Source organism: Heptranchias perlo, chromosome 19 (assembly GCF_035084215.1).
Source record: "Heptranchias perlo isolate sHepPer1 chromosome 19, sHepPer1.hap1, whole genome shotgun sequence".
NCBI lineage: Eukaryota > Metazoa > Chordata > Chondrichthyes > Hexanchiformes > Hexanchidae > Heptranchias > Heptranchias perlo.
The window spans coordinates 51,770,141-52,923,573 of record NC_090343.1 but is presented as its reverse complement, the minus strand read 5'-3'; the positions used below and the strand labels follow the sequence as shown (position 1 = coordinate 52,923,573).

Sequence of the window (1,153,433 nt, the reverse complement as noted above, 5' to 3'; positions counted from 1 at the left end):
TTTATTATCCTGCTCCGCCCTCGCACTTTATTCACCTGCTCCACTCCTCGCTCTTTATTTTCCTGCTCCGCTCCTCGCTCTTTATTCACCTGCTCCGCTCCTCGCTCTTTATATTCCTGCCCCGCTCCTCGCTCTTTATTTTCCTGCTCCGCTCCTCGCTCTTTATTTTCCTGCTCCGCTCCTCGCTCTTTATTTTCCTGCTCCGCTCCACGCTCTTTATTTTCCTGCTCCTCTCCTCGCTCTTTATTTACCTGCTCCGCTCCTCGCTCTTTGTTTACCTGCTCCGCTCCCTCCTCTTTATTTACCTGCTACCCTCCATGCTCTTTATTTACCTGCTCCGCTCCCTCCTCTTTATTGACCTGCTCCACTCCTCTCACTTTATTTATCTGCTCCGCTCCTCGCTCTTTATTTTCCTGCTCCACTCCTCGCTCTTTATTTACCTGCTCCGCTCCTCGCTCTTTATTTTCCTGCTCCACTCCTCGCTCTTTATTTATCTGCTCCGCTCCACGCACCTTATTTTCCTGCTCCACTCCTCGCACTTTATTTACCAGCTCCGCTCCTCGCTCTTTATTTTCCTGGTCCTCTCCTCGCTCTTTATTTACCTGCTCCGCTCTTCGCTCTTTATTTTCCTGCTCCACTCCTCGCTCTTTATTTACCTGCTCCGCTCTTCGCTCTTTATTTACCTGCTCCACTCCTCGATCTTTATTGACCTGCTCCGCTCCTCGCTCTTTGTTTCCCTGCTCCGCTCCTCGCTCTTTGATTTCCTGCTCCGCTCGCTGCTCTTTGTTTTCCTGCTCCGCTCTGCGCTCTGTATTTACCTGCTCCGCTTCTCCCTCTTTGTTTTCTTGCTCTGCTCTGCGCTCTTTATTTACCTGCTCCGCTCCTCGCTCTTTATTCACCTGCTCCTCTCCTCGCTCTTTATTTTCCTGCTCCGCCCTCGCTCTTTATTCACCTGCTCCACTCCTCGCTCTTTATTCACCTGCTCCGCTACTCGCTCTTTATTTTCCTGCTCCGCTCCTCGCTCTTTATTCACCTGCTCCGCTCCTCGCTCTTTATTGTCCTGCTCCGCTCCTCGCTCTTTATTTTCCTGCTCCTCTCCTCGCTCTTTATTTACCTGCTACGCTCCTTGCTCTTTATTTACCTGCTCCGCTCCCTCCTCTTTATTGACCTGCTCCACTCCTCGCTCTTTATTTTCCTGCTCCTCTCCTCGCTCTTTATTTAACTGCTCCGCTACTTGCTCTTTATTCACCTGCTCCGCTCCTCGTTCTTTATTTGCCTGCTCCACTCCTCTCACTTTATTTATCTGCTCCGCTCCTCGCTCTTTATTTTCCTGCTCCACTCCTCGCTCTATATTTACCTGCTCCGCTCCTCGCTCTTTATTTTCCTGCTCCACTCCTCGCACTTTATTTACCAGCTCCGCTCCTCGCTCTTCATTTTCCTGCTCCTCTCCTCGCTCTTTATTTTCATGCTCCACTCCTCGCTCTTTATTTACCTGCTCCGCTCTTCTCTCTTTATTTACCTGCTCCACTCTTCGATCTTTATTGACCTGCTCCGCTCCTCGCTCTTTGATTTCCTGCTCCGCTCCTCGCTCTTTATTTACCTGCTCCGCTCCTCGCTCTTTATTTATCTGCTCCGCTCCCTCCTCTTTATTTACCTGCTAGGCTCCATGCTCTTTATTTACCTGCTCCGCTCCTCGCTCTTTATTTTCCTGCTCCACTCCTCGCTCTTTATTTATCTGCTCCGCTCCTCGCACCTTATTTTCCTGCTCCACTCCTCGCACTTTATTTACCAGCTCCGCTGCTCGCTCTTTATTTTCCTGCTCCTCTCCTCGCTCTTTATTGACCTGCTCCGCTCTTCGCTCTTTATTTTCCTGCTCCACTCCTCGCTCTTTATTTACCTGCTCCGCTCTTCGCTCTTTATTTACCTGCTCCACTCCTCGATCTTTATTGAACTGCTCCGCTCCACGCTCTTTGTTTCCCTGCTCCGCTCCTCGCTCTTTGATTTCCTGCACCGCTCGCTGCTCTTTGTTTTCCTGCTCCGCTCTGCGCTCTTTATTTACCAGCTCCGCTTCTCCCTCTTTGTTTTCTTGCTCTGCTCTGCGCTCTTTATTCACCTGCTCCATTCCTCGCTCTTTATTTATCTGCTCCGCTCCTCGCTCTTTATTTACCTGCTCCACTCCTCGCTCTTTATTTATCTGCTCCGCTCCTCGCTCTTTATTCACCTGCTCCGCTAATCGCTCTTTATTTTGCTGCTCCGCTCCTCGCTCTTTATTCACCTGCTCCTCTCCTCGCTCTTTATTTTCCTGCTCCGCCCTCGCTCTTTATTCACCTGCTCCACTCCTCGCTCTTTATTCACCTGCTCCGCTAATCGCACTTTATTTACCTGCTCCGCTCCTCGCTCTTTATTTTCCTGCTCCGCTCCTCGCTCTTTATTTACCTGCTCAACTCTTCGATCTTTAATGACCTGCTCCGCTCCTCGCTCTTTGATTTTCTGCTCCGCACCTCGCTCTTTATTTACCTGCTCCGCTCCTCGCTCTTTATTTAACTGCTCCGCTCCCTCTTCTTTATTTACCTGCTCCGCTCCTCGCTCTTTATTTTCCTGCTCCACTCCTCGCTCTTTATTTACCTGCTCCGCTCCTCGCTCTTCATTCACCTGCTCCGCTAATCGCTCTTTATTTTGCTGCTCCGCTCCTCGCTCTTTATTCACCTGCTCCTCTCCTCGCTCTTTATTTTCCTGCTCCGCCCTCGCTCTTTATTCACCTGCTCCACTCCTCGCTCTTTATTCACCTGCTCCGCTAATCGCACTTTATTTACCTGCTCCGCTCCTCGCTCTTTATTTTCCTGCTCCGCTCCTCGCTCTTTATTTACCTGCTCAACTCTTCGATCTTTAATGACCTGCTCCGCTCCTCGCTCTTTGATTTTCTGCTCCGCACCTCGCTCTTTATTTACCTGCTCCGCTCCTCGCTCTTTATTTACCTGCTCCGCTCCCTCTTCTTTATTTACCTGCTCCGCTCCTCGCTCTTTATTTTCCTGCTCCACTCCTCGCTCTTTATTTACCTGCTCCGCTCCTCGCTCTTTATTTTCCTGCTCCACTCCTCGCTCTTTATTTATCTGCTCCGCTCCTCGCACCTTATTTTCCTGCTCCACTCCTCGCACTTTATTTATCAGCTCCGCTCCTCGCTCTTTATTTACCTGTTCCGCTCTTCGCTCTTTATTTTCCTGCTCCACTCCTCGCTCTTTATTTACCTGCTCCGCTCTTCGCTCTTTATTTACCTGCTCCACTCCTCGATCTTTATTTTCCTGCTCCGCTCCTCGCTCTTTGTTTCCCTGCTCCGCTCCTCGCTCTTTGATTTCCTGCTCCGCTCGCTGCTCTTTGTTTTCCTGCTCCGCTCTGCGCTCTTTATTTACCAGCTCCGCTTCTCCCTCTTTGTTTTCTTGCTCTGCTCTGCGCTCTTTATTTACCTGCTCCGCTGCTCGCTCTTTATTTACCTGCTCCGCTCCTCGCTCTTTGTTTTCCTGCTCCGCTCCTCGCTCTTTGTTTACCTGCTGCGCTCCTCGCTCTTTATTCACCTGCTCCGCTCCTCGCTCTTTATTCACCTGCTCCGCTCCTCGCTCTTTATTTTCCTGCTCCGCTCCTCGCTCTTTATTTTCCTGCTCCGCCCTCGCTCTTTATTCACCTGCTCCACTCCTCGTTCTTTATTCACCTGCTCCGCTACTCGCTCTTTATTTTCCTGCTCCGCTCCTCGCTCTTTATTCACCTGCTCCGCTCCTCGCTCTTTATTGTCCTGCTCCGCTCCTCGCTCTTTATTTTCCTGCTCCTCTCCTCGCTCTTTATTTACCTGCTCCACTCCTCGCTCTTTATTCACCTGCTCCGCTACTCGCTCTTTATTTTCCTGCTCCGCTCCTCGCTCTTTATTCACCTGTTCCGCTCCTCGCTCTTTATTGTCCTGCTCCGCTCCTCGCTCTTTATTTTCCTGCTCTTCTCCTCGCTCTTTATTTACCTGCTCCTCTCCTCGCTCTTTATTAACCTGCTCCGCTCCCTCCTCTTTATTGACCTGCTCCACTCCTCTCACTGTATTTATCTGCTCCGCTCCTCGCTCTTTATTTTCCTGCTCCTCTCCTCGCTCTTTATTTACCTGCTCCGCTCCTCGCTCTTTACTTTCCTGCTCCACTCCTCGCACTTTATTTACCAGCTCCGCTCCTCGCTCTTTATTTTCCTGCTCCTCTCCTCGCTCTTTATTTACCTGCTCCGCTCTTCGCTCTTTATTTTCATGCTCCACTCTTCGATCTTTATTTTCCTGCTCCTCTCCTCGCTCTTTATTTACCTGCTCCACTCTTCGATCTTTGTTTTCCTGCTCCGCTCTGCGCTCTTTATTTACCAGCTCCGCTTCTCCCTCTTTGTTTACCTGCTCCGCTCCTCGCTCTTTGTTTACCTGCTCCGCTCCCCGCTCTTTATTTACCTGCTCCGCTCCTAGCTCTTTATTTATCTGCTCCGCTCCTCGCTCTTTATTTACCTGCTCCGCTCCTCGCTCTTTATTTTCCTGCTCCGCTCCACGCTCTTTATTTACCTGCTCCGCTCCTCGCTCTTTATTTATCTGCTCCGCTCCTCGCTCTTTATTTACATGCTTCGCTTCTTGCTCTTTATTTATCTGCTTCGCACCTCGCTCTTTATTTACCTGTTCCGCTCCTCGCTCTTTATTTACCTGCTCCTCTCCTCGCTCTCTATTTTCCTGCTCCGCTCCTCGCTCTTTATTTCCCTGCTCCTCTCCTCGCTGTGTATTTTCCTGCTCCGCTGCTCACTCTTTATTTACCTGCTCCTCTACTCGCTCTTTATTTTCCTGCTTCGCTCCTCGCTCTTTATTTACCTGCTTCGCTCCTCGCTCTTTATTTACCTGCTCCGCTCCTCGCACTTTATTGACCTGCTCCGCTCCTCGCTCTTTATTTTCCTGCTCCGCTCCTCGCTCTTTATTGACCTGCTCCTCTCCTCGCTCTTTATTTACCTGCTCCGCTCCTCGCTCTTTACTTTCCTGCTCCGCTCCTCGCTCTTTATTTCACTGCTCCGCTCCTCGCCCTTTATTTACCTGCTCCGCTCCTCGCTCTTTATTTACCTGCACCGTTCTTCGCTCTTTATTTACCTGCTCCGCACTTCGCTCTTTATTTACCTGCTCCGCTCCTCGCTCTTTATTTACCTGCTCCACTCCTCGTGCTTTATTTACCTGCTCCGATCCTCATTTTTAATTTACCTGCTCCGCTCCTCGCTCTTTATTTATCTGCTCCGCTCCTCTCTCTTTATTTCCCTGCTCCGCGCCTCGATCTTTGTTTACCTGTCCCGCTCCTCGCTCTTTATTTGCCTGCTCCTCTCCTCGCTCTTTATTTTCCTGCTTCGCACCTCGCTCTTTATTTACCTGCTTCGCTCCTCGCTCTTTATTTTCCTGCTCCGCTCCTCGCTCTTTATTTACCTGCTCCTCTCCTCGCTCTTTATTTTCCTGCTCCGCTCCTCGCTCTTTATTTACCTGCTCCTCTCCTCGCTCTTTATTTTCCTGCTCCTCTCCTCGCTCTTTATTTACCTGCTCCTCTCCTCGCTCTTTATTTTCCTGCTCCGCTCCTCGCTCTTTATTTACCTGCTCCGCTCCTCGCTCTTTTTTTATCTGCTCCGCTCCTCGCTCTTTATTTACCTGCTCCGCTCCTCGCTCTTTATTTACCTGCTCCGCTCCTCACTCTTTATTTACCTGCTCCACTCCTCGCTCTTTATTTACCTGCTCCGCTCCTCACTCTTTATTTACCTGCTCCACTCCTCGCTCTTTATTTACCTGCTCCGCTCCTCGCTCTTTATTTACCTGCTCCTCTCCTCGCTCTTTATTTACCTGCTCCACTCCTCGCTCTTTATTTACCTGCTCCGCTCCTCGCTCTTTTTTTATCTGCTCCGCTCCTCACTCTTTATTTACCTGCTCCTCTCCTCGCTCTTTATTTTCCTGCTCCGCTCGTCGCTCTTTATTTTCCTGCTCCGCTCCCCGCTCTTTATTTACCTGCTCCTCTCCTCGCTCTTTATTTTCCTGCTCCGCTCGTCGCTCTTTATTTTCCTGCTCCTCTCCTCGTTCTTTATTTACCTGCTTCGCTCCTCGCTCTTTATTTACCTGCTCCGCTCCTCGCTCTTTATTGACCTGCTCCACTCCTCGTGCTTTATTTACCTGCTCCGATCCTCATTTGTAATTTACCTGCTCCGCTCCTCGCTCTTTATTTATCTGCTCCGCTCCTCTCTCTTTATTTCCCTGCTCCGCGCCTCGATCTTTGTTTACCTGTACCGCTCCTCGCTCTTTATTTACCTGCTCCGCTCCTCGCTCTTTATTTACCTGCTTCGCTCCTCGCTCTTTATTTTCCTGCTCCGCTCCTCGCTCTTTATTTACCTGCTCCTCTCCTCGCTCTTTATTTTCCTGCTCCGCTCCTCGCTCTTTATTTACCTGCTCCGCTCCTCGCTCTTTGTTTGCCTGCTCCTCTCCTCGCTCTTTATTATCCTGCTTCGCTCCTCGCTCTTTATTTGCCTGCTCCTCTCCTCGCTCTTTATTTACATGCTCCTCTCCTCGCTCTTTATTTTCCTGCTCCGCTCCTCGCTCTTTATTTACATGCTCCTCTCCTCGCTCTTTATTTTCCTGCTCCGCTCCTCGCTCTTTATTTACCTGCTCCTCTCCTCGCTCTTTATTTTCCTGCTCCACTCCTCGCTCTTTATTTACCTGCTCCTCTCCTCGCTCTTTATTTTCCTGCTTCGCTCCTCGCTCTTTATTTACCTGCTCCTCTCCTCGCTCTTTATTTTCCTGCTCCGCTCCTCGCTCTTTCTTTATCCGGTCCACTCCTCGCTCTTTATTTATCTGCTCCGCTCCTCACTCTTTATTTACCTGCTTTGCTCCTCGCTCTTTATTTTCCTGCTCCGCTCCTCGCTCTTTATTTACCTGCTCCACTCCTCACTCTTTATTTCCCTGCTCCGCTCCTCGCTCTTTTTTTATCTGCTCCGCTCCTCGCTCTTTATTTTCCTGCTCCGCTCGTCGCTCTTTATTTTCCTGCTCCTCTCCTCGCTCTTTATTTTCCTGCTCCTCTCCTCGGTCTTTATTTACCTGCTTCGCTCCTCGCTCTTTATTTACATGCTCCGCTCATCGCTCTTTATTTACCTGCTCCTCTCCTCGCTCTTTATTTTCCTGCTTCGCTCCTCGCTCTTTATTTTCCTGCTCCTCTCCTCGCACTTTATTTACCAGCTCCGCTCCTCGCTCTTTATTTTCCTGCTCCTCTCCTCGCTCTTTATTTACCTGCTCCGCTCTTCGCTCTTTATTTTCATGCTCCACTCCTCGCTCTTTATTTACCTGCTCCACTCTTCGCTCTTTATTTACCTGCTCCACTCTTCGATCTTTATTGACCTGCTCCGCTCCTCGCTCTTTATTTCCCTGCTCCTCTCCTCGCTCTGTATTTTCCTGCTCCGCTGCTCGCTCTTTATTTACCTGCTCCTCTACTCGCTCTTTATTTTCCTGCTTCGCTCCTCGCTCTTTATTTACCTGCTTCGCTCCTCGCTCTTTATTTACCTGCTCCGCTCCTCGCACTTTATTTACCTGCTCCGCTCCTCGCTCTTTATTTTCCTGCTCCGCTCCTCGCTCTTTATTGACCTGCTCCTCTCCTCGCTCTTTACTTTCCTGCTCCGCTCCTCGCTCTTTATTTCCCTGCTCCGCTCCTCGCTCTTTATTTACCTGTCCCGCTCCTCGCTCTTTATTTACCTGCACCACTCTTCGCTCTTTATTTACCTGCTCCACTCTTCGATCTTTATTGACCTGCTCCACTCCTCGCTCTTTGTTTCCCTGCTCCTCTCCTCGCTCTCTATTTTCCTGCTCCGCTCCTCGCTCTTTATTTACCTGCTCCGCTCTTCGCTCTTTATTTTCATGCTCCACTCCTCGCTCTTTATTTACCTGCTCCGCTCTTCGCTCTTTATTTACCTGCTCAACTCTTCGATCTTTATTGACCTGATCCGCTCCTCGCTCTTTGATTTTCTGCTCCGCTCCTCGCTCTTTATTTACCTGCTCCGCTCCTCGCTCTTTATTTACCTGCTCCGCTCCCTCCTCTTTATTTACCTGCTCCGCTCCTCGCTCTTTATTTTCCTGCTCCACTCCTCGCTCTTTATTTTCCTGCTCCACTCCTCGCTCTTTATTTATCTGCTCCGCTCCTCGCACCTTATTTTCCTGCTCCACTCCTCGCACTTTATTTATCAGCTCCGCTCCTCGCTCTTTATTTACCTGTTCCGCTCTTCGCTCTTTATTTTCCTGCTCCACTCCTCGCTCTTTATTTACCTGCTCCGCTCTTCGCTCTTTATTTACCTGCTCCACTCCTCGATCTTTATTTTCCTGCTCCGCTCCTCGCTCTTTGTTTCCCTGCTCCGCTCCTCGCTCTTTGATTTCCTGCTCCGCTCGCTGCTCTTTGTTTTCCTGCTCCGCTCTGCGCTCTTTATTTACCAGCTCCGCTTCTCCCTCTTTGTTTTCTTGCTCTGCTCTGCGCTCTTTATTTACCTGCTCCGCTGCTCGCTCTTTATTTACCTGCTCCGCTCCTCGCTCTTTGTTTTCCTGCTCCGCTCCTCGCTCTTTGTTTACCTGCTGCGCTCCTCGCTCTTTATTCACCTGCTCCGCTCCTCGCTCTTTATTCACCTGCTCCGCTCCTCGCTCTTTATTTTCCTGCTCCGCTCCTCGCTCTTTATTTTCCTGCTCCGCCCTCGCTCTTTATTCACCTGCTCCACTCCTCGCTCTTTATTCACCTGCTCCGCTACTCGCTCTTTATTTTCCTGCTCCGCTCCTCGCTCTTTATTCACCTGCTCCGCTCCTCGCTCTTTATTGTCCTGCTCCGCTCCTCGCTCTTTATTTTCCTGCTCCTCTCCTCGCTCTTTATTTACCTGCTCCACTCCTCGCTCTTTATTCACCTGCTCCGCTACTCGCTCTTTATTTTCCTGCTCCTCTCCTCGCTCTTTATTCACCTGTTCCGCTCCTCGCTCTTTATTGTCCTGCTCCGCTCCTCGCTCTTTATTTTCCTACTCTTCTCCTCGCTCTTTATTTACCTGCTCCTCTCCTCGCTCTTTATTTACCTGCTCCGCTCCCTCCTCTTTATTGACCTGCTCCACTCCTCTCACTTTATTTATCTGCTCCGCTCCTCGCTCTTTATTTTCCTGCTCCTCTCCTCGCTCTTTATTTAACTGCTCCGCTACTTGCTCTTTATTCACCTGCTCCGCTCATCGCTCTTTATTTTCCTGCTCCACTCCTCGCACTTTATTTACAAGCTCCGCTCCTCGCTCTTTATTTTCCTGCTCCTCTCCTCGCTCTTTATTTACCTGCTCCGCTCTTCGCTCTTTATTTTCATGCTCCACTCTTCGATCTTTATTTTCCTGCTCCTCTCCTCGCTCTTTATTTACCTGCTCCACTCTTCGATCTTTATTGACCTGTTCCGCTCCTCGCTCTTTGATTTCCTGCACCGCTCGCTGCTCTTTGTTTTCCTGCTCCGCTCTGCGCTCTTTATTTACCAGCTCCGCTTCTCCCTCTTTGTTTACCTGCTCCGCTCCTCGCTCTTTGTTTACCTGCTCCGCTCCCCGCTCTTTATTTACCTGCTCCGCTCCTAGCTCTTTATTTATCTGCTCCGCTCCTCGCTCTTTATTTACCTGCTCCGCTCCTCGCTCTTTATTTTCCTGCTCCGCTCCCCGCTCTTTATTTACCTGCTCCGCTCCTCGCTCTTTATTTATCTGCTCCGCTCCTCGCTCTTTATTTACATGCTTCGCTTCTTGCTCTTTATTTATCTGCTTCGCTCCTCGCTCTTTATTTACCTGCTCCGCTCCTCGCTCTTTATTTACCTGCTCCTCTCCTCGCTCTCTATTTTCCTGCTCCGCTCCTCGCTCTTTATTTCCCTGCTCCTCTCCTCGCTGTGTATTTTCCTGCTCCGCTGCTCACTCTTTATTTACCTGCTCCTCTACTCGCTCTTTATTTTCCTGCTTCGCTCCTCGCTCTTTATTTACCTGCTTCGCTCCTCGCTCTTTATTTACCTGCTCCGCTCCTCGCACTTTATTTACCTGCTCCGCTCCTCGCTCTTTATTTCACTGCTCCGCTCCTCGCCCTTTATTTACCTGCTCCGCTCCTCGCTCTTTATTTACCTGCACCGCTCTTCGCTCATTATTTACCTGCTCCGCACTTCGCTCTTTATTTACCTGCTCCGCTCCTCGCTCTTTATTTACCTGCTCCGCTCCTCGCTCTTTATTTACCTGCTCCGCTCCTCGCTCTTTATTGACCTGCTCCACTCCTCGTGCTTTATTTACCTGCTCCGATCCTCATTTTTAATTTACCTGCTCCGCTCCTCGCTCTTTATTTACCTGCTCCGCTCCTCGCACTTTATTTACCTGCTCCGCTCCTCGCTCTTTATTTCACTGCTCCGCTCCTCGCCCTTTATTTACCTGCTCCGCTCCTCGCTCTTTATTTACCTGCACCGCTCTTCGCTCATTATTTACCTGCTCCGCACTTCGCTCTTTATTTACCTGCTCCGCTCCTCGCTCTTTATTTACCTGCTCCGCTCCTCGCTCTTTATTTACCTGCTCCGCTCCTCGTGCTTTATTTACCTGCTCCGATCCTCATTTTTAATTTACCTGCTCCGCTCCTCGCTCTTTATTTATCTGCTCCGCTCCTCTCTCTTTATTTACCTGCTTCGCTCCTCGCTCTTTATTTTCCTGCTCCGCTCCTCGCTCTTTATTTACCTGCTCCTCTCCTCGCTCTTTATTTTCCTGCTTCGCACCTCGCTCTTTATTTACCTGCTTCGTTCCTCGCTCTTTATTTTCCTGCTCCGCTCCTCGCTCTTTGTTTACCTGCTCCTCTCCTCGCTCTTTATTTTCCTGCTCCGCTCCTCACTCTTTATTTACCTGCTCCTCTCCTCGCTCTTTATTTTCCTGCTCCGCTCCTCGATCTTTATTTACCTGCTCCTCTCCTCGCTCTTTATTTACCAGCTCCTCTCCTCGCTCTTTATTTACCTGCTCCGCTCCTCGCTCTTTTTTTATCTGCTCCGCTCCTCACTCTTTATTTTCCTGCTCCGCTCCTCGCTCTTTTTTTATCTGCTCCGCTCCTCGCTCTTTATTTTCCTGCTCCGCTCCTCGCTCTTTATTTACCTGCTCCACTCCTCGCTCTTTATTTACCTGCTCCGCTCCTCGCTCTTTTTTTATCTGCTCCGCTCCTCACTCTTTATTTACCTGCTCCTCTCCTCGCTCTTTATTTTCCTGCTCCGCTCCTCGCTCTTTATTAACCTGCTCCTCTCCTCGCTCTTTATTTTCCTGCTCCGCTCCTCGCTCTTTATTTACCTGCTCCGCTCCTCGCTCTTTATTGACCTGCTCCACTCCTCGTGCTTTATTTACCTGCTCCGATCCTCATTTGTAATTTACCTGCTCCGCTCCTCGCTCTTTATTTATCTGCTCCGCTCCTCTCTCTTTATTTCCCTGCTCCGCGCCTCGATCTTTATTTTCCTGCTCCGCTCCTCGCTCTTTATTTACCTGCTCCGCTCCTCGCTCTTTATTTACCTGCTTCGTTCCTCACTCTTTATTTTCCTGCTCCGCTCCTCGCTCTTTATTTACCTGCTCCTCTCCTCGCTCTTTATTTTCCTGCTCCGCTCCTCGCTCTTTATTTACCTGCTCCTCTCCTCGCTCTATATTTACCTGCTCCTCTCCTCGCTCTTTATTTTCCTGCTTCGCTCCTCGCTCTTTATTTACCTGCTCCTCTCCTCGCTCTTTATTTTCCTGCTCCGCTCCTCGCTCTTTATTTACCTGCTCCACTCCTCGCTCTTTATTTACCTGCTCCACTCCTCGCTCTTTTTTTATCTGCTCCGCTCCTCACTCTTTATTTACCTGCTCCTCTCCTCGCTCTTTATTTTCCTGCTCCGCTCGTCGCTCTTTATTTTCCTGCTCCTCTCCTCGCTCTTTATTTTCCTGCTCCTCTCCTCGCTCTTTATTTACCTGCTCCGCTCATCGCTCTTTATTTTCCTGCTCCTCTCCTCGCTCTTTATTTACCTGCTCCGCTCATCGCTCTTTATTTACCTGCTCCTCTCCTCGCTCTTTATTTTCCTGCTTCGCTCCTCGCTCTTTATTTTCCTGCTCCTCTCCTCGCACTTTATTTACCAGCTCCGCTCCTCGCTCTTTATTTTCCTGCTCCTCTCCTCGGTCTTTATTTACCTGCTCCGCTCATCGCTCTTTATTTACCTGCTCCTCTCCTCGCTCTTTATTTTCCTGCTCCTCTCCTCGGTCTTTATTTACCTGCTCCGCTCATCGCTCTTTATTTACCTGCTCCTCTCCTCGCTCTTTATTTTCCTGCTCCTCTCCTCGCTCTTTATTTACCTGCTTCGCTCCTCGCTCTTTATTTACCTGCTCCGCTCATCGCTCTTTATTTACCTGCTCCTCTCCTCGCTCTTTATTTTCCTGCTTCGCTCCTCGCTCTTTATTTTCCTGCTCCTCTCCTCGCACTTTATTTACCAGCTCCGCTCCTCGCTCTTTATTTTCCTGCTCCTCTCCTCGCTCTTTATTTACCTGCTCCGCTATTCGCTCTTTATTTTCATGCTCCACTCCTCGCTCTTTATTTACCTGCTCCACTCTTCGCTCTTTATTTACCTGCTCCACTCTTCGATCTTTATTGACCTGCTCCACTCCTCGCTCTTTGTTTCCCTGCTCCTCTCCTCGCTCTCTATTTTCCTGCTCCGCTCCTCGCTCTTTATTTCCCTGCTCCTCTCCTCGCTCTGTATTTTCCTGCTCCGCTGCTCGCTCTTTATTTACCTGCTCCTCTAATCGCTCTTTATTTTCCTGCTTCGCTCCTCGCTCTTTATTTACCTGCTTCGCTCCTCGCTCTTTATTTACCTGCTCCGCTCCTCGCACTTTATTTACCTGCTCCGCTCCTCGTTCTTTATTTTCCTGCTCCGCTCCTCGCTCTTTATTGACCTGCTCCTCTCCTCGCTCTTTACTTTCCTGCTCCGCTCCTCGCTCTTTATTTCCCTGCTCCGCTCCTCGCTCTTTATTTACCTGCTCCGCTCCTCGCTCTTTATTTACCTGCACCACTCTTCGCTCTTTATTTACCTGCTCCGCACTTCGCTCTTTATTTCCCTGCTCCGCGCCTCGATCTTTGTTTACCTGCTCCGCTCCTCGCTCTTTATTTTCCTGCTCCGCTCCTCGCTCTTTATTTTCCTGCTCCGCTCCTCGCTCTTTATTTACCTGCTCCGCTCCTCGCTCTTTATTTTGCTGCTCCGCTCCTCGCTCTTTATTTACCTGCTCCGCTCCTCGCTCTTTATTTACCTGCGCCTCTCCTCGCTCTTTATTTTCCTGCTTCGCACCTCGCTCTTTATTTACCTGCTTCGCTCCTTGCTCTTTATTTTCCTGCTCCGCTCCTCGCTCTTTATTTACCTGCTCCTCTCCTCGCTCTTTATTTTCCTGCTCCGCTCCTCGCTCTTTATTTACCTGCTCCTCTCCTCGCTCTTTATTTTCCTGCTCCGCTCCTCGCTCTTTATTTACCTGCTTCGCTCCTCGCTCTTTATTGACCTGCTTCGCTCCTTGCTCTTTATTTTCCTGCTCCGCTCCTCGCTCTTTATTTACCTGCTCCTCTCCTCGCTCTTTATTTTCCTGCTTCGCTCCTCGCTCTTTATTTACCTGCTCCTCTCCTCGCTCTTTATTTTCCTGCTCCGCTCCTCGCTCTTTATTTACCTGCTCCTCTCCTCGCTCTTTATTTACCTGCTCCTCTACTCGCTCTTTATTTTCCTGCTTCGCTCCTCGCTCTTTATTTACCTGCTCCTCTCCTCGCTCTTTATTTTCCTGCTCCGCTCCTCGCTCTTTATTTACCTGCTCCGCTCCTCGCTCTTTTTTTATCTGCTCCGCTCCTCACTCTTTATTTACCTGCTTTGCTCCTCGCTCTTTATTTTCCTGCTCCGCTCCTCGCTCTTTATTTACCTGCTCCACTCCTCGCTCTTTATTTACCTGCTCCGCTCCTCGCTCTTTTTTTATCTGCTCCGCTCCTCACTCTTTATTTACCTGCTCCTCTCCTCGCTCTTTATTTTCCTGCTCCGCTCGTCGCTCTTTATTTTCCTGCTCCTCTCCTCGCTCTTTATTTTCCTGCTCCTCTCCTCGGTCTTTATTTACCTGCTTCGCTCCTCGCTCTTTATTTACCTGCTCCGCTCCTCGCTCTTTATTTACCTGCTCCTCTCCTCGCTCTTTATTATCCTGCTTCGCTCCTCGCTCTTTATTTTCCTGCTCCTCTCCTCGCTCTTTATTTACCTGCTCCGCTCCTCTCTCTTTATTTTCCTGCTCCGCTCCTCTCTCTTTATTTTCCTGCTCCTCTCCTCGCTCTTTATTTACCTGCTCCGCTACTTGCTCTTTATTCACCTGCTCCGCTCCTCGCTCTTTATTTACCTGCTCCGCTCCTCGCTCTTTATTTTCCTGCTCCTCTCCTCGCTCTTTATTTACCTGCTCCGCTCCTCGCTCTTTATTTACCTGCTCCGCTCCTCACTCTTTATTTTCCTGCTCCGCTCCTCGCTCTTTATTTTTCTGCTCCGCTCCTCGCTCTTTATTTTCCTGCTCCGCTCCCTCCTCTTTAATGACCTGCTCCACTCCTCTCACTTTATATATCTGCTCCGCTCCACGCTCTTTATTTTCCTGCTCCTCTCCTCGGTCTTTATTTACCTGCTCCGCTACTTGCTCTTTTTTCACCTGCTCCGCTCCTCGCTCTTTATTTACATGCTCCGCTCCTCGCTCTTTATTTACCTGCTCCGCTCCCTCCTCTTTATTTACCTGCTACGCTCCTCGCTCTTTATTTACCTGCTCCGCTCCCTCCTCTTTATTGACCTGCTCCACTCCTCTCACTTTATTTATCTGCTCCGCTCCTCGCTCTTTATTTTCCTGCTCCACTCCTCGCTCTTTATTTACCTGCTCCGCTCCTCGCTCTTTATTTACCTGCTCCGCTCCTCGCTCTTTATTTACCAGCTCCGCTTCTCCCTCTTTGTTTTCTTGCTCTGCTCTGCGCTCTTTATTTACCTGCTCTGCCCTCGCTCTTTATTCATCTGCTCCACTCCTCGCTCTTTATTCACCTGCTCCGCTACTCGCTCTTTATTTTCCTGCTCCGCTCCTCGCTCATTATTCACCTGCTCCTCTCCTCGCTCTGTATTTTCCTGCTTCGCTCCTCGCTCTTTATTTACCTGCTTCGCTCCTCGCTCTTTATTTACCTGCTCCGCTCCTCGCTCTTTATTTACCTGCTCCGCTCCTCGCTCTTTATTTCCCTGCTCCGCTCCTCGCTCTTTATTTACCTGCTCCGCTCCTCGCTCTTTATTTTCCTGCTCCTCTCCTCGCTCTTTATTTACCTGCTCCGATCCTCATTTTTAATTTACCTGCTCCGCTCCTTGCTCTTTATTTACCTGCTCCGCTCCTCTCTCTTTATTTACCTGCTCCGCTCCTCGCTCTTTGTTTTCCTGCTCCGCTCCTCGCTCTTTGTTTTCCTGCTCCGCTCCTCGCTCTTTGTTTACCTGCTCCGCTCCTCGCTCTTTGTTTTCCTGCTCCGCTCCTCGCTCTTTATTTACCTGCTCCGCTCCTCGCTCTTTATTTACCTGCTCCGCTCCTCGCTCTTTATTTACCTGCTTCGCTCCTCGCTCTTTATTTTCCTGCTCCGCTCCTCGCTCTTTATTTACCTGCTCCTCTCCTCGCTCTTTATTTTCCTGCTCTGCTCCTCGCTCTTGATTTACCTGCTCCGCTCCTCGCTCTTTATTTACCTGCTCCGCTCCTCGCTCTTTATTTACCTGCTCCGCTCATCGCTCTTTATTTACCTGCTCCGCTCCTCCCTCTTTATTTACCTGCTCCGCTCCTCGCTCTTTATTTACCTGCTCCGCTCATCGCTCTTTATTTACCTGCTCCGCTCCTCGCTCTTTATTTACCTGCTCCGCTCCTCGCTCTTTATTTACCTGCTCCGCTCATCGCTCTTTATTCATCTGCTCCGCTCCTCCCTCTTTATTTACCTGCTCCGCTCCTCGCTCTTTATTTACCTGCTCCGCTCCTCCCTCTTTATTTACCTGCTCCTCTCCTCGCTCTTTATTTTCCTGCTTCGCTCCTCGCTCTTTATTTTCCTGCTCCTCTCCTCGCTCTTTATTCATCTGCTCCGCTCCTCCCTCTTTATTTACCTGCTCCGCTCCTCGCTTTTTATTTTCCTGCTCCGCACCTCGCTCTTTATTTTCCTGCTCCACTCCTCGCTCTTTATTCACCTGCTCCGCTTCTCGCTCTTTATTTTCCTGCTCCGCTCCTCGCTCTTTATTCACCTGCTCCGCTTCTCGCTCTTTATTTACCTGCTCCGCTCCTCGCTCTTTATTTACCTGCTCCACTCCTCGCTCTTTATTCAACTGCTCCACTCCTCGCTCTTTATTCACCTGCTCCGCCTCTCGCTCTTTATTTTCCTGCTCCGCTCCTCGCTCTTTATTCACCTGCTCCGCCTCTCGCTCTTTATTTTCCTGCTCCGCTCCTCGCTCTTTATTTACCTGCTCCGCTCCTCGCTCTTTATTTTCCTGCTCCGCTCCCTCCTCTTTCATGACCTGCTCCACTCCTCTCACTTTATTTATCTGCTCCGCTCCACGCTCATTATTTTCCTGCTCCTCACCTCGCTCTTTATTTACCTGCTCCGCTCCTCGCTCTTTATTTTCCTGCTCCGCTCCTCGCTCTTTATTTCCCTGCTCCGCTATTTGCTCTTTATTCACCTGCTCCGCTCCTCGCTCTTTATTTACCTGCTATGCTCCATGCTCTTTATTTACCTGCTCCACTCCTCTCACTTTCTTGATCTGCTCCGCTCCTCGCTCTTTATTTTCCTGCTCCACTCCTCGCTCTTTATTTACCTGCTCCGCTCCTCGCTCTTTATTTTCCTGCTCCGCTCCTCGCTCTTTATTTTCCTGCTCCACTCCTCGCTCTTTATTTACCTGCTCCGCTCCTCGCTCTTTATTTTCCTGCTCCGCTCTTCGCTCTTTATTTTCCTGCTCCACTCCTCGCTCTTTATTTTCCTGCTCCGCTCCTCGCTCTTTATTTTCCTGCTCTGCTCCTCGCTCTTGAATTACCTGCTCCGCTCCTCGCTCTTTATTTACCTGCTTTGCTCCTCGCTCTTTATTTACCTGCTCCGCTCATCGCTCTTTATTTACCTGCTCCTCTCCTCGCTCTTTATTTTCCTGCTTCGCTCCTCGCTCTTTATTTTCCTGCTCCTCTCCTCGCTCTTTATTCATCTGCTCCGCTCCTCGCTCTTTATTTACCTGCTCCGCTCCTCGCTTTTTATTTTCCTGCTCCGCTCCTCGCTCTTTATTTTCCTGCTCCACTCCTCGCTCTTTATTTACCTGCTCCACTCCTCGCTCTTTATTCACCTGCTCCGCTTCTCGCTCTTTATTTTCCTGCTCCGCTCCTCGCTCTTTATTCACCTGCTCCGCTTCTCGCTCTTTATTTACCTGCTCCGCTCCTCGCTCTTGATTTACCTGCTCCACTCCTCGCTCTTTATTCACCTGCTCCACTCCTCGCTCTTTATTCACCTGCTCCGCTTCTCGCTCTTTATTTTCCTGCTCCGCTCCTCGCTCGTTATTTTCCTGCTCCGCTCCTCGATCTTTATTTTCCTGCTCTGCTCCCTCCTCTTTCATGACCTGCTCCACTCCTCTCACTTTATTTATCTGCTCCGCTCCACGCTCTTTATTTTCCTGCTCCTCTCCTCGCTCTTTATTTACCTGCTCCGCTCCTCGCTCTTTATTTACCTGCTCCGCTCCTCGCTCTTTATTTTCCTGCTCCGCTCCTCGCTCTTTATTTACCTGCTCCGCTACTTGCTCTTTATTCACCTGCTCCTCTCCTCGCTCTTTATTCACCTGCTCCGCTCCTCGCTCTTTATTTTCCTGCTCCGCTCCTCGCACTTTATTTACATGCTCCGCTACTTGCTCTTTATTCACCTGCTCCGCTCCTCGCTCTTTATCTACCTGCTAAGCTCCCTTCTCTTCATTTACCTGCTACGCTCCTCGCTCTTTATTTTCCTGCTCCGCTCCTCGCTCTTTATTCACCTGCTCCGCTCCTCGCTCTTTATTTACCTGCTCCGCTCCCTCATCTTTATTGACCTGCTCCACTCCTCTCACTTTATTGATCTGCTCTGCTCCTCGCTCTTTATTTTCCTGCTCCACTCCTCGCTCTTTATTTACCTGCTCCGCTCCTCGCTCTTTATTTTCCTGCTCCGCTCCTCGCTCTTTATTTTCCTGCTCCACTCCTCGCTCTTTATTTAGCTGCTCCGCTCCTCGCTCTTTATTTTCCTGCTCCACTCCTCTCACTTTATTTATCTGCTCCGCTCCTCGCTCCTTATATTCCTGCTCCACTCCTCGCACTTTATTTACCAGCTCCGCTCCTCGCTCTTTTTTTATCTGCTCCGCTCCTCACTCTTTATTTACCTGCTTTGCTCCTCGCTCTTTATTTTCCTGCTCCGCTCCTCGCTCTTTATTTACCTGCTCCACTCCTCGCTCTTTATTTACCTGCTCCGCTCCTCGCTCTTTTTTTATCTGCTCCGCTCCTCACTCTTTATTTACCTGCTCCTCTCCTCGCTCTTTATTTTCCTGCTCCGCTCGTCGCTCTTTATTTTCCTGCTCCTCTCCTCGCTCTTTATTTTCCTGCTCCTCTCCTCGGTCTTTATTTACCTGCTTCGCTCCTCGCTCTTTATTTACCTGCTCCGCTCCTCGCTCTTTATTTACCTGCTCCTCTCCTCGCTCTTTATTATCCTGCTTCGCTCCTCGCTCTTTATTTTCCTGCTCCTCTCCTCGCTCTTTATTTACCTGCTCCGCTCCTCTCTCTTTATTTTCCTGCTCCGCTCCTCTCTCTTTATTTTCCTGCTCCTCTCCTCGCTCTTTATTTACCTGCTCCGCTACTTGCTCTTTATTCACCTGCTCCGCTCCTCGCTCTTTATTTACCTGCTCCGCTCCTCGCTCTTTATTTTCCTGCTCCTCTCCTCGCTCTTTATTTACCTGCTCCGCTCCTCGCTCTTTATTTACCTGCTCCGCTCCTCACTCTTTATTTTCCTGCTCCGCTCCTCGCTCTTTATTTTTCTGCTCCGCTCCTCGCTCTTTATTTTCCTGCTCCGCTCCCTCCTCTTTAATGACCTGCTCCACTCCTCTCACTTTATATATCTGCTCCGCTCCACGCTCTTTATTTTCCTGCTCCTCTCCTCGGTCTTTATTTACCTGCTCCGCTACTTGCTCTTTTTTCACCTGCTCCGCTCCTCGCTCTTTATTTACATGCTCCGCTCCTCGCTCTTTATTTACCTGCTCCGCTCCCTCCTCTTTATTTACCTGCTACGCTCCTCGCTCTTTATTTACCTGCTCCGCTCCCTCCTCTTTATTGACCTGCTCCACTCCTCTCACTTTATTTATCTGCTCCGCTCCTCGCTCTTTATTTTCCTGCTCCACTCCTCGCTCTTTATTTACCTGCTCCGCTCCTCGCTCTTTATTTACCTGCTCCGCTCCTCGCTCTTTATTTACCAGCTCCGCTTCTCCCTCTTTGTTTTCTTGCTCTGCTCTGCGCTCTTTATTTACCTGCTCTGCCCTCGCTCTTTATTCATCTGCTCCACTCCTCGCTCTTTATTCACCTGCTCCGCTACTCGCTCTTTATTTTCCTGCTCCGCTCCTCGCTCATTATTCACCTGCTCCTCTCCTCGCTCTGTATTTTCCTGCTTCGCTCCTCGCTCTTTATTTACCTGCTTCGCTCCTCGCTCTTTATTTACCTGCTCCGCTCCTCGCTCTTTATTTACCTGCTTCGCTCCTCGCTCTTTATTTCCCTGCTCCGCTCCTCGCTCTTTATTTACCTGCTCCGCTCCTCGCTCTTTATTTCCCTGCTCCGCTCCTCGCTCTTTATTTACCTGCTCCGCTCCTCGCTCTTTATTTTCCTGCTCCTCTCCTCGCTCTTTATTTACCTGCTCCGATCCTCATTTTTAATTTACCTGCTCCGCTCCTTGCTCTTTATTTACCTGCTCCGCTCCTCTCTCTTTATTTACCTGCTCCGCTCCTCGCTCTTTGTTTTCCTGCTCCGCTCCTCGCTCTTTGTTTTCCTGCTCCGCTCCTCGCTCTTTGTTTACCTGCTCCGCTCCTCGCTCTTTGTTTTCCTGCTCCGCTCCTCGCTCTTTATTTACCTGCTCCGCTCCTCGCTCTTTATTTACCTGCTCCGCTCCTCGCTCTTTATTTACCTGCTTCGCTCCTCGCTCTTTATTTTCCTGCTCCGCTCCTCGCTCTTTATTTACCTGCTCCTCTCCTCGCTCTTTATTTTCCTGCTCTGCTCCTCGCTCTTGATTTACCTGCTCCGCTCCTCGCTCTTTATTTACCTGCTCCGCTCCTCGCTCTTTATTTACCTGCTCCGCTCATCGCTCTTTATTTACCTGCTCCGCTCCTCCCTCTTTATTTACCTGCTCCGCTCCTCGCTCTTTATTTACCTGCTCCGCTCATCGCTCTTTATTTACCTGCTCCGCTCCTCGCTCTTTATTTACCTGCTCCGCTCCTCGCTCTTTATTTACCTGCTCCGCTCATCGCTCTTTATTCATCTGCTCCGCTCCTCCCTCTTTATTTACCTGCTCCGCTCCTCGCTCTTTATTTACCTGCTCCGCTCCTCCCTCTTTATTTACCTGCTCCTCTCCTCGCTCTTTATTTTCCTGCTTCGCTCCTCGCTCTTTATTTTCCTGCTCCTCTCCTCGCTCTTTATTCATCTGCTCCGCTCCTCCCTCTTTATTTACCTGCTCCGCTCCTCGCTTTTTATTTTCCTGCTCCGCACCTCGCTCTTTATTTTCCTGCTCCACTCCTCGCTCTTTATTCACCTGCTCCGCTTCTCGCTCTTTATTTTCCTGCTCCGCTCCTCGCTCTTTATTCACCTGCTCCGCTTCTCGCTCTTTATTTACCTGCTCCGCTCCTCGCTCTTTATTTACCTGCTCCACTCCTCGCTCTTTATTCAACTGCTCCACTCCTCGCTCTTTATTCACCTGCTCCGCCTCTCGCTCTTTATTTTCCTGCTCCGCTCCTCGCTCTTTATTCAACTGCTCCGCCTCTCGCTCTTTATTTTCCTGCTCCGCTCCTCGCTCTTTATTTACCTGCTCCGCTCCTCGCTCTTTATTTTCCTGCTCCGCTCCCTCCTCTTTCATGACCTGCTCCACTCCTCTCACTTTATTTATCTGCTCCGCTCCACGCTCATTATTTTCCTGCTCCTCACCTCGCTCTTTATTTACCTGCTCCGCTCCTCGGTCTTTATTTTCCTGCTCCGCTCCTCGCTCTTTATTTCCCTGCTCCGCTATTTGCTCTTTATTCACCTGCTCCGCTCCTCGCTCTTTATTTACCTGCTATGCTCCATGCTCTTTATTTACCTGCTCCACTCCTCTCACTTTCTTGATCTGCTCCGCTCCTCGCTCTTTATTTTCCTGCTCCACTCCTCGCTCTTTATTTACCTGCTCCGCTCCTCGCTCTTTATTTTCCTGCTCCGCTCCTCGCTCTTTATTTTCCTGCTCCACTCCTCGCTCTTTATTTACCTGCTCCGCTCCTCGCTCTTTATTTTCCTGCTCCGCTCTTCGCTCTTTATTTTCCTGCTCCACTCCTCGCTCTTTATTTTCCTGCTCCGCTCCTCGCTCTTTATTTTCCTGCTCTGCTCCTCGCTCTTGAATTACCTGCTCCGCTCCTCGCTCTTTATTTACCTGCTTTGCTCCTCGCTCTTTATTTACCTGCTCCGCTCCTCGCTCTTTATTTCCCTGCTCCGCTCCTCGCTCTTTATTTACCTGCTCCGCTCCTCGCTCTTTATTTTCCTGCTCCTCTCCTCGCTCTTTATTTACCTGCTCCGATCCTCATTTTTAATTTACCTGCTCCGCTCCTTGCTCTTTATTTACCTGCTCCGCTCCTCTCTCTTTATTTACCTGCTCCGCTCCTCGCTCTTTGTTTTCCTGCTCCGCTCCTCGCTCTTTGTTTTCCTGCTCCGCTCCTCGCTCTTTGTTTACCTGCTCCGCTCCTCGCTCTTTGTTTTCCTGCTCCGCTCCTCGCTCTTTATTTACCTGCTCCGCTCCTCGCTCTTTATTTACCTGCTCCGCTCCTCGCTCTTTATTTACCTGCTTCGCTCCTCGCTCTTTATTTTCCTGCTCCGCTCCTCGCTCTTTATTTACCTGCTCCTCTCCTCGCTCTTTATTTTCCTGCTCTGCTCCTCGCTCTTGATTTACCTGCTCCGCTCCTCGCTCTTTATTTACCTGCTCCGCTCCTCGCTCTTTATTTACCTGCTCCGCTCATCGCTCTTTATTTACCTGCTCCGCTCCTCCCTCTTTATTTACCTGCTCCGCTCCTCGCTCTTTATTTACCTGCTCCGCTCATCGCTCTTTATTTACCTGCTCCGCTCCTCGCTCTTTATTTACCTGCTCCGCTCCTCGCTCTTTATTTACCTGCTCCGCTCATCGCTCTTTATTCATCTGCTCCGCTCCTCCCTCTTTATTTACCTGCTCCGCTCCTCGCTCTTTATTTACCTGCTCCGCTCCTCCCTCTTTATTTACCTGCTCCTCTCCTCGCTCTTTATTTTCCTGCTTCGCTCCTCGCTCTTTATTTTCCTGCTCCTCTCCTCGCTCTTTATTCATCTGCTCCGCTCCTCCCTCTTTATTTACCTGCTCCGCTCCTCGCTTTTTATTTTCCTGCTCCGCACCTCGCTCTTTATTTTCCTGCTCCACTCCTCGCTCTTTATTCACCTGCTCCGCTTCTCGCTCTTTATTTTCCTGCTCCGCTCCTCGCTCTTTATTCACCTGCTCCGCTTCTCGCTCTTTATTTACCTGCTCCGCTCCTCGCTCTTTATTTACCTGCTCCACTCCTCGCTCTTTATTCAACTGCTCCACTCCTCGCTCTTTATTCACCTGCTCCGCCTCTCGCTCTTTATTTTCCTGCTCCGCTCCTCTCTCTTTATTTTCCTGCTCCGCTCCTCTCTCTTTATTTTCCTGCTCCTCTCCTCGCTCTTTATTTACCTGCTCCGCTACTTGCTCTTTATTCACCTGCTCCGCTCCTCGCTCTTTATTTACCTGCTCCGCTCCTCGCTCTTTATTTTCCTGCTCCTCTCCTCGCTCTTTATTTACCTGCTCCGCTCCTCGCTCTTTATTTACCTGCTCCGCTCCTCACTCTTTATTTTCCTGCTCCGCTCCTCGCTCTTTATTTTTCTGCTCCGCTCCTCGCTCTTTATTTTCCTGCTCCGCTCCCTCCTCTTTAATGACCTGCTCCACTCCTCTCACTTTATATATCTGCTCCGCTCCACGCTCTTTATTTTCCTGCTCCTCTCCTCGGTCTTTATTTACCTGCTCCGCTACTTGCTCTTTTTTCACCTGCTCCGCTCCTCGCTCTTTATTTACATGCTCCGCTCCTCGCTCTTTATTTACCTGCTCCGCTCCCTCCTCTTTATTTACCTGCTACGCTCCTCGCTCTTTATTTACCTGCTCCGCTCCCTCCTCTTTATTGACCTGCTCCACTCCTCTCACTTTATTTATCTGCTCCGCTCCTCGCTCTTTATTTTCCTGCTCCACTCCTCGCTCTTTATTTACCTGCTCCGCTCCTCGCTCTTTATTTACCTGCTCCGCTCCTCGCTCTTTATTTACCAGCTCCGCTTCTCCCTCTTTGTTTTCTTGCTCTGCTCTGCGCTCTTTATTTACCTGCTCTGCCCTCGCTCTTTATTCATCTGCTCCACTCCTCGCTCTTTATTCACCTGCTCCGCTACTCGCTCTTTATTTTCCTGCTCCGCTCCTCGCTCATTATTCACCTGCTCCTCTCCTCGCTCTGTATTTTCCTGCTTCGCTCCTCGCTCTTTATTTACCTGCTTCGCTCCTCGCTCTTTATTTACCTGCTCCGCTCCTCGCTCTTTATTTACCTGCTTCGCTCCTCGCTCTTTATTTCCCTGCTCCGCTCCTCGCTCTTTATTTACCTGCTCCGCTCCTCGCTCTTTATTTCCCTGCTCCGCTCCTCGCTCTTTATTTACCTGCTCCGCTCCTCGCTCTTTATTTTCCTGCTCCTCTCCTCGCTCTTTATTTACCTGCTCCGATCCTCATTTTTAATTTACCTGCTCCGCTCCTTGCTCTTTATTTACCTGCTCCGCTCCTCTCTCTTTATTTACCTGCTCCGCTCCTCGCTCTTTGTTTTCCTGCTCCGCTCCTCGCTCTTTGTTTTCCTGCTCCGCTCCTCGCTCTTTGTTTACCTGCTCCGCTCCTCGCTCTTTGTTTTCCTGCTCCGCTCCTCGCTCTTTATTTACCTGCTCCGCTCCTCGCTCTTTATTTACCTGCTCCGCTCCTCGCTCTTTATTTACCTGCTTCGCTCCTCGCTCTTTATTTTCCTGCTCCGCTCCTCGCTCTTTATTTACCTGCTCCTCTCCTCGCTCTTTATTTTCCTGCTCTGCTCCTCGCTCTTGATTTACCTGCTCCGCTCCTCGCTCTTTATTTACCTGCTCCGCTCCTCGCTCTTTATTTACCTGCTCCGCTCATCGCTCTTTATTTACCTGCTCCGCTCCTCCCTCTTTATTTACCTGCTCCGCTCCTCGCTCTTTATTTACCTGCTCCGCTCATCGCTCTTTATTTACCTGCTCCGCTCCTCGCTCTTTATTTACCTGCTCCGCTCCTCGCTCTTTATTTACCTGCTCCGCTCATCGCTCTTTATTCATCTGCTCCGCTCCTCCCTCTTTATTTACCTGCTCCGCTCCTCGCTCTTTATTTACCTGCTCCGCTCCTCCCTCTTTATTTACCTGCTCCTCTCCTCGCTCTTTATTTTCCTGCTTCGCTCCTCGCTCTTTATTTTCCTGCTCCTCTCCTCGCTCTTTATTCATCTGCTCCGCTCCTCCCTCTTTATTTACCTGCTCCGCTCCTCGCTTTTTATTTTCCTGCTCCGCACCTCGCTCTTTATTTTCCTGCTCCACTCCTCGCTCTTTATTCACCTGCTCCGCTTCTCGCTCTTTATTTTCCTGCTCCGCTCCTCGCTCTTTATTCACCTGCTCCGCTTCTCGCTCTTTATTTACCTGCTCCGCTCCTCGCTCTTTATTTACCTGCTCCACTCCTCGCTCTTTATTCAACTGCTCCACTCCTCGCTCTTTATTCACCTGCTCCGCCTCTCGCTCTTTATTTTCCTGCTCCGCTCTTCGCTCTTTATTTTCCTGCTCCACTCCTCGCTCTTTATTTTCCTGCTCCGCTCCTCGCTCTTTATTTTCCTGCTCTGCTCCTCGCTCTTGAATTACCTGCTCCGCTCCTCGCTCTTTATTTACCTGCTTTGCTCCTCGCTCTTTATTTACCTGCTCCGCTCATCGCTCTTTATTTACCTGCTCCTCTCCTCGCTCTTTATTTTCCTGCTTCGCTCCTCGCTCTTTATTTTCCTGCTCCTCTCCTCGCTCTTTATTCATCTGCTCCGCTCCTCGCTCTTTATTTACCTGCTCCGCTCCTCGCTTTTTATTTTCCTGCTCCGCTCCTCGCTCTTTATTTTCCTGCTCCACTCCTCGCTCTTTATTTACCTGCTCCACTCCTCGCTCTTTATTCACCTGCTCCGCTTCTCGCTCTTTATTTTCCTGCTCCGCTCCTCGCTCTTTATTCACCTGCTCCGCTTCTCGCTCTTTATTTACCTGCTCCGCTCCTCGCTCTTGATTTACCTGCTCCACTCCTCGCTCTTTATTCACCTGCTCCACTCCTCGCTCTTTATTCACCTGCTCCGCTTCTCGCTCTTTATTTTCCTGCTCCGCTCCTCGCTCGTTATTTTCCTGCTCCGCTCCTCGATCTTTATTTTCCTGCTCTGCTCCCTCCTCTTTCATGACCTGCTCCACTCCTCTCACTTTATTTATCTGCTCCGCTCCACGCTCTTTATTTTCCTGCTCCTCTCCTCGCTCTTTATTTACCTGCTCCGCTCCTCGCTCTTTATTTACCTGCTCCGCTCCTCGCTCTTTATTTTCCTGCTCCGCTCCTCGCTCTTTATTTACCTGCTCCGCTACTTGCTCTTTATTCACCTGCTCCTCTCCTCGCTCTTTATTCACCTGCTCCGCTCCTCGCTCTTTATTTTCCTGCTCCGCTCCTCGCACTTTATTTACATGCTCCGCTACTTGCTCTTTATTCACCTGCTCCGCTCCTCGCTCTTTATCTACCTGCTAAGCTCCCTTCTCTTCATTTACCTGCTACGCTCCTCGCTCTTTATTTTCCTGCTCCGCTCCTCGCTCTTTATTCACCTGCTCCGCTCCTCGCTCTTTATTTACCTGCTCCGCTCCCTCATCTTTATTGACCTGCTCCACTCCTCTCACTTTATTGATCTGCTCTGCTCCTCGCTCTTTATTTTCCTGCTCCACTCCTCGCTCTTTATTTACCTGCTCCGCTCCTCGCTCTTTATTTTCCTGCTCCACTCCTCGCTCTTTATTTACCTGCTCCGCTCCCTCATCTTTATTGACCTGCTCCACTCCTCTCACTTTATTGATCTGCTCTGCTCCTCGCTCTTTATTTTCCTGCTCCACTCCTCGCTCTTTATTTACCTGCTCTGCTCCACGCTCTTTATTTTCCTGCTCCGCTCCTCGCTCTTTATTTTCCTGCTCCACTCCTCGCTCTTTATTTAGCTGCTCCGCTCCTCGCTCTTTATTTTCCTGCTCCACTCCTCTCACTTTATTTATCTGCTCCGCTCCTCGCTCCTTATATTCCTGCTCCACTCCTCGCACTTTATTTACCAGCTCCGCTCCTCGCTCTTTTTTTATCTGCTCCGCTCCTCACTCTTTATTTACCTGCTTTGCTCCTCGCTCTTTATTTTCCTGCTCCGCTCCTCGCTCTTTATTTACCTGCTCCACTCCTCGCTCTTTATTTACCTGCTCCGCTCCTCGCTCTTTTTTTATCTGCTCCGCTCCTCACTCTTTATTTACCTGCTCCTCTCCTCGCTCTTTATTTTCCTGCTCCGCTCGTCGCTCTTTATTTTCCTGCTCCTCTCCTCGCTCTTTATTTTCCTGCTCCTCTCCTCGGTCTTTATTTACCTGCTTCGCTCCTCGCTCTTTATTTACCTGCTCCGCTCCTCGCTCTTTATTTACCTGCTCCTCTCCTCGCTCTTTATTTTCCTGCTCCGCTCGTCGCTCTTTATTTTCCTGCTCCTCTCCTCGCTCTTTATTTTCCTGCTCCTCTCCTCGGTCTTTATTTACCTGCTTCGCTCCTCGCTCTTTATTTTCCTGCTCCTCTCCTCGCTCTTTATTTACCTGCTCCGCTCCTCTCTCTTTATTTTCCTGCTCCGCTCCTCTCTCTTTATTTTCCTGCTCCTCTCCTCGCTCTTTATTTACCTGCTCCGCTACTTGCTCTTTATTCACCTGCTCCGCTCCTCGCTCTTTATTTACCTGCTCCGCTCCTCGCTCTTTATTTTCCTGCTCCTCTCCTCGCTCTTTATTTACCTGCTCCGCTCCTCGCTCTTTATTTACCTGCTCCGCTCCTCACTCTTTATTTTCCTGCTCCGCTCCTCGCTCTTTATTTTTCTGCTCCGCTCCTCGCTCTTTATTTTCCTGCTCCGCTCCCTCCTCTTTAATGACCTGCTCCACTCCTCTCACTTTATATATCTGCTCCGCTCCACGCTCTTTATTTTCCTGCTCCTCTCCTCGGTCTTTATTTACCTGCTCCGCTACTTGCTCTTTTTTCACCTGCTCCGCTCCTCGCTCTTTATTTACATGCTCCGCTCCTCGCTCTTTATTTACCTGCTCCGCTCCCTCCTCTTTATTTACCTGCTACGCTCCTCGCTCTTTATTTACCTGCTCCGCTCCCTCCTCTTTATTGACCTGCTCCACTCCTCTCACTTTATTTATCTGCTCCGCTCCTCGCTCTTTATTTTCCTGCTCCACTCCTCGCTCTTTATTTACCTGCTCCGCTCCTCGCTCTTTATTTACCTGCTCCGCTCCTCGCTCTTTATTTACCAGCTCCGCTTCTCCCTCTTTGTTTTCTTGCTCTGCTCTGCGCTCTTTATTTACCTGCTCTGCCCTCGCTCTTTATTCATCTGCTCCACTCCTCGCTCTTTATTCACCTGCTCCGCTACTCGCTCTTTATTTTCCTGCTCCGCTCCTCGCTCATTATTCACCTGCTCCTCTCCTCGCTCTGTATTTTCCTGCTTCGCTCCTCGCTCTTTATTTACCTGCTTCGCTCCTCGCTCTTTATTTACCTGCTCCGCTCCTCGCTCTTTATTTACCTGCTTCGCTCCTCGCTCTTTATTTCCCTGCTCCGCTCCTCGCTCTTTATTTACCTGCTCCGCTCCTCGCTCTTTATTTCCCTGCTCCGCTCCTCGCTCTTTATTTACCTGCTCCGCTCCTCGCTCTTTATTTTCCTGCTCCTCTCCTCGCTCTTTATTTACCTGCTCCGATCCTCATTTTTAATTTACCTGCTCCGCTCCTTGCTCTTTATTTACCTGCTCCGCTCCTCTCTCTTTATTTACCTGCTCCGCTCCTCGCTCTTTGTTTTCCTGCTCCGCTCCTCGCTCTTTGTTTTCCTGCTCCGCTCCTCGCTCTTTGTTTACCTGCTCCGCTCCTCGCTCTTTGTTTTCCTGCTCCGCTCCTCGCTCTTTATTTACCTGCTCCGCTCCTCGCTCTTTATTTACCTGCTCCGCTCCTCGCTCTTTATTTACCTGCTTCGCTCCTCGCTCTTTATTTTCCTGCTCCGCTCCTCGCTCTTTATTTACCTGCTCCTCTCCTCGCTCTTTATTTTCCTGCTCTGCTCCTCGCTCTTGATTTACCTGCTCCGCTCCTCGCTCTTTATTTACCTGCTCCGCTCCTCGCTCTTTATTTACCTGCTCCGCTCATCGCTCTTTATTTACCTGCTCCGCTCCTCCCTCTTTATTTACCTGCTCCGCTCCTCGCTCTTTATTTACCTGCTCCGCTCATCGCTCTTTATTTACCTGCTCCGCTCCTCGCTCTTTATTTACCTGCTCCGCTCCTCGCTCTTTATTTACCTGCTCCGCTCATCGCTCTTTATTCATCTGCTCCGCTCCTCCCTCTTTATTTACCTGCTCCGCTCCTCGCTCTTTATTTACCTGCTCCGCTCCTCCCTCTTTATTTACCTGCTCCTCTCCTCGCTCTTTATTTTCCTGCTTCGCTCCTCGCTCTTTATTTTCCTGCTCCTCTCCTCGCTCTTTATTCATCTGCTCCGCTCCTCCCTCTTTATTTACCTGCTCCGCTCCTCGCTTTTTATTTTCCTGCTCCGCACCTCGCTCTTTATTTTCCTGCTCCACTCCTCGCTCTTTATTCACCTGCTCCGCTTCTCGCTCTTTATTTTCCTGCTCCGCTCCTCGCTCTTTATTCACCTGCTCCGCTTCTCGCTCTTTATTTACCTGCTCCGCTCCTCGCTCTTTATTTACCTGCTCCACTCCTCGCTCTTTATTCAACTGCTCCACTCCTCGCTCTTTATTCACCTGCTCCGCCTCTCGCTCTTTATTTTCCTGCTCCGCTCCTCGCTCTTTATTCACCTGCTCCGCCTCTCGCTCTTTATTTTCCTGCTCCGCTCCTCGCTCTTTATTTACCTGCTCCGCTCCTCGCTCTTTATTTTCCTGCTCCGCTCCCTCCTCTTTCATGACCTGCTCCACTCCTCTCACTTTATTTATCTGCTCCGCTCCACGCTCATTATTTTCCTGCTCCTCACCTCGCTCTTTATTTACCTGCTCCGCTCCTCGCTCTTTATTTTCCTGCTCCGCTCCTCGCTCTTTATTTCCCTGCTCCGCTATTTGCTCTTTATTCACCTGCTCCGCTCCTCGCTCTTTATTTACCTGCTATGCTCCATGCTCTTTATTTACCTGCTCCACTCCTCTCACTTTCTTGATCTGCTCCGCTCCTCGCTCTTTATTTTCCTGCTCCACTCCTCGCTCTTTATTTACCTGCTCCGCTCCTCGCTCTTTATTTTCCTGCTCCGCTCCTCGCTCTTTATTTTCCTGCTCCACTCCTCGCTCTTTATTTACCTGCTCCGCTCCTCGCTCTTTATTTTCCTGCTCCGCTCTTCGCTCTTTATTTTCCTGCTCCACTCCTCGCTCTTTATTTTCCTGCTCCGCTCCTCGCTCTTTATTTTCCTGCTCTGCTCCTCGCTCTTGAATTACCTGCTCCGCTCCTCGCTCTTTATTTACCTGCTTTGCTCCTCGCTCTTTATTTACCTGCTCCGCTCATCGCTCTTTATTTACCTGCTCCTCTCCTCGCTCTTTATTTTCCTGCTTCGCTCCTCGCTCTTTATTTTCCTGCTCCTCTCCTCGCTCTTTATTCATCTGCTCCGCTCCTCGCTCTTTATTTACCTGCTCCGCTCCTCGCTTTTTATTTTCCTGCTCCGCTCCTCGCTCTTTATTTTCCTGCTCCACTCCTCGCTCTTTATTTACCTGCTCCACTCCTCGCTCTTTATTCACCTGCTCCGCTTCTCGCTCTTTATTTTCCTGCTCCGCTCCTCGCTCTTTATTCACCTGCTCCGCTTCTCGCTCTTTATTTACCTGCTCCGCTCCTCGCTCTTGATTTACCTGCTCCACTCCTCGCTCTTTATTCACCTGCTCCACTCCTCGCTCTTTATTCACCTGCTCCGCTTCTCGCTCTTTATTTTCCTGCTCCGCTCCTCGCTCGTTATTTTCCTGCTCCGCTCCTCGATCTTTATTTTCCTGCTCTGCTCCCTCCTCTTTCATGACCTGCTCCACTCCTCTCACTTTATTTATCTGCTCCGCTCCACGCTCTTTATTTTCCTGCTCCTCTCCTCGCTCTTTATTTACCTGCTCCGCTCCTCGCTCTTTATTTACCTGCTCCGCTCCTCGCTCTTTATTTTCCTGCTCCGCTCCTCGCTCTTTATTTACCTGCTCCGCTACTTGCTCTTTATTCACCTGCTCCTCTCCTCGCTCTTTATTCACCTGCTCCGCTCCTCGCTCTTTATTTTCCTGCTCCGCTCCTCGCACTTTATTTACATGCTCCGCTACTTGCTCTTTATTCACCTGCTCCGCTCCTCGCTCTTTATCTACCTGCTAAGCTCCCTTCTCTTCATTTACCTGCTACGCTCCTCGCTCTTTATTTTCCTGCTCCGCTCCTCGCTCTTTATTCACCTGCTCCGCTCCTCGCTCTTTATTTACCTGCTCCGCTCCCTCATCTTTATTGACCTGCTCCACTCCTCTCACTTTATTGATCTGCTCTGCTCCTCGCTCTTTATTTTCCTGCTCCACTCCTCGCTCTTTATTTACCTGCTCCGCTCCTCGCTCTTTATTTTCCTGCTCCGCTCCTCGCTCTTTATTTTCCTGCTCCACTCCTCGCTCTTTATTTAGCTGCTCCGCTCCTCGCTCTTTATTTTCCTGCTCCACTCCTCTCACTTTATTTATCTGCTCCGCTCCTCGCTCCTTATATTCCTGCTCCACTCCTCGCACTTTATTTACCAGCTCCGCTCCTCGCTCTTTATTTTCCTGCTCCTCTCCTCGCTCTTAATTTACCTGCTCCGCTCTTCGCTCTTTATTTTCCTGCTCCACTCCTCGCTCTTTATTTAACTGCTCCGCTACTTGCTCTTTATTCACCTGCTCCGCTCCTCGCTCTTTATTTGCCTGCTCCACTCCTCTCACTTTATTTACCTGCTCCGCTCCTCGCTCTTTATTTTCCTGCTCCACTCCTCGCTCTTTATTTATCTGCTCCGCTCCTCGAACCTTATTTTCCTGCTCCACTCCTCGCACTTTATTTACCAGCTCCGCTCCTCGCTCTTTATTTTCCTGTTCCTCTCCTCGCTCTTTATTTTCCTGCTCCGCTCCTCGCCCTTTATTTACCTGCTCCGCTCCCTCCTCTTTATTTACCTGCTATGCTCCTTGCTCTTTATTTACCTGCTCCGCTCCCTCCTCTTTATTGACCTGCTCCACTCCTCTCACTTTATTTATCTGCTCGGCTCCTCGTTCTTTATTTTCCTGCTCCACTCCTCGCTCTTTATTTACCTGCTCCGCACCTCGCTATTTATTTTCCTGCTCCACTCCTCGCTCTTTATTTACCTGCTCTGCTCCTCGCTCTTTATTTACCTGCTCCGCTCCTCTCACTTTATTTATCTGCTCCGCTCCTCGCTCTTTATTTTCCTGCTCCACTGCTCGCTCTTTATTTACCTGCTCCGCTCCTCGCTCTTTATTTTCCTGCTCCACTCCTCGCACCTTATTTTCCTGCTCCACTCCTCGAACTTTATTTACCAGCTCCGCTCCTCGCTCTTTATTTTCCGCTGCACTCCTCGCTCTTTATTTTCCTGCTCCACTCCTCGCTCTTTATTTACCTGCTCCGCTCTTCGCTCTTTATTTACCTGCACCGCTCTTCGCTCTTTATTTACCTGCTCCGCACTTCGCTCTTTATTTACCTGCTCCGCTCCTCGCTCTTTATTCACCTGCTCCGCTCCTCGCTCTTTATTTACCTGCACCGCTCTTTGCTCTTTATTTACCTGCTCCGCACTTCGCTCTTTATTTATCTGCTCCACTCCTCGCTCTTTATTTTCCTGCTCCGCTCCTTGCTCTTTATTTACCTGCTCCGCTCCTCGCTTTTTATTTACCTGCTCCGCTCCTCGCTCTTTATTTATCTGCTCCGCTCCTCGCTCTTTATTTACCTGCTCCACTCCTCGCTCTTTATTTATCTGCTCCGATCCTCATTTTTAATTTACCTGCTCCGCTCCTTGCTCTTTATTTACCTGCTCCGTTCCTCGCTCTTTATTTATCTGCTCCGCTCCTCGCTCTTTATTTACCTGCTCCACTCCTCGCTCTTTATTTACCTGCTCCGATCCTCATTTTTAATTTACCTGCTCCGCTCCTCGCTCTTTATTTATCTGCTCCGCTCCTCTCACTTTATTTATCTGGTCCGTTCCTCGCTCTTTATTTTCCTGCTCCACTGCTCGCTCTTTATTTACCTGCTCCGCTCCTCGCTCTTTATTTTCCTGCTCCACTCCTCGCACCTTATTTTCCTGCTCCACTCCTCGAACTTTATTTACCAGCTCCGCTCCTCGCTCTTTATTTTCCGGTGCACTCCTCACTCTTTATTTTCCTGCTCCACTCATCGCTCTTTATTTACCTATTCCGCTCTTCGCTCTTTATTTTCCTGCTCCACTTCTCGCTCTTTATTTTCCTGCTCCGCTCTTCGCTCTTTATTTACCTGCACCGCTCTTCGCTCTTTATTTACCTGCTCCGCACTTCGCTCTTTATTTTCCTGCTCCGCTCCTCGCTCTTTATTCATCTGCTCCGCTCCTCGCTCTTTATTTACCTGCACCGCTCTTCGCTCTTTATTTACCTGCTCCGCACTTCGCTCTTTATTTATCTGCTCCACTCCTCGCTCTATATTTTCCTGCTCCGCTCCTCGCTCTTTATTTACCTGCTCTGCTCCTCGCTCTTTATTTACCTGCTCCGCTCCTCGCTCTTTATTTATCTGCTCCGCTCCTCGCTCTTTATTTACCTGCTCCACTCCTCGCTCTTTATTTATCTGCTCCGATCCTCATCTTTAATTTACCTGCTCCGCTCCTTGCTCTTTATTTACCTGCTCCGCTCCTCGCTCTTTATTTATCTGCTCCGCTCCTCGCTCTTTATTTACCTGCTCCACTCCTCGCTCTTTATTTTCCTGCTCCGCTCCTCGCTCTATATTTACCTGCTCCGCTCCTCGCTCTTTATTTACCTGCTCCGTTCCTCATTTTGAATTTACCTGCTCCGCTCCTCGCTCTTTATTTATCTGCTCCGCTCCTCTCTCTTTATTTACCTGCTCAGCTCCTCGCTCTTTGTTTTCCTGCTCCGCTCCTCGCTCTTTGTTTTCCTGCTCCGCTCCTCGCTCTTTGTTTTCCTGCTCCGTTCCTCGCTCTTTGTTTACCTGCTCCGCGCCTCGATCTTTGTTTACCTGTACCGCTTCTCGCTCTTTATTTACCTGCTCCGCTCCTCGCTCTTTATTTACCTGCTCCGCTCCTCGCTCTTTATTTACCTGCTTCGCTCCTCGCTCTTTATTTACCTTCTTCGCTCCTTGCTCTTTATTGACCTGCTTCGCTCCTCGCTCTTTATTTTCCTGCTTCGCTCCGAGCTCTTTATTTTCCTGCTCCGCTCCTCGCTCTTTATTTACCTGCTCCTCTCCTCGCTCTTTAATTTCCTGCTCCGCTCCTCGCTCTTTATTTACCTGCTCCTCTCCTCGCTCTTTATTTTCCTGCTCCGCTCCTCGCTCTTTATTTACATGCTCCTCTCCTCGCTCTTTATTTTCCTGCTCCGCTCCTCGCTCTTTATTTACCTGCTCCGCTCCTCGCTCTTTATTTAGCTGCTTCGCTCCTCGCTCTTTATTTACCTGCTCCGCTCATCGCTCTTTATTTACCTGCTATTCTCCTCGCTCTTTATTTTCCTGCTTCGCTCCTCGCTCTTTATTTTCCTGCTCCTCTCCCTTTATTTATGTGCTCCGCTCCTCGCTCTTTATTTACCTGCTCCGCTCCACGCTTTTTATTTTCCTACTCCGCTCCTCGCTCTTTATTTTCCTGCTCCGCTCCTCGCTCTTTATTTACCTGCTCCGCTCCTCGCTCTTTATTTACCTGCTCCACTCCTCGCTCTTTATTCACCTGCTTCGCTCCTCGCTCTTTATTTACCTGCACCGCTCTTCGCTCTTTGTTTTCCTGCTCCGCTCCTCGCTCTTTGTTTTCCTGCTCCGTTCCTCGCTCTTTGTTTAACTGCTCCGCGCCTCGATCTTTGTTTACCTGTACCGCTCCTCGCTCTTTATTTACCTGCTCCGCTCCTCGCTCTTTATTTACCTGCTCCGCTCCTCGCTCTTTATTTACCTGCTTCGCTCCTCGCTCTTTATTTAACTGCTTCGCTCCTCGCTCTTTATTGACCTGCTTCACTCCTCGCTCTTTATTTAACTGCTTCGCTCCTAGCTCTTTATTTTCCTGCTCCGCTCCTCGCTCTTTATTTGCCTGCTCCTCTCCTCACTCTTTATTTTCCTGCTCCGCTCCTCGCTCTTTATTTACCTGCTCCTCTCCTCGCTCTTTATTTTCCTGCTCCGCTCCTCGCTCTTTATTTACCTGCTCCTCTCCTCGCTCTTTATTTTCCTGCTCCTCTCCCTTTATTTACCTGCTCCGCTCCTCGCTTTTTATTTTCCTGCTCCGCTCCTTGCTCTTTATTTTCCTGCTCCGCTCCTCGCTCTTTATTTACCTGCTCCGCTCCTCGCTCTTTATTTACCTGCTCCACTCCTCGCTCTTTATTCACCTGCTTCGCTCCTCGCTCTTTATTCACCTGCTCCTTTCCTCGCTCTTTATTTTCCTGCTCCGCCCTCGCACTTTATTCACCTGCTCCACTCCTCGCTCTTTATTTTCCTGCTCCGCTCCTCGCTCTTTATTCAGCTGCTGCGCTCCTCGCTCTTTATTTTCCTGCTCCGCTCCTCGCTCTTTATTTTCCTGCTCCGCTCCCTCCTCTTTATTGACCTGCTCCACTCCTCTCACTTTATTCATCTGCTCCGCTCCACGCTCTTTATTTTCCTGCTCCTCTCCTCGCTCTTTATTTACCTGCTCCGCTACTTGCTGTTTATTCACCTGCTCCACTCCTCGCTCTTTATTTACCTGCTCCGCTCCTCGCTCTTTGTTTACCTGCTCCGCTCCCTCCTCTTTATTTACCTGCTACGCTCCATGCTCTTTATTTACCTGCTCCGCTCCCTCCTCTGTATTGACCTGCTCCACTCCTCACACCTTATTTTCCTGCTCCACTCCTCGCACTTTATTTACCAGCTCCGCTCCTCGCTCTTCATTTTCCTGCTCCTCTACTCGCTCTTTATTTACCTGCTCCGCTCTTCGCTCTTTATTTTCCTTCTCCACTCCTCGCTCTTTGATTTCCTGCACCGCTCGCTGCTCTTTGTTTTCCTGCTCCGCTCTGCGCTCTTTATTTACCAGCTCCGCTTCTCCCTCTTTGTTTACCTGCTCCGCTCCTCGCTCTTTGTTTACCTGCTCCGCGCCTCGATCTTTGTTTACCTGCTCCGCTCCTCGCTCTTTATTTACATTACCTGCTCCTCGGTCTTTATTTGCGTGCTCCGCTCCTCATTATTTATTTAGCTGCTCTGTGCTCTTTAATTACCTCTTCTGCTCCGCTCCTCGCTATTTTTTAGCTGCTCCGCTCCCCCCTCATTATTTACCTGCTCCGCTCCTCGCTCTTTGTTTACCTGCTCCGCTCCCCGCTCTTTATTTACCTGCTCCGCTCCTCGCTCTTTATTTACCTGCTTCGCTTCTCGCTCTTTATTTATCTGCTTCGCTCCTCGCTCTTTATTTACCTGCTCCGCTCATCGCTCTTTATTTACCTGCTCCTCTCCTCGCTCTCTATTTTCCTGCTCCGCTCCTCGCTCTTTATTTACCTGCTCCTCTCCTCGCTCTGTATTTTCCTGCTCCGCTCCTCAATCTTTATTTACCTGCTCCTCTCCACGCTCTTTATTTTCCTGCTTCGCTCCTCGCTCTTTATTTACCTGCTTCGCTCCTCGCTCTTTATTTACCTGCTCTGCTCCTCGCTCTTTATTTTCCTGCTCCGCTCCTCGCTCTTTATTTTCCTGCTCCGCTCCTCGCTCTTTATTTACCTGCTCCGCCCTCGCTCTTTATTCACCTGCTCCGCTCCTTGCTCTTTATTTCCCTGCTCCGCTCCTCGCTCTTTATTTACCTGCTCCGCTCCTCGCTCTTTATTTACCTGCACCACTCTTCGCTCTTTATTTACCTGCTCCACTCCTCGCTCTTTATTTACCTGCTCCGCACTTCGCTCTTTATTTACCTGCTCTGCACTTCGCTCTTTATTTACCTGCTCCGCTCCTCGCTCTTTATTTACCTGCTCCGCTCCTCGCTCTTTATTTACCTGCTCCGCTCCTCGCTCTTTATTTATCTGCTCCGCTCCTCGCTCTTTATTGACCTGCTCCGCTCCTCGCTCTTTATTTACCTGCTCCGCTCCTCGCTCTTTATTTATCTGCTCCGCTCCTCGCTCTTTATTGACCTGCTCCGCTCCTCGCTCTTTATTTACCTGCTCCGCTCCTCGCTCTTTATTTACCTGCACCGCTCTTCGCTCTTTATTTACCTGCTCCGCTCCTCGCTCTTTATTTCCCTGCTCCGCACTTCGCTCTTTATTTACCTGCTTCGCACTTCGCTCTTTATTTACCTGCTCCGCTCCTCGCTCTTTATTTACCTGCTCTGCTCCTCGCTCTTTATTTTCCTGCTCCGCTCCTCGCTCTTTATTTTCCTGCTCCACTCCTCGCTCTTTATTCACCTGCTCCGCTCCTTGCTCTTTATTTACCTGCTCCGCTCCTCTCTCTTTATTTACCTGCTCCGCTCCTCGCTCTTTGTTTTCCTGCTCCGCTCCTCGCTCTTTGTTTTCCTGCTCCGCTCCTCGCTCTTTGTTTACCTGCTCCGCTCCTCGCTCTTTGTTTTCCTGCTCCGCTCCTCGCTCTTTATTTACCTGCTCCGCTCCTCGCTCTTTATTTACCTGCTCCGCTCCTCGCTCTTTATTTACCTGCTCCGCTCCTCGCTCTTTATTTACCTGCTCCGCTCCTCGCTCTTTATTTTCCTGCTCCTCTCCTCGCTCTTTATTTACCTGCTCCGCTCCTCGCTCTTTATTTACCTGCTCCGCTCCTCACTCTTTATTTTCCTGCTCCGCTCCTCGCTCTTTATTTTTCTGCTCCGCTCCTCGCTCTTTATTTTCCTGCTCCGCTCCCTCCTCTTTAATGACCTGCTCCACTCCTCTCACTTTATATATCTGCTCCGCTCCACGCTCTTTATTTTCCTGCTCCTCTCCTCGGTCTTTATTTACCTGCTCCGCTACTTGCTCTTTTTTCACCTGCTCCGCTCCTCGCTCTTTATTTACATGCTCCGCTCCTCGCTCTTTATTTACCTGCTCCGCTCCCTCCTCTTTATTTACCTGCTACGCTCCTCGCTCTTTATTTACCTGCTCCGCTCCCTCCTCTTTATTGACCTGCTCCACTCCTCTCACTTTATTTATCTGCTCCGCTCCTCGCTCTTTATTTTCCTGCTCCACTCCTCGCTCTTTATTTACCTGCTCCGCTCCTCGCTCTTTATTTACCTGCTCCGCTCCTCGCTCTTTATTTACCAGCTCCGCTTCTCCCTCTTTCTTTTCTTGCTCTGCTCTGCGCTCTTTATTTACCTGCTCTGCCCTCGCTCTTTATTCATCTGCTCCACTCCTCGCTCTTTATTCACCTGCTCCGCTACTCGCTCTTTATTTTCCTGCTCCGCTCCTCGCTCATTATTCACCTGCTCCTCTCCTCGCTCTGTATTTTCCTGCTTCGCTCCTCGCTCTTTATTTACCTGCTTCGCTCCTCGCTCTTTATTTACCTGCTCCGCTCCTCGCTCTTTATTTACCTGCTTCGCTCCTCGCTCTTTATTTCCCTGCTCCGCTCCTCGCTCTTTATTTACCTGCTCCGCTCCTCGCTCTTTATTTCCCTGCTCCGCTCCTCGCTCTTTATTTACCTGCTCCGCTCCTCGCTCTTTATTTTCCTGCTCCTCTCCTCGCTCTTTATTTACCTGCTCCGATCCTCATTTTTAATTTACCTGCTCCGCTCCTTGCTCTTTATTTACCTGCTCCGCTCCTCTCTCTTTATTTACCTGCTCCGCTCCTCGCTCTTTGTTTTCCTGCTCCGCTCCTCGCTCTTTGTTTTCCTGCTCCGCTCCTCGCTCTTTGTTTACCTGCTCCGCTCCTCGCTCTTTGTTTTCCTGCTCCGCTCCTCGCTCTTTATTTACCTGCTCCGCTCCTCGCTCTTTATTTACCTGCTCCGCTCCTCGCTCTTTATTTACCTGCTTCGCTCCTCGCTCTTTATTTTCCTGCTCCGCTCCTCGCTCTTTATTTACCTGCTCCTCTCCTCGCTCTTTATTTTCCTGCTCTGCTCCTCGCTCTTGATTTACCTGCTCCGCTCCTCGCTCTTTATTTACCTGCTCCGCTCCTCGCTCTTTATTTACCTGCTCCGCTCATCGCTCTTTATTTACCTGCTCCGCTCCTCCCTCTTTATTTACCTGCTCCGCTCCTCGCTCTTTATTTACCTGCTCCGCTCATCGCTCTTTATTTACCTGCTCCGCTCCTCGCTCTTTATTTACCTGCTCCGCTCCTCGCTCTTTATTTACCTGCTCCGCTCATCGCTCTTTATTCATCTGCTCCGCTCCTCCCTCTTTATTTACCTGCTCCGCTCCTCGCTCTTTATTTACCTGCTCCGCTCCTCCCTCTTTATTTACCTGCTCCTCTCCTCGCTCTTTATTTTCCTGCTTCGCTCCTCGCTCTTTATTTTCCTGCTCCTCTCCTCGCTCTTTATTCATCTGCTCCGCTCCTCCCTCTTTATTTACCTGCTCCGCTCCTCGCTTTTTATTTTCCTGCTCCGCACCTCGCTCTTTATTTTCCTGCTCCACTCCTCGCTCTTTATTCACCTGCTCCGCTTCTCGCTCTTTATTTTCCTGCTCCGCTCCTCGCTCTTTATTCACCTGCTCCGCTTCTCGCTCTTTATTTACCTGCTCCGCTCCTCGCTCTTTATTTACCTGCTCCACTCCTCGCTCTTTATTCAACTGCTCCACTCCTCGCTCTTTATTCACCTGCTCCGCCTCTCGCTCTTTATTTTCCTGCTCCGCTCCTCGCTCTTTATTCACCTGCTCCGCCTCTCGCTCTTTATTTTCCTGCTCCGCTCCTCGCTCTTTATTTACCTGCTCCGCTCCTCGCTCTTTATTTTCCTGCTCCGCTCCCTCCTCTTTCATGACCTGCTCCACTCCTCTCACTTTATTTATCTGCTCCGCTCCACGCTCATTATTTTCCTGCTCCTCACCTCGCTCTTTATTTACCTGCTCCGCTCCTCGCTCTTTATTTTCCTGCTCCGCTCCTCGCTCTTTATTTCCCTGCTCCGCTATTTGCTCTTTATTCACCTGCTCCGCTCCTCGCTCTTTATTTACCTGCTATGCTCCATGCTCTTTATTTACCTGCTCCACTCCTCTCACTTTCTTGATCTGCTCCGCTCCTCGCTCTTTATTTTCCTGCTCCACTCCTCGCTCTTTATTTACCTGCTCCGCTCCTCGCTCTTTATTTTCCTGCTCCACTCCTCGCTCTTTATTTTCCTGCTCCACTCCTCGCTCTTTATTTACCTGCTCCGCTCCTCGCTCTTTATTTTCCTGCTCCGCTCTTCGCTCTTTATTTTCCTGCTCCACTGCTCGCTCTTTATTTTCCTGCTCCGCTCCTCGCTCTTTATTTTCCTGCTCTGCTCCTCGCTCTTGAATTACCTGCTCCGCTCCTCGCTCTTTATTTACCTGCTTTGCTCCTCGCTCTTTATTTACCTGCTCCGCTCATCGCTCTTTATTTACCTGCTCCTCTCCTCGCTCTTTATTTTCCTGCTTCGCTCCTCGCTCTTTATTTTCCTGCTCCTCTCCTCGCTCTTTATTCATCTGCTCCGCTCCTCGCTCTTTATTTACCTGCTCCGCTCCTCGCTTTTTATTTTCCTGCTCCGCTCCTCGCTCTTTATTTTCCTGCTCCACTCCTCGCTCTTTATTTACCTGCTCCACTCCTCGCTCTTTATTCACCTGCTCCGCTTCTCGCTCTTTATTTTCCTGCTCCGCTCCTCGCTCTTTATTCACCTGCTCCGCTTCTCGCTCTTTATTTACCTGCTCCGCTCCTCGCTCTTGATTTACCTGCTCCACTCCTCGCTCTTTATTCACCTGCTCCACTCCTCGCTCTTTATTCACCTGCTCCGCTTCTCGCTCTTTATTTTCCTGCTCCGCTCCTCGCTCGTTATTTTCCTGCTCCGCTCCTCGATCTTTATTTTCCTGCTCTGCTCCCTCCTCTTTCATGACCTGCTCCACTCCTCTCACTTTATTTATCTGCTCCGCTCCACGCTCTTTATTTTCCTGCTCCTCTCCTCGCTCTTTATTTACCTGCTCCGCTCCTCGCTCTTTATTTACCTGCTCCGCTCCTCGCTCTTTATTTTCCTGCTCCGCTCCTCGCTCTTTATTTACCTGCTCCGCTACTTGCTCTTTATTCACCTGCTCCTCTCCTCGCTCTTTATTCACCTGCTCCGCTCCTCGCTCTTTATTTTCCTGCTCCGCTCCTCGCACTTTATTTACATGCTCCGCTACTTGCTCTTTATTCACCTGCTCCGCTCCTCGCTCTTTATCTACCTGCTAAGCTCCCTTCTCTTCATTTACCTGCTACGCTCCTCGCTCTTTATTTTCCTGCTCCGCTCCTCGCTCTTTATTCACCTGCTCCGCTCCTCGCTCTTTATTTACCTGCTCCGCTCCCTCATCTTTATTGACCTGCTCCACTCCTCTCACTTTATTGATCTGCTCTGCTCCTCGCTCTTTATTTTCCTGCTCCACTCCTCGCTCTTTATTTACCTGCTCCGCTCCTCGCTCTTTATTTTCCTGCTCCGCTCCTCGCTCTTTATTTTCCTGCTCCACTCCTCGCTCTTTATTTAGCTGCTCCGCTCCTCGCTCTTTATTTTCCTGCTCCACTCCTCTCACTTTATTTATCTGCTCCGCTCCTCGCTCCTTATATTCCTGCTCCACTCCTCGCACTTTATTTACCAGCTCCGCTCCTCGCTCTTTATTTTCCTGCTCCTCTCCTCGCTCTTAATTTACCTGCTCCGCTCTTCGCTCTTTATTTTCCTGCTCCACTCCTCGCTCTTTATTTAACTGCTCCGCTACTTGCTCTTTATTCACCTGCTCCGCTCCTCGCTCTTTATTTGCCTGCTCCACTCCTCTCACTTTATTTACCTGCTCCGCTCCTCGCTCTTTATTTTCCTGCTCCACTCCTCGCTCTTTATTTATCTGCTCCGCTCCTCGAACCTTATTTTCCTGCTCCACTCCTCGCACTTTATTTACCAGCTCCGCTCCTCGCTCTTTATTTTCCTGTTCCTCTCCTCGCTCTTTATTTTCCTGCTCCGCTCCTCGCCCTTTATTTACCTGCTCCGCTCCCTCCTCTTTATTTACCTGCTATGCTCCTTGCTCTTTATTTACCTGCTCCGCTCCCTCCTCTTTATTGACCTGCTCCACTCCTCTCACTTTATTTATCTGCTCGGCTCCTCGTTCTTTATTTTCCTGCTCCACTCCTCGCTCTTTATTTACCTGCTCCGCACCTCGCTATTTATTTTCCTGCTCCACTCCTCGCTCTTTATTTACCTGCTCTGCTCCTCGCTCTTTATTTACCTGCTCCGCTCCTCTCACTTTATTTATCTGCTCCGCTCCTCGCTCTTTATTTTCCTGCTCCACTGCTCGCTCTTTATTTACCTGCTCCGCTCCTCGCTCTTTATTTTCCTGCTCCACTCCTCGCACCTTATTTTCCTGCTCCACTCCTCGAACTTTATTTACCAGCTCCGCTCCTCGCTCTTTATTTTCCGCTGCACTCCTCGCTCTTTATTTTCCTGCTCCACTCCTCGCTCTTTATTTACCTGCTCCGCTCTTCGCTCTTTATTTACCTGCACCGCTCTTCGCTCTTTATTTACCTGCTCCGCACTTCGCTCTTTATTTACCTGCTCCGCTCCTCGCTCTTTATTCACCTGCTCCGCTCCTCGCTCTTTATTTACCTGCACCGCTCTTTGCTCTTTATTTACCTGCTCCGCACTTCGCTCTTTATTTATCTGCTCCACTCCTCGCTCTTTATTTTCCTGCTCCGCTCCTTGCTCTTTATTTACCTGCTCCGCTCCTCGCTTTTTATTTACCTGCTCCGCTCCTCGCTCTTTATTTATCTGCTCCGCTCCTCGCTCTTTATTTACCTGCTCCACTCCTCGCTCTTTATTTATCTGCTCCGATCCTCATTTTTAATTTACCTGCTCCGCTCCTTGCTCTTTATTTACCTGCTCCGTTCCTCGCTCTTTATTTATCTGCTCCGCTCCTCGCTCTTTATTTACCTGCTCCACTCCTCGCTCTTTATTTACCTGCTCCGATCCTCATTTTTAATTTACCTGCTCCGCTCCTCGCTCTTTATTTATCTGCTCCGCTCCTCTCACTTTATTTATCTGGTCCGTTCCTCGCTCTTTATTTTCCTGCTCCACTGCTCGCTCTTTATTTACCTGCTCCGCTCCTCGCTCTTTATTTTCCTGCTCCACTCCTCGCACCTTATTTTCCTGCTCCACTCCTCGAACTTTATTTACCAGCTCCGCTCCTCGCTCTTTATTTTCCGGTGCACTCCTCACTCTTTATTTTCCTGCTCCACTCATCGCTCTTTATTTACCTATTCCGCTCTTCGCTCTTTATTTTCCTGCTCCACTTCTCGCTCTTTATTTTCCTGCTCCGCTCTTCGCTCTTTATTTACCTGCACCGCTCTTCGCTCTTTATTTACCTGCTCCGCACTTCGCTCTTTATTTTCCTGCTCCGCTCCTCGCTCTTTATTCATCTGCTCCGCTCCTCGCTCTTTATTTACCTGCACCGCTCTTCGCTCTTTATTTACCTGCTCCGCACTTCGCTCTTTATTTATCTGCTCCACTCCTCGCTCTTTATTTTCCTGCTCCGCTCCTCGCTCTTTATTTACCTGCTCTGCTCCTCGCTCTTTATTTACCTGCTCCGCTCCTCGCTCTTTATTTATCTGCTCCGCTCCTCGCTCTTTATTTACCTGCTCCACTCCTCGCTCTTTATTTATCTGCTCCGATCCTCATCTTTAATTTACCTGCTCCGCTCCTTGCTCTTTATTTACCTGCTCCGCTCCTCGCTCTTTATTTATCTGCTCCGCTCCTCGCTCTTTATTTACCTGCTCCACTCCTCGCTCTTTATTTTCCTGCTCCGCTCCTCGCTCTATATTTACCTGCTCCGCTCCTCGCTCTTTATTTACCTGCTCCGTTCCTCATTTTGAATTTACCTGCTCCGCTCCTCGCTCTTTATTTATCTGCTCCGCTCCTCTCTCTTTATTTACCTGCTCAGCTCCTCGCTCTTTGTTTTCCTGCTCCGCTCCTCGCTCTTTGTTTTCCTGCTCCGCTCCTCGCTCTTTGTTTTCCTGCTCCGTTCCTCGCTCTTTGTTTACCTGCTCCGCGCCTCGATCTTTGTTTACCTGTACCGCTTCTCGCTCTTTATTTACCTGCTCCGCTCCTCGCTCTTTATTTACCTGCTCCGCTCCTCGCTCTTTATTTACCTGCTTCGCTCCTCGCTCTTTATTTACCTTCTTCGCTCCTTGCTCTTTATTGACCTGCTTCGCTCCTCGCTCTTTATTTTCCTGCTTCGCTCCGAGCTCTTTATTTTCCTGCTCCGCTCCTCGCTCTTTATTTACCTGCTCCTCTCCTCGCTCTTTATTTTCCTGCTCCGCTCCTCGCTCTTTATTTACCTGCTCCTCTCCTCGCTCTTTATTTTCCTGCTCCGCTCCTCGCTCTTTATTTACATGCTCCTCTCCTCGCTCTTTATTTTCCTGCTCCGCTCCTCGCTCTTTATTTACCTGCTCCGCTCCTCGCTCTTTATTTAGCTGCTTCGCTCCTCGCTCTTTATTTACCTGCTCCGCTCATCGCTCTTTATTTACCTGCTATTCTCCTCGCTCTTTATTTTCCTGCTTCGCTCCTCGCTCTTTATTTTCCTGCTCCTCTCCCTTTATTTATGTGCTCCGCTCCTCGCTCTTTATTTACCTGCTCCGCTCCACGCTTTTTATTTTCCTACTCCGCTCCTCGCTCTTTATTTTCCTGCTCCGCTCCTCGCTCTTTATTTACCTGCTCCGCTCCTCGCTCTTTATTTACCTGCTCCACTCCTCGCTCTTTATTCACCTGCTTCGCTCCTCGCTCTTTATTTACCTGCACCGCTCTTCGCTCTTTGTTTTCCTGCTCCGCTCCTCGCTCTTTGTTTTCCTGCTCCGTTCCTCGCTCTTTGTTTAACTGCTCCGCGCCTCGATCTTTGTTTACCTGTACCGCTCCTCGCTCTTTATTTACCTGCTCCGCTCCTCGCTCTTTATTTACCTGCTCCGCTCCTCGCTCTTTATTTACCTGCTTCGCTCCTCGCTCTTTATTTAACTGCTTCGCTCCTCGCTCTTTATTGACCTGCTTCACTCCTCGCTCTTTATTTAACTGCTTCGCTCCTAGCTCTTTATTTTCCTGCTCCGCTCCTCGCTCTTTATTTGCCTGCTCCTCTCCTCACTCTTTATTTTCCTGCTCCGCTCCTCGCTCTTTATTTACCTGCTCCTCTCCTCGCTCTTTATTTTCCTGCTCCGCTCCTCGCTCTTTATTTACCTGCTCCTCTCCTCGCTCTTTATTTTCCTGCTCCTCTCCCTTTATTTACCTGCTCCGCTCCTCGCTTTTTATTTTCCTGCTCCGCTCCTTGCTCTTTATTTTCCTGCTCCGCTCCTCGCTCTTTATTTACCTGCTCCGCTCCTCGCTCTTTATTTACCTGCTCCACTCCTCGCTCTTTATTCACCTGCTTCGCTCCTCGCTCTTTATTCACCTGCTCCTTTCCTCGCTCTTTATTTTCCTGCTCCGCCCTCGCACTTTATTCACCTGCTCCACTCCTCGCTCTTTATTTTCCTGCTCCGCTCCTCGCTCTTTATTCAGCTGCTGCGCTCCTCGCTCTTTATTTTCCTGCTCCGCTCCTCGCTCTTTATTTTCCTGCTCCGCTCCCTCCTCTTTATTGACCTGCTCCACTCCTCTCACTTTATTCATCTGCTCCGCTCCACGCTCTTTATTTTCCTGCTCCTCTCCTCGCTCTTTATTTACCTGCTCCGCTACTTGCTGTTTATTCACCTGCTCCACTCCTCGCTCTTTATTTACCTGCTCCGCTCCTCGCTCTTTGTTTACCTGCTCCGCTCCCTCCTCTTTATTTACCTGCTACGCTCCATGCTCTTTATTTACCTGCTCCGCTCCCTCCTCTGTATTGACCTGCTCCACTCCTCACACCTTATTTTCCTGCTCCACTCCTCGCACTTTATTTACCAGCTCCGCTCCTCGCTCTTCATTTTCCTGCTCCTCTACTCGCTCTTTATTTACCTGCTCCGCTCTTCGCTCTTTATTTTCCTTCTCCACTCCTCGCTCTTTGATTTCCTGCACCGCTCGCTGCTCTTTGTTTTCCTGCTCCGCTCTGCGCTCTTTATTTACCAGCTCCGCTTCTCCCTCTTTGTTTACCTGCTCCGCTCCTCGCTCTTTGTTTACCTGCTCCGCGCCTCGATCTTTGTTTACCTGCTCCGCTCCTCGCTCTTTATTTACATTACCTGCTCCTCGGTCTTTATTTGCGTGCTCCGCTCCTCATTATTTATTTAGCTGCTCTGTGCTCTTTAATTACCTCTTCTGCTCCGCTCCTCGCTATTTTTTAGCTGCTCCGCTCCCCCCTCATTATTTACCTGCTCCGCTCCTCGCTCTTTGTTTACCTGCTCCGCTCCCCGCTCTTTATTTACCTGCTCCGCTCCTCGCTCTTTATTTACCTGCTCCGCTCCTCGCTCTTTATTTACCTGCTTCGCTTCTCGCTCTTTATTTATCTGCTTCGCTCCTCGCTCTTTATTTACCTGCTCCGCTCATCGCTCTTTATTTACCTGCTCCTCTCCTCGCTCTCTATTTTCCTGCTCCGCTCCTCGCTCTTTATTTACCTGCTCCTCTCCTCGCTCTGTATTTTCCTGCTCCGCTCCTCAATCTTTATTTACCTGCTCCTCTCCACGCTCTTTATTTTCCTGCTTCGCTCCTCGCTCTTTATTTACCTGCTTCGCTCCTCGCTCTTTATTTACCTGCTCTGCTCCTCGCTCTTTATTTTCCTGCTCCGCTCCTCGCTCTTTATTTTCCTGCTCCGCTCCTCGCTCTTTATTTACCTGCTCCGCCCTCGCTCTTTATTCACCTGCTCCGCTCCTTGCTCTTTATTTCCCTGCTCCGCTCCTCGCTCTTTATTTACCTGCTCCGCTCCTCGCTCTTTATTTACCTGCACCACTCTTCGCTCTTTATTTACCTGCTCCACTCCTCGCTCTTTATTTACCTGCTCCGCACTTCGCTCTTTATTTACCTGCTCCGCACTTCGCTCTTTATTTACCTGCTCCGCTCCTCGCTCTTTATTTACCTGCTCCGCTCCTCGCTCTTTATTTACCTGCTCCGCTCCTCGCTCTTTATTTATCTGCTCCGCTCCTCGCTCTTTATTGACCTGCTCCGCTCCTCGCTCTTTATTTACCTGCTCCGCTCCTCGCTCTTTATTTATCTGCTCCGCTCCTCGCTCTTTATTGACCTGCTCCGCTCCTCGCTCTTTATTTACCTGCTCCGCTCCTCGCTCTTTATTTACCTGCACCGCTCTTCGCTCTTTATTTACCTGCTCCGCTCCTCGCTCTTTATTTCCCTGCTCCGCACTTCGCTCTTTATTTACCTGCTTCGCACTTCGCTCTTTATTTACCTGCTCCGCTCCTCGCTCTTTATTTACCTGCTCTGCTCCTCGCTCTTTATTTTCCTGCTCCGCTCCTCGCTCTTTATTTTCCTGCTCCGCTCCTCGCTCTTTATTTACCTGCTCCGCCCTCGCTCTTTATTTACCTGCTCTGCTCCTCGCTCTTTATTTTCCTGCTCCGCTCCTCGCTCTTTATTTTCCTGCTCCGCTCCTCGCTCTTTATTTACCTGCTCCGCTCCTCGCTCTTTATTTCCCTGCTCCGCTCCTCGCTCTTTATTTTCCTGCTCCGCTCCTCGCTCTTTATTTACATGCTCCTCTCCTCGCTCTTTATTTTCCTGCTCCGCTCCTCGCTCTTTATTTACCTGCTCCGCTCCTCGCTCTTTATTTAGCTGCTTCGCTCCTCGCTCTTTATTTACCTGCTCCGCTCATCGCTCTTTATTTACCTGCTATTCTCCTCGCTCTTTATTTTCCTGCTTCGCTCCTCGCTCTTTATTTTCCTGCTCCTCTCCCTTTATTTATGTGCTCCGCTCCTCGCTCTTTATTTACCTGCTCCGCTCCACGCTTTTTATTTTCCTACTCCGCTCCTCGCTCTTTATTTTCCTGCTCCGCTCCTCGCTCTTTATTTACCTGCTCCGCTCCTCGCTCTTTATTTACCTGCTCCACTCCTCGCTCTTTATTCACCTGCTTCGCTCCTCGCTCTTTATTTACCTGCACCGCTCTTCGCTCTTTGTTTTCCTGCTCCGCTCCTCGCTCTTTGTTTTCCTGCTCCGTTCCTCGCTCTTTGTTTAACTGCTCCGCGCCTCGATCTTTGTTTACCTGTACCGCTCCTCGCTCTTTATTTACCTGCTCCGCTCCTCGCTCTTTATTTACCTGCTCCGCTCCTCGCTCTTTATTTACCTGCTTCGCTCCTCGCTCTTTATTTAACTGCTTCGCTCCTCGCTCTTTATTGACCTGCTTCACTCCTCGCTCTTTATTTCACTGCTTCGCTCCTAGCTCTTTATTTTCCTGCTCCGCTCCTCGCTCTTTATTTGCCTGCTCCTCTCCTCACTCTTTATTTTCCTGCTCCGCTCCTCGCTCTTTATTTACCTGCTCCTCTCCTCGCTCTTTATTTTCCTGCTCCGCTCCTCGCTCTTTATTTACCTGCTCCTCTCCTCGCTCTTTATTTTCCTGCTCCTCTCCCTTTATTTATCTGCTCCGCTCCTCGCTCTTTATTTACCTGCTCCGCTCCTCGCTTTTTATTTTCCTGCTCCGCTCCTTGCTCTTTATTTTCCTGCTCCGCTCCTCGCTCTTTATTTACCTGCTCCGCTCCTCGCTCTTTATTTACCTGCTCCACTCCTCGCTCTTTATTCACCTGCTTCGCTCCTCGCTCTTTATTCACCTGCTCCTTTCCTCGCTCTTTATTTTCCTGCTCCGCCCTCGCACTTTATTCACCTGCTCCACTCCTCGCTCTTTATTTTCCTGCTCCGCTCCTCGCTCTTTATTCAGCTGCTGCGCTCCTCGCTCTTTATTTTCCTGCTCCGCTCCTCGCTCTTTATTTTCCTGCTCCGCTCCCTCCTCTTTATTGACCTGCTCCACTCCTCTCACTTTATTCATCTGCTCCGCTCCACGCTCTTTATTTTCCTGCTCCTCTCCTCGCTCTTTATTTACCTGCTCCGCTACTTGCTGTTTATTCACCTGCTCCACTCCTCGCTCTTTATTTACCTGCTCCGCTCCTCGCTCTTTGTTTACCTGCTCCGCTCCCTCCTCTTTATTTACCTGCTACGCTCCATGCTCTTTATTTACCTGCTCCGCTCCCTCCTCTGTATTGACCTGCTCCACTCCTCACACCTTATTTTCCTGCTCCACTCCTCGCACTTTATTTACCAGCTCCGCTCCTCGCTCTTCATTTTCCTGCTCCTCTACTCGCTCTTTATTTACCTGCTCCGCTCTTCGCTCTTTATTTTCCTTCTCCACTCCTCGCTCTTTGATTTCCTGCACCGCTCGCTGCTCTTTGTTTTCCTGCTCCGCTCTGCGCTCTTTATTTACCAGCTCCGCTTCTCCCTCTTTGTTTACCTGCTCCGCTCCTCGCTCTTTGTTTACCTGCTCCGCGCCTCGATCTTTGTTTACCTGCTCCGCTCCTCGCTCTTTATTTACATTACCTGCTCCTCGGTCTTTATTTGCGTGCTCCGCTCCTCATTATTTATTTAGCTGCTCTGTGCTCTTTAATTACCTCTTCTGCTCCGCTCCTCGCTATTTTTTAGCTGCTCCGCTCCCCCCTCATTCTTTACCTGCTCCGCTCCTCGCTCTTTGTTTACCTGCTCCGCTCCCCGCTCTTTATTTACCTGCTCCGCTCCTCGCTCTTTATTTACCTGCTCCGCTCCTCGCTCTTTATTTACCTGCTTCGCTTCTCGCTCTTTATTTATCTGCTTCGCTCCTCGCTCTTTATTTACCTGCTCCGCTCATCGCTCTTTATTTACCTGCTCCTCTCCTCGCTCTCTATTTTCCTGCTCCGCTCCTCGCTCTTTATTTACCTGCTCCTCTCCTCGCTCTGTATTTTCCTGCTCCGCTCCTCAATCTTTATTTACCTGCTCCTCTCCTCGCTCTTTATTTTCCTGCTTCGCTCCTCGCTCTTTATTTACCTGCTCCGCTCCTCGCTCTTTATTTTCCTGCTCCGCTCCTCGCTCTTTATTTTCCTGCTCCGCTCCTCGCTCTTTATTTACCTGCTCCGCCCTCGCTCTTTATTCACCTGCTCCGCTCCTTGCTCTTTATTTCCCTGCTCCGCTCCTCGCTCTTTATTTACCTGCTCCGCTCCTCGCTCTTTATTTACCTGCACCGCTCTTCGCTCTTTATTTACCTGCTCCACTCCTCGCTCTTTATTTACCTGCTCCGCACTTCGCTCTTTATTTACCTGCTCCGCACTTCGCTCTTTATTTACCTGCTCCGCTCCTCGCTCTTTATTTACCTGCTCCGCTCCTCGCTCTTTATTTACCTGCTCCGCTCCTCGCTCTTTATTTACCTGCTTCGCTCCTCGCTCTTTATTTAACTGCTTCGCTCCTCGCTCTTTATTGACCTGCTTCACTCCTCGCTCTTTATTTCACTGCTTCGCTCCTAGCTCTTTATTTTCCTGCTCCGCTCCTCGCTCTTTATTTGCCTGCTCCTCTCCTCGCTCTTTATTTACCTGCTCCGCCCTCGCTCTTTATTCACCTGCTCCGCTCCTTGCTCTTTATTTCCCTGCTCCGCTCCTCGCTCTTTATTTACCTGCTCCGCTCCTCGCTCTTTATTTACCTGCACCGCTCTTCGCTCTTTATTTACCTGCTCCACTCCTCGCTCTTTATTTACCTGCTCCGCACTTCGCTCTTTATTTACCTGCTCCGCACTTCGCTCTTTATTTACCTGCTCCGCTCCTCGCTCTTTATTTACCTGCTCCGCTCCTCGCTCTTTATTTACCTGCTCCGCTCCTCGCTCTTTATTTACCTGCTTCGCTCCTCGCTCTTTATTTAACTGCTTCGCTCCTCGCTCTTTATTGACCTGCTTCACTCCTCGCTCTTTATTTCACTGCTTCGCTCCTAGCTCTTTATTTTCCTGCTCCGCTCCTCGCTCTTTATTTGCCTGCTCCTCTCCTCACTCTTTATTTTCCTGCTCCGCTCCTCGCTCTTTATTTACCTGCTCCTCTCCTCGCTCTTTATTTTCCTGCTCCGCTCCTCGCTCTTTATTTACCTGCTCCTCTCCTCGCTCTTTATTTTCCTGCTCCTCTCCCTTTATTTATCTGCTCCGCTCCTCGCTCTTTATTTACCTGCTCCGCTCCTCGCTTTTTATTTTCCTGCTCCGCTCCTTGCTCTTTATTTTCCTGCTCCGCTCCTCGCTCTTTATTTACCTGCTCCGCTCCTCGCTCTTTATTTACCTGCTCCACTCCTCGCTCTTTATTCACCTGCTTCGCTCCTCGCTCTTTATTCACCTGCTCCTTTCCTCGCTCTTTATTTTCCTGCTCCGCCCTCGCACTTTATTCACCTGCTCCACTCCTCGCTCTTTATTTTCCTGCTCCGCTCCTCGCTCTTTATTCAGCTGCTGCGCTCCTCGCTCTTTATTTTCCTGCTCCGCTCCTCGCTCTTTATTTTCCTGCTCCGCTCCCTCCTCTTTATTGACCTGCTCCACTCCTCTCACTTTATTCATCTGCTCCGCTCCACGCTCTTTATTTTCCTGCTCCTCTCCTCGCTCTTTATTTACCTGCTCCGCTACTTGCTGTTTATTCACCTGCTCCACTCCTCGCTCTTTATTTACCTGCTCCGCTCCTCGCTCTTTGTTTACCTGCTCCGCTCCCTCCTCTTTATTTACCTGCTACGCTCCATGCTCTTTATTTACCTGCTCCGCTCCCTCCTCTGTATTGACCTGCTCCACTCCTCACACCTTATTTTCCTGCTCCACTCCTCGCACTTTATTTACCAGCTCCGCTCCTCGCTCTTCATTTTCCTGCTCCTCTACTCGCTCTTTATTTACCTGCTCCGCTCTTCGCTCTTTATTTTCCTTCTCCACTCCTCGCTCTTTGATTTCCTGCACCGCTCGCTGCTCTTTGTTTTCCTGCTCCGCTCTGCGCTCTTTATTTACCAGCTCCGCTTCTCCCTCTTTGTTTACCTGCTCCGCTCCTCGCTCTTTGTTTACCTGCTCCGCGCCTCGATCTTTGTTTACCTGCTCCGCTCCTCGCTCTTTATTTACATTACCTGCTCCTCGGTCTTTATTTGCGTGCTCCGCTCCTCATTATTTATTTAGCTGCTCTGTGCTCTTTAATTACCTCTTCTGCTCCGCTCCTCGCTATTTTTTAGCTGCTCCGCTCCCCCCTCATTATTTACCTGCTCCGCTCCTCGCTCTTTGTTTACCTGCTCCGCTCCTCGCTCTTTATTTACCTGCTCCGCTCCTCGCTCTTTATTTACCTGCTTCGCTTCTCGCTCTTTATTTTCCTGCTCCGCTCCTCGCTCTTTATTTACCTGCTCCTCTCCTCGCTCTGTATTTTCCTGCTCCGCTCCTCAATCTTTATTTACCTGCTCCTCTCCTCGCTCTTTATTTTCCTGCTTCGCTCCTCGCTCTTTATTTACCTGCTTCGCTCCTCGCTCTTTATTTACCTGCTCTGCTCCTCGCTCTTTATTTTCCTGCTCCGCTCCTCGCTCTTTATTTTCCTGCTCCGCTCCTCGCTCTTTATTTACCTGCTCCGCCCTCGCTCTTTATTCACCTGCTCCGCTCCTTGCTCTTTATTTCCCTGCTCCGCTCCTCGCTCTTTATTTACCTGCTCCGCTCCTCGCTCTTTATTTACCTGCACCGCTCTTCGCTCTTTATTTACCTGCTCCACTCCTCGCTCTTTATTTACCTGCTCCGCACTTCGCTCTTTATTTACCTGCTCCGCACTTCGCTCTTTATTTACCTGCTCCGCTCCTCGCTCTTTATTTACCTGCTCCGCTCCTCGCTCTTTATTTACCTGCTCCGCTCCTCGCTCTTTATTTATCTGCTCCGCTCCTCGCTCTTTATTGACCTGCTCCGCTCCTCGCTCTTTATTTACCTGCTCCGCTCCTCGCTCTTTATTTATCTGCTCCGCTCCTCGCTCTTTATTGACCTGCTCCGCTCCTCGCTCTTTATTTACCTGCTCCGCTCCTCGCTCTTTATTTACCTGCACCGCTCTTCGCTCTTTATTTAACTGCTTCGCTCCTAGCTCTTTATTTTCCTGCTCCGCTCCTCGCTCTTTATTTGCCTGCTCCTCTCCTCAATCTTTATTTTCCTGCTCCGCTCCTCGCTCTTTATTTACCTGCTCCTCTCCTCGCTCTTTATTTTCCTGCTCCGCTCCTCGCTCTTTATTTACCTGCTCCTCTCCTCGCTCTTTATTTTCCTGCTCCTCTCCCTTTATTTATCTGCTCCGCTCCTCGCTCTTTATTTACCTGCTCCGCTCCTCGCTTTTTATTTTCCTGCTCCGCTCCTTGCTCTTTATTTTCCTGCTCCGCTCCTCGCTCTTTATTTACCTGCTCCGCTCCTCGCTCTTTATTTACCTGCTCCACTCCTCGCTCTTTATTCACCTGCTTCGCTCCTCGCTCTTTATTCACCTGCTCCTTTCCTCGCTCTTTATTTTCCTGCTCCGCCCTCGCACTTTATTCACCTGCTCCACTCCTCGCTCTTTATTTTCCTGCTCCGCTCCTCGCTCTTTATTCAGCTGCTGCGCTCCTCGCTCTTTATTTTCCTGCTCCGCTCCTCGCTCTTTATTCAGCTGCTGCGCTCCTCGCTCTTTATTTTCCTGCTCCGCTCCTCGCTCTTTATTTTCCTGCTCCGCTCCTCGCTCTTTATTTACCTGCTCCTCTCCTCGCTCTTTATTTTCCTGCTCCTCTCCCTTTATTTATCTGCTCCGCTCCTCGCTCTTTATTTACCTGCTCCGCTCATCGCTCTTTATTTACCTGCTCCTCTCCTCGCTCTCTATTTTCCTGCTCCGCTCCTCGCTCTTTATTTACCTGCTCCTCTCCTCGCTCTGTATTTTCCTGCTCCGCTCCTCAATCTTTATTTACCTGCTCCTCTCCTCGCTCTTTATTTTCCTGCTTCGCTCCTCGCTCTTTATTTACCTGCTTCGCTCCTCGCTCTTTATTTACCTGCTCTGCTCCTCGCTCTTTATTTTCCTGCTCCGCTCCTCGCTCTTTATTTTCCTGCTCCGCTCCTCGCTCTTTATTTACCTGCTCCGCCCTCGCTCTTTATTCACCTGCTCCGCTCCTTGCTCTTTATTTCCCTGCTCCGCTCCTCGCTCTTTATTTACCTGCTCCGCTCCTCGCTCTTTATTTACCTGCACCGCTCTTCGCTCTTTATTTACCTGCTCCACTCCTCGCTCTTTATTTACCTGCTCCGCACTTCGCTCTTTATTTACCTGCTCCGCACTTCGCTCTTTATTTACCTGCTCCGCTCCTCGCTCTTTATTTACCTGCTCCGCTCCTCGCTCTTTATTTACCTGCTCCGCTCCTCGCTCTTTATTTATCTGCTCCGCTCCTCGCTCTTTATTGACCTGCTCCGCTCCTCGCTCTTTATTTACCTGCTCCGCTCCTCGCTCTTTATTTATCTGCTCCGCTCCTCGCTCTTTATTTACCTGCTCCTCTCCTCGCTCTTTATTTTCCTGCTCCGCTCCTCGCTCTTTATTTACCTGCTCCTCTCCTCGCTCTTTATTTTCCTGCTCCTCTCCCTTTATTTATCTGCTCCGCTCCTCGCTCTTTATTTACCTGCTCCGCTCCTCGCTTTTTATTTTCCTGCTCCGCTCCTTGCTCTTTATTTTCCTGCTCCGCTCCTCGCTCTTTATTTACCTGCTCCGCTCCTCGCTCTTTATTTACCTGCTCCACTCCTCGCTCTTTATTCACCTGCTTCGCTCCTCGCTCTTTATTCACCTGCTCCTTTCCTCGCTCTTTATTTTCCTGCTCCGCCCTCGCACTTTATTCACCTGCTCCACTCCTCGCTCTTTATTTTCCTGCTCCGCTCCTCGCTCTTTATTCAGCTGCTGCGCTCCTCGCTCTTTATTTTCCTGCTCCGCTCCTCGCTCTTTATTTTCCTGCTCCGCTCCCTCCTCTTTATTGACCTGCTCCACTCCTCTCACTTTATTCATCTGCTCCGCTCCACGCTCTTTATTTTCCTGCTCCTCTCCTCGCTCTTTATTTACCTGCTCCGCTACTTGCTGTTTATTCACCTGCTCCACTCCTCGCTCTTTATTTACCTGCTCCGCTCCTCGCTCTTTGTTTACCTGCTCCGCTCCCTCCTCTTTATTTACCTGCTACGCTCCATGCTCTTTATTTACCTGCTCCGCTCCCTCCTCTGTATTGACCTGCTCCACTCCTCACACCTTATTTTCCTGCTCCACTCCTCGCACTTTATTTACCAGCTCCGCTCCTCGCTCTTCATTTTCCTGCTCCTCTACTCGCTCTTTATTTACCTGCTCCGCTCTTCGCTCTTTATTTTCCTTCTCCACTCCTCGCTCTTTGATTTCCTGCACCGCTCGCTGCTCTTTGTTTTCCTGCTCCGCTCTGCGCTCTTTATTTACCAGCTCCGCTTCTCCCTCTTTGTTTACCTGCTCCGCTCCTCGCTCTTTGTTTACCTGCTCCGCGCCTCGATCTTTGTTTACCTGCTCCGCTCCTCGCTCTTTATTTACATTACCTGCTCCTCGGTCTTTATTTGCGTGCTCCGCTCCTCATTATTTATTTAGCTGCTCTGTGCTCTTTAATTACCTCTTCTGCTCCGCTCCTCGCTATTTTTTAGCTGCTCCGCTCCCCCCTCATTATTTACCTGCTCCGCTCCTCGCTCTTTGTTTACCTGCTCCGCTCCCCGCTCTTTATTTACCTGCTCCGCTCCTCGCTCTTTATTTACCTGCTCCGCTCCTCGCTCTTTATTTACCTGCTTCGCTTCTCGCTCTTTATTTATCTGCTTCGCTCCTCGCTCTTTATTTACCTGCTCCGCTCATCGCTCTTTATTTACCTGCTCCTCTCCTCGCTCTCTATTTTCCTGCTCCGCTCCTCGCTCTTTATTTACCTGCTCCTCTCCTCGCTCTGTATTTTCCTGCTCCGCTCCTCAATCTTTATTTACCTGCTCCTCTCCTCGCTCTTTATTTTCCTGCTTCGCTCCTCGCTCTTTATTTACCTGCTTCGCTCCTCGCTCTTTATTTACCTGCTCTGCTCCTCGCTCTTTATTTTCCTGCTCCGCTCCTCGCTCTTTATTTTCCTGCTCCGCTCCTCGCTCTTTATTTACCTGCTCCGCCCTCGCTCTTTATTCACCTGCTCCGCTCCTTGCTCTTTATTTCCCTGCTCCGCTCCTCGCTCTTTATTTACCTGCTCCGCTCCTCGCTCTTTATTTACCTGCACCGCTCTTCGCTCTTTATTTACCTGCTCCACTCCTCGCTCTTTATTTACCTGCTCCGCACTTCGCTCTTTATTTACCTGCTCCGCACTTCGCTCTTTATTTACCTGCTCCGCTCCTCGCTCTTTATTTACCTGCTCCGCTCCTCGCTCTTTATTTACCTGCTCCGCTCCTCGCTCTTTATTTATCTGCTCCGCTCCTCGCTCTTTATTGACCTGCTCCGCTCCTCGCTCTTTATTTACCTGCTCCGCTCCTCGCTCTTTATTTATCTGCTCCGCTCCTCGCTCTTTATTGACCTGCTCCGCTCCTCGCTCTTTATTTACCTGCTCCGCTCCTCGCTCTTTATTTACCTGCACCGCTCTTCGCTCTTTATTTACCTGCTCCGCTCCTCGCTCTTTATTTCCCTGCTCCGCACTTCGCTCTTTATTTACCTGCTTCGCACTTCGCTCTTTATTTACCTGCTCCGCTCCTCGCTCTTTATTTACCTGCTCCGCCCTCGCTCTTTATTTACCTGCTCTGCTCCTCGCTCTTTATTTTCCTGCTCCGCTCCTCGCTCTTTATTTTCCTGCTCCGCTCCTCGCTCTTTATTTACCTGCTCCGCTCCTCGCTCTTTATTTCCCTGCTCCGCTCCTCGCTCTTTATTTACCTGCTCCGCTCCTCGCTCTTTATTTACCTGCACCGCTCTTCGCTCTTTATTTACCTGCTACGCTCCTCGCTCTTTATTTACCTGCACCGCTCTTCGCTCTTTATTTACCTGCTCCGCACTTCGCTCTTTATTTACCTGCTCCGCTCCTCGCTCTTTATTTACCTGCTCCGCTCCTCGCTCTTTATTTACCTGCTCCGCTCCTCGCTCTTTATTTATCTGCTCCGCTCCTCGCTCTTTATTGACCTGCTCCGCTCCTCGCTCTTTATTTACCTGCTCCGATCCTCATTTTTAATTTACCTGCTCCGCTCCTCGCTCTTTATTTATCTGCTCCGCTCCTCTCTCTTTATTTACCTGCTCCGCGCCTCGATCTTTGTTTACCTGTACCGCTCCTCGCTCTTTATTTACCTGCATCGCTCCTCGCTCTTTATTTTCCTGCTCCGCTCCTCGCTCTTTATTCACCTGCTCCGCTCCTCGCTCTTTATTTCCCTGATTCGCTCCTCGCTCTTTATTTTCCTGCTCCGCTCCTCGCTCTTTATTTACCTACTCCTCTCCTCGCTCTTTATTTTCCTGCTCCGCTCCTCGCGCTTTATTTACCTGCTCCACTCCTCGCTCTTTATTTACCTGCTCCGCTCCTCACTCTTTATTTACCTGCTTTGCTCCTCGCTCTTTATTTACCTGTTCCGCTCATCGCTCTTTATTTACCTGCTCCTCTCCTCGCTCTTTATTCACCTGCTCCTCTCCTCGCTCTTTTTTTATCTGCTCCGCTCCTCACTCTTTATTTACCTGCTTTGCTCCTCGCTCTTTATTTACCTGTTCCGCTCATCGCTCTTTATTTACCTGCTCCTCTCCTCGCTCTTTATTTTCCTGCTCCGCTCGTCGCTCTTTATTTTCCTGCTCCTCTCCTCGCTCTTTATTTTCCTGCTCCTCTCCTCGGTCTTTATTTACCTGCTTCGCTCCTCGCTCTTTATTTACCTGCTCCGCTCATCGCTCTTTATTTACCTGCTCCTCTCCTCGCTCTTTATATTCCTGCTTCGCTCCTCGCTCTTTATTTTCCTGCTCCTCTCCTCGCTCTTTATTTATCTGCTCCGCTCCTCGCTCTTTATTTACCTGCTCCGCTCGTCGCTTTTTATTTTCCTGCTCCGCTCCTCGCTCTTTATTTTCCTGCTCCGCTCCTCGCTCTTTATTTAACTGCTCCACTCCTCGCTCTTTATTTACCTGCTCCGCTCCTCGCTCTTTATTCACCTGCTCCGCTCCTCGCTCTTTATTTACCTGCTCCGCTCCTCGCTCTTTATTTACCTACTCCGCTCCCTCCTCTTTATTTACCTGCTGCGCTGCATGCTCTTTATTTACCTGCTCCGCTCCCTCCTCTTTATTGACCTGCTCCACTCCTCTCACTTTATTTATCTGCTCCGCTCCTCGCTCTTTATTTTCCTGCTCCACTCCTCGCTCTTTATTTACCTGCGCCGCTCCTCGCTCTTTATTTTCCTGCTCCGCTCCTCGCTCTTTGTTTATCTGCTCTGCTCCTCGCACCTTATTTTCCTGCTCCACTCCTCGCACTTTATTTACCAGCTCCGCTCCTCGCTCTTTATTTTCCTGCTCCTCTCCTCGCTCTTTATTTACCTGCTCCGCTCTTCGCTCTTTATTTTCCTGCTCCACTCCTCGCTCTTTATTTACCTGCTCCGCTCTTCGCTCTTTATTTACCTGCTCCGCTCCTCGCTCTTTATTTTCCTGCTCCGCCCTCGCTCTTTATTCACCTGCTCCACTCCTCGCTCTTTATTCACCTGCTCCGCGACTCGCTCTTTATTTTCCTGCTCCGCTCCTCGCTCTTTATTCACCTGCTCCTCTCCTCGCTCTGTATTTTCCTGCTCCGCTCCTCACTCTTTATTTACCTGCTCCTCTCCTCGCTCTTTATTTTCCTGCTTTGCTCCTCGCTCTTTATTTACCTGCTTCGCTCCTCGCTCTTTATTTTCCTGCTCCGCTCCTCGCTCTTTGTTTACCTGCTCCTCTCCTCGCTCTTTATTTTCCTGCTCCGCTCCTCGCTCTTTATTTCCCTGCTCCGCTCCTCGCTCTTTATTTACCTGCTCCGCTCCTCGCTCTTTATTTACCTGCACCGCTCTTCGCTCTTTATTTACCTGCTCCGCTCCTCGCTCTTTATTTACCTGCTCCGCTCCTCGCTCTTTATTCACCTGCTCCGCTCCTCGCTCTTTATTTACCTGCTCCGCTCCTCGCTCTTTATTTACCTGCTCCGCTCCTCGCTCTTTATTCACCTGCTCCTCTCCTCGCTCTGTATTTTCCTGCTCCGCTCCTCACTCTTTATTTACCTGCTCCTCTCCTCGCTCTTTATTTTCCTGCTTTGCTCCTCGCTCTTTCTTTACCTGCTTCGCTCCTCGCTCTTTATTTTCCTGCTCCGCTCCTCGCTCTTTATTTACCTGCTCCTCTCCTCGCTCTTTATTTTCCTGCTCCGCTCCTCTCTCTTTATTTCCCTGCTCCGCTCCTCGCTCTTTATTTACCTGCTCCGCTCCTCGCTCTTTATTTACCTGCACCGCTCTTCGCTCTTTATTTACCTGCTCCGCTCCTCGCTCTTTATTCACCTGCTCCGCTCCTCGCTCTTTATTTACCTGCTCCGCTCCTCGCTCTTTATTTACCTGCTCCGCTCCTCGCTCTTTATTTACCTGCTCCGATCCTCATTTTTAATTTACCTGCTCCGCTCCTTGCTCTTTATTTACCTGCTCCGCTCCTCGCTCTTTGTTTTCCTGCTCCGCTCCTCGCTCTTTGTTTTCCTGCTCCGCTCCTCGCTCTTTGTTTTCCTGCTCCGTTCCTCGCTCTTTGTTTACCTGCTCCGCTCCTCGCTCTTTATTTACCTGCTCCGCTCCCTCCTCTTTATTTACCTGCTACGCTCCATGCTCTTTATTTACCTGCTCCGCTCCCTCCTCTTTATTGACCTGCTCCACTCCTCTCACTTTATTTATCTGCTCCGCTCCTCGCTCTTTATTTTCCTGCTCCATTCCTCGCTCTTTATTTTCCTGCTCCATTCCTCGCTCTTTATTTTCCTGCTCCGCTCCTCGCTCTTTGTTTATCTGCTCTGCTCCTCGCACCTTATTTTCCTGCTCCACTCCTCGCACTTTATTTACCAGCTCCGCTCCTCGCTCTTTATTTTCCTGCTCCTCTCCTCGCTCTTTATTTACCTGCTCCGCTCTTCGCTCTTTATTTTCCTGCTCCACTCCTCGCTCTTTGTTTTCCTGCTCCGCTCCTCGCTCTTTGTTTTCCTGCTCCGCTCCTCGCTCTTTGTTTTCCTGCTCCGTTCCTCGCTCTTTGTTTACCTGCTCCGCTCCTCGCTCTTTATTTACCTGCTCCGCTCCCTCCTCTTTATTTACCTGCTACGCTCCATGCTCTTTATTTACCTGCTCCGCTCCCTCCTCTTTATTGACCTGCTCCACTCCTCTCACTTTATTTATCTGCTCCGCTCCTCGCTCTTTATTTTCCTGCTCCATTCCTCGCTCTTTATTTTCCTGCTCCATTCCTCGCTCTTTATTTTCCTGCTCCGCTCCTCGCTCTTTGTTTATCTGCTCTGCTCCTCGCACCTTATTTTCCTGCTCCACTCCTCGCACTTTATTTACCAGCTCCGCTCCTCGCTCTTTATTTTCCTGCTCCTCTCCTCGCTCTTTATTTACCTGCTCCGCTCTTCGCTCTTTATTTTCCTGCTCCACTCCTCGCTCTTTATTTACCTGCTCCGCTCTTCGCTCTTTATTTACCTGCTCCGCTCCTCGCTCTTTATTTTCCTGCTCCGCCCTCGCTCTTTATTCACCTGCTCCACTCCTCGCTCTTTATTCACCTGCTCCGCGACTCGCTCTTTATTTACCAGCTCCGCTCCTCGCTCTTTATTTTCCTGCTCCTCTCCTCGCTCTTTATTTACCTGCTCCGCTCTTCGCTCTTTATTTTCCTGCTCCACTCCTCGCTCTTTATTTACCCGCTCCGCTCTTCGCTCTTTATTTACCTGCTCCGCTCCTCGCTCTTTATTTACCTGCTCCGCTCCTCGCTCTTTATTCACCTGCTCCGCTCCTCGCTCTTTATTTACCTGCTCCGCTCCTCGCTCTTTATTTACCTGCTCCGCTCCTCGCTCTTTATTTACCTGCTCCGATCCTCATTTTTAATTTACCTGCTCCGCTCCTTGCTCTTTATTTACCTGCTCCGCTCCTCGCTCTTTGTTTTCCTGTTCCGCTCCTCGCTCTTTGTTTTCCTGCTCCGCTCCTCGCTCTTTGTTTTCCTGCTCCGTTCCTCGCTCTTTGTTTATCTGCTCTGCTCCTCGCACCTTATTTTCCTGCTCCACTCCTCGCACTTTATTTACCAGCTCCGCTCCTCGCTCTTTATTTTCCTGCTCCTCTCCTCGTTCTTTATTTACCTGATCCGCTCTTCGCTCTTTAATTTCCTGCTCCACTCCTCGCTCTTTGTTTACCTGCTCCACTCCTCGCTCTTTATTTACCTGCTCCGCTCCTCGCTCTTTATTTTCCTGCTCCGCTCCTCGCTCTTTGTTTATCTGCTCTGCTCCTCGCACCTTATTTTCCTGCTCCACACCTCGCACTTTATTTACCAGCTCCGCTCCTCGCTCTTTATTTTCCTGCTCCTCTCCTCGCTCTTTATTTACCTGCTCCGCTCTTCGCTCTTTATTTTCCTGCTCCACTCCTCGCTCTTTATTTACCTGCTCCGCTCTTCGCTCTTTATTTACCTGCTCCGCTCCGCGCTCTTTATTTTCCTGCTCCGCCCTCGCTCTTTATTCACCTGCTCCACTCCTCGCTCTTTATTCACCTGCTCCGCGACTCGCTCTTTATTTTCCTGCTCCGCTCCTCGCTCTTTATTCACCTGCTCCTCTCCTCGCTCTGTATTTTCCTGCTCCGCTCCTCACTCTTTATTTACCTGCTCCGCTCCTCGCTCTTTATTTACCTGCTCCGCTCCTCGCTCTTTATTTACCTGCACCGCTCTTCGCTCTTTATTTACCTGCTCCGCTCCTCGCTCTTTATTTACCTGCTCCGCTCCTCGCTCTTTATTCACCTGCTCCGCTCCTCGCTCTTTATTTACCTGCTACGCTCCTCGCTCTTTATTTACCTGCTCCGATCCTCATTTTTAATTTACCTGCTCCGCTCCTTGCTCTTTATTTACCTGCTCCGCTCCTCGCTCTTTGTTTTCCTGCTCCGCTCCTCGCTCTTTGTTTTCCTGCTCCGTTCCTCGCTCTTTGTTTACCTGCTCCGCTCCTCGCTCTTTATTTACCTGCTACGCTCCATGCTCTTTATTTACCTGCTCCACTCCTCTCACTTTATTTATCTGCTCCGCTCCTCGCTCTTTATTTTCCTGCTCCAGTCCTCGCACTTTATTTACCAGCTCCGCTCCTCGCTCTTTATTTTCCTGCTCCTCTCCTCGCTCTTTATTTACCTGCTCCGCTCTTCGCTCTTTATTTTCCTGCTCCACTCCTCGCTCTTTATTTACCTGCTCCGCTCTTCGCTCTTTATTTTCCTGCTCCGCTCCTCGCTCTTTATTTTCCTGCTCCGCCCTCGCTCTTTATTCACCTGCTCCACACCTCGCTCTTTATTCACCTGCTCCGCGACTCGCTCTTTATTTTCCTGCTCCGCTCCTCGCTCTTTATTCACCTGCTCCTCTCCTCGCTCTGTATTTTCCTGCTCCGCTCCTCGCTCTTTGTTTTCCTGCTCCGTTCCTCGCTCTTTGTTTACCTGCTCCGCGCCTCGATCTTTATTTACCTGCTCCGCTCCTCGCTCTTTATTTACCTGCTCCGCTCCTCGCTCTTTATTTACCTGCTCCGCTCCTCTCACTTTATTTATCTGCTCCGCTCCTCGCTCTTTATTTTCCTGCTCCACTGCTCGCTCTTTATTTACCTGCTCCGCTCCTCGCTCTTTATTTTCCTGCTCCACTCCTCGCACCTTATTTTCCTGCTCCACTCCTCGAACTTTATTTACCAGCTCCGCTCCTCGCTCTTTATTTTCCGCTGCACTCCTCGCTCTTTATTTTCCTGCTCCACTCCTCGCTCTTTATTTACCTGCTCCGCTCTTCGCTCTTTATTTTCCTGCTCCACTCCTCGCTCTTTATTTTCCTGCTCCGCTCTTCGCTCTTTATTTACCTGCACCGCTCTTCGCTCTTTATTTACCTGCTCCGCACTTCGCTCTTTATTTACCTGCTCCGCTCCTCGCTCTTTATTCACCTGCTCCGCTCCTCGCTCTTTATTTACCTGCACCGCTCTTCGCTCTTTATTTACCTGCTCCGCACTTCGCTCTTTATTTATCTCCTCCTATCCTCCCTCTTTATTTTCCTGCTCCGCTCCTCGCTCTTTATTTAACTGCTCCGCTCCTCGCTCTTTATTTACCTGCTCCGCTCCTCGCTCTTTATTTATCTGCTCCGCTCCTCGCTCTTTATTTACCTGCTCCACTCCTCGCTCTTTATTTATCTGCTCCGATCCTCATTTTTAATTTACCTGCTCCGCTCCTTGCTCTTTATTTACCTGCTCCGCTCCTCGCTCTTTATTTATCTGCTCCGCTCCTCGCTCTTTATTTACCTGCTCCACTCCTCGCTCTTTATTTACCTGCTCCGATCCTCATTTTTAATTTACCTGCTCCGCTCCTCGCTCTTTATTTATCTGGTCCGTTCCTCGCTCTTTATTTTCCTGCTCCACTGCTCGCTCTTTATTTATCTGCTCCGCTCCTCGCTCTTTATTTACCTGCTCCACTCCTCGCTCTTTATTTACCTGCTCCGATCCTCATTTTTAATTTACCTGCTCCGCTCCTCGCTCTTTATTTATCTGGTCCGTTCCTCGCTCTTTATTTTCCTGCTCCACTCCTCGCTCTTTATTTACCTGCTCCGATCCTCATTTTTAATTTACCTGCTCCGCTCCTCTCACTTTATTTATCTGGTCCGTTCCTCGCTCTTTATTTTCCTGCTCCACTGCTCGCTCTTTATTTACCTGCTCCGCTCCTCGCTCTTTATTTTCCTGCTCCACTCCTCGCACCTTATTTTCCTGCTCCACTCCTCGAACTTTATTTACCAGCTCCGCTCCTCGCTCTTTATTTTCCGCTGCACTCCTCACTCTTTATTTTCCTGCTCCACTCATCGCTCTTTATTCAACTGCTCCGCTCTTCGCTCTTTATTTTCCTGCTCCACTCCTCGCTCTTTATTTTCCTGCTGCGCTCTTCGCTCTTTATTTATCTGCACCGCTCTTCGCTCTTTATTTACCTGCTCCGCACTTCGCTCTTTATTTACCTGCTCCGCTCCTCGCTCTTTATTCACCTGCTCCGCTCCTCGCTCTTTATTTACCTGCATCGCTCTTCGCTCTTTATTTACCTGCTCCGCACTTCGCTCTTTATTTATCTGCTCCACTCCTGGCTCTTTATTTTCCTGCTCCGCTCCTCGCTCTTTATTTACCTGCTCCGCTCCTCGCTCTTTATTTACCTGCTCCGCTCCTCGCTCTTTATTTATTTGCTCCGCTCCTCGCTCTTTATTCACCTGCTCCGCTCCTCGCTCTTTATTTACCTGCATCGCTCTTCGCTCTTTATTTACCTGCTCCGCACTTCGCTCTTTATTTATCTGCTCCACTCCTGGCTCTTTATTTTCCTGCTCCGCTCCTCGCTCTTTATTTACCTGCTCCGCTCCTCGCTCTTTATTTACCTGCTCCGCTCCTCGCTCTTTATTTATTTGCTCCGCTCCTTGCTCTTTATTTACCTGCTCCGCTCCTCGCTCTTTATTTATCTGCTCCGCTCCTCGCTCTTTATTTACCTGCTCCACTCCTCGCTCTTTATTTACCTGCTCCGATCCTCATTTTTAATTTACCTGCTCCGCTCCTCGCTCTATATTTACCTGCTCCGCTCCTCGCTCTTTATTTACCTGCTCCGATCCTTATTTTTAATTTACCTGCTCCGCTCCTCGCTCTTTATTTATCTGCTCCGCTCCTCTCTCTTTATTTACCTGCTCCGCTCCTCGCTCTTTGTTTTCCTGCTCCGCTCCTCGCTCTTTGTTTTCCTGCTCCGTTCCTCGCTCTTTGTTTACCTGCTCCGCGCCTCGATCTTTGTTTACCTGCTCCGCTCCTCGCTCTTTATTTATCTGCTCCGCTCCTCTCTCTTTATTTACCTGCTCCGCTCCTCGCTCTTTGTTTTCCTGCTCCGCTCCTCGCTCTTTGTTTTCCTGCTCCACTCCTCGCTCTTTATTTACCTGCTCCGCTCCTCGCTCTTTATTCACCTGCTCCGCTCCTCGCTCTTTATTTACCTGCTCCGCTCCTCGCTCTTTATTTACCTGCTTCGCTCCTCGCTCTTTATTTTCCTGCTCCGCTCCTCGCTCTTTATTTACCTGCTCCTCTCCTCGCTCTTTATTTTCCTGCTCCGCTCCTCGCTCTTTATTTACCTGCTCCTCTCCTCGCTCTTTATTTTCCTGCTCCGCTCCTCGCTCTTTATTTACATGCTCCTCTCCTCGCTCTTTATTTTCCTGCTCCGCTCCTCGCTCTTTATTTACCTGCTCCGCTCCTCGCTCTTTATTTAGCTGCTTCGCTCCTCGCTCTTTATTTACCTGCTCCGCTCATCGCTCTTTGTTTACCTGCTCCTCTCCTCGCTCTTTATTTTTTCTGCTTCGCTCCTCGCTCTTTATTTTCCTGCTCCTCTCCCTTTATTTATGTGCTCCGCTCCTCGCTCTTTATTTACCTGCTCCGCTCCACGCTTTTTATTTTCCTACTCCGCTCCTCGCTCTTTATTTTCCTGCTCCGCTCCTCGCTCTTTATTGACCTGCTCCGCTCCTCGCTCTTTATTTACCTGCTCCACTCCTCGCTCTTTATTCACCTGCTTCGCTCCTCGCTCTTTATTTACCTGCACCGCTCTTCGCTCTTTGTTTTCCTGCTCCGCTCCTCGCTCTTTGTTTTCCTGCTCCGTTCCTCGCTCTTTGTTTACCTGCCCGCGCCTCGATCTTTGTTTACCTGTACCGCTCCTCGCTCTTTATTTACCTGCTCCGCTCCTCGCTCTTTATTAACCTGCTCCGCTCCTCGCTCTTTATTTACCTGCTCCGCTCCTCGCTCTTTATTTAACTGCTTCGCTCCTCGCTCTTTATTTACCTGCTCCAATCCTCACTCTTTATTTACCTGCTCCGATCCTCATTTTTAATTTTCCTGCTCCAGTCCTCGCACTTTATTTACCAGCTCCGCTCCTCGCTCTTTATTTTCCTGCTCCTCTCCTCGCTCTTTATTTACCTGCTCCGCTCTTCGCTCTTTATTTTCCTGCTCCACTCCTCGCTCTTTATTTACCTGCTCCGCTCTTCGCTCTTTATTTACCTGCTCCGCTCCTCGCTCTTTATTTTCCTGCTCCGCCCTCGCTCTTTATTCACCTGCTCCACACCTCGCTCTTTATTCACCTGCTCCGCGACTCGCTCTTTATTTTCCTGCTCCGCTCCTCGCTCTTTATTCACCTGCTCCTCTCCTCGCTCTGTATTTTCCTGCTCCGCTCCTCACTCTTTATTTACCTGCTCCTCTCCTCGCTCTTTATTTTCCTGCTTTGCTCCTCGCTCTTTATTTACCTGCTTCGCTCCTCGCTCCTTATTTTCCTGCTCCGCTCCTCGCTCTTTATTTACCTGCTCCTCTCCTCGCTCTTTATTTTCCTGCTCCGCTCCTCGCTCTTTATTTACCTGCTCCGCTCCTCGCTCTTTATTTACCTGCACCGCTCTTCGCTCTTTATTTACCTGCTCCGCTCCTCGCTCTTTATTTACCTGCTCCGCTCCTCGCTCTTTATTTACCTGCTCCGCTCCTCGCTCTTTATTTAACTGCTCCGCTCCTTGCTCTTTATTTACCTGCTCCGATCCTCATTTTTAATTTCCCTGCTCCGCTCCTTGCTCTTTATTTACCTGCTCCGCTCCTCACTCTTTGTTTTCCTGCTCCGCTCCTCGCTCTTTGTTTTCCTGCTCCGCTCCTCGCTCTTTGTTTTCCTGCTCCGTTCCTCGCTCTTTGTTTACCTGCTCCGCGCCTCGATCTTTATTTACCTGCTCCGCTCCTCGCTCTTTATTTACCTGCTCCGCTCCTCGCTCTTTATTTACCTGCGCCGCTCCTCTCACTTCATTTATCTGCTCCGCTCCTCGCTCTTTATTTTCCTGCTCCACTGCTCGCTCTTTATTTACCTGCTCCGCTCCTCGCTCTTTATTTTCCTGCTCCACTCCTCGCACCTTATTTTCCTGCTCCACTCCTCGAACTTTATTTACCAGCTCCGCTCCTCGCTCTTTATTTTCCGCTGCACTCCTCGCTCTTTATTTACCTGCTCCGCTCTTCGCTCTTTATTTTCCTGCTCCACTCCTCGCTCTTTATTTTCCTGCTCCGCTCTTCGCTCTTTATTTACCTGCACCGCTCTTCGCTCTTTATTTACCTGCTCCGCACTTCGCTCTGTATTTACCTGCTCCGCTCCTCGCTCTTAATTCACCTGCTCCGCTCCTCGCTCTTTATTTACCTGCACCGCTCTTCGCTCTTTATTTACCTGCTCCGCACTTCGCTCTTTATTTATCTCCTCCTATCCTCCCTCTTTATTTTCCTGCTCCGCTCCTCGCTCTTTATTTACCTGCTCCGCTCCTCGGTCTTTATTTACCTGCTCCGCTCCTCGCTCTTTATTTATCTGCTCCGCTCCTCGCTCTTTATTTACCTGCTCCACTCCTCGCTCTTTATTTATCTGCTCCGATCCTCATTTTTAATTTACCTGCTCCGCTCCTTGCTCTTTATTTACCTGCTCCGCTCCTCGCTCTTTATTTATCTGCTCCGCTCCTCGCTCTTTATTTACCTGCTCCACTCCTCGCTCTTTATTTACCTGCTCCGATCCTCATTTTTAATTTACCTGCTCCGCTCCTCGCTCTTTATTTATCTGCTCCGCTCCTCTCACTTTATTTATCTGGTCCGTTCCTCGCTCTTTATTTTCCTGCTCCACTGCTCGCTCTTTATTTACCTGCTCCGCTCCTCGCTCTTTATTTTCCTGCTCCACTCCTCGCACCTTATTTTCCTGCTCCACTCCTCGAACTTTATTTACCAGCTCCGCTCCTCGCTCTTTATTTTCCGCTGCACTCCTCACTCTTTATTTTCCTGCTCCACTCATCGCTCTTTATTTACCTGCTCCGCTCTTCGCTCTTTATTTTCCTGCTCCACTCCTCGCTCTTTATTTTCCTGCTGCGCTCTTCGCTCTTTATTTATCTGCACCGCTCTTCGCTCTTTATTTACCTGCTCCGCACTTCGCTCTTTATTTACCTGCTCCGCTCCTCGCTCTTTATTCACCTGCTCCGCTCCTCGCTCTTTATTTACCTGCACCGCTCTTCGCTCTTTATTTACCTGCTCCGCACTTCGCTCTTTATTTATCTGCTCCACTCCTCGCTCTTTATTTTCCTGCTCCGCTCCTCGCTCTTTATTTACCTGCTCCGCTCCTCGCTCTTTATTTACCTGCTCCGCTCCTCGCTCTTTATTTATCTGCTCCGCTCCTCGCTCTTTATTTACCTGCTCCACTCCTCGCTCTTTATTTATCTGCTCCGATCCTCATTTTTAATTTACCTGCTCCGCTCCTTGCTCTTTATTTACCTGCTCCGCTCCTCGCTCTTTATTTATCTGCTCCGCTCCTCGCTCTTTATTTACCTGCTCCACTCCTCGCTCTTTATTTACCTGCTCCGATCCTTATTTTTAATTTACCTGTTCCGCTCCTCGCTCTTTATTTATCTGCTCCGCTCCTCTCTCTTTATTTACCTGCTCCGCTCCTCGCTCTTTGTTTTCCTGCTCCGCTCCTCGCTCTTTGTTTTCCTGCTCCGTTCCTCGCTCTTTGTTTACCTGCTCCGCGCCTCGATCTTTGTTTACCTGTACCGCTTCTCGCTCTTTATTTACCTGCTCCGCTCCTCGCTCTTTATTTACCTGCTCCGCTCCTCGCTCTTTATTTACCTGCTCCGCTCCTCGCTCTTTATTTACCTGCTTCGCTCCTCGCTCTTTATTTTCCTGCTCCGCTCCTCGCTCTTTATTTACCTGCTCCTCTCCTCGCTCTTTATTTTCCTGCTCCGCCCCTCGCTCTTTATTTACCTGCTCCTCTCCTCGCTCTTTATTTTCCTGCTCCGCTCCTTGCTCTTTATTTACATGTTCCTCTCCTCGCTCTTTATTTTCCTGCTCCGCTCCTCGCTCTTTATTTACCTGCTCCGCTCCTCGCTCTTTATTTAGCTGCTTCGCTCCTCGCTCTTTATTTACCTGCTCCGCTCATCGCTCTTTGTTTACCTGCTCCTCTCCTCGCTCTTTATTTTCCTGCTTCGCTCCTCGCTCTTTATTTTCCTGCTCCTCTCCCTTTATTTATGTGCTCCGCTCCTCGCTCTTTATTTACCTGCTCCGCTCCACGCTTTTTATTTTCCTACTCCGCTCCTCGCTCTTTATTTTCCTGCTCCGCTCCTCGCTCTTTATTTACCTGCTCCGCTCCTCGCTCTTTATTTACCTGCTCCACTCCTCGCTCTTTATTCACCTGCTTCGCTCCTCGCTCTTTATTTACCTGTACCGCTCTTCGCTCTTTGTTTTCCTGCTCCGCTCCTCGCTCTTTGTTTTCCTGCTCCGCTCCTCGCTCTTTATTTACCTGCTCCTCTCCTCGCTCTTTATTTTCCTGCTCCGCTCCTCGCTCTTTATTTACATGTTCCTCTCCTCGCTCTTTATTTTCCTGCTCCGCTCCTCGCTCTTTATTTACCTGCTCCGCTCCTCGCTCTTTATTTACCTGCTCCGCTCCTCGCTCTTTATTTACCTGCTTCGCTCCTCACTCTTTATTTAACTGCTTCGCTCCTCGCTCTTTATTTACCTGCTCCACTCCTCGCTCTTTATTTACCTGCTCTGATCCTCATTTTTAATTTACCTGCTCCGCTCCTCGCTCTTTATTTATCTGCTCCGCTCCTCTCACTTTATTTATCTGGTCCGTTCCTCGCTCTTTATTTTCCTGCTCCACTGCTCGCTCTTTATTTACCTGCTCCGCTCCTCGCTCTTTATTTTCCTACTCCACTCCTCGCACCTTATTTTCCTGCTCCACCACTCGAACTTTATTTACCAGCTCCGCTCCTCGCTCTTGATTTTCCGCTGCACTCCTCACTCTTTATTTTCCTGCTCCACTCATCGCTCTTTATTTACCTGCTCCGCTCTTCGCTCTTTATTTTCCTGCTCCACTCCTCGCTCTTTATTTTCCTGCTCCGCTCTTCGCTCTTTATTTACCTGCACCGCTCTTCGCTCTTTATTTACCTGCTCCGCACTTCGCTCTTTATTTACCTGCTCCGCTCCTCGGTCTTTATGCACCTGCTCCGCTCCTCGCTCTTTATTTACCTGCACCGCTCTTCGCTCTTTATTTACCTGCTCCGCACTTCGCTCTTTATTTATCTGCTCCACTCCTCGCTCTTTATTTTCCTGCTCCGCTCCTCGCTCTTTATTTACCTGCTCCTCTCCTCGCTCTTTATTTACCTGCTCCGCTCCTCGCTCTTTATTTATCTGCTCCGCTCCTCGCTCTTTATTTACCTGCTCCACTCCTCGCTCTTTATTTATCTGCTCCGATCCTCATTTTTAATTTACCTGCTCCGCTCCTTGCTCTTTATTTACCTGCTCCGTTCCTCGCTCCTTATTTATCTGCTCCGCTCCTCGCTCTTTTTTGACCTGCTCCACTCCTCGCTCTTTATTTACCTGCTCCGATCCTCATTTTTAATTTACCTGCTCCGCTCCTCGCTCTATATTTACCTGCTCCGCTCCACGCTCTTTATTTATCTGCTCCGCTCCTCTCTCTTTATTTACATGCTCCGCTCCTCGCTCTTTATTTACCTGCTCCGCTCCTCGCTCTTTGTTTTCCTGCTCCGCTCCTCGCTCTTTGTTTTCCTGCTCCGCTCCTCGCTCTTTGTTTTCCTGCTCCGTTCCTCGCTCTTTGTTTACCTGCTCCGCGCCTCGATCTTTGTTTACCTGTACCGCTTCTCGCTCTTTATTTACCTGCTCCGCTCCTCGCTCTTTATTTACCTGCTCCGCTCCTCGCTCTTTATTTACCTGCTCTGCTCCTCGCTCTTTATTTACCTGCTTCGCTCCTCGCTCTTTATTTACCTGCTTCGCTCCTTGCTCTTTATTGACCTGCTACGCTCCTCGCTCTTTATTTTCCTGCTTCGCTCCTAGCTCTTTATTTTCCTGCTCCGCTCCTCGCTCTTTATTTACCTGCTCCTCTCCTCGCTCTTTATTTTCCTGCTCCGCTCCTCGCTCTTTATTTACCTGCTCCTCTCCTCGCTCTTTATTTTCCTGCTCCGCTCCTCGCTCTTTATTTACATGCTCCTCTCCTCGCTCTTTATTTTCCTGCTCCGCTCCTCGCTCTTTATTTCCCTGCTCCGCTCCTCGCTCTTTATTTAGCTGCTTCGCTCCTCGCTCTTTATTTACCTGCTCCGCTCATTGCTCTTTATTTACCTGCTCCTCTCCTCGCTCTTTATTTTCCTGCTTCGCTCCTCGCTCTTTATTTTCCTGCTCCTCTCCCTTTATTTATGTGCTCCGCTCCTCGCTCTTTATTTACCTGCTCCGCTCCACGCTTTTTATTTTCCTACTCCGCTCCTCGCTCTTTATTTTCCTGCTCCGCTCCTCGCTATTTATTTACCTGCTCCGCTCCTCGCTCTTTATTTCCCTGCTCCACTCCTCGCTCTTTATTCACCTGCTTCGCTCCTCGCTCTTTATTGACCTGCACCGCTCTTCGCTCTTTGTTTTCCTGCTCCGCTCCTCGCTCTTTGTTTTCCTGCTCCGTTCCTCGCTCTTTGTTTACCTGCTCCGCGCCTCGATCTTTGTTTACCTGTACCGCTCCTCGCTCTTTATTTACCTGCTCCGCTCCTCGCTCTTTATTTACCTGCTCCGCTCCTCGCTCTTTATTTCCCTGCTCCGCTCCTCGCTCTTTATTTACCTGCTTCGCTCCTCGCTCTTTATTTAACTGCTTCGCTCCTCGCTCTTTATTGACCTGCTTCGCTCCTCGCTCTTTATTTTCCTGCTCCGCTCCTCGCTCTTTATTTACCTGCTCCTCTCCTCGCTCTTTATTTTCCTGCTCCGCTCCTCGCTCTTTATTTACCTGCTCCTCTCCTCGCTCTTTATTTTCCTGCTCCGCTCCTCGCTCTTTATTTACATGCTCCTCTCCTCGCTCTTTATTTTCCTGCTCCGCTCCTCGCTCTTTATTTACATGCTCCTCTCCTCGCTTTAATTTACCTGATCCGCTCCTCGCTCTTTATTTCCCTGCTCCACTCATCGCTCTTTATTTACCTGCTCCTCTCCTCGCTCTTGATTTTCCTGCTTCGCTCCTCGCTCTTTATTTTCCTGCTCCTCTCCCTTTATTTATCTGCTCCGCTCCTCGCTCTTTATTTACCTGCTCCGCTCCTCGCTTTTTATTTTCCTGCTCCGCTCCTTGCTCTTTATTTTCCTGCTCCGCTCCTCGCTCTTTATTTACCTGCTCCGCTCCTCGCTCTTTATTTACCTGCTCCACTCCTCGCTCTTTATTCACCTGCTTCGCTCCTCGCTCTTTATTCACCTGCTCCTTTCCTCGCTCTTTATTTTCCTGCTCCGCCCTCGCACTTTATTCACCTGCTCCACTCCTCGCTCTTTATTTTCCTGCTCCGCTCCTCGCTCTTTATTTTCCTGCTTCGCTCCTCGCTCTTTATTTTCCTGCTCCTCTCCCTTTATTTATGTGCTCCGCTCCTCGCTCTTTATTTACCTGCTCCGCTCCACGCTTTTTATTTTCCTACTCCGCTCCTCGCTCTTTATTTTCCTGCTCCGCTCCTCGCTCTTTATTTACCTGCTCCGCTCCTCGCTCTTTATTTACCTGCTCCACTCCTCGCTCTTTATTCACCTGCTTCGCTCCTCGCTCTTTATTTACCTGCACCGCTCTTCGCTCTTTGTTTTCCTGCTCCGCTCCTCGCTCTTTGTTTACCTGCTCCGCGCCTCGATCTTTGTTTACCTGTACCGCTCCTCGCTCTTTATTTACCTGCTCCGCTCCTCGCTCTTTATTTACCTGCTCCGCTCCTCGCTCTTTATTTACCTGCTCCGCTCCTCGCTCTTTATTTACCTGCTTCGCTCCTCGCTCTTTATTTAACTGCTTCGCTCCTCGCTCTTTATTTACCTGCTCCACTCCTCGCTCTTTATTTACCTGCTCCGATCCTCATTTTTAATTTTCATGCTCCGCTCCTCGTTCTTTATTTATCTGCTCCGCTCCTCTCACTTTATTTATCTGGTCCGTTCCTCGCTCTTTATTTTCCTGCTCCACTGTTCGCTCTTTATTTTCCTGCTCCGCTCCTCGCTCTTTATTTTCCTACTCCACTCCTCGCACCTTATTTTCCTGCTCCACTCCTCGAACTTTATTTACCAGCTCCGCTCCTCGCTCTTTATTTTCCGCTGCACTCCTCACTCTTTATTTTCCTGCTCCACTCATCGCTCTTTATTTACCTGCTCCGCTCTTCGCTCTTTATTTTCCTGCTCCACTCCTCGCTCTTTATTTTCCTGCTCCGCTCTTCGCTCTTTATTTACCTGCACCGCTCTTCGCTCTTTATTTACCTGCTCCGCACTTCGCTCTTTATTTACCTGCTCCGCTCCTCGCTCTTTATTCACCTGCTCCGCTCCTCGCTCTTTATTTACCTGCACCGCTCTTCGCTCTTTATTTACCTGCTCCGCACTTCGCTCTTTATTTATCTGCTCCACTCCTCGCTCTTTATTTTCCTGCTCCGCTCCTCGCTCTTTATTTACCTGCTCCGCTCCTCGCTCTTTATTTACCTGCTCCGATCCTCGCTCTTTATTTATCTGCTCCGCTCCTCGCTCTTTATTTACCTGCTCCACTCCTCGCTCTTTATTTATCTGCTCCGATCCTCATTTTTAATTTACCTGCTCCGCTCCTTGCTCTTTATTTACCTGCTCCGCTCCTCGCTCTTTATTTATCTGCTCCGCTCCTCGCTCTTTATTTACCTGCTCCACTCCTCGCTCTTTATTTACCTGCTCCGATCCTCATTTTTAATTTACCTGCTCCGCTCCTCGCTCTATATTTACCTGCTCCGCTCCTCGCTCTTTATTTACCTGCTCCGATCCTCATTTTGAATTTACCTGCTCCGCTCCTCGCTCTTTATTTATCTGCTCCGCTCCTCTCTCTTTATTTACCTGCTCCGCTCCTCGCTCTTTGTTTTCCTGCTCCGCTCCTCGCTCTTTGTTTTCCTGCTCCGCTCCTCGCTCTTTGTTTTCCTGCTCCGTTCCTCGCTCTTTGTTTACCTGCTCCGCGCCTCGATCTTTGTTTACCTGTACCGCTTCTCGCTCTTTATTTACCTGCTCCGCTCCTCGCTCTTTATTTACCTGCTCCGCTCCTCGCTCTTTATTTACCTGCTCCGCTCCTCGCTCTTTATTTACCTGCTTCGCTCCTCGCTCTTTATTTACCTGCTTCGCTCCTCGCTCTTTATTGACCTGCTTCGCTCCTCGCTCTTTATTTTCCTGCTTCGCTCCTAGCTCTTTATTTTCCTGCTCTGCTCCTCGCTCTTTATTGACCTGCTCCTCTCCTCGCTCTTTATTTTCCTGCTCCGCTCCTCGCTCTTTATTTACCTGCTCCTCTCCTCGCTCTTTATTTTCCTGCTCCGCTCCTCGCTCTTTATTTACATGCTCCTCTCCTCGCTCTTTATTTTCCTGCTCCGCTCCTCGCTCTTTATTTACCTGCTCCGCTCCTCGCTCTTTATTTAGCTGCTTCGCTCCTCGCTCTTTATTTACCTGCTCCGCTCATCGCTCTTTATTTACCTGCTCCTCTCCTCGCTCTTTATTTTCCTGCTTCGCTCCTCGCTCTTTATTTTCCTGCTCCTCTCCCTTTATTTATGTGCTCCGCTCCTCGCTCTTTATTTACCTGCTCCGCTCCACGCTTTTTATTTTCCTACTCCGCTCCTCGCTCTTTATTTTCCTGCTCCGCTCCTCGCTCTTTATTTACCTGCTCCGCTCCTCGCTCTTTATTTACCTGCTCCACTCCTCGCTCTTTATTCACCTGCTTCGCTCCTCGCTCTTTATTTACCTGCACCGCTCTTCGCTCTTTGTTTTCCTGCTCCGCTCCTCGCTCTTTGTTTTCCTGCTCCGTTCCTCGCCCTTTGTTTACCTGCTCCGCGCCTCGATCTTTGTTTACCTGTACCGCTCCTCGCTCTTTATTTACCTGCTCCGCTCCTCGCTCTTTATTTACCTGCTCCGCTCCTCGCTCTTTATTTACCTGCTCCGCTCCTCGCTCTTTATTTACCTGCTTCGCTCCTCGCTCTTTATTTAACTGCTTCGCTCCTCGCTCTTTATTTTCCTGCTCCGCTCCTCGCTCTTTATTTACCTGCTCCGCTCCTCGCTCTTTATTTACCTGCTCCTCTCCTCGCTCTTTATTTTCCTGCTCCGCTCCTCGCTCTTTATTTACCTGCTCCGCTCATCGCTCTTTATTTACCTGCTCCTCTCCTCGCTCTTTATTTTCCTGCTTCGCTCCTCGCTCTTTATTTTCCTGCTCCTCTCCCTTTATTTATCTGCTCCGCTCCTCGCTCTTTATTTACCTGCTCCGCTCCTCGCTTTTTATTTTCCTGCTCCGCTCCTTGCTCTTTATTTTCCTGCTCCGCTCCTCGCTCTTTATTTACCTGCTCCGCTCCTCGCTCTTTATTTACCTGCTCCACTCCTCGCTCTTTATTCACCTGCTTCGCTCCTCGCTCTTTATTCACCTGCTCCTTTCCTCGCTCTTCATTTTCCTGCTCCGCCCTCGCACTTTATTCACCTGCTCCACTCCTCGCTCTTTATTTTCCTGCTCCGCTCCTCGCTCTTTATTCACCTGCTGCGCTCCTCGCTCTTTATTTTCCTGCTCCGCTCCTCGCTCTTTATTTTCCTGCTCCGCTCCCTCCTCTTTATTGACCTGCTCCACTCCTCTCACTTTATTCATCTGCTCCGCTCCACGCTCTTTATTTTCCTGCTCCTCTCCTCGCTCTTTATTTACCTGCTCCGCTACTTGCTGTTTATTCACCTGCTCCACTCCTCGCTCTTTATTTACCTGCTCCGCTCCTCGCTCTTTGTTTCCCTGCTCCGCTCCCTCCTCTTTATTTACCTGCTACGCTCCATGCTCTTTGTTTACCTGCTCCGCTCCCTCCTCTTTATTTACCTGCTACGCTCCATGCTCTTTATTTACCTGCTCCGCTCCTCGCAGCTTATTTTCCTGCTCCACTCCTCGCACTTTATTTACCAGCTCCGCTCCTCGCTCTTCATTTTCCTGCTCCTCTACTCGCTCTTTATTTACCTGCTCCGCTCTTCGCTCTTTATTTTCCTTCTCCACTCCTCGCTCTTTGATTTCCTGCACCGCTCGCTGCTCTTTGTTTTCCTGCTCCGCTCTGCGCTCTTTATTTACCAGCTCCGCTTCTCCCTCTTTGTTTACCTGCTCCGCTCCTCGCTCTTTGTTTACCTGCTCCGCTCCTCGCTCTTTGTTTACCTGCTCCGCGCCTCGATCTTTGTTTACCTGCTCCGCTCCTCGCTCTTTATTTACCTTACCTGCTCCTCGGTCTTTATTTGCGTGCTCCGCTCCTCATTATTTATTTAGCTGCTCTGTGCTCTTTAATTACCTCTTCTGCTCCGCTCCTCGCTATTTTTTAGCTGCTCCGCTCCCCCCTCATTATTTACCTGCTCCGCTCCTCGCTCTTTGTTTACCTGCTCCGCTCCCCGCTCTTTATTAACCTGCTCCGCTCCTCGCTCTTTATTTACCTGCTCCGCTCCTCGCTCTTTATTTACCTGCTTCGCTTCTCGCTCTTTATTTATCTGCTTCGCTCCTCGCTCTTTATTTACCTGCTCCGCTCATCGCTCTTTATTTTCCTGCTCCGCTCCTCGCTCTTTATTTTCCTGCTCCGCTCCTCGCTCTTTATTTCCCTGCTCCGCTCCTCGCTCTTTATTTACCTGCTCCGCTCCTCGCTCTTTATTTACCTGCACCGCTCTTCGCTCTTTATTTACCTGCTCCACTCCTCGCTCTTTATTTACCTGCTCCGCACTTCGCTCTTTATTTACCTGCTCCGCACTTCGCTCTTATTTACCTGCTCCGCTCCTCGCTCTTTATTTACCTGCTCCGCTCCTCGCTCTTTATTTATCTGCTCCGCTCCTCGCTCTTTATTGACCTGCTCCGCTCCTCGCTCTTTATTTACCTGCTCCGCTCCTCGCTCTTTATTTATCTGCTCCGCTCCTCGCTCTTTATTGACCTGCTCCGCTCCTCGCTCTTTCTTTACCTGCTCCGCTCCTCGCTCTTTATTTTCCTGCACCGCTCTTCGCTCTTTATTTACCTGCTCCGCTCCTCGCTCTTTATTTACCTGCTCCGCACTTCGCTCTTTATTTACCTGCTCCGCTCCTCGCTCTTTATTTACCTGCTCTGCTCCTCGCTCTTTATTTTCCTGCTCCGCTCCTCGCTCTTTATTTTCCTGCTCCGCTCCTCGCTCTTTATTTACCTGCTCCGCCCTCGCTCTTTATTTACCTGCTCTGCTCCTCGCTCTTTATTTTCCTGCTCCGCTCCTCGCTCTTTATTTTCCTGCTCCGCTCCTCGCTCTTTATTTACCTGCTCCGCCCTCGCTCTTTATTCACCTGCTCCGCTCCTCGCTCTTTATTTCCCTTCTCCGCTCCTCGCTCTTTATTTACCTGCTCCGCTCCTCGCTCTTTATTTACCTGCACCGCTCTTCGCTCTTTATTTACCTGCTCCGCTCCTCGCTCTTTATTTACCTGCACCGCTCTTCGCTCTTTATTTACCTGGTCCGCACTTCGCTCTTTATTTACCTGCTCCGCTCCTCGCTCTTTATTTACCTGCTCCGCTCCTCGCTCTTTATTTACCTGCTCCGCTCCTCGCTCTTTATTTATCTGCTCCGCTCCTCGCTCATTATTGACCTGCTCCGCTCCTCGCTCTTTATTTACCTGCTCCGATCCTCATTTTTAATTTACCTGCTCCGCTCCTCGCTCTTTATTTATCTGCTCCGCTCCTCTCTCTTTATTTACCTGCTCCGCGCCTCGATCTTTGTTTACCTGTAACGCTCCTCGCTCTTTATTTACCTGCTCCTCTCCTCGCTCTTTATTTTCCTGCTTCGCTCCTCGCTCTTTATTTTCCTGCTCCTCTCCTCGCTCTTTATTTACCTGCTCCGCTCGTCGCTTTTTATTTTCCTGCTCCTCTCCTCGCTCTTTATTTACCTGCTCCGCTCGTCGCTTTTTATTTTCCTGCTCCTCTCCTCGCTCTTTATTTTCCTGCTCCGCTCATCGCTCTTTATTCACCTGCTCCTCACCTCGCTCTTTATTTACCTGCTCCGCTCGTCGCTCTTTATTTTCCTGCTCCGCTCCTCGCTCTTTATTTACCTGCTCCACTCCTCTCACTTTATATATCTGCTCCGCTCCACGCTCTTTATTTTCCTGCTCCTCTCCTCGCTCTTTATTTACCTGCTCCGCTCCTTGCTCTTTATTCACCTGCTCCGCTCCTCGCTCTTTATTTACCTGCTCCGCTCCTCGCTCTTTATTTTCCTGCTCCACTCCTCGCTCTTTATTTTCCTGCTCCGCTCCTCGCTCTTTGTTTATCTGCTCTGCTCCTCGCACCTTATTTTCCTCCTCCACTCCTCGCACTTTATTTACCAGCTCCGCTCCTCGCTCTTTATTTTCCTGCTCCTCTCCTCGCTCTTTATTTACCTGCTCCGCTCTTCGCTCTTTATTTTCCTGCTCCACTCCTCGCTCTTTATTTACCTGCTCCGCTCTTCGCTCTTTATTTAGCTACTCCGCTCCTCGCTCTTTATTTTCCTGCTCCGCCCTCGCTCTTTATTCACCTGCTCCACTCCTCGCTCTTTATTCACCTGCTCCGCGACTCGCTCTTTATTTTCCTGCTCCGCTCCTCGCTCTTTATTCACCTGCTCCTCTCCTCGCTCTGTATTTTCCTGCTCCGCTCCTCACTCTTTATTTACCTGCTCCTCTCCTCGCTCTTTATTTTCCTGCTTTGCTCCTCGCTCTTTATTTACCTGCTTCGCTCCTCGCTCTTTATTTTCCTGCTCCGCTCCTCGCTCTTTATTTACCTGCTCCTCTCCTCGCTCTTTATTTTCCTGCTCCGCTCCTCGCTCTTTATTTCCCTGCTCCGCTCCTCGCTCTTTATTTACCTGCTCCGCTCCTCGCTCTTTATTTACCTGCTCCGCTCCTCGCTCTTTATTCACCTGCTCCGCTCCTCGCTCTTTATTTTCCTGCTCCGCTCCTCGCTCTTTATTTACCTGCACCGCTCTTCGCTCTTCATTTACCTGCTCCGCTCCTCGCTCTTTATTCACCTGCTCCGCTCCTCGCTCTTTATTTACCTGCTCCGCTCCTCGCTCTTTATTTACCTGCTCCGCTCCTCGCTCTTTATTTACCTGCTCCGATCCTCATTTTTAATTTACCTGCTCCGCTCCTCGCTCTTTATTTACCTGCTCCGCTCCTCGCTCTTTGTTTTCCTGCTCCGCTCCTCGCTCTTTGTTTTCCTGCTCCGCTCCTCGCTCTTTATTTACCTGCTCCGCTCCTCGCTCTTTGTTTTCCTGCTCCGCTCCTCGCTCTTTGTTTTCCTGCTCCGCTCCTCGCTCTTTATTTACCTGCTCCGCTCCTCGCTCTTTGTTTTCCTGCTCCGCTCCTCGCTCTTTGTTTTCCTGCTCCGTTCCTCGCTCTTTGTTTACCTGCTCCGAGCCTCGATCTTTGTTTACCTGTACCGCTCCTCGCTCTTTGTTTACCTGCTCCGAGCCTCGATCTTTATTTACCTGCTCCGCTCCTCGCTCTTAATTTACCTGCTCCGCTCCTCGCTCTTTATTTACCTGCTTCGCTCCTCGCTCTTTATTTACCTGCTCCGCTCCTCGCTCTTTATTTACCTGCTCCACTCCTCGTTCTTTATTTACCTGCTCCACTCCTCGCTCTTTATTTACCTGCTCCGCTCCTCGCTCTTTATTTACCTGCTCCGCTCCTCGCTCTTTATTTACCTGCTTCGCTCCTCGCTCTTTATTTACCTGCTCCGCTCTTCGCTCTTTATTTACCTGCTCCGCTCCTCGCTCTTTATTTACCTGCTCCACTCCTCGTTCTTTATTTACCTGCTCCACTCCTCTCACTTTATATATCTGCTCCGCTCCACGCTCTTTATTTTCCTGCTCCGCTACTTGCTCTTTATTCACCTGCTCCGCTCCTCGCTCTTTCTTTACCTGCTCCGCTCCTCGCTCTTTATTTACCTGCTCCGCTCCCTCCTCTTTATTTACCTGCTACGCTCCTCGCTCTTTATTTACCTGCTACGCTCCTTGCTCTTTATTTACCTGCTCCGCTCCCTCCTCTTTATTGACCTGCTCCACTCCTCTCACTTTATTTATCTGCTCCGCTCCTCTCTCTTTATTTTCCTGCTCCACTCCTCGCTCTTTATTTACCTGCTCCGCTCCTCGCTCTTTATTTACCTGCTCCGCTCCTCGCTCTTTATTTACCTGCTCCGCTCCTCGCTCTTTGTTTTCCTGCTCCGTTCCTCGCTCTTTGTTTACCTGCTCCGCGCCTCGATCTTTGTTTACCTGTACCGCTTCTCGCTCTTTATTTACCTGCTCCGCTCCTCGCTCTTTATTTACCTGCTCCGCTCCTCGCTCTTTATTTACCTGCTTCGCTCCTCGCTCTTTATTTACCTGCTTCGCTCCTTGCTCTTTATTGACCTGCTTCGCTCCTCGCTCTTTATTTTCCTGCTTCGCTCCTAGCTCTTTATTTTCCTGCTCCGCTCCTCGCTCTTTATTGACCTGCTCCTCTCCTCGCTCTTTATTTTCCTGCTCCGCTCCTCGCTCTTTATTTCCCTGCTCCTCTCCTCGCTCTTTATTTTCCTGCTCCGCTCCTCGCTCTTTATTTACATGCTCCTCTCCTCGCTCTTTATTTTCCTGCTCCGCTCCTCGCTCTTTATTTACCTGCTCCGCTCCTCGCTCTTTATTTAGCTGCTTCGCTCCTCACTCTTTATTTACCTGCTCCTCTCCTCGCTCTTTATTTTCCTGCTCCGCTCCTTGCTCTTTATTTACATGCTCCTCTCCTCGCTCTTTATTTTCCTGCTCCGCTCCTCGCTCTTTATTTACCTGCTCCGCTCCTCGCTCTTTATTTACCTGCTCCGCTCATCGCTCTTTATTTACCTGCTCCTCTCCTCGCTCTTTATTTTCCTGCTTCGCTCCTCGCTCTTTATTTTCCTGCTCCTCTCCCTTTATTTATGTGCTCCGCTCCTCGCTCTTTATTTACCTGCTCCGCTCCACGCTTTTTATTTTCCTACTCCGCTCCTCGCTCTTTATTTTCCTGCTCCGCTCCTCGCTCTTTATTTACCTGCTCCGCTCCTCGCTCTTTATTTACCTGCTCCACTCCTCGCTCTTTATTCACCTGCTTCGCTCCTCGCTCTTTATTTACCTGCACCGCTCTTCGCTCTTTGTTTTCCTGCTCCGCTCCTCGCTCTTTCTTTTCCTGCTCCGCTCCTCGCTCTTTGTTTTCCTGCTCCGCTCCTCGCTCTTTATTTACCTGCTCCGCTCCTCGCTCTTTATTTACCTGCTCCGCTCCTCGCTCTTTATTTACCTGCTTCGCTCCTCGCTCTTTATTTAACTGCTTCGCTCCTCGCTCTTTATTGACCTGCTTCGCTCCTCGCTCTTTATTTACCTGCTTCGCTCCTAGCTCTTTATTTTCCTGCTCCGCTCCTCGCTCTTTATTTACCTGCTCCTCTCCTCGCTCTTTATTTTCCTGCTCCTCTCCTCGCTCTTTATTTTCCTGCTCCGCTCCTCGCTCTTTATTTACATGCTCCTCTCCTCGCTCTTTATTTTCCTGCTCCGCTCCTCGCTCTTTATTTACCTGCTCCGCTCATCGCTCTTTATTTACCTGCTCCTCTCCTCGCTCTTTATTTTCCTGCTTCGCTCCTCGCTCTTTATTTTCCTGCTCCTCTCCCTTTATTTATCTGCTCCGCACTTCGCTCTTTATTTACCTGCTCCGCTCCTCGCTCTTTATTTACCTGCTCCGCTCCTCGCTCTTTATTTACCTGCTCCGCTCCTCGCTCTTTATTTATCTGCTCCGCTCCTCGCTCTTTATTGACCTGCTCCGCTCCTCGCTCTTTATTGACCTGCTCCGCTCCTCGCTCTTTATTTCCCTGCTCCGCTCCTCGCTCTTTATTTATCTGCTCCGCTCCTCGCTCTTTATTGACCTGCTCCGCTCCTCGCTCTTTATTTACCTGCTCCGCTCCTCGCTCTTTATTTACCTGCACCGCTCTTCGCTCTTTATTTACCTGCTCCGCTCCTCGCTCTTTATTTACCTGCTCCGCACTTCGCTCTTTATTTACCTGCTCCGCACTTCGCTCTTTATTTACCTGCTCCGCTCCTCGCTCTTTATTTACCTGCTCTGCTCCTCGCTCTTTATTTTCCTGCTCCGCTCCTCGCTCTTTATTTTCCTGCTCCGCTCCTCGCTCTTTATTTACCTGCTCCGCCCTCGCTCTTTATTTACCTGCTCTGCTCCTCGCTCTTTATTTTCCTGCTCCGCTCCTCGCTCTTTATTTTCCTGCTCCGCTCCTCGCTCTTTATTTACCTGCTCCGCCCTCGCTCTTTATTCACCTGCTCCGCTCCTCGCTCTTTATTTCCCTTCTCCGCTCCTCGCTCTTTATTTACCTGCTCCGCTCCTCGCTCTTTATTTACCTGCACCGCTCTTCGCTCTTTATTTACCTGCTCCGCTCCTCGCTCTTTATTTACCTGCACCGCTCTTCGCTCTTTATTTACCTGCTCCGCACTTCGCTCTTTATTTACCTGCTCCGCTCCTCGCTCTTTATTTACCTGCTCCGCTCCTCGCTCTTTATTTACCTGCTCCGCTCCTCGCTCTTTATTTATCTGCTCCGCTCCTCGCTCTTTATTGACCTGCTCCGCTCCTCGCTGTTTATTTACCTGCTCCGATCCTCATTTTTAATTTACCTGCTCCGCTCCTCGCTCTTTATTTATCTGCTCCGCTCCTCTCTCTTTATTTACCTGCTCCGCGCCTCGATCTTTGTTTACCTGTAACGCTCCTCGCTCTTTATTTACCTGCATCGCTCCTCGCTCTTTATTTTCCTGCTCCGCTCCTCGCTCTTTATTCTCCTGCTCCGCTCCTCGCTCTTTATTTCCCTGCTTCGCTCCTCGCTCTTTATTTACCTGCTTCGCTCCTCGCTCTTTATTTTCCTGCTCCGCTCCTCGCTCTTTATTTACCTACTCCTCTCCTCGCTCTTTATTTTCCTGCTCCGCTCCTCGCTCTTTATTTACCTGCTCCACTCCTCGCTCTTTATTTACCTGCTCCGGTCCTCGCTCTTTTTTTATCTGCTCCGCTCCTCACTCTTTATTTTCCTGCTCCGCTCCTCGCTCTTTATTTACCTACTCCTCTCCTCGCTCTTTATTTTCCTGCTCCGCTCCTCGCTCTTTATTTACCTGCTCCACTCCTCGCTCTTTATTTACCTGCTCCGCTCCTCGCTCTTTTTTTATCTGCTCCGCTCCTCGCTCTTTATTTACCTGCTCCTCTCCTCGCTCTTTATTTACCTGCTCCGCTCCTCGCTCTTTATTTACCTGCTCCACTCCACGCTCTTCATTTACCTGCTCCGCTCCTCGCTCTTTATTTACCTGCTTCGCTCCTCGCTCTTTATTCACCTGCTCCGCTCCTCGCTCTTTATCTACCTGCTCCGCTCCTCGCTCTTTATTCATCTGCTCCGCTCCTCGCTCTTTATCAACCTGCTCCGCTCCTCGCTCTTTATTTACCTGCTTCGCTCCTCGCTCTTTATTTACCTGCTACGCTCCATGCTCTTTATTTACCTGCTCCGCTCCCTCCTCTTTATTGACCTGCTCCACTCCTCTCACTTTATTTATCTGCTCCGCTCCTCGCTCTTTATTTTCCTGCTCCACTCCTCGCTCTTTATTTACCTGCTTCGCTCCTCGCTCTTTATTTACCTGCTCCGCTCCTCGCTCTTTATTTTCCTGCTCCGCTCCTCGCTCTTTGTTTATCTGCTCTGCTCCTCGCACCTTATTTTCCTGCTCCACTCCTCGCACTTTATTTACCAGCTCCGCTCCTCGCTCTTTATTTTCCTGCTCCTCTCCTCGCTCTTTATTTACCTGCTCCGCTCTTCGCTCTTTATTTTCCTGCTCCACTCCTCGCTCTTTATTTACCTGCTCCGCTCTTCGCTCTTTATTTACCTGCTCCGCTCCTCGCTCTTTATTTTCCTGCTCCGCCCTCGCTCTTTATTCACCTGCTCCACTCCTCGCTCTTTATTCACCTGCTCCGCGACTCGCTCTTTATTTTCCTGCTCCGCTCCTCGCTCTTTATTCACCTGCTCCTCTCCTCGCTCTGTATTTTCCTGCTCCGCTCCTCACTCTTTATTTACCTGCTCCTCTCCTCGCTCTTTATTTTCCTGCTTTGCTCCTCGCTCTTTATTTACCTGCTTCGTTCCTCGCTCTTTATTTACCTGCTCCGCTCCTCGCTCTTTATTTTCCTGCTCCGCTCCTCGCTCTTTATTTACCTGCTCCTCTCCTCGCTCTTTATTTTCCTGCTCCGCTCCTCGCTCTTTATTTACCTGCTCCTCTCCTCGCTCTTTATTTTCCTGCTCCGCTCCTCGCTCTTTATTTACCTGCTCCACTCCTCGCTCTTTATTTACCTGCTCCGCTCCTCGCTCTTTTTTTATCTGCTCCGCTCCTCGCTCTTTATTTACCTGCTCCTCTCCTCGCTCTTTATTTACCTGCTCCGCTCCTCGCTCTTTATTTACCTGCTCCACTCCACGCTCTTCATTTACCTGCTCCGCTCCTCGCTCTTTATTTACCTGCTTCGCTCCTCGCTCTTTATTCACCTGCTCCGCTCCTCGCTCTTTATCTACCTGCTCCGCTCCTCGCTCTTTATTCATCTGCTCCGCTCCTCGCTCTTTATCAACCTGCTCCGCTCCTCGCTCTTTATTTACCTGCTTCGCTCCTCGCTCTTTATTTACCTGCTACGCTCCATGCTCTTTATTTACCTGCTCCGCTCCCTCCTCTTTATTGACCTGCTCCACTCCTCTCACTTTATTTATCTGCTCCGCTCCTCGCTCTTTATTTTCCTGCTCCACTCCTCGCTCTTTATTTACCTGCTTCGCTCCTCGCTCTTTATTTACCTGCTCCGCTCCTCGCTCTTTATTTTCCTGCTCCGCTCCTCGCTCTTTGTTTATCTGCTCTGCTCCTCGCACCTTATTTTCCTGCTCCACTCCTCGCACTTTATTTACCAGCTCCGCTCCTCGCTCTTTATTTTCCTGCTCCTCTCCTCGCTCTTTATTTACCTGCTCCGCTCTTCGCTCTTTATTTTCCTGCTCCACTCCTCGCTCTTTATTTACCTGCTCCGCTCTTCGCTCTTTATTTACCTGCTCCGCTCCTCGCTCTTTATTTTCCTGCTCCGCCCTCGCTCTTTATTCACCTGCTCCACTCCTCGCTCTTTATTCACCTGCTCCGCGACTCGCTCTTTATTTTCCTGCTCCGCTCCTCGCTCTTTATTCACCTGCTCCTCTCCTCGCTCTGTATTTTCCTGCTCCGCTCCTCACTCTTTATTTACCTGCTCCTCTCCTCGCTCTTTATTTTCCTGCTTTGCTCCTCGCTCTTTATTTACCTGCTTCGTTCCTCGCTCTTTATTTACCTGCTCCGCTCCTCGCTCTTTATTTTCCTGCTCCGCTCCTCGCTCTTTATTTACCTGCTCCTCTCCTCGCTCTTTATTTTCCTGCTCCGCTCCTCGCTCTTTATTTCCCTGCTCCGCTCCTCGCTCTTTATTTACCTGCTCCGCTCCTCGCTCTTTATTTACCTGCTCCGATCCTCATTTTTAATTTACCTGCTCCGCTCCTCGCTCTTTGTTTTCCTGCTCCGCTCCTCGCTCTTTGTTTTCCTGCTCCGTTCCTCGCTTTTTGTTTACCTGCTCCGCGCCTCGATCTTTGTTTACCTGTACCGCTCCTCGTTCTTTATTTACCTGCTCCGCTCCTCGCTCTTTATTTACCTGCTCCGCTCCTCGCTCTTTATTTACCTGCTTCGCTCCTCGCTCTTTATTTACCTGCTCCGCTCCTCGCTCTTTATTTTCCTGCTCCGCTCCTCGCTCTTTATTTACCTGCTCCGCTCCTCGCTCTTTATTTACCTGCTCCGCTCCTCGCTCTTTATTTACCTGCTCCGCTCCTCGCTGTTTATTTACCTGCTTTACTCCTCGCTCTTTATTTACCTGCTCCGCACATCGCTCTTTATTTACCTGCTCCTCTCCTCGCTCTTTATTTTCCTGCTGCGCTCGTCGCTCTTTATTTTCCTGCTCCTCTACTCGCTCTTTATTTTCCTGCTCCTCTCCTCGGTATATATTTACCTGCTTCGCTCCTCGCTCTTTATTTACCTGCTCCGCTCATCGCTCTTTATTTACCTGCTCCTCTCCTCGCTCTTTATTTTCCTGCTCCTCTCCTCGCTCTTTATTTATCTGCTCTGCTCCTCGCTCTTTATTTACCTGCTCCGCTCCTCGCTTTTTATTTTCCTGCTCCGCTCCTCGCTCTTTATTTTCCTGCTCCGCTCCTCGCTCTTTATTTACCTGCTCCGCTCCTCGCTCTTTATTTACCTGCTCCACTCCTCGCTCTTTATTCACCTGCTCCACTCCTCGCTCTTTATTCACCTGCTCCGCTTCTCGCTCTTTATTTTCCTGCTCCGCTCCTCGCTCTTTATTCACCTGCTCCGCTCCTCGCTCTTTATTTTCCTGCTCCGCTCCCTCCTCTTTAATGACCTGCTCCACTCCTCTCACTTTATTTATCTGCTCCGCTGCACGCTCTTTATTTTCCTGCTCCGCTCCTCGCTCTTTATTTACCTGCTCCTCTCCTCGCTCTTTATTGTCCTGCTCCGCTCCTCGCTCTTTATTTACCTGCTCCGCTCCTCGCTCTTTATTTACCTGCTCCGCTCCTCGCTCTTTATTTACCTGCTTTACTCCTCGCTCTTTATTTACCTGCTCCGCTCATCGCTCTTTATTTTCCTGCTCCTCTCCTCGGTATATATTTACCTGCTTCGCTCCTCGCTCTTTATTTACCTGCTCCGCTCATCGCTCTTTATTTACCTGATCCTCTCCTCGCTCTTTATTTTCCAGCTTCGCTCCTCGCTCTTTATTTTCCTGCTCCTCTCCTCGCTCTCTATTTACCTGCTCCGCTCCTCGCTTTTTATTTTCCTGCTCCGCTCCTCGCTCTTTATTTTCCTGCTCCGCTCCTCGCTCTTTATTTTCCTGCTCCGCTCTTCGCTCTTTATTCACCTGCTCCACTCCTCGCACTTTATTCACCTGCTCCGCTTCTCGCTCTTTATTTTCCTGCTCCGCTCCTCGCTCTTTATTCACCTGCTCCGCTCCTCGCTCTTTATTTTCCTGCTCAGCTCCTCGCGCTTTATTTTCCTGCTCCGCTCCCTCCTCTTTATTTACCTGCTACGCTCCATGCTCTTTATTTACCTGCTCCGCTCCCTCCTCTTTATTGACCTGCTCCACTCCTCTCACTTTATTTATCTGCTCCGCTCCTCGCTCTTTATTTTCCTGCTCCACTCCTCGCTCTTTATTTACCTGCTCCGCTCATCGCTCTTTATTTTCCTGCTCCACTCCTCGCTCTTTATTTATCTGCTCCGCTCCTCGCACCTTATTTTCCTGCTCCACTCCTCGCACTTTATTTACCAGCTCCGCTCCTCGCTCTTTATTTTCCTGCTCCTCTCCTCGCTCTTTATTTTCCTGCTCCACTCCTCGCTCTTTATTTACCTGCTCCGCTCTTCGCTCTTTATTTACCAGCTCCGCTGCTCGCTCTTTATTTTCCTGCTCCTCTCCTCGCTCTTTATTTACCTGCTCCGCTCCTCGCTCTTTATTTTCCTGCTCCGCTCCCTCCTCTTTATTGACCTGCTACGCTCCATGCTCTTTATTTACCTGCTCCGCTCCCTCCTCTTTATTGACCTGCTCCACTCCTCTCACTTTATTTATCTGCTCCGCTCCTCGCTCTTTATTTTCCTGCTCCACTCCTCGCTCTTTATTTACCTGCTCCGCTCCTCGCTCTTTATTTTCCTGCTCCACTCCTCGCTCTTTATTTATCTGCTCCGCTCCTCGCACCTTATTTTCCTGCTCCACTCCTCGCACTTTATTTACCAGCTCCGCTCCTCGCTCTTTATTTTCCTGCTCCTCTCCTCGCTCTTTATTTTCCTGCTCCGCTCTTCGCTCTTTATTTTCCTGCTCCACTCCTCGCTCTTTATTTACCTGCTCCGCTCTTCGCTCTTTATTTACCAGCTCCGCTGCTCGCTCTTTATTTTCCTGCTCCTCTCCTCGCTCTTTATTTACCTGCTCCACTCTTCGCTCTTTATTTTCCTGCTCCTCTCCTCGCTCTTTATTTTCCTGCTCCGCTCTTCGCTCTTTATTTTCCTGCTCCACTCCTCGCTCTTTATTTACCTGCTCCGCTCTTCGCTCTTTATTTACCAGCTCCGCTGCTCGCTCTTTATTTTCCTGCTCCTCTCCTCGCTCTTTATTTACCTACTCCACTCTTCGCTCTTTATTTACCTGCTCCGCTCCTCTCTCTTTATTTACCTGCTCCGCTCCCTCCTCTTTATTGACCTGCTCCACTCCTCTCACTTTATTTACCTGCTCCGCTCCTCGCTCTTTATTTTCCTGCTCCTCTCCTCGCTCTTTATTTACCTGCTCCTCTCCTCGCTCTTTATTTTCCTGCTCCTCTCCTCGCTCTTTATTTTCCTGCTCCTCTCCTCGCTCTTTATTCACCTGCTCCGCTCCTCGCTCTTTATTTACCTGCTCCGCTCCTCGCTCTTTATTTTCCTGCACCGCTCCACGCTCTTTATTTACCTGCATCGCTCCTCGCTCTTTATTTACCTGCTCCGCTCCACGCTCTTTATTTTCCTGCTCCACTCGTCGCTCTTTATTTTCCTGCTCCACTCCTCCCTCTTTATTCACCTGCTCCACTCCTCGCTCTTAATTTACCTGCTTTGCTCCTCGCTCTTTATTTACCTGCTTCGCTCCTCGCTCTTTATTTACCTGCTCGGCTCCTCGCTCTTTATTTACCTGCTCTGCTCCTCGCTCTTTATTTACCTGCTCCTCTCCTCGCTCTTTAATTTCCTGCTCCGCTCCTCGCTCTTTATTTACCTGCTCCTCTCCTCGCTCTTTAATTTCCTTATCCGCTCCTCGCTCTTTATTTACCTGCTCCACTCCTCGCTCTTTATTCACCTGCTCCTCTCCTCGCTCTTTATTTTCCTGCTCCGCCCTTGCTCCTTGTTCACCTCCTCCGCTACTCGCTCTTTATTTACCTGCTCCTCTCCTCGCTCTTTAATTTCCTGCTCCGCTCCTCGCTCTTTATTTACCTGCTCCACTCCTCGCTCTTTATTCACCTGCTCCGCTCCTCGCTCTTTATTCACCTGCTCCTCTCCTCGCTCTTTATTCACCTGCTCCTCTCCTCGCTCTTTATTCACCTGCTCCTCTCCTCGCTCTTTATTTACCTGCTCCACTCCTCGCTCTTTATTCACCTGCTCCGCTCCTCGCTCTTTATTCACCTGCTCCGCTCCTCGCTCTTTATTCACCTGCTCCTCTCCTCGCTCTTTATTCACCTGCTCCGCTCCTCGCTCTTTATTCACCTGCTCCTCTCCTCGCTCTTTATTTACCGGCTCCGCTCCCTCCTCTTTATTGACCTGCTACACTCCTCTCACTTTATTTATCTGCTCCGCTCCTCGCTCTTTATTTTCCTGCTCCTCTCCTCGCTCTTTATTTGCCTGCTCCGCTCCTCGCTCTTTATTTACCTGCTCCGCTCCTCGCTCTTTCTTTACCTGCTCCGCTCCTCGCTCTTTGTTTTCCTGCTCCGCTCCTCGCTCTTTGTTTTCCTGCTCCGCTCCTCGCTCTTTGTTGACCTGCTCCGCGCCTCGCTCTTTATTTACCTTACCTGCTCCTCGGTCTTTATTTGCGTGCTCCGCTCCTCATTATTTATTTAGCTGCTCCGCTCTGTGCTCTTTAATTACCTCTTCTGCTCCGCTCCCCCCTCTTTAATTACCTGCTCCGCTCCTCGCTCTTTGTTTACCTGCTCCGCTCCCCCCTCTTTATTTACCTGCTCCACTCCTCTCACTTTATTTACCTGCTCCGCTCCTCGCTCATTATTTTCCTGCTCCACTCCTCACTCTTTATTTTCCTGCTCCACTCCTCACTCTTTATTATCCTGCTCCGCCCTCACTCTTTTATTATCTGCTCCGCTCCTCAATCTTTATTTTCCTGCTCCACTCCTCGCTCTTTATTTTCCTGCTCCGCTCCTCGCTCTTTATTTACCTGCTCCACTCTTTGCTCTTTATTTACCTGCTCCGCTCCTCGCTCTTTATTTACCTGCTTCACTCCTCGCTCTTTATTTATCTGCTTCGCTCCTCGCTCTTTATTTACCTGCTTCGCTCCTCGCTCTTTCTTTACCTGCTTCGCTCCTCGCTCTTTATTTCCCGGCTCCGCTCCTCGCTCTTTATTTACCTGCTCCGCTCCTCGCGCTTTATTTACCTGCTCCGCTCCTCGCTCTTTATTCACCTGCTCCGCTCCTCGCTCTTTATTTACCTGCTCCGCTCCTCGCTCTTTATTTACCTGCTCCGCTCCTCGCTCTTTATTTACCTGCTCCGATCCTCATTTTTAATTTACCTGCTCCGCTCCTCGCTCTTTGTTTTCCTGCTCCGCTCCTCGCTCTTTGTTTTCCTGCTCCGCGCCTCGATCTTTGTTGACCTGTACCGCTCCTCGCTCTTTATTTACCTGCTCCGCTCCTCGCTCTTTATTTACCTGCTCCGCTCCTCGCTCTTTATTTACCTGCTTCGCTCCTCGCTCTTTATTTTCCTGCTCCGCTCCTCGCTCTTTATTTACCTGCTCCTCTCCTCGCTCTTTATTTTCCTGCTCCGCTCCTCGCTCTTTATTTACCTGCTCCGCTCCTCGCTCTTTATTTACCTGCTTTACTCGTCGCTCTTTATTTACCTGCTCCGCACATCGCTCTTTATTTACCTGCTCCTCTCCTCGCTCTTTATTTTCCTGCTGCGCTCGTCGCTCTTTATTTACCTGCTCCGCACATCGCTCTTTATTTTCCTGCTCCTCTACTCGCTCTTTATTTTCCAGCTCCTCTCCTCGCTCTTTATTTATCTGCTCTGCTCCTCGCTCTTTATTTACCTGCTCCGCTCCTCGCTTTTTATTTTCCTGCTCCGCTCCTCGCTCTTTGTTTTCCTGCTCCGCTCCTCGCTCTTTATTTACCTGCTCCGCTCCTCGCTCTTTATTCACCTGCTCCACTCCTCGCTCTTTATTCACCTGCTCCGCTTCTCGCTCTTTATTTTCCAGCTCCGCTCCTCGCTCTTTATTCACCTGCTCCGCTCCTCGCTCTTTATTTTCCTGCTCCGCTCCTCGCTCTTTATTTTCCTGCTCCGCTCCCTCCTCTTTAATGACCTGCTCCACTCCTCTCACTTTATTTATCTGCTCCGCTGCACGCTCTTTATTTTCCTGCTCCGCTCCTCGCTCTTTATTTACCTGCTCCTCTCCTCGCTCTTTATTTTCCTGCTCCGCTCCTCGCTCTTTATTTACCTGCTCCGCTCCTCGCTCTTTATTTACCTGCTCCGCTCCTCGCTCTTTATTTACCTGCTTTACTCCTCGCTCTTTATTTACCTGCTCCGCTCATCGCTCTTTATTTTCCTGCTCCTCTCCTCGGTATATATTTACCTGCTTCGCTCCTCGCTCTTTATTTACCTGCTCCGCTCATCGCTCTTTATTTACCTGCTCCTCTCCTCGCTCTTTATTTTCCTGCTTCGCTCCTCGCTCTTTATTTTCCTGCTCCTCTCCTCGCTCTTTATTTACCTGCTCCGCTCCTCGCTTTTTATTTTCCTGCTCCGCTCCTCGCTCTTTATTTTCCTGCTCCGCTCCTCGCTCTTTATTTTCCTGCTCCGCTCCTCGCTCTTTATTTTCCTGCTCCACTCCTCGCTCTTTATTCACCTGCTCCACTCCTCGCTCTTTATTCACCTGCTACGCTTCTCGCTCTTTATTTTCCTGCTCCGCTCCTCGCTCTTTATTCACCTGCTCCGCTCCTCGCTCTTTATTTTCCTGCTCCGCTCCTCGCTCTTTATTTTCCTGCTCCGCTCCCTCCTCTTTATTTACCTGCTAAGCTCCATGCTCTTTATTTACCTGCTCCGCTCCCTCCTCTTTGTTGACCTGCTCCACTCCTCTCACTTTATTTATCTGCTCCGCTCCTCGCACCTTATTTTCCTGCTCCACTCCTCGCACTTTATTTACCAGCTCCGCTCCTCGCTCTTTATTTTCCTGCTCCTCTCCTCGCTCTTTATTTTCCTGCTCCGCTCTTCGCTCTTTATTTTCCTGCTCCACTCCTCGCTCTTTATTTACCTGCTCCGCTCTTCGCTCTTTATTTACCAGCTCCGCTCCTCTCTCTTTATTCACCTGCTCCGCTCCTCGCTCTTTAATGTCCTGTTCCGCTCTTCGCTCTTTATTCACCTGCTCCGCTCCTCGCTCTTTGTTTCCCTGCTCCGCTCCTCTCTCTTTATTCACCTGCTCCGCTCCTCGCTCTTTAATGTCCTGTTCCGCTCCTCGCTCTTTATTTTCCTGCTCCTCTCCTCGCTCTTTATTTTCCTGCACCGCTCCTCGCTCTTTATTTACCTGCTCCGCTCATCGCTCTTTATTTACCTGCTCCTCTCCTCGCTCTTTATTTACCTGCTCCACTCCTCGCTCTTTAATTTCCTGCTCCGCTCCTCGCTCTTTATTTACCTGCTCCACTCCTCGCTCTTTATTCACCTGCTCCGCTCCTCGCTCTTTCTTCACCTGCTCCTCTCCTCGCTCTTTATTTACCGGCTCCGCTCCCTCCTCTTTATTGACCTGCTACACTCCTCTCACTTTATTTATCTGCTCCACTCCTCGCTCTTTATTCACCTGCTCCGCTCCTCGCTCTTTATTCACCTGCTCCTCTCCTCGCTCTTTATTTACCGGCTCCGCTCCCTCCTCTTTATTGACCTGCTACACTCCTCTCACTTTATTTATCTGCTCCTCTCCTCGCTCTTTATTTTCCTGCTCCGCTCCTCGCTCTTTATTTTCCTGCTCCTCTCCTCGCTCTTTATTTGCCTGCTCCGCTCCTCGCTCTTTATTTACCTGCTCCGCTCCTCGCTCTTTCTTTACCTGCTCCGCTCCTCGCTCTTTGTTTTCCTGCTCCGCTCCTCGCTCTTTGTTGACCTGCTCCGCGCCTCGATCTTTGTTTACCTGTACCGCTCCTCACTCTTTGTTTACCTGCTCCGCTCCAAGCTCTTTATTTACCTTACCTGCTCCTCGGTCTTTATTTGCGTGCTCCGCTCCTCATTATTTATTTAGCTGCTCCGCTCTGTGCTCTTTAATTACCTCTTCTGCTCCACTCCCCCGTCTTTATTTACCTGCTCCGCTCCTCGCTCTTTATTTACCTGCTCCACTCCTCTCACTTTATTTACCTGCTCCGCTCCTCGCTCATTATTTTCCTGCTCCACTCCTCACTCTTTATTTTCCTGCTCCACTCCTCACTCTTTATTATCCTGCTCCGCCCTCGCTCTTTTATTATCTGCTCCGCTCCTCACTCTTTATTTTCCTGCTCCACTCCTCGCTCTTTATTTTCCTGCTCCGCTCCTCGCTCTTTATTTACCTGCTCCACTCGTTGCTCTTTATTTACCTGCTCCGCTCCTCGCTCTTTATTTACCTGCTTCACTCCTCGCTCTTTATTTATCTGCTTCGCTCCTCGCTCTTTATTTACCTGCTTCGCTCCTCGCTCTTTATTGACCTGCTCCGCTCCTCACTCTTTATTTTCCTGCTCCACTCCTCGCTCTTTATTTTCCTGCTCCGCTCCTCGCTCTTTATATACCTGCTCCGCACCTCGCTCTTTATTTACCTGCTCCGCTCCCTCCTCTTTATTTACCAGCTCCGCTCCTCGCTCTTTATTTACCTGCTCCGCTCCTTGCTCTTTATTTACCTGCTCCGCTCCTCGCTCTTTATATACCTGCTCCGCTCCTCGCTCTTTATTTACCTGCTCCGCTCCTCGCTCTTTATTTACCTGCTCCGCTCCACGCTCTTTATTTTCCTGCTCCGCTCCCCGCTCTTTATTTACCTGCTCCGCTCCTCGCTCTTTATTTATCTGCTCCGCTCCTCGCTCTTTATTTACCTGCTTCGCTTCTCGCTCTTTATTTACCTGCTCCGCTCCTCGCTCTTTATTTACCTGCTCCGCTCCACGCTCTTTATTTTCCTGCTCCGCTCCTCGCTCTTTATTTACCTGCTCCGCTCCTCGCTCTTTATTTACCTGCTTCGCTCCTCGCTCTTTATTTACCTGCTCCGGTTATCGCTCTTTATTTCCCTGCTCCTCTCCTCGCTCTCTATTTTCCTGCTCCGCTCCTCGCTCTTTATTTATCTGCTCCTCTCCTCGCTCTTTATTTACCTGCTTCGCTCCTCGCTCTTTATTTTCCTGCTCCGCTCCTCGCTCTTTATTTACCTGCTCCTCTCCTCGCTCTGTATTTTCCTGCTCCGCTCCTCGCTCTTTATTTACCTGCTCCTCTCCTCGCTCTTTATTTTCCTGCTTCATTCCTCGCTCTTTATTTACTTCCTTCGCTCCTTGCTCTTTATTTCCCTGCTCCGCTCCTCGCACTTTATTTACCTTTTCCGCTCCTCACTCTTTATTTACCTGCTCCTCTCCTCGCTCTTTATTTACCTGCTCCGCTCCTCGCTCTTTATTTACCTGCTCCTCTCCTCGCTCTTTATTTTCCTGCTTCATTCCTCGCTCTTTGTTTACTTCCTTCGCTCCTTGCTCTTTATTTACCTGCTCCGCTCCTCGCACTTTATTTACCTGCTCCGCTCCTCGCTCTATATTTACCTGCTCCTCTCCTCGCTCTTTATTTTCCTGCTCCGCTCCTCGCTCTTTATTTCCCTGCTCCGCTCATCGCTCTTTATTTACCAGCTCCTCTCCTCGCACCTTATTTTCCTGCTCCACTCCTCGCACTTTATTTACCAGCTCCACTCCTCGCTCTTTATTTTCCTGCTCCTCTCCTCGCTCTTTATTTACCTGCTCCGCTCTTCGCTCTTTATTTTCCTGCTCCACTCCTCGCTCTTTATTTACCTGCTCCAATCCTCACTCTTTATTTACCTGCTCCGCTCTTCGCTCTTTATTTTCCTGCTCCACTCCTCGCTCTTTATTTACCTGCTCCACTCCTCACTCTTTATTTTCCTGCTCCTCTCCTCGCTCTTTATTTACCTGCTCCGCTCTTCGCTCTTTATTTTCCTGCTCCACTCCTCGCTCTATATTTTCCTGCTTCACTCCTCACTCTTTATTTACCTGCTCCGCTCTTCGCTCTTTATTTACCTGCTCCACTCCTCACTCTTTATTTACCTGCTCCGCTCTTCGCTCTTTATTTACCTGCTCCACTCCACGATCTTTATTGACCTGCTCCGCTCCTCGCTCTTTGATTTCCTGCACCGCTCGCTGCTCTTTGTTTTCCTGCTCCGCTCTGCGCTCTTTATTTACCAGCTCCGCTTCTCCCTCTTTGTTTTCTTGCTCTGCTCTGCGCTCTTTATTTACCTGCTCCGCTCCTTGCTCTTTATTTACCTGCTCCGCTACTCGCTCTTTATGTACCTGCTCCGCGCCTCGATCTTTGTTTACCTTACCTGCTCCTCGGTCTTTATTTGCGTGCTCCGCTCTTCATTATTTATTTCGCTGCTGTGCTCTGTGCTCTTTAATTACCTCTTCTGCTCCGCTCCTCGCTATTTTTTAGCTGCTCCGCTCCCCCCTCTTTATTTACCTGCTCCGCTCCTCGCTCTTTATTTTCCTGCTCCGCTCCCCGCTCTTTATTTACCTGCTCCGCTCCTCACTCTTTATTTACCTGCTTCGCTTCTTGCTCTTTATTTACCTGCTCCGCTCATCGCTCTTTATTTACCTGCTCCTCTCCTCGCTCTCTATTTTCCTGCTCCTCTCCTCGCTCTTTATTTACCTGCTCCGCTCCTCGCTCTTTATTTACCTGCTTCACTCCTCGCTCTTTATTTATCTGCTCCTCTCCTCGCTCTTTATTTTCCTGCTTCGCTCCTCGCTCTTTATTTACCTGCTCCGCTCCTCACTCTTTATTTTCCTGCTCCACTCCTCGCTCTTTATTTTCCTGCTCCGCTCCTCGCTCTTTCTTTACCGGCTCCGCTCCTCGCTCTTTATTTACCTGCTCCGCTCCTCGCTCTTTATTTACCTGCTCCGCTCCTCGCTCTTTATTTTCCTGCTCCGCTCCCTCCTCTTTATTTACCTGCTCCGCTCCTTGCTCTTTATTTACCTGCTCCGCTCCTCGCTCTTTATTTACCAGCTCCGCTCCCTCCTCTTTATTTTCCTGCTCCACTCCTCGCTCTTTATTTACCTGCTCCGCTCCTCGCTCTTTATTTACCAGCTCCGCTCCCTCCTCTTTATTTTCCTGCTCCGCTCCTCGCTCTTTATTTTCCTGCTCCGCTCCCTCCTCTTTATTTACCTGCTCCGCTCCTCGCTCTTTATTTACCAGCTCCGCTCCCTCCTCTTTATTTTCCTGCTCCGCTCTTCTCTCTTTATTTACCTGCTCCGCTCCACGCTCTTTATTTTCCTGCTCCACTCCCCGCTCTTTATTTACCTGCTTCGCTTCTCGCTCTTTATTTCCCTGCTTCGCTCCTCGCTCTTTATTTACCTGCTCCGCTCATCGCTCTTTATTTACCTGCTCCTCTCCTCGCTCTCTATTTTCCTGCTCCGCTCCTTGCTCTTTATTTACCTGCTCCTCTCCTCGCTCTTTATTTACTTCCTTCGCTCCTTGCTCTTTATTTACCTGCTCCGCTCCTCGCACTTTATTTACCTGCTCCGCTCCTCGCTCTTTTTTTACCTGCTCCTCTCCTCGCTCTTTATTTTCCTGCTTCATTCCTCGCTCTTTGTTTACTTCCTTCGCTCCTTGCTCTTTATTTTCCTGCTCCACTCCTCGCTCTTTATTTTCCTGCTCCACTCCTCACTCTTTATTTACCTGCTCCTCTCCTCGCTCTTTATTTTCCTGCTCCGCTCCTCGCTCTTTATTTCCCAGCTCCGCTCATCGCTCTTTATTTACCAGCTCCTCTCCTCGCACCTTATTTTCCTGCTCCACTCCTCGCACTTTATTTACCAGCTCCACTCTTCCCTCTTTATTTTCCTGCTCCACTCCTCGCTCTTTATTTACCTGCTCCACTCCTCTCTTTATTTACCTGCTCCGCTCTTCGCTCTTTATTTTCCTGCTCCACTCCTCACTCTTTATTTTCCTGCTCCTCTCCTCGCTCTTTATTTACCTGCTCCGCTCTTCGCTCTTTATTTTCCTGCTCCACTCCTCGCTCTTTATTTTCCTGCTCCACTCCTCACTCTTTATTTACCTGCTCTGCTCTTCGCTCTTTATTTACCTGCTCCACTCCTCACTCTTTATTTACCTGCTCCGCTCTTCGCTCTTTATTTACCTGTTCCACTCCACGATCTTTATTGACCTGCTCCGCTCCTCGGTCTTTGATTTCCTGCAACGCTCGCTGCTCTTTGTTTTCCTGCTCTGCTCTGCGCTCTTTATTTACCTGCTCCGCTCCTCGCTCTTTATTTACCTGCTCCGCTCCTCGCTCTTTATTTACCTGCTCCGCTCCTCGCTCTTTGTTGACATGCTCCGCGCCTCGATCTTTGTTTACCTTACCTGCTCCTCGGTCTTTATCTGCGTGCTCCGCTCCTCATTATTTATTTCGCTGCTATGCTCTGTGCTCTTTAATTACCTCTTCTGCTCCGCTCCTCGCTATTTTTTAGCTGCTCCGCTCCCCCCTGTTTATTTACCTGCTCCGCTCCTCGCTCTTTGTTTACCTGTACCGCTCCTCGCTCTTTATTTTCCTGCTCCGCTCCCCGCTCTTTATTTACCTGCTCCGCTCCTCGCTCTTTGTTTACCTGTACCGCTCCTCGCTCTTCATTTTCCTGCTCCGCTTCTCGCTCTTTATTTGCCTGCTTCGCTCCTCGCTCTTTATTTACCTGCTCCGCTCATCGCTCTTTATTTCCCTGCTCCACTCCTCGCTCTCTATTTTCCTGCTCCGCTCCTCGCTCTTTATTTACCTGCTCCTCTCCTCGCTCTGTATTTTCCTGCTCCGCTCCCCGCTCTTTATTCACCTGCTCCGCTCCTTGCTCTTTGTTTACCTGTACCGCTCCTCGCTCTTCATTTTCCTGCTCCGCTTCTCGCTCTTTATTTGCCTGCTTCGCTCCTCGCTCTTTATTTACCTGCTCCGCTCATCGCTCTTTATTTACCTGCTCCACTCCTCGCTCTCTATTTTCCTGCTCCGCTCCTCGCTCTTTATTTACCTGCTCCTCTCCTCGCTCTGTATTTCCTGATCCGCTCCTCGCTCTTTATTTACCTGCTCCTCTCCTCGCTCTGTATTTTCCTGCTCCGCTCCTCACTCTTTATTTTCCTGCTTCGCTCCTCGCTCTTTATTTACCTGCTTCGCTCCTCGCTCTTTATTTACCTGCTCCGCTCCTCGCACTTTATTTACCTGCTCCGCTCCTCGCTCTTTATTTTCCTGCTCCTCTCTTCGCTCTTTATTTTCCTGCTCCACTCCTCGCTCTTTATTTCCCTGCTCCGCTCCTCGCTCTTTATTTACCTGCTCCGCTCCTCGCTCTTTATTTACCTGCTCTGCTCCACGCTCTTTATTTTCCTGCTCCGCTCCTCGCTCTTTATTTTCCAGCTCCACTCCTCGCTCTTTATTTACCTGCTTCGCTCCTCGCTCTTTATTTTCCTGCTCCGCTCATCGCTCTTTATTTAGCTGCTCCTCTCCTCGCTCTTTATTTTCCTGCTCCGCTCCTCGCTCTTTATTTACCTGCTCCTCTCTTCGCTCTTTATTTTCCTGCTCCGCTCCTCGCTCTTTATTTCCCTGCTCCGCTCCTCGCTCTTTATTTACCTGCTCCGCTCCTCGCTCTTTATTTACCTGCTCTGCTCCACGCTCTTTATTTTCCTGCTCCGCTCCTCGCTCTTTATTTTCCAGCTCCACTCCTCGCTCTTTATTTACCTGCTTCGCTCCTCGCTCTTTATTTACCTGCTTCGCTCCTCGCTCTTTATTTTCCTGCTCCGCTCCTCGCTCTTTATTTAGCTGCTCCTCTCCTCGCTCTTTATTTTCCTGCTCCGCTCCTCGCTCTGTATTGAGCTGCTCCTCTCCTCGCTCTTTAATTTCCTGCTTCGCTCCTCGCTCTTTATTTACCTGCTTCGCTCCTCGCTCTTTATTTACCTGCTTCGCTCCTCGCTCTTTATTTACCTGCTCCGCTCTTCGCTCTTTATTTACCTTCTCCGCTCTTCGCTCTTTATTTACCTGCTTCGCTCCTCGCTCTTTATTTACCTGCTCCTCTCCTCGCTCTTTATTTTCGTGCTCCGCTCCTCGCTCTTTATTTTCCTCCTCCTCTCCTCGCTCTTTATTTTCCTGCTCCGCCCTCGCTCTTTATTCACCTGCTCCGCTCCTCGCTCTTTATTCACCTGCTCCTCTCCTCGCTCTTTATTTTCCTGCTCCGCCCTCGCTCTTTATTCACCTGCTCCACTCCTCGCTCTTTATTTACCTGATCCGCTCCTCGCTCTTTATTTTCCTGCTCCGCTCCTCGCACTTTATTCTTCTGCTCCGCTCCTCGCTCTTTATTTTCCTGCTCCGCTCCTCGCTTTTTATTTTCCTGCTCCTCTCCTCGCTCTTTATTTACCTGCTACGCTCCTTGCACTTTATTTACCTGCTCTTTATTTTCCTGCTCCTCTCCTCGCTCTTTATTTTCCTGCTCCGCTCCTCGCTCTTTATTTCCCAGCTCCGCTCATCGCTCTTTATTTACCAGCTCCTCTCCTCGCACCTTATTTTCCTGCTCCACTCCTCGCACTTTATTTACCAGCTCCACTCTTCCCTCTTTATTTTCCTGCTCCACTCCTCGCTCTTTATTTACCTGCTCCACTCCTCACTCTTTATTTACCTGCTCCGCTCTTCGCTCTTTATTTTCCTGCTCCACTCCTCACTCTTTATTTTCCTGCTCCTCTCCTCGCTCTTTATTTACCTGCTCCGCTCTTCGCTCTTTATTTTCCTGCTCCACTCCTCGCTCTTTATTTTCCTGCTCCACTCCTCACTCTTTATTTACCTGCTCTGCTCTTCGCTCTTTATTTACCTGCTCCACTCCTCACTCTTTATTTACCTGCTCCGCTCTTCGCTCTTTATTTACCTGTTCCACTCCACGATCTTTATTTACCTGCTCCGCTCATCGCTCTTTATTTCCCTGCTCCACTCCTCGCTCTCTATTTTCCTGCTCCGCTCCTCGCTCTTTATTTACCTGCTCCTCTCCTCGCTCTGTATTTTCCTGCTCCGCTCCCCGCTCTTTATTCACCTGCTCCGCTCCTTGCTCTTTGTTTACCTGTACCGCTCCTCGCTCTTCATTTTCCTGCTCCGCTTCTCGCTCTTTATTTGCCTGCTTCGCTCCTCGCTCTTTATTTACCTGCTCCGCTCATCGCTCTTTATTTACCTGCTCCACTCCTCGCTCTCTATTTTCCTGCTCCGCTCCTCGCTCTTTATTTACCTGCTCCTCTCCTCGCTCTGTATTTCCTGATCCGCTCCTCGCTCTTTATTTACCTGCTCCTCTCCTCGCTCTGTATTTTCCTGCTCCGCTCCTCACTCTTTATTTTCCTGCTTCGCTCCTCGCTCTTTATTTACCTGCTTCGCTCCTCGCTCTTTATTTACCTGCTCCGCTCCTCGCACTTTATTTACCTGCTCCACTCCTCGCTCTTTATTTTCCTGCTCCTCTCTTCGCTCTTTATTTTCCTGCTCCGCTCCTCGCTCTTTATTTCCCTGCTCCGCTCCTCGCTCTTTATTTACCTGCTCCGCTCCTCGCTCTTTATTTACCTGCTCTGCTCCACGCTCTTTATTTTCCTGCTCCGCTCCTCGCTCTTTATTTTCCAGCTCCACTCCTCGCTCTTTATTTACCTGCTTCGCTCCTCGCTCTTTATTTTCCTGCTCCGCTCATCGCTCTTTATTTAGCTGCTCCTCTCCTCGCTCTTTATTTTCCTGCTCCGCTCCTCGCTCTTTATTTACCTGCTCCTCTCTTCGCTCTTTATTTTCCTGCTCCGCTCCTCGCTCTTTATTTCCCTGCTCCGCTCCTCGCTCTTTATTTACCTGCTCCGCTCCTCGCTCTTTATTTACCTGCTCTGCTCCACGCTCTTTATTTTCCTGCTCCGCTCCTCGCTCTTTATTTTCCAGCTCCACTCCTCGATCTTTATTTACCTGCTTCGCTCCTCGCTCTTTATTTACCTGCTTCGCTCCTCGCTCTTTATTTTCCTGCTCCGCTCCTCGCTCTTTATTTAGCTGCTCCTCTCCTCGCTCTTTATTTTCCTGCTCCGCTCCTCGCTCTGTATTGAGCTGCTCCTCTCCTCGCTCTTTAATTTCCTGCTTCGCTCCTCGCTCTTTATTTACCTGCTTCGCTCCTCGCTCTTTATTTACCTGCTTCGCTCCTCGCTCTTTATTTACCTGCTCCGCTCTTCGCTCTTTATTTACCTTCTCCGCTCTTCGCTCTTTATTTACCTGCTTCGCTCCTCGCTCTTTATTTACCTGCTCCTCTCCTCGCTCTTTATTTTCGTGCTCCGCTCCTCGCTCTTTATTTTCCTCCTCCTCTCCTCGCTCTTTATTTTCCTGCTCCGCCCTCGCTCTTTATTCACCTGCTCCGCTCCTCGCTCTTTATTCACCTGCTCCTCTCCTCGCTCTTTATTTTCCTGCTCCGCCCTCGCTCTTTATTCACCTGCTCCACTCCTCGCTCTTTATTTACCTGATCCGCTCCTCGCTCTTTATTTTCCTGCTCCGCTCCTCGCACCTTATTTTCCTGCTCCACTCCTCGCACTTTATTTACCAGCTCCACTCTTCCCTCTTTATTTTCCTGCTCCACTCCTCGCTCTTTATTTACCTGCTCCACTCCTCACTCTTTATTTACCTGCTCCGCTCTTCGCTCTTTATTTTCCTGCTCCACTCCTCACTCTTTATTTTCCTGCTCCTCTCCTCGCTCTTTATTTACCTGCTCCGCTCTTCGCTCTTTATTTTCCTGCTCCACTCCTCGCTCTTTATTTTCCTGCTCCACTCCTCACTCTTTATTTACCTGCTCTGCTCTTCGCTCTTTATTTACCTGCTCCACTCCTCACTCTTTATTTACCTGCTCCGCTCTTCGCTCTTTATTTACCTGTTCCACTCCACGATCTTTATTGACCTGCTCCGCTCCTCACTCTTTGTTTCCCCGCTCCGCTCCTCGCTCTTTGATTTCCTGCAACGCTCGCTGCTCTTTGTTTTCCTGCTCTGCTCTGCGCTCTTTATTTACCTGCTCCGCTCGTCGCTCTTTATTTACCTGCTCCGCTCCACGCTCTTTATTTACCTGCTCCGCTCCTCGCTCTTTGTTGACATGCTCCGCGCCTCGATCTTTGTTTACCTGTACCGCTCCTCACTCTTTGTTTACCTTACCTGCTCCTCGGTCTTTATTTGCGTGCTCCGCTCCTCATTATTTATTTCGCTGCTATGCTCTGTGCTCTTTAATTACCTCTTCTGCTCCGCTCCTCGCTATTTTTTAGCTGCTCCGCTCCCCCCTCTTTATTTACCTGCTCCGCTCCTCGCTCTTTGTTTACCTGTACCGCTCCTCGCTCTTTATTTTCCTGCTCCGCTCCCCGCTCTTTATTTACCTGCTCCGCTCCTCGCTCTTTGTTTACCTGTACCGCTCCTCGCTCTTCATTTTCCTGCTCCGCTTCTCGCTCTTTATTTGCCTGCTTCGCTCCTCGCTCTTTATTTACCTGCTCCGCTCATCGCTCTTTATTTCCCTGCTCCACTCCTCGCTCTCTATTTTCCTGCTCCGCTCCTCGCTCTTTATTTACCTGCTCCTCTCCTCGCTCTGTATTTTCCTGCTCCGCTCCCCGCTCTTTATTCACCTGCTCCGCTCCTTGCTCTTTGTTTACCTGTACCGCTCCTCGCTCTTCATTTTCCTGCTCCGCTTCTCGCTCTTTATTTGCCTGCTTCGCTCCTCGCTCTTTATTTACCTGCTCCGCTCATCGCTCTTTATTTACCTGCTCCACTCCTCGCTCTCTATTTTCCTGCTCCGCTCCTCGCTCTTTATTTACCTGCTCCTCTCCTCGCTCTGTATTTTCCTGCTCCGCTCCTCACTCTTTATTTTCCTGCTTCGCTCCTCGCTCTTTATTTACCTGCTTCGCTCCTCGCTCTTTATTTACCTGCTCCGCTCCTCGCACTTTATTTACCTGCTCCGCTCCTCGCTCTTTATTTTCCTGCTCCTCTCTTCGCTCTTTATTTTCCTGCTCCGCTCCTCGCTCTTTATTTCCCTGCTCCGCTCCTCGCTCTTTATTTACCTGCTCCGCTCCTCGCTCTTTATTTACCTGCTCTGCTCCACGCTCTTTATTTTCCTGCTCCGCTCCTCGCTCTTTATTTTCCAGCTCCACTCCTCGCTCTTTATTTACCTGCTTCGCTCCTCGCTCTTTATTTTCCTGCTCCGCTCATCGCTCTTTATTTAGCTGCTCCTCTCCTCGCTCTTTATTTTCCTGCTCCGCTCCTCGCTCTTTATTTACCTGCTCCTCTCTTCGCTCTTTATTTTCCTGCTCCGCTCCTCGCTCTTTATTTCCCTGCTCCGCTCCTCGCTCTTTATTTACCTGCTCCGCTCCTCGCTCTTTATTTACCTGCTCTGCTCCACGCTCTTTATTTTCCTGCTCCGCTCCTCGCTCTTTATTTTCCAGCTCCACTCCTCGCTCTTTATTTACCTGCTTCGCTCCTCGCTCTTTATTTACCTGCTTCGCTCCTCGCTCTTTATTTTCCTGCTCCGCTCCTCGCTCTTTATTTAGCTGCTCCTCTCCTCGCTCTTTATTTTCCTGCTCCGCTCCTCGCTCTGTATTGAGCTGCTCCTCTCCTCGCTCTTTAATTTCCTGCTTCGCTCCTCGCTCTTTATTTACCTGCTTCGCTCCTCGCTCTTTATTTACCTGCTTCGCTCCTCGCTCTTTATTTACCTGCTCCGCTCTTCGCTCTTTATTTACCTTCTCCGCTCTTCGCTCTTTATTTACCTGCTTCGCTCCTCGCTCTTTATTTACCTGCTCCTCTCCTCGCTCTTTATTTTCGTGCTCCGCTCCTCGCTCTTTATTTTCCTCCTCCTCTCCTCGCTCTTTATTTTCCTGCTCCGCCCTCGCTCTTTATTCACCTGCTCCGCTCCTCGCTCTTTATTCACCTGCTCCTCTCCTCGCTCTTTATTTTCCTGCTCCGCCCTCGCTCTTTATTCACCTGCTCCACTCCTCGCTCTTTATTTACCTGATCCGCTCCTCGCTCTTTATTTTCCTGCTCCGCTCCTCGCACTTTATTCTTCTGCTCCGCTCCTCGCTCTTTATTTTCCTGCTCCGCTCCTCGCTTTTTATTTTCCTGCTCCTCTCCTCGCTCTTTATTTACCTGCTACGCTCCTTGCACTTTATTTACCTGCTCTTTATTTTCCTGCTCCACTCCTCGCTCTTTATTTATCTGCTCCGCTCCTCGCACCTTATTTTCCTGCTCCACTCCTCGCACTTTATTTTCCAGCTCCTCTCCTCGCTCTTTATTTTCCTGCTCCTCTCCTCGCTCTTTATTTACCAGCTCCGCTCTTCGCTCTTTATTTTCCTGCTCCACTCCTCGCTCTTTATTTACCTGCTCCGCTCTTCACTCTTAATATACCTGCTCCGCTCCTCGATCTTTATTGACCTGCTCCGCTCCTCGCTCTTTGATTTCCTGCACCGCTCGCTGCTCTTTGTTTCCCTGCTCCGCTCTGCGCTCTTTATTTACCAGCTCCGCTTCTCCCTCTTTGTTTTCTTGCTCTGCTCTGCGCTCTTTATTTACCTGCTCCACTCCTCGCTCTTTATTTACCTGCTCCGCTCCTCGGTCTTTATTTGCTTGCTCCGCTCCTCATTATTTATTTAGCTGCTCCGCTCTGTGCTCTTTAATTACCTCTTCTGCTCCGCTCCTCGCTATTTTTTAGCTGCTCCGCTCCCCCCTCTTTATTTACCTGCTCCGCTCCTCGCTCTTTATTTTCCTGCTCCTCTCCTCGCTCTTTATTTACCTGCCACACTCCTTGCTCTTTATTTACCTGCTCCGCTCCTTGCTCTTTATTTACCTGCTCCGCTCCCTCCTCTTTATTGACCTGCTCCACTCCTCGCTCTTTTATTATCTGCTCCGCTCCTCACTCTTTAATTTCCTGCTCCACTCTTTGCTCTTTATTTACCTGCTCCGCTCCTCGCTCTTTATTTACCTGCTTCACTCCTCGCTCTTTATTTACCTGCTTCGCTCCTCGCTCTTTATTTACCTGCTCCGCTCCTCACTCTTTATTTTCCTGCTCCACTCCTCGCTCTTTATTTTCCTGCTCCGCTCCTCGCTCTTTATTTTCCTGCTCCGCTCCCTCCTCTTTATTTACCTGCTCCGCTCCTCGCTCTTTATTTACCAGCTCCGCTCCCTCCTCTTTATTTTCCTGCTCCGCTCTTCTCTCTTTATTTACCTGCTCCGCTCCACGCTCTTTATTTTCCTGCTCCACTCCCCGCTCTTTATTTACCTGCTTCGCTTCTCGCTCTTTATTTCCCTGCTTCGCTCCTCGCTCTTTATTTACCTGCTGCGCTCATCGCTCTTTATTTACCTGCTCCTCTCCTGGCTCTCTATTTTCCTGCTCCGCTCCTCGCTCTTTATTTACCTGCTCCTCTCCTCGCTCTTTATTTACTTCCTTCGCTCCTTGCTCTTTATTTACCTGCTCCGCTCCTCGCACTTTATTTACCTGCTCCTCTCCTCGCTCTGTATTTTCCTGCTCCGCTCCTCGCTCTTTTTTTACCTGCTCCTCTCCTCGCTCTTTATTTTCCTGCTTCATTCCTCGCTCTTTGTTTACTTCCTTCGCTCCTTGCTCTTTATTTTCCTGCTCCACTCCTCGCTCTTTATTTTCCTGCTCCACTCCTCACTCTTTATTTACCTGCTCCTCTCCTCGCTCTTTATTTTCCTGCTCCGCTCCTCGCTCTTTATTTCCCAGCTCCGCTCATCGCTCTTTATTTACCAGCTCCTCTCCTCGCACCTTATTTTCCTGCTCCACTCCTCGCACTTTATTTACCAGCTCCACTCTTCCCTCTTTATTTTCCTGCTCCACTCCTCGCTCTTTATTTACCTGCTCCACTCCTCACTCTTTATTTACCTGCTCCGCTCTTCGCTCTTTATTTTCCTGCTCCACTCCTCACTCTTTATTTTCCTGCTCCTCTCCTCGCTCTTTATTTACCTGCTCCGCTCTTCGCTCTTTATTTTCCTGCTCCACTCCTCGCTCTTTATTTTCCTGCTCCACTCCTCACTCTTTATTTACCTGCTCTGCTCTTCGCTCTTTATTTACCTGCTCCACTCCTCACTCTTTATTTACCTGCTCCGCTCTTCGCTCTTTATTTACCTGTTCCACTCCACGATCTTTATTGACCTGCTCCGCTCCTCACTCTTTGTTTCCCCGCTCCGCTCCTCGCTCTTTGATTTCCTGCAACGCTCGCTGCTCTTTGTTTTCCTGCTCTGCTCTGCGCACTTTATTTACCTGCTCCGCTCCTCGCTCTTTATTTACCTGCTCCGCTCCTCGCTCTTTATTTACCTGCTCCGCTCCTCGCTCTTTGTTGACATGCTCCGCGCCTCGATCTTTGTTTCCCTGTACCGCTCCTCACTCTTTGTTTACCTTACCTGCTCCTCGGTCTTTATTTGCGTGCTCCGCTCCTCATTATTTATTTCGCTGCTATGCTCTGTGCTCTTTAATTACCTCTTCTGCTCCGCTCCTCGCTCTTTGTTTACCTGTACCGCTCCTCGCTCTTTATTTTCCTGCTCCGCTCCCCGCTCTTTATTTACCTGCTTCGCTCCTCGCTCTTTATTTACCTGCTCCGCTCATCGCTCTTTATTTCCCTGCTCCACTCCTCGCTCTCTATTTTCCTGCTCCGCTCCTCGCTCTTTATTTACCTGCTCCTCTCCTCGCTCTGTATTTTCCTGATCCGCTCCTCGCTCTTTATTTACCTGCTCCGCTCCTCGCTCTTTATTTACCTGCTCCGCTCCTCGCTCTTTGTTTACCTGTACCGCTCCTCGCTCTTCATTTTCCTGCTCCGCTTCTCGCTCTTTATTTGCCTGCTTCGCTCCTCGCTCTTTATTTACCTGCTCCGCTCATCGCTCTTTATTTACCTGCTCCACTCCTCGCTCTCTATTTTCCTGCTCCGCTCCTCGCTCTTTATTTACCTGCTCCTCTCCTCGCTCTGTATTTCCTGATCCGCTCCTCGCTCTTTATTTACCTGCTCCTCTCCTCGCTCTGTATTTTCCTGCTCCGCTCCTCACTCTTTATTTTCCTGCTTCGCTCCTCGCTCTTTATTTACCTGCTTCGCTCCTCGCTCTTTATTTACCTGCTCCGCTCCTCGCACTTTATTTACCTGCTCCGCTCCTCGCTCTTTATTTTCCTGCTCCGCTCCTCGCTCTTTATTTACCTGCTCCTCTCTTCGCTCTTTATTTTCCTGCTCCGCTCCTCGCTCTTTATTTCCCTGCTCCGCTCCTCGCTCTTTATTTACCTGCTCCGCTCCTCGCTCTTTATTTACCTGCTCTGCTCCACGCTCTTTATTTTCCTGCTCCGCTCCTCGCTCTTTATTTTCCAGCTCCACTCCTCGCTCTTTATTTACCTGCTTCGCTCCTCGCTCTTTATTTTCCTGCTCCGCTCATCGCTCTTTATTTAGCTGCTCCTCTCCTCGCTCTTTATTTTCCTGCTCCGCTCCTCGCTCTTTATTTACCTGCTCCTCTCTTCGCTCTTTATTTTCCTGCTCCGCTCCTCGCTCTTTATTTCCCTGCTCCGCTCCTCGCTCTTTATTTACCTGCTCCGCTCCTCGCTCTTTATTTACCTGCTCTGCTCCACGCTCTTTATTTTCCTGCTCCGCTCCTCGCTCTTTATTTTCCAGCTCCACTCCTCGATCTTTATTTACCTGCTTCGCTCCTCGCTCTTTATTTACCTGCTTCGCTCCTCGCTCTTTATTTTCCTGCTCCGCTCCTCGCTCTTTATTTAGCTGCTCCTCTCCTCGCTCTTTATTTTCCTGCTCCGCTCCTCGCTCTGTATTGAGCTGCTCCTCTCCTCGCTCTTTAATTTCCTGCTTCGCTCCTCGCTCTTTATTTACCTGCTTCGCTCCTCGCTCTTTATTTACCTGCTTCACTCCTCGCTCTTTATTTACCTGCTCCGCTCATCGCTCTTTATTTACCTGCTCCTCTCCTCGCTCTTTATTTTCGTGCTCCGCTCCTCGCTCTTTATTTTCCTCCTCCTCTCCTCGCTCTTTATTTTCCTGCTCCGCCCTCGCTCTTTATTCACCTGCTCCGCTCCTCGCTCTTTATTCACCTGCTCCTCTCCTCGCTCTTTATTTTCCTGCTCCGCCCTCGCTCTTTATTCACCTGCTCCACTCCTCGCTCTTTATTTACCTGATCCGCTCCTCGCTCTTTATTTTCCTGCTCCGCTCCTCGCACTTTATTCTTCTGCTCCGCTCCTCGCTCTTTATTTTCCTGCTCCGCTCCTCGCTTTTTATTTTCCTGCTCCTCTCCTCGCTCTTTATTTCTCTGCTCCGCTCCTCGCTCTTTATTTACCTGCTCCGCTCCTCGCTCTTTATTTTCCTGCTCTGCTCCCTCCTATTTATTTACCTGCATCGCTCCTCGCTCTTTTTTTACCTGCTCCTCTCCTCGCTCTATATTTACCTGCTGCGCTCCTCGCTCTTTATTTACCTGCTCCGCTCCCTCCTCTTTATTTTCCTGCTCCACTCCTCGCACTTTATTTCCCAGCTCCGCTCCTCGCTCTTTATTTTCCTGCTCCTCTCCTCGCTCTTTATATACCTGCTCCACTCCTCGCTCTTTATTTACCTGCTCCGATCCTCAATTTTAATTTACCTGCTCCGCTCCTCTCTCTTTATTTACCTGCTCCGCTCCGCGCACTTTATTTTCCTGCTCCGCTCCCTGCTCTTTATTTACCTGCTCCGCTTCTCGCTCTTTATTTACCTGCTCCGCTCCTCGCTCTTTATTTTCCTGCTCCACACCTCACTCTTTATTTACCTGCTCTGCTCTTCGCTCTTTATTTACCTGCTCCACTCCTCACTCTTTATTTACCTGCTCCGCTCTTCGCTCTTTATTTACCTGTTCCACTCCACGATCTTTATTGACCTGCTCCGCTCCTCGCTCTTTGATTTCCTGCACCGCTCGCTGCTCTTTGTTTTCCTGCTCTGCTCTGCGCTCTTTATTTACCTGCTCCGCTCCTCGCTCTTTATTTACCTGCTCCGCTCCTCGCTCTTTGTTGACATGCTCCGCGCCTCGATCTTTGTTAACCTGTACCGCTCCTCACTCTTTGTTTACCTTACCTGCTCCTCGGTCTTTATTTGCGTGCTCCGCTCCTCATTATTTGTTTCGCTGCTATGCTCTGTGCTCTTTAATTACCTCTTCTGCTCCGCTCCTCGCTATTTTTTAGCTGCTCCGCTCCCCCCTCTTTATTTACCTGCTCCGCTCCTCGCTCTTTGTTTACCTGTACCGCTCCTCGCTCTTTATTTATCTGCTCCGCTCCTCGCTCTTTATTTTCCTGCTCCGCTCCCCGCTCTTTATTTACCTGTACCGCTCCTCGCTCTTTATTTTCCTGCTCCGCTTCTCGCTCTTTATTTGCCTGCTTCGCTCCTCGCTCTTTATTTACCTGCTCCGCTCATCGCTCTTTATTTTCCTGCTCCGCTCCTCGCTCTTTATTTACCTGCTCCTCTCCTCGCTCTGTATTTTCCTGATCCGCTCCTCGCTCTTTATTTACCTGCTCCTCTCCTCGCTCTGTATTTTCCTGCTCCGCTCCTCACTCTTTATTTTCCTGCTTCGCTCCTCGCTCTTTATTTACCTGCTTCGCTCCTCGCTCTTTATTTACCTGCTCCGCTCCTCGCACTTTATTTACCTGCTCCGCTCCTCGCTCTTTATTTTCCTGCTCCGCTCCTCGCTCTTTATTTACCTGCTCCTCTCTTCGCTCTTTATTTTCCTGCTCCGCTCCTCGCTCTTTATTTCCCTGCTCCGCTCCTCGCTCTTTATTTACCTGCTCCGCTCCTCGCTCTTTATTTACCTGCTCTGCTCCACGCTCTTTATTTTCCTGCTCCGCTCCTCGCTCTTTATTTTCCAGCTCCACTCCTCGCTCTTTATTTACCTACTTCGCTCCTCGCTCTTTATTTAGCTGCTCCTCTCCTCGCTCTTTATTCTCCTGCTCCGCTCCTCGCTCTTTATTTAGCTGCTCCTCTCCTCGCTCTTTAATTTCCTGCTTTGCTCCTCGCTCTTTATTTACCTGCTCCGCTCCTCGCTCTTTATTTACCTGCTCCGCTCCTCGCTCTTTATTTACCTGCTTCGCTCCTCGCTCTTTATTTTCCTGCTCCGCTCCTCGCTATTGATTTTCCAGCTCCACTCCTCGCTCTTTATTTACCTGCTTCGCTCCTCGCTCTTTATTTACCTGCTCCGCTCCACGCTCTTTATTTTCCTGCTCCGCTCCTCGCTATTGATTTTCCAGCTCCACTCCTCGCTCTTTATTTATCTGCTTCGCTCCTCGCTCTTTATTTACCTGCTTCGCTCCTCGCTCTTTATTTTCCTGCTCCGCTCCTCGCTCTTTATTTAGCTGCTCCTCTCCTCGCTCTTTATTTTCCTGCTCCGCTCCTCGCTCTGTATTTAGCTGCTCCTCTCCTCGCTCTTTAATTTCCTGCTTTGCTCCTCGCTCTTTATTTACCTGCTCCGCTCCTCGCTCTTTATTTACCTGCTTCGCTCCTCGCTCTTTATTTACCTGCTTCGCTCCTCGCTCTTTATTTACCTGCTCCGCTCATCGCTCTTTATTTACCTGCTCCTCTCCTCGCTCTTTATTTTCGTGCTCCGCTCCTCGCTCTTTATTTTCCTCCTCCTCTCCTCGCTCTTTATTTTCCAGCTCCGCCCTCGCTCTTTATTCACCTGCTCCTCTCCTCGCTCTTTATTTTCCTGCTCCGCCCTCGCTCTTTATTCACCTGCTCCTCTCCTCGCTCTTTATTTTCCTGCTCCGCCCTCGCTCTTTATTCACCTGCTCCACTCCTCGCTCTTTATTTACCTGCTCCGCTCCTCGCTCTTTATTTTCCTGCTCCTCTCCTCGCTCTTTATTTACCTGCTACGCTCCTTGAACTTTATTTACCTGCTCTTTATTTTCCTGCTCCACTCCTCGCACTTTATTTTCCAGCTCCTCTCCTCGCTCTTTATTTTCCTGCTCCTCTCCTCGCTCTTTATTTACCAGCTCCGCTCTTCGCTCTTTATTTTCCTGCTCCACTCCTCGCTCTTTATTTACCTGCTCCGCTCTTCGCTCTTAATTTACCTGCTCCGCTCCTCGATCTTTATTGACCTGCTCCGCTCCTCGCTCTTTGATTTCCTGCACCGCTCGCTGCTCTTTGTTTCCCTGCTCCGCTCTGCGCTCTTTATTTACCAGCTCCGCTTCTCCCTCTTTGTTTTCTTGCTCTGCTCTGCGCTCTTTATTTACCTGCTCCGCTCCTCGCTCTTTATTTACCTGCTCCGCTCCTCGGTCTTTATTTGCGTGCTCCGCTCCTCATTATTTATTTAGCTGCTCCGCTCTGTGCTCTTTAATTACCTCTTCTGCTCCGCTCCTCGCTATTTTTTAGCTGCTCCGCTCCCCCCTCTTTATTTACCTGCTCCGCTCCTCGCTCTTTATTTTCCTGCTCCTCTCCTCGCTCTTTATTTACCTGCTACACTCCTTGCTCTTTATTTACCTGCTCCGCTCCTTGCTCTTTATTTACCTGCTCCGCTCCCTCCTCTTTATTGACCTGCTCCACTCCTCGCTCTTTTATTATCTGCTCCGCTCCTCACTCTTTATTTTCCTGCTCCACTCTATGCTCTTTATTTACCTGCTCCGCTCCTCGCTCTTTATTTACCTGCTTCACTCCTCGCTCTTTATTTACCTGCTTCGCTCCTCGCTCTTTATTTACCTGCTCCGCTCCTCACTCTTTATTTTCCTGCTCCGCTCCTCGCTCTTTATTTTCCTGCTCCGCTCCTCGCTCTTTCTTTACCTGCTCCGCTCCTCGCTCTTTATTTACCTGCTCTGCTCCACGCTCTTTATTTTCCTGCTCTGCTCCACACTCTTTATTTTCCTGCTCCGCTCCTCGCTCTTTATTTTCCTGCTCCACACCTCACTCTTTATTTACCTGCTCTGCTCTTCGCTCTTTATTTACCTGCTCCACTCCTCACTCTTTATTTTCCTGCTCCGCTCCCTGCTCTTTATTTACCTGCTCCGCTTCTCGCTCTTTATTTACCTGCTCCGCTCCTCACTCTTTGTTTCCCCGCTCCGCTCCTCGCTCTTTGATTTCCTGCACCGCTCGCTGCTCTTTGTTTTCCTGCTCTGCTCTGCGCTCTTTATTTACCTGCTCCGCTCCTCGCTCTTTATTTACCTGCTCCGCTCCTCGCTCTTTGTTGACATGCTCCGCGCCTCGATCTTTGTTAACCTGTACCGCTCCTCACTCTTTGTTTACCTTACCTGCTCCTCGGTCTTTATTTGCGTGCTCCGCTCCTCATTATTTATTTCGCTGCTATGCTCTGTGCTCTTTAATTACCTCTTCTGCTCCGCTCCTCGCTATTTTTTAGCTGCTCCGCTCCCCCCTCTTTATTTACCTGCTCCGCTCCTCGCTCTTTGTTTACCTGTACCGCTCCTCGCTCTTTATTTTCCTGCTCCGCTCCCCGCTCTTTATTTACCTGCTCCGCTCATCGCTCTTTGTTTACCTGTACCGCTCCTCGCTCTTTATTTTCCTGCTCCGCTTCTCGCTCTTTATTTGCCTGCTTCGCTCCTCGCTCTTTATTTACCTGCTCCGCTCATCGCTCTTTATTTTCCTGCTCCGCTCCTCGCTCTTTATTTACCTGCTCCTCTCCTCGCTCTGTATTTTCCTGATCTGCTCCTCGCTCTTTATTTACCTGCTCCTCTCCTCGCTCTGTATTTTCCTGCTCCGCTCCTCATTCTTTATTTTCCTGCTTCGCTCCTCGCTCTTTATTTACCTGCTTCGCTCCTCGCTCTTTATTTACCTGCTCCGCTCCTCGCACTTTATTTACCTGCTCCGCTTCTCGCTCTTTATTTTCCTGCTCCGCTCCTCGCTCTTTATTTACCTGCTCCTCTCTTCGCTCTTTATTTTCCTGCTCCGCTCCTCGCTCTTTATTTCCCTGCTCCGCTCCTCGCTCTTTATTTACCTGCTCCGCTCCTCGCTCTTTATTTACCTGCTCTGCGCCACGCTCTTTATTTTCCTGCTCCGCTCCTCACTCTTTATTTCCCTGCTCCGCTCCTCGCTCTTTATTTACCTGCTCCGCTCCTCGCTCTTTATTTACCTGCTCTGCTCCACGCTCTTTATTTTCCTGCTCTGCTCCACACTCTTTATTTTCCTGCTCCGCTCCTCGCTCTTTATTTTCCTGCTCCACTCCTCGCTCTTTATTTACCTGCTTCGCTCCTCGCTCTTTATTTAGCTGCTCCTCTCCTCGCTCTTTATTTTCCTGCTCCGCTCCTCGCTCTTTATTTAGCTGCTCCTCTCCTCGCTCTTTAATTTCCTGCTTTGCTCCTCGCTCTTTATTTACCTGCTCCGCTCCTCGCTCTTTATTTACCTGCTCCGCTCCTCGCTCTTTATTTACCTGCTTCGCTCCTCGCTCTTTATTTACCTGCTCCGCTCCTCGCTCTTTATTTACCTGCTCCGCTCCTCGCTCTTTATTTTCCTGCTCCGCTCCTCGCTATTGATTTTCCAGCTCCACTCCTCGCTCTTTATTTACCTGCTTCGCTCCTCGCTCTTTATTTTCCTGCTCCGCTCCTCGCTCTTTATTTAGCTGCTCCTCTCCTCGCTCTTTATTTTCCTGCTCCGCTCCTCGCTCTGTATTTAGCTGCTCCTCTCCTCGCTCTTTAATTTCCTGCTTTGCTCCTCGCTCTTTATTTACCTGCTCCGCTCCTCGCTCTTTATTTACCTGCTTCGCTCCTCGCTCTTTATTTACCTGCTCCGCTCATCGCTCTTTAATTACCTGCTCCGCTCCCTCCTCTTTATTTTCGTGCTCCGCTCCTCGCTCTTTATTTTCCTCCTCCTCTCCTCGCTCTTTATTTTCCTGCTCCGCCCTCGCTCTTTATTCACCTGCTCCTCTCCTCGCTCTTTATTTTCCTGCTCCGCCCTCGCTCTTTATTCACCTGCTCCTCTCCTCGCTCTTTATTTTCCTGCTCCGCCCTCGCTCTTTATTCACCTGCTCCACTCCTCGCTCTTTATTTACCTGCTCCGCTCCTCGCTCTTTATTTTCCTGCTCCGCTCCTCGCACTTTATTCTTCTGCTCCGCTCCTCGCTCTTTATTTTCCTGCTCCGCTCCTCGCTCTTTATTTTCCTGCTCCTCTCCTCGCTCTTTATTGACCTGCTACGCTCCTTGCACTTTATTTACCTGCTCTTTATTTTCCTGCTCCACTCCTCGCTCTTTATTTATCTGCTCCGCTCCTCGCACCTTATTTTCCTGCTCCACTCCTCGCACTTTATTTTCCAGCTCCTCTCCTCGCTCTTTATTTTCCTGCTCCTCTCCTCGCTCTTTATTTACCAGCTCCGCTCTTCGCTCTTTATTTTCCTGCTCCACTCCTCGCTCTTTATTTACCTGCTCCGCTCTTCGCTCTTAATTTACCTGCTCCGCTCCTCGATCTTTATTGACCTGCTCCGCTCCTCGCTCTTTGATTTCCTGCACCGCTCGCTGCTCTTTGTTTCCCTGCTCCGCTCTGCGCTCTTTATTTACCAGCTCCGCTTCTCCCTCTTTGTTTTCTTGCTCTGCTCTGCGCTCTTTATTTACCTGCTCCGCTCCTCGCTCTTTATTTACCTGCTCCGCTCCTCGGTCTTTATTTGCGTGCTCCGCTCCTCATTATTTATTTAGCTGCTCCGCTCTGTGCTCTTTAATTACCTCTTCTGCTCCGCTCCTCGCTATTTTTTAGCTGCTCCGCTCCCCCCTCTTTATTTACCTGCTCCGCTCCTCGCTCTTTATTTTCCTGCTCCTCTCCTCGCTCTTTATTTACCTGCTACACTCCTTGCTCTTTATTTACCTGCTCCGCTCCTTGCTCTTTATTTACCTGCTCCGCTCCCTCCTCTTTATTGACCTGCTCCACTCCTCGCTCTTTTATTATCTGCTCCGCTCCTCACTCTTTATTTTCCTGCTCCACTCTTTGCTCTTTATTTACCTGCTCCGCTCCTCGCTCTTTATTTACCTGCTTCACTCCTCGCTCTTTATTTACCTGCTTCGCTCCTCGCTCTTTATTTACCTGCTCCGCTCCTCACTCTTTATTTTCCTGCTCCACTCCTCGCTCTTTATTTTCCTGCTCCGCTCCTCGCTCTTTCTTTACCTGCTCCGCTCCTCGCTCTTTATTTACCTGCTCCGCTCCTCGCTCTTTATTTACCAGCTCCGCTCTTCGCTCTTTATTTTCCTGCTCCACTCCTCGCTCTTTATTTACCAGCTCCGCTCTTCGCTCTTTATTTTCCTGCTCCGCTCCTCGCTCTTTATTTACCTGCTCCGCTCCCTCCTCTTTATTTACCTGCTCCACTCCTCGATCTTTATTTACCTGCTCCTCTCCTCGCTCTTTATTTTCCTGCTCCGCTCCTCGCTCTTTATATACCTGCTCCACTCCTCGCTCTTTATTTACCTGCTCCGATCCTCAATTTTAATTTACCTGCTCCGCTCCTCTCTCTTTATTTCCCTGCTCCGCTCCTCGCACTTTATTTTCCTGCTCCGCTCCCTGCTCTTTATTTACCTGCTCCGCTCCTCGACCTTTATTTACCTGCTCCGCTCCTCGCTCTTTATTTACCTGCTCCACTCCTCGCTCTTTATTTACCAGCTCCGCTCTTCGCTCTTTATTTTCCTGCTCCACTCCTCGCTCTTTATTTACCTGCTCCGCTCTTCGCTCTTTATTTACCTGCTCCACTCCTCGATCTTTATTGACCTGCTCCGCTCCTCGCTCTTTGATTTCCTGCACCGCTCTGCGCTCTTTATTTACCAGCTCCACTTCTCCCTCTTTGTTTTCTTGCTCTGCTCTGCGCTCTTTGTTTACCTGCTCCGCTCCTCGCTCTTTATTTACCAGCTCCACTTCTCCCTCTTTGTTTTCTTGCTCTGCTCTGCGCTCTTTATTTACCTGCTCCGCTCCTCGCTCTTTATTTACCTGCTCCACTCCTCATTATTTATTTAGCTGCTCCGCTCTGTGCTCTTTAATTACCTCTTCTGCTCCGCTCCTCGCTATTTTTTAGCTGCTCCGCTCCCCCCTCTTAATTTACCTGCTCCGCTCCTCGATCTTTATTGACCTGCTCCGCTCCTCGTTCTTTGATTTCCTGCACCGCTCGCTGCTCTTTGTTTCCCTGCTCCGCTCCTCGCTCTTTCTTTACCTGCTCCGCTCCTCGCTCTTTGTTTCCCTGCTCCGCTCCTCGCTCTTTATTTACCTGCTCCGCTCCTCGATCTTTATTGACCTGCTCCGCTCCTCGCTCTTTGATTTCCTGCTCCGCTCCTCGCTCTTTCTTTACCTGCTCCGCTCCTCGCTCTTTATTTTCCTGCTCCGCTCCTCGCTCTTTATTTACCTGCTCCGCTCCTCGCTCTTTATTTTCCTGCTCCGCTCCTCGCTCTTTATTTACCTGCTCCGCTCCTCGCTCTTTATTTATCTGCTCCGCTCCTCGCTCTTTATTTTCCTGCTCCGCTCCCTCCTCTTTATTTACCTGCATCGCTCCTCGCTCTTTATTTATCTGCTCCGCTCCTCGCTCTTTATTTACCTGCTGCGCTCCTCGCTCTTCATTTACCTGCTCCGCTCCCTCCTCTTTATTTTCCTGCTCCACTCCTCGCACTTTATTTCCCTGCTCCACTCCTCGCTCTTTATTTACCTGCTCCGATCCTCAATTTTAATTTACCTGCTCCGCTCCTCTCTCTTTATTTACCTGCTCCGCTCCTCGCTCTTTATTTTCCTGCTCCGCTCCCTGCTCTTTATTTACCTGCTCCGCTCCTCGCTCTTTATTTACCTGCTCCGCTCCTCACTTTATTTTCCTGCTCCGCTCCTCTCTCTTTATTTTCCTGCTCCGCTCCTCGCTCTTTATTTTCCTGCTCCGCTCCTCGCTCTTTATTTTCCTGCTCCGCTCCTCTCTCTTTATTTACCTGCTCCGCTCCTCGCTCTTTATTTACCTGCTCCGCTCCTCGCTCTTTATTTACCTGCTCCGCTCCTCACTCTTTATTTTCCAGCTCCGCTCCTCGCTCTTTATTTTCCTGCTCCTCTCCTCGCTCTTTATTTACCAGCTCCGCTCTTCGCTCTTTATTTTCCTGCTCCACTCCTCGCTCTTTATTTACCCGCTCCGCTCTTCGCTCTTTATTTTCCTGCTCCACTCCTCGATCTTTATTGACCTGCTCCGCTCCTCGCTCTTTGATTTCCTGCTCCGCTCGCTGCTCTTTGTTTCCCTGCTCCGCTCTGCGCTCTTTATTTACCAGCTCCACTTCTCCCTCTTTGTTTTCTTGCTCTGCTCTGCGCTCTTTATTTACCTGCTCCGCTCCTCGCTCTTTATTTACCTGCTCCGCTCCTCGCTCTTTATTTTCCTGCTCCACTCCTCGCTCTTTATTTATCTGCTCCGCTCCTCGCACTTTATTTTCCAGCTCCGCTCCTCGCTCTTTATTTTCCTGCTCCTCTCCTCGCTCTTTATTTACCAGCTCCGCTCTTCGCTCTTTATTTTCCTGCTCCACTCCTCGCTCTTTATTTACCTGCTCCGCTCTTCGCTCTTTATTGACCTGCTCCGCTCCTCGCTCTTTGATTTCCTGCACAGCTCGCTGCTCTTTGTTTCCCTGCTCCGCTCTGCGCTCTTTATTTACCAGCTCCACTTCTCCCTCTTTTTTTTCTTGCTCTGCTCTGCGCACTTTATTTACCTGCTCCGCTCCTCGCTCTTTATTTACCTGCTCCACTCCTCGCTCTTTATTTATCTGCTCCGATCCTCAATTTTAATTTACCTGCTCCGCTCCTCTCTCTTTATTTACCTGCTCCTCTACTCGCTCTTTATTTACCTGCTCCGCTCCTCGCTCTTTAATTACCTGCTTCGCTCCTCGCTCTTTATTTACCTGCTCCGCTCCCCGCTCTTTATTTACCTGCTCCGCTCCTCGCTCTTTATTTACCTGCTCCGCTCCTCGCTCTTTATTTTCCTGCTCCGCTTCTCGCTCTTTATTTGCCTGCTTCGCTCCTCGCTCTTTATTTACCTGCTCCGCTCATCGCTCTTTATTTACCTGCTCCGCTCCTCGCTCTTTATTTACCTGCTCTGCTCCACGCTCTTTATTTTCCTGCTCCGCTCCTCGCTCTTTATTTTCCAGCTCCACTCCTCGCTCTTTATTTACCTGCTCCTCTCCTCGCTCTTTATTTTCCTGCTCCGCTCCTCGCTCTGTATTTAGCTGCTCCTCTCCTCGCTCTTTAATTTCCTGCTTTGCTCCTCGCTCTTTATTTACCTGCTCCGCTCCTCGCTCTTTATTTACCTGCTTCGCTCCTCGCTCTTTATTTACCTGCTCCGCTCATCGCTCTTTATTTACCTGCTCCTCTCCTCGCTCTTTATTTTCGTGCTCCGCTCCTCGCTCTTTATTTTCCTCCTCCTCTCCTCGCTCTTTATTTTCCTGCTCCGCCCTCGCTCTTTATTCACCTGCTCCTCTCCTCGCTCTTTATTTTCCTGCTCCGCCCTCGCTCTTTATTCACCTGCTCCTCTCCTCGCTCTTTATTTTCCTGCTCCGCCCTCGCTCTTTATTCACCTGCTCCACTCCTCGCTCTTTATTTACCTGCTCCGCTCCTCGCTCTATATTTTCCTGCTCCGCTCCTCGCACTTTATTCTTCTGCTCCGCTCCTCGCTCTTTATTTTCCTGCTCCGCTCCTCGCTCTTTATTTTCCTGCTCCTCTCCTCGCTCTTTATTTACCTGTTACGCTCCTTGCACTTTATTTACCTGCTCTTTATTTTCCTGCTCCACTCCTCGCTCTTTATTTATCTGCTCCGCTCCTCGCACCTTATTTTCCTGCTCCACTCCTCGCACTTTATTTTCCAGCTCCTCTCCTCGCTCTTTATTTTCCTGCTCCTCTCCTCGCTCTTTATTTACCAGCTCCGCTCTTCGCTCTTTATTTTCCTGCTCCACTCCTCGCTCTTTATTTACCTGCTCCGCTCTTCGCTCTTAATTTACCTGCTCCGCTCCTCGATCTTTATTGACCTGCTCCGCTCCTCGCTCTTTGATTTCCTGCACCGCTCGCTGCTCTTTGTTTCCCTGCTCCGCTCTGCGCTCTTTATTTACCAGCTCCGCTTCTCCCTCTTTGTTTTCTTGCTCCACTCCTCGCTCTTTATTTATCTGCTCCGCTCCTCGCACCTTATTTTCCTGCTCCACTCCTCGCACTTTATTTTCCAGCTCCTCTCCTCGCTCTTTATTTTCCTGCTCCTCTCCTCGCTCTTTATTTACCAGCTCCGCTCTTCGCTCTTTATTTTCCTGCTCCACTCCTCGCTCTTTATTTACCTGCTCCGCTCTTCGCTCTTAATTTACCTGCTCCGCTCCTCGATCTTTATTGACCTGCTCCGCTCCTCGCTCTTTGATTTCCTGCACCGCTCGCTGCTCTTTGTTTCCCTGCTCCGCTCTGCGCTCTTTATTTACCAGCTCCGCTTCTCCCTCTTTGTTTTCTTGCTCTGCTCTGCGCTCTTTATTCACCTGCTCCTCTCCACGCTCTTTATTTACCTGCTCCGCTCCTCGCTCTTTATTTACCTGCTCCGCTCCTCGCTCTTTATTTACCTGCTCTGCTCCACGCTCTTTATTTTCCTGCACCACTCCTCGCTCTTTATTCACCTGCTCCTCTCCACGCTCTTTATTTTCCTGCTCCACTCCTCGCTCTTTATTCACCTGCTCCACTCCTCGCTCTTTATTTTCCTGCTCCTCTCCTCGCTCTTTATTTACCTGCACCGCTCCTCGCTCTTTATTTTCCTGCTCCTCTCCTCGCTCTTTATTTACCTGCTCCGCTCCTCGCTCTTTATTCACCTGCTCCGCTCCCTCCTCTTTATTTACCTGCTACGCTCCTTGCTCTTTATTTACCTGCTCCGCTCCTCGCTCTTTATTCACCTGCTCCGCTCCCTCCTCTTTATTTACCTGCTACGCTCCTCGCTCTTTATTTTCCTGCTCCACTCCTCGCTCTTTATTTACCTGGTCCGCTCCTCGCTCTTTATTTTCCTGCTCCACTCCTCGCTCTTAATTTATCTGCTCCGCTCCTCACTCTTTATTTTCCTGCTCCACTCCTCACTCTTTATTTCCCTGCTCCGCTCCTCGCTCTTTATTTTCCTGCTCCACTGCTCGCACTTTATTTACCTGCTCCGCTCCTCGCTCTTTATTTTCCTGCTCCGCTCCTCGCTCTTTATTTACCTGCTCCGCTCCTCTCTCTTTATTTACCTGCTCCGCTCCTCGCTCTTTATTTACCTGCTCCGCTCCTCGCACTTTATTTACCTGCTCCGCTCCTCTCTCTTTATTTACCTGCTCCGCTCCTCGCTCTTTATTTTCCTGCTCCGCTCCTCGCTCTTTATTTACCTGCTACGCTCCTTGCTCTTTATTTACCTGCTCCGCTCCTCGCTCTTTATTTACCTGCTCCGCTCCTCGCACTTTATTTACCTGCTCCGCTCCTCTCTCTTTATTTACCTGCTCCGCTCCTCGCTCTTTATTTACCTGCTCCGCTCCTCGCTCTTTATTTTCCTGCTCCTCTCCTCGCTCTTTATTTACCTGCTCCGCTCCTCGCTCTTTATTTTCCTGCTCCTCTCCTCGCTCTTTATTTTCCTGCTCCGCTCCACTCTCTTTATTTACCTGCTCCGCTCCTCGCACCTTATTTTCCTGCTGCACTCCTCTCACTTTATTTATCTGCTCCGCTCCTCGCTCTTTATTTTCCTGCTCCTCTCCTCGCTCTTTATTTACCTGCTCCGCTCCTCGATCTTTATTTACCTGCTCCGCTCCCTCCTCTTTATTTACCTGCTCCGCTCCCTCCTCTTTATTTACCTGCTCCGCTCCTCGATCTTTATTTACCTGCTCCGCTCCCTCCTCTTTATTTACCTGCTCCGCTCCTCGCACTTTATTTACCTGCTCCGCTCCTCGCTCTTTATTTTCCTGCTCCTCTCCTCGCTCTTTATTTTCCTGCTGCACTCCACGCTCTTTATTTACCTGCTCCGCTCCTCGCTCTTTATTTTCCTGCTCCACTCCTCGCACCTTATTTTCCTGCTCCGCTCCTCGCTCTTTATTTTCCTGATCCACTCCTCGCTCTTTATTTTCCTGCTCCGCTCTTCGCTCTTTATTTTCCTGCTCCGCTCCTCGCTCTTTATTTTCCTGATCCACTCCTCGCTCTTTATTTTCCTGCTCCGCTCTTCGCTCTTTATTTACCTGCTCCGCTCCTCGCTCTTTATTTACCTGCTTCGCTCCTCGCTCTTTATTTACCTGCTTCGCTCCTCGCTCTTTATTTACCTGCATCGCTCCTCGCTCTTTATTTACCTGCTTCGTTCCTCGCTCTTTATTTTCCTGCTCCTCTCCTCGATCTTTATTTACCTGCTTCGCTCCTCGCTCTTTATTTACCTGCTTCGCTCCTCGCTCTTTATTTTCCTGCTCCTCTCCTCGCTCTTTATTTTCCTGCTCCTCTCCTCGGTCTTTAATTACCTGCTCCGCTCCTCGCTCTTTATTTACCTGCTCCACTCCTCGCTCTTTATTTTCCAGCTCCTCTCCTCGCTCTTTATTTTCCTGCTCCTCTCCTCGCTCTTTATTTACCAGCTCCGCTCTTCGCTCTTTATTTTCCTGCTCCACTCCTCGCTCTTTATTTACCTGCTCCGCTCTTCGCTCTTAATTTACCTGCTCCGCTCCTCGATCTTTATTGACCTGCTCCGCTCCTCGCTCTTTGATTTCCTGCACCGCTCGCTGCTCTTTGTTTCGCTGCTCCGCTCTGCGCTCTTTATTTACCAGCTCCGCTTCTCCCTCTTTGTTTTCTTGCTCCACTCCTCGCTCTTTATTTATCTGCTCCGCTCCTCGCACCTTATTTTCCTGCTCCACTCCTCGCACTTTATTTTCCAGCTCCTCTCCTCGCTCTTTATTTTCCTGCTCCTCTCCTCGCTCTTTATTTACCAGCTCCGCTCTTCGCTCTTTATTTTCCTGCTCCACTCCTCGCTCTTTATTTACCTGCTCCGCTCTTCGCTCTTAATTTACCTGCTCCGCTCCTCGATCTTTATTGACCTGCTCCGCTCCTCGCTCTTTGATTTCCTGCACCGCTCGCTGCTCTTTGTTTCCCTGCTCCGCTCTGCGCTCTTTATTTACCAGCTCCGCTTCTCCCTCTTTGTTTTCTTGCTCTGCTCTGCGCTCTTTATTCACCTGCTCCTCTCCACGCTCTTTATTTACCTGCTCCGCTCCTCGCTCTTTATTTACCTGCTCCGCTCCTCGCTCTTTATTTACCTGCTCTGCTCCACGCTCTTTATTTTCCTGCACCACTCCTCGCTCTTTATTCACCTGCTCCTCTCCACGCTCTTTATTTTCCTGCTCCACTCCTCGCTCTTTATTCACCTGCTCCACTCCTCGCTCTTTATTTTCCTGCTCCTCTCCTCGCTCTTTATTTACCTGCACCGCTCCTCGCTCTTTATTTTCCTGCTCCTCTCCTCGCTCTTTATTTACCTGCTCCGCTCCTCGCTCTTTATTCACCTGCTCCGCTCCCTCCTCTTTATTTACCTGCTACGCTCCTTGCTCTTTATTTACCTGCTCCGCTCCTCGCTCTTTATTCACCTGCTCCGCTCCCTCCTCTTTATTTACCTGCTACGCTCCTCGCTCTTTATTTTCCTGCTCCACTCCTCGCTCTTTATTTACCTGGTCCGCTCCTCGCTCTTTATTTTCCTGCTCCACTCCTCGCTCTTAATTTATCTGCTCCGCTCCTCACTCTTTATTTTCCTGCTCCACTCCTCACTCTTTATTTCCCTGCTCCGCTCCTCGCTCTTTATTTTCCTGCTCCACTGCTCGCACTTTATTTACCTGCTCCGCTCCTCGCTCTTTATTTTCCTGCTCCGCTCCTCGCTCTTTATTTACCTGCTCCGCTCCTCTCTCTTTATTTACCTGCTCCGCTCCTCGCTCTTTATTTACCTGCTCCGCTCCTCGCACTTTATTTACCTGCTCCGCTCCTCTCTCTTTATTTACCTGCTCCGCTCCTCGCTCTTTATTTTCCTGCTCCGCTCCTCGCTCTTTATTTACCTGCTACGCTCCTTGCTCTTTATTTACCTGCTCCGCTCCTCGCTCTTTATTTACCTGCTCCGCTCCTCGCACTTTATTTACCTGCTCCGCTCCTCTCTCTTTATTTACCTGCTCCGCTCCTCGCTCTTTATTTACCTGCTCCGCTCCTCGCTCTTTATTTTCCTGCTCCTCTCCTCGCTCTTTATTTACCTGCTCCGCTCCTCGCTCTTTATTTTCCTGCTCCTCTCCTCGCTCTTTATTTTCCTGCTCCGCTCCACTCTCTTTATTTACCTGCTCCGCTCCTCGCACCTTATTTTCCTGCTGCACTCCTCTCACTTTATTTATCTGCTCCGCTCCTCGCTCTTTATTTTCCTGCTCCTCTCCTCGCTCTTTATTTACCTGCTCCGCTCCTCGATCTTTATTTACCTGCTCCGCTCCCTCCTCTTTATTTACCTGCTCCGCTCCCTCCTCTTTATTTACCTGCTCCGCTCCTCGATCTTTATTTACCTGCTCCGCTCCCTCCTCTTTATTTACCTGCTCCGCTCCTCGCACTTTATTTACCTGCTCCGCTCCTCGCTCTTTATTTTCCTGCTCCTCTCCTCGCTCTTTATTTTCCTGCTGCACTCCACGCTCTTTATTTACCTGCTCCGCTCCTCGCTCTTTATTTTCCTGCTCCACTCCTCGCACCTTATTTTCCTGCTCCGCTCCTCGCTCTTTATTTTCCTGATCCACTCCTCGCTCTTTATTTTCCTGCTCCGCTCTTCGCTCTTTATTTTCCTGCTCCGCTCCTCGCTCTTTATTTTCCTGATCCACTCCTCGCTCTTTATTTTCCTGCTCCGCTCTTCGCTCTTTATTTACCTGCTCCGCTCCTCGCTCTTTATTTACCTGCTTCGCTCCTCGCTCTTTATTTACCTGCTTCGCTCCTCGCTCTTTATTTACCTGCATCGCTCCTCGCTCTTTATTTACCTGCTTCGTTCCTCGCTCTTTATTTTCCTGCTCCTCTCCTCGATCTTTATTTACCTGCTTCGCTCCTCGCTCTTTATTTACCTGCTTCGCTCCTCGCTCTTTATTTACCTGCTTCGCTCCTCGCTCTTTATTTACCTGCATCGCTCCTCGCTCTTTATTTACCTGCTTCGTTCCTCGCTCTTTATTTTCCTGCTCCTCTCCTCGATCTTTATTTACCTGCTTCGCTCCTCGCTCTTTATTTACCTGCTTCGCTCCTCGCTCTTTATTTTCCTGCTCCTCTCCTCGCTCTTTATTTTCCTGCTCCTCTCCTCGGTCTTTAATTACCTGCTCCGCTCCTCGCTCTTTATTTACCTGCTCCACTCCTCGCTCTTTATTTTCCAGCTCCTCTCCTCGCTCTTTATTTTCCTGCTCCTCTCCTCGCTCTTTATTTACCAGCTCCGCTCTTCGCTCTTTATTTTCCTGCTCCACTCCTCGCTCTTTATTTACCTGCTCCGCTCTTCGCTCTTAATTTACCTGCTCCGCTCCTCGATCTTTATTGACCTGCTCCGCTCCTCGCTCTTTGATTTCCTGCACCGCTCGCTGCTCTTTGTTTCCCTGCTCCGCTCTGCGCTCTTTATTTACCAGCTCCGCTTCTCCCTCTTTGTTTTCTTGCTCCACTCCTCGCTCTTTATTTATCTGCTCCGCTCCTCGCACCTTATTTTCCTGCTCCACTCCTCGCACTTTATTTTCCAGCTCCTCTCCTCGCTCTTTATTTTCCTGCTCCTCTCCTCGCTCTTTATTTACCAGCTCCGCTCTTCGCTCTTTATTTTCCTGCTCCACTCCTCGCTCTTTATTTACCTGCTCCGCTCTTCGCTCTTAATTTACCTGCTCCGCTCCTCGATCTTTATTGACCTGCTCCGCTCCTCGCTCTTTGATTTCCTGCACCGCTCGCTGCTCTTTGTTTCCCTGCTCCGCTCTGCGCTCTTTATTTACCAGCTCCGCTTCTCCCTCTTTGTTTTCTTGCTCTGCTCTGCGCTCTTTATTCACCTGCTCCTCTCCACGCTCTTTATTTACCTGCTCCGCTCCTCGCTCTTTATTTACCTGCTCCGCTCCTCGCTCTTTATTTACCTGCTCTGCTCCACGCTCTTTATTTTCCTGCACCACTCCTCGCTCTTTATTCACCTGCTCCTCTCCACGCTCTTTATTTTCCTGCTCCACTCCTCGCTCTTTATTCACCTGCTCCACTCCTCGCTCTTTATTTTCCTGCTCCTCTCCTCGCTCTTTATTTACCTGCACCGCTCCTCGCTCTTTATTTTCCTGCTCCTCTCCTCGCTCTTTATTTACCTGCTCCGCTCCTCGCTCTTTATTCACCTGCTCCGCTCCCTCCTCTTTATTTACCTGCTACGCTCCTTGCTCTTTATTTACCTGCTCCGCTCCTCGCTCTTTATTCACCTGCTCCGCTCCCTCCTCTTTATTTACCTGCTACGCTCCTCGCTCTTTATTTTCCTGCTCCACTCCTCGCTCTTTATTTACCTGGTCCGCTCCTCGCTCTTTATTTTCCTGCTCCACTCCTCGCTCTTAATTTATCTGCTCCGCTCCTCACTCTTTATTTTCCTGCTCCACTCCTCACTCTTTATTTCCCTGCTCCGCTCCTCGCTCTTTATTTTCCTGCTCCACTGCTCGCACTTTATTTACCTGCTCCGCTCCTCGCTCTTTATTTTCCTGCTCCGCTCCTCGCTCTTTATTTACCTGCTCCGCTCCTCTCTCTTTATTTACCTGCTCCGCTCCTCGCTCTTTATTTACCTGCTCCGCTCCTCGCACTTTATTTACCTGCTCCGCTCCTCGCTCTTTATTTTCCTGATCCACTCCTCGCTCTTTATTTTCCTGCTCCGCTCTTCGCTCTTTATTTTCCTGCTCCGCTCCTCGCTCTTTATTTTCCTGATCCACTCCTCGCTCTTTATTTTCCTGCTCCGCTCTTCGCTCTTTATTTACCTGCTCCGCTCCTCGCTCTTTATTTACCTGCTTCGCTCCTCGCTCTTTATTTACCTGCATCGCTCCTCGCTCTTTATTTACCTGCTTCGTTCCTCGCTCTTTATTTTCCTGCTCCTCTCCTCGATCTTTATTTACCTGCTTCGCTCCTCGCTCTTTATTTACCTGCTTCGCTCCTCGCTCTTTATTTTCCTGCTCCTCTCCTCGCTCTTTATTTTCCTGCTCCTCTCCTCGGTCTTTAATTACCTGCTCCGCTCCTCGCTCTTTATTTACCTGCTCCACTCCTCGCTCTTTATTTTCCTGCTCCGCTCCTCGCTCTTTATTTTCCTGCTCCGCTCCTCGCTCTTTATTTTCCTGCTCCGCTCCTCGCTCTTTATTTTCCTGCTGCACTCCACGCTCTTTATTTACCTGCTTCGCTCCTCGCTCTTTATTTACCTGCTCCGCTCCTCGCTCTTTATTTACCTGCTTCGCTCCTCGCTCTTTATTTACCTGCTTCGCTCCTCGCTCTTTATTTACCTGCTCCCCTCCTCGCTCTTTATTTACCTGCTCCGCTCCTCGCTCTTTATTTACCTGCTCCTCTCCTCGCTCTTTATTTACCTGCTCCACTCCTCGCTCTTTATTTATCTGCTCCGCTCCTCGCTCTTTATTTACCTGCTCCGCTCCTTGCTCTTTATTTACCTGCTCCGCTCACTCCTCTTTATTGACCTGCTCCACTCCTCTCACTTTATTTATCTGCTCCGCTCCTCGCTCTTTATTTATCTGCTCCGCTCCTCGCTCTTTATTTTCCTGCTCCACTCCTCGCTCTTTATTAACCTGCTTCGCTCCTCGCTCTTTATTTTCCTGCTCCACTCCTCGCTCTTTATTTATCTGCTCCGCTCCTCGCACCTTATTTTCCTGCTCCACTCCTCGCACTTTATTTACCAGCTCCACTCCTCGCTCTTTATTTACCTGCTCCGCTCTTCGCTCTTTATTTTCCTGCTCCGCTCCTCGCTCTTTGATTTCCTGCTCCGCTCGCTGCTCTTTGATTTCCTGCTCCGCTCGCTGCTCTTTGTTTTCCTGCTCCGCTCTGCGCTCTTTATTTACCAGCTCCGCTTCTCCCTCTTTGTTTTCTTGCTCTGCTCTGCGCTCTTTATTTACCTGCTCCGCTCCCTCCTCTTTATTTACCTGCTCCGCTCCTCGCTCTTTGTTTTCCTGCTCCACTCCTCGCTCTTTATTTATCTGCTCCGCTCCTCACTCTTTATTTTCCTGCTCCACTCCTCGCTCTTTATTTACCTGCTCCGCTCCTCGCTCTTTATTGACCTGCTCCGCTCCTCTCACTTTATTTATCTGCTCCGCTCCTCGCTCTTTATTTTCCTGCTGCTCTCCTCGCTCTTTATTTACCTGCTCCGCTCCTCGCTCTTTATTTTCCTGCTCCGCTCCTCGCACCTTATTTTCCTGCTCCACTCCTCGCACTTTATTTACCAGCTCCGCTCCTCGCTCTTTATTTTCCTGCTCCACTCCTCGCACTTTATTTTCCTGCTCCACTCCTCGGTCTTTATTTTCCTGCTCCGCTCTTCGCTCTTTATTTACCTGCTCCGCTCTTCGCTCTTTATTTACCTGCTCCGCTCCTCGCTCTTTATTCACCTGCTCCGCTCCCTCCTCTTTATTTACCTGCTACGCTCCTTGCTCTTTATTTACCTGCTCCGCTCCTCGCTCTTTATTCACCTGCTCCGCTCCCTCCTCTTTATTTACCTGCTACGCTCCTCGCTCTTTATTTTCCTGCTCCACTCCTCGCTCTTTATTTTCCTGCTCCACTCCTCGCTCTTAATTTATCTGCTCCGCTCCTCACTCTTTATTTTCCTGCTCCACTCCTCACTCTTTATGTCCCTGCTCCGCTCCTCGCTCTTTATTTTCCTGCTCCACTGCTCGCACTTTATTTACCTGCTCCGCTCCTCGCTCTTTATTTTCCTGCTCCGCTCCTCGCTCTTTATTTACCTGCTCCGCTCCTCGCTCTTTATTTACCTGCTCCGCTCCTCGCTCTTTATTTTCCTGCTCCTCTCCTCGCTCTTTATTTACCTGCTCCGCTCCTCGCTCTTTATTTTCCTGCTCCTCTCCTCGCTCTTTATTTTCCTGCTCCGCTCCACTCTCTTTATTTACCTGCTCCGCTCCTCGCACCTTATTTTCCTGCTGCACTCCTCTCACTTTATTTATCTGCTCCGCTCCTCGCTCTTTATTTTCCTGCTCCTCTCCTCGCTCTTTATTTACCTGCTCCGCTCCTCGATCTTTATTTACCTGCTCCGCTCCCTCCTCTTTATTTACCTGCTCCGCTCCCTCCTCTTTATTTACCTGCTCCGCTCCTCGATCTTTATTTACCTGCTCCGCTCCCTCCTCTTTATTTACCTGCTCCGCTCCTCGCACTTTATTTACCTGCTCCGCTCCTCGCTCTTTATTTTCCTGCTCCTCTCCTCGCTCTTTATTTTCCTGCTGCACTCCACGCTCTTTATTTACATGCTCCGCTCCTCGCTCTTTATTTTCCTGCTCCACTCCTCGCACCTTATTTTCCTGCTCCGCTCCTCGCTCTTTATTTTCCTGCTCCACTCCTCTCACTTTATTTACCTGCTCCGCTCCTCGCTCTTTATTTTCCTGCTCCACTCCTCGCACCTTATTTTCCTGCTCCGCTCCTCGCTCTTTATTTTCCTGATCCACTCCTCGCTCTTTATTTTCCTGCTCCACTCCTCGCACCTTATTTTCCTGCTCCACTCCTCGCTCTTTATTTACCTGCTCCGCTCCTCGCTCTTTATTTTCCTGCTCCGCTCCTCGCTCTTTATTTACCTGCTCCGCTCTTCGCTCTTTATTTACCTGCTCCGCTCTTCGATCTTTGTTTACCTGTACCGCTCCTCACTCTTTGTTTACCTGCTCCGCTCCTCGCTCTTTATTTACCTTACCTGCTCCTCGGTCTTTATTTGCGTGCTCCGCTCCTCATTATTTATTTTGCTGCTCCGCTCTGTGCTCTTTAATTACCTCTTCTGCTCCGCTCCTCGCTCTTTATTTACCTGCTTCGCTCCTCGCTCTTTATTTATCTGCTCCGCTCCTCGCTCTTTATTTACATGCTTCGCTCCTCGCTCTTTATTTATCTGCTCCACTCCTCTATTTATTTAGCTGCTCCGTTCTGTGCTCTTTAATTACCTCTTCTGCTCCTCGCTCTTTATTTACCTGCTCCGCTCCCTCCTCTTTATTTATCTGCTCCGCTCCTCGCTCTTTATTTTCCTGCTCCACTCCTCGCACCTTATTTTCCTGCTCCACTCCTCGCACTTTATTTACCAGCTCCACTCCTCGTTCTTTATTTTCCTGCTCCACTCCTCGCTCTTTATTTTCCTGATCCACTCCTCGCTCTTTATTTACCTGCTCCGCTCTTCGCTCTTTATTTTCCTGCTCCACTCCTGGGTCTTTATTTTCCTGCTCCGCTCTTCGCTCTTTATTTACCTGCTCCGCTCCTCGCTCTTTATTTACCTGCTCCGCTCCTCGCTCTTTATTTACCTGCTCCGCTCCTCGCTCTTTATTTTCCTGCTCCGCTCCTCGCTCTTTATTTTCCTGCTCCGCTCCTCGCTCTTTATTTACCTGCTCCTCTCCTCACTCTTTATTTACCTGCTCCGCTCCTCGCTCTTTATTTACCTGCTCCACTCCTCGCTCTTTATTTTCCTGCTCCTCTCCTCGCTCTTTATTTACCTGCTCCGCTCCTCGCTCTTTATTTTCCTGCTCCTCTCCTCGCTCTTTATTTACCTGCTCCACTCCTCGCTCTTTATTTTCCTGCTCCGCTCCTCGCTCTTTATTTTCCTGCTCCGCTCCTCGCTCTTTATTTACCTGCTCCTCTCCTCGCGCTTTATTTTCCTGCTCCTCTCCTCGGTCTTTATTTACCTGCTCCGCTCCTCGCTCTTTATTTACCTGCTCCGCTCCTCGCTCTTTATTTTCCTGCTCCTCTCCTCGGTCTTTATTTACCTGCTCCACTCCTCGCTCTTTATTTTCCTGCTCCGTTCCTCGCTCTTTATTTACCTGCTCCGCTCCTCGCTCTTTATTTACCTGCTCCGCTCCTCGCTCTTTATTTTCCTGCTCCACTCCTCTCACTTTATTTATCTGCTCCGCTCCTCGCACTTTATTTACCAGCTCCACTCCTCGCTCTTTATTTACCTGCTCCGCTCTTCGCTCTTTATTTTCCTGCTCCGCTCCCTCCTATTTATTGACCTGCTCCACTCCTCTCACTTTATTTACCTGCTCCGCTCCTCGCTCTTTATTTTCCTGCTCCACTCCTCTCACTTTATTTATCTGCTCCGCTCCTCGCTCTTTATTTACCTGCTCCGCTCTTCGCTCTTTATTTACCTGCTCCGCTCTTCGCTCTTTATTTACCTGCTCCACTCCTCGATCTTTATTGAACTGCTCCGCTCCTCGCTCTTTGATTTCCTGCTCCGCTCGCTGCTCTTTGATTTCCTGCTCCGCTCGCTGCTCTTTGTTTTCCTGTACCGCTCTGCGCTCTTTATTTACCAGCTCCGCTTCTCCCTCTTTGTTTTCTTGCTCTGCTCTGCGCTCTTTATTTTCCTGCTCCGCTCCCTGCTCTTTATTTACCTGCTCCATTCCTCGCTCTTTATTTATCTGCTCCGCTCCTCGCACCTTATTTTCCTGCTCCACTCCTCGCACTTTATTTTCCAGCTCCGCTCCTCGCTCTTTATTTTCCTGCTCCTCTCCTCGCTCTTTATTTACCAGCTCCGCTCTTCGCTCTTTATTTTCCTGCTCCACTCCTCGCTCTTTATTTACCTGCTCCGCTCCTCGCTCTTTATTTTCCTGCTCCTCTCCTCGGTCTTTATTTACCTGCTCCACTCCTCGCTCTTTATTTTCCTGCTCCGTTCCTCGCTCTTTATTTACCTGCTCCGCTCCTCGCTCTTTATTTACCTGCTCCGCTCCTCGCTCTTTATTTTCCTGCTCCACTCCTCTCACTTTATTTATCTGCTCCGCTCCTCGCACTTTATTTACCAGCTCCACTCCTCGCTCTTTATTTACCTGCTCCGCTTTTCGCTCTTTATTTTCCTGCTCCGCTCCCCCCTATTTATTGACCTGCTCCACTCCTCTCACTTTATTTACCTGCTCCGCTCCTCGCACTTTATTTACCAGCTCCACTCCTCGCTCTTTATTTACCTGCTCCGCTCTTCGCTCTTTATTTTCCTGCTCCGCTCCCTCCTATTTATTGACCTGCTCCACTCCTCTCACTTTATTTACCTGCTCCGCTCCTCGCTCTTTATTTTCCTGCTCCACTCCTCTCACTTTATTTATCTGCTCCGCTCCTCGCTCTTTATTTACCTGCTCCGCTCTTCGCTCTTTATTTACCTGCTCCGCTCTTCGCTCTTTATTTACCCGCTCCGCTCCTCGCTCTTTGATTTCCTGCTCCGCTCGCTGCTCTTTGATTTCCTGCTCCGCTCGCTGCTCTTTGTTTTCCTGCACCGCTCTGCGCTCTTTATTTACCAGCTCCGCTTCTCCCTCTTTGTTTTCTTGCTCTGCTCTGCGCTCTTTATTTTCCTGCTCCGCTCCCTGCTCTTTATTTACCTGCTCCATTCCTCGCTCTTTATTTATCTGCTCCGCTCCTCGCACCTTATTTTCCTGCTCCACTCCTCGCACTTTATTTTCCAGCTCCGCTCCTCGCTCTTTATTTTCCTGCTCCTCTCCTCGCTCTTTATTTACCAGCTCCGCTCCTCGCTCTTTATTTTCCTGCTCCTCTCCTCGCTCTTTATTCACCTGCTCCACTCCTCGCTCTTTATTTTCCTGCTCCTCTCCTCGCTCTTTATTTACCTGCACCGCTCCTCGCTCTTTATTTTCCTGCTCCTCTCCTCGCTCTTTATTTACCTGCTCCGCTCCTCGCTCTTTATTCACCTGCTCCGCTCCCTCCTCTTTATTTACCTGCTACGCTCCTTGCTCTTTATTTACCTGCTCCGCTCCTCGCTCTTTATTCACCTGCTCCGCTCCCTCCTCTTTATTTACCTGCTACGCTCCTCGCTCTTTATTTTCCTGCTCCACTCCTCGCTCTTTATTTACCTGGTCCGCTCCTCGCTCTTTATTTTCCTGCTCCACTCCTCGCTCTTAATTTATCTGCTCCGCTCCTCACTCTTTATTTTCCTGCTCCACTCCTCACTCTTTATTTACCTGCTCCACTCCTCGCTCTTTATTTTCCTGCTCCGCTCCTCGCTCTTTATTTACCTGCTCCGCTCCTCGCTCTTTATTTACCTGCTCCGCTCCTCGCTCTTTATTTTCCTGCTCCTCTCCTCGCTCTTTATTTACCTGCTCCGCTCCTCGCTCTTTATTTTCCTGCTCCTCTCCTCGCTCTTTATTTTCCTGCTCCGCTCCACTCTCTTTATTTGCCTGCTCCGCTCCTCGCACCTTATTTTCCTGCTGCACTCCTCTCACTTTATTTATCTGCTCCGCTCCTCGCTCTTTATTTTCCTGCTCCTCTCCTCGCTCTTTATTGACCTGCTCCGCTCCTCGATCTTTATTTACCTGCTCCGCTCCCTCCTCTTTATTTACCTGCTCCGCTCCTCGCACTTTATTTACCTGCTCCGCTCCTCGCTCTTTATTTACCTGCTCCGCTCCCTCCTCTTTATTTACCTGCTCCGCTCCCTCCTCTTTATTTACCTGCTCCGCTCCTCGATCTTTATTTACCTGCTCCGCTCCCTCCTCTTTATTTACCTGCTCCGCTCCTCGCACTTTATTTACCTGCTCCGCTCCTCGCTCTTTATTTTCCTGCTCCTCTCCTCGCTCTTTATTTTCCTGCTGCACTCCACGCTCTTTATTTACCTGCTCCGCTCCTCGCTCTTTATTTTCCTGCTCCACTCCTCGCACCTTATTTTCCTGCTCCGCTCCTCGCTCTTTATTTACCTGCTCCGCTCCTCGCTCTTTATTTTCCTGCTCCACTCCTCGCACCTTATTTTCCTGCTCCGCTCCTCGCTCTTTATTTTCCTGATCCACTCCTCGCTCTTTATTTTCCTGCTCCGCTCTTCGCTCTTTATTTTCCTGCTCCACTCCTCGGTCTTTATTTACCTGCTCCGCTCCTCACTCTTTATTTACCTGCTTCGCTCCTCGCTCTTTATTTACCTGCTTCGCTCCTCGCTCTTTATTTACCTGCATCGCTCCTCGCTCTTTATTTTCCTGCTCCTCTCCTCGATCTTTATTTACCTGCTTCGCTCCTCGCTCTTTATTTACCTGCTTCGCTCCTCGCTCTTTATTTTCCTGCTCCTCTCCTCGCTCTTTATTTTCCTGCTCCTCTCCTCCGTCTTTAATTACCTGCTCCGCTCCTCGCTCTTTATTTACCTGCTCCGCTCCTCGCTCTTTATTTACCTGCTTCGCTCCTCGCTCTTTATTTACCTGCTTCGCTCCTCGCTCTTTATTTACCTGCTTCGCTCCTCGCTCTTTATTTACCTGCATCGCTCCTCGCTCTTTATTTACCTGCTTCGTTCCTCGCTCTTTATTTTCCTGCTCCTCTCCTCGATCTTTATTTACCTGCTTCGCTCCTCGCTCTTTATTTACCTGCTTCGCTCCTCGCTCTTTATTTTCCTGCTCCTCTCCTCGCTCTTTATTTTCCTGCTCCTCTCCTCGGTCTTTAATTACCTGCTCCGCTCCTCGCTCTTTATTTACCTGCTCCACTCCTCGCTCTTTATTTTCCTGCTCCGCTCCTCGCTCTTTATTTTCCTGCTCCGCTCCTCGCTCTTTATTTTCCTGCTCCGCTCCTCGCTCTTTATTTACCTGCTCCGCTCCTCGCTCTTTATTTACCTGCTCCTCTCCTCGCTCTTTATTTACCTGCTCCACTCCTCGCTCTTTATTGACCTGCTCCACTCCTCTCACTTTATTTATCTGCTCCGCTCCTCGGTATTTATTTACCTGCTCCGCTCCTCGCTCTTTATTTACCTGCTCCGCTCCTTGCTCTTTATTTACCTGCTCCGCTCACTCCTCTTTATTGACCTGCTCCACTCCTCTCACTTTATTTATCTGCTCCGCTCCTCGCTCTTTATTTTCCTGCTCCACTCCTCGCTCTTTATTAACCTGCTTCGCTCCTCGCTCTTTATTTTCCTGCTCCACTCCTCGCTCTTTATTTATCTGCTCCGCTCCTCGCACCTTATTTTCCTGCTCCACTCCTCGCACTTTATTTACCAGCTCCACTCCTCGCTCTTTATTTACCTGCTCCGCTCTTCGCTCTTTATTTTCCTGCTCCGCTCCTCGCTCTTTGATTTCCTGCTCCGCTCGCTGCTCTTTGATTTCCTGCTCCGCTCGCTGCTCTTTGTTTTCCTGCTCCGCTCTGCGCTCTTTATTTACCAGCTCCGCTTCTCCCTCTTTGTTTTCTTGCTCTGCTCTGCGCTCTTTATTTACCTGCTCCGCTCCCTCCTCTTTATTTACCTGCTCCGCTCCTCGCTCTTTGTTTTCCTGCTGCGCTGGCTGCTCTTTGTTTTCCTGCTCCACTCCTCGCTCTTTATTTATCTGCTCCGCTCCTCACTCTTTATTTTCCTGCTCCACTCCTCGCTCTTTATTTACCTGCTCCGCTCCTCGCTCTTTATTGACCTGCTCCGCTCCTCTCACTTTATTTATCTGCTCCGCTCCTCGCTCTTTATTTTCCTGCTGCTCTCCTCGCTCTTTATTTACCTGCTCCGCTCCTCGCTCTTTATTTTCCTGCTCCACTCCTCGCACCTTATTTTCCTGCTCCACTCCTCGCACTTTATTTACCAGCTCCGCTCCTCGCTCTTTATTTTCCTGCTCCACTCCTCGCACTTTATTTTCCTGCTCCACTCCTCGGTCTTTATTTTCCTGCTCCGCTCTTCGCTCTTTATTTACCTGCTCCGCTCTTCGCTCTTTATTTATCTGCTCCTCTCCTCGCTCTTTATTGACCTGCTCCACTCCTCTCACTTTATTTATCTGCTCCGCTCCCAGCTCTTTATTTTCCTGCACCAATCCTTGCACTTTATTTACCAGCTCCGCTCCTCGCTCTTTATTTTCCTGCTCCACTCCTCGCTCTTTATTTACCTGCTCCGCTCCTCGCTCTTTAATTTCCTGCTCCGCTCCTCGCTCTTTATTTACCTGCTCCGCTCTTCGCTCTTTATTTACCTGCTCCGCTCTTCGATCTTTGTTTACCTGTACCGCTCCTCACTCTTTGTTTACCTGCTCCGCTCCTCGCTCTTTATTTACCTTACCTGCTCCTCGGTCTTTATTTGCGTGCTCCGCTCCTCATTATTTATTTTGCTGCTCCGCTCTGTGCTCTTTAATTACCTCTTCTGCTCCGCTCCTCGCTCTTTATTTACCTGCTTCGCTCCTCGCTCTTTATTTATCTGCTCCGCTCCTCACTCTTTATTTACATGCTTCGCTCCTCGCTCTTTATTTATCTGCTCCACTCCTCTATTTATTTAGCTGCTCCGTTCTGTGCTCTTTAATTACCTCTTCTGCTCCTCGCTCTTTATTTACCTGCTCCGCTCCCTCCTCTTTATTTATCTGCTCCGCTCCTCGCTCTTTATTTTCCTGCTCCACTCCTCGCACCTTATTTTCCTGCTCCACTCCTCGCACTTTATTTACCAGCTCCACTCCTCGTTCTTTATTTTCCTGCTCCACTCCTCGCTCTTTATTTTCCTGATCCACTCCTCGCTCTTTATTTACCTGCTCCGCTCTTCGCTCTTTATTTTCCTGCTCCACTCCTGGGTCTTTATTTTCCTGCTCCGCTCTTCGCTCTTTATTTACCTGCTCCGCTCCTCGCTCTTTATTTACCTGCTCCGCTCCTCGCTCTTTATTCACCTGCTCCGCTCCTCGCTCTTTATTTTCCTGCTCCGCTCCTCGCTCTTTATTTACCTGCTCCTCTCCTCACTCTTTATTTACCTGCTCCGCTCCTCGCTCTTTATTTACCTGCTCCACTCCTCGCTCTTTATTTTCCTGCTCCTCTCCTCGCTCTTTATTTACCTGCTCCGCTCCTCGCTCTTTATTTTCCTGCTCCTCTCCTCGCTCTTTATTTACCTGCTCCACTCCTCGCTCTTTATTTTCCTGCTCCGCTCCTCGCTCTTTATTTTCCTGCTCCGCTCCTCGCTCTTTATTTACCTGCTCCTCTCCTCGCGCTTTATTTTCCTGCTCCTCTCCTCGGTCTTTATTTACCTGCTCCGCTCCTCGCTCTTTATTTACCTGCTCCGCTCCTCGCTCTTTATTTTCCTGCTCCTCTCCTCGGTCTTTATTTACCTGCTCCACTCCTCGCTCTTTATTTTCCTGCTCCGTTCCTCGCTCTTTATTTACCTGCTCCGCTCCTCGCTCTTTATTTACCTGCTCCGCTCCTCGCTCTTTATTTTCCTGCTCCGCTCCTCGCACTTTGTTTACCAGCTCCACTCCTCGCTCTTTATTTACCTGCTCCGCTCTTCGCTCTTTATTTTCCTGCTCCGCTCCCTCCTATTTATTGACCTGCTCCACTCCTCTCACTTTATTTACCTGCTCCGCTCCTCGCTCTTTATTTTCCTGCTCCACTCCTCTCACTTTATTTATCTGCTCCGCTCCTCGCACTTTATTTACCAGCTCCACTCCTCGCTCTTTATTTACCTGCTCCGCTCTTCGCTCTTTATTTTCCTGCTCCGCTCCCTCCTATTTATTGACCTGCTCCACTCCTCTCACTTTATTTACCTGCTCCGCTCCTCGCTCTTTATTTTCCTGCTCCACTCCTCTCACTTTATTTATCTGCTCCGCTCCTCGCTCTTTATTTACCTGCTCCGCTCTTCGCTCTTTATTTACCTGCTCCGCTCTTCGCTCTTTATTTACCTGCTCCACTCCTCGATCTTTATTGAACTGCTCCGCTCCTCGCTCTTTGATTTCCTGCTCCGCTCGCTGCTCTTTGATTTCCTGCTCCGCTCGCTGCTCTTTGTTTTCCTGTACCGCTCTGCGCTGTTTATTTCCCAGCTCCGCTTCTCCCTCTTTGTTTTCTTGCTCTGCTCTGCGCTCTTTATTTTCCTGCTCCGCTCCCTGCTCTTTATTTACCTGCTCCATTCCTCGCTCTTTATTTATCTGCTCCGCTCCTCGCACCTTATTTTCCTGCTCCACTCCTCGCACTTTATTTTCCAGCTCCGCTCCTCGCTCTTTATTTTCCTGCTCCTCTCCTCGCTCTTTATTTACCAGCTCCGCTCTTCGCTCTTTATTTTCCTGCTCCACTCCTCGCTCTTTATTTACCTGCTCCGCTCTTCGCTCTTTATTGACCTGCTCCGCTCCTCGCTCTTTGATTTCCTGCACAGCTCGCTGCTCTTTGTTTCCCTGCTCCGCTCTGCGCTCTTTATTTACCAGCTCCACTTCTCCCTCTTTGTTTTCTTGCTCTGCTCTGCGCTCTTTATTTACCTGCTCCGCTCCTCGCTCTTTATTTACCTGCTCCACTCCTCGCTCTTTATTTACCTGCTCCGATCCTCAATTTTAATTTACCTGCTCCGCTCCGCTCTCTTTATTTACCTGGTCCGCTCCTCGCTCTTTATTTACCTGCTCCGCTCCTCGCTCTTTATTTACCTGCTCCGCTCCTCGCTCTTTATTTACCTGCTCCGCTCCTCGCTCTTTATTCACCTGCTCCGCTCCTCGCTCTTTATTTAGCTGCTCCGCTCCTCACTCTTTATTTTCCTGCTCCACTCCTCGCTCTTTATTTACCTGCTCCGCTCCTCGCTCTTTATTTACCTGCTTCGCTCCTCGCTCTTTATTTACCTGCTTCGCTCCTCGCTCTTTATTTTCCTGCTCCGCTCCTCGCTCTTTATTTTCCTGCTCCGCTCCCTCCTCTTTATTTACCTGCATCGCTCCTCGCTCTTTATTTTCCTGCTCCGCACCTCGCTCTTTATTTTCCTGCTCCACTCCTCGCTCTTTATTTACCTGCTCCGATCCTCAATTTTAATTTAACTGCTCCGCTCCTCTCTCTTTATTTACCTGCTCCGCTCCCTGCTCTTTATTTACCTGCTCCGCTCCTCTCTCTTTATTTACCTGCTCCGCTCCTCGCTCTTTATTTTCCTGCTCCGCTTCTCACTCTTTATTTTCCTGCTCCGCTCCTCGCACTTTATTTTCCTGCTCCGCTCCCTGCTCTTTATTTACCTGCTCCGCTCCTCTCTCTTTATTTACCTGCTCCGCTCCTCGCTCTTTATTTATCTGCTCCGCTTCTCACTCTTTATTTTCCTGCTCCGCTCCTCGCTCTTTATTTACCTGCTCCTCTCCTCGCTCTTTATTTTCCTGCTCCGCTCCTCTCTCTTTATTTACCTGCTCCGCTCCTCGCTCTTTATTTATCTGCTCCTCTCCTCGCTCTGTATTTTCCTGCTCCGCTCCTCGCTCTTTATTTACCTGCTCCTCTCCTCGCCCTTTATTTTCCTGCTTCATTCCTCGCTCTTTATTTACTACCTTCGCTCCTCGCACTTTATTTACCTGCTCCGCTCCTCGCTCTGTATTTTCCTGCTCCGCTCCTCGCTCTTTATTTACCTGCTCCTCTCCTCGCTCTTTATTTTCCTGCTTCATTCCTCGCTCTTTATTTACTACCTTCGCTCCTCGCACTTTATTTACCTGCTCCACTCCTCGCTCTTTATTTTCCTGCTCCGCTCCTCGCTCTTTATTTACCTGCTCCGCTCCTCGCTCTTTATTTTCCTGCTTCGCTCCTCGCTCTTTATTCACCTGCTCCTCTCCTCGCTCTTTATTTTCCTGCTCCGCTCCTCGCTCTTTATTTACCTGCTCTGCTCCACGCTCTTTATTTTCCTGCTCCACTCCTCGCTCTTTATTCACCTGCTCCACTCCTCGCTCTTTATTTTCCTGCTCCACTCCTCGCTCTTTATTCACCTGCTCCACTCCTCGCTCTTTATTCACCTGCTCCGCTCCTCGCTCTTTATTTACCTGCACCGCTCCCTCCTCTTTATTTACCTGCTCCGCTCCTCGCTCTTTATTCACCTGCTCCGCTCCCTCCTCTTTATTTACCTGCTACGCTCCTTGCTCTTTATTTACCTGCTCCGCTCCTCGCTCTTTATTCACCTGCTCCGCTCCCTCCTCTTTATTTACCTGCTCTGCTCCACGCTCTTTATTTTCCTGCTCCGCTCCTCGCTCTTTATTCACCTGCTCCGCTCCCTCCTCTTTATTTACCTGCTCCGCTCATCGCTCTTTATTTACCTGCTCCGCTCCTCGCTCTTTATTTACCTGCTCCTCTCCTCGCTCTTTATTTACCTGCTCCTCTCCTCGCTCTTTATTTTCCTGCTCCACTCCTCGCTCTTTATTCACCTGCTCCTCTCCACGCTCTTTATTTACCTGCTCCGCTCCTCGCTCTTTATTTACCTGCTCCGCTCCTCGCTCTTTATTTACCTGCTCTGCTCCACGCTCTTTATTTTCCTGCTCCACTCCTCGCTCTTTATTCACCTGCTCCTCTCCACGCTCTTTATTTTCCTGCTCCACTCCTCGCTCTTTATTCACCTGCTCCACTCCTCGCTCTTTATTTTCCTGCTCCTCTCCTCGCTCTTTATTTACCTGCACCGCTCCTCGCTCTTTATTTTCCTGCTCCTCTCCTCGCTCTTTATTTACCTGCTCCGCTCCTCGCTCTTTATTCACCTGCTCCGCTCCCTCCTCTTTATTTACCTGCTACGCTCCTTGCTCTTTATTTACCTGCTCCACTCCTCGCTCTTTATTCACCTGCTCCGCTCCTCGCTCTTTATTTTCCTGCTCCGCTCCTCGCTCTTTATTTACCTGCTCCGCTCCTCGCTCTTTATTTACCTGCTCCGCTCCTCGCTCTTTATTTTCCTGCTCCTCTCCTCGCTCTTTATTTACCTGCTCCGCTCCTCGCTCTTTATTTTCCTGCTCCTCTCCTCGCTCTTTATTTTCCTGCTCCGCTCCACTCTCTTTATTTACCTGCTCCGCTCCTCGCACCTTATTTTCCTGCTGCACTCCTCTCACTTTATTTATCTGCTCCGCTCCTCGCTCTTTATTTTCCTGCTCCTCTCCTCGCTCTTTATTTACCTGCTCCGCTCCTCGATCTTTATTTACCTGCTCCGCTCCCTCCTCTTTATTTACCTGCTCCGCTCCTCGCACTTTATTTACCTGCTCCGCTCCTCGCTCTTTATTTACCTGCTCCGCTCCCTCCTCTTTATTTACCTGCTCCGCTCCCTCCTCTTTATTTACCTGCTCCGCTCCTCGATCTTTATTTACCTGCTCCGCTCCCTCCTCTTTATTTACCTGCTCCGCTCCTCGCACTTTATTTTCCTGCTCCGCTCCTCGCTCTTTATTTTCCTGCTCCTCTCCTCGCTCTTTATTTTCCTGCTGCACTCCACGCTCTTTATTTACCTGCTCCGCTCCTCGCTCTTTATTTTCCTGCTCCACTCCTCGCACCTTATTTTCCTGCTCCGCTCCTCGCTCTTTATTTACCTGCTCCGCTCCTCGCTCTTTATTTTCCTGCTCCACTCCTCGCACCTTATTTTCCTGCTCCGCTCCTCACTCTTTATTTACCTGCTCCGCTCCTCGCTCTTTATTTTCCTGCTCCACTCCTCGCACCTTATTTTCCTGCTCCGCTCCTCGCTCTTTATTTTCCTGATCCACTCCTCGCTCTTTATTTTCCTGCTCCGCTCTTCGCTCTTTATTTTCCTGCTCCACTCCTCGGTCTTTATTTACCGGCTCCGCTCCTCGCTCTTTATTTACCTGCTTCGCTCCTCGCTCTTTATTTACCTGCATCGCTCCTCGCTCTTTATTTACCTGCTTCGTTCCTCGCTCTTTATTTTCCTGCTCCTCTCCTCGATCTTTATTTACCTGCTTCGCTCCTCGCTCTTTATTTACCTGCTTCGCTCCTCGCTCTTTATTTTCCTGCTCCTCTCCTCGCTCTTTATTTTCCTGCTCCTCTCCTCGGTCTTTAATTACCTGCTCCGCTCCTCGCTCTTTATTTACCTGCTCCACTCCTCGCTCTTTATTTTCCTGCTCCGCTCCTCGCTCTTTATTTTCCTGCTCCGCTCCTCGCTCTTTATTTTCCTGCTCCGCTCCTCGCTCTTTATTTACCTGCTCCGCTCCTCGCTCTTTATTTACCTGCTCCTCTCCTCGCTCTTTATTTACCTGCTCCACTCCTCGCTCTTTATTGACCTGCTCCACTCCTCTCACTTTATTCATCTGCTCCGCTCCTCGGTATTTATTTACCTGCTCCGCTCCTCGCTCTTTATTTACCTGCTCCGCTCCTTGCTCTTTATTTACCTGCTCCGCTCACTCCTCTTTATTGACCTGCTCCACTCCTCTCACTTTATTTATCTGCTCCGCTCCTCGCTCTTTATTTTCCTGCTCCACTCCTCGCTCTTTATTAACCTGCTTCGCTCCTCGCTCTTTATTTTCCTGCTCCACTCCTCGCTCTTTATTTATCTGCTCCGCTCCTCGCACCTTATTTTCCTGCTCCACTCCTCGCACTTTATTTACCAGCTCCACTCCTCGCTCTTTATTTACCTGCTCCGCTCTTCGCTCTTTATTTTCCTGCTACGCTCCTCGCTCTTTGATTTCCTGCTCCGCTCGCTGCTCTTTGATTTCCTGCTCCGCTCGCTGCTCTTTGTTTTCCTGCTCCGCTCTGCGCTCTTTATTTACCAGCTCCGCTTCTCCCTCTTTGTTTTCTTGCTCTGCTCTGCGCTCTTTATTTACCTGCTCCGCTCCCTCCTCTTTATTTACCTGCTCCGCTCCTCGCTCTTTGTTTTCCTGCTGCGCTGGCTGCTCTTTGTTTTCCTGCTCCACTCCTCGCTCTTTATTTATCTGCTCCGCTCCTCACTCTTTATTTTCCTGCTCCACTCCTCGCTCTTTATTTACCTGCTCCGCTCCTCGCTCTTTATTGACCTGCTCCGCTCCTCTCACTTTATTTATCTGCTCCGCTCCTCGCTCTTTATTTTCCTGCTGCTCTCCTCGCTCTTTATTTACCTGCTCCGCTCCTCGCTCTTTATTTTCCTGCTCCACTCCTCGCACCTTATTTTCCTGCTCCACTCCTCGCACTTTATTTCCCAGCTCCGCTCCTCGCTCTTTATTTTCCTGCTCCACTCCTCTCACTTTATTTTCCTGCTCCACTCCTCGGTCTTTATTTTCCTGCTCCGCTCTTCGCTCTTTATTTACCTGCTCCGCTCTTCGCTCTTTATTTATCTGCTCCTCTCCTCGCTCTTTATTGACCTGCTCCACTCCTCTCACTTTATTTATCTGCTCCGCTCCCAGCTCTTTATTTTCCTGCACCACTCCTTGCACTTTATTTACCAGCTCCGCTCCTCGCTCTTTATTTTCCTGCTCCACTCCTCGCTCTTTATTTACCTGCTCCGCTCCTCGCTCCTTATTTTCCTGCTCCGCTCCTCGCTCTTTATTTACCTGCTCCGCTCTTCGCTCTTTATTTACCTGCTCCGCTCTTCGATCTTTGTTTACCTGTACCGCTCCTCACTCTTTGTTTACCTGCTCCGCTCCTCGCTCTTTATTTACCTTACCTGCTCCTCGGTCTTTATTTGCGTGCTCCGCTCCTCATTATTTATTTTGCTGCTCCGCTCTGTGCTCTTTAATTACCTCTTCTGCTCCGCTCCTCGCTCTTTATTTACCTGCTTCGCTCCTCGCTCTTTATTTATCTGCTCCGCTCCTCGCTCTTTATTTACATGCTTCGCTCCTCGCTCTTTATTTATCTGCTCCACTCCTCTATTTATTTAGCTGCTCCGTTCTGTGCTCTTTAATTACCTCTTCTGCTCCTCGCTCTTTATTTACCTGCTCCGCTCCCTCCTCTTTATTTATCTGCTCCGCTCCTCGCTCTTTATTTTCCTGCTCCACTCCTCGCACCTTATTTTCCTGCTCCACTCCTCGCACTTTATTTACCAGCTCCACTCCTCGTTCTTTATTTTCCTGCTCCACTCCTCGCTCTTTATTTTCCTGATCCACTCCTCGCTCTTTATTTACCTGCTCCGCTCTTCGCTCTTTATTTTCCTGCTCCACTCCTGGGTCTTTATTTTCCTGCTCCGCTCTTCGCTCTTTATTTACCTGCTCCGCTCCTCGCTCTTTATTTACCTGCTTCGCTCCTCGCTCTTTATTTACCTGCTCCGCTCCTCGCTCTTTATTTACCTGCTCCACTCCTCGCTCTTTATTTTCCTGCTCCTCTCCTCGCTCTTTATTTACCTGCTCCGCTCCTCGCTCTTTATTTTCCTGCTCCTCTCCTCGCTCTTTATTTACCTGCTCCGCTCCTCGCTCTTTATTTACCTGCTCCGCTCCTCGCTCTTTATTTTCCTGCTCCTCTCCTCGGTCTTTATTTACCTGCTCCACTCCTCGCTCTTTATTTTCCTGCTCCGTTCCTCGCTCTTTATTTACCTGCTCCGCTCCTCGCTCTTTATTTACCTGCTCCGCTCCTCGCTCTTTATTTTCCTGCTCCACTCCTCTCACTTTATTTATCTGCTCCGCTCCTCGCACTTTATTTACCAGCTCCACTCCTCGCTCTTTATTTACCTGCTCCGCTCTTCGCTCTTTATTTTCCTGCTCCGCTCCCTCCTATTTATTGACCTGCTCCACTCCTCTCACTTTATTTGCCTGCTCCGCTCCTCGCTCTTTATTTTCCTGCTCCACTCCTCTCACTTTATTTATCTGCTCCGCTCCTCGCACTTTATTTACCAGCTCCACTCCTCGCTCTTTATTTACCTGCTCCGCTCTTCGCTCTTTATTTTCCTGCTCCGCTCCCTCCTATTTATTGACCTGCTCCACTCCTCTCACTTTATTTACCTGCTCCGCTCCTCGCTCTTTATTTTCCTGCTCCACTCCTCTCACTTTATTTATCTGCTCCGCTCCTCGCTCTTTATTTACCTGCTCCGCTCTTCGCTCTTTATTTACCTGCTCCGCTCTTCGCTCTTTATTTACGTGCTCCACTCCTCGATCTTTATTGAACTGCTCCGCTCCTCGCTCTTTGATTTCCTGCTCCGCTCGCTGCTCTTTGATTTCCTGCTCCGCTCGCTGCTCTTTGTTTTCCTGTACCGCTCTGCGCTCTTTATTTACCAGCTCCGCTTCTCCCTCTTTGTTTTCTTGCTCTGCTCTGCGCTCTTTATTTACCTGCTCCGCTCCTCGCTCTTTGTTTTCCTGCTGCGCTCGCTGCTCTTTGTTTTCCTGCTCCACTCCTCGCTCTTCATTTATCTGCTCCGCTCCTCACTCTTTATTTTCCTGCTCCACTCCTCGCTCTTTATTTACCTGCTCTGCTCCTCGCTCTTTATCGACCTGCTCCGCTCCTCTCACTTTATTTATCTGCTCCACTCCTCGCTCTTTATTTTCCTGCTGCACTCCTCGCTCTTTATTTACCTGCTCCGCTCCTCGCTCTTTATTTCCCAGCTCCGCTCCTCGCTCTTTATTTACCTGCTCCACTCCTCGCTCTTTATCGACCTGCTCCGCTCCTCTCACTTTATTTATCTGCTCCTCTCCTCGCTCTTTATTTACCTGCTCCACTCCTCGCACTTTATTTCCCAGCTCCGCTCCTCGCTCTTTATTTATCTGCTACGCTCCTCGCTCTTTATTTTCCTGCTCCACTCCTCGCTCTTTATTGACCTGCTCCGCTCATCGCTCTTTATTTACCTGCTCCTCTCCTCGCTCTTCATTTTCCTGCTCCTCTCCTGGCTCTTTTTTTACCTGCTCCGCTCCTCGCTCTTTATTTACCTTAACTGCTCCTCGGTCTTTATTGCGTGCTCCGCTCCTCATTATTTATTTAGCTGCTCCGCTCTGTGCTCTTTAATTACCTCTTCTGCTCCGCTCCTCGCTCTTTGTTTACCTGCTCCGCTCCTCGCTCTTTATTTTCCTGCTCCGCTCCTCGCTCTTTATTTACCTGCTCCGCTCCTCGCTCTTTATTTACCTGCTCCGCTCCTCGGTCTTTATTTACCTGCTTCGCTCCTCGCTCTTTATTTATCTGCTCCGCTCCTCGCTATTTATTTATCTGCTCCGCTCCTCGCTATTTATTTATCTGCTCCGCTCCTCGCTCTTTATTTGCCTGCTCCACTCCTCTATTTATTTAGCTGCTCCGCTCTGTGCTCTTTAATTACCTCTTCTGCTCCTCGCTCTTTATTTACCTGCTCCGCTCCTCGCTCCTTATTTACCTGCTCCGCTCCTCGCTCTTTATTTACCTGCTCCGCTCCTCGCTCTTTGTTTTCCTGCTCCGCTCCTCGCTCTTTGTTTTCCTGCTCCGCTCCTCGCTATTTGTTTTCCTGCTCCGCTCCTCGCTCTTTATTTACCTGCTCCACTCCTCGATCTTTATTGACCTGCTTCGCTCCTCGCTCTTTGTTTCCCCGGTCCGCTCCTTGCTCTTTGATTTCCTGCTCCGCTCGCTGCTCTTTGTTTTCCTGCTCCGCTCTGCGCTCTTTATTTACCAGCTCCGCTTCTCCCTCTTTAATTCTTGCTCTGCTCTGCGCTCTTTATTTACCTGCTCCGCTCCTCGCTCTTTATTTACCTGCTCCGCTCCTCGCTCTTTGTTTTCCTGCTCCGCTCCTCGCTCTTTGTTTTCCTGCTCCGCTCCTCGCTCTTTGTTTTCCTGCTCCGCTCCTCGCTCTTTGTTTTCCTGCTCCGCTCCTCGCTCTTTGTTTTCCTGCTCCGCTCCTCGCTCTTTGTTTTCCTGCTCCGCTCCTCGCTCTTTGTTTTCCTGCTCCGCTCCTCGCTCTTTGTTTACCTGCTCCGCTCCTCGCTCTTTGTTTACCTGCTCCGCTCCTCGCTCTTTATTTACCTGCTCCGCTCCTCGCTCTTTGTTTACCTGCTCCGCTCCTCACTATTTATTTATCTGCTCCGCTCCTCGCTCTTCATTTACCTGCTCCGCTCCTCGCTCTTTATTTACCTGCTTCGCTCCGCGCTCTTTATTTACCTGCTCCGCTCCTCACTATTTATTTATCTGCTCCGCTCCTCGCTCTTTATTTACCTGCTCCGCACCTCGGTCTTTATTTGCCTGCTCCACTCCTCTATTTATTTAGCTGCTCCGCTCTGTGCTCTTTAATTACCTCTTCTGCTCCTCGCTGTGTATTTACCTGCTCCGCTCCCCGCTATTTTTTACCTGCTCCGCTCCTCGCTCTTTATTTACCTGCTCCGCTCCTCGCTCTTTATTTAACTGCTCCGCTCCTCGCTCTTTATTTATCTGCTCCGCTCCTCGCTCTTTATTTACCTGCTCTGCGCCTCGCTATTTATTTACCTGCACCGCTCCTCGCTCTTTATTTACCTGCTCCTCTCCTCGCTCTTTGTTTTCCTGCTCCGCTCCTCGCTCTTTGTTTTCCTGCTCCGCTCCTCGCTCTTTGTTTACCTGCTCCGCGCCTCGATCTTTGTTTACCTGTACCGCTGCTCGCTCTTTGTTTACCTGCTCCGCTCCTCGCTCTTTATTTACCTTACCTGCTCCTCGGTCTTTATTTGCGTGCTCCGCTCCTCAATCTTTATTTCCCTGCTCCGCTCCTCGCTCTTTATTTTCCTGCCCTGCTCCTCACTCTTTATTCACCTGCTCCGCTCTGCGCTCTTTATTTTCCTGCTCCGCTCCTCGCTCTTTATTTACCTGCTCCTCTCTGTAAGATTCTCAAAATTCACAGATCCCCCAAAAACTCGGTGAAAAACCCGAAAGAAATTCACCTTTTCCCTATGTATGGAAAAACTTTGGCCATTGCCTAAAATCCTAAGATGGAAGGATAGGTGAGAAGTCACCAGACGAATCAACAACATACACACAGTGGAATGTGGAAGAATTACTGCTTCAGACATGTCTCTGTTTTAATGCAAAACCTACTGCAGGTGGTCAACACTCACTGCCATTGAAAGAGGCAACTGCTGCAGACATGGTGGGGCCATGTCTTTGTTTTAAAGCAAAACTGATCAACACCTAGGATGTTGGATACAAAAGGAAGCCTTGTGTGACAAGCTCTAAAAATCGGAATTAACAATGACCCATTGGGAGAAGCAATTGCAACATGATTAGGGACCATCAAAAAGCCATCAAAGATTCTTAAGGACTTTGTAAGAACTGTTTAAACAGACATGAAGTGTTTTTTTTAAAGTGATGAAGACCATTGTAAGAGAGGGATATAGAAGTGGAAACTTGAAACCCCTCTCTCGCTCGGTCTCTCTCTGGTTCTTGCTGGCGTTTGTGTTCTGCTTGTCTTGTTCTGCCTGTCTCTGGAAGGAAAGCAGCTTCCGGCGAAACCAACAAACCCTACGTGAGAGAACCGGTCAGCCAGACCTGCAAGGGCAAAGGATTGTTCAACAACTCGGGAGGCGACAGTTCAACAAGGCGAGGGGGCAACAGAGAGAAGGTCAGCAGCTCTAGAAGCAGGCTGACACACAAGAAGAAACCAGAGCAACAGTCCCAGTGACCATCAGACACCTTGCGGCAACAAGGGCCTTACGAAACAACCAACCGAATATTATCACCAACCAACCGGGTGATATTGAGCCACCGCGATCAAAGAAAACCAACTCGGGAGAAAACCGAAGATCCGCAAAGTTTCCACACTACAATCTATTTCTGACTTACCTCTGGGTGAATTACTGTCAAGGATTCATTTGGTGAGCATTATCTCTGGTCCTTTAGAGTCCAACTGAGCTAGTACAGTGGGATTGGGAGGGGTGAGGTATCTTTCTACTGTAATTTCCCCCGTGTGTACTGAAGTGTTCCCCATTTTATTAGAGTGTTAAGATTGTTGTGTTGTATTTTCTCTCTTGAATAAAGGTCAAAGTTTCTTGCACCAAAACCAGTTGTCTGCTGCACTTTGTCACAACCCCCAAATAAGTCCAAGGTCTAGAACCCAGGGAGTGGGAGCGATTCGAACCGCTCAGAAGTCAGAGGTGAAGCTGACACACACCACAACCCCCTACAGTAAAGGAAGATGTTGTTAAGATACTGGATGGGCTAAAAATTGATAAAGAGGAGGTACTAGAAAGGCTAGCTGTACTTAAAGTGTTCTTTATTTACCTGCTCCGCTCCTCGCTCTTTATTTACCTGCTCCGCTCCTCGCTCTTTATTTACCTGCTCCGCTCCTCGCTCTTTATTTACCTGCTCCGCTCCTCGCTCTTTATTTATCTGCTCCGCTCCTCGCTCTTTATTTACCTGCTCCGCTCCTCGCTCTTCATTTACCTGCTCCGCTCCTCGCTCTCTATTTACCTCAGGATTACTACCAGTGCCTCGTGCTAGTGAGTATAGGAACAGGAGAATAGACAGGATGAATGCGTGGCTGCAGGGATGATGTAGGAGGGAGGATTTAGATTCCTGGGACATTGGGATCTGTTCTGGGGAAGGTGGGACCTGTACAAGCGGGACGGGTTACACCCGAGCAGGACCGTGACCGATGTCCTCGTGGGGGTGTTTGCTCGTGCTGTTGGGGAAGGTTTAAACTAGAATGGCAGGGGGATGGGAACCTGAGCAGGGAGACAGAGGAGGGGGAAACAAGGATAGAAACAAAAGACAGAAAGGGAAGAAGCAATAGTGGAAGGCAGAGAAAACAAGGACGAAAAACAAATAGGGCCAGAGTGCAAAATAATTCTGAGATGACTCGCAATCTTAAAAAGGCAAGTCTAAAGGCATTGTGTCTTAATGCGCGGAGCATTCGCAATAAGGTAGATGAATGAACAGCTCAGATAGATATTAACGGGTATGATATAGTTGCGATTACGGAGACGTGGCTGCAGGGTGACCAAGGATGGGAACTGAACATCCAGGGGTATTCAATATTTAGGAAGGACAGGCAAAAAGGGAAATGAGAGGGGGTAGCATTGTTAGTAAAGGAGAAAATCAATGCAATAGTGAGGAAGGATATTGGCTCGGAAAATCACGATGTGGAATCTGTATGGGTGGAGCTAAGAAACACCAAGGGGCAGAAAACGTTGGTGGGGGTTGTCTATAGGCCCCCAAACAGTAGTGGAGATGTAAGGGAGGGCATTAAACAGGAAATTAGAGACGCATGCAAGAAGGGTACAACTATAATCATGAAAATATACTGGATTTGAAGATAGTAAGTTAAGCCATTGAAGAAAAAAGCTTTGTCTCACTAAAGTAAGCACATTGGTTGACAACAAGCAAAAATGACAAGAACCAGGAAAATTTATTACACTTGAAGAAAAAATCTTCATCCATTAAACAAAAAAGCTTCATCTCACTGAAATAAGTTAATTTGCTGAAAACAAGCATGATGCATGATGCCCCTATTTTAAGATTGCTAGTCATCTTCGAATTATTTTGCACTATGCCCCTATTTTGAAAATTTCATGTATTTGAAGATAAAATCTTAAGCCATGAAACAAAAAAGTTTTATCTCATTGAAATAAATTCATTCGATGAAAACAAGCAAAAAGTGACAAGAACCACAAAAATGTAGTCTATTTTAAGATAAAATCTTAAACCATTAAACAAAAAAGCTTTATCTTGCTCAAATAAGTTCATTTGGTGAAAACAAGCAAAAAGTGACAAGAACCATGAAAATTTATTACATTTGAAGATAAAATCTTAAACCATTGAACAAAAAAGCTTTACCTCACTGAAATAAGCACATTGGTTGACAACAAGCAAAAATGACAAGAAACACGAACATTTACTTGATTTGAAGATAAAATTTTAAACCATTAAAGAAAAAATCCTTAACTCACTGAAATAAGTTCATTCACTGAAAACAAGCAAAAAGTGACAAGAACCACAAAAATATATTACATTTGAAGATAAAATCTTAAACCATGAAACAAGAAAGCTTTATCTCACTCAAATAAGATCATTTTTGACAACAAGCAAAAAGTGACAAGAACTACGAAAATATACTGGATTTGAAGATAAAAAGTTAAGCCATGAAACAAAAAAGCTTTATCTCACTGAAATAAGTTCATTTGATGAAAACAAGCAAAAAGTGACAAGAACCAGGATAATTTCCTCTATTTTCAGATAAAATCTTAAACTATTAAAGAAAAAAGATTTATCTCACTGAAAGATAAATTCTAAAGCCATTGAACAAAAATGCTTTATCATACTCAAATAAGTTCATTTGGTGAAAACAAGCAAAAAATGACAAGAACCACGAAAATTAACTGGATTTGAAGATAAAAAGTAAATCCATTAAAGAAAAAAGCTTTATATCACTGAAATACTCTCATTTGATGAAAACAAGCAAAAAGAGACAAGAACCACAAAAAAATTATTACATTTGAAGATAAAACCTTAAACCATTAAAGAAAAATGCTTTATCTCAATGAAAGATATCTCATGATAGAATTCCTCATTAAGATGGAGAGTGAAGTAGCCAAATCCAAAACTAGGGTCCTGAATCTAAATAAAGGAAATTATGAAAGTACGAGGTGTGAGTTGGCCAGGATAGATTGGGGAACTTTACTAAAAGGGATGACGGTGGATAGGCAATGGCTAATATTTAAAGAACGTGTGCAGGAATTACAACAATTATTCATTCCTGTCTGGCGCAAAAATAAAACAGGAAAGGTGGCTCAACTGTGGCATACAAAAGAAATTAGGGATAGTATTAGATCCAAAGAGGAGACATATAAAATTGCCAGAAAAAGCGGCAAGCCTGAGGATTGGGAGCAGTTTAGAATTCAGCAAAGGAGGACAAAGAGGGGAAAAATAGAGTATGAGAGTAAACTAGCAGGGAACATAAAAACTGACTGTAAAAGATTCGATAAATATGTCAAGAGAAAAAGATTAGTGAAGACAAATGTAGGTCCCTTACAGTCAGAAATGGGGGAAATTATAATGGGGAACAAAGAAATGGCAGAACAATTAAACACATACTTTGGTTCTATCTTCACAAAGGAGGACACAAATAATCTCCCAGAAATGTTAGGGAACCAAGGGTCTAGTGAGAGGGAGGAACTGAAGGAAATTAGTATTAGTAAAAAAATAGTGCTGGGGAAATTAATGGGGCTAAAGGCTGACAAATCCCCAGGGCCTGATAATCTACATCCCAGAGTACTAAAGGAAGTGGCCCTGGAAATAGTGCATGCATTGGTGATCATCTTCCAAAATTCTATAGACTCTGGAACAGTTCCTACAGATTGGAGGGTGGCAAATGTAACCCCACTATTTAAAAAAGGAGGGAGAGAAAAAACAGGGAATTCCAGACCAGTTAGCCTAACATCAGTAGTGGGGAAAATGCTAGAATCTATTATAAAGGATGTGATAACAGGACACTCGGAGGGCATTAACGGGATTGGACAAAGTCAGCATGGGTTTATGAAAGGGAAATCATGCTTAACAAATCTACTGGAGTTTTTTGAGGAGGTAACTAGTAGAATAGATCGGGGAGAACCAGCGGACGTGGTGTACTTGGATTTTCAGAAGGCTTTTGATGTGGTCCCACACAAGAGGTTAGTGTGCAAAATTAAGGCACATGGGATTGGGGGGAATATACTGGCATGGATTGAGAATTGGTTGACAGACAGGAAACAGAGAGTAGGAATAAATGGGTCTTTTTCCGGGTGACAGGCAGTGACTAGTGGGGTACCGCAGGGGTCAGTGCTTGGGCCCCAGCTATTCACAATATATATCAATGATTTGGATGAGGGAACTAAGTGTAACATTTCCAAGTTTGCAGACAACACAAAGCTGGGGTGGAATGTGAGCTGTGAGGTGGATGCAAAGAGGCTCCAATGTGATTTAGACAAGTTGGGTGAGTGGGCAAGAACATGTCAGATGCAGTATAACGTGGATAAATGTGAGGTTATCCACTTTAGTTGTAAAAACAGAAAGGCAGATTATTATCTGAATGGTGATAGATTGGGAAAAGGGGAGGTGCAACGAGACCTGGGTGTCCTTGTACACCAGTCGCCGAAAGTGAGCATTCAGGTGCAGCAAGCAGTTAGGAAGGCGAATGGTACGTTGGCCTTCATTGCAAGAGGATTTGAGTACAGGAGCAGGGATGTCTTACTGCAGTTATACAGGGCCTTGGTGAGACCACATCTGGAGTATTGTGTGCAGTTTTGGTCTCCTTATCTGAGGAAGGATGTCCTTACCATGGAGGGAGTGCAACAAAGGTTTACCAGACTGATTCCTGGGATGGCAGGACTGACGTATGAGGGGAGATTGGGTCGACTAGGCCTATATTCACTCGAGTTTAGAAGAATGAGAGGTGATCTCATCGAAACATATAAAATTCGAACAGGACTAGACAGAATAGATGCAGGGAGGATGTTCCCGATGGCTGGGGAGTCCAGAACCAGGGGTCACAGTCTCAGGATACGGGGAATGCCATTTAGAACCGAGATGAGGAGAAATTTCTTCACTCAGAGGGTGGTGAACCTGTGGAATTCTCTACCATAGAAGGCAGTGGAGGCCAAGTCATTAGATGTATTCAAGAAGGAGATAGATATATTTCTTAATGCTAAAGGGATCAAGGGATATGGGGATAAAGCGGGAACAGGGTACTGAGTTAGACGATCAGCCGTGATCATTTTGAATGGCCAAATGGCCTACTCTTGCTCCTATTTATTATGTTTCTAGAGTCATAGAGTCATAGAGTTATACAGCACGGATAGAGGCCCTTCGGCCCATCGTGTCCGCGCCGGCCATCAGCCCTGTCTACTCTAATCCCATATTCCAGCATTTGGTCCGTAGCCTTGTATGCTATGGCATTTCAAGTGCTCATCCAAATGCTTCTTGAATGTTGTGAGGGTTCCTGCCTCCACAACCCTTTCAGGCAGTGAGTTCCAGACTCCAACCACCCTCTGGGTGAAAAAGTTCTTTCTCAAATCCCCTCTAAACCTCCCGCCTTTTACTTTGAATCTATGTCCCCTTGTTATAGAACCCTCAACGAAGGGAAAAAGCTCCTTAGTATCCATCCTATCTGTGCCCCTCATAATTTTGTACACCTCAATCATGTCCCCCCTCAGCCTCCTCTGCTCCAAGGAAAACAAACCCAATCTTCCTAGTCTCTCTTCATAGCTGAAGCGCTCCAGCCCTGGTAACATCCTGGTGAATCTCCTCTGCACCCTCTCCAAAGCGATCACATCCTTCCTGTAGTGTGGCGACCAGAACTGCACACAGTACTCCAGCTGTGGCCTAACCAGTGTTTTATACAGCTCCATCATAACCTCCTTGCTCTTATATTCTATGCCTCGGCTAATAAAGGCAAGTATCCCATATGCCTTCTTTACCACCTTATCTACCTGTTCCGCCGCCTTCAGGGATCTGTGAACTTGCACACCAAGATCCCTCTGACCCTCTGTCTTGCCTAGGGTCCTCCCATTCATTGTGCAGTCCCTTGCCTTGTTAGTCCCTCCAAAGTACATCACCTCGCACTTTTCCGGGTTAAATTCCATTTGCCACTGTTCCGCCCATCTGACCAACCCATCTATATCGTCCTGCAGACTGAGGCTATCCTCCTCGCTATTTACCACCCTACCAATTTTTGTATCATCAGCGAACTTACTGATCATACCTTTTACATTCATATCCAAGTCATTAATGTAGACCACAAACAGCAAGGGACCCAGCACCGATCCCTGTGGTACCCCACTGGCCACAGGCTTCCAGTCACAAAAACAACCTTCGACCATCACCCTCTGCCTTCTGCCACTAAGCCAGTTTTGTATCCAAAGTGCCAAGGCACCCTGGATTCCATGGGCTCGTACCTTCTTGAACAGTCTCCTGTGGGGGACTTTATCGAAGGCCTTACTGAAATCCATGTATACCACATCCACTGCGTTACCCTCATCCACACGCCTAGTCACCCCCTCAAAAAATTCAATCAAATAAGTTCCTTGGATGAAAACAAGGAAAAAATATTAAGAACCACGAAAATGTAGTTTATTTTAAGATAAAATCTTCAGCCATTGGACAAAAAAGCTTTAACTCAGTGAAATAAGTTTATTTGATGAAAACAAGCAAAAAGTGACAAGACCACGAAAAATTACTGGATTTGAAGATAAAAAGTAAAACCATTGAAGAAAAATCTTTATCTCACTGAAATAAGTTCATTAGGTGAAAACAAGCAAAAAGTTACAAGTCCCACGAATTTGTTTTGCATTTGAAGATAAAATCTTAAACCATTAAAGAAAAACGCTTTATCTCACTGAAATTGGATCATTTGATGAAAACAAGCAAAAAGTGACAAGAACCGCAAATATTTATTACATTTGAAGATAAAATCTGAAACCATTAAAGGAAAAAGCTTTGGGCTCGATATTAGGAGGGAGGTGGGTTGGCGGCGGGGGTTCGACTGGGCGTGTGGGTAATGCGCCCGGTGAATTTGGGGTGCTCCACACGCTATCGCAGGCTAATTGTGGACACTTACCTGGGCTTCCGGGTCTCGCGCTGGGAAGCTGCACAGCGGGCGGACTGTACACCCGCATCATAGGCTGTCAGCTGGAGGAGCCCTATTTAAAGGGGCAGTCCACTACTGATTGATGCTGCAGAACATAGGCATGGAGCAGCCCAGGGGGAAGGCTGCTCCCAGGTTTAATGATGCCTCACTCCAGGTATCAATACACGGGGTGAGGGGGAGGGGGAGGACAGAGATCTTCTCCCCGGCGGGCGGGAGGAAGCGGCCTGCCTCTGCCACCAGGAAGGCCTGGCTCGAGGTGGCAGAGGAGGTCACCAGCACCACCAACATATCACCCACCTGCATACAGTGCAGGAGGTGCTTCAATGACCTCAGTAGGTCAGCCAAAGTGAGTACACTTACTTATTCTCCTACACTCCATCTGCCACATCACCGACCCCACCCCACATCTCCTTCTGCACTCCTGAGGATTAGCATGAAGACCCACACCTGATGCCACCCATTGCGTCACTGCAGAGTGGGTGTTGGTGTATTTGCAGGGCTCTTTTGTGCAGACGACTGAGAGACGTCGGCGATGTCCCCGGTGGCACCCTGGAAGGATGCGGAGGAGTTGTTGAGGGCAGTGGTGACTTTGACAGCGACAGGTAAGAAGATGGTGCTCGGGCCAGCCAGGAGCAGCTCGGCATGAAGGAGGATGCAGATGTCCACGACTACATGTCGAGTGACTCTGAGCCTCCATGTGCACTGCTGCTCAGAGAGGTCCAGGAAGCTGAGCCTCGGACTGTAGACCCTGTGGCGAGGGTAGTGCCCTCTGCAACGCATCTCTCTCTGTGGTTGCCCTCCCTCCTGCTGTACAGGTGGATGTGTCACAGCACTGTGTTGTGGAGCTCCACATGTCAGAGGAGGTCATGACTGCAGCTATGGCGGCCCCCATCCGGAAGATGTACATCTGAGGGGGTCAGCAAGGTAAGTAAATGTGTCTGCACACCGGGGTTGAGGTTGCAAGTTGGTGAATTTTAGTGTTAGGAGGAAGGTGGTGGAGGCCAAACTTTGTCCAAAGTGACAGAGTGGCCTCCTGCAATGAGTGAGGGTCTCAACCCCCCACCTGTTAAATGGACCTTTGTAGCTGCCACAGGCTGGTGGATGCAACACGTCCATTTCAACTGGAAGTGTTTCCCCCAGTCCGGGAAACACTCTCAGTTTAGATGAAAATCCCACCCCTCCTAAAATATCCTACAAATCAGGTCTGCAAATGACCTGAAGTATCCAATTAATTGATTTAAGTGGTATCCCGTTGGCTTTAATTGCCGGCGGCAGGCCCTCATGCGGGGGCTGCGCGCGCATGTCAGCGTGTCACTGGGGAACTCGGAAGTGGGCGGGTTGGAGCCGGGCTCCGGACCTGCCCCAGGAATCCCCAATTTTCAGACCCCCCGGCCACGAACTCACCCACTCGGACGTCTGAAAATCGAGCCCTATACCTCACTGAAATAAGTTCATTTGATGAAGACAAGCAAAAAGTGACAAGAACCACGAAAATGTCATGTATTTTAAGAAATAATCTTTAGCCATTAAACAAAAAATCTTTATCTCGCTCAAATAAGTTCATTTGGTGAAAACAAGCAAAGGAAAGTTTCTCACCATTTAAAAAACATTTTGTTTTTCTATTCTTCCTACCCCTGCTGGTGAAAAGTACGAATTGCATTGATTCCACGTGAAAGGCCCGGAATGGAACCCTGATTGTAGGTTCGTATTCAGGCCGGCCGAAACTTGCATGCTGCCAACGCAGGGGTCGTTGGGCACAGGGTAATAACGCATCACACTACCTGTGCCCAAGCATGAAGAAATTCCTCCTCATCTCAGTCTTAAATAGCGGAACACTTATCCTGGGACTTTGCCCCCTAGTTCTAGACTCTTCAGCCAGGGTAACAACCTCTCAGCATCTATCCTCTCAAGCCACCTCAGAATGTTATGTTTCATAGGAACATAGGAACGGGAGTAGGCCATTCAGCCCCTCGTGCCTGCTCCGCCATTTGATAAGGTCATGGCTGGTCTGTGATCTAACTCCATATACTGTCCATGACAGTATTGGTAGGAGTGACCACCGCACAGTCCTCGTGGAGATGAAGTCCTGTCTTCGCACTGAGGATACCATTCAACGTGTTGTGTGGCACCATCACCGTGCTAAATGGGATAGATTCAGAACAGATCTAGCAGCACAAAACTGGGCATCCATGAGGCGCTGTGGGCCTTCAGCAGCAGCAGAATTGTATTCCAGCACAATGTGTAACCTCATGGCCCGGCATATTCCTCACTCTACCATTACCAACAAGCCAGGGGATCAACCCTGGTTCAATGAGGAGTGTAGAAGAGCATGCCAGGAGCAGCACCAGGCGTACCTAAAAATGAGGTGCCAACCTGGTGAAGCTACAACTCAGGACTACATGGATGCTAAACAGCGGAAGCAACATGCTATAGACAGAGCTAAGCGATTCCACAACCAACGGATCAGATCAAAGCTCTGCAGTCCTGCCACATCCAGTCGTGAATGGTGGTGGACAATTAAACAACTAACGGGAGGAGGAGGCTCTGCAAACATTCCCATCCTCAATGATGGCAGAGTCCAGCATGTGAGTGCAAAAGACAAGGCTGAAGCGTTTGCAACCATCTTCAGCCAGAAGTGCCGAGTGGATGATCCATCACGGAAGCCAGTTTTCGGCCAATCCGATTCACTCCACGTGATATCAAGAAACGGCTGAGTGCACTGGATACAGCAAAGGCTATGGGCCCCGACAACATCCCAGCTGTAGTGCTGAAGACGTGTGCTCCAGAACTAGCCGCGCCTCTAGCCAAGCTGTTCCAGTACAGCTACAACACTGGCATCTACCCGACAATGTGGAAAATTGCCCAGGTATGTAGGGGGTTGTGGTGTGTGTCAGCTTCACCTCTGACTTCTGAGCGGTTCGAATCGCTCCCACTCCCTGGGTTCTAGACCTTGGACTTATTTGGGGGTTGTGACAAAGTGCAGCAGACAACTGGTTTTGGTGCAAGAAACTTTGACCTTTATTCAAGAGAGAAAATACAACACAACAATCTTAACACTCTAATAAAATGGGGAACACTTCAGTACACACGGGGGAAATTACAGTAGAAAGATACCTCACCCATCCCACTGTACTAGCTCAGTTGGACTCTAAAGGACCAGAGATAATGCTCACCAAACGAGGTAAGTCAGAAATAGATTGTAGAGTGGAAACTTTGCGGATCTTCGGTTTTCTCCCGAGTTGGTTTTCTTTGGTCGCGGTGGCTCAATATCACCCGGTTGGTTGGTGGTAATATTCGGTTGGTTGTTTCGTAAGGCCCTTGTTGCCGCGAGGTGTCTGATGGTCACTGGGACTGTTGCTCTGCTTTCTTCTTGTGTGTCGGCCTGCTTCTAGAGCTGCTGTCCTTCCCTGTCCAACTGCTTTCCTTGTTGTGTGCTGGAAACTGCTCTTCTTTCCAGACACAGGCAGAACCAAGACAAGCAGCCCACCAGAGCCAGCAAGCCAGAGAGAGAGAGAGAGAGAGCTTTCGCCTTGTGCCTGTCTCTCTTACAATGGTCCATTTAAACAGTTCTTACAAAGCCCTTAAGAATCTTTGATGGCTTTTTGATGGTCCCTCATCAAATTGCAAATTGCTTCTCCCAATGTGTCATTGTTAATTCTGATTTTCTAGAGCTTGTCACACAAGACTTCCTTTTGTATCCAACGTCCTAGGTGTTGATGGTTTTGCTTTAAAACAAAGGCATGGCCCCACCAAGTCTGGAACAGTTGTCTCTTTCAATGGGAGTGATTGTCGACCCCCTGCTGTCCGTTTTGCATTAAAACAGAGACATGTCTGAAGCTCCACGGTGTGTGTGTTGTTGATATCGTCTGGTGACCTCTCACCTATCCTTCCATTTTAGGTTCATAGTCAATGGCCAAAGTTTTCCCATACTCAGGGTTTTTTAGGGTTTTTCTCCAAGTTTTGGGGGATCTGTGAATTTTGAGAATCTTACAGGTATGTCCTGTCCACAAAATGCAGGACAAATCCAATCCGGCCAATTACCGCCCCATCAGTCTACTCTCAATCATCAGCAAAGTGATGGAAGGTGTCGTCGACAGTGCTATCAAGCGGCACTTACTCACCAATAACCTGCTCAACGATGCTCAGTTTGGGTTCCGCCAGGACCACTCGGCTCCAGACCTCATTACAGCCTTGGTCCAAACATGGACAAAAGAGCTGAATTCCAGAGGTGAGGTGAGAGTGACTGCCCTTGACATCAAGGCAGCATTTGACCGAGTGTGGCACCAAGGAGCCCGAGTAAAATTGAAGTCAATGGGAATCAGGGGGAAAACTATCCAGTGGCTGGAGTCATACCTAGCACAAAGGAAGATGGTAGTGGTTGTTGGAGGCCAATCATCTCAGCCCCAGGACATTGCTGCAGGAGTTCCTCAGGGCAGTGTCCTCGGCCCAACCATCTTCAGCTGCTTCATCAATGACCTTCCCTCCACCATAAGGTCAGAAATGGGGATGTTCGCTGATGACTGAACAGTGTTCAGTTCCATTCGCAACCCCTCAAATAATGATGTGGAGATGCCGGTGATGGACTGTCCACAACATTCACCTGTGGAAGGAGGAAGCCTCCGAAAGCTTGTGAATTTCAAATAAAATTGTTGGACTATAACTTGGTGCTGTAAAATTGTTTACAATTCAAATAATGAAGCAGTCCGAGCCCGCATGCTGCAAGACCTGGACAACATCCAGGCTTGGGCTCATAAGTGGCAAGTAACATTCGCGCCAGATAAGTGCCAGGCAATGACCATTTCCAACAAGAGAGAGTCTAACCACCTCCCCTTGACATTCAACAGCATTACCATCGCCGAATCCCCCACCATCAACATCCTGGGGGTCACCATTGACCAGAAACTTAACTGGACCAGCCATATAAATACTGTGGCTACGAGAGCAGGTCAGAGGCTGGGTATTCTGCGGCGAGTGACTCACCTCCTGACTCCCCAAAGCCTTTCCACCATCTACAAGGCACAAGTCAGGAGTGTGATGGAATACTCTCCACTTGCTTGGATGAGTGCAGCTCCAACAACACTCAAGAAGCTCGACACCATCCAAGATAAAGCAGCCCGCTTGATTGGCACCCCATCCACCACCCTAAACATTCACTCCCTTCACCACTGGCGTACTGTGGCTGCAGTGTGTACCATCCACAGGATGCACTGCAGCAACTCGCCAAGGCTTCTTCGACAGCACCTCCCAAACCCACGACCTCTACCACCTAGAAGGACAAGAGCAGCAGGCACATGGGAACAACACCACCTGCACGTTCCCCTCCAAGTCACACACCATCCCGACTTGGAAATATATCGCCGTTCCTTCATTGTCGCTGGGTCAAAATCCTGGAACTCCCTTCCTAACAGCACTGTGGGAGAACCTTCACCACACGGACTGCAGCGGTTCAAGAAGACGGCTCACCACCACCTTCTCAAGTGTAATTAGGGATGGGCAATAAATGCTGGCCTCACCAGCGACGCCCACATCCCGTGAACGAATATTAAAAAAAATACCCGCCTTTGGCCCATATCCCTTAATACCTTTGGTTGTCAAAAAGCTATCTATCTCAGATTTAAATTTAGCAATTGAGCTAGTATCAATTGCCGTTTGCGGAAGAGAGTTCCAAACTTCTACAATCCTTTGTGTGTAGAAATGTTTTCTCATCTCACTCCTGAAAGGTCTGGCTCTAATTTTTAGACTGTGTCCCCTACTCCTAAAATCCCCAACCAGAGGAAATAATTTATCTCTATCCACCCTATCTGTTCCCCTTAATATCTTATAAACTTCGATCAGATCACCCCTTAACCTTCTAAGTCTGGAGAATACAACCCCAATTTGTATAATCTCTCCTCGTAACTTAACCCTTGAAGTCCGGGTATCATTCTAGTAAACCTACGCTGCACTTCGTCCAAGGCCAATATGTCCTTCCGAAGATGCGGTGCCCAGAACTGCTCACAGTACACCAGGTGCGGTCTAACCAGGGTTTTGTATAGCTGCAGCATAACTTCTGCCCCCTTGTACTCCAGTCCTCTCGATATAAAGGCCAGCATTCCATTAGCCTTATTGATTATTTTCTGCACCTGTTCATGACACTTCAATGATCTATGTACCTGAACCCTTAAGTCCCTTTGGACATCCACTGTTTTTAACTTTTTACCATTTAGAAAGTACCCAGTTCTATCCTTTTTGGATCCAAAGTGGATGACCTCACATTTGTCGACATTGAATGTTTCAATGAGATCACCTCTCATTCTTCTAAACAGAGAGTATCGGCCCATTCTACTCAACCTCTCCTCATAGGAGGACCCTCTCACCACAGCAATTAATTTAGTGAACCGCCTCTAAGGCAAGTATATCCTTCCTTTTATAAGGAGACCAAAACTGTACACAGTACTCCAGGTGTAGTCTCACCAAAGCCCTGTACAACTGTAGTAAGACTTCCTTACTCTTGTACTCCAACCGCCTTGCAATAAAGGCCAACATGCCATTTGCTTTCCAAATGGCCTGCTGTACCTGCATGCTAACTTTTTGTGCTTCTTGTACCAGGACACCCAAATCCTTCTGAATACCGACATTTAATAGTTTCTCACAATTTAAAAAACATTTTGTTTTTCTATTCTTCCTACCCCTGCTGGTGAAAAGTACGAATTGCATTGATTCCACGTGAAAGGCCCGGAATGGAACCCTGATTGCAGGTTCGTATTCAGGCCGGCCGAAACTTGCATGCTGCCAATGCAGGGGTCGTTGGGCACAGGGTAATAACGCATCACACTACCTGTGCCCAAAAATGGCCCTTATCCATTTTATCCCCCATGGTTGCAAGGTTACCAAGGGAACTAAATATTCCAGGGTACTTGACATTCCAAAAAGACAGGCAGAATGGAAAAGGAGGGGGTGTAGCCTTGATAATAAAGGATGACATAAGAACAGTAGTTAGAAAGGATCTTGGCTCAGAAGATCATGAAGTAGAATCAGAATGGGTGGAAATAAGAAACATCCAGAGGCAGAAAACAATGGTGGGAGTAGTTTATAGGCCCTCTAATAGTAGCTATACCATTGGACAGATTCAAGAAATAATAGGAGTTTGTAACAAAGGTAATGCAATAATCTACATGTTTAATCTACATATAAAATGGACAAATCAAATTGGGAATGCATTCGAGACAGTTTCCTAGAACAATACATCATGGAACAAACCAGGGAACAGGTTATTTTAGATGATGCTGTGTAATGAGACAGGGTTAATTAGTAATCTCACAGTAAGGAACCCCTCGGGAGGAGTGATCATAATATGATAAACTCAATGTGAAATTCTGAGAGTAATGCACATAAGTCAGAAACTAAGAATCTTAAACTTAAATAAAGCCAATACATAGGTATGAGGGATGAATTGGCAAAGGTAGATTGGGAAAGTAGACTAAAGGATATGACGGTAGATAAGGAACAGCAAACATTTAAATAAATACTTCAATATTCTCAATGAATATACATTCCATTGAGAAATAAAAATTCCACAGGAAAAGTGATTCATCTGTGGCTAACTAAAGAAGTTAAGGATAGTTTTAAATTAAAAGAAGAGATCTATAATATTGTGAAGAAGAGTAGTAAGCCTGAGGAATGGGAGAGTTTTAGAAACCAGCAAAGGATGGCCAAAAAATTGATAAAAAATGAAGAAAAATAGAATATGAAAGTAAACTACCAAGAAATATAAAAACAGATTGTAAGAGATGCTACAAGTATGTAAAAAGGAAGAGAGTAGCGAAAGTAAACGTGGGTCCCTTCGAGGCTGAGACAGGAGATCTTATAATGGGGAATAAGGAAATGGCAGAGACGTTAAACAAATATTTTGTATCTGTCTTCACAGTGGAAGAAACAAAAAGCATACCAGAAATAGTGGGGAACCAAGGGACTAATGAGAGTGAGGAATTTAAAGTAATTAATATCAGTGGAGAAAAAGTACTGGAGAATCTAATGGGACTAAAAGTTGATAAATCCCCTGGACCTGATGGCTTACATCCTACTGTTCTAAATGCTCAATTTGGGTTCCACCAGGACCACTCAACTCCAGACCTCATTGCTGCCTTGTTCCAAACATGGACGAAGGAGCTGAATTCCAGAGGTGAGGTGAGAGTGACTCAAGGCAGCATTTGACCGAGTGTGGCATCAAGGAGCCCTAGTAAAATTGAAGTCAATGGGAATCAGGGGGAAATCTCTCCAGTGGCTGGAGTCATACCTAGCACAAAGATAGGTGGTAGTGGTCGTTGGAGGCCAATCATCTCAGCCCCAGGACATTGCTGCAGGAGTTCCTCAGGGCAGTGTCCTAGGCCCAACCAGTCCACTTTCCCGCCTGATCCCCATACCCCTTGATTCCCCTAGAATACAAAAATCTGTCTATCTCAGCCTTGAATATACTCAATGAGTGAGCATCCACAGCCCTCTGGGGTAGAGAATTCCAAAGATTCAGAACTGTCTGAGTGAAGAAATTCCTCCTCATCTCAGTGTTAAATGGCCGACCCCTTATCCTGAGACTAGTTCTGGATTCTACAGCCAAGGGAAACAACCTCTCAGCATCTACCCTGTCAAGTCCCCTCAGAATCTTATATGTTTCAAAGAGATCATCTCTCAATCTTCCAAACTGCACAGTATTGGCCCATTCTACTCAATCTCTCCTCATAGAAAAACCCTCTCATCCCCGGAATCAATCTAGTGAACCTTAGATACACCGCTTCTAAGGCAAGTATATCCTTCCTTAGATAAGGGGACCAAAACAGTACACAGTACTCCAGGTGAGGGCTCACTAAAGCCCTGTACAATAGTAGTAAGACTTCCTTACTCTTGTACTCTAACCCCCTTGCTTTCTAATTGCCTGCTGTACCTGCATGCTAACTTTTTGTGTTTCTTGTATGAGGTCACACAAATCTCTCTGAACACCAACATTTAATATTTTCTCACCATTTAAAAAAATATTGTTTTTCTATTCTTCCTACCAAAGTGAATAACTTCACATTACACTCCATCTCCCACCTTCTTGCCCACTCACTTAACCCTCTATATCCCTTTGCAGACTCTATGTCCTCCTCATAGCTTACTTTCTCACCTAGCTTTGTATTGTCAACAAACTTGGATACATTACATTCGATCCCTTCATCTCAGTCATTAATATAGATTGTAAATAGCTGAGGCCCAAGCACCGATCCTTGCGGCAACCCACTTGCCTGCCAACCTGAGAATGACCCATTTATCCCCACTCTGTTTTCTGTCTATTAACCAATCCTCTATCCATGCTAATATATTACCCCCAATCCCATTAGCCCTTATCTTGCTTAACAGCCTTTTATGTGGCACCTTATCGAATGCCTTTTGAAAATCCAAATATGCTATATCCACTGGTTCCCCTTTATCTACCCTGCTAGTTACATCCTCAAAAAACTTTAATAAATTTGTCAAACACGATTTCTCTTTCATAAACCCATGTTATGCCTAAATCATATTATGATGTTCTCCGTGCCCTGTTACCACTTCCTTAATAATGGATTCCAGCATTTTCCCGATGACTGATGTCAGGCTAATTGGCCTGTACTTCCCTGTTTTCTCTCCCCCTCCTTTCTTGAATAGCAGTGTCACATTTGCTACCTTCCAATCCGCTGGGACCGCTCTAGAACCTAGGGAATTTTGGAAGATCATAACCAATGCATCCACTATCTCTGCAGCCACCTCTTTTAGAACCCTCGGATGTAGGCCATCAGGTCCAGGGGATTTATCAGCTTTTAGTCCCATTAGTTTCTCCAGTACTTTTTCTCTACTGCTATTAATTACTTGAAGTTCCTCCCTTCCATTAGCCCCTTGGTTCCCCATTATTTATGGAAAGGTTTTTGTGTCTTCTACTATTAAGATAGATACAAAATATTTGTTCAATTTCTCTGCCATTTCCTGATTTCCCCATTATAATTTCTCCTGTCTCAGCCTCTAAGGAACCAACATTTACTTTTGCTACTCTCTTCCTTTTTACATACTTGTAGAAGCTCTTATATTACGTTTTTATATTACTTGCTAGTTTACTTTCATATTCTATTTTCTCCATGTTTATCAATTTTTGGTCACCCTTTGCTGGTTTCTGAAACTCTCCCAATCCTCCCTACTCTTCTTGGCAAAGTTATAGACCTCTTTTAATCTAATACTACACTTAACTTCTTTAGTTAGCTACGGATGAATCACTTTTCCCCTGGGGTTTTTATTCCTCAATGGAATATATACTCGTTGAGAAGATTTAAATACTTGCCATTGCTTTTCTACCTGAGAGGAGCCGAGCCGAGCGGAGGGAGCGTCCGATAAAAGGCGGGATTTCAGAGCGCTGAGAACAGCTGAGAGGAGCCGAGCCGAGCGGAGGGAGCGTCCGATAAAAGGCGGGATTTCAGAGCGCTGAGAACAGCTGAGAGGAGCCGAGCCGAGCGGAGGGAGCTTCCGATAAAAGGCGGGATTTCAGAGCGCTGAGAACAGCTGAGAGGAGCCGAGCCGAGCGGAGGGAGCGTCCGATAAAAGGCGGGATTTCAGAGCGCTGAGAACAGCTGAGAGGAGCCGAGCCGAGCGGAGGGAGCGTCCGATAAAAGGCGGGATTTCAGAGCGCTGAGAACAGCTGAGAGGAGCCGAGCCGAGCGGAGGGAGCGTCCGATAAAAGGCGGGATTTCAGAGCGCTGAGAGGAGCCGAGCCGAGCTGCGACCGAGTTCGAAGTGACGTCAGGAATCAGATCGGGACGCGACACAGGGGAGGCACCTGATTGGTGAGTAGGTTCAGGTGAGTATTTCTACTTATCTACAGTAACTGAAGTAAAAGGAAAGGGAAGGTCTGCAGGTCTTATCGGAAGTAGCGTTTATTTTTTAGTGAATCAAGGTCCCTAGTGTAGTTAACATTCTCTAAATTGAGAACAATTTAAAGGAGTAAACTCCTTAAAGGGAGTGGTAAGTAGTTTTTCTTTCCTTTTTTTTTCTCTTGACATTGTAGTTGTTCTTAAGCTAATTTAAGGGTTAAGTCATGGCAGGAGATCCCAGCGCCGTGTCATGTTCCTCTTGTGGGATGTGGGAATTCAGGGCTCCTTCCTGTATCCCTGATTCCTTCACCTGCGGGAAGTGTGTCCAGCTGCAGCTATTGTTTGACCGCTTGACGGCTCTGGAGCTGCGGATGGATTCACTTTGGAGCATCCGCGATGCTGAGAAAGTCGTGGATAGCACGTTCAGTGAGTTGGTCACACCGCAGATAAAAATTACTGAGGGAGATAGTGAATGGGTGACCAACAGACAGAGGAAGAGTAGGAAGGCAGTGCAGGGGTCCCCTGCGGTCATCTCCCTCCAAAACAGGTATACCGTTTTGGATACTGTTGGGGGAGATGGCTCACCAGGGGAAGGTGGCAGTGGCCAGGTTCATGGCACCGTGGCTGGCTCTGCTGCACAGGAGGGCAGGAAAAAGAGTGGCAGAGCTATCGTGATAGGGGACTCGATTGTAAGGGGAATAGACAGGCGTTTCTGCGGACGCAACCGAGACTCCAGGATGGTATGTTGCCTCCCTGGTGCAAGGGTCAAGGATGTCTCGGAGCGGCTGCAGGACATTCTGGAGGGGGAGGGTGAACAGCCAGTTGTCGTGGTGCATATAGGCACCAACGATATAGGTAAAAAACAGGATGAGGTCCTACAAGCTGAATTTAGTGAGTTAGGAGTTAAACTAAAGAGTAGGACCTCAAAGGTAGTAATCTCAGGATTGCTACCAGTGCCACGGGTTAGTCAGAGTAGGAATGACAGGATAGCTAAGATGAATACGTGGCTTGAGAGATGGTGCAAGCTGGAGGGATTCAAATTCCTGGGCCATTGGAACCGGTTCTGGGGGAGGTGGGACCAGTACAAATTGGACGGTCTGCATCTGGGCAGGACTGGAACCAATGTCCTAGGGGGAGTGTTTGCCAGTGCTGTTGGGGAGGGTTTAAACTAATGTGGCAGGGGGATGGGAACCGATGCAGGAAGTCAGTGGGAAATAAAGTGGTGACAGAAACAAAAGGCAGTAAGGGAGAGTGTACAGAACATGACCGGACAGATGGTCTGAGAAAGCAGGGCAAAGACCAAGGGAAGTCTAGATTAAACTGCATTTATTTCAATGCAAGAAGTCTGATGGGCAAGGCAGATGAACTCAGGGCATGGATGGGTACATGGGACTGGGATGTTATAGCTATTACTGAAACATGGCTAAGGGAGGGGCAGGACTGGCAGCTCAATGTTCCAGGGTACAGATGCTATAGGAAAGATAGAGCAGGAGGTAAGAGAGGAGGGGGAGTTGCGTTCTTGATTAGGGAGAACATCACGGCAGTAGTGAGAGGGGATATATCCGAGGGTTCGCCCACTGAGTCCATATGGGTAGAACTGAAAAATAAGAAGGGAGAGATCACTTTGATAGGATTGTACTACAGACCCCCAAATAGTCAACGGGAAATTGAGGAGCAAATATGTAAGGAGATTACAGACAGCTGCAAGAAAAATAGGGTGGTAATAGTAGGGGACTTTAACTTTCCCAACATTGACTGGGACAGCCATAGCATTAGGGGCTTGGATGGAGAGAAATTTGTTGAGTGTATTCAGGAGGAATTTCTCATTCAGTATGTGGATGGCCCGACTAGAGAGGGGGCAAAACTTGACCTCCTCTTGGGAAATAAGGAAGGGCAGGTGACAGAAGTGTTAGTGAGGGATCACTTTGGGACCAGTGATCATAATTCCATTAGTTTTAAGATAGCTATGGAGAAGGATAGGTCTGGCCCAAAAGTTAAAATTCTAAATTGGGGAAAGGCCAATTTTGATGGTATTAGACAGGAACTTTCAGAAGTTGATTGGGAGAGTCTGTTGGCAGGCAAAGGGACGTCTGGTAAGTGGGAGGCTTTCAAAAGTGTGTTAACCAGGGTTCAGGGTAAGCACATTCCTTATAAAGTGAAGGGCAAGGCTGGTAGAAGTAGGGAACCTTGGATGACTCGGGAGATTGAGGCACTCGTCAAAAAGAAGAAGGAGGCATATGACATGCATAGGCAGCTGGGATCAAGTGGATCCCTTGAAGAGTATAGAGATTGCCGGAGTAGAGTTAAGAGAGAAATCAGGAGGGCAAAAAGGGGATATGAGATTGCTTTGGCAGATCAGGCAAAGGTGAATCCAAAGAGCTTCTACAAATACATAAAGGGCAAAAGGGTAACTAGGGAGAGAGTAGGGCCTCTTAAGGATCAACAAGGTCATCTATGTGCGGAACCACAAGAGATGGGTGAGATCCTGAATGAATATTTCACATCGGTATTTACGGTTGAGAAAGGCATGGATGTTAGGGAACTTGGGGAAATAAATAGTGATGTCTTGAGGAGTGTACATATTACAGAGAGGGAGGTGCTGGAAGTCTTAACGCGCATCAAGGTAGATAAATCTCCGGGACCTGATGAAATGTATCCCAGGACGTTAAGGGAGGTTAGGGAGGAAATTGCGGGTCCCCTAGCAGAGATATTTGAATCATCCACCGCTACAGGTGAGGTGCCTGAAGATTGGAGGGTAGCAAATGTTGTGCCTTTGTTTAAGAAGGGCGGCAGGGAAAAGCCTGGGAACTATAGACCAGTGAGCCTGACATCTGTAGTGGGTAAGTTGTTAGAGGGTATTCTGAGGGACAGAATCTACAGGCATTTGGAGAGGCAGGGGCTAATTAGGAACAGTCAGCATGGTTTTGTGAGAGGAAAATCATGTCTCACGAATTTGATTGAGTTTTTTGAAGGGGTAACCAAGAAGATAGATGAGGGCTGTGCAGTAGACGTGGTCTACATGGACTTCAGCAAAGCATTTGACAAGGTACCGCATGGTAGGTTGTTACATAAGGTTAAATCTCATGGGATCCAAGGTGAGGTAGCCAATTGGATACAAAATTGGCTTGACGACAGAAGACAGAGGGTGGTTGTCGAGGGTTGTTTTTCAAACTGGATGCCTGTGTCCAGCGGTGTGCCTCAGGGATCGGTGCTGGGTCCGCTGTTATTTGTTATTTATATTAATGATTTGGATGAGAATTTAGGAGGCATGGTTAGTAAGTTTGCAGATGACACCAAGATTGGTGGCATTGTGGACAGTGAAGAAGGTTATCTAGGATTGCAACGGGATCTTGATAAATTGGGCCAGTGGGCCGATGAATGGCAGATGGAGTTTAATTTAGATAAATGTGAGGTGATGCATTTTGGTAGATCGAATCGGGCCAGGACCTACTCCGTTAATGGTAGGGCGTTGGGGAGAGTTATAGAACAAAGAGATCTAGGAGTACAGATTCATAGCTCCTTGAAAGTGGAGTCACAGGTGGATAGGGTGGTGAAGAAGGCATTCAGCATGCTTGGTTTCATTGGTCAGAACATTGAATGCAGGAGTTGGGATGTCTTGTTGAAGTTGTACAGGGCATTGGTGAGGCCACACTTGGAGTACTGTGTACAGTTCTGGTCACCCTATTATAGAAAGGATATTATTAAACTAGAAAGAGTGCAGAAAAGATTTACTAGGATGCTACCGGGACTTGATGGTTTGACTTACAGGGAGAGGTTAGACAGACTGGGACTTTTTTCCCTGGAGAGTAGGAGGTTAAGGGGTGATCTTATAGAAGTCTATAAAATAATGAGGGGCATAGATAAGGTCGATAGTCAAAATCTTTTCCCAAAGGTAGGGGAGTCTATAACGAGGGGGCACAGATTTAAGGTGAGAGGGGAGAGATACAAAAGGATCCAGAGGGGCAATTTTTTCACTCAAAGGGTGGTGAGTGTCTGGAACGAGCTGCCAGAGGCAGTAGTAGAGGCGGGTACAATTTTGTCTTTTGAAAAGCATTTGGACAGTTACATGGGGAAGATGGGTATCGAGGGATATGGGCCAAGTGCAGGCAATTGGGACTAGCTTAGTGGTATAAACTGGGCGACATGGACATGTTGGGCCGAAGGGCCTGTTTCCATGTTGTAACTTCTATGATTCTATAATTTAATTTCCCAATCTACCTCAGCCAACTCGCCCCTCAAACCTATGTAATTGGTTTTATTTAAGACTCTAGTTTCTGACTTAAGTACATCACTCTCGAACTCAACGTGAAATTCTATCATATTATGATCACTCTTCCCCAGATGATCCTTTCCTGTGAGATTACTAATTAACCCTGTTTCAATACACAACGCAAGATATAAAATAGCCTGGTCCCTGGTTTATTCCATGACGTATTATTCTAGGAAACTGTCTCGAATGCATTCCATGAACTCGTCCTCCAGACTATCTTTGCAATTTGATTTGCCCAGTCTATATGAAGATTAAAGTCCCCCACAATTATTGCATTACTTTTGTTACAAACTCCTATTATTTCTTGATTAATAATCTGTCCAATGGTATAGCGACTATTAGGGGGCCTATAAATTACTCCCACCCAGTATTTTCTGCCCCTTGTTATTTTTTATTTCCACCCAGACTGATTTTGCTTCCTGATCTTCCGAGCCAAGATCCTTTCTCACCACTGTCCTTATGTCATCCTCTATTATCAGGGTTACACCCCCTCTTTTTCCATTCTGCCTGTCTTTTCAAAACATCAAGTACCCTGGAATATTTAGTTCTACCTATGTTGTTGGTTGCAACGTGGACCACGACAACTAAATCCTCCAAGTTCTTTTCCAGCCTTGAGGAGATATTCTTAACCTCGGCACCAGGCAGGCAGCACAGCCTTTGGCCCCCCCTGCTGCGGCTGCAGAGAACAGTGTCTATCCTCCGGACTATACTGTCCCCTACCACTACCACATTCCTTTTTACTCCTCCCACTTGAATGGCCTCCTGTACCAGGGTGCCATGGTCAGTTTGCCCATCCTCCCTGCAGTCTTTGTTCTCTTCCATACCTCGTACCTGTTGGACAAGGTCATTGGCTGAGGCTCCTCCATCACTAGATCCTGGATCCCCATAACTGCCTAACTCGCAGTCACATCCTCCTGTCCCTGATCACTGAACGAATCTAAACTACTACCTAATCTCAGGGGTGTGACTGCCTCCTGGATCAAAGTGTCCAGGTAACTCTCCCCCTCCCAGATGCATTGCAATGTCTGCAGCTCGAACTCCAGGTCAACAACTCTGAGCTAAATTTCCTCGAACTGCAGACACTTACTGCAGATGTGGTTGCCGGGGATCACACTGCTCTCCACCAACTCCCACCTGCTGCAGTTACAACACACCACCTACCCTGCTATCCCTAGCCAACCTTGTTTTATTTATTTACTTTATTAGATTGTTTAATCTCTCACAATTCTTAGTTTTATTAACTAATTAATTTATCTACTTTAAGTTATTGATTTCAGCTGTTAGTTTAACCCATTACCCTAACTTAGAGAGAAGGAACACAGTAATACTCACCAACCAATCACCTACCTGTTATCCTGTGAGCGGATTTGTGAATTGGATTGGATCACAACTGAACTGAGCTGGTCCAATGCATTGGTTCGATTGCAGTTGAACTGGGCTGGTGGAGTGGATTGGATTGGATTGAAACAAAACTGGGCTGGTGGAGTGGATTGGATTGGATTGAAACAAAACTGGGCTGGTGGAGTGGAGTGGATTGGATTGAAACAAAACTGGGCTGGTGGAGTGGATTGGATTGGATTGAAACAAAACTGGGCTGGTGGAGTGGAGTGGATTGGATTGAAACAAAACTGGGCTGGTGGAGTGGATTGGATTGGATTGAAACAAAACTGGGCTGGTGGAGTGGAGTGGATTGGATTGAAACAAAACTGGGCTGGTGGAGTGGAGTGGATTGGATTGAAACAAAACTGGGCTGGTGGAGTGGAGTGGATTGGATTGAAACAAAACTGGGCTGGTGGAGTGGAGTGGATTGGATTGAAACAAAACTGGGCTGGTGGAGTGGAGTGGATTGGATTGAAACAAAACTGGGCTGGTGGAGTGGATTGAATCAGAACTGAGCTGACGGAGTCAATTGGATTGGATTGGAATTGGTGGAGTGATTTGGTTTGGACTATTTCTGAACTGTGCTTAAGGAGTGGATTGGATTGGAATTGAGCTGGTCTGGTTAAGTGGATTGGATTGTTCTGGAACTGAACTGGGCTGGTGTAGTGGATTGAATTGAATTAGATTGGGACTGAACTGGGCTGGTAGAATGGATTGGAACTAGTTTTGTGGAGTGGATTAGATTGCATTGGATTGGAACTGATGGCTGGTTGATTTAATTGACTCTGAACTGGTCTTGTGGAGTGGATTGGAATTGAATGGGGCCGAGTGGTTGGATTGGCTTGGTCCGGAATTGAACTGCAACCAGAGTGGATTGGAATAAATTGGAACTGAACTGAGTTGGTGGAGTGGATTGGATTGGAGTTGAACTAAGCTGGTGGAGTGGATTGGATTGGATTGACCACATAATAGACTTGTTAGCAAAATTAAAGCCCATGGGATTAAAGGGACAGTGGCTGAGGGACAGAAAGCAGAGAGTCGTGGTGAATGGTTATTTTTCAGACTGGAGCAGAGGATGGTGCTCCCCGGGGTCAATATTAGGACCACTGCTCTTTTTGATACATATTAATGACCTATACTTGGGTTTAATTTCAAGCTTTGCAGATGACACGAAACCTGGAAACGTAGTGAATGATATGGAGAATAGTAACAAACTTCAGGAGGATATAGACAGACTGGTGAAATGGGTAGACACATGGCAGATGAAATTTAACGAAGAGAAGTGTGAAGTGGTACATTTTGGTAGGAAGAATGAGGAGAGGCAATATAAACTAAATGGTACAATTTTAAAGGGGATGCAGGAATAGAGAGACCTGGGGGTGCACATATACAAATCTTTGAAGGTGGCAGGATAAGTTGAGAAGGCTGTTAAAAAAGCAGATGGGATCCTGGGCTTTATTAATAGAGGCACAGAGTACAAAAGCAAGGAAGTTATGGTAAACCTTTGTAAAACACTGGTTAGGCCTCAGCTGGAGTATCGTGTTCAATTCTGAGCGCCATACTTTAGGAGAGAGTGCAGAAGAGATTTACTAGATTGGTACCAGGGATGAAGGACTTCAGTTATGTGGAGAGACTGGAGAAGCTGGGATTGTTCTCCTTAGAACAGAAAAGGTTAAGGGAAGATTCGATGGAAGTGTTCAAAATCATGAACGGTTTTGATAAATTACTCCTGATAAGAAGAAACTGTTTCCAGCGGCAGAAGGGTCGGTAACCAGGGGACACCAATTTAAGGTGATCGGCAAAAGAGCCAGAGGCGACATGAGGAAACATTTTTTTATGCAGCGAGTTATGATCTGGAACGCACTGCCTGAAAGGGTGGTGGAAACAGATTCAATAGTAACTTTCAAAAGGGAATTGGATAAATACTTGAAAGAAGAAAATGTACAGGGCTATGGGGAAAGAGCAAGGGATTTGGACTAATTGGATAGCTCTTTCAAAGAGCTAGCACAAGCACGATGGGCTGAATGGCCTCCTGTGCGGTACCTACCATGATAGTATGAAAAGGGTTTAGCTCAGTGAAATAAATTGTTTTGTTGAAAACATTCAAAAGTGACAAGAACTACTAAAAATATCTAGATTTGAAAAAAAAAATGTTCGGTTTGAAAAGGAGAAACTTAACACAGTTACTAAGATTCTCGATTTTGGTAAGGCTAACTTAAACAGGATGAGACAGAGACTGACAACAGCAAACTGGTCAAAACTGTTATCGGATAAAACTACAGTGAACGATGTTGAAAAAAGAATTTAGCTCAATACAGGACCAATATATACCCTTGAGGGGCAAGAACTCTACTTACCAAATAAAATAACCATGGTCGACAAAAGAGGTGAGAGATAAGATAAACTAAAGCAAAGAGCGTACAAAAGTGCCAAGAATAGTGTAGATCCAGGGGTCTGGAAGAGATATAAAGAACAGCAAAGGAAGACAAAAAAGAGCTGCAGACAGGGAATTCGGAAAGAAACTTGCAAGGGATATTAAGATTAACACAAAATGTTTCTATTATTATATTAGCAGAGAAAGGGTAGTTAGGGTAATTTGGGTAATATTGCAAATGAAAATAAGGAAATGGCAGACTCGTTGACTAATTATTTGTGTCAGTCTTCAGACTAGAGGAAGAGGATATACCGGACATTCTAGGGAAACTAATACTGAATCAAGATCTGGAACTCACTAAAGTTAATGTAAGCAAGAAAACAGTATTAGGAAAAATAATGGCACTAAAGACTGACCAATCCCCAGGACCTGATGGTTTCCACCCCAGGGTTTTAAAGAAGTAGGTGAGGAAATTGCAGATACTTTAGCCAAAATCTTCCAAAGCTCTCTCGATTCAGCAATTGTCCCTTTAGATTGGAAAATTGCAAATGTAACTCCATTATTTGAGAAAGGTGAGAGAGAAAAAAGAGGAAATTATAGAACTGTTAGACTAACATCCGTTGTGGGGAAGTTGTTGGAATCTATAATTAAGGACAGGGTGACTAAGCACTTAGAGAAATTTGAGCTCATTAGAGAGAGCCAACACGGATTCATAAAGGGTAGGTCATGTCTAATGAACCTAATTGAATTTTTGAGGAAGTAACTAAAGTAGTAGACAGGGGAATGTCAATGGATGTAGTTTATATGGACTTCCACAAGGCATTCGACAAGATTCCACATAAGAGACTGTTAGCTAAAATCAAAGCTGATGGAATTGAAGGCAAATTACTGACCTGGTTAGGAAATTGGTTAGACGGTGGAAGACAGAGAGTAGGGATAATGGGTGTGTACTCGAATTGGAAGGAAGTGACTAGTGGTGTCCCACAAGGATCTGTGCTGGGGCCTCAACTATTCACTATATTTCTTAATGACTTAGATAACACAATAGAGAGCCATACATCCAAGTTTGCCAAAGATTGGTGGCATAGATGGGAGCATAAAATTACAAAGAGATATTAATAAAGTGAGTGGGCAAAATTGTGGCAGATGGATTTCAACGCATGTAAGTGTAAGGCCATCTATTTTGGATCAAAAAAGACTCAATCCGAGCATTTTTAAATGATGAAAAGCTAGGAACAGTAGAGATCCAAAGAGATTTAGGGCTCCTTGTACACAGGTCACTAAAATGTAGTGGTCAGGTACAAAAACTAATCAAAAAGGCTAATGGATGTTAGCTGTTCTAACTAAAGGGCTAGAATATAAAGGGAAGTTTTGCTGCAGCTATACAAAGCCCTGGTTAGACCACATCTGGAGTAGTGTCCAGTTCTGGGCACCGCACCTGAGAAAGGATCTATTGGCCTTGGAAGGAGTGCAGCGCAGATTCACCAGAATGTTACCAGGGCTCCAAGGGTTAGATTATGAGGAGAGATTACATAAACTAGGCTTGTATTCCCTGGAAAATAGAAGGTTAAGGGGTGATGTGATTGAAGTTTTTAGGATTTTGAAAGGATAAATAGAGGGAAACTTTTTCTGCTGGTGGGGGAGTCTGGGACAAGGGGACATCACCTTAAAATCAGAGCCAGGCCATTCAGGCAAAGGGTGGTAGAAGTGTGAAACTCTCTCCCACAAAAAGCAGCAGATGCTAGTTGAATTAATAATTTTAAATCTGACATCAATAGATTTTTGCTAGTCAAGGGATATGAAGCCAAGGTGGGTGGATGGAGTTAGGATACAGATCAGCCATGATCTCAATGAATGGTGGAACAGACTCAAGGAGCTGAATGGCCTACTCCTGTTTCTATGTTCCCTTTCAATACATAAATAAGAACATCCATATTTCATTTTGTGCTAATATAGTGACAGGATTTCTGTGTGACAAACAAGAAATTTGTCAGAATCAGAACGAATTCAGGAACAGGATCAATGCAAAAAATAAAACGTTCTCAATCAATGAACTCTACTATCAAAAATTTAATTTTCAAAAGTGAATTGCAAGTAAAGATAAGAACAATTATCAAAAGCAAAATACTGCGGATGCTGGAAATCTGAAATAAAAACAGAAAATGCTGGAAATACTCAGCAAGTGAGGCAGCATCTGTGAAGAAAGAAACAGTTAATGTTTCAGGTCTAAGACCCTTTGTTAACTGTTTCTTTTTCCACAGATGCTGTCTGACTTGCTGAGTATTTCCAGCATTTTCTGTTTTTATTTCAGAACAATTATATTGGGAATTATTGACTACAGTATTCATATAATTGAGTTGCTTTTTGTAGATTAGTTTTTTATAAAGTGGGCAGTACATAAATAGAGGCTACATGGTGAAGACCGTTAGTTACATAGCTTACAAATATTTGACACACTAATCTCAGTGATGACAAAAGTGCTTTATTTTATGTCAACCAATGGTGGTTCCCAATGTCCTTTATTTGGTTCACACAAGGTACTTAATAATATTTGACTTTACTTTTTGTCCATTTTCCCTGCAAAAAGTGAAATTTGGAAAGGTGAGAGGCTAGAATGACATCATGAAACTGGAAAAAAGAATTAGACGACAAACAACTGAATATTTTTTTCAACAATAAACACATCTAAATAAAGAGACATATCCAGAATGAGTGGATTACACAACGATGTAACCAGTCCTGTCCCAAGTGGAAGCAATGGCTGATGAGGCAATAGAGCATGTCATAGATGTAGAATTGTACTTGATCCAATTTAATGGATTAGTCTACTCATTAATCAATACTTAACACAACAAACAAACTTGAACAAACAGGAACAGTGAACATAATAACTCTGCATTACATATGCTCCTGAACTTGTACATTTAAAATTGTGCCTGTGACATAGATTTATGTTCTTCAAAATGGTGTGGCTTCCGACAGAAAGAAGGACTCCAGTCCCCGGCGTACTGTCACTAACTCCTCTTCTTGCTGAGAGAGAAACAAATCATTATTTTCTTTCAGTAGCAATGGGGTGGAAAGTTAAGAAAGTTTCTTACACCTGACTCATTTGTAACCTGTCAGTTAAGAAAAAATATTTTTGAAGATAATATGAGGAATAAATTCTAAACATGTGTATTCTTCACAAACAAAAACCACTTCCTTGTGTGAAGATAGAAGCTTTCTGATAAAGATCATTTCCATCACATGGGGTAAAGTGGCTCTTCGCCAGTAGCACGAAACAGGCTCATTGCAAATTGGCAGCCTGTCTAACACCGCACCATTCATTTCAATTGGAAACAAACTCGCTGCCAAGTGATGGGTGGTGGATTTGCAATGAGCCTGTGTTAGACCCACTTCAATCCCTTTTTAAAATCATATTCTGGAGGGTTCTTTTGGAGGCCACAGTGGGTGCTTACTATCTATTAATGTACCTGGCACTCACTTCTGTTTCAAAGTCACATTAGACCAAATGGTCTAATAAAGGTTCTGAATCCTAAGCTGGGAAGGCTGCATCTGTTCTAGAATGGTATGATCTTCCTCATTGTTTGAAAGAATTTTAGCCTCAACATACACAGTGGATACTGCTGTCTTCCTGAGATCCTGTCCTTTTAACAAGTTCTCATCCTGATGGTCATGTACTCTTCCCCATTCTGCCTCATTGGGACTGAAGGCAGCATTAAGTTCCCAAGGAACAAGGGCACTGTAACATGCAATGAAATATAAAAGGGTGAGCAGCTCCAAGCCATGGCCGGTCAGAAAGAAAACCAAATAGGATGACAGAAGAATATAATTTTTTGTTGAGGTTGAAGTTCTTTCCAGGTGTTGAAATTATATTCTGGAGTAAAGGAATACACAAACAGGGTTGTCCTGGTAGACTGATCATTCAGCCTGATCGTGTCCCACTCAGCTAACTCCCTCTTATCTAGATTCCATCTTTTGCCCTCATCAAGTCTCTATCCATCGATATCCATAATTCCGCTGATGCTCTCTGCCACTTTAACAATTTTGGATTCTCTGGCTCCTATCATTACCTTTTCACCTTTCACATCCAATAGTATCATAGTTTGTCACAGCACAGAAGGAGATCATTCAGTCTGTTGAGCCTCTTTGAAAGAGCTATCCAATTAGTCCCATTCCCCTGCTCTTTCCCCATTGACCTGTACATTTTTTCCCTTCAAGTATTTATCCAATTCCCTTTTGAAAGTTATTATTGAATCTGCTTCCACTGCCCTTTCAGGCAGTGAATTCCAGATCATAACAACTCTCTGCATAAAAAAAATGTTTCCTCGTGTCACCTTTGGCTCTTTTGCCAATCACTTAAATCTGTGTCCTCTGGTTACTGACCCTCTGTCACTGGAAACAGTTTCTCCTTATTTACTCTATCAAAATTGTTCATGATTTTGAACACCTCTATCAAATCTCCTCTTAACCTTCTCTGTTCTAAGGAGAACAATCCCAGCTTCTCCAGTCTCTCCACATCCCTGGAATCAATCTAGTAAATCTCTTCTGCACCCTCTCGAAAGCCTTGACATCCTTCCTAAAGTGTGGTGCCCAGAATTGAACACAACACTCCAGCTGAGGCCTAACCAGTGTTTTATAAAGATCTCCATCTCTCACAGGACAGTTTTTGATGTCTGTCCTGTTTCCTTGAACAGCTGCCCACCCAGTCACTGTCCAATACTCCCTCCTCTGCCTGGCTGAACGTGTTCTCACCTTCAACAACTTTGCTTTCAACTTCACTTACTTTCGCCTCATAAAAATTGTCACGATAGGAACCAACATGGGTGTCTTTTGGTAGAATATATGGAACACTCCTTGTTCCAGTCCAATCATGGCCACCTCTTTGACCTCTTCCTCAGGTACATTGTGTTCTTGGTGCTGTTTCCTACTCTCGCTCCAATATGGAGAATTTCATTAAATATAGGTCTCATTTTAACTCTGCCCACTCGGGCAGTTAAAATCGCTCATGTGACTTCGAGGTCATGCTGTCTTCCTGCAGGTTCTGATAACCTGGTCTGAGCAGGCGAAGGAATAACCTCCAGAAGCCAGTGTAATCTTTCTTTTAATATGCAGATTAGGCTCCGATAGCCTGACTGCTATTTTACGTGTTGTGGCTTTCCCGCCAGGCCAACCTCACAGGAAGAGGAACCTGGGCCAAAAGAGGCCCAAAAAGGTGTGTTTTTCCTTTTTTCCCTCTTTCCTTGTGGGACCAAGTGGAGCAGGGGTGCTGCTCCTTACCCCACAAGGAAGGTTTAGGCCTCCCCTGCCCTAGGTATCCCCCCTCCCCCTCCCAACCACTTACCTTCGGTCCCTGCTGCACTCCGCCGGTTTCAGTCAGGTGACTGACTGGGCCTGTGCCGATGAGACCCGGCAATTAAAATCTCCCAAGGTTGGGATGGTTTGCCACCCACCTTGGCTTTCGCCCACATGACTACCACCCCCAGTTAAAATGTTTCCAATTCCCATTATCCTTCACTTTCACTTGGGTATCTCCCACTCTTCCCTTCCCTTCCTGGACTTCTCTCTGTCCACTTCTGATGATGGGTTTCCCACAAGCCCAATGACTGCTACAGTCCTTCTTCCCAGTCTGCTTCCTGAAAAGATTCTATCCTTTTCTCCCAGTTTCTTTGTCTCGATCGAATTTACTCTGATGACTCCACTTTCCATAGCAGAGCTGCTTGAATCTCCTCCTTTATTCCTCAGTGAGGTTTCCACTCCACAGTGGTTGGCAGCACCTTTTGTCATGCCTGCCCCATTTCCTGGGCCTCTGCTATTACAACAAGAGTCCCTCCTTGTCCTAATCTTCCACCTTTTCTGCTACAAACAGCACAATATCACCACCAAGTGCATTTCCCCCCCTCTATTTTCCAGAGGAATTATTCCCTCTGTGAATCCCTTGCTCACTCTTCCACCGCTCCAAGCTCTAGCTGTCTTACTCTGTCACCTTCCAGTGCAACCGCAGGAGATACACCTATCCATTCAACTTCTACCATACCACTGACCAAGGCCACAAACACTCCTTCCATGTCGGAGAACCATTGATGTGTACCTCCTCTAACCTCACACACTGTCTCCACTGCTCATGGTGCGGGCTCTTCCACATTGGGAGGACCAAATGCAGATTAGGTGACTATTTCACAGAACACCTCCATTCTGTTCTCACGTTTTTTTTTATTCGTTCACGGGATGTGGGCGTCGCTGGCGAGGCCGGCATTTATTGCCCATCCATAATTGCCCTTGAGAAGGTGGTGGTGAGCCGCCTTCTTGAACCGCTGCAGTCCGTGTGGTGACTGTTCTCCCACAGTGCTGTTTGGAAGGGAGTTCCAGGATTTTGACCCAGCGACAATGAAGGAACGGCGATATATTTCCAAGTCGGGATGGTGTGTGACTTGGAGGGGAACGTGCAGATGGTGTTGTTCCCATGTGCCTGCTGCCCTTGTCCTTCTAGGTGGTAGAAGTCGCGGGTTTGGGAGGTGCTGTCGAAGAAGCCTTGGCGAGTTGCTGCAGTGCATCCTGTGGATGGTGCACACTGCAGCCACAGTGCGCCGGTGGTGAAGGGAGTGAATGTTTAGGGTGGTGGATGGGGTGCCAATCAAGCGGGCTGCTTTATCTTGGATGGTGTCGAGCTTCTTGAGTGTTGTTGGAGCTGCACTCATCCAGGCAAGTGGAGAGTATTCCATCACACTCCTGACTTGTGCCTTGTAGATGGTGGAAAGGCTTTGGGGAGTCAGGAGGTGAGTCACTTGCTGCCGAATACCCAGCCTCTGACCTGCACCTGTGGCCACAGTATTTATATGGTTGGTCCAGTTAAGTTTCTGGTCAATGATGACCCCAGGATGTTGATGGTGGGAGATTCAGCGCTGGTAATGCCATTGCATGTCAAGGGGAGGTGGTTAGACTGTCTCTTGTTACTTGGCACGAATGTTACTTGCCACTTATCAGCCCAAGCCTGGATGTTGTCCAGATCTTGCTGCATGCGGGCATGGACTGCTTCATTATCTGAGGGGTTGCGAATGGAACTGAACACTGTGCAATCATCAGCGAACATCCCCATTTCTGACCTTATGATGGAGGGAAGGTCATTGATGAAGCAGCTGAAGATGGTTCGACCCAGGACAGTGCCCCCGAGGAACTCCTGCAGCAATGTCCTGGGGCTGAGATGATTGGCCTCCAACAACCACTACTATCTTCCTTTGTGCTAGCTATGACTCCTGCCACTGGAGAGTTTTCCCCCTGATTCCCATTGACTTCAATTTTACTGGGGCTCCTTGGTGCCACACTCGGTCAAATGCTGCCTTGATGTCAAGGGCAGTCACACGCACCTCACCTCTGGAATTCAGCTGCTTTGTCCATGTTTGGACCAAGGCTGTAATGAGGTCTGGAGCCAAGTGGTCCTGGCGGAACCCAAACTGAGCATCGGTGAGCAGGTTATTGGTGAGTAAGTGCCGCTTGATAGCACTGTCGACGACACCTTCCATCACTTTGCTGATGATTGAGAGTAGACTGATGGGGTGGTAATTGGTCGGATTGGATTTGTCCTGCTTTTTGTGGACAGGACATACCTGGGCAATTTTCCACATTGTCGGGTAGATGCCAGTGTTGTAGCTGTACTGGAACAGCTTGGCTAGAGACGCAGCTAGTTCTGGAGCACAAGACTTCAGCACTGCAGCCGGGATGTTGTCGGGGCCCATAGCCTTTGCTGTATCCAGTGAACTCAGCTGTCTCTTGATATCACATGGAATGAATCGAATTGGCTGAAGACTGGCTTCTGTGATGGTGGGGCTATCAGAAGGAGGCTGAGATGGATCATCCACTCGGCACTTCTGGCTGAAGATGGTTGCAAACACTTCAGCCTTGTCTTTTGCACTCACGTGCTGGACTCCGCCATCATTGATGATGGGGATGTTTACAGAGCCTCCTCCTCCCGTTAGTTGTTTAATTGTCCACCACCATTCACGACTGGATGTGGCAGGACTGCAGAGCTTTGATCTGATCCGTTGGTTGTGGAATCGCTTAGCTCTGTCTATAGCATGTTGCTTCCGCTGTTTAGCATCCATGTAGTCCTGAGTTGTAGCTTCACCAGGTTGGCACCTCATTTTTAGGTACGCCTGGTGCTGCTCCTGGCATGCTCTTCTACACTCCTCATTGAACCAGGATTGTTCCCCTGGCTTGTTGGTAATGGTAGAGTGAGGAATATGCCGGGCCATGAGGTTACAGATTGTGCTGGAATATAATTCTGCTGCTGCTTATGGCCCACAGTGCCTCATGGATGCCCAGTTTTGTGCTGCTAGATCTGTTCTGAATCTATCCCATTTAGCACGGTGGTAGTGCCACACAACACGTTAGATGGTGTCCTCAGTGCGAAGACGGGACTTCATCTCCACAAGGACTGTGCAGTGGTCAATCCTACCAATACTGTCATGGACAGATGCATTTGCGACAGGTAGGTTGGTGAGGATGAGGTCAAGTAAGTTTTTCCCCCGTGTTGGTTTGCTCACCACCTGATGCAGGCCCAGTCTGGCAGTTATGTCCTTCAGGACTCGGCCAGCTCGGTCAGTAGTGGTGCTACCGAGCCACTCTTGGTGATGGACATTGAAGTTCCCCACCCAGAGTACATTCTGTGCCCTTGCTACCCTCAGTGCTTCCTCCAAGTGGGGTTCAACATGAAGGAGGACCGATTCATCAGCTGAGGGAGGACGGTAGGTGGTAATCAGCAGGAGGTTTCCTTGCCCATGTTTGATCTGATGCCATGAGATTTCATGTGGTCCTGATCTCCTTGTGGCCTGTCACTATAAATCCCTGCTATTCCCCCTCTGACCTTTCCACCTTTGGTCTCGCACTGCTCTAATAAAGCACAAATCATTTTCAGAATTTGTCCTTGACACTCTGCAGCCCTCTAGTCTGAACTATGATTTTAGTAATAAACTTGATCTAAATTGCCCCAATCTCTTTACATGGGCAAAGGGTCTGTTAGCATCCCGGGGTAAGAATTACCAAGGCCCCAAAATGGCAGGTCAGAAGCTCTCCCACATTACCAGCACCCCGCCATCTCCCCCACTCTCGGCCCTCCCCCCGCCATCTCCCCCACACTCGGCCCTCCCCCCGCCATCTCCCCCACACTCGGCCCTCCCCCCCCATCTCCCCCACACTCGGCCCTCCCCCCGCCATCTCCCCCACACTCGGCCCTCCCCCCCCATCTCCCCCACTCTCGGCCCTCCCCCCGCCATCTCCCCCACACTCGGCCCTCCCCCCGCCATCTCCCCCACACTCGACCCTCCCCCCGCCATCTCCCCCACTCTCGGCCCTCCCCCCCGCCATCTCCCCCACTCTCGGCCCTCCCCCCGCCATCTCCCCCACACTCGGCCCTCCCCCCCCATCTCCCCCACACTCGGCCCTCCCCCCCGCCATCTCCCCCACACTCGGCCCTCCCCCCGCCATCTCCCCCACTCTCGGCCCTCCCCCCCCATCTCCCCCACTGTCGGCCCTCCCCCCCATCTCCCCCACTCTAGGCCCTCCCCCCCATCTCCCCCACTCTCGGCCCTCCCCCCCATCTCCCCCACTCTAGGCCCTCCCCCCATCTCCCCCACTCTAGGCCCTCCCCCCCATCTCCCCCACTCTAGGCCCTCCCCCCATCTCCCCCACTCTAGGCCCTCCCCCCCATCTCCCCCACTCTAGGCCCTCCCCCCCATCTCCCCCACTCTCGGCCCTCCCCCCCATCTCCCCCACTCTAGGCCCTCCCCCCCATCTCCCCCACTCTCGGCCCTCCCCCCCATCTCCCCCACTCTCGGCCCTCCCCCCACCATCTCCCCCACTCTCGGCCCTCCCCCCGCCATAAGGTGGTGAAGAAAGCGTATGGAATATTTATCTTTGTAAATAGGGAAATTGAATACAAAAACAAGGAAGTTATGCTAAACCTTTACAAATCACTGGTTGGGCCTCAGCCGGAGTATTGAGTCCAATTCTGGGCACCACACTATAGGAAGGATGTCAAAGCCTTAGAGAGAGTGCAGAGGAGGTTTACCAGGATGATACCAGGGTTGAGGGACTTCAGTTATGTGGAGAGATTGGAGAAGCTGGGATTGTTCTCAGAGCAGAGAAGGTTAAGGGAAGATCTAATAGAGGTGTTCTTAATAATAAGGGGTTTTGTTACAGCAAATAGGGAGAAACTGTTTCCTAAGGCAAGTGGGTCCAGAGGTCATAGATTTAAAATAATTGCCAAAAGAACTAGAGGGGTAATGAGAAGATTTTTTTTACACAGAGAGTTGTGATGATCTGGAACGCACTACCTGAAAGGGTGGTGGAAGCAGATTCCAAAGGAAATTTCAAAAGATATTTGGACATGTACTTGAAGAGGACAAATTTGCAGGGTTATGGGGAAAAAGCTGGGGTGTGGGACTAGAATCATAGAAAATTTCATAGAAAATTTATGGCACAGAAGGAGGCCATTTGGCCCATCGTGTCCGTGCTTGGACAACTAAATTGAACAGCTCTTTCAATGAGCCAGCACAGGCACGTTGGGCCAAATGGCCTTTTGTGCTGTAAGATTCTATGATTCTATGTTAAACCTGGATTAAATACTACTTTGAAATATAGTAGCATCAAACTGCAAGCCCTGATTAAGCATCAACGGTATCATACTGCTCCCTGTACGCAGGGTATTCACACACAACTGTTTACTTACCATTTCCTTTAGAAGCCTGTCTTGGACTGTTTTCATGTCTTTCCTCATCAAGTGCATCTATGGAAATACAATACCACAAGTTGCATTATTGTTCAACATTCATGGTAAACGCCTAATAGTTTTATCACTGGGTATGTGAATATTCCAATTTTAAATTCACAGGTGCCATTTTATCCCAATCACAGACAAATACCATGGGCACAGTCATTCCCCAATGTACTTTGCCCATATTCTAACTTCTGTTCGTTCACTGGTAACTGTTTTCACCCATAGATCCAGTCATTCAACTTGAAAAATTAAAAATCCTTGTAAAGATCACATCAGAACATAATTTTGCTCAAAAGGTCCTTGTTCCATCCAGCATCTAGTTCATGTGTTAGCACCTAATCTGGCCATTTTGTTTTGGTTCCTATACAAACCATATCAATCTCGTCCTGATGAAGTAGGAATGACTCTTCACTGAGTTAATATATAATGCATTGGGTGGCAGTGTGCACTTTGCACTCCAAAGTGTTATTTCTAACTTAAGTCTAACTCTTGTTTCATTAGTTTATTATCCCAACTTCTGGTTTTTCTTTCTATTAGTGACCTGGACTCGAGTATAGAGGGTATATTTTCAAAGTTTGCAGATGAAACGAAACTCAGAAATGTAGTAAACAATGTTGGGGATATGATGTGGAGATGCCGGTGATGGACTGGGGTTGACAAATGTAAAGAATCTTACAACACCAGGTTATAGTCCAACAATTTTATTTGAAAATCATAAGCTTTCGGAGGCTTCCTCCTTCGTCAGGTGAATGTCAGGAAATCCTTGAACGTTTCGCATTTATATTCAGAGAACAATACCTGGTGATTACAGATAATCTTTCCAACTGCCCGTTGTCAACAGCTCTCTGTCTGAACACTGTGATTGCCTTGAAGGGAAAAAAATTATAGGGCAATGGGGAAAGAGCAGGGGAGTAGGACTAACTGGATAGTTCTTTCAAAAGGCCGGCATGGGCATGATGGGCCGAATCGCCTACTTCTGTGCTGTAACATACCATGATACTACTATGAAAAGAGCTGAATTCCAGAGGTGAGGTGAGCGAGACTGTCCTTGACATCAAGGCAGCATTCGACAGAGTGTGGCCCCAAGGAGCCCTAGTAAAATTAAAGTCAATAGGAATCAGGGGGAAAACTCTCCAGTGGCAGGAGTCATACCTAGCACAAAGGAAGATGGTAGTGGTTGTTGAAGGCCAATCATCTCAGCCCCAGGTCATTGCTGCAGGAGCTCCACAGGGCAAAGTCCAAGGCCCAACTCTCTTCAGCTGTATCTCTCATCAACGATCTTCCTTCCATGAGGTCAGAAGTGGGGATGTTCGCTGATGATTGCACAGTGTTCAGTTCCATTCACAACCCCTCAGATAATGAAGCAGTCCGAGCCCACATGCAGCACGACGTGGACAACATCCAGGCTTGGGCTGATAAGTGGCAAGTAACATTCGTGCCAGACAATGACCATCTCCAACAAGAGAGAGTCCAACTGCCTCCCCTTGTCATTCAACGGCATTACCATCGCCAAATCCCCCACCATCAACATCCTGGGGGTCACCATTGACCAGAAACTTAACTGGACCAGCTCCATAAATGATGTGGCTACTAGAGTAGGTCAGAGGCTGGATATTCTGCGGCGAGTGACTCACCTCCTGACTCCCCAAAGCCTTTCCACCATCTACAAGGCACAGGTCAGGAACATGATAGAATAATCCCCATTTGCCTGGATGGGTGCAGCTCCAACAACACTCAAGAAGCTCAAATCAGTCTGCTTGATCGGCAGCTCATTGACACATCAAACATCCATCGGCGCACTGTGGCTGCAGTGTGTTCTGACACTGCATCAACTCACCAAGGCTTCTTCGACAGTAACTCCCAAATCCGCGACTTCCACCACCTAGAAGGTCAAGGCAGCAGGTGCATGGGAACACCATCACCTCCAAGTTCCCCTCCAAGTCACAACCATCCTGACTTGGACATATATCGGCCATTCCTTCATCGTCGCTGGGTCAAAATTCTGGAACTCTTTGCTGAACAGCACTGTGGGAGAACCTTCACCACACAGACTACAGCGATTCAAGAAGAAGGCCCACCACCACCTTCTTAAGGGGCAACTAGAGATGGGCAATAAATGCCAGCCTTGCCAGCAACACCCACATCCCAATAATGAAAAGAAAAAAAGTGCACCCACTGGAGTTTAAAAAGCTAAAATCACGTGGCTTCCTAATACAGAGTACTGGCAAACCTCTCACTGCTTGCCCAGGTATGGTCACTCCACCTATTAGAGTATTAGTTTGTCAGGCTATCTGGAATGAAAAGAATCTCAGCTCCATTAATGAGCCAGACTATTTGGGCAATCATTAACCTAGAGTATGACACACTAGACTGACTTTAGTATTTGTTTACTGAGTCTGCCACACGAAGGCTGACTTAATTCCAATTTCTATGGTACATTTTTGGCTTTTTTTTAATCCTTCTTACTTGAGATTATTTTGGCCTCTGTATTTTAGATCTCTTATAGGTGAATCCCAACCCTCACCAAGTGTCAGGAAGTCTCCTGGAATTGAGGGTTGTTCTCTCAGGTACGGGTGCAAGAAAGCCGGTGAAAAGCAGAACCTTGCACTCAGACAGACTCGAGAGGGAAGAAAACCCAGGAAATATCGTTATAAGAACAGTAAAATCTGGGCAATAATCAGGAAAATCCCGACACGGGGGGCAGGGGGGGAATGCATTTAAATAGAATCATAGGATCTTACAGCACAGAAGTGGCTGGAGTCATACTTAGCACTAAGGAAGATGGTCGTGGTTGTTGGAGGCCAATCATCTCAGCCCCAGGGCATTGCTGCTGGAGTTCCTCAGGGCAGTGTCCTAGGCCCAACCATCTTCAGCTGCTTCATCAATGACCTTCCCTCCATCAGAAGATCAGAAATGGGGATGGTCACTGACGATTGCACAGTGTTCAGTTCCATTCGCAACCGCTCAGATAATGAAGCAGTCCGAGCCCGCATGCATCAAGAACTGGACAACATCCAGGCTTGGGCTGATAAATGGCAAGTAACATTCATGCCAGACAAGTGCCAGGCAATAACCACCTCCCCTTGACGTTCAACGGCATTACCATCGCTGAATCCCCCACCATAAAGGGCAATTAGGGATGAGCAATAAATGCCGGCCTTGCCAGCGACGCCCACATCCCGTGAACGAATAAAAAATAAAAAAAAAACATCCTGGGGGTCACCATTGACCAGAAACTTAACTGGACCAGCCATATAAATATTGTGGCTACAAGAGCAGGTCAGAGGCTGGGTATTCTGCGGCGAGTGATTCACCTCCTGACTCCTCAAAGCCTTTCCACCATCTACAAGGCACAAGTCAGGAGTGTGATGGAATACTCTCTACTTGCCTGGATGATTGCAGCTCCAACAACACTCAAGAAGCTCGACACCATCCAGGACAAAGCAGCCTGCTTGATTGGCACCCCATCCACCACCCTAAATATTCACTCCTTTCACCACTGGCGCACTGTGGCTGCAGTGTGTACCATCCACAGGATGCACTGCAGCAACTCGCCAAGGCTTCTTTGACAGCACCTCCCAAACCCGCGACCTCTACCACCTAGGACAAGGGCAGCAGGCACATGGGAACAACACCACCTGCAGGTTCCCCTCCAAGTCACACATCATCCTGACTTGGAAATATATCGCCTTTCCTTCATTGTCGCTGGGTCAAAATCCTGGAACTCCCTTCCTAACAGCACTGTGGGAGAACCTTCACCACACGGACTGCAGCGGTTCAAGAAGGCGGCTCACCACCACCTTCTCAAGGGCAATTAGGGATGGGCAATAAATGCTGGCCTTCCCAGCAATGCCCACATCCCATGAATGAATAAATAAAAGCATTCTATGTAACTCTTTGTAATTGAGAGAATGCAACTATCCGGAAAGGTTGAACAGACTGGGACTCTTCGCTTTGCAAAAGATAAGACTAAGAGGAGATAAAAACAGAAAATGCAGGAAACACTCAGCAGGTCAGGCAGCATCTGAGGAGAAACAGAGTTAATGGCCCCGATATCGAAGGGGAGATAGGAACGTATTGGGTTGGGGGGTGGGCGATAGCTGGGGACGAACAAGCAACATTGTGGCGGGATGAATTGACTGACACCGGTAGATGGATGGTTGCAGGACTGATTGTGTGAGGGGGGTGGTGGGGGGGGGTGGATTTTACCATCACTTTGGTCCAGTGTGTGTGACTAATTGATCCTTCGAGCTATCAAGGCATCCCTGGCTCTCGAGCAGCAATGTGATCAGCTGGCCTCCCATCGTCCTCTTCCTCCTCGCCATTGAAATCATCATCAGATGAGGAGTGCTGAACAGCTTGTTCCTCCTGCACCTCTAGTCCCCGTTGCTGCGCTGTGTTGCACAGAACACAGCACACCACCATTATCCTGGAGACCCTCGCTGAAGCGCGCCTCTAGACCTGTCCAGGCACCTGAAGCATAACTTGAGCATGCCGATGGCTTGCTCGATGACACATCTTGTTGTCATATCTCCTGGTTCTGATCGGTGGGGTTCTGCAAAGGTGTCACGGGCAGTTTTGAAGGCGGTATCCTTTGTCGCCTATCAGCCACCCGTTAAGCTTCATTCCTGGTCGGAACATGTCGGGGGTGTTGGACTGCTGCAGTATGAAAGCATCATGGCAGCCCCCAGGGAACCTGACCCAGACTGGCATGAGCCTTTTCTTGTGGTTGCACACCAGCTGCACATTGATGGAATGAAATCCCTTGTGGTTGACGAATGCTCCTGATTGGTCAGGGGGTGCTTGGATTGCCACATGTGTGCAATTGATGGTACCCTGCACCTGTGGGAAGCCAGCCAGAGATACAAATCCCAGTGCCCACTCATTCTGGCTATTGTCATCATAGGGGAAGCTTTTGTACCTCTCAGCCCAGGCAAACAATCCGTCCATCACCTAACTTATGCATTTGTGCGCAGCCGACTGCAACATCCTCTCTATGTCTCTAGTAATGGCCTGGAAGGAGCCAGACGCAAAGAAATTAAGGGCTGTGGTGACTTTCACGCCACTGGTCGAGCAAGGAGCAGGTCTTCCTCTAGAAGGCTGCAGATGTCTGCGAACATCTGACATGACAATCTCAGCCTTCTGAAGCACTGCTCCTCTGACAAGGTCTGTCAGTAGACCCCGTTAGTTGGGTAGGGCCTTCTGCGAGCTCATCCTCTCCGTTGCTCCTTCTCTCTGGCCACCTACAGCTCCTCCACAGCATGCCCTCCTCTTCCTCAGTCTACCCACCGTGATCTTCTCCACGTGACCACCTCCAAACTCTTCAAATAAGTCTCTCACATCGAGTATTCTCACCAAATCTTATACCGCAGGGAACTGAGAAAGGACTTGTGAGTACTGAACTTTTATTGACTTTGTGTTTCCTACCTTTAACCACCCCGATAAAGTGCCGAGCATTCTCGCCTCCGATTCACTGGTGACTTTCATGACCCTGGGAAACCCGTCCTACACCAGCTGATTTTAAATTGGACTCTCAACTGCATTGTAGGAGCCTGATTTAAATATGTTAATAGGCGTCCCACCTCTCCACAGCAGGACACTCAGACGCCCCGATATCCTCCGCCATCAAAATGTCGGTGGGAACGTACCCAGTGTGTTGGGGTTGGGTTCCGCGAATTTCACATTTTAACGCGACCCTCTCCCGGCATCATGGGGGATGAATATCGAGGCCAAGTTTCATGTCAATGACCTTTCAACAGAAGACGAAGAGACCTGACTGACGTATTTAAAATGATGAAGGGGTTTGATAGGATGGAAATAGAGAAACTTCCACTTGTGGGTGAGTCCAGAACAAGGGGACATAAACATATGATAGTCACTAACAGATCAAATAAAGAAGTTAGGAGGATTGTCGATCTCAATGCTACATGGAGTGTTGAAGAACATAGCACTGACACATTTAAGGGGTTCAGGGTGGGAAGGGATCATTAGAATGGGAGGAGGCTCGTCTGGACTATAAACATTGGCACAGACCAGGTGGGCCAAACAAATCTGTGCTGTAGATTCCATGTCATCCTTTGTAAACTGGGTATCAGCAAATGATTGTGCACCACGCGGCTAGGTTGTTGAAAATGATTTAAGGTGTGAGGGCATTGAAAGACATGAGAAGCATAGAATTTGAGGCCTAGAAATTCGGCCACACTAAACTGCCTCCTAAGCTTCCAAAATGCGCCGCCCGCCATATTGATAAAGGCCAAAAAATCGGTGTGCATTGCCCATGCCTGAATCAAGCGTTAGTCCCTTTGCAAATGCAAATAAGGGGCCCAAAGCCTCAGGCCCCCACTGCAAGTTTGGCCTACCCTGAGGCAGCCGCCGCTCCCTCCCCGCAAACACACTCCCTCCCCCCAATCACCGTTTCCTCCCCATCAATCACCATTCCCTCCCCATCAATTACCACTCCCTCCTGACCCGGGCACCCTGCATCCTCACTTACCTGAGACCCGCTGCATTGCCTTAATCACACTGCACTGGCGAGCTGCCTGTTATTGTCCGCAGCTCGCCGGCTCAATGGAAATGAAGTCCGAGGCCCAAAATCGGGGGTGTCTCAGGCCTCATCATGCAGGCATAGTGATTGTTCCCCTAAAAATGGGCACACCCGAATTTCTAGGCCATAGAAACTTACAGCACAGAAGGTGCCATTCAGCCCCTCGAGCCTGTTTCGCCATTCAATTAGGTAATGGCTGATCTGTACCTCAATTCCATTTACCCGCCTTTGTTCCATATCTCTTGATACCCTTACCCAACAAAAATCTATCAATTTCAGTCTTGAAAATTTAAATTGACCCAGCACCCACTGCCTTTTGGAGGAGAGAGTTCAGAATACCACTGTCCCTTGCATCAAAATAATGCTTCCTGATTTCACTCCTAAATGGCCTGAGATGCTGTTCCCAAAACTTAAGCCAGTTCTCCAGATGCGGAATGACAAAGGCTCTGTGCAGCTCACTTTTGAATTCCAACCCCATTGAGATAAAGGCCAAAATTCAATTAGACTTCTTGATTATTTTTTTGTACCTTTGCACGAGCTTTTAGTGATTTCTGTACATGGACACCTAAATTGGGTATGGTAGCATTGTGGTTATGTTTCTGGACTGGTAATCCAGAGGCCTGGACGAATAATCCAGAGTCATGAATTCAAATCCCGCCACGGCAGCTGGGGAATTTAAATTCAATTAATTAAATAAAATCTGGAATAAAAAAAAACAAGTATCAGTAATGGTGGCCACGAAACTACTGGATTATCGTAAAAACCCATCTGGTTCACTAATATCCTTTTGGGAAGGAAACCTGCCGTCCTTACCCGGTCTGGCCCATATGTGACTCCAGACCAACAGCAATGTGGTTGATTCATAATCGTCCTCTGAAATGACCTAGCAAGCCACTCAGTTGTACAATCTCGCTATAGAAAGTCACAATAAGAACAAAACCGGACAGACCACCCGGCATTGGACCACTAGGCACCGGACACAACAAAGGCAAACCAAGCCCAGGCCACCCTGCAAAGTCCTCCTCACTAACATCTGGGGACTTGGGAGAGCTGTCCCACAGTCTAGTCAAGCAACAGCCTGACATAGCCATACTCACAGAATCATACCTTTCAGCCAACGTCCCAGACTCTTCCATCACCATCCCTGGGTATGTCCTGTCCCACCGGTAGGACAGACCGACCAGAGGTGGCGGTACAGTGATATACAGTCAGGAGGGAGTGGCCCTGGGAGTCCTCAACATTGACTCTGGAAGCCATGAAATCTCATGGCATCAGGTCAAACATGGGCAAGGAAACCTCCTGCTGATTACCACCTACCGCCCTCCCTCCTCCATGTTGAGCACCACTTGGAGGAAGCACTGAGGGTAGCAAGGGCACAGAATGTACTCTGGGTATAGGACTTCAATGTCCATCACCAAACGTGGCTTGGTAGCACCACTACTGACCGAGCTGGCCGAGTCCTGAAGGACTGTGAGCGAACCAACACGAGGGAAAAACCTACTTGTCCTCGTATTCACCAATCTACCTGTCGCTGATGCATCTGTCCTTGACAGTATTGGTAGGAGTGACCACCGCACAGTCATCGTGGAGATGAAGTCCCGCCTTCGCACTGAGGACAACCATCCAACGTGTTGTGTGGCACTACCACCGTGCTAAATGGGATAGGTTCAGAACAGATCTAGCAGCTCAAAACTGGACATCCATGAGGCGCTGTGGGCCATCAGCAGCAGCAGAATTGTATTCCAGCACAATCTGTAACCTCATGGCCCGGCATATTCCTCACTCTACCATTACCAACAAGCCAGGGTCAATGAGGAGTGTAGAAGAGCATGCCAGGAGCAGCACCAGGCGTACATAAAAATGAGGTGCCAACCTGGTGAAGCTACAACACAGGACTACATGCATGCTAAACAGCGGAAGCAACATGCTATAGACAGAGCTAAGCGATTCCACTACCAACGGATCAGATCAAAGCTCTGCAGTCCTGCCACATCCAGTCGTGAATGGTGGTGGACAATTAAACAACTAACAGGAGGAGGAGGCTCTGTAAACATCCCCATCCTCAATGATGGCGGAGTCCAGCACGTGAGTGCAAAACACAAGGCTGAATCGTTTGCAACCATCTTCAGCCAGAAGTGTCGAGTGGATGAACCATCTCGGCCTCCTCCCGATATCCCCACCATCACAGAAGCCAGTCTTCAGCCAAGGCTGTGGGCCCCGACAACATCCCGGTTGTAGTGCTGAAGACTTGTGCTCCAAAACTAGCCGCGCCTCTAGCCAAGCTGTTCAAGTACAGCTACAACACTGGCATTTACCCGACGGTGTAGAAAATTGCCCAGGTATGTCCTGTCCACAAAAAGCAGGACAAATCCAATCCGGCCAATTACCGTCCCATCAGTCTACTCTCAATCATCAGCAAAGTGATGGAAGGTGTCGTCGACAGTGCTTTCAAGCGGCACTTACACACCAATAACCTGCTCACCAATGCTCAGTTTGGGTTCTGCCAGGACCACTCGGCTCCAGACTTCATTACAGCCTTGGTCCAAACATGATCAAAAGAGCTGAATTCCAGAGGTGAGGTGAGTGTGACTGCCCTTGACATCAAAGCAGCATTTGACCGAGTGTGGCACCAAGGAGCCCTAATAAAATTGAATTCAATGGGAGTCAGGGGGAAAACGCTCCAGTGGCTGGAGTCATACCCAGCACAAAGGAAGATGGTAGTGGTTGTTGGAGGCCAATCATCTCAGCCCCAGGACATTGCTGCAGGAGTTCCTCGGGGGCACTGTCCTGGGTCGAACCATCTTCAGCTGCTTCATCAATGACCTTCCCTCCATCATAAGGTCAGAAATGGGGATGTTCGCGGATGATTGCACAGTGTTCAGTTCCACTCGCAATCCCTCAGATAACAAAGCAGTCTGTGCCCGCATGCAGCAAGAACTGGACAACATCCAGGCTTGGGCTGATAAGTGGCAAGTAACATTCACGCCAGACAAGTGCCAGGCAATGACCATCTCCAACAAGAGAAAGTCTAACCACCTCCCCTTGACATTCAACGGCATTACCATCGCCGAATCCCCCACCATCAACATCCTGGTCACCATTAATCAGAAACTTAACTGGACCAGCCACATAAATACCGTGGCGACAAGAACAGGTCAGAGGTATTCTGCGGGGAGTGACTCACCTCCTGACTCCCCAAAGCCTTTCCACCATCTACAAGGCACAAGTCAGGAGTGTGATGGAATACTCTCCACTTACCTGGATGAGTGCAGCTCCAACAACACTGAAGAAGCTCGACACTGAAGGAGCAATGGGAGTCTTTCAGAAGGGAGATTGAGACCATACAATGGCAACATGTTCCCGTAAAGGTCAAGGGTGGTTCCAAGAACTCCAGGGAACCTTGGATGTCAGGGGATATACGAGAATGGATTAGGAAAAAAAGGAGGGCTTTTGGCAGATACAAAAGGCTAAAGACGGAGGAAGCCCTAGAGGAGTACAAAAAGTGCAGGGGGATACTTAAAAAAGAAATTAGGAGATCAAGGAGGGGCCATGAAATAACACTGGCGAGCAAAATAAAGGAAAATCCTAAGATGTTTTATAAGTATATTAAGGGTAAGAGGATGACTAGGGAAAAAATAGGGCCCATTAGGGACAAAAATGGCAATCTGTGTGTGGAGCCGGCAGATGTAGGAGGGGTTCTAAATGAATTTTTTGCATCTGTTTTCACTATGGAGAAGGACGATGTAGACATAGAAATACGGCTGGGGGACTGTGATATACTCGAACATATTAACATCGAGCGGGAGGAGGTATTGGCGGTTTTAGCAGGCCTAAAAATGGATAAATCTCCAGGCCCGGACGAAATGTATCCCAGGCTACTGTGTGAGGCAAAGGAGGAGATTTCGGGGGCTCTAACACATATATTCAGAACCTCTCTGGCCACAGGGGATGTGCCAGAGGACTGGAGAAATGCTAATGTAGTACCATTATTCAAGAAGGGGAGTAGGGAAAAACCGGGGAACTACAGGCCAGTGAGCCTAACATCAGTGGTAGGAAAATTATTGGAAAAAATTCTGAAGGACAAAATTAGTCTCCACTTGGAGAAGCAAGGATTAATCAGGGATAGTCAACATCGCTTTGTCAAGGGAAGATCATGTCTGACTAATTTGATTGAATTTTTTGAGGGGGTGACTAGGCGTGTGGATGAGGGTAACGCAGTGGATGTGGTATACATGGATTTCAGTAAGGCCTTCGATAAAGTCCCCCACAGGAGACTGGTCAAGAAGGTACGAGCCCATGGAATCCAGGGTGCCTTGGCACTTTGGATACAAAACTGGCTTAGTGGCAGAAGGCAGAGGGTGATGGTCGAAGGTTGTTTTTGTGACTGGAAGCCTGTGGCCAGTGGGGTACCACAGGGATCGGTGCTGGGTCCCTTGCTGTTTGTGGTCTACATTAATGACTTGGATATGAATGTAAAAGGTATGATCAGTTAGTTCGCTGATGATACAAAAATTGGTAGGGTGGTAAATAGCGAGGAGGATAGCCTCAGTCTGCAGGACGATATAGATGGGTTGGTCAGATGGGCGGAACAGTGGCAAATGGAATTTAACCCGGAAAAGTGCGAGGTGATGCACTTTGGAGGGACTAACAAGGCAAGGGAATACACAATGAATGGGAGGACCCTAGGCAAGACAGAGGGTCAGAGGGATCTTGGTGTGCAAGTTCACAGATCCCTGAAGGCGGCGGAACAGGTAGATAAGGTGGTAAAGAAGGCATATGGGATACTTGCCTTTATTAGCCGAGGCATAGAATATAAGAGCAAGGAGGTTATGATGGAGCTGTATAAAACACTGGTTAGGCCACAGCTGGAGTACTGTGTGCAGTTCTGGTCGCCACACTACAGGAAGGATGTGATCGCTTTGGAGAGGGTGCAGAGGAGATTCACCAGGATGTTACCAGGGCTGGAGCGCTTCAGCTATGAAGAGAGACTGGGAAGAGTGGGTTTGTTTTCCTTGGAGCAGAAGAGGCTGAGGGGGGACATGATTGAGGTGTACAAAATTATGAGGGGCACAGATAGGATGGATACTAAGGAGCTTTTTCCCTTCATTGAGGGTTCTATAACAAGGGGACATAGATTCAAGGTAAAAGGCGGGAGGTTTAGAGGGGATTTGAGAAAGAACTTTTTCACCCAGAGGGTGGTTGGAGTCTGGAACTCACTGCCTGAAAGGGTTGTGGAGGCAGGAACCCTCACAACATTCAAGAAGCATTTGGATGAGCACTTGAAATGCCATAGCATACAAGGCTACGGACCAAATGCTGGAATATGGGATTAGAGTAGACAGGGCTTGATGGCCAGCGCGGACACGATGGGCCGAAGGGCCTCTATCCGTGCCGTATAACTCTATGACTCTATGACAAAGCAGCCCGCTTGATTGGCAACAAGGCATCGGGGACCTTAGTGAATGACGGGACCAACAGTCTACCTCGTTAAGCAACGAGGTTAAAGATTGAGAAAGAAACAGAGGAACAATGGAGAAGAGGGATGAAATAGAGTGAAATCAGGTATAGAAAGAGGAGAGGGAAAGAGCGTTTGGATTAAGCGGGAGAGAAAAAAGAGACAGAAAGAAAAAGTAAAAAAAAATGTAAAATTTAAAGCTTAAAATTTTTTAAATCTCCAAGAAGGATTCACTATATGCAGGAATGAGACTCAACAATTTAAACTGTTCCCTTTCGGGGCCAGAGAGGTTGATTGCCATTACATTAAAAATGATTACATTGTTAAAAACGTTGTTACTCATAACTTACTCTAGTACTGGGTGTTTCTTTGTCAGTTCTAAAATATATTGTTCTGGAGAACTGTCCTGAATAAATTAATTGCCATTACTACTTGAGCTATTCAGCTTTTCTCAGTCTATGTGAAAATTAAATTGTCCCATTATTTCTGCCCAGCCCTCTTCCACGCACAAGACAGACTTAAGGGCTGGCGCCTTGGAGACAAGGGATACCCCCTGCAGACGTGGCTCATGATACCTCTGAGAAACCCCACCAATGAGGCACAGCAGTGGTACAATGTCAGTCACATCATCACCAGATCTGTCATTGAACAAGCCATAGGAATGCTGAAGATGCGCTTCAGGTGCCTGGATCGATCTGGGGAGCCCTTCAGTACTCACCAGCGAGGGTGTGCAGAATAATAGTCGTGTGTTGAGCCCTGCACAACATCGCTCAGTAGAGAGGGTTACAGGTGTAGGAGCTCGAATGCCCTCATCTGCCAGCAACGTTGAAGAAGACGATGAAGATGAGGAGGAGGAGGAGGACCAGCAGGAGGAAAAGTAAGATGGGGAACCCATCGCCAGAGCAGCGGCGTACATCGCTGCCAGTGATACCAGGACTTCACTTGTATCTCGCAAGTTCTCACAATGAGATCTGCAAATTGAAGAATGTGAACTACTCAGACTGCCTGGAACAATCACCCCACCCCCCGCCCCACGCCTCTTTGCACAAAACAGTCCTTCAACCACGCATACACCCATTGCACAAGCGCCCAAAGGGTGGCATCAAGTCTTGGCATTCATGATTAAGCACATGAAAGGGCGATTTCAGAAAAGGGACTCAAGAATGGGCAAGAATGGCAGTGGTGGTGAAAATTCTAACATTTAATGTGGCATGAACAAAAAACAAATATAAATTGGTAACATGACCTCTGTCAAACATCCTTGTACATATCCTTGGTGAATTACAAAACCTTCGCCTTCCTCTTCCTATCGCTTCAACAGAGGTAGTGGCAGGTTGCTCAGATCCCTGCCCTGACTGCTGAGATGCATTCGGCCTATGCCTTCTGGGTTTTGGAGCCCTTGAGGGCCCTGCCAAAGACTGCTCTAACTGCACCTGTGCAGGGGCAGACTCGGCCATCGGGAAAGGAAGCAGCATTGCGGGTACTGGTTACGGGGGGGCGGGGGGGGGGGAGGACAACGGGTGAGAGGTGGGAGCGCTTTGAGTGGAGACCCCACTTCCAGTCCCCTTTCGCCATCATCCAGGCTGGCGCAACATCACTCCCACCACTCTGCAGGCCAGCAGGTTGGTGAGCAGATGTGCCACATTGTAAGGGCATGGCTAACGTATCTGTCTGCCTGTTTAAGGCGGCAAACGTGTTGGCCTCCAGAGTCCACATGGCCGTTGTCATGGCCTGAATGGACTCATTTGAGAGCCATGCTTGAAGCTCATTGGAGGCAGCCACTCTTTCCATCAAAGACATTCCTGCATTTACCTGCGCCACCAGTCCACTAGCGGTGGAGCTGGACTCCTCCATCCTCTGCGCTATTGTGGAGAGTGTACGTGGCACGTTTTCCAGGACCTCACAAAGGTGCAGATGCACCTTGATAATTCTCACTCTCAACGATGGCCCCCGGGGTTCAACATCTGTGTCCATCTGAGCAGAGCTTGGAGAGGAGTACGCCCCCATGATGCGGATCTCCACAGCTGCCCTTGCCACCAGTGTTTGCTCATGTTCACTTGTGAGCGTTGATTCACTAGGTGACAACCCAACTAACTGGCCAACAGGACCCCCGAAGTGCGAGTATCTGCACTGGTGCATGGCTGGATGTCCTGTGATGGTGCACTCTCAGAAGCATGGAGCTCCTCTGAGGAATCGCCTTCTTCCATTGCGGCTACCTCCTCATCAATCCGTGAAGGCCCTGGAAGAGAATATAAAGCAATATTAAATATTCATCGCAGGAGTTACAATCTTTCCAACGAACAACTGAGGTGTGGAACAGTTCAATCATTACATCAATTCATCATGTGTGTGAAGGATGTTAAAGTTCTGAAACCAGATATCTGAGGGCTACCAGTCTCTCCATCTCCGATGGCCAGGCATTCAACTGTCTGACTGACGTCCATCGCCTCCTCCTCCTGCTCTGTCAGGGGCACTATTTATGGTGGCCCGGCTCCAGTCCTCGTCTTCTCCCGTGCATTTTGCGCTCTCTTCTCCTGCAAGGGGAGAAAGAACAGACGTGTGAGTGAGTGAAGGTGCTGTAGTCACATGCTGGATGCATTGCTCTGGGTGAGGCTGACCATGAAAGTGATGCATCAGAGGGTGAGTATCAGACAGATTCATCACATTGTATCAGGATTGGGTAAGTGGCAGCGGTGGGTGAATAAATGGGGAGGTGAGGAATTGCACAGAAAGTGAAGGTAAGTTGATGATGAGACTTAAGTGGACGTGAGGAGTGATGTGATGGAGTAGGCTTGGCAGGACAGAATGAGAGAGGTGGGGGGGAGTTCTTTTCACAGGACATGGGTGAATCACCAAAAGTACTCACTTTTCCTGACCTGGTTAGGTCATTAAATCACTTCCTGCATTGGACCCATGACCTGGTCACCGTACTCCTTCTGCTGATCTCCTCTGCCACCTCCAGCCACGCCTTCTTAGTGGTAGAAGCAGAGCACTTCCTCCTGTCAGGTGGATAGAGGACATCCCTCCTGCTTCTCACACCAGCCAGAAGCAACTCAAGGGAAGTGTTGCTGAACTGGGGTGCAGTCTTGGCTCTGTGATGCTGCATGCTCGATGCTCTTCCTTTCTCCTTCAAAATCCATTTTTGCAATGTTCCTTTAAATGCTCCAGTTCACAGCATGTCACATGGGTGCGCAGTACGCCCGCTGCGCAGCTTATAGATGCGAAACCCGGAAGTAAAATTAAGGGCCTTCAATTCAGTCGCGATCGTTCAAACCGACGTTTTTCCGGGTTTCCCATGAAATTAATCACCCACCCGCTAAGTTCCTGCTGCCATGTTAAAATCATGCCCATCTGTCGCCCAGGTCTGGTATTATAGCACTGCAGAGCTCAAGGGGTGTTGCTGGTCGGGGAAAAACATTGTGAAGGTTTTGATTGTAAGATAAAAGAGGTATCTGTCCACACTGTTGATGCTGACCTTTACTCAGACACAGACCACACAGAGAAAGAGCAGAAAGCACAGTAGTGTTTCTCATTTTCATCAGTGTCAGAAAAGTGTCAATATAGGTTAAGCTCAAACTGCATAAGATATGTGTACAAATCGTTCCTTTTCATGGTTGAGAACTCCTAGGAATGTAAAGAAGCATAAGATAGGAAAAGACTCGACAATTCATCTGGCTGGTCTTATAAACTAATACCTCTCAACCAGCCTCTCCTTCAATACTGAAAAATATTGTTGTTCCGGTCTCCTAGGATATGGCCAAGAGAACAGACCAAAATGCAAAAAGAACCAGAGTGGACTGAAATTGTGAGCAGTCACCTGTTAATTAATGTCTGCCATATAAACTAAAAATATCAAGCTTGTACCGACCTCAGAACTGAATATCCTATCTTCAAACTCCACGCTGTGACATACATTATTTTCAAAGGATGATCTCAGATGTTGAATTCTGAAATGATAATAAATTGTTACTCGGTTGTTGATTGTAAAAGTAATTTAGCAGATATTCCCACTGTTATTTCAATCTTAAACATGCTGCCCGGTGTTTCTGGAGCAGTTTCAGATCCAAGGATATTCAATGCTGTCATATTCACTGATAGTTCCTCCTGCCATGTGTGGAAAACCATAAAGACCACATTAATGTAGAAATACGTGAACAGTTACTTGACCATAAAAAGAGAAAAGCATGATGGGTATTTGACCAATGTTAACTCCTTGACTCCCATACATAGGGTAGTTACAATTTCACACACACACACAGAAAGACACAATTGTCCTTGGTACGTTGATAATTAAGTTGGCTGTCCAGGTACTTGGTACTGTCTGGACCCCCCCTCCCCCCGTGCAGATAAGGGTATTGCTGGCTTATAATATAATGAGAATACAGTTTCTTGAGAGGCCATGTGGCCTTGATTCTGACTTCAGCCCAACTGATTAACCAGCTTTGGAATTTAGGGAGGTGGTGTTCTCGGGCCTGCAAGGCCTACGTGCCAAAACAAGAATGAGCTATGGATGTCCAGAGGAGGCAGGCTCCCTGCTTGATTGACTAACCACTTGAACTAATGGGGAATGTACATGTACGCCCATATTCTATGATAGACAGATATTGCTGATTGAACTGTATAAATGTGAACTGTGTCCTTTGTCCAGGGAAGTGGTAGTTCTGACCATTGTCAGAGCAGATCTTCCCTTGAGCTCAAGTTTCTTTTAATTAAAATTCTGACTTGTCTGAAAATAAGTGTTTGGAGTTAATGCATTGTATATAAGGGGTAATTAAGTTTTTGACACATGTGACAAATGGTGCCACTCTAAAATCTATACAACTTACAAAAATAAACTGAACGAAATGTATAAAGGCCAATATAAAAAAGTTAAAATGGAATTAAAAGCATCTGGTGGTAGGGTAGTGAATGTTGGTGCAATAACACACATTACCAGGGCTACGAGGGAGGGAAAAGGCATTTTTCTACAAAGAGAAACAAGTGCAGTCCCTCAGCTTTGTTACAGGACAGGATAATTGTCTGACTGAGAGCAAGTTGCTCACCCATCATCTTAACTTGAGAATGTGTTGTACGGGAGAACCTAAAGGAGAGAGAAAATAACTTTTAAATGGTTATGCTTCTATGAAGTTCCATGGGACGTTTTTCTATGTTAAAGGTGCTGTATAAATGCAAGTTGTTGTTGAAGTGAAATGAAAAGTTAAATGTTGTTATCCGTTAGTTGATATCTGAGCAATGATATTGCTCATGTGCATAAATAATATAATGTCTCTCTATTCCTGTTAGTGTCTTTGCTTGTCTCATAAGAACATAAGAAATAGGAGCAGGAGTAGGCCATACGGCCCCTTGAGCCTACTCCCCCATTCAATAAGATCATGGCTGATCTTCAACCTCAACTCCACTTTCCTGCCCAATCCCCATATTCCTTGATTCCAAAAATCTATCCATCTCAGCCTTGAGCATACTAAACATCCACAGCCCTCTGGGGTAGGGAATTCCAAAGATTCACAACCCTCTTAGTGAAGAAATTCCTCCTTATCTCAGTCTTAAATGGCTGAACCCTTATCCTGCGACTATGCCCTCTAGTTCTAGACTCTCCAGCCAGGGGAAACAATCTCTCAGCATCTACCATGTCAAGCCCCCTCAGAATCTTATATGTTTCAATGAGATCACCTCTCATTATTCTAAACTCCAGAGAGAATAGGCTCATTCTACTCAACCTCTTCTCATAGGACATCCTTCTCATTCCAGGAATTAATCTAGAGAACCTTCGTTGCACCGCCTCTAAGGTAAGAATATCCTTCCTTGATAAGGAGACCAAAACTGTACACAGTACTCCAGGTGTGGTCTCACCAAAGCCCTGTACATTGTTGTAAGACTTCCTTCCTCTTGTACTCCAACTCCCTTGCAATGAAGGCCAACGTGCCATTTGCTTTCCTAATTACTTGTTGTACCTGCATGCTAACTTTTTGTGTTTCTTGCACCAGGACACCCAAGTCTCTCTGAACACCATTTAATAGTTTCTCATCATTTTAAAAATATTCTGTTTTTCTACTCTTCCTACCAATTTCCCCACATTATACTCCATCTCCCACCTTCTTGCCCACTCAATTAGCCTGTCTATATACCTTTGCAGACTCTTTGTGTCCTCCTCATGCTCCCACTTTATAATTCTCTCCCACTCACTCCTCTCTTTCCCTCTTTATTCTTGTGTGCCAATTTCTCTTTGGGAGCTAGAAACATTCAAATGTCAATTCTTCATTGTTATAGAGAGGAAGCTCTAAAACAGTTTTCGGATTGATGAAGTTGTCATATACAATATGGGAAACAATAATGTTACTCAGAGTGAGAGGATGAGTGAAATGAGGCAGAGACATTAAAAGTTGCTGTTACTGTAACTATGAACAGTGAGAAATAAGTACTAATTAAAAAAAAGCAGATACCTTACCAATCAAACCAGTTAAAATAATTCTTCCAAAGATATTTGACCACTGTTTTTATTCATCACATAGGTAATTGAAAATAAAGTTGTAAAATATTAAAGCAAAAAATTACATATTAAAGTAACCTATAAAAATTGTCTTTTGTGTCTTTTAATACCAAAGTTTTTAATACCCTGATTGAGAAGGTTATGGGTTCACCCCCACTCCTGCACTTCCGAGGTGCTGTCTTTCAGATGAGACATTAAACTGAAGCCCAGTCTGCCTGTTTAAATGTATGTTAAAGAATTCATGGCATTATTCGATGCAGAGCAGAAATCTAACCAGTGTCCTGGCCAACATTCCTCCCTTAACTAATACCACCAAAACCAGATTTTACATCTCATCCCCATTAAGTGTGATCCTGCAGCGTGCAAGTTACCTGCCCTATTTAGTTAAATAACACCGACTAGACTTTAAAGTGGTGAACGGTTGTTTTTCGGACTGGAGGGAGGTGTACAGTTGTGTTCCCCAGTGGTCGGTGCTGGGACCACTGCTTTTCTTGATATATATTAATGACTTGGACTTTGGTGCACAGGGCACAATTTCAAAATTTGCAGATGAAACAAAACTTGGAAGTGTAGTGAACAGTGAGGATAGTGATAGACTTCAAGAGGATATAGACAAGCTGGTGGAATGGGCGAACACGTGGCAGATGAAATTTAACGCAGAGAAGTGCGAAGTGATACATTTTGGTAAGAAGAACGAGGAGAGGCAATATAAACTAAAGGGGTGCAGGAACAGAGAGATCTGGGGGGATATGTGCACAAATCTTTGAAGGTGGCAGGGCAGGTTGAGAAAGCGGTTAAAAAAGCATATGTGATCCCGGGCTTTATAAATAGAGGCACAGAGTACAAAAGCAAGGAAGTTATGATGAACCTTTATAAAATACTGGTTCAACCACAACTGGAGTATTGTGTCCAGTTCTGGGCACCGCACTTTAGGAAAGATGTGAAGGCCTCAGAGAGGGTGCAGTAGAGATTTATTAGAATGATTCCAGGGGTGAAGGACTTTCGTTACATGCATAGACTGGAGAAGCTGGGGTTGTTCTCCTTAGAGCAGAGAAGGTTGAGAGGAGATTTGATAGAGGTGTTCAAAATCAGGAAGGGTCTAGACAGAGTAGATAGAGAGAAACTGTTCCCATTGGTGGAAGGGTTAAGAATCACAGGGCACAGATTTAAGGTGATCGACAAAAGAATGGGCAAAACTGTGGCAAATGGAATTCAATGTCGACAAATGTGAGGTCATCCACTTTGGATCAAAAAAGGATAGAACAGGGTACTTTCTAAATGGTAAAAAGTTAAAAACAGTGGATGTCCAAAGGGACTTAGGGATTCAGGTACATAGATCATTGAAGTGTCATGAACAGGTGTAGAAAATAATCAATAAGGCTAATGCAATGCTGGCCTTTATATCGAGAGGACTGGAGTACAAGGGGGCAGAAGTTATGCTGCAGCTATACAAAACCCTGGTTAGACCACACCTGGAGTACTGTGAGCACTTCTGGGCACCGCATCTTCGGAAGGACATATTGACCTTGGAGGGAGTGCCGCTTAGGTTTACTAGAATGATACCCGGACTTCAAGGGTTAAGTTACGAGGCGAGATTATACAAATTGGGGTTGTATTCTCTCGAGTTTCGAAGGTTAAGGGGTGATCTGATCGAAGTTCATAAGATATTAAGGGGAACGGATAGGGTGGATAGAGAGAAACTATTTCCGCTGGTTGGGGATTCTAGGAGTAGGGGGCACAGTCTAAAAATTAGAGCCAGACCTTTTAGGAGTGAGATTAGAAAACATTTCTACACACAAAGGGTGGTAGAAGTTTGGAACTCTCTTCCGCAAACAGCAATTGATACTAGCTCAATTGCTAAATTTAAATCTGAGATAGATAGCTTTTTGGAAACCAAAGGTATTAAGGGATATGGGCCAAAGGCGGGTGTATGGAGTTAGATCACAGATCAGCCATGATCTTATCAAATGGCAGAGCAGGCACGAGGGGCTGAACGGCCTACTCCTGTTCCTAACCAGAGCCGAAATGAGGAAACATTTTTTTTTTACACAGCGAGTTGTAATGATCTGGAATGCACTGCCTGAAAGGGTGGTAGAAGCAGATTCAATAGTAACTTTCAAAAGGGAATTGAAGGGAAACGACTGACAGGGCTATGGGGAAAGAGCAAGGAAATGAACATAAGAAATAGGAGCAGGAGTAGGCCATCCAGCCCCTCGGGCCTGCTCTGCCATTCAACAAGATCATGGCTGATCTTCTACCTCAACGCCATTTTCCTGCACTATCCCCATATCCCTTGATGCCTTTAATATCTAGAAATCTATCGATCTCTATTTTGAATGATACTCAATGTCTGAGCCTCCACAGCCCTCTGGGGTAGAGAATTCCAAAGATTCACCACCCTCTGAGTGAAGAAATTTCTCCTCATCTCAGTCCTAAATGGCCTACTCCTTATTCTGAGACTGTGACCCCTGGTTCCAGACTCCCCAGCCAGGGGAAACCATCCTCCCTGCACCTACCCTGCCGAGCCCTGTAAGAATTTTGTATGTTTGAATGAAATCACCTCTCATTCTTCTAAACTCTGGAGAATACACTCCTAGTCTACTCAATCTCTCCTCATACGACAATCCCTCCATCCCAGGAATCAGCCTGGTGAACCTTCGTTGCACTCCCTCTATGGCAAGTATATCCTTTCTTAGGTAAGGAGACCAAAATTGTACACAATACTCCAGGTACGGTCTCACCAAGGCCCTATATAATTGCAGTAAGTCATCTTTACTCCTATACTCAAATCCTCTTGTAATAAAGGCCAACATACCATTTGCTTTCCTAATTGCTTGCTGAACCTGCATGTTTGCTTTCAGTGACTCATGTACACCCAGGTCTCTTTGAACATCAACATTTCCCAATCTCTCACCATTTAAAAAATAATCTGCATTTCTGTTTTTCCTACCAAAGTGGATAACTTCACATTTTTCCACGTTATAATCCATCTGCCATGTTCTTGCCCACTCACTTAGCCTGTCTATATCCACTTGAAGCCTCTTTGCATCCTCCTCACAACTCACATTCCCACCTAGTTTTGTGTCATCAGCAAACTTGGAAATATTACATTTGGTGCCCTCATTCAAATCAATGGGACTAATTGGATAGCTCTTTCAAAGAGCTGGCACAGGCAGGATGGCGCAAATGGCCTCCTCCTGTGCTGTACCGACTATGATATCACAAAAAGGATATAGAGGCATTGGAGAAGGTGCAAAAAATATTTACAAGGATGATACTACAACTGAGAGGTTATAACTATCAGGAAAGATTGAACAGGCTGGGGCTCTCTAGAGTGAATTTATAGAGGTCTTCAAAATTATGGAAGGGTTTGACAGGGTAGGTGTACAGAAGATGTTTCCACATGTGGGAGGAGACCAAAACTACTTGCCATAAATATACGATAGTCACTAATAAATCCAAAAGGGAATTCAGGATAAACTTCTTTACTCAGAGTCATTAGAATGTGGAACTCGCTACCACAAGGAGTGGTTGAGGCGAATAGCATAGATGCATTTAAGGGAAGCTAGATAAACACATGAGGGAGAAAGGAATAGAAGGAGATGCTGATAAGGTTCGATGAACTAGGGGGAGAGGATGCTTGTGTGGAGCATAAACGTGGACCAATTTGGCTGAATGGCCTGTTTTGTGCTGTACATTCTATGTAAGAGGCCAAAGTTGGAGAAACACAGAGTTCAGGGGGGATTGTAGGGCTGGAGGAGGTTACAGAGGTAGGTAGTGGGTGATGCTATGAAGGGATTTAAACACAAGGATGATAATTTTAAATTTGAGGCGATGTAGGTCAGCGAGCACAGGGGTAATAGCTGAATGGGATGTGGGGTGAGATAGGATTTGGGCAGCGTTTTGTGTGAGCTAAAATTTATAATGGTGGAAGATGGGATGCCAGCCAGGAGAGCATTGGAGGTGACAAAGCGACGGACGAGGGCTTCAACAGCAGATGGAATGAGATAGGGTAGGAGGCGGGTAATATTACGGAGGCGGAAATAGGAGTTCTGTGTGATCATAGATTCATACAGCACTGAAGGAGACCATTCTGCCCATTTTGCATGTGACGGCTCTTTGAAAGACCTGTCCAATTAGTCGTAATCCCGTGCTCTTTCCCCATAGGCCTGCAAATTTTTTCTTTTCAATTATTTATCCAATGCCCTTTGAAAGTTAATACTGAAAATGCTTTCACTACTTTTTCAGGCAATGCATTCCATGGAGAGGGTATGGGGTCACAAGCTCAGCTCAGGGTTGAATCGGACGATGAGGTTTTTAACACTCTGTTTCAACCTGAGACAGTGACCAGGGAGGTGGATGGAATCGGTGGTGAGAGCATGGAGTTTGTGGTGAGTGCCGACCACAATGGCTTCGGTCTTCCCAATATTTAACTAGAGGAAATTGCAGCTCATCCAAGACTGGATGTTGGATAAGCAGTCTAAAACAGAGGCAGTAGAGGGGTCAAAAGGGTTGGTGGATAGGTAGAACTGTTGTCAGCATGGAACCTGATCTCTTGTCTTCAGATAATGTCGTCAAAGAGCAGCATGTAGATGAGGAAGTGGAGAAGGCCAAGGACAGATCCTTGGAAGGCTCCAGGGGTAATGGTGCGGGAGGGTGATGAGAAGCCATTGCTCGAGATGGTTTAGCTATGATTGGATAGGGAAGAGGAGAACCAAGCGAGAGCAGTTCCACTGAGCTGGATACCAGAGGAGAGGCGTTGGAGAAGAATGATGTGGTCGGCCATGTCAAAGGCTGCACAGCGGTCAAGGAAGGATAGTGCACCACAGTCACAGCGACAGAGGATGTCATTTGTGACTTGGTTTATCATAGAAGTGCAGCACAGGAAGAGCCCATTCGGCCCATAGTGCCTCTTTGAAAGAACTATCCAATTAGTCCCACTCCTCTGCTCTTTCTCCACCGTCCTGTAAATTCTTTCCCTTCAAGTATTTATCCAATTCCCTTTTGAAAGTTCAGCCACCGATCTTCGGGTAAGCGTTCTCCAAGGCGGCCTTCGAGACACACGACAACGCAAAATCGTTGAGCAGAAGTTGATAGCCAAGTTCCGCACCCATGAGGACGGCCTCAACCGGGATCTTGGGTTCATGTCACGCTACACGTAACCCCACCAGCAAAAATGGGAAAAAAAGTTATGTTTTTAATATTCTCTCTCTCTCTGCCATTTGGGTTTCTTTCTGTCTGTCTGTATAATTGACACAATGTATATCCAGTGTACTGGGACGTGCTGTTCTCCGTGACTGGCCTGTTTGAATAACAATGACACCTTTTGATTGGTGTGATGCTGTCCCAGCCTAGTATAAGATATGCGATTTGAGAACCTTTTCACTCATTCACCTGACGAAGGGGATAATCTCCGAAAGCTTGTGATTTAAAATAAATTTGTTGGACTATAACCTGGTGTTCTAAGATTCCTTACTTTTGAAAGTTATTATTGAATCTGCTTCCACCACCCTTTCAGGCAGTGCATTCCAGATCATAAGAACTCTCTGCGTAAAAAAAATGTTTCCTCATGTTGCCTCTGGCTCTTTTGCCGATCAGCTTAAATCTGTGTCTTCTGGTTACCAACCCTTCTGCCACTGGAAACCGTTCATGATTTTGAACACCTCTATCAACTCTCCCCTTCACCTTCCCTGCTGCAAGGAGACCAACCCCAGCTTCTCCAGTCTCTCCACATAACTGGAGTCCCACATCCATGGTAGCATTCCAGTAAATCTTTTCTGCCCCCTCTGTAAGGCCTTAGAATCATAGAATGATAGAAAGTTACAGCACAGAAGGAGGCCATCCAGCCCATCATGTCCGTGCCGGTCATCCTTCCGAAAGTGTGGTGCCCAGAATTGAACACAATACTCCAGCTGAGGCCTAATCAGTGTTTTATAAAGGTTTAGTATAACTTCCTTGCCTCTATGAATAAAGCCCAGGATCCCATATGTATTCGTAAGTTTCAGTAATGGTGGCCATGAAACTATCGGATTGTCATAAAAACCCATCTGGTTCACTAATGTCCTTAAGGGAAGGAAACCTGCCGTCCTTACCCGGTCTGGCCTATTTGTGACTCCAGACCGACAGAAATGTGATTGATTCTTAATTGCCCTCTGAAATGGCCGAGCAAGCCATTCAGTTGTAAAATCTCGCTGCTAAAAGTCATAATAAGAATAAAACCGGACGGACCACCCGGCATCGGACCACAAGGCACCGGACACGACAAAGGCAAACCAAGCACAGTCAACCCTGCAAAGTCCTCCTCACTAACATCTGGGGACTCGTGCCAAAATTGGGAGAGCTGTCCCACAGACTAGTCAAGCAACAGCCTGACATAGCCATACTCACAGAATCATACCTTTCAGCCAACGTCCCAGACTCTTCCATCACCATCCCTGGGTATGTCCTTTGCCACCGGCAGGACAGACCCACCAGAGGTGGCGGTACAGTGATACACAGTCAGGAGGGAGTGGCCCTGGGAGTCCTCACATGACTCCAGACCCCATGAAATCTCATGGCATCAGGTCAAACATGGGCAAGGGAACCTCTTGCTAATTACCACCTACCGCCCTCCCTCAGCTGATGAATCTGTCCTTCTCCATATTGAACACCACTTGGAGGAAGCATTGAGGGTAGCAAGGGCACAGAATGTACTCTAGGTGGGGGACTTCAATGTCCATCATCAAGAGTGGCTCGGTAGTACCACTAATGACCGAGCTGGCCGAGCCCTGAAGGACATAGCTGCCAGACTGGGCCTGCGGCAGGTGGTGAGTGAACCAACACGAGGGAAAAACCTACTTGACCTCGTATTCACCAATCTACCTGTCGCAGATGCATCTGTCCATGACAGTATTGGTAGGAGTGACCACCACACAGTCCTTGTGGAGACAAAGTCCAATCTTCACACTGAGGACACCATCCAACGTGTTGAGTGGCAGGACCACCGTGCTAAATGGGATAGATTCAGAACAGATCTAGCAGCTCAAAACTGGGCATCCATGACGTGCTGTGGACCATCAGCAGCAGCAGAATTGTATTCCAGCACAATCTGTAACCTCATGGCCCGGCATATTTCTCACTCTACCATTACCAACAAGCCAGGTTCAATGAAGAGTGTAGAATAGCATGCCAGGAGCAGCACGAGGTGCCAACCTCGTGAAGCTACAACACAGGACTACATGCATGCTAAACAGCGGAAGCAATATGCTATAGACAGAGCTAAGCGATTCCACTACCAACGGATCAGATCAAAGCTCTGCAGTCCTGCCACATCCAGTCGTGAATGGTGGTGGACAATTAAACAACTAACAGGAGGAGGAGGCTCTGTGAACATCCCCATCCTCAATGATGGCAGAGTCCAGCACGTGAGTGCAAAAGACAAGGCTGAAGCGTTTGCAACCATCTTCAGCCAGAAGTGCCAAGTGGATGATCCATCTCGGCCTCCTCCCGATATCCCCACCATCACAGAAGCTAGTCTTCAGCCAATTCGATTCACTCCATGTGTTATCAAGAAACGGCTGAGTGCACTGGATACAACAAAGGCTATGGGCCCTGACAACATCCCGGCTGTAGTGCTGAAGACTTGAGCTCCAGAACTAGCCGCACCTCTAGCCAAACTGTTCCAGTACAGCTACAACACTGGCATCTCCCCGACAATGCCCAGGTATGTCCTATCCACAAAAAGCAGGACAAATCCAATCCAGTCAATTACCGCCCCATCAGTCTACTCTCAATTATCAGCAAAGTGATGGAAGGTGTCATTGACAGTGCGATCAAGCGGCACTTACTCACCAATAACCTGCTCACCGATGCTCAGTTTGGGGACCGCCAGGACCACTTGGCTCCAGACCTCATTACAGCCTTGGTCCAAACATGAACAAAAGAGCTGAATTCCAGAGGTGAGGTGAGACTGACTGCCCTTGACATCAAGGCAGCATTTGATCGAGTGTGGCACCAAGGAGCCCTAGTAAAATTGAAGTCAATGGGAATCAGGGGGAAAACTCTCCAGTGGTTGGAGTCGTACCGAGCACAAAGGAAGATGGTAGTGGTTATTGGAGGCCAATCATCTCAGCCCCAGGGCATTGCTGTAGGAGTTCCTCAAGGCAGTGTCCTAGGCCCAACCATCTTAAGCTGCTTCATCAATGACCTTCCCTCTATCATAAGGTCAGAAATGGGGATGTTCGCTGATGATTGCATGGTGTTCAGTTCCAATTGCAACCCCTCAGATAATGAAGCAGTCCGAGCCCACATGCATCAAGACTTGGACAACATCCAGGCTTGGGCTGATAAATGGCGAGTATCATTTGCGCCAGACAAGTGCCAGGCAATGACCATCTCCAACAAGAGAGTCTAACCACCTCCCCTTGACATTCAACGGTATTACCATTGCCGAATCACCCACCATCAATATCCTGGGGGGTCACCATTGACCAGAAACTTAACTGGACCAGCCATATAAATACTGTGGCTACAAGAGCAGGTCAGAGGCTGGGTATTCTGCGGCGAGTGACTCACCTCCTGATTTCCCAAAGCCTTTCCACCATCTCCAAGGCACAAGTCAGGAGTGTGATGGAATACTCTCCACTGACCTGGATGAGTGCAGCTCCAACAACACTCAAGCAGCTCGACACCATCCAGGACAAAGCAGCCCGCTTGATTCGTACCCCATCCACCACCCTAAACATTCACTCCCTTCACCACCGGCGCACTTTGGTGAAGGGAGTGCATTCACTGGATGCACTGTAGCAACTCGCCAAGGCTTCTTTGACACCTAGAAGGACAAACACAGCAGGCATGTGAGAACATTACAACCTGCACGTTCTCCTCCAAGTCACACACCATCCCGACGTGGAAATATATCGCCATTCCTTCATCGTCGCTCGGTCAAAATCCTGGCACTCTCTACCTAACAGCACCGTGTGAGAACCTTCACCACACGGACTGCAGCGGTTCAAGAAGGCGGCTCACCACCACCTTCTCAGGGGTAATTAGGGATGGGCAATAAACGCCGGCCTTGCCACTGAAGCCCACATCCTATGAACGAATAAAAAAAACTGCCTTCTCAACCTGTCCCTCCACCTTCAAAGATTTGTTTACATACACCCCGAGGTCTCTCTGTTCCTGCACTCCCTTTAAAATTGTACTATTTAGTTTATATTGCTTCTCCTCATTCTTCCTACCAAAATGTACCACTTCACATTTTTCCTGTGTTAAATTTCATCTGCCACGTGTCCGCCCATTTCACCAATCTGTTTATCTCCTCCTGAAGTCTGTTACTATCCTCCACATTGTTTACTACATTTCTGAGTTTCGTGTCATTTGCAAACTTTGAAATGATACCCTCTATACCCAAGTCCAGGTCATTAATATATATCAAAAGAGCAGCGGTCCTAATACTGACCCCTGGGGAACACCACTATATACTTCCCTCCAATCTGCAAAACAACCGTTCACCACTACTCTCTCTTTCTGTCTCTTAGCCAATTTTGTATCCGTGCTGCCACTGTCCCTTTAATCCCATGGGCCGTTTCAGTTCTGTGGCAGGGGTAGAAACCTGATTGGAAAGATTCAAACATGGAGATCCTGAAAAGAACCAAATAGGAGGTGACATGTTCAAGGGGTTTGAAAGTAAAGGGAGGTTGTATGCATGGACAGAGAGATTGAGCGTGGTTTTTTGAGGAGGGGGAAAGTACCCAAGGAGTGGAAACTGTTTACAATGTCTATTACCACGAGGGCAGGAAGGGAAGTTGGGTGCTCAGCAGTTCAGTGGAATAGGGTCAAGAGAGCAGGAGGTGGGTCATAGGAACATAGGAATATAGGAACAGGAGTAGGCCATTCAGCCCCTTGTGCCCGCTCCGCCATTTGATAAGATCATGGCTGATCTGTGATCGAGCTCCATATACCTGCCTTAGGCCCATATCCCTCAATACCTTTGGTTGGCAAAAAGCTATCCATCTCAGATTTAAATTTAGCAATTGAGCGAGTATCAATTGCTGTTTGCAGAAGAGAGTTCCAAACTTCTACCACCCTTTGTGTGTAGAAATGTTTTCTAATCTCGCTCCTGAAAGGTCTGGCTCTAATTTTTAGACTGTGCCCCCTACTCCTAGAATCCCCAACCAGCGGAAATAGTTTCTCTCTATCCACCCTATCTGTTCTCTTTAATATCTTATAAACTTCGATCAGATCACCCCTTAACCTTCGAAACTCTAGAGAATACAACCCCAATTTGTATAATCTCGCCTCGTAACTTCACCCTTGAAGTCTGGGTATCATTCTAGTAAACCTACGCTGCACTCCCTCCAAGGTCAATATGTCCTTCCGAAGGTGCGGTGCCCAGAACTGCTCACAGTACTCCAGGTGTGGTCTAACCAGGGTTTTGTATAGCTGCAGCATAACTTCTGCCCCCTTGTACTCCAGTCCTCTCGATATAAAGGCCAGCATTCCATTAGCCTTATTGATTATTTTCTGCACCTGTTCATGACACTTCAATAATCGATGTACCTGAACCCCTAAGTCCCTTTGGACAGCCACTATTTTTAACTTTTTACCATTTAAATAGTACCCTATTCTATCATTTTTTGATCCAAAGTGGATGACCTCACATTTGTCTACATTGAATTCCATTTGCCACAGTTTTGCCCATTCACCTAATCTATCAATATCGCTTTGTAATTTTATGTTTTCATCTGCACTGCTTACAATGCCACAAATCTTTGTCATCGGCAAACTTAGATATGAGACTTTCTATGCCTTCGTCTAAGTCGTTAATAAATATTGTGAATAATTGAGGCCCCAAGACAGATCCCTGCGGGACTCCACTAGTCACATCCTGCCAATGTGAGTACCTACCCATTATCCCTACTCTCTGTCGCCTTTCGCTCAGCCAACTTCCTAACCAAGTCCGTACTTTTCCCTCAATTCCATGGGCTTCTATCGTAGCTAACAGTCTCTTAAGTGGGACTTTATGGGTCTCATCGACAAGATGAGCTCGGAGAAGGCATGAGGGGATATAGAAGGGAATCTAGAAAAGACATTTGAGAAAGAACTTTTTCACCCAGAGGGTGGTTGGAGTCTGGAACTCACTGCCTGAAAGGGTTGTGGAGGCAGGAACCCTCACAACATTCAAGAAGCATTTGGATGAGCACTTGAAATGCCATAGCATACAAGGCTACGGACCAAATGCTGGAATATGGGATTAGAGTAGACAGGGCTTGATGGCCGGCGCGGACACGATGGGCCGAAGGGCCTCTATCCGTGCTGTATAACTCTATGACTCTATGACAGGAGATCAGGGCCAGGGCACTACATTAAAAAGTAATTCATTGTATGCAAGGTGTTTTGTGATGTCTTTAAGATGGTATTTAAATGCATGTTCTTTCTTTCTTTACATCTGTGGTTTCTATTTGCAGGATACTGCAAGCTGAGTATGTGTAGTCTGGAGAATCTCCCAGCCCATATCTGCATGTTTCTCCGAATAATCTCTGCAACGACTCTTTTCTCTGGCTATTAAAATATTTTTTTAATGATTTCAACTTTCGAACCTTTTTGAGGTAGGTTTTGCCACAAAAACTATTTTCAAATGTTTATTTTTAATTCAGACGAGCTGCAAGGTTCCCTGGCAGAGAAAAAGTTACAGCACTCACTTGTTTTCATTTATGGAGAGAATTCAAAAACAACAGGAGTAATTTTAAGCTAACCCGCTAGCTGCCATAAGGAAAACATTATTATTCATTTTCCTGGAACTAATCAAAAATAATTGCATCAGTGACTCTGGGCAGAACTTTTACAAACTTCTTTCCAAATCCTTTCACTGAAGATAAGTAACACTCGCACCCCCTCACTTGGAAAATTTTCGCCTGTCACCCACCAAGAGCAGCACCGCCAGGGAATATTAGTATGTTCCTTTATAATACAGTCCCCGCCATGTGTAGCGGGAGTGTTCCTACGAACGCCATGTACCCGCTATATGCAGTGGCCGGTGTAACCCAATGATGTTATTTAATACATTTTTAAAATAAAATTAAAAATCATTTCAATTTTTAAAAAGCACAGAGGGAATCTTTATCCTCCGTCTCCCCACTTCCCACTCTGTGTACATTAACAGTGCAATTACACAACGCCTAAATAACAGACACACCGCCGTAAAGATCTGAACGGGAAATTAATCATGGAAAGCTTTTAAGATAAATGATGAGGGCTTTGAAATCTCACTGTCAACTCTTCCTCAGCAACTTAGGCTGGAGATTCAAGACCTGGATCCAGCAGGAAGGTATCCAGCTCAGTAAGCCGGCAAGAATGGCTGTGGGTGGGGATTAGGATTTAATGACAGGTAATCGCACAACAACAACTTACATTTATGTAGTGCCTTTAACGTAGTAATACGACCCATGGTGCTTCACAGGAATAAAATTTGACACCGAGCCACATAAAGAAATATTAGGACAGGTGACAAAAAGCTTGGTCAAACAGGTAGGTTTTAAGGAGATTCTTAAAGAATGTAAGAACATGAGAAATAGGCCCCTCGAGCCTGCTCCGCCATTCAGTGGGATCATGGCTGATCTTTGACCTCAACTCCACTTTCCCACCCGATCCCCATATCCCTTGATTCTCCTAGAGTCCAAAAATCTATCCATCTCAGCCCTGAATATACTCAATGACTCAGCATCCACAGCCCTCTACGGTGGAGAATTCCAAAGATTCACATCCCTCTGAGTGATGAAATTCCTCCTCATCTCAGTCTGAAATGGTCGATGCCTTCTCCTGAGACAATGCCCCCTAGTTCTGGACTCTCCAGCCAGGGGAAACAACCTCTCAGCACCTACCCTGTCAAGCCCCCTCAGAATCTTATATGTTTCAATGAGATCAACTCTCATTCTTCTAAACTCCAGACAGTATCGGCCCATTCTACTCAATCTCTCCTCATTGGACAACCCTCTCATCCCAGGAATTAATCTCGTGAACCTTCGTTGCACCGTCTCTAAGGCAAGTATATCCTTCCTTAGATAAGGAGACCAAAACTGTACACAGTACTCCAGGTGAGGGCTCACCAAAGCCCTGTATAACTGTAGCAAGACTTCCTTACTCTTGTATTCCAACTCCCTTGCAATAAAGGCCAATATGCCATTTGCCTTCCTAATTGTTTGTTGTACCTGCATGCTAACTTTCTGTGAGGACGCCCAAATCCCTCTGAACACCAACATTTAATAGTTTCTCACCACTTAAAAAATATTCTGTTTTTCTATTCTTCCTCCCAAAGTGAATAACCTCACATTTCCCCACATTATGCTCCATCTGTCACCTTCTTACCACTTAATCTGTCTATATCCCTTTGCAGACTCTTTGTGTCCTCCTCACAGCTTACTTTCCCAACTAGCTTTGTATCATCAGCAAACTTGGATACATTACACTCGGTCCCTTCATCTAAGTCATCATTATTTTTTTATTTGTTCATGGGATGTGGGTGTCGCTGGCGAGGCCAGTATTTATTGCCCATCCCTAATTGCCCTTGAGAAGGTAGTGGTGAGCCGCCTTCTTGAACCGCTGCAGTCCGTGTGATAATTATAGATTACCCCACTAATTACAGCCTGCCAACCTGAGAATGACCTATTTATCCATACTCTCTGTTTTCTGACCTTTAACCAATCCTCTTTCCATGCTAATATATTACCTCCAATCCCATGTTATCTTGCATAACAACCTTTTATGTGGCACGTTATCGAATGCCTTTTGAAAATCCATTGGTTCGCCTTTATCTACCCTGCTAGTTACATCCTCAAAAAACTCTAATAAATTTGTCAAACACGATTTCCCTTTCATAAACCCATGTTGACTCTGCCTAATCATATTATGATGTTCTCAGTGCCATGTTATCACTTCCTTAATAATGGATTCCAGCATTTTCCCAACATCTGATGTCAGGCTAACTGGCCTGTAGTTCCCTGTTTTCTCTCTCCCTCTTTTCTTGAATAGCGGTATTACATTTGCAACCTTCCAATCCGATGGGACCGTTCTAGAATCTAGGGAATTTTGGAAAATCATAACCAATGCATCCACTATCTCTGCAGCCACCTCTTTTAGAACCCTAGGATGTCAGCCATCAGGTCCAGGGGATTTGTCGGCTTTTAGTCCCATTAGTTTCTCCAGTACTTTTTCTCTCCTGATATTAACTACTTTAAAGTCCTCCCTCTCATTAGCCCCTTGGTTCCCCACTATTTCTGGTATGCTTTTTGTGTCTTCTACTGTGAAGACAGATACAAAATATTTGTTTAACGCATCTGCCATTTTCTGATTCCCCGTTATAATTTCTCCTGTCTCAGCCTCTAAGGGACCAACGTTTATTTTTGCTACTCTCTTCCTTTTTACATACTTGTAGAAATTCTTACAATCCTTTTTTATATTTCTTGCTAGTTTACTTTCATATTCTATTTTCTCCCTTTTTATCAATTTTTTGGTCATTCTTTGCTGGTTTCTAAAACTCTCCCAATCCTCAGGCTTACTACTATTCTTCGCAAAGTCATAAGTCTCTTCTTTTAATCTAATACTATCCTTAACTTCTTTAGTTAGCCATGGGTGGATCACTTTTCCCATGGAGTTTTTAATCCTCAACAGAATGTATATTCGTTGAAAAGTTTGAAATAGTTCTTTAAATGCTTGTCTATCTACCGTCTTATCCACTGTCATTCCTTTTAATCTAAAGGAGGAGACAGAGGTAGAGAGGCAAAGAGGTTTAGGGAGAGAATTCCAGAGCTTAGGGCCGAGGCAGCTGAAGGCACAGCGCCAATGGTGGAGTGGTTAAAATCGAGGATGTGCAAGTGGCCAGAATTGGAGGAGTACAGTGATCTTGGAGGATTGTAGAGCTGGAGGAGATTATAGAGATAGAGAGGGCCAAAGCCATAGAGGGATTTGAAAACAAGGATGAGAATTTTAAAATCGAGGTGTTGCTGGACTGGGAACAAATATAGGTCAGTGAGCAGAGGGGTGATGGGAGTCGAACAGCTGCTTGTACTGCCCTAAATAGTCGGTGCACTTAATATGGTTTAAGCAGCGTCTTTGTAATTGACGCCTATGGTAATGGATAATGGCCATTTGCCCGATATAGGCGGCTGTCCATGAAAAGCGAGGATGGGGTAACTGCTGGGGACTATATATTTAAAGTTTTGCTTATGATGCACACGCCTTGTACACGTTTCAATTCATTTTCTGTGTCATGATTTTGAGGCACGTCTGTAGTTCTGTCACAACTATCGGTCAATAGTAATATTAATATTATACGTCTGGGTGTTCTTCCTGTCAACTTTCTCCATTATAAGTTCCTAGGTATACATTTATAATGGAAATAACCTATTTAATCTTGTCATACTGGTGGAGTGTGAGGGGCTTTTGACCTCCCGCCATCCACCCATTGGGGAAGCAGGTCAAAATGGGGTAAGTGAATGGAGGGTTAAGGTGGAGGTGAGTGATGGCGCAACTAGGATGATGGAAAGATACACAGGGTAAGCAGGCAGTTTAAAGAGAAAGAGGGTGGGGACGCGGTAGGAGTGAGGGGGTGGGGGAAGCACGAGTGATTGGAGGAAGGGATGAGATGGAAGCTGCTTAAGGCCACAGTTTCCTTGTATTCCCACCCCTTTGATGGCTCCTTTCCCCATAAGACCACACTATGTCACTAAACACCTCCCACCTGAGAGTAAAAAAGGAAAAGACAGAGAGAACAAAAACAGAGAGATGCAGAAAAGAGTTAAAGCAACAGTCAGATCTAAGAATGACAACATTTTCTGACTTATTACGGTGGAATTTAATTACCGGTAACAAACTGGGGGTGAGGGGGGAAGGGGGAGACTCTGTGGGAGGCCTCGGCCAATTTTAACAGCTGGGCCTCATTTACCTCCTACCAGCCAGCTGCCTGCCCAAAATGTGCTGAAAGAGGCAGCTGATCAGATTCAGGTTGATCAAGACTGTGGGGCCTTTAGGGGGGGAGGAGCTAAATACGATTAAAATCACTAAGGAATTGGTACTCAGTAAAATAATGGGACTCAAGGCGGATAAATCCCCTGGACCTGATGGCTTACATTCGAGGGTCTTGAGGGAAGTGGCAGTAGGGATTGTGGATGCTTTGGTAATTATTTTCCAAAATTCTCTGGACTCGGCAAAGGTCCCGGCAGATTGGAAAACTGCTAATGTAACACCCTTATTTACAAAGGGGAGTAGGCAGAAGGCTGGAAATTATAGACCAGTTAGCCTAACATCTGTGGTGGGTAAAATTTTGGAATCTATTATCAAGGAGACAGTAGCGGAACATTTGGATGAACATAATTTAATAGGACAAAGTCAGCATGGCTTTACGAAGGGGAAGTCATGTCTGACAAATTTGCTTGAGTTCTTTGAGGACATAACGTACAGGGTGGATAAAGGGAAACCAGTGGACGTAGTGTATCTAGACTTCCAGAAGGCATTCGACAAGGTGCCACATAAAAGATTATTGCTCAAGATAAAGAATCATTGGATTGGGGGTAATATTCTGGCATGGGTGGAGGATTGGTTATCTAACAGTAAGCAGAGAGTTGGGATAAACGGTTCATTCTCGGACTGGCAACCAGTGGCCAGTGGTGTTCCGCAGGGGTCGGTGCTGGGTCCCCAACTCTTTACAATCTATATTAACGATTTGGAGGAGGGGACCAAGTGTAACATATCAAAGTTTGCAGATGATACAAAGATGGGAGGGAAAGTGGAGAGTGAGGAGGACATAAAAAACCTACAGGGGGATATAGACAGGCTGGGTGAGTGGGCGGAGATTTGGCAGATGCAATACAATATTGGAAAATGTGAGGTTATGCACTTTGGCAGGAAAAATCAGAGAGTAAGTTATTATCTTAAAGGCGAGAAACTGGAAAGTACTGCAGTACAAAGGGATCTGGGGGTCCCAGTGCAAGAAGATCAAAAAGTTAGTATGCAGGTGCAGCAGGTGATCAAGAAGGCCAACGGAATGTTGGCTTTTATTGCTCGGGGGATAGAATATAAAAACAGGGAGGTATTGCTGCAGTTATATAAGGTATTGGTGAGACCGCACCTGGAATACTGCATACAGTTTTGGTCTCCATACTTAAGAAAAGACATACTTGCTCTCGAGGCAGTACAAAGAAGGTTCACTCGGTTAATCCCGGGGATGAGGGGGCGGACATATGAGGAGAGGTTGAGTAGATTGGGACTCTACTCATTGGAGTTCAGAAAAATGAGAGGCGATCTTATTGAAACATATAAGATTGTGAAGGGGCTTAATCGGGTGGATGCGGTAAGGATGTTCCCAAGGATGGGTGAAACTAGAACTAGGGGGCATAATCTTAGAATAAGGGGCTGCTCTTTGAAAACTGAGATGAGGAGAAACTTCTTCACTCAGAGGGTAGTAGGTCTGTGGAATTTGCTGCCACATTAAATAAATTTAAAACGGAAATAGACAGTTTCCTAGAAGTAAAGGGAATTAGGGGTTACGGGGAGCGGGCAGGAAATTGGACATGAATTTAGATTTGAGGTTAGGATCAGATCAGCCATGATCTTATTGAATGGCGGAGCAGGCTCGAGGGGCCGATTGGCCTACTCCTGCTCCTATTTCCTCTGTTCTTATGTTCTGCCTGAGAGCACATCAGTCAGGGCGAGGGGGGCGGGGGGGGATCCAGGCCCTTCCGTGGATGGGAAGAGGGGCAATCCAAGAAAGCATTGTTTCCTGATTTACCTTACAGGTCCTCCTTTTCATTCTCTCCAGCTTTTACTGAGCTGGTAATAGTTGGCTGTTAAAATGCTATTGGGATCCTAATGACATGATAGGACTCCAATATGCATCTATGGGCACCGTGGCCGCCTAAAAAAGCGCGGGGTTAAAATGGTGGCTGGTGGGAATTGAGTACTCCCAGGCCATTTTCATTGCGGCTTGCCACATTCTCGCCAGTCATGGTGGGTTAAAATTCCCCCTATTGTTTACAATGCCATTGGAGATTGACTGGTGTATATCTCGAGGTAAACTGATATATTAGTTGCATTTTAGTCATCCTGACATGAGGTGGTCCTGCTATGCCTCCAAAATCCATCTCCCAGTTCCAGGTAAATGTACATGTTAGATATGTTAGATTAAATTAATTTATAGTTTAAATCTCAAGGTAAAGTTTTATCTTAAGCTCTTCCACCTTAAGTCTGTTGGGAGTGAACTTATGGCCACTCATTAATTGCGCTTGGACCCTCTCCCACTTCCTGGGGTCAGGGACTCTGAGATATGTTGAGCGCATCATTTATAATGCAGCTGAGATCAGGGGAGAAAACGCACATGACTTACCACAACATGATTGGGCCTGCAATCCCCCAAACATTTCAAAAACGGGCCCCTTACTTACAGGCCAATTTCCATACCGCAGTTGATTGCTCTATGATCGATCAATCTTTTAAACTTGAAATTCTCCCTGAGGTCCTTAGCAATGCAAAGGTGTCCCTTGTGGCCAAAATGCTGGGGTACAATATTAGTTCTCGAATCGTGAGTGACACTGGCCAGATCACATTTATTGTCCCGTTCCCTGAGAAGGTGGTGCTTGACCTTCTCACTGGGACTACTGCAGTCATTGTGGTGAAGGTGTTCCCATGATGGTATTAGGTAGGGAATTATAGGATTTTGTCTTAACGACGATAAAGGAATGGCATTATGGGGTAAATTTTAACCCCCAAGAACAGGTGGGTTGGAGGCGGGTGGGCAGTAAAAATACTCCGTTTTCGGAGTGGGACCGCATCCCGGCTCCAATGCGCCCATTTCCGGGTTTGACCCAGACCCGTTTGGATGCACGCAACAGACACCCGGAAGTCCCGCCGACACTTAAAGCCGATATTTAAAGGGCCAATTTAGGTATTTAAAGTACTTAATGCTATTAACTCTTTGTGTATTGAGTTACACAAACCATTTTAACTTTCCCTGAACATGTCTCCCATTGCCTCTGAAACATGCCGTGGAAACAGAGGCAACTTGCAGCCAATTCTCATTTGGAATTTAAACCAGTGATTGACGCATACATTTGATAAAAGTGCCACATAATAGGCTTGTCAGCAAAATTGCAGCCCATGGAATAAAAGGAGGCAGTAGCAGCATGGATACAAAATTGGCTAAGTGACAGGAAATAGAGAGTAGTGGTGAACGGTTGTTTTTGGACTGGAGGAAGGTGTACAGTGGTGTTCACCAGGGGTCGGTACTAGGACCGCTTTTGATATATATTAATGACTTGCATGTGGGCGTACAGGACACAATTTCAAAATTTGCAGATGACACAAAACTTGGAAGTGTAGTAAACAGTGAGAAGGACAGTAATAGACTTCAAGAGGACATAGACAGGCTGGTGGAATGAGCGGACATGTGGCAGGTGAAATTTAACGCAGAGAAGTGCAAAGTGATACATTTTGGCAGGGAGAATGAGGAGAGGTAATAGAAACTAAATGGTACAATTCTAAAGGGAGTTCTGGAACAGAGAGATCTGAGGGTATACGTGCACAAATCTTTGAAGGTGGCAGGGCAGGTTGAGAAAGCGGTTAAAAAAGTTTTATAAATACAGGCATAGAGTACAAAAGCAAAGAAGTTATGTTGAACCTTTATAAAACACTGGTTCGGCCACAACTGGAGTATTGTATCCAATTCTGGGCACCGCACTTTAAGAAGGATGGTGAAGGCCTTCGAGAGGGTGCAGAAAAGATTTACTAGAATGGTTCCAGGTATGAGGTACTTCAGTTATGTGGATAGACTGGAGAAGCTGGGGTTGTTCTCCTTGGAGCAGAGAAGGTTGCAAGGAGATTTGATAGAAGTATTCAAAATCATGAAGGGTTTAGATAAAGTAAATAAAGAGAAACTGTTCCCATTGGCGGAAGGGTCGAGAACCAGAGGACACAGAATTAAGGTGTTTGGCAAAAGAACCAAAGGCTACATGAGGAAAAACATTTTTACGCAGTGAGTAGTTATGATCTGGAATGGGCTGCCTGAAACAGTGGTGGAGGCAGATTCAATCATGGCTTTCAGAAAGGAATTCGATAAATACTTGAAGGGAAAAAATTTGCAGGGCTACAGGGAAAGCGCGGGGGAATGGGACTTATTGGATTGCTCTTACAAAGAACCGACAAAGGCTCGATGGACCGAATGGCTTCCTTCTGTGCTGTAAACATTCTATGATTCTAATAAAAAGTGAGTTTTTGCAGCAGAGCATTCAGTTCTCTCAGACAAACCATCGGCTGGGAATTCTTTGTGTTTAGACTGAGATTTCTTTGTTCACACTCAGAATTCTTGTGTTCAGACAGATTTACCTACATTTTGGACCCCCTCAAACTGACACCATCAGAATGGGGGGGCGCAATGGATCTAATCTACAGTACATCTGAGGAGAACGTACATCACCATCTGCGGCAAGCACAGCATGCAGTTCTGGGATCTGCAGGTTACATGACAGAGGAGCGCCAAAAGGACCTGCAGAAGAGCAGAGAGGGGACCAATGGAGGGGTAGAGGCCGCAGGAGAAACTACCCACGTAAGAGGGTCTAGACAGAGGCTGAGCTTCCTGGACCTCTCTGAGGAGAGGTCCAGGAAGCTCAGCCTGTGTCTAGACCCTCTAGACAGTGTGTCTACGAAGGCTCAGATTGAGTTGGCAGGTGGTCGCAATCAGTGGTCTGCATGCAGGCTCCTTCATGCAGAGCTGCTCCTGGCTGGGCCAGGTGGCCACGCGTTGCCCATCGCACTCAAAGTAACTACTGCCCTCAATTTCTTTCCCTCCTGATCCTTCCAGGGCACCACCGGTGACATCACCAGGGTCTCTCAGTCAACTGCATGTTAGTACTTGTATACAACAGGTGACGGATGGCTTGTTTGCCAGGGCATCTGACTATGTCAACTGTCCCTGTGACGACATCAGCCAGACTGAGAGGGCAGTGGGTTCCAACTCTTTGGCTGGCTTCCCATGGGTACAGGGCGCAATTGACTGCACACACGTAGCAATCCGAGGACATGAACCGAGAAGTTCAACAACTGAAGCTCCATCAATGCGCAGCTGATGTGCGACCACTGGAAGGGATTTCTGTACGAGTGTGCCAGATTCCCTGGCAGCTGCCATGATTCCTTCATTTTGTGCAAATCCAACATCCTGGCCCTCGTTCATGCACAAAACAGACTTAAGGGCTGGCTCCTTGGAGACAAGGAATACCCCCTGCAGATGTGTCTCATGACACCCGTGAGAAACCCCACCGACGAGACACAGCAGTGGTACAATGACGATCACGTCACCACCAGGTCTGACATTGAACAAGCCATAGGAATGCTGAAGATGCGCTTCAGGTGCCTGGATCGATCTGGGGAGCCCTTCAGTACTCACCAGCGAGGGTGTGCAGAATAATAGTCGTGTGTTGCGTCCTACACACCGCTCAGTAGAGAGGGTTACAGGTGTAGGAGCTCAAACGCGCTCATAAAGTATCGTCATCTGCCGGCAACATTGAAGAAGGCAAGGAGGAGGAGGAGGAGGGGGATGAAGAGGGACAACTTATCGCCAGAGCAGTGGCGCACGTGGCTGCTCGTGATGCCAAGGAGTCACTCACATCTCATAGGTTCTCAGAAAGAGATCTGCAAACTGAAGATAGTTTGATGACCGCCTGAAACAACCACCACCACCACCAGCAACTCCCCCACTACCCCTCTGCTTGCACAAGATAGTCCTTCAACCATGCATACACCCATTATAAATGCGCCCAATGGGTGGCATCAAGTTTATGATGAAGCACATGCGCTTTCACAAAAGGGACTCAAGACATGGCAGTGGTGGTGACAATTATAAAATTTAATGTGCATGTAAGCAAAAACAATTATAAATGAAAAACAAGACATTGCGTCAGATACCTGCGTACCCTTGGTGATTACAAACCCTTCGCCTTCCTCTTCTGACCGCTTCTACGTGGTGCATCCCCTGTGGTTTCAGCTGAGGTAGTGGCAGGTTGCTCAGATCCCTGCCCTGACTGCTGAGATGCTTTTGGCCTACAATCTCTGGGTTTTGGAGCCGTTGAGGGCCCCACCAAAGACTGATCCACCTGCACCTGTGGAGGGGCAGATTCGGCCATCGGGAAAGGAGGCAGCATTGTGGGTACTGGTTGAGGCGGGGGGGGGGGCAACGGGTGAGATGTGGAGGCGCTTTGAGTGGGGTCCCCACTTCCATGTCCCCTCTCGCCATCATCCCTCCCCTGGGCCAGGGCCACATCCTCCTACCACCATGCTGGACAACAGCCTGGAGCAGACCTGTGACGCATTCAAAAGCCACGGCAAAAGTATCTGTCAGTCTGTTTACGGCGGCAAACAGGCCATTGTCATGGCCTGAATGGACTCATTTGAGAGCCATGCTTGAAGCTCATAGGAGGCAGCCACTCTCTCCATCAAAGATATTCTCACTGCGCCACCAGTCTACTAGCGGTGGAGCTGGACTCCTCCATCCTCTGCGCTATTGTGAAGAGTGTACGTGGCACGTTTTCCAGTACCTCACAAAGGTGCAGATGCACCTTGATAATTCTCACTTTCAATGATGGCCCCTGGGGTGCAGCATCTGGGTCCAGCTGAGCAAAGCTTGGAGAGGAGTAGGTCCCCCGATGTGGACTCTTCACAGCAGCCCTTGCCACCAGTGTCTGCTCGTGCTCACTTGTGAGTGGTGAATCACCAGGTGACAACCAAACTATCTGCCTAACAGGACCCACTGAGGTGCGAGTATCTGCACTGGTGCATGGCTGGATGTCCTGTGATGGTGCACTCTCAGAGACATGGAGCTCCTCTGAGGAATCGCCTTCTTCCATTGCGGCTACCTCCTCATCAATCCGTGAAAGCCCTGGTACAGAATATAAAGCAATATTGATAATCATCGCAGAAGTTAGTTTGCAGTGAACACACTGAGGTGTGCAACAGGTCAATCATTGATAACATCAATGTGTGTGAAGGATGTTAAAGTTCTGACACCAGATGTTTGTGGGGTGCCAATCTCACCATTTCCGATGGCCAGGCATTCCACCGTGCGGCTGAGCTCCAACGCCTCCTCCTCCGCCTCTGTCAGGGGCACTATTTGTATCGGCCTCCTCCAGTCCGACTCCTCTCCCGTGCATTTTGCGCTCTCTTCTCCTACAAGGGGACAAAGTACAGACGTGTCAGTGAGTGAGGGTGACAGGGTCGCCCAATGGATGCATTGCTCTGGGTGAGGCTGACCATGAAAGTGATGCATCAGAGGGTGAGTATCAGACAGATTCCTCACATTGTATCAGGATTGGGGTGAGTGGAAGTTGTCGGTTCACAAATGGGGAGGTGAGGAAGTGCACAGAAAGTGAAGGTAAGTTGATAATGAGACTTAAGTGGGTGTGAGGAGTTATGTGATGGAGTAGGCTTGGCAGGACAGAGTGGGGGGGGGGCGGTGATGTGCACCACAGGATGTGGGTGAATCAGTAGCTGTACTCACATTTCCTGACCTGGATAGGTCATTAAAGCACTTCCTGCATTGTACCCATGTCCTTGCCACGGTACTCCTGCTGCTCAGCTCCTCTGCCACTTCGAGCCAGACCTTCTTGGTAGCAGAGGCAGGGTGCTTCCTCCCATCACCTGGGTACAGGTCCCTCCTGCCCTTTAGGCCGGCTAGTAGCAACTCAAGAAACGAGTCGTTAAAGCGGGATGCATACTCCTTTAATGCTCCATCTCTGCACATTCCTCCTTTCTCCCTCAAAATGGTTGCAATTTAAATACTCCAGCTCCGAGCACATCATTTGGGTGCGCAGTAAACCCGCTGCACCGCTTGGAGACGCCAAACCCAAAATATATGTTAAGGACCTTCAATTGAGTCGCGAACGCTCAAGCCGACGCACAGAAAACGTTTCCGGGTTTCCCACGTGACTATTCACCCCACCGCTGAGTTCCCGCCACCATGTTAACATTATACCCTATGTGTCCAAGTATGATACAAAATTGGCTAAGGGACAGAAAGCAGAGAGTTGTGAGGAATGATTGTTTTTCAGACTTGAGGGAACTATACAGTGGTGTTCCCCAGGGGTCAGTATTGGGACCACTGCTCTTTTTGAGATATATTAAGTATAATTTTAAAAATAATGTCATTTGCAGACGACACGAAACTCGGAAATGTAGTAAACAATGTGGAGGATAGTAACAGACTTCAGGAGGAGATAAACAGACTGGTGAAATGGACAGACACATGGCAGATGAAATTTAACAAAGAGAAGTATGAAGTGATACATTTTGGTAGGAAGAATGAGGAGAGGCAATATAAACTATATGGTACAATTTTAAAGGAGGCACAGGAGGAGCGAGGCCTGGGGGTGTATGTACACAAATCATTGAAGGTGGCAGGATAAGTTGAGAAGGCTGTTTTTTTTCATTATTATTATTCATTCATGAGATGTCGACGTCGCTGGCAAGGCCAGCATTTATTGCCCATCCCCAGTTAAAAAAGCATGTGGGATCCTGAGTTTTATTACTAGAGGCATGGGGTACAAATGCAAGGAAGTTATGCTAAATCTTTGCCAAACACTGGCTAGGCCTCAGCTGGAGTATTGTGTTCAATTCTGGGCACCACACTTTAGGAAGGATGTCAAGGCCTTAGAAAGGCTGCAAAAGAGATTTACTAGAATGGTACCAGGGATGAGGGACTTCAGTTATGTGGAGAGACTGGAGAAGCTGGGATTGTTCTCCTTAGAACACAGAAGGTTAAGGGAAGATTTGATAGAGGTGTTCAAAATCATGAATGGTTTTGATAGAGTAAATAAGGAAAAATAATTTCCAGTGACAGAAGGGTTGGTAACCAGAGGACACAGATTTAAGGTGATCGGCAAAAGAGGCAGAGGCAACATAAGGAGACATTTTTATGCAGAGTTGTTATGATCTTGATTGCACTGCCTGAAAGGGTGGTGGAAGCAGATTCAATAATAACTTTCAAAAGGGAATTGGATAAATAGTTGAAGGGAAAGTACTGACAAGGCTATGGGGAAAAGGGACAAATTAGATAGCTCTTTCAAAGAGCCGGCACAGGCACGATGGGCCAAATGGCCTCCTCCTATTCTATACCTACAATGACACTATGACTTGGAGGGGAACTTGGAGGTGATGGTATGCTCAAAACATTGCTCCTCTTCTCCTTCTTGGCTGTGATGGTCGCAAGGCTGGGAGGTATTGTTGAAGTAACCCTGTTGAGTTGTTGCACTGCATCCTATTGATTGTACAAACTGCAGCTACAGTTCACTGGTCGTGACTAGGTTGTATATTAAGGCAAGCAAGCTGCTCTGTCCTGGATGGTGTCAAGCTTCTTGCTTGTTGTTGTGGCGAGTGACGAGTGTTCCATCACAATCCTAACTTGTAAACAATTTTACAACACCAAGTTATAGTCCAGCAATTTTATTTTAAATTCACAAGCTTTCGGAGGCTTCCCCCTTCCTCAGGTGAACGATGTGAAAGCTTGTGAATTTAAAATAAAATTGCTGGACTATAACTTGGTGTTGTAAAATTGTTTACAATTGTCAACCCCAATCCTAACTTGAGTCTTGTAGATGATGGAGATGGTTTGAGGGATCAGGAGGTGAGCCACGAGTCACAGAGTATCCAGCTCCCGCTCTGCTCCATGAATATGGCTGATCCATTTAAGTTTCTGGTGACTCCCTAGATATTGATGACGGTGGAACTTACTGATGGTGGTGCAGTTGAAAGGGGAGATGGCTGGGCCTTCAGTTGCTCAGGATAGTCTATGCCTGGCACTTATTTGGCAGAAATGTTACCTGCCACTTGTCAGCCCTAGCCTGGATATTGTCCAGGTTGTGCTGTAGGTTGGCAGGGGCTACTTCATCACAGGAATCATGAATTTAGCTGAACACTGTGGAAACAACAGCAACAGCCTCATTCATAAGAACACAAGAAATAGGAGCAGGATTAGGCCATACGGCCCCTCGAGCCTGCTCCGCCATTCAGTAAGATCATGGCTGATCTTCAACCTCAACTCCACTTTTCCGTTCGATCCCCATATCCCCTGATTCCCCAAGAGTCCAAAAATCTATCGATCTCAGCCTTGAACATATTTAACAACCGAGCATCCACAGCCCTTCCAAAGATTCACAACCCGCTGAGTGAAGAAATTCCTCATCTCAGTCTGAAATGGCCAACCCTTTATCCTGAAACTATGCCCCCTAGTTCTAGACTCTCCAGCCAGGAGAAACAGCCTCTCAGCATCTACCCTGTCAAGCCCCCTCAGAATCTTATATGTTTCAATGAGATCACCTCTCATTCTTCTAAACTCCAGAGAGTATAGGCCCATTCTACTCAGTCTCTCCTCATAGGACAACCCTCTCATCCCAGAAATCAATTGAGTGAACCTTTGATGCACCACCTCGAAAGGCAAGTATATCCTTCCTTAGATAAGGAGACCAAAACTGTACACAGTACTCCAGGTGTGGTCTCACCAAAGCCCTGTACAATTGTAGTAAGACTTCCTGACACTTGTACTCCAACCCCCTTGCAATAAAGGCCAACATGCCATTTGAACATAAGAACATAAGAAATTGGAGCAGGAGTAGGCCAATCGGCCCCTCGAGCCTGCTCCGCCATTCAATAAGATCATGGCTGATCTGATCCCAACCACAAATCTAAAGAACACAAGAAGTAGGAGCAGGACCCGGCCACACAGCCCCTGGGCCCTCTGCGCCACCCACAGGGCATTGACCGATCCGAACTCAGCTTCATGTCCAATTTCCTGCCCGCTCCCCATAACCCCTAATTCCCTTTACTTCTAGAAAACTGTCTATTTCTGTTTTAAATTTATCTAATGATGGAGCTTCCACAGCTTCCTGGGGCAGCAAATTCCACAGACCTACCACCCTCTGAGTGAAGAAGTTTCTCCTCATCTCAGTTTTGAAAGAGCAGCCCCTTATTCTAAGATTATGCCCCCTAGTTCTAGTTTCACCCATCTTTGGGAACATGCTTACTGCATCCACCCGATCAAGCCCCTTCACAATCTTATATGTTTCAATAAGATCGCCTCTCATTCTTCTGAACTCCAATGAGTAGAGTCCCAATCTACTCAACCTCTCCTCATATGTCCGCCCCCTCATCCCCGGGATTAACCGAGTGAACCTTCTTTGTACTGCCTCGAGAGCAAGTATGTCTTTTCTTAAGTATGGAGACCAAAACTGTATGCAGTATTCCAGGTGCGGTCTCACCAATACCTTATATAACTGCAGCAATACCTCCCTGTTTTTATATTCTATCCCCCGAGCAATAAAAGCCAACATTCCGTTGGCTTTCTTGATCACTTGCTGCTCCTGCATACCAACTTTTTGATTTTCTTGCACGAGGACCCCCGGATCCCTTTGTACTGCAGTACTTTCCAGTCTCTCGCCAATAAGAAAATAACTTGCTCTCTGATTTTTCCTGCCAAAGTGCATAACCTCACATTTTCCAATATTATATTGCATCTGCCAAATCTCCGCCCACTCACCCAGCCTGTCTATATCCCCTTGCAGGTTTTTTATGTCCTCCTCACTCTCTACTTTCCCTCCCATCTTTGTATCATCTGCAAATTTTGATATGTTGCACTCGGTCCCCTCCTCCAAATCGTTAATATAGATTGTAAAGAGTTGGGGACCCAGCACCGACCCCTGTGGAACACCACTGGTTACTGGTTGCCAGTCCGAAAATGAACCATTTATCCCAACTCTCTGCTTCCTGTTCGATAACCAATCCTCCACCCATGCCAGAATATTACCCCCAATCCCGTGATTTTTTATCTTAAGTAATAATCTTTTATGTGGCACCTTGTCGAATGCCTTCTGGAAGTCTAAATACACTATGTCCACTGGTTCCCCTTTATCCACCCTGTACGTTATATCCTCAAAGAACTCAAGCAAATTTGTCAGACATGACTTCCCCTTCATAAAGCCATGCTGACTTTGTCCTATTAAATTATGCTTATCTAAATGTTCCGTTACTGTCTCCTTAATAATAGACTCCAAAATTTTACCCACCACAGATGTTAAGCTAACTGGCCTATAATTTCCAGCCTTCTGCCTACTACCCTTTTTAAATAACGGTGTTACATTAGCAGTTTTCCAATCTGCTGGGACCTCTCCTGAGTCCAGGGAATTTTGGAAAACTATCACCAAAGCATCCACAATCCCTACTGCCACTTCCCTCAAGACCCTAGGATGGAAGCCATCAGGTCCAGGGGATTTATCCGCCTTGAGTCCCATTATTTTACTGAGTACCATCTCCTGAGTGATTTTAATCGTATTTAGCTCCTCCCCCCGTAGAGTCCCCTGTTTGTCCAGTGTTGGGATATTCTTAGTGTCCTCTACTGTAAAGACTGAAACAAAATATTTGTTCAGCATTTTTGCCATCTCCATGTTTCCCACCATTAATTTCCCGGTCTCATCCTCTAAGGGACCGATGTTTGCCTTAGCCACCCTTTTTCTTTTTATATAACTATAGAAACTCTTGCTATCTGTTTTTATATTTTTTGCTAATTTCTTTTCATAATCTAACTTCCCTTTCTTAATCAATCCTTTAGTTACTTTTTGCTGTCTTTTGAAGAATTCCCAATCTTCTATCCTCCCACTAAGTTTGGCTACCTTATATGTCCTTGTTTTTAGTCGGATACTATCCTTGATTTCTTTACTTAGCCACGGATGGCTGTCATTTCTTTTACACCCTTTTTTCCTCAGTGGAATATATTTATTTTGAAAGTTGTAAAATAACTCCCTAAATGAACACCACTGCTCATGTACCGTCTTACCCTTTAATCTATTTTCCCAGTCCACTTTAATCAATTCCGCTCTCATACCATCATAGTCTCCTTTATTCAAGCTCAGTACGCTTGTTTGAGAATCAACCTTCTCACCCTCTAATTGGATATGGAATTCAACCATGTTGTGGTCGCTCGTTCCAAGGGGATCCTTAACTAGGACATTATTAATTAATCCTGACTCATTACACAGGACCAGGTCCAAGGTTGCCTGCCCCCTTGTAGGATCAGTTACATACTGCTCAAGAAATCCATCCCTGATGCACTCAATGAACTCGTCCTCAAGGCTGCTCTGCCCAATTTGATTTGTCCAGTTAATATGATAATTAAAATCCCCCATAATTATGGCTGTTCCCTTATTACATGCCCCGACTATCTCCTGATTAATACTTCTTCCAGCAGAGTTGCAACTATTAGGAGGCCTATATACTACGCCCACTAATGTTTTTTTCCCCTTATTATTCCTTATCTCCACCCAAACTGTTTCATTATCTTGATGCTTTGTCCCAATATCATTTCTCTGTATTACAGTGATTCCTTCCTTTATTAACATAGCCACCCCACCTCCCCTTCCTTCCTGCCTGTCCTTCCTGATTGTTAAATACCCTGGCATATTTAATTCCCAGTCGTTGTCACCCTGCAGCCAAGTTTCTGTAATGGCCACAAGATCATACCCATACGTAGTTATTTGTGCCGTTAACTCGTCCATTTTGTTACGAATGCTACGTGCATTCAGATAAAGAACTTTCAAATCTGTTTTGTGACGCTTAGTTCCTGCTTTTTCCTTTTTTAACACTTTACCTATTACTCCATACCTTCTGTCCCTTCCTGTTACGCTTTCCTCTCTCTCCCTGCTCAGGTTCCCAACCCCCTGCCACTTTAGTTTAAACCCTCCCCAACAGCACTAGCAAACCCTCCTCCTAGGACAGCGGTCCCGGCCCTGCCCAGGTGCAGACCGTCCGGTTTGTACTGGTCCCACCTCCCCCAGAACCGTTTCCAGTGTCCCAGGAATTTGAATCCCTCCTCCTTGCACCATTCCTCTAGCCACGTATTCATTTGAAATATCCTCCTATTTCTACTCTGACTAGCACGTGGCACTGGCAGCAATCCTGAGATTACTACCTTTGAGGTCCTATTTTTTAATTTACCTCCTAACTCCCTATATTCTGCTTTTAGGACCTCATCCCCTTTTTTACCTATATCGTTGGTGCCTATGTGCACCACGACAGCTGGCTGTTCGCCCTCCCCCTCCAAAATGGTCTGCAGCCGCTCCGAGACATCCTTGATCCTTGCACCAGGGAGGCAACACACCATCCTGGAGTCTCGGTTGCAGCCGCAGAAACGCCTGTCTATTCCCCTTACAATTGAGTCCCCTATCACTATAGCTCTTTCACTCTTTTTCCTCCCAGCCTGTGCAGCAGAGCTACCCGTGGTGCCAGGAAGTTGGCTGCTGCTGCCTTCCCCTGATAAGTCATCCCCCCCAACAGCATCCAAAGTGGCATATCTGTTTGAGAGGGGGATGGCCACAGGGGACCCCTGCACGATCTGCCTTTTTTTTTATTCGTTCACTGGATGTGGGCGTCGCTGGCGAGGCCAGCATTCATTGCCCATCCCTAATTGCCCTCGAGAAGGTGGTGGTGAGCCGCCTTCTTGAACCGCTGCAGTCCGTGTGGTGAAGGTTCTCCCACAGTGCTGTTAGGAAGGGAGTTCCAGGATTTTGACCCAGCGACAATGAAGGAACGGCGATATATTTCCAAGTCGGGATGGTGTGAGACTTGGAGGGGAACGTGCAGGTGGTGTTGTTCCCATGCGCCTGCTGCTCTTGTCCTTCTAGGTGGTAGAGGTCGTGGGTTTGGGAGGTGCTGTCGAAGAAGCCTTGGCGAGTTGCTGCAGTGCATCCTGTGGATGGTGCACACTGCAGCCACAGTGCGCCGGTGGTGAAGGGAGTGAATGTTTAGGGTGGTGGATGGGGTGCCAATCAAGCGGGCTGCTTTATCTTGGATGGTGTCGAGCTTCTTGAGTGTTGTTGGAGCTGCACTCATCCAGGCAAGTGGAGAGTATTCCATCACACTCCTGACTTGTGCCTTGTAGATGGTGGAAAGGCTTTGGGAGTCAGGAGGTGAGTCACTCGCCGCAGAATACCCAGCCTCTGACCTGCTCTCGTAGCCACAGTATTTATATGGCTGGTCCAGTTAAGTTTCTGGTCAATGGTGATCCCCAGGATGTTGATGGTGGGGGATTCAGCAATGGTAATGCCGTTGAATGTCAAGGGCGGGTGGTTAGACTCTCTCTTGTTGGAGATGGTCATTGCCTGGCACTTATCTGGCGCGAATGTTACTTGCCACTTATGAGCCCAAGCCTGGATGTTGTCCAGGTCTTGCTGCATGCAGGCTCGGACTGCTTCATTATCTGAGGGGTTGCGAATGAAACTGAAAACTGTGCAGTCATCAGCGAACATCCCCATTTCTGACCTTATGATGGAGGGAAGGTCATTGATGAAGCAGCTGAAGATGGTTGGGCCTAGGACACTGCCCTGAGGAACTCCTGCAGCAATGCCCTGGGGCTGAGATGATTGGCCTGCAACAACCACTACCATCTTCCTTTGTGCTAGGTATGACTCCAGCCACTGGAGAGTTTTCCCCTTGATTCCCATTGACTTCAATTTTACGAGGGCTCCTTGGTGCCACACTCGGTCAAATGCTGCCTTGATGTCAAGGGCAGTCACTCTCACCTCACCTCTGGAATTCAGCTCTTTTGTCCATGTTTGGACCAAGGCTGTAATGAGGTCTGGAGCCGAGTGGTCCTGGCGGAACCCAAACTGAGCATCGGTGAGCAGGTTATTGGTGAGTAAGTGCCGCTTGATAGCACTGTCGACGACACCTTCCATCACTTTGCTGATGATTGAGAGTAGACTGATGGGGCGGTAATTGGCCGGATTGGATTTGTCCTGCTTTTTGTGGACAGGACATACCTGGGCAATTTTCCACATTGTCGGGTAGATGCCAGTGTTGTAGCTGTACTGGGACAGCTTGGCTAGAGGCGCAGCTATTTCTGGAGCACAAGTCTTTAGCACTACAGCTGGGATGTTGTCGGGGCCCATAGCCTTTGCTGTATCCAGTGCACTCAGCCGTTTCTTGATATCACGTGGAGTGAATCGAATTGGCCGAAGACTGGCTTCCGTGATGGTGGGGATATCGGGAGGAGGCTGAGATGGATCATCCACTCGGCACTTCTGGCTGAAGATGGTTGCAAATGCTTCAGCCTTGTCTTTTGCACTCACGTGCTGGACTCCGCCATCATTGAGAATGGGGATGTTTGCAGAGCCTCCTCCTCCCGTTAGTTGTTTAATTGTCCACCACCATTCACGACTGGATGTGGCAGGACTGCAGAGCTTTGATCTGATCCGTTGGTTGTGGAATCGCTTAGCTCTGTCTATAGCATGTTGCTTCCGCTGTTTAGCATGCATGTAGTCCTGAGTTGTAGCTTCACCAGGTTGGCACCTCATTTTTAGGTACGCCTGGTGCTGCTCCTGGCATGCTCTTCTACACTCCTCATTGAACCAGGGTTGATCCCCTGGCTTGTTGGTAATGGTAGAGTGAGGAATATGCCGGGCCATGAGGTTACAGATTGTGCTGGAATACAATTCTGCTGCTGCTGATGGCCCACAGCGCCTCATGGATGCCCAGTTTTGAGCTGCTAGATCTGTTCTGAATCTATCCCATTTAGCACGGTGGTAGTGCCACACGACACGTTGGATGGTGTCCTGCACCTCTTACTCTTCCTGGTGGTCACCCATTCACTTCCTGCCTGTATACCCTTTACCTGCGGTGTGACCAACTCGCTAAACGTGCTATCCACGAGTTTCTCTGCATCGCGGATGCTCCACAGTGAGTCCACCCGCAGCTCCAGCTCCGAGATACGATCGGTCAGTAGCTGCAGGTGGACACACTTCCCGCACACATGGTCGGCAGGGACACTGGTAGTGTCCATGACTTCCCACATCTTGCAGGAGGGACATATCACGGGTGCGAGGTCTGCTGCCATGACTTGCCTTAGCTTAGTTACCCCTTTTAAATTACGTTGAAATTAGAAAATGTTAACTATACTAGGGACCTCGGTTCACTAAAAAAAAAACACTATCTGCTATAAAACCTGCAGATCTTCCCTTTCTTATTACTTTACTTACAGTAAAATGGTAGAAATACTCACCTGAACCTACTCACCAATCAGCTGCCTCCCCTGTGCCGCGTCACTTTCTGACTGGTGACGTCACCCCGAACTGCCGCTGGTCTCAGAGTCTCGCTCTCAGAGTAAGCTCTGGTCTCGCTCCCTCCGCGCTGTTTATATCCCCGCTCTGGTCTCGCTCTTTCCCGCCGCTCACCAACTGAACTCTCGCTCTCTCCGCGCTGTTTATATCCCCGCTCTGGTCTCGCTCTTTCCCGCCGCTCACCGACTGAACTCTCGCTCTCTCCGCGCTGTTTATATCCCCGCTCTGGTCTCGCTCTTTCCCGCCGCTCACCGACTGAACTCTCGCTCTCTCCGCGCTGTTTATATCCCCGCTCTGGTCTCGATCTCTCCCGCCGCTCACCGACTGAACTCTCGCTCTCTCCGCGCTGTTTATATCCCCGCTCTGGTCTCGCTCTCTCCCGCCGCTCACCGACTGAACTCTCGCTCTCTCCGCGCTGTTTATATCCCCGCTCTGGTCTCGCTCTCTCCCGCCGCTTACCGACTGAACTCTCGCTCTCTCCGCGCTGTTTATATCCCCGCTCTGGTCTCGCTCTCTCCCGCCGCTCACCGACTGAACTCCCGCTCTCTCCGCGCTGTTTATATCCCCGCTCTGGTCTCGCTCTCTCCCGCCGCTCACCGACTGAACTCTCGCTCTCTCCGCGCTGTTTATATCCCCGCTCTGGACTCGCTCTCTCCCGCCGCTGTTTCTGCATGTTAACTTTTTGTGTTTCTTCTACCAGGACACCGAAGTCTCTCTGGAAACCAACATTTAATAGTTTCTCACCATTTAAAAAATATTCTGTTTTTCTATTCTTCCTACCAAAGTGAATAACCTCACATTTCCCCACATTATACTCCATCTCCCACCTTCTTGCAACTTAACCTGTCTATATCCCTTTGCAAACTCTTTGTGTCCTCCTCACTGCTTACTTTGCCACCTAGCTTTGTATTGTCAGCAAACTTGGATACATTACACTTGGTCCCTTCATCTAAGTCACCAATATAGATTGTAAATAGTTGGGGCCCAATCACTGATCATTGTGGCACTCCACTAGGTACAGCCTGTCAACCTGAGAATGACCCGTTTATCCCTGCTCTCTGTTTTCTGTCTATTAACCAATCCTCTATCCATGCTAATATATTACCCCCAACTCCATGAGCCCTTATCTTGCGAAACAACCTTTTATGTGTGGCACCTTATTGAAGCCTTTTGAAAATCCAAATATACTACATCCACTGGTTCCCCATGCTGACTCTGCCTAATCACATTATGATGTTCTCAGTGGCCTGTTACCATTTCCTTAACAATGGATTCCAGCATTTTCCCGACGACTGATGTCAGGCTAACTGGCCTGTAGTTCCCAGTTTTCTCTACAACGGGGTTACATTTGCCATCTTCCAGTCCGCTGGGACTGTTCTGGAATCTAGGGAATTTTGGAAGATCATAACCAATGCATCCACTATCTCTGTAGCCACCTCTTTTAGAACCATAGATGTAGGTTATCAGGTCCAGTGGATTTATCAGCTATTAGTTTCTCTAATACTTTTTCTCTCCTGATATTAAGTACTTTAAATTCCTCCCTCTCATTAGCCCCTTGGTTCCCCACTATTTCTGGAATGCGTTTTGTCTCCCCTACTGATGCTGAGAGGTTGTTTCCCCTGACGGGAGAGTCTAGAACTAGAGGGCACAGTCCCAGGATAAGGGGTCGGCCATTTAAGACTGAGATGAGGAGGAATTTCTTCATTCAGAGGGTTGTGAATCTTTGGAATTCTCTATCCAAGAGGGCTGTGGATGCTGGGTCGTTGAGTATATTCAAGGCTGAGATAGATAGATTTTTGGACTCTAGGGGAATCAAGGGATATGGGAATCGGGCAAGAAATTGGAGTTGAGATTGAAGATCAGCCATGATCTGATTGAATGGCGGAGCAGGCTCGAGGGACCACATGGCCTACCCCTGCTCCTATTTCTTATGTACTGTGAAGACAGATACAAAATATTTGTTTAACGTTTCTGCCATTTGCTTATTCCCCATTATAACTTCTCCTGTCTCAGCCTCCAACAGACCAATGTTTACTTTTGCTACTCTCTTCCTTTTTACATACTTCTCGAATCCATTATATATATTTCTTGCTAGTTTACTTTCATATTCTATTTTCTCCCTTTTTATCAATTTTTGGTCATCCTTTGCTGGTTTCTAAAACTCTCCCAATCCTCAGGCTTACTACTCCTCTTCGCAACATTGTAAGCCTCTTCTTTTGATCTAATACTATAATTAACGTCTTTAGTTAGCCATGGATTGATCACTTTTCCCGTGGAGTTTTTATTTCTCGATGGAATGTATATTCGTTAGGAATATTGAAGTATTTCATTAAATGTTTGCCATTGTCCATCTACCTTTTAATCTAATTTCCCAATCTACCTTAGCCAACTCACCCCCTCATACCTATGTAATTGGTTATATTTAAGTTTAAGGTTCTAGTTTTGGACTTAAGTATGTCTCTCTCAAACTCAACATGAAATTCTATCGTATTATGATCGCTCTTCCCCAGAGGATCCTTTATTGTGCGATTACTAATTAACCCTCTCTCATTACACAAGACAAGATCTAAAATGGCCTGTTCCCTAGTTGGTTCCATGATGTATTGTTCTAGGGAACTGTCTCAAATACATTCCAAGAACTCCTCCTCCAGACTATCTTTGCCAATTTGATTTGCCCAATCTATATGAAGATTAAAGTCCCCATGATTGTTGCATTCCCTTTGTCACAAGCTTCTCTTTATTTCTTGATTAATACTCTGTCCTGTGGTATAACTACTGTTCGGGGGCCTATAAACTACTCCCACCCAGTATTTTCTGCCCCTTGTTATTTGTTATTTCCAACCATACTGATATTGCTTCCAGATTTTCCGAGCCAAGATCCTTTCTCACCACTGTCCTTATGTCATCCTTTAATATCAGGGTTACATCCCCTCCTTTTCCATTATGCCTGTCTTTTTGAAACGTCATGTACCCTGGAATATTTAGTTCCCAACTTTGGTCACCTTGCAACCATCAAATCCATTTATCTCTATTTGTGCCACTAATTTGTTTATCTTGTCTGTGCATTTAGGTAAAGAGCCTTTAATTTTGACTTTTTACCACTTATCCCTGCTTTGACCTTATTTGGTGATGCACTGTTACCGTTAAACTCTCTGTCCCTTCCTGCAGACTGTGGTCTGCTTATCTTTACCCAAATCACTACACTGCTCTGATGCCTTGACTTTTCTCTTTAGATTCATAAATTTCCCCTCACCTGACCCCTCACCTCCCTTTTTAGTTTAAAGGCCGACAGCCCTAGTTATTCGATTCGCCAGGACACTGGTCCCAGCCCAGTTTAGGTGAAGCCCATCCCATCGGAACAACTCCCTCTTTCCCCAGTACTGGTGCCAGTGCCCCATGAATTGAAAGGCCAGTCTCCCACACCACTCTTTGAGCCATAGAGGCATAGAGTACAAAAACAAGGAAGTTATGCTGAACCTTTATAAAACACTGGTTAGGCCTTAGCTGAAGTATTTTATTGAATTCTGGGCACCACACTTTAGGAAGGATGTGAAGGCCTTAGGGAGGGTGCAGAAGAGATTTACTAGAATGATTCCAGGGATGAGGAACTTCAGTTATGTGGATAGACCGGAGAAGCTGGGATTGTTCTCCTTAGAGCAGAGAGGGTGAAGGGGAGATTTGATTGAGGCGTTCAAAATGATTAACCTTTTTGATAGAGTAAATAAAGAGAAACTATTTCCAGTAGCACGAGGGTCAGTAACCAGAGGACACAGGTTTAAGGTGATCGGCAAAAGAGCCAGAGGTGACATGATCTGTTTATCCCTATGCCAAGTTCCTGACCTTATCATGGTGGGAAGGTCGATGATGAAGCAGTTGAAGATAGCTGGGCCTAGAACGTGCCCCTGAGGAATTCCTGCAGTGACGTGCTGGGACTGTGATAATGAGGCTTCGACCCGCCTTCCGTTGTCTCAGGTATGACTCCAGCCACCGAAGGGATTTCCGTTTGACACCTAGCAAACTCAGTTTTGCTTGAGCTCCTTGATGCTATACTTGGTCTGCCTTAATGCCCATTGAAGGGGGAGGCCTTGAAAGTGCATTTGATATAAATCCTGTAGCTGCATAAAGGGTTGCAGTTCCTGGAGGGCAGCAATTTTCCCAGAGGAAACCCAAAGGAGTTGACCTTTGGAATCAGTTGGAGCAGTGATGTGGAGCCTGTGGCCAGATTTTGCAGTGTGTGGCGGGAGGTTTACCAAGTTCTGTAATGGTTCGCAGCACTCCCGGAAAAGGCAAAACCCTGCTTTGTTGAAGTGGCTTTCAATCCTTCAGTCAGCATAGGATACAAATGATTGAAAACCAAAGTACCATGCTGACTGCTTGTCGAGTCTGTTTGATGACTGAAGGACACTTCTGGATGTTGTGGAGCGCCGAAAAGAAGTTCTCTTCCCCCGATTTGGCCTCAGGGTTGCAAAGATCTCAGAGGTGCATGGAGATTAGCAGAAGGTAGTTGACAGGATGAATGCATCTAGCATTGTTTAGAAGGCTGAGGATTCAGTGGCAGAAGAAATTCCACAACCTCATCAGGAAAGATAAGGTTCTTTCTGCTGTCCATCAACTGGATCTAGCATCACCTCAAATCTCTTACCCGCCTATATCTTTCCTTTCTCTGCATCAATCACCCACGGGCCATAGAGCTGACTTTGCACTTGCCAACATCACTTTCCTGAATCCAAACACACATTCTCACCTGGACTTGTATCACCGTCTTGTTGTGTAGGCAAAAGCTGCATCAGTTTGAGGATCGTGCATTAGGGATCCAGTGTCGGGATTCTGAGGAAGAGGCTGGGGATGAAGAAGCAGGGGAAATGGCCCCAGCTTAGGGGTCGCACTGTTCTTTCTTGCATGCTCCATCATACTTTCTGCCACAAACCACCCAGGTTGCCCAACATGCCAGCTATTCTGTCAAGGCAGCTCTTTGTGAACTACCCCTGAGGACATTCCCTGACACTTCCCTTTTTCTGTTTCCTTAGGTATGTGACCAAAAACTGTGGCCGTCCCCTCCAGAGAACACACAATCAGGACTTCACCAAGCATTTTGTCACTATGCCTAACTCAGGCAAGACCCAGCACAGAGCCATCCACCCCATGGACTTAAATACAGGGGGACAGATTCACAAATCATTAAAAGTAGCAATGCAGGTTAATAAAGCCATTAAAAAGCAAACAAAGCAATGGGGTTCATTTCCAGAGGGATAGAATTCAAAAGCAAAGAAGTTATGTTAAACTTATATAGAATCTTGGTTAGACCACACTTGTTCTGGTCTCCAAATTATAAAAAGGATATAGAGGCATTGGAGAAGGTGCAAAAAAGATTTACAAGGATGATACCAGAACTGAAGGATTATAATTATCAGGACAGACTGAACAGGCTGGGCTCTTTTCTCCAGAAAAGGCTGAGAGGTGATTTGATAGAGGTCTTCAAAATTATGAAGGGGTTTGATAGAGAAGATCGTAGTATCATAATATGGTACAGCACAGGAGGAGGCCATTCAGCCCATTGTACCTGTGCTGGCTCTTTGAAAGAACTATCCAATTAGTCCCATTCTCCTGCTCTTTCCCCATAGTCCTGTAAATTTTTTTCCCTTCAAGTATTTATCCAATTCCCTTTTGAAAGTTATTATTGAATCTGCTTCCACCGCCCTTTCAGGCAGTGCATTCCAGATCATAACAACTCTCTGCATAAAAAAATGTTTCCTCGTGTCGTTTCTGGCTCTTTTGCCAATCACCTTCAATCTGTGTCCTCTGGTTACCGACTCTTCTGCTACTGGAAATAGTTTCTCTTTATTTACTCTATCAAAACGGTTCATCATTTTGAACGCCTCTATCAAATCTCCCCTTCACCTTCTCTGCTCTAAGGAGAACAAGCCCAGCTTCTCCGGTCTATCCACATAACTGAAGTTCCTCATCCCTGGAATCATTCTAGTAAATCTCTTCTGCACCCTCTCTAAGGCCTTCACATCCTTTCTAAAGTGCTCAGAATTGAACAAAATAATTCAACGAAGCCTAACCAGTGTTTTATAAAGGTTTAGCATAACTTCCTTGCTTTTGTACTCTATGCCTCTATTAATAAAGCCCAGGATCCTGAATGCATTTTTAACAGCCTTCTCAACTTGTCCTGCCACCTTCAAAGATTTGTATACATATATCCCCAGATCTCTCTATTCTTGCATGTTTCCATTTGTGGGGGAGTCCAAAAATAGGGGCCATAAATAGAAGATAGTGTGGAAGATAAACACTGGCATAGACCTGTTGGGCCGAATGGCCTGTGTCTGTGCTGTAAAATGCTATGTAACTCTATATAAATAGCCGGTGGTACACAAATCTGGGGGGGAGGGGGAGTGGGGTGGGGGGTTGTCAAAGGGAACAGATCAGGTATGATAGCAGTTAAGTATGGGCAGGGAATGCATTGGGATGCATGAGACCTAGGGCTCGATTTTACAATGGTGGCAGATTGGCAGCAGGGTGGGGGCTGAAGGTGCGCTTGGCAAACCCACATGAACAAAACTTACTGTTTCCGACGTGATCGCATGGTGATTGATGATGATTAACATCCTTACCGGGTTTCACGCCCGGCAGCCAGTCTGATTGAAAGGCTGGCTGCCGTCAGGAGCTGCAAAGTGAAGGGTTGGGGGGGGGGGCCAAGAAAGAGAGAGAGCGAGACGTCATCCAGTGCTGGAACGGATAACTGGGGGGGGGAATGGAAGATCGGGGGGAGAGGGGAAAATCGGGAGGGAAAGGGGAAGATCGGGGGGGAGGGGGAAGATCGGGAGGGGTAGGGGAAGATCGGGGGGGAGGGGGAAGATCGGGAGGGTAGGGGAAGATCGGGGGGGAGGGAGAAGATCGGGGCATAGGGGAAGATTGGGGGGGAGAGGGGAAGATCTGGAGGACATCGGGGGAAGATCGGGGGTGAAGAGTGGGACATTGGGGGAAGATCGGGGGTTGAAGAGTGGGACATGGGGGAAGATCGGGGGGAAGGGGAAGATTGGGAGGACATCGGGGAAGATCGAGGGGTGAAGAGTGGGACATGGGGGAAGATCGGGGCGAAGGGGAAGATTGGGAGGACATCGGGGGAAGATCGAGGGGTGAAGAGTGGGACATGGGGGAAGATCGGGGGGAAGGGGAAGATTGGGAGGACATCGGGGGAAGATCGAGGGGTGAAGAGTGGGACATGGGGGAAGATCGGGGGAAGGGGAAGATCGGGAGGACATTGGGGGAAGATCAGGGGTGAAGAGTGGGACATTGGGGGAAGATCGGGGGAAGGGGAAGATTGGGAGGACATCGGGGGAAGATCGAGGGGTGAAGAGTGGGACATGGGGGAAGATCGGGGGAAGGGGAAGATTGGGAGGACATCGGGGGAAGATCGAGGGGTGAAGAGTGGGACATGGGGGAAGATCGGGGGGAAGGGGAAGATTGGGAGGACATTGGGGGAAGATCGAGGGGTGAAGAGTGGGACATGGGGGAAGATCGGGGGAAGGGGAAGATCGGGAGGACATTGGGGGAAGATCAGGGGTGAAGAGTGGGACATTGGGGGAAGATCGGGGGAAGGGGAAGATCAGGAGGACATTGGGGGAAGATCGGGGGTGAAGAGTGGGACATTGGGGGAAGATTGGCGGGAAGGGGAAGATCAGGAGGACATTGGGGGAAGATCGGGGAGTGAAGAGGGGACATCGGGGGAAGATCGGGGGGGATGAAGAGAGGACATCGGGGGAAGATCGGGGTGAAGGGGACATCGGGGGGAGATCGGGGGGGTGAAGAGGGGACATCGGGGGAAGATCGGGGTGAAGAAGGGGACATCGGGGGGAGATCGGGGGGTGAAGAGGGGATATCGGGGGAAGATCGGGGGGGTGAAGAGCGCACTTCGGGGGAAGATCGGGGTGAAGAGTGGGACATCGGGGGAAGATCGGGGTTAAGAGTGGGACATCGGGGGAAGATCGGGGGTTGAACGGGCCATCGGGGGAAGATCGGGGGTGAAGACTGGGACATCGGGGGAAGATTGGGGTGAAGAAGGGACATCGGGGGTAGATCGGGGGGTGAAGAAGGGACATCGGGGGAAGATCGGGGGGTGAAGAGTGAGCCGTCGGGGGAAGATCGGGGTGAAGAAGGGGACATCGGGGGGTAGATCGGGGGGGGGGGTGAAGAAGGGGACATCGGGGGAAGACGGGGGAGGGTGAAGAAGGGGACATCGGGGGAAGATCGGGGGTTTAAGAAGGGGACATCGGGGGAAGGTCTGGGGGGTGAAGAGGGGACATCGGGGGAAGATCGGGGAGAAGAAGGGGCATCGGGGTAAGATCGGGGGGGTGAAGGGGACATCGGGGGAAGATCGGGGGTGAAGAGTGGGCCGTCGGGTGAAGATCGGGGTGGAGAAGGGGACATCGGGGGTAGATCGGCTGAGTGAAGAGTGAGCCATCGGGGGAAGATCGGGGGTGAAGGGGACATTGGGGGAAGATCGGGGGGGGTGAAGAGGGGATATCGGGGGTAGATCGGGGGGTGAAGAGTGGGCCGTCGGGTGAAGATCGGGGTGGAGAAGGGGACATCGGGGGTAGATCGGCTGGGTGAAGAGTGAGCCATCGGGGGAAGATCGGGGGTGAAGGGGACATTGGGGGAAGATCGGGGGGGTGAAGAGGGGATATCGGGGGTAGATCGGGGGGTGAAGAGGGGACATCGGGGGAAGATCGGGGGGTGAAGAGGGGACATCGGGTGAAGATCGGGGGGTGAAGAGTGGGACATCGGGGGAAGGGGAAGATCGGAAGGACGTCGGGGGAAGATCGGGGGGTGAAGGGTGGGACATTGGGGGAAGATCAGGAGCAAGGGGAAGATCGGGAGGACATCGGGGAAGATTGGGGGTGAAGAGTGGGACATTGGGGGAAGATCGGGGGAAGGGGAAGATCGGGAGGACATCGGGGAAGATCATGGGGTGAAGGGGACATCGGGGGAAGATCGGGGGTGAATAGTGGGACATCGGGGGTAGATTGGGGGTGAACAGGGGACATCGGGGGAAGATCGGGGGGTGAAGAAGGGGACATCGGGGAAAGATCGGGATGAAGAAGGGGGCATGGGGAAGATAGGGGGGGTGAAAAAGGGGACATCGGAGGAAGATCGGGGGTGAAGAAGGGGACATGGGGGAAGATCGGGGGTGAAGAAGGGTACATGGGGGAAGATGGGGGGAACAGGGGACATCGGGGGAAGATCGGGGTGAAGAAGGGGACATGGGGGAAGATGGGGGGGTGAACAGGGGACATCGGAGGAAGATTGGGGTGAAGAAGGGGACATCAGGGGAATATCGGGGGTGAAGAAGGGGACATCAGGGAAGTTCGGGGTGGTGAAGAGGGGACATCTGGGGAAGATCGGGGGGGTGAAGAAGGGGACATTGGGGGAAGATCGGGTGGGTGAGAGTGAGCCATCGGAGGAAGATCGGGGTGAAGAAGGGGACATCGGGGTTCGATCGGGTGGGTGAAGAGTGAGCCATCGGGGGAGGATCGGGGGGTGAAGAGGGGATTTTGGGGGAAGAACGGGGGGTGAAGAGTGAGCCATCGGGCGGTGAAGAGGGGACATTGGGGAAAGATCGGGGGGTGAAGAGGGGACATTGGGGGAAGATCGGGGGTGAAGAGGGGACATTGGGGGAAATTCGGGGGGTGAAGAGTGGGACATCAGGGGAACGGGAAGATCGGAAGGACAGCGGGGGAAGATTGGGGGGTGAAGAGTGGGATATTGGGGGAAGATCGGGGGAAGGGGAAGATCGGGAAGACATCGGGGGAAGATCGGGGGTGAAGAGTGGGACATTGGGGGAAGATTGGGGGAAGGGGAAGATCGGGAGGACATCGGGGGAAGATCGGGGGTGAAGAGTGGGACATTGGGGGAAGATCGGGGGGAAGGGGAAGATCGGGAGGACGTCGGGGAAGATCGGGGGTGAAGGGGACATCGGGGGTAGATTGTGGGGTGAAGAGGGGACATCGGGGGAAGGTCGGGGGTGAAGAAGGGGACATCGGGGGAAGATCGGGGGGTGAACAGGGGACATCGGGGGAAGATAGGGGGGTGAAGAAGGGGACATTGGGGTAAGATCGGGGGGTGAAGAGGGGACATCGGGCGAAGATTGGGGTGAAGAAGGGGACATTGGGGGAAAATCAGGGGGTGAAGAGGGGACATTGGGGGAAGATCGGGGTGAAGAAGGGGACATTGGGGGAAAATCAGGGGGTGAAGAGTGAGCCATCGGGGGAAGATCGGGGGGTGAAGAGTGAGCCATCAGGGGAAGATCGGGGATTGAAGAAGGGACATCGGGGAAGATCGGGTTGGTGAAGAAGGGGACATCGGGGGTAAATCGGGTGGGTGAAGAGTGAGCCGTCGGGGGACGATCGGGGGGGGTGAAGAGGGGACATCGGGGGATGATCGGGGGTGAAGAGGGGACATCGGGGGAAGATTGGGGGTGAAGGGGACATTGGGGGAAGATCGTGGGTGAAAAGGGGACATCGGGGGAAGATCGGGGTGTGAAGAGGAGACATCGGGAGAAGATCGGGGGGTGAAGAAGGGACATCGGGGGAAGATCGGGGGGGTGAAGAAGAGGACATCGGGGGAAGACGGGGGTGAAGAAGGGGACATCAGGGGAAGATTGGGGGGGTGAAGAAGGGGACATCAGGGGAAGATCTGGGGGGTGAAGAGGGGACATTGGGGGAAGATCGGGGAGGTGAAGGGGACATCGGGGGAAGATCGGGGGTGAAGAGTGAGCTGTCAGGGGAAGATCAGGGTGAAGAAGGGGACTTCGGGGGTAGATCGGCTGGGTGACGAGTGAGCCATCGGGGGAAGATCGGGGGTGAAGAGGGGGACATCGGGGGAAGATCGGGGGTGAAGAGGGGGACATCGGGGGAAGATCGGGGGGTGAAGGGGACATCGGGGGAAGATCGGGGGAGTGAAGAGGGGATATCGGGGGGGTGAAGAGGCGACATCGGGGGAAGATCAGGGGGGGTGGAGAGTGGGACATCGGGGGAAGGGGAAGATCGGTAGGACATCGGGGGGAGATCGGGGGGTGAAGAGTGAGACATTGGGGGACGATCGGGAGGAACAGGAAGATCGGGAGGACATCGGGGGAAGATCGGGGGTGAAGAGTGGGACATTGGGGGAAGATCGGGGGAAGGGGAAGATGGGGAGGACATCGGGGGAAGATCGGGGGTGAAGAGTGGGACATTGGGGGAAGATCGGGGGAAGGGGAAGATCGGGAGGACATCAGGGGAAGATCGGGGGGTGAAGGGGACATCGGGGGAAGATCGGGGGTGAATACTGGGACATCGGGGGTGGATTGGGGGGTGAACAGGGGACATCGGGGGAAGATCGGGGGGGGTGAAGATGGGACATTGTGGGACGATCGGGGGGTGAAGAGTGAGCCATCGGGGGAAGATCGGGGGGTGAAGAGGGGACATTGGGGGAAGATCGGGGGGTGAAGAGTGGACATTGGGGGAAGATCGGGGGTGAAGAGTGGGACATCGGGGAAAGATCGGGGGGTGAAGAGTGAGCCATCAGGGGAAGATCGGGGGTTGAAGAAGGGACATCAGGGAAGATCGGGTTGGTGAAGAAGGGGACATCGGGGGTAGATCGGGTGGGTGAAGAGTGAGCCATCGGGGGACGATCGGGGGGGTGAAGAGGGGACATTGTGGGACGATCGGGGGGTGAAGAGTGAGCCATCGGGGGACGATCGGGGGGGTGAAGAGGGGACATTGTGGGACGATCGGGGGGTGAAGAGTGAGCCATCGGGGGAAGCTCGGGGGGTGAAGAGGGGACATTGGGGGAAGATCAGGGGTGAAGAGTGGGACATCGGGGAAAGATTGGGGGGTGAAGAGTGAGCCATCAGGGGAAGATCGGGGGTTGAAGAAGGGGACATCGGGGGTAGATCGGGTGGGTGAAGAGTGAGCCATCGGGGGACGATCGGGGGGGGGGGTGAAGGGACATCGGGGGACGATCGGGGGTGAAGAGGGGACATCGGGGGAACATCGGGGGGTGAAGGGGACATCGGGGGAAGATCGTGGGTGAAAAGGGGACATCGGGTGAAGATCGGGGGGTGAAGAGGAGACATCGGGAGAAGATCGGGGGGGTGAAGAAGGGACATCGGGGGAAGATCGGGGGGGTGAAGAAGAGGACATCGGGGGAAGACGGGGGTGAAGAAGGGGACATCAGGGGAAGATCGGGGGGGTGAAGAGGGGATATCGGGGGGGTGAAGAGGCGACATCGGGGGAAGATCAGGGGGGTGGAGAGTGGGACATCGGGGGAAGGGGAAGATCGGTAGTACATCGGGGGGAGATCGGGGGGTGAAGAGTGAGACATTGGGGGACGATCGGGAGGAACGGGAAGATCGGGAGGACATCGGGGGAAGATCGGGGGTGAAGAGTGGGACATTGGGGGAAGATCGGGGGAAGGGGAAGATCGGGAGGACATCGGGGGAAGATCGGGGGTGAAGAGTGGGACATTGGGGGAAGATCGGGGGAAGGGGAAGATCGGGAGGACATCGGGGGAAGATCGGGGGTGAAGAGTGGGACATTGGGGGAAGATCGGGGGAAGGGGAAGATCGGGAGGACATCAGTGGAAGATCGGGGGGTGAAGGGGACATCGGGGGAAGATCGGGGGAGTGAAGAGGGGATATCGGGGGGGTGAAGAGGCGACATCGGGGGAAGATCAGGGGGGGTGGAGAGTGGGACATCGGGGGAAGGGGAAGATCGGTAGGACATCGGGGGTGAAGAGTGGGACATTGGGGGAAGATCGGGGGAAGGGGAAGATCGGGAGGACATCAGGGGAAGACCGGGGGGTGAAGGGGACATCGGGGGAAGATCGGGGGTGAATACAGGGACATCGGGGGTGGATTGGGGGGTGAACAGGGGACATCGGGGGAAGATCGGGGGGGGTGAAGATGGGACATTGTGGGACGATCGGGGGGTGAAGAGTGAGCCATCGGGGGAAGATCGGGGGTTGAAGAAGGGGACATCGGGGGTAGATCGGGTGGGTGAAGAGTGAGCCATCGGGGGACGATCGGGGAGGGTGAAGAGGGGACATCGGGGGACGATCGGGGGTTAAGAGGGGACATCGGGGGAACATCGGGGGGTGAAGGGGACATCGGGGGAAGATCGTGGGTGAAAAGGGGACATCGGGTGAAGATCGGGGGGTGAAGAGGAGACATCGGGAGAAGATCGGGGGGTGAAAAAGGGACATCGGGGGAAGATCGGGGGGTGTAGAGTGGGACCGGGGGAAGATCGGGGGGGTGAAGAGGGGACATTGGGGGAAGATCGGGGGGTGAAGAGTGAGCCATCGGGGGAAGATCGGGGTGAAGAGGGGACATTGGGGGAAGATCGGGGGGTGAAGAGTGGACATTGGGGGAAGATCGGGGGTGAAGAGTGGGACATTGGGGAAAGATCGGGGGTGAAGGGGACATTGGGGGAAGATCGGGGGGTGAAGAAGGGACATTGGGGAAGATCAGGTTGGTGAAGAGGACATCGGGGGAAGATCGGGGGGTGAAGGGGACATCGGGGGAAGATCGGTGGTGAAGAGTGGGACATCGGGGGAAGATCGGGGGTGAAGGGGACATTGGGGGAAGATCGGGGGGGTGAAGAGGGGATTTTGGGGGAAGATCGGGGGGTGAAGAGGGGACATCGGGGGGGTGAAGAGCGCACTTCGGGGGAAGATCGGGGTGAAGAGTGGGACATCGGGGGAAGATCGGGGTTAAGAGTGGGACATCGGGGGAAGATCGGGGGTTGAACGGGCCATCGGGGGAAGATCGGGGTGAAGAGTGGGACATCCCGGGGGAAGATTGGGGTGAAGAAGGGGACAACGGGGGAAGATCGGGGGTGAAGAAGGGACATCGGGGGTAGATCGGGGGGTGAACAGTGAGCCGTCGGGGGAAGATCGGGGTGAAGAAGGGGACATCGGGGGAAGACGGGGGAGGGTGAAGAAGGGGACATCAGGGGAAAATCGGGGGGGTGAAGGGGACATCGGGGGAAGATCGGGGGTTTAAGAAGGGGACATCGGGGGAAGGTCTGGGGGGTGAAGAGGGGACATCGGGGGAAGATCGGGGGTGAAGAAGGGGCATCGGGGGAAGATCGGGGGGGTGAAGAGTGGGCCGTCGGGTGAAGATCGGGGTGGAGAAGGGGACATCGGGGGTAGATCGGCTGAGTGAAGAGTGAGCCATCGGGGGAAGATCGGGGGTGAAGGGGACATTGGGGGAAGATCGGGGGTGAAGGGGACATTGGGGGAAGATCGGGGGGGTGAAGAGGGGATTTCGGGGGAAGATCGGGGGTGAAGAGTGGGACATCGGGGGAAGATCGGGGGTGAAGGGGACATTGGGGGAAGATCGGGGGTGAAGGGGACATTGGGGGAAGATCGGGGGGTGAAGAGGGGACATTGGGGGAAGATCAGGGGGGGTGAAGAGTGGGACATCGGGGGAAGGGGAAGATCGGAAGGACGTCAGGGGAAGATCGGGGGTGAAGAAGGGACATTATGGGAAGATCGGGGGGTGAAGAAGGGGACATCGGGGGAAGATCGGGGGGGTAAAGAAGGGACATTGGGGGAAGATCGGGGGGGTTAAGAAGGGACATTGGGGGAAGATCGGGGGGTGAAGGGGACATCGGGGGAAGATCGGGGTGAAGAGTGAGCCGTCGGGGGAAGATCGGGGTGTAGAAGGGGACATCGGGGTTAGATCGGCTGGGTGAAGAGTGAGCCATCGGGGGAAGATCGGGGGGTGAAGGGGACATCAGGGGAAGATCGGGGGAATGAAGAGGGGATATCGGGGGAAGATCGGGGGGGTGAAGAGGGGACATCGGGGGAAGATCGGGGGGGTGAAGAGTGGGACATTGGGGGAAGGGGAAGATCGGAAGGTCATCGGGGGAAGATCGGGGGTGAAGAGTGGGACATTGGGGGAAGATCGGGAGGAACGGGAAGATCGGGAGGACATCTGGGGAAGATCGGGGATGAAGAGTGGGACATTGGGGGAAGATCGGGGGGAAGGGGAAGATCGGGAGGACATCGGGGGAAGATCGGGGGTGAAGAGTGGGACATTGGGGGAAGATCGGGGGAAGGGGAAGATCGGGAGGACATCGGGGGAAGATCGGGGGGTGAAGGGGACATCGGGGGAAGATTCGGGGTGAATAGTGGGACATCGGGGGGAGATTGGGGGGTGAACAGGGGACGTCAGGGGAAGATCGGGGGGTAAAGAGGGGACATCGGGGGAAGATCGGGGTGAAGAAGGGGACATCGGGGGAAGATCGGGGTGAAGAGTGGGACATCGGGGGAAGATCGGGGTGAAGAATGGGGCATCTGGGGAAGATCGGGGTGAAGAAGGGAACATCATGGGAAGATCGGGGTGAAGAAGGGGACATCGGGGGAAAATCGGGGGGGTGAAGAAGGGGACATTGGGGGAAGATCGGGTGGGTGAACAGTGAGCCACCGGGGGACGATCGGGGGGTGAAGAGGGGATTTTGGGGGAAGATCGGGGGGTGAAGAGTGAGCCATCGGGGGAAGATCGGGGGGTGAAGAGGGGTCATTGGGGGAAGATCGGTGGGTGAAGAGGGGACATTGGGGGAAGATCGGGGGTGAAGAGGGGACATTGGGGGAAGATCGGGAGGAATGGGAAGATCGGGAGGACATCGGGGGAAGATCGGGGATGAAGAGTGGGACATTGGGGGAAGATCGGGGGGAAGGGGAAGATCGGGAGGACATCGGGGGAAGATCGGGGGTGAAGAGTGGGACATTGGGGGAAGATCGGGGGAAGGGGAAGATTGGGAGGACATCGGGGGAAGATCGGGGGGTGAAGGGGACATCGGGGGAAGATCGGGGGTGAATAGTGGGACATCGGGGGTAGATTGGGGGGTGAACAGGGGACGTCAGGGGAAGATCGGGGGGTAAAGAGGGGACATCGGGGGAAGATCGGGGTGAAGAAGGGGACATTGGGGGAAGATCGGGGTGAAGAGTGGGACATCGGGGGAAGATCAGGGTGAAGAGTGGGTCATCGGGGGAAGATCAGGGTGATGAATGGGGCATCTGGGGAAGATCGGGGTGAAGAAAGGGACATCATGGGAAGATTGGGGGGGTGAAGAAGGGGACAACGGGGGAAGATCGGGGGGGTGAAGAAGGGGACATCAGGGAAGTTCGGGGGGTGAAGAGGGGACTTCGGGGGAAGATCGGGGGTGAAGAAGGGGACATTGGGGGAAGATCGGGTGGGTGAACAGTGAGCCATCGGGGGACGATCGGGGGGTGAAGAGGGGATTTTGGGGGAAGATCGGGGGGTGAAGAGTGAGCCATCGGGGGAAGATCGGGGGGTGAAGAGGGGTCATTGGGGGAAGATCGGTGGGTGAAGAGGGGACATTGGGGGAAGATCGGGGGTGAAGAGTGAGCCATCGGGGGACGATCGGGGGCTGAAGAGGGGATTTTGGGGGAAGATCGGGGTGTGAAGATTGAGCCATCGGGGAAGATCGGGGGGTGAAGAGGGGACATTGGGGGAAGATCGGTGGGTGAAGAGGGGACATTGGGGGTGAAAAGGGGACATCGGGGGAAGATCGGGGGGGTGAAGAGGAGACAGCAACAGGTGAGGTGCCTGAAGATTGGAGGGTAGCAAATGTTGTGCCTTTGTTTAAGAAGGGTGGCAGGGAAAAGCCTGGGAACTACAGACCGGTGAGCCTGACATCTGTAGTGGGTAAGTTGTTAGAGGGTATTCTGAGGGACAGGATCTACAGGCATTTGGAGAGGCAGGGACTGATTAGGAACAGTCAGCATGGTTTTGTGAGAGGAAAATCATGTCTCACGAATTTGATTGAGTTTTTTGAAGGGGTAACCAAGAAGATAGATGAGGGCTGTGCAGTAGACGTGGTCTACATGGACTTTAGCAAAGCCTTTGACAAGGTACCGCATGGTAGATTGTTACAGAAGGTTAGATCTCACGGGATCCAAGGTGAGGTAGCCAATTGGATACAAAATTGGATTGATGGCAGAAGACAGAGGGTGGTTGTAGAGGGTTGTTTTTCAAACTGGAGGCCTGTGACCAGCGGTGTGCCTCAGGGATCGGTGCTGGGTCCGCTGTTATTTGTTATTTATATTAATGATTTGGATGAGAATTTAGGAGGCATGGTTAGTAAGTTTGCAGATGACACCAAGATTGGTGGCATTGTGGACAGTGAAGAAGGTTATCTAGGATTGCAACGGGATCTTGATAAATTGGGCCAGTGGGCCGATGAATGGCAGATGGAGTTTAATTTAGATAAATGTGAGGTGATGCATTTTGGTAGATCGAATCGGGCCAGAGGACCTACTCCGTTAATGGTAGGGCGTTGGGGAGAGTTATAGAACAAAGAGATCTAGGAGTACAGGTTCATAGCTCCTTGAAAGTGGAGTCACAGGTGGATAGGGTGGTGAAGAAGGCATTCGGCATGCTTGGTTTCATTGGTCAGAACATTGAATACAGGAGTTGGGATGTCTTGTTGAAGTTGTACAAGACATTAGTAAGGCCACACTTGGAATACTGTGTACAGTTCTGGTCACCCTATTATAGAAAGGATATTATTAAACTAGAAAGAGTGCAGAAAAGCTTTACTCGGATGCTGCCGGGACTTGATGGTTTGACTTATAGGGAGAGGTTGGATAGACTGGGACTTTTTTCCCTGGAGAGTAGGAGGTTAAGGGGTGATCTTATAGAAGTCTATAAAATAACGAGGGGCATAGATAAGGTAGATAGTCAAAATCTTTTCCCAAAGGTAGGGGAGTCTATAACGAGGGGACATAGATTTAAGGTGAGAAGATCGGGGTGAAGAAGGGGACATCGGGGGAAGATCGGGGGGGGTGAAGAAGGGGACATTGGGGGAAGATCGGGGGGTGAAGAGGGGACATCGGGGGAAGATCGGGGTGAAGAAGGGGACATCGGGGGTAGATCGGGTGGGTGAAGAGTGAGCCATCGGGGGAAGATCGGGGGGTGAAGAGGGGACATCGGGGGAAGATCTGGGGGTGAAGAAGGGACATCGGGGTAGATTGGGGGTTGAAGAAGGGACATCGGGGAAGATCAGGTTGGTGAAGAAGGGGAAATCGGGCGTAGATCGGGTGGGTGAAGAGTGTGCCATCGGGGGACGATCGTGGGGGTGAAGAGGGGACATCGGGGGAAGATCGGGGGTGAAGAGTGAGCCATCGGGGAAGTTCGGGGGGTGAAGAGGGGACATTGGGGGAAGATCGGGGGTTGAAGAGGGGACATTGGGGGAAGATCGGGGGTGAAGAGTGAGCCATCGGGGGAAGATCGGGGGGTGAAGAGGAGACATTGGGGGAAGATCGGGGGGGGTGAAGAGTGAGCCATCGGGGGAAGATCAGGGGGTGAAGAGTGGGACATCGTTGAAAGATCGGGGTGAAGAAGGGGACATCGGGGGAAGATCGGGGGGTAAAGAGGGGACATCGGGGGAAGATCGGGGTGAAGAGTGGGACATCGGGGGAAGATCGGGGTGAAGAAGGGGGCATCGGGGGAAGATCGGGGTGAAGAAAGGGACATCGGACGAAGATTGTGATGAAGAAGGGGACATGGGAGAAGATAGGGCGGTGAAGAGGGAACATCGGGGGTAGATCGGGGGGTGAAAAGTGGGACATCGGGGGAAGATCGGGGTGTAGAAGGGGACATCAGGGGAAGATCGGGGTGAAGAAGGGGACATCAGGGGAAGATCGGGGTGAAGAAGGGGACATCGGGGGAAGATCGGGGTGAAGAAGGGGACATCGGGGGAAGATTGGGTGGGTGAAGAGTGAGCCATCGGGGGACGATCGGGGGGTGAAGAGGGGATTTTGGGGGAAGATCGGGGGGTGAACAGTGAGCTATCGGGGGAAGATCGGGGGTGAAGAGGGGACATTGGGGGAAGTTTGGGGGGTGAAGAGGGGACATTGGGGGAAGATCGGGGGTTGAAGAGGGGACATTGGGGGAAGATCGGGGGTGAAGAGGAGACATTGGGGGAAGCTCGGGGGTGAAGAGTGAGCCATCGGGGGAAGATCAGGGGGTGAAGAGTGGGACATCATTGAAAGATAGGGGTGAAGAAGGGGACATCGGGGGAAGATCGGGTGGGTGAAGAGTGAGCCATCGGGGGACGATCGTGGGGGTGAAGAGGGGACATCGGGGGAAGATCGGATGGTGAAGCATGGGACATCGGGGGAAGATCGGGGGGGAAGAAGGGACATCGGGGGAAGATCGGGGATGAAGAAGGGGACATCGGGGGAAGATCGGGGGGTGAAGGGGACATCGGGGGAAGATCGGGGGAGTGAAGAGGGGACATTGTGGGAAGATCAAGGGGGGTGAAGGGTGGGACATCGGGGGAAGGGGAAGATCGGAAGGACATCGGGGGAAGATCGGGGGTGAAGAGGGGATATCGGGGGAAGATCGGGGGGGTGAAGAGGGGACATCGGGGGAAGATCGGGGGGGTGAAGAGTGGGACATCGGGGGAAGGGGAAGATCGGAAGGACATCGGGGGAAGATCGGGGGGTGAAGGGGACATCAGGGGAAGATCGGGGGTGAATAGTGGGACATCGGGGGTAGATTGGGGGGTGAACAGGGGACATCGGGGGAAGATCGGGGGGTAAAGAGGGGACATCGGGGGAAGATCAGGGGGGGTGAAGAGTGGGACATCGGGGGAAGGGGAAGATCAGAAGGACATCGGGGGAAGATCGGGGTGAAGAGTGGGACATCGGGGGAAGATCGGGGTGAAGAAGGGGGCTTCGGGGGAAGATCGGGGTGAAGAAGGGGACATCGGACGAAGATTGGGATGAAGAAGGGGACATCGGGGGAAGATCAGGGGGTGAAGAAGGGGACATTGGGGGAAGATCGGGGTGAAGAAGGGGACATCGGGGGAAGATCGGGGGGTGAAGAAGGGACATCGGGGGAAGATCGGGGTGAAGAGTGGGACATCGGGGGAAGATCGGGGTGAAGAAGGGGGCTTCGGGGGAAGATCGGGGTGAAGAAGGGGACATCGGACGAAGATTGGGATGAAGAAGGGGACATCGGGGGAAGATCAGGGGGTGAAGAAGGGGACATTGGGGGAAGATCGGGGTGAAGAAGGGGACATCGGGGGAAGATCGGGGGGTGAAGAAGGGACATCGGGGGAAGATCGGGGTGAAGAAGGGGACATCGGGGGAAGATCGGGGGGGGTGAAGAAGGGGACATCGGGGAAGATCGGGGGGTGTAGAAGGGGATATCGGGGAAGATCGGTGGTGAAGAGGGGGACATTGGAGCGGGAGACATCTGACATGGAGCACGGTGCATGGGTAGGTTCATTCAGTGTTTCACTTCCTTCCATGGTTTTTTATTTAATTTATTTAATTTCCCTGATCACTAGGCATGAATCAGAAGCTGTGGGCAAGCCGCCCAGGTCAGTTAAAAATCTTTCTCAGTACTTAATCTGTCACAGGTAAAGTGCCTTAAATACCTCAATGAGATACATTTCGCTCTTTAACTGTCATCTCACCAGCTTTAATTGCCGGCGGGACTTCCGTTTTCGGGTCGCCCACGTGCACACAGGTGGGTCCTGGGAAACTCAGAAGTCGACGGGTTGGAGCTGGCTTCCGAACCTGAACAGGATTTCTGCGATTTTCGGAGCCCCTCTGCCCCCAACACACCCGCAATTGCCTCCGAAGATCACCCCTCTGATGTCTGGGAGCCTGGTATCTCTTTTTTGCTGGAGGGCAAGCAGAACTCTAGATCCTCCTTCTTCACGATTAACTGCCCTCTAAAATCCCTTTAGCACTTCCATCTCCAATACCAAGTGCAAGAAGCTTGTAGATTCCTTCACCTCTAAGACGAGGACTATCCAAACAACAAGCTCTAACATTTCCTCACCCATCTGGCTCAGCCATCACCCAATCTCCCAACTGCTCCAGCCCCAAACATTTGTTGCTTTCTGGTTTCTGTCCCATCTTTCCCCCTTGCTCACTATCCAAACTCAATCTCCCTTCACCCCACAACAGAACTTTTGGCCACCTGGGCTCTGCTCTGTAAATCCCTCCACTGGTGCTTTGTGATCCTTCTTTAAAAACCTTCTCAATGCCCAGCGTTTAGACCAAACCTTCAACCACATTCAACATATAGCTTGGAGTCGCACAACACCGGGTTATAGTCCAACAGCTTTATTTGAAATCACAAGCTTTTGGAGCTTTGCTCCTTCGTCAGGTGAAGTGAAGAGTTACATATAGGCACAGCATATATAGTCAGAGAACAATGCCTGTGATTACAGATAATCTTTCTAACTGCCCTTTATCACACCTCGGCAGAGAGATAATCACAGCAATCAAAGGAGTGAATGGTGTTCAAACAGGTTAGTCAGGGAAACATTACATCCAAGAATACTGAGGTGGGGTCACAAGGGGTCAAATATAGCAGATGCTGGGGTTTGTATTAAAAATAGATCACCTTTTTTCGCTGGAAATCACAGCAGGTCCGGCTGCATCTGTGTATGGAGAACAAGCCAACAACGACTTGAGTCTTGATGACTCTACGTCAGGTGGGGTTACATGTAGCGTGACATGAACACAAGATCCCGGTTGAGGCCGTCCTCATGGGTGCGGAACTTGGCTATCAATTTCTGCTCGACGATTTTGCGTTGTCGTGTGTCTCGAAGGCCGCCTTGGAGTACGCTTACCCGAAGATCGGTGGCTGAATGTCCTTGACTGCTGAAGTGTTCTCCGACTGGGAGGGAACCCTCCTGCCTGGCGATTGTTGTGCGGTGTCCGTTCATCCGTTGTCGCAGTGTCTGCATGGTCTCGCCAATGTAGCATGCTCCGGGGCATCCTTTCCTACAACATATGAGGTAGACAACATTGGCCGAGTCACAGGAGTATGAACCATGTACCTGGTGGGTGGTGTCCTCTCGTGTGATGGTGGTATCCGTGTCGATGATCTGGCATGTCTTGCAGAGGTTGCCGTGGAAGGGTTGTGTGGTGTCGTGGACGCTGTTCTCCTGAAAGCTGGGTAATTTGCTGCGAACGATGGTCTGTTTGAGGTTGGGTGGCTGTTTAAAGGCGAGTAGTGGAGGCGTGGGGATGGCCTTAGCGAGGTGTTCGTCGCCATCGATGACATGTTGAAGGCTGCGAAGAACATGGCGTAGTTTCTCCGCTCCAGGGAAGTACTGGACGACGAAGGGTACTCTGTTGGTTGTGTCCCGTGTTTGTCTTCTGAGGAGGTCTATGCGATTTTTCGCTGTGGCCCGTCGGAACTGTCGATCGACGAGTCGAGCGTCAGATCCCGTTCTTACGAGGGCGTCTTTCAGCGTCTGTCGGTGTCCATCGCGTTCCTCCTCGTCTGAGCAGATCCTGTGTATTCGCAGGGCCTGTCCATAGGGGATGGCCTCTTTGATGTGGTTAGGGTGGAAGCTGGAGAAGTGGAGCATCATGAGGTTGTCCGTGGGCTTGCGGTAGAGTGAGGTGCTGAGGTGCCCGTCTTTGATGGAGATTCGTGTGTCCATGAATGAAACCGATTCTGAGGAGTAGTCCATGGTGAGTTTGATGGTGGGATGGAACTTGTTGATGTTATCGTGTAGTCTCTTCAGTGATTCTTCGCCGTGGGTCCATAGGAAGAAAATGTTGTCAATGTATCTGGTGTATAGCGTTGGTTGGAGGTCCTGTGCAGTGAAGAAGTCGTGCTCGAACTTGTGCATGAAAATGTTGGCGTATTGGGGTGTGAATTTGGTCCCCATGGCTGTTCCGTGTGTTTGGGTAAAGAACTGGTTGTCGAAGGTGAAGACATTGTGATCCAGGATGAAGCGGATGAGTTGTAGGATGGCGTCTGGAGATTGGCTGTTGTTGGTGTTGAGTATTGATGCTGTCGCAGCGATGCCGTCATCGTGGGGGATACTGGTGTCGAGTGCCGAGACGTCCATCGTGGTGAGAAGTGTTCCTGGTTCAACTGGTCCGTGGGTGCTGAGTTTTTGTAGGAAGTCTGTAGTGTCGCGACAGAAGCTGGGGGTTCCCTGTACGATTGGTTTCAGGATGCCCTCGACGTATCCAGAGAGGTTCTCACACAGGGTTCCATTGCCTGATACGATAGGATGTCCGGGTGTGTTGGCTTTGTGTATCTTTGGGAGGCAGTAGAAGTCTCCCACGCGGGGAGTACGTGGGATGAGAGTGCGTAGGATGCTTTGAAGGTCTGGATCGAAGGTCTTGATCAGTTTGTTGAGCTGGTGGGTGTGTTCTTTGATCGGGTCTGTGGGTAACCGTCTGTAGTGTTCCTGGTTGTCCAGTTGTCGGTATGCTTCTTTTCAATAGTCCGTTCTGTTCTGTATGACGATGGCTCCTCCTTTATCCGCTGGTTTGATGACGATGTTGCGGTTGGTCTTGAGAGCATTGATGGCGTTGTGTTGTGCTCGGGTGACATTCTGGACTGTCTTGTGAGTGCGGCTGATGAATCTGGCGTTGACGCATCTCCTGACAGCTTGAGCATACATGTACTGCTCAGGGCAGCGACCCTCCGGAGGGGTCCAATTTGACTCTTTCTTCTTCGGTTGCTGTACCGCGGATCCCTCTGTCTGCTGTTCCGGATCGTTGTTTGTCTCATTGGGTTCGCTGCTGACATCTTGAGATTTGTGGAAGAATTCCCGGAGCCTCGTTCTCCTGATGAATTCCTCTGTGTCCGCCGCGAGACCAATGGGGTCCATTTTGATGGTGGGGCAGAAATTGAGCCCTCGGCTGAGAACTTCGATTTCGTCTGGTTGAAGGGTTGCAACTGTGGTACCGGGGGAGGCTTGGTTGCTGCTGGTGGTGATGCCAAGTTTCTCAAGCTTCCTGCTCTTGGTTTGCATGTAGGCAGCGTAGTTCCGTTGCCTCGTCTGTTTGGCGGTGTCTCGTAGCTGGTCTGCTGTGTCATGAGCACAGGTTGAGAGTATGGACGTTGCAGGAAAGGATGCCCCGGAGCATGGCACATCAGCGAGACCATGTAGACACTGCGACAACGGATGAACGGACACCGCACAATAATCGCCAGGCAGGAGGGTTCCCTCCCAGTCGGGGAACACTTCAGCAGTCAAGGACATTCAGCCTCCGCTCTTCGGGTAAGCGTTCCAAGGCGGCCTTCGAGACACACGACAACGCAAAATCGTCGAGCAGAAATTGACAGCCAAGTTCCGCACCCATGAGGGCGGCCTCAACCAGGATCTTGGGTTCATGTCACGCTACATGTAACCCCACCTGACGTAGAGTCATCAAGACTCAAGTCGTTGTTGGCTTGTTCTCCATACACAGATGCGGCCGGACCTGCTGCGATTTCCAGCGAAAAAAGGTTATCTGTTTTTAATACAAACCCCATCATCTGCTACATTTGACCCCTTGTGACCCCACCTCAGTATTCTTGGATGTAATGTTTCCCTGACTAACCTGTTTGAACACCATTCACTCCTTTGATTGCTGTGATTATCTCTCTGCCGAGGTGTGATAAAGGGCAGTTAGAAAGATTATCTGTAATCACCAGGCATTGATCTCTGACTATATATGCTGTGCCTATATGCATCTCTTCACTTCACCTGACGAAGGAGCAAAGCTCCGAAAGCTTGTGATTTCAAATAAAGCTGTTGGACTATAACCTGGTGTTGTGCGACTCCTTACATTTGTCCACCCCAGTCCATCACCGGCATCTCCACATCACAACATATAGCTTGTTAGTCCTTCAGTTAGCATAGGATACAAATTATTAAAAACCAAAATACCATCCTGACTGCTTGTAAGTCCATTTGGCGGGGAGAATGCTTGTCTGCAAGCAATAAAGTATCATGATTAACAAGAACAACATCGAATGATACAGCACAGAAGGAGGCCATTCGGCCCATCAGGCCTGTGCCTGCTCTTTGAAAGAGCTGTCCAATTAGTGCCACACCCCTGCTTTTTCCCCGGGGCCCTACAAATTTCTCCTGTTCAAGTATTTATCTAATTCCCTTTTGAAAGTTACTATTGAATCTGTTTCCATCGTCCCACTATTTAAAAAAGGAGGGAGAAAACAGGGAATTACAGACCTAACATCAGTAGTGGGGAAAATGTTCGAGTCTATTATAAAGGATGTGATAACAGGACACTCGGAGGGCATTAACGGGATTGGACAAAGTCAGCATGGGTTTATGAAAGGGAAATCATGCTTAACAAATCTACTGGAGTTTTTTGAGGAGGTAACTAGTAGAATAGATAGGGGAGAACCAGTGGATATGGTGTATTTGGATTTTCAGAAGGCTTTTGATAAGGTCCCACACAAGAGGTTAGTGTGCAAAATTAAAGCACATGGGATTGGGGGGAATATACTGGCATGGATTGAGAATTGGTTGACAGACAGGAAACAGAGAGTAGGAATAAACGGGTCTTTTTCCGGGTGACAGGCAGTGACTAGTGGGGTACCGCAGGGATCAGTGCTTGGGCCCCAGCTATTCACAATATATATCAATGATTTGGATGAGGGAACGAAATGTAACATTTCCAAGTTTGCAGACAACACAAAGCTGGGGTGGAATATGAGCTGTGAGGAGGATGCAAAGAGGCTCCAATGTGATTTAGACAAGTTGGGTGAGTGGGCAAGAACATGGCAGATGCAGTATAACGTGGATAAATGTGAGGTTATCCACATTGGTTGTAAAAACAGAAAGGCAGATTATCTGAATGGTGATAGACTGGGAAAAGGGGAGGTGCAACGAGACCTGGGTATCCTTGTACACCAGTCGCCGAAAGTGAGCATTCAGGTGCAGCAAGCAGTTAGGAAGGCGAATGGTATGTTGGCCTTCATTGCAAGAGGATTTGAGTACAGGAGCAGGGATGTCTTACTGCAGTTATACAGGACTTTGGTGAGACCACATCTGGAGTATTGTGTGCAGTTTTGGTCTTCTTATGAGGAAGGATGTTCTTGCCATGGAGGGAGTGCAACAAAGGTATACCAGACATATTCTTGGGATGGCAGGACTGACGTATGAGGAGAGATTGGGTCGACTAGGCCTAGAGTTTAGAAGAATGAGAGGTGATCTCATCGAAACATATAAAATCCTAACAGGACTAGACAGACTAGATGCAGGGAGGATGTTCCCGATGGCTGGGGAGTCCAGAACCAGGGGTCACAGTCTCAGGATACGGGGTAGGCCATTTAGAACCGAGGTGAGGAGAAATTTCTTCACTCAGAGGGTGGAATTCTCTCCCACAGAAGGCAGTGGAGGCCAAGTCATTAGATGTATTCAAGAAGGAGATAGATATATTTCTTAATGCTAAAGGGATCAAGGGATATGGGGAAAAAGTGGGAACAAGGTATTGAGTTAGACAATCAGCCATGATCATTTTGAATGGCGCAGCAGGCCCGAAGGGCTGAATGGCCTACTCTTGCTCCTATTTTCTATGTTTCTATCTATGTTTCTATGTCCTTTCAGGCAGTGCAGTACAGATAATAACAACTCACTGCGTAAAATATTTCTAATTTTCCCGCTGCATTTTTTGTCAATTATCTTAAATCTGTGTCCTCTGTTTATCGACTCTCCTGCCAGTGGAAACACTCTCATCAACAGAGCAGGGGAGTGAGTCCAATTTGTAGCTCTTTCAGAGAGCCAAAAAAAGCCCGATGGCTCGAATGGCCTCCTTCTGTGCTATAGGATTCTACACTAAAGTCCAGGTCATTGATATATATCAAAAGCAGCAGTGGTCCCAATACAGACCCCTGGGAGACACCAATGTCTACTTTCCTTCAGTGAGAAATACAACCTTTCACCACTATTCTCTGTTTTCTGTCCCTTAGCCAATTTCGTATTCACACTGCCACTGCCCCTTTAATCCCATGGGCTTCAATTTGCGAACAAGTCTATTATGTAGCACTTTATCAAAAGCCTTCCGAAAGTCCATGTACACAATATCAACGCACTACGCTCATCAACCCTCTCTTTTATTTCATTGAAGAACTCAATCAAGTTTCTCAGACGCAACTTGCCTTTAACAAATCCCTGTCGGCTGTCATTTATTCACCCATGTTCTTCCAAATGACAATTCATTTTGCCCTGGATTATGGTTTCTAGAATTTTTCCCACCAATGATTGGCAGATTGGCTTGTAGTTACCTAGTTTATCACTCCCCCTTTTTTGAACAGGTCTGAGGAGGATTGAAAGATTGAGGCCAGAGCCTCCGCGATCTCTACCCATACTTCCCTCAGCAACTGAGGACTGGTGACCTTTCTACTTGGAGTGTTGCCAACTTTTTAAGTACTTCCTCTTTGTCTATTTTCACCCAATCTAATTTTCTACCTCCTCCTCCTTTACTGTGACATTTAATGAAGACAGATGCAGTGTACTCATTTAGTGCTTCAGACATGCCCTCTGCCTCCACAAGAAGATCAGCTTTTTAGTCCGTAGTCGGCCCCACACTTCCTTTGCTTTTTACATGTTTATAAAAGAGTGTTCCCTTTTATGTTACCCGCTTGCAAATCTTTTCTTTGTCCAACTTATTTACTTTGTCAGTTTTCCTCTGCACTTTCTGTATTCTGCTTGATTCTCCACCGTGATTAAGAATCATGGAGCTAGTGGTCTTGAGAGCAGCTGGAATGATAATAATATCTGAAAGAATTGATGATTCGTGAAAATATCATGAGACAAACATGGGACTCATCCTGGTTATAATTGGGTCCTCAAGGACTGATAGATAAGGGATGTTATTTGTATGAACTTCCAGAAGACAATCGACAAGGTTCCACATAAGAGACTGTTAACAAATATGAGTGCGCATGGACTTGGAGGCAACCTATTGGCTTGGATAGGGAATTGGTTAGTAGGTAGGAGAGAGAGAGTACAGATGATGAGTATGTAGTCCAATTGATAGCATGTGACTAGTGGTGTCCCCCAGGGATCTAAACTGGGGCCACAGCTTTTCATTATATTTATAAATGACTCGATTAAGCCTTATACTGAGGTTTGCTGATGACACTAAGTTAGGTGGCACAGTAAATAGTGTAGATGGAAGTAGAAAGCTGCAAAGGGACATTGATAGATTAAGTGAGTGGGCAAAACTGTGGCAAATTGAGTTAAATGTGGGAAGGTTTGAGGGGATCCACTTTGGACCTAAGAAATATAGATCAGAGTATTTTTTTTATTCGTTCATGGGATGTGGGCGTCGCTGGGGAGGCCAGCATTTATTGCCCATCCCTAATTGCCCTTGAGAAGGTGGTGGTGAGCCGCTTTCTTGAACCGCTGCAGTCCGTGTGGTGATGGTTCTCCCACAGTGCTGTTAGGAAGGGAGTTCCAGGATTTTGACCCAGCGACGATGAAGGAACGGCGATATATTTCCAAGTCGGGATGGTGTGTGACTTGGAGGGGAACGTGCAGGTGGTGTTGTTCCCATGTGCCTGCTGCTCTTGTCCTTCCAGGTGGTAGAGGTCGCGGGTTTGGGAGGTGCTGTCGAAGAAGCCTCGGCGAGTTGCTGCAGTGCATCCTGTGGATGCTGCACTCTGCCACCACAGTGCGCTGGTGGTGAAGGGAGTGAATGTTTAGGGTGGTGGATGGGGTGCCAATCAAGCGGACTGCTTTGTCCTGGATGGTGTCGAGCTTCTTGAGTGTTGTTGGAGCTGCACTCATCCAAGCAAGTGGAGAGAATTCCATCACACTCCTGACTTGTGCCTTGTAGATGGTGGAAAGACTTTGGAGAGTCAGGAGGTGAGTCACTCGCCACAGAATACCCAGCCTCTGACCTGCTCTCGTAGCCACAGTATTTATATGGCTGGTTCAGTTAAGTTTCTGGTCAATGGTGACCCCCAGGATGTTGATGGTGGGGAATTCGGCGATGGTAATGCCATTGAATGTCAAAGGGAGGTTGTTAGACTCTCTCTTGTTGGAGATAGTCATTGCCTGGCACTTGTCTGGTGCGAATGTTACTTGCCACTTATCAGCCCAAGCCTGGATGTTGTCCAGGTCTTGCTGCATGCGGGCACAGACTGCTTCATTATCTGAGGGGTTGCAAATGGAACTGAACACTATGCAATCATCAGCGAACATCTCCATTTCTGACCTTATGATGGAGGGAAGGTCATTGATGAAGCAGCTGAAGATGGTTGGGCCGAGGACACTGCCCTGTGGAACTCCTGCAGCAATGTCCTGGGGCTGAGATGATTGGCCTCCAACAACCACTACCATCTTTCTTTGTGCTAGGTATGACTCCAGCCACTGGAGAGTTTTCCCCCTGATTCCCATTGACTTCAATTTTACTAGGGCTGCTTGGTGCCACACTCGGTTAAATGCTGCCTTGATATCAAGAGCAGTCAGTCTCATCTCACTTCTGGAATTCAGCTCTTTTGTCCATATTTGGACCAAAGCTGTAATGAGGTCTGGAGCCGAGTGGTCCTGGCGGAACCCAAACTGAGCGTTGGTGAGCAGGTTATTGGTGAGTAAGTGCTGCTTGATAGCACTGTCGACGACACCTTCCATCACTTTGCTGATTAAGAGTAGACCGATGGGGCGGTAATTGGCGGGATTGGATTTGTCCTGCTTTTTGTGGACAGGACATACCTGGGCAATTTTACACATTGTCGGGTAGAGGCCAGTGTTGTAGCTGTACTGGAACAGCTTGGCTGGAGGCGCAGTTAGTTCTGGAGCACAAGTCTTCAGCACTACAGCCAGGATGTTGTGGGGCCCATAGTCTTTGCTTTATCCAGTGCACTCAGCCGTTTCTTGATGTCAGGTGGAGTGAATCGAACTGGCTGAAGACTGGCTTCTGTGATGGTGGGGATATCGGGAGGAGGCCGAGATGGATCATCCACTCGGCACTTCTGGCTGAAGATGGTTGCAAATGCTTCAGCCTTGTCTTTTGCACTCATGTGCTGGAATCATAGAAACATAGAAAATAGGAGCAAGAGTAGGCCATTTGGTCCTTTGGGCCTGCTCTGCCATTCAAAATGATCATGGCTAATTGTCTAACTCAGTACCCTGTTCCTGCTTTTTCCCCATATCCCTTGAACCCTTTAGCATTAAGAAATATATCTATCTCCTTCTTGAATACATCCAATGACTTGGCCTCCACTACCTTTTGTGGTAGAGAATTCCACAGGTTCACCACACTCTGAGTGAAGATATTTCACCTCATCTCGGTTCTAAATGGCATACCTCGTATCCTGAGACTGTGACCCCTGGTTCTGGAACCCCCAGCCATCGGGAATATCCTCCCTGCATCTAGACGCTGCCATCATTGAGGATGGGGATGTTTACAGAGTCTCCTCCTCCTGTTAGTTGTTTAATTGTTCACCACCATTCACGACTGGATGTGACAGGGCTGCAGAGCTTTGATCTGATCCGTTGTTAGTGGAATCGCTTAGATCTGTCTATAGCATATTGCTTCCGCTGTTTAGCATGTATGTGGTCCTGAGGTGTAGCTTCACCAGGTTGGCACTTCATTTTTAGGCCTGGTGCTGCTCCTGGCATGCTCTTCTACACTCCTCATTGAACCAGGGTTGATCCCCTGGCTTGTTGGTAATGGTAGAGTGAGGAATATGCCGGGCCATGAGGTTACAGATTGTGCTGCATATAATTCTGCTGCTGCTGATGGTCCACAGCACCTCATGGATGCCCAGTTTTGAGCTGCTAGATCTGTTCTGAATCTATCCCATTTAGCACGGTGATCGTGCCACACAACACGTTGGATGGTGTCCTCAGTGCGAAGATGGGACTTTGTCTGCACGAGGACTGTGCGGTGGTCATTCCTACCAATACTGTCATGGACAGATGCATTTGCGAGAGGTAGATTGGTGAGGACGAGGTCAAGCAAGTTTTTCCCTCGTGTTGGTTCGCTCACCACCTGCCGCAGGCCCAGTCTGGCAGCTATGTCCTTTAGGACTCGGCCAGCTCGGTCAGTAGTGGTGCTACCGAGCCACTCTTGGTGTTGGACATTGAAGTCCCCCACCCAGAGTACATTCGGTGCCCTTACTCCCCTCAGTGCTTCCTCCAAGTGGTGCTCAACAATGATTCATCAGCTGAGGGAGGGCGGTAGTTGGCAATCAGCAGGAGGTGTCCTTGCCCATGTTTGACCTGATGCCATAACATTTCATGGGGTCCAGAGTCAATGTTGAGATCTCCCAGGGCCACTCCCTCCTGACTGTAAATCACATGTACCGCCACCTCTGGTGGGTCTGTCCTGCCTGTGGGAAAAGACATACCCAGGGATGGTGATGGAAGAGTCTGGGACGTTGGCTGAAAGGTATGATTCTATGAGTATGGCTATGTCAGGCTGTTGTTTGACTAGTCTGTGGGACAGCTCTCCCAATTTTGGCACAAGTCCCCAGATGTTAGTGAGGAGGACTTTGCAGGGTTGACTGGGCTTGGTTTGCCTTTGTTGTGTCTGGTGCCTGGTGGTCCGATGCTGGGTGGTCCGTCCGGATTTATTCTTATTATGACTTTTTTTAGCGAGATTGTACAACTGAGTGGCTTGCTAGGCCATTTCAGAGGGCAATTAAGAATCAACCACATTGCTGTGGGTCTGAAGTCACATATAGGCCAGACCGGGTAAGGACGGCACGTTTCCTTCCCTGAAGGACATTGGTGAACCAGATGGGTTTTTACGACAATCTGGTAGTTTCATGGCCACCATTACTGATACTAGTTTTTTTAATTCTAGATTTCTGAATGGTGAGAAGCTAGGAACTGTGGAGGAGCTGAGAGATTTAGGGGTCTAAGTACAGAAATCACTAAAAGCTCGCGAACAGGTACAAAAAAATAATTAAAAAGGCTAATGGAATGTTAGCCTTTATCTTCAGGGGACTGAAATACAAAGAGGTAGAAATTATGCTGCAGCTGTACGGAGCTCTGGTTGGACCCTCCTCTGATGGAAGAGTTCAGAACAAATGGGCATAACTTTAAAATTAGAGCTAGGCCTTTCAAGGGTGATGTCAGAAAGCATTTCTTCACATAAAGGGTAGTGGAAATCTGGAACTCTCTTCCCCTAAGTTGAGGCTGGGGGTCAATTGAATATTTAAAAACAGAGATTGATAGATTTTTGTTAGGCAAATGTACTAAGGGATATGGCACCAAGGCGGGTAAATGGAGTTAAGATACAGATCAGCCATAATCTAATTGAAAGGTGGAACAAGCTCGAGGGGCTGAATGGCCGACTGCCGTTCCTATGACTCCCTCGACCCCAGACCACCCTGATCCCTTCGACTCCAGACCCTCCGATCCCCTCGACTCCAGACCCTCCGATCCCCGCGACTCAAGACCCCCCGATCCCCTCGACTCCAGACCCCTGATCCCCTCGACTCCAGACCCCCGATCCCCTCGACTCCAGACACCACGATCCCCTCGACTCCAGACCACCTGATCTCCTCAACTCCAGACCCCCCGATCCCCTCGACCCCCCGATCCCCTCGACTCCAGACCCCACGATCCCCTCGACTCCAGACCACCTGATCTCCTCAACTCCAGACCCCCCGATCCCCTTGACTCCAGACCCTCCGATCCCCTCGACTCCAGACCCCCCCCGATCCCCTCAATTCCGGACCCTCCGATCCCCTCAACTCCAGACCCTCCGATCCCCTCAACTCCAGACCCTCCGATCCCCTCAACTCCAGACCCTCCGATCCCCTCGACTCCAGCTCCCCCGATCCCCTCAACTCCAGCCCCTCCGATGCCCTTGACTCCAGACCCTCCGATCCCCTCAATTCCAGACCCCCAGATCCCCTCGACTTCAGACCCCTCGATCCCCTTGACTCAAGACCCTCCGATCCCCTCGACTCCAGACCCCCCCGATCCCCTCGATTCCAGACCCTCCGATCCCCTCGACTCTGGACCCTCCGATCCCCTCGACTCTGGACCCTTCGATCCCCTCGACTCTGGACCCTCCGATCCCCTCGACTCCGGACCCCACGATCCCCTCGCCTCCAGACCCCACGATCCCCTCGACTCCAGACCCTCCGATCCCCTCGACTCCGGACCCTCCGATCCCCTCGACTCCAGACCCCCCGATCCCCTCGACTCCAGACCCTCCGATCCCCTCGACTCCAGACCCCACGATCCCCTCGACTCCGGACCCTCCGATCCCCTCAACTCCAGCCCCTCCGATCCCCTCAACTCCAGACCACCTGATCTCCTCAACTCCAGCCCCTCCGATCTCCTCGACTCCAGCCCCTCCGATCCCCTCAACTCTGGACCACCCGATCTCCTCAACTCTGGACCACCCGATCTCCTCAACTCCAGCCCCTCCGATCCCCTCGACTCCAGCCCCCCCGATCCCCTCGACTCAAGCCCCTCCGATCCCCTCGACTCCAGACCCTCCAATCCCCTCGACTCCAGACCCCCCAATCCCCTTGACTCCAGACCCCCCGATCCCATTGACTCCAGACCCTACGATCCCCTCGACTCCAGACCCCCCCCGATCCCCTCAATTCCGGACCCTCCGATCCCCTCAACTCCAGACCCTCCGATCCCCTCAACTCCAGACCCTCCGATCCCCTCAACTCCAGACCCTCCGATCCCCTCGACTCCAGCTCCCCCGATCCCCTCAACTCCAGCCCCTCCGATGCCCTTGACTCCAGACCCTCCGATCCCCTCAATTCCAGACCCCCAGATCCCCTCGACTTCAGACCCCTCGATCCCCTTGACTCAAGACCCTCCGATCCCCTCGACTCCAGACCCCCCCGATCCCCTCGATTCCAGACCCTCCGATCCCCTCGACTCTGGACCCTCCGATCCCCTCGACTCTGGACCCTCCGATCCCCTCGACTCTGGACCCTCCGATCCCCTCGACTCAGGACCCCACGATCCCCTCGCCTCCAGACCCCACGATCCACTCGACTCCAGACCCTCCGATCCCCTCGACTCCGGACCCTCCGATCCCCTCGACTCCAGACCCCCCGATCCCCTCGACTCCAGACCCTCCGATCCCCTCGACTCCAGACCCCACGATCCCCTCGACTCCGGACCCTCCGATCCCCTCAACTCCAGCCCCTCCGATCCCCTCAACTCCAGACCACCTGATCTCCTCAACTCCAGCCCCTCCGATCCCCTCGACTCCAGCCCCTCCGATCCCCTCAACTCTGGACCACCCGATCTCCTCAACTCTGGACCACCCGATCTCCTCAACTCCAGCCCCTCCGATCCCCTCGACTCCAGCCCCCCCGATCCCCTCGACTCAAGCCCCTCCGATCCCCTCGACTCCAGACCCTCCAATCCCCTCGACTCCAGACCCCACGATCCCCTCGACTTCAGACCCTCCGATCCCCTCGACTCCGGACCTTCCGATCCCCTCAACTCCAGACCCCCCCGATCCCCTCGACTCCAGGCCCCCCGATCCCCTCGATTCCGGACCACCCAATCCCCTCGACTCCAGACCCCCTGATCCCCAGGACTCCAGACCCCCCGATCCCCTCGACTCCAGACCCCCCGATCCCCTTGACTCCAGACCTTCCGATCCCCAGGACTCCAGACCCCCCGATCCCCTTGACTCCAGACCCTCCGATCCCCTCAACTCCAGACCCTCCGATCCCCTCAACTCCAGACCCTCCGATCCCCTCAACTCCAGCCCCTCCGATCCCCTCGACTCCAGACCACCTGATCTCCTCAACTCCAGCCCCTCCGATCGCCTCGACTCCAGCCCCTCCGATCCCCTCAACTCCAGACCCTCCGATCCCCTCAACTCCAGACCCTCCGATCCCCTCGACTCCAGACCACCTGATCTCCTCAACTCCAGCCCCTCGACTCCAGACCCCACGATCCCCTCGACTCCGGACCCTCCGATCCCCTCGACTCCAGACCCCACGATCCCCTCGACTCCAGACCCTCCGATCCCCTCGACTCCAGACCCCCCGATCCCCTCGACTCCAGACCCCATGATCCCCTCGACTCCAGACCCTCCGATCCCCTCGAATCCAGACCCCACGATCCCCTCGACTCCGGACCCTCCGATCCCCTCAACTCCAGACCCCCTGATCCCCAGGACTCCAGACCCCCCAATCCCCTTGACTCCAGACCCTCCGATCCCCTCGACTCCAGACCCCCCGATCCCCTCGACTCCGGACCCTCCGATCCCCTCAACTCCAGACCCCCCGATCCCCTCGACTCCAGACCCTCCGATTCCCTCAACTCCAGCACCTCCGATCCCCTCAACTCCAGACCACCTGATCTCCTCAACTCCAGCCCCTCCGATCCACTCAACTCCAGACCCCCCGATCCCCTTGACTCCAGACCTTCCGATCCCCAGGACTCCAGACCCCCCGATCCCCTTGACTCCAGACCCTCCGATCCCCTCAACTCCAGACCCTCCGATCCCCTCAACTCCAGACCCTCCGATCCCCTCAACTCCAGCCCCTCCGATCCCCTCGACTCCAGACCACCTGATCTCCTCAACTCCAGCCCCTCCGATCCCCTCGACTCCAGCCCCTCCGATCCCCTCGACTCCAGACCCTCCGATCCCCTCAACTCCAGACCCTCCGATCCCCTCAACTCCAGCCCCTCCGATCCCCTCGACTCCAGCCCCTCCGATCCCCTCAACTCCAGACCCTCCGATCCCCTCAACTCCAGCCCCTCCGATCCCCTCGACTCCAGACCACCTGATCTCCTCAACTCCAGCCCCTCTGATCCCCTCGACTCCAGCCCCTCCGATCCCCTCAACTCCAGACCCTCCGATCCCCTCGACTCCAGACCACCTGATCTCCTCAACTCCAGCCCCTCCGATCCCCTCGACTCCAGCCCCTCCGATCCCCTCAACTCCAGACCCTCCGATCCCCTCAACTCCAGCCCCTCCGATCCCCTCGACTCCAGACCACCTGATCTCCTCAACTCCAGCCCCTCGACTCCAGACCCCACGATCCCCTCGACTCCGGACCCTCCGATCCCCTCGACTCCAGACCCCACGATCCCCTCGACTCCAGACTCTCCGATCCCCTCGACTCCAGACCCCCCGATCCCCTCGACTCCAGACCCCATGATCCCCTCGACTCCAGACCCTCCGATCCCCTCGAATCCAGACCCCACGATCCCCTCGACTCCGGACCCTCCGATCCCCTCAACTCCAGACCCCCTGATCCCCAGGACTCCAGACCCCCCAATCCCCTTGACTCCAGACCCTCCGATCCCCTCGACTCCAGACCCCCCGATCCCCTCGACTCCGGACCCTCCGATCCCCTCAACTCCAGACCCCCCGATCCCCTCGACTCCAGACCCTCCGATTCCCTCAACTCCAGCCCCTCCGATCCCCTCAACTCCAGACCACCTGATCTCCTCAACTCCAGCCCCTCCGATCCACTCAACTCCAGACCCCCCGATCCCCTTGACTCCAGACCTTCCGATCCCCAGGACTCCAGACCCCCCGATCCCCTTGACTCCAGACCCTCCGATCCCCTCAACTCCAGACCCTCCGATCCCCTCAACTCCAGACCCTCCGATCCCCTCAACTCCAGCCCCTCCGATCCCCTCGACTCCAGACCACCTGATCTCCTCAACTCCAGCCCCTCCGATCGCCTCGACTCCAGCCCCTCCGATCCCCTCAACTCCAGACCCTCCGATCCCCTCAACTCCAGACCCTCCGATCCCCTCGACTCCAGACCACCTGATCTCCTCAACTCCAGCCCCTCGACTCCAGACCCCACGATCCCCTCGACTCCGGACCCTCCGATCCCCTCGACTCCAGACCCCACGATCCCCTCGACTCCAGACCCTCCGATCCCCTCGACTCCAGACCCCCCGATCCCCTCGACTCCAGACCCCATGATCCCCTCGACTCCAGACCCTCCGATCCCCTCGAATCCAGACCCCACGATCCCCTCGACTCCGGACCCTCCGATCCCCTCAACTCCAGACCCCCTGATCCCCAGGACTCCAGACCCCCCAATCCCCTTGACTCCAGACCCTCCGATCCCCTCGACTCCAGACCCCCCGATCCCCTCGACTCCGGACCCTCCGATCCCCTCAACTCCAGACCCCCCGATCCCCTTGACTCCAGACCCTCCGATTCCCTCAACTCCAGCCCCTCCGATCCCCTCAACTCCAGACCACCTGATCTCCTCAACTCCAGCCCCTCGACTCCAGACCCCACGATCCCCTCGACTCCGGACCCTCCGATCCCCTCGACTCCAGACCCCACGATCCCCTCGACTCCAGACCCTCCGATCCCCTCGACTCCAGACCCCCCGATCCCCTCGACTCCAGACCCCATGATCCCCTCGACTCCAGACCCTCCGATCCCCTCGAATCCAGACCCCACGATCCCCTCGACTCCGGACCCTCCGATCCCCTCAACTCCAGACCCCCTGATCCCCAGGACTCCAGACCCCCCAATCCCCTTGACTCCAGACCCTCCGATCCCCTCGACTCCAGACCCCCCGATCCCCTCGACTCCGGACCCTCCGATCCCCTCAACTCCAGACCCCCCGATCCCCTCGACTCCAAACCCTCCGATTCCCTCAACTCCAGCCCCTCCGATCCCCTCAACTCCAGACCACCTGATCTCCTCAACTCCAGCCCCTCCGATCCACTCAACTCCAGACCCCCCGATCCCCTTGACTCCAGACCTTCCGATCCCCAGGACTCCAGACCCCCCGATCCCCTTGACTCCAGACCCTCCGATCCCCTCAACTCCAGACCCTCCGATCCCCTCAACTCCAGACCCTCCGATCCCCTCAACTCCAGCCCCTCCGATCCCCTCGACTCCAGACCACCTGATCTCCTCAACTCCAGCCCCTCCGATCGCCTCGACTCCAGCCCCTCCGATCCCCTCAACTCCAGACCCTCCGATCCCCTCAACTCCAGACCCTCCGATCCCCTCGACTCCAGACCACCTGATCTCCTCAACTCCAGCCCCTCGACTCCAGACCCCACGATCCCCTCGACTCCGGACCCTCCGATCCCCTCGACTCCAGACCCCACGATCCCCTCGACTCCAGACCCTCCGATCCCCTCGACTCCAGACCCCCCGATCCCCTCGACTCCAGACCCCATGATCCCCTCGACTCCAGACCCTCCGATCCCCTCGAATCCAGACCCCTCGAATCCAGACCCCACGATCCCCTCGACTCCGGACCCTCCGATCCCCTCAACTCCAGACCCCCTGATCCCCAGGACTCCAGACCCCCCAATCCCCTTGACTCCAGACCCTCCGATCCCCTCGACTCCAGACCCCCCGATCCCCTCGACTCCGGACCCTCCGATCCCCTCAACTCCAGACCCCCCGATCCCCTTGACTCCAGACCCTCCGATTCCCTCAACTCCAGCCCCTCCGATCCCCTCAACTCCAGACCACCTGATCTCCTCAACTCCAGCCCCTCCGATCCACTCAACTCTAGACCCTCCGATCCCCTCGACTCCAGCCCCTCCGATCCCCTCAACTCTGGACCACCCGATCTCCTCAACTCCAGCCCCTCGACTCCAGCCCCCCCGATTCCCTCGACTCCAGCCCCTCCGATCCCCTCGACTCCAGACCCTCTGATCCCCTCAACTCCAGACGCCCACGATTCCCAGGACTCCAGAACCTCCAATCCCCTCGACTCCAGACCCCACGATCCCCTCGACTTCAGACCCTCCGATCCCCTCGACTCCGGACCTTCCGATCCCCTCGACTCCAGACCCCCCCGATACTCCTCGACTCCAGGCCCCCCGATCCCCTCGATTCCGGACCACCCAATCCCCTCGACTCCAGACCCCCTGATCCCCAGGACTCCAGACCCCCCCGATCCCCTTGACTCCAGACCCTCCGATCCCCTCAACTCCAGACCCCCCGATCCCCTCGACTCCAGACCCTCCGATCCCCTCAACTCCAGCCCCTCCGATCCCCTCGACTCCAGACCACCTGATCTCCTCGACTCCAGCCCCTCCGATCCCCTCGACTCCAGCCCCTCCGATCCCCTCGACTCCAGCCCCTCCGATCCCCTCAACTCCAGACCCTCCGATCCCCTCGACTCCAGCCCCTCCGATCCCCTCAACTCCGGACCACCTGATCTCCTCAACTCCAGCCCCTCCAATCCCCTCGACTCCAGCCCCCCCGATCCCCTCGACTCCAGCCCCTCCGATCCCCTCGACTCCAGACCCTCCGATCCCCTCAACTCCAGACGCTCCCGATCCCCAGGACTCCAGACCCTCCGATCCCCTCGACTCCAGACCCCACGATCCCCTCGACTCCAGACCCCCCGATCCCCTCGATTCCAGACCCCCCGATCCCCTCGATTCCAGACCCCCCCCGATCCCCTCGACTCCAGACCCCACCGATCCCCTCGACACCAGACCCCCCGATCTCCAGGACTCCAGATCCCCCGATCCCCTTGACTCCAGACCCCCCGATCCCCTCGACTCCAGACCCTCCGATCCCCTCGACTCCAGACCCTCCGATCCCCTCGACTCCAGACCACCTGATCCCCTCGACTCCAGACCACCTGATCCCCTCGACTCCAGGCCACCCGATCTGATCCAGGCCCCTGGTCCTGTGTTGTTTTGCCCCCCTCCCCCCCACATTTACTTACCTGAGGACCCTTGCGATGCTAGCAGCGGCACGAGTTTTCACCAGTCTTCATCAGTGGCCTGAAGCGCCTTGCTTATTATAATGAGGTTCGAGGCCCAATATCAGGGTCACCTTGGACTGCACCATTTAGGCACAGGGATTGATCCCGTGCCCTTCCCGTGTCCAACCATGGATGCACCTGGATTTCTAGGCCCTGATTCAAAAGATGGCTTTCGATGCTGTAAATGGTTCCAGTTAACCTTCCTCTCCCCAGGCTCAGTGCTCCATTCGTTTTGCTATTACTCTGTAAAGTACCTTGGTACGTTTTGTACATTAATGATGTTATATAAATATAACTTGCTGTTTCACAACTGTATTTTGTAAATTGCTGTGGGTTTCACAAAGTGATTTATACATAATGTGTCCAATGTACAATTCCAATGATTTACTGACCTTTGCTCCTCATTTTCTTTCAGTTCACTAAAAGCTTTTGAATGTTGCTTCCAGAAATTCTAAAAGAAAGAAAAATGAGTTATTATAAGAACATAAGAACATAAGAAATTGGAGCAGGAGTAGGCCAATCGGCCCCTCGAGCCTGCTCCGCCATTCAATAAGATCATGGCTGATCTGATCCCAACCACAAATCTAAAGAACACAAGAAGTCGGAGCAGGACCCGGCCACATAGCCCCTGGGCCCTCTCCGCCACCCACAGGGCATTGACCGATCCGAACTCAGCTTCATGTCCAATTTCCTGCCCGCTCCCCATAATCCCTAATTCCCTTTACTTCTAGGAAACTGTCTATTTCTGTTTTAAATTTATCTAATGATGGAGCTTCCACAGCTTCCTGGGGCAGCAAATTCCACAGACCTACCACCCTCTGAGTGAAGAAGTTTCTCCTCATCTCAGTTTTGAAAGAGCAGCCCCTTATTCTAAGATTATGCCCCCTAGTTCTAGTTTCACCCATCTTTGGGAACATCCTTACTGCATCCACCCGATCAAGACCCTTCACAATCTTATATGTTTCAATAAGATCGCCTCTCATTCTTCTGAACTCCAATGAGTAGAGTCCCAATCTACTCAACCTCTCCTCATATGTCCGCCCCCTCATCCCCGGGATTAACCGAGTGAACCTTCTTTGTACTGCCTCGAGAGCAAGTATGTCTTTTCTTAAGTATGGAGACCAAAACTGTATGCAGTATTCCAGGTGCGGTCTCACCAATACCTTATATAACTGCAGCAATACCTCCTTGTTTTTATATTCTATCCCCCTAGCAATAAAAGCCAACATTCCGTTGGCTTTCTTGATCACCTGCTGCACCTGCATACCAACTTTTTGATTTTCTTGCACGAGGACCCCCAGATCCCTTTGTACTGCAGTACTTTCCAGTCTCTCGCCATTAAGAAAATAACTTGCTCTCTGATTTTTCCTGCCAAAGTGCATAACCTCACATTTTCCAATATTATATTGCATCTGCCAAATCTCCGCCCACTCACCCAGCCTGTCTATATCCCCTTGCAGGTTTTTTATGTCCTCCTCACTCTCTACTTTCCCTCCCATCTTTGTATCATCTGCAAATTTTGATATGTTGCACTCGGTCCCCTCCTCCAAATCGTTAATATAGATTGTAAAGAGTTGGGGACCCAGCACCGACCCCTGTGGAACACCACTGGTTACTGGTTGCCAGTCCGAAAATGAACCATTTATCCCAACTCTCTGCTTCCTGTTTGATAACCAATCCTCCACCCATGCCAGAATATTACCCCCAATCCCGTGATTTTTTATCTTAAGTAATAATCTTTTATGTGGCACCTTGTCGAATGCCTTCTGGAAGTCTAAATACACTACGTCCACTGGTTCCCCTTTATCCACCCTGTACGTTATGTCCTCGAAGAACTCAAGCAAATTTGTCAGACATGACTTCCCCTTCATAAAGCCATGCTGACTTTGTCCTATTAAATTATGCTTATCTAAATGTTCCGTTACTGTCTCCTTAATAATAGACTCAAAAATTATACCCACCACAGATGTTAAGCTAACTGGCCTATATTAAGCTAACTGGCCTAACTATCCCATTGTTAAAAGGCTGCATTTTTGGAACAAATTCAATGAGAGGTATCGGCTGGGTTTTTCACTTCTATACTCCCCAGTCTGTGATTTTCTCTCTGTTCAGTTTAATGGGTGAAAAATTATGGGCTGCTGAGCACAAAAGTAGAAAACTCCGGTCATTAAGGATTGTCTGAAACTTTCAGTTGGAAGAAGAAACAGCCATTTGGTGTGTGAGGCGGACTCTTCCATCGTTCCCATCGGGAATCCTTCCTCGTTGACTTCATCTCAATTTAATGAGGGCCATATCCGCTTTGGGTGTTAGGTTCAATGAAAAATTGATAAAAGTAAATAGGAGAGCAAAATTGCTACCCTGCTTCCAGGTGCTAATGAAAATGAGCCTCCATACAGTTGTTTGTAAAGTATTGTGAATGCTATGTTAAAGGCCAATCATGAGAAACCCATGCAGAATTGACTGGCATATAAGATCCATAAAATGTCTTAATGTGAGAAAAACCATTAGATGTAGATTAGTGATACTCTGGAGAATATTTTCCTTATTTAATAATGATATGCTAGTGTTTCTGTCGGCCAGATTCATGCCTTCTAACTGCAATAATCTCACCAGTCAGAAACCAGCCAAGCAGTGTGTGGCTGCAGTGACAGTCTCACATTTCTCAATCAGCTAATTAATCATCTGTTACATAGGAATTTAGCCCCTCGAGCCTGTTCCGCCATTCAACGAGATCATGGCTGATCTTGCAGATTGTTAATTGGGCTAGGCAGTCTGAAAATCAGAATTCTTAGACATTATTCACAACCCCCAGCTTTTTGCCCATGATCTCACTTGATGGGCTGATGAGATCCAGTTTGACCTCCAGTTCAGGCAAGCTACGGGGATATGGATCACTAAGCACAAGCTCAGAAATTGAAAGATCCGTTTAGGGATATTCCATATGGCAGATACAGAAACAAGTCCAGATTACTGTCATTTTTTTTATTCGTTCATGGGATGTGGGCGTCGCTGGCGAGGCCAGCATTTATTGCCCATCCCTAATTGCCCTTGAGAAGGTGGTGGTGAGCCGCCTTCTTGAACCGCTGCAGTCCGTGTGGTGACTGTTCTCCCACAGTGCTGTTAGGTAGGGAGTTCCAGGATTTTGACCCAGTGACGATGAAGGATCGGTGATATATTTCCAAGTCGGGATGGTGTATGACTTGGAGGGGAACGTGCAGGTGGTGTTGTTCCCATGTGCCTGCTGCCCTTGTCCTAGGTGGTAGAGGTCGGGGGTTTGGGAGGTGCTGTCGAAGAAGCCTTGGCGAGTTGCTGCAGTGCATCCTGTGGATGGTACACACTGTGCGCCGGTGGTGAAGGGAGTGAATGTTTAGGGTGGTGGATGGGGTGCCAATCAAGCGGGCTGCTTTGTCCTGGATGGTGTCGAGCTTCTTGAGTGTTGTTGGAGCTGCACTCATCCAGGCAAGTGGAGATTATTCCATCACACTCCTGACTTGTGTAGATGGTGGAAAGGCTTTGGAGAGTCAGGAGGTGAGTCACTCGCCACAGAATACCCAGCCTCTGACCTGCTCTTGCAGCCACAGTATTTATGTGGCTGGTCCAGTTAAGTTTCTGGTCAATGGTGACCCCCAGGATGTTGATGGTGGGGGATTCGGCGATGGTAATGCCGTTGAATGTCAAGGGGAGGTGGTTAGACCCTCTCTTGTTGGAGATGGTCATTGCCTGGCACTTGTCTGGCTCGAATGTTACTTGCCACTTATCAGCCTAAGCCTGGATGTTGTCCAGGTCTTGCTGCATATGGGCACAGACTGCTTCATTATCTGAGGGGTTGCAAATGGAACTGAACACTGTGCAATCATCAGCGAACATCCCCATTTCTGACCTTATGATGGAGGGAAGGTGATTGATGAAGCAGCTGAAGATGGTTGGGCCCAGGACACTGCCCTGTGGAACTCCTGCAGCAATGTCCTGGGGCTGAGATGATTGGCCTCCAACAACCACTACCATCTTCCTTTGTGCTCGGTACGACTCCAGCCACTGGAGAGCTTTCACCCTGATTCCCATTGACTTCAATTTTACCAGGGCTCCTTGGTGCCACACTCAGTTAAATTCTGCCTCGATGTCAAGGGCAGTCACTCTCACCTCACCTCTGGAATTCAGCTCTTTTGTCCATGTTTGGCCCAAGGCTGTAATGAGGTCTGGAGCCGAGTGGCCCTGGCTGAACCCAAACTGAGCATCGGTGAGCAGGTTATTGGTGAGTAAGATAGTTATTGATAGTTATGAATTCCCATTATTAATTCCCCAGACTCACTCTCTGGAGGACCAACGCTCACTTCACTTACTCTTTTCCTTTTTAAATTCCTGTAGAAACTCTTAGTATCTGTTTTTATATTTCTAGCTAGCTTTCTCTCGTACTCTAATTTCTCCCACCTTATTATTCTTTTAGTCATTCTTTGCTGTTTTTTATATTCTGTCCAATCTTCTGACCTGCCACTAATCTTCACGGAATTGTAAACTTTTTCTTTCAATTTGATAATATGTTTAACTTCCTTAGTTTGCCACGGATGTTAGGTCCTTCCCCTAGAGTCTTTCTTTCTCACTGGAATGTATCTTTGCTGAGTGTTATGAAATATCTCATTAAATGTTTGCCACTGTATCTCTACTGACATCCCTTAACCTAATTTCCCAGTTCACTTTAGCCAGCTCTGTCTTCATGCCCTCATAATTGCCCTTATTTAAGGTTAAAACACTAGTCTTAGACTTACTCTTCTCTCCCTCAAACTGAATGCGAAATTCAATCATATTGCGATCCCTGCTACCTGGAGGCTTCTTTACAATAAGGTCAAAAATTAATCCTGTCTCATTACACATTACCAGATCTAGAATTGCCTGCTCTCTGATTGGCTCCAGAACGTGCTGCTCTAAGAAACTGTCCCGAAAGCACGCTATGAACTCATCTTCCAGGCTACCTTTGTCAATCAGATTCTTCCAATCTGTATGTAGATTAAAATCACCCATGATTATCACAGTTCCTTTCTCACAAGCCCCCCAATATTTCGTCGTGCATACCCTGTCCTACAGTGTGGTTACTGTGAGGGGGCCTAGAAACTATTTCCACAAGTGACTTCTTGCCTTTACTATTTCTTATCTCTACCCAAACTAATTCTACATCTTGGTCTTTAGAACTAAGGTCATTTCTCTCTATTATACTCATGTCATCCTTAATTAACAGAGCTACCCCTCCACCTTTTCCTCGCTTCCTGTCCTTCCGAAATGTTAAGTACCCTTGAATATTCAGGTTCCAGCCTTTGTCATCTTGCAGCCATGTCTCTGTAATGGCTCTCAGATCGTACATATTTATTTCTACTTGAGCCGTCAATTCATCCATTTTGTTGCGAATGCTACGCGCATTCAGATACAAAGCCTTTAGTGCTCTCTTTTTACTATTTTTGCAACCTCTAGCCTTATCTGCTGGCGCACTCTTAAGTTTGCATGCTCTGTCCCTTCCTGCCACTCTCTGATTATCATTTCCCTTATTGCTACCTTGCTCTCTTGCCTTGTCTTCTTTCTCTAATTTATCACATCTTCCCTTACTTGATCCTCGTCCCCACTATTTAGTTGAAAGCCCTCTCTACCGCCCTAGTTATACGATTCCCCAGAACACTGGCCCAAGCACGGTTCAGATGATGCCCGTCCCAACGGTACAGCTCCCACTTTCCCCGGTATTGGTGCCCGTGCCCCATGAATTGAAATCCATTTCTCCCACACCGCTCACTGAGCCATGAATTTAACTCTCTAGTCTTATTTACCCTGTGCCAATTTGCTCGTGGCTCAGATGATAATCCAGACATTATTACCTTTCAGGTTCTGCTTTTTAATTTAGCCCCTCGCTGCTCATACTCCCTAAGCAGAACCTCTTCCCTCATCCTACCTATGTCGTTGGTACCTACGTGGACCACGCCAACTGGATCCTCCCCCTCCCACTACAAGTTCCTCTCCAGCCCTGAGATGTCCTGAACCCTGGCACTGGGCAGGCAACACAGCCTTCTGGGCTCTCGTTCTGGGCTGCAGAGAACTGTATCTATCCCTCTGACTATACTGTGCCCTACTACCACTACATTCCACTAACTCCCCCCGCTTGAATGGCTTCTTGTACCACGGTGCCAAGGTCAGTCACCCTACAGCCCCCGCTTTCGTCCAAACAGGCTGCAAGCCCCTCAATTGGATAATTGCAAAGGCTGAGGCTCCTCCACTTCTACCTTCTCGATCCCCTTACTTGCCTCACTCGCAGTCACACCCTCCTGTCCCTGATCACTGACCAATTTAGACGACCTTATCCTAAGGGGTGTGACCGCCTCCGGGAACCGAATGTCCAGGTATTTTTCTCCCTCCCTGACGTGTCGCAGTGTCTGCAGCTCGACCTCCAGTTCAATGACTCTGAGCAGAAGCTCCTCAAACCGCAGACACTTACTGCAGATGTGTTTGCCCTGGATCACACTGTACAGGCTGGACGGGTTGCACCTCAACAGAGTTGGGATCAATGTCCTCGCGGGGAGGTTTATGAGTGCTGTGGTGGGGGTTAAACTAATTTGGCAGGGGGATGGGCACCAGGATGTAGCATTGGAAAGGGAAAACAAGGTGCACAAAAGATTGGACAAGAAAGATAGCACTAGAAAAGAAATGGTACGGTATTAGGTGGGATCAGACTAAGAGTGAATACAAGAAAATCTAAGATAGGTTTGTGATGCATGTGTGTAAACGCAGGAAGCATTTTAAACAAAGTTGGAGAGCTGCAGACACAAATAGCCACATGGGAATATGATGTTGTGGAGATACCGGAGACCTGGCTCAAATAAGGGCAGGGTTGGGTACTAAATATTCCTGGATACAAGGTGTTCAGGGAAGATAGGGAAGGAAAGGAAGGAGTGGGGGGGGGGGCAGTATTGATTAAGGAGAATATTGCAGTACTGGAGAGAGAGGATGTGCTGGAGGGGTCAAGGACAGAATCTATTTGATTAGAGTTAAGAAACAATAGAGGTGCCATTACACTACTGGGTGTATTCTATCGGCCACCAACTAGTGGGAAGGAGACAGAAGAGCAAATTTGCAGGGAAATTATAGAGAGGTGCAAAAGCCATAGAGTAGTGATAACTGGGGATTTCAACTATCCCAATATAGACAGGGAAAGTAATAATATAAGGGGCAAAGAGGGGGAGGAATTTTTGAAGTGTGCCCAGGAGAACATTCTTGACCAGTACGTTTCTGGCCCAATGAGTCATAGAGTCATAGAGCACTGATAGAGGCCCTTCGGCCCATCGTGTCCGCGCCGGCCATCAGCCCTGTCTACTCTAATCCCATATTCCAGCATTTGGTCCGTAGCCTTGTATGCTATGGCATTTCAAGTGCTCATCCAAATGCTTCTTGAATGTTGTGAGGGTTCCTGCCCCCACAACCCTTTCAGGCAGTGAGTTCCAGACTCCAACCACCCTCTGGGTGAAAAAGTTCTTTCTCAAATCCCCTCTAAACCTCCCGCCTTTTACCTTGAATCTATGTCCCCTTGTTATAGAACCCTCAACGAAGGGAAAAAGCTCCTTAGTATCCATCCTATCTGTGCCCCTCATAATTTTGTACACCTCAATCATGTCCCCCCTCAGCCTCCTCTGCTCCAAAGAAAACAAACCCAATCTTCCCAGTCTCTCTTCATAGCTGAAGCGCTCCAGCCCTGGTAACATCCTGGTGAATCTCCTCTGCACCCTCTCCAAAGCGATCACATCCTTCCTGTAGTGTGGCGACCAGAACTGCACACAGTACTCCAGCTGTGGCCTAACCAGTGTTTTATACAGCTCCATCATAACCTCCTTGCTCTTATATTCTATGCCTCGGCTAATAAAGGCAAGTATCCCATATGCCTTCTTTACCACCTTATCTACCTGTTCCGCCGCCTTCAGGGATCTGTGAACTTGCACACCAAGATCCCTCTGACCCTCTGTCTTGCCTAGGGTCCTCCCATTCATTGTGTATTCCCTTGCCTTGTTAGTCCCTCCAAAGTGCATCACCTCGCACTTTTCCGGGTTAAATTCCATTTGCCACTGTTCCGCCCATCTGACCAACCCATCTATATGAGGAAGGAGGCATTGCTGGACTTGATTCTAGGGAATGAGGTGGGCCAAGTGTCAGTGGGGAACATTTAGGGAACAGCGATCATAGTATCATAAGGTTTAGAATAGCTATGGAAAAGGACGTGGACCACTCTAAAGTAAAGATACTCAATTGGAGGAGGGCCAATTTCAGTGGGATGAGAACAGATCTGGCCCGGGTAAATTGGAACCAAAGACTGGCAGGCAAAACTGTAATTGAACAATGGGGAGCATTTAAAGAAGAGATGGTTCAGGTACAGTCTAGGTACATTCTCACGCAGGGGGAAAGGTAGGGTCACTAAAGCCAGAGCTCCCTGGATGACAAAATAGAGAAAGAGAGTAAGATGAAGCAGAAAAAAGGGGCATATGACAGATGTCAGGTTGATAACACAAATGAGAACCAGGCAGAATATAGAAAGTTCAGAGGGGAAGTGAAAAAGGAAATAAGATGGGCAAAGAGAGAGTATGAGAATAGGCTGGCAGCCAACATAAAATCAAATCCAAAAGTCTTCTACAGACATGTAAACAGTAAACGGGTAGTAAGAGGAGGGGTGGGGCCGATTAGGGACCAAAAAGGAGATCTACTCATGGAGGCAGAGGGCATGGTCGAGGTACTAAATGAGTACTTTGCATCTGTCTTTACCAAGGAAGAAGATGCTGCCAGAGTCTCAGTAAAAGAAGATGTAGTTGAGATACTGGATGAGTTAAAAATTGATAAAGAGGAGGTACTAGAAAGGCTGGCTGTACTTAAAGTAGATAAATCACCCGGTTCGGATGGGATGCATCCTAGGTTGCTGAGGGAAGTTCGGGTGGAAATTGCGGAGGGACTGGCCATAATCTTCCAATCCTCCGTAGATATGGAGGTGGTGCCAGAGGACTGGAGAATTGCAAATGCTACACCCTTGTTCAAAAAGGGGTGTTAGGATAAATTCGGCAACTACAGGCCAGTCAGTTTAATCTCGGTGGTGGGGAAACTTTTAGAAACAATAATCCGGGACAAAATTAACAAGTCACTTGGACCAGTGTGGGTTAATTAAGGAAAGCCAGCACGGATTTGTTAAAGGCAAATCGTGTTTAACTAACTTGATAGAGTTTTTTAATGAGGTAACTGAGAGGGTCGATGAGGGCAATGCAGTTGATGTGGTGGATATGGAGTTTCAAAAGGCGTTTGATAAAGTGCTGCATAATCGGCTTGTCATCAAGATTGAAGCCCATGGAATAAAAGGGACAGTAGCAGCATGGTTACAAAACTGGCTAAGTAACAGGAAACAGAGAGTAGTGGTGAATAGTTGTTTTTCAGACTGGAGAGAGGTGTACAGTGGTGTTCCCCAGGGGTTGGTACCAGGACCACTGCTTTTCTTGATATATATTAATGACTTGGAATTGGGTGTACAGGGCACAATTTCAAAATTTGCAGTCGACACAAAACTTGGAAGGGTAGTAAACAGTGAGGAGGATAGTGATAGACTTCAAGAGGATTTTGACAGGCTGTTGGCATGAGCGGAACGTGGCAGATGAAATTTAACGCAGAAAAATGCGAAGTGATACATTTTAGTGGGAAGAACGAGAAGAGGCAATATAAACTAGAGGGCACAACTCTAAAAGGGGTACAGGAACAGAGAGATCTGGGGGTATATGTGCACAAATTGTTGAAGGTGTCAGGGCAGGTTGAGAAAGTGGTTAAAAAAGCATACAGGATCCTGGGCTTTATAAATAGAGGCATAGAGTACAAAAGCAAGGAAGTCGATGAACTTTTATAAAACACTGGTTTGGCCAGTTCTGGGCACCGCACTTTCGGAAGGATGCCTTAGAGAGGGTGCAGAAGAGATTTACAAGAATGTTTCCAGGAATGAGGGACTTTAGTTACGTGGGTAGACTGGACAAGCTGGGGTTGTTCTCCTTAGAACAGAGACAGTTGAGAGGAGATTTTACAGAGGTGTTCAAAATCATGAAGGGTCTAGACAGAGTAGACAGAGAGAAAGTGTTCCCATTGGCAGAAGGGTCAAGAACCAGAGGACATAGAATTAAGGTGATTGGCAAAAGAACCAAAGGCGACATGAGGAAAAACTTTTTTACACAGTGAGTGGTTAGGGTCTGGAATGCACTGCCAGAGAGGGTGGTGGAGGCAGATTTAATCATGGCTTCAAAAGGGAACTGATAAATACTTGAACGGAAAAAATTTACAGGATTACAAGGATAGGGAGTGGGATTAGCTGGGTTGCTCTTGCATAGAGCCAGCACTGACTCGATGGGCCGAATGGCCTCCTTCTGTGCTGTAACCTTTCTATGATTCTATGATGATGATGAGAAGTGGAGATGCACTGTCATAGAAAGTTACGGCACAGAAGGAGGCCATTCGGCCCATCGTGTCCTTTTAAACGAAATGTCCTTGAAGACTAGCAGAGGCTCTTATGGCATGGTTTATTGGTGATTGTCAGTTCAGATGGTTCTTGAGCATATGCAGAGATTCCCCTTTTCATAAGTGAGTTTTTCTGACACCTAGAGGTTTACAGAGAAAGAGTATGAGAGGTGAGTGAAGCCTCTATCAGCGGTACAAGACGTGGACTGACAACAGTGCCTTGATTTACCTTGGCTACCCTTGTGAGGTCATTGAACCTCTTCCTGCACTGTGTGGCAGTTGCGCTAACAGCTCATGTGAACTCCCTCTGTAGGACCTGAACCACCCTCACCCTCAGTGCTCAACAGACGATCACTTCTTGCCCTAAGATCAACCAGAAATACCTCCACGGATGTAACTGTGAATATGGGAGCCCTTCTTGCTGCTGACCTCAAGGCTGCTGCTCCTTCAGTCATTCTTGCAGTTGTGCTTTGAGCTGCTGAGAAAGTGGTGGCCCCATTTAATGGCTGTACCAGCACTGTATTTCCCCCCTCGCAGCGGTGGTAATCCAGGCAGGAGTGGTATTATATTGTTCCTAACTTTCCCTGCATGTCTAATGAGAGCCCTGGGAGGAAAGAGCAGCAGTTTAGCGCCCAGAGTCACTTGGGCGGATGGAAGTCTCGCCGCATCGCTAACCCACCAATGAAGGAGAATTCAGCTTGGTGAGTCAGGACCAAATGCAAGCTTCGAGTGAAGTGGGGATTGATATTCGTGTAGTGGGGGGAATTCTCGGGCACGCAGATGGAATTCAGTTAACACGTCACTGTCATACATTCTGTCCTTATTTTTGTATTTTTGTCATAATTTCCTATGTGCACATTTATAATGGATATTGCCCAATAAGAACTTGTCATGTTGCAATTATACTTTCCCACCCGTGGTGACAAATTTCATAGGAATTTATAATAGAAAAAAGTTGACAGGAAGTCAGTTATGTGGAGAGACTGGAGAAGCTGGAATGCACTGCCATAAACTTGAAGGGGAGAAAAGTGCAGGGCTATGGAGAAAGAGCAGGAGAGTGGGATTAATTGGATAGCTCTATCAAAGAGCCGGCACAGGCATGATGGGCCAAATGGCCTCCTTCAGTGTTATGAAATTCTTTGATTCAATGATTCTAAGTGTGTACAGACATAATACTTTTACTATGTTAATTATATTTGCATCAAGTACTGAAACTGAGAGGGCAGCAGATGGGGCTAAGAAAGGGCACAACAAAATGGATGGATTAAGTGCAGGAAGGGTCCTCCTGGAGGCACCAGGCTGCCTCAGATGCTTCTTTCTCAAACATTCAGCACCTTTAAGGGATGCAAAGGACAACCAACTAACTGGTGCGTCACAAGGTTGTGACGTTCTTCAGTATTGCAGTGATTCACTGCACCTCATCCACAGCTGACAGCTGCCATTGTAAAGGCTTTACTGCGATTCTCAGAATTTTGGCCCTTTCCCACCCGAGGGTGGGTAGTAATCATTGAAGTGTCAGACACCAAGATGCTAAGAGAACTTAGTGAGGAGGCACAAAACTAGTTCTGTGGCCAGGCAGAGGAGCAGCACAGCAGCTACTTCCCTGATTTAGGGCTGACCAAACGGACAAGCAGGTGAATGAGGTAGCTCTGAGGACTGGTCAGTCTGGCAAGCCAGGCCCCACTCTATGGAGGGCTGCATAGCACCAATTTGTGCTAGTCGTTGTGAACCTGGAGTCACGTATGGCACATTATCAGCATGGTCTGTGAAAACTCCCACCGAACTCTCATCTGCTGGAGGAGTGAGGCCTCCACATTGAGCAGCCTCCCACCTCACTTTGACTGAAAACACTCCACGCCAGGCCAACCCAGCAATTGACTTGTGGGCCCCTTCAAATATGTGACCCTATGAACGGGCACTGCAAGATCATGCGGGGGGCTGTCGCCGTTTCTCTGAGGCTGAATTTTGACAAATCCACAGCACAGAATATTTTACATAATTTGAGCTGCAAGGTTGGTTTGGTGAGGGTGCATTTCATTCACTGAGAACGGGTGAGGGTGATCATTGGAAGTGAGGTCACCGGATGGCCTGGCGCATGCACAGAAGGACGACATCCGGCTTCGATCGAAAACCAGAGGGACCCACACTGTCGCCAATGACTCCATCAAACTAAACACTCTGGGAGAGAGCTGCGGTGACTGATAGGGCATTTTGTGTCTGGGTCATGGATTGTTTTCAGGTTTATTGGGCCCGATGTTAGCAGGGCTGCGGGTTCTCGGCGGGGGGGCTATCGGGCGCGTGGGTAACGCGCCCGGTGAAATGAGTCAGCTTCCCGCACGATTGGAGCAGACAATCCACTAATTGGATTCACTTAACTTCTCTTCCGGGTTCCCCACTGCTGATCTGCGCGTCGGGCGGGCTGCGCATGCGCAGTAAGCTCCGTCAGCTGGAGGCGCTCTATTTAAAGGGGCAGTCCTCCACTGACAGATGCTGCAACAAACAGAAAAAATCACAGCATGGAGCAACCCAGGGGGAAGGCTGCTCCCAGTTTAATGATGCCTCACTCCAGGTATCAATACATGGGGTGAGGAGGAGGGGGAGGACAGAGATCTTCCTCCCGGCGGGAGGAAGCGGCCTGCCTCTGCCACCAGGAAGGCCTGGCTCGAGGTGGCAGAGGAGGTCACCAGCACCATCAACATATCGCCCACCTGCATACAGTGCAGGAGGCGCTCCAATGACCTCAGTAGGTCGGCCAAAGTGAGTACACTTACTCATTCCCCTACACTCCGTCTGCCACATCACTGCCCCCACCCCACATCTCCTTCTGCACTGCCAACACTACTCTGTCACATCACCCCTCATACCCACTCAAACCTCATCCTCATCGTACCTGCACTTACTCACCTCGCCAGTACTCATCCCGCCACTACCACTCAACCCAATCCTCATACAATCTCATGGCTCTATTTCATACTCACCCTCTCGTGCATCTCTTTCACGGCCAGCCTCACTCAACCTGCCACTACGTGTGCTGCAGCCACAGGGCATGTATCACAAATGTGCAGTAGGCAGCGTAAGGCAAATGTGTCGTGAGCATGAATGGGATGCACAAGGGTGTTTGAGGGTTTGTCATGGTTGTTACTTATATTTGATTTCTGACCAACTCACATCACGTATTATATTGTCACCACTACTGCCACGTCTTCGCGAATCTTGTCTGGTTTGTGCAATAATGCCCTTTCCTGAGGATCACTATGAAGACCCACACCTGATGCCACCCATTGTGTCACTGCAGAGTGGGTGTAGGTGTATTTGCAGGGCTCTTTTGCGCAGACGACTGAGAGACGTCGGCGATGTCCCCGGTTGCACCCTGGAAGGATGCGGAGGAGAGGTTGTTGAGGGCAGTGGTGACTTTGACAGCGACAGGTAAGAAGATGGTGCTCGGGCCAGCCAGGAGCAGCTCGGCATGAAAGAGGCTACAGATGTCCACGACTACATGTCGAGTGACTCTGAGCCTCCGTGTGCACTGCTGCTCAGAGAGGTCCAGGAAGCTGAGCCTTGGTCTGTGGACCCTGTGGCGAGGGTAGTGCCCTCTGCGATGCATCTCTCTATGCGGTAGCCCTCCCTCCTGCTGTGCAGGTGGATGTGTCACAGCACTCAGTTGTGGAGCTCCACGTGTCAGAGGTGGACGGCGTGGATGGCGAGGCTGGTGATGCTGTTCGCCCTCCGAGGAGGTCATGACTGCAGCTACGGCGGCCCCCATCCGGAAGATGTACATCTGAGGGGGTCCGCAAGGTGGGTACATGTCTCTGGACCCCGGGGTAAGTGTGCAAGTTTGTGAATTTTCTTGTCAGGAGGAGTGGAGACCAAACTTTGTCCCAAGTGACAGAATGGCCTCCTGCAATGAGTGAGGGTCTCCCTCTCCCCCACCTGTCAAATGGACCTTTGCAGCTGACACAGGCTGACGGCTGCAACAGGTCCATTTGAACTGGGAGTGTTTCCCCCAGTGTGGGAAACAGTCTCAGTTTGCTCTAAAATCCCACCCCTCCTCACATAATCCCCTAATCAGGTCAGTTAATGACCTGAACAAGCCAAATAAATACTTTCAAGTGGCATCCCGCTGGCTTTAATTGCCTGCGGGATTCCCACCAGCGGGGGCTGCGCGCACACGCCGGCGCGTCAGCGGGGAACCCGGAAGTGGGCGCGTTCGAGGCGGGCTCCCGACCCACTCCGGGATTTCATGATTTTCGAGGCCCCCCCGCCAGGAACGCACCCGATAGTGGGTGCTAAAATGCTGCCCATTGAGTCGAAAGTGGGGGAGGTCACCTTTACATTACAAAGTGAATAGTGACAGTGTCCTACACTGAGTACTGGAGTACAAGGGGGCAGAAGTTATGCTGCAGCTATACAAAACCCTGGTTAGACCGCACCTGGAGTACTGTGAGCAGTTCTGGGCACCGCACCTTTGGAAGGACATATTGGCCTTGGAGGGAGTGCAGCGTAGGTTTACTAGAATGATACCCAGACTTCAAGGGTTAAATTACGAGGAGGGATTACACAAATTGGGGTTGTATTCTCTGGAGTTTCGAAGGTTAAGGGGTGATCTGATCGAAGTTTGTAAGATATTAAGGGGAACAGATAGGGTGGATAGAGAGAAACTATTTCCGCTGGTTGGGGATTCTAGGAGTAGAGGGCACAGTCTAAAAATTAGAGCCAGACCTTTCAGGAGTGAGATTAGAAAACACTTCTACACACAAAGGGTTGTAGAAGTTTCGAACTCTCTTCCGCAAACGGCAATTGATACCAGCTCAATTGCTAAATTTAAATCTGAGAATGATAGCTTTTTGCCAACCAAAGGGATATTAAGGGATATGGGCCAAAGGCAGGTATATGGAGTTAGATCACAGATCAGCATATGATCTTATCAAATGGCGGAGCAGGCTCGAGGGGCTGAATGGCCGACTCCTGTTCCTATGTTCCTACACCTGTGTCCTGGGGGAAGGAAGGAGATTGCTCGATGTTCCAGATGTTAACATCTGTGAGCTGGGAAAGGAAGGCGATCGACTCGATGCTCCAGATGTTAACACCTGTGACCTGGGGAAGGAAGGAGATCGACTCGATGCTCCAGATGTTAACATCTGTGTCCCAGAATGGAAGGAGATCGACTCATCCCGACACATAAGGGAGGGGGAGGAATTTCTGGATAGTTTACTCTAGAGTACAGTCACACCATATAGGAAGGTACAAGTTCAGGAAGAGGAGTGTGTGACTGACAGCAGGCTAAGGGGAACCTAGTAGAGGCAGGGAAGAAAGAATCGCGTATGAGGTACATAATAACATGAGATCATAAGAAATAGGAGCAGGAGTAGGCCCCTCAAGCCTGCTCCACCATTCAATAAGATCATGGCTGATCTTCGATCTCAACTCCACTTTCTCACCCGATCCCCATATCCCTTGATTGCCTGAGAGCCCAAAAATCTATCACTCTCAGCCTTGAATATACTCAATGACTCAGCATCCACAGCCCTCTGGGGTAGAGAAGTCCAAAGATTCACAACCCTCTGAGTGAAGAAATTTCTCCTCATCTCAGGCTTAAATGGCCGACCCCTTAACCTGAGACTATGTCCCCTAGTTCTAGACTCTACAGCTGTCAGAAACAGCCTCTCAGCATCTACCCTGTCAAGCCCCCTCAGAATCTTATGTTTCAATGAGATCACCTCTCATTCTTCTAAACTCCAGAGTATAGGCCCATTCTACTCAATCTCTCGTCAAAGGACAACCTCTCATCCCAGGAATCAATCTGGTGAATCTTCGTTGCACGCCCTCTAAGGGAAGTATATCCTTCCTTAGGTAAGGAGACCAAAACTGCACACAATACCCCAGGTGTGGTCTCACCAAAGCCCTGTACAATTGCAGCAAGACTTCCTTAGTCTTGATAAAGATCAAAGATAGGCTGTGTGGTTGATAGTGAGGAGGAAAGCTGTAGACTGCAGGAAGATATCAATGAACTGGTCAGGTGGGCAGAAAAGTGGAAAATGGAGGTCAATCCAGAGAAGTGTGAGGTAATGCATTTGGGGAGGGCAAATAAGGCAAGGGAATACACAATAAATGGGAGGATACTGAGAGGTGTAGAGGAAGTGAGGGACCTTGGAGTGCATGTCCACAGATCCCTGAAGGAAGCAGGACAGGTAGATAAGGTGGTTAAGAAGGCAAATGGAATACTTTCCTTTATTAGCCGAGGCATAGAATATAAAAGCAGGGATGTTATGCTGGAACTGTATAAAACACTAGTTAGGCCACAGCTTAAGTACTGCGCACAGTTCTGTTCACCACATTACAGGAAGGATCTAATTGCACTGGAGGGGGTGCAGAGGAGATTGCCAGGACTGGAGAATTTTAGCTATGATGACAGATTGGATAGGCTGGGGTTGTTCTCTTTGGAACAGAGGAGGCTGAGGGGAGATTTAATTGAGGTATACAAAATTATGAGGGGCCTATATAGAGTGGATAGGAAGGACCTATTTCCCTTAGCGGAGGGGTCAATAACCAGGGGGCATCGATTAAAGTGATTGGTAGAAGGATTAGAGCAGAAATGAGGAAAAATGTTTTCACCCAGAGGGCGGTGGGATCTGGAACTCACAGCCTGAGAGGGTGGTAGAGGCAGAAACCCTCAACTCATTTAAAAAAATCCCTGGATGTGCACCTGAAGAGCCGTGGCCTGCAGGGCTACGGACCAAATGCGGGAAAGTAAGATTAGGCTGGGTGGCTCGTTTCTCAGCCGGCGCGGACACAATGGGCCGAATGGCCTCCTTCTGTGCTGTAAATTTTCTCTGATTCTATTGATCATTGTACTGCAACCCCCTTGCAATAAAGGTCAACATGCCATTTGCCTTCCTAACTGCTTGCTGTACCTTAATGTTAACTTTCTGTGCTTTGTGTACAAGGACACCCAGATCCCTCTGAACACCAATATTTAATAGTTTCTCACCATTTAAAAAATATTTTGTTTTTCTATTCTTCCTACCAAAGTGAATAACTTCACATTATACTCCATCTCCCACCTTCTTACCCACTCACCTGTCTATATCCCTTTGCAGACTCTTTGTGTCCTCCTCACAGCTTACTTTCCAACCTAGCTTTGTATCATCAGCAAATTTGGATACATTACACTCGGTCCCTTCATCTCAGTCATTAATATAGATTGTAAATAGCTGAGGCCCGAGCACTGATCCTCGCGGAACCCCACTAGTTACAGCCTGTCAACCTGAGAATGACCCGTTTATCCCTACTCTCTGTTTTCTATCCGTTAACTAATCCTCTATCCATGCTAATATATCCCATGACCCTTATCTTGCGAATCAACCTTTTATGTAGCACCTTATCGAATGCCTTTCGAAAATTCAAATATACGACATCCACTGGTTCCCCTTTATCTACCCTGCTAGTTACATCCTCAAAAAGCTCTAATAAATTTATCAAACACAATTTCCCTTTCATAAATGCATGTTGACTCTGCCTAATCATATTATGATTTAAGTGCCCTGTTACCACGTCCTTAATAATAGATTCCAGCATTGACCTGACAACTGTGGTCAGGCGAACTGGCCTGTAATTCCTGTTTTCTCTCTCCCTCCTTCCTTCAATAGCGGGGTTACATTTGTTAGCTATCAATCCACTGGGACTGTTCTAGGATCTAGGGAATTTTAGAAGATCACAAACAACGCATCCACTATCTCTGCAGTCACTTCGAGTAAACCCTAGGATGTAGGTCATCAGGTCCAGGGGATTTGTCGGCTTTTAGTCCCGTTAATTTCTCCAGTACTTTTTCTTTACTAATATTAATTACTTTAAGTTCCTCACTCTCATTAGACCCTTGGTTCCCCACTATTTCTGACATGCTTTTTGTGCTTGCTACCTGTGTACCGTGATAAGAATCTTACAACACCAGGTTATAGTCCAACAATTTTATTTGAAAATCACAATCGAAAGCTTGTGATTTTCAAATAAAATTGTTGGACTATAACCTGGTGTTGTAAGATTCTTTACATTTGTCAACCCCAGTCCATCACCGGCATCTCCACATCATGTGTACTATGAAGATAAGGAGAAAGGTTGTGGGAAGAACAGCCACAATGATGACCAAGGCACCATGGAGCAGGAGGCAGTCCAAAGAGGGAAGAACAGAACACAAACATGGTAGATATAGGGGATTCAATAATTAGGTGAATAGATAGTATCCTCTGCAGCCACGATCAAGACCCAAAGGGTGTGTTGCTTGCCTGGTGCCAGGGTAAGGGATGCGGCTGGAAAGGAATTTGGAAAGGGAGGGGGAAGATCCAGTTGTCATGGTCCATGTCGGGACCAATGACATAGGGAAGAAAAGGGAGGAGGACCTGCTGAGGGAGTATCAGGAGATAGGAGCGAAATTAAAAGGCAGGACCTCAAGCGGATTAATCTCGGGATTACTACTCGAGCCACGTGTAAAGTGGCATAGGAACAACCAGATTAGGAAAGTTAACACGTGAATGAAGGAGTGGTGTGGGAAAGAGGGCTTCCATTTCATGGGACACTGGCAACCGTACTGGGACAAGACGGAGCTGTACCACTGGGACCGGCTTCACCTGAACCAGGCTGGGACCAAGGTCCTAGCTGAAAGGATAAATAGGGCTGTAGAAAGGATTTTAACTCAATAAAGAGGGGGGAAGGCTCAGGCAGAAATAAAAATAAAAGTATAGTAGTCTAATGATGAGTAAAAGGGATGAGAGTAAAGTCTAGATCACAAATAGTGTTAAAGGTAATGTAAATACTTCAGGTTCAGAAACAAATACCGAAATAATAACAAAATAATTGATAAAATACAACAGGAGTGATGAAAAACAAGAAGTGTGATAAGTTAAAAAGTGGGAGAAAAACAGCATCAGGGCAAAAGATGGACTCTGTTGCCCAAATAAGAGATCTATAAACAAATGCATGTACCATAAGGAATAAAGCCAGTGGATTAGAAGCACAAATTCAGCTAAAACGGTGTGACGTAGAGGCCATTACTGAGACCTGGCTACAAACTGGCTATGACTGGGAGATAAATAGTCCAGGTTAAAAGGTCTTTAGAAAGGACAGGGAAATTGGAAAGGAGGAGTAGCAATATTGATAAAGGACACTATTATAGCATTAGAAAGAGGAGATATTAGTAAGGATGAGCAGGCAGTAGAAATGCTCTGGGTAGAATTGAGGAATAGAAAAGGATGTAAGACTTAGGTGGGCGTTGTCAACAGACCTCTCGATAGCAGTGATAAAGAATGGGATGCATAAATACAGAGATCAGAGAAGCTTGTTGCAAAAACAGAGTAATTATAATGGGAAACTTTAACTTTCACATAAACTGGGAGAAGCAGAACAGCTCGAGTACAAAGGAAGCAAATTTCTTGAGTGTATTTGGGACAGTTTTCAGGAACAATATGTTCTTGAACCAACAAGAGAACAGGCTACCTTAGATTTAATAATGAGTAATGAGCCTGAATTAATCAATAATCTGCCGGTAAGGGAACACCTCGCTAACAGTGACCATAACATGTTTGAATTCAATATTAGGTTTGAGAGGGAGACGGGTGAGTCACAAACTTGAAATTGAAAGAGTGATGTGACAGGACAGCAGGTCGGTGATTGGTTGGTGAGTATTACTGTTTATTTTTCTCTCTAAGTTAGGGCAAAGGTTTAACTAAGAGCTTAAATGAATAACTTAAACTTGATAAATTAATTAGTTAATAAAACTAAGAATAGCAAGAGACTAAAATCTCCAATAAAGTAAATAAATAAAACAAGGTTAGATGGAGATGGCAGGGCAGGTGGTGTGTTGTAACTGCAGCAGGTGGGAGTTGGTGGAGAGCAGTGTGATCCCCGGCAACCACATCTGCAGTAAGTTTCTGTTACTCGAGGAACTTTAGCTCAGAGTTGTTGACCTGGAGTTTGAGCTGCAGATATTGCGATGCATCCGGGAGGGGGAGAGTTACCTGGACACTTTGATCCAGGAGGCCGTCAAACCCCTCAGTACTTTAGATTCGTTCAGTGATCAGGGACAGGAGGATGTGACTGTGAGTTAGGCAGTTATGGGGACCCAGGATCTAGTGATGGAGGAGCCTCAGCCAATGACCTTGTCCAACAGGTACGAGGTACTTCTATCTGTATGGATGGGAACAAAGACTGCAGGGAGGATGGGAAAACTGACCACGGCACCGTGATACAGGAGGCCATTCAAGTGGGGGGAGTAAAAAGGAATGTGGTAGTGGTAGGGGACAGTTGAGTCAGGGGGATAGACATTGTTCTCTGCAGCCGCAATCGAGAGTCCCGAAGGCTGTGTTGCCAGGGTTAAGGACATCTCCTCGCAGCTGGAAAAGAACTTGGAGCATGAGGGAGAGGATCCACGTAAGAACTAACGACATAGGTAGAACTACGTATGGGGTTCTGCTGAGACAGTTTGAGGAGCTAGGATCTAAATTAATAAGCAGACCCTCAAAGGTAATAATCTCTGGATTACTACCTGATCCACATGCAAATTGGCACAGGGACAAACAGATCAGAGAGCTAAGTGTGTGGCTCAACGAGTGGTGTGTGTGACAAGGGTTTTGATTCATGCGGCACTGGCACCAGTACTGGCGAAAGAGGGAGCTGTTCCATTCAGACGGGCTTCACTTAAACCAGGCTGGGACCAGCGTCCTGGTGAATCGAATAACTAGGGCTGTAGATAGAGCTTTAAATTAAAAAGAGTGGGGGAGGGGAAATTTGGAAATCTAATGAAAAAAGTCAAGGCAACAGAGCAGTGCAGTGATTTGGGTAAAGATCAGCAGAGTGTGGCAGACAGGGACAGAGAGGTTACCGATAGTAGAGCATTAACAAGTAAGGTCAAAGCAGGAAAAAATGATAAAAAGTCAAAAATAAAGACTCTTTATCTGAAAGCACAGAGCATTAATACAAGATAGATGAATTAGTTGGAAATAGAGATAAATGGGTTTGATCTAATAGCCATTACAAAGACATGGTTGCAACATGACCAAGATTGGGAACTAAATATTCCAGGGTACGTGATGTTTAGAAAAGACAGGTAGGATGGAAAGGGAGGGGGTGTAGCCCTAATAATAGAGGATGACATAAGGACAGTGGTGAGAAAGGATCTTGTCTCGGAAGAGTGTTTGCTAGTGCTGTTGGGGAGGGTTTAAACTAAAGTGGCAGGGGGTTGGGAACCTGAGCAGGGAGAGAGAGGAAAGCGTAACAGGAAGGGACAGAAGGTATGGAGTAATAGGTAAAGTGTTAAAAAAGGAAAAAGCAGGAACTAAGCGTCACAAAACAGATTTGAAAGTTCTTTATCTGAATGCACGTAGCATTCGTAATAAAATGGACGAGTTAACGGCACAAATAACTACGTATGGGTATGACCTTGTGGCCATTACAGAAACATGGCTGCAGGGTGACAACGACTGGGAATTAAATATGCCAGGGTATTTAACAATCAGGAAGGACAGGCAGGAAGGAAGGGGAGGTGGGGTGGCTATGTTAATAAAGGAAGGAATCACTGTAATACAGAGAAATGATATTGGGACAAAGCATCAAGATAATGAAACAGTTTGGGTGGAGATAAGGAATAATAAGGGAAAAAAAAACATTAGTGGGCGTAGTATATAGGCCTCCTAATAGTTGCAACTCTGCTGGAAGAAGTATTAATCAGGAGATAGTCGGGGCATGTAATAAGGGAACAGCCATAATTATGGGGGATTTTAATTATCATATTAACTGGACAAATCAAATTGGGCAGAGCAGCCTTGAGGACGAGTTCATTGAGTGCATCAGGGATGGATTTCTTGAGCAGTATGTAACTGATCCTACAAGGGGGCAGGCAACCTTGGACCTGGTCCTGTGTAATGAGTCAGGATTAATTAATAATGTCCTAGTTAAGGATCCCCTTGGAACGAGCGACCACAACATGGTTGAATTCCATATCCAATTAGAGGGTGAGAAGGTTGATTCTCAAACAAGCGTACTGAGCTTGAATAAAGGAGACTATGATGGTATGAGAGCGGAATTGATTAAAGTGGACTGGGAAAATAGATTAAAGGGTAAGACGGTACATGAGCAGTGGTGTTCATTTAGGGAGTTATTTTACAACTTTCAAAATAAATATATTCCACTGAGGAGAAAAGGGTGTAAAAGAAATGACAGCCATCCGTGGCTAAGTAAAGAAATCAAGGATAGTATCCGACTAAAAACAAGGACATATAAGGTAGCCAAACTTAGTGGGAGGATAGAAGATTGGGAATTCTTCAAAAGACAGCAAAAAGTAACTAAAGGATTGATTAAGAAAGGGAAGTTAGATTATGAAAAGAAATTAGCAAAAAATATAAAAACAGATAGCAAGAGTTTCTATAGTTATATAAAAAGAAAAAGGGTGGCTAAGGCAAACATAGGTCCCTTAGAGGATGAGACCGGGAAATTAATGGTGGGAAACATGGAGATGGCAAAAATGCTGAACAAATATTTTGTTTCAGTCTTTACAGTAGAGGACACTAAGAATATCCCAACACTGGACAAACAGGGGACTCTCGGGGGGGAGGAGCTAAATACGATTAAAATCACTCAGGAGATGGTACTCAGTAAAATAATGGGACTCAAGGCGGATAAATCCCCTGGACCTGATGGCTTCCATCCTAGGGTCTTGAGGGAAGTGGCAGTAGGGATTGTGGATGCTTTGGTGATAGTTTTCCAAAATTCCCTGGACTCAGGAGAGGTCCCGGCAGATTGGAAAACTGCTAATGTAACACCGTTATTTAAAAAGGGTAGTAGGCAGAAGGCTGGAAATTATAGGCCAGTTAGCTTAACATCTGTGGTGGGTAAAATTTTTGAGTCTATTATTAAGGAGACAGTAACGGAACATTTAGATAAGCATAATTTAATAGGACAAAGTCAGCATGGCTTTATGAAGGGGAAGTCATGTCTGACAAATTTGCTTGAGTTCTTCGGGGATATAACGTATAGGGTGGATAAAGGGGAACCAGTGGACGTAGTGTATTTAGACTTCCAGAAGGCATTCGACAAGGTGCCACACAAAAGATTATTACTTAAGATAAAAAATCACGGGATTGGGGGTAATATTCTGGCATGGGTGGAGGATTGGTTATCGAACAGGAAGCAGAGAGTTGGGATAAATGGTTCATTTTCGGACTGGCAACCAGTAACCAGTGGTGTTCCACAGGGGTCGGTGCTGGGTCCCCAACTCTTTACAATCTATATTAACGATTTGGAGGAGGGGACCGAGTGCAACATATCAAAATTTGCAGATGATACAAAGATGGGAGGGAAAGTAGAGAGTGAGGAGGACATAAAAAACCTGCAAGGGGATATAGACAGGCTGGGTGAGTGGGCGGAGATTTGGCAGATGCAATATAATATTGGAAAATGTGAGGTTATGCACTTTGGCAGGAAAAATCAGAGAGCAAGTTATTTTCTTAATGGCGAGAGACTGGAAAGTACTGCAGTACAAAGGGATCTGGGGGTCCTAGTGCAAGAAAATCAAAAAGTTGGTATGCAGGTGCAGCAGGTGATCAAGAAAGCCAACGGAATGTTGGCTTTTATTGATAGGGGGATAGAATATAAAAACAAGGAGGTATTGCTGCAGTTATATAAGGTATTGGTGAGACCGCACCTGGAATACTGCATACAGTTTTGGTCTCCATACTTAAGAAAAGACATACTTGCTCTCGAGGCAGTACAAAGAAGGTTCACTCGGTTAATCCCGGGGATGAGGGGGCGGACATATGAGGAGAGGTTGAGTAGATTGGGACTCTACTCATTGGAGTTCAGAAGAATGAGAGGCGATCTTATTGAAACATATAAGATTGTGAAGGGTCTTGATCGGGTGGATGCAGTAAGGATGTTCCCAAAGATGGGTGAAACTAGAACTAGGGGGCATAATCTTAGAATAAGGGGCTGCTCTTTCAAAACTGAGATGAGGAGAAACTTCTTCACTCAGAGGGTGGTCGGTCTGTGGAATTTGCTGCCCCAGGAAGCTGTGGAAGCTACATCATTAGATAAATTTAAAACAGAAATAGACAGTTTCCTAGAAGTAAAGGGAATTAGGGGTTATGGGGAGCGGGCAGGAAATTGGACATGAAGCTGAGTTCGGATCGGTCAATGCCCTGTGGGTGGCGGAGAGGGCCCAGGGGCTATGTGGCCGGGTCCTGCTCCGACTTCTTGTGTTCTTTAGATTTGTGGTTGGGATCAGATCAGCCATGATCTTATTGAATGGCGGAGCAGGCTCGAGGGGCCGATTGGCCTACTCCTGCTCCAATTTCTTATGTTCTTATGTTCTTATGTAAGATCTGGAAGTAGAATCAATCTGGGTAGAAATAAGAAATAACAAGGGGCAGAAAACACTGTTGGGAGTAATTTATAGGCCCCCTAATAGTCATTATGGACAGAGTATTAATCATGAAATAATAGGAGCTTGTAACAAAAGTAATGCAATAATCATGGGGGACTTTAATCTTCATATAGACTGGGCAAATCAAATTGGCAAAGGTAGTTTGGAGGACGAGTTCATGGAATGTATTCGAGACAGTTTCCTAGAACAATACGTAATGGAACAAACCAGGGAACAGGCTATTTCAGATCTTGTCTTGTGTAATGAGACAGGGTTAATTAGTAATCTCACAATAAAGGATCCTCTGGGGAAGAGTGATCATAATACGATAGAACTTCACATTGAGTTTGAAAGTGACATATTTAAGTCTGAAACTAGAGTCTTAAACCTAAGTAAATTCAATTACATCGGTATGAGGGGCGAGTTGGCTAAGGTAGATTGGGAAATTAAATTAAAGGGTTTGACAGTTGAAAATCAATGGCAAACATTTAAAGAAATAAATATACATTCCATTGAGAAATAAAAACTCCAATGTTATAGGCCTCTTTTTTTAAACAAATACTATCCTTAATTAAAGAAGTTAAGGATAGTATTAGTTTAAAAGAAGAGGCCCATAACATTGCCAATTAGAGTAGTACACCTGAGGATCGGGAGAGTTTTAGAAACCAGCAAAGGGCGACCAAAAAATTGATAAAAAGGAAGAAAATAGAATATGAAAGTAAACCAACAAGAAAGATACAAATGGATTGTAAGAGCTTCTACAAGTATGTAAAAAGGAAGAGGGTAGCAAAAGTAAATGTGGGTCCCCTAGAGGCTGAGACAGGAGAAATTATAACGGGGAATCAGGAAATGGCAGATGTGTTAAACAAATATTTTGTCTCTGTCTTCACAGTAAAAGACACAAAAAGCATACCAGAAATAGTGGGGAACCACGGGACTAATGAGAGTGAGGAATTTAAAGAAATTAATATCAGTAGAGAAAAAGTACTTGAGAAATTAATGGGACTAAAAGCCGACAAATCCCCTGGACCTGATGGCCTACATCCTAGGGTTCTAAAAGAGGTGGCTGCAGAGATAGTGGATGCATTGGTTCTGATTTTCCAAAATTCCCTAGATTCTAGAGCGGTCCCAGCGGATTGGAAGGTTGCAAATGTAATACCGCTATTCAAGAAAGGAGGGAGAGAGAAAACAGGGAAGTACAGGCCAATTAGCCTGTCATCAGTCGTCGGGAAAATGCTGGAATCCATTATTAAGGAAGTGATAACAGGGCACTGAGAACATCATAATATGTTTAGGCAGAGTCAACATGATTTCATGAAAGGGAAATCGTGTTTGACAAATTTATTAGAGTTTTTTGAGGATGTAACTAGGAGGGTAGATAAAGGGGAACCAGTAGATGTAGTATATTTGGATTTTCAAAAGGCATTTGATAAGGTGCCATCTAAAAGGTTGTTACACAAGGTAAGGGCTCATGGGATTGGGGGTAATGTATTAGCATGGATAGAGGATTGGTTAACGGACAGAAAACAGAGAGTAGGATAAACGGGTCATTCTCGGGTTGGCAGGCTGTAACTAGTGGGGTTCCGCAAGGATCGGTGCTTGGGCCTCAGCTATTTACAATCTATATTAATGACTTGGATGAAGGGACCAAGTGTAATGTAAGCAAATTTGCTGATGATACAAAGCTAGATGGGAAAGTAAGCTGTGAGGAGGTCACAAAGAGTCTGCAAAGGGATATCGACAGTTAATTGAGCAGGTGAGAAGGTGGGAGATGGAGTGTAATGTGGGGAAATGTGAGGTTATTCACTTTGGTAGGAAGAATAGAAAAACAGAATTTTTTTAAATGGTGAGAAACTATTAAATGTTGGTTTTCAGAGAGACTTCAGTGTCCTTGTAGAAGAAACACAAAATGTTAGCATGCAGAAACAGCTGGCAATTAGGAAAGCAAATGACATGTTGGCCTTTATTGCAAGGGGGTTAGAGTACAAGAGTAAGGAAGTCTTACTACAATTATACAGGGCTTTGTTGAGACCTCACCTGGAATACTGTGTACAGATTTGGTCTCCTTATCGAAGGGCGGATATACTTGCCTTAGAGGTAGTGCAACGAAGGTTCACGAGATTAATTCCTGGGATGAGAGGATTGTCCTATGAGGAGAGATTGAGTAGAATGGCCTATACTCTCTGGAGTTTAGAAGAATGAGAGGTGATCTCATTGAAACATATAAGATTCTGAGGGGGCTTGACAGGGCAGATGCTGAGAGGTTGTTTTCCCTGGCTGAAGAGTCTAGAACTAGGGGGACACAGTCTCAGGATAAAGGGTCGACCATTTCAGACTGAGATGAGGAGGAATTTCTTCACTCAGAGGGTTGTGAATCTTTGGAATTCTCTACCCCAGAGGACTGTGGATGCTCAGTCATTGAGTATAATCAAGGCTGAGATCGATAGATTTTTGGACTGTAGGGGAATTAAGGGACATGGGGATCATTGAAATAGAATCATAGGAAGGTTACAGCATGGAAGGAGGCCATTCGGCCCCTCGAGTCCCCGCCGGCTCTCTGCAAGAGCAATCCAGCTAGTCTCACTCCCCCGCCCTATCCCTGTAGCCCTGCAAATTTATTCCTTTCAAGTACTTATCCAGTTCCCTTTTGAAGACCATGATTGAATCTACCTCTACCACCCCCTCGGGCAGCGCATTCCAGATCCTAACCACTCGCTGTGTAAAAAAGTTTTTCCTCATGCCACCTTTGTTTTTTTGCCAATCACCTTAAATCTGTGTCCTCTGGTTCTTGACCCTTCCGCCATTGGGAACAGTTTCTCTCTATCTACTCTGTCTGGACCCTTCATGATTTTGAACACCTCGATCAAATCTCCTCTCAACCGTCTCTGTTCCAAGGAGAACAACCCCGGCTTCTCCAGTCTATCCACGTAACTAAAGTCCCTCATCCCTGGAATCATTTGAGTAAAATTCTTCTGCACCCTCTCTAAGGCCTTCACATCTTTCCTAAAGTGCGGTGCCCAGAACTGCACACAATTCTCCAGTTGTGGCCGAACCAGTGTTCATCATGACTTCCATACTTTTGTACTCTATGGCCCCGATAGGAGTGGGGAGGCGGGATGATTGGGTACGTGGGTAAGCCGCCCAATAAAATCTGTCCGTTTCTCACGCAATCGCGGGTCAATTGGAGCCACTTAACGAGGCTTCTGGGTTTGCCATCCGAAAGCTTCACCACGAGCGGACTGCGCACCCGCATCACAGGCTGTCAGCTGGTGGAGCTCTATTTAAAGAGGCAGTCCTCCGATGGCTGCTGCTGGAGCAAACACAATGGAGCAGTCCAGGGGAAAGGCTGCTCCTAGATTTAGCGATGCCTCACTCCAGGTACTACTGGATGGGGTGAAGAGGAGGAGGGATTTCTTCTACCCTGTGGATGGGAGTAAGTGGCCCGCCTCTACCACCAAGAAGGCCTGGCTCGAGGTAGCAGAGGAGGTCACCAGCAGCAGCATCACTCGCACCTGGATCCAGTGCAGGAAGCGCTTCAATGACCTAATTAGGTCAGCAAAGTGAGTACACTGACTCATTCTCCTACACTCCGTCTTCCACATCACTGCCCCCACCCCACAACTCATTCTGCACTGCCAACACTGCTCTATCACATCACTCCTCACACCCACTCAAACCTCTTCCTCAACTTACCTGCACTTCCTCACCTCCCCACTACCACTCAACCCAATCATAATCCAGTGTCATGGCTCTGTCTCATACTCACCCTCTGATGCCTCACCCAAATCAATGCATTCATTGGTTGGCCACATCACCATCCCTCACTCATGCATCTGTATTTTCTCCCCTTATAGAAGAGAGCCCAGAATGCCTGGGAGAGGGCGAGGACCGGAGGGGCGTCCTCACAGACGCGGAGTAGGAGGCACTGGAGCTGAGCCACACCCTTGAATGCCTGTCCGTCGGGGACGCTGAGACTGGCACCCGACAAACATCAGGTGACAGAACTTTAAAGTTCAGCACACGCAATATGAATTGATGTTAACATGCCTTGCCATCTTCAGCACCTCAGTATGCTCATCGCAACATGACACATCTGTGATCATGCTTAATATTGCCTTCTGTTCTCTTAAAGGGCCTTCAGCGATGGATTCCTCAGAGGCCCTGCCAACCTCTGAGGGGGCACCATCACAACTGACCAAGCCATCCACCAGCGCAGATACACACACCTCGGTGGGTCCCAGTCCTCACTTAGTTGGGGTCACACACGGTGAGTCACCACACACATGAACATGAGCAGACACTGGTGCCAGGGGCAGCTGTGGAGAGTCCACGTTGGTGAGAGCACTCTTCTCCAGGCTCTGCTCAGCTGGACGCAGGTGCTGAACCCTGGGGGCCAACCTTTAAAAGGAGAATGATCGAGGGGCAGCAGCACATATGCGAGGTGCTGGAACAGGTGCCACGCGCACTCTCCACAATCGCGCAGAGGATGGAGGAGTCCAACTCCTGAATGAGTGGAATGGCGGCACAGGTACGGGAGTGAATCTCTGAGATAGTGTCACAGGGACGTGAGGGCATCTCTGAGATAGTGTCACAGGGACATGAGGGCATCTCTGAGATAGTGTCACAGGGACATGAGGGCATCTCTGAGATAGTGTCACAGGGACATGAGGGCATCTCTGAGATACTGAAGCGGGTAAGTGCGGGAATGTCTGCGATGGAGGGAAGGCGAGCCTCCATCGAGCTTCAAGCACGGCTCACCAATTAGTTCATTCAAGCCCTGACAACGGCTGTTCGGACTCAGGATGAACAACATTCTGCCGCCTTAAAGAAGCAGGCAGATACACTAGCACTGGCCTTACAAGGCTTCACACATGTCCTCCAAACTGTCGTCCAGCAGAGTGGTAGGAGTGGTGTGGGCCTGGCCCAGGAGAGGGATGATGGCGAAAGGGGACATGGAAGTGGGGATGCCACACAAAGTGCTCCCATGTCTCACCCGTTGCCCCCCTCTCAACCAGTACCCACAATGCTGCCTCCTCTCCAGGTGACCGAGTCTGCCCATGCACAGGTGAGCCGCTGTTCTGCCCATGGGTTGCTCCTGCTCCTCCTCCTCCACCTCCTCAATGTGGGTGGCAGATGTGGATGGGGCCTCCTCAAGCAGCAACTGTTGTGCCATGTTGTGCAGGACACAACACACGACTATAATGCGACCCACTCTGGTGCGTATTGAAGCACTCCCCCAGAACGATCAAGGCACCTGAAGCGTGTTTTGAGCAGCCCTACAGCTTGTTCAATTGTAGACCTGGTAGTGATGTGGCTGTCGTTATATCGATGCTGCTGCTCAGTGATGGGGTTCCTCAGAGGTGTCATGAACCACATGTGCAGGGGGTAAACCTTGTCCCCAACGAGCCAGCCCTTACAAGTGTTCGGTGCGTGGAAGAGGGGCAGGATGTTGGATGTTGAGGGCACTGGTGACTTTGACTGCGACAGGTAAGGAGATGCTGCTCGACCCAACCGGGAGCAGCTCGGCATGAAGGAGGCTGCAGATCTCCACGACTACTTAGCGACTGACTCTGAACCTCCGTATGCTCTGCTCCTCAGAGAGGTCCAGGAAACTGAGCCTCGGTCTGCAGACCCCGTTGCGAGGGTAGTGGCTCCTGCAATGTCGCTCTCTCTGTTGCCCTCTGTGCTCTTGTGCAGGTGCATGTGGCGCAGCACTGTGTTGTGGAGCTCCACGTGGCGGAGGTGGACGCCGTGCCTGGCGAGGCTGGTGATGTTGCTCGTCCTTGGATGCAGTGGTGAATGCAGCCATGGAGCCCCCCCCCCATCCTGATGATGTGAGTTTTAGGGAGTCCACAAAGTAGGTAAATATGTTTGAATAGCAGAGTTTTGGGTGGAAAGTAAGAATTTTGAGTGAAAACACAAGGGTCTTGCAGCCAAAACTTTGTCTGAAGTGACAGAGTGCCCCGCTGCAATAAATGACATTTTCTCCCCACCTGTCAAATAATCATTTGCATCTCCCACTGGCTGCTGGCTGAAACACTTCTGCTCCATCATGGGAAACACACTGAGGATGCTTCAAAAGCGCACCCCTGCCAAAATGTGAAGTCAATCAAGCAGTTCAAGTACCTCAACTATCGGGCAAACTATGCAAGGTATCATCCCTCCGGCTTTAATTAAAAACATTTTTTTAATATTCGTTCATGGGATGTGGGCAGCGCTGGCAAGACCAGCATTTATTGTCCATCCCTAATTGCCCTTGAGAAGGTGGTGGTGAGCCACCTGCTTGAACCACTGCAGTCCGTGTGGTGACGGTTCTCCCACAGTGCTGTTAGGAAGGGAGTTCCAGGATTTTGACCCAGCGACGATGAAGGAACGGCGATATATTTCCAAGTCCTGACTTGGAGGGGAACATGCAGGTGGTGTTGTTCCCATGTGCCTGCTGCTCTTGTCCATCTAGGTGGTAAAGGTCGCGGGTTTGGGAGGTGCTGTTGAAGAAGCCTTGGCGAGTTGCTGCAGTGCATCCTGTGGATGGTACACACTGCAGCCACAGTGCGCCGGTGGTGAAGGGAGTGAATGTTTAGGGTGGTGGATGGGGTGCCAATCAAGCGGGCTGCTTTGTCCTGGATGGTGTCGAGCTTCTTGAGTGTTGTTGGAGCTGCACTCATCCAGGCAAGTGGAGAGTATTCCATCACACTCCTGACTTGTGCCTTGTAGATGGTGGAAAGGCTTTGGGGAGTCAGGAGGTGAGTCAGTCGCCGCAGCATACCCAGCCTCTGACCTGCTCTTGTAGCCACAGTATTTATGTGGCTGGTCCAGTTAAGTTTCTGGTCAATGGTGATCCCCAGGATGTTGATGGTGGGGGATTCGGTGATGGTAATGCCGTTGAATGTCAAGGGGAGGTGGTTAGACTCTCTCTTGTTGGAGATGGTCATTGCCTGGCACTTGTCTGGCACGAATATTACTTGCCACTTACCAGCCCAAGCCTGGATGTTGTCCAGGTCTTGCTGCATGCGGGCATGGACAGCTTCATTATCTGAGGGGTTGTGAATGGAACTGAACACTGTGCAATCATCAGCGAACATCCCTATTTCTGACCTTATGATGGTGGGAAGGTGATTGATGAAGCAGCTGAAGATGGTTGGGCCTGGGGACTGTCCTGAGGAACTCCTGCAGCAATGTCCTGGGGCTGAGATGATTAGCCTCCAACAGCCACTACCATCTTCCTTTGTGCTCGGTACGACTCCAGCCACTGGAGAGTTCTCCCCCCATTGACTTCAATTTTACTAGGGCTCCTTGGTGCCACACTCGGTCAAATGCTGTCTTGATGTCACCTCACCTCTGGAATTTAGCTCTTTTGTCCATGTTTGGACCAAGGCTGGAATGAGGTCTGGAGCCGAGTGGTCCTGGCAGAACCCAAATTGAGCATTGGTGGGTAGGTTATTGGTGAGTAAGTGCCGCTTGATAGCACTGTCGATGACAACTTCCATCACTTTGCTGATGATTGAGAGTGGATTGATGGGGCGGTAATTGGCCGGATTGGATTTGTCCTGCTTTTTGTGGACAGGACATACCTGGGCAATTTTACACATTGTCGGGGAGATGCCAGTGTTGTAGCTGTACTGGAACAGTTTGGCTAGAGGTGCGGCTAGTTCTGGAGCACAAGTCTTCAGCACTACAGCCAGGATGTTGTGGGGCCCATAGTCTTTGCAATACCCAGTGCACTCAGCCGTTTCTTGATATCAGTGGAGTGAATCGAATTGGCTGAAGACTGGCTTCTGTGATGGTGGGGATATCGATAGGAGGCCGAGATGAATCATCCACTCGGCACTTCTGGCTGAAGATGCTTGCAAACGCATCAGCCTTGTCTTTTGCTCTCACGTGCTGGACTCCACCATCATTGAGGATGGGGTGTTTGCAGAGCCTCCTCCTCCCGTTAGTTGTTTCATTTCCACCACCATTCACGACTGGATGTGGCAGGACTGCAGAGCTTTGATCTGATCCATTGGTTGTGGAATCGCTTAGCTCAACATTGTCAGTAGAACTTCCGCATTCGGATGCGTCAGTGGGGAACCCGGAAGTCGGCGGACCAAACCCGCTCGGGATTTCAGCGATTTACGAGCCCCCCAGCCCCCAATACACCCGCTCCTTCACCTGAAAATTGAGCCCTATGCCTCTATTTATAAAGCCCAGGATCCCGTTTGCTTTTTTTAACCACTTTCTCAACTTGCCCTGCCACCTCCAACGATTTGTGCACATATACCCCCAGATCTCTCAGTTCCTGCACCCCTTTTAGAGTTGTGCCCTCTAGTTTATATTCCCCCTCCTCATTGTTCCTATCGAAATGTATCACTTCACATTATTCTGCGTTAAATTTCATCTGCCACGTGTCTGCCCACGCCACCATCCTGTCTATACCCTCTTGAACTCTATCACTATCCTCCTCACTTCCAAGTTTTGTGGCATCTGCAAATTTTGAAATTGTGCCCTGTACACTCAAGTCCAAGTCATCAATATATATCAAGAAAAGCAGTGGTCCCAGCACTGACCCCGAGGGAACACCACTGTACACCTCCCTCCAGTCTGAAAAACAACCCTTCATCACTAACCTCTGTTTCCTGTCACTTAGCCAATTTGGTATCCATGTTGCTACTGCCCCCTTTAGTTAATGGGTGGCAATCTTGATGATAAGCCTACTGTGTGGCACTTTATCAAACACCTTTTGAAAATCCATATACACCACATCAACTGCATTGCCCTCATCTACCCTCTCTGTTACCTCATCAAAAAACTCTATCAGGTTAGTTGAACACGATTTGCCTTCAACAAATCTGAGCTGGCTTTCCATAATTAATCCACCCTTGTCCAAGTGACTGTTAATTCTGTCCCAGATTATCGTTTCTATGAGTTTCCCCATCACCGAGGTTAAACTGATCGGCCTATAGCTGCTTGGAATATCCTTACACTCTTTTTTGAATAAGGGTGTAACATTTGCAATTCTCCAGTCCTGTGGCACCACCTCTGTATCGATGCATGTTTGGAAGATTATTTCCAGTACCTCCGCAATTTCCACCCTTACTTCCCTCAGCAACCGAGGATGCAGCCCATCTGGACCGGGTGACTTATCGGATCGGGCAGGAAAGTGGAGTTGAGGCTGAAGATCAGCCATGTTATAGCTATTACTGAAACATGGCTAAGGGAGGGGCAGGACTGGCAGCTCAATGTTCCAGGGTACAGATGCTATAGGAAAGATAGAGCAGGAGGTCAGAGAGGAGGGGGAGTTGCGTTCTTGATTAGGGAGAACATCACGGCAGTAGTGAGAGGGGATATATCCGAGGGTTCGCCCACGGAGTCTATATGGGTAGAACTGAAAAATAAGAAGGGAGAGATCACTTTGATAGGATTGTACTACAGACCCCCAAATAGTCAACGGGAAATTGAGGAGCAAATATGTAAGGAGATTACAGACAGCTGCAAGAAAAATAGGGTGGTAATAGTAGGGGACTTTAACTTTCCCAACATTGACTGGGACAGCCATAGCATTAGGGGCTTGGATGGAGAGAAATTTGTTGAGTGTATTCAGGAGGAATTTCTCATTCAGTATGTGGATGGCCCGACTAGAGAGGAGGCAAAACTTGACCTCCTCTTGGGAAATAAGGAAGGGCAGGTGACAGAAGTGTTAGTGAGGGATCACTTTGGGACCAGTGATCATAATTCCATTAGTTTTAAGATAGCTATGGAGAAGGATAGGTCTGGCCCAAAAGTTAAAATTCTAAATTGTGGAAAGGCCAATTTTGATGGTATTAGACAGGAACTTTCAGAAGTTGATTGGGAGAGTCTATTGGCAGGCAAAGGGACGTCTGGTAAGTGGGAGGCTTTCAAAAGTGTGTTAACCAGGGTTCAGGGTAAGCACATTCCTTATAAAGTGAAGGGCAAGGCTGGTAGAAGTAGGGAACCTTGGCTGACTCGGGAGATTGAGGCCCTAGTCAAAAAGAAGAAGGAGGCATATGACATGCATAGGCAGCTGGGATCAAGTGGATCCCTTGAACAGTATAGAGATTGCCGGAGTAGAGTTAAGAGAGAAATCAGGAGGGCAAAAAGGGGACATGAGATTGCTTTGGCAGATAAGGCAAAGGAGAATCCAAAGAGCTTCTACAAATACATAAAGGGCAAAAGAGTAATTAGGGAGAGAGTAGGGCCTCTTAAGGATCAACAAGGTCATCTATGTGCGGAACCACAAGAGATGGGTGAGATCCTGAATGAATATTTCACATCGGTATTTACGGTTGAGAAAGGCATGGATGTTAGGGAACTTGGGGAAATAAATAGTGATGTCTTGAGGAGTGTACATATTACAGAGAGGGAGGTGCTGGAAGTCTTAACGCGCATCAAGGTAGATAAATCTCCGGGACAAGATGAAATGTATCCCAGGACGTTATGGGAGGAAATTGCGGGTGCCCGAGCAGAGATATTTGAATCATTCACCGCTACAGGTGAGGTGCCTGAAGATTGGAGGGTAGCAAATGTTGTGCCTTTGTTTAAGAAGGGCGGCCGGGAAAAGCCTGCGAAGTACAGACCGGTGAGCCTGACATCTGTAGTGGGTAAGTTGTTAGAGGGTATTCTGAGAGACAGGATCTACAGGCATTTGGAGAGGCAGGGACTGATTAGGAACAGTCAGCATGGTTTTGTGAGAGGAAAATCATGTCTCACGAATTTGATTGAGTTTTTTGAAGGGGTAACCAAGAAGATAGATGAGGGCTGTGCAGTAGACGTGGTCTACATGGACTTCAGCAAAGCCTTTGACAAGGTACCGCATGGTAGGTTGTTGCATAAGGTTAAATCTCATGGGATCCAAGGTGAGGTAGCCAATTGGATACAAAATTGGCTTGACGACAGAAGACAGAGGGTGGTTGTAGAGGGTTGTTTTTCAAACTGGATGCCTGTGTCCAGCGGTGTGCCTCAGGGATCGGTGCTGGGTCCGCTGTTATTTGTTATTTATATTAATGATTTGGATGAGAATTTAGGATGCATGGTTAGTAAGTTTGCAGATGACACCAAGATTGGTGGCATTGTGGACAGTGAAGAAGGTTATCTCGGATTGCAACGGGATCTTGATGATTGGGCCACTGGGCCGATGAATGGCAGATGGAGTTTAATTTAGATAAATGTGAGGTGATGCATTTTGGTAGATCGAATCGGGCCAGGACCTACTCCGTTAATGGTAGGGCATTGGGGAGAGTTATAGAACAAAGAGATCTAGGAGTACAGGTTCATAGCTCCTTGAAAGTGGAGTCACAGGTGGATCGGGTAGTGAAGAAGGCATTCGGCATGCTTGGTTTCTTTGGTCAGAACATTGAACACAGGAGTTGGGATGTCTTGTTGAAGTTGTACAGGGCATTGGTGAGGCCACACTTGGAATACTGTGTACATTTCTGGTCACCCTATTATAGAAAGGATATTATTAAACTAGAAAGAGTGCAGAAAAGATTTACTAGGATGCTACCGGGACTTGATGGTTTGACTTATAGGGAGAGGTTAGACAGACTGGGACTTTTTTCCCTGGAGAGTAGGAGGTTAAGGGGTGATCTTATAGAAGTCTATAAAATAATGAGGGGCATAGATAAGGTAGATAGTCAAAATCTTTTCCCAAAGGTAGGGGAGTCTATAACGAGGGGACATAGATTTAAGGTGAGAGGGGAGAGATACAAAAGGGTCCAGAGGGGCAATTTTTTCACTCAAAGGGTGGTGAGTGTCTGGAACAAGCTGCCAGAGGCAGTAGTAGAGGCGGGTACAATTTTGTCTTTTAAAAAGCATTTGGACAGTTACATGGGTAAGATGGGTATAGAGGGATATGGGCCAAGTGCAGGAAATTGGGACTAGCTTAGTGGTATAAACTGGGCGACATGGGCATGTTGGGTCGAAGGGCCTGTTTCCATGTTGTAACTTCTATGATTCTATGATTCTATGATCCGATTGAATGGTGGAGCATGCTCGAGGGGTTGTATGGCCTACTCCTGCTCCTATTTCTTGTGTTCTTCTGAACGAAGGTTTTAAATTTAGGTAAGGCATACTTTGAAGGGTGGCAGAAATTGATAGCAATAAACTAGGCAGAAAGAACAAAAAAGAAACTGAGCAGAACTATTAATGGATAAAACTACAGGCGAATAGTGGGAAGTGTTCAAAAGTATTTGGTTCAATACAAGACCTGTACATATCCCTAAAGGGCAAGAGCTCTACTTGTGCAAATAAACAACGTTGGTCAAAAAAAGAGGTGAGAAATAGTATAAAACTAAAATAAAGGGCTTATGCAAATACAAAGAATAGCAGAGTTTCCACGGACTGGGAGAGATGTAAAGAACAGTAAAGGGATACAAAGAAAGTGGTAAGAGCTGCAAAAAAGGGAATATGAGGAAAAACTTGCAAGGGATACCAAGGACAGCATTAAAGGTTTTTACAAATATATCAAGAGAAAGAGGGTGGCTAAGGGGAATGTGGGCCCCTTTAAGACAGATGCAGGTGAAATTGTAATTGGAAATAAGGAAATGGCAAACTTGCTAAATAATTATTTTGCATCGGTCTTCAGAGTAAAGGAAGAGGTTAAAGCACCAGAGATGTGAGAAAAACTAAAAATAAATCAAGGGGAGGATTCAGCATATAGTTAAAAAATGGTAATGAAGAAAATAAATGAGACTGAAAACAGACAAATCTCAAGGACCCAATGGTTTCCACCCCGGGGTATTAAAAGAAGTTGGTGAAAAAATTGCAGATGCTTTAGTCATGGTCTTCCAAAACTGTCTTGATTCAGGAATTTCTCCCTTGCATTGGAAAATTGTCAACGTCACTCTATTATTTAAGAAGGGTGGGAGAGATAAACCAGGAAATTATAGACCTATTAGTCTAACCTCTGTTGTGGGGAGGTTACTAGAATCTGTTATTAGGGACAGAGTAACCAAGTGTTTGGACAAACATAAGCTGATCAGAGAGAGCCAGCGTGGATTTGTAAAGGGTAAATCGTGTCTAAGAAACCAAGTTGAATTTTTTGAAGAGGTAATTAACATGGTAGATAAGGAAGTGCTTATGGATGTTATTTAGATGGACTTCCAGAAGGCATTCGAGAAGGTTCCACATAAGAGGTTGTTAGGAAAAATGAAAGCACATGGAATTGGAGGCAACCTTTTGACATGGGTACGGAATTGGTCAGGAGGTAGGAGGCAGAGAGGGGGGATAATGGGTATGTAGTCCAGTTGACAGGATGTGACTAGTGGTGTCCCCCAGGGATCCGTACTGGGGCCTCAGCTTTTCACTATATTTATAAATGACTCAGATGAAGGAACAGAGAGCTGTATGTCTAAGTTCACTGACAACACTAAGTTAGATGGTGCAGCAAGTAGTGTAAATGGGAGCAGAAAGTTGCAAAGGGATGTTATAGATTAAGTGAGAAGGCAAAATTGTGGCAGATGGAGTTCAACGTGGGGAAGTGTGAGGTCATCCACTTTAGACCTAAGAAAGATAGGCTAGAGCATTTTGTAAATGGGGAGATGCTAGGAACTGTGGAGGAGCAGATTAATTTCGGAGTCCGTGTACAGAAATCACGAACAACTAGTGGACAGGTACAAAAGATTATTAAAAATGCTAATGGGACATTAGCCTTCATCTCAAGGGGATTGGAATACAAAGGGGTGGAAGTTATGGTCCAGCTGTACAGAGCTCTGGTTAGACCCCATCTGGAGGACTGCATTCAGTTCTGGGCACCGCACATCCTGTTGATTACCACCTACTGCCCTCCCTCAGCTGATGAATCAGTCCTCCTCCATGGATTCGACGTGCAGACCGTGTTTTGGGCACTCCCACCTGCGGATTGCGGCCAGGTTTTCTACCTGTGCACTCAACCATCTGCGATTTTTCACCCATTCACCTTTTGGGCAGGCTGGTGAGCGGTAGCAGAAAGGCCGGCCATGGAAAGCCCATTTTCTGACCCAGGGAACTGGTCTGGATCAAGTCCCTTTAACGTGTCAAGTTCCTCTGCCATGCTGAACTCAAAATCCTGTAGGATTTTGGATGTACTATAAGAATTGCACATGCAGTATCTGTGGAAGACTTGTTCCAGGAAGTTAAAGTGGTCTCAACAAACCACTGGAAACAAATCATTGCTCCTCATATTGTGTGGATTAAAAGTCACTACCTTAAAATGACAATCTCACTCTGTCCTCTGTCCATCAACTGATTACACACAATTATCATTAACTTCAGCATTCAGCAATTTTCTGTCCAGTTCTGTTGATATGTTTTAAATTTTTGTTCGGATAATCTTAGTGGCATTTTTGGGTAAATTGCTACAGTACAGTGCATGTAGGAGGAGCAAGCACCTCTATTCATAGAGTCAGTGAACCCTTCAGCCCCTTCCCATGGGTACACCATGATGTCATGAAAACTGAGTGGAAATACACATCAGTAATCTCCATTAGAAACATAGAAAATAGGAGTAAGAGTAGGCCATTCGGCCCTTCGGGCCTGCTCCGCCATTCAAAATGATCATGGCTGATCATCTAACTCAGTACCCTGTTCCCGCTTTTTCCCCATATCCCTTGATCCCTTTAGCATTAAGAAATATATCTATCTCCTTCTTGAATACATCTAATGACTTGGCCTCCACTGCCTTCTGTGGTAGAGAATTCCACAGGTTCACCACCCTCTGAGTGAAGAAATTTCTCATCTCGGTTCTAAATGGCATACCCCATATCCTGAGACTGTGACCTCTGGACTCCCCAGCCATCGGGAACATCCTCCCTGCATCTCGTCTGTCTAGTCCTGTTAGAATTTTATACGTTTCGATGAGATCATCTCTCATTCTTCTAAACTCCAGTGAATATAGGCCTAGTCGACCCAATCTCTCCTCGTACGTCAGTCATGCCATCCCAGGAATCAGTCTGGTAAACCTTCGTTGCACTCCCTCCATGGCAAGAACATCCTTTCTCGGGTAAGGAAGCTATTCAAACTATTCAAACTAAAGCAAACTACTCAAAACAAGAAAAATGCAAAGAATGACCACAGAAACAATTCTTTGTGGGGTGTACTCATGATCAGATTTGCTATTTAAGATTATCTGCTGCTGGTGTACATACTGTTAGTTCTTTTTCCATGCCCTTAAGAGACTGAGAGTCCTTTTCAAATTGTTTCAATTCCTGTGTGACATTTGTTTGAAACTTGTTCAGCCTCTGTAACCTGGAAAAACAACACATATTATTCAAAATCTTGCATTAAACATATAGTTACTGTCCACAAGTTTTACTTCCTGAAACAGTTTTTCTGTCAACATTTACAATGAATACTGCCTATGTAAACATTTATAATGAGAGCATCCCATCTAAACATAATATTTTATAATAGGAAAAACATATGTAAACATTTCACTTTGGAAATTTGTTGATGAACCAATCAAATCAGAGAGGTATTAGAGTGCTTTACAATGAAAGCACCATGGCAGCTTTCTGGATAGTGGGCAAAGACTTGGACAAACCACTTCTTGTGAACATATACAAGCTGCACATTTATTGAATGAAACCCCATCCGGTTGAGTAAAGCTCCTGGCTGGTCGTGAGGTGCCATAATGGCTACATGTGTTTGTCAATCGTGCCCTGCACTTGGGTAAACTCAGTAATGGCAGTGAAGCCAAAGGCTCTCTCATTCTGACTGTTTTCATCTGTCCCAAATGAGATGTATCAGCTTGCCCTGGCAAATAGAACATCTATGACCTGCCTGATGCGCTTGTGAGTGGTTAACTGAGATAACCTCGAAATGTTCTCCGTGGTGGCCTGGAAGGATCCAGGGCATAAAAGTTGAGGGTGGAGGATACTTTTACAGACACTGGCATGGCATGGTCACCTGGTCCAGAAGGTCTTATTCCAGGAGGCTGCAGTGGTCCGCCACTACTTGCCTGGATAATCTCTGCCTCCTGATGCACTGCTCCTCAGACAGGTGCAGGAAGCTGACCCTTGGCCTGCATAACCTGTGAGTGGATAAGGCTTACCGCTAACAGTCTTTCCCTCTGCAACTCTTGTTTCTTCTTGAGTCCTCTTCTGCACTTCTTAGGAACATAGGAACAGAAGTAGGCTATTCAGCCCCTCGAGTCTGTTCTGCCATTCAATTAGATCATGGCTAATCTGCATCTTAACTCCATCTACCTGCCTTGGTTCCGTAACCCTTAATACCCTCCCGAACAAAAATCGATCAATCTCTGTTTTGAAATTTTGAATTGACCCCCAGCCTCAACAGCTTTTTGGGGGAAGAGAGTTCCAGATTTCCACTCCCCTTTGTGTGAAGAAGTGCTTCCTGACATCACCCTTGAACGGCCGAGCTCTAATTTTAAGGTTATGCCTGCTCTTCTGGACTCCCCCACCAGAGGAAATAGTTTCTCTCTATCTACCCTATCAAATCCTTCAATCATCTTAAACACCTCAATTACATCACCCCTTAATTGTCGATTCAAGAGATACAAGCCTAATCTATGCACCTGTCCTCATAATTTAACCCTTTTAGCCCCGGTATCATTCTGGTGAATCTGCGCTGCACCCCCTCCAAGGCCAATATATCCTTCCTGAATTGCGGTGCCCAGAACTGTGTTACTGCGAATACTGTGTTACAACTAATTTGAAAACATTTAAATATGCCAATCTAACTTGTGATATTTTAAGTCCAGAGTTCTGCTCCATTCCTAAAGTCCCAGTTCGGATTGGACCCGAGGAACTGGTAGAGATACACCGGCATAACCTCACCACCTTACAAGTGTCTGAGGATATCAAAAAGGACTTAAAAGGAATATCAGGACACATTTGGGTATCTGACACCCCTGTTGCCTAAATACTTGAAAGCATTGCGAATGGAGATACGCCTCTCCCAGAAGGTTTATTATAACGTACAACAGGACAATAAAAATATTAAGCATGACATTGACCAAATTAAAGTCACCACTTGGTGGGATGACCTCTGGAATTGGGGACTGAATATACAGATCCATCTTTGGATTAGATTAATTTCATATGTATTAGTCGTAGTGCAGTTTGTTGTAATGTGCTTCTTGATTTTCATTGCATGTAATAAATGTCAGCAGAGGATGAAGGGTTTGGCAAAGATAGTAAAACAGAGCCTGGGTGAGAATGTCCCCATTGTCTCTGTGATTTCAACTAAGAACACATCTTAATGGTACCGGGAGTAGCACCCGCTGGGGTAAGGTGCATGTAAAAGGGAAGACAATCATAGTTTGATAGGATTATCAGATGTTCTGCCTCTCTTCCACCCGGACTGGTGGCCAACACGAAGGGAACCTGGTTAAGATGAGGTACAGCATCTAAGAGGATATTATGGGGATAAAAATTTGGATTAAGGGGAAAAAAGGGTGGGTCCCAATCTCGAGTTCAAAGGTCAGGCCTAGTAGTTGATTAATTAACCCATAAATCCCCATACAAGGACCCCGGCGGTGGCGTACCAGAAAAAAAAAACTGACTGATTAATTAAACTGTTATAAGAGACTGTTGCAGCATGGCATGTCCTAAACTGTTAGATCATTTGGAAATAATTGGCTTGGCATGCCTGATCGTGTAAGTGGGAATTAGCATAGAACCTGTTACAACCCCTGCTGCAAGTAGACTCAATCGTGTTTCAAGGGAACTGCATGTCAATACTTTTTTATACATGTCATATATGTATGCAAAGCATCAAGGTATCTCTAGTTGCTGGGTGGAATAATGCTCTTTTAGAGTATTCTCCTTTTTATAAAGGACAAAAGGGAGGAATGTGGAAAACCATAAAGAGATGCCTGACCATATTAGCTTTCTAATACACCTAAATCATAAATGTGGACTTGACCATATTAATTTCCTAATACCCTTAAAACCAAAAAAAAGAAGAAATGCATGGTGGATAAGTTGACCATGTTAACTGACCAGCTGAATATTATAGAAAGCTTATGTTTTAGTTCTCACCAAAGACATACAGAAGAGCTATTGTTCGCTCATATTGATAACTGTCTGACTAACAGAAATGAATGACCATATAGCCTTGAGGCTAGGTACAGACCCACTGATAAGAAAGACTGTTTATTAAGGAAAATTACTTTCCCAGACAGTGTTTAAAAAAATCATGAGGCAGTCATGAGGAACCAGAGGGTGGGTTCCCTATTTTGATTGACTAACCACTTGAACCAATAAAGAATGTACATGTACGCCCATATTCTATGACAGGTAGACATTACTAATTAAACTGTATAAATGTGAACTGTTTCCTTTGTTCAGTGAAGAGGTTGTTCTGACCATTGTTCAGAACCCCCTCCCTTGTATACAAGTTTCTTTTAATAAATTCTTACTTGTCTGAAAATAAGTGTTTGGAGTTAATGCATTGTATAATAGGTAATAAGTTTAGGTAATTAAGTTTTCGACACACTATCCCTCATTCTCTGACTATGATGCACTATCCCTCATCCCCTGACTCTGATGCACTATCCCTCCTCATCCTCTGACTGTGATACACTATCCCTCATCCTCCGTGACTGTGATGCACTATCCCTCAGCCCGTGACTGTGACGCACTATCCCTCAGCCCGTGACTGTGACGCACTATCCCTCATCCCCTGATTGTGACGCACAATCCCTCATCCCGATTGTGACGCACAATCCCTCATCCCGATTGTGACGCACAATCCCTCATCCCGATTGTGACGCACAATCCCTCATCCCCTGATTGTGACGCACTATCCCTCAGCCCGTGACTGTGACGCACAATCCCTCATCACGATTGTGACGCACAATCCCTCATCCTCTGAGTGTGACGCACAATCCCTCATCCCCTGATTGTGACGCACTATCCCTCAGCCCGTGACTGTGACGCACAATCCCTCATCACGATTGTGACGCACAATCCCTCATCCCCTGATTGTGACGCAAAATCCCTCATCCCGATTGTGACGCACAATCCCTCATCCTCTGATTGTGACGCACAATCCCTCATCCTCTGTGAATGTGATGCACAATCCCTCATCCCCTGATTGTGACGCACAATCCCTCATCCCCTGATTGTGACGCACAATCCCTCATCCCCTGATTGTGACGCACAATCCCTCATCCCCTGATTGTGACGCACAATCCCTCATCCCCTGATTGTGACGCACAATCCCTCATCACGATTGTGACGCACAATCCCTCATCCTCTGTGAATGTGATGCACTATCCCTCATCCCGATTGTGACGCACAATCCCTCATCCTCTGAGTGTGACGCACTATCCCTCATCCTCTGATTGTGACGCACAATCCCTCATCCTCTGAGTGTGACGCACTATCCCTCATCCTCTGATTGTGACACACAATCCCTCATCCTCTGAGTGTGACGCACAATCCCTCATCCTCTGATTGTGACACACAATCCCTCATCCTCTGATTGTGACGCACTATCCCTCATTCTCTGATTGTGACGCACTATCCCTCATTCTCTGATTGTGACGCACTATCCCTCATTCTCTGATTGTGACGCACTATCCCTCATTCTCTGATTGTGACGCACTATCCCTCATTCTCTGATTGTGACGCACTATCCCTCATTCTCTGATTGTGACGTACAATCCCTCATCCTCTGTGAATGTGACGCACTATCCCTCATCCTGAGTGTGATGCACTATCCCTCATTCTCTGATTGTGACGCACTATCCCTCATTCTCTGTGAATGTGATGCACTGTCCCTCATCCTCTGATTGTGATGCACTGTCCCTCATCCTCTGATTGTGATGCACTGTCCCTCATCCTCTGAGTGTGACGCACTATCCCTCATCCTCTGATTGTGACGCACTATCCCTCATCCTCTGAGTGTGACGCACTATCCCTCATCCTCTGAGTGTGACGCACTATCCCTCATTCTCTGATTGTGACGCACTATCCCTCATCCTCTGTGAATGTGATGCACTATCCCTCATCCTCTGATTGTGACGCACTATCCCTCATCCTCTGTGAATGTGATGCACTATCCCTCATCCTCTGAGTGTGACGCACTATCCCTCCTCATCCTATGACTGTGACCGTGGTAAACTATCCCTCCCCATCCTTCCCGACCGCTCTGCAGCCTTTGACACGCTCGACTACACCGTCCTCCACCAATGCCTCTCCTTCGTTGTCCAGCTGGTTGGGACTGCACTCACCTGTTCCCACTTTTACCTTTCTGATTGTACCTTTCTCACCCCCATTATCTCCGGACTCTCCCACAGATCTATCCGTGGCCCTCACTTCTTTTTCTACATGCTGCCAATTGATATTATCATCCGCGGACATGTCAGTTTCTAGATGTACGTTTGCTGGCTGCGTGAAACGAGTTTGTGCAACCTTAATCCAGTTCCTAGTGGAAATGGGCCGACAGCACAAAAGTACTCCTAATTCAGCAAAAGCTGGCTATCTCACTCAGATAAGCCTAAGGATCGTTGGTGTGGGAAATGGAGAAATACCACAGTGCAGTGGGAGACATTCTTCTGAGGTAGACAGAGGCACATCACTGCGGCAAATTATAGAAAGCTTTCGTCTGCATCTCGCGGTGTTAAACTGACCTGGAACTGCTTGAAATCAGACGTGTTCCATTCCCCAGCACTGACATCCCTCACCTTGTTGAGCACCAAAAATGAAGTAAAAGGAAGCGAAATGATCCCTTATATTCTTATCTTCCACAACCTACCTGGCAGCTGGGCTGCCTCCAGGCTATTGTGGAGATGTGGAGTAGATATTTTTTAAATCAAAGTCAAAGATGTGATGAATAGTTAAGCTACATTAAATTAAACTATTTAATACTTAAAGGTTATTAAGCTGTAAATTAAGTTTTATGAAAAGTCTGTTAATTTAGCAAACATGTTTAAGTTTAGGCTAAACCACACAACAAATAAAGAAGAATATGAGGGCAATGATCTGCATGTGACAGTTGCAAAGAGTTACGGCTGGGGTATTTCTGATACATGGATGCTAATTAGAGCTTAAGGATAGGACAGGGGAGCTGGAGAGAAGCGTCAGGTACTGAGGGGGTGCAGCTGATTGCTAAAGGTCTATGATGAATGGCTGACATGACAACTGAGGATGGGGAGGACCCAACTCAAGATAGTAAACAAGGATTAATCTAGAGAAGAGACAGTGGAGGGCAATACTGGGAAGCAAGTGTCAATCAAATAGAAGAAGGAAAGAGGTGCAAGAAGTGCAAGGATGAGACCCAGGACATTATGGTACAAAGCTAATTCCAAAGCTCTGACCAATGCACAAAGGTCTGACAAAGCTTCTGAGCACAGCACAGACTCGTTCCACTTTGTTTCATTTTGCTGATATTAAATATCACAGTGCAAACCTGTAGCCATGGATCTGAAGGTTTGTTGATGACATCCTTTGCTGAACAGATTTCAGAGAAAACTTGGTAAAAGTGTCAATCCTTTGAGAGTGCTTCTGTAGAAAAAATAAATATTATGGTCACCATCTCAAATCTCAGTGGCTGCAATGATAACAAGCTTGTAACAGGGAAGGTGATCATATAACTTAGATTTAACAACTTCACAGAGACTGGGGGACAGTGAACGTGGATAGTCTTTACAAATTCAAAGCAAGCTGGATAGTTTTTTTGGCAAAAGAAGCGATTTAGAGGTATTGGATAAATACTGTGGTTACGACTTTTCTGACACTGGAACATTTTATCTTTATTTACCCCATCAAAACTGTTCATGATTTTGAACACCTCTATCAAATCCCCTCTTAACCTTCTCTGTCACATTCAGAGACTGGCGAACAACCCCAGCTTCTCCAGTCTCTCCACATAACATGGTACCAAAGTAAATCTTTTCCGCACCCTCTCTAAAGCCTTGACATACTTCCTAAAGTGTGGTGCCCAGAATTGAACACAATACTTCAACGAAGCCTAACCAGTGTTTTATAAAGGTTTAGCATAACTTGCTTGCTTTTTGTACACTATGCCTCTATGTATAAAGCCCAGGGTCCGATATGCCTATTTAAAAGTCTTCTCAACTTGTCCTGTCACCCCCAGCTCTCTAATTTCCTACGCCCCCTTTAAAATTGCATCATTTAGTTTATATTGTCTCTCCTCATTCTTCATACCAAAATGTATCACTTCACACTTCTCTTAAATTTCATCTGCCATGTGCTGCCCATTTCACCAGTTTGTCTGTGTCCTCCTGAAGTCTGTTACTATCCTCCACATTGTTTACTACATTTCTGAGTTTTGCGCCATCTGCACACTTTGAAATTATACCTAATTCCACGTCATTAATATATATCAAAAAGAGCAGTGGTCCCAATACCGACCCCTGGGGAACACCACTGTATACTTCCCTCCAGTCTGAAAAACAACCATTCACCACTACTCTCTGCTTTCTGTCCCTTAGCCAATTTTGTATCCACGCTGCCACTGTCCCCTTATTCTCATGGGCTTTAATTTTGCTAACAAGTCTAGTATGTGGTACTTTATCAAATGCCTATATCCAATTAATTGACCAACTGATAAAAGATTTTATGATAACATTAATTAATCCATAAATATGTGCAAAAATGGCAGATCAAACAGCAGTGGGAGATATTTAAATACAAAATGGTTAAGGTACAGGTTTAATTCATTCTGACTGGGTGTAAAGGTGTTAGGGATGATGGAGGAGTGGATCAGGGTATCAAGGAGGGAATGGCCCTTTCAGAATACTGAAAGGGGGAGGAGGTGAAGATGTGTTTGGTGGTGGCAGAAAGGGCAGAGAATGATCCATTGAATGCAGAAGGTGGAAGATGAAGAAAAGGGGGACCTGGTACAGGGAGGGAACAGAAGGGATGAGGGCAGAAGGGCAGGAAATGGGATGGACACGGTCAAGTGCCCTGTTTACCATGATAGAGGGGAATCATAGAAATTTACGGCACAAATGGAGACCATTCAGCTCATCATATCTGTGCTGGCCGAAAAAGAGCGATCCAGCCTAATCCCACTTTCCAGCTCTTGGTCCGTAGCCCTGTAGGTTACAGCACCTCAAGTGCACATCCAAGTACCCTTTAAATGCGATGAGGGTTTCTGCCTCTGCCACCCTTTCAGGCAGTGAGTTCCAGACCCTCACCACCCTCTGGGTGAAAACATTTCTCCTCAACTCCCCTCTAATCCTTCTACCAATTACTTTAAATGTATGGTTATTGACCTCTCTGCTAAGGGAAATAGGTCCTCCCTATCCACTCTATCTAGGCCCCTCATAATTTTGAACACCTCAATTAAATCACCCCTTAGCCTCCTCTGCTCCAAAGAAAACAACCCCAGCCTATCCAGTCTGTCATCATAGCTAAAATTCTCCAATCCTGGCAACATCCTCGTAAATCTCCTCTGCACTCTCTCGAGTGCAATCTCATCCTTCCTGTAATGTGGTGACCAGAACTGTACACAGTACACCAGCTGTGGCCTAACCAGTATTTTATACAGTTCTAGCATAACCTCCCTGCTCTTATATTCTATGCCTCAGCTAATAAAGGAAAGTATCCCATCTGCCTTCTTAACCACCTTATCTACCTGTCCTGCTACCTTCAGGGATTTGTGGACATGTACTCCAAGGTCCCTCTGTTCCTCTACACTTAAGTGTCTTCCCATTTATTGTGTATTCCCTTGCCTTGTTTGCCCTCCCCAAATGCATTACCTCACACTTCTCCTGATTGAATTTCATTTGCCACTTTGCTGCCCACCTGACCAGTCCATTGATATCTTCCTGCAGTCTACAGCTTTCATCTTCACTATCAACCATGCGGCCAATTTTTGTATCATCTGCAAACGTCTTAATCATGCCCCCTACATTTAAATCGAAATCATTGATATATATACTTTGCATCTGTCTTCACAAAGGAGAGGGATGATGCAGAGACCATCTTCAGCCAGAAGTGCCGAGTGGATAATCCATCTCAGCCTCCTCCTGATATCCCCACCATCACGGAAGCCAGTCTTCAGCCAATTCGATTCACTCCACGTGATATCAAGAAACGGCTGAGTGCACTGGATACAGCAAAGGCTATGGGCCCTGACAACATCCCAGCTGTAGTGCTGAAGACTTGTGCTCCAGAACTAGCTGCGCCTCTAGCCAAGCTGTTCCAGTACAGCTACAACACTGGCATCCACCCGACAATGTGGAAAATTGCCCAGGTATGTCCTGTCCACAAAAAGCAGGACAAATCCAATCCGGCCAATTACCGCCCCATCAGTCTACTCTCAATCATCAGCAAAGTGATGGAAGGTGTCGTCGACAGTGCAATCAAGTGGCACTTACTCACCAATAACCTGCTCACCGATGCTCAGTTTGGGTTCCGCCAGGACCACTCGGCTCCAGACCTCATTACAGCCTTGGTCCAAACATGGACAAAAGAGCTGAATTCCAGAGGTGAGGTGAGAGTGACTGCCCTTGACATCAAGGCAGCATTTGACCGAGTGTGGCACCAAGGAGCCCTAGTAAAATTGAAGTCAATGGGAATCAGGGGGAAAACTCTCCAGTGGCTGGAGTCATACCTAGCACAAAGGAAGATGGTAGTGGTTGTTGGAGGCCAATCATCTCAGCCCCAGGGCATTGCTGCAGGAGTTCCTCAGGGCAGTGTCCTAGGCCCAACCATCTTCAGCTGCTTCATCAATGACCTTCCCTCCATCATAAGGTCAGAAATGGGGATGTTCGCTGATGACTGCACAGTGTTCAGTTCCATTCGCAACCCCTCAGATAATGAAGCAGTCCGAGCCTGCATGCAGCATGACCTGGACAACATCCAGGCTTGGGCTGATAAGTGGCAAGTAACATTCGCGCCAGATAAGTGCCAGGCAATGACCATCTCCAACAAGAGAGTGTCTAACCACCTCCCCTTGACATTCAATGGCATTACCATCGCCGAATCCCCCACCATCAACATCCTGGGGGTCACCATTGACCAGAAACTTAACTGGACCAGCCATATAAATACTGTGGCTACAAGAGCAGGTCAGAGGCTGGGTATTCTGTGGCGAGTGACTCACCTCCTGACTCCCCAAAGCCTTTCCACCATCTACAAAGCACAAGTCAGGAGTGTGATGGAATACTCTCCACTTGCCTGGATGAGCGCTGCTCCAACAACACTCAAGAAGCTCGACACCATCCAAGATAAAGCAGCCCGCTTGATTGGCACCCCATCCACCACCCTAAACATTCACTCCCTTCACCACCGGCGCACTGTGGCTGCAGTGTGCACCATCCACAGGATGCACTGCAGCAACTCGCCAAGGCTTCTTCGACAGCACCTCCCAAACCCGCGGCCTCTACCACCTAGAAGGACAAGGGCAGCAGGCGCATGGGAACAACACCACCTGCACGTTCCCCTCCAAGTCACACACCATCCCGACTTGGAAATATATCGCCGTTCCTTCATTGTCGCTGGGTCAAAATCCTGGAACTCCCTTCCTAACAGCACTGTGGGAGAACCGTCACCACACGGACTGCAGCGGTTCAAGAAGGCGGCTCACCACCACCTTCTCGAGGGCAATTAGGGATGGGCAATAAATGCCGGCCTTGCCAGCGACGCCCACATCCCGTGAACGAATAAAAAAAAATAAAAAAATAAAAAAGATTGTAGTTAAGGAGGAGGAGTGTAAAATATTGGATGGGATAAACATAGTTAGAGAGGAAGTATTAAGGGGATCAGCATCTTTGAAAGTGGATAAATCACCAGGGCTGGATGAAATGTATCTCAGGCTGTTAAAAGAAGCCAAGGACTAAATAGCGGAGGCTTTAACAATCATTTTCCAAACTTCACTGGATACAAGCGTAGTGCCGGAGGATTAGAGGACTGCTAAAAAAAGAGCGAAGGATAGACCGAGTAATTACAGACCAGTCAGCCTAACCTCGGTGGTGGGCAAACTATTGAAATCAATTCTGAGGGACAGGATAAAGTGTCACTTAGAAAGGCACGGACTAATCAAGAACAGTCAGCACGGATTTGTTAAGGGGAGGTCGTGTCTGACTAACTTGATTGAATTTTTCAAGGAGGTAACAAGGAGGATCGAGGAGGGTAGCACAATTGATGTAGTCTACATGGATTTTAGCAAGGCTTCTGACAATGTCCCACATGGCAGATTGGTCAAAAAAAGTAAAGGCCTATGGGATCTAAGGGAAAGTGGCAAATTGGATGCAAAATTGGCTCAGTGGCAGGAAGAAAAGGGTAATGGTTGACGGGTGTTTTTGCGACTGGAAGGCTGTTTCCAGTGGGGTGCCGCAGGGCTCGGTACCAGGTCATTTGCTTTTTGTGGTATACATTAACGATTTGGACTTAAACGTAGGGGGCATGATTAAGAAATTTGCGGATGACACAAAGATAGGCCGTGTGGTTGATAGTGAGGAGGAAAGCTGTCGACTGCAGGAAGATATCAATGGACTGGTCAGGTGGGCAGAAAAGTGGCAAATGGAATTCAATCCGGAGAAGTGTGAGGTAATGCATTTGGGGAGAGCAAACAAGGCAAGGGAATACACAATAAATGGGAGGATACTGAGAGGTGTAGAGGAAGTGAGGGACCTTGGAGTACATGTCCACAGATCCCTGAAGGTGGCAGGAGAGGTAGATAAGGTGGTTAAGAAGGCAAATGGAATACTTTCCGTTACTAACCGAAGCAGAGAATATAAAAGCAGGGATGTTATGCTGGAACTGTATAAAACACTAGTTAGGTCACATCTTGAGTACTGAGCACAGTTTTGGTCACCACATTACAGGAAGGATGTAATTGCACTAGAGAGGGTGCAGAGGAGATTTACGAGGATGTTGCCAGGAGAATTTTAGCTATGATGACAGATTTGTTAGGCTGGGGTTGTTTTTCTTGGAACAGAGGAGGCTGAGGGGTGATTTGATTGAGGTGTTCAAAATTATGAGGGGCCTAGATAGAGTGGATCGGAAGGACCTATTTCCCTTCGCGGAGGGGTCAATAACCAGGGGGCATAGATTTAAAGTGATTGGTAGAAGGATTAGAGCGGAAATGAGGAAAAAAACTTTTCACCCAGAGGGTGATGGGGGTCTGGAACTCACTGCCTGAGAGGGTGGTAGAGGCAGAAACCCTCAACTCATTTAAAAAATACCTGAATGTGCACCTAAAGAGCCGTGACCTGCAGGGCTACGGACCAAATGCGGGAAAGTGGGATTAGGCTGGGTGGCTCGTTTCTTAGCTGGTGCGGACATGATGGGCTGAATGGCCTCCTTCTGTGCCGAAAGTTTTCTATGATTCTACGAATCTATACCACAAAAAGCAAGGGACCGAGTACTGAGCCCCTTGGAACCCCACTGGAAACAGCTTCAAATAACAAAAACACCCGTCGACCATTACCCTTTGCTTCCTGCCACTGAGCCAATTTTGGATCCAACTTGCCACTTTCCCTTAGATCCCATGGGCTTTTACTTTTCTTACCAGTCTGCCATGTAGGACTTTGTCAAAAGCCTTGCTAAAATCCATGTAGACTACATCAAACGTGTTACCCTCATCGACCCTCCTGGTTTCCTCCTCAAAAAATTCAATCAAGTTAGTCAGACACGACCTTCCCTGGCCTATAATTACTCGGTCTATCCCTTTCTCCCTTCATAAAGAATGGTACAACGTTAGCAGTCCTCCGACACCACACCTGTAGCCAGAGAGGCTTGGAAAATGATGGTCAGAGGCTCCACTATTTCCTCCTTTGCTTATCTTAACCGCTTGTGATACATTTCATCTGGGCCTGGTGATTTATCTACTTTCAAAGATGCTAATCCCCATATACTTCCTCTCTCACTATGTTTATCCCATCCAATATTTCACAATCCTCCTCCTCCTTAATTACAATGTCTGCATCGTCTCCCTCTTTCATGAAGGCAGACGCAAAGTATTCATTAGGAACCATGCCCACATCTTCCGTCTCCACACACAGGTTACCTCTAATGGGCTTTACTCTTTCCTTATTTATCCTTTTGCTCTTTATGTATTTATAAAACATCTTGGGGTTTTCCTTGATTTTATTTGCCAATATTTTTTCATGCCCCCTTTTTGCTTTCCTAATTTCCTTTTTAATTTCACCCCTGTACTTTCTATAATCCTAGGCTTTCTGCAGTATTGAACTCTCGGTATCTGACATAAGCTCCCTTTTTTCCCTTATCCTGCCCTGTATGCTCCTTGACATCCAGGGGGCTCTAGATTTGTCAATCCCACCCTTGTTTTTGTGGGAACATATTTACTCTGAACCCTCACTATCTCCTTCTTGAATGCCTCTCTGACACTTTTGCCAAATCACATCTCAGCATTGTAAAATTGGCCTTTCCCCAATTGAGAACTTTTACCCCTGGTCTATCTTTGTTCTTTTCTATAACTATGCTAAATCTAACTGAATTATGATCACTACCACAAGAATGCTCTCCCACTGTTCACCCCTTCCAGCTGCCCAGCTTCATTCCCTAAAACCAAGTTCGGCTGAGAATTCTCGGCTGAGTAAAAAGGAGGACATTTCAGAAGCTCTGGTGTGGAAGGTGGCACATGTGACCGAGACGGAGAAACTGGGAGAAGAGAACAGAGACCTTACAGGAAGTGGGCTGGGAGGAAGTGTAATCAAGGTAGCTGTGGGAATCGGTGGGCTTGTAGTAGATATCAGTGGACAGCCGATCCCCAGAGATGGAGATAGAGAAATTGAGGAAGGGAAGGAAAGAGTCAGAGATAGACCACATGAAGATAAGGGTGGGATAGAAATTTGAAGTAAAATTATTGAAATTCTCCATTCAGGGCAAGAACAGGAAGCAGCACCAACATGGTCATCTATGTAGCAGAAGAAGAGGTCAGAAAGTAGGTGTGAGTAGGATTGGAACAAAAAGTGTTCAACATCTCCTATAAAAAGACAGTTATAGCTAGGACTCATGCAGGTTCCCAAGGCAATACCTTTTATTTGGAGGAAGCGAGTAGAGTTAAAGGAAAAATTGTTCAATGTGAGAACAAGTTCAGCCAGGCAGAGGAGGGTGGTGCTGGATGGGGACTAGTTGGGCCTCCATTCGAGGAAGAAACAGAAGGCACGCAGGCCGTACTGGTGAGGGGTGGGGGTGTAGAGGGACTGAATGTCCTGGTGAGGGATGGAGATGTAGAGGGACTGAATGTCCTGGTGAGGGATGGAGGAGTAGAGGGACTGAATGTTCTGGAGAGGGATGGAGATGTAGAGGGACTGAATGTTCTGGAGAGGGATGGAGGAGTAGAGGGACTGAATGTTCTGGAGAGGGATGGAGATGTAGAGGGACTGAATGTTCTGGAGAGGGATGGAGATGTAGAGGGACTGAATGTCCTGGTGAGGGATGGAGGAGTAGAGGGACTGAATGTTCTGGTGAGGGATGGAGATGTAGAGGGACTGAATGTCCTGGAGAGGGATGGAGGAGTAGAGGGACTGAATGTTCTGGAGAGGGATGGAGGAGTAGAGGGACTGAATGTTCTGGAGAGGGATGGAGATGTAGAGGGACTGAATGTTCTGGAGAGGGATGGAGATGTAGAGGGACTGAATGTCCTGGAGAGGGATGGAGATGTAGAGGGACTGAATGTCCTGGTGAGGGATGGAGGAGTAGAGGGACTGAATGTTCTGGAGAGGGATGGAGATGTAGAGGGACTGAATGTTCTGGAGAGGGATGGAGGAGTAGAGGGACTGAATGTTCTGGTGAGGGATGGAGGAGTAGAGGGACTGAATGTTCTGGAGAGGGATGGAGATGTAGAGGGACTGAATGTTCTGGAGAGGGATGGAGATGTAGAGGGACTGAATGTTCTGGAGAGGGATGGAGATGTAGAGGGACTGAATGTTCTGGAGAGGGATGGAGGAGTAGAGGGACTGAATGTCCTGGTGAGGGATGGAGGAGTAGAGGGACTGAATGTTCTGGAGAGGGATGGAGGAGTAGAGGGACTGAATGTCCTGGTGAGGGATGGAGGAGTAGAGGGACTGAATGTTCTGGAGAGGGATGGAGATGTAGAGGGACTGAATGTCCTGGTGAGGGATGGAGGAGTAGAGGGACTGAATGTCCTGGTGAGGGATGGAGGAGTAGAGGGACTGAATACACGTAGGTAGGAAACAGGGGAGGTGAGGAAATACGCTCTGTGGAGCAGGAGCAGGCTGTAACGATACATCTACTGGGGCAGTCTTGTTTTTGGATGTTAGGACGATGTACAAGTTGACTATGTTGGAGTTTGGGGGACTATGAGGTTGGACACTGTGGGAAGAAGATTTAAAGAACAGAAGTGACAGTCTGGGAGATGATGGTTTGATGTTCAGTGGTGGGGTCAAGGTCCCGTGGGAGGTGGGAGGTGCTGTCAGAGAGTTGGCGTTCACTCTCAGGACCTTTCCCCATACAACACGTCTCCCTTGTCAGTGGGTTTGATAACGAAGTCCGGGTTGGACCTAGAATCATAGAAAAGTTACAGCACGGAAGGAGGACATTGGGCCCGTCGAGTCTGCGTCGGCTGTACACAAAGAGCAATCCAGCTAATCCCACTACCTCGCCCTTTCCCCGTAGCCCTGCAAATTTTTTTCTTTCAAGTACTTATCCAGTTCCCTTTTGAAGACCATGATTGAATCTGCCTCCACCACCCCCTTGGGCAGTGCATTCCAGATCCTAACCACTCGCTGTGTAAAAAAGTTTTACCTCATGTCACCTTTGGTTCTTTTGCCAATCACCTTAAATCTATGATCTCTGGTTCTTGACCTTTCCGCCAATGGGAACAGTTTCTCTCTATCTGCTCTGTCTAGGCCCTTCATGATTTTGAATATCTCGATCAAATCTCCTCACAACCGTCTCTGTTCCAAGGAGAACAAACCCAGCTTCTCCAGTCTATCCACGTAACTAAAGTCCCTCATCCCTGGAATCATTCCAGTAAATCTCTTCTGCACCCTCTCTAAGGCCTTCACATCCTTCCTAAAGTGCGGTGCCCAGAACTGGACACAATACTCCAGTTGTGGCAGAACCAGTGTTTTATAAAGGTTCATCATGACTTCCTTGCTTTTGTACTCTGTGCCTCTATTTATAAAGCCCAGGATCCCGTATGCTTTTTTAACTGCTTTCTCAATCTGCCCTGCCATTTTCAACGATTTGTGCACATATACCCCCAGATCTCTCTGTTTCTGTACACCTTTTAAAGTTGTGCCCCCTAATTTATATTGCCTCTCCTCATTCTTCCTACCGAAATGCTTCACTTTGCATTTTTCTGCATTAAATTTCATCTTTCACGTGTCTGCCCATTCCACCAGCCTGTCTATATCCTCTTGAACTCTATCACTATCCTCCTCACTGTTTACTACACTTCCAAGTTTTGTGTCATCTGCAAATTTGGAAATTGTGCCCTGTACACCCAAGTCCAAGTCATTAATATATATCAAAAAAAGCAGTGGTTCCAGCACCGACCCCTGGGGAACACCACTGTACACCTCCCTCCAGTCCAAAAAACAACCATTCACCACTACTCTCTGTTTCCTGTCCCTTAGCCAATTCTGTATCCATGCTGCGACTGCCCCTTTTATTCCATGGGTTTCCAATTTGCCAGTCTATTCTCATACTCTCTCTCTGTCCCTCTTATTTCCTTTCTCACTTTCTAGCCCATCCAGTATCTCAACTACATCTTCCTTTACTGAGACTGTGGCAGTATTTTCTTCCTTGGTAAAGACAGATGCAAAGTACTCATTTAGTACCTCGGCCATCCCCTCTGCCTCCATGCGTAGGTCTCCTTTTTGATCCCTAATCGGCCCCACCCCTCCTCTTACTACCCGTTTACTGATAACAAGCCGATAGAAGCCTTTTGGATTCCCTTTTAAGTTGGCCGCCAGTCTATTCTCATACTCTCTCTTTGCCCCTCTTATTTCCTTTCTCACTTCTCCTCTGATTCAGCCTGGTTCTCACTTGTGTTATCAACCTGACATCTGTCATACACCCTCTTTTTCTGCTTTATTATAAATTCCACATCATAGGAGACATGGGTCTGCTCATGGAAACTTTATCCTGTGAACCCAAATAAAGATTCTGGGAGAAAGCCTGAGAAACACAGGGTTTAAATCAAGCTTTGCTCTCACTGTTTACAAAGAGATTATTTTGGAATTACTCCTTGACATTAATTGTTGTCAATATAAACTGTCATTTTAGATCTACAGAGCAATAAATGAAACTGATATCTGATTTAAAGGCTAGACAAAAAGTTCTCTGCATAGTTGCTGTGTGAAACATTACCTGAAATTTAACTTTGAGTTCTTTACTAAACTGCTGACAAATAACTCCCATGTTTGGCTTGCTCAGCTCCCAGGTGTCCATTTGTACAGCAGAAGAAGCATCACCATTGATAGTGGACAGAAACTCTGTATCTGGACAAGGAACACAAGTTAGCAATCCAATTATCATAAAGATGTGTATATGTTGTGAGTTAGATATGTGCCTTATTTTCTGACATTATTGAGGTTGTATTTGTAAATAACATTGATCCATCAAAATGGTTTGTATCAGTCAGATTTGATAATCTCACTCAGCAGAAACTGTCCAATCACTTCACACCTGCGTTTTCATTGCTCTCAAATTGCTTGCGAACCAATATGGGGCATAAATAATAGCTGTGCAGTGAGGAAACCAGGAAGGATGGGCAGGAGAAACTCTCCTCCATGATCCTGCCCACAATCGGAAGGAGAGGTGAAATCACAGTGGAGAATATTTGGGCCATAAGGCCCACTGCCACCTTACCACCCTGACCAATATTTTCCTCTCCCGACTGGGCCCACCACTAGCAGCTTTTTCCCTACCTCCCACATGCAAATTAATCTGTCTTTTCTTTCTTAACAGGAGATTGACACCCAGTCATCCACCTCACCTCCTCCTTCCACTGGGGGAACACTTAGTTCAGAAATAGAAGGCACAGACTTTCACTAAGGGGAAGCAGCAAGCTCAAACACACTCAATACACTTGCAACATGTAGTTTAAGGGTTCATGATATCAGAATGTGTTTCTACGCTTCCTATGGCATGCGAGAGATTAAGATGGAGAGAAAAATTTTGGCATTCATGGGACTTGATTTACAGCTGAATGATGGAGGTGAACTTTTATTGGTGCACTAATTCATTAAGAAAGGATTTGTCTGTTTAAGCCCACCTGATGACTCTTGGTCAGTGAGCTTTTGGATGGACAGATATGTCCTCTGTCTCATGGTTGGACTCATCTTCTGTCAACTGGCTTCATCCTGCTGCTCCATGGCTCTGCTTCTTTGAATGGCAAAGTTGTGCAGGATACAATAGACGACAATAATCTCTGTAACCGTGGCCAGGCCCTACTACAGGATCTGTCCGGGCATCTGAATCGTTGCTTGGGGGTATCAGTGATGTGCTTGAGTAAGACCTTGGTAGAAGCATGCCCAACATTGTGTCGCTACTCAGGTCTTGGCAAGTTTTGTCGTGATATCACTGGCCACAGCTGCAGTCCTTGTAACCATATAAATAGTAAAAAGAAGGGTGGAGCCGATCAGGGACCAAAACGGAGATCTTGTGGAGGCAGAGGGTATGATTGAGGTATTAAACGAGTAGTTTGCATCTGTCTTCACTAAAGAGGATGCTGCCAATGTCACACTAAAGGTACAACATTTCCACAACATTCACCTGAGGAAGGAGGAAGCCTCCGAAAGCTTGTGAAATTTAAAATAAATTTGTTGGACTATAACTTGGTGTTGTAAAATTGTTTACAAAACACTAAAGGTACGTGTGGAGCATAAACAGGCATAGACCTGTTGGGCCGAATGGCCAGTTTCTGTGCTGTAAAATTCTATGTAAAGGAGGAGGTAGTAGAGAAATTGGATAAAATAAAAATAGATAAAGAGGAGGTACATAAAAGGGTGGCTGCGCTCAAAGTAGAAAAGTCACCCGGTCCGGATGTGATGAATCCTAGGTTGCTGAAGACTGTAAGGGTGGAGATAGCAAAGGCTCTGGCCACAATCTTCCAATCCTCCTTAGGTATGGGAGTGGTGTCAGAGGACTGGCGGATTATAAATGTTACACCCCTGTTCAAAAAAGTGGAGAGGGATAAACCTGGCAATCACAGGCCAGTCAGCCTAATCTCAGTGGTGGGGAAACTTTTAGAGACTGTAATCCGAGACAAAATTACTTTGGTTGTTCTCTGCCAAAACTTTTTTTTAAAATTCGTTCATGGGATGTGGGCGTCGCTGGCGAGGCCGGCATTTATTGCCCATCCCTAAATGCCCCTGAGAAGGTGGTGGAGGTGAGCCGCCTTCTTGAACCGCTGCAGTCCATGCAGTGAAGGTTCTCCCACAGGGCTGTTAGGTAGGGAGTTCCAGGATTTTGACCCAGCGACGACGAAGGAACGGCGATATATTTCCAAGTCGGGATGGTGTGTGACTTGGAGGGGAACATGCAGGTGGTGTTGTTCCCATGTGCCTGCTGCCCTTGTCCTTCTAGGTGGTAGAGGTCGCGGGTTTGGGAGGTGCTGTCGAAGAAGCCTTGGCGAGTTGCTGCAATGTATCCTGTGGATGGTACACACTGCAGCCACAGTGCGCCAGTGGTGAAGGGAGTGAATGTTTAGGGTGGTGGATGGGGTGCCAATCAAGGGGGCTGCTTTATCCGGGATGGTGTTGAACTTCTTGAATGTTGTTGGAGCTGCACTCATCCAGGCAAGTGGAGAGTATTCCATCACACTCCTGACATGTGTCTTGTAGATAGTGGAAAGGCTTTGGGGAGTCAGGTGGTGGGTCACTTGCGCAGAATACCCAGCCTCTGACCTGCTCTTGTAGCCATAGTATTTATGTGGCTGGTCCAGTTAAGTTTCTGGTCAATGGTGACTCCCACGATGTTGATGGTGGGGGCGATGGTAATGCCGTTGAATGTCAAGGGGAGGTGGTTCGACTCTCCCTTGTTGGAGATGGTCATTGCCTGGCACTTGTCTGGCTCGAATGTTACTTGCCACTTATCAGCCCAAGCCTGGATGTTGTCCAGGTCTTGCTGCATACGGGGATGGACTGCTTCATTATCTGAGGGGTTGCGAATGGAACTGAACACTGTGCAATCATCAGCGAACATCCCCATTTCTGACCTTATGATGGAGGGAAGGTCATTGATGAATCAGCTGAAGATGGTTGGGCCTAGGATACTGCCCTGAGGAACTCCTGCAGCAATGTCCTGGGGTTGAGATGATTGGCCTCCAACAACCATTATCATCTTCCTTTGTGCTAGGTATAACTCCAGCTACTGGAGAGTTTTCCCTGATTCCAATTGACTTCAATTTTACGAGGGCTCCTTGGTGCCACACTCGGTCAAATGCTGCCTTGATGTCAAGGGCAGTCACTGTCACCTCACCTCTGGAATTCAGCTCTTTTGCTCAATATTCTGTGATCATCCTGGAATGCAAAAATAACCCCCGGCTTCTCTTCACCACTACAAACCGTCTTCTCAAACCCCTTTCCCCCGCCCCCTCCACCCTCACCTCCAACGAAAAGTACGAGGAGCTCAAGGAATTCTTTATCACTAAGACTGAGACCATCCATTCAGCTGCCTCTGCCCCTCCCTTCCCCTAGCCCACCGAGCCAAACTTCCCCTACGGCTCCCCCCTGCCCTAGCCTTGAACTCATATCTTTCTCTAGTTTCTCTCCTATCTCCCCATATGCCCTCTCCAAGCTCATCTTGACCATGAGACCCACCTCCTGCTCCCTCGACTCTATTCCCACCAAATTACTGACCACCCAACTTCCCTTCCTGGCCCCCATGTTAGCTGATATTGTTAACAGTTCCCTCTCCTCAGGTACTGTTGTCATCACCCTCCTCCTCAAAAAAACCACCCTAAACCCCTCTGTACTGCCCCATCTCCAACCTCCCTTTCCTCTCCAAAGTCTTTGAACGTGTTGTCACCTCCCAAATCGGTGCCCATCTTTCCTGCAACTCCATGTTTGAATCCCTCCAATCAGGTTTTCGCCCCTACCACAGTACTGAAACGGCCCTTATCAAAATCACAAATGACATCCTATATGACTGTGACTGTGGTAAACTATCCCTTCTCATCCTTCTCCACCTGTCTGCAACCCTTGACACAGTTGCACACTATCCTGCTGGGTGGGACTGCTTTCGACTGTTTCCACTCTTATCTATCCAGTCGTAGCCAGAGAATCACCTGCAATGATTTCTCTTCCAGCTCCCGCATCGTTACCTCTGGAGTCTCCCAACGATCTATCCTTGGCCTCCTCCTATTTCTCATCTACATGCTGCCCCTCGGCGACATCACCCGAAAACATAACATCAGATTCCACATGTACGCTGACATCACCCAGCTGTACCTCACTCGATCCTCCACTATCTCTGATTTGTCACACTCCTTGTCTGACATTCAGTACTGGATGAGCAAAATTTGCTCCAACTAAATATTGGGAAGTCCGAAGCCATTGTCGCAAACTCCGTCCCTAGCCACCAACTCCATCCCTCTCCCTGGCTACTGTCTGAGGCTGAACCAACCTTGGTGTCCTATTTGACCCTGAGATGAGCTTACAACCACATATCCTCTTCATCACCAAGACCGCCAATTCCACCTCCATGACATTGACTGTGTCTGCCCCTGCCTCAGCTCTTCTGCTGCTGAAACCCTCATCCATACCTTTCTTACCTCTCGACTTGACTATTACAATGTTTTCCTGACTGGCCTCCCGTCTTTCACCCTCCATAAACTTGAGCTCATCCAAAACTCTGCTGCCCGTATCCTAACTCGCACCAAGTACCATTCATCCACTTCCCCTGTGCTCACTGACCTACATTGGCTCCCGGTCCGGGAACGCGTCGATTTTAAAATTCTTGTCCTTGTTTTAAAATCCCTCCATGGCCTTGTCCCTCCCTATCTCTGTAACCTCCTCCAGCCCTACAACCCTCCGAGATTTCAGTGCTCCTTGCCTCTTGCACATCCTCGATATTAATCGCTCCACCATTGACGGTCATGCCTTCAGCTGCCTAGGCCCTAAGCTCTGGAATTCCATCCCTAAACCTCTATACCTCTCTCTCCTCCTTTACGACACTCCTTAAAACCTACCTCTTTGACAAAGCTTTTGTTCACCTGACCTCCTTATGTGACTTGGCGTCAAGTTTGTTTGATAACCCTCCTGTGAAGCTCCTTGGGACGTTTGTTGAAGGCAATGTTTAAATGCAAGTTGTTGTTGTTGTCACTTGTAAAAGTATAGGTTAATAAATGCCAGCCAGCACGGATTTGTTAAAGGCAAATCTTGTTTGACTAACTTGATTGAACTCTTTGATGAAGTAATGGAGAGGGTCGATGAGGGCACTGTGGTTAATGTTGTGAATATAGACTTTCAAAAGACGTTTGATAAAGTGCCACATAATAGGCTTGTTAGCAAAATTAAAGCCCATGGGATTAAAGGGGCAGTGGCAGCATGGATACAAAATTTGCTAAGAGACAGAAAGCAGAGAGTCGTGGTGAACGGTTGCTTTTCAGACTGGACATAGTGATGTTTGCCCAGAGGTCGGTATTAGGACCACTGCTCTTTTTGATTAATGACCTGGACTTGGGCATACAGAGTATAATTTCAAAGTTTGCAGATGACACAAAACTCGGAAATGCAATAAACAGTGAGGAGCATAGTAACAGACTTCAGGAGGACATAGACAGACTGGTGAAATCGGCAGACACATGGCAGGTGAAATTTAATGCAGAGAAGTATGAAGTGATGCATTTTGGAAAAATGAGGAGAAGCAATATAAACTAAATGCTACAATTCTAAAAGGGGTGCAGAAATAGAGAGACCTGGGGGTGCACGTACACAAATCTTTGAAGGTGGCAGGACAAGTTGAGATGGTTGTTAAAAAAGCATACGGGATCCCTGTCTTTAATAATAGAGGCATAGAGTACAAAAGCAAGGAAGTTATGCTAAACCTTTATAAAACAATGGTTAGGCCCCAGCTGGAATATTGTGGTCAATTTTGGGCACCACACTTTAGGAAGGATGTCAATAACTTTCAAAAGGGAATTGGATAAATACTTGAAGGGGAAAAAATTACAGGGCTATGGGGAAAGAGCAGGGGAATGGGACTAATTGGATAGCTCTTTCAAAGAGCCGACACAGGCACGATGGGCTGAATGGCCTCCTACTGTGCTGTATCAGTCTATGATTTTATGGGCTATAAATTGGGCCATGCCCATTTTGTAGGCACTACGTACCCTCGAAGGACCCAAAATGCTGTCTGGAATGCGCGCGCACACTTCTGGCGTGACGTGCACCAGATGTCATATTGGTAAAGGTGTTTGCACACGCGCAGATAATGAAGGCCGCAGCATGTAAAATAGGGAGAATATGCGGTAGATCAATGTGTAACGCTGATTTAAAGGGACAGTTGCGATTTTGGAACTCAACGCTCCAGCCATCGCATTGTCTTAACCTCGCACAGCTGAACAGGTCGTAAACAGCATGGAGGATCCCCCACCAGCTCTATTTAAAGGGGTCATGCAGGATTTACAGGTTAGTTACTGGATTATTGCTTCTGGCTGTTGATGCAATTGTAACTGTTTTTGGAGGTCTCCTGTACTTGAATACCAGGACTAGGGAACATAGTCTAAAAATTAGAGCCAGGTTTTGCAGGAGTGAAGTTAGGAAACGCTTCTACACACAAAGGGTTGGAGAAATTTGTAACGCTCTTCTGCAAATGGCAGTTGATGCTAGCTCAATTATTAATTTTAAATCTGCAGTTGATAGATATTTGTTAACCAAGCGTATTAAGGGGTAGGGGGCTAAGGTGGGGATATGGAGTTAGGTCACAGATCAACCATGATCTCATTGAATGATGGAACAGGCTCAAGGGGCTGAATGGCCTACTCCTGTTACTATCCTATGTTCCTATAATAAAGTTTCAATACTCTACAGGGAGTGGGCTTGCTAGCTGATAGGCAACAGCAAATACACTTGCAGAGTGGCAGGGGTGGGACAGGGATGCTGTCATCCTGAGAGAGGACAGCAGGTTCATGTTCCATGGAACCACTACCACTTGCTGCCTCCTGCTATGCGCCACCTTTTCCTGCAAGAATGCGGGACGTGTGTTGGTGAGTGTCCTGCAAGATGTTTGGGTAATTTTCCTGTCATGGTTGAATAGCTGCCAGTGTGTGAGACCTGAGAGTTGTGGGTGTACGGCTTGCAACAGTGGTCATGTATGAGGGCGAGAGGAAGCATCTGATTGGAAGAGTTGCATACTGATTGAAAGAGTTTGTTGGTATGTGGATGATGGGGGATTTAGTGCATGGAGCAGTGAATGCGGCTAGTGGTGCACTATACCTTTTAAACTCAAGGCAATATAAACCAAGTTTATGCAACCTGTCCACATACTTTAACTCTATATCCATGGAATTATTCTGGTGAATCTGCGCTGCACCCCCTCCAAGGCCAATATATCTTTCCTGATGTGTGGTGCCCAAAACTGAACACAGTATTCCAGATGGGGTCTAACCAAGGCTCTGTACAATTGAAACATAATTTCCTCACTTTGGCTCCTCCACAGCTCTCAGTCTCTCACCATTTAGAAAATAGTTTGATCGAGCTCACTCATCTTGACCACTTGTGTCAAAGCATCGAACTTCTTCCTGCACTGCATCCACATTCGTGGTGTTATGCATCTGGCATTGACTTCGTCCCCTACTGCCTCTTCAGTATATGTCTGGAGGGCCTCCTGCATCCCCCCACCCTGTGGATTTAGGATGCCCCTCCTTCTGTCCACCTCTTGCACCAAGGCCTCTAGTGCATCATCACAGAACCTTGGAGTACACTCTCTCACAAACTCAGATTGGTAGATTGGTGAGGTCTGGCGTGCAGATTGGAGGATGTGGGATGTGGGATTTAGTGGTGCACAACCTTTTTTTTATTCGTTCATGGGATGTGGGCGTCGCTGGCGAGGCCGGCATTCATTGCCCATCCCTAATTGCCCTCGAGAAGGTGGTGGTGAGCCGCCTTCTTGAACCGCTGCAGTCCGTGTGGTGAAGGTTCTCCCACAGTGCTGTTAGGAAGGGAGTTCCAGGATTTTGACCCAGCGACGATGAAGGAACGGAGATATATTTTCAAGTCAGGATGGTGTGTGACTTGGAGGGGAACGTCCAGGTGGTTTTGTTCCCATGTGCCTGCTGCTCTTGTCCTTCTAGGTGGTAGAGGTCGCGGGTTTGGGAGGTGCTGTCGAAGAAGCCTTGGCGAGTTGCTGCAGTGCATCCTGTGGATGGTACACACTGCAGCCACAGTGCGCCGGTGGTGAAGGGAGTGAATGTTTAGGGTGGTGGATGGAGTGCCAATCAAGCGGGCTGCTTTGTCCTGGATGGTGTTGAGCTTCTTGAGTGTTGTTGGAGCTGCACTCATCCAGGCAAGTGGAGAGTATTCCATCACACTCCTGACTTGTGCCTTGTAGATGGTGAAAAGGCTTTGGGGAGCCAGGAGGTGAGTCACTCGCTGCAGAATACCTAGCCTCTGACCTGCTCTTGTAACCACAGTATTGATGTGGCTGGTCCAGTTAAGTTTCTGGTCAATGGTGACCCCCAGGATGTTGATGGTGGGGGATTCGGCGATGGTAATGCCGTTGAATGTCAAGGGGAAGTGGTTAGATTCTTTCTTGTTGGAGATGGTCATTGCCTGGCACTTGTCTGGCGCGAATGTTACTTGCCACTTATCAGCCCAAGTCTGGATTGTTGTCCAGGTCTTGCTGCATGCGGGCTCGGACTGCTTCATTATCTGAGGGGTTGCGAATGGAACTGAACATGTTTTAACATAACTCATCAGTTTGTAAACATAGGGACAGGACCTGCATCTGTGTTTTACGTGTGCAACGTCTGATCTCCGTTCAGACTCCGTGCAGACCCGTATCTTATATTTTGCAAATAAGAGGTGCAGGCTGCCTTTGAGGGGTGCAGGCTGCCTTTGAGTGGTGCTTGCCACTCACGATATCAGGGCCCCCCTGCTGGTGAGAAGCCAATCAACAGTGCAGCTCGGCCTGGCTGCTCACAGATATCAGGTGAATCACCAGGTAGCAGGAATGTTACGTGCTGCCTGCAACGACCAGGCGCAGGTTAATCACGCATCGCGAGCCCTGCGCCCGGCTTCGGGGGTTATCCAATTTAACCCCCTATGATTCATGGCCTTCCAAATAATACTGGCACTGTTTAAATGTAGGATGTAAGGTACCAGACAAACAGGCATTCACAGGCTTAATTTGGTTCCTGCAGTCACAGATCAGCTGCACTTTTTGTTCATAGGAACAGGAGGAGGCCATTCAGCCCCTCAAGCCTGTGTTGCCATTCAATGAGATCATGACTGCTCTGTATCCTAACTCCATTTACCCGTCTTAGCTCCATGTCCCTTGATGCCCTTACCCAACAAAAATCTATTGATCTGAGTCTTGAAATTTTCAATTGACCTCCAGCTTCAAAAGCCTTTTTTTTTTTCGGGGGGTGGGGGGGGGGGGGTGGGGGTAGTGGGCAGTTCAGATTTCCACTACCCTTTGTGTGAAAAAATGTTTCCTGATCGGCCTAGCTCTAATTTTAAGATAATGCTCCCTTGTCCTGGATTCTCAAACCAGAGAAAAGAATTTTTCCATATCTACCCTATTAAATACCTTAATGATAATTACCTTGATTAGATCACCGCTAAACCTTCTAAACTCAAGGCAATATAAACCAAGTTTATGCAACCTGTCCACATACATTAACTCTATATCCATGGAATTATTCTGGTGAATCTGCGCTGCACCCCCTCCAAGGCCAATATATCTTTCCTGATGTGTGGTGCCCAAAACTGAACGCAGTATTCCAGATGGGGTCTAACCAAGGCTCTGTACAATTGAAACATAATTTCCTCACTCTGGCTCCTCCACAGCTCTCAGTCTCTCACCATTTAGAAAATGGTCTGATCTACCTTTCTTGGATCTAAAGTAGATGACCTCACACTTTGGACTTGGACTTGGGTATACAGAGGGTACAATTTCAAAGTTTGCAGATGACACAAAACTTGGAAGTGTAGGAAACAATGTGGAGGATGGTAACATACTTCAGGAGGACACAAACAGACTGGTGAAATGGGGAGAAACATGGCAGATGTCCCCTGTGGCCGTCCCCCTCTCAAACAAATATACCGCTTTGGATATTGTTGAGGGGGATGACTTATCAGGGGTAGGCAGCAGCAGCCAACTTCCTGGCACCAGGGGTAGCTCTGCTGCACAGGCTGGGAGGAAAAAGAGTGGAAGAGCTATAGTGGTAGGGGATTCTATCGTAAGGGGAACAGACAGGCGTTTCTGTGGCCGTAAACGTGACTCCAGGATGGTTTGTTGCCTCCCTGGTGCCAGGGTCATGGATGTCACTGAGCGGCTACAGGGCATTCTCAAGGGGGAGGGTGAGCAGGCAGAGGTCGTGGTCCACATTGGGACCAACGACATAGGTAGGAAGGGAGATGAGGTCCTGCATCAAGAATTTAGGGAGCTAGGTAGCAGATTAAAGAGCAGGACCTCAAAGGTTGTAATCTCTGGATTACTCCCAGTGCCACGGGCTAGTGAGTATAGAAATAGGAGGATAGAACAGATGAATGCGTGGCTAAAGAGTTGGTGCAGGAGGGAGGGTTTCAGTTTCCTGGATCACTGGGCCTGCTTCTGGGGAAGGTGGGACTTGTACAAGTCGGACGGGTTGCACCTGAACCAGAGCGGGACAAATATCCTTGCGGGGAGGTTTGCTAGCACTGTTGGGGGGGGTTTAAACTAACTTGGCAGGGGGATGGGATACAGAGTGGAGCTACAATAGGGGGTGATGTGCAGCCAAATATAGAGAAAAAAACAAGTCAGCTTGGAAGACAGGGCAAATATGTGAGGGCAAGGCTGGATGGCATCTATTTTAATGCAAGGAGTCTTGCGAATAAGGTGGATGAACTGAAGGTGTTGATAAACACATGGGAGTATGATATTGTTGCTGTCACAGAGACATGGTTGAGGGAGGGGCAAGACTGGCAGCTCAATATTCCGGGGTACAGAATCTTCAGGCGAGACAGAGGGGGAGGTATAAGAGGAGGGGGGGTCGCAATATTAATTAAAGAGTCAATTACTGCCATAAGGAGGGATGATATATTAGCAGGTTCCTCTAATGAGGCCATATGGGTGGAGCTTAAAAACAAAAAGGGGGCAAGCACTTTGATGGGAGTGTACTATAGGCCCCCAAACAGTCAGGGGGAGATCGAGGAACAGATATGTAGGCAAATCTCAGAAAATTGTGCAAATAATAGGGTAATAATAGTGGGGGATTTCAACTTCCCCAATATTAACTGGGATACTCAGAGTGTAAAAGGCTTAGAGGGTACAAAATTCTTAACGTGCATCCAGGAGAGCTTTTTGAGCCAGCATGTAGAAAGTCCTACAAGAGAGGGGGCGGTACTGGACCTAATTCTAGGGAATGTGGCCGGCCAAGTGGAAGAAGTGCTAGTAGGTGAGCACTTTGGTGACAGTGACCATAATTCGGTGAGATTTAAGGTGGTCATGGAAAAGGACAGGGAGGGGCCGGAAATAAAGGTTCTAAATTGGGGGAAGGCCGATTTTAATAGGATAAGGCAGGATCTGGCCAAAATGGACTGGGATCAGCTGTTTGTAGGAAAATCCGCATCGGAGCAATGGGAGTCTTTCAGAAGGGAGATTGAGACCATACAATGGCAACATGTTCCCGTAAAGGTCAAGGGTGGTTCCAAGAACTCCAGGGAACCTTGGATGTCAGGGGATATACGAGAATGGATTAGGAAAAAAAGGAGGGCTTTTGGCAGATACAAAAGGCTAAAGATGGAGGAAGCCCTAGAGGAGTACAAAAAGTGCAGGGGGATACTTAAAAAAGAAATTAGGAGATCAAGGAGGGGCCATGAAATAACACTGGCGAGCAAAATAAAGGAAAATCCTAAGATGTTTTATAAGTATATTAAGGGTAAGAGGATAACTAGGGAAAAAATAGGGCCCATTAGGGACAAAAATGGCAATCTGTGTGTGGAGCCGGCAGATGTAGGAGGGGTTCTAAATGAATTTTTTGCATCTGTTTTCACGATGGAGAAGGACGATGTAGACATAGAAATACGGCAGGGGGACTGTGATATACTCGAACATATTAACATCGAGCGGGAGGAGGTATTGGCGGTTTTAGCAGGCCTAAAAATGGATAAATCCCCAGGCCCGGACGAAATGTATCCCAGGCTACTGTGTGAGGCAAAGGAGGAGATTGCGGGGGCTCTGACACATATATTCAGAACCTCTCTGGCCACAGGGGATGTGCCAGAGGACTGGAGAACCGCTAATGTAATACCATTATTCAAAAAGGGGAGTAGGGAAAAACCGGGGAACTACAGGCCAGTGAGCCTAACATCAGTGGTAGGAAAATTATTGGAAAAAATTCTGAAGGACAAAATTAGTCTCCACTTGGAGAAGCAAGGATTAATCAGGGATAGTCAACATGGCTTTGTCAAGGGAAGATCATGTCTGACTAATTTGATTGAATTTTTTGAGGGGGTGACTAGGCGTGTGGATGAGGGTAACGCAGTGGATGTGGTATACATGGATTTCAGTAAGGCCTTCGATAAAGTCCCCCACAGGAGACTGGTCAAGAAGGTACGAGCCCATGGAATCCAGGGTGCCTTGGCACTTTGGATACAAAACTGGCTTAGTGGCAGAAGGCAGAGGGTGATGGTCGAAGGTTGTTTTTGTGACTGGAAGCCTGTGGCCAGTGGGGTACCACAGGGATCGGTGCTGGGTCCCTTGCTGTTTGTGGTCTACATTAATGACTTGGATATGAATGTAAAAGGTATGATCAGTAAGTTCGCTGATGATACAAAGATTGGTAGGGTGGTAAATAGCGAGGAGGATAGCCTCAGTCTGCAGGACGATATAGATGGGTTGGTCAGATGGGCGGAACAGTGGCAAATGGAATTTAACCCGGAAAAGTGCGAGGTGATGCACTTTGGAGGGACTAACAAGGCAAGGGAATACACAATGAATGGGAGGACCCTAGGCAAGACAGAGGGTCAGAGGGATCTTGGTGTGCAAGTTCACAGATCCCTGAAGGCGGCGGAACAGGTAGATAAGGTGGTAAAGAAGGCATATGGGATACTTGCCTTTATTAGCCGAGGCATAGAATATAAGAGCAAGGAGGTTATGATGGAGCTGTATAAAACACTGGTTCGGCCACAGCTGGAGTACTGTGTGCAGTTCTGGTCGCCACACTACAGGAAGGATGTGATCGCTTTGGAGAGGGTGCAGAGGAGATTCACCAGGATGTTACCAGGGCTGGAGCGCTTCAGCTATGAAGAGAGACTGGGAAGATTGGGTTTGTTTTCCTTGGAGCAGAGGAGGCTGAGGGGGGACATGATTGAGGTGTACAAAATTATGAGGGGCACAGATAGGATGGATACTAAGGAGCTTTTTCCCTTCGTTGAGGGTTCTATAACAAGGGGACATAGATTCAAGGTAAAAGGCGGGAGGTTTAGAGGGGATTTGAGAAAGAACTTTTTCACCCAGAGGGTGGTTGGAGTCTGGAACGCACTGCCTGAAAGGGTTGTGGAGGCAGGAACCCTCACAACATTCAAGAAGCATTTGGATGAGCACTTGAAATGCCATAGCATACAAGGCTACGGACCAAATGCTGGAATATGGGATTAGAGTAGACAGGGCTGATGGCCGGCGCGGACACGATGGGCCGAAGGGCCTCTATCCGTGCTGTATAACTCTATGACTCTCTATGACTCTATGAAATTTAATGCAGAGAAGTGTGAAGTGATAATTTTGGTAGGAAGAATGAGGAGAGGCATTATAAACTAAACGGTACAATTTTAAAGAGGGTGCAGGAACAGAGAGACCTGGGGGTGCATGTACACAAACTTTGAAGGTGGCAGGACAAGTTGAGAAGGCTGTTACAAAAGCATTTGGGATCCTGGGCTTTAATAGAAGCATAGAATACAAGCAAGGAAGTTATGCTAAACCCCTATAAAACACTGGTTAGGCCTCAGCTGGAGTGTTGTGTTCAATTCTGGGCACCACACTTTAGGAAGGATGTCAAGGCCTTAGAGAGGGTGCAGAAGAGATTTACTTGAATGATTCCAGGGATGAGGGACTTCCGTTATGTGGAGAACTGGAGAAGCTGGGATTGTTCTCCTTACAGCAGAGAAGGTTAAGAGGAGATTTGATAGAGGTGTTCAAAATCATGAATGGTTTTGATAGAGTAAATAAGGAGAAACTGTTTCCAGTGGCAGAAGGGTCGGTAACCAGAGGACACAGATTTAAGGTGATTGGCAACAAAAACAAAGGCGACATGAGGAAACATTTTTTTATGCAGAGAGCTTTTATGATCGGGAATGCACTGCCTGAAAGGGCGGTGGAAACAGATTCAATAATAACTTTCAAAAGGGAATTGGATAAATACTTCAAGGGGAGAAATTTACAGGTCAATGGGGAAAGAGCAGGGGAATGGGACTAATTGGATAGTTCTTTCAAAAAATTAGCACAGGCAAAATGGGCCAAATGGCCTCCTGTGCTGTAACATACCATGATGCTTCCCCGCGTTGAACTCCATCTGCCACAGTCTTGCCGACTCACTTAGTCTGTCTTTGTCCCTTTGTAACTTCCTGCTCCCATCAACACAACTTATTGTGCCTCCTAACTTAGTGTCATCTGCAAACTTGGATGTAAAACTCTCCATTCCTTCATCCAAGTCATTAATAGATATGGTAAAAAGTTGAGACCCCAGAACAGCTCCCTTGTCAAATCCCGCCAATCAGAGAACATTTACTTCATCCCGACTGTCTTTCTCCTTCCTCCCAACCAGTTACCACCCATGTCAAAGTTTGCACACCTGTAGCCGAGAGCGTTCCGTAGAGCGTTTTTAAAGTGACAAATATACCATTAGGTGACGCTGAAGAGATCGGAGAATGAAAGAGAGTAAAAGTAGTTAAAAATCCAATACCTCTGTTGATGTTGTGTTTTCCAAAGTCACATTTAAACAGTTTTCTGGGTCTTAGCCATGCTCCATGCTCTTCTGTTTCCTCGTCATCTTCCTCAATACCATAAAAGTTGCTTTGATGATCCTCCCCATAGATACGTTTGAGTACAGAGGCATGGCTCGATGGACCTGTGCATATATAGAAGGAAATTACTGAAGATACAGTAGACTGTAGCTGAACCCTCAAAAACAATAAAAGGTGAAAATTCCTCTGCGCACTATTTTTAATAAAGTTGCTGACCCATTTATTTTAAATCATTTAATAAAAATGTCAAAATAGCAAAGAAGAACTTCACCTACGACATACGAAAAATGACAGCCAGGAAAAGAACTACTTGTCCAGCCAGCCTGTCCCATACAGTTATAATGCTTTGTGCGTTAACCCAGAGATTCCCAAACTAGGGTGCATGTCCCCGTGGAGGGGGTGCAGAGAGATCATCGGGGGGCACAGAGAGACTTCAAATTCTTCACAGCCAATTAAGTACTTTTGAGGTGCAGTCAACGTTGAGTGGTGACATGGGATCTTTCACATCGACCTGACAGGGCAGGCTAGGCCTCGACTCATAATTTAGCCACCATCAGAACAATAGGGCCAGGAGACGCCACAGAGAGAGGGAATGTAAAACAGCAGAATGCACAAGGTTTTTCTGTTGGAAAAAAAATCAAATCTGAGCTGGGTTTGGCTCCCTTTTTAACTATTTAAATTTATGTTTGGAAAATCGTGCTCAGTGCATGCCGAAATTTCCCATATATGCTCCCAATGGTTGAGGCTTCTTGTTAGAAGTGCAAAATCAAAAAATTCTCCCTAGAATCCTATGTGACTTGCATAAATGTACCAAGATCCAGCCTCAATTTGGCAGTGTGTGGAGGATGCTGACAATGATGAAAAGCATTTATTTTTACACATGAAACAGAGCAAAGCAAAGACAACAATCTATAAGTAAGTGATGGAAATTGGCACATATGAACAAAGATCAGAGAACTGAGATGTAACTCTTGCTTCTTAGCATCGACCTGCAATGTTGAAATGCTGACCTGATACATGTACTTTGCTTTCAAGAACTCTGCCCATCTCTTCTCTTCTACTCACTTCAAGAATGGCTGATGTTGATAGAGTTTCCTGACATAATAAACATCAGTGATTTAAACAGTTAACAAGACAAGGCAGAAATAACATAAATTGATTAAATAAACGTCAGCACAATTCAAATAACGAAAACGTACAAAGAAATTAGACATGTTTTACACTCTTTTGAGAGCACAATGAATTTTGGATTGAAGCAATTTAACTTTCTAGAACTATAGTCCCACATCTTAAAACCACCTATAGTTTGTACACTCGCTAAAGCTAAAGCTCGCTAAATTTCCGCTGAGCATTGTTTTAATAAGGTCACTAACCCAAATAAATTAAACTAGTTGACATTGTTGATAAAATAGCACTCAGTGGAATTTCAACCAGATGGCAATACTCATCGGTGTTCTAATTAAGACCAGACCTCAATGGAGCTGGGACCAATGTCCTCGCGGGGAGAGTTCGCTAGTGCTGTGGGTGGGTGGGGGGGGGGGTGGGGATGCAGGGTTTAAATCAACTTGGTAGGAGATGGGCACCAGGGTGTATCAATGGAAAGGAGAAATAAGGTGCATAAAGGATTGGGAGAGAAAGATAGCACTGGAGCAAGAAATAGTATGGTAGTAGATGGGAACAGACTAAGAGAGAGTACAAGAAAGTCTAAAATAGGTTTGCAGTGCATGTTTGTAAAAGCACAAAGAGTGATAAACAAGGTTGGTGAGCTGCAGGTGTCATTTGTCACATGGGAATACGATGTTGTGGCAATAACAGAGACCTGGCTCAAAAAAGGGGAGGGTTAGGTACTAAATATTCCTGGATACAAGGTTTTCAGGAAAGATAGGAAAGGAAAGAAAGGAGGGGGGTGGCAGTATAGATTATGGGGAATATTGCAGTGCTGGAGAGAGAGGATGTCCTGGAGGGGGTCAAGGACAGAATCTATTTGGTTAGATTAAAGAACAATAGAGGTGCCATTACACTACGGGGTGTATTCTATAGGCCACCAACTAATGGGAGCGAGATAGAGGAGCAAATTTGCAGGGAAATTTGTGGGGAAACTTTTAGAAATGATAATCCGGGACAGAATTTACAGTCACTTCGATGAGTGTGGATTAATTAGGGAAAGCCAGCATGGATTTGTTAAAGGCAAATCGTGTATAACTAACCTGATAGAGTTTTTTGATGAGGGAACAGAGAGGGTCGATGTGGGCAATGCAGTTGATGTGGTGGATATGGACTTTCAAAAGGCTTTTGATAAAATACCGCATGGTAGGCTTGTCATCAAGATTGTGGCCCATGGAATAAAGGATGAAACATGGATACAGAAATGGCTAAATGACAGGAAATAGAGAGTAGTGGTGAATGGTTGTTTTTCGGACTGGAGGGAGGTGTACGTGGTGTTCCCCAGGGGTCAGTGCTGGGACCACTACTTTTCTTGATATATATTAATGACTTGGACTTGCGTGTACAGGGAACAATTTCAAAATTTGCAGATGACACGAAACTTGGAAGGATAGTGAACAGTGAGGAGGATAGTGATAGACTTCAAGAGGATATAGACAGGCTGGTGGAATGGGCGGACACGTGGCAGATGAAATTTAATGCAGAAAAATGCGAAGTGATACATTTCTACATTTCGGTCGGAAGAACGAGGAGAGGCAATATAAACTGGAGGGCATAATTCTAAAACGGGTGCAGGAACAGAGAGATCTGGGGGCATATGTGCACAAATCATTGAAGGTGGCAGGGCAGGTTAAGCGGTTAAAAAAGCATACGGGATCCCGGGCTTTATAAACAGAGGCATAGAGGACAAAAATACCTTTATAAAACAGTGGTTCAGCCACAATTGGAGTATTGTGTCCAGTTCTGGGCAGCGCACTTTAGGAAAGGTGTGAAGACCTTAGAGAGGGTGCAGAAGAGATTTACTAGAATAATACCAGGGATGAGGGATTTTAGTTACGTGGATGGACTGGAGAAGCTGGGGTTGTTCTCCTTGGAACAGAGACGGTTGCGAGGAGATTTGATCGAGGTGTTCAAAATCATGAAGGGTCCAGACAGAGTAGATATAGAGAATCTGTTCCCATTGGCGGAAGGGTCAAGAACCAGAGGACACAGATTTAAGGTGATTGGCAAAAGAACCAAAGGTGACATGAGGAAAAACTTTTTTACACAGCGAGTGGTTAGGATCTGGAATGCACTGCCCGAGGGGGTGGTGGAGGCAAATTCAATTATGGCCTTTAAAAGGGAACTGGATAAGCACTTGAAAGGAAAGAATTTGCAGGGCTACAGAGATAGGGCGGGGAGTGGGACTAACTGGATTGCTCTTGCATAGAGCCGGCATGGACTTGATGGGCCGAAAGGCCTCCTTCCATGCTGTAACCTTTCTATCAGTCTATGATTCTAAATTACAGAGAGGTGCAAAGGCCATAGAGTTGTGATAACAGGGGACTTCAACTACCCTAATATAGACTGGGATAGTAATAATATAAGGGGCAAAGAGGAGGAGAAATTTTTGAAGTGTGTTCAGGGGAAATTTTTCAACCAGTACATTTCCGGCCCAATGCTGGACTTGGTTCTGGGGAATGAGGCAGGCCAAGTGGAGCAAGTGTCTGTGGGGGAACATTTAGGGAACAGCGATCATAGTATCATAAGGTTTAGAATAGCTTAGGAAAAGGACATGGACCACTCTAAAGTAAAAACACCCAATTGAAGGAGAGCCTGGGTAAATTGGAATCAAAGATTGGCAGGGAAAACTGTAATTGAACAGAAGAGGAGATGATTCGGGTACAGTCCAGGTACATTCCCACAGGCAGAAAGGTAGGGCAACTAAAGCCAGAGCTCCCAGGATGACAAAAGAGATAGAGAGTAAGATGAAGCAGAAAAAAGAGGCATATGACAGGTGTCAGGTTGATAACACAAGTGAGAACCAGGCTGAATATGGAAAGTTCAGAGGGGAAGTGAAAAAGGAAATAAGAGGGGCAAAGAGAGAATATGAGAATAGACTGGCAGCGAACATAAAAGGTAATCCAAAAGTCTTCCATGGGCATGTAAACAGTAAACGGGTAGTAAGAGGAGGGGTGGGGCCAATCAGGGACCAAAAAGGGGATCTCCTCATGGAGGGCATGGCCGAGGTATTAAATGAGTACCATGGATCTATCTTTACCAAGGAAGGAGATGCTGCTACAGTCTCAATAAAGGAAGATATAGTTGAGATACTGGATGGGCTAAAAATTGATAAAGAGGAGGCACTAGAAACACGAGCTGTACTTAAAGTAGATAAATCACCTGGTCCGGATGGGATGCATCCTTGGTTGTTAAGGGAAGTAAGGGTGGAAATTGCGGAGGTACTGGCCATAATCTTCCAAACATCCATAGATACTGGGGTGGTGCCAGAGGACTGGAGAACTGCAAATGTTACACCCTTGTTCAAAAAAGGGTGTAAGGATAAACCCAGCAACTACAGGCCAGTCGGTTTAAACTCGGTGGTGGGGAAACGTTTAGAAATGATAATCCGGGACAGAATTAGTAGGCTCTTGGACAAGTGTGGATTGATGAGTGAAAGCCAGCACGGATTTGTTAAAGGCAAATCGTGTTTAACTGACTTGATAGAGTTTTTTGATGAGGTAAGAGAGAGGGTCGATGAGGGCAATGCGGTTGATGTGGTGTATACAGACTTTCAAAAGGCATTTGATCAAGTGCCGCATAAGAGGCTTGTCATCAAGATTGAAGTCCATGGAATAGAGGGGGAGTAGCAGCATGGATACAGAATTGGCTAAGTAACAGGAAACAGAGAGTAATGGTGAACGGTTGTTTTTCGGACTGGAGGGAGGTGTACAGTGGTGTTCCCCAGGGGTCAGTGCTGGGACCACTACTTTTCTTGATATATATTAATGACTTGGACTTGGGTGTACAGCAAACAATTTCCAAATTTGCAGATGACACAAAACTTAGAAGCGTAGTGAACAGTGAGGAGGATAGTGATAGATTTCAAGAGGATATGGACTGGTGAAATGAGCGGACACGTGGCAGATGAAATCTAACGCAGAAAAATGAGAAGTGATACATTTCAGTCGGAAGAACGAGGAGAGGCAATATAAACTAGAGGGCACAATTCTAAAATGGGTACAGGAATTGAGCGATCTGGGGGTACATGTGCACAAATCATTGAAGGTGGCAGGGCAGGTTGAGAAAGCGGTTAAAAAAGCATATGGGATCCTGGGCTTTATAAATAGGGGCATAGAGGACAAAAGTATGAAAGTCATGACCACTGGTTCGGTCACAACTGGAGTATTGTGTCCAGTTCTGGGCAGCGCACTTTAGGAAAGATCTTTAGGAAAGATGGTGTAGGAGGGAGGGGTTTAAATTCCTGAGGCAATGGGACCAATTCTGGGAAAGGCGGGACCTGTACAAGCTGGACGGGTTGCACCCAAGCAGAACCGGGACCAATAACCTCGCAGGGGCATTTGCTAGTTCTGTTGGGGAGGGTTTAAACGAGTATGGCAGGGGACTGGGAACCAAAGGGCAGGTACAGATAGGACAAATTCAGACCAGGAAACGGGAAGTGGAAAAGCACTTAGTGACGTAGTTAGTGACTCAGAAAGGCAAAAGAAGCAAAAGTTAAATAGTGTTCAGCAAAGGAATTTGATGGGGTTAAAGGGTATATACTTCAATGCAAAGCAGATGAGCGAAGGGCACAGATAGACACATGGCAGCATGATATCATTGCGAAATTGGGACAAAGGATCAGGATAATGAAACAGTTTGGGTAGAGATAAGGAATAATAAGGGGAAAAAAACACTAGTGGGCGTAGTATATAGGCCTCCTAATAGTTGCAACTCTGCTGGAAGAAGTATTAATCAGGAAATAGTCAGGGCATGTAATAAGGGAACAGCTATAATTATGAGGGATTTTAACTATCATATTAACTGGACAAATCAAATTGGGCAGGGCAGTCTTGAGGACGAGTTTATTGAGTGTATTACGGATGGATTTCTTGAGCAGTATGTAACTGATCCTACAAGGGGGCAAGCAACCTTGCATCTGGTCCTGTGTAATGAGCCAGGATTAATTAATAATGTCCTAGTTAAGGATCCCCTTGGAATGAGTGACCATAACATGGTTACATTCCATATCCAATTGGAGGGTGAGAAGGTTGGTTCTCAAACAAGCGTACTGAGCTTGAATAAAGGAGACTATGATGGTATGAGAGCGGAATTGATTCAAGTGGACTGGGAAAATAGATTAAGGGGTAAGACGGTACATGAGCAGTGGTGTTCATTCAAGGAGTTATTTTACAACTTTCAAAAAATATACATTCCACTGAGGAAAAAAGGGTGTAAAAGAAATGACAGCCATCCGTGGCTCAGTAAAGAAATTAAGGATCGTATCCGACTAAAAACAAGGACATATAAGGTAGCCAAACTTAGTGGGAGGATAGAAGATTGGGAAGTCTTCAAAAGACAGCAAAAAGTAACTAAAGGATTGATTAAGAAAGGGAAGATAGATTATGAAAATAAATGAGCAAAAAATATAAAAACAGATAGCAAGAGTTTCTATCATTACATAAAAAGAAAAAGGGTGGCTAAGGCAAACGTAGGTCCTTTAGAGGATGAGACCGGGAAATTAATGGTGGGAAACATGGAGATGGCAAAAATGCTGAACAAATATTTTGTTTCAGTCTTTACGGTAGAGGACACTAAGAATATCCCAACACTGGACAAACAGGGGCCTCAAGGGGGGGGGGAGGAGCTAAATACGATTAAAATCACTAAGGAATTGGTACTCAGTAAATTAATGGGACTCAAGGCGGATAAATCCCCTGGACCTGATGGCTTACATCTTAGGGTCTTGAGGGAAGTGGCAGTGGGGATTGTGGATGCTTTGGTAATAATTTTCCAAAATTCTCTGGACTCGGCAAAGGTCCCGGCAGATTGGAAAACTGCTAATGTAACACCCTTATTTAAAAAGGGTAGTAGGCAGATGGCTGGAAATTATAGACCAGTTAGCCTAACATCTGTGGTGGGTAAAATTTTGGAGTCTATTATTAAGGAGACAGTAGCGGAACATTTGGATAAACATAATTTAATAGGACAGAGTCAGCATGGCTTTACGAAGGGGAAGTCATGTCTGACAAATTTGCTTGAGTTCTTTGAGGACATAACGTACAGGGTGGAAAAAGGGGAACCAGTGGATGTAGTGTATTTAGACTTCCAGAAGGCATTCGACAAGGTGCCACATAAAAGATTATTGCTCAAGATAAAGAATCACTGGATTGGGGATAATATTCTGGCATGGGTGGAGGATTGGTTATCGAACAGGAAGCAGAGAGTTGGGATAAATGGTTAATTCTCGGACTGGCAACCAGTAGCCAGTGGTGTTCCGCAGGGGTCGGTGCTGGGTCCCCAACTCTTTACAATCTATATTAACGATTTGGAGGAGGGGACCGAGTGTAATAAAGTTTGCAGATGATACAAAGATGGGAGGGAAAGTAGAGAGGAGGACATAAAAAACCTACAAGGGGATATAGACAGGCTGGGTGAGTGGGCGGAGATTTGGCAGATGCAATACAATATTGGAAAATGTGAGGTTATGCACTTTGGCAGGAAAAATCGGAGAGCAAGTTATTATCTTAATGGCGAGAAACTGGAAAGTACTGCAGTACAAAGGGATCTGGGGATCCCAGTGCAAGAAAAACAAAAAGTTAGTATGCAGGTGCAGCAGCTGATCAAGAAGGCCAACGGAATGTTGGCTTTTATTGCTAGGGGGATAGAATATAAAAACAGGGAGGTATTGCTGCAGTTATATAAGGTATTGGTGAGACTGCACCTGGAATACTGCATACAGTTTTGGTCTCCATGCTTAAGAAAAGACATACTTGCTCTCGAGGCAGTACAAAGAAGGTTCACTCGGTTAATCCCGGGGATGAGGGGGCGGACATATGAGGAGAGGTTGAGTAGATTGGGACTCTACTCATTGGAGTTCAGAAGAATGAGAGGCGATCTTATTGAAACATATAAGATTGTGAAGGGGCTTGATCGGGTGGATGCGGTAAGGATGTTCCCAAGGATGGGTGAAACTAGAACTAGGGGGCATAATCTTAGAATAAGGGGCTGCTCTTTCAAAACTGAGATGAGGGGAAACTTCTTCACTCAGAGGGTAGGAGGTCTGTGGAATTTGCTGCCCCAGGAAGCTGTGGAAGCTACATCATTAAATAAATTTAAAACAGAAATAGACAGTTTCCTAGAAGTAAAGGGAATTAGGGGTTACGGGGAGCGGGCAGGAAATTGGACATGAATTTAGATTTGAGGTTAGGATCAGATCAGCCATGATCTTATTGAATGGCGGAGCAGGCTCGAGGGGCCAATTGGCCTACTCCTGCTCCTATTTCTTATGTTCTTATAACGGAGACCTGGCTTAAAGAGGGGGATAATTGGCAGCTCAATATCCCTGGATATGGAGTTTTCAGGCAGGATAGAGTGGGTGATAAAAAAGGAGGGAGGGTAGCATTATTGATTAAAGAATCAATTACAGTTGTGAGAACGGATGATATGCTAAATGGATCATCAATCGAGGCCATATGGGTGGGGCTAAGAAATAATAAAGCGGCAGTCACACTACTCGGAGTGTACAATAGACCCCCGAATAGCGAAAGGGAGATAAAAGAACAAATATGGAGGCAAATTTCTGAGTGCAAAAGTAAAAGGGCAATAATAGTAGGGGACTTCAACTACCCTAACATCAACTGGGATTCAAACAGTGTGAGGGGCACAGAGGGTTCAAAACTCTTGATCGGTGTGCAGGAGAACTTTTTTAGCCAGTACGTGACAAGCCCAACAAGAGGGGATGCAATTCTAGATTTAGTCCTGGGAAATGAAGATGGGCAAGTGGGTGAAGTGACAGTGGCTGACCATATTGGGGATAGTGACCACAATTCACTTAGTTTTAGCATTATTATGGAAAAGGACAGAGTCAAATCAGGAGTAAACATTTTAAATTGGGGGAAGGCAAATATTACAGAACGAAGAGGTGATGTGGCAGAAGTGGACTGGACACAACTACTTGAGGAGAAATCAGTGGCAAGCCAGTGGGAGGCACAAAAAAGTGAAATTCTATGGGTACAATGCAGACATGTCCCCTCAAAGAAAAAGGGTGGCACTGCCAAATCTAGAGCCCTCTGGTTGTCTCGAAGTATACGGGGCAAGATAAAGCAGAAAAAGAAAGCTTATGACTGTCACAGAAAACAAAATACTGCAGAAAGCCTAGGAGTATAGAAAGTAGAGGGATGACATAAAAAAGGAAACAAAGAAAGTAAAGAGAGGGCATGAAAAAATATTAGCCAGTAAGATTAAAGAAAACTCAAAGATGTTTTATCAGTACATTAAGAACAAGAGGATAGCTAAGGAAAAGGTGGGACGTATCTGGGATGATAAGGGTAACTTGTGTGTAGAAGCAGAGGATGTGGGTAGGGTTTTAAATGAATATTTTGTCTCCGTATTCACAAAGGAAAGGGATGATCCGGATGTAGCAGAGGAGAGGTGTGAAATATTGGATAAGGTTCACTAGGTTGATTCCGGGTATGGAAGGGTTGTCTTATGAGGAAAGATTGAACAGGTTGGGCCTACACTCATTGGAGTTTAGAAGAATGAGAGGAGATCTTATTGAAACATACAAGATTCTGAGGGGACTCGATAGGGTAGATGCTGAGAGGATGTTACCCCTCATGGGGGAATCTAAAACTAGGGGGCACAGTTTCAGAATAAGGGGTTGCCCGTTTAAGACGGAAATGAGGAGGAATTTCTTCTCCCAGAAGGTCGTGAATCTTTGGAATTCTTTACCCCAAAAAGCTGTGGAGGCTGAGTCATTGAATACATTCAAGGCTGAGTTAGACAAATTTTTGATCAGCAAGGGAGTCAAAGTATATGGGGAAAAGGCAGTAAAGTGGAGTTGAGGTAAAAATCAGATCAGCCATGATCTCATTGAATGGCAGAGCAGGCTCGAGGGGCCGAATGGCCTATTCCTGCTCCTATCTCTTATGATCTCTTATGCTCTTGTGGTCTTATTCTGACTGATAGCTCATGCAGCATCGTGATTCAAAAAGCCTCTCTCCCAGCCTCTATCTTTTTTCCCTGGGAAACTCGGAAGTTGGAGGGTTGGAGCCGGTTTCCAAACGCGAACAGGATCTCCGCGATTTTTGGAGCCCTCCCCCGCTCCCGCAATTGTCTCCTAAAATCACCCACACTGTCTTTGACACATACTGAGGAATGCAGTAAACAATGTTTGTTAATCCCTGGGAAACCTTACTAGGAATTACAGTGCTTGGTGTAGAAGGAGTTTAAAGGGCATATCATCATCGGTCTGGGACAGACAGGCATTTGTTTAGTTGTTGACAACACAATGAAAGCTTGCTATTTACAATTTCCTGTACTGAATATCCCATCAACTATTTCCTTAAAATGCTTACTTTTTCATAAATATTTTTAATAGTTATGTTGCTTTACTTTTACTTTTCTGCTGATAACTTTCATTACAGATTTTACCTTATATTCCTCCATGGGAAAAAGAACAATTGGAAATAGAAAATTATCAGCTGCTACAATCATAGTATCACAGAAGGTGCAGGACAGAAGGAGGCCATTCGGCTCATCATGCCTGTGCCAGCTCTTCGAAAGAGCTATCCAATTAGTCTCATTCCCCATAGCCCTGTAATTTTTTTCACTTCATATATTTATCCAATTCCCTTTTGAAAGATACTTTTGAATCTGCTTCCACCGTTGTTTCAGGCAGTGCATTCCAGATCATAACAACTCGCTGCCTAAAAAAATGTTTCCTCATGTCGCCTCTGGCTTTTGTGCCAATCACCTTAAATCTGTGTCCTCTGGTTACCGACCCTTCTGCCTCTGGAAACAATTTCTCCTTATTTACTCTATCAAAACCCTTCATGATTTTGAATACCTCTATCAAATCTTCCCGTAACCTTCTCTGTTCTAAGGAGAACAACCCCAGCTTTTGCAGTCTCTCCACCTAACTGAAGTCCCTCATCCCTGGTACCATTTCAGTAAATTTCCTCTGCACCCTCTCTAAGGCCTTCACATCCTTCCGAAAGTGCGGTGCCCAGAATTGGACACAATACTCCAGCTGCAGCCTAATCAGCCAGCGACGCCCACATCCCATGAACGAATAAAAAATAAATAAAGGTTTAGCATAACTTCCATGCTTTTGTATTCTACGCCTCTATTAATAAAGCCCAAGATCCCATATGCTTTTTTAACAGCCTTCTCAACTTCTCTTTCCACCTTCAAAGATTTGTGTACATACACCCCCAGATCTCCCTATTCCTGCATCCCCTTTAAAATTGTACCATTTAGTTTATATTGCCTCTCCTCATTCTTCCTACCAAAATGCATCACTTCACACTTCTCTGCGTTAAATTTCATCTGCCATGTGTCTGCCCATTTCACTAACCTGTTTATGTCCTCCTGACGTTTGTTACTATCCTCCACATTGTTCTCTATATTTCCGAAATTCATGTCATTTGCAAACTTTGAAATTATACTCTGAATACCCACGTCCAGGTCAGTAATATATATCAAAAAGAGCAGTGATCCTAATACTGACCCCTGGGGAACACCACTATATACTTCCCTCCAGTATGAAAAACAACCGTTCACCACAAGTCTCTGCTTTCTGTCCCTTGGCCAATTTTGTATCCACGCTGCCACTGTCCCTTTAATTTTGCTAACAAGTCTATTATGTGGTACTTTATCAAATGCATTTTGAAAGTCCACACACAAAACATCAACTGTACTACCCTCTTTGTTACTTCATCAAAGAACTCAATCAAGTTAGTCAAACATGATTTTCCTTTAACAAATCCATGTTGACTTTCATTTATTAGCCAAGTGTCAATTAATTTTATCTTAGATTATTGTCTCGAAAAGTTTCCCCAACTCTGACGTTAGGCTGACTGGCCTGTAATTGTCTGGTTGAACCCTCTCCCCTTTTTGAACAGGGGTGTAACATTTGTAATGCTCCAGTCCTCTGGCACCATCCCCGTATCTAAGGAGGATTGGAAGATTGTGGCCAGAGCTTCTGCAATTTCCACTGATACTTCCCTAGTAATCTGGGATGCAACCCATCTGGACCGGGTGGCTTTTCTACTTTGAGTACTGCCTATCTTTTAAATACCTCCTCTTTATCTATTTTTAGCCTATCCAATATTGTTACTACCTCCTCCTTTACTGCTACATTGGCAACATCCTCCTCGAGTGAAAACGGATGTGAAGTTTTCATTTAGTACCTTAGCCACAACAGCCTCCACAAGAAGATCCCCTTTTTGTCCCTAATCGGTCCAATGGCCACCACCTCGCTTATCTCCAGAACACATTAAGGAATGTTTACCCAAGGCTGAGGCTGACATTGTTTATCCTAACCAGCTTAATTCGGATGATTAAGGGAGGAGCGGTGGATATCTCCAAGGTCACCCCAGCACAAAAAAGAGAAAGGGATGAGCTGATCAGGACTTTGTGAAGACTCCCGTGCAGTCTCAATGTCTGGGACTTATGTGTTTACTGATAAGGGTCCTCCTCAGGAATGTGAGATGTTTAATGTCACGGGACGACCCAAGGTAGCCCCTGACAAGTGAGTGGCAGGCTATACCACCCAATGAAACCCACTGTAGTTACGTAAATATGTACCCTCACCTTTCACAGCAGGTGGGTGTTGCTTATTGAAAGGTATAAACATGCTTGTAGTGCTGATGTTCCTTTGAGAGTTAGGTGCGAGCTTGAGGAAGCTTACCACTCTCCCTTTGTGCACAAAGCTTTCGAATAAACTTTAACTTGGTCAGCAGTTCCGTCTCCGTCTGGTTTTGCTCCAAAAATTCGAGTCGAACACATTCAAAGTGCCTTTAGCTGGGTAAGGCACTTTGTAACAGAGAAATACAGCTCAGAAAGGGCCGAAGGTCAAATGAGTTGATCTCAATCAGGACAGCATTTGGGGTGCTACAATGGGCTCCGCACTCCTGGGTTAGCAGGATAAGAATACCTAGATTTTGAGCTCCTGACTTAGTTAACAATGCTGCTGGGTGACAATGGGGCTTGGCTGTGTTACTGGGTAATCCTCTGCCACTCCAATGCTCAGGCAGTGGCTAATAATGGCGACTTGGCTGAGGAACCAGAGGGCGCATAGTGCCTGTGGAATTGAAACTAGCAAGGAACCCGCACAGCTGAAGAGGAGGAGAGAAAACTGGCAGTAAAAGGAGGAAAACAATGATTTTATTGCGCATACCTCAGCAGTTGTTTTTTTGCTAGAAATACTTCTCACTGTAAAGTTACTTGATGACCTTGCTGTGACAACTGAACTTTCAGAGGAACGACTCTGATGCATAGTCGTATATTCATCCGGGTTGCTAAGTGTGACAAAATCTTGCTGAACATTTTCATTTTCATCCTTTTCATTCATTTCACAAGGTTCGAAACACAATGGAGTCACTTGTGGCTAAAATATAGAAGAGAAAAAACGGCTTAGATCAAGCATTCCTGGAGTGAAAACATGAATATTTTCGAAAGAAAGTCATGTGCAAACTCCACCGAAAGTTTGTTATGAAACGATGCACAGGATCAAAAAGCATGTGGTTTGCTGGTGTTGCAGTTATCTGTTGCAGTAGAATCCGAAGTGCAAGAACCTCCCAAGACCTTAAAATGTTTTAAGTAACACTGGCCCACACTGAGCAGAGATAAAGATAACGCACCCATGATAATCAGCAGAGATAGTGACCAACCCCGTCCACCCCCAAACAGAGAGAGTGACCAATCCCCCCAAACAGAGATAGTGAACAATCCCCCCAAACAGAGATAGTGACCAATCCCTCCAAACAGAGAGAGTGAACAATCCCCCCAAACAGAGATAGTGACCAATCCCCCCAAACAGAGAGAGTGACCGAGCCCCCAAACAGAGATAGTGACCAATCCCCGCAAACAGAGAGTGACAAATCCCCGCAAACAGAGATAGTGACCAAACCCCCCAAACAGAGATAGTGACCAATCCCCCCAAACAGAGAGTGACCAAACCTTCCAAACAGAGATAGTGACCAATCCCCCCAAACAGAGAGAGTGACCAATCCCCCCAAACAGAGAGAGTGACCAAAACCACAAACAGAAATAGTGACCAATCCCCACAAACAGAGAGAGTGACCAAAGCCCACAAACAGAGAGAGTGACCAAACCCCCCAAACAGATGTAAGGAGTCGTACAGGTGAGTCACCTGACGAAGGAGCAAAGCTCCGAAAGCTTGTGATTTCAAATAAAGCTGTTGGACTATAACCTGGTGTTGTACGACTCCTTACATTTGTCCACCCCAGTCCATCACCGGCATCTCCACATCATGCCCCCAAACAGAGAAAGTGATCAATCCCCCCAAACAGAGATAGTGACCAATCCCCCCAAACAGAGAGAGTGACCAATCCCCCCCCAAACAGAGATAGTGACCAATCCCCCAAACAGAGATCGTGACCAATCCACCCAAACAGAGATAGTGACCAATCCCCCCAAACAGAGAGTGACCAATTCCCCCAAACAGAGAGAGTGACCAAACCCTCCAAACAGAGATAGTGACCAATCCCCCGAAACAGAGAGAGTGACCAAAACCCCAAACAGAGATAGTGACCAATCCCCCCAAACAGAGAGAGTGACCAAACCCCACAAACAGAGAGAGTGACCAATCCCCCCAAACAGAGAGTGACCAATTCCCCCAAACAGAGAGAGTGACCAAACCCTCCAAACAGAGATAGTGACCAATCCCCCGAAACAGAGAGAGTGACCAAAACCCCAAACAGAGATCGTGACCAATCCCCCCAAACAGAGAGAGTGACCAAACCCCACAAACAGAGAGAGTGACCAATTCCCCCAAACAGAGAGTGACCAATTCCCCCAAACAGAGAGAGTGACCAAAACCCCAAACAGAGATAGTGACCAATCACCCCACACAGAGATAGTGACCAATCCCCCCAAACAGATGTAAGGAGTCGTACAGGTGAGTCACCTGACAAAGGAGCAAAGCTCTGAAAGCTTGTGATTTCAAATAAAGCAGTTGGACTATAACCTGGTGTTGTACGACTCCTTACATTTGTCCACCCCAGTCCATCACCGGCATCTCCACATCATGCCCCCAAACAGAGAAAGTGATCAATCCCCCCAAACGGAGATAGTGACCAATCCACCCAAACAGAGATAGTGACCAATCCCCCCAAACCGAGATAGCAACCAATCCCCACAAACAGAGATAGTGACCAATCCCCCCAAACCGAGATAGCAACAAATCCCCTCAAACAGAGATAGTGACCAATCCCACCGTCCAAACAGAGATAGTGACCATTCCCCCGCAAACAGAGTTAGTCACCAATAACCCAAACGGAGATAGTGACCAACCCCCTCAAAAAGAGATAGTGACCAATCCCCCTCAAAAAGAGATGGTGACCAATCCCACCGTCCAAACAGAGATAGTGACCAGTCCCCCAAACAGAGATCGTGACCATTCCCCCCCAAACAGAGATAGTGACCAATCCCCCAAACAGAGATAGTGGCCAAACCCCCAAACAGAGACAGTGACCAATCCCCCCTCAAACAGAGATAGTGACCAATCCCCAACAGAGATAGTGACCAATCCCCCCAAACAGAGATAGTGACCAATCCCCCAAACAGAGATAGTGACCAATCCCCCAAACAGAGATAGTGACCAAACCCCCCAAACAGAGAGAGTGACAAATCCCCCCAAACAGAGATAGTGTCCAATCCTCCCAAACAGAGATAGTGACAAATCCCCCCAAACAGAGATAGTGACCAAACCCCCAAACAGAGATCGTGACCAATCCACCCAAACAGAGAGAGTGACCAATCCCCCCAAACAGAGATAGTGACCAATCCCCCCAAACAGAGAGAGTGACCAAACCCCACAAACAGAGAGAGTGACCAAACCCCCCAAACAGAGATAGTGACCAATCCCCCCAAACAGAGATCGTGACCAATCCACCCAAACAGAGAGAGTGACCAATCGCCCCAAACAGAGAGAGTGACCAAACCCCACAAACAGAGAGAGTGACCAATCACCCCAAACAGAGATAGTGACCAATCCCCCCAAACAGATGTAAGGAGTCGTACAGGTGAGTCACCTGACAAAGGAGCAAAGCTCTGAAAGCTTGTGATTTCAAATAAAGCTGTTGGACTATAACCTGATGTTGTATGACTCCTTACATTTGTCCACCCCAGTCCATCACCGGCATCTCCACATCATGCCCCCAAACAGAGAAAGTGAACAATCCCCCCAAACGGAGATAGTGACCAATCCACCCAAACAGAGATAGTGACCAATCCCCCCAAACCGAGATAGCAACCAATCCCCTCAAACAGAGATAGTGACCAATCCCCCCAAACCGAGATAGCAACCAATCCCCTCAAACAGAGAGAGTGACCAATCCCCCCAAACGGAGTGACCAAACCCCCCAAACAGAGATAGTGACCAATCCCCGCAAACAGAGAGAGTGACCAATCCCCGCAAACAGAGATAGTGACCAATCCCCCCAAACAGAGATAGTGATCAATCCCCCCAAACAGAGATAGTGACCAAACCCCCCAAACAGAGATAGTGACCAATCCCCCCAAACAGAGAGAGTGACCAAAACCCCAAACAGAAATCGTGACCAATCCCCCCAAACAGAGAGAGTGACCAATCCCCCCAAACAGAGATCGTCACCAATACCCCCAAACAGAGAGAGTGACCAATCCCCCCAAACAGAGAGAGTGACCAAACTCCCTGAACAGAGATTGTGACCAATCCCCCCAAACAGATATAGTGTCCAATCCCCCCAAACAGAGATAGTGACCAATCCCCCCGGAGAGAGTGACCAATCCTCCCAAACAGAGAGAGTGACCAATCCCCCCAAACAGAGAGAGTGACCAATCCCCCCAAACAGAGATAGTCACCAATCCCCCCAAACAGAGAGAGTGACCAAACTCCCCAAACAGAGATCGTGACGAATCCCCCCAAACAGATATAGTGTCCAATCCCCCCAAGCAGAGAGAGTGACCAAACCCCCCAAACAGAGATAGTGACCAAACCCCCAAACAGAGATCGTGACCAATCCACCCAAACAGAGATAGTGACCAATCCCCCCAAACAGAGACAGTCACCAATCCCCCCAAACGGAGAGAGTGAACAAACCCCCCAAACAGAGATAGTGACCAATCCCCCCAAACAGAGATAGTGACCAATCCCCGCAAACAGAGATAGTGACCAATCCCCCCAAACAGAGAGAGTGATCAAGCCCCCCAAACAGAGATAGTGACCAATCCCCCCAAACGGAGATAGTGACCAATCCCCCCAAATTGATATGGGGAGTCATGCAGGTGAGTCACCTGACGAAGGAGCAAAGCTCCGAAAGCTTGTGATTTCAAATAAAGCAGTTGGACTATAACCTGGTGTTGTACGACTCCTTACAATTGTCCACCCCAGTCCATCACCGGCATCTCCACATCATGCCCGCAAAAAGAGAAAGTGATCAATCCCCCCAAACGGAGATCGTGACCAATCCACCCAAATAGAGATCGTGACCAATTCCCCCAAACAGAGATAGGAACCAATCCCCTCAAACAGAGATATTGACCATTCCCACACCCAAACAGAGATAGTGACCAACCCCCTCAAAAAGAGATAGTGACCAATCCCCCTCCAAACAGAGATCGTGACCAATCCCCCAAACAAAGATAGTGACCAATCCCACCGTCCAAACAGAGATAGTGACCAGTCCCCCAAACAGAGATCGTGAGCATTCCCCCCCAAAGAGAGAGTGACCAATCCCCCCAAACAGAGAGAGTTACCAAACCACCCAAACAGAGATCGTGACAAAACCCCCAAACAGAGAGAGTGACCAATCCCCCCTCAAACAGAGATAGTGACCAATCCCCAACAGAGATAGTGACCAATCCCCGCAAACAGAGATAGTGACCAATCCCCCCAAACAGAGAGTGACCAATCCCCCCAAACAGAGAGAGTGAACAAAAACCCCAAACAGAGATAGTGACCAATCCCACCAAACAGAGAGAGTGACCAATCCCCCCAAACAGAGAGAGTGACCAATCCCCCAAACAGAGATAGTGACCAATCCCACCAAACAGAGATAGTGACCAATCCACCCAAACAGAGAGAGTGACCAATCGCCCCAAACAGAGAGAGTGACCAAACCCCACAAACAGAGAGAGTGACCAATCACCCCAAACAGAGATAGTGACCAATCCCCCCAAACAGATGTAAGGAGTCGTACAGGTGAGTCACCTGACAAAGGAGCAAAGCTCTGAAAGCTTGTGATTTCAAATAAAGCTGTTGGACTATAACCTGATGTTGTATGACTCCTTACATTTGTCCACCCCAGTCCATCACCGGCATCTCCACATCATGCCCCCAAACAGAGAAAGTGAACAATCCCCCCAAACGGAGATAGTGACCAATCCACCCAAACAGAGATAGTGACCAATCCCCCCAAACCGAGATAGCAACCAATCCCCTCAAACAGAGATAGTGACCAATCCCCCCAAACCGAGATAGCAACCAATCCCCTCAAACAGAGAGAGTGACCAATCCCCCCAAACGGAGTGACCAAACCCCCCAAACAGAGATAGTGACCAATCCCCGCAAACAGAGAGAGTGACCAATCCCCGCAAACAGAGATAGTGACCAATCCCCCCAAACAGAGATAGTGATCAATCCCCCCAAACAGAGATAGTGACCAAACCCCCCAAACAGAGATAGTGACCAATCCCCCCAAACAGAGAGAGTGACCAAAACCCCAAACAGAAATCGTGACCAATCCCCCCAAACAGAGAGAGTGACCAATCCCCCCAAACAGAGATCGTCACCAATACCCCCAAACAGAGAGAGTGACCAATCCCCCCAAACAGAGAGAGTGACCAAACTCCCTGAACAGAGATTGTGACCAATCCCCCCAAACAGATATAGTGTCCAATCCCCCCAAACAGAGATAGTGACCAATCCCCCCGGAGAGAGTGACCAATCCTCCCAAACAGAGAGAGTGACCAATCCCCCCAAACAGAGAGAGTGACCAATCCCCCCAAACAGAGATAGTCACCAATCCCCCCAAACAGAGAGAGTGACCAAACTCCCCAAACAGAGATCGTGACGAATCCCCCCAAACAGATATAGTGTCCAATCCCCCCAAGCAGAGAGAGTGACCAAACCCCCCAAACAGAGATAGTGACCAAACCCCCAAACAGAGATCGTGACCAATCCACCCAAACAGAGATAGTGACCAATCCCCCCAAACAGAGACAGTCACCAATCCCCCCAAACGGAGAGAGTGAACAAACCCCCCAAACAGAGATAGTGACCAATCCCCCCAAACAGAGATAGTGACCAATCCCCGCAAACAGAGATAGTGACCAATCCCCCCAATCAGAGAGAGTGATCAAGCCCCCCAAACAGAGATAGTGACCAATCCCCCCAAACGGAGATAGTGACCAATCCCCCCAAATTGATATGGGGAGTCATGCAGGTGAGTCACCTGACGAAGGAGCAAAGCTCCGAAAGCTTGTGATTTCAAATAAAGCAGTTGGACTATAACCTGGTGTTGTACGACTCCTTACAATTGTCCACCCCAGTCCATCACCGGCATCTCCACATCATGCCCGCAAAAAGAGAAAGTGATCAATCCCCCCAAACGGAGATCGTGACCAATCCACCCAAATAGAGATCGTGACCAATTCCCCCAAACAGAGATAGGAACCAATCCCCTCAAACAGAGATATTGACCATTCCCACACCCAAACAGAGATAGTGACCAACCCCCTCAAAAAGAGATAGTGACCAATCCCCCTCCAAACAGAGATCGTGACCAATCCCCCAAACAAAGATAGTGACCAATCCCACCGTCCAAACAGAGATAGTGACCAGTCCCCCAAACAGAGATCGTGAGCATTCCCCCCCAAAGAGAGAGTGACCAATCCCCCCAAACAGAGAGAGTTACCAAACCACCCAAACAGAGATCGTGACAAAACCCCCAAACAGAGAGAGTGACCAATCCCCCCTCAAACAGAGATAGTGACCAATCCCCAACAGAGATAGTGACCAATCCCCGCAAACAGAGATAGTGACCAATCCCCCCAAACAGAGAGTGACCAATCCCCCCAAACAGAGAGAGTGAACAAAAACCCCAAACAGAGATAGTGACCAATCCCACCAAACAGAGAGAGTGACCAATCCCCCCAAACAGAGAGAGTGACCAATCCCCCAAACAGAGATAGCGACCAATCCCACCAAACAGAGATAGTGACGAAACTCCCCAAACAGAGAAAGTGACCAAGCCCCCAAACAGAGATAGTGATCAATCCCCCCAAACAGAGAGAGTGACCAATCCCCCCGGAGAGAGTGACCAATCCCCCCAAACAGAGAGAGAGACCAATCCCCCCAAACAGAGAGAGTGACCAATCCTCCCAAACAGAGATCGTCACCAATCCCCCCAAACAGAGAGAGTGACCAATCACCGCAAACAGAGAGAGTGACCAATCCCCGCAAACAGAGATAGTGACCAATCCCCCCAAACAGAGATAGTGATCAATCCCCCCAAACAGAGATAGTGACCAAACCCCCCAAACAGAGATAGTGACCAATCCCCCCAAACAGAGAGAGTGACCAAAACCCCAAACAGAAATCGTGACCAATCCCCCCAAACAGAGATAGTGTCCAATCCCCCCAAACAGAGATAGTGACCAATCCCCCAAACAGAGATCGTGACCAATCCACCCAAACAGAGATAGTGACCAATCCCCCCAAACAGGGAGAGTGACCAATCCCCCCAAACAGAGACAGTCACCAATCCCCCCAAACAGAGAGAGTGAACAAACCCCCCAAACAGAGATAGTGACCAATCCCCCCAAACAGAGATAGTGACCAATCCCCGCAAAGAGATAGTGACCAATCCCCCCAAACAGAGATAGTGACCAAGCCCCCCAAACAGAGATAGTGACTAATCCCCCCAAACGGAGAAAGTGACCAATCCCCCCAAATTGATGTGGGGAGTCGTGCAGGTGAGTCACCTGACGAAGGAGCAAAGCTCCGAAAGCTTGTGATTTCAAATAAAGCAGTTGGACTATAACCTGGTGTTGTACGACTCCTTACAATTGTCCACCCCAGTCCATCACCGGCATCTCCACATCATGCCCGCAAAAAGAGAAAGTGATCAATCCCCCCAAACGGAGATCGTGACCAATCCACCCAAATAGAGATCGTGACCAATTCCCCCAAACAGAGATAGGAACCAATCCCCTCAAACAGAGATATTGACCATTCCCACACCCAAACAGAGATAGTGACCAACCCCCTCAAAAAGAGATAGTGACCAATCCCCCTCCAAACAGAGATCGTGACCAATCCCCCAAACAAAGATAGTGACCAATCCCACCGTCCAAACAGAGATAGTGACCAGTCCCCCAAACAGAGATCGTGAGCATTCCCCCCCAAAGAGAGAGTGACCAATCCCCCCAAACAGAGAGAGTTACCAAACCACCCAAACAGAGATCGTGACAAAACCCCCAAACAGAGAGAGTGACCAATCCCCCCTCAAACAGAGATAGTGACCAATCCCCAACAGAGATAGTGACCAATCCCCGCAAACAGAGATAGTGACCAATCCCCCCAAACAGAGAGTGACCAATCCCCCCAAACAGAGAGAGTGAACAAAAACCCCAAACAGAGATAGTGACCAATCCCACCAAACAGAGAGAGTGACCAATCCCCCCAAACAGAGAGAGTGACCAATCCCCCAAACAGAGATAGCGACCAATCCCACCAAACAGAGATAGTGACGAAACTCCCCAAACAGAGAAAGTGACCAAGCCCCCAAACAGAGATAGTGATCAATCCCCCCAAACAGAGAGAGTGACCAATCCCCCCGGAGAGAGTGACCAATCCCCCCAAACAGAGAGAGAGACCAATCCCCCCAAACAGAGAGAGTGACCAATCCTCCCAAACAGAGATCGTCACCAATCCCCCCAAACAGAGAGAGTGACCAATCACCGCAAACAGAGAGAGTGACCAATCCCCGCAAACAGAGATAGTGACCAATCCCCCCAAACAGAGATAGTGATCAATCCCCCCAAACAGAGATAGTGACCAAACCCCCCAAACAGAGATAGTGACCAATCCCCCCAAACAGAGAGAGTGACCAAAACCCCAAACAGAAATCGTGACCAATCCCCCCAAACAGAGATAGTGTCCAATCCCCCCAAACAGAGATAGTGACCAATCCCCCAAACAGAGATCGTGACCAATCCACCCAAACAGAGATAGTGACCAATCCCCCCAAACAGGGAGAGTGACCAATCCCCCCAAACAGAGACAGTCACCAATCCCCCCAAACAGAGAGAGTGAACAAACCCCCCAAACAGAGATAGTGACCAATCCCCCCAAACAGAGATAGTGACCAATCCCCGCAAAGAGATAGTGACCAATCCCCCCAAACAGAGATAGTGACCAAGCCCCCCAAACAGAGATAGTGACTAATCCCCCCAAACGGAGAAAGTGACCAATCCCCCCAAATTGATGTGGGGAGTCGTGCAGGTGAGTCACCTGACGAAGGAGCAAAGCTCCGAAAGCTTGTGATTTCAAATAAAGCAGTTGGACTATAACCTGGTGTTGTACGACTCCTTACAATTGTCCACCCCAGTCCATCACCGGCATCTCCACATCATGCCCGCAAACAGAGAAAGTGATCAATCCCCCCAAACGGAGATAGTGACCAATCCACCCAAATAGAGATCGTGACCAATTCCCCCAAACAGAGATAGTGACCAATCCCCTCAAACAGAGGTATTGACCATTCGCACACCCAAACAGAGATAGTGACCAACCCCCTCAAAAAGAGATAGTGACCAATCCCCCTCCAAACAGAGATAGTGACCAATCCCCCAAACAAAGATAGTGACCAATCCCACCGTCCAAACAGAGATAGTGACCAGTCCCCCAAACAGAGATCGTGAGCATTCCCCCCAAAACAGAGAGTGACCAATCCCCCCAAACAGAGAGAGTTAGCAAACCACCCAAACAGAGATAGTGACCAATCCCCCAAACAGAGATAGTGACCAGTCCCCCAAACAGAGATCGTGACCATTCCCCCCCAAACAGAGAGAGGGACCAATCCCCCAAACAGAGATAGTGACAAAACCCCCAGAGAGAGTGACCAATCCCCCCTCAAACAGCGATAGTGACCAATCCCCAACAGAGATAGTGACCAATCCCCGCAAACAGAGATAGTGACCAATCCCCCCAAACAGAGAGTGACCAATCCCCCCAAACAGAGAGAGTGAACAAAAACCCCAAACAGAGATAGTGACCACTCCACACAAACAGAGATAGTGACCAATCCCACCAAACAGAGAGAGTGACCAAACTCGCCAAACAGAGAAAGTGACCAATCCCCCTAAACAGAGAAAGTGATCAATCCCCCCAAACAGAGATAGTGACCAAACTCCCCAAACAGAGAGAGTGACCAAACCCCCCAATCAGAGATAGTGACCAATCCCCCCAAACAGAGAGAGTGACCAATCCCCCCGGAGAGAGTGACCAATCCCCCCAAACAGAGACAGTCACCAATCCCCCCAAACAGAGAGAGTGAACAAACCCCCCAAACAGAGATAGTGACCAATCCCCCCAAACAGAGATAGTGACCAATCCCCCCAAACAGAGATAGTGACCAAGCCCCCCAAACAGAGATAGTGACTAATCCCCCCAAACGGAGAAAGTGACCAATCCCCCCAAATTGATGTGGGGAGTCGTGCAGGTGAGTCACCTAACGAAGGAGCAAAGCTCCGAAAGCTTGTGATTTCAAATAAAGCAGTTGGACTATAACCTGGTGTTGTACGACTCCTTACAATTGTCCACCCCAGTCCATCACCGGCATCTCCACATCATGCCCGCAAACAGAGAAAGTGATCAATCCCCCCAAACGGAGATAGTGACCAATCCACCCAAATAGAGATCGTGACCAATTCCCCCAAACAGAGATAGTGACCAATCCCCTCAAACAGAGATATTGACCATTCGCACACCCAAACAGAGATAGTGACCAACCCCCTCAAAAAGAGATAGTGACCAATCCCCCTCCAAACAGAGATAGTGACCAATCCCCCAAACAAAGATAGTGACCAATCCCACCGTCCAAACAGAGATAGTGACCAGTCCCCCAAACAGAGATCGTGAGCATTCCCCCCAAAACAGAGAGTGACCAATCCCCCCAAACAGAGAGAGTTAGCAAACCACCCAAACAGAGATAGTGACCAATCCCCCTAAACAGAGAAAGTGATCAATCCCACCAAACAGAGATAGTGACCAAACTCCCCAAACAGAGATAGTGACAAAACCCCCCAATCAGAGATAGTGACCAATCCCCCCAAACAGAGAGAGTGACCAATCCCCCCGGAGAGAGTGACCAATCCCCCCAAACAGAGAGAGTGACCAATCCCCCCAAACAGAGAGAGTGACCAATCCCCCCAAACAGAGATAGTCACCAATCCCCCCAAACAGAGAGAGTGACCAATCCCCCCAAACAGAGAAAGTCACCAATCCCCCAAACAGAGAGAGTGACCAATCCCCCCAAACAGAGTGACCAAACCCCCCAAACAGAGAGAGTGACCAATCCCCGCAAACAGAGAGAGTGACCAATCCCCGCAAACAGAGATAGTGACCAATCCCCCCAAACAGAGATAGTGATCAATCCCCCCAAACAGAGATAGTGACCAAACCCCCCAAACAGAGATAGTGACCAATCCCCACAAACAGAGAGAGTGACCAATCAACCCAAACAGAGATAGTGATCAATCCCCCCAAACAGAGATAGTGACCAAACCCCCCAAACAGAGATAGTGACCAATCCCCCCAAACAGAAATCGTGACCAATCCGCCCAAACAGAGTGACCAATCCCCACAAACAGAGATAGTCACCAATCCCCCCAAACAGAGAGAGTGACCAAACTCCCCAAACAGAGATAGTGACCAATCCCCCCAAACAGAGACAGTCACCAATCCCCCCAAACAGAGATAGTGATCAAACCCCCAAACAGAGATCGTGACCAATCCCCCCAAACAGAGACAGTGACCAATCCCCACAAACAGAGATAGTCACCAATCCCCCCAAACAGAGAGAGTGACCAAACTCCCCAAACAGAGATAGTGACCAATCCCCCCAAATAGAGATAGTGTCCAATCCCCCCAAACAGAGAGAGTGACCAAACACCCCAAACAGAGATAGTGACCAAACCCCCCAAACAGAGATAGTGACCAAACCCCCAAACAGAGATCGTGACCAATCTCCCCAAACAGGGAGAGTGACCAATCCCCCCAAACAGAGACAGTCACCAATCCCCCCAAACAGAGATAGTGACCAAACCCCCCAAACAGAGATAGTGACCAATTCCCCCAAACAGAGATAGTGACCAATCCCCGCAAACGGAGATAGTGACCAATCCCCCAAACAAAGATAGTGACCAATCCCACCGTCCAAACAGAGATAGTGACCAGTCCCCCAAACAGAGATAGTGACAAAACCCCCAGAGAGAGTGACCAATCCCCCCTCAAACAGCGATAGTGATCAATCCCCAACAGAGATAGTGACCAATCCCCGCAAACAGAGATAGTGACCAATCCCCCCAAACAGAGAGTGACCAATCCCCCCAAACAGAGAGAGTGAACAAAAACCCCAAACAGAGATAGTGACCACTCCACACAAACAGAGATAGTGACCAATCCCACCAAACAGAGTGAGTGACCAAACTCGCCAAACAGAGAAAGTGACCAATCCCCCTAAACAGAGAAAGTGATCAATCCCCCCAAACAGAGATAGTGACCAAACTCCCCAAACAGAGATAGTGACAAAACCCCCCAATCAGAGATAGTGACCAATCCCCCCAAACAGAGAGAGTGACCAATCCCCCCGGAGAGAGTGACCAATCCCCCCAAACAGAGAGAGTGACCAATCCCCCCAAACAGAGAGAGTGACCAATCCCCCCAAACAGAGAAAGTCACCAATCCCCCAAACAGAGAGAGTGACCAATCCCCCCAAACAGAGTGACCAAACCCCCCAAACAGAGACAGTGACCAATCCCCGCAAACAGAGAGAGTGACCAATCCCCGCAAACAGAGATAGTGACCAATCCCCCCAAACAGAGATAGTGATCAATCCACCCAAACAGAGATAGTGACCAAACCCCCCAAACAGAGATAGTGACCAATCCCCACAAACAGAGAGAGTGACCAATCCCCCTAAACAGAGATAGTGATCAATCCCCCCAAACAGAGATAGTGACCAAACCCCCCAAACAGAGATAGTGACCAATCCCCCCAAACAGAAATCGTGACCAATCCCCCCAAACAGAGTGACCAATCCCCACAAACAGAGATAGTCACCAATCCCCCCAAACAGAGAGAGTGACCAAACTCCCCAAACAGAGATAGTGACCAATCCCCCCAAACAGAGACAGTCACCAATCCCCCCAAACAGAGATAGTGACCAAACCCCCAAACAGAGATCGTGACCAATCCCCCCAAACAGAGAGAGTGACCAATCCCCACAAACAGAGATAGTCACCAATCCCCCCAAACAGAGAGAGTGACCAAACTCCCCAAACAGAGATAGTGACCAATCCCCCCAAATAGAGATAGTGTCCAATCCCCCCAAACAGAGAGAGTGACCAAACCCCCCAAACAGAGATAGTGACCAAACCCCCCAGAGATAGTGACCAAACCCCCAAACAGAGATCGTGACCAATCCCCCCAAACAGGGAGAGTTACCAATCCCCCCAAACAGAGACAGTCACCAATCCCCCCAAACAGAGATAGTGACCAAACCCCCCAAACAGAGATAGTGACCAATCCCCGCAAACAGAGATAGTGACCAATCCCCCAAATTGATGTGGGGAGTCATGCAGGTGAGTCACCTGACGAAGGAGCAAAGCTCCGAAAGCTTGTGATTTCAAATAAAGCAGTTGGACTATAACCTGTTGTTGTACGACTCCTTACAATTGTCCACCCCAGTCCATCACCGGCATCTCCACATCATGCCCGCAAACAGAGAAAGTGATCAATCCCCCCAAACGGAGATCGTGACCAATCCACCCAAATAGAGATCGTGACCAATTCCCCCAAACAGAGATAGTGACCAATCCCCTCAAACAGAGATTTTGACCATTCGCACACCCAAACAGAGATAGTGACCAACCCCCTCAAAAAGAGATAGTGACCAATCCCCCTCCAAACAGAGATAGTGACCAATCCCCCAAACAAAGATAGTGACCAATCCCACCGTCCAAACAGAGATAGTGACCAGTCCCCCAAACAGAGATCGTGAGCATTCCCCCCCAAACAGAGAGTGACCAATCCCCCCAAACAGAGAGAGTTACCAAATCACCCAAACAGAGATAGTGACCAATCCCCCAAACAGAGATAGTGACCAGTCCCCCAAACAGAGATCATGACCATTCCCCCCGAAACAGAGATAGTGACCAATCCCCCAAACAGAGATAGTGACAAAACCCCCAGAGAGAGTGACCAATCCCCCCTCAAACAGCGATAGTGACCAATCCCCAACAGAGATAGTGACCAATCCCCGCAAACAGAGATAGTGACCAATCCCCCCAAACAGAGAGTGACCAATCCCCCCAAACAGAGAGAGTGAACAAAAACCCCAAACAGAGATAGTGACCACTCCCCCCAAACAGAGATAGTGACCAATCCCACCAAACAGAGAGAGTGACCAAACTCCCCAAACAGAGAAAGTGACCAATCCCCCTAAACAGAGAAAGTGATCAATCCCCCCAAACAGAGATAGTGGCCAATCCCCCCAAACAGAGAGAGTGCCCAAACTCCCCAAACAGAGATAGTGACCAAATCCCCCAATCAGAGATAGTGACCAATCCCCCCGGAGAGAGTGACCAATCCCCCCAAACAGAGAGAGTGACCAATCCCCCCAAACAGAGATAGTCACCAATCCCCCCAAACAGAGAGAGTGACCAATCCCCCCAAACAGAGAGAGTGACCAATCCCCCCAAACAGAGATAGTCACCAATCCCCCCAAACAGAGAGAGTGACCAAACTCCCCAAACAGAGATAGTGTCCAATCCCCCCAAACAGAGATAGTGACCAATCCCCCAAACAGAGATAGTGACCAATCCCCCTAAACAGAGATAGTGATCAATCCCCCCAAACAGAGATAGTGACCAAACCCCCCAAACAGAGATAGTGACCAATCCCCCCAAACAGAAATCGTGACCAATCCCCCCAAACAGAGTGACCAATCCCCACAAACAGAGATAGTCACCAATCCCCCCAAACAGAGAGAGTGACCAAACTCCCCAAACAGAGATAGTGACCAATCCCCCCAAACAGAGACAGTCACCAATCCCCCCAAACAGAGATAGTGACCAAACCCCCAAACAGAGATCGTGACCAATCCCCCCAAACAGAGAGAGTGACCAATCCCCACAAACAGAGATAGTCACCAATCCCCCCAAACAGAGAGAGTGACCAAACTCCCCAAACAGAGATAGTGACCAATCCCCCCAAATAGAGATAGTGTCCAATCCCCCCAAACAGAGAGAGTGACCAAACCCCCCAAACAGAGATAGTGACCAAACCCCCCAGAGATAGTGACCAAACCCCCAAACAGAGATCGTGACCAATCCCCCCAAACAGGGAGAGTTACCAATCCCCCCAAACAGAGACAGTCACCAATCCCCCCAAACAGAGATAGTGACCAAACCCCCCAAACAGAGATAGTGACCAATCCCCGCAAACAGAGATAGTGACCAATCCCCCAAATTGATGTGGGGAGTCATGCAGGTGAGTCACCTGACGAAGGAGCAAAGCTCCGAAAGCTTGTGATTTCAAATAAAGCAGTTGGACTATAACCTGTTGTTGTACGACTCCTTACAATTGTCCACCCCAGTCCATCACCGGCATCTCCACATCATGCCCGCAAACAGAGAAAGTGATCAATCCCCCCAAACGGAGATCGTGACCAATCCACCCAAATAGAGATCGTGACCAATTCCCCCAAACAGAGATAGTGACCAATCCCCTCAAACAGAGATTTTGACCATTCGCACACCCAAACAGAGATAGTGACCAACCCCCTCAAAAAGAGATAGTGACCAATCCCCCTCCAAACAGAGATAGTGACCAATCCCCCAAACAAAGATAGTGACCAATCCCACCGTCCAAACAGAGATAGTGACCAGTCCCCCAAACAGAGATCGTGAGCATTCCCCCCCAAACAGAGAGTGACCAATCCCCCCAAACAGAGAGAGTTACCAAATCACCCAAACAGAGATAGTGACCAATCCCCCAAACAGAGATAGTGACCAGTCCCCCAAACAGAGATCATGACCATTCCCCCCGAAACAGAGATAGTGACCAATCCCCCAAACAGAGATAGTGACAAAACCCCCAGAGAGAGTGACCAATCCCCCCTCAAACAGCGATAGTGACCAATCCCCAACAGAGATAGTGACCAATCCCCGCAAACAGAGATAGTGACCAATCCCCCCAAACAGAGAGTGACCAATCCCCCCAAACAGAGAGAGTGAACAAAAACCCCAAACAGAGATAGTGACCACTCCCCCCAAACAGAGATAGTGACCAATCCCACCAAACAGAGAGAGTGACCAAACTCCCCAAACAGAGAAAGTGACCAATCCCCCTAAACAGAGAAAGTGATCAATCCCCCCAAACAGAGATAGTGGCCAATCCCCCCAAACAGAGAGAGTGCCCAAACTCCCCAAACAGAGATAGTGACCAAATCCCCCAATCAGAGATAGTGACCAATCCCCCCGGAGAGAGTGACCAATCCCCCCAAACAGAGAGAGTGACCAATCCCCCCAAACAGAGATAGTCACCAATCCCCCCAAACAGAGAGAGTGACCAATCCCCCCAAACAGAGAGAGTGACCAATCCCCCCAAACAGAGATAGTCACCAATCCCCCCAAACAGAGAGAGTGACCAAACTCCCCAAACAGAGATAGTGTCCAATCCCCCCAAACAGAGATAGTGACCAATCCCCCAAACAGAGATCGTGACCAATCCACCCAAACAGAGATAGTGACCAATCCCCCCAAACAGGGAGAGTGACCAATCCCCCCAAACAGAGACAGTCACCAATCCCCCCAAACAGAGAGAGTGACCAAACCCCCCAAACAGAGATAGTGACCAATCCCCCCAAACAGAGATAGTGACCAATCCCCGCAAAGAGATAGTGACCAATCCCCCCAAACAGAGATAGTGACCAAGCCCCCCAAACAGAGATAGTGACTAATCCCCCCAAACGGAGAAAGTGACCAATCCCCCCAAATTGATGTGGGGAGTCGTGCAGGTGAGTCACCTGACGAAGGAGCAAAGCTCCGAAAGCTTGTGATTTCAAATAAAGCAGTTGGACTATAACCTGGTGTTGTACGACTCCTTACAATTGTCCACCCCAGTCCATCACCGGCATCTCCACATCATGCCCGCAAACAGAGAAAGTGATCAATCCCCCCAAACGGAGATCGTGACCAATCCACCTAAATAGAGATCGTGACCAATTCCCCCAAACAGAGATAGTGACCAATCCCCTCAAACAGAGATATTGACCATTCCCACACCCAAACAGAGATAGTGACCAACCCGCTCAAAAAGAGATAGTGACCAATCCCCCTCCAAACAGAGATAGTGACCAATCCCCCAAACAAAGATAGTGACCAATCCCACTGTCCAAACAGAGATAGTGACCAGTCCCCCAAACAGAGATCGTGAGCATTCCCCCCCAAACAGAGAGTGACCAATCCCCCCAAACAGAGAGAGTTACCAAACCACCCAAACAGAGATAGTGACCAATCCCCCAAACAGAGATAGTGACCAGTCCCCCAAACAGAGATCGTGACCATTCCCCCCCAAACAGAGAGAGGAACCAATCCCCCAAACAGAGATAGTGACAAAACCCCAGAGAGAGTGACCAATCCCCCCTCAAACAGCGATAGTGACCAATCCCCAACAGAGATAGTGACCAATCCCCGCAAACAGAGATAGTGACCAATCCCCCCAAACAGAGAGTGACCAATCCCCCCAAACAGAGAGAGTGAACAAAAACCCCAAACAGAGATAGTGACCACTCCACACAAACAGAGATAGTGACCAATCCCACCAAACAGAGAGAGTGAACAAACTCGCCAAACAGAGAAAGTGACCAATCCCCCTAAACAGAGAAAGTGATCAATCCCCCCAAACAGAGATAGTGACCAAACTCCCCAAACAGAGATAGTGACAAAACCCCCCAATCAGAGATAGTGACCAATCCCCCCAAACAGAGAGAGTGACCAATCCCCCCGGAGAGAGTGACCAATCCCCCCAAACAGAGAGAGTGACCAATCCCCCCAAACAGAGATAGTCACCAATCCCCCCAAACAGAGAGAGTGACCAATCCCCCCAAACAGAGATAGTCACCAATCCCCCAAACAGAGATAGTGATCAATCCCCCCAAACAGAGATAGTGACCAAACCCCCCAAACAGAGAGAGTGACCAATCCCCACAAACAGAGAGAGTGACCAATCCCCCCAAACAGAGATAGTGATCAATCCCCCCAAACAGAGATAGTGACCAAACCCCCCAAACAGAGATAGTGACCAATCCCCCCAAACAGAAATCGTGACCAATCCCCCCAAACAGAGTGACCAATCCCCACAAACAGAGATAGTCACCAATCCCCCCAAACAGAGAGAGTGACCAAACTCCCCAAACAGAGATAGTGACCAATCCCCCCAAACAGAGACAGTCACCAATCCCCCCAAACAGAGATCGTGACCAAACCCCCAAACAGAGATCGTGACCAATCCCCCCAAACAGAGAGAGTGACCAATCCCCACAAACAGAGATAGTGACCAATCCCCCCAAACAGAGAGAGTGACCAAACTCCCCAAACAGAGATAGTGACCAATCCCCCCAAATAGAGATAGTGTCCAATCCCCCCAAACAGAGAGAGTGACCAAACCCCCCAAACAGAGATAGTGACCAAACCCTCCAAACAGAGATAGTGACCAAACCCCCAAACAGAGATCGTGACCAATCCCCCCAAACAGGGAGAGTGACCAATCCCCCCAAACAGAGAAAGTGACCAATCCCCCCAAACAGAGATAGTGACCAAACCCCCCAAACAGAGATAGTGACCAATTCCCCCAAACAGAGATAGTGACCAATCCCCTCAAACAGAGATATTGACCATCCGCACACCCAAACAGAGATAGTGACCAACCCGCTCAAAAAGAAATAGTGACTAATCCCCCTCCAAACAGAGATAGTGACCAATCCCCCAAACAAAGATAGTGACCAATCCCACCGTCCAAACAGAGATAGTGACCAGTCCCCCAAACAGAGATCGTGAGCATTCCCCCCCAAACAGAGAGTGACCAATCCCCCCAAACAGAGAGAGTTAGCAAACCACCCAAACAGAGATAGTGACCAATCCCTCAAACAGAGATAGTGACCAGTCCCCCAAACAGAGATCGTGACCATTCCCCCCCAAACAGAGAGAGGGACCAATCCCCCAAACAGAGATAGTGACAAAACCCCCAGAGAGAGTGACCAATCCCCCCTCAAACAGCGATCGTGACCAATCCCCAACAGAGATAGTGACCAATCCCCGCAAACAGAGAAAGTGACCAAACTCCCCAAACAGAGAAAGTGACCAATCCCCCTAAACAGAGAAAGTGATCAATCCCCCCAAACAGAGATAGTGGCCAATCCCCCCAAACAGAGAGAGTGACCAAACTCCCCAAACAGAGATAGTGACCAAATCCCCCAATCAGAGATAGTGACCAATCCCCCCGGAGAGAGTGACCAATCCCCCCAAACAGAGAGAGTGACCAATCCCCCCAAACAGAGAGAGTGACCAATCCCCCCAAACAGAGATAGTCACCAATCCCCCCAAACAGAGAGAGTGACCAATCCCCCCAAACAGAGAGAGTGACCAATCCCCCCAAACAGAGATAGTCACCAATCCCCCCAAACAGAGAGAGTGACCAAACCCCCCAAACAGAGATAGTGACCAATTCCCCCAAACAGAGATAGTGACCAATCCCCTCAAACAGAGATATTGACCATCCGCACACCCAAACAGAGATAGTGACCAACCCCCTCAAAAAGAAATAGTGACTAATCCCCCTCCAAACAGAGATAGTGACCAATCCCCCAAACAAAGATAGTGACCAATCCCACCGTCCAAACAGAGATAGTGACCAGTCCCCCAAACAGAGATCGTGAGCATTCCCCCCCAAACAGAGAGTGACCAATCCCCCCAAACAGAGAGAGTGACCAATCCCCGCAAACAGAGATAGTGACCAATCCCCGCAAACAGAGAGAGTGACCAATCCCCCCAAACAGAGATAGTGATCAATCCCCCCAAACAGAAATCGTGACCAATCCCCCCAAACAGAGTGACCAATCCCCACAAACAGAGATAGTCACCAATCCCCCCAAACAGAGAGAGTGACCAAACTCCCCAAACAGAGATAGTGACCAATCCCCCCAAACAGAGATAGTGTCCAATCCCCCCAAACAGAGAGAGTGACCGAACCCCCCAAACAGAGATAGTGACCAAACCCCCCAAACAGAGATCGTGACCAATCCACCCAAACAGAGATAGTGACCAATCCCCTCATACAGGGAGAGTGACCAATCCCCCCAAACAGAGATAGTGACCAAGCCCCCCAAACAGAGATAGTGACCAATCCCCCCAAACGGAGATAGTGACCAATCCCTCCAAACAGAGATAGTGACCAATCCCCCCAAACAGAGATAGTGACCAAGCCCCCCAAACAGAGATAGTGACCAATCCCCGCAAAGAGATAGTGACCAATCCCCCCAAACAGAGATAGTGACCAAGCCCCCCAAACAGAGATAGTGACCAATCCCCGCAAAGAGATAGTGACCAATCCCCCCAAACAGAGATAGTGACCAATCCCCCCAAACAGAGATAGTGACCAATCCCACCAAACAGAGAAAGGGACCAATCCCCCCAAACACAGAGAGTGACCAAACCCCCCAAACAGAGATAGAGACCAAACCCCCCAAAAAGAGATAGTGACCAACACCCCCAAACAGAGATAGCGACCAATCCCCACAAACAGAGAGAGTGACCAATCACCCAAAACAAAGATAGTGACCAATCACCCCAAACAGAGATAGTGACCAATCACCCCAAACAGATGTAAGGAGTCGTACAGGTGAGTCACCTGAGGAAGGAGCAAAGCTCCGAAAGCTTGTCATTTCAAATAAAGCTGTTGGACTACAACCTGATGTTGTACGACTCCTTACATTTGTCCACCCCAGTCCATCACCACATCATGCCCGCAAATAGAGAAAGTGATCAATCCCCCCAAACGGAGATCGTGACGAATCGCCCCAAACAGAGATAGTGACCAATTCCCCCAAACAGAGATAGTGACCAATCCCCTCAAGAAGAGATGGTGACCAATCCCCCCAAACAGAGATAGTGACCAATCCCACCTTCCAAACAGTGATAGTGACCAATCCGCCCAAAAAGAGATCGTGACCAATCCCCCCAAACAGAGTTAGTCACCAATTCCTCACCCAAACAGAGATAGTGACCAGTCCCCCAAACAGAGATCGTGACCATTCCCCCCCAAACAGAGAGAGGGACCAATCCCCCAAACAGAGATAGTGACAAAACCCCCAGAGAGAGTGACCAATCCCCCCTCAAACAGCGATAGTGACCAATCCCCAACAGAGATAGTGACCAATCCACCCAAACAGAGATAGTGACCAATCCCCCCAAACAGAGAGTGACCAAACCCCCAAACAGAGAGAGTGAACAAAAACCCCAAACAGAGATAGTGACCACTCCCCCCAAACAGAGATAGTGACCAATCCCACCAAACAGAGAGAGTGACCAAACTCCCCAAACAGAGAAAGTGACCAATCCCCCTAAACAGAGAAAGTGATCAATCCCCCCAAACAGAGATAGTGGCCAATCCCCCCAAACAGAGAGAGTGCCCAAACTCCCCAAACAGAGATAGTGACCAAATCCCCCAATCAGAGATAGTGACCAATCCCCCCAAACAGAGAGAGTGACCAATCCCCCCAAACAGAGAGAGTGACCAATCCCCCCAAACAGAGATAGTCACCAATCCCCCCAAACAGAGAGAGTGACCAATCCCCCCAAACAGAGATAGTGACCAATCCCCGCAAACAGAGAGAGTGACCAATCCCCGCAAACAGAGAGAGTGACCAATCCCCCCAAACAGAGATAGTGATCAATCCCCCCAAACAGAAATCGTGACCAATCCCCCCAAACAGAGTGACCAATCCCCACAAACAGAGATAGTCACCAATCCCCCCAAACAGAGAGAGTGACCAAACTCCCCAAACAGAGATAGTGACCAATCCCCCCAAACAGAGATAGTGTCCAATCCCCCCAAACAGAGAGAGTGACCGAACCCCCCAAACAGAGATAGTGACCAAACCCCCCAAACAGAGATCGTGACCAATCCACCCAAACAGAGATAGTGACCAATCCCCCCATACAGGGAAAGTGACCAATCCCCCCAAACAGAGACAGTCACCAATCCCCCCAAACAGAGATCGTGACCAATCCCACCTTCCAAACAGTGATAGTGACCAATCCGCCCAAAAAGAGATCGTGACCAATCCCCCCAAACAGAGTTAGTCACCAATTCCTCCCCCAAACAGAGATAGTGACCAATCCCCCCAAACAGAGTTAGTCACCAATACCCCCAAACAGATCGTGACCAATTCCCCCAAACTGAGATAGTGACCAATACCACCCAATAGAGATAGTGACCAATCTCCTCAAACAGAGATAGTGACCAATCACCCCAAACAGAGATAGTGCCCATTCCCCCCCAAACAGAGATAGTGACCAATCCCTCCAAACAGAGAGAGTGACCAAACCCCCCAAACAGAGAGTGACCAATCCCCCAAACAGAGATAGTGAACAATCCCCCCAAACAGAGATAGTGACCAATCCCCCCAAACAGAGAGAGTGACCAATACCCTCAAACAGAGATAGTGACCAATCCCACCAAACAGAGAGAGTGAACAAACCCCCCAAACAGAGAAAGGGACCAATCCCCCCAAACACAGAGAGTGACCAAAACCCCCAAACAGAGATAGTGACCAAACCCCCCAAAAAGAGATAGTGACCAATCCCCCCAAACAGAGATAGCGACCAATCCCCACAAACAGAGAGAGTGACCAATCACCCCAAACAGAGATAGTGACCAATCCCCCCAAACAAATGTAAGGAGTCGTACAGGTGAGTCACCTGACGAAGGAGCAAAGCTCCGAAAGCTTGTGAATTCAAATAAAGCTGTTGGACTACAACCTGATGTTGTACGACTCCTGACATTTGTCCACCCCAGTCCATCACCGGCAACTCCACATCATGCCCCCAAACAGAGAAAGTGATCAATCCCCCCAAACGGAGATAGTGACCAATCCACCCAAACAGAGATATTGACCATTCCCACACCCAAACAGAGATAGTGACCAAACCCCCCAAAAAGAGATCGTGACCAATCCCCCCAAACAGAGATAGCGACCAATCCCCACAAACAGAGAGAATGACCAATCACCCCAAACAGAGATAGTGACCAATCCCCCCAAACAAATGTGAGGAGTCGTACAGGTGAGTCACCTGACGAAGGAGATTACTACCTTTGAGGTCCTACTAAAGAGGAGGACCTCAAAGGTAGTAATCTCAGGATTGCTGCCAGTGCCACGGGCAAGTCAGAGTAGGAATGACAGGATAGCTAAGATGAATACGTGGCTTGAGAGATGGTGCAAGAGGGAGGGATTCAAATTCCTGGGCCATTGGAACTGGTTCTGGGGGAGGTGGGACCAGTACAAATTGGACGGTCTGCATCTGGGCAGGACTGGAACCAATGTCCTAGGGGGAGTGTTTGCCAGTGCTGTTGGGGAGGGTTTAAACTAATGTGGCAAGGGGATGGGAACCGATGCAGGAAGTCAGTGGGAAATAAAATGGTGACAGAAACAAAAGGCAGTAAGGGAGAGTGTACAGAACATGACCGGACAGATGGTCTGAGAAAGCAGGGCAAAGACCAAGGGAAGTCTAGATTAAACTGCATTTATTTCAATGCAAGAAGTCTGATGGGCAAGGCAGATGAACTCAGGGCATGGATGGGTACATGGGACTGGGATGTTATAGCTATTACTGAAACATGGATAAGGGAGGGGCAGGACTGGCAGCTCAATGTTCCAGGGTACAGATGCTATAGGAAAGATAGAGCAGGAGGTAAGAGAGGAGGGGGAGTTGCGTTCTTGATTAGGGAGAACATCACGGCAGTAGTGAGAGGGGATATATCCGAGGGTTCGCCCACTGAGTCTATATGGGTAGAACTGAAAAATAAGAAGGGAGAGATCACTTTGATAGGATTGTACTACAGACCCCCAAATAGTCAACGGGAAATTGAGGAGCAAATATGTAAGGAGATTACAGACAGCTGCAAGAAAAATAGGGTGGGAATAGTAGGGGACTTTAACTTTCCCAACATTGACTGGGACAGCCATAGCATTAGGGGCTTGGATGGAGAGAAATTTGTTGAGTGTATTCAGGAGGAATTTCTCATTCAGTATGTGGATGGCCCGACTAGAGAGGGGGCAAAACTTGACCTCCTCTTGGGAAATAAGGAAGGGCAGGTGACAGAAGTGTTAGTGAGGGATCACTTTGGGACAAGTGATCATAATTCCATTAGTTTTAAGATAGCTATGGAGAAGGATAGGTCTGGCCCAAAAGTTAAAATTCGAAATTGGGGAAAGGCCAATTTTGATGGTATTAGACAGGAACTTTCAGAAGTTGATTGGGAGAGTCTGTTGGCAGGCAAAGGGACGTCTGGTAAGTGGGAGGCTTTCAAAAGTGTGTTAACCAGGGTTCAGGGTAAGCACATTCCTTATAAAGTGAAGGGCAAGGCTGGTAGAAGTAGGGAACCTTGGATGACTCGGGAGATTGAGGCACTAGTCAGAAAGAAGAAGGAGGCATATGACATGCATAGGCAGCTGGGATCAAGTGGATCCCTTGAAGAGTATAGAGATTGCCGGAGTAGAGTTAAGAGAGAAATCAGGAGGGCAAAAAGGGGATATGAGATTGCTTTGGCAGATCAGGCAAAGGTGAATCCAAAGAGCTTCTACAAATACATAAAGGGCAAAAGGGTAACTAGGGAGAGAGTAGGGCCTCTTAAGGATCAACAAGGTCATCTATGTGTGGAACCACAAGAAATGGGTGAGATCCTGAATGAATATTTCACATCGGTATTTACGGTTGAGAACTTGGGGAAATAAATAGTGATGTCTTGAGGAGTGTACATATTACAGAGAGGGAGGTGCTGGAAGTCTTAATGCGCATCAAGGTAGATAAATCTCCGGGACCTGATGAAATGTATCCCAGGACGTTATGGGAGGTTAGGGAGGAAATTGCGGGTCCCCTAGCAGAGATATTTGAATCATCCACCACTACAGGTGAGGTGCCTGAAGATTGGAGGGTAGCAAATGTTGTGCCTTTGTTTAAGAAGGGCGGCAGGGAAAAGCCTGGGAACTACAGACCAGTGAGCCTGACATCTGTAGTGGGTAAGTTGTTAGAGGGTATTCTGAGGGACAGGATCTACAGGCATTTGGAGAGGCAGGGACTAATTAGGAACAGTCAGCATGGTTTTGTGAGAGGAAAATCATGTCTCACGAATTTGATTGAGTTTTTTGAAGGGGTAACCAAGAAGATAGATGAGGGCTGTGCAGTAGACGTGGTCTACATGGACTTCAGCAAAGCATTTGACAAGGTACCGCATGGTAGGTTGTTACATAAGGTTAAATCTCATGGGATCCAAGGTGAGGTAGCCAATTGGATACAAAATTGGCTTGACGACAGAAGACAGAGGGTGGTTGTAGAGGGTTGTTTTTCAAACTGGATGCCTGTGTCCAGCGGTGTGCCTCAGGGATCGGTGCTGGGTCCGCTGTTATTTGTTATTTATATTAATGATTTGGATGAGAATTTAGGAGGCATGGTTAGTAAGTTTGCAGATGACACCAAGATTGGTGGCATTGTGGACAGTGAAGAAGGTTATCTAGGATTGCAACGGGATCTTGATCAATTGGGCCAGTGGGCCGATGAATGGCAGATGGAGTTTAATTTAGATAAATGTGAGGTGATGCATTTTGGAAGATCGAATCGGGCCAGGACCTACTCCGTTAATGGTAGGGCGTTGGGGAGAGTTATAGAACAAAGAGATCTAGGAGTACAGATTCATAGCTCCTTGAAAGTGGAGTCACAGGTGGATGGGGTGGTGAAGAAGGCATTCGGCATGCTTGGTTTCATTGGTCAGAACATTGAATGCAGGAGTTGGGATGTCTTGTTGAAGTTGTACAGGGCATTGGTGAGGCCACACTTGGAGTACTGTGTACAGTTCTGGTCACCCTATTATAGAAAGGATATTATTAAACTAGAAAGAGTGCAGGAAAGATTTACTAGGATGCTACCGGGACTTGATGGTTTGACTTATAGGGAGAGGTTAGACAGACTGGGACTTTTTTCCCTGGAGAGTAGGAGGTTAAGGGGTGATCTTATAGAAGTCTATAAAATAATGAGGGGCATAGATAAGGTCGATAGTCAAAATCTTTTCCCAAAGGTAGGGGAGTCTATAACGAGGGGGCATAGATTTAAGGTGAGAGGGGAGAGATACAAAAGGGTCCAGAGGGGCAATTTTTTCACTCAAAGGGTGGTGAGTGTCTGGAACGAGCTGCCAGAGGCAGTAGTAGAGGCGGGTACAATTTTGTCTTTTAAAAAGCATTTGGACAGTTACATGGGTAAGATGGGTATAGAGGGATATGGGCCAAGTGCAGGCAATTGGGACTAGCTTAGTGGTATAAACTGGGCGACATGGACATGTTGGGCCGAAGGGCCTGTTTCCATGTTGTAACTTCTATGAAAGCTCCGAAAGCTTGTGATTTCAAATAAAGCTGTTGGACTACAACCTGATGTTGTACGACTCCTTACATTTGTCCACCCCAGTCCATCACCGGCATCTCCACATCATGCCCCCAAACAGAGAAAGTGACCAATCCACCCAAACAGAGTTAGTCACCAATTCCTCCCCCAAACAGAGATTGTGACCAATCCCCCCAGAGATAGTGACCATTCCCCCCCAAATAGAGTTCGTCACCAATACCCCCAAACAGATCGTGACCAATTCCCCCAAACTGAGATAGTGACCAATACCCCCAAACAGAGAGAGTGACCAATACCCCCAAACAGAGATAGTGACCAATATCCCCAAAAAGAGAGAGTGAACAAACCCCTCAAAGAGAGAAAGTGACCAATCCCCCCAAACACAGAGAGTGATAAAACCCCCCAAACAGAGATAGAGACCAAACTCCCCAAACAGTGATTGTGACCAATACCCCCAAACAGACATAGTGACCAATCCCCACAAACAGAGAGAGTGACCAATCACCCCAAACAGAGATAGTGACCAATCCCCCCAAACAGATGTAAGGAGTTGAACAGGTGAGTCACCTGACGAAGGAGCAAAGCTCCTAAAGCTTGTGATTTCAAATAAAGCTGTTGGACTGCAACCTGGTGTTGTACGCCTCCTTACTTTGTCCACCCCAGTCCATCACCGGCATCTCCACATCATGCCCCCAAACAGAGAAAGTGATCAATCCCCCCAAACAGAGATAGTGACCAATTCACCCAAACAGAGATAAGGACCAATCCTCCCAAACAGAGGTAGCAAGCAATCCCCTCAAACAGAGATAGTGACCAGTCCCACCGTCCAAACAGAGATAGTGACCAATCCCCCCAAAAAGAGATCGTGACCAATCCCCCCTAACAGAGTTAGTCACCAATTCCTCACCCAAACAGAGATGGTGACCAATGCCCCAAACAGAGATAGTGACCATTCCCCCCCAAACAGAGATAGTGACCATTCCCCCCCAAACAGAGATAGTGACAATTCCCCCCCAAACAGAGATAGTGACAATTCCCCCCCAAACTGAGATAGTGATCAATCCCCCAAACAGTGATAGTGACCATTCCCCCCCAAACAGAGATAGTGACCATGCCCCCGCAAAGAGAGAGAGTGACCAATCACCCAAACAGAGATAGTGACCAATACCCTGCAACAGAGATGGTGACCAATCTCTTCAAACAGAGATAGCGACCAATTCCCCCAAACAGAGATAGTGACCAATTCCTCCCCCAAACAGAGATGGTGATCAATCCCCCAAACAGAGATAGTGACCATTCCCCCCCAAACAAAGATAGTGACCAAATCCCCCTCAAACAGAGATAGTGACCAATCCCCACAAACAGAGATAGTGAAAAATCACCCCAAACAGAGATGGTGACCAATCCCCCCAAACAGAGAGAGTGACCAAAACCCCCAAACAGAGATAGTGACCAATCACCCCAAACAGAGAAAGTGACCAATCCCCCCAAACACAGAGAGTGACCAAACCCCCCAAACAGAGATAGAGACCAAACCCCCCAAACAGAGATAGTGACCAATACCCCCAAACAGAGATAGTGACCAATCTCCACAAACAGAGAGAGTGACCAATCACCCCAAACAGAGATAGTGACCAATCCCCCCAAACAGATGTAAGGAGTCGTACAGGTGAGTCACCTGACGAAGGAGCAACGCTCCGAAAGCTTGTGATTTCAAATAAAGCTGTTGGACTATAACCTGGTGTTGTACGACTCCTTACATTTGTCCACCGCAGTCCATCACCGGCATCTCCACATCATGCCCCCAAACAGAGTAGTGATCAATCCCCCCAAACGGAGATAGTGACCAATCCACCCAAACAGAGATAGTGACCAATCCCCCCAAACCGAGATAGTAACCAATCCCCTCAAGCAGAGATAGTGACCAATCCCACCGTCCAAACAGAGATAGTGACCAATCCCCCCAAAAAGAGATCGTGACCAATCCCCCCAAAAAGAGATCGTGACCAATCCCCCCAAACAGAGATAGTGACCAAACCCTCCAAACAGAGAGAGTGACCAAACCCCCCAAAAAGAGATAGTGACCAATCCCCCCAAAAAGAGAGTGACCAAGCCCCCCAAATTGATGTGAGGAGTCGTACAGGTGAGTCACCTGACGAAGGAGTAAAGCTCTGAAAGCTTGTGATTTCAAATAAAGCTGTCGGACTATAACCTGGTGTTGTACGACTCCTGACATTTGTCCACCCCAGTCCATCACCGGCATCTCCACATCATGCCCCCAAACAGAGAAAGTGATCAATCCCCCCAAACGGAGATAGTGACCAATCCACCCAAACAGAGATATTGACCATTCCCACACCCAAACAGAGATAGTGACCAATCCCCTCAAGAAGAGATGGTGACCAATCCCCCCAAAACAGAGATAGTGACCAATCCCACCAAACAGAGATAGTGACCATTCCCCCCCAGAACAGGGATCGTGACCATTCCCCCCCAAACAGAGTTAGTCACCAATACCCCCAAATAGATCATGACCAATTCCCCCAAACTGAGATACTGACCAATACCCCCCAACAGAGAAAGTGACCAATCCCCCCAAACAGATATAGTGACCATTCCCCCACAAACAGAGATAGTAACCAATACCCCCCAACAGAGATAGTGACCATTCCCCCCCAAACAGAGATAGTGACCAATCCCCCAAACAGAGACAGTGACAAAACCCCCAAACAGAGATACTGACCAATCGCCCCTCAAACAGAGATAGTGACCAATCCCCCAAACAGAGATAGTGACCAATCCCCGCAAACAGAGATAGTGACCAATCCCCCAAACAGAGATAGTGACCAAACCCGCCAAACAGAGATAGTGACCAAACCCCCCAAACAGAGATAGTGACCAAACCCCACCAAAAAAGATAGAGACCAATCCCCCAAACAGAGAGAGTGACCAAACCCCCGAAAAAAAGATAGAGACCAACCCCCCCAAACAGAGAGAGTGACCAAAACCACCAAAAAAAGATAGTGACGAATCCCCCCAAACAGAGAGAGTGACCAATCCCCCCAAACAGAGATAGTGACCAACACCCCCCAAAAAAGATAGTGACTAATCCCCACAAACAGAGATAGTGACCAATCCCCCCAAACAGAGAGAGAGACCAAAACCCCCAAAAAAAGATAGTGACTAATCCCCGCAAACAGAGATAGTGACCAATCCCCCCAAACAGAGATAGTGACCAAACCCGCCAAACAGAGATAGTGACCAATCCCCCCAAACAGAGAGAGTGACCAAACCCCCCAAAAAGAGATAGTGACCAAACCCCACCAAAAAAGATAGAGACCAATCCCCCCAAACAGAGAGAGTGACCAAACCCCCCAAACAGAGAGAGTGACCAAACCCCCCAAAAAAGATAGTGACTAATCCCCCCAAACAGAGAGAGTGACCAAACCCCCCAAACAGAGAGAGTGACCAAATCCCCAATCAGAGAGAGTGACCAAACCCCCCAAACAGAGAGTGACCAAACCCCCCAAAAAAGATAGTGACTAATCCCCCCAAACAGAGATAGTGACCAATCCTCAAAACAGAGATAGTGACCATTCCCACCCCCAAGTAGAGATAGTGACCAATCCCCCCAAACAGAGATTTTGAGCAATCCCCTCAAACAAAGAAAGTGACCAATCCCGCAAACAGAGATAGTGACCAATACACCCAAACAGAGATTTGACCAATTCCCTAAGAGATAGTGACCAATCCCCCAAACAGAGATAGTGACCAATCCCCCCAAAAAGAGTTAGTCACCAATACCCCAAAACAGATCATGACCAATTCCCCCAAACTGAGATAGTGACCAATCCCACCCCCAAATAGAGATAGTGACCAATCCCCCCAAACAGAGATTTTGACCAATCCCCTCAAACAAAGATAGTGACCAATCCCCCAAACAGAGATAGTGACCAACACCCTCACACAGAGATTTGACCAATCCCCTAAGAAATAGTGACCAATCCCCCCAAACAGAGATAGTGACCAATCCCCCAATCAGAGATAGTGACCAATCCCCCCAAAACAGAGATAGTGACCAATTCCACCAAACAGAGATAGTGACCACTCCCACCGTCCAAACAGAGATAGCGACCAATCCCCCCAAAAAGAGATCGTGACCAATACCCCCAAACAGATCATGACCAATTCCCCCAAATTGAGACAGTGACCAATACCCCCCAACAGAGATAGTGACCAATCTCCTCAAACAGAGATAGTGACCAATCCCCCCAAACAGAGATAGTGACCAATCCCCCCTCAAACAGAGATAGTGACCAATCCCCCCAAACAGAGATAGTGACCAATCCCCCAAACAGAGATAGTGACCAATCCCCCCAAAAAGAGTTAGTCACCAATACCCCAAAACAGATCATGACCAATTCCCCCAAACTGAGATAGTGACCAATTCCTCCCCCAAACAGAGATAGTGACCAAACCCCCCTCAAACAGAGATAGTGACCAATCCCCCAAACAGAGATAGTGACCAATCCCCCCAAACGGAGATAGTGACCAATTCCCCCAAACAGAGATAGTAACCAATCCCCCCAAACGGAGATAGTGACCAATCCCCCCAAAGAGAGAGAGTGACCAAACCCGCCAAACAGAGATAGTAACCAATCCCCCCGAACAGAGAGAGTGACCAATCCCCCCAAACAGAGAGAGTGACCAATCCCTCCAAACAGAGAGAGTGACCAATCCCCCAAATCAGAGATAGTGACCAATCCCCCCAAAAAGAGATCGTGACCAATACCCCCAAACAGATCATGACCAATTCCCCCAAATTGAGACAGTGACCAATACCCCCCAACAGAGATAGTGACCAATCTCCTCAAACAGAGATAGTGACCAATCCCCCCAAACAGAGATAGTGACCAATCCCCCCTCAAACAGAGATAGTGACCAATCCCCCCAAACAGAGATAGTGACCAATCCCCCAAACAGAGATAGTGACCAATCCCCCCAAAAAGAGTTAGTCACCAATACCCCAAAACAGATCATGACCAATTCCCCCAAACTGAGATAGTGACCAATTCCTCCCCCAAACAGAGATAGTGACCAATCCCCGCAAACAGAGATAGTGACCAATCCCACAAACAGAGATAGTGACCAATCCCCCCAAACAGATAGTGACCAATCCCCGCCAAACAGAGATAGTGACCATTTCCCCCCCCCACAAACGGAGATAGTGACCAATCCCCCCAAACAGTTAGTGACCAATGCCCCAGCAGAGATAGTGACCAATCCCAACAAACAGAGAAAGTGACCAATCCCCCAAACAGAGATAGTGACCAATCCCCACAAACAGAGATAGCGACCAATCCCCCCCCAAACAGAGATAGTGACCAATCCCCTCAAACAGAGATCGTGACCAGTCCCCCCAAAGAGAGATAGTGCCCAATCCCCCCAAACAGAGATAGTGACCAATCCCCCAAACAGATATAGTGACCAATTACTCCAAACAGAGATAGTGACCAATGCCCCAGCAGAGATAGTGACCAATCCCAACAAACAGAGAAAGTGACCAATCCCCCAAACAGAGATAGTGACCAATCCCCACAAACAGAGATAGTGACCAATCCCCCCCCAAACAGAGATAGTGACCAATCCCCGCAAACAGAGATAGTGACCAATCCCCCAAACAGAGATAGTGACCAATCCCCCCAAAAAAGAGATAGTGACCAATCCCACCAAACAGAGATAGTGACCAATCCCACCGTCCAAACAGAGATAGCGACCAATCCCCCCAAAAAGAGATAGTGACCAATCCCCACAAACAGAGATAGTGACCAATCCCCCCCCAAACAGAGATAGTGACCAATCCCCGCAAACAGAGATAGTGACCAATCCCCCAAACAGAGATAGTGACCAATCCCCCCAAAAAAGAGATAGTGACCAATCCCACCAAACAGAGATAGTGACCAATCCCACCGTCCAAACAGAGATAGCGACCAATCCCCCCAAAAAAGATAGTGACTAATCCCCCCAAACAGAGATAGTGACCAATCCTCAAAACAGAGATAGTGACCATTCCCACCCCCAAGTAGAGATAGTGACCAATCCCCCCAAACAGAGATTTTGAGCAATCCCCTCAAACAAAGAAAGTGACCAATCCCGCAAACAGAGATAGTGACCAATACACCCAAACAGAGATTTGACCAATTCCCTAAGAGATAGTGACCAATCCCCCAAACAGAGATAGTGACCAATCCCCCCAAAAAGAGTTAGTCACCAATACCCCAAAACAGATCATGACCAATTCCCCCAAACTGAGATAGTGACCAATCCCACCCCCAAATAGAGATAGTGACCAATCCCCCCAAACAGAGATTTTGACCAATCCCCTCAAACAAAGATAGTGACCAATCCCCCAAACAGAGATAGTGACCAACACCCTCACACAGAGATTTGACCAATCCCCTAAGAAATAGTGACCAATCCCCCCAAACAGAGATAGTGACCAATCCCCCAATCAGAGATAGTGACCAATCCCCCCAAAACAGAGATAGTGACCAATTCCACCAAACAGAGATAGTGACCACTCCCACCGTCCAAACAGAGATAGCGACCAATCCCCCCAAAAAGAGATCGTGACCAATACCCCCAAACAGATCATGACCAATTCCCCCAAATTGAGACAGTGACCAATACCCCCCAACAGAGATAGTGACCAATCTCCTCAAACAGAGATAGTGACCAATCCCCCCAAACAGAGATAGTGACCAATCCCCCCTCAAACAGAGATAGTGACCAATCCCCCCAAACAGAGATAGTGACCAATCCCCCAAACAGAGATAGTGACCAATCCCCCCAAAAAGAGTTAGTCACCAATACCCCAAAACAGATCATGACCAATTCCCCCAAACTGAGATAGTGACCAATTCCTCCCCCAAACAGAGATAGTGACCAAACCCCCCTCAAACAGAGATAGTGACCAATCCCCCAAACAGAGATAGTGACCAATCCCCCCAAACGGAGATAGTGACCAATTCCCCCAAACAGAGATAGTAACCAATCCCCCCAAACGGAGATAGTGACCAATCCCCCCAAAGAGAGAGAGTGACCAAACCCGCCAAACAGAGATAGTAACCAATCCCCCCGAACAGAGAGAGTGACCAATCCCCCCAAACAGAGAGAGTGACCAATCCCTCCAAACAGAGAGAGTGACCAATCCCCCAAATCAGAGATAGTGACCAATCCCCCCAAAAAGAGATCGTGACCAATACCCCCAAACAGATCATGACCAATTCCCCCAAATTGAGACAGTGACCAATACCCCCCAACAGAGATAGTGACCAATCTCCTCAAACAGAGATAGTGACCAATCCCCCCAAACAGAGATAGTGACCAATCCCCCCTCAAACAGAGATAGTGACCAATCCCCCCAAACAGAGATAGTGACCAATCCCCCAAACAGAGATAGTGACCAATCCCCCCAAAAAGAGTTAGTCACCAATACCCCAAAACAGATCATGACCAATTCCCCCAAACTGAGATAGTGACCAATTCCTCCCCCAAACAGAGATAGTGACCAATCCCCGCAAACAGAGATAGTGACCAATCCCACAAACAGAGATAGTGACCAATCCCCCCAAACAGATAGTGACCAATCCCCGCCAAACAGAGATAGTGACCATTTCCCCCCCCCACAAACGGAGATAGTGACCAATCCCCCCAAACAGTTAGTGACCAATGCCCCAGCAGAGATAGTGACCAATCCCAACAAACAGAGAAAGTGACCAATCCCCCAAACAGAGATAGTGACCAATCCCCACAAACAGAGATAGCGACCAATCCCCCCCCAAACAGAGATAGTGACCAATCCCCTCAAACAGAGATCGTGACCAGTCCCCCCAAAGAGAGATAGTGCCCAATCCCCCCAAACAGAGATAGTGACCAATCCCCCAAACAGATATAGTGACCAATTACTCCAAACAGAGATAGTGACCAATGCCCCAGCAGAGATAGTGACCAATCCCAACAAACAGAGAAAGTGACCAATCCCCCAAACAGAGATAGTGACCAATCCCCACAAACAGAGATAGTGACCAATCCCCCCCCAAACAGAGATAGTGACCAATCCCCGCAAACAGAGATAGTGACCAATCCCCCAAACAGAGATAGTGACCAATCCCCCCAAAAAAGAGATAGTGACCAATCCCACCAAACAGAGATAGTGACCAATCCCACCGTCCAAACAGAGATAGCGACCAATCCCCCCAAAAAGAGATCGTGACCAATCCCCCCAAACAGAGTTAGTCACCAATTCCTCCCCCAAACAGAGATAGTGACCAATCTCCTCAAACAGAGATAGTGACCAATCCCCCCAAACAGAGATAGTGACCAATCCCCCAAACAGAGACAGTGAAAAAAACCCTAAACAGAGATAGTGACCAATCCCCCCTCAAACAGAGACAGTGACCAATCCCCCAAACAGAGATAGTGACCAATCCCCTCAAACAGAGATAGTGGCCAATCCCCCCAAACAGGTAGTGACCAATTCTCCCAAACAGAGAGAGTGAACAAACCCCCCAAACAGAGATAGTGACCAATCCCCCAAACAGAGATGGTGACCAATCCCCCGAACAGAGATAGTGACCAATCCCCCAAACAGAGGTAGTGACAAAACCCCCAAACAGAGATTGTGACCAATCCCCCCAAACAGAGAGAGTGACCAATCCCCCCAAACAGAGAGTGACCAATTCTCCCAAACAGAGAGAGTGAACAAACCCCGCAAACAGAGATAGTGACCAATCCCACCAAACAGAGATAGTGACCAATCCCCCCAAACAGAGAGAGTGAACAAACCCCCCAAATAGAGATAGTGACCAATACCCCCAAACAGAGATCGTGACCAATCCCCCAAACAGAGATAGTGACCAATCACCCCTCAAACAGAGATAGTGACCATTCTCCTCAAACAGAGATAGTGACCAATCCCCCCAAAGAGATAGTGACCATTCCCCCCCAAACAGAGATAGTGACCAATCCCCCAAACAGAGATAGTGACCAATCCCCCCTCAAACAGTGATAGTGACCACTCCCCCAAACAGAGATAGTGACCAATCCCCGCAAACAGAGATAGTGACCAATCCCCCCAAACAGAGAGTAACCAATTCTCCCAAACAGAGAGAGTGAACAAACCCCGCAAACAGATCGTGACCAATTCCCCCAAACTGAGATAGTGACCAAGAACCCCCAACAGAGAAAGTGACCAATCTCCGCAAACAGAGATAGTGACCAATCCCCCAAACAGAGATAGTGACCAATCCCACCGTCCAAACAGAGATAGTGACCAATCCCCCCAAAAAGAGATCGTGACCAATCCCCCCAAAAAGAGATCGTGACCAATCCCCCCAAACAGAGAGTGACCAAACCCCCCAAAAAGAGATAGTGACCAATCCCCCCAAAAAGAGAGTGACCAATCCCCCCAAACAGAGAGAGTGAACAAACCCCCCAAACAGAGAGAGTGACCAAACCCCCCAAAAAGAGATAGTGACCAATCCCCCCAAAAAGAGAGTGACCAAACTCGCCAAACAGAGATTGTAACCAATCCTCCCAAACAGAGATATTGACCATTCCCACACCCAAACAGAGATAGTGACCAATCCCCTCAAGAAGAGATGGTGACCAATCCCCCCAAAACAGAGATAGTGACCAATCCCCACAAACAGAGTTAGTCACCAATTCCTCCCCCAAAAAGAGATCGTGACCAATCCCCCCAAACAGTTAGTCACCAATTCCTCCCCCAAACAGAGATAGTGACCAATCACCCAAACAGGGATAGTGAAAATTCCCCCCCAAACAGATTTAGTCACCAATACCCCCAAATAGATCATGACCAATTCCCCCAAACTGAGATACTGACCATTCCCCCACAAACAGAGATAGTGACCAATACCCCTCAACAGAGATAGTGACCATTCACCCACAAACAGAGATGGTGACCAATCCCCCAAACAGAGACAGTGACAAAACCCCCAAACAGAGATATTGACCAATCGCCCCTCAAACAGAGATAGTGACCAATCCCCCAAACAGAGATAGTGACCAATCCCCGTAAACAGAGATAGTGACCAATCCCCCCAAACAGAGATAGTGACTAAACCCGCCAAACAGAGATAGTGACCAAACCCCCCAAACAGAGATAGTGACCAAACCCCACCAAAAAAAGATAGAGACCAATCCCCCCAAACAGAGAGAGTGTCCAAACCCCCCAAACAGAGAGAGTGACCAAACCCCCCCAAAAAAGATAGAGACCAATCCCCCCAAACAGAGAGAGTGACCAAAACGCCCCAAAAAAGATAGTGACAAATCCCCCCAAACAGAGAGAGTGACCAATCCCCCCAAACAGAGATGGTGACCAAAACCCAAAAAAAAAGATAGTGACTAATCCCCGCAAACAGAGATAGTGACCAATCCCCCCAAACAGAGAGAGTGACCAAAATCCCCAAAAAAAGATCGTGACTAATCCCCGCAAACAGAGATAGTGACCAATCCCCCCAAAACAGAGATAGTGACCAAACCCGCCAAACAGAGATAGTGACCAATCCCCCCAAACAGAGAGAGTGACCAAACCCCACCAAAAAAGATAGAGACCAATCCCCCCAAACAGAGAGAGTGACCAAACCCCCCAAACAGAGAGAGTGACCAAACCCCCCAAAAAAAGATAGAGACAAATGCCCCCTAACAGAGAGAGTGACCAAAACCCCCCAAAAAAGATAGTGACTAATCCCCCCAAACAGAGAGAGTGACCAAACCCCCCAAACAAAGAGAGTGACCAAACCCCCCAATCAGAGAGAGTGACCAAACCCCCCAAACAGAGATAGTGACCAATCCTCCCAAGCAGAGATAGTGACCAATCCCACCCAAACAGAGATAGTGACCAATCCCCCCAAACAGAGAGAGTGACCAATTCCTCCCCCAAACAGAGATAGAGACCAAACCACCCAAACAGAGATAGTGACCATTCCCACCCAAACAGAGATAGTGACCAATCCCCCAAACAGAGATAGTGACAAAACCCCCAAACAGAGATGTTGACCAATCCCCCCGCAAACAGAGACAGTGACCAATCACCCCAAACAGAGATAGTGACCAATCCCCCCAAACAGAGATAGTGACCAATTCCTCCCCCAAACAGAGATGGTGACCAATCCCCCAAAGAGAGATAGTGACCAATCCACCAAACAGAGATCGTGACCAATCCCCCCAAACAGAGAGAGTGACCAATCCCCCCAAACAGAGATGGTGACCAATCCCCCCAAACAGAGATAGTGACCAATCCCCCCAAACAGAGAGAGTGACCAAATCCGCCAAACAGAGATAGTAACCAATCCCCCCGAACAGAGAGAGTGACCAAACCCTCCAAACAGAGATAGGGACCAATCCCCCCAAACAGAGAGAGTGACCAAACCCCCCAACCATGAATAGTGACCAATCCCTCCAAACAGAGATAGTGACCAATCCCTCCAAACAGAGATAGTGACCAATCCCGACAAACAGAGATAGTGACCAATCCCCCCAAACAGAGATTTTGACCAATCCCAGCAAACAGAGATAGTGACCAATCCCCCAAACAGAGATAGTGACCAATACCCCCAAACAGATAGTGACCAATCCCCCCAAAACAGAGATAGTGACCATTCCCCCCCACACAAATAGAGATACTGACCAAACCCCCCAAACTGAGATAGTGACCAAGACCCCCCAACAGAGAAAGTGACCAAACTCCGCAAACAGAGAAAGTGACCAATCGCCTCAAACAGAGATCGTGACCAGTCCCCACAAACAGAGATCGTGACCAATCCCCCCCCAAAGAGATAGTGACCAATCCCCTCAAACAGAGGTAGTGACCACTCCCCTCAAACAGAGATAGTGACCATTCCCCCCCACCCCAACCAGAGATAGTGACCAATCCCCCCAAAGAGAGATTGTGCCCAATCACCTCAAACAGAGATAGTGACCAATCACCCCAAACAGAGATAGTGACCAATCCCCCACACAGAGATAGTGACCAATGACTCCAAACAGAGATAGTGACCAATCCCACCAAACAGAGATAGTGACCAATCCCCTCAAACAGAGATAATGACCAATCCTCCCAAGCAGAGATAGTGACCAATCCCCTCAAACAGAGAGAGTGACCAATTCCTCCCCCAAACAGAGATAGAGACCAAACCACCCAAACAGAGATAGTGACCATTCCCACCCAAACAGAGATAGTGACCAATCCCCCAAACAGAGATCGTGACAAAACCCCCAAACAGAGATGTTGACCAATCCCCCCGCAAACAGAGACAGTGACCAATCCCCCCAAACAGAGAGAGTGACCAATCCCCCCAAACAGTGATAGTGATCAACACCTCCCCACAAAACAGAGATCGTGAACAATTCCCACAAACAGAGATAGTGGCCAATCACCCCCAAACAGAGATAGTGACCAATCCCACCAAAAAGAGATAGTGACCAATCCCTCCCAAACAGAGATTTGACCAATCCCCTAAGAGATAGTGACCAAACCCCGCAACAGAGGTAGTGAACACTCCCGTCAAACAGGAATAGTGACCAAGCCCCCAACCAGAGATACTGACCAATCCCTCCAAACAGAGATAGTGACCAATCCCTCCAAACAGAGATAGTGACCAATACCCCAAACGGAGAGAGTGACCAATCCCCCAAACAGTGATAGTGACCAATACCCCCAAACAGAGATTTTGACCAATCCCCGCAAACAGAGACAGTGACCAATACCCCAAACGGAGATAGTGACCAATCCCCCCAAACAGATAGTGACCAATCCCTCAAACAGTGATAGTGACCAATACCCCCAAACAGATAGTGACCAATCCCACCAAACAGAGATAGTGACCATTCCCCCCCCCACAAACAGAGATAGTGACCAATCTCCCCAAACAGTTAGTGACCAATGCCCCAGCAGAGATAGTCACCAATCCCAACAGAGAATGTGACCAATCCCCCAAACAGAGATAGTGACCATTCCCCTCAAACAGAGATCGTGACCAGTCCCCACAAACAGAGATAGTGACCAATCCCCCGCCCCTCAAACAGAGATAGTGACCAATCCCCCCTTAAACAGAGATAGTGACCAATCCCTTCAAACAGAGGTAGTGACCACTCCCCTCAAACAGAGATAGTGACCATTCCTCCCCGCAACCAGAGATAGTGACCAATCCCCCCAAACGGAGATTGTGCCCAATCCCCCCAAACAGAGATAGTGACCAATCACCCCAAACAGAGATAGTGACCAATCCCCGCCAACAGAGATAGTGACCAATCTACACAAACAGAGATAGTGACCAATCACCCCAAACAGAGATAGTGACCAATCCCCCAAACAGAGATAGTGACCAATCCACCCCAACAGAGATAATGACCAATCTCCTCAAACAGAGATAGTGACCAATCCCCGCCAACAGAGATAGTGACCAATCTACACAAACAGAGATAGTGACCAATCACCCCAAACAGAGATAGTGACCAATCCCCCCAAACAGAGATAGTGACCAATTCCTCCCCCAAACAGAGATGGTGACCAATCCCCCAAAGAGAGATAGTGACCAATCCACCAAACAGAGATCGTGACCAATCCCCCCAAACAGAGAGAGTGACCAATCCCCCCAAACAGAGATGGTGACCAATCCCCCCAAACAGAGATAGTGACCAATCCCCCCAAACAGAGAGAGTGACCAAATCCGCCAAACAGAGATAGTAACCAATCCCCCCGAACAGAGAGAGTGACCAAACCCTCCAAACAGAGATAGGGACCAATCCCCCCAAACAGAGAGAGTGACCAAACCCCCCAACCATGAATAGTGACCAATCCCTCCAAACAGAGATAGTGACCAATCCCTCCAAACAGAGATAGTGACCAATCCCGACAAACAGAGATAGTGACCAATCCCCCCAAACAGAGATTTTGACCAATCCCAGCAAACAGAGATAGTGACCAATCCCCCAAACAGAGATAGTGACCAATACCCCCAAACAGATAGTGACCAATCCCCCCAAAACAGAGATAGTGACCATTCCCCCCCACACAAATAGAGATACTGACCAAACCCCCCAAACTGAGATAGTGACCAAGACCCCCCAACAGAGAAAGTGACCAAACTCCGCAAACAGAGAAAGTGACCAATCGCCTCAAACAGAGATCGTGACCAGTCCCCACAAACAGAGATCGTGACCAATCCCCCCCCAAAGAGATAGTGACCAATCCCCTCAAACAGAGGTAGTGACCACTCCCCTCAAACAGAGATAGTGACCATTCCCCCCCACCCCAACCAGAGATAGTGACCAATCCCCCCAAAGAGAGATTGTGCCCAATCACCTCAAACAGAGATAGTGACCAATCACCCCAAACAGAGATAGTGACCAATCCCCCACACAGAGATAGTGACCAATGACTCCAAACAGAGATAGTGACCAATCCCACCAAACAGAGATAGTGACCAATCCCCTCAAACAGAGATAATGACCAATCCTCCCAAGCAGAGATAGTGACCAATCCCCTCAAACAGAGAGAGTGACCAATTCCTCCCCCAAACAGAGATAGAGACCAAACCACCCAAACAGAGATAGTGACCATTCCCACCCAAACAGAGATAGTGACCAATCCCCCAAACAGAGATCGTGACAAAACCCCCAAACAGAGATGTTGACCAATCCCCCCGCAAACAGAGACAGTGACCAATCCCCCCAAACAGAGAGAGTGACCAATCCCCCCAAACAGTGATAGTGATCAACACCTCCCCACAAAACAGAGATCGTGAACAATTCCCACAAACAGAGATAGTGGCCAATCACCCCCAAACAGAGATAGTGACCAATCCCACCAAAAAGAGATAGTGACCAATCCCTCCCAAACAGAGATTTGACCAATCCCCTAAGAGATAGTGACCAAACCCCGCAACAGAGGTAGTGAACACTCCCGTCAAACAGGAATAGTGACCAAGCCCCCAACCAGAGATACTGACCAATCCCTCCAAACAGAGATAGTGACCAATCCCTCCAAACAGAGATAGTGACCAATACCCCAAACGGAGAGAGTGACCAATCCCCCAAACAGTGATAGTGACCAATACCCCCAAACAGAGATTTTGACCAATCCCCGCAAACAGAGACAGTGACCAATACCCCAAACGGAGATAGTGACCAATCCCCCCAAACAGATAGTGACCAATCCCTCAAACAGTGATAGTGACCAATACCCCCAAACAGATAGTGACCAATCCCACCAAACAGAGATAGTGACCATTCCCCCCCCCACAAACAGAGATAGTGACCAATCTCCCCAAACAGTTAGTGACCAATGCCCCAGCAGAGATAGTCACCAATCCCAACAGAGAATGTGACCAATCCCCCAAACAGAGATAGTGACCATTCCCCTCAAACAGAGATCGTGACCAGTCCCCACAAACAGAGATAGTGACCAATCCCCCGCCCCTCAAACAGAGATAGTGACCAATCCCCCCTTAAACAGAGATAGTGACCAATCCCTTCAAACAGAGGTAGTGACCACTCCCCTCAAACAGAGATAGTGACCATTCCTCCCCGCAACCAGAGATAGTGACCAATCCCCCCAAACGGAGATTGTGCCCAATCCCCCCAAACAGAGATAGTGACCAATCACCCCAAACAGAGATAGTGACCAATCCCCGCCAACAGAGATAGTGACCAATCTACACAAACAGAGATAGTGACCAATCACCCCAAACAGAGATAGTGACCAATCCCCCAAACAGAGATAGTGACCAATCCACCCCAACAGAGATAATGACCAATCTCCTCAAACAGAGATAGTGACCAATCCCCGCCAACAGAGATAGTGACCAATCTACACAAACAGAGATAGTGACCAATCACCCCAAACAGAGATAGTGACCAATCCCCCAAACAGAGATAGTGACCAATCCACCCCAACAGAGATAGTGACCAATCTCCTCAAACAGAGATAGTGACCAATCCCCCCAAACAGATATAGTGTCCAATCCCCCAGACAGAGATAGTGACCAATCCCCTCAAACAGAGAAAGTGACCAATCCCCCAAACAGAGAAGGTGACCCTTCGCCCAAACAGAGATAGTGACCAATCCCCCAAACAGAGATAGTGACCAATCCCCCCAAACAGAGAGAGTGACCAATCCCCCCAAACTGAGAAAGTGACCAATTCCCCAAACAGAGAAAGTGACCAATCCCCCAAACAGAGAAAGTGACCAATCCCCTCAAACGGAGATAGTGTCCAATCCCCTCAAACAGAGACAGTGACCATTCCCCCCCAAAACGGAGATAGTGACCAATCGCCCCCGTCCAAACAGAGATAGTGACCAATCTCCTCAAACAGAGATAGTGACCAATCCCACCAAACAGAGATAGTGACCAATCTCCCCCCGCCAAACAGAGATAGTGACCAATCCCCCCAAACAGAGATATTGACCAAACCCCCAGAGATAGTGGCCAATCCCCCCAAACAGAGATAGTGACCATTCCCCCCCCACAAACAGAGATAGTGACCAATCCCCCCAAACAGTTAGTGACCAATGCCCCAGCAGAGATAGTCACCAATCCCAACAGAGAAAGTGACCAATCCCCCAAACAGAGATAGTGACCAATCCCCCCAAACGGAGATTGTGCCCGATTTCCCCAAACAGAAATAGTGACCAATCACCCCAAACAGAAAAAGTGACCAATCCCACAAACAGAGAAAGTGACCAATCCCCCAAACAGAGATAGTGACCAATCCCCCAAACAGAGATAGTGACCAATCACCCAAACAGAGATAGTGACCAATCCCCGAAACAGAGAAAGTGACCAATCCCCCAAACAGAGATAGTGACCAATCCGCCCAAACAGAGAAAGTGACCAATCCCCCAAACAGAGACAGTGACCAATCTCCCCCGGCCAAACAGAGATAGTGACCAATCCCCCCAAAAAGAGATATTGACCAAACCCCCAGAGATAGTGAGTGACCAATCCCCCCAAACAGAGATAGTGACCAATCCCCCCAAACAGAGATCGTGACCAATCCCCCCTCCCCAAACAGAGATCGTGACCAATCTCCACAAACAGAGACAGTGACCAAACCCCCCAAACAGAGGTAGTGACCAATCCCACCCAAACAGAGATAATGACCACTCCCCTCAGAGATCGTGACCAATCCCCCCAAAACAGAGATAGTGACCACTCCCCTCAGAGATCGTGACCAATCCCCCCAAAACAGAGATAGTTACCACTTCCCTCAGAGATCGTGACCAATCCCCCCAAAACAGAGATAGTGACCAATCCCCCACAAACAGTGATCGTGACCATTCCCCCCAAAACAGAAAGAGTGACCAATCCCCCTCCAAACAGAGATAGTGACCAATCCCCCCAAACAGAGAGAGTGACCAATTCCTCCCCCAGACAGAGATAGAGACCAAACCACCCAAACAGAGATAGTGACCATTCCCACCCAAACAGAGATAGTGACCAATCCCCCAAACAGAGATAGTGACAAAACCCCCAAACAGAGATATTGACCATTCCCCCTCAAACAGAGACAGTGACCAATCCCCCAAACATAGATAGTGACCAATCCCGGCAAACAGAGATACTGACCAATCCCCCCAAACAGAGAGAGGGACCAAACCCCCCAAACAGAGAGAGGGACCAATTCTCCCGAACAGAGAGAGTGACCAATCCCCCCAAACAGAGATAGTGATCAACACCTCCCCACAAAACAGAGATCGTGAACAATTCCCACAAACAGAGGTAGTGGCCAATCCCCCCCAAACAGAGATAGTGACCAATCCCACCAAAAAGAGATTGTGACCAATCCCTCCCAAACAGAGATGGTGACCAATTCTCAAAACAGAGATAGTGACCAATCCCCCCAAACAGAGATAGTGACCAATCCCCCCAAAAAGAGATAGTGACCAATCCCCCCAAACAGAGATAGTGACCAATCCCCCCAAAAAGAGAGAGTGACCAAACCCCCAAACAGAGATTTAACCAATCCCCGAAGAGATAGTGACCAATCCCCCCAACAGAGGTGGTGAACACTCTCGTCAAACAGAAAGAGTGGCCAAGCCCCCAACCACAGATACTGACCAATCCCTCCAAACAGAGATAGTGACCAATCCCATCAAACAGAGATAGTGACCAATCCCCACAAACAGAGATTTTGACCAATCCACCCAAACAGAGATAGTGACCAATCCCCCAAACAGAGATAGTGACCAATCCCCCAAACGGTGATAGTGACCAATCCCCCCAAACAGAGATAGTGACCAATCCCCCCAAAACAGAGATAGTGACCAATCCCACCAAACAGAGATAGTGACCAATCTCCCCCCGCCAAACAGAGATAGTGACCAATCCCCCCAAACAGAGATATTGACCAAACCCCCAGAGATAGTGGCCAATCCCCCCAAACAGTGATAGTGACCAATACCCCCAAACAGATAGTGACCAATCCCCCCAAACAGAGATAGTGACCATTCCGCCCCCCTACAAACAGAGATAGTGACCAATCCCCCCAAACAGATAGTGACCAATCCCACCAAACAGAGATAGTGACCATTCCCCCCCCCCACAAACAGAGATAGTGACCAATCTCCCCAAACAGTTAGTGACCAATGCCCCAGCAGAGATAGTCACCAATCCCAACAGAGAATGTGACCAATCCCCCAAACAGAGATAGTGACCATTCCCCTCAAACAGAGATCGTGACCAGTCCCCACAAACAGAGATAGTGACCAATCCCCCGCCCCTCAAACAGAGATAGTGACCAATCCCCCCTTAAACAGAGATAGTGACCAATCCCTTCAAACAGAGGTAGTGACCACTCCCCTCAAACAGAGATAGTGACCATTCCTCCCCGCAACCAGAGATAGTGACCAATCCCCCCAAACGGAGATTGTGCCCAATCCCCCCAAACAGAGATAGTGACCAATCACCCCAAACAGAGATAGTGACCAATCCCCGCCAACAGAGATAGTGACCAATCTACACAAACAGAGATAGTGACCAATCCCCCAAACAGAGATAGTGACCAATCCACCCCAACAGAGATAATGACCAATCTCCTCAAACAGAGATAGTGACCAATCCCCGCCAACAGAGATAGTGACCAATCTACACAAACAGAGATAGTGACCAATCACCCCAAACAGAGATAGTGACCAATCCCCCAAACAGAGATAGTGACCAATCCACCCCAACAGAGATAGTGACCAATCTCCTCAAACAGAGATAGTGACCAATCCCCCCAAACAGATATAGTGTCCAATCCCCCAGACAGAGAGAGTGACCAATCCCCCCAAACAGAGAAAGTGACCAATTCCCCAAACAGAGAAAGTGACCAATCCCCCAAACAGAGAAAGTGACCAATCCCCTCAAACGGAGATAGTGTCCAATCCCCTCAAACAGAGACAGTGACCATTCCCCCCCAAAACGGAGATAGTGACCAATCGCCCCCGTCCAAACAGAGATAGTGACCAATCTCCTCAAACAGAGATAGTGACCAATCCCACCAAACAGAGATAGTGACCAATCTCCCCCCGCCAAACAGAGATAGTGACCAATCCCCCCAAACAGAGATATTGACCAAACCCCCAGAGATAGTGGCCAATCCCCCCAAACAGAGATAGTGACCATTCCCCCCCACAAACAGAGATAGTGACCAATCCCCCCAAACAGTTAGTGACCAATGCCCCAGCAGAGATAGTCACCAATCCCAACAGAGAAAGTGACCAATCCCCCAAACAGAGATAGTGACCATTCCCCTCAAACAGAGATCGTGACCAGTCCCCACAAACAGAGATAGTGACCATTCCCCCCCGCAACCAGAGATAGTGACCAATCCCCCCAAACGGAGATTGTGCCCGATTTCCCCAAACAGAAATAGTGACCAATCACCCCAAACAGAAAAAGTGACCAATCCCACAAACAGAGAAAGTGACCAATCCCCCAAACAGAGATAGTGACCAATCACCCAAACAGAGATAGTGACCAATCACCCAAACAGAGATAGTGACCAATCACCCAAACAGAGATAGTGACCAATCACCCAAACAGAGATAGTGACCAATCCCCGAAACAGAGAACGTGACCAATCCCCCAAACAGAGATAGTGACCAATCCGCCCAAACAGAGAAAGTGACCAATCCCCCAAACAGAGACAGTGACCAATCTCCCCCGGCCAAACAGAGATAGTGACCAATCCCCCCAAAAAGAGATATTGACCAAACCCCCAGAGATAGTGACCAATCCCCCCAAACAGAGATAGTGACCAATCCCCCCAAACAGAGATAGTGAACAATCCCCCCAAACAGAGATCGTGACCAATCCCCCCTCCCCAAACAGAGATAGTGACCAATCCCCACAAACAGAGACAGTGACCAAACCCCCCAAACAGAGGTAGTGACCAATCCCACCCAAACAGAGATAATGACCACTCCCCTCAGAGATCGTGACCAATCCCCCCAAAACAGAGATAGTTACCACTTCCCTCAGAGATCGTGACCAATCCCCCCAAAACAGAGATAGTGACCAATCCCCCACAAACAGTGATCGTGACCATTCCCCCCAAAACAGAAAGAGTGACCAATCCCCCTCCAAACAGAGATAGTGACCAATCCCCCCAAACAGAGAGAGTGACCAATTCCTCCCCCAGACAGAGATAGAGACCAAACCACCCAAACAGAGATAGTGACCATTCCCACCCAAACAGAGATAGTGACCAATCCCCCAAACAGAGATAGTGACAAAACCCCCAAACAGAGATATTGACCATTCCCCCTCAAACAGAGACAGTGACCAATCCCCCAAACATAGATAGTGACCAATCCCGGCAAACAGAGATAGTGACCAATCCCCCAAACAGAGAGAGGGACCAAACCCCCCAAACAGAGAGAGGGACCAATTCTCCCGAACAGAGAGAGTGACCAATCCCCCCAAACAGAGATAGTGATCAACACCTCCCCACAAAACAGAGATCGTGAACAATTCCCACAAACAGAGGTAGTGGCCAATCCCCCCCAAACAGAGATAGTGACCAATCCCACCAAAAAGAGATAGTGACCAATCCCCCCAAACAGAGATAGTGACCAATCCCCCCAAAAAGAGATAGTGACCAATCCCCCCAAACAGAGATAGTGACCAATCCCCCCAAAAAGAGAGAGTGACCAAACCCCCAAACAGAGATTTAAACAATCCCCGAAGAGATAGTGACCAATCCCCCCAACAGAGGTGGTGAACACTCTCGTCAAACAGAAAGAGTGGCCAAGCCCCCAACCACAGATACTGACCAATCCCTCCAAACAGAGATAGTGACCAATCCCTCCAAACAGAGATAGTGACCAATCCCCACAAACAGAGATTTTGACCAATCCACCCAAACAGAGATAGTGACCAATCCCCCAAACAGAGATAGTGACCAATCCCCCGAACAGTGATAGTGACCAATCCCCCCAAACAGAGATTTTGACCAATCCACCCAAACAGAGATAGTGACCAATCCCTCCAAACAGAGAGAGTGACCAATCCCCCCAAACAGAGATAGTGACCAATCCCCCCAAAACAGAGATAGTGACCAATCCCACCAAACAGAGATAGAGACCAATCTCCCCCCGCCAAACAGAGATAGTGACCAATCCCCCCAAACAGAGATATTGACCAAACCCCCAGAGATAGTGGCCAATCCCCCCAAACAGTGATAGTGACCAATACCCCCAAACAGATAGTGACCAATCCCCCCAAACAGAGATAGTGACCATTCCCCCCCCCCACAAACAGAGATAGTGACCAATCCCCCCAAACAGTTAGTGACCAATGCCCCAGCAGAGATAGTCACCAATCCCAACAGAGAAAGTGACCAAACCCCCAAACAGAGATAGTGACAATTCCCCTCAAACAGAGATCGTGACCAGTCCCCACAAACAGAGATAGTGACCATTCCCCCCCGCAACCAGAGATAGCGACCAATCCCCCCAAACGGAGATTGTGCCCGATTTCCCCAAACAGAGATAGTGACCAATCACCCCAAACAGAAAAAGTGACCAATCCCACAAACAGAGAAAGTGACCAATCCCCCAATTCAGAGATAGTGACCAATCCCCCAAACAGAGATAGTGACCAATCACCCAAACAGAGATAGTGACCAATCCCCTAAACAGAGAAAGTGACCAATCCCCCAAACAGATAGTGACCAATCACCCCAAACAGAAAAAGTGACCAATCCCACAAACAGAGAAAGTGACCAATCCCCCAATTCAGAGATAGTGACCAATCCCCCAAACAGAGATAGTGACCAATCACCCAAACAGAGATAGTGACCAATCCCCTAAACAGAGAAAGTGACCAATCCCCCAAACAGAGATAGTGACCAATCCGCCCAAACAGAGAAAGTGACCAATCCCCCAAACAGAGACAGTGACCAATCTCCCCCCGCCAAACAGAGATAGTGACCAATCCCCCCAAAAAGAGATATTGACCAAACCCCCAGAGATAGTGACCAATCCCCCCAAACAGAGATAGTGAACAATCCCCCCAAACAGAGATCGCGACCAATCCCCCCTCCCCAAACAGAGATAGTGACCAATCCCCACAAACAGAGACAGTGACCAAACCCCCCAAACAGAGGTAGTGACCAATCCCACCCAAACAGAGATAGTGACCATTCCCCTCAGAGATCGTGACCAATCCCCCCAAAACAGAGATAGTGACCACTCCCCTCAGAGATCGTGACCAATCCCCCCAAAACAGAGATAGTGACCACTTCCCTCAGAGATCGTGACCAATCCCCCCAAAACAGAGATAGTGACCAATCCCCCCAAACAGAGAGAGTGACCAATTCCTCCCCCAGACAGAGATAGAGACCAAACCACCCAAACAGAGATAGTGACCATTCCCACCCAAACAGAGATAGTGACCAATCCCCCAAACAGAGATAGTGACAAAACCCCCAAACAGAGATAATGACCATTCCCCCTCAAACAGAGACAGTGACCAATCCCCCAAACATCGATAGTGACCAATCCCCGTAAACAGAGATAGTGACCAATCCCCCCAAACAGAGAGAGGGACCAATTCTCCCGAACAGAGAGAGTGACCAATCCCCCCAAACAGAGATAGTGATCAACACCTCCCCACAAAACAGAGATCGTGAACAATTCCCACAAACAGAGGTAGTGGCCAATCCCCCCCAAACAGAGATTGTGACCAATCCCTCCCAAACAGAGATGGTGACCAATTCTCAAAACAGAGATAGTGACCAATCCCCCCAAACAGAGATAGTGACCAATCCCCCCAAAAAGAGATAGTGACCAAACCCCCAAACAGAGATTTGACCAATCCCCGAAGAGATAGTGACCAATCCCCCCAACAGAGGTCGTGAACACTCTCGTCAAACAGAAAGAGTGACCAAGCCCCCAACCACAGATACTGACCAATCCCTCCAAACAGAGATAGTGACCAATCCCTCCAAACAGAGATAGTGACCAATCGCCACAAACAGAGATTTTGACCAATCCACCCAAACAGAGATAGTGACCAATCCCCCAAACAGAGATAGTGACCAATCCCCAAACAGTGATAGTGACCAATCCCCCCAAACAGAGATTTTGACCAATCCACCCAAACAGAGATAGTGACCAATCCCCCAAACAGTGATAGTGACCAATCCCCCTAAACAGAGATTTTGACCTATCCACCCAAACAGAGATAGTGACCAATCCCTCCAAACAGAGATAGTGACCAATCCCTCCAAACAGAGATAGTGACCAATCCCTCCAAACAGAGATAGTGACCAATCCCCCCAAACAGAGATAGTGACCAATCCCCCAAACAGTGGTAGTGACCAATCCCCCCAAACAGAGATTTTGACCTATCCACCCAAACAGAGATAGTGACCAATCCCTCCAAACAGAGATAGTGACCATACCCCCAAACAGAGATAGTGACCAATCCCCCAAACAGAGATAGTGACCAATCCCTCAAACAGTGATAGTGACCAATACCCCCAAACAGATAGTGACCAATCCCCCCAAACAGAGATGGTGACCATTCCCCCCCCACAAACAGAGATATTGACCAATCCCCCCAAACAGTTAGTGACCAATGCCCCAGCAGAGATCGTCACCAATCCCAACATAGAAAGTGACCAATCCCCCAAACAGAGATAGTGACCATTCCCCTCAAACAGAGATCGTGACCTGTCCCCACAAACAGAGATAGTGACCAATCTCCCCCCGCCAAACAGAGATAGTGACCAATCCCCCCAAAAAGAGATATTGACCAAACCACCAGAGACAGTGGCCAATCCCCCCAAACAGAGAAAGTGACCATTCCCCGAAACAGAGATAGTGACCAATCCCCCCCAAACAGAGATAGTGAATAATCCCCTCAAACAGACATAGTGACCAATCCCCCCCACAAACAGAGACAGTGACCAAACCCCCCGAACAGAGGTAGTGACCAAACCCCGCAAACAGAGATAGTGACCAATCCCACCAAAACAGAGATAGTGACCACTCCCCTCAGAGATAGTGGCCATTCCCCTCAAACAGAGATAGTGACCAATCCCCCCAAACAGAGATCGTGACCAATCCCCTCAAACAGAGACAGTGACCAATCCCCCCAAACAGAGACAGTGACCAATTCACCCAAACAGAGATCGTGAACAATCCCTCCCCCAAACAGAGATAGTGACCAATACCCGCCCCCCCGAAACAGAGATAGTGACCACTCCCCTCAGAGATCGTGACCAATCCCCCCAAAACAGAGATAGTGACCACTTCCCTCAGAGATAGTGACCAATCCCCCCAAACAGAGATATTGACCAATCCCCCAGAGATAGTGGCCAATCCACCCAAACAGAGAAAGTGACCATTCCCCGAAACAGAGATAGTGACCAATCCCCCCAAAAAGAGATAGTGAACAATCCCCCCAAACAGAGATAGTGACCAATCCCCCAAAACAGAGATAGTGACCAACCCAACCCACAAACTGACCAATCCACCCAAACAGAGATAGTGACCAAACCCCCAAACAGAGATAGTGACCAATCCCCCCTCCCCAAACAGAGGTAGTGACCAATCCCCACAAACAGAGATAGTGACCAATCCCACCCAAACAGAGATAGTGACCAATCCCACCCAAACAGAGATCGTGACCACTCCCCTCAGAGACAGTGACCATTCCCCTCAAACAGAGATAGTGACCATTCCCCCACAAACAGAGATCGCGACCAATCCCCCCAAACGGAGATAGTGACCAATCCCCCCAAACAGAGACAGTGACCAATTCCCCCAAACAGAGATCGTGAACAATCCCTCCCCCAAACAGAGATAGTGACCAATACCACCCCCCGAAACAGAGATAGTGACCACTCCCCTCAGAGATCGCGAACAATCCCCCCAATACAGAGATAGTGACCACTCCCCTCAGAGATCGTGACCAATCCCCCCAAAACAGAGATAGTGACCACTCCCCTCAGAGATCGTGACCAATCCCCCCACAATAGAGATAGTGACCAATCCCCCACAAACAGAGATCGTGACCATTCCACCCAAACAGAGATAGTGACCAAACCCCCAGAGATAGTGACCAATCCCCCAAACAGAGAAAGTGACCAATCCCCTCAAACGGAGATAGTGACCAATCCCCCCCAAAACAAAGATAGTGACGATTCCCCCCCCAAAGAGAGATAGTAACCATCCACCCGCAAACCGAGATTGTGACCAATCACCTCAAACAGAGATATTGACCAATCCCCCAGAGATATTGGCCAATCCCCCCAAACAGAGAAAGTGACCATTCCCCGAAAGAGAGATAGTGACCAATCCCCCCAAACAGAGATAGTGAACAATCCCCCCAAACAGAGATAGTGACCAATCCCCCGAAACAGAGATAGTGACCAATCCCCCCCACAAACAGAGATAGTGACCAATCCACCCAAACAGAGATAGTGACCAAACCCCCAAACAGAGATAATGACAAATCCCCCCTCCCCAAACAGAGATAGTGACCAATCCCCACAAACAGAGATAGTGACCAAACACCCCAAACAGAGGTAGTGACCAAACCCCGCAAACAGAGATAGTGACCAATCCCACCCAAAGAGAGATAGTGATCAATCCCACCCAAATAGAGATAGTGACCACTCCCCTCAGAGATAGTGACCATTCCCCTCAAACAGAGATAGTGACCATTCCCCCCCAAACAGAGATAGTGACCAATCCCCCCAAACAGAGATAGTGACCAATCCCCCCAAACAGAGATAGTGACCAATTCCCCCAAACAGAGATCGTGAACAATCCCTCCCCCAAACAGAGATAGTGACCAATACCCCCGCCCCGAAACAGAGATAGTGACCACTCCCCTCAGAGATCGTGACCAATCCCCCCAAAACAGAGACAGTGACCACTCCCCTCAGAGATCGTGACCAATCCCCCCAAACAGAGATAGTGACCAATCCCCCCAAACAGAGATAGTGACCAATTCCCCCAAACAGAGATAGTGACCACACCCCCAGAGATAGTGACCAATCCCCCAAACCGAGATAGTGACCAATCCCCCAAACAGAGAAAGTGAACAATCCCCCAAACAGAGATAGTGACCATTTCCCGCAAACCGAGATTGTGATCAATCACCTCAAACAGAGATGCTGCCCAATCCTCCCAAACAGAGATCGTGACCAATCACCCCCCGCCACAAACAGAGATAGTAACCATTCCCACCCAAACAGAGATCGTGACCAATCCCCCCAAACAGAGATAGTGACCAATCCCCCAAACAGTGGTAGTGACCAATCCCCCTAAACAGAGATTTTGACCTATCCACCCAAACAGAGATAGTGACCAATCCCTCCAAACAGAGATAGTGACCATACCCCCAAACAGAGATAGTGACCAATCCCCCAAACAGAGATAGTGACCAATCCCTCAAACAGTGATAGTGACCAATCCCCACAAACAGAGGTAGTGACCAAACCCACCCAAACAGAGATAGTGACCAATCCCACCCAAACAGAGATAGTGACCACTCCCCTCAGAGATAGTGACCATTCCCCTCAAACAGAGATAGTGACCATTCCCCCCCAAACAGAGATAGTGACCAATCCCCCCAAACAGAGATAGTGACCAATCCCTCAAACAGTGATAGTGACCAATCCCCCAAACAGAGAAAGTGACCAATCCCCTCAAACGGAGATAGTGACCAATCCCCCCCAAAACAAAGATAGTGACGATTCCCCCCCCAAAGAGAGATAGTAACCATCCACCCGCAAACCGAGATTGTGACCAATCACCTCAAACAGAGATATTGACCAATCCCCCAGAGATAGTGACCAATCCCTCCAAACAGAGATAGTGACCAATCCCTCCAAACAGAGATAGTGACCAATCCCTCCAAACAGAGATAGTGACCAATCCCCCCAAACAGAGATAGTGACCAATCCCCCAAACAGTGGTAGTGACCAATCCCCCTAAACAGAGATTTTGACCTATCCACCCAAACAGAGATAGTGACCAATCCCTCCAAACAGAGATAGTGACCATACCCCCAAACAGAGATAGTGACCAATCCCCCAAACAGAGATAGTGACCAATCCCTCAAACAGTGATAGTGACCAATACCCCCAAACAGATAGTGACCAATCCCCCCAAACAGAGATGGTGACCATTCCCCCCCCACAAACAGAGATATTGACCAATCCCCCCAAACAGTTAGTGACCAATGCCCCAGCAGAGATAGTCACCAATCCCAACATAGAAAGTGACCAATCCCCCAAACAGAGATAGTGACCATTCCCCTCAAACAGAGATCGTGACCTGTCCCCACAAACAGAGATAGTGACCAATCTCCCCCCGCCAAACAGAGATAGTGACCAATCCCCCCAAAAAGAGATATTGACCAAACCACCAGAGACAGTGGCCAATCCCCCCAAACAGAGAAAGTGACCATTCCCCGAAACAGAGATAGTGACCAATCCCCCCCAAACAGAGATAGTGAATAATCCCCTCAAACAGACATAGTGACCAATCCCCCCCACAAACAGAGATAGTGACCAATCCACCCAAACAGAGATAGTGACCAAACTCCCAAACAGAGATCGTGACCAATCCCCCCTCCCCAAACAGAGATAGTGACCAATCCCCACAAACAGAGACAGTGACCAAACCCCCCGAACAGAGGTAGTGACCAAACCCCGCAAACAGAGATAGTGACCAATCCCACCAAAACAGAGATAGTGACCACTCCCCTCAGAGATAGTGGCCATTCCCCTCAAACAGAGATAGTGACCAATCCCCCCAAACAGAGATCGTGACCAATCCCCTCAAACAGAGACAGTGACCAATCCCCCCAAACAGAGACAGTGACCAATTCACCCAAACAGAGATCGTGAACAATCCCTCCCCCAAACAGAGATAGTGACCAATACCCGCCCCCCCGAAACAGAGATAGTGACCACTCCCCTCAGAGATCGTGACCAATCCCCCCAAAACAGAGATAGTGACCACTTCCCTCAGAGATAGTGACCAATCCCCCCAAACAGAGATATTGACCAATCCCCCAGAGATAGTGGCCAATCCACCCAAACAGAGAAAGTGACCATTCCCCGAAACAGAGATAGTGACCAATCCCCCCAAAAAGAGATAGTGAACAATCCCCCCAAACAGAGATAGTGACCAATCCCCCAAAACAGAGATAGTGACCAACCCAACCCACAAACTGACCAATCCACCCAAACAGAGATAGTGACCAAACCCCCAAACAGAGATAGTGATCAATCCCCCCTCCCCAAACAGAGGTAGTGACCAATCCCCACAAACAGAGATAGTGACCAATCCCACCCAAACAGAGATAGTGACCAATCCCACCCAAACAGAGATCGTGACCACTCCCCTCAGAGACAGTGACCATTCCCCTCAAACAGAGATAGTGACCATTCCCCCACAAACAGAGATAGCGACCAATCCCCCCAAACGGAGATAGTGACCAATCCCCCCAAACAGAGACAGTGACCAATTCCCCCAAACAGAGATCGTGAACAATCCCTCCCCCAAACAGAGATAGTGACCAATACCACCCCCCGAAACAGAGATAGTGACCACTCCCCTCAGAGATCGCGAACAATCCCCCCAATACAGAGATAGTGACCACTCCCCTCAGAGATCGTGACCAATCCCCCCAAAACAGAGATAGTGACCACTCCCCTCAGAGATCGTGACCAATCCCCCCACAATAGAGATAGTGACCAATCCCCCACAAACAGAGATCGTGACCATTCCACCCAAACAGAGATAGTGACCAAACCCCCAGAGATAGTGACCAATCCCCCAAACAGAGAAAGTGACCAATCCCCTCAAACGGAGATAGTGACCAATCCCCCCCAAAACAAAGATAGTGACGATTCCCCCCCCAAAGAGAGATAGTAACCATCCACCCGCAAACCGAGATTGTGACCAATCACCTCAAACAGAGATATTGACCAATCCCCCAGAGACAGTGGCCAATCCCCCCAAACAGAGAAAGTGACCATTCCCCGAAAGAGAGATAGTGACCAATCCCCCCAGAGATAGTGAACAATCCCCCCAAACAGAGATAGTGACCAATCCCCCGAAACAGAGATAGTGACCAATCCCCCCCACAAACAGAGATAGTGACCAATCCACCCAAACAGAGATAGTGACCAAACCCCCAAACAGAGATAATGACAAATCCCCCCTCCCCAAACAGAGATAGTGACCAATCCCCACAAACAGAGATAGTGACCAAACACCCCAAACAGAGGTAGTGACCAAACCCCGCAAACAGAGATAGTGACCAATCCCACCCAAAGAGAGATAGTGATCAATCCCACCCAAATAGAGATAGTGACCACTCCCCTCAGAGATAGTGACCATTCCCCTCAAACAGAGATAGTGACCATTCCCCCCCAAACAGAGATAGTGACCAATCCCCCCAAACAGAGATAGTGACCAATCCCCCCAAACAGAGATAGTGACCAATTCCCCCAAACAGAGATCGTGAACAATCCCTCCCCCAAACAGAGATAGTGACCAATACCCCCGCCCCGAAACAGAGATAGTGACCACTCCCCTTAGAGATCGTGACCAATCCCCCCAATACAGAGATAGTGACCACTCCCCTCAGAGATCGTGACCAATCCCCCCAAAACAGAGACAGTGACCACTCCCCTCAGAGATCGTGACCAATCCCCCCAAACAGAGATAGTGACCAATCCCCCCAAACAGAGATAGTGACCAATTCCCCCAAACAGAGATCGTGAACAATCCCCCAAACAGAGATAGTGACCACACCCCCAGAGATAGTGACCAATCCCCCAAACCGAGATAGTGACCAATCCCCCAAACAGAAAAAGTGAACAATCCCCCAAACAGAGATAGTGACCATTTCCCGCAAACCGAGATTGTGATCAATCACCTCAAACAGAGATGCTGCCCAATCCCCCCAAACAGAGATCGTGACCAATCACCCCCCGCCACAAACAGAGATAGTAACCATTCCCACCCAAACAGAGATCGTGACCACTCCCCTCAAACTGAGATTGTGACCAATCCCCCCCAAATAGAGATAGTGACCAATCCCCCAAACAGAGATCGTGACCAATCCCACAAACAGAGATCGTGACCAATCCCCCCAAACAGAGATATTGACCAATCCCCCAGAGATAGTGGCCAATCCCCCCAAACAGAGATAGTGACCAATCCCCCTCCCCAAACAGAGATAGTGACCAATCCCCACAAACAGAGGTAGTGACCAAACCCACCCAAACAGAGATAGTGACCAATCCCACCCAAACAGAGATAGTGACCACTCCCCTCAGAGATAGTGACCATTCCCCTCAAACAGAGATAGTGACCATTCCCCCCCAAACAGAGATAGTGACCAATCCCCCCAAACAGAGATAGTGATCAATCCCCACAAACAGAGATCGGGACCAAACCCACCCAAACAGAGATAGTGACCAATCCCACCCAAACAGAGATAGTGACCAATCCCACCCAAACAGAGATAGTGACCACTCCCCTCAGAGACAGTGACCATTCCCCTCAAACAGAGATAGTGACCATTCCCCCCCAAACAGAGATAGTGACCAATCCCCCCAAACAGAGATAGTGACCAATCCCCCCAAACAGAGATAGTGACCAATTCCCCCAAACAGAGATCGTGAACAATCCCTCCCCCAAACAGAGATAGTGACCAATAGCCCCCCAGCCCCGAAACAGAGATTGTGACGACTCCCGTCAGAGATCGTGACCAATCCCCCCAATACAGAGATAGTGACCACTCCCCTCAGAGATCATGACCAATCCCCCCAAAACAGAGATCGTGACCAATCCCCCCAAAACAGAGATAGTGACCAATCCCCCACAAACAGAGATCGTGACCATTCCACCCAAACAGAGATAATGACCAATTCCCCCAAACAGAGATAGTGACCACACCCCCAGAGATAGTGACCAAACCCCCAAACCGAGATAGTGACCAATCCCCCAAACAGAGAAAGTGACCAATCCCCCAAACAGAGAAAGTGACCAATCCCTCCAAACAGAGATAGTGACCAATCCCCTCAAACGGAGATAGTGACCAATCCCCCCCAAAACAAAGATCGTGACGATTCCCCCCCGCAAACAGAGATAGTAACCATCCACCCGCAAACCGAGATTCTGACCAATCACCTCAAACAGAGATGCTGCCCAATCCCCCCAAACAGAGATTGTGACCAATCCCCTCAAAAAGAGATAGTGACAAATCCCCCCAAATATAGAAAGTGACCAATTCCCCCCACAAACAGAGATAGTGACCAATCCCCCCAAACAGAGACAGTGACCATTCCCCCCCAAAACGGAGATAGTGACCAATCGCCCCCATCCAAACAGAGATAGTGTCCAATCTCCTCAAACAGAGATCGTGACCAATCCCACCAAACAGAGATAGTGACCAATCTCCCCCCGCCAAAAAGAGATAGTGACCAATCCCCCCAAACAGAGATATTGACCATTCCCCCAGAGACAGAGAAATACGACAGGGGGACTGTGATATACTCGAACATATTAACATCGAGCGGGAGGAGGTATTGGCGGTTTTAGCAGGCCTAAAAATGGATAAATCCCCAGGCCCGGACGAAATGTATCCCAGGCTACTGTGTGAGGCAAAGGAGGAGATTGCGGGGGCTCTGACACATATATTCAGAACCTCTCTGGCCACAGGGGATGTGCCAGAGGACTGGAGAACCGCTAATGTAATACCATTATTCAAGAAGGGGAGCAGGGAAAAACCGGGGAACTATAGGCCAGTGAGCCTAACATCAGTGGTAGGAAAATTATTGGAAAAAATTCTGAAGGACAAAATTAGTCTCCACTTGGAGAAGCAAGGATTAATCAGGGATAGTCAACATGGCTTTGTCAAGGGAAGATCATGTCTGACAAATTTGATTGAATTTTTTGAGGGGGTGACTAGGCGTGTGGATGAGGGTAACGCAGTGGATGTGGTATACGTGGATTTCAGTAAGGCCTTCGATAAAGTCCCGCACAGGAGACTGGTCAAGAAGGTACGAGCCCATGGAGTCCAGGGTGCCTTGGCACTTTGGATACAAAACTGGCTTAGTGGCAGAAGGCAGAGGGTGATGGTCGAAGGTTGTTTTTGTGACTGGAAGCCTGTGGCCAGTTGGGTACCACAGGGATCTGTGCTGGGGCCCTTGCTGTTTGTGGTCTACATTAACGACTTGGATATGAATGTAAAAGGTATGATCAGTAAGTTCGCTGATGATACAAAAATTGGTAGGGTGGTAAATAGCGAGGAGGATAGCCTCAGTCTGCAGGACGATATGGATGGGTTGGTCAGATGGGCGGAACAGTGGCAAATGGAATTTAACCCGGAAAAGTGCGAGGTGATGCACTTTGGAGGGACTAACAAGGCAAGGGACTACACAATGAATGGGAGGACCCTAGGCAAGACAGAGGGTCAGAGGGATCTTGGTGTGCAAGTTCACAGATCCCTGAAGGCGGCGGAACAGGTAGATAAGGTGGTAAAGAAGGCATATGGGATACTTGCCTTTATTAGCCGAGACATAGAATATAAGAGCAAGGAGGTTATGATGGAGCTGTATAAAACACTGGTTAGGCCACAGCTGGAGTACTGTGTGCAGTTCTGGTCGCCACACTACAGGAAGGATGTGATCGCTTTGGAGAGGGTGCAGAGGAGATTCACCAGGATGTTACCAGGGCTGGAGCGCTTCAGCTATGAAGAGAGACTGGGAAGATTGGGTTTGTTTTCCTTGGAGCAGAGGAGGCTGAGGGGGGACATGATTGAGGTGTACAAAATTATGAGGGGCATAGATAGGATGGATACTCAGGAGCTTTTTCCCTTCGTTGAGGGTTCTATAACAAGGGGGCATAGATTCAAGGTAAAAGGCGGGAGGTTTAGAGGGGATTTGAGAAAGAACTTTTTCACCCAGAGGGTGGTTGGAGTCTGGAACTCACTGCCTGAGAGGGTTGTGGAGGCAGGAACCCTCACAACATTCAAGAAGCATTTGGATGAGCACTTGAAATGCCATAGCATACAAGGCTACGGACCAAATGCTGGAATATGGGATTAGATTAGACTGGGCTTGATGGCCGGCGCGGACACGATGGGCCGAAGGGCCTCTATCCGTGCTGTATAACTCTATGACTCTATGAGATAGTGACCAATCCCCCCAAACAGAGAAAGTGACCATTCCCCGAAACAGAGATGCTGCCCAATCCCCCCAAACAGAGATTGTGACCAATCCCCTCAAAAAGAGATAGTGACAAATCCCCCCAAATATAGAAAGTGACCAATTCCCCCCACAAACAGAGATAGTGACCAATCCCCCCAAACAGAGACAGTGACCATTCCCCCCCAAAACGGAGATAGTGACCAATCGCCCCCATCCAAACAGAGATAGTGACCAATCTCCTCAAACAGAGATTGTGACCAATCCCACCAAACAGAGATAGTGACCAATCTCCCCCCGCCAAAAAGAGATAGTGACCAATCCCCCCAAACAGAGATATTGACCATTCCCCCAGAGACAGAGAAATACGACAGGGGGACTGTGATATACTCGAACATATTAACATCGAGCGGGAGGAGGTATTGGCGGTTTTAGCAGGCCTAAAAATGGATAAATCCCCAGGCCCGGACGAAATGTATCCCAGGCTACTGTGTGAGGCAAAGGAGGAGATTGCGGGGGCTCTGACACATATATTCAGAACCTCTCTGGCCACAGGGGATGTGCCAGAGGACTGGAGAACCGCTAATGTAATACCATTATTCAAGAAGGGGAGCAGGGAAAAACCGGGGAACTATAGGCCAGTGAGCCTAACATCAGTGGTAGGAAAATTATTGGAAAAAATTCTGAAGGACAAAATTAGTCTCCACTTGGAGAAGCAAGGATTAATCAGGGATAGTCAACATGGCTTTGTCAAGGGAAGATCATGTCTGACAAATTTGATTGAATTTTTTGAGGGGGTGACTAGGCGTGTGGATGAGGGTAACGCAGTGGATGTGGTATACGTGGATTTCAGTAAGGCCTTCGATAAAGTCCCGCACAGGAGACTGGTCAAGAAGGTACGAGCCCATGGAGTCCAGGGTGCCTTGGCACTTTGGATACAAAACTGGCTTAGTGGCAGAAGGCAGAGGGTGATGGTCGAAGGTTGTTTTTGTGACTGGAAGCCTGTGGCCAGTTGGGTACCACAGGGATCTGTGCTGGGGCCCTTGCTGTTTGTGGTCTACATTAACGACTTGGATATGAATGTAAAAGGTATGATCAGTAAGTTCGCTGATGATACAAAAATTGGTAGGGTGGTAAATAGCGAGGAGGATAGCCTCAGTCTGCAGGACGATATGGATGGGTTGGTCAGATGGGCGGAACAGTGGCAAATGGAATTTAACCCGGAAAAGTGCGAGGTGATGCACTTTGGAGGGACTAACAAGGCAAGGGACTACACAATGAATGGGAGGACCCTAGGCAAGACAGAGGGTCAGAGGGATCTTGGTGTGCAAGTTCACAGATCCCTGAAGGCGGCGGAACAGGTAGATAAGGTGGTAAAGAAGGCATATGGGATACTTGCCTTTATTAGCCGAGACATAGAATATAAGAGCAAGGAGGTTATGATGGAGCTGTATAAAACACTGGTTAGGCCACAGCTGGAGTACTGTGTGCAGTTCTGGTCGCCACACTACAGGAAGGATGTGATCGCTTTGGAGAGGGTGCAGAGGAGATTCACCAGGATGTTACCAGGGCTGGAGCGCTTCAGCTATGAAGAGAGACTGGGAAGATTGGGTTTGTTTTCCTTGGAGCAGAGGAGGCTGAGGGGGGACATGATTGAGGTGTACAAAATTATGAGGGGCATAGATAGGATGGATACTCAGGAGCTTTTTCCCTTCGTTGAGGGTTCTATAACAAGGGGGCATAGATTCAAGGTAAAAGGCGGGAGGTTTAGAGGGGATTTGAGAAAGAACTTTTTCACCCAGAGGGTGGTTGGAGTCTGGAACTCACTGCCTGAGAGGGTTGTGGAGGCAGGAACCCTCACAACATTCAAGAAGCATTTGGATGAGCACTTGAAATGCCATAGCATACAAGGCTACGGACCAAATGCTGGAATATGGGATTAGATTAGACTGGGCTTGATGGCCGGCGCGGACACGATGGGCCGAAGGGCCTCTATCCGTGCTGTATAACTCTATGACTCTATGAGATAGTGACCAATCCCCCCAAACAGAGAAAGTGACCATTCCCCGAAACAGAGATAGTGGCCAATCCCCCCAAACAGAGAAAGTGACCATTCCCCGAAACAGAGATAGTGACCAATCCCACCCCACAATCAGAGATCCTGACCAATCCACCCAAACAGAGATAGTGACCAAACCCCCAAACAGAGATAGTGACCAAACCCCCAAACAGAGATAGTGACTAATCCCCCCTCCCCAAACAGAGATAGTGACCAAACCCCCCAAACAGAGGTAGTGACCAATCCCACCCAAACAGAGATAGTGACCAATCCCACCCAAACAATGATAGTAACCACTCCCCTCAGAGATAGTGACCATTCCCCTCAAACAGAGATAGTGACCATTCCCCCCCAAAAAGAGATAGTGACCAATCCCCCCAAACAGAGATAGTGACCAATTCCCCCAAACAGAGATCGTGAACAATCCATCCCCCAAAAAGAGATAGTGACCAATCCCCTCAGAGATCGTGACCAATCCCCCCAAAACAGAGATAGTGACCAGTCCCCTCAGAGATCGTGACCAATCCCCCCAAAACAGAGATAGTGACCAATCCCCCAGAGATCGTGACCATTCCACCCAAACAGAGATAATGACCAATTCCCCCAAACAGAGATAGTGACCACACCCCCAGAGATAGTGACCAATCCCCCAAACCGAGATAGTGACCAATCCCCCAAACAGAGAAAGTGACCAATCCCCTCAAACGGAGATGGTGACCAATCCCCCCCAAAACAAAGATAGTGACGATTCCCCCCCCAATCAGAGATAGCAACCATCCACCCGCAAACCGAGATTGTGACCAATCACCTTAAACAGAGATGCTGCCCAATCCCCCCAAACAGAGATCGTGACCAATCACCCCCCCCCCCACAAACAGAGATAGTAACCATTCCCACCCAAACAGAGATCGTGACCACTCCCCTCAAACTGAGATTGTGACCAATCGCCCCAACAGAGATAGTTACCAAACCCCCCAAACAGAGAGAGTGACCAATCCCCCAAACAGAGAGAGTGACCAATCCCCCAAACAGAGAGAGTGACCAATCCCCCAAACAGAGATCATGACCACTCCCCTCAAACTGAGATTGTGACCAATCCACCCCAAACAGAGATGGTGACCAAGCCCCCAACCAGAGATAGTGACCAATCCCTCCAAACAGAGATAATGACCAATCCCTCCCAAACAGAGGTAGTGACCATCTCCCAAACAGAGATTGTGACCATTGCCACCCAAACAGAGATCGTGGCCAATCCCCCTCCCCAAACAGAGACAGTAACCAATGCCCCCCGCCCCCGAAACAGAGATTGTGACCAATCCACTCAAAAAGAGATAGTGAGCAATCCCCCCAAATATAGAAAGTGACCAATTCCCCCCCAAACAGAGATAGTGACCAATCCCCCCAAACAGAGACAGTGACCATTCCCCACCAAAACGGAGATAGTGACCAATCACCCCCGTCCAAACAGAGATAGTGACCAATCTCCTCAAACAGAGATAGTGACCAATCCCACCAAACAGAGATAGCGACCAGACCCCTCAAACAGAGATAGTGACCAATCCCTCCAAACAGAGATATTGACCAATCCCCCAGAAATAGTGGCCAATCCCCCCAAACAGAGAAAGTGACCTTTCCCCGAAACAGAGATAGTGACCAAACCCCCAAACAGAGATAGTGACCAATCCACCCAAACAGAGATAGTGACCAATCCCCCCAAACAGACATAGTGACCAATCCCCCCAAACAGAGATAGTGACCAATCCCCCCTCCCCAAACAGAGATAGTGACCAATCCCCACAAACAGAGATATGACCAAACCCCCCAAACAGAGGGAGTGACCAAACCCCGCAAACAGAGATAGTGACCAATCCCCCCAAACAGAGATAGTGACCAATCCCCCCAAACAGAGATAGTGACCAATTCCCCCAAACAGAGATCGTGAACAATCCATCCCCCAAACAGAGATAGTGACCAATCCCCTCAAACAGAGATCGTGACCAATCCCCCCAAAACAGAGGTAGTGACCACTCCCCTCGGAGATCGTGACCAATCCCCCAAACAGAGATAGTGACCAATCCCCCAGAGATAGTGACCAATCCCCCAAACCGAGATAGCGACCAATCCCCCAAACAGAGAAAGTGACCAATCCCCCAAACAGAGAAAGTGACCAATCCCCTCAAACGGAGATAGTGACCAATCCCCCCAAAAACAAAGATAGTGACGATTCCCCCCCCCCAAACAGAGATAATGACCAATCCACCCCAAACAGAGATTGTGACCATTGCCACCCAAACAGAGACAGTGACCAATGCCCCCCGCCCCCGAAACAGAGATTGTGACCAATCCCCTCAAAAAGAGATAGTGACCAATCCCCCCAAATATAGAAAGTGACCAATCTCCCCCCCAAACAGAGATAGTGACCAATCCCCCCAAACAGAGACAGTGACCATTCCCCCCAAAACGGAGATAGTGACCAATCGCCCCCATCCAAACAGAGAAAGTGAACAATCTCCTCAAACAGAGATAGTGACCAATCCCACCCAAACAGAGATAGTGACCACTCCCCTCAGAGATAGTGACCATTCCCCTCAAACAGAGATAGTGACCATTCCCCCCCAAACAGAGATAGTGACCAATCCCCCCAAACAAAGATCGTGACCAATCCCTTCAATCAGAGAAAGTGAGCAATCCCCCAAACAAAGATCGTGACCAATTCCCCCAAACAGAGATCGTGAACAATCCCTCCCCAAAACAGAGATAGTGACCAATACCCACCCCCTGAAACAGAGATAGTAACCACTCCCCTCAGAGATCGTGACCAATCCCCCCAAAACAGAGATAGTGACCACTCCCCTCAGAGATCGTGACCAATCCCCCCAAAACAGAGATAGTGACCACTCCCCTCAGAGATCGTGACCAATCCCCCCAAAACAGAGACAGTGACCAATCCCCCACAAACAGAGATCGTGACCACACCCCCAGAGATAGTGACCAATCCCCCAAACCGAGATAGTGAACAATCTCATCAAACAGAGATAGTGACCAATCTCCTCAAACAGAGATAGTGACCAATCCCACAAACAGAGATAGCGACCAGACCCCTCAAACAGAGATAGTGACCAATCCCACCAAACAGAGATAGTGACAAATCTCCCCCCGCCAAACAGAGATAGTGACCAATCCCCCCAAACAGAGATATTGACCAATCCCCCAAACAGAGATAGTGACCAATCCCCCCTCCCCAAACAGAGATGGTGACCACTCCCCTCAAACTGAGATTGTGACCAAAACCCCCAAACAGAGATAATGACCAATCCCCCCAAACAGAGATAGTGACCACACCCCCAGAGATAGTGAACAATCCCCCAAACCGAGATAGTGACCAATCCCCCAAACAGAGATCGTGACCAATTCCCCCCCAAACAGAGATAGTGACCAATCCCCCAGAGATAGTGATCAATCCCCCCAAACAGAGAAAGTGACCATTCCCCCCCAAACAGAGATCGTGATCAATCCCCCCAAACAGAGATAGTGACCAATCCCCGCAAAGAGAGATAGTGACCAATCCCCTCAATCGGAGAAAGTGACCATTCCCCCCCAAACAGAGATAGTGACCAATCCCCTCAAACAGAGATAGTGACCAATCCCCTCAAACAGAGATAGTGACCAATCCCCCCCCCAAACAGAGATAGTGACCAATCCCCCCAAACAAAGATCGTGACCACACCCTTCAATCAGAGAAAGTGAGCAATCCCCCAAACAAAGATCGTGACCAATCCCCTCAATCAGAGATAGTGACCAATCCCCCCAAACAGAGATAGTGACCAATTCCCCCAAACAGAGATCGTGAACAATCCCTCCCCCAAACAGAGATAGTGACCAATACCCACCCCCTGAAACAGAGATAGTAACCACTCCCCTCAGAGATCGTGACCAATCCCCCCAAAACAGAGATAGTGACCACTCCCCTCAGAGATCGTGACCAATCCCCCCAAAACAGAGATAGTGACCACTCCCCTCAGAGATCGTGACCAATCCCCCCAAAACAGAGACAGTGACCAATCCCCCACAAACAGAGATCGTGACCACACCCCCAGAGATAGTGACCAATCCCCCAAACCGAGATAGTGACCAATCCCCCCCCCAAACAGAGATCGTGACCTCTCCCCCCCCAAACAGAGATAGTGACCAATCCTCTCAAACACAGATAGTGACCAATCCCCCACAGAGATAGTGACCAATCTCCCCCCCCAAACAGAGATCGTGACCAATCCCCCAAACAGAAATAGTGACCAATCCCCCAAACAGGGATAGTGACCAATCCCCCCCCAAACAGAGATAGTGACCAATCCCCGCAAAGAGAGATAGTGACCAATCCCCTCAATCAGAGAAAGTGACCATTCCCCCCCAAACAGAGATAGTGACCAATTCCCCCCCAAACAGAGATAGTGACCAATCCCCCAGAGATAGTGGCCAATCCCCCCAAACAGAGAAAGTGACCATTCCCCCCCAAACAGAGATAGTGACCAATCCCCTCAAACAGAGATAATGAACAATCCCCTCAAACAGAGATGGTGACCAATCCCCCGCAAACAGAGATAGTGACCAATCCCCCCCCACCAAACAGAGATCATGACCTCTCCCCCCCAAACAGAGATAGTGACCAATCCTCTCAAACACAGATAGTGACCAATCCCCCACAGAGATAGTGACCAATCTCCCCTTCCAAACAGAGATAGTGACCAATCCCCCAAACAGAAATAGTGACCAATCCCCCAAACAGGGATAGTGACCAATCCCCCCCAAACAGAGATAGTGACCAATCCCCCAAACAGAGATAGTGACCAATCCCCCAAACAGGGATAGTGACCAATCCCCCCCAAACAGAGATAGTGACCAATCCCCCAAACAGAGATAGTGACCAATCCCCCAAACAGAGATAGTGACCAATCCCCCAAACAGAGATAGTGACCAATCCCCCAAACAGGGATAGTGACCAACACCACCTCCCCTCCTTTCTTTCCTTCCCAACTTTCCTGAATATCTGTAGCCAGCAATATTAATCACCCAATCCTCCCCTACTCTGTTATTGCGACTATATTATCGTCCCATGTGGTGATTTGCGCCTTATTTACCAACCTTATTTACCACATTACGTACATTTACGCACATACACTCCAAACTCATCTTTGACTGCCTCACATTTGCCCCCGGATTGATCCTTCCTTTTTCTGAACTATTCTTTCCTCTAGTGCTATCTGTCTCTCCCAGTCCCATTTCCCTGCTCCTTCCACATAGCCCTGTAAATTTTTCTGCTTCGAGTATTTATCCAATTCCCTTTTGAAAGTTACTATTGAATCTGCTTCCACCGCCCTTTCAGGTAGTGAATTCTCAATCATTACAACTCGCTGCCTAAAAAAATTTCTCCTCACCTCTCCTTAGCGTCTTTTGACAATTACCTTAAATCTGTGTCCTCTGGTCACCGACTCGTCTGCAAATGGAAACAGTTTCTCTTTATTTACTCTATCAAAACCATTCATGATTTGAACACCTCTATCAAATCTCCCCTTTACCTTCTCTGCTCTCAGGAGAACAATCTCAGATTCTCCAGTCTCTCCACATAACTGAAGTCCCTCATCCCTGTTACCATTCTAGTAAATCTCTTCTGGACCCTCTCTAAAGCTTGACATCCTTCATAAAGTGTAGTGCCAAGAATTGAACACAATACTCCAGTTGGGGCCTCACCAGTGTTTTATAAAGATTTAGCATAACTTCCTTGCTTTTGAACTCTATGGGCGTTAAATTGGGCCGTGTAGCGCCCGTTGTTTCAGCGCTACATGGCCTCTCCGACATCCAAGATGACGTCTTAGATGCGCACGCATGTTTCCTGTGTGACGTGCGCCAGACGCCATCTTGTTTTAGGAGTTAGCGCAGGCGCAGATAATGAACTCTGGAATCATGTAAAGTATGGAGAAAATGCTTCAATCAGTGTACAACGCTGATTTAAAGTGATAGACACCATTTTGGGACTTAACGTTCAACTCAACACACAGTCTTAACCTCGACCATCTGAACGTGTCTTAGAGTGCCTTGAGAACCCCCCACCTGCGCTATTTAAAGGGACCATGCAGGATTTACAGGTTAGTGGCTGGATTATTGCATCTGGCTGCCGAGACATTTGTAACTGTTTTTGGAGGTCTCTTCGAAGAGCCATAAGAGATAGGAGCAGGAGTAGGCCATTCGGCCCCTCGAGCCTGCTCTGCCATTTAGTGAGATCATGGCTGATCTGATTTTACCTCAACTCCACGTTCCCGCCCTTTCTCCATATCCTTTGACTCCCTTGCTGATCAAAAATTGGTCTAACTCAGCCTTGAATGTATTCAATGACTCGGCCTCCACAGCTTTTTGGGTAAAGAATTCCAAAGATTCACGACCCTCTGGGAGAAGAAATTCCTCCTCATTTCCATCTTAAACTTGCATCTGTGCTTTACATGTGCATGTCTGATCTTCGTTCGGACTCCGTGCAGACAGCAGGCTGTTATATTCAGCAAATAACTGGTACCAGCTGCCTTTAAGAGATTTCTGACAGACAGCCTGCCTTTAAGAGATTGGAGCTCCCTCTGCTGGTGGAAAGTGCAAATTGCATAGATGCCTCTTCAATGCTGATTTCCAACACAGATTGCAGGTGAGTCCTCAGGCCTGACGAAAATCTCGTCCTGCCTGCACAGGGACCATTGGGCGTGGGGTAATAGCGGATCGTGCTACTCCCGCCCGAAAACAGGCCCTATCCAATTTTCCCCCCAATGCCTCTATTAATTAAGATGTGGAGATGCCGGTAATGGACTGGGGTGGACAAATGTAAGGAATCTTACAACACCAGGTCAAATAAAACTGCTGGACTATAACCTGGTGTTGTAAGATTTCTTACATCTATTAATTAAGCCAAGGATACCGTATGCATTTTAACAGCCTTCTCCATTTGTCCTGCCACGTTCTAAGATTTGTGTACATACACCCGCTTTAAAATCGTACCATGTAGTTTATCTTGCCTCTCATTCTTCCTACCAAAATGCATCACTTCACACTCCTCTGCATTAAATTTCATCTGCCATGTGTCTGCCCATTTCACCAGTCTGTCTACGACCTACTGAAGCCCCTCTTATTTGCTTTTACAGTTCCCCTCTGTACTTTCTGCACTCAGCTTGATTTTCTACTGTATTATGAGCCTAACATTTATCATAAGTTTCCATTTTCTGTTTCATTTTAATCTTTATATCTTTAGTCATCCAGGGAGCTCTAGCTTTAGATGCCTTTCTTTTCCCCCTCGTGGGAATGTGTCTACTCTGTAACCGAGCACTCCCCTCTCTGAAGGCCTCCCATTGCTCATTTACTGTTTTACCTGCCAATCTTTGATTCCAATCCAACTGGTCCAGATCCTCTTTCAACTCACTGAAATTAGCCCTCCTCCAGTTGAGTACTTTCACATTTGATTGTTCCTTGTCCTTTTCCAGAACTACTCTAAACCTAATGATATTGTGAACACTTGCTTCCCAAATGCTTCCCCACTGAAAAATACTCCACTTGCCCTACTTCATTCCCCATATCTAGATCCAGCACTGCTTCCTTCCTGGTTGGGGTCAGAAACTGAGCTTAGCTGAGAATTTTAAAACGGTTGACCACACAATCCTCCTCCAAAGCTTCTCCTCCGTTGTTCAGCTGAGTGGGACTGCCCTCGTCTGGTTCCACACTTAACTATCAAGTCGTAGCCAGAGAGAATGTCCTGCAATGGCTTCTCTTCCCACACTGTTATCTCTGGAGTCCCCCAAGGATCTATCTTTGGTCCCCTCTTATTTTTCATCTATGCTGCCCTTCAGCGACATCATCCGAAAACATGACGTCAGATTCCACATGTACTCTGACGACACCCAGGTCTATTCAGCACCACTGTGGCATCCTATTTGACCCCAAGCTGAGCTTCTGATCCCATATCCTCTCCATCACCAAGGCCGCCTTCTTCCGATGAGAATACCTACTGCCTATGTGGTGCCCTTTAATGAAAATACTTACATAGTAAGTATTTAAGTTTTCAGTAGACAGTAAAATGCCTAAGTGGCAAAGTAGGAGACTAGTAAGGTGATTAAGCAAGGGTTAATTAGAAACCTGCCTGCTAAGGTTTGGAACAATGGGCCCCTTCAAGGCTAATAGTGGTGTGAGTAGCTTGTTAGATGTAGAGGTCTGCTTATACTCAGCATGGAGGAGACATGACAGATTAAGGAGTCCCTGGTGTGGGATGTCTTTGTGCAGCTGGTTGATCAATAGAAGTAATGAGGAGCGAGCCATAAACATCCCAGGTTAGAAGATAAGGGGATGTGGGATGTATAGAAGAAACATTCCAAGCTGGAAGATGAGGAGACATCCATCTATGTCTGTCACTGCGGCGTGATCAGCCAGGTCTAATATCTGTGATTGGCTTTTCATTATGTAACCTGGCATGGCCAACCTGTGCCCGGCTTATGATTGGTGTTAACAAATGTTCCAACCCCTATTGATCTGTATAAACGTTTGGATTTCTGTATGTTTCTTTGTCTTGCTCTGTCAGAAACGACAAGGCTCTGTCCGGAGTCAAAATCGATGCTATAGACCAAGCCCCGCGGTAAATAAAATAGTGTTGAACTTTAAAGGTGTATTCGACTCAGTGTTTACTGAACCAGACTGAGGGGAAAAAAGAATCCAGATCGTCACCACCTCTGTCCCTGCCTCAGCTCATCTGCTGCTGAAACCCTCGTCCATGCCATTGTCACTTTCAGACTCTCCTGGCTGACCTCCCATCCTCCACTTTCCATAAACTTTAGCTCCTTTAAAAATCTACTGCCGGTATCCTAACTCGCACCAAGTCCCATTCACCCATCGCCCCTGTGCTCACTGACCTATGATGGCTCACGGCCCCCCAGCACCTCAAATTTAAAATTCTTATCCTTGTGTTTAAATTCCTCCATGGCCTCGTCCCTCCCTATCTCTGCAAACTTCTACAACACTACAACTCTCTGAGATCTCTGCGCTCCTCCAATCCTGGCCTCTTGCGCATCCCCCACTCCCCTCGCTCCACCACTGCAGTTGTGCCTTCAGCTGCCTAGGCCCTAAGCTCTGGAATTCCCTCCCTAAACCTCTCTACTTCTCTCTCCTTTACAACACTACTTAAAACCTACCTCTTTGATCAAGTTTTTAGTCATCTCTTTTTTCTGGTTACGCTTCTGTGAAGCACTTTGGGTGTTTTTCTACATTAAAGGTGCTATATAAGTTCAAGCTGTTGTGTATATTGTTGTTCAAGATACGCATTTTTATGTCATCTATATGGCATGATGTTCACTGAAAAAGTACATTTTATAGTGCAAATCATGTGGCATTAAAGTACCGCCTTTGAAATACATGATTACACCATGGGTGCATGCCTTGCCATCCATCACTGTGCACTGTGGCGCCAACCATTAGCAACAAGTAACTCGGTGTGCACTAGATTTCACCTTCATTGCTTGGGCGGTACAGTGGTGGAGTGGGCCATCCATCTGCTATAGGGCGTAGTCTGATTTTCATTCTCATTGATCTCAATGGTGGGTTGTATAACTGGCGGGCAATCTGCTCCACCACAGTACTGCCCATGCAGTGAAGCTGAAAATCTAACCTATGTATGGAACGAACCAATCCCCAGGAATTCCACTTGTATATATTATAAAGAAGAAAGAAAGAGCAAATGTGCATTTCATCACCTCAGGATGTCCCAAAGGGCTTTCACAGCCAGTGAATTACTTTTGAAGTGTAGTCACAGTTGTAATGCAGGGAAACCCAGCAGCCAATTTCTGCAAGGACCTTGAAATAATTGTGTGGGTCGAGGGATAAATATTGGCCAGGACACCCGAAAGACAGCACCTCCAGCAGTGCAGCACTCCTTCAGTACTTGAAGTGTCAGCTTAGATTATGGGCTCAAGTCTCTGGAGTGGGACTTGAACACATAACTTTCTAACTCAAAGGCGAGAGTATTACCACTGACCTAAGACTGACACTTTACAAAGACAATGTTATTACACTGAGGCACAGTTTAGCTTTTGTATTATTCTACATTTGTTGATGTCTCTACGCGCACAGCAGTTTACTACACAACCATTTTCAAAATGAGCCCTGATTCTAATAAGATGTCATTTGTTGAAGAGACAGCAGGATTAATTTTGACTTTGTGCATTACTGTTTTATATGGAATCATAAAAAGGTTTCAGCACGGAAGGAGGCCATTCGGCCCATCGTGTATGGAAGAGCAATCCAGCTAGTCCCACTCCCCCGCCCTTTCCCTGTAGCCCTGCAAATTTATTCCTTTCAAGTACTTATCCAGTTCCCTTTTGAAGACCATGATTGAATCTGCCTCCACCACCCCCTCGGGCAGTGCATTCCAGATCATAACCACTCGCTGTGTAAAAAAGTTTTTCCTCATGTCACCTTTGGTTCTTTTGCCAATCACCTTAAATCTCTGTCCTCTGGTTCTTGACCATTCCGCCAATGGGAACAGTTTCTCTCTATCTACTCTGTCTAGACCCTTCATGATTTTGAATACCTCGATCAAATCTCCTCTCAACCTTCTCTGTTCTAAGGAGAACAACCCCAGCTTCTCCAGTCTATCCACATAACTAAAGTCCTTCATCTCTGGAATCATTCCAGTAAATCTCTTCTGCACCCTCTCTAAGGCCTTCACATCTTTCTTAAAGTGCGGTGCCCAGAACTGGACACAGTACTCCAGTTGTGGTCAAACCAGTGTTTTATAAAGGTTCATCATGACTTCCATACTTTTGTACTCTATGCCTCTATTTATAAAGCCCAGGATCCCGTATGCTTTGTTAACTGTTTTCTCAACCTGCCCTGCCACCTTCAACGATTTGTGCACACAAACGCCCAGATCTCTCTGTTCCTGTGCCCCTTTTAGAGTTGTGCCCTCTAGTTTATATTGCCTCTCCTCGTTCATCCTACCGAAATGTATCACTTCGCATTTTTCTGGGTTAAACTTCATCTGTCACATGACCGCCCATTCCACCAGCCTGTCTATATCCTCTTGAAGTCTATCACTATCCTCCTCACTGTATACTACCCTGCCAAGTTTTGTGTCATCTGCAAATTTTGAAATTGTGCCCTGTACACCCAAGTCCAAGTCATTAATATATATCAAGAAAAGCAGTGGTCCCAGCAACGACTCCTGGGGAACACCACTGTACACCTCCCTCCAGTTCGAAAAGCAACCGTTCACCACTACTCTCTGTTTCCTGTCACTTAGCTAATTCTGTATCCATGTTTCAACTGCCCCCTTTATTCCACGGGCCGCAATCTTGATGATAAGCCTACCATGCAGCACGTTATCAAACGCCTTTTGAAAGTCCATATACACTATATCAACTGCATTTTCCTCATTGACCCTCTCTGTTACCTCACAAAGAAACTCTATCACGTTAGTTAAACACAATTTGCCTTTAACAAATCCGTGCTGGCTTTCCTTAATCAATCCACACTCATCCAAGCCACTGTTAATCCTGTCCCAGATTATCGTTTCTAGAAGTTTCCCCACCACTGAGGTTAAACTGATTTCATTATCTCACAAAGTCAAAATTACCCCCAGTAAGTTGTAATTTTGTCTCTTCAGAATATAAGGATACGTAACATACATTTCATACTCAAAAGCTATAATATAGAGATAAAACCTTTCCCTAGCAGAGAGATTGGGCTTACAACAGGTGAGAAATCTGGGGTGAACGTTGCCTTTGCTGCTGATTGGTCTGGTGATGACAGAGGAGTCGCTGTTTTCAAAAAGTTTCTCGTTGACTTGCAAGATTTCACAACCGGTGTTGAAGGATTGGGAGACTGCAATAGTTCTGGTGAGGACTCAGATTGTATGGAAGACTCAGGTTCAAGTGGAGATGAAGGTCTCGTTAAAACCATTGGCTCACACATCTTTTCATCTAAAATAATATATTTGAGCAAAAATACAAAATGACTTGAGTTTCATAAATGCCAGCAATTGAACATAGTCCAGATTTTCTTCTAGACAGACAATAAGAGCTTGATGCCAGGCTGTAATTGCATCAGATATTTCTCACTCCTATTGGCAAGTTCTGTACTTACAAATGAAATAAATTGGAGCAGCACTGTGATACCCCAAGGGAAGAGAGGCCAGAGAGAAAAGGTTTTGGGGTCTTTCCTATGGTCTCAGCAGGATTCGCACCATCTCTTAGTTGGTGAGAATTACACTGAAGCCTTAAAAGGGTGTACTGAGCAGACTGAACAGAATATCACCTTACGCATCTTAAGTATTTCAGGTACTCCTTAATATTGAATCATATTAATTGTGTTTTCATAGATGTGTTAATAAAGTGATGTTAGTTCACATATATCCATGTTTTTGCCCTGCGTGGCACACAGTGTTAGACTACCTCTGGTCACATCATATGTTAGGCCCCTAGGGATGGTGACTTTTGATTAACAGCTATTTCTGAGACCTTTGAGAAATGACCCCTCTGTGATTGACAGTTCCTGGTGCGAGATTTCTTCTTATTGAAATATATTGGCAGGTCACAGTCTTCAGCAATCAGTCAGTATTTGAAACTCAGTCAACAACTGTAAGGCTGAGAGTCTTAAGTGTTAGAGCTAGGGGCAGTATGGCTAGAGAACGTTTACAATCAGTAGATCTCTGTTTAAAATCTGTCTTAACAACTTATAGCAGCTTTCATAGTATAATAGTAGGCACAGCACAGAAGGAAGGCATTCATAAGAACATAAGAAATAGGAGCAGGAGTAGGCCATACGGCCTCTCGAGCCTGCTCCGCAATTCAATCAGATCATGGTTGATCATTGACCTCAAATCCACTTTCCCGCCCGATCCCCATATCCCTTGATTCCCCTAAAGTCCAAAAATCTATCCATCTCAGCCCTGAATATACTCAATGACTGAGCATCCACAGCCCTCTGGGGTAGAGAATTCCAAAGATTCACAACCCTCTGAGCAAAGAAATTCCTCCTCATCTCAGTCTTAAATGGCCGACCCCTTATCCTGAGACTATGCCCCCTAGTTCTAGACTCTCCAGCCAGGAGAAACAAGCTCTCAGCATCTACCCTGTCAAGCCCTCTCAGAATCTTATTTGCTTCAATGAGATCACCTCTCATTCTTCTAAGCTCCAGAGCGTATAGGCCCATTCTACTCATAGGACAACCCTCTCATCCCAGAAATCAATCAAGTGAACCTCCTTTGCACTGCCTCTAAGGCAAGTATATCCTTCCTTAGGAGACCAAAACTGTGAGCAGTACTCCAGGTGTGGTCTCACCAAAGCCCTGTACAATTGTAGTAAGACTTCCTTCCTCTTGTACTCCAACCCTCTTGCAATAAAGGCCAACATTCCATTTGCCTTCCTAATTGCTTGCCGTACCTGCATGCTAACTTTTTGTGTTTCTTGTACGAGGACACCCAAGTCTCTCTGAACACCAGCATTTAATAGCTTTTCGCCATTTAAAAAATATTCTGCTTTTCTATTCTTCCTACCAAAGTGAATAACCTCACATTTCCCCACATTATACTTCATCTGCCTTCTTCTTGCCCACTCACTTAACATGTCATAGAATCATAGAAGGTTACAGCACGGAAGGAGGCCATTCGGCCCATCGAGTCCGCGCAGGCTCTATGCAAAGCAATCCAGCTAGTCCCACTGCCCTGCACTACCCCCATAGCCCTTCACAGTTTCTCGTTTCAAGTACTTATCCAGTTCCCTTTTGAAGGCCATGATTGAATCTGCCTCCACTACCCCCTCGGGCAGTGCATTCCAGATCCTAACCACTCGCTGTGTAAAAAAGTTTTTCCTCATGTCACCTTTAGTTCTTTTCCCAATCACCTTAAATCTGTGCCCTCTGGTTCTTGACCCTTCCGCCAATGGGAACAGTTTCTCTCTATCTACTCTGTCTAGACTGTTCATGATTTTGAACACCTCGATCAAATCTCCTCTCAACCTTCTCTGTTCCAAGGAGAACAATCCCAGCTTCTCCAGCCTATCCATGTAACTGAAGTCCCTCATCCCTGGAACCATTCGAGGAAATCTCTTCTGCACCCTCTCTAAGGCCTTCAAATCTTTCCGAAAGTGCGGTGCCCAGAACTAGACACAATTCTCCAGTTGTGGCCAAACAAGTATTTTATAAAGGGTGATCATGATTTCCTTGCTTTTGTACTCTATGCCTCTATTTATAAAGCCCAGGAACAAGTATGCTTTTTTAACCACTTTCTCAACCTGCCCTGCCACCTTCAATGATTTATGCAAACATACTCCCAGGTCCCTCTGTTCCTCTACCCCTTTTAGGATTGTGCCCTCTAGTTTATATTGCCTCTCCTCATTTTCCTACTGAAATGCATCACCTCGCATTTTTCTGCGTTATACTTCATCTGACATGTGTCCACCCATGCCACCAGAGTGTCTATCACTATCCTCCTCACTGTTGTCATCTGCAAATTTTGAAGTTTTGCCCTGTACTCCCAAGTCCAAGTCATTAATATATATCAAGAAAAGCAGTGGTCCCAGCACCGACCCCTGGGGAACACCACTGCACACCTCCCTCTAGTCCGAAAAACAACCGTTCACCACTACTCTCAGTTTCCTGTCATTTAGCTAATTCTGTATCCATGTTGCTTTTGCCCCGTTTATTCCATGGGCCGCAATCTTAATAGCAAGCCTACCATGTGGCACTTTATCAAACGCTTTTTGGAAGTCCATTCTCTGTTACCTCACCAAAAAACTGTATCAAGTTGGTTAAACACGATTTGCCTTTAACAAATCTATGCTGGCTTTCCCTAATCAATCCACACTCATCCAAGTGACTGTTAATTCTGTCCTGGATTATCGTTTCCAAAAGGTTCCCCAACATCGGGGTTGAACTGACTGGCCTGTAGTTGCTGGGTTTATCCTCACACTCTTTTTTGAACAAGGGTGTAACATTTGCAATTCTCCAGTCCTCTGGCACCACCCCCGTATCTACGGATGTCTGGAAGATTGTGGCCAGTACCTCCGCAATTTCCACCCTTACTTCCCTCAGCATTCTAGGGTGCATCCCATCTGGACCAGGTGACTTATCTACTTTAAGTACAGCTAGCCTTTCTAGTCCCTCCTCTTTATCAATTTTTAGCCCATCCAGTGGCTTAACTATATCTTCCGTTACCGAGACTCTGGCAGCATCTTCTTCCTTGGTAAAGACAGATGCAAAGTACTCATTTAGTACCTCGGCCATCCCCTCTGCCTACATGAGTAGATCTCCTTTATGATCCATAATCTGCCCCACCCCTCCTCTTACTACTCGTGTACTGTTAACATGTCTGAAAAAATTTTTGGATTCCCTCTTATGTTGGTCGCTAGTCTATTCACATACTCTCTCTTTTCCCCTCTTATTTCTTTTTTCACTTCCCCTCTGAACTTTCTATATTCTCCCTGGTTCTCACTTGTGTTATCAACCTGACACCTGTCATATGCCGAATTTTTCTGCTTCATCTTATTCTCTATCTCCTTTGTCATCCAGGCAGCTCTGGCTTTAGTTGCCCTCCCTTTCTGCCTCGTGGGAATGTACCTTGTCTGTACCCGAATCATCACCTCTTCAAAGGCTGCCCACTGTTCAATTACAGTTTTGCCTGCCAATCTATGATTCTAATTTACCCGGGCCAGATCTGTTCTGATCCCAATGAAATTGGCCCTCCTCCAATTGAGCATTTTTACTTTAGTGTGGTTAGAGTCCTTTTCCATATCTATTCTAAACCTTATGATACTATGATCACTGCTCCCTAAATGTTCCCCACTGACACTTGCTCCACTTGGCCCGTCTTATTCCCTAGAACCAAGTCCAGCAATGCCTCCTTCCATGTTAGTCCAGAAATGTACTAGTCGAGAAAGTTAATCTGAACACATTTCAAAAATTCCTCCCCTTCTTTGCCCCTTATATTATTGTTATCCCAGTCGATATTAGGATAGTTGAAATCCCCAGTTATCACTACTCTATGGCTTTTGCACCTCTCTGTAATTTCCCTGCAAATTTGCTCCTCTATCTCCTTCCCACTAGTTGGTGGCCTATAGAATACACCCAGTAGTGTAATGGCACCTCTATCGTTCCTTAACTCTAACCAAATAGATTCTGTCCTTGACCCCTCCAGCACATCCTCTCTCCAGCACTGCAATATTCTCCTTAATCAATACTGCCACCCCCCCTTTCTTTCCTTCCCTTTTTTTCCTGAATAGCTTGTATCCAGGAATATTTGGTACCCAATCCTGCCCTGTCTATATCCCTTTGCAGACTCTTTGTGTCCTCCTCACAGCTTACTTTCCCGCCGAGTTTGTATCATCAGCAAACATGAATAAATTGCACTCAGTCCCTTCACTGAAGTTATTAATATAGATTGTAAATAGTTGAGGCCCAAGCACTGATTCTTGCGGTACCCCACTAGTTACAGACTGCCAACCTGAAAATCAACTGTTTATCCCGACTCTCTGTTTTCTGTCTGTTAACGAATCCTTTAGCTATCCTAATATATTACCCCCAACCCCATGAGCCCTTACCTTGTGTAACAACCTTTTATGTGGTACCTTATCGAATGCCTTTTGAAAATCCAAATATACTACATCCACTGGTTCCCCTTTATCTATGCTGCTCGTTACACTCTCAAAAAACTCTAATAGATTTGTCAAACACGATTTCCCTTTCATAAAACCATGTTGACTACCTAATCATATTATGATTTCCTAAGTGCCCTGTTACCACTTCCATAATAATGGATTCCAGCATTTTCCCGATGACTGATGTCAGGCTAACTGGCCTGTACTTCCCTGTTTTCTCTCTCCCTCCTTTCTTGAATAGCGGGGTTACATTTGGCCCAACATGCTCTTTGAAAGAACTATCCAGTTAGTCTCATTGCCCTGATCTTTTCCCATCGTCTGTAAATTTTTTCTCTTCAAGTATTTATCCAATTCACTTTTTAAAGTTACTATTGAATCTGCTTCCAGATCATAACAACTCGCTGTGTAAAAAAATGTTTCCTCACGTCGCCTCTGGCTCTTTTGCCAATCACCTTAAATTTGTGTCCTCTGGTTACCGACCCTTCTGCCACTGGAAACAGTATCTCCTTATTTACTTGATCAAAACCATTCATAAGAACACAGGAAATAGGAGCAGGAGTAGGCCATACGGATAGAGGTTTTCATGACTTTGAAAACCTCTGTCAAATCTCCCCTTAACCTTCTCTGTTCTAAGGAGAACAACCCCAGCTTCTCCAGTCTCTCCACATAACTGAAGTCCCTCATTCCTGGTACCATTCTAGCAAATTTCTTATAGGCCCCCTCTAAGGCCTTGACATCCTTCCTAAAGTGAGGTGCCAAGAATTGAACACAATACTTCAGTTGGGGCCTCACCAGTGTTTTATAAAGGTTTAGCATAACTTCCTTGCTTTTGAACTCTATGCCTCTATTAATAAAGCCCAGGATACCATTTGCTTTTTTAACAGGCTTCTCCATTTGTCCTGCCACCTTCTAAGTTTTGTGTACATACACCCCCAGGTCTCTCTGTTCCTGCACTCCCTTTAAAATTGTACCATTTAGTTTATATTGCCTCTCCTCATTCTTCCTACCAAAATGCATCACTTCACACTTCTCTGCGTTAAATTTCATCTGCCATGTGTCTGCCCATTTCACCAGTCTGACTATGTCCTCCTGAAGTCTGTTACTATCCTAATCACTGTCTACTACATTTCCAAGTTTCGTGTCATCTGCGAACTTTGAAATTATACCCTCTATACCTAATTCCAGGTTATTAATATATATCAAAAAGAGCAGTGGTCCTAACACTGACCCCTGGGGAACACCACTATATACTTCCCTCCAGTCTGATAAACCACCGCTCACCACTACTCTCGCTTTCTGACCCTTAGCCAATTTTGTATCCACGCTGCTACTGTCCCTTTAATCCCAAGGGCTTAATTTTGCTAACCAGTATATTATGTGGTACTTTATCAAAGGCCCTTTGAAGATCCATATACACAACATCATCGCACTACCCTCATCAACCCTCTCCATTACTTCATCAAAGGACTCAATCAAGTTAGTCAAACATGATCTTTCTTTAACAAATCTGTGTTGACTTTCAAAAGCCCATACTGTTCCAAATGCCAATTAATTTTGTCCCGGATTATTGCCTCTAAAAGTTTCCCCATCACCAATGTTAGGCTGACTGGCCTGTAATTGCCGTGTTTATCACTCTCCCCTTTTTTGAACAGGGGTGTAACTTTTGCAATCCTCCAGTCCTCTGGTACCATCTCCATATCTAAGGAGGATTGGAAGATTGTGGCCAGAGGCTGCGCAATTTCCACCCTTACTTCCCTCAGTAACCTCAGATGCATCACATCTGGACCGAGTGACTTTTCTACTTTGAGTACTGCCAATCTTTTAAGTACCTCCTCATTATCTATTTTTATCCTATCCAATATCGGAACTACCTCCTCCTTTACTGGTACAGTGGCAGCATCCTCTTCTCTAGTGAAGACCGATGTGAAGTATTCATTTAGTACCTCCTTTTTGTGTCCCTAATTGTGTCCCTAATTGGTCCCACCCTTCCTTTGACTCTTTTATTATATATATGTTTATAAAAGACTTTTGCTTCCCCTTTTATATTAGCCACTAATCTACTCTCATACTCTCTCCTTGTCCCTTTTATTTCCTTTTTTAGATCTCCTCTGTACTTTCTGTATTTGGCTTGGTTCTCTACTGTATTATGAACAGTACATTTGTCATAAGTCTCCTTTTTCTGTTTCATATTAATCTGTATATCTTTAGTCATCCAGGGAGCTCTAGCTTTGGATGCCCTTCCTTCCCCCTCGTGGGAATGTGTCTACTCTGTACCTGAACTATCTGCTCTTTGAAGGCCTCCCATTGCTCATTTACTGTTTTACCTGCCATTCTTTAATTCCAATCCACCTGGGCAAGATCCCTTTTTAACTCACTGAAATTAGCCCTCCATCTGTTGAGTACTTTCACATTTGATTGTTCCTTGTCCTCTTCCATAACTATTCTAAACCTAATGATATTATGATCACTGTTCCCCAAACATGCTTCACTTGCCTAGATCCAGCACTGCTTCCTTCCTCGTTGTGCTGGAAACACACTGTTCAAGAAAGTTCTCTTGTACATATTTCAGTAATTCCTCCCCCTCTTTGCCCTTTACACTGTTAATGTCTCAGGATAATTGAAGTCCCCCATTATCACTACTCTATGGCTCTTGCATCTTTCTGTAATTTGACTGCCAGTTTGCCTCTATCTCCTTCCCACTAATGAAGAAAAAGATCTCAAGGAGCTTCACGGTGGTGTAACCAATAAATGGATATCGTGACAAAGAAGGGGGTATTAGAAGGGGCCTTGGTCAAAGAAGTAAGTTTTAAGGAGGGTCTTAAAGGAGGTGAGGAAAGTGGAGAGGTGGAGGTGATTATGCAGGGAATTTCAGAGTGTGGAGCAGCCTAAGTGGCAGCAGGCCGCTGCCAGTGGTGGGGAGGATGCACAAGAGACCAGATCCAGAGTGTGTGAGGGGTTGTAAAGCTGGAGGAGGTTACAAAGATAGGGAGAGGTGAAGCCATGAAGTGATTTAAACATGTGGTTGAGAGTTTTGAATTTGAGGTGTTGAGGGACTGGAAGTTAATGTGTGTAGGAAAGGACAAAGGTGATGGGTGAGCAGGACTTGGTGTGGGATAGGATACGGGCTGCAGCTTTTTGGAAGAGTAGAAGCATTCAAGAGAAAGTATGTGGCATCTCTGTTCTGAATGTTTGGAAATAAACTCTTCGCTATGTTAAATTGTACACTATTCACTCATCTAATTCAAACCAATTTTTGGTTGAAAAGCTGTGCCTCAACTTGGTAGGAGTGAGAGGGGAGGGAGGAGGGCGAGGGCAGGAAAACGGGAGAGTCATAGAGGAGGGTGAGGGCAGGAATGGGAGAGTCTGAGAGGGGAGGGAGGAGTGCGAGGGCAGGAATGGGAGTCTGAGAGTAGGGAGGAGGGTGAGGGCAGGAATGGGAGTCTGAGAGTAGGGAGGAGGGCGAGGGCAGGAATGGGAGTCTGAGAGTAGGGAGGAGTGTGAGGGCAGGAATGGGACTGTCTGATAGAGGAGGACAAGGGCAGGAATGGGGTACATAGAGCATTGATCTGCTGAGGGGAGCAGATTGCAAACATTCCTCAAACACCACTGGTATAAAATATCCAATGAAAAATGATTAATTAACCACAATCACTTCATATCTAGAGAATGAAAATATAATAAAGAATAGCCAGCACAGATTTCAGAATGGAAATTCTTGTAATATATTTGGATTTTCAAAAGGTCTTAAAGCGATAAGGTATTGTAGACTCATGACTAAGGTGGAGTGGAGTCAGGAGTCAGGGGACAGGAAGCAGAATGGATAGCAAGCTGGCTACAAAACAGAAAACAGCGAGTAAGAGTTAAATCTTAGTTACTCAGACTGGCAAAAGGTGGAAGGTGGTAGAATCATCGAAACATAGAAAGTTACGACACAGAAGGAGGCCATTCGGCCCATCTTGTCCGCACCGGTCGAAAAAAGCTATCCAGCTTAATCCCACTTTCCAGCACTTGGACTGTTGCTCTGTAGGTTACGGCACTTTAAGTGCACATCCAGGTACTTTTTAAATGAGTTGAGGGTTTCTGCCTCTACCACCCTTTCAGGCAGTGAGTTCCAGACCCCCACCACCGTCTGGGTGAAAAAAATTCTCTTCAGCTCCCCTCTAATCCTTCTACTAATTAAATCTATGCCCCGTTGTCATTGACCTCTCTGCTAAGGGAAATAGGTCCTTCCTATCCACTCGATCTAGGCCCCTCATAATTTTATAAACCTCAATTAAATCACCCCTCAACCTTAATTGTTCCGAAGAAAATAACCCCAGCCTATCCAATCTTTTCTCATAGCTGAAATTCTCCAGCCCTGGCAACAGCTTTGTAAATTTCCTTTGTACCCTCTGTTCCTCTACACCTCTCAGTATCCTCCCATTTATTGTGTACTCCCTTGCCTTGTTTGCCCTCCCCAAATGCATCAGCTCACACTTCTCTGTATTGAATTCCATTTGCCACTTTTCTGCCCACCTGGTGTTCCACAGGGATCGGTGATGGGACCACTGTTGTTCACAATTTACCTCGATTTAGAATTTGCGTCGACACTAAATTGGGGGGTGTAGTTAATACAAAGGAAGAATGCAAAGAAAAGGAAGACGTTAATAACTTGCAGAATGGGCATGTAATTGGCAAATAAATTTCAACATAGATAAGTGTGAGGTGGTGCATTTTGGGAGGTAGAATAAAGGGGCATTTACTGCTTGGATAATTAGAGTCTAAATAGTGAAAAGGAGCAAAGGGATCTGGGGGCAGAGATACAGAAAACACTAAAAGAAGCAACACAGGTTAATAAGGTCATAAAAAAAGCAAACCAAGCACTGGGGTTAATTTCCAGAGAATCATAGGGGGCTAAATTGGGCTGTTTAGCCCCTGTTTTGTAGGCGCTACGCGGACACCTAAGCCCCAAAATTGGCATTCGAGATGCACATGCACACATCCGGCATGAAGTGCGCCGGACGCCATCTTGGTAATGGTGTTTGCGCGCACGCGCCTAACGAATGCTGGCAGTGTGTAGAGTAGGGAGATTACGACGCAGGTGTGGATCCCATTTAAACAATAATTTGAAGCAGTCGCAGCATTTTTGAACTCCCCGCTCCAGCCAACACACTGTCCTAACTTCGCACAGCTGAACAGGAGTTAAAGAGCATGAAGGACCCCTCCCAACCAGTGCTATTTAAAGGCATCATGCAGGAGTTACAGGTTAGTTGCTGGATTAATTATTCTGGCTCCTGGTACTATTGTGGATGTTTGTGGAAGTTTCCTGTACTTGGAGAGAGTTGCAATATTCCATAGAGTGGGCTGGCTGGTCATGCAGCACTTTTTAAAAATTCGTTCATGGGATGTGGGCGTCGCTGGCGAGGCCGGCATTTATTGCCCATCCCTAATTGCCCTTGAGAAGGTGGTGGAGGTGAACCGCCTTCTTGAACCGCTGCAGTCCATGCAGTGAAGGTTCTCCCACAGTGCTGTTAGGAAGGGAGTTCCAGGATTTTGACCCAGCGACAATGAAGGAACGGCGATATATTTCCAAGTCGGGATGGTGTGTGACTTGGAGGGGAACCTGAAGGTGGTGATGTTCCCATGTGCCTGCTGCTCTTGTCCTTCTAGGTGGTGGAGGTCGCGGGTTTGGGAGGTGCTGTCGAAGAAGCCTTGGCAAGTTGCTGCAGTGCATCCTGTGGATGGTACACACTGCAGCCACGGTGCGCTGGTGGTGAAGGGAGTGAATGTTTAGGGTGGTGGATGGGGTGCCAATCAAGCGGGCTGCTTTGTCCTGGATGGTGTCGAGCTTCTTGAGTGTTGTTGGAGCTGCACTCATCCAAGCAAGTGGAGAGTATTCTATCACACTCCTGACTTGTGCCTTGTAGATGGTGGAAAGGCTTTGGGGAGTCAGGAGGTGAGTCACTCGCCGCAGAATACCCAGCCTCTGACCTGCTCTTGTAGCCACAGTATTTATATGGCTGGTCCAGTTAAGTTTCTGGTCAATGGTGACCCCCAATGTTGTGGCATTTAAAACTGTGCTGAACAGGTTGCTTTCAGACATGGGTGGCCTGCGAGGGCTTCCTCTGGGAATTGATCATGACAGGGAGCATGCAGAGAGGTCAAACAGAGCAGGACAAGCTTTGAGAAGAGGGAGGAGGAGGCGTAGGGCACTCAGCAGGAGGCCATATCCAACGAGGCTTTTCAGGGACCAATTCTCTTACCTCAACTTCAGCGAAGATCAGTGCATCCGACCTCTGTGATTCACTAAAGTGGTCACGACTGAGATTTGTCAACTGCCGCAGCCACAACTGCAGCTTCAGAGTAGACAGAGAGACAGCATTGCCTGAGGTTGTCAAGGTAAACGTGGAGCTTAGTTTTTACGGCTCTGGCTGCTTTCAGGCTGCTGCTGGTGATATAAGCAACATCTCGCAGTTTGCAGAGCATTGCTGTATAAGGCAGGTCATGGAAGCTCTGTACGCACTCCGAAACAGATTGCCTCTTGATAGAGACAAGCAGTAGGAGCGGGCACGAGGGTTTGCTCGCATTGCAGGCTTCCCCATGGTGCAGGGTGCCATTGACTGAACCCATGCGTGCTCCACATCTGAACTCGGCCATATTCATGAACAGAAAGGGATTCCACTCCCTCAATGTGCAGCTGGTGTGTGACCACATGAGCGCATCATGCAGCTCAAACCCTCCACCCTGGCAGCAGTCACAATTCATTCATTCTGTGGCAGTCCTACGTGCCACCTATATTTCAACCAGCACGGCAAGTCAAAGGCTGCCAATGGGCAACAAGGGTTATCCCCTCATGAAGTGGCTCATGACTGGTCTGGAACCCACGCACACGTGCACAGCAGGTGTACAACGAGAGCCATGCTGCCACAAGGAACATCATAGAGCACACCATAGGCGTCCTCAAGCAAAGCTTTCACTGCCTGGACCACTCTGGAGGAGTCCTCAGTACACAGCTGAGCGGGTATCAAGATTTGTCGTTGTATGCTGCATGCTCCACATGGGGGAACAGCCCTTGCCACCGCCTATCAGGCAAGAACCTGAGTCAGAGGCAGAGGAAGAGGAGGAAGAGGCAGAGGAGGAGGAAGTGCAGCAGAAAGTGGAGGAAGAGGCAGGGAGGTTACAACATTAACATGCCCTTTCTGCCGGGGCTCTGCGTGATCAGATGATTAATGAACGATACCAGTAACCTCAAAGGCACCTCCCCATTCACCAATAGTCCCACACTCCTTGCCTTTACTCTCTCACATGACCATCAAATTGCCCTCCTTATGATTACACATTGCTTCCTCCCTCAGCTCACTGTAGAAATAAAAACCGCCACCAAATGCAAATTCAAATCCACATTTATCAATTCACACATGAAATGATTGAAACAACATGAGACTATTCACCCTTGTGCATTCCCTCAGTGCCTGTTGTTTGTGTATCTTTACCTTTCTTAGTGTTCCTACGAGGTCCATCCCCAGTGGCTGGAGTGGGTGGTGGAAAGCTGCTGACCTTCAATTGAGGAGCCTACAGAGGGCCTTGGAGGACGACCTCGAGCAGCTCTGGGCCAGGAGGGCCCAGCTTTAGACAGCACCATCTCAGCCTGGGCTGCAGCAGTCTGGCCTGGCTGGCTGACAGGCAACAGCAAGGGCACTGGCGGAGTGGCAGGGGTGGGAGCAGGAATGCTGACGGAATGAGAGAGGACAGCAGGTTCACTTTCCATGGCGCCACTGCCACTGTCCCGGGGCGGTGCTTCAGCAATCCTGGTGATCAGCTGGAGAACCGAATGCTGGAGTCCCGGTCTACAGTGGTCCCCTGAGCCACGATAGCAGCATTCTGAGCTTCAAGGCAGCAGTCAGACCTTTGATGACATCGGTTTGTGCTGAAATGGAAGCTGTGATATTGGTCATCAGACGCTGCATCATGGTGGGTTCCAGATGTGTGCAGATGGAGGTGACCACCTGTTCCATGTGGGAAAGGATGGGCTCCAAGCTCTGCACAAAGCCCTGTGCCAAGTTGGAGCTGGACTCCTCCATGTTCCTTGAAATTGTCCACAGGCTTTCTGGCAGGCTTTCCAGAGCACCAAGCATTTGGTCGTGTACACCCATCAGCCTTCTTCTGCAACCTGGCCCATCAAAATCATCATCCGACTCCTCTGCAGCAGAACTAGTGTATGACCTCGCCCTCCGGCGAGCTGGCACGTGTGATATCCGTTCCCCCAACCCAGGCTCCTGCGCTTGTGCCTGGTATCTCACCACGTGCAGATCCCTCTTCTATCCTAGTCTCTAAACTACGCGCAGAGTCAGTCTCTGAGCTGGTGGCTGCAAACGTAAGATTGTGTGACGGTGTGTCTATATCATCATTGTCTTCTTCCTCTGCCTCCTCTGACTGGGCAGGTTCCAGTTCTTGGGTATCTGAAATGACAAAGGGACACGGGTTGAGTTGTGATGCGGGGAGAGGAGAAAGTAAGACATGCGTGTTTACACCATCTGCAGCACGCAAGTCAGAAAAGGTTGTGGGATGAGGGAGAAGTGGGAAGCGAGAAGGAGGATTAGGTATGCAGAGATCCTCATCATTGATGCCTCCAGCACCACCAGTGGCTACGACCTCAGCGATGGCCCTTCCCATGATGGCCGGCGCTGTCTCCTCCATGGGGGTAAGGATGTGTAGGCGCGCCTGTCCTCCTCCAGTTCTTTCTTGCTGCCTACTGTTATGCGCCACCTTCTCCTGCAAGAAAGTGGGACATGTGTTGGTGAGTGTCCTGCAAGATGTGGCTGTCATGGTTGAATAGCTGCCAGTGTGTGTGACCTGTGAGTTGTGGAAGTGTGGCTTGCAGGAGTGGTAACGTGTGAGGGTGAGATGAAGCATCTGATTTCAAGAGTTGCCGACTGATTGAAAGAGTTTGTTGGTAGGTGGGTGATGGGGGGTTTAGTGCGTGGTACATTTGGTAGGAAATGCCACTTGAAACTTGACCACTCACCTTGACCACTCGTGTCAAATCATTGAACTTCTTCCTGCGCTGCATCCATGTGCGTAGTGCAATGCTCCTGGCATTTACCTCATGCGCAACTTCCTCCCACTGCCTCTTCAGCGTGTGTCTGGAGAGCCTCCTGCCCCTGTGTGGATATAGAATGCCCCTCAGTGCGTGCATCTCTTGCACCAAGGCCTCTAGTGCATCGTCCAAGAACCTTGGTGCACGCTCTCTCACAGGCCCAGCCATTTCTCACTTTCCTGTAGCACAGAGTTAGTTGACAAACCAATTCCAGCTCTTCCTGCAGCCACAGTGCACCTCCCCTTTAAGAGGTGCAGGCTGCCTTTAAGTAATGCTGGCCACTCCTGATATCTGGACCCCCTGCTGGTGCGTGCAGCCAATCAACAGCGCAGACAAATCCAATCCGGCCAATTACCGCCCCATCAGTCTACTCTCAATCATCAGCAAAGTGATGGAAGGTGTCGTCGACAGTGCTATCAAGCGGCACTTACTCAGCAATAACCTGCTCACCGATGCTCAGTTTGGGTTCCGCCAGGACCACTCGGCTCCAGACCTCATTACAGCGTTGGTCCAAACATGGACAAAAGAGCTTCATAAATGATCTTCCCTCGATCATAAGGTCAGAAATGGGGATGTTCGCTGATGATTGCACAGTGTTCAGTTCCATTCACAACCCCTCAGATAATGAAGCAGTCCGAGCCCACATGCAGCAAGACCTGGACAACATCCAGGCTTGGGCTGATAAATGGCAAGTAACATTCGCGCCAGACAAGTGCCAGGCAATGACCATCTCCAACCAGAGAGTGTCTAACCACCTCCCCTTGACTTCAACGGCATCACAATCGCTGACTCCCCCACCATCAACATCCTGGGGGTCACCATTGACCAGAAACTTAACTGGACCAGCCATATCAATACTGTGGCTACAAGAGCAGGTCAGAGGCTGGGTATTCTGCGGCGAGTGACTCACCTCCTGACTCCCCAAAGCCTTTCCACCATCTACAAGGCACAAGTCAGGAGAATGATGGAATACTCTCCACTTGCCTGGATGAGTGCAGCTCCAACAACACTTAAGAAGCTCGACACCATCCAGGACAAAGCAGCCCGCTTGATTGGCACCCCATCCACCACCCTAAACATTCACTCCCTTCACCACCGGCGCACTGTGGCTGCAGTGTGTACCATCCACAGGATGCACTGCAGCAACTCGCCAAGGCTTCTTCAACAGCACCTCCCAAACCCGCGACCTCTACCACCTAGAAGGACAAGAGCAGAAGGCACATGGGAACAACACCACCTGCACGTTCCCCTCCAAGTCACACACCATCCCGACTTGGAAATATATCGCTGTTCCTTCATCGTCGCTGGGTCAAAATCCTGGAACTCCCTTCCTAACAGCACTGTGGGAGAACCTTCACTGCATGGACTGCAGCGGTTCAAGAAGGCGGCTCACCACCACCTTCTCAAGGGCAATATGGGATGGGCAATGAATGCTGGCCTCGCCAGCGACGCCCACATCCCATGAACGAATTTTAAAAAAAGGTTGGGCTGTTGCACGCAGCAATCATGTAAATAATCAGGCAGCACGCATGTTATGTGCTGCCTGCATCGCAACGAATGGGCCCGGGTTAATCGCGCACCGTGATCCCAATGCTCATTTTCAGGAGTGATCCAATATAACGCTCATAGAATCTTACAGCACGGAAGGAGGCCATTCGGCCCGCCATGCCTGGTATCATCTGGTAACCCTCCTCTCTACTCTCTCCAAGGCCTTGACGTTCTTCCTAAAGTGCGATGTCCAGAATTGTACACAATACTCTAGCAGAGACCTACCCAGTGATTTGTAAAGGTTTAGCATGACTTCCTTGTTTTTAAATTCAATGCTCATATTTACAAAGCCAAGTATCCCATACGCTTTCTTAACTGCCTTATCAACTTGCCCTGCTTCCTTCAAAGATTTGTGAATCTGCATCCCTAGGTCCCTCAAACCCCTTAAAATAGTACTATTTATATTATACTGTCTCTCCATGTTGCTCCTCACAAAGAGCATCACTTCACACTTATCCGCATTAAACTGCACCTGCCGGTCTATGTCCTCCTGAGGTCTGTTACTATCCTCCTCTATGTTGCCAAGTTTTGTATCATCTGCAAACTACCGACCCCTGGGGGACCCCACTGCATACTTTTCTCCAGTCAGAAAAACATCCGTTCACCACTACTTTCTGCCTCCTATCCCTTAGCCAATTACATACTCAAGTTATCACCATCCCTTTAATCTCATGTGTTTCTATTTTCCGAATAAGTCTGTTTTGTGGTACTTTATCAAATGCCTTTTGAAAGTCCATGTATATAACATCTACTCGACCACCTTCATCAACCTTCTCTACTACTTCATCAAAGAACTCAATCAGGTTAGTCAGACACAATTTGCCTTTAACAAATCCATGCTGGTTGTCCCTCATTAACCCATGTCTCTCTCTCCAAGTGAGAATTAATTTTGTCCTTGACAATGGTCTCTAGTAGTTTTCCCACCACTGATGTTAGACTGACAGGCTTGTAGTTACCAGGTTTATTCCTCTCCCCTTTTTTGAACAGAGGTGTAACATTGCAATCTGGCAGCACTCCCATATCCAAGGAGGATTGAAAGATTGTGGTCAGAGCTTCTGCTATTTCCACCTTTACTTCCCTCAGCAACTGAAGATGCACTCCATCTGGACCGGGTGACTGGTTAACTTTGAGTGATGCCAACTTATTTAGCACTTCCTTTCTATTTATTTTTATCCTATCCAATATCTTTGCTCTCCCCTCCTCTACTGCGACATTAACTTCATCCTCTTCTTTTGTGAAGACAGATGCAAAGTCCTCATTCAGTACCTCAGTCATGCCCTCTGCCTCCACAAGAAGATTTCCTTTTTTGTCCCTAGTCGGTCCCACCATTCCTTTAACTTTCCTTTTACTTTTTATATGTTTATAAAAGAGTTTTGGCTTCCCTTTTATATTACCCGCTAATCTCTTCTCATATTCTCTCTTTGCCCTTATATTCTTTTTCAATTTCCCCCTGCACCCTCTGTATTCTGCCTGGTTTTCGACTGTATTCTGTACCTGACATTTGTCATAAACCTCCTTTTTCTGTTTTATTTTAATCTCTATTTCCTTAGTCATCCAGGGAGCTCTAGCTTTGGATGCCCATCTTTCCTCTTGTTGGGAATATGCTTGGTTTGTACCCGAACTATCTCTGTCTTGAAGGCCTGCCGTTGCTCATTTACCGTTTTCCTGGCCAATTTTTGTTTCCAGTCCATCTGCCCGAGATCCCTTCTCAAATCACTGAAATTGGCTCTCTTCCAGTTGGGTATTTTCACTGTTGATTTTTCTTTATACCTTTTCATAACAACTTTAAACTTAATTATATTATGATCACTATTACCCAGATGTTCTCCCACTGAAACTCAATCCACTTGCCCTACTTCAATCCCCAGAACTAGATCCAGCACTGCTTCCTCCTTTGTTGAGCTAGAAACATACTGACTAAGAAAGTTTGCCTGTACACATTTTAGGAATTCTTCACCCTCCTTGTCCTGATGTGCGGATATACAGTGTGCTGAGAGTTCGGTAAGTGTGGGAGTTTGGTGAAGTGGGGGAAGGAGGTGATGCTTTGCCTTGCTTTTCCAAACTTTTCCTGCAGAGCGGTAGTGGACCTGAGAGTAGAAGACTGAGATTGTGGAATAAAAGCAGGAGCAGACCTGCACCAAAAGACAACTACTGTGCGACATCACAGGGACTTAACTCCTAGACCGAAGATAGATAAGAAGCAAAAAGTAATCCAAGTGGGACGTCACCAAGGAAGAGGTAAGTGATTGGCTGGTGAGTATTTTCCTGCTGAATTTGTCTAAGGTTAGAGTTTGTGGATTCTCTGGTCTCTGTTGTGTAGTGGGGGACTGCTGTTCAGCAAGGGCCCTTGAGTATACCTTTTAATTGAAGTGAAATTGATGGGATTCATTTAATTTGAATTAATTAGTTAAAGGGTAAGTCATGTCAGGACAGCCCAGCCCCGTGTTATGCTCTTCCTGCTCTATGTGGGAAATCAGGGACCCTTCCGGTGTCCCTGACGACCATGTGTGCGGGAAATGTATCCAGCTGCAGCGACTGACAAACCGCATTGCGGCACTGGAGCTGCGGATGGATTCATTAAGGAGCATTCGCGATGCTGAGAACGTCGTGGATAGCACGTTTAGTGAGATGGTCACACCGCAGGTAAAGGTTGTACAGGCAGGAAGTAATTGGGTGACCACCAGGCAGAGTAAGAGGAGCAGGCAGGCAGTGCAGGGGTCCACTGTGGCCGTCCCCCTCTCAAACAAATATACCGCTTTGGATATTGTTGAGGGGGATGACTTATCAGGGGAAGGCAGCAGCAGCCAACTTCCTGGCACCAGGGGTAGCTCTGCTGCACAGGCTGGGAGGAAAAAGAGTGGAAGAGCTAGAGTGGTAGGGGATTCTATCGTAAGGGGAACAGACAGGCGTTTCTGTGGCCGTAAACGTGACTCCAGGATGGTTTGTTGCCTCCCTGGTGCCAGGGTCATGGATGTCACTGAGCGGCTACAGGGCATTCTCAAGGGGGAGGGTGAGCAGGCAGAGGTCGTGGTCCACATTGGGACCAACGACATAGGTAGGAAGGGAGATGAGGTCCTGCATCAAGAATTTAGGGAGCTAGGTAGCAGATTAAAGAGCAGGACCTCAAAGGTTGTAATCTCTGGATTACTCCCAGTGCCACGGGCTAGTGAGTATAGAAATAGGAGGATAGAACAGATGAATGCGTGGCTAAAGAGTTGGTGCAGGAGGGAGGGTTTCAGTTTCCTGGATCACTGGGCCTCCTTCTGGGGAAGGTGGGACTTGTACAAGTCGGACGGGTTGCACCTGAACCAGAGCGGGACAAATATCCTTGCGGGAAGGTTTTCTAGCACTGTTGGGGGGGGTTTAAACTAACTTGGCAGGGGGATGGGATACAGAGTGGAGCTACAATAGGGGGTGATGTGCAGCCAAATATAGAGAAAAAAACAAATCAGCTTGGAAGACAGGGCAAATATGTGAGGGCAAGGCTGGATGGCATCTATTTTAATGCAAGGAGTCTTGCGAATAAGGTGGATGAACTGAAGGTGTTGATAAACACATGGGAGTATGATATTGTTGCTGTCACAGAGACATGGTTGAGGGAGGGGCAAGACTGGCAGCTCAATATTCCGGGGTACAGAATCTTCAGGCGAGACAGAGGGGGAGGTATAAGAGGAGGGGGGGTCGCAATATTAATTAAAGAATCAATTACTGCCATAAGGAGGGATGATATATTAGCAGGTTCCTCTAATGAGGCCATATGGGTGGAGCTTAAAAACAAAAAGGGGGCAAGCACTTTGATGGGAGTGTACTATAGGCCCCCAAACAGTCAGGGGGAGATAGAGGAACAGATATGTAGGCAAATCTCAGAAAATTGTGCAAATAATAGGGTAATAATAGTGGGGGATTTCAACTTCCCCAATATTAACTGGGATACTCAGAGTGTAAAAGGCTTAGAGGGTACAAAATTCTTAACGTGCATCCAGGAGAGCTTTTTGAGCCAGCATGTAGAAAGTCCTACAAGAGAGGGGGCGGTACTGGACCTAATTCTAGGGAATGTGGCCGGCCAAGTGGAAGAAGTGCTAGTAGGTGAGCACTTTGGTGACAGTGACCATAATTCGGTGAGATTTAAGGTGGTCATGGAAAAGGATAGGGAGGGGCCGGAAATAAAGGTTCTAAATTGGGGGAAGGCCGATTTTAATAGGATAAGGCAGGATCTGGCCAAAATGGACTGGGATCAGCTGCTTGTAGGAAAATCCGCATCGGAGCAATGGGAGTCATTCAAAAGGGAGATTGAGACCATACAACGGAAACATGTTCCCGTAAAGGTCAAGGGTGGTTCCAAGAACTCCAGGGAACCTTGGATGTCAGGGGATATACGAGAATGGATTAGGAAAAAAAGGAGGGCTTTTGGCAGATACAAAAGGCTAAAGACGGAGGAAGCCCTAGAGGAGTACAAAAAGTGCAGGGGGATACTTAAAAAAGAAATTAGGAGATCAAGGAGGGGCCATGAAATAACACTGGCGAGCAAAATAAAGGAAAATCCTAAGATGTTTTATAAGTATATTAAGGGTAAGAGGATGACTAGGGAAAAAATAGGGCCCATTAGGGACAAAAATGGCAATCTGTGTGTGGAGCCGGCAGATGTAGGAGGGGTTCTAAATGAATTTTTTGCATCTGTTTTCACTATGGAGAAGGACGATGTAGACATAGAAATACGGCTGGGGGACTGTGATATACTCGAACATATTAACATCGAGCGGGAGGAGGTATTGGCGGTTTTAGCAGGCCTAAAAATGGATAAATCCCCAGGCCCGGACGAAATGTATCCCAGGCTACTGTGTGAGGTCAAGGAGGAGATTGCGGGGGCTCTAACACATATATTCAGAACCTCTCTGGCCACAGGGGATGTGCCAGAGGACTGGAGAACCGCTAATGTAGTACCATTATTCAAGAAGGGGAGTAGGGAAAAACCGGGGAACTACAGGCCAGTGAGCCTAACATCAGTGGTAGGAAAATTATTGGAAAAAATTCTGAAGGACAAAATTAGTCTCCACTTGGAGAAGCAAGGATTAATCAGGGATAGTCAACATGGCTTTGTCAAGGGAAGATCATGTCTGACTAATTTGATTGAATTTTTTGAGGGGGTGACTAGGCGTCTGGATGAGGGTAACGCAGTGGATGTGGTATACATGGATTTCAGTAAGGCCTTCGATAAAGTCCCCCACAGGAGACTGGTCAAGAAGGTACGAGCCCATGGAATCCAGGGTGCCTTGGCACTTTGGATACAAAACTGGCTTAGTGGCAGAAGGCAGAGGGTGATGGTCGAAGGTTGTTTTTGTGACTGGAAGCCTGTGGCCAGTGGGGTACCATGGGGATCGGTGCTGGGTCCCTTGCTGTTTGTGGTCTACATTAACGACTTGGATATGAATGTAAAAGGTATGATCAGTAAGTTCGCTGATGATACAAAAATTGGTAGGGTGGTAAATAGCGAGGAGGATAGCCTCAGTCTGCAGGACGATATAGATGGGTTGGTCAGATGGGCGGAACAGTGGCAAATGGAATTTAACCCGGAAAAGTGCGAGGTGATGCACTTTGGAGGGACTAACAAGGCAAGGGAATACACAATGAATGGGAGGACCCTAGGCAAGACAGAGGGTCAGAGGGATCTTGGTGTGCAAGTTCACAGATCCCTGAAGGCGGCGGAACAGGTAGATAAGGTGGTAAAGAAGGCATATGGGATACTTGCCTTTATTAGCCGAGGCATAGAATATAAGAGCAAGGAGGTTATGATGGAGCTGTATAAAACACTGGTTAGGCCACAGCTGGAGTACTGTGTTCAGTTCTGGTCGCCACACTACAGGAAGGATGTGATCGCTTTGGAGAGGGTGCAGAGGAGATTCACCAGGATGTTACCAGGGCTGGAGCACTTCAGCTATGAAGAGAGACTGGGAAGAGTGGGTTTGTTTTCCTTGAAGCAGAGGAGGCTGAGGGGGGACATGATTGAGGTGTACAAAATTATGAGGGGCACAGATAGGATGGATACTAAGGAGCTTTTTCCCTTCGTTGAGGGTTCTATAACAAGGGGACATAGATTCAAGGTAAAAGGCGGGAGGTTTAGAGGGGATTTGAGAAAGAACTTTTTCACCCAGAGGGTGGTTGGAGTCTGGAACTCACTGCCTGAAAGGGTTGTGGAGGCAGGAACCCTCACAACATTCAAGAAGCATTTGGATGAGCACTTGAAATGCCATAGCATACAAGGCTACGGACCAAATGCTGGAATATGGGATTAGAGTAGACAGGGCTTGATGGCCGGCGCGGACACGATGGGCCGAAGGGCCTCTATCCGTGCTGTATAACTCTGTGACTCTATGACTCTATGACTCCTTTAATCTGTTTTTTCCCAGTCTATATTAGGGTAATTGAAATCCCCTACTATTACTGCTCTATTGTTTCGACATTTCTCTGAAGGTTTCTAAGAAATAGAAGGATAGAATTGAAAAACAGAGAAGTTAGATTAAACTTGTATAGAACCTTGGTTAGACCACACTTGGAGTACTGTGCGCAGTTCTGGTCTCCATATTATAGAAAGGATATAGAGGCATTGGAGAAGGTGCAAAAAAAATTCACAAGGATGATACCAGAACTGAGATGATATGCTTATCAGGAAAGGCTGAACAGGCCTTTCTCGAAAAGAGAAGGCTGAGGGGTGACCTAATAGAGGTCTTTAAGATAATGAAAGGGTTTGATTGGGTAGACGTAGAGAAAATGTTTCCACTTGTCGGGGAGTCCAAAACGAGAGGTCATAAATATAAGATAGTCACTAATAAATCCAATAGTGAATTCAGGAGAAACCTCTTTACCCAAAGAATGGTTAGAATGTGGAACGCGCTACCACAAGGAGTAGTTGAGGAAAATAACATAGATACATTTAAAGTGAAGCGAGATAAGCAAATGGGGGAGAAAGGAATAGAAGGATATGCTGATAGAGTTAGATGAAGTAGGGGGGAGGAGGCTCCTGTGGAGCATAAATGCAAGCATAGACCAGTTGAGCTGAATGGTCTGTTTCTGTGCTGTAGGCTCGATGTAAACTTAATTTCATATTATTGTAAGAATTACAAAGTTAATCAGTCCACAAGGTCTCTGGATATTTTGTACTGTACTCTATCTGTAGGTGACTGGATGACATTTTTCACACACACGCGCCCATGTTTCTCTACACATTACAGAGCAAACTCTTACATCTGATCTTCTCAATTGATGAAGTATTTGTGAATGATAGTACTGGTGACACTTCCGACACTTCATTGTGTTCCATACAAAAAACTGGCATGTTAGCTTCCCTCTTCGAGTTCTTAGAAACCTTCCTAGCTGGTATTGGCTGAAATACAAAAATATTAGTAGGAATCACTGGGGAGTACATCTCTGCCAATTCAAAATAGAAACATGTAATTTGATTAAGCATTACATTTAACTGTGGATAATCTTACTCGTTCTTTGAATGAAATACAATCTCCATCCACAAAAGACAAAACAAATCACTCGGGTTCACTATCCTTTAAAGTTTGACATGTTCAGTCAGGTGATCATAGAATGTTACAGCACAGAAGGAGGCCATACGGCCCATCATGCCTGTGCCGGCTCTGTGAAGAGCTATCCAATTAGTCCCACTCTTCAGCTTTTTGCCCAAGGCCCTGCAAAATTTTCCATCAAGTATTTATCCAATTCCCTTTTGAATCTGCTTCTACCACCCTTTCAGGCAGTGAATTCCAGATCATAATATCTCGCTGCATAAAATAATTTCTCCTCATCTCACCTCTGGTTCTTTTGTCAATTACCTGAAATCTGTGTCCTCTGGTGACTGACCCTCCTGCCAGTGCAAACAGTTTCTCCTTATTTACTCTATCACAACCCCGCATGATTTTGAACACCTCTATCAAATCTCCCCTTAACCTTCTTTTTTCTAAGGAGAACAACCCCAGCTTCTCCAGTCTCTCCACACAGTCTCTCCAGTCCCTCATCCCTGGTAGCATTCTAGTAAATCTCGTTTGCACCCCCTCGAAGGCCTTGACATCTTTCCTAAAGTGTGGTGCCCAGAATTGAACATAATACTCCAGCCTAACCAGTGACTGATAAAGGTTCAGCATAACTTCCTTGCTTTTGTACTCTATGCCTCTATTTATCAAGCCGAGGATCCCCTATGCTTTTTTAGCAGCCACATAATAGGCTTGTCAGCAAAATTCAACCCCTGGAATAAAAGGGGCAGTGGCAGCTTGCATACAAAATTAGCTAAGTGACAGGAAAGAGAGTAGTGATTTTTCAGACTGGAGGGAGGTTCCCCAGAGGTCGATACTAGGACCACTGCCTTTTCTGATATCTATTAATGACTTGGACATGGGTGTACAGGGCACAATTTCCAAATTTGCAGATGACACAAAACTTGGAAGTGTAGTGAACAGTGAGGAGGATAGTGATAGAGTTCAAGAGGACATAGACAGGCTGGTAGAATGGGCGGGCACATGGCAGATGAAATTTAATGCAGAGAAGTGCAAAGTGATATATTTTGGAAAGACGAATGAGGCGAGGCAATATAAACTAAATGGTACACTGCTAAAGGGGGTACAGGAACAGAGAGATCTGGGGGTATATGTGCACAAATCTTTGAAGGTGGCAGGGCAGGTTGAGAAAGCGGTTAAAAACACATACAGGATCCTGGGCTTTATAGAGGCAAAAGTATGGAAGTCATGATGGACCTTTATAAAACACTGGTTCGGCCACAGCTGGCGAATTGTGTCCAATTCTGGGCACCGCACTTTCGGAAAGATGTGAAGGCCTTAGAGAGGGTGCAGAAGAGATTTACTCGAATGGTACCAGGGATGAGGGACTTCAGTTATGTGGAGAGACTGGAGAAGCTGGGGTTGTTCTCCTTACAGCAGAGAAGGTTAAGAGGAGTATTTTGCTTTTGAATCAGTGTTTAATTCACGGCCACTTCTCTTCCAGGATCGCTCCACCTTGAAGAAGTTCTGCTCTTCTCTCCAACGGGGTTTCCGTTTGTCTTTTTTCCCTTGTTCACCTTCATTGCTTTCTGTTTCCCTTCTCGTGTTTGATCAGGTTTCTTCTAAAACTTACTTTCACAGTCACATCTGTTTCCTCAGTGACTGTCTCTGGCTCCGACTTATTCCAGGTAGTTTCCAACTTAAAGTCCACCCTTCATGTTTCGGATCCACTCATGATTTCAGATATCTCCATGATATTCAGCGTTCCTTGAATCACTGCTCTCGCTGCTTCCTGAGATCCATACTCAACACCATGCACACTCTCGACCTCTCTCTCCAGCAGCACCGACTCACTCTATTTCAGAGTTGTCCTGGTCTGCGGTTCCATTTCATTCTTTGCCTCATCCGGCACTTTAACAAAAAAATTTTTTTTCTTCCTTTCAGGTGTCAAGGACCACAATCTTCAACAACTCTTAGATACCAACACCCCTCCTGATCCTTCTTGCCCTTCACTTTCCTCTGACCCCATCCCTCCCTCCAATCTCATCCTTTGTCGTGTTTTCACTATCAATCGCCTCTGACCTTCCCCTCTCTGACCCCAAAAGATCAGACCTCAGCAAAAGCCTCAGCTTCGTCCACTTATGCCTCCATCTCAATGAATTTCGAGCTCGACACGACACTGAGCTCTTCTTCCGTCGCCTTCGCCTCTGCGCCCACTTCTTTGGCCAGGAGTCTTCCCTCCACACAGCAGACCCTTTCTCCTGTCTTAAGAATTCTCGTTCCACCTCTCCCTCCCTCTTACCCTCTCTTGATCTTTTCATTGGGAACTGCCAGCGTGACATCGGCCGTCTGAATATCTCTACTCCCCTCGCTGACTCTAACGTACCTCCCTTTGAACTTGCAGCACTTCGTTCTCTCAGGTCCTACCCTGACATTGTCAATAAGCCTGCTGACAAAGGCGGCGCTGTAGTTGTCTGCCGAACAGACCTCTACCTTGCAGAGGCTGAATGGCAACATAAGAACATAAGAACATAAGAAATTGGAGCAGGAGTAGGCCAATCGGCCCCTCGAGCCTGCTCCGCCATTCAATAAGATCATGGCTGATCTGATCCCAACCACAAATCTAAAGAACACAAAAAGTAGGAGCAGGACCCGGCCACATAGCCCCTGGGCCCTCTCCGCCACCCACAGGGCATTGACCGATCTGAACTCAGCTTCATGTCCAATTTCCTGCCCGCTCCCCATAACCCCTAATTCCCTTTACTTCTAGAAAACTGTCTATTTCTGTTTTAAATTTATCTAATGATGTAGCTTCCACAGCTTCCTGAGGCAGCAAATTCCACAGACCTACCACCCTCTGAGTGAAGAAGTTTCTCCTCATCTCAGTTTTGAAAGAGCAGCCCCTTATTCTAAGATTATGCCCCCTAGTTCTAGTTTCACCCATCTTTGGGAACATCCTTACCGCATCCACCCGATCAAGCCCCTTCACAATCTTATATGTTTCAATAAGATCGCCTCTCATTCTTCTGAACTCCAATGAGTAGAGTCCCAATCTACTCAACCTCTCCTGTCCGACACCTCATCCTACCTCTCCCTGGACCATGACCTGACCGCCGAACATCAAGCCATAGTTTCCCAGATCGTCACAGACCTCATCTCCTCTGGAGATTTTCTCTCCATGGCCTCCAACCTTATAGACCCCCAACCCCGCACAGCCCACTTCGACCTCCTTCCCAAGATCCACCAAACAAGACTGCCCTGCGAGACCCATCGTTTCAGTCTGTTCATATAAGGCCATAAGAGATAGGAGCAAGAGTCGGCCATTTGGCCCCTCGAGCCTCCTCTGCCATTCAATGAGATCATGGCTGATCTGATTTTTACCTCAACTCCACTTTCCTGCCTTTTCCCCATATCCTTTGACTCCCTTGCTGATCCAAAATTTGTCTAACTCAGCTTTTTGGGGTAAAGAATTCCAAAGATTCATGACCCTCTAAGAGAAGAAATTCCTCCTCATTTCCGTCTTAAACGGGCAACCCCTTATTCTGAGACTGTGCCCCCTAGTTTTAGATTCCCCCATGAGGAGTAACATCCTCTCAGCATCTATCCTATCGAGTCCCCTCAGAATCTTGTATGTTTCAATAAGATCTCCTCTCATTCTTCTAAACTCCAATGAGTATAGACCCAACCTGTTCAATCTTTCCTCATAAGACAACCCTTCCATACCCGGAATCAACCTAGTGAACCTTCTCTGAACTGCCTCCAATGCAAGTATGTCCTTCCTTAAATAAGGGCACCAGAACTGTACGCAGTACTCCAGGTGTGGTCTCACCAGCACCCTGTACAGTTGTAGCATGACTTCCTGCTTTTATACTCCACCCCCCTAGAAATAAAGGCCAATATTCCGTTTGCCTTCCAGATTACCTGCTGCACCTGTATGTTGACTTTTTGTGTTTCATGTACAAGCACACACAGGTCCCTCTGTACCACAGCATTTTGTAGTATTTCTCCATTCAAATAATATTTTGCTCTTTTATTTTTCCTCCCAAAGTGGATGACTTCACATTTTTCCACAGTATATTCCATCTGCCAAATTTTTGCCCATTCGCTTAACCTGTCAATATCCCTTTGCAGACACTTTGTGTCCTCATCACAACTTGCTTTTCCACCTATCTTTGTATCATCAGCAAATTTGGCCACAGGACACTCTGTTCCTTCATCCAAGTCATTGATATATATTGTGAATAGTTGAGGCCCCTGCAGCACCCCACTAGTTACAGATTGCCATTTTGAAAATGACCCTTTTATCCCGACTCTTTGTTTTCTGTTAGTTAGCCAATCCTCTATCCATGCCAGTATATTACTCCCAACGCCGTGAGCTCTTATCTTGTGCAGTAATCTTTATGTGGCACCTTATCGAATGCCTTTTGGAAATCCAAATATACTGCATCCATTGGTTCCCCTTTATCCACCCTGCCCATTGCTTCCTCAAAGAACTCTAATAAATTTGTCAGACATGATTTCCCCTTCATAAAACCATGTTGACTCTCCTTGATTGTATTATGAGTCTCCAAATGTCCTGCTACTACTTCCTTAATAATGGATTCTAGCATTTTCCTAATGGCAGTCTATAGTTACCTGCTTTCTGTCTCATTCTCTTCTTGAATAGGGGTGTTACGTTTGCGGTTTTCCAATCTGCTGGGACCTTTCCAGAATCTAGTGAATTCTGGAAGATTACAACCAATGCATCCACTATCTCTGTAGCCACTTCCTTTAAGATCCTCGGATGCAAGCCATCAGGTCCAGGGGACTGGTCAGCCTTTAGACCCATTCGTTTACTTCGTACTTTCTCTCCAGTGATAGTGATTGTTTTTAGTTCCTCCCTCCCCTTTGACCCTTGATTTTCTCCCAATATTGGCATGTTATTAGTGTCTTCTACTGTGAAGACAGATACAAAATATCTGTTCAATTCCTCTGCCATTTCCTTGTTTTCCATTATTATTTCCCCAGTCTCATCCTCTAAGGGACCAATGTTTACTTTAGCTACCCTCTTCCTTTTTATATACTTGTAGAAGCTTTTACTGTCCGTTTTTATATTTCTTGCTAGTTTACTCTCATAATTTATTTTCTCCCTCTTTATGATTCTTTTAGTCATTCTTTGCTGGTTTTTAAAACTTTCCCAATCTTCAGGCTTACCAGTAATCTTTGCCATATTGTATGCTTTTTCTTTTAACCTGATACCATCCTTGACTTCCTCACATCCTTTCTTGCCCCACAGCACTTATTTCCTCCTATGTCGACTCTTTTTTTCTCGCCTTGTCCAGTCTCTTCCAACCTACATCTGCGACTCTTCTGACGCTTTAACAGTTTCCAGTTCCCCGGCTCTAACCGTCTCCTTTTCAGCATGGATGTCCCTCTACACCTCCATCCTCCACCAGGACGGCCAGCAGGCTCTCCGCTTCTTCCTTGAACGGAGGCCCAACCAGTCCCCATTCACTACCACCATCCTCCCCCTGGCTGAACTTGTACTTACATTGAACAACTTCTCCTTTGATTCCACTCATGTTCTCCAAATAAAAGGTGTTGCTTTGGGAACCCTTATGGGTCCCAGCTAGACCTGCCTTTTTGTGGGATACGTGGAACATTCCTTGTTCCAGTCCTCCTCAGGTCCCCTCCCTCACCTCTTTCTCCAGTACATTGATGACTGTATTGGTGCTGTTTCCAGCTCTCGCCTGAACTGGAAAATTTCATCAACTTTGCTTCCAATTTCCATCCTTCCCTCGCTTCACATGGTCCATCGCCGACTCTTCCCTTCCCTTCCTCGGCTTCTCTATCTCCATTTCTGGGGATAGTCTGTCAACCAATATCTATTATAAGCCCACTGACTCCCACAGTTACCTTGATTACACTTCCTCCCATCCCGCTTTCTGCAAGGACTCTATTCCCTTCTCCCAGTTTCTCCGTCTCCATTGCATCTGTTCTGACGATACACCTTCCGCCACCAGTGCTTCCGATATGTCTTCCTCCAGCAATGGCTTGATGTTCAGGGTGGAGTCATGGTCCAGGGGGAGGTAGGAGGAGGTGTCGGAGAGTTGGCATTCATCCTCTGCAAGTTATTCCGCGGCGAGTGACTCACCTCCTGACTCCCCAAAGCCTTTCCACCATCTACAAGACACAAGTCAGGAGTGTGATGGAAAGGCTTGCCTGGATGAGTGCAGCTCCAACAACACTCAAGAAGCTCAACACCATCCAGGACAAAGCAGCCCGCTTGATTGTACCCCATCCACCACCCTAAACATTCACTCCCTTCACCACCGGCGCACTGTGGCTGCAGTGTGCACCATCCACAGGATGCACTGCAGCAACTCGCCAAGGCTTCTTCGACAGCACCTCCCAAACCCACGACCTCTACCACCTGGAAGGACAAGAGCAGCAGGCACATGGGAACAACACCACCTGCACATTCCCCTCCAAGTCACACACCATCCCGACTTGGAAATATATCGCTGTTCCTTCATCGTCGCTGGGTCAAAATCCTGGAACTCCCTTCCTAACAGCACTGTGGGAGAACCTTCACCACACGGACTGCAGCGGTTCAAGAAGGCGGCTCACCACCACCTTCTCAAGGGCAATTAGGGATGGGCAATAAATGCCAGCCTCGCCAGCGATGCCCACATCCCATGAACGAATAAAAAAAAACAACAGTGCTGCCCTTTGTTTAATGACAATGTCAGGGCTGGACCTAAGAGATCAGAGTGCTGTGAGTTCAGAGGGAGGTAGGTTACAGTGAGTGAGGGGAATAGGTAATTGAGACGGCCGATGTCACGCCGGCAGTTCGCAATGAAAAGATCGAGAGAGTGTAAGAGGGAGCGGTCCAGGTGGAACGAGAATTCTTAAGACAGGAAAAAGGGTCCTCCGTGCGGGGGAAAGACTCCTGGCCAAAGAGGTGGGCACGGAGCGAAGGAAGAAGAGCTCAGCATTGTGTCGAGCTCGAAATTCACTGAGGTGGGAGGGTAAGGGGATGAAGCTAAGGCCTTTGCTGTTCACTGTATTGACAGGGCCCTTGACCATGTCCGTCCTATTTCCCGCACTTCTGCCCTCACCCCTTCCCTTCCAGAACCATGATAGGATCTCCCTTGTCCTCACCTTTCACCCCACCAGCCTCCACGTTCAACGTATCATCCTCCGCCATTTCCGCCACCTCCAGCGCGATCCCACCACTCAACACATCTTTCCCTCCGCTCCCCTTTCAGCATTCCGAAAGGACCGCTCCCTCCACGACACCCTGGTCCACTCTTCCATCATCCCCAACACTGACTCTCCTCCCCACAGCACCTGCCCTTTCACCTCCTCCCTTCCTACAGTCCAGGCCCCCAAACACTCCTTCCAGGTGAAACAGAGATTTGCTTGTCCTTCTTTCAAGTTACTACACTGTATCCGCTGCAACAATGCAGTCTCCTCTACATTGGGGAGACCAAACGCCGGCTGGGTGATCGCTTTGCTGAACACCTCCGCTCTGTCCTCAAGTGTGTCCCTGACCTGCCGGTTGCCATTTTAATTTCTGTTCCCGCTCCTACTTTGACTTCTCTGTCCTTGGCCTCTTATACTGTTCCAATGAAGCTCGACCTGAGCTCTAGGAACAGCATCTCAACTTTAGTTTAGGCGCTTTACAATCTTCTGGACTCAACATTGATTTCAATAACTTCAGATCATATCCACTGCTCCCATTTTTTTGGTCAGCTAGTGCTGGTAATGGTTCTGCTGTTGCCATTTACAGCTATTCCTGATCAATCTTTTGTTTCTTAATCTGTCCCATTACCAACTTCCTTACCTTGCACCACCATCCCTTTTGTCATTTAATCACTCTTGCCCTCTACCCTATCACAGACCTTCCCTTTTGTTCTTTCCTCCACTCTCCTCCCACCCTTTCCCTGGATCTGTACTTGCTCAAAAACTTTAACTCTTTACATCTTCCAGTTCTGATGAAGGGTCTTCGACCTGACACTTTGGGCCCGATTTTAGCACCCGCTACCGGGTGCGTTCTCGGCGGGGGGCCCCCGAAAATCCCGAAATCCCGGAGCGGGACCGGATCGCGCCTCGATCCCGCCCACGTCCGGGTTCCGCGCTGACGTGCGGGGGTGCGTGCGCAGCCCCCGCTGGTGGGAATCCCGCAGGCAATTAAAGCCAACGGGATGCCACTTGAGTGTATTTACTTTGGTTGTTCAGGTCATTAACTGACCTGATTAAGGGACTGTGTGTGATTTTGGATAAACATGGGACTGTTTCACACACTGGCGGAAACAGTCCCAGTTGAAATGGACGTGTTGCAGCCGTCAGCCTGTGGCAGCTGCAAAGGTCCATTTGACAGGTGGGGTGGGGGGGGGGGGGGGGAGACCCTCAGCCATTGCAGGAGGCCGCTCTGTCACTTGGGACAAAGTTTGGCCTCCACCACCCCACTCCTGACGGTCAAAGTCACCAACCTGCACACTTACCCCGGGGTCCGGAGACATGTACCTACCTTGCGGACCCCCTCAGATGTACATCTTGCGGATGGGGGCCGCCGTAGCTGCAGTCATGACCTCCTCGGAGGGCGAACAACATAACCAGCCTCACCATCCACGCCGTCCACCTCTGACACGTGGAGCTCCACAACAGAGTGCTGTGACACATCCACCTGCACAGCAGGAGGGAGGGCTACCGCAGAGAGAGATACATCGCAGAGGGCACTACCCTCGCCACAGGGTCCACAGACCGAGGCTCAGCCTCCTGGACCTCGCTGAGCAGCAGTGCACACGGAGGCTCAGAGTTACTCGACATCTGCAGCCTCTTTCATGCTGAGCTGCTCCTGGCTGGCCCGAGCACCATCTTCCTACCCGTCGCTGTCAAAGTCACCACTGCCCTCCCGAACTTCTGCTCCACAGCCTTCCAGCCTGCAACCGGGGACATCCCCGATGTCTCTCAGTCGTCTGCGCAGAAGAGCCCTGCAAATACACCTATACCCACTCTGCAGTGACACACTGGGTGGCATCAGGTGTGGGTCCTCATAGGGATACCCAGGAGCGGGCATTATTGCACAAACCGGACAGGATTCGCGAAGACGTGGCAGTAGTGGTGACAATATAATGTGTGATGTGAGTTGTTCTTTAATTCAATAGAAGTAAGAACCATGACAATCCCTCAAACACTTCATGCTCACGACACGTTTGCCTTACACTGCCTACTGCTCATATGTGATGCATGCCCTGTGGCTGCAGCACAGGTGGTGGCAGGTTGAGTGAGGCTGGCCGTGAGAGAGATGCACGAGAGGGTGAGTATGGGATAGAGCCATGAGATTGTATGAGGATTGGGTTGAGTGGTAGTGGCGGGATGAGTACTGGCGAGGTGCGTAGGTGCAGGTAAGATGAGGATGAGGTTTGAGTGGGTATGAGGGGTCATGTGACAAGAGTAGTGTTGGCAGTGCCGATGGAGATGTGGGGTGGGGGCAGTGTTGTGGCAGGCGGAGTGTAGGGGAAAGACCACGTGTTCTCACTGTGGCTGACCTACTGAGGTCATTGGAGCGCCTCCTGCACTGTATGCAGGTGGGCCCCTCTGCCACCTCGAGCCAGGCTTTCTTGGTGGCAAAGGTGGGCCGCTTCCTCCTCTGTCTCTGTCATCCCCCTCCTCCTCACCCCATCTAATGATACCTGGGGTGAGGCATTATTAAACTGGGAGCAGCCTTCCCCCTGGGCTGCTCCATGCTGTAATTTTTGCTGTTTGTGGCAGCATCTGTCAGTGGAGGACTGCCCCTTTAAATAGAGCGCCTCCAGCTGACAGATCTTACTGCGCATGCGCAGCCCGCCCGAGTCGCAGATCAGCATCGGGGAACCCGGAGGAGCAGGTAAGTGGATCCAATTAGTGTGTTGCCTGCTACGATCGCGCGGGCAACCCACTAATTTCACCGGGCGCGCTGGCCTACCCGCCGAGAACCCGCACTCCTGGTAAAATCGGGCCCTTTAACTCTGTTTCTTTCTCCACAGATGCTGCCTGACTTGCTGAGCTTCTCCAGCATTTTCTGTTTTTATTTAAGGTTAAGAAGAGATTTGATAGAAGTGTTCAAAATCATGAAGGGTTTAGATAAAGTAAATAAAGAGAAACTGTTCCCATTGGCAGAGGGATGGAGAACCAGACACCATAGATTTAAGGAGATTGGCAAAAGAACCAAAGGCGACATGAGGATAAACTTTTTTACACAGCGAGTGGTTATGATCTGGAATGCGCTGCCTGAAAGGGCGGTGGAAGCAGATTCAATCGTGGCTTTCAAAAAGGAATTGGATAAATACTTGAAGAGAAAAAATACGCAGGGCTACGGGAAAAGAACAGGGGAATGGGATTAACTGGATTGCTCTTACGAAGAGCCTGCAGGGGCTCGATGGGCCGAATGGCCTCCTTCTGTGCTGTAATCATTCTATGATTCTTTTATTAACTTGTCCTGTCACCTTCAAAGATTTGTGTACTTAAAGCCCCAGGTCTCTCTGTTCCTGCATTCCCATTAAAATTGTACATTTTGTTTATATTGCCTCTCCTCATTCTTACTTCCAAAATGCATACTTCACACTTCTCTGTGTTGAATTCCATCCGTCATGTGTCTGCCCATTTCACCAGTCTGCCTATGTCTTCCTGACGTCTGCTACTATCCTCCTCACTGTTTACTACAGTCCCGACTTTCGTGTCATCTGCAAACATTGAAACCACGCCCTTTATACCAAGTCTCGGTCATTAATATATATCAAAAAGAGCAGTGGTTCTAATACTGACCACTGGGGAACACCACTGTATACTTCCCTCCAGTCTGATACACAATCGTTCACCACTACTCTCTGCTTTCTGTCTCTTGGTCAATTTTATATTGTTGGCCAGGGGCTGCAGTAATCTGAGATTCTCAGCTGCTGACACACAGGTAAGAGCAACTTTTGAACTGAAGTAACCTGAGTTCAGTCGCTGGCCTGAGCTGGCTGGAACCGGTTTGAATTAGCTAAGTTTTGTGAAAGACAAAGGAGATATGATAAGACACAAGTCCTTATTTAGAAAAGGAGTAATGAGGTAGTGCTACCTAAGTCCTTGGGACAGAGCCAATGAGGAGAAGACACAGACTAGGCGAGCAAACCTAAACCAACGGGAAAGAGAGACTACACAGCTTGAAGAGATAAGATTCGGAATAAGAATGAAGAATCTGGGGCGTGGAGCCAGAGCAAAGACTCCAGAGACCAACCATCGCGGAAGTGGAAGAACCTACGTCAGGGATGTAGAGATGACGTCGAGAGAGAGAGAGAGAATGGAACGCCTGGCCAGCGTCAGGTCTCCTTTTCGGGTTTTATCCTTTATATTCTGTGACCACTCAGGGACTGTCAGAGAAACCTTGTGGGTGTGCGTTTAGATCCTAGTTTGGGTATAAAACTGTATAACCTGGTGCAAACTGCATGTCTATATCTAACCAGACGTATAAGCTATATGTATATGATCTAACGGCGTGAATAAAGCGAATTGAGAGTTAAGAGGGAATTGACTCTTCTCCTCTTTGTACTAAGCCAATAACCGTAACCGGTGACCTCCGGTCAACAGTATCCATGCTGCCACTGTCCCTTTAATCCCATGGGCTTCAATTTCGTTAAGATGACTTTTATGTGGCTTTTGATAATACCCTTAATCCTTCTGACTCATCAGCCTTGCTCTGACTGCACCTGTAATGGGTTAAATTGAATAGCTACCCGTGCTGGTCACTGGCTGCACGCAGGAGGAGGGGGACGATATCGCGGTTGCACAATGCTACTTAGAGGCAGCCAGCACCTCTTAAAGGGGAGGTGCATTGTGGCTGCAAATCGACTGGACGTTGTCTCTGTGAGGTGAAAAGGCAGAAGCTGGCAGGGAGCTGGCACCATGGTTCTCAGATGCTGCACTTGGGTCTTGGTGCAGGAGGTAGTCAGGAGGGGGGAACACTCTGTATTCCCAGGGGGCAGGAAGCCCTCAGGCATCTCATGCACAGGCAATGGGAACAGTTGCCGATAAGGTGAATGCCAGGAGTATGGCTCCTTATACGTGGATGCAGTGCAGGAAAAAGTTCAACGATCTGATAAGAGTTGTCAAGGTTCAAATGGCATCTCATAACAGCCACTCATAGTCTCATTAACTGCAGAATTCACACCATCCCATTCGCCACCAACCTGCAATTAGCTACAATCAGTACAGCATGGTTCAATTAATATCTTTCACCTCACCATCACACACTCAGCACTATTACAAACTTCACAACTCACACTGGCAGCTAATCAACCACAACAGCCACATTGCCCAAACATATCACAAGACTCTCACTAACACATTTCCCTCTTTCTTGCAGGAAAAGGTGGTGCATAACATGAGGCAGCAGAGGGGGAGGACTAGTGTGTCTACATACCCTTTCCGCCATTGAGGAGATGATGCTGGTAATAATGGGAAGGGGCAGACCGGAGGCCACGATGCTGGAGGGATCGATGATCAGGGTTTCTGCATACCAATCCTCCTTCTCTCTTCTCCCTCAGAGCACACACTCTGCATATCAAGCTGTAGATGTTGCATACACACACTTCTTCCTCTCTGCTCTCCCTAGAGCACAACCTAACCCTTATCCCTTTTTCATTTCAGCTCACCAGGATGTGGAAGTCCCTCAGCCAATGGAGAAAGATAATGAGGGCGACGATGAAGATGCACTGTCAATTGATCTCACTATTGCAGCCACCAGCTCAGAGACAGACACCACGCGGACTTTAGAGGCTAGCGTAGAGGAGGGAACTACATGTGGTGAGACACCGGGCACAAGTGTGCAAGATCCAGGGCGGAGGGACAGGACGCCACAGGTGCCAGCTCACTGCAGGGCGAGTTGCGTACCAGTTCTGCAGGGGACTCAGATGTGGACTTTGATGGGCCAGACTACAGTAGAAGACTAATGGGCATACACCAGGAAATGCTCGGTGCACTGGGAAGCCTGCCGGAGAGCTTGCGTACAATGTCGAGGAGCATAGAGGAGTCCACTTCCAACTTGACCAAGGGCTTTACACAGAACATGGAGCCCATCCTTTCCAACGTGGAATGAGTGGTCAGCTCCATCAGCACAGCTGTGGAACCCATCATGATGGAACCATAACCATGACCAATCTGACAGCTTCCATCGGAGTACAAACTGCTGCTATGGAAGCTCAGATGCCTGTCACCTTGGTTCTGGGTGACACTGTTGAAAGGGGCTTCCAGGGGTCACATCACTCCAGCACTTGTTCTCCAGCAAACCCTAGGATTGCTGTGGCACCACTCCAGGAGAGTGACCTTGGCTTGATGGGGGAGGAATCTGCTGTCCTCTATCAGGATGACAGCATACCTGCTCCCACACCTGCCATTCCATAGGCCCCTTTCTGGTGCCTGTCAGTCAGCCAGCCCAGGCCGAGATAGTATAGTCTGCAGCCGGGCCCTCTAGGTCCAGAGCTCCTTGAGGTCGTCCTCCAAGATCATCTGAAGTGTGGTCAATGGAAGCTCAGCATCCTTCTACTTCCCAAGCTGCAGCCACTGGGGAAGCACCTCATAGGAGCATTCGGATAGGGAAAGGAGCACAAGGGTGAATAGTTATGGGCTTCAGTCTTGAGGACAAGCCTATTATGCGGCACTTTATCAAATGTCTTTTGAAAATCCATATCTACCACATCAACTGCATTGCCCTCATTGACCCTCTGTTACCTCATCAAAAAAACTCTATCAAGTTAGTCAAACGATTTGCCTTTCACAAATTCATACTGGCTTTCCCTAATCAAGTGGGGCCCTACAACAGGCGCAGGGCTCCGATTTGCATATCTGAACAGCCTCCTGGCTGTTTTGGGTGGAAATGCTGGACACCCATTTAAAGGCGTACCTGAAAGATGATTCAGATGGGCAAAATGGATGCACATGGTCCTCACCAGACTTTCATCTGCTGGTTGTCCATTTTACAGGCGAGAAACAGGCGACCGACAGTTGAAAGTCTCCCCCAATATGTTGTTCAACATACATAGGAAACTGTTAGGTTTCTTCAGAAGTTGCTTTTATGAAGGGTAGTTCATTCATTAGAGATGCTCTTGTTTCAATCTATGTTAAGATATTGGGATAAATTTTAGGATTATGTGCTCCCAGTACAGACCGGAGTTTTGCACAATTGGAATTCAGGATCAATTTGGAAAATTGCTCATTGGATTTACAGCCCACATGACTTCCATACCTCAAAGCTCAAATTCCCCATATGAGCTCCAGTCACTTCCTACCACTATTTCATTATAAATAAATATATTAGTTGCTTTAGTCTTTAAAAACTCCGGTCTGTATTTAATATGCACCAATTCAGAGCATTTGTTACTGTAGGCACGATCGTGTTAAATTTAGGGGGACAAGTTAGGCAATTACTCATTGTAGACTTGGAAACCCCACAAGATTCATCCTTTATTGATTTCTTTGAAGCAAATGAATGAATCCTTATTGTGTGGAACAAACAGAATTCCCACCTCATGTATGGAGTACACTTGGAGTACTGTGAACAGTTCTGGTTTCCATATTATAAAAAGGATATAGAGGCCATGGAGAAGGTACAAAAAAGATTTACTGGGATAATACCAGAACTGAGAGGTTACACTTATCAGGAAAGGCTGAACAGGCTGGGGTTCCTTTCTCTAGAAAAGAGAAGGCTGAGGGGTGACCTAATAGAGGTCTTTAAGATTATGAAAGGGGTTAATAAGGTAGAAGTAGAGAAGATGTTTCCACCTGTGAGGGAGACCAGAACTAGGGGTCATAAATATAAGATAGTCACTAATAAATCCAATAGGGAATTCAGGAGGAACTTCTTTACCCAGAGAGTGGTTAGAATGTGGAACTCACTACCACAATGAGTAATTGAGGTGACTAGAATAGATGCATTTAAGGGGAAGCTAGATAAACACATGAGGGAGAAAAGAATAGAAGGATATGTTGATAGGGTTAGAAACATAGAAACATAAAAAATAGGAGCAGGAGTAGGCCATTCGGCCCTTCTAGCCTGCTCTGCCATTCAATATGATTATGGCTGATCCTCTATCTCAAGACCATATTCCTGCTCTCTCCCCATACCCCTTGATGCCTTCTGTGTTTAGAAATCTATCTAGCTCCTTCTTAAATATATTCAGTGACTTGGCCTCCACAGCCTCCTGTGGTAGAGAATTCCACAGGTTCACCACCCTCTGAGTGAAAAAATTTCTCCTCATCTCAGTCCTAAATGTCCTACTCTGTATCCTGAGACTGTGACCCCTCATTCTGGACCCCCCAGCCAGGGGAAACATCCTCCCTGCATCCAGTCTGTCGAGCCCTGTCAGAATTTTATATGTTTCAAAGAGATCCCCTCTCATTCTTCTAAACTCGAGTGAATACAGGCCGAGTCGGATCAGTCTGGTGAACCTTCGCTGCACTCCCTTTATGGCAAGTATATCCTTTCTTAGGTAAGGAGACCAAAACTTAGATGAAATAGGGAAGGAGGAGGCTCGTGTGGAGAATAAGCACTGGAATAGATCTGTTGGGCTGAATGGCCTGTTTCTGTGCTGTACATTCTATGTAATTCTATGTTGTGTCCATAGGTGTTGCAGGAAACGAGTGGTTACAGGGCATCACAGAGGAGCCCTGGAACACTCCAAAAAAAGTAAATCATTTGGGGGGACAGGAGAACTCAATATTCAGTTATCAGTAATGATACTTATAATACCCGTTATTGTGTAGGTTCTTTGACAAAACACACAAGGTTTTTTTTTACCTTGGTTATATCCCTTTCTCTTTTAGGAGAGGAACTGATGGATTCCTGACTACTATCAAACTCAGACTCTGAAGCTTCTTTGTAACATGGTTGTGCAGCAGCTGCTCTCCGAGGACAAGCTCTCTGCTTCCTTTCAGGCAGGACTTTTGTATAATCGATCTTCTCAGTAGCCTATCAAAATGCAAAAAAACATTTAACTGATTTACAATCCACCACTGAAAAGTACAAAACATCAAAAAGCTAAATAACATACCCAATCACATATTCCTAACTTTTCAATGAACCTGTTCCCCACCTACCAAAGCATAAGGCCAGTTAGCATACAGGCAAAATTCACCTAGATTCTGATGTTCAGACTTACGATATACTCCCTTTCGTGGCACCATATAAGCCACATCTCTAGGCTGGATATGTGAGATCAGTAGAAGCACTGAAACATGTCGATATCATTTAGTATGAAATAAGAAAGGGCAGATAATGGAAATACAATGGTGTGGTTTAGCATTTGTTACACTATAAGGAACTTATACCAAAGATAATGGCACATGGAATGAAGGGGAAAGTAGTTACAAGAAGGGCAGAAAGCAAGGGGTAAAAATATTGTTTTCAAACTGAAAAAATACAGTGAATGGTGTTCCACAGGTATCTGTGTTGAGGATGCTCTCATTTCCTATATGACAAGGGAATTGGGAATTGAGGGAATATCATCAAAATTTGATGACAACTAATTGGGAAGGTCCAGCAAAATGTGACCAAGATTGTGAAAGAGTCCAAGAGGATAGATATCAGCCATTAGAAGGGATAAATAGAATTACATAGAATTTACAGCATAGAAACAGGCCATTCAGCCCAACTCATCTGTGTTAAATGATTTTAGATTTCTAATACTTTTCATAAGGCATTCGATAAGATGCCACATAAAAGGTTGTTACACAAGATAAGGGCTTATGGGGCTGGGGTAATATATTAGCATGGATAGAGGATTGGTTAATGGACAGAAAGAGAGTAGGGATAAACAGGTCATTCTCAGGTTGGCAGGCTGTAACTAGTTGGGCCTCAGCTATTTACAATATATATTGATGATTAGATGAAGGAACTGAGTGTAATGTATCCAAGTTTGCTGACGATACAAAGCGAGATGGGAAAGTAAGCTGTGAGCAGGACACAAAGGGGGTGACTTTAAACCCAAGAACGGGTGGGTTGGGGGTGGGTAGGAGTTGAAAACAGTTGTTTTTCCGGGTCGCAACCGCAAAATTTTTGGACATAGCATTCCCAGTGGGAAGGCTGTACTTTTCCGGGCCAATGTTAAACCTGGAGATAAAGCCGGGTTGCGGTCGCGACCCAAAAAACAACTGTTTTCAACTCCCACCCGCCCCCAACCCACCCGTCCTTGCGGTTTAAAATCACACCCAAAGAGCCTGCAAAGGGATATGGACAGGTTAAGTAAGTGGGTAAGGAGGTGGCAGATGGAATATAATGTGGGGAAATATGAGGTTATTCACTTTGGTAGGAAGAATAGAAAAACAGAATATTTTTTAAATGGTGAGAAACTATTAAATGTTGGTGTTCAGAGAGACTCGTACAAGAAACACAAAATGTTAGCATGCAGGTACAGCAAGCAATGAGGAAAGCAAATGGAATGTTGGCCTTTATTGCAAGGGGGTTGGAGTACAAGAGTAAGGAAGTCTTACGACTATTGTACAGGGCTTTGGTAGGACCACACCTGGAGTACTGCTCACAGTTTTGGTCTCCTTATAAAAGGAAGGATATACTTGCCTTAGAGGCAGTACAACGAAGGTTCACTAGATTAATTCCCGGGATGAGAGGGTTGTCCTATCAGGAGAAGTTGAGTAGAATGGAGCTTATACTCTGGAGTTTAGAAGAATGAGAGGTGATCTCATTGAAACATATAAGATTACGAGGGGGCTTGACAGGGTAGATGCTGCGAGGTTGTTTCCCATGGCTGGAGAGTCTAGAACTAGAGAACATGGTTGCAGGATAAGGTGTCGGCCATTTAAGACAGAGATGAGGAGGAATTTCTTCACTCAGTGGGTTGTGAATCTTTGGAATTCTCTACCCCAGAGGGCTGTGGATGCTGAGTCATTGAATATATTCAAGGCTGAGATAGACAGATTTCTGGACTCTAGGGGAATCAAGGGATATGGGGATTGGACAGGAAAGTGGAGCTTAGGTTGAAGATCAGCCATGATCTGATTGAATGGTGGAGTAGGCTCGAAAGGCCGTATGGTGCACCTGTTCCTATCTCTTATGTTCTTATGATAGGTGTTTTTAAGAAGTCTAAAAAAATGGACTTGAATAAAACTCTTGAGTTAGAAATTGGGCCATGTAGCACCCGTTTTGTAGGTACTATGCAGTCTCCTGAGGTCCCAAAATGGCGTACGGAATGCGCACGCACGCTTCTAGCGAGATGTGCGCCGGGTGCCATCTTGATAAAGGGGTTCGCATGGGCGCAGATAACGAATGCCAGCAGCATTTAAAGTAAGGAGAATATGCGTTTGATCAGTGTGCAGCTTTTATTTAAAGGGATAGATACGATTTTGGCACTCAACGCTCCAGCCAACACAATCTTAACCTTGACCAGTTGAACATATCGTAGACAGCCTGGAGGACCCCCCACCAACGCTATTTAAAGGGACCATGCAGGATTTACAGATTAGTTGCTGGATTATTGCTTCTGGCTGCTGATGCATTTGCACCTGTTTTTGGAGGTTTCTCATACTTGAATACAAGGACTAGGGGACATAGCCTAACATTTAGAGCCAGGACTTGCAGGAGTGAAGTTAGGAAACGCTTCTACACACAAAGGTGGGAGAGGTTTGGAATGCTCTTCTGCAAATGGCAGTTGATGCTAGCTCAATTGTGAATTTTAAATCTGAGATTGATAGATTTTTGTTATCAAAGGTATTAAGGGAGATGGGGCCAAGGCGATCAACCATGATCTCATTGAATGGCGGAACAGGCTCAAGGGGCTAAATGCCACTACCACTTGCTGCCTCATGTTTTGTGCCACCTTATCCTGCAAGAAAGCGGGACGTGTGTCGGTGAGTGTTCTGCAAGATGTTTGGGTGATGTGCCTGTCAAGGTTGAATAGCTGCCGGTGTGTGTGACCTGTGAGTTGTGGGTCTGCGACTTGCAACAGTGGTCCTGTGTGAGGGTGAGAGGAAGCATCTGACTGGAAGGGTTGAGTACTGATTGAAAGAGTTTGTTGGTACGTGGGTGATGGGAAATGTAGTGCATGGACCAGTGGATACGGCTCGTGGTGCAGTTGGTAGGTGATGCGACTTGACAGTTGACCTCACTCACCTTGACCACTCCTGTCAAAGCAGTGAACTTTTTCCTGCACTGCATCCATGTTCATGGTGCTATGCGCCTGGCATTGACTTCGTCCCCTACTGCCTCCCAATGTCTGTTGAGCATATGTCTGGAGGGCCTCTTGCCCCACTGTGGATATAGGATGCCCCTCCATCTGTCCACCTTTTGCATCAAGGTCTCCAGTGCATCAGCAGAGAACCTTGGTGCACGCTCTCTCGCAGGCCTGGTACAAACTCAAATCGGCAGATTGGTGAAGTCTGGCGTGCAGATTGGAGGATGTGGGATTTAGTGGTGCACAAACTTTATTCAATGTTTTAAAATAACTCAACAGTTTGTAAACATAGGGATGGGACCTGCATCTGTGTTACACATGTGCAATATCTGACCTCCGTTCAGACTCTGTGCTGACCTGTACCTTATATTTTGCATATATGAGGTGCAGGCTGCCTTTAAGAGGCATGAGCAACTCAAGCGATATCTGGGCCCCTCTGTCGGTGAGAAATGAGAAGCTGGTGAGAACGTCGCAGCTAGGTATGGCTGCTGCGCTACAATCAGGTAAATGACCATGCAGCATGAATCTCACGTGCTGCATGCATCGGAACCACTGGGCATGGGTGAATCGCGCACCACGATGCTCACGCCTGGATTCGGGGGTGAACCAATTTAACCCCCTTGCTTTCTTGGTAAAGCACACAGCTAGCTGTCAGCTTGAACGAAGTCAGGATACATGTTGTCCAGGATGCTGAGAGAGAGAAACGTTAACCAGATGAAATGATTATACCTGAAGTAGCTGATGAGAAGAAACAATGCAAACTGTTACATGAGAACAATTCCACTCCACTTTCCTGCCCGATCCCGACATCCGTTGATTCCCCTAGAGTCCAAAAATCTATCCATCTTAGCCTTGAATATACTCAATGATTCAGCATCCACAGCCCTCAGGGGTAGAGAATTCCAAAGATTCACAACCCTCTGAGTGAAGAAATTCCTCCTCATCCCAGTCTTAAACAGCCAACCTCGTATCCTGAGACCATGCCCTCTAATTCTAGACTCCCCAGCCAGGGGAAACAACCTCTCAGCATCTACCCTGTCAAGCCCCCTCAGGATCTTGTTGGTTTCAATGAGATAAGAAATAACAAGGGGCAGAAAGCACGAGTGTGAGTATTTGATAGGCCTCATAATAGTAGCTATGCTGCTGGACAGAGCATTAACCAAGAAATATAAGGAGCTTGCAACAAAGGTAATGTAATAATCGTAGGAGACTTTAATCTTCATACAGACAGGGCAAGTCAAATTGGCACTGGTAGGCTGGAGGACGAGTTGATGGAATGCTTTCCATAGAACCATAGAAAATATACAGCATAGAAGGGGGCCATTCGGCCCATCGTGTCTGCACCGGCTCAAAGAACAACCAGGTGCCCATTACAATCCCACCTGCCAGCACCCGATCCGTAGCCCTGCAGCTTGCAGCACTTTAGATGCAGGTCCAGGTACTTTTTAAAAGAGTTGAGGGTCCCTGCCTCTACCACCAATTCGGGCAGCGAATTCCATACACCCACCACCCTCTGGGTAAAAAAGTTTTTCCTCATGTCCCCTCTAATCCTTCCGTTAATCAGCTTAAATCTATGTCCTCTAGTTCATGAACTCTCCGCTAATGGAAACAGGTACTTCCTGTCTACTCTATCTGGGCCCCTCAGAATTTTGTTCACCTCAATCAAGTCTCCCCTCAGCCTCCTCTGCTCCAAGGAAAACAACCCCAGCCTATCTAATCTCTCCTCGTAGCTGCAATTTTCAAGCCCTGGCAACATTCTTGTAAATCTTCTCTGCACTCTTTCCAGAGCAATTACGTCCTTCCTGTAATGTGGTGACCAGAACTGCGCACAAAACTTCAGCTGTGGCCTTACCAGCGTTTTATACAGTTCCATCGTTACATCCCTGCTTTTGTATTCTATACCTTGGCTAATAACGGAGAGCATTCCGTATGCCTTCTTCACAACCTTATCTACCTATACTGCCACCTTCAGGGACCTGTGCACATGCACTCCAAGGTCTCACTTCCTCTACCCCTCTCAATATATTCCTGTTTACTGCGTATTCCCTTTTACTGTTTGCCCTCCCTAAGTGCATTACCTCACACTTCTCCGGGTTGAATTCCATTTGCCACTTTTCCGCCCACTCCACCAACCCATTGATATCTTCTTGGAGTCTACAGCTATCCTCTTCACTATCAAACGGCCAATTTTTGTGTCGTCTGCAAATTTGCCAATCATGCCCCCTACATTCAAGTCCAAATCATTAATATATATCACAAACAGCAAGGGACCCAACACTGAGCCCTGTGGCACACCACTGGAAACGGATTTCCATTCGCAAAGACATCCATCGACTTTTACCCTTTGTTTCCTGTGACTGAGCCAATTTTGGATCCAATTCGCCACATTTCCCTGTATCCCATCGGCTTTTACCTTTCTGACCAGTCTGCCCTTTGGGACCTTGTCAAATGCCTTACTAAAATCCATGTAGACAACAACCACTGTACTACCCTCATCAATCCTCCTTGTCACTTCCTCAAAGAATTTAATCAGATTTGTAAGACATGACCTTCCCTGAACTCCATGCTGACTATCCCTGATTAAACCATGCCTTGACAGTTTACCCCATCTCTCAGTATTGATTCTGATAGACTGACCAGCTTATAATTGTTTGGCCTTTCCTTCGTACCCTTTTTAAACAATGTTTGCAGTCTTCCAGTCCTCCGGTACCTCTCCTGTATCTAGTGAGGAATGGAAAATGATCCTCAGAGCATCCGTTATTTCCTCCCTGGCTTCCTTCAATAGTCTAGGAAACAATCCATCGGGCTCTGGTGACTTATCAATTTTCAAGGATTCCAGTCCCTCTAGTACTTCCTCTCTCGTTATGTTTACCTTATCCAATACTTCACACCTCTCCTCTTTAACCACGACATCTGGATCATCCCTTTCCTTTGTGAATACGGAGACAAAATATTCATTTAAAACCCTACCCACATCCTCTGCTTCTAAACAAGTTACCCTTATCATCCCAGATCGGTCCCACCTTTTCCTTAGCTATCTCTTATGTACTGATAAAACATCTTTGGGTTTTCTTTAATCTTACCAGCTAATATTTTTTCATGCCCTCCCTTTGCTTTCCATATTTCCTTTTTTACATCATCCCTGTACTTTCTATACTCCCCTAGGCTTTCTGCAGTATTTAGTTTTCTGTGACAGTCATGAGCTTTCTTCTTCTGCTTTATCTTGCCCCGTATACTTCCAGACAACCAGGGGGCTCTAGATTTGGCAGTGCCACCATTTTTCTTTGAGGGGCCGTGTCTGCATTGTACCCGTAGAATTTCACTTTTTCGTGCCTCCAACTGGCTTTTTTTTTATTCGTTCATGGGATGTGGGCGTCACTGGCGAGGCCGGCATTTATTGCCCATCCCTAATTGCCCTTGAGAAGGTGGTGGTGAGCCGCCTTCTTGAACCGCTGCAGTCCGTGTGGTGATGGTTCTCCCACAGTGCTGTTAGGAAGGGAGTTCCAGGATTTTGACCCAGCGACGATGAAGGAACGGCGATATATTTCCAAGTCGGGATGGTGTGTGACTTGGAGGGGAACGTGCAGGTGGTGTTGTTCCCATGTACCTGCTGCTCTTGTCCTTCTAGGTGGTAGAGGTCGCGGGATGGGGAGGTGCTGTCGAAGAAGCCTTGGCGAGTTGCTGCAGTGCATCCTGTGGATGGTACACACTGCAGCCACAGTGCACCGGTGGTGAAGGGAGTGAATGTTTAGGGTGGTGGATGGGGTGCCAATCAAGCCGGCTGCTTTGTCCTGGATGATGTCGAGCTTCTTGAGTGTTGTTGGAGCTGCACTCATCCAAGCAAGTGGAGAGTATTCCATCACACTCTTGACTTGTGCCTTGTAGATCTGGAAAGGCTTTGGGGAGTCAGGAGGTGAGTCACTCGCTGCAGAATACCCAGCCTCTGACCTGCTCTTGTAGCCACAGTATTTTTATGGCTGGTCCAGTTAAGTTTCTGGTCAATGGTGACCCCCAGGATGTTGATGGTGGGGGATTCGGCGGTGGTAATGCGATTGAATGTCAAGGGGAGGTGGTTAAACTCTCTCTTGTTGGAGATGGTCCTTGCCTGGCACGTGTCTTGCGCAAATGTTACTTGCCACTTATGTGCCCAAGCCAGGATGTTGTCCAGGTCTTGCTGCATGCGGGCTTGGACTGCTTCATTATCTGAGGGGTTGCAAATGGAATTGAACACTGTGCAATCATCAGCGAACATCCCCAATTCTGACCTTATGATGGAGGGAAGGTCATTGATGAAGCAGCTGAAGATGTTTGGGCCAAGGACACTGCCTTGAGGAACTCCTGCAGCAATGTCCTGGGGCTGAGATGATTGGCCTCCAACAACCACTACCATCTTCCTTTGTGCTAGGTATGACTCCAGCCACTGGAGAGATTTCCCCCTGATTCCCATTGACTTCAATTTTACTGGGGCTCCTTGCTGCCACAATCGGTCAAATGCTGCCTTGATGTCAAGGGCAGTCACTCTCACCTCACCTCTGGAATTCAGCTTTTTTGTCCATGTTTGGACCAAGGCTGTAATGAGGTCTGGAGCTGAGTGGTCCTGGCGGAACCCAAACTGAGCATCGGTGAGCAGGTTATTGGTGAGTACGTGCCACTTGATAGCACTGTCGACGACACCCTCCATCACTTTGCTGATGATTGAGAGTAGACTGATGGGGCGGTAATTGGCCGGATTGGATTTTTCCTGCTTTTTGTGGACAGGACATACCTGGGCAATTTTCCACATTGTCGGGTGGATGCCAGTGTTGTAGCTGTGCTGATTTCTCCTCAAGTAGTTGTATCCAGTCCACTTCTGGCAAATCACCTCTTTGTTCTGTAAAATGTGCCTTCCCCCAATTTAAAACGTTTACTCCTGATTTAACTCTGTCCTTTTCCATAATAATGCTAAAACTAAGTGAATTGTGGTCACTATCCTCAAGATGGTCAGCCACTGTCACTTCACCCACTTGCCCATCTTCATTTCCCAGGACTAAATCTAGAATTGCATCCCCTCTTGTTGGGCTTGTCACGTACTGACTGAAAAAGTTCTCCTGGACACCGATCAAGAATTTTGAGCCCTCTGTGCCCCTCACACTGTATGAATCCCAATTGATGTTAGGGTAGTTGAAGTTCCATACTCTTATTGCCTTCTTATTATTGCACTCAGAAATTTGCCTATAAAGTTGTTGTTCTATCTCCCTTTCGATATTCGGGGGTCTATCATACACTCCTAGTAGTGTGACCGCCCCTTTTTTATTTCTTAGCTCAACCCATAAGGCCTCGATTGATGATGCATTTAGCATATCATCCCTTCTCACAACTGTAATTGATTCTTTAACCAATAATGCTACCCTCCCTCCTTTTTTATCACCCACTGTATCCTGCCTGAAAACTCTATATCCAGGGATATTGATCTGCCAATTATCCCCCTCTTTAACCAGGTTTCCGTTATAGCAATGATCTCATGCTGCCATGTGTCTATCTGTGCCCTTAGCTCATCTGCTTTGTTTGTAATTCGAGACAGTTTCCTCGATAAATACATCATGGAACCAATCAGGGAACAGGCTATTTGAGATCTTGTATTGTGTAATATTCTTATGTTCTTATTTCCACCCATACTAATTCTACTTCCTGATCTTCTGTGCCAAGATGCTTTCTCACTACTGTCCTTATGTCATCCTTTATTATCAGGGCTACCCACCACCTCCTTTTCCATTTTGCCTGTCTTGTTGAAAAGTCAAGTACCCTGGAATATTTCATTCCCAATCTTGGTCACCTTGCAACCACATCTCTGTAATGGCTATTAGATCAAACCCATTTATTCTATTTGTGCCACGAATCGTCTATCTTGTTACAAATTGCAGAGATAAGGCAATTATTTACTGGAGCCAGGAAGAGAGCGAGGGGCTGGGTAAATTTTCACGAGGAAAACCCAGAAGTGAAGCGAGCGCATCGGAATCTGCGATTGCAACTCAGTTGAAGGCAATTATTTTTGCTGCGGGTTTCACGTCTCCAAATTGCGCACCCACATGGTCCGATCGGAAGTCCTCTATTTAAAAGGCCAATGCAAAGATGGATTTTGGAGGAGAAAGGAGGAAATAATATTAGGGTTTCAAAGGGAACCCAGGTTCATAGAAACTTCACTTGAAATAATGCCGAGTGCAGTGAGGACTAGGAAGGAGATAATTTATCCAAACGATGGGAGGAAGAAACCTGGTTCTGCCACCAAGAAGGTGCGGCTGGAGGTGGCAGAACAGGTGAACAGCAGGAGCATGGTGCCCAGGTCTTGGCTGCAGTGCAAGAAGTGCTGTAATGATAGTATCATAGAATGATACAGCACAGGAGGCCATTTGGCCCATCGTGCCTGTGCTGGCTCTTTGAAAGAGCTATGCAATTAGTCCCATTCCCCTGCTCTTTCCCCACAGCCCTGTAAATTTTTTCCTTTCATGCATTTATCCAATTTCCTTTTGAAAGTTATCAATGAATCTGCTTCCACCGCCCTTTCAGGCAGTGCATTGAATTTTTTGAAGAGATGACTAAAGTCGTGGACAGGGGAATGTCAATAGATGTTATTTATATGGACTTCCAGAAGGCATTTGATAAGGTCCCACATAAGAGACTGTTAGGTAAGATAGAAGCCCATGGAATCGAGGGAAAAGTACAGACTTGGTTAGGAAGTTGGCTGAGCGAAAGGCGACAGAGAGTAGGGATAATGGGTAGGTACTCACATTGGCAGGATGTGACTAGTGGAGTCCCGCAGGGATCTGTCTTGGGGCCTCAATTATTCACAATATTTATTAACGACTTAGAGGCATAGAAAGTCTCATATCTAAGTTTGCCGATGACACAAAGATTGGTGGCATTGTAAGCAGTGTAGATGAAAACATAAAATTACAAAGCGATATTGATAGATTAGGTGAATGGGCAAAACTGTGGCAAATGGAATTCAATGTCGTCAAATGTGAGGTCATCCACTTTGGATCAAAAAAGGATAGAACAGGGTCCTTTCTAAATGGTAAAAAGTTAAAAACAGTGGCTGTCCAAAGGGACCGAGGGGTTCAGGTGCACAGATCATTGAAGTGTCATGAAAATAATCAATAAGGCTAATGGAATGCTGGCCTTTATATCGAGAGGACCAGAGGGCAGAAGTTATGCTGCAGCTACACAAAACCCTGGTTCGAACGCACCTGGAGTACTGCGAGCAGTTCTGGGCACCGCACCTTCGGAAGGACATATTGGCTTTGGAGGGAGTGCAGCGTAGGTTTACTAGAATGATACCCGGACTTCAAGGGTTAAGTTACGAGGAGAGATTACACAAATTGGGGCTGTATTCTCTAGAGTTTCCAAGGTTATGGGGTAATCTGATCGAAGTTTATAAGATATTAAGGGGAACAGATAGGGTGGATAGAGATAAATTATTTCCGCTGGTTGGGGATTCCAGGAGTAGGGGGCACAGGCTAAAAATTAGAGCCAGACCTTTCAGGAGTGAGATTCGAAAACATTTCCACATACAAAGGGTGGTAGAAGTTTGCAACTCTCTTCCGCAAACGGCAATTGATACTCGCTCAATTGCTAAATTTAAATGTGAGATAGATAGCTTGTTGGTAACCAGAGGTATTAAGGGATATGGGCCAAAGGCGGGTATATGGAGTTGGATCACAGATCAGCCATGATCTTATCAAATGGCGGAGCAGGCACGAAGTGCTGAATGGCCTATTCCTGTTCCTATGTTTCTATGCATTCCAGATCATAACAGCTCGCTGAGTTAAAAAATTTTCCTCATGTCCCCTCTGGTTGATGGCATTGTAAGCAGTGTCATCCACTTTGGATCAAAAAGGATAGAACAGGGTACTGAGGCGGCGGAGCAGAGGAGCGGCCCATAAAAAGGCAGGAGTCAGGACCACAGGATCAGCTGAGGTGGCGGAGCAGAGGAGCGACCCATAAAAAGGTGGGAGTCAGGAGCACAGGATTAGCTGAGGCGGCGGAGCAGAGGAGCGACCCATAAAAAGGTGGGAGTCAGGAGCACAGGATCAGCTGAGGCGGCGGAGCAGAGGAGCGACCCATAAAAAGGTGGGAGTCAGGAGCACAGGATCAGCTGAGGCGGCGGAGCAGAGGAGCGACCCATAAAAAGGTGGGAGTCAGGGGCACAGGATCAGCTGAGGCGGCGGAGCAGAGGAGCGGCCCATAAAAAGGTGGGAGTCAGGAGCACAGGATCAGCTGAGGTGGCGGAGCAGAGGAGCGACCCATAAAAAGGTGGGAGTCAGGAGCACAGGATCAGCTGAGGCGGCGGAGCAGAGGAGCGGCCCATAAAAAGGTGGGAGTCAGGAGCACAGGATCAGCTGATGTGGCGGAGCAGAGGAGCGACCCATAAAAAGGTGGGAGTCAGGAGCACAGGATCAGCTGAGGCGGCGGAGCAGAGGAGCGGCCCATAAAAAGGTGGGAGTCAGGAGCACAGGATCAGCTGAGGTGGCGGAGCAGAGGAGCGGCCCATAAAAAGGTGGGAGTCAGGAGCACAGGATCAGCTGAGGCGGCGGAGCAGAGGAGCGGCCCATAAAAAGGTGGGAGTCAGGAGCACAGGATCAGCTGAGGCGGTGGAGCAGAGGAGCGACCCATAAAAAGGTGGGAGTCAGGAGCACAGGATCAGCTGAGGCGGCGGAGCAGAGGAGCGGCCCATAAAAAGGTGGGAGTCAGGAGCACAGGATCAGCTGAGGTGGCGGAGCAGAGGAGCGACGCATAAAAAGGTGGGAGTCAGGAGCACAGGATCAGCTGAGGCGGCGGAGCGGAGGAGCGACCCATAAAAAGGTGGGAGTCAGGAGCACAGGATCAGCTGAGGTGGCAGAGCAGAGGAGCGGCCCATAAAAAGGTGGGAGTCAGGAGCACAGGATCAGCTGAGGTGGCGGAGCAGAGGAGCGACCCATAAAAAGGTGGGAGTCAGGAGCACAGGATCAGCTGAGGTGGCGGAGCAGAGGAGCGACCCATAAAAAGGTGGGAGTCAGGAGCACAGGATCAGCTGAGGTGGCGGAGCAGAGGAGCGACCCATAAAAAGGTGGGAGTCAGGAGCACAGGATCAGCTGAGGCGGCGGAGCAGAGGAGCGACCCATAAAAAGGTGGGAGTCAGGAGCACAGGATCAGCTGAGGCGGCGGAGCAGAGGAGCGGCCCATAAAAAGGTGGGAGTCAGGAGCACGGTGTGAGGACAACATAGTGTGCTGAGAGTTCGGTACGTGTGGGAGTTTGGTAAAGTGGGGGAAGGAGGTGCTGCTTTGCCTTGCTTTTCCTGCAGAGCGGTAGTGGACCTGAGAGCGGTGAGCGGCGGGAGAGAGCGAGACCAGAGCGGGGATAAAAACAGCGCAGAGAGAGCGAGAGTCCAGTCGGTGAGCGGCGGTAAAGAGCGAGACCAGAGCGGAGATATAAACAGCGCGGAGAGAGCGAGAGTCCAGTCGGTGAGCGGCGGGAGAGAGCGAGACCAGAGCGGGGATAAAAACAGCGCGGAGAGAGGGAGAGTCCAGTCGGTGAGCGGCGGTAAAGAGCGAGACCAGAGCGGAGATATAAACAGCGCGGAGAGAGCGAGAGTCCAGTCGGTGAGCGGCGGGAGAGAGCGAGACCAGAGCGGGGATATAAACAGCGCGGAGAGAGCGAGACCAGAGCTTACTCTGAGAGCGAGACTCTGAGACCAGCGGCAGAGTTCGGGGTGACGTCACCAGTCAGAAAGTGACGCGGCACAGGGGAGGCAGCTGATTGGTGAGTAGGTTCAGGTGAGTATTTCTACCATTTTACTGTAAGTAAAGTAATAAGAAAGGGAAGATCTGCAGGTTTTATAGCAGATAGTGTTTTTTTTTAGTGAACCTAGGTCCCTAGTATAGTTAACATTTTCTAATTTCAACGTAATTTAAAAGGGGTAACTAAGCTAAGGCAAGTCATGGCAGCAGACCTCGCACCCGTGATATGCTCCTCCTGCAAGATGTGGGAAGTCATGGACACTACCAGTGTCCCTGCCGACCATGTGTGCGGGAAGTGTGTCCACCTGCAGCTACTGACCGATCGTATCTCGGAGCTGGAGCTGCGGGTGGACTCACTGTGGAGCATCCGCGATGCAGAGAAACTCGTGGATAGCACGTTTAGCGAGTTGGTCACACCGCAGGTAAAGGGTATACAGGCAGGAAGTGAATGGGAGACCACCAGGAAGAGTAAGAGATGCAGGCAGGTAGTGCAGGGGTCCCCTGTGGCCATCCCCCTCTCAAACAGATATGCCACTTTGGATGCTGTTGGGGGGGATGACTTATCAGGGGAAGGCAGCAGCAGCCAACTTCCTGGCACCACGGGTAGCTCTGCTGCACAGGCTGGGAGGAAAAAGAGTGGCAGAGCTATAGTGATAGGGGACTCAATTGTAAGGGGAATAGACAGGCGTTTCTGCGGCCGCAACCGAGACTCCAGGATGGTGTGTTGCCTCCCTGGTGCAAGGATCAAGGATGTCTCGGAGCGGCTACAGAACATTTTGGAGGGGGAGGGCGAACAGCCAGCTGTCGTGGTGCACATAGGCACCAACGATATAGGTAAAAAAGGGGATGAGGTCCTAAAAGCAGAATATAGGGAGTTAGGAGGTAAATTAAAAAATAGGACCTCAAAGGTAGTAATCTCAGGATTGCTGCCAGTGCCACGTGCTAGTCAGAGTAGAAATAGGAGGATATTTCAAATGAATACGTGGCTAGAGGAATGGTGCAAGGGGGAGGGATTCAAATTCCTGGGACACTGGAAACGGTTCTGGGGGAGGTGGGACCAGTACAAACCGGATGGTCTGCACCTGGGCAGGGCCGGGACCGCTGTCCTAGGAGGAGTGTTTGCTAGTGCTGTTGGGGAGGGTTTAAACTAAAGTGGCAGGGGGTTGGGAACCTGAGCAGGGAGAGAGAGGAAAGCGTAACAGGAAGGGACAGAAGGTATGGAGTAATAGGTAAAGTGTTAAAAAAGGAAAAAGCAGGAACTAAGCGTCACAAAACAGATTTGAAAGTTCTTTATCTGAATGCACGTAGCATTCGTAATAAAATGGACGAGTTAACGGCACAAATAACTACGTATGGGTATGATCTTGTGGCCATTACAGAAACATGGCTGCAGGGTGACAACGACTGGGAATTAAATATGCCAGGGTATTTAACAATCAGGAAGGACAGGCAGGAAGGAAGGGGAGGTGGGGTGGCTATGTTAATAAAGGAAGGAATCACTGTAATACAGAGAAATGATATTGGGACAAAGCATCAAGATAATGAAACAGTTTGGGTGGAGATAAGGAATAATAAGGGAAAAAAAACATTAGTGGGCGTAGTATATAGGCCTCCTAATAGTTGCAACTCTGCTGGAAGAAGTATTAATCAGGAGATAGTCGGGGCATGTAATAAGGGAACAGCCATAATTATGGGGGATTTTAATTATCATATTAACTGGACAAATCAAATTGGGCAGAGCAGCCTTGAGGACGAGTTCATTGAGTGCATCAGGGATGGATTTCTTGAGCAGTATGTAACTGATCCTACAAGGGGGCAGGCAACCTTGGACCTGGTCCTGTGTAATGAGTCAGGATTAATTAATAATGTCCTAGTTAAGGATCCCCTTGGAACGAGCGACCACAACATGGTTGAATTCCATATCCAATTAGAGGGTGAGAAGGTTGATTCTCAAACAAGCGTACTGAGCTTGAATAAAGGAGACTATGATGGTATGAGAGCGGAATTGATTAAAGTGGACTGGGAAAATAGATTAAAGGGTAAGACGGTACATGAGCAGTGGTGTTCATTTAGGGAGTTATTTTACAACTTTCAAAATAAATATATTCCACTGAGGAAAAAAGGGTGTAAAAGAAATGACAGCCATCCGTGGCTAAGTAAAGAAATCAAGGATAGTATCCGACTAAAAACAAGGACATATAAGGTAGCCAAACTTAGTGGGAGGATAGAAGATTGGGAATTCTTCAAAAGACAGCAAAAAGTAACTAAAGGATTGATTAAGAAAGGGAAGTTAGATTATGAAAAGAAATTAGCAAAAAATATAAAAACAGATAGCAAGAGTTTCTATAGTTATATAAAAAGAAAAAGGGTGGCTAAGGCAAACATCGGTCCCTTAGAGGATGAGACCGGGAAATTAATGGTGGGAAACATGGAGATGGCAAAAATGCTGAACAAATATTTTGTTTCAGTCTTTACAGTAGAGGACACTAAGAATATCCCAACACTGGACAAACAGGGGACTCTCGGGGGGGAGGAGCTAAATACGATTAAAATCACTCAGGAGATGGTACTCAGTAAAATAATGGGACTCAAGGCGGATAAATCCCCTGGACCTGATGGCTTCCATCCTAGGGTCTTGAGGGAAGTGGCAGTAGGGATTGTGGATGCTTTGGTGATAGTTTTCCAAAATTCCCTGGACTCAGGAGAGGTCCCGGCAGATTGGAAAACTGCTAATGTAACACCGTTATTTAAAAAGGGTAGTAGGCAGAAGGCTGGAAATTATAGGCCAGTTAGCTTAACATCTGTGGTGGGTAAAATTTTGGAGTCTATTATTAAGGAGACAGTAACGGAACATTTAGATAAGCATAATTTAATAGGACAAAGTCAGCATGGCTTTATGAAGGGGAAGTCATGTCTGACAAATTTGCTTGAGTTCTTCGAGGATATAACGTATAGGGTGGATAAAGGGGAACCAGTGGACATAGTGTATTTAGACTTCCAGAAGGCATTCGACAAGGTGCCACATAAAAGATTATTACTTAAGATAAAAAATCACGGGATTGGGGGTAATATTCTGGCATGGGTGGAGGATTGGTTATCGAACAGGAAGCAGAGAGTTGGGATAAATGGTTCATTTTCGGACTGGCAACCAGTAACCAGTGGTGTTCCACAGGGGTCGGTGCTGGGTCCCCAACTTTTTACAATCTATATTAACGATTTGGAGGAGGGGACCGAGTGCAACATATCAAAATTTGCAGATGATACAAAGATGGGAGGGAAAGTAGAGAGTGAGGAGGACATAAAAAACCTGCAAGGGGATATAGACAGGCTGGGTGAGTGGGAGGAGATTTGGCAGATGCAATATAATATTGGAAAATGTGAGGTTATGCACTTTGGCAGGAAAAATCAGAGAGCAAGTTATTTTCTTAATGGCGAGAGACTGGAAAGTACTGCAGTACAAAGGGATCTGGGGGTCCTAGTGCAAGAAAATCAAAAAGTTGGTATGCAGGTGCAGCAGGTGATCAAGAAAGCCAACGGAATGTTGGCTTTTATTGCTAGGGGGATAGAATATAAAAACAGGGAGGTATTGCTGCAGTTATATAAGGTATTGGTGAGACCGCACCTGGAATACTGCATACAGTTTTGGTCTCCATACTTAAGAAAAGACATACTTGCTCTCGAGGCAGTACAAAGAAGGTTCACTCGGTTAATCCCGGGGATGAGGGGGCGGACATATGAGGAGAGGTTGAGTAGATTGGGACTCTACTCATTGGAGTTCAGAAGAATGAGAGGCGATCTTATTGAAACATATAAGATTGTGAAGGGTCTTGATCGGGTGGATGCAGTAAGGATGTTCCCAAAGATGGGTGAAACTAGAACTAGGGGGCATAATCTTAGAATAAGGGGCTGCTCTTTCAAAACTGAGATGAGGAGAAACTTCTTCACTCAGAGGGTGGTAGGTCTGTGGAATTTGCTGCCCCAGGAAGCTGTGGAAGCTACATCATTAGATAAATTTAAAACAGAAATAGACAGTTTCCTAGAAGTAAAGGGAATTAGGGGTTATGGGGAGCGGGCAGGAAATTGGACATGAAGCTGAGTTCGTATCGGTCAATGCCCTGTGGGTGGCGGAGAGGGCCCAGGGGCTATGTGGCCGGGTCCTGCTCCGACTTCTTGTGTTCTTTAGATTTGTGGTTGGGATCAGATCAGCCATGATCTTATTGAATGGCGGAGCAGGCTCGAGGGGCCGATTGGCCTACTCCTGCTCCAATTTCTTATGTTCTCATGATCAGCTGAGGCGGCGGAGCAGAGGAGAGGCCCATAAAAAGGTGGGAGTCAGGAGCACAGGATCAGCTGAGGTGGCGGAGCAGAGGAGCGACCCATAAAAAGGTGGGAGTCAGGAGCACAGGATCAGCTGAGGCGGCGGAGCGGAGGAGCGACCCATAAAAAGGTGGGAGTCAGGAGCACAGGATCAGCTGAGGCGGCGGAGCAGAGGAGCGGCCCATAAAAAGGTGGGAGTCAGGAGCACAGGATCAGCTGAGGCGGCGGAGCAGAGGAGCGGCCCATAAAAAGGTGGGAGTCAGGAGCACAGGATCAGCTGAGGCGGCGGAGCAGAGGAGCGGCCCATAAAAAGGTGGGAGTCAGGAGCACAGGATCAGCTGAGGCGGTGGAGCAGAGGAGCGACCCATAAAAAGGTGGGAGTCAGGAGCACAGGATCAGCTGAGGCGGTGGAGCAGAGGAGCGGCCCATAAAAAGGTGGGAGTCAGGAGCACAGGATCAGCTGAGGCGGCGGAGCAGAGGAGCGACCCATAAAAAGGTGGGAGTCAGGAGCACAGGATCAGCTGAGGCGGCGGAGCAGAGGAGCGGCCCATAAAAAGGTGGGAGTCAGGAGCACAGGATCAGCTGAGGCGGCGGAGCAGAGGAGCGGCCCATAAAAAGGTGGGAGTCAGGAGCACAGGATCAGCTGAGGCGGCGGAGCAGAGGAGCGACCCATAAAAAGGTGGGAGTCAGGAGCACAGGATCAGCTGAGGCGGCGGAGCAGAGGAGCGACCCATAAAAAGGTGGGAGTCAGGAGCACAGGATCAGCTGAGGCGGCGGAGCAGAGGAGCGACCCATAAAAAGGTGGGAGTCAGGAGCACAGGATCAGCTGAGGCGGCGGAGCAGAGGAGCGGCCCATAAAAAGGTGGGAGTCAGGAGCACAGGATCAGCTGAGGCGGCGGAGCAGAGAAGCGACCCATAAAAAGGTGGGAGTCAGGAGCACAGGATCAGCTGAGGCGGCGGAGCAGAGGAGCGGCCCATAAAAAGGTGGGAGTCAGGAGCACAGGATCAGCTGAGGCGGCGGAGCAGAGGAGCGACCCATAAAAAGGTGGGAGTCAGGAGCACAGGATCAGCTGAGGCGGTGGAGCAGAGGAGCGGCCCATAAAAAGGTGGGAGTCAGGAGCACAGGATCAGCTGAGGCGGTGGAGCAGAGGAGCTACCCATAAAAAGGTGGGAGTCAGGAGCACAGGATCAGCTGAGGCGGTGGAGCAGAGGAGCGGCCCATAAAAAGGTGGGAGTCAGGAGCACAGGATCAGCTGAGGCGGCGGAACAGAGGAGCGACCCATAAAAAGGTGGGAGTCAGGAGCACAGGATCAGCTGAGGCGGCGGAGCAGAGGAGCGACCCATAAAAAGGTGGGAGTCAGGAGCACAGGATCAGCTGAGGCGGCGGAGCAGAGGAGCACCCCATAAAAAGGTGGGAGTCAGGAGCACAGGATCAGCTGAGGCGGCGGAGCAGAGGAGCGGCCCATAAAAAGGTGGGAGTCAGGAGCACAGGATCAGCTGAGGCGGTGGAGCAGAGGAGCTACCCATAAAAAGGTGGGAGTCAGGAGCACAGGATCAGCTGAGGCGGTGGAGCAGAGGAGCGGCCCATAAAAAGGTGGGAGTCAGGAGCACAGGATCAGCTGAGGCGGCGGAGCAGAGGAGCGACCCATAAAAAGGTGGGAGTCAGGAGCACAGGATCAGCTGAGGCGGCGGAGCAGAGGAGCGACCCATAAAAAGGTGGGAGTCAGGAGCACAGGATCAGCTGAGGCGGCGGAGCAGAGGAGCACCCCATAAAAAGGTGGGAGTCAGGAGCACAGGATCAGCTGAGGCGGCGGAGCAGAGGAGCGGCCCATAAAAAGGTGGGAGTCAGGAGCACAGGATCAGCTGAGGCGGCGGAGCAGAGGAGCGGCCCATAAAAAGGTGGGAGTCAGGAGCACAGGATCAGCTGAGGCGGCGGAGCAGAGAAGCGACCCATAAAAAGGTGGGAGTCAGGAGCACAGGATCAGCTGAGGCGGCGGAGCAGAGGAGCGGCCCATAAAAAGGTGGGAGTCAGGAGCACAGGATCAGCTGAGGCGGCGGAGCAGAGGAGCGACCCATAAAAAGGTGGGAGTCAGGAGCACAGGATCAGCTGAGGCGGTGGAGCAGAGGAGCGGCCCATAAAAAGGTGGGAGTCAGGAGCACAGGATCAGCTGAGGCGGTGGAGCAGAGGAGCTACCCATAAAAAGGTGGGAGTCAGGAGCACAGGATCAGCTGAGGCGGTGGAGCAGAGGAGCGGCCCATAAAAAGGTGGGAGTCAGGAGCACAGGATCAGCTGAGGCGGCGGAACAGAGGAGCGACCCATAAAAAGGTGGGAGTCAGGAGCACAGGATCAGCTGAGGCGGCGGAGCAGAGGAGCGACCCATAAAAAGGTGGGAGTCAGGAGCACAGGATCAGCTGAGGCGGCGGAGCAGAGGAGCACCCCATAAAAAGGTGGGAGTCAGGAGCACAGGATCAGCTGAGGCGGCGGAGCAGAGGAGCGGCCCATAAAAAGGTGGGAGTCAGGAGCACAGGATCAGCTGAGGCGGTGGAGCAGAGGAGCTACCCATAAAAAGGTGGGAGTCAGGAGCACAGGATCAGCTGAGGCGGTGGAGCAGAGGAGCGGCCCATAAAAAGGTGGGAGTCAGGAGCACAGGATCAGCTGAGGCGGCGGAGCAGAGGAGCGACCCATAAAAAGGTGGGAGTCAGGAGCACAGGATCAGCTGAGGCGGCGGAGCAGAGGAGCGACCCATAAAAAGGTGGGAGTCAGGAGCACAGGATCAGCTGAGGCGGCGGAGCAGAGGAGCACCCCATAAAAAGGTGGGAGTCAGGAGCACAGGATCAGCTGAGGCGGCGGAGCAGAGGAGCGGCCCATAAAAAGGTGGGAGTCAGGAGCACAGGATCAGCTGAGGCGGCGGAGCAGAGGAGCGGCGGAGCGCGAGGGTTAGGGAGAGAGAAAAAAAACCCCAAAGTGACGTCAGCAGAAGGGAAGGAGCTGATTGGTGAGTAGCTGATTGTTTAGGAGGAGGATCAAGCTACTGCAGCTGCTGGAGGCACGAAGTCACAGCCAACAGGTAAGTGATTGGCTGGTGACTGGTAAGTAGTTTTTCTTTCCTTTTCTTTTTCTTGACATTGTAGTTGTTGTTAAGCTAATTTAAGGGTTAAGTCATGGCAGGAGATCCCAGCGCCGTGTCATGTTCCTCTTGTGGGATGTGGGAATTCAGGGATCCTTCCTGTGTCCCTGATTCCTTCACCTGCGGGAAGTGTGTCCAGCTGCAGCTATTGTTTGACCGCTTGACGGCTCTGGAGCTGCGGATGGACTCACTTTGGAGCATCCGCGATGCTGAGAAAGTCGTGGATAGCACGTTCAGTGAGTTGGTCACACCACAGATAAAAATTACTGAGGGAGATAGTGAATGGGTGACCAACAGACAGAGGAAGAGTAGGAAGGCAGTGCAGGGGTCCCCTGCGGTCATCTCCCTCCAAAACAGGTATACCGTTTTGGATACTGTTGTGGGAGATGGCTCACCAGGGGAAGGTGGCAGCGGCCAGGTTCATGGCACCGTGGCTGGCTCTGCTGCACAGGAGGGCAGGAAAAAGAGTGGCAGAGCTATAGTGATAGGGGACTCGATTGTAAGGGGAATAGACAGGCGTTTCTGCGAACGCAACCGAGACTCCAGGATGGTATGTTGCCTCCCTGGTGCAAGGGTCAGGGATGTCCCGGAGCGGCTGCAGGACATTCTGGAGGGGGAGGGTGAACAGCCAGTTGTCATGGTGCATATAGATACCAACGATATAGGTAAAAAACGGGATGAGGTCCTACAAGCTGAATTTAGGGAGTTAGGAGTTAAACTAAAAAGTAGGACCTCAAAGGTAGTAATCTCAGGATTGCTACCAGTGGCACGGGCAAGTCAGAGTAGGAATGACAGGATAGCTAGGATGAATACGTGGCTTGAGAGATGGTGCAAGAGGGAGGGATTCAAGTTCCTGGGCCATTGGAACCGGTTCTGGGGGAGGTGGGACCAGTACAAATTGGACGGTCTGCATCTGGGCAGGACTGGAACCAATGTCCAAGGGGGAGTGTTTGCTAGTGCTGTTGGGGAGGGTTTAAACTAATGTGGCAGGGGGATGGGAACTGATGCAGGAAGTCAGTGGGAAGTAAAGTGGTGACAGAAACAAAAGGCAGTAAGGGAGAGTGTACAAAACATGACCGGACAGATGGTCTGAGAAAGCAGGGCAAAGACCAAGGGAAGTCTGGATTAAACTGCATTTATTTCAATGCAAGAAGTCTGATGGGCAAGGTAGATGAACTCAGGGCATGGATGGGTACATGGGACTGGGATGTTATAGCTATTACTGAAACATGGCTAAGGGAGGGGCAGGACTGGCAGCTCAATGTTCCAGGGTACAGATGCTATCGGAAAGATAGAGCAGGAGGTAAGAGAGGAGGGGGAGTTGCGTTCTTGATTAGGGAGAACATCACGGCAGTAGTGAGAGGGGATATATCTGAGGGTTCGCCCACGGAGTCTATATGGGTAGAATTGAAAAATAAGAAAGGAGAGATCACTTTGACAGGATTGTACTACAGACCCCCAAATAGTCAACGGGAAATTGAGGAGCAAATATGTAAGGAGATTACAGACAGCTGCAAGAAAAATAGGGTGGTAATAGTAGGGGACTTTAACTTTCCCAACATTGACTGGGACAGCCATAGCATTAGGGGCTTGGATGGAGAGAAATTTGTTGAGTGTATTCAGGAGGAATTTCTCATTCAGTATGTGGATGGCCCGACTAGAGAGGGGGCAAAACTTGACCTCCTCTTGGGAAATAAGGAAGGGCAGGTGACAGAAGTGTTAGTGAGGGATCACTTTGGGACCAGTGATCATAATTCCATTAGTTTTAAGATAGCTATGGAGAAGGATAGGTCTGGCCCAAAAGTTAAAATTCTAAATTGGGGAAAGGCCAATTTTGATGGTATTAGACAGGAACTTTCAGAAGTTGATTGGGAGAGTCTGTTGGCAGGCAAAGGGACGTCTGGTAAGTGGGAGGCTTTCAAAAGTGTGCTAACCAGGGTTCAGGTTAAGCACATTCCTTATAAAGTGAAGGGCAAGGCTGGTAGAAGTAGGGAACCTTGGATGACTCGGGAGATTGAGGCACTCGTCAAAAAGAAGAAGGAGGCATATGACATACATAGGCAGATGGGATCAAGTCGATCCCTTGAAGAGTATAGAGATTGCCGGAGTAGAGTTAAGAGAGAAATCAGGAGGGCAAAAAGGGGACATGAGATTGCTTTGGCAGATAAGGCAAAGGAGAATCCAAAGAGCTTCTACAAATACATAAAGGGCAAAAGAGTAACTAGGGAGACAGTAGGGCCTCTTAAGGATCAACAAGGTCATCTATATGCGGAACCACAAGAGATGGGTGAGATCCTGAATGAATATTTCACATCGGTATTTACGGTTGAGAAAGGCATGGATGTTCGGGAACTTGGGGGAAATAAATAGTGATGTCTTGAGGAGTGTACATGTTACAGAGAGGGAGGTGCTGGAAGTCTTAACGCGCATCAAGGTAGATAAATCTCCGGGACCTGATGAAATGTATCCCAGGACGTTAGGGGAGATTCGGGAGGAAATTGCAGGTCCCCCAGCAGAGATATTTGAATCATCGACAGCTACATGTGAGGTGCCTGAAGATTGGAGGGTAGCAAATGTTGTGCCTTTGTTTAAGAAGGGCGGCAGGGAAAAGCCTGGGAACTACAGACCGGTGAGCCTGACATCTGTAGTGGGTAACTTGTTAGAGGGTATTCTGAGAGACAGGATCTACAGGCATTTGGAGAGGCAGGGACTAATTAGGAACAGTCAGCATGGTTTTGTGAGAGGAAAATCATGTCTCACGAATTTGATTGAGTTTTTTGAAGGGGTAACCAAGAAGATAGATGAGGGCTGTGCAGTAGACGTGGTCTACATGGACTTTAGCAAAGCCTTTGACAAGGTACCGCATGGTAGGTTGTTACATAAGGTTAAATCTCACGGCATCCAAGGTGAGGTAGCCAATTGGATACAAAACTGGATTGAATGCAGAAGACAGAGGGTGGTTGTAGAGGGTTGTTTTTCAAACTGGAGGCCTGTGACCAGCGGTGTGCCTCAGGGATCGGTGCTGGGTCCGCTGTTATTTGTTATTTATATTAATGATTTGGATGAGAATTTAGGAGGCATGGTTAGTAAGTTTGCAGATGACACCAAGATTGGTGGCATTGTGGACAGTGAAGAAGGTTATCTAGGATTGCAACGGGATCTTGATAAATTGGGCCAGTGGGCCGATGAATGGCAGATGGAGTTTAATTTAGATAAATGTGAGGTGATGCATTTTGGTAGATCGAATCGGGCCGGGATCTACTCCGTTAATGGTAGGGCGTTGGGGAGAGTTATAGAACAAAGAGATCTAGGAGTACAGGTTCATAGCTCCTTGAAAGTGGAGTCACAGGTGGATAGGGTGGTGAAGAAGGCATTCAGCATGCTTGGTTTCATTGGTCAGAACATTGAATACAGGAGTTGGGATGTCTTGTTGAAGTTGTACAAGACATTAGTAAGCCACACTTGGAATACTGTGTACAGTTCTGGTCACCCTATTATAGAAAGGATATTATTAAACTAGAAAGAGTGCAGAAAAGATTTACTAGGATGCTACCGGGACTTGATGGTTTGACTTATAGGGAGAGGTTGGATAGACTGAGACTTTTTTCCCTGGAGAGTAGGAGGTTAAGGGGTGATCTTATAGAAGTCTATAAAATAATGAGGGGCATAGATAAGGTAGATAGTCAAAATCTTTTCCCAAAGGTAGGGGAGTCTATAACGAGGGGGCATAGATTTAAGGTGAGAGGGGAGAGGTACAAAAGGGTCCAGAGGGGCAATTTTTTCACTTAAAGGGTGGTGAGTGTCTGGAATGAGCTGCCAGAGGCAGTAGTAGAGGCGGGTACAATTTTCTCTTTTAAAAAGCATTTGGACAGTTACATGGGTAAGATGGGTATAGAGGGATATGGGCCAAGTGCAGGCAATTGGGACTAGCTTAGTGGTATAAACTGGCCGACATGGACATGTTGGGCCGAAGGGCCTGTTTCCATGTTGTAAATTTCTATGATTCTATGATTCTAGTTCTTTTGCCGATCACCTTAAATCTGTGTCCTCTGGTTGCCGACCCTTCTGTCACTGGAAACAGTGTATCTATATTTATTCTATCAAAACCGTTCATGATTTTGAACACCTGTGTCAAATCTCCCCTTAACCTTCTCTGTTCTATGGAGAACAATCCCAGTTTCTCCAGTGTCCCCACATAACTGATGTCCCTCAACCATGATCCCATTCTTGTAAATCTCTTTTGCACCCTCTCTAAGGCCTTGACATCGTTCCTAAAGTGTGGTGCCCAGAATTGAACACAATACTCCAGCTGAGGCCTAACCAGTGTTTTGTAATGGATAAGTACAAAGGATCAGGCAGCTCAACATTCCTGGTTACAGGGTTTTCAGACGAGATAGAGAGGGAGATAAAAGAGAGGGGGGGGGGTCGCAATATTGATTAAAGAAACAATTACAAATGTGAGAAGTGTAAGGAATCTTACAACACCAGGTTATAGTCCAACAGTTTTATTTGAAAATCACAAGCTTATGGAGGCTTTCTCCTTCGTCACTCACCTGAAGAAGGAGAAAGCCTCCGAAAGCTTGTGATTTTCAAATAAAACTCTTGGACTATAACCTGGTGTTGTAAGATTCCTTACATTTGTACATCCCAGTCCATCACCGGCATCTCCACATCACAACTGTGAGAAGGGATGATGTGTTAGAAGGATCAAAGGATGATATGTTAGAAGGTTTGAGCTAAAGAGTAATCACACTGCTGGGACTGTACTATAGACCCTCAAACAGTCAGAGGGAGATGGAAGAGAAAATATGTGGGCAAATTTCTGAGAAGTAAAAAACAATAGGGCAGTAATAGATAAAATCAATGTAAAAGGTATAGAGGGCGCAGAATTCTTAAAATGCATTCAGGAAACTTTTTTAGCTAGTACGTAGTAAGCCCAACAAGAGAGGGGGCAGTTCTGGACTTAGTTTTAGGGAATGAAGCTGGGCAGGTGGAAGGAGTATCAGTGGAAGAGCATTTTGTTGGTCGTGATCATAATTCAGTTAGATTTAGCATAGTTATGGAAAAGGACAAAGATGGAACAGGAGTGAAAATTCTCAATTGAGGAAAGGCCAATTTTACTAAGCTGAGAAGTGATTTCGCAAAAGTGGACTGGAAACAGCTACTTGAAGGTAAATCAGTGTCAGGGCAGTGGGAGGCATTCAAGGGGGAGATAGTGAGGGTTCAGAACAAATATGTTTCCACAAAGAAAAAGGGTGGGACTGCCAAATCTAGAGCCCCCTGGATGACAAGGAGCATACTTGGTATGATAAGGCAAAAAAGAGAAGCTTATGTCAGACAACAAGAGCTCAATACTGCAGAAAGCCTAGAGGATTATAGAAAGTGCAGGGGTGAAATTCAAAAGGAAATTAGGAAAGCAAAGAGAGGGCATGAAAAAATATTGGCAAGTAAAATCAATGAAAACCCAAAGATGTTTTACAAATATATTAAGAGCAAGAGGATAACTAAGGAAAAATTAGGGCCTATAAGGACCAAAAAGGTAACCTATGTATGGAAGTGGAAGATGTGGGTATGGTTCTTAATGAATACTTTGTGTCTGTCTTCACAAAAGAGGGGGACGATGCAGACATTGTAGTTAATGAGGAGGAGTGTGAAACATTGGATGGGATAAACATAGTGAGGGAGGAAATATTAAGGGGATTAGCATCTTTGAAAGTAGATGACTCGCCAGGCCCAGATGAAATGTATCCCAGGCTGTTAAGAGAAGCAAGGGAGGAAATAGCGGAGGCTCTGACCATCATTTTCCAATCCTCACTGGCTACAGGCGTGGTGTGAGAGGATTGGAGGACTGTTCATGTTGTACCATTGTTTAAAAAGGGAACGAAGGATAGACCAATTAATTACAGGACAGTCAGCTAACCTGGTGGTGGGCAAATTATCAGAAACAATTCTGAGGGACAGTATTAATCGTCATTTAGAAAGGCACGGATTAATCAAGAACAGTCAGCATGGATTTGTTAAGGGAAGGTCCTGTTTGAATAACTTAATTGAATTTTTTGAGGAGGTAACAAGAAGGGTCGATGAGGGTCGTGCATTTGATGGAGTCGACACGAAGTTTAGCAAGGCTTTTGATAAGGTCCCACATGGCAGACTGATCAGAAAAGTAAAAGCCCATGGGATCCAAGGGAAAGTGGCAAGTTGGATCCAAAATTGTCTTAGAGGCCGGAAGCAAAGGGAAATAGTCAACGGGTGTTTTTGTGACTGGAAGGCTGTTTCGAGTGGCTGTTTCCACAGGGCTCAGTACTAGGTACTTTGCTTATGGTGGTATACATTAATGATTTAGACCTGAATGTCGGGGGCATGATTAAGAAGTTTGCAGATGATACAAAAATTGGCCGTGTGGTCAATAGTGAGGAGGAAAGCTGTCGACTGCAGGAAGATATCAATGGAATGGTCAGGTGGGCAGAAAAGTGGTAAATGGAATTCAATCCGGAGAAGTGTGAGGTAATGCATTTGGGGAGGTCAAACAAGGCAAGGGAATACACAATAAATGGGAGGATACTGAGAGGTGTAGAGGAACAGAGGGACCTTGGAGTACATGTCCACAGATACCTGAAGGGAGCAGGACAGGTAGATAAGGTGGTTAAGAAGGCATAAGGGGTCCTTTCCTTTATTAGGCGAGGAAATGAATATAAGAACAAAGAGGTTATGCTAGGACTGTATGAAACACTATTTAGGCCACAACTAGAGTACTGCATACAGGACTGGGCACCACACAGAATCATAGAAAGGTTACAGCACGGAAGGAGGCCATTCGGCTCATCGGGTCCGTGCCGGTTCTATGGAAGAGCAATCCAGCTAGTCCCACTCCCCTGCCCTATCCCTGTAGACCTGCATTTATTTTCCTTTCAAGTACTTATCCAGTTCCCTTTTGAAGCCCATGATTGAATCTGCCTCCACCACCCCCTTCGGGTAGTACATTCCAGATCCTAACCACTCGCTGTGTAAAAATGTTTTTCCTCATGTCACCTTTGGTTCTTTTGCCAATCACCTTAAAACTATGTGGTCTGGCCCTTGACCCTTCCGCCAATGGGAACAGTTTCTCTCTATCTACTCTGTCTGGACCCTTCATGATTTTGAATACCTCCATCAAATCTCCTCGCAACCGTCTCTGTTCCAAGGAGAACAATCCCAGCTTCTCCAGTCTATTCATGGAACTAAAGTCCCGCATCCCAGGATATCATTCAAGTAGAGCGGCGAGGCGGCAGAGGCGGCGGACCTGCGAGGAAACGGAGGTGGCGAGTGGAGGTACAAAAGGTGAGTCCCGAGGGGGCGAGGGGCCGCACTAAAAGTGAGTCGCGAGGGGGCGAGGGGCCGTACTAAAGGAGAGCCCCGAGGGGGCGAGGGGCCGTACTAAAGGTGAGTCCCGAGGGGGCGAGGGGCGGGACTAAAGGTGAGTCCCGAGGGGGCGAGGGGCGGGACTAAAGGTGAGTCCTGAGGGGGCAAGCGGCCGTACTAAAGGTGAGCCCTGAGGGGGCGAGGGGCCGGACTAAAGGTGAGTCCCGAGGGGGCGAGGGGCGGGACTAAAGGTGAGTCCCGAGGGGGCGAGGGGCGGGACTAAAGGTGAGCCCTGAGGGGGCAAGCGGCCGTACTAAAGGTGAGCCCTGAGGGGGCGAGGGGCCGGACTAAAGGTGAGTCCCGAGGGGGCGAGGGGCGGGACTAAAGGTGAGCCCTGAGTGGGCGAGCGGCCGGACTGAAGGTGAGCCCTGAGGCGGCGAGGGGCCGGACAAAAGGTGAGCCCTGAGGGGGCAAGCGGCCGTACTAAAGGTGAGCCCCGAGGGGGCGAGGGGCCGGACTAAAGGTGAGTCCCGAGGGGGCGAGGGGCGGGACTAAAGGTGAGTCCCGAGGGGGCGAGGGGCGGGACTAAAGGTGAGCCCTGAGTGGGCGAGCGGCCGGACTGAAGGTGAGCCCTGAGGCGGCGAGGGGCCGGACAAAAGGTGAGCCCTGAGGGGGCAAGCGGCCGTACTAAAGGTGAGCCACGAGGGGGCGAGGGGCCGGACTAAAGGTGAGTCCCGAGGGGGCGAGCGGCCGTACAAAAGGTGAGCCCCGAGGGGGCGAGGGGTCGTACGAAAGGTGAGTCCTGAGGGGGCGAGGGGCCGTACTAAAGGTGAACCCCGAGGGGGCGAGGGGCCGTACGAAAGTTGAGCCCCGAGGTGGCGAGGGGCCGTACTAAAGGTGAGCCCCGAGGGGGCGAGGGGCCGTACTAAAGGTGAGCCCCGAGGGGGCGAGGGGCCGTACTAAAGGTGAGCCCCGAGGGGGCGAACGGCCGTACTAAAGGTGAGCCCCGAGGGGGCGAGCGACCGTTCTAAAGGTGAGCCCGGGGGGGCGAGGGGCCGTACTAAAGGTGAGCCCCGAGGGGGCGAGGGGCCGTACTAAAGGTGAGCCCCGAGGGGCCGTACTAAAGGTGAGCCCCGAGGGGGCGAGGGGCCGTACGAAAGGTGAGCCCCGAGGGGGCGAGTGGCCGTACTAAAGTTGAGTCCCGAGGGCGAGCGGCCGTACGAAAGGTGAGCCCCGAGGGGGCGAGGGGCCGTACTAAAGGTGAGCCCCGAGGGGGCGAGCAGCCGTACTAAAGGTGAGCCCCGAGGGGGCGAGGGGCCGAACCAGAGGTGAGCCCCGAGGGGGCGAGGGGCCGAACTAAAGGAGAGCCCTGAGGGGGCGAGGGGCCGAACTAAAGGTGAGCCCCGAGTGGGCGAGGGGCCGAACTAAAGGAGAGCCCTGAGGGGGCGAGCGGCCGTACTAAAGGTGAGCCCCGAGGGGGCGAGGGGCCGTACTAAAGGTGAGCCCCGAGGGGGCGAGGGGCCGTACTAAAGGTGAGCCCCGAGGGGGCGAGGGGCCGTACTAAAAGTGAGCCCCGAGGGGGCGAGGGGCCGTACTAAAGGAGAGTCCCGAGGGGGCGAGGGGCCGTACTAAAGGAGAGCCCCGAGGGGGCGAGGGGCCGTACTAGAGGTGAGACCCGAGGGGGCGAGGGGCCGTACTAAAGGAGAGTCCCGAGGGGGCAAGGGGCCGTACTAAAGGAGAGCCCCGAGGGGGCGAGCGGCCGTACTAAAGGAGAGTCCCGAGGGGGCGAGCGGCCGTACTAAAGGTGAGCCCCGAGGGGGCGAGCGGCCGGACTAAAGGAGAGTCCCGAGGGGGCGAGGGGCCGCACTAAAGGTGAGCCCCGAGGGGGCGAGGGGCCGTACTAAAGGAGAGCCCCGAGGGGGCGAGCGGCCGTACTAAAGGTGAGCCCCGAGGGGGCGAGGGGCCGTACTAAAGGTGAGTCCCGAGGGGGCGAGGGGCCGTACTAAAAGTGAGCCCCGAGGTGGCGAGCGGCCGTACTAAAGGTGAGCCCCGAGGGGGCGAGGGGCCGTACTAAAGGTGAGTCCCGAGGGGGCGAGCGGCCGTACTAAAGGAGAGTCCCGAGGGGGCGAGCGGCCGTACTAAAGGTGAGTCCCGAGGGGGCGAGCGGCCGTACTAAAGGTGAGCCCCGAGGGGGCGAGGGGCCGTACTAAAGGTGAGCCCCGAGGGGGCGAGGGGCCGTACTAAAGGTGAGTCCCGAGGGGGCGAGCGGCCGTACTAAAGGTGAGCCCCGAGGGGGCGAGGGGCCGTACTAAAGGTGAGCCCCGAGGGGGCGAGGGGCCGTACTAAAGGTGAGTCCCGAGGGGGCGAGCGGCCGTACTAAAGGTGAGCCCCGAGGGGGCGAGGGGCCGTACAAAAGGTGAGTCCCGAGGGGACGAGCGGCCGTACTAAAGGTGAGCCCCGAGGGGGCGAGGGGCCGTACTAAAGGTGTGTCCCGAGGGGGCGAAGAGCCGTACTAAAGGTGAGCCCCGAGGGGGCGAGGGGCCGGACTAAAGGTGAGTCCCGAGGGGGCGAGCGGCCGTACTAAAGGTGTGTCCCGAGGGGGCGAAGAGCCGTACTAAAGGTGAGCCCCGAGGGGGCGAGGGGCCGGACAAAAGGTGAGTCCCGAGGGGGCGAGCGGCCGTACTAAAGGTGAGCCCCGAGGGGGCGAGGGGCCGTACTAAAGGTGTGTCCCGAGGGGGCGAAGAGCCGTACTAAAGGTGAGCCCCGAGGGGGCGAGCGGCCGTACTAAAGGTGAGCCCCGAGGGGGCGAGGGGCCGTACTAAAGGTGAGCCCCGAGGGGGCGAGGGGCCGTACTAAAGGTGAGCCCCGAGGGGGCGAGGGGCCGTACTAAAGGTGAGCCCCGAGTGGGCGAGGGGCCGTACTAAAGGTGAGCCCCGAGGGGGCGAGGGGCCGTACTAAAGGTGAGCCCCGAGGGGGCGAGGGGCCGTACTAAAGGTGAGCCCCGAGGGGGCGAGGGGCCGTACTAAAGGTGAACCCCGAGGGGGCGAGTGGCCGTACTAAAGTTGAGTCCCGAGGGCGAGCGGCCGTACGAAAGGTGAGCCCTGAGGGGGCGAGGGGCCGTACTAAAGGTGAGCCCCGAGGCGGCGAGGGGCCGTACTAAAGGTGAGCCCCGAGGGGGCGAGGGGCCGTACTAAAGGTGAGCCCCGAGAGGGCGAGCAGCCGTACTAAAGGTGAGCCCCGAGGGGGCGAGGGGCCGTACTAAAGGTGAGCCCCGAGGGGGCGAGCAGCCGTACTAAAGGTGAGCCCCGAGGGGGCGAGGGGCCGAACCAGAGGTGAGCCCCGAGGGGGCGAGGGGCCGAACTAAAGGAGAGCCCTGAGGTGACGAGGGGCCGAACTAAAGGAGAGACCTGAGGGGGCGAGGGGCCGTACTAAAGGTGAGCCCCGAGGCGGGGAGGGGCCGTACGAAAGGTGAGCCCCGAGGGTGCGAGCGGTGATACTAAAGGTGAGTCCCGAGGGGGCGAGGGGCCATACTAAAGGTGAGTCCCGAGGGGGCGAGGGGCCGTACTAAAGGAGAGCCCCGAGGGGGCGAGCGGCCGTACTAAAGGTGAGCCCCGAGGGGGCGAGGGGCGGGACTAAAGGTGAGGCCGGAGGGTGCGAGGGGCGGGACTAAAGGTTAGCCCCGAGGGGGCGAGGGGCCGTACTAAAGGCGAGCCCTGAGGCGGCGAGGGGCCGGACAAAAGGTGAGCCCTGAGGGGGCAAGCGGCCGTACTAAAGGTGAGCCACGAGGGGGCGAGGGGCCGGACTAAAGGTGAGTCCCGAGGGGGCGAGCGGCCGTACAAAAGGTGAGCCCCGAGGGGGCGAGGGGTCGTACGAAAGGTGAGTCCTGAGGGGGCGAGGGGCCGTACTAAAGGTGAACCCCGAGGGGGCGAGGGGCCGTACGAAAGTTGAGCCCCGAGGTGGCGAGGGGCCGTACTAAAGGTGAGCCCCGAGGGGGCGAGGGGCCGTACTAAAGGTGAGCCCCGAGGGGGCGAGGGGCCGTACTAAAGGTGAGCCCCGAGGGGGCGAACGGCCGTACTAAAGGTGAGCCCCGAGGGGGCGAGCGACCGTTCTAAAGGTGAGCCCGGGGGGGCGAGGGGCCGTACTAAAGGTGAGCCCCGAGGGGGCGAGGGGCCGTACTAAAGGTGAGCCCCGAGGGGCCGTACTAAAGGTGAGCCCCGAGGGGGCGAGGGGCCGTACGAAAGGTGAGCCCCGAGGGGGCGAGTGGCCGTACTAAAGTTGAGTCCCGAGGGCGAGCGGCCGTACGAAAGGTGAGCCCCGAGGGGGCGAGGGGCCGTACTAAAGGTGAGCCCCGAGGGGGCGAGCAGCCGTACTAAAGGTGAGCCCCGAGGGGGCGAGGGGCCGAACCAGAGGTGAGCCCCGAGGGGGCGAGGGGCCGAACTAAAGGAGAGCCCTGAGGGGGCGAGGGGCCGAACTAAAGGTGAGCCCCGAGTGGGCGAGGGGCCGAACTAAAGGAGAGCCCTGAGGGGGCGAGCGGCCGTACTAAAGGTGAGCCCCGAGGGGGCGAGGGGCCGTACTAAAGGTGAGCCCCGAGGGGGCGAGGGGCCGTACTAAAGGTGAGCCCCGAGGGGGCGAGGGGCCGTACTAAAAGTGAGCCCCGAGGGGGCGAGGGGCCGTACTAAAGGAGAGTCCCGAGGGGGCGAGGGGCCGTACTAAAGGAGAGCCCCGAGGGGGCGAGGGGCCGTACTAGAGGTGAGACCCGAGGGGGCGAGGGGCCGTACTAAAGGAGAGTCCCGAGGGGGCAAGGGGCCGTACTAAAGGAGAGCCCCGAGGGGGCGAGCGGCCGTACTAAAGGAGAGTCCCGAGGGGGCGAGCGGCCGTACTAAAGGTGAGCCCCGAGGGGGCGAGCGGCCGGACTAAAGGAGAGTCCCGAGGGGGCGAGGGGCCGCACTAAAGGTGAGCCCCGAGGGGGCGAGGGGCCGTACTAAAGGAGAGCCCCGAGGGGGCGAGCGGCCGTACTAAAGGTGAGCCCCGAGGGGGCGAGGGGCCGTACTAAAGGTGAGTCCCGAGGGGGCGAGGGGCCGTACTAAAAGTGAGCCCCGAGGTGGCGAGCGGCCGTACTAAAGGTGAGCCCCGAGGGGGCGAGGGGCCGTACTAAAGGTGAGTCCCGAGGGGGCGAGCGGCCGTACTAAAGGAGAGTCCCGAGGGGGCGAGCGGCCGTACTAAAGGTGAGTCCCGAGGGGGCGAGCGGCCGTACTAAAGGTGAGCCCCGAGGGGGCGAGGGGCCGTACTAAAGGTGAGCCCCGAGGGGGCGAGGGGCCGTACTAAAGGTGAGTCCCGAGGGGGCGAGCGGCCGTACTAAAGGTGAGCCCCGAGGGGGCGAGGGGCCGTACTAAAGGTGAGCCCCGAGGGGGCGAGGGGCCGTACTAAAGGTGAGTCCCGAGGGGGCGAGCGGCCGTACTAAAGGTGAGCCCCGAGGGGGCGAGGGGCCGTACAAAAGGTGAGTCCCGAGGGGACGAGCGGCCGTACTAAAGGTGAGCCCCGAGGGGGCGAGGGGCCGTACTAAAGGTGTGTCCCGAGGGGGCGAAGAGCCGTACTAAAGGTGAGCCCCGAGGGGGCGAGGGGCCGGACTAAAGGTGAGTCCCGAGGGGGCGAGCGGCCGTACTAAAGGTGTGTCCCGAGGGGGCGAAGAGCCGTACTAAAGGTGAGCCCCGAGGGGGCGAGGGGCCGGACAAAAGGTGAGTCCCGAGGGGGCGAGCGGCCGTACTAAAGGTGAGCCCCGAGGGGGCGAGGGGCCGTACTAAAGGTGTGTCCCGAGGGGGCGAAGAGCCGTACTAAAGGTGAGCCCCGAGGGGGCGAGCGGCCGTACTAAAGGTGAGCCCCGAGGGGGCGAGGGGCCGTACTAAAGGTGAGCCCCGAGGGGGCGAGGGGCCGTACTAAAGGTGAGCCCCGAGGGGGCGAGGGGCCGTACTAAAGGTGAGCCCCGAGTGGGCGAGGGGCCGTACTAAAGGTGAGCCCCGAGGGGGCGAGGGGCCGTACTAAAGGTGAGCCCCGAGGGGGCGAGGGGCCGTACTAAAGGTGAGCCCCGAGGGGGCGAGGGGCCGTACTAAAGGTGAACCCCGAGGGGGCGAGTGGCCGTACTAAAGTTGAGTCCCGAGGGCGAGCGGCCGTACGAAAGGTGAGCCCTGAGGGGGCGAGGGGCCGTACTAAAGGTGAGCCCCGAGGCGGCGAGGGGCCGTACTAAAGGTGAGCCCCGAGGGGGCGAGGGGCCGTACTAAAGGTGAGCCCCGAGAGGGCGAGCAGCCGTACTAAAGGTGAGCCCCGAGGGGGCGAGGGGCCGTACTAAAGGTGAGCCCCGAGGGGGCGAGCAGCCGTACTAAAGGTGAGCCCCGAGGGGGCGAGGGGCCGAACCAGAGGTGAGCCCCGAGGGGGCGAGGGGCCGAACTAAAGGAGAGCCCTGAGGTGACGAGGGGCCGAACTAAAGGAGAGACCTGAGGGGGCGAGGGGCCGTACTAAAGGTGAGCCCCGAGGCGGGGAGGGGCCGTACGAAAGGTGAGCCCCGAGGGGGCGAGGGGCCGTACTAAAAGTGAGCCCCGAGGGGGCAAGGGGCCGTACGAAAGGTGAGCCCCGAGGGTGCGAGCGGTGATACTAAAGGTGAGTCCCGAGGGGGCGAGGGGCCATACTAAAGGTGAGTCCCGAGGGGGCGAGGGGCCGTACTAAAGGAGAGCCCCGAGGGGGCGAGCGGCCGTACTAAAGGTGAGCCCCGAGGGGGCGAGGGGCGGGACTAAAGGTGAGGCCGGAGGGTGCGAGGGGCGGGACTAAAGGTTAGCCCCGAGGGGGCGAGGGGCCGTACTAAAGGCGAGCCCTGAGGGGGCGAGGGGCCGTACTAAAGGTGAGCCCCGAGAGGGCGAGGGGCCGTACTAAAGGTGAGCCCCGAGGGGGCGAGGGGCCGTACTAAAGGTGAGCCCCGAGGGGGCGAGGGGCCGTACTAAAGGTGAGCCCCGAGGGGGCGAGGGGCCGTACTAAAGGTGAGCCCCGAGAGGGCGAGGGGCCGTACTAAAGGTGAGCCCTGAGGGGGCGAGGGGCCGTACTAAAGGTGAGCCCCGAGGGGGCGAGGTGCTGCACTAAAGGTGAGCCCCGAGGGGGCGAGCGACCGTTCTAAAGGTGACCCCGGGGGGGCGAGGGGCCGTACTAAAGGTGAGCCCCGAGGGGGCGAGGGGCCGTACTAAAGGTGAGCCCCGAGGGGGCGAGGGGCCGTACTAAAGGTGAACCCCGAGGGGGCGAGCAGCCGTACTGAAGGTGAGCCCCGAGGGGGCGAGGGGCCGAACCAGAGGTGAGCCCCGAGGGGGCGAGGGGCCGAACTAAAGGAGAGCCCTGAGGGGGCGAGGGGCCGAACTAAAGGAGAGCACCGAGGGGGCGAGGGGCCGTACTGAAGGTGAGCCCCGAGGGGGGAGGGGCCGTACGAAAGGAGAGCACCGAGGGGGCGAGCGGCCGTACTAAAGGTGAGCCCCGAGGGGGCGAAGGGCCGTACTAAAGGTGAGTCCCGAGGGGGCGAGGGGCCGTACTAAAGGTGAGCCCCGAGGGGGTGAGGGCCGTACTAAAGGTGAGTCCCGAGGGGGCGAGGGGCCGTACTAAAGGTGAGCCCCGAGGGGGCGAGGGGCGGGACTAAAGGTGAGTCCCGAGGGGGCGAGGGGCGGGACTAAAGGTGAGCCCTGAGGGGGCCAGCGGCCGTACTAAAGGTGAGCCCTGAGGGGGCGAGGGGCCGGACTAAAGGTGAGTCCCGAGGGGGCGAGGGGCGGGACTAAAGGTGAGCCCTGAGTGGGCGAGCGGCCGGACTGAAGGTGAGCCCTGAGGCGGCGAGGGGCCGGACAAAAGGTGAGCCCTGAGGGGGCAAGCGGCCGTACTAAAGGTGAGCCCCGAGGGGGCGAGGGGCCGGACTAAAGGTGAGTCCCGAGGGGGCGAGGGGCGGGACTAAAGGTTAGTCCCGAGGGGGCGAGGGGCGGGACTAAAGGTGAGCCCTGAGTGGGCGAGCGGCCGGACTGAAGGTGAGCCCTGAGGCGGCGAGGGGCCGGACAAAAGGTGAGCCCTGAGGGGGCAAGCGGCCGTACTAAAGGTGAACCCCGAGGGGGCGAGGGGCCGTACGAAAGTTGAGCCCCGAGGTGGCGAGGGGCCGTACTAAAGGTGAGCCCCGAGGGGGCGAGGGGCCGTACTAAAGGTGAGCCCCGAGGGGGCGAGGGGCCGTACTAAAGGTGAGCCCCGAGGGGGCGAACGGCCGTACTAAAGGTGAGCCCCGAGGGGGCGAGCGACCGTTCTAAAGGTGAGCCCGGGGGGGCGAGGGGCCGTACTAAAGGTGAGCCCCGAGGGGGCGAGGGGCCGTACTAAAGGTGAGCCCCGAGGGGCCGTACTAAAGGTGAGCCCCGAGGGGGCGAGGGGCCGTACGAAAGGTGAGCCCCGAGGGGGCGAGTGGCCGTACTAAAGTTGAGTCCCGAGGGCGAGCGGCCGTACGAAAGGTGAGCCCCGAGGGGGCGAGGGGCCGTACTAAAGGTGAGCCCCGAGGGGGCGAGCAGCCGTACTAAAGGTGAGCCCCGAGGGGGCGAGGGGCCGAACCAGAGGTGAGCCCCGAGGGGGCGAGGGGCCGAACTAAAGGAGAGCCCTGAGGGGGCGAGGGGCCGAACTAAAGGTGAGCCCCGAGGGGGCGAGGGGCCGTACTAAAGGTGAGCCCCGAGGGGGCGAGGGGCCGTACTAAAGGTGAGCCCCGAGGGGGCGAGGGGCCGTACTAAAAGTGAGCCCCGAGGGGGCGAGGGGCCGTACTAAAGGAGAGTCCCGAGGGGGCGAGGGGCCGTACTAAAGGAGAGCCCCGAGGGGGCGAGGGGCCGTACTAGAGGTGAGACCCGAGGGGGCGAGGGGCCGTACTAAAGGAGAGTCCCGAGGGGGCAAGGGGCCGTACTAAAGGAGAGCCCCGAGGGGGCGAGCGGCCGTACTAAAGGAGAGTCCCGAGGGGGCGAGCGGCCGTACTAAAGGTGAGCCCCGAGGGGGCGAGCGGCCGGACTAAAGGAGAGTCCCGAGGGGGCGAGGGGCCGCACTAAAGGTGAGCCCCGAGGGGGCGAGGGGCCGTACTAAAGGAGAGCCCCGAGGGGGCGAGCGGCCGTACTAAAGGTGAGCCCCGAGGGGGCGAGGGGCCGTACTAAAGGTGAGTCCCGAGGGGGCGAGGGGCCGTACTAAAAGTGAGCCCCGAGGTGGCGAGCGGCCGTACTAAAGGTGAGCCCCGAGGGGGCGAGGGGCCGTACTAAAGGTGAGTCCCGAGGGGGCGAGCGGCCGTACTAAAGGAGAGTCCCGAGGGGGCGAGCGGCCGTACTAAAGGTGAGTCCCGAGGGGGCGAGCGGCCGTACTAAAGGTGAGCCCCGAGGGGGCGAGGGGCCGTACTAAAGGTGAGCCCCGAGGGGGCGAGGGGCCGTACTAAAGGTGAGTCCCGAGGGGGCGAGCGGCCGTACTAAAGGTGAGCCCCGAGGGGGCGAGGGGCCGTACTAAAGGTGAGCCCCGAGGGGGCGAGGGGCCGTACTAAAGGTGAGTCCCGAGGGGGCGAGCGGCCGTACTAAAGGTGAGCCCCGAGGGGGCGAGGGGCCGTACAAAAGGTGAGTCCCGAGGGGACGAGCGGCCGTACTAAAGGTGAGCCCCGAGGGGGCGAGGGGCCGTACTAAAGGTGTGTCCCGAGGGGGCGAAGAGCCGTACTAAAGGTGAGCCCCGAGGGGGCGAGGGGCCGGACTAAAGGTGAGTCCCGAGGGGGCGAGCGGCCGTACTAAAGGTGTGTCCCGAGGGGGCGAAGAGCCGTACTAAAGGTGAGCCCCGAGGGGGCGAGGGGCCGGACAAAAGGTGAGTCCCGAGGGGGCGAGCGGCCGTACTAAAGGTGAGCCCCGAGGGGGCGAGGGGCCGTACTAAAGGTGTGTCCCGAGGGGGCGAAGAGCCGTACTAAAGGTGAGCCCCGAGGGGGCGAGCGGCCGTACTAAAGGTGAGCCCCGAGGGGGCGAGGGGCCGTACTAAAGGTGAGCCCCGAGGGGGCGAGGGGCCGTACTAAAGGTGAGCCCCGAGGGGGCGAGGGGCCGTACTAAAGGTGAGCCCCGAGTGGGCGAGGGGCCGTACTAAAGGTGAGCCCCGAGGGGGCGAGGGGCCGTACTAAAGGTGAGCCCCGAGGGGGCGAGGGGCCGTACTAAAGGTGAGCCCCGAGGGGGCGAGGGGCCGTACTAAAGGTGAACCCCGAGGGGGCGAGTGGCCGTACTAAAGTTGAGTCCCGAGGGCGAGCGGCCGTACGAAAGGTGAGCCCTGAGGGGGCGAGGGGCCGTACTAAAGGTGAGCCCCGAGGCGGCGAGGGGCCGTACTAAAGGTGAGCCCCGAGGGGGCGAGGGGCCGTACTAAAGGTGAGCCCCGAGAGGGCGATCAGCCGTACTAAAGGTGAGCCCCGAGGGGGCGAGGGGCCGTACTAAAGGTGAGCCCCGAGGGGGCGAGCAGCCGTACTAAAGGTGAGCCCCGAGGGGGCGAGGGGCCGAACCAGAGGTGAGCCCCGAGGGGGCGAGGGGCCGAACTAAAGGAGAGCCCTGAGGTGACGAGGGGCCGAACTAAAGGAGAGACCTGAGGGGGCGAGGGGCCGTACTAAAGGTGAGCCCCGAGGCGGGGAGGGGCCGTACGAAAGGTGAGCCCCGAGGGGGCGAGGGGCCGTACTAAAAGTGAGCCCCGAGGGGGCAAGGGGCCGTACGAAAGGTGAGCCCCGAGGGTGCGAGCGGTGATACTAAAGGTGAGTCCCGAGGGGGCGAGGGGCCATACTAAAGGTGAGTCCCGAGGGGGCGAGGGGCCGTACTAAAGGAGAGCCCCGAGGGGGCGAGCGGCCGTACTAAAGGTGAGCCCCGAGGGGGCGAGGGGCGGGACTAAAGGTGAGGCCGGAGGGTGCGAGGGGCGGGACTAAAGGTTAGCCCCGAGGGGGCGAGGGGCCGTACTAAAGGCGAGCCCTGAGGGGGCGAGGGGCCGTACTAAAGGTGAGCCCCGAGAGGGCGAGGGGCCGTATAAAGGTGAGCCCCGAGGGGGCGAGGGGCCGTACTAAAGGTGAGCCCCGAGGGGGCGAGGGGCCGTACTAAAGGTGAGCCCCGAGGGGGCGAGGGGCCGTACTAAAGGTGAGCCCCGAGAGGGCGAGGGGCCGTACTAAAGGTGAGCCCTGAGGGGGCGAGGGGCCGTACTAAAGGTGAGCCCCGAGGGGGCGAGGTGCTGCACTAAAGGTGAGCCCCGAGGGGGCGAGCGACCGTTCTAAAGGTGACCCCGGGGGGGCGAGGGGCCGTACTAAAGGTGAGCCCCGAGGGGGCGAGGGGCCGTACTAAAGGTGAGCCCCGAGGGGGCGAGGGGCCGTACTAAAGGTGAACCCCGAGGGGGCGAGCAGCCGTACTGAAGGTGAGCCCCGAGGGGGCGAGGGGCCGAACCAGAGGTGAGCCCCGAGGGGGCGAGGGGCCGAACTAAAGGAGAGCCCTGAGGGGGCGAGGGGCCGAACTAAAGGAGAGCACCGAGGGGGCGAGGGGCCGTACTGAAGGTGAGCCCCGAGGGGGGAGGGGCCGTACGAAGGGAGAGCACCGAGGGGGCGAGCGGCCGTACTAAAGGTGAGCCCCGAGGGGGCGAAGGGCCGTACTAAAGGTGAGTCCCGAGGGGGCGAGGGGCCGTACTAAAGGTGAGCCCCGAGGGGGTGAGGGCCGTACTAAAGGTGAGTCCCGAGGGGGCGAGGGGCCGTACTAAAGGTGAGCCCCGAGGGGGTGAGGGCCGTACTAAAGGTGAGTCCTCAGGGGGCGAGCGGCCGTACTAAAGGTGAGTCCCGAGGGGGCGAGGGGCCGTACGAAAGGTGAGCCCCGAGGGGGCGAGGGGCCGTACTAAAGGTGAGCCCCGAGGGGGTGAGGGCCGTACTAAAGGTGAGCCCCGAGGGGGCGAGGGGCCGTACGAAAGGTGAGCCCCCAGGGGGCGAGGGGCCGTACTAAAGGTGAGCCCCGAGGGGGCGAGGGGCCGTACTAAAGGTGAGCCCCCAGGGGGCGAGGGGCCGTACTAAAGGTGAGCCCGGGGGGGCGAGGGGCCGTACTAAAGGTGAGTCCCGAGGGGGCGAGGGGCCGTACTAAAGGTGAGCCCCGAGGGCGAGGGGCCGTACTAAAGGTGAGCCCCGAGGGGGCGAGGGGCCGTACTGAAGGTGAGCCCCGAGGGGGTGAGGGGCCGTACTGAAGGTGAGCCCCGAGGGTGCGAGGGGCCGTACTAAAGGTGAGCCCCGAGGGGGCGAGTGGTCGTACTAAAGGCGAGTCCTGAGGGGGCGAGCGGCCGTACTAAAGGTGAGCCCCGAGGGGGCGAGGGGCCGTACTAAAGGAGAGCCCCGAGGGGGCGAGGGGCCGTACTAAAGGAGAGCCCCGAGGGGGCGAGTGGTCGTACTAAAGGCGAGTCCTGAGGGGGCGAGCGGCCGTACTAAAGGTGAGCCCCGAGGGGGCGAGGGGCCGTACTAAAGGAGAGCCCCGAGGGGGCGAGGGGCCGTACTAAAGGAGAGCCCTGAGGGGGCGAGGGGCCGTACTAAAGGTGAGCCCCGAGGGGGCGAGGGGCCGTACTAAAGGTGAGCCCCGAGGGGAGAGGGGCCGTACTAAAGGTGAGCCCCGAGGGGAGAGGGGCCGTACTAAAGGTGAGCCCCGAGAGGGCGAGGGGCCGTACGAAAGGTGAGCCCCGAGGGGCCGTACTAAAGGTGAGCCCCGAGGGGGCGAGGGGCCGTACTAAAGGTGAGCCCCGAGGGGGCGAGGGGCCGTAGTAAAGGTGAGTCCCGAGGGGGCGAGGGGCCGTACGAAAGGTGAGCCCCGAGGGGGCGAGGGGCCGTACTAAAGGTGAGTCCCGAGGGAGCGAGGGGCCGTACTAAAGGTGAACGCCGAGGGGGCGAGGGGCCGTACTAAAGGTGAACCCCGAGGGGGCGAGGGGCCGTACGAAAGGTGAGCCCCGAGGGGGCGAGGGGCCGTACTAAAGGTGAACCCCGAGGGGGCGAGGGGCCGTACTAAAGGTGAGCTCCGAGAGGGCGAGCGGCCGTACTAAAGGTGAGCCCCGAGGGGGCGAGGGGCCGTACTAAAGGTGAACCCCGAGGGGGCGAGGGGCCGTACTAAAGGTGAGCCCCGAGGGGGCGAGGGGCCGTACTAAAGGTGAGCCCCGAGGGGGCGAGTGGTCGTACTAAAGGTGAGTCCTGAGGGGGCGAGCGGCCGTACTAAAGGTGAGCCCCGAGGGCGAGGGGCCGTACTAAAGGTGAGCCCTGAGGGGGCGAGCGGCCGTACTAAAGGTGAGTCCCGAGGGCGAGGGGCCGTACTAAAGGTGAGCCCCGAGGGGGCGAGCGACTGTTCTAAAGGTGAGCCCCGAGGGGGCGAGGGGCCGTACTAAAGGTGAGTCCTGAGTGGGCGAGGGGCCGTACTAAAGGTGAGCCCCGAGGGGGCGAGCGGCCGTACTAAAGGTGAGTCCTCAGGGGGCGAGCGGCCGTACTAAAGGTGAGCCCCGAGGGGGCGAGGGGCCGTACTAAAGGTGAGCCCCGAGGGGGCGAGGGGCCGTACTAAAGGTGAGCCCCGAGGGGGCGAGGGGCCGTACTAAAGGTGAGCCCCGAGGGGGCGAGGGGCCGTACTAAAGGTGAGCCCCGAGGGCGAGGGGCCGTACTAAAGGTGAGCCCCGAGGGCGAGGGGCCGTACTAAAGGTGTGTCCCGAGGGGGCGAGGGGCCGTACTAAAGGTGAGTCCCGAGGGGGCGAGCGGCCGTACTAAAGGTGAGCCCCGACGGGGCGAGGGGCCGTGCTAAAGGTGAGCCCCGAGGGGCCGTACTAAAGGTGAACGCCGAGGGGGCGAGCGGCCGTACGAAAGGTGAGCCCCGAGGGGGCGAGGGGCCGTACTAAAGGTGAGCCCCGAGGGGGCGAGGGGCCGTACTAAAGGTGAGCCACGAGGGGGCGAGGGGCCGTACTAAAGGTGAGTCCAGAGTGGGCGAGGGGCCGTACTAAAGGTGAGTCCTGAGGGGGCGAGCGGCCGTCCTGAAGGTGAGTCCTGAGGGGGCGAGGGGCCGTACTAAAGGTGAGCCCCGAGGGGGAGAGGGGCCGTACTAAAGGTGAGCCCCGAGGGCGAGGGGCCGTACTAAAGGTGAGCCCCGAGGGCGAGGGGCCGTACTAAAGGTGAGCCCCGAAGGCGAGGGGCCGTACTAAAGGTGAGCCCCGAGGGGGCGTGGGGCCGTACTAAAGGAGAGCCCCGAGGGGGCGAGGGGCCGTACTAAAGGTGAGCCCCGAGGGGGCGAGGGGCCGTACTAAAGGTGAGCCCCGAGGGGGCGAGCGGCCGTCCGAAAGGTGAGCCCCGAGGGGGCGAGGGGCCGTACTAAAGGTGAGCCCCGAGGGCGAGGGGCCGTACTAAAGGTGAGCCCCGAGGGCGAGGGGCCGTACTAAAGGTGAGCCCCGAGGGCGAGGGGCCGTACTAAAGGTGAGCCCCGAGGGGGCGAGGGGCCGTACTAAAGGTGAGCCCCGAGGGGGCGAAGGGCCGTACTAAAGGTGAGCACCGAGGGCGAGGGGCCGTACTAAAGGTGAGCTCCGAGAGGGCGAGCGGCCGGACCGAAGGTGAGCCCCGAGAGGGCGAGGGGCCGTAGTAAAGGTGAGCCCCGAGGTGGCGAGGGGCCGTACTAAAGGTGAGCCCCGTGGGCGAGGGGCCGTACTAAAGGTGAGCCCCGTGGGCGAGGGGCCGTACTAAAGGTGAGCCCCGAGGGGCCGAGGGGCCGTACTAAAGGTGAGCCCCGAGGGGGCGAGGGGCCGTACTAAAGGTGAGCCCCAAGGGGGCGAGCGACCGTACTAAAGGTGAGTCCCGAGGGGGCGAGGGGCCGTACTAAAGGTGAGCCCCGAGGGGGCGAGGGGCCGTACTAAAGGTGAGCCCCGAGGGGGCGAGGGGCCGTACTAAAGGTGAGCCCCGAGGGGGCGAGGGGCCGTACTAAAGGTGAGCCCCGAGGGGGCGAGGGGCCGTACTAAAGGTGAGCCCCGAGGGGGCGAGCGGCCGTACTAAAGGTGAGTCCCGAGGGGGCGAGGGGCCGTACTAAAGGTGAGTCCCGAGGGGGAGAGGGGCCGTACTAAAGGTGAGCCCCGGGGGGGCGAGGGGCCGTACTAAAGGTGAGCCCCGAGGGGGCGAGGGGCCGTACGAAAGGTGAGCCCAGAGTGGGCGAGCGGCCGTACTAAAGGTGAGCCCCGAGGGGGCGTGCGGCCGTTCTAAAGGTGAGCCCCGAGGGGGCGAGGGGCCGTAGTAAAGGTGAGTCCTGAGGGGGCGAGCGGTCGTCCTAAAGGTGAGCCCCGAGGGGGCGAGGGGCCGTCCTAAAGGTGAGTTCTGAGGGGGCGAGGGGCCGTACTAAAGGTGAGCCCCGAGGGGGCGAGCGGCCGTACTAAAGGTGAGCCCCGAGGGGGCGAGGGGCCGTACTAAAGGTGAGTCCCGAGGGAGCGAGGGGCCGTACTCAAGGTGAACCCCGAGGGGCCGTACTAAAGGTGAGCCCCGAGGGGGCGAGGGGCTGTACTAAAGGTGAGCCCCGAGGGGGCGAGGGGCCGTACTAAAGGTGAGCCCCGAGGGCGAGGGGCCGTACTAAAGGTGAGCCCCGAGGGGGCGAGCGGCCGTAGTAAAGGTGAGCCCCGAGGGGGCGAGCGGCCGTAGTAAAGGTGAGCCCCGTGGGCGAGGGGCCGTACTAAAGGTGAGCCCCGAGGGGGCGAGGGGCCGTAGTAAAGGTGAGCCCCGAGGGGGCGAGTGACCGTACTAAAGGTGAGCCCCGAGGGGGCGAGGGGCCGTACTAAAGGTGAGCCCCGAGGGGGCGAGGGGCCGTACTAAAGGTGAGCCCCGAGGGGGCGAGGGGCCGTACTAAAGGTGAGCCCCGAGGGGGCGAGGGGCCGTACTAAAGGTGAGTCCCGAGGGAGCGAGGGGCCGTACTAAAGGTGAACCCCAAGGGGGCGAGGGGCCGTACTAAAGGTGAGCCCCGAGGGGGCGAGGGGCCGTAGTAAAGGTGAGCCCCGAGGGGGCGAGCGACCGTACTAAAGGTGAGTCCCGAGGGAGCGAGGGGCCGTACTAAAGGTGAGCCCCGAGGGGGCGAGGGGCCGTACTAAAGGTGAGCCCCGAGGGGGCGAGGGGCCGTACTAAAGGTGAGCCCCGAGGGGGCAAGGGGCCGTACTAAAGGTGAGTCCCGAGGGAGCGAGGGGCCGTACTAAAGGTGAACCCCGAGGGGGCGAGGGGCCGTACTAAAGGTGAGCCCCGAGTGGGCGAGGGGCCGTACTAAAGGTGAGCCCCGAGGGGGCGAGGGGCTGTACTAAAGTTGAGCCCCGAGGGGGCGAGGGGCCGTACTAAAGGTGAGCCCCGAGGGCGAGGGGCCGTACTAAAGGTGAGCCCCGAGGGGGCGAGCGGCCGTAGTAAAGGTGAGCCCCGAGGGGGCGAGCGGCCGTAGTAAAGGTGAGCCCCGTGGGCGAGGGGCCGTACTAAAGGTGAGCCCCGAGGGGGCGAGGGGCCGTAGTAAAGGTGAGCCCCGAGGGGGCGAGTGACCGTACTAAAGGTGAGCCCCGAGGGGGCGAGGGGCCGTACTAAAGGTGAGCCCCGAGGGGGCGAGGGGCCGTACTAAAGGTGAGCCCCGAGGGGGCGAGGGGCCGTACTAAAGGTGAGCCCCGAGGGGGCGAGGGGCCGTACTAAAGGTGAGTCCCGAGGGAGCGAGGGGCCGTACTAAAGGTGAACCCCAAGGGGGCGAGGGGCCGTACTAAAGGTGAGCCCCGAGGGGGCGAGGGGCCGTAGTAAAGGTGAGCCCCGAGGGGGCGAGCGACCGTACTAAAGGTGAGTCCCGAGGGAGCGAGGGGCCGTACTAAAGGTGAGCCCCGAGGGGGCGAGGGGCCGTACTAAAGGTGAGCCCCGAGGGGGCGAGGGGCCGTACTAAAGGTGAGCCCCGAGGGGGCAAGGGGCCGTACTAAAGGTGAGTCCCGAGGGAGCGAGGGGCCGTACTAAAGGTGAACCCCGAGGGGGCGAGGGGCCGTACTAAAGGTGAGCCCCGAGTGGGCGAGGGGCCGTACTAAAGGTGAACCCCGAGGGGGCGAGGGGCCGTACTAAAGGTGAGTCCTGAGGGGGCGAGGGGCCGTACTAAAGGTGAGCCCCGAGGGGGCCGAGCGGCCGTACTAAAGGTGAGCCCCGTGGGCGAGGGGCCGTACTGAAGGTGAGCCCCGATGGGGCGAGGGGCCGTACTGAAGGTGAGCCCCGAGGGGGCGAGCAGCAGTACTGAAGGTGAGCCCCGTGGGCGATGGGCCATACTAAAGGTGAGCCCCGTGGGCGAGGGGCCGTACTGAAGGTGAGCCCCGTGGGCGAGGGGCCGTACTGAAGTTGAGCCCCGTGGGCGAGGGGCCGTACTGAAGGTGAGCCCCCTGGGCGAGGGGCTGTACTGAAGGTGAGCCCCCTGGGCGAGGGGCCGTACTGAAGGTGAGCCCCCTGGGCGAGGGGCCGTACTGAAGGTGAGCCCCCTGGGCGAGGGGCCGTACTGAAGGTGAGCCCCGAGGGGGCGACAAATCCAGGTTCCGTGAGAGGGAAGCAAAAAGTATTCGTAGTGTGACGTCACCAAAAAGCATGTAAGTGATTGGTTGGTGAGTATTTTCTTTCTCAATCTTTCTCAACTGATATTTTGTGATTACTCCAGTCTCTTTGTGTCGCGGGGACGACTGTTAAGCAGGGGCCCTTGAGTATATCACTTAATTCCAGTGCAATTGGCGGGATCCATTTAATTTAAATTTAATTCAAATCAATTAAAGGGTGAGTCTTGGCAGGACAGCTCGGCCCCGTGGTATGCTCTTCCTGCTCTGTGTGGGAAATCAGGGACACTTTCTGTGTCCCTGACGACCATGTGTGTGGGAAGTGTATCCAGCTGCAGCTACTGACAGACCGCATTGCGGCACTGGAGCTGCGGATGGATACATACTGGTGCATTCGCGATGCTGAGAACCACGTGGATCGCACGTTTAGCGAGTTGGTCACACTGCAGGTAAAGGGTGTACAGGCAGGAAGTGAATGGGTGACCACCAGGCAGAGTAAGAGGTGCAGGGAGGTAGTGCAGGGGTCCCCTGTGGCCATCCCCCTCTCAAACAGATATACCACTTTGGATTCTGTTGGGGGGGGGATGACTTATCAGGGGAAGGCAGCAGTAGCCAACTTCCTGGCACCATGGGTGGCTCTGCTGCACAGGCTGGGAGAAAAAAGAGTGAAAGAGCTACAGTGATAGGGGACTCATTCGTAAGGGGAATAGACAGGCGTTTCTGCGGCCGCAACCGAGACTCCAGGATGGTGTGTTGCCTCCCTGGTGCAAGGGTCAAGGACGTCTCGGAGCGGCTACAGAACATTTTGGAGGGGGAGGGCAAACAGCCAGCTGTTGTGGTTCACATAGGCACCAACGATATAGGTAAAAAAGGGGATGAGGTCCTAAAAGCAGAATATAGGGAGTTAGGAGGTAAATTAAAAAATAGGACCTCAAAGGTAGTAATCTCAGGATTGCTACCAGTGCCACGTGCTAGTCAGAGTAGAAATAGGAGGATATTTCAAATGAATACGTGGCCAGAGGGATGGTGCAAGGAGGAGGGATTCAAATTCCTGGGGCATTGGAACCGGTTCTGGGGGAGGTGGGACCAGTACAAACCGGACGGTCTGCACCTGGGCAGGGCCGGGACCGCTGTCCGAGAGGGAGTGTTTGCTAGTGCTATTGGGGAGGGTTTAAACTAAAGTGGCAGGGGGTTGGGAACCTGAGCAAGGAGAGAGAGGAAAGCGTGTCAGGAAGGGACAGAAGGTATGGAGTAATAGGTAAAGTGTTAAAAAAGGAAAAAGCAGGAACTCAGTGTCAGAAAACATATTTGAAAGTTCTTTTTCTGAATGCACTTCGCATTCAAAACAAAATGGACGAGTTAACGGCACAAATAACTACGTATGGGTATGATCTTGTGGCCATTACAGAAACTTGGCTGCAGGGTGACAACGACTGGGAATTAAATATGCCAGGGTATTTAACAATCAGGAAGGACAGGCAGGAAGGAAGGGGAGGTGGGGTGGCTATGTTAATAAAGGAAGGAATCATTGTAATACAGAGAAATGATATTGGGACAAAGGATCAGGACAATGAAACAGTTTGGGTAGAGATAAGGAATAATAAGGGGAAAAAAAACACTAGTGGGCGTAGTATATAGGCCTCCTAATAGTTGCAACTCTGCTGGAAGAAGTATTAATCAGGAAATAGTCGGGGCATGTAATAAGGGAACAGCGATAATTATGGGGGATTTTAACTATCATATTAACTGGACAAATCAAATTGGGCAGGGCAGTCTTGAGGACGAGTTCATTGAGTGCATCAGGGATGGATTTCTTGAGCAGTATGTAACTGATCTGACAAGGGGGCAAGCAACCTTGGACCTGGTCCTGTGTAATGAGCCAGGATGAATTAATAATGTCCTAGTTAAGGATCCCCTTGGAATGAGTGACCATAACATGGTTACATTCCATATCCAATTAGAGGGTGAGAAGGTTGGTTCTCAAACAAGCGTACTGAGCTTGAATAAAGGAGACTATGATGGTATGAGAGCGGAATTGATTAAAGTGGTCTGGGAAAATAGATTAAAGGGTACATGAGCAGTGGTGTTCATTTAAGGAGTTATTTTACAACTTTCAACAAATATATATTCCACTGAGGAAAAAAGGGTGTAAAAGAAATGACAGCCATCCGTGGCTAAGTAAAGAAATCAAGGATAGTATCCGACTAAAAACAAGGACATATAAGGTAGCCAAACTTAGTGGGAGGATAGAAGATTGGGAAATTATGAAAAGAAATTAGCAAAAAATATAAAAACAGATAGCAAGAGTTTCTACAGTTATATAAAAAGAAAAAGGGTGGCTAAGGCAAACGTAGGTCCCTTAGAGGATGAGACCGGGAAATTAATGGTGGGAAACATGGAGATGGCAAAAATGCTGAACAAATATTTTGTTTCAGTCTTTATGGTAGAGGACACGAAGAATATCCCAACACTGGACAAACAGGGGACTCTAGAGGGGGAGGAGCTAAATACGATTAAAATCACGAGGAATTGGTACTCAGTAAAATAATGGGACTCAAGGCGGATTTATTTCCTGGACCTGATGGCTTACATCCTAGGGTCATGAGGAAGAGGCAGCAGGGATTGTGGATGTTTTGGTCATAATTTTCCAAAATTCTCTGGACTCAGCAAGGGTCCCAGCAGATTGGAAAACTGCTAATGTGACACCCTTATTTAAAAAGGGTAGTAGGCAGATGGCTGGAAATTATAGACCAGTTAGCCTAACATCTGTGGTGGGTAAAATTTTGGAGTCTATTATTAAGGAGACAGTAGCGGAACATTTAGATAAACATAATTTAATAGGACAAAGTCAGCATGGCTTTACGAAGGGGAAGTCATGTCTGACAAATTTGCTTGAGTTCTTTGAGGACATAACGTACAGGGTGGATAAAGGGGAACCAGTGGACGTAGTGCATTTAGACTTCCAGAAGGCATTCGACAAGGTGCCACATAAAAGATTATTGCTCAAGATAAAGACGCACTGGATTGGGGGTAATATTCTGGCAGGGTGGAGGATTGGTTATCTAACAGGAAGCAGAGAGTTGGGATAAATGGTTCATTCTCGGACTGGTAACCAGTAGCCAGTGGTGTTCCGCAGGGGTCGGTGCTGGGTCCTCAACTTTTTACAATCTATATTAACGATTTGGAGGAGGGGACCGAGTGTAACTTATCAAAGTTTGCAGATGATACAAAGATGGAAGGGAAAGTAGAGAGTGAGGAGGACATAAAAAACCTGCAGGGGGATATAGACAGGCTGGGTGAGTGGGCGGAGATTTGGAAAATGTGAGGTTATGCACTTTGGCAGGAAAAGTCAGAGAGCAAGTTATTATCTTAATGGCGAGAAACTGGAAAGTACTGCAGTACAAAGGGATCTGGGGGTCCTAGTGCAACAAAATCAAAAAGTTAGTATGCAGGTGCAGCAGGTGATCAAGAAGGCCAACGGAATGTTGGCTTTTATTGCTCGGCGGATAGAATATAAAAACAGGGGGGTATTGCTGCAGTTATATAAGGTATTGGTGAGATCCCACCTGGAATACTGCATGCAGTTTTGGTGTCCATACTTAAGAAAAGACATACTTGCTCTCGAGGCAGTACAAATAAGGTTCACTCAGCTAATCCTGGGGATGAGGGGGTGGACACATGAGGAGAGGTTGAGTAGATTGGGACTCTACTCATTGGAGTTCAGAAGAATGAGAAGCGATCTTATTGAAACATATAAGATTGTGAAGGGGCTTGATCGGGTGGATGCGGTAAGGATGTTCCCAAGGATGGGTGAAACGAGAACGAGGGGGCATAATCTTTCAAAACTGAGATGAGGAGAAACTTCTTCACTCAGAGGGTGGTAGGTCTGTGGAATTTGCTGCCCCAGGAAGCTGTGGAAGCTACATCATTAAATAAATTTAAAACAGAAATAGACAGTTTCCGAGAAGTAAAGGGAATTAGGGGAGACGGGGAACGGGCAGGAAATTGGACATGAAGCTGAGTTCGGATCGGTCAAGTGGGTGGCGGAGAGGGCCCAGGGGCTGAGTGGCCGGGTCCTGCTCCTACTTCTTGTGTTCTTTAGATTTGAGGTTAGGATCAGATCAGCCATGATCTTATTGAATGGCGGAGCAGGCTCAAGGGGCCGATTGGCCTACTCCTGCTCCTATTTCTTACGTTCTTATGTTCTTAAATCTCTTCTGCACCCTTTCTAAGGCCTTCGCACCTTTCCTAAAGTGCGGTGCCGAGAACTGGACACAATACTCCAGTTGTGGCCGAATCAGTGTTTTATAAAGGTTCATGACTTCTTTGTTTTTGTACTCTATGCCTCTACTTATAAAGCCCAGGATTCTGTATGCTTTTTTAACCACTTTCTCAACCTGCCCTGCCACCTTCAACGATTTGTGGACATATACCCCCAGATCTCTCTATTCCATTTAGAGTTGTGCCCTCTAGTTTATATTGCCTCTCTTCGTTCGTCCTACCGAAATGTATCACTTCGCATTTTTCTGCGATAAATTTCATCTGCCACGTGTCCGCCCATTCCACCAGTCTGTCTATATCCTCTTGAAGTCTATCACTATCCTTCACACTGTTTACTACCTTACATTACAGGAAGGATTTAATTGTGCTAGAGAGGGTACAGGGGAGATTTACAAGGATGTTGCCAGGACTGGAGAATTTTTGCTATGAGCAAAGATTGGATAGGCTGCAGTTGTTTTCACTGGAACAAAGAGGCTGAGGGGTGATTTAATTCAGGTTTATAAAATTATGAGGGGCCGAGATAGAGTGGATAGGGAGGACCTATTTCCCTTAGCAGGGGGGTCAGTGACCAGGGGGCATAGATTTAAAGTAATTGTTAGAAGGATTAGAGGGGAGCTGAAGAGAATTTTTTTCACCTAGAGGGTGGTAGGGGTCTGCAACTCACTGCCTGACAGGGTGGTAGAGGCAGAAACCCTCAACTCATTTCAAAAGTATTTGGATGTGCACCTGAAGTGCTGGAACCAACAGGGCTATGGACCAAGTGCTGGAAATTTGGATTGGCTGGATTGCTCTTTTTCAGCCGGCACAGATACGATGGGCCGAATGACTTTCTTCTGTGTCGTAACTTTCTATGATTTTTTTTATTCGTTCATGGGATGTGGGCATCGCTGGCGAGGCCAGCATTTATTGCCCATCCCGAATTGCCCTCGAGAAGGTGGTGGTGAGCCGCCTTCTTGAACCACTGCAGTCCGTGTGGTGAAGGTTCTCCCACAGTGCTGTTAGGAAGGGAGTTCCAGGATTTTGACCCAGCGACGATGAAGGAACGGCGATATATTTCCAAGTCGGGATGGTGTGTGACTTGGAGGGGAACGTGCAGGTGGTGTTGTTCCAATGTGCCTGCAGCCCTTGTCCTTCTAGGTGGTAGAGGTCGCGGGTTTGGGAGGTGCTGTCGAAGAAGCCTTGGCAAGTTGCTGCAGTGCATCCTGTGGATGGTGCACACTGCAGCCACAGTGCGCCGGTGGTGAAGGGAGTGAATGTTTAGAGTGGTGGATGGGGTGCCAATCAAGCGGGCTGCTTTATCTTGGATGGTGTCGAGCTTCTTGAGTGTTGTTGGAGCTGCACTCATCCAGGCAAGTGGAGAGTATTCCATCACACTCCTGACTTAGAATCATAGAGAATCATAGAATCATAGAGTTATACAGCACGGATAGAGGCCCTTCGGCCCATCGTGTCCGCGCCGGCCATCAGCCCTGTCTACTCTAATCCCATATTCCAGCATTTGGTCCGTAGCCTTGTATGCTATGGCATTTCAAGTGCTCATCCAAATGCTTCTTGAATGTTGTGAGGGTTCCTGCCTCCACAATCCTTTCAGGCAGTGAGTTCCAGACTCCAACCACCCTCTGGGTGAAAAAGTTCTTTCTCAAATCCCCTCTAAACCTCCCGCCTTTTACCTTGAATCTATGTCTCCTTGTTGTAGAACCCTCAACGAAGGGAAAAAGCTCCTTAGTATCCATCCTATCTGTGCCCCTCATAATTTTGTACACCTCAATCATGTCCCCCCTCAGCCTCCTCTGCTCCAAGGAAAACAAACCCAATCTTCCCAGTCTCTCTTCATAGCTGAAGCGCTCCAGCCCTGGTAACATCCTGGTGAATCTCCTCTGCACCCTCTCCAAAGCGATCACATCCTTCCTGTAGTGTGGCGACCAGAACTGCACACAGTACTCCAGCTGTGGCCTAACCAGTGTTTTATACAGCTCCATCATAACCTCCTTGCGCTTATATTCTATGCGTCGGCTAATAAAGGCAAGTATCCCATATGCCTTCTTTACCACCTTATCTACCTGTTCCGCCGCCTTCAGGGATCTGTGAACTTGCACACCAAGATCCCTCTGACCCTCTGTCTTGCCTAGGGTCCTCCCATTCATTGTGTATTCCCTTGCCTTGTTAGTCCCTCCAAAGTGCATCACCTCGCACTTTTCCGGGTTAAATTCCATTTGCCACTGTTCCGCCCATCTGACCAACCCATCTATATCGTCCTGCAGACTGAGGCTATCCTCCTCGCTATTTACCACCCTACCAATTTTTGTATCATCAGCGAACTTACTGATCATACCTTTTACATTCATATCCAAGTCATTAATGTAGACCACAAACAGCAAGGGACCCAACACCGATCCCTGTGGTACCCCACTGGCCACAGGCTTCCAGTCACAAAAACAACCTTCGACCATCACCCTCTGCCTTCTGCCACTAAGCCAGTTTTGTATCCAAAGTGCCAAGGCACCCTGGATTCCATGGGCTCGTACCTTCTTGACCAGTCTCCTGTGGGGGACTTTATCGAAGGCCTTACTGAAATCCATGTATACCACATCCACTGCGTTACCCTCATCCACACGCCTAGTCACCCCCTCAAAAAATTCAATCAAATTAGTCAGACATGATCTTCCCTTGACAAAGCCATGTTGACTATCCCTGATTAATCCTTGCTTCTCCAAGTGGAGACTAATTTTGTCCTTCAGAATTTTTTCCAATAATTTTCCTACCACTGATGTTAGGCTCACTGGCCTGTAGTTCCCCGGTTTTTCCCTACTCCCCTTCTTGAATAATGGTATTACATTAGCGGTTCTCCAGTCCTCTGGCACATCCCCTGTGGCCAGAGAGGTTCTGAATATATGTGTCAGAGCCCCCGCAATCTCCTCCTTTGCCTCACACAGTAGCCTGGGATACATTTCGTCCGGGCCTGGGGATTTATCCATTTTTAGGCCTGCTAAAACCGCCAATACCTCCTCCCGCTCGATGTTAATATGTTCGAGTATATCACAGTCCCCCTGCCGTATTTCTATGTCTACATCGTCCTTCTCCATAGTGAAAACAGATGCAAAAAATTCATTTCGAACCCCTCCTACATCTGCCGGCTCCACACACAGATTGCCATTTTTGTCCCTAATGGGCCCTATTTTTTCCCTAGTCATCCTCTTACCCTTAATATACTTATAAAACATCTTAGGATTTTCCTTTATTTTGCTCGCCAGTGTTATTTCATGGCCCCTCCTTGATCTCCTAATTTCTTTTTTAAGTATCCCCCTGCACTTTTTGTACTTCTCTAGGGTTTCCTCCGTCTTTAGCCTTTTGTATCTGCCAAAAGCCCTCCTTTTTTTCCTAATCCATTCTCGTATATCCCCTGACATCCAAGGTTCCCTGGAGTTCTTGGAACTTGTCTTGGAGGACTTGTGCCTTGTAGATGGTGGAAAAGCTTTGGGGAGTCAGGAGGTGAGTCACTCGCCGCAGAATACCCAGCCTCTGACCTGCTCTCGTAGCCACAGTATTTATATGGCTGGTCCAGTTAAGTTTCTGGTCAATGGTGACCCCAGGATGTTGATGGTGGGGGATTCAGCGATGGTAATGCCAAGGGGAGGTGTCAAGGGGAGGTGGTTAGGCTCTCTCTTGTTGGAGATGGTCATTGCCTGGCACTTATCTGGTGCGAATGTTACTTGCCACTTTTGAGCCCAAGCGTGGATGTTGTCCAGGTCTTGCTGCATGTGGGCTCGGACTGCTTCATTATTTGAGGGGTTGCGAATGGAACTGAACACTGTGCAATCATCAGCGAACATCCCCATTTCTGACCTTATGATGGAGGGAAGGTCATTGATGAAGCAGCTGAAGATGGTAGGGCCAAGGACACTGCCTTGAGGAACTCCTGCAGCAATGTCCTGGGGCTGAGATGATTGGCCTCCAACAACCACTACCATCTTCCTTTGCGCTAGGTATGACTCCAGCCACTGGAGAGTTTTCCCCCTGATTCCCATTGACTCCAATGTTAGTTGGGCTCCTTGGTGCCACACTTGGTCAAATGCTGCCTTGATGTCAAGGGCAGTTCCTCTCAGCTCACCTCTGGAATTCAGCTCTTTTTTCCATGTTTGGACCAAGGCTGTAATGAGGTCTGGAGCCGAGTGGTCCTGGCGGAACCCAAACTGGGCATCGGTGAGCAGGTTATTGGTGAGTAAGTGCCGCTTGATAGCACTGTTGACGACACTTTCCATCACTTTGCTGATGATTGAGAGTAGACTGATGGGGCGGTAATTGGCCGGATTGGATTTGTCCTGCTTTTTGTGGACAGGTCATACCTGGGCAATTTTCCACATTGTCGGGTAGATGCCAGTGTTGTAGCTGTACTGGAACAGCTTGTCTAGAGGTGCAGCTAGTTGGGGAACACAAGTCTTCAGCACTACAGCTGGGATGTTGTCGGGTCCCATAGACTTTGCTGTATCCAGTGCACTCAGCTGTTTCTTGATATCACATGGAGTGAATCGAATTGGCTGAAGACTGGCTTCTGTGATGGTGGGGATATCGGGAGGAGGCCGAGATGGATCATCCACTCAGCACTTCTGGCTGAAGATGGTTGCAAACGCTTTAGCCTTGTCTTTTGCACTCACGTGCTGGATTCCGCCTTCATTGAGGATGGGAATGTTTGCAGAGCCTCCTCCTCCCGTTAGTTGTTTAATTGTCCACCACCATTCACGACTGGATGTGGCAGGACTGCAGAGCTTTGATCTGATCCGTTGGTTGTGGAGTCGCTTAGCTCTGTCTATAGCATGTTGCTTCCACTGTTTAGCATGCATGTAGTCCTGAGTTGTAGCTTCACCAGGTTGGCACCTCATTTTTAGGTACGCCTGGTGCTGCACCTGGCATGCTCTTCTACACTCCTCATTCAACCAGGGTTGATCTCCTGGCTTGTTGGTAATGGTACAGTGAGGAATATGCTGGGCCATGAGGTTACAGATTGTGCTGGAATACAATTCTGCTGTTGCTGATGGCCCACAGTGCCTCATGGACGCCCAGTTTTGAGCTGCTAGATCTGTTCTGAATCTATCCCATTTAGTTATAGTCCAACAAATTTATTTTAAAATCACAAGCTTTCGGAGATTATCCCCTTCGTCAGATGAATGAGTGAAAAGGTTCTCAAATCGCATATCTTATACTATGTTGGGACAGCATCACACCAATCAAAAGGTGTCGTTGTTATTCAAACAGGCCAGTCACGGAGAACAGCACGTCCCAGTACACTGGATATACATTGTGTCGATTACACAGGCAGGCAGAAAGAAACTCAAAATGGCAGAGAGAGAGAGAATATTAAAAAACATATAATTTTTTTCCCCCTTTTTGCTGGTGGGGTTACGTGTCGCGTGACATGAACCCAAGATCCCGGTTGAGGCCGTCCTCATGGGTGCGGAACTTGGCTATCAACTTCTGCTCGACGATTTTGCGTTGTCGTGTGTCTCGAAGGCCGCCTTGGAGAACGCTTACCCGAAGATCGGTGGCTGAATGTCCTTGACTGCTAAAGTGTTCCCCGACTGGGAGGGAGCCCTCCTGTCTGGCGATTGTTGCGCGGTGTCCGTTCATCCGTTGTCGCAGTGTCTGCATGGGAATACTTTTGCAGTCAAGGACATTCAGCCACTGATCTTCGGGTAAGCGTTCTCCAAGGCGGCCTTCGAGACACACGACAACGCAAAATCGTCGAGCAGAAGTTGATAGCCAAGTTCCGCACCCATGAGGACGGCCTCAACCGGGATCTTGGGTTCATGTCACGCTACACGTAACCCCACCAGCAAAAAGGGGGAAGAAAAAAATTATATGTTTTTTAATATTCTCTCTCTCTCTCTCTGCCATTTTGAGTTTCTTTCTGCCTGCCTGTGTAATCGACACAATGTATATCCAGTGTACTGGGACGTGCTGTTCTCCGTGACTGGCCTGTTTGAATAACAACGACACCTTTTGATTGGTGTGATGCTGTCCCAACATAGTATAAGATATGCGATTTGAGAACCTTTTCACTCATTCATCTGACGAAGGGGATAATCTCCGAAAGCTTGTGATTTTAAAATAAATTTGTTGGACTATAACCTGGTGTTGTAAGATTCCTTACATTTGTCCACCCCAGTCCATCACCGGCATCTCCACATCATATCCCATTTAGCACAGTGGTAGTGCCACACAACACGTTGGATGGTGTCCTCAGTGCGAAGACGGGACTTCATCTTCACGAGGACTGTGCAGTGGTCACTCCTACCAATGCTGTAATGGACAGATGCATCTGCGACAGGTTGATTGGTGAGGATGAGGGCAAGTAAGTTTTCCCATCGTGTTGGTTCGCTCACCACCTGCCGCAGGCCCAGTCTGGCAGCTATGTCCTTCAGGACTCGGTCAGCTCGGTCAGTAGTGGTACTACCGAGCCACTCTTGGTGATTCTATGAAATACTCTTCTGGTAAATCTTTTCTGCACTCTCTCTAAGGCCTTGACATCCTTCTTGAAGTGCGGTGCCCAGAATTGAACAAAATACTTCAGCTGAAGCCTAACCAGTGTTTTATAAAGATTTAACATAACTTCCTTGCTTTTGTACTCTGTGCCTCTGTTAATAAAGCCCAGGATCCCGTATGCTTTTTTAACAGTCTTCTCAACTTGTCCTGCCAACTGCAAAGGTTTGTGTACCAAGATTTGAGACCCCCAGGTCTCTCTGTTCCTGCACGCCCTCTAAAATTGTACCATTTAGTTTATATTCCCTTTCCTTGTTCTTCTATGAAAATGCCTCACTTCACACATCTCTGCATTAAATTTCATCTGCCATGTGTCTGCCCATTTCACCAGTCTGTCTATGTCTTCCTGAAGTCTGTTACTGTCCTCCACATTGTTTACTATATTTCCAGGTTTCATGTCATCTGCAAACTTTGAAATTATACCCTCTATCCCCAGGTCATTAATATATATCAAAGAGCAGTGGTCCTCATACCGACCCCTGGGGAACACCACTGTATACTTCCCTCCAGTCTGAAAAACAACTGTTCACCACTACTCTCTGCTTTCTGTCCCCTCGTAAAATTTGTACCCGTGCCATCACTGTCCCATTAATTCCATGGGCTTGAATTTTGCTAACAAGTCCCCCGCCCACCCAGCTCCGCTCCGCTCCTCCCCCACTCAGCTCCACTTTATCCGCTAACACCCCGCGCCCGATGGACACAGGGCAGGCAAGACGCAAGTGTGCACCCAAGGGAGCACTTGCCTGCAATCGGCGTTCCATTCCGGGCCTTGCACGTGGAATCAATGCAATTCGCACTTTCCACTACCAGAGGGAGCTCCATCTCTTAAAGGGAGGATGTTTCTTAGAAATCTCTTAAAGGTAGCTGGTACCTGTTATTTGCTGAAAATAACAGTCTACTGTCTGCATGGAGTGTGAACAGAGATCAGACATCGCACATGAAAAACACAGATGCAGATCCCATCCCTATGTTTACACACTGATGAGTTATGTTAAAACATTGAATAAAGGTTGCACACTACTAAATCCCACATCCTCCAATCTGCACGCCAGACCTCACCAATCTGCTGATCTGAGTTGGTACCAGGCTGCGAGAGAGCATGCACCAAGGTTCTCTGCTGATGCACTACAGACCTTGGTGCAAGAGGTGAACAGAAGAAGGGACATCCTATATCCGCAGTGGGGGTGGGGTTGGGGCAAGAGGCCCTCCAGACATATACTTAAAAGGCAATGGGAGGTAGCGGGGGACGAAGTCAATGCCAGGCACACAGCATCATGAACATGGATGCCGTCCAGGAAGATGTTCAATGCTTTGACATGAGTGGTCAAGGTGAGTGAGGTGGCGTCTCCTACCAACTGCACCACGCTCTACACCCCCATCAGTACTCAACACTTCCAACCAGATGCTTCCTCTCACCCTTACACATTGCCACTGTTTCAAGCCGCCCACTCACAACTCACAGGCCACACACACTGGCAGCTATTCAACCATGACAGGCACGTCCTGCTTTCTTGCAGGAGAAGATGGCGCATATCAAGAGGCAGCAAGTGGCCGTTGCATTTAGCCTCTCGAGATCATGGTGGACCTGTGACCTAACTCCATATACCCGCCTTAGCCCCATATCCCTTAATACCCTTGGTTCACAGAAATCTATCAATCTCAGATTTAATATCCACAAGTGAGCTAGCATCAACTGCCGTCCGCAGAAGAGCGTTCTAAACGTCTCCCACCCTTTGCGTGTAGAAGCATTTCCTAACTTCACTCCTGCATGTCCTGGCTCTATATGTTAGGCTATGTCCCCGCGTCCTAGTATTGAAGTCTAGGAGACCTCCAAAAACAGTTACAAATGTCTCGGCAACCAGAAGCAATAATCCAGCCGCTAACCTGTAAATCCTGCATGGTCCCTTTAAATAGCGCCCGTGGGGGTCCCCCAGGCACTCTAAGACACGTTCAGATGGTCGGGTATAAGACTGTGCCTTGCGTTGAGCGTCAAGTCCCAAAATAGTGTCTATCACTTTAAATCAGCGTTGCACACTGATTGAAGCCATTTTCTCCATACTTTATCTACCTACGTTATCTGCGCCTGCGCAAACTCCTATACCAAGATGGCATCTGGCGCACGTCACGAAGGAAACGTGCGTGCGCATCCATGATGCCATCTTGGACGTCGGAGAGGCCGAAACAACGGGCGCTACATGGCCCAATTTAGCGCCCTACTTCTCCTACAAGGTGCTCCCCTCGTGGCTTCAGCAGTACTGGTGGCAGGGGCAGGTCCTCGTGTGGGGACCCTTGACATCCTTGTGGCTGGTGACTTCTGGAAGCTCGAGCCTGTGAGGATCCTGCTGCACCTTGGCTGCTCCCAGGGCTGTCTGGCCCAGCTGACTTGTTGGCACCGAAGTGGGTAGAGGTTGAGGGGGTGGCAAATATACAGACATGCTGACATCCTGAGAGAGGCTAATACATACCACTCCCACGGTGCAACTGCTACTCCTTTGGGGCTGGGGCTCATCACAGAATCATATAGCACATGAAGAGGCCATTCAGGACATTATGCCTGTGCTGGCTCTTTGAAAGAGCTATCCAATTAGTCCCACTTCCCTGCTCTTTTCCCATAGCCCTGCAAATGTCTCTTTTTCAAGTATGTATCTAATTCCCTTTTGAAAGTTATTATTGAATCTGCTTCCACCGCTCTTTCAGCCAGCACATTCCAGATCATTACACCTCGCTGCATAAGAAATTTCCTCATGTCGCCTCTAGCTCTTTTGCCAATTATCGGAAATCTGTATCCTTTGGTTACTGACCCTTCTGCCAATGGGAACAGTTTCTCCTTACTTACTCTATCAGAACCATTCATGATTTTGAACACCTCTATCTCCTCTTAACCTTCTCTGCTCTAAGGAGAATAACCCCAGCTTCTCCAGTCTCTCCACATAACTGAAGTCCCTCATCCCTGGTACCATTCTAGTAAATCTCTCCTGCACCCTTCCTAAGGCCTTGACATCCTTCCTAACGTGTGTTGCCCAGAAATGAAAACAATACTCCAGATGAGGCCTAACCAGTGTTTTATAAAGGTTCATCATAACTTCCTCTCTTTATAAAGCCCATATGGTTTTTTAACAGCTCTATCAACTTGTCCTGCCACCTACAAATATTTGTGTACGTATACCCCCAGGTGTCTCTGTTCCTGAATCCCCTTTAAAATTGTACCATTTTTTAAATATTGCCTCTTCTCATTCTTCCTCCCAAAATGTATCACTTCACACTTCGCTGTGTTAAATTTCATCTGCCATGTATCTGCCCATTTCACCAGTCAGTCTATGTCCTCCAAAAGTCTGCTACTATCCTCCACATTGTTTACTACATTTCTGAGTTTCGTGACATCTGTAAGCTTTGAAATTGTGCCCTCTATACCCAAGTTCAAGTTACTAATATAATCTCAAAAAGAGCAGTGGTCCTATTACTGACCACTGGAGGATACCACTGTATACTTCCCTCCAGTCTGAAAAACAACTGTTCACCACAACTCTCTGCTTTCTGTCTCATCTAATTTTGTATCCACGCTGCCACTGCCCCTTTAATCCCATGGGCTTTAATTTTGCTAACAAGTCTATTACATGGCCCTTTATCAAACACCATTTGAAAGTCAATATACACAATATCAACAGCAATACCTTCATCTACCCTCTGTTATTTCATCGAAGAACTCAATCAAGTTTGTCAGACACAACATGCCTTTAACAAATCCATGCTGAATTTCATTTATTAACCCATGTTCTTCCAAGTGACAATTAATTTTGTCTCGGGTTATTGTTTCTAACCACCACTTGGGCTGACTGGCCTGTAGTTACCTGGTTTATCCCTCTCCCCTTTTTTGAACAGGGCTGTAACATTTGCAATCCTCCAGTCCTCCGACACCATCCCCATATCTGAGGAGGATTGAAAGATTGTGGCCAGAGCTTCCGCAATTTTCACCCTTATTTCCCTCATTAACCTAGGATGTATCCCATCAGGACCAGGGAATGTTTCTACTTTGAGTGCTGCCAATCTTTTAAGTACCTCCTCTTTATCACTTCCAGTGATCTGAGGAGAATGGATTGCAGAGGATGACTGACCCCTTTCAAACCCCTATCCATCTGATCCACAATCGCTTTATTGTGGAGCCCAGAGCCTGCATGGCAGCCCTTTGAGCTTCCACCAAAGCCGTAAGGCTTGGCTGCAGCGGCCCTGCAGGTCCCCACACTATCCAGGATAGATTGCAGAGTGGTGGTTCCATGCGAGATGACACCATAGAGACTAGATGTGGACTCCTCTCAGCCATAGTGGTGAGACTCCTTGGCATGCCTCCCTCGTACAGTTGATTTTGTAAGGCCAGCAGTTTACTTCTCATGGCTGGGCCCTCGAAGTACTCATCCTCAGCAGGGCTGAGAGAGGACCTCGCTGTGTGGAGATCTGTCCTGGATTGTCCCTGCCACCAGTACTTGTTGCTGCCCACTGGTGCTGGGTGTTTTACCCCGTGAAGACCCCTCTAGCTCACTATCTAGCCCGCAGTGCATGAGCTGCTGCCTAAGAGGGGTGGAGCGCCTGACGCTGAATCCATAGAGGGATTGTCCTCCTCCAAGGTTTGATCTTCTGCAGGACGTGTTGAGAAGATCCTAGAAGAACCAGTTCTGGAATGCGCTTCCTGAAAGGGTGGAGGAAGCAGATTCAGTAGCAACTTTCAAAAGGGAATTGGATAAATACCTGAAGGGGAAAAATTTACAGGGTATGGGGAAAGAGCAGGGGAATTGGACTAATTGGATAGCTCCTTCAAAGAGCCGCTACAGGCACGATGGGCCGAATGGCCTCTTTCTGAGCGGTATCATTCTATGATTCTACGTTAGACACTCACTTGTTGAAGATGGTCATTGCCTGACACTTTGTGGCATGAATGTTACTTGACATTTATCAACCCAAGCCTAAATGTTGTCCAGGTCTTGCTGCATGTGGCCATGACCTGCTTGGGTACTCTATCTGAATAAAGGGATACAACTAATATATAGACAAAAGAACATAAGAAAGCAATCGAAAAGGCTAATGAAATGTTAGCCTTAATGTCAAGGGGGCTGGAATATAAAGGAGTGTAAGTTATGTTAGACCTTTACAGAGCTCTGGTTAGACCCCATCTGGAGATACTGCATTCAGTTCTGGCCACGGCACATCAGGAAGGATATATTGGCCTTGGAGGGGATGTAGCGCAGATTCACCAGAATGATAAGGACATAAGAACATAAGAAATATGAGCAGGAGTAGGCCATACGGCCCCTCGAGCCTGCTCCACCATTCAATCGGATCATGGCTGATCTTCAACCTCAACTCCACTTTCCTGCCCAATCCCCATATCCCTTGATTCCCCTAGAGTCCAAAAATCTATCGATCTTAGCCTTGAGCATACTAAACATCCACAGCCCTCTGGGGGAGAGAATTCCAAAGATTCACAACCCTCTGAGTGAAGAAATTCCTCCTCATCTCAGTCTTAAATGACCGACCCCTTATCCTGTGATTAGTTCGAGACTCTCCAGCCAGGGGAAACAACCTCTCAGCATCCACCCTGTCAAGCCCCCTCAGAATCTTATATGTTTCAATGAGATCACCTCTCACTCTTCTAAACTCTATCTGAATAAAGGGACACAAGAAATATACAGACACCCTGCTTGTGTACGCCACCAGCCTCCTTCTCCAATGCTCATGACCCTGCCTGGATCAATGATGTCCAGGGTCTCCTGCTCTGCATGTGTGAGGACGATGATGTTGTGGACTCCTCCACCTGTCCTGTTCCTTTCCCTGGTATTATGTACAGCCTTCAGAAAGAGAAAGTGAGAGTTAATGAGTGTGTGTTGAGAAGGTGAGTGGAGATCTGTGGGGCTTGTTCATATAGCGGGTGTGGTGAGATGTTTAGAAGAAGCAAAATAGAATGAGGATGGGGAGGTGATGAATGCAAAGGGAAGCGCGTGTAATGTGAAGTGAGGAAAGAGTGGTGGAAGTAGTTAGTGGTTATTCCAGTGGGAGTATGTCTCCTCCTTTAAGACCCTCCTTAAAACCTACTGAAGGACTATGGACGTTTTAATACCAGTTTTAAGGAAACTAAAAAGAAACCCTGGATTGCTCAAAAAGCAGGATTTGGTTAAAAGTATGAACAACAACAGGTCGAACACAGAATTGTTAATCTAACTGCTTAGAAGGCTAAATGAGACGATGTACTTTTGCGGAGATAAGGGATAAGGTTGAAGAAGACAGCTGTCCAGCTAGACCTTGAGAGACTGTGGGAACATTAGAAAACTGCTTTTGCATCAGAGATGGAGGATGTAAAGTTACTGAAAAATTTGGTTTTGCCAGCAGCCAAGGTATAAAGAAAGATTGTTTAACATTCGAAACAAAGAAGTGAAAAGGCTGCAGTCGGCGGGGAAGGAGTCCACCATCCCGGAAGAAAGGTGTCAAAAGTGTTACTCTCAAACAAGAGCCTGATAAACCCTTCATTTTCGATATTACACAGACTCTCCTTTAAGGTTGTATTATTGTTAACTGTTTATTGAATAATTTGTAGGAGTAGTAAAGCATTGTTGATTTTACCAATACATTGACTTATGTCTGTGACTGAACCTAAGATCCACAGACATTAGAGTGAAATCCTACAAAGTGGGTAAAATCCTATACCACCTCTTTGACCATGCTTTTAGTCACAGTGTGCTGAGAGTTCGGTACGTGTGGGAGTTTGGTAAAGTGGGGGAAGGAGGTGCTGCTTTGCCTTGCTTTTCCTGCAGAGCGGTAGTGGACCTGAGAGCGGTGAGCGGCGGGAGAGAGCGAGACCAGAGCGGGGATAAAAACAGCGCGGAGACAGCGAGAGTCCAGTCGGTGAGCGGCGGGAGAGAGCGAGACCAGAGCGGAGATATAAACAGCGCGGAGAGAGCGAGAGTCCAGTCGGTGAGCGGCGGGAGAGAGCGAGACCAGAGCGGGGATATAAACAGCGCGGAGAGAGCGAGACCAGAGCTTACTCTGAGAGCGAGACTCTGAGACCAGCGGCAGTTCGGGGTGACGTCACCAGTCAGAAAGTGACGCGGCACAGGGGAGGCAGCTGATTGGTGAGTAGGTTCAGGTGAGTATTTCTACCATTTTATTGTAAGTAAAGTAATAAGAAAGGGAAGATCTGCAGGTTTTATAGCAGATAGTGTTTTTTTTTTAGTGAACCTAGGTCCCTAGTATAGTTAACATTTTCTAATTTCAACGTAATTTAAAAGGGGTAACTAAGCTAAGGCAAGTCATGGCAGCAGACCTCGCACCCGTGATATGCTCCTCCTGCAAGATGTGGGAAGTCATGGACACTACCAGTGTCCCTGCCGACCATGTGTGCGGGAAGTGTGTCCACCTGCAGCTACTGACCGATCGTATCTCGGAGCTGGAGCTGCGGGTGGACTCACTGTGGAGCATCCGCGATGCAGAGAAACTCGTGGATAGCACGTTTAGCGAGTTGGTCACACCGCAGGTAAAGGGTATACAGGCAGGAAGTGAATGGGTGACCACCAGGAAGAGTAAGAGATGCAGGCAGGTAGTGCAGGGGTCCCCTGTGGCCATCCCCCTCTCAAACAGATATGCCACTTTGGATGCTGTTGGGGGGGATGACTTATCAGGGGAAGGCAGCAGCAGCCAACTTCCTGGCACCACGGGTAGCTCTGCTGCACAGGCTGGGAGGAAAAAGAGTGGCAGAGCTATAGTGATAGGGGACTCAATTGTAAGGGGAATAGACAGGCGTTTCTGCGGCCGCAACCGAGACTCCAGGATGGTGTGTTGCCTCCCTGGTGCAAGGATCAAGGATGTCTCGGAGCGGCTACAGAACATTTTGGAGGGGGAGGGCGAACAGCCAGCTGTCGTGGTGCACATAGGCACCAACGATATAGGTAAAAAAGGGGATGAGGTCCTAAAAGCAGAATATAGGGAGTTAGGAGGTAAATTAAAAAATAGGACCTCAAAGGTAGTAATCTCAGGATTGCTGCCAGTGCCACGTGCTAGTCAGAGTAGAAATAGGAGGATATTTCAAATGAATACGTGGCTAGAGGAATGGTGCAAGGGGGAGGGATTCAAATTCCTGGGACACTGGAAACGGTTCTGGGGGAGGTGGGACCAATACAAACCGGACGGTCTGCACCTGGGCAGGGCCGGGACCGCTGTCCTAGGAGGAGTGTTTGCTAGTGCTGTTGGGGAGGGTTTAAACTAAAGTGGCAGGGGGTTGGGAACCTGAGCAGGGAGAGAGAGGAAAGCGTAACAGGAAGGGACAGAAGGTATGGAGTAATAGGTAAAGTGTTAAAAAAGGAAAAAGCAGGAACTAAGCGTCACAAAACAGATTTGAAAGTTCTTTATCTGAATGCACGTAGCATTCGTAATAAAATGGACAAGTTAACGGCACAAATAACTACGTATGGGTATGATCTTGTGGCCATTACAGAAACATGGCTGCAGGGTGACAACGACTGGGAATTAAATATGCCAGGGTATTTAACAATCAGGAAGGACAGGCAGGAAGGAAGGGGAGGTGGGGTGGCTATGTTAATAAAGGAAGGAATCACTGTAATACAGAGAAATGATATTGGGACAAAGCATCAAGATAATGAAACAGTTTGGGTGGAGATAAGGAATAATAAGGGAAAAAAAACATTAGTGGGCGTAGTATATAGGCCTCCTAATAGTTGCAACTCTGCTGGAAGAAGTATTAATCAGGAGATAGTCGGGGCATGTAATAAGGGAACAGCCATAATTATGGGGGATTTTAATTATCATATTAACTGGACAAATCAAATTGGGCAGAGCAGCCTTGAGGACGAGTTCATTGAGTGCATCAGGGATGGATTTCTTGAGCAGTATGTGACTGATCCTACAAGGGGGCAGGCAACCTTGGACCTGGTCCTGTGTAATGAGTCAGGATTAATTAATAATGTCCTAGTTAAGGATCCCCTTGGAACGAGCGACCACAACATGGTTGAATTCCATATCCAATTAGAGGGTGAGAAGGTTGATTCTCAAACAAGCGTACTGAGCTTGAATAAAGGAGACTATGATGGTATGAGAGCGGAATTGATTAAAGTGGACTGGGAAAATAGATTAAAGGGTAAGACGGTACATGAGCAGTGGTGTTCATTTAGGGAGTTATTTTACAACTTTCAAAATAAATATATTCCACTGAGGAAAAAAGGGTGTAAAAGAAATGACAGCCATCCGTGGCTCAGTAAAGAAATCAAGGATAGTATCCGACTAAAAACAAGGACATATAAGGTAGCCAAACTTAGTGGGAGGATAGAAGATTGGGAATTCTTCAAAAGACAGCAAAAAGTAACGAAAGGATTGATTAAGAAAGGGAAGTTAGATTATGAAAAGAAATTAGCAAAAAATATAAAAACAGATAGCAAGAGTTTCTATAGTTATATAAAAAGAAAAAGGGTGGCTAAGGCAAACATAGGTCCCTTAGAGGATGAGACCGGGAAATTAATGGTGGGAAACATGGAGACGGGCCAGGACCTACTCCGTTAATGGTAGGGCGTTGGGGAGAGTTATAGAACAAAGAGATCTAGGAGTACAGATTCATAGCTCCTTGAAAGTGGAGACTAAGAATATCCCAACACTGGACAAACAGGGGACTCTCGGGGGGGAGGAGCTAAATACGATTAAAATCACTCAGGAGATGGTACTCAGTAAAATAATGGGACTCAAGGCGGATAAATCCCCTGGACCTGATGGCTTCCATCCTAGGGTCTTGAGGGAAGTGGCAGTAGGGATTGTGGATGCTTTGGTGATAGTTTTCCAAAATTCCCTGGACTCAGGAGAGGTCCCGGCAGATTGGAAAACTGCTAATGTAACACCGTTATTTAAAAAGGGTAGTAGGCAGAAGGCTGGAAATTATAGGCCAGTTAGCTTAACATCTGTGGTGGGTAAAATTTTGGAGTCTATTATTAAGGAGACAGTAACGGAACATTTAGATAAGCATAATTTAATAGGACAAAGTCAGCATGGCTTTATGAAGGGGAAGTCATGTCTGACAAATTTGCTTGAGTTCTTCGAGGATATAACGTATAGGGTGGATAAAGGGGAACCAGTGGACATAGTGTATTTAGACTTCCAGAAGGCATTCGACAAGGTGCCACATAAAAGATTATTACTTAAGATAAAAAATCACGGGATTGGGGGTAATATTCTGGCATGGGTGGAGGATTGGTTATCGAACAGGAAGCAGAGAGTTGGGATAAATGGTTCATTTTCGGACTGGCAACCAGTAACCAGTGGTGTTCCACAGGGGTCGGTGCTGGGTCCCCAACTTTTTACAATCTATATTAACGATTTGGAGGAGGGGACCGAGTGCAACATATCAAAATTTGCAGATGATACAAAGATGGGAGGGAAAGTAGAGAGTGAGGAGGACATAAAAAACCTGCAAGGGGATATAGACAGGCTGGGTGAGTGGGCGGAGATTTGGCAGATGCAATATAATATTGGAAAATGTGAGGTTATGCACTTTGGCAGGAAAAATCAGAGAGCAAGTTATTTTCTTAATGGCGAGAGACTGGAAAGTACTGCAGTACAAAGGGATCTGGGGGTCCTCGTGCAAGAAAATCAAAAAGTTGGTATGCAGGTGCAGCAGGTGATCAAGAAAGCCAACGGAATGTTGGCTTTTATTGCTAAGGGGATAGAATATAAAAACAAGGAGGTATTGCTGCAGTTATATAAGGTATTGGTGAGACCGCACCTGGAATACTGCATACAGTTTTGGTCTCCATACTTAAGAAAAGACATACTTGCTCTCGAGGCAGTACAAAGAAGGTTCACTCGGTTAATCCCGGGGATGAGGGGGCGGACATATGAGGAGAGGTTGAGTAGATTGGGACTCTACTCATTGGAGTTCAGAAGAATGAGAGGCGATCTTATTGAAACATATAAGATTGTGAAGGGTCTTGATCGGGTGGATGCAGTAAGGATGTTCCCAAAGATGGGTGAAACTAGAACTAGGGGGCATAATCTTAGAATAAGGGGCTGCTCTTTCAAAACTGAGATGAGGAGAAACTTCTTCACTCAGAGGGTGGTAGGTCTGTGGAATTTGCTGCCCCAGGAAGCTGTGGAAGCTACATCATTAGATAAATTTAAAACAGAAATAGACAGTTTCCTAGAAGTAAAGGGAATTAGGGATTATGGGGAGCGGGCAGGAAATTGGACATGAAGCTGAGTTCGGATCGGTCAATGCCCTGTGGGTGGCGGAGAGGGCCCAGGGGCTATGTGGCCGGGTCCTGCTCCGACTTCTTGTGTTCTTTAGATTTGTGGTTGGGATCAGATCAGCCATGATCTTATTGAATGGCGGAGCAGGCTCGAGGGGCCGATTGGCCTACTCCTGCTCCAATTTCTTATGTTCTTATGTTCTTATGTTCTCTCCTTATGTGGCTTGGTGTCAATTTTTGTTTGATAACGTTCCTGTGAAGTGTCTTGGGTCATTTTACTAAGTTAAAGGTGCAAGTTGTTGTTGTTAGTGTGTGGTGTGAACAAAGGAGAGGAAGAGGTGAGAGTGTTTGGAATGAGCAAGAGGAGTGTTTTAGTTTGCCCTTGTGATTGTATGTTGGAGGATATGATGGAGGGGAGGTAATAGTTGAGAGTGGTGGGGGAGGAGGTAAGAGGTGCTGGTGAGAAAGGTGGAGATGTGAAGAGGTGTACTCACCCGTGCTGTTCTGGTGAGATCATTAAACATCTTCTGCACTGAACCCAGGTCCTGGTACTGATCCTCTTAGCCACCTCTGTCCAGGACTGCCTGACAGTGGCTTTAGAGATGCTCCCAAAGTGCTGGGGAAGTGTAGCTCCCTCCTGGCCCCCACTAGGACCTCCAGGGAGGTGTCAGAAAAGCAGGGGCCCTTCGACTCATCTGTGTACCACAATCTTTTCCAGCGTTCTTGCAACAAAGATAAAAGTGGGAATGCAGCATCGCTTTAAGAGTCAGTGAACATGGGTCATGTGGGCGGGCTGCCCGATAGTGCAGGCAATCAGGAAAGCAGCCCATTCTTCAAATGTTAATTTGAAGCCGACAACATCATGAGGGCTTGCCGCCTGATTCCCCCATCCCGATTTCAAAACCATTCTTAAGTGTTCATGATGCGCAAGTGCGTAATAATCCATGGTGAGCAGGTGAAACCTTGTTTTCTGTGTTTCAAATACATAAAATAACTTGCACTACATTCAACGTGTCTCTTCTGCTCATAAAGGAAACGTATCATAGTTCTTTTTTGTACAACAGAAAAGTTGATAGAATATCACAGCCGAAAAATCCATAGTAATTCTGATATCAATCCTATGTCATAGGCACTTTGTCAGCAACATTGTTTACGTGCTAGCAGATATCACCAATTGCCTCAGTTTAAGAACAGCGCAGTCTATTTCTACTAGACTTTGTTAAGAACATGAGAAACAATCACAATTGTATTTGTTTTCCTCCATTTAAAAAAATAGTTGTACAATCACCTACCTTTTTGGGCTTTGACTTTTTCTCACAATGACTCCTGTGCGTCGCTGCTACTTTTTCTAAAAATATACAATCATTACAATATTTAGAACGGTCAAATCAACAAGATACACACCCTGGGCGTTATTTCCAGCATATATAATAGTTAAAATATTCAATATAATGGTTAAAAAACAAAACATACAACAATCAACACAGTCTGAAAAGGACGAGTGAACAATTGAACCAGTAGCTGAACAATCCTTTACATCCAAAGAATTAAGTCCTACTAGTGAGGTATGGTCTTAATTCTTTAAAAGTAGTTCAAACTGCACACTCAAATAAGGAGTCCTGTTATTTCATGGGCAGGGGAGGAAGTGGGGGAAATCACCTAGTACCATTGTCCCTTCAAGACATCTTCTGTCACATCACCTTCCTCTTGGTTAGGACACCGTCCCTGTCTGCATGAGGAAGGCTAAGTAGAAGCTCTATAAGTGGTGATAATATCATAGTCAGTTTAATATTCTTCTTACCTTCATGTATAGGATCGTAATTAAAAGTAATGCAGAAACTCGAGGTACTTTCATGTTCAGGGCTGCTACATTGCCAAGTTCCTTGTTGGCTTGAGCTGTCACATCAACATAACAACGTGGTATAAAAATACATAACTGTTCCAGTTGACTGATGTCTAGATAGCTGCAAATGAAAGCCTCAGTATGTTTCCTCAGAAAGTGGCCACCACACAGGTAGAATCACAGATTTTACAGTATAGAAGGAGGCCATTCAGCCCATCGTGCCTGTGCCAGCTCTTTGAAAGAGCAATCCAATTAGTCCCACTCCCCCGGTCTTTCCCCATAGCCCTGCAAATTGTTCCCATTCAAGTATTTATCTAAACCCCTTTTGAAAGTTATTATTGAATCTGCTTCCACCGCCCTTTCGGGCAGTGCGTTCCAGATCATAACAACTTGCTGTGTAAAAAAAAATTCTCATCTCCTCTCTGTTTTTTTTGCCAATTACCTTAAATCTGTGTCCTCTGGTTACCGACCCTTCTGCCACTGGAAATAGTTTCTCCTTATTTACTCTGTCAAAACCCTTCATGATTCTGAACGCCTCTAATAAATCTCCCCTTACCTTCTCTGTTCTAAGGAGGACAACCCCAGCTTCTCCAGTCTCTCCACATAACTGAAGTCCCTTGTCCCTGATACCATTCTAGTAAATCTCTTCCGCACTCTCTCTAAGGCCCTGATATCCTTCCTGAAGTGTGGTGTCCAGAATTGGACATAGTACTCCAGCTGGGACCTAAACAGTGATTTATAAAGGTTCAGCATAACTTCCTTGCTTTTAAACTCTATGCCTCTATTAATAAAGGCATATGCTTTTTTAACAGCCTTCTCTACTTGTCCTGCTATTTTCAAAGATTTGTGTACATATACCCCCAGGTCTCCTTGTTCCTGCACTCCCTTTAAAAATGTACCATTTAGTTTATATTGTCTGTGCTCATTTTTCCTTCCAAAATGTATTACTTCACACTTCTCTGCATTAAACTTCATCTGCTTTGTGTCTGCGCATTTCACCAGTCTGTCTATGTCCTCCCGAAGTTTGTAACTACCTTCCTCGCTATTTACTACTTTTCAGAGTCTTGTGTCAGCTGTAAACTTGAAAATTATGCATAGTATACCCAAGGCCAGGTCATTAATACATATCAAAAAGAGCAGTGGTCCTAATACAGACCCCTGGGGAACACCATTGTATACTTCCCTCCAGTCTGAAAAACGACCGTTCACCACTACTCTCTGCTTTCTGTCCCTTAGCCAATTTTCTATCCACGCTGCCACTGTCGCTTAATCCCATGGGCTTCAATTTTACTAACAAGTCGATGATGTGGCACTTTATCAAATGCCTTTTGAAAGTCCGTATACATATCAAACGCACTACTCTCATTAACCTTCTCCGTTACCTCATCAAAGAACTCAATTAAGTTCATCAAACACGATTTACATTCAACAAATCCATGTTGGTTGTCATTTATTAATCCATGTTCTTCCAGAACTGCCCGCGCCTCTAGCCAAGCTGTTCCAGTACAGCTACAACACTGGCATCTATCCGACAATGTGGAAAATTGCCCAGGTATGTCCTGTCCACAAAATGCAGGACAAATCCAATCCGGCCAATTACCGCCCCATCAGTCTACTCTCAATCATCAGCAAAGTGATGGAAGGTGTCGTCGACAGTGCTATCAAGGGACACTTACTCACCAATAACCTGCTCACTGATGCTCAGTTTGGGTTCCGCCAGGACCACTCGGCTCCAGACCTCATTACAGCCTTGGTCCAAAAATGGACAAAAGAGCTGAATTCCAGAGGTGAGGTGAGAGTGACTGCCCTTGACATCAAGGCAACATTTGACCGATTGTGGCAGCAAGGAGCCCCAGTAAAATTGAAGTCAATGGGAATCAGGGGGAAAACTCTCCAGTGGCTGGAGTCATACCTAGCACAAAGATGGTAGTGGTTGTTGGAGGCCAATCATCTCAGCCCCAGGACATTGCTGCAGGAGTTCCTCAAGGCAGTGTCCTTGGCCCAACCATCTTCAGCTGCTTCATCAATGACCTTTCCTCCATCATAAGATCAGAAATGGGGATGTTCGCTGATGATTACACAGTGTTCAATTCCATTCGCAACCCCTCAGATAATGAAGCAGTCCGTGCCCGCATGCAGCAAGACCTGGACAACATCCAGGCTTGGGCTCTTAAGTGGCAAATAACATTCGTGCAAGACAAGTGCCAGGCAATGACCTTCTCCAACAAGATAGAGTCTAATCACCTCACCTTGACATTCAACGGCATTACCATCGCCGAATCCCACACCATCAACATCCTGGGGGTCACCATTGACCAGAAACTTAACTGGACCAGCCATATAAATACAACAAGAGCAGGACAGAGGCTGGGTATTCTGCGGCAAGTGACTCATCTCCTGATTCCCTAAAGCCTTCCCACCATCTACAAGGCACAAGTCAGGAGTGTGATGGAATACTCTCCACTTGCCTGGATGAGTGCAGCTCCAACAACACTCAAGAAGCTCGACACCATCCAGGACAAAGCAGCCCGCTTGATTGGCACCCCATCCACCACCCTAAACATTCACTCCCTTCACCACCGGCGCACAGTGGCTGCAGTGTGTACCATCCACAGGATGCACTGCAGCAACTCGCCAAGGCTTCTTCGACAGCAGCTCCCAAACCCGCAACCTCTACCACCTAGAAGGACAAGAGCAGCAGGTACATGGGAACAATACCACCTGCACGTTCCCCTCCAAGTTACACACCATCCCGACTTGGAAATATATCCCGGTTCCTTCATTGTCGCTGGGTCAAAATCCTGGAACTCCCTTCCTAACAGCACTGTGGGAGAACCTTCCCCACACGGACTGCAGCGGTTCAAGAAGGCGGCTCACCACCACCTTCTCAAGGGCAATTAGGGATGGGCAATAAGTGCTGGCCTCGCCAGCGACGCCCACATCCCATGAACGAATAAATTCAGTGACAATTCATTTTGTCTCAGATTTTTATCTCTAAAAGTTTCCCCACATTAGGCTGACTGGCCTGTAGTTACCGAGTTTATAACTCTCCCCTTTTTTGAACATTGGAGTAACATCTGCAATTCGCCAGTCCTCTGGCACCGCCCCTATATCGAAGGAGGATTGGAAAATTGTGGCCAGTTCCGCAATTTCCACCCTGACTTCCCTCAGTAACCTGGGATGCATCCTATCAGGACCGGGTGACTTTTCTACTTTGAGCACTGCCAACCTTTTAAATACCTCCTCTTTATCTATTTTTATCCTATCCAGTTTCTCTACCACCTCCTCCTTTACTGTGCCACTGTGTGAAGACAGATGCAAAGTATTCATTTAATACCTCATTCTCCACAAGATGATCTCCTTTGTGGTCCCTAATTGGCCCCACATTTCCTGTGACTATCCTTTTAGAGTAGGGCAGGCTTTAATTTCCTTGCCAGGCTCTGCCCGACCGCATATCAACAAAACCTTGATTAATCCAGAACGGTGTAGCAGTCCTGGGGCTCTATTTTCGCACCCGCAATCGGGTGCGTTCATGGCGGGGTTTCCGGGTTCCTCAGTGACGCGCTCACATGCGCGCGCAGCCCCCGCATGTGGGACTCCCGCCGGCAATTAAAGCCGGCGGGGTACCACTTAAAGTACTTGAACAGGTACTTCAGGTTGTTTACAGACCTGATTGACCTGATATTTTAGGAGGGATCGGATTTTGCAATTAACTGAGACTGTTTCCCGGACTGGGGGAAACACTCCCAGTTGAAATGGACGTGTTGCAGCCACCAGCCTGTGGCAGCTGCAAAGGTCCATTTGACAGGTGGCGGGGGGGGGGGGGAGACCCTCACTCATTGCAGGAGGCCACTCTGTCACTTTGGACAAAGTTTGGCCTCCACCACCCTCCTCCAAACAATCAAATGCATAAACTTGCACACTTACCCCAGGGTCCAGACACATTTACCTACCTTGCTGACCCCCTCAAATGTACATCTTCCGGATGGGGGCCGCCATAGCTGCAGTCATGACCTCCTCGGAGGGCGAACAGCATCACCAGCCTCGCCGTCCACCTCCAACGTGGAGCTCCACAACACAGTGCTGTGACATATCCACCTGCACAGCAGGAAGGAGGGCAACCGCAGAGAGAGATGCTTCGCAGAGGGCACTACCCTCGCCACAGGATCTACAGACCGAGGCTCAGCTTCCGTGCACATATAGTCGTGGACATCTGCAGCCTCCTTCATGCCGAGCTGCTCCCGGCTGGCCCGAGTACTATCTTCTTACTTGTCGCTGTCAAAGTCACCACTGCCCTCAACAAATTCTCCTCCGCATCCTTCCAGGGTGCCACTGGGGACATCGCTGACGTCTCTCAGTCGTCTGCACAAAAGAGCCCTGCAAATACACCTACACCCACTCTGCAGTGACACAATGGGTGGTATTAGTTGTGGGTCTTCATAGTGATCCTCAGGAAAGGGCATTCTTGCACAAACCAGACAAGATTCGCAAAGACGTGGCAGTAGTGGTGACAATATAATATGTTATGTGAGTTGATCAGAAATTAAATATCGGTATACACCATGACAAACCCTCAAACACCCTTCATGCTCACGACAAGTTTGCCTTCGCTGCCTACTGCACATATGTGATGCATGCCCTGTGGCTGCAGCACAGGTAGTGGCAGGTTGAGTGAGGCTGACCGTGAAAGAGATGCATCAGAGGGTGAGTATGAGATACAGCCATGAGGTTGTATGAGGATTGGGTTGAGTGGTAGTTGTGGGATGAGTACTGGCGAGGTGAGTAAGTGCAGGTAAGATGAGGATGAGGTTTGAGTGGGTATGAGGAGTGATGTGACAGAGTAGTGTTGGCAGTGCAGAAGAGGAGATGTGGGGTGGGGGCGGTGATGTGGCAGACGGAGGGGAGGGGAATGAGTAAGTGTACTCACTTCGGCTGACCTACTTAGGTCATTGCAGCGCCTCCTGCACTGTATGCAGGTGGGCGATATGTTGGTGGTGCAGGTGACCTCCTCTGCCACCTCGAGCTAGACCTTCTTGGTGGCAGAGGCAGGCTGCTTCCTCCCGCCCGCCGGGGGGAAGATCTCTGTCCTCTCCCTCCTCCTCACCCCATCCAATGATACCTGGAGTGAGGCATCATTAAACCTGGAAGCAGCCATCCCCCTGAGCTGCTCCATGCTGCAATTTTTCCTATTTTCTGCAGCATCAGTCAGTGGAGGACTGCCCCTTTAAATAGGGCTCCTCCAGCTGACAGATCTTGATGCGCATGCGCAGTCCGCCTGCCGCGCAGCTTACCAGCAGGAAACCCGGAAGCCCAGGTAAGTGGCTCCAATTATCCTGTTACCCACGCGCCCAGTCGATCCCCCACTGAGAACCCACTGCCCTGCTAATATCGAGCCCCTGTTGTCATGCCCATTACCATTGGCTCTCTGTTCCCCAAGGTATTGATTTTAAGGTCATTGTCTCATTTACAAATCTCTCCATGGCCTTGTTGTTTTGTACTTAGTGATCTCCTCTAACCATATGTCTCAGATACATTAGGTTGCCCACTCCGAATCGTTCTTGACTACTTTCAGTGGCTGATCATTCAGTCATTATTCATTTGCCCTCTGGAACTCTTTTCCAAATATTTGATATTTTTGTCCAGAGCTGAGACACTGTTAGCTGCGCCTCTAGTCAAGCTGTACCAGTACAGCTACAACACTGGCATCTATCCGACAATGTGGAAAATTGCCCAGGTATGCCCTGTCCACAAAAAGCAGGACAAATCCAATCCGGCCAATTACCGCCCCATCAGTCTACTCTCAATCATCAGCAAAGTGATGGAAGGTGTCATTGACAGTGCTATCAAGCGGCACTGACTCACCAATAACCGACTCACCGATGCTCAGTTTGGGTTCCGCCTGGACCACTCGGCTCCAAACATGGACAAAAGAGCTGAATTCCAGAGGTGAGGTGAGAGTGACTGCCCTTGACATTAAGGCAGCATTTGACCGAGTGTGGCACCAAGGAGCCCTAGTAAAATTGAAGTCAATGGGAATCGGGGGAAAATTCTCCAGTGGCTGGAGTCATACCTAGCACAAAGGAAGATGGCAGTGGTTGTTGGAGGCCAATCATCTCAGCCCTAGGACATTGCTGCAGGAGTTCCTCAGGGCAGTGTCTCAGACCCAACCACCTTCAGCTGCTTCATCAATGACCTACCCTCCATCATAAGGTCAGAAATGGGGATGTTCGCTGATGATTGCACAGTGTTCAGTTCCATTCGCAACCCCTCAAATAATTAAGCAGTCCGAGCCCACATGCAGCAAGACCTGGACAACATCCAGGCTTGGGCTGATAAGTGGCAAGTAACATTCGCGCCAGACAAGTGCCAGGAAATGATCATCTCCAACAAGAGAGAGTCTAACCACCTCCCCTTGACATTCAACGGCATTACCATCGCCGAATCCCCCACCATCAACATCCTTGGGGTCACCATTGACCAGAAACTTAACTGGACCAGCCATATAAATACTGTGGCTACGAGAGCAGGTCAGAGGCTGGGTATTCTGAGGCAAGTGACTCACATCCTGACTCCCCAAAGCCTTTCCACCATCTGCAAGGCACAAGTCAGGAGTGTGATGGAATATTCTCCACTTGCTTGGATGAGTGCAGCTCCAACAACACTCAAGAAGCTCGACACCATCCAGGACAAAGCAGCCCGCTTGATTGGCACCCCATCCACCACCCTAAACATTCACTCCCTTCACCACCGGCGCACCTTGGCTGCAGTGTTTACCATCCACAGGATGCACTGCAGCAACTCGCCAAGGCTTCTTCGACAGCTCCTCCCAAACCCGCGGCCTCTACCACCTAGAAGGACAAGAGCAGCAGGCACATGAGAACAACACCACCTGCACGTTCCCCTCTAAGTCACACACCATCCCGACTTGGAAATATATCGCCGTTCCTTCATCGTCGCTGGGTCAAAATCCTAAAACTCCCTTCCTAACTGTGGGAGAACCGTCACCACACGGACTGCAGCAGTTCAAGAAGGCGGCTCACCACCACCTTCTCAAGGGCAATTCGGGATGGGCAATAAATGCTGGCCTCGCCAGCGACGCCCATGAACGAATAAAAAAAAACTGAATTCAGATTTTGCAGTTTGAGAATGTGCAGTGGACCTAATCACCCAGGAGATATCAGTCATATTCAATCAGCTGTACTGATGGAATATTTCTCTTCAGATTATAGCAGTTTGTGCTCAGCTGTTTTTCAAAATTATTTGAAGAAAACCTAGAGGACAAATTTCAAAAGCTTTATTCAGGTAACATTTATATTTAAACAGAGTGCATGCATGTGTAAAAATGAGAATACACCTGTTGTAGCTTTTCTTTTGTGTTCTATAAATTATAGCAAGTGTATAATGCTGAGTTGGACAGAGTATTAATCATGAAATAAGAGGAGCTTGTATAAAAGGTAATGCAGTAATCGTGGGGGACTTTAATCTTCATATAGACTGGGCAAATCAAATTGCAAAGGTAGCATGGAGGACGAGTTCATGGAATGCATTCGAGACAGTTTCCTAGAACAATACATCGTGGAACCAACCAGGAAACAGGCTATTTTAGATCTTGTATTATGTAATGAGACAGGGTTAATTAGTAATCTCACAGTAAGAGATCCTCAGGGGAAGAGCGATCATAATATGATAGAATTTCAGATTAAGTTTGAGAGAGACGGACTTAAGTCAGAAACTAGAGTCTTAAATTTAAATAAAGCCAATTACATAGGTATGAGAGGAGAGATGGCTAAGGTAGATTGGGAAATTGGACTAAAGGATATGACGGTTGAAAATCAATGGCAAACATTTAAAGAAATATTTCAATATTCTCAACAAATATACATTCCATTGAGATATAAAAACTCCACAGGAAAAGTGATCCACCTGAGGCTAACTAAAGAAGTATATGATAGTATTAGATGAAAAAAAGAGACCTATAATGTTGCCCAGAAGAGTAGTGAGCCTGAGGATTGGGAGAGTTTTAGAAACCAGCAAAGGACGACCAAAAAATTAATAAAAAGAGAGAAAATAGAATATGAAAGTAAACTAGCAAGAAATATAAAAATGGATACAAGTATGTAAAAAGGAAGAGAGTAGCAAAAGTAAACGTTGATCCCTTAGAGGCTGAGACAGAAGACATTATAATGGGGAATCAGGAAATAGCAGATGCGTTAACCAAATATTTTGTATCTGTCTTCACAGTAGAAGACACAAAAAGCATACCAGAAATAGTGGGGAACCAAGGGTCTAATGAGAGTGAGGAACTTAAAGCAATTAATATCAATAGAGAAAAAGTACTTGAGAAACTAATGGGACTAAAAGCTGATAAATCCCCTGGATCTAATGGCTTACATCCGAGGGTTCTAAAAGAGGTGGCTGCAGAGATAGTGGATGCATTGGTTATGATCTTCCAAAATTCCCTAGATTCTAGAACGGTGCCAGCGGATTGGAAGGTAGCAAATGTAACCCCGCTATTCAAGAAAGGAGGGAGAGGAAACAGGGAACCACAGGCCAGTTAGCCTGACATCAGTCGTGGGGAAAATGCTGGAATCCATTATTAAGGAAGTGGTAACAGGGCACTTGGAAAATCATAATATGATTAGGCAGAGTCAACAGGTTTTATGAAGGCTAAATCGTGCTTGACAAACCTATTCGAGTTTTTTGAGGATGTAACTAGCAGGGTAGATAAAGGGGAATCAGTGGATGTCGTATTTTTGGATTTTCAAAAGGCATTCGATAAGGTGCCACATAAAAGGCTGTTACACAAGATAAGGGCTCATGGGGTTAGCATGGATAGAGGAGGATTGGTTAATGGACAGAAAGCAGAGAGTAGGGATAAACGGGTCATTTTCAGGTTGGCAGGCTGTAACTAGTGGGGTGCCGCAAGGATTGGTGCTTGGGCCTCAGCTATTTACAATCCACATTGATGACTTAGAAGGGACCGAGTGTAATGTATCCAAGTTTGCTGACGATACAAAGCTGGGTGGGAAAGTAAGCTGTGAGGAGGACACAGTGGGGTGGGGGGGGGGGGGAGAAATTGGATCAGGGTTCGTTTCAGGCGGGGGTAGCACGATGCCCTAGCACCCTGCGCCCGATGGACCCTATGCACGCAGCACACGAACTTCGTGCTGCCTACTACTTACCATGATATCTCCGTGCAGCCAGCGCAAACCACGCTGCTAAGAGGCTGCATGGAGAATGAGGAAGTTGGAAATGGGGCGTGCACAGCGCATGTCATCAGCAGCCTGCACCTCTTAAAGGTGCAGGTGCACATTTCAAATGGCAGGTACACAGCTTACAAGCAGGAGGGAAAGATGGCCATGAGAATAGCAGGACCGGCACGAGAGAGGACACCACACTTCTCTGATGATGCTCTGGAGGCCCTAGTGGAAGGCGTGGACGAAAGGAATCATTGAGTATATTCAAGGCTGAGATAGACAGATTTCTGGACTCTAGGGGAAGCAAAGGGTATGGGGATCAGGCAGGAAAGTGGAGTTGAGATCAAAGATCAGCCATGATCTGACTGAATGGCGGAGCAGGCTCGAGGGGCCATGTGGCCTACTCCTGCTCCTATTTCTTATGTTCTGAGATGGTGCTTTTCCTCATGATACTTTTGGTTCATTTTTCTAAATTAAATGCAAATTTTGAAGCCAAGAGAAAGCCTCCAATTATCTCATATCTAATTTCTTGACTGTTAGAAAATGCAAACATTCTAACAGCAAACAGCTGGGTGAGTGTGAGCAAGTACAAAGAGACAGCATGACACATGCGATAGAAGAAAAAACTTAATGAGACTGGGACTTTCATCTTACCTTTGCCTAAGCTCTCAGCCATGTTTTGTTTCTTTTGTCTGCTGTAAGCCACTAGTTTGGGCTTAGTCTTTCTGTTAGACTCTCGTAGCCAACTTATATCGGTTTTGCCATCTGTGTCAGTATCAGTGAAGAAGTGCTTTTTACTCCTGTGACCTACAGACTATAAAGAACATAAATTTTACAGAGAAAATAATCTACCAGCAAGATTTCTGTTTTGTGCTGTTTATTTTCTCAGTTGCAAGTATTGAAACAGCAAACTCATCCAACCATTTATGTTCAGTTGCTGATATAGTAACTAGCCTCTGTTATACCATAGCAAAGTAGACATGGTTACAATTAACATTTTGAAGGAGCTTACTAATTATCCTATTGTTCAGCAAATTCAAACTGCTATTAATTGTAAGATCGTGGTTCTCAATCGGTTCACCTTTTAATATAATTGATTTTATAACTACTGTATATCAACAATTATCAATGACATCGCTGTATATGTGAACTGAAAAAGTGCTTTAAACTTTTTTAAACTAAGTTCTTTACAAAATTATACAAGTCGAAAAAAAAACAATTCCGAAAAAAAATCAACTAAATGTACCCATCTTATCTTAAACATCCCCCAACAGATTTCGTCTGCAAGACCTACCCTGTTTCAGGGAGCTCAGGCCTACCTCCTAGTGCTTCCTATGCTGGGACTTGGGTCCTGACACTTGCTGGACCTCCGTGCCCCATAGCACCATTTCTATATTCTCTCCTTCCTTCAGGGCTAGACAGACTGGATGCAGGGAGGATGTTTCCCCTGGTTGGGGGGTCCAGAACCAGGGTCACAGTCTCAGGATACGGGGTAGGACATTTAGGACCAAGGTGAGGAGAATTTTCTTCACTCAGAGGGTGGTGAACCTGTGGAATTCTCTACCACAGAAGGCTGTGGAGGCCAAGTCACTGAATATATTTAAGAAGGAGATAGATAGATTTCTAGACACAGAAGACATCAAGGGGGATGGGGAGAGAGCGGGAATATGGTATTGAGATAGAGGATCAGCCATAATCATATTGAATGGCCGAATGGCCTACTCTGGCTCCTATTTTCTATGTTTCTATGATTCAAGTTTCCTTCCCAGCCTTCTTAATACTCTTAAGTTGTAATTGTGCGACAGCAGCTCACAGACACTAGAAACAAACTACTTTCTCTGATGTGACCTATAGATGGAGTGTATAAGAAAAAACAGTGACAAGTAAAAATGTGAAGTAAAAAGCAAAATCCGTTTTATACATGATAAAAAATACAATCAACACTTCCGCCTGCAAGACCTACCATTTCAAGGAGCTCAGGCCTACCTCCTGCTCTAATCCTAGAGCTTCCTATGCTGGGTCTTGGGTCCCGACACTTATTGGACCTCCGTGTGTAGGACCCACAGCTTTTCTTAAAAGTAAAACAAATGGCCAAATATGGACAGATTTGAACTAACAAGAGGAAGAGTACCATTCTGAAGTACTGTAAATCGGTGTGGGGAAGAGAGGGCTCGGTCGTTGGGTGTTTGGAGCAAAGTCCCTATAAACATCATATCAGCTTTGCTTAAGATGAGACTTCTCATATTTGAAGAATCTGAGCCTGTCCACAACAACTCTAAGGAGCCAGCCACCTTATTGTGGATAAACACACAAGTTTCTCAATCTCAGACAAGCTGTGTCGATACACAGCATTTTGTGAACAATCTGGAGCTGATAAAGGAACAAAGGGGAGCATTTTATAGTGACAGCTATCCTATGTTGGGCACCAGTGTATCCAGCAACTAGCGATTTCTCAGATGACTGCATTGGATATTGCTGTAAAATGACCTGGGTTCTCTCTGAACAAAGCATCTATGCTGATCCCCTCTCACAAGAAGCATTCCAAATGGCCGGACGTCTGAGTCCGGCATAAGGTGGGGCAGGGGGTGATTGGACCTGCAAGTAAAGTTCAGACATTGTTCCTTTAGATTGGAAAATTGGGTGAGAGAGAAAAAAGAGGAAATTATAGAACTGTTAGACTAACATCCGTTGTGGGGAAGTTGTTGGAATCTATAATTAAGGACAGGGTGACTAAGCACTTAGAGAAATTTGAGCTCATTAGAGAGAGCCAACACGGATTCATAAAGGGTAGGTCATGTCTAACGAACCTAATTGAATTTTTGAGGAAGTAACTAAAGTAGTAGACAGGGGAATGTCAATGGATGTAGTTTATATGGACTTCCACAAGGCATTCGACAAGATTCCACATAAGAGACTGTTAGCTAAAATCAAAGCTGATGGAATTGAAGGCAAATTACTGACCTGGTTAGGAAATTGGTTAGACGGTGGAAGACAGAGAGTAGGGATAATGGGTGTGTACTCGAATTGGAAGGAAGTGACTAGTGGTGTCCCACAAGGATCTGTGCTGGGGCCTCAACTATTCACTATATTTCTTAATGACTTAGATAGCACAATAGAGAGCCATACATCCAAGTTTGCCGACGACACAATGATTGGTGGCATAGACGGGAGCATAAAATTACAAAGAGACAATGATAGATTAAGTAAGTGGGCAAAACTGTGGCAGATGGATTTCAACGCAGGAAATAGAATTATAGAATGTTATAACACAGAAGGAGGCCATTTGGCCCGTTATACCAGTGCAGGATCATTGAAAGAGCTGACCAATTTAGTCCCACACCCCAGCTTTTTCCCCATAAGCCCGCAAATCAGTCCTCTTCAAGTACATGTCCAATAATCCGGGACAAAATTAATTGGCACCTGGAAAAGTAAGGGCTAATAAATGAAAGTCAGCACGGATTTGTTAAATGAAAATCGTGTTTGATTAACTTGATTGAGTTTTTTGATGAAGTAACGGAGAGGGCTGATGAGGGTAGTGCGGCTGATGTTGTGTGTGTGGACTTTCAAGGGGCATTTGATAAAGTACCACAGAATAGACTTGTTAGCAAAACTGAAGCCCATGGGATTAAAGAGACAGTGGCAGCATGGGTACAAAATTGGCTAAGGGACAGAAAGCAGAGAACAGCGATGAAATGTTGTTTTTCAGACTGGAGGGAAGTATACGGTGGTGTTCCCCAGGGGTCAATATTAGGACCACTGATATTTTTATAAAGATGTTAGTGACCTGGACTTGGGTATACAGGGTATAATTTCAAAGTTTGCAGATGACACAAAACTCAGAAATGTAGTAAACAATAGTAACAAACTTCAGGAGGAAATAGGCAGACTGGTGGTACAATTTTGAAGGGGATGCAGGAAAAGAGAGACCTGGAGGTGCACATATACAAATCTTGGAAGGTGGCAGGACAAGTTGAGAAGGCTGTTAAAGAAGCATATGGGATCCTGGGCTTTATTAATAGAGGCATAGATTACAAAAGCATGGAAGTTATGCTAAACCTTTATAAACACTGGTTAGGCCTCAGCTGGAATATTGAGTTCAATTCTGGGCATCACACTTTCGGAAGGATGTAAGGGCCTTCTGCAGAAGAGATTTACTAGAATGGTACCAGGGATGAGGGACTTCAGTTATGTGGAGAGACTGGAGAAGCTGGGGTTGTTCTCCTTAGAGCAGAGAAGGTTAAAGGAAGATTTGAGAGAGGTGTTCAAGATCATGAACGGTTTTGATAGAGTAAATAAAGAGAAACTGTTTCCAGTGACAGAAGGGTCGGTAACCAGAGGACACAGATTTAAGCTGATTGGCAAAAGAGCCAGGGGCGACATGAGGAAACATTTTTTTATGCAGTGAGTTGTTATGACCTTGATTGCACTGCCTGAAAGGGTGGCGGAAGCTGATTCAACAGTAACTTTCAAAAGGGAATTCGATAAATACTTGAAGGGAAAAAATTTACAGGCCTATGGGGAAAGAGCAGGGGAATGGAACTAATTGGATAGCTCTTTCAAAGAGCCGGCACAGGCACGATGGGCCTCCTCCTGTGTTGTACCTACTATGATAGCCTTTTGAAAGTTCCTATGGAATCTGCTCCCACCATCTTTTCAGGTAGTGCGCTCCAGATCTTAACAACCCTTTGTGTGAAAAAAGTCTCCTCATTTCCCCTCCACTTCTTTTTCCAATTATTTTAAATTTATGACTTCTGGTTACTGAAAGGTTGTATTGGCCTTGGAAGGAGTGTGTCGCAGATTCACCAGAATGTTACCAGGGCTCCAAGGGATATACTATGAGGAAAGATTACATAAACTAGGCTAGTATCCCCTGGAATATAGGTTAAAGTGTGGTTTTGAGAATCCCTACGTGGTCAATATTTGGTAAAATATTAAGATGCCTACGTGGCAAAGAAGCAGAATGCAAAATGGTTAGAAAGGGTTAATTAGTTAGTAACTGAGATTGGTACAGGTGGCCTGGCCTCCTGCTGGGCCATATGTTTGCGTAGTCAGCAGGTTTGCATTGTCTTATCAATGTAGAGTCTTTGATGTGATTCAAGGACTGGTCTGAATGTCTCCATGTTTATGGAAGATCAATATAGGTAACGAGCTTAGCCAAAGTTGAAAGAACATTCCAAGTTGGAAGGTGAGGAAGTATCCCCTTTAATGTCTAACAGCAGCATGATCAGCACATGGACGATCTATGATTGGCCAGCAATAATGTAACCTCGCATGGCAACCTATGCCCGGCTTATGATTGGTGTTGACCCTCGTTAAGTATGTTCCAACTCCTATTCATCTGTATAAAAACGTGTGGATTTCTGTATGTTTCTTGTTCTTGCTCTGCCAGCATAGAGGGACTCTATCAGGAGTCCAAATCAATGCTGCAGACTAAGAACCCTGCTATTAAAGTTGTGATGAACTTTAAAATGTATTCGACGTCAGTTTTTACTGAACCAGACTGAGGGGAAAGAATCCGGATCGTCATTTGGTGGCCCATACGGGGATCTTAACAGTCGTTCACCGAGAGTTCGCGGAGTAAGAGGCGGATTGTCTCAGACACGGAGGAAGGAAATGGCGCCCCGATGTAAGTAGTCTTAATTTACTACGTCGGTTTTCCTCCAATCCGTCAGTCTGACGACGAATTGTCCAATCGCTAACACTCGTGTGGCGTCCTTACAAGATTCAGGTCAGTCTGGCGAATACACAGAAATAGCAGGAAGAGGTCAGTGGTCGAATATCACTGAGGGTCAGCTCCGGCTGAGGATCAGCGTACGTACTGAGGGAATAACTTGTAAGCGGTAGGTCAGTGGTTAATATCACTGAGGGTAGTCAGGGTTTAAGTTCCTGGTGATTGGATATAAACAGGAACTAGTGATCAAAATATCACTGAGTCAGGGTTCGAATTCCTGGTGATTGGGTATAAACAGGAACTTCGAGTCCCTGGGGATTGGGTATGAACGGGAACTGATTGCTTGTGCTGATCGACTAAGGGAGGAAGTGCCTGTCTCAACGCGCAGCGAAGGTCAGGACCCTGAAGTGGGCGTAGGGACCAAGGGCACTTAGGATTGTGAGGCACAAGCATCAGTACCGTCCTCAAATTCTGTAATAAGCAACTGAGTGGCAATAATACGGTTGTGTTGACTAGTTGAATAAGAATAAAAGACTGGGGAATGTCAATGGCCATTGAGAGGGGCTAAAAACTTAGATGCCGCCAAAAAGGCTCAGGAATTAATTTGGAAAAATAACAGAGGTACCACAGCCAAAGAACTAATTGCTTTATGGAGACAGTACTGTCAAAAAAAAAAATGGATAGAATTAAGTGACTAGACAAATGTTTAAAAGACAGAGACCCAAAAAAGAAAGGTTCTGTTGTTTAAGTGTACTGTCCCTTTAAAAAGCCTGTCTTGATCAGTGTCTTTTTTTGTCGGTGTTGTGGGCCATGCCCCCTTCTTACTGTGTTTTACGTGTTTTCTTCCTTTGTGTAATGTATCTGTCTTGTCGTGTGTTTAATTCTGATACTGCTGAATTAAAATTGGAGTTATTGAGGTTAAGTGACCTATTAAATTCTGGTTCTTATAAAGTGTGGGCATGTTAAATTCCAGACATGGGATCTTCAAAAAATTGGCATTTTGAATGTTTATTTTGTGATTGGCTGTGGTTTAAAAAGAGGTTAAAAATTAACAGGATAGATTAAAAAAACTATCTGGTATCACTGTGATAGGAAAAGTCGGAAAGCTGGAACAGCTCGGAGCGTTGATTATAATCACATCCACTAAAAGTATGTGAAAAAATAGTGTGCAAAAATATAGTATAAAGCAATCCACAAATGTGAGAAGTAAAAAAATCAGTCAAACCTGTGTGAAGAGAAATTTTGAAGGTGGGAACTTAATCTCAAAGGGAGAAGGATCAAGTTACTCCTACCACAAGAGCAAGTTAATATTAACCCCTTCCATCCCAAGAAGCCAGACTGTCATGCCAAGAGCAGTTCAAACAGATAGAAATGACCCAGTCGGTTGAGAACTGTCTGAGGCTTGCCCAGAACACAGGTGAACATGAGGTAACAATTGGTATAGGTTATATTAGTAAAATTGTCCCAATCACTCGGAAATGCCAAAGGCTACAATTGACTGAGATATGAGTTTTCACGCTACAGTGAAAAATTGATAAGAAAGGAATGTAAAACAAATCATATGAAAAGGAAGCATAGGTTAGACAATTGGAAGTCCATTACTTGAGCTATGTACTGACACAGGGTACTAAACACCTAGCAGTTTTACCCTGCCACAGTATGATAAGGAAGTTTTGACAAGTTCTGGGGCTATTCAATTTTATTTGAAATTAATAGTAGAATACAAGATCTGACCAAAGAGGGGAGACCTTCCCTGACAAATTATATAACTCGCATTGAGAATGCTAAGAAAACTCAACAATTAGATCAACACCTCCTAACTCAAGTGTTAAAACAAAGAGCGACATGGAATGGAGGTGGACATCGTAAAAAGAGATAGGCAAATATGGAGACGTAAAGATCTGTGATAAGTGATATAGCAACTGCCTTTGCCTCAGTTGTTAACACCATTGATTTGACAACATTAGATCAAAAGGTCAGAGATTTAGGGTCTCGCATTAAAGATATATTAAAAGATAAATGAAAATACAGATAAGGAATTGTCTGAGGATCAAATGCTGACCATATATTTGCAAAGGATAGCTACAGTGCTAGAAACACATGCCCAAACCATTAATAAATTAATAAAAGAGGAATATTAGCAGGCGGCTGCTAATGATATCTGCTTAATGTGGTTACATCTTGAAAACACAGAGATTAGGACTTGGAGTTAGAAATTCCAGTCTGCAGCCCTGCGTACATCTGTATGTGGGAGAGACAGTGTTTATTTCAGACAGGCTGCGTGCTTCAGAGAGAGAGCGAGAGAGGGACTAGGCAATTTCTCTCTCCTGTTTTGTTTTCTGAATTTGTTTCGGGTAAAGGGATTATTCCTTTGGATAAATGAAGATTTGACAAATTAATCACTTGGGCTCTCAAGAAGAGCCGCAATGGATTTTCTGTGTTTCTTTTAAAACAGGTGACCCTGGTGTTTTTGGGACCACGTGAGTGTTGATGGTGCAGGATTACCCAGAGTAGTTACAAAGTTACGGTGCAACCTTTGCTGGAGAAATTTGGTGCAGGAAACGATCCAGTGGTGTTAAAAATTTAAGACTTTAGCTGCAGACATCAGCGGATACCAAATGTCACAGCGTGGTGATATCAACCTGATTCTCTTCTTTTGAAAACATTTTGATTTGTTTTGTTTTAGCCTATTTGTTGTCTTCCGAGACAGAGTGCTCGAGGTGGGGAGATCTGGGAGTTGCATCCAAAAGTAATTACAAGCACTTCATCTCTACTATAAAACCACAAAGCCTGGACATAATTTGTTTCTGAAATTGGAATTGACAAGAAAAATTTATATAAGTTGCTATTTAAGCCCTCGAGAAAGGAAAAAAATTACTTGTAATTTAATGGGATAATCAAATTATATTTTAAAATAAAGGAAGTCCAGTCTAAATGGTTCCTATTGAATGCTGTGTATCAAAGAAGAATTCTTTTCGAGAGGGAAGAAAATTTTACATTGACAAGTCCTGTCAGTCCAACAATACTGCTCTCAAGTTGGGATAATTGTGAAATGATAGAAGGGACTCGGGCACAATGTAGTGGGATATTTTGGGAAATGAAAAGCGGTTCAAGAAAAATTACGTAAGATGAATAAATTTTGGGATATTGGACCGGACTGTAAATATTGTACCGGACAGTAACGTTCCTCCAGGGCTCATGATAGGTAATATAATGGGTTATGTAAAATTGGATGAGAGGAAGTGATTGAGAATTAAAGTAAGAAACAGAGAAATTACACCAAATGGGAATTTCTCTAAAGTCATTGAATTGGGCATGATAAAAAAATCAATCTGGCATAAATATACAATCTAGTGGAAGTCAGGAAAGTGTAGTTGAGAATAGTAAATTGACAGCTTTCTCGTGGAGATATTTGTGTCCTTGCCTATAATGAATAATGAGAAAGCTACACTCAATAGCCTGGCCACTACCCTGACATCGGGACCATGCAGGGGGAGATAAGCACTCTAGACACCCCTGATCTTTTTGATAAGATAACCTGAAAACCTAAGAATGGCTACAGTGGACATAAAAGATACAAATGTATGTTGCCATCATCTGAAACGGAGACCAGGATGAAGAACATGATTACAAAGGCCTATGGCCTGGTGAGCTATTGCAACCACTCTTTAAACAAACCAGTTGCTTTTACAGGACTGAATCCTACAGGTCATATGATGTGTGCCATGGAAAATGTTCGGAAATACCATGAGGAAGAAGAGACTGGCCAGCAGAAAGTTAATATCCAAGAACACTAAGCTCATTCCTATGAGATGCTGCTAGTATGCGGAGATACATGAAGAAGATACAGTGAAGAATGAGTCTCAGACAGGCTCAGTTACTTGACAACAGCACAACAGGAAAATGGTTAATGTGGTCCAGGCGAGTGAGAAATCCTTTTAAACAAGGCACTGACACATGGTCCATAGAGAAACCAACTAATTAATGAAACAGTCAGGAAACATTGGTATCAATCAAAAGGACTGAAATTAAAGTAAAGAGGGACACAGTAATTTGGATTTCCAAAATTCAGGGTTAGGTTCCCATCAGTTAACAATAAAATTGGGAGAAACAATATTTAGAAGATATCTGCACGATGGATACAAAATTACAAGATTATGAGGGGCCCAGATAAAGTAGACAGGAAGTACCTGTTTCCCCTAGCAGAGGGTTCAAGAATTAGAGGACGTAGATTTAAGCTGATTGGCTGGAACAAAATTAAAGGGATGTGTTACTAGACATGCTGTCACTGTGTGTCCACATAGTGTTGGACACAGCCCAGAAGCACAGTGTGGGTTTAATAATACCGGTACCAATCCGGATATTAACTGTACCATGGAAGCCCTCGAGGCGGATCTAAAACCCACTTAAGTGGCATATGCCGGAGAGGGCGAATACTGTGTTACAACTAATTTGAAAACGTTTAAATATGCCAATCCAACTTGTGATATTTTAAGTCCAGAATTCTACTCCATTTCTGAAGTCCTGGTTCGGATTGGACCCGAGGAACTGGTAGAGATACACCGGCATAACCTCACCACCGTACAAGTTTCTGAGAATGTCAGAAAGGACTTAAAAGCATATCAGGACACATTTGGGTATCTGACACCCCTGTTGCCTAAATACTTGAAAGCATTGCGAACGGAGATACGCCTCTCCCAGAAGGTTTATTATAACCTACAACAGGATAATAACATGACATTGACCAAATTAAAGTCACCACCTGGTGAAATGACCTCTGGAATTTGGGACTGAATTTTCAGATCCATCTTTGGATTAGATTAATTTCATATGTATTAGTCGTAGTGCAGTTTGTTGTAATGTGCTTCTTGATTTTCATTGCATGTAATAAATGTAAGCAGAGGATGAAGGGTTTGGCAAAGATAGTAAAACAGAGCCTGGGTGAGAATGTCCCCATTGTCTCTGTGGTTTCAACTAAGAACACATCTTAATGGTACCGGGAGTAGCACCCGCTGGGGTAAGGTGCATGTAAAAGGGAAGACAATTATAGTTTGATAGGATTATCAGATGCTCTGCCTCTCTTCCACCCGGACTGGTGGCCAACACGAAGGGAACCTGGTTAAGATGAGGTACAGCATCTAACAGGATATTGTAGGGAGAATTTGGATTAAGGGATATAAAGGGGAGGGCACCAATTCACAGGTGTAAAATGGTCTGAAAGGTACCATTCAGTCCAGTTAGGCTGGAAACAAAATATAAAGCACCATAGGATATTTGACTATGTTAGCCAGGACATTCGCAGCTTACTTGAGAGATGTTTAGAAGGAGTCTGTTCCTGAGAACACATAAGAGTACAAAGGCATATTGATGAAACATGTCTGTGTTCTAATGGGACTTCTCTAGTACAAGGGCTAGTCATATTCATTGTTATAATTCTTATAGTTTATTGCTTACTTAAATGTTGCTGCGCTGCAGAACCTGCAGAACCAGTGAGCACTGTAATAATTGGTTATCATGAAATGATAAAAGGGGGGAATGAGAATCCCTACGTGGTCAGTTTTTGGTAAAATATTAAGATGCCTACGTGGCAAAGAAGCAGAATGCAAAATGGTTAGAAAGGGTTAATTAGTTAGTAACTGAGATTGGTACAGGTGGCCTGGCCTCCTGCTGGGCCATATGTTTGCGTAGTCAGCAGGTTTGCATTGTCTTATCAATGTAGAGTCTTTGATGTGATTCAAGGACTGGTCTGAATGTCTCCATGTTTATGGAAGATCAATATAGGTAACGAGCTTAGCCAAAGTTGAAAGAACATTCCAAGTTGGAAGGTGAGGAAGTATCCCCTTTGATGTCGAACAGCAGCATGATCAGCACATGGACGATCTATGATTGGCCAGCAATAATGTAACCTCGCATGGCAACCTATGCCCGGCTTATGATTGGTGTTGACCCTCGTTAAGTATGTTCCAACCCTATTCATCTGTATAAAAACGTGTGGATTTCGATATGTTTCTTGTTCTTGCTCTGCCAGCATAGAGGGACTCTATCAGGAGTCCAAATCAATGCTGCAGACTAAGAACCCTGCTATTAAAGTTGTGATGAACTTTAAAATGTATTCGACTTCAGTTTTTACTGAACCAGACTGAGGGGAAAGAATCCGGATCGTCAGTTTGATTGAGGTTCTTCGGGTTTTGAAATGAATTGATAGGGTAGATTGAGAGAAGCTTTTTCCACTGATGGGAGAGTCTAGGACAAGGGGCCATAACCTTAAAATCAGAGCCAGGCCATTCAGGAGAGAAGTTAGGAAACACTTCTTCATGCAAGGGGTGGTAGAAGTGTGGAAATCTCTGCCACAAAAAGCAGCAGATGCTAGCTCAATCAATAATTTTAAATCTGAGATTGATAGAATTGTGCCAGGCAAGAAATGGAGCCAAGGCAGGTAAATGGAGGTAGGATACAGATCAGTCATGATCTCATTGAAAGGCGGAACAGGCTCAAGGGGCTGAATGGCCTACACCTGTTCCTATGTACCCTGCAGTTTGTGTCTAGGACACAGACAAAGAACTCCATGATCTGCTTGCTGGAGCGCTGCTGAAACTACACAAGCACTGCTGTAGTGGCTGCTGTCTGGGCCTGGAGATGGTACACCCACTCGAATAATACACTACCACTTTGTGCCAAACCCAGCACTATGCTAGTTGTGCTAGTAGACCTTCAACATTTTCTTCCTTTGCTCCGCAAACATTTTCTTATCATTAAAGGGCTTCTGTAGAAGCTTTTGATTCAGTTCTTGTGCATACCGAGATACACAGCCAAGCTACAACAACAACTTGCATTTATATAGCACCTTAAATGAAGTAAAAGTGTTCCAACGGAGCTTCAAAGGAGCATTATCAAACAAAATTTGAAACCGAACAACATAAAGAGATACACGAGCAAGTGACCAAAAGCTGGGTCAAAGAGTCATAGAGTTATACGGCACGGATAGAGGCCCTTCGGCCCATCGTGTCCGCGCTGGCCATCAGCCCTGTCTACTCTAATCCCATATTCCAGCATTTGGTCCGTAGCCTTGTATGCTATGGCATTTCAAGTGCTCATCCAAATGCTTCTTGAATGTTGTGAGGGTTCCTGCCTCCACAACCCTTTCAGGCAGTGAGTTCCAGACTCCAACCACCCTCTGGGTGAAAAGGTTCTTTCTCAAATCCCCTCGAAACCTCCCGCCTTTTACATTGAATCTATGTCCCCTTGTTATAGAACCCTCAACGAAGGGAAAAAGCTCCTTAGTATCCATCCTATCTGTGCCCCTCATAATTTTGTACACCTCAATCATGTCCCCCCTCAGCCTCCTCTGCTCCAAGGAAAACAGACCCAATCTTCCCAGTCTCTCTTCATAGCTGAAGCGCTCCAGCCCTGGTAACATCCTGGTGAATCTCCTCTGCACCCTCTCCAAAGCGATCACATCCTTCCTGTAGTGTGGCGACCAGAACTGCACACAGTACTCCAGCTGTGGCCTAACCAGTGTTTTATACAGCTCCATCATAACCTCCTTGCTCTTATATTCTATGCCTCGGCTAATAAAGGCAAGTATCCCATATGCCTTCTTTACCACCTTATCTACCTGTTCCGTCGCCTTCAGGGATCTGTGAACTTGCACACCAAGATCCCTCTGACCCTCTGTCTTGCCTAGGGTCCTCCCATTCATTGTGTATTCCCTTGCCTTGTTAGTCCCTCCAAAGTGTATCACCTCGCACTTTTCCGGGTTAAATTCCATTTGCCACTGTTCCGCCCATCTGACCAACCCATCTATATCGTCCTGCAGACTGAGGCTATCCTCCTCACTATTTACCACCCTACCAATCTTTGTATCATCAGCGAACTTACTGATCATACCTTTTACATTCATATCCAAGTCATTAATGTAGACCACAAACAGCAAGGGACCCAGCACCGATCCCTGTGGTACCCCACTGGCCACAGGCTTCCAGTCACAAAAACAACCTTCGACCATCACCCTCTGCCTTCTGCCACCATTTTTTTTCCCACATCGTTCACCTGAGGAAGGAGGTAGCCTCCGAAAGCTTGTGAATTTAAAATAAAATTGCTGGACTATAACTTGGTGTTGTAAAATTGTTTACAATTGTCAACCCCAGTCCATCACCGGCATCTCCACATTCTGCCACTAAGCCAGTTTTGTATCCAAAGTGCCAAGGCACCCTGGATTCCATGGGCTCGTACCTTCTTGACCAGTCTCCTGTGGGGGACTTTATCGAAGGCCTTACTGAAATCCATGTATACCACATCCACTGCGTTACCCTCATCCACACGCCTAGTCACCCCCTCAAAAAATTCAATCAAATTAGTCAGACATGATCTTCCCTTGACAAAGCCATGTTGACTATCCCTGATTAATCCTTGCTTCTCCAAGTGGAGACTAATTTTGTCCTTCAGAATTTTTTCCAATAATTTTCCTACCACTGATGTTAGGCTCACTGGCCTGTAGTTCCCCGGTTTTTCCCTACTCCCCTTCTTGAATAATGGTACTACATTAGCGGTTCTCCAGTCCTCTGGCACATCCCCTGTGGCCAGAGAGGTTCTGAATATATGTGTTAGAGCCCCCGCAATCTCCTCCTTTGCCTCACACAGTAGCCTGGGATACATTTCGTCCGGGCCTGGGGATTTATCCATTTTTAGGCCTGCTAAAACCGCCAATACCTCCTCCCGCTCGATGTTAATATGTTCGAATATATCACAGTCCCCCAGCCATATTTCTATGTCTACATCGTCCTTCTCCATAGTGAAAACAGATGCAAAAAATTCATTTAGAACCCCTCCTACATCTGCCGGCTCCACACACACATTGCCATTTTTGTCCCTAATGGGCCCTATTTTTTCCCTAGTCATCCTCTTACCCTTAATATACTTATAAAACATCTTAGGATTTTCCTTTATTTTGCTCGCCAGTGTTATTTCATGGCCCCTCCTTGATCTCCTAATTTCTTTTTTAAGTATCCCCCTGCACTTTTTGTACTCCTCTTGGGCTTCCTCCGTCTTTAGCCTTTTGTATCTGCCAAAAGCCCTCCTTTTTTTCCTAATCCATTCTCATATGTCCCCTGACATCCAAGGTTCCCTGGAGTTCTTGGAACCACCCTTGACCTTTACGGGAACATGTTGCCATTGTATGGTCTCAATCTCCCTTCTGAAAGACTCCCATTGCTCCGATGCGGATTTTCCTACAAGCAGCTGATCCCAGTCCATTTTGGCCAGATCTTGCCTTATCCTATTAAAATCGGCCTTCCCCCAATTTAGAACCTTTATTTCCGGCCCCTCCCTATCCTTTTCCATGACCACCTTAAAGAGGTAGGTTTTAAGGAGCATCTTAAAGGAGGAGAGAGCGGTGGAGAAGCGGAGAGGTTTAGGGAAGGAATTCCAGAGCTTAGGGCCTGGGCGGTTGAAGGTATGGCCACATTAGAGGGGCGAACAATGTTGGGGATGTGCAAGAGGCCAGAATTGGATAGCACAGAGATTTCAAAGGGTTGTGTGGCTGGAGGGGGTTACAAAGATAGGATGGGCGAGGCCATGATGGTATTTGAACAGGAGGATGAGAATTTTAAAATCGAGGCATTCCCAGACCGGGATCCAATGTCGGTCAGCAAGCACAGAGGTGATGGATGAATAGGACTTGGTGCGAGTCAGGATACAGGCAGCAGAGTTTTGAATGAGCTCAAGTTTATGTCGGGTGGAAGATGGGAGGCCAGCCAGGAGGGCACTGGAATAGTCCAGTCTGGAGGTAACAAAGGCTGAGGGTTTCAGCAGCTGGTGAGCTGAGGCAGGGGCAGAGACGGATGATGCAACGGAGGTGGAAGTAGGCAGTCTTGGTGATGAAGAGGATATGGGATTGGAAGCTCATCTCGGGGTCAAATAGGAAGCCGAGGTTGCAAACAGTCTGGTTCAGCCTCAGAAAGTGGCCGGAAAGATGGAGTTGGTGGCTAGGGAACGAAGTTTGTGGTGGGGACCGGAAATAATGGCTTTGGTTTTCCCAATATTTAGTTGAAGGATATGTTTGCTCATCAATTACTGGATGTCGGACAAGTAATGTGATAAATGAGAGACAGTGGAGGGGTCGAGAGCGGTGATGGTGAGGTACAGCTGGGTGTCATCAGCATACATGTGGAACCTGAGGCGAAGTCTTCGGATGATGTCACCGAGGGGCAGCATGTATCAGGACATCAGAAATAGGAGCAGGAGTAGGCCATACGGCCCCTCGAGCCTGCTCCGCAATTCAGTAAGATCATGGCTGATCTTCAATCTCAACTCCACTTTCCCGACCTACCTCCATATCCCTTCATTCCCTTAGTGTCCAAAAACCTATCGATCTAAATCTTCAATATTCTCAACGATTGAGCATCCACAGCCCTTTGGGGTAGAGAATTTCAAAGATTCACAACTGTCTGAGTGAAGAAATTTTTCCTGATCTCAGTCCTAAATGGCCGACCTCTTATCTTGAGACGATGACTCCTCGTTCTAGACTCTCCAGCCAGGGGAAACAGCCTCTCAGCAATTTTTAAAAATTTGTTCATGGGATGTGGGCGTCGCTGGCAAGGCCAGCATTTATTGCCCATCCCTAATTGCCCTTGAGAAGGTGGTGGTGAGCCGCCTTCTTGAACCGCTGCAGTCCGTGTGGTTAGGTCGGGAGTTCCAGGATTTTGACCCAGCGACGATGAAGGAACGGCGATATATTTCCAAGTTGGGATGGTGTTCTTCCCATGTGCCTGCTGCCTTTGTCCTTCTAAGTGGTAGAGGTCACGGGTTTGGGAGGTGCTGTCGAAGAATCCTTGGCGAGTTGCTGCAGTGCATCCTATCATTGATGAAGCAGCTGAAGATGGTTGGGCCTAGGACACTGCCCTGACGAACTCCTGCAGCAATGTCTTGGTCTGAGATGATTGGTCTCCACAACCACTACCATCTTCCTTTGTGCTAGGTATGACTCCAGCCACTGGAGAGTTTTGCCCCTGATTCCCATTGACTTCAATTTTACTGGGGCTCCTTGGTGCCACACTCGGTCAAATGCTGCCTTGATGTCACTCTCACCTCACCTCTGGAATGCAGCTCCTTTGTCCATGTTTTGACCAAGTCTCTAATGAGGTCTGGAGCCGAGTGGTCCTGGCGGAACCCAAATTGAGCATTGGTGAGTCGGTTATTGGTGAGCAAGTGCCGTTTGATAGCTCTGTCAACGACCCCTTCCATCACTCTGCTGATGATTGAGAGTAGACTGATGGGGCGGTAACTGGCCGGATTGGATTTGTCCTGCTTTTTGTGGACAGGACATACCTGAGCAATTTTCCACATTGTCGGGTAGATGTCAGTGTTGTAGCTGTACTGGAACAGCTTGGCTGGAGGCATGGCTAGTAGTGGAGCACAAGTCTTCAGCATTATGGCCAGGATGTTGCCAGGGCCCATAGCCTTTGTTGTATCCATGCACTCATCCGTTTCTTGATATCACGTGGCGTGAATCGAATTGGCTGAAGACTGGCTTCTGTGATGGTGGGGATATCGGGAGGAGGCCGAGATGAATCATCCACTCGGCACTTCTGGCTGAAGATGGTTGCAAACGCTTCAGCCTTATCATTTGCACTCACGTGCTGGACTCTGCCATCATTGATGATGGGGATGTTCACAGAGCCTCCTCTTCCCGTTAGTTGTTTAATTGTCCACCACCATTCACGACTGGATGTGGCAGGACTGCAGAGCTTTGATCTAATCCGTTGGTTGTGGAATCGCTTAGCTCTGTCTATGGAAAGAAGCTTCCGTTGTTTAGCATACATGTAGTCCTTTTTTGTAGCTTCATCAGGTTGGCACCTCATTTTTAGGTATGCCAGGTGCTGCTCCTGGCATGCTCTTCTACACTCCTCATTGAACCAGGGTTGATCCCCTGGCTTGTTGATAATGGTAGAGTGAGGAATATGCCGGACCATGAGGTTACAGATTGTGCTGGAATACAATTCTGCTGCTGATGATGGTGGCCCACAGCGCCTCATGGATATCCAGTTTTGAGCTGCTAGATCTGTTCTGAATCTATCCCATTTAGCACGGTGGTCGTGCCACACAACACGTTGGATGGTGTCCTCAGTGTGAAGATGGGACTTCGTCTCCATAAGAACTGTGCGGTGGTCTCTCCTTCCAATACTGTCACGGACTGATGCATCTCTGACAGTAGATTGGTGAGGAATAGGTCAAGTAGGTTTTTCCCTTGTCTTGGTTCTCTCACCACCGGCTGCAGGTCCAGTCTGGCAGCTTTGTCCTTCAGGACTTGGTCAGCTTGATCAGTAGTGGTGCTACATTGGGACATTGAAGTCCCCCACCCAAAGTACATTCTGTGCCCTTGCTACCCTCAATGCTTCCTCCAAGTGGTGCTCAACATTGAGGATGACTGATTCATCAGCTGAGGGGGGACGACAGGTCATAATCAGCAGGAGGTTTCCTTGCCCATGTTTGACCTGATGCCATGATATTTCATGGGGTCCGGAGTCAATGTTGAGGACTCCCAGGACCACTCCCTCCTGACCATATATCACTGTACTGCCACCTCTGGTGGGTCTGTCCTGCCGATGGGACAGGACATACCCAGGGATGGTGATGGAAGAGTCTGGGACGTTGGCTGATAGGTATGATTCTGTAAGTATGGCTATGTCAGGCTGTTGCTTGACTAGTCTGTGGGACAGCTCTCCCAATTTTGGCACAAGTCCCCAGATGTTAGTGCGGTGGACTTTGCAGGGTCAACTGGGCTTGGTTTGCCGTTGTCGTATCTGGTGCCTAGTGGTCCGATGCCGGGTGGTCCGTCCGGTTTTATTCTTATTATGACTTTTTGTAGTGTGATTGTGCAACTGAGTGGCTTGATGGGCCATTTCAGAAGGCGATTAAGAAGCAACCACCTTGCTGTGGGTCTGGAGGCCAGACCGGGTAAAGGCAGCAGGTTTCTTTTCCCTAAAGGACATTAGTGAACCAGATGGGTTTTTACGACAATCTGGTCGCTTCATGGCGACCATTACTGATACTAGTTTTTTTTAAATTCCAGATTTTATTTAATTAATTGAATTTAAATTCCCCAGCTGCCGTGGTAGGATTTGAATTCATGACTCCGGATTACTGGTCCAGTAACATAACCACCATTCTACCCTCTCTAAGAATTTGATACATTTCAACAAGATCACCTCTCATTCTTCTAAACTCCAGAGAATAAAGGCTCATTCCACTCAATCTCTCCTCAAAGGACAACCCTCTCATCCCAGGAATCAATCGAGTGAACCTTCGTTGCACCGCCTCTAAGGCAAGTATATCCTTCCTTAGATAAGGAGACCAAAACTGTACACAGAACTCCAGGTGTGGTCTCACCAGAGCCCTGTACAGTTGCAGAAAGACCTCCTTACTCTTGTACTCCAACCTCCTTGCAATAAAGGCCAACATACCATTTGCCTTCCTAATTGCTTGCTGTAGAGCCGGGATAGAGCCAGCATGTACGCGATGGGCCAAATGGCCTTCTTCCATGCTGTAACCTTTCTATGTACCCGCTTGTTAACTTACTATGATTGGTGTACAAGGACACCCAAATCCCTCTGAATACCAACATTTCTTAGTCTCTCACCTTCAAAAGATATTCTGCTTTTCTATTTTTCCAATCAAAGTGGATAATTTCACATTTAAGAACATAAGAACATAAGAAATTGGAGCAGGAGTAGGCCAATCGGCCCCTCGAGCCTGCTCCGCCATTCAATAAGATCATGGCTGATCTGATCCCAACCACAAATCTAAAGAACACAAGAAGTCGGAGCAGGACCCGGCCACATAGCCCCTGGGCCCTCTCCGCCACCCACAGGGCATTGACCGATCCGAACTCAGCTTCATGTCCAATTTCCTGCCCGCTCCCCATAACCCCTAATTCCCTTTACTTCTAGGAAACTGTCTATTTCTGTTTTAAATTTATCTAATGATGTAGCTTCCACAGCTTCCTGGGGCAGCAAATTCCACAGACCTACCACCCTCTGAGTGAAGAAGTTTCTCCTCATCTCAGTTTTGAAAGAGCAGCCCCTTATTCTAAGATTATGCCCCCTAGTTCTAGTTTCACCCATCTTTGGGAACATCCTTACTGCATCCACCCGATCAAGACCCTTCACAATCTTATATGTTTCAATAAGATCGCCTCTCATTCTTCTGAACTCCAATGAGTAGAGTCCCAATCTACTCAACCTCTCCTCATACGTCCGCCCCCTCATCCCCGGGATTAACCGAGTGAACCTTCTTTGTACTGCCTCGAGAGCAAGTATGTCTTTTCTTAAGTATGGAGACCAAAACTGTATGCAGTATTCCAGGTGCGGTCTCACCAATACCTTATATAACTGCAGCAATACCTCCTTGTTTTTATATTCTATCCCCCTAGCAATAAAAGCCAACATTCCGTTGGCTTTCTTGATCACCTGCTGCACCTGCATACCAACTTTTTGATTTTCTTGCACTAGGACCCCCAGATCCCTTTGTACTGCAGTACTTTCCAGTCTCTCGCCATTAAGAAAATAACTTGCTCTCTGATTTTTCCTGCCAAAGTGCATAACCTCACATTTTCCAATATTATATTGCATCTGCCAAATCTCCGCCCACTCACCCAGCCTGTCGATATCCCCTTGCAGGTTTTTTATGTCCTCCTCACTCTCTACTTTCCCTCCCATCTTTGTATCATCTGCAAATTTTGATATGTTGCACTCGGTCCCCTCCTCCAAATTTCCCCACATTATACTCCATCTGCCACCTTCTTGCATAGGAACATAAGAACAGGAGTAGGCCATTCAGCCCCTCGAGCCCGCTCTGCCGTTTGATAAGATCATGGCTGATCTGTGATCTAACTCCATGTACCGGCCTTTGGCCCATATCCGTTAATACCTTTGGTCGCCAAAAAGCTATCCATCTCACATTTAAAATTAGCAATTGAGCTAGTATCAATTGCCGTTTGCGGAAGAGAGTTCCAAACTTCTACCACCCTTTGTATGTGGAAATGTTTTCGAATCTCACTCCTGAAAGGTCTGGCTCTAATTTTTAGACTGTGCCCCCTACTCCTAGAATCCCCAACCAGCGGAAATAGTTTCTCTCTATCAACCCTATCTATTCCCCTTAATATCTTATAAACTTCAATCAGATCACCGCTTAACCTTCTGAACTCAAGAGAATACAGCCCCAATTTGTGTAATCTCTCCTCGTAACTTAACCCTTGAAGTCCGGGTATCATTCTAGTAAACCTACACTGCACTCCCTCCAAGACCAATATATCCTTCCAAAGGTGCGGTGCCCAGAACTGCTCACAGTACTCCAGGTGCGGCCTAACCAGGGTTTTGTATAGCTGCAGCATAACATCTGCCCCCTTGTACTCGAGTCCTGTAGATATAAAGGCCAGCATTCCATTAGCCTTATTGATTATTTTCTGCACCTGTTCATGACACTTCAATGATCTATGTTCCTGAACCCCTCGGTCCCTTTGGGCATACACTGTTTTTAACTTTTTACCATTTAGAAAGTACCCAGTTCTATCCTTTTTTGGTCCAAAGTGGATGACCTCACATTTGACGACATTGAATTCCATTTGCCACAGTTTTGCCCATTCACCTAATCTATCAATATCGCTTTGTAATTTTATGTTTTCATCTACACTGCTTACAATGCCACTAATCTTTGTGTCATCGACAAACTTAGATATGAGACTTTCTATGCCTTCATCTAAGTCGTTAATAAATATTGTGAATAATTGAGGCCCCAAGACAGATCCGTGCGGGACTCCACTGGTCACATCCTGCCAATGTGAGTACCTACCCAATATCCCTACTCTCTGTCGCCTTTCGCTCAGCCAACTTCCTAACCAAGTCCGTACTTTTCCCTCGATTCCATGGGCTTCTATCTCAGCTAACAGTCTCTTATGTAGGACTTTATCAAATGCCTTCTGGAAGTCCATATAAATAACATCCATTGACTTTCCCCTGTCTACTTTAGTCACCTCTTCTTGCCCACTCACTTAACCTGTCTATATCTCTTTGCAGCCTGTAAACAATTTTACAACACCAAGTTATAGTCCAACAATTTTTATTTGAAATCTACAAGCTTTCGGAGGCTTCCTCCTTCCTCAGGTAAATGTTTACCTGAGGAAGGAGGAAGCCTCCGAAAGCTTGTAGATTTCAAATAAAAATTGTTGGACTATAACTTGGTGTTGTAAAATTGTTTACAATTGTCAACCCCAGTCCATCACCGGCATCTCCACATCTTTGCAGCCTCTATGCGTCCTCCTCACAGCTTACTTTCCCACCTAGCTTTGTATTGTCAGCAAACTTGGATACATTACACTCAGTCCCTTCATCTAAGACATTAATATAGATTGAAATAGGTGAGGCCCAAGCACTGATTGTTGCAGCACCCCATTAGTTACAACCTGCCAACCTGAAAATGACCCGTTTATTCCTACTCTCTGTTTTCTGTCCGTTAACCAATCCTCTATTCATGGTAATAAACTACCCCCAATCCCATGAGCCCTAATCTTTTGTAACAACCTCTTGTGCGGCACCTTATCGAATGCCTTTTCAAAATCCAAATATAATACCACGGTTCCCCCTTTATCTACCCTGTTGGTTACACCCTTAAAAAACTCTAATAGATTTGTCAAACATGATTTCCCTTTCATAAAACCATGTTGACTCTGCCTAATCATGTTATGATTTTCTAAGTGCCCTGTTACTATGTCCTTAATAATAGAATCTAGCTTTTTCCCTCCTACTGATGTCAGGCTAACTGGCCTGTAGTTCCCTGTTTTCTCTCTCCCTCCTTTTTTGAATAGTGGAGTTACATTTGTTGCCTTCCAATTCACTGGGACCATTATAGAATCTAGGGAATTCTGGAAGATCAAAACCAATCCATCTATTCTCTCTGCCGCCGCCTCTTTTGAAACCCTAAGATGTCGGCCATCAGGTCTAGGGGGTTTGTCGGCTTTCAGTCCCATTAATTTCTCCAGTACTTTTTCTTTACTAATATTGATTACTTTAAGTTCTTCACTTTCATTAGACCCTTGGTTCTCCACTATTTCCTGTATGTTTTTTGTGTCTTCTACTGTGAAGGCGGATATAAAATATTTGCTTAATGTCTCTGCCACTTCCTTATTCCCCATTATAACGTCTTCTGTCTCTGTCTTTAAGGAACCCATGTTTACTTTCGCTAATCTCTTCCTTTTTACATACTTGTAGAAGCTCTTACAATCTGCTTTCATATTTCTTGCTAGTTTTCTTTCATATTCAATTTTCTCCCCCTTTATCAATTTCTTGGTCATCCTTTGCTGATTTCTAAAACCCTCCCAATCCTCAGGCTTACTACTCTTTTTGACAACATTGTAAACATCTTCTTTTAATCTAATACTATCCTTAACTTCTCTAGTTAGCCATGGTTGGATCATTTTTCCCAAGGAGTTTTTATTCCTCAAGGGAATGTATATTCATTGAGAATTATAAATTATTTCTTTAAATGTTCGCCATTGCTTATCTACCATCATATCTTTTAATCTAATTTCCCAATTTACCTTAGCCAACTCGCCCTTCATGCCTACATAATTGGCTTTATTTAAATTTAAGATCCTAGTTTCGGACTTAACTACATCACTCTCAAACTCAATATGAAATTCTATCATATTAGAATCACTCTTCCCCAGAGGACCCTTTTCTGTCAGATACTACACAATACTAGATCTAAAATAGCCTGTTCCCTAGTTGGTTCCTCGACATACTGTTCTAGAAAACTGTCGCGATTGTAGATGAGAAATAGGATGCGGCCAAGGATAGATCCTTAGGGGACTCCAGAGGTAACGGTGCAGAAGCAGCAAGAAAAGGCAGCCAGAAGTGGAACCAGTTGGATAATGGAGGAGAGGTATTGGAGGAGGATGGTGTGGTCAATCATGTCAAAGGCTGCAGACAGATCGAGAAGGATGAGGAGGGATAGTTTACCAACAGTCACAGTCACAGAGGATGTAATTTGTGACTTTGATAAGGGTCGTTTCAGTGCTGTGGTAGAGGCGGAAACCTGATTGGGGGGATTCAAACATGGAGTTGCAGGAAAGATGGGCACAGATTTGGGAGGTGCTAACACATTCAAGGACTTTAGAGAGGAAAGGGAGGTCGGAGAGGGGCAATAGTTTGAAAGGACAGAGCAGTCAAGGGTGGTTTTTGAGGAGGGGGGAGATGATGGCAGATTTGAAGGGGAGGGGGACAGTACCTGTGGAAAGGGAACCGTTGACAATATCAGCTAACTTGGGGGCCAGGAAGGAAAGTTGGGTGGTCAGCAGTTCGTTGGGAATAGGGTCGAGGGAGCAGGAGGTGTGAAACATGGACAAGATCAGCTCGGAGAGGGCATGAGGGGAGAGAGAAAATTAGAGAAATATTTAAGTTCAGGGCTAAGGCAGGGGGAGAGTTTGGCTTGTGGGCAAGGACAAGGGAGGGATGTGGCAGAACTCACCAGCTGAACTCTGGTCTCAATCGTAGTGACAAAAAATTCCATGTGCTCCTCACACTTATGGTGGAGTGTAGGTAGAAGGGACAGAGGAAAGAGGTTTAAAGGGTCAGTTGGTAGTGGAGAAGGGAAGCCGGGCATTATCTTTGGTCTCCAGGATGATCCTGGAGTAATGAGCAGTTTTGGCAGACGGGAGCAGGGCACGATGGCGCTGGATGTAGTCCAGCCAGATCTGGCGATGAATGGCTCAAACCGTTGTGCACCATATATGTTCAAATCTGTGTCCCTTGGACTTGAGGGAGCAGAGATGGGGGCTGTACCAAGGGGAATGATCAGGGTGCGAGAGAGTAATGGAGACAGCACTTGATAAGTTAACAAGGTCTGAAGACAAATTCCCTGGGTTAGAATACTCCTATCCTCAGGTGCTAAGGATACTAGGGAGGGAGTTTGCAGGGCACCGGGTCCAGCAATGAAAGATTCATTGGATAATGGCAAGGTTTGGAAGGATTGGAAGTTGCAAGCCAGTGCCTATATTTAAAAAGGACAAATCTTGACCCCCAGTGACCATAGGCTTATTAGCTTTACATCAATACTATGAAAGATAAAATAATAGATAATCGGAATTATACAAAGGAGCAGGCTGCAGGAGATCCTGCATGGCAATAGATTAATAAGTAACAGTATGGATTTTGGAGGGTAAGGTTCAGCTTGACAATATATCCTCAAATACTCAACCAAAATCGATGTGAATCCAGAGATCTGGGACCAGATAAGAAATTGTGTAAATCAGCAATGGATAGTAACAAGAGCGTCAACCTGAGGGTGGGGAGGGGAGGTTTGTGTCGTATCACAGGGAAAGGATCACTGCTTGGACCTCATTTCTTATCTATATAAAGAATATGGTTGCAAAAAACCCAACTGAAAGTTTGTTAAATTTGCAGACAACACAGATAGGGAGTGCAGCAGTCAAGACAGAGAAGGCATTTAAACCTAACATGCAATTGGGAAGATAAATAGCAAAATGAAATTTAATACTGACAAACGGAAAGTATTCCTTAATGGAAGAAAGTATTTAATAAAAATAACAGAACTTGCATAAAGTAACAAAGTAGCAGGCAGAGGAGACAAGCAGACTGGTCCCAGTCAATGGAGAAGAGATTAGTTACAGCCATTTATTGGGTGCATGTTCACAATTTCATAATTTCACAAACGGGTACTGATGGGCCCAGAACTCTCACCAATATTGAAATAAGGCCTGCACTTGTTTCCAGTAACTGCCAGGGCCTAAAATAAAGGCCCAGGCAAGTTTAGCAGTGGCCCAAACATACGTACAGATTGGGTGAAGGGCAGCTCACTGATACATTCCTCATTATTGTGCCTGTTTTACAACTGTAACCCCCAATGTCTAGACGGTGTGGAGAAACAAAAGGCGAATGGAATGGTGCACAAATTCTGCACAGAGTAATGCAAGTCTCCAGAGGTAATGCTGACATTTATAATGCACTTGACAGACCTCATTTGAAATGTTGCATGCAATGCTCACTACACAGCAAGAAGGACATGCATATCTTGCAAGTGCAGAGAGGAGCAACAAGACTGAGCTCAACGTTGAGAGCAATAAGCCATGAGGACAGTTCAGAGAAGTTTAAGCTGTATAATCTTATACTCTAACATATAAGCTATTAAATAACAAAGTGAATCTGGAATACTGTAATACTAAAAGCAAAACATTGCAGATGCTGGAAATCTGAAATAAATAGAGAAAATGCTGGAAAAACTCAGCAGTTCAAGCTGAACCGTGGACAGAAGATGGTAGGGTTAAAATTTTTCGTCAATGACCCTTCCTCAGAACTGGGAGATGTTACAGATGAACAGCTTAAGGATGAACAGAGCCAGGGAAAAGGAAATGGGGAGAAAAGAGTAGTTAGTGATTGGGTGGAGGACAGGAGCTGATTAAATGACAGAAGTGAAAACGGTGTGACAAAAGGAGGCAATAAAGAGGGAAATTAGAGAAATAAAAGACATATCTGAGGCCCAGAGGATACGTGAATGGTCACAGCAGAATAACAGAGGGCGAGGGAAGCAGGGAAAATCTGGCAGAGAAGGTTCCAGTGACCCAGGAGTGTGGTAGAAGAAAAAGTTAGAGGATCCCCATCACAAGTCCCCCCCAGAACGTTTACCAATAGGAGAACCCCAACACAAGCACCCCCCCAGTCCGTGAACCGATAGGGGATCCCCATCGCAAGCCCCCCCCACCAGACAGTGAACCGATAGGGGATCCCCATCACAAGCCCCCCCCACCAGACAGTGAACCGATAGGGGATCCCCATCACAAGCGCAGTGAACCAATAGGGGATCCCCATTACAAGCGCCCCCCCAGTCCGTGAACCGATAGGGGATCCCCATCACAAGCCCCCCCCCACCAGACAGTGAACCGATAGGGGATCCCCATCACAAGCCCCACTCTAGACAGTGAACCGATAGGGGATCCCCATCACAAGCCCCCCCTCCAGTCCGTGAACCGATAGGGGATCCCCATCACAAGCGCCCCCCCAGTCTGTGAACCGATAGGGGATCCCCATTACAAGCCCCCCTCCAGACAGTGAACCGATAGGAGATCCCCATCACAAGCCCCCCCTCCAGTCCATGAACCGATAGGGGATCCCCATCACAAGCCCCCCTCCCAGTCCGTGAACCGATAGGGGATCCCCATCACAAGCGCCCCCCCAGTCTGTGAACCGATAGGGGATCCCCATCACAAGCGCTCCCTCCAGATAGTGAACCGATAGGGGATCCCCATCACAAGCCCCCCTCCCAGTCCGTGAACCGATAGGGGATCTCCATCACAAGCGCCCCCCCAGTCTGTGAACCGATAGGGGATCCCCATCACAAGCCCCCCCCCACCAGACAGTGAACCGATAGGAGATCCCCATCACAAGCCCCCCCCCACCAGACAGTGAACCGATAGGGGATCCCCATCACAAGCCCCCCTCCCAGTCCGTGAACCGATAGGGGATCCCCATCACAAGCCCCCCCCCACCAGACAGTGAACCGATAGGAGATCCCCATCACAAGCCCCCCCCCACCAGACAGTGAACCGATAGGGGATCCCCATCACAAGCCCCCCTCCCAGTCCGTGAACCGATAGGGGATCCCCATCACAAGCCCCCCCCCACCAGACAGTGAACCGATAGGGAAGCCCCCCACCCCAAGACAGTGAACCGATAGGGAAGCCCCCCCCCACCAGACAGTGAACTGATAGGGGATCCCCATCACAAGCGTCCCCCCCAGTCTGTGAACCGATAGGGGATCCCCATCACAAGCCCCCCCCCCAGTCCGTGAACTGATAGGGGATCCCCATCACAAGCCCCCCACCCCAAGACAGTGAACCGATAGGGGATCCCCATCACAAGCCCTCCCCCACCAGACAGTGAACAGATAGGGGATCCCCATCACAAGCCCCCCCCCCCCCCCCCGCAAGACAGTGAACCGATAGGGGATCCCCATCACAAGCCCCCCTCCCAGACAGTGAACCGATAGGAGATCCCCATCACAAGCCCCCCCCCCCCCCCGCAAGACAGTGAACCGATAGGGGATCCCCATCACAAGCCCCCCTCCCAGTCTGTGAACCAATAGGGGATCCCCATCACAAGCCCCCCCCCACCAGACAGTGAACAGATAGGGGATCCCCATCACAAGCCCCACTCCAGTCCGTGAACCAATAGGGGATCCCCATCACAAGCCCCCCCCCACCAGACAGTGAACCGATAGGAGATCCCCATCACAAGCCCCCCTCCCAGTCTGTGAACCAATAGGGGATCCCCATTACAAGCCCCCCCCCCCAGACAGTGAACCAATAGGAGATCCCCATCACAAGCCCCCCTCCCAGTCTGTGAACCAATAGGGGATCCCCATTACAAGCCCCCCTCCAGACAGTGAACCGATAGGAGATCGCCATCGCCATTTCTTGAAATGTTACATTGTTCTCTAGTACTCTGGCACAATTTGTATATCTAAGAAGGATTGAAGAATTGTTGCATTTCTTCTGTTGCTCTTCCTCGTGGAACAGAGACTACAGTATAGGGAGAGAGTGGCAAGCTAACAGCATGCTAACTATGTGGCACCAAGGAACAAATCAATAATATATCAGGCTCATGACAGACAACCTGCAATGCAGAGAAGTAGAAGCAAAATTAGTGGCAGTTGTTCAAAATGCTATGATTGAAGTTATTGTGAACATAGGAACAGGAGTAGGCCATTTGGCCCCTCGAGCCCGTTCCACCATTCAATGAGATCATGGTTGATCTGTGACCAAACTCTATATACCTGCCTTAGTCCCATATCCCTTAATACGTTTGGTTCACAAAAATCTATCAATCTCAGATTTAAAATTAACAATTGAGCACGCATTAACTGCCGTTTACGAAAGAGAGATCCAAACTTCTACCACCCTTTGCGTGTCGAAGTGTTTCCTAACTTCACTCCTGAAAGTACTGGCTCTAATTTTTAGTCTATGATCTCTAGTCCTAGACTCTCCAGTCAGATACCCTATCAGTTCCCCTTAATATCTTGAAAATTTCAATCAAATCACCCCTTAATCTTCTAAATTCCAGGGAATACAACCCTAGTTTGTGTAATCTCTTGTCGTAATTTAACCCTTGGAGTCTAGGTATCATTCCAGTAAATCTACGCTGCACGGCCTCCAAGGCCAACATATCCTTACTAAGGTGCGGTGCCCAGAACTGAACAGAGTACTCCAGGTGTGGTCTAACCACGGCTTTGTATGGCTGAAGCATGACTTCTACCGAGTTTAACCTCAGTGGTGGGGAAACTTTTAGAAACGATAGGGAGGACCTATTTCCCATAGCAGAGGGGTCAGTGACCAGGGGGCATAGATTTAAAGTAATTGGTAGAAGGATTAGACGGGAGCTGAGGATAATTTTTTTCATCCAGAGGGTGGTGAGGATCTGGAACTCACTGCCTGAAAGGGTGGTAGAGGCAGAAACCCTCAACTCATTTAAAAAGTACTTGGATGTGCACTTGAAGTGCCGTGACCTACGGTGCTACAGACTAAGAGCTGGAAAGTGGGATTAAGCTGGATAGCTCTTTTTCAGCTGGCATGGACATGATGGTCTGAATGGCCTCCTTCTGTGCCATAACATTCTATGATTCTATGATAATCCGGGACAGAATTAGCAGTCACTTGGATGAGTGTGGCTTGATTAGGGAAAGTCAGCATGGATTTGTTTAAGGCAAATCGTGTTTAACTAACTTGATAGAGTTTTTTGAAGAGGTAACAGAGAGGGTCAATGAGGGCAATGCAGTTGATGTGGTGGATATGGACTTCCAAAAGATGTTTGTTAAAATGCCACATAATAGGCTTGTCATCAAGATTGAAGCCCATGGAATAAAAGGGGCAGTAGCAGCATGGATACAGAATTGGCTAAGTAACAGTAAACAGAGTAGTGTGAACGGTTGTTTTTCGGATTGGAGGGAGGTGCACAGTGGTGTTCCCCAGGGGCCGGTGCTGGAACCACTGCTTTTCTTGATATATACTTGGGCTTGGGTGTACAGGGCACAATTTCCAAATTTACAGATGACATAAAACTTGGAAGGGTAGTGAGGAGGATAGTGATAGATTTCAAGAGGATATAGACATGCTGGTGGCATGGGTGGACACGTGGCAGATGAAATTTAACGCAGAAAAATGCGAGGTGTCACATTTAGCAGGAAGAATGAGGAGAGGCAATAGAAAATAAAGGGCACAATTCTAAAAGAACAGGAACAGAGAGATCTTTGAAGGTGGTAGAGCAGGTTGAGAAAGTGGTTAAAAAAGCATACGGGATCCTGGGCTTTATAAATAGAGGTATAAAAGCAAGGAAGTCATGATGAACCTTTATAAAACATTGGTTCGGCCACAACTGGAGTATTATGTCCAGTTCTGGGCACCGCACTTTAGGAATGATGTGAAGGCCTCAGAAAGGGTGCAGAAGAGATTTACTAGAATGGTTCCAGGGATGAGGCACTTTAGTTATGTGGATAGGCTGGAGAAGCTGGGGTTGTTCTCCTTGGAACAGAGAAGGTTGAAAGGAGATTTGATAGAGGTATTCAAAACCTTGAAGGGTCTAGTCAGAGTAGATAGAGAGAAACTGTTCCCATTGGCGGAAGGGTCAAGAACCAGAGGACATAGACAAAAGAACCAAAAGTGACGTGAGGAAAAACTTTTTCACACAGCGAGTGGTTAGGATCTGGAATGTGCTGCCCGAGGGGGTGGTGGAGGCAGATTCAATCATGGCCTTCAAAAGTGAACTAGATAAGAACTTGAAAGGAAAAAATTTGCAGTGCTATGGGGATAGGGCGGGGGAATGGGAGTAGATGGATTGCTCTTGCATAGAGCTGCCACAAACTTGATGGGCCGAATGGCCGTCTTCCATGCTGTAACTGTTCAATGATTCTATCTCCTTGTATTCGGGTCCTCCAGATATAAAGGCCAGCATTCCAACCGGCTTTTTGATTATTTTCTGTACCTATCCACAATATTTTAATGATCTACGTACTTGGACCTTTAAATCTCTTTGGACCTACACTGCTTCGAGCTTTTCACCATTTAGAAAGTACTCTGATCCTTTTTAGGTCCAAAGTGGATGACCTCACATTTGCCTACATTGAAATCCATTTGCCACAGTTCACTTAATCTATTAATATCGCTCTGTAATTTTCTGCTTCCATCTACACAACTTACAATGTTGCCTATCTTTGTGTCATCGGCAAACTTGGATATGTGGCTCTCTATCCCGTGATATAAGTTGTTAATAAATACAGTGAACAGTTGAGGCGCTAACACAGATTCCTGTGGGACTCCGCTAGTCACATCCTGTCAATTTCAGTACCTGCCCATTATCCCTACTCTCTGTCTCCTGCCGCTCAGCCAATTTCCTAACCAGGTCTATAGTTTCCCTCAATTCCCATGAGCTTCAACTTTAGTTCACAGTCACTTATGAGGGACTTTTTCGAATGCCTTCTGGAAGTCCATATAAACAACACCCATAGACATTCCCCCTACTACTTTGGTCACCTCTTCAAAAAATTCAATCAGGTTCATAGGCAAGACCTGCCCTTCACAAATCCATGCTGGCTCTCTCTAATCAGCTGAAAATTTTCAAGGTGTTCAGTCGCTCTATCCTTAATTATAGGCTCTAGTAATTTCCCGACAACAAATGTTAGGCTAGTTAGGGTTTACAATTCCCTGGTTTCCCTCTCTCACCTTTCTTAAATAGCAGAGTGCAATTTTCCAATCTAAAGGAATGGTTCTTGAATCGAGAGAACTTTGGAAGAGGGATGAGCTTGAAAGGGCTAAATGGTATTTCCTAATTAATAATTCAAGTTTGGACAAGATCCATTCTCCAACTTAAGTGATGTCATTAGTTTACAAAAATCTTTCTTACTGTGTGCAAAATAGCATGGAGGTAAATCTAATAGAAGTTATCTTTAGCAGAGACATGAATGGATTTCAGTCCATAGTGAACAGGCAGTATAACATTATCAAATTTCTGAACCGCCACCCCATGAATTGAGAAGAAATCAACCTACCTTGAGTACTACTTCTTTCTTTGTAAGACTATATTCCTTCTCGGGTTCTCTGGAAGACCATTATTTACATAAAAACAATCAAAATCAATCAAAGTCCAGAGTGAGAAAAGGCCATTTGGCCCATAAAGCTCAATCCAAGTCCATGTCTGATTATTCTACCACTGATCCCCACTACAGCCTGGGGCGAGGAAGAGAGGGACAAAAACAAGCATCAATAATAACCCCCATCTCAAGATATTGATTCAGCCCCTTTTAAAGACATTAAACTGACCCTGAATCAGCTGCTTTCTCAGGGAATCAGTTTCACAAATCCAGTGGTGGGGGGTCGGGGGGGGGGGGGGGTGACATTGGTCAAGGTCTATGAACTTTGTACTTGTGTCCGTTTTTAATCTTATCTTCATCATCCAAATTAAATAGCTCGTTTGCTTCAACTTTACTATTCTCGTCTTTTCTCCAACAAATATAACTATAATTGCTTCCTCTCATCACAACTCAATTCCTCAAGGATTCTAAGATATATCTCATTACCCAGGAGCCTTATGAATATTTACTCATTTTTGTTTAATATAAAACATTGTTTGCTTCTATTCGATGGGGTATAAACCCCTCAGCCCCATTTACCATGACTGGAATTTGTCTAGCGCTCCTTTGTGAAAGGAGATGAAGAATCCATTCACTATCTACCATACCGTGATAATTTATCTTAATGGCGCTGCTTGTTATGTAAACCTTCCTTCCATTATTAACAGTTTGAAACTATCTGCTTTTCATCTCACTGCTTCCTACTACTTTCTTTAGTATTCCACAGTTGCCTTTTGTATGATTCTCTTTCTGCTATTTCCTTGTACCTTTTAAGTATTTTTGCTTTTTTGGGAGTTCCCTTAGCCTGCTTATTAATCCACTTTGTTTGGTCTGGGTCTTGTTAGATAGATACAAACATACATGTACACGCACACACAGGTGATACCCTTTCCCTGTCAGCCTCAAATATATTTTATTTTGATTATGTTTTATTTCTAAGTCTGGTGTCTCAATTAATGTTGCCCAAGATCTACTTTTACAAAGCTCTGTCCCACTACACTATCACTATCAAACTTAAATAGATCCCGCTGCTCACAAGCTCCTGGTTACAAATCGGTTCTGGTGGATTACCAAACACATTCTGCTCCAATAACCTATCCAACATGTGAGAACACCACCTCCCCAAGTGAATTGCATTGGATTTTCACTGCTTTCTGGCTGTGCCTCATTTGCTTATTCAATCCCATGTGTTGAAGCTCCACAAGAATAAATCAAAGCATTAATTTTCATGTTGAGCAGCAAAAACATTACATACATTTAAAAAAGACAAAAAAATCTATTACACACCTTTTATTCACAGAGGTTTGTTGAGGTAATTTCTTGTACTTCACCTGTGAAAAGCAGAACACATAGATTACATACCAAGGCGTTTCTTTATTCTTCGAATGGAAATTACCCTCCAAAATGCCAATAACTATTCTCAAGTCTGTCAATCACTTCATTCTCCACCACTATTCTTCCTCCCTCTGTGGTCCAACTCGATAATGATTTCACTCCACTGGAGCCAGAACATTTTCAATAGTTTTGTCGCCCTCACACTGAATCATTTCAGTGTCCACGGTTGTATCCTTGGCCTTTACATGCAACTCTTCAGCAGCATTACCCACAAGCAAAAGGCAAATAATCAACATTATCACTCCACCACCACAACTATCATTGCATTTGGTACCAACAAAGCAATGACCAACAATTTACTCCAGCTAAACCAGCAATACTGGTGGGCTCTACCAGAAACTGCATTTGTCCGACATTTCCTTATGGGAAATTGAGGAGCAAATATGTAAGGAGATTACAGACAGCTGCAAGAAAAATAGGGTGGTAATAGTAGGGGACTTTAACTTTCCCAACATTGACTGGGACAGCCATAGCATTAGGGGCTTGGATGGAGAGAAATTTGTTGAGTGTATTCAGGAGGAATTTCTCATTCAGTATGTGGATGGCCCGACTAGAGAGGGGGCAAAACTTGACCTCCTCTTGGGAAATAAGGAAGGGCAGGTGACAGAAGTGTTAGTGAGGGATCACTTTGGGACCAGTGATCATAATTCCATTAGTTTTAAGATAGCTATGGAGAAGGATAGGTCTGGCCCAAAAGTTAAAATTCTAAATTGGGGAAAGGCCAATTTTGATGGTATTAGACAGGAACTTTCAGAAGTTGATTGGGAGAGTCTGTTGGCAGGCAAAGCGATGTCTGGTAAGTGGGAGGCTTTCAAAAGTTTGCTAACCAGGGTTCAGGGTAAGCACATTCCTTATAAAGTGAAGGGCAAGGCTGGTAGAAGTAGGGAACCTTGGATGACTCGGGAGATTGAGGCCCTAGTCAAAAAGAAGAAGGAGGCGTATGACATGCATAGGCAGATGGGATCAAGTGGATCCCTTGAAGAGTATAGAGATTGCCGGAGTAGAGTTAAGAGAGAAATCAGGAGGGCAAAAAGGGGACATGAGATTGCTTTGGCAGATAAGGCAAAGGAGAATCCAAAGAGCTTCTACAAATACATAAAGGGCAAAAGAGTAACTAGGGAGAGAGTAGGGCCTCTTAAGGATCAACAAGGTCATCTATGTGCGGAACCACAAGAGATGGGTGAGATCCTAAATGAATATTTCACATCGGTATTTACGGTTGAGAAAGGCATGGATGTTAGGGAACTTGGGGAAATAAATAGTGTTATCTTGAGGAGTGTAAATATTACAGAGAGGGAGGTGCTGGAAGTCTTAACGCGCGTCAAGGTAGATAAATCTCCGGGACCTGATGAAATGTATCCCAGGACGTTATGGGAGGTTAGGGAGGAAATTGCGGGTCCCCGAGCAGAGATATTTGAATCATCGACAGCTACAGGTGAGGTGCCTGAAGATTGGAGGGTAGCAAATGTTGTGCCTTTGTTTAAGAAGGGCGGCAGGGAAAAGCCTGGGAACTACAGACCGGTGAGCCTGACATCTGTAGTGGGTAAGTTGTTAGAGGGTATTCTGAGAGACAGGATCTACAGGCATTTGGAGAGGCAGGGACTGATTAGGAACAGTCAGCATGGTTTTGTGAGAGGAAAATCATGTCTCACGAATTTGATTGAGTTTTTTGAAGGGGTAACCAAGAAGATAGATGAGGGCTGTGCAGTCGACGTGGTCTACATGGACTTTAGCAAAGCCTTTGACAAGGTACCGCATGGTAGGTTGTTACATAAGGTTAAATCTAACGGGATCCAAGGTGAGGTAGCCAATTGGATACAAAATTGGATTGACGACAGAAGACAGAGGGTGGCTGTAGAGGGTTGTGTTTCAAACTGGAGGCCTGTGACCAGCGGTGTGCCTCAGGGATCGGTGCTGGGTCCGCTGTTATTTGTTATTTATATTAATGATTTGGATGAGAATTTAGGAGGCATGGTTAGTAAGTTTGCAGATGACACCAAGATTGGTGGCATTGTGGACAGTGAAGAAGGTTATCTAGGATTGCAACGGGATCTTGATAAATTGGGCCAGTGGGCCGATGAATGGCAGATGGAGTTTAATTTAGATAAATGTGAGGTGATACATTTTGGTAGATCGAATCGGGCCAGGACCTACTCCGTTAATGGTAGGGCATTGGGGAGAGTTATAGAACAAAGAGATCTAGGAGTACAGGTTCATAGCTCCTTGAAAGTGGAATCACAGGTGGATAGGGTGGTGAAGAAGGCATTCAGCATGCTTGGTTTCATTGGTCAGAACATTGAACACAGGAGTTGGGATGTCTTGTTGAAGTTGTACAGGGCATTGGTGAGGCCACACTTGGAGTACTGTGTACAGTTCTGGTCACCCTATTATAGAAAGGATATTATTAAACTAGAAAGAGTGCAGAAAAGATTTACTTGGATGCTACCGGGACTTGATGGTTTGACTTATAGGGAGAGGTTAGATAGACTGGGACTTTTTTCCCTGGAGAGTAGGAGGTTAAGGGGTGATCTTATAGAAGTCTATAAAATAATGAGGGGCATAGAAAAGGTCGATAGTCAAAATCTTTTCCCAAAGGTAGGGGAGTCTATAACGAGGGGGCATAGATTTAAGGTGAGAGGGGAGAGATACAAAAGGGTCCAGAGGGGCAATTTTTTCACTCAAAGGGTGGTGAGTGTCTGGAACGAGCTGCCAGAGGCAGTAATCGAGGCGGGTACAATTTTGTCTTTTAAAAAGCATTTGGACAGTTACATGGGTAAGATGGGTATAGAGGGATATGGGCCAAGTGCAGGCAATTGGGACTAGCTTAGTGGTATAAACTGGGCGACATGGACATGTTGGGCCGAAGGGCCTGTTTCCATGTTGTAAACTTCTATGATTCTATGATTTCCCTCTCTGGGTTGCGTTTGCTTCTTCACTTTGCGCAATGGTACGCAACCTCAGTATTCTGCTTGATGTTTAGTTTAAAATCCCAAATGCATTATATATATTTAAAGTATTTCATCATCATCACCATCAAGACTGCCACAATTTGTTGAAGCTGAGTCCATAGATTCTTTTAACAGGGAATTAGATAGTTGCTTGAATAAAGGGTATGGGGAACATGCAAGGGAGTAGGAAAAAACTAGGTGGCTCATAAAAAAACACTTGACGGGCTAAGTGTGCTGGAACATTTTATGATTCGAAGTGATGAAGACTTGAAATGGATTCAAGTGTTTCTATTAGTTCTAGAAATAAATTACTATGAACTAATAAATCAATAAATAAAGATTAGAAATCAGTATCGGCAGTGTGTCGGGATTGTAGTATGTAGGAGTTTGTGGACAGCAAGACTGTCCCAGATTACCACTTCTGCAGGAAACGTCTCTACTTTGAGACACTCTGGCTCAGAGTCCTTGAGCTGGAGGGTGTTAGAGACACTCCGATACATAAGGGAGAGGGAGGACTATCTGGATAGTTTTCTCCTGAGTCGCTACACCAGAGCAGAAGAAAGCACAGGTGCAGGAAGGGGAGAGCATGTATGTCAGTCAGCAGGGTAGGGGGAACCTAGGGAGGGGAGAAGGAGGTCCCACAGACACTGGTCCTATCCAACAGGTACAATGTACTTGATACCTGTGAGGATAAGGATGCAAGCTGTGGGGAGGACAGCCACAATGCTGACCCAGGCACCATGGAGCAGGAGGTTGTCCAAAGGGCGAAGGAACAGAATAGAAATGTAGTCGTTATAGGGGATTCAATAATTAGGTGAATAGATAGTATCCTCTGCAGTCACGATCAAGACCCAAAGGTTGTGTTACCTATCTGGTGCCAGGGTAAGGGATATCTTGATGTGGCTGGAAAGGAATTTGAAAAGGGAGGGGGAAGATCCAGTTGTTGTGGTCCATGTCGGGACCAATGACATAGGGAAGAAAAGGGAGGAGTGTTGATTGTATGATTTATATCAATTAGTGTTAATTGTATTCAGGTGGAATCTATGTGAATAAAGGCTTGGAAACCACTAAAGACCAGGCTCTAGTATTCCATCCTTCACCACATGACTATCCAATTTGAACATGGTAGCAAAGGATGGTTGCCTAAAGGTGGAGGTTGGGAACCACGATTTTTTTTGGACATACAAAACAAAACTTGAAAACCTAGCGGCCATTGAAAATGGCAGAAATCAAGTTTAAATCGTCGAGGTATGATTTCCCTCTGACGTTCTCGGAGATTGAACCGTATGACCAATGGAAGAATGGGGTTGATATGTGGACACGGGTTACTGCTCTACCAAAGAGAAAACAACGCGTGCCTTGGCGTTGTCGCATCCCAAATGAATTAAATCAGAAGTAAGGCATTGTTTGAGATGGATGCAGATCTTCTGGATAAAGATGAAGGTTTTACCTTTTTAATAGAATTTCTGGATTAAATGTACAAGAAAGATCACCTGGTAAGTGCTTATGAGGCCTGGTCAGCACTTGATAGATTTTGGAAAACGGACGGTTATTCAATGGAAGAATATATCATTGACTTTAACAAATTGTACATAAGGTTGACAAAGTTCCAATAGGGAATCCCTGGATCGGTACTAGCGTTTTAATTACTGCCTTGTACTAAGGTGTCTCATATGGACAGGCAATTGGTCCTAACTGGCGTCTTGTTCTTGGAAAAGGACACTCTCTGTTGGATCAAATGTCTGCTGCCTTAAAGAAATTCCTGGGGAAACAGTCATTCCCTTCAGCCTTCATGGAACAAATGGGGTCTTCCGCTGTGACACAAAGAATGGACGATTCGATGGTAACTAGGTTTCGAAATATTCCAGATACTAAACTCAGGCACCAGTCCAGGTTTCAAAATTTTCAAGAAACTGGACGCAGGCGTCAATATGATGGAAGGATTAAAGACAGCCAGATTAGTGATGAAAGCAGGTGCAGCAAATCCAGTTATATCAACAGAAGACAAAATTGGGACAGTAATAACGGGTGAATGAATTCGATGAATGCCCAAGGAAAAACCAGGAGATGCTTTAATGTGACTCATTATCATTATGAGGTGAATTGCTGAGACTCCTGCGAGACCCCTGAGGGCATCTCACTCTCTAACCGGCTGAATACTGGTGAGGAGAGGGTTCCTCTGGGGAGTGCAGTCAGAGCCAAGTCCAAAGCACCATGGGTGGCTCAGCTGTACAGGGGGGGAGGAAAAAGGTCAGGACAGCGATAGTGATAGGGAATTCTATACTTAAGGGAACGGACAGTCGTTTCTGTGGTCGCAGACGTGAGTCCATAATGGTACGTTGTCTCCCTGGTGCCAGGGTCAAGGATGTCACTAAGCGGCTGCAGAAGATTCTGAAGGGGGAGGGTGAACAGCCAGAGATCATATCATACCAATGACATAGATAGAAAGAGGGATGAGGTCCTGCAGGAAGATTTTAGGGTGTTAGGAAAGCGATTAATAAGCAGGACCTCAAAGATAGTAATCTCCGATTACTCCCTATGCCACGCACTATTGAGTATAGAAATAAGAGGATAGAGCAGATGAATGCGAGGCTGGAGAGATGGTGCAGGAGAGAGGGCTTTAGATTCCTGTGGCATTGGGACCACTTCTCGGGGAGGTGGGACCTGTACAGGCTGGACGGGTTGCACTTCAACGGAGCTGGGACCAATGTCCTCGCGGGGAGATTCGCGAGTTGTGTGGGGGAGTTTAAACTAATTTGGTAGGGGGATGGGCACCAGGATATAGCATTGGAAAGGAGAAACAAGGTGCACAAAGGATTGGGAGAGACAGATAGAACTAGAGTAAGAAGCAGTACAGTACGAGGTGAGATCAGATTAAGAGAGAATACAAGAAGGTCCAAGATAATTTTACAGTGCATGTGTGTAAACGCACAAAGCGTAGTAAACAAGGTCGGTGAGCTGCAGGTGCAAATAGCCACATGGGAATATGATGCTGTGGCGATAACGGAGACCTGGGTCAAAAAAGGGCAGGATTGGGTGCTAAATATTCCTGGATACAAGGTGTTCAGGAAAGACAGGGAAGGAAACAGAGGAGAGGGGGGTGGCAGTATTGATTAAGGAAAATATTGCAGTGCTGGAGAGAGAGGATGTCCTGGAGGGGTCAAGGACAGAATCTATTTGGTTAGAGTTAAGAAACAATAGAGGTGCCATTACACTACTGGAGGTATTCTATAGGCCACCAACTAGTGGGAAGGATATAGAGAAGCAAATTCTAAAGTAAAATTACTCAATTGGAGGAGGACCAATTTCAGTGGGATCTGGCCCAGGTAAATTGGAATCAAAGATTGGCAGGAAAACTGTACTTGAACAATGGGCGGCCTTTAAAGAGGAGATGGTTCAGGTACAGTCTAAGTACATTCCCACGAGGGGGAAAGGTAGGCTACTAAAGCTAGAGCTCCCTGGATGACAAAAGAGATAGAGAGTAAGATGAAGCAGAAAAAAGGGGCGTATGACAGATGTCAGGTTGATAATATAAGTGGAAACCAGGCTGAATATAGAAAGTTCAGAAGGGAAGCGAAAAAGGAAATAAGAGGGGCAAAGAGGAAGCATGAGAGCGCGGCTAACATAAAAGGGAATCCAAAAGTTTCAATAGGCATGTAAACAGTAAACAGGTAGCAAGAGGAGGGGTGCAACCGATTTGGGACCAAAAAGATCTCCGCTTGGAGGCAGAGGGCATGGCTGAGGTACTAAATGAATACTTTGCATCTGTCTTTACCAAGGAAGAAGATGCTGCTAAAGTCACAGAAAAAGAGGAGGTAGTTGGGAAACTGGATGGGCTAAAAATTGATAAAGAGGAGGGACTAGAAAGACTAGCTGTACTTAAAGTAGATAAGTCACCTGGTTCAGATGGGATGCATCCTAGGTAGCTGAGGGAAGTAAGGGTGGAAACTGTGGAGGTACTGGCCATAATATTCCAATTATCCTTAGATACGGGAGTGGTGCCAGAGGACTGGAGAATTGCAAATGTTACGTTCTTGTTCTAAAAAAGGGTGTAAGGATAAACCCAGCAACTACAGGCCAGTCAGTTTAACCTCGGAAGTGGGGAAACTTTTAGAAACGATAATCTGGGACAAAATTATCAGTCATTTGCACAAGTGTGAATTAATTAAGGAAAGCCAGCACAGATTTGTTAAAGGCAAATCGTGTATCTTGATTGATTTCTTTGATGAAGTGACAGAGCGGGTCGAAGAGGGCAATGCAGTTGATGTGGTGCACATGGACTTCCAAAAAGTGCTTGATAAAGTGCCGCATAATAGGCTTGTCAGCAAAGTTGAAGCCCATGGAATAAAGGGGCAGTGGCATCATGGATACGAAATTGGCTAAGTGACATAAAACAGAGTCGTGGTGAACGGTTATTTTTCGGACTGGAGGGAGGTATACAGTGGTGTTGTCCAGAGGTCGGTACTAGGACCACTGCTTTTTTTGATATATATGTTAATAACCTGGACTTGGGTGTACAGGGCACAATTTACAAATTTGCAGATGACACAAAACTTGGAAGGGCAGTGAACAGTGAGGAGGATAGTGATAGACTTCAAGAGGACATAGACAGGCACATGGCAGATGAAAATTAATGCAGAAAAGTGTGAAGTTAAAAAATTTGGTTGGAAAAACAAAGAGAGGCAATATAAACTGAAAGGCACAATTCTAAAAGGGGTGCAGGAACAGAGCGATCTGGGGTATATGTGCACAAATCGTTGAAGGTGGCAGGGCAGGTTGAGAAAGCGGTTAAGAAAGCATACGGGATCCTGGGCTTTATAAAGAGAGGCATAGAGTACAAAGATGTGAAGGCCTTAGAGAGGGTCTCGAAGAGATTTACTAGAATGATTCCAGGGATGAGGAACTTTATGTGAATAGACTAGAGAAGCTAAGGTTGTTCTACTTAGAGCAGAGAAGGTTGAGAGGAGATTTGATAGAGGTGTTCAAAATCATGAAGCGTCCAGACAGATTAGATAGAGAGAAACTGTTCCCATTGGTGGAAGGGTTAAGAACCAGAGGACATAGATTTAAGGTGATTGGTAAAAGAACCAAAGGTGAAATGAGGAAAATCTTTTTTACGCAGCGAGTGGCTAGGATCTGGAATGCACTGCCCAAGGGGTTGGTGGAGGCAGATTCAATCATGGCCTTCAAAAGGGAACTGGCTAAGTACTTGAAGGGAAAAATTTGTAGGGCCACGGCGATAAGGCGGGGAAGTGGGACTAGCTGATTGCTATTGCAGAGAGCCGGCATGGACTCAATGGGCCGAATAGCCTCCTTCCCTGCTGTAACCATTCTATGATTCTATGAATTACCCAGAGTAAAGATGCAGGGTCTATGAAATGATGCATGAAGAAAGTAGTTCTGAGGAAGAGGATGAAGATAATGGTGAATGTGAACACATTATACTGGTCACAAGGAGTTTTAATCCTGTGATAAGTGCATTAGTCGCGGATTCCTTTAATTGTGCGGTGTTAGCTCGTGCATGTACTTCAACTTAATGACTTGGATATGAATGTAAAAGGTATGATCAGTAAGTTCGCTGATGATACAAAGATTGGTAGGGTGGTAAATAGTGAGGAGGATAGCCTCAGTCTGCAGGACGATATAGATGGGTTGGTCAGATGGGCGGAACAGTGGCAAATGGAATTTAACCCGGAAAAGTGCGAGGTGATGCACTTTGGAGGGACTAACAAGGCAAGGGAATACACAATGAATGGGAGGACCCTAGGCAAGACAGAGGGTCAGAGGGATCTTGGTGTGCAAGTTCACAGATCCCTGAAGGCGGCGGAACAGGTAGATAAGGTGGTAAAGAAGGCATATGGGATACTTGCCTTTATTAGCCGAGGCATAGAATATAAGCGCAAGGAGGTTATGATGGAGCTGTATAAAACACTGAGAAAGTCGTGGATAGCACGTTCAGTGAGTTGGTCACACCGCAGATAAAAATTACTGAGGGAGATAGTGAATGGGTGACCAACAGACAGAGGAAGAGTAGGAAGGCAGTGCAGGGGTCCCCTGCGGTCATCTCCCTCCAAAACAGGTATACCGTTTTGGATACTGTTGGCGGAGATGACTCACCAGGGGAAGGTGGCAGTGGCCAGGTTCATGGCACCGTGGCTGGCTCTGCTGCACAGGAGGGCAGGAAAAAGAGTGGCAGAGCTATAGTGATAGGGGACTCGATTGTAAGGGGAATAGACAGGCGTTTCTGCGGACGCAACCGAGACTCCAGGATGGTATGTTGCCTCCCTGGTGCAAGGGTCAAGGATGTCTCGGAGCGGCTGCAGGACATTCTGGAGGGGGAGGGTGAACAGCCAGTTGTCGTGGTGCATATAGGCACCAACGATATAGGTAAAAAACAGGATGAGGTCCTACAAGCTGAATTTAGGGAGTTAGGAGTTAAACTAAAGAGTAGGACCTCAAAGGTAGTAATCTCAGGATTGCTACCAGTGCCACGGGTTAGTCAGAGTAGGAATGACAGGATAGCTAAGATGAATACGTGGCTTGAGAGATGGTGCAAGCTGGAGGGATTCAAATTCCTGGGCCATTGGAACCGGTTCTGGGGGAGGTGGGACCAGTACAAATTGGACGGTCTGCATCTGGGCAGGACTGGAACCAATGTCCTAGGGGGAGTGTTTGCCAGTGCTGTTGGGGAGGGTTTAAACTAATGTGGCAGGGGGATGGGAAACGATGCAGGAAGTCAGTGGGAAATAAAGTGGTGACAGAAACAAAAGGCAGTAAGGGAGAGTGTACAGAACATGACCGGACAGATGGTCTGAGAAAGCAGGGCAAAGACCAAGGGAAGTCTAGATTAAACTGCATTTATTTCAATGCAAGAAGTCTGATGGGCAAGGCAGATGAACTCAGGGCATGGATGGGTACATGGGACTGGGATGTTATAGCTATTACTGAAACATGGCTAAGGGAGGGGCAGGACTGGCAGCTCAATGTTCCAGGGTACAGATGCTATAGGAAAGATAGAGCAGGAGGTAAGAGAGGAGGGGGAGTTGCGTTCTTGATTAGGGAGAACATCACGGCAGTAGTGAGAGGGGATATATCCGAGGGTTCGCCCACTGAGTCCATATGGGTAGAACTGAAAAATAAGAAGGGAGAGATCACTTTGATAGGATTGTACTACAGACCCCCAAATAGTCAACGGGAAATTGAGGAGCAAATACGTAAGGAGATTACAGACAGCTGCAAGAAAAATAGGGTGGTAATAGTAGGGGACTTTAACTTTCCCACATTGACTGGGACAGCCATAGCATTTGGGGCTTGGATGGAGAGAAATTTGTTGAGTGTATTCAGGAGGAATTTCTCATTCAGTATGTGGATGGCCCGACTAGAGAGGGGGCAAAACTTGACCTCCTCTTGGGAAATAAGGAAGGGCAGGTGACAGAAGTGTTAGTGAGGGATCACTTTGGGACCAGTGATCATAATTCCATTAGTTTTAAGATAGCTATGGAGAAGGATAGGTCTGGCCCAAAAGTTAAAATTCTAAATTGGGGAAAGGCCAATTTTGATGTTATTAGACAGGAACTTTCAGAAGTTGATTGGGAGAGTCTGTTGGCAGGCAAAGGGACGTCTGGTAAGTGGGAGGCTTTCAAAAGTGTGTTAACCAGGGTTCAGGGTAAGCACATTCCTTATAAAGTGAAGGGCAAGGCTGGTAGAAGTAGGGAACCTTGGATGACTCGGGAGATTGAGGCACTAGTCAAAAATAAGAAGGAGGCATATGACATGCATAGGCAGCTGGGATCAAGTGGATCCCTTGAAGAGTATAGAGATTGCCGGAGTAGAGTTAAGAGAGAAATCAGGAGGGCAAAAAGGGGATATGAGATTGCTTTGGCAGATCAGGCAAAGGTGAATCCAAAGAGCTTCTACAAATACATAAAGGGCAAAAGGGTAACTAGGGAGAGAGTAGGGCCTCTTAAGGATCAACAAGGTCATCTAAGTGCGGAACCACAAGAGATGGGTGAGATCCTGAATGAATATTTCACATCGGTATTTACGGTTGAGAAAGGCATGGATGTTAGGGAACTTGGGGAAATAAATAGTGATGTCTTGAGGAGTGTACATATTACAGAGAGGGAGGTGCTGGAAGTCTTAACGCGCATCAAGGTAGATAAATCTCCGGGACCTGATGAAATGTATCCCAGGACGTTATGGGAGGTTAGGGAGGAAATTGCGGGTCCCCTAGCAGAGATATTTGAATCATCCACCGCTACAGGTGAGGTGCCTGAAGATTGGAGGGTAGCAAATGTTGTGCCTTTGTTTAAGAAGGGCGGCAGGGAAAAGCCTGGGAACTACAGACCAGTGAGCCTGACATCTGTAGTGGGTAAGTTGTTAGAGGGTATTCTGAGGGACAGGATCTACAGGCATTTGGAGAGGCAGGGACTAATTAGGAACAGTCAGCATGGTTTTGTGAGAGGAAAATCATGTCTCACGAATTTGATTGAGTTTTTTGAAGGGGTAACCAAGAAGATAGATGAGGGCTGTGCAGTAGACGTGGTCTACATGGACTTCAGCAAAGCATTTGACAAGGTACCGCATGGTAGGTTGTTACATAAGGTTAAATCTCATGGGATCCAAGGTGAGGTAGCCAATTGGATACAAAATTGGCTTGACGACAGAAGACAGAGGGTGGTTGTCGAGGGTTGTTTTTCAAACTGGATGCCTGTGTCCAGCGGTGTGCCTCAGGGATCGGTGCTGGGTCCGCTGTTATTTGTTATTTATATTAATGATTTGGATGAGAATTTAGGAGGCATGGTTAGTAAGTTTGCAGATGACACCAAGATTGGTGGCATTGTGGACAGTGAAGAAGGTTATCTAGGATTGCAACGGGATCTTGATAAATTGGGCCAGTGGGCCGATGAATGGCAGATGGAGTTTAATTTAGATAAATGTGAGGTGATGCATTTTGGTAGATCGAATCGGGCCAGGACCTACTCCGTTAATGGTAGGGCGTTGGGGAGAGTTATAGAACAAAGAGATCTAGGAGTACAGATTCATAGCTCCTTGAAAGTGGAGTCACAGGTGGATAGGGTGGTGAAGAAGGCATTCAGCATGCTTGGTTTCATTGGTCAGAACATTGAATGCAGGAGTTGGGATGTCTTGTTGAAGTTGTACAGGGCATTGGTGAGGCCACACTTGGAGTACTGTGTACAGTTCTGGTCACCCTATTATAGAAAGGATATTATTAAACTAGAAAGAGTGCAGAAAAGATTTACTAGGATGCTACCGGGACTTGATGGTTTGACTTACAGGGAGAGGTTAGACAGACTGGGACTTTATTCCCTGGAGAGTAGGAGGTTAAGGGGTGATCTTATAGAAGTCTATAAAATAATGAGGGGCATAGATAAGGTCGATAGTCAAAATCTTTTCCCAAAGGTAGGGGAGTCTATAACGAGGGGGCACAGATTTAAGGTGAGAGGGGAGAGATACAAAAGGATCCAGAGGGGCAATTTTTTCACTCAAAGGGTGGTGAGTGTCTGGAACGAGCTGCCAGAGGCAGTAGTAGAGGCGGGTACAATTTTGTCTTTTAAAAAGCATTTGGACAGTTACATGGGAAAGATGGGTATCGAGGGATATGGGCCAAGTGCAGGCAATTGGGACTAGCTTAGTGGTATAAACTGGGCGACATGGACATGTTGGGCCGAAGGGCCTGTTTCCATGTTGTAACTTCTATGATTCTATTCTATGGTTAGGCCACAGCTGGAGTACTGTGTGCAGTTCTGGTCGCCACACTACAGGAAGGATGTGATCGCTTTGGAGAGGGTGCAGAGGAGATTCACCAGGATGTTACCAGGGCTGGAGCGCTTCAGCTATGAAGAGAGACTGGGAAGATTGGGTTTGTTTTCCTTGGAGCAGAGGAGGCTGAGGGGGGACATGATTGAGGTGTACAAAATTATGAGGGGCACAGATAGGATGGATACTTAGGAGCTTTTTCCCTTCGTTGAGGGTTCTATAACAAGGGGACATAGATTCAAGGTAAAAGGCGGGAGGTTTAGAGGGGATTTGAGAAAGAACTTTTTCACCCAGAGGGTGGTTGGAGTCTGGAACTCACTGTCTGAAAGGGTTGTGGAGGCAGGAACCCTCACAACATTCAAGAAGCATTTGGATGAGCACTTGAAATGCCATAGCATACAAGGCTACGGACCAAATGCTGGAATATGGGATTAGAGTAGACAGGGCTGATGGCCGGCGCGGACACGATGGGCCGAAGGGCCTCTATCCGTGCTGTATAACTCTATGACTCTATGACTCTAACTGTTTGCGGGGTAGATTGGTTAAAATGTAACCTTGATTCACTAAGTATTGAGGATCGAAACAAGGTTAACATAGAAACATAAAAAATTGGAGCAGGAGTAGGCCATTCGGCCCTTCGAGCCTGCTCCGTTAAGGAATATAAAAGTTCTACATGTTTTAGGTTTGGAGATGACAACACCTTGAGGTCACTCAAGAGAGTGGTAATTCTATGTAAGATAGCTGGAGTAAACCATTTTATAAGTACGGATGTAGTCTCTCGTGAGATACTGATGCTTTTGGGTAAACCTTCCGTGAAAAAAGCAAAAATGAAACTTGACATGGAACACGATGAGGCAATCATTTTTGGGAAATCGGTTAATTTGCAGTTTACCCAGTCAGGGCATCATTCTATCCCCTGAATAAAACATGATGTTTCTCATCAGTATGATAGGCAAGTATTAATGGCATCAGGCGATAAGGGTAAAAGAGAAAAAAAAAATTGTCTTAAAGTTACTGAGACAATTTGTCCACCTCACTTGTCAACGTTTAAAAATCCTGCTAAAAGATGCAGGTGTAGTTGATGAGGAATATACGAGGCTAATAGAAGAGATTAGTGAAAACTGTGAAATGTGTAAGAAGTATAGACGGACGCCCCCATGTCCAATTGTAAGTATTTCATCAGCACATACGGGGTACGGTAGCATAGTGGTTACGTTACTGGACGAGTAATCCAAAGGCCTGGACGAAAATCTGGAGTCATGAGTTCAAATCCCGCCATGGCAGCTGGCGAATTTAAATTCAATTAATCAAATAAAAATCTGGAATTAAAATACAAGTATCAATAATGATGGCCATGAAACTACCGGATTGTTGTAAAAACCCATCTGGTTCACTAATGTCCTTTAGGGAAAGAAACCTGCCGTCCTTACCCGGTCTGGCCTATATATGACTCCAGACCAACAGCAATGTGGTTGAATCTTAATCGCCCTCTGAAATGGCCGAGCAAGCCATTCAGTTGTAAAATCTTGCTACGAAAAGTCATAATAAGAATAAAACCGGACGGACCATTAGGCACCGGACACGACAACGGCAAACCAAGCGCAGTCGACCCTGCAAAGTCATCCTCACTAACATCTGAGGACTTGTGCCAAAATTGGGAGAGCTGTCCCACAGACCAGCCTAACATAGCCATACTCACAGAATCATACCTTTCAGCCAACGTCCCAGACTCTTCCATTACCATCCCTGGGTATGTCCTTTCCCACCGGCAGGACAGGCCCACCAGAGGTGGCAGTACAGTGATATACAGTCAGGAGGGAGTGGCCCTGGGAGTCCTCAACATTGACTCTGGATCTCATGGCATCAGGTCAAACATGGGCAAGGAAACCTCCTGCTGATGAATCGGTCCTCCTCCATGTTGAGCACCACTTGGAGGAAGCACTGAGGGGAGCAAGAGCACAAAATGTACTCTGGGTGGGGGACTTCAATGTCCATCACCAAGAGTGGCTCGGTAGCACCAATACTGATGGAGCTGGCCGAGTCCTGATGGACATAGCTGCCAGATTGGGCCTGCGGCAGGTGGTGAGCGAACCAACACGAGGGAAAAACTTACTTGACCTCGTCCTCACCAATCCACCTGTCGCAAATGCACCTGTCCATGACAGTATTGGTAGGATTGACCACCGCACAGTCCTCGTGGAGACAAAGTCCCGTCTTCGCACTGAGGACACCATCCAACGTGTTGTGTGGCACTACCACCGTGCTAAATGGGATAGATTCAGAACAGATCTAGCAGCTCAAAACTGGGCATCCATGAGGCGCTGTGGGCCATCAGCAGCAGCAGAATTGTATTCCAGCACAATCTGTAACCTCATGGCCCGGCATATTCCTCACTGTACCATTACCAACATGCCAGGGAATCAACCCTGGTTCATTGAGGAGTGTAGAAAAGCATGCCAGGAGCAGCACCAGGCGTACCTAGAAATGAGGTGCCAACCTGGTGAAGCTACAACTCAGGACTACATGCATGCTAAACAACGGAAGCAACATGCTATAGACAGAGCTAAGCGATTCCACAACCAAAGGATCAGATCAAAGCTCTGCAGTCCTGCCACATCCAGTCGTGAATGGTGGTGGACAATTAAACAACTAACGGGAGGAGGAGGCTCTGCAAACATCCCCATCCTCAATGATGGCGGAGTCCAGCACGTGAGTTGAAAAGACAAGGCTGAAGCGTTTGCAATCATCTTCAGCCAGAAGTGCCGAGTGGATGATCCATCTCGGCCTCCGCCCGATATCCCCACCATCACAGAAGCCAGTTTTCAGCCAATTCGATTCACTCCATGTGATATCAAGAAACGGCTGAGTGCACTGGATACAGCAAAGGCGATGGGCCCTGACAACATCCCAGCTGTAATGCTGAAGACTTGTGCTCCAGAACTAGCTGCGCCTCTCGTCAAGCTGTTCCAGTACAGCTACAACACTGGCATCTACCCGACAATGTGGAAAATTGCCCAGGTATGTCCTGTCCACAAAAAGCAGGACAAATCCAATCCGGCCAATTACCGCCCCATCATAGAGTCATAGAGTCATAGAGTTATACAGCACGGATAGAGGCCCTTCAGCCCATCGTGTCCGCGCCGGCCATCAGCCCTGTCTACTCTAATCCCATATTCCAGCATTTGGTCCGTAGCCTTGTATGCTATGGCATTTCAAGTGCTCATCCAAATGCTTCTTGAATGTTGTGAGGGTTCCTGCCTCCACAACCCTTTCAGACAGAGTTCCAGACTCCAACCACCCTCTGGGTGAAAAAGTTCTTTCTCAAATCCCCTCTAAACCTCCCGCCTTTTACCTTGAATCTATGTCCCCTTGTTATAGAACCCTCAACGAAGGGAAAAAGCTCCTTAGTATCCATCCTATCTGTGCCCCTCATAATTTTGTACACCTCAATCATGTCCCCCCTCAGCCTCCTCTGCTCCAAGGAAAACAAACCCAATCTTCCCAGTCTCTCTTCATAGCTGAAGCGCTCCAGCCCTGGTAACATCCTGGTGAATCTCCTCTGCACCCTCTCCAAAGCGATCACATCCTTCCTGTAGTGTGGCGACCAGAACTGCACACAGTACTCCAGCTGTGGCCTAACCAGTATTTTATACAGCTCCATCATAGCCTCCTTGCTCTATCAGTCTACTCTCAATCATCAGCAGTGATGGAAGGTGTCGTCGACAGTGCTATCAAGCGGCACTTACAAACCAATAACCTGCTCAGTTTGCGTTCCGCCAGGATCACTCGGCTCCAGACCTCATTACAGCCTTGGTCCAAACATGAACAAAAGAGCTGAATTCCAGAGGTGAGGTGAGAGTGACTGCCCTTGACATCAAGGCAGCATTTGACCCAGTGTGGCACCAAGGAGCCCTAGTAAAATTGAAGTCAATGGGAATCAGGGGGAAAACTCTCCAGTAGCTGGAGTGATACCTAGCGCAAAGGAAGATGGTAGTGGTTGTTGGAGGCCAATCATCTCAGCCCTAGGACATTGCTGCAGGAGTTCGTCAGGGCAGTATCCTAGGCCCAACCATCTTCAGCTGCTTCATCAATGACCTTCCCTCCATCATAAGGTCAGAAATGGGGATGTTCGCTGATGATTGCACAGTGTTTAGTTCCATTCACAACCCCTCAAATGATGAAGCAGTCCAAGCCCGCATGCAGCAAGACCTGGACAACATCCAGGCTTGGGCTCATAAGTGGCAAGTAACATTCGCGCCAGATAAGTGCCAGGCAATGACCATCTCCAACAAGAGAGAGTCTAACCACCTCCCCTTGACATTCAACGGCATTACCATCGCCGAATCCCCCACCATCAACATCCTGGGGGTCACCATTGACCAGAAACTTAACTGGACCAGCCATATAAATACTGTGGCTGCAAGAGCACATCAGAGGCTGGGTATTCTGCGGCGAGTGACTCACCTCCTGACTCCCCAAAGCCTTTCCACCATCTACAAGGCACAAGTCAGGAGTGTGATGGAATGCTCTCCACTTGCTTGGATGAGTGCAGCTCCAACAACACTCAAGAAGCTCGGCACCATCCAAGATAAAGCAGCACGCTTGATTGGCACCCCATCCACCACCCTAAACATTCACTCCCTTCACCACCAGCGCACTGTGGCTGCAGTGTGTACCATCCACAGGATGCACTGCAGCAACTCGCCAAGGCTTCTTCGACAGCACCTCCCAAACCCGCGACCTCTACCACCTAGAAGGACAAGAGCAGCAGGTACATGGGAACAACACCACCTGCACGTTCCCCTCCAAGTCACACACCATCCCGACTTGGAAATATATCGCCGTTCCTTCATCGTCGCTGGGTCAAAATCCTGGAACTCCCTTCCTAACAGCACTGTGGGAGAACCGTCACCACACGGACTGCAGCGGTTCAAGAAGGTGGCTCACCACCACCTTCTCGAGGGCAATTAGGGATGGGCAATAAATGCCAGCCTCGCCAGCAACGCCCACATCCCATGAACGAATAAAAAAAAAATGTGGCTTTAGCGAGGTACTTGCCAAGGATCTGAAGGTATGGGACAAAGACAGAAATTTTTTCATCCTACATTTTATTGACCTGGCTACGAGATTTAGTATTTCTGCACTAATATAAAGTAAGGAGAAGAAGGTTATTACAGATAAAATTATAGAAAATTGGATCGGGACTGGACTTGGGAACCAGAAAATTTTCTGACTGATAATGGAGCTGAATTCGCTAATGCGGAGTTCAGAGATATGTGTGAGAATATGAATATAACTGTCATGAATACAGCAGCTGAGAGCCCTTTTTGCAATGGTCTTTTTGAAAGGAATCATGCTGTGATTGATGGCATGGTGCATAGAATTTTGGCTGATTGAACAGAGTGCAAATTGTCAACTGCCCTAGCATGGGCAGTTCATGCAAAGAATTCTCTTCAGGTGGTTGGAGGATGTTGTCCTTACCAACTAATCTGTGGGCGCATTCCCAAATTACCTTCTGTTCATTGCGATAATCCTCCTGCTTTAGAAGGAACTACAATCAGTGCAGTTTTTCTGAGCATTTAAATGCTCTGCATGCAGGAAGACAGGCTTTTATCAAGGCTGAGGTATCAGAGAAAATTCATAGAGCACCAGGGCATCGTATTAGAGCATCTGAGACAGAGTTCCATCCAGGAGATTTGGTATATTATAAAAGAGAGGGTCATAGGGAATGAAAAGGCCCTGGTAAGGTAATAGGTCGTGATGGTAAGACAGCACTTGTCCAACATGGCAATCAAACTGTTAGGGTTTATTCCTCACAATTAATTGGAATTAATTATAAAATCTTGGACTCTGAGCAGTTGATAGAAATAAACAACACACCTTGTGCCTCAGATGGTCATGATTTTTTTGATGAGGTTCCTGAGGAAGACTGAGGTGGATCAAGGGCTGGACAGTGGTAATGTCAATGGTCCAGAAACACATGACAGAGCTATCACATCCACAAAACAATTGCCTAAAGTGGGTACACTCGTGACCTATGTTCTAGAAGGGACTAATGAATGGAGGGATGGAACAATTTTGATACGTGCAGGCAAAGCTACTGAAAGGTTTACGTTTTGGTTGAATGCTCTGGATGATGGCCATGCAGTGAGGTTCTTGGAGTGGCAGAATGGGGTAAAAAAGTGCAGAGTAAAAAAGCGGAGTAAAAGTCGTCATAGGGAATCAAGAAGTGAATCTCACAACAGAAAACAATCACAAACTAGAGATGGAAGAGGGAGATCTCGTAGTCGTAGTCCCTACAGATTAGAAGTGGAAGTACAGGACGTAACTTGACTGGGTCAGACAATGAAACAAAGACCACAGAACAGTCACATAACATGATCGTGAAGTTTGGTGGCTTCCAGTAAACTTGAGGATAGGTGGGTAAGAGAGTCAAAACAAAGGGAGTTAGTTGGTTGGAAAGAATTTGGACTTTATTCTGAGGTAACAGATAAGGGCCAAACAGCTTTGTCGCATAGATGGGCTTGTACTGAAAAAGTCCCTGCAGATGGGACTAATAAGGCTAAAGTGAAGTTGGTAGCTGGGGGTTTTGAAGAGAAACTAAGTGATACAGATGTTCGAGTGGATTCTCCCACTGCTGGAAAGGTAATCTTAAACATCTTTTTGACTCCTTTGACAACATTTTCATGGGAGTGTGGGTCAATTGACTTAAAAGTCGCATTTCTGCAGGGCGATACTTTTCAGAGAGAAGAATTTCTGAAACCGCCTAAAGAGGCAGCAGATGTGGAAGGAAAACTGTGGAAACTGAACAAATGCGTCTATTGCCTGAATGATGCTTCCAGGGTATGGTATTTTTCGGTCAGATCTGTTTTGCTGAAAATAGGTTGTGTTCAACTAAAAGCAGATCCCGCAGTGTTCTATTGGTACCATAATGGAAAAGTTTCAGGCATCTTCAAGATGCATGTTGATGATTTCTTATGGGGTGGTAGTACGGAATTTGAGAAATTCGTCATTATCATAGAATCATAAAATCGTTACAGCACAGGAGGAGGCCATTTGGTCCATCGAGCCTGTGTGAGCTCTTTGTAAGAGCAAACCAGTTAGTCCCACTCCCCCCACTCTTCCCCCGTAGCCCTGCACATTTTCTCTCTTCCAATATTTATCCAATTCCTTTCTGAAAGCCATGATTGAATCTGCTTCCACCACCCTTTCAGGCCGTGCATTCCAGATCATTGCTATTCACTGCGTAAAAAAGTTTTTCCTCATGTCGCCTTTGGTTCTTTTGCCAATCACCTTAAATCTGTGTCCTCTGGTTCTCGACTGATCCACCAATGGGAGCAGTTTCTCCTTATTTACTTTATCTAAACCCTTCATGATTTTGAACATGTCCATGAAATCTCCTCTCAACCTTCTCTGCTTTAAGGAGAACAATCCCAGCTTCTCCAGTCAATCCACATTACTGAAGTCCCTCATCCCTGGCACCATTCTGGTAAATCTCTTCCTCACCCTCTCTAAGGCCCTCACATCTTTCCTAACGTGTGGCGCTCAGAATTGGACACAATACTCCAGTTGTGGCCAAACCAGTTTTATAAAGGTTCAACATAACTTCCTTGCTTTTGTACTCTAGTCCTCTATTTATAAAGCCCAGGTCGCATATGCTTGTTTAACTGCTTTCTCAACCTGTCCTGCCACCTTCAAAGATTTGTGCACATATATCCCTAGGTCTCTCTTTTCCTGCACCCCCTTTAGAGGGGTACCATTTAATTTATATTGCCGCGCCTCGTTCTTCCCGCCAAAATGTATCACTTACTTGATTGAATTTTTTGAGACGGTAACATGGAGGGTCGATGAGTTTGATGTAGTCTGCATGGATTTTAGAAAGGCTTTTGACAAGGTACCTCCCTCATGGCAGACTAGTCAGAAAAGTAAAAGCCCATGGGATCCAAGGGAAAGTGGCAAGTTGGATCCAAAATTGGCTCAGTAGCTGGAAGCAAAGGGAAATGATTGACGGGTGTATTTGTGACTGGAAGGCTGTTTCCTGTGGGGTTCCGCAGGTCTCAGTATTAGGTCCCTTGCTTTTTGTGGTACATATTAATGATTAAGAAGTTTGCAGATGATACAAAAATTGGCCATGTGGTTGATAGTGAGAAGGAAAGCTGTAGACTGCAGGAAGATATCAATGGACTGGTCAGGTGGGCAGAAAGGTGGCCAATGGAATTCAATCCGGAGAAGTGTGAGGTAATGCATTTGGGGAGGGCAAACAAGTCAAGGGAATACACAATAAATGGGAGGATACTGAGAGGTGTAGAGGAAGTGAGGGACCTTGGAGTGCATGTCCACAGATCCCTGAAGGTAGCAGGTCAGGTAGATAAGATGGTTAAGAAGGCATACGGGATACTTTCCTTTTTTAGTTGAGGTCTCGAATATAAGAGTGGGGAGGATATGCTTGAAATCTATAAAATACTAATTAGGCCACAGCTTGAGTACTGCGTACAGTTCTGGTCACCACATTACAGGAAACATATGATTGCACTAGAGAGGAGATTTACAAGGATGTTGCCAGGACTGGAGAATTTTAGCTATGGATAGGCTGGGGTTGTTTTCTTTGGAATAGAGGAGGTTGAGGGGAGATTTAAATAAAGTGTATAAAATTGTGAGGGAACTAGATAGGAAGGACCCATTTCCCTTAGCAGAGGCGTCAATAACCAGGGGGCATAGATTTAAAGTAATTGGTAGAAGGATTCGAGGGAAGCTGAGGAAAAGTTTTTTCACCCAGAGGGTGGTGGGGGTCTGGAACTCACTGCCTGAAAGGGTGGAAGAGGCAGAAACCCTCAACTCATTTAAAAAGTACTTGGACATGCACTTGAAGGGCTGTAACCTACAAGGCCAAGTGCTGGGAAGTGGGATTAGGCTGGATAGCTCTTCTTCGGCTGGCACAGACACGATAGGCCGAATGGACTTCTTCTGTGACGTAAATTTCTATGATTTGCACTTCTCTGCATTAAATTCCATCTGCCACGTGTCCGCCCATTCCACCAGCCTGTCTATGTCCTCTTGAAGTCTATCACTATCCTCCTTACTGTTCACTACACTTTTGTGTCATCTACAAATTTTGAAATCGCCCAAGTCCAAGTCATTAATATATATCAAAAAAAGCAGCCTAGTACCGATCCCTGGGGAACACCACTGTACACCTTCCTCCAGTCCAAAAAACAACCGTTCACCATTACTCTCTCTTTCCTGTCACTTAGCCAATTTCGTATCCATGCTGCCGCTGCCCCTTTTCTTCCATGGGCTTTAATTTTGCAGACAAGGTTATTATGTAGCACTTTATCAAACGCCTTTTGAACGTCCATATACACATCAACCACATTGTCCTCATCGACCCTTTCTGTTACCACTTCAAAAAGCTCAATCAAGTTAGTTAAACACGATTTGCCTTTAACAAATCTGTGCTGGCTTTCCTTTATTAATCCATATTGTCCAAGTGATTATTAATTTTGTCCCGGATTATCATCTCTAAAAGCTTCCCTTCTAAAAGGTTAAACTGACTGGCCTGTAGTTCTTGAACAAGGGTGTAGCATTTGCAATTCTCCAGTCCTCTGGCACCACCTCCATATCTAAAGATGATTGGAAGATTATGGCCAGTCCCTCCGCAATTTCCACCCTAACTTCCCTCAGCAACCTAGGATGCATCCCATTCCGACCAGGTGATTTATCTACTTTAAGTACAGCCAGCCTTTCTAGTACCTCCTCTTTATCAATTTTCACCCCATCCAGTATCTCAACTATCTGCACTTTTACTGTGGCTTTGGCAGCATCTTCTTCCTTGGTAAAGACAGATGCAAAGTACTCATTTAGTACTTCGGCCATGTCCTCTGCCACCTTGCTTAGATCTCCTTTTTGGTCCCTAATCGGCCCCACCCCTCCTCTTACTACCCGTTTACTATTTATATGCCTATAGAAGACTTCTAGATTCCCTTTTATGTTAGCCACCAGTCTATTCTCATACTCCCTCTTTGCCCCTCTTATTTCATTTTTCACTTCTCCTCTGTACTTTCTACATTCAGCCTGGTTCTCACTTGTATTATCGACTTGCTATCTGTCATACGCCCCCTTTTTAATTAATAAGATTAGAGTAGAATTTAAAATTGGGAGTCAGTCTGTGGGGCTTTTAAATCTATTGGTTTAGATATTAAGCAGTGTGGGTCTGGTATAATTTTAAATCAACAGTCCTATTTAGAGAGTGTTCCTCCCATCCCGGTGAATCGTACTAGGTCATCACAGAAAGGTGATGTTATATCTAAAGAGACAAAGCAGTTACGAAGCTTGATTGGTCAGTTGAACTGGTTGTGCACTCAGACTAGACAGATGCTCGTTTTGATGTGTTGGAGTTAAATACGTCAATGAAACACCCCATACTAGAGAATGTTTTACGGGTAAATAAAACATTATGAAAATTAAATATAGATAAATGTGCACTTAAGTTCCCATCCTTAGGTGACCCAAAGAAAATGAAGCTCGTTATCTTTAGCGATGCTTTACATGCTAATCTTCCTGATGGGTTTTTCAGTGTAGCTGGTTTCATAGTGTATCTTATGGGTGAGAATAGGAAATGTTATCCTTTAGCTTGGGAAGCAAAGAAAATAAAAAGGGTTCTTAAAAGTACTCTGGCTGCTGAAACACTGGCTCTTGTAGACACAGTGGATATGGGATTCTATTTGACAAATATTTTGCGTGACATCCTGTACAATGGGAGTGCTGAAGATAGTATACCCATTGAATGTTATGTAAACAATCGTTCATTGTGGGATAATGTTAAGTCTATGAAAAATGTAAGTGAGAAAAGATTATAGATTGACCTTGCTGGCTTGAAACAAACGCTGGAGAGAAAGGAAATCTCTAAAATTAAATGGGTGGATTCAAGACATCAACTGTCGGCTTGTTTTACTAAAAGAAATACATGCACAAAGAAATTATTAGGGGTCCTGAAGAATGGTCGCCTTACAATGTAACACTTTGAATAGTATAAGTTATAAAGAGTATGGAAGTTTCGATTTTTGAAATTTTTGTTTGTATTGTATTTATAAAGTTCAATTGTTTTATTGTTATATTTAAACAGAGAGAAGGGAATCTGTTAATTGTGTCCATGTGATTCATTTCAGTGAATGTTAATTGTATTCAGATGGTGGATAGCAATTGGGGACTCTCTTGTATCCTGTGATAAGACAGCTAATGTAGGGTAGGGTGTGGTGTGTGTGTGTAAGGGGAATCTCTGTAAATAAAGGCTTGGAAATAATGAAAGACCAAGCTCGAGTATTTTATCCTTCACCACATGGCTATCCAATTACAACAAGGTGGTCCTGCTGAGGGAGTATCAGGAGATAGGAGCGAAATTAAAAGGCAGGACCTCAAGCGGATTAATCTCGGGATAACTACTCGAGCCACGTGTAAAGTGGCATAGGAACAACCAGATTAGGAAAGTTAACACGTGAATGAAGGAGTGGTGTGGGAAAGAGGGCTTCCATTTCATGGGACACTGGCAACCGTACTGGGACAAGACGGAGCTGTACCACTGGGACCGGCTTCACCTGAACCAGGCTGGGACCAAGGTCCTAGCTGAAAGGATAAATAGGGCTGTAGAAAGGATTTTAACTCAATAAAGAGGGGGGAAGGCTCAGGCAGAAATAAAAATAAAAATATAGTAGTCTAATGATGAGTAAAAGGGATGAGAGTAAAGTCTAGATCACAAATAGTGTTAAAGGTAATGTAAATGCTTCAGGTTCAGAAACAAATACAGGAAATAATAACAAAATAATTGATAAAATACAACAGGAGTGATGAAAAACAAGAAGTGTGATAAGTTAAAAAGTGGGAGAAAAACAGCATCAGGGCAAAAGATGGACTCTGTTGCCCAAATAAGAGATCTATAAATGCACTCCCATTAACTCCCAGTAACCAAATCACAATCCCACCAGAATTCTAACATTCCACTCCCATTATCCAAATCCCAATCTCCCCTGGAATTCCAACATTCCCCTCCCACTGACTCCCATTATACAATTCTCAATCCCACCCAGAATTCCAATATTCCACTCCCATTGACTCCCATTATCAAAATCTCAATCCCTCCCCCAGAATACCAACATTCCACTCCCATTAAATCCCATTATCCAAATCTCAATCCACTCTTGGAATTCCAACATTCCACTCCCATTATACAAATCTCAAACCCCCCCAGAATTCCAACTTTCCACTCCATTTGATTCCCATTCTACAATTCTCAATCCCCCCAAAATACCATCTTTCCACTCCCATTGACTCACATTATCCAAATCTCAATCGCTCCAAAATTCCAACATTCCACTCCCATTATACAAATCTCAATCCCCTCGGAAATTTAACATTCCTCTCCCATTAACTCCCATTATACAAATCTCAATCCCCCGGATTTCCAACATTTCACTCCCTTTGTACAAATTTTAATCCCCCCCAAAATTCCAACATTCCAGTTCAATTTTCTCCCAATATGCAAATCACAATCCCCCCAGAATTAGAACATTCCACTTCCATTGACTCCCATTATACAAATCTCAATCCCTCCCCCGGAATTCCAACATTCCACTCCCATTATACAAATCTCAAACCGCCAGGATTTCGAACATTTCACTCTCTGACTGCCATTACACAAATCTCAATCTCCGCAGAATTCCCACATTCCATTGAAGACCGGGAATATGGTATTGAGATAGAGGATCAGCCATGATCATGTTGAATGGCGGAGCAGGCTCGAAGGGCCGAATGGCCTACTCCTGCTCCTATTTTCTATGTTTCTATGTTTCTAAACAAATGCATGTACCATAAGGAATAAAGCCAGTGGATTAGAAGCACAAATTCAGCTAAAACGGTGTGACGTAGAGGCCATTACTGAGACCTGGCTACAAACTGGCTATGACTGGGAGATAAATAGTCCAGGTTAAAAAGTCTTTAGAAAGGACAGGGAAATTGGAAAGGAGGAGTAGCAATATTGATAAAGGACACTATTATAGCATTAGAAAGAGGAGATATTAGTAAGGATGAGCAGGCAGTAGAAATGCTCTGGGTAGAATTGAGGAATAGAAAAGGATGTAAGACTTAGGTGGGCGTTGTCAACAGACCTCTCGATAGCAGTGATAAAGAATGGGATGCATAAATACAGAGATCAGAGAAGCTTGTTGCAAAAACAGAGTAATTATAATGGGAAACTTTAACTTTCACATAAACTGGGAGAAGCAGAACAGCTCGAGTACAAAGGCAGCAAATTTCTTGAGTGTATTTGGGACAGTTTTCAGGAACAATATGTTCTTGAACCAACAAGAGAACAGGCTACCTTAGATTTAATAATGAGTAATGAGCCTGAATTAATCAATAATCTGACGGCAAGAGAAAACCTAGCTAACAGTAACCACAATTATTTGGAACACTGCTCTGTTTGAGATATATCAATGACCTGGCCTGGTATACAGGGCATAATTTCAAAGTTTGCAGATGACGCGAAATTTGGAAATGTCGTAAATAATGAGAATAGTGACAGACTTCAGGACATAGACAGGTGAAATGGGCAGATGCATAGCAGATGAAATTTAACGCAGAGAAGTGTGAAGTGATGGGAAGAATGAGGAGAGGCAATATAAACTAGAGGGCACAATTTTAAAGGGGATGCAGGAACAGGGAGGCCTAGGGGTGTGTGTACACAAATTAATAGATATGAGGTTCTTGCAGCCCTTGTGGACGAGTGCAGGGACAGCAGGGATGATGAGTAAACTGGCCACGGCACCGTGGTTCAGGGCGCCATTCAAGTGGGGGGAGTAAAAAGGAATGTGGTTGTAGTATGTGACAGTATAGTTAGAGGGATAGATACTGTTCTCTGCAGCCAGGAGCGAGAGTCCCGAAGGCTGTGTTGCCTACCTGGTGCCAGGGTTAAGGACATCTCCTCAGGGCTGGAGAAAAACTTGGAGTGGGAGGGGGAACATCCTGTTGTTGTGGTCCACGTAGGGACCAACGACATAGGTAGGACTAAGAAAGAGGTTCTGCTGAGGGAGTTTGAACAGCTAGGGACTAAATTAAAAAGCAAAACCATAAAGGTGATAATCTCCGGATTATTACCTGAGCCACGAGCAAATTGGCACAGGGTAAATCAGATCAGAGAGATGAATGCGTGGCTCAAAGATTAGTGTGGGAGAAGTGGGTTTCGATTCATGGGGCACTGACACCAGTACAGGGGAAAGAGAGAGCTGTTCTGTTGGTAAGGGGTTCACCTGAACCATGCTGGTACCAGTGTGCTGGCAAACCGAATAACTAGGGCGGTGGAGAAGGCTTTAAACTAAATAGAGCGGGGGGAGGGCTCAGGTGGGCATTGATTGTAATCTTCCAGAATTCACTAGATTCTGGAAAGGTCCCAGCGGATTGGAAACCGCAAATGTAACACCCCTATTCAAGACGGGAGTGAGACAGAAAGCAGGTACCGATAGACCAGTTAGCCTAACATCTATCATTGGGAAAATGCTAGAATCCATTACTAAGGAAGTAGTAGCAGGACATTTGGAGATTCATAATACAATCAAGGAGAGTCAACATGGTTTTATGAAGGGAAAATCGTGTCTGACAAATTTATTAGAGTTCGGTATTTACAGTTGAGAAAGGCATGGATGTTAGGGAACTTGGGGAAATAAATAGTGATGTCTTGAGGAGTGTACATATTACAGAGAGGGAGGTGCTGGAAGTCTTAACACGCATCAAGGTAGATAAATCTCCGGGACCTGATGAAATGTATCCCAGGACATTAGGGGAGGTTAGGGAGGAAATTGCGGGTCCCCTAGCAGAGATATTTGAATCATCCACCGCTACAGGTGAGGTGCCTGAAGATTGGAGGGTAGCAAATGTAGTGCCTTTGTTTAAGAAGGGCGGCAGGGAAAAGCCTGGGAACTACAGACTGGTGAGCCTGACATCTGTAGTGGGTAAGTTGTTAGAGGGTATTCTGAGGGACAGGATCTACAGGCATTTGGAGAGGCAGGGACTAATTAGGAACAGTCAGCATGGTTTTGTGAGAGGAAAATCATGTCTCACGAATTTGATTGAGTTTTTTGAAGGGGTAACCAAGAAGATAGATGAGGGCTGTGCAGTGGACGTGGTCTACATGGACTTCAGCAAAGCCTTTGACAAGGTACCGCATGGTAGGTTGTTGCACAAGGTTAAATCTCATGGGATCCAAGGTGAGGTAGCCAATTGGATACAAAATTGGATTGACGACAGAAGACAGAGGGTGGTTGTAGAGGGTTGTTTTTCAAACTGGATGCCTGTGTCCAGCGGTGTGACTCAGGGATCGGTGCTGGGTCCGCTGTTATTTGTTATTTATATTAATGATTTGGATGAGAATTTAGGAGGCATGGTTAGTAAGTTTGCAGATGACACCAAGATTGGTGGCATTGTGGACAGTGAAGAAGGTTATCTAGGTTTGCAACGGGATCTTGATAAATTGGGCCAGTGGGCCGATGAATGGCAGATGGAGTTTAATTTAGATAAATGTGAGCTGATGCATTTTGGTAGATCGAATCGGGCCAGGACCTACTCCGTTAATGGTAGGGCGTTGGGGAGAGTTATAGAACAAAGAGATCTAGGAGTACAGGTTCATAGCTCCTTGAAAGTGGAGTCACGGGTGGATAGGGTGGTGAAGAAGGCATTCGGCATGCTTGGTTTCATTGGTCAGAACATTGAATGCAGGAGTTGGGATGTCTTGTTGAAGTTGTACAGGGCATTGGTGAGGCCACACTTGGAGTACTGTGCATAGTTCTGGTCACCCTATTGTAGAAAGGATATTATTAAACTAGAAAGAGTGCAGAAAAGATTTACTAGAATGCTACCGGGACTTGATGGTTTGACTTATAGGGAGAGGTTGGATAGACTGGGACTTTTTTCCCTGGAGAGTAGGAGGTTTAGGGGTGATCTTATAGAAGTCTATAAAATAATGAGGGGCATAGATAAGGTAGATAGTCAAAATCTTTTCCCAAAGGTAGGGGAGTCTATAACGAGGGGGCATAGATTTAAGGTGAGAGGGGAGAGATACAAAAGGGTCCAGAGGGGCAATTTTTTCACTCAAAGGGTGGTGAGTGTCTGGAACGAGCTGCCAGAGGCAGTAGTAGAGGCGGGTACAATTTTGTCTTTTAAAAAGCATTTGGACAGTTACATGGGTAAGATGGGTATAGAGGGATATGGGCCAAGTGCAGGAAATTGGGACTAGCTTAGTGGTATAAACTGGGCGACATGGACATGTTGGGCCAAAGGGCCTGTTTCCATGTTGTAACTTCTATGATTCTATGATTCCATGATTCTTTGAGGAAGTAATGGGCAGGGTGGATAAAGGGGAACCAATGGATGGAGTATATTTGGATTTCCAAAAGGCATTCGATAAGGTGCCATATAAAAGAAGTTTAGATTGATAAAGAGAAAAGACAAGGAAGTAGCACAGGAAAGTGATGGGGATAATGATAAACAGAGTGTGTCAGGAAGGGACAGAGCGTACAAACATAACAGTGCACTCGCAAATGGGGCAGCCGTCGTAGGAAAGAATGGTAAAAAGACAAAACTAAAGGTTCTTTATCTGAATGCGCGCATCATTCGTAATAAGATAGATGAATTGACGGCACAAATAGAAACAAATGGGTATGATCTCGTGGCCATTACAGAGACTTGGTAGCAAGGTGACCAAGGTTGGGAGCTAAATATTCAGGTTTATTTAACATTTCAGAAGGATAGGAGAAAAGGTAAAGGTTAATAAAGGATGAAATTGGTATAATAGTGAGAAATGATCTTGGCTTAGAAGATCAAGCTGTCGAATCAATTTGGGTGGAGGTAAGAAATAGCAAGGGAAAGAAATCACTGGTGTGAGTAGTACATAGGAGAGGGAGGAACTAAAAACAATCACTATCACTAGAGAAAAAGTACTAGGTAAACTAATGGGTCTAAAGGCTGACAAGTCCCCTGGACCTGATGGCTTGCATCTGAGGGTCTTAAAGGAAGTGGCTACACAGATAGTGGATGCATTGATTGTAATCTTCCAGAATTCACTAGATTCTGGAAAGGTCCCAGCGGATTGGAAACCGCAAATGTAACACCCCTATTCAAGACGGGAGTGAGACAGAAAGCAGGTACCTATAGACCAGTTAGCCTAACATCTATCATTGGGAAAATGCTAGAATCCATTACTAAGGAAGTAGTAGCAGGACATTTGGAGATTCATAATACAATCAAGGAGAGTCAACATGGTTTTATGAAGGGGAAATCGTGTCTGACAAATTTATTAGAGTTCTTTAAGGAAGTAATGGGCAGGGTGGATAAAGGGGAACCAATGGATGGAGTATATTTGGATTTCCAAAAGGCATTCGATAAGGTGCCATATAAAAGATTACTGCACAAGATAAGAGCTCATGGTGTTGGGGGTAATGTGCTGGCATGGATAGAGGATTGGCTAACTAACAGAAAACAAAGAGTCGGGATAAAAGAATAATTTTCAAAATGGCAATCTGTAACTAGTGGGGTGCCGCAGGGATCAGTGCTGGGGCCGCAACTATTTACAATATATATCAATGACTTGGATGAAGGAACAGAGTGTCTTGTGACCAAATTTGCTGATGATACAAAGCTAGGTGGAAAAGCAAGTTGCGAAGAGGACACAAAGTGTTATTGGCAGGTTATATTGGGATAGTGACAGGTTAAGTAAATGAGCAAAAATTTGGCAGATGGAATATAATGTGGGAAAATGTGAAGTCATCCACTTTGGGAGGAAAAATAAAAAAAAGCAAAATATGATTTGATTGGAGAAATACAGTTTTGATAGAGTAAATAACTGTTTCCAGTGGCAGAAGGGTCAGTAACCAGAAAACACAGATTTAAGGTGATTGGCAAAAGAACCAGAGGCGACATGAGGAAACATTTTTTTTTATGCAGTGAGTTGTAATGATCTGGAGTGCACTGCCTGAAAGGATGGCAAATTTAATAGTAACTTTCCAAAGGGAATTGGATAAATACTTGAAGTGATAACATTTGCAGGGCTATGAGGAAAGAGCAGGGGAATGGGATTAGTTGGATAGCTCTTTTTGAGAGCAGGTCAGAGGCTGGGTATTCTGTGGCGAGTGACTCACCTCCTGACTCCCCAAAGCCTTTCCACCATCTAACAAGGCACAAGTCAGGAGTGTGATGGAATACTCTCCACTTGCTTAGATTAGTGCAGCTCCAACAACACTCAAGAAGCTCAACACCATCCAAGATAAAGCAGCCCGCTTGATTGGCACCCCATCCACCACCCTAAACATTCACTCCCTTCACCATCAGCGCACTGTGGCTGCAGTGTGGACCATCCACAGGATGCACTGCAGCAACTCGCCAAGGCTTCTTCGACAGCACCTCCCAAACCCACGACCTCTACCGCCTAGAAGGACAAGAGCAGCAGGCACATGGGAACAACACCACCTGCACGTTCCCCTCCAAGTCACACACCATCCCGACTTGGAAATATATCGCCGTTCCTTCATCGTTGCTGGGTCAAAATCCTGGAACTCCCTTCCTAACAGCACAGTGGGAGAACCGTCACCACACAGACTGCAGCGGTTCAAGAAAGCGGCTCACCACCACCTTCTCAAGGGCAATTAGGGATGGGCAATAAATGCCGGCCTCGCCAGCGACGCCCACATCCCATGAACGAATAAAAAAAAAGTACGGTACAGGCACGATTGGCTGAATAGCCTCATCCTGTGTCGTTTCATTCTGTGATTCTATAATATGATAGAATTCAATATTCGGTTTGAGAGGGAGAAGGGTAAGTCACAAACCAAGGTTTTAAATTTAGATAATACTGACTTTGAAAGGATAAGGCAGAAATTAATAACAGTAAACTGGGCCGAACTATTAATGGATAAAGCTACAGGCGAACAGTGGGAGGTGTTCAAAGAAGTATTTGGTTCAATACAAGACCTGTACATACACCTAAAGGGAACAGCTCTTTTTATGTAATCGAATAACGTTGGTCCACAATAGAGGTGAGAGATACCACAAAACTAAAAGAAAGGGCTAACACAAATGCAAATTCACTCACTCACCTGACGAAGGGGATAATCTCCGAAAGCTTGTGATTTTAAAATAAAATTGTTGGACTATAACCTGGTGTTGTAAGATTCCTTACATTTGTCCACCCTAGTCCATCACCGGCATCTCCACATCACAAATGCAAAGAATAGTGGAGATCTCATGGATCGGGAGAGATATAAAGAACAGTAAAGGGATACAAAGAAAGGAGTAAGAGTTGCATGAATTATAATGGGGAATAAGGAAATGGCAGAGACATTAAACAAATATTTTTTATCTGTCTTCACAGTGGAAGACACAAGAAACATACCAGTAATAGTGGGGAACCAAGGGACTAACGAGAGTGAGGAACTTAAAGTAATTAATATTAGTAAAGAAAAAGTACCGGAGAAATTAATGGGACTAAAGTCACCCGGTCCGGATGGGATGCATCCTAGGTTGCTGAGGGAAGTAAGGATGGAAATTGCAGAGGTACTGGCCATAATCTTCCAAACATCCGTAGATATGGGGGTGGTGCCAGAGGACTGGAGAATTGCAAATGTTACACTGTTGTTCAAAAAAGGGTGTAAGGATAAACCCAGCAACTATAGGCCAGTCAGTTTAACCTCAGTGGTGGGGAAACTTTTAGAAACAATAATCCGGGACAGAATTAACAGTCACTTGGACAAGTGTGGATTGATTCGTGAAAGCCAGCACGGATTTGTTTAAAGGCAAATCTTGATAAACTAACTTGATAGAGTTTTTGATGAAGTAACAGAGAAGGTCGCTGAGGGCAATGCGGTTGATGTGGTGTACATAGACTTTCAAAAGACATTTGATAAAGTGTCGCATAATAGGCTTGTCATCAAGATTGAAGCCCGTGGAATAAAGGGGGCAGTAGCAGTAGGAAGCAGAATAGTGGTGAATGGTTGTTTTTTGGACTGGAGGGAGGTGTACAGTGGTGTTCCCCAGGGGTCGGTGCTGGGACCACTGCTTTTCTTGATATATATTAATGACTTGGACTTGGGCGTGCAGGGCACAATTTCCAAATTTGCAGATGACACAAAACTTGGAAGTGTAGTGATCAGTGAGAAGGATAGTGATAGACTTCAAGAGGATGTAGACAGGCTGGTGGAATGGGTGGACACGTGGCAGATGAAATTTAACTCAGAAAAATGCGAAGTGATACATTTCTGTAGAAGAATGAGGAGAGGCAATATAAACTAAAGGGCACAATTCTAAAATCAGTACAGAAACAGAACGATCTGGGGGTATATGTGCACAAATCGTTGAAGCTGGCAGGGCAGGTTGAGAAAGTGGTTAAAAAAGCATACGGGATCCTGGGCTTTATAAATAGAGGCATAGAGCACAAAAGTATGGAAGTCATGATGAACCTTTGTGAAACACAGGTTCAGCCACAACTGGAGTATTGTGTCCAGTTCTGGGCACCGCACTTTAGGAAAGATGTGAAGGCCTTACAGAGGGTGCAGAAGAGATTTACTAGAATAATTCCAGAGATGAGGGGCTTGAGTTACATGGATAGACTGGAGAAGCTGGGGTTGTTCTCCTTGGAACAGAGAAGGTTGAGAGGAGGTTTGATAGAGATATTCAAAATCATGAAGGGTCTAGACAGAGTAGATAGAGAGAAACTGTTCCCATTGGCGGAAGGGTCAAGAACCAGAGGACATAGATTTAAGGTGATTGGCAAAAGAACCAAAGGTGATATGAGGAAAATCTTTTTTACACAGCGAGTGGTTAGGATCTGGAATGTACTGCCCGAGGGGGTGGTGGAGGCAGATTGAATCATGGCCTTCAAAAGGGAACTTGGATAAGTACTTGAAAGGAGAAAATTTGTTTAGCTACGGGGAGAGGGTGGGGGAGTGGGAGTAGCTGTATTGCTCTCACATAGAGCCGGCATGGAGTAGAAGGGCCGAATGGCCTCCATCATGCTGCAACCTTTCTATGATTCTAGGTGGTGCATTTTGGAAGGAAGGGGTGGCATCGAGTGGGTTGGGGCAGAGGAACATGGGCAGAATCTATATCCAGTGAATGTTGAGTTACTTAGTCATCGGAATTTTCCCTCCTTCTCCTCATCATTGTCCTCCAGGCCAACCATCTTTGCCCCCAGAAGCTGTGAAGATCAGCTGACGTAGAGAGAACAAGCTGAGAATGGGTGTGCAGAACCCAGAGAAATTCCCAAGACAGTTTTCTGCTTGCTTGTTGCTTTAAAGGACTGCAACCCATGAATCTGCAATCTGCACCGATCTCGCCATCTCCAATATTGAGAGCTAAGTGTCTCCCCAGCAGCTGGGGTGTTTCTGTTGCTGGTTCTGATTACTTGCCTTTTGTGGGCATTATGAGCCAGTTTCTCCTGAAACACAATTAAATGCATCAGGTGGAGGCTAGCACGTGGAGCATTCCTCACAGGTGGTATCAGACAGCTGGTGTTATAGACCTGCTGGAATGGAGGAATTTTAAGCAGTTGCATGCAAATAAGACCTTTTAGGTAGATGGCAACACATACTGTAAGCTGAAGAGTTAGAGTGCAAAAGAAACAGTGGTGGTTCCCTTTCCTTGCCTGACCTTGTCAGGTCACTGAACTTTATCCTGCACTGGTCTGTCCTGGGGTCAGGGAGGTGTGGCACTTATTGCCACTGCCATCTCCATCCATGAGGCTTGAAAGACATTTATGGGAATTTTCTGCCATGAGAACTTAGCAGTCTTTCTCTCCTTACTTGAATCTCATCTATTATGGTCTGAAGGTTAGATTCAGTTAGAAACTGTTTATTTCTGTGTCCTTGCAGTGGACTCTTCCCTTCTTGGGTCCCTCTGGTTGCTCCTGACATTGAAGTAATTCTTAAAAAATTACACAGGTTCTCTGGTACGATAATGTTGCATACTGGCATTCAATCCAGGCTGTTAGAGCTATCAGTACGGACCTACTGCTCTCGTTGTGTGCTGCTTCCCTTTCCTTTTGAAGGTGGCTGGAACAAATTTCCACCTCGTCCCCCAACAAATGCAATACTCCTATTTTACACAGGATTTGTGATACTTCAATGTCAATCAGGATACAAATGAACTGACCCCAAGAATGCTGCTAATCATTAGTGAGTGAAACCGGGTGGAGTGCAAGAACAACACAAATGGACCCACCTTTCCCCACCAATGACTTCATTTAATTTTTAATATGTGAAGTATAAAGAAAAAAATGGTGTTATCAATAAGGTAAAGTCATGGGTGCAGCGCACTGACCTAACTAGACCGATTCTTCTCTCCTGGCACTGACCTAATACAGGAGTCTGAGTACACAGATCCCTGAAAGGTACCCGGTGCTATCAGAGGGAGTCCCTCTCGGCACTGACCGGGGGCACTGTGCACCGCACATGGAAGACATTCGCAGAGACTGATCTTCTTGTTGGGGATAATTTAAACATGACGAGAGTGTACCAAGCGTGCAAGGAGGTGCATTATCAGTAGTACTTCAGGAACAGCAACAGAAAAGGGACTCGGGACACAGTCTGGGCTTTAAAGGCACGAGCAGCGTTAAAGGGCAGGCACAGTTAAAGCCCCGTGGGAGAGCCAGAAGGATTATTACCTGGATACTGTTTGATGAAGAATAGTAAATTTTGAAATTAATGTTTGTTTGCTAGAAGCTGTGATTTGCATATCAGTGGTTTTCAAGATTGTGTCCCCTATGAGTGACTTTGTTCTGCTGTGCCAAGGCTGGGCTGTCGCTGCACAGTCGTTGCACCTCTACAATCTGTCTTGAAGGGAACTGGTATGAAGGTAGCACTGTGGTGGAGGAAACAGGAATATCAAACATGAGGGTGAAGAATGATGGTGCAGATGATGGTGACTGTGAAAATTCTCCTTTATTCCAGGTGACACGAGACAGCTTTACATTCAGCTCGGGAAGGAATTCCTATTCTGTGATAGATTAACAGGTGGTTGTGGGTTTTTGTCTCAGGAAATGTTTGAGCGAATTACTGCAGCAGCTGTCAAAGGAGCTGGTAGTTGTTTCCCCCACGTCAACTCCAAATAAAGTCATAGAATCATTGAAAGTTACGGCACAGAAGGAGGCCATTCGGCCCATCGCGGCCGAAAAAGAGCGATCCAGCTTAATTCCACTTTCCAGCACTTGGTCCGTAGTCCTGTAGGTTACGGCACTTCAAGTGCACATCCAAGTACTTTTTAAATGAGTTGAGGGTTTCTGCCTCTGCCACCCTTTCAGGCAGTGAGTTCCAGACCCCCACCACACTCTGGGTGAAAACATTTCTCCTCAGCTCCCTCTAATCCTTCTACCAATCACTTTAATTCTATGCCCCCTGGTTATTGACCTCTCTGCTAAGGAAAATAGGTCTTTCCTATCCACTCTATCTAGACCACTCATAATTTTGAACACCTCAATTAAATCTCCCCTCAGCCTCATTTGTTCCAAAGAAAACAACTCCAGCCTATCCAATCTTTCCTCATAGCTAAAATTCTCCAGTCCTGGCAACATCCTCGTAAATCTCCTCTGCACCCTCTCTAGTGCAATCACATCTTTCCTGTAATGTGATGACCAGAACTGTACGCAATACTCAAGCTGTGGCCTAACTAGTGGTTTAAACAGTTCTAGCATAAAATCCCTGTTCTTATATTCTATGCCTCGGCTAATAAAGGAAAGTATTCCATATGCCTTTTTAACCACCTTATCTACCTGTCCTGCTACCTTCATGATCTGTGGACATGTACTCCAAGGTCCCTCACTTCCTCGACACCTCAGTATCCTCCCATTTATTGTGTATTCCCTTGGCTTGTTTGCTCTCCCGAAATGCATTACCTCACACTTCTCTGGATTGAATTCCATTTGCCACTTTTCTGTCCACCTGACCATTCCATTGATATCTTCCTGCAGTCTACAGCTTTCCACCTCACTATCAGCCACATGGCCAATTTTTGTATCATCTGCAAACTTCTTAATCAAGCCCCCCACATTCAAGTCCAGATCATTAATATATACCACAAAAAGCAAGGGACCCAGTACTGAGCCTTGTTGAACCCCACTGGAAACAGCCTTCCAGTCGCAAAAACACCCGTCAACCATTACCCTTTGTTTCCCGCCACTGAACCAATTTTGGATCCAACTAGCCACTTTCCCTTGGATCCCACGGGCTTTTACTTTTTTGACCTGTCTGCCATGTGGGACCTTGTCAAAAGCCTTGCTAAAATCCATGTACACTGCATCAAATGCATCATCGACTCTCCTTGTTACCTCCTCAAAAAATTCAATCAAGTGAATCAGACATGACCTTCCCGTAACAAAACCATGCTGACTGTCCTTGATTAACCCGTGCCTTTCCAAATGATGATTTATGCTGCCCCTCAGAATTGATTCCAATAATTTGCCCACCACCGAGGTTGGACTGACTGGCCTGTAATTACTCGGTCTATCTCTTTCTCCCTTTTTAATCAACGGTATAACGTTAGCAGTCCTCCAATCCTCCGGCACCACGCCTGTAGCTAGGGAGGATTGGAAAATGATGGTCAGAGCCTCCGCTATTTCCTCCCTTGCTTCTTTTAACAGCCTGGGATACATATCATCCGGCCCTGGTGATTTATCCACTTTCAAAGCTGCTAAACCCCTTAATACTTCCTCTAAACTATGTTTATCCCATCCAATATTTCACACTCCTCCTCCTTAACTACAAGCTCTGTATCGTCCCCATCTTTTGTGAAGGCAGACGCAAAGTATTCATTAAGAACCTAACACACATCTTCTGCCTCCACACATAGGTTACCTTTTTGGTCTCTAATGGATCTTACTCTTTCCTTATTTATCGTCTTTCTCTTTATTTATTTATAAAACATTTTTGGGTTTTCCTTAATTTTACTTGCCAGTATTTTCTCTTTGCTTTCCGAATTTCCTTTATAATTTTATCCCTGCACTTTCTATAATCCTCTAGGCTTTCTGTAGTATTGTGGTCTCAGTGTCTGACATAAGCTTCCCTTTTTTGCCTTATCTTACCCTGTATGCTTCTTGTCATCCGGGGGGCTCGAGATTTGGCAGCCCCACCCTTTATCTTTGTGGGAATGTGTTTACTCTGAACTCCTTGAATCTTTCCCTTGAATGCCTCCCACTGCTCTGACATTGATTTACCTTCAAGTAGCTGTTTCCAGTCCACTTTTGCTAAATCACTTCTCAGCTTAGTAAAATTGTGAACTTTTACTCCTGTTCTTTCTTTGTCCTTTTCCATAACTACGCTAAATCTAACTGAATTATGATCACTACCACCAAAATTTTCTTCCACTGATACTCCTTCCACCTGCCCAGCTACATTCTCTAAAACTAAATCCAGAACTGCCCCCTCTCTTGTTGGGTGAGCTACGTACTGGCTAAAAAAGTTCTCCTGAATGCAATTTAAGAATTCTGCGTCCTCTATACCTTTTACATTGACTCTATCCCAGTTGATATTAGGTTAGTTGAAATCCCCTTCTATTACTGCACTATTGTTTTAGCACTTCTCAGAAATTTGCCTACCTACTTGCTCTTCTATCTCCCTCTGACTGTTCGGGGGTCTATAGTACACTCCCAGCAGTGTGACTGCCCCTTTTTTATTCTTTAACTCACCCATATGGCCTCATTTGATTATCCTTCTAACATATCATCCCTCCTCACAGCCATAAATATTTCTTTAACCAATATTGCCACCCCCCTCCTTTGTTTATCCCCCTCTCTTTCTTGTCTGGAAGCCCTGTAACCAGGAACATTGAGCTGCCATTCTTGCCCCTGTTTAAGCCATGTTTCAGTAATAGCTAAGATATCGTACTTCCACGTGTCTATCTGTGCCCTTAGCTCATCTGCCTTATTCACTATACTCCTTGCATTAAGCACTGCCAAACTCCTTTGGTGTCTAGTTTCTAACCTTTGATTCCTCTGCCTTCCAAACTCACCTACTAATTTTCTGCCCTTCATTTCCAGCTCTGCTTCTATCCCTTCTGAATCTACACTCAGGTTTCCATCCCCCTGCCAAGCTAGTTTAAACTCTCCCCCTCTGCACAGCGCTAGTGAACCTCCCCATGAGGACATTGAACCCGGTTCCATTGAGGTGCAACCTGTCCGGCTGTACAGGTCCCACCTCCCCCAGAACTGGTCCCAATGCCCCAGGAATCTAAAGCCCTCCCACCTGCACCATCTCTTCAGCTATGCATTCATCTGCTCTATCCTCCTATTTCTATACTCACTAGAGCGTGGCACTGGGAGTAATCCGGAGATTGCTACCTTTAAGGTCCTGCTTCTTAATCTCTTTCCTAACTCCTTAAAATCTTCCTACAGGACCTCATCCCTCTCTACCTATGTCATTGGTACCAATATGGACCATGACCCTCTGGTTGTTCACCCTCCCCCTCCAGAATGTTCTGCAGCCGCTCAGTGACATCCTTGACCCTGGCACCAGGGAAGCAACAAGCATCCAGGAATCATGTCTGCGGCCGCAGAAACGCCTGTCTTTTCCCCTAACTATAGAATTCCCCATCACTATTGCTCACCTGACCTTTCTCCTTCCCCAATGTACAGCTGAGCCACCCACAGTGCTGTGGACTTGGCTCTGGCTGCACTCCTCAGAGAAACCCTCTCCCTCATTAGCATTCAAAATTTAATACCGGTTAGAGAGCGAGATGGCCCCAGGGGACTCCTGTCTGGTCCTCCTTTGTCCGTCTGGCAGTCACCCAGTCCCTCTCTGCCTGCACCCTTTTAAGCTGTGGGGTGACCACCTCCTGAAACTTGCTATCCACGTAGCTCTCAGCCTCGCGGATGCACTGCAGTGACGCCAGCTGCTGCTCAAGCTCCGAGATCCGGAGCTCGAGCTCCTCCAGCTGACGACACTTCCTGCACCTGTGGTTGTCCAGGACACGGAAGTGTCCTGGAGTTCCCACATGGCACAGGATATGCATTCCATGGATCTGAGCTGCCCTGCCATGCCTTGATTATTATATTACTAAATAAGCTTAAGAAAAATAAACTAAAGACTTAAAAAAAAGTCACCAGCTAGCACAAGTTGGGGGGTGTGCACACGACTGAAGAAGCCTCCTCTACTAAGTGTCAAATACTAACATCATTCTGAAACAGCAACATCTTTTTTATTCAAAAAGCCAGAAATAATGCCCTTACTTGGACAACTAGCACGTAAACTACAACTCTGCAATTAGTCGCAAAAGGTTTCTCTGGGAGCAGATTGCCCCTGAACAGAGGAGTCTGTGGACAGAGATCACTGAACTGTACCCAGTGCTATCAGAGGAAGTTCGAGCGGAGAGGTCTTTGACATTTATCTGGATATAATTTACATTTCTGCGCTCTCTTGAAGTGCAGATACCAGAAAAGTCACAGAGGAAGCTCGTGTGCTGAGTTGTTCAGGAGCAAAATGGAAGCAAAGGATTAACACCAATCCTTCTTAAGCATTGCACTCACTTCTTGGGCGCTATTTAGGAGCAGCGTAGAAGAAAATTGGTCGTTGAGTTTTGAGCATATCAGGGAGTAATTGCAGAGTTGATGGAAAATTAGCACTTCTTACCAGCCAGGATATTTGAAGGCATTGCACAATAGAAGAAAGTTAGTACAATGTCCAACAGATGCTGATTTGTCACTGTTCAAGATGCGTCCTTTATTAACTCTGTCAGTGGCAGATGCCGATTGTCCTAGTTAGTCTTTGTAGCTGTTGTCCGACAGGGCATTAGCCAAAGTCATTTCAGTAGCTCTGTGTTGTAAGACCCAAGTTGTTGAATCTGTGTGGGGGTACAAATAAATATTTTGTCCTGTAAGGTATTCACAAGGACAAGCACAGATGAGGGAGGCCTTTCAGCCCGTCTACTCAAGCTCATTCAGTAACATTTCTTACCACGAGTAACACCGTGGAAGAAGATGGAAGAAACTGAGAGGTAGGTGAGCTACCTGCTGGCCTTTTGGAATGGTGAAACCCGTATTCTCCCTACATGTTTTGGGTGTGGATCCAAGGACTCGATGATGTAATAGGAGATGGGGGGTGGAGAAAGGAAGATTGATTCTCTTCAGTGGTGTGTATCTTTGTGCCAGGGATCCGGTAATTTTTGATATGTAATAGACTGTAGTATTTATAACGTCAGGTTCCACATGTACGTTGACGACACCCAGCTCTACCTCACCACACCTCTCTTGTCCCCTCTACTGTCTCTGATTTGTAACACTGCTTGCCTGACATCCAGGACTGGATGAGCAGAAATTTCCTCTAAACAAATATTGGGAAGACCGAAGCCATTATCTTCAGTCCACACCGCAAACTCCATCCCCAAGCCACCGACTCCATCTGTCTCCCTGGCCAATGTTTGAGGCTGAACCATACTGTTCACAACCTCGGCATCCTATCTGACCCTGAGCTGAGCTTCCGACCACACATCCTCTCCATCACCTAGACCACCAACTTCCACCTCCGTAAACTAGAGTGGCAGGGGGATGGAAACCTGAGCGGGGAGTCAGAAGGGAATAAAGTTGAGAGCAGCAAGAGAGGGGAAGACCCAGGGGAAATCTACAATACAAATAGTACGAACAGTTGTTCAAAAACAAGTGAAAGGGAAAAGCATAGAGCAGCGGAAAGAAAGTGGACATTCAAAAGGCCATTCCAAAAGGCCAGCAGGTAGGTCACTTTAGGTACTTCAGGCACGACAGATAAAATAAAAACTAGAAGGCGTAAGGCGATTAACCCAGCATCAAAGCTGTGGCAGGGGGTTGGGAACCTGAGCAGGGAGACAGAGGAAAGCGTGTCAGGAAGGGACAGAAGGGATGGAGTCAAAGGTAAAGTGTTAAAAAAGGAAAAAGCAGGAACTAAGTGTCACAAAACATATTTGAAAGTTCTTTATCTGAATGCACGTAGCATTCGTAACAAAATGGACGAGTTAACGGCACAAATAACGACGTATGGGTATGATCTTGTGGCCATTACAGAAACATGGCTGCAGGGTGACAACGACTGGGAATTAAATATGCCAGGGTATTTAACAATCAGGAAGGACAGGCAGGAAGGAAGGGGAGGTGGGGTGGCTATGTTAATAAGGGAAGGAATTACTGTAATACAGAGAAAAGATATTGGGACAAAGGATCAGGATAATGAAACAGTTTGGGTAGAGATAAGGAATAATAAGGGGCAGAAAACACTAGTGGGCGTAGTATATAGGCCTCCTAATAGTTGCAACTCTGCTGGAAGAAGTATTAATCAGGAAATAGTCGGGGCATGTAATAAGGGAACAGCGATAATTATGGGGGATTTTAATTATCATATTAACTGGACAAATCAAATTGGTCAGGGTAGCCTTGAGGAAGAGTTTATTGAGTGTATTAGGGATGGATTTCTTGAGCAGTATGTAACTGAACCTACAAGGGGGCAAGCAACCTTGGACCTGGTCCTGTGTAATGAGCCAGGATTAATTAATAATGTCCTAGTTAAGGATCCCCTTGGAATGAGTGACCATAACATGGTGACATTCCATATCCAATTAGAGGGTGAGAAGGTTGTTTCTCAAACAAGCGTACTGAGCTTGAATAAAGGAGACTATGATGGTATGAGAGCGGAATTGATTCAAGTGGACTGGGAAAATAGTTTAAAGGGTAAGACGGTACATGAACAGTAGTGTTCATTTAAGGAGTTATTTTACAACTTTCAAAAAATATATATTCCACTGAGGAAAAATGGGTGTGGCTAAGTAAAGAAATTAAGGATAGTATCCGACTAAAAACAAGGACATATAAGGTAGCCAAACTTAGTGGGAGGATAGAAGATTGGGAAGTCTTCAAAAGACAGCAAAAAGTAACTAAGGGATTGATTAAGAAAGGGAAGATAGATTATGAAAATAAATTAGCAAAAAATATAAAAACAGATAGCAAGAGTTTCTATAGTTATATAAAAAGAAAAAGGGTGGCTAAGGCAAACGTAGGTCCTTTAGAGGATGAGACCGGGAAATTAATGGTGGGAAACATGGAGATGGCAAAAATGCTGAACAAATATTTTGTTTCAGTCTTTACGGTAGAGGACACTAAGAATATCCCAACACTGGACAAACAGGGGGCTCTGGGGGGGGAGGAGCTAAATACGATTAAAATCACTAAGGAGATGGTACTCAGTAAAATAATGGGACTCAAGGCGGATAAATCCCCTGGACCTGATGGCTTACATCCTAGGGTCTTGAGGGAAGTGGCAGTAGGGATTGTGGATGCTTTGGTAATAATTTTCCAAAATTCTCTGGACTCGGCAAAGGTCCCGGCAGATTGGAAAACTGCTAATGTAACACCCTTATTTAAAAAGGGTAGTAGGCAGAAGGCTGGAAATTATAGACCAGTTCGCCTAACATCTGTGGTGGGTAAAATTTTGGAGACAGTAGCGGAACATTTGGATAAACATAATTTAATAAGACAAAGTCAGCATGGCTTTACGAAGGGGAAGTCATGTCTGACAAATTTGCTTGAGTTCTTTGAGGATATAACGTACAGGGTGGATAAAGGGGAACCAGTGGACGTAGTGTATTTAGACTTCCAGAAGGCATTCGACAAGGTGCCACATAGAAGATTATTGCTCAAGATAAAGAATCACTGGATTGGGGGTCATATTCTGGCATGGGTGGAGGATTGGTTGTCTAACAGGAAGCAGAGAGTTGGGATAAATGGTACATTCTCGGACTGGCAACCTGTAGCCAGTGGTGTTCCGCAGGGGTCGGTGCTGGGTCCCCAACTCTTTACTATCTATATTAACGATTTGGAGGAGGGGACCGAGTGTAACATATCAAAGTTTGCAGGTGATACAAAGATGGGAGGGAAAGTAGAGAGTGAGGAGGACATAAAAAACCTACAAGGGGATATAGACAGGCTGGGTGAGTGGGCGGAGATTTGGCAGATGCAATACAATATTGGAAAATGTGAGGTTATGCACTTTGGCAGGAAAAATCGGAGAGCAAGTTATTATCTTAATGGCGAGAAACTGGAAAGTACTGCAGTACAAAGGGATCTGGGGGTCCTCGTGCAAGAAAATCAAAAAGTTAGTTTGCAGGTGCAGCAGGTGATCAAGAAGGCCAACGGAATGTTGGCTTTTATTGCTAGGGGGATAGAATATAAAAACAGGGAGGTATTGCTGCAGTTATATAAGGTATTGGTGAGACCGCACCTGGAATACTGCATACAGTTTTGGTTTCCATACTTAAGAAAAGACATACTTGCTCTCGAGGCAGTACAAAGAAGGTTCACTCGGTTAATCCCGGGGATGAGGGGGTGGACATATGAGGAGAGGTTGAGTAGATTGGGACTCTACTCATTGGAGTTCAGAAGAATGAGAGGCGATCTTATTGAAACATATAAGATTGTGAAGGGGCTTGATCGGGTGGATGCGGTAAGGATGTTCCCAAGGATGGGAGAAACTAGAAATAGGGGGCATAATCTTAGAATAAGGGGCTGCTCTTTCAAAACTGAGATGAGGAGAAACTTCTTCACTCAGAGGGTAGTAGGTCTGTGGAATTTGCTGCCCCAGGAAGCTGTGGAAGCTACATCATTAAATACATTTAAAACAGAAATAGACAGTTTCCTTGAAGTAAAGGGAATTAGGGGTTCCAGGGAGCGGGCAGGAAATTGGACATGAATTTAGATTTGAGGTTAAGATCAGATTAGCCATGATCTTATTGAATGGCGGAGCAGGCTCGAGGGGCCGATTGGCCTACTCCTGCTCCTATTTTTTATGTTCTTATATTGCCCGTCTCCTCCCTTGCCTATGCTCATCTGCTGCTGAAACCCTCATCCATGCCTTTGTTACCTCCAAACTGGACGATTCCAATATTCTCCTGACCAGCCTCCCATCTTCCATCCTCGATAAACTGAGCTAATCCAAAACTCTGCTGCCCATATCCTGACTTGCAGCAAGTCCCGTTCACCCATCACCCCTGTGCTCGCTGACCTACGTTGGTTCCCGGTCTGGCAACGCCTCGATTTTAAAATTCTCATCTTTGTTTTCAAATCCCTCCATGGTCTCGCCTCTCCCTATCTCTGTAACCTCCTCCAGCCCTAAAACCCTCTTAGATCTCTGCCCTCCTCCAATTCTGGCCTCTTGCGCATCCCCAATTTTAATCACTCCACTCCTTTAAGACGCTCCTTAAAACTTACCTCTTTGACCAAGCCTTTGCTCACCTGTCCCAATATCTCCTTGTGTGGCGCGGTGTCAAATTTTGTTTGACAATCGCTCCTGTGAAATGCCGTGGGACATTTTACTACATTAAAGGCACTATATGAATGCAAGTTGTTACTGTTGTTTTATACTGCAATTACCCTTTCACTATCATTCTCCTCTGAAGAACACTGGAAACATATGACAACATGTAAATCACTGTGTCCTTTAGAAAGGTACAAACTTACCCCCAGCGTTATAGTGGGTTCGTCTGTCGAGCTACCATCAAAACTGTAAACATCAGCTGTGCTGTTGGCAGAAAGCATCTGATTTATTCGGCAGTCACTGAAAGAGATCACATCCAAATTACACACATTCCTTTATCTTACTTGATTTACATGATTTCACAGCTGTCAGCTCTCACAACCCTTAGCTCTGAAATTAAAATATTCCCTATCATTAGGAATCGCAATGGAAATTCAGCCTACAAACAGTGTGAATTATGAATTCCAGCGATCAATTCATCATTAGTGACATCTGACTGTAATTTAAGTTAGTTTGGGAATTGATGAAGGGTTTTGTTAATTTGCCACTGCTATTTTAGCAGCCTAGCCTTTTGTTGTTCGAATAACTCATCTTACTAATTTCTATTACTTTTCAAGATGCCACCTCCAAAAGCTGTGAAACAATCAGCTACAAATCCGTTTGCTTCGAGCCCATTTTTCAGATACAAAGGCATCCAATATGGCAGGTGACACACACATGCTCATTCTACGCCAGAAGTGTGCCACAAATCATATTGGATCAAGCTCTTCTGTAGACATTCAGACTGTGCTGGAAATATGTAAAATGATGAATATAATATTAAAATAAGTGTCCTACGCTTGTTGTAGACCCTTTTGTGAAATTGAGCTGCCCTGTGATAAACTCGCTTGTTAAATTATGGCGCTATCAGGCAGCAAGGAACCTATGCAATGCTACTTAAAGGTTTCATCCTCTCCAGACAGGTTATTGCTGGTTTGTCATTTTAGGCTGCTGGTTAACCTCTGGCCATTTCTTTGCCTATTTCTGTGTTCCACAACTGTCACTGAGCGGCTGCAGGGCATTCTCAAGGGGGAGGGTGAGCAGGCAGAGGTCGTGGTCCACATTGGGACCAACGACTTAGGTAGGAAGGGAGATGAGGTCCTGCATCAAGAATTTCGGGAGCTAGGTAGCAGATTAAAGAGCAGGACCTCAAAGGTTGTAATCTCTGGATTACTCCCAGTGCCACGGGCTAGTGAGTATAGAAATAGGAGGATAGAACAGATGAATGCGTGGCTAAAGAGTTGGTGCAGGAGAGAGGGTTTCAGTTTCCTGGATCACTGGGCCTGCTTCTGGGGAAGGTGGGACTTGTACAAGTCGGACGGGTTGCACCTGAACCAGAGCGGGACAAATATCCTTGCGGGGAGGTTTGCTAGCACTGTTGGGGGGGGTTTAAACTAACTTGGCAGGGGGATGGGATACAGAGTGGAGCTACAATAGGGGGTGATGTGCAGCCAAATATAGAGAAAAAAACAAGTCAGCTTGGAAGACAGGGCAAATATGTGAGGGCAAGGCTGGATGGCATCTATTTTAATGCAAGGAGTCTTGCGAATAAGGTGGATGAACTGAAGGTGTTGATAAACACATGGGAGTATGATATTGTTGCTGTCACAGAGACATGGTTGAGGGAGGGGCAAGACTGGCAGCTCAATATTCCGGGGTACAGAATCTTCAGGCGAGACAGAGGGGGAGGTATAAGAGGAGGGGGGGTCGCAATATTAATTAAAGAATCAATTACTGCCATAAGGAGGGATGATATATTAGCAGGTTCCTCGAATGAGGCCATATGGGTGGAGCTTAAAAACAAAAAGGGGGCAAGCACTTTGATGGGAGTGTACGATAGACCCCCAAACAGTCAGGGGGAGATCGAGAAACAGATATGTAGGCAAATCTCAGAAAATTGTGCAAATAATAGGGTAATAATAGTGGGGGATTTCAACTTCCCCAATATTAACTGGGATACTCAGAGTGTAAAAGGCTTAGAGGGTACAAAATTCTTAACGTGCATCCAGGAGAGCTTTTTGAGCCAGCATGTAGAAAGTCCTACAAGAGAGGGGGCGGTACTGGACCTAATTCTAGGGAATGTGGCCGGCCAAGTGGAAGAAGTGCTCGTAGGTGAGCACTTTGGTGACAGTGACCATAATTCGGTGAGATTTAAGGTGGTCATGGAAAAGGACAGGGAGGGGCCGGGAATAAAGGTTCTAAATTGGGGGAAGGCCGATTTTAATAGGATAAGGCAGGATCTGGCCAAAATGGACTGGGATCAGCTGCTTGTAGGAAAATCCGCATCGGAGCAATGGGAGTCTTTCAGAAGGGAGATTGAGACCATACAATGGCAACATGTTCCCGTAAAGGTCAAGGGTGGTTCCAAGAACTCCAGGGAACCTTGGATGTCAGGGGATATACGAGAATGGATTAGGAAAAAAAGGAGGGCTTTTGGCAGATACAAAAGGCTAAAGACGGAGGAAGCCCTAGAGGAGTACAAAAAGTGCAGGGGGATACTTAAAAAAGAAATTAGGAGATCAAGGAGGGGCCATGAAATAACACTGGCGAGCAAAATAAAGGAAAATCCTAAGATGTTTTATAAGTATATTAAGGGTAAGAGGATGATAGTGGTACGGTAGCATAGTGGTTATGTTACTGGGCTAATAATCCAGAGACCTGGACTAAAATCCAGAGTCATGAGTTCAAATCCCGCCACGGCAGCTGGCGAATTTAAATTCAATTAATTAATTAAAAATTCAATTAATTAAATAAAAATCTGGAATTAAAATACGAGTATCAGTAATGATGGCCATGAAACTACCGGATTGTCATAAAACCCCATCTGGTTCACGAATGTCCTTCAGGGAAGGAAGCCTGCCGCCCTTACCCAGTCTGGCCGATATGTGACTCCAGACCCACAGCAATGTGGTTGATTCTTAATCGCCCTCTGAAATGGCCGAGCAAGCCACTCAGTTGTAAAATCTCGCCACGAAAAGTCATAATGAGAATAAAACTGGACGGACCACCCGGCATCGGACCACTAGGCACCGGACACGACAATGGCAAAACACCAAGCCCAGTCGACCCTGCAAGGTCCTCCTTACCAACATCTGGGGACTTGTGCCAAAATTGGGAGAGCTGTCCCACAGACTAGTCAAGCAACAGCCTGACATAGCCATACTCACAGAATCATATCTTTCAGCCAACGTCCCAGACTCTTCCATCACCATCCCTGGGTATGTCCTGTCCCACCGGCAGGACAGACCCACCAGAGGTGGCGGTACAGTGATATACAGTCAGGAGGGAGTGGCCCTGGGAGTCCTCAACATTGACTCTGGACCCCATGAAATCTCATGGCATCAGGTCAAAAATGGGCAAGTAAACCTCCTGCTGATTACCACCTACCGTCCTCCCTCAGCTGATGAATCAGTCCTCCTCCATGTTGAACACCACTTGGAGGAAGCACTGAGGGTAGCAAGGGCACAAAATATACTCTGGGTGGGGGACTTCAATGTCCATCACCAAGAGTGGCTCGGGAGCACCACTACTGACCGAGCTGGCCGAGTCCTGAAGGACATAGCTGCTAGACTGGGCCTGTGGCAGGTGGTGAGCGAACCAACTCGAGGGAAAAACTTACTTGACCTCGTGCTCACCAATCTACCTGTCGCAAATGCATCTGTCCATGACAGCATTGGTAGGAGTGACCACCGCACAGTCCTCGTGGAGATGAAATCCTGTCTTCGCACTGAGGACACCATCCAACGTGTTGTGTGGCACGACCACCGTGCAAAATGGGATAGATTCAGAACAGATCTAACAGCTCAAAACTGGGCATCCATGAGGCGCTGTGGGCCATCAGCAGCAGCAGAATTGTATTCCAGCACAATCTGTAACCTCATGGCCCGGCATATTCCTCACTCTACCATTACCAACAAGCCAGGGGATCAACCCTGGTTCAATGAGGAGTGTAGAAGAGCATGCCAGGAGCAGCACCAGGCGTACCTAAAAATGAGGTGCCAACCTGGTGAAGCTACAACTCAGGACTACATGCATGCTAAACAGCGGAAGCAACATGCTATAGACAGAGCTAAGCGATTCCACAACCAATGGATCAGATCAAAGCTCTGCAGTCCTGCCACATCCAGTCGTGAATGGTGGTGGACAATTAAACAACTAACGGGAGGAGGAGGCTCTGCAAACATCCCCATTCTCAATGATGGCGGAGTCCAGCACGTGAGTACAAAAGACAAGGCTGAAGCGTTTGCAACCATCTTCAGCCAGAAGTGCCGAGTGGATAATCCATCTCGGCCTCCTCCCGATATCCCCACCATCACGGAAGCCAGTCTTCGGCCAATTCGATTCACTCCACGTGATATCAAGAAACGGCTGAGTGCACTGGATACAGCAAAGGCTATGGGCCCCGACAACATCCCAGCTGTAGTGCTGAAGACTTGTGCTCCAGAACTAGCTGCGCCTCTAGCCAAGCTGTTCCAGTACAGCTACAACACTGGCATCCACCCGACAATGTGGAAAATTGCCCAGGTATGTCCTGTCCACAAAAAGCAGGACAAATCCAATCCGGCCAATTACCGCCCCATCAGTCTACTCTCAATCATCAGCAAAGTGATGGAAGGTGTCGTCGACAGTGCTATCAAGCGGCACTTACTCACCAATAACCTGCTCACCGATGCTCAGTTTGGGTTCCGCCAGGACCACTCGGCTCCAGACCTCATTACAGCCTTGGTCCAAACATGGACAAAAGAGCTGAATTCCAGAGGTGAGGTGAGAGTGACTGCCCTTGACATCAAGGCAGCATTTGACCGAGTGTGGCACCAAGGAGCCCTCGTAAAATTGAAGTCAATGGGAATCAGGGGGAAAACTCTCCAGTGGCTGGAGTCATACCTAGCACAAAGGAAGATGGTAGTGATTGTTGGAGGCCAATCATCTCAGCCACAGGGCATTGCTGCAGGAGTTCCTCAGGGCAGTGTCCTAGGCCCAACCATCTTCAGCTGCTTCATCAATGACCTTCCCTCCATCATAAGGTCAGAAATGGGGATGTTCGCTGATGACTGCACAGTGTTCAGTTCCATTCGCAACCCCTCAGATAATGAAGCAGTCCGAGCCTGCATGCAGCAAGACCTGGACAACATCCAGGCTTGGGCTCATAAGTGGCAAGTAACATTCGGGCCAGATAAGTGCCAGGCAATGACCATCTCCAACAAGAGAGAGTCTAACCACCTCCCCTTGACATTCAATGGCATTACCATCGCCGAATCCCCCACCATCAACATCCTGGGGGTCACCATTGACCAGAAACTTAACTGGACCAGCCATATAAATACTGTGGCTACGAGAGCAGGTCAGAGGCTGGGTATTCCGCGGCGAGTGACTCACCTCCTGACTCCCCAAAGCCTTTCCACCATCTACAAGGCACAAGTCAGGAGTGTGATGGAATACTCTCCACTTGCCTGGATGAGTGCAGCTCCAACAACACTCAAGAAGCTCGACACCATCCAAGATAAAGCAGCCCGCTTGATTGGCACCCCATCCACCACCCTAAACATTCACTCCCTTCACCACCGGCGCACTGTGGCTGCAGTGTGTACCATCCACAGGATGCACTGCAGCAACTCGCCAAGGCTTCTTTGACAGCACCTCCCAAACCCGTGACCTCTACCACCTAGAAGGACAAGGGCAGCAGGTACATGGGAACAACACCACCTGCATGTTCCCCTCCAAGTCACACACCATCCCGACTTGGAAATATATCGCCGTTCCTTCATTGTCGCTGGGTCAAAATCCTGGAACTCCCTTCCTAACAGCACTGTGGAAGAACCGTCACCACACGGACTGCAGGGGTTCAAGAAGGCGGCTCACCACCACCTTCTCGAGGGCAATTAGGGATGGGCAATAAATGCCGGCCTTGCCAGCGACGCCCACATCCCGTGAACGAATAAAAAAAAAACTAGGGAAAAAATCGGGCCCATTAGGGACAAAAATGGCAATCTGTGTGTGGAGCCGGCAGATGTAGGAAGGGTTCTAAATGAATTTTTTGCATCTGTTTTCACTATGGAGAAGGACGATGTAGACATAGAAATACGGCAGGGGGACTGTGATATACTCGAACATATTAACATCGAGCGGGAGGAGGTATTGGCGGTTTTAGCAGGCCTAAAAATGGATAAATCCCCAGGCCCGGACGAAATGTATCCCAGGCTACTGTGTGAGGCAAAGGAGGAGATTGCGGGGGCTCTAACACATATATTCAGAACCTCTCTGGCCACAGGGGATGTGCCAGAGGACTGGAGAACCGCTAATGTAATACCATTATTCAAGAAGGGGAGTAGGGAAAAACCGGGGAACTACAGGCCAGTGAGCCTAACATCAGTGGTAGGAAAATTATTGGAAAAAATTCTGAAGGACAAAATTAGTCTCCACTTGGAGAAGCAAGGATTAATCAGGGATAGTCAACATGGCTTTGTCAAGGGAAGATCATGTCTGACTAATTTGACTGAATTTTTTGAGGGGGTGACTAGGCGTTTGGATGAGGGTAACGCAGTGGATGTGGTATACATGGATTTCAGTAAGGCCTTCGATAAAGTCCCCCACAGGAGACTGGTCAAGAAGGTACGAGCCCATGGAATCCAGGGTGCCTTGGCACTTTGGATACAAAACTGGCTTAGTGGTCGAAGGTTGTTTTTGTGACTGGAAGCCTGTGGCCAGTGGGGTACCACAGGGATCGGTGCTGGGTCCCTTGCTGTTTGTGGTCTACATTAATGACTTGGATATGAATGTAAAAGGTATGATCAGTAAGTTCGCTGATGATACAAAAATTGGTAGGGTGGTAAATAGCGAGGAGGATAGCCTCAGTCTGCAGGACGATATAGATGGGTTGGTCAGATGGGCGGAACAGTGGCAAATGGAATTTAACCCGGAAAAGTGCGAGGTGATGCACTTTGGAGGGACTAACAAGGCAAGGGAATACACAATGAATGGGAGGACCCTAGGCAAGACAGAGGGTCAGAGGGATCTTGGTGTGCAAGTTCACAGATCCCTGAAGGCGGCGGAACAGGTAGATAAGGTGGTAAAGAAGGCATATGGGATACTTGCCTTTATTAGCCGAGGCATAGAATATAAGAGCAAGGAGGTTATGATGGAGCTGTATAAAACACTGGTTAGGCCACAGCTGGAGTACTGTGTGCAGTTCTGGTCGCCACACTACAGGAAGGATGTGATCGCTTTGGAGAGGGTGCAGAGGAGATTCACCAGGATGTTACCAGGGCTGGAGCGCTTCAGCTATGAAGAGAGACTGGGAAGATTGGGTTTGTTTTCCTTGGAGCAGAGGAGGCTGAGGGGGGACATGATTGAGGTGTACAAAATTATGAGGGGCACAGATAGGATGGATACTAAGGAGCTTTTTCCCTTCGTTGAGGGTTCTATAACAAGGGGGCATAGATTCAAGGTAAAAGGCGGGAGGTTTAGAGGGGATTTGAGAAAGAACTTTTTCACCCAGAGGGTGGTTGGAGTCTGGAACTCACTGTCTGAACGGGTTGTGGAGGCAGGAACCCTCACAACATTCAAGAAGCATTTGGATGAGCACTTGAAATGCCATAGCATACAAGGCTACGGACCAAATGCTGGAATATGGGATTAGAGTAGACAGGGCTGATGGCCGGCGCGGACACGATGGGCCGAAGGGCCTCTATCCGTGCTGTATAACTCTATGACGCTATGATTTCTGACTTCTGCCAACAAGATTTTTGTGCCTTCAGAACAGTTTTACTGCAGTCATGGGCGGTCTGGCAGATCTGCCTTTGGGGCTGGAGGATGAGGGGGAGCAGTGAATAAGGCAGGAGAGAGTGGGAGCAGATGAGAGAAGAGGGAGGAGGAGGGCATTGTGCAGGAGGCCATACCCACAGCGGGTCTTCAGGAAGCTCTACACATACCTCAGCTTCACTGGGGAGCAATATGTCAAACACCTTCGCCTCACTAGGGAGTCTGTCACTGAGCTATATCACCTGCTACAGCCACAAAACCAGGGCATGGACAGCACTGCCTGTGGCTGTCAGTAACCGTGGCCCTTGACTTTTATGCAACAGGTTCCTTCCAGGCTGGAGAGATGAAATCAGCAACATTTAGCAATTTTCAGTCCACCGCTGTATCAGGGAGGTCACTGAGGCTCTCAACACCAGGAAAAACACCTACATCTCTTTCCCCATGGACTGTGCGAGGCAGGACGAGAGAGCACTAGGCTTTGCCTGCATGGCAGGCTTCCCCAGGATGCAAGGTGCCATAGACTGCACCCATATTGTCTTGCGTGCTCCCCATCACCATCCTGGCATCTTTATCAATAGAAAGGGATTCCACTCCCTCAATGTTGAGTTTGTTTGTGACCACAGGCAGTGCATCACACAGCTCTGTGCCTGGTTTCCTGGCAGCAGACATGATTCTGTCACCCTGCGTCAGTCCTCTGTGCCACCTTTATTCCAACCGGCCGTCGGGTCACAGGCTGGCTACTGGGAGACAAAGGCTATCCCCTTCAGACATGGCTCACAACTCCTGTCAGGAACCCAGGCAGACCCATGCCGCCACCAGAAATGTCATCTTCACACGTTATCCTCTACTTCTATCTCACCCTACACACTCTGCATGAAAAACTGCAGCAGCTTTCAGCAGCCACTTCTTCCTTTGCTCTGCTTTCACACTAAATGCTAACCCTTTCATTTCAAGAACTGACAATGTGGAGATACCTCTACCACTTCAGGAAGAGGAGGCTAGCATTCCTGAAGATGCAGCATCACTTGATCTGACCCTCACAAGCACCAGCTCAAAGGCTAGCACCCCCATGCACTTTAGAGGGTTGGCTAGAGGAGGAATCACTTTCCACAAGTGTGCAGGAGCTAGAGTAGGGGGACAGGATGCTACAAGTGCCAGCTCGCTGGAAGGCAAGATTATACACTAGCTGTGCTGTAGAGGACTCAGATACTGACTTTGAGGGACCAGCATACTGAAGAAAGCTGATGGGCATACACCAGAAAATGCCAGGTGCACTGGGCAGTCTGCCAGCGAGCATGCGCACAATGTCTCAGAGGATGGAACAGTCCAGCTCAACTTGTCTCAAGGCTTCGTGCAGACCGTGGACACCATTCTGTCCGACATGGACCAAGCGGTCAGATCCATGAATATGACAGTTGGGAGGCACAGTAAGTTGTGCAGATGGAGCAGGAAGTTCTGAAGAGACATTGCTAAATTAAGTGAAAGGGCAAAAATGTGGCAAATGGAGTTCAACATGGGAAGTGTGATTTGGATCCAATAAAGACAAATCAGAGCATTTTTCTAATGGCAAGAAACTAGGAACTATGGATGAGCAGAGAGATTTGGGTGTATAAGTACACAAATCATGAAAAGGTAATGATCATGTACAAAAAGCAATCCAAAAGGCTAATGGAATCTGGCCTTTAACTCAAGGGGACTGCAATACAAAAGGGTGGAAGTTATGTTATAGTTGTATCGAGCTCTGGTTAGACCCCATCTGGAGCACTGTGTTCAGTTCTGGGCACCACACCTCAGGAAGCATATCTTGGCTTTGGAGGGGGTGCAGTGCAGATTCACCAGAATGAGCCTGGGCTTAAAGGGTTAAATTATGAGAACAGGTTGCATAAACTTGTTTTGTATATCCTTGAGTTTAGATGGTTGAGGGGTGATTTGATTGAGGTGTTTAAAATGACAAAGGGATTTGATAGGGTAGATACAGAGAACCTATTTCTTCAGGTGGGGGAATCCAGAAGGGGGCACAATCTTAAAATTAGAGCTAGGACGTTCAGGGGTGAAATCAGGAAGCACTTTATCACACAAAGGGTAGTGGAGGTCTGGAACTCTCCCCCAAAAGACTGTGGTTACTGAGTTGAATTGAAATTCTCAAGACTGAAATTGACAATTTTTTGTTAGGTGAGGGTATCAAGGGACATGGGTCAAAGGCAGGTAATTAGACTTGAGGTACAGAACAGCCCTGATCTGATTGAATGGCAGAGCAGGCTTGGGGTGCTAAATGACCTTCGCCTATTCCTATGAAAGTGGTGCCCACCATAATGGAACCCCTGCTGTCAGCTCTCCCAGCTGCCATGGAAACTCAGATGGCTGCCATCTTAGCTTTAGGTGCCAGTGCTGATGGGGGCTTCCAGAGTGTGACGTCACTCCTGAACTCTGTTCTTGCACAGAGCTGTGGGAGTGCTGAGGCCCAGTCACAGGAGAATGGCCTTGGCTCCATGGAAGAGGCACCTGCTGTCCTCTCTCACGATGACAGCATACCTGCTCTCCCATCACCCACGCTATCAACATCCTTGTTAGTGCCACAGAGCCGGCTAGGGCAAATCCCACCAAATCCCACCATGGCAATTGTGAAACTGAATTGCATAAATCTGGCACTAGCAAACCTGCCGCCCCCTTCAAATGGCTCCAGTCACACACTATGTGGTTGATTCTGAAATGGCCTATCATGCAAGCCACTCAAGTTGATTGGCAATAAATGCAGCCTTGTCAGCATAGGCCATATCACGAGAACAAATAAAACAATGAGCATCCATGACAATTGAGGCAGATCTAGGCACTGTGAGATGAGCTGATCGGATGGTAAAAGACAACTGCAGCCTCAGTGTGGGAGTGGCAAAGTGGGAAATCATCTATCATTTCAGAAGGTGGTGCTAGGAGATTTAAAATCAAAACATTATTGAAAGTTCAATAAAAATAAAGTGAAAAGAGTAGTATTGGATTGTATATTTACAGTGTAGAAAGGCATGAAAACAAACTTTTTGCTTCATGTAGAAACAGGACTAACAGAAAAAAAACTTGCATTTATATAGTAACTTTCACGTCCTCAGGATATCCCAAAGTGCTTCACAGCTAAGTATTTTTGAAATGTAGTCACTGTTATGTAGGGAAATACAGCAGCCAATTTGTGCACAGCAAGGTTCCACAAACAGCATGAGTTAATCTGTTTTGGGTGTCAGTTGAGAGATAACTGTTGGCCAAGAGCAGAAACTGTGGATGTAGCTCAGAACAAGAGAGTGGCGAAGATCATCTGATGAAAATGGCAGTGCAGATGTGAAATTTCCTTTGGTAAAATCTCCCCACACCCATCTCAATACAACAGCCAAACTGAATGGGGTTCAGAGACAGTACAAATAGGGAGTAACATGTTTTTCTTCAGACTGGGAATTCCATTATTGTAGAGCAATGCAAAGAAGAAAAAATTAATAACAGGTGTATTTTATTCTCTGCTATTCCCCATCTGCAAACAATAATAAATAGCCAAACTAAACACACTCAGTTAGTACTGTATGGTGAACAATGATTGCAATCTAGAGTAAAAATACTTAATTAGAGGAGGGCCAATTTCAGTGGGATGAGATCAGATCTGGCCCGGGTAAATTGGAATCAAAGATTGGCAGGCAAAACTGTAATCGAACAGTGGGCAGCTTTTAAAGAGGAGATGGATCAGCTCCAGTCTAAGCACATTCCCACGAAGGGAAGAGGTAGGGCTTAACCGCACTGTTACTTTGCCATGGAGGTATTTTACTTATTCTATATTACTATTCTAATGGAAGCTTACCACGTAGGCATTCTCAGGGCAACCAAAGCCAGAGCTCCCTGGATGGCGAAAGAGATAGAGAGAAAGATGAAGCAGAAAAAGGGAGGCATATGTCAGACGTCAGGTTGATAATACAAGTGAGAACCAGGCTGAATATAGAAAGTACAGAGCGGAAATGAAAAAGGAAATAAGAGGGGCAAAGAGAGAGTATGAGACTAGACTGGCGGCTAACATCAAAGGGAATCCAAAAGTCTTCTCGAAAGTAGTGCTTAATGTTATATACGTCATTGCAAGGAGTGTTGTGAATAAGGCAGATAAGCTGAAGGCTGTGGAAAACCATAAAGACTACATTAATGTAGAAATACGTGAACAGTTACTTGACCATAAAAAGAGAAAAGCATGATGGGTATTTGACCAATGTTAACTCCTTGACTCCCATACATAGGGTAGTTACAATTTCACACACACACACACACAGAAAGACACAACTGTCATAGAGTCATAGAGTTATACAGCACGGATAGAGGCCCTTCGGCCCATCGTGTCCGCGCCGGCCATCAAGCCCTGTCTACTCTAATCCCATATTCCAGCATTTGGTCCGTAGCCTTGTATGCTATGGCATTTCAAGTGCTCATCCAAATGCTTCTTGAATGTTGTGAGGGTTCCTGCCTCCACAACCCTTTCAGGCAGTGAGTTCCAGACTCCAACCACCCTCTGGGTGAAAAAGTTCTTTCTCAAATCCCCTCTAAACCTCCCGCCTTTTACCTTGAATCTATGTCCCATTGTTATAGAACCCTCAACGAAGGGAAAAAGCTCCTTAGTATCCATCCTATCTGTGCCCCTCATAATTTTGTACACCTCAATCATGTCCCCCCTCAGCCTCTTCTGCTCCAAGGAAAACAAACCCACTCTTCCCAGTCTCTCTTCATAGCTGAAGCGCTCCAGCCCTGGTAACATCCTGGTGAATCTCCTCTGCACCCTCTCCAAAGCGATCACATCCTTCCTGTAGTGTGGCGACCAGAACTGCACACAGTACTCCAGCTGTGGCCTAACCAGTGTTTTATACAGCTCCATCATAACCTCCTTGCTCTTATATTCTATGCCTCGGCTAATAAAGGCAAGTATCCCATATGCCTTCTTTACCACCTTATCTACCTGTTCCGCCGCCTTCAGGGATCTGTGAACTTGCACACCAAGATCCCTCTGACCCTCTGTCTTGCCTAGGGTCCTCCCATTCATTGTGTATTCCCTTGCCTTGTTAGTCCCTCCAAAGTGCATCACCTCGCACTTTTCCGGGTTAAATTCCATTTGCCACTGTTCCGCCCATCTGACCAACCCATCTATATCGTCCTGCAGACTGAGGCTATCCTCCTCGCTATTTACCACCCTACCAATTTTTGTATCATCAGCGAACTTACTGATCATACCTTTTACATTCATATCCAAGTCATTAATGTAGACCATCAAACAGCAAGGGACCCAACACCGATCCCTGTGGTACCCCACTGGCCACAGGCTTCCAGTCACAAAAACAACCTTCGACCATCACCCTCTGCCTTCTGCCACTAAGCCAGTTTTGTATCCAAAGTGCCAAGGCACCCTGGATTCCATGGGCTCGTACCTTCTTGACCAGTCTCCTGTGGGGGACTTTATCGAAGGCCTTACTGAAATCCATGTATACCACATCCACTGCGTTACCCTCATCCAAACGCCAAGTCACCCCCTCAAAAAATTCAATCAAATTAGTCAGACATGATCTTCCCTTGACAAAGCCATGTTGACTATCCCTGATTAATCCTTGCTTCTCCAAGTGGAGACTAATTTTGTCCTTCAGAATTTTTTCCAATAATTTTCCTACCACTGATGTTAGGCTCACTGGCCTGTCGTTTCCCGGTTTTTCCCTACTCCCCTTCTTGAATAATGGTACTACATTAGCGGTTCTCCAGTCCTCTGGCACATCCCCTGTGGCCAGAGAGGTTCTGAATGTATGTGTTAGAGCCCCCGCAATCTCCTCCTCCAGTAGCCTGGGATACATTTCGTCCGGGCCTGGGCATTTATCCATTTTTAGGCCTGCTAAAACCGCCAATACCTCCTCCCGCTCGATGTTAATATGTTCGAATATATCACAGTCCCCCAGCCATATTTCTATGTCTACATCGTCCTTCTCCATCGTGAAAACAGATGCAAAAAATTCATTTAGAACCCCTCCTACATCTGCCGGCTCCACACACACATTGCCATTTTTGTCCCTAATGGGCCCTATTTTTTCCCTAGTCATCCTCTTACCCTTAATATACTTATAAAACATCTTAGGATTTTCCTTTATTTTGCTCGCCAGTGTTATTTCATGGCCCCTCCTTGATCTCCTAATTTCTTTTTTAAGTATCCCCCTGCACTTTTTGTACTCCTCTTGGGCTTCCTCCGTCTTTAGCCTTTTGTATCTGCCAAAAGCCCTCCTTTTTTTCCTAATCCATTCTCGTATATCCCCTGACATCCAAGGTTCCCTGGAGTTCTTGGAACCACCCTTGACCTTTACGGGAACATGTTGCCGTTGTATGGTCTCAATCTCCCTTCTGAAAGACTCCCATTGCTCCGATGCGGATTTTCCTACAAGCAGCTGATCCCAGTCCATTTTGGCCAGATCCTGCCTTATCCTATTAAAATCGGCCTTCCCCCAATTTAGAACCTTTATTTCCGGCCCCTCCCTATCCTTTTCCATGACCACCTTAAATCTCACCGAATTATGGTCACTGTCACCAAAGTGCTCACCTACTAGCACTTCTTCCACTTGGCCGGCCACATTCCCTAGAATTAGGTCCAGTACCGCCCCCTCTCTTGTAGGACTTTCTACATGCTGGCTCAAAAAGCTCTCCTGGATGCACGTTAAGAATTTTGTACCCTCTAAGCCTTTTACACTCTGAGTATCCCAGTTAATATTGGGGAAGTTGAAATCCCCCACTATTATTACCCTATTATTTGCACAATTTTCTGAGATTTGCCTACATATCTGTTCCTCTATCTCCCCCTGACTGTTTGGGGGCCTATAGTACACTCCCATCAAAGTGCTTGCCCCCTTTTTGTTTTTAAGCTCCACCCATATGGCCTCAGGTTTGCTAATATATCATCCCTCCTTATGGCAGTAATTGATTCTTTAATTAATATTGCGACCCCCCCTCCTCTTATACCTCCCCCTCTGTCTCGCCTGAAGATTCTGTACCCCGGAATATTGAGCTGCCAGTCTTGCCCCTCCCTCAACCATGTCTCTGTCCTTGGTACGTTGATAATTAAGTTGGCTGTCCAGGTGCTTGGTACTGTCTGGCCTCCCCCCCCTCCCCCCGTGCAGATAAGGGTATTGCTGGCTTATAATATAATGAGAATACAGTTTCTTGAGAGGCCATGTGGCCTTGATTCTGACTTCAGCCCTACTGATTAACCAGCTTTGGAATTTAGGGAGGTGGTGTTCTCGGGCCTGCGAGGCCTACGTGCCAAAACAAGAATGAGCTATGGATGTCCAGAGGAGGCAGGCTCCCTGCTTGATTGACTAACCACTTGAACTAATGGGGAATGTACATGTACGCCCATATTCTATGATAGACAAATATTGCTGATTGAACTGTATAAATGTGAACTGTGTCCTTTGTCCAGGGAAGTGGTAGTTCTGACCATTGTCAGAGCAGATCTTCCCTTGAGCTCAAGTTTCTTTTAATTAAAATTCTTATTTGTCTGAAAATAAGTGTTTGGAGTTAATGCATTGTGTATAAGGGGTAATTAAGTTTTCGACAGGGCACAGAAGATAGACACGTGGAAGTATGATATCATAGCTATTACTGAAACATGGCTTTAAGAGGAGCAGAAATGGCAGCTCAACCTTCCTGGTTACAGGGTTTTCAGACGAGATAGAGAGGGGGATAAAAAAGGATGGGGGGGTGGCAATATTGGTTAAAGAAATAATTACGGCTGTGAGGAGGAATGATATGTTAGAAGGGTCATCAAATGAGGCCATGAGTTGAACTGAAGAACAAAAAAGAGGCAATCACACTGTTGGGAGTGTACTATAGCCCCTCAGAAAGTCAGAGGGAGATAGAACAGCAAATATGGAGGCAAATTTCTCAGAAGTGCAAGAACAAGAGGGCAGTAATAGTAGGGGATTTTAACTACCCTAATATTAACTGGGATAGAGTCAGTGTAAAAGGTGGAGAGGGCACAGAATTCTTAAATTGCATTCAGGAGAATTTTTTGAGCCAGTTTGTAGAAAGCCCAACAAGGGATGGGGCAGTTCCAGACTTAGATTTAGGGAATGAAGCTGGGCAGGTGGAAGGAGTATCAGTGGGACATCATTTTGGTGGTAGTGATCATAATTCAGTTAGATTTAGCATAGTTATGGAAAAGGACAAAGAAAGAACAGGAGTAAAAGTTCACAATTGGGGAAAGGCCAATTTTACTAAGCTGAGAAGTGATTTATCAAAAGTGGAAACAGCTACTTGAAGGTACATCAATGTCAGAGCAGTGGGAGGGATTCAAGGAGGAGATAGTGAGGTTTCAGAGCAAATATGTTCCCACAAAGAAAAAGGATAGAACGCCCAAATCTGGAGCACCCTGGATGTCAAGGAACATATAGGATAGGATAAGTCAAAAAAGGGAAGCTTATGTCAGATACCCAGAGCTCAATACTGCAGAAAGCCAAGAGGAGTATGGAAAGTGCAGGGGTGAAATTAAAAAAGAAACTACGAAAGCAAAGAGAGGGTCGTTGGTCTAGGGGTATGATTCTCGCTTTGGGCGTTTTGGCATTTGGAGAGGCAGGGACTAATTAGGAACAGTCAGCATGGTTTTGTGAGAGGAAAATCATGTCTCACGAATTTGATTGAGTTTTTTGAAGGGGTAACCAAGAAGATAGATGAGGGCTGTGCAGTCGACGTGGTCTACATGGACTTCAGCAAAGCATTTGACAAGGTACCGCATGGTAGGTTGTTACATAAGGTTAAATCTCATGGGATGCAAGGTGAGGTAGCCAATTGGATACAAAATTGGCTTGACGACAGAAGACAGAGGGTGGTTGTGGAGGGTTGTTTTTCAAACTGGATGCCTGTGTCCAGCGGTGTGCCTCAGGGATCGGTGCTGGGTCCGCTGTTATTTGTTATTTATATTAATGATTTGGATGAGAATTTAGGAGGCATGGTTAGTAAGTTTGCAGATGACACCAAGATTGGTGGCATTGTGGACAGTGAAGAAGGTTATCTAGGATTGCAACGGGATCTTGATAAATTGGGCCAGTGGGCCGATGAATGGCAGATGGAGTTTAATTTAGATAAATGTGAGGTGATGCATTTTGGTAGATCGAATCGGGCCAGGACCTACTCCGTTAATGGTAGGGCGTTGGGGAGAGTTATAGAACAAAGAGATCTGGGAGTACAGATTCATAGCTCCTTGAAAGTGGAGTCACAGGTGGATAGGGTGGTGAAGAAGGCATTCAGCATGCTTGGTTTCATTGGTCAGAACATTGAATGCAGGAGTTGGGATGTCTTGTTGAAGTTGTACAGGGCATTGGTGAGGCCACACTTGGAGTACTGTGTACAGTTCTGGTCACCCTATTATAGAAAGGATATTATTAAACTAGAAAGAGTGCAGGAAAGATTTACTAGGATGCTACCGGGACTTGATGGTTTGACTTACAGGGAGAGGTTAGACAGACTGGGACTTTTTTCCCTGGAGAGCAGGAGGTTAAGGGGTGATCTTATCGAAGTCTATAAAATAATGAGGGGCATAGATAAGGTCGATAGTCAAAATCTTTTCCCAAAGGTAGGGGAGTCTATAACGAGGGGGCATAGATTTAAGGTGAGAGGGGAGAGATACAAAAGGGTCCAGAGGGGCAATTTTTTCACTCAAAGGGTGGTGAGTGTCTGGAACGAGCTGCCAGAGGCAGTAGTAGAGGCGGGTACAATTTTGTCTTTTAAAAAGCATTTGGACAGTTACATGGGGAAGATGGGTATCGAGGGATATGGGCCAAGTGCAGGCAATTGGGACTAGCTTAGTGGTATAAACTGGGCGACATGGACATGTTGGGCCGAAGGGCCTGTTTCCATGTTGTAACTTCTATGATTCTATGATTCTATGATTCTAGGGCAGGAAAAAATATTGGCAAATAAAATCAAGGAAAACCCAAAGATATTTTATCAATACATAAAGAGCAAGGATAACTAAGGAAAGAGTAGGGCCTATTAGCAACCAAAAAGGCAACCTGTGTGAGGAAGCAGAAGACATGGGTATGGTTCTTAATGAATACATTGCGTCTGTCTTCACAAAAAAGGGGGACAATGCAGACATTGTAGATAAGGAGCAGGAATGTGAAATATTGGATGGGATAACATAGTGAGGGAGGAAATATTAAGGGGATTAGCATCTTTGAAACGAGATAAATCCCTCAGGGCAGTGTCCGAGGCACAACCATCTTCAGCTGCTTCATCAATGACCTTCCCTCCATCATAAGGTCAGAAATGGGGATGTTCGCTGATGATTGCACATTGTTCAGTTCCATTCGCAACCCCTCAGACAATGAAGCAGTCCGTGCCCGCATTCAGCAAGACCTGGACAACATCCAGGCTTCGGATGATGACTGGCAAGTAACATTCACGCCAGACAAGTGCCAGGCAATGACCATCTCCAAGAAGAGAGCGTCTAACCACCTCCCCATGACATTCAATGGCATTACCATCGCCGAATCCCCCACCATCAACATCCTGGGGGTTACCATTGACCAGAAACTTAACTGGACCAGCCACATAAATACTGTGGCTACAAGAGCAGGTCAGAGGCTGGGTATTCTGCGGTGAGTGACTCACCTCCTGACTCCCCAAAGCCTTTCCACCATCTACAAGGCACAAGTCAGGAGTGTGATGGAATACTCTCCACTTGCCTGGATGAGTGCAGCTCCAACAACACTCAAGAAGCTCGACACCATCCAGGACAAAGCAGCACGCTTGATTGGCACCCCATCCACCACCCTAAACGTTCACTCCCTTCACCACCGGCGCAACGTGGCTACAGTGTATACCAGCCACAGGATGCACTGCAGCAACTCGCCAAGGCTTCTTCAACAGCACCTCCCAAACTCATGACCTCTACCTAGAAGGGTAAGGGCAGCAGGCACATGGGAACAACACCACCTGCACGTTACCCTCCAAGTCACACACCATCCCGACTTGGAAATATATCGCTGTTCCTTCATCGTCGCTGGGTCAAAATCCTGGAACTCCCTACCTAACAGCACTGTGGGAGAACCTTCACCACGTGGACTGCAGCGGTTCAAGAAGGCGGCTCACCACCACCTTCTCAAGGGCAATTAGGGATGGGCAATAAATGCTGGCCTTGCCAGTGACGCCCACATCCCATGAACGAATAAAAAAAAAGACCAAGACAGTCAGCCTAACCTCGGTGGTGGGAAATTATTGGAAACAATTCTGAGGGACAGTATTAATCGTCATTTGGATAGGCACGGATTAATCAAGGACAGCAGGATTTGTTAAGGGATGATCATGTCTGATTAACATGATTGAATTTTTTGAGGAGGTTAAAAGGAGAGTCGATGAGGGTAATGCGTTTGATGTAGTCTACATGGATTTTAGAAAGGCTTTTGACAAGGTCCTACATGGCAGTCTGGTCAGGAAAGTAAAAGCCCATGGGATCCAAGGGAATGGGGCAAGTTAGATCCAAAATTGGCTCAGTGGCAGGAAGCAAAGGGTAATGGTCAATGGGTGTTTTTGTGACTGGAAGGCTGTTTCCAGTGGGTTTCTGCAGAGCTCAGTAGTAGGTCCCTTGCTTTTTGTGGTATATATCAATGATTTAGACTGAAATGTAGGGGCATGATTAAGAAGTTTGCAGATGATACAAAAATTGGCCGTGTGGTTGATAGTGAGGAGGAAAGCTGTAGACTGCAGGAAGTTATCAATGGACTGATCAGTTGGGCAGAAAAGTTGCAAATGGAATTCAATCCAGAGAAGTGTGAATTAATGCATTTGGAGAGGGCAAAAAAGGCAAGGGAATACACAATAAATGGGAGGATACTGAGAGTTGTAGAGGATCGGAGGGACCTTGTCCACAGATTCCTGAAAGTAGCAGGACAGATAGATAAGGTGGTTAAGAAGGCTTACGGGATACTTTCTTTTATTAGCCAAGGTGTAGAATATAAGAGCAGGGAGGTTATGCTAGAACTGTCTTAAACACTAGTTAGGCCACAGCTTGAGTACTGCGTACAGTTCTGGTCACCACATTGCAGGAAAGATATGATCGCACTAGAGAGGGTACAGAGGAGATTTATGAGGATGTTGCCAGGGCTGGAGAATTTTAGCTATGAGGAAAGATTGGATAGGCTGGGGTTGTTTTCTTTGGAACAGAGGAGGCTGAGGGGAGATTTAATTGAGATGTATAAAATTATGAGGGGCCTAGATAGAGTGGATGGGAAGGACCTATTTCCCTTAACAAAGAGGTCAATAGGGGGCATAGATTTAAAGTAATTGGTAGAAGGATTAGAGGAGAGCTGAGGAGAATTTTTTTCAGCCAGAGGGTGGTGGGGGTCTGGAACTCACTGCCTGAAAGGGTGGTAGAGGCAGAAACCCTCATCACATTTAATAGGTACTTGGATTTGCACTACAAGGCTATGGACCAAAAGCTGGAAAGTTGGATTCGGCTAGATAGCTCCTTTTCGGCTGGCACAGACATGATAGGCTGAATGGCCTTCTTCTGTGCCGTAAGTTCCTATGATACTATGATTAATGACTTTGACTTGGGTGTACAGGGCACAATTTCAAAATTTGCAGATGACACAAAACTTGGAAGTGTAGTGAACAGTGAGGAGGATAGTGATAGGCTTTAAGAGGATATAGGCAGGGTTGTGGCATGGGCGGACGTGTGGCAGATGAAATTAACGCAGAAAAATGCGAGGTGATACATTTCAGTAGGAAGAATGAGAAGAGGCAATATAAAGTAAAGGGCACAATTCTAAATGGGGTACAAGAACAGAGAGATCTGGGGGTATATGTGCACAAATCGTTGAAGGTGGCAGGGCAGGTTGAGAAAGCGGTTAAAAAAGCATACGGGATCCTGGGCTTTATAAATAGAGGCAAAGAGTACAAAAGCAAGGAAGTCATGATGAACCTTTATAAAACACTGGTTCGGCCACAACTGGAGAATTGTGTCCAGTTCCGGGCACCGCACTTTAGGAAAGATATGAAGGCCTTAGAGAGGGTGCAGAAAAGATTTACTAGAATGGTTCCAGGGATGAAGGACTTTAGTTACGTGGATAGACTGGAGAAGCTGGGATTGTTCTCCTTAGTGCAGAGAAGGTTGAGAGGAGATTTGACAAAAGTGTTCAAAATCTTGAAGGGTTAAGATAAAGTAAATAAAGAGAAACTGTTCCCGTTGGCGGAAGGGTTGGGAACCAGAGGGCACAGATTTAAGGTGATTGGCAAAAGAACCAAAGGCAACATGAGGGAAAACTTTTTTACGCAGAGTAGTTATGTTCTGGAATGCGCTGCCTGAAAGGGTGGTGGAACAGATTCAATCGTGACTTTCAAAATAAATACTCGAAGGGAAAAAGTTTGCAGGGCTACGAGGTAAGAATGGGGGAATGGGTCCCAAGGATGGGTGAAACTAGAACTAGGGGGCATAATCTTAGAATAAGGGGCTGCTCTTTCAAAACTGAGATGAGGGGAAACTTCTTCACTCAGAGGGTAGTAGGTCTGTGGAATTTGCTGCCCCAGGAAGCTGTGGAAGCTACATCATTAAATAAATTTAAAACAGAAATAGACAGTTTCCTCGAAGTAAAGGGAATTAGGGGTTACGGGGAGCGGGCAGGAAATTGGACATGAATTTAGATTTGAGGTTAGGATCAGATCAGCCATGATCTTATTGAATGGCAGAGCAGGCTCGAGGGGCCGATTGGCCTACTCCTGCTCCTATTTCTTATGTTCTTATGTAACTGAGTTGCTCTTACAAAGAGCTGGCGCTGGCTCGATGAGCTGAATGGCCTCCTTCTGTACTGTAACCATTCTCTAATTCTATGATTGTGTAAGAATGTAATTTGAACTGGCAGTGGCTAATACCAGCAAATCCAAATAAGATCTGACTTCATTCGAAAAACATTGATCTAAAGACATAAATGCCTGTGTTCCCAAACACACTAATTCATTATAGATTATCACTGATGGGAACACCATCACTACACAGGCTGCAGTGGTTCAAGGAGAAGGACCACCTTCTCAGAGCAACTAGGGATGGGTGATCACTTGCCAGCGATGCCCACATCCTGAGAAGAAATATACAAAAAACAAATCGGGGTGATTTTCATCTTCAGTTGTAAATGAGTTCTAATTTGGTTTGTGCTGCTTTAAGACCCACCCAAATCCCAAATGCTCACTTTTTAAACCTCATTTGTGTAATCGTTCATAATTTTAGGTGTAAACTCAAGTTGGTGTTGGGATGACACCACTGGTAGGAGAGGGAAATTGTGTGCAAGTAAAATTTAAAGGGACGGGGACAATTAAAAGGGAGTATCACAAGGAGGGGAACAAAAAATGAGAAAGCTTCTGGAAAGCATGAAAAGGCTTCTCAATCCATCAACAACCAAGGCTGATGTGGCAGGGAGTAAGAAGAGATGGATCAAGATGAAGGGAAAGGGACCCCTAGGTGTAAGCCTGAATCTGTAGACAATTGACAGCTTTTCCTCTATACCAGTCCCTTCATCATCCCATAGGTCAGCACGGAAACGTGCCTGCAAGAAAGAGCGGACAAGTTTCAGGCCACAACTGAATGTTATTATCCTTCCAAACGTGCAAACATTATGCTGCATGATAGTTGCTAGTGTCCTTGCGGCAGATGGCAGAGCTCAGCATCAGGCCGCCTGCTCACCCAGACCCTGAGAAGGCAGCTTACCAAAATAATTACCAGCTAAGTTTTTCAGGACCCATAGATATATGATTGGTGGCATCTTAGTGATTGCACCCAAACCACCAATGTCGGCTCCTGATCAACCTGGCATGCCTTTCATGCAGTATTGCGTAAAGCCTGACATTCCGCGACTGGAATGCTCCTGAAAAACCTTCCACAATAAGGGATAGTCAGGCATTCACAGCTGTCCAGGGGTCTGCTGGTACAGTCAACTTTAGAAAGAGCTCTCAACTACATCTGTTCTCGGCAGCTGTGGAGTGTGAGTATGCGTGTGAATGTGGGTGTGAGTGTGGGAGTGCGTGTGTGGGAGTGGGAGTGTGAGGGTGAGTGTGGGAGTGTGCGTGTGGGAGTGTGAATGTGGTTGTGTACACGTAGGAGGGTGAGTGTGGGAGGGTGAGTGTGGGAGTGTGAGTGTGGTTGTGTACACGTAGGAGGGTGAGTGTGGGAGGGTGAGTGTGGGAGTGTGAGTGTGGTTGTGTACACGTAGGAGGGTGAGTGTGGGAGGGTGAGTGTGGGAGTGTGAGTGTGGTTGTGTACACGTAGGAGGGTGAGTGTGGGAGTTTGAGTGTGGGAGTTTGAGTGTGGAAGTTTGAGTGTGTGAGCGTGCGTGTGAGTGCAGGTGTGAGTGTGGGTATGGTTGTGAATGTAGGTGTAGGTGTGGGTGTGGGTGTGGGAGTGTGAGGGTGAGCGGGAGTGTGAGTGTGGGAGTGTGAGGGTGAGCGGGAGTGTGAGTGTGAGTGTGGGAGGGTGAGTGTGGGAGTGAGTGTGGGACTGGGAGTGTGAGTGTGGGAGTGGGAGTGTGAGTGTGGGAGTGTGAGTGTGGGAGTGTGCGTGTGGGGGTGTGCGTGTAGTTGTGTACACGTAGGAGGGTAAGTGTGGGAGTGTGAGTGTGGGTGTGGAAGTGTGAGTGCGAGTGTGGGAGTGCGTGTGTGGGTGTGGGAGTGCGTGTGTGGGTGTGGGAGTGAGTGTGAGTGTGGGAGTGTGAGTGTGGGAGTTTGAGTGTGGGAGTGGATGTGAGTGTTGGAGTTTGAATGTGGAAGTTTGAGTGTGGGAGCATGCGTGTGAGTGTGGTTGTGGGTGTGAGTGTGGGTGTGAATGTAGGTGTGGGTGTGGGAGTGTGAGTGTGAGTGTGGGAGTGTGAGTGTGAGTGTGGGAGTGTGAGGGTGAGTGTGGGAGTGTGGGTGTGGAAGTGTGGGTGTGGAAGTGTGTGAGTGTGGGAGTGTGTGTGTGTCAGTGTGCATGAGAGTGCGAGTGTGGGTGCCCGTGTGAGTGTGTGTGTGGGTGTAGGCAGGAAGGTACGCAGGACCTATTGGACCGTCTGACCTCATGGCATTACACTGCATCTCCTCCTCTTTCTCTGAATACATCAGCTTAGAGGTTCCCTAATGGCAAACCTTTGGCACCAACAAACAGTTCAGGGCAAAAAAAATATGTAACAACTGGTGCAAATGCTCATGAAAACCTAAATGCCAGCTGCAAAAATATACAAAAAGGGCCTTAAAAAGGCCACGTGTCTTTAATGTCGGTAGGTCTTTGAGAGGCCCTGCAGTGCTGCCTGAGGTCTTCTTCCCCCAGACTTTCCTGGACATGCTGGGGACTCGGTGGGCAGGGCCTTTTCCACTTCTTTCAGATGAGAGGTTCAGACACTTGCCTCCAGACCGACCAGAATATTTATCAGGGCACAAAACCAGCAGGTAATCTTACATAGAGTTACATAGAGTATAATTTTAACCCCCCAGAACAGTCAGGGGGCAGGCGGGGGTTAAAAATCGGAAACCCAACCCCAACCCGCCTACTTCTGATTTTAATGGAGACGGGTTGGGGTGAACATATAAGACCATATGAAATAGGAGCAGGAGTAGGCCATACGGCCCCTCGAGCCTGCTCCGCCATTCAACAAGATCATGGCTGATCTTTGACCTCAACTCCACTTTCCCACCTGATCCCCATATTCCCTTGGTGTCCATATATCCATTGATCTCAGTCTTGAATATACTCAACAACTGAGCATCCACAGCCCTCTGAGGTAGAGAATTGCAAAGATTCGCAACCCTCTGAGTGAAGAAATTCGTCCTCATCTCGGTCTTAAATGGCTGACCCCTTATCCTGCGACTATGCCCTCTAGTTCTAGACTCTACAGCAAGGGGAAACACCCTCTCAGCATCTACCCTGTCAAGCCCTCTAAGAATTTTATACGTTTCAATGAGGTCACCTCTCATTCTTCTAAACTCCAGAGAGAATAGGCCCATTCTACTCAATCTCTCCTCACTGGACAACCCTCCCATCCCAGGAATCAATCTAGTGAACCATCGTTGCACCCCCTCTAAGGCAAGTATATCCTTCCTTAGATAAGGAGACAAAACTATACTCAGGTGTGGTCTCACGAGAGCCCTATATAATTATGCAAGACTTCCTCACTCTTGTACTCCAACCCTCTTGCAATAAAGGCCAACATACCATTTGCCTTCCTAATTGCTTGCTGTACCTGCATGTTAACTTTCTGTGATTCGTGTACAAGGACACCCAAATCCCTCTGAACACCAATGTTCAATTGTTTCTCACCTTTTAAAAAATATTCTGCTTTTGTATTCTTCCTACCAAAGTGAATAACCTCACATTTCCCCACATTATACTCTATCTGCCACCTTCTTGCCCACTCACTTAACCTGTCTATATCCCTTTGCAGACTCTTTGTGTCCTCCTCGCAGCTTACTTTCCCACCTAGCTTTGTATTGTCAGCAAACTTGAATACATTACATTCGATCCCCTCATCTAAGTCATTAATATAGATTGTAAATAGCTGAGGCCCAAGCACTGATCCTTGTGGCACCCCACTAGTTACAGCCTGCCAAACTGAAAATGACCCGTTTATTCCCACTCTGTTTTCTGTCCATTAACCAATCCTCAATCCACGTTAATATATTACCCCAATCCCAGGAGCCCATATCTTGTGTAACAACTTGTGTGGCACTTTATTGAATGCCTTTTGAAAATCCAAATATACGACATCCACTGGTTCCCCTTATCTACCCTGCTAGTTACATCCTCAAAAAACTAATAGGTTTGTCAAACATGATTTCCCTTTCATAAAACCGTATTGACTCAGCCTGATCATATTATGATTTTCCAAGTGCCCTGTTACTACGTCTTTAATAATAGATTCTAGCATTTCCCCCACTACTGATGTCAGGCTAACTAGTCTGTAGTTCCCTGTTTTCTCTCTCCCTCCTTTCCTGAACAGCGGGGTTACATTTGCTACCTTCCAATCCACGGGGACTGTTCTAGAATCTAGGGAATTTTGGAAGGTCATAACCAATGCACTCACTATTTCTGCAGCCACCTCTTTTAAAACGCTAGGATAAGAATATAAGAACCTAAGAAACAGGAGCAGGAGTAGGCCATCTGGTCCCTCGTGCCTGCTCCGCCATTCAACAAGATCATGGCTGATCTTCTACCTCAACGCCATTTTCCTGCATCATCCCCACAACCCTTGATGCCTTTAATATCTAGAAATCTATCGATCTCTGTTTTGAATGTACTCAATGTCTGAGCCTCCACAGCCGTCTGGGGTAGAGAATTCCAAAGATTCACCACCCTCTGAGTGAAGAAATTTCTCCTCATCTCAGTCCTAAATGGCCTTCCCTTTATTCTGAGACTGTGACCCCGGGTTCTAGACTCCCCAGCCAGGGGAAACATCCTCCTCGCATCTACTCTATCGAGCCCTGTAAGAATTTTGTATGTTTCAATGAGATCACCTCTCATTCTTCTAAACTCTAGAGAATACAGGCCTAGTCTACTCAATCTCTCCTCAGACGACAATCCCGACATCCCAGGAATCAGCCTGGTGAACCTTCGTTGCACTCCCTCTATGGCAAGTATATCCTTTCTTAGGTAAGGAGACCAAAATTGTACACAATACTCCAGGTACGGTCTCACCAAGGCCTTATATAATTGCAGTAAGACATCTTTACTCCTGTACTCAAATCCTCTTGTAATAAAGGCCAACATACCATTTGCTTTCCTAATTGCTTGCTGCACCTGCATGTTGGCTTTCAGTGACTGGTGTAAAAGGACACCCAGGTCACTTTGAACATCAACATTTCCCAATCTCTATTTTTTTATTTAAAAAATACTCTGCATTTCTGTTTTTCCTACCAAAGAAGATAATTTCACATTGTTCCACATTATATTCCACCTGGCATGTTCTTGACCACTCACTTAGCCTGTCTATATCCCCTTGAAGCCTCTTTGCATCCTCACAACTCACATTCCCACCTAGTTTTGTGTCACCAGCAAACTTGGAAATATTACATTTGGTGCCCTCATCCAAATCATTGATACAGATTGTGAATAGCTGGGGCCCAAGCACTGATCCCTGTGGTACCCTACTAGTCGCAGTCTGCCAACCTGAAAAAGACCCGTTTATTCTTACTCTCTGTTTTGTCTATTAACCAATTCTCAATCCATGCCAGTATATTACCCCCAGTTCCACGTGCTCTAACTTTGTTCACCAACCTCTTGTGTGGGACCTTATCGAAAGTCTTCTGAAAATCCAAATACACTACATCCACTGGTTCCCCCTTATCTATTCTACTAGTTACATCCTCAAAGAAGTCCAATAGGTTTGTCAAACATGATTTCCCTTTCATATATCCATGTTGACTCTGCCAAATCCTATTATTATTTTCTAAGTGCCCGATTATCACATCCTTTAAAAAAGATTCTAGCATTTTCCCTACTACTGATGTTAGGCTAACAGGTCTGCAGTTCACTATTTTCTCTCTCCCTCCTTTCTTAAATAGTGGGGTTACATTTGACACCCTCCAATCTGCAGGAACCATTCCGGAATCTATAGAATTTTGGAAGATGACAACCAATGCATCCACTATCTCGATAGCCACCTCTTTCAAGACCCTGGGATGTAGATCATCCGGTCCTTGGGATTTATCGACTTTCAGTCCCATTAATTTCCCTAGTACTATTTTTTTACTAATACTAATTTCTTTCAGATCCTCATTCTCGCCAGACCCTTGGTTCTCTAGTATTTCTGGGAGGTTTTTTGTGTCTTCTTCCGTGTTTAATTTCTCTGCCATTTCCTTATTCCCCATTATAAATTCTCCCATCTCTGTCCATAAGGGACACACATTTGCCTTCACCAATCTTTTCCTTTTCACATACCTATAGAAGCTTTTACAGTCCGTTTTATATTTCTCGCCAGTTTACTCTCATATTCTATTTTCCCTTTCTTCATCAATTTCTTGGTCCTTCTTTTTTGCTGAATTCTAAAATGCTTCCAATCCTCAGGCTTACTGCTTTTTCTGGCAACTTTATATGACTCTTCTTTTGATTTAATACTATCTTTAATTTCTCTTGTTAGCTACGGTTGGACCACTTGCCCTGTTAGGTTTTTGTGCCTTAAAGGAATATATATTTGTTGCAAATTATGTATTAATTCTTTAAATGCTAGCCATTGCCTGTCTACCATCATACCTTTTAATGTAGTTTCCCAATCAACCGTAGCCAACTTGCACCTCATACCTTCGTAGTTTCCTTTGTTTAGATTTAAGACCCTAGTTTCGGATTGAACTACATCATTTTCAAACTTTATGAAGAATTCTATCATATTATGGTCACTCTTCCCTAAGGGCTTCATTACAACAAGATTATTAATTAACCCTTTCTCATTACACAATACTCGATCTAAAATAGCCTGTTCCCTAGTTGGTTCCTCAACATACTGATCTAGAAAACCACAGAAAAGATACAGCACAGAAGGGGGCCATTCGGCCCATCGTGTTTGCGCCGGCTTGAAGAACAACCAGGTGCCCATTCTCATCTCACCTTCCAGCACCCGATCCATAGCCCTGCAGCTCACAACACTTTAGGTGCAGGTCCAGGTACTTTTTAAAAGAGTTGAGGGTCCCTGCCTCTACCACCAATTCGGGCAGCGAATTCCATACACCCACCACCCTCTGGGTAAAAAGGTTTTTCCTCATGTCCCCTCTAATCCTTCCGCCAATCAGCTTAAATCTATGCCCTCTAGTTCTTGAACTCTCCGCTAGGGGAAACAGGTACTTCCTGTCTACTCTATCTGAGCCCCTCAGAATTTTGTACACCTCAATCAAGTCTCCCCTCAGCCTCCTCTGCTCCAAAGAAAACAACCTCAGCCGATCCAATCTCTCCTCATAGCTGCAATTTTCAAGCCCTGGCCACATTCTTGTAAATCTTCTCCACACTCTCTCCACAGCAATTACTTCCTTCCTGTAATGTGGTGACCAGAACTGCGCACAATACTCCAGCTGTGGCCTTACCAGCGTTTTATATAGTTCCATCATTACATCCCTGCTTTTGTATTCTATACCTCGGCTAATAATGGAGAGCATTCCGTATGCCTTCTTCACAACCTTATCGACCTGTACTGCCACCTTCAGGGACCTGTGCACGTGCACTCCGAGGTCTCTCACTTCCTCTACCCCTCTCAATATATTCCCGTTTACTGCGTATTCCCTTTTACTGTTTGCCCTCCCTAAGCGCATTACCTCATACTTCTCCGGGTTGAACTCCATTTGCCACTTTTCCGCCCACTCCACCAACCCATTGATATCTTGTAGTCTACAGCTATCCTCTTCACTATCAACTACACGGCCAATTTTTGTGTCGTCTGCAAATTTGCCAATCGTGCCCCCTACATTCAAGTCCAAATCATTAATATATACCACAAACAGCAAGGGACCCAACACTGAGCCCTGTGGCACACCACTGGAAACGGATTTCCATTCGCAAAGACATCCATTGACTTTTACCCTTTGTTTCCTGTTACTAAGTCAATTTCGGATCCAATTCACCACATTTCCCTCTGTCCCATGGGCTTTTACCTTTCTGACCAGTCTGCCATGTGGGACCTTGTCAAATGCCTTACTAAAATCCATGTGGGCAACATCCACTGCACTACCCTCATCAATCCTCCTTGTCACTTCCTCAAAGAATTCAATCAGATTTGTAAGGCATGACCTTCCCTGAACAAATCCATGCTGACTATCCCTGATTAAACCATGCCTTTCCAAGTGACAGTTTATCCTATCTCTCAGTATTGATTCTAATAGTTTGCCCACCTCCGAGGTAAGGCTGACTGGCCTATAATTGTTCGGTCTTTCCCTCGTACCCTTTTTAAACAATGGTACTACGTTTGCAGTCTTCCAGTCCTCCGGTACCTCCCCTGTATCTAGTGAAGATTGGAAAATGATCCTCAGAGCATCCGCTATTTCCTCCCTGGCTTCCTTCGATAGCCGAGGAAACAATCCATCCGGCCCTGGTGACTTATCAATTTTCAAGGATTCCAGTCCCTCTGGTACTTCCTCTCTCGTTATGTTTACCTTATCCAATATTTCACACCTCTCCTCTTTAACTACTACGTACAGATCATCCCTTTCTTTTGTGAAAACAGAGACAAAATATTCATTTAAAACCCTACCCACATCCTCTGCTTCCACACACAAGTTACCCTTAACATCCCTGATAGGTCCCACCTTTTCCTTCGCTATCCTCTTGTTCCTAATGTGCTGATAAAACATCTTTGGGTTTTCTTTAATCTTACTAGCTCATATTATTTCATGCCTTCTCTTTGCTTTCCTTATTTCCTTTTTTACGTCATCCCTGTAATTTCTATACTCCTCTCGGCTTTCTGCAATATTTAGTTTTCTGTGACAGTCATAAGCTTTCTTATTCCTGCTTTATCTTGCCCCATATACTTGTAGACAACCAGGGGGCTCTAAATTTGGCAGTGCCACCCTTTTTCTTTGAGGGGACGTGCCTGCATTGTACCCGTAGAATTTCACTTTTTAGTGCCTCCCACTGGCTTGCCACTGATTTCTCCTCAAGTATCTTGTATACATTCCAGGAATTCGTCCTCCGCGGTCTTGGTGCTAATTTGGTTTGCCCAGTCTATATGTAGATTAAAGTCGCCCATGATTACTGTATTACCCTTGTTACATGCACTTCTAATTTCCTGCTTTATACATTATCACTACTGTTTGGTGACCTATAAACAACTCCCACCAATGTTTTCTGCCCCTTGCTGTTTCTTAGCTCCACCCAAACTGATTCTACATCTTGTAGGATGTAGTCCATCAGGTCCAGCGGATTTGTCGGCTTTTAGTCCCATTAATTTCTCCAGTACTTTTTCTTTACTAATCTTAATTGCTTTGAGTTCCTCAATCTCATTTGACCCTTGGTCCCCCATTATTTCTGGTATGCTTTTTGTGTCAGTAAAAAATATTTCAGTAAGGCCTTCGATAAAGTCCCCCACAGGAGACTGGTCAAGAAGGTACGAGCCCATGGAATCCAGGGTGCCTTGGCACTTTGGATACAAAACTGGCTTAGTGGCAGAAGGCAGAGGGTGATGGTCGAAGGTTGTTTTTGTGACTGGAAGCCTGTGGCCAGTGGGGTACCACAGGGATCGGTGCTGGGTCCCTTGCTGTTTGTGGTCTACATTAATGACTTGGATATGAATGTAAAAGGTATGATCAGTAAGTTCGCTGATGATACAAAAATTGGTAGGGTGGTAAATAGCGAGGAGGATAGCCTCAGTCTGCAGGACGATATAGATGGGTTGGTCAGATGGGCGGAACAGTGGCAAATGGAATTTAACCCAGAAAAGTGCGAGGTGATGCACTTTGGAGGGACTAACAAGGCAAGGGAATACACAATGAATGGGAGGACCCTAGGCAAGACAGAGGGTCAGAGGGATCTTGGTGTGCAAGTTCACAGATCCCTGAAGGCGGCGGAACAGGTAGATAAGGTGGTAAAGAAGGCATATGGGATACTTGCCTTTATTAGCCGAGGCATAGAATATAAGAGCAAGGAGGTTATGATGGAGCTGTATAAAACACTGGTTAGGCCACAGCTGGAGTACTGTGTGCAGTTCTGGTCGCCACACTACAGGAAGGATGTGATCGCTTTGGAGAGGGTGCAGAGGAGATTCACCAGGATGTTACCAGGGCTGGAGCGCTTCAGCTATGAAGAGAGACTGGGAAGATTGGGTTTGTTTTCCTTGGAGCAGAGGAGGCTGAGGGGGGACATGATTGAGGTGTACAAAATTATGAGGGGCACAGATAGGATGGATACGAAGGAGCTTTTTCCCTTCGTTGAGGGTTCTATAACAAGGGGACATAGATTCAAGGTAAAAGGCGGGAGGTTTAGAGGGGATTTGAGAAAGAACTTTTTCACCCAGAGGGTGGTTGGAGTCTGGAACTCACTGCCTGAAAGGGTTGTGGAGGCAGGAACCCTCACAACATTCAAGAAGCATTTGGATGAGCACTTGAAATGCCATAGCATACAAGGCTACGGACCAAATGCTGGAATATGGGATTAGAGTAGACAGGGCTTGATGGCCGGCGCGGACACGATGGGCCGAAGGGCCTCTATCCGTGCTGTATAACTCTATGACTATGACTCTATGACTTGTTTAACGTCTCTGCCATTTCCGTATTACTCATTATAATTACTCTTGTCTCTGCCTCTGACGGACCCACGTTTGTAGGCGATTAACCTGCTCTCCTGAGGTGGGTCCATCATTAAAATATGTAAACCAGAGTTCCACTTTTAACGCTGGCCAGCCAGGTTTCCTCGGCCTCGGGAAACCTGGCAGCTGAAGGGAGGCGAGAAGGGCCGGATCCAATTGGCAACTGCCTTTCTAGCACTGCTGGGCAAGGAGGAGCAGGAGTGTTTCACATCAGCCCAACAAGCAGATCTGTTTATCCCTCCCACCCTGGATCGGACCCCCCCAATCTACTCATGGCTCCCCTGATGTCCTCTCCAGCCCCTGATATAATCATGGCCCCTGATGTCACCACCCCCCCACCCCCATCTCTCTCCTCTCCGCTCCCTGGCTGCGGCCAGGTGCCCAGGCCTTCTCGCCCGACAACCTGCCTGGGGCCATTGAGTCTACAGCACCAAAATATACCATTCAGGCTGAGAATGCCTACGTAGTGCTCCTTTAATGAAAATGCCTACGTGGCAAAGGAGCAGAATGCAATATGGTTAGGCAAGGGTTAATTAATTGGTAGCTGAGGTTGGAACAGTGGGCCCCCCTTCTAGGCCACATGTTTGCGTAGTCAGCAGGCCTGCATTGTCTCATCAATGTAGGAATCTTTGATATGATTCAGGTCTGGTCTGGGTGTCTCCATGCAATGGGCTAATCAATATCGGTAACGAGCTTAGCAAGGCCAAAAGACATTCCAAGCAAGGAGATAGGGGGTGACGTGCAGCCGAATATAGAGAAAAAGACAAGTCAGCTTGGAAGACAGGGCAAATATGTGAGGGCAAGGCTGGATGGCATCTATTTTAATGCAAGGAGTCTTGCGAATAAGGTGGATGAACTGAAGGTGTTGATAAACACATGGGAGTATGATATTGTTGCTGTCACAGAGACATGGTTGAGGGAGGGGCAAGACTGGCAGCTCAATATTCCAGGGTACAGAATCTTCAGGCGAGACAGAGGGGGAGGTATAAGAGGAGGGGGGGTCGCAATATTAATTAAAGAATCAATTACTGCCATAAGGAGGGATGATATATTAGCAGGTTCCTCGAATGAGGCCATATGGGTGGAGCTTAAAAACAAAAAGGGGGCAAGCACTTTGATGGGAGTGTACTATAGGCCCCCAAACAGTCAGGGGGAGATAGAGGAACAGATATGTAGGCAAATCTCAGAAAATTGTGCAAATAATAGGGTAATAATAGTGGGGGATTTCAACTTCCCCAATATTAACTGGGATACTCAGAGTGTAAAAGGCTTAGAGGGTACAAAATTCTTAACGTGCATCCAGGAGAGCTTTTTGAGCCAGCATGTAGAAAGTCCTACAAGAGAGGGGGCGGTACTGGACCTAATTCTAGGGAATGTGGCCGGCCAAGTGGAAGAAGTGCTAGTAGGTGAGCACTTTGGTGACAGTGACCATAATTCGGTGAGATTTAAGGTGGTCATGGAAAAGGATAGGGAGGGGCCGGAAATAAAGGTTCTAAATTGGGGGAAGGCCGATTTTAATAGGATAAGGCAGGATCTGGCCAAAATGGACTGGGATCAGCTGCTTGTAGGAAAATCCGCATCGGAGCAATGGGAGTCTTTCAGAAGGGAGATTGAGACCATACAACGGCAACATGTTCCCGTAAAGGTCAAGGGTGGTTCCAAGAACTCCAGGGAACCTTGGATGTCAGGGGATATACGAGAATGGATTAGGAAAAAAAGGAGGGCTTTTGGCAGATACAAAAGGCTAAAGACGGAGGAAGCCCTAGAGGAGTACAAAAAGTGCAGGGGGATACTTAAAAAAGAAATTAGGAGATCAAGGAGGGGCCATGAAATAACACTGGCGAGCAAAATAAAGGAAAATCCTAAGATGTTTTATAAGTATATTAAGGGTAAGAGGATGACTAGGGAAAAAATAGGGCCCATTGGGGACAAAAATGGCAATGTGTGTGTGGAGCCGGCAGATGTAGGAGGGGTTCTAAATGAATTTTTTGCATCTGTTTTCACTATGGAGAAGGACGATGTAGACATAGAAATACGGCAGGGGGACTGTGATATACTCGAACATATTAACATCGAGCGGGAGGAGGTATTGGCGGTTTTAGCAGGCCTAAAAATGGATAAATCCCCAGGCCCGGACGAAATGTATCCCAGGCTACTGTGTGAGGCAAAGGAGGAGATTGCGGGGGCTCTAACACATATATTCAGAACCTCTCTGGCCACAGGGGATGTGCCAGAGGACTGGAGAACCGCTAATGTAATACCATTATTCAAGAAGGGGAGTAGGGAAAAACCGGGGAACTACAGGCCAGTGAGCCTAACATCAGTGGTAGGAAAATTATTGGAAAAAATTCTGAAGGACAAAATTAGTCTCCACTTGGAGAAGCAAGGATTAATCAGGGATAGTCAACATGGCTTTGTCAAGGGAAGATCATGTCTGACTAATTTGATTGAATTTTTTGAGGGGGTGGCTAGGCGTGTGGATGAGGGTAACGCAGTGGATGTGGTATACATGGATTTCAGTAAGGCCTTCGATAAAGTCCCCCACAGGAGACTGGTCAAGAAGGTACGAGCCCATGGAATCCAGGGTGCCTTGGCACTTTGGATACAAAACTGGCTTAGTGGCAGAAGGCAGAGGGTGATGGTCGAAGGTTGTTTTTGTGACTGGAAGCCTGTGGCCAGTGGGGTACCACAGGGATCGGTGCTGGGTCCCTTGCTGTTTGTGGTCTACATTAATGACTTGGATATGAATGTAAAAGGTATGATCAGTAAGTTCGCTGATGATACAAAAATTGGTAGGGTGGTAAATAGCGAGGAGGATAGCCTCAGTCTGCAGGACAATATAGATGGGTTGGTCAGATGGGCGGAACAGTGGCAAATGGAATTTAACCCGGAAAAGTGCGAGGTGATGCACTTTGGAGGGACTAACAAGGCAAGGGAATACACAATGAATGGGAGGACCCTAGGCAAGACAGAGGGTCAGAGGGATCTTGGTGTGCAAGTTCACAGATCCCTGAAGGCGGCGGAACAGGTAGATAAGGTGGTAAAGAAGGCATATGGGATACTTGCCTTTATTAGCCGAGGCATAGAATATAAGAGCAAGGAGGTTATGATGGAGCTGTATAAAACACTGGTTAGGCCACAGCTGGAGTACTGTGTGCAGTTCTGGTCGCCACACTACAGGAAGGATGTGATCGCTTTGGAGAGGGTGCAGAGGAGAATCACCAGGATGTTACCAGGGCTGGAGCACTTCAGCTATGAAGAGAGACTGGGAAGATTGGGTTTGTTTTCCTTGGAGCAGAGGAGGCTGAGGGGGGACATGATTGAGGTGTACAAAATTATGAGGGGCACAGATAGGATGGATACTAAGGAGCTTTTTCCCTTCGTTGAGGGTTCTATAACAAGGGGACATAGATTCAAGGTAAAAGGCGGGAGGTTTAGAGGGGATTTGAGAAAGAACTTTTTCACCCAGAGGGTGGTTGGAGTCTGGAACTCACTGCCTGAAAGGGTTGTGGAGGCAGGAACCCTCACAACATTCAAGAAGCATTTGGATGAGCACTTGAAATGCCATAGCATACAAGGCTACGGACCAAATGCTGGAATATGGGATTAGAGTAGACAGGGCTTGATGGCCGGCGCGGACACGATGGGCCGATGGGCCTCTATCCATGCTGTATAACTATATGACTCTCTATGACTCTATAAGGAACAGTAGGGACAGGGGAGAACATTCCTAGTGAGAAGATAAGGATGTATCCCCTCTGCTGAGGTCATTGCGGCATGATCAGCACATGGACTACCTATGATTGGTGTAACCCCGCATGGCCAACCTATGGCCAGCTTATGATTGGTGTTGACCCTCGTTAAGGATGTTCCAACCTCTACTGATTCTGTATAAAAATGCGAACTTTTGTACGTAAGTTGTCTTACTCTGTCAGAATCGACAAGACTCCATCGGGAGTCAAAATCGAAGCTGCAGATCAAGTCCTGCTAATAAAGTTGTGTTGAACTTTAAAGGTGTATTCGACTCAGTGTTTGCTGAACCAGACTGAGGGGTAAAGAATCCAGTTTATCATTTGGTGTCAGAAGTGGGATCTTAACGGTCGTTCACCGAGAGTTCGCGGAGTAAGAGGCGGATGGTCTTCGACACGGATGAAGGAGAGAGCGCGCCCGATGTGAGTAAAACCTTTTTTACCAGTCGGCTTTCCTAAATCTGTTCAGTCTGATGACGAATCGTCCAATCGCTAACACTCGTGTGGCGTCCTTATGAGATTCGGGTCAGTCTGGTGAATACACAGAAATAGCAGGAAGAGGTCAGTGGTCGAATATCACTGAGGGTCAGTACATGTACTAAGGGAGTAACTTGTAAGCGGTAGGTCAGTGGTTAATATCACTGAGTCAGGGTTTAAGTTCCTGGTGATTGGATATGAACAGGAACTAGTGATCAAAATATCACTGAGTCAGGGTTCGAATTCCTGGTGATTGGGTATAAACAGGAACTTCGACTCCCTGGTGGTTGGGTATGAACGGGAACTGATTGCTTGTGCTGATCGACTACAGAAGGAAGTGCCTGTCTCAAACGTGCAGCCTTAGACCGCTTGTTAAGAGGGGAGATCCCCCACGCGAAGGTCAGGACCCTGAAGTGGGCGTAGAGACCAAGGGCACTTAGGATTGTGAGGCACAAGTATCAGGACCATCCTCAAATTCTGTAATAAGCAACTGAATGGCAATAATACGGTCGTGTTGACTTGTTGAATAAGAGTAAAAGAAAACGGGAAATAAGATGGGTAATTACCTGGATACCTCTGCAGAACCAGGTAATGCCTTACAGACTTTGTGTGAAAAATATCCAGACAAGGCAAAACAATTTAGACAATTGTCAGGGGGACTGAATAAAAGACTGGGGAATGATCAATGGCCATTGGGAGGAACTAAAAACCAAGATACTGCCATAAAAGCACAGGAATTAATTTGGAAAAATAACGGAGGTAAAGCAACCAAAGATTTAATTGCTTTATGGAGACAGTACTGTCAAGAACTAAAGGAAGCTTCGTTATTAGCAAGTTGGCAGGATAAAGCATTGAAGTTAGGGATAGGACTCACGGAAGGAGGGGTGGTCAAGTCCGTAGAGGTCCTAAAAGGAGAATGTGCTCATGAAAAGCGCTCTAAACGAGAGTCTGAAAAGACCTTGGGCGAGTCTAAAGCAGTTGATGAAAGTGGATTACGTAATCCAATGATTGGCCTTGCCTTGGCTGAGGGGACGATGATGAATTCGATGAGTGGAATTGTAGGTCCCGTGTAGCTCCCCAGGGTCCTAGTGCCCCTTCCAGCGTAGTGGTTGTCCCTAGAATGATGAGTCAGACTAAAAGCTCAAAACAGAGCAAGTCTCCCTCTGAAAAGCCAATGCCAACCATCCAAGACGTCATTAAATTACAGGAGGACGCTCCTGACGGTGATAAACAAATGTGGAAACAACTTGGTTGTACTTATGACTGTGTATCTAAATTGTGGGTTACCCCTGCGGGGCAGACTTGTATGTCAGATGAATTAGCATTATGGGTTATTGAATGTGTACACTTTGCAATTCATTGTGGTGCCAAAGCTGCTAGTGATACGCTGCTGGCCACTTGGTGGCATCCTAGGTTGCAAGCCCTAGCCCAGAGCATCAGCAGTCGTTGCCTCATTTGTCAACAACACAACGCTGGGAAGGGAGTGCCTTGCGAATGGGGAAAAACCCCTTTGCCGGAAGATCCCTTTGAGACCCTCCAGATGGACTACATTGAGTTGGAAAGATGTCAGGGTTATAAATATGTCCTAGTTATTGTTGATGTATTTAGTAAATGGATAGAGGCCTATCCGACTACGGATAACAAAGCCTCCACTGTTGTAAAGGTTCTGATGAAAGAGATCATCCCTAGATACGGAATCCCAAATCAACTGAGTTCAGATAATGGCCCTCATTTTGTGGGTCAGGTGAACAAGGAATTCTGCACACAAATGGGCATTAAACAACTGTTACACTGTGCCGCTGGGTTGGTCAAACGAGCTAATCAGACTTTGAAAAATAAACTGGCTAAACTGCAGGCAGAGACTGGTACTACTTGGCTCAAACTTCTTCCTATAGCCTTATTTCAGATACGTACTACTCCGGCTGGGGTAGCATGGTTAAGTCCTGCTGAAATTATATATGGGAGACCCCTCAAGACCCCCTGGAATCAAAATGCTTCGAAAACTGTCCACTTTCACCACATGACAACAGAAATGACTAACTATATTTTCTCATTAACTAAGGCATTGAGAAGCCTCCACTCTCGGGTACGAGCTGCCTATGTCGAACTTCCTCCTATAGCCAGTCCATCTAAAATCGAACCAGGAACGTACGTGTTAATCAGGAATTGGACAAGGAAAGGACTGGAACCTCGTTGGGAGGGACCCTATCAGGTCTTACTCACCACCCCTACCGCTGTGAAGGTAGAGGGGAAGAGTGCTTGGGTTCACCTCCACCACTGTAAAACTATCAGTCCCACGTCTTAAATTAAAATGCTAACTTCTCTTTTCTTCCAAGAAATCTTCCCTATACAGGTATCGTGACCAGCCATGAAAGTCTTCCCTTGGATCTTCTGCCTTGAACTCTTGCTGACCCTGGGAGTAACCAAAAAGAGAACATGTCGACGGGACCAGCCTAAGCGCATACACCACCTATGCCCAGGAGACGTACTTCGATGCAACGATAACGACCCAGATGGATTCGGAAGGTGGAATATCACCCGGATAGACGGATGTGCCGGGCTCCTGAGGCAGCCCCACCGCTCAATAGAGTTAGGAATATCGCATGGAGGAATACCTTGTTATTGGACTGAGTGCAAATATGATTATGTTTGTAAGCGTGAAGGGGAAAAGACCCCTGAGCTGTGTCAACAAAACAGAGATACACAGAGGCATGATTGGTACCTGGGATTTAACCAAGGGAGAAAGCGTAATGGGTTAGCCCCCACAGAGATTTTTAACTATCTAAGATTAAAGGGTTCTCTGCCACAGAGACGTAAGAGAGATCTCCAACTCCAAAAGCACGAACTACACGTTAACACCTTCCTGTACATGAGTTATGTGTATGCCAAACGGCAGGGTATCTCTAGTTGCTGGGTGTGTTCCCACATCCCTATCCATTCTAAGGGAGGTATCCCTTTAAAGCCGGTTCCCTTTACGTCCCAAGAATCCGTGGAATGGGTCATAAGACGAAACAATTCGGGAAATACGATAGGAACCCCGGAAACAAGAGTGGGCATCAGCGGGGTATAGTCTTAATGAGTTTAGAGGATGGTACCAGCCTAATTACAATCGAGTCCCTAAGCCCCCGTTCCTGCTCATGACCAACACGTCTAGACCAAACGGGACGGTATGTTGGAAAAAGAGAGCCCCAAATAATGGCTCTTTTATGGGACAAAGTAATTGTAGCACCACCCACTATTGGCTACCGCCCATAGTCAACCTGACTACCCAGGGCATGTTCCAGGGCCAGTGGGCCCCAACGCTTAATAAAACCAGTGGGTTGCCGTGGAATCACCTTGACTCTCGGCCTCTTATATATATGGCTAAAGAGGGAAATTTAACTGCATATAATGGTACGTATTTCATATGCGGCCATAAGGCATACCCATGGTTGCCTCAGAACTGGATCGGGTCCTGCTATTTAGGATATGTAGTACCATATGTGCATCACTTGCCTTCCCTAGCGGATCACCACCATTATAGGCCAAAAAGGGCAATTACAGAAACGGAGCGATATTTCGCTATTTTGTTCCGCGGGTATGGGGTAGCCAGGACAATCAAGGAAATTCGGCAGGTGGCTTCGGTATTAGAGGAAGTAGCCAATGACACTGCAGTAGCACTGAAGAATGTTAATGCAGAAATGATAGCCATTCGGACAGTGGCTTTGCAGAATCGCATGGCTCTGGACTACCTGTTAGCCGCAAAAGGGGGAACAAGTGCACTGATTGGATCAGAATGCTGCACCTACATACCAGATAACTCAGAAAATATAACTAATCTGGTGGAGCACATACAGAAAGCTGTAACAAAATTACACAAAACCTCGGGAGAAGGTTGGTTAGAATGGCTTCTCAGTGGCTCATGGGGATCATATTTGATGCACGGATTAATTATTCTAATTGTAGCAATGTTTACTTTTGGCCTAATGTAAGGAATCTTACAACACCAGGTTATAGTCCAACAAATTTATTTTAAAATCACAAGCTTGTGATTTTAAAATAAATTTGTTGGACTATAACCTGGTGTTGTAAGATTCCTTACATTTGTCCACCCCAGTCCATCACCGGAATCTCCACATCATGGCTACTTTTGGCCTGATCATTGCTTGCATCAAAATCTGCTGTAAGGTAGCAATGGAACAAATTCGAGTATGAGACTCTGCTCAGGCAGAACTGATGAGTGAGCCAGGGTTGGTTATCATGAAATGATAAAAGGGGGGAAATGAGAATGCCTACGTAGTGTCCCTTTAATGAAAATGCCTACGTGGCAAAGGAGCAGAATGCAATATGGTTAGGCAAGGGTTAATTAATTGGTAGCTGAGGTTGGAACAGTGGGCCCCCCTTCTAGGCCACATGTTTGCGTAGTCAGCAGGCCTGCATTGTCTCATCAATGTAGGAATCTTTGATATGATTCAGGTCTGGTCTGGGTGTCTCCATGCAATGGGCTAATCAATATCGGTAACGAGCTTAGCAAGGCCAAAAGACATTCCAAGCAAGGAGATAAGGGACAGGGGAGAACATTCCTAGTGAGAAGATAAGGATGTATCCCCTCTGCTGAGGTCATTGCGGCATGATCAGCACATGGACTACCTATGATTGGTGTAACCCCGCATGGCCAACCTATGGCCAGCTTATGATTGGTGTTGACCCTCGTTAAGGATGTTCCAACCTCTACTGATTCTGTATAAAAATGCGAACTTTTGTACGTAAGTTGTCTTACTCTGTCAGAATCGACAAGACTCCATCGGGAGTCAAAATCGAAGCTGCAGACCAAGTCCTGCTAATAAAGTTATGTTGAACTTTAAAGGTGTATTCGACTCAGTGTTTGCTGAACCAGACTGAGGGGTAAAGAATCCAGTTTATCAGGGCCAACGGTTCTATGTCGGTGTTTATGCTCCACACGAGCCTCCTCCCTCCCTACTTCATCTAACCTTATCAGCGTATCCTTCTATTCCTTTCTCCCTCATGTACTTATCTAGCTTCCGCTTCAATGCATCTACGTGAGTCGCCTCAACTACTCCTTGAGGTAGCGAGTTCCATTCTAACCACACTCTGAAGTTTCTCCTGAATTCTGTATTGGATTTATTAGTGACTATCTTATATTTATGGCCCCTAGTTCTGGTCTCCCCCACAAGTTGAAACATCTTCTCTACCTCTACCCTAGCAAAACCTTTCACTATCTTAAAGACAGGTCACCCCTCAGTTTTCTCTTCTAGAGAAATGAGCCCCAGCCTGTTCAACTTTTCTTGATAAATGTATCCTCTCAGTTCGGATATCATCCTCCAGAATCTTTTTTTGCACCTTCACCATTGCATCTATGCCCCTTTTGTAATGCGGAAACTGGAGCTGTGCACAGTATTCCAAGTGAAATATAACCAAGGTTCTATACAAGTTTAACATAATGGAGGTTAAATTGGTTAACCCCTGAAAACGGGCACGGGGGTCGCGGTGCGCGATTAACCTGAGCCTGGTTGTTGAGATGCAGGCAGCACATAACATTCGTACTGCCTGGTGATTTACATGATTGCTGCGAGCAGCCAGGCCTAGCTGCATTGTTGAGTGGCTGCTCACCAGCAGGGGGCCCAGCTAGCGTGAGTGGCCAGCGCCACTTAAAGGGGAGGTGCATTGTGGCTGCAGGAAGTGGTGGAAGTCAATGATGAAGTTAATTTGTGCTGCAATATAGTGAAGCACGCTGATGACAGGAACGCTGGAATTTTTAATGAGCAACAACTTGGCTGCTCAAAATTTGCAGGACGCTGATATTTTCAAAAATAAGATACTGGTCTGAACGGAGATCAGAAATTGCACACGTAAAACACTGATGCAGGTCCCGTCCTTACGTTTGCATACTGTTGAGTTCCTTCAAAACATTGAATAAAGATTACTCAGCATTACATCCCCCATCACCCACATACCAACAAACTCTTTCAATCAGTACTCAACTCTTCCAATCAGATACTTCCTCTCACCCTCACACATTACCACTGTTGCAACCGGCACACCCACAACTCACAGGTCACAAACACTGGCAGCTATTCAACCATGACAGGCACATCACCCAAACATCCTGCAGGACACTCACCAACACACATCCCGCTTTCTTGCAGAGAAGGTGGCACATAACAGGAGGCAGCTGAGGGGTAGTGGTTCCACGGAACATGAAGCTGCTGTCCTCTCTCAGGATGACAGCATTCTTGTCCCACCCCTGCCACTCCGCCAGTGCCCTTGCTGTTACCTGTCAGTTAGCCTGCCCACTCCCTGTACAGTATTGAAATTTTATTATAGGAACATAGGAAGGTGGGAACAGGAGTAGGCCATTTAGCCCCTCGGGCCTATTCCACCATTCAATGAGATCATGGTTGATCTGTGACCTAACTCCATATACCCACCTTAGCCCCCTCTCCCTTAATATGTCTGGTTAACAAAAATCTATCAATCTCAGATTTAAAATTAATAATTGAGCTAGCATCAACTGCCATTTGCGGTAGAGAGTTCCAAACTTCTACCACCCTTTGCGTGTAGAAGTGTTTCTCGTCCTGCCTGTGATGGAAGCACCAGGCGCATGTTAATTGCTGATCACAATACCCGGTTTCGGGGGTTAATCAATTTAATCCCTATCTTCTCAAGGAAAGTTACTGCATGCAAGTGTTAAAGCCTCCATTATAGACATCTATCCCTTCTTTATTTCAGTCATTGACTACAATAAACCACAGTGAGGACAGTTCATCAATTCGTTTGCAGTAATACATACCCATCTTCCATTTTGCTCTTCAAATTCTTATTGGTGACTACTCCCTTTTGTTCTTTATCAGTTCCTCTCACATCTTTCAATTTCTGTTTAAAAACATTGCTTACAATTAATAAATATTCAAACAGTCCTGAAATCTGATTTCATGTCCCTAAGATTGCTAATATATTGTAACATACGTTTGCTCACTCGTATGTGAACAGTGGACATTTTAATTGTTCTTGCAGAAGGAACAGAGTGTGCACAATTAGTAGGTGGGACTTGGTTCAGTGATAAAAACCTGATTAATAATCATATACAACAATAACTTGCATTTATATAGCACCTTTAATGTAGTGAAACATGAAATACTTGAATTTTAATGAACCATTACAGTAATAAGAATGGATTATCTACCTTCAGTAAGGCCTTCTTCATCATTCAACTTAACTCAGCCACCTCATCTATCTATATTTTAATATACAGGTACTTACTGTTCACAAACTCACCCTCCTGTTGTGACGATTGTTTTTGTTTCATTTTTATGTCAACAATGACATTCCCTATGTAAACAGCTGCCACAACTCTAATGAACCAATCACATAATCCAAAATACTTTTTCAAAAAAGGTTGTCTGCTATTTTTTTCTCACTAACACAAATTTGTAATGTCCAAAATAAGGTTTCACATAAAATTTAAATTGCATCATTTCACAGTAAGATAAATTGCCCTTTGTGTCTTATAATACTTTCCTTGATTTCAGTGCCTCACCCTGTCTCAAAAGCCTGGGCTTCGATTGGAAATTTTTAGCTGAGAAAAATTGCCGAGAACTTCCAATCACATCTGTGCATCCTAAGCATATAGAGTTTGGGGGACTCCCAGCGTGCAATCCGTACATCACCCAGTGAAGGCTTGAAAGCTTCTTTGCTTTTTTCCAAAAGACCATCAAGCAAACTGGAGATCTTCAGGGAGGTTTCATTTCTATTATAAAATGCGCACTCAGACTAGACGTGTGACGAGGTACAACCATGGTTTTCTTATTTTCCTTTCTCACAGTCAACATTGATTGTTTATTGAGAATGGAGTTCTTTTTCTTCAAGATTCTGAGGGGGCTTGACAGGGCAGATGTTGAGAGGTTGTTTCCCTTGGCTGGAGAGTCTAGAACTAGGGGGCATAGTCTCAGGATAAGGGGTCGGACATTTAAGACAGAGATGAGAAGGAATTTCTTCACTCAGAGGGTTGTAAATCTTTGTTGTTCTCTACTCCAAAGGGCTGTGGATGCTGGGTCGTTGAGTATATTCAAGACTGAGATCGTTAGATCTTTGGACTCTAGGGGAATCAAGGGATATGGGGATCGGGCGGAAAAGTGGAGTTAAGGTCGAAGATCTGATTGAATGGCGGAGCAGGCTCGAGGGGCCTTATGGCCTACTCCTGCTCCTATTTCTTATGCTCTTATCAAAATGTTGAAAATTGAGTTAAAAGGAGAGATTGTGGTCTGAGCATGTGCAGTGTACTTAATTTCCAAGGATACATCAGTAGCAGAGATTGTGTGTTTATGAGTGAAGGAGAGTGAAGAAAAAAAACTTATACATAATTTTGTTTTGTTCACAATAAACTTCAAAAAGCATATTTAGCTTTGTTCTTTTTTTCAAAATAAGGTTGAATTTTGAGGCAAATAGAAAGTCTGCAATTATCACCCGGTTATCACCAGTGTTTTGGTGAATTAAAATCATACAGCAGAGGCCGTCATTCGGCCCATCCTGCGGTGGGATCAGAAGTGGTGGAACGGGGTGGGGGATCTGTGGGATCGGGATCGGGAGGTTTGGGAGCGGGAGCTGGGGATCGAGAGCGGGGGATCGAAAGCTGGGGATTGCGAGCGCTGGGAGCAGGGGATCGGGATACCAGAGCGGGGGATCTGTGGGCTCGGGATCGGGAGCGGTGGATCTGTGGGATTGGGGGGGGGGGGCGCGGAACCTGGGAATCAAGAGCTTTCTGTTACTCCGTAAACAAATCACGATTTGAAATTCTCATAGACCAAAAGAAACATTTGGAAAAATAGTTATTTTCAATTTTTTTAAAGAACACGAATATTTAAAAGAAAAATGGACTGTATAACCACGGCTATGAGTAAAAGCTTGTTCTTTTTGCTGATATATTTGTATAGTTGTAAGGAGTGGTCGGTAGTGTTACTGCATTAATTTGAACAGAATAGTTCTATTGAATAGTAACTTTGTTTTTGTGAAATATTTCAGACTTTCCATATTGCGTGTTGTGAGAACCTCTGCAGGAAGTGATTGGCCGAGAGTAACCTGGCCCTTTCCAGCTCCGCGAGGCTCTCGTGGATTACTCAGTTCATTCATTTATGTCGTTTGTGTGACTGACACACGGGCATCGCTTCCTTACAGACAGTGACGTTCTGGAAATTATAGGACACACAGCCAAATCTTTGTAAAGTTGTGAAACTCCTCAAAAACTGAATGTTACTGACTACATTTCAAAAAAGACATTGACAAAGAAACTACAAGAGAATTTGAGCTGAATAGGAAAAAACCAGTAAAACTAATTAAAAAACTTCTTAGCAGGCTGGCAACAAAGAAGCAGATGCCAAAAAGGAGGTCCGATTCCACAACAGAATCAAAATAAACAGCATGGGTGGCTTACACTGTATGACTCAAAGTCCAAACTCTTCAGAGGGAGCTAGTTCCAATGTTTCAGTTCCTCTCTACAAGTCAACTTCATCCCACCACAGCACCTCAGACTTAACTTTGGACTCTCTCATGAATTTACAAAAACGACATATCTTTGCCACACCTATGTAATCTGAATTCCCTCTGAATCCATTCTTCTGCTTATTTTGGCTGCCACTCTGGATTCGAGCACATTACTTCGATCTCCCTTTTATTTCTTCCCTTCGAATCATAGAATGGTTACAGCACAGAAGGAGGCCATTCGGCCCATGGAGCATGTGCCGTCTCTTTGAAAGAGCAATCCAGTTAGTCCCACTCCCCCGCTCTTTCTCCATAGCCCTGCAAATTTTTTCCCTTCAAGTATTTATCCAATTCCTTTTTGAAGGCCATGATTGAATCTGCCTCCACCACCCATTCAGGCAGCGCATTCCAGATCCTAACCACTCGCTGTGTAAAAAACTTTTTCTTCATATCACCTTTGGTTCTTTTGCCAATCACCTTAAATCTGTGTCCTCTGGTTCTCGACCCTTCCCCCACGGGAACAGTTTCTCTTTATTTACTTTAGGGAAGTCTAGATTAAACTGCATTTATTTCAATGCAAGAAGTCTGATGGGCAAGGCAGATGAACTCAGGGCATGGATGGGTACATGGGACTGGGATGTTATAGCTATTACTGAAACATGGCTAAGGGAGGGGCAGGACTGGCAGCTCAATGTTCCAGGGTACAGATGCTATAGGAAAGATAGAGCAGGAGGTAAGAGAGGAGGGGGAGTTGCGTTCTTGATTAGGGAGAACATCACGGCAGTAGTGAGAGGGGATATATCTGAGGGTTCATCCACGGAGTCCATATGGGTAGAACTGAAAAATAAGAAGGGAGAGATCACTTTGATAGGATTGTACTACAGACCCCCAAATAGTCAACGGGAAATTGAGGAGCAAATATGTAAGGAGATTACAGACAGCTGCAAGAAAAATAGGGTGGTAATAGTAGGGGACTTTAACTTTCCCAACATTGACTGGGACAGCCATAGCATTAGGGGCTTGGATGGAGAGAAATTTGTTGAGTGTATTCAGGAGGAATTTCTCATTCAGTATGTGGATGGCCCGACTAGAGAGGGGGCAAAACTTGACCTCCTCTTGGGAAATAAGGAAGGGCAGGTGACAGAAGTGTTAGTGAGGGATCACTTTGGGACCAGTGATCGTAATTCCATTAGTTTTAAGATAGCTATGGAGAATGATAGGTCTGGCCCAGAAGTTAAAATTCTAAATTGGGGAAAGGCCAATTTTGATGGTATTAGACAGGAACTTTCAGAAGTTGATTGGGAGAGTCTGTTGGCAGGCAAAGGGACGTCTGGTAAGTGGGAGGCCTTCAAAAGTGTGTTAACCAGGGTTCAGGGTAAGCACATTCCTTATAAAGTGAAGGGCAAGGCTGGTAGAAGTAGGGAACCTTGGATGACTCGGGAGATTGAGGCCCTAGTCAGAAAGAAGAAGGAGGCATATGACATGCATAGGCAGCTGGGATCAAGTGGATCCCTTGAAGAGTATAGAGATTGCCGGAGTAGAGTTAAGAGACAAATCAGGAGGGCAAAAAGGGGATATGAGATTGCTTTGGCAGATAAGGCAAAGGTGAATCCAAAGAGCTTCTACAAATACATAAAGGGCAAAAGAGTAACTAGGGAGAGAGTAGGGCCACTGAAGGATCAACAAGGTCATCTATGTGCGGAACCACTAGAGATGGGTGAGATTCTGAATGAATGGTTGAGAAAGACATGGATGTTAGGGAACTTGGGGAAATAAATAGTGATGTCTTGAGGAGTGTACATATTACAGAGAGGGAGGTGCTGGAAGTCTTAACGTGCATCAAGGTAGATAAATCTCCGGGACCTGATGAAATGTATCCCAGGACGTCATGGGAGGTGAGGGAGGAAATTGCGGGTCCCCTAGCAGAGATATTTGAATCATCGACAGCTACAGGTGAGGTGCCTGAAGATTGGAGGGTAGCAAATGTTGTGCCTTTGTTTAAGAAGGGCGGCAGGGAAAAGCCTGGGAACTACAGACCGGTGAGCCTGACATCTGTAGTGGGTAAGTTGTTAGAGGGTATTCTGAGAGACATGATCTACGGGCATTTGGAGAGGCAGGGACTGATTAGGAACAGTCAGCATGGTTTTGTGAGAGGAAAATCATGTCTCACGAATTTGATTGAGTTTTTTGAAGGGGTAACCAAGAAGATAGATGAGGGCTGTGCAGTAGACGTGGTCTACATGGACTTTAGCAAAGCCTTTGACAAGGTACCACATGGTAGGTTGTTACATAAGGTTAGATCTCACGGGATCCAAGGTGAGGTAGCCAATTGGATACAAAATTGGATTGACGGCAGAAGACAGAGGGTGGTTGTAGAGGGTTGTTTTTCAAACTGGAGGCCTGTGACCAGCGGTGTGCCTCAGGGATCGGTGCTGGGTCTGCTGTTATTTGTTATTTATATTAATGATTTGGATAAGAATTTAGGAGGCATGGTTAGTAAGTTTGCAGATGACACCAAGATTGGTGGCATTGTGGACAGTGAAGAAGGTTATCTCGAATTGCAATGGGATCTTGATAAATTGGGCCAGTGGGCCGATGAATGGCAGATGGAGTTTAATTTAGATAAATGTGAGGTGATGCATTTTGGTAGATCGAATCGGGCCAGGACCTACTCCGTTAATGGTAGGGCGTTGGGGAGAGTTATAGAACAAAGAGATCTGGGAGTACAGGTTCATAGCTCCTTGAAAGTGGAGTCACAGGTGGATAGGGTGGTGAAGAAGGCATTCGGCATGCTTGGTTTCATTGGTCAGAACATTGAACACAGGAGTTGGGATGTCTTGTTGAAGTTGTACAAGGCATTGGTTAGGCCACACTTGGAATACTGTGTACAGTTCTGGTCACCCTATTATAGAAAGGATATTATTAAACTAGAAAGAGTGCAGAAAAGATTTACTAGGATGCTACCGGGACTTGATGGTTTGACTTATAGGGAGAAGTTGAATAGACTGAGACTTTTTTCCCTGGAGAGTAGGAGGTTTAGGGGTGATCTTATAGAAGTCTATAAAATAATGAGGGGCATAGATAAGGTAGATAGTCAAAATCTTTTCCCAAAGGTAGGGGAGTCCATAACGAGGGGGCATAGATTTAAGGTGAGAGGGGAGAGATACAAAAGGGTCCAGAGGGGCAATTTTTTCACTCAAAGGGTGGTGAGTGTCAGGAACGAGCTGCCAGAGGCAGTAGTAGAGGCGGGTGCAATTTTGTCTTTTAAAAAGCATTTGGACAGTTGTATGGGTAAGATGGGTATAGAGGGATATGGGCCAAGTGCAGGCAATTGGGACTAGCTTCGTGGTATAAACTGGGCGACATGGACGTGTTGGGCCGAAGGGCCTGTTTCCATGTTGTAAACTTCTATGATTCTATGATTCTGAACCCGTCATGACTTTGAACATTTCTATCAAATCTTCTCTCAACCTTCTCTGCTCTAAGTCAGTCGACCCGCACCGACATGCACCCTGGGACTTTGTGACACCCATGCACATGTTAGATTCCTTGGTCCGTCCTGATTTTAAAAAAAAATTGTGGGCCTGTGAACCAGAAGCAAACAACTGTTTCACCTGTGAATTGACACGCAGCAGTGTTTAAGCAGGCAGCACAGGAGGCAGCCAACCCAAAAGCAATTCACAAGAATCACTCGCAAGAAAAAATGCATTCCAGTAACATTGGAATGTTGACTGCATTCTTTACATCTGAGAATGCTATTGGTGGCAGAATTGCATGCCTACTTTTGACAGCACTATCCCAATGTAAAATTCCTCAGACTTTTAGGAATGAGACCTCTCTTGGCCCTTAACTCCTGTCTCCTTCCCTTCCTGTCACTCAGTCATGTCACCTTTCATTTCTCCCCTCGCAGGTACTCCGCCTCCCCCAACCCATCAGTACTCTGCTGCCTTCCTACGCTCCTCCACCATCACAGGCTTGAATCCCCCTTGGCTAAGCCCACAGCTACCCCCTCTGCCTCTCTTGGCATTCTCCGAAGGGCCCATTGAAGCACCTGTCATTCTCTTCATGAGCATCAACCCCAACTGCCTCCTCTCTCACCGACCTTCCTGCCCAACACACCCGCTAGGAGCTAATCTCAACAACCCACTCCCCTGTCCCACCCACCCCTCCCACCACTGCCCCCTTGGCCTCTGCCAGTGGATCAACAATCACCGCCCCTTTCTACATTTCCCTTCAGAATATCCGTTCCCTCGCGAACAAGGCCCTTGTCATCCACGATTTATTGTTGATGAGTGCATTCACATCATGGCTTTGATGGAAACTTGGCTGACGGGCAATGACATCAAGTGTGGCTCTCACATGGCTTCGCTATCACATGGTCTCTATCACAGACAAGGCCACCTCCAACCACTTCCTTCTATCCCTCACCTTCCACATCCACCTATCCCACTTCTTACTGTGCCTTTGGCCCTCCATTCGCCATGATACTTGATCTGCTCAAACATGCCCTCGTATCTACCTTAGATGTCCTTTACTCTCTCCCACCCTGGTCTCCTCAAAAGACTCAACCTTGAACCCTCTGTCTATAAAAATTACTGCCCCATCTCCAGCCTCCATTTCCTTGAATGCGTCGTCGCCTTCCAAATCCGTGCTCATCTTTCTTGAAACTCCATGTTTGAATCCCTCAATTCAGCCTCAGCACTGAAACAGCCCTTATCAAAGTCACAAATGACATCCTCTGTGACTGTGACGATGGTAAGCTATCCCTTCTCATCCTTCTCAACCTGTCTGTAGCCTTTGACATGGTTGACCACACCATCCTCCTCCAATGCCTCTCCTCCGATGTCCAGCTGGGTGGGACTGCGCTCGCCTGGTTCCATTCCTATCTATTCCTACATAGCCAGAGAATCTCCTGCAATGGATTCTCTCCCCACTCCCACACCGTTACCTCTGGAGTCCCCCAAGGATCTAAACTTGGCCCCCTCCTATTTCTCATCTACATGCTGCCCCTTGGCGACATCATCTGAAAACACAATGTCAGATTCCACATATACGCTGACAACACCCTCTATCAACCACTCCACTGTCTCTCATTTGTCAGACTGTTTTGCCTGATATGCTTCTATGAAGCAACTTGGGATGTTAAAGTTAATGTGTAAATGCAAGTTGTATGTTCCCCGTAATTGGACAATACTGTTTTGATTCACACACAGTTAAATAAAAGAGGAAAAGGACATAAAAAACTAATCCTGATATTTTTTTTTCATTTAAAAGCTTTAATCTGATCTTTCCACCTTCAACAGAAAAACATCATCCTCCTAGGTTTTCAGTGGAAAAAGCTCACAAAAAGTTGGAAAAAAAACCAAACTTTTGTAAATGCCATTTTAAATACTAACCTTTTGCTGCTTTTGACCAAGTGATCGTGATTCATCATGCTGAGATCTAGAAAATCAAAAAGAAACAATAAAAATATGGAATGTAAAATGGCTGATATAGGGCTACATTCAACAATGCAGCCCTCCTTCCACTGGGAGGGAGTACAGGTATCGGCTGATCAGAAAGAGTCAGCGTTGATTTGTGAAGGTTAAGTCATGTCTGACTAATATTGTTGAATTTTCTAAGGAGGTCACTAGCATGGTGAACAGGGAAGTGGATGTTGGAGGCCAATCATCTCAGTCCCAGGACATTGCTGCAGGAGTTCCTCAGGGCAGTGTCCTAGGCCCAACCATCTTCAGCTGCTTCATCAATGACCTTCCCTCCATCAGAAAGTCAGAAATAGGGATGTTCGCTGATGATTGCACAGTGTTCAGTTCCATTCGCAACCCCTCAGATAATGAAGCAGTCCGTGCCCACATGCAGCAAGACCTGGACAACATCCAGGCATGGGCTGATAAGTGGCAAGTAACATTCGCGCCAGACAAGTGCCAGGCAATGACCATCTCCAACAAGAGAGAGTCTAACCACCTCCCATTGACATTCAACGGCATTACCATCACCGAATCCTCCACCATCAACATCCTGGGGGTCCCCATTGACCAGAAACTTAACTGGACCAGCTACGTAAATACTGTGGCTACAGGAGCAGGTCAGAGGCTGGGTATTCTGTGGCGAGTGACTCACCTCCTGACTCCTCAAAGCCTTTCCACCATCTACAAGGCACAAGTCAGGAATGTGACTACTCTCCACTTGCTTGGATGAGTGCAGCTCCAATAACACTTAAGAAGCTCGACACCATCCAGAACAAAGCAGCCCGCTTGATTGGCACCCCATCCACCACCCTAAACATTCAATCCCTCCACCACCGGCGCACAGTGGCTGCAGTGTGTACCATCCACAGGATGCACTGCAGCAACTCGCCAAGGCTTCTTCAACAGCACGTCCCAAACCCGCGACCTCTACCACCTAGAAGGACAAGGGCAGCAGGCACATGGGAACAACACCACCTGCACGTTCCCCTCCAAGTCACACATCATTCCGACTTGGAAATATATCACCGTTCCTTCACCGTCGCTGGGTCAAAATCCTGGAACTCCCTTCCTAACAGCACTGAGACTCATCACCACCTTCTCAAGGGCAATTAGGGATGGGCAATAAATGCTGGCCTTGCCAGCGATGCCCACATCCCATGAACGAATAAAAAAGAAGTGTCTATGGATGTTGTCGATCTGAACTTCCAGAAGGCATTTGATAAAGTTCCGCGCAAGAGATTATCAGCAAAAATGAGAGCACATGGATTTGGTGGCAACCTTGCGACATGGATTGATAATTAGTTAGGAGGTAGGAGACAGAGAATCGGGATAAAGGGATTGTTCTCTGATTGGCGAGATGTAACGTGTGGTGTTCCCCAGGGAGCTGTACTGGGGCCTCTGTTTTCACCGTATATATCAATGACTTGGATGAAGGAATAGTGAGTTGTACATCCAAGTTTGCAGATGACACTAAGTTAGGAGGGACAGCAAGTTGTGTAGATCAGAGCATGAATATACAAAGGGACGTAGTCAAAGTAAGTGAGTGGGAGGAGGAGCAGGAGGATGAGGCGGTGGAGCAGGAGCAGGAGGAGGAGCGGGAGGAGGAGGAGCAGAACGATGAGGAGGAGTAGGAGCGTACTTGTGTACTAACCTTATGTTCAGAACTGTATAAAAGATAGAGCACAAAGGGAAACCGTAGGAACTTTAAGTAGTTTTGATGAGACTACCATGAGCTGTCAGAGGACGCGGTTCACAAAGCTCGATGAGTTCTCTGTTTGTTGGTAAAACTTTAGTGTTAGATAAATAGTAAATTGCCTCAAAGCTAAACAAAGAGTTTAAATAACTGTGAGCTAACACGGCAGGATAGCTGGGGCCCGTCGCATGCACATCCTGTGCAATGTGGAAACTCCAGAACACTTCAAGTATCCTGGAAAACCACATGTATAGGAAGTGCTGCTAACTGCTCAAGCTCAGAATTTCTGAGCTTGAGGGGTGGCTGGCATCACTACTGTGCACAGGGGAAGCTGAGAGTTTCAGGAGGCCCGCAGCTGCAGAGAGGTCAGTCTGAGAAAGAGTGGGTGACCACCAGACAGACTAGGAGGAACAGGCAGGCAGTGCAGGAATCCCCTGGGAGTTTGGCACTCATTGTTGAATACCAGTGATGGTGTTGGCACCTTAGGGGAATGCAGTCAGGAGCAAATGCTCAAAAGAAATGCAGTTGTTATAGGGGATTCAATAGTCAGGCGTTTTTGCAACCACCGACGTCAATCCCGCATGGTGTGTTGCCTCCCTGGTGCCAGGGTAAAGGACATCACGGAGAGGGTGCAGAACATTTTGGGGGGGAAGGGGAACAGCCAGAAGTCGTGGTCCATGTGGGAACCAATGACAAAGGAAGGAAAAAAGTCGAGTCAGAGTTTCAGGAGCTAGGGAGGAAGTTAAAAAGCAGGACCTCAAAGGTAGTACTCTCTGGATTACTCCCAGTGCCACGTCCTAGTGAGTATAGGAATAGTAGGATAAGACAGGTTAATGCATGGCTGGAGAAACGATGCAGGAGAGAGGGCTTCAAATTCCTGGGGTGTTGGGACCAGTTCTGGGGCAGGAGGGATCTGTTCAAGTTGAACGGGTTGTACCTCAACAGAGCTGGGACCAATGTCCTCGCGGGGAGGTTAACTAGTGCTGTGGGGAAGGGTTTAAATTAATTTGGCAGGGGGATGGGCAGCAGGATTAAACATTAGAGAGGAGAAACAAAGTGCGCAAAGGACCGGGAAGGGACAAATAGCACTAGAGTAAAGAACACAGGAACAGAGGAACAGGAGTAGACCATTTAGTCCCTCGAGCCCGTTCCGCCATTCATTGAGATCATGGCTGATCTGTGACCTAATTCCATATACCCGCCTTAGCCCCATATCCATTAATTCATCTGGTTAACAGAAATCTATCAATCTCAGATTTAAAATAAATAATTGAGCTAGCATCAACTGCTGTTTGCAGAAGAGAGTTTCAAACTTCTACCACCCTTCACTCCTGAAAGTCCTGGCTACAATCTTTAGGCTATGTTCCCTAGTCCTAGACTCCCCAACCAGCAGAAATAGTTTCACTCTATCTACCCTATCAGTTCCCCTTAATATCTTGAAAACTTCGATCAAATCACCCCTTAATCTTCTAAATTCCTGGGAATACAACTCTAGTTTGTGTATCATAGAAAATTACGGCACAGAAGTAGGCTATTCGGCCCATCGTGTCCATGCCGGCCAAAAAAGAGCTATCTAGCTTAATCTCACTTTCCAGCAATTGGTCCGTAGCCCTGTAGGTTACGACACTTCAAGTGCACATCCAAGTAGTTTTTTAATCAGTTGAGGGTTTCTGCCTCTATCACCGTTTCAGGAAGTGAGTTCCAGACCCCCACCACCATCTGGGTGAAAAAAATTCTCCTCAGCTCCCCTCTAATCCTTCTACCGATTACTTTAAATCTATGCCCACTGGTCACTAACCCCTCTGCTAAGGGAAATAGGTCCTCCCTATCCACTCTATCTAGTCCCTTTTTAATTTTACATAACTTAATTAAATCTCCCCTCAGCCTCCTTTGTTCCAAAGAAAACAACTCCAGCCTATCCAATCTTTTCTCACAGCTAAAATTATCCAGTCCTGGCAACATCCTCGTAAATCTCCTCTGTACCCTCTTTAGTGCAATTACATTCTTCCTGTAATGTGACCAGAACTGTACTTAGTACTCAAGCTGTGGCCAAACCAGTGTTTTATACAGTTCCAGCATAGAAACATAGAAAATAGGAGCAGGTGTGGGCCATTTGGTCCTTCGAGCCTGTTCCGCCATTCATGGCTGATCCTCTATCTCAATACCATATTCTCACTCTCTCACCATACCCCTTGATACCTTTTGTGTCGCGAAATCTATCTAGCTCCTTCTTAAATATACTCAGTGACTTGACCTGCACAGCCTTCTGTGGTAGAGAATTCCACAGGTTCACCACCCTCTGAGTGAAGAAATTTCTCCTCATCTCAGTCCTAAATGTCCTATCCCGTATCCTGAGACTGTGACCCCTCGTTCTGGACCCCCCCCCCCCCCACCCAGCCAGGGGAAACATCCTCCCTGCTCCAGTCTGTCTAGCCCTGTCAGAATTTTATGTGTTTCAATGAGATCCCCTCTCATTCGTCTAAACTCGAGTGAATACAGGCCGAGTCGACCCAATCTCTCCTCATACAACAGTCCTGCCATCCCAGGAATCAGTCTGGTGAACCTTCGCTGCACTCCCTGTATGGCAAGTATATCCTTCCTTAGGTAAGGAGACCAAAACTGCACACAATACTCCAGGTGTGGTCTCACCAAGGCCCTGTATAACTGCAGTAAGACATCCTTGCTCCTGTACACAAATCTTCTTGCAATGAAGGCCAACATACCATTTGCCTTCCTAACTGCTTGCTGCACCTGCATGTTTGCTTTCAGTGACTGGTGTACAAGGCCACCCAGGTCCCTTTGTACATCAACATTTCCCAATCTATCATCATTTAAATAATACTCTGCCTTTCTGTTTTTTATTCCGAAGTGGATAACTTCACATTTATCCACATTATATTGCATCTGCCATGTATTTGCCCACTCACTCAACTTGTCTAAATTGCCTTGAAGCCTCTTTGCATCCTCCTCACAACTCACAATCCCACCTAGTTTTGTGTCGTCAGCAAACTTGGAAATATTACATTTGGTTCCCTCACCCAAATCATTGATATATATTGTGAATAGCTGGGGCCCAAGCACTGACCCCTGCGGTACCCCACTAGTCACCGCCTGTCACCCCGAAAAAGACCCATTTATTCCTACTCTCTGTTTCCTGTCTGTTAACCAATTTTCAATCCATGCCAGTATATTACCTCCAATCCCATGTGCTTTAATTTTGCACATTAACCTCTTATGTGGGACTTTATCAAAGGCCTTCTGAAAATTCAAATAAACCACGTCCACTGGTTCTCCCTTATCTATTCTACCAGTTACATCCTCAAAATCTCCAGTAGATTTGTCAAACATGATTTCCCTTTCATAAATCCATGTTGACTTTGTCTAATCCCTTTGATATTTTCTAAGTGTCCTGTTATCACATCCTTTATAATGGACCCTAGCATTTTCCCCACTACTGATGTTAGGCTAACCGGTCTGTAATTCCCTGTTTTCTCTCTCCCTCCCTCTTTTTTTAAATAGTGGGGTTACGTTTGCCACCCTGCAATCTGTCGGAACTGTTCTATAATCTATAGAATTTTGGAAGATGACAACTAATGCATCCACTATTTCCATGGCTACCTCTTTTAGTTCTCTGGGATGCAGATTATCAGGCCCTGGGGATTTATCGGCTTTCAGTCCCATTAATTTCTCCAGCACTATTTTTTTACTAATACTAATTTCCTTTAATTCCTCCTTCTCACTAGTCCCTTGGTTCCCTAGCATTTCTGGGAAGTTATTTGTGTCCTCTTCTGTGAAGACAGAATCAAAGTATTTGTTTAATTGCTCTGCCATTTCATTGTTCCCCATTATAAATTCTCCTGTTTTTGACTGTAAGGGATCTACATTTGTCTTCACTAATCTTTTTCTTCTTACATACTTGTAGAAGCTTTTACAGTCCACTTTTATGTTCCTTGCAAGTTTGCTCTCATATTTATTTTTCCCCCTCTTAATCAATCTCTTGGTCCTTTTTTGCTGAATTCTAAACTGCTCCCAATCCTCAGGCTTGTTACTTTTTCTGGCAACTTTATATGACTCCTGTTTGGATCTAATACTATCCTTAATTTCTTTTGTTAGTCATGGTTGGGCCGCTTTTCCTTTTGTGTTTTTGCGCCAGAAAGGAATGTATAATTGTTACAATTCCTTAAACGTTAGCCATTGCCTATCCACCTTCATGCCTTTTAATGAAGCTTCCCAATCTATCATAGCCAACTCACTCCTCATACCTTCGTAGTTTCCTTTGTTTAGATTTAGGACCCTAGTTTCAGATTGGACTACTTCACTTTCCATCTCAATGAAGAATTCTATCATGTTATGGTCACTCTTCCCTAAAGGACCCCGCACAACAAGATTATTAATTAACCCCTTCTCATTGCACAAAACCCAATCTAGGATAGCCTGTTCCCTGGTTGGCTCCTCAACGTACTGGTCTAAAAAACCATCTCGTACACACTCCAGGAATTCACCTTCCACAGTATTATTGCTAATTATTAGCATAACCTCCCTGCTCTTATGTTCTATGCCTCGGCTAATAAAGAAAAGTATCTAGTATGCCTTTTTAACCATTTTATCTACCTCGTAATTTCTCCCTTGGAGTCCAGGTATCATTCTAGTAAATCTACGCTGCACTCCCTCCAAGGCCAATATATCCTTCCTAAGGTATGGTGCCTAGAACTGAACACAGTACTCTAGGTGTGGTCTAAGTAGGACTTTGTATAGCTGTAGCATAACTTCTACCCCCTTGTATTCTAGTCCTGTAGATATAAAGGCCAGCATACCATTAGCCTTTTTGATTACTTTCTGCACCGGTCCATTGCATTTACATGGACCCCTAAGTCTCTTTGGACCGCCACAGTTTCAAGCTTTTCACCATTTAGAAAGTACTCTGATCTATCCTTTTTGCATCGAAAGAGGATGACCTCACATTGAAATCCATCTGCCACAGTTTTGCCCATTCACTTAATTTATTAGTGTCTCTCTGTAATTTTATGCTTCCATCTACACTGCTTACAATGCTGCCTATCTTTGTGTCATTGGCAAAGTTGGATATGTGGCTCTCCATCCTGTCATCTAAGTTGTTAATAAATACAGTGAATAGTTAAGGCTCCAACACAGATCCCTGTGGGACACCACTAATCACATCCTGCCAATTTGAGTACCTGCCCATTATCCCTGCTCTCCATTTCCTGCTGCTCAGCCAATTTCCTAACCAGGTCAATAGTTTCCCCTCAATTCCATGAGCTTCAACTTGTGCTAATAGTCTCTTATGAGGGACTTTATAGAAAGCCTCTGGACGTACATATAAACAACAACCATAGACATTCCCCTGTCCAATACTTTAGTCACCTCTTCAAAAAATTCAGTCAGGTTCATCAGGCAAGACCTGCGCTTCACAAATCCATGCTGGCTCTCTCTGATCAGCTGAAAAATTTCAAGGTGTTCAATCACTGTATCCCTAATTATAGACTCCAACAATTTCCCGACAATAGATATTTGACTCCCTGGTTTCCATCTCTCACCTTTCTTAAATAGCGGAATGACATGCAATTTTCCAAACGAAAGGAACGGATCCTGTATCATAGAATCATAGAATAGTTACAGCACAGAAGGAAGCCATTCGCCCCATCGAGACCGTGCCGGCTCTTTGTAAGAGCAATCCAGTTAGACCCATTCCCCCACTCTTTCCCCACAGCCCTGCAAATTTTTTCCCTTCAAGTATTTGTCGAATTCCTTTTTGAAAGCAACGATTGAATCTGCCTCCACCACCCTTTCAGGCAGTGCATTCCAGATCATAACTACTCGCTGTGTAAAGAAGATTTTCCTCATCTCGCCTTTGGTTCATATGCTAATCACCTTAAATCTGTGTCCTCTGATTCTTGACCCTTCCGCCAATGGGAACAGTTTCTCTTTACTTTATCTACACCCTTCATGAATTTGAATACTTCTATCAAATCCTCTCAACCTTCTCTGTTCTAAGGAGAACAACCCCAGCTTCTCCTGCCTATCAACATAACTGACGTCCCTCATCCTTGGAACCATTCTAGTAAATCGTTTCTGCACCCTCTCTAAGGCCATCACATTCTTCCTTAAGTGCGGTGCCCAAAATTGGACACAATACTCCAGTTGTGGCCAAACCAGTGTTAGAAAAGGTTAAACATAACTTCCATACTTCTGTACTCTATGCTTCTATTAATAAAGCCCAGGATCTCATATGCTTTTTTAACCGCTTTCTCAGCCTGCCACCTTCAAAGATTTGTGCACTGTTCCTGCGCCCCCTCTAGAATTGTACCATTTAGTTTATATTGTCTCTCCTGATTCTTCCTGCCAAAATGTATCACTTTGCACTTTCATCTGCCACGTGTCTGCCCATTCCACCAGCCTGTCTATGTCTTCTTGAAGTCTATTACTGTCCTCACTGTTCACTACACTTCCAAGTTGTGTGTCATCCACAAATTTTGAAATTGTGCCCTGTACACCCAAGTCCAAGTCATTAATATATATCAAAAAAAGCAGTGGTCCCAGCACCGATCCCTGGGGAACACCACTGTACACCTCCCTCCAGTCTGAAAAACAACCATTGACCACTACTCCGTTTCCTGTCACTTAGCCAATTTTGTATCCGTGCTGCCACTGCCCCTTTTATTACATGGGCTTCAATTTTGCTGACAAGCCTATTATGTGGCACTTTATCAAACGCCTTTTGAAAGTCCATACACATAACATGAACCACATTGCCCTCATCAACCCTCTCTGTTACCTCATCAAAAAACTCAATCAAGTTAGTTAAACACGATTTGCCTTTAACAAATCTGTGCTGGCTTTACCTAATCAATCCACACTAGTCCAAGTGACATTTAATTCTGTCCTGGATTATCGTTTCTAAAAGTTTCCCCACCGCCGAGGTTAAACTGACTGGCCTGTAGTTGCTTGGTTTATCCTCACACTATTTTTTGAACAAGGGTATAACATTTGCAATTCTCCAGACCTCTGGCACCATCCCCGTATCTAAGAAGGATTGGAAAATTATGACCAGCACCTCTGCAATTTCCACCCTCACTGTCCTCAGCAACCTAGGGTGCATCCCATCCGGACCGGGTGACTTATCGACTTTAAGTACAGCTTGCCTTTCTAGTACCTCATCTTTATCAATTTTTAGCCCATCCAATGGGCTCGATGTTACCAGGGCTGCGGGTTCGCGACGGGGGGGCTATTGGGCGCGTGGGTAACGCGCCCGGTGAAATTAGTCTGCCCCCCGCGCGATCACAACCGAATTAGAGCCACTTATGGGTCTTCCGGGTTCCCCACTGCTGATCTGCGCGTTGGGCGGACTGCGCATGCGCAGTAAGCTCTGTCAGCTGGAGGAGCTCTATTTAAAGGGTTGGTCCTCCACTGACAGATGCTGCAACAAATAGGAAAAATTACAGCATGGAGCAGCCCAGGGGGAAGGCTGCTCCCAGTTTAATGATGCCTCACTCCAGGTATCATAAGATGGGGTGAGGAGGAGGGGGAGGACAGAGATCTTCTCCCCGGCGTGCGGGAGGAAGCGGCCTGCCTCTGCCACCAGGAAGGCCTGGCTCGAGGTGGCAGAGGAGGTCACCAGCACCACCAACATATGCTGTGGAGGAGGTGCTCCAATGACCTCAGTAGGTCAGCCAAAGTGAGTACACTTACTCATTCCCCTACACTCCATCTGCCACATCACCGCCCCCACCCCACATCTCCTTCTGCACTGCCAACGCTACTCTGTCACATCACCCCTCATACCCACTCAAACCTCATCCTCATCTTACCTGCACTTACTCACCTCGCCAGTACTCATCCCGCCACTACCACTCAACCCAATCCTCATACAATCTCATGGCTCTATCTCATACTCACCCTCTCATGCATCTCTTTCACGGTCAGCCTCACTCAACCTGCCACAGGGCATGCATCACATACGTGCAGTAGGAAGCGTAAGGCAAACGTGTCGTGAGCATGAAGGGGATGCACAAGGGTGTTTGAGGGTTTGTCATGGTTTTTACTTGTATTGAATTTCTGAACAACTCACATTACATATTATATTGGCACCACTACTGCCACGTCTTTGCGAATCTTGTCTGGTTTGTGCAATAATGCCCTTTCCTGAGGATCACAATGAGGACCCACAACTGATGACACCCATTGTGTATTTGCAGGGCTCTTTTGTGGAGACGTCGGCGATGTCCCCGGTAGCACCCTGGAAGGATGCGGAGAAGAAGTTGTTGAGGGCAGTGGTGACTTTTACAGCGACAGGTGAGAAGGTGGTGCTCGGGCCAACCGGGAGCAGCTCGGCATGAAGGAGGCTGCAGATGTCCACGACTACATGTCGAGTGACTCTGAGCCTCCGTGTGCACTGCTGCTCAGAGAGGTCCAGGAAGCTGAGCCTCGGTCTGTGGACCCTGTGGCGAGGGTAGTGCCCTCTGCGACGCATCTCTCTCTGCGGTTGCCCTCCCTCCTGCTGTGCAGGTGGATGTGTCACAGCACTCAGTTGTGGAGCTCCATGTGTCAGAGGTGGACGGCATGGCCGGCGAGGCTGGTGATGCTGTTCGCCCTCCGAGGAGGTCATGACTGCAGCTACGGCGGCCCCCATCCGGAAGATGTACATTTGAGGGGGTCCGCAAGGTAGGTACATGTCTCTGGACCCCGGGGTAAGTGTGCAAGTTGGTGAATTTGATTGTCAGGAGGAGCGTGGTGGAGGCCAAACTTTGTCCCAAGTGACAGAGTGGCCTCCTGCAATGAGTGAGGGTTTTCCCCCCACCTGTCAAATGAACCTCTGCAGCTGCCACAGGCTGACAGCTGCAACATGTCCATTTCAACTGGGAGTGTTTCCCCCAGTGTGGGAAACAGTCCCAGTTGTCTATAAAATCCCACCCCTCCTCACATATTCACATAATCAGGTCAGTTAATGACCTGAAATACCTACGTAAATACTTTTAAGTGGCATCCCGCTGGCTTTAATTGCCTGTGGGATTCCCACATGCGGGGGCTGCGCGCGCACGTCGGCGCGTTTGTGGGGAACCCGGAAGTGGGCGGGTTGGAGCCGGGCTGCTGACCCGCTCCAGGATTCCCCGATTTTTGGAGCCTGTAATCTTTTCCTTTAAAGTAATTATCCAGTTCCCTTTTGAATCTGCCTCCACCACCCCCTCGGGCAGTGCATTCCAGATCCTAACCACTCTCTGTGTAAAAAAGTTTTTCCTCATGTCACCTTTGGTTCTTTTGTCAATCACCTTAAATCTATGTCCTCTGCTTCTTGACCCTTCCGCTAATGGGAACAGTTTCTCTCTATCTACTCTGTCTGGACCCTTCATGATTTTAAATACCGTTATCAAATCTCCTCGTAACCGTCTCTGTTCCAAAGTGAACAACCTCAACTTCTCCAGTCTATCCACGTAACTAAAGTCCCTCATCCCTGGAATCATTCAAGTAAATCTCTTCTGCACCCTCTCTAAGGCCTTCACATTTTTCCTGTAATACGGTGCCCAGAACTGGACACAATACTCCGAACCATAAAGGTTCATCATGACTTCCATACTTTTGTACTCTGTGCCTCTATTTATAAAGCCCAGGACCCCGTATGCTTTCTTAACCACTTTCTCAACCTGCCCTGCCACCTTCAATGATTTGTGCACATATACCCCCAGATCTCTATGTTCCTGTACCCCTTTTAGAGTTGTGCCCTGTAGTTTATATTGTCTCTCCTCGTTCTTCTGAATGAAATGTACCACTTCGCATTTTTCTGCGTTAAATTTCATCTGTCACGTGTCAGCCCATGTCACCAGCCTGTCTATATCCTCTTGAAGTCTGTCACTATCCTCCTCACTGTTTACTACACTTCCAAGTTGTGTGCCATCTGCAAATTTTTGAAATTGTGCCCTGTACATCCAAGTCCAAGTCATTAATATATATATAATCAAGAAAATCAGTGGTCCCAGCACTGACCCCTGGCGAACACCACTGTACACCTCCCTCCAGTCCAAAAAACAACTGTTCACCACTACTCTCTGCTTCCTGTCACTTAGCCAGTTCTGTATCCATGTTGCTACTGCCCCCTTTATTCTATGGGCCGCAATCTTGATGACAAGCCTACCATGCGGCACTTTATAAAATGTCTTTCAAAGTCCATTTACACCACATCAACTGCATTGCCCTCATCTACCCTCTCTCTTACCTCATCAAAAAACATTATCTGGTTGGTTAAACACAATTTGCCTTGAACAAATCGGTGCTGGCTTTCCCTAATCAATCCACCCTCGTCCAAATGACTGTTAATTCTATCCCGGATTATCATTTATAAAAGTTTCCCCAACACTGAGGTTAAACTGATTGGCCTTTCGTTGTTGGGTTTATCCTTACACTCTTTTTTAAACAAGGGTGTAACATTTGCAATTCTCCAGTCCTCTGGCACCACCCCAGATGGTATCTACGGATGTTTGGAAGATTATGGCCAGTATCTCCGCAATTTCTACCCTTACTTCCCTCAGCAATCGAGGATGCATCCCATCTGGACTGAGTGACTTATCTACTTTAAGTACAGCTAGCCTTTCTAGTATCTCTTCTTTAACAATTTTTAGCCCATGCAGTATCTCAACTATATTTTCCTTTACTGAGACTGTGGCAGCATCTTCTTCCTTGGTAAAGACAGATGCAAAGTATTCCTTTAGTACCTCAGCCTCCTCTCTGCCTCCATGAGTAGATCTCCTTTTTGGTCCCTATTCAGCCCCACACCTCCTCTTACTACCCGTTTACTGTTTACATGCCTGTAGAAGAATTTTGGATTCCCTTTTATGTTGGCCGTCAGTCTATTCTCATACTCTCTCTTTGCCCCCATTATTTCCTTTTTCATTTCCCCTCTGAACTTTCTATATTTTGCCTGGTTCTCACTTCTGTCATACACCCTTTTTTTCTATTTCATCTTACTCACTATCTCTTTTATCATCCAGGGAGTTCTGGCTTCAGTTGCACTACCTTTCTGCCTCGTGGGACTGTGCATGGACTATAGCCAAACCATCTCCCCCTTAAAGACCGCCCACTGTTCAATTACAGTATTGCCTGCCAATCTCTGATTCCAATTTTCTCATCCCATTGAAATTGCCGCTCCTCCAATTGAGTATTTTTACTTTAGAGTGCTCCATGTCCTTTTCCATTGCTATTCTAAACCTTATGGTAATACGATAGCTGCTCCCTAACTGTTCCTCCACTGACATTTGCTCCACTTGGCCCACCTCATTCCCTAGAACCAAGTCCAGCAATGCCTCCTTCCTGTGCATCTTGTTTCTCCTTTCTTATGCTGAATCCTGGTGCCCACTCCCTTGCAGTGAGAACTTTGGAAGATTATAGTTAGGGCATCTGCAATCAAAGGAAACCGTCCGGTCCTGGGGTTTTGTCACTCTTTAGCGCCATTATTTTCTTCATTACTGTTAATTTGCTTACGTTAATTATGGTGGGTCCCCGTTCCTGATTCAAAATTAGTTTCCTTGGGGTGTCCTGCATGCTAACCTCTTCCTCTACTGTACGTATTGATGCAAAGTAATTATTTAACATGTCCGCCATTACTTATTTTCATTTACAATATCACCATTATCAGTTCCTCTTGGCCACCCTCTTTTCCCTAATACAATTGTAAAAATTTTTGTGTTGATTTTGATATCCCTTACAAGTTTCTTTTCATACTCCCGTTTAGTAGTTCTTACTATCTGTTTTGTCACCCTTTCACCCTTTGCTGATATTTGTATCTCTCCCGGTAGCCAGGATCTGTGCTATTTTTTGCATTTCTGTGTGCTTTTTCTTTTAGTTTTATATTGTCCCTTACCTCTTTTGTCGCCCATAGCTGTTTTTTTTGGCAAGTAGAGCTCTTGCTCCTTAGGGGTATAAACGGGTGCTATATCACGTTAAATTCTTTTCTGAACACCTCCCATTGATCTTCTGTCGTTTTGCCCATTAACAAATTTGCCCAGTTTACTGTGGACAGTCTCTGTCTCATCCCGTTGATGACGGCCTTACCTAAATTTAGAATCTTAGTAGCTGATACAGGTTTCTCCCTTTCAAACGTTGAACTCAATCGTATTATGATCACTATTAGATAAATGTTCACACACCGTTAGGTTGTGAACTAATTCTGGCTCATTATTCATTATTCAATCAAATATAGCCTGCCGCTTTGTTGGTTCTCGGACATATTGGGCTTCATTTTAGCACCCGCTATCGGGTGCGTTCCTGGCGGGGGGGGGGCTCCGAAAATTGGGGAATCCTGGAGCGGGTTCGGAGCCCGGCTCCAACCCGCCCACTTCCAGGTTCCCCACAGACGCGCCGACGTGTGCGCGCAGCCCCCGCATGTGGGAATCCCGCAGGCAATTAAAGCCAGCGGGGTTCCACTTAACAGTATTTACCTTGGTCTTTCAGGTCATTAACAGACCTGATTAAGTGAATATGTGAGGAGGGGTGGGATTTTATTGACAACTGGGACCGTTTCCCATACTGTGGGAAACACTCCCAGTTGAAATGGACCTGTTGCAGCTGTCAGCCTGTGGCAGCTGCAAAGGTCCATTTGACAGATGGGGGTGGGGGGAGACCCTCACTCATTGAAGGAGGCCAAAGTTTGGCCTCCACCACCCTCCTCCTGACAATCAAATTCACCAACTTGCACACTTACCCCGGGGTCCAGAGACACGTACCGACCTTGCGGACCCCTTCAGATGTACATCTTCCGGATGGGGGCCGCCGTAGCTGCAGTCATGACCTCCTCGGAGGGCGAACAGCATCACCAGCCTCGCTGGCCACGTTGTCCACCTCTGACACATGGAGCTCCACAACTGAGTGCTGTGACACATCCACCTGTACAGCAGGAGGGAGGGCAACCGCAGAGAGTGATGCGTCGCAGAGGGCACTACCCTCGCCACAGGGTCCACAGACCGAGGCTCAGCTTCCTGGACCTCTCTGAGCAGCAGTGCACACAGAGGCTCAGAGTCACTCGACATGTAGTCGTGGACATCTGCAGCCTCCTTCATGCCGAGCTGCTCCCGGTTGTCCCGAGCACTATCTTCTTACCTGTCGCTGTCAAAGTCACCACTGCCCTCAACAACTTCTTCTCCGCATCCTTCCAGGGTGCCACCAGGTACATCGCCGACGTCTCTCAGTCGTCTGCACAAAAGAGCCCTGCAAATACACCTACACCCACTCTGCAGTGACACAATGGGTGTCATCAGTTGTGGGTCTTCATTGTGATCCTCAGGAAAGGGCATTATTGCACAAACCAGACAAGATTCGCAAAGACGTGACAGTAGTGGTGCCAATATAATATGTAATGTGAGTTGTTCAGAAATTCAATATAAGTAAAAACCATGACAAACCCTCAAACACCCTTGTGCATCCCATTCATGCTCACGACACGTTTGCCTTACGCTGCCTACTGCACATTTGTGATGCATGCCCAGTGGCTGCAGCACAGGTAGTGGCAGGTTGAGTGAGGCTGACTGTGAAAGAGATGCACGAGAGGGTGAGTACGAGATAGAGCCATGAGATTGTATGAGGATTGGGTTGAGTGGTAGTGGCGGGATGAGTACTGGCGAGGTGAGTAAGTGCAGGTAAGATGAGGATGAGGTTTGAGTGGGTATGAGGGGTGATGTGACAGAGTAGTGTTGGCAGTGCAGAAGGAGATGTGGGGTGGGGGCGGTGATGTGGCAGATGGAGTGTAGGGGAATGAGTAAGTGTACTCACTTTGGCTGACCTACTGAGGTCATTGGAGCGCCTCCTGCACTGTATGCAGGTGTGAGATATGTTGGTGGTGCTGGTGACCTCCTCTGCCACCTCGAGCCAGGCCTTCCTGGTGGCAGAGGCAGGCTGCTTCCTCCCGCCCGCCGGGGGGAAGATCTCTGTCCTCCCCCTCCTCCTCACCCCATCTAATGATACCTGGAGTGAGGCATCATTAAACTGGGAGCAGCCTTCCCCCTGGGCTGCTCCATGCTGTAATTTTTGCTATTTGTTGCAGCATCTGTCAGTGGAGGACTGCCTCTTTAAATAGAGCTCCTCCAGCTGACAGACCTTACTGCGCATGCGCAGTCCGCCCGACCTGCAGATCAGCAGTGGGGAACCCGGAAGACCAGGTAAGTGGATCCAATTTGGCTGCGATCGCGCGGGGGGCAGACTAATTTCACCGGGCACGATAGCCCCCCGCACCGCGAACCCGCAGCCCTGGTAACATATAGCCCATTGTTGCAGAAAGCTGTCCTGAACACACTCAAGAAATTTCCCTCCTTTCTGACATGAGCTTGTCTGCTTAACCCAATCTATATGAAAATTAAAATCCCCCATTGAAACCACCCTGCCTTTGCTACATGCTTTTCTAATCTCTGCATTTATACATTCTGCCACTTCACAGCTGCTACCAGGGGGCCTATACACAACTCCCACTATAGTCTTAAATCATTTACTATTTCTTAATTCTATCCATAAAGTCTTCGCTGCCTGCTTACCTCTCGTTATATCCTCTCTTGTCATTGATGTAATTTCATCTTTAATCACTAAGACTACTCCTCCCCCTCTACGACTATCCTTCCTTTCGGCCTTATAACCTGGTATATTCAGTTCCCGGTCCTGACCATCTTGCAGCCATTGCTCAGTAATGGCTACCATGTTGAACCCTCTAAGTTGAATTTGCACCTGCAGTTCATTCAATTTGTTCCTTATATTCTGTGCATTTGTATAAAGAACGCTTATTTGGGCCACACACCCTAACCTGTCCTTCTGCTCTAATGTTGTTTTTCTCACACATTTTATATTTCTCTCTCCTGATTTAATTACTTTACATCTTTTAGTTTTCTCTTTACGTGTAGTGCCTAAAGCATAATTTCTGACTGTTACTCTACAGTGGATGTCCAAAGGGACTTAGGGGTTCAGGTACATAGATCATTGAAGTGTCATGAACAGGTGCAGAAAATAATCAATAAGGCTAATGGAATGCTGGCCTTTATATCTAGTGGACTTGAGTACAAGGCGGCAGAAGTTATGCTGCAGCTATACAAAACCTTGGTTAGACCGCACCTGGAGTACTGTGAGCAGTTCTGGGCACCGGACCTTCGGAAGGACATATTGGCCTTGGAGGGAGTGCAGCGTAGGTTTACTAGAATGATACCTGGACTTCAAGGGTTAAGTTACGAGGAGAGATTACACAAATTGGGTTTGTATTCTCTGGAGTTTAGACGGTTAAGAGGTGATCTGATCGAAGTTTATAAGGTATTAAGGGGAACAGATAGAATGGATAGAGAGAAACTATTTCCGCTGGCTGGGGATTCTAGGACTCGGGGGCACAGTCTAAAAATTAGAGTCAGACCTTTCAGGAGTGAGATTCGAAAACATTTCTACACACAAAGGGTGGTAGAAGTTTGGAACTCGATTCCGCAAACGGCAATTGATACCAGCTCAATTGCTGAATTTAAATCTGAGATAAATAGCTTGTTGGCAACCAAAGGATTTAAGGGATATGGGCCAAAGGCAGGTATATGGAGTTAGATCACAGATCAGCCATGATCTTATCAAATGGCGGAGCAGGCACGAGGGGCTGAAAGGCCTACTCCTGATCCTATGTTCCTATGTTCCTACCCTGTTCCTTTTTGTTTGTTTTAGAATTATTATTTATACTACCTCTTCTTCTGAGCCCTCCCCCCATTTATTAGTTTAGGAAGAATTATTCAGAAAGAATAGTGCAGAAATAGGAGGGATCAGACAGGGGGCAAATGCGAGGCAGTCTAAGAAACGTTTAGAGTGCACGTAAATGCACGTGGCGTGGTAAATAAGCTGCAGGCTCGTGCTCGAGTCGTCACATGGGACTATGATGTAGTGGCAACAACAGATGCCTGGCTCAAAGAAGGGAGGATTTGGTACATAATATCCCTGGCTACAAGGTATTCAGGAAAGATCGGGAAGGAAAGAAAGGATGGCGGGGGTGGGGGGGCGCAGGGTGGTGGTGGAAGCATTGATCAAATAAACTATTATGGCACTGGAAAGTGTTGATGTTGTTGAGGGGTCAAAGACAGAATCTATTTGGTTTGAATTAAGGAACAATAGAGGAGCTATTACACTACTGGGTGTATACTATAGGCCACCAACTAGGAGGAGATAGAGGAGCAAATTTGCAGGCAACAACTATAGAGTAGTGATGATGGGGGACTTCAATTATCCCAATATAGACTGGGACAGTAACAGTGTAAAGGGCGAAAAAGGGGAGGAATTACTGAAATGTATACAAGAGAACTTTGTTGAACCGTGTGTTTGCAGCCTAACGAGGAAATGTAGGATCTAGTTCTGGGGAATGGAGTGGGGCAAGTGGAGCATGCTTCAGTGGGGGAACATTTGGGGAACAGTGATCATAATATCATTAGGTTTAGAATAGTCATGGAAAAGGACAAGGAACAATCAAATGTGAAAATACTTAACTGGAGGAGGGCTAATTTCAGTGAGTTAAAAAGGGATCTTGCCCAGGTGGATTGGAATCAAAGATTGGAGACAAAACAGTAACTGAACAAAGGGAGGCCTTCAAGGAGGAGTTGGTTTGGGTACAGAGTAGACACATTCCCACCAGGGGGAAAGGAAGGGCATCCAAAGCTCGAGCTCCCTAGATGACTAAAGCTATAGAGATTAAAATGAAAGAGAAAAAGGAGGCTTAAGATGAATGTAAGGTTCGTAATACAGCAGAGAACCAAGCTGAATACAGAAAGTACAGAGGAGGTCTAAAAAAGGAAATAAGAGGAGCAAAGAGAGAGCATGAGAATAGATTAGCAGCTAACATAAAAGAGAAATGAAAACTCTTCTATAACGTATAAATAGTAAAAGGGTAGTCAAAGGAAGGGTGGGACCGATTAGGGACAAAAAAGATCTTTTCATGGAGGCAGAAGGCATGGCTGAGGTACTTAAGAAATACTTCGCAACAGTCTTCACTAGAGAAGAGGATGGTGCAATTATAGCAGTAAAGGAGAAGGTAGTTCCGATATTGAATAGGATAAAAATAGATAAAGAGGTACTTAAAAAATTGGCAGCACTCAAAGTAGAAAAGTCACCCGGTCCAGATGTGATGTATCCTAGGTTACTGAGGGAAGTAAGGTTAGAAATTGCACAGCCTCTGGCCACAATCCTCCAATCCTCCTTAGATATGGGGACGGTGCCAGAGGACAGGAGGATTGCGAATGTTACACCCCTGTTCAAAAAAGGGGAGAGGGACAAACCTGGCAATTACAGGCCAGTCAGCCTAATGTCGGTGGTGGGGAAACTTTTAGAGACAATAATCTGGAGCAAAATTAATTGGCACTTGGAAAAGTATGGGCTAATAAATGAAAGTCAGCACGGATTTGTTAAAGGAAAATCATGTTTGACTAACTTATTGAGTTCTTTGATGAAGTAATGGAGAGGGTTGATGAGGGTAGTGTGGTGATCTTGTGTATATGGACTTTCAAAAGGCACCACATAATAGGCTTGTTAGCATAATTAAAGCCCATGGATTGAAGGGGCAGTGGCAGCGTCAATGTGAAATTGGCTAAGGGTTAAAAAGCAGAGAGTAGTGGTGAACGGTTGTTTTTCCAGGCTGGAGGGAAGTATACAGTGGTGTTCCCTGGCGGTCAGTATTGGGGCCACTGCTCTTTTTTATATGTATTAATAGAGGGTATAATTTCAAAGTTTGCAGATGAATCAAAACTCAGAAATCTAATTAACAATGTGGAGGATAGTAACAGACTTCAGGAGGCAGACTGGTGAAATGGGCAGATACATGGCAGATGAAATTTAACGCAGAGAAGTGTGAAGTGATGCATTTTGGGAGGAAGAATGAGGAGAGGCAATATAAACTAAATGTTACAATTTTAAAGGGGGCGTAGGAAAAAAGGGAGCTGGGGGTGTATGTACACAAATCTTTGAAGGCAGGAAAAGTTGAGAAGACTGTTAAAGAGGCAAATGGGGTCTTTGGCTTTATAAACAAAGACATAGGGGCTTAAATTCGATAACCCCAAATCTGTGCACGGGGGTCGCGGTGCGTGATTAACTCGCGCCCGGCTGTCGAGATGCAGGCAGCACGTGAGATTCCTGCTGCCTGGTGATTTACCTGATATCTGTGAGCGGCCAGGCTTAGCTGCACTATTGAGTGGCCCCGACATTGCGAGTGGCTAACACCACTTAAAGGCAGCCTGCGCCTCTTATTTGCAAAATATAAGATACGGGTCCGCACGGATTCTGAACGGAGATCAGATATCGCACACGTAAAACACAGATGCAGGTCTGTTGAGTTATGTTAAATTGAGGATCCCACATCCTCCAACCTGCACGCCAGACTACACCAATCTGCCGATCTGAGTTTGTACCAGGCCTGCGAGAGAGTGTGCACCAAGGTTCTCTGCTGATGCACTAGAGGCCTTGGTGCAAGAGGTGGACAGAAGGAGGGACATCCTATATCCACGGTGGGGGTGCGGGGGGCAAGAGGCCCTCCAGACATATGCTCCCAAGGTGGTGGAGGCAGTCGGGGATGAAGTCAATGCCAGGCGCACAGCACCACGAGCATGGATGCAGTGCAGGAAGAGGTTTGATGCTTTAACATCAGAGGACAAGGTGACCAGTGGCCGCATCCACTGGTCCACGCACTACACCCCCCATCACCCACATACCAACAAACTCTTTCAATCAGAACGCAACTCTTCCAATCAGATACTTCATCTCACTCTCACACATTACCACTGTTGCAAGCTGCACACCCGCAACTCACAGGTCACACACATTGGCAGCTATTCAACCATGACAGCCACATCACCCAAACATCTTGCAGGCACTCACTGGCACACGTCCCGCTTTCTTGTAGGAGAAGGTGGCACATAACAGGAGGCAGCAAGGGGCTCTGGCTCCATGGAATATAAACCTGCCTCTCAGGATGACAGCATCCCTGTCCCACCCCGCCACTCCGCCAGTGCCCTTGCTGTTGCCTATCAGCTAGCAAGCCCACTCCCTGTAGAGTATTGAAACTTTATTATAGGAACATAGGATAGTAACAGGAGTAGGCCATTTAGCCCCTCGAGCCTGTTCCGCCATTCAATGAAATCATGGTTGATCTGTGACCCAACTCCACATACCTGCCTTAGCCCCATATCCCTTAATACCTTTGGTTAACAAAAATCTATCAATCTCAGATTTAAAATTAACAATTGAGCTAGCATTAACTGCCGTTTGCAGAACAGCGTTGCAAACCTCCACCACCCTTTGTGCGTAGAAGCGTTTCCTAACTTCACTCCTGCATGTCCTCGCTCTAAATGTTTGGCTATGTCCCCTAGTCCTAGTATTCAATTATAGGAGACCTCCAAAAACAGGTACAGGTACAAGTGTATCAACAGCCAGAAGCAATAATCCAGCAACTAACCTGTAAATCCTGCATGATCCCTTTAAATAGCGCTGGTGGGGGGTCCTCCAAGCTGTCTACTGTTCAGCTGTGCGAGGTTGAGACAGTGCGTTGGCTGGAGCGTTGAGTTCCAAAATCATATCTGTCTCTTTAAATTAGCGTTGCATACTTATCTAACGCATATTCTCCTTACTTTACATGCTGCCGGCATTTGTTATCTGCACACACGCACATGCCTTTACCAAGATGGCATCCAGCGCACGTCACGCTAGAAGCATGCGCACGCATTCCAAACGCCATTTTGGGTCCTTAGGAGGCCACATAGCGCCTATCAAATGGGCGCTACACGGCCCAATTTATAGCCCATAGAGTACAAAAGCAAGGAAGTTATGCTAAACCTTTATAAAACACTGGTTAGGCTGCAATATTGTGTTCTATTCTGGGTACCGCACTTTAGGAAGGATGTCAAGGCCTTAGAGATGGTACAGAAGAGATTTACTAGAATGGTTCCAGGGATGAGGGACTTCAGTTATGTGGAGAGGCTGGAGAAGCTGGGATTGTTCTCCTTAGAACAGAGGAGGTTAAGGGGAGATTTGATAGAGGTGTTCAAAATCATGAACGGTTTTGAGAGAGTAAATAAGGAGAAACTGTTTCCAGTGGCAGAAAGATCGGTAACCAGAGGACACAGATTTAAAGCAATTGGCAAAAGAGCCAGAGGCGACATGAGGAAACATTTTTTTTACGCAGCGAGTTGTAATGATCTGGAATGCACTGCCTGAAAGGGCGGTGGAAGCAGATTCAAAAGGGAATTGGATAAATACTTGAAGGGAAAGAAATTATAGGGCTATGGGGAAAGAACAGGGAAGTGGGACTAATTAGATAGCTCTCTCAAAGAGCCGGCACAGCCATGATGGGCTGAATGGCCTCCTCCTGTGCTGTACCTGGTCATTTTATCCTTAGTTAAAGTCTAAACCTTTCTTTCCCGCAGGTGATGAGCTAACTGTTCTGCAATGAGCTGATTCTGCTTGCTTTTTATAAATGGGTCTTACATTGGCCAGTCTTCAGCCCTGCAGCACATCCACAGAGCCTAAAATATAAGGGATGATTTTAACTCCAGGCCAGAGGTCAGCATGGGGCAGGTGGTAGGCTCGCTCCAACTCGCTGACACGTCTCAGGCCATTTTAACTCCTGGGCCTCATTACCATAGTTCAAGCCCGAGCCCAGCGGGAGTGGGAAATCACACAGCAGCCGGCTGCCGGCGGGATTCGAGCCAATCATGGTCAGGGAAGTCCATGCCAGGGGAGGACCAAGGATTCCTTGTGGTGCCTGGAGAAGCATTCCTGCTCTTCCTGGTCCACAAGGTGACCTTCAAAAAATTCAAATGATCTACTTACCTGGTCCTCTTCTGACCCTGGAGCCGTCTCATGCCAGTTTTCCAGGGCACGATCGGCACGCTGACTGGGACAAAAATAACATGAGAGTCTGAATTGTGTTATCAGGCCCCAACTTTTGCGTCTCAATGAGGCCATAAACGGCCGGGGGTGAGGGACTCTGACGCTGTCCAAAACCCGTTTGTTAAGATGGCATGGGGCGCATGTGCAGCGTTAAGGTGTGTAGCCACATCTCCCTCAGGATCCTAGGATGTATCCTGTTGGGCCCTGGCACTTTATCTTCCTTTAGCCTAACTGATTTATCTAAAATTTTCCTTTTATCCATCACAATATCGCTCATCTCACTCTCAACCACTTCAGGATTCATCTCATCTCCGACAGCAGAAGAAGGAAGAAGAGGAGGTCCCTCGTCGGTGAGTCAGTAAGTAGAGGGTATAAATCTAAGATCATCACCAAAAGAATGAGAGAGGTTAGGACATTTTTTTCTGCACGGGTGGTTAGGACATGGAATGCCCCATGATAAACAGTGCTGAAAACAGAATCCAGAATAGATTTAAAAGGGCAAGTAGATAAATATTTGAAAAGGAAAATTTAAAAGGATAGGAGGAAAGGTAGGAGAATGGGGTCAGGGGATAGCTTTTTTAGAGCCAGCAAAGGCGCGATGGGCTGAATGGCCTCCTGTGCTGTAAAATTCTATGATTCTATGAGCAATTTGAAGATTTTTTTTGACTAATTTTCATAAGTACTTGGTAGTACTTTTCTAATAATGTTCCTTGCTCATGAATTGTATGTCCCCTACATCTTCAGTTCAGGTTTGTTGTTTTACTTTAAGCAGGTCAACAAAGTGTGACTGCAAAAGTACAACTGTGATAGAAAAACGATAACTGAAAAACAGTTATAGGAAGCAAGTATTACACCATGTGTTAGGTGCAAGCCTTTCAATATATTATATTCTAAAATATAAAAATAATGTAAGATTATTACTAACACCAACAATAGACATTAAGCCAAAACAATGGCACCAGTCAACATTGCCAATTTTATTTATTTTGCAAAATAACTTTAAAAAAGAACTATAAAAAATGATCTTAATAAAAATTTTAGATAAATCAGTTAGGCTGAAGGAAGATAAAGTGTCAGGGCCCAACGGGATACATCCTAGGGAGATGAGGGAGGAAATTACCAAGGGTTTAGAAATGAAAAAACAATGAAAGACTATCAAAGAAAAAACTGAGACGATTAAGCTACCATGATGGCCTACCATAAACTGCAGTTGCAAGAAGTTGTTCATGACTAAGAAAAACAAGATGTTGCTCCAACACATGCTGGGGCCTTTGATGCAGTGAAGCAGGAGGGGTCCACATGGTTGGCATTGACCAGCATCAGTGCATTTAAATGTTACTGGGGGCACTGCCCACTGCATGGTTCCCCAGAGCATTAATCAGAACCAAGTTCAATTCTGGCAATGTGTAGAGGATGCTGATAACACCAGGGCAGATCAATGGACATGCAAGAAGGTCAATCGTATTTAAACATCCATCTTTGCACAAGATAACATCAACAATTTTTAAAAATATGAAATACATATGTATGTCCCATGTTATTTTTTGATCCAGGTTTCTCACACATCTTACCGATTGGGAAGGGATACATTTGCATCTTTATTCAGAAGTTTTGCTTTTGATCCATTTGTATATTTTGCAGCAATTGCACTGATCATTGTTTCAGTAATTGTGCTCTCCTTCTTACTGCTATATTCCAACTGCAAAAACACAGAAGTCACATTAGTCAAGCTGTCACAAAGCTAGAATTAAGTAAGGGTAATAAGAAAAAAGTGAAAATTACGACCACAACTAAAATTATGCCACATACAACAATCCTAAATCTATTTAAACTCACTTAAAAATCTAGGGCTTCCAAAATCTGCAATGGGACGCATCTCATTATAAGTGTGGGGGTCAGGGGAAGGTTCCCTTAGTTGCCGACGCCACTGGGGGCCCCTTCCACAGTAAAGATGCCAGAAAGTCCCAGACAGGTAGCCTGGCTGGGGGGAAGCTGTATGGGCCCCCTCAGAACATGACAGATTTTGCAACAGGAATCCCTGTTCTTAATTTGAATAGGTAACTGCTACGTGGTTGGTGAGCATACAACAACAACAAGACATCTATACATCGCCTTTAACGTAGTACAACGTTCCAAGGCGCTACTCAGGAGTGTTATCAAACATAATCTGACACTGACTCGCATAAGGAGACATTAGGATAGATGACCAAAAGCTTGGACAAAGAGGTAGGTTTTAAGGAGCGTCTTAAAGGAGGAGAGAGAGGTAGAGAGGTTTAAGGGGAGAATTCCAGAGCTTAGGGCCGAGGCAGCTGAAGGCACGGCCGCCAATGGTGGAGCGATTAAAATCAGGGATACGTAAGAGGCCAGAATTGGAGGAGCGCAGAGATCTCAGAGGATTGTAGGGCTGGAGGAGATTACAGAGATAGGGAGGGACAAGACCACTTAGGGATTTGAAAACAAGGATGAGAAATTTAAAATTGAGACATTGCCAGACCGGGAGGAAATGTAGGTCAGCGAGCACAGGGGTGATGGGTGAACAGGACTTGGTGTCAGTTAGGATACGGGCAGCAGAATTTTAGATGAGTTCAAGTTTATGGAAAGTGGAAGATAGGAGGCCGGCCAGGAGAGCATTGGAATAGTCAAGTCTAGAGGTAACAAAAGCATGGATGAGGGTTTCAGCAGCAGATGAGCAGAGGCAGGGGCAGAGAAGAGCAATGTTACAGAGGTGAAAGTAGGCGGTCTTGCTGATGGAGAGGATATGTGGTCACAAGTTTAGCTCAGGATCAAGTAGGATGCCGAGGTTGCAAACAGTCTGGTTCAGCCTCAGACAGTGGCCAGGGTGGGAGATGGAGTTGTTGGCTATGGAATGGAGTTCGTGGCGGGGACTGAATACTATGGCTTTAGTCATAAGAACATAACATAATAGGAGCAGGAGTAGGCCATACGGTCCCTCGAGCCTGTTCCGCCATTCATTCAGATCATTGTAAGGAGTCGCACAACACCAGGTTATAGTCCAACAGCTTTATTTGAAATCACAAGCTTTCGGAGCTTTGCTCCTTTGTCAGGTGCAGTCTGATGAAGGAGCAAAGCTCCGAAAGCTTGTGATTTCAAATAAAGCTGTTGGGCTATAACCTTTGTAAACAATTTTACAACACCAAGTTATAGTCCAGCAATTTTATTTTAAATTCACAAGCTTTCGGAGGCTTCCTCCTTCCTCAGGTGAACGTTGTTGGAGCAACGTTCACCTGAGGCCGGCCAGGAGAGCATTGGAATAGTCAAGTCTAGAGGTAACAAAAGCATGGATGAGGGTTTCAGCAGCAGATGAGCAGAGGCAGGGGCAGAGAAGAGCAATGTTACAGAGGTGAAAGTAGGCGGTCTTGCTGATGGAGAGGATATGTGGTCACAAGTTTAGCTCAGGGTCAAGTAGGATGCCGAGGTTGCAAACAGTCTGGTTTAGCCTCAGACAGTGGCCAGGGTGGGAGATGGAGTCGTTGGCTATGGATCTCCAACAACGTTCACCTGGGGAAGGAGGAAGCCTCCGAAAGCTTGTGAATTTAAAATAAAATTGCTGGACTATAACTTGGTGTTGTAAAATTGTTTACAATTGTCAACCCCAGTCCATCACCGGCATCTCCACATCAGGACTATAACCTGGTGTTGTGCGACTCCTTACATTTGTCCACCCCAGTCCATCACCGGCATCTCCACATCATTCAGATCATGGCTGATTTTCGACCTCAACTCCACTTTCCTGCCCGATCCCCATATCCCTTGATTTCCCTAGAGTCCAAAAATCTATCCATCTCAGCCTTGAATATACTCATGATGTGGAGATGCCGGTGATGGACTGGGGTTGACAATTGTAAACAATTTTACAACACCAAGTTATAGTCCAACAATTTTATTTTTAATCCCACAAGCTTTCGGGGGCTTTCCCCTTCCTCAGGCGGTGTGGAAATGACATTTTCGAATCCTTCGCATTTTAAGATCACATAACAATGCCTGGTGATTACTGCCCGTTGCCAAGGCAATCACAGTGAGCAGACAGAAAGGTGTCACCTAAAAAGGCCACCGAATATACAAACCCCCCAAAAAAAGAGAGAGAGATAAGGAAGACAGTCAATGACCCGTTATATTAAAAACAGATAACATTTGTTCGCTGGTGGGGTTACGTGTAGTGTGACATGAACCCAAGATCCCGGTTGAGGCCGTCCTCATGGGTCCGCACCCATGAGGACGGCCTCAACCGGGATCTTGGGTTCATGGCACACTACACGTAACCCCACCAGCGAACAAATGTTATCTGTTTTTAATATAACGGGTCATTGACTGTCTTCCTTCTCTCTCTTTTTTTTGGAGGTTTGTATATTCGGTGGCCTTTTTAGGTGACACCTTTCTGTCTGCTCACTGTGATTGCCTTGGCAACGGGCAGTAATCACCAGGCATTGTTATGTGATCTTAAAATGCGAAGGATTCGAAAATGTCATTTCCACACCGCCTGAGGAAGGGGAAAGCCCCCGAAAGCTTGTGGGATTAAAAATAAAATTGTTGGACTATAACTTGGTGTTGTAAAATTGTTTACAATTGAATTAACTCAATGACTGAGCATCCACAGCCCTCTGGGGTAGAGAATTCCAAAGATTCACAACCTTTTGAGTGAAGAAATTGCTCCTCATCTCAGTCTTAAATGGCCGACCCCTTATCCTGAGACTGCTAGTTCTAGACTCTCCAACCAGGGGAAAGAACCCCTTAGCATTGGGTCTTCCCAATATTTAGTTGGAGGAAATTTCTGTTCATCCAGTACTGATTATCAGACAGACAGCGTGAAAAATCAGAAACAATGGAGGGGTCGAGGGACAGTGAGTGGGGGTGAGGTACAGCTGGGTGTCGACAGCGAACATGTGGAACCTGACATTGTGTTTTTGGATGATGTCGCCAAGGCGCAGCATGTAGATGAGAAATAGGAGGGGGCCAAGGATAGATCCTTGGTGGACTCTAGAGGTAACGGTGCGGGAACAGGAAGAAAAGCCATTGCATCAGATTCTCTGGCTGCAGAGATAAGTATGATAGATAAGAATGGAACTAGGCGAGGGTAGTCCCACCCAGCTGAATGACGGAGGAGAGGTGTTGAAGGAGAACGGTGTGGTCAAACGTGTCGAAGGCTGCAGACAGGTTGAGAAGTATTAGGAGGGATATTTGTTAGCTTACCATGGTCATAGTCACAGAGGATGTAATTTGTGGCTTTGATAAGGGCCGTTTTAGTGCTATGGCAGGGGCGAAAACCTGATTGGAGGGGGTTCAAACATAGAGTTGCGGGAAAGATGGGCACAGATTTGAGAAGCAACAGCACTTTCAGGGACTTTGGAGAGGAAAGGGAGGTTGGAGATGGGGTGGTAGTTTGTAAGGACAGAAGGGTCATAGAATCATAGAAAATTTATGGCACAGAAGGAGGCCATTCAGCCCATGGTGTCCGCGCCGGCTGAGAAACGAGCCACCAGCCTAATCCCACTTTCCCGCATTTGGGGGCCGATTTTCGGATGGCCGAGCGGGTGCGTTGGGGGTGGGGGGCACTGAAAATGGCAGAATCCCGGAGCAGGTTCGGAGCCTGGCTCCAACCTGTTCACTTCCGGGTTCCCCAATGACTCATTCGGGTGCGCACGCAGCAATTAAAGCCGGCGGGATGATAATTTAGATAGTTATTTAGCTAGTTGAGGTACTTGACTGACTTCATTGAGTGGAGATTTTGGCAGGGGTGCAATTTTGAAGGATCCTCAGCGTATTTCCCGTGCCGTGGGAAACACTCCCTGTTGGAGCAGACGTGTTTCAGCCAGCAGCCAGTGGGAGATGCAAAGGATTATTTGACAGTTGGGGGGAATACCTCATTTATTGCAGCAGGGCACACTGTCACTTCAGATAAAGCTTTGGCTGCAACACTTTTGTCTTTCCACTCAAAATTATTAATTTATACCCAAAACTCTGCTGAGCAAACACATTTACCTACTTTGCAGACCCCCTCAAACTCACACCGTCAGGATGGGGGTGCCATAGCTGCATTTATCACAACATCCGAGGACGAGCAACATCAGCAGCCTCACCAGGCACGGCGTCCACCTCCGCCACGTGGAGCTCCACAACACCGTGCTGCACCACAGGCACCTGCACAAAATAGTCATGCAACTACACATACACCCACTGTAGAGTGACCCAATGGGTGGCATCAAGTGTGGGTGTTCATGGGAACCTCATGAAAGGGACTCATTACACAAGCCAGTCAAGAATGGCCAAGACGTGGCAGTAGTGGTGACAATAATAATATTTAATGTGCCATTAACAAAAATCAAATATAAATAAAAAACATGACAAACCGTCAAACACTCTTGTGCATCTGCTTTGTGCTCACAAAACCTTCGCAGTACGCTTCCGACTACTCCTACGTGGTGCCTCCCCTGTGTCTGCAGTGAGGTAGTGACAGGTTGCTCTTGTTCACGCCCTGACCGATTAGATGCTTTGGGCCTACGCCCTCTGGGTTTCGGTGCCCGTGAGGGCCCCTCCAAAGATTGCTCCACCTGCACCTGTGCAGGGGCAGACTCGGCCACCTGGAGAGGAGGCAGCATTGCAGGTACTGGTTGAGAGGGGGGCAACGGGTGAGACGTGGGGGGGGGGCTTTGAGTGGCGTCCCCACTTCCATGTCCCCTTTCGCCATATTCCCTCTCTTGGGCCAGGCCTACATCACTCCTACTACCCTGCTGGTCGACAGTTTGGAGGACATGTATGAAGCCTTGTAAGGCCAGTGCTAGTGTATCTGTCTGCCTGTTTATGGCGGCAGTAAGTTGCTCACCCTGAGTCCGAAGGGCCGTTGTCAGGGCCTCAATGGACTCATTGGTGAGCCGTGCTTGAAGCATGATGGAGGCTAGCCTTCCCTCCATCGCAGACATTTCCGCATATATCCGCGACACTATCTCAGAGATGCTCTCACGACCCTGTGACAGTATCTTAGAGATTCCCTCCTGTACCTGTGCCACCATTCCACTCATTCATAAACAGGCAGATACACAGGTAGATAAGGTGGTAAAGAAGGCATATGTGATACTTGCCTTTATTAGCCGAGGCATAGAATATAAGAGCAAGGAGGTTATGATGGAGCTGTATAAAACACTGGTTAGGCCACAGCTGGAGTACTGTGTGCAGTTCTGGTCGCCACACTACAGGAAGGATGTGATCGCTTTGGAGAGGGTGCAGAGGAGATTCACCAGGATGTTACCAGGGCTGGAGCGCTTCAGCTATGAAGAGAGACTGGGAAGAGTGGGTTTGTTTTCCTTGGAGCAGAAGAGGCTGAGGGGGGACATGATTGAGGTGTACAAAATTATGAGGGGCACAGATAGGATGGATACTAAGGAGCTTTTTCCCTTCGTTGAGGGTTCTATAACAAGGGGACATAGATTCAAGGTAAAAGGCGGGAGGTTTAGAGGGGATTTGAGAAAGAACTTTTTCACCCAGAGGGTGGTTGGAGTCTGGAACTCACTGTCTGAAAGGGTTGTGGAGGCAGGAACCCTCACAACATTCAAGAAGCATTTGGATGAGCACTTGAAATGCCATAGCATACAAGGCTACGGACCAAATGCTGGAATATGGGATTAGAGTAGACAGGGCTGATGGCCGGCGCGGACACGATGGGCCGAAGGGCCTCTATCCGTGCTGTATAACTCTATGACTCTATGGACTCCTCCATCCTCTGCCTGATTGTGGAGAGTGCGCGTGGCACCTGTTCCAGCACCTTGCAAATGTGCTGCTGCCCCTCGATCATTCTCCTTTTAAAGGTTGGCTCCTAGGGTTCAGCATCTGTGTCCAGCTGAGCAGAGTCTGGAGAAGAGTGCTCTCACTGACGCCAGTGTCTGCTCATGTTCACGTGTGTGGTGACTTACCATGTGCGACCCCAACTAAGTGAGGGTGGGAACCCACCGAGGTGTGCGTATCTGCGCTGGTGGGTGGCTCTCTCAGATGTGACGGTGCCCCCTCAGAGGCCAGCAGGTCCTCTGAGGAATCGCCATCTGCCGTCACGGCGGTCACTGAAGGCCCTGTCAGAGAACAGAAGGCAATTTTAAGCATGATGACAGATGCTGAGGTGCTAAAGATGGCAAGACATGTGAACATCATTTGCTATTGTGAGTGCTGAATGTTAAAGTTCTGTCACCAGCCGTTTGTCGGGTGGCAGTCTCGGCGTCCCCGACGGGCAGACACTTGAGGGTGGGGCTCACTTCAAGAGCCTCCTGCTCCGCGTCCGTGAGGGCGACCTGATGTTGCGGCCCCCCTCCGGTCTTCACCCTCTACCGTGCATTCTGGGCTCTTTTCTCCTCTAAGGGGAAAAGGTAGAGAGGTGTGAGTGAGGGATGGTGATGTGGCCAACCGCTGAATGCATTGATTTGGGAGAGGCTGACCGTGAAAGAGATGCATCAGAGGATGAGTATGTGACAGAGCCATGACATTGTATGAGGATTGGGTTGAGTGGTAGTGGTGGGGTGAGTAATGGGGAGGTGAGTAAGTGCAGGTAAGTTGAGGATGAGCTTTGAGTGGGTGTGAGGAGTGATGTGATAGATTAGTGTTGGCAGTGCAGAATGAGTTGGGGGGTGGGGGCGGTGATGTGGAAGACAGAGTTTAGGAGAATGAGTCAGTGTACTCACTTTGCTGACCTAGTTAGGTCTTTGAAGCGCTTCCTGCACTGGATCCATGTGCGGGAGACGTTGCTGCTGCTGGTGACCTCCTCTCCCACCTTGAGCCAGGCCTTCTTGGTGGCAGAGGCGGGCCACTTCCTCCCGTCCGCCAGGTAGAAAATATCCCTCCTCCTCCTCCTCACCCCATCCAGTAAGACCTGGAGTGAGGCATCAGTAAATCTGGGAACAGCCTTTCCCCTGGGCTGCTCCATTCTGTAATTTTGGTTCTTTGCTGCAGGAGCAGCATTAGAGGACTGTCCCTTTAAGTAGAGTTCCTCCAGCTGACAGCCTGCGATCGCGTGGGGAATGGACGGATTTCACTGAGCGGGTTACCCACGCACCCAGTCGCCTCCCCCCCACCTCCCCCCCCGCTGCCTTCCCACCTCCCTGGTAATATCGGGGCCTTGGTCCGTAAACCTGCAGCTCACGGCTCTTCAGGTGCACATCCAGGTACTTTTCAATTGAGTTGAGGGTTTTTGTCTCTACCACCCTCTCAGGCAGTGAGTTCCAGACCCCACCACCCTCTGGGTGAAAAAAAATTTCCGCTCTAATCCTTCTATCTATGCCCCCTGGTTATTGACCCCTCTGCTAAGGGAAATAGGTCCTTCCTATCCACTCTATCTAGGCCCCTCATAATTTTGTACACCTCAATCAAATCATCCCTCAGTCTCCTCTGTTCCAAGGAAAACAACCCCAGCCTATCCAATCTGTCATCATAGCTAAAATGGATCAAGGGTGTTTTTTGGGGAGTGGGGTGAAGACGACAGATTTCAAGGGGAGGGGGACACTACATAAGGAGAGGGAACCGTTAACAATATCAACTAACATGGGGGCCAGGAAGGGAAGTTGGGTGGTCAGCAGTTTGGTGGGAATAGGGTCGAGGGAGCAGGAGGTGGGTCTCATGGACAAGACAAGCTCTGAAAGGGCATGAGGGGAGAGAAGAGAGAAACTAGAGAAAGATGCAAGTTCAGAAATGCAAAATCCAGGAAGGCAGCAGCTTTTAAAGGGGTGCAGCTCACCATTCAAGGAGAATATGGTGGTGAAAAAGTAGAGCAATTGTTCCACCTGGCAGAGCGGAGACGTGGGCAACACTCCTCCATTTCACAGAATCATCACATTTTACAGCATGGGATGATTCAGTCCATCGCAACTATACAGCTTTCTGAAACAACTATCCACTTAGAACAATTCCCCCACCCTTTCCCAGTCCCTTTTAAATTTTTCTTTTTCAAATATTTATCCACTTCCTGTTTAAAAGCTATTCTGGATCCTGCTTCCCCTGCTGTTTCTGGTAAGGCATTCCAAGTCCCAAGATTATTCTGTATAAAGTTTAATTCTCCTAAACTCTCTGTTTGGTGATAATCTAAAATTTATGGTGTCTAGTTACCAACTCACACTCCAGTGGAAATATTTTTTCCTGATTTGCCTTATCAAGACTCTTCATAATTTTGAACATCTCTAGTTCCATTCTCCCAGTTTATTACTGCCTCTCATTTGTAGGAACATAGAAACAGGAGTAGACCATTCAGCCCCTCGAATCTGTTCCACTATTGAGTTAGATCATGGCTGATCTGTATGTTCAAGCCCATTTACCCGCCTTTGCTCCATATCCCTGGATACCCTTAATACCCAACAAAAATCTATTGATCTCAGTCTTGAAAGCTTCAATTGACCCCCTGCATCCACAGCCTTTTGTAGGAGAGAGTTCCAGACTTCTACTACCCTTTGTGTGAGGAAGTGCTTCCCGATTTCACTCCTGAATGGACTGGCTCTAACTTTAAGATTATGCCCTCTTATTCTGGATACCCCAACTAAAGGAAATAGATTGGCCCAAATTTTACCGCCAAAATAACGGCGAGTTTAATGAGCTTGCCGTTATTAATGTGTAAGTTGCCCAGCAACCTGTGGTGAGGAAGAGATACCCCGTGAATTGAGAATCGGCACAAGTTGCTGGACGATTTCTGCCGTTAGCCTCCTGAAAACAGCAGCTCGTCCCCAACCTCCCCGTGAGTTTCAAGAATCAACAAAAAGGATAATGTAGTAGATGTAATATATATGGACTTTCAAAAGACCTTTGATAAGGTACCACATAGTAGAGTCATGACTAAGGTGGAATCAGGGGACAGGTAGCATAATGGATAGCAAGCTGATTACAAAACAGAAAACAGAGTAGGGGTTAAGAGTAATTACTCAGACTGGTGGAAAGTGTTCCACAGAGATCGGTGCTGGGACTACTGAAGTTGTTCGCTAGTTACATAAATGATTTGGACTCGGGAATCAAGTCATTACAGATGACATCAAATTGGGGGGTATAGTCAATGTCGAGGAAGACTGTGACAAAGTACAAGAATACATTAACAAACTTGCAGAATGGGCATGTAAATAACAAATGAATTTCAATATAGGTAAGTGTGAGGTGGTGCATTTTGGTAGCAGGAATAGGAGGCCACATACTCCTTGGAAAATAAGAATTTAAATGGGGAGAGATGCAAAAGGATCGAGGGGTACAGATTCATAAATCATTAAAAGTAGCATCGCAGGTTAGCAAAGCCATAAAAAGTGCAAACAAAGCACTGGGGTTCATTTCTAGCAGAATAGAATTATGCTAAACTTATATAGAACCTTGGTTAAACCACACTTGTAATACTATGCACAATTCTGGTCTCCATGTTACAAAATGATATAGGGGCACTGGAGAAAATCCAAAAAAGATTTACAAGGATGATACTAGAACTGAGAGGTTATACCTATCAGGAAAGACTGAACAGGCTGGGGCTCTTCTCTCTAGAAAGGAGAAGGCTGAGGGTGACCTAATAGAGGTCTTTAAAATTATGAAGGGGTTCGACAGGGTAGACATAGAGAAGATGGTTCTCTAATAAGACAATCACTAATAAATCCATAAGGAATTCATTTCTTATTTCCACAGAATGTGGAACTTGCTACCACCTGGAATAGCTGAGGAAAATATCATAAATGCATTTAAGGGGAAACTAGATAAGTAGATGAGGGATAGGAATAGAAGGATATGTTGATAGGTTGAGGAGAAGTAAGGTGGGAGGAGGACTGTGTGGAGCATAAACAACAGCAAAGACCTGCTGGGCCAAGTGGCCTGTTTCTGTGATGTAAATTCTATGTAAAAAAAAATGCAGCATTTGCATATTAATTGCTAATTAAACTCACAGCGAAAGTTAGGGCTCGTACTAAACAGTGTAAATAACTTTTTAATAATGAGACTTATGTTCATGCAAAGCCACTCAACCTCTCTGGCCAAAAAAGGGAGCAAATGAGACTGTGGAGTCTCATTCCCACAGGTAGTAAATTGTTCCTAGAGATTTTGAAAATGTAAAATTTTTCTTTACTGTTCCTTTCTGTCCCTTTTCTCTCTCTCTCTCTCTCTCTCTCTCCACCAGAGAAAAGTTTCTCATTATCTACCCTATCAAATCTTTTTAACATTTTAAGCAATTCAATCAGATCACCCCTCAATCTTCTAAGCTCAAGGAATACAAGCCAAGTTTATGCAACCTGTCCTCATAATTTAACACTTTAAACCCAGGATCATATTGGTGAATCTAAACTGCACCCCCTCCAAGGCAAATATATCCTTCCTGAGGTGTGGTGCCCACTGAAAGCAGTACTCCAGGTGGGGTCTAACCAGATCTCAGCTGAAGAATAACTTCCACCCCTTTGTATTCCAACTCCCTTGAGATAAACGCCAACATTCCATTAGCTATTTTGACTGCTTTTTCTACTTGTTTACTGGCTCTTATGATTTATGCACATGTACACCCAAATCTCTTTGCCCCTCTACAGTTCTTAGTTTCTCACCATTTAGAAAATACTCCCATTTATCTTTCTTGGATTCAAAATGGAAGATCTCACATTTCCCCACATTCACAGTCATAGAAGGTACAGCACACAAGGAGACCATTCAGCCCATCTTGCCTGTGTGAAGGAGCTAGTCCCACTCCCCTGCTCTTTCCCTGTAGCCCTGTATTCTTTTTCCCTTCAAGTATTTATCCAATTCCCTTTGAAAGTTATCATTGAATCTGCTTCCACAACTCTTTCAGGCAGTGGATTCCAGATTATTACAACTCGCTGCGTAAAAAATGTTTCCTCGTGTCGCCTCTGGCTCTTTCGCCAATCACCTTAAATCTGTGTCCTCTGGTTACCGACCCTTCTGCCACTGGTAACAGTTTCTCCTTATTTACTCTATCAAAGCCGTTCATGATTTTCTGAACTGTTCAAATCTCCCCTTAACTTTCTCTGTTCAAGGAAGAACAACCCCAGCTTCTCCAGTCTCTCCACATAACTGAAGTCCTTCATTCCTGGAATAATCCTAGTAAATCTCTTCTGCACTCTCTCTAAGGCCTTGACATCCTTCCTAAAGTGCGGTGCCCAGAACTGAATACAATACTCCAGCTGAGGTCTAACCAGTGCTTTATAAAGATTTAGCATAACTTCCTTGCTTTGTACTATGTACTTCTAATAATAAAGCCCAGAATCCCATATGCTTTTTTAACAGCCTTTTCAACTTGTCCTGCCACTTTCAAAGATTTGTGTATATGCACCCCCAGGTCTCTCTGTTTCAGCACTCGCTTTAAAATTGTACCATTTAGTTTATATTGCCTCTCCTCTTTCTTCCTTCCAAAATGCATCACTTCACTCTTCTCTGTGTTAAAATTCATCTGCCATGTGTCTGCCCATTTCACCAGTCTGTCTAAGTCCTCCTAAAATCTGCTACTAAACACAAAAAGTTAGTTTGCAGGTACAACAAGCAATTAGGCGGCTCACCACCACCATCTCAAGGGCAATTAGGGATGGGCAATAAATGCCGGCCTTGCCAGCGAAGGCCACATCCCATGAATGAATTTTTAAAAAATTAGGAAAGCAAATGGCATGTTGGCCTTTATTGCAAGGGGGTTGGAGAGCAAGAGTAAGGAAGTCTTACTACAATTGTATAGGGCTTTGGTGAGACCTCATCTGGAGTACTGTGTACAGTTTTGGTCTCCTTATGTAAGGAAGGATATACTTGCCTTAGAGGCCGTGCAATGAAGGTTCACCAGATTAAATCCTGGGATGAGAGGGTTGTCCAATGAAGAGAGGTTGAGTAGAATGGGTCTATACTCTCTGGAGTTTAGAAGAATGAGAGGTGAACTCATTGAAACATATAAGATTATGAGGGGGCTTGACAGGGTAGATGCTGAGAGATTGTTTCCCCTGGCTGGAGAGTCTAGAACTAGGGGGCATAATTGCAGGATAAGGGGTTGGCTATTTAAGACTGAGATGAGGAGGAATTTCTTCACGCAGAGGGTTGTGAATCTTTGGAATTCTCTTCCACAGAGGGCTGTGGATGCTGAGTCGTTGAGTATATTCAAGGCTGAGAGCGATAGATTTTTGGACTCTAGGGGAATCAAGGGATGTGGCGGGAAAGTGGAGTTGAGTTCGCAGATCAGCCATGATCTGATTGAATGGCGGAGTAGGCTCAAGGGGCCCTATGGCCTACTCCTGCTCCTATTTCTTATGTTCTTTTGTTCGTATATCCTCCACATTGTTTATTACATTTCCGAGTTTCATGTCACCTGTAAACTTCGAAATCGTACCTTCTATACCCAAGTCCAGATCATTAATATATATCAAAAAGAGCAACGGTCCTAATACTGACCACTGGGGAACACCACCGTATACTTCCCTCCAGTCTGAAAAACCGTTCACCACTACTCTCTGTTTTCTGTCCCTTAGCCAATTTTGTATCCATGCTGCCACTGCCCCTTTAATCCCATGGGCTTTAATTTTGCTAACAAGTCAATTATGTGGTACTTTATCAACCGCACAACCCTCATCAACCCTCTCCGTTACTTCATCAAAGAACTGAGTCAAGTTAGTCAAATGCGATTTTCCTTTAACAAATCTGTGCTGACTTTCATTAACTAGCCCATACTGTTCCAAGTGCCAATTCATTTTGTCCCAGGTTATTGTCTCTAAAAGTTTCCCCACCACTGATGATAGGCTGACTGGCCTGTAATTACTGGGTTTATCCCTCTCCCCTTTTTTGAACAATCCTTCAGTCCTCTGGCACTGTCCCCATATCTAAGGAGGATTGGTGGATTGTGGCCAGAGCCTCTGCAATTTCTACCACTACTTGCCTCAGTAACCTGGGATGCATCCCATCTGGACCGGGTGACTTTTCTACTTTGAGCACTGCCAAACTTTTAAATACCTCCTCATTATTTTTATCCTATCCAATATCGCTACTACCTCCTACTTTACTGGTACAATGGCAGCATCCTCTTCTCTAGTGAAGACGGATGCAAAGTTTTCATTTGGTACCTCAGCCATACCTTCTGCCTCCAGAGGAAGATCTCCTTTTTTGTACCTTATCGGCCCACCCTTCCTTTAACTCCCCTTTTACTATTTATGTGTTTGTAAAATACTTTTGGGTTCCCTTTTATGTTAGCTGCTAATCTACTCTCATAGTCTCTCCTTGCCCCTCTGATTTCCTTTTTTAGATCTCCTCTGTACTTTCTGTATTCAGCTTGGTTCTCTGCTGTATTACGAACCTTACATTTGTAATAAGCCTCCTTTTTCTGTTCCATTTTAATCTCTAAATCTTTAGTCATCTAGGGAGCTCTAGCTTTGGATGCCCTTCCTTTTCCCCTTGTGGGAATGTGTCGACTTTGTACCCCAACCATTTCCTCCTTGAAGGCCTCCCTTTGTTCAATTTGCCTACCAATCTTTGATTCCAATCCACCTGGGCAAGATCCCTTTTTAACTCACTGAAATTAGCCCTCCTCCAGTTAAGTATTTTCACATTTGATTGTTCCTTGTCCTTTTCCATAACTATTCTAAACCTAATGATATTATAATCACTGTTCCCCAAATTCTCACCCACTGAAACATGCTCCACCTGCCCCACTTCATTCCTCAGAACTAGATCCAGCACTGCTTCTTTCCTCTTTGGGCTGGAAAAACACTGTTCGAGAAAGTTCTATTGTATAGATTTCAGGAATTCTTCCCCCTCTTTGCCCTTTACACTGTTACTGTCCCAGTCTATATTGGGATAATTGAAGACCCCCATTATCACTACTCTGAGAGGAGCGGATCGGAGCAGAGGGAGCGTCCCATAAAAAGGCGGGATTTCAGAGCGCTGAGAACAGCTGAGAGGAGCGGATCGGAGCAGAGGGAGCATCCCATAATAAGGCGGGATTTCAGAGCGCTGAGAACAGCTGAGAGGAGCGGATCGGAGCAGAGGAAGCGTCCCATAAAAAGGCGGGATTTCAGAGCGCTGAGAACAGCTGAGAGGAGCGGATCAGAGCAGAGGGAGCATCCCATAAAAAGGCGGGATTTCAGAGCGCTGAGAACAGCTGAGAGGAGCGGATCGGAGCAGAGGGAGCATCCCATAAAAAGGCGGGATTTCAGAGGGAGCTGCGACGGAGTTCGAAGTGACGTCAGGAATCAGAAAGGGACGCGACACAGGGAGGCACCTGATTGGTGAGTAGGTTCAGGTGAGTATTTCTACTGATCGACAGTAACGAAAGGAAAAAGAAAGGTAAGGTCTGCAGGTCTTATAGCAAGTAGCGTTTTTTTAGTGAATCAAGGTCCCGAGTGAAGTTAACATTCTCTAAATTAAGAATAATTTAAAGGAGTAAACTCCTTAAAGGGAGTGGTAAGTAGTTTTTCTTTCCTTTTTTTTCTCTTGACATGTGTAGTTGTTGTTAAGCTAACTTAAGGGTTAAGTCATGGCAGGAGATCCCACAGCCATGTCATGTTCCTCTTGTGGGATGTGGGAATTCAGGGATCCTTCCTGTGTCCCTGATTCCTTCACCTGCGGGAAGTGTGTCCAGCTGCAGCTACTGTTTGACCGCTTGACGGCTCTGGAGCTGCGGATGGACTCACTTTGGAGCATCCGCGATGCTGAGAAAGTCGTGGATAGCACGTTCAGTGAGTTGGTCACACCACAGATAAAAATTACTGAGGGAGATAGTGAATGGGTGACCAACAGACAGAGGAAGAGTAGGAAGGCAGTGCAGGGGTCCCCTGCGGTCATCTCCCTCCAAAACAGGTATACCGTTTTGGATACTGTTGGGGGAGATGGCTCACCAGGGGAAGGTGGCAGTGGCCAGGTTCATGGCACCGTGGCTGGCTCTGCTGCACAGGAGGGCAGGAAAAAGAGTGGCAGAGCTATAGTGATAGGGGACTCGATTGTAAGGGGAATAGACAGGCGTTTCTGCGGACGCAACCGAGACTCCAGGATGGTATGTTGCCTCCCTGCTGCAAGGGTCAGGGATGTCTCGGAGCGGCTGCAGGACATTCTGGAGGGGGAGGGTGAACAGCCAGTTGTCGTGGTGCATATAGGCACCAACGATATAGGTAAAAAACAGGATGAATTTAGGGAGTTTGGAGTTAAACTAAAGAGTAGGACCTCAAAGATAGTAATCTCAGGATTGCTACCAGTGCCACGGGCTAGTCAGAGTAGGAATGACAGGATAGCTAGGATGAATACGTGGCTTGAGAAATGGTGCAAGAGGGAGGGATTCAAATTCCTGGGCCATTGGAACCGGTTCTGGGGGAGGTGGGACCAGTACAAATTGGACGGTCTGCATCTGGGCAGGACTGGAACCAATGTCCTAGGGGGAGTGTTTGCTAGTGCTGTTGGGGAGGGTTTAAACTAATGTGGCAGGGGGATGGGAACCGATGCAGGAAGTCAGTGGGAAGTAAAGTGGTGACAGAAACAAAAGGCAGTAAGGGAGAGTGTACAGAAAATGACCGGACAGATGGTCTGAGAAAGCAGGGCAAAGGCCAAGGGAAGTCCAGATTAAACTGCATTTATTTCAATGCAAGAAGTCTGATGGGCAAGGCAGATGAACTCAGGGCATGGATGGGTACATAGGACTGGGATGTTATAGCTATTACTGAAACATGGCTAAGGGAGGGGCAGGACTGGCAGCTCAATGTTCCAGGGTACAGATGCTATAGGAAAGATAGAGCAGGAGGTCAGAGAGGAGGAGGAGTTGCGTTCTTGATTAGGGAGAACATCACGGCAGTAGTGAAAGGGGATATATCCGAGGGTTCGCCCACTGAGTCTATATGGGTAGAACTGAAAAATAAGAAGGGAGAGATCACTTTGATAGGATTGTACTACAGACCCCCAAATAGTCAACGGGAAATTGAGGAGCAAATATGTAAGGAGATTACAGACAGCTGCAAGAAAAATAGGGTGGTAATAGTAGGGGACTTTAACTTTCCCAACATCGACTGGGACAGCCATAGCATTAGGGGCTTGGATGGAGAGAAATTTGTTGAGTGTATTCAGGAGGAATTTCTCATTCAGTATGTGGATGGCCCGACTAGAGAGGGGGCAAAACTTGACCTCCTCTTGGGAAATAAGGAAGGGCAGGTGACAGAAGTGTTAGTGAGGGATCACTTTGGGACCAGTGATCATAATTCCATTAGTTTTAAGATAGCTATGGAGAATGATAGGTCTGGCCCAAAAGTTAAAATTCTAAATTGGGGAAAGGCCAATTTTGATGGTATTCGACAGGAACTTTCAGAAGTTGATTGGGAGAGTCTGTTGGCAGGCAAAGGGACGTCTGGTAAGTGGGAGGCTTTCAAAAGTGTGTTAACCAGGGTTCAGGGTAAGCACATTCCTTATAAAGTGAAGGGCAAGGCTGGTAGAAGTAGGGAACCTTGGATGACTCGGGAGATTGAGGCCCTAGTCAAAAAGAAGAAGGAGGCATATGACATGCATAGGCAGCTGGGATCAAGTGGATCCCTTGAAGAGTATAGAGATTGCCGGAGTAGAGTTAAGAGAGAAATCAGGAGGGCAAAAAGGGGACATGAGATTGCTTTGGCAGATAAGACAAAGGAGAATCCAAAGAGCTTCTACAAATACATAAAGGGCAAAAGAGTAATTAGGGAGAGAGTAGGGCCTCTTAAGGATCAACAAGGTCATGTATGTGCGGAACCACAAGAGATGGGTGAGATCCTGAATGAATATTTCACATCGGTATTTACGGTTGAGAAAGGCATGGATGTTAGGGAACTTGGGGAAATAAATAGTGTTGTCTTGAGGAGTGTACATATTACAGAGAGGGACGTGCTGGAAGTCTTAACGCGCATCAAGGTGGATAAATCTCCGGGACCTGATGAAATGTATCCCAGGACGTTATGGGAGGTTAGGGAGGAAATTGCGGGTGCCCTAGCAGAGATATTTGAATCATTGACAGCTACAGGTGAGGTGCCTGAAGATTGGAGGGTAGCAAATGTTGTGCCTTTGTTTAAGAAGGGCGGCAGGGAAAAGCCTGGGAACTACAGACCGGTGAGCCTGACATTTTGAAGGGGTAACCAAGAAGATAGATGAGGGCTGTGCAGTAGACGTGGTCTACATGGACTTCAGCAAAGCCTTTGACAAGGTACCGCATGGTAGGTTGTTGCATAAGGTTAAATCTCATGGGATCCAAGGTGAGGTAGCCAATTGGATACAAAATTGGCTTGACGACAGAAGACAGAGTGTGGTTGTAGAGGGTTGTTTTTCAAACTGGAGGCCTGTGTCCAGCGGTGTGCCTCAGGGATCGGTGCTGGGTCCGCTGTTACTTGTTATTTATATTAATGATTTGGATGAGAATTTAGGAGGCATGGTTAGTAAGTTTGCAGATGACACCAAGATTGGTGGCATTGTGGACAGTGAAGAAGGTTATCTAGGATTGCAACGGGACCTTGATAAATTGGGCCAGTGGGCCGATGAATGGCAGATGGAGTTTAATTTAGATAAATGTGAGGTGATGCATTTTGGTAGATCGAATCGGGCCAGGACCTACTCCGTTAATGGTAGGGCGTTGGGGAGAGTTATAGAACAAAGAGATCTAGGAGTACAGGTTCATAGCTCCTTGAAAGTGGAGTCACAGGTGGATAGGGTGGTGTAGAAGGCATTCGGCATGCTTGGTTTCATTGGTCAGAACATTGAACACAGGAGTTGGGATGTCTTGTTGAAGTTGTACAGGACATTGGTGAGGCCACACTTGGAATACTGTGTACAGTTCTGGTCACCCTATTATAGAAAGGATATTATTAAACTAGAAAGAGTGCAGAAAAGATTTACTAGGATGCTACCGGGACTTGATGGTTTGACTTATAGGGAGAGGTTAGATAGACTGGGACTTTTTTCCCTGGAGAGTAGGAGGTTAAGGGGTGATCTTATAGAAGTCTATAAAATAATGAGGGGCATAGAAAAGGTAGATAGTCAAAATCTTTTCCCAAAGGTAGGGGAGTCTATAACGAGGGGGCATAGATTTAAGGTGAGAGGAGAGAGATACAAAAGGGTCCAGAGGGGCAATTTTTTCACTCAAACGGTGGTGAGTGTCTGGAACGAGCTGCCAGAGGCAGTAGTAGTGGCGGGTACAATTTTGTCTTTTAAAAAGCATTTGGACAGTTACATGGGTAAGATGGGTATAGAGGGATATGGGCCAAGTGCAGGCAATTGGGACTAGCTTCGTGGTATAAACTGGGCGACATGGACATGTTGGGCCGAAGGGCCTGTTTCCATGTTGTAACTTCTATGATTCTATAGCTCTTGCATTGTTCTGCGATTTACCTGCAAATTTGCTCCTCTATTTGCTTCCCACTATTTGGTGGCCTATAGTATACACCCTGTAGCATAATAGCTCCTCTATTGTTCCTTGAACTCCATTTGCCATAGTTTTGCTAACTTACTTAATCTGTCTATGTACCTTTGTAATTTCCTCCTCCCAGCTGCACTACTTATTGTGCCTGTTAACTTGGATATACAACTCTCTGTGCCTTCATCCAAGTCATTATTAAGTATGGTGAAAAGCTGATGCCCCAAAACATACTGTGATTAGCAGGATGTGACCTGTAGTGACCCTGGGGTCACTACAGGTCACATCCTGCTAATCACAGTATGTATGTTCATTTAACCATTAATAAACCTGCAAGTGTTTGACTTCTGCGTCCAGAACCCTTATTTCTGGTATATTGACAAGGGCTGCAGCCTCTGTCTATATTATTACAAAAACACATTCTAACATGGCCTCACCCTTTCATAACTAGTCTTTTACCTTTTATGTATTTATAATATCCTTTGTTTTTTCCTTTATATCCCCTGTTACAATTCTTCATAACTTCTCTTACCCTTTCTAATCTCCCTTCTTACTTCATTATGGGGGTTAAATTGGATAAGGCCTGATCCCGGGTGCGGGGGTCGCGGCGCATAATTAACCTGCGCCCGGTGTTGGCAGTGCAGGCAGCACACGAGATTCGTGCTGCATCCTCATTACCATGATTCCCATGTGCAGTCAGCACTACCCGTACCATCGAGTGGCTGCACGCACCAGCAGGAGGACCAATATGGGGCGTGGCCAGCACTAGGTAAAGGCAGCCTGCACTTCTTCAAAGGAGAGGTGCACTGTCAATGGAAACGGTGCAGAATGAGAGGCAGAGTGGCTGGAGCGGCAAGACAGCGCGCCCCGAGATTCTCTGACCTCGTACTGGAGGCCTTAGTGGAGGGAGTGCAGGAACGGAGAGCCATCCTACACCCACAGTGTGGCAGGAGACCCTCCAGACACCAACTGCAAAGGCAGGGGAGGAAGTGGCCTTGGAAGTGAATGGCAGGAGTATAGCACCACGCACATGAGTGCCGGAAAAAGTTCAATGATTTGACACGAGTGGTCAAGGTGAGTAAATGCAAGTGTCGAGTGGCACATCCTACCAACTGCAGCACTGCTCCACGTACGACACACACCCCCACCCAACAAAGGCTGCCCATCTGTAAGCAACGCTGCATTTGGCATGCTGCATCTCACCCTCACATAGTAGCACTCTTGCACTTCACAGACCCACCACTCCGGGTCACACACACTGGCAGCTATTCAACCATGAAAGGCACATCACCCAATCACATTGCAGGACACTCAGTGACACACATCCCTCTGTCTTGCAGGAGAAGGTGGCACATAACAGCCGGCAGACTGAAAGACCTGAGGGAGGACAGGCACGCCTACACGTCCTCAGCCCCCTGGAATAGATTGTGCTGCAAATCATTGGGCAGGCCTTCGCTGAGGCCGTGGCCACTGGCGGCGCTGGAGGTGTCGATGAAGAGAGTCTCTGCATACCTAATCCTCATTCTTGTTTCCCACATCTCCCTCATCACACAATCTTTTCTGACGCACCAGTGGCAGATGGTGGCAGCACGCAGGCCGTACTCGCTCCACAACTCAACCCGTCTCCCTTTTTGTCATTGTAGGTACCCAAGAACTGGAGCTGGCACCATCCGGGGAGGAGGAGGAGGGGAAGGAGGAGGAGGACACCGATAATGAAGCTACACCGTCACTCGATCTTAAACTTGCAGCCACCAGCTCAGAGACTGACACTAAGCATCCTTTAGAGACTAGGATAGAGGAGGGATCTGCACGTGGTGAGATACCGGGCACAAGTGCGCAGGAGCCGGGGCGGGGGGAATGGATATCACAGGTGCCAGCTCGCCAGAGGGTGAGGTCACACACTAGTTCTGCTGCAGAGGAGTCAGATAAGGACTTCAATGGGCCAGGCTACAGAAGAAGGCTGATGGGTGTACACAACCAAATGCTTGCTGCACTGGAAAGCATGCCAGAAAGACCTGCGCACATTGTCAAGGGGCATGGAGGAGTCCAGCTCCAACTTGGCACAGGGCTTTGCTCAGAGCTTGGAGCCCATCCTTTCCCACATGGAACTGGTGATCACCTCCATCTGCACACATCTGGAACCCACCATGATGCAGCGTCTGATGACCGATGTTGCAGCTTCCATTGCAGCACAAACCGATGTCATCAAAGGTCTGACTGCTGCCTTGAAGCTCAGAATGCTGCTATCGTGGCTCAGGGGACCACTGTAGACCGGGACTCCAGCATTCGGTTCTCCAGCTGATCACCAGGATTGTTGAGGCACCGCCACGGGACAGTGGCAGTGGCGCCATGGAAGACGATACTGCTGTCCTCTCTCATTCCGTCAGCATTCCTGCTCCCACCCCTGCCACTTCGCCAGTGCCCTTGCTGTTGCCTGTCAGCCAGCCAGGCCAGACTGCTGCAGCCCAGGCCGAGATGGTGCAGTCTAAAGCTGGCCCTCCTGGCCCAGAGCTGCTTGAGGTCATCTTCCAAGGCCATCTGTATACTCCTCAATTGAAGGTCAGCAGCTTTCCACCCATTTTCCAGCCGCAGGGGGTGGACCTCGTAGGAGCACTAGGAAAGGTAAAGGCACACGAACAACAGGCACTGAGGGAATGCACTAGGGTCTCTTGTTTGTTACTTGAATACATGTGTTACGTTATAAATTTGGATTTGAAGTCGCAGTTTTTATTTATGGGCTGAGCTGCGGGAGGAAGCAATGTGTAAACAAATGGCGGGCGATGTGATGGTCATGCAGGAGAGGACAGGTGGGGAGTGTAGGACTGTTGTTGACTTGGGAGGTGTCATTCAGATTAGTGATATGGCTCACGAGTAAGGTGAGCACACAGAGCACTGGGAGACAGGGACTGTGCCTCCCTGCGTCTTCCTCCACTTTCTCCTCCGTCTCCTCCTCAGCCTTTTCCTCCTCTTCCTCTGCCCCTGGCTCAGGGTCTTAGTGGATGGGCGGTGGCAAGGGCTGTTCCCTCATAAGGGCAAAGTTGTGCAGCATGCAGCATACAATGACAAATCTTGACATCCGCTCAGCGGAGTACTGTAGGGCTCCACCAGAAATGTCCAGGCAGTGGAAGCGTTGCTTTAGGAGGCCTATGGTGTGCTTGACAACGTCCCATGTGGCTGCATGGCCTGTTGTAGCCTGACCGGAGTCATGAGTCATCTCTTGGGGGGATAACCCTTGTTGTCCAGTAGCCAGCCTTTGACTTGCTGAGCTGGTGCAAAGATAGTTGGGACGTTGGACTGCTGCATAGAATCATAGAAAGGTTATGGCACGGAAGAAGGCCATTCAGCCTATCGAGTCCACGCTGATAGCCTCAGTCTGCAGGACGATATAGATGGGTTGGTCAGATGGGCGGAACAGTGGCAAATGGAATTTAACCTGGAAAAGTGCGAGGTGATGCACTTTGGAGGGACTAACAAGGCAAGGGAATACACAATGAATGGGAGGACCCTAGGCAAGACAGAGGGTCAGAGGGATCTTGGTGTGCAAGTTCACAGATCCCTGAAGGCGGCGGAACAGGTAGATAAGGTGGTAAAGAAGGCATATGGGATACTTGCCTTTATTAGCCGAGGCATAGAATATAAGAGCAAGGAGGTTATGATGGAGCTGTATAAAACACTGGTTAGGCCACAGCTGGAGTACTGTGTGCAGTTCTGGTCGCCACACTACAGGAAGGATGTGATCGCTTTGGAGAGGGTGCAGAGGAGATTCACCAGGATGTTACCAGGGCTGGAGCGCTTCAGCTATGAAGAGAGACTGGGAAGATTGGGTTTGTTTTCCTTGGAGCAGAGGAGGCTGAGGGGGGACATGATTGAGGTGTACAAAATTATGAGGGGCACAGATAGGATGGATACTAAGGAGCTTTTTCCCTTCGTTGAGGGTTCTATAACAAGGGGACATAGATTCAAGGTAAAAGGCAGGAGGTTTAGAGGGGATTTGAGAAAGAACTTTTTCACCCAGAGGGTGGTTGGAGTCTGGAACTCACTGCCTGAAAGGGTTGTGGAGGCAGGAACCCTCACAACATTCAAGAAGCATTTGGATGAGCACTTGAAATGCCACAGCATACAAGGCTACGGACCAAATGCTGGAATATGGGATTAGAGTAGACAGGGCTGATGGCCGGCGCGGACACGATGGGTCGAAGGGCCTCTCTCCGTGCTGTATAACTCTATGACTCTATGACTCTCTGCAAGAGCAATTCAGCTAGTGCCACACCCTCGCCCGATCCCTGTAGCCCTGCAAATTATATCCTTTCAAGTACTTATCAAGCTCCCTTTCGAAAGCCAAGACTGAATCTGCCTCCACCACCCACCCTCGGGCAGTGCATTCCAGACCTTAACCACTCGTTGTGCAAAAAAGCTTTTTCTCAAGTTTTTTCCTCATATCTTTGGTTCTTTTGCCAATCACCTTAAATCAATGTCCTCTGGTTCGTGACTCTTCTGCCAAAAGGAACAGTTTCTCTCTATCCACACTGTCCAGACCCTTCATGATTTTGAATACCTCAATCAAATCTCCTCTCAACCGTCTCTGTTCCAAGGAGAACAACCCCAGTTTCTCCAGTCAATCCACGTAATTTAAGTCCCTCATCCCTGGAATCATTCTAGTAAATCTCTTCTGCACCCTCTCGATGGCCTTCATATCTTTCCTAAAGTGTGATGCCCAGAACTGGACACAATACTCCAGTTGTGGTCGAACCTGTGTTTTATAAAGGTTCATCATGACTTCCTTGCTTTTGTAATCTATGCGTCTATTTATAAAGCCCAGGATCCCGTATGCTTTTTTAACCACTTTCTCAACCTGCCCTGCCACCTTCAATGATTTGTGCACATCTACCCCCGGATCTCTCTGTTCCTGTACCCCTTTTATAATTGTGCCCTCGAGTTTATATTGCCTCTCCTCGCATAATAAAGGCGTCGTGACTGCTGCCAGGGTGGCGGGCATTCACCTGCATGATGCGCTGCATGTGATTGCACACCAACGGCACATTGAGGGTGTGGAACCCCTTTCTGTTCACAAAGATGGCCGAGTTGAGATGTGGATCACGCATGGCTATACGCGTGCCATGGTGCAGGTCACTGGCACCCTGCACCATGGTGAAGCCTGCAATGCAAGTAAACTCTCGTACTCGCTCATTCTGCATCTCGATGAACCTGTTGTGCAGCTCGTACAGAGCCTTTGTGACCTTCCTTATGCAACAGTGCACTGCAAACTGCAAGATGTTGCACATATCGCCAGCAGCAGCCTGAAGGAGCCAGAGCCTTAAAAGTTCATCACCACTGTTACCTTGACAACCTCAGGCAATGCTGTCCTTACCGTGCTTGGAGGCTACAGTTGTGGCTGCAGCAGTTGACAAATCTCCGTCACGACCTCTTTGATGAACCGCAGCCGTCGGATGCACTGATCTTCGCTCATGTTGAGGTAAGATTATTGTTCCCTGGCGGCCCTCATGGGCTATGGCCTCCTGCTCAGTGTGCTGCGTCTCCTCCTCCTCCCTTTCTTCGCAGCGTAGCCCACTCTGCATGGCCTCTCTGCATGCTCCCAGTCATGTTCTATGCCCAGCGGGAGCCCTAGCAGGCCACTCATGGCTACCAGGAGTTTTGTTCAGCACACTGTTGTAAATGACACCAACAGTAATGCAGGACCTGCCTAACCACTCTTTATATACTATAGCAACTCTGTCCAAGTATAGGAAGCTTCAATAAAAAGGTACAATTGTACCAGCAGCCAGAAACAATAATCCAGCCACTAACCTGCAACATCTGCATGATCCCTTTAAATAGCGCTGGTGGGGGGCACCTCCAGGGCGTCTAAGACATGTTCAGCTGTTCGTGGTTAAGACAGTTCGTTGGCTGGAGCGGTGAGTGCCAAAATGGTGTTTATCCCTTCAAATCAGCGTTGCACACTGATCTAATGCACATTCTCCCTACTTTATATGATGTCGGTGTTTGTTACCTGCGACTGCGCAAACGTCTTTACCAAAATGGCATATGGCACACGTCACGCTAGAAGTGGGCACGCATATTCTGGATGCCATTTTGAGACCTTAGGAGGACACGTAGTGCCTGAAAAACGAGCACTACACGGCCCAATTTCTAACCCTATATCTTCCATACTCTGCTTGGTTTCTTTTTGTATTAATAGTCCTAGATTTATTATATGCCTCTTTTCTGAGACTCATTTTAACCTGAATTCCTGTACTGGCCCAAGGAACTCCAGATTTTGTAGCACCATCCTTCCTTCCAGTGGGAATCTGTCTAGTCTCTACCCTGTTTGAATGTTTCCCAGTGTCTGTACACTGATTGAGCAGCCAATGTTTTTTTCGTTTGTCTGGCTTTGTTCCCTTGTTTTATTTAATTGAAATTGGGTTTTTCCTCACTCATGTATCTTTATCTTTGATTGTTCTCTCGCCTTTTCAATGTTTATATATGGTCACTTTTCCTAGACATTCACCTACCCTGAAATTACCTACTTAGCCCATTTCATTTCCTGGATTAGACCCAGCACTTCCTCTTCCCTTGGACTAAAAATGTACCCATCTAGAATGCAGTGTTGGACACGATGCAGAAAACCAGAGGCGACATGAGGAAACATTTTTTTTTACGCAGTGAGTTGTTATGATCTGGAATGCACTGCCTGAAAGGGCGGTGGAAGCAGATTCAATAGCAACTTTCAACAGGGAATTGGATAAATACTTGAGGGGAAAAAATTTACAGGGCTATGAGGAAAGACCAGGGGAATGAGACTCATTGGATAGCTCTTTCAAAGAGCCGGCATAGGCATGATGGGCTGAATGGCCTCCTCTTGTGCTATATCTACTGTGATACTATGATCAAATTGTTGAGAAACATTCACAATAATTAAAAAGAAATGTCAAAATATAATGAAGGAAACTATTTCTCTGCTTCGGTTTAACTCTCCTGAAGGGTATTATTCTGTCAGCGAACTCTGTAGTAATGTAAACAGAACTTACCTGAATAGTTCCCCATCACCGATAAGATCTAGAGAAGCCGAAATTTCTGGGTCTTGAGACGTACTTGGGAGCAGACAAGCCAGAAATTCAGGCGGGACCTATTCCACTGAGTCTCTGCCTCTCTTTCTTGAGCTATTAAATTCCAACAGAAGTAGAGGGCGGGGCTTCTTCTGTCCACCTCCCTACTACCAGTGCAGCTGTCACTACAAGAGGCAGGTGAAGCAGAATGATGTCACCTGTCAGAAATCCCACCAGTTCCACTTCAGTTGCCCCCAATGCTAAGTAAAGCTGCATGATGCTAGGACAAGATCCTGGCAGGAATGGGACCCCCCAACTGTATCGGGTCTGTTTCCTAATGAGAACTGATTGATTGCTGTTGGAAAAGCAGCAATTTTGAATTAGTCATTTTTAATTCTCTCAAGCAACTGAACGGCAGGCCCTTCACAGCATGGCAGGGGCACCAATAACCCCTGTGCAAATGACCCTGGCTCCAGGATTTGGGAATGGGCCTGGGCGCAGCAGAATGATGGCCGGAAATTTCAGTTCTGGCAGTGGTATGGGGCTCTGGAAATGTTGGACCCATTGACCCATACAGCTGAGAAAACTAAATCATTGCTAACATTGAAGAGCCAATGTTGTTTCACCTACACATTACCTCAGTCTCGCTTGGCAAATCCATATTACATCTTTTGGAACAGTTGCCCCTCTTTGGATTATTCTGCTCTTTAGGTCCAGTACTATGGCAGATCTCATCTAATCCACAGTTAGTCACGTCTGATCTTCTAACGGAGTCGCCTGAAGCCATATTTTCTGTGCATTTTGTTTGACAGACTGAGTCCAAGCAGAGTCTTTCAGCTTTAGAAAACCCCTCCTTTGGACTTGAAGGAGGCAATCTTCTATCGACAGTCTGCTGTATTCTTTTGTTGGTGTCATTAATATTTGTTCCACTTTTTTTATGCTTTCCTGATGGAATTACCTTCTCTAATTTTTCTGTCAGTTGCTGCTCTAGTGTTTGATTTTTTGGGTTTTGAAACTTATTCTGATGATCCTGACTTGGTGATTTTCCATCAAATATTGAGTAGAATGTTTGATGTTTAATAATTCTATCATCTGTTTTGAAAGAAGAGGAAAATAATTTCAAGTAAACCAAATTTGATCATGAAACTGTCAAAGATTATTTCCAGACTATCTAATTTCAAACATGAAAGAGTGCCTTTCTTAAATTCAAAATTCAAATATTTAGTTGAATACTCAAAACTGATCAATACTTCACCACCTTCACAGCCCTAAACTTCTCGACTTTTAACTCTGATTTGCCTCTTTCTTGGAATCACATTCAACGTTCTATGTATAAAGAGAAAATTACAGTCCCTCTACAAGGGAAATCATCTGAAATTATTGTAGGATAAAGGGCTCTTCGAAACCACAATACAGAATTCTGGAAAAGGGTAAAGGGCACAAGGTCACATAGTAAAATTAAGACAAAGGATTCTGACACACAAACTGGCAACACATGTTCCTCAATAAACTTGGAGTTCATTGTACTAAAACCATCAACATTGCAAACCTAACAATCTAATTGATGACTTTAGGAAAAAGAAGTTATCTCACTTCACTCAGTGTTGTACTGAAAAATACAGAGCAGCAAACAACAAAGCCAACTACATATCCCAAACAATAGGATACAAGTTAGAGGAGATAGTCAAACTTTATAGTGCTCTGGTCAGACTGCGCCTTACATACAGTTCTGGTCACCAAGAAATAAGAGAGACATTCTTGTGGCCTTGTCAGTAATTTTTTTTGTTAGCCCCAATTACAAATAGCTCTCAAACTGCAGTGGGAGGAATGGATCATAGAATCATAGAAGTCACAACATGGAAACAGGCCCTTCGGCCCAACATGTCCATGTCGCCCAGTTTATACCACTAAGCTAGTCCCAATTGCCTGCAATAGAATCATAGAATCATAGGATCGAGTGCTTGTTCTATCATTTGCTTTTATCTACCTGCATTCCCACTTTTAAACATCCCAGTATCGGCATCCTTACATCCTTCTGTGCCTTCACTCTCATTTCGTGTATACTTCCCTTCACTGTTCTTCTCCCATTTATATTTTTCCATTTTGAACAGTGCCTCTCCAGTGTAACCGCCTATCTGCCCGGTCAGCGCCACAAACGAGGGTTAAAATCGGGGGAGCGGAGGCCCAAGAGGAGAGCGGGAGTGAAGACCCGAGAAGAGGGCGGGAGTGGAGACCCGAGAGGAGAGCGGGAGCTGAGGTCCAAGAGGACAGCGGGAGCGGAGGCCGAAGAGGAAAGCGGGAGCAGAGGCCCGAAAGGAGAGCGGGAGCGAAGACCCAAGAGGAGAGCGGGAGCGGAGGCCGAAGAGGAGAGCGGGAGCGAAGACCCAAGAGGAGAGCGGGAGCGGAGGCCGAAGAGGAGAGAGGGAGCAGAGGCCCGAAAGGAGAGCGGGAGTGGAGGCCCAAGAGGAGAGTGGGAGCGGAGGCCAAGAGGAGAGCGGGAGCGGAGGCCCAAAAGGAGTGGGAGTGGAGGCCCGAGAGGAGAGCAGGAGCGGAGGCCGAGAGGAGAGCGGGAGCAGAGGCCTGAGAGGAGAGCAGGAGCGGTGGCCCGAGAGGAGAGCGGGAGCGAAGGACAAGAGCAGGGCGGGAGCGGAGGCCAAGAGCAGAGACCTGGAGCCGGGGCCCAAGAGCAGGGCAGGAGTGGAGGCCCGAGAGCAAAGAGCGGGAGCGGAGACCCGAGTGCAGAGCAGGAGTGGAAGCCCGAGAGCAGACTGCGGGAGCGCAGGCCCGGGAGCAGAGCGGGAGTGGAGGCCCGAGAGCAGTGAGGGAGCGGAGGCCCGAGAGCAGTGAGGGAGCCGAGGCCCAAGAGGAAAGCGGGAGCAGAGGCCCGAAAGGAGAGTGGGAGCGGAGGCCGAGGGGAGAGCGGGAGCGGAGGCCGAGAGGAGAGCGGGAGCGGAGGCCGAGAGGAGAGCGGGAGCGGAGGCCGAGAGGAGAGCGGGAGCGGAGGCCGAGAGGAGAGCGGGAGCGGAGGCCGAGAGGAGAGCGGGAGCGGAGGCCGAGAGGAGAGCGGGAGTGGAGGCCCAAGAGGAGAGAGGGAGCTGAGGCCCAAGAGGAGAGCGGGAGTAGAGGCCGAGATCAGAGCGGGAGTGAGGACGAGAGCAAAGGACGGGAGGGAAGGCCCAAGAGCAGAGAGGAAGCGGAGACCAGAGAGCAGAGGACGGGTGCAGAGGACGAGAGCAGAGGATGGGAGTGGAGGCCCGAGAGCAGAGAGTGGGAGCGCAGGCCCAAGAGCAGAGCGGGAGTGGAGGCCCGAGAGCAGAGAGCTGGAGCCGGGGCCCAAGAGTAGAGCGGGAGTGGAGGCCTGAAAGGAGAGTGGGAGCGAAGACCCAAGAGAAGAGCGGGAGCGGAGGCCCAAGAGCAGAGCGGGAGCGGAGGTCCAAAAGGAGAGCGGGAGCGAAGACCCAAAAGCAGAGCGGGAGCGGAGGCCGAGAGCAGAGAGCGGGAGCGGAGGCCAAGAGCAGAGAGGGAGCGGAGGCCGAGAGCAGAGAGTGGGAGCGGAGGCCGAGAGCAGAGAGGGAGTGGAGGCCGAGAGCAGAGAGGGAGTGGAGGCCGAGAGGAGAGCAGGAGTGGAGGCCGAGAGGAGAGCGGGAGTGGAGGCCGAGAGGAGAGCGGGAGTGGAGGCCGAGAGGAGAGCGGGAGTGGAGGCCCAAGAGGAGAGCGGGAGCGGAGGCCCAAGAGGAGAGCGGGAGTGGGGGCCGAGAGCAGAGCGGGAGTGGAGGCCCGAGAGCAGAGCAGGAGCGGAGGCCCAAGAGGAGAGCGGGAGCAGAGGCCCAAGAGGAGAGCGGGAGTGGGGGCCGAGAGCAGAGCGGGAATGGAGGCCGAGACCAGAGAGCTGGAGCGGGGGCCGAGAGCAGAGAGTGGGAGCGCAGGCCCGAGAGCAGAGAGTGGGAGCGCAGGCCCGAGAGCAGAGAGTGGGAGTGGAGGCCGAGAGCAGAGAGCTGGAGCCGGGGCCCGAGAGCAGAGAGTGGGAGTGGAGGCCGAGAGCAGAGAGCTGGAGCCGGGGCCCAAGAGCAGAGAGTGGGAGTGGAGGCCGAGAGCAGAGAGCTGGAGCCGGGGCCCAAGAGGAGAGTGATTACAATTGAGACCAACTCACACAGGCTGAAATTTGAAAGAGTGACGTCACAGGACAGCAGGTGGTGTGTATTACTGTTTTTTTTTTGCTCTCTAAGTGGGTTAAACTAAGAAATGGGAAACTATAACTTGCTATTACTTTATTAAATTAGTAATAAACCAGTTAAACTAATTTGTTAATAAAACTAAAAATATCAAGTGAATAAAAACTCTAAGTAAATAAATAAAACAAGGTTAGATGGAGATGGCAGGGCAGGTGGTGTGCCGTAACTGCAGCAGGTGGGAGTTGGTGGAGAGCAGTGTGATCCCCGGCAACCACATCTGCAGTAAGTTTCTGTTACTCGAGGAACTTTAGCTCAGAGTTGTTGACCTGGAGTTCGAGCTGCAGACAATGCGATGCATCCGGGAGGGGGAGAGTTACCTGGACACTTTGATCCAGGAGGCCGTCAAACCTCTTAGATTAGGTAGTAGTTTAGATTCGTTCAGTGATCAGGGACAGGAGGATGTGACTGCGAGTTAGGCAGTTATGGGGACCCAGGATCTAGTGATGGAGGAGCCTCAGCCAATGACCTTGTCCAACAGGTACGAGGTACTTCTATCTGTATGGATGGGAACAAAGACTGCAGGGAGGATGGGCAAACTGACCACGGCACCGTGATACAGGAGGCCATTCAAGTGGGGGGAGTAAAAAGGAATGTGGTAGTGGTAGGGGACAGTATTGTCAGGTAGCAACGATCGGGTATCCCGAAGATTGTGTTGCCTGCCCGGTGCCAGGGTTAAGAATATCTGCTCACAGCTGGAAAAGAACTTGGAGCATGAGGGGGAAGATCCAGTTGTCGTGGTCCACATAGGAACCAATGACATAGGTGGAATAGGAATGAGGTTCTGTTGAGACAGTTTGAGGAGCTAGGGTCTCAATTAATAAACAGAACCTCAAAGGTAATAATCTCTGGATTAGTACCTGAGCCACGCGCAAATTGGCATCGGGACAAACAGAATTAGTGGTTAAATGCGTGGCTGAAAGAGTGGTATAGGAAGCAGGGGTTTCAATTCATGGGGCACTGGCACCAGTAATGGGAAAAGAGGGAGCTGTTCCACTGGGACGAGCTCCACTTAAACCGGGCTGGGACCAGTCTCCTGGCGAATCGAATAACTGGGGCGGTGGAAAGGGCTTTAATCTAATAAGAGGTGGGGGCTGCGGGGTCAAGTGAGGGTAATTTTATCAGTATAAAAAGAAAAGTCAAGGCTGCAGAACAGAGTAGCGCTTTGGGTAAAAACAAGCAGTGTGTCAGGAAGGGACAGAGAGTTAAACAAAGGTAATAGGGCATTCGTGACTAAGGTCACATCAGGGAAAAATAGTAAAAAGTTAAAATTAAAGGCCCGATATCTGAATGTGCGAAGCATTCGTAACAAGATAGATGAATTGATAGCACAAACAGAAATAAATGGGTTTGATCTAGTAGCCTTAATCTGGTAGCCATTACTGAGACTTGGTTGCAGGGTGGCCAAGGTTGGGAACTAAATATTCCAGGGTACTTGACTTTTAGAAAAGATAGGCGAAATGGAAAAGTGGGGGTAGCCCTGATATTAAAGGATGAGATAAAGGCAGAAATGAGAAAGGATCTAAGCTCAGAAAATCAGGATGTGGAATCAGTCTGGCTCCAGAACTAGCCGCACCTCTAGCCAAACTGTTCAAGTACAGCTACAACATTGGCATCTACCCGACAATGTGGAAAATTGCCCACGTATGTCCTGTCCACAAAAAGCAGGACAAATCCAATCCGGCCAATTACCGCCCCATCGGTCTACTCTTAATCATCAGCAAAGCGATGGAAGGTGTCGTCGACAGAGCTATCAAGCGGCACTTACTCACCAATAACCTGCTCACCAATCAGGGAGAATACTCTCCAGTGGCTGGAGTCATACCTAGCACTAAGGAAGATGGTAGTGGTTGTTGGAGGCCAATCATCCCAGGGCATTGCTGCAGGAGTTCCTCAGGGCAGTGTCCTAGGCCCAACCATCTTCAGCTGCTTCATCAATGACCTTCCCTCCATAATCAGGTCAGAAATGGGGATGGTCACTGATGATTGCACAGTGTTCAGTTCCATTTGCAACCGCTCAGATAATGAAGCAGTCCGTGCCCACATGCATCAAGAACAGGACAACATCCAGGCTTGGGCTGATAAATGGCAAGTAACATTCATGCCAGACAAGTGCCAGGCAATGACCATCTCCAACAAAAGAGGGTCTAACAACCTCCCCTTGACATTCAATGGCATTACCATCGCCGAATCCCCCACCATCAATATCCTGGGGGTCACCATTGACCAGAAACTTAACTGGACCAGCCATATAAATACTGTGGCTACAAGAGCAGGTCAGAGGCTGGGTATTCTGCGGCGAGTGACTCACCTCCTGACTCCTCAAAGCCTTTCCACCATCTACAAGGCACAAGTCAGGAGTGTGATGGAATACTCTCCGACTTGTCTGGATGAGTGCAGCACCAACAACACACAAGAAGCTCGACACCATCCAGGACAAAGCAACCCGCTTGATTGGCACCCCATCCACCACCCTAAACATTCACTCCCTTCACCACCGGCGCACTGTGGCTGCAGTGTGTACTATCCACAGGATGCACTGCAGCAACTCGCCAAGGCTTCTTCGACAGCACCTCCCAAATCCGCGACCTCTACCACCTAGAAGGACAAGAGCAGCAGGTACATGGGAACAACACCACCTGCATGTTCCCCTCCAAGCCACACACCATCCCGACTTGGAAATATATCGCCGTTCTTTCTTCGTCACTGGGTCAAAATCCTGGAACTCCCTTCCTAACAGCACTGTGGGTGAACCTTCACCACACGGACTGCAGCGGTTCAAGAAGGCGGCTCACCACCACCTTCTCAAGGGCAATTAGGGATGGGCAATAAATGCTGGCCTCGCCATCGACGCCCACATCCCATGAACGAATAAACGAAACCTTACCAATAACCTGCTCACCGATGCTCAGTTTGGGTACCACCAGGACCACTCAGCTCCAGACCTCATTACAGCCTTGGTCAAAACATGGACAAAAGAGCTGAATTCCAGAGGTGAGGTGAGAGTGACTGCCCTTGACATCAAGGCAGCATTTGACCGAGTGTGGCACCAAGGAGCCCGAGTTAAACTGAAGTCAATGGGAATCAGGGGGAAAACTCTCCAGTGGCAGGAGTCATACCTAGCACAAAGAAAGATGATAGTGGTTGTTGGAGGCCAATCATCTCAGCCCCAGGACATTGCTGCAGGAGTTCCTCAGGGCAGTGTCCTAGTTCCAACCATCTTCAGCTGCTTCATCAATGACCTTCCCTCCATCATAAGGTCAGAAATGGGGATGTTCGCTGATGACTGCACAGTGTTCAGTTCCATTCGCAACCCCTCAGATAATGAAGCAGTCCATGCCCGCATGCAGCAAGACCTGGACAACATCCAGGCTTGGGCTGATAAGTGGCAAGTAACGTTCGCGCCAAACAAGTGCCAGGCAATGACCATCTCCATCAAGACAGAGTCCAACCACCTCCCCTTGACATTCAATGGCATTACCATCGCTGAATCCCCCACCATCAACATTCTGGGGGTCACCATTGACCAGAAACTTAACTGGACCAGCCACATAAATACTCTGGCGACAAGAGTGGGTCAGAGGCTGGGTATTCTGCGGCGAGTGACTCACCTCCTGACTCCCCAAAGCCTTTCCACCATCTACAAGGCACAAGTCAAGAGTGTGATGGAATACTCACCACTTGCCTGGATGAGTGCAGCTCCAACAACACTCAAGAAGCTCGACACCATCCAGGACAAAGCACCCTGCTTGATTGGCACCCCATCCACCACCCTCAGCATTCACTCCCTTCACCACTGGCGCACTGTGGCTGCAGTGTGTACCATCCACAGGATGCACTGCAGCAACTCGCCAATGCTTCTTCGACAGAACCTCACAAATCCGCGATCTCTACCACCTGGAAGGACAAGGGCAGCAGGCACATGGGAACAACACCACCTGCACGTTCCCCTCCAAGTCACACACCATTCCGACCTGGAAATCGACGTTCCTTCTTCGTCGCTGGGTCAAAATCCTGGAACTCCCTAACTGTGGGAGAACCTTCACCAAATAAACTGCAGCGGTTCAAGAAGGCGGCTCACCACCACCTTCTCAAGGGCAATTAGGGATGGACACTAAATGCTGGCCTTGCCAGCGACACCCACATCCTATGAACGAACAAAATAAAATCAGTCTGGGTGAAACTAAGAAATAACAAGGGGCAGGAAACACTGTTGGGAGCAGTTTACAGGCCCCCTAACAGTGGTTATAGTGTTGGACAGAGTGTAAATCAGGAAATTAGAGGAGCATGTCACAAGAGTAATGCTATAATCATGGGGGGCTTTAATCTTCATTTTGTCTGAGCAAACCAAATTGGCAAAAATAGTTTGGAGGATGAGTTCATGGAATGCTTCTGAGACAGTTTTCTGGAACAATATGTCGAGGAACCAACTCAGGAACAGGCTATTTTAGATCTAGTATTGTGTAATGAGAAGGATTAATTAGTAATCTTATAATAAAGGATCCTCTGGGGAAGAGTGATCATAATATGATAGAGTTTCATATTGAGTTGGAGAGTGATGTAATTAAGTCTGAAACTAGGGTCTTAAATTTAAACAAGGCCAATTATGTAGGTATGAGAGGCGAGTTGGCTAAGGTAGATTGGGAAATTAGATGAAAAGATATGATGGTAGATAAGCAATGGCGAACATTTAGAGATAATTCCTAATTCCCAGTGAATATACATACCCTTGAGGAATAAAAACTCCACAGTGGCGAACTAGAGAAGTTAAGGATAGTATTAGATTAAAAGAGGCTTACAATGTTGCCAAAAAGAGTGGTAAGCCTGTGGATTGGGAGGGTTTTAGAAATCAGCAAAGGATGACCAAGAAATTGATAAAGAGGGAGAAAATTGAATACGAGAGTAAATTAGTAAGAAATATAAAACAGATTGTAAGAGCTTCTACAAGTATATAAAACGGAAGAGATTAGCAAAAGTAATCATGGGTCCCTTAGAGTTTCAGGAACCAGGGAGGAATTCAAAGATAGCAATCTTTGGATCACCCCTGGTGCCACGCGCTAGTGAGTATAGGAATAGTAGGATAAGACAGGTTAATGTGTGGTTGGAGGAATGATGCAGGAGGGAGGGCTTCAGATTCCTAGGGCATTGGAACCAGTTCTGGGGCAGGAGGGATCTGTTCAAGGTGGGTTGCACCTCAACAGAGCTGGGACCAATGTCCTCGCGGGGAGGTTCACTAGTGCTGTCGGGGAGGGTTTAAACTAATTTGGCAGGGGGAAGGGCACCAGGGTGAAATATTAAGGAGGAGAAACAAGGAGCAAAGAGGACTGGGAGGGACGAACAGAACTAGAGAAAAGAATACTTCATAAATAGGGGAGATCAGATAGGGGGCAAATGTGAGGCAGTCTAAGATGAGTTTGGAGTGCATGTGCGTAGTGTGGTAAATAAGGTTGGTGAGCTGCAGGCACAAGTCGCCACATGGGACTATGATATAGTCACAACACAGAGACCCGACTCAAAGAAGGAGAGGATTGGGTCCTTAATATCTCTGGTGACCAGGTATTCAGGAAATATAGGGAAAGAAAGGAGCTGAGGCAACAGAGCGGAGGAGAGGGAGCCGGTGTGCAAGAGCAGCTGAGGCGGCAGAGCAGAGGAGAGGGAGTCGGAGCGCGAGAGCAGCTGAGGCAGCAGAGCGGAGGAGAAGGAGCCGGTGTGCAAGAGCAGCTGAGGCGGCAGAGCAGAGGAGAGGGAGTCGGAGCGCGAGAGTAGCTGAGGCGGCAGAGCGGAGGAGAAGGAGCCGGTGTGCAAGAGCAGCTGAGGCGGCAGAGCAGAGGAGAGGGAGTCGGAGCGTGAGAGCAGCTGAGGCAGCAGAGCGGAGGAGAGGGAGTCGGAGTGCGAGAACAGCTGAGGCGGTAGAGCGGAGGAGAGGGAGTCGGAGCTTGAGAGCAGCTGAGGCGGTGGAGCGGAGGAGAGGGAGTCGGAGCGCGAGAGCAGCTGAGGCGGCAGAGCGGAGGAGAGGGAGTCGGAGCGCGAGAGAAGCTGAGGCAGCAGAGCGGAGGAGAGGGAGTTGGAGTGCGAGAACAGCTGAGGCGGTAGAGCGGAGGAGAGGGAGTCGGAGCTTGAGAGCAGCTGAGGCGGTGGAGCGGAGGAGAGGGAGTCGGAGCGCGAGAGCAGCTGAGGCGGCAGAGCGGAGGAGAGGGAGTCGGAGCTTGAGAGCAGCTGAGGCGGTGGAGCGGAGGAGAGGGAGTCGGAGTGCGAGAGCAGCTGAGGCGGTGGAGCGGAGGAGAGGGAGTCGGAGCGCGAGAGCAGCTGAGGCGGTGGAGCGGAGGAGAGGGAGTCGGAGTGCGAGAGCAGCTGAGGCGGCAGAGCGGAGGAGAGGGAGTCGGAGCTTGAGAGCAGCTGAGGCGGTGGAGCGGAGGAGAGGGAGTCGGAGTGCGAGAGCAGCTGAGGCGGCAGAGCGGAGGAGAGGGAGTCGGAGCGCGAGAGAAGCTGAGGCAGCAGAGCGGAGGAGAGGGAGTTGGAGTGCGAGAACAGCTGAGGCGGTAGAGCGGAGGAGAGGGAGTCGGAGCTTGAGAGCAGCTGAGGCGGTGGAGCGGAGGAGAGGGAGTCGGAGTGCGAGAGCAGCTGAGGCGGTGGAGCGGAGGAGAGGGAGTCGGAGCGCGAGAGCAGCTGAGGCGGCAGAGCGGAGGAGAGGGAGTCGGAGCGCGAGAGCAGCTGAGGCGGTGGAGCGGAGGAGAGGGAGTCGGAGTGCGAGAGCAGCTGAGGCGGTAAAGCCGAGGAGAGGGAGTCGGAGCGCGAGAGCAGCTGAGGCGGTGGAGCGGAGGAGAGGGAGTTGGAGTGCGAGAGCAGCTGAGGCAGCAGAGCGGAGGAGAGGGAGTTGGAGTGCGAGAACAGCTGAGGCGGTAGAGTGGAGGAGAGTGAGTCGGAGCGCGAGAGCAGCTGAGGCGGTAGAGCGGAGGAGAGGGAGTCGGAGTGCGAGAGCAGCTGAGGCGGTGGAGCGGAGGAGAGGGAGTCGGAGTGCGAGAGCAGCTGAGGCGGTGGAGCGGAGGAGAGGGAGTTGGAGTGCGAGAGCAGCTGAGGCAGCAGAGCGGAGGAGAGGGAGTTGGAGTGCGAGAACAGCTGAGGCGGTAGAGCGGAGGAGAGGGAGTTGGAGTGCGAGAACAGCTGAGGCGGTAGAGTGGAGGAGAGTGAGTCGGAGCGCGAGAGCAGCTGAGGCGGTGGAGCGGAGGAGAGGGAGTTGGAGTGCGAGAACAGCTGAGGCGGTAGAGTGGAGGAGAGTGAGTCGGAGCGCGAGAGCAGCTGAGGCGGTAGAGCGGAGGAGAGGGAGTCGGAGCACGAGAGCAGCTGAGGCGGTAGAGCGGAGGAGAGGGAGTCGGAGCGCGAGAGCAGCTGAGGCGGTGGAGCGGAGGAGAGGGAGTCGGAGCACGAGAGAAGCTGAGGCGGTGGAGCGGAGGAGAGTGAGTCGGAGCGCGAGAGCAGCTGAGGCGGTGGAGCGGAGGAGAGTGAGTCGGAGCACGAGAGCAGCTGAGGCGGTGGAGCGGAGGAGAGGGAGTCGGAGCACGAGAGCAGCTGAGGCGGTGGAGCGGAGGAGAGTGAGTCGGAGCACGAGAGCAGCTGAGGCGGTGGAGCGGAGGAGAGTGAGTCGGAGTGCGAGAGCAGCTGAGGCGGTGGAGCGGAGGAGAGGGAGTCGGAGCGCGAGAGCAGCTGAGGCGGTGGAGCGGAGGAGAGGGAGTCGGAGTGCGAGAGCAGCTGAGGCGGTGGAGCGGAGGAGAGGGAGTCGGAGTGCGAGAGCAGCTGAGGCGGTGGAGCGGAGGAGAGTGAGTCGGAGCGCGAGAGCAGCTGAGGCGGTGGAGCGGAGGAGAGGGAGTCGGAGCGCGAGAGCAGCTGAGGCGGTGGAGCGGAGGAGAGTGAGTCGGAGCTTGAGAGCAGCTGAGGCGGTGGAGCGGAGGAGAGGGAGTTGGAGTGCGAGAACAGCTGAGGCGGTGGAGCGGAGGAGAGGGAGTCGGAGTGCGAGAGCAGCTGAGGCGGTGGAGCGGAGGAGAGGGAGTCGGAGTGCGAGAGCAGCTGAGGCGGTGGAGCGGAGGAGAGGGAGTCGGAGCACGAGAGCAGCTGAGGCGGTGGAGCGGAGGAGAGGGAGTCGGAGTGCGAGAGCAGCTGAGGCGGTGGAGCGGAGGAGAGGGAGTCGGAGTGCGAGAGCAGCTGAGGCGGTGGAGCGGAGGAGAGGGAGTCGGAGCGCGAGAGCAGCTGAGGCGGTGGAGCGGAGGAGAGGGAGTCGGAGTGCGAGAGCAGCTGAGGCGGTGGAGCGGAGGAGAGGGAGTCGGAGTGCGAGAGCAGCTGAGGCGGTGGAGCGGAGGAGAGGGAGTCGGAGTGCGAGAGCAGCTGAGGCGGTAGAGCGGAGGAGAGTGAGTCGGAGTGCGAGAGCAGCTGAGGAGCCGGAGTGTGAGCGTCAGGGAGAGAGACAAAAAAACAAAGTGATGTCAGCTCAAGGGAAGGAGCTGATTGGTGAGTAGCTGGTGAGTGTTTTTTTTAAGTCTTTAGTTTATATTCAGTTAAGTTTAGTTAATATAATAAATCGAGGCATAGTAGGGCACCTTAGTCCCATGGAATGCACATCTTGTGCCCTGTGGGAAGTCCAGGACATTTCCCATGCCCTGGATGGCCACAGGTGCAGGAAGTGTCGCCAGCTAGAGGAGCTTGAGCTCTGGGTTTCGGAGCTTGAGCTCAGGGTTTCGGAGCTTGAGCAGCGGCTGGTGTCATTACAGTGTATCAACGAGGCTGAGAGGTGTATGAATAGCACATTTCAGGTCACCCCACAGTTTAAGAAAGCGCAGGCAGAGAGGGGCTGGGTGACCGTCCGACAGACAAGGAGGACCAGGCAGGTAGTGCAGGCGTCCCCTGTGGGCATCTCACTCTCTAACCGGTAAATACTGATGAGGGAGAGGGTGACCCTGGGGAGTGCAGCCAGAGCCAAGCCCACAGCACCATGGGTGGCTCAGCTGTAGAGTGGGGAGGAGAAAGGTCAGGGGAGCAATAGTGATAGAGGATTCCATAGTCAGGGGAGCAGAGAGGCGTTTATGCGGCCGCAGGTGTGATTCCAGGATAGTATGTTGCCTCCCTGGTGCCAGGGTCAAGGATGTCACTGAGCGGCTGCAGAATATTCTGCAGGGGGAGGGTGAACAGCCAGAGGTCATGGTCCACATTGGCACCATTGACAGAGGTAGAAAGATGGATGAGGTCCTGCAGGCAGAGTTTAAGGAGTTAGGAAAGAGATTAAGAAGCAGGACCTCAAAGGTAGCAATCTCTGGATTACTCCCGGTGGCTGGAGAGGCGGTGAAGGAGGGAGGGCTTTAGATTCCTGGGGTATTGGGACTGGACGGGTTGCACCTCAACGGAGCTGGGACCAGTACTGGAGAGAGAGGACGTCCTGGAGGGATCAAGGACAGAATCTATTTGGATAGAGTTAAGAAATAATAGAGGCGCCATGACACTCATGGCATCAGGTCAAACATGGGCAAGGAAACTTCCTGCTGATTACCACCTACCGCCCTCCCTCAGCTGATGAATCAGTCCTCCTCCATATTGAACACAACTTGGAGAAAGCACTGAGGGGAGCAAGGGCACAGAATGTACTCTGGGTGGGGGACTTCAACGTCCATCACGAAGAGTGGCTCGGTAGGACCATAGAATCATAGAATCATAGAAGTTACAACATGGAAACAGGCCCTTCGGCCCAACATGTCCATGTCGCCCAGTTTATACCACTAAGCTAGTCCCAATTGCCTGCACTTGGCCCATATCCCTCGATACCCATCTTCCCCATGTAACTGTCCAAATGCTTTTTAAAAGACAAAATTGTACCCGCCTCTACTACTGCCTCTGGCAGCTCGTTCCAGACACTCACCACCCTTTGAGTGAAAAAATTGCCCCTCTGGATCCTTTTGTATCTCTCCCCTCTCACCTTAAATCTGTGCCCCCTCGTTATAGACTCCCCTACCTTTGGGAAAAGATTTTGACTATCGACCTTATCTATGCCCCTCATTATTTTATAGACTTCTATAAGATCACCCCTTAACCTCCTACTCTCCAGGGAAAAAAGTCCCAGTCTGTCTAACCTCTCCCTGTAAGTCAAACCATCAAGTCCCGGTAGCATCCTAGTAAATCTTTTCTGCACTCTTTCTAGTTTAATAATATCCTTTCTATAATAGGGTGACCAGAACTGTACACAGTACTCCAAGTGTGGCCTCACCAATGCCCTGTACAACTTCAACAAGACATCCCAACTCCTGCATTCAATGTTCTGACCAATGAAACCAAGCATGCTGAATGCCTTCTTCACCACCCTATCCACCTGTGACTCCACTTTCAAGGAGCTATGAATCTGTACTCCTAGATCTCTTTGTTCTATAACTCTCCCCAACGCCCTACCATTAACGGAGTAGGTCCTGGCCCGATTCGATCTACCAAAATGCATCACCTCACATTTATCTAAATTAAACTCCATCTGCCATTCATCGGCCCACTGGCCCAATTTATCAAGATCCCGTTGCAATCCTAGATAACCTTCTTCACTGTCCACAATGCCACCAATCTTGGTGTCATCTGCAAACTTACTAACCATGCCTCCTAAATTCTCATCCAAATCATTAATATAAATAACAAATAACAGCGGACCCAGCACCGATCCCTGAGGCACACCGCTGGACACAGGCATCCAGTTTGAAAAACAACCCTCGACAACCACCCTCTGTCTTCTGTCGTCAAGCCAATTTTGTATCCAATTGGCTACCTCACCTTGGATCCCATGAGATTTAACCTTATGTAACAACCTACCATGCGGTACCTTGTCAAATGCTTTGCTGAAGTCCATGTAGACCACGTCTACTGCACAGCCCTCATCTATCTTCTTGGTTACCCCTTCAAAAAACTCAATCAAATTCGTGAGACATGATTTTCCTCTCACAAAACCATGCTGACTGTTCCTAATTAGTCCCTGCCTCTCCAAATGCCTGTAGATTCTGTCCCTCAGAATACCCTCTAACAACTTACCCACTACAGATGTCAGGCTCACTGGTCTGTAGTTCCCAGGCTTTTCCCTGCCGCCCTTCTTAAACAAAGGCACAACATTTGCTACCCTCCAATCTTCAGGCACCTCACCTGTAGCGGTGGATGATTCAAATATCTCTGCTAGGGGACCCGCAATTTCCTCCCTAACCTCCCATAACGTCCTGGGATACATTTCATCAGGTCCCGGAGATTTATCTACCTTGATGCGCGTTAAGACTTCCAGCACCTCCCTCTCTGTAATATGTACACTCCTCAAGACATCACTATTTATTTCCCCAAGTTCCCTAACATCCATGCCTTTCTCAACCGTAAATACCGATGTGAAATATTCATTCAGGATCTCACCAATCTCTTGTGGTTCCGCACATAGATGACCTTGTTGATCCTTAAGAGGCCCTACTCTCTCCCTAGTTACCCTTTTGCCCTTTATGTATTTGTAGAAGCTCTTTGGATTCACCTTTGCCTGATCTGCCAAAGCAATCTCATATCCCCTTTTTGCCCTCCTGATTTCTCTCTTAACTCTACTCCGGCAATCTCTATACTCTTCAAGGGATCCACTTGATCCCAGCTGCCTATGCATGTCATATGCCTCCTTCTTATTTTTGACTAGTGCCTCAATCTCCCGAGTCATCCAAGGTTCCCTACTTCTACCAGCCTTGCCCTTCACTTTATAAGGAATGTGCTTACCCTGAACCCTGGTTAACACACTTTTGAAAGCCTCCCACTTACCAGACGTCCCTTTGCCTGCCAACAGACTCTCCCAATCAACTTCTGAAAGTTCCTGTCTAATACCATCAAAATTGGCCTTTCCCCAATTTAGAATTTTAACTTTTGGGCCAGACCTATCCTTCTCCATAGCTATCTTAAAACTAATGGAATTATGATCACTGGTCCCAAAGTGATCCCTCACGAACACTTCTGTCACCTGCCCTTCCTTATTTCCCAAGAGGAGGTCAAGTTTTGCCCCCTCTCTAGTCGGGCCATCCACATACTGACCACTACTGACCGAGCTGGCCGAGTCCTGAAGGACATAGCTGCCTGACTGGGCCTGTGGCAGGTGGTGAGCGAACCAACACGAGGGAAAAACTTTCTTGACCTCGTCCTCACCAATCTACCTGTCGCAAATGCATCTGTCCATGACAGTATTGGTAGGAGTGACCACCGCACAGTCCTCGTGGAGGAGAAGTCCCGTCTTTACACTGAGGACATCATCCAACGTGTTGTGTGGCACGATCACCGTGCTCAATGGGATAGATTCAGAACAGATCGAGCAGCTCAAAACTGGGCATCCATGAGGTGCTGTGGGCCATCAGCAGCAGCAGAATTGTATTCCAGCACAATCTGTAACCTCATGGCCCGGCATATTCCTCACTCTACCATTACCAACAAGCCAGGGGATCAACCCTGGTTCAATGAGGAGTGTAGAAGAGCATGCCAGGAGCAGCACCAGGCGTACCTAAAAATGAGATGCCAACCTGGTGAAGCTACAACTCAGGACTACATGCATGCTAAACAGCGGAACCAACATGCTATCAACAGAGCTAAGCGATTCCACAACCAACTGATCAGATCAAAGCTCTGCAGTCCTGCCACATCCAGTCGTGAATGGTGGTGGACAATTAAGCAACTAACGGGAGGAGGAGTTTCTGCGAACATCCCCATCCTCAATGATGGCGGAGTCCAGCACGTGAGTGCAAAAGACAAGGCTGAAGCAATTTGCAACCATCTTCGGCCAGAATTGTCGTGTGGATGATCCATCTCGGCCTCCTCCCGATATCCCCACCATCACAGAAACCAGTCTTCAGCCAATTCGATTCACTCCATGTGATACCAAGAAACGGCTGAGTGCACTGGATACAGCAAACGCTATGGGCCCTGACAGCATCCCAGCTGTAGTGCTGAAGACTTGTGCTCCAGAACTAGCTGCGCCTCTAGCCAAGCTGGTCCAGTACAGCTACAAAACTGGCATCTACCCGACAATGTAGAAAATTGCCCAGGTATGTCCTGTCCACAAAAAGCAGGACAAATCCAATCTGGCCAATTACCGCCCCATCAGTCTACTCTCAATCATCAGCAAAGTGATGGAAGGTGTCGTCGACAGTGCTATCAAGCAGCACTTACTCACCAATAACCTGCTCACTGATGCTCAGTTTGGGTTCCGCCAGGACTACTCGGCTCCAGACCTCATTACAGCCTTGGTCCAAACATGGACAAAAGAGCTGCATTGCAGAGGTGAGGTGAGAGTGACTGCCCTTGACATCAACGCAGCATTTGACCGAGTGTGGCACCAAGGAGCCCTAGTAAAATTGAAGTCAATGGGAATCAGGGGGAAAACTCTCCGGTGGCTGGAATCATACCCAGCACAAAGGAAGATGGTAGTGATTGTTGGAGGCCAATCATCTCAGCCCCAGGACATTGCTGCAGGAGTTCCTCAGGGCAGTGTCCTCGGCCCAACCATCTTCAGCTGCTTCATCAATGACCTTCCCTCCATCACAAAGTCAGAATTGGGGATGTTCGCTGATGATTGCACAGTGTTCAGTTCCATTCGCAACCCCTCTAATAATGAAGCAGTCCGAGCCCGCATGCAGCAAGACCTGGACAACATCCAGGCTTCGGCTGATAAGTGGCAAATAACATTCGGGCCAGACAAGTGCCAGGCAATAACCATCTCCAACGAGAGAGTCTAACCACCTCCCCTTGACATTCAACGGCATTACCATCGCCGAATCCCCCACCATCAACATCCTGGGGGTTACCATTGATGAGAAACTTAACTAGACCAGCCATATAAATACTGTGGCGACAAGAGCAGGTCAGAGGCTGGGTATTCTGTGGCGAGTGATTCACCTCCTGGCTCCCCAAAGCCTTTCCACCATCTACAAGGCACAAGTCAGGAGTGTGATGGAATACTCTCCACTTGCTTGGATGAGTGCAGCTCCAACAACACTCAAGAAGCTCGACACCATCCAGGACAAAGCAGCCCGCTTGATTGGCACCCCATCCACCACCCTAAACATTCACTCCCTTCACCACCAGCGCACAGTGGCTACAGTGTGTACCATCCACAGGATGTACTGCAGCAACTCGCCAAGGCATCTTCGACAGCACCTCCCAAACCCGCGACCTCTACCACCTAGACGGACAGCAGGCACATGGGAACAACACCACCTGCACGTTCCCCTCCAAGTCACACACCATCCCGACATGGAAATATATCGCCGTTCCTTCATCATCGGTGGGTCAAAATCCTGGAACTCCCTTCCTAGCAGCACTGTGGGAGAACCTTCACCACACAGACTGCAGCGGTTCAAGAAGGCGGCTCACCACCAGCTTCTCAAGGGCAATTAGGGATGGGCAATAAATGCTGGCCTCGCCAGCGATGCCCACATCCCATGAACGAATCAAAAAAACACTACTCGGTGTATTCTACAGGCCACCATTTAGTGAGAAGGAGATAGAGGAGCAAATTTGCAAGGTAATTAGAGAGGTGCAAAAGCCATAGAGTCGGATAATGGGGGATTTCAACTGTCCTAATATAGACTGGTAATCGTAAAAGGGGCAAAGAGGGGAAAGAATTTTTGAAATGTGTTCAGGAGAACTTTCTTCACCAGTACGTTTCCGGCCCAACGAGGAAGGAGGCATTGCTGGATCTGGTTCTGGGGAATGAGGCGGGCCAAGTGGAGCAAGTGTCAGTGGGGGAACAGCTGTGGAAAAAGACATGGACCACTCGAAAGTAAAAATACTCAATTGGAGGAGGGCCAATTTCAGTGGGATGAGAACAGATCTGGCCCGGGTAAATTGGAATCAAAGATTGGCAGGGAAAACTGTAATTGAACAGTGGGCAGCCTTTAAGGAGGAGATGGTTCAGGTACAGTCTAGGTACATTCCCACACAGGAGAAAGTTAGGGCAATTAAAGCCAGAGCTCCCTGGATGACAAAAGAGATAGAGAGTAAGATGAAGCAGAAAAAGGGGTATATTACAGATGTCAGGTTGATAAGTGAGAACAAGGCTGAATATAGAAAGTTCAGAGGGGAAGTGAAAAAGGAAATAAGAGGGACAAAGAGAGAGGATGGGAATAGACTGGCGGCCAACATAAAATCAAATCCAAAAGTCTTCTACAGACATGTAAACAGTAAACGGGTAGTAAGAGGAGGGGTGGGGCCGATTAGGGACCAAAAAGGAGATCTACTCATGGAGGCAGAGGGCATGGTCGAGGTACTAAATGAGTACTTTGCATCTGTCTTTACCAAGGAAGAAGATACTGCCAGAGTCTCAGTAAAAGAAGATGTAGTTGAGATACTGGATGGGTTAAAAATTGATAAAGAGGAGGTACAAGAAAGGCTAGCTGTACTTAAAGCAGATAAGTCACCCGATCCGGATGGGATGCATCCCAGGTTGCTGAGGGAAGTCAGGGTGGAAATTGCGGAGGTACTGGTCATAATCTTCCAAACATCCTTAGATACGGGGATAGTGCCTAAGGACTGGAGAATTGCAAATGTTACATCCTTGTTCAAAAAAGTGTGTGAGAATAAACCCAGCAACTGCAGGCCAGTCAGTTTAACCTCAGTGGTGGGGAAACGTTGAGAAATAACAATCCGGGACAAAATTAACAGTCACTTGGATGAATGTGGATTGATTAGGGAAAGCCAGCACGGATTTGTTAAAGGCAAATCGTGTTTAACTAACTTGACTGAGTTTTTTGTTGAGGTAACAGAGAGGATCGATGAGGGCAATGCGTTTGATGTAGTGTATATGGACTTTAAAAAGGCGTTTGATAAAGTACCGCATAATAGGCTTGTCATCAAGGTTGAAGCCCATGGAATAAAAGGGGCAGTGGCAGCATGGGTAGAGAACTGGCTCAGTTACAGGAAACAGAGAGTACTGGTGAACGGTTGTTTTCCAGACAAGACGGAGGTGTTTAGTGGTGTTCCCCAGAGGTCGATACGAGGACCTCTACATCGTCCTTCACTATGGAGAAGGACGATGTAGACATAGAAATACAGCAGGGGGACTGTGATATACTCGAACATATTAACATCGAGCGGGAGGAGGTATTGGCGGTTTTAGCAGGCCTAAAAATGGATAAATCCCCAGGCCCGGACGAAATGTATCCCAGGCTACTGTGTGAGGCAAAGGAGGAGATTGCGGGGGCTCTGACACATATATTCAGAACCTCTCTGGCCACAGGGGATGTGCCAGAGGACTGGAGAACCGCTAATGTAATACCATTATTCAAGAAGGGGAGTAGGGAAAAACCGGGGAACTACAGGCCAGTGAGCCTAACATCAGTGGTAGGAAAATTATTGGAAAAAATTCTGAAGGACAAAATTAGTCTCCACTTGGAGAAGCAAGGATTAATCAGGGATAGTCAACATGGCTTTGTCAAGGGAAGATCATGTCTGACTAATTTGATTGAATTTTTTGAGGGGGTGACTAGGCGTGTGGATGAGGGTAACGCAGTGGATGTGGTATACATGGATTTCAGTAAGGCCTTCGATAAAGTCCCCCACAGGAGACTGGTCAAGAAGGTACGAGCCCATGGAATCCAGGGTGCCTTGGCACTTTGGATACAAAACTGGCTTAGTGGCAGAAGGCAGAGGGTGATGGTCGAAGGTTGTTTTTGTGACTGGAAGCCTGTGGCCAGTGGGGTACCACAGGGATCGGTGTTGGGTCCCTTGCTGTTTGTGGTCTACATTAATGACTTGGATATGAATGTAAAAGGTATGATCAGTAAGTTCGCTGATGATACAAAAATTGGTAGGGTGGTAAATAGCGAGGAGGATAGCCTCAGTCTGCAGGACGATATAGATGGGTTGGTCAGATGGGCGGAACAGTGGCAAATGGAATTTAACCCGGAAAAGTGCGAGGTGATGCACTTTGGAGGGACTAACAAGGCAAGGGAATACACAATGAATGGGAGGACCCTAGGCAAGACAGAGGGTCAGAGGGATCTTGGTGTGCAAGTTCACAGATCCCTGAAGGCGGCGGAACAGGTAGATAAGGTGGTAAAGAAGGCATATGGGATACTTGCCTTTATTAGCCGAGGCATAGAATATAAGAGCAAGGAGGTTATGATGGAGCTGTATAAAACACTGGTTAGGCCACAGCTGGAGTACTGTGTGCAGTTCTGGTCGCCATACTACAGGAAGGATGTGATCGCTTTGGAGAGGGTGCAGAGGAGATTCACCAGGATGTTACCAGGGCTGGAGCGCTTCAGCTATGAAGAGAGACTGGGAAGATTGGGTTTGTTTTCCTTGGAGCAGAGGAGGCTGAGGGGGGACATGATTGAGGTGTACAACATTATGAGGGGCACAGATAGGATGGATACTAAGGAGCTTTTTCCCTTCATTGAGGGTTCTATAACAAGGGGACATAGATTCAAGGTAAAAGGCGGGAGGTTTAGAGGGGATTTGAGAAAGAACTTTTTCACCCAGAGGGTGGTTGGAGTCTGGAACTCACTGTCTGAAAGGGTTGTGGAGGCAGGAACCCTCACAACATTCAAGAAGCATTTGGATGAGCACTTGAAATGCCATAGCATACAAGGCTACGGACCAAATGCTGGAATATGGGATTAGAGTAGACAGGGCTGATGGCCGGCGCGGACACGATGGGCCGAAGGGCCTCTATCCGTGCTGTATGACTCTATGACCACTGCTTTTCTTGACATATATTAATGACTTGGACTTGGGTACAGGGCACAATTTCCAAATTTGCAGATGACATCAAACTTCGAAGTGTCGTGAACAGTGAGGAGAATAGTGATAGACTTCAAGAGGATATAGACAGGCTGGCGGCATGGGCGGACACATGGCAGATGAAATTTAATGCAGAAAAATGCAAAGTAATTCATTTTGGTAGGAAGAACAAGGAGAGACAATAAAACTGGAGGGCACAATTCTAAAAGGGGTACAGGAACAGAGAGATCTGGGGGTATATATGCACCAATATGGGGTACGGTAGCATGGTGGTTATGTTACTGGATTAGTAATCCAGAGGCCTGGACTAATAATCCGGAATCATGAGTTCAAATCCCGCCACAGTAGCTGAGGAATTTAAATTCAATTAATTAAATCAAAATCTGGAATTAAAATACTAGTATCAGTCATGGTGGCCATGAAACGACCGGATTGTCGTAAAAACCCATCTGGTTCACTAATGTCCTTCAGGGAAGTAAACCTGCCGTCCTTACCCGGTCTGGCCTATATGTGACTCCAGACAAACAGCAATGTGGTTGATTCTTAATCGCCCTCTGAAATGGCCTAGCAAGCCACTCAGTTGTAAAATCTCGCTAAAAAAAGTCATGATAAGAATAAAACCGGACGGACCACTAGGCACCAGGCACGACAAAGGCAAACCAAGCCCAGTCGACCCTGCAAAGTCCTCCTCACTAACATCTGGGGACTTGTGCCAAAATTGGGAGAGCTGTCCCACAGGCGAGTCAAGCAACAGCCTGACATAGCCATACTCATAGAATCATACCTTTCAGCCAACGTCCCAGACCCTTCCATCCCTGGGTATGTCCTGTCCCACTGGCAGGACAGACCCACCAGAGGTGGCGGTACAGTGGTATACAGTCAGGAGGGAGTGGCCCTGGGAGTCCTCAACATTGTCTCCGTACCCCATGAAATCTCATGGCATCAGGTCAAACATGGGCAAGGAAACCTCCTGCTGATTACCACCTACCGTCCTCCCTCAGCTGATGAATCAGTCTTCCTTCCACTTGGAGGAAGCACTGAGGGTAGCAAGAGCACAAAGTGTACTCTGCGTGGGGGACTTCAATGTCCATCACCAAGAGTGGCTCGGTAGCACCACTACTGACCGAGTTGGCCGAGTCCTGAAGGACATAGCTGCCAGACTGAGCCTGCGGCAGGTGGTGAGTGAACCAACACGAGGGAAAAACTTACTTCACCTCGTCCTCACCAATCTACCTGTCGCAAATGCATATGTCCATGACAGTATTGGTAGGAGTGACCACCGCACAGTCCTCGTGGAGACAAAGTCCCGTCTTCGCACTGAGGACGCCGTCCAACGTGTTGTGTGGCACTACCTCCGTGCTAAATGGGATAGATTCAGAACAGATATAGCAGCTCAAAACAGAACCTTCACCACACGGACTGCAGCGGCTCACCACCACCTTCTCAAGGGCAATTAGAGATGGGCAATAAATGCCGGCCTCGCCAGCGACGCCCACATCCCATGAACGAATTTTTAAAAAAATCATTGAAGGTGGCAGGGCAGGTTGAGAAAGCAGTTAAAAAAGCATATGGGATCCTGAGCTTTATAAATAGAGGCATAGAGTACTTTTTTTTAATTCGTTCATTGGATGTGGGTGTCGCTGGCGAGGCCAGCATTTATTGCCCATCCCTAATTGCCCTTGAGAAGGTGGTGGTGAGCCGCCTTCTTGAACCGCTGCAGTCCGTGTGGTGACGGTTCTCCCACAGTGCTGTTAGGTTGGGAGTTCCAGGATTTTGACACAGTGACGTTGAAGGAATGGTGAGATATTTCCAAGTCAGAAGGTTTTGAGTTGGAGGGGAACGTGCAGGTGCTGTTGTTCCCATGTGCCTGCTGCCCTTGTCCTTCTAGGTGGTAGAAGTCACGGGTTTGGAAGGTGGTGTTGAAGAAGCCTTGGCAAGTTTCTGTAGTGCATTCTGTGGATGGTACACACTGCAAAAGCAAGAAAGTCATGATGAACCTTTATCAAACACTGGTTCGAGCACAACTGGAGTATTGTGTCCAGTTCTGGGCACCGTACTTTAGGAAAGATGTGAAGGCCTTAGAAAGGGTGCAGAGAAGATTGACTTGAATTATTCCAGGGGTGAAGGACTTTAGTTCCGTGGATAGATTGGAGAAGCTGGGGTTGTTCTCCTTGAAACAGAGAAGTTTGAGGGGAGATTTGATGGAGGTATTTAAAATCATGAAGGGTCTAGGCAGAATAGATAGAGAGAAACTGTTCCCATTGGCAAAAGGGTCAAGAGCCAGAGGACACAGATTTAAGGTGATTGGCAAAAGAAACAAAAGTGACGTGAAGAAAAACTTTTTTACACAGCGAGTGGTTAGGATTGGGAATGTACTGCCAGAGTAGGTGGTTGAGCAGATTCAATTGTGGCCTTCAAAAGGGAAGTGGATTAGTACTTGAAAGGAAAAAATTTGCAGGGCTCCGGGGATAGGACGGGGTAGTGGGACTAGCTGGATTGCTCTTGCATGGAGCCGGCACAGACTCGATGGACCGAAAGTCCTCCTTCCGTGCTGAAACCTTTCTATGATTCTGGAGCTGGCAGTATTGATCAAAGAAACTATTATTATAAAACTGGAAAGTGATAATGTATTGGAGCGGCTAAAGACGGAATTTATTTGGTTAAAACTAAGGAAAAATGGAGGAGCTATTATGCTTCTGGGTGTATACTATAGGCCACCAAATAGTGAGAAGGAGATAGAGGAGCAAATTTGCAGGCAAATTACTGAAAGATGCAAGAACTATAGAGTAATGATAATGGGGGGCTTCAATTATCACCATATAGACTGGGTCAGTAACAGTGTAAAGGGCAATGAGGGGGAGGAATTGCTGAAATGTATACAAGAGAACTTTCTGGAACAGTGTGTTTTCAGCTCAACGAGGAAGGAAGCAGTGCTGGATCTAGTTCTGGGAAATGAAGTGGGGCAAGTGGAGCACGTTTCAGTTGGGGAGCATTTGGGGAACAGTGATCATAATATCATAATATCATAATATCATAATATCATTAGGTTTAGAATATGGAAGAGGACAAGGAACAATCAAATATGAAAATACTTAACTGGAGGAGGGCTAATTTCAGTGAGTTAAAAAGGGATCTTGCCCAGGTGGATTAGAATCAAAAACTGGTCGGCAAAACAGTGATTGAACAATGGAGGAGTTGGTTCAGGTACAGAGTAGGCACATTCCAACAAGGAGGAAAGGACGAGCATCCAAAGCTGGACCTGCCTGGTTGACTAAAGTTAGAGATTAAAATGAAACAGAAAACTGAGGCTTATGATAAATGTACAGTTCATAATACAATAGAAATGCAAGTTGAATACAGAAAGTACAGAGGTGATCTAAAAAAGGATATAAGAGGGGCAAAGAGAGAGTATGAGAATAGATTAGAGGCTAACACAAAAGGGAACCCAAAAGTCTTTTATAAACATATAAAGTGAAAGGGTGGGACAAAAAAGATCTTTTCATGGAGGCAGAAGGCATGGCTGAGGTACGAAATGAATACTTCGCATCGGTCTTCACTAGAGAAGAGGATGTTGCCAATGTAGCAGAAAAGGAGGAGGTAGTAGCGATATTGGATAAAGAGGAGGTACTTAAAAGATTGGCAGTACTCAAAGTAGAAAAGTCACCCGGTCCAGATGTGATGCATCCGAGGTTACTGAGGGAAGTAAGGGTGGAAATTGCAGAGGCTCTGGCCACAATCTTCCCATCCTCCTTAGATGTGGGGATGGTGCCAGAGTACTGAAGGATTGCGAATGTTACACCCCTGTTCAAAAAAGGGTTGAGTGATGAACCCAATAATTGTACACCAGTCAGCCTAACGTAGGTGGTGGGGAAACTTTTAGAGACAATAATCTGGGACAAAATTAATTGGCACTTGGAACAGAATGGGCTAATAAATGAAAGTCAGCACGGATTTGTTGAAGGAAAATCGCTTTTGAATAACTTGATTGAGTTCTTTGATGAAGTAACGGAGAGGGTTAATGAGGGTAGTGTATATGGACTTTCAAAAGGCATTTGATAAAGTATCACAGAATAGACTCGTTAGTAAAATTAAAGCCCATGAGATTAAAGGGACAGTGGCAGCGTGGATACAAAAGGGACAGAAAGCAGGGAGTAGTGGTGAACGGTTGTTTTTCAGACTGGAGGAAAATATACAGTGTTGTTCCCTGGGGGTCAGTATTAGGACCACTGCTCTGTTTGATATGTATTAATGACCTGGAATTAGGTATAGAGGGTATAATTTCAAAGTTTGCAGTGGCCACGAAACTCAGAAATGTAATAAACAGTGTGAAGGACATGGGCAGACACAAGGCAGATGAAATTTAACGCAGAGAAGTGTGAAGTGATACATTTTGGTTGGAAGAATGAGGAGAAGCAATATAAACTAAATAGTACAATTTTAAAGAGCCTGCAGGAATGTATGAAACATCTTTGAAGATGGCTGGACAAGTTGAAAAGGCTGTTAAAAAAGCATTCAGGATCCTGGGCTTTATTAATAGAGGCACAGACTACAAAAGCAAGGAAGTTATGCTAAACCTTTATAAAACACTGGTTAGGCCTCAGCTGGAGTATTGTGTTCAATTCTGGGCACCGCACTTTAGGAAGGATTCAAGGCCTTAGAGAGGGTACAGAAGAGATTTACTAGATTGGTACCAGGGATGAGGGACTTCGGTTATGTGGAGAGGCTGGAGAAGCTGGGATTGTTCTCCTTAGAACAGAGAAGGTTAAGAGGAGATTTGATAGAGGTGTTCAAAATCATGAATGGTTTTGATAGAGTAAATAAGGAGAAACTGTTTCCAGTGGCAGAAGGGTCAGTAACCAGAAGACACAGATTTAAGGTGATCGGCAAAAGAGCCAGAGGTGACACGAGGAAACATTTTTTTATGCAGAGTTGTTCTGATCTGGAATGCACTGCCTGAAAGGGTGGTGGAAGCAGATTCAATAATAACTTTCAAAAGGGAATTGGATAAATACCTGAAAGGAAAAAAAAATACAGGGCTATGGGGAAAGAGCAGGGGAATGGGACTAATTGAATAGCACTTTCAAAGAGCTGGCATGATGGGCCTGATGGCCTCCTCCTGTGCTGTACTTACTATATGATACTGAGAGCTTTGGAAAATTATGACTAATGTATCTGCAATTTCTTCACCTATTTCTTTTATAAACAATTTTACAACACCAAGTTATAGTCCAGCAATTTTATTTTAAATTCACAAGCTTTCGGAGGCTACCTCCTTCCTCAGGTGAACGATGTGGAAAATTTTCTTTTAAGTAGAATCAATCAGGACCTGGAGATTGTTAAGTCCCATTGATCCACTATGTTCCTCCTCATGACTTATTTTTAGTTTCCCTTGTACCGCTGATATTTTGTCCTCTTCCTCAACTGTGAAAATTGATACAAAGTCCTCATTTAACACATCTGCCATTTCCTTATTATACATTAGTCTCGCCTGCATCAATCTTTAATGGGCCCGCATTCCCCTTTACCACTTTTTCTTTTATTATAAAACATTTGCTGTTAGCTTTGATATCTCTTGCAAGTCTTTTTCGTATTCTTTTTTACACGTCATTACTCTTTTCTATCCCATTGTTGCTTTTTCTAGCTCTCCCAGTCCACTGGATTTCCACTTTTCCTTGCATTTGTGAAAGCTTTTTCTTTTAGCTTGATACTGTCTCTTACCTCATTTGTTGGCCATGGTTGCTTAACTACACAAGTGGAGCCTTTGCCTTTTAGGGGTATGTACTGGTTATGTATCTTATCAAATACTGCTTTGAATATTTCCCACTGTTTGGGCACAATTTTAGCCCTCAAGTCCAGGTGGGTTGGGGGCCGGGGGCAATGAAAATCACGGATTTCAGGAGCGGGAACAAATCCCGGTTCCAACCTGCCAACTTCCAGATTTGACCAGGATGCATAGAAACACAGAAAATAGGAGCAAGAGTAGGCCATTTCGGGCTTGCTCCATCATTCAAAATGATCATGGCTGATCGTCTAACTCAGTACCCTGTTCCTGCTTTTTCCCCATATCCCTTGATCCCTTTAGCATTAAGAAATATATCTATCTCCTTCTTGAATATATTTAATGAATTGGCCTCCACTGCCTTCTGTGGTAGAGAATTCCACAGGTTCACCACCCTCTGAGTGAAGAAATTTCTCCTCATCTCGGTTCTAAATGGTATACCCCGTATCCTGAGACTGTGACCCCTGGTTCTGGACTTCCCAGCCATCGGGAACATCCTCCCTGTATCCAGTCTGTCTAGTCCTGTTAGAATTTTATATGTTTCGATGAGATCAGCTCTCATTCCTCTAAACTCTAGTGAATATAGGCCTAGTCGACCCAATCTCTCCTCATACGTCAGTCCTGCATTCCCAGGAATCAGTCTGGTAAACCTTCGTTGCACTCCCTCCATGGCAAGGACATCCTTCCTCAGATAAGGGGCTCGATGTTAGCAGGGCTGTGGGTTTGCGGCGGGGGGGCTATTGGGCGCGTGGGTAACGCGCCCGGCGAAATCAGTCTGCCCCCCGCGCGATCGCAGCCTAATTAGATCCGCTTACCTGGTCTTCCGGGTTCCCCACTGCTGATCTGCGCGTCGGGCGGGCTGCGCATGCGCAGTAAGCTCTGTCAGCTAGAGGAGCTCTAATTAAAGGGGCAGTCCTCCACTGACAGATGCTGCAACAAATAGCAAAAATTACAGCATGGAGCAGCCCGGGGGAAGGCTGCTCCCAGTTTAATGATGCCTCACTCCAGGTATCATTAGATGGGGTGAGGAGGAAAGGAAGGACAGAGATCTTCCCCCCGGCGGGCGGGAGGAAGCGGCCTGCCTCTACCACCAGGAAGGCCTGGCTCGAGGTGGCAGAGGAGGTCACCAGCACCACCAACATATCGCCCACCTGCATACAGTGCAGGAGGCACTCCAACGACCTCAGTAGGTCAGCCAAAGTGAGTACACTTACTCATTCCCCTACACTCCATCTGCCACATCACCGACCCCACCCCACATCTCCTTCTGCACTGCCAACACTACTCTGTCACATCACCCCTCATACCCACTCAAACCTCATCCTCATCTTACCTGCACTTACTCACCTCGCCAGTACTCATCCCGCCATTACCACTCAACCCAATCCTCATACAATCTCATGGCTCTATCTCATACTCACCCTCTCGTGCATCTCTTTCAGTCAGCCTCACTCAACCTGCCACTACCTGTGCTGCAGCCACAGGGCATGCATCACACATGTGCAGGAGGCAGCGTAAGGCAAACGTGTCGTGAGCATGAAGGGGATGCACAAGGGTGTTTGAGGGTTTGTCATGGTTTTTACTTACGTTGAATTTCTGACCAACTCACATTACATATTATATTGGCACCACTACTGCCACGTCTTTGCAAATCTTGTCCGGTTTGTGCAATAATGCCCTTTCCTGAGGATCACAATGAAGACCCACAACTGATGACACCCATTGTGTCACTGCAGAGTGGTGTAGGTGTATTTACAGGGCTCTTTTGTGGAGACGTCGGCGATGTACCTGGTGGCACCCTGGAAGGATGCGGAGGAGAAGTTGTTGAGGGCAGTGGTGACTTTGACAGCGACAGGTAAGAAGATGGTGCTCGGGCCAACCAGGAGCAGCTCGGCATGAAGGAGGCTGCAGATGTCCACGACTGCATGTCGAGTGACTCTGAGCCTCCGTGTGCACTGCTGCTCAGAGAGGTCCAGGAAGCTGAGCCTCGGTCTGTAGACCCTGTGGCGAGGGTAGTGCCCTCTGCGACGTATCTCTCTCTGCGGTTGCCCTCCCTCCTGCTGTGCAGGTGGATGTGTCACAGCACTCTGTTGTGGAGCTCCACGTGTCAGAGGTGGACGGCGTAGCCGGCGAGGCTGGTGATGCTGTTCGCCCTCCGAGGAGGTCAAGACTGCAGCTATGACGGCCCCCATCCGGAAGATGTACATCTGAGGGGGTCCGCAAGGTAGGTACATGTCTCTGGACCCCGGGGTAAGTGTGCAAGTTGGTGAATTTGATTGTCAGGAGGAGGGTGGTGGAGGCCAAACTTTGTCCCAAGTGACAGAGCGGCCTCCTGCAATGAGTGAGGGTCTCCCCCCACCCCACCTGTCAAATGGACCTAAGCAGATGCCACAGGCTGACAGCTGCAACACGTCCATTTGAACTGGGAGTGTTTCCCCCAGTGTGGGAAACAGTCCCAGTTGTCTATAAAATCCCACCCCTCCTCACATATTCACTTAATCAGGTCAGTTAATGACCTGAAATACCTACGTAAATACTTTTAAGTGGCATCCCGCTGGCTTTAATTGCCTGTGGGATTCCCACCTGCGGGGGCTGCACACGCACGCCGGCACGTCTGTGGGGAACCCGGAAGTGGGCGGGTTGGAGCCGGGCTCCGGACCCGCTCCAGGATTCCCCGATTTTCGGAGCCCCCCCGCCAGGAACGCACCCGATAGTGGGTGCTAAAATGAAGCCCAAGGAGACCAAAACTGCACACAATACTCCAGATATGGTCTCACCAAGGCTTTGTATAACAGCATCTGGGTGCGCGCGCGTACACGTGTGCTTTTGAAGACTGAAGCCAGCGGGACGATATTTAAACTATCAATTAGGATACTTGAACTTGTTGAAGTGGTTAATTCTTTGTGTATTGAGGCAGAGAGAGGATTTTAACTCAGCCTCAACGTGTTTCCCGTGGCCTCTGAAACATGCCATGGAAACGGAGGCGAGTTGCAGCCAGCAGCCATTTGGATATTTAAATCACTGTTTGACAGATGGGGATAAAAGGTGAGTTTTTGCAGCAGGGCAATCAGCTCTCTCAGACAAACCTTTGGCTGGGAGTTCTTTGTGTTTATACTCAGATTTCTTTGTTCACACTCAGAATTCTTGTGTTCACACATATTTACCTCTTTTTGGACCTCCTCAAACTGACACCATCAGGATGGGGAGCGCAATCGGGAGCCTGGAGTCCAGAGCGAGCATGGGCCTGCGAGAGTCGGGGGGTAGAGCATCGGAGCAGGTAAAAAGTGAGGCCCAGGGACTAGGCCTCAATCGGGAGCCTGGAGTCCAGAACGAGCGCGGACCCACGAGAGACCGGGGGTAGAGCATCGGAGCAGGTAAAAAGCGAGGTCTAGGGAGCAAGGAAAAAACCTAAAGTGACATCAGCACAAGGGACGGAGCTGATTAGTGAGTAGCTGATTAGTGAGTAGCCGGTGAGTGATTTTCTTTTTAAATCTTTTCGTTTATTTCTGTTAAGTTGATTAGTAATCTAACAAATAGGGGCATGGCAGAGCAGCTCAGACCCGTCAAATGCACAGCCTGAGCCATGTGGGAACTCCAGGTGCAAGAAGTGTCGTCAGCTGGGGGAGCTCGAGCTCCGGATTTCGGAGATTGAGCAGCAGCTGGCGTCACTGCATTGCATCCACGAGGCTGAGAGCTATGTGGATAGCACGTTTCAGGAGGTGGTCACGCCACAGCTTAAGAGAGTGCAGGCAGAGAGGGACTGGGTGACCGCCAGACAGGCAAGGAGGATCAGGCAGGTGGTGCAGGAGTCCCCTGAGGGCATCTTGCTCTCTAACCAGTATTCAGTTCTAAATACTGATGAGGGAGAGGGTTCCTCTGAGGAGTGCAGCCAGATCCAAGTCCTCAGCACCATGGGTGGCTCAGCTGTACAGGGAGGAGGAGAAAGGACAGGAGAGCAATAGTGATAGGGGATTCTATAGTTAGGGGATCAGACAGGCGTTTCTGCGGCCGCAGACGTGATTCCAGGATGGTATGCTGCCTCCCCAGTGCCAGGGTCAAGAATGTCACCAATTGGCTGCAGAACATTCTGGAGGGGGAGGGTGAACAGCCACAGGTCGTGGTCCTTATCGGTACCAACGACATAGGTAGAAAGAGGAATGAGGTCCTGTAGGCAGATTTTAAGGAGTTAGGAAAGAGATTATTAAGCAGAACCTCAAAGGTAGTAATCTCAAAGGTTCCACGCGCTCGTGAGTATCGAAATAGGAGGATAGAGCAGATGAATGTGAGGCTGGAGAGATGGTGCTGGAGGGAGGGTTTAGATTCCTCGGCCATTGGGACTTATTCTGGAGAAGGTGGGACCTGTACAGGCTGGAAGGGTTGCACCTCAACGGAGCTGGGACCAATGTCCTTGCGGGGAGGTTCGTTAGCGCTAGGCCAGGGATGGGGGGGGGGGGGGGGGGGGAGTGTTTAAACGAGCCTGGCGAGGGTTTGGGAACCTGAGTGTAGATTCAGAAGGGAGAGAAGCGGAGCTGGAAATGGAAAGCAGAAAATTAGTAAGCGAATTTGGAAGGCAGAGGAAACAAAGGTTAAAAACTAGACAACAAAGGAGTTTGGCAGTGCCTAATGGTATATACCTCCAAGCAAGGAGAATAGTGAATAAGGGAGATGAGCTGAGGGCACAGATAGACACGTGGCAGTATGATATCTCAGCTATTACTGAAACATGGCTTAAAGGGCAGGAATGGCAGCTCAACATTCCTGGTTATAGGGTTTTCAGACGAGATAGAGAGGGGGATAAAAAAGGTGGGGGTGCCAATATTGGTTAAAGAAACAATTACGGCTGTGAGGAGGGATGATATATTAGAAGGATCATCAGATGAGGCCAAATGGGTTGAGCTAAAGAACAAAAAGGGGCAATCACACTGCTGGGAGCGTACTATCGACCCTCAAACAGTCAGAGGGAGATAGAAGAACAAATATATAGGCAAATTTCTCAGAAGTGCAAAAACAATAGGGCAGTAATAGTCAGTGTAAAAGGTGTAGAGGGCGCAGCATTCTTAAATTGCATTCAGGAGAACTTTTTTAACCAGTACGTAGTAAGCCCAACAAGAGAGGGGGCAGTTCCGGATTTAGTTTTAGGGAATGAAGCTGGGCAGGTGGAAGGAGTATCAGTGGAAGAGCATTTTGGTGGTAGTGATCATAATTCAGTTAGATTTAGCATAGTTATGGGAAAGGGCAAAGATAGAACAGGAGTAAAAGTTCACAATTGGGGAAAGGCCAATTTTACTAAGCTGAGAAGTGATTTCGCAAAAATGGACTGGAAACAGCTACTTGAAGGTAAATCAGTGTCAGGGCAGTGGGAGGCATTCAAGGGGGAGATTCAAGGGGTTCAGAGTAAACATGTTCCCACAAAGAAAAAGGGTGGGTCTTCCAAAACTAGAGCTCCCTGGATGACAAGGAGCATACTTGGTAAGACAAGGCAAAAAAGGGAAGCTTATGTCAGACACTGAGAGCTCAATACTGCAGGAAGCCTCGAGGATTATAGAAAGTGCGGGGATGAAATTAAAAAAGAAATTAGGAAAGCAAAGAGAGGGCATGAAAAAATAAAGGCAATAAAGTTAAGGAAAACCCAAAGATGTTTTATTAATACATAAAGAGCAAGAGGAAAACTAAGGAAAGAGTCGGGCCTATTAGAAACCAAAAAGGTAACCTATGTGTGGGCACGGTTCCTAATGAATACTTTGCATCTGTCGTCACAAAAGAGGGGGACAATGCAGAGATTTTAGTTAAGGAGGAGGAGTGTGAAATATTGGAAGGGATAAACATAGCGAGAGGAAGTATTAAGAGGATTAGCATCTTTGAAAGTCGATAAATCACCAGGCCCAGATGAAATGTATCCCAGGGTGTTAAAAGATGCAAGGGAAGATAGAGCAGAGGCTCTGACCATCATTTTCCAATCCTCCCTGGCTCCATGCATGGTGCCGGAGGATTGGAAGACTGCTAACATTGTGCCATTGTTTAAAAAGGGAGAAAAGAATAGACCGAGTAATTATAGGCCAGTCAGTCTAACCTCGGTGGTAGGCAAATTAAAAGTTAATCAAGGACAGTCAAAATGGATTTGTTAAGGGAAGGTCGTGTCTGACTAACTTGATTGAATTCTTTGAGGAGGTAACAAGAAGGGTCGATGAGGGTAATGCGTTTGATGTCATCTACATGGAGTTTAGCAAGGCTTTTGACAAGGTCCCACATGCCAGACTGGTCAGAAAACTACAAGCGAAAGTGCAAGTTGGATCCAAAATTGGCTCAGTGGCAGGATGCAAAGGGTGATGGTCGACTGGTGTTTATGCGACTGGAAGCCTGTTTCCAGTGGGGTTCTGCAGGGTTCAGTACTAGGTCCCTTGCTTTTTGTGATCTTTATTAATGATTTGGACTTAAATGTAGGGGGCATGATTAAGAAGTTTACAGATGATACAAAAATTGGCCTTGTGGCTGATAGTGAGAAGGAAAGCTGCAGACTACAGATATCAATGGACTGGTCAGGTGGGCAGAAAAGTGGCAAATGGAAATCAATCCGGAGAAGTGTGAGGTAATGCATTTGGGGAGGGCAAACAAGGTAAGGGAGTACACAATAAATGGGAGGATACTGAGAGGTGTAGAGGAAGTGAGGGACCTTGGAGTGCATGTCCACAGATCCCTGAAGGTAGCAGGACAGGTAGATAAGGTGGTTAAAGAGGCATATGGAATACTTTCCTTTATTATCTGAGGCATTGAATATAAGAGCAGGGAGGTTATGCTGAAACTATATAAAACATTGGTTAGGCCGCAGCTTGAGTACTGTGTACAGTTCTGGTCACCACATTACAGGAAAGATGTGATTGCACTAGAGAGGATACAGAGGAGATTTACGAGGATGTTGCCAGGACTGCGAATTTTAGCTATGAGGAAAGATTGGATAGGCTGGGGTTGTTTTCTTTGGAACAGAGGAAGCTGAGGGGAGATTTAATTGAGGTGTATAAAATTATGAGGGGCCTAGATAGAGTGGATAGGGAGGACCTATTTCCCTTAACAGAGAGGTCAATAACCACGAGGCATAGATTTAAAGTAACCGGTAGAAGGATTAGAGGGAAACATTTTTTCACCCAGAGTGTGGTTGGGGTCTGGAACTCACTATCTGAAAGGGTGGTAGAGGCAGAAACCCTCATTGCATTTAAAAAGTACCTGGATGTGCACCTGAAGTGCCGTAACCTACAGGGCTACGGACCAAGTGCTGGAAAGTGGGATTAGGCTGGGTGGCTCTATTTCGACCGGCACAGACACGATGGGCCGAATGGCCTCCTTATGTGCCATAAATTTTCTATGTTTCTGTATTTCTAATGATTATATTCAGCACTACATCTGAGGAGGAGGCACATCACCATCTCCACAAGACAGAGGAGCACTACAAGGACCTGCATAAGAGCAGAGAGGGGACCAACAGAGGGCCCGACGTTGCAGGGGGCACTATCCTCGTGAGAGGGTTTACAGGCAGCTTCCTGGACCTCTCTGAGGAGCAGTGACTATGAAAGCTCACAGTGACTTGCCAGGTGGTCGCAGAGATCTGCGCGCTCCTTGATATAGAGCTGCTCGCAGCTGGGCCTGGTGGCAACGCATTGCCCGTGACAGTTAAAGTCACCACTGCCCTCAATTTCTTCACCTCCGGATCCTTCCAGGGCCCCACCGGTGACATCGCCAGGGTCTCTCAGTTGTCTGCACACAAATGTATACGACATGTCACTAATGGTTTGTTTTCCAGCGCATCCGACGACGTCAAGTTCCCCATGGACGACATCAGCCCGATTGAGAGGGCAATGGGTTTCCACTCTCTGGCTTCCCACGGGTACAGAGTGCAATTGATTGCACACACGTATCAATCTAAGCACCTCCACGTGAGCCAGGACTGTTCATCAACCGAAAGGAATATCACCGATCAGTGTGCAGCTGGTTTACGACCACTGGAAGAGGTTTCTGCAGGTGTGTGCCAGATTCCCTGGCAGCTGCCATGATTCCATCATTCTGCACGAATCCAACTTCCCGGCCCTCTTTCACGCACAAAACAGACTTAAGGGCTGGCTCCTTGGAGACAAGGGATACCCCCTGCAGAAGTGGCTCATGATACCTCTGAGAAACCCCACCAGCGAGGCACAGCATCGGTACAACAGTCACCAGGTCTGTCACTGAACAAGCCATAGGACTACTCAAGATGCGGTTTCGGTGCCTGGATCGATCCTTCAAAACTTGCCAACGAGAGTGGGTAGGATTATGGTCGCGTGCTGCGTCCTGCACAACATCGTTCAACAGAGATGGTTACCGGTGGATAAGGCCCCATGCCATCAACATTGAGGGGGAGGAGGACGATGGGTAACCCATCGGTAGAGCAGCGGCACACCTGGCTGCTCGTGATGCCAGGGGTCAGTTATATTTGATAGATTCTCATAAGGAAATCTGAAAAGTGAAGATAGTCAAGTACTCAGAGCACCTGGAACGACCACTGCCACCACTAGCCCCACACCACCCCCCCCACCCCCCCCACACAAAACATTCCTACAACCACACATACACCCACGATAAATGCACCCAATAGGTGGCATCAAGTCTCGCCGTTCATGATGAAGCACATGAAAGGGCGTTTTCACCAAAGGGACTCAAGAATGGTCAATACACGTAGTGGTGGTGAAAATTATAAGATTTAATGTGCATTTAACAAAAAGCAAATATAAATGAAAAACATGACATTCTGTCAGACACCCTTGTGCATACCTTTGGTGATTACAAAACCTCAGCCTTTCTCTCCCTACTGCTTCTACGTGGTGCATCCCCTGTGGCTGCAGCAGAGGTAGTGGCATGTTGCTCATGTTCATGCCCTGACTATTGAGATGCTCTCGGCCCACGCCCTCTGGATTTTGAAGCCCGTGTGGGCCTCGCCAAAGACTGTTCCATCTGCACCTGTGCAGGGGCAGACTTCGCCAACGGGAGAGGAGGTGGAGGAGCAACGGGTTAGACGTGAGAGCGCTTTGAGTGGAGTCCCCATTTCGCCATCTTCTCTCTTCTGGGACAGGGCCACATCACTTTCACCACTCTGCTGGACAACAGCTTGGAGGACATGTCCTGTAAGGCCAGTGCTAATGTATCTGTCTGCCTGTTTAAGGCAGAAGAGTGTAGTTCACCCTGAGTCTGCACGACCGTTGTCAGGGCCATTCTCTCCGTCGCACACATTCCCACACTTGAACAAGCCATACGGCTGCTCAAGATGCGGTTTCGATGCCTGGATCGATCTGGGTGAGCCCTTCAATACTCACCAGCGAGAGTGGGTAGAATTATAGTCGTTTGTTGCGTCTTGTTCCCCTCCAAGTCACACATCATCCCGACTTGGAAATATATCGCCGTTCCTTCATTGTCGCTGGGTCAAAATCCTGGAACTCCATTCCTAACAGCACTGTGGGAGAACCGTCACCACACGGACTGCAGCGGTTCAAGAAGGCGGCTCACCACCACCTTCTCGAGGGCAATAAATGCTGGCCTCACCAGCGACGCCCACATCCCGTGAACGAATAAAAAAAATTTAAAAAATTCCACGAATGCTGGAAGTGCACTCCTCCATCCTCTCCGCTATTGTGGAGAGTGTGCATGGCACGTTTTCCAGTACCTCACAAAGGTGCTGCTGTCCCTCGATCATTCTCCTTTTGAAGGATGTCCCCAGGGGTCCAGTTGAGCAGTGCCTAGAGAGGAGTGCGCCCACCGACGCAGACTCTCCACAGCTGCCCCTGCCACCAGTGTCTGCTCGTGCTCACTAGCATGTGGTAACTTCACCAGGTGACAACCCAACTAACTGACTACTAGGACCCACTGAGGTGTGAGTGTGTGCGCTGGTGGGTGGCTCGCTAAGATGTGACAGTGCACCCTCAGAGACAGGGAGCTCCTCTGAGGAATCGCCATCTTCCACAACTTCAGTCCTTGAAGGGCCCAAAAGAGAAGGTAAAGCAATATAAAGAATCATCACAGATGCAATGAGCATACTGAGGTGTGTAACATGTCGATCATTAATAACATCAATTCATGTTGTGTGTGATAAATGTTGAAGTTCTTTCACCAGGCGTTTGTGGGGTGCCAGTCACAGAATCCCCGAGGAACAGGCTCTCAACAGTCCGGCTGATTTTCAGGGCCTCCTCCTTTTTGACGACCACTATTTGTGATGACCCCCACTCCAGTCCTCGCCCTCTCCCGTGTATGCTGAGGTCTCTTCTACAAGGGGAGAAAGTACAGATGGTCATTTGTATCTAGTGAGGATCATTTTCCAATCCTCACTAGATACAGGGGAGGTACCGCAGGAATGGAAGACTGCAAACGTAGTACCATTGTTTTAAAAGGGTACGAGGGAAAGGCCGAACAATTATAGGTCAGTCAGTCTTACCTCGGTGGTGGGCAAACTATTAGAATCAATACTGAGAGATGTTGTCTACATGGATTTTAGTAAGGCATTTGACAAGGTCCCAAATGGCAGACTGGTCAGAGAGGGATACAGGGAAATATGGCGAATTGGATCCAATATTGGCTCAGTAACAGGAAACAAAGGGTAAAAGTCGATGGATGTCTTTGCGAATGGAAATCCATTTCCAGTGGTGTGCCACAGGGCTCAGTGTTGGGTCCCTTGCTGTTTGTGGTATATATTAATGATTTGGACTTGAATGTAGGGGGCATGATTGGCAAATTTGCCGTGTAGTTGATAGTGAAGAGGATAGCTGTAGACGACAAGAAGATATCAATGGGTTGGTGGAGTGGGCGGAAAAGTGGCAAGTGGAGTTCAACCCGGAGAAGTATGAGGTAATGCACTTAGAGAGGGCAAACAGTAAAAGGGAATACACGGTACATGGGAATATATTGAGAGGGGTGGAGGAAGTGAGAGACCTCAGAGTGCATGTGCACAGGTCCCTGAAGGTGGCAGTATAGGTAGATAAGGTTGTGAAGAAGGCATACGGTTATTAGCCGAGGTATAGAATACAAAAGCAGGGATGTAATGATGGAACTATATAAAACTCAGGTAAGGCCACAGCTGGAGTATTGTGCGCAGTTCTGGTCACCACATTACAAGAAGGACGTAATTGCTTTTGAAAGAGTACAGAGAAGATTTACAAGAATGTTGCCAGGGCTTGAAAATTGTAGCTACGAGGAGAGATTGGATAGGCTGGGGTTGTTTTCCTTGGAGCAGAAGAGACTGAGGGGAGACTTGATTGAGGTGCACAAAATTATGAGGGGCCCAGATGGAATCGACAGGAAGTACCTGTTTCCCCTAGTGGAGAGTTCAAAAACTAGAGGACATAGATTTAAGCTGATTGGCGGAAGGATTAGAGGGGACATGAGGAAAAACTTTTTTACCCAGAGGGTGGTGGGTGTATGGAATGCGCTGCCCGAATTGGTGGTAGAGGCAGGGACCCTCAACTCTTTTAAAAAGTACCTGGACCTGCACCTAAAGTGTTGTAAGCTGCAGGGCTACGGACTGGGTGCTGGAAGGTGGGATTAGAATGGGCACCTGGTTGTTCTTCAAGCTGGCGTGGGCACGATGGGCCGAATGGCCCCCTTCTGTGCTGTATCTATGGTTCTATGGTTCTATGAGGAGATCCTGGCTCAGACAGATCAGGAGATGATCCCTGCCCAGACAGATCAAGTGTGCATCCCTGTCCAGCCAGAATGGGAATGGATCTTGCTGACCGACCAGGGGTGGATCCCTGCCCTACCAGAACGAGTGTGGAACTGTGCCTAGGCAGATGGAGAGTGGAACCCTGTACACACAGACCGGGAGTGGATCTCTGCCTCGACAGGTCGAGAGTGGATCCCTGCCCAGGCAGAACAGGTGTGTAGCCCCGCACTATCATATGGACCCCTTCCTGGACAGATCAGGAGCGGAGCTCTGCCCAGACATACCTGGAGTGGACCACTGCCCAGATAGATCAGAAGTGGATCCATGCCCATGCTGATTGGGAGTGGATCCCTGCCCTACCAAACAATTGGCAGAGTCCTCCCCTGACAGATCAGGGTGGATCCCTGCCTAGACTCTAATCAGGAGGTTATGCCTGTACAGCCAGCAGATTGGATCTTGCCAACAGGTCCAGAGTGGATCCATGCCCAACCAGACCATGAGTGCCTTCATGCCCAGGCTTATCAGGAGTGGATCCCTGCCTAGACAGGTATGGAGTCAACTCTTGCTCAGATAGATTAGGACTGGACACTTGCCCAGATTGGGAGCGGATCTCTGCTCAGTCACATCAGGAGTGGGTTACACCCCAGGCAGGTCAGAAGTGGATCTATGCCTAGAGAGATAGAGAATGGATCACTGTTGTACCAGATTATGCGTAGATCTCTGTCAGACAGATCAGCAGTGGCTTCCTGCCCTGACAGATCATGGGTGGATCCCTGCCCAGACAAATCAGGAGGTGATCCCTGCCCAGACAAATCAGGAGGTGATCCCTGCCCAGACAAATCAGGAGGTGATCCCTGCCCAGGCAGATCAGGAGGTGATCCCTGCCCAGGCAGATCAGGAGTGGATCTTGTCGACAGACCAGGAGGTGATCCCTGCCCAGGCAGATCAGGAGGTGATCCCTGCCCAAGCAGAACAGGAGTGGATCTTGTCGACAGACCAGGAGGTGACCCCTGGCCTACCAGATCAAGAGTGGAATCCATGCCTAGACATATCCAGAGTGCAATCCTTCCCAGGCTCATCACGAGTGGATCGCTGCACAGATAGATCAGGAGAGGATGTACAGACAGATCAGGAGTGGGTCCCTGTCCAGACATGTCGGGAGTGAGTCCCTGCCCAGATAGAACGGGTGTGGATTCCTGCTTAGACATATCACGAGTAGATCACTGCATAGACTGATCAGGTGTGGAATCGTGCCCATACAGATCAGGAGTGGATCTATGCCTAGACAGATTGGGAATAGATCCCTGTCCAGCCAGAACAGGAGTGGATCTTGCTGACAGATTGAGAGTGAGTCTCTGCCCTACTGGATCGGAGGCGGGTCCCTGCCCAACATGTTGGGAATGGGTCCGTGCCCAGGCAGGCCTGGTGAGAATCTGTGCCCAGGCAGGCCTGGTGTGAATCTGTGCCCAGGCAGACCGGGTGTGAATCCATGCCCAGGCAGGCCTGGTGAGAATCTGTGCCCAGGCAGACCGGGTGTGAATCCAGAGGGTGGTGGTTGTATGGATGAACTGCTTTGGGTGAGGCTAACAATAAAAAAGAGATGCATCAGAGGGTGACTACACAAAACTTTTATCACATTGCATGAGGATTGGGGTGAGTGGGAGTGGTGGGTTCACAAATGGGGAGGTGAAGAAGTGCACAGAAAGTGAAGGTAAGTTGACAATGAGCCTTATGTGCATCTGATGAGTGATGTGATGGAGTAGGCTTGATAGGGCAGAGTGTGAGGGGGAGGCGGGGTGATGTGCACCATGGAAAGCAGGTGAATCAGTAACTGTACTCACTTTTGCTGACCTGGTCAGGTCATTGAAGCGCTTCCTGCACTGGACCCAACCGTGGGAGATGGTGCCGCTTGTGGTCACCTCTTCTGCCACCTTGAGCCAGGCTTTGGTGGCAGAGACAGGGCGCTTCCTCCTGTCTGATGGGTAGAGCATCTCCCTCCTCCTCCTCACCCCAGCCAGCAGCACCTTAAGTGAGGAGTCAGTGAACCATGGCGCCGGTTTGGTCCTTTGTTGCTCCATTTTAACAATTACTTCTCTATCCCACGAAAGCCATTCATGCAATGGCCCTTTAAATACTCCAGCTCCCAGCACATCATTTGGGTGCGCAGTACACCCACTGCGCAGCGTGGAGACACAAAACCCGGAACCATATTGAGGGCCATATTAGTCGCGATCGCATGGAGGAAGGTAGGAAATTTTTTAAAGGTTTTCCCACGCGTCCATTGCTGACATCCCACCACCGTGATCCCTTTGTCTGTAGGTTTACCCAGTTTACTGCGGTCAATTTATTTCTCACCCTTCGCTTTACTCAAATTTAAAACTCTGGTATGTGACTCTGCCGTCTCCTTCGCAAACTTAATGTCAAATTTGCAAGATGTTCTCGTACCTTTCCCTTCACCTTACTAGTTGTCTGTAACCTTTGGAAGAGAGTTCTCTCCCTCTGACTGTTTCCAATCAAAACCTCAACAGATTGATGTCTGTTTCAGCTAGACAGGAAGCCAAAGACTTGACCTCTAACCTCCACCAGCTCTCTATGGGATGGAATAGGAAAAAAACTTGCAAGTAATATAAAGGCAGATAATATATTTGTAAAAACTTTTACTAAGAGTAAGGGAATGGCTAAGGGAGATGTGCGCCCATTAAAGACAGACACAGGCGCTACTGTAATAGACAACAAGGTAATGGCAGATTTATTAAATGAGTATAGTGAAACCTGTAAATTATGGACACTTAGGGACTGGCAATAGCTAGTTTTTTTTGCAGGTGTCCTTATTTTCAAAATGGTCATTGTATATGCTGTAAACATTTTCAGTAGAATGGGGAGTTCTGAACCCAGCAGCAGAGAAACCACCCTATCCCTAGCATACAGCTGCGCAAGCATTTAATCCCAGAGATAGAGCAGTTTCTCTGCCGCTATGGATGCTGGGTAAAGAGCTTCCATTCCACAAAAAATGTTTCTTTCACAAAACCCAGTGCCGACTTGCACTGATCTGCATGCCCCATGTTTTAAGTTGTACAAGGGCTTGGTGCATTGAAAGCTGTCCATAGTGCATAAGTTGCGAATGTCCATGGTTTCAGAGTGCCTCAAATATTTTACCGTGTAAGTTATTTGGGTATCCGTTTGTTGCAGGTATCCCTTCTTTGGGAGTATCCATTTATCATAGAATCATAGAAACATAGAAAATAGGAGCAAGAGTAGGCCATTCGGGCAGCTCCGCCATTCAAAATGATCATGGCTGATCGTCTAACTCAATACCCTGTTCCTGCTTTTTCCCCATATCCCTTGATCCCTTTAGCATTAAGAAATATATCTATCTCCTTCTTGAATATATTTAACGACTTGGCCTCCACTGCCTTCTGTGGTAGAGAATTCCACAGGTTCACCACCCTCTGAGTGAAGAAATTTCTCCTCATCTCAGTTCTAAATGGCATACCCCGTACAGGTTTCACTGTACTTTGTATCCATTTTCACAGTAGAGGAACAGGATAAATGCCAGTCATAGAAGGGAAATTCAAAATAAATCAAGGGGAGGAATTTATTGGATTCATTAGTAAAAAAAAAGGTAATGGAGAAAATAATGGGATTTAAGATAGATAAATCTCCAGGACCTAGTTTCCACCCCAGGTTTTTAAAAGAAGTAGTCGAGGAAATTACAGAAATATTTGCCATAATCTTTCAAAGCTTTTTTGATTCTGGAATTGTGCCATTAGATTGGAAATTTGCTAACGACACTATTATTTAAGAAGGGTGGGAGAAAATAACCAGGTAACTACAGGCCTGTCAGCTGAACATCAGTTGTGGAGAAATTACTAGAATCTGTCATTAGGGATAGAGTGTCTGAGCACTTGAACAAATAGGAGTTGATCAGGGAGAGACAACATGTCTTTGTTAAGGGTAAGTCATGCCTGACTAATCTAGTTGAATTTTTTGAGGAGATCACTAATAAGCGAGTGTCTATGGATGTTATCCATATGGACTTCATCCATATGGACTTCCAGAAGGCATTCAATAAGGTTGCACACAAGAGATTAGCAAAAATGAGAGCACACAGAATTGGAGCTAGCCTTTTGACTTGGTTTGGAAATTAGTTGAGAGGTAGGAGACAGAGTGGGGATAAAGTGTAGGTACTCTGATTGGTGATATGCGACAAGTGTTGTTCCCCAGGAAACTGTCTGGGGCCTCAACCTTTCATCATATTTATTAATGACTTGGATGAAGGAATAGAGAGTAGTAAATACAAGTTTGCAGATGACACTAAGTTAGGAGGGACAGTAAGTAGTTTGGTAGGAAGAATGAGGAGAGATAATATAAACTAAATAGTACAATTTTAAAGGGGGTGCAGGAACCTGGGGGTGTACGTACACAAATCTTTGAAGTGGCAAGACAAGTTGAGAAGACTGTTAAAAAAGCATATGGGATCCGTGACTTTATAAACAGAGGCATAGAGTACAAAAGCAAGAAAAAGTTATGCTAACCTTTCCCCCAGCTGGAATATAGAGTCCAATTCTGGGCACCACACTTTAGGAAGGGTGTCAAGGTCTCGGAGAGGATGCCGAGGAGATTTACTAGAATGGTACCAGGGATGAGGGACTTCAGTTATGTTGAGAGACTGGAGAAACTGAGGTTGTTCTCCTTAGAGCAGAGAAGGTATAGGAGAAATTTAATAGAGGTGTTCAAAATCTTGAAGGTTTTTGATCGAGTAAATAAGGAGAAACTGTTTTCAGTGACAGAAGGATTGGTAACCAGAGAACACAGATTTAAGGTAATTGGCAAAAGAAAGGAGATGAGAAGAAATTGTTTTACGCAGCGAGTTGTTATGATCTGGAATGCGCTGCCTGAAAGGGTGGTGGAAGCAGATTCAATAGTAATGTTCAAACGGGAACTGGATAAATACTTGAAGGGCAAAAACTTACAGGGCTTTGGGGAAAGAGCAGGCAGGGGGACTAATTGGATAGCTCTTTTAAAGAGCTGGCAAAGGCATGATGGGCCGAATGGTCTCCTTCTGTGCTATATCATTCTATGATTCTATAAGATGGGAACAGGAAGTTACAAAGGGCAGATTAAATGAGTAGGCAAAACTATGCTAAATGGAGATCAACGTGGAGAAATGTGAGGTCATCCACTTTGGATCCAAGAAAGATAAATCGGAGTAGTTTCTAAGTGGTGAGAAACTAGAAACTGTAGAGGAATAAAGAGATTTGGGGGTTCAAGTACACAAATCATTAACAGCTAGTGGACAGGTACAATAAACAATCAAAAAGGTTAATGGAATGTTGACTTTTATCTCAAGGGGGCTGGAATACAAAGGAGTGGAAGTTATGTTTCAGCTATACAGAGCTCTGCTCGACCCCCTCTGGAGTACTGCGTTCAGTTTTGGGCACCGCACCACAGGAAGGATATGGAGGGGGTGCAGCGCAGATTCACTAGAATGATCCTGGGCATAAAGTGTTAAATTATGAGGACAGGTTGCATAAACTTGGCTTGTATTTCTTTGAACTTAGAAGATTGGTTAGGCCACAGCTGGAGTACTGTGTGCAGTTCTGGTCGCCACACTACAGGAAGGATGTGATCGCTTTGGAGAGGGTGCAGAGGAGATTCACCAGGATGTTACCAGGGCTGGAGCGCTTCAGCTATGAAGAGAGACTGGGAAGATTGGGTTTGTTTTCATTGGAGCAGAGGAGGCTGAGGGGGGACATGATTGAGGTGTACAAAATTATGAGGGGCACAGATAGGATGGATACTAAGGAGCTTTTTCCCTTCGTTGAGGGTTCTATAACAATGGGACATAGATTCAAGGTAAAAGGCGGGAGGTTTAGAGGGAATTTGAGAAAGAACTTTTTCACCCAGAGGGTGGTTGGAGTCTGGAACTCACTGCCTGAAAGGGTTGTGGAGGCAGGAACCCTCACAACATTCAAGAAGCATTTGGATGAGCACTTGAAATGCCATAGCATACAAGGCTGCGGACCAAATGCTGGAATATGGGATTAGAGTAGACAGGGCTGATGGCCGGCGCGGACACGATGGGCCGAAGGGCCTCTATCCGTGCTGTATGACTCTATGACTCTATAACTGGTAGAATAGATAAGGGAGAACCAGTGGATGTAGTTTATTTGGATTTTCAGAAGGCTGATAAAGTCCCACATAAGAGGTTAGTGTGCAAAATTAAAGCACATGGGATTGAGGTAATATAGTGGCATGGATTGAGAATTGGTAACAGAGTGGGAATAAATAGGTCTTTTTCAGGGTGGCAGGCGGTGACTAATGGGGTACCGTAGGGATCAGTGCTTGGGCCCCAGCTACTCACAATATATATCAATGATTTGGATGAGGGAACCAAATGTAATATTTCCAAGTTTGCTGATGACACAAAACTAGGTGGGATCGTGAGTTGTGAGGAGGATGCAAAGAGGCTTCAAGGCGATTTAGACAAGTTGAGTGAGTGGGCAAATACATGGCAGATGCAGTATAATGTGGATAAATGTGAAGTTATCCACTTCGGAAGGAAAAACAGAAAGGCAGAGTATTATTTAAATGGCAGTAAATTGGGAAATGTTGATGTACAAAGGGACCTGGGTGTTCTTGTACACCAGTCACTGAAATTAAACATGCAGGTGCAGCAAGTAGTTAGGAAGGCAAATGGTATATTGGCCTTCATTGCAAGAGGATTTGAGTACAGGAGCAAGGATGTCTTACTGCAGTTATACAGGGCCTTGGTGAAACCACACCTGGAGTATTGTGTACAGTTTTGGTCTCCTTACCTAAGAAAGGATATACTTGCCATGGAGGGAGTGCAGCGAAGGTTCACCAGACTGATTCCTGGGATGGCAGGACTGTCCTATGAGGGGAGATTGGGTCGACTAGGCCTGTATTCACTAGAGTTTAGAAGAATGAGAGGGGATCTCATTGAAACATATAATATTCTGACAGGGCTAGACAGACTGGATGCAGGGAGGATGTTTCCCCTGAGTGGGGGGTCCAGAATGATGGGTCACAGTCTCACGATACGGGGTAGGACATTTAGGATTGAGATGAGGAGAAATTTCTTCACTCAGAGGGTGGTGAACCTGTGGATTTCTCTACCACAGAAGGCTGAGGAGGTCAAGTCACTGAATATATTTAAGAAGGAGCTAGATAGATTTCGCGACACAAAAGACATCAAGGGATATGGGGAGAGGGCGGGAATATGGTATTGAGATAGAGGATCAGCCATGATCATATTGAATGGAAGAGCAGGCTCAAAGGGCCGAATGGCCTACTCCTGCTCCTATTTTCTATGTTTCTATGATTAAAGCATCCAAAAAAAATCAGATATTTACTGAAAGAGGAAACAAAGACAAGGTTATAGAGAAAAAGCAGACACTGGGCCTAAATTCAGCACAGGAAGGAAGGGCACAATGACGTCCTCCTGTATTATACATTTTTATGTCTCTGTGATCCTTGAAAATCAAAGACATTTTTACCTTAAATTTCTCATATTTATGCATTTTATTACTGGTAAATTGCAAGGGAACCTGCTCCCAAACTTATCAGTGCTATAGGCGGCCAGGTGTCTCAATTGTGGAGCCACTAAGAATTCAGAATATCACTAATCTAATCAGAGGGCACTGTTAAGTTTAGTAATGCAGTGTGTAAATTAATAATCTTTTATACTCAGCACAATCAAATGGCATTTGATGTGTGATACCGACAACAACACTAAAAAAAGATTATAAAATACCACTTTTAATGTTTCAACTGTACTGAGCAAAAGCAAGCAAGTTTGCCTCATCTAAGCAAAAGATAATTTACAGTAGGAAAATTACAAGGCAGGTACTAATCTACACAGACAATGTCATTTTGCGGACAAACTGGGTTACCTTGTTGGAAAGTGTATTTCATACATGAAGTTTGTCTTTCCAGAGTACTGCAGCTTGATGCAGGGCTGTCAGAAACCCAGCACCTCTTCTTCGATAAAGATCTCTGATCTTTGTGGATACTCTCTAAAAGACCAGGCAATCTAGAAATATAAAAAAATACCTGATTTCTCTAGTTAAATTCAAAGCATAATTTTATTTTTAATATCAGGTAACATATCAGGATGAAACAGGGCAACTACAAAAAGGAGAATTTGATATCACTTAATGCTGGAAGCACATGAAGGCTTGGAGAAAGTGCACTGGCTGCCAACAGGTGATGGCAGGGTTTCCCGTTCCTAATACATGCGCAAACAACCGTTGCACACTTCAACTTCTACAGGCAAATTATGGAGTGCAGAGTCCACAGGTAGAACTGGTAATGTATAAAACTTCAATACTGGGATTTTGGGAATGTTGTGGTGAAACTTTTTCAGCTCTTTTGTGCTTGGCATTAACCTGCACCGATACCTCTGGCGTTCCCCATGACTCTATCCTTGGCCCCTCCTATTTCTCATCTACATGCTGCCCCTCAACGACATCATCCGAAAACATGTCCGATTCCACAAGTACGCTGATGACCTCTCTCGACCCCTCCACTGTCTTTGATTTGTCACGCTGCTTGTCTGACATCCAATATTGGATGAGGAGAAATTTCCTCCAATTAAATATTGGGAAGACTGAAGTATTTGGTCCCTGATGCGAACTCCGTTCCATAGCCACCGATTCCATCCTCCTCTGCGGCCACTGTCTGAGACTGAACCAGACTGTTCCCAACCTCGGCATTCTATTTGATCCTGAGCTGAGCTTCGACCACATATCCTCTCCATCACCAAGACCGCCTACTTCTACCTCCGTAATATTACACATCTCGCCCCTGCCTCAGCTCATCTGCTGCTGAAACCCTCACCCATACTTTAGTTACCTCCAGACTTGACTATGCCAATGCTCTCCTGGCCGGCCTCCCACTTTCCACCCTCCGTACACTTTAGCTCATCCAAACTCTGCAGCCCGTATCCTAACTCACACCAAGCCCCATTCATCCATCACCTCTGTTCTCGCTGATCTACATTGGCTCCTGGTCTAGCAATGCCTCAATTTTAAAATTCTCATCTTAGTGTTCAAATTCCTCCATGACCTCGCCCCTCCCGTCTCTGTAACCTCCTCCAGCCCTACAATCCTCCGAGATCTCTGCGTTCCTCCAATTCTGGCCTCATATGCATCTCCCATTTCCACCGTCCCACTGTTGCCGGCCATACCTTCAGCTTCCAGCTCTGGAATTCCCTCCCTAACCTCTCTCTCCTTCTTTAAGACCCTCCTTAAAACCCACCTCTTTGATCAAGCTTTTGGTTACCTGTCCTAATATCTTATTTGGCTCAGTGTCAAATTTTGTCTGATAATGCTCGTGAAGTGCCTTGGGATGTTTTACTATGAGGCGAGAACTCAGCGGGTGGGGCGTTTTGTGTATGGGGAACCCGGAAGCAAAGTAAGCAGTTTAAATCTGCGATCGTATCTCGATTGCAGTCAATTATCTTTGCTTCTGGGTTTCGCGTCTCCAAGCTGCGCAGTGGGCATACTGAGCACCTGGATGATGCAGTTGAAACTGCATTATTTAAAGGGCCAGTTCAACAATGGATTTTGAAGGAGAAAGGAGAAATGGAGTCCAGGAAAGCAAAGGCAGCCTAGATTTAATGATGCCTAGATTTAATGATGCCTCCCTCGATGTATTACTGGCTGCATTAAGTGCCAGGAGGGAGGTTATTTTTCCAAGGGAATGGCAGGAAGAAACCTGGCTCTGTCATTAAAAAGGCTTAGCTGGGGGTAGTACAAAAGGTAACAAGTAGGATCACGGTTCTCAGGTCTTGGCTGCAGTGCAGGAAGCGATTCAATGACCTGAGCAAGTCTGGAAAAGTGAATACATTTGCATATTCGCCCACATTCTGTTGCGTCAACAACCCCCTTCATCGGTATGTCTTGGCAAGCGTAGTCCATCATAAGACTCCTCACACCCACTTAAGTGTCACCAGCAACCATCCTTCACTTTCTAAGCACTTGCTCACCTCCCCATTTATGAACCTGGCCAGGAAAGCATTGGAATAGTCAAGTCTAGAGGTAACAAAAATATGGATGAGAGTTCCAGCATCTGTGTGACAGTTAACCTCTGATGCATCTGTCAATAGTCATCCTCACCCAATGCATCCATCGGGTGACCTTAAGTCGCTTACAGGCATGTTCGGTTGCCCCTTGTAGGAGAATAGAGCGCAAAACGCAAGAGGGAGGGCGAGGACAGACGTTGGACCTCCACAAATTGTGGAATTAACTGAAGCGGAGGAGGAGTCAATGGAGATAAATGGCACATGTGCTGTCCTCTCAATCAGAGATGGAAAGACTGGAAGCTCACATATGGCTGCTAACAGAATATAACAGATATTTCACAAAAGTGGTGACTTTATTTAATCGATGCCTGAGTATGAAAAGCCTGAATGTGGAGATTGGCAAGATGGTTATTGTGCCAAGACTTTTTTTTGTCTTCCAGGGCCTTCACGCCTATAAGTAGATTCTGCTAATATAGATGTCTTCTGAGGGCGCACCATCGAAGGATATGCAGATACTCGCACTTCGGTGGCTCCTGTTAGACAGTTAAATGAGTTGTCACCTGGTGATTCATAAGTCACAAGCAGTGGCAGCTGTGGAGAGTCCGCGTTGGGGGGCGCACTCCTCTCCAAGTTCTGTTCAGCTGGACAGATGCTGAATCCCAGGGGACAACGTGGAGAAGGAGAATGATTGAGGTACAGTTGTACCTTCGCGAGGTACTGGAAAATGTGTCACGCACATACTCTATAATAGTGGAGAGAACGGAGGAGTCCAACTCCAGCATTAGTGGAGTGATGTCGCAGGTAAGTGCTAGAATGTCTGTGATGGAGAGTGACCACCTCCATCGAGCTTTAAGCACGGTTCTCAAATTAGTTTATGCAGGCCATGACCACAGCCGTGCAGGAAATGTCTGCCTCCTTCAACAGGATGACAAATATCTTATCCGTGGCCTTACAAGGTGTCACTGATACTCAGCAAGCTGCTCTCCAGCAGAACAGTAGGAGTGATGTGGGGCTGGCCCAGGAGAGGGATGATGGAGAAAGGGGACATGGAAGTGGGGACTCCACTCAAAGCGCACCACCTCTCACCCATTGCCCCCCCCTCAACTAGTAGCCGCAATGCTGCCTCCTCTCCCAATGGCCGAGTCTGCTCCTGCACAGGTGCAGGTGGAGCAGTCTTTGACGGAGCCCACTCGGGCTCCAAAACCCAGAGGTTCTAGGCCAAGAGCACCTCAGTAGACAGGGCAGGGTTCTGAGCAGCCTGCCACTACCTCTGCTGAAGCCACAGGGGATGCACCACATATAAGTGGTAGAAGGCATAAGTTTAAGCAGTTGTAGTTCACCAAGGTATGCACAATGGTGTTTGAAGAAATGTGATGTTGTAATTTATATTTCTTTTTATGTTGGCACATAAAATGTATTCATTATTACCACTTCCAAGTTTTCTACATTATTGCTTCCAGATTTCAAGTGGACCCTTCATTTGCGTCACGATCAATGCCAATAAATGGCAACACCCAGTGGGCAGCTGTGCAACGGGTATATGCACAGATGAAGGACTACCTTGTGCAAAGGGAGGAGGAGTTTTGGTGATCGTGGTGATGATTTTGCCAGATGGTATGATCTTTATTTTTGGAATGTCATAATGAGAGCACCTGAGAGATGAGGGCATCCCTGGCAGCAATCTGCACGGCTGGTCTAGCATATGCATGCACCATTGCCATATTCCACCTCCTCGTGCTCCTCGTCGTGACAGCTGCCAGGGAATCTGGCGCTCAACTACAGAAATCTCTTGTTGTGGTTGCACACCATGTGCGCATTGATGGAGTGAAAGCCCTTTTGGTTAATGAATACTACTGATTTCATGTGGTGGTCCTCGGATTGCCATGTGTGTTCAATTGATTGCGTCCTGCACCCCTGGGAAGCCAGCCAGAGAGGAACACCCGCTGCCCTCTCAGTCTGGCTGTTGTCGTCGTGGGAGAAATTCACTTAATCAGACGCCATGGCAAAAAACCCATCCGTCACCTGTCTTATACACGTGTGCTGACGATTGAGAGACCCTGCAGATGTCACCGGTGGTGCCCTAGAAGGAACCAGAGGCAAGGAAATTCAGGGCTGTGGTTACTTTCAGTGCGACGGGCAATGCGTGGCCACCAGGTCCAGCAGGGAGCAGCTGTTTCTGAAGGAGGCTGCAGATGTCTGCGACCACCTGCGACTTAACCTGAGCCTGCATAGGCACTGCTCCTCAGAGGTCCAGGAAGCTCAGCCTTTGCATTCCCTCTCACATGGATAGTGCCTCCTGCGGCCTTGGCCCTTCTTTGGTGTCCTCTCTGCTGTTCTTCAGATCCTCGTTGCGCACCTGTCTTGTGCACCTGCAGATTCCAGCCTGCCCTGGATGGTGATTTTCCTCCTCCTTGTACTGTGGAATAGATCCATTGCCCACCCCCCCATCCCGATCTTGTCAGTTTGAGGAGCTCCAAGATGTTGGTAAATATGTCTGAACACAAGAATTGCCTGACAGAACTGAGTGCCCAGCTGAAATACCTGACTTTTTACTGAAATACTTCAATCACAGGTTTAAAGGGCTAAATGAGCTTCTGCTGCATCTCGCTTCTGTTTCAATGGCGTCTTTCAAAAGCCACGGGAGACACGTGCAGGAGAACGTAAATCCGTTTGTTGCAGAATCCACAAAAAATTAAGTACCGCAAGTGTTTAAATTATCTACATTGTCCCTTTAACAATTGACCCGCCGGCTTTAAATGCGGATGGGACTTCTGGGTTTCAGATGCGCACATACATCCAAACGCGCCTGGGTTAAACCTGGATGTGGTTCCGCTCCCAACCCACCCATTCTTGGGGGTTAAAATTACTCCCATGAGTCTGGATAGATATGAAGTGTCCAAGAAGAAGTGATTGTTTTTCTCGCAGCCTGCCACACACCTGGCAATACTGGCAGCTATAGGTAAAAATAGCAATAAGCATTCTTGAGTACTGTACCAACATTATTTTGCAAAAGAAAGCCAGGGGCTGAGTGTTTGTAACTTAAGTTAACTTGTAGCCTTATACTGGTTGACACTATTGTGGCCAATCTGTTGACTTGATTTGCTCAATGTTCAAGAAAACAATCAATATTTATCTCACCACTGTGAAATGCTGTCTAAGGACTCAATTTTCCCAGGAAATTGCAGGTACGTTGCAGGGGGGGCTCTGAAAATCGGTGAAATCCTGTTCGGGTTCGGAACCCGGCTCCAACTCACAGACTTCCAGGTTCCCCGCTAATGAGTCTGGGTGCGCGCGAGCCTCCTGAATGCGGAAGTCCCACCAGCAATTAAAGCCGACGGGATGATACTTTACACAGTTGTTCAGATAGTTTAAGCAGTTGAACTACTTAACTTTCTCCACATTGAGGCCGGGGGACGATTTTAAAACATCCTCAGCGTGTTTCCCGTGCTGTGGGAAACACTCCGTGTTGCAACAGACATGTTTCAGCCAACAGCCAGTTGCACATTCAAATACTTCTTTGACAGATGGGGAGAAAAGGTCACTTATTGCAGCAGGGCACTCAGTTCTTTCAAAGTTTTGGCTGCGAGATCTTTGTGTTTTCACTGAAAATTCTTACTTTCCACTCAAAATTCTTCTATTCACATATATTTAACTACTTTGCGGACCCCCTCAAACTCACATCGTCAGCATGGAGGGCGCCATGGCTGCATTCACCACTACATCCGAGGACGAGCAACATCACCAGCCTCGCCTTTCACCTCCACTTCCACGGCTTCCACCTCCGCCACATGGAGCTCCACAACACAGGGCTGTGCCACAGGCACCTGCACAAGAGCACAGAGGGCAACAGAGGGGTGGCGCTTGAAGAGGCCTCATCCACATCTGCCACCCACATGGAGGAGGAGGAGGAGCAACCCATGGACAGAACAGCGGCTCATCTGGCTGCCCGTGAGGCCAGGGTGTCACTGATGTGTGAACGGTTCTCCTAATATCAGACAGTGTGAACAGTTCAGTCCTCACACCATCTGGAAAGAGCAGCGCCCACACCAGACCGCCCACCCATCCCTGCACAAAACAGTCCTGCAACTACACATACACCCACTGTAAAGTGACCCAATGGGTGGCATCAAGTGTTGCTGTTCATGGTGAACCTCATGAAAGGGACTTATTACAGAAGCCGGGAATGGGCAAGACATGGCAGCAGTGGTGAGAATCTTAAAATTTAATGTAACTTTAACAAACCACTCCTACCACACCACTCCTACCACTCTGCCGGACGACGGTTTGGAGGACATGTGTGATGCTTTGTAAGGCCAGTGCTGGTGCATCTGTCTGCCTGTTTAAGGCGGCAGAATGTTGTTCAGCCTGAGTCCGAATGGCTGTTGTCAGGACCTGAATAAACTCATTTGTGAGCCGTACTTGAAGCTCAACGGAGGCTAGCCTTCTCTCCATCACAGACATTCCCGCACTTACCTGTGACACTATCTGAGATGCCCTCACGTCCCTGTGACAGTATCTCAGAGATGCCCTCACGTCCCTGTGACAGTATCTCAGAGATTCCCTCCTGTACCTGTGCCACCATTCCACTCATGCAGGAGTTGGACTCCTCCATCCTCTGCGCTGTTGTGGAGAGTGCGCGTGGCACCTGTTCCAAGCACCTCGCAAATGTGCTGCTGCTGCTAGATAATTCTCTTTTTAAAGGATGGCCGCCAGGGTTCAGCATCTGCGTCCAGCTGAGCAGAGCCTTGGGAGGAGTGCTCCCACTGACGCAGACTCTCCACAGCTGCTCCTGCCACCAGTGTCTGCTCGTGCTCACGTTTGTGGTAACTCACCAGATGGCAACCCAACTAACTGAGGACTAGGACCCACCGAGGTGTGAGTATCTGCGCTGGTGGATGGCTCGCTAAGATATATCGGTGCACCCTCAGAGGCCGGCAGGTCCCCTGAGGAATTGCCTTCCACCGTCACTGCGGTCGCTGAAGGCCCTGTAAGAGAATAGAAGGCAATATTAAGCATCATCACAGATATGTCATATTGCGATAAGCATACTGAGGTGCTAAAGATGGCAAGGCACGTTAACATCAATTGATATTGTGTGTGCTGAATGTTAAAGTTGTGTCACCAGACGTTTGTCAGGTACCAGTCTCGGCGTCCCCGACAGACAAGCTTTCGAGGGTTCGGCTGAGCTTCAGCGCCTCCGGCTCCGCCACTGTGAGGACAACGATCTGTTGTGCTCCCCTCCGGTCCTCGCCCTCTCCCGTGCATTCTGAGCTGTCTTCTCTTATAAGGGGAGTAGGTACAGACGTGCGAGTGAGTGATGGTGAACTGGCCAACCGATGAATGCATTGGTTTGGGTGAGGCTGACCGTGAAAAAGATGTATCAGAGGGTTAGTATGAGACAGAGCCATGACATTGTATGAGGATTGGGTTGAGTGGTAGGGAATAGGGAGGTGAGGAAATGGTGAGAAAATGCAGGTAAGTTGAGGATGAGCCTTAAATGGGTCTGAGGAGTGATGTGATAGAGTAGTGTTGGCAGTGAGGAATGAGTTGTGGGATGGGGGCGGTGATGTGGAAGATGGAATGTAGGAGAATCAGTAAGTGTACTCACTTTGGCTGATCTAATTAGGTCATTGAAGCGCTTCCTGCACTGGATCCAGGTGCGGGAGATGTTGCTGCTGCTCGTGACCTCCTCTGCCACCTCGAGCCAGGCCTTCTTGGTGGCAGAGGCAGGCCACTTCCTCCCATCCGCCGAGTAAACAGATCCCTCCTCCTCCTCACCCCATCCAGTAGCACCTGGAGTGAGGCATCACTGAATCTTGGTTCAGCCTTGCCTCTGTATTGCTCCATTGTGGGGTGTCGGTGTTTGCTTCAGGAAAAGCCATTGGAGGACTGCCCCTTTAAATTGGGCTCCTCCAGCTGACAGCCTGTGATGCGGGTACGCAGTTCGCCCGTTGCGCAGCTTTCGGACGACAAACACGGAAGCCACGTCAAGTGGCACCCACTGAATCGCGATCGCGTGGGAAACAGACATTTTTTATTGGGCGGGTTACCGGCGCGCCCATTCACCCTCCCCGTTGCCATCCCGCCTCCACTCTAATGTCGGGGCCTATGTCTCTCAGAAAGTGGGGTGGCGATGGCACAAAAATGACAGGACTATGCCCTGCACCCCAACGTCGCTTGAAAAATATCAAGCACCAGATTTTACCTCGAACATTTTTAATGTGGTATTACGCCCCTTGTATATGCTAATGAGGGGTCTAAAGCCTGTTTTAGGATCCCTTCAAGAAATTGAGCTGCCCAGCCAGCGGCCCCCACCAACAGGTAAGTTTTATTTTAAATTTATATAGAGCCAAGAGGAGTGTTCCTCCCGGCTCCACAGCACTCCTGGCGACTGTGATTGGCTCCCCCTTCCACCGTAAAGAGAAGGGTACAGGAGCATAGTGGTTATGTTACTGGACGAGTATTCCAGAGGCCTGGACGAATAATCCAGAGTCATGAGTTCAAATCCCACCACGGAAGCTGGGGAATTTAAATTCAATTAATTAAATAAAATTCTGGGATAAAAAAAACTAGTATCAACAATGGTGGCCATGAAACTACAGGATTGTCGTAAAAACCTATCTGGTTCACGAATGCCCTTCAGGGAAGGAAACCTGTCGTCCTTACCCGGTCTGGCCGATATGTGACTCCAGACCCACAGCAATGTGGTTGATTCTTAATCGCCATCTGAAATGGCCTAGCAAGCCACTCAGTTGTAAAATCTCGCTGCTAAAAGTCATAATAAGAGTAAAACCGGATAGACCACCCGGCATCGGACCACTAGGCACCAGACACGACAAAGGCAAACCAAGCCCAGTCAACCCTGCAAAGACCTCCTCACTAACATCTGGGGACTTGTGCCACAATTGGGAAAGCTGTCCCACAGATGAGTCAAGCAACAGCCTGACATAGCCATACTCACAGAATCGTACCTTTCAGCCAACGTCCCAGACTCTTCCACCACCATCCCTGGGTATGTCCTGTCCCACCGGCAGGACAGACTGACTAGCAGTGGTGGTACAGTGATATACAGTCAGGAGGGAGTGGCCCTGGGAGTCCTCAACATTGACTCTGGACCCCATGAAATCTCATGGCATCAGGTCAAACATGGGCAAGGAAACCTCCTGCTGATTACCACCTACTGCCCTCGCTCAGCTGATGAATCCTCCTCCATGTTGAGCACCACTTGGAGGAAGCATTGAGGGTAGTAAGGGCACAGAATGTACTCTGGATGGGGGACTTCAATGTCCATCACCAACAGTGGCTCTGGTAGCACCAGACCGAGCTGGGCAAGTCTTGAAGGACATAGCTGCCAGACTGGGCCTGCGGCAGGTGGTGAGCAAACCAACACAAGGGAAAAACATACTTGACCTCGTCCTCACCAATCTACCTGTCGCAGATGCATCTGTCCATGACAGCATTGGTAGGAGTGACCACTGCACCGTCCTTGTGGAGACGAAGTCCCGTCCTCGCACTGAGGACACCATCCAACGTGTTGTGTGACACTACCACCGTGCTAAATGGGATAGATTCAGAACAGATCTAGCAGCTCAAAACTGGGCATCCATGAGGCGCTGTGGGCCTTCAGCAGCAGCAGATTTGTATTCCAGCACAATCTGTAACCTCATGGACTAGCATATTCCTCACTCTACCATTACTAACAAGCCAGGGGATCAACCCTGGTTTAATGAAGAGTGTAGAGAGCATGCCAGGAGCAGCACCAGGTGTACCTAAAAAGGAGGTGCCAACCTGATGAAGCTACAACTCAGGACTACATGCATGCTAAACAGCGGAAGCAACATGCTATAGACAGAGCTAAGCGATTCCACAACCAACGGTTCAAATCAAAGCTCTGCAGTCCTGCCATATCCAGTCGTGAATGGTGGTGGACAGTTAAACAACTAACGGGAGGAGGAGGCTCTGTAAACATTCCCATCCTCAATGATGGCGAAGTCCAGCACATGAGTGCAAAAAACAAGGCTGAAGCGTTTGCAACCATCTTCAGCCAGAAGTGCTGAGTGGATGATCCATCTCGGCCTCCTCCCGATATCCCGAGTTCCAGAGGTGAGGTGAGAGTGACTGCCCTTGACATCAAGGCAGCATTTGACCGAGTGTGGCACCAAGGAGCCCCAGTAAAATTGAAGTCAACGCGAATCAGGGGGAAAACTCTCCAGTGGCTTTCGGAGATTATCCCCTTCGTCAGGTGAATGAGTGAAAAGGTTCAAACAGGCCAGTCACGGAGACAGCACGTCCCAGTACACTGGATATACATTGTGTCAATTACACAGACAGACAGAAAGAAACCCAAATGGCAGAGAGAGAGAGGGAATATTAAAAACATAATTTTTTTTCCCCTTTTTTCTGGTGGGGTTACATGTAGCGTGACATGAACCCAAGATCCCGGTTGAGGCCGTCCTCATGGGTGCGGAACTTGGCTATCAACTTCTGCTCGACGATTTTGCGTTGTCGTCTGTCTCGAAGGCCGCCTTGGAGAACGCTTACCCGAAGATCGGTGGCTGAATGTCCTTGACTGCTAAAGTGTTCCCCGACTGGGAGGGAACCCTCCTGTCTGGCGATTGTTGTGCGGTGTCTGTTCATCCGTTGTCGCAGTGTCTGCATGGTCTCGCCAATGTACCATGCTCCGGGGCATCCTTTCCTGCAACGTATGAGGTAGACAATGTTGGCCGAGTCACAGGAGTATGAACCATGTACCTGGTGGGTGGTGTCCTCTCGTGTTATGGTGGTATCTGTGTCGATGATCTGGCATGTCTTGCAGAGGTTGCCGTGGCAGGGTTGTGTGATGTCGTGGACGCTGTTCTCCTGAAAACTGGGTAACTTGCTGCGAACTATGGTCTGTTTGAGGTTGGGTGGCTGTTTAAAGGCGAGTAGTAGAGGCGTGGGGATGGCCTTAGCGAGGTGTTCGTCGTCATCGATGACATGTTGAAGGCTGCGGAGAACATGGTGTAGTTTCTCCGCTCCGGGGAAGTACTGGACGACGAAGGGTACTCTGTTGTAAAGGAAGATGGTAGCGGTTGTTGGAGGCGAATCATCTCAGCCCCAGGACATTGCTGCAGGAGTTCCTCAGGGCAGTGTCCTAGGCCCAACCATCTTCAGCTGCTTCATCAATGACCTTCCCTCCATCATAAGCTCAGAAATGGGGATGTTTGCTGACAAGTGCACAGTGATCAGTTCCATTTGCAACCCCTCAGATAATGAAGCAGTCCGTGCATGCAGCAAGACCTGGACAACATCCAGGCTTCGGCTGATAAGTGGCAAGTAACATTCGCGCCAGACAAGTGCCAGGCAATGACTATCTCCAACAAGAGAGAATCTAACCACCTCCCCTTGACATTCAACGGCATTGCCATTGCCGAATCCCCCACCATCAACATCCTGGGGTTCCCCATTGACCAGAAACTTAACTGGACCAGCCACATAAATACTGTGGCTACAAGAGCAGGTCAGAGGCTGGGTATTCTGTGGCAAGTGACTCACCTCCTGACTCCCCAAAGCCTTTCCACCATCTACAAGGCACAAGTCAGGAGTGTGATGGAATACTCTCCACTTGCCTGGATGAGTGCACCTCCTACAACACTCACAAAGCTCAACACCATCCAGGACAAAGCAGCCCGCTTGGCTGGTACCCCATCCACCACACTAAACATTCACTCCCTTCACCACTGGCGCACAGTGGCTGCAGTGTGTACCATGCACAAGATGCACTGCAGCAACTCGCCAAGGCTTCTTCGACAGCACCTCCCAAACCCGCGACCTCTACCACCTAGAAGGACAAGGGCAGCAGGCACATGGGAACAACACCACCTGCACGTTCCCCTCCAAGTCACACACCATCCCGACTTGGAAATATATCGCCGTTCCTTCATCGTCGCTGGGTCAAAATCCTGGAACTCCCTTCCTAACAGCACTGTGGGAGAACCTTCACCACACGGACTGCAGCGGTTCAAGGATGCAGCTCACCACCACCTTCTCAAAGGCAATTAGGAATGGGCAATAGATGCTGGCCTTGCCAGCGATGCCCACATCCCATGAATGAATAAAAAAAAAGTCCCCCCCACAAAGAGGCTCGAAATTCATTTTGTGTGCTGCCTGTGGAGGGGTGACAGGCAGCTCGGTTCAATTCTTGAAATGACATTCAATTTTGGGCTTGCCTCGGGCCTACTGGTTAGGGTACACACAGTGCCGATTCTGGGCCTGAAAATGGGCCCAAATGAATTTCTGTGCCAGAGTCTTTCAGATGGGGGATCAAAGGGTAAGGAAAGTACTTTTTGTTCAAGCAGCCCACTTTTTACGAAAAGAAGTTATCATACCATAACTTTCTTCAACATCTTTTTTTAAAACATCAATTTTATTGCGAAAATGGAAGCTCTTCAGCACAGTCGTCCGACCTTTTAGCTGAATACAATTTCCCACCCAGTAGGATGGTTTCCTGGGATCCTTTGGCTCCAGATCAGACCTCAGGCTGGTTTAATCTTCACCACCACCACTGTTGCAATGAAACTGATACAGAACTCATGGGCAGGTTAGGAAAGAAAAACTTCCCACAGCTTCATGGCCAATGAATCACTTTTAATTGTTAGATAATCAAATGCTGGAGCCAATTGGACCCTTAAACAGCAAATGAGATAAATGACAGGCTAATCTGTTTTTGGTGTTCTTTCAGGGAAAAATGTAGGGCAGGACATTGACTGCTCTTTGAATAGTACACAGGGTTTTTTGCATCTATCTGAGCAGGCAAACAAGACTTCAGTTGAATATATAATCTGACTGGTGTGTCAGCCTAGGTTACATGCTCAAAGCCTGGAGTGGGGCTTGAACCCACAACCTTCTTGCTCAGAGACAAGAGCAGTGAGCTAAGGTGGCAGTTAGTTACCTATAACTGCCATCAATGGAGCAACTCTCAAAGAAGCAATACATAATGATAATTTTTACATCGCGAATAAAATTGATTTTTCAAAAAAGCTTCAAAACAATTTTGCCAATTGTTAATCGTGTCTCAATAATGTACAATATGCTTTAATTCAAAGTTATTCCATTCAAATTTCAGATAATTCAATTTTTTAGTGCAAAGCAACAACTTTCAAAAGTAACTGTACAATTAAATAAAAATACTCTCCCAGATAGTTTCCTCTTTAATCGCCTTGCAAAATTGTAAACAAGTTCCATGTATGTCTAGGCAGCCGCTGTTTGCGACAGTAGAAAAACAGTGAACTGCTATTCAATGACGTGTTTAAAATAGATACACACACAAGATTTAGTTATGACTATGAGGGTGGTGCCAGAGGACTGGAGAATTGAAAATGTTATACCCTTGCTCAAAAAAGGGTGCAAGGATAAACCTGGCAACTACAGGTCAGTCAGTTTAACCTCGGTGGTGGGGAAACGTTTAGAAACGATAATCCGGGACAAAATAATCAGTCATTTGGACAAGTGTGGATTGATAAGGGAAAGCCAGCACGGATTTGTTAAAGGCAAATCGTGTTGAAATGTAACTAACTGGAGTTTTTTAATGAGGTAAAAGAGAGGTTCGATGAGGGCAATGCAGTTGATATGGTATATACGGACTTTCAAAAGGCGTTTGATAAAGTGCCGTATAATAGGCTTGTCATCAAGATTGAAGCCCATGGAATAAAAGGGGCAGTAGCAACACGGATACAAAATTGGCGAAGTAACAGGAAGCAGAGAGTAGTGGTGAACAGTTGTTTTTCGGACTGGAGGGAGGTGTACAGTGGTGTTCCCCAGAGGTTGATACGAGGACCACTGCTTTTCTTGATATATATTAATGACTTGGACTTGGGTGTACAGGGCACAATTTCCAAATTTGCAGATGACACAAAACTTGGAAGTGTAGTAAACAGTGAGGAGGATAGTGATAGAGTTCAAGAGGATATAGACAGGCTGGTGGAATGGGCGGACACGTGGTAGATGAAATTTAATGCAGAAAAATGCGAAGTGATACATTTCGGTTGGAAGAACGAGAAGTGGCAATATAAACTTAAGGGCACAACTGTAAAAGGGGTACAGGAACAGAGAGATCTGGGTGTTTTTCGCGCACAAATCATTGAAAGTGGCAGGGCAGGTTGAGAAAGCGGTTTAAAAAGCATATGGGATTTTGGGCTTTGTAAATAGAGTACAAAAGCAAAGATGTTCATGATGAACTTTTAGAAAACACTGGTTCGACCACAACTGGAGCATTGTGCCCAGTTCTGGGCACCGCACTTTAGGAGAGACGTGAAGGTCTTAGAGAGTGTTGTAGGGGGCTTCCGCTCACAACATCGTACGGACCGCTCGCTACGAAATACCACGTCTGTGTCAGGAGAGTCGTACAGAGATTTTATTCTCAAGCATGCAGGGGAGCACGTTATGGCAATCCGCCACCAACGTCTCTCAGAGTACATACAGAGTCACAGCTTTATACAGCCGTACAAACAAGGTTTGCACCCATTCCACATTGACCACATAGTGCAAGTTAGCAATAATCTAACTGACTCAACTTCTCATGATAACAGTTCCTGTTTTAAGTTTTGATAAAACATGTTTTTCACAGTTACTTTGGTTAACTTGCTGACACTGCGTTTGTGGTTATCTTGCTTACAAGACACTTTAGCCTGCTTTTTCCAATCTGGACATACAAGTTACAACATTTTCCCATTATACCTTGCGGTTACACTGGTAGCCTCATATTAGTACACATTTAAAGATTATTTTGTACCCATTTCACATCATCATCAATATCGCAAAGTCTCATTTTAGCTGCCATAGCTGCCACAACAGAGAGGTTGTGGAAGAGATATACTAGAATGATTCCAGGGATGAGGGACTTTAGTTACGTGGATAAATTAGAGAAGCTGGGGTTGTTCTCCTTGGAACAGAGATGGTTGCAAGGAGATTTGATAGAGGTGTTCAAAATCATGAAGGGTCTAGACAGAGTGGATAGAGAGAACCTGTTCCCATTGGCGGAAGGATCAAGAACCAGAGGACGTTGTTGGCCCAGGGGCTGCAGAAAATTACTGAGCTTAATTCGAATTGCTAACAAAGACACTGACTTTTGAACTGAGGTGACCTGGAGTTCAGTCACTGGTCTGAACTGGCCAGAACCAGTTTGAATTTGTTCCGCTTCTTAGAGGGACAAAGGAGCTGTGATGAGACACCAGTCCTTATTTAGAAAAGGAGTAATGAGGAGATGCTACCTAGCCCCTTGGAACAGAGCCAATCAGGGGATGACACTGACCACTCAAGGAATTTTAAGCCAACCGGAGAAGACAGCATCATTCAAAAAGACAGACTTGGAAATAAAACTGAAGCATTGCAGGCTTGGTGCCAGAGAGAGTTTTGTTTGTGAGGGAGACTCCGGAGACTAACCATCGTGGAAGTCAGGGACGTAGAGACGACGTCGAGAGAGAGAGAGAGAGCGAATCGCCTGGCCAGCATTATCTCTCCTTTCCGGTTAATATAATATCCTTTCTATTCTGTCACCACTCAGGGAGTGTTAGTCAGAGAAACCTAGTGAGTGTGCGTTTAAATCTTAATACTCAGGGAGTGTTAGTCAGGGAAACCTAGTGGGTGTGCGTTTAAATCCTAGTTTGAGTATAAAACTGTATAACCTGCTGTAAACTGCATGCCTATATCTAACTAGACGTATAAGCGGTATGTACATGATCTAATAACGTTAATAAAGCAAATTGAGAATTAAGTGAGAATTGACTCTTCCTCCGTGTACTAAGCCAAAACCGTTAACCGGTGACTTCCGGTCAACATCTTTGGCGTCCCTGGGTGGGCTCGAGGATAAATCTCTCCGTTGCGTCAGTGGGAGCCTCGAGGCAAACCGAATTTGGCAAAGTATACAGAGAACAGGGGTTTGGGTTAATTCATAGTTAATAACACAAGATGACGAATAAAGGGAAATCACCAAGCCCTGGGGACTTGGACTGTTTTGATTGGAAGGGACTCCTTCAAAAATACATAATAGGGAAGTGGCCGCAATACGGGGAGTATGCGGGTCACATTGGAGACAAGGGAAAACTGTTGGGGAGGTCCTTTGGAAAATTGCGCAAACAAAGATGTCAGATAGGAAATTTAAAAAGATACAGAAGTCCGTAGAGATCGGATGTTTACTTGAGGAATGGATAGAATGCCAACAGCAGGCTAGGAGAGAGAGAGAAGAGACTCAGAAAATCCAAGATGGATTAGGGGAAGAGAATAAAAAACTCCGTAAGGAGATAGCCTGCCTTAGTGAGAAGGTAACTGATCTAAAGGGACAGAGAAGTGCAGATTTGATGCACATGAACCAATATCAGTTACAGTGCGAAAAATTGACTAATGAAAAGAGTAAGAGAGAGGGAGAAACCCAAGCAGCTAAAGTTGAGGTGGAGAGATGGAAACAACAATGTAGTGATTTAAAAACTGCTATGAATGTGATTCACAGAGCAGCTCAGGAGAAGAGGTGATCATACAATGTGTCAGAAACTGATAGGGAAGCTGCAAGATCAGCTAGCCGCACAGAGGGGCATATTGTGTGCTTTTGCACCCGGAAGAGGTGAAGAAAGTGGTCTAGGGGATGTAGATTGGGATGATTTCGCAGACGAGGTGGATAGATACAGCAGCGGTGATAGGGAACCGAAAAAACCGCCTGCCTCAATGGCTCCCCTTGTAACCACTAGAGCACAGGTGGGGGAAGATGGCCAGGATATGACATATTCCACCCCACTTGGGGTACAGGAACTGAGGGTTATTGCGAAAGATATTGGAACGTGTGCACCTGGGGATGATCCTAGGGAGTTGTTCCTAGCGGTCAGGCAACAGAGAGCGATACACGGCTTAGACGATGCTGAGGAAAGAAAATTAATCCTAATGTGCCTATGCCCACATATACACTCCGCCCTACCGGAGGAACAAAAACTTGGTAGAGGCACAAATGAAGCCTTAAAGGACCAGGTATTATCTGTCATGGGCGATAACAGAGGGGATCCAGTGGAGGCGCTGATGAGATGCTATCAAAGGAAAGGTGAACACCCCACTGTATTTTCGGCTCGCATTTGGGCAGTGTTTCAAGGGGTCTACGGTACAGACTTAGATAGGGATAATTTACAGCGGGAGGTTAGGAACCGATGGCTGAGAACACTAGTGTTGCATGGCACTGAGGAGTCGAGGAAGGCACTAGATCAGTTTGATCCCGCTGATGACACACATACAGAGCCCTGGATAATTCGGAAGATGGTTAGAGTATGGGAAAGGGAAATACCAAAACGATCCAAGGCATCCGGGGACAGATTAATGCCTGTTAAAGATCAGGCGATAACCTGGAGAAATGAAGGGAGGGGACCTACTCAGGGGGAACCCCCTCCAGCTTATCAGACAGTGGGAAGAGGTAGAGGCAGAGGAAAAGGAAACTTCTCAGGAATGGGGAGAACTCAAGGCGAGGTGCCCAAATGCTATAACTGTGGCCAAGAGGGACACTTCGCAAGGGACTGCCCGAACCCGAGACGAGAGAATGCAGGTCGGGGAAGGAATCAGAGCCTACCCGTGGAAGGGCCGAATAGACCAAGTCCTCAGTGTGATACGATAGAAATATCACCGAGTTCCGGGTTGTACCCCGAACTGCAATGACGGTCTCAGGCCTCTCCATTATGGGTGCGTGACGCGCGGTTGGATGACACAGGGAGACCCCTAGTGAATGGTAGGGTCAGAGGCCGCCCTCTTACATTCCTTTGGGACACAGGGGGATCCCGAACCACCGTTAACACCACTCAGATCAATGACATAGATTGGAAAATTCAAAACGAAATTATTCTAAGTGGATTCACAGGGCATTCACAAGTGGGATATGTGAGTGTACCGTTGGAAGTCGGTGTGGGAGACATAGTGATAGAGCATTCAGTGGTCCTTATTAAATTATCTAGAGAACAAGAATATATATTAGGGAGTGACTATATGGCCAAAGTGGGATTCTGCTTCGACCCCGTTAATTGTATGATTTGGCAAATGCCTTTGGGCATGGGCAGTATAAATCACACACTCGTCCCGGTGGGGGAATATCAGGATAGGATATGCACGATTGGGGAAATGTGGATAGAACCAGGAGAAATGAGTAGCGATCGTGAAGTACAACAGATTATTGTACAAAACTCAATAGTATTTGCCCGACATAAACATGATTGTGGGAAAATGACCGGGAGTGTGTGTTAACAAGGTCCAGACCCCAAACCACAAAAGCAGTATGGTTTCCCAAAGCAAGCAGAAGAAGAGATAGAGAAGGTGACACAGAGTCTGCTGCAGCAAGGGATATTAAGACCAATAGCTTCCATTAATAACGCACCTATTTGGCCAGTGAGGAAACCCGACGGTAGCTGGCGACTGACGATAGACTACAGAGAATTAAATAAAGTCACCCCGCTAACGGCCCCTACAGTAGCAACTAGCCCAGAGACAGTAGTCCGACAAAATGAGGATGCGCAGTGGTTTACAGTTTTAGACATAAGTAACGGTTTTTGGTCTATTCCACTGGAGAAAGAATGTCAATATAAATTTGCATTTACTTTCCAAGGACAGCAATATACATGGACCGCCCTGCCGCAGGGGTTTCACAATTCCCCGTCCATATTTCACCAACGGCTGAGGGAAGGGTTAAAAGGATTCTCAAGGCCTGAATGTCTAGTGCAGTATGTAGACGACTTACTCCTACAAACTGAAACCAAGAAGGAACATTATCAACTGCTAAGTGAATTACTGCAGTTGTTACATGACTTGGGATTAAAGATTAACCCTAAAAAAGCGCAGATCATGAAACAAAAAGTTACTTACATGGGAATGATTCTGACGCCGGGACTAAGGGACATTGACAAGCGAAGGGTAGAGACGGTTGGCAGACTCCCTGTTCCGCGGGATGTAAAAGGGTTAAGGTCCTTCTTGGGGTTGGTAGGATATTGCAGGGATTTGCCACAAAGGCGGCCCCGCTGATGGAATTATTAAAAAAGAATGTGGCCTGGGAGTGGTAAACAGAACACACCCAGGCCATGACTGATCTAAAGCAAGCATTAGCTGCCGCGCCTGCTTTAAAAACCCCAAATCCAACGGAGCCGTTTGCATTGGAGGTGGCTACCACAGACACCACCCTCTCGGCAGTTCTATTACAGGAGACACACGGGAAATTACGATCAGTAGCGTACGCCTCACGTATGCTCTCACCAGTAGAGCAAGGGTATACGGTATGTGAAAGACACTTGCTCGCTGTCTTTTGGGCAGTGCAGCATTTTACCTATATAGTGGGACTAAACCCACTTACAATATTAACAGAACACACCCCAGTACAGCTACTGTTTGATGGAAGGATTAAGGATGGTTCAGTTAGCCAAAATAGAATCACTAGATGGACATTGTTGCTGCAAGGGAGAAATATAACCGTAAAGGGGGTAAAAACCACTACTATGTTAGCAGACAACTTAGTTTATCAGGGAGAAAAACATGAGTGTCAATTGATGATAGCAAATGACCCCAAGGGCCCATTTGTATCAAAACAAAAAGGAGGGGGTAAGACGGGGCCTGAAAACAGAAAGACAAAGGAAACAGGAAAGGAAGAACCCTCTTTTAAAATTTTTGTGGATGGTTCTTCATCAGTACAGGATGAGGAAAAGGAGAACTGGCTGTGGGATATACATGGAGGATGACCACGGACGGGAAAGATTTAGTGTGGCTCTGAAATTACCTAAAACTATGAGTGCGCAGTTGGCAGAACTAGCAGCCGTTGCATATGTGGTTGGTCACCCGGAATATTTTCCGCCCAGATCAGTCATATATTCTGATAGCATGTATGTCTGTAATAGCCTCACAGAACATTTGCCCCTATGGGAAGCGAGAGGTTTTGTCTCAGCGGATGGAAAGCCCCTTCCATCAGCCCCGCTATTACGGTACATCTTTGAAGAAGCACAGGGGAAAGGATATGGGGTCACAAAAGTGAAAGCTCATTCAAAACTCTCTCCCGAAGGGAACAGGAAAGCTGATGAACTAGCTAAACGAGGTGCTGTAAGTGGACAGGAATGGCAGCCACCGTTTGGGGAAATCGGGGGCCAGAAAGAAAAGCAGGTCAAAGTAATGGATTTAACGGAGGAGCAAAAGAAAGACGGAGAATTAAAAAAACTAATAGAAGGAGCAGAGTCAGACACATACAAAAGGCACCAGGGGGGTCTATATTCAAGACGGAGTGGTTTTATGTGAAGGAAAATTTGTGGTACCAGAGGGGGGACGAAACCAAATAATCCACTGGTACCATGACTTATGGGGACATAAAGGAACGGAAAGCACCCTAGATAGGATAAAGGAGGTGTGCTGGTGGCCTGGAATGACAGGTGACGTGGAACACTATGTCAAGAATTGTTTGATCTGTGCACAACACAACCCTGATAGAAATGTTAAGAAAGGGGCCCTCCGACATACTAGACCAGTAGAAGGGCCTTGGACTAATTTACAGATAGACTATATAGGACCACTTCCTCCCACTCCAGGAGGATACAAGTACATTCTAGCAATAGTGGATACCTTCACTAAATGGGTGGAAGCTTTTCCGACTGGAACAAACACAGCCAAAGTTACTGCGAAAATTCTATTAGAAAAGGTGTTTACCTGTTGGGGTTTACCCCGAAGCATAGAATCGGATCAGGGAACACATTTTACAGCCCAAGTAATGCAAAATGTTATGACCCTTTTTGGGGTTAGACAGAGATTTCACGTACCCTACAGACCACAGTCTAGTGGAATTGTGGAAAGAATGAATCGGACATTGAAAAACATGACAGCCAAAATGGTGCAGCAGCGCAAGACAACCTGGCAGGTGGTTCTGCCCTTTGTGCTGATGATAGTCAGGAATACCGTGGCTTCATCAACCGGCTACACTCCTTATAAACTCATGACAGGAAGGGACATGAGGGGAATAGAGGGGTTGGTAGGTTTGGATTTGTCTGAACCCGAGGTAGACCACATTATATCAGAAAAATGGGTACAACAGCTAGTAGAAACAGTAAAAGAAGCAAATTATGTAGCCGCTCACCAACAGGGAAAGAAGAAACAGCAAAGCAAGGCTTATTTCGAAGCAAAAGCCAGCCCGATAGAGTTGAGCCCCGGACAGAGAGTAATGATTAGAATACAACAGCCCACCTCATTCCTGAGTCCAAAGTTTGCCAGTCCCTATGAGATAGTAGACAAAGCTAGCCCATCTGTATACAGGATATTAACGGCACCAGATAAGAGTGGCTGGTACCACATTAATCAGCTAAAGTTGGTAGGAGAAAAACAGGATAATCATCATTGGCATGTGCTGCTTGATGCTAACGATGTTCCAAATTTTGAAGGTCAGGGAGATCAAGAACAGGACCAGCTACAGGTCCAAGAGGAGTTGATTGAACACAAATTTGATACTGTCCGTTCACATGCAGAGGCGAATCCAGGAACAAAACGAAAGGAACATAAAACAAAAAGGGGGAATAAGTGGGTTCTAAGAAACGGACGGTTAGAATCTGAAACAAATTGGGAACAGGATTTGGATGGTCTGGCTCAGTATATGGAGAGACTGGACTTATGATAGTACCTAAAAGAAACTGTACATAAGAGCAGAAATTACGCTTGTTTATTCCAGGTCCAGCCTAGAATGAAGGGGATAATGCATTTTGTTGCTATCGGATTGACCATCATCGGAACTGCGGTTGAACCTGCCTAGGAGCCGTCACGACGAATGAATGTGCCTGAAGCAGTGTCGACGGCGGAGGGATATCCCGAGACCAGGGACAACTTTGCTCTGCAGAATAAGACAGTCCGAACCAACAAAGGGGAAAGAGAGGATTTAAATTTGTATTATACGGGAGTGGATGGGTTAGCATGCGCGGGAAAGACTTTGGGTATACCGGAGGGAGCGGGAGTACAGTTTTCATGTAACACAGTTCTAGAGGTGACATTGTCGGTAATCCCAGAGGGAAAAATCATTAATCAATTTGTGGGTCCATTTATGGAGCGACCATCGGGGAGCGATGGTCGAGGTAAAATTATGGTCCACTGGGACCACACCTATATAAATATTGACTGGGGTAGTGACTCATAAAGGGAAATATTACGTTGGGGCGGTGTTTCATTTTCCCCGGCACGGAAGCAATTTGACCTACCCTTTAAAAAGAGTTCATAACGTGGGCAAGTATCATGAGGGTACTTGGATATCTTTGAGCAGTCCACCATCTCATGCTATTGTAATGGACGGTGCTGAGAAAGGTGTAGATTTGTCAAAGTGTCACCAAGGAGGGAATCACTGGGCCTGTCCAGAAGAGATAACGAGACAGAAACTGACTAATTGTGGGTTCAGTACTTATGAAAATTGTTCACTGTCCATTTTGCTGGTTAACAACCAGTCCTTTTTACAATACGCCCTTGTGGGACAAACGTATTACATAGCCACAGCGACTATGAACTATAATAAAGGATGGAAACAGTGCCCTCTGGAAGGACACAATGTGGCCATTAACAATGTGACCTCAGACCTGGTTGTTGGTGGACAAGTTCTGCCTAAGCCAATAATGAGGATGGTGATAAACGAAAACCTCACAGTCCACCGTACCGATATAGACCAAGATCTGTGGAAATATGTTCCAACCGAACTACCACCCATTCCGCACCTGACTGCAGATTGGACACAAATAGCGGAGGAAGCCAATAGATAATTCATCAATGGACTAAACACTAAAATAATTAAAACTCATGCTGATAAAGCAGATGAACTGCTATGGGACCCCGGGTTCTGGGATAAATTTTGGAAATGGGGATCTAATCTTCAAATACATCCATGGGTCAGGATTTTATCACATGCTGCTGTAGTTGTGATTTTATGTGCATTAATACTTGTCATATTCAATGTATATCAGCTTAGAAGGTGGAAAAATGAAATTTTGCAACAATTGAGTGTTAGTGCTATAATGAAACAGAAGAAGCGATTATCAATATAAGGATACTGTGTGAAGTATATTTTATACGCTTTCTTTTTTATATTTTTTCTATAACCATATAATATCACAGATGTAACATGCCCATTGGGGGACAATGTCAGCCTCAGGAGTGGTACACAGAAAGGGAGTATAATGATCCTAAGAAAAGTATCTTTGGATCAAAAGGGGGGATATGTTGGCCCGGGGCTGCAGAAAATTACTGAGCTTAATTCGAATTGCTAACAAAGACACTGACTTTTCAACTGAGGTGACCTGGAGTTCAGTCACTGGTCTGAACTGGCCAGAACCGGTGTGAATTTGTTCCGCTTCTTAGAGGGACAAAGGAGCTTTGATAAGAAAAGGAGTAATGAGGTGATGCTACCTAGCCCCTTGGAACAGAGCCAATCAGGGGATGACACTGACCACTCAAGGAATTTTAAGCCAACCGGAGAAGACAGCATCATTCGAAAAGACAGACTTGGAAATAAAACTGAAGCATTGCAGGCTTGGTGCCAGAGAGAGTTTTGTTTGTGAGGGAGACTCCGGAGACTAACCATCGTGGAAGTAGGGACCCTACGTCAGGGACGTAGAGACGACGTCGAGAGAGAGAGAGAGAGAGAGAGAGCGAATCGCCTGGCCAGCATTATCTCTCCTTTCCGGGTAATATAATATCCTTTCTATTCTGTCACCACTCAGGGAGTGTTAGTCAGAGAAACCTAGTGGGTGTGCGTTTAAATCCTAGTTTGAGTATAAAACTGTATAACCTGCTGTAAACTGCATGCCTATATCTAACTAGACGTATAAGCGGTATGTACATGATCTAATAACGTTAATAAAGCGAATTGAGAATTAAGAGAGAATTGACTCTTCCTCTGTGTACTAAGCCAAAACCGTTAACCAGTGACTTCCGGTCAACAACGTAGATTTAAGGTAATTGGCAAAAGAACCAAAGGTGACATGAGGAAAATCAATTTTTACACAGAGAGTGGTTAGGATCTGGAATGCACTGCGCGAGGGGGTGGTGGAGGCAGATTCAATTGTGGCTTTCAAAAGGGAACTGGATAACTACTACAAAGGAAAAAAATTGCACAGCGACAGGGATAGGGCAGGGGAGTGGGACGAGCTGGATTGCTCTTGCATCGAGCTGGCATGGACTCGATGGGCCGAAAGGCCTCCTTCCGTGCTGTAACCTTTCTATGATTCTATGACCACAGTACAGGATGGTGGAACTGTCAAATGAGTATTTTGCTTCTATATTCAGGTGGAAAAGGAGAATTCAATACGAGGGCTACAAAGAAGACTAGGCATGAAAGAACTTGCATTTATTTGGTGCCTCAACCAACAGCGAAAACAGATTATCAGGTCATTATCTCATTGCTGTTTGTGGGACCTTACTGTGTTCAAATTGACTGTCGCGTTTCCAACATTACAACAGTGACCACACGGTAAAAGTACTTCATTAGCTGAAAAGTGCTTTGAGATGGCATGAGGTCATGATAGGAGCTATTTAAGTCTTCCTTTTGTTTCATGCATTTTATCAGATTTGGGTATGGATGGCCTCAGACTTGTACTCGAGTTCTGATAAAAACATGGAAAATAGGAACAGGAGTAGGCCAATCGGCCTTTCGAGCCTGCTCCCCCATTCAATATGATCATGGCTGATCTTCGATCCCAATACCATATTCCCGCTCTCTCCAAATATTCCTTGATGCGTTTTGTGTCTAGAAATCTATCGAGCTCCTTCTCAAATATATTCAGTGACTCGGCCTCCACAGCCTTCTGTGGTAGAGAATTCCACAGGTTCACCACCCTCTGAGTGAAGAAATTTCTCCTCATTTTGGTCCTAAATAGGAACATAGGAATATAGGAACAGGAGTAGGCCATTCAGCCCCTCGAGCCTGCTCCACCATTTGATAAGATCATGGCTGATCTGTGATCTAACTCCAAATACCTGCCTTTGGCCCATATCCCCTGATACCTTTGATTGCTAAAAAGCTATCTATCTCAGATTTAAATTAAGCAATTGAGCTAGTATCAATTGCCGTTTGCGGAAGAGAGTTCCAAACCTCTACCATCCTTTCTGCGTAGAAATGTTTTCTAATCTCACTCCTGAAAGGTCTAGCTCTAATTTTTAGACTGTGTCCCCTACTCCTTGAATCCCCAACCAGCGGAAATAGTTTCTCTCTATCCACCCTTTCCGTTCCCCTTAATATCTTTTAAACTTCGATCAGATCACCCCTTAACCTTCGAAACTCGAGAGAATACAAACCCAATTTGTGTAATCTCTCCTCGTAACTTAATCCTTGAAGTCCAGGTATCATTCTAGTAAACCTACATTGCACTCCCTCCAAGGCCAATATGTCCTTCCGAAGGTGCGGTGCCCAGAAGTGCTCACAGTACTCCAGGTGTGGTCTAACCAGGGTTTTGTATAGCTGCAGCATAACTTCTGCCCCCTTGTACTCAAGTCCACGAGATATAAAGGCCAGCATTCCATTAGCCTTATTGATTATTTTCTGCACCTGTTCATGACACTTCAATGATCTATGCACCTGAATCCCTAAGTCCCTTTGGACATCCAATGTTTTTAACTTTTTACCATTTAGAAAGTACCCTGTTCTATCCTTTTTTGATCCAAAGTGGATGACCTCACATTTGACGACATTGAATTCCATTTGCCACAGTTTTGCCCATTCACCCAATCTATCAATATCCCATTCTAATTTTATGCTTTCATCCACACTGCTTACAATTCAATCAATCTTTGAGTCATCGGCAAACTTAGATATGAGACTTTCTATGCCTTCATCTAAGTCGTTAATAAATATTGTGAATAATTGAGGCCCCAAGACAGATCCCTGCGGGACTCCACTAGTCACATCCTGCCAATGTGAGTACCTACCCATTATCTCTACTCTCTGTCGCCTTTCGCTCAGCCAACTTCCTAACCAAGTCCGTACTTTTCCCTCTATTCCATGGGCTTCTATCTTAGCTAACAGTCTTTTATGTGCGACTTTATCAAATGCCTTCTGGAAGTCCATATAAATAACATCCATTGACATTCCCCTGTCCACTACTTCAGTCACCTCTTCAAAAAATTCAATCAGGTTTCTCAGGCACGACCTACCTTTCACAAATCCATGCTGGCGCTCTCTGATTAAATGAAAATTCTCGAGGTGTTCAGTCACACTGTCCTTAATTACAGACTCCAGCATTTTCCCCACAACAGATGTTAGGCTAACTGGTCAATAATTCCCTGGTTTCCCTCTCTCTCCTTTCTTAAAAAGCGGAGTGACATGTGCAATTTTCCAATATGGAGGGACAGTTCCTGAATCGAGAGAACTTTGAAAGATTATACTTCGAACATCTGCAATGTGCTCACCTACATCCTCTAAAACCCTGGGATGGAAAACATCTGGTCCTGGGGATTTGTCACTCTTCAGTGCTATTATTTTCTTCATTACCGTTGCTTTACTTATGTTAATTCTATTGAGTCCCTGTCCCCGATTCCATATTAGTTTTCATGGGATTTCCGGCATGCTATCCTCTTTTTCTGCAGTAAATACTGAACCAAAGTAATTATTCAACATGTCTGCCATTTCCCCATTGTCAATGACAATATCCCCACTTTCAGTTTTTAAGGGGCCAACACTGCTCCTGACCACCCTCTTTTTCCCAATACAACGATAAAAGTTCTTCGTATTGGTTTTGATATCCCTTGCAAGTTTCTTTTCATACACTCTTTTTGTAGGTCTTACTATCTGTTTTGTGACCCTTTGTTGATCTTTGTATCTTTCCCATTCGCCAGGATCTGTGCCATTTTTTGCCTTTTTGTATGCCCTTTCCTTATGTCTTATACTGTCCCTTACCTCTTTAGTTGTCCATGGCTGTTTTTTTGGCAAGTAGAGTTCTTGCCCCTCAGGGGTATAAACCGATTCTGTATCACGTTAAATGTTTCTTTAAACATTTCCCACTGATCATCAGTCATTTTACCCATGCACAGATTTGCCCAGTTTACTGTGGACAGTCTCTGCCTCATCCCATTGAAGTCGGCCTTACTCAAGTCCAGAATCTTAGCAGCTGATTCACTTTTTTCCCTTTCAAACACTACATTGAACTCGATCATGTTATGATTGCTTTTGGATAGATGTTCACACACAGTTAAGCTGTTAACTAAATCTGGTTCATTACTCATTACTAAATCTCGTATGGCTTGCCCCCTTGTTGCCTCCAGGTCATACTGCTCGAAAAAACTATCCTGGACACACTCAAGAAATTCTGACAGTTGCTAGTCTGCATTTCCCAATCTATGTGAAGGTGAAAGTTCCTCATTTAGACCACTATGCCTTTGTTACACACTTGTCTGATCTCTGCATTTACACAATCTAGCACTTCAGAGCTGCTGCCAGGGGTCCAATACCCAACTCCCACTATCATCTTAGATCCTTTCCTATTTCTCAATTCAACCCATAAGGTCTCTGTTGGCTGATTACCCCTCGTTATATCCCCCTTTATCATTGAAGTGATTTCATCTCTAATCACGAAGGCTACTCCTCCCCCTCTTCCATTTTCCCTATCTCTCCTGTAGACCTTATAACCTGGTATATTTAGTTCCCAATCCTGACCATCCTGCAGCCATGTCTCAGAAATAGCTATCATGTCATACCCTCCAATTTGAATTTGTACCTGTAGTTCATTTAATTTATTCCTTATACTCCATACATTTGTAGAAAGAACTCTTAGTTGGGCCACACACCCGAGCCTGACCTTCTGCTTCGATGCTGGGTTAATCGCTTTACACCTTCTAGTTTTCACTTTATCAGTAGTACCGAAAGTACACTTTCTTTCTGCTGCTCTATGCTTTTCCCTTTCACTTGTTCTTGAACAACTATTTGGACTATTTGCATTGTAAATGTCCCCTGGGTCCTCCCTTCTCTTGCTGCTCCCATCTTTACTCTCTTCTGACTCCCTGTTCAGGTTCCCATCCACCTGCCACTTTAGTTTAAACTCTCCCCAACAGCAGTAGCAAACCCCCCTGCAACGATATTAGTCCCGGATCTGTTGAGGTACAACCCGACCGGCTTGTACAGGTCCCACCTCCCTCAGCTGATGATTCAGTCCTCCTCCATGTTGAACTCCACTTGGAGGAAGCAAGGGCACAGAATGTACTCTGGGTGGGGGACTTCAATGTCCATCACCAAGAGTGGCTCGGTAGCACCACTACTGACCGAGCTGGCCGAGTCCTGAAGGACATAGCTGCCAGACTGGGCCTGCGGCAGGTGGTGAGCAAACCAACACGAGGGAAAAACTTACTTGACCTCGTCCTCACCAAGTATTGGTAGGAGTGACCACCGCACAGACCTTGTGGAGACAAAGTCCCATCTTCGCACTGAGGACACCATCCAACGTGTTGTGTGGCACTATCACCGTGCTAAATGGGATAGATTCAGAACAGATCAAGCAGCTCAAAACTGAGCAAACATGAGGCGCTGTGGGCCATCAGCAGCAGAATTGTATTCCAGCACAATCTGTAACCTCATGGCCCGGCATATTCCTCACTCTACCATTACCAACAAGCCAGGGGATCAACCCTGGTTCAATGAGGAGTGTAGAAGATCATGCCAGGAGCAGCATCAGGCGTACCTAAAAATGAGGTGCCAACCTGGTGAAGCTACCACTCAGGACTACATGCATGCTAAACGGCGGAAGCAACATGCTATCGACAGAGCTAAGCGATTCCACAACCAACGGATCAGATCAAAGCTCTGCAGTCCTGCCACATCCAGTCGTGAATGGTGGTGGACAATTAAACAACTAACGGGAGGAGGAGGCTCTGCAAACATCCCCATCCTCAATGATGGCGGAGTCCAGCACGTGAGTGCAAAAGACAAGGCTGAAGCGTTTGCAACAATCTTCAGCCAGAAGTGCCGAGTGGATGATCCATCTCGGCCTCCTCCCAATATCCCCACCATCACAGAAGCCAATCTTCAGCCAATTCAATTCACTCAACGTGATATCAAGAAACTACTGAGTGCACTGGGTATAGCAAAGGCTATGGGCCCCGACAACATCCCAGCTGTAGTGCTGAAGACATGTGCTCCAGAGCTAGCTGCGCCTCGAGCCAAACTGTTCCAGTACAGATGCAACACTGGCGTCTACCCAACAATGTGGAAAATTGCCCAGGTGTGTCCTGTCCACAAAAAGCAGGACAAATCCAAGCCGGCCAATTACTACCCAATCAGTCTACTTTCAATCATCAGCAAAGTGATGGAAGGTGTCGTCCACAGTGCTATCAAGCAGCACTTGCTCACCAATAACCTGGTCACCGATGCTCAGTTTGGGTTCCGCCAGGACCACTCGGCTCCAGACCGCATTACAACCTTGGTCCAAACATGGACAAAAGAACTGAATTCCAGAGGTGAGGTGAGAGTGACTGCCCGTGACATCAAGGCAGCATTTGACCGAGTGTGGGGCACCAAGGAGCCCTAATAAAATTGAAGTCAATGGGAATCAGGGGGAAAACTCTCCAGTGGCTGGAGTCATACCGAGCACAAAGGAAGATGGTCGTGGTTGTTAGAGGCCAATCATCTCAGCCCCAGGACATTGCTGCAGGAGTTCCTCAGGGCAGTGTCATAGGCCCAAACATCTTCAGCTGATTCATTAATGACCTTCCCTCCATCATAAGGTCAGAAATGGGGATGTTCGTTGATGATTGCACAGTGTTCAGTTCCACTCGCAACCCCTCAGATAATGAAGCAGTCCGAGCCCGCATGCAGCAAGACCTGGACAACATCCAGTCTTGGGCTCATAAGTGGCAAGTAACATTCGCGCCAGATAAGTGCCAGGCAATGACCATCTCCAACAAGAGAGAGTCTAACCACCTCCCCTTGACATTCAACGGCATTACCATCGCCAAATCCTCCACCATCAACATCCTGGGGGTCACCACTGACCAGAAACTTAACTGGACCAGCCACATAAATACTGTGGCTACAAGAGCAGATCAGAAGCTGGGTATTCTGTGGCGAGTGACTCACCTCCTGACTCCCCAAAACCTTTCCACCATCTGCAAGGCACAAGTCAGGAGTGTGATGGAATACTCTCCACTTGCTTGGATGAATGCAGCTCCAACAACACTCAAGAAGCTCGACACCATCCAGGACAAAGCAGCCCGCTTCATTGGCACCCCATCCACCACCCTAAACATTCACTCCCTTAACCACCGGTGCACAGTGTGTACAATCCACAGGATGCACTGCAGCAACTCGCCAAGGCTTCTTCGACAGCACCTCCCAAACCCGCGACCTCTACCACCTAGAAGGACAAGAGCAGCAGGTGCATGGGAACAACACCACCTGCACGTTCCCCTCCAAGTCACACACCATCCCGACTTGGAAATATATCACCGTTCCTTCATCGTCGCTGGGTCAAAATCCTGGAACTCCCTTCCAAACAGCATAGCGGGAGAACCTTCACCACGTGGACTGCAGCGGTTCAAGAAGGCAGCTCACCACCACCTTCTCAAGGGCAATTCGGGATGTGCAATAAATGCCGGCCTCGCCAGCGACGCCCACATCCCTTGAACGAATGAAAAAACACCAACCCCATATCCTGAGACTGTGACCACTCGTTCTGGAACCCCGAACCAGGGGAAGCATTCTCCCTCCAGTCTGTCTCGCCCTGTCAGAATTTTATATGTTTCAATGAGATCCCCTCTCATTCTTCTAAACTCGAGTGAATACAGGCTGAGTCAACCCAATCTCTCCTCATATGACAGTCCTGCCACCCCAGGATTCAGTCTGGTGAGCCTTCGCTGCATTCCCTCTATGGCAAGTATATCCTTTATTAGGTAAGGAGACCAAAACTGCACGCTATACACCAGGTGTGGTCTCACCAAGGCGCTGCATAATTGCAGTAAGACATCCTTACTCCTCCACTCAAATCCTCTTGCAATGAAGGCCAATATACCAATTGCCTTCTGAACTGCTTGCTGCACCTGCATGTTTACTTTCAGTGTCTGGTGTACATGAACACCCAGGTCCCTTTTGTACATCAACATTTCCCAATCTATCACCATTTAAATAATACTCTGCCTTTCTGTTTTTCCTTCCGAAGTGGATAACTTCACATTTATCCACATTATATTGCATCTGCCATGTATTTGCCCAATCACTCAACTTGTCTAAATCGCCTTGAAGCTTCTTTGCATCCTCCTCACAACTCACAATCCCACCTAGTTTTGTGTCGTCAGCAAACTTGAAAATCTTACATTTGGTTCTCTCATCCAAATCATTGATATATATTGTGAATAGCTGGGGCCCAAGCACTGATCCCTGCGGCACCCCACTAGTCACTGCCTGCCACCTGGAAAAAGACCTGTTTATTCCTATTCTCTGTTTCTTGTCTGTCAACCAATTCTCAATCCAAGCCAGTATATTACCACCAATCCCATGTGCTTTAATTTTGCACACTAACCTCTTATGTGGGACTTTATCAAAGGCCTTCTGAAAATCCAAATAAACCACATTCACTGGTTCTCCTTTATCTATTCTAACAGTTATGTCCTCAAAAAACTCCAATAAGTTTGTCAAACATGATTTCCCTTTCATAAATCCATGTTGACTTTGCCGAATCACGTTGATATTTTCCAAGTGTCCTGTTATCACATCCTTTATAATAGAGTCTAACATTTTCCCTACTACTGATATTAGGCTAATCGGTCTGTAGTTCCCTGTTTTCTGTCTCACTCCTTTTTTAAATAGTGGGATTACCTTTGCCACCCTCCAATCTGCAGGAATTGTTCTATGATCTATAGAATTTTGGAAGATGACAATTAATGCATCAACTATTTCCATGGCTGCCTCTTTTAGTTCTCTGGGATTCAGATTATCAGGCCCTGGGGATTTTTCGGCTTTCAGTCCCATTAATTTCTCCAGCAGTATTTTTTTGCTGATACTAATTTCCTTTAATTCCTCCTTCTCACTGGTCCCTTGGTTCCCTAGCATTTCTGGGAAGTTTTTTTTAATTCGTTCATGGGATGTGGGCGTCGCTGGCGAGGCCGGCATTTATTGCCCATCCCTAATTGCCCTTGAGAAGGTGGTGGTGAGCCGCCTTCTTGAACCGCTGCAGTCCGTGTGGTGAAGGTTCTCCCACAGTGCTGTTAGAAAGGGAGTTCCAGGATTTTGACCCAGCGACGATGAAGGAACGGAGATATATTTCCAAGTCGGGATGGTGTGTGACTTGGAGGGGAACGTGCAGGTGGTGTTGTTCCCATGTGCCTGCTGCTCTTGTCATTCTAGCTGGCAGAGGTCACGGATTTGGGAGGTGCGGTCGAAGAAGCCTTGGCGAGTTGCTGCAGTGCATCCTGTGGATGGTACACACTGCAGCCACTGTGCGCCGGTGGTGAAGGGAGTGAATGTTTAGGGTGGTGGATGGGGTGCCAATCAAGCGGGTTGCTTTGTCCTGGATGGTGTCGAGCTTCTTGAGTGTTGTTGGAGCTGCACTCATCCAGGCAAGTGGAGAATATTCCATCACACTCCTGACTTGTGACTTGTCGATGGTGGGAAGGCTTTAGGGAGTCAGGAGGTGAGTCACTCGCCGCAGAATACCCAGCCTCTGACCTGCTTTTGTAGCCACAGTATTTATGTGGCTGGTCCAGTTAAGTTTCTGGTCAATGGTGACCCCCACGATGTTGATGGTGGGGGATTCGGCGATGGTAATGCCATGAGTGTCAAGGGGAGGTGGTTAGACTCTCTCTTGTTGGAGATGGTCATTGCCTGGCACTTGTCTGGTGCGAATGTTACTTGCCACTTATGAGCCCAACCCTGGACGTTGTCCAGGTCTTGCTGCAAGCGGGCTCGGACTGCTTCATTATTTGAGGGGTTACGAATGGAACTGAACACTGTTCAATCATCAGCAAACATCCCCATTTCTGACCTTATGATGGAGGGAAGGTCATTGATGAAGCAGCTGAAGATTGTTGGGCCTAGGACACTGCCCTGAGGAACTCCTGCAGCGATGTCCTGGGGCTGAGATGATTGGCCTCCAACAACCAGTACCATCTTCCTTTGTGCTAAGTATGATTCCAGCCACTGGAGAGTTTCCCCCCTGATTCCCATTGACTTCAATTTTACTCGGGCTCCTTGGTGCCACACTCTGTCAAATGCTGCCTTGATGTCAAGGGCAGTCACTCTCACCTCACCTCTGGATTTCAGCTCTTTTGTCCATGTTTGGATCAAGGCTGTAATGAGGTCTGGAGCCGAGTGGTATTTGTGTCCTCTTCCGTGAAGACAGAACCAAAGTAGTTGTTTAATTGCTCTGCCATTTCCCTGTTCCCCATTATAAATTCTCCCGTTCCTGACTGTAAGGGACCTATATTTGTCTTCACTAATCTTTTTCTTTTTACATCCTCGTCGAAGCTTTTACAGTCTAATTTTATGTTCCTTGTACTCTCATACTTTATTTTTCCACGCTTAATCAATCTCCTGGTCCTTTTTTGCTGAATTCTGAACTGCTCCCAATCCTCAGGCGTCCTACTTTTTCTAGCAACTTTCTGTGACTCCTCTATGGATTAATTTCTTTTGTCAGCCATGGTTGGGCCGCATTTCATTTTGTGTTTTTGTGCCAGAAAGGAATGTATAATTGTTACAATTCATGCATTCGTTCCTTAAATGTTAGCCATTGCCTATCCACCTTCATGCCTTTTAATGAAGCTTCCCAATCTATCATAGCCAACTCACTCCTCATACCTTTGTAGTTTCCTTTGTTTCGATTTAGGACCCGAGTTTCGGATTGAACTACTTCACTTTCCATCTCAATGAAGAATTCTATCATGTTATGGTCACTCTTCCCTAAAGGACCCCGCACAACAAGATTATTAATTAACCCCTTCTCATTGCACAATACCCAATCTAGGATAGCCTGTTCCCTGGTTGGCTCCTCAACGTACTGGTCTAAAAATCCATCTCGTACACACTCCAGGAATTCATCCTCCATAGTATTATTGCTAATTTGGTTTGGCCAGTCTATATGCAGATTAAAGTCATCCATGATTATTGTAGTACCCTTATTACATGCATCTCTAATTTCCTGTTTGATGCCATCCCCTACATTACTACTACTGTTTACATACTGGCCACATACTCGGCCCATCGATGACCAACAGGGTCTGCCAACACTCAAAGTGTTGGATGTGCACCAGTGGCCCGTGCAACAGTCACCCAATAAGTGCCAAGGAAGCTGGCTCAAGAGCAATGACCTGTGGATTGGTGGGCTCATTTAATTTAAAGGGAAAAACCAGCCACTGACTTCTCAAGAGTCAATCCTGTAACACACCATTTCTTGGAGGGCTGCATCCCAGTATTTAAAAACATTGCTCTCTAGTGGAGAACCAGACAGTGCACAGCGCCATGTTGTCTTTCGATTTAAAGTCCACAGCTACAACAGAAAAACATCAAAAGTATCTTGAAGTGAGTGTTAATTCTCTCCACTGGCATCCTGAAGAGCAAAGTGTGGAGAATGAATTTACAGAGCAATAAATGTTTTTCAGTGTAGGGCCATATGTGTACATTAAAACTGAACTTAAGACAGACTTACGAAAAACTCTGGTAACCATACATAAAGACTTACAAAGGCTTCTCTTTCAACATCACAGGCTGAGAGTCAGGAACAATATCATCCTGTCTGTCTAAAAGAAAAGTTAAATATTAATCACAAATCACCAGATACTGCATGATATATGAACAGTTGCTAAGGTCAAGATGAAATTAATCCTCTTTACCTAGCGGTGCTTTCTGTGAAACTCTATTTTCTTCATCCTCCTCCTGAAGCATTTCTACAACTTTGCTGGCAGTTATCTTCGACAACAAAAAAAGAAGCTACAATTTTAATGAGAGTTCAAGAAAGTTTACTTACAGTAACAAAGACATTCCTCACCATCTAGGAAACTAGGAACTACACAATTCCCACTGTTTTCAGTTCATTCAACAGATATAAGGATGATTTAATTAAATATCACAAAGTTTGTAGCACATTCAGCCCTTCATCTCTATGCTCCTGTCTTTGCTCGGCCAACCCTAAACGAATCCCACTGCCCCCACCCCCATAACCTTGTATCAATCCGAAACTAATCCCACTGCACCCCCCCCATAACCCTGTATCAATCCTAAACTAATCCCACTGCCCCACCCCCCCATAACCCTGTATCAATCCGAAACTAATCCCACTGCACCCCCCCCATAGCCCTGTATCAATCCTAAACTAATCCCACTGCCCCACACCCCCATAACCCTGTATCAATCCTAAACTAATCCCACTGCCCCCCATAGCCCTGTATCAATCCGAAACTAATCCCACTGCCCCACCCCCCCCCATAGCCCTGTATCAATCCGAAACTAATCCCACTGCGCCCCCCATAACCCTGTATCAATCCGAAACTAATCCCACTGCCCCACCCCCCCATAGCCCTGTATCAATCCTAAACTAATCCCACTGCCCCCCCCCATAGCCCTGTATCAATCCGAAACTAATCGCACTGCCCCAACCCCCCCATAACCCTGTATCAATCCTAAACTAATCCCACTGCCCCCCATAGCCCTGTATCAATCCGAAACTAATCCCACTGCGCCCCCCATAACCCTGTATCAATCCGAAACTAATCCCACTGCCCCACCCCCCCATAGCCCTGTATCAATCCTAAACTAATCCCACTGCCCCCCCCCCCATAGCCCTGTATCAATCCGAAACTAATCCCACTGCCCCAACCCCCCCATAACCCTGTATCAATCCGAAACTAATCCCACTGCCCCACCCCCCCCATAGCCCTGTATCAATCCGAAACTAATCTCACTGCCCCACTCCCCCATAACCCTGTATCAATCCGAAACTAATCCCACTGCCCCACAACCCTGTATCAATCCGAAACTAATCCCACTGCCCCACCCCCCCATAGCCCTGTATCAATCCTAAACTAATCCCACTGCCCCACTCCCCCATAACCCTGTATCAATCCGAAACTAATCCCACTGCCCCACAACCCTGTATCAATCCGAAACTAATCCCACTGCCCCACCCCCCCATAGCCCTGTATCAATCCTAAACTAATCCCACTGCCCCACTCCCCCATAACCCTGTATCAATCTGAAACTAATCCCACTGCCCCACTCCCCCCACAGCCCTGTATCAATCCTTAACTAATCCCACTGCCCCACACCCCCATAACCCTGTATCAATCCTAACCTAATCCCACTGCCCCCCCCCATAACCCTGTATCAATCCTAAACTAATCTCACTGCCCCACACCCCCCCATCGCCCTGTATCAATCCGAAACTAATCCCACTGCCCCACACCCCCATAACCCTGTATCAATCCGAAACTAATCCCACTGCCCCCCCCCCATAGCCCTGTATCAATCCTAAACTAATCCCACTGCCCCACTCCCCCATAACCCTGTATCAATCCGAAACTAATCCCACTGCCCCCCCCATAGCCCTGTATCAATCCGAAACTAATCCCACTGCCCCCCCCCCCCATAGCCCTGTATCAATCCTAAACTAATCCCACTGCCCCCCCCCCCCCCATAGCCCTGTATTAATCCTAAACTAATCCCACTGCCCCCCCCCCCCCATAGCCCTGTATCAATCCGAAACTAATCCCACTGCCCCCCCCCCCATAGCCCTGTATCAATCCTAAACTAATCCCACTGCCCCCCCCCCCCCCCATAGCCCTGTATTAATCCTAAACTAATCCCACTGCCCCACTCCCCCCATAGCCCAGTATCAATCACAAACTAATCCCACTGCCCCCCCCCCCATAGCCCTGTATCAATCCTAAACTAATCCCACTGCCCCACTCCCCCATAACCCTGTATCAATCCGAAACTAATCCCACTGCCCCCCCCCCCATAGCCCTGTATCAATCCTAAACTAATCCCACTGCCCCCCCCCCCCCCATAGCCCTGTATTAATCCTAAACTAATCCCACTGCCCCCCCCCCCCCATAGCCCTGTATTAATCCTAAACTAATCCCACTGCCCCACTCCCCCCATAGCCCAGTATCAATCCGAAACTAATTTTAAAGCCCTGCTCTATCCCCATAGACTTCCATCAATCCCAAACTAATCCCACTGCCCATTGCTCTCCCCTTGGCCGTGTATCAATCCAGAACTAATCTCACTACCTTGCTCTCTTCCTCCAGCCCTGTATCAATCCTAAACAAATACGACTGCCCTGCCCTTTCCCCATAGCCCTGTATCAATCCTGTACAAATACGACTGCACTGCTCTCTCCCTTTATCAATCGAAAACGAATCCCACTGCCCTGCTCTCTCCCCATAGCCTTGTAAGGAATGTGGCAGTGGTAGGGGATATAGACAGGGGGATAGATACTGCACTCTGCAGCCGCGATCAGCAGTTGCCTGTGTTGCCTGCCCTGTGTCAGGGTAAAGGATATCTCCTCGCGTCTAGAAAAGAAACTGGAGCGTTAGGGGAAGGATCCAGTTGTCGTGGTCCACGTAGGAACCAGCGACATAGGTAGGACTAAGAATAAGGATCTGCTGAGGGAGTTTGAGGAGCTAGGATCCAAATTAATAAGCAGAACCTCAAAGGTAATAATCTCTGGGTTATTCCCTGAGCCACGTGCAAATTGGCATTGGAACATGGAAACAGGAGTAGGCCATTCAGCCCCTCGTGCCTGCTCCACCATTTGATAAGATCATGGCTGATCTGTGATCTAACTCCATATACCTGCCTTAGGCCCATATCCCTTAATACCTTTGATTGCCAAAAAGCTATCTATCTCAGATTTAAATTTAGCAATTGAGCTAGTATCAATTGCCGTTTGCGGAAGAGAGTTCCAAACTTCTACCACCCTTTGTGTGTAGAAATGTTTTCTAATCTCACACCTGAAAGGTCTGGCTCTAATTTTTAGACTGTGCCCCATGCTCCTAGAATCCCCAACCAGCGGAAATAGTTTCTCTCCATCCACCCTATCTGTTCCCATTAATATCTTATAAGCTTCGATCAGATCACCCCTTAACCTTCTAAACTCCAGAGAATACAAACCCAATTTGTGTAATCTATCCTCGTAACTTAACCCTTGAAGTCCGGGTATCATTCTAGTAAACATACGCTGCACTCCCTCCAAGGCCAATATGTCCTTCTGAAGGTGCGGTGCCCAGAACTGCTCACAGTACACCAGGTGCGGTCTAACCAGAGTTTTGTATAGCTGCAGCATAACATCTGCCCCCTTGTACTCCAGTCCTCTCGATATAAAGGCCAGCATTCCATTAGCCTTATTGATTATTTTCTGCACCTGTTCACGACACTTCAATAATCGATGTACCTGAACCCCTAGGTCCCTTTGGACATCCAATGTTTTTAACGTTTTACCATTTAGAAAGTACCCTGTTCTATCCTTTTTTGATCCAAAGTGGATGACCTCACATTTTTCTACATTGAATTCCATTTGCCACCGTTTTGCCCATTCACCCAATCTATCAATATCCCATTGTAATTTTATGTTTTCATCTACACTGCTTACAATGCCACCAATCTTTGTGTCATCGGCAAACTTAGATATGAGACTTTCGATGCCTTCATCTAAGTCGTTAATAAATATTGTGAATAATTGAGGCCCCAAGACAGATCCCTGCGGGACTCCAAAAGTCACATCTTGCCAATGTGAATACCTACCCATTATCCCTACTCTCTGTCGCCTTTCGCTCAGCCAACTTCCTAACCAAGTCCGTACTTTTCACTCAATTCCATGGACTTCTATCTTAGCTGACAGTCTCTTATGTGGGACCTTATCAAATGCCTTCTGGAAGTCCTGATAAATAACATCCATTGACATTCCCCTGTACACTACTTTAGTCACCTCTTCAAAAAATTCAATCAGGTTTGTCAGGCACGACGTACCTTTCACAAATCCATGCTGGCTCTCTCTGATTAACTGAAAATTCTCGAGGTGTTCAGTCACCCTATCCTTAATTATAGACTCCAGCATTTTCCCCACAACAGATGTTAGGCTAACTGGTCTATAATTCCCCGGTTTCCCTCTCTCTCCTTGCTTAAAAAGCAGAGTGATATGTGCAATTTTCCAATCCAGAGGGACAGTTCCTGAATCGAGAGAACTTTGAAAGACTATCGTTAGGGCATCCGCAATGTGCTTACCTACTTCCTTTAAAACCCTGGGATGGAAACCATCTGGTCCTGGGGATTTGTCACTCTTTAGTGCTTTTATTTTCTTCATTATTGTTGCTTTATTTATGTTAATTTTATCGAGTCCCTGTCCCCGATTCAATATTAGTTTTTTGGGGATTTCCGGTTTGCTATCCTCTTTTTCTACAGTAAATACTGACGCAAACTAATCGTTCAATATGTCCGCCATTTCCCCATTGTCAATGACAATATCCCCACTTTCAGTTTTTAAGGGGCCAACACTGCTCCTGACCACCCTCTTTTTTCTAATATAACTATAAAAGTTCTTCGTATTGGTTTTGATATCCCTTGCGAGTTTCTTTTCATACTCTCTTTTTGTAGCCCTTACTATCTGTTTTGTGACTCTTTGTATCTTTCCCATTCGTCTGGATCTGTGCCATTTTTTGCCTTTTTGTATGCCCTTTCCTTAAGTCTTATACTGTCCCTTACCTCTTTAGTTGTCCATGGCTGTTTTTTTGGCAAGTAGAGTTCTTGCCCCTCAGGGGTATAAACCGATTCTGTATCACGTTAAATGTTTCTTTAAACATTTCCCACTGATCATCAGTCATTTTACCCATTAACAGATTTGCCCAGTTTACTGTGGACAGTCTCTGTCTTATCCCATTGAAGTCGGCCTTATCCAAGTCTAGAATCTTAGCAGCTGACTCACTTTTTTCCCTTTCAAACACTACATTGAACTCGATCATGTTATGATCACTATTGGATAGATGTTCACGCACAGTTAACTAAATCTGGTTCATTACTCATTACTAAATCTAGTATGGCTTGCCCCCTTGTTGCCTCTCGGACATACTGCTGTAGAAAACTATCCCGGACACACTCAAGAAATTCACTACCTTTCTGACAGTTGCTAGTCTGCTTTTCCCAATCTATGTAAAGGTTAATGTCCCCCATTAAGACCACTATGCCTTTTTTACACGCTTGTCTAATCTCTGCATTTATACAATCCAGCACTTCAGAGCTGCTGCCAGGGCTCCTATATACTACTCCCACTATAGTCTTAGATCCTTTCCTATTTCTCAATTCAACCCATAGGATCTCTGTTGGCTGATTACCTCTCGTTATATCCCCCTTTATCATTGAAGTGATTTCATCTCTAATCATTAAGGCTACTCCTCCCCCTCTTCCATTTTCCCTATCTCTCCTGTGGACCTTATAACCCGGTATATTTAGTTCCCAATCCTGACCATCCTGCAGTCATGTCTCAGTAATAGCTATCATGTCATACCCTCCAATTTGAATTTGAACCTGTAGTTCATTTAATTTATTCCTTATACTCCATGCATTTGTATATAGAACTCTTAGTTGGGCCACACACCCTAGCCTGACCTTCAGCTTTGATGCTGGGTTAATCGCCTTACGCCTTCTAGTTTTTATTTTATCTGTCGTGCCTAAAGTACACTTTCTTTCCGCTGCTCTATGCTTTTCCCTTTCACTTGTTCTTGAACAACTGTTTGTACTATTTGTATTGTAAATTTCCCCTGGGTGTTCCCCTCTCTTGCTGCTCTCAACTTTATTCCCTTCTGACTCCCCGCTCAGGTTCCCATCCCCCGCCACTCTAGTTTAAACCTTCCCCCACAGCACCAGCAAACACCCCCGCGAGGACATTGGTCCCGGTCCTGCTCGGGTGTAAACCGTCCCGCTTGTACAGGTCCCACCTTCCCCAGAACCGGTCCCAATGTCCCAGGAATCTAAATCCCTCCCTCCTACACCATTCCTGCAGCCACGCATTCATCCTGTCTATTCTCCTGTTCCTATACTCACTAGCACGTGGCACCGGTAGTAATCCTGAGATCACTTCCTTTGAAGTCCTGCATAGTGTCCACCAGATCAGGGAGTTAAATGCGTGGCTCAAAGAGTGGTGTGGGAGACAGGGGGTTCAATTCAAGGGGCACTGGCACCAGTACTGGGGAAAGAGGGAGCTGTTCCGCTGGGACAGGCTCCACCAGTGTTCTGACAAATCGAATAACTTGGGCTGTAGGTAGGGCTTTAAACTGAAAAAGTGGGGAAGAGTTCAGGTGAGGGAAAATTTATAAATCTACAGAGAAAAGTCAAGGCCATACAGCAGTGTGGCGATTTGGGTGAAGAAAAGCAGAGTGTGACAGGAAGGGACAGAGAGTTTAACAGTAATAGTGCATCAGTGAATAAGGTCAAATCAGGGAAAAATGGTAAAAAGTTAAAATTAAAGGTGCTTTATCTGACTGCATGAAGCATTTGTAACAAGATGGATGAATTAATGGCAGAAATAGAGATAAATGGGTTTGATCTAGAAGCCATTACTGAGAAGTGGCTGCAAGGTGACCAAGGTTAAGAACTAAATATTGCAGGGCACTTGACGTTTTGAAAAGACAGACAAAATGGAAAAGGAGGGGGGTAACCCTAATAAAGGATGACATAAAGACAGTAATGAGAAAGAATCTTGGCTCTGAAGATCACAAACTAGAATCAGTATGGGTGGAGATAAGAAATAACAAGGGGCAGAAAACACTGGTGGGAGTAGTTTACAGGCCCCCTAATAGTAGTAATACTGTTGGATAGAATTTTAATCAAGAAATGAGGGGGTTGTAACAAAAGTAATGCAATAATCATGGGGTACTTTAATCTTCATATAGACTGGGCAAATCAAATTGGCAAAAGTAGTTTGGAGGACGAGTTCATGGAATGTATTTGAGACAGTTTCCTAGAACAATACGTCATGGAACCAAGCAGGGAACAGGCTAGTTTACACATTCTTTTGAGTAATGAGACTGGGTTAATTAGTAATCTCTTAGCAAGGGATCTTCTGGGGAAGAGTACTCATAATATGATAAGACTTTCACTTTGAGTTCGAGAGTGATGTACTTAAGTTCGAAACTAGAGTCTTAAACTTAAACAAAGCCAATTACATAGTTATGAGGGGTGAGTTGGCGAAGTTTGATTGGGAAATTCGATTAAAAGATATAACGGTAGATAAGAAATGGCGAACATTTAAAGAAATATTACATAATTCTCAACGAATATACATTACATTGAGAAAAAAAATCCATGGAAAAAGTGATCCATCCATGGTTAACTAAAGAAGTTAAGGATAGTATTAGGTTAAAAGAAGAGGTTTAGAGTGTTGCCAAGAAGAATAGTAAGCATGAGGATTGGGAGAGTTTTAGAAACTAGCAAAGGGTGACCAAAACATTGATAAAGAGGGAGAAAATTGAATATGAAAGTAAACTAGCAAGAAATATAAAAACAGATTGTAAGAGTGTCTACAAGTATGTAAAAAGAGAGTAGCGAAAGTAAATGTGAGTCCCTTTGAGGCTGAGACAGGAGAAATTATAACGGGGAATAAGGAAATGGCAGAGACGTTAAACAAATATTTTATATCTGTCTTCACAGTAGAAGACACAGAAAACATACCAGAAATAGTGGGGAACCAAGGAACTAATGAGAGTGAGGAACTTAAAGTAATCAATATTAGTAAAGAAAAAGTACTGGAGAAATTAATGGGACTAAAAGCCAACAAATCCCCTGGACCTGAGGGATTACATCCTAGGGTTCTAAAAGAGGTGGCTGTAGAGATAGTGGATGCATTGGTTGTGATCTTCCAAAATTCCCTAGATTCTAGGACTGTCTCCATGGATTGGAAGTTAGCAAATGTAACCCCAGTATTCAAGAAAGGAGGGAAAGGGAAAACAGGGAACTACAGGCCAGTTAGCCTGACATCGGTCATCGGGAAAATGCTGGAAACCATTATTAAGGAAATGGTAACAGGGCACTGAGAACATCATAATATGATTAGGCAGAATAAACATGGTTTATGAAAGGGAAATCGTGTTTGAGAATCTCTTAATTGTTTTTTGAGAGTGTAACTAGCAGGGTAGATAAAAGGGAACCAGTAGATGTAGTATATTTGGATTTTTAAAAGGCATTCGATAAGGTGCCACACAAAAGGTTGTTACACAAGATAAGGGCTCATTGGGTTGCGGGTAATTTATTAACATGGATAAAGGATTGGTTAATAGACAGAAAACAGAGAGTAGGGATAAACGGGTTATTTTCAGGTTGGCAGGCTGTAACTAGAGGGGTGCTGCAAGGATCGGTGCTTGGGCCTCAGCTATTTACAATCTATATTGATGACTTAGATGATGGGACCGAGTGTAATGTAAGCAAATTTGCTGACAATACAAAGCTAGGTGGCAAAGTAAGCTGTGAGGAGGACACAAAGAGTCTGCAAAGGGATATTGACGGTGGCAGATGGAGTACAATGTGGGGAAATGTGAGGTTATTCACTTTGGTAGGAAGAATAGAAAAACAGAATATTTTTTAAATGATGAGAAACTATTAAATGTTGGTGTTCAGAGGGATTTGGGGGTCCTTGTACAAGAAACATAGAAAGTTAACACGCAGGTACAAAAAGCAATTAGGAAGGCAAATGGTATGTTGGCATTTATTGCAAAGGGGTTGGAGTAAAGAAGTCTTGCTGCAATTGTACAGGGCTTTGGTGAGACTACACCTGGAGTGCTGTGTACAGTTTTGGTCTCCTTATCTAAGGAAGGATATACTTGCCTTAGAGGCGGTGCAATGAAGGTTCACTACATTGATTCCTGGGATGAGAGGGTTGTCCTATGAGGAGAGGTTGATTAGAATGGGCCGATTCTCTCTGGAGTTTAGAAGTATGAGAGGTGATCTCATTGAAACATATAAGATTCTGAGAGGGCTTGATGGGGTAGCTGCTGAGAGGCTGTTTCCCCTGGCTGGAGAGTCTAGAACTAGAGGGCAAAGTCTCATGATAAGGGGTCAGCCATTTAGGACTGAGATGAGGAGACATCTCTTCACTCAGAGGGCTGTGAATCTTTGGAATTCTCTGCCCCAGAGGGCTGTGGATGCTCAGTCGTTGAGTTTATTCAAGGCTGAGATCGATAAATTCTTGGACTCTAAGGGAATCAAGGAAAATGGGGATCGGGCGGGAAAGTGGAGTTGAGGTTGAAGATCAGCCATGATCTGATTGAATGGTCGAGCAGGCTCGAGGGGCTGTATGGTCTACTTCTACTCCTATTTCTCATGTTCTTATGTATCAATCCAAAACTCATCCCATTGCCCCACTCTCGCCCCATGTTCCTGCATTAATCCAAAACAAATCACACTGCCCTGCTCTCTTCGCATAGTCCTGCATCAATCCAAAACTAATCCCACTATCTGCCCTCTCCCCATAGCCTTGTATCAATCCCAAACTAATCCCAATGCTCCATGCTGAGGAACTTTGTCTCAGAGTTGTTGAGCTGGGGTCCGAGATGCAGACATTGCGATGCATCAGGGAGGGGGAAGAGTTATCTGGACACTTTGATCCAGAATGCAGGCACACCCTTCAGGTTAGGTAGTGGTTTAGATTTGGTGGAGCAGGCAATCAGCCATGATCATTTTGAATGGCAGAGCAGGCCCGAAGGGCCGAATGGCCTACTCTTGCTCCTATTTTCTATGTTTCTATGGTTAGTGGTCAGGGACAGGAGGATGTGACTGCGAGTCAGGCAGGTAAGGGGAGTCCAGATGCAGTGGTGGAGTAGCCTCAGCCTTTGCCTTTGTCCAACAGGTACGAGGTACTTGTTATCTGTGTGGATGGGAACAAAGACTGAAGGGAGGATGGGCAAACTGACCACAGCACCGTGGTACAGGAGGTCATTCAAGTGGGGGGAGTAAAAAGGAATGCGGTAGTGTTAGGGGATAGTATAGTCAGGGAGATAGACACTGTTCTGTACAGCCATGACGGAGAGTCCCGAAGGCTGTGTTGCCTGCCCGGTGCCAGGGTTAACGACATCTCCTCACGGCTGGAGAAGAACTTGAAGCATGAGGGGGAGGATCCAGTTGTTGTGGTCCACGTAGGAACTGACGACATAGGCAGAACCAGGAATCAGGTTCTGTTGAAGAAGTTTGAGGTGCTAGAGTCCAAATTAAAAAGAAAACCTCAAAGGTAATAAATCTGGATTGATGTCTGAGCCACATGCAAATTGGCATTGGGTCAAACAGAGTTAAATGCGTGGCTGAAAGAGTGGTGTGAGAATTGGTGGTTTTAATTCATGGGGCATTGGGGAAAGAGGGAACTGTTTCGTTGGGACAGGCTGGGATCAGTTTTCCTGGTGAATCGAATAACTAGGGTGGTAGATCGGGCTTTAAACTATTAAGAGGGGGTGAGGGTTCAGGTAAAGGTAAATTTATAAGTCTAAAGAGAAAAGTCAAGGCCATAGAGCAGAGTAGTGATTTGTGTAAAACAAGCAGTATCTGTCAGGAAGGTTTAGAGTTTAACAAAGAAAATAGGGCATTCGTGACTAAGGTCACATGAGGGAAAAATAGTAAAAAGTTAAAATTAAAGGCGCTATATCTGAATGCGCGAAGCATTCGTAACAAGATAGACGAATTAATGGCACAAATGGAGATAAATGGGTTTGATCTAGTAGCCATTAGTAAGATTTGATAGAAGCGTTCAAAATCAAGAAGAGTTTAGATAAAGTAAATAAAGAGAAACTGTTCCCACTGGCGGAAGGGTCGAGAGCCAGAGGACACAGATTTAAGGTGATTGGTAAAAGAACCAAAGGCGATATGAGGAAAAACTTTTTTACGCGTTGAGTAGTTATGATCTGGAATGCGCTGCCTGAGAGGATGGTGGCGTAAAAGTTTTTCCTCATATCGCCTTTGGTTCTTTTACCAATCACCTGTGTCCTCTGGCTCTCAACCACTTTTCTCCCCTTGTCCTGTCTCTTCCGACATACATCCGCGACTCTTCTGACGCCCTCCGCCACTTTAACAGTATCCATTTCTCCGGCCCTAACCATGGACGTCCAGTTCCTCTACACCTTCATCCCCCACCAGGATGGCTAGCGGGCCCTCCGCTTCTTCTTTGAGCGGAGGCCCAACCAGTTCCCATCCACCACCACCCTCCTCCGCCTGGCTGAACTTGTTCTTACACTGAACAATTTCTCCTTTGACTCCATTCATTTCCTCCAAATAAAAGGTGTTACTATGGGTCCCAGCTATGCCTGCCTTTTTGTGGGATACGTGGAACATTCCTTGTTCCAGTCACCTCAGGTCCTCTCCCTCACCTCTTTCTCTAGTACATTGATCACTCTATTGGTGCCGGTTCCTGCTCTAGCACTGAGCTGCAAAATTTCATCAAATTTGCTTCCAATTTCCACCCTTCCCTCGCCATCACATGGTCCATCTCCGACTCTTCCTTTCCCTTCCTCGACTTCTCTTTCTCTTTTTCTGGGGATAGGCTGTCAACCAATATCTATATAAGCCCACTGACTCCGACAGCTACCTTGATTACACTTCCTCCCACCCTGCTTCCTGTAAGGACCTTATTACCTTCTCCCATTTTCTCCATCTCTGTCGCATCTGTTCTGACGATGCCACCTTCTGCACCAGTGCATCCGATACGTCTTCCTTTATCCTCAACCGAGGATTCCCCTCCACTGTAGTTGACAGGACCCTCGACCGTGTCCATCCTATTTCCCGCACTTCTGCCCTCACTCCTTCCTTTCCCTCCCAGAACCATGATAGGGTCTCCCTTGTCCTCACCTTCCATCCCACTAACCTCTGCCATTTCCGCCACCTCCAGCACGATTCCACCACCAAACACATCTTCTCCTCCCTTCCCCCTTCAGCATTCTGAAGGGACCGATCCCTCCGCGACACCCTGGTCCACTCTTCTATCACCCCCAACACGGCTTTCCTCCCCAAGACACCTTCCTGTACGACCGCAGGAGATGCAACACCCGCCCCTTCACCTCCTCCCTTCCCACCATCCAGGGTCCCAAACACTCTTTCCAGGTGAAACAGTGATTTACTTTTACTTCTTTCAAATTATTATACTGTATTTGCTGCTTACTGGGGAGACCAAGTGCAGATTGGGTGATCACTTCTGTTCTGTCCGCAAGCGTGTCCCTGACCTGCCGGTCGCTTGCCATTTTAATTTTCTGTCCCACTCCCACTCTGACTTGTCTGTCCTCGACCTCTCACACTGTTCCAATGAAGGTCAACGTAAGCTCGAGGAACAGCACCTCATCTTTCGTTTAGGCACTTTACAACCTTCCGGACTCAACACTAATTTCAATAACTTCAGATCATAACCACTACTCCCATTTTTTTGGTCAGCTAGTGCAAGTAATGGTTCTGCTGCTGCCATTTACAGCTACTCCTGATCAATCTTTTGTTTCATAACTTGTCCCATCACCACCCTCCTTGCCTTGCACCACCATTCCTTCTGTCATTTAATCACTCTTACCCTCTACCCTTATCACAGACCTCCCGTTTTGTTCTTCCCTCCCCTCCACTCTCTCCGCTCTTTCCCTGGCTCTGTACTTGCTTAAAAACTTTTAACTCTTTTAACATCTTCTAGTTCTGATGAAAGGTCTTCGACCTGAAACATTAACTCTGTTTCTTTCTCGACAGATGCTGTCTGACTTGCTGAGCTTCTCCAGCATTTTGTGTTTTGATTTATGGAAGCAGACTCAATCGTGGCTTTCAAAAAGGAATTGGATAAATACTTGAAGGGAACAAATTTGCGGGGCTACAGGGAAAGGGGGAATAGATCTAAATGGACTGCTCTTACAAAGATGGGGAGGGTTTTAGAAACCAGGAAAGGATGACCAAGAAATTGATAAGAGGGAGAAAATTGAATATGAGAGTCACTCGCCACAGAATACCCAGCCTCTGACCTGCTCTTGCAGCAACAGTATTAATGTGGCTAGTCCAGTTAAGTTTCTGGTCAATGGGGACCCCCAGGATGTTGATTGTGGGGGATTCGGCAATGGTAATGCTGTTGAAAGTCAAGGGGAGGTGGTTAGACTCACTATTGTTGGAGATGGTCATTGCCTGGCACTTGTCTGGCGCGAATGTTACTTGCCACTTATCAGCCCAAGCCTGGATGTTGTCCAGGTCTTGCAGCATGCGGGCATGGACTGCTTCATTATTTGAGGGGTTGCGAATGGAACTGAACACTGCAATCATCAGCGAACATCCCCATTTCTGACCTTATGATGGAGGGAAGGTCATTGAGGAATCAGCTGAAGATGGTTAGCCCGAGGACACTACCCTGAGGAACTCCTGCAGCATTCTCCTGGGACTGAGATGATTGGCCTCCAACAACCACTACCATCTTCCTTTGTGTCAGGTATGACTCCAGCCACTGGAGAGTTTTCCCCCTGATTCCCATTGACTTCAATTATACGAGGGCTCCTTGGTGCCACACTCGGTCAAATGCTGCCTTAATGTCAAGAGCAGTCAATCTCACCTCACCTCTGGATTTCAGCTCATTTGTCCATGTTTGGACTAAGGCTGTAATGAGGTCTGGAGCCGAGTGGTCCTGGCGGAACCCAAACTGAGCATCGGTGAGCAGGTTATTGGTGAATAAGTGCCGCTTGATAGCACTGTCCATCACTTTGCTGATGATTGAGAGTCGGCTGATGGGGCGGTAACTGGCCGGATTGGATTTGTCCTGCTTTTTGTGGACAGGACATACCTGGGCAATTTTCCACATTGTCAGGTAGATGCCAGTGTTGTAGCTGTACTGGAACAGTTTGGCTAGAGACGCAGCTAGTTCTGTGTGAAAAGGTGGCAGATGGAGTATAATGTGGGGAAATGTGAAATTATCCACTTCGGTAGGAAGAATAGAAAAGCAGAATATTTTTTAAATGGTGAGAGACTAAGAAATGTTGATAGTCAGAGGGATTTGGGTGTCCTTGTACCCGAAACACAGAAAGTTAACATGCAGGTACAGCAAGCAATTAGGGAGGCAAATTATATTTTAGCCTTTATTGCAAGAGGGTTGGAGTACAAGAGTAAGCAGAGACCGAGAGCGGGAGGAGAGTCTGAGAGGTGAGCGCAGTGTAAATCTAAGGCAAGTCATGGCAGCAGAGCTCGCACCCGTGATATGCTCCGCCTGCACTATGTGGGCAGTCATGGACACTACCAGTGTCCCTGGCGACCATGTGTGCAGGAAGTGTGTCCAGCTGCAGCTACTGGCTAACCGCATTTCGGAGCTGGAGCTGCGGGTGGATTCATTGTGGAGCAACCGTGATGCTGAGACTATAGTGGATAGTATGTTCAGTGAGGTGGTCACACCGCAGGTAAAGATTATGCAGGCAGAAAGGAAATGGGTGACCGTCAGGCAGAGTAAAAGGACAAGGCAGGTAGAGCAGGAGTCCCCTGGGGCCATCTCCCTCTCAAACAGATATACCACTTTGGATACTGTTGGCGGAAATGGCTTATCAGGGAAAAGCAGCAAGAGCCAAGTTCGTGGCACCACGGGTGGCTCTGCTGCACAGGAGGGGAGGAAGAAGAGTGGCAGGGCTATAGTGATAGGGGATTCAATTGTAAGGGGTTTCTGCGGCCGCAAACGTGACTCCAGGATGGTATGTTGCCTCCCTGGTGCTAGGGTCAAGATTGTCACGGAGTGGCTACAGGACATTCTGGAGGGGGAGGGTGAACAGCCAGTAGTCGAGGTGCATATCGGTACCAATGACAAAGGTAAAAAAAAAAAAACGGATGAGGTCCTGCAAAGTGAATTTAAGGAGTTAGGAGATAAATTAAAAAGCAGGACCTCAAAGGTAGTGATCTCAGGATTACTACCAGTGCCACGTGCTAGTGAGTATAGGAACATGAGAATAGACAGGATGAATGCGTGGCTGCAGGGATGGTGCAGGAGGGAGGGATTTAGATTCCTGGGACATTGGGACCGGTTCTGGGGAAGGTGGGACCTGTACAAGCGTGACGGGTTGCACCCGAGTAGGTCAGGGACCAATGTCCTCGCGGGGGTGTTTGCGAGTGCTGTTGGGGAAGGTTTAAACTAGAGTAGCAGGGGGATGGGAACCTGAGCGGGGAGTCAGGAAGGGAATAAAGTTGAGAACAGCATGAGAGGGGAAGACCCAGGGGAAATTTACAATACAAATAGTACAAACAGTTGTTCAAGAACAAGTGAAAGGGAAAAGCGTAGAGCAGCAGAAAGAAAGTGTACTTTAGGCATGACAGATAAAGTGAAATCTAGAAGGCGTAAAGCGATTAACCCAGCATCAAAGCTGAAGATCAGGCTAGGGTGTGTGGCCCAACTAAGAGTTCTATACACAAATGCATGGAGTATAAGGAATAAATTAAATGAACTACAGGTTCAAATTCAAATTGGAGGGTATGACATGATAACTATTACTGAGACATGGCTGCAGGATGGTCAGGATTGGGAACTAAATATACCGGGTTATAAGGTCTACAGGAGAGATGGGAAAAATGGAAGAGGGGGAGGAGTAGCCTTAGTGATTAGAGATGAAATCACTTCACTGATAAATGAGGATATAACGAGAGGTAAGCAGCCAACAGAGACCTTAAGGGTTGAACTGAGAAATAGGAAAGGATCTAAGACTATAGTGAGAGTTGTATAGGACCCTGGCAGCAGCTCTGAAGTGCTGGATTGTATAAATGCAGAGATTAGACAAGCGTGTAACAAAGGCATAGTGGTCTTAATGGGGGACTTTAACCTTCACATAGATTGGGAAAAGCAGACTAGCAACTGTCAGAAAGGTAGGAAATTTCTTGAGTGTGTCCCGGATAGTATTCGACAGCACTATGTCCGAGAGGCAACAAGGGGGCAAGCCATACTAGGTTTAGTAATGAGTAATGAACCAGATTTAGTTAACAGCTTAACTGTGCGTGACAATCAATCCAATAGCAATCATAACATGATCGAGTTCAATGTAGTGTTTGAAAGGGAAAAAAGTGAATCATCTGCTGAGATTTTAGACTTGGATAAGGCCGACTTCAATGGGATAAGACAGAGACTGTCTACAGTAAACTGGGCAAATCTGTAAATGGGTAAAACGACTGATGATCAGTGGGAAATGTTTAAAGAAACATTTAACATGATACAGAATCGGTTTATACTCCTGAGGGGCAAGAACTCCACTTGCCATAAAAAACAGCCATAGACAACTAAAGAGGCAAGGGACAGTATAAGACATAAGGAAAGGGCACACAAAAAGGCAAAAAATGGCACAGATCCTGGCGAATGGGAAAGATACAAAGATCAACAAAGGGTCACAAAACAGATTGTAAAAGCTGCAAAAAGAGAGTATGAAAAGAAACTTGCAAGGGATATCAAAACCAATACGAAGAACTTTTATAGTTACATTAGGAAAAAGAGGGTGGTCAGGAGCAGTGTTGACCCCTTAAAAACTGAAAGTGGGGATATTGTCATTGACAATGGGGAAATGGCGGACATGTTGAACAATTACTTTGCGTCAGTATTTACAGTAGAAAAAGAGGATAGCATGCCGGAAATCCCATGAAAACTAATATTGAATCGGGGACAGGGACTCGATAAAATTAATATAAGTAAAGCAACAGTAATGAAGAAAATAATAGCACCAAAGAGTGACAAATCGCCAGGACCAGATGGTTTCCATCCCAGGGTTTGAAAGGAAGTAGGTGAGCACATTGCAGATTCCCTAACTATAATCTTTCAATGTTCTCAAGATTCAGGAACTGTCCCTCCATATTGGAAAATTGCACATGTCACTCCGCTTTTTAAGAAAGGAGAGAGAGGGAAACCAGGGAATTATAGACCAGTTAGCCTAACATTTGTTGTGGGGAAAATGCGGGATTCTATAATTAAGGATCGGTTGACTGAACACCTCGAAAATTTTCAGTTAATCAGAGAGAGACAGCATGGATTTGTGAAAGGTAGGTCGTGCCTGACAACCCTGAATGAATTTTTTGAAGAGGTGACTGAAGTAGTGGACAGAGGAATGTCAATGGATGTTATTTATATGGACTTCCAGAAGGCATTTGATAAGGTCCCACATAAGAGACTGTTAGCTAAGATAGAAGCCCATGGATTTGGTTAGGAAGATGGCTGAGCGAAAGGCGACAGAGAGTAGGGATAATGGGTAGGTACTCACATTGGCAGGATGTGACTAGTGGAGTCCCGCAGGGATCCGTCTTGGGGCCTCAATTATTCACAATATTTATTAACGACTTAGATGAAGGCATAGAAAGTCTCATATCTAAGTTTGCCGATGACACAAAGATTAGTGGCATTGTAAGCAGTGTAGATGAAAACATAAAATTACAAAGCGATATTGATAGATTAGGTGAATGGGCAAAACTGTGGCAAATGGAATTCAATGTAGAAAAATGTGAGGTCATCCACTTTGGATCAAAAAAGGATAGAACAGGGTACTTTCTAAATGGTAAAAAGTTAAAAACAATGGATGTCCAAAGGGACCGAGGGGTTCAGGTGCATAGATCATTGAAGTGTCATGAACAGGTGCAGAAAATAATCAATAAGCCCAATGGAATGCTGGCCTTTTTATCGAGAGGACTCGAGTAGAAGGGGGCAGAAATTATGCTGCAGCTATACAAAACCCTGGTTAGACCGCACCTGGTGTACTGTGAGCAGTTCTGGGCAACGCACCTTCGGAAGGACATATTGGTCTTGCAGGGAGTGCAGTATCAGTTTACTAGAATGATACCCGGACTTCAAGGGTTAAGTTACGAGGAGAGATTACACAAATTGGGGTTGTATTCTCTCGAGTTTAGAAGGTTAAGGGGTGATCTGATCGAAGTTTATAAGATATTAAGGGGAACGGATCGGGTGGATAGAGAGAAACTATTTCCGCTGGTTGGGGATTCTAGGAGTCGGGGGCACAGTCTAAAAATTAGAGCCAGACCTTTCAGGAGTGAGATTAGAAAACATTTCTACACACAAAGGGTGATAGAAGTTTGGAACTCTCTTCCGCAAACGGCAACTGATACTAGCTCAATTACTAAATTTAAATCTGAGATAGATAGCTTTTTTGCAATCAAAGGTATTAAGGGATATGGGCCAAAGGCAGGTATATGGAGTTCGATCACAGATCAGCCATGATCATATCAAATGGCGGAGCAGGCACGAGGGGCTGAATGGCCTACTCCTGTTCCTGTGTTCCGATGTACCCTATCAAATCCTTCAATCATCTTAAACACCTCAATTACATCACCCCTCAATCTTCTATTTTCAAGAGATACAAGCCTAATCTGTGCAACCTGTCCTCATAATTTAACCCTTTTAGCCCCAGTATCATTCCAGTGAAACTGTGCTGCACCTCCTCCAAGGCCAATATATCCTTCCTGAGATGCGGTGCCAGAACTGAATGCAGTACTCCAGATGGGGTCTAACCAGAGCTCTGTGCATAACTTCCACCCCTTTGTCTTCCAGCCCTCTTGAGATAAAAGCCAACATTCTGTTAGACTTTGTACCTGTCCAATAGTTTTTAGTGATTCCTGCACATGGACTTCCAAATCTCTTTCCTCTTCCAAAGTTCCTCGTTTCTCACCATTTAGAAAATACTCTAACCGATCTTTCGTAGGTCCAAAGTGGATGGCCTCACACTTCCCCACATTGAACTCCATTTGCCACAGTTTTGCCAATTGCAAATGCATCTGTCCATGACAGTATTGGTAGGAGTGACCACTGCACAGTCCTCGTGGAAATGAAGTCCCGTCTTCGCACTGAGGACACCATCCAACGTGTTGTGTGGCACTACCACCATGCTAAATGGGATAGATTCAGAACAGATCTAGCAGCTCAAAACTGGGCATCCATGAGGCACTGTGGACCATCAGCAGCAGCAGAATTGTATTCCAGCACAATCTGTAACCTCATGGTCCGGCATATTCCTCACTCTACCATGACCAACAAGCCAGGGGATGAACCCTGGTTCAATAAGGAGTTTAGAAAAGCATGCCAGGAGCAGCACCAGGCGTACCTAAAAATGAGGTGCCAAACTGGTGAAGCTACAACTCAGGACGACATGTATGCTAAACAGCAGAAGCAACATGCTATAGACAGAGCTAAGCGATTCCGCAACCAACGGATCAGATCAAAGCTCTGCAGTCCTGCCACATCCAGTCGTGAATGGTGGTGGACAATTAAACATCCAACGGGAGGAGGAGGCTCTGCAAACATCCCCATCCTCAATGATGGCGGAGTCCAGCACGTGAGTGCAAAAAACAAGGCTGAAGCGTTTGCAACCATCTTCAGCCAGAAGTGCCGAGTGGATGAAACATCTCGGCCTCCTCCTGATATCCCCACCATCACAGAAGCCAATCTTCAGCCAATTCGATTCACTCCATGTGATATCAAGAAACGGCTGAGTGCAATGGATACAGCAAAGGCTATGGGCCCCGACAACATCAAGGCTGTAGTGCTGAAGACTTGTGCTCCAGAACTAGCCGTGCCTCCAGCCAAGCTGTTCCAGTACAGCTACAACACTGGCATCCACCCGACAATGTGGAAAATTGCCCAGGTATGTCCTGTCCACAAAAAGCAGGACAAATCCAATCCGGCCAATTACCGCCCCATCAGTCTACTCTCAATCATCAGCAAAGTGATGGAAGGTGTCGTCGACAGTGCTATCAAGCGGCACTTACTCACCAATAACCTGCTCACCGATGCCCAGTTTGGGTTCCGCCAGGACCACTCGGCTCCAGACCTCATTACAGCCTTGGTCCAAACATGGACAAAAGAGCTGAATTCCAGAGGTGAGGTGAGAGTGACTGCCCTTGACATCAAGGCAGCATTTGACCGAGTGTGGCACCAAGGAGCCCCAGTAAAATTGAAGTCAATCAGGGGGAAAACTCTCCAGTGGCTGGAGTCATTCCTGGCACAAAGGAAGATGGTAGTGGTTGTTGGAGGCCAATCATCTCAGCCCCAGGACATTGCTGCAGGAGTTCCTTAAGGCAGTGACCTAGGCCCAACAATCTTCAGCTCCTTCATCAATGACCTTCCCTCCATCATAAGGTCAGAAATGGGGATGTTCGCAGATGATTGTACAGTGTTCAGTTCCATTCGCAACCCCTCAGATAATGAAGCAGTCCCAGCCCGCATGCAGCAAGACCTGGACAATCCAGGCTTGGGCTCATAAGTGGCAAGTAACATTCGCGCCAGACAAGTGCCAGGCAATGTCCATCTCCAACAAGAGAGAGTCTAACCACCACCCCTTGACATTCAATGGCACTACCATTGCTGAATCCCCCACCATCAACATCCTGGGGGTCACCATTGACCAGAAACTTAACTGGACCAGCCACATAAATACTGTGGCTTCAAGAACAGGTCAGAGGCTAGGTATTCTGTGGCGAGTGACTCACCTCCTGACTCCCCAAAGCCTTTCCACCATCTACAAGGCACAAGTCAGGAGTGTGATAGAATACTCTCCACTTGCCTGGATGAGTGCAGCTCCAACAACACTCAAGAAGCTCGGCACCATCCAGGACAAAGCAGCCCGCTTGATTGGCACCCCATCCACCACCCCAAACATTCAATCCCTTCACCACCGGCGCACAGTGGCTGCAGTGTGTACCATCCACAGGATGCACTGCAGCAACTCGCCAAGGCTTCTTCGACAGCACCTCCCAAACCCGCGACCTCTACCACCTAGAAGGACAAGAGCAGCAGGTACATGGGAACAACACCACCTGCACGGTCCCCTCCAAGTCACACACCATCCCGATTTGGAAATATATCACTGTTCCTTCATTGTCGCTGGGTCAAAATCCTGGAACTCCCTTCCTAACAGCACTGCGGGAGAACCTTCACCACACGGACTGCAGCGGTTCAAGAAGGTGGCTCACCACCACCTTCTCAAGGGCAATTAGGGATGGGCAATAAATACCGGCCTTGCCAGCGATGCCCACATCCCATGAACGAATTGAAAAAAAATTCACTTAATGTCTCAATGTCCTTTTTAAACTTTCTGCTCCCATCTGCACTACTTACTGTACCACCTAACTTAGTGTCATCAGCAAACTGGGATATACCGCTCTCTATTCCTTCATTTAAGTCATAAATGTTTTGAGAAGAATTCATTTTGTGTGCCTGCTATCCTTTGGTCACTTGATATTATGTTACCATTAGGATCTTCCAATGGCCGTACCATTTCTCTTTTCATTTGCTGGCTGTGAATATATTTACAGAAATGCTTAATGTTTCTTTTATTATACCCTGCTGGTATATGCTATATTGGCTCCAGGTACGGCAACATATTCAGCAGGTAAAAAAGTCAACATGCAGGTGTCGCAGGTAATCCGGAAGGCAAATGGAATATTGGCCTTTATTTCTCGTGGGATGGAGTATAAAAGCAGGGAAGTCATGCTACAACTGTACAGGGTGCTGGTGAGACCACGCCTGGAGTACTGCGTACAGTTCTGGTGCCCTTATTTAAGGAAGGACATACTTGCATTGGAGGCAGTTCAGAGAATGTTCACTCGGTTGATTCCGGGTATGGAAGGGTTGTCTTATGAGGAAAGATTGAACAGGTTGGGTCTATACTCATTGGAGTTTAGAAGAATGAGAGGAGATCTTATTGAAACATGCAAGATTCTGAGGGGACTCGATAGGGTCGATGCTGGGAGGATGTTACCCCTCATGCGGGAATCTAAAACTCGGGGACATAGTCTCAGAATAAGGGGTCGCCCGTTTAAGACGGAAATGAGGAGGAATTTCTTCTCCCAGAGGCCTTTAGAATTCTTTACCCCAAAAAGCTGTGGAGGCCGAGTCATTGAATACATTCAAGGCTGAGTTGGACAAAATTTTGATCAGCAAGGGAGTCAAAGGATATGGGGAAAAGGCGGGAAAGTAGAGTTGAGGTAAAAATCAGATCAGCCATGATCTCATTGAATGGCGGAGCAGGTTCGAGGGGCCGAATGGCCTATTCCTGCTCCTATCTCTTATGGTCTTAACACCTCAATTTTAAAATTCTCATCCTTATTTTCAAATCCCTATCTCTGTAACTTCCTCCAGCCCTACAACTTTCCAATCCTTTGGCTGCCCTCAGCTTGGTCAAAGGGGTTTTAAGGAGCATCTTAAAGGAGGCGAGAGAGGTCGAGAGGTGCAGAGGTTTAGGGAGGGATTTCCAGAGGTTTGGGCCCAGGCAGCTGAAGGCACGACCGCTAATGGTGGAGCGAAGAAAATTGGGGATGCTCAAGAGGCCAGAATTGGAGGAGTCAGAGATCTCGGAGGGCTGTAGGGCTGGAGGGGGTTACAGAGATAGGGAGGGGCAAGGCCATGGAGGGATTTGAACACGAGGATGAGAATTTTAAAATTTGAGGTGTTGCTGAACCTGGAGCCAATGTAGGTCAGCGAGCACAAAGGTGATGGGAGAACGGGACTTGGTGTGAGTTAGGATCGGGAAGCAGAGTTTTGAATGAGCTCAAGTTTACGGAGGGTAGAAGATGGGAGGCCGACCAGGAGAGCATCGGAGTAGTCAAGTCTAGAGGTAACAAAGGCATGAACGGGGGTTTCAGCAGCAGATGAGCTGAGGCAGGGGTGGAGATGGGCGATGTTACAGAGGTGGAAGTAGGCGGTCTTGGTGATGCAGAGGATATGCGGTCGGAAGCTCAGATAAAAGATCCTGTGGGGCATATAAGAAAATTCCAGTGGCTGAAGTAATTAACACAAGTGTTTCTCTTGGACATATTACTTAAAACGTACCCATATATTTCGGTTAGGGAAAATACTCTTGAGGTCATAGGGATTTGGGATTCAGGAGAGTAACATAAATGCAGAAGCCAAAAAATCTAGAAGAGGAGGGCAGGAAAAATTCCAGCTGTAACATAGCCCCTCAGATTTGTCACAGAACCACAACTAGGACAATCAGCCTTCATTACTGCAGTGGTATTAACCTAGATTAAGAGCACAAGTCCTAGGCGACAGGGTAGGGGGAATTCTCCTCCACAATCCCACACAAAAGATGGCAGTGGAGAATGAGGTAAGACTCAGCAATGAGGCCCCGTTAGCCGACTTAAGATTTCTCTCCCCTGGACCTGCCGCTGGCTGCGCTTTGCCCATCTGCTCCGTGCAAAGGGCGGCAGAGGGGCCTGGGCCCAGGTCCTTGGAGGATCTCCATCCCAATTACTGACACTTCCTGGGATTGCCATGTGGAAGATGGTAGTAGGCCCTCGTAAGCCTTGAATTCCCCCAATGGGGATGAGCAACCTCCTCTACCAACAAGTTAGGCCGAGCACTTACACGGTCCTATTCTCGGCCGAGACCTTCAGTGAGACAGTTAACCTGATCTTCAGGCACTCAACCCCTTTAAGGTCTCATGCCACTTCTTGTGGTGCTATAAAGATATCTCGCTGCAGCACCACTGGGAATTTCCACCCTTGTACTGGTGGGCTCCCTCTTGGCAGCTGGACCCCGCCATGTATATCGAACGACCTCCAACCCAAGAAAATGGTTCAGGGTTGGGGTGGATCTAGAGGTCCTACCTTGGCAGATCCTCCCCCAAGAGGAGAATCCAGGCAGATTAGACCTAATTGTGATGCTCTCCAATCAAATAGCTTACTGGAATTTATTGTCTAGGCTCACTCATGAAGAATAGTTACTTGAAGTGAAGTACCTGAAGGCTTCTGGTAAACTCAGAACCACGTGCTAATCAAAACTCAGCGTCGTCAGGACTCAAAGGGAAGAACACTGGAGCAAGTGTTGCAACCGTAACTATCACAAGTTTAGACAGTAATTGGTACCTTCTGAAGTGGTCTGGAACTTTGTGAGTTTGCACCTTTCAAGTCAGGCGTATTTTTGCTGTTATTTTTTGCTGAATCTGCTGCATTCTGGGACAAGGAAAAATACAACATTATTAATGGCAATTACTTACAGTGAGGCTTCCTTATTCTTTGAAAGAACTTCTGCCCCCACACACAATTAGGCACTATCATCATCATCCTACACAGGAAATTATCTGGGCGGTCGGTTGACCTTGCCCCTCCCTCCCGTTGGTAATACTGATGAATGTAGGGAGGTAGAAATACTGCAGCGATTCCTGTGTCTCTCGCCTATAGTGTGCTGTTCTCTTCTTCCTCATCCATATGTAAGAAATAAATTACTTCACCTTTACCCAATGTAAAGCCTACTGACCTACGCTGCTCAGATCACCAAGGCAAGTACTTCACGTCATGCTGAAGCACATGTGGGTTCCAATATGAGATCCACTGCTCTCCCATTTCTAATTGAATGAGAATTCCTTTGTAATTGCGAATTTTGGAAAATCCATTTCACAATTGAAAGTTGTACAGTATCATAAGGCAGCAGAGGCAGGCACTGTAGGTACCAGTCACTAGGAAGCAGAGTCAACTATCTGGTGTACAACTCAGCACTGGTAGATAGTGAACTCACCCTGTGAATGAACCAATTGGTGCCACATCTATGAAGGGTCCATTTTTGTCTGTTAACACGACTGTGAAACACCTTGTGATGTTTTTCTACATTAAAGGCGCTATATAAATGTAACTTGTTGAGATGAAAATCACGAAATGCTGACAATCTTCGTGTATCAATGATTACACAGGGGTTCTCATTCAATTACAAACAAGCTAACGTAATAACTTATTTTCAAAAAAGACAACCAAACAAACCTCAGTAACTATGGGTCCCATTAGTCTTACTTCAACAACTGCCAAAATAATGGAACTGACCATTAGAAAGGAAGAATTTACCTTAATATAGCACTGAGAAACCTTCCAAAGCATTTCACACACAATGAATTGCTAAGAAGTGCAGTCACTGTTGTTATGAAGGTGAACATGGTAACCATTTAATAACCTACTTCAAACTACCGGTCTTATTTCTAGTGATAATTCGAAAGCAGTAGATAGGTGGGTGAAACATAGAAAATAGGAGCAGGAGTAGGTCATTCGGCCCTTCGAGCCTGCTCCGCCATTCAATATGATCATGGCTGATCCTGTATCTAAATACCATATTCCCGCTCTCTCCCCATACCACTTGATGCCTTTTGTGTCCAGAAATCTATCTAGCTCCTTCTTAAATATATTCAGTGACTTAGCCTCCACAGCCTTCTGTGGTAGAGAATTCCACAGGTTCACCACCCTCTGAGTGAAGAAATTTCTCCTCATCTCAGTCCTAAATGTCCTACCCCATATCCTGAGACTGTGACCCCTCTTTCTGGATCCCCCAGCCAGGGGAAACATCCTCCCTGCATCCAGTCTGTCTAGCCCTGTCAAAATTTTATATGTTTCAATGAGATCCCCTCTCATTCTTCTAAACTTGAGTGAATACAGGCCGGGTTGACCCAATCTCTCCTCATACGACAGTCCTGCCATCCCAGGAATCAGTCTGGTGAACCTTCGCTGCACTCCCTCGATGGCAAGTATATCCTTCCTTAGGTAAGGAGACCAAAACTGCACACAATACTCCAGGTGTGGTCTCACCAAGGCCCTGTATAACTGCAGTAAGACATCCGTGCTCCTATACTCAAATCCTCTTGCAATGAAGACCAATATACCATTTCCCTTCTGCACTTTCATGTTTGCTTTCAATGACTGGTGTACAAGGACACCCAGGTCCCTTTGTACATCAACATTTCCCAATCTATCACCATTTAAATAATACTCTGCTTTTCTGTTTCTCCTTCACATTTATCCACATTATACTGCAACTGCCATGTATTTTCCCACTCACTCAACTTATCTAAATCGCCTTAAAGCCTCTTTGCACCCTCCTCACAACTCACGATCCCACCTAGTTCTTTGTCGTCAGCAAATTTGGAAATATTACATTTGGTTCCCTCGTTGATATATATTGTGAATAGCTGGGGCCCAAGTACTGATCCCTGCGGTACCCCACTAGTCACTGCCTGCCACCCCAAAAAGATCCATTTGTTCCTACTTTCTGTTTCCTATCTGTTAACCAATTTTCAATCCAAGCCAGTATATTACCACCAATCCCATGTGCTTTAATTTTGCACACTAACTTCTGATATGGGACTTTATCAAAGGCCTTCTGAAAATCCAAATAAACCACATCCACTAGTTCTCCTTTATCTATTCTAACAGTTACATCCTCAAAAAACTCCAGTGGATTGATCAAACATGATTTCCCTTTCATAAATCCATGTTGACTTTGTCTAATCCTGTTGATATTTTCTAAGTGTCCTGTTATCACATCCTTTATAATAGACGCTAGCATTTTCCCTACTACTGATGTTAGGCTAACTGGTCTGTAGTTCCCTGTTTTCTCTTTCCCTCCTTTTTTAAATAGTGGGGTTACATTTGCCACCCTCCAATCTGCAGGAACTGTTCCATAATCTATAGAATTTTGAAACATGACAACTAATGCATCCACTATTTCCATGGCTACCTCTTTTAGTACTCTGGGTGAAAATTATCAGGCCCTGGGGAGTTATCGGCTTTCAGTCTCATTAATTTCTCCAGCACTATTTTTTTAACTAATACTAAGTTCCTTTAATTCCTCCTTCTCACTAGTCCCTTGGTTCCCTTGCATTTCTGGAAAGTTATTTGTGTCCTCTTCCTTGGAGACAGAACCAAAGTATGTGTTCAATTTCTCTGCCATTTCCTTGTTCTCCATTATAAATTCTCTCGTTTCTGACTGTAAGGGACCTACATTTGTCTTCACTAATCTTTTTCTTTTTACATACTTGTAGAAGCTTTTACAGTCCACTTTTATGTTCCTTGCAAGTTTACTCTCATACTCTATTTTTCCCCTCTTAATCAATCTCTTGGTCCTTTTTTGCTGAATTCTAAACTGCTCCCAATCCTCAGGCTTGTTACTTTTTCTGGCCACTTTTTCTGGCTCTTCTTTGGATCTAATACTATCCTTTATTTCTTTTGTTAGCCATGGTTGGGCCCTTTTCCTTTTGTGTTTTTGTGCCAGAAAGGAATGTATAATTGTTTCAATTCATGCATTTGTTCCTTAAATGTTAGCCATTGCCTATCCACCATCATGCCTTTTAATGAAGCTTCCCAATCTATCATAGCCAACTCACTCCTCATACCTTCGTGGTTTCCTTTGTTTAGATTTAGGACCCTAGTTTCAGATTGGACTACTTCACTTTCCATCTTAATGAAGAATTCTATCATGTTATGGTCACTCTTCCCTAAAGGACCCTGCACAACAAAATTATTAATTAACCCCTTCTCATTGCACAATACCTAATCTAGGATAGCCTGTTCCCTGGTTGGCTCCTCAACATACTGGTCTAAGAAACCATCTCGTACACAATCCAGGAATTCAACTTCCACAGTATTATTGCTGATTTGATTTGGCCAGTCTATATGTAGATTAAAGTCACCCATGATTACTGTTGTACCCTTGTTACATGCATCTCCAATTTCCTGTTTGGTGCCATCCCCTACATTACCACTACTGTTTGGAGGCCTATAGACAACTCCCACCAGTGATTTCTGCCCCTTGGTGCTTCTTAACTCCACCCAGACTGATTCTACATCTTGATTTTCTGAGCAAATATCCTTTCTCACTATTGCTCTGATTTCATCCTTTACGAACAATGCCACCCCACCTCCTTTTCCTTTTTGCCTGTCCTTCCTAAATATCGAATACCCTTGGATATCCAGCTCCCAGCCTTGGTCACCCTGCAGCCATGTCTCTGTAATTGCAATTGTATCATATCCATTTTCATCTCATTGCACTGTTAATTCATCTACCTTATTACGAATGCTTTGTGCATTCAGATACAGTGCCTTTAGATTTGTCCTCTTTACTTTTTTAGACATCTTAACATTTTTTTGTACTATGGCCCTATTTGTCTTATTACCATTTTTTCTTACCCAGACCCTATTTGTTCGTGCACACTTTTGTTAGTATGCTGTGTCCCTTCCTGACACAATCTGGTTATCCTTACCCCAATCACTTTCCTGCACTGCTTCTTTGTCTTTTCTCTTTAGCATTCTAGGTTTCTCTCCACCGGGACCCTCCCCCCGACCTTATTTAGTTTAAAGCCCTATCTATCTCCCTAGTTATTCGATTCGCTCGAACTCTGGTCCCAGCATGGTTCAGGTATAGTCTGTCCCAACGGAACAGCTCTCTCTTTCCCCAGTACTGGTGCCAGTGCCCCACGAATCAAAACCAACTTCTCCCACACCAACCTTTGAGCCACGCATTCATCTCTCTGATCTTATTTACCCTGTGCCAATTTGCTCGTGGCTCAGGTAATAATCCAGAGATTATTATCTTTGTGGTTCTGCTTTTTAATTTAGTACCTAACTGCTCAAACTCTCTCAGCAGAACCTTTTACTTCCTCCTGCCTATGTCGTTGGTACCTACGTGGACCAAGACAATTGGATCCTCCCTTTCCCACTTCAAGTTCTTCTCCAGCCCGGAGGAGATGTCCTTAACCCTGGAACCGGGTCTCTCCTCATACGACAATCCCGCCATCCCAGGAATCAGTCTGGTGAACCTTCGTTATACTCCCTCTATGGCAAGTATATCCTTTCTTAGGTAAGGAGACCAAAATTGTGCAGTCTCACCAAAGGCCTATATAATTGCAGGAAGACATCTTTACTCCTGTACTCAATTCCTCTTGTAATAAAGGCCAACATACCATTTGCCTTCCTGACTGCCTGCTGCACCTGCATGTTAGCTTTCAGTGACTAATGCTCAAGGACACCCAGGTCCCTTTGAACATCAACATTTCCCAATCCCTCACCATTTAAAAAATACTCTGCATTTCTGTTTTTCTACCAAAGTGGATAACTTCACATTGTTCCACGTTATAATCCATCTGCCATGTTCTTGCCCACTCACTTAGCCTATCTGTATCCCCTTGAAGCCTCTTTGCATCCTCTTCACAACTCACATTCCCACCTAGTTTTGTGTCATCAGCAAACTTGGAAATATTACATTTGGTACCCTCATCCAAATCATTGATATCTAAGGATGTTTGGAAGATTTTGGCCAGTACCTCCGCAATTTACACCCTAACTTCTCTCAGCAACCTAAGTTGCATCACGTCCGGACCAGGTGACTTATCTACTTTAATTACAGGTAGCCTTTCGAGTACTTCCTCTTTATCAATTTTTAGCCCATCCAGTATCTCAACTACATCTTCCTTTACTGAGACTCTGGAGGCATCTTCTTCCTTGGTAAAGACAAATGCAAAATACTAATTTAGTACCTCGGCCATGCCCTCTGCCTCAATGAGTAGATCTCCTTTTTGGTTCCTGATCGGCCCCACCCCTCCTCTTACTCTGTTCACTGTTTACATGCCTGTACAAGATTTTTGGATTCCCTTTTATGTTGGCTGCCAGTCCATTCTCATACTCTCTCTTTGCCCCTCTTATTTCCGTTTTCACTTCCCCTCTGAACTTTCTATATTCTCACTTGTGTTAGCAACCTGATATCTGTCATATGCTCCTTTTTTCTGTTTCATCTTATTCTCTATCGCTTTTGTCATCCTGGGAGCTCTGGCTTTAGTTGCCCTTCCTTTTTCCTTTGTGGGAATGTACCTAGAATGGACCTGACCCATCTCCCCCTTAAAGGCTGGCCATTGTTAAATTACAGTTTCGCCTGCCAATCTTTGATTCCAATTTACCAGGGCCAGATCTGTTCTCAGCCCACTGAAATTGGCCCTCCTCCAATTGAGTATTTTTCCTTCAGCTATTTCCGTAGCTATTCTAAACCTCATGATACTATGATCACTGTTCCCTAAATGTTCCCCCGCTGACACTTTCTCCACTTGGCCCGCCTTATTCCCCAGAACCAAATTCAGCAATGCCTCCTTCCTTGTTGGGCTGAACACACTTCAAAAACCCTCCCCCTCTTTGCCCCTTGTATTATTACCAACCCAGTCGATAGTTGAAGTCCCCCATTATCACTACTCTATGGCTTCTGCACCTCTCTGTAATTTCCCTGCAAATTTGCTCCTCTATCTCCTTCCCACTAGTTGGTGGCCTATAGAATACACCCAGCAGTGTTATGGCACCTCTATCGTTCCTTAACTCTAATCAAATAGATTCTGTCGTTGATGCCTCCAGGACATCCTCTCTCTCCAGTACTGCAATATTCTCCTTAATCAATACTGCCACCACCCCACCTTTCTTCCTGTCCCAATATTTCCTGAACACCTTGTATCCAGGAATAGTTAGTATCCAAACCTGCCCTCTTTTGAGCCAGGTCTGCGTTAGGAACATAGCAACAGGAGTCGGCCATTCAGTCCCTCGAGCCTGCTCCGCCATTTGATAAGATCGTGGCTGATCTGCGATCTAACTCCATATACCCGCCTTTGGCCCATATCCCTTAATACCTTTGGTTGGCAAACAGCTATCTATCTCAGATTTAAAATTAGCAATTCAGCGAGCATCAGTTGCCGTTTGCGGAAGAGAGTTACAAACTTCTACCACCCTTTGTGTGTAGAAATGTTTTCTAATTGAAAGGTCTGGCTCTAATTTTTAGATTGAGCACCCTAATCCTAGAATCCTCAACCAGCGGAAATAGTTTCTCTCTATCCACCCTATCTGTTCCCCTTGATATCTTATAAACTTCGATCAGATCACCCCTTAACCTTCCAAACTTTTTTATTTATTCGTTCATAGGATGTGGGCGTCGCTGGTGAGGCCGGCATTTATTGCCCATCCCCAATTGGCCTCGAGAAGGTGGTGGTGAGCCGCCTTCTTGAACTGCTGCAGTCCGTGTGGTGAAGGTTCTCCCACAGTGCTGTTAGGAAGGGAGTTCAAGGATTTTGACCCAGCGACGATGAAGGAACGGCGATATATTTCAAAGTCGGGATGGTGTGTGACTTGGAGGGGAATGTGCAGTTGGTGTTGTTCCCATGTGCCTGCTGCTCTTGTCCTTCTAGGTGGTAGAGGTCGCGGGTTTGGGAGGTGCTGTCGAAGAAGCCTTGGCGAGATGCTGCAGTGCATCCTGTGGATGGTACACACTACAGCCACAATGCGCCGGTGGTGAAGGGAGTGAATGTTTAGGGTGGTGGATGGGGTGCCAATTAAGCGGGTTGCTTTGTCCTGGATGGTGTCGAGCTTCTTGAGTGTTGTTGGAGCTGCACTCATCCAAGCAAGTGGAGAGTATTCCATCACACTCCTGACTTGTGCCTTGAAGATGGTGGAAAGGCTTTGGGGAGTCAGGAGGTGAGTCACTCGCCACAGGATACCCAGCCTCTGACCTGCTCTTGTAGCCACAGTACTTATATGGCTGGTCCAGTTAAGTTTCTGGTCAATGGTGACCCCCAGGATGTTGATGGTGGGGGATTCGGCGATGGTAATGCCGTTGAATGTCAAGGGGAGCTGGTGAGACTCTCTCTTGTTGGAGATGGTCATTGCCTGGCCCGAATGTTACTTGCCACTTATGAGCCCAAGCCTGGATGTTGTCCAGGTCTTGCTGCACGCGGGCTCGGACTGCTTCATTATCTGAGGGGTTGTGAATGGAACTGAACACTGTGCAATCATCAGCAAATATCCCCATTTCTGAACTTATGATGGAGGGAAGGTCATTGATGAAGCAGCTGAAGGTGGTTGGGCCGAGGACATTGCCCTGAGGAACTCCTGCAGCAATGTCCTGGGGCTGAGATGATTGGCCTCCAACAACCATTACCATCTTTCTTTGCGCTAGCTATGACTCCAGCCACTGGAGAGTTTTCCCCCTGATTCCCATTGACTTCAATTTTACCGGGGCTCCTTGGTGCCACACTTGGTCAAATGCTGCCTTGATGTCAAGGGCAGTCACTCTCACCTCACCTCTGGAATTCAGCTCTTTTGTCCATGTTTGGACCAAGGCTGTAATGAGGTCTGGAGTCGAGTGGTCCTGGCGGAACCCAAACTGAGCATCGGTGAGCAGGTTATTGGTGAGTAAGTGCCGCTTGATAGCACTGTCGACGACACCTTCCATCACTTTGCCGATGATTGAGAGTAGACTAATGGGGCGGTAATTGGCCGGATTGGATTTGTCCTGCTTTTTGTGGACAGGACATACCTGGGCAATTTTCCACATTGTCGGGTAGATGCCAGTGTTGTAGCTGTACTGGAACAGCTTGGCTAGAGGCGCAGCTAGTTGTGGAGCACAAGACTTCAGCACTACAGCTGGGATGTTGTCGGGGCCCATAGCCTTTGCTGTATCCAGTTGACTCAGCCATTTCTTGATATCAGGTGGAGTGAATCGAATTGGCTGAAGACTGACTTCTGTGATGGTGGGGGTATCGGGAGGAGGCTGAGATGGATCATCCACTCGGCACTTCTGGCTGAAGATGGTTGCAAACGCTTCAGCCTTGTCTTTTGCACTCACGTGCTGGACTCCGCCATCATTGAGGATGGGGATGTTTGCAGAGCCTCCTCCTCCCATTAATTGTTTAATTGTCCACCACCATTCACGACTGGATGTGGCGGGACTGCAGAGCTTTGATCTGATCCGTTGGTTGTGGAATCGCTTAGCTTTGTCTATAGCATGTTGCTTCCGCTGTTTAGCATGCATGTAGTCCTGAGTTGTAGCTTCACCAGGTTGGCACCTCATTTTTAGGTACGCCTGGTGCTGCTCCTGGCATGCTCTTCTACACTCCTCATTGAACCAGGGTTCATCCCCTGGCTTGTTGGTAATGGTAGAGTGAGGAATATGCCGGGCCATGAGGTTATAGATTGTGCTGAAATACAATTCTTTCCCTCGTGTTGGTTCGCTCACCACCTGCTGCGGTACATGAAGGCGGTTCACCACAACCTTCTCAAGGGCAATCAGGGATGGGCAATAAATGCTGGCCTCGCCAGCGACGCCCACATCCCATGAACGAATGATAAAAAAACAACTGGAGTATTGTGTCCAGTTCTGGGCACCGCACTTTAGGAAAGATGTGAGGGCCTTAGAGACGGTGCAGAAAAGATTTACGACAACGATTCCAGGGATGAGGGACTTTCGTTACGTGGATGGACTGGATAAGGGAGGGGCAGGACTGGCAGCTCAATGTTCCAGGGTACAGATGCTATAGGAAAGATAGAGCAGGAGGTAAGAGAGGAGGGGGAGTTGCGTTCTTGATTAGGGAGAACATCACGGCAGTAGTGAGAGGGGATATATCCGAGGGTTCGCCCACTGAGTCTATATGGGTAGAACTGAAAAATAAGAAGGGAGAGATCACTTTGATAGGATTGTACTACAGACCCCCAAATAGTCAACGGGAAATTGAGGAGCAAATATGTAAGGAGATTACAGACAGCTGCAAGAAAAATAGGGTGGTAATAGTAGGGGACTTTAACTTTCCCAACATTGACTGGGACAGCCATAGCATTAGGGGCTTGGATGGAGAGAAATTTGTTGAGTGTATTCAGGAGGAATTTCTCATTCAGTATGTGGATGGCCCGACTAGAGAGGGGGCAAAACTTGACCTCCTCTTGGGAAATAAGGAAGGGCAGGTGACAGAAGTGTTGGTGAGGGATCACTTTGGGACCAGTGATCGTAATTCCATTAGTTTTAGGATAGCTATGGAGAATGATAGGTCTGGCCCAGAAGTTAAAATTCTAAATTGGGGAAAGGCCAATTTTGATGGTATTGGACAGGAACTTTCAGAAGTTGATTGGGAGAGTCTGTTGGCAGGCAAAGGGACGTCTGGTAAGTGGGAGGCTTTCAAAAGTGTGTTAACCAGGGTTCAGGGTAAGCACATTCCTTATAAAGTGAAGGGCAAGGCTGGTAGAAGTAGGGAACCTTGGATGACTCGGGAGATTGAGGCACTAGTCAAAAAGAAGAAGGAGGCATATGACATGCATAGGCAGCTGGGATCAAGTGGATCCCTTGAAGAGTATAGAGATTGCCGGAGTAGAGTTAAGAGAGAAATCAGGAGGGCAAAAAGGGGATATGAGATTGCTTTGGCAGATCAGGCAAAGGTGAATCCAAAGAGCTTCTACAAATACATAAAGGGCAAAAGGGTAACTAGGGAGAGAGTAGGGCCTCTTAAGGATCAACAAGGTCATGTATGTGCGGAACCACAAGAAATGGGTGAGATCCTGAATGAATATTTCACATCGGTATTTACGGTTGAGAAAAGCATGGATGTTAGGGAACTTGGGGAAATAAATAGTGATGTCTTGAGGAGTGTACATATTACAGAGAGGGAGGTGCTGGAAGTCTTAATGCGCATCAAGGTAGATAAATCTCCGGGACCTGATGAAATGTATCCCAGGACGTTATGGGAGGTTAGGGAGGAAATTGCGGGTCCCCTAGCAGAGATATTTGAATCATCCACCGCTACAGGTGAGGTGCCTGAAGATTGGAGGGTAGCAAATGTTGTGCCTTTGTTTAAGAAGGGCGGCAGGGAAAAGCCTGGGAACTACAGACCGGTGAGCCTGACATCTGTAGTGGGTAAGTTGTTAGAGGGTATTCTGAGGGACAGGATCTACAGGCATTTGGAGAGGCAGGGACTAATTAGGAACAGTCAGCATGGTTTTGTGAGAGGAAAATCATGTCTCACGAATTTGATTGAGTTTTTTGAAGGGGTAACCAAGAAGATAGATGAGGGCTGTGCAGTAGACGTGGTCTACATGGACTTCAGCAAAGCATTTGACAAGGTACCGCATGGTAGGTTGTTACATAAGGTTAAATCTCATGGGATCCAAGGTGAGGTAGCCAATTGGATACAAAATTGGCTTGACGACAGAAGACAGAGGGTGGTTGTAGAGGGTTGTTTTTCAAACTGGATGCCTGTGTCCAGCGGTGTGCCTCAGGGATCGGTGCTGGGTCCGCTGTTATTTGTTATTTATATTAATGATTTGGATGAGAATTTAGGAGGCATGGTTAGTAAGTTTGCAGATGACACCAAGATTGGTGGCATTGTGGACAGTGAAGAAGGTTATCTAGGATTGCAACAGGATCTTGATAAATTGGGCCAGTGGGCCGATGAATGGCAGATGGAGTTTAATTTAGATAAATGTGAGGTGATGCATTTTGGTAGATCGAATCGGGCCAGGACCTACTCCGTTAATGGTAGGGCGTTGGGGAGAGTTATAGAACAAAGAGATCTAGGAGTACAGATTCATAGCTCCTTGAAAGTGGAGTCACAGGTGGATAGGGTGGTGAAGAAGGCATTCGGCATGCCTGGTTTCATTGGTCAGAACATTGAATGCAGGAGTTGGGATGTCTTGTTGAAGTTGTACAGGGCATTGGTGAGGCCACACTTAAACAGTACTGTGTACAGTTCTGGTCACCCTATTATAGAAAGGATATTATTAAACTAGAAAGAGTGCAGAAAAGATTTACTAGGATGCTACCGGGACTTGATAGTTTGACTTACAGGGAGAGGTTGGACAGACTGGGACTTTTTTCATGGAGAGTAGGAGGTTAAGAGGTGATCTTATAGAAGTCTATAAAATAATGAGGGGCATAGATAAGGTCGATAGTCAAAATCTTTTCCCAAAGGTAGGGGAGTCTATAACGAGGGGGCATAGATTTAAGGTGAGAGGGGAGAGATACAAAAGGGTCCAGAGGGGCAATTTTTTCACTCAAAGGGTGGTGAGTGTCTGGAACGAGCTGCCAGAGGCAGTCGTCGAGGCGGGTACAATTTTGTCTTTTAAAAAGCATTTGGACAGTTACATGGGTAAGATGGGTATAGAGGGATATGGGCCAAGTGCAGGCAATTGGGACTAGCTTAGTGGTATAAACTGGGCGACATGGTACGTTGGGCCGAAGGGCCTGTTTCCATGTTGTAACTTCTATGATTCTATGATTCTAAGCTGGGGTTTTTCTCCTTGGAACAGAGAAGGTTGAAGGAGATTTGATAGAGGTGTTCAAAATCATGAAAGGTCTGGACAGAGTAGATGGAGAGAAACTCTTCCAATTGGCGGAAGGGTCAAGAACCGGAGGACGTAGATTTAAGGTGATTGGCGAAAGAACCAAAGGTGATACGAGGAAAAACTTTTTTACGCAGTGAGTGGTTAGGATCTGGAATGCACTGCCCGAGGAGGTGGTGGAGGCAGATTCAATCATGGCCTTCAAAAGAACTGGATAAGTACTTGAAAGCAAAAAATTTGCAGTGTTACGGAGATAGGGCAGGGATGTGGAACTAGCTGGATTGATATTGCATAGAGCTGGCCTGAATTGCCTCCTTCCGTGCAGTAACCTTTCTACGATTCTATGATTTCCCTTCACAGAGAGGTCAATAACCAGGGGCCATAGATTTAAAGAGTTTGGAAGAAGGATTAGAGGGGAGCTGACAAAAAATCTTTTTCACCGGAAGGGTGGTGGGGGTCTGGACCTCACTGCCTGAAAGGGTGGCAGAGGCCCTCATCACATTTAAAAAGTACTTGGATATGCACTTGACGTGCCATGACCTACAAAGCTATGGACCAAGTGCTGGAAAGTGAGATTAGGCTGGTTGGCTCATTTTCAGCCGGCGTGGGCACAATGGGCCGAATGGCCTCCTTCTGTGCCGTAAATTTTCTCTGATGCTATGAATCCTGGGATGAGAGGGTTGCCCTATGAAGAGAGATTGAGTAGAATGGCGTTTCGAAGAATGAGAGGTGATCTCACTAAAACATACAAGATTCTGAGGGGGCTTGATAGGGTAGATGCTGAGAGGTTGTTTCCCCTAGCTGGAGAGTCGCGAACTAGGGGGCATAGTTTCAGGATAAGGGGTCGGCCATTTAAGACTGAGATGAGGAGGAATTTCTTCACTCAGAGCGTTGTAAATCTTTGGAATTCTCTCTCCCAGAGGACTGTGGATGCTGAGTCGTTGAGTATATTCAAGATGTGGAGATGCCGGTGATGGACTGGGGTTGACAAATGTAAGGAATCTTACAACACCAGGTTATAGTCCAACAGTTTTATTTGAAAATCACAAGCTTTCGGAGGCTTTCTCCTTCGTCAGGTGAAGTGTGGGATTCCTTGAACGTTTCGCATTTATAGTCAGAGAACAATACCTGGTGATTACAGATAATCTTTTCAACTGCCCGTTGTCAAGGCAATCAAAGTGTTCAGACAGAGAGATGTTACATACAGGACCACCGAATATACAAACGGCCAGAACAAAAGACAGAGAGAGAGAGAGAGAAAAACATCCGAAAGGAAGAGAAAGAGAGAGAATGACCCGTTGTATTAAAAACAGATAACTTTTTTTCGCTGGTGGGGTTTCGTGTAGCGTGACGTGAACCCAAGATCCCGGTTGAGGCCGTCCTCATGGGTGCGGAACTTGGCTATCAACGCAAAATTGTCGAGCAGAAATTGATAGCCAAGTTCCGCACCCATGAGGACGGCCTCAACCAGGATCTTGGGTTCATGTCACGCTACACGTAACCCCACCAGCGGAAAACGTTATCTGTTTTTAATACAACGGGTCATTCTCTCTCTTTCTCTTCCTTTCGGATGTTTCTCTCTCTCTCTCTGTCTGTCTTTTGTTCTGGCCGTTTGTATATTCGGTGGTCCTGTATGTAACATCTCTCTGTCTGAACACTTTGATTGCCTTGACAACGGGCAGTTGGAAAGATTATCTGTAATCACCAGGTATTGTTCTCTGACTATAAATGCGGTAACATTCAAGGAATCCCACACTTCACCTGATGAAGGAGAAAGCCTCTGAAAGCTTGTGATTTTCAAATAAAACTGTTGGACTATAACCAAGTGTATTCAAAGTTGAGATGGATAGATTTTTGGACTCTAGGGGAATCAAGGGATATGGGGATCGGGCAGGAAAGTGGAGTTGAGGTTGAAGATCAGCCATGATCTTATTGAATGGCGGAGCAGGTTCAAGAGGCCATATGGCCTACTCCTGCTCCTATTTCTATGTTCTTAAATCAACAGAGTATAGGCCAGAAATTAATGTTCTTCACTTTTTTTTCTGCCACCCACCTCTACCTCTCTCGACCCCTCCTCTGTGTTCTCAGCCTGCTTGTCCGACATCCAGTCCCGGATAAACCGCAATTTCCTCCAATTAAACATTGAGAAAATTGAAGATATTGTCTTTGGTCGCCGCCGCAAACTCCGTTCCCTTACCACAGATTCCATTCCCCTCCCTGGCCACTGTCTCAGGCTGAACCAGTGTTCAGAACCTCAGCGTCCTATTTGAGCCCGAGGTTCCAACTTCACATTCTCTCCATTACAAAGACCACCTACTTCCACCTTCAAAAAAATCACCTGCCTCCACCACTGCCTCAGCCCACCTACTGCTGAAACCTTCATCCATGCCGTTTCCACATTCAGACTTGACTACGCCAATGCTCTCCTGGCCGGCCTCTAATCCTCAACTCTTGGTAAGCTTCAGCTCATCCAAAACTCTGCTGCCCATATCCTATCCCACACAAACACCTGCTCACCCATTATCCCTGCGCTTGCTGACCTACATTGGATCCCAGTCCACCAACTCTCAAATTTACAATTCTCATCCTGGTATTTAAACCTCTTCATGGCCTCACCCCTCCCTATCTCTGTAACCTCCTGCTGCCCTACAACACAGTCCATGATTTTGCCAAGAGGCAGCATGTAGAAAAGGAATGCAGCAATTTTACTGGACCTGAGACATGAAGAACACAAGCATTCATTGTAACACCAGTAATAATTTCCAGGGTCATAAGTCCAAGGTGTCATGGTGCACAGTGCCCTGCTCATGCTGTACCTTCAATACTGTGTTCAGTCCTGGTCACTGACACAAGAGAAACATACAAGCACTGCAGCTGAAGCAGAAAAAACGCAAAGTTGATCCCTAGTGTCAGCGAACCTGGGCTTTACAATCTTTAAAGGAGTGAATGAGTGAGGACCACATGGAGGTATATAAAATACATGGAACAGAAGACATTATTCCTCAGTACTACTTCAAATTAAATGGTTTTTTTGACTTTTTTCAAAGAAAGGATTTGGAAAAGAGTTGCATTTAAATTCTGGGTTATTAAAGTACACTGTATTCACAGATTTTTTTAAAAAGTCCTTAGGCAAAAGTGGTTAAATGCTAATGGCTAGGCAGCGAAGTTGTTTCCCCAAAGACTGTAAACAATTTGTGATTTATTAGCTTGTCCCAGTAATCAATAAATATTTCACCTGGCAGGTTCCTGATGGGAAGTTTGGCAGGATTTGTGTAGTATGGGACCTCCGTTGGGCTGTGAACACACGACGCTGGGATTTCCCTGGGGGGGGTCTCCCAATCGGCTGCTGTAACTTTGGCAGAAGATCGGCAGTAACTCCGTTTATGCGTCTATCGGAGGTTTCCGCTGATCTTCCACTGAAGTTACAATGGCCAATCGGGAGAACCCCAGAGGCAGTTCCAGGTGAGATTCAGAAATACTCCCTGACAGGCAGGTTTTTAAATAAACAGGAAAACATTTATTTTCTTGGAGTGTTCAAGTTAACAACAATAACTCTTACCAACTATAGGAGAAAAGGACTGTCGTTGTGGTTCAGGACAAGTCCTTACATAAAATATAGTGAGTAAATCATCTGACCAGAATTTCACAGTAAACTCTATTCCACTGAAAGAACAGCCTTACATCATGTCATAACTGCTATCAATTAAAATTTGTAAGATCTCAGGGTATTAAATAATGTGATACTTGTGTTAAGCAGAGAACACATATGCAGAAAATGTTCAAAAATGTAGGTATTGAAGTATAAAGTAATAGAGCAAATTATGTCTTGAGAATGCTGATTTCCTTGCAGCAGGTACAGCAGAAGTTCCTATTTAATTCCCCACCCTCCACAAATTAATCTTTGTTTGGTGCTGCACTTTCCTCCTGTACCTTAGAGCTCCTTTCTTCTACAAGCTTCTTCGTTGCACTCTCTCCATGGGGGATCAAGTAAATAGAGTTTCCTGGTTCTTCTTCCTCCAATCTAAGTTTAGATGTATTGCTTCTTCCTGATGAGTTTTTCATTTCGAGAGGTGGTTTAACTCTGCCTTTTCTTGCTGGAGTTGCTAATAATAAATTTAAAAGTTATGCACCAGGTAAAGGACAAAATAATTACTGAGTACAGCTCAAGAACGCTTGAAAAATTAATTATTGTATTGAATATAATCCTTAAAGTACATAAGTCCTAATGAGCACAGTAAAAATACTTCAAACACAGGAACACCAAGGAAAAAATAAAATAGTTATGTAACAGCCCAAACATGATTCCAGGATGGTATGTTGCCTCCCTGATGCCAGGGTCAAGGATATCACTGAGCGGCTGCAGAACATTCTGGAGGGGGAGGGTGAACAGCCAGAGGTCATGGTCCATAATGGTACCAACAACATAAGTACAAAAAGGGGTGAGGTCCTGCAAGCAAATTTTAGGGAGTGAGGAAAAAGATTATTAACCAGGTAAAGGTAAACGCATGAAGCGTGGTAAACAAGGTTGGTGAGCTCAGGCACAAATAGCCACATGGGAATATGATGTTGTGGCGATAATGGAGACCGGGCACAAAAAAGGGCAGGATTGGGTACTAAATATTCCTGGATACAAGCTGCTCAGGAAAGATAGGAAAGGAAAGAAAGGAGGGGGGTGGCTGTATTGATTAAGGAGAATATTGCAGTGCTGGAGAGAGAGGATGTCCTGGAGGGATCAAGGACAGAATCTATTTGGTTAGAGGTGCCATTACACTACTGGGTGTATTCTATAGGCCACCAACTGGTGGGAAGGACAAATGTAAGGAATCTTACAACACCAGGTTATAGTCCAACAGTTTTATTTGAAAATGACAAGCTTTCGGAGATTATCTCCTTCGTCAGGTGAGTGAGTGAATGAGAGGTTCTCAAATCGCATATCTTATATTAGGCTGGGACACCATCACACCAATCAAAGGTGTTGTTGGTGTTCAGACAGGTTAGCCATGGAAAACAGTAGGTCCCAGTATACTGAATAAACAATGGGTCAAATTACACAGACAAAGAGAGAGAGAGACCCAAAAGGCAGAGAGAGAGAGAGAGAGAGACAATGTCCAGTTGTATTAAAAACAGATAACTTTTTTTTCCTGCTGGTGGGGTTACGTGTAGCGTGACATGAACCCAAGATCCCGGTTGAGGCCGTCCTCATGGGTGCGGAACTTGGCTATCAATTTCTGCTCGACGATTTTGCGTTGTTGTGTGTCTCAAAGGCCGCCTTGGAGAATCCTTGGAGACACACGACAACGCAAAATCGTCGAGCAGAAATTGATAGCCAAGTTCCGCACCCATGAGGACGGCCTCAACCGGGATCTTGGGTTCACGTCACGCTACACATAACCCCACCAGCAGGAAAAAAAAGTTATCTGTTTTTAATATAACTGGACATTCTCTCTCTCTCTCTGCCTTTCGGGTCTCTTTCTCTCTTTGTCTGTGTAATTTGACCCATTGTGTATTCAGTATACTGGGACTTACTGTTTTCCGTGGCTAACCTGTCTGAACACCAACGACACCTTTGATTGGTGTGATGGTGTCCCAGCCTAATATAAGATATGCGATTTGAGAACCTCTCATTCACTCACTCACCTGACGAAGGAGATAATCTCCGAAAGCTTGTGATTTTCAAATAAAACTGTTGGACTATAACCTGGTGGTGTAAGATTCCTTACATTTGTCCACCCCAGTCCATCACCGGCATCTCCACATCATAGTGGGAAGGAGATAGAGGAGCAAATTTGCAGGGAAATTACAGGGAGGTGCAAAAGCCATAGAGTAGTGATAACGGGGGATTTCAACTATCCTAATATAGACTGGGATAGTAACAACATAAGGGGCAAAGAGGGGAGGAATTTTTGAATTGTGTCCAGGAGAACTTTCTTGACCAGTATGTTTCCAGCCCAATGAGGAAGGAGGCATTGCTGGACTTGGTTCTGGAGAATGAGGTGGGCCAAGTGGAGCAAGTGTCAGTGGGGGAACATTTAAGGAACAGCGATCATAATATCATAAGGTTTAGAACAGCTGTGGAAAAGGACATGGACCACTCTATAGTAAAATTACTCAATTGGAGGAGGGCCAATTTCAGTGGGATGAGAACAGATCTGGCCCGGGTAAATTGGAATCAAAGATTGGCAGGGAAAACTGCAGTTAAACAATGGGGAGCCTTTAAAGGAGTGATGGTTCAGGTACAGTCTAGGTACATTCCCACAAGGGAAAAAGGTGGGGCAACTAAAGCCAGAGCTCCCTGGATGATGAAAGAGAGAGTAAGATGAAGCAGAAAAAAGGGGCATATGACAGATGTCAGGTTGCTGACACAAGTGAGAACCAGGCAGAATATAGAAAGTTCAGAGGGGAAGTGAAAAAGGAAATAAGAGGGGCAAAGAGAGAATATGAGAACAGACTGGCGGCAAACATAAAAGGAAATCCAAAAGTCTTCTACAGGCATGTAAATAGTAAACGGGTAGTAAGAGGAGGGGCGGGGCCGATCAGGGACCAAAAAGGAGAACTGCTCATGGAGGCAGATGGCGTGGCCGAGGTACTAAATGAGTACTTTACATCTGTCTTTACCATGGAAGGAGATGCTGCCACAGTCTCAGTAAAGGAAGATGTAGTTGAGATACTGGATGGGATAGAAATTGATAAAGAGGAGGTATTGGAAAGGCTAGCTGTACTTAAAGTAGGTAAGTCATCCAGTCCAGATGGGATGCACCCTAGGTTGCTGAGGGGAGTAAGGGTGGAAATTGCGGAGGTACTGGCCATAATCTTCCAAACATCCTTAGATATGGGGGTGGTGTCAGAGGACTGGACAATTGCGAATGTTACACCCTTGTTCAAAAAAGTGTGAAAGGATAAGCCCAGCAACTACAGGCCAGTCAGTTTAACCTCGGTGGTGAGAAAACTTTTAGAAACAATAATGCGGGACAGAATTAACAGTCACTTGGACAAGTGTGGATTGATTAGAGAAAACCAGCATGGATTTGTTGAAGGCAAATCGTGTTTAACTAACCTGATAGAGTTTTTTGATGAGATAAGAGAGAGGGTAGATGAGGGCAATGCAGTTGATGTGGTGTATATGGACTTTCAAAAGGCATTTGATAAAGTGCCGCATAATAGGCTTGTCATCAAGATTGAAGCCCATGGAATAAAAGGGGCAGTAGCAGCATGGATACTAAATTGCGAAGTGACAGGAAACAGAGAGTAGTGGTGAACGGTTGTTTTTCGGACTGGAGGGAGGTGTACAGTGGTGTTCACCAGGGGTCGGTACTAGGACCACTGCTTTTCTTGATATATATTAATGACTTGGGCTTGGGTGTACAGGGCACAATTTCAAAATCTCCAGATGACATAAAACTTTGAAGGGTAGTGAACAGTGAGGAGGATAGTGATAGACTTCAAGAGGATATAGACAGGCTGGTGGAATGGGCGGACACATGGCAGATGAAATTTAACGCAGAAAAATACGAGGTGATACATTTCGGTAAGAAGAGAGGCAATATAAACTAAAGGGGACAATTCTAAAAGGGGTATAGGAACAGAGAGATCTGGGGAAATACACAAATCGTTGAAAGTGGCAGGGCAGGTTGAGAAAGCAGTTACAAAAGCACATGGGATCCTGGGCATTATAAATAGAGGCATAGAGTACAAAAGCAAGGAAGTCATGATGAACCTTTGTAAAACACTGGTTCGGCCACAACTGGAGTATTGTGTCCAGTTCTGGGCACCACACTTTAGGAAAGATGTGAAAGCCTCAGACAGAGTGCAGAAGAGATTTACGAGAATGATTCCAGGGATGAGGGACTTTAGTTACGTGGATATAGTGGAGAAGTTGGGGTTCTCCTTGGAACAGAGAAGGTTGAGAGGGGATTTGATAGAGGTATTCAAAATCATGAAGGGTCTGGACAGAGAGGATAGAGAGAAACTGTTCCCATTGGCTGAAGGGTCAAGAACTAGAGGACCTAGATTTAAGGTGATGAGCAAAAGAATCAAAGGCGAAATGAAGAAAAACTTTCGGACACAGAGAGTGGTTAGGATCTGGAATTGCACTGCCCGAGGGGGAATGGAGGCAGATTCAACCATGGCTTTCAAAAGGGAACTGGGTAAGTACCTGAAAGGAAAAAAATTGCAGGGCTACAGGAATAGGGTGGGGGAGTGGGACGAGCTGGATTGCTTTTGCAAAGAGCCGGCACGGACTCGATGGGTCGAATGCCCTCCTTCTTAGCTTTATCCTTTCTTTGATTTTATGATAAAGGATCAGGTTAAGTATGGTATTATGATTAATAAGTTAAGAGGAACTGAATCATCATCTTCAATTGGAATTCCATTTGCAATATCACCAGATGAATCAGTGACATAGAACTCACCTGCACTTCTAACTAAAAATGCGCAAGAATTAATTTAACAATTTAATGATACAGCAAAGAATTTTTAAAACAAAATCAGATTTCATAAAAATGTAACTGTCGCAATAAAAAGCAAAAAAAATGCAAATATTGGAAATCGCCAAAAACAGAAATGCTAGAAACGCTGGGCAGGTAAGTCAGCATCTGCAGACAGGACAGAGCAGGTCTGATAAGTTAACATTTCAGGCAGAAATCTTCATCAGAACTGGAAATATTGAAAGATAAACAGCATTTAAAAAGGAACAGAACAAAGGGAAGAGAGAGTAGAAGAAAAATTCTTTACCTATAATAGAGGACAAACGTAAGGAGTCGCACAACACCAGGTTATAGTCCAATAGCTTTATTTGAAATCACAAGCTTTTGGAGCTTTGCTCCTTCGTCAGGTGAAGTGAAGAGATGCATATAGGCACAGCATATATAGTCAGAGATCAATGCCTGGTGATTACAGATAATCTTTCTAACTGCCCTTTATCACACTTTGGCAGGGAGATAATCACAGCAATCAAAGGAATGAATGGTGTTCAAACAGGTTAGTCAGGGAAACATTACATCCAAGAATACTGAGATAGGGTCACAAGGGTTCAAATGTAGCAGATGCTGGGGTTTGTATTAAAAACAGATAACTTTCTTTTGCTGGAAATCGCAGCAGGTCCGGCCACATCTGTGTATGGAGAACAAGCCAACTACGGCTTGAGTCTTGATGACTCTACGTCAGGTGGGGTTACATGTAGCGTGACATGAACCCAAGATCCCGGTTGAGGCCGTCCTCATGGGTGCGGAACTTGGCTATCAATTTCTGCTCGACGATTTTGCGTTGTTGTGTGTCTCGAAGGCCGCCTTGGAGAACGCTTACCCGAAGATCGGAGGCTGAATGTCCTTGACTGCTGAAGTGTTCCCCGACTGGGAGGGAACCCTCCTGCCTGGCGATTGTTGCGCGGTGTCCGTTCATCCGTTGTCGCAGTGTCTGCATGATCTCGCCGATGTACCATGCTCCGCCGTACATCGGCGAGACCATGTAGACACTGCGACAACGGATGAACGGACACCAAACAACAAAGCCAGGCAGGAGGGTTCCCTCCCAGTCGGGGAACACTTCAGCAGTCAAGGACATTCAGCCTCCGATCTTCGGGTAAGCGTTCTCTAAGGCGGCCTTTGAGACACACGACAACGCAAAATCATCGAGCAGAAATTGATAGCCAAGTTCCGCACCCATGAGGACGGCCTCAACCGGGATCTTGGGTTCATGTCACGCTACATGTAACCCCACCTGACGTAGAGTCATCCAGACTCAAATCGTAGTTGGCTTGTTCTCCATACACAGATGCGGCCGGACCTGCTGCGATTTCCAGCGAAAAAAGGTGATCTATTTTTAATACAAACCCCAGCATCTGCTACATTTGACCCCTTGTGACTCCACCTCAGTATTCTTGGATGTAATGTTTCCCTGACTAACCTGTTTGAACACCATTCACTCCTTTGATTGCTGTGATTATCTCTCTGCCAAAGTGTGATAAAGGGCAGTTAGAAAGATTATCTGTAATCACCAGGCATTGATCTCTGACTATATATGCTGTGCCTTTATGTAACTATTCACTTCACCTGACGAAGGAGCAAAGCTCCGAAAGCTTGTGATTTCAATTAAAGCTATTGGACTATAACCTGGTGTTGTACGACTCCTTACATTTGTCCACCCCAGTCCATCACCGGCATCTCCACATCATATAATAGAGGAAGGATGCATGGAACGATTTATGAAGTGCTTAAAGGGGAAACAGAAGATACGCAAATGGCTGAAGTGATAATCACAAGAAATGATAGGAAGAAGCATAATAAAAGAAATAAAAAACATAAGCGAGACACAGAAAATGTGTGAGTTGCTGAGGAGGTGGGGTGTAAGGTCGGCCTGAAGTAGAAACATCAAAAGCTGACAAATCAGGAGCCCGAGAAGAGAAAAGGCCCTCAGCAAAGGTGCACAGTCCCGCTAACATGGTGTTCTGACAAAGGGTCCTACCTCAAATACCCAACTGCCGACATCCCTGACACAACACACCCATCCCACATTACTGCCATGTTCACTGAAGTGTTAACCTGTCTGTTCAAATGTTGAATGGATACTAAGGAGCTTTTTCCCTTCGTTGAGGGTACTATAACAAGGGGACATAGATTCAAGGTAAAAGGCGGGAGGTTTAGAGGGGATTTGAGAAAGAACTTTTTCACCCAGAGGGTGGTTGGAGTCTGGAACTCACTGCCTGAAAGGGTTGTGGAGGCAGGAACCCTCACAACATTCAAGAAGCATTTGGATGAGCACTTGAAATGCCATAGCATACAAGGCTACGGACCAAATGCTGGAATATGGGATTAGAGTAGACAGGGCTGATGGCCGGCGCGGACACGATGGGCCGAAGGGCCTCTATCCGTGCTATATAACTCTATGACTCTATGAATGACCTGGAGAGTGTTTCCAGCATTTCCTGTTTTTGTCTACTGCTGAAACAATTAAGGTTACTTCATCTGGAAAAGACGACTTTAAACATGAATTCAGTTTTGTATTTGTCTCACTTTCTTATCAAGCTGCAAGATCTTTTAGAACCACAAGGATAAGTCCTTCATTTTCCAAATGGTTTTTCCAATAAAATTTTGCACAGAACTTACAATTTACTATTGCTGACATACAAGGACTCTTTGTGGCCAGCCTTTCTGTACCAGTTACAACCATTGATACTTCTGACATCTTCTGCTTATATGGTACAACTGACTGAAATTAAAAAACACAGAAAGTTAATGCAAATCAATTTCCCAAAGTGTTTAAATTTTAAAACTACCCAAGACTTCAACACTGATCCTGGCCTACTTTACATATGATGGTGAGCTGCAGGTGAGAGCAATGCTTGGGTTTGGCAGCCCTTCCACTGGGGTGCTAAATCGCATGCTGGCAGTGGCTTACAAGTATTACAGCCTTTTTTCCAAAGGAGGTGAAGAACTTACAGGAGCTTTGGTGACTGGTTTCCAGCAACATGGGCACCTTGTTGTTGTGACAGGGTTGTTGAAATCAAATGCAGTAGAGGAGTGAATTCCTATTTCCTTGGGATAGCAGAGGCACTATAATATATATATATATATATATAAAATAATTCACTAGAAAAGGGAAAAGTGCCAGAGGACTGGCGGACAACTAATGTTATTCCAATATTTAAAAAGGGAGATGGAACCAGTCCATAGACCAATTAGCTCAATGTTGGTGGTAGGGAAGATAATGGAATCCTCTCTCAAAGATGTAATAGAAAAACATCTAGAAACTGAAAATATAATAAACAATAGTCAGCAAAGATTTCAGAAGGGAAGATCATGCTTGACCAACCTTACTGAATTCTTTGAAGAACTAACAGAAAGGGTGGACAAGGGTAATGCAATAGGTGTAATATATTTGGATTTCTAAAAGGCCTTCAATAAGGTACCGCATAGTAGACTCATGACTAAGGTAAGAGCATGTCGAGTCAGAGGGCAGGTAGCAGAATGGATAGCAAGCTGGCTACAAAACAGAAAACAGAGAGTAGGGGTTAAAGGTAGCTACTCAGACTGGCAAAACGTGTGAAGTGGTATACCACAGGGATCGTTGCTGGGACCACTGTTGTTCACAATTTACATTAACCATTTGGATTCAGGAAGTACTATCTCAAAATTTGCAGACGTCACCAAGTTGGGGGATGTAGTTAATATAAAGGAAGAATGCTAAAAAATGCTCGAGGACATTAATAAACTTGCAGAATGGGCATGTAATTGGCAAATGATTTTCAATATAAGTGTGAGGTGATGCATTTTGGTAGGAAGAATAAGGAGGCCACATACTGCTTGGAGGTTGGGGCTATTTTCTCTAGAACAGAGAAGGCTGAGGGATGACCTGATTAAGGTCTTTAAGATAATGATAGAGTTTGATAGGGTAGACGTATAGAAAATGTTTCCACTTGTGGTGGAGTCCAAAACTAGAGGTCACAAATATAAAATAGTCGCTAATAAATTCAATCGGGAATTCAGGAGAAACTTCTTTACCCAAAGAATGGTTAGAATGTGGAACACCCTACCACAAGGAGTAGTTGAGGAAAATAACATAGATACATTTAAGGGGAAGCTATATAAGCACATGGGGGATAAAGGAATAGAAAGACACGCTGATTGGGTGAGATGAAGTAGGGAGGAGGAGGCTCGCGTGAGCATAAATGCCGGCATAGATCAGTTGGACCGAATGGCCTGTTTCTGTGCTGTAGTTCCAATGTAACTCGGAGAGGCCCACCTGCAGCTCCTCCTGCTGTTAAGGCCACTGCTGCTACTATTGTTGCTGCTGCTCTTCCTCCTTCTCTTACGGCACCCAGTGGAAGAGAAGGAGGAAGTTTGCCTCTAGTTCCATGCACTTAATTATAGTTAATAATCCATCATGTAGAACCTCATCGAATGTTTTCTGAAGGTACTTCATCAAAAACTCTCTTTGCTAGACATGGGGGGATTTTAACACCACCCACCAGACCAGTGCTAAAGATTGCCCGGATGTACTTACTGCTCCGTTACCGCTCACTTGGTGCTATTTTAGCAGTGTGCACTTTACAGGTGGCCGAGGCTCTCGCTACAGGCAGTTGGGATCGCAGAAATGGCATGCAAATCGGCGTTCTATGATGCAATTAGGACCGCAATGCAATATTAAGCAAAAAATCTGAAGTCCTGCCAATCGCCAAAGCCACTACGTGAAACCCAGCAGGATTGGTTCAAGAGGCAACAGGCTGTAGGATTTGAAGAGGTCATGAGCTCCAGGCACTCAGGCCATTGGCATCTACGTGCTAGTTGGAGTCGAAGTGATTTGGCACTTTCCATATTGCTATTTGTAATACTTTCCCTTGCTTCCTCACCCTGAATAAATAGTAAGAGCTGATGATGAGTGGCCCTCTTGCTGCATTCCACTGGGTGCCGGAAGAGAAGCAGCAGCAACAATAGCAGCAGCAGTGGCCTCAACAGCAGGAGGAGCTGCAGGTGGGCCTCTGCATAAACAGTAGGTGAGGGGTCCTACTCGCAGATGGCCTTACCCAACCAAGAAGGTTTATATGCCAAGGGTGGCCTTTCTAGATATGCCTGAGGAGCAGTGCATGACGAGGCTGTGCTTCTTGAGGGAGGTTGTTTCTGACCTGTAACCTCCTGCTGCGCCAGGGGGCCATGCCATGCCAGTGGCAGTAAAGGTGACCACTGCCCTGAACCTCTGCCTCAGAATCATTCCAGGGTGCTACTGGGGACATCTCACACATCTCACAGTCAGCAGTCCACAGCGCATGAAGGAGGTGACCAATGCACTGTTTGCCAGGGCGAACCAGTATATCTAGAATCATAGAATCATAGAATCATAGAAGTTACAACATGGAAACAGGCCCTTCGGCCCAACATGTCCATGTCGCCCAGTTTATACCACTAAGCTAGTCCCAATTGCCTGCACTTGGCCCATATCCCTCGATACCCATCTTCCCCATGTAACTGTCCAAATGCTTTTTAAAAGACAAAATTGTACCCGCCTCTACTACTGCCTCTGGCAGCTCGTTCCAGACACTCACCACCCTTTGAGTGAAAAAATTGCCCCTCTGGATCCTTTTGTATCTCTCCCCTCTCACCTTAAATCTGTGCCCCCTCGTTATAGACTCCCCTACCTTTGGGAAAAGATTTTGACTATCGACCTTATCTATGCCCCTCATTATTTTATAGACTTCTATAAGATCACCCCTTAACCTCCTACTCTCCAGGGAATAAAGTCCCAGTCTGTCTAACCTCTCCCTGTAAGTCAAACCATCAAGTCCCGGTAGCATCCTAGTAAATCTTTTCTGCACTCTTTCTAGTTTAATAATATCCTTTCTATAATAGGGTGACCAGAACTGTACACAGTACTCCAAGTGTGGCCTCACCAATGCCCTGTACAACTTCAACAAGACATCCCAACTCCTGCATTCAATGTTCTGACCAATGAAACCAAGCATGCTGAATGCCTTCTTCACCACCCTATCCACCTGTGACTCCACTTTCAAGGAGCTATGAATCTGTACTCCTAGATCTCTTTGTTCTATAACTCTCCCCAACGCCCTACCATTAACGGAGTAGATCCTGGCCCGATTCGATCTACCAAAATGCATCACCTCACATTTATCTAAATTAAACTCCATCTGCCATTCATCGGCCCACTGGCCCAATTTATCAAGATCCCGTTGCAATCCTAGATAACCTTCTTCACTGTCCACAATGCCACCAATCTTGGTGTCATCTGCAAACTTACTAACCATGCCTCCTAAATTCTCATCCAAATCATTAATATAAATAACAAATAACAGCGGACCCAGCACCGATCCCTGAGGCACACCGCTGGACACAGGCATCCAGTTTGAAAAACAACCCTCGACAACCACCCTCTGTCTTCTGTCGTCAAGCCAATTTTGTATCCAATTGGCTACCTCACCTTGGATCCCATGAGATTTAACCTTATGTAACAACCTACCATGCGGTACCTTGTCAAATGCTTTGCTGAAGTCCATGTAGACCACGTCTACTGCACAGCCCTCATCTATCTTCTTGGTTACCCCTTCAAAAAACTCAATCAAATTCGTGAGACATGATTTTCCTCTCACAAAACCATGCTGACTGTTCCTAATTAGTCCCTGCCTCTCCAAATGCCTGTGGATTCTGTCCCTCAGAATACCCTCTAACAACTTACCCACTACAGATGTCAGGCTCACTGGTCTGTAGTTCCCAGGCTTTTCCCTGCCGCCCTTCTTAAACAAAGGCACAACATTTGCTACCCTCCAATCTTCAGGCACCTCTCCAATTGATGAGAACAGTCAAATTGAGAGAGCCTTGGGGTTCACAGCAATAGCTGGGGTTCCCTCAAGTGCAGGACGCTATTCACCGTACTCATGATCATATCAGGGCACCTCAGGTAAGCCGCAAAGCGCTACACTCGACGTATGTGATCACAACAAAGTCCATGCCAGGTTCTCAGGCAGCTGTTACAATGTGTTCATCTTGCGGCAGTCAAGTATCGGTTTTCCAACCTGCAAGCAATGTTCAAGGATGGCTGCTTGAGGACAAGTGCTACCCTCTTCTACCACACCTCTTCGCAACCCCACCACGGCTGAGCAGATCATAGAATCATAGAAAGTTACAGAACAGAGGGAAGCCATTTGGCCCATTGTGTCCGCGTCGGCCGAAAAAGAGCTATCCAGCTTCATCCCACTTTCCAGCACTTGGTCTGTAGCCCTGTAGGTTACGGTACTTCAAGTACTTTTTAAATGAGTTGAGGGTTTCTGCCTCTTCCACCCTTTCAGGCAGTGAGTTCCAGACCCGCACCAACCTCTGGGTGAAAAAAATTCTCCTCAGCTCCCCTCTAATCCTTCTTTAAATCGATATCCCCTGGTCACTGACCCCTCTGTTAAGGGAAATAGGTCCTCCCTATCCACTCTATCTAGTCCAGTCATAATTTTACATACTTCAATTAAATCTCCCCTCAGCCTCCTTTGCTCCAAAGAAAACAACACCAGCCTATCCAATCTTTTCTCATAGCTAAAATTCTCCAGTCCTGGCAACATCCTTATAAATCTTCTCTGTACCCTCTCTAGTGCAATCACATCGTTCCTGTAATGTGGTGACCAGAGCTGTACACAGTACAAGCTGTGGCCTAAATAGTGTTTTATACAGTTCTAGCATAACCTCCCTGCTCTTATATTCTATGCCTCGGCTAATAAAGGAAAGTATCCCGTATGCCTTTTTGACCACCTTATCTACCTGTCCTGCTACCTTCAGGGATCTGTGGACATGTACTCCAAGGTCCCTCACTTCCTCTACACCCCTCAGTATCCTCCCATTTATTGTGTACTCCCTTGCCTTGTTTGCCTTCCCCAAATGGATTACCTCACACTTCTATGGATTGAATTCCATTTGTCACTTTTCTGCCCACCTGATCAGACCATTGATATCTTCCTGCAGTCTGGTATAAGAGCCCTGGGCAATGTAAGGAGAATCATTGAGCTCACTATTGAGCTCCTAAAGCAAAGATTCAAGTGCCTTAATGAGTCCGGGTGCTCCCTGCATTATGTCTCAGAGAGAGTCACCCGCATAATTGTGGCCTGCTGTGTCCTGCACAATATCGCTATCCGGAGTGGATTGCAGCTGGAGGCGGCATGTGGGCAAAATGTGTCTTCATCTGACGAGGAACAGGTGGACGAAGGCGAGGGAAAAGTAGATGAAGGAGGGTCACCACAACACCTTGCAAGCAGATATGCATTGGATGAATTAATTGCTCAACGGTACAGTCACTCGCCATGTTAACTGACACTAATCCCCTTTACAGGTAACAGTCCCGTAACCTCAGTCACCACTCCCTCAATCCTGCATTGTACAACATTCAAGGAACTTTCACAGCAATGACTTAGAATCATAGAAAATTTACAGCACGGAAGGAGGCCATTCGGCCCATCGTGACCGTGCTGGCTGAAAAACGAGCCACCCAGCCTAATCCCACTTTCTCACATTTGGTCCGTAGCTCTGCAGGTCACGGCTCCTCAGGTGCACATTCAGGTATTTTTTAAATGAGTTGAAGGTTTCTGCCTCTACCAGACCCCCACCACCCTCTGGGTGAAATTTTTTTTCCTCATTTCCGCTCTAATCTTTCTACCAATTACTTTAAATCTATGCCCCCTGGTTATTGACCCCTCCGCTAAGGGAAATAGGTCTTTCCTATCTACTCTATCTAGGCCCTTCATAATTTTCTACACCTCATTAAATCACCCCTCAGCCTCCTCTGTTCCAAGGAAAACAACCCCAGCCTATCCAGTCTGTCATCATAGCTAAAACTCTCCAATCCTGGCAACATCCTCGTAAATCTCCTCTGCACCCTCTCTAGTGCAATTACATCCTTCCTGTAATGTGGTGACCAAAACTGTGCTCAGTACTCAAGCTGTGACCTAACCAGTGTTTTATACTGTTCCAGCATAACATCCCAGCTTTTATATTCTATGCCTCGGCTAATAAAGGAAAGTATTCCGTATGCCTTCTTAACCACCTTATCTACCTGTCCTGCTACCTTCAGGCATCTGAGGACATGCACTCCAAGGTCCCTCATTTCCTCTACACCTCTCAGTATCCTCCCATTTATTGTGCATCCCCTTGCCTTGTTTGCTCTCCCCAAATGCACTTCTCCGGATTGAACTCCATTTGCCACTTTTCTGCCCATCTGACCAGTTCATTGATATCTTCCTGCAGTTTACAGCTTTCTTCTTCACTATCAACCACACAACCTATCTTTGTGTCATCTGCAAATTTCTTAATTATCATAGAAATCATCGAAAAGTTACAGCACGGAAGGAGGCCATTCGGCCCATCGGGTCCACACCGGCTCTACGCAAGAGCAATCCAGCTGGTCCCACTCCCCTGCCCTATCCACGTAGCCCTGCAAATTTATTCCTTTCAAGTACTTATCCAGTTTCCTTTTGAAGGCCATGATTGAATCTGCCTCCACCACTCCCTCGGGCAGTGCATTCCAGATCCTAACCACTTGTTCACTGTACATGAAGCACAACGGGACTTAAGAGAACTGACAAGGCACTATATCTTTTCACAGTGAGTTCCAAACTTATTTATATTCCCTCCTGTCCTGAAGATGTTGTCCCATCAGGGTCCCCTCTCCCACAGACGGTCCGTGGAGGTATTGTCCCATCAGGGTCCCCTCTCCCACAGACGGTCCGTGGAGGTATTGTCCCATCAGGGTCCCCTCTCCCACAGACGGTCCGTGGAGGTATTGTCCCGTCAGGGTCCCCTCTCCCACAGACGGTCCGTGGAGGTATTGTCCCGTCAGGGTCCCCTCCCCCACAGACGGTCCGTGGAGGTATTGTCCCGTCAGGGTCCCCTCCCCCACAGACGGTCCGTGGAGGTATTGTCCCGTCAGGGTCCCCTCCCCCACAGACGGTCCGTGGAGGTATTGTCCCGTCAGGGTCCCCTCCCCCACAGACGGTCCGTGGAGGTATTGTCCCGTCAGGGTCCCCTCCCCCACAGACGGTCCGTGGAGGTATTGTCCCGTCAGGGTCCCCTCTCCCACAGACGGTCCGTGGAGGTATTGTCCCGTCAGGGTCCCCTCCCCCACAGACGGTCCGTGGAGGTATTGTCCCATCAGGGTCCCCTCCCCCACAGACGGTCCGTGGAGGTATTGTCCCATCAGGGTCCCCTCTCCCACAGACGGTCCGTGGAGGTGCTGTCCTGCCAGGGCAGCTCAACTGTGGCAGAGCAAGAGACTAGGCATAAGTGTTTGCAAACATCTTCTGCGAAAAGAGTGGGGTGGAATATCCCACTCAGCCTCCTTCCGAGGGTCTCACCATCATAGATGCCAGTGGGCATCCAATTTGGTTCATTCAACGTGACGTTCAGAAGCAGTTTAATGCACTGGACACCACATATGTTACGGCCTCCGATAACCCCCCAGCGGCAGTGCTGAAAATCTGCATACCAGAGCTAACCAGTCCCCCAGCCAAGCTGCTCCAGTGCAGCTACGATATTGGCAACTAACCAGCAATGTGGAAAATTAACCAAGAATGCCTGATCCACAAAACAACAGGATAAATTTACCCTGGCCAATTACGTCTTCCCAGTTATCAGTAAAGTGATGGAAGGAATCATCAAGTGACACCCACTCACGAATAACCTGCTCACTTGCGCTCAGTTCAGGTTCTTTCAGAACCACTGGGCTCCAGGCCTCATCACAGCCTTGGTCCAGACACGGGTGCCAGAGGTGAGAGTAGCTACCCTCAACAACAAGGCAGAATCCATCCTAGTTGCCCCTTGAGAAGGTGGTGGTAGATCTTTTTTGTGAACCACTGCAGTTCGTGTGATGATGGTGCTCCCACAATGATGTTAGGTAGGCAGTGCTACCCAGCAACATTGAAAGGAATGCAGCTTCCATGGTTCATAACGCACTTTTAAAAAATACATTCTCGGGATGTGGGCGTCACTGGAAAAGCCAACATTCATTGCCCATCTCCAACAGTCCGATACAACTAAGTGACATGCTGGGCCATTTCAGAGGGCAGTTAAGATTCATCTACACTGGTGCAGGACTGGAGTCACATACATGCCCAGACCGGGTAAGGACGGGAGGTGTCCTCTCCTAAAGGACATTAGTGAACCAGTTGGGTTTTTACGATAATCCGACAACTTCATGGTCACTTTTACCAATACCAGCTTTTTATTTCCAGAATTCGAATTCTCAAACTCCCATGGTGGGATTTGAACTCACATTTTCCAGATTACGACACCACCATACCCATTGACACTATATAATCCAGCCGTACTGGGCTGCTCCTTTAGAACTATGTCCCCTACGTTTAAGTCCAAATCGTTAATGCATACCACAAAAAGCAAAGGACCGAGTACCGAGCACTGCAGCACCCCACTCGAAATAGCCTTCCAGTCGCAAAACCCGTCGACCTGCCTGCGGCAGGTGGTGAGCGAACCAAGACGAGGGAAAAACTTACTTGACCTCGTCCTCACCAATCGACCTGTCGCAGATGCCTCTGTCCATGACAGTATTGGTAGGAGTGACCACCGCACAGTCCTCGTGGAGACGAAGTCCCGTCTTCGCACTGAGGACACCATCCAACATGTTGTGTGGCACTATCACCGTGCTAAATGGGATAGATTCAGAACAGATCTAGCAGCTCAAAACTGGGCATCCATGAGGCACTGTGGGCCATCAGCAGCAGCAGAATTGTATTCCAGCACAATCTGTAACCTCATGGCCCGGCATATTCCTCATTCTAGCATTACCAACAAGCCAAGGGATCAACCCTGGTTCAATGAGGAGTGCAGAAGAGCATGCCAGGAGCAGCACCAGGCGTACCTAAAAATGAGGTGCCAACCTGGAGAAGCTACAACTCAGAACGGCACCTCCTGACTCCCCAAAGCCTTTCTACCATCGACAAGGCACAAGTCAGGAGTGTGATGGAATACTCTCCACTTGCCTGTGCAGCTACAACACTCAAGAAGCTCGACACCATCCAGGACAAAGCAGCCCGCTTGATTGGCACCCCATCCACCACCCTAAACATTCACTCCCTTCACCACCGGCGCACTGTGGCTGCAGTATGTACCATCCACAAGATGCACTGCAGCAACTCGCCAAGGCTTCTTCGACAGCACCTCCCAAACCCGTGACCTCTACCACCTAGAAGGACAAGAGCAGCAGGCACATGGGAACGACACCACTTGCACGTTCCCTTCCAAGTCACACTCCATCCCGACTTTGAAATATATTGCCGGTCCTTCATTGTCGCTGGGTCAAAATCCTGGAACTCCCTTCCTAACAGCACTGTCACCACACGGACTGCAGCGGTTCAAGAAGGCGGCTCACCACTACCTTCTCAAAGGCAATTAGGGATGGGCAATAAATGCTGGCTCGCCAGCGACGCCCACATCCCATGAACGAATATATTAAAAAAATGATGTTTGCTTCCTGCCACTGAGCCAATTTTGGATCCAAATTGCCACATTCCCATGGATCCAATGGGCCTTTACTTTTTTTGATCAATCTACCATGTGGGACCTTGTCAAAAGCCTTGCTAAAATCCATGTAGACTACATCAATTGCGCTACCCTCATCGATCCCCCTTGTGACCTCTTCGAAAAATTCAATCAAGTTAGTCAGACACGGCAGTCACTCTCACCTCACCTCTGGAATTCAGCTCTTTTGTCCATGTTTGGACCAAGGCTGTAATGAGGTCTGGAGCCGAGTGGTCCTGGCGGAACCCAAACTGGGCATCGGTGAGCAGGTTATTGGTGAGTAAGTGCCGCTTGATAGCACTGTCGATGACACCTTCCATCACTGTGCTGACTGTCCTTGATTCGTCCGTGTCTTTCTAAGTGACAGTTTATCCTGTCCCTCAGAATGGATTCCAATAATTTGCCCACCATTGAGGTTCGGCTGACTGGCCTGTAATTACTCGGTCTATCTTTCACTCCCTTTTTAAACAACAGTACAACGTCAGCAGTCCTCCAATCCTCCGGCATTACGCCTGTATCCAGTGAAGTTTGGAAAATGATTGTTAAAGCCTCCACTATTTCCTCCCTTGCTTCTTTTAACAGCCTGGGATACATTTCATTCGGCCCTGGTAATTTATCCACTTTCAAAGATGCTAATCCCCTTAATACTTCCTCTCTCACTATGTTTATCCCATCCAATATTTCACACTCCTCCTCCTTAACTTCAATCCATCCATCATCCCTCTCCTTTGTGAAGACAGATGCAAAGTATTCATTAAGAACCATACCCACATCTTCTGCCTCTACACATAGTTTACCTTTTTGGTCTCTAATAGGCCCCACTCTTTCCTTAGTTATCCTCTTGCTTTTTATGCATTTATAAAACATCTTTGGGTTTATGGGTAAACACCTTACTGAAATGACAGCATCATAAACTGCTCTACAAAGACAGAGCAGACAAAAGTCCGAAAAGTAATAAAGGTTTTAATGCGCAACCAAACACAATCAGTTTCTTCAAATTATCAGTCACCCGTGTCAACCAATTGTCCCTTTTTTAAAAACAGTGTACTCACTCTGCTATTCTACAGGGTGCTGCCACAGTGACTTCAGCAGTGCGTAGTCGGCTACTGTGGGTGATGTTAGGACCCTTGAATGATCGTGGTCAGTGACCTCTGGGAGTTTGAGACGGTGAGGGCCCGGCTGCAGACTGTAGCTCCTCGGCTGCTGCCAGGGCTGTACGGCCCATCCGGCTTTCGGTCACCATGGTGGGTATTGGTTGAGGGGATAGCGAGGGAACAGACTTGCTGCCATTCTGAGAGGAGACAGCACTTGCCTGTCCTGTAGCGCCACCATCACTCCCATGGGTCTGCAGCTCATCACTCCCACTGATCTGAGAGAGAGTAGGTTGCAGATGAGTGACACCAAAAAAGCCCCTATCCATCTGACATACCAGTCTCTCCAAGGTGGAGCAGACATTGGAACCCAGAGTCTGGATGGCAGCCATCTTAAGTTTGTATCAAAGCTGCAAATGCTCAACTGAAACAGACTCTACAATGAAGGCCTAGCTGCAGGGTCCTTGGAGGTGGCCACATGCCTCAAGATAGACTGCAGAGGGGAAACGCCATACGACAGAACTCTACACATGAAGCATGTGGACTCGTCCATACTTTCAGACATGGCGCTCAATGTCTTTGACAATTCTTCCAATACATTGTATAATTCGTGGTGTCCCTCAAGCATTTTTCTTTTCGCAGCTGGCCCCAGAAGTCAGCATCTCTGTCCCGCTATTCAGAGCTAGGAGAGGACATTGCCCTCCGGTGAGTTGTCTCCTGAGCTGTCACTGCCATCAGTACCTGCTCCTGCACTCTTGTGCTGTGTGTTTCACCAAGTGCAAGCCCCTCTAACTCGCTGTCGATCCCACCTAGGGCGCCAATCTCTGCTGATTCTTGGGAGGGATGGATGCATGACGGTGTTTCCTTGAGGGCTGTCCTACTCTGAGGTATCCTCTTCAGGAGATTCTTGAGGAGGTTATTGCTGCTGAGAAGGACCTAGAGGAAAGGGACAAGAACTGGCATGGAGTGTCACACATAAATGACCTGTCCATATTGATTGAGGTTCTGAAGTTGGCTGATGGTGCGATTGCATGAACGGGTACAGGGATGAGCAGTCATGCTACTCAAAGAAGCTACCAGTCTCGTCATCTCCAATGATGTGAGATCTTGCTGAGCTTCCAGAGCCTCCTTGCTCCACCTGGGTGAGGGCGAAGATGTTGGGAGGGCATCCTACCATCATCTTTGTATCCGTGGTAAGCAGGTGGTGAGTGTGAGTTCGGAGTCAGTATGAGAGGTGGCACAGTGTGCCCTTGTGATTGGTGCTGAGGGAAGTGATGCAGCGGTGACAGTTGGTCTGATTGGTGGAGGAGGCAGGAGAGTGACTGTGAGCAGGTGCAAAGCAAGAGATGGGGAAAGGAGGTGCTGCAGTTACCGTTGCTGATCATGTGAGGTCACTGAACTTCTTGTGACACTGCATCCAGGTCCTTGGGGCGAGGCTTTTGCAACTTCGTTCCTCTGGCACCTCTAGCCAAGCTTTCTTTTGAGAGGTTGTTGGGCATCCCCTTCCCACTTTATGGAACAAAAGCATCCCTCTTGGCTCTGACCACTACCGGCAACTCCTCCGGGGAGGCATCAGAAAACCATGGGGCAAGCTTTACTCTCCTCGCCATCTCCAATAGGCAGCACAATGATAATTAAAGATGGAAACAGTGTTGAAATTCAGTGAATGTAACCTCCCTTTAAGAGGCGCTATTTTTTGTAATGTTTACTGCTTTCCAGTCCTTTGACATTATACTTGTATCCAGTGAGCTTTGGAAGATTGTAACGAAGGAGCCCCCAATTTTCTAGTGTTTATCACAGGGCACTTTTGGGTTGTGTTGGGAAAATTTGCTTTCAGCTCCTCAGTTTAACCTAAAACCAAATGGGGTGTGAATGACAGTCGCTGCCTCCAACAGAGCTCCAACTTCTGTCCGCTAATCTCTTGAGTGCTGGAGCACCTGAAGTGCTTGCATTAACACTGTAGTTTGCTCGAGGATGTTGTCGTTCAGAGAAACACCTCTGTCCAGGCAAGAGTTGACCTCCAGGATCATCCCTGGGAAATCAGATAAAATGGCAGTTGTAACGCTGAGCAAATCTATGTGGCAACTTCAAATTGTCCCTGCAGCAACTCCCTGACTCTGAGGTCGGCAATGTGCTCCTCACCTTGATTCCATCAAATGTGGTGTGATTTTCAAAATAAAATAGAAGTGAAAAATCACATTTTCATGGGGTGTTACTCATTGATAGATCACTCGCCTTATTTATAAGCTGGTTTTACATTAATTTACAGAAAGAAATATTACCCTAAGATATAAGAGTCTAAACGGGATAAAGGAGCAAAGGGATCTGGGGGTGCAGATACACAAACCACTAAAAGTACCGACGCAGGCCATAAAAAAGGCAAATCAAGCACTGGGGTTCATTTCTAGAGGGATAGACTTGTAAAGCAAAGAAGTTATGTTAAACTTGTAGAGAACCTTGTTTAGACCACACTTGGAGAATTGTGCACAGTTCTGGTCTCCAAATTATTGAAATGATATGGAGGCACTGGAGAAGGTACAAAAAAGATTCACAAGGATGATACCAGAACAGGAATCGCTGAACAGGCTGTGGGTCTTTTCTCTAGAAAAGAGAAGGCTGAGGGGTGACCTGATTGAGGTATTTAAGATAATGATAGGGTTTGATAGGGTAGACGTAGAGAAAATGTTTCCACGACAGCGACAACACTGGCATCTACCCGACAATGTGGAAAATTGCCCAGGTATGTCCTGTCCACAAAAAGCAGGACAAATCCAATCCGGCCAATTACCGCCCCATCAGTCTACTCTCAATCATCAGCAAAGTGATGGAAGGTGTCGTCGACAGTGCTATCAAGCGGCACTTACTCACCAATAACCTGCTCACCGATGCTCAGTTTGGGTTCCGCCAGGACCACTCGGCTCCAAACCTCATTACAGCCTTGGTCCAAACATGGACAAAAGAGCAGAATTTCAGAGGTGAGGTGAGAGTGACTGCCCTTGATATCAAGGCAGCATTTGACCGAGTGTGGTACCAAGGAGCCCCAGTAAAATTGAAGTCAATGGGAATCAGGGGGAAATCTCTCCAGTGGCTGGAGTCATACCTAGCACAAAGGAAGATGGTAGTGGTTGTTGGAGGCCAATCATCTCAGCCCTAGGGCATTGCTGCAGGAGTTCCTCAGGGCAGTGTCCTAGGCCCAACCATCTTCAGCTGCTTCATCAATCACCTTCCCTCCATCATAAGGTCAGAAATGGGGATGTTCGCTGATGATTGCACAGTGTTCAGTTCCATTCGCAACCCCTCAGATAATGAAGCAGTCCGGGCCCACATGCAGCAAGACCTGGACAACATCCAGGCTTGGGCTGATATGTGGCAAGTAACATTCGCGCCAGACAAGTGCCAGACAATGACCATCTCCAACAAGAGAGGGTCTAACCACCTCCCCTTGACATTCAACGGCATTACCATCACCGAATCCCCCACCATCAACATCCTGGGGGTCACCATTGACCAGAAACTTAACTGGACCAGCCATATAAATACTGTGCCTACAAGAGCACGTCAGAGGCTGGGTATTCTGCGGCGAGTGACTCACCTCCTGACTCCCCAAAGCCTTTCCACCATCTACAAGGCGCAAGTCAGGAGTGTGATGGAATACTCTCCACTTGCCTGGATGAGTGCAGCTCCAACAACACTCAAGAAGCTCGACACCATCCAGGACAAAGCAGCCCGCTTGATTGGGACCCATCCACCACCCTAAATATTCACTCACTTCACCACTGGCGCACTGTGGCTGCAGTGTGCACCATCCACAGGATGCACTGCAGCAACTCGCCAAGGCTTCTTCACAGCAGCCCCCAAACCTGCGACCTCTACCACCTAGAAGGACAAGAGCAGCAGGCACCTGGGAACAACACCAGCTGCACGTTCCCCTCCAAGTCACACACCATCCCGACTTTGAAATATATCGCCATTCCTTCATCGTCGCTGGGTCAAAATCCTTGAACTCCCTTCCTAACAGCACTGTGGGAGAACCTTCACCACACGGACTGCAGCGGTTCAAGAAGGCGGCTCACCATCACCTTCTCAAGGGCAATTAGGGATGGGCAATAAATGCCGGCTTCTCCAGCGACGCCCACATCCCATGAACGAATTTTAAAAAACTAGAGGTCATAAATATAAAATAATCGCTAATAAATCCAATAGGGAATTCAGGGGAAACTTCTTGACCCAGAGAGTGGTAAGAAAGTGGAACGCACTACCACAAGGAATAGTTGAGGTGACTAGAATAGATGCATTTAAGAGGAAGCTAGATAAACACATGAGGGAGAAAGGAATAGCAGGGCATCCTGATCGGGTTAGATGAAGTAGGAGGAAGGAGGCTCATGTGGAGCGTAAACGGCGACATAGACCAGTTGGGCCGAAAGGCCTGTTTCTGTGCTGTTTCGATGTAGCTCAATGTAAATCTGTCAGTACTTGATTGAGGTCTTTAAGGTAATGAAAGGGTTTGATAGGGTAGACGTCGAGAAAATGTTTTCACTTGTGGTGGAGTCCAAAATTGGAGGACAAAAATATAAAATAGTCGCTGATAAATCCAATAGGGAATTCAGGAGAAGTTTGTTTATTATGGGGTGGGGCACACCTTACTGTCCTAAACTGACATGTTGCTGAAGTCCTCACGGAGAGGTAAATAGGGTAGTAGGGGAGGATATAAATTAATATGGCCAGGAATGGGAAAGTCAAGGGTTGGGAGAGAATGAAAGCAAAATTAATAAAGCTGTTGGAATAAAGGAAGAAAAGCTTAGCTGTAATAGTCAGAAAATATTATTGGAGGTGAAAGGAAAGAAAAAGGCTTTGAGGTAGTGAGAGATAGAATCAGTGTTGTCGTAATGTCACAGAGTCATACAGCACGGATAGAGGCCCTTCGGCCCATCGTGTCCGCGCCGGCCATCAGCCCTGTCTACTCTAATCCCATATTCCAGCATTTGGTCCGTAGCCTTGTATGCTATGGCATTTCAAGTGCTCATCCAAATGCTTCTTGAATGTTGTGAGGGTTCCTGCCTCCACAACCCTTTCAGGCAGTGAGTTCCAGACTCCAACCACCCTCTGGGTGAAAAAGTTATTTCTCAAATCCCCTCTAAACCTCCCGCCTTTTACCTTGAATCTATGTCCCCTTGTTATAGAACCCTCAACGAAGGGAAAAAGCTCCTTAGTATCCATGTCAAAAAATTAAACGAGAAAACCAGGAAAAACAATAAATTTCCACATTATTAAAAAAATGTCAGGATTAAATGGCGTGTATGTGAATACACAAAGCATTCAGAACAAAATTGGAGAGTCAGAAGCATCAGTAACTATAGAGGGATATGATTTCGTGGCTATAATGGAGACAGGGCTTAGATTCGAACAGGACTTAACATTCCTGTTTATAACATTTTCAGGAGACATATGGAGGGGAAAAAGTGGGTGGAGTGACTGTGTTAGTGAAGGATTTTATTACAGCGCTGGAATGTAATGATGTCCTAGCGGTTGTGTTAAGACAGAATCAATATGGATAGGGTTAAGGAATAGGTAGACAAATGGTACAATTCTCGTTGTAAAGCTCATAGAATTTCAGAGAATTTACAGCATAGAAACAGGCCATTCAGCCCAACTGGTCTGTGCCAGTGTTTATGCTCCACACGAGCCGACTTCATTTAACCCTATCAGCATATCCTTCTGTTCCTTTCACTCGCATTAACTTATCTTGCTTCCACTTAAATGATATTCGCCTCAACTACTCCACGTGGTCCTTTATATAATGGTGGGTCCAAATCTGTGGCCGAGTCAATGTTTCGTACAAATTTATCAATATTTAGAATACTTAAAAGCAGTGGTCCTAGCACTGTTATCTCATCAAAAAACAGCTAAAAGGAACCTTGGGAACAGTCCCCGGCAGTCAGTGGGTTGAGGTGATTCCCTGGTTCGCACGGTAGGGGCAGGCTCGGGTTTCCTCATGATTGGGATGCCAGTGCTGGGGATTCCCTCGTGATCACGGGGTGCCTGGGCTGGGGATTCCCTCGTGATCAGGGGATGCCGGTGCTGGGGATTCCCTCTCGATCAGGGGATGCCTGGGCTGGGGAGGCCCAAGGACTCCTTGAGCACTCCTGCTCCTCCTGGCCCACAAGGAGTTCAAAGTCAGGCAAAGCTTTAAAATTTACCTGGGCCTCTTCTGGCCAGTGGGCTCCTCCCGCCGAGTTGCTGTTGCTAGGCAGTGGCGACCCCCCTGTAGTTGCTGTTACTGGGCAGGGTAAAAAAGTAACCTGTGTGTGGAGGTGGAAGATGTGGGTATGGTTCTTCATGAATACTTTGCATCTGTCTTCTCAAAAGAGGGCGACGATGCAGAGATTGTAGTTAATAAGGAGGAGTGTGCAATATTGGATGGGATAAACATAGTGAGAGAGGAACTATTAAAGGGTTTAGCATCTTTGTAAATAGGTAAATTGAATTTTTTGAGGAGGTAACAAGGAGGGTCTACATGGATTTTAGCAAGGCTTTTTGTCAAGGTCCCACATGGCAGACTGGTCAAAAAAGTAAAAGCCCATCAGATCCAAGGGAAAGTGGCAATTTGGATCCAAAATTGGCTCAGTGGCAGGAAGCAAAGGGTAATGGTTGACAGTGTTTTTGTGACTGTAAGGCTGTTTCCAGTGGGGTCCCGCAAGGCTCAGTACTAGGTCCCTTGCTTTTTGTGGTATATATCAATGGTTTGGACTTGAATGTGCGGGGCTTAATCAAGAAGTTTGCAGATGATACAAAAATTGGCCGTGTGGTTAACAGTGAGGAGGAAAGGAGACGATGATGGTATGAGAGCGGAATTGATTAAAGTGGACTGGGAAAATAGATTAAAGGGTAAGATGGTACATGAGCAGTGGTGTTCATTCAAGGAGTTATTTTACAACTTTCAAAATAAATATATTCCACTGAGGAAAAAAGGGTGTAAAAGAAATGACAGCCATCCGTGGCTAAGTAAAGAAATTAAGGATAGTATCCGACTAAAAACAAGAACACATAAGGTAGCCAAACTTAGTGGGTGGATAGAAGATTGGAAAGTCTTCAAAAGACAGCAAAAAGTAACTAAAGGATTGAATAAAACAGGGAAGATAAGATTATGAAAATAAATTAGCAAAAAATATAAATAGCAGATAGCAAGAGTTTCTACAGTATTATGAAAAGAAAAAGGGTGGCTAAGGCAAACGTAGGTCCCTTAGAGGATGAGACCGGGAAATTAATGGTGGGAAACATGGAGATGGCAAAAATGCTGAACAAATATTTTGTTTCAGTCTTTACGGTAGAGGACACGAAGAATATCCCAACACTGGACAAACAGGGGGCTCTAGGTGGGGAGGAGCTAAATACGATTAAAATCACTAAGGAATTGGTACTCAGTAAATTAATGGGACTCAAGGCGGATAAATCCCCTGGACCTGATGGCTTACATCCTAGGGTCTTGAGGGAAGTGGCAGTAGGGATTGTGGATGCTTTGGTAATAATTTTCTAAAATTCTCTGGACTCGGCAAAGGTCCCGGCAGATTGGAAAACTGCTAATGTAACACCCTTATTTAAAAAGGATAGTAGGCAGATGGCTGGAAATTATAGACCAGTTAGCCTAACATCTGTGGTGGGTAAAATCTTGGAGTCTATTATTAAGGAGAACCGTAGCGGAACATTTGGATAAACATAATTTAATAGGACAAAGTCAGCATGGCTTTACGAAGGGGAAGTCATGTCTGACAAATTTGCTTGAGTTCTTTGAGGATATAACGTACAGGGTGGATAAAGGGGAACCAGTGGACGTAGTGTATTTAGACTTCCAGAAGGCATTCGACAAGGTGCCACATAAAAGATTATTGCTCAAGATAAAGAATCACTGGATTGGGGGTAATATTCTGGCTTGGGTGGAGGATTGGTTATCTAACAGGAAGCAGGGAGTTGGGATAAATGGTTCATTCTCGGACTGGCAACCAGTAGCCAGTGGTGTTCCGCAGGGGTCGGTGCTGGGTCCCCAACTCTTTACAATCTATATTAACGATTTGGAGGAGGGGACCGAGTGTAACATATCAAAGTTTGCAGATGATACAAAGATGGGAGGGAAAGTAGAGAGTGAGGAGGACATAAAAAACCTACAAGGGGATATGGACAGGCTGGGTGAGTGGGCGGAGATTTGGCAGATGCAATACAATATTGGAAAATGTGAGGTTATTCACTTTGGCAGGAAAAATCAGAGAGCAAGTTATTATCTTAATGGCGAGAAACTGGAAAGTACTGCAGTACAAAGGGATCTGGGGGTCCTAGTGCTAGAAAATCAAAACGTTAGTCTGCAGGTGCAGCAGGTGATCAAGAAGGCCAACGGAATGTTGGCTTTTATTGCTCGGGGGATAGAATATAAAAACAGGGAGGTATTGCTGCAGTTATATAAGGTATTGGTGAGACTGCACCTGGAATACTGCATACAGTTTTGGTCTCCATACTTAAGAAAAGACAAACTTGCTCTCGAGGCAGTACAAAGAAGGTTCATTCGGTTAATCCCGGGGATGAGGGAGTGGACATATGAGGAGAGGTTGAGTAGATTGGGACTCTACTCATTGGAGTTCAGAAGAATGAGAGGCGATCTTATTGAAACATAAAAGATTGTGAAGGGGCTTGATCGGGTGGATGCGGTAAAGATGTTCCCAAGGATGGGTGAAACTAGAACTAGGGGGCACAATTTTAGAATAAGGGGCTGCTCTATCAAAACTGAGATGAGGAGAAACTTCTTCACTCAGAGGGTAGTAGGTCTGTGGAATTTGCTGCCCCAGGAAGCTGTGGAAGCTACATCATTAAATAAATTTAAAACAGAAATAGACAGTTTCCTTGAAGTAAAGGGAATTAGGGGTTACGGGGAGCGGGCAGGAAATTGGACATGAATTTAGATTTGAGGTTCGGATCAGATCAGCCATGATCTTATTGAATGGCGGAGCAGGCTCGAGGGGCCGATTGGCCTACTCCTGCTCCTATGTTCTTATGTTCTTAAAGCTGTAGACTGCAGGAAGATATCATTGGACTGGTCAAATGGACAAAAAAGTGGCAAATGGAATTCAATCCGGAGAAGTGTGAGGTAATGCATTTGGGGAGGGCAAACAAGGCAAGGGAGTACACAATAAATGGGAGGACACTGAGAGGTGTCGAGGAAGTGAGGGACCTTGGAGTGCATGTCCACAGATCCATGAAGGTAGCAGGACAGGTAGATAAGGTGGTTAAAAAGGCATACGGGATATTTTCCTTTATTCGCTGAGGCACAGAATATACGAGCAGGGATGTTATGCTGGAACTGTATAAAACACTAGTTAGGCCACAGCTTGAGTACTGTGTACAGTTCTGGTAACCACATTACAGGAAAGATGTGATTGTACTAGAGAGGGTGTAGAGCAGATTTACGAGGTTGTTACGAGGACTGGAGAATTTTCGCTATGAGAAAAGATTGGATAGGCTGGGGTTGTTTTCCTTGGAACAATGGTGGTTGAGGGGAGATTTAATTGAGGTGTATAAAATTAAGACGGAACTAGATAGAGTGGATAGGAAGGACCTATTTCCCTTAGCAGAGAGGTCAGTGACCAGGGGGCATAGATTTAAAGTAATTGGTAGAAGGATTAGAGGGGAGCGAGGAAATGTTTTTTTACCCAGAGTGTGGTGGGGGTCTGGAACTCACTGCCTGAAAGGATGGGAGAGGCACAAACCCTCAACTCATTTAAAAAGTACCTGGATGTGAACTTGAAGTGCTGTAACCTACAGGGCTTCGGACCAAGCTGGAAAGTGGGATTAAGCTGGATAGCTGTTTTTTGGCCGGCACAGACATGATGGGCCGAATGGCCTTCATTTGTGCTGTAATTTCCTATGATTCTCTGAACTTCCCTGCAGTTGCTGTTGCCGGGCCGCGGCTCCTCCTGCCGTGTTGCTGTTGCCGGGCCGCGGCTCCTCCTGCCGTGTTGCTGTTGCCGGGCCGCGGCTCCTCCTGCCGTGTTGCTGTTGCCGGGCCGCGGCTCCTCCTGCCGTGTTGCTGTTGCCGGGCCGCGGCTCCTCCTGCCGTGTTGCTGTTGCCGGGCCGCGGCTCCTCCTGCCGTGTTGCTGTTGCCGGGCTGCGGCGACTCTCCCGGCGTGGACCTCAAAATTACATTGCAGCACTGATGACATCATTGGGCGGGACCTTTGAATCTTAAGTAGGCCCCAGCCTGCTTTTAGCAGGAGCCTTGTCCAAGGCCTGATTCGCCACTGTTAATATTACGACAACCGCGAATGCAGCGGGTTGGAAGCAAGATCTCAAATTTCAGGGTTTTAACACCTCGTCTGATCCTTTGCTGCCCGTTGGGGGAAGTTAAAATGGAGGCCTATATGTCTGAATTTTTCTATCAAGCCTCTGGAGACGCCTTATCAAAATGCCTTCCAGAAATGCATAAACACATCTACTGCATTCCCTTTATCTATTCAGTCACCTCTTCAAAAAAAACTACAAAATTTGTCAAACACGGCCTTCTACAAGTCAATGCTAGCTGTCCTTGTTTAAATCGTGCATTTACTAATTTTATCTTGATTTTTACAAATAAAACTTCATTATATGTGGATCTTAAAGAGCTGCTTCAAAAGCACATTCAGGAATTTATAAAATATCAGCCAAAGATCTGTAAGATTAGACTTGGTAAAAACTCATCATTCATAAGATAACAATATTTCACAAAAGTTACTCACCACACAAATAGGGTTGCCATCTCTAGAGGTTTGATCATGTGACATTCTGACCAAGTGACATCTGACCACGTGATGCCTGATCACGTGATTTCTGCAAATGTTACTGCATTTACCTTATAACGGTTGGGTTCCCTGTAGTTGAGTATTTTTGCTCTTTGTTTCGCACCATCAGCTGTTGTGTGAGAAGTTCTAAGAACCAGTAAGCCACCCATGAGCAGAGGGAGAGGGGAAACCGAGGAAACCATCATTTCAGAGGCCCTCCATTTAAGAGAACCCCCCCATTTCAGAGACCCCCGAATGTCGAGCCCCCTCTGAATGCCGAAGCCCCCCTGAATGCCGAGCCCCCCCGAATGTCGAGAACCCCCTGAATGTCGAGAACCCCCCGAATGCCGAGACCCCGATTCCCAGCTCTTCAGCCCCCGCCCAACTGCACTCCACATGACAGTGGCTCTCTGTGGGTGATGTCACCGGGCCGGGGGGGAGGGTGGGTGGTGGGGGAGGCAGGGGGAGAAGCACTGAGGTGGGAAATTTAAATCGCTTATCCCCCGGGTTACTGGAGGCAGCATTCGGGGGAGAAAGCCCCCATTCCGGCAAACGCCCGGTCATTCCAGGAGGGTTGGGAAGCCCACTCACAAGCAGTAAACTATGGACAAAATATGAAAGGTTTCAGTATACATCTAAGCATGATACACATTATACTTGCCTTTGGCTTGTTCATCCCTGGTAAGCATGCTGCCTTGGTGCTGAATTTTCTTTCACTTCCTGTTTCTTTATTGCATGGTGATGAAAGTTGACTTTCAGCAACCAACACCTGCCATTTTCAGAACGTAATGTAAATCAATCCCTTATAACTTAATTTGAAAATACCATTATTTTACTTTAGCTTATCCATTCCTATATACATTGTATCCATTGTAATATATTGCTTCGACCACTGTTCTTTGCTTCTTAAACAAAAAGTATCACCAAAGGCAAGCAACTTTCCAACGATTTGGAGGAAAGATTGCTCGTCAGAATTTCATAAGAAGGAAAATTAGGAAAATAATAACTTTGTCCTGAATTGGAAAAGACTATTTCCTTTGGTTGGGGAATCAATGATGAGGGCGCATCAATGTAAAATGGGCCTGATTTTCCTGGCTGCTCCTGGTTCGCCTGTGATTAGGAATACTTGAAATAGGCACAGCCATTCGAATAAGATGGAAATAGCAGCCATCTGACCTAACTCTTTCCTGTGACCAGCGTTTCTGCACAGATCAGAAGAGAGGCCCAGCCATAACAGGGCTCAGGCTCTCTGCCGGGAACGCTCCTGCAGCACTGGTCTGGGTAAGAACGTTTTTATTGTTTGGAGGGGATCACCTCAAAAATCTGAATCCATCCTGCAGTAGACACTTGCAGCCACAGTGCCCAATGCAGGGGGTGGGGGGGCTTTTGGAATCCCCTTTCACCTTGCTCATTTAAAAGAGGAGAAGGTGCATGCGGCCGGTATGGATACCAGGGAGGTTAGGCAGCACGAGGACATGGGCACCAACCCAGCACTATGTGCAGATTTACTGGACCCACAGAACATTTTTGCATCTAACTGAGCAGCACTGCCTTCAAAAACCTTGTTTTACCAGGGAAGTGATAAAAGAGCTATGTGTTCTGCTAGAGGATGACCTTCTGCCCAATCCCCGGCAAGGACAGCCCACCTTCTAACAATAAACGTTCCCACTGCATTAAACTTATTAGCACCATAGTCATTCGACGCTGGCGCAGGTGACGCATCGAACATGGGGATCGGGCGGGAAAGTGGCGTTGAGGTCAAAAATCAGCCATGATCTTCTTGAATGGCGGAGCAGGCTTGAGGGGCTGTATGGCCTACTCCTGCTCCTATTTCTTATGTTCTTATGTAATATCCATTAGTGTTTGGTGTATCCAGCGAGTGAGAGATCTGTTTGTGCAAGCCAACAGCTATATTAACTTTTCAATGTAGGCCAGGGATGGCCAGGCTAGAGCTCTCAGATTCTAACACATAGTGGGATATCCAGGAGTTATAGATGGGACCCATGTAGACCTTTTGACTCCTTTGTGTTATTGTGTCCATTCACATGTGCATTTTGGCTGTCGTTCTTTCTCCTTTTTTTTCTCTCGACACCTCTCTGGCCCTTCTCTCCTGTCTCCTTTCCTTTCTGTTACCCTACCATGCCACCTTTCATTTCTGTCCTCTTCATTATATTGACTACCTAACCTCTATCCCAAACCACCACAACTACTTTTGTCACTCACTCAGCAGTCCCCCAAGGGCCAAGCAAGGCACTTGTCACTGCCTCATTACGAGCAGCAACCCCAACTGCCCCATCCTCCTCTCTCACCAACATTCCCGCCCAGCACACCCGCTGGGGGCTAATCTTACCAACCTCCTTCCCATCCCACTCGCCGCTCTCATCACTGACCACTGACCCCTTGGACTCTTCCAGTGGATCAACAATCGCTGCCCCTCTCTGCATCTCCCACCAGAATGTCCGTTCAATTGCGAACAAGGCCGTTACTATCCATGAGCTTATTATAGATGATAGTGTTGACATCATGGCCTTGACGGAAACTTGGATGACGGGTGACAATATTCAAAGTGGAAAAGTCACCCGGTACAGTTGGGATGCATCCGAGATTACTGAGGGAAATAAGGGTCGAAATTGTGGAGGCTCTGGCCACAATCTTCCAATCCTCCCTAGATATGGGGACGGTGCCAGAGGACTGAAGGATTGCGAATGTTAGACCCCTGTTCAAAAAAGGGGAGAGTGATAAACTAAGCAATTACAGGACAGTCAGCCTAACGTCAGTGGCAGAGACAATAACCCGGAAAAGTATGGACGAATAAATGAAAGTCAGCACGGATTTGTTAAAGGAAGATGATGTTTGACTAACCTGATTGTGTTCTTTGATGAAGCAACGGAGATTGTTGACGAGAGTATTGCGGTTGATGTTGTGTATATGGACTTTCAAAAGGCATTTGATGAAGTACCATATAATAGACTTATTAGCAAAATTAAAGCCCATGGGATTAAAGGGACAGTGGCAGCGTGGATACAAAATTGGCTAAGGGACAGAAAGCAGAGAGTAGTGGCGAACGGTTGTTTTTCAGACTGGAGGGAAGTATATAGTGGTGTTCCCCAGGGGTCGGTATTAGGACCACTGCTTTTTTTGATATATATTAATGACCTAGACTTGGGTATAGAGGGTATCATTTCAAAATTTGAAGATGACATGAAACTCGGAAATGTAGTAAACAATGTGGAGGATAGTAACAGACTTCAGGAGGACAGAGACAGACTGGTGAAATGGGCAGACACATGGCAGATGAAATTTAATGCAGAAAAGTATGAAGTGATACATTTTGGTAGGAAGAATGAGGAGAGGTAATATAAACTATATGGTACAATTTTAAAGGAGGTACAGGAACAGTGGGTGTATGTACACCAATCTTTCAAGGTGGCAAGACAAGTTGAGAAGGCTGTTAAAAAAGCATATGGGTTCCTGGGCTTTATTAATAGAGGCACAGAGTACAAAAGCAAGGAAGTTATGCTCAACCTTTATAAAACACTGGTTAGGCCTCATCTGGAGTACTGTGTTCAATTCTGGGCACTACACTTTAGGAATTATGTCAAGGCCTTAGAGAGGCTGCAAAAGAGATTTACTAGAATAATTCCAGGGATGAGGGACTTCAGTTTTGTGGAGAGACTGGAGATGCTGGGGTTGTTCTCCTTAGAGCAGAGATGGCTAAGAGGAGATTTGATAGAGGTGTTCAAAATCATGAATGGTTTTGACAGAGTAAATAGGGAGAAACTGTTTCCAGTGATAGAAGGGTCGGTAACCAGAGGACTAAGATTTAAGGTAACTGGCAAAAGAACCAGAGGTGAAAGGAGGAAACATTTTTTTTTACGAAGAGAGTTATTATGATCTGGAATGCTCTGCCTGAAAGGGTTTTGGAAGCAGATTCAATAATAACTTTCAAAAGGGAATTCATAGAATCATAGAATGATTATGGTACAGAAGGAGGCCATTCGGCGGTGTGGCCCTTATCACCAAATCATACTTTGGTTTTACCCGCTACTCCTCTGGGACATTCTCCTCCTTTGAGCATTTCACCTTGTTTCACTCCTCTCACCTCGCCTTTAAAATCACCATTCTCTACTGTACCCCCCCAAGCCACACCCAAGCTTCTCACCGAGATACCCTCCCTCCTTTACTCCTTCAGCCTCTGCACAGAGTGACTCCTCATCCGGTGATTTCAATCTTCATCTCAGCTCTGCTTGCCCCCTCTCCTCTGAATTCACTGCCCTCCTGTCCTCTCAAATCCTCTCCCTCCATATAAACTCTCCTACCCATAGTCACGGCTACCTCCCCGAGCTTAACATCTCACCTCTTCTATCTATTCCCATGGTCTCGATCACAGACAAGGCCATCTCCAACCACATCCTTTTATCCCTCATCACCCACATGACCCTACTCCCTTTCACCCCACTTCCTTTTGCGTCAGTCCCTGGAAAAAACTCTCCCCCAATTCACTTACAACTGCACTTTCTAAATCACAATTACTAACCTTTGGCCTTCCATTCATCACAGTACACGAGCTGAGAGAAGATATAACAACGCTCATGCCTCCACAAGGTCCATCACAGAGAACACCACTGACATTCTGAAGTAACACTTCTGATGTTTGGATAGGTCAGAGACACAGTGCAGTTACCGCCCCTCTTCCTGTGAATATTGAGCTCACCTATCTATTCCTGTGCTTTTTTTAAAATTCCTTCATGGGATGTGGGCATTGCCCATCCCTAACTGGCTGCAGACCCAATCTGGCAGCTATGTCCTTCAGCACTCGGCCAGTCTCGGTGCTACTGCGCCATTCTTGGTGATCGACATTGAAGTCCCCCACCCAGAGTACATTCTGTGCCCTTGCTACCCTCAGTACTTCCTCCAAGTGGCGCTCAACATGGAGGAGGACTGATTCATCAGCTGAGGGAGGGCGGTAGGTGGTAATCGGCAGGAGGTTTCCTTGCCCATGTTTGACCTGATGCCATGAGATTTCATGGGGTCTGGAGTCAATGTGTTGAGGACTCCCAGGGCCACTCCCACCTGACTGTATATCACTGTGCAGCCACCTTTGGTTAGTCTGTCCTGCCGGTGGGACAGGACATACCCAGGGATGGTGATCAAAGCGTCTGGGACGTTGGGCTGAAAGGTATGATTCTGTGAATGTGGCTATGTCAGGCTGTTGCTTGACTAGTCTTTGGGACAGCTCTCCCAATTTTGGCACAAGTCCCCAGATGTTAGTGAGGAGGACTTTGCAGGGTCGACTGAGCTTGGTTTGCTCTTGTCATCACATATATGCCAGACCAGGTAAGGACGGCAGGTTTCCTTCCTAAAGGGCATTAGTGAACCAGATGGGTTTTTACGACAATCCAGTAGTTTCATGGCCACCATTAATGATCGTAGCTTTTTTTCCAGACTTTTTTTTATTTTTAATTAACTGAATTTAAATTCCCCAACTGCTGTGGTGGGATTATGAACTCATGTCTCCAGATTATTAGTCCAGTAACATAACCACTATGCTACAGCACCCTTAGCGGCCCTATAGCAAAAACATGTATAGCGGCTGGCAGCTGAATTTCCACAAGAGGCACTTGGGATCGAGGAGGCTATTAGTCTCGGTCAGCCTGGTCTCTTGAGGAGCCTGCTTCCAGCTGTGTCACTGCCACTGATGTATGTACAGCCTGGCCCTGTCTGCCTGCTTGCTGGATCCTGTGAAGCTCTCGAAGGTGGGGGAGGATTGCAGTGGTAGGGTTTCCATCAGTTCCATCCAGCCAGTGCTGCAGCCACCATGTCACTGGGCCTTATGATCTGTGTCCAAGTAGACCCTATTGCAGCAATCACATTTCTGAAGTCCCTATTCATAGCTCTCTCCATTTGACCAAGCTGATTTGACAACCAGTACAAGGAGGAGATAACAATGCTACGCAAAATCTTTATGGCTTCACTCTGACCTTAATGGCATCTGACATTAAGGAATGAGCTGAAGATGTCACTGAAGTAGCTGGTCACTCCAAAGTGGACTGCATTACTTTGAAACTGTTGCAATAACACCCCACACATGCAGGTTTCGGATTCCACCACCCAATCCACCATATGTTGGAAGACGGAAAGCACTCCTCCAAGACTCCAACAATGGCCTTCTGACTTATTCAAAAATAAAACTGAAATGTTTCAAATTTAAGATTACTCTGATACTGAAACATCATTCTCATGTAAGATACATACCTGTGAGCCGCTCCCATCAAAAATCACATGAACTGCTGTTTTTACTTCTGAAATCCTGTCTTTCATTGGCAATCCCTAGAATTCAACAAAAAAATTCCTCAGTTTCCCAAAGCAATCATTTAACATTCTTACTATTTATCTGTATTCAATACATTAATGACTGATTTAGATTGTAGCCTATCTAATTTGAATTTGTACACTGAAATTCAAGAGTTCTGAAATTGTACCAATTTGCTTTAAGGTGATTTGCAAAAGAACCAAAGGCGACATGAGGAAAAACTTTTTTACGCAGCGAGTGGTTAGTATGGGTGGTGGAAGCAGATTTAATCGTGGCTTTCAAAAAGGAATTGGATAAATACTTGAAGGGAAAAATTTGCAGGGCTACGGGGAAAGAGCGGGGGAATGGGACTAACTGGATTATTCTTACAAAGAGCCGGCAGAGGCTCGATGGGCCGAATCGCCTCCTTCTGTGCTGTAACCATTCTATAATTCTACGATTCTAATTCAGAAACATTCAAGATGCAAAACAAGATTATGATACTTGAAAATAATCTCACAAGATGGGTTCAAAGACAGACCTTCAACCCCTTTGATTTCATCCATCTATAATACCACCCCTACCATCTTTCCATTATAGCACCTGTTTCTTGGAGCTAGATTGTAACTTGCAATTGTGAAAGGCAAGTTTAGGTGAGAGGTCAGGTAGTATTTCTTTGCTCAGCTGCAACAGGTTGCCAGGAAGGATGGTTACAACCAGACGGCAGATGTTAACTTTTCACTGCTGGCCACTGAACTGGCGGAAGTGAATCACTCACCCGACATATACCCCACTCCATTTCCCTTTACAATAACTTCAATATGACCCAGTACCCTATTGGCTTTGTTTACTGTTGTCTCACACGATTTGGACCTGCTGAGTAAGAAGTGAACTCACACTTCAAGGCCTCTTTGAACTTCCTCCTTGTTAAGTTCTATCTGACTCACAGAGTACATTTGTCTACTTTTACTTCCGTGCAATACGTTCCATTTAATCCATTTAACTCCATTTGCCATTGACCAGCCTGGGCACAACCCTGTCAAGTATTCTTTTTAACATCCTGGCTGCTACTCTGGGTCCACTGTCCCCCATCCCCCCAACCATTTCATGTCTTCTGCAAGTTTAACTATTTTGTACTGAGTCGGCGATTCCAGGTTATTTACCAGTAGCAGGAACAGAAGATCCTTGGTGCATCCCACTCAATACATTCTCCACTGCAAGCTGCTTCGCTTTAGCCAGTTACTAATCCAGACCCCATGTCTTACCCGGATATCACTGACTTTACTTTGGGCAGGAGTCTTACATGCAGTATTTTATCAAGTCTTTTAGAAATCTAAGTATACTAGCCCAGAATTCCCTTCTCGAATGTTCAATTTTGGGGCATGAAGTGGGCATAACAAATTGGCAAGAGGGGCAGAGAGTCATAATAGCAGATCTCTGTTCGTTTGGAGTGCATTTTCTGTTCTGGTTTTGACAAATACAGGACAGGTGGGAGCCTAATTTTACTATGCTGGAATCTCAAATGCCATCATTTAGATGTATACGCTAATGTCCTGCACTCCCAAACATGTAGCGCCAATTGATAGTCCTGCCTGATGTAAGTGGACACCCAAGGTTGCTATGCCCAGAGCTGTGTATAAAAGTGGATTTCAAGAGCCCATCTTGAAAATTGTCAGCAGCATTTTCAGGTCAGTTTATAGTTTTTTGCTGTCATTTTGGGTGGTGAGAAGACATTGTGGCTTTTGTTGTGCCACCATCAACAGTGGACAAAAATAATGGCACAATACATCTCCCCATGTGGATTCCCTTATACTTTTGCTTTCTTCAGTCTTTACATGGCATCAAGAAATGGCTGACTGCACTGGATGCAGCAAAGACCAACATAATTTTTAAATTCATTCTCAGGATGTGGGTGTCGCTGGCAAGACGGGCGTTTATTGCCCATTCCTAATTGCACTTGAGAAGGTGGTGGTGAGCTGCCTTCTTCTTCAACTCCGTCTGGTGAAGGTTCTCCCACAGTGCTGTTAGGAAGGGAGTTCCAGGATTTTGACCCAGCGACGATGAAGGACCGGCGATATATTTCCAAGTCGGGATGGTGAGTGACTTGGAGGGGAACCTGGAGGTTGTGTTGTTCCCATGTGCCTGCTGCCTTTGTCTTTCTAGGTGTTGGAGGCCGTGGGTTTGGGAAGTGCTGGTGAAGAAGCCTTGGCAAGTTGCTGCAGTGCATCCTGTGGATGGTTCACACTGCAGCCACGGTGCGCCGGTGGTGAAGGGAGTGAATGTTTAGGCCAGTGGATGAGGTGGCGACCAGTCGTTCTGTGACCTGGATAGTGTCGAGCTTCTTGAGTCTTGTTATAGCTGCACACCCAGGAAAGTGGAGAGTACTCTATCACACTCCTGACTTGTGCCTTGTAGGTGGTGAAAAGATGATGCTCAATGAGTGTGGATTGATTAGGGAAAGACAGCACAGATTTGTTAAAGGCAAATCGTGTTTAACCAACTTGAAAGAGTTTTTTGATGAGGTGACAGAAAGGGTAAATGAGAACAATGCAGTTGATGTGGTGTGTATGGATTTTCAAAAAGCATTTGATAAAGTGCCACATGGTAGGCTGGTCATCAAGATTGCGGCCTATGGAATAAAGGGGGCAAAAGCAACATGGATACAGAATTGGATAAATGACAGGAAGCGGAGAGTGGTGGTGAACGGTTGTTTTTCGGACTCGAGAGAGGTGTGCAGTGGTGTTCCCCAGGGGTCGGTGCTGGGGCCACTGTTTTTCTTGATACATATTAATGACTTGGACTTGGGTGTACAGGGCACAATTTCAAAATTTGCAGATGACACAAAACTTGGAAGGGTAGTGAACAGTGAGGAGGATAGTGATAGACTTCAAGAGGATATAGACAGGCTGGTGGAATGGGCGGACACGTGGCAGATGAAATTTTTTTAACCCAGAAAAATGCGAGGTGATACATTTCTGTAGAAGAACGAGGAGAGGCAATATAAACTAGAGGGCACAATTCTAAAAGGGATACAGGAACAGAGAGATCTGGGGGTATATGTGCACAAATCGTTGAAGGTGGTAGAGCAGGTTGAGAAAGCGGTTAAAAAAGCATATGGGATCCTGGGCTTTATAAATAGAGGCATAGAGCACAAAAGCAAGGAAGTCATGATGAACCTTTATAAAACACTGATTCGGCCACAACTGGAGTATTGTCCAGTTCTGGGCACCGCACTTTAGGAAGGATGTGAAGAGCCTTAGAGAGGGTGCAGAGAAGATTTACTAGAATGGTTCCAGGGATGAGGGGCTTTAGTTACGTGGATAGACTGGAGAAGCTGAGATTGTTCTCCTTGGAGCAGAAAAGCTTGAGAGGAGATTTGATAGAGATATTCAAAATCATGAAGGGTCTAGACAGAGTGAATAAAGAGAAACTGTTCCCATTGGCGGAAGGGTCAAGAACCAGAGGACATAGATTTAAGGTGATTGGCAAAAGAACCAAAGGTGACATGAGGAAAAACTTTTTTACACAGTGAGTGGTTAGGATCTGGAATGTACTGCCTGAGGGAGTGGTGGAGGCAGATTCAATCATGGCCTTCAAAAGGGAACTAGATAAGTACTTGAAACAAAAAAATGTGCAGGGCTATGGGGATATGGCGGGGTAGTGAGGCTAGCTGGATTGTTCCTGCATAGAGCCGGCATGGACTCGATGGGCTGAATGGCTTCCTTCCGTGCTGTATGATTCTATGATTCTATAACCAACAGCAACAAATTGTGCTGTTAATAGCAAAATTGTTAATATTGGAATAGATTAGGGTACCGTCTTGGATAGAATAAGGAACCTAAAAATAGATTGGGCTGCCGGCCCAGATCACGTCCATCTGAAGTCCTTAAAGAAATGGGAGAGATGCTGTGCGAGCCCTTACCCGGATCTTTAATGGCTCGCTGGGATCAGGGACTGTTCCCTCAGACTGGAAAGATGCTAATATAGTTCCAATTTTTAAAAAAGGTGATAAGGAAGAGCCAGATAACTATAGGCCTATTAGTTTGACCTCAGTAATAGATAGGATGCTTGAAAACATCGTAAGATCATATGATCACTTGGTAGATAAGGTGTCATCAAAGGACACTCAAAGCAGCTTCTGCAAAAGGAGCTCGTGTCATACAAACTTGATCAAATTTCTTTGAAGAAGTTACTAAGTTAGTGGATGAGGGCAACCTGGTAAACATTGGTCAAGAAATTGGTCTGCACAAGTGCCCATATTTCGGCCGCTGCTAGGCATATTAAGGCCCAATATGGCGGGCAGGAAGCACCCAAATCTTTCCGACGGGACGGGTTTGCCCTGAGGCAGCCGGCGCCAGCGCACTCAGGGATACCATGCCCACGGAACGCCTGCAACAAAGAAGGTAAGTAACTTACCTTAATGGGGACTGTGAGTAACAGGAGTGCTCCTCTCAGCCCCACATTAAAGAACCCTATTCAGGGTCCTGACCCAGACCTCGATCCCCGACAACACTTCCCTGAGGATCGCTTAGGACTCCTCTTCACTGACAAGCTGTTCAGGCTTCACCGGCAAAATTGAAATGAGGTCCAAGGACCAATATCTGGAGAGTCTTGGGCCTCACCATTCAGGTGCGGGGGTGCATGAACTATGCTCCCCGGAAGCCGAAAAATGGTCGCAGCCCAATTTCTAGGTAACTGTATACCTTGACTTTCAGAAAGCTTTTGATAAGGTACCTCACAAGAGGCTACTCTACAAGATAGAATCTTATGGAATTATCAGTAATCTATTGCGGTGGATTGAGAATTGTCTGAATGTCCATAGGCAGAAAATTGTCAATGGATCTGGATCTGCTTAGAGACCCATTATCACTGGTGTCCCACAGTGTTAGAACCTTTGCTCTTTACTATGTTCATTAATGAACTAGACTGGAGGATTGCAAATGTTACACCCCAGTTCAAAAAAGGGGAGAGGGATAAACTAGGCAATTACAGGACAGTCAGCCTAACGTCGGTGGTGGAGAAACTTTTAGAGACAATACTCCAGGACAAAATTAATTGGCACTTGGAATAGTATGGGCGAATAAATGAAAATCAGCACGGATTTGTTAAAGGAAAATCGTGTTTGACTAACTTGATTGAGTTCTTTCATGAAGTAACGGAGACAGTTGATGAGGGTAGTGTGGTTGATGTTGTGTATACGGACTTTCAAAAGGCATTTGATAAAGTACCACATATGAGACTTGTTAGCAAAATTAAAACCCATGGGAGTAAAGGGACAGTGGCAGCGTGGATACAAAATTGGCTAAGGGATAGAAAGCAGAGAGCAGTGGTGAACGTCTGTTTTTCAGACTGGAGGGAAGTATACAGTGGTGTTCCCAAGGGGTCAGTATTAGGACCACTGCTCTATTTGATATATATTAATGGCTTAGACTTGGGGATAGAGGGTATAATTTCAAAGTTTGCAGTTGACAAGAAACGTGGCAATGTAGTAAACAATGTGGAGGATAGTAACAGACTTCAGGAGGACATGGACAGGTTAGTGAAATTGGCAGCACATGGCAGATGATATTTAACGCAGAGAAGTGTGAAGTGATGCATTTTGGTAGGAAGAAGGAGAAGAGACAATATAAACTAAATAGTACAATTCTAAAGGGGAGGCAGGAACAGAGAGACCTGGGGGTGCACATACATAAATCTTTGAAGGTGGCAGGACAAGTTAAGAAGGCTGTTTAAAAAAGCATTCGGGATCCTGGGCTTTATTAATAGAGGCACAGAGTGAAAAAGCAAGGAAGTTATGCTGAATCTTTATAAAACACTGGCTTGGCCTCAGCTGGAGTATTGTGTTCAATTCTGGGCACTGCACTTTAGGAAGGATGTCAAGGCCTTAGAGAGGCTGCAGAAGAGATTTATTAGAATCAAGGATGAGGGACTTCAGTTATGTGGGGAGACTGGAGAAGCTGGGATTGTTCTCCTTCGAGCAGAGAAGGTTAAGGGAAGATTTGATAGAGGTGTTCAAAATCATGAATGGTTTTGATAGAGTAAATAAGGAGAAACTGTTTCCAGTGGCAGAAGGGTCGGTAACCAGAGGACACAGATTTAAGGTGATTGGCAAAAGAGCCAGAGGCAACATGAGGAAACATTCTTTTTAGGCAGCGAGTTGTTCTGATCTGGAATGCGCTGCCTGAAAGGACGGTGGAAGCAGATTCAATAATAACTTTCAAAAGGGAATTGGATAAATACTTGAAGGGAAAAAATTTACAGGACTATGGGGAAAGAGCAGGGGAATGGGACTAATAGGATAGCTCTTTCAAAAAGCCAGCACAGGTACGATGGGCCCAATGGTCGCCTTCTGTGCTGTACGATTCTATGATTTATGTAGATTAAGCTAAGTTCATAGAATCATAGAAAGGTTACAGCATGGAAGGAGGACATTCAGCCCATTGAGTCCGCACTGGCTCTATGCAAGAGCAATCCAGCTAGTCCCACTCCCCCGCCCTTTCCCCATAGCTCTGCAAATTTTTTCCTTTCAAGTACTTATCCAGTTCCCTTTTGAAAGCCATGATTGAATCTGCCTCCACCATCCCCTCGGGCAGTGCATTCCAGATCCTAACCACTCGCTGTGTAAAAAAGTTTTTCCTCATGTCACCTTTGGTTCTTTTGCCAATCACCTTAAATCTATGTCCTCTGGTTCTTGACCTTTCTGCCAAATCTCCTCGCAACCGTCTCTGCTCCAAGGAGAACAACCCCAGATTCTCCAGTCTATCCACGTAACTAAAGCCCCTCATCCCTGAAATCATTCTCGTAAATCTCTTCTGCACCCTCTCAAAGGCCTCCACATCTTTCCTAAATTGCGGTGCCCAGAACTGGACACAATACTCCAGTTGTGGCCGAACCAGTGTTTTATAAAGGTTCATCATGACTTCCTTGCTTTTGTACTCTATGCCTCAACTTATAAAGCCCAGGATCCCATATACTTTTTTAACCGCTTTCTCAACCTGCCCTGCCACCTTCAACGATTTGTGCACATATACCCTCAGATCTCTCTGTTCCTATATCTCTTTTGGAGTTGTGCCCTCCAGTTTATATTGCCTCTCCTCGCTCTTCCTACCGAAATGTATCACTTCACATTTATCTGCATTGAATTTCATCTGCCACGTGTCCGCCCATTCCACCAGCCTGTCTATATCCTCGTGAAGTCTATCACTATCCTCCTCACTGTTTACTACACTTCTAATATTTGTGTCATCTGCAAATTTTGTAATTGTGCCCGGTACTCCCAGGTCCAAGTCATTAATATATATCAAGAAAAGTCCTAGTACCGATCCCTGGGGAACACCACTTGTTGCTGAGATATAACACGCAATTTGTTCATTTTGTTCAGTAATGTGTTTGAAAATATCGTCAGAAGCTTCAGAGAACTTACCCAGCTTAAGTATGTCTTACTTTTAAAATTTCTACATGTTGATAGCAGTGGAACGTACCTTAAATTTAGTGGAACAATAAACTTTTCTAACTGTATTGAGGACGTCCAAAGTGAAATCAAAGTATATCAGTATCTGGTTTCCTTCACTGTTTCCAATTCTGACTGGGATTTTCATGTTGACAGCTAGCAACCTCTTGTCATCCGTTACTGTTTAGTTCAAGACAGTAGATTAGAATTAGCAAAATTCCAGCAAGAACACAAGAAACAAAAGAGAGAGAGAGAGATAATGGCAGCAGAGTGTTCGGGCAGTTGGTTATATTTCACACTCACCTTCTCTGATCTCACACACTTGTGTAATTAAGTAACACACTTCTCTCTGCCTGTACCTGGCAGGTATTGGCATTTAATTTGACTTTGATAACCTTATTATCTGTCTTGAATATTCTCACAATTTTAAAATTCCCATGCTTGTATTCAAATCCCTCCATGGCCTCACTCCTCCCTATCTCTATAACCACCTCCAGCCCTACAACCCTCCGAGATCTCTGCACTCCTCCTATACAGGTCTCTTGCGCATCCCCAATTTCCATTGCTCCACCATTGGTCTATTATAAAGGATGTGATAACAGGACACTTAGAAAATATCAATGGGATTAGACAAAGTCAACATGGATTTATGAAACGGAAATCAGGTTTGACAAACCTACTGGAGTTCTTTGAGGATGTAACTGGTAGAACAGATAAGGGAGAACCAATGGATGTGGTTTATTTGAATTTTCAGAAGGCCTTTGATAAAGTCCCACATAAGAGGTTAATGTGCAAAATTAAAGCACATGGGATTGGGGGGAATATACTGGCATGGATTGAAAATTGGTTAACAGACAGGAAACAGAGAGTAGGAATAAATGGGTCTTTTTCTGGGTGGCAGGCAGTGACTAGTGGGGTACCACAGGGATCAGAGCTTGGGCCCCAGCTATTCACAATATATATCAATGATCTGGATGAGGGAACCAAATGTGATATTTCCAAGTTTGCTGACGACAGAAAACTAGGTGGGATCGTGAGTTGTGAGGAGGATGCAAAGAGGCTTCAAGGCGATTTAAACAAGTTGAGTGAGTGGACAAATACATGGCAGATGCAGAATAATGTGAATAAATTTGAAGTTATCCACTTCAGAAGGAAAAACAGAAAGGCAGAGTATTATTTAAATGGTGATAGATTGGGAAATGTTGATGTACAAAGGGACCTGGGTGTCCTTGTACACCAGTCACTGAAAGCAAACATGCAGGTGCAGCAATTCACTTAGGAAGACAAATGGTATGTTGGCCTTCATTGCAAGAGGATTTGTGTACAGGAGCAAGGATGTCTTACTGCAGTTATACAGGGCCTTGGTGAGACCACACCTGGGGTATTGTGTGCAGTTTTGGTCTCCTTACCAGATATACTTGCCATACGGGGAGTGCAGCGAAGGTTCACCAGACTGATTCCTGGGAAGGCAGGACTGTCGTATGAGGAGAGATTGGATCGACTCGGCCTGTATTCACTTGAGTTTAGAAGAATGAGAGAGGATCTCATTGAAACATATAAAATTTTGACAGGGCGAGACAGACTGGATGCAGGGAGGATGTTTCCCCTCAGTGGGGGTCCAGAACGAGGGGTCACAGTCTCAGGATACAGGGTAGGACATTTAGAATGGAGATGCGGAGAAATTTCGTCACTCAGAGGGTGGTGAACCTGTGGAATTCTCTACCACAGAAGGCTGTGGAGGCCAAGTCACTGAATATATTTAAGGAGGAGCTCGATAGATTTCTAGACACAAAATGTGTCAAGGGTAATGGGGAGAGAGTGGAAATATGGTATTGAGAAGTATGGGTTTCTTGGAGATCCTGCTGAATTTAACGGCAGGAGGAAGTGAGATTGGGGCGGTGAGGGGCGCGGAGACATCGCTTGGGCATGGAGACATCGGTGGGGGGGGGGTGTGGCGGATATCGGGGGATGGGAACATCAGGGGAGGCGCAGAAATTGGGGGCGGAGACATTGGGGTGGTCCGATTGTGGGGGGGGGGGATAAACAGACTCGCTTGCTGGGCAGGAGGAAGAACTCCTGCTCCTCCTTGCCCACAAGCAGAGCTGGAAAGGCCAGCTGTAACTTGTTGGATCTGGCCCTTCTCACCTACCTTCAGCTGCTGGGTTTCCCAATCCCTGGCCTTAATTTTATAAGAGACCAAATTTGAGGCACACGACCTCATTAAAATATTTAAACGATAAACCGACCTCTGGAGAGCGGGTTAGCAGATTGTTCCCTAGCCCGCCTCCATTAGAGCTGGAAGTTGGAGGCGAGTTGGAGTTGGGTTTCCCATTTTTGCATTTTTGATCCCCGCCTCACCACTGCCCGTCCTGGGGGGTTAAAATTCCCCGTGTCTCTGTTCTTAGCTTATCCATCAAGCTGATACACACAAATATGAGGGGATGTGGCATATTTGTCTCACTAAGAGCTCGTCTCGAAGCTTTTTTCCACATAAATAGGGAGATGTGAGACCTTTATTCTGTCAAGTGTCATTGTAAAAAGCAACATTTTTATGCCAGTAAGGAATGTCTTGTTTATATACAGTCCTTTCTGGGGTCATCGTAAGACCTTTAAAGCCATTAATTAGTTTATGACATTTACATAAGAATATAAGAAATAGGAGCAGGAGTAGGCCGTACGACCCCTCAAGCCTGATCCGCCATTCAGTAAGATCATGACTGATCTTCAACCTCAACTCCACTTTCCCGCCCGATCCCCATATCCCTTGATTCCCCTAAAGTCCAAAAATCTATCTATTTCAGCCTTGAATATACTCAACAACTCAGCATCCACAGCCCTCTGGGGTAGAGAATTCCGAAGATTCACAACCCTCTGACTGAAGAAATTTTTCCTCATCTCAGTCTTAAATGGCCGACCCTTTATCCTGAGACTATGCCCTCTAGTTCTAGATTCTCCAGCCAGGGGAAAAAAACCTCTCAGTATCTACCCTGTCAAGTACCCTCAGAATCTTATATGTTTCAATGAGATCACCTCTCATTATATAGAGTGTATAGGCTCATTCTACTCAATCTCTCCTCATAGGACAATCCTCTCATCCCAGAAATTAATCTAGTGAACCTCCGTTGCATCGCCTCAAATGCAAGTATATACTCCTGAGATAAGGAAACCAAAACTATACGTAGTCTCACCAAAGCCCTGTACAACTGTAGTAAGACTTCCTTACTCTTGTACTCCAACCCCCTTGCAATAAAGGCCAACATGCCATTTGCTTTCCTAATTGCCTGCTGTACCTGCATGCTAACGTTTAGGGCTCCATTTTAGCACCCGCTATTGGGTGCGTTCCTGGCGGGGGGGGCTCCGAAAATCGAGGAATCCCGGAGCGGGTTGGGAGCCCGGCTCCGACGCACCCACTTCCAGGTTCCCCACAGACGCGCCGACGAGCGCGCGCAGCCCCCGCATGTGGGACTCCCGCAGGCAATTAAAGCCGGCGGGATGCCACTTGAGAGTATTTATCTTGTCATTTCAGGTCATTAACAGACCTGATTAAGGGAATATGTCAGGAGGGGTGGGATTTTAGAAACAATTGGGACTGTTTCCCACACTGGGGGAAATACTCCCAGTTCAAATGGACGTGTTGCAGCTGTCAGCCTGTGGCAGCTGCAAAGGTCCATTTGACAGGTGGTGGGGGGGGAGACCCTCACTCATTGCAGGAGGCCACTCTGTCACTTGGGACAAAGTTTGGCCTCCACTACCCTCCTCCTGACAATCAAATTCACCAATTTGCACACTTACCCCGGGGTCCAGAAACATGTACCCACCTTGCGGACCCCCTCAGATGTACATCTTCTGGATGGAGGCCGCCGTAGCTGCAGTCATGACCTCCTCGGAGGGCGAACAGCATCACCAGCCTCGCCGGCCAAGCCATCCACCTCTGACACGTGGAGCTCCACAACACAGTGCTGTGACACATCCACCTGCACAGCAGGAGGGAGGGCAACCGCAGAGAGAGATGCGTCGCAGGGGGCACTACCCTCGCCACAGGGTCCATAGACCGAGGCTCAGCTTCCTGGACCTCTCTGAGCAGCAGTGCATAAGGAGGCTCAGAGTCACTCGACATGTAGTCGTGGACATCTGCAGCCTCCTTCATGCCGAGCTGCTTCCGGCTGGCCCGAGCACCATCTTCTCACCTGTCGCTGTCAAAGTCACCACTGCCCTCAACAACTTCTCCTCCGCATCCTTCCAGGGTGCAACCGGGGACATCGCCGACGTCTCTCAGTCGTCTGCACAAAACAGCCCTGTAAATACACCTACACCCACTCTGCAGTGACACAATGGGTGTCATCAGTTGTGGGTCTTCATTGTGATCCTCAGGAAAGGGCATTATTGCACAAACCAGACAAGATTCGCAAAGACGTGACAGTAGTGGTGCCAATATAATATGTAATGTGAGTTGGTCAGAAATTCAATATAAGTAAAAACTATGACAAACCCTCAAACACCCTTGTGCATCCCCTTCATGCTCACGACACGTTTGCCTTACGCTTCCTACTGCACATATGTGATGCATGCCCTGTGGCTGCAGCACAGGTAGTGGCAGGTTGAGTGAGGCTGACCATGAAAGAGATGCATCAGAGGAGGAGTATGAGATAGAGCCATGAGATTGAATGAGGATTGGGTTGAGTGGTAGTGGCGGGGTGAGTACTGGCGAGGTGAGTAAGTGCAGGTAAGATGAGGATGAGGTTTGAGTGGGTGTGAGGGATGATGTGACAGAGTAGTGTTGGCATTGCGGAAGGAGGTGTGGGGTGGGGGCGGTGATGTGGCAGACGGAGTGTCGCGGAATGAGTAAGTGTACTCACTTTGGCTGACCTACTGAGGGCATTGCAGCGCCTCCTGCACTGTATGCAGGTGGGCGATATGTTGGTGGTGCAGGTGACCTCCTCTGCTACCTCGAGCCAGGCCTTCCTGGTGGCAGAGGCAGGCCGCTTCCTCCCGCCCGCTGGGGAGAAGATCTCTGTCCTCCCCCTCCTCCTCACCCCATCTAATGATACCTGGAGTGAGGCATCATTAAACTGGGAGCAGCCTTCCCCCGGGCTGCTCCATGCTGTAATTTTTCCTATTTGTTGCAGCATCTGTCAGTGGAGGACTACCCTTTTAAATAGAGCTCCTCCAGCTGACAGAGCTTACTGCACATGCGCAGTCCGCCCGACGCGCAGCTCAGCAGTGGGGAACCTGGAAGACCAGGTAAGTGGATCCAATTAGGCTGCGATCGCACGCGGGGCAGACTGATTTCGCCGTTCGCGTTACCCACGCGCCCAATAGCCCCCCCGCCGCGAACCCACAGCCCTGGCAATATCGAGCCCTTTGTGTTTCTTCTACAAGGACACTGAAGTCTCTCTGGACACCAACGTTTAATAATTTCTCACCATTTAAAAAATATTCAGTTTTTCTATTTTTCCTACCAAAGTCCTCACATTTCCCCACATTATACTCATCTGCCACCTTCTTGCCCACTCACTTAACCTGTCCATATCCCTTTGCAGACTCTTTGGGCTCAATTTTAGGGGGCAATTGCGGGTGCGTTTGGGGCGGCGGGGGGGCTCCGAAAATCGTGGAAATCCCGTTCGGGTTCGGAAACCAGCTCCAACCCGCTGACTTCCGAGTTTCCCAGGGACCCACCCATGTGCGTGCGGACGACCCAAGAACAGAAGTACCACCGGCAATTAAAGCAGGCGGAATGACAGTTAAAGAGCCAAATTTACCTCATTGAGGTACTTAAGGCTCTTTACCTGTGACAGTTAAGTACTTACAAAGAATTTTAACTTACCTGGGCGGCTTGCCCACCGCTTCTGATTCACGCCTGGTGATCAGGGAACAAGAAACTAACTAAATTAAATAAAAAACCATAGATGGAAGTGAAAATACAAAATGAACCTACGTTTGCACCCTACTCCGATGTCTGATGTCTTCCTCTCCGATGTCCCACTCTTCCCCCCCTCGATGTCCTCCCGATCATCCCCTCTCCCCCCCCCGATCCCTAACCCTAACCCTAACCCTAATGCACTCTCCCCTCCCCCACCGGTGTTCCGTTCCGTTCCAGCGCCGGATGACGTCTCACTCTCTCTCTCTTTCCCGGCCTCCCCCCTTGGCGTTGCAGCTCCTGACAGCAGCCAGCCTGTCAATCAGGGCACGAAACCCGGCGAGGACGTTAATCATCATCAATCAACATGCGATTGCGTCCGAAACGCTAAGTTTTGTTCATGCAGGTTTGCCACGTGCACCTTCACCACCCCCCCCCCCACCGCTGCCAACCTGCCACCATTGCAAAATCAACCCCTTTGTGTCCTCCTCGCTGCTTAGTTTCCCCCCCAGCTTTGTATCATCACAAACTTGGATACATTACACTCGGTCCCTTCATCGAAGTCATTGATATAGATTGTAAATAGCTGAGGCCCAAGCACCAATTCTTGTGGTACCCCTCAAGTTACAGCCTGCCAACCTGAAAATGTTGCATTTATCCCTACTCTCTGTTTTCTGTCTGTTAACCAATCCTCTATCCATGTTAATATGTTATCCCCAACCCCATGAACTCTTATTTAGTTCAGAAGATTTTTATGACTTAATTATCTGGGAACTTCCAAGGTTAAAGCCTTGGAGATGGTTTGAATTGGGCTGCTGCCAGTCACTTCCCAGCATTCAGTTCCACAGCTGAACTCCATGGACAAAACTATGGCAGATGGAGTTCAATGCGGCAACTGAGAGATCATACACTTTGGATATGAGAGAGACAAATTGGAATATTTTGTTAATGGTGAGGGACTAGTAGCTGTAGAGGAGCAAAGGGATTTAAAAACTTAAGAACCTAAGAAATAGGAGCAGTAGTAGGCCATCCAACTCCTCGAGCCTGCTCTGCCATTCAACAAGATCGTGGCTGATCTTCTACCTCAATGCCATTTTCCTGCACTATCCCCATATCCCTTGATGCCTTTAATATCTAGAAATCTGGGTTTGGGTGTCCATATACAGAAATCACTAAAAACTGGTGCACAGGTACAAAAAGTAATCAAAAAGACTAAAGCCTGATCTAATGGAATGGCAGAACAGGTTCGAGGGGCTGAATGAAATACTCCTGTTCGTATGTTTTTACTTTGTGGACAACTTCTAAGCTGCACTACATTTTAAACACAATTCAGGCAGTTTAAAGGACATTCCCGCTATGAATTTCGAAGGCACCCTTCATGCAATTTATGGGGCACTGTTCCTACTTGGAATACCCTTCTCCTGTTGGGATTGGGTGAATTAGGATTATGGTCGGTCTCGGTGGGTATTGAGGCACAACATGGTCCTGGTAACCTCCAGGATTGTCGACCAGAAGGGCAGGGGCCAGAGCAGGGATATGGCCAGAATGTATGCAGCAGATTTAATAATCAATGTTTGGTCAGCTATACCTTCAATACTGTAACTTTCTACATCCTCTTCGGGCAAGCAAACAGTCTCCCACATTGGTTCCTAGAATTAAAGGAGAAAATTACCCCACGTATGAAACATTCATGATCAGTTCTGACATATTCAAAATTTCATCATCAGCAACAAAGAAATACAGCACTTATTAATCAGTGCAGCCATGTACTGCTGAGACAGGACAACTGTCTCATACACATCAAAAGCAAAATACTGCGTATGCGGGAAATCTGAAATAAAAATAGAAAATGCTGGCAAAGTCCAGCAAATGAGGCAGCATCTGTGGAGAAAGAAACAGAGTTAATGTTTCAGGACAAAGACCTTTCATCAGAACTGGAAGAAGTTAAAGTGCTAAAGTTTTTAAGCAGGGAAAGTGGGGGTGGGGGGTGTGGAGGAAAGAACAAAAGGGTAGGTCTGTGATAGAGTAGAGGGCAAGAGTGATTAAATGACAAAAGGGATGATGGTGCAAGGCAAGGAGAGTGGTAATGTGACAGATTAAGAAACAAAAGATCGGTCTAGAGGGGCTGTGGACAGCAACAGCAGAACTTGCTGTGCGAAAAAATGGGAGCAATGGTTATGATCTGACGTTATTGAAATCAATGTTGAGTTCAGACATCCTTAGATACAGGGGTGGTGCCAGGGGACAGAAGAATTGCTAATGTAACACCCTTATTTAAAAAGGGTAGTAGGCAGAAGGCTGGAAATTATAGACCAGTTAGCTTAACATCTGTGGTGGGTAAAATTTTGGAGTCTATTATTAAGGAGACAGTAGCGGAACATTTGGATAAACATAATTTAATAGGACAAAGTCAGCATGGCTTTATGAAGGGGAAGTCATGTCTGACAAATTTGCTTGAGTTCTTTGAGGACGTAACGTAGAGGGTGGATAAAGGGGAACCAGTGGACATAGTGTATTTAGACTTCCAGAAGGCATTCGACAAGGTGCCACATAAAAGATTATTGCTCAAGATAAAGAATCACTGGATTGGGGGTCATATTCTGGCATGGGTGGAGGATTGGTTATCTAACAGGAAGCAGAGAGTTGGGATAAATGGTTCATTCTCGGACTGGCAACCAGTAGCCAGTGGTGTTCCGCAGGGGTCGGTGCTGGGTCCCCAACTCTTTGCAATCTATATTAACGATTTGGAGGAGGGGACCGAGTGTAACATATCAAAGTTTGCAGATGATACAAAGATGGGAGGGAAAGTAGAGAGTGAGGAGGACATAAAAAACCTACAAGGGGATATAGACAGGCTGGGTGAGTGGGCGGAGATTTGGCAGATGCAATACAATATTGGAAAATGTGAGGATATGCACTTTGGCAGGAAAAATCAGAGAGCAAGTTATTATCTTAATGGCGAGAAACTGGAAAGTACTGCAGTACAAAGGGATCTGGGGGTCCTAGTGCTAGAAAATCAAAAAGTTAGTATGCAATTGCAGCAGGTGATCAAGAACGCCAACGGAATGTTGGCTTTTATTGCTCGGGGGATAGAATATAAAAACAGGGAGGTATTGCTGCAGTTATATAAGGTATTGGTGAGACCGCACCTGGAATACTGCATACAGTTTTGGTCTCCATACTTAAGAAAAGACATACTTGCTCTTGAGGCAGTACAAAGAAGGTTCACTCGGTTAATCCCGGGGATGACGGGGTGGACATATGAGGAGAGGTTGAGTAGATTGGGACTCTACTCATTGGAGTTCAGAAGAATGAGAGGCGATCTTATTGAAACATATAAGATTGTGAAGGGGCTTGATCGGGTGGATGCGGTAAGGATGTTCCCAAGGATGGGTGAAACTAGAACTAGGGGGCATAATCTTAGAATAAGGGGCTGCTCTATCAAAACTGAGATGAGGAGAAACTCCTTCACTCAGAGGGTAGTAGGTCTGTGGAATTTGCTGCCCCAGGAAGCTGTGGAAGCTACATCATTAAATAAATTTAAAACAGAAATAGACAGTTTCCTAGAAGTAAAGGGAATTAGGGGTTACAGGGAGCGGGCAGGAAATTGGACATGAATTTAAATTTGAGGTTCGGATCAGATCAGCCGTGATCTTATTGAATGGCGGAGCAGGCTCGAGGGGCCGATTGGCCTGCTCCTGCTCCTATTTCTTATGTTCTTATGTACAGGCCAGTCAGTTTAACCTCAGAGGTGGGGAAACTTTTAGAAATGATAATCTGGGACAGAATTAACAGTCACTTGGCTGAGTCTGGATTGATTGGGGAAAGCCAGCACGGCGTTAAAGCCAGCACGGTGTTAAAGGCAAATTGTATTTAACTAACTTGATAGTTTTATTGATGAGGTAACAGAGTGGGTAGATGAGGGCAATGCATTTGATGTGGTGTATATGGACTTTCAAAAGGTGTTTGATAAAGTGCCGCATAATAGGCTTGTCATCAAGATTGAAATCCATGGAATAAAAGGGGCAGTAGCAGCATGTATACAGAATTGGCTAAGTGACATGAAGCAGAGAGAAGTGGTGAACGGATGTTTTCGCACTAGAAGGAGGTATACAGTGGTGTTCTCCAGGAGTCGGTACTAGGACCACTGCTTTTCTTGATATATATTAATGACTTAGACTTGGGTGTACAGGGCACAATTTCAAAATCTGCAGATGACACGAAACTTGGAAGTGTAATGAACAGTGAGGAGGATAGTGATAGATTTCAAGAGGATATAGACAGGCTGGTGGCATGGGCGGACACGAGGCAGATGAAATTTAACACAGAAAAATGCGAAGTGATACATTGCAGTAGGAAGAATGAGGAGAGGCAAAATAAACTCGAGGGCACAATTCTAAAATGGGTACAGGAACAGAGAGATCTGGTGGTATATGTACACAAATCGTTGTAGGTGTGTAAGATCTCATAAAAAAGATTCAGAGTCCGGTGGTATGGTAATTTTTGGTGAACTTTATTGCAGTACTTCAGTCATGGTGGTCAGCAAACAAACTGAACAAAGGAAAAGTTTTTTCGAACAAAAGCACATACCATTGGCTTACCGATGTCAGGTGATCTGCACAGTCAAGCTGTGATTGGTCCTGCACATACACAGCTTGACTGCTGACATGATGTGGACAATTGTAAACAATTTTACAACACCAAGTTATAATCCAACAATTTTATTTTAAAATCCACAAGCTTTCGGAGGCTTCCTCCTTCCTCACATTCACCTGAGGAAGGAGGAAGCCTCCGAAAGCTTGTGGATTTTAAAATAAAATTGTTGGACTATAACTTGGTGTTGTAAAATTGTTTACAATTGACTGCTGACAGTGATTGCTCCCTCTGCCGCCACCTGGTGCCACATTGCGTAATAGCCTAACATCCAGTTTAGCAACAATTAGAACTCTATTATTAATCAGTCCCAGTGACAGCTAATAATTCTCTATCAAGGTGGCAGGGCAGGTTGAGAAACTGGTTAAAAAAGCATATGGGATCCTGGCTTTATAAATAGAGGCATAGAGTACAAAAGCAAGGGTGTCATGATGAACCTTTATAAAACACTGGTTCGGCCACAACTGGAGTGTTGTGTCCAGTTCTGGGCACCGCAGCTTTAGGAAAAATGTGAAGGCTTTAGAGAGGGTAGAATCATAGAAAGGTTACAGCACGGAAGGAGGCATTCGGCCCATCGTGTACGCACCAGCTCAATACAAGAGCAATCCAGCTAATCCCACTCCCCCGCCCTTTCCCCATAGCCCTAGAAATTTTTTCCTTTCAAGTACTTAACCAGTTCCCCTTTGAAGGCCATGATTGAATCTGCCTCCACGACCCCCTCGGGCAGTGCATTCCAGATCCTAACCACTCGCTGTGTAAAGAAGTTTTTCCTCATGCCACCTTTGGTTCTTTTGCCAATCACCTTAAATCTATGTCCTCTGGTTCTTGACCCTTCCGCCAATGGGAACAGTTTCTCTCTATCCACTCTGTCTAGACCCTTCATGATTTTGAACACCTCTATCAAATCTCCTCGCAACCGTCTCTGTTCCAAGGAGAACAACCCCAGCTTCTCCAGTCTATCCACGTAACTAAAGTCCCTCGTCCCTTGAATCATTCCAGTAAATCTCTTCCGCAGAAACGTAGGGCAACTAAAGCCAGGGCTCCCTGGATGACAAAAGAGATAGAGAGTAAGATAAAATGGAAAAAAGGGGCGTATGACAGATGTCAGGTTGATAACACAAGTGAGAACCAGGCAGAATATAGAAAGTTCAGAGGGGAAGTGAAAAAGGAAATAAGAGGGGCAAAGAGAGAGTATGAGACTAGACTAGCAACCAACATAAAAGGGAATCCAAAAGTCTTCTATAGGCATGTAAACAGCACATGGGTAGTAAGAGGAGGGGTAGTGCTGATTAGGGACCATCAAGGACATCTGCTCATGGAGGCAGAGGGGATGGCCGAGGTACTAAATGAGTACTTTGCATCTGTCTTTACCAAGGCAGAAGATGCTGAGGTAAGGAGCGGACCTGCTCGGAGTTGGGGTGGAGCGTCGCAGCATGAAGAGTTGGGGGCTTCAAGGAGCAAGGCAAGAAAATCAAGAGTGACATCAGCACAACGGAAGGAGCTGATTGACTGCTAGCTGGTGAGGTTTTCTTTTTCTGGTGAGTGTCTTTTCTTAAGTATTTATTTTATTTTTGTTAAGTTTAGTTAATCTAATAAATCGAGGCATGGCAGGGCAGCTCACACCCGTCGAATGCACGGCCTGTGCCATGTGGGAACTGCAGGACGCTTCCCATGTCCTGGACAACCACAGGTGCAGGAAGTGTCGTCAGCTGGAGAAGCTCGAGCTCCGGGTCTCGGAGCTTGAGCAGCAGCTGGTGTCACTGCAGTGCATCCGTGAGGTTGAAAGCTACGTGGATAGCACGTTTCTGGAGGTGGTCACCGCGCAGCTTAAGAGAGTGCAGGCAGAGAGGGACTGGGTGACCACCAGATAGACAAGGAGGACCAGGCAGGTAGTGCAGGAGTCCCGTGAGGGCAGATACTGTCGAATCAGTATTCAGTTCTGAATACTGGTGGGGAAGAGGGTTCCTCTGGGGAGTGCAGCCAGAGCCAAGACCAGAGCACCATGGGTGGCTCAGCTGTACAGGGGGGGAGGAGAAAGGTCACGAGAGCAATAGTGATAGGGGATTTCATAGTTAGGGGAGCAGACAGGCGGTTCTCCGGCCACTAACGTGATTCCAGGATAGTATGTTGCCTCCCTGGTGCCAGGGTTAAGGATATCACTGAGCGGCTGCAGAACATTCTGGAGGGGGAGGGTGAACAGCCAGAGGTCGTGGTCCATATCGGTACCAACGACAAAGGTAGAAAGAAGGACGAGGTCCTGCAGGCAGAGTTTAAGGAGTTAGGAAAGAGATTAACAAGCAAGACCACAAAGATACTAATCTCCGGATTATTCCCGGAGCCACACACTAGCAAGTATAGAAATAGGAGGAAAGAGCAGATGAATGCGAGGCTGGTGAGATGGTGCAGGAGGGAGGGGTTCAGATTCCTGGGGCATTGGGACCAGTTCTGGGGGAGGTGGGAACTGTACAGGCCGGACGGGTTGCACCTTAACGGAGCTGGGACCAAAGTCCTCCCGGGGAGGTTCGCTAGTGCTGTGGGGGGGCGGGGTTGGGGGGTTTAAACTAATTTGGCAGGGGGATGGGCACCAGGATGTAGCATTGGAAAGGGGAAACAAGGGGCACAAAGGATCAGGAAAGAAGGATAGCCCTAGAGTAAAAAATAGTAAGGCATTAGATGGGGTCAGACCATAAGACGGGTTTACAGTGCATGTATGCAAACACAAGAAGCATGTTAAACAAGGTTGGTGAGCTCAGGCGCAAATAGCCACATGGGAATATGATGTTGTGGCAAAAACGGAGTCCTGGCTCAAAAATGGGCAGGATTGGGTACTAAATATTCCTGGATATAAGGTGTTCAGGAAAGATAGGGAAGGAAAGAAAGGGGGGGGCAGTATTGATTAAGGGGAATATTGCAGTGCTGGAGAGAGAGGATGTCCTGCAGATTGAGGTGCCATTACACTACGGGGAGTATTCTATAGGCCACCAACTAGTGGGAAGGAGATTGAGGAGCAAATTTGCAGCAAAAGCTATAGAGTAGTGATAATGGGGGATTTCAACAATCCTAATGTAGACTGGGATAGTAATAATATAAAGGGCAAAGAGGGGGAGGAATTTTTGAAATGTGTTCAGGATAACTTTCTTGACCAGTACGTTTCTGGCCCAATGAAGAAGGACGCTTTGCTGGATCTGGTTCTAGGGAATGAGATGGGCCAAGTGGAATAAGTGTCAGTGGGAGAGCATTTAGGGAGCAGGTTTAGAATAGCTATGGAAAAGGACGTGGACCACTCTAAAGTAAAAATACTCAACTGAAGGAGGGCCAATTTGAGTGGGATGAGAACAGATCTGGCCCGGGTAAATTGGAATCAAAGATTTTCAGGCAAAGCTGTAATTGAACAGTGGGCGGCATTTAAAGAGATGAATCGAGTACAAGGTACATTCCCATGCAGGGGAAAGGTAGGGCAACTAAAGCCAGAGCTCCCTGGATGACAAAGGAGATAGAGAATAAGATGAAGTGGAAAAAAGGGGCATATGACAGGTGTCAGGTTGATAACACAAGTGAGAACCAGGCAGAATATAGAAAGTTCAGAGGGGAAGTGAAAAAAGAAATAAGAGGGGCAAAGAGAGAGTATGAGACTAGACTAGCGACCAACATAAAAGGGAATCCAAAAGTCTTCTGCAGACATGTTAAAAGTAAACGGGTAGTAAGAGGAGGGGTGGGGCTGATTAGGGACCATAAATGAGATCTGCTCATGGATACAGTGAGCATGGCTGAGGTATTAAATGAGTACTTTGCACCTGTCTTTACCAAGGAAGAAGATGCTGCCAGAGTTTCGGTAAAGGAAGATATAGTTAAGATACTAGATGGGCTAAAAATTGAGAAAGAGGAGGTACTAGAAAGGCTAGCTGTACTTAAAATAGATAAGTCGCCTGGTCTGGATGGGATGCACCCTAGGATGCTGAGGGAAGGGTGGAAATTGTGGAGGTACTGGCCACAATCTTCCAGACATCCTAAGATATGGGGGTGGTGCCAGATTCACAGCAAACGAGAAGGCAGTTGAGATATTGGATAGGCTAAAAATTGAGAAGAGGTACTAGAAAGGCTAGCTGTACTTAAAGTAGATAAGTCACCTGGTCAGGATGGGATGCACCCAAGGATGCTGAGGGAAGTAAAGTGGGAAATTGCGGAGGTACTGGCCATAAACTTGCTCCTATTTTCTATGTTTTCTATGTTTCCAGACATCCTTAGATACGGGAGTGGTGCCAGAGGACTGGAGAATTGCAAATGTTACACCCTTGTTCAAAAAAGGGTGTAAAGATAAACCCAGCAACTATCGGCCAGTCAGTTTAACCTCGATGGTGGGGAAACTTTTGGAAACGATAATCCAGTCCAGAATTAACAGTCACTTGGACGAGTGTGGATTGATTAAGAAAAGCCAGCAAGGATTTGTTAAAGGCAAATCGTGTTTAACTAACCTGATAGAGTTTTTTGATGAAGTAACAGAGAGGGTAGATGAGGGCAATGTAGTTGATGTGGTGTATGTGGATTTTCAAAAAGCGTTTGATAAAGTGCCACATGGTAGGCTTGCTATTAAGATTTCGGCCCTTGGAATAAAGGGGGCAGTAGCAACATGGATACAAAATTGGCTAAATGACAGGAAACAGAGAATAGTGGTGAATGGTTGTTTTTTGGACTGGAGGGAGGTGTACCGTGGTGTTCCCCAGGGGTCGGTGCTGGGTCCACTGCTTTTCTTGATATATATTAATGACTTGGACTTGAGAGTACAGGGAACAATTTCAAAATTTGCGGATGACACAAAACGTGGAAGGGTAGTGAACAGTGAGGAGGATAGCAATAGACTTCAAGAGGATATAGACACTCCGATGGCATGGGTGGACACATGGCAGATGAAGTTTAATGTGGAAAAATGCGACATGATGATTTCGGTAGGAAAAATGAGGAGAGGCAAGATAAACTAGAGGGCACAATTCTAAAAGGGTTGGAGGAACAGAGGGATCTGGCGGTAATGTGCCTAAATCGTTGAAGGTGGCAAGGTAGGTTGAGAAAGCAGTTAAAAAAGCAAATGGGGTCCTGGGCTTTATAAACAGAGGCATAGAGTACAAAAGCAAGGAAGTCATGATGAACCTTTATAAAACACAGGTTCAGCCACGACTGGAGTATTGTGTCCAGTTCTGGGCACCCCACTTTAGGAAGGATGTGAAGGCCTTAGAGAGGGTGCAGAGAAGATTTACTAGAATGATTCCAGGGATGAGGGACTTTAGTTACGTGGGTAGACTGGAGAAGCTGGGATTCTTCTCCTTGGAACAGAGAAGGTTGAGGGGAGACAAAATCATGAAGGGTCCCGACAGAGTAGATAGAGAGAAACTGTTCCCATTGGCGGAAGCGTCACGAACCAGAGGACATAGATTTAAGGTGATTGGCAAAAGAACCAAGGGTGACATGAGGAAAAACTTTTTCACACAGCGAGTGGTTAGGATCTGGAATGCACTGCCCGAGAGAGTGGTGGAGGCAGATTCAATCATGGCCTTCAAAAGGGAACTGGATAAGTACTTGAAAGAAAAAAATTTGGAGGGCTACGGGGAAAGGGCGGTGGAGTGGGACTAGCTGGATTGCTCTTGCATAGAGCCGGCGCGGACTCGATTGGCCGAATGGCCTCCTTCCATGCTCTAACCTTTCTTTCTATGATTCTATGCTGCCAGAGTCTCAATAAAGGAAAATATAGTTGACATACTGGATGGCATAAAAATTGATAAAGAGCGGGTAATAGAAAGGCTAGCTGCACTTAAAGTAGATAAGTCACCCGGTCCGGATGGGATGCATCCTAGGTTGCTGAGTGAAGTAAGGGAGGAAATTGCGGAGGTACTGGCCATAATCTTCCAAACATCTGTAGACATGGGGGTGGTGCCAGAGGACTGGAGAATTGCAAATGTTACATCCTTATTCAAAAAATGGTGTAAGGATAAACCCAGCAACTATAGGCCAATCAGTTTAACCTCAGTGGTGGGGAAACTTCTAGAAACAATAATCCGGGACAGAATTAACAGGCACTTGGATGAGTGTGGATTCATTAGGGAAAGCCAGCATGGATTTGTTGAAGGCAAATCATGTTTAACTAACCTTATAGTGTTTTTTCGTGAGGTAACAGAGAGGGTAGATAAGGGCAACGTAGTTGATGTGGTATATATGGACTTTCAAAAGGCATTTGATGAAGTGCCACATGGTAAGCTTGTCATCAAGATTGCGGCCCATGGAATAAAGGGGGCAGTAGCAACACGGATACAGAATTGGCTAAGTGACAGGAAACAGAGAGTAATGTTGAACGGTTGTTTTTCGGACTGGAGGGAGATGTACAGTGGTGTTCCCCAGGGGTCAGGACTGTGACCACTGCTTTTCCTGATATATATTAATGACTTGGACTTGGGTGTGCAGGGCACAATTTCCAAATTTTCAGATGACACAAAACTTGGAAGTGTAGTGAACAGTGAGGAGGATAGCAATATACTTCAAGAGGATATAGACAGGCTGGTGGCATGGACTGACACGTGGAAGATGAAATTTAATGCAGAAAAATGCGAGGTGTTACATTTCGGTAGGAAGACTGAGGAGAGGCAAAATAAACTAAAGGGCACAATTCTAAAAGGAGTACAGGAACAAAGAGATCTGGGGGTGTATGTACACAAATCGTTGAAGGTGGCAGGGCAGGGTGAGAAAGCAGTTAAAAAAAGTATACAGGATACTGGGCTTTATAAAGAGAGGCATAGATTACAAAAGCAAGGAAGTCATGATGAACCTTTATAAAACACAGATTCAGCCACACCTGGAGTATTGTCTCCAGTTCTGGGCACCGCACTTTAGGAAAGATGTGAAGGTCTTAGAGAGGATAGAATCATACTATCATAGAAAGGTTACAGCACGGAAGGAGGCATTCAGCCCATTGAGTCCGCACCGGCTCTCTGCAAGAGCAATCCAGCTAGTCCCACTCCATCGCCCTTTCCCCGTAGCCCCAGAAATTTTTTCCTTTCAAGTTCATTGCGACAGTGCAAGAGGCCGAGGCAAGCGACCGGCAGGTCAGGTGATCACTTTGCTGAACACCTCCGCTATGTCCTCAGGGGCTGCCTCCCTGGTGCTAGAGTCAAGGATGTCATGGAGCGACTGCAGGGCATTCTGGAGGGGAAGGGTGATCAGCCAGTAGTCATGGTCCATATCGGTACCAACGGCATAGGTAAAAAAAGGGATGAGGTCCTGCAAGGTGAATTTAAGGAGTTAGGAGATAAATTAAAAAGTAGGACCTCAAAGGTAGTGATCTCAGGATTACTACCAGTGCCACGTGCTAGTGAGTTCAGGAACAAGAGAATAGACCAGATGAATGCGTGGCTGCAGGGATGGTGTAGGAGGGAGGGATTTAGATTCCTGGGACATTGGGACCGGTTCTGGGGAAGGTGGGACCTGTACAAGCGGGACGGGTTACACCCGAGCAGGACCGGGACCAATGTCCTCACCGGGGTGTTTGCTAGTGCTGTTGGAGAAGGTTTAAACTAGAATGGCAGGGGGATGGGAACCTGAGCAGGGAGACAGAGGAGGGGGAAACAAGGATAGAAATACAAGACAGAAATGGAAGAAGCAATAATGGAAGGCAGAGAAAACAAGGGCAAAAAACAAATAGGGCCATATTGCAAAATAAAACTAAGATGACTCGCAATCTTAAAAAGGCAAGTCTAAAGGCATTGTGTCTAAATGCGCGGAGCATTCCCAATAAGGTAGATGAATTAACAGCGCAGATAGATATTAACGGGTATGATATAGTTGCGATTACGGAGACGTGGCTGCAGGGTGACCAAGGATGGGAACTGAACATCCAGGGGTATTTAATATTCAGGAAGGACAGGCAAAAAGGGAAATGAGAGGGGGTAGCATTGTTAGTAAAGGAGAAAATCAATGCAATAGTGAGGAAGGATATTGGCTTGGAAAATCACGATGTGGAATCTGTATGGGTGGAGCTAAGAAACACCAAGGGGCAGAAAACGTTGGTGGGGGTTGTCTATAGGCCCCCAAATAGTAATGGAGATGTAGGGGAGGGCATTAAACAGGAAATTGGAGACGCATGCAAGAAGGGTACAACTATAATCATGGATGACTTTAATCTATATATAGATTGGTCAAACCAAATTAGCAATAATACTATGGGGGAGGAATTCCTGGAGTGTGTACATGACGGTTTTCCAGACCAATACGTTGAGGAACCAACTAGAGAACAGGCAATCCTAGACTGGGTGTTGTGCAATGAGAAAGGATTAATTAACAATCTTGTTGTGCAGGGTCCCTTAGGGAAGAGCAACCATAACATGATAGAATTCCTCATTAAGATGGAGAGTGAAGTAGTTGAATCTGAAACTAGGGTCCTGAATTTAAATAAAGGAAATTATGAAAGTATGAGGTGCGAGTTGGCTACGATAGATTGGGGAACTTTACTAAAAGGGATGACGGTGGATAGGCAATGGCTAATATTTAAAGAACATGTGCAGGAATTACAACAATTATTCATTCCTGTCTGGCGCAAAAATAAAACAGGAAAGGTGGCTCAACTGTGGCTTACAAAAGAAATTAGAGATAGTATTAGATCCAAAGAGGAGACACACAAAATTGCCAGAAAAAGCAGCAAGCCTGAGGATAGGGAGCAGTTCAGAATTCAGCAAAGGAGGACAAAGAGATTGATTAAGAGGTGAAAAATGGAGCATGAGAGTAAACTAGCAGGGAACATAAAAACTGACTGTAAAAGATTTTATAAATATGTCAAGAGAAAAAGATTAGTGAAGACAAATGTAGTCAGAAATGGGGGAAATTATAATGGGGAACAAAGAAATGGCAGAACAATTAAACACATACTTTGGTTCTGTCTTCAAAGGAGGACACAAATAACCTCCCAGAAATCTTAGGGAACCAAGGGTCCAGTGAGAGGGAGGAACTGAAGGAAATTAGTATTAGTAAAACAATAGTGCTAGGGAAATTAATGGGGCTAAAGGCTGACAAATCCCCAGGGCCTGATAATCTACATCCCAGAGTACTAAAGGAAGTGGCCCTGGAAATAGTGGATGCATTGGTGATCATCTTCCAAAATTCTATAGACTCTGGAACAGTTCCTACAGATTGGAGGGTGGCAAATGTAACCCCACTATTTAAAAAAGGAGGGAGAGAAAAAACAGGGAATTACAGGCCAGTTAGCCTAACATCAGTAGTGGGGAAAATGCTCGAGTCTATTATAAAGGATGTGATAACAGAACACTTGGAGGGCATTAACGGGATTGGACAAAGTCAGCAAGGGTTTATGAAAGGGAAATCATGCTTAACAAATCTACTGGAGTTTTTTGAGGATGCAACCAGTCGAATAGATAGGAGCGAACCAGCGGACGTGGTGTATTTGGATTTTCAGAAGACTTTTGATAAGGTCCCACACAAGAGGTTAGTGTGCAAAATTAAGGCACATGGGATTGGGGGGAATATACTGGCTTGGACTGAGAATTGGTTGACAGACAGGAAACAGAGAGTAGGAATAAACGGGTCTTTTTCCGGGTGGCAGGCAGTGACTAGTGGGGTACCACAGGGATCAGTGCTTGGGCCCCAGCTATTCACAATATATATCAATGATTTGGATGAGGGAACTAAATGTAACATTTCCAAGTTTGCAGACAACACAAACCTGGGGTGGAATGTGAGCTGTGAGGAGGATGCAAAGAGGCTCCAATGTGATTTAGACAAGTTGGGTGAGCGGGCAATAACATGGCAGATGCAGTATAATGTGGATAAATGTGAGGTTATCCACTTTGGTTGTAGAAACAGAAAGGCAGATTATTATCTGAATGGTAATAGATTGGGAAAGAGGGAGGTGCAACGAGACTTGGGTGTCCTTGTACACCAGTCGCTGAAAGCGATCATTCAGGTGCAGCAGTTAGGAAGGCGAATGGTATGTTGGCCTTCATTGCAAGAGGATTTGAGTACAGGAGCAGGGATGTCTTACTGTAGTTATATAGGGCCTTGAGGAGACCACATCTGGAGTATTGTGTGCAGTTTTGGTCTCCTTATCTGAGGACTGATGTCCTTGCCATGGAGGGAGTGCAACAAAGGTTTACCAGACTGATTCCCGGGATGGCAGAACTGACGTATGAGGAGAGATTGGGTCGACTAGGCCTATATTCACTAGAGTTTAGAAGAATGAGAGGTAATCTCATCGAAACATATAAAATTCTAATAGGACTAGACAGACTAGATGCAGGGAGGATGTTCCCAATGGTTGGGGAGTCCAGAACCAGGGGTCACAGTCTCAGGATACGGGGTATGCCATTTAGAACCGAGATGAGGAGAAATTTCTTCACTCAGAGGGTGGTGAACCTGTGGAATTCTCTACCACAGAAGGCAGTGGAGGCCAAGTCATTAGATGTATTCAAGAAGGAGATAGATATATTTCTTAATGCTAAAGGGATCAAGGGATATGGGGGAAAAGCGGGAACAGAGTATTGAGTTTGACGATCAGCCATGATCATTTTGAATGGCGGAGCAGGCCCAAAGGGCCAAATGGCCTACTCTTGCTCCTATTTTCTATGTTTCTCTATGTTTCTATGTATCCCATTCCCTTTTGAAGGCCATGATTAAATCTGCCTCCACCACCCCCTCAGGCAGTGCATTCCAGATCCTAACCATTCATTGTGTAAAAAACTTTTTCCTCATGTCACCTTTGAATCTTTGATTGCTCCGAGCAGCGAGCACTGTTGGTTCGCCACTCGGAGCAATTTCTGGGCCATTCTGCTCGAGGAAGACAGCACACAACCTAATCCCAGTCCCAACAATGTAACACCCTTGTTTAAAAAGGGTAGTAGGCAGAAGGCTGGAAATTATAGACCAGTTAGCTTAACATCTGCGGTGGGTAAAATTTTGGAGTCTATTATTAAGGAGACAGAACATTTGGACAAAGTCAGCATGGCTTTACTAAGGGGAAGTCATGTCTGACAAATTTGCTTGAGTTCTTTGAGGATATAACGTACAGGGTGGATAAAGGGGAACCAGTGGACGTAGTGTATTTGGACTTCCAGAAGGCATTCGACAAGGTGCCACATAAAAGATTATTGCTCAAGATAAAGAATCACTGGATTGGGGGTGATATTCTGGCATGGGTGGAGGATTGGTTGTCTAACAGGAAGCAGAGAGTTGGGATAAATGGTACATTCTCGGACTGGCAACCTGTAGCCAGTGGTGTTCCGCAGGGGTCGGTGCTGGGTCCCCAACTCTTTACAATCTATATTAACGATTTGGAGGAGGGGACCGAGTGTAACATATCAAAGTTTGCAGATGATACAAAGATGGGAGGGAAAGTAGAGAGTGAGGAGTACATAAAAAACCTACAAGGGGATATAGACAGGCTGGGTGAGTGGGCGGAGATTTGGCAGATGCAATACAATATTGGAAAATGTGAGCTTATGCACTTTGGCAGGAAAAATCGGAGAGCAAGTTATTATCTTAATGGCGAGCAACTGGAAAGTACTGCAGTACAAAGGGATCTGGGGGTCCTAGTGCAAGAAAATCAAAAAGTTAGTTTGCAGGTGCAGCAGGTGATCAAGAAGGCCAATGGAATGTTGGCTTTTATTGCTCGGGGGATAGAATATAAAAACAGGGAGGTATTGCTGCAGTTATATAAGGTATTGGTGAGACCGCACCTGGAATACTGCATACAGTTTTGGTGTCCATACTTAAGAAAAGACATACTTGCTCTCGAGGCAGTACAAAGAAGGTTCACTCGGTTAATCCCGGGGATGAGGGGGTGGACATATGAGGAGAGGTTGAGTAGATTGGGACTCTACTCATTGGAGTTCAGAAGAATGAGAGGCGATCTTATTGAAACATATAAGATTGTAAAGGGGCTTGATGGTTTGGATGCGGTAAGGATGTTCCCAAGGATGGGTGAAACTAGAACTAGGGGGCATAATCTTAGAATAAGGGGCTGCTCTTTCAAAACTGAGATGAGGAGAAACTTCTTCACTCAGAGGGTAGTAGGTCTGTGGAATTTGCTGCCCCAGGAAGCTGTGGAAGCTACATCATTAAATAAATTTCAAACAGAAATAGACAGTTTCCTAGAAGTAAAGGGAATTAGGGGTTACGGGGAGCGGGCAGGAAATTGGACATGAATTTAGATTTGAGGTTAGGATCAGATCAGCCATGATCTTATTGAATGGCGGAGCAGGCTCGAGGGGCCGATTGGCCTACTCCTGCTCCTATTTCTTATGTTCTTATGTAACAGGCACCATGAGGTGGAGATGACAAGCCAGGCTGGCTGGCCATGTCATTTTCTACATGTGGGGAAAACACCTCATTTCCCACTGACAAGTCTGTGCGTGGAATCTCGCTAAACCTCTATCTCCTCCTTTAAGATGCTCCTTAAAATTTCTTTGACGAAGCTTTTTGTTGCCAGAGATAAGACCAAAGAGCTACAAAATACAGACAGTTAGTCTCCTGGAGAACCTTGCTTTTCTGCTACAACCATCTCCATGTACTTCACCGCCAAACTTCGATGGACAGGCATCTCATTGAGCAGATCTTTGGAGTCACAACTCTAACGCTTACACTTGCGAATGGTTTGTCCAAATAACACTGGTGTGCTGAACGTTGTGCAACCCTCCCATCAACAGGAGTACAGTCATGGACTTTGATGAGAAGCAGTAACAACACATGCTGAAAACGAGGATGCGCAGCTGGGGGAGATTAGTTCATCAGGCTGATTGATTAATTAGGGCACACACATGGCCCATTCAACAGGGCACTTGCACATAACCCATTCCGTTTACTCCATCTATACTGCAGCTGCACATCATTTCTCTATTTACCCACATCACTGTTCTCCACTTGGCTCTTTCCATCTTAAAAGTCCATAAAGAAAATGGCAAATTGGCAAATAGCTTTAAGTGAAATGTCTTTATTTATGTCACACAGTGTAAAAAGAGTATGTGTACAAAGATGTGTCGGAATGCTGTCCCTTTGGCCATGTCCTTAATCCATTCTTCTATTATAAGACTATGGTCAGAATGGGAGGGTTCTTAGAATTCATCTATCGCTATTTCCTTAATCAGTAGATTGCATAGCAACTAGAAGGATGCAGTGCTAGATGTAGCAATGAAGCAGGAGGTTAAAGAAAAAATAACATTGAAAAAAAGGCATAGATGAATATAGGGGGAATCATTTCCAAATGGATTAATCAAATAGATTAGCGGCTAACATAGAAGGGAACCAAAAAGTCTTTTTATAAACATATAAATAGTAAAAGGGAAGTCAAAGGAAGGGTGCAACTGATTAGGGACAAAAAAGATCTTCTTGTGGAGGCAGAGGGCATGGCTGAGGTACTAAATGAATACTTCGCATCGGTCTTCACTAGAGAAGAGGATGTTGCCATTGTAGCAGTAAATGAGGAGGTAGTAGCGATATTGGACAGGATAAAAATAGATAGAGGAGGTACTTAAAAGATTGGCAGTACTCAAAGTAGAAAAACCACCCGGTCCAGATGGGATGCATCCTAGGTTACTGAGGGAAGTAAGGGTGGAAATTGCAGAGGTTGTGGCCACAATCTTCCAATCCTCCTTAGATATGGAGATAGTCCCAGAGGACTATTTAAGGTGAGAGGGGAGAGATACAAAAGGGTCCAAAGGGGCAATTTTTTCACTCAAAGGGTGGTGAGTGTCTGGAACGAGCTGCCAGAGGCAGTAGTAGAGGCGGGTACAATTTTGTCTTTTAAAAAGCATTTGGACAGTTACATGGGTAAGATGGGTATAGAGGGATATGGGCCAAGTGCAGGCAATTGGGACTAGCTTAGTGGTATAAACTGGGCGACATGGACATGTTGGGCCGAAGGGCCTGTTTCCATGTTGTAACTTCTATGATTCTATGATTCTATGACTGGAGGATTGCAAATTTTCCACCCCTGTTCAAAAAAGGGGAGAGGGATAAACTCGGCAATTACAGGTCAGTCAGCCTAATGGTGGTGGGGAAGCTTTGAGACACAATAATCCGGGACAAAATTAATTGGCACTTGGAAAAGTACAGGCTAATAAATGAAAGTCAGCCTGGATTTGTTACTTGATAGGGTTCTTTGTTGAAGTAACGGAGAGGGTTGATGAGGGTAGTGCGGTTGATCTGTATATGGACTTCCAAAAGGCATTTGATAAAGTACCAAATAATAGACTCGTTAGCAAAATTAAAGCCCATGAGTTTAAAGGGACAGTGACAGTGTGGATACAAAATTGGCTAAAATACAGAAAGCGAGAGTAGTGGTGAACGGTTGTTTTGCGGACTGGAGGGAAATATACAGTGGTGTTCCCCAGAGTTCAGTATTAGGACCACTGCTCTTTATGACATATATATGAATGACCTGGACTTGGGTATAGAGGGTATAATTTCAAAGTTTTCAGATGACATGAAACTCAGGAATGTAGTAAACGAGTTGGAGGATAGTAACAGACTTTAGAAGGACATAAACAGACTGGTGAAATGGGCAGACACATGGCAGATGAAATTTAACGCAGAGAAGTATGAAGTGATACATTTTGGTAGGAAGAATGAGGAGAGGTAATATAAACTAAACGGTACAATTTTAAAGGAAGTGCAGGAGCAGAGAGACGTGGGGGTATATCTGCACAAATTTTTGACGGCGACAGGACAGTTGAAAAGGCTGTTGAAAAGCATATGGGATCCTGGGCTTTATTAATAGAGGCATAGAGCACAAAAGCAAGGAAGTTATGCTAAAACTTTACAAAATACTGGTTAGGCCTCAGCTGGAGTATTTTGTTCAATTCTGGGCACCACATTTTTGGAAGGATGTCAAGGCCTTAAAGAGGGTGCAGAAAAGATTTACTAGAATGATTCCAGGGATGAGCGACTTCAGTTATATGGAGAGACTGGAAAAGCTGGGGTTGTTCTCCTTATATCAGAGAAGGTTAAGGGGAGATTTGATAGAGGTATTCAAAATCATGAACAGTTTTGATAGAGTAATTAAGGAGAAACTGTTTCCAGTGGCAGGAGGGTCAATAACCAGAGGACACAGTTTTAAGGTGATAGGCAAAAGAGCCAAAGGTGACATGAGGAAACATTTTTTTACGCAGCAAGTTGCAATAATCTGGAATGCACTGCCTGAAAGGGTGATGGAAGCAGATTCAATAGTAACTTTCAAAAAGGAATTAGATAAATACTTGAAGGGAAAAAATTTGCATGGCTATGGAGAAAGAGCAGGGGAGTTGAACGAATTGGATAGCTCTTTCAAAGAGCCAGCACAGGCATGCTGGGCCAAATGGACTCCTTCTGTGCTGTACCTACTATGATACTATGATAAAAAGCATAGAAGAAAAGGGGGAGATTAGGAAGGTGAAGAAATACTAATGAAAAATGGTAGACAACATAAAAAGAAATAGCAAGAAAAAGGATGGCTAAGGAAGGGATGGGACCACTTAGAGACAAAAAGGTCATCATGTACTTGCAAGTGAGGGAATGGCAGAGATGCTTAATAAGTATTTTGCATCAGTTTTAGAGGAAGATGAAGATGGGACTGTAGGAGTAGGTGAGGAGAGAGTGGAAGAGCTACTGCAGGAGATAATTTTTCAAAAGGATATTATATTAAAAAGTCTGAACCTGCGGTTCCTCTCGTACTAAGCAGGATTACTACTGCAACAACACATCATCAGTAGGGAAAAACTAACCTGTCTCACGACGGTCTAAACCCAGTTCACGTTCCATTGGATGAGGATTGGGGTGAGTGATTGTGGTGGGGTGACTAATGGGGAGGTGAGGAAGTGCTAAGAAGTGCAGGTAAGTTGAGGATGAGCCTTAAGTGGGTGTGAGGAATGATGCGATGGAGTAGTCTTGGTGGTGCAGAATGAGTTGGTTGGGGGTGGGAAGGGGACGGTAATGTGCCCCCCCACATCACCACTACTCTCTGCTTTCTGTCTCTTAGCCTAAATTGCATCATAGAATCATAGAAGTTTACAACATGGAAACAGGCCCTTCGGCCCAACATGTCCATGTCGCCCTGTTTATACCACTAAGCTGGTCCCAATTGCCTGCACTTGGCCCATATCCCTCTATACCCATCTTACCCATGTAACTATCCAAATGCTTTTTAAAAGACAAAATTGTACCCGCCTCTACTACTGCCTCTGGCAGCTCGTTCCAGACACTCACCACCCTTTGAGTGAAAAAATTGCCCCTCTGGACCCTTTTGTATCTCTCCCCTCTCACCTTAAATCTATGTCCCCTCGTTATAGACTCCCCTACCTTTGGGAAAAGATTTTGACTATCTACCTTATCTATGCCCCTCATTATTTTATAGACTTCTATAAGATCACCCCTCAACCTCCTACTCTCCAGGGAAAAAAGTCCCAGTCTATCTAACCTCTCCCTAAAAGTCAAACCATCAAGTCCCGGCAGCATACTAGTAAATCTTTTCTGCACTCTTTCTAGTTTAATAATATCCTTTCTATAATAGGGTGACCAGAACTGTACACAGTATTCCAAGTGTGGCCTTACTAATGTCTTGTACAACTTCAACAAGACATCCCAACTCCTGTATTCAATGTTCTGACCAATGAAACCAAGCAAGCTGAATGTCTTCTTTACCACCCTATCCACCTGTGACTCCACTTTCAAGGAGCTATGAACCTGTATTCCTAGATCTCTTTGTTCTATAACTCTCCCCAACGCCCTACCATTAACGGAGTAGGTCCTGGCAGACGACTGAGAGGTCTTGAGCAGCCTTATAGCATACTTAACTGTAGATGTGGCTGTCGTTATATTGATACTGTTGGTCGATGATGGGGTTCCTCAGAGGTGTCATAAGCCACGTGTGCAGGGGGTATCCCTTGTTCCCGAGGAGACAGGCCTTAAGGGTGTTCGGTGCGTGGAAGAGGGACGGGATGTTGGATTCCCTCAGAATGAAGGAATCATGGCAGCTGCCAGGGAATCTGGTGCACACGTGAAGGAATCTTTTACGGTGGTTACAAATGAGCTGAGTGTCGATGGAGTGATAGCCCTTTCTGTTGATGAACAGTCCTGGCGGAGGTGCTCATATTGCTATATGAGTGGAATCGATTGCACCCTGCACCCATGGGAAGCCAGCCACAGAGTGGAATCCCACTGCCCTCTCCGTCTGGCTCAGGTCGTCCATGGGGAAGTTGACGTAGTCCGGGGCCCTGCGAAACAAGCCAACGCTGACCTGCCTTATGCACTTGCATGCAGACGACTGAGAGGCCCCAGCGATGTCCCCGGTGGCACCCTGGAATGATCCAGAGGCGACTGAAGTTGAGGGCAGTGGTGACTTTAACTGCAACGGGCAACAAGATGCTGCAGCTGGGAGCAGCTCGGCATGAACGAGGCTGCAGATGTTTGCGACCACCTGGTGACTCACTCTGAGCCTCCGTATGCACTGCTCCTCAGAGGGGTCCAGGAAGCTGAGCCTTGGTCTGTCGACCCTGTGGCAAGGGGAGTGCCTCCTGCGACGTCGCTCTCTCTGTTGTTGCCCTCTGTGATTTTGTGCAGGTGCCTGTGTTGTAGAGCCCCAAGTGGCAGAAGTATAGGTTCAGTATCATAGTGGTTATGTTATGGACTAGTAATCCGAAGTCATGAATTCAAATCCTGCCACGGCAGCTGGGGAATTTTAATTCAACTAATTAAGTTAAATTTAAAATAAAAAAACTAGTATCAGTAATGGTGGCCATTAATGGATAACTGATAAATCAAAACTACCGTTTTGTTGTAAAAAACTCATCTGGTTCACTAATGCCCTTTCGGGAAGGAAACCTGCCGTCCATACCCGGTCTGGCTGATATGTGACTCCAACCCCACAGAAATGTGGTTGATTCGTAATTGCCCTCTGAAATGGCCTAACAAGCCACTCAGTTGTACGATCTCGCAACGAAAAGTCATAATAAGAATGAAACCGGAAGGACTACCCGGCATCAGATGACCAGGCACCGGACACGACAACGGTAAACCAAGCCCAATCGACTCTGCAAAGTCCTCCTCACTAACATCTAGGGACTTGTGCCAAAATTGGGAGAGCTGTCCCACAGACTAGTCAAGCAATAGCCATACTCACAGAATCATACCTTTCAGCCAACGACCCAGACTCTACCATCACCATCCCTGGGTATGTCCTGTCCCACCGGCAGGACAGACCCACCAGAGGTGGCGGTACAGTGATACACTGTCAGGAGGGAGTGTCCTTGGGAGCCCTGAACAACGACTTCGGACCCCACAAAATCTCATGCCATCAGGTCAAACATGGGCAAGAAACCTCCTGCTGATTACCACCTACCGCCCTCCCTCAGCTGATGAATTAGTCCTCCTCCATGTTGAGCACCACTTGGAGGAAGCACTGAGGGTAGCAAGGGCACAGAATGTATTCTGGGTGGGGGACTTCAATGTTCATCACCAAGAGTGGCTCGGAAGCACCACTACTGACCGAGTTGGCCGAGTCCTGAAGGACATAGCTGCCAGACTGGGCCTGCGGCAGGTGGTGAGCAAACCAACACGAGGGAAAAACCTAATTGACCTCATCCTCACCAATCTACCTGTCGCAGATGCATCTGTCCATGACAGTATTGGTAGGAGTGACCACCGCACAGTCCATCTGGGGACGAAATCCCGTCTTCGCACTGAGGATACCATTCAACGTGTTGTGTGGCACTACCACCGTGCTAAATGGGATAGATTCAGAACAGATCTAGCAGCTCAAAACTAGGCATCCATGAGGCGCTGTGGGCCATCAGCAGCAGCAGAATTGTATTCCAGCACAATCTGTAACCTCATGGCCCGGCATATTCCTCACTCTACCATTACCAACAAGCCAGGGGATCAACCCTGGTTCAATGAGGAGTGTAGAAGAGCATGCCAGGAGCAGCACCAGGTGTACCGAAAAATGGGTTGCCAACCTGGTGAAGCTACAACACAGGACTACATGCATGCTAAACAGCAGAAGCATCATGCTATAGACAGAGCTAAGCGATTCCACAGATCAAAGCTCTGCAGTCCTGCCACATCCAGTCGTGAATGGTGGAGGACAATTAAAAACGAACAGGAGGAGGAGGCTCTGCAAACATCCCCATCCTCAATGATGGCACAGTCCAACACGTGAGTGCAAAAGACAAGGCTGAAGCGGTTGCAATCATCTTCAGCCAGAAGTGCCGAGTGGATGATCCATCTCGGCCTCCTCCTGATATCCCCACCATCACAGAAGCCAGTCTTCAGCCAATTCGATTCATTCCACATGATATCAAGAAACGGCTGAGTGCACTGGATACAACAGAGGCTATGGGCCCCGACAACATCCCAGATGTAGTGCAGAAGACTTGTGCTCCAGAACTAGCCGCGCCTCTAGCCAAACTGTTCCAGTACAGCTACAACACTGGCATCTGCCCAACAATGTGGAAAATTGACCAGTTATGTCCCGTTCACAAAAAGCAGGACAAATCGAACCAGCCAATTACCACCCCATTAGTCTACTTTTAATCATCAGCAAAGTGATGGATGGTGTCGTCGACAGTGCTATCAAGCGGCACTTACTCACCAATAACCTGCTCACCGATGCTCAGTTTGGGTTCCGCCGGGACCACTCGGCTCCAGCCTTGGTCCAAACATGGACAAAAGAGCTGAATTCCAGAGGTGAGGTAAGAGTGACTGCCCTTGACATCAAGGCAGCATTTGACCGAGTGTGGCACCAAGGAGCCCCAGTAAAATTGAAGTCAATGGGAATCAGGGGGAAAACTCTCCAGTGGCTGGAGTCATACCTAGCACAAAGGAAGATGGTAGTGGTTGCTGGAGGCCAATCATCTCAGCCCCAGGACATTGCTGCAGGAGTTCCTCAGGGCAGTGTCCGAGGCCCAACCATCTTCAGCTGCTTCATCAATGACCTTCCCTCCATCATAAGGTCAGAAATGGGGATGTTTGCTGATGATTGCACAGTGTTCAGTTCCATTCGTAACCCCTCAGATAATGAAGCAGTCCGTGCCCGCATGCAGCAAGACATGGACAACATCCAGGCTTTGGCTCATAAGTGGCAAGTTACATTCGTGCCAGACAAGTGCCAGACAATGACCATCTCCAATAAGAGAGAGTCTAACCACCTCTCTTTCACATTCAACGGCATTACCATCGCCGAATCCCCCACCATCAACATCCTGGGGGTCACTATTGACCAGAAACTTAACTGAACCAGCCACATAAATACCGTGGCTACCAGAGCAGGTCAGAGGCTGGGTATTCTGCAGCGAGTGACTCACCTCCTGACTCCCCAAAGCCTTTCCACCATCTACAAGGCACAAGTCAGGAATGTGATGGAATACTTTGCGTAGATGAGTGCAGCTTCAACAACACTCAAGAAGCTCAACACCATCCAGGATAAAGCAGCCCGCTTGATTGGCAACCCATCCACCACCCTAAACGTTCACTCCCTTCACCACCGGCACAGTGTGGCTGCAGTGTGTACCATCTACAGGATGCACTGCAGCAACTCGCCAAGGCTTCTTCGACGGCACCTCCCAAACCAGCAATCTCTACCACCTAGAAGGGCAAGGGCAGCAGCCACATGGGAACAACACCACCTGCGCGTTGCCCTCCAAGTCACACACTATCCCGATTTGGAAATATATCGCCGTTCCTTCATCACCGCTGGATCAAAATCCTGGAACTCCCTACTTAACAGGACTGTGAGAGAACCTTCGCCACACGGACTGCAGTGGTTCAAGGTGGCGGCTCACCACCACCTTGGCAATTAGGGATATCCAATAAATGCTGGTCTTGCCAGCAATGCCCACATTCCATGAATGATTAAAAAAAAAGTGCACGCCGTGCCTGGTGAGGCTGGTGGTGTTGCTCATCCTCGGATGTACTGGTGAATGCAGCCATGGCGCCCCCCCCCCACCCCCATCCTGATGGTGTCAGTTTGAGGGGGTCTGAAAAGTTGGTAAATATGCATGAACAGAAGAATTCTGAGTGGAAACTGAGAATTTTCAGTGAAAATACAAAGATCTCCCAGTCAAAAGTTTGTCTAAAAGAACTGAGTGCACTGCTGCAATAACTCACCTTTTATCCCCATCTGTCAAACATGAATTTCAATGTCCAACTGGCTGCTGGCTGAAACCTTTCTCTTGCAACATGGAGTTTTTACCACAGCACAGGAAATATGCTGAGGCTGAATGAAAATTGGTCCCCTGCCTCAATCACCGTGAAATTAATTAGTTCAAATACTTCAAGTATCTAACTAACTGTCTTAACTGTCATCCCGCCGGCTTTAATTGCCAGTGGGACTTCCGCATTCCTGAGGCTCGCATGCACACAGATGCGTCGGTGGGGAACCCGGAAGTTGGCGGGTTGGAGCCGGCTTCCAAACCCGCTCGGGATTTCCCCGATTTTCGGAGCTCCCCCCCTGCTCCCAACGCACCCATACTTGGATTCTAAAATCAGAGCCTATGCCTCTATTTATGAAGCCCAGGATCCCAAATGCTTTTTTAACCGCTTTCTCAACCTGCGTTGCCACTTTCAACGATTTATGCACATATACCCCCAGATCTCTCTGTTCCTCTACCCCTTTGTGTATCTAGTTTATATTGCCTCTCCTCGTTCTTCCCACCGAAATGGATCACTTTGCATTTTTCTGCGTTAAATTTCATCTGCCATATGTCTGCCCATTTCACCAGTCTGTCTATGTCCTTCTGAAGTCTGTTACGATCTTCCACATTGTTTACTACATTCCCGAGTTTCGCAAACTTTGAAATTATACCCTGTATGCCCAAGTCCAGGTCATTAATGTATATCAAAAAGAGCAGTAGTCCTAATACTGACCCCTGGGGGACACCACTATATACTTCCCTCCAGTATTTTTTTTATTATTCGTTCATGGGATGCAAGGCCAGCATTTATTGCCCATCCCTAATTGCCCTCGAGAAGGTGGTGGTGAGCCGCCTTCTTGAACCGCTGCAGTCCGTGTGGTGAAGGTTCCCCCACAGTGCTGTTAGGTAAGGAGTTCCAGGATTTTGACCCAGCGACAATGAAGGAACGGCGATATATTTCCAAGTTGGGATGGTGTGTGACTTGGAGGGGACGTGCATATTCTAAAACAACCGTTCACCACTACTCTCTGCTTTCTGTCCCCTAGCCACAATTTTGTATCCACGCTGCCACTGTCCCTTTAATCCCTTGGGCTTCAGTTTTGCTAACATGTCTGTTATGTGGTATTTTATCAAATGCCTTTTGAAAGTCCATATACACAACATCAACCGCACTAACCTCATCAACCCTCCATTACTTCATCAAAGAACTCAATCAAGTTAGTCAAACACAATTTTCCATTTACAAATCCGTACTGACTTTCATTAATTAGCCCATACTTTTACAAGTGCCAATTTATTTTGTCCTGGGATTATTATCTCTAAAAGTTTCCCCACCACTGACATTAGGCTGACTGGCCTGTAATTGCCAGGTTTATCCCTCTCCCCTTTTTTGAACAGGGGTGTAATCCTCCAGTCCTCCGGCACTGTCCCCATATCAAAGGCGAATTGGAAGATTGTGGCCAGAGCCTCTGCAATTTCTACCCTTACTTCCGTCAGGAACCTCGAATGCATCCCATCGGGTGACTTTTCTACTTTGAGTACTATTTTTATCCTATTCAATATTGCTACTACCTCCTCCTTTACTACTACAATGGCAACATCCTCTTCCTTAGAGAAGATGGATGCAAAGTATTAGTACCTCAGCCATGCCCTCTGCCTCCACAAGATCCCCTTTTTTGTCCCTAATCGGTCCTGCCCTTTTACTATTTATGTTTATAAATGACTTTTGGGTTCCCTTTTATGTTAGCTGCTAATCTCTCTTTGCCCCTCTTATTTCCCTTTTTTCTATACTTTCTGTATTTACCCTGGTTTTCTACTGTATTATGAACTTTACATTCGTCATAAGCTTCCATTTTCTGTTGGGCTTTATCTCAACGGGGCTGGAATACAATGGGGAGAAAGTTATGCTTCACTTGTATAGAACCTTGGTCAGACCTGGAGTACTGAGTTCAGTTTTGGGCACAATACTTCAGGAAGGATATGGGGTGCAGCGCAGATTCATCAGAATACCAGGGCAAAGAGGGTTAAATTATGAGGACAAGTTGTGTAAATTTGGCTTGCATTCCCTTGAGTATCAGAGATTGGGAGGTGATCTGATCAAGTGGTTCAAAATGTTAAAAGAATTTGATAGGGTAGGTTTGGAGAAACTATTTCCTCTGGTGGGGGGGAATCACGATTTGAGAAAGAACTTTCTCACCCAGAGGGTGGTTGGAGTCTGGAACTCACTGCCTGAGAGGGTTGTGGAGGCAGGAACCCTCACAACATTCAAGAAGCATTTGGATGAGCACTTGAAATGCCATAGCATACAAGGCTACAGACCAAATGCTGGAATATGGGATTAGATTAGACTGGGCTTGATGGCCGGCGCGGACACGATGGGCCGAAGGGCCTCTATCCGTGCTGTATAACTCTATGACTCTATGACTAACAAGGAGTCATAATCTTAAAATTAGAGCAAGGCCATTCTGGAGCAAAATCAGGAAGCATTTTTTTGCACAAAACATAGCAGCAATTTGGAACTCTTTCCCCCAAAAGGCTGTGGATGCTGGGGGACAAGAGGTGCTTTCAAGATTGAGATCAATAGATTTTTGTTAGGTAAGGGTAACCAGGGATATGGAGTAAAATGGAGCTGAGGTGCAGATCCGCCATGATCTAATTGAATGGTGGAGCAAGTCCGAGGGACTGAATAGCCTACTCTTGTTTCTAATATTCCTAAGACTAAACCTGACATTTAGAACAGAGAGCAGCAGAAATTTCTTTACAGTGTTGTGAGGCTATGGAATTAACTCCCAGGGTTAGTGCTTGAGGCAAAAACTACGTCAGCATTCAAGATTAGATTGGATAGATGGAGGAAGGAAAAGTGAATGAAGGGATTACAGGAACAGGGTGGGTAAATGCAATTAGGACTATTTGCTTATGTGAAGGGTAAACACAAACATGGACGGGCTGGGCAGAATGGTCTGTTTCTACATTGTGGAATCTATGTATTTCCAACTCCTGACCACTCAACTTCCCTTTCGAGCCACAGTCCAGCTTCCACCTTTCTCATAGTACCAATGGACATGGACTAAAATCACATCCCCTCTGGCTATGACCATACATACACAAATACAAATTAAGAGCAGGAGTGGGCCATTCAGCCCTTCGAGCCTGCTCTACCATTTGATAAGATCATGGCTGATCTGATTGTGACCTCAACCCATACTTTTCTGTCGACCTACTATAACCTTTGACTCCCTTGTTAATCAGGAATCTATCTAACTCAGCCTTAAAAATATTCAATGACCCGGCCTCCGCTGCTCTCTGGGGAAGGGAGTTCCACAGACTCACGACCCTCTGAGAGAAAAAAATTCTCATCATCTCCGTCTTAAATGGAAGACCTCTTATTTTTAAACTGTGGCCCCTAGTTCGAGTCTCTCCCACAAGGGGAAACATCATCTCAGCATCTACCCCTTCAAGTCCCCTCAGGATCTTATATGTTTCAATAAGATCACCTCTCATTCTTCTAAACTCCATTGTATACAGGCCCAACTTGTCCAACCTTTCCTCATAAGATAACCTCCTCATCCCAGGAATCAGTCGAGTGAACCTCCTCTGAACCGCCTCCAAAGCAATTATGTCCTTTCTTAAATAAGGAGACCAACACTGCACACAGTATTCTAGATGTGGTCTCACCAATGCCCTGTACAACTGTAGCAAAACATCTCTACTTTTATATTCCATTCCCCTTGCAATAAATGACAACATTCCATTTGCCTTCCTAATCACTTGCTGTACCTGCATACGAACTTTTTGTGATTCATGTACTCGGACACCCAGATCCCTCTGTACCTCAGAGTTCTGCAATCTCTCTACATTTAAATAATATCCTGCTTTTCTATTCCTCCTGCCAAAGTGGACAAGTTCACATTTTCCCACATTATACTCCATCTGCAAAATTTTTGCCCACTCACTTACCCTATCTATATCCCTTTGGAGACTCCTTAAGCCACCTTCACAATTTACTTTCCTACCTACCTTTGTCATCAGCAAATTTAGCAACCATACATTCAGTCCCTTCATCCAAGTCATTGATATGGATTGTAAATAGTTGAGGCCCAAGCACTGATCCCTGTGGCATTCCACTCGTTACATCTTGCCAACCTGAAAATTACCCATTTATGCCTACTATCTGTTTCCTGTTAGTTAACCAATCCTTTATCCATGCTAATATGTTACCCCCTACACCATGAGCTCTTATTTTGTGTAGTAGCCTTTGATGTGGCACCTTGTCAAAAGCCTTCTGGAAATCCAAGTACACCACATCCACAGGATCCCCTTTATCTACACTGCTTGTTACTTTCTCAAAGAACTCTAATAAATTAGGCAAACACGATTTCCCTTTCACAAAGCCGTGCTGACTCTGCCTGATTGCATTGAGATTTTCTAAGTGCCCTGCGATAACCTCCTTAATAACAGATTCTAGCACTTTCCCTATGACAGATGATAAGCCATCTGGCCTGTAGTTTCCTGCTTTCTGTCTCCCTCCTTTCTTGAATACAGGAGTTACATTCGCTATTTTCCAATCTGATGGGACCCTTCCAGAATCTAAGGAATTTTGGAAAATTAATACCAATAAATCTACTATCTCTTTTAAGACCCTAGGATGAAGTCCGTTGGGACCTGGGGACTTGTCAGCTTTTAGATCTAATTTTTTTTAGAACCCTTTCCCTGGTGATTGTAAATGTTTTAAGTTCCTCCCTCCCTTTCACCTCTTGATTCACAGTTATTTCTGGCATGTTATTTGTATCCTCTATAATGAAGACGGACGCAAAATGTCCGTTCAATTCATCCACCATTTCCTTATTCTCTATTATTAATTCCCCAGACTCACTCTCTAGAGGACCAGCGCTCACTTCACTTACTCTTTTCCTTTTTAAATATCTGCAGAAACTCTTAGTATCTGTTTTTATATTTCTAGCTAGCTTTCTCTCGTACTCTAATTTCTCCCTCCTTATTATTCTTTTAGTCATTCTTTGCTGTTTTTTATATTCTGTCCAATCTTCTGACCTGCCACTAATCTTCATGGAACTGTAAGCTTTTTCTTTCAATTTGATAATATCTTTAACTTCCTTAGTTTGCCACGGATGTTACGTCCTTCCCCTAGAGTCTTTCTTTCTCACTGGAATGTATCTTTGCTGAGTGTTATGAAATATCTCATTAAATGTCTGCTGCTGTATCTCTACTGACATCCCTTAACCTAATTTCCCAGTTCACTTTAGCCAGCTCTGTCTTCATGCCCTCATAATTGCCCTTATTTAAGGTTGAAACACTAGTCTTAGACTTACCCTTCTCTCCCTCAAACTGAATGCGAAATTCAATCATATTGTGATCACTGCTACCTAGAGGCTCCTTTACAATAAGGTCAAAAATTAATCCTGTCTCATTACACATTACCAGATCTAGAATTGCCTGCTCTCTGGTTGGCTCTGGATCGTACTGCTCTAAGAAACTGTCCCGAAAGCACTCGATGAACTCATCTTCCAGGCTACCTTTGCCAATCAGATTCATCCAATCTGTATGTAGATTAAAATCACCCATGATTATCGCAGTTCCTTTCTCACAAGTCCCTAATATTTCTTCGTGCATACCCTGTCCTACAGTGTGGCTACTGTTTGGGGGCCTATAAACTATTCCCACAAATGACTTCTTGCCTTTACTATTTCTTATCTCTACCCAAACTAATTCTACATCTTGGTCTTTAGAACTAAGGTCATTTCTCTCTATTATACTCATGTCATCCTTAATTATCAGAGCTACCCCTCCACCTTTTCCTCGCTTCCTGTCCTTCCAAAATGTCAAGTACCCTTGAATATTCAGCTTCCAGCCTTTGTCATCTTGCAGCCATGTCTCTGTAATGGCTATCAGATCGTACATATTTATTTCTATTTGAGCTGTCAATTCATAACGCATTATTCCTTTATATTCTTCTTTACCTTTCCACAGCATTCAACATTTTCACCTGTCGTTCTCTACCAACATCTCGCCTCCTTCGTACATGATGGAATTTGCTTTCTGGCTCACTAGTCCAGGGCCATAAACTCGAGACTACAGTATCCCCTGTAGCTAATGAGAGTGAGGAACTTAAAGTAATTAAAATCACTAGAGAAAAAGTACTTGAGAAACTAACGGAACTAAAAGCTGATAAATCCCCTGGACCTGATGGCCGACATCCGAGGGTTCTAAAAGAGGTGGCTGCAGAGATAGTGGATGCATTGGTTATGATCTTCCAGAATTCCCTAGATTCTCGGACGGTCCAAGTAGAATGGAAGATAGTAAATGTAACCCTGCTATTCAAGAAAGGAGGGAGAGAGAAAACAGGGAACTACAGGCCAGTTAGCCTGACATCAGTCATCGGGAAAATGCTGGAAGTGGCAACAGGGCACCTAGAAAATCATAATAGGATCTGGCAGAGTTATGATGGGGAAATCGTGTTTGACAAATTTATTAGAGTTTTTTGAGGATGTAACTAGCAGGGTAGATAAAGGGGAACCAGTGGATGTTGTATATTTGGATTTTCAAAAGGCATTCGGTAAGGTGCCACATAAAAGGTTGTTACGCAGGATAAGGACTCATGGGGTTGGGGGTAACATAATACCATGGATAGATGATTGGTTAATGGACAGAAAACAGAGAGTAGGGATAAACGGGTCATTTTCAGATTGGCAGGCTAGTGGGGTGCCGCAAGGATCGGTGCTTGGGCCTCAGCTATTTACAATCTATATTAATGACTGAGATGAAGGGACCGAGTGTAATGTATCCAAGTTTGCTGACGATACAAAGCTAGGTGGTAAAGTAAGCTGTGAGGAGGTCACAAAGGCCCCGATATTACCGGGGAGGCGGGATGGTAACAGGGGGGCGGGGATGACTGGGCATGCAGGTAACCCGCCCAGTAAAATCCGTCCGTTCCCCACGCGATCACGGGTAAATTGGAGCCACTTAACGTGGCTTCCGTGTTTGAAACCTGCACAACGGGCGGACTGCACACCCGCATCAAAGGCTGTCAGCTGCAGCAGCCCTATGTAAAGGGGCAGTCCTCCAATGCCACTCCTGGACCAAACAACCAAAATTACATAACGGAGCAACCCAGGGGAAAGGATACTCCGAGATTGAGTAATGCCTCACTCCAGGTGCTACTGGATGGGGTGAGGAGGAGGAGGGATGTATTTTACCTGGCGGACGGGAGGAATTGGCCTGCCTCTGCCACCAAGAAGGCCTGGCTCGAGGTGGCAGAGGAGGTCACCAGCAGCAGTAACATCTCCCACACATGGATACAGTGCAGGAAGCATTTCAATGACCCAACTAAGTCAGCCAAAGTGAGTACACTTACTCATTCTCCTACATTCCGTCTTCCACATCACCGCCCCCACCCCCCACCCCACAACGCATTCTACACTGCCAACACTAATCTATCACATCACTCCTCACACCCACTCAAAGCTCATCCTCAACTTACCTGCACTTACTCACCACTTCCTCACCTCCCCATTACTCACCCCACCACTACCACTCAACCCAATCCTCACCCAATGTGATGGCTCTGTCTCATACTCACCCTCTGATGCATCTCTTTCACCGTCAGCCTCACCCAAACCAATGCATTCAGCGGTTGGCCACGTCACCATCACTCACTTACGCGTCTGTACTTTCTCCCCTTACAGAAGAGAGCCCAGAATACATGGGAGAGGGCGAGGACCGGAGGGGGGGCCGCAACATCTAGTCGTCCTCACAGACACGGAGCAGGAGGTGCTGGAACTGAGCCACACCCTCGAGTGCCTGTCTGTCGGGGACGCCGAGACTGGCACCCGACAAATGTCTGGTGACAGAACTTTAACATTCAGCACTCACAATATGAATTGATGTTAACATGCCTTGCCATCTTCAGCACCTCAACATCTGTCAACATGCTTAATATTGCCTTCTGTTCTCATCAGCGGCCGCCGAGACGGTGGAGGGTGATTCCTCAGAGGACCTGCCGGACACCATCTGAGCGTGCCATCCACCAGCGCAGAAACACATACCTCGGTGGGTCCCCGTCCTTAATTAGTTGGGGTCGCTCATGGTGAGTCACAACACACGTGAGCACGAGCAGACACTGGTGGCAGGGGCAGCTGTGGAGAGTCCGCGTCAGTGAGAGCACTCTTCTCCAGGCTCTGCTCAGCTGGACACAGATGCTGAACCCTGGGAGCCATCCTTTCAGAGGAGAATGTTTGAGGGACAGCAGCACATCTGCCAGGTACTGGAACAGGTGCCACGCGCACTCTCCGCAAACACGCAGAGGATGGAGGAGTCCAACTCCTGCATGAGTGGAATGGTGGCACAGATACAGGAGGGAATCTCTGAGATACTGTCACAGGGACATGAGGGCATCTCTGAGATAGTGTCGCGGGTAAGTGCGGGAATGTCTGCGATGAAGAGAAGGCTAGCCTCCATCGAGCTGCAAGCAGGGCTCACCAATGAGTCCATTGAGGCCCAGACAACGGCCCTCCAGACTCAGGATGAACAATATTATGACGCCTTCACTCCCTGATACCACTGGCCTTACAAGGCTTCACACATGTCCTCCAAACTGTCGTCCAGCAGAGTGGTAGGAGTGTTGTGGACCTGGCCCGGGGAGGGAAGATGGTGAAAGGGGACATGGAAGTGGGGACTCACCCGTTGCCCCCCTCTCAACCAGTACCCGCAGTGCTGCCTCCGCTCCAGGTGGCCGAGTCTGCCCCTGCACAGGTGCAGGTGGAGCAATCTTTAGAGGGGCCCTCACGGGCACTAAAACCCAGAGGGCGTAGGCCCAAAGCATCTAATCAGTCAGGGCATGAACAAGAGCAATCTGCCGCTACCTCTGCTGCAGCCACAGGGGATGCACCACATAGGAGTAGTTGTAAATGAAAGGCATAGGTTTTGTGAGCGCAAAGCAGATGCACAAGGGTGTTTGACGGTTCGTATGTTTTTTATTTATATTTGCTTTTTGTTAATCGCACATTAAATATTATTATTGTCACCACTACTGCCACGTCTTGACCATTCTTGACTGGCTGGTGTAATAAGGCCCTTTCATGAGGTTCACCATGAACGCCCACACTTGATGCCACCCATTGGGTCACTCTATAGTGGGTGTATGTGTAGTAGTAGGACTGTTTTGTGCAGGGGGCGGGTGGTGGGGGTGGTGCTAGTGTGGCCGCTGCTCTGTCCAGGTGGTAAGGACTGGACTCTTCACACTGTCTGATTTTAGGAGAACCGTTAACATATCAGTGACTCCCTGGCCTCACAAGCAGCAAGGTGAGCCGCTGTTCTGCCCATGGATTGCTCCTCCTCCTCCGCCTCCGCCTCCTCCTCAATGTGGGCGACAGATGTGGATGGGGCCTCCTCCAGCGGCACCCCTCTCTGTTGTGCCATGTTGTGCAGGGCACAACAGACGACTATAATGCATCCCACTCTGTCTGGTGCATATTGAAGCGCTCCCCCAGAACGATCAAGGCACCTGAAGTGCATCTTGAGCAGCCCTATAGCACGCTCAATTGTAGACCTGGTAGCGATGTGGCTGTCGTTATATCGACACTGTTGCTCGGTGGTGGGGTTCCTCAGAGATGTCATGAGTCACATGTGCAGGGGGTATCCCTTGTCCCCGAGGAGCCAGCCCTTGCGGGTGTTCGGTGCTTGGAAGAGGGGCAGAATGTTTCACTCCCGGAGAATGAAGGAATCACAGCAGCTTCCAGGGTATCTGACGCACACATGAAGGAATCTCTTGCGGCGGTCACAGATGAGCTGAGTGTTGATGGAGTGATAGCCCTTCCTGTTGATGAACAGTCCTGGCTTGTGTGGAGGTGCTCATATTGCTATATGGGTGCAATCGATTACCCGTGGGAAGCCAGCCACAGCGTGGAATCCCACTGCTCTCTCCATCTGGCTGAAGTCACCCATGGGGAAGTTGACATTCTGCGATGCCCTGTGAAACAAGCTGTCGGTGATCTGCCTTATGCACTTGTGTGCAGACGACTGAGACCACCCGGCAATGTCCCCGGTGGCACCCTGGAATGATGCAAAGGCGAAGAAGTTGACTTTGACAGTGACAAATTAGAAGATACTGCTCGGGCCCAGCCTGGAGCAGCTCGTCATGAAGGAGGCTGCAGATGTCCGCGACTACCTGGCAACTGACTCTGAGCCTCCGTATGCACTGCTCCTCAGAGAGGAAACTGAGCCTCGGTCTTTAGACCCTGTTGCGAGGGTAGTGCTTCCTGCGACGTCGCGCTCTCTGTTGTTGCCCTCTGTGCTGTTGTGCAGGTGCCTGTGGTGCAGCACTGTGTTGTGGAGCTCCACATGGCGGAGATGGACGGCGTGCCTGGCGAGGCTGGTGATGTTGCTCGTCCTCGGATGAAGTGATGGATGCAGCCGTGGCGCCCCCCCCACCACCCTGACAGTGTGAGTTTGAGGGGGTCCGCAAAGTAGGTAAATGTGTTTGCACAGCAGAGTTTTGGGTATAAATTAAGAATTTTGAGTGGAAACACAAAGCTCTTGCAGCCAAAACTTTGTCTGAAGTGACAGACTGCCCTGCTGCAATACATGAGGTTTTCCCCCAACCTGTCAAGTAATCCTTTGCAAGTCCGGCATTCGGGAGGCGCGCGCACCCGAACGCGGCACCGGAGAACCCAGGAGTCAGTGGGTTGGAGCCGGGCTCCGAACCCGCTCCGGATTTCCGCCATTTTACAAGCCCCCCCACCCCCACCCCCACCCTCAACGCACCCGCTCCGCCATCTGAAAATCGGCCCCAAAAAGACTGCAAAGGGATATAGATAGGTTAAGTGAGTGGGCAAGAAGGTGGCAGATGGAGTATAATGTGGGGAAATGTGAGGTTATTCACTTTGGTAGGAAGAATAGAAAAACAGAATATTTTTTAAATGGTGAGAAATGAGTAAATGTTGGTGTTCAGAGACTTGAGTGTCCTTGTCCATGAAGCACAAAAAGTTAGCATGCAGGTACAGCAAGCAATTAGGAAAGCAAATGGTACTTTGGCCTTTATTGCACAAGGGGTTGGAGTACAAAAGTAAGGAAGTCTTACTACAATTATACAGGGTTTTGATGAGTCCTCACCTGGAGTACTTTGCACAGTTTTGGTCTCCTTATCTAAGGAAAGATATACTTGCCTTGGAGGCGGTACAATGAAGGTTCACTACATTAATTCCTGGGATGAGAGGGTTGTCCTATGAGGAGAGATTGAGCAGAATGGGCCTACACTGTCTGGAGTTTAGAAGATTGAGAGATGATCTCATTGAAACATATAAGATTCTGAGGGGGCTTGACAGGGTAGGTGCTGAAAGGTTGTTTCCCCTGGCTGGAGAGTCCAGAACTAGGGGGCACAGTTTCAGGATAAGGGGTCGGCCAATTAAGACTGATATGAGGTGGAATTTCTTCACTCAGAGGGTTGTGAATCTTGGAATTCTTCACCCCAGAGGTTTGAGTCGTTAAGTATATTCAAGACTGAGTCAGAAAGATTTTTGGACTCGAGGGGAATTAAGGGATATGGGGATCGGGCGAGAAAGTGGAGTTAAGGATGCAGATCAGTCATGATCTTGTTGAATGGCGGAGCAGGCTCGAGGGGCCGTATGACCTACTCCTGCTCCGATTTCTCATGTTCTTATGTACAATGCCCCACAATAAGCTCTAGGCTACAGTACCCCCTGTATAATGCCCCACCATAAACTCTAGGCTACACTACCCCGTACCTTTGCCCAACCATTGGTAGCACAGCCTTCAAGGCCTGGATCCTTCTCTCGAGGATGACCTCCCGAAATCTCTCTGCCTCTCCATCTCTCTCTCCTTTAAAAAGCTCTTCAAAATCCACGTCTTCGACCAAGCTTTTGGTCATTCCTCTTAAGCCACCCTTTCATAACTCAGGAACATAGTAAAATATCGCCAGGCACGGTAGCATAGTGGTTATGTTACTGGACTAGAAATCCAGAAGCCTGGACTAATAATCCAAAGTCATGAATTCAAATCCCATCACGCAGTTGGGGAATTTAAATTCAATTAATTAAATAAAAAATCTGGAATTAAAATACTAGTATCAGTAATGGTGGCCATGAAACTACCGGATTGTCGTAAAAACCCATCTGGTTCACTAATGTCCTTTAGGGAAGGAAACCTGCCGTCCTTACCCGGTCTGTCCTACATGTGACTCCAGACCCACAACAATGTGGTTGATTCTTAATTGCCCTCTGAAAAGGCCGAGCAAGCCACTCAGTTGTAAAATCTCGCTACGAAAATTCATAATAACAATCAAACCGGATGGACCACCTGGCATCGGACACGACAAAGGCAAACCAAGCCCAATCGACCCTGCAAAGTCCTCCTCACTAACTTCTGGGGACTTGTGCCAAAATTGGGAGCGCTGTCCCACAGACGAGTCAAGCAACAGCCTGACAGAGCCACACTCACAGAATCATACCTTTCAGCCAATGTCCCAGACTCTTTCATCACCATCCCTGGATATGTCCTGTCCCACCAGAGGAGGCTGCACAGTGATATACAGCAAGGAGGGAGCAGCCCTGGGAGTGCTCAACATTGACTGTGGACCACATGGAATCTCATGGCATGAGGTCAAACATGGGCAAGGAAGCCTCCTGCTGATTACCACCGACCGCCTCCCTCAACTGATGAATCAGTCCTCCTCAATGTTGAGCACCACTTGGAGGAAGCAAGGGCACAAAACGTACCTATCGCAAATGCATCTGTCCATGACAATATTGGTAGGAGTGACCACTGCACGGTCCTCGTGGAGATGGAGTCCCGTCTTCGCACTGAGGACACCATCCAATGTGTTGTGTGGCACGATCACCGTGCTAAATGGAACAAATCGGGCAGCACAAAATTGGGCATCCATGAGGCACTGTGGGCCATCAGCAGCAGAACTGTATTCCAGCACAATCTGTCACCTCATGGCCCGGCATTACCAACAAACCAGGGGATCAACCCTGGTTCAATGAGGAGTGTAGAAGAGCATGCCAGGAGCACCGAGAAATGAGGTGCCAACCTGGTGAAGCAACAACTCAGGACGACATGCATGATAAACTGCAGAAGCAACATACTATAGACAGAGCTAAGCGATTCAACAACCAACGGATCAGATCAAAGCTCTGAAGTACTGCCACATCCAGTCGTGAATGGTGGTGGACAATTAAACAACTAACGGGAGGAGAAGGCTCTGCAAACATCCCCATTCTCAATCATGGCGGAGTCCAGCACGTGAGTGCAAAAGACAAGGCTGAAGCGTTTGCAACCATCATCAACCAGAAGTGCAAGGTGGATGATCCATCTCGGCCCCCACCATCACCGAAGCCAGTCTTCAGCCAATTCGATTCACACCATGTGATATCAAGAAACGGCCGAGTGCACTGGATACAGCAAAGGCTATGGGCCCCGACAACATCCCAGCTGTAGTGCTGAAGCCTTGTGCTCCAGAACTAACTGCACCTCTAGCCAAGCTGTTCCAGTACAGCTACAACACTGGCATCTACCCGACAATGTGGAAAATTGCCCAGGTATGTCCTGTCCACAAAAAGCAGGACAAATCCAATCCGGCCAATTACCGCCCCATCAGTCTACTCTCAATCATCAGCAAAGAAATGGAAGGTGTCGTCGACAGTGCTATCAAGCAGCACTTACTCACCAATAACCTGCTCAACGATGCTCAGTTTGGGGTCCGCCAGGACCACTCGGCTCCAGACCTCATTACAGCCTTGGTCCAAACATGGACAAAAGAGCTGAATTCCAGAGGTGAGGTGAGAGTGACTGCCCTTGACAATAAGGCAGCATTTGACCGAGTGTGGCACCAAGGAGCCCCAGTGAAATTGAAGTCAATGCGAATCAGGGGGAAAACTCTCCAGTGGCTGGAGTCATTCCTCGCACAAAGGAAGGTGGTAGTGGTTGTTGGAGGCCAATCATCTCAGCCCTAGGGCATTGCTGCAGGAGTTCCTCAGGGCAGTGTCCTAGGCACAACCATCTTCAGCTGCTTCATCAATCACCTTCCCTCCATCATAAGGTCAGAAATGGGGATGTTCGCTGATGATTGCACAGTGTTCAGTTCCATTCGCAACCCCTCAGATAATGAAGCAGTCCGGGCCCACATGCAGCAAGACCTGGACAACATCCAGGCTTGGGCTCATAAGTGGCAAGTAACATTCGCGCCAGATAAGTGCCAGGCAATGACCATCTCCAACAAGAGAGAGTCTAACCACCTCCCCTTGACATTCAACGGCATTACCATCGCAAAATCCCCCACCATCAACATCCTGGGGGTCACCATTGACCAGAAACTTAACTGGACCAGCCATATAAATACTGTGGCTACGAGAGCAGGTCAGAGGCTGGGTATTCTGCGGCGAGTGACTCACCTCCTGACTCCCCAAAGCCTTTCCACCATCTAAAAGGCACAAGTCAGGAGTGTGATGGAATACTTGGATGAGTGCAGCTCCAACAACACTCAAGAAGCTCGACACCATCCAGGACAAAGCAGCCCGCTTGATTGGCACCCCATCCACCACCCTAAACATTCACTCCCTCCACCACCAGCGCACAGTGGCTGCAGTGTGTACCATCCACAGGATGCACTGCAGCAACTCGCCAAGGCTTCTTCGACAGCTCCTCCCAAACCCGCGACCTCTACCACCTAGAAGGACAAGAGCAGCAGGCACATTCCCCTCCAAGTTACACACCAACCCGACTTGGAAATATATCGCCGTTCCTTCATTGTCGCTGGGTCAAAATCCTGGAACTCCCTTCCTAACAGCACTGTGGGAGAACCGTCACCACACGGACTGCAGCGGTTCAAGAAGGCGGCTCACCACCAGCTTCTCAAGGGCAATTAGGGATGGGTAATAAATGCCGGCCTCGCCAGCGATGCCCACATCCCATGAACGAATAAAAAAAAAACATAGAAATATAGGAACAGGAGTAGGCTACTCAGCCCCTCGAGCCTGCTCCGCCATTTGATAAGATCATGGCTGATCTGTGATCTAATTCCAAACAGCTACCTTTGGCCCATATCCCTTAATACCTCTGGTTGCCAAAAAGCTATCCATCTCAGATTTAAATTCAGCAATTGAGCTGGTATCAATTGCCGTTTGCGGAAGAGACTTCCAAACTTCAACCACTCTTTCTGTGATGAAGTGTTTTCTAATCTCACTCCTGAAAATGGCTCTAATTTTTAGACTGTGCCCCCTACTCCTAGAATCCTCAACCAGCAGAAATAGTTTCTCTCTATCAACCCTCTCTGTTCCCATTAATATCTTATAAACTTTGATCAGATCACCCCTTAACCTTCTGAACTCAAGAGAATACAACCCCAATTAGTGTAATCTCTCCTCATAACTTCACCCTTGAAGTCCGGGTATCATTCTAGTAAACTGACACTGCACTCCCTCCAAGGCCAATATGTCCTTCCGAAGGTGCAGTGCCCAGAACTGCTCACAGTACACCAGGTGTGGTCTAACCAGGGTTTTGCATAGCTGCAGCATAACTTCTGCCCCCTTGCACTCTAGTCCTCGAGATGTAAAGGCCAGCATTCCATTAGCCTTTTTGATTATTTTCTGCACCTGTTCACGACACTTCAATGATCTATGTACCTGAACCCCTAAGTCCCTTTGGACATCCACTGTTTTTAACTTTTTACCATTTAGAAAGGACCCTGTTCTATCATTTTTTGATCCAAAGTGGATGACCTCACATTTGTCCACATTGAATTCCATTTGCCACAGTTTTGCCCATTCACCTAATCTATCAATATCGCTTTGTAATTTTATGTTTTCATCTACACTGCTTACAATGCCACCAATCTTTGTGTCATCGGCAAACTTAGATATGAGACTTTCTATGCCTTCGTCTAAGTCGTTAACAAATATTGTGAATAATTGAGGCCCCAAGACAGATCCCTGAGGGACTCCACTGGTCACATCTTGCCAATGTGAATACCTACCCATTATCCCTACTCTCTGTCGCCTTTCACTCAGTCAACTTCCTAACCAAGTCTGTACTTTTTCCTCGATTCCATGGGCTTCTGTCTTAGCTCACAGTCTCTTATGTGGGACCTTATCAAATGCCTTCTGGAAGTCCATATAAATAACATCCATTGACAATCCCCTGTCCACTACTTTAGTCATCTCTTCAAAAAAATTCAATCAGGTTTGTCAGGCACGACGTACCTTTCACAAATCCATGCTGGCTCTCTCTGATTAACTGAAAATTCTCGAGCTGTTCAGTCACCCTATCCTTAATTATAGACTCCAGCATTTTCCTCACAACAGATGTTAGGCTAACTGGTCTATAATTCTCTGGTTTCCTTCTCTCTCCTTGCTTAAAAAGCGGAGTGACATGTGCAATTTTCCAATCTAGAGGGACAGTTCCTGAATCGAGAGAACTTTGAAAGATTATAGTTAGGGCATCCGCAATGTGCTCACCTACTTCCTTTAAAACCCTGGGATGGAAACCATCTGGTCCTGGGGATTTGTCACTCGTTAGTGCTATTATTTTCTTCATTACTGTTGTTTTACTTTTGTTAATTTTATTGAGTGCCTGTCCCCGATTCAATATTAGTTTTCATGGGATTTCCAACATGCTATCCTCTTTTTCTACTGTAAATACTGACGCAAAGTAATTGTTCAATATGTCCGCCATTTCCCCATTGTCAATGACAATATCCCCACTTTCAGTTTTTAAGGGGCCAACACTGCTCCTGACCACCCTCTTTTTCCTAATGTAACTATAAAAGTTCTTCGTATTGGTTTTGATATCCCTTGCAAGTTTCTTTTCATACTCTCTTTTTGTAGCTCTCACTATCTGTTTTGTGACCCTTTGTTGATCTTTGTATTTTTCCCATTCGCCAGGATCTATGCCATTTTTTGCCTTTTTGTATGCCCTTTCCTTATGTCTTATACTGTCCCTTACCTCTTTAGTTGTCCATGGCTGTTTTCTTTGGCAAGTAGAGTTCTTGCCCCTCAGGGGTATAAACCGATTCTGTATCTCGTTTCATGTTTCTTTAAACATTTCCCACTGATCATCAGTCGTTTTACCCATTAACAGATTTGCCCAGTTTACTGTGGACAGTCTCTGTCTCATCCCATTGAAGTCGGCCTTACCCAAGTCTAGAATCTGAGCAGCTGATTCACTTTTTTCCCTTTCAAACACTACATTGAACTCGATCATGTTATGATCGCTATTGGATAGATGTTCACGCACAATTAAGTTGTTAACTAAATCTGGTTCATTACTCATTACTAAATCTAGTATGGCTTGCCCCCTTGTTGCCTCTCGGACATACTGCTGTAGAAAACTATCCTGGACACACGCAAGAAATTCACTACCTTTGTGACAGTTGCTAGTCTGTTTTTCCCAATCTATGTGAAGGTTAAAGTTCCCCATTAAGACCACTATGCCTTTGTTACACACTTGTCTAATCTCTTCATTTATACAATCTAGCACTTCACAGCTGCTGCCAGGAGTCCTATTGACAACTCCCACTATAGTGTTCGATCCTTTCCTATTTCTCAATTCAACCAATAAGGTCTCTGTTGGCTGCATACCCCTCGTTATATCCTCCTTTATCATTGAAGTGATTTCATCTCCAATCACTAAGGCTGCTCCTCCCCCTCTTCCATTTTCCCTATCTCTCCTGTAGACCTTATAACCTGGTATATTTAGTTCCCAATCCTGACCATCCTGCAGCCATGTCTCAGTAATAGCTATCATGTCATACCTTCCAATTTTGAATTTGTACCTGTAGTTCATTTGGCTCCCATTTTCCAAACTCTTATTTGTGAAGTGCATTGTTTTAATATTAAAAGAGCTATAATGTTGTTATGGGGGTTGAATTTCTTTAAAAGAATGAAGACCACCTGTCCTACTGTAGGAAATCTAACATTACTTCTCATTCAACCACGAGAACAACTTGCATTTATATGGAGCTTTAACAAAGAAAAACTTCCCACGGCACTTCACAGAAGCGTAATCAGACAAAAATGGAGGCTAACCCAAAAAAGTATATGTCAGAAAGGGAAGACCAAAAATTAGGTTAAAAGGCTGGGTTTGAAGGAGGGTCTTAAAGGAGAAGGACGTGGAGAGGCGGAGAGGTTTTTGAAGAGGCCATAACCTAGGCCCTAGACAGGTGAAGGTATGGCCACCATTGGTGGGCCAAAGGAGGTTGGATGCACAATAGTTCTCAGAGGATTGTAGGGCTGGAGAAAATTCCAAAGATAGCGAGGAGACTTGAAGGAAGTTAAACATGAGGATGAGAATTTTAAATTCGGAGAGCAGGAGGCAATATAGGTCAGCAACCACAGGGATGATGGGTGAGCAAAACTTGGTGCAGGATAGGATACTGGCAGTAGAGTTTTGGATGAGTTGAGGTTTATGAAAGGTGGAGGATGGGAGGTCAGCCAGGAGAACATTGGAATAATTAAGTCTGGAGGTGACAAAGGTATGGGTGCAGGTTTCAGCAGCAGATGGGCTGAGGTAAAGGCAGACAATGTTACAGAGGTGGAATAAGTGGTCTTTCTGATGGAGAGGATATGGGGGTCACAAGCTCAGCTCAGGGTTGAATACGATGCTAATATTGTAAACGGTCTGGTTCAGCCTGACACAGTGGCCAGGGATGGAACTGGTGGCAAAGGCCAAAAGAAATCACTTCAGTCTTCCCAAAGTTTGAAATTGCGGCTCAACCAAGACTGGAAGTTGGACAAGCAATCAGAGAAGACACAGGCAGTGGAGGGGTCGAGAGAGGTAAAGCTGGGTGGCGTCCCCATACATATGGAAGCTGACCAATGTCGGCGGATGATGTCAGCAGGGGGCAGTATGCGACGGAGGAGGAGGAGGCAGCCAGGAAAAGATCCCTTGGGAACTCCAGAGGTAATGGTGCAGCAGTAGGAAGAGAAGCCGTTGCTGGAGATACTGTGATTATCACTGGATAGGCATGAGTGGATCAGCCATGGACAGTCCCATTGAGTTGGACAATTGAGGAGTGGCATTGGTGGATAAGGAGTGAACGTTGAGTGTAATTAAGGTAACTGGAGTTGTTATGTTAAGTACTGGCGAACGTGAATACTGTTGATATCCAAGAAAACTAATTCAGTACAAGACATCAATTTCAACTTAATGTAGTGCCTCCAAAATCTTGGTAGATTTAGGGTGGTTCCACTTTGTCTCAGATCATTGTGTGCACATGTGGCAGGGCTAGGAAACACCACTTTTCATTTTAAATGAGATGAACAAACTCTTATTCTGCCTTCACCAACAGGAATGTGTCACTCAGTCAAGTGTAACGACAGTGATAGTGTAATCAATCAACTAATGGTTTCTGTTTGTTTTATCAGATTTGCATATCCTAAGGATGCAAGTTCTTTAATTTTGGAACCCTTCTACTTATTTAGTTATGTATTGTATGTGTGCCACTGTCCCTTAAGGTAGCAATATTAGACATTGGTAAAATTTTTGTGCCTTCACTAATACAGTATTTGGAAATTGTCCCTACATTTTAAATTATACATGAGTAGCCTAGATCCATTTGGGCTCAAAATTTATTTGGCTGAATTCATATGTATTTGATTGGGAAATCATACCTGTGACTTTAATTGTATCATGATCTTTGTGCAAGCTTCTGAATTCACCGGAAGCATTGAGAGTTACAGTTACAGTTGTAGGATTATGTCCTATTTTCTGTCTGTGAGATTTGAGATCTGACTCGATTGTTTTCTTTCTAACTCGAACATAGTGTGAGTCTGCTGCTCTTTGGGCTGAAGCTGGCCCTGCCCTCAGTCAGTGCTGCAGGGAAGTTTAACTTCCACAGCATGATTTTAATCTTTTTTTTCTAATATAAGATCTTCATCTCTGCTTGTATATTCATTAAGCAACAACTTTTGCTGAGATGCAGTGCTGAATGTAAAGATATCGAGCTTTCTTAAATGTTAATTTTTGGGATTTAATGAGTGGATATTTACCAACTGCACTCATTTAGAAATCCACTTTAGACCCTTTATGGTGTTAGACTACACCATTGTGTACTAAAAATGTAACAAGTATAAAATAATTGCTTTATGCAATGTATGTAGCCACGAAATGCATTTACTATGTAACCACATGTATTGTGCTAATCATACGTTTGTATTTTAGGTAACCACATTTATTCAGTATACTAAAGCAGTTAGCTTGGACGATATGTTTAAACCCCACAGTTCACACTTTATTTGAGTTTTGTAGACATAGAAGAATCTAGCGTGTCTGGAAAAAGGCAAGCTACATTCCAAAAGAAATAAGGGGAACACCAAGTATCTTGTCATTGTCTAGGACACATTCCTGTTGTCGGCTTGATCTCCTCATCAAAATTGATGATGTTAAATCAGCATGCCACATGATCCTTAGCCATACCCTTACAGTTCGAACAAAGGTTCAAAGTAGAGGAACCCATGGACGGTGCAGACTAGATTTGTCCAGGCGGGCAAAAGTGCTGGCAGGAACCCAATGCCTGTTTAGTCTGAAGAAGTCTGCAGAAAGTAGGATCCGCGTGATCTAAGGGGCGGGGGCCAAGAGGCCAGCGAGAGGCAAAGGCCATGGCACAAGCTCTACCCAGCATGGAAGTGGATAATATATCTCCAGTTTCCATTCTGTAAACTACTGCTTAAATACTAAATGTATGTTCTTTGCAATAAAGTACTTTCCACTGTAACCAATTGGTATCAACTCGAATCATTCGAAACTGGGAAGTAGCGGAGCAGGGGATCCCTGAGAGGTCATAGACCCTATTCCCAATAATAGTAAGATCCTCAAGGATCAGAGGAATATTTACACCATTTATTCAGAGCCCGGTCACAGGCTGGAGTGAGGCTTAGCCTCGCAAAGGCTCAGTCTTGACCTAGTATCCTTCCTCAACTTCCAAGACAGAGTGCTCGAGGGGGAAGAGCAGTGGGACTTACTGGCAGGAACATAATCTGGCATGGATTGAGAATTGGTTGACAGACAAGAAACAGAGAGTAGGAATAAACGGGTCTTTTTCCAGGTGGCAGGCAGTGACTAGTGGGGTGCCGCAGGGATCAGTGCTTGGGCCCCAGCTATTCACAATATATATCAATGATTTGGATGAGGGAACAAAATGTAACATTTCCAAGTTTGCAGACGACACAAAGCTGGGGTGGAATGTGAGCTGTGAGGAGGATGCAAAGAGGCTCCAATGTGATTTAGACAAGTTGAGTGAGTGGGCAAGAACATGGCAGATGCAGTATAATGTGGATAAATGTGAGGTTATCCACATTGGTTGTAAAAACAGAAAGGCAGATTATTATCTGAATGGTGATAGATTGGGAAAAGGGGAGGGGCAACGAGACTTGGGTGTCCTTGTACACCAGTCGCTGAAAGCGAACATTCAGGTGCAGCAAGCAGTTAGGAAGGCGAATGGTATGTTGGCCTTCATTGCAAGAGGATTTGAGTACAGGAGCAGGGATGTCTTACTGCAGTTAAACAGGACCTTGGTGAGACCACATCTGGAGTACTGAGTGCAGTTTTGGTCTCCTTATCTGAGGAAGGATGTCCTTGCCATGGAGGGAGTGCAACGAAGGTTTACCAGATTGATTCCTGGGATGGCAGGACCGATATATGAGGAGAGATTGGGTCGACTAGGCCTATATTCACTAGAGTTTAGAAGAATGAGAGCTGATCTCATCGAAACATATAAAATTCTAACAGGACTAGACAGACTAGATGCAGGGAGGATGTTCCCAATGGCTGGGGAGTCCAGAACCAGGGGTAACAGTCTCAGGATACGGGGTATGCCATTTAGAACCGAGATGAGGAGAAATTTCTTCACTCAGAGAGTGGCGAACCTGTGGAATTCTCCACCACAGAAGGCAGTGGAGGCCAAGTCATCAGATGTATTCAAGAAGGAGATAGATATATTTCTTAATGCTAAAGGGATCAAGGGGTATGGGGAAAAAGCGGGAACAGGGTACTAAGTTAGACGATCAGCCATGATCATTTTGAATGGCGGAACAGGCCTGAAGGGCCAAATGGCCTACTCTTGCTCCTATTTTCTCCATTTCTATGTTTACTTCTGAAAGTAACTGCAAGCACTCTTGTCTCTGTTGTAAAACCCAACATGCTTGGGCATCATTTCTTTATAAAAACACAATCTATTGATACGAGTTGCTGTTCAAGCACTCGAGAAAGGTAAAAATTTACCTGAAGGGTTCCCATTTAAGAACAGAGGATAATCAAATTTTATTTTAAAAGAGTCCAGTCTAGGTGGTTCCTGCACAACAATGTATATAAAGTAAGATTAGGACAGAGGAAGATCATTTTTTTCATGCCAGACAGCTGAAATTGAAATTGATAAGGGAGGAAAACTTTTGGTTATACCAAAACTATTTAAAATAATGGCCCAGAATTTGCTGGGAAAATAACAGCGTGTTAAAGGCGCATGGTGTTATCAGTGTGTAAAAAATACAGCAATTTGTGGTGAGGAAGAGATATGGCGTGAGTTGCAAATCGCCACAAATTGCTGGACTATTTGCGTCACTCTGTGGTTAGCCTTGCAAAGACGGGATCTCGGCATCAATCGCCTTGACTTTGAGTGTGGCTGGTATTTAACGACATAAGGACCCTTTTAATGACAAGATTTATGTTCCTGCAATGCCACTCACCCTTAGAGGCCCAGAAAGGGAACAATTCAAACTGTGGAGTTTCACTCCAGTAGTTAGTAAATTGTTACTAGAGGTTTCTTACATTTTAAATTTCTTAATTTTTTTTCTAACCTTTCCTTTCTGTCTTTTTTCTCTCTCTTAATCTAATCTTTATTTCCCTCTTTGCTTCTCTTTCTGTTTCTAATTTGACTCTAATTCGCCCTATTTCCTTCTCCGTTGTGCCTGTTTCTTTCTCTATCCTTAAATTTTGGGAATAAAATTACTGACAGGAAAAAGATTAATTGGCTACAAATACTGAGCACTCTGGAACCTTTTGGGTGTCAGGTTCTGGGCAAGCTTTTCCTTTACCTATAAGCCTAGTCAAATAGGGGAAGACCTAATATCGTAAGATTCAGTACAGCTCCCTCCCACAATACAAGAATGTGCAGCCATCAATTTTGCCAGTATCACAAATTTCGGGCTTCACATTATTTAGTAGACATCTTTCATTCTCTTGTACACATCAATTTCAGTAATCCCTTATTGAATACTTGCATTACTCCTCACCTCGTCATCCTCCTCAGTTATGACATAAAAGGAGATGCTTTGACTGCCAACATTGAAATCAATCCAGAACTCTTCTAGTTTATCATCAGATGGCATCTGCAGCTAAAAAAATTAAAATGTCAAGACATTAATTGAACTTTACCTGTCATTATTTAACAAATCCTGGCTTTCCACATACAAAAATAACCCGACAAAAAACTAGACTTTAAAATTACCACGTAATAATTTCCTGCATCTGTATTAATCCTGGATGGCAAGAAGAAACCTGGCTCTGTAACCAAAAATGCTTGGCTGGAGGTGGCAGAAGAGGTGAGCAGCAGAAACATGGTGCCCAAGTCTTAGGTTCAGTGCAGGAAGCGATTTAATGACCTAACTAGGTCAGAAAAAGTGAGCACAGTTGCTGGTTCACCCACATCCTGTGTTGTTCAACGCCCGCACCCCACCCCGTCACTCTGTGTTGTACCCCATCACATAACTCCTCACACCCACCGAAGTGTCAGCAGCAGCAACCATCCTTCACTTTCTATGCACTTCATCAACTGCCCATTTATTCACTCACCACTGCCACTCACCCCAATCCTGATACAATGTGATGTAGCTGTCTGACGGTCACCCTCTGATGCATCTGTTTCACGATCAGCCTCACTCAAAGCAATGCATTCATAGGGTGAATACGTCATCTTCAGTCGCTCACGGGTCTGTTCTTTCTCCCCTTGTAAGAGAAGAGAGCGTAAAATACAAGGGACAGGAGCAGAACTGGAGTAGGCCCACCACACCAGTGGAGGTGACAGATGTGGAGGAGGTGGCTATGGAACCCGCAGATGGTTGGTGACAGAACTTTAACATCTTTCACACACATGCTGAATTGATTTTATCGACGACGTAGCTGTGCCAGACGTCAGTATGGACACTGGATTGTCACTTTTGCGATGAATTATTAATATCGCTTTCTGTTGTCTCCCAGGACCTTCACGCCTACATGAGGAATCAGCAGAAATGGAAGAAAACGACTCCCTGAGGACCTCATTTCTTCTGAGGGTGCACCTACAGCTATGCACCAGTGCCAATACTCACACTTCGGTGGGTCCTGTTAGGCAGATACTTGGGTTGTCACCTGGAGATTCACCACTCACAAGTGAGCACGAGCAGGTACTGGTGGCAGTACCAGCTGCGAAGAACGTGGGGGGGGCACATTCCTCTCCAAGCTCTGCTCAGCTGGAAACAGATGCTGAACCTCGGGGCCATCGTTGAGGAGAGTGATAAAGGTGTAGCAGCAACTTTGCGAGATAATGGAAAAAGTGCCACGCACACTCTCCACAATAGCGCAGAAGATGGAGGAGACCAAGTACACTGCTAGTGGCATGGTGGCACAGTGAGAATGTCTTTGATGGAAAGAGTGGCTGCCTCCATTGACCTTCAAGCACGGTTCTCAAATGAGTCCATTCAGGCCATGACAATGGCCGTGTGGACTCTAGATGCCAACATGTTTGCCATGTTAAACAGATAGACAGATACGTTAGCCATGGCCTTACAACGTGGCACATCTGCTCACCAATCTGCTGGCCTGCAGAGTGGTGGGAATGATGTTACGCCAGCCCGGGAGAGGGATGATGGCGAGAGGGGACGTGGAAGTGGGGACTCCACTCAAAGCGCTCCCATGTTTCACCCATTGCCCCCTTCTCAACCAGTACCTGCAATGCTGCCTCCTCATCCGATGGCCGAGTCTGCCCCTGCACAGGAGCAGCCTTTGGCAGGGGCCTCATGGGCTCCAAAAGCCAGAAATCGTAGGCCAAAAGCATCTCAGCAGTCAGGGCAGGGTTCTGAGCAACCTGCCAATACCTTTGCTGAAGTCACAGGGGATGCACCCCATAGAAGCAGTAGAAACAGAAAGGCTAAGCAATTGTAATTCACCCCAAGGGTATGCACAAGGGTGACTGATGAGTTGTCATGTTGTTAATTTATATATTTTTTGTTATGGCACATTAAATGTAATCATTATCACCAGCACTGCCACATATTGCCCATTATTGAGTCCCTTTTGTGAATTCGCCCTTTCACGTGCTTCATCATGAATGCCAAGACATTATGCCACCCATTGGGCGCGTGTGCAATGGGTGTATGCATGGTTGAAGGACTGTTTTGTGTAAAGGGAGGGTGGGAGGGTTTGTTGGTGGTGGTTGTTCCAGGCGGCCTGAGGATTTCAAAGTCTTCAATTTGCACATCTTGTTATGAGAACCTGTTAGAAATGAGGGAATCCCTGGCATAATGGGCAGCAATGTGCGTAGCTGCTCTGGTGTTTCATTTTCCACCTCCTCAGATGTACCACAGAATAGATCCATTGTGCCCCCCCATCCTGATTTTGTCAGTTTGACGGGTCCAAAACGTAGGTAAATTTGTCTGAACGCAAGATTCTCAGTCTCAACAAAGAAATCTCAGTCTAAACACAAAGAATTCCCAGACAAGCGTTTGAGGGAACGAAGTGCCCAGCTGCAAAACCTAACCTTTTATTGAGATGTGTCAATCATTGGTTTAAAGGGCCAAATGAGCTTTGGCTGCAACTCGCCTCTGTTTCAATGGTATTGCAGAAGCCACGGGAGACACATTCAGGAGTAGTTAAATCGATTTCTGTTGCAGAATCCACAAAAAGTCAAGTGCCTAAAGTGTTTCAACTACCTGAATCGGCCTTTTAAATATCGGCCCACCGGCTTTAAGTGGTGACAGGACTTCCGGGTTTCTGTTGCACGCATGCATCCTAACGCTCCTGGGTTAAACCCGGAAGTGGGCAAGCCAGGATGCAGTCCCACTCCAAAATGCTGCTACTTTAACCTCCTACCCATCCCCAACCGTTCTTGTGGGTTAAAATTACCCTCCTGGTCCCCGCTCGTGGCTAGTGCCCAACTTTTCTTGTTCTTTCTTTACTCATTCATTCGCTCATTCATTGAAGCCAAATCATAAAATGAAAATCAATTTGTTGTCTGTCTGTGCAGAGAGTGATCTGTGATGCAGTTGTCATGAAAGCCACGTCCCAACACTTGGCCCTCTACTTTTTTCTGTCAGTGTGTGGGTCTAGTGACTGGCTGAGCAAAACACAACTAAAAGTGCACCAACATTCATTTGAATCTTGCCAAGCACTAGCTCAGCAATATCAACTGTGAGAGATTTTAGACAGTGACTGTGAGTAGAGTGCACTGGGTAATACATAAATACAAGTGAGGAGGAGCAGGGGGCATTGACAAAGGAACTAGCTGGCTAGGAGAGCAGCTTGTCCATTCCCTGCTGACAACGGTATGGATACAGGCCTCAGGGGTTCAGCTTTTAAAAGGATGCATTCTGAGCATCACAGATTGCTGCAGCACTAAAGAATGTGCATCAGAGCTTTCAGTACATGGCAACTAGAGTGAAGATTTCACAACCTGCATGTGTGGGGTTCTGATGCATGGCACAGAAAGTCTGCAGTCTACCATGGAGCGTATGGTTGGCAGAGGACCCCTGTGACAGAGCCTATAACACCATCACAGCATCGCTAAGGAATGCTCATACATTGCCATGCAAGCCTTAGGCTCCACTATGTCCTTCTCCTCAGAGAGGCAAGGAGATCACAGCAGCTTCAGGGGGAAAACTCTCCAGTGGCTGGAGTCATACCGTGCACAAAGGAAGATGGTAGTGGTTGTTGGAGGCCAATCATCTCAGCCCCAGGACATTGCTGCAGGAGTTCCTCAGGGCAGTGTCTTAGGCCCAACCATCTTCAGCTGCTTCATCAATGACCTTCCCTCCATCATAAGGTCAGAAATGGGGATGTTCGCTGATGATTGCACAGTGTTCAGTTCCATTCGCAACCCCTCAAATAATGAAGCAGTCCGGGCCCACATGCAGCAAGACCTGGACAACATCCAGGCTTGGGCTCATAAGTGGCAAGTAACATTCGCGCCAGATAAGTGCCAGGCAATGACCATCTACAACAAGAGAGAGTCTAACCACCTCCCCTTGACATTCAACGGCATTACCATCGCCGAATCCCCCACCATCAACATCCTGGGGGTCACCATTGACCAGAAACTTAACTGGACCAGCCATATAAATACTGTGGCTACGAGAGCAGGTCAGAGGCTGAGTATTCTGCGGCGAGTGACTCACCTCCTGACTCCCCAAAGCCTTTCCACCATCTACAAGGCACAAATCAGGAGTGTGATGGAATACTCTCCACTTGCCTGGATGAGTGCAGCTCCAACAACACTCAAGAAGCTCGACACCATCCAAGATAAAGCAGCCCGCTTGATTGGCACCCCATCCACCACCCTAAACATTCACTCCCTTCACCACCGGCGCACTGTGGCTGCAGTGTGTACCATCCACAGGATGCACTGCAGCAACTTGCGAAGGCTTCTTCGACAGCACCTCCCAAACCCTCGACCTCTACCACCTAGAAGGACAAGAGCAGCAGGCACATGGGAACAACACCACCTGCACGTTCCCCTCCAAGTCACACACCATCCCGACTTGGAAATATATCGCCGTTCCTTCATTGTCGCTGGGTCAAAATCCTGGAACTCCCTTTCTAACAGCACTGTGGGAGAACCGTCACCATACGGACTGCAGCGGTTCAAGAAAGCGGCTCACCACCACCTTCTCGAGGGCAATTAGGGATGGGCAATAAATGCTGGCCTCGCCAGCGACGCCCACATCCCGTGAACGAATAAAAAAAAATGTCAATAGTCTCCTTGAGTCTGCTACCCTTGATGGTCGTCCATGTGTTACCCGCTCCTCTCAAATTCAGCAACCCAACAGCTCTAAGCACAAGTGTTCCACCCGCTAAGAGAAACTCCGAGAAGTATACATGTAGTGTAAAGGGCGTCTCAGATCTCTGCTTCCTTTCCATCTACTTTGCATTCCTGAAATAACATTGACGGGTGAAGCAGAGGATGATTGGCCCCATGGCATATAAGCATGACCTCGAAATAACACAAACGAATGTTCTTGAGATGATTGGTGAGGAAGAAAACGTGTAAATTAGTTTAATCTTTTCTTAAGTTAGAGTCTTTGGTTCTCACCATAAAAACACACTCACTCGCTTCATGGAATAAGCTGCATATTTGATACCTTAAATAAGCTTCCTGAATTTAATATCTCACTTTGTTAACCTCAGAAGGGTATTCTAACCTGTATTAAATTTGTATCTCGAGCTATACAAGAGGAACTATAGGTAGATTATTTGTCTATGGCTTTTGGTTTGCTGAGAAAATGGGGCCAATATTAACCCTACCTACCGAGAGGGAAATTGGGCTGGTGGGCTGTTAAATACGAGTATGTTAGTTACCCACTCAGATCCCGACCATTTCCCATTTCAACTTGTAGGGTTTTGCTGGCAAACGAGGCAGCGCCAAAAGCAGGGAGGAGCCTCAAAAATCTATGCAAATTGGGGTCGTCTTACGGCAATGGGAACGTTGGAATAGGAGTAGGCCATTCAGCCCCTCAAGCCTGTTCCGCCACTCAATAGGATCATGCCTGATCTGTATCTCAACTCTATTTACCCGCCTTTCATCCAAATCCCTTAATACCCTTACTCAACAAAAATCTATCAATCTCAGTTTTGAAATTTGCAATTGACCCCCAGCATCCACAGCCTTTTGGGGGAGAGAGTTCCAGATTTCCACTACCATTTGTGTGGAAAAATGTTTCCTGATTTCACTCCGAAATGACCTAGCTCTAATTTTAAGATTAGACTCCCCCCTTGTTCTGGATTTCCCCCAGCAGAGGAAATAGTTTCTCTCGATCGACCCTATCGAATCCCTTTATCATTTTAAACACCTCACTTAAATCACTCCTCAACCTTCTAAACTCAACCCAAGTTTATGCAATGTGTCCTCATAATTTAACCCTTACAGTATCACCGTTGGACCAGTGGCATTGAAATGAGGTGTGTAAAATTGTTGTGGGCTCCTGCTGCCTCTGCCGGGCAGGTTTCTCGCCAGAAACCCACCTCAAAGTCTATTTAGCTACAGTCTGTTTACTCGGTATCTGCCGTGTTGGCATGGCCTTGATTAAACTATCCCTGGGTATGTCCTGTCGCACCGGCAGGACAGACCCACCAGAGGTGGTGGTACAGTGATATACAGTGAGGAGGGAGTGGCCCTGAGAGTCCTCAAAACTGACTCCGGACCCCATGAAATCTCATGGCATCAGGTCAAACATGGGCAGGGAAACCTCCTGCTGATTACCACCTACCGTCCTCCCTCAGTGGATGAATCAGTCCTTCTCCATGTTGAGCACCACTTGGAGGAAGCACTGAGGGTAGCAAGGGCACAGAATGTACTTTGGGTGGGGACTTCAATGTCCATCACCAAGAGTGGCTCAGTAGCAACACTACTGACCAAGCTGGCCGAGCCCTGAAGGACATAGCTGCCAGACTGGGCCTGCGGCAGGTGGTGAGTGAACCAAGATGAAGGAAAAACCTACTTGACCTCATCCTCACCAATCTACCTGTCGCAGATGCATCTGTCCATGACAGTGTTGGTAGGAGTGACCACCGTACAGTCCTCATGGAGACGAAGTCCCATCTTCGCACTGAGGACACCATCCAACCTGTTGTGTGGCACTATCACCATGCTAAATGGGATAGATTCAGAACAGATCTAGCAGCTCAAAACTGGGCATCCATGAGGCGCTGTGAGCCATCAGCAGCAGCAGAATTGTATTCCAGCACAATCTGTAACCTCATGGCCTGGTATGTTCCTCATTCTACGATTACCAACAAGCCAGGGGATCAACCCTGGTTCAATGAGGAGTGTAGAAGAGCATGCCAGGAGCAGCACCAGGCGTACCTAAAAATGAGGTGCCAACCTGGTGAAGCTACCACTCAGGACTACATGCATGCTAAACAGCGGAAGCAACATGCTATAGACAGAGCTAAGCGATTCCACAACCAACGGATCAGATCAAAGCTCTGCAGTACTGCCACATCCAGTCATGAATGGTGGTGGACAATGAAACAACTAACGGGAGGAGAAGGCTCTGTAAACATCCCCATCCTCAATGATGGCAAAGTCCAGCAATGTGAGTGCAAAAGACAAGGCTGAAGTGTTTGCAACCATCTTCAGCCAGAAGTGCCGAGTGAATGATCCATCTCGGCCTCCTCCCGATATCCCCACCATCACAGAAGCCAGTCTTCAGCCAATTCGATTCACTCCACCTGATTTCAAGAAACGGCTGAGTGCACTGGATACAGCAAAGGCTATGGGCCCCAACAGCATCTCGGCTGTAGTGCTGAAGACTTGTGCTCAAGAACAAACTGCCCCTCCAGCCAAACTGTTCCAGTACAGCTGCAACACTGGCATCTACCCGACAATGTGGAAAATTGCCCAGGTATGTCCTGTCCACAAAAAGCAGGACAAATCCAATCCGGCCAACTACAGCCCCATCAGTCTACTCTCAATCATCAGCAAAGTGATGGAAGGTGTCATCCACAGTGCTATCAAGCGGCACTTACTCACCAATAACCTGCTCACCGATGCTCAGTTTGGGTTCCGCCAGGACCACTTGGCTCCAGACCTCATTACAGCCTTAGTCCAAACATGGACAAAAGAGTTGAATTCCAGAGGTGAGGTGAGAGTGACTGCCCTTGACATCAAGGCAGCATTTGACCAAGGAGCCCGAGTAAAATTGACATCAATGGGAATCAGAGGGAAAACTCTCCAGTGGCTGGAGTCATACCTAGCACAAAGGAAGATGGTAGTGGTTGTTGGAGTCCAATCATCTCAGCCCCAGGACATTGCAGCAGGAGTTCCTCAGGACAGTGTCCTAGGTCCAACCATCTTCAGCTGCTTCATCAATGACCTTCCCTCCATCATAAGGTCAGAAATGGGGATGTTCGCTGATGATTGCAAAGTGTTCAGTTCCATTCGCAACCCATCAGATAATGAAGCAGTCCGTCTCCGCATGCAGCAAGACCTGGACAACATCCAGGCTTCGGCTGATAAGTGGCAAGTAACATTTGCGCTAGACAAGTGCCAGGCAGTGGCCATCTCCAACAAGACAGAGTCTAACCACTTCCCCTTGACATTCAACAGCATTACCATCGCCGAATCCCCCACCATCAACATCCTGGGGGTCACCATTGACCAGATAACTGGACCAGCCACATAAATACTGTGGCTACAAGAGCAGGTCAGAGGCTGGGTATTCTGCGGTGAGTGACTCACTTTCTGACTCCCCAAAGCCTTTCCACCATCTCCAAGGCACATGTCAGGAGTGTGATGGAATACTCTCCACTTACCTGGAAGAGTGCAGCTCCAACAACACTCAAGAAGCTCGACACCATCCAGGACAAAGCAGCCCGCTTGATTGGCACCCCATCCACCACCCTAAACATTCACTCCCTTAGAGGATGAGATTGGGAAATTAATGGTGGGAAACATGGAGATGGCAAAAATGCTGAACAAATATTTTGTTTCAGTCTTTACAGTAGAGGACACTAAGAATATCCCAACACTCGACAAACAGGGGACTCTACGGGGGGAGGAGCTAAATACGATTAAAATCACTCAGGAGATGGTACTCAGTAAAATAATGGGACTCAAAGCGGATAAATCCCCTGGACCTGATGGCTTCCATCCTAGGGTCTTGAGGGAAGTGGCAGTAGGGATTGTGGATGCTTTGGTGATAGTTTTCCAAAATTCCCTGGACTCAGGAGAGGTCCCGGCAGATTGGAAAACTGCTAATGTAACACCGTTATTTAAAAAGGGTAGTAGGCAGAAGGCTGGAAATTATAGGCCAGTTAGCTTAACATCTGTGGTGGGTAAAATTTTGGAGTCTATTATTAAGGAGACAGTAACGGAAAATTTAGATAAGCATAATTTAATAGGACAAAGTCAGCATGGCTTTATGAAGGGGAAGTCATGTCTGACAAATTTGCTTGAGTTCTTTGAGGATATAACGTACAGGGTGGATAAAGGGGAACCAGTGGACATAGTGTATTTAGACTTCCAGAAGGCATTCGACAAGGTGCCACATAAAAGATTATTACTTAAGATAAAAAATCACGGGATTGGGGGTAATATTCTGGCATGGGTGGAGGATTGGTTATCGAACAGGAAGCAGAGAGTTGGGATAAATGGTTCATTTTCGGACTGGCAACCAGTAACCAGTGGTGTTCCACAGGGGTCGGTGCTGGGTCCCCAACTCTTTACAATCTATATTAACGATTTGGAGGAGGGGACCGAGTGCAACATATCAAAATTTGCAGATGATACAAAGATGGGAGGGAAAGTAGAGAATGAGGAGGACATAAAAAACCTACAAGGGGATATAGACAGGCTGGGTGAGTGGGCGGAGATTTGGCAGATGCAATATAATATTGGAAAATGTGAGGTTATGCACTTTGGCAGGAAAAATCAGAGAGCAAGTTATTTTCTTAATGGCGAGAGACTGGAAAGTACTGCAGTACAAAGGGATCTGGGGGTCCTAGTGCAAGAAAATCAAAAAGTTGGTATGCAGGTGCAGCAGGTGATCAAGAAAGCCAACGGAATGTTGGCTTTTATTGCTCGGGGGATAGAATATAAAAACAGGGAGGTATTGCTGCAGTTATATAGGGTATTGGTGAGACCGCACCTGGAATACTGCATACAGTTTTGGTCTCCATACTTAAGAAAATACATACTTGCTCTCGAGGCAGTACAAAGAAGGTTCACTCGGTTAATCCCGGGGATGAGGGGGCGGATATATGAGGAAAGGTTGAGTAGATTGGGACTCTACTCATTGGAGTTCAGAAGAATGAGAGGCGATCTTATTGAAACATATAAGATTGTGAAGGGGCTTGATCGGGTGGATGCAGTAAGGATGTTCCCAAAGATGGGTGAAACTAGAACTAGGGGGCATAATCTTAGAATAAGGGGCTGCTCTTTCAAAACTGAGATGAGGAGAAACTTCTTCACTCAGAGGGTGGTAGGTCTGTGGAATTTGCTGCCCCAGGAAGCTGTGGAAGCTACATCATTAGATAAATTTAAAACAGAAATAGACAGTTTTCTAGAAGTAAAGGGAATTAGGGGTTATGGGGAGCGGGCAGGAAATTGGACATGAAGCTGAGTTCGGATCGGTCAAGGCCCTGTGGGTGGCGCAGAGGGCCCAGGGGCTGTGTGGCCGGGTCCTGCTCCTACTTCTTGTGTTCTTTCGATTGTGGTTGGGATCAGATCAGCCATGATCTTATTGAATGGCGGAGCAGGCTCGAGGGGCTGATTGGCCTACTCCTGCTCCAATTTCTTATGTTCTTATGTGACATGTGGAAAAACCTTTTTGCACAGCGAGTGGTTAGGATCTGGAATGCACTGCCCGAGGGAACTGGATAAGTACTTGAAAGGAAAAAATTTGCAGGGCCACGGGGAAAGGGTGGAGGAGTGGGACTAGCTGGATTGCTCTTGCATACAGCCGACGTAGATTCGATGGGCCGAATGGCCTCCTTCCGTCCTGTAACCTTTCTATGATTCTATGGATCGAATGCTGCAGAACAATTTTTTGCTGAACAAATAAAATATTGAGTGGTCTCAAACATAACAATTTCATTGCCACAAAAAATTGCTATCATGGATTAACCTAGCAATGGGTAGAAGTAAAAACTTGACAATGTCCAGAAGAGGCATATCCTTTATACCACAGAAGGGAGATTAATGTCCTGACACTGAAAATATCTTAAGGGGCATCACATCTGCACTGGCAACTTGCAAACATCCTTACCATATATGCAGGAGGTTAAAGAATATTACACTAACATAGGCAGCTATGCTCATTACAATACATGACCAGCTTACCTCATGTTTACCAAGAAACACTTCCAAACAAGGGAATGTGGAAACACTGCAGATGAAAAGAAAAAAAATGACAATGTTAAAAGTTACAGCAGCTTATCACTAAGTCCAGATTCCTATTTGTGAGAGCAGTAAGAATCAGAATCTTACAGCACAGAAAGAGGACATTCACCCCATCATGCCTGTGCCAGCTCTTTGAAAGAGCTATTCCACTAGCCCCACTACCCCACCCCCTGGCAAATTTTTCCTTTCAAGTAGGGCCTAGAAATTGGATCGCGCCCGAAGCGTGATGCGATCCAGGTGCCAGCACACTCTATACGCGCCTAAAGAAGTCGGCAGCAGGACCAAGCAAGCTGGTCCACCAGCCTCACTGCAATGTTAACGGCAAGCTGCAGGCGCCAGTCATGGTCCCAGAGGCAGTTATCCAGTGGTGATGAGCAAGATCAACCGACAGAGATAAAAAAAACTTTTACCTCACCTTTTGGGTGGCAGCCTCCAGCAGTCGGCTTAAGGAATTCTAGTTTGGCTGCTGTGCACCTGAGAAACCTGATTGGGACCTTACTGAGCGCTGTGTGCTACAATTTCATGAAGTGGCCTGAAACAGGCATTAAGCCCAGGGTTTGCATAGGCAATGAGCCTATTTCAGGTCGGCGCCCTCAATGTCTGCAGAGCTCATTAACCAATATGGCGTAAAGTGTACGTCCAGTGCAAACTGAATGCATATTGAACCCTGCAGCATCCATTTTTTAACCCAAAAAATGTACGCTGAGCAATCAAATTTCTAGGCCTATATGCCACAGAATATTGTAGAAAGACCCCCTTTGCTCATTATGTGGTTCTGCATATTATCAATTGTGCACAGTGCAGCAATGCTTAAACAGATTTATGGTGCATTATGTAGTTAATAATATTCAGAGGAACACTTGTATCACACGAGCTTCAGCTCAGGAAGATTAATTGATTCCACAGCTGTTGCAAGTTTTCTGGGCTCTAGAAACTTTTTTTTCTGCTCCTTTAATGAAAATTACACTGCTCATGGACAAAGCTAAAAAAAAGTCTTCCTCTTCCTGTCATGCTAACTTCCTCAGCCTTCAACTTCCCACAAAAATGAGCAAATAATATCTGGTTGGAGCTGGAGTGAGAGCAGTGGAAGAAACAGGAAAATCTAGAAGATTTTCAGAAACAGGAAAACAAAAGCAAAGTCATTGGCCTGAAACATCAACTCTGCTTCCCTCTCCACAGATGCTGCCTGAGCTGCTGAGTATTTCCAGCATTTTCTATGGGAAAGCGGAAAAGGTGAAGCAAATAACTCAGGTTGCTTTGAAAGTATTCCACTAGTTATAAATGGATAATTGGCGCAAGTGTTATGTGAAACCCATGAGTTATGTTTCTGTCATACTGCATATCTTCACATGAGGAGGCAGAACTGAACAGTGATACCACACAATTCCATAAACATTAGTGTCAGCCGTGGCTCAGTGGACAGCACTTTCCTCTCTGAGTCAGATGGTCATAGGTTAAAGTCCCACTTCAGCACATAATCCAGGTTGAAGGATTTTGAAATTTTTAAGGATGAATTACCTGCTAACGGGCTGGGTTTAGTTAAAAGTATTAAGTCAATGAAGGAACTATTAAACTGACTGTTCAACGGCATGCTGGGAAGGTTGGCCACATTAGAAAAGTCTTACTCAGCAGATTGTCTAGAAGGTTAAAAATAAAACAGCTGTGAGGCCTTGAAAGTCTGTGAGAAGCTGTTGTAAACATCAGGGGCACAATTTTAAAAGGGAAAAACGAGTGAATTGGGATGGGGGGGGCATTCAAAATTACATCCATTTCGGACCCACCCCCAACCTGCCTACTTCCGATTTTCACCGGGGCTAGACGAGGGGCGGTCAACCAACCTGCTCGCAGGAGTTGGGTTGGTGATTATAATCTTTCAAGGAGGCTGCAGGCCTCCATTTTTCCAGAGTTTCCAATTTCAACCTCTGGGGGCCAGGGCTCCTGGGCCTTCTTTTTTATGCCACGTGAAAGGAGGCAAGAAGGCCCGAAACTAACAGGTAAGAGCCTGTGGGCCCGGAGAAGCATGAGTGCTTCCCCCAGGCCCAACAATCCTACCTGCAGCGACTCTCCAACGATCACGGACCCCCATGCCCCAATCTCCGCTCCCCCCCACCCCCCATGATTGCGGACCTCCACGATGACCACCCATCCCGATAAACCCCCCCATGACTGACTCCCAATCCCTCCCCCCGTGACCCCCATGCCCACCGGTACCCCTCCCCCTGCCAACCCACGCCACCCTCCCCCATCCATACAAACAAAGACTTACTTGAAGACTTACCTGAAGACGTTCTCTCCCAGGCTGCTCTCCTGTCCAACTGAGACCAGCCTGTCAATCAGGCCGGTCAGTCAGACGGCAAACCGACAAAAAAAAGGATGTCCTTACATCAAAATCGTATGGTCGTCCGGGAAACCCGTACTTCCGGGTTTCGAGTCAGCAATTTTATCCCCTTGCCCCCTTCCCGGCTCGGGGTCAAAATCATGGTCCAGCTGCTACAGTATCAACTTCTTTTAAACCATGGGAAAGAGAGGAGGAGGCAAAATTGGGATGTGTAGTGCCCGTTTTGTAGGTGCTATGCGGATGCCTAAGCCCTGAAAATGGCATCCGAGGTGCATACCTCCGATGTGAAGTGCGCCGGACACCATCTTGGTAAAGGGGTTTGCGCGCACGTACCTAACAACTGCCAGCAGTATGCAGGGTGGGGAGATTATGACGTTAATCAGTGTGCAACGCTGATTTGAAGCAGCCGGTGAAGCATTGCCTGTGGCTGTCAAGATAAACAGAGCGCTTAATTTTTACGATCCTTTCAGAGCGCCGCTGGCGATATCATAGAATCATCGAAAGGTTACAACACGGAAGGAGGCCATTCAGCCCATCGGGTCCATGCCGGCTCTATGCAAGAGCAATCCAGCTACTCCCACTCCCCCGCCCTATTATCCCTGTAGCCCTGCAAATTTTTTCCTTTCAAGTACTTATCCAGTTCCCTTTTGAAGGCCATGATTGAATCTGCCTCCACCACCCCCTCGGGCAGTGCATTCCAGATCCTAACCACTCGCTGTGTAAAAAAGTTTTTCCTCATGTCACCTTTGGTTCTTTTGCCAATCACCTTAAATCAATGTCCTCTGGTTCTTGACCTTCTGCCTTTAAGCAACATTTTGTTTTAAAATCATGAGGGTCTAGACAGGATAGAGAGAAACTGTTCCCATTGGCGGAAGGGTCAAGAACCAAAGGACTCGGCCATATTCATGAACAAAAAGGGATTCCACTCCCTCAATGTGCAGCTGGTGTGTGACCACATACAGGTCAATGCCCGCTACCCTGGCAGTCGTCATGATTCATTCATTCTGCGACTGTTCTCTGTTCCACCTGTATTTAAACCAGCACGGCAAGTCAAAGGCTAGCTACTGGGCAACATGGGTTACCCCCTCATGAAGTGGCTCATGACTCCAGTCAGGCATGCATGCACATGTGCCGAGTAGGCGGACAACGACAGCCAAGGAACATCACAGAGCACACCATAGGCGTCCTCAAGCAAAGCTTCCGCTGCCTGGATCGCTCTGGAGGAGCCCTGCAATACTCAGCTAAGCAGGTATCAAGATTTGTCGTTGTATGCTGCATGCTCCACATGGAGGAACAGCCCTTGCCAGGCAAGAACCTGAGTCAGAGGCAAAGGAAGAGGAGGAAGAGGCAGAGGAGGAGGAAGTGCAGCAGAAAGTGGAGGAAGAGGCAGGGAGGTTACAACATTAACATGCCCTTTCTGCCGGGGCTCTGCGTGATCAGATGATTAATGAACGATACCAGTAACCTCAAAGGCACCTCCCCATTCACCAATAGTCCCACACTCCTTGCCTTTACTCTCTCACATGACCATCAAATTGCCCTCCTTATGATTACACATTGCTTCCTCCCTCAGCTCACTGTAGAAATAAAAACCACCACCAAATACAAGTTCAAATCCACATTTATAAATTAACACGTGAAATGATGCAAACAAAATGAGACTATTCACCCTTGTGCATTCCCTCAGTGCCTGTTGTTCGTGTACCTTTACCTTTCCTAGTGCTCCTACAAGGTCCATCCCAGTGGCCGGAGCATGGGTGGTGGAAGGCTGCTGACCTTCAATTGGGGAGCGTACAGATGGCCTTGAAGGACGAGCTCGAGCAGCTCTAGGCTGGGAGGGCCCAACTTCAGGCCGCACCATCTCGGCCTGGGCTGCAGCAGTCTGGCCTGGCTGGCTGACAGGCAACTGAAGGAGTGGCAGGGTGGGAGCAGGAATGCTGTCGGAATGAGAGAGGACAGCAGGTTCGTCTTCCATGGTGCCACTACCACTCTCCCGGTGCGGCACCTCAGCAATCCTGGTGATCAGCTGTGATGCCCTGGAAGCCCCGTTCCACAGTGGTACCCAGAGTCACGATAGCAGCAGTCTGAGCCTGGAACGCAGCAGTCAGACCTTTGATTGAAGATGTTTGTGCTGCAATGGAAGCTGTTGATGGGTTCCACAGGTGTGCAGGTGGAACATAAAAACATAAGAAACAGGAGCAGGAGTAGGCCATACAACCCCTCGAGCCTACTCCACCATTCAACAGATCATGGCCGATCTTCAACCTCAATGCCATTTTCCTGCCTGATCCCCATATCCCGATTCTCCTAGAGTCCAAAAATCTATCCATCTCAGCCTTGAATATACTCAATGACTCAGCATCCACAGCCCTCTGGGGTAGAGAATTCCAAAGATTCACAATCCTCTGAGTGAAGAAATTCCTCCTCATCTCAGTCTTAAATGGCCGACCCCTTTTCCTGCTACTATGCTCTCTGGTTTGGGAGGTTGGAGGTGACCATCCATTCCACGTGGGAAAGGATGGGCTCTGCGCAAAGCCTTGTGCCAAGTTGGAGCTGGACTCCTCCATGCCCCTTGACATGCACAGGCTTTCTGGAAGGCTTCACAGTGCACTAAGCATTCGGTTGTGTACACCCATCAGCCTTCTTCTGTAGCCTGACCCATCAAAGTCATCATCTCACTCCTCGGCAGCAGAACAATTGTGTGACCTCGCCCTCCAGCAAGCTGGCACCTTAGGTATCCACTCCACCCCACCCTGGCTCCTGACCACTTGTCTCACCACGTGCATATCTCTCCTCTATCCCAGCCTTTAACTTATGCACTGTCAGTCTCTGAGCTGGTGGCTGCGAGCGTAAGATCGAGTTAGGGTGTCTCTTCATCATCATTGTCTTCTTGCTCTGCCTCCTCTGACTGTCTCCTCCCTGGGGGTGAGGCTGTGTAGGCGCGCCTGTCCTCCTCCAGTTCTTTCTTGCTGCCTCCTGTTATGCGCCACCTTCTCCTGCAAGAAAGAGGGAAGTGCGTCAGTAAGTGTCCTGCAAGATGCTTGGGTGATGTGCCTGTCATGTTTGAATAGCTGCCAGTGTGCGTGACCTGTGAGTTGTGGGTGTGCGACTTGCCACAGTGGTAATGTGTGAGGGTGAGATGAAACATAGAAACATAGAAAATAGGTGCAAGAGTAGGCCATTCGGCCCTTCGGGCCTGCTCCGCCATTCAAAATGATCATGGCTGATCGTCTAACTTAGTACCCTGTTCCCACTTTATCCCCATATCCCTTGATCCCTTTAGCATTAAGAAATATATCTATCTCCTTCTTGAATACATCTAATGACTTGGCCTCCACTGCCTACTGTGGTAGAGAATTCCACAGGTTCACCACCCTCTGAGTGAAGAAATTTCTCCTCATCTCGGTTCTAAATGGCATACCCCGTATCCTGAGACTGTGACCCCTGGTTCTGGACTCCCCAGCCATCGGAAACATCCTCCCTGCATCTAGTCTGTCTAGTCCTGTTAGAATTTTATGTTTCGATGAGATCACCTCTCATTCTTCTAAACTCTAATGAATATAGGCCTAGTCGACCCAATCTCTCCTCATATATCGGTCCTGCCATCCCTGCCATCATTAAGCAATGAACACGGCTAGTGGTGCAGTTGGTAGGAGACGCCTCTTGAAATTGACCTCATTCACCTTGACGACTCGTGTCAAATCATTGAACTTCCTCATATGCTGCATCCATGTTCTTGGCACTGTGCTCCTGGCATTGACCGTTCCATTACTTCTTCCCATTGCCTCGAGCAAATTAGAGGGCTTCCTACCCCCCTGTGGATACAGGATGCCCGTCCTTCTGTCCACCTCTTGCACCAAGGACTCTAACGCATCATCAGAGAACCTTGGTGCACACTCTCTCGCAGGAGCAGGCATTCTTCAAAGTTTTACAGCCCAGGAATCACTCCTCACACCAATCCCACCATTTCCTGCAACCACAGTGCACCTGCCTTTTAAGAGGTGCAGGCTGCCTTTAAGCAGCGCTAGCCAATCCTGATATCAGGGTCCTATGCTGATATGTGCAGCCAATCAACAACGCAGGTAGGGATGGCTTCACACAGCAATCATGTAAATCATCAGGCAGCACGAATGTTATGTGCTGCCTGCATCACAACCACCGCCCGTTTTCGGGAGTTATCCAATCTAACCCCGAGAGTGTTTTTGACAGCAAGAAGGGTATAAAACCAGCCATTTTAGTAAGATCAAGGAGACAGTCCTCAAGACCAATCAGAAGAACATCACGCAGGATGGTGATGGAAAATTAACCTCACAGTCTCACAACACAGAAGAATTGGCCATTCTGAATTTCGAGTTACACTTCTAAGAAAGGTTGTATGAATCTCTATCTGTAAAACTTCTTGTACTTTGATGTAAATAAAACCAAATCAGTTAGAAAAGTTTAATGCTTTCGTTGATCTTACCTCCAATTACCCTAAAAAGTTAAAAAAGAAACAAAAACCCTACAAGGCTGATACTCCAGTGTAATACTGAGGGATTGCTGCACTGTTGAAGGTGCTGTCTTTTGGATGAGACATTAAATCGAAGCCCAGTGTGCCCTCTCAGGTGGACATAAAAGATCTCATGGCACTATTCAAAGAATAGCAGGGGAGTTCTCCCCAATGCCCTGGCCAATATTCATTCCTCAACCAACATCGCCAGAACAGATTATCTGGTCATTTATCTTATGCTGTTTGTGGGATCTTTCCGTGTGCAAATTGGCCGCTGCGTTTCCTAAATTACAACAGTGACAACACTTCAAAAACGCTTCATTGGCTGTAATGCGCTTTGGGATGTCCCGAGGTCACAAAAGGCATTTTATAAATGCAATTTCTTGTTTCCTTCTCTTCCCCCCACCCCCCCAGCAGGCCAATATTTAAAAGGTTCAATTAACGCCGTTGAAGCAGTTAAGGGGATTACATTTTTGTGTATTCAGCCAGACAAACGATTTTAACTTTCCCTTAACGTGTCTCCCGTGGCTTCTGAAAGATGCCATGGAAACGGTGGCCAGTTGAAGCAGGCAGCCATTTGGACCTGTAAATCAGTGATTGAAACGTGTGAAGAAAAGGTGAGTTTTTGCAGCAGGGCAATCAGTTCTCTCAGACAAACCTTCAGCTGGGAGTTCTTCGTGTTCAGACTGAGATTTCTTTGTTCACACTCAGAATTCTTGTATTCAGACAGATTTACCTACATTGTGGACCCTCTCAAACTGATGGATCGGGGGCGGGGAGTGCAATGAATCTATTCCACAGGACATCTGAGGTGAACGTACATCACCATCCGCGGCAGGCACGGCGCGCAGTTCTGGGAGTTGCAGCTCCACAAGACGGAGGTGCGCAACAAAGACCTGCAGAATAGCAGAGAGGGGACCAACGGAGGGCCCAAGGTCGCAGGAGGCACTACCCACATGAGAGGGTCTACAGACAGAGGCTGAGCTTCCTGACCTCGCTGACAAAATTAGTCTCCACTTGGAGAAGCAAGGATTAATCAGGGATAGTCAACATGGCTTTGTCAAGGGAAGATCATGTCTGACTAATTTGATTGAATTTTTTGAGGGGGTGACTAGGCGTGTGGATGAGGGTAATGCAGTGGATGTGGTATACATGGATTTCAGTAAGGCCTTCGATAAAGTCCCCCACAGGAGACTGGTCAAGAAGGTACGAGCCCATGGAATCCAGGGTGCCTTGGCACTTTGGATACAAAACTGGCTTAGTGGCAGAAGGCAGAGGGTGATGGTCGAAGGTTGTTTTTGTGACTGGAAGCCTGTGGCCAGTGGGGTACCACAGGGATCGGTGCTGGGTCCCTTGCTGTTTGTGGTCTACATTAATGACTTGGATATGAATGTAAAAGGTATGATCAGTAAGTTCGCTGATGATACAAAGATTGGTAGGGTGGTAAATAGCGAGGAGGATAGCCTCAGTCTGCAGGACGATATAGATGGGTTGGTCAGATGGGCGGAACAGTGGCAAATGGAATTTAACCCGGAAAAGTGCGAGGTGATGCACTTTGGAGGGACTAACAAGGCAAGGGAATACACAATGAATGGGAGGACCCTAGGCAAGACAGAGGGTCAGAGGGATCTTGGTGTGCAAGTTCACAGATCCCTGAAGGCGGCGGAACAGGTAGATAAGGTGGTAAAGAAGGCATATGGGATACTTGCCTTTATTAGCCGAGGCATAGAATATAAGAGCAAGGAGGTTATGATGGAGCTGTATAAAACACTGGTTAGGCCACAGCTGGAGTACTGTGTGCAGTTCTGGTCGCCACACTACAGGAAGGATGTGATCGCTTTGGAGAGGGTGCAGAGGAGATTCACCAGGATGTTACCAGGGCTGGAGCGCTTCAGCTATGAAGAGAGACTGGGAAGATTGGGTTTGTTTTCCTTGGAGCAGAGGAGGCTGAGGGGGGACATGATTGAGGTGTACAAAATTATGAGGGGCACAGATAGGATGGATACTAAGGAGCTTTTTCCCTTCGTTGAGGGTTCTATAACAAGGGGACATAGATTCAAGGTAAAAGGCGGGAGGTTTAGAGGGGATTTGAGAAAGAACTTTTTCACCCAGAGGGTGCTTGGAGTCTGGAACTCACTGCCTGAAAGGGTTGTGGAGGCAGGAACCCTCACAACATTCAAGAAGCATTTGGATGAGCACTTGAAATGCCATAGCATACAAGGCTACGGACCAAATGCTGGAATATGGGATTAGAGTAGACAGGGCTGATGGCCGGCGCGGACACGATGGGCCGAAGGGCCTCTATCCGTGCTGTATAACTCTATGACTCTATGAGGAGCATTCTGAAGGCTCAGAATGAGTCGCCAGGTGGTTGCAGACATCTGCAGGCTCCTTCATGCAGAGCTGCTCCTGGCTGAGCCTGGTGGCCACGCATTGTCATCGCAATTAAAGTCACCACTGCCCTCAATTTCTACGCCTCCAGATCCTTCCAGGACGCCACCGGTGAGATCTCCACGGTCCCCCAGTTGTCTGCACACAAGTGTATACGACAGATGACGGATGGCTTGTTTGCCAGGGAAACATCCCCATCGGCATCAGCCAGACTGAGAGAACAGTAGGTTTCCACTCTCTGGCCAGCTTCCCAAGGGTACAGGGTGCAATTCATTGCACACACGTAGCAATCCAAGGACCTGCACATGAGCCAGGACTGTTCATCAACTGAAAGAGATATCATTCCATCAGTGCACAGCTGGTTTGCGACGGCCGGAACAGGCGTGTGCCAAATTCCCTGGCAGCTGCCATGATTCCTTCATTTTGCGCAAATCTAACATCCCAGCCCTCTTTTACACACAAAACAGACTTAAGGGCTGGCTCCTTGGAGACAAGTGAGACCCCCGCAGTCATGGCTCATAGAATCATAGTCATAGAAAGTTACGGCACAGAAGGAGGTCATTTGGCCGATCGTGTCTGTGACAGTCGAAAAAAGCTATCCAGCTTAATCCCACTTTCCAGCACTTCATCCATAGCCCTGTAGGTTACGGCACTTCAGGTGCACATCCATGAACTTTTTTAATGAGTTGAGGGTTTCTGCCTTGACCACCCTTTCAGGCAGTGAGTTCTAGATCCCACCACACGGGTGAAAAAAATTCTCCTCAGCTCCCCTCCAATCCTTCTACCAATCACTTTAAATCTATGCCCCCTTCTTATTGACCTCTGCTAAGGGAAATAGGTCCTTCCTATCCACTCTATCTAGACCCCTCATAATTTTATACACCTCAATTAAATCTCCCCTCAGCCTCCTTTGCTCCAAAGAGAACAACCACAGCCTATCCAATCTTATCTCATAGCTAAAATTCTCCAATCCTGGCAACATCCTCATAAATCTCCTCTGTACCCTCTCTAGTGCAATCACATATTTCCTGTAATGTGATGACCAGAACTGTACACAGTACTCAAGCTGTGGCCTAACTAGCATTTTATACAGTTCTAGCATAACCTCCCTGCTCTTATATTCTATGCCTCAGCTAAGAAAGAAAAATATCCCATATGCCTTCTTAACAACCTCATTTACCTGATCCGCTACCTTCAGGGATCTGTGGACTTGCACTCCAAGGCCCCTCTGTTCCTATACACCTCTCAGTATCCTCCCATTTACTGTGTATTCCCTTGCTTTGTTTGCCCTCGCCAAATGCATCACCTTACACTTCTCTGGACTGAATTCCATTTGCCACTTTTCTGCCCCTTGACCAGTCTATTGATATCTTCCTGCATTACAGCATTCCTCCTCACGCGGCCAATTTTTGTATCATCTGCAAACTTCTTAATCATGCCCCCTACATTTCAGTCCAAATCATTAATATATACCACAATAGCAAGGGACCTAGTACTGAGCCCTGCGGAACCCCATTGGAAACAGCCTTCCAGTCACCAAAACGCCCGTGGACCATTGGCCTTTGCTTCTTGCCTCTGAGCCAATATTGGATCCAACTTGCCACTTTCCCTTGGATCTCATGGGCGTTTACTTTTTTGACCAGTCTGCCATGTGGAACCTTGTTAAAGCCTTGCTAAAATCCATGTACACCACATCAAATGCGTTACCCTCATCTAACCTCCTTGTAACCGCCTCAAAAACTTCAATCAAGTTAGTCAAACACGACTTTCCCTTAACAAATCCATGGTGACTGTCCTTGATTAACCCGTGCCTTTCTAGATGACGATTTATGTTGTCCCCCAGAATTGATTCCAATAATTTGCCCATCACCGAGGTTAGACTGACTGGCCTGTAATTACTGTAGCCAGAGTGGATTGGAAAATGATGGTCAGAGCCTCTGCTATTTCCTCTTGTGCTTCTCTTAACAGCCTGGGATACTTTTCATCTGGGCCGAGCAATTTATCTACTTTCAAAGATGTTAAACCCCTTAATACTTCGATGTTTATGCCATCCAATATTTCGCACTTCTCCTCCTTCGCTACAATCTCTGCATCGTCTCCCTCTTTTGTGAAGACAGACGCAAAGTACTCATTAAGAACCGCACCCACCTCCACACGTTACCTTTTTGCTTTCTAATAGGCCCTACTCTTACTTTATTTATTCTCTTCTTCTTTGAGTATTTATAAAACATCTTTGGGTTTTCCTTGATTTTACTTGCCAGTACTTTTTCATACCCTCTCTTTGCTTTCCTAACTTCCTTTTTAATTTCATCCCTGCACTTTCTATACTCCTTTTGGCTTTCATGACACCTGTGAGGAACCCCACCAGCGAAGCTCTGCCACGGCACAACGACAATCATATCACCACCAGTCTGTCATTGAACAAGCCATAGGAATGCTGAAGATGTACTTCAGTTGCCTGGATTAATCTGGGGGAGCCCTTCAGTACTCACCGGCGAGGGTATGTAGAATAATAGTTGTGTTTTGCGTCCTGCGCAACATCGCTCAACAGAGAGGGTTACAGGTGGATGAGGGGATGAGGTCCCATGCGCCCATGAAGCAGCCGCCCACCTGCCATCAACATGATGATGGAGGAGGAGGATGACGATGGGTAACCCATCGGCAGAGCAGCAGCACACCTGGCTGCTTGTGATGCCAGGGAGTCAGTCACATATGATAGATTCTCACAAGGAAATCTGCAAAGTGAAGACAGTCAAGTACTCAGACCACCTGGTATGACCACTGCCACCACCAGCCCCAAACCACCACCCCCCCCCCGCCACCCTTGTGCGAAACGGTTCTACAAGCAGGCATACACCCGATGTAAATGCGCCCAATGGGTGGCATCAAGTATCGCCGTTCATGATGAGGGATATGCAAGGGTGTTTTCACAAAAGGGACTTAAGAATAGGCGGTGTGGTGAAAATTATAACATTTCATGTGCAGGTAAAAAAAAATTATAAATGAAAAACAGGACATTGCGCATTGCGTCAGACACCCTTGTGCATACCCTTGGTGATCACAAAATCTTTGCCTTCCTCTTCCTACCGCTTCTACGTGGTGCATCCCCTGTGGCTTCAGTAGTGGCAAGTTGCTCAGATCCCTGCCCTGACTGCTGAGATGCTCTCGGCCTACGCCCTCTGGGTTCTGGACCCTGTGAGGGCCCCGCCAAAAATTGCTTCACCTGCATCTGTGGAGGGGCAGACTCAGCCACCAGGAGAGGAGGCTGCTTTGTGAGCACTGGTTGAAGGGCGGGCAGCCTTGTGGGGGCGCTTTGAGTGGAGTCCCCACTTCCATGTCCCCTTTCGCAATCATTCCTCTCCTGGGTCAGGACCATATCACTCCTACCACTCCGCTGGACAACAGCTTGGAGGACATGAGTGATGCCTTGTAAGGCCAGTGCCAATGTATCTGTGTGCCTGTTTAAGGTGGCAGAATGTTGTTTACCCTGAGTCCATACGGCTGTTGCCAGGGCCTGAATGAACTCATTTGTGAGCCGTGCTTGAAGCACCATGGAGGCTAGCCAGTCTCTCCATCGCACACATTCCCACAGTTACCAGTTCACTAATGCTGGAGGTGGGCTCCTCCAGCCTCTGCGTCAACATGGAGACTGAGCGAGTCAAGTCTTCAAGTACGTCGCAAAGGTGCGTCTGTACCTCGATCATTCTCCTTTTCAACAATGGCCCCCGGGGTTCAGCGTCTGTGTCCAGCTGATCAGAGCCTGGAGAGGAGTGTGGCCACCGACGCGGACGCTCCACAGCTGCCCCTGCCACCAGAGTCTGCTCGTGCTCACTTGTGTGTGGTGAATCACCAGGCGACAACCCAACTAACTCTTTACTAGGACCAATCGAGGTGCGAGTATCTGCGCTGCTGCATGGCTCACTGACAGTGCGCCCTCAGAGGCCTGGAGGTCCTCTGAGGAATCGTCTTTGTTGACATCGTCGGCCTGTTCATCAATCCTTGGAAGAGAACATACAGCAATATTAAGAATCATCACAGAAGTGATGTTGCGATGAGCATCCTGAGGTGTGCAAGAGGTCAATCACTGATAACATCAATTCATGTTGTGTGTGAGGGATGTTAAAGTTCTGTTACCAGATGTTTGCGGGGTGCCAATCTCGGCATCTCCAACGGCCAGACATTCCTCCGCCCCTATCAGGGGCACTATTTGTATCGGCCCCCTCCAGTCCTACTCCTCTCCCGTGCATTTTGCGCTCTCTTCTCCTACAAGGGGACAAAGTACAGACGTGTCAGTGAGTGAGGGTGACGGGGTCGCCCAATGGATGCATTGCTCTGGGTGAGGCTGACCATGAAAGTGATGCATCAGAGGGTGAGTATCAGACAGATTCCTCACATTGTATCAGGATTGGGGTGAGTGGAAGTTGTCGGTTCACAAATGGGGAGGGTGAGGAAGTGCACAGAAAGTGAAGGTAAGTTGATAATGAGACTTAAAGTGTGGGAAGTGAAGTGATGGAGTAGGCTTGGCAGGACAGAGTGGGGGGGAGGGGGGGGTGTGCACCGCAGGATGTAGGTGAATCAGTAACTGTACTCACTTTTCCTGACGTAGTTAGGTCATTAAATCGCTTCCTGCACTGCACCCAAGACCTGGGTACCATGCTCCTGCTGCTGACCTGTTCTGCCACCTCCAGCCACGCCTTCTTGGTGGCAGAAGCAGGTTTCTTCCTCCTGTCACCTGGGTATAACAACTCCCTCCGCTTCTCACAACAGCCAATAGTATCTCAAGGGGGCCATCCGAGAACCTGGGTTCTGCCTTTCTTCTATGTTCTTCCTTTCTGCTTTCTACTCTTTTCTCCTTCAAAATCCATTGTTGCATTGGCCCATTAAATAGTGGGCTCTAAATTGTGTCATTCGTGTGCTCAGTAAGCCCACTGCGCAGCTTGGAGACGCGAAACCCAGAAGTAGAATTAATGCCTTCAATTGAGTCGCAATCACTTGAGAACATGCACGGAAATTTTTTTCCCGGTTTCCCACTCGCTTATTGAACCCCTGCTGAGATCCCGCCTCATTGTTAAAATTTACCCGCTGAAGTCAGCTTCCACGGGCACTGACGACATCTAGCCCGACTTCTCTACCATTTCTCGACCCTCCACTGCCTGGGTTATCAGACTGCTTATCCAACATCCAATCTTGGAATAGCCGTAATTTCCTCCAACTATACACAATCTCGATAATCATGCCAATAATTCCATCTTTCTCAGGCTGAACCAGACTGTTTGCAAATTCGGCATCGTATTCAACACCATACCCTCTCCATTACCAAGACCCCCTACTTCCACCCCTGCCTTAGCCCATCTGCTGCGGAAACCTTTATCCATGACTTTGTTAGCTCTAGATTCGATTATTCCAATGTACTTCTGGTTGGCCTCCCCTCCTCCACAAATGTATAAATAATGCAAGTTCAGATACGAGTGTAGGAATTAATAATATATCTGATGTAAATAAAACAGGAATGTTGAAAAATGAGAAAAAGTGTGATAAGTTAAAAACTGCGAAAAACCATGCGCAAAATATGGGTGTTAACCAAATCAGAGTTCTCTCCACAAATTCACATCGCATAAGGAATAAAACAAGCCAACTAGAAGCACAGATTCAGCTCAAAGGGTTCAATGTAGTGGCTATCACTGAGATCTGGCTACAATCTGGGCATGAATAGGTGATAAATATTCCAGGCTATAAGGTCCTTAGAGAGGACAGGAAATAGGGAAAGAAGCAGGAGTAGCAATATTGATAAAATACAGTATTACAGCAGTAGAAAGAAAGGTCATCAGTAAGGGTGAGTAGGCAGGTAGAATTAAGAAACCGCAAAGGGAGCAAGACTCTGGTGGGAGTTATCTATAGACCTCCTGACAGCAGTGTTGCAGTAGCGGGATGCATAAATATGGAGATCAGGGAAACATATAGCAAAGGCAAAGCAGTTATAATGGGTGATTTTAATTTTCACATAGACTGGGAGCTGCAAAACAGCTCAATTGTAAAGGCAATGAAATTCTAGAGTGTATCCTGGACAGTTTTCTGAAACAATAGCCCCGACGTTTACCGGGAGGCGGGATGGTGCAGGGGAGTGGGGGAAACCTGGCAAAGCCAGGGACGCGGAGGTCTTGCCGCATTTAATGGCAGGACCTCATTATAATTTATTTCTTCCATTTCCCGCCCAGCAGCCGGCCAATTTGACAGGCTCGCTGGAGGCCAGGCGGGAAAACCAGCAGCAGGAGGCCGCAGCCAGGGACCCTTGGGGACAGTCCCCGGCAATTGGGGGTGAGGGGGATTAGGGGAAGCCAGAGATCGAGGCTCGGGGTGTGGGTAGTCTGTGATTATGGCAAGGGGAGACGCCATGAGCATTCTTGCTCCTCCTGGCCCACAAGGAGTGCTGTAAAAGGCAGTTACCTTCTGGAGCTGGTAGCTCCCACCTCCCACTCGCTGCCAGGTTTCCTGGACCTGGGAAACCTGCACAGCAACTGCTAAATTGCACTGTGCAAACCTGATTTCAATTATGTTAATTATGTGTCCCACCGCTCCACGCGGGACACTCTCACGCCGCAAAGCCTGCCGCCGCTGCAGGCGCATACATGGCAAGTAGGGGTCGGATTCCCCGTTTTTTTCATTTTTAATTCCTCCCCCACCCCCCAACATCTCCGTCACGGGGGGATTAATATCGAAGACCAAATGTTTTAGAACCAACAAGGGAACAGGCAATACTAGATTTAGTAATGAATAACGAGCCAGAATTATTAATAATCTGACAGGAAGGGAGCATCTTGTAAACAATGACCGTAACATATTTGATATTTATTTCAAGAAGGAGAAAGATCACAAACCAAGGTTTGAAATTTCAGGTAGCCTGGCTTCAAAGGAATGAGATGTTAAACTAGGCTGAGCTGTTAACAGGTAAACCGACAGAAAAACAGTGGGAGGTATTCAAATAAGTATTTACTACAATACAAGACCAGTACATACCCATAAAGAGCAAAAGTTCCACTTGTACAGTCAAGCAACCATGGTAAACATATGCTGATATGAGGTAAGATGCAGTATAAAGCTAAAGAAAGTGAGCCACAAATGCCAAGAAAAGTGGTAATCCAGCAGACTAGGAGAAATATAGAAAACAATAAAGGGACACAAAGAAAATATTAAGAGCTGCAAAAAGAGAATACAAAAAAAAATTTCAAGGAATATAAAGGTTAAAAGTAAACGGTTACGTAAATATATTAAAAGAGAATGGCTAAGGGAGATGTGGGCCCATTAAAGACAGACACAGGCGATATCGTAATAGACAACAAGGTAATGGCAGATTTATTAAACAAGTATTTCGCATCCATTTTCAAAGTAGAAGAATAAAATACCTGTGATAGAAAGGAAAGGTGAGGAACTTATTAGATTCAATGTAAGTAACAAAATGGCAAAGGAGAAAATAATGGGACTTAGGAATGATAAATCTCCAGGACTCCATGGTTTCCACCCCAGGGTATTAAAAGGTGAGGAAATTGCAGAAGCGTTCGTCATGATCTTCCAAAGCTCTCTTGATTTGGGAATTGTGGCAACAGACTACAAATTTGCAAATGACACTCCATTATTTAAGAAGGGTGGGAGTGAGAAACCAGGGGCATGATCTTTACCTGAAGCCAGGAGCTCAGTGGGTGCGTAGATATTTGCGTGGGAGTAAAGTGAGTGCGTCAGAATCTGCAATCGCAACTCAAGGCACTTAATTTTACTTCCGGGTTTCGCGTCTCCAAGCTGCATAGCGGGCGTACTGCACGCCCACATGACGCGATCTGAAGTCCACTATTTAAAGGGCCAATGCAAAAATGGATTTTGGAGGAGAAAGGTAGAAATGAAGCAGTGGATGCACACAGAGAAAAGGCAGCACCCAGGTTCTCGGATGTGTCACTTGAAGTACTGCTAGGTGCTGTGAGAACCAGCAGGAAGGTCATCTACCCAAGTAAATCAGAGGAAGAATCATAGAATCATACAAAATTTACAGCACAGAAGGAGGCCATTCGGCCCATCACGTCCAGCCAGCCGAAAAAGAGCCACCCAGCCTAATCCCACTTTCCAGCATTTGGTCCGTAGTCCTGTAGGTTACGGTACATCAGGTGCACATCCAAGTACTTTTTAAATGAGTTGAGGGTTTCTGCCTCTTCCATCCTTTCAGGCAGTGAGTTCCAGACCCCCACCACACTCTGGGTGAAAATATTATTCCTCAGCTCCCCTCTAATCCTTCTACCAATCATTTTAAATCTATGCCCCCTGGTTATTGACCCCTCTGGTAAGGGAAATAGGTCCTTCCTAACCACCCTATCTAGGCCCCTCATAATTTTGTACACCTCAATTAAATCTCCCCGCAGCCTCCTCTGTTCCAAAGAGAACAACCCCAGCCTATCCAAACTTTCCTCATAGCTAAAATTCTCCAGTCCTGGCAACATTCTCATAAATCTCCTCTGTACCCTCTCCAGTGCAATCACATCTTTCCTGTAATGTGGTGACCAGAACTGTACACAGTACTCAAGCTGTGGCCTAACCAGTGTTTTATACAGTTCTAGCATAACCTCCCTGCTTTTATATTCTATGCCTCGGATAATAAACGAAAGTATTCCATATGCCTTTTTAACCACCTTATCTACCTGTCCTGCCACCGTCAGGGATCTGTGGACATGCACTCCAAGGTCCCTCACTTCCTCTACACCTCTCAGTATCCTCCCATTTATTGTGTATTCCCTTGCTTTGTTTGCCCTCCTTAAATGAATTACCTCACACTTCTCTGGATTGAATTCCATTTGCCACTTTTCTGCCCACCTGACCAGTCCATTGATATTTTCCTGCAGTCTACAGCTTTCCTCCTCACTATCAACTACGTGGCCAATTTTTGTATCACCTGCAAACTTCTTAATTATGCCCCCTACATTTAAGTCCAAATCATTAATATATACCACAAAAAGCAAGGGACCTAGTAGTGAGCCCTGCTTAACCCCACTGGAAACAACCTTCCAGTCACAAAAACACCAGTCAACCATTACCCTTTGCTTCCTGCCCCTGAGCCAATTTGGGATCCAACTTGCCACTTTCCCTTGGATCGCAAGGGTGTTTTTTTTTTGACCAGTCTGCCATTTGGGACCTTGTCAAAAGCCTTGCTAAAAAAACACTAAGAAACCTGGTTCTGCCACCAAGAAGGCCTGGCTGGAGGTGGCAGAAGAGGTGAGCAGCAGCAGCACAGTGCCCATGTTATGGCTGCAGTGCAGGAAATGCTTTAATGACCTCACTAGGCCAGAAAAAGTGAGTACAGTTGCTGGTTCACCCACATCCTGTGTTGTACAACAACCCCTCTCACTCTGTTTTGGCACGCCTACCCAATCACATCACTCCTCACAGTCAGTTAAGTTTCAGCATCAACCGTCCTTTACTTTCTATGCACTTCCTCACCTCCCCGTTTATGCACAACACTGCCATTCACCCCAATCCTGAGACAATCTGATGTATCTGTCTGATAGTTACCCTCACCCAATGCACATCCATTGGGTGAACACGACACCTTCAGTCACTCACAGGTCTGTTCTTTCTCCCCTTGTAGAAGAGAGTGCAAAATGCAAGGGAGAGATTGAGGACTGGAGGTGGACCAGGGCAGATAGTCCAGCTCACAGATGCGAAGGAGCAGGCCATGGAGATAAGTGGCACAGCTGTATCGGAGATGGAGAGACTGGGAACCCACAGATGCCTGGTGACAGAACTTATATATCTTTCACACAATGATGACTTTATTTCATCAATCACTGAACTCTGACAGACCTCAGCATGGTGATTGGCAAGACTGTCACTTTACCGATTAATAATTCTGACCTTTCTCCTGCCCCCCCCCCACCCCCGTACAGCTGATGGTGCTTATTAGAGACCTCTTCAAAAAATTCAATTCGATTAGCCAGACATGACTTGCCCTTAACAAAGCCATGTTAGCTCTCTCTGATCTGCTCATACTTGTTCAAGTACTCATTCATTCTATCCCCAATGACAGATTCCAGGAACTTCCCCAGAACTGACAGGCCTGTGGTTACCTTGAGGGTAATTTTAATCCTAACGAACAGATGGGTTGGGAGCAGGTCGGAGATCAAAATTAGAGCTTTTGGAACTGCGACTGCAACCCGGCTCCAACGCCCCTCCTTCCGGGTTTAATTCAGGTGCGTTTGCATGCGTGTGTGCGTCTGAAACCCAGAAGTCCCATCCCTATTTAATGCTTGCGGCCGGATTGTTAAAGTGGTAAACAAGGTTAAAGAGCTACAGGCGCAATTAACCACATGGGAATATGATGTTCTGGCGATAACAGAGACCTGGCTCAAAAAAGGGCAGGATTGGGTACTAAATATTCCTGGATACAAGGTGTTCAGGAAAGATAGGGAAGGAAAGAAAGGAGGGGGGGGGGCAGTATTGATTAAGGGGAATATTGCAGTGCTGGAGAGAGAGGATGTCCTGGAGGGGTCAAGGACAGAATCTATTTGGTTAGAGTTAAGAAACAATAGAGGTGCCATTACACTATGGGGTGTATTCTAAAGTCCGCCGACTAGTGGGAAGGAGACAGAGGAGCAAATTTGCAGGGAAATTACAGGGAGGAGCAAAGGCCATAGAGTAGTGATAACGGGGGACTTCAACTACCCTAATATAGACTAGGATAACAATAATATAAGGGGCAAAGAAAGGGAGGAATTTTTGAAATGTGTTCAGGAGAACTTTCTTGACCAGTACATTTCCGGCCCAACGAAGAAGGAGGCATTGCTGGACTTGGTTCTGGAGAATGAGGTGGGCCAAGTGGAGCAAGTGTCAGTGGGGGAACATTTAAAGAAGAGCGATCATAGCACCATAAGGTTTAGAATAGCTATGGAAAAGGACATGGACCACTCTAAAGTAAAAATACTCAATTGGAGGAGAGACAATTTCAATGGGATGAGAACAGATCTGGCCCAGGTAAATTGGAATCAAAGATTGGCAGGCAAAACTGTAATTGAACAACGGGCGACCTTGAAGGAGGAGATGGTTCAGGTACAGTCTAGGCACATTCCCACGCAGGAGAAAGGTAGGGCAACTAAAGCCAGAGCTCTCTGGATGACAAAAGAGATAGAGAGTAAGATGAAGCAGAAAAAAGGGGCATACGACAGATGTCAGGTCGATAACACAAGTGAGAACCAGGCTGAACACAGAAAGTTCAGAGGGGAAGTGAAAAAGGAAATAAGAGGGGCAAAGAGAGATTATGAGAATAGACTGGCGGCCAACATAAAAGGGAATCCAAAAGTCTTCTACAGCCATGTAAACAGTAAACAGGTAGTAAGAGGAGAGGTAGGACCGATCAGGGCCTAAAAAGGAGATCTACTCAAGGAGGCAGAGGGCATGGCCGAGGTACTAAATGAGTACTTTGCATCTGTCTTTACCAAGGAAGAAGGTGCTGCCAGGGTCTCAGTAAAGGAAGATGTAGTTGAGATACTGGATGGGCTAAAAATTGATAAAGAGGAGGTACTAGAAAGGCAAGCTATAGTTAAAGTAGATAAGTCACCCAGTCCGGATGGAATGCATCCTTGGTTGCTGATGGATGTAAGGGTGGAAATTGTGGAGGTACTGGCCATAATCTTCCAGACATCCTTAGATACGGGGATGGTGCCGGAGGACTGGAGAATTCCAAATGTTACACCGTTGTTCAAAAAAGGGTGCAAGGGTAAACCCAGCAACTACAGGTCAGTCAGTTTAACCTCGGTGGTGGGGTAACTTTTAGAAACGATAATCCGGGACAGAATTAGCAGTCACTTGGACAAGTATGGATTGATTAGGGAAAGTCAGCATAGATTTGTTAAAGGCAAATCGTGTTTAAGAGTTTTTTGATGAGGGCAATGCTGCTGATGTGGTGTATATCGACTTTCAAAAGGCGTTTGATAAAGTGCCACATAACAAGCTTGTCATCAAGATTGAAGCCCACAGAATAAAGGGGGCAGTAGGCAGCATGGATAGAGAATTGGCTAAGTAACAGGAAGCAGAGAGTAGTGATGAACGGTTGTTTTTCGGACTGGAGGGAGGTGTACAGTGGTGTTCCCCTGAGGTCGGTACTAGGACCACTGCTTTTCTTGATATATATTAATGACTTGGACTTGGGTGTACAGGACACAATTTCCAATTTTGCACATGTCACAAAACATGGAAGTGTAGTGAACAGTGAGGAGGATAGTGATAGACTTCAAGAGGATATAGACAGGCTGGTGGAATGGGCAGACACGTGGCAGATGAAATTTAATGCAGAAAAAATGCGAAGTGATATATTTCGGTTGGGAGAACAAGGAGAGGCAATATAAACTAGAGGGCACAATTCCAAAAGGGGTACAGGAACAGAGAGATCTGGGTGTAAATGTCCACAAATCGTTGAAGGTGGCAGGGCAGGTTGAGAAAGCAGTTAAAAAAGCATAAGGGATCCTGAGCTTTATAAACAGAGGCATAGAGTACAAAAGCAAGGAAGTCATGATGAACCTTGGTTACTGGTTCGGCCACAACTGGAGTATTGTCTCCAGTTCAGGGCACCGCACTTTAGGAAAGATGTGAAGGCCTTAGAGAGGGTGCAGAAAAGATTTACTAGAATGATTCCAGGGATGAGGGATTTAGTTACGTGGATAGATTGGACAAGCCGGGGTTGCTCTCCTTGGAATAGAGAACATCGAACCAAAGGCGACATGAGGAAAAACTTTTTTACACAGTGAGGGGTTTATGATCTGGAATGCACTGCCCGAGGGGGTGGTAGAGGCAGATTCAATCGTGGCTTTCAAAAGGGAGCTGGATAAGTACTTGAAAGGAAAAAATTTGCAGGGCTACGGGGATAGGGCGGGGGAGGACTAGTTGGATTCTCTTGCATAGAGCCAGCACGGACTCGATGGGCCGAATGGCCTCCTTCCCTGCTGTAACCTTTCTATGATTCTATGATAAGGTAGATAAGGAAGTGTCTATGGATGTTATCTATATGGACTTTCAGGAGGCATTCGCTAAGGTACCACACAAGGGATTATTAACAATAATGAGAGGACATGGAATTGGTGATAGCCTTCTGACTTGTGTTGGAAATTGTTTGGGTGGTAGGAGATAGAGAGTGGGGATAAATGGTAGGTTCTCTGATTGGCGAGATGTGTCAAGTGGTGTTTCCCAGGGATCTGAACTGGAGTCCCAACTTTGCACCTTATTAATTAATGGCTTAGATGAAGAAATAGAGAGTTTGTATATCCAGGTTTGCAGATGACACTATGTTACGAGGTACAGTAAATAGTACAGATGGGAGCATGAAGTTGTAAAGGGACAAATTTATAAATGAGCAAAACTGTGGCAGATGGGGAGTTCAATGTGGGGAAATGCGAGGTCATCCATTTTGGAACCAAGAAAGATAAATCGCAGTATTTTCTAAATGGTGAGATACTACAGAGTGCAGAGAAGCAAAGAGATTTGGAAGTCCAAATACATAAATCATTAAAAGCCAGTGGACAGGTACAAAAAGCAATCAAAAAAGCTAATGGAATGTTAGCCTTTATCTCAAAGGGGCTGGAATACAAAGGGATGGAAGTTATGATACAGCTGTACAGAGCTCTTGTTGGACCCCATCTGGAGTACTGCATTCAGTTCTGGGCACCTCACCTCAGGAAGCCTTGGAGGGGTTGCAGCGCACATTCACGAGAATGATACCAGGGCTTAGAGCGTTAAATTGTGAGGACAAGTTGCATAAATTTGGCTTGTATTCCCTTGAGTACAGGAGATTGGGGAGTGATCTGATCAAGGTGTTTAAAATGTTAAACGCCATGGGATTAAAGGGGCAGTGGCAGCGTGAAAACAAAATTGGCAAAGGGACAGAAAGCAGAGAGTAGTGGTGATCGGTTGTTTTTCAGACTGGAGGGAAGTATACAGTGTTGTTTCCCAGGGCCCACTGCTCTTTTTGATATATAAATGACCTGGACTTGGGTATACAGAGTATAATTGCTAAGTTTGCAGTTGACATGAAACTCGGAAATGTAGTAAACAATATGGAGGATAGTAACAGACTTCAGGAGGACGTAGGCATACTGGTGAAATGGGCAGACACATGGCAGATGAAAGTTAATGCAGAGAAGTGTGAAGTGAAGCATTTTGGTAGGAAGACTGAAAATCTCCTCTGCACTAGAGAGGGTGTAGAGGAGATTTACGAGGATGTTGTCAGGGCTGGAGAATTTTAGCTATGAGAAAAGATTGGATTAGCTGGGGTTATTTTCTTTGGAACAAAGGTGGGTGAGGGGAGAATGAATTGAGGTGTATAAAATTATGAGGGGCCTAGAGTGGATAGAAAGGCCCCAATACCCTTAGCAGAGGGGTCAGTGGCTAGGGGGCATAGATTTAAAGTGATTGGTAGAAGGATTAGAGGGGAGCTGAGGAGAATTTTTTTCACCCAGATGGTGGTGGGGGTCTGGAACTCACTACCTGAAAGGGTGGTAGAGGCAGAAACCCTCAACTCATTTAAAAAGTACTTGGATGTGCACTTGAAGTGCCGTAACCTACAGGTATACGGACCAAGTGCTGGAAAGTGGGATTAGGCTGGGTGGCTCTTTTTCAGCCAGCATGGACATGATGGGCCGAATGGCCTCCCTCTGTGCTGTACCTTTCTATGATTCTATGAAGGCTCAGTAACCAGAGGACACAGATTTAAGGTGATTGGCAAAAGAGCCAGAGGCGAAATGAGGAAACATTTTTTTACGCAGCGAGTTACGGCGATCTAGAATGCACTGCCTGAAAAGGTGGTGGAAGCAGATTCAACAGTAATGTTCAAAAGGGAATTGGATAAGCACCTGAGGGAAAAAATTTACAGGGCTATGGGGAAAGAGCAGGGGAATGAGGCTAATTGGATCGCCATTTCAAAGAGCCGGCACAGGCATGATGGGCCTAATGGCCTCCTCCTGTGCTGTATCTACTGTGACACTATGATTTGATAGGATAGGGCTTTACTTCATTGGCTGTAAAGCTCTTTGGGATGTCCTGAGGTCGTGAAACGAATATATGTAAAATTCTTTCTTTGTTTGACTGCAAATTTAATGCTACTTTTACTGGACATGGCACTCGATAACTCTGCAAGCCAGCACCCGAGTAGAGAGTGGTCCAAGATGGACAGGCAGTGGGAAGAAGTACTCCATGTTGTGCATTTTTAGCTGGTTAAACTCAGCACTATCCCTGTGCGCACTCAGGGGTTGTGAAGCATTGGCTGTTGCTTACATGGATCTGAGTTCCACGGACTTAGGTAAATGGAGTGTGTCTCTTCAGGGAAAGAACGTGCACTCTCTACTGGGTGGTGGAGAGGTCGGGCTAGATGTCATCAGTGCACTTGGAAGGTGACTTCATGGGGTCAATTTTAGGATGGCCAAGCAGGTGCGTTTGTGGCAGGGGGGTTCCTAAAATTGGGGAATCCTGGAGCGGTTCCAGAGCCCAGCTCCAACCCGCCCACTTCCGGGTTCCGCAATGACATGAATCGTTGCGTGCGCATCCCCCGCATGCACGGGACTCCAACTGACAATTAGAGCCGTCGGGATGACAGTTTAGGTAGTTAGGGAGGTACTTGAGGTCGTTGACAGACCTCATTGGGAAGAGATTTTAGCACGGATGTGATTTTGGACTCTCCTCAGCATGTTTCCCATGCTGTGGGAAACATTCTGTTGTTGCAGATGTGTTTCAGTCAGCAGCCATTGGGAGATGCAGAGGGTTCCTTCACAGTTGGGGGGAATACCTCATTCATTGCAGCAGGGCACTCTGTCACCTCTGACAAAGTTTTGCCTGCCACACCATTGTCTCCACACTCAAAATTATTACATCATACCCTGAACTCTGCTGTCCAAACACATTTACCTACTTTGCAGACCCCCTCACACTCACACCGTCAGGATGGGGGTGGGGGCGGTTCCATAGCTACATTCATCACTCCATTGGAGGATGAGCAACATCAACAGCCTCGCCAGTCACGCCGTCCACCTCCGCCACGTGGAGCTAAACAGGCACCTGCACAAAGTAGTCGTGCAACTACACATACACCCACTGTAGGGTGACGCAATGGGTGGCATCAAGGGTGTTCATGGAGAACCTCATGAAAGGGCCTTATTGCACAAGCCAGTCAAGAATGGCCAAGACGTGGCAGTAGTGGTGACAACATAATATGTAATGTGAGTTGATCAGAAATCAAACAGAAGTAAAAACCATGACAAACCCTCAAACACCCTTGTGCATCCCCTTCATGCTCACAACACGTTTGCCTTACACTTCCTACTGCACATACGTGATGCATGGCCTGTGGCTGCTGCACAGGTAGTGGCAGGTTGAGTGAGGCTGACTGTGAAAGAGATGCATCAGAGGAGGATTATGAGATAGAGCCATGAGACTGTATGAGGATTGGGTTGAGTGGTGGTGGTGGGATGAGTACTGGCGAGGTGAGGAAGTGCAGGTAAGATGAGGATGAGGGTTCAGTGGGTGTGAGGAGTGACGTGATAGAGTAGTGTTGGCAGTGCAGAAAGAGATGTGGGGTGGGGGCAGTGATGTGGCAGACGGAGTGTAGGGGAATGAGTAAGTGTACTCACTTTGGCTGACCTACTGAGGTCATTGAAGCGCCTCCTGCACTGTATGCAGGTGCGTGATATGTTGGTGGTGCTGGTTACCTCCTCTGCCACCTCGAGCCAGGCCTTCGTGGTGACAGAGGCAAGCCGCTTCCTCCCACCTGCCGGGTGGAAGATCTCCCTCCTCCTTCTCCTCCTCCTCACCCCTTCCAGTAAGACCTTGAGTGAGGCATCATTAAAACTGGGAGCAACCTTCCCCCTGAGCTGCTCCATGCTGTAATTTTACCTATTTTCTTCAGCATCAGTCAGTGGAGGACTGCCCCTTTAAATAAGGCTCCTCCAGCTGACAGCCTATGATGCAGGTGCACAGTCTGCCCACTGCACAGCTTTCCAGCGCGAAACCTGGAAGCCAAGGTAAGTGGCTTCAATTTACTTTAGATCGCGTGCCAAACCCACCGATTTCACTGGGCGCGTTACACACGCGCCCAGTCGACCCTCGCTGCCAACACGCCTCCCTCCTAATATCGGGCCCCATGTCTTTGAATAATGTCGCCAAGGGACAACATATAGATGACGAAGAGGAGGGGCTGTGGATAGATACTTTGGGGAGGAGGGGAGAGAAGAGAGAAAGTAGAAATAATTTGTATTTATATAGCGCCTTTGGTGACCTCAGTACATCCCAAAGCGCTTTACTTTCAATTAAGTACTTTTGAAGTGTAGTCACTGTTGTCCTTTGGGAAACACGGCAGCAAATTTGCGCACAGCAAGGTCCCACAAACAGTAATGTGATAATGACCAGACAATCTGTTTAAGTGATGTTGGTTGAGGGCTAAATATTGGCCAGTACACCAGGGAGAACTCGCCTGCTCTTCTTTTAAACAGTGCCATGGGATCTTTTACATCCATCTAAGAGGGCAGCGGGACCTCCAAAAAACGGTACCTCCGACAGTGCAATCCTCCATCAGTATTGCACTGAAGTGTCAGCCTGGATTATGTACTCAAGTCTCTAGAGTGGGGCGAGAGAGTGGACCTGAGAGGAAGGCCCAGGAACCACTCCCGATAAAAGCGTGAAATCAAAACAAAAAAAACAAATAAAAAAATAATCAAGGAGTGACGTCACAGGACAGCTGTTCGTTGATTGGTGGTGAGTATTAACATTTTTTTGCTCTCTAACCTAGGGCAGCGGTTTAAACTAAGAGGTGGAAACTATAACTTGCTATTACTTTATTAAATTAATAACTTAAACTAGATAAACTAAATAGTTAATAAAACTAAAAATATCAAGTGAATAAAAACTTTAACTAATTAAATATATCAAACAAGGTTAGATAGCGATGGCAGGGCAGGTGGTGTGCCACAACTGCAACATGTGAGAGTTGGTGGAGAGTAGTGTTATTACCAGCAACCACATCTGCAGCAAGTGTCTGCGGCTCGAGGAACTTTAGCTCAGAGTTGTTGAGCTGGAGTCTGAGCTGCAGACACTGCGATGCATCTGGGAGGGGGAGAGTTACCTGGACGCTTTGATCCAGGAGGCCGTCACACCCCTTAGATTAGGTAGTAGTTTAGATTTGTTCGGTGATCAGGGACAGGAGGATGTGACTGCGAGTTAGGCAGGTAAGGGGACCCAGGATGAAGTGATGGAGGAGCCTCAGCCTTTGACCTTGTCCAACAGGTACGAGGTACTTGCTACCTGTAGGGATGAGAACAAAGACTGCAGGGAGGATGGGCAATTTGACCACGGCACCGTGATACAGGAGGCCATTCAAGTGGGAGGAGTAAATAGGAATGTGGTGGTGTTAGGGGATAGTATTGTCAGGGGGATAGACACTGTTCTCTGCAGCCATGATTAGGAGTCCCAAGGGCTGTGTTGCCTGCTCGGTGCCAGGGTTAAGGATATCTCCTCATGGCTGGAGAAGAACTTGGAGCATGAGGGGGAGGATCCAGTTGTCATGGTCCACGTAAGAACCAACGGCATAGGTAGAACTAGGATTGAGGTTCTGCTGAGGGAGTTTGAGGATCTAGGGTCTAAATTAATAAGCAGAACCTCAAAGGTAATAATCTCTGGATTACTACCTGAGCCATCCACAAATTGGCATAGGGACAAACAGATCAGAGAGTTAAATGAGTGGCTCAATTAGTGGTGTGGGAGACAGGAGTTTCAATTCATGGGGCACTGGCACCACACCAGTAATGGGAAAAGAGGGAGCAGTTGCGTTGGGACGGGCTCCACTTAAACCGGGCTGGGTCCAGTGTCCTGGCGAATCGAATAACCAGGGCGGAGGTTTCAGGTAAGGATAAATTTATAAATCTAAAGAGAAAAGTCAAGGTCATACAGCAGTGTAGCAATTTGGGTAAATATAAACAGAGTGTGTCAGAAAGGCACAGAGAGTTTAATAGTAATAGTGCATCAGTGAATAAGGTCAAATCAGGGAAAAATCGTAAACAGTTAAAATTGAAGGCGCTTTATCTGAATGCACGAAGCATTTGTAACAAGATAGACGAATTAATGGCACAAATAGAGATAAATGGGTTTGATCTAGTAGCCATTACTGAGACGTGGTTGCAAGGTGACAAAGGTTGGGAACTAAATATATCAGGGTACTTGACTTTTCGAAAAGAAAGAAAGTAGCAAATGTAACCCCGCTATTCAAGAAAGGAGGGAACTACAGTTAGCCTGACATCAGTAGTCAGGAAAATGCTGGAATCTATTATTAAGGACGAGGTAAAGGGGCACATAGAAAATCATAATATGATTAGGCAGAGTCAACACGGTTTTATGAAAGGAAAATCATGTTTGACAAACCTATTAGACTTTTTTGAGAATGTAACCAGCAAGGTAGATAAAGGGGAACCAGTGGATGTAGTATATTTGGATTTTCAAAAGGCATTCAATAAGGTGCCACATAAAAGGTTGTTACACAAGATAAAGGCTCATGGGATTGGGGTAATATATTAGCATGGATAGAGAATTGGTTAATGGACAGAAAACAAAGAGTAGGATCATTTTCAGGTTGGCAGGCTGTAACTAGTGGGGTGACGCAAGGATCGGTGCTTGGGCCTCAGCTAATTACAATCTATATTAATGGCTTAGAGGAAGTGACTGAGTGTAATGTATCCAAGTTTTCTGACAATACAAAGCTAGGTGGGAAAGTAAGCTGTGAGGAGGACACAAAGAGTCTGCAAAGGGTTGTAGACAGGTTAAGTGAGTGGGCAAAAAGGTGGCAGATGGAGTATAATGTGGGGAAATGTGAGGTTATTCACTTTGGAAGAATAGAAATGCAGAATTTTTTTTAAATAGTGAGAAACGATTAAATATTGGTGTTCAGAGGGATTTGGGTGTCCTTGTACACGATCACAGAAAGTTAACATGCAGGTACAGCAAGCAATTAGGAAAGCAAATGGTACATTGGCCTTTATTGCAAGGGGGTTGGAGTACAAGAGTAAGGAAGTCTTGCTGCAATTGAACAGGGCTTTTGTGAGACCACACCTAGAGTAGTGTACAGTTTTGGTCTCCTTATCTAAGGAAGGTTATACTTGCCTTAGAGGCGGTGCAATGAAGGTTCACTAGATTCATTCCTGGGATGAGAGGGTTGTCCTATGAGGAGAGGTTGAGTAGAATGGGCCCATACCCTCTGGTGATCTCATTGAAACATAAGGTTCTGAGAAGGCTTGACAGGTTAGATGCTGAGAGGCTGTTTCCCCTGGCTGGAGAGTCTAGAACTAGGAGAAATAGTCTCAGGATAAGGGATCGGCCATTTAGGACTGAGATGAGGAAACATTTCTTTACTCAGAGGGTTGTGAATCTTTGGAATTCTCTATCTCAGAATGTTGTGGATGCTGAGTCGTTGAGCATATTCAAGACTGAGATCGACAGATTTTTGGACTCTAAGGGAATCAAGGGATATGGGGATCGGGTGGGAAAGTGGAGTTGAGGTCGAAGATCAGTCATGATCTTATAGAATGGCGGACCAGGCTCGAGGGGCCCTATGGCCTACTCATGTTCCAATTTCTTACGCTCTTAGAAATGCTGGGATAAATTAATCCACTTTTTAAAAAGCGAATCATCCTAATTAATAAAATGGACAATTGTTTTGTTCCAGTTTGATCTGGTACATTTTTGGTCTATATCAACTACTACCAAAAACTATTGCAAAAGTGAGAAGTTCTGCTGTAATTGAAGATCACTGATCATACGGTGCTCAGTGACTGGCAAACCTGCAGTGGACATGTCCTTGTAAGATACACCAGTTCGTCCCCGCAGCCAGTGGTGTGACTACATGATTTGGTACCACCACTAACAATATGCGTACCCATCTGTCACTGATCATAACTCACGCAAAGAATCTAAATACAAAATATATTTTACCTCGTCCTTTGTCCAAGCATTCCATTCACCTGGTTGAGGAATCTTCTACAGTCCTAGAAATAATAGTAAGGATCAAAATTTTGTCTCTTCCACTTTCAAAAAGTCATATTTAACTTATGGAACGTTTGGATGGAGTTGAATGGCCTTGTCTCACCCCACCTGCAGTTGAGGATGTGCACCTGAAGAGCCATAACCTACAAGGCTATGGGCCAAGTGCTGGAAAGTGGGATGAGGCTGAGTGGATCATCTTCGGCCGGTGCAAACAGGATGGGCCAAATGGCCTCCTTCTCTGCCGTGAATTTGCTATGATTCCGTGTTCATGAAACATTTTACATGGGCAGCATACAATTTTAAAAATGTTCATCCAACCAATCAAGAAAACTATTAGAAATGTGCAAAGTAAAATGAACATACAGTTTTATAAATTATCCTATTATTTGTACTTTTTAATGTAGAAATAGATTACTAAATGAATAACTGCTGTCAAAAATATTGGAACATTATTGTGCATCAAAATAAAGGCTATTACTTTGTGAAATGAGGGTAAAGATGTAGTGGAAACAACATACATTCCATTTCAAATAGTCCCATTTGTCTCAGTAAAATCAATACAATAATACTTCCTTTTATAAAAAATTAATCAGAGCAAGGATGCCAATTTTTAAAAATTTTTGTTTTCTTGCTTAGGGTAATATTTCTTTCTGTAAATTAATGTAAAACCAGCTTATAAATAAGGCGAGTGATCTATCAATGAGTAACACCCCATGAAAATGTGATTTTTCACTTCTATTTTATTTTGAAAATCACACCACATTTAGAGTCATTGAGCTCGATTTTGGCGTCGGGTTTCCGTCGGGTTTCCAGCGGGGGGGCCCCGAAAATCCCGATATCCGGTCACGTGACCGGATCGCGACGAAATCCCGGCCACTTCCGGGTACCGCGCTGGTGTGCGGGGCTGCGCGCGCAAGCCCCGCTGGTGGGAATCCCGCAGGCAATTAAAGCCAGCGGGGTTCCACTTGAGAGTACTTACCTTGCTTGTTGAGGTCATTTAATGATCTGAAGCAGCTGTCAAAAGAGGAAGTGTGGGATTTTAGGTTCAAGGCAGTGAGTTTCACACACTGGGGGAAACAGTCCCTCCTCAACCAGGCGTGTTGCAGCCAGCAGCCTGTGGCAGGTGCCAAGGTGCACTCCACGGGGGAGAGCCCTCACCCACGCAGGAGGCCACCGCGTCACATAGGGCAACCCCTGCCCTCCACCACCCCCCGCCAAGAGAGAGGACAGACCGACACGAAACCGCAGCCCCAGTCCGAGGAACCACCCACCTACCCTGCACAACCCCTCAGACCAACACCTGCCAGATGGGTGGTGCGTGGACACCCTCGGAGGACGAACAGCATGACCAGCCCCAGCAGCCTCGCAGTCCACGCCGTCCGCCGCAGAGACGTGGAGCCCCCCAACACGGTGTTGTTGCACGCCCACCTGCACAGCAGGAGGGAGGGCTACCGCAGAGAGAGATGCATCGCAGAGGGCACTACCCTTGCCACAGGGTCCACAGACCGAGGCGCAGCTCCCCGGACCTCTCCGAGCAGCAGTGCACAGGGAGGCGCAGATTCGCTCGACATGTAGTCGTGGAGATCTGCTCCTGGCTGTCCCCAGAACCAACTGCTTACCTGTCGCTGTCAAAGTCACCACTGCCCTCCACACCTTCCCCTCCGCATCCTTCCAGGGTGCAGCCGGCTACACCGCCGATGTCTCTCAGTCGTCTGCGCGGAAGAGCCTTGCAAATACACCTGCACCTACTCTGCAGTAACACGATGGGTGGCATCAGTGGTGGGTCCTCATAGTGATACCCATGAGCGGGCATTATTGGACACAACGGACAGGATTCGCGGAGACATGGCAGTGGTGGTGTCAATATAATGTGTGCTGTTTGTTGCTCTGAAATTCAATAGAGGTAACACCCATGACAAACCCTCAGACACCCTTGTGCACCCCCTTCATGCTCACGACACGTTTGCCTTACGCTGCCTACCGCACATATGTGATGCATGCCCAGTGGCTGCAGCACAGGTGGTGGCAGGTTGAGTGAGGCTGGCCGTGAGGGAGATGCACGAGAGGGTGAGTATGGGATGGAGCAATGAGATTGTATGAGGATTGGGTTGCGTGTTAGTGGCAGGATGAGTACTGGCGAGGTGAGTAGGTGGAGGTAAGATGAGGATGGGGTTTGAGTGGGTATGAAGGGTGATGTGACACAGTAGTGTTGGCGGTGCCGAAGGAGATGTGGGGTGGGGGCAGTGTTGTGGCAGACGGAGTGTAGGGGAAAGACTTCGTGTTCTCACTGTGGCGGACCTACTGCGGTCATTGCAGCGCCTCCTGCACTGTATGCAGGTGGGCCATATGTTGGTGGCGCAGGTGACCCCCTCTGCCACCTCGAGGCAGGCCTTCTTGGTGGCAGAGGCAGGCCGCTTCCTCCCGCCCGCCGGGGGTAAGATCTGTGTCCTCCCCCTCCTCCTCACCCCATCTGATGATACCTGGGGTGAGGCATCATTAAACTGGGAGCAGCCTTCCCCCTGGGCTGCTCCATGCTGCAATTTGTTCCTTTGGTTGCAGCATCTGTCAGTGGAGGACTGCCCCTTTAACGAGAGAGCCTCCAGCTGACAGATCGTACTGCGCATGCGCAGCCCGCCCGATGCGCAGGCCAGCGCCGCGGACCCCGGAGGATCAGGTAATTGATGCCTATTAGTGGGTTGCCTGCTACGATCGCGCGGGCAACCCACTCATTTCGCCGAGCGTGTTGACCACGCTCCCGAAACCCAACCCGCCGGAAACCCGCAGGCCTGGCAAAATCGAGCCCATAGAGTCATAGTGTTATACGGCACGGATAGAGGCCCTTCGGCCCATCGTGTCCGCACCGGCCATCAAGCCCTGTCTACTCTAATCCCATATTCCAGCATTTGGTCCGTAGCCTTGTATGCTATGGCATTTCAAGTGCTCATCCAAATGCTTCTTGAATGTTGTGAGGGTTCCTGCCTCCACAACCCTTTCAGACAGTGAGTTCCAGACTCCAACCACCCTCTGGGTGAAAAAGTTCTTTCTCAAATCCCCTCTAAACCTCCCGCCTTTTACCTTGAATCTATGTCCCCTTGTTATAGAACCCTCAACGAAGGGAAAAAGCTCCTTAGTATCCATCCTATCTGTGCCCCTCATAATTTTGTACACTAATTTGATGGAATCAAGGTGAGGAGCACATTGCCGACCTCAGAGTCAGGGAGTTGCTGCAGGAAGAGTTTGAAATTGCCACATAGATTTGCTCAGCGTTACAACTGCCATTTTATCTGATTTCCCAGGGATGATCCTGGAGGTCAACTCTTGCCTGGACAGAGGTGTTTCTCTGAACTACAACATCCTCGAGCAAACTACAGTGTTAATGCAAGCACTTCAGGTGCTCCAGCACTCAAGAGATTAGAGGAGAGAAGTTGGAGCTCTGTTGGAGGCAGCGACTGTCAGTCATGCCCCAGTTAGGTTTTAGGTTAAACTGAGGGGCTGGAAGCAAATTTTCCCAACACAACCCAAAAGTGCCCTGTGATAAACACTAGAAAATTGGGGGCTCCTTCGTTACAATCTTCCAAAGCTCACTGGATACAAGTATAATGTCAAAGGACTGGAAAGCAGTAAACATTACAAAAAATAGCGCCTCTTAAAGGGAGGTTACATTCACTGAATTTCAACACTGTTTCCATCTTTAATTATCATTGTGCTGCCTATTGGAGATGGCGAGGAGAGTAAAGCTTGCCCCATGGTTTTCTGATGCCTCCCCGGAGGAGTTGCCGGTAGTGGTCAGAGCCAAGAGGGATGTTCTTGTTCCATAAAGTGGGAAGGGGATGCCCAACAACCTCTCAAAAGAAAGCTTGGCTAGAGGTGCTAGAGGAGCGGAGTTGCAAAAGCCTCGCCCCAAGGACCTGGATGCAGTGTCACAAGAAGTTCATGAAGATGGGGGGAGGCCCACCCAACATCTTGGCCCTCACCCAGGTGGCGCAAGGAAGGTCTGGAAATAAGTGGCACAGCAAGATCTCACAGCATTAGAGTAAAAATACTCAATTGGAGGAGGGCCAATTTCAGTGGGATGAGATCAGATCTGGCCCGGGTAAACTGGAATCAAAGACTGGCAGGCAAAGCTGTAATCGAACAATGGGCAGCCTTTAAAGAAGTGATGGTTCAGTTACAGTCTAGGTACATTCCCACGACGGAGAAACATAGGGCAACTAAAGACAGAGTTCCCTGGATGACGAAAGAGACAGAGAGTAAAATGAAGCAGAAAAAAGGGCCTTATGACAGATGTCAGGTTGATAACACAAGTGAGAACCAGGCTGAATAAAGAAAGTTCAGAGGGGAAGTGAAAAAGGAAATAAGAGGGGCAAAGAGAGAGTATGAGAATAGACTGACTGCTAACATAAAAGGGAATCCAAAAGTCTTCTCTAGGCATGTAAACAGTAAACGGGTAGTAAGAGGAGGGGTGGGGCCGATTAGGGACCATAAAGGAGATCTACTCATGGAGGCAGAGGGCATGGTCGAAGTACTAAATGAGTACTTTGCATCTGTCGTTACCAAGGAACAAGATGCTGCCAGAGTCTCAATAAAAGAAAAGGTAGTTGAGTTGAGCGGGCAGGAAATTGGACATGAAGCTGAGTTCGGATCGGTCAATGCCCTGTGGGTGGCGGAGAGGGCCCAGGGGCTATGTGGCCGGGTCCTGCTCCGACTTCTTGTGTTCTTTAGATTTGTGGTTGGGATCAGATCAGCCATGATCTTATTGAATGGCGGAGCAGGCTCGAGGGGCCGATTGGCCTACTCCTGCTCCAATTTCTTATGTTCTTATGTTCTTATAATGGATGGGCAAAAAATTGATAAAAAGGAGGTATTAGAAAGGCTGGCTGTACTTAAAGTAGATAAATCACCCGGTCCAGATAGGATCCATCCTTGGTTGCTGAGGGAAGTAAGGGTGGAAATTGCAGAGGTACTGGCCATAATCTTCCAATCATCCTTAGATAGCGGGGTGGTGCCAGAGGATAAGAGAATTGTAAATGTTGCACCTTGTTCAAACAAGGGTGTAAGGATAAACCCAGCAACTACAGGCAAGTCAATTTAAACTTAATGGTGGGGAAACTTTTAGAAATGATAATCCAGGACAGAATTAACTATCACTTGGAAAAGTTGGAATTAATTAACAAAAGCCAGCACGGATTTGTTAAAAGCAAATCGTATTTGATTGAGTTTTTTGATGAGGTAACAGAGAGGGTCAATCCGGCAATGCAGTTGATGTGCTGCACAGGGACTTCCAAAACGCATTTTGATAAAGTGCTGCATACGAGGCTTATCATCAAAGTTGAAGCCCATGGAATAAAAGGGGCAGTGGCAGCATGGATATGCTGCAGCAAGTTAATTGGTTAGCTAGATTCAATTGGTACCTGAAGGTGGGGCAGGCCTGACTCATCTGAGTCTCAACTGTAGAAATACAGGGGCCTGTCAGTGCGGACTGCACGGTGTGCGGATATTACACAGTGTGCTGAGAGTTCGGTAAGTGTGGGAGTTTGGTGAAGTGGGGGAAGGAGGTGCTGCTTTGCCTTGCTTTTCCAAACTTTTCCTGCAGAGCGGTAGTGGACCTGAGAGTAGAAGACTGAGATTGTGGAATAAAAGCAGCAGCAGACCTGCACCAAAAGACAACTACTGTGCGACATCACAGGGACTTAACTCCTGGACCTAAGATAAATAAGAAGCAAAAAGTAATCCAAGTGGGACGTCACCAAGGAAGAGGTAAGTGATTGGCTGGTGAGTATTTTCCTGCTGAATTTGTCTAAGGTTAGAGTTTGTGGATTCTCTGGTCTCTGTTGTGTAGTGGGGGACTGCTGTTCAGCAAGGGCCCTTGAGTATACCTTTTAATTGAAGTGAAATTGGTGGGATTCATTTAATTTGAATTAATTAGTTAAAGGGTAAGTCATGTCAGGACAGCCCAGCCCCGTGTTATGCTCTTCCTGCTCTATGTGGGAAATCAGGGACCCTTCCGGTGTCCCTGACGACCATGTGTGCGGGAAATGTATCCAGCTGCAGCGACTGACAAACCGCATTGCGGCACTGGAGCTGCGGATGGATTCATTAAGGAGCATTCGCGATGCTGAGAACGTCGTGGATAGCACGTTGAGTGAGATGGTCACACCGCAGGTAAAGGTTGTACAGGCAGGAAGTAATTGGGTGACCACCAGGCAGAGTAAGAGGAGCAGGCAGGCAGTGCAGGGGTCCCCTGTGGCCGTCCCCCTCTCAAACAAATATACCGCTTTGGATATTGTTGAGGGGGATGACTTATCAGGGGAAGGCAGCAGCAGCCAACTTCCTGGCACCAGGGGTAGCTCTGCTGCACAGGCTGGGAGGGAAAAGAGTGGAAGAGCTATAGTGGTAGGGGATTCTATCGTAAGGGGAACAGACAGGCGTTTCTGTGGCCGTAAACGTGACTCCAGGATGGTTTGTTGCCTCCCTGGTGCCAGGGTCATGGATGTCACTGAGCGGCTACAGGGCATTCTCAAGGGGGAGGGTGAGCAGGCAGAGGTCGTGGTCCACATTGGGACCAACGACATAGGTAGGAAGGGAGATGCGGTCCTGCATCAAGAATTTAGGGAGCTAGGTAGCAGATTAAAGAGCAGGACCTCAAAGGTTGTAATCTCTGGATTACTCCCAGTGCCACGGGCTAGTGAGTATAGAAATAGGAGGATAGAACAGATGAATGCGTGGCTAAAGAGTTGGTGCAGGAGGGAGGGTTTCAGTTTCCTGGATCACTGGGCCTGCTTCTGGGGAAGGTGGGACTTGTACAAGTCGGACGGGTTGCACCTGAACCAGAGCGGGACAAATATCCTTGAGGGTAAGAGGATGACTAGGGAAAAAATAGGGCCCATTAGGGACAAAAATGGCAATCTGTGTGTGGAGCCGGCAGATGTAGGAGGGGTTCTAAATGAATTTTTTGCATCTGTTTTCACTATGGAGAAGGACGATGTGGACATGGAAATACGGCAGGGGGACTGTGATATACTCGAACATATTAACATCGAGCGGGAGGAGGTATTGGCAGTTTTAGCAGGCCTAAAAATGGATAAATCCCCAGGCCCGGACGAAATGTATCCCAGGCTACTGTGTGAGGCAAAGGAGGAGATTGCGGGGGCTCTAACACATATATTCAGAACCTCTCTGGCCACAGGGGATGTGCCAGAGGACTGGAGAAACGCTAATGTAGTACCATTATTCAAGAAGGGGAGTAGGGAAAAACCGGGGAACTACAGGCCAGTGAGCCTAACATCAGTGGTAGGAAAATTATTGGAAAAAATTCTGAAGGACAAAATTAGTCTCCACTTGGAGAAGCAAGGATTAATCAGGGATAGTCAACATGGCTTTGTCAAGGGAAGATCATGTCTGACTAATTTGATTGAATTTTTTGAGGGGGTGACTAGGCGTGTGGATGAGGGTAACGCAGTGGATGTGGTATACATGGATTTCAGTAAGGCCTTCGATAAAGTCCCCCACAGGAGACTGGTCAAGAAGGTACGAGCCCATGGAATCCAGGGTGCCTTGGCACTTTGGATACAAAACTGGCTTAGTGGCAGAAGGCAGAGGGTGATGGTCGAAGGTTGTTTTTGTGACTGGAAGCCTGTGGCCAGTGGGGTACCACAGGGATCGGTGCTGGGTCCCTTGCTGTTTGTGGTCTACATTAATGACTTGGATATGAATGTAAAAGGTATGATCAGTAAGTTCGCTGATGATACAAAAATTGGTAGGGTGGTAAATAGCGAGGAGGATAGCCTCAGTCTGCAGGACGATATAGATGGGTTGGTCAGATGGGCGGAACAGTGGCAAATGGAATTTAACCCGGAAAAGTGCGAGGTGATGCACTTTGGAGGGACTAACAAGGCAAGGGAATACACAATGAATGGGAGGACCCTAGGCAAGACAGAGGGTCAGAGGGATCTTGGTGTGCAAGTTCACAGATCCCTGAAGGCGGCGGAACAGGTAGATAAGGTGGTAAAGAAGGCATATGGGATACTTGCCTTTATTAGCCGAGGCATAGAATATAAGAGCAAGGAGGTTATGATGGAGCTGTATAAAACACTGGTTAGGCCACAGCTGGAGTACTGTGTGCAGTTCTGGTCGCCACACTACAGGAAGGATGTGATCGCTTTGGAGAGGGTGCAGAGGAGAATCACCAGGATGTTACCAGGGCTGGAGCACTTCAGCTATGAAGAGAGACTGGGAAGATTGGGTTTGTTTTCCTTGGAGCAGAGGAGGCTGAGGGGGGACATGATTGAGGTGTACAAAATTATGAGGGGCACAGATAGGATGGATACTAAGGAGCTTTTTCCCTTCGTTGAGGGTTCTATAACAAGGGGACATAGATTCAAGGTAAAAGGCGGGAGGTTTAGAGGGGATTTGAGAAAGAACTTTTTCACCCAGAGGGTGGTTGGAGTCTGGAACTCACTGCCTGAAAGGGTTGTGGAGGCAGGAACCCTCACAACATTCAAGAAGCATTTGGATGAGCACTTGAAATGCCATAGCATACAAGGCTACAGACCAAATGCTGGAATATGGGATTAGAGTAGACAGGGCTTGATGGCCGGCGCGGACACGATGGGCCGAAGGGCCTCTATCCGTGCTGTATAACTCTATGACTCTATGACTCTATGAAACAGAAAGTAGTGGTGAACAGTTGTTTTTCAGACTGGAAGGAGAGAGAGAATCACAGAAGCATAGAAAATTTACGGCACAGAAGGATGCCATTCAGCCCATCGTGACGGTGCTGGATGAAAATGAGCCACCCAGCCTAATCCCACTTTCCAGCAGTTGATCCGTAGCCCTGTAGGTTACGGCACCTCAGGTGCAAATCCAGGTACGTTTTAAATGAGTTGAGGGTTTCTGCCTCTACCACCATTTCAGGCAGTGACTTCCAGACCCCCACCACACGGGTGAAAGAATTTCTCCGCAGTTCCCCTCTAATCCTTCTACTTTAAATATATGACCCCTGGTTATTGACCTCTCTGTTACGGGTAATAGGTCCTTCCTATCCAGTCTATCTGGGCCCCTCATAATTTTGTACACCGCAATTAAATCTCTCCTCAGCCTCCTCTGTTCCAAGGAAAACAACCCCAGCCTATCCAAATTTACCTCATAGCTAAAATTCTCCAGCCCTGGCAACATCCTCGTAAATCTCCTCTGCACCCTCTCTAGTGCAATCACATCCTTCCTGTAATGTGGTGAACAGAACTTATGCAGTACAAGCTGTGGCCAAACTAGTGTTTTATACAGTTCCAGCACAACCTCACTGCTCCTATATGCTATGCCTCGGTTGATAAAGGAAAGTATTCCATATGCCTTCTTAACCACCTTATCTACCTGACCTGATACCTTCAGGGATCTGTGGACATGCACTCCAAGGTACCTCTGTTCCTCTACACCTCTCAGTATCCTCCCATTTATTGTGTATTCCCTTACCTTGTTTGCCCTCCCCAAATGCATTACCTCACACTTCTCTGGATTGAATTCCATTTGCCACTTTTCTGCCCACCTGACCAGTCCATTGACAACTTCCTGCAGTCTACAGCTTTCTTCCTCATTATCAACCACAAACTTCTTAATCATGACCCCAACGTTTAAGTCTGAATCATTAATACATATCACAAAAAGCAAGGGACCTGGTACTGAGCTCTGCGGAACCCCACTGGAAACATCCTTCCAGTCACAAAAACAACTGTCGACCATTACCCTTTGCTTCCTGCCACTGAGCCAATTTTGGATCCAAATTGCCACTTTCCCTTGGATCCCAAAGGTAGTACTTTTTTGACCAGTCTGCCATGAGAGACCTTGTCAAAAGCCTTGCTAAAATCCATGTAGACTACATCAAATGCACTACCCTCATCTACTCTCCTTGTTACCTCCTCAAAAATTTCGATCAATTTAGTCAGACACAACATTCCCTTAACAAATCCATGTTGATTGTCCTTGATTACTCCATGCCTTTCTAAGTGACGGTTTATCCTGTCCCTCAGAATTCATTGCAATAATTTGCCCACCACCGATGTTAGACTGACTGGCCTGTAATTACTTGGTCTATCTCTCGCTCCCTTTTTAAACAACGGTACAACGTTAGCAGTCCTCCAATCCTCCGGCACCACTCCTGTATCCAGTGAGGATTGGAAAATGATGGTCTGAGCCTCCGTTATTTCCTCCCTTGCTTCTTTTAACAGCCTGGGATACATTTCATCCGGCCCTGGTGATTTATCTACTTTCAAAGATGCTAATCCCCTTATACTTCCTCTCTCACTATGTTTAGCCCATCCAATATTTCACATTTCTCCTCAACTACAATGTCTGCATCATCCTCCTCTTTTGTGAAGACAGACGCCAAGTATTCATTAAGAACCATACCAACATCTTCCGCCTCCAAACATTTTTTGCTCTCTAATAGGCCCTACTCTTTCCTTAGTTATTCTCTTGCTCTTAAAGTATTTATAAAACAACTTTGGGTTTTCCTTGATTTTACTTGCCAATATTTTTTCATTCCCTCTCTTTGCTTTCCTAATTTCCTTTTTAATTTCACCCCTGCACTTTCTATACTCCTCCAGACTTTCTGCAGTATTGAGCTCTCGGTGTCTGATATTAGCTTTCCTTTTCAGCCTTATCTTGCCCTGTACGCTCCTCGACATGCAGGGGGCTCTAGAATTGGCACACCCCCAGATCTGTCTGTTCCTGCATCCACTTTAGAATTGTATACAGCAGTGTTCCCCAAGGATCGGTATTAGGCCCACTGCTTTTCTTGATATATTAATGACTTTGATTTGGGTGCACAATTTCAAAATTTGCAGATGACTCAAAACTTTTAAGTGTCGTGAACAGTGAGGAGCATAGTGATAGACTTCAAGAGGACATAGACAGGCAAGGTGGAATGGGCGGACACGTGGCGAATGAAATTTAAGGCAGAAAAGTGCCATGTGATACATTTTGGTAGGAAGAACGAGGAGAGGCAATAAAGGGTACCATTCTAAAAGGGGTGCAGGAGTAGAGAGATCCGGAGGTATATGTGCACAAATCCTTGAAGGTGGCAGGGCAGGTTGAGAAAGCGGTTAAAAAAGCAAAAGGGATCCTGGGCTTTATAAACAGAGGCACAGAGTGCAAAAGCAAGCATGATGAACCTTTATAAAACACAGGTTCGGCTACAACTGGAGTATTATGTCCAGTTCTGGGCACCGCACTTTAGGAAAGATGTGAAGGCCTTAGAGAGGTTGCAGAAGAGATTTACAAGAATGGTTCCAGGGATGAAGGGCTTCTGTTATGTGGATAGACTGGAGAAGCTGGGGTTGTTCTCCTTAGAGCAGAGAAGGTTGAGAGGAGATTTGATGGACGTATTCAAAATCATGAAGGGTCTTGACAGAGAGAAACTGTTCCCATTGGTGGAAGGGTCAAGGACCAGACGACACAGATTTAAGGTGATTGGCAAAAGATCCAAAGGCGGCATGAGGAAAAACTTTTTTACACAGCGAGTGGTTAAGATCTGGAATGCACTGCCCGAGGGGGTGGTAGAGGCAGATTTAATCATGGCCTTTAAAAGGGAACTGGATAAGTACTTGAAAGGAAAAAATTTGTGGGCTACGGGGATAGGGCGGGGGAGTGGGACTAGCTGGATTCCGCTTGCAGAGGGCCAGCACGGATTCAACGGGCCGGATGGCTTTCTTTATATTTATGACCTCTAGTTCTGGTCTCCCTCACAAGTGGAAACATTGGGCCCGATGTTACCAGGGCTGCGGGTTCTCGGCGGGGGGGCTATTACCCACGCGCCCGGCGATATCATTCAGCTCCCCGCGCGATCGTAGCCCAATTGGATCCACTTACCTTCTCCTCTGGGTTCCCCACTGCTGATCTGCGCGTCGGGCGGGCTGCGCATGTGCAGTAAGATCTGTCAGCTGGAGGAGCTCTATTTAAAGGGGCAGTCCTCCACTGACAGATGCTGCAACAAATAGAAAAGTTTACAGCATGGAGCAGCCCAGGGGGAAGGCTGCTCCCAGTTTAATGATGCCTCACTCCAGGTATCAATACACGGGGTGAGGAGGAGGGGGAGGACAGAGATCTTCCCCCCGGCGGGCGGGAGGAAGCGGCCTGCCTCTGCCACCAGGAAGGCCTGGCTTGAGGTGGCAGAGGAGGTCACCTGCACCACCAACATATTGCCCACCTGCATACAATGCAGGAAGCGCTGCAATGACCTCAGTAGGTCAGCCAAAGTGAGTACACTTACTCTTTCCCCAACACTCCATCTGCCACATCACCGCCCCCACCCCACATCTCCTTCTGCACTGCCAACACTACTCTGTCACATCACCCCTCATACCCACTCAAACCTCATCCTCATCTTACCTGCACTTACTCACCTCGCCAGTACTCATCCCGCCACTACCACTCAACCCAATCCTCATACAATCTCATGGCTCTATCTCATACTCACCCTCTCGTGCATCTCTTTCACGGCCAGCCTCACTCAACCTGCCACTACGTGTGCTGCAGCCACAGGGCATGCATCACATATGTGCAGTAGGCAGCGTAAGGCAAACGTGTCGTGAGCATGAAGGGGATGCACAAGGGTGTTTGAGGGTTTGTCATGGTTGTTACTTATATTGAATTTCTGACCAACTCACATTACATATTATATTGGCACCACTACTGCCATGACTTCGCGAATCTTGTCTGGTTTGTGCAATAATGCCCTTTCCTGAGGATCACTATGAAGACCCACAACTGATGCCACCCATTGTGTCACTGCAGAGTGGGTGTTGGTGTATTTGCAGGGCTCTTTTGTGCAGACGGCTGAGAGACATCGGCGATGTCCCTGGTTGCAGCCTGGAAGGATGCGGAGGAGAAGTTGTTGAGGGCAGTGGTGACTTTGACAGCGACAGGTAAGAAGATGGTGCTCGGGCCAGCCAGGAGCAGCTCGGCATGAAGGAGGCTGCAGATGTCCACGACTACATGTGGAGCTCCACGTGTCAGAGGTGGACGGCGTGGATGGCGAGGCTGGTGATGCTGTTCGCCCTCCGAGGAGGTCATGACTGCAGCTACGACGGCCCCCATCCGGAAGATGTACATCTGAGGGGGTCCGCAAGGTAGGTACATGTCTCTGGACCCCGGGGTAAGTGTGCAAGTTGGTGACTTTGATTGTCAGGAGGAGGGTGGTGGAGGCCAAACTTTGTCCCAAGTGACAGAGTGGCCTCCTGCAATGAGTGAGGGTCTCCCCTCACACCTGTCAAATGGATCTTTGCAGCTGCCACAGGCTGACAGCTGCAACAGGTCCATTTGAACTGGGAGTATTTCCCCCAGTGTGGGAAACAGTCCCAGTTTGCTTTAAAATCCCACCCCTCCTCACATAATCCCTTAATCAGGTCAGTTAATGACCTGAACAAGCAAAGTAAATAGCTTCAAGTGGCATCCCGCTGGCTTTAATTGCCTGCGGGATTCCCACCAGCGGGGGCTACGCGCGCACGCTGGCGCGTCAGTGGGGAACCCGGAAGTGGGCGGGTTGGAGTCGGGCTCCCGACCCACTCCGGGATTCTCCGATTTTCGGAGCCCCCCTGCCAGGAACGCACCCGATAGCGGGTGCTAAAATGATGCCCTTTTTCTCTAAGTCTACTCTATCAAACCCTTTCATTATCTTAAAGGCCTCTATCAGTCACCCCTCAGCCTTCTGTTTTCTAGAGAAAAGAGCCCCAACCTGTTCAGCCTTTCCTAATAAGGATATCCTCTCAGTTCTAGTATCATCCTTGTGAATCCTTTTTTGCACCCTCTCCAATGCCTCTATATCCCTTCTATAATATGGTGACCAGAACTGTGCACAGTACTCCAAGTGTGTTCTAACCAAGGTTCTCTACAAGCTTAACATAACTTCTCTATTTTTCAATTCTATCCCTCTAGAAATTAACTCCAGTGCTTGATTTGCCTTGTTTTATGGCTTTATTAACCGGCATCGCTACTTTTAGTAATTTGTGTATCTCCACTCCTAGATCCCTTTGCTCCTCCTCTATCCCATTCAGACTCTTATTATCGAAGCAGTATGTGACCTCCTTATTCTTCCTAACACAATTCACTGCCTCACACTTATCTATATTCATAGTAGGTACAGCACAGGAGGAGGCAATTCAGACCATCGTGCCAGTGCCAGCTTTTTGAGAGAGCTCTCCATTTCCCTGCCTTTTCCTCATAGCCCTGTAAATGTTTCCCTTCAAGCATTTATCCAATTTCCTTTTAAAAGTTATTATTGAATCTGCTTCCACCACCCTTTCAAGGCAGTGAATTCCAGATCATTACAACTTACTGTGTAATAATAAGTTTCCTCATGTTGCCTCTGGCTCTTTTGCCGATCACCTTAAATCTGTGACCTCTGGTTACTGACCCTTCTGCCACTGGCATTAGTTTCTTCTTATTTACTCTATCAAAACCATTCATGATTTTGAACACTTCTATCAAATCTCCCCTTCACCTTCTCTGCTCTAAGGAGAACAACCCCAGCTTCTCCAGTCTCTCCACATACCTGAAGTCCCTCACCGCTGGTACCATTCTTGTAAATCTCTTTTGCACCCTCTCTAAGGCCTTGACATTCTTCCTGAAGTGCAGTGCCTAGAATTGGACACAATACTCCAGCTGAGGCCTAACCAGTGTTTTATAAAGGTTTAGCATAAGATTGATGCGAAGTATTCATTTAGTACATCAGCCAAGCCCTCTGCCTCAAGTTCTCCTTTTTTGTCCGTAATTGGTCCCACCCTTCCTTCGACTACCCTTTTACTATTTATATGTTTATAAAAGACTTTTATGTCAGCCGCTAATCAATTCTCATTCTCTCTTTTTGCCCCTCTTATTCCCCTTTTTTAGATCTCCCCTGTACTTTCTGTATTCAGCCTGGTTCTCTACTGTATTATGAACCTTGCATTTATCATAAGCCTCCTTTTTCTGTTTCACTACCAATTTTTGATTCCAATCCACCTGGGCAAGATCCCTTTTTATCTCACTGAAATTAGCCCTCCTCCAGTTTAGTATTTTTAGGCTTGATTGTTCCTTGTCCTTTTAAGACTGAGATGAGGAATTTATTCACTCAGGGTTGTGAATCTTTGGAATTCTCTATCCCAGAGGACTGAGTCATTGAGTATATTCAAGGCAGAGATAGATAGATTTTTGGACTCTAGGGGAATCAAGGGATCGGGGGATCAAGCAGGAAAGTGAAGATTAGGTTGAAGATCAGTCATGATGTTACTGAATGGCGGACAGGCTCGAGGGACTGTATGGCCTACTCCTGTTCCTATTTCTTATGTTATGATGTTCTTATCCTCAAAAAACTAATAAATTTGTCAAACACAATTTCCCTTTCATAAACCATGTTGACTCTGCCTAATCGTATTATAATTTTCTAAGTGCTCCATTACCATGTCCTTAATAATGGATTCCTGCATTTTCCCAATCACTGATGTCAGGCTAACTGGCCTGTAGTTCCCTGTTTTCTCTCTCCCTCCTTTCTTGAATAGCGGAGTTACATTTGCTACCTTTCAATCCACTGGTACCGTTCCAGAATCTAGGGAATTTTGGAAGATCACAACCAATGAATCCACTATCTCTGCAGCCACCTAGGATGTAGGCCATCAGGTCCAGGGGATTTGCCAGCTTTTAGTCCCATTAATTTCTCCAGTACTTTTTCTTTACTAATCTTAACTACTTTAAGTTCCTCACTCTCATTAGGACCTTGGTTCCCTACTATTTCTGGTATGTTTTTTGTGTCTTCTATTGTGAAGACAGATACAAAATATTTGTTTAACGTCTCTGCCATTTCTTTATTCCCCATTATAATTTCTCCTGTCTCAGCCTCTAAGGCACCCACATTTACTTTCGCTAATCTCTTCCTTTTTACATACATGTAGAAGCTCTTACAATCTGTTTTCCTCAGGCTTACTACTCTTCTTGATAACATTAAAAGCCTCTTCTTTTAATCTAATACTATCCTTAATTTCTTTAGTTAGCCATAGTTGGATCACTTTTCACATGGCATTTTTATTTCTCAATGAAATGTATATTCATTGAGAATTATTAAATATTTCTTTGAACGTTCGCCATTGCTTATCTACCGTCATACCTTTTAATCTAATTTTCCAATCAACCGTAGTCAACTGGACCCTCATACCGATGTAATTGGCTTTAAGTTTAAGACTCTAGTTTCGGACTTACATATGTCATTCTCAAACTCAATGTGAAATTCATCATATTATGATCACTCCTCCCCAGCGGATCTCTTACTATGAGATTACTAATTAACCCGGTCTCATTACACAAGACAAGATCTAAAATGGCCTGTTCCCTGGTTGGTTCCACGACATATTGTTCTAGGAAACTGTCTCGAATATATTCCATGAACTCGTCCTCCAAACTACTTTTGCCAATTTGATTTGCCCAGTCTATATGAAGATTAAAGTCCCCACGATTATTGCATTATCTTTGTTACAACCTCCTTATTTCTTGATTAAAACTCTGTCCAACCGTATTACTACTATTAGGGGGCCTGTAAACTACTCTCCTTTTCCATTTTGTCTGTCTTTTCGAAACATCAAGTGCCCTGGAATTTAGTTCCCAACCTTTGTCACTTTGCAACCACGTCTCAGTAATGGTTACTAGATCAAATCCATTTATCTCTATTTGTGCCATTAATTCGTCTATTTTGTTACAAATGTTTTGTGCATTCAGATAAAGCGCCTTTAATTTTAACGTTTTAATATTTTCCCTGATTTGACCTTATTCACTGATGCATTATTACCGTTAAACTCTCTGTCCCTTCCTGTCACACTCTGTTTATCTTTACCCAAATCGCTACACTGCTCTATGGCCTTGACTTTTCTCTTTAGATTTATAAATTTCCCCTCACCTGAACCCTCCCCCTCCCCACCACTTTTTTAGTTTAAAGCCCTATGCACAGCCCTAGTTATTTGATTCGCCAGGACACTGGTCCCAGCCCGGTTTAAGTAGAGCCCGTCCCAGTGGAACAGCTCCCTCTTTTCCCACTACTGGTGCCAGTGCCCCATGAATTGAAACCCCTGTCTCCCACATCACCACGCACTTAATTCTCTGATCTGTCTGACCCTATGCCAATTTGCGGGTGGCTCAGGTAGTAATCCAGAAATTATTACCTTTGAGGTGTTTAATATATTGAAGAGAATGGACAAGGTAGAGAGGAAATGACTCTTCCCTCCAATAGGGAATTAAGAACATGGGGACATGATATTAAAATTAGATCTAAATGGTTAAGAGTGTACGCAGGAAATATTTCTTGATATGAGAGGGTGAAATTGGTCTTCAGTGAAAGTGCAAATCGGGCGATAGCGAATCGGCAGCCTACTGATTTACTTTTCCATTGAAGTCAAGACCAATTTCATCCCCAAGGGGTTGAGACAAGGTGTAATGCACTGGTCCAGAAGGGAGTTATTGGAGAATCAACTGATGTGTTTAAATGGGGAATAATAATTGCATTAAGAGTGTGAAGAAAGGGCAGGGAATTGGGATTTAAAAGATAGAGTTGCCATACTGACAAAATGTCTTGATGGTCCAGACGAGCTGCTCCTGTCCTTAGAAGATTGATATCCAATAAGTTTTACACATAGGCGGGCAGCAACAAAGGTTCATGTCTAAGTCATAGTGTTACTTCTGGTAACATATAGACTCTCTATACATAATTCATCTTGTTCTCCTAAGCAATTTGTACTGCTACAGCTATCAATGAACTATCTGTCAATGTCAATGGACTTAAATAAGATAAATGTGTGTCCTTACTGTTTCAAATTCTGAATCCTTAATTCGCCTAAATGCATCGGCAACGAACTCCATATGAAACCAACGGTCGGCCAGTTCTTGCCTCTGACTCTCGGATGTCATTCTACACAGACCTTCAGTTATAGCTACCTGTAAATTATAATCTGTAATACAGAATTAAGTTAATTCACAAAACTGGAGAAAACATGTCTCAAAACTCGAATATGGCACGATCACTTGTACAGAACGCTAACACAATGGTCTATATATCACTAGTTTCTAACTGGGTTAAGCTTTTTTAAAGATTTATGAGGATGTTAAATATGTAAATTGGGGAGAAAGTTTCTAAATTGAGCAATAACAGATCAGATTTTAATGGAAATGTAAATTGTTCACAATTCTGTACGGTTCTGTTTATTAATAAGGTTATATTTTGGCTATATTTCCATTGTTAAAGTTAGCGTCCGTGGAGTAATTAATTAAACGTGGTGAAAAACTGCCTGAATTGCAGCAACAGCCCCTGCTGTTGGTATTAAAGCTATTTCAATATTTCTGCCATTTCCAAACATTGAATACAAACTCGAAATGAAAATTCAGAACAAATGTAAACTTGTGAAGGCCGAGTAAAGTCTTGGTAATCAAGTCAGGAGAAAAGAGTAGATTGTCCCACCAAGGTAAGTGAATATGACCAGTCAGGAATTGGCTCATATCTGACCTGCAGTTAATGCAATGATGAGATGGCATTAGTAACAACTTTCATTTATATAGCAGCTTTAACGCTAGCAAACAAAATTTGACACCGTGACACATATTTGGACAGGTAAACAAAAGCTTGGCCAAAGAGGTAGGATTTAAGGAGCATCTTAAAGGAGGAGAGGTAGACATAGAGAAGTTTAGGGAGGGAATTCCAGAGCTTAGGGCCTAGACAGCTGAAGGCACAGCCGCCAATGGTGGGACGATGGATATGCAAGAGGCCAGAATGGAGGAGAGCAGAGATCTCAAAGGGTTGTAGGCTAGAGGAGGATACAGATAGAGAGGGGTGAGGCCATGGAGAGATTTGAACACAAGGATGAGAATTTTAAAATCGAGTTGTTCCCGCACTGGGAACCAATGTAGGTCAGCAAGCACAGGGGTGACGGGTGAACGGGACTTGGTGCAAGTCAGGAGACGAGCAGTAGAGTTTTGGATGAGCTCAAGTTTATGGAGGGTAGAAGATGGGAGGCCAGCCAGTAGAGCATTAGAATAGACAAGTCTACAGGTTACAACGGCATTAATGAGGGTTTCAGAAGCAGATGATCTGAGGCAAGGGCAGAAAATGGCAATGTTACGGAGGTGGAAGTAGGCAGTCTTGCTGATGGAGCGGATATGGGGTCAGAAGCTCAGTTCAGGGTCAAATATGGCTGGCGTTGCCAGGTTGGTAGGTTGCGAACGGTCTGGTTCAGTCTTAAACAGTAGCCAGGGAAAGCAATGGAGTCGGTGACTAGGGAACAAAGTTTTTGGCGGGGACCGAGGACAATGGCTTTGCTCTTCCCAATATTTAATTGGAGGAAATTTCTGCTCATCCATTACTGGATGTCAGACAAGCAGCATGACAAATCAGATACAGTGGAGGGGTCGAAAGGGTGGTGAGGTAGCGCTGGGTGTCATCAGCATACACATGGAACCTAACGTCGTATTTTTGGATGATGCCACCGAGGGACAGCGTGTAGATCAGAAATAGGAGGGAGCCAAGGATAGATCCTTGGGGGATTCCAGAAGTAACGATGCGGGAGCAGGACGATAAGCTATTGCAGGTAATTCTCCGGCTACAACTGGATAGATAGGTATAGAACCAGGCAGTCCCACCCAGCTGGACAATAGAGGAGAGACGTCGGAGGAGGATTGTGTGGTCAACCACATCAAAGGCTACAGACAGGTCGAGAAGGATGAGAAGGGATAGTTTACTATGGTCACAGTCACATAGGATGTCATTTGTGACTTTGGTAAAGGCCGTTTCAGTGCAGTGACAGAGGCGGAAATCTGATTGGGGGGTTTCAAACATCAGTAACAGATGTCAGCAGAGGATTCAGAGAATGATCGATGGACCCTGACAAAATTGGTTAACTATCACCAGCCACAGGGGAAAATGGCCCAAGAGTACAGGCTTCATAGAAGGCGAACCATAATGAAGGGTCGCATTACAACAGAATCAGATCAGCTACCTTCACAGAAACCAGAGACTGAAGGAGCGTTAGGCTCAAATTTCTAACTGGCTCATGCCATCTGGTACACACAGAATTGCAAGTGGTCACCAAACATTCACCAAGAATTTTACGTGAAGGTGAAGGTCGCTGCAGCCCTCAGCTTCCACACTACAGGGAACATGCCATCCAATGCTGAACTAAGGAGGAGAGAGAGAGAATGTCTGCAGCGTATGCCCGATCTCCCACTGAAACCCTGGATAAATGGCATTAACAGCCATTTTTTAGCTATTTGCTCCAGGGGTTCCACTGAAGTTAGAGCAATAGATTTGGAGGAAATTCAAGGGGAGAACATACATCAAGTTCAGGAACAACCACCATCATCAACTGAAAAGAGCCGTTTTTTTAAATTGCTGGCTGTGGAAGGTGTGCTGACCAACAATACTATGTTATACCTGAATAGGAAGGGCTGCTATTTCCATTAACACAAAAGGTACACACTTCTATGTGTGAAGGTTACATTCTAAGGCAGTCCAACACTGCCCAGCTCTGAAGGAGGAGAAAAATTGATGTCTTGCTACTTGTTCAAATGGGCCACACGGTGCTGCCAAAGCTCATGACACCGCCGCACAATCCCTATAATGGCCATAGAATAAATTCAACCACGCACATGGGTGAAAAGGGTGCTCAAGTAATCTTCTCAGTGCCTGGTGCTTTATTTCGAAATAAATAGAAATTTCAACATGGAAACAGGCCACTCAACCCAGCCAGTCTGTGTCGGTGTCCACGTAAGCCAACAGTCCTAATTAAATGTACCCACCCTGTTCCCATAAACCTTCAAACCATTTTCCTTCATCCACCTGTCCAATCCAATCTTATCTTGAATGTTGACATCATTTCTGTCTCAATCACTAACCCTGGGAGTGAATTCCACAGGCTTAAGCTGCTCTGTGAAAAGATGTTTCTCCTGTTCTAAATCTCTTACATTTAATCTTGATGGCCCCTCGCTCTTGACCCAACTACTGCTTCTATCTACCCTGTCCCATCCTTTCATAATTTTAAACATTTCCATCATAACCAATTTTTTCAATTCTTTCTTCCTATTTTCATTACAGGCGGCATCCCAGTGAACCTTTGTTGTACCCCTTCTAAAAGCTCAATATCTTTCCTATAGTGTGGAGCCCAATACTGCACACAGTACTCTAACTGAGGTCTTATTAAGGTTTTATATAGGTTCATCATTACCTCTTGGCCTTTATATTCTATATCCCATGATAAAATCTAGAATTCTATTAGCTTTTTCTCAACCTTATGAACCTGAGATACAGCCTTTAATGTCCTGTGAATCTATATTCCCAAATCCCAAGCCTACTTCCATTCACAATATTACTGCTGCTATTTTTACGAAAATGTATCACCTCACGATTACTGACATTGAATTCAATGTCATTTTTTAGCCCATTCTCCATCTTATCAATATCCCGTTGCAGCTTCCTTTGGTCTTCTAAAGAATTATCTGTACCCCTTAATTTGGCACCATCTGCAAATTTCAGTAGTTTCCTTCCATTTTAATGGAATATAGTTATTCTGTACCTTTGCAATCTCATTTCTAAAAACATCCCACTGTTGCCCTACAGTCCTGCATGCCAATTTCTCCTTCCACCTCCCCTCATTTCCTATCTTTCTAGAATCTGCCCTAGTCCAATCTGTGTTTCAGTTTTTGTACTGACTTTTCCCCTTTCTAGTTGGATCTTAAACCTTATCATACTGTGGTCACTACTCCCAAGGTGTTCACACATTTAGTTCATCTATCTGAACTATTTCATTTCTTATAACCTGATCTAGCAATATTTCCACCCTTGTAGGCAACAACTTGCATTTGTATAATGCTTTTAACGTAGAAAAATGTCCCAAGGGGATGCATGAGGCGTAATCAGAGAAAAATTGACACTGAAGCAGAGAGAGATATTTGGAGTGTCTAAAAGCTCAATGAAAGAGGTGGATTTTAAGCAGGGTCTTAAAGGAGAGAGATATGGAGAGTTTTAGGGAAGGAATGTCAGAGCTTAGGGGCTTGACGGCTGAAGGCACAGCTGCCAATGGTGCGGCAAAAGGAGTGGGGCTGCACAAGACACCAGAGTTGGACGAATGCAGAATTCTCAAAGGGCTGTAGGACTAGGAAAGGTTACGGAATTAGGACGAGGGCATGGAGGCATTTAAACACAAGGAAGAGAATTTAAAATTTGAGGCTTGGAAGCCTAAGCTTAAATAAAGAAGCAGTGACTCCGTGATATCTGAAATGTCAATCAACATGGACTCAGATAAGATATGCAATGATATTGTTTGTTTCATTATTTTGTACAAGTTTACGTGCATAGTTCCATACAGAGTTGTATAGGTTTCATAACACTTGCAAGTAAATCCAACCAAGAGTGATAACAGATTTATATAGTTCTATACTTTAAGGCGAGTGACCAGGCCTGGGGTTCAGCGAGCTTACGGGGAGAAAGGTGAAGTGCTGCAATAGGTCCCTGCCAGCACTGTACAGGATGCTGGGAACTGTCACCTCAGCAGGTAACCCAAGAAATGGGTTGGTCATGGGAACTTCGAGAAGGTGGAAGACTGGCACGCAGAAAAGTGCCTCACATCTGCTGGTGCTTCTCCAGCAACATGCAGAGCCTACGTATTTCTCACTGACCAGCAGATGTCCCACATGTTTGTCGTATGTTTGTTACATGTGGTGTTGGATTGTGCCACAATAGAAGGGTGCCTTTGACACAGTTGGCTACACCATCCTCTTCCAATGCCTCTCCTCCATTGTCCAGCTGGGTGGGACTGCGCTCACCAGGTTTCTTTCTTATCTATCCAGTCACAGCCAGAGAATCTCCTGCAATGGCTTCTCTCCCCACTCCCACACCGTTACCTCTGGAATCCCCCGAGGAGCTATCCTTGGTCCCCTCCTATTTCTCATCTATATGCTGCCCCTCAGTGACATCATTCAAAAACAGGTTCGATTCCACAAGTACACTGACAACACGCAGCTCTACCTCACCACTACCTCTCTTGACCCCTCCTTTGGATCTGATTTGTCACGCTGATTGTCTGACATCCAGTATTGGATAGGCAGAAATTTCCTCCAATTAAATATTGGGAAGACCGAAGCCATTGTCTTCGGTCCCCGCCCCAAATTCTGTTCCATAGCCACCGATTCCATATTCCATCCCCTTCATCGGCCACTGTTTGAACCAGGCCCTTTGCAAGCTTGGCATCCTATTTAGACCTTAGCAGAGTTTCCGACCCCATGTCCTCTCCATCACCAAGAGCGCCTACTTCCACCTCCGTAACAGCGCCCTTCTCTGCCCCTGCCTCAGCCCATTTGCTGCTGAAATCCTCAGCCATACTTTTGTTACCTCTAGACTCAACTATTCCAATGCTTTCCTGGCCAGCCACCCACTTATCAGCCTCCGTAAACTTGAGGTTATCCAAAACTCAAATGCACGCATCCTAACTCACACCAAGTTCCACTCACTCATCACCCCTGTGCTCGCTGACCTACATTGGCTCCCGGTCTGGCAACGCCTCAGTTTTAAAATTCTCATCCTTGTGTTCAGATCCCTCCATGGCCTCGTCCCTCCCTATCTCTGTAACCTCCTCTAGCCCTACAACTTCTCTTTGACCAAGCTTTTGGTCACCTGTCCTAATATCTCCTTATGTGACTTGGTGTCAAATGTTGTTTAATAACACTCTTGTGAAGGGCCTTGGGATGTTAAAGGCGCTGTATAAATGCAAGTTGTTGTTGATGTATCTTCTTGCTAAAAATGACATCTGTTTCAGCTTGTAAGAACTAGTCATCTTGTCCTGCCAGTAGCAGGCCGTGTATGCATAAGCTAGTGTTAAGAGGCATGCCAGATTTAAAAGCCTCCAGAACCTCTATCCTGAAAGGCTAAAAAGTCCAAGACAGCAATAAGTTCTGCAAATTCGTTCTTCAAAATTGTCTCGTTGTTCCCAAATGTAGCCATAGCAAATGTTACAAGTTTCAGATCTGCATCAGTTATTCTCTTGGATTCAATATCATCAGAAAATCCCATAAACAGATTCCCTGGCCTAAAAATTCATTCCCTGCACTGGAACGGGTAGGCCCAAAGCCCACCTGGTATCGGGCCTCGGGAATCATTAACGTCAGGGCATCTCCAGGCAGCTCGCTGGTGAAGACCTGTGGAATTTTGGACCGTGGCAGCGGCCCACATGAAGGCCGGGGTGGTGGTAGGGGGGTGGTGACCAGGAAAGGGAGGGTGGTGGCCAGCAGCAATCTGTGGTTAGAATCATAGAATCATAGAAGTTTACAACATGGAAACAGGCCCTTCAGCCCAACATGTCCATGTCACCCAGTTTATACCACTAAGCTAGTCCCAGTTGCCTGCACTTGGCCCATATCCCTCTATACCCATCTTACCCATGTAACTGTCCAAATGCTTTTTAAAAGACAAAATTGTACCCGCCTCTACTACTGCCTCTGGCAGCTCGTTCCAGACACTCACCACCCTTTGAGTGAAAAAATTCCCCTCTGGACCCTTTTGTATCTCTCCCCTCTCATCTTAAATCCATGCCCCCTCGTTATAGACTCTCCGACCTTTGGGAAAAGATTTTGACTATCTACCTTATCTATGCCCCTCATTATTTTATAGACTTCTATAAGATCACCCCTAAACCTCGTACTCTCCAGGGAAAAAAGTCTCAGTCTATCCAACCTCTCCCTATAAGTCAAACCATCAAGTCCCGGTAGCATCCTAGTAAATCTTTTCTGCACTCTTTCTAGTTTAATAATATCCTTTCGATAATAGGGTGACCAGAACTGTACACAGTTGGAATGTGGAGATCAACTTCCAGAGCTCTTTACCAGCAATTCATTAACCAATGCTTCAACTGATCTTCACCTTCCACCCACTCTGCATTAACACTCCTCAACACCATCTCGGGCATTAGTTGAGGGGTTGGGGAGGGAGGAGAGAGCAACATGTGCCACTCCTGTTACACTATCGCCACTCCCATGGGGCTGTGGCTCATCACTCCCACCTATCTGCAGGAGAGCAGTCAGTAGGCGATCTGAGATGTGATGAGGCTCCTATCAATGTGTTTTCCAAGTCTTTCGAATGCATTGCAAATGGTGGAGCACAGAGCCTTAACGGCAACAGTTTTATCCTCGATCAGAGTTGCATGTTAAAATTGCATCAGAGTTTTAATGACATCATACAAACTCAATTTGCATGTAGTAATTAGGCTCCCACCTGCCTCATAAATTAACAGAATGGGTAGTCAGGTGGCAGATGCAATTCAATGTGGATAAGTGTGAGGTAATATATTTTGGAAGAGAAAACAAGGAATAAGATTATACATTTAATTGAAAGGCAATCAGGACTGTGGATGAACAGAGACCTAGGGGTTCAAATGCATGAATCCCTGAAAGTGTGTGTGGAGGTAGATGAAGCCCAATAGAATTGATGTTTTATAAATAGGGGCATAGAGCACAAGAACAAAGAAGTAATGATGAATTTTTAAAAAATCATTGGTTGAGCCACATTTAGAGCACTGTGTGCAGTTTTAAGCACCCCATTATAGAAAGGACATTAAATCCATAGAGCATACAGTGTACTGATGCCAGGGATGGAAAAATATAGGTATGAGGACAGAATTGAGATACTGGGACTATATCCACTGCAGCAGAGAAGGCTAAAAGGTGCTTTAATAGAGGTTTTAAAAATTGTAAAGACTTTTGATAAGAGTGAATAGGGAAAGACTATTTCCTCTGGTTGGGGAATCAGTTGAGGTGTCATCAATTTAAAATAATCACCAAGAAAGTGAGGAGTGAGGTTAGGAGAAATTACTTTACAGAGGGTACTGGGGCAAGGTACATCTTGTCTCAGACTGCCTGAGGCAGGGACAATTGCATCTTTTAATGGTAAACTAGATAAATACTTGAAGCAGAGGAAGATACTATACCATATAAAGTAAGTGGTACAATTCTAAAGAGGGTGCAGGAACAGAGAGATCTGGGGATATATGTGAACAAATCTTTGAAGGTGGCAGGACAGGTTAAGAAAGCGGTTAAAAAAGCATACGGGGCATAGAGTACAAAAGCAAAGAAGTCATATTGAATCTTTATAAAACACTGGTTCGGCCACAACTGAAGTATTGTGTCCAATTCTGGGCATCGCACTTTAGGAAAGACGTGAAGGTCTTAGAAAGGGTGCAGAAAAGATTTACTGGAATGGTTCCAAGGATGGGGTACTTCAACTACATGGATAGACTGGAGAAGCTGGGATTGTTCCCCTTAGAGCAGAGAAGATTGAGAGGAGATTTGATAGAGGTATTCAAAATCATGAAGGGTTTAGATGAAGTAAATAAAGAGAAACTGTTCCCATTGGCAGAAGGGTCGAGAACCAGAAGATATAGATTTAAGGTGATTGGCAAAAGAACCAAAGGTGAAATGAGTAAAAACTTTTTTTTACAGCAGATTAAATCGTGGCTTTCAAAAAGGAGTTGGATAAATACTAGAAGGGAAAACATTTACCGGGTTACGGGAAAATAGTGGGGATTCGGACTAACTGGATTGCTCTTCAAAGAGCCGACATGGCCTCCTTCTGTGCTGTAACCATTCTATGATTCTATGAGGAAAGGGCAGAGCTATCGGATTAGTTTCGGATGGCTCTAACAAGGGCTGTCACAGGCATGATGGATCGAATAGCCTTTTTAGTGCAATGAACTTATATGGTTCCAAAGTGTAGGCATTCGCAACTTCTGCAGCTAACTTCTCATAATTCAGGTACCAAATCCTAGCTATCAATTTAGGTGCCCTTTGATGCACTCCAATGGTGACCAGAGTTGCACACAGTACTCCAGGCTCTGTACAAACTCAATTACTTGCCGAGAGTTCTGTTCTGTTCCTCTGGCTATACAGTGGAAGATCCTATTTACTTTCATTACTGCCACCAACACTGTGCCAATGTCTTCAGCGATCTATCCACCAGTACCCCAAATCCCATGGAAATGGCCTTTTGTGTAAGACACCTCAGGTTACAGTCATCTTTCATCTCTAAGCCGGGCTGTACTACATGCCTGTATTTCCTCCTGCAGACCCAGCAGACCGGGAGGAACGTTCAACTGGATACCCATAGGTCTTATTTAGTCAGTACTCAATTACAGTTCCTTTGGTTAATACTAAAAGATGACAGATGGGGTGCAGCTTTAAGGTGGTGTGAATAGCTATAGTAATGAAACCCAAGAACAGCATGAAATGAACAAAATGCTGGATTAACATGCAACTAATTAATGGAACTACCAAGTTTCAGGAAGCAACAACACTGCAAGGTCTAACTATGCAGTACCTGCTTTGCATGGATGCGGAGTTCCAGTGGCATTGTACAGGGGCCAGGACCACATTAATATTTTCTGAGACCTTAATAAGCTTTGCACACTCCTGTCACACAGGTCCTCAGCGCTTCCCCATTACATTATCCCTCACTATGTGCAACAGGCACACATGATTAAGATGAAGCATTTCCATCTAAATTCACGGTACTGGCTTCTTTAATTTGTCATTGCACATAACTGATTAAAAAACTTTACACACAGAAATCATAGACCCAATTTTAATTAACTGGCCGGGCCAAAACAGGGCGTCCGCTTTATACCTCACCCGATTTTATGCTCGGACCAGAACTCGCCCCGTTCCCGCCAGGCAGGTTAGGTTAAAAATCGAGGTTCATATTCCCGCTTTACTTTGTACATTTTTTGCAACAACTAGACAGCTTGTCTAAGACAAAGGTCCCAAGGACACGTCAAACCATTTCATTCAAATACAAGTATCTTTTAGACTTTGTTCAAGTATGTGTTTGATTGGCAATCCATAAGAACATAGGAAATAGGAGCAGGAGTAGGCCATACGGCCCCTCTAGCCTACTCTGCCATTCAATCAGATCATGGCTGATCTTCAACCTCAACTCCACTTTCCCGCCCGATCCCGATATTCCTTGATTCCCCTAGAGTCCAAAAATCTATCGCTCTCAGCCTGAATATACTCAACGACTCAGCATCCACAGTCCTCTGGGGTAGAGAATTCCAAATAATCACGACCCTCTGAGCGAAGAAATTCCTCCTCACCTCAGTCCTAAATGGCTGACCCCTTATCCTGAGACTATGCTCCCAAGTTCTAGACTCTCCAGCCAGGGGAAACAGCCTCTCACTATCTACCCTGTCAAGCACTTTTAGAATCTTATATGTTTCAATAAGATCACCTCTCATTCTTCTAATCTCCAGAGAGTATAGGCCCATTCTACTCAATCTCTCATCTGACCACCCTCTCATCCCAGGAATCAATCTAGTGAACCTTCGTTGCACCGCCTCTAAGGCAAGTATATCCTTCCTTAGGTAAAGAGACCAAAACTGCACACATTATTCCAGGTGTGGTTTCACGAAAACCCTGATACAGCCAAGATTTCCTTACTCTTGTACTCCAACCTCCTTGCAATAAAGGCTACCATACCATTTGCCTTCCTAACTGCTTGCTGTACCTGCATGTTAACTTTCTGTGATTTGTGTACATGGACACCCAAATCCCTCTGAACACCAATATTTAATAGTTTCTCACCATTTTCTATTTTTCCTACCAAAGTGAATAACCTCACATTTCCCCACATTACACTCCATTTGCCACCTTCTTTCCCACTCAATTGACCTGTCTATATTCTTTTGCAGACTCTTCCCGTCCTCCTCACAGCTTACTTTCCCACCTAGCTTTGTATCATCAGCAAACTTGGGTACATTACACTCGGTCCCTTCATCGAAGTTATTAATATAGATTGTAAATAGCTTACGCCCAAGCACTGATCCCTGCAGCACCCCACTAGTTACAACCTGCCAACCCAAAAATCACCCATTTATTCCTACTCTCTGTTTTCTGTCTGTTAACCAATCCTAAATCCATGCTAATATATTACCCCCAATCTTGTGTAACAACCTCATGTGCGGCATCTAATCGAATGCCTTTTGAAAATCGAAATATACTACATTCATTGGTCCCCCCTTATCTACCCCGCTAGTTACGCCCTCAAAAAACTCGAATAGATTTGTCAAACACATTTTCATAAAATTGTGTTGACTCTGCCTAATCATATTATGATTTTCTAAGTGCCCAGTTAATACATCATTAATAATAGATTGCAGCATTTTCCGTACTACTGATGTCAGACTAACTGGCCTATAGTTCCCTCCTTTCTTGAATAGCCATTTTCAAATTTAACAGACAATTATTTAAATTCCTTTTGACAATATTTACAAGCTTGTCTTGTTCAAATCAGAGTCTATCTGAAGCCTTTGAAGGCCAGATAGCTTCAGAAGAGAGAAAAAGAAAAGAACCACCATGCAAGAATATTAGTTACATTGTATTTAGCAAAGCAGTTGTGAATAATTTGTTACTTTCTAACACTCCACAAACAGCCGGCTAAGTTTACCAACTAGTGTAAAACATATGTCGCGTTACTACTGCTATTCACTCTGGGATGTATGGAGCCGTGACTCACCTACAAGAGTAGTTGGAGAAACAAGCCAAGAAATATATATCTAGATCTTTAAAAAGTGTAAGGAGACACCAAAAAGATAAGAAAGCTACTTGAGGTTTGCACAAGTCAATGACTGCAGTTGTGTCAGAACAGCCAAAGTTCTAGCATCAAGAGAAAAATCCTGTTCCTTTAGCTCACCCAGAAAAATAAGAGCAGAGGCACTATTTCACTATGTTGTAGCTCCTGTGGCAGGCAGCAAAAAATATAGCCAAAAGATCCGTGTATCGGTCCCACAGCACAATTTATATCCATATTCTCTTTGTCCTATTAAACATCTTCTTACATGGGCTGCTATCGCATTGGTATACGTCACCCAGAAGTGTCATTCTCAGAGATACTTGGCAGAACAGGATCTGGTAGCTAGCATCACGAATGTTAGTAGCACTGACCTATCCCGCTGCCAGCTTGTTCCATGGCATTATACTACCTAGCAACCAAAGTTGCCAGGTATACCTAAAGCAGTGCTGTCCAACACATTAGCCACATGTGGCTAATTGGGAATCCAGATGTGGCTAATTGCATTTCTAATAAGTAAATTTTAAAAATGAGTCATCGGCACCATCATTGGGCCTGTGATCTCAATACTCGTATTCGCACGGCGCATGCATTTGAACTTTAACCTTTTGTGCGTTTGTTGGTAAAATGATAAGACAAAAAGCAGAGACTGAGTGTTTTTTGATCATCGATAGTGCTTTACATCCTTGGTTACTGAATGGTGGTAGATGTTTTTTAAGTAAATATACACGTGAAGTCATTTACCTGTATTGTGTATGTATGTAAGGTGTTTTCTACTAAGATTAGTGGATGTGGATAAAACAGTGTCGCCATAGCCTCACCTGTGGCTAGTCAGTGATTTCTATTGGGCAACACTAAAGTTAAATAATTAACACCAGGCAAAATATATGCAACAAAAATTTGGGGCCATATGGTACATAAGTATAGATATGACTGATTGTCTGTTCAGAAGTATTTTAGCATTATAAAAACATTGATTACCTACCCTATATGATCTTTATCATTCTTCAAATTTCACACATTCTCCACAAACCAAAGGAGTTAATCTAGATCTGAACTGGTTCAGTGGAAACCATGAGCTAAGCATGTTCTCTTAATTGTGACATGCAATACGTGTTTGTAATGCTGCATAAGGCATCTTGCTCCATGTAGTATGTAAGTCTTTGTCGTGGGCCAGAGTGTCAGTTTGTTTTGACCTACAGATACTCTAAGCTCGTAAAGAAATGAAAAATGCTCAACCCAAACTTCCACTGCCTGCCAGGTCTGAGGAGGTGGACACAAGGGGCAGGGTGTGTGGAGGATGTATAGTATTCAAAGCTTGCAACCTAATTTCTTCTTCACTCAGCACTGCCCAAACACCAAAGACGACCAGCATAAGGAGAGAGGGTGCAGGCCTAAAGGGGACAGAAAGCCCTGATTTTAAATCGAGGTGGGAGTCGGGCTGACTGAGGCTGAAGGGAGTGGAAACTCGCCTAAGGCTTGGGAGATTTTAACTCCCGGTCCTTATCAGTATAGCCTCAATCAGACCCGTGCCCAAAACTGGTGGAAGCAGCAGCTGACCAGCGGGCAGGAGCACAATGTCGGATGGCACGAGGTCATCAGGGACTGAAGGAATGGTGAAATAAAAACAGAAAATGCTGGAAACACTCAGGTCAGGCAGCATCTGTGGAGAGAAAAATAGATTTTGCATTTTAAGTCAATGACCTTTCATGAGAACTGAAACGTTGGCCCCGATCTAAATGGGGAGGCGGAGAGGGTGTGGGGGAGCATGGAACGTGTCGAAAACCCGGCAAAGCTGGGGACGTGGAGGTCCTGCCGATATTAATGGCAAGGCATCATTTAAATAAAATGCTGCAGTTTCCTGCCCGATAGCCAGCCAGATTGACCACCTGCCCAGCAGGCAGGGGCACAAGCGAGTGGCAATGGCTGGAGGGGATGGTCCCCGGCAGTTAGTGGGGGAGAAAGCTCAGGGCCGCAGAGGGGGGCCTGGGGAGCAATTCTGCCCCTCAAGGAAACCTGAAATACAAATTTTAAACTTACCTTCTGGGTCTCTTCTGGCCCAGGATCCGGCTCCCGGCTGGTTTTGCCTGACAGGGGAGCCGACAGTGCCCACCCCACCATCCCCGCTCAGGCCTCTGTTGATATTGTAGATCGTGTCCTGTTGACATCAGACCCGAAGTGCATATTTAAAACAGGATCCCGCTTCCTTCCTGCGGGTGTTCTGCTCCAAACAGCGGGTTAATATGGGGACATGGCGGGAAGGAAGCAGGGTCGGTAGGGGGAGTTATTTTAACTGCCCCTCGCCCAGTCTCTGCCAGGTAGGGGCAGTTAAAAATCGGCGCTGCTTACTCTGTTTCTCTCTCCACAGATGCTGCCTGACCTGCTGAGTATTTCCAGCATTTTCTGTTTTTATTTCAGATGTCCAGCATCCGTAGTATTTTGCTTTTGTTTTACTGAAGGAAAGGTTTCCGGAACTGAGGTAAGTCATAGGGCGGGGGTTCGGGAGGGCCTAACAATCGTGGGAAGGGAAAGCCTGGGGCAGGGGAGGCCTAAACTTACCTTGTGGGGCCTGGAGGAGCCAAGAAGTAAAAACGCCTCTTCTGGCTCCGATTCCTCTTCTCACTAAGTTGGCCTAACATGTGGGATGTCAGCGAGCGAGTCCTGAGGATGATTTTAACTGCCCACCCGCCCAGTTTCCGCTGAGTGGACAGGGTTAAATGGCCCCTATTATTATTGACGGCTATCAAGTCTATATAAGAATGGTTACTAAATACAGGGGCTATTCCACATAGTAACTTTACAGATGCTGTTGATTGGCAGTGATAGTAATTGTGCTACTGCATTTAATACAATGTGTAAAGCCTTGACAGGGTTGTAAGTAAACATTTTAATGGTTCTTAGTCTGGTGTTTTTAGACTGGTTGACGATGCATTTAAGCACATGACTTATGCAGGGCTTACATACGACAGGATCAGCATGACACGTGTGGCAAAAACCAAAGTACTTGAGGCAAAACATCATTCAGAGAGCATTCCCAGAAACAATCTAATTTCTACTGCGTAGAGGATGCTGAATGAAGTATTGTTTGTCCGTCCCTCAACTTCAACTGCTAGTCAAAATAACTTAAACAAAGACTTTACTTCTTACCACCAGCATCTAAAATTCTTTTTCCAAAATCATTCCTGTAAAATAAGTAAAATAAAATTATTCAGAATACATTAAAGTCTCAAAACCAAATTTTACTGCTCTTTGCACATAAAGTAAATCTGGCAATGGGAGATAAGGCTCCTAGCTCAACAGCAGTGTGGAACCTAGCACTGTGACGGTCAGCGTGCCCGATTTGTGGCAGTCCTGATTTTCCAGGGATTAAAAGTACCAGTAGTCAGCACAGACAGGATTAAGCTGGGAGCACAGTGGGCTGGTCTCAACACAGTTTACAAGATCAGGCCTCCTGATAATTTTAATATGCTTCCTACATGTGTGCAAGAAGCACAGGCAGCCCAATGAGGTGCACAATGGACTGGGGAGGGTCAGAAATGCAGTGAGGCTGGGTCTTGAAGCACTGCTGCTGCCATTAAAGAGGAGATTTTTTTGATGTGGAAAAAGGGTTGTTTATTCTGCTTTGTAAAGAGTGTAAGAAGTTTGCAGAAGCGCATAGTACCAAATAATGTCTGCAAGGAGAGATGTAGAAAGAACGCCCTCTTTTGATGATGAAACAATAGAGGTCCTGCTGCAGGAGGTACAGTAAAGGAAGGTGCCCATCTCTGCATCTGTAGGGTTCTCTCCTGTGGAAGTAGAGGTATAAGCTGCCTGGATGGAGGTCACTGAGAGAGTGCTTACAGTCTTCCAGGACCATGTGACCTGCAACAAATATCCAAGAGCTTTCAGGTATCAGTTGTGCCAAGATAAGTGCACCCACATTCGGACAGACTATTATTATTGGTGCATGCATGACCAAACCAGAACCAGCACTCAGGGAGGTAGTATGTCAAGACAAAGAGACAACTGTTATTTCTTTTTTACACAAGCTTTCCTGGTAATAAAGCATAGGAGGTGACAGCACTAAAATAACTTGTACTGTTATACTAAATATGTGCTCTATACCAACACTACCACAAGAAGCTACATGCATGTGGCATTGTAGGACTCATACACAGGCTGGACACATGGGTGCCACCGACAACATCCTGCGATTCTGTGTCCTGCCCAGGTAATGCCTCCTTGCCACAAGGAATATGACAAAGGAGTCAATCTTTGCAAACACAGGGTCCATCACTTGCTCGATGCAATGATAGAGAGCAGATGAGATATTCTACTATATGTCCCCTGCAGTAGCTTGCAAGGATCTGATGCATAAAAGCTTAACACAGTGGTGATAACCTCCCTTGTGAAGTGACGGCTCTGGAGACAAATATCCTCTGGGATGCCAAGGTAAGGTTTGTTTGATACAGTACTGCATGAAAAATTAACGGCACATGTGTTAAAGAGAATGTGGCAGCATGGATAAAAAGTTGGCCAAAGAGCAGAATACAGAGAGTAGGGGATTAATGGATATTTCTCAGACTGGAAGAATGTAAAGGGTCATGTCCCCGAGGGTCAGTGTTAGGATTACTGCTCTTCTCCATGTGTAAATGACGTGCACAAAAATAAGAAGCGTGGTTCAGTGCGAAGAGCACGAAAAGCAACTTCCGTAGTACACAGCTTAGCAAATTAGTGTCAGATGAAATAGAATACAGAAAATCATGAGGTGATATATTTTGGGAGGAAGAAGAGGAGGAAATATACCCTAAACGGTAAACACCAAGAGGAGAGAAACTTGAGTTCAAATTTTTGAGAGGAAAAATTAAGTAGCTCTTAAAAAAAATGAAATGGTTTCCTACGTTGTATAAATAAGGGCCTAGAGTACAAATGGATAAGGTTTTGATGAGACTGCAGTGAGAATATTTTTTTTTATTATTCGTTCATGGGATGTGGGCATCGCTGGCTAGGCCAGCATTTATTGCCCATCACTAATTGCCCTTGAGAAGGTGGTGGTGAGCCGCCTTCTTGAACCGCTGCAGTCCGTGTGGTGACGGTTCTCCCACAGTGCTGTTAGGAAGGGAGTTCCAGGATTTTGACCCAGCGACGATGAAGGAACGGCGATATATTTCTAAGTCGGGATGGTGTGAGACTTGGAGGGGAACGTGAAGGTGGTGTTGTTCCCATGTGCCTGCTGCTCTTGTCCTTCTAGGTGGTAGAGGTTGCAGGTTTGGAGGTGCTGCAGTGCATCCTGTGGATGGTGCACACTGCAGCCACAGTGCGCCAGTGGTGAAGGGAGTGAATGTTTAGGGTGGTGGATGGGGTGCCAATCAAGCGGGCTGCTTTATCTTGGATGGTGTCGAGCTTCTTGAGTGTTGTTGGAGCTGCACTCATCCAAGCAAGTGGAGAGTATTCCATCACACTCCTGACTTGTGCCTTGTAGATGGTGGAAAGGCTTTGGGGAGTCAGGAGGTGAGTCACTCGCCGCAGAATACCCAGCCTCTGACCTGCTCTCGTAGCCACAGTATTTATATGGCTGGTCCAGTTAAGTTTCTGTCAATGTGACCACCAGGATGTTGATGGTGGGGGATTCAGCGATGGTAATGCCGTTGAGTGTCAAGGGGAGGTGGTTAGACTCTCTCTTGTTGGAGTTGGTCGTGCCTGGTACTTATCTGGCGCGAATGTTACTTGCCACTTATTAACCCAAGCCTGGATGTTGTCCAGGTCTTGCTGCATGCGGGCTCGGACTGCTTCATTATTTGAGGGGTAGCGAATGGAACTGAACACTGTGCAATCATCAGCGAACATCCCCATTTCTGACCTTATGATGGAGGGAAGGTCATTGATGAAGCAGCTGAAAATGGTTGGGCCAAGGACACTGCCCTGAGGAACTCCTGCAGCAATGTCCTGGGGCTGAGATGATTGGCCTCCAACAACCACTACCATCTTCCTTTGCGCTAGGTATGACTCCAGCCACTGGAGAGTTTTCCCCCTGATTCCCTTTGACTTCAATTTTACTGGGGCTCCTTGGTGCCACACTCGGTCAAATGCTGCCTTGATGTCAAGGGCAGTCACTCTCACCTCACCTCTGGAATTCAGCTCTTTTGTCCATGTTTGGACCAAGGCTGTAATGAGGTCTGGAGCCAAGTGGTCCTGGCGGAACCCAAACTGAGCGTCGGTGAGCAGGTTATTGGTGAGTAAGTGCCGCTTGATAGCACTGTCACTTTCCATCACTTTGCTGATGATTGAGAGTAGACTGATGGGATGGTAATTGGCTGGATTGGATTTGTCCTGCTTTTTGTGGACAGGACATACCTGGGCAATTTTCCACATTGTCGGGTAGATGCCAGTCTTGTAGCTGTACTGGAACAGCTTGGCTTGAGGCGCAGCTAGTTCTGGTGCACAAGACTTCAGCACTACAGCTCGGATGTTGTCGGGGCCCATAACCTTTGCTGTATCCAGTGCACTCAGCCGTTTCTTGATATCACGTGGAGTGAATCGAATTGGCCGAAGACTGGCTTCTGTGATGGTGGGGATATCGGGAGGAGGCCGAGATGGATCATCCGCTCGGCACTTCTGGCTGAAGATGGTTGCAAACGCTTCAGCCTTGTCATTTGCACTCACGTGCTGGACTCCGCCATCATTGAGGATGGGGATGTTTGCAGAGCCTCCTCCTCCCGTTAGTTGTTTAATTGTCCACCACCATTCACGACTGGATGTGGCAGGACTGCAGAGCTTTGATCTGATCCGTTGGTTGTGGAATCGCTTAGCTCTGTTTATAGCATGTTGCTTCCGCTGTTTAGCATGCATGTAGTCCTGAGTTGTAGCTTCACCAGGTTGGCACCTCATTTTTAGGTATGCCTGGTGCTGCTCCTGGCATGCTCTTCTACACTCCTCATTGAACCAGGGTTGATCTCCTGGTTTGTTGGTAATGGTGGAGTGAGGAATATGCCGGGCCATGAGGTTACAGATTGTGCTGGAATACAATTCTGCTGCTGCTGATGGCCCATAATGCCTCATGGATGTCCAGTTTTGAGCTGCTAGATCTGTTCTGAATCTATCCCGTTTAGCACGGTGGTAGTGCCACACAACACGTTGGATGGTGTCCTCAGTACGAAGTCGGGACTTCATCTCCACGAGGACTGTGCGGAGGTCACTCCTACCAACACTGTCGTGGACAGTTGCATTTGCGACAGGTAGATTGGTGAGGACGAGGTCAAGTAAGTTTTTCCCTCGTGTTGGTTCGCTCACCACCTGCCGCAGGCACAGTCTGGCAACTATGTCCTTCAGGACTCGGCCAGCTCCGTCAGTAGTGGTGCTACCGAGCCACTTTTGGTGATGGACATTGAAGTCCCCCACCCAGAGTATGTTTTGTGCCCTTGCTACCCTCAGTGCTTCCTCCAAGTTGTGCTCAACATGGAGGACAGTAGGTGGTAATCAGCAGGAGGTTTCCTTGCCCATGTATGACCTGATGCCATGAGATTTCATGGGGTCCAGAGTCGATGTTGAGGACTCCCAGGGCCACTCCCTCCTGACTGTATATCACTGTACCGCCACCTCTGGTGGGTTTGTCCAGCCGGTGGGACAGGACATACCCAGGGATGGTGATGGAAGAGTCTGGGACGTTGGCTGAAAGGTATGATTCTGTGAGTATGGCTATGTCAGGCTGTTGCTTGACTAGTCTGTGGGACAGCTCTCCCAATTTTGGCACAAGTCCCCAGATGTTAGTAAAGAGTTTAGTTAGTTTTGGGTATCTTACTTTAAGAAGGATGTCAAGGCCCTGGAGAGAGAACAGATTTAGACTCAGAGATAAGTGGCTCGAGAATGAAGGTCAAGAGGAGCCCTTGGAGGTGATCAAATTTATGAGAGAATTTGATTATGTAAATAGGGAAAAAACTATTTCCATCGGTCAGTGTGTCAGTAACTGGAGGACATAAAATTAAGATAATCACCAACAGCATGAAGGGAGAGATTAGCAGATTTTTTTATATAGAGGGGGTTCCTTGGACATGGAATTCCCCACCAGGATAAGCAGAATCTATAATAGGATTTAAAAGGAAAGTGGATAGATATTTTAAAAATAAACATTTAGAAGGATATGACAAAAGAGCAAAGGAGTTATCTGAATGCATAACTGTTCCATTAAGCCAGCACAGACGTCACAGGGTGAATGGCCCCCTTCTCCACCATAAAATTCCCATCATCTTGCTGCTCTTGTTGTTTTCATTGGTAAAGGTTGCAGGGCTGAAAGTTGCTGCAGTGCCCCCGATTGATACATATTGCAGCCAGGTTGCACTGGTAGGCAAGGGGGTAAATAATGGGATATAAAATCAGGCAGAGTGCAAAACTGCAAATTTGAGCACTTTGCATAGAGTTTCTGAGTCCAAGAAATTTCTATAAATGAGAAAGAGTAGTAGTCACAACAACAAGCCGTGTGCAACCCATTCGCAACTACCCCACCCCCTCCCCCCGCCACCAACCCTGACATAACTCCTGTAATGTACACTGTTTCTACCCTTCAGCCAATTTCTTACCATTCCAGGATTTTCCCCTGAATCCCTCAGCTTCAAGTGGAATTAATAGTTTTTCCTGTGGAACTCTGTCAAATGCCTTTTGGACAACAGCATGCCTGCTCCCCGCCCTTGTTAGTGCCACACAGCTAGCTGGGCCAGACTGCACCGGCCCACGCTGAGATGGTGCAGTCTATAGCCGAGCCCACAAGGCCCAGAGCTGCTCCAGGTCGCCCACTACGGTCATCTGAAGTGTCCTCAATGGAAGCTCAGCAGCCTCCCACCACCTAAGCTGTTGCCACCGGGGAAACATTTCGTAGGAGTACCAGGATAGGGAAAGGAGCATAGAAGGCAGGAACTAACAGCTGGCACAAGAGTGAGTCTTAATTATTTCTGTTACCTATTAGATATAGATGAAATAAGTTGTTGGATCATTTTTTTTCTTCCGCATTTGATAGTGTTTATATTTATAGTGAAGTGAGGGCAAGGTCCATAAGGCTGGACTAAAGGAAGCCAATTGGAAGGTGGTAGTAAGGAGCGTGGTGGTAAGAGTTGCTGGTCTATTCGTGTGTTGGGGATGGGAGGGATGGTTCACGTGAAGCGCTCTAGGATGAGCTGCTCTTTAAGAGCGCTGGTGGTCAATGCTGCACTTTCTCTTTCGCCTCTTCATGTTGCTCCTCTTCCTCCTGCATTCATGATGGCAAAGTTATGAGCATGCTGATGACCACAAATCTGGATACCTGCTCAGGCAAAGCTCCTACCGAACTGTCCAGACAGCTGAAGCGTTGCTTGAGTATGTACGAGGTCTGCTCAATGATATTCCTGGTGGCGGCATGGCTCTCATGGACGACATCTTCAGCTCTGCCTGGCTGCCTGACAGGAGTCATGAGCCATGTCTGAAGGGGATAGCCTTTATCTCCCAGTAGCCAGCCTATGACCTGACGGCCTGGTTGGAATAAAGGTGGCACAGAGGACTGACGCAGGATGAAAGAATCATGTCTGCTGTCAGGAAACCAGGCACAGAGCTGCGTGATGCGCTGCCTGTGGTCGCAAACAAACTCAATGGAATCCCTTTCCATTGATAAAGATGCCAGGATGGTGATGGGGAGCATGCAAGGCAATGTGGGTGCAGTCTATGGCACCTTGCATCCTGGGGAAGCCTGCCATGCAGGCAAAGCCTAGTGACTTCTCATCCTCTGTCCATAGGGAAAGAGAGGTAGGTGTTTCTACTGGTGTTGAGAGCCTCGGTGACCGCCCTGTTACAGCGGTGGACTGAAAACTGGTAAATTCACCTGCTGCAGCCTGGAAGGAACCTGTTGCATAAAAGTCAAGGGCCACGGTGACTGACAGCCACAGGCAGTGCTGTCCATGCCCTGGTTTTGTGGCTGTAGCAGGTGATATAGCTCAGTGACAGCCTCCTTAGTGAGGCGAAGGTGTTTGACATATTGCTCCCCAGTGAAGCTGAGGCATGTGTAGAGCTCCCTGAAGACCAGCTGTGGGTATGGCCTCCTGCGTAGTGCCCTCCTCCTCCCTCTTCTCCCAGCTGCTCCCACTCTCTCCTGCCTTATTCAATGCTCCCTCTCACTCTCCAGCCCCTAAGGCAGACCTGTCAGACCGCCCCTGACTGCAGTAAAACTGTTTTGAAGGCAGATAAAAGCAGTCCAGCACCAGAAAAATCTAAAGTTGTAGAAGTCAGAAAATAGGCCTATTAGCCCCACGAATTGCTGAGCACATTTATTACATGGCGTGTGAAGCACTGGGGCAGCCCAATTTCAGTGCAGAACCCTTATTTAAATATTATAATGAGCTCCATGAATTGTTTCATCATGACCCCTGGACGCCAACTCATGAACCAAATCCAATATCGCAGGATGCGCCACCTTCCATTTTGGTCGCTTGGGCACCCATTTCATGCCTGTAAAACTAGCGCGGCACCAACAAATTTCTAAACCAATCTGTTTGTGATGTTGGTTCAGGGATGAATATTGGCCAGGACATTGGGGTGAACTCCCCTGCTCTTCTTCGAATAATGCCATGAGGCCTGAGACGGCAGATGGGGGCTCATCCGAGAGACAGCACACAATCTAAGGAGACAGTTCTGCCTAGATTATGTTCTCAGGTCTCTGGACAAGCGGAGGCAGCAGCAGAGATAAGTGAGCGGCCTATAAAGGAGGTGAGAGTCAGAGGTAAGGGAGTGGCCTATAAAAGAAGCAGGAGTCAAAGGCCCGAGACCAGCGGAGGCAGCGGCAGAGAGAAGGAATGCAAGCATCAGGGAAAGAGGTTAAAAAAAACACCCAAAGTGACGTCAGCACAAGGGAAGGAGCTGATTGGTGAGTAGCTGGTGAGTGTTTTGGTTTTTTTGTCCAGATCAGGGACAAGCCTTAGGTTCATTTCTGGTAAAATTAGTTAGTAGTCTAATAAATCGAGGCATGGCAGGGCACCTCAGTCCCATCGAATGCATATCCTGCGCCGTGTGGAAACTCCAGGATGCTTCTCGTGTCCTGGACAACCGCAGGTGCAGGAAGTGTCGTCAGCTGGAGGAGCTCGAGCTCCGGATATCGGAGCTTGAGCAGCAGCTGGCGTCACTGCAGTGCATCCGCGAGGCTGCGAGCTACATGGATAGCATGTTTCAGGAGGTGGTCACCCCACAGCTTAAGAGTGCGCAGACAGAGAGGGACTGGGTAACCGCCAGACAAGGAGGACAAGGCAGGTAGTGCAGGGGTCCCCTGAATGCATCTCGCTCTCTAATCGGTATTCAGTTCTACTGGTGAGGGCGATGGCTCCTCTGGGGAGTGCAGCCAGAGCCAAGTCCACGGCACCATGGGTGGCTCAGCAGTACATGGGGAGAGGAGGATGGTAAGGAATGCAATAGTAATAAGGGATTCAATAGTTAGGGGAACAAATAGTTTTTTCTGCGGCCGTTGACGTGATTCCAGGATGGTATATTGCCTCCCTGGTGCCAGGATCAAGGATGTCACTGAGCAGCTGCAGAACATTCTGAGGGGGGAGGGTGAACAGCCAGAGGTCATGGTCCACATCTGAACCAATGACATAGGAAGAGGGTTGAGGTCCTGCAGGCAGATTTTAGGGAGCCAGGAAAGAGAATAAGCAGGACCTCAAAGGTAGTAATCTCCGGATTGCTCCCGATGCCATGTGCTAGTGAGTACAGAAATAGGAGGATAGAGCAGATGAATATGTGACTGGAGAGATGGTGTAGGAGGGAGGGCTTTAGATTCCTGGGGCATTGGGACCATTTCTTGGGGAGGTGGGATCTGTACAAGTCGGATGGGTGGCATCTCAACAGGGCCGGGAGATTTGCTAGTGCTGTTGGGATGCGTTTAAACTAGCTTGGCAGGGGGATGGGAACCTGAGTGTAGATTTGGAAGGGAGAAAAGCAGAGCTGGAAATGGAAGGCAGAGAATTAGTAAGCGAGTTTGGAAAACCGAGGAATCAAAGGCTAGAAAAGAAACAACAAAGGATTGTGGCAGTGCTTAATGGTATATACCTCAATGCAAGGAGTATAGTGAATAAGGCAGATGAGCTAAGGGCACAGATAGACACGTGGAAGTATGATATCATAGCTATTACAAAAACATGGCTTAAAAAAGGGCAGGAATGGCAGCTCAACATTCCTGGTACAGGGTTTTCAGATGAAATAGAGAGGGGGATTAAAAAAAAGGAGGGGGGGTCGCAATATTGGTTAAAGAAACAATTATGATTGTGAGGAGGGATATGTTAGAAGGATCATCAAATGAGGCCATATGGGTTGAACTGAAGAACAAAACAGGGGCAATCACACTGCTGGGAGTGTACTATAGACCCCCAATCAGTCAGAGGGAGATAGAAGAGAAAATATGTAGGCAAATTTCTGAGAAGTACAAAAACAATAGTGCAGTAATAGAAGGGGATTTCAACTAACCTAATATTAACTGGGATAAAATCAGTGTAAAAGGTATACAGGATGTAGAATTCTTAAAATGCATTCAGGAGAACTTTTTTAGTCAGTATGCAGCAAGCCCAACAAGACAGGGGACAGTTCTGGACTTAGTTTTAGGGAATGAGGCTGGGCAGGTGGAAGGAGTATCAGTAGGAGAACATTTTGTTGGTAGTGATCATAATTTAGTTAGATTTAGCGTAGTTATGGAAAAGGACAAAGATAGACCAGGAGTAAAAGTTCTCAATTGGGGAAAGGCCAATTTTACTAAGCTGAGATGAGATTTAGCAAAAATGGACTGGAAACAGCTACCTGAAGGTAAATCAGTGTCAGGGCAGTGGAAGGCATTCAAGAAGGAGATAGTGAGGGTTCAGAGCAAATGTGTTCCCACAAGGAAAAAGGATGGGACTCCCAAATCTAGAGTTCCTGGATGTCAAGGAGCACACAGGGTAAGATAAGGCAAAAAAGAGAAGCTTATGTCAGATACCGAGAGCTCAATTCCGCAGAAAGCCTGGAGGAGTATAGAAAGTGCAGGGGTGAAATTAAAAAGGAAATTAAGAAAGCAAAAAGAGGGCATGAAAAAATATTGGAAAATAAAATCAAGGATAATCCAAAGATGTTTTATGAATATGTTAAGTAACTGCACTTGACATCAAGGCAGCATTTGGCCGAGTGTGGCACCAAGGAGCCCTAGTAAAATTGAAGTCAATGGGAATCAGGGGTAAAACTCTCCAGTGGCTAGCACAAAGGAAGATGGTAGTGGTTGTTGGAGGCCAATCATCTCAGCCCCAGGGCATTGCTGCAGGAGTTCCTCAGGGCAGTGTCCTGGGCACTTCTCCGGATTGAATTCCATTTGCCAGTTTTCTGCCCACCTGACCAGTCCATTGATACCTTCCTGCAGTCTACAGCTTTCCACCTCACCATCAAGCACACAGCCAATTTTTGTATCATTTGCAAACTTCTTAATCATGCCCCCTACATTTAAGTCCAAATCATTAATATATATCACAATAATCAAGAGACCTAGTATTGAGCCCTGCGGAACCCCACTGGAAACAGCCTTCCAGTCACAAAAATACCCGTCGACCATTACCCTTTGCTTCCTGCCACTGAGCCAATTTTGGATCCAACTTGCCACTCTCCCTTTTTTTGACCAGTCTGGCATGTGGGACCTTGTCAAAAGCCTTGCTATTTTCAGTATAACTTACCTAGAATTCTAGATTAGTTAAACTCTCAGATATTGCTAGGGAATATAGCAGGGAACCAGTGAATTGACATCATATGCCATTTTGCATTCCCTGCATGCCTGGTTGCGCTGACCATAAAATCTATAGATTAGAAGACAAAAAGATGCTTAATTACTTACATCAGAAGTTGCATCTCTGCAGATAATAGGACCCTTTTCCTGTCCTCACGTGACATCTGATTAAGCATTGTGTTCAGCTTCCTAATAGCCTGTATTTGGAACAGAAACTCTCAGAAACAACAGTGGCATTCCTTAAGCTTGGATTTTCCTTTGATCAATATAAATCATGTGAAGCACAACATGGTATTTTAGAAATGTTCATCTTTCAAGAGATTTTTTCACAAAGCTTTCATAGGTACTGCACAGGATGTGGCCATTTGGCCCATCATGCCTCTGCCAGCTCTTTGAAAAAGCTATTTCCACCTAGTCATAATGCCTATCTCCACTCCTGCCTCAGCCCATCTGCTGCTGAAACCCTCATCCATACTTTTGTTACCTCCATACTCGACTTTCCAATGCTCTCCTGGCTAGCCTCCCACTTAACACCCTCAATAAACTAAAGCTCATCCAAAGCTTTGCTGCTCATATCCTAACTTGCACCAAGTTCTGTTCACCTATCACCCCTGCGTTCGCTGACCTACATTGGCTCCCGGTCCGACAACATCTCGATTTTAAAATTCTCATCCTTGTTTTCAAATCCCTCCATGGCCTCGCCCCTCCCTATCTCTGTAACCTCCTCCAGCCCTACAACCCTCCGAGATACTGCACTCCTCCAATTCTGGCCTCCTGCACATCCCCAATTTTCATCGGTCCACAATGGACACCCTAGGCTCTAAGCTCTGGAATTCTCTCTCTAAACCTCTCCGCCTCTCTACCTCTCTCTCCTCCTTAAAACCTACCTCTTTGACCAAGCTTTTGTCACCTGTCCTAATAGCTCTTTATGTGGCTCGGAGTCAAATTTTGTCTGATAACACTCCTGTGAAGCGCCTTGGGACGTTTTTACTACGTTAAAGTTGTTGTTGCTGTTATTACTGATCTCATTAACATAGAATGGTTACCACGCAGGAGGCCATTCGGCCCATCGAGCCCGTGCCGGATGTTTGTAAGAGCAATCCAGTTAGTCCCAATCCCCGCTCTTTCCCCATAGCCCTGCAAATTTTTTCCCTTCAAGTATTTATCCAATTCCTTTTTGAAAGCCCCGACTGAAACTGCTTCCATCACCCTTTCAGGCAGCATGTTCCAGGTTATAAGTATTCGTTGTGTAAAAACAGTTTTTCTTCATCTCGCTTTTGGTTCTTTTGCCAATCACCTTAAATCTGTGTCCTCTGGTTCTCGACCCTTCCGCCAATGGGAACAGTTTCTCTTTATTTACTTTATCTAAACCCTTCATGATTTTGAACACTTTTATCAAATCTTCACTCAACTTTCTCTGCTCCAAGGAGAACAACCCCAGCTTCTCCAGTCTCTCCACATAACTGAAGTCCCTCATCCCTGGAACCATTCTAGTAAATCTTTTCTGTGCCCTCTCTAAGGTCTTCACATCCTTCCTAAAGTGCAGTACCCAGAATTGAACATAATACTCTAGCTGTGGCCAAACTAGTGTTTTATAAATGTTCAACATAACTTCCTTGCTTTTGTACTCTATGCCACTATTTGTAAAGCCAAGGATCCCGCTGACCTACATTGGCTCCCGGTCCGGCAACACCTCAATTTTAAAATTCTCATCCTTGTTTTCAAATCCTTCCATGGCCTCGCCCCTCCCTATCTCTGCAATCTCCTCCAGTCCTACAATCCTCCGAGATCTCCGCGCTCCTCCAATTCTGGCCTCTTGCGCATCCCCGATTTTCATCGCTCCACCATTGGCAGCCATGCCTTCAGCTGCCTTTTTAACCACTTTCTGAACCTGTCCTGACATCTCCAAAGATTCGTGCAGATATACCCCCAGGTCTCGCTGTTCCTGACACCCTTTAGAATTGTACCATTTAGTTTATATTGCCTCTCCTCATTCTTCCTGCCAAAATGTATCACTTCGCACATCTCTGCTTTAAATTACATCTGCCACGTGTCCGCCCATTCCACCAGCCTGTCTATATCCTCTTGAAGTCTATCACTATCCTCCTCACTGTTTACTACACTTCCAAGTTTTGTGTCATCTGCAAATTTTGAAATTGTGCCCTGTACACCCAAGTCCAAGACATTAATATATATCAAAAAAAAACAGCGGTCCTCGTAGCGACCCCTGGGGAACACCACTGTACATCTCCCTCCAGTCCAAAAGACAACCGTTCACCACTACTTTCTGTTTCCTGTCACTAAGCGAATTTCATATCTATTATGCCTCCTACTGCCTCCTACTAATATCACTTCTACCATTTAACTATCTCAAGTTTTCCACTCAAGCATTTGAAAAGTCATTCACCGGTGTACACATGTCTGTGCGTGTATTTTCCCTCTTCCCTTTGTTCTGTTCCTTTTCAAATGCGGTTCATTTGTAACTGATTGAGGCATGTTTCAGTAGGTCGATATTAACACACAACAAAGAATGAGTCAAAACTGTTCTCTAATACTTAGTAAATTCTGCCTTAATGAGTACAACATTTTGTGTGTGTTTTGGCTTACCTCTTCTTGAATGTAAATATTGACACAATCATCAGTGACTACGGAGCCTATTCGATGGAGGAATGCATCAAGCACCTGACATCTCCCTGATGATATAAAAATTAACACTTTATATCCAAGCAAAAGCTACATCTATAGGAAAATACATTAAAGAAATCCTCCTAATGACTTACTGGATTCAGCAGAGCCATAGAGAACAGGAAGTTCAATCCCAGGTCTGTGCTGAGTTGGCAGATTCCCAACGGGAATAACTATAGGGGCATTACAAAATGTGTCAGGATCAGTGGTGAGCTAAACCAGCCAGGCTTCCAACTCCTGATCACTACCCAGGAACTCCTGACAGAAATGGACCTGAAAATTGGGTACGGATGGGTTTGGATTAAACCATGGTGCTCTCCATACTCGAATAATCTGCCAGTCCCCCCGACTAGGCCCACGCATGAAGAATGGCCAGGGTACCATAGGACCATAAAGGTTTACAGCACAGGAAGAGGTCATTCAGCCCATCATGTCTATCAGTTTCTTGCTGCAGTAATCCGAGACTAATCCCTGACATCCTGTCCCCATAACCTTGTATCTTTCTCTACTGGAAATATTTATCCAATTTCCAGGTGTCAGCTGTGGCTCAGTGGGTAGCACTCTCACCTGAGTCAGAAGATGGTAGATGCAAGTCCCACTCCAGAGACTTGAGCACAAAATCCAGGCTGACACTTTCAGTGCAGAACTGAGGGAGTGGAGTGCTGCACAGTCAGAGGTGCCATCTTTCAGATGAGACGTTAAACTGAGCCCCATCTGTCCTCTCAGGTGGATGTAAAAGATCCCATGACACTATTTGAAGAAGAGCAGGGGAGTTCTCCCCAGTGGCCTGACCAATATTTATTCTTCAACTATCAAAACAAATTGTCTGGTCATTAGCACATTGCTGTTTGTGGAACCTTGCTGTGCACAAATTGGCTTTGTAACAGTGACTACACTTCAAAAGTATTTAATTGGCTGTAAAGCACCTTGGGGCGTCAGAGGTCAAGAAAGGCGCTACATAAATGCAAGTCCTTTCCTTTCCCTTAAATTAAGCAGTGGCTTCTGCCTCAACTACGATGTAAAGAAATTTGTCTTAAGCCCTCTCCTGTCTCTCTTACTGATGATTTTAATTTGATGATCCTCAGCAAGAACACTCCTCAGCCAAAAGAAAGAGTCTTTTTCGATTTACTCTGCTCCTGTAGAAGTCCCAGTATGTAAGTCTCTCCTCATAACTATAGTTTCCCGCCCCTAGCATCATCCTAGTGAATCTACACTGTGAATCTTCAATAGAAATGTTCTTTCTATAATGGGATACCCAAAACTGCACACAATATTCTAACCGTGGTCTGATCAATATTTTGTATAAAATAGTTACTTCCTTATTTTTGTACTCTATTTCTCTAGTTATTAATCCCAAAATTCTATTGGTCTTTTTATAGCTTGATCCACCTGCAGTCTCACTTTCAGGGAATAATGTATTCAAACTCCTAGGACTCTTGTTAATTTACACTCTTCAGTGTCTTTCACAGGAACATAGGAAATGCTAGAAGAAAAAAATACCAAGATCCATCTAGTTCGCCTTCTACCATCCTGGTAGTCGCATGATACAATAATAATGGAATTGTTGACCAATCATAGCAATCAATCTCTATCAATTAGTTTACAATAGACCCAGACACAATGCGAGGAAACCCCCAGTGGGGGAGAGATTTGGGAACCATCGGTCCAAAGTCACCTGTCCCTCCCAAGCACATAGGGGCTCGTGTTTGTAGTGGGGAAACCCGGAAATGCCGGGGATGTGGTGGTCCTGCCGAATTTAACGGCAGGACCTCATTATCATTTATTTTACTCCGTCTCCCATCTGGCTAGTGGGAAAGTCAGCAGTCGAAAACCCCAGCCGGGAACAGGTTGGGGACTTGACGGACCGGGGGGGTGAAGCACTTCTGCTCCTCCTGGCCCACAAGCAGTGCTCTAAAAAGCACTTGGAAGGAGTGGAGCGCAGATTCACCAGAATATTACCAGGGCTCCAAGATTATGAGGAGAAATTACATAAACTAGGCTTGTATTCCCTGGGATATAGAAGTTTAAGGGGTGATTTGATGAGGTTTTAGGATTTTGAAAAGAAATTGAATAAATTCAAAGCAGAAATAAGACAGTTTCCTAGAAGTGAAGGGAATTAGGGGCTACGGGGAGCGGGCAGGAAATTGGACATGAATTTCGATTTGAGGTTAGGATCAGATCAGCCATGGTCTTATTAAATGGCAGAGCAGGCTCGAAGGGCCGATTGGCCTACTCCTGCTCCTATTTCTTATGTTCTTATGTAAACCCGCGGCCTCTACCACCGAGAAGGACAAGGGCAGCAGGCACATGGGAACAACACCATCTGCACGTTCCCCTCCAAGTCACACACCATCCCGACTTGGAAATATATCGCCATTCCTTCATCGTCACTGGGTCAAAATCCTGGAATTCCCTACCTAACAGCACTGTGGAAGAACCTTCACCACACGGACTGCAGCAGTTCAAGGTGGCTCACCACCACCTTCTCAAGGGCAATTAGGGATGGGCAATAAATGCTGGCCTTGCCAGCAACGTCCACATCCCATGAACGAATAAAAAAAAAGCCTCTACCTCCTTTTCCAGATCAAATAAGTCACCTGTCTCCTCCTTGGTAAAGACTCAGGCAAAAAAATTATCTAGCACTTTTGCAGCCTGTTGTCATTGGTCACTCGATCCCTCTTTCAGTGGCCCCACTCAATCACTCATTTTTCTTTTTCTCTTAATATAACTGAAAAATCATTTACTATTATACTTCACTTCTCTTCCCATATTCAATTCAAATTTTTCTTTGCCATTTTGATGGCCTTTTTACAGCCCAGGCAAGCCTATTTGTATTGAATCCATCTTAATTCTGTACCATTTTCCTTCATGGCCTTAAATGGCTTCCTCCCGCCCACCCCCCCCCCCCGCCCCCCCACCCACCCCGGCTTTATGAGTTGCTTGGTAGTCCCATTCAACCAGTCCTGTACCCAACTTCAAATCATCTATATCTACCAAGAACAAAAGTAGCCCAAGCACTGAACCCTGGGATACACCACTTCCAACTCGTCTCCAGTCCGAACAACACCCATTTACCGAATGCTTTGTTTCCTGAACATCAACCAACTTTATGTATATGCTGCTACATTTCTCCTATCATACAACTCAAGTTGTCTAACAAGCCTGTTGTGAGACACCTTCTGAAAAAACATATACATTACATTGACTGCATTCTTTCATTCTTTTCCTACAGTGACTGTACTTCAAAATTACTTCATTGGTTGTAAAGCGCTTTACGACCTCCTGAGGTTGTGAAAGGCGCTATATAAATCCAAGTCTTTCTTTTATCTATCCAATTGGTCACTTATACAACAAACTATTACATTTGTCAAACACAACACCTTCAACAAATCCATGCTGGCTGTCTATCATTAACCCATGCTCAATGCACAATAATTTTATCTTGAATTACAGATTTCCAAAACTAGCTGAGTTACCCTGCTTTAACAAGGGCATTACATTGGCTTCTCTACAGCCCTGCCAAACAATTTGCATATTTGAGGATTGAAAATTGTGGCCAAAGCTGCCAGCTGCTGCTGCTCTCTCCTCCTTGCATTATTTCAACAGCCTAGCATACATACCATCAGTACCCGGTGACTAATCCACCTTCAGTTCTGCTACTTTATTCAGAACCAATTCCCATTCTACAGATATCCATAATAACTGTTCCATTTCCTCTTCTAGTATTTGTACAGTTATGTATAACATAACTGTCAACATGTATAACATGTGTTCTGACAAAAGATCTTCAACTTGAAACATTAACTGTTTCTTTCTCCATAGATGCTGCCTGACTTGCTGAGCTTATCCAACAATTTCTGTTTTTATTTCAGATTTCCAGCATCCGCAGTATTTTGCTTTTGATTATTATGTCTAACAATTGTTCCATTTCCTCCTCTAATTATCTAGTAGTTCTATAATTATGAATAAGGATAGGTCCATTTCATCTACTAGTACTTGTACAGTTATTTATAACTTGTTATATTTCATTCTCTAGTACTTAGTTTCTATAACAATTGTTCCAATTCATTTTGTATACCTGTAGTTATCTATTATTTAATCCTCCAGAACTTGTACAGTAATCTAACAATTGTTCGCTTTCATCTAATAGTACTTGTACAGTTATGTATAACAATTCTTCCATTTCATCCACTAGTACTCGTAGAGTTATCTATAGTATTTGTTCCATTTCCTCCACTAGTACTTACACAGTTATCTCTAATAATTGTGCGATTACATCATCTGGTACTTGTACAATAAGCTATAACAAATGTTCCATTTCCTCCGCAAGTACATTTACACTTTTCTATAAAAATTGTTCCATTTCATCTTCTCGTACTCATACAGTTATCCTCTAGTACTTGTACAGTTACGTATAGCAATTGTTCCATTTCATTTTCCAATATTTGTTCCATTTCATCCTCTAGTACTTGTACAGTTATCTATCAACCAGCCCAATGTGGAAGGAAGCAGCGCTGGATCTAGTTCTGGGAAATGAAGTGGGGCAAGTGGAGCATGTTTCAGTGGGGGAGCATTTGGGGAAGAGTGATCATAACATTATTAGGTTTACAATAGTTATGCAAAATGACAAGGAACAATCAAGCATAAAAATACTAAACTGGAGGAGGGCTAATTTCAGTGAGTTAAAAACGGATCTTGCCCAGCTGGATTGGAATAAAAAATTGGCAGGCAAAGCAGTAACTGAACAATGGGAGGCCTTCAAGGAGATGGTTTACAGAGTCGACACATTCCAACGAGGAAGGGCATCCAAAGCTAGAGGTCCGAGGATGACTAAAGATATAGAGATCAAAATGAAATAGAAAAAAGAGGCTTATGACAAATGTATGTTTAGAATCATAGAATGGTTATAGCACAGGAGGCCACTTGGCCCGTTGAGCCGGTGCCAGGTCTTAGAATCATAGAAAGGTTACAGCATGGAAGGAGACCATTCGGCCCATTGAGAGTCCACGCCAGCTCTATGCAAGAGCAATCCAGCTAGTCCCACTCCCCCGCCCTATCCCCATATCCCTGCAAATTTTTTACTTTCAAGTACTTATCCAGTTCCCTTTTGAAGGCCATGATTGAATCTGCCTCCACCACCCCCTCGGGCAGTGCATTTCAGATCCTAACCACCCGCAGTGTAAGAAAGTTTTTCCTCATGTCACCTTTGGTTCTTTTGGTCAATCACCTTAGATCTATGTCCCCTGGTCCTTCCGCCAATGGGAACAGTTTCTCTCTATCTACTCTGTCTAGACCCTTCATGATTTTGAATACCTCGATCAAATTTCCTCACAACTGTCTCTGTTCCAGCTTCTCCAGTTTATCCACATAACTAAAGTCTCTCATTCCTGGAATCGGTCCAGTAAATCTCTTCTGCACCCTCTCTAAGGCCTTCACATCTTTCCTAAAGTGCGGTGCCCAGAACTGGACACAATACTCCAGTTGTGGCCGAACCAATGTTTTATAAAGGTTCATCATGATTTCCATTCTTTTGTGCTCTATGCCTCTATTTATAAAGCCCAGGATACCGTATGCTTTTTTAACCGCTTTCTCAACCTGCCCTGCTACCTTCAAGGATTTGTGTACACCTACCCCCAGATCTCTCTGTCTCTGTACCCCTTTTAGAATTGTGCCCTTTAGTTTATATTGCCTCTCCTCAGTCTTCCTACCGAAATGTATCACTTCACATTTTTTTGCGTTAAATTTCATTTGCCACGTGTCCGCCCATGCCATCAGCCTGTCTATATCTTCTTGAAGTCTATCACTATCCTCCTCACTGTTTGCTACCCTTCCAAGTTTTGTGTCATCTGCAAATTTTGAAACTGTGCCCTGTACACCCAAGTCCAAGTCATTAATATATATCAAGAAAAGCAGTGGTCCCAGCACCGACTCCTGCTCTTTATGAGAACAATCCAGTTAGTTCCATTCCTCAGCTCTTTCCCAGTAGTCCAGCAAATTTTTTCCCCTTCAAGTATTTATCTACTTCCTTTTTGAAAGCCGTGATTGAATCTGCTTCCACCACCCTTTCAGGCAGCACGTTCCAGATCATAACTACTCACAGCGTAAAAAGGTTTATCCTCAAAGCAAGGAAGTTATGCTAAACCTTTATTAAACACTGGTTAGGCCGCAGCTGGAGTATTGTGTTCAATTCTGGGCACCACACTTCAAGCCTTAGAAAGGGTGCAGAAGAGATTTACTGGAATGGTACCAGGGATGAGTTATGTGGAGAGACTGAAGAAACTGCCGTTGTTCTCCTTAGAGCAGAGATGGTTAAGAGGAGATTTGATAGAGGTGTTCAAAATCACAAACGGTTTTGATAGAATAAATAAGGATCAACTGGTTCCAGTGGCAGAAGTGTCAGTAACCAGAGGACACAGATTTAAGGTGCTTGGCAAAAGAACCGGAGGCGACATGAGGAAACATTGTTTTACGTACAGTGTTATGATCTGGAATGCACTACCTGAAAGGGCAGTGGAAGTAGGTTCAATACCAACTTTCAAAAGCGAATTGGATAAATACTTAAAGGCAAAAAATTTACAGGGCTATGGGAAAAGAGCAGGGGAGTGGACTAATTGGATAGCTCTTTGAAAGAACTGGTACAGGGATGATGGGCTGAATGGCCTCCTTCTGTGCTGTAACATACTATGATATGATACAAATGATCCATTTCCTCCTTCAGTACTTGTACACTTATCGACAATAATTGTTCCACATCACCATCTAGTTATCTATGTTTGTTCCATTTCATCCTCTAGTACTTGTAGTTATCTGTGACAATTCTTCCATTTCATCTGCTAGTACATGTAGTTATGTGTAACAATTGTTCTATTTCTCCTCTGGAGCTTCTACAGTTACTTATAACAATTGTTCCATTTCATCCAAAAGCATTTCTACTGTCACCGATAACAATTGTTCTATTTTCTCCTCTAGAACTTGTAGTTACCTATAACAATTATTCCATTTCATCTCCTCGTACTTGTACAGTTATCTCTAACAATTGTTTCATTTCCTGCTCTAGTACTTGAACAGTTACATAGTTACCTATAATGTTTGTTCCAGTTCATCCTCTAGTATTTGTACAGTTATCTATAACAATTGTTCCGTTCACCGATCACTCCTGTGCTACCTGACCTACACTGACTCCCAGCAACGCCTCGATTTTAAAATTATCATTGGCCTCTTGTGCATTCCCAATTTCCATCACTCCACCATTAGCGGCCGTGCCTTCAGCTGCCTAGGCTCAAAGCTCTGGAATTCCCTCCCTAAACCTTTCCGCCTCTCTCACCTGCTTTAAGTCGCTCCTTAATACCTACCTCATTGAACAAGCTTTTGGTCACCTGTCCTAATAGTTCCTTATATGGCTCGGTGTCAAATTTTGTTTGGTAACATAAGTACATAAGAAATAGAAGCAGGAGGTGGCCATATAGCCCCTAGAGCCTGCTCCATCATTCAATAAGAACCATGGCTTATCTTCTACCTCAACACCAAATCCCCATATCCCTTGATTCCCTTAGTGTCCAAAAACCTATCAATCTAAGTCTTGAATATACTCAACAACTGAGCATCCACAGTCTTCTGGGGTAGAGAATTCCAAAGATTCACAACCCTCTTGAGTGAAGAAATTTTTCCTCATCTCGGTCCTAAATCGCCGACCCCTTATCTTGAGACTATGACCCCAAATTCTAGACTCTCCAGCGAGGGGAAACAGCTTCTCAGCATCTACCCTATCAAGCCCTCTAAGAATTTTATACATTTCAATGAGATCACCTCATTCTTCTAAACTTCAGAGAATATAGGCCCATTCCACTCAGCCTTTCCTTATAGAAAAACCCTCTCATCCCATAACACTCCTGTAAAGCATCTTGGGATGATTTATTATGCTAAAGGCACGATATAAATGCAGCTGTTCCAGTACAGCTACAACACTGGCATCTACCTGACAATGTGGAAAATTGCCCAGGTATGTCCTGTCCACAAAAAAAGGACAAATCTAATCCGGCCAATGACCGCCCCATCAGTCTACTCTCAATCATCAGCAAAGTGATGGAAGGTGTTGTCGACAGTGCTATCAAGCAGCACTTACTCACCAATAACCTGCTCAACGATGCTCAGTTTGGGTTCCGCCAGGACCACTCGGCTCCAGACCTCATTACAGCCTTGGTCCAAACATGGACAAAAGAGCTGAATTCCAGAGGTGAGGTGAGAGTGACTGCCCTTGACATCAAGGCAGCATTTGACCGAGTGTGGCACCAAGGAGCCCGAGTAAAATTGAAGTCAATGGGAATCAGGGGGAAAACTCTCCAGTGGTTGGAGTCATACCTAGCACAAAGGAAGATGGTAGTGGTTGTTGGAGGCCAATCATCTCAGCCCCAGGACAGTGCTGCAGGAGTTCTTCAGGGCAGTGTCCTAGGCCCAACCATCTTCAGCTGCTTCATCAATGACCTTCCCTCCATCATAAGGTCAGAAATGGGGATGTTCGCTGATGATTGCACAGTGTTCAGTTCCATTCCCAACCCCTCAGAAAATGAAGCAGTCCGAGCCCACGTGCAGCAAGACCTGGACAACATCCAGGCTTGGGCTGATATGTGGCAGGTAACATTTGTGCCAGACAAGTACCAGGCAATGACCATCTCCAACAAGAGAGAGTCTAACCACTTCCCATTGACATTCAAGGGCATTACCATCGCCAAATTCCCAACCATCAACATCCTGGGGGTCACCATTGACCAGAAACTTAACTGGACCAGCAACATAAATACTGTGGCTACAAGAGCAGGTCAGAGGCTGGGTATTCTGCGGCGAGTGACTCACCTCCTGACTCCCCAAAGCCTTTCCACCATCTACAAGGCACAAGTCAGGAGTGTGATGGAGTACTCTTCATTTGCCTGGATGAGTGCAGCTCCAACAACACTCAAGAAGCTCGACACCATCCAGGACAAAGCAGCCCGCTTGACTGGCAACCCATCCACCATTCTAAACATTCAATCCCTTCACCACCAGCACACAGTGGCTGCAGTGTGTACCATCCACAGGATGCACTGCAGCTAATTGCCAAGGCTTCTTCGACAGCACCTCCCAAATCCGCGACCTCTACCACCTAAAAGGAGAAGGGCAGCAGGCACATGGGAACAACACCACCTGCACGTTCCCCTCCAAGTCACACACCATCCCGACTTGGAAATATATCGCCGTTCCTTCATCGTCACTGAGTCAAAATCCTGGAACTCCCTACCTAACAGCACTGTGGAAGAACCTTCACCACACGGACTGCAGCGGTTCAAGAAGGCAACTCATCACCACCTTCTCAAGGGCAATTAGGGATGGGCAATAAATGCCGGCCTTGCCAGCGACGCCCACATCCCATGAACGAATAATAAAAAGCTTCTTGTTGTTTATGCCTCGTTTCTTATTAGGATAAAGAGCCCATTTAATTAAATATTCAAGTTAAATCATGGAGATTAAAACAAGCATTTCCCCAAATTAAAGAATAAAATCACATTGCACCTTTGTTACAAACAGAGGTAAGGAATTTGATGTTTCATCTCCACCATGTACATTGCTGCCTGTTGAATGTTGTCTTTCTCTGCAAAAATACTGGTGTACATTGCAAAAGATGACATCTTAGAGAAAGGTGAAGGTTGCAACACATTGTATAGATTGCTAAATATAATGAAATACACTTTAAAATAGTTGAAGAAACTGAATCAATACTGCTTTCCGATAGCTGTTCTTTTAATATTTGTCAGTTTCAACTTGACGATGCAATTGTTCCACTTCATCCTCTTGTACTTGTAGTCATCTATAACAATTGTTCATTTCAATATCGTCAATGGGCCATAATTTGCTGTAGCATGGCATCTAATGATGCCTGCCATTAGTTCGACTTGCCGTTTAGGTTTTTAAATTTTCTACGTGGCAAGTTGCTAAAAGTGCAAGCTGATAGTCACAGGGGGTCGAACAGGGCATCTGGGACCTGATTGAACAGGGCAACCAACAGATTGCTTAACCAATCAGATTGAAGAATTGTGAAAAAACGGCACAAGGAAATGTAAATTAGAGTAGGTGAATTCAACGTGAAATTGGGTACAGAAAGAGAAATAAAGGGAGGGTCTTAAAGATTGGACTAAGATGAGAGGAAAAACAAAAGTAAAAAAATGTAATTTAAAAATCTCCAACAATTAAAACCTGAAGGAATGAGAGTCCACCCTTGTAATAGATAATTTTCAGTGCCAGAGAGGCTGATTGGCAGGCATTAACACTTAGCACATCGTTAAAAGAATCTCTGACAGTTAAAAATCTCCGTTTGTCTGAATCCAGGCTTAATTAAATATGCACAAACCTTAAATTGCTCCAAGACAGGCTCCTTGCGTCACATCAGACCAGCCCTAACTTTCTGCGGTGAGTTTAGTTTGTGTGTACCGCGCAAATACATCAACTTTATGCCATTCAATGCATTTCAATGGTGCGGCAGACAGCGAGACGCCGATTTTGCGAAGCTAACGAGGGGCGGCACACTCGAGTGCCATTAGCCTCACCGTTATTTTGACAGCAAAATCTGGGCCATGATCTTTTTTGTGCACTTTAGGGGTTAACAGTTTAATAAGACAGTGATGTTTGTTTTTTCAATCTTATATTGCAAATCAGACCTATGTATTGCTAACTCACGGAATTGTGACTCTCATCCATAAGCACTACTGTAAGATTACTATCATCCTTCACACTTACTTGGGCAGATTTCTTTAAACCTAAGACACTTATATCCAACTTTGTTCCCATGCACATCAAATGTGAGTCATAGTATTGACTGAGTGCTGAGACCGGCAAATGGTTTTATGTTTCTCTCTGACCCTACCACTAGGACTGCAGAACACAATTGCTGAATCTGGGCTTTCTAAGCTTTGTAGCCATAACTCCTCAAAATTATTCACTGCAATTAACTGTAGTTGTTACTGAGTAATGAAGCAAATTTACAACAGCTGTGATTTTAGTAAATATGGGACTCCAGATTAGTGCTAACACAAAGAACTCAAAACAGAGCAAGTTTGCGTGGATTTTCCAGTGGTCCAAAATAAAGGAGTTAAACGTAACTATGAGTAACTTGGAGTTTAGGGTTCAGCAGGTGAAAACAACACTTCCCTTCCAACTGGTGCAGTCACAGGTGAAACTTGTCGGGCCAAATACAATTGGAAAGCAACTTTTAGTAGGAACTCAGGTAAAATCTAAAGTTCACTAACTCTTCATGTCAAAACTATTGCTACCTCTTTCTGTACAAGAAATTTAATATCACAGGCTAGCAACATCAATTTGATTCTACATTTCTTAGCATATTCATATACATGTCTTAATAAGACCAGCACTGTTTTGTTGATGTTCATTTGATAGCCAATGCCAACATCCGATTCTGGGCTAAAAACCTGAAGGAAGAAAGCGCAGACGGGCCAATTTAGGAACAGAATACGCTTGCACACCATGAAAGATGGGTGTTACTATCTAATCTAACCTAGTCTTGCAGAAAGACTGAAGGCTTTATTCCAATTCAACAGTAATAAGTAGAGAACACAACCTTCTTAGTTGGTGAAAAATTAACTGGCACAATGGCACAGATCCTGAGGCTTTATAGAATCATACAGCACAGAAGGAGGCCATTTGCCCTAACGTGCCTCTGCCGGTTCTTTGAAAGATCAATCTAATTAGTCCCACTGCCCTGCGCTTTCCCCACAACCCTGCAAATTTTTCCTTTTCAAGTATATAAACAATTCTCTTTTGAAAGCCTTTTAGAAGCGTTGATACAGTTGACCACACCATCCTCCTCCAGCGCCTCTCCTCCGTTGTTCAGCTGGATGGGGCTGCGCTCTCGTGGATCTTAGCTATCCAGTTGTAGCCAGACAATCTCCTACAGTGACTTCTCTTCCCGCTCCCACATCGTTACCTCTGGACTCCCCCGAGGATCTATCCTATTTCTCATCTATATTCTGCCCCTTGGTGACATCATCCAAAAACACATCAGGTTCCACAAGTACACCGATGACACCCAGCTCTACCTCATCATCACCTGTCTCGACCCCTCCATTGCCTCGGATTTGTCAAGCTGCTTGTCCGACATCCAGTATTGGATGAGCAGAAATTTCCTCCAACTAAATATTGGGAAGACTGAAGCAATTGTCTTTGGGCCCCGTTACAAACTCCGTTCCCTAGCCACTGACTCCATCCACCACCCTGGCCACTGTCTGAGGCTGAACCAGACTGTTCACAACCTCGCCATCCTATTTGGCCCTGAGCTGAGCTTCCGATCCCATATCCTCTCCATCACCGAGACCTTGGGACATTTTATTACGTTAAAGGCACTATATAAATGCAAGTTATTGTTGAAAGTTACTATTGAATCTGCTCCTACCACCCTTTCAGGCAGTGCATTCCAGATCACCATAACTAGCTGCGTAAAAAAAATTCTCCTCATTCTCCACCCTGGTTCTTTTGCCATTCAATGTCATTATCATCACTGAATCATCATCACCAAATCCCCCACCAAGGGAGTCACCACTGACCAAAAACTGAACTGGACCAGCCACATAGGACGTAAGAAAAGAGACGCCTATCTACAACCTAATACTCCTGTGCATGCTAAGTACATGGTTTCACCAGAACCAAAGGAGGCTTTATCTTTACGGTATGTGCAAGATGGTAGAATGAAGAATAGTTTTAGACATTTCATAATTTGTGCTTCAAACTCTGAGCAAATTCAAACTCAAAATCAAATTATGCCTTTCCATAAGCAATGAACTGTCAAAACTTACTTACCACAGCACCAAACAAGAGTTTAAATAATGTTATACTTTTGATTTTAAACTGATAAATGCTGCATTCACTGATTGGCACTGTTTCAACACCAAAATGATTTGCAATCAATTGTGATAAAGGCTACTGAATATATTGCTGCCAATCATTTCTCCGTGTAAAGGAAGTAGAGCTCAATTAGGACTCAAAAATGAACATTTCTGTATCATATTTATTTTCAATCTATGATTTGAAAATACATGAATACAGTTTAAACCTGACTTCAATTAAATAAGGCTGTATCGGGGATAGTCAAGAAACCAGAAACAAAGCCATCAGGGAAAGCTGTTGGTTTTGTGGGGAGATGGGCAACTATTGTTTTGGTGTTACTGACTGATGAGGAATTATTCAGGTTAAATTTGTTTAGCTGGTTCATCATGCCTTTGAAATTTTAACATATGCAAATGCATATCAGACATTTAGAATGATTTCCGCAAGTCAACAGACAACCAAAAGACTGCAGGTACTTATGTACTTAGTAGTAGAAATAATTAATATTCTGACTACCTGACAATTGACAAAAACCCTCTTTAATCTTCAGAGGAAATTTTCCTTTTAGAGGCCCAAAACAACCATCTAAGAACAATGACCTAGAATTGGTGTAGGTAAAAAAGTCGCCCAGGGCCCGTGCCTGAAACAGGCATTAGATCCTTTACATATGCAAATAAGGAGCCTAAAGCTGGCTACGTTCATGAAAACCAGGTCGACATGCAATCCAACCAGTGGTCCTTAAAGGGACGCTGCACGCCACCACCAAAAAGGTAAGTTTTTAAAATATACTTAACTGAACATGAAGCAGGGAGAAGGATTGCTTCTCCCAGCTCCAATGCAGTTCCACAGCCCATTTCCGGTCCACGATAGCCTCCTCTCCCCCATTACGCACTTACCTGAGGCCATTGTTGGCAACGCAGCAGCTCAAAATTCCAAACTTCTTTGCTGGTGAGCTGCCTGGGATGCCCAGCAAGTATCTGCAGCTCACCGGTCTCATTTAAATGAGGCCCAAGGCCCAATATCGGGTGCGGCTCAGGCAGGCTGACACAATCAAATTTCTAGGCCAGTGTATTTTCCCTGTTTCCCCAGTTGCATGTTTCTGGTGTGAAGACAGATCAAAAGGGTTCCATGGAGGGTTTTGCCATAAAGCGATTTATCGGGGACACAGTTAAAAGATTCTGCAAGGACCTACAAAAATTTTCAGTTCTATGTGTTTCTGGAACATTTTAAGTATTGTGTATTTGCTGTGTGTTTTCTATTTCTTGTGTAACTATTTCATTTGTAAATAAATTCAATAAATGTGGTGGACAGCCAATGTATCTTCATTGTAAAATAACTTAGTAAAAAAGTTAATAGTTAGTCCTGTGGCACAATGTCCCATTCATAATATGCACACGGTTTCGAGCTTTAGCTCGTAGGAGACGTGGCTCTGCTGCAAATATTCAATGATGTCTGAACTGTACAATAAGTATGAGACTTACTCTATATCTGAAACATAAAGCTGTAGGTGCTAATCCCACAGTACATTTTTTCTTTTTGTCCTCTTCTGCCTTTGTCCATTTTTATTTCCAGAACTTGGCCCTCAGCTTAAGATTTGCTCGGCTCAATCATGGCCATGGATGGTTAAAGTGACAATACCACATTGTGTCATATGGTAGAGCAACCATCCCTTAAGCTAACACTAGCTATATCACTGACACAGTAACAACTTTAATCAGCTGTATACTCCTATCCATACAATGGTTCATCATTACAGCACGCACACAAGGAGTCAAGGCTTCAGATGAAGCACAGTTAGTGGGCGATAATCAAAACAGGGTGCACAGATGTAATTCACTCCTCATTTTAAAGTGATACATTCTATCCTTATTTTTATATTTTTTATGAATGACTATGTCCACATTTCTAATGGAAACTGACTGTAAATTTGTTATACTGTAATTACACCTCTTAGCAGTGGTGGCACTGTGGCACCTTCACTGGCAGGGGTGTAATTACAATGTGACATATTTACATTGGCAGTTTCCATTAGAAATGTGGACATGCGAATTTAAAATGAAGATAGGTGACTGGTTAGAACTGGTAATCTACAGTCTGCTGGGGCTGACTCAGGTGATTGGCATTCTAATTAGCATAAATTCAGAAGGGTTTTGCTAACGCACAGAGTAGCAGCTATCAACGGAGTCTGGTTTCGACAGAGTCTATAATCGGGATTTTGGTGAGTGAGGGGATTTTGCGCAGTAAGGGGTGAGGTGCATTTGTCACAGTAACAACAAAACAGAACTGCAGTGTGACGTCACAGGTAAGGCAGGTAGGTGGCTGGTGGTGAGTATCTCTTCTGTTTTCTTCTTTCTTAGGACTGTGGGCTAAGTAACTTATAGCATAAAACTAATATTTTTTTTAAAAATCTGAATTTAATTTAGTTATAGCAAGTAGCGTTTTTTAGTGAATCAAGATCCCTAGTGTAGCTCACATTCTCTAAATTAAGAGTAATTTAAAAGAGCAAACTCCTTAAAGGGAGTAACTAACGAGCTTAATCTAAGGCAAGTCATGGCAGCAGAGCTCGCGCCCGTGATATGCTCCTCCTGCGCTATGTGGAAAGTCATGGGCACTACCGGTGACCCTGGCGACCATGTGTGCAGGAAGTATGTCCAGCTGCAGCTACTGGCTAACCGCATTTCGGAGCTGGAGCTGCGGGTGCATTCACTGTGGAGCATTCGCGATGCTGAGATTATTGTGGCTAGCACATTCATGGAGGTGGTCACACTGCAGGTAAAGATTACGCAGGCAGAAAGGAAAAGGGTGACCGCCAGGCAGAGTAAAAGGACTAAGCAGGTAGAGCAGGAGTCCCCTGGAGCCATCTCCCTCTCATACAGATATTCCGCTTTGGATATTGTTGGGGGAGATGGCTTATCAGGGGAATGCAGCAAGAGCCAAGACCATGGCACCACGAGTGACTCAGCTGCACAGGAGGGAAGGAAAAAGAATGGGAGAGCAATAGTGATAGGGGATTCCATCGTAAGGGGAACAGATCGGTGTTTCTGTGGCTGCAGACGTGACTCCAGGATGGTGTGTTGCCTCCCTGGTGCTAGGGTCAAGGATGTCACGGGAGCGGCTGCAGGACATTCTGAAGGGGGAGGGTGAATAGCCAGAGGTCGTGGTCCATATCGGTACCAACGACATTGGTTAAAAAAAAGGATGAGGCCCTGCAAGCAGAATATAGGGAGTTAGGAAATAAATTAAAAAGCAGGACCTCTAAGGTAGTAATCTCAGGATTACTCCCAGTGCCACGTGCTGGCGAGAGCAGAAATAGGAGAATAGACCAGAGATGGTGGCTTGAGAGATGGTGTAGGAGGGAGGAGTTTAAATTTCTGAGGCATTGGGACCGATTCTGGGAAAGGCGGGACCTGTACAAGCTAGACAGGTTGCACCCAAGCAGAACCGGGACCAATATCCTCGCAGGGGCATTTGCTAGTTCTGTTGGGGAGGGTTTAAACTAGTATGGCAGGGGAATGGGAACTAAAGGGCAAGTACAGATAGGTCAAATTCAGACCAGAAAACAGGAAGTGGAAAAGCAGTTAGTGACGTAGTTAGTGACTCAGAAAGGCAAAAGAAGCAAAGGTTAAATAGTGTTCAGCACAGGAATTTGATGGGGTTAAAGGGTATATACTTCAATGCAAAGCAGATGAGCTAAGGGCACAGATAGACACATGGCAGCATGATATCATTGCTATAACGGAGACGTGGCTTAAAGAGGGGGTTAATTGGCAGCTCAATATCCCTGGATATGGAGTTTTCAGGCAGGATAGAGTGGGTGATAAAAAAGGAGGGAGGGTAGCATTATTGATTAAAGAATCAGTTACAGTTGTGAGAAGGGATGATATGCTAAATGGATCATCAATCGAGGCCATATGGGTTGAGCTAAGAAATAAAAAAGGGCAGTCACACTACTTGGAGTGTACAATAGACCCCCGAATAGCGAAAGGGAGATAGAACAACAAATATGGAGGCAAATTTCTGAGTGCAATAATAAGAAGGCAATAAGAGTAGGGGACTTCAACTACCCTAACATCAAATGAGATTCAAACAGTGTGAGGGGCACAGAGGGCTCAAAATTCTTGATCGGTGTCCAGGAGAACTTTTTTAGCCAGTACGTGACAAGCCCAACAAGAGGGGATGCAATTCTAGATTTAGTCCTGGGAAATGAAGATGGGCAAGTGGGTGAAGTGACAGTGGGTGACCATATTGGGGAAAGTGACCACAATTCACTTAGTTTTAGCATTATTATGGAAAAGGACAGAGTTAAATCAGGAGTAAACATTTTAAATTGGGGGAAGGCAAATATTACAGAATGAAGAGGTGATTTGGCAGAAGTGGACTGGACACAACTACTTGAGGAGAAATCAACGGCAAAAGTGAAATTCTACGGGTACAATGCAGACACGTCCCCTCAAAGAAAAAGGGTAGCACTGCCAAATTTAGAGCCCCCTGGTTGTCTAGAAGTACATGGGGCAAGATAGAGCAGAAAAAGAAAGCTTATGACTGTCACAGAAAACTAAATACTGCAGAAAGCCTAGAGGAGTATAGAAATTACAGGAATGACGTAAAAAAGGAAATAAGGAAAGCAGAGAGGGCATGAAAAAATATTAGCTAGTAAGATTAAAGAAAACCCAAAGATGTTTTATCAGTAAGAACAAGAGGATAGCTAAGGAAAAGATGGGACCTATCTGGGATGATAAGGGTAACTTGCGTGTAGAAGCAGAGGATGTGGGTGGGTTTTAAATGAACATTTTGTCTCCATATTCACAAAGGAAAGGGATGATCCGGACGTAGTCATTAAAGAGGAGAGGTGCGAAATATTGGATAAGGTAAACATAACGAGAGAGGAAGTACCAGAGGGACTGGAATCCTTGAAAGTTGATAAGTCACTAGGGCCAGATGGATTGTGAATAAGTCACCAGGGACTATTGAAGGAAGCCAGGGAGGAAATAGCGGATGCTCTGAGGATCATTTTCCAATCCTCACTAGATACTGGGGAGGTACCGGAAGACTGGAAGACTGCAAACGTAGTACCATTGTTTTAAAAGGGTACGAGGGAAAGGCCGAACAATTATAGGCTGGTCAGTCTTACCTCGGTGGTGGGCAAACTATTGGAATCAATACTGAGAGATAGGATAAACTGTCACTTGGAAAGGCATGGTATAATCAGGGATAGTCAGCGTGGAGTTGTTCAGGGAAGGCCATGCCTTACAAATCTGATTAAATTCTTTGAGGAAGTGACAACGAGGATTGATGAGGGTAATGCAGTGGATGTTGTCTACATGGATTTTAGTAAGGCATTTGACAAGGTCCCACATGGCAGACTGGTCAGAAAAGTAAAAGCCCATGGGATAGAGGGAAATGTGGCGAATTGGATCCAAAATTGGCTCAGTAACAGGAAACAAAGGATGGTCGATGGATGTCTTTGCAAATGGAAATCCGTTTCCAGTGGTGTGCCACGGGGCTCAGTGTTGGGTCCCTTGCTGTTTGTGTTATATACTAATGATTTGGACTTGAATGTCGGGGCATGATTGGTAAATTTGCAGACGACACAAAAATTGGCCGTGTAGTTGACAGTGAAGAGGATAGCTGTAGACTACAAGAAGATATCAATGGTTTGGTGGAGTGGGCGGAAAAGTGGCAAGTGGAGTTCAACCCGGAGAAGTGTGAGGTAATGCACTTAGGGAGGGCAAACAGTAAAAGGGAATATGCAGTAAACGGGAATATATTGAGAGGGGTGGAGGAAGTGAGACACCTTGGAGTGCATGTGCACAGGTCCCTGAAGGTGGCAGTACAGGTCGATAAGGTTGTGAAGAAGGCATACGGAATGCTCTCCGTTATTAGCCAAGGTATAGAATACAAAAGCAGGGATGTAATGATGGAACTGTATAAAATGCTGGTAAGGCCACAGCTGGAGTATTGTGTGCAGTTCTGGTCACCACATTACAGGAAGGACGCAATTACTCTGGAGAGAGTGCAGAGAAGATTTACAAGAATGTTGTCAAGGCTTGAAAATTGCAGCTATGAGGAGAGATTGGATCGGCTGGGGTTGTTTTCCTTGGAGCAGAGGAGGCTGAGGGGAGACTTGATTGAGGTGAACAAAATTATGAGGGGCCTCGATCGAGTAGACAGGAAGTACCTGTTTTCCCTAGCGGAGAGTTCAAGAACTAGAGGACATAGATTTAAGATGATTGGCAGAAGGATTAGAGGGGACATGAGGAAAAACTTTTTTACCCAGAGGGTGGTGGGTGTATGGAATTTGCTGCCCGAATTGGTGGTAGAGGCAGGGACCCTCAACTCTTTTAAAAAGTACCTGGACCTGCACCTAAAGTGTTGTAAGCTGCAGGGCTACGGACCGGGTGCTGGAAGGTGGGATTAGAATGGGCACCTGGTTGTCCTTCGAGCCGGCGTGGACTCGATGGGCCAAATGGCCCCCTTCTGTGCTGTATCTTTTCAATGGTTCTATGGTGACAGAAAATGTGCACAGGTGCAAGATCTTTAATACATTACATATGCTTTAGTCAATTTTAAGATGTATACCTATTCTATTTACATACCTTCTTTGTTGGTATTGAAAACAGCCTAAAAAGATAAGGGACAGTAATTAATATTCAGATGGATTAAAACTTTCTTTCTAACACTGTGGTGCAACAGGCACACATATTGTTCTCTATATATCTGATAGTCCAGAAACACAAAACACTATTTCAAACAGTTGTCTTTTAATCTGTTCACACCTGAACTTGAACAAGGTACTAGACAGTCACCACTACTTGTGGAACTTTAACCCAGCATGAGACACAGCCTTCAGGACATACTACCGCCTCCCCCACCTCCCAATCTTTGCTACCACCTCCCAATCTTTGCTACCGTCTCCCCCCACTCCTGATTGCAGCCAGAGGCTTCCCCAAATTCCTGTTGCTGCAAATTCTCGCTCCCACCCGTATTTTATTTAAACGAGGCTCTGCCGTTAAGACTGGCGAGGCCTCCACGTCCCCGGCCTTGCCAGGTTCGCCACCCACTACCAGGCTCCCCCGCACCATTCCCGTAAAAAATCAAGGCCCTTATCTCTCAGTCTCTCATGGTTCCCCCCACCCCATAGCCCCTCTCTGTGGCTGCCCCCCTAGACCCCAAATGGCTCGCCCCATTTTCCCTTTCACCAGTGGACTTCCATTTGATCTTTAAAGTGCTTACAACATTATAAATAAAATATAGCAGCTGAAATACAAATGTCTAGAAGCAGGTGAAGTGGATCAGCAAAATGAGTTTCAGTGAACGAGCACATCCCAAGCCCGACTCCCAAATGGGGCCAAAACATGCGGGAGTCAAAATGGCAGAAGTCATCTGAATTTAGACTGTCAAATGGTGCCAAGAGCAGCAGTGCGAGCAGCAGCAGGAGCATGGCATGCATCCCAGGTCCATGGCAGCCAACGGAGGCAAGAGCAATACTCGGGTCACAACCACAGGTGTGGGGGTGGGTTCCAGATTCAAACCAGGCAACAATGGGCCCAAGACCAAGCCAGGCGACAGCAGTGACAAAATCCCATACACTAATAATAAATTGATCTAAAATTAATAAACCTCAAATGTAAAAATTAAAATAAAGTTCAGCATTCCCTCACCCAAGGGAAAAGTCTCGGAAAAGCACACAGTGGCGGAGCTGGGAGAAACCGGTTCCACAGACCACCTCGCGACTAAAATGTGCAATTACACAGCAAGACCAGTTTACATGGCAATTAGAAATGTTGACTTAGCAAACTATAAGAACATAAGAAATAGGAGCAAGTGTAGGCCATGTGGCTCCTCGAGCCTGCTCCACCATTCAATAAGATCATGGCCGATCTTCGACCTCAACTTCACTTTCCCGCCCAATCCCTATATCCCATGATTCCCTTTGTGTCCAAGTATCCATCGATCTCAGTCTTGAACATACTCAACAACTGAGCATCCACAGCCCTCTGAGGTAGAGAATTCCAAAGATTCACAACCCTCTGAGTGAAGAAATTTCTCCTCATCTCGGTCCTAATGGCTGACCCCTTATCTTGAGACTATGGCCCCCGTTCTAGACTCTCCAGGCAGGGGAAACAGCCTCTCAGAATCGACCCTGTCAAGCCCCCTCAGAATTTTATACATTTCAATGAGATCACCTCTCATTCTTCTAAACTCCAGAAGGTATAGACTCATTCTACTCAATCTCTCCTCATAGGACAACCCTCTCATCCCAGGAATTAATCTAGTGAACCTTTGTTGCACCACCTCTAAGGCAAATATATCCTTCCTTAGATAAGGAGACCAAAACTGTACACAGTACTCCAGGTGTAGTCTCATCAGAGCCCAATATAATTGCAGAAAGACCTCCTTACTCTTATACTCCAGCCCCCTTGCAATAATGGCTAACATACCATTTGCCTTCCTAATTGCTTGCTGTACCTGCATGTTAACTTTCTGTGATTCATGTACAAGGACACCAAAATACTAGAACACCAACATTTAATAGTCTCACCTTTTAAAAAATATTCTGCTTTGCTATTCTTCCTGCCAAATATGATATCCTCATATTTCCGCACATTATACCCCATCTCCCACCTTCTTGCCCACTCACTTAACCTGTCATCCTGGTAAATCTTTTCTGCACCCCCTCTAAGGCCTTCACATCTTTCCTAAAGTTAGGTGCCCAGAACTCGACACAATACTCCAGTTGTAGTCGAAACAGTGTTTATAAATTTCTCCAGTACTTTTTCTTTACTATTCTTAATTAGATTAAGTTCCTCACTCTCATTAGACCCTTGGCTTCTACTGTGAAGATAGATACAAAATATTTGTTTAATGTCTCTGCCATTTCCTAATTCCCCATTATAATTTCTCCTGTCTCTACCTCTAAGAGACACACATTTATTTTTGCTACTCTCTTCCTTTTTACATACTTGTGGAAGCTCTTACAATCTTGTTTTTATATTTCTTGCTCGTTTACTCTCATATTCTATTTTCTCCCTCTATCAATTTTTTGGTCATCCTTTGCTGGTTGCTGGCCTCAGGCTTACTACTCTTTTTGACAACATTATAAGCTTCTTCTTTTAATCTAATACTATCCTTAACTTCTTTAGTTAGCCATGGTTGGATCACTTTTCCTGTGAAGATTTTATTCCTCGAAGGAATGTATATTCGTTGAGAAATAAGAAATATTTTTTTTAATGTTCGCCATTGCTTATCTACCGTCATATCTTTTAATCTAATTTCCCAATCTACCTTAGCTAACTTGCCCCTTATACCTACATAATTGGCTTTGTTTAAATTTAAGATCCTAATTTCGAACTGAACGACATCACTCTCAAACTCAATATGAAATTCTACCATATAATCGCTCTGCCCCAGAGGATTCTTAACAATAAGATTACTAATTAACTCTGTCTTGTTACAAAATACTTGCTCTAAAATAGCCTGTTCTCTCGTTGGTTCCTCGACATATTGTTCTAGAAAACTGTCTCAAATGCATTCCATGAACTCATCCTTCAAACTACTTTTTGCCAATTTGGTTTGCCCAGTCTATATGAAGATTAAAGTTCCCCACAATTATTGCATTACCCTTGTTATACGCTTCTCTAATTTCCTGATGTATACTCTGTCCAACACGATAACTAGTGTTAGGGGGCCTATAAACCATGCGCCAGTGCTTTCTGCCCCTTGTTATTTCTTAGCTCCACCCATACTGATTCTACATCCTGATTTTCTGAACTAAGATTTATAGGCGGAAAAAGTTGACAAAAAATGTTACAGAAACGTAACAGGAAGTCAAGTGATGGAGAGAGGAATTTCACGCAGATGTATGATTTTTTAAAATTATATAGATAGCACATTAATAACTATTGATTTAAGTGCAAAAAAATCCCCTTTTGCTATCTATCTTATTCCATGCTTGTTTAGTGAAATAGTTCTTAAAGTTTTAAATTCTGCTCATAAAAGATATCTAAAAACTTTCAAAAATGATTGTTCAAGAAAGAATATACTGTGATTTCTTCCACTCTACCACTTTGATTAATTCCTTGGTAAATGCTGCGACTATGAATAGGAAGGAATAGGTGTGCAGCAACTGAAGATCCTCCAAAAACAACGCTTACCATTAAAGCATCAAAAAAGTCTTCAGCAAAGTTTGTCAGTGCATCATTTTTATCTTTTCCTCCATTTGCCCAGATCTTTCTGGCTTTTTCAAACCAAGGGACCATGTAAAGAAAGCAAACAATACGAATTATGTACTTGTCTGATTAGTTTATATAAAAATTATTCTTTTCAATCCATTCTCTTGATTTATTGGATTGACAGAGTTTTAAATGATAAAAATCACCTAGCTTGTACTGTCTTCATTCTTCCAAATACGACTGGAATCTGGAGCATGCTCCTTAGGAGGGACAACTTCCCTTTAAGGAGTTTTGTGACCTTGTGACTGCTTTCATCCAATGAGGCTTGTAATTATATTTTTCCAAATCTCTCATTGCACTGTCCACGGTAAGGCAGAGGGTGCATTGTTTTAAAAAACAGGAACATTAGGGTAATTTCACTGACCCTGCGTTCCCAACGAACAGTTCAGCTCAAGGGGCTCAGGTGGGAGAATCAGCCCTAGTGTTGTAATCCTAACACCATCTCTCGCACCCTTCAAGCACAGCTCCTTCGTTGGAACACACTAATGTACCATGTAAAACACAGTTTTTTCTGAAAGAGGCGCAGTTTACGTCCAAATGACTTGAACAGGTATTACTGCACCAAATTTCCATTGTCAGCTCATCATAATTATGCATAGCTTCAGATTGCAGATCTGGACGTCACTAGTTGTTACAAGTAGCAGGCCCATACGAACATACCAATTAAGAGCAGGAGCAGGCCATTCGGCCCCTCGAGCCTGCTCTGCCATTTGATGAGATCATGGCTGATCTGATCGTAACCGCAAACCTAATTTCCCATCGACCTACCAAAACTTTGACTCCCTTGTTAATCAGGAATCTGTCCATCTCAGTCTTAAAAATATTCAATGACCCTGCCTCCAACGCTCTCAGGGGAAGGGAGTTCCACAGACTCGTCACCCTCTGAGAGAAAACATTTCTCCTCATCTCCATCTTAAGGCGGGAGACCCCTTATTTTTAAACTGTGGCACCTATTTCTAGTCTCTCCCACAAAGAGAAACATCCCCTCAGCATCGACCCTTCAAGTCCCCTCAGCATCTTATATGTTTCAATAAGATCACCTCTCATTCTTCCAAACTCAAATGGAAACAAACCCAACTTGTCCAGCCTTTCCTCATAAGATAACCCCCTCATCCCAGGAATCAGTCAAGTGAACCTTCTCTGAACCGCCTCCAAAGCAATTATGTCCTTTCTTAAAAAAGATCAAAACTGCACACAGTATTCTAGATGTCGTCTCATCAATGCCCTGTACAACTGTAGCAAAACATCTCTACTTTTATATTCCATTCCCCTTGCAATAAATGACAACATTCCATTTGCCTTCCTAATCAATTGCTGTACCTGCATACCAACTTTTTGTGATTCATGTACTAGGACACCCAGATCCCTCTGTACCTCAGAGTTCTGCAATCTCTCTCCATTTAAATAATATATTGCTTTTCTATTCATCCTGCCAAAGTGGACAAGTTCACATTTTCCCACATTATACTCCATCTGCCAAATTTTTGCCCACTCACTTAACCTATCTATATCCCTTTGCAGACTCATTACGTGCTCTTCACAACTTACTTTCCTACCTACCTTTGTGTCATCAGCAAATTTAGCAACCACACATTCGGTCCCTTCATCCAAGTCATTGATATGGATTGTAAATAGTTGAGGCCCAAGCACTGATCCCTGTGGCATTCCACTCGTTACATCTTGCCAATCTGAAAATGACCCATTTATGCCTACTATCTGTTTCCTGTTAGCTAACCATTTCTTTATCCATGCTAATATGTTACCCCTACACCATGAGCTCTTATTTTGTGTAGTAGCCTTTGATGTGGCACCTTGTCAAAAGCCTTCTGGAAATCCAAGCACACCACATCTACAGGATCCCCTTTATCCATGTTGCTTGTTACTACCTCAAAGAACTCTAATAAATTAGTCAAACACGATTTCCCTTTCACAAAGCCATGTTGACTCTGCCTGATTGCACTGAGATTTTCTAAGTGCCCTGCGATAACCTCCTTAATAATGGATTCTAGCACTTTCCCTATGACAGGTGTTAAGCCAACTGGTCTGTAGTTTCCTGCTTTCTGTCTCCCTCCTTTCTTGAATAGAGGAGTTACCTTTGCTATTTTCCAATCTGATGGGACCATTCCAGAATCTGGGAATTTTGGACAATTAATACCAATGCATCTACTATCTCTGCAGCCACTTCTTTTAAGACCTTAGGATGAAGTCCGTCAGGACCTAGGAACTTGTCAGCTTTTAGTTCTAATATTTTTTTCAGAACCCTGTCCCTGGTGATTGTAAATGTTTTAAGTTCTTCTCCCCCTTTCGCCTCTTGATTTACAATTATTTCTGGAATGTTATTTGTATCCTCAACAGTGAAGAAGGATGCAAAATATATGTTCAATTCATCCACCATTTCCTTATTCTCAATTATTAATTCCCCAGACTCACTCTCCAGAGGACCAACGTTCACTTTACTTACTCTTTTCCTTTTTAAATACCTGTAGAAACTCTTACTATCGGTTTTTATATTTCCAGCTAGCTTTCTCTTGTACTCTAATTTCTCCCTCCTTATTATTCTTTCAGTCATTCTTTGCTGTTTTTTATATTCTGTCCAATCTTCTGACCTACCACTAATCTTCGCGGAATTGTGTGCTTTTTCTTTTAAATTGATACTATCTTTAACTGCCTGGGAACTACAGACATCTGTAGTGGGTAAGTTGTTAGAGGGTATTCTGAGAGACAGGATCTACAGGCATTTGGAGAGGCAGGGACTGATTAGGAACAGTCAGCATGATTTTGTGAGTGGAAAATCATGTCTCACGAATTTGATTGAGTTTTTTGAAGGGGTAACCAAGATGATAGATGAGGGCTGTGCAGTAGACGTGGTCTACATGGACTTTAGCAAAGCCTTTGACAAGGTACCGCATGGTAGGTTGTTACATAAGGTTAAATCTCACGGGATCCAAGGTGAGGTAGCCAATTGGATACAAAATTGGATTGACGACAGAAGACAGAGGGTGGTTGTAGAGGGTTGTTTTTCAAACTGGAGGCCTGTGACCAGCGGTGTGCCTCAGGGATCGGTGCTGGGTCCGCTGTTATTTGTTATTTATATTAATGATTTGGATGAGAATTTAGGAGGCATGGTTAGTAAGTTTGCAGATGACACCAAGATTGGTGGCATTGTGGACAGTGAAGAAGGTTATCTAGGATTGCAACGGGATCTTGATAAATTGGGCCAGTGGGTCGATGAATGGCAAATGGAGTTTAATTTAGATAAATGTGAGGTGATGCATTTTGGTAGATCGAATCGGGCCAGGACCTATTCCGTGAATGGTAGGGCATTGGGGAGAGTTATAGAACAAAGAGATCTAGGAGTACAGGTTCATAGCTCCTTGAAAGTGGAGTCACAGGTGGATAGGGTGGTGAAGAAGGCATTCAGCATGCTTGGTTTCATTGGTCAGAACATTGAATACAGGAGTTGGGATGTCTTGTTGAAGTTGTACAAGACATTAGTAAGGCCACACTTGGAGTACTGTGTACAGTTCTGGTCACCCTATTATAGAAAGGATATTATTAAACTAGAAAGAGTGCAGAAAAGATTTACTAGGATGCTACCGGGACTTGATGGTTTGACTTATAGGGAGAGGTTGGATAGACTGAGACTTTTTTCCCTGGAGAGTAGGAGGTTAAGGGGTGATCTTATAGAAGTTTATAAAATAATGAGGGGCATAGATAAGGTAGATAGTCAAAATCTTTTCCCAAAGGTAGGGGAGTCTATAACGAGGGGGCATAGATTTAAGGTGAGAGGGGAGAGATACAAAAGGGTACAGAGGGGCAATTTTTTCACTCAAAGGGTGGTGAGTGTCTGGAACGAGCTGCCAGAGGCAGTAGTGGAGGCGGGTACAATTTTGTCTTTTAAAAAGCATTTAGACAGTTACATGGGTAAGATGGGTATAGAGTGATATGGGCCAAGTGCAGGAAATTGGGACTAGCTTAGTGGTATAAACAGGGTGACATGGACATGTTGGGCCGAAGGGCCTGTTTCCATGTTGTAAACTTCTATGATTCTATGATTCCTTAGTTAGCCATGGATGTTACATCTTTCCTCTGGAGTCTTTCTTTCTCACTGGAATGTATCTTTGCTGAGTGTTATGAAATATCTCATTAAATGTCTGCCACTGTATCTCTACTACCTATCCGTTAACCTAATATTCCAGTTCACTTTAGCCAGCTCTGTCTTCATGCCCTCACAATTGCCCTTATTCAAGGTTAAAACACTGGTCTTAGACTTACTTTTCTCTCCCTCAAACTGAATGCGAAATTCAGTCATATTGTGATCACTACTGCCGAGAGGCTCCTTTGCAATGAGGTCATTAATTATTCCTGTCTCATTGCACATTACCAGATCAAAAATAGCCTACTCTGGTTGGCTCTAGAACGTGCTGCTCTAAGAAAATGTCCCGAAAGCACTCTACGAACTCATCTTCAAGGCTACCTTTGCCAATCAGATTCTTCCAATCTGTATGTAGATTAAAATCACCCATGATTATCACAGTTCCTTTCTCACAAGCCCCCCAATATTTCGTCGTGCATACCCTGTCCTACAGTGTGGTTACTGTGAGGGGGCCTAGAAACTATTCCCACAAGTGACTTCTTGCCTTTACTATTTCTTATCTCTACCCAAACTAATTCTACATCTTGGTCTTTAGAACTAAGGTCATTTCTCTCTATTATACTCATGTCATCCTTAATTAACAGAGCTACCCCCCACCTTTTCCTCGCTTCCTGTCCTTCCAAAATGTTAAGTACCCTTGAATATTCAGGTTCCAGCCTTTGCCATCTTGCAGTAATGTCTCTGTAATGGCTATCAGATCGTACATATTTATTTCTACTTGAGCCGTCAATTCATCCATTTTGTTACGAATGCTACGTGCATTCAGACACAAAGCCTTTAGTGCTGTCTTCTTACTATTTTTGCAAACTGTAGTCTTATCTGCTGGCGCATGCTCTGTCCCTTCCTGCCACTCTCTGATTATCATTTCCCTTAATAGCTACCTTGCTCTCTTGCCTTGTCTTCTTTCTTTAATTTATCACATCTTCCCGTACTTAAACCTCGCCCCCACTATTTAGTTGAAAGCCCTCTCTACCGCCCTAGTTATACGATTCCTCAGAACACTGGCCCAAGCACGGTTCAGATGAAGACCGTCCCAACAGTACAGCTCCCACTTTCCCCAGTATTGATGCCAGTGCCCCATGAATTGAAACCCATTTCTCCGACACCAATCTTTGAGCCACGAATTTAACTCTCTAATCTTATTTACCCTGTGCCAATTTGCTCGTAGCTCACGTAATAATCCAGAGATTATTACATTTGAGGATCTGCTTTATAATTTAGCCCAAAGCTGCTCATACTCCCCAAGCAGAAACTCTTCCCTCGTCCTACCTAAGTTGTTCGTACCTGCGTGGACTGCAACAATTGGTTCCTCCACCTCCCACTGCAAGTTCCTCTCCAGCCCAGAGCACATGTCCCGAACCCTGGCACCGGGCAGACAACATAGCCTTCTGGACACTCGTTCTCGGCTGCAGAGAACTGTGTCTATCCCACTGACTATACTTTTTTTTTCATTCATGGGATGTGGGCGTCGCTGGCAAGGCCAGCATTTATTGCCCATCCCTAATTGCCCTTGAGAAGGTGGTGGTGAGCCGCCTTCTTGAACTGCTGCAATCCGTGTGGTGAAGGTTCTCCCACATGCTGTTAGGTAGGGAGTTCCAGGATTTTGACCCAGCGACAATGAACGAATGGTGATATATTTCCAAGTCAGGATGGTGTGTGACTTGGAGAGGAACGTGCAGCTGGTGTTGTACCCATGTGCCTGCTGCCCTTGTCCTTCTAAGTGGTAGAGGTCACGGGTTTGGGAGGTGCTGTCGAAGAAGCCTTGGCGAGTTGCTGCAGTGCATCCTGTGGATGGTACACACTGCAGCCACGGTGTGCCGGTGGTGAAGGGAGTGAATGTTTAGGGTAGTGGATGGGGTGCCAATCAAGCAGGCTGCTTTGTCCTGGATGGTGTCGAGCTTCTTGAGTGTTGTTGGAGCTGCACTCATCCAGGCAGGTGGAGCGCATTCCATCACACTCTTGACTTGTGCCTTGTAGATGGTGGAAAGGCTTTGGGGAGTCAGGAGGTGAGTCACTTGCCGCAGAATACCCAGCCTCTGACCTGCTCTTGTAGCCACAGTATTTATGTGGCTGGTCCAGTTAACTTTCTGGTCAATGGTGATCCCAGGATGTTGATGATGGGGGATTCGGCGATGGTAATGCCATTGAATGTCAAGAGGAGGCGGTTAGACTCTCTTTTGTTGGAAATGGTTGTTGCCTGGCACTTGTCTGGCGTAAATGTTACTTGCCACGTATCAGCCCAAGCCTGGATGTTGTCCAGGTCTTGCTGCACGCGGGCACGGACTGCTTCATTATTTGAGGGGTTGCGAATGGAACAGAACACTGTGCAATCATCAGCGAACATCCCCATTTCTGACCTTATGATGGAGGGAAGGTCATTGATGAAGCAGCTGACGATGGTTGGCCCTGAGGAACTCCTGCAGCAATGTCCTGGGGCTGAGATGATTGGCCTCCAACAACCACTACCAGCTTCCTTTGTGCTAGGTACGACTCCAGCCGCTGGAGAGTTTTCCCCCTGATTCGTACTGACCTCAATTTTACTAGGGCTCCTTGGTGCCACAATCAGTCAAATGCTGCCTTGATGTCAAGTGCAGTCACTCTCACCTCACCTCTGGAATTCAGCTCTTTTGTCCATGTTTGGACAAAGGCTATAATGAGGTCTGGAGCCGAGTGGTCCTGGCGGAACCCAAACTGAGCATCGTTGAGCAGGTTTTGGTGAGTGATTGCCGCTTGATAGCACCATCGACGACACCTTCCTTCACCTTGCTGGTGATTGAGAGTAGACTGATGGGGCGGTAATTGGCCGGATTGGATTTGTCCTGCTTTGTGGACAGGACATACCTGGGCAATTTTCCACATTGTTGGGTAGATGCCAGTGTTGTCGCTGTACTGGCTGGAGGCACGGCTAGTTCTGGAGCACAAGTCTTCAGCACTACAGCCAGGATATTATCGGGGCCCATAGCCTTTGTTGTATCCAGTGCAGTGGAGTGGAGTGAATCAAATTGGCTGAAGACTGGCTTCTGTGATGGTGGGGGTATCAGAAGGAGGCCAAGATGGATCATCTACTCGGCACTCCTGGCTGAAGATGGTTGCAAACGCTTCAGCCTTGTCTTTTGCACTCACGTGCTGGACTCTGCCATCATTGAGGATGGGGCGTTTACAGAGCCTTCTCCTCCCTTTAGTTGTTTAATTGTCCACCACCATTCACGACTGGATGTGGCAGGACTGCAGAGCTTTAATCTGATCCGTTGGTTGTGGAATCGCTTAGCTCTGTCGATAGCATGTTGCTTCCGCTGTTTAGCATGCATGTAGTCCTGTGTTGTAGCTTCACCAGGTTGGCACCTCATTTTTAGGTACGCCTGGTGCTGCTCCTGGCATGCTTTTCTACATTCCTCATTGAACCAGGGTTGATCCCCTGGCTTGTTGGTAATGGTAGAGTGAGGAATATGCCGAGCCATGAGGTTACAGAATGCGCTGGAATACAAATCTGCTGCTGCTGCTAATGGCCCACAGCGCCTCATGGATGTCCAGTTTTGAGCTGCTAGATTTGTTCTGAATCTATCCCATTTAACACGGTGGTACTGCCACACAACACGTTGGATGGTGTCCTCAGTGTGAAGACGGGACTTCGTCTCCACAAGGACTGTGCGGTGGTCACTCCTACCAATACTGTCATGGACAGATGCATCTGCGACAGGTAGATTGGTGAGGACGAGGTCAAGTAGGTTTTTCCCTCGTATTGGTTCGCTCACCACCTGCCGCAGGCCCAGTCTGGCAGCTATGTCCTTCAGGACTCGGCCAGCTCCGTCAGTAGTGGTGCTACCGAGCCACGCTTGGTGATGGACATTGAAGTCCCCCACCCAGAGTACATTCTGTGCCCTTGCTACCCTCAGTGCTTCCTCCAAGTGGTGCTCAACATTGAGGAGGACTGATTCATCAGCTGAGGGAGGGCGGTAGGTGGTAATCAGCAGGAGGCTTCCTTGCCCATGTTTGACCTGATGCCATGAGATTCCATGGGGTCCGGAGTCAATGTTGTGGACTCCCAGGGCCACTCCCTCCTGACTGTATATCACTGTACCGCCACCTCTGGTGGGTCTGTCCTGCTGGTGGGACAGGACATACCCAGGGATGGTGATGGAAGAGTCTGGGACATTGGCTGAAAGGTATGATTCTGTGAGTATGGCTATGTCAGGCTGTTGCTTGACTAGTCTGTGGGATAGCTCTCCCAATTTTGGCACAAGTAGCCAGATGTTAGTGAGGAGGGCTTTGCAGGGCTTTTTCTTTTTGCCTTTAGTCGTGTCCGGTGCCTGCTGGTCCGATGCCAGGTGGTCCGTCCGGTTTTATTCTTATTATGAATTTTCGTAGCGAGATTGTACAACTGAGTGGCTTGCTGGGCCATTTCAGATGGCAATTAAGAATCAACCACATTGCTGTGGGTCTGGAGGCCAGACCGGGTAAGTACGGCAGGTTTCCTTCCCTAAAGGACATTAGTGAACCAGATAGGTTTTCACCACAATCCAGTACTTTCATGGCCACCGTTACTGATACTCGCTTTTTATTCCAGATTTTATTTAATTAATTGAATTTAAATTCCCCAGTTGCCGTAGAACGATTTGAATTCATGACTCTGGATTATTAGTCCAGACCTCTGGATTACTCGTCCAGTAAGATAACCACTATGCTACCGTACCCGTACTGTCCCCTATTACCACTACATTCCTGCTAACTCCCCCGCTTGAATGGCTTCCTGTACCACGGTGCCAAAGTCAGTTTGCTCATCCACCCTGCAGCCCCCGCTTTCGTCCATACAGGCTGCTAGCACCTCAAATCTGTTGGACAATTGCAAAGGCTGAGGCTCCTCCACTTCTACCTTCTCGATCCCCTTACCTGCCTCATTCATAGTCATACCCTCCTGTCCCTGACCACTGAGCAATTTAGACGACTTTATCCTAAGGGGTGTGACCGCCTCCTGGAACCGAATGTCCAGGTATTTCTCCCCCTCCCTGATGTGTCGCAGTGTCTGCAGCTCGACCTCCAGTTCAATGCCTGAGCCAAAGCTCCTCAAACCTTCTACTACTACTAAAACCTTACAAGTTACACTTGTGTTGAAAGTTAAACAAGTCAATTACTCACCAACCAATCACTTATGTGCTTCCCTGTGACGTCATTCTTGGATTTTTCTCAGAACGTGGTTGGTGGGTTCTGACTGGCAGCGACTGAACTCCCGCTTTCTCTGCGCTGTTTATATCCCCGCTCTGGTCTCACTCTTACCCACCGACTGAACTCCCGCTTTCTCTGCGCTGTTTATATCCCCGCTCTGGTCTCACTCTTACCCACCGACTGAACTCCCGCTTTCTCTGCGCTGTTTATATCCCCGCTCTGGTCTCACTCTTACCCACCGACTGAACTCCCACTTTCTCTGCGCTGTTTATATCCCCGCTCTGGTCTCATTCTTACCCACCGACTGAACTCCCGCTTTCTCTGCGCTGTTTATATCACCGCTCTGGTCTCGCTCTTTCCCACCGCTCGCCGACCGAACTCCTGCTTTCTCTGCACTGTTTATATCCCTGCTCTGGTCTCACTCTTTCCCACTGCTCGCCGACCGAACTCCCGCTTTCTCTGCACTGTTTATATCCCTGCTCTGGTCTCTCTCTTTCCCGCCACTCGCCAACCATCATGACCTTGTCAGAGCAGATAGGGTTGGACAATAAAATGCAGCCTTACCAACATTGTTAAAGAGAGAAAGAAAGAGAGAAAGCGAGATATAAATGAGTGAGAGAAGGCAATAGAGAAAGACAGCGAAAATGAGAAACAGACGACAGTACTCTTCCTCATTGTAACTTGACTTATTTTTTAAAAAATGAACAAGTTGAATCTTTAAAGCAAAAAAAAAGCCTCCTTAAGGAAAACAGATGGAAGTAGGAGAGGGGAGGAGGAATGGGTCGAGGCCGAGGGCAAGGTGGCCACTGACCTCTCGCCACCCAGCCTGGCCTTCAAAAGGGGAGTGAGTAGCTCGTCAGTCTCCAATCTATGTCATCTAAAGAATCTGAGGCAGGATAATAATCTTTAAATTGTCCTTTAGAGTGAAGATATTCACCACTCAGAGTGGTGGAAAACCCACCATTGTGTTGTGTATATGGACTTTCAAAAGGCACTTGATAAAGTACCACGTAATAGACTTGTTAACAAAATTGAAGCCCATGGGATTAAAGGAACAGTGGCAGCATGGGTACGAAATCGGCTAAGGGACATAAAGCAGAAAGCAATGGTGAACGGTTGTTTTTCAGACTGGGGGAAAGTATCCAGTGGTGTTCCTCAGGGGTCGGTATTAGGACCACCGCTCTTTGATATATATTAATGACCTGGACTTGGGTATAGAGGGTATAATTTCAAAGCTTGCTGTTGATAGGAAAGTCGAAAATGTAGTAAACAATGTGGAGGATAGTAACAGACTTCAGGAGGACATAGACAGACTGGTGAAATGGGCAGCACATGGCAGATGAAATTTAATGCAGAGAAGTGTGAAGTGAAACATTTTGGTAGGAAGAATGAGGAGAGGCAATATAAACTAAATGGTACAATTTTAAAGGGGGTGCAGGAGCAGGGAGACCTGGGGGAGCACATATACAAATCTTTGAAGGTGCCAGGACAAGTTGAGAAGGCTTTTAAAAAGCATATGTATTCCTGGGCTTTATTAATAGAGGCACAGAATACAAAAGCAAGGAAGTTATGCTATACCTTTATAAAACACTGGTTAGGCTTCAGCCTATTGTGTTCAATTCTGGGCACCACTGTTTAGGAAGGATGTCAAGGCCTTAGAGTGGGTGCAGAAGAGATTTACTAAAATGGTACCAAAGATGAGGGACTTCAGTTATGTGGAGAGATTGGAGAAGTTGGGGTTGAGCAGAGAACGTAAAGGGGAGATTTGATAGAGGTGTTCAAAATCATGAACGGTTTTGATAGAGTAAATAAGGAGAAACTGTTTCCAGTGGCAGAAGGGTCAGTAACCAGAAAACACAGGTTTAAGTTGATCGGCAAAAGAGCCAGAGGCGACATGAGGAAACATTTTTTTTTACACAGTGAACTGTAATGATCTCATTTGCACTGCCTGAAAGTGCGGTGGAAGCAGATTCAATAGTAACCTTCGGTGGGCTGAATGGCTTCTTCCTGTGCTGTACCTACTATGCTATATGATATCCTGACAGAGCTCTTGCTGAGGAAGCCCATCGTGTGAGTGATATCTGACTACCAGAGAGAACTTCCATGAATTGTAAAATGGAAGCCTTCAATAATGCAATCTCCAAGGAGAATCTGTTCTCAACATAGAAGGCCGAATAATTCTTGGCTTGAGGGCAGGCAGGGGCCTGGTCTGGTGCTATATTTGCTTGGACAGACCTTGTAACGACATACTTGGGAATAGCCTACAGGCATTGCTAATAGTTCTTAAAGCATTTAAAAGCCTGCTCATTGTAGTTCCTGAAGACACTGCCACCCAGAAAGGAATGTTCCATCAACTTGTTCTGCATTTGTGTGGAAAAGATGGATAGAGCTGCCATACTTAGACCAGGCAATAAGCACAGGACAACACTGTCCAGGCCCTGCATGTACGATGGACATTATGTCTGCCCCAGGGTTTTTCTCCACAAGTCTAATCTCCCTCTCCCACTCACTGCCCATATCTTTTCATGGTCCTCTTTTTCCAGCAAACATCTGATTCTTCTTTAAAAAAGTATATGGATTCTGCTTCAACAATTCTGGCTATTAAAGAAGCTTTGCCAGCTGGCTTATGTTATCCACATTTGCCTATGCTCAATTTCTGCCTATAATAGAAATTTGGGTCATGAGATCAATTTAGGTCAACCTGATTTTCACCATATTTAATCTGTTAAGACGCCATAGTTATCTGCAGGGTTGCTGCATATAAAGCCCGCTGCTCTAATACTCCATTTGTTTTGCCGCTTCTCTGGAGGAACAGATGCTTACCCAAGAGCAAGAGACTTGCTGGGCCTGCAACACAATTTATGGGTCAGCAGGTATCTGCCCATAACGCCACTGCAGCTTTCTGCAACAACGTTTCCAATAAAAATGTCATAGAACTGTAGCCAACAAACATTTACTGTATTAACTATGGTGTCATTGGTTGCCCAATATATCTATGCTGCCGGACTCCCAAATGAGAGGCGGTACATCCTTATGTTACAACAGCGACTACACCTCAAAAGTACTTCATTGGTTGTAATGCACTTTTAGGTCATGAAAGGCACTGTATAAATGCAAGTTCTTTCTTCTCTTTCTTTCTATTCCTAAAAAGATATGTGAACAGTCAAAACACTCTCCAGGATCTCCAGTTGAGTGTTGAGTGAATTCCCAAAACAGAAGGCTTTCCCCATGTCTCCATTTCCCTCCCTTCTTGCTCGGAGAAGATAGAAAGCTCTGCCTGGCCTCAGACAACACAGTTCAAGATCTGAGGCTCCCTCCATCCAACAATAATGAAACTACCAGACATAGGTAGAAACAGGGATGAGGTCCTGCAGGAAGATCTTAAGGAGCTAAAAAAGAGATTAAGAAGCAGGACCTCAAAGGTAGTAATTTCCAGATTACTCCCGGCGCCACGCGCTCGTGAGTATAGAAATAGGAGGATAGAGCAGATGAATGCGTGGCTGGAGAGATGATGCAGGAGGGAGGGCGTTAGATTCCTGGGGCATTGGGAACAGTTCTGGGAGAAGGTGGGACCTGTACAGGCCGGACGAGTTGCACCTCAACGGAGCTGGGGCCAATGTCCTAGCGGGGAGATTCGCCAGTGCTGTTTTAACTAATTTGTCAGAGGGGTGGGCACCAGGATGTAGCATTGGAAAGGAGAAACAAGGGGCGCAAAGGATCGGGGGGGGGAATGATAGCACCAGAGCAAGTAATAGTACAATATTAGGTGGGATCAGACTAAGAGAGAGTACAAGAAAGTCTAAGACTGGTTTGCAGTGCATTTGTGTGAACACACGAAGCATGGTAAACAAGGATGGTAAGCTGCAGTTGCAAATAGCCACATGGGAATACGATGTTGTGGCAATAACGGAGACCTTGCTCAAAAAAGGGTAGGATTGGTTACTAAATATTCCTGGATACAAGGTGTTCAGGAAAGATAGGGAATGAAAGAAAGGAGGGGGGTTGGCATTATTGATTAAGGAGAATATTGAAGTGCTGGAGAGACAGGATGTCCTGCAGGGGTCAAGGACAGAATCTATCTGGTTAGAGTTAAGAAATAAAAGAGGTGCCATTACACTACTGGGTGGATTCTATAGGCCACCAACTAGTGGGAACGATATAGAGGAGCAAATTTGCAGGAAAATTACAGAGAGATGCAAAAGCCATGGAGTAGTGATAATGGGGCCTTCAACTATCCTAATATAGACTGGGATAGTAATAATATAAAGGGCAAAGAGGGGGAGGAATTTTTTTAATGTGTTCAGGAGAGCTTTCTTGACCAGTACGTTTCCGGCCCAACGAGGAAGGAGGCATTGCTAGACTTGGTTCGAGGGAATGACCCAGGCCAAGTGGAACAAGTGTCAGTGGGGGAACATTTAGGGAGCAGCGACCATAGTATCATAAGGTTTAGAATAGATATGGAAAAGGACACGGACCACTCTAAAGTAAAAATATTCAAATGGAGGAGGGACAATTTCAATGGGATGAGAACAGATCTGGCCCGGGTAAATTGGAATCAAAGATTGGCAGGCAAAACTGGAATTGAACAATTCGGGTATAGTCTAGGCACGTTCCCACGAGGCAGAGTTCCCTGGATGACAAAAGAGATAGAGAGTAAGATGAAATGGAAAAAAAGGGGCGTATGACAGATGTGAGGTTGATAAAAGAAGTGAGAACCAGGCAGAATATAGGAAGTTCAGAGGGGAAGTGAAAAAGGGAATAAGGGGGGCAAAGGGAGTCCAAAATTCTTCTATAGGCATGTAAACAGCAAATGGGTGGTAAGAGGAGGGGTGGGGCCGATAAGGGACCATAAAGGAGATCTACTCATGGAGGCAGAGGGGATGGCTGAGGTACTATTTAGGCTGGGTGGCTCATTTCTCAGCCGGCGCAGACATAATGGGCCGAATGGCCTCCTTCTGTGCCGTAAATTTTCTATGATTCTACTAAATGAGTACTTTGCATCTGTCTTTACCGAGGAAGAAGATGCTGCAAGAGTCTCAGTAAAGGAAGATACAGTTGAGATACTAGATGGGCTATAATTGATAAAGTAGAGGGACTTGAAAGGCTAGCTCTACTTAAAGTAGATAAGTCAACCGGTCCAGATGGGATGCATCCTAGGTTGCTGAGGGAAGTAAGGGTAGAAATTGCAAAGGTACTGGCCATAATCTTCCAAATATCTGTAGATACGGGGGTGGTACCAGATGACTTGTTCAAAAAAGGGTGTAAGGATAAACCCAGCAATTATAGGCCAGTCAGTTTAACGTCAGTGGTGAGGAAACTTTTAGAAACGATAATCCGGGACAGAATTAACAATCACTTGGACGAGTGTGGATTGATTAGGGAAAGCTAACACGGATTTGTTAAAGGCAAATCGTGTTTAACTAACCTGATAGAGTTTTTTGATGAGGTAACAGGGAGGGTAGATGTGGGCAATGCAGTTGATGTGGTGTATATGGACTTTCAAAAGGTGTTTTATAAAGTGCCGCACGGTAGGCTTATCATTAAGGCTGCGGCCCATATAATAAAGGGGGCAGTAGCAACATGGATACAGAATTGACTAAGTGACAGGAAACAGAGAGCAGTGGTGAACGGTTGTTTTTCGGACTGGAGGGAGGTGTACTGGTGTTTCCCAGGGGTCGGTGCTGAGACTACTGCTTTTCTTGATGTATATTAATGACTTGACTTGGGTGTCCAGGGCACAATTTCAAAATTTGCAGATTACACAAAACTTGGAAGTGTAGTAAACAGTAAGGAGGATAGTGATAGACTTCAAGAGGATATAGATGTGGCAGATAAAATTTAACACTGAAAAATGCAGAGTGATACATTTTGGTAGAAAAAACGAGGAGAGGCAATATAAACTAGAGGGCACAATTCTAAAAGGGGGACAGCAACAGAGAGATCCGGGGGTATATGTGCACAAATCCTTGAAGGTGGCAGGGCAGGTTGAGGAAGCAGTTAAAAAATCATACGGGATCCTGGGCTTTATAAACAGAGGCATAGGGTACAAAAGTATGGAAGTCATGATGAACCTTTATAAAACACTAGTTTGGCCACAACTGGAGTACTGTGTCCAGTTCTGGGCACCGCACTTTAGGAAAGATATGAAGGCCTTACAGAGGGTGCAGAAGAGATTTACTAGAGTAATTCCAGGGATGAGGGGCTTTAGTTACGTGGATAGACTGGAGAAGCTGGGGTTGTTCTCCTTGGAACAGAGAAGGTTGACAGGAGATTTGATAGAGGTATTCAAAATCATGAAGGGCCTAGACAGAGTAGATAGAGAGAAACTGTTCACATTGGCGGAAGGGTCAACGGCCAGAGGACATAGATTTAAGGTGATTGGCAAAAGAACCAAAGGTGACATGAGGAAAAACTTTTTTACATAGCGAGTGGTTACGATCTGGAATGAACTGCTCGAGGGGGTGGTGGAGGCAAATTCAATCATGGCTTTCAAAAGGGAACTGGATAAGTACTTGAAAGGAAAAAAATTGCAGGGCTACAGCGAAAGGGTGGGGGAGTGGGACTAGCTGGATTGCTTTTGCATAGAGCCAGCGCAGACTGGATGGGCCGAATGGCCTCCTTCTGTTCTGTAACCTTTCTATGATTCTATTGACTGGTAGCAGGGACAATATATAGAGGTCACAAAATGACTCTGCTTGAAATGGTGATGGCAGCAGGCTCTTTTAACCATATCAAAAGCAAAATACTGCGGATGCTGGAAATCCAAAATAAAAACAGAAAATGCTGGAAATACTCAGCAAGTCAGGCAGCATCTGCAGAGAAAGAAACAGAGTTAACGTTTCAGGTCAATGACCTTTCGTCAGAACTGGAAGAAGTTGAAGAGTTCACAGTTTTCAAGCAAGTACAGACCCAGGCAAAAGTGCGGGGGGTGGGAAGAAGAAAGAACAAAAGGGAAGGTCCCTGATAGGATGAAGGGCAGGAGTGATAAAGTGACAAAAGGGATGATGGTGCAAAGCAAGGAGGGTGGTAATGGGACAAGTAAAGAAACAAAAGTTGGGTCTACAGGAGCTGTAAATGGCAACAGCAGAACCAATGCCAGCACTTGCTGTCCGAAAAAATGGGAGCAGTCGTTATGATCTGATGTTATTGAAATCAATGTTGTGTCCGGAAGGTTGTAAAGTGCCTAAACGAAAGATGAGGCGCTGCTCCTCGAGCTTCCATTAAGCTTCGTTGGAACAGTATAAGAGGCCGAGGACAGTGAGGACAGGGAATTAAAATGGCAAGTGACCGGAAGTTCAGGGTCACGCTCGCGGACTGAGCGGAGGTGTTCAGCAAAGCGATCACCCAATCTGTATTTGGTCTCCCCAATGTGGAGGAGACAGCATTGTGAGCAGCGAATACAGTATAGTAAATTGAAAGAAGTACAAGTGAATCGCAGTTTCACCTAGAAGGAGTGTTTGGGACTCTGGACGGTGGGAAGGGAGGAGGTGAAAAGGGAGGTGTTGCATCTGCTGTGCAGAAGGGGAGTAGAGAGGAAGATGTGTTTGGAGGTGGTAGCACGCTGGAGGTGGCAGAATTGGCTGAGGATGATACGTTGAATGTGGAGGCTGGTGGGTGAAAGGTGAGGACAAAGGGGACCCTATTATGGTTCTGGGAGGGAGGGGAAGGGGTGAGGCCAGAAGTGTGGGAAATGGGAGAGGCACGGTTGAGGGCCCTGTAAACTACAGTGGAAGGGAATCCTCGGTTGAGGAAAACGGAAGACATGTCGGAAGCACTGGTGTGGAAGGTGCAATCGTCAGAGCAGATGCGACAGAGACGGAGATGGAGAAACTGGGATAAGGGAATAGAGTCCTTACAAGAAACAAGGTGGGCGGAAATGTAATCAAGGTAGCTTTGGGAGTCGGTGGGCTTATTGGTTGACAGCCTATCCGCAGAAATGGAGATAGAGAAATCGAGGAAGGGAAGTGTCGGAGATGGACCACATGAAGACCTTGTTCACCTTCATTGCTTTCTGTTTCCTGTCTCATGTTTGATCAGGTGTCCAATAAAACTCTCTTTCACAGTCACATCTGTTTCATCAGTGACTGTCTCCGGCTCCGACTTATTCCAGGTGGTTTCCAACTTAAATTCCACCCTCATGTTTTGGATCCACCCATGATTACAGATATCGCCATGATATTCAGCGTTCCTCGAACCACTGCTCTCGCTGCTTCCTGAGATCCATACTCAACACCATGCACACTCTCGACCTCTCTCTCCAGCAGCACCGACTCACTCTATTTCAGAGTTGTCCTGGTCTGCGGTTCCATTTCATCCTTTGCCTCAAGCGGCCCTTTAACAAAAAATGTTTTTTCTTCCTTTCAGAGGTCAAAGACCACAATCTTCAACAACTCTTAGATACCAACACCCCTCCTGATCCATCTTGCCCTTCACTTTCCTCTGACCCCATCCCTCCCTCCAATCTCATCCTTTGTCGTGTTTTCGCAAAAGCCTCTTCTGACCTTCCCCTCTCTGACCCCAAAAGATCAGACCTCAGCATAGGTCTCAGCTTCATCCCCTTACACCTCAATGAATTTCGAGCTCGACACGACACTAAGCTCTTCTTCCATCACCTTCGCCTCCGCGCCCACTTCTTTGGCCAGGAGTCTTCCCTCCACACAGCAGACTCTTTCTCCCGCCTTCAGAATCCTCGTTCTACCTGGACCCCTCCCTCTGACCTCTTACCCTCTCTTGATCTTTCCATTGGGAACTGCCGGTGTGACATCGGCCGTTTCAATTTTTCTACTTCCCTCGCTGACTCTAACCTACCTCCCTCCAAACTATAGAATCATAGAAAGGTTACAGCACAGAAGGATGCCATTCGGCCCATCAAGTCCACGCTAGCTCTGTGCAAGAGCAATCCAGCTAGTCCCACTCCCCCGCCCTTTCCCCGTGCAGCATTCCGTTCTCTCAAGTCCAAGCCTGACATTGTCATTAAACCTGCTGACAAGGGTGGCACTGTTGTTGTTTGGCAAACAGACCTCTACCTTGCGGAAGCTGATCAGCAACTGTCCAACACCTCCTCCGACCTCCCCCGGAACATGACCCCACCGTCGAACATCAAGCCATAGTTTCCCAGACCGTCACTGTCCTCACCTCCTCTGGAGATCTTTCCCCCCCACAGCCTCCAACCTCATAGTCCCCCAACCCTGCTTCTACCTCCTTCCCAAGACCCATGAACAAGACTGACTCGGTGGAACCATCATTGCAGCCTGTGCTTGCCCCACGGAACTTATTTTTTCCTATCTCAACTTCTTCCCTTGTCCAATCTCTTCCAGCTTACATCCACAACTCTTCTGTCACCCTCCGCCACTTTAACAGTTTCCAGTTCCCCGGCTCTAACCGTCTCCTTTTCACCATGGACGTCCAGTCCCTCTACACTTCCAACCCCCACCAGGACGGCCTGCAGGCTCTCCGCTTCTTCCTTGAGTGGAGGCCCAACCAGTCCCCATCCACCACCACCCTCCTCCGCCTGGCTGAACTTTATCTTACGTTGAACAACTTCTCCTTTGACTCCACTCACTTCCTCCAAATAAAAGTTGTCGCTATGGGAACCCATATGGGTCCCAGCTCTTCCTGCCTTTTTGTGGGATACATGGAACATTCCTTGTTCCCGTCTTACTCAGGTCCCCTCCCTCACCTTTTCCGGTACATTGATGACTGTATCGGTGCCATTTCCTGCTGTTGCCCCGAACTGGAAAATTTCATCAACTTTTCTTCCAATTTCCACCCTTTCCTCGCCTTCACATGGTCCGACTCCGACTTTTCCCTTCCTCGACTCCTCTATCTCCATTTCTGGGGATAGATGGTCAATCAATATTTACTAGAGCCAAAGAACCAAAGGCAACACGAGGGAAAACTTTTTTACACAGCAAGTGGTTATGATCTGGAATGCACTGCCTGAGGGGGTGGTGGAGGCAGATTTAATTGTGGCTTTCAAAAGGGAATTAGATAAGTATTTGACGGAAAAAAATTTGTAGGACTACGGGGAAAGGGCGGAGAAGTGGACTAGCTGGATTGCTCTTGCAGAGAGCAGGCACGGGCTCGATGGGCTGAATGGTATCCTTCTGTGCTGTAACCATTCTATGATTCTATAAGCCCACCAACTCCCACAGCTACCTTGATTACACTTCCTCCCACCCTACTTCCTGTAAGGACTCTATTCCTTTCTACCAGTTTCTCCGTCTCCGACGCATCTGTTCTGACGATGTCACCTTCCACACCAGTGCTTCCGATACATCTTCCTTTTTCCTCAACTGAGGATTCCCCTCCACAGTAGTTGACAGGGCCCACGATGGTGTCCCTCTCCTTTCCCGCACTTCTGCCCTCACACCTTTCCTCCTCTCCCAGAACCATGATAGAGTCCCCTTTGTCCTCACCTTCCACCCCACCAGCCTCCACATTCAACGTATCATCCTCCGCATTTCTGCCACCTCCAGCGCGATCCCACCACTCAACACATCTTCCCCTCCCTTCCCCTTTCAGCATTCCAAAAGGACCGGTCCCTCTGCAACACCCTGGTCCACTCTTCCATTACCCCCAACAACTGCTCTCCTCCCCAAGGCACCTTCCTGTGCGAGCGCAGGAGATGCAACATCTGCCCTTTCACCTCCTCCCTTCCCACCTTCCAGGGCCCCAAACACTCCTTCCAGGTAAAACAGCAATTTACTTGTACTTCTTTCAATTTACTATTCTGTATTCGCTGCTCATGATGCAGCCTCCTCTACATTGGGGAGACCAAACGCAGATTGGGTGATCGCTTTGCTGAACACCTCAGTTCAGTCCGCAAGCGTGACCCTGAGCTTCCGGTCGCTTGCCATTTTAATTCTCCGTCCCATTCCCACTCTGACCTTGGCCTCCTACACTATTCCAATGAAACTCAACGGGTACCTCATCTTTCGATTAGGCACTTTACAACCTTCTGGACTCAACATTGATTTCAATAACTTCAGATCATAACGACTGCTCCCATTTTTTCGGACAGCAAGTGCTGGTATTGGTTCTGCTGTTGCCATTTACAGCTCCTCTAGACCCAACTTTTGTTTCTTTACTTGTCCCATTACCACCCTCCTTGCCTTGCACCATCATCCCTTTTGTCACTTAATCACTCCTGCCCTCCATCCTATCAGGGACCTTCCCTTTTGTTATTTCCTCCCTTCCCCCCTTTGCCTGAGTCTGTATTTGCTTAAAAACTGTTAAATCTACAACATTGATTTATGCAGAGTTGTTCTGATCTGGAATGCACTGCCTGAAAGGGTGGTGGAAGCAGATTCAATAGTAACTTTCAAAAGGGAATTTAGATACATACTTGAAAAGGAAAAAATTGCAGGGCTATGGGGAAAGAGCAGGGGAGTGGGGCTAACTGGAGAGCTCTTTCAAAGAGCTGGCACAGGCACGATAGGCCGAATGGCCTCCTCCTGTGCTGTAAGATTCTATATATAAATGAACAGGACTTCAGTGCGACAAAAGTTCCATTTGCAATTTACAGCTGAAAAATAAGTATGCCCTCTGCAGAATAGGAATGCAAGTTATGTAATCAAAGAGTTGTAAAGTTGGATGGAAAATGGTATGGGGAAACAGATGAACAGTGTAAATTCAACCCCAAGGAGGGCCTAAATTCAGTGCAAAGTAGGGCTGAACCACCTCCTAATGTGCTAAAAAATTTTCAATGCAGTCGCAGGCTACTTGTATCACGTTAAGAGGAAACACTTCGCAGAATACATAACTTGACTCATCAAATTATAAAATAGAAATTTTGGACAGCCTTACCTTGGCAGATGTTTTGATGCCTGAAACCATTTTACACATTGTCTTCATGTTTCTGCATGATGCTGTTGGAATTCACTGTTGCCATCACCTCCTCCCAGGCATTCTGCACTCATGTGGGGATAGTTTCCTGACATGCTGAACAGGATAATCTTTTTTTCCCCACTCACCTCATGCATAATTGTCTAAACTGCAGAGTCTGATAGGCACGCTGCTCCATAACTACTACAGAAAAACGACCATGCTGCTAAGTTTGGCAAAAGTGCACTTTCCTTTGAATAGCCTCTGTCGTCCTGCAAGGACAGGAAATTGTGCCTCACTATTCAAGCTCCCAGCAGTGAGCTGATTTCACACTAGGAGCTTGCTGTGCATACAAAATAAGGTCTATGTCATGCAAACAGCCAAATGCAAAGCCCGTTCCAGAGCACTTCCCACCTCTGCACCAAAAATAGAAAATCTACCATAGGAACTGTCTATAATCAAAGTGAACAGAAACCAGAGTTAGTCCAACAGGATGAGACTTAGCAAGCTGCTACTCCAAACTGTATCAGTGGGATTAAAAAGCATGTCATCTTAAAAAAGCTGAAAAAATACAAATTAAACTTTTCAAAAAAGCAAGAACTAAGTGTCACAAAACATATTTGAAAGTTCTTTATCTGAATGCACGTAGCATTCGTAACAAAATGGATGAGTTAACGGCACAAGTAACTACGTATGGGTATGATCTTGTGGCCATTACAGAAACATGGCTGCAGGGTGACAACGACTGGGAATTAAATATGCCAGGGTATTTAACAATCAGGAAGGACAGGCAGGAAGGAAGGGGAGGTGGGGTGGCTATGTTAATAAAGGAAGGAATCACTGTAATACAGAGAAATGATATTGGGACAAAGGATCAGGATAATGAAACAGTTTGGGTAGAGATAAGGAATAATAAGGGGAAAAAAACACGAGTGGGCGTAGTATATAGGCCTCCTAATAGTTGCAATTCTGCTGGAAGAAGTATTAATCAGGAAATAGTCGGGGCATGTAATAAGGGAACAGCTATAATTATGGGGGATTTTAACTATCATATTAACTGGACAAATCAAATTGGGCAGGGCAGCCTTGAGGAAGAGTTTATTGAGTGTATTAGGGATGGATTTCTTGAGCAGTATGTAACTGATCCTACAAGGGGGCAAGCAACCTTGGACCTGGTCCTGTGTAATGAGCCAGGATTAATTAATAATGTCCTAGTTAAGGATCCCCTTGGAATGAGTGACCATAACATGGTTACATTCCATATCCAATTAGAGGGTGAGAAGGTTGGTTCTCAAACAAGCGTACTGAGCTTGAATAAAGGAGACTATGATGGTATGAGAGCGGAATTGATTCAAGTGGACTGGGAAAATAGATTAAAGGGTAAGACGGTACATGAGCAGTGGTGTTCATTTAAGGAGTTATTTTACAAATTTCAAAAAAAATATATTCCACTGAGGAAAAAAGGGTGTAAAAGAAATGACAGCCATCCGTGGCTAAGTAAAGAAATTAAGGATAGTATCAGATGAAAAACAAGGACATATAAGGTAGCCAAACTTAGTGGGAGGATAGAAGATTGGGAAGTCTTCAAAAGACAGCAAAAAGTAACTAAAGGATTGATTAAGAAAGGGAAGATAGATTATGAAAATAAATTAGCAAAAAATATAAAAACAGATAGTAAGAGTTTCTATAGTTATATAAAAAGAAAAAGGGTGGCTAAGGCAAACGTAGGTCCTTTAGAGGATGAGACCAGGAAATTAATGGTGGGAAACATAGAGATGGCAAAAATGCTGAACAAATATTTTGTTTCAGTCTTTATGGTAGAGGACACTAAGAATATCCCAACACTGGACAAACAGGGGGCTCTGGGGGGGGAGGAGCTAAATACGATTAAAATCACTAAGGAATTGGTACTCAGTAAATTAATGGGACTCAAGGCGGATAAATCCCCTGGACCTGATGGCTTACATCCTCGGGTCTTGAGGGAAGTGGCAGTAGGGATTGTGGATGCTTTGGTAATAATTTTCCAAAATTCTCTGGACTCGGCAAAGGTCCCGGCAGATCGGAAAACTGCTAATGTAACACCCTTATTTAAAAAGGGTAGTAGGCAGAAGGCTGGAAATTATAGACCAGTTAGCCTAACATCTGTGGTGGGTAAAATTTTGGAGTCTATTATTAAGGAGACAGTAGCAGAACATTTGGATAAACATAATTTAATTGGACAAAGTCAGCATGGCGTTACAAAGGGGAAGACATGTCTGACAAATTTGCTTGAGTTCTTTGAGGACATAACGTACAGGGTGGATAAAGGGGAACCAGTGGACGTAGTGTATTTAGACTTCCAGAAGGCATTCGACAAGGTGCCACATAAAAGATTATTGCTCAAGATAAAGAATCACTGGATTGGGGGTCATATTCTGGCATGGGTGGAGGATTGGTTATCGAACAGGAAGCAGAGAGTTGGGATAAATGGTACATTCTCGGACTGGCAACCAGTTGCCAGTGGTGTTCCGCAGGGGTCGGTGCTGGGTCCCCAACTCTTTACAATCTATATTAACGATTTGGAGGAGGGGACCGAGTGTAACATATCAAAGTTTGCAGATGATACAAAGATGGGAGGGAAAGTAGAGAGTGAGGAGGACATAAAAAACCTAAAAGGGGATATAGACAGGCTGGGTGAGTGGGCGGAGATTTGGCAGATGAAATACAATATTGGAAAATGTGAGGTTATGCACTTTGGCAGGAAAAATCAGAGAGCAAGTTATTATCTTAATGGCGAGAAACTGGAAAGTACTGCAGTACAAAGGGATCTGGGGGTCCTCGTGCAAGAAAATCAAAAGGTTAGTTTGCAGGTGCAGCAGGTGATCAAGAAGGCCAACGGAATGTTGGCTTTTATTGCTAGGGGGATAGAATATAAAAACAGGGAGATATTGCTGCAGTTATATAAGGTATTGGTGAGACCGCACCTGGAATACTGCATACAGTTTTGGTCTCCATACTTAAGAAAAGACATACTTGCTCTCAAGGTAGTACAAAGAAGGTTCACTCGGTTAATCCCGAGGATGAGGGGGCGGACATATGAGGAGAGGCTGAGTAGATTGGGACTCTACTCATTGGAGTTCAGAAGAATGAGAGGCGATCTTATTGAAACATATAAGATTGTGAAGGGGCTTGATCGGGTGGATGCGGTAAGGATGTTCCCAAGGATGGGTGAAACTAGAACTAGGGGGCATAATCTTAGAATAAGGGGCTGCTCTTTCAAAACTGAGATGAGGAGTAACTTCTTCACTCAGAGGGTAGTAGATCTGTGGAATTTGCTGCCACAGGAAGCTGTGGAAGCTACATCATTGAATAAATTTAAAACAGAAATAGACAGTTTCCTAGAAGTAAAGGGAATTAGGGGTTACAGGGAGCGGGCAGGAAATTGGACATGAATTTAGATTTGAGGTTCGGATCAGATCAGCCATGATCTTATTGAATGGCGGAGCAGGCTCGAGGGGCCGATTGGCCTACTCCTGCTCCTATTTCTTATGTTCTTATGTTCAAATCTGAAAGAAATCTGCAGAAAGTGAGTCCTGTTACCATAGTGGGGTGATTTAAGATATTTTACAATGTAAAGAAAGAAAACACCAAACCTGAAACTAATATCACAGAGCTGAGCAGCAAAGACTAAGAAGGGAAATTAACCACAGTTACCACACATGATTTCTATCCAGTGACCTCACCCTAGCTAAGGACAGGATTCGGCTTGGCTACAATGCCCTCCATCGTCTGCACTCACTATCAAGGCTCACATATGATTAATGGCTGCTTGGTGAGCAGCCATATCCAACAGCAAGAAGAAATATTGGCAACATTATTTTTTAAACTTTGCCTGATGTCAAAGATCATTTGATCATTCTTAAAATCCAAATAAAAAATAACTTGTATAGAACAGCATTAATAGTTTAAACATGAAAATATTCCAGCTGGTACATTTTTAAAGAACAAAGGCTGCCAATTGCTTAAAGTGAGGCAAAATGTTTGCATCAACCTAAAGCAAATCAACTATCATAGTAGGTACAGCATAGGAGGCAGCCATTCGGCCCATCGTGCCTGTGCCAACAATTTGAAAGAGCTATCCAAATAGTCCCATTCCCCTCTTCTTTCCCCATAGCCCTGTAATTTTTTTCCCTTCAAGTATTTATCCAATTCCCTTTTGAAACTTACAATTGAATCTGCTTCCACCGCCCTTTCAGGCAGTGCATTCCAGATCATTACAACTCGCTGCATAAGAGCCTCTGGCTCTTTTGCCGTTCACCTTCAATCTGTGTCCTCTGGTTACCGACCCTTCTGCCACTGGAAATAGTTTCTCCTTATTTACTCTATCAAAACCATTCATGATTTTGAACACCTCTATCAAATCTCCCCTTCACCTTCTCTGTTCCAAGGAGAACCCTAGCCTCTCCAATCTCTCCACTTAACTGATGTCAATCATCCCTGGTACCATTCTAGTGCACCCTAAGGCCTTGACATCCTTCCAAAAGCGTAGTGCCCAGAATTGAACACAATACTCCAGCAGAGGCCTTAGCAGTGTTTTATGAAGGTTTACCATAACTTCCTTGCTTTTGAACTCTATGCCTCTATTAATAAAGCCTAGGATCCCAAATGCTTTTTTTTTTAAACAGCCTTCTCAACTTTTCCTGCCACCTTCAAAGATTTGTGTATGTGCACCTCCAGGTCTCTGTTCCTGCACCCCCTTTAAAATTGTGCCAGTTAGTTTGTATTGCCTCTGCTCAGTCTTCACACTTCTCTGCATTAAATTTCATCTGCTATGTGTCTGCCAATTTCACCAGTCTGTTTATGTCCTCTGGAAGTCTGTTACTATCCTCCACATTGTTTACTACATTTCTGAGTTTCGCGTCATCGGCAAACTTTGAAATTATACCCTCTGTACCCAAGTCCAGGTCATTAATATATCTCAAAAAGAGCAGTGCTCCCAATACTAACCCCTGGAGAACACCACTGTATACTTCCCTCCAGTCTGAAAAACAACCATTCACCACTACTCTCTGCTTTCTGTCCCTTAGTCAATTTTGTATCCACGCTGCCACTGTCCCTTTAATCCCGCGGGCTTTAATTTTGCTAACAAGTCTATTATGTGGTATTTTATCAAACGCTTTTTGAAAGAACATATACAACTCATCATAAGTTTGTCAACATAAAGGAACAACATATAAATAATACATCACTTATCTTCTGAACAAGCCCTTGTTTTATCATCGCTGTCAAGCCATCTTCTCCTTGTATGGTCATGTTTTTCCCATATTTATGAATGCAATTTAACAATAAAGCAGTGTTCCTAACTTCATTTTTACTTAGTTCCTAGAAGAGAAAAACAAATTTAAAGTTAATGTTGCAATAACTATGTGGCAGGAAGTGAGGATGCTTTCTATGTGACGATTGACACACATTCAAAGAATATGGAATACCACACTTACATCAAGCAATTTACCATTCTTTCCCATTCACTCAACCTCAAATAGAACAGAACTGTCTCAAAGTAGTGCAAAAATAGGGGACAGAAGCCTAGATTTTCTGAGTGGGTACAATCTCTGCATGGAATGGTGTTGCCCATCTGACGTTGAGCCCATCTGACGTTGAACCCACTGTCATTTTCAGGGCTTGTTTGTAACTAGGGTGAGCTCCTGGCATTGGAAACACCTTCAATTAAAAAGCTTGCTTATTTGGGGGCAGTTTGTTTCAAGATTTAAAGGCCTGCAACAGCTGAAACAGGAATCCTTTACATCTTTTTGGTTGCAAATAAGCCATTCATTTTTGTCTAAATGTCGGAAAGATCTGCTGCAGAGCAGAGCACTTCGTAGATTCCGTTACTGAGGTGCTGCTACAGGAGGTTAGGCCAAGGAGGCAGTGAATGCCAATTCAACCACCTCACACACAGCCACTGACAAAAAAAGGTTTAATTACCTTATCAAGCCACGGTAATAGGAATAAGCCACACCTTCCAAGAATGCACTGTACTAAAAGCATGTCAGCCACGTACAATGGCCTTCCCCCTCAGAGTTAAAGCGCTTGAATTGCTTACAGTCACTGCCCATCAGGTAGCCCTTAAGACAAAATCACAAGATACTTACAGATTAGGAACGCCATTCAGCCCATCTTCGAATCACCTCACCATCAATCCTAAAGTTAACTTTTACTAGTGCTAACCTGTGTCCCTCGTCCTACTCCCACAGTTTAAAGTTGCATTCCCGATTTATCTTTTGCATACTATTTAACTGACATATACTTTTCACCTCAGTCACCACCTATTGAAGTTGTTGATTACTGCTCTGCATTGGCTGGATATGTTGAGCGTTGAGTCTACCAAGACTCCCAGCTCTCTTAACTTCATTATTAGTTATTTCAATCCTATGGGATGGCACCAGGGTGCAGAAAATCACCTAACTACAGTCCTGGTGGGAGGTTCCTGAGGTGATCAGCACCCACAGCATAACCCCAAGGACCTGGTTTCGAAGCAAGAAGAAGTTTAATGATTTGACCAGGACAGCAAAGGTGAGATGCAGATCTTCCTGTCACCATTTAGATGAGTCACACCTTTCCATAGCAGTTTTGGACCACCCCATCCCACCCGCAGAAACACCGAAAACAGGAGCAGGAATAGGCCATTTGGCCCTTTGAGCTTGCTCCGCCATTTAATATGATCATGGCTGATCCTCTATCTCAATACCATATTCCCACTCTCTCCCCATACCCCTTGATGCCTTTTGTTACCCCTTGATGCCCCACCCCTGTCCACACGTCACTCTTCTCCCCCCATACTATGCATGATTCCTTTCCAATCACAGCAGCAGCTCTCCTTCTCCTCACAAATAGCCACACAACTGCTGTTCACAACAATCACAAACAGCACTCTGGCTCCACCTGCTCACAACTGGAAGGCCATTCAGTCTTCTGCCAATTCCTTCCACTTTTTCTCCCTGCAGCCACTCTCTTGCACAAGAGAACCTCCCCATCCTTCTCCAAACTTGCTGCTTCTCTCTCTTGGTGTTTTCTCCAGATGAAGAAACCTCACACAGCTGAACGGCAAGTTACAACAAAGAAAAAATAACTTTTTGCAACTCTTTCTGCAGAAGAATATGGTCCACGAGAAGGAGATGACACGAATCAGAGGAGTGTGTCAGCAGCCGTCCACCCTATCAGGTGGAAGAGCAAGCCATGCAAATAGTAGGCAAGGAATCCGCAAGAAGCATTTTGTGATGGCAAGGCTGGTGCAAGACTACAGCAGGGTGTCTGCTTTTAGTACTGTCTCTCTTCCCCTCTCACTAACTTGCATTTAGATTGGGTGGCACGTTAATTTTATGCAACAATGAAAATCCTCAACTGCTTTGTTAACTTCACCTCCATAGTAACCTTTCTCCCTTCTTCACTTCTCCGGGTTCTTCTCATCCTTTGGAACAGGAAGCTGAAGAGTTAGAGGACGACAACCCTCCCGAAGCACCATCATTCACTCAATCCTTCAGGCACCCCGGTTGGGATAGAGAGTGAGATAGAGGCAGATGCACAGGAGGAATCACACAGCACTCGTGAACTCGAGAAGGTGGCAGTGGAAAGGGAAGCCCTGGACATGGCTTTCCAGAGGGCAAGCCTGGTACCTAGCTCTGCCACAGAGGATCGAAATATAGCCGAGATACAGACCTCGGAGGCCCAGCCTACAGAAGAAGACTCCTTCACATGCACCAGGAGTTGTTGGGGTATTGGACAGCCTGCCTCGGTGTTGCCGCAGCAGATCAAAGTTTGTAGGAGTGCTGGGACCACTGTTGCTCACCATTTACATAAATGGACTTGGGAATCGTAAGTATAATTGGGGGGTATAGTTAATACCAAGAAGGACGGCGACAAAGTACAAACTTGAAGAACCGGCATGTAAATGGCAAATGAATTTCAATATAGATAATTGAGAGAAGGTGCATTTTGGTACGAAGAATAATGAGGCCTCCTACTTCTTGAAAAATAAGAGTCTAAATGGGGTAGAGAAGCAAAGGGATCTCGGGGTACAGATTCATAAATCATTAAAAGTAACAACACAGGTTAATAAGGCCATAAAATGCAATCAAAGCACGAGTTCATTTCTAGAGGAATAAAATTGAAAAGCAGAGAAGTTATGTTAAACTTATATAGAATCTTGGATAGATCACACTTGCATAGTTCTGGTCTCCGTTTTACTAAAAGGATATAGAGGTGCTGGAGAAGGTGCAAAAAAGATTTACAAGGATGATACCAGAACTGAGAGGTTATACCTATCAGGAAAGACTGAACAGTCATAGAGTCATAGAGTTATACAGCACGGATAGAGGCCCTTCGGCCCATCGTGTCCGCGCCGGCCATCAGCCCTGTCTACTCTAATCCCATATTCCAGCATTTGGTCCGTAGCCTTGTATGCTATGGCATTTCAAGTGCTCGTCCAAATGCTTCTTGAATGTTGTGAGGGTTCCTGCCTCCACAACCCTTTCAGGCAGTGAGTTCCAGACTCCAACCACCCTCTGGGTGAAAAAGTTCTTTCTCAAATCCCCTCTAAACCTCCCGCCTTTTACCTTGAATCTATGTCCCCTTGTTATAGAACCCTCAACGAAGGGAAAAAGCTCCTTAGTATCCATCCTATCTGTGCCCCTCATAATTTTGTACACCTCAATCATGTCCCCCCTCAGCCTCCTCTGCTCCAAGGAAAACAAACCCAATCTTCCCAGTCTCTCTTCATAGCTGAAGCGCTCCAGCCCTGGTAACATCCTGGTGAATCTCCTCTGCACCCTCTCCAAAGCGATCACATCCTTCCTGTAGTGTGGCGACCAGAACTGCACACAGTACTCCAGCTGTGGCCTAACCAGTGTTTTATACAGCTCCATCATAACCCCCTTGCTCTTATATTCTATGCCTCGGCTAATAAAGGCAAGTATCCCATATGCCTTCTTTACCACCTTATCTACCTGTTCCGCCACCTTCAGGGATCTGTGAACTTGCACACCAAGATCCCTCTGACCCTCTGTCTTGCCAAGGGTCCTCCCATTCATTGTGTATTCCCTTGCCTTGTTAGTCCCTCCAAAGTGCATCACCTCGCACTTTTCCGGGTTAAATTCCATTTGCCACTGTTCCGCCCATCTGACCAACCCATCTATATCGTCCTGCAGACTGAGGCTATCCTCCTCGCTATTTACCACCCTACCAATTTTTGTATAATCAGCGAACTTACTGATCATACCTTTTACATTCATATCCAAGTCATTAATGTAGACCACAAACAGCAAGGGACCCAGCACCGATCCCTGTGGTACCCCACTGGCCACAGGCTTCCAGTCACAAAAACAACCTTCGACCATCACCCTCTGCCTTCTGCCACTAAGCCAGTTTTGTATCCAAAGTGCCAAGGCACCCTGGATTCCATGGGCTCGTACCTTCTTGACCAGTCTCCTGTGGGGGACTTTATCGAAGGCCTTACTGAAATCCATGTATACCACATCCACTGCGTTACCCTCATCCACACGCCTAGTCACCCCCTCAAAAAATTCAATCAAATTAGTCAGACATGATCTTCCCTTGACAAAGCCATGTTGACTATCCCTGATTAATCCTTGCTTCTCCAAGTGGAGACTAATTTTGTCCTTCAGAATTTTTTCCAATAATTTTCCTACCACTGATGTTAGGCTCACTGGCCTGTAGTTCCCCGGTTTTTCCCTACTCCCCTTCTTGAATAATGGTGCTACATTAGCGTTTCTCCAGTCCTCTGGCACATCCCCTGTGGCCAGAGAGGTTCTGAATATATGTGTTAGAGCCCCCGCAATCTCCTCCTTTGCCTCACACAGTAGCCTGGGATACATTTCGTCCGGGCCTGGGGATTTATCCATTTTTAGGCCTGCTAAAACCGCCAATACCTCCTCCCGCTCGATGTTAATATGTTCGAGTATATCACAGTCCCCCTGCCGTATTTCCATGTCTACATCGTCCTTCTCCATAGTGAAAACAGATGCAAAAAATTCATTTAGAACCCCTCCTACATCTGCCGGCTCCACACACAGATTGCCATTTTTGTCCCTAATGGGCCCTATTTTTTCCCTAGTCATCCTCTTACCCTTAATATACTTATAAAACATCTTAGGATTTTCCTTTATTTTGCTCGCCAGTGTTATTTCATGGCCCCTCCTTGATCTCCTGATTTCTTTTTTAAGTATCCCCCTGCACTTTTTGTACTCCTCTAGGGCTTCCTTCCTCTTTTCTAGAGAAAAGAGCCCAACAGGCTTGGGCTCTTTTCTCTAGAAAAGAGAAGGCTGAGGTGTGAGGTGAAGATTGAGGTCTTATGACAGGGTTTGATAGGATAGACGTAGAGAAGATGTTTCCACATGTGGGGAGTCCAAAACTAGGAGCCATAAATATAAGATAGTCACCAATAAATTCAATAAGGAATTCAGGAGAAACCTCTTTACCAGAGTGGTCAGAATGTAGAACTTGCTACCATGTGGAGTGGTTGAAGTGAGTAGCATAGATGCTTTAAAGGGTAGCTAGGTAAGTACATGAGAGAAAGGAATAGAAGGATGTGCTGATAGGATGAGATGAAGTAAGGTGGGAGGAGGCTCATGTGGAGCATAAACAGCAGCTTAGATCTGTTGGGCCGAATGACCCATTTCGGTGCGGTAAGTTCGATGTAATTCTATGTCATTCCATCAAAGCATGTGCGGCATTCAGGCCAGTGACATGAACATAAGAACATAAGAAATAGGAGTCGGCCACACAGCCCCTCGAGCCTGCTCCGCCATTTAATAAGATCATAGCTGATCTTCGACCTCAGCTCCACTTTCCTGCCCGATCCCCATACCCCCTAGATATCCCTTGATTCGCCTAGCAGTCTGCTGTCTACCCTGGAGTGTGTGATCATCTCTGTGGATCCTGCAGTCAGGATTTGTGCACAGACTGTGTCACCAGCTCTGGCAGCTTTGATCAAAACTCAAACTGCTGCTCCTCAGTATCAGTTGGCTTCAAAATGCTGGTGGAATACATGGATATGGGTTAGTTGTGGCCCTATGAGGCAGCTGGACCAGATAGCCCCAGCACCAACCACGGTGCATGAATGGCAGCTAGACCATACTGCCCCGGCACCAATCTGCCAGTCGCCAGCTGGCCCCTCAAAGGCCAGAGATGCTAGCGGTTGCCAACCATGAGCATCTCAAGGATCCTCATCTGAGCATCAGCAGACTTCCACCAGCCTTGATGAAGCCACTGGGAAGCACCTCATAGAAGCACTTGGGCACATAAGAAAACACTTGAGAAGAGTACGATCGGGTAACACCAGAGTGAAATTGTTTTGTCATGCCATTGCATGAAGGCATTAAAGATTATAACAGCTGAACAGGGGAAGTTTTTCTGTTGCAAGAGTTATACTGAGGTATTCAGCCATCAATGACAGGTAGCATCTGTGGAAATGGCAGCCAGGATCTGGAGGGTTTTCTTGCAATTTGGAGGGTTTCATGGATTGGTGCTAAAGGACTATAATTGCAAAAGTGATGTGAAGGGGTTGATTCTGAATTTTATTTCACTGGAAGCAGTTGTCCAGGTACAGGTTATGCTGCAGCTTCTTCTGCTTCCTCTTGTTTCTCAGCCTCTCTTTCCTCCAATGATGACCCCCTCCTCAGCTGCTGCTGGCTCCATGTCTATCCCCCGTTGCAAAGCAAGGAGCGAAGGATGCAGCAGTCGATGACAATATAGGAGACACAATGGGGCCAGTACTGAAGGAAACCCCTAGATTTATCGAGGTACCTGAAACACTGTTTGAGCACTTCAACTGCTTGCTCGATAATTGCCCTAGTCCTTCCATGGCTATCATTATAGCACCTTTCAGCCGTGGTTCATGAGTGCCGAATGGGTGTCTTCAGCCAGGGAAACAGCTAGTGGCCTTTGTCCCCTAGTAGCCTCCCTTGAGCCTACTGCTCTCATGACAGGTTCATCATATATTTCATGTATCATGGCTATTCCCCGGGTACCTTGACAGACTGCATGCTTCTTAGATGTTGGTCACACATCAGCTGGATATTGAGAGTGTGGAACTCTTTACTATTAATGAAAAATGCTGGCTCATGTGGCGGTGCCTTAATGAGTACAGTCAAGAGCAACCGGGACATGTAACGCAGCAATTGCAGAATGTCACATTGCTCTGTCATGTTGACATGCAGCGTCCACGAAGAAGTTGATGTACTGATTTGCCTTCTCAAACATAGAATTTATCACTCCTTTATCAGGCATGTGCTGTTGCCTGGGAGTATCCCGCTGCATACAAACTGAGGGCATTTTGACTGCCACAGGGAAAAAGAGCAACCAGATGGCACGGAAGGCCACAGCTTCTCCTCCAGGAGGCTACACAGGTCAGTAACTCTGGCAGGAGAACCGGAGCCTCCTTACACATCATTCCTTGGTGAGCACCTAGCAACTGGTTCTGGATCTACAGACCCTGTGCAGAGGGTAGGATCACCTGCGGGCAGCCCCCCTCCTACATGGTGATCCAACAGCAACTATTGCAGTTCATTTTTCGCTTTCGTTTGCCTGCCCAAAATTGCATCAGGGGTCCTAATCGCAACATAGGATCCCGATTTGAATATCATGATGTGGCTATCGCTGCGTCCAGGTGGCCACCAAACTTAAAGACCCCAGAAAAATGGCACCAGCAGCACTAATGGAAACGGGGCTGCAAGTCTTCAATCACAATTATTGGGTCCCTCCCTTGCTGCCCCGTTACTGCCAGACAGGACCCTTGAAATTCAACCCTTGGAGTGTCTCAGCACAGAAACAGGATATTTGGCCCATTAAAGTCTGTGCTGGTGTTTTTCTCCACAGTGTCTAATCCAAGTCTCCTGCTTGCTCTACATAACCTTTACTATCCCTCTTTTCCAAACAACTAACTCCGCTTAAAAGAATTTATGGACTATTACAACAATGGTTTGTGACAAATAATTCCATATTCTAATCTCTCCTATAACAACTTGCATTTAAGCAGCGCCTTAATGTAGAAAACTGTCCCACGGTGTTTCACAGAAAAGAAAAGCAACGGATGCCAAGCCTTTGTAGGTTACAAGAAGAGACCGAAAGCTTGTTTTTTTGAGAGGGCTTTTAAACATGGGGAGGGAGGTAGAAAAGGGAATGAGTTTGGGGAGCGAGTTGCAAGATGGCTGAAAGCTCTGCCATTGAAGATGGAGTGGAGTTAGCTGCACAAGGGGCCAGAGTCAGAGGACTAGGAGATGCAAGGCTGCAGGAAGAGACAGTGGAGGTCTTGGAGGGATATGTATACAAGGATGAAGATTTCAAATTCGATCATTTGGGAGAGGTGAGAACGCAGATGGGAGGCAATGACATGAAGGGGAGAATAAAAATTCAGCAATAGTTGGAGGATCAGGAACTGGGTGGGAAGGGGATCAAGGATGCAAGAACTAGAAGAGATAAGCTTCAATTTGGGGGGGGGGGGGGAAGGAACATCATGAGAGAGAACCTAACAAGGGTTAGGATGAGTATGGGGTAAGAGGTGGGTGGCGGTGTTGATAGGTGGCACTTAAGGCAGCTGTGTAGATGTTTGCAATATTTGAGATGAAGAAATCCATGAGCTCCTATCACTTGGTATCAGAGGTGAGGGTTTGAGGAGGCACTTTGTCAGAGATAAGGAGTTGTGGGATGTTCTTGCCCCCCAGGTTGATCCTGAAGTACTAGAAATATATTGGCCATGGAGAAAGAAATGCAGCAATGTTTGACATAGTGCAGCCAAATTTGGCAGTGGAAAAAAAGGACGGTGATGTGCCAGGTGCGCTCATAGCGACAACCATCAAACTGTTGTAGTGGGGAATGTCCAGGTGGGAGCTGGCAGAATGATTTGGTGGGTGAGGAGCTGATGTGAACGGTGAGCTTGAGAGTGGTGAAATGAGAGGAAAGGGAGAATAAGAAATTAAGGGTTAAAAACACAGAATTAGTAGTTGCTTGATGCACAGGCTGAGGGTGGAAGGATGAGAAGAGATCTCAGCAAGGAAATAACATGGAACTTGGGGGAGCGGTGGACCACAAGAACTTTAAATGAAAAGTGGGATGGATGAAAGAGAGCCAAGTGCTCAAAGAGTAGGGGAGACTACAAGGTCAAACACGACAATGAAAGACATGCAGCCACCACCATTTGATGAAACATGTAATCTGGTAGGGAGGCTCCCATGAGGGGCAAGGAGTAAGCAAGGCTCTCATCATTGTCAAGATATCAACAGATTAGCTCATAGAGATTGTAAATGGCGAGAGTCTTGTTCGTGATCAAATAAAGTCTCTGGAGGATGATATGGAGGGGCTGACAGTTGATGATCCAGTGAGGCTTGGGAGGGAGACAATGGGAGGATGGGAAGGAAGGTTAATCCCCAGAAAATGAGCTGTGCAGGGATACGGCAGTTGGGACTGCTACTCTGGGAATGGCACCAACTCTATCTGCAGCAGAGAACACCAAGATTGTAGCAGAGGGTCAAACCTGGAGTGGTGGTAGGAGAAAACATAGATAGGGAAAGACAACTGGATGGAGTGGGGCCAAGAGGGACCTGTTAAAAGAAAAAAGGGGATGAAGCGGTAAAGAAAGTTAGAGGCAGAAGGAAGGGGGACAGGAAGAGAGAACAAAGCACCGCTGAGGCAAGCCGAATGAGAAGGGCTCAACTCTGGTCAGCAAGCAGTCTGCATACACAAGTGGATATGGGGGGAAACCTTAGATTAAATAAAGAGGCAGTTAAACATTGGAGGCAGTCTGGGCTGATGAGTGCAGGTAACCAGAGAGATCAAGACTCTACAAGAAGGACAAGAAGACTGGAAGGCTGTTTCCAGTGGGGTCCCACAAGGCTCAGTACTAAGTCCCTAGCTTTTTGTGGTATATATTAATGATCTGGACTTGAACGTGGGGGTCGTGATCAAGAAGTTTGCAGATGATACAAAAATTGGCCACGTGGTTGATAGTGAGGAGGAAAGCTGTAGACTGCAGGAAGATATCAATGGAATGGTCAAGTGGGCAAAAAAGTGGCAAATGGAATTCAATCCAGAGATGCCTGAAGGTAGCAGGACAGTTAGATAAGGTGGTTAAGGCGGCATACGGGATACTTTCCTTTATTAGCCGAGGCACAGAATATAAGAGCAGGGAGGTTATGCTAGAACTGTATAAAACACTAGTTAGGTCACAGCTTGAGTACAGTGTACAGTTCTGATCACCACATTACAGGAAGGATGTAATTGCACCAGAGAGATTACAGAAGAGATTTACAAGGAGACTGGACTGGACTGGACTGGTTGCCAGGACTGGAGAATTTTAGCTATGAGGAAAGATTGGATAGGCTGGGGTTGTTCCCTTTGGAATGGAGGAGGCTGAGGGGTGATTTGATTGAGGTGTACAAAATTATGAGGGGCCGAGATAGAGTGGATAGGAAAGACCTACTGCCCTTAGCAGAGAGGTCAATAACCAGGGGGCATAGATTTAAAGTGATTGCTAGAAGGATTAGAGCTGAGGAAAATTTTTTTCACCCAGAGGGTGTTGGGGTCTGGAACTCATGCCTGAAAGGTGTTAGAGGCAGAAACCCTCAACTCATTTAAAAAGTATCTGGATGTGCACCTGAAGTGCCGTGACTTACAAGGCGACAGACCAAATGCTGGAAAGTGGGATTATGCTGGGTGGCTCATTTTCGGCCGACGCGGATACAATGGGCCGAATGGCTTCCTTCTTAGCCATAAATTTTCTACGATTCTATAAGTGTGAGGTAATGCATTTGGGGAGGGCAAACAATGGGAATACACAATAAATGGGAGGATATTGAGACGGGTAGAGGAAAAAATGAACCTTGGAGGACGTGTCCACAGATCCCTGAAGGTAGCAGGACAGGTAGATAAGGTGGTTAAAAAGGCATACAGGATACTTTCCTTTATTAGCCAAGGCATAGACTATAAGAGCAGAGAGGTTATGCTAGATTTGTATAATTTTGGTTAGGCAAGAGCTAGAGTACTGGGTACAGTTCTGGTCACATTACAAGAAAGATGTGATTGCACTAGAGAGGGTGGAGAGGAAATTTATGAGGATGTTACCAGGGCTGGAGAATTTTAGCGATGAAAATCATAGTATCATAGAAAATTTACAGCACGGAAGGAGGCCATTCGGCCCATCGTGTCCGTACCGGAAAAGAAAAGATTGGATAGGCTGGGGATGTTTTCTTTGGAACAAAGGAGGTGGAGGGGAGATTTAATTAAGGTATATAAAATTATGATGCAACAAGATAGAGTGAATAGGGAGGACCTATTTCCCTTAGCAGATGGGTCAGTGCCCAAAAGGCATAGATTTAAAGTAATTGGTAGAAGGATTAGAGGAGAGCTGAGGAGAAATTTTTTCACTCAGAGGGTGGTGGGGGTCTGGAACTCGCTGCCTGAAAGAGTGGGAGAGGCAGGAACCCTCAACTCATTTAAAAAGTATTTGGATGTGCACTTGAAGTGCCGTAACCTACAGGGCTACGGACCAAGTGCTGGAAAGTGGGATTCAGCTGCAAAGCTCTTTTTCGGCCAGCATGGACGTGATGGACCGAATGGCCTCCTTCTGTGCCATAAATTTCCATTTTTTTTATTATTCGCTCATAGGATGTGGGCGTCGCTGGCAAGACCAGCATTTATTGCCCATCCCTAATTGCCCTTGAGAAGGTGGTGGTGAGCTGCCTTCTTGAACCGCTGCAGTCCATGTGGTGAAGTTTCTCCCACAGTGCTGTTAGGAAGGGAGTTTCAGGATTTTGACCCAGTGACGATGGAGGAACAGTGATATATTTCCAACTCGGGATAATGTGTGATTTGGACTGGAATGAGCAGGTGGTGTTGTTCCCATGTGCTTGCTGCCCTTGTCCTTCCAGGTGGTAGAGGTCGCGGGTTTGGGAGGTGCTGTCGAAGAAGCCTTGGCGAGTTGCTGCAGTGCATCCTGTGGATGGTACACACTGCAGCCACAGTGTGCCGGTGGTGAAGGGAGTGAATGTTTAGGGTGGTGGATGGGGTGCCAATCAAGCGGACTGCTTTGTCCTGGATGGTGTCGAGCTTCTTGTGTTGTTGGAGCTACACTCATCCAGGCAAGTGGAGAGTATTCCATCACACTCCTGACTTGTGACTTGTAGATGGTAGAAAGGTTTTGGGGAGTCAGGAGGTGAATCACTTGCCGCAGAATACCCAGCCTCTGACCTGCTCTTGCAGATACAGTATTTATGTGGCTGGTCCAGTTAAGTTTCTGGTCAATGGTGATCCCAGGATGTTGATGATGGGGGATTCGGCGATGGTAATGCCATTGAATGTCAAGAGCAGGTGGTTAGACTCTGTTTTGTTGGAAATGGTTGTTGCCTGGCACTTATCTGGCGCGAATGTTACTTGCCACTTATCAGCCCAAGCCTGGATGTTGACCAAGTCTTGCTGCATGCAGGCACAGACTGCTTCATTATCTGAGGGGTTGTGAATGGAACTGAGCACTGTGCAATCATCAGCGAACATCCCCATTTCTGAACTTATGATGGAGAAGTCATTGATGAAGCAGCTCAAGATGGTTGGGCCGAGGACACTGTCCTGAGGAACTCCTGCAGCAATGTCCTGGGGCTGAGATAGGAACATAGGAACAGGAGTAGGCCATTCAGCCCCATTTGATAAGATCATGGCTGATCTGTGATCCAACTCCATATACCCACCTTTGGCCCATATCCCTTAATACCTTTGATTGCCAAAAAGCTATCTATTTCACATTTAAATTTAGCAATTGAGCTAGTATCAATTGCCGTTTGCGGAAGAGAGTTCCAAACTTCTACCACTCTTTCTGCGTAGAAATGTTTTCTAATCTTGCTCCTGAAAGGTCTGGCTCTAATTTTTAGACTGTGCCCCCGACTCCTAGAATCCCCAACCAGCGGAAATAGTTTCTCTCTATCCACCCTATCCATTCCCCTTAATATCTTATAAACTTCGATCAGATCACCCCTTAACCTTCGAAACTCCAGAGAACACAACCCCAATTTGTGTAATCTCGCCTTGTAACTTAACCCTTGAAGTCCGGGTATCATTTTAGTAAACCGACACTGCACTCCCTCCAAGGCCAATATGTCCTTCCGAAGATGCGGTGCCCAGAACTGCTCACAGTATTCCAGGTGTGGTCTAACCAGGGTTTTGTACAGCTGCAGCATAACTTCTGCCCCCTTGTACTCCAGTCTTCCAGATAAAAAGGCCAGCATTCCATTAGCCTTACTGATTATTTTCTGCACCTTTTTTTTATTTATTCGTTAATGGGATGTGGGCGTCGTTGGCGAGGCCGGAATTTATTGCCCATCCCTAATTGTCCTTCAGAAGGTGGTGGTGAGCCGCCTTCTTGAACCACTGCAGTACGTGTGGTGAAGGTTCTCCAACAGTGCTGTTAGGAAGGGAGTTCCAGGATTTTGACCCAGCGACAATGAAGGAACGGCGATATATTTCCAAGTCGGGATGGTGTGTGACTTGGAGGGGAATGAGCAGGTGGTGTTGTTCCCATGTGCCTGCTGCTCTTGTCCTTCTAGGTGGCAGAGGTCGCGGGTTTGGGAGGTGCTGTCGAAGAAGCCTTGGCGAGTTGCTGCAGTGCATCCTGTGGATGGTACACACTGCAGCCACAGTGCGCCGGTGGTGAAGGGAGTGAATGTTTAGGGTGGTGGATGGGGTGCCAATCAAGCGGGCTGCTTTATCTTGGATGGTGTCGAGCTTCTTGAGTGTTGCTGGAGCTGCACTCATCCAAGCAAGTGGAGAGTATTCCATCACACTCCTGACTTGTGCCTTGTAGATGGTGGAAAGGCTTTGGGGAGTCAGGAGGTGAGTCACTCGCCGCAGAATACCCAGCCTCTGACCTGCTCTCGTAGCCACAGTATTTATATGGCTGGTCCAGTTAAGTTTCTGGTCAATGGTGATCCCACGATGTTGATGGTGGGGGATTTGGCGATGGTAATGCCGTTGAATGTCAAGGGGAGGTGGTTAGACTCTCTCTTGTTGGAGATGATCATTGCCTGGCACTTATCTGGGCGCGAATGTTACTTGCCGCTTAAGAGCCCAAGCCTGAATGTTGTCCAGGTCTTGCTGCACGCGGGCTCGGACTGCTTCATTATTTGAGGGGTTGCGGATGAACTGAACACTGTGCAATCATCAGTGAACATCCCCATTTCTGACCTTATGATGGAGGGAAGGTCATTGATGAAGCAGCTGAAGATGGTTGGGCCTAGGACACTGCCCTGAGGAACCCCTGCAGCAATGTCCTGGGGCGGAGATGATTGGCCTCCAACAACCACTACCATCTTCCTTTGTGCTAGGTATGACTCCAGCCACTGGAGAGTTTACCCCTGATTCCCATTGACTTCAATTTTACTCATTGGGGCCACACTCAGTCAAATGTTGCCTTGATGTCAAGGGCAGTCACTCTCACCTCACCTCTGGAATTCAGCTCTTTTGTCCATGTTTGGACCAAGGCTGTAATGAGGTCTGGAGCCAAGTGGTCCTGGCGGAACCCAAACTGAGCATCGGTGAGCAGGTTATTGGTGAGTAAGTGCCGCTTGATAGCACTGTCGACGACACCTTCCATCACTTTGCTGATGATTGAGAGTAGACTGATGGGGCGACAATTGGCCGGATTGGATTTGTCCTGCTTTTTGTGGACAGGACATACCTGGGCAATTTTCCACATTGTCGGGTAGATGCCAGTCTTGTAGCTGTACTGGAACAGCTTGGCTGGAGGCGCAGCTCGTTCTGGAGCACAAGTCTTCAGCACTACAGCTGGGATGTTGTCGGGGCCCATAGCCTTTGCTGTATCCAGTGCACTCAGTCGTTTCTTGACATCACGTGGAGTGAATCGAATTGGCTGAAGACTGGCTTCTGCGATGGTGGGGATATAGGGAGGTGGCCGAGATGGATCATCCACTCGGCACTTCTGGCTGAAGATGGTTGTAAACGCTTCAGCCTTGTCTTTTGCACTCACGTGCTGGACTCCGCCATCATTGAGGATGGGATGTTCACAGAGCCTCCTCCTCCCGTTAGTTGTTTAATTGTCCACCCCCATTCACAACTGGATGTGGCAGGACTGCAGAGCTTTGATCTGATCTGTCGGTTGTGGAATCGCTTAGCTCTGTCTGTAGCATGCTTCTTCCGCTGTTTAGCATGCATGTAGTCCTGAGTTGTAGCTTCACCAAATTGGCACCTCATTTTTAGGTACGCCTGGTGCTGCTCCTGGCATGCTCTTCTACACTCCTCATTACACCAGGGTTGATCCCCTGGCTTGTTGGTAATCGTAGAATGAGAACATGCCAGGCCATGAAGTTACAGATTGTGCTGGAATACAATTCTGCTGCTGCTGATGGCCCACAGTGCCTCATGGATGCCCAGTTTTCAGCTGCTAAATCTATCCCATTTAGCATGGTGGTCGTGCCACACAACACGTTGGATGGTGTCCTCAGTGCGAAGACGGGACCTCGTCTCCACAAGGACTGTGCGGTGGTCACTCCTACCAATACTGTCATGGACAGATGCATTGGTGAGGACGAGGTCAAGTAAGTTTTTTCCTTGTGTTGGTTCGCTCACCACCTGCCGCAAGCCCATTCTGGCAGCTATGTCCTTCAGGACCCGGCCAGCTCCGTCAGTCGTGGTCATTCCGAGCCACTCTTGGTGATGGACATTGAAGTCCCCCACCCAGAGTACATTTTGTGCCCTTGCACAACATGGAGGAGGACTGATTCATCAGCTGAGGGAGGACGGTAGGTGGTAATCAGCAGGAGGTTTCCTTGCCCATGTTTGACCTGATGCCATGAGATTTCATGGGGTCCAGAGTCAATGTTAAGGACTCCCAGGGCCACTCCCTCCTGACTGTATATCACTGTACCGCCACCTCTGGTGGGTCTGTCCTGCCAGTGGGACAGGACATACCCAGGGATGGTGATGGAAGAGTCTAGGACTGTTGGCTGAAAGGTATGATTCTGAGAGTATGGCTATATCAGGCTGTTGCTTGACGAGTCTGTGGGACAGCTCTCCCAATTTTGGCACAAGACCCCAGATGCTCGTGAGGAGGACTTTGCAGGGTCGACTGGGCTCGGTTTGCCTTTGTCGTGTCCGGTGCCTAGTGGTCCGTCCAGTTTTATTCTTGTTGTGACTTTTCGTAGCTAGATTTTACAACTGAGTGGCTTGCTCGGCCATTTCAGAGAGCAATTCAGAATCACATTTCGGCCAGACCGGGTAAGGACGGCAGGTTTCCTTCCCTAAAGGGCATTAGTGAACCAAATGGTTTTTTTGCGACAATCCGGTAGTTTCATGGCCACCATTGCTGGTACTAGTATTTTAATTCCAGATTTTTTATTTAATTAATTGAATTTAAATTCGCCAGCTGCCGTGGCAGGATTTGAGCTCATGACTCCGGATTTTAATCCAGGCCTCTGGATTATTAGTCCAGTAACATAACCACTATGCTACCGTATCCGATTAGCTGTTCATGACACTTCAATGATCTATGTACCTGAACCCCTCGGTCCCTTTGGACATCCACTGTTTTTAACTTTTTACCATTTAGAAAGGACCCTGTTCTGTCCTTTTTTGATCCAAAGTGGATGACCTCACATTTGCCTACACTGAATTCCATTTGCCACAGTTTTGCCCATTCACCTAATCTATCAATATCGCTTTGTAATTTTATGTTTTCATCTACACTGCTTACAATGTCACCAATCTTTGTGTCATCGGCAAACTTAGATATGAGACTTTCTATGCCTTCATCTAAGTCGTTAATAAATATTGTGAATAATTGAGGCCCCAAGGCAGATCCCTGCGGGACTCCACTAGTCACATCCTGCCAATGTGAGTACCTACCCATTATCCCTATTCTCTGTCGCCTTTGACTCAGCCAACTTCCTAACCAAGTCCGTACTTTTCCCTCGAATCCATGGGCTCCTATCTTCGCCTACAGTCTCTTATGTGGGACCTCATTAAATGCCTTCTGGAAGACCATATAAATAACATCAATTGACATTCCCCTACTTTAGTCACCTCTTCAAAAAATTCAATCAGGTTTGTCAGGCACGACCTACCTTTCACAAATCCATGCTGGCTCTCCCTGATTAACTGAAAATTCTCGAGGTGTTCAGTCACCCTATCCTTAATTATAGACTCCAGCATTTTCCCCACAACAGATGTTAGGCTAACTGGTCTATAATTCCCTGGTTTCCCTCTCTCTCCTGGCCTCTAACAACCACTACCATCTTCCTTTGTGCTCGGTATGACTCCAGCCACTGGAGAGTTTTCCCCGATTCCATGATTTCGATGATTCTATGACAAAGTCGTCAAGGGACTGCGGGAGAGTTAGAGTATCCCACAGTCTACGAGGTGAGGTGTCAGAGAAGGTCAGAGTCAAAGAAGAGACTGAGCAAATCTGGGTTCTGCAAACATCAGAGAAGTCTGGGATTTCTTTGGGTGTTCCAGCAGCAGAATGTAGTCTCCACAGCAGGTGAACCCTAGGTGATCCAGTAGAGCAGTGGAGTTGTCCAGAAAATCAAATAAGAGTAGATTATTAACAGTAGCAGCAGCAAATAAGTGAAGCACAGAGCAGCAAAGTTGGAGATGCGTAAAAATCTCTGGAGCAGGTAGCTTTAAGGTAAGATATCGTAGATTAAGGTAAGATATACCCAATACTGAGGGGCGCAGGGCCTCAAGTAGAGAGAGAGAGAGCAGGCAGATGGAGAGCAAGAGAGGCAGGGCCACAGATAGCAACGCAAAGCAGCTCAATACACATCTGCCAACCCATGTGCCACCTTTAGTAAATTCTTTTTCTGACCATTTTAAATTTGTGTCCTCTAGTTATGTTGTTGCCAACTAATGCAAACAGTCCATCAGTATTTACTACTACAGTAAGTACATAAAGCAAGCATGGTAAAAGAGGAGGCATACAACATAATCCAGCAGAGAACCAATCTGAATACAGAAAGTACCGAGGAGATCTAAAAAAGGAAATAAGAGGGGCAAATAGGGAATATGCGAGGCGAATAGGGAATATGCAAATAGATTAGCGGCTGACATAAAAGGGAAACCTAAAGTTTTTTTATAAACGTATAAATAGTAAAAGGGTAGTCAAAGGAAGGGTGGGGCTGATTAGGGATGTAAGGATGGACATTTGCAATCTTCCAATCCTTAGATATGCAGGCAGCGCCAGAGGACTGGAGGATTGCAAATGTTCAAAAAAGGGGAGAGGGATAAACCTGGCAATTGCAGGCCAGTCAACCTAACATCGGTAGTGGAGAAACTTTTAGAGACAATAATCCGGGACAAAATTAATTGGCACTTGCAAACGTATGGGCTAATAAATCAAAGTCAGCACGTATTTGTTAAAGGGAAATCGTGTTTCACTAACTTGATTGAGTTCTTTCATGAAGTAACAAAAAGGGTTGTGTAGTTCATGTGTTTATGGCCTTTCAGAAGACAATCGATAAAGTATCACATAATAGACTTGTTAGCAAAATTAAAGCCCATGGGATTAAAGGGACAGTGGCAGCGTGGATACAAAATTGGCTAAGGGTCAGAAAGCAGAAAGTAATGGTGAACAGTTGTTTTTCAGACTGGAGGGAAGTATACAGTGGTATCCCCCAGGGGTCAGTATTAGGACCACTACTCTTTTTGGAGATATATTAATGGCCTGGACTTCAGTATACAAGATATAATTTCAAAGTTTGCAGATGACACGAGACTCGGAAATGAAGTAAACAATGTGGAGGATAGTAACAGACTGGTGAAATGGACAGATACATGGCAGATGAAATTTAACGCAGGGAAGTGTGAAGTGACACATTTTGGTAGGAAGATTGACGAGAAGCAATATAAACTAAAGGTTACAATTTTAAAGGGGGTGCAGGAACAGAAAGACCTGGGGTGTATGTACACAAATCTTTGAAGGTAGCAGGACAAGTTGAGAAGGCTTTAACAAAAACATATGAGATCCTTGACTTTATTAATAGAGGCGGAGAGCACAAAAGCAAGGAAGTTATGCTAAACCTTTATAAAACACTGGTTAGGCCGCAGCTGGAGTATTATGTTCAATTCTGGGCACCACACTTTAGGAAGGATGTCAAGGTCTTAGAGAAGGTGCAGAAGAGATTTACTCAAAAATTGCCAGGGATGAGGGACTTCAGTTATGTGGAGAGACTGGAGAAGCTGGGGCACAAAGGATCAGCTGAGAAGGATAGCCTTAAGTGAAAAATAGTAAGGTGTTAGATGGGGTCAGACCAAGAGAGATTACAAGAAGGTCTAAGACGGGTTTGCGGTGCATGTGTGTAAACGCACAAAGCATGGTAAACAAGGTTGGTGAGCTGCAGGCACAAATAGCCACATCGGAATACGATGTTGTGGCAATAACAGAGACCTGGCTCAAAAAAGGGTAGGATTGGGTGCTAAATATTCCTGGATATAAGGTAAACAATTTTACAATACCAAGTTATAGTTCAACAATTTTATTTGAAATTCACAAGCTTTTGGAGGCTTCCTCCTTCCTCAAGTGAATGTGGAAATGAAATCCTCGAACCCTTCACATTTATAAATCAATGAACAATACCTGGTGATTACAGATAGTCTTTCCAACTGCCCGTTGCCAAGGCAATCACAGTGTGCAGACAGAGAGGTGTTACCTACAAGGCAACCGAAAATACAAACAACCAAAAAAAAGAGGCATAAACATAGAAACATCCGGAAGGAAAAGAAAGACAGCAAATGACACGTTATATTAAAAACAGATAACATTTGTTCGCTGGTGGGGTTACGTGTAGCGTGACATGAACCCAAGATCCCGGTTGAGGCCGTCCTCATGGGTGCGGAACTTGGCTATCAATTTCTGCTCGACGATTTTGCGTTGTCGTGTGTCTCGAAGGCCGCCTTGGAGTATGCTTACCCGAAGGACGGTGGCTGAATGTCCTTGACTGCTGAAGTGTTCCCCGACTGGGAGGGAACCCTCCTGTCTGGCGATTGTTGCGCGGTGTCCGTTCATCCGTTGTCTGCATGGTCTCGCCAATGTACCATGCTCTGGGGCATCCTTTCCTGCAACGTATGAGGTAGACAACGTTGGCCGAGTCACAGGAGTATGAACCATGCACCTGGTGGGTGGTGTCCTCTCGTGTGATGGTGGTATCTGTGTCGATGATCTGGCATGTCTTGCAGAGGTTACCGTGGCAGGGTTGTGTGGTGTCGTGGACGCTGTTCTCCTGAAAGCTGGGTAATTTGCTGCGAACGATGGTCTGTTTGAGGTTGGGTGGCTGTTTAAAGGCGAGTAGTGGAGGTGTGGGGATGGCCATAGCGAGGTGTTCGTCGTCATTGATGACATGTTGAAGGCTGCGGAGTACATGGCGTAGTTTCTCCGCTCCGGGGAAGTACTGGACGACAAAGGGTACTCTGTTGGTTGCGTCCCGTGTTAGTCTTCTGAGGAGGTCTATGCGATTTTTCGCTGTGGCCCGTCGGAACTGTCGATCGATGAGTCAAGCGTCATATTCCATTCTTACTAGGGCGTCTTTCAGCGTCTGTAGGTGTCCATCGCGTTCCTCCTCGTCTGAGCAGACCCTGTGTATTCGCAGGGCCTGTCCATAGGGGATGGCCTCTTTGACGTGGTTAGGGTGGAAGCTGGAAAAGTGGAGCATCGTGAGGTTGTCTGTGGGCTTGCGGTAGAGTGAGGTGCTGAGGTGCCCGTCTTTGATGGAGATTCGTGTGTCCAAGAAAGAAACTGATTCTGAGGAGTAGTCCATGGTGAGCTTGATGGTGGGATGGAACTTGTTGATGTTATCGTGTAGTCTCTTTAGTGATTCCTCGCCGTGGGTCCATAGAAAGAAAATGTCGTCGATGTATCTGGTGTATAGTGTTGGTTGGAGGTCCTGTGCAGTGAAGAAGTCCTGCTCGAACTTGTGCATGAAAATGAAGAACGGGATCTGACGCTCGACTCATCGATCGACAGTTCCGACAGGCCACAGCGAAAAATCGCATAGACCTCCTCAGAAGACTAACACGGGACGCAACCAACAGAGTACCCTTTGTCGTCCAGTACTTCCCCGGAGCGGAGAAACTACGCCATGTTCTCCGTAGCCTTCAGCATGTCATCAATGACGACGAACACCTCGCTATGGCCATCCCCACACCTCCACTACTCGCCTTTAAACAGCCACCCAACCTCAAACAGACCATCGTTCGCAGCAAATTACCCAGCTTTCAGGAGAACAGCGTCCACGACACCACACAACCCTGCCACGGTAACCTCTGCAAGACATGCCAGATCATCGACACAGATACCACCATCACACGAGAGGACACCACCCACCAGGTGCATGGTTCATACTCCTGTGACTCGGCCAACGTTGTCTACCTCATACGATGCAGGAAAGGATGCCCCGGAGCATGGTACATTGGCGAGACCATGCAGACGCTGCGACAACGGATGAACGGGCACCGCGCAACAATCGCCAGACAGGAGGGTTCCCTCCCAGTCGGGGAACACTTCAGCAGTCAAGGACATTCAGCCACCGACCTTCGGGTAAGCGTACTCCAAGGCGGCCTTCGAGACACACGACAACGCAAAATCGTCGAGCAGAAATTGATAGCCAAGTTCCGCACCCATGAGGACGGCCTCAACCGGGATCTTGGATTCATGTCACGCTACACGTAACCCCACCAGCGAACAAATGTTATATGTTTTTAATATAATGGGTCATTTGCTGTCTTTCTCTTCCTTCCGGATGTTTCTATGTTTCTGCCTCTCTCTCTCTTTTTTTTTGGGTGTTTGTATATTCGGTTGCCTTGTAGGTAACACCTCTCTGTCTGCACACTGTGATTGCCTTGGCAACGGGCAGTTGGAAAGACTATCTGTAATCACCAGCTTTGTTCTGTGATTTATAAATGCGAAGGGTTCGAGGATTTCATTTCCACATTCACCTGAGGAAGGAGGAAGCCTCCAAAAGCTTGTGAATTTCAAATAAAATTGTTGGACTATAACTTGGTATTGTAAAATTGTTTACAATTGTCAACCCCAGTCCATCACCGGCATCTCCACATCATGGATATAAGGTGTTCAGGAAAGATAGGGAAGGAAAGATAGGAAGGGGGGTGGCAGTATTGATTAGGGAGAATATTGCAGTGCTGTAGAGAGAGAATGTCCTGGAGGGGTCAACAAAAGAATCTATTTAGCTAGAGTTAAGGAACAATAGAGGTGCCATTACACTACAGGGAGTATTCTATAGGCCACCATCTAGTGGGAAGGAAATAGAGGAGCAAATTTGCAGGGAAATTACAAAGATGTGAAAAAGCTATAGAGTAGTGATAACAGGGGATTTCAACAATCCTAATATAGACTGGGTTAGTAATAATATAAGGGGCAAAGAGGGGAAGGAATTTTTGAAATGTGTTCAGGTTAACTTTCTCGACCAGTACATTTCCGGCCTAACGAGGAAGGACGCTTTGCTCGATCTGGTTCTAGGGAATGAGACGGGCCAAGTGGAACAAGTGTCAGTGGGAGAGCATTTAGGGAGCAGGTTTAGAATAGCTATGGAAAAGGACGTGGACCACTCTAAAGTAAAAATACTCAATTGGAGGAGGGCCAATTTCAGTGGGATGAGAACAGATCTGGCCCGGGCAAGCAAAACTGCAATTGAACAGTGGGCGGCTTTTAAAGAGATGATTCGAGTACAGACAAGGTACATTCCAAGGAGGGAGAAAGGTAGGGCAACTAAAGCCAGAGCTCCCTGGATGACAAAGGAGATAGAGAATAAGATGAAGTGGAAAAAAGGGGCATATGACAGGTGTCAGGTTGATAACACAAGTGAGAACCAGGCAGAATATAGAAAGTTCAGAGGGGAAGTGAAAAAGGAAATAAGAGGGGCAAAGAGAGAGTATGAGACTAGACTAGCGACCAACATAAAAGGGAATCCAAAAGTCTTCTGCAGACATGTTAAAAGTAAACGGGTAGTAAGAGGAGGGGTGGGGCCGATTAGGGACCATAAAGGGGATCTGCTCATGGATGCAGTGAGCATGCCTGAGGTATTAAATGAGTACTTTGCATCAGTCTTTACCAAGGAAGAAGATGCTGCCAGACTCTTGGTAAAGGAAGATATAGTTAAGATACCAGATGGACTTAAAATTGAAAAAGAGGAGGTACTAGAAAGGCTAGTTGTACTTAAAATAGATAAGTCGCCTGGTCTGGATGGGATGCACCCTAGGACGCTGAGGGAAGTAAGGGTGGAAATTGTGGAAGTACTGGCCACAATCTTCCAGACATCCTTAGATACGGGAGTGGTGCCAGAGGACTGGAGAATTGCAAATGTTACACCCTTGTTCAAAAAAGGGTATAAAGATAAACCCAGCAACTATAGGCCAGTCAGTTTAACCTCGGTGGTGGGGAAACTATTGGAAACGATAATCCAAGACAGAATTAACAGTCACTTGGACGAGTGTGGAATGATTAGGGAAAGCCAGCACGGATTTGTTAAAGGCAAATTGTGTTTAACCAACTTAATCGAGTTTTTTGATGAAGTAACAGAGAGGGTAGATGAAGGCAATGCAGTTGATGTGGTGTATATGGATTTTCAAAAAGCGTTTGATAAAGTGCCACATGTTAGGCTTGATATTAAGATTGCGGCCCATGGAATAAAGTGGGCAATAGCAACATGGATACAGAATTGGCTAAATGACAGGAAACAGAGAGTAGTGATGAATGGTTGTTTTTCGGACTGGAGGGAAATGTACCGTGGTGTTCCCCATGGGTCGGTGCTGGGTCCACTGCTTTTCTTGATATATATTAATGACTTGGGCTTGGGAGTACAGGGCACAATTTCAAAATTTGCGGATGACACAAAACTTGGAAGTGTAGTGAACAGTGAGGAGGATAGCGATAGATTTCAAGAGGATATGAGATGGGTGAGATCCTGAATGAATATTTCACATCGGTATTTACGGTTGAGAAAGGCATGGATGTTAGGGAACTTGGGGAAATAAATAGTGATGTCTTGAGGAGTGTACATATTACAGAGAGGGAGGTGCTGGAAGTCTTAACGCGCATCAAGGTAGATAAATCTCCGGGACCTGATGAAATGTATCCCAGGACGTTATGGGAGGTTAGGGAGGAAATTGCGGGTCCCCTAGCAGAGATATTTGAATCATCCACCGCTGCAGGTGAGGTGCCTGAAGATTGGAGGGTAGCAAATGTTGTGCCTTTGTTTAAGAAGGGCGGCAGGGAAAAGCCTGGGAACTACAGACCAGTGAGCCTGACATCTGTAGTGGGTAAGTTGTTAGAGGGTATTCTGAGGGACAGGATCTACAGGCATTTGGAGAGGCAGGGACTAATTAGGAACAGTCAGCATGGTTTTGTGAGAGGAAAATCATGTCTCACGAATTTGATTGAATTTTTTTAAAGGGGTAACCAAGAAGATAGATGAGGGCTGTGCAGTCGACGTGGTCTACATGGACTTCAGCAAAGCCTTTGACAAGGTACCGCATGGTAGGTTGTTACATAAGGTTAAATCTCATGGGATCCAAGGTGAGGTAGCCAACTGGATACAAAATTGGCTTGACGACAGAAGACAGAGGGTGGTTGTAGAGGGTTGTTTTTCAAACTGGATGCCTGTGTCCAGCGGTGTGCCTCAGGGATCGGTGCTGGGTCCGCTGTTATTTGTTATTTATATTAATGATTTGGATGAGAATTTAGGAGGCATGGTTAGTAAGTTTGCAGATGACACCAAGATTGGTGGCATTGTGGACAGTGAAGAAGGTTATCTAGGATTGCAACGGGATCTTGATAAATTGGGCCAGTGGGCCGATGAATGGCAGATGGAGTTTAATTTAGATAAATGTGAGGTGATGCATTTTGGTAGATCGAATCGGGCCAGGACCTACTCCGTTAATGGTAGGGCGTTGGGGAGAGTTATAGAACAAAGAGATCTGGGAGTACAGATTCATAGCTCCTTGAAAGTGGAGTCACAGGTGGATAGGGTGGTGAAGAAGGCATTCAGCATGCTTGGTTTCATTGGTCAGAACATTGAATGCAGGAGTTGGGATATCTTGTTGAAGTTGCACAGGGCATTGGTGAGGCCACACTTGGAGTACTGTGTACAGTTCTGGTCACCCTATTATAGAAAGGATATTATTAAACTAGAAAGAGTGCAGAAAAGATTTACTAGGATGCTACCGGGACTTGATGGTTTGACTTATAGGGAGAGGTTAGACAGACTGGGACTTTTTTCCCTGGAAAGTAGGAGGTTAAGGGGTGATCTTATAGAAGTCTATAAAATAATGAGGGGCATAGATAAGGTCGATAGTCAAAATCTTTTCCCAAAGGTAGGGGAGTCTTTTACGAGGGGGCACAGATTTAAGGTGAGAGGGGAGAGATGCAAAAGGGTCCAGAGGGGCAATTTTTTCACTCAAAGGGTGGTGAGTGTCTGGAACGAGCTGCCAGAGGCAGTAGTAGAGGCGGGTACAATTTTGTCTTTTAAAAAGCATTTGGACAGTTACATGGGTAAGATGGGTATAGAGGGATATGGGCCAAGTGCAGGCAATTGGGACTAGCTTAGTGGTATAAACTGGGCGACATGGACATGTTGGGCCGAAGGGCCTGTTTCCATGTTGTAACTTCTATGATTCTATATAGACAGGCTGGTGGCCTGGGCGGACATGTGGCAGATGAAGCTTAAGACAGAAAAATGCAAGGTGATGCATTTCGGTAGGAAAAATGAGGTGAGACAATATAAACTAGAGGGCACAATTCTAAAAGGGGTGAAAGAACTGAGGGATCTGGGGGTGTATGTTGAAGGTGGCAGGGCAGGTTGAGAAAGCGGTTAAAAAAGCATACGGGGTCCGGGGCTTCATAAATAGAGGCATAGAGTACAAAAGCAAGAAAGTCATGATCAACCTTTACAAGGTCCGGCTACAACCGGAGTATTGTGTCCAGTTCTGGGCACCGCGCTTTAGGAAGCATATGAAGGCCTTGGAGAGGGTGTAGAGGAGATTTACTAGAATGATTCCAGGGATCAGGGACTTAGATTACATGGATAGACTGGAGAGGCTGGGATTGTTCTCCTTGGAACAGAGAAGCATCAGAGGAGATTTGATAGAGGTGTTCAAAATCATGAATGGTCTGGACAGAGTGGTTAGAGAGAAACTGTTCCCACTGGCGGACAGGTCAAGAACTAGAGGGCATAAATTTAAGGTGATTGGCAAAAGAACCAAAGGTGACATGAGGAAAAACTTTTTTACACAGCGAGCGGTTCGGATCTGGAATGCACTGCCCGAGGGGGTGGTGGAGGCAGATTCAATCATGGCCTTCAAAAGGGAACTGGATATGTACTTGAAATGAAAAAATATACAGGGCTATGGGGATAGGGCGGGGCAGTGGAACTAGCTAGATTGCTCATGCAATCGATGGGCCGAATGGACTCCTTCCATGCTGTAACCTTTTATGATTCTATGATTCTAAGCTGGGTCTCCTTGTTCTCCTTAGAACAGAGACGGTCAAGGGGAGATTTGATAGGTGTTCAAAATCATGAACGGTTTTAATAAAGTAATTGAGAAACTGTTTCCAGTGGCAGAAGTGTCGGAAACCAGAGGACACAGATTTAAGGTGATCAGCGAGAACCAGAGGCGACATGAGGAAACATTTTTTTTTACGTAGCAAGTTGTAATGATCTGGAATGTACTGCGTGAAAGGGTGGTGGAAGCAGATTCAATAATAACTTTCAAAAGGGAATTAGATAAATACCTGAAAGGAAAAAATTTACAGGAGTATGGGGAAAGGGCAGGGGATTGGGACTAATTGAATAGCTCTCTCAAAGAGCCGGCACAGACACAATGGGCTGATTTTCCTCCTCCTATCCTGTACCTATGATATGATGATGTTATAAAGCGGGAGTGGCGAGAGAGGAAACCCAGAACATAAAGCGGGAACGAAATTTTAAAAAATCGAAAAGTGACATCACAAAGGAGCCTTGAGGATAAGTCAGTGTAAATATTTAGTTTCACTGGTCAGGGTGAGGAGTGCGGTTGAGCACTTGGTACGGAGTGGTTCAATATTGTTTTGTCTGGTTCGATACTGTTTCCCACTAAGTGGAATCTTGAGAATTTTGTGAGAGTGGGACTCTGGTAAAGTAGTGGGTGAATTGAAATTAAAATTTCGTTTAAAATTTAACTTCAAACTTTAAAAGAAACTGCAAGTTAGTTAATGGTTAACAGAAACTGCAAGTCAGTGGCAGTTAACTGTTAACTGTCAATTAGCAGTTGTAACTGGTGTTCTCAAAAGGTGTATAAAGTTGAAGGTCATCTGTTGAAGCTGAAGCACTGAGTGGGCATCACAGTCAGAGTGGATCATGAACCGAGTGGAAACTTAAGAGTTTGGTGAGAGTGGGAATTAGATGTCAAGGGGGAAGGAGGTGCTAAAATTTTTTTTTAAATGTGGGATAAAAAAGCAAGTAATTATTTATCAATAAATATAGACTTAAGATATAGCAGAGCAGGTTGCGTGTGGGAGTTTACAGACATCGAGAATGTCCTGAGTGAACACAGCTGCAGCAGATGTCTCCGCCTGGAATCTCTCCAGCTCAGAATCATTGAGCTGAAGTGAGAGTTGGAGACATTCCAACACATAAGGGAGGGGAGGAGTATCTGGACAGTTTGCTCCAAACTTCGGTCACACTTTGCAGAGAGGTACAGGATCAGAACAATAGCGTACAAAGTAAAGGGAACTCAGGTCAGGTAAAGAACGAGAATCCGGAGAAACTGATCCTATCCAACAGGTACAATGTACTTGCTACCTGTGAGGATAAGGATAAAGACTATAGGAAGCGCAGCTAGAATGCTGACCAGTGCACCCTGGAGCAGGAGACTGTCCAAAGAGAAGCGTGATGTGGCAGTTGTTAGGGATTCAATAATTAATGGGACAAATGGCATCTTTGTAAGCAGGATGGAGAGTCCCATATCATATGTTGCCGACCTGGTGCCGGGGTGAAGGACATCTCGAACTGGCTTAAAAGAATATATAAGAGGGAGGGAGAGGATCCAGTTGTTGTGGTCCATGTTGGAACTAACAACATAGGAAACAGCAGGCAAGAGGTCTTGTTCAGAGAGTACCAGGAGCTAGGAGCTAAATTTTAAAAAAAGGGCCTCAAGGGTTATAATCTCTGGATTATTACCCAAGCCACGTGAACACGTGGCTGAAGGAGTGGTGTGGGAAAGAGGGGTTGCATTTCATGGGACACTAACACCAGTACTGGGACAGGAAGGAACTGTACCATTCGGACGGGCTCCACTTGAAACAGCTAGGACCAGGGTCCTAGCGGAAAGGATAAATAGGGCAGTCACAAGGACTTTAAACTAGTAAATGGCTGGGGGGGGTGGAGGGGGCAGGGGGGCCCCTCAGGTGTAAACAGTAGTATAAATAATAATTCTAAAACAAACAAAAAGGAAGAGAGTAGTGATAGTTAGAAATAATGCTGTAGGCACTACGGATAAAGGGGAAACTAAAAGATATAAAATAATTAAATTAGGAGACAGAAATAAGAAATGTATGAGAAAAACATTGGAGCAGAAGGACAGGTTAGGGTGTGTGGCCCAAATAAGCATTCTTTATACAAACACACGGAGTGTAAGGAACAAATTGAAAGAATTGCAGGCACAAATTCAACTTAGAGAGTACGATATTTCTGAGACATGGCTGCAAGACAGTCAGGACCGGGAACTAATTGTATCAGGTTATAAGGTCTATCGGAAGGATAGGAAAACTGGTAGAGGGGAAGGAGCAGCCTTAGTGATTAAGGATGAAACTACTTCAATGATGAGAGGATATAACGAGAGGCAAACAGGCAGCGGTGACTTTATGGGTGGAATTAAGAAATTAAGACGGTAGTGGGAGTTGTCTATAGGTCCCCTGGTAGCAGCTGTGAATGGCAGAATGTATAATTGCAGAGATTAGACAAGCATTTAGCAACAGCAGCATGGTTTTAATGGGGGATTTTAAATTTCATAAAGATTCGGATAAGCAGACATGCTCATGTCAGAAAGGTAGCAAATTTCGTTAAACATAGAAAATAGGAGCAAGAGTAGGCCATTCAGCCCTTCAAGCCTGTTCCCCCATCCAATATGATCATGGCTGATCCTCTATCTCAATACAATATTCTCACTCTCTCCCCACACTCCTCGACGCCTTCTGTGTCTAGAAATCTATCTAGCTCCATCTTAAACATATTCAGTGACTTGGCAGAGAATTCCAAAGATTCACCACCCTCTGAATGAAGAAATTTCTCCTCATCTCAGTCTTCAGTGTCCTACCCCTTATCCGGAGACTGTGACCCCTCGTTCTGGACCCCCCAGCCAGGGGAAACATCCTCCCTGCATCCAGTCTGTCTAGCCCTGTCAGAATTTTATGTTTCAAGGAGATCCCCTCTCATTCTTCTAAACTCAAGTGAATACAGGCCGAGTCGACCCAATCTCCCCTCATACAACAGTCCTGCCATCCCAGGAATCAGTTTGGTGAACCTTCGTTGCACTCCCTCTAAGGCAAGTATATCCTTTCTGAGGTAAGGAGACCAAAACTGCACACAATACTGCAGGTGTGGTCTCACCAAGGCCCTGTATAACTGCAGTAAGACATCCTTGCTCCTCTACTCAAATCCTCTTGCAATGAAGGCCAACATACCATTTGCCTTCCTAACTACTTGCTGCACCTGTATGTTTGCTTTCAGTGACTAGTGTACAAGGACACCCAGGTCCCTTTGTACATCAACATTTCCTAATCTATCACCATTTAAATAATACTCTGCCTTTCTGTTTTTCCTTCCAAAGTGGATAACTTCACATTTATCCACAATATTCTGCATCTGCCATGTATTTGCCCACTCACTCAACTTGTCTAAATCGCCTTGAAGCCTCTTTGCATCCTCCTCACAACTCACAATCCCACCTAGTTTTGTGTCGTCATTTATTCCTGCTCTCTGTTTCCTGTCTGTTAACCAATTTTCAATCCATACCAGTATATTACCCCCAATCCCACATGCTTTAATTTTGCACACTAACCTCTTATGTGGGACTTTATCAAAGGTCTTCTGAAAATCCAAATACACCATATCCATTGGTTCTCCCTCACCTATTCTACGAGTTACATCCTCAAAAAACTCCAGTTGGTTTTTTTATTATTCGTTCATGGGATGTGGGCGTCGCTGGCAAGACCAGCATTTATTGCCCATCCCTAATTGCTCTTGAGAAGGTGGTGGTGAGCCGCCGTCTTGAACCGCTGCAGTCCGTGTGGTGAAGGTTCTCCCACAGTGCTGTTAGGAAGGGAGTTCCAGGATTTTAACCCAGCGACAATGAAGGAACAGCGATATATTTCCAAGTCGGGATGGTGTGTGATTTGGAGGGGAATGTGCAGCCATGTGCTTGCTGCTCTTGTCCTTCTAGGTGGTAGAGGTCGCGGGTTTGGGAGGTGCTGTCGAAGAAGCCTTGGCGAGTTGCTGCAGTGCATCCTGTGGGTGGTACACACTGCAGCCACAGTGCGCCGGTGGTGAAGGGAGTGAACGTTTAGGGTGGTGGATGGGGTACAATCAAGTGGGCTGCTTTGTCCTGGATGGTGTCGAGCTTCTTAAGTGTTGTTGGAGCTGCACTCATCCAGGCAAGTGGAGAGTCTTCCATCACACTCCTGACTTGTGCCTTGGCTTTGGGGAGTCAGGCGGTGAGTCATTCGCCGCAAAATACCCAGCCTCTGACCTGCTCTTGTAGCCACAGTATTTATATGGCTGGTCCAGTTAAATTTCTGGTCAATGGTGACCCCCAGGATGTTGATGGTGGGGAATTCGGCGATGGTAATGCCGTTGAATGTCAAGGGGAGGTGGTTAGACTCTCTCTTGTTGGAGATGGTCATTGCCTGGCACTTGACTGGCGCGAATTTTACTTGCCACTTATCAGCCCAAGCCTGGATGTTCTCCAGGTCTTGCGGCATGCAGGCTCGGACTGCTTCATTATTTGAGGGGTTGCGAATGGAACGGAACGGAACACTGTGCAATCAACAGCGAACATCCCCATTTCTGACCTTATGATGGAGGGAAGGTCATTAATGAAGCAGCTGAAGATGGTTGGGCCGAGGACACTGCCCTGAGGAACTCCAGCTGCAATATCCTGGGGCTGACATGATTGGCCTCCAACAACCACTACCATCTTCCTTTGTGCTCGGTATGACTCCAGCCAGGGAGAGTTTTCCCCCTGATTCCCACTGACTTCAATTTAACTAGGCTCCTTGGTGCCACACTCGGTCAAATGCTGCCTTGATGTCAAGGGCAGTCACTCTCACCTCACTTCTGGAATTCAGCTCTTTTGTCCATGTTTGGACCAAGGCTGTAATGAGGTCTGGAGCCGAGTGGTCCTGGCGGAACCCAAACTGAGCATCGGTGAGTAGGTTATTGGTGAGTAAGTGCCACTTGATAACACTGTCGACGACACCATCCATCACTTTGCTGATGATTGAGAGTAGACTGATGGGGCAGTAATTGGCTGGATTGGATTGGTCCTGCTTTTTGTGGACAGGACATACCTGGGCAATTTTCCACATTGTCAGGTAGATGCCAGTCTTGTCGCTGTACTGGAACAGCTTGGCTAGAGGCGCAGCTAGTTCTGGAGCACAAGTCTTCAGCACTACAGCTGGGATGTTGTCGGGGCCCATCGTCTTTACTGTATCCAGTGCACTCAGCAGTTTCTTGATATCACGTCGAGTGAATCGAATTGACTGCAGACTGGCTTCTGTGATGGTGGGGATATCGGGAGGAGGCTGAGATGGATCATCCACTCGGCGCTTCTGGTTGAAGATGGTTGCAAACGCTTCAGCCTTGTCTTTTGCACTCACATGCTGGACTCCACCATCATTGAGGATGGGGATGGTTACAGAGCCTCCTCCTCCCGTTAGTTGTTTAATTGTCCACCACCATTCACGACTGGATATGCAGGACTACAGAGCTTTGATCTGATCCGTTGGTTCTGGAATCGCTTAGCTCTATCTGTAGCATGTTGCTACCACTGTTTAGCATGCATGTAGTCCTGAGTTGTAGCTTCACCAGGTTGGCACCTCATTTTTAGGTACGCCTGGTGCTGCTCCTGGCATGCTCTTCTGCACTCCTCATTGAACCAGGGTGATCCCCTGGCTTGTTGATAATATGCCGGGCCATGAGGTTACAGATTGTGCTGGAATACAATTCTGCTGCTGCTGATGGCCCACAGCACCTCATGGATGCCCAGTTTTGAGCTGCCAGATCTGTTCTCAATCTATCCCATTTAGCACAGTGGTAGTGCCACACAACACGTTGGATGGTATCCTCAGTGTGAAGACGGGACTTGGTCTCCACGAGGACTGTGCAGTGGTCACTCCTACCAATACTGTCATGGACAGATGCATTTGCGACAGGTAGATTGTTGAGGACTAGGTCAAGTAAGTATTTCCCTCGTGTTGGTTCGCTCACCACCTGCCGCAGTCCCAGTCTGGCAGCTGTGTCCTTCAGGACTCGGCCAGTCATGGTGCTACCGAGCCACGCTTGGTGATGGACATTGAAGTCCCCCACCCAGAGTACATTCTGTGCCCTTGCTACCCTCAGTGCTTCCTCCAAGTGGTGTTCAACATGGAGGAGGACTGATTGATCAGCTGAGAGAGGGCGGTTGGTGGTAATCAGCAGGAGGTTTCCTTGTCCATGTTTGACCTGATGAGATTTCATGGGGTCTGGAGTCAATGTTGAGGACTCCCAGGACCACTCCTTCCTGACTGTGTACCACTGTACCGGCACCTCTGGTCGGTCTGTCCTGCCGGTGGGACAGGACATACCCAGGGATGTTGATGGAAGAAGGTTGTCAAACATGATTTCCCTTTCGTAAATCCATGTTGACTTTGTCTAATCCTGTTGTTATTTTCTAAGTGTCCTGTTATCACATTCTTTATAATAGACTATCGCATTTTCCCTACTACTGATGTTATGCTAACCGGTCTGTAGTTTCCTGTTTTCTCTTTCCCTCCTTTTTTAAATAGTTGGGTTACATTTGCCACCCTCCAATCTGCAGGAACTGTTCCATAATCTGTAGTATTTTGGAAAATGACAACTAACGCATCCACTATTTCCATGGCTACCTCTTTTAGTTCTCTGGGATGCAGATTATCAGGCCCTGGGGATTTATCAGCTTTCAGTCCCATTAATTTCTCCAGCACTATTTTTTTTACTGATACTAATTTCCTTTAATTCCTCCTTCTCACTAGTCCCTTGGTTCCCTAGCATTTCTGGGAAGTTATTCGTATCCTCTTCCAAAGAATTTGTTTAATTGCTCTGCCATTTCCTTGTTCCCCATTATCAATTCTCCCATTTCTGACTGTAAGGGCCATACTTGTAGAAGCTTTTACAGTGTGTTCAGCTTTTAGTGTGTTCAGGACAGCTTTCTGCAACAATGTGTCCTAGAACCAACAAGGGAGCAGGCCATATTAGATTTAATAATGAGTAATGAGCCAGATTTAGTTAACAGGCTAAGGGCATGTGAACATTTATCTAATAGCGATCGCATTCAACGAAGGAAGAAACCTGTAGCAGCTACTAAGATTTTAAACTTAGATAAGGTCAACTTTAACGGGATGAGACAGAGACTGTCCACAATAAACTGGGCAAATCTGTTAATGGGTAAAAGATGGTCAGTGGGAGGTGTTCCAAAAAGAATTCAACGTGATACAGAACCAGTTTATACCCCTAAAGGGCAAGAGCTCTACTTGCCAAAAAAACAGCCATGGATGACAACAGAGGTAAGGGACAACATAAAACTAAAAGAAAAAGCATACAAAAATGTAAAAAATAGCACAGATTCTGGCAACTGGGAGAGATACAAAGAACAGCATAGGGTGACAAAACAAACAGTAAGAGTACTAAAAGGGAGTATGAAAAGAAACTTGCAAGGGATATCAAAATCAACACAAAAATTTTTACAATTATATTAGTAAAAAGAGGGTGGTCAAGAGCAATGAGGGCCCCTTAAAAACTGAAAATGGTGATACTGTAAATGAAAATAAGGAAATGGCAGACATGTTAAATAATTACTTTGCATCAGTACTTACAGTAGAGGGAGAGGATAGCATGCCAAGGAAACTAATTTTGAATCAGGGATGGGGACTCACCATAATTAACATAAGCAAATTAACAGTAATTAAGAAAATAATGGCACTAAAGAGTGACAAATCCCGAGGAACAGATAGTTTCCATCTCAGGATTTTAAAGGAAGTAGGTGAGAACATTGCACCTTAAGGATATATTGGCCTTGGAAGGAGTGCAGCGCAGATTTACTAGAATGATACCTGGACTCCAAGGGTTAATTTACGAGGAGAGATTACACAAACTAGGGTTATATTCCCCGGAATTTAGAAGATTAAGGGGTGATTTGATTGAAGTTTTCAACATATTAAGGGGAACTGATAGGGTAAATAGAGAGAATCTTTTTCTGCTGGTTGGGGAGTCTAGGACATAGCCTAAAACTTAGAGCCAGGACTTTCAAGAGTGAAGTTAAGAAACACTTCTACACACAAAGGGTGGTAGAAGTTTGGAACGCTCTTCCGCAAACAGCAGTTGATGCTAGCTCAACAAGGGTATTAAGGGATATGGGGGTAAGGCAGGTATGTGGAGTTGGGTCACAGATCAACCACGATCTCATTGAATGGCGGAACAGGCTTGAAGGGCTAAATGGCCTACTCCTGTTCCTATGTTTAGTGGTTCGACACTGATTTTAACGGTTCATTACTGTTTTTAGTGATTAGTGTGTTAGTGTTAGCTAAACAGTTAAATAGCCTTAAAGCAAGGAAGATGCTGCCAAATGCACAGTAATAGAAGAGGTAGTTGAGATACTGGATGGGCTAAAAATTGAAAAAGAGGTGGTACTAGAAAGGCTGACTGTACTTAAAGTAGATAAATCACCCGGTCCGGATGGGATGCATCCTAGGTCGCTGAGGGAAGTGAGGGTGGAAATTGCGGAGGTACTGTCCATAATCTTCCAATCATCCTTAGATACGGGGGTGTTGCCAGAGGACTAGAGAATTGCAAATGTTACACCCTTGTTCAAAAGAAGTGTATGGATAAACCCAGCAACTACAGGCCAGTCCGTTTAACCTCAGTGGTGGGGAAACTTTTAGAAACGATAATCCGGGACAAAATTAACAGTCACTTGGACAAGCGGAGATGAATTAAGGAAAGCCAGCACAGATTTGTAAAAGGCAAATCGTGTTTAACTAACCTGATAAGAGTTTTTTGATGAGGTAACAGAGAGGGTTGATGAGGGCAATGCAGTTGATATGGAGTATATGGACTTTCAAAAGATATTTGATAAAGTGCCACATAACAGACTTGTCATCAAAACTGAAGCCCATGGAATAAAGGGGGAGTGGCAGCATGGATATGAAACTGGCTAACTGACAGGAAACAGAGAGTAGTGGTGAACGGTTGTTTTTCAGACTGGAAGGAAGTGTACAGTGGTGTTCCCCAGGGGTCAGTACGAGGACTACTGCTTTTTTTGATATATATTAATGACTTGGACTTGGGCAGGAGAAGCGGCTGAGAGGAGCACATAAAGAGCGGGAGAAGCGGCTGAGAGGAGACATAAAGCGCGGGAGAAGCGGCTGAGAGGAGCACATAAAGAGCGGGAGAAGCGGCTGAGAGGTGCACATAAAGAGCGGGAGAAGCGGCTGAGAGGAGCACATAAAGAGCGGGAGAAGCGGCTGAGAGGAGCACATAAAGAGCGGGAGAAGCGGCTGAGAGGAGCACATAAAGAGCGGGAGAAGCGGCTGAGAGGAGCACAGAAAGAGCGGGAGAAGCGGCTGAGAGGAGCACATAAAGAGCGGGAGAAGCGGCTGAGAGGAGCACATAAAGAGCGGGACCGACACTCTGAGACCAGCGGCAGAGCTCGGGGTGACGTCACCAGTCAGAAAGTGATGCGGCACAGGGGAGGCAGCTGATTGGTGAGTAGGTTCAGGTGAGTATTTCTACCATTTTACTGTAAGTAAAGTAATAAGAAAGGGAAGATCTGCAGGTTTTATAGCAGATAGTGTTTTTTTTAGTGAACCTAGGTCCCTAGTATAGTTAACATTTTCTAATTTCAACGTAATTTAAAAGGGGCAACTAAGCTAAGGCAAGTCATGGCAGCAGACCTCCTGCAAGATGTGGGAAGTCATGGACACTACCAGTGTCCCTGCCGACCATGTGTGCAGGAAGTGTGTCCACCTGCAGCTACTGACCGATCGTACCTCGGAGCTGGAGCTGCGGGTGGATTCACTGTGGAGCATCCGCGATGCGGAGAAACTCGTGGATAGCACGTTTAGCGAGTTGGTCACACCGCAGGTAAAGGGTGTACAGGCAGGAAGTGAATGGGTGACCACCAGGCAGAGTAAGAGGTGCAGGCAGGTAGTGCAGGGGTCCCCTGTGGCCATCCCCCTCTCAAACAGGTATACCGTTTTGGATACTGTTGGGGGAGATGGCTCACCAGGGGAAGGTGACAGCGGCCAGGTTCATGGCATCGTGGCTGGCTCTGCTGCACAAGAGGGCAGGAAAAAGAGTGGCAGAGCTATAGTGATAGGGGACTCGACTGTAAGGGGAATAGACAGGCGTTTCTGCGGACGCAACCGAGACTCCAGGATGGTATGTTGCCTCCCTGATGCAAGGGTCAAGGATGTCTCGGAGCGGCTGCAGGACATTCTGGAGGGGGAGGGTGAACAGCCAGTTGTCTTGGTGCATATAGGTACCAACGATATAGGTAAAAAACGGGATGAGGTCCTACAAGCTGAATTTAGGGAGTTAGGAGTTAAACTAAAAAGTAGGACCTCAAAGGTAGTAATCTCAGGATTGCTACCAGTGCCACGGGCTAGTCAGAGTAGGAATGACAGGATAGCTAGGATGAATACGTGGCTTCAGAGATGGTGCAAGAGGGAGGGATTCAAATTCCTGGGCCATTGGAACCGGTTCTGGGGGAGGTGGGACCAGTACAAATTGGACGGTCTGCATCTGGGCAGGACTGGAACCAATGTCCTAGGGGGAGTGTTTGCTAGTGCAGTTGGGGAGGGTTTAAACTAATGTGGCAGGGGGATGGGAACCGATGCAGGAAGTCAGTGGGAAGTAAAGTGGTGACAGAAACAAAAGGCAGTAAGGGAGAGTACACAAAACATGACCGGACAGATGGTCTGAGAAAGCAGGGCAAAGACGAAGGGAAGTCTGGATTAAACTGCATTTATTTCAATGCAAGAAGTCTGATGGGCAAGGTAGATGAACTCAGGGCATGGATGGGTACATGGGACTGGGATGTTATAGCTATTACTGAAACATGGCTAAGGGAGGGGCAGGACTGGCAGCTCAATGTTCCAGGGTACAGATGCTATAGGAAAGATAGAGCAGGAGGTAAGAGAGGAGGGGGAGTTGCGTTCTTGATTAGGGAGAACATCGTGGCAGTAGTGAGTGGAGATATATCTGAGGGTTCGCCCACGGAGTCTATATGGGTAGAACTGAAAAATAAGAAGGGAGAGATCACTTTGATAGGATTGTACTACAGACCCCCAAATAGTCAACGGGAAATTGAGGAGCAAATATGTAAGGAGATTACAGACAGCTGCAAGAAAAATAGGGTGGTAATAGTAGGGGACTTTAACTTTCCCAACATTGACTGGGACAGCCATAGCATTAGGGGCTTGGATGGAGAGAAATTTGTTGAGTGTATTCAGGAGGAATTTCTCATTCAGTACGTGGATGGCCCGACTAGAGAGGGGGCAAAACTTGACCTCCTCTTGGGAAATAAGGAAGGGCAAGTGACAGAAGTGTTCGTGAGGGATCACTTTGGGACCAGTGATTATAATTCCATTAGTTTTAAGATAGCTATGGAGAATGATAGGTCTGGCCCAAAAGTTAAAATTCTAAATTGGGGAAAGGCCAATTTTGATGGTATTCGACAGGAACTTTCAGAAGTTGATTGGGAGAGTCTGTTGGCAGGCAAAGGGACGTCTGGTAAGTGGGAGGCTTTCAAAAGTGTGTTAACCAGGGTTCAGGGTAAGCACATTCCTTATAAAGTGAAGGGCAAGGCTGGTAGAAGTAGGGAACCTTGGATGACTCGGGAGATTGAGGCCCTAGTCAAAAAGAAGAAGGAGGCATATGACATGCATAGGCAGCTGGGATCAAGTGGATCCCTTGAAGAGTATAGAGATTGCCGGAGTAGAGTTAAGAGAGAAATCAGGAGGGCCAAAAGGGGACATGAGATTGCTTTGGCAGATAAGGCAAAGGAGAATCCAAAGAGCTTCGACAAATACATAAAGGGCAAAAGAGTAATTAGGGAGAGAGTAGGGCCTCTTAAGGATCAACAAGGTCATGTATGTGCGGAACCACAAGAGATGGGTGAGATCCTGAATGAATATTTCACATCGATATTTACGGTTGAGAAAGGCATGGATGTTAGGGAACTTGGGGAAATAAAGAGTGATATCTTGAGGAGTGTACATATTACAGAGAAGGAGGTGCTGGAAGTCTTAACACGCATCAAGGTAGATAAATCTCCGGGACCTGATGAAATGTATCCCAGGAGGTTGGGGAGGAAATTGCGGGTCCCCTAGCAGAGATATTTGAATCATCGACAGCTACAGGTGAGGTGCCTGAAGATTGGAGGGTAGCAAATGTTGTGACTTTGTTTAAGAAGGGCGGCAGGGAAAAGCCTGGGAACTACAGACCGGTGAGCCTGACATCTGTAGTGGGTAAGTTGTTCGAGGGTATTCTGAGAGACAGGATCTACAGGCATTTGGAGAGGCAGGGACTGATTAGGAACAGTCAGCATGGTTTTGTGAGTGGAAAATCATGTCTCACGAATTTGATTGAGTTTTTTGAAGGGGTAACCAAGAAGATAGATGAGGGCTGTGCAGTCGACGTGGTCTACATGGACTTTAGCAAAGTCTTTGACAAGGTACCGCATGGTAGGTTGTTACATAAGGTTAAATCTCACGGGATCCAAGGTGAGGTAGCCAATTGGATACAAAATTGGATTGACGGCAGAAGACAGAGGGTGGTTGTGGAGGGTTGTTTTTCAAACTGGAGGCCTGTGACCAGCGGTGTGCCTCAGGGATCGGTGCTGGGTCCGCTGTTATTTGTTATTTATATTAATGATTTGGATGAGAATTTAGGAGGCATGGTTAGTAAGTTTGCAGATGACACCAAGATTGGTGGCATTGTGGACAGTGAAGAAGGTTATCTAGGATTGCAACGGGATCTTGATAAATTGGGCCAGTGGGCCGATGAATGGCAGATGGAGTTTAATTTAGATAAATGTGAGGTGATGCATTTTGGTAGATCGAATCGGGCCAGGACCTACTCCGTTAATGGTAGGGCGTTGGGGAGAGTTATAGAACAAAGAGATCTGGGAGTACAGATTCATAGCTCCTTGAAAGTGGAGTCACAGGTGGATAGGGTGGTGAAGAAGGCATTCAGCATGCTTGGTTTCATTGGTCAGAACATTGAATGCAGGAGTTGGGATATCTTGTTGAAGTTGTACAGGGCATTGGTGAGGCCACACTTGGAGTACTGTGTACAGTTCTGGTCACCCTATTATAGAAAGGATATTATTAAACTAGAAAGAGTGCAGAAAAGATTTACTGGGATGCTACCGGGACTTGATGGTTTGACTTATAGGGAGAGGTTGGATAGACTGGGACTTTTTTCCCTGGAGAGTAGGAGGTTTAGGGGTGATCTTATAGAAGTCTATAAAATAATGAGGGGCATAGATAAGGTAGATAGTCAAAATCTTTTCCCAAAGGTAGGGGAGTCTATAACGAGGGGGCATAGATTTAAGGTGAGAGGGGAGAGATACAAAAGGGTCCAGAGGGGCAATTTTTTCACTCAAAGGGTGGTGAGCGTCTGGAACGAGCTGCCAGAGGCAGTAGTAGAGGCGGGTACAATTTTGGCTTTTAAAAAGCATTTGGACAGTTACATGGGTATAGAGGGATATGGGCCAAGTGCAGGCAATTGGGACTAGCTTAGTGGTATAAACTGGGCGACATGGACATGTTGGGCCGAAGGGCCTGTTTCCATGTTGTAAACTTCTATGATTCTATGATTTCCAAATTTGCTGATGACACAAAACTTGGAAGTGTAGTGAACAGTGAGGAGGATAGTGATAGACTTCAGGAGGACATAAACAGGCTGGTGGAATGGGCGGACATGTGGCAGGTGAAATTTAACGCAGAAAAGTGCGAAGAAAGGCAACATAAACTAAAGGGTACAGTTCTATAAGGGGTTCAGGAACAAAGAGATCTGGGGGCACATATGCACAAATCGTTGAAGGTTGAGAAGCGGTTAAAAAAGCATTTGGGATCCTGGGCTTTCTAAACAGAGGCTTCGTGTACAAAAGCAAGGAAGTCATGATGAATCTTTCGAAAACACCGTACTTTAGAAAGGATGTGAAGGCCTTATGGGGTGCAGAAGAGGTTTACTAGAATGGTTCCAGGGATGAAGGACTTCAGTTACATGGATGGACTGGAGAAGTTGGGGTTGCTCTCCTTCGAGCAGGGAAGGTTGAGACGAGATTTGATAGAGGTATTCACAATCATGAAGAGTCTTGACAGAGTACATAGAGAGAAACTGTTCCCATTGGCAGAAGGGTCAAAAACCAGAGAACATAGATTTAAGGTGATTGGCAAAAGAACCAAAGGCGACAGGAGGATAAACTTTTTTACACAGCGAGTGTTTAGGGTCTGTAATGAACTGCTCGAGGGGGTGGTGGAGGCAGATTCAATCGCGGCTTCCAAAAGGGAACTGGATAAGTACTTGAAGGGAAAAAATTGCAGGGCTATGGGGAAAGGGCGGGGGAGTGGAACTGGCTGGATTGCTCATGCATCGAGCTGGCATGGACTCGATGGGCCGAATGGCTTCCTTCCGTGCTGTAGCCATTCTGTGAACAATTAAAAAGAGCTGGAAACCAGAGCAGTTAAACAAACCCTGGGAAAAACCTCAAAAGGTGAAGGCATAGTCAGGAGAGGGGGGAAGCGGTGGAACCCGCGGAAATGAAACTAAGTCTTTAATTTACTAAAGACACTATTGTTTCCTGTAAATAAAGTTAAATATTTAATATAATGACTAATTAATTTAAAATCAAGCTAAAATCCATCGACTAAATATAATCTTGACCTGAAGTGTTTATATTAGTTCTAGAATTAAATGAATACGGACAAATAAATTAATAAATACTTGAAATGGCTGTGCATGTTGTGTGTCGGGACTGTCATATGCACCAATCCGCGGACAGCGAGACTGTCCCGGATTGGCGCATCTGCAGGAAATGTCTCTGGCTTGAGACACTCCGGCTCAGAGTCTTTGAGCTAGAGTGTGGGTCAGAGAGACTCCAACACATAAGGGAGGGGGAGGTAGAGAAGGAGGTTCCGCAGACACTGGTCCTGTCCAACAGGTATAAATGTACTTTCCACCTGTGAGGACAAGGACGTAGACTGCAGCGAGGACAGCCAGAATGCTAACCATAGCACTGTAGAGGAGGAGGAGCAGAATAGAACGGTTGTAGACATAGGGGATTCGACAATTAGGGGGATAGTTGGCGTTCTCTGCAGTCACAACCAAGAGTCCAGGAGGGTGTGTTGCCTACCTGGCGCAAGGGTAAAGGATATCTCAGAGCAACTGGAAAGAATTGGAAAGGGAGGAGGAAGATCCAGTTGTCGTGGTCAATCTTGGGACCAATGACATAGGAAAGAAAAGTGAGGAAGTCCTGCTAAGAGAATATCAGAAGTTAGGAACTAAATTAAAAAACAGGACCTCAGGGGTGATAATCTCTGGATTATTACGTGAGCCACGAGCCAATTCGCATAGGGATAAACAGATCAGGAAGGTGAATGCGTGGCTGAAAGACTGGTATGGGAAGGAGAGGTTCCATTTCTTGGGACACTGGCACCAGTATTTGGACTGGAAAGAGCTGTACCATTGGGACAGGCTCCACCTGAACCGGAATGGGACCAGTGTCCTAGCGGAAAGGATAAATAGGGCTATCGATCGGACTTTAAACTAGTAAGACGGGGTCGGGGGTGGGATCTGGGGAGTTAATATAAGTCTGAAGAAAAATGAAATAGGAAATGAGAGTAAAGGTCAGAACAAGATAAGGAATAAGGGTAACATAAATGGTCAGGGAGCAAACACAATTATAGAACATAAGTACAAAATGGCTTAAACGTTGTATGCGGAAATCCTAAAAACAAGATAAAGTGCCAATGTGCACAGCATTCAAAATAAAACGTGGAAACCGAAGACAATAATTCATAGCGAGGAGCCAGATGTGATAGGGGTAATTGAAACATGGCTACATAAGGAACAGGACTAGCAGTTAAATATTGCAGTATTTAGAAAGGAGAGGAAAGGAGAGGAGAGGGTGGGGTAAGTGTACTAATTAGAGACAACATAATGGCAATAGAAAAAAGGGACATAAGTGACATTAAGATAGGAACAGAATCTATATGGATTGAGTGTTGTTGGAGCTGCACTCATCCAAGCAAGTGGAGAGTATTCCATCACACTCCTGACTTGTGCCTTGTAGATGGCTCCAGAACTAGCTGCGCCTCTAGCCAAGCTGTTCCAGTACAGCTACAACACTGGCATCTCCCCGACAATGTGGAAAATTGCCCAGGTATGTCCTGTCCACAAAAAGCAGGACAAATCCAATCCGGCCAATTACCGCCCCATCAGTCTACTCTCAATCATCAGCAAAGTGATGGAAGGTGTTGTCGACAGAGCTATCAAGCGGCACTTACTCACCAATAACCTACTCACCGATGCTCAGTTTGGGTTCCGCCAGGACCACTCTGCTCCAGACCTCATTACAGCCTTGGTCCAAACATGGACAAAAGAGCTGAATTCCAGAGGTGAGGTGAGAGTGACTGCCCTTGACATCAAGGCAGCATTTGACCGAGTGTGGCACCAAGGAGCCCTAGTAAAATTGAAGTCAATGGGAATCAGGGGGAAAACTCTCCAGTGGCTGGAGTCATTCCTAGCACAAAGGAAGATGGTAGTGGTTGTTGGAGGACAATCATCTCAGCCCCAGGACACTGCTGCAGGAGTTCCTCAGGGCAGTGTCCTCGGCCCAACCATCTTCAGCTGCTTCATCAATGACCTTCCCTCCATCATAAGGTCAGAAATGGGGATGTTTGCTGATGATTGCACAGTGTTCAGTTCCATTCGTAACCCCTCAAATAATGAAGCAGTCCGAGCCCGCATGCAGCAAGACCTGGACAACATCCAGGCTTGGGCTCATAAGTGGCAAGTAACATTCGCGCCATATAAGTGCCAGGCAATGACCATCTCCAACAAGAGAGAGTCTAACCACCTCCCCTTGACATTCAACGGCATTACCATCACCGAATCCCCCACCATCAACATCCTGGGGGTCACCATTGACCAGAAACTTAACTGGACCAGCCATATAAATACTGTGGCTACAAGAGCAGGTCAGAGGCTGGGTATTCTGCGGCGAGTGACTCACCTCCTGACTCCCCAAAGCCTTTCCACCATCTACAAGGCACAAGTCAGGAGTGTGATGGAATACTCTCCACTTGCTTGGATGAGTGCAGCTCCAACAACACTCAAGAAGCTCGACACCATCCAAGATAAAGCAGCCCGCTTGATTGGCACGCCATCCACCACCCTAAACATTCACTCCCTTCACCACCGGCGCACTGTGGCTGCAGTGTGTACCATCCACAGGATGCACTGCAGCAACTCGCCAAGGCTTCTTCGACAGCACCTCCCAAACCCTCGACCTCTACCACCTAGAAGGACAAGAGCAGCAGGCACATGGGAACAACACCACCTGCACGTTCCCCTCCAAGTCACACACCATCCCGACTTGGAAATATATCGCCGTTCCTTCATTGTCGCTGGGTCAAAATCCTGGAACTCCCTTCCTAACAGCAGTGTGGGAGAACAGTCACCACACGGACTGCAGCGGTTCAAGAAGGCGGCTCACCACCACCTTCTCGAGGGCAATTAGGGATGGGCAATAAATGCCGGCCTCACCAGCGACGCCCACATCCCATGAACGAATAAAAAAAAACAAAGGATCAGAAGGGATCGATCACGTTAATAGATATATTCTACAGACCACCGAATGGTGAAAGAGAAGTGGAGGGTGAAATATCTGGACAAATCTATGAAATGACTAAAAACAACCGAATAATAATCATGGGAGATTTCAACTTCCCCCAAATAAACTGGCAAGAGGTAGGGAAAGTAGAAAAGGTAATGGAGTTTTTACAGTGTACAGGACTCCTTTCTTACCCAGTATGTGAGAAGCCCAACAAGAGAGGAATCACTGCTGGAACAAGTAATGGGAAATGGACCAGAGCAGATCAGAGAAGTAAGCGTAGGAGAACATCTAAGCAATAGTGATCATAACATAATATGGTTTAAAATAATGATTGAGAAAGACGAATGCAAGGCAAAGACCAAAGTAATAGATGGGGAAAAAGCTAATTGAGGGACTACAAATGGAACTAGGGAAGGTAAACTGGAAGAAAATTTTGACAGTCAGAGATGAACAGCTGTGGGAAATATTTAAAACAGTAATAGAGTTCAGGAGAAATATATTCCTCTAAACAGCAAGAACAAACTAGCCAATAATGAAATACCATGGATTAATAAAGAGATAAGGGTAAAATTGAAACTATATAAATGCAAGTCGTTCATTCTTTATTTTACAGACACAAATAAGAAAAATCAGGATAGGGATAGGGCCACTAAGGGATGCACGGGATAAACTCACAGTAATGACAGCAAAATGGCAGAAATATTGAATAGTTACTTTGCCTCAGTATTTAACAGGGTATTTAATAAGGTGGGCGTGACATTAGAAGAGATCAAAAAAGATATAAAAACATTTAAGACAGAAAGGTTGCGGGGGGGGGGGGGAAAGAGATAATTGATAAACTAATCAATCTTAGAGAGGTCCAAATTCACGTGAAAAAACAGGTTGTATTGATTGTGTATCATTTAATGTAATCTGAAGACAGTAGTATTAGACTGTTGTGAGTCATTGAATCATAGAATGGTTACAACACAGGAGGCCATTTGGCCCGTCGAGTCCGTACCAGCTCTCTTCAGGAGCAATCCAGCTAATCCCACTCCCCTGCCCTTTCCCCGTAGCCCTGCAAATGTTTTCTTTCAAGTATTTATCCAATTCCCTTTTAAAAGCCACGATTGAATCTGCCTCCACCACCCTTTCAGGCAGTGCATTCCAGATCTTAACCACTCGCTGCGTAAAAAAGTTTTTCCTCACGTAGCCTTTGGTTCTTTTGCTAATCACCTCAGTCAATCTATTAAAGCTTTTTATTTATAACCACTTGGGCTTGTATCACACAGCAGTTATTGTTGAAGGACAACTCTTTGTAGCCAACAGTAATGGGAAAATCCGCTAACAGTGCCTGTGCTGGCTCTTTGAAAGAGCTAGTGAATTAGTCCCATTCCCTGGTCTTTCCCCAAAACCCTGCATTCTTCCCCCCCCCTTCAATTATTTATCCAATTCCCTTTTGAAAGTTACTATTGAATCTGCCTCCACCATCCTTACAGGCCGTGCATTCCAGATCATAACTTGTTGCATAAAAACAACTCTCGTCACCTCCACCCTGGTTGTTTTGCCAATTATCTTAAATCAATGTCCTATGGTTTTCTGCCAGTGGAAAGTGTCTCATTTGCTCTATCAAAACAGTTCATGATTTTGAACAACTCTACCAAATCTCCCCTTAACCGTCTCTGCTCTGAGAGTCTCTCCACATAACTGAAGCCCCTCATCCCTGGTACTATTCTGGCAAATCTCCTCGGCACCCTCTCCAAGGCCTGATGTCCTTCCTGAAGTGTAGCACCCAGAATTGAACACAATACTCCAGCTAAGGCCTAGCCAGTGATTTATAAAGGTTTACCTTGCTTTTGTACTCTATTTATGTCTCTATTTATAAAGCCTAGTATCTTGTATGCTGTTTTTTTTAAAAACAGTCTTACCAACTTGTCCTGCCACCTTCAAAGATTTGTGTATGTGAGCCCCCAAGTCTCTCTATTCCTGCACTCCCTTTAAAATTGTGCCATTTAGTTTATATTGCCTCTTCTCATTCTTCCTTCCAAAATGCATAAGAACATAAGAGATAGAAGCAGGAGTAGGCCATACGGCCCCTCAAGCCTGCTCCGCCATTCAATCAGATCATGGCTGATCTTCAACTTCAATTCCACTTTCCTGCCTGATCCCCATATCCCTAGAGTTCAAAAATCTATCTTGGCCTTGAATATACTCAACTCACTTCACAGTCCACTGCATTAAATCTCATTTGCCATGTGTATGCCCATTTCACCAGTCTATGTCCTCCAGAAGTCTGTGACTATCCCTTCATAATTATAAACATACCACTGATCTGCATTGTTCTAATGAAGACCTCATTTTTCATGTCTTTCTTCGTATTTATATTTTCTCATACCAGGCAGCATCCCAGTAAATCTGCACTGCGCCCTTTCTAAAGCCTCAGCATCTTTCCCATAGTGTGGAGCCCAATAACGCACAGTGGTTTTATATAGCCTCCTAATTAGCTCTTGCTTTCATATTCTATACCTCATGAGAAACCCAGAATAGCCTTTATCAACCTGAGGTACACCCTTTAATGTCCTGTGAACCTATACTCTCAATTCCCTCTGCTCTTCCACAGCACCAAGCCCACTTCCATTCAAAGTAAAATTACTGTTTTTTTAAAAAACTAAAATGTACGGCCTCACACTTGCTGACACTGAATTCCATCTGCCATATTTTAAGCCTATTCAACATCTTATCAATATCAACATCTTGCACTTATATAGCACCTTTAACGTAGTAAAATGTCCCAAGGCGCTTCACGGGATACTGAGACACATAAGGAGATATTAGGACAGGGTTTGGTCAAAGAGGTAGGTTTTATGGAGCGTCTTAAAGGAGGAGAGAGAGTTGGAGAGGCGGAGAGGTTGAGGGAGGGAATTCCAGAGCTTAGGGCCTAGGCAACTGAAGGCACAGCCAGCAATGGTAGAGCGATGAAAATTGGGGATGCGCAAAAGGCCAGAATTGGAGGAGCGCAGAGATCATGGAGGGTTGAGGGGCTGGAGGAGATTACAGAGATAGGAAGTGGCGAGGCCATGGAGGGATTTGAACACAAGGATGAGAATTTTAAATCGAGGCGTTCCCCGACCGGGAGCCATTGTAGGTCAGCGAGCACAGGGGTGATGGGTGAACGGGACTTGGTGCGAGTTAAGATACGGGCAACAAAGTTTTGGATGAGCTCAAGTTTATGGAAGACGGTGGAAGACGGAAGACCGGCCAGGGGAGCATTGGAATAGTCAAGTCTAGAAGTAACAAAGGCATGGATGAGGGTTTCAGCAGCAGATTAGCTATCCCATTGCGGCTTCCATGGCTCCTACACCAAGGGAGCAGGGTAAGATTTCTCATTCAAGGTAGTAGTTTTTATCAACAGTTTGTCAAGTCAATCCTTGACAGAGAGGGGTAGGCTTTTGGCTTCCTCTACCTCAAAGGAGAAAGGCAGTCTGCAGCATATTTGTATCTGAAACAGAGAACGGCAGAGGGGTCTTGCTTTCTAAATTAACAAGTTCAGCAATACTGATTTATAAAGTGAGAAAGATTCATATCAAGGGGACAGTTTGTGTAAATTATTATTTTTAACGCTACGAGAAGTGACAGGAAATAGATAAAATTTGATGCAAAAACTATATTCTGTTCATTCACATATTACATGTAGAATTAATCATTTTATTGCTTTACAAGTTCCCTCGTCTCACTACAGTGCTTTTTTCCTTCTGAAAGATTGGAGAAACACAGCATGTGCAGGTTCACAGTATCAGGTATGCATAATGGTGCAGCTTACTGTTACAGCCTCACCCCAAGTCATACTATCAGTAAAGGTTCATCTCCAGATTCATATACAGAACAGAACAGACTATTGCAAAGAAGCATACCGACAACTGGACAACCAGGAACACTACAGACGGTTACCCGCAGATCCGACCAAAGAACACACCCACCAGCTCAACAAACTGATCAAGACCTTCGATCCAGACCTTCAAAGCATCCTACGCATTCTCATCCCACGTAATCCCCGCGTGGGAGACTTCTACTGCCTCCCAAAGATACACAAAGCCAACACACCCGGACGTCCCATCGTATCAGGCAACGGAACCCTGTGTGAGAACCTCTCTGGATACATCGAGGGCATCCTGAAACCCATCGTACAGGGAACCCCCAGCTTCTGTCGTGACACTACAGACTTCCTACAAAAACTCAGTACCCACGGACCAGTTGAACCAGGAACACTTCTCACCACGATGGACGTCTCGGCACTATACACCAGTATCCCCCACGATGACGGCATCGCTGCGACAGCATCAATACTCAACACCAACAACAGCCAATCTCCGGAAGCCATCCTACAACTCATCCGCTTCATCCTGGATCACAATGTCTTCACCTTCGATAACCAGTTCTTTACCCAAACACACGGAACAGCCATGGGGACCAAATTCGCACCCCAATACGCCAACATTTTCATGCACAAGTTCGAGCAGGACTTCTTCACTGCACAAGACCTCCAACCAACACTATACACCAGATACATCGACGACATTTTCTTTCTATGGACCCACGGCAAGGAATCACTAAAGAGACTACACGATAACATCAACAAGTTCCATCCCACCATCAAGCTCACCATGGACTACTCCTCAGAATCAGTTTCTTTCTTGGACACACGAATCTCCATCAAAGACGGGCACCTCAGCACCTCACTCTACCGCAAGCCCACGGACAACCTCACGATGCTCCACTTTTCCAGCTTCCACCCTAACCACGTCAAAGAGGCCATCCCCTATGGACAGGCCCTGCGAATACACAGGGTCTGCTCAGACGAGGAGGAACGCGATGGACACCTACAGACGCTGAAAGACGCCCTAGTAAGAACGGGATATGACGCTCGACTCATCGATCGACAGTTCCGACGGGCCACAGCAAAAAATCGCATAGACCTCCTCAGGAGACTAACACGGGACGCAACCAACAGAGTACCCTTTGTCGTCCAGTACTTCCCCGGAGCGGAGAAACTACGCCATGTTCTCCGCAGCCTTCAACATGTCATCAATGAGGACAAACACCTCGCTATGGCCATCCCCACACCTCCACTACTCGCCTTTAAACAGCCACCCAACCTCAAACAGACCATCGTTCGCAGCAAACTACCTAGCTTTCAAGAGAACAGCGTCCACGACGCCACACAACCCTGCCACGGTAACCTCTGCAAGACATGCCAGATCATCGACACAGATACCACCATCACACGAGATGACACCACCCACCAGGTGCATGGTTCATACTCCTGTGACTCAGCCAACGTTGTCTACCTCATACGTTGCAGGAAAGGATGCCCCAGAGCATGGTACATTGGCGAGACCATGCAGACGCTGCGACAACGGATGAACGGACACCGCGCAACAATCGCCAAACAGGAGGGTTCCCTCCCAGTCGGGGAACACTTCAGCAGTCATGGACATTCATCCACCGACCTTCGGGTAAGCGTACTCCAAGGCGGCCTTCGAGACACACGACAACGCAAAATCGTCGAGCAGAAATTGATAGCCAAGTTCCGCACCCATGAGGACGGCCTCAACCGGGATCTTGGGTTCATGTCACGCTACACGTTACCCCACCAGCGAACAAATGTTATCTGTTTTTAATATAATGGGTCATTTGCTGGCTCTCTCTGCCTTCCGGATGTTTCTGCCTCTCTCTGTGTTTTTTTTTTCTCTGTTTTTTTTCCCTGTTTGTTTTTTTATTGAATGTGTATTCGGAGGTTCTGCAGGTAACACCTCTCTGTCTGAACACGGTGATTGCCTTGGCAACGGGCAGTTGCAGGGGCAGTCTGTAAACACCATGTATTATTGTTCAATATGTATAAATGCGTAGGCTTCAAGGAGATCTTGAAACATTTGCCTGAGGAAGGAGAAAATCTCCGAAAGCTTGTGAATTTAAAATAAAATTGCTGGACTATAACTTGGTGTTGTAAAATTGTTTACAATTGTCATCTCCAGATTGTACGGGGCACGGGGACCCTTACAGAGAATTCTCTCGTAATCATACTGTTTCTACCATATCTACTTATCTTTACATTTCTATCCATTATTGAAACTTCACGATAAGATTAATCTTGAAAATATTTCTTACCCTCTGGATGAGTTTGTTCAGTTTGTTTGTCATCTGTTTGCTGCATTTGCAATACAGAATCTCACCACTTTCTTCTTGTAATTCTTCCAGTGACTTAAAAGTACTTCTTTTAATAGCATCATCTATTAATCTTTCCAGCTATAATACAAAGAAACAACTTTCATAAAAATCAAGATTAATTATTCCAACTACTAATATAATTTCAATAATTCTATACGGAATCATAGAAAATTTACGGCACAGAAGGTGGCCATTCGGCCCATCGTGTCCGCGCTAGCCAAAAATGAACCACCCAGTCTAATACCACTTCCCAGCACTTGGTCCGTAGTCCTGTAGGTTACGGCACTTCAGGTGCACATCCAGATACTTTTTAAATGAGTTGAGGGTTTCTGCCTCTACAACCCTTTCAGGCAGTGAGTTCATGACCCCCACCACACTCTGGGTGAAAAATTTTTTCCTCAGCTCCCCCCTAATCCTTCTACCAATCACTTTAAATCTATGCCTCTTGCTTATTGACCTCTCCACTAAGAGAAATAGGTCCTTCCTATCCACTCTATCTGGACCCCTCATAATTTTGTACACCTCAATTAAATCTCCCCTCAGCCTCCTCTGTTCCAAAGAGAACAACCCCAGCCTATCCAATCTTTCCTCATAGCTAAAATTCTCCAGTCCTGGCAACATTCTCGTAAATCTCCTCTGTACCCTCTCTAGTATTACATCCTTCCTATAAGGTGGTGATCAGAACTGTACACAGTACTCAAGCTGTGGCCTAACCAATGTTTTAAACAGTTCCAGCATAACCTCTCTGCTTTTATATTCTATGCCTCGGCTGATAAAGGAAAGTATTCCATGTCTTCTTAACCATCTTATCTACCTGTCCCGCTACCTTCAGCGATCTGTGGACATACACTCCAAGGTCCCTCACTTCCTCTACACCTTTCAGTATCCTCCCATTTATTGTGTACTCCCTTGGCTTGTTTGCTCTCCCCAAATGCATTACCTCACACTTCTCCGGATTGAATTCCATTTGCCACTTTCCTGCCCACCTGATCAATCCATTGATATCTTCCTGCACGGAGATATCATGGTAAGTAGCAGGCAGCATGAATTTCATGGGCTGCCTTCGTAGGGGCCATCAGGCGCGACATAGACAGGTTAAGTGAGTGGGCAAGAAGTTGGCAGATGGAGTGTAATGTGAGGAAATAAATGCGAGGTTATTCACTTCGATAGGAAAAATAGAAAAAGTGAATACTTTTTAAATGATAAGAAACTATTACATATTGGTGTTCAGAGGTATTTGGGTATCTTTTAAACAGAAAGTTAGCATGCAGGTACAAGCAAAGCAATTAAGAAGGCAAATTGTACGTTGGCCTTTATTGCAAGGGGGTTGGAGTACAAGAGTAAGGAAGTATTGCTGCAATTGCATAGAGCTTTGGTGAGACCACACCTGGAGTACTGTGGCAATTTTGGACTCCTTATCTAAGGAAAGCTATACTTGCCTTGGAGGTGGTGTAACGAAGCTTCACCAGATTGATTGTCCTATGAGGAGAGATTGAGTAGAATGGGCCTATACTCTCTGGAGTTTAGAAGAAAGGGAGGTGATCTCATTGGAACATAAGAGTTTGAGAGGGCTTGACAGGTTAGATTCTGAGAGGCTGTTTCCCCTGGCTGGAGAGTCTAGAACTAGGGGACATAGTTTCAGGATAAGAGGTCGGCCATTTAGAGTCAGATGAGGAGAAATTTCTTCACTCAGAGGGTTGTGAATCTTTGGAATTCTCTACCCCAGAGGGCTGTGGATGCTCAATCGTTGAGTATATTCATGACTGAGAGCGATATTTAGGGAAAAGTGATCATAGTATCATAAGGTTTAGATTAGCTATGGAAAAGGACAAGGAGCACTCTAGAGTAAAATACTCAATTGGAGACAATCCAATTTCAGTGGGATGAGAAAGGATCTGGCACGGGTAAATTGGAATCAAAGATTGACAGGAAAAACTGTAATTGAACAATGGGCAGCCTTTAAGGAAGTGATGGTTCAGGTACAGTCTAGGTACACTCCCATGAGGGGAAAGGTAGGGCAACCAGGATGATGAAAGAGATAGAGAGTAAGATAAAGCAGAAAAAAGGGGCGTATGACAGATGTCAGGTTGATAACATAAGTGAGAACCACACTGAACATAGGAAGTTCAGAGGAGAAGTGAAAAAGGAAATAAGAGGGACAAAGAGAGAGTATGAGAATAGACTGACTGCTAACATAAAAGGGAATCCAAAAGTCTTCTATAGGCATATAAATAGTAAACAGGTAGTGAGAGGAGGGGTGGGACCGATTAGGGACCAAAAAGGAGATTTACATGGGGGCAGAGGGCATGGCTGAGGTACTAAATGAGTACTTTGCATCTGTCGTTACGTGGAACCTCCAAGGGATACTTGACTATATTAACTCACTTAACTCACATAATAGACTTAGTCATAAGTAAACATAGAAGCACAATTGTGCAATTACTTTTGAGTTTCTCACGTTGATAATTAATTTAGAAAGAGCAAGTCGCTGAGCACAGCCTGTGCAGCCTGTCCTCCCCCGAGATAAGGGATGTAGCTAACTACAGGAATAAATGGCCATATAGCCTTGAGACTAGCTGCAGCCCTACTGATAATGAGAGACAGGAATGTAGGGAGAAAGCAGATGACTAACACTTTCTCAGGCCTACGTGCAAGGTAGCAAGATGGCTATGGGTGTTCGAGGGCGGGCTCACTATTTGATTGACCAACTACCTGAGCCAATAAAGAATGTACGTGTACGGCCATATTCTGTAACAGGTGGGCGTTGTTTACTGAATTGTATAAACGTGAGCTGTTTCTTTAACTCGGCGAAGATGTACCCTCAACCTTTGCTTGAGGTGCTCTTCCATTTGTATACAAGTTGGGATTCAATAAAGTTTCTCTTTGTACTACTTGTTTGGGTGTTAATGCATTTGTATAGTAATAAGTAATATTAAGTTTCGACAGTTTCTTGGAGGTCCCACCGAGATCGCTTGTGATCCCCGGTAAGTACGGACACAGGTTGTTATTACAACTAGGTGTTCTGTGCAAGCCGCGGACGCACTGCGATTAGTAAGTATATGCATTAACTGACGTGACTAATTCTTCTGTTTGCCTTTAGGAATTGGAAGGCGATCATAGGAAATGTGATTCATTAAGACAAGGAGAAAACGGAGGGGAAAAGGAACTTGTCAGATTACTCGATATTGTCAGCTGCGGTGTTGTAGTAACAGGCTGAGAGACAACAATAGCAAAGTAGATCTGTGAAACCGGTAAAGTAACTAGAGTGACGTTGAGGCTGCTGTATAGAGCTAACAGACGGGCACTACTAGAGAGGTGCTAGAGAAAAAGGTAACAAGGTTACAGACGATTAAAGTAAAATTAATATTCGGAACTGAGTGAAATTGTAATTTGAACAAGTCTGTAGTGGTGACAAACGCAGACTGGTGTTAATGTCGCGTAGTGTTAAAGTATACAAGAATCTTGTGTAAGTCAGCTGATCCAACCAATTGCAGACGTTTCTCTCACGCACCTAGCCTGAGCTGGTTATTAGGAGGTTTTTAACCCCATGTGAAGGCCAGGACCCTAAAGTAGGTGTAGAGAACACATGACGTCTTGTCCGATCAGCTGAATTATCAAGTATAGAATTGCAACAGTTAAGCTAGGCCTTGATTGTTGTGTAATTACAGTGTGAAGGATTGTATAAACTATAAGCCATGGGCGCGAGCGCAAGCAAAATCCCTCCAAAGGGAACACTGCTGCTTACATGTACAAAAACTTTGGGAAAGAAACGACTGACGAGTCGATCGTTTGGTCAAAATGGACCAAAACTTGGAAATATCCCTTTCCCGAAGACAGTACATTTAATATGGATAGAATTAAGTGTTTAGAAGAATGTTTAGAGGACAGAGACCTGAGAAAGAAAGGTGAAAAAGGGGTAAAGTGGACAGCATTCTCAGATTGGAAGAAAGAAGCCGAATCAAGGCACGAACAAAGTAAGGCAGCCAGTAAAGCCAATACGAAACAAGATATAAAAATTAAACAAATGTTAATGAAGAAACAGCCGCCGTTAGCTGTGCCATTATATCCTGCCATACCCAATGCCCCAGACGAAGATGACGATTGTTTCGTAGGACAGATGCAAGACCCACGAAACCCTCTGGCTTATCAGGAGCAGGCTCCCGCACTGCCTGAGAATGAAGGGGACCCCGTAAACCCTTCAAATCCCCCACCTCCACTTAATCTTGAGGGCGGCGCTACTGGTGGGACAGCTGCCCACACACCCTCCCAGACTGCGGACCCAAGTCAGGGTACCCGGGGTGCCAGAAGTCGCAGAGAGGCGAAGGAGGGAGACGAAGGGGAACCTAAGCCCACCCCAGCCGTAACACAACTGCCCTTAAGACGTTTCCCCAATGTCCATGCTGCAGACGGAGGCCCAGTTTCCGTCCACCATCCATGGACAGCCACCGAATTGAAAGGAATCATTCAGGACTTACCGGACCCCTCCAAAGACTTAGAAAAATCTATTGACCAATTGAAAACGATAGTCATTTGTCACCAACCAACCATAGTAGATATGGATCAGTTATTACGTGCATGGTTGAAAGATAATAAATATAAAAGACTGTGTGAGGGCAATGAAAGTTTTGCCCTTATCCGAGACCATAAGGCAGCTAACAGGCCGGACGAGGCAGGGGCAGATAATGCTTTCTGCCAAAATTCGTATGATGTAATGCACGTAAAATTCCCCAAGAAAACAAATTGGACTAAGATTACAGAAACCAGTCAAAGGAAAGATGAGGATGTTGAGGATTATATAGAAAGAATGGAGAATATTTTTGACCAGTGTTCTGGTATGACCAAAGGTGCATACCAAGTGCCACTCGTTAACGCCCTCATTAATGGACTCAGACCAGAATTAAAAGACCCACTGACTTTGATATGCCTAGATTGGAGACACAAAACTATGCTCCAATTGACGTCCATTCTAAAGAATGTCCAGGATCTTAGTAGAGAAAGCAAAGAAAATAAAAGTAAAACTTTAATGTACGCAGAAACAAAAATGACTCCAAATGACCCGCTCACCTTGTATTATATGGGACATAATAGAGGGAGGGGACGCCCACAACGCAGACGCGGATCAGACCCACCTCAATCAGGAGGTTTTGGGCATCCCAGTGTTGGAAATCCTCAAAAACCTTTTTACGGTCTGTGTTTTAATTGTGGGAAAAGTGGACATTGGCGATCGAATTGTCCTCAGCCTGACAGAAGGTCTGCCAATGGTCCACCGCAAAATTATGCTGATCAACCCACCACTTGACCCCAAGCTCAATTTACGACTGGAAATCCATGGGGTAATTCAAATCGTAATGATCCTGGAAATTATCCCGCATGAAGCCCTCGAACCCCCCTGTGTCAGAAACCTGATTGTCAAATGCCGATAGTCTCTGTGAACGCTGGTCAAGAACCATGCCTCTATCTACACATGGGGGGAAAACAAGTGCCCTTCCTTGTCGATACGGGTGCTACTAACTCTTTATTGTCCAAAGAAATGGCAAAAGAAACCCCCAAAACGGATAAAAGTGTACAATGTGTTGGCCTGTCAGGAGTTACACAAACCATGCAATGGTCAGAACCATTAGACATAAAATCAGAAGTATTCCATGGACAACATGCATTCCTACTATCAGAGGACGCACCCGTTAATTTACTCGGACGTGATCTCTTATGCAAAATGAGAGCCACCATCATATGTAGAAGTGTCTATCCCAGAAGAAACTTATGGAATGTACTCCCTTCGAGAATTTGAGTCACCCGTCATTTATAAATGGTTAATGAACAACAGTGGCTCTCTGGCCACAAAACTTCGAAGATTGGTGGGGTCCCTGCAGTACGTATCTAGGGCGGCATCTGACTACCTAGCATTCCTTAATTTAACCTCCTGGAAATACAATTTACACTGTATAGCCTACTTCGATATACGATCCTGATAGGACCGGCTGGCATAGCTGTGTCAATTATACTACCCAGCGAGGTAAAACCCTTATTTAAAGTAGCCGATAGTGCGCCCCACTGCACTCTGGCAGTTGCAGAAGGCCACAGTCAAAAGGCAGGCTACGCGATTGTTGATGACCATTCTGCTATAGAAGCCTATTCACTACCACCCACCTTTTCAGCGCAACAGGCAGAACTATTCGCCCTCACACGAGCCTGTATTGTTGCTACTGGAAAAACAGCCACCATTTACACAGACTCACGATATGCATTCGGCATTGCACATGATTATGGACAGATTTGGAAATTGCGTGGATTCCTGACATCAAATGGAACAACTATTAAAAATGCTGAACAGATCGACAATCTCTTGCTAGCACTAATGGAACCTGTTTTGGTGGCTGTGGTAAAATGTAAAGCCCATACCGGAGGACGAGACCAAGTCTCCTTGGGCAATGAAAGAGCTGATCCAGCAGCAAAACAAGGCTCTCGCTCAAATTAGCGACCAATGTACCGTCTGTCACCGAATGAATCCTGGAAAAACTGAAAAGACAGTACGTTCTGTGCATCCGGCTCCTGAAGGACCCATTACACACTTGCAAATGGATTTTATTGAATTATCCCCATGTATGGGATATAAATATGTTAGTAATAATTGACATGTTTTCTAGATGGATTGAAGCTTTTCCATGTAGAAAGAATGATACTACTACAGTTGCTAAATGTCTGCTTAGAGAAGTTATACCGCTCTTTGGTATACCCCATAAGTTGTCGAGCGACAACGGGGCACATTTTACAGGAATCGTTGTAAAGGAACTGTGTAAAGGACTACAGATCGATCAACACTTTCACTGGAGTTATCACCCACAGTCATCAGGCACAGTTGAGCGATACAACGGCATGTTAAAAAACAAATTGTCTAAACTTTGTGAGGAAACAGGGCTTAAGTGGGTAGATGCATTGCCTTTAGCCCTCATGGTCATGAGGTCCTCAACCAGCAGTGTGACGGGACTGTCACCACATGAGATTGTAATGGGACGGCCACAGCGTCTGCCATTCTCAACAGATGGATATACATACAATGGAGGAGGACACACTACAGTATTGTGTCACGTTAACTAACTGTATTTCTAGTTTTCACCGGCAGGTCAAACAAGCACAACTCGAACCCACGGGAGAGAAGTGTCACAGTATCGAGCCAGGAGATACTGTCTACATAAAGATCTTTAAGCGAAAGAACGGACTCCAGCCCCAGTTTGAAGGACCCGATCAAGTGCTCCTCACAACGAACACTGCCGTGAAAGTGAAGGAACGACCCACGTGGGTACACGCGTCCCACTGTAAGAAATCCCCATACAAGGACCCCGGCGGCGGCAAACCAGCCGAACCGAAGGAAAAGACTGATTAATCAAACTATCATAAGAGCCTGTTGCAGCATGTCATGTCCTAAACTGTTAAATCATTTGGGAATGATTGGCTGAGCATGCCTGATCCTATGGGTGGGAATTAACATAGGACCTGCTACAACCCCCACTGCAAGTAGAACCAATCGCATTTCAAGGGAACTGCACGTCAATACTTTCCTATACATGTCCTATATTTATGCAAAACGTCAAGGTATCTCTAGTTGCTGGGTGTGCTCCCATATCCCCATCCACTCCAAGGGAGGCATTCCCTTCAGACCAGTCCCCTTAACTTCCCCAGAAATAGCGGAATGGGTAATAAATCAAAATGAAACTGACAGAAACGGAATGCGAGATAACGGCTGGGTGAACGCGGAGACAAGTAAGGCAATACCTGTGGGAGTATACAAACACAACAAAATGTGAAACCAAATTTCAGGGGTGGTACCAACCCAATTCTAATCAGACCCATAAACCCCCGTTTTTAATCCTCACAAATACATCAAGACCTAATGGAACAATATGTTTGAGTAAGAACTCAACAGGGGGAGATACGGTAGGATGGAGCAATTGCATTCAGTATATAAATATGACAGAAACCAGCGACGGTAGTACCATCAGATGGAAGCCTTGCACAGGCGGCCAAATTTACATGGACAGAATACATGTAGAAAGTTTTCCTCCAATAACTGCGTAAAATGAAACTTACTTTATTTGTGGCCACAAGGCATACCCGTGGTTGCCTCAAAATTGGACAGGATCACGTTACTTGGGATATGTAATACCGTATGTCCGACACTCATCGTCCCCGCCCCAATGTCCCACTGGGCAACGAGTGAAAAGGGTAATTACTGAGACCGACCGGTTCTGGGCCATTGCTTTCCCTTGGTGGAGAGCGGGTAAGACCACCAGAGAAATCTTTAATTTGGCCAAAATCTGGGAAGTAGTTGCTAATGATACGGCAGAAGCATTAAAGGAAATGAGCGCAGAGATGATAGCCATTCGTACGGTCACTTTACAGAACCGTATGGCCCTTGACTACCTATTGGCAGAGAAAGGGGGAACATGCACACTAATTGGATCTGAATGTTGTACCTACATACCTGATAGTTCAGAGAAGATTACTAATTTGGCCGATCGCATCCAAAAGGAAAATGAGACACACAAGCAGCCCCCTTTGTTCACTCTTTGGGGCTGGGCAACAGGATGGCTGGGTTCTATTGGGACTTCTCTAGTTCAAGGGTTAGTCATATTTGTTGTTATAGTTCTTATAGCTTATTGCTTACTCAAATGTTGCTGTGTTATGATGTCTAATTTGGGTACAAATATAGCGCCCACAAATTTAATGGTGCAAGTAGAGATGGAAGGAGATGAGGTGCAGGAAGAGTTTGAACGCCTAGCTAGGGTAATGCTCCACTAGGATATTGTCCTTTATGAAGGACAAAAGAGGGGAATGTGGAAGTGCATGAAGGGATACTTGACCATATTAACTCTTTATTAATTCACTTATCTCACATAATAGACTTAGTAATATTCACATAGAAGCACAATTGTGTAATTACTTTTGAGTTTCTCACATTGATAATTAATTTAGAAAGAGCAAGTCGCTGAGCACAGCCTGTGCAGCCTGTCCTCCCCCGAGATAGGGATGTAGCTAACTACAGGAATAAATGGCCATATAGCCTTGAGACTAGCTGCAGCCCTACTGATGAGACAGGAATGTAGGGAGAAAGCAGATGACGAACACTTTCTCAGGCCTACGTGCAAGGTAACAAAATGGCTATGGGTGTTCGAGGGCGGGCTCACTATTTGATTGACCAACTACCTGAGCCAATAAAGAATGTACGTGTACGCCCATATTCTGTAACAGGTGGGCGTTGTTTACTGAATTGTATAAACGTGAGCTGTTTCTTTAACTCGGCAAAGTTGCACCCTCAACCTTTGTTTGAGGTGCTCTTCCACTTGTATACAAGTTAAGGTTCAATAAAGTTTCTCTTTGTACGACTTGTTTGGGTGTTAATATTACTTATTACTATACAAATGCATTAAGTTTCGATAGTTACCAAGGAAGAAGATGTTGCCAGAGTCTCAGGAAAGGAAGATGCAGTTGAGATACTCGATGGGCTAAAAATTGATAAAGAGGAGGTAATAGAAAGGCGCGCTGTACTTAAAAGTAAATAAGTCACCTGGTCCGGATGGGATGCATCCCAGGTTGCTGAGGGAAGTAAGGGTGGAAATTGCGGAGGTATTGGCCATAATCTTCCAAACATCCATAAATACAGGGGTGGTGCCAGACTGGAGAATTGCAAATGTTACACCTTGTTCAAAAAAGGGTGTAAGGATAAACCCAGCAACTACAGGCCAGTCAGTTTAACCTCAGTGATGGGGAAACTTTTAGAAACGATAATCTGGGACAAAATTAATAGTCACTTGGACAAGTGTGGATTAATTAAGGAAAGCCAGCACGGATGTTGAAGGCAAATCGTGTTTAACTAACTTGATTGAGTTTTTTGATGGGGTAACAGAGAGGGTCGATGAGGGCAATGCAGTTCATCAACTGCATTGCCCTCATGGTGCATATGAACTTCCAAAAAGCTTTTGATAAAGAGCTGCACAATAGGCTTGTCATCATGGTTGAAGCCCATGGAATAAAAGGGGCAGTGGCACCATGGATACGAAATTGGCTAAGTAACAGGAAGCAGAGAGTAGTGTTGAATGGTTGTATTTCAGACTGGAGGGAAATGCACAGTGGTGTTCCCCAGGGGTTGGTACTCGGACCACTGCTTTTATTGATATATAACTTGGACTTGGGTGTACAGGGTACAATTTCAAAATTTTCAGTTGACCCAAAACTTGGCAAGGTAGTGAACAGTGAGTAAGATAGTGATAGACTTCAAGAGGATATAGACAGGCTGGTGGAATGGGCGGACACGTGGTAGATTAAATTTAATGCAGAAAAGTGTGAAATGACACATTTTGGTAGGAAGATCGAGGAGAGGCAATATAAATTAAAAGGTACAATTCTAAAAGGGGTGCAGGAAAGAGAGATCTGGGGGTATATGTGCACAAATCTTTGACAGTGGCAGGGCTGGTTGAGAATGCCATTAAAAAAGCATACTGGGCTTTATAAACAGAGGCAAGGATGTTGGAGTGAACCTTTATAAAACACTGGTTCGGCCACAACCGGAGTATTGTGTCCAGTTCTGGGCACTGCACTTTAGGAAAGATGTGAAGGCCTTAGAGAGGGTGCAGAAGAGATTTACTAGAATGGTTCCAGGGACGAAGGACTTCTGTTACGTGGATAGACTGGAGAAGCTGGGGTTGTTCTCCTTGGAACAGAGAAGGTTGAGAGGAGATTTGATAGAGGTGTTCAAAATCATGAAGAGTTTAGACAGAGAGAAACTGTTCCCATTGGCGGAAGGGTCAAGAACCAGAGGACATAGATTTAAGGTGATTGGCAAAAGAACCAAAGGCGACATGTGGAAAATCTTTTTTATGCAGCGAGCGGTTAAGATCTGGAATTGGATAAGTACTTGAAGGGAAAAAATTTGAAGGGCTTCAGAGAATGGGCGGGGGTGTGGGACTAGCTGGACTGCTCTTGCATTGGGCCGGCGCAGACTCAACGGGCCAAATAGCCTCCTTCCATGCTGTAAGCTTTCTATGATTCTATGATAGATTTTTGGACTCTAAGAGAATCAAGGAATATTGGGATCGGGCAGGAAAGTGGAGTTGAGGTCGAAGATCAGAAATGATCTTATTGAATCAGACTGTTTGCTATTTGACCCCATGCTGAGCTTCTGACCCCACATGCTCTCCATCACAAAAACCACCTACTTCCATCTCCATAACATCGTCCGTCTCCACCCCTGCCCATATGCTGCTGAAATCGTCATCCATGCCTTTGCTACCTCCACTCAACTGTTCCAATACTCTCCTGGCTGGTCTCCTATCATCCACCTTCCATAAACTTCAATTCATCCAAAACTCTGCTGCCCATATCCTATCCCATACCAAGTCCTGTTCACCCATCACCCTCGTCCCTGCTGACGTAAATTGCCTCCCAGTCAACATAACCTCCAAATTAAAATTCTCAACCTTCTGTTTAAATCCCTCCATGGCCTCTCCCATCCCAATTTCTGCAACCTCCTCCAAGCCCTACAACCCTCCAGGCACTCTGAATTCCTCTGACTCTGGCCTTCTGTGCATCCCCCACTCCATTAGCCCCACCAACAATCATACCTTCAACCGTCTATTTCCTAAGCTATGAAATTCCCTCCCAGAAGCTCTCCAACTTCCTCTCCTCTTTTAAGATCTTCCTTAAAACCCACCTCTGACACAGAATTACATAGAACGTACAGTACCGATACAGGCCATTCAGCCCAACAGGTTCCTGCTGGTATTTATAGTCCACACGAGCCTGCTCCCTCCCTACTTCATCTAACCCGATCAGCATATCCTTCTATTCCTTTCTCTCTTGTGTTTTTTTATTCCTTCATGGGATGTGGGTATCGCTGGCAAGGCCAGCATTTATTGCCCATCCCTAATTGCCCTTGAGAAGGCGGTGATGAGCTGCCTTCTTGAACTGCTGCAGTCCATTTGGTGAAGGGTCTCCCACAGCACTGTTAGGTAGGGAGTTCCAGGATTTTGACCCAGAGACGATGAGGGAACGACGATATATTTCCAAGTCGGGATGGTGTGTGACTTGGAGGGGAACATGCAGGTGGTGTTGTTCCCATGTGCCTGCTGCCATTATCCTTCTAGGTGGTAGAGGTCACGAGTTTGGGAGGTGCTGTCGAGGAAGCCTTGGCAAGTTGCTGCAATGTATCCTGGAGATGGTACACACTGCAGCCACGGTGCGCCAGTGGTGAAGGGAGTGAATGTTTAGGACTAGGGGACATAGCATAAAAATTAGAGCCAGGTTTTGCAGGAGTGAAGTTAGGGAACGCTTCTACATGCAAAGGGTGGTAGAGGTTTGGAACAGTCTTCTGCAAATGGCATTTGATGTTAGCTCAATTATTAATTTTAAATCTGAGATTGATAGATTTTTGTTAACTAAAGGTATTAAGGTATAGGGGGCTAAGGCGGGTATATGGAGTTAGGTCACAGATCAACCATGGTCTCACTGAATGGTGCAACAGGCTCGAGGGGCTAAACGGCCTACTCCTGTTCCCATCTTCCTATAATAAAGTTTCAATACTCTACAGGGATTGGGCTGACTCGCTGACAAGCAACAAGGGCACTTGCAGAGTGGCAGGGGTGGGACAGGAATGCTGTCATCCTGAGAGAGGACAGCAGGTTCATGTTCCATGGAGCCACTACCACTTGCTGCCTCCTGCTATGCGCCACCTCCTCCTGCAAGAAAGCGGGAAGTGTGTTGGTGAATGTCCTGCAAGATGTTTGGGTGATGTGCCTGTTGTGGTTGAATAGCTGCCAGTATGTGTGAGGCTTGCAAAGGTGATAATGTGTGAGGGTGAGAAGAAGAATCTGATTGGAAGAGTTGAGTACTGATGGAAAGAGCTTGTTGGCAGGTGGGTGATGAGGGGTGTAGTGCGTGAAGCAGTGGATGCGGCTCGTGGTGCAGTCGGTAGGAGATGCCACTTGACAGTTGACCTCACTCACCTTGACCACTTGTGTCAAAGCATTGAACTTCTTCATGCACTACATCCATGTTCATGGTAAAGTGCGCCTGGCATTGACTTCATCCCCTACTGCCTCTCTCTGCCTCGGGAGCATATGTCTGGAGGGCCCCCCTTGCGGATATAGGATGCCCCTACTTCTGTCCACCTCCTGCACCAAGGTCTCCAGTGCATCATCAGAGAACCTTAGTGCACACTCTCTCGCAGGCCCGGTACAAACTCAGATCGACAGATTGGTGAGGTCTGGCGTGCAGATTGGAGGACGTGGGATTTAATTTTGTGAAACCTTTATTCAATGTTTTAACATAATTCAACAGTTTGTAAACATACGGACGGGACCCACATCTGTGTTTTACGTGTGCGATGTCTGATCTCCGTTCAGAATCCGTGCGGACCCGTATCTTATATTTTGAAAATATCAGCGTCCCGCAAACATTGAGCAGCCAAGTTGTTCCTCGTTAAAAATTCCAGAGTTCCCATCATCACCACTCTTCACTATAGTCCAGCACAGATTCACTTCCCAATGGACTTTAAGCACTTCCTGCAGCCACCGTGCACCTTCCCTTTAAGAGGTGCAGGTTGCCTTCATGTAGTGCCAGCCACTGGGGCCATCGTGCAAATGTTACGTGCTGCCTGCATCACAACAACCGGGCACGGGTTAATCACACAGCGCGACCCCCACGCCCGGTTTCGGGGGTTAACCTCACTCACCTTGACCACTTGTGTCAAAGTTCAATGCTTTGACATCAAGGCAGCATTTGACCGAGTGTGGCACCAAGGAGAGCCCGAGTAAAATTGAAGTCAATGGGAATCAGGAGGAAAACTCTCCAGTGGCTGGAGTCATACCTAGCACAAAGGAAGATGGTCGTGGTTGTTGGAGCCCAATCATCTCAGCCCCAGGACATTGCTGCAGGGGTTCCTCAGGGCAGTGTCCTAGGCCCAACCATCTTCAGCTGCTTCATCAATGACTCTCCCTCCATCATAAGGTCAGAAATGGGGATGTTCACTGATGATTGCACAGTGTTCAGTTCCATTCCTAACCCCTCAGATAATGAAGCAGTCCGAGCCTGCATGCAGCAAGACCTGGACAACATCCAGGCTTGGGCTGATATGTGGCAAGTAACATTCGCGCCAGATAAGTGCCAGGCAATGACCATCTCCAACAAGAGAGAGTCTAACCACCTCCCCTTGACATTCAACAGCATTACCATCGCCAAATCCCCCACCATCAACATCCTGGGGGTCACCATTGACCAGAAACTTAACTGGGCCAGCCATATAAATACTGTGGCGACAAGAGCACGTCAGAGGCTGGGTATTCTGCGGCGAGTGACTCACCTCCTGACTCTCCAAAGCCTTTCCACCATCTAACAAGGCACAAGTCAGGAGTGTGATGGAATACTCTCCACTTGCCTGGATGAGTGCAGCTCCAACAACACTCAAGAAGCTCGACACCATCCAGGACAAAGCAGCCCGCTTGATTGGCACCCCATCCACCACCCTAAACATTCACTCCCTTCACCATCAGCGCACTGTGGCTGCAGTGTGTACCATCCACAGGATGCACTGCAGCAACTCGCCAAGGCTTCTTCGACAGCACCTCCCAAAACCCACGACCTCTACCACCTAGAAGGACAAGAGCAGCAGGCACATGGGAACAACACCACCTGCATGTTCCCCTCCAAGTCACACACCATCCCGACTTGGAAATATATCGCCGTTCCTTCATCGTTGCTGAGTCAAAATCCTGGAATTCCCTTCCTAACAGCACTGTGGGAGAACCTTCACCACACAGACTGCAGCGGTTCAAGAAGGCGGCTCACCACCACCTTCTCAAGGGCAATTAGGGATGGGCAATAAATGCTGGCCTCGCCAGTGACACGTACATCGCATGAACAAAGCTGCCTCCTCATCTCCCCTCTGGTTCTTTTGTCAATTACATTAAATCGGTGTCCTCTGGTTACCGACCCTTCTGCCACTAGAAACAGTTTCTCCTTATTTACTCTATCAAAACTGTTTATGATTTTGAACACCTCTAATAAATCTCCCTTTAACCTTCTCTGCTCCGTGGAGAACAATCCCAGCTTCTCCAGTCTCTCCGTATAACTGAAGTCCCTCATCCCTGGTCCCATTCCAGTAAATCTCCTCTGCACCCTCTCTAAGGCCTTCACATCTTTCCTAAAGTGTGGTGCTAGAATTGGACACAATACTCCAGCTGAGGCCTAACCAGTGATTTGTAAAGGTTTAAGCTTGACTTCCTTATTTTTGTATTCAATGCCCCTATTTACAAAGCCAAATAGTCAATAGTCTTTCTTAGCCAACTTCTCAACTTGCCCTGCCACCTTCAAAGATTTGTGAACATGCACACCCAGGTCCTTCTGCTCTTGCACCCCCCTCAAAACAGTACCATTTAGATTATACTGCCTCTCCATGTTGTTCCTCCCAAAAGATATCACTTAACACTTATCCGCATTAAATTGCATCTGCCTGCCCATTTCACCAGCCTATCTAAGTCCTCCTGAAGACTGTTATTATCTTCCTCACTATTTACTATGTATCATCCGCAAACTTTGAATTGTACTCCCTATCCCCAAGTCCAGGTCATTTATATATAACAAGAAAAGCAATGGTCCTAATACAGACACCTGGGGGACCCCACTGCATACTTCTCTCCAGTCAGAAAAACATCTGTTCACCAATACTCTCTGCCTCCTATCCCTTAGCCAGTTACGCACCCAAGTTACCAC

The 1,153,433-nt window shown here is 47.2% G+C and overlaps 1 long non-coding RNA gene across 1 annotated transcript; it reads right to left on the bottom strand.

Moving 5' to 3' along the window:
• Nucleotides 1-175,225: 175,225 nt before the first annotated feature.
• LOC137335514 (uncharacterized) lies at nt 175,226-185,801 on the bottom strand. Its single transcript, XR_010966445.1, has 3 exons — nt 185,505-185,801; nt 183,620-183,676; nt 175,226-175,926 (listed from the first exon to the last, which is right to left on the bottom strand). It is a non-coding gene; the product is annotated as an uncharacterized lncRNA (long non-coding RNA).
• Nucleotides 185,802-1,153,433: the final 967,632 nt, after the last annotated feature.